Here is a 1153433-nt window from a genome sequence, read left to right as displayed (position 1 = left end):
TTCCGGCCTGAGGAGCCCCGGGTCCTTGGAGGCGCACTGGTTCCGCTGGCTTCCTCCCGCCCAACTGCTCCGCCCAGCACACCCGCGGGGCCGCCCGTACGTCCAGCGGGCCCTATCCATCCCACGGTGAGGCTCTGGCTCTGCTCACCCGACGGCAGTGGCATTGGCACTCCGGCTCTTCTCCTTGTTGCGGCCCCTTGGCCCGAGGGATCCTGCGACAGCTGCTTTTACCTCCCTCCCATGAAGCCAGACTTCTCACTGGAGATGTCGCCCCGTTGGGCCCCGGCAGCAGGACTGCTATATCTCCTCCCACTGGAACGGGGGCCTTCTCTCTAGCTACTGCGGTCGCCCTCCGGGTGAGGGGGACCCAGACATCACTGCCCACTTCATCTACGTGGCGCCGGGGCCTGGGATGGGGGCCACACTTCACTCAGGTGGCCCCTGCCACCGCCACTACAATGCCTTGAGGCCCTGCCTCCTTTCATCCTGGTGCGGGCCCCCCCCCCGCTTGCCACCTGGGGGCCTTGCTGCTGGAGTTGGACTGCGCTTCCGGGGGTCGCGGGGGCTTCCCCCCCCTGTTGTCTGAGCCACGCCACCAAATTCCTGGGGCGCCCCTGCCCACTCCTCATCTCTACCAGCTGAAGAGAACTGACCTGCGCCTCAGCAACCTGAATCACACGGTAGAGGGCGAATCATAGACCCGCAGCCTCCTAACCCGGCGGGTCCGCTCCGCCAAGGTATTTGTCACCCTTTAAAGGGATTAAAGCACCTCCTGGGGCGCCCCGGCCCACCCTTCTCCTTGGCCACCGCCGTCTCCGGATCCTGCGGGTCCTCCGTGCGCAGACACCAGTCCCCTGGAGTCATCCCCTACGTGAAAGCCATGGCCAAGGCATCGAAACCCTCTAAATCTGCCGACATTTCCACCATGCTGCTGGCCCCGGAGAAAGAGAAGAAATCCGATCCCCCTAAACTCACTCCTCAGAAAACTACCGAAGATAAAGGGACGCTCGCGACAAAAGAGGAACTCCAGGCCTTCATGTCTGATATCAAAGCGGAATTCAGATCCTGTATGACTGAGCTTACCGCCAAATTGGAGCAAACAGAGCAACGGGTCAGCGATATTGAGCACAGGATGGGGGAGGCCGAGGAACTGGCCGTAGACCACTCTAACTCACTAACGGAGATCCAACGCACCATCCAGACACTAATGGACAGGACGGAAATCCTCGAATTCAAGCAAGAGGACATGGAGAATCGCTCCCGGTGCAACAACCTCCGCATCCGTTGGGTGCCCTCTGCGATTTCTGAAAAGGAACTCCCCGGATACATAAGTCTCTTCTTCCAGTCCCTGCTGCCGGATCTAGATGAGTCGCTGCTCCTACTCGACCGTTCCCACCAACTGCACCCTCGCCGGGGATCCGAGACAGATCCCCCTCTCGATGTAATCACAAGAGTTCACTTTTATACCACCAAGGAGGCCATTTCAGCGATAGGCCGCTCAAAAGACGAACTGTCCTTCCAGGGCTCCCCACTGCAGGTCTTCCAGGATCTCTCCCCTCTAACCCTTCAGAAGCGCAGGATCTTCGGCCGCTTTCGCTTTTCCTACGAGACCAGCAGATCCGCTACCGATGGCTGTTTCCCACAGCGCTACAGTTCTCGTACAAGGGTACTCCCCGCACCACTAGCCACCTTGACGATGCGGCATCAATCCTCCGCCCGGACTCCCCTGGTGGCACAGAACTGCCCTCCTCAAGCCAATCAATCCTTCCGCAGGACGCTGCCTCTCCCAAACCGAAACGGGCCCCCTGGTCAAGGGTGCAGAGAGGCCGTAAACCCAAATGATAGGAGCAAGTTCGCCTGAAGTATAGTTAGCGCAGGAATCACCAAGGTTCTTTCAAGCTCGCCGCGGACCCCATGCGGTCCATACCCTCCTCCAGGGTAGATGTAATCATGTTACCCCTGGAGAGAATCTCAACCATGTCTGCCATGTTGCCCGAGGACAGCCTAGGTGGCCGGGGGAGCTGCCGAAAGTTCAAATTCGGTCCCCCCGGCCATAGTTTGGGCCTCCCGTTGGAGGCCGATGTTGAAAGTTTATATCTCCCGTTGGAGATTTTTCCTAAAAACCTTCAGCAGCAGGAGACCCCAACGCAGCAGATCCCTCGCAGCTATGGCTGACTTGACCTGTCCCCTATACCCCCCCGCGGAAAACGGACTCTGAGCTCCAGCCCCCGCACCTAAAATTAAAATTCACCACTCTGAACGTCAGAGGTTTGAACTCCCTTCCCCCCAAAGAGGATATCCACCCTGCAAAGGCTACACGACAAGGGGACCGCGATCGCTTTCCTGCAAGAAACGCACCTAATTCCAGCAGACATTTCTCGCTTACGAACCAGACTCTATCCTCTGCAATTCCTGGCCTCCAGCGGAACCAAGAAGGGAAGCACCGCCATTCTCTTTGCTAAGGACTTGAATCCTCAGATCCTGGACTCGCTGAGATGCCAGGAGGGTCGCTTTATGGTGGTCAAATGCATCATCCTCGGCCAGCTTTACACCCTCATCTCAGCCTACGCCCCGAATGAGCACCAGGAGGGATTCTATCAAGACCTAGAGGATTCCCTCCTTCCGTTCATCGGTGGAGACTTTAACGGGGTCCCGGACCCCGCCAGGGATAGATCTCACCCCCCAACACTCAGGGACTTAAAGTTGGCTACAGCCCTGCTCCACTTGTTTCGCACGCTGAATATTGTTGATGACTGGAGGGTGCTGTCCCCAGAAGAGAAAGACTTCACCTTCTATTGGTACGTCCACCGCACCTTTTCTAGAATCGACTTATTGCTGGCTTCCTCCCAGATCCTGACCTTTACGGACGATGTTACGATTGGCCCCCGGATTCTCTCAGACCATGCTCCGGTCTCGCTCACCCTGCGGTCGCATGACCCGGATCCTCCTCTGCGCCACCAGTGGAGCCTGTACGACCCTATCTTGGGGAAAATGGCAGTGAGAGACACTATCGCCAGGACAATTAAAAACTTCTTCACTGAAAATCGCAACAGGGACACCTCCCCGGCTAACACCTGGGACGCCATGAAGGCAGTGCTTAGAGGGGAGCTGATTGCCCAAGGCACCGCGTTCCACAAACAGAAGCAGGCGGCCCGCGCTATCCTGGAAGCCGAGGTCCGCGAGGCTGAGGCCATTCACAAACGTAAGGGCTGGTCCCCGAAATCCTACAGCGTCTTACGGATGGCGAGGAAGAGGCTCGAATCACACTACGCCGACGCTACGGCAAATCTGCTAACCAGAACCAAACAATGGTACTACGTCCATAGCAATAAGGCTAACAAACTGCTACTCAGTAAACTGGCTAAAGAAAAGAGCAGGAATTTCATCCAGGGCCTCCGCGACACACAGGGAAAGATCTACCATGCGGAGCATGAAAAACTGCGACTGGCGGTCGCCCACCAATCGGAAATCATGACGGCGGTCCCGCGGGACCTAGATGAGCAGCACTCATACATCCGAGAGGCGGCTCTCCCACCCCTCAACCTGGAGGTGAGAGAGTGACTGGAAACGCCTATTACGAACAAGGAAGTGGAAGAGGCCATTAAAAGCCTAAAGCCGAGGACTCCAGGCCCAGATAGGTTCTCCACGCGCTTCTACAAGCTCTTCCGCCCCCAATTGGTGGCTCCTCTGACCGCCTCTTCAACTCGTTTGCAGCCACTGGAACGGTCACCCCATCAATGCAGGAGTCCATCACGGTCCTGATTCTTAAGCCTGGGAAGGACCCCCATGAGAATAGTTCGTACAGACCCATCTCCTTGTTGAACTTAGACGCCAATATCTACTCCAAGATCCTGGCCAACCGCCTCGCACCCATTCTCCCGAGCATTGTGGACCCGGATCAGAGAGGGTTTATTTCCCACAGATCAACAAAGGACAACATCCGCAGGGCACTGGATCTGATAGAGGTCGCCAGTCAGGACTCCCAACAACTTGCCCTCTTGGCGCTAGACGCAACCAAAGCTTTTGACAAGGTGGATTGGCCCTATCTCTCCTCCGTTCTTGAGGCCTACGGCTTTGGCTCGACCTTCAGGAAGATGATCCTAGCGAACTACCAAGCTCCTAAGACCCGGCTGAGAGTTAATGGTCGCTTGTCGGACCCGATTGCTCTTACATGTGAAACGCGACAGGGATGTCCACTGTCCCCCCTGCTCTCCGCCTTGGCGATGGAACCGCTAGCCCAGCGAGTGCGCCGGAACCCCCTGATCACTGTCCTGAAGATCGGCCCAGTCCAACACAAAATTGCCCTTTACACGGACGATGTGCTGCTAACCATCACAAACATTAAAGATTCAGGGCAGCCTGAACGAAATCCGGGACTTCGGGAGGGTCTCGGGATTCGCCATCAATTTCCCAAAATCAACTGCCTTTTCGAGTGGGCCTGCACACAGGCGAGAGGGAGGCCTTGGAGAAACGCAGCCCGTTTCAATGGAGCACCCAAGCAATCTCATACTTTGGGGATCGGATCCCTGCCCACCCAGCGAGAGTCTACCAGGCCAACTTCCCCCCACTCTTCAAGGAAATGGAAAAGGACCTGGCCCGTTGGCAGACACAGGAGATCTCGCTGTTGGGGCGCATCACGACATGTAAAATTAACCTCCTCCCCCGCTTCTTCTATGCTTGCTCATCTCTCCCAACCTCGATCCCTCTCCCCCCTTTGCTGCGACTCCAAATGAAAATCATTGGCTTCATCTGGAAGGGTAAGAAACCGCGGATCCCTCGGAGAACGATGATGGCCAGCACAAGACTGGGGGAACTAGGGGTGCAGGACCTCCGGAAGTATCAAATTGCAGCCCAACTGGCCCATTTTCAAGCATGGGGACGTGCCACTGGGTGCCCGAAACGGGTAGAGATCGAACAATCCCGCCTCCCTCTTCCCCTCCGCTTTCTCCCGTTCATCCCCACCGCACTACGCCGATCTTGGCCGGGAGTGTTGACTGCCACGAAGCAGTCGATAAAGGCATGGGAGTGGGCCCGCAGGCGTGGAGGCATCCCAGGAGGCTTTTGCGCTCTCTCCCCAATCTTCCTCAACCCCGGGAGCTCACCCTAAGAACTTTAGGAACTGGGTGGCAGGAGGCCTTGAAACTTTGGGGCAGCTCTTCGAAGGGGACGCCCCCCTCACCTTCGAGCGATGTAAAACGAGTTTCCAGCTGACAGAGACAGATAAATTTACTTACGCCCAACTCAGGCACTGGTGCTCCCACCCCCAGACCCAGGAGGCCGCAACACGGCCCCTTGCTCCGCTGGAGCTCACAGTGAATGACCTGCCAGACTGGGGAAAGATTTCTGCCCTCTACAAACTATTGCAGGAAAACCCCCTCCAGACTACGCCCTCCTATATATCCCAATGGGAGGCGGACTTGGGTCATGAGATTGAGGACCACACATGGGTGGATGTTTGGACAAGAATGCGCACACCATCTCGGTGTATTACTAACCGGGAATGCGCCCACAAACTCCTTCTGCGCTGGTACTACCCCCCTTGCGCCTCCACCACTTCCAGCCGGCCCTGGAACCCCACTGCTGGCGCCTCTGTGGCCACCCAGGTTCCTATTTCCACATGTGGTGGACATGTCCTAAGGTGGGGGAGTTCTGGAGCCAATGCCTGGCCACCATAAAGGACATCACCCAAGTTGAAATTCTGCCAACGCCTGAGCAAGTCCTCCTGGGGATACCGCTCATCGACTTGTATCCAAGAACTGGGAGGAGAGCTACGCTGATGTCCCAACTCCTCCTGGCGGCCAAAATCACAGTGGCCAGCACCTGGGAGTCCGTGGACGGACCTCTCATGACCCTCTGGTGGCTTAAACTGTGGGACATCCTGATAGCGGAAAAGGTCACGGCAGCCAAAGTGGGACTGCTCCACCAATTCACCGATATTTAGGCACCAGTCCTGGACTATGACCAGAACTACCCGGCCGTGACCTTCAAGCCACGCTTGGTCGCGAGAGCCCTCGACTCTATGGGCGACAGCTCGCCACCGGATCAGGCCGAATGAGGCTCGGGACAAGGCCTACTCAGGCACTTGGGGGTGGGGAGAACGGGGCATTATGTTTCAAATGTTCTGTGAGGCTATAAGCATTGCAATTGTGTCTGTACTCCTGCTTGCTGTTTATAAATAAACAAAAAAAAAAAAAGCAAAGATTTGCTGAATGCTTACTAATGCCTTTTTTCTGTTCTTTTCCCTTTTCCTTAGGAAGCGGCGTGCCAGGATGGGAATGACACCGCCGAAGATGCCCGCAGAACAGAAGGAGCGATGAATGATGGGCAGAAGCGACGCAAGGTAAGGCTGTTCCTAACGGTGTTCTTGTTCTTGCAGGAGCTGAGCGCAGAAGAAAGATGCAGGCCTACTGGAGACCCATCCGAACACGGTGAGTGTCACGCTGCAGGTGCACAAAACACAAAGCATGTTTCTCAGCCTGGGTGTGGCTTAAATAGTCTCTGGGTATCCCAGGTGTCTCTGGGCTGACCACACCCAAAAGACTAGACTGCACAAGCAGTTCTGGGAACCGAAATATGTGGGGGCATCCATCTTGTCCCCATCAATGCATTACAAGTCCAATCCCCAATGTTATCCTATGGGAGTGAGTGAGTCTGGTGCCACAAGCGCTAAGTCTGACTCCAAGTGGGTCTTTCGAGGGATGTAGAGGTCCTTGAGGGCCATGTAGGTGATCGTGGCCTGGCTCCAGCCTGATATCTTGGAGGGCTGGGGACATGAGGGGCAGGAATCATGACAGCACTCCCCCCTCTAAGGCCCCTCTCAAGGTGTCTCTTCTGTCTGGTCCTGTTTTGTTTTGATGGTTTTGATGAACTCGTCTAAGCAAGCGAGGTGCATGGATGTACTTACAAAGGCTCCCATGTCCTGTCTTGTGGACCATGCTGTCATGACCACTGCTTTCAAGGAGTCAGGACCTACCCAACATCCTTGGAAGCAGGCTCATAACATGTCTTATCGGCACCAGCAAGTCCCACTAGGGACCTTTTGGACCTTGTCCTGGCACCGGTGGTGCCAGGCTCATAGTAAGGATCCGTCCCGGCACAGGAAGCGCCGGGCTCATATCAAGTGTAAAAGTGCTTGGGTGAACCTACCTGGAGCAGATCATGCTGCTTACTTACCAGCAAGATGATGCTTTACTCTCTTCTGGCGGGGACTACTTTTTCCTTCTGGGTGGGGCAGGCACCACTCCCTGGATCATTGCTGCTGGAACCCTTCTGGAAGCAGGAACTCTTTTACCTGGGCGAGGCTGCTGTGGAAGAAGACACCTAAGCACTCCTATGGGCTATTTAAACCACACCCGATTGGTACCACATGCTTCGCGTTATTCTGCATCTGCAGCAGGACGCTCACCGTGTCAGCTCCAGCGAATCTTCAGCTCCGGATCCTGTAATTACGAAAATTACCTGCTGGGAATCAATCTTCAATCTTCAGCGGCTCCTGCAAAACAAAAGGCACAGGTTAGACAAAGGCAAAGTTAGCGCTTCAACTCACCCGATCCATCGGCAGCATCCAAGACGTTTTTTCTGCATTTCTCGTCCGGCATCGGGCCTGCAAAGACAAAGAACATTGGTTAGTAACGCTTGGTTACAATACTGCTTACCTGTGTTGCGCTTGCTCCAACCTTGCTCGCACTGCATTCCGGCACCTGTAGAGACAAAAGGGGACATTAAGGTGCATTCTACGGCCCCAAAGCAGCCTTCCTACTTACGTGCCTTCGAATTCATCATCTTCTCGTTACGCTCTCTGCCACGAATCGGGGAGAGCATCTTCTTTGGCATCGACAGCATCTGAAAAGTAGAAGACATAGACATTAGGGAAAAAGACATTTGAAGAGAGCAATCTAAAGAGAACTTTAACACTTACAAGTCACGCTCGTGCAGCAAACGGCGGCTTCGCTCTCAACTACCCTCTGCAATCAAGAGGCGGAACTCACATCCAGTGAAGTAACTGGACCCAGCGCCCCTGCACAAGACGCAGGATGGAGAGCTCAGCATTCACTTACTTAAGGTGAGCACAACAATCACCCGAGTACCACGGGAGGAGAGGGAGAGAGGGGCTAAGAACTTCTCCCAACCTTCCAGCCACTAATACCCTGTGATTTTTCCACTTGCAGACACCTCACTCTGCAGGTCAAGCTTTCGGTGAGGAAGGGGTCAAATCCGGGAGCCAAACGAATCCTACGCCTAACGTTGAAGACGTTTTCACCGCCCAGTCAAGACCAGCGCCTCCGAGGGAACCAGGTGAGCGTTACACATACCTCTTCCAGTCTACTAAGTAGTATAATTTGGATCTGACGTACTTTGAATCCAGGATGCCCTTGAATTCGAATTCTGGCTCCCCGGCGACTACTACTGGCGGCGGTGGCTTTGCAACCCGGGTCCCAGGTTGAACAGGTTTAAGGAGAGACACGTGGAACACAGGATGAATCTGCATGTTTGACGGCAGAGCTAGTCTGACCGCCACAGGATTTATCACGGAGGTGATGGTGAATGGACCCAGGTATCTTGGACAGAAAGTTCGAGTTCCTTTAATGGACACGTGTTTAGACGCCAGCCAGACTTTGTCTCCCACTTGGTAGTTGGGGGCCTTTGCTCGGTGTTGATCAGCAAACTTCTTTTGGCGATTCTTAGCTTGAAGTAGGTGTTCAGCTGCCCTTTTAAAGGTTTGAAAAATGGTTGCGTGCAAGGTTTTGACTGCTGGCATTTCCAGGGTTGTAGGAACGTCCAACTCAGAAGTACGTGGGTGCCTGCCATACATGGTATAAAAGGGTGTCTGCCCAGTGCTGGTGTGTAGGGAATTATTATAAGCATATTCAGCTATCCATAATAGGTCGAACCAGCTTCCTTCAGCTTGGTGTAACATGCAACGCAGATACTGCTCGAGCGTCTGATTTGTCCTCTCAGTTTGACCATCCACTTGGGGATGGTGACTGGTGGATAGCCGGATGTCGATCTGGGCCATAGAGCAGCATTTTCTCCAGAAGTTAGATACGAATTGAGTACCTCGGTCTGTGACCAAAACTGAAGGAAACCCATGGAGCCGTACGATGCCTTCAAGAAATACCTTTGCCAGAGTGGAAGCATTTGGGAGCCCCTTAAGAGGAATGAAATGTGCCATTTTTGAAAATAGGTCCACGACCACAAGAATAGTGTTAAACCCTGGACTGGGTGGTAAGTCAGTAATAAAATCGAGGGACAACGTGTGCCAGGGTGCTGGTGGGATTTCCAATGGTTGTAATAGCCCAGCCGGTTTCTGCTTGGATGACTTGTTTTGAGCACACACTCCACAAGATAGGATGAATTGGATAATGTCTTTACGCCACGTGGACCACCAATAATTTCGTTATACCTTGGCTAGGGTTTTAGCGATTCTGGGGTGGCCCTCGATCAAGGCATCATGATAACCGGACATGACTTGTTCTCGTAGTTCTTGGTTTGGTAAGAATAAACGATTCCTGAAGTAGGGCAACTGATCTTTTATCATGTAATGTTCTCCTTGTGCACTCCACGCTTGTAATTGCTCCGGACTCATCAGGTTTTGGATTTCTTCATGCAATTCTTTCTGAGTTATGGTTGCTGTGATTCCTAGGAGCTTGTCACTCGGGATGATTGCTATTGGGTCAGGGGTCTGATACCCTTGCTTATCCACCCCCATACGGGAAAGGGCATCGGCCTTCCCGTTTTTCACTCCTGGTCGAAATGTAATCGTGTAGTCCTATTCAGCAAAAAAAGAGCCCAAAGTAGTTGTCGTGAGGATTGGGCCTTTGCCGTTTTTAGGTACTGGAGGTTCCGGTGGTCAGTTATTACGGTGATTGTGTGTCTGGCGCCCAACAGGTAGTGCCGCCATGCCTTAAAGGCTGACTTAATGGCCAGGAGTTCTTTGTCTGTGATAGCGTAATTGAGTTCAGGGGGTGTGAATTTACGCGACCAGAAGGCAACAGGGTGTAACTGGCCCGTTTCGGGGTCCATTTGTGAAAGGACGGCTCCCATAGGCATGCTTGAGGCGTCCGTTTCCACCAGGTATGGGAGATCAGGGCGAGGGTGGTGTAATATTGGGGCAGATGTGAATCTTGCTTTGAGTTCCTGGAAAGCTTCCTCGGCTTCTGTTGGCCACTGGAACTTTTTGTTGCTTTTCCTTAGCAATGACGTGATGGGATGCACGATTTGCGAAAATCCTGGGATGAACCGGCGGTAGAAGTTTGCAAAACCCAGCATACTTTGAACCCCCTTGAATGAATTTGGGGATGGCCAGTTCAGGATAGCATCTACCTTGTGTACATCCAATCGGATTCCATTCGGGCTGAGAATAAAGCCCAGGAATTCCACCTCGGAGATATGGACTGAGCACTTTTCGAGCTTGGCGTAGACCTGGGGTTGACAGAGTTTCTCCAATACGGATCGGACGTGTTTAACGTGGTCCTGCTTTGATGCGGAATATACTAGAATATCGTCGATGTATACTAGAGCACAGACATCAATCAATTCCCGTAGGAGATTGTTCATGAAGTATTGAAATGCTGCAGGCGCATTGCAAAGGCCAAAGGGCATTACTTGATATTCGTACAAGCCGTATTTGGTGCGAAAAGCAGTTTTCCATTCGTCGCCCTGTTTTACGCGAACAAGGTGATATGCCCCCCTCAGGTCTAGTTTTGTGTAGATTTGGGCATCTTTGACTTGATCAAGCAATTCAGGGATCAGTGGCAGGGGGTAGCGGTTTTTTACGGTAATCTGGTTCAGTGCGCGATAGTCGATGCACGCTCTCAAGTCCCCCTCCTTTTTCGGTACGAAGAATAGAGGACTGGCGGCTGGAGACTTCGAGGGACGGATGAACCCGTTAGCCAGGTATTGGTCAAGATAGGCCTTCAGGTGCTGGTTTTCTGGTTCCGTAAGTGCGTAAATTCGCCCACAAGGGATTTGTGCACCGGGTATCAGGTCGATTTGGCAATCGTATGGTCTATGCAGTGGCAGGGTATTAGCCTGTTCTTTCTGAAAGACATCTTGAAAGTCCTGGTATTCACTTGGTAGGGTGCCAACTACCACAGTCGCAAGCGTGGAGGTTCTGGTGTATATTGGTTGTTTCTCTTGGCGATAACATGTGTGGGTGCAAGTCTTGGGAAAGGCCAATTCTTTTGCTCGCCAATCGATTCCAGGATTGTGAGCTACCAACCATGGCATTCCCAAAATCAACCGAAACTGTGGTGCCTTAATGAGGTCGAAAACAATAGATTCTTGGTGTCCATCCTGGCACAGAAGGGTTAAAGCTGCAGTGCATTGGGATACTGGACCAGAAGCTATTTCCGTGCCATCGACAGTGGTAACAGTGTCGGTGGTTGATTTAGGGCGTAACGGAAGCCCCATCTTTGCCACAAGATCCTGGTGGATGTAATTCCCAACGGCTCCACTGTCAATGTACGCTCTTACTGCGCAAAATGGGAGGTCTGTAGTTCACTTTCTTCGCTCGACAAGTGGACCCCTACACTTGCCGGGCTGGGGAGTTTTCCGATTCCTTGATGGTATCTTCCTTGTCCGTGGCCCCTATCGTCCTCCTCGGTGGCTTCACAGGGCACTCTTTAAGGAAATGACCTGACCTTCCACAGTACAGATATAACTGCTGCTGTCTCCTTTTATCCCTTTCTGCTTTAGTCAAGGGGGATCTGACCCCCCTGATTTGCATTGGTTCTCCTGACCCTTCCGTTGTGCGGGCAATATTGTCCTTTGAACGCACATACATAGGGCGAGGGACCGGTCTGGTTCGATCTGCTCTCCGGTCCTGCAACCTATGATCCAGTTGAACAACAAGGGCAATTAATTCTGAGCAGTCTTTCGGGGGGTTCACTACTTGTGCGAGAACATCCTTGAGCTCCCCCCGCAACTCCCGATGAAATAACATGGTTCTCTTCTCCACTGGCCATTCTGTTTCAACTACGAGTCTATTGAACGTGGCTATGTATGTTAATAGGTCTTGATTCCCTTGGCTTAGGGACAGAAGTTTGTTGTCTAATGCCTGCCCATGAGTACGACGGGCGAACAGCTTTTCCATCTAATGGTATTTTTTTTCTGTATATTGTTGTACATTTGTGTAAATTTATTGTGTATTTACTGATTATTGTAATCTGTTTTCAAGAGTATGCGCCCGGTTGCCCTGGGCCTGGTTTGCGCTTTATAAATAAACAAAACTTCAAACTGCTGAAAGCCCCTGAAGTCATGCAGCAAAGGATCGTCTTGGGCCACAAAGGGTACAGACCAGTCCGCGGCACTACTACTCAGGTAGGATAGCACAAAAGCGACCCATGATTGGTCATTCGGAAAGGCCCTTGGTCTACAAAGGAAGTGCAGGCGGCACTGGTTCATGAACGTTGCAAACCTCTTGGGATCCCCTGTAAATTGTTCAGGCGGGGCCAAGGGAACTGCCCCAGGAAGGGTTATCTGAACGGGATTGGCTGATGGTGCTGGCAACGAGGCACGCTTCCCAGCAATGGTGCATGCCCTGCTTGTGACTGGAGAAGTTGCCGGCTTAAATCATCATTGCGTTCTTTGGCTACTATCAGCTCTCTCCTCAGGGTGTTGGTCTCCTGCCTGGCTGCATGTACTTCGGAACGTAGCTGCCCCAACATGTGGGCTAACTGGTCAGTTTCTGACGTTTCCATGACGCCCAGGTGGATTTTGATGTGAGACTTTGTGTTCTGTTACGCTCACCTGATATCCACGGGGACGTCACTCTTCCCTGGAGTCTACTCGACTGGAGACTGGGCCTGAAACACAGGATTGGTAGAGTTTAACTCCCTATTGTCTCTGTGTGCTTGAACCCCTTCTTTCCCGGGGTCCAACCCTTCCCTTTGATCCAAAGCTCACCTTGTTTTCTCGGAAAGTGTGCTCTCCGTCCTCCTTTCAGTGCAGGGGCGCATTGATTGATGCGGGCTCGTTGCTGCCTAGTTACTTCACTGGCAAGAGTCCGACAGATAAGCATAATGAGTCTTTTGAACAGTTCTCTAACTTCTTTCCTTTCCTTCCTTAGACAATGGTCAGCGTCCGGGGATGGCGACGTGCTGCTGAGATGAGTAGGGCTGAAGGTGAGTGAAAGCACGATGCGACCCTTTCGTATTTGTATTCAACTGAGTTCTTTTTCTGTGTCTTTTAGGTGCCACAACGTTTTCAGCATGGATGCCGGTTATGAAAAAGAAATGCGGTGAGTAAGCGCGGTATGCAGCGCCTCTAGATGTTTCCACGCTTACCTGGAGTGTCTTTTCCCTCTTGCAGATGGATGAGAAGTTCCGGAGACAGTGTTCCCCCAGAGCGGCTGCGATTCAGGTAAGCGTTTGAAGCTCGTACAGTCTTTAAAAATAAGCGAAGATTTGCTGAATGCTTACTAATGCCGATGTTGGGCTCGCAGGCCACTTTTGTGTGGTAAAAATGTGGTAAAATAATGCTTCTGTTTTAGCCCATGGTTCATGAGTCTCCTGCCACCATCTGTACTGAATATCTTGAATATAAACAACAGGATCTTCATCCTCTCCCATCTTTCTAGTCATAATTGCACCCATGTCTGATGTTTGTATCGGGGATATTGCACTCTGAGTGCTCGCCATTCGCCTGCTCTGCATTTATTAAATGGGGCTCCGTCATGAGTCGTGTTTTGCGCCGTCACACCTACGTATCCTGCTTGTTGACAAATGTCGTCAGCTCTCTCCCCTAGAATAGCTGCTAGCAGCCCTTTTATGTCACCTACAGCTAACGTCATTCCTGATGTTATCCTCTTTAACTCATGAATCATTTATCCCGCACCAGAAGTCAGATTTGGAAATGTACACCTTAAATTATCTTTATCCATCTGTGACCATGGTATGTATTGTGGTCGTCCTTCCCCAATAATGGGAATTGTGAAAATCCTGCTTCATAATCATATTTACCTATGCTCCTTTTCTTCAAGGCAGAGCTAGCCTCACCCATTTATTTCCTTACTGGTATTAGTCTTAACCTGCTTACATATGGCAGGGCTATATCCCCTGTACTGTGCGATCGTGCTGGTGGTCGTTCTAGATAAGGTATTGATTCTGGTGTCCTTCTCTTAGGGTCCCCTACATCTGACCATTTTACCCCTTTTTCTACACTCGATTCTTTAGAAAACCTGCATGCACCCTATCTTTGAGCCCTGTCATTCTCCTCCTTCTCTTCATCTGACATCATTATACGCCTGCTTGGGTGACTATTGTCTTCTTCTGCGTCGTCAAGGTCTAATCATTTTAAAGACAATGTTCCGTACTCATCTGTTATGTCACCTGATCTACCTTCAGTTCCCTTTAATAAAGATCCTTCTATATCCTCTTGAGTTACGTACCTCCTCTGCACTTCATTTGCCTATATAGCTTCTCAAGCCTCCGCTCTATGTCTTCTGTATCCTATCCACCAGCCCATGCTGATCGCAACATTTCCTGCAGCTCCCGATGGGGCTGTTGTGATCCGCTCTCCTCCTTTAATCGTTCTTGTGCTTCAATAAACACTATGCTCCTATGGCATAAATATTCTTCCATCCTCTTTTAATCCCCTATTCTTATTAATTTCTTCTTCTCTTCTCCTTATTTCCCTCTATTCATCTTCCTCTCGCCTTTGTTGCAACCTGCATACTTTCATTCTTTGGGCTTCTATCTCTTCCTGTTTCTTATCTCCTAGTCTTTCCTTTTCTTTTCTTGCCTCATATCTTCTTCATTCTTTCCTTCGCTTGCATTCTTTATCCCTCTCTTCCTTGTATGCTCTATCTTTGTCCTTCTTTCTTTTCCCGCTTTTCGTTCTCCTCTCTTTCTCAAACCCCATCAATTCCCTTATCTACCTTAAGCAATATCTTTCCGCCCATCCATCCATTTGGTACTATCGTTATTTCCTTAGCTTTATCCTTTATCTCTTTGCTGCCCTGCTTCTTCCTCTATCTCTATTCATCTATATTGTCTATTCTTTCTCTCATCACACTGTTTACTTTCATTGCATGCTGATATATCTTTGCATTCTCTGCTCTTGCTCTCTTCCGCATTATCCTCCCTGCTATAAGCGGGTGGGCATACGTTGGATTAACATATCCCGCTGCTGCTTTTAATTTCTTCAAAGGCTAATGCATGTGGAGTGTGATGTCATACAACTGGTTGTACACCACGTGGTTGTCACTCCCAATGATTTCCTTCCGCACTAAACCACCCATAGGGGGGCTATTGGGTAGTCGTCGCTCCTTGCTAGGCTCATGGGAAAGGGCGCCATCTTGGGGAGCATTGACGATACGTGGCACATCGTCACAATGGTAAATGGACGGTGCAGGATCTTGAGTCATGGAGAAAAAAAATAAGCATCTTGTTGAAAATGGAAGAATAGATATTTAGGCAGAAGGTGGCCCACTATATGATGCATTGCAAAATTTTACATTTCTTCCACTGGGAGGGAGGAAAAACAGATGCTTGTGAACCCTGCCGACCATCTTTTCGTTCACCACAGGTTGGTGGAGGACAGATTCTCTGAAAATGTACTTTATTTACAGAAACTCAAAGAAACTGTTTGGCAGAATTAACACTTGGCAACAAACTAGTAATCTGTGTAAGCAAGAAATAAAACAGTTGAATGAATCTCTAGATGACAATCAGATATTAACAGAAACAACACATTTTAGTAGAGGCAACACAAGATAAATTAAGAGTCTGCAGAGAAGCCAAACAATTCTCAGAATGAAACCTTTACTAATGACTACCTAGTCGTGTGTGTATACACTGCCTATGAATAAGTCTGCAATAAGTGTTCAAACCACCTATACCAATGGTTTGTTAGATGACACTGTGACTATAAAAAAGCAACTTAAAGAAACAGATGCAAAACTCACCAAAAAGTGTGTTGAATTTGATCAGCTATAGCAGGATGTAAAGACCATTAAACAGCATGGTGCTCTGTTACCTCAGGAAAAAGACACTGTTCTTCAGGAAATATATCAGCTTGCCGAACAATTAACCTAAGCACAAACAGTAGGTGATCAGGGTAAGGTGACTTCACGAGAGCTAGTGCCTAGTATAGAAGAGAATGTAGCTGAGAGAAAAATTAATGAAAGAACTCGATGAAGCAGTGACACAGATTGAGCAGTTAAAGAGTGAATTGGTTAGCTGGCAGTCCATATACCAAGAGTGAGTGGAAGAAATACATGTTCAACAGCAAGAAAGATTCCTTGCAGAAGGAGTTACAAAACAGAAAAATGGACACCTAAATCTAGAGCATTTGCCACTAGCCAGTCCAGTCTGAATGAATATGGTGAACAATTGATAGATTAAGCAGCAGATGATAATTGAAATGGACAAAAATGCTAGATGGTGACAAGAAATTAAAGAGTATGTCGAGTTCATGATCACAACCTAAAGATCACAGTGAAATATGTTTCATGCAAAAAGGCAGACATTCTCTAATTCCTGAGACAACCCAGGCCTAACCAGAGACATGCTAATGGCTCTGGCTCACCTAGCCATTGTCAGGATGCAAGGCGGTGTGGCCAGATACTCTATTTCCCGATCCCAAACTAACCAAGATATACAGGAAGACTCAGGTTCCCTGTCAGATAGAGGAATATCGGGACTTTCAGGTGCACTTACTATGACAGGAGTGGGCAGGAGAGGAAATGAGAGTAATCCTAAACAGAGAAACAAAGGTTTGAAAATGAGTTAAGGGAACGTGATTTATAACATATGCTCCGAAAGCGAAACCGTTTAGCTGGCACTGAGAGGCAGAAAATGCAACCCCCAAAAAAGGGCATTTTAAAGACCCCATCTATGCAAGGATTATGGGGCGATCCCCGAACCCCTGATCAGATTTCAAAAAACAGATTCTGAGCAACAATATGTAGAAATGCCGTACTATCCAGCCCCTCAAGGATTTGAGGTCCATAACCCAAAATATTCAGTTTGGGAATACCTAGAACTGTATGGCCAGATGATAGCATCATTTGGATTGAACAATGAGCAAAACAAGATTGAATTAATAATCACAAAACATCATTACAAATGAATCTCTTACAAGGCAGCTAGTTTGAAATGTTTTTCAACTCATGGAAACCCCTAAGCAGCACGCAAGGCAGCCTATATGGTATGGTATGGCATTTATAACCCACTTATACTATAATTTAATGAGTGCTGGGGATCAATCTCCTAGGGATTTCTCTCAAGAACTGAAGCATGCATTTACATAGATTTCTCGAAGTGTTGATAACGAGAGTTGAGACTTCAAAACTACATTTTCCATGCCCTTCCAAAATATGTAGTGACTTAGTTTGGAATTGTTATGATATCTAGGTCACCTGAGTGGACCATCAGCCAGGCTACGAGGATCTATAAAGTTCAGAATCCAACAACTCGCAAAGACAAGAACCCCAAACAAACATCTGACCCAGCTGCCATTAAAGGTAGCTGAGGGGAAGACTACTCCTTGGTTGGACCTTGAGACAGCTGGGCCAATGACCTTTTTCTCTGCTAACAGACAGAGAAGACCCTCTTTTCAAGCCAGCTGACCATTCCTCCACCAGGCATGCTAAATAACAATCCAGCAAATGTACATCACTACTCTGTATTTAGATTCTAGGCCTAACCCGGGCTATAAATATGTTCCTCCATCAGAGATAAATAATCCAACCCAGGAGTAGGTTTCCAAAGGAAATCCAAGTCAGAATTTTTTCTAGGGAGAGAAACCAATCACCACCTCCTAGAAACAATTACCAAGAAACATCTCCTCCTCCTATGTTCCAGAATAATAGATCTCAGTATTAAGGTGAGTGAAGACCAAGCAGCACATATAACAATATTTATCAGAGTTATCAAAACTACTCTCTTAGAATGGGCCTCATTACGGGTCCGGTGGTAACTGTGCCGGTGATAACGGCCAGTTGCCACCAGACCAATAAATGTTTACCGGTGCCTGACATACTGGTAACACTGGGGGCTTACAACCCCAGCATCCGGGAAGACAGGTGCCGGTAAAATGTTGTTCCCCATTCCCATAGAGTCCTATGGGACTATATGGGAGTGGGGACCATAGAAATACCGGCACCGGTAAGAACGGTGCCGGAGCTTCTGTGAAACTCTGTGGGTCAGACCTGCCGGGCAGGGGGGGGGCACACCCGGCAGAGTTGAAGTGTGCTGGTCCGTTGTTTCCAGACCGGCCTGCTTGTAATGAGGCCCATAGTTACAATTCTATGGAAGAACAGATAGATGACCAAAGACCACCCTGCAGTTCGGAAAGTGGAGACAAATGTTCACAACTTGAGCAACGCGACAAACAAATGACAGGGAGCTATTGCCAAATCTTAAGAGCCCAAGAGGGACATCCTACTTCTAAATCTCAGAGAAACCTCACCCAAAATTAGTTGACAGGTCAGGGTGGACAATGACCAGAGGAAATTGTTTTTATACAAAATACACAATAAGAAGAGGGAAAGGGTGGGGGTGTGGCAGTAAAGATATGGGGAAATAAGGGACTTGGGGGGACCGTCCCAAATTAAAAAATAGAAAGAAAATCCGGCATTTTTCATTATTTTTCTTTCACTGAAAAAGTTTTTGTTATTGAGTAATTCTTTATAAAGACATGGAACCTTCGATGCATTCAAAGCGCCCACCTGATTACTAACATGTGTGTGCTGGAGATCAAAATGGGAAACAATACATAACTCATAATTCTTGGTCATAAGAGATTTCTGATTTTTACATTGGTAACAACATATTACATTAATCTGCAGTTAATTTGTATTTTTATGAGGTCTGGTCCAGAATCGGGGGAACCTGATGGACTTCATTGAACTTTAAAATATATTTAGGTCAGCTCAATTCCTACCTTAAGCCGCTGAAGTTCAAATCAAAGACTTTACTTTTCTCGGAAATTCTTGACAGTACACTTTGCCAATAAAGTACCGAAAAGGACAGACATTGTTTAATAAATAAACTGAAATGGAGTAGATAGGGTGTGGGTACTGAGGAGCTGCACCTTCTTACAAAAATATAGTAAAACAACAATTTCAGTCACAGTTGATCTGCTATGCTGTTTTTGCCCCAGCACACAACCTAATGCTGGCAAAATGTAGCACAAAGTAGAAGTGGCTGGTATAGCAGCAAAAGCCACTTCTTTAAAAGCATTTCCTAATCAAACTATGGTACTCATTCCATATTTTTAATCATGTCAAATAGTCAAATGTATATGACATTTCTTAAACACAAATTTGACAATGCTTAAGCACATACTCATAAGGTTATTGGCGTGATTGGTAAAGTGTCATCATAAACCTACAAATTGACATCAAAGTGATCCAGCAAAAAAGTAGTACACAATCTAGTTGATCCTCTACCAATACAGGGGTTTTCAAGGCTGAACAACATACATCATTATATAGCATCCAGTATAATAATCACAGAGTGATATGCAATTTCAATTGTCAGGGACACACCTTATTGCCTGTGTTTGTAACAAATAAAATGGTGTATACTGTTCATTGAATGAATCAAAACTCTAATATAATCCTCAGGGACCAAGTTGCTTCCACATAAAAAATAAAGTAATTTGACCGTTTTCGGCATTCTATCAATAGATATATGTATTTAAGGGAAGTTTCAAGAATTGATTTCCCTTAAAAAGAAAGATCCAGCGCTGTGTTATGGAGTAATGTGATACTGCTGAACACGGCGCAGGAAATTAATTCTTGAAACTTCCCGTAAATACATAAGTCTTTTGATATGTGGATGGATGTTCCTAACATATTAAAGAAAATTACAAAAAGGAATTAGTAGCTGCTGTAAGACGTGCTTGGGTGAATGGCATTCCTGAACCCTCAACCAGTTATACGATTGTTCCCAGGAGTGTTCAGATGGTAGAACTGATGACCATATAAATATATGTAAACCCCTAACTCCAGGAACTAGTAATTATAACCGATTCAGAATTCACCTCAAATGGATTTGTTGAACACTTTTGAAATTGGAAAGCCAAATGTAGTGTGAGCGGTCAGAAATGAGAGGTGGACACAAAGTTGTAATATTCTCATTTTCAGACATTTTTGTTATACAGAAATGGGTTGGATAAATGCCTCTCTAACCTTATGCTAAGAAGAGTTTCCCTGTGTTGGAAACTAAAACTAAAGATCAGTCTGTGTCAAGTCGTTAGAAACGTATACTATCAACATACCACTAAGGAGTGCAAGGAAATGTCTCTGACTTATGTTTAGTAGAAAGTGTTTATAAAGATAAATCCAACAAAAAGTTGTTTTTTCCAAGGAGAAACCCTGGGATCCAGAGGGTGGTTCCCTTCCCCTGGATGTTTAGGTAGGGTGGCAAACGTTTCTCTTTTGAACACCAGGTTTCTTGGTATCACAAACATGTCTCTTTGTCCAATCGGCTACTTTGGTTCCTTATACTAGGTTCAGAAAGTTTTTGTGCAAACAATACATTCTTTAACGCCCACCACTTCCTTGGTTTCTGTGTACTGGATTCATAAAGTTATTATTGATACGATAAATTCCACAATATGCTTTCTGTAACTTCTCTTGTACATTGGTAGGTTGCCTGGTGTACTCCTTTACCAGGAACACTCTTGTGAGCTCTTCAGATCTCCTGGTATACTCCCCTGCCAGGTCTCTTGTTGAAGTGTTAAAAGCCTGTGTACAATTCTAAGTGCCTGGGTGTATCTACCTTCCAGGACTTATTTCACGTGCTTCTCAGATTCCCTGGTGTACTCCTATGCCAGGTATCTTCCCACAGTTTTAGACTTCTCTTTACAGTTTTGACATGTTTGGTATATTTAGTACTATGACTTCTTTTATGGGCGTCTTAGATCCCCTGGTACTCCCCTGCCAGGTGTCTTGCTACAATGTTAGAGACTTTATACAACTTTGGTGGATTGCCTGGTATACTCCCATGCCAGTAACCCTTCTCTGGGGTTCTGCAGATCCCCTGGTATACTTCCCTGTCAGGTATCTTTCCCCAGATGTCAGCTGCCTGGTGTATTCCTTTTACCAGGACTTCTTATTGGTTTCACTGTCCTTTTCACTGTGCCACAGCTGCATCAAATTTGTTGTGTTTCAATATCCAGCTTTCCCCCACATTGACATCTCATGCATAGGTATTGGTTCAGAATTTGTTGCTGCACTGTATCTTGTTGGTATTAAAACATTCTTCCTTTTGGGTGTTGCTTTACCATTAGTGTAGTGGGCTTGCTGTGAGTGCGTGTGGAGTGGAATGGCAGGTGTTGGCTGTTCTTGAAGGCAGTGAGAGATTGTGAGAGAGACGGCTGGTGGGGGCTGAGAGCAGATGGCTGCCAGAAGCTGACAGGCTTTGTATTTATGCACTTGAATAAATATTTGTGAAGTGTCTTCCTGTGTCTATGCTTCTTCACTTCACTTTTGGCGATGAGGAGCACATTAGCAGGAATCGACGAGTGTAAATCTTGGGTCTCTTTATCACTACCTGAGTTTCTAACTGGCAACATCCACTGTATGGTAGAGGCTGCAGTGTCTACACCACTTTGGAAAGTGCAAGACCCTTAAACGTTCCTGAACATGCCTAAGCGGCAGCGGCAACCGTTATTCTGAAGGCATTTTTCATTCTGCTGAGCGTTGTGTGCACAAGCTTGTTGGCATTAGAGAAGAGAACGCATCAACGATCCAACACTGTTTGCCCTGCCCTATGCGTCTGCACAGCGTTGCTCGGCAATGTATAAACAATGCTGCATACGCTCTCACTAGAGGCTTTCTGAAGCGGCTTTGTGACACACCAACTAAACAAAGAAGAAAACCATTTTTTTCCCTTTCGTTTCTCCCTCCACAATTCATGTGTATGGATGGAAGGAACCCATAAATACCATCCAATGCATTAACCATAACAAACAAGGAGAGAAAAATTGTTACTTCAAGCAAAAGAAAATAAAAACCCCTCCAGGATTGCACAGGGGGTGACCAAGGAAGAGTGACAGCCATGATGCAAAATATTGCTCCACCTCTCACATTTCTTCCAAACCCAGGAGATCCCCCAAACTCCTGGACAAGGTGTAAGAAATGTTTCGAGCACTATGCTGCAGCAGTTTGTGGAACACATTTTGGTACAGAAAGGAAGAAATCCTTATTAATGCTCTGCCTAGGAACTCCAGGACAAGATAAACTTGATTTACCAGACTTTCAAGAAGTAGAAGCCGATGGGCTCAATGAATATGAGGAATGCATACTAAAGTTAGATAAACACTATGAAACAAAACTAAGCATAGTTCTTGAACTGTATAAATTCATGGAAAGATCGCAAAGAGAAGATGAAACTGTAGAAACCTACATCACAGCACTTAAAGAGTTGGCAGCAACCTGCAACTTTGCCCAGCATCCGGATGAGTGACTAAGAGATTAGTTCATGCTAGAATGTTGGGATAGTAAAATAAGAGAGAAGCTGTGGGAAAAGAGCAATCCATCCCTGGACAAAGTACTCAAAGTTGCAAAGGAAGTGGAACACACTGCCAAGTATGCAAATGTTCTAGAAAAGAAAGCTCAATTAAATAAGGTGACGGACATACCTAATGAAAACATTACAGTCATCACCAACCACAGCTCGGTTGTAAAGCAAAAAACTACCACCAAAGTAACGAAACAATGGAAAAGGCCCTGTTAGAGGCATTGCTACAAGTGTGATGCAGTGGGATACTTTGCAGGTAGCACCTCATGTCCATCCAGGGAAGTAAAATGCACAAGATGCAAGCGTAAGGGCCATCGGGCGAAATGCTGTAGATCACAGTCCATCAACATGATCGAGGAATGGTGTGATCAAGCTGAAGAGGCTGTCATTTCTGTGGTAAAAGAAGAGGAAGAAGATCTGGAAGCCCCGAAAAATGTGGTCTGCATCAATGGGCAGCTTATTCTCATGATGATCGATTCGGGAGCAAAGTACACACTGCTACCAAAAAACAAATGGAAGAAGGAATTCCCGAACTGTGCACTGAAAGATGTTGACATAAAACCATCAGCATATGGAGGTGTTCACATAAAGGTGTTGGGATGGTTCATGGCACAGTTACAATTCAAGGGGAGGAGAGCTGTAGGGAATGTGTACGTGACTAAGAAAGGCACCTGAGCCGGCTACAACAAAAACATTTAAGTATCAAGTTGGAACCTAATGAAGATGACTGCGTCCAACTGTGCGATGCAGAAACTTTAAAACCTTGACTTTTCGGCTATACAATTGGATGCTGAATGGGAGCATAGATAAAATAAGACTGACCCAAGGATCATAAACTGTGGTACATGAAGTAAGACCCATACCAATAGCTCTACGTAAACAAGTAAAGAATGGATTAAGGAAGCTGGAACAAGAAGGAATAACAGAGAGAGTTGAATTATCAGAATGGGTATTGCCCTTGTCTTAGTTGCATGATTTCTGATAGTCATCCCCTTCCCAACATAGCAGAGACAATCTTGTTGATGGGTGATGTATGTATATTCTCGTCCTTAGATCTCACGTCTGCATACCATCAAATAAAATAACATGACTATTCAAAACAATTGACCGCTTTCATCACTTCAGAAGGACTCTTCCAATTTGTCAGAATGCCATTTGGATTGGTCTCGGCAGCGTCCGTTTTCTAGAAAGTCATGCATCAAATATTTCACAATGATGAAGGTGTTATATGCTTTCAAGACAATGTGCTTGTGTTTGGTCCGGACCAATTAACACCTGACAAGAGGCTGAAAATAGTAATAGCAAAACTAATTGAAAGAGGTCTCATGCTGAATGAAGAAAAATGCAAACTTAAACAGGATACAATTGAATACCTTGGTCACACGATATCAGCCAAAGGTGTGAATGTCAAAAGGAAATTGGTCGACAGCATGAAAATAATAGCAGAACCAATTTTCAAGGATCAATTAAGATCATTCCTTGGGATGGCCAAGTTTAGGTGAAATGCATCCAAAATTTAGCAGATAAAACGGTTCACATGAGATCCCTTCTGAAGAATAAGGAGTAATTTGAATGGTCTGCACAATGTGCACTGTAATTTAAAGGTAGAAAGGAAGCTCTTGAGAACAAACCTTTACTACAGAATTTCAAACTGGGGAGAAACAGAATCATTTCTACTGATGCGAGCAACACATGTCTCGGGCTCTTTTCACACAAGTAGATGAGAAGGAAGAATATGTGATTGCGTTTGCATTGCGTCTACTGAAGGGGGCAGAATAGAACTACTCAACTATAGAAAAAGAGCTATTGGCAATAAAGTGGGCAGTAGGAAAATTCAGAAAATGTTTGTGGGGCACGTTCTTAACAATCAGAAAGGATCACAAACGATAACAAGAAACATTGGAAAAGAAAAGCTTAGATGGTGTTTCTTGAAGGATAAGAAAATGGGTTGTGGCTCAGAGAAAAAGGAACATTCCAGCAGACTGTCTTTCTCGTCAGACGACCTTTGAAGATGAACAGAACAGGAAGGGGGGACGCACACTTTGTTTTATGAAAAAGAATAGCTACAATGAGATGTTAGGAGTATTTTAAATGTGTTTGAAGGTGCAGGGGAGAAAAACCAACTCTGACACTGGAAGCCATCCGACTAATTGCAAAGGCTAAAGGTTCCTCAATTGAGGGACACTCCCGTCCCCTGTACACCCATTGTACTGGTATCCACCAGTCAGGAATTTAAAAATGTGTAGTTTATATAATAATTTGCAATGATAAAGGCTGTACCAATGAACACAATACACTATCAATTTTACTAATACATGTTTCTTAAATTAATTATAGTCAATCATAAATTCCATACAATAGTTTTTTAATAATAAGTACAATAGTTCAACAAATAATAGTAAATAGAAGCTCAACGCATTTCGGGAATAGATCTCCCTTCATTAGGAGCAAATATCAAGGTAAACTGTTTTACATGTTCTTCAACGTTTCTGTAGCATGTGCATCTTCATCTCGAGCCCGAAATGTTGCTCATCTTTACTTTAGCTCCTAGAGATGGTTTATGTTCTTTCGCCTTGTCCATCTTTTCTAGGTGCGTCCGCTCTTACTTCGCATGAAGTCATCAGTCTCCTTCCGTGTTCAAATGCACATTTCTTCAGGCAGGCACCATTTCTTCGTGCATTTATATAGGTTTTCTCAGTGAGTACCTTGTCTCAAAGGTTCTTTGCGGTATTGGCATTCTTACTGGAACTGCACGTGTCACCATTTCCGGTTCCCAACATATAAGCAACATGGGGGCAACCAGCTTCCCTCTGTGGCTTGGACCGAAGAATGCTGCTTCCCGGCACAACCGTACCTCAAGGAGCTCTGCTGTGTCTCACACTGTTCAGACGGTCCATCAGGTGTTCCCGCTGTACCGCTCCTTCCTTCACGCCACACCGGTATGATGACTCAGGTTCGTGAACCACTGCATGTATGTACTTGTTCTCTCTTTCTCGACTTTCTCCTGCACAGTTCTCTCCTGTTCTACTATGGTGTTGAGTGCTGGCTCCATTTCTTTTCTCAAATATATTTTTATTGAAATCTCGATGAGCCCAGTACACACCAATGCCATTGTGCCACCAAGACTCGAGGAACAGCGAAACTTTGTTTCCACAATTTATATTTCAACCTTCCAACATAAGTGGATAACTTAACATATGAAGGAAAAAATAAACTAAAATAAAGAAACAAATACGTAACTTAAATGTTGTCACACGGTTGAGTTTCAATAGTTTTGTGAGCTCCAACCTGCCCTTCCTCTTCAATTCCCCTTCAGCTCTCAAAAAGGCGCTTCATGACGTGTGGCAGGAAGAACATGTGTTCTCTCTCCTGGACTGAAAGGGGGAACAGGTGCAGGAAAATCTCACCATGCAATCTGATAAGTGTGTTGTGAGCTTCTCCATGGCTATAATCTCCCACACATTCACCCACCAGTAAGCAATACAGAGGGCTACCACTACCTTCCAAAAGCGCACTCTATTTATCTATTTATCCTTGCCACCATCAATAAGTGTGATGTCAAATTGGCTCGTGCTCCTGTTAGTGGATAGGTACTATCCTCTGGGACCTCACCTAGTAACATTGCCAGTGTCCAAATATGGAGTAGATCGCCTGTAATATCCTTTATCCTTGACCGAATCTCCTACCAATATGTTTGCATGATGGGGCAGTGCTACCACATGTGTGCTAGGTTCCACACCTATGCCAATACTGGTCAGAATAGTTTGGGCAAATAGCATGTAACCATTCGGGGGTATCATGTACCATCGATAATAGAGCTTGATGGCCCCTTCCCTGATTAGAGTGCTGCAGGAGCTCTTATGTGTACGAGCCCAGATTCTCTGCCAGGTTTCCTTCGAGATTTCAATCCGTAGCGCCTTCTCCCATCGTATCATATATGGCAGGTGATACCCTGACCTCCTTTTTCCAGTAATCGGAAAAATGTGGACACCTTGAGTGTGTCTTGACCTTATAGCAACCAAAGTTCTAGCCCAATAGGGGGCCAGCATCATGCTTGTTTAACCCTGCTATTAGACACCCATTGTCTAAGTTGTATATATGTAAATCGCTCTGTCTCAGGTCATTTGAATTTCTCCTTACACTCTGTAAACGTAAGCGGAGCTCCCTCCTGATATAATAAATCTCTTAGCCTCAGTACTCCGGATGGTTCCTATTGCGCAAACCCTCTTTTTACCATACCCGGAATGAACTCCGGGTTTTGGAGTATTGAGGAGAGATGGCCTAGGCCAGGTCTCATTCCCAGTTGGGAGCGAGCTTTATCCCAGTGGTATAGAGATGAGCTAGTGGTTTCCAACAGTCCTTGTGATGTGGCCCTCACAGCCTTAGGAAGAAACGGGAGGTGAGCCAATGGGACGCGGACATCATTTTTAAAAGTCCCGTGCATTTTTAGTTCACCCAAACAACTATTCTGCACCTTAGGTTTTGGGTTTTAATCTGCATCAACTCCTTCCTCCTCTTCTTCATCATCTCAGTACTTGAGCTGAAGTCCATAGATGTTATTGGATTTCTAAAATGTTGTTGTTCAAAAAACGTTATATAGAGAAACATCAGAAAAAGGAGATGTGTATTGTGAATGTTTGAGGTATAAATGGGATTTTGTCTAGAGAGACCTAATGGAAGGGGTTTCTGTTTTTTACAATATGGAGGATTTGTGTGATGACAGCAAGCCATCAAGAACTTGGGTATTATATGGTCTTTAGGAGGAAGGGGAGAATACTGTATTTTATCTGATGGTGTCACCACCTCCATCCAACAGCTGCCTCCTCCCATGTGATCCTCCCTCATATATACAGCTCCAGAGTCAGGATCGGATAGCGACTGCTGTCCCCTGGACACATGGGAGGAGGTCAGTGCTGGGGAACCAGTGATGACTCCACCAGATTCATCACAGTATGCTCTATGCCAGAATTGTCCAGCTGCCGGACTTGGGGCAAGGGGGGCTGAATCCTGATGGGTTTTCAGGATATCCCTCATTAATATTCATGAGAAAAAGATTGCATCATTTTATGCACATTGATCTCATGAATATTAAAGAGGGGTATCTTGAAAATCCAACATGTTTCTGGCCCTCGAGGTCTGGAGTTAGACAACCCTGCCCTATGCAAACAACAAACCCCTGAAACAAAGGAAGCTAATACAAACGATAGATGATGTAGTGACAAGAAACAATACAACCTAATACTCAAAAAATCAAGGGGCACTTAAATGTTGAGTGCCCATATAAAAAAGGAAAGCATTTGGCCGACAAATTAGCCAAGCCTGGTACACTCCAAGGGGAATGCATTGATATGGAACATCTCTTTGGGGAAATACAAATAACAGTAATAACTCTATCACAAACCGAAGCTGAAGTGTGCTCCCCTCTTCAATGGAGTAGAGATACTCCAGATCAAGATGAATTACCGCTCAGAAGGTAGACTGATTACTGGAGCATTTTATCAATGTCGAGAAGGTCCAGAAAACATTTCCTTATCTGATCCGAACATTTCCTTATTCCTTCAGCGCCCAGATGCCTTCTGGTTGGGTGCACTATACAAATTGCAAAATACATAAACAAGACTGTCATGAAAAGGAAGATCTTTGTGTTTTAATGAGGTTTCAGAAAATGTTCAAAATTAATTTTGTTAGGAAACCCCGACCAAGTTATGATCAGTGAGTGGTACCTACAACATTTCAAAGCAGAATGTTAAATCATGCTTATGATGCAGGGAAAGCAAGGATTTCAGAAGCCAATGGTGATCCTATTTGAGGTCACTTACTGGCCACACATAGGTGAAGACTTAAATATCTATATAAAAGGGTGTCTCTTGTGTGCTCAGTTACAACTGAGATCCCCCTTCACTGAATCCTTTACAAAAGAGAGGAATGATATTACCATGGTCTGATCTTGAGATCAACTTTAACAGTCCAGTGCTTCAATCTGTTTGTAGCAACAAACTCAAATTTAAAAACCCTGGTTGCTCGTACGCAAATGATGGAGGAGACAAACAGCATCGATTACCTTCTTCTATTGAAAGAATTTAGGGTCTTTCAAAAACGAGGAGATAATAAACCTATTATCTTAAAGAAGCATGTATCCAACAAATTGATAGTGCAACAGAAAGAATCCCACCAAAAAGATATCAAGAGACTAAGCAAGTCCAGTGACCCACATAAGGGGAACGAAATACACAAACACAAACAAAAGTATTGAAACTGGCTCCACCTACACAAAAAACAATGTTGAATCAAGACTCACAACATATGTTACAAAAACTTAAAAATAGGAACATAACTGAAATATGGGTAACATTAAATGAGATGGATGCCCCACAAAACGCTGTGACGGAGATCCCTATACCTGCAAGAATATGGTGTGAGTTCTACTCACAATCAAAGACCCTGTTCGGACCGGCATCTGAGGAAGCCGACACGGTACAGGATGTAGAACTAAATATAGACATCTTCACCATAGAGGTGGTAATCAAAAAACTTAAAAATTCAAGAGCACCAGGTCCAGATGGGTTGACGATTGCCATTTTGAAGAACAAACCGCAGGACTGGGCTACATTCATACATCACTTGATCAAACACATAATATCTGTGGGCATGGTACCAACCTCATGAAGAGATGCGATAATCGTCCCAATTTTAAAGAAAGGGCTAAGGAAAAATCCTAACAACTATCGTCCAATAGCCTTTCTTGATGTGTTGGGCAAGATCTTTGCTTTGGTCCTTTTAAAATCTCTAACTTCCTGGAGTGTGGCAGCTGGAAGGAGAGACCCTTGGCAGTCCGGCTTTGTTAAGGGGAGCGGGACCTCACTCAATATCCTCTTGATCAACTTACTGAAGGCCAGAATTGCCAAAACTAAAGGCAAGAAAATATGTGTTGCTTTTATTGATCTATCAAAAGCGTTTGACACAGTCAGCAGAGAAAAACTATGGTACAATTTATCAAAATGGAGTTGTCCCCCGTCAATCTTAAAAAACATCAAAGATTTATATACTAACACGACCATGGAGTTAGACTGGACAAAACTGGACTAACAACAAAACAAATAAGCACTTCCACAGGTCTGAAACAGACCTTGTCCCTAGAATTATATAACTTATATGTCTCGGACATTGATGAAGCATTTACAACAACACATATATTTCCACCAGAAATAGCAGGAACATCAATTGGGAGGCTATTGTATGCTGACGATATAGTCCTAATGGACCAGACACCAATAGGACTGCAACGTCAGTTGGATGTGTTAGACATATGTGGATGCCAACGATTTATCAATCAACCCGGATAAATCACGCATCCTGAGCCTGTCAACAATCAACACCAATAAGAAGGCTAAGTTCGAATGGGTGTTGAAAGGAAAAAAAATATTGGAGGTAAACTCCATCATCTATCTGGGAGTTTGTGTAAACTACAGCAAAACAGAAGCACCAAGAACCAACCTGTTAAGAAGGAAAGCAAAACATCTAGCTGGCCAGGGGAAAATCTTATTACGAAGGTACTGTAGATTCATCATAATTCCCCTAATCACCTTCTATAGAATTAAGGTAATTCCAATATTAGTGTGCGGAGCAGACACAGCACTTGGCCTTTCAGACAAAATATGGCCCTTTCTAGAGGGTATATTTTGGCGAACTGTCCTTAACCTTCCAAAAACATTACCAATTCAAGCAATAAGGAGAGAGCTCACACTAACCTCCTCAAAAGCAGTGGTGGGCTGGAAGATGATTGTGTTTTATCGAAAATGCCATGAGAAACCTTTAACAGGAGTTTTTGAGGCTAGCAACAAGGCTATGAGTGAAAACAAAGATCAGCCTCTGCTAGACTGGAGAAAAAAGTGTGAAGCCATCTTGGCAGATTTAAACGAGACAACAGAGGATCTTTTAAAAAGCCCCTCTAAAACACAAACAAAAAACTCTACACAAAAGACTGGATACAGACACAAGAGCACTTATGGAAGTAGAAAAGCTACGAAGACTTTTGGTCAGTGGCAGGAAAACTCAACACACCGCCAGGGTACTTGAGACTTTTTCCAAATTGGTACTGATGGGTTCAAATCATGCGGTTTCGCCTTAACATCCTCCCCACAATGGAAGTAATCCACAGAAGACGGAACATCAGAGACAATGACAAATGTCGAATATGTGCAAACCCAAACTCTGTAGAAACATTGAAGTACCTGACACTCGAATGTAAGGGTTTATCACACGAACGTGAATATCATTTGGGGGAAATTGCCAAAACAACTTCAAATAGACAAATTGCAGCATGGTGGCATCTCATTATCGAAGGAGAAAAAATACATACCAGTTTGACTTTGGTGAAACTGCTAACAGTTATCTTAAAATAAATGAGGAACATGAATTTGTTTTAGATATATCCAGAAATTATGAAATGTTTTATTGGTGGTGTTTTGTAGAAATAGCTTTAAGGTTTTCAATTCTGTAAACCATTTTGAAGCTAATAAAATAATTAATCACATGCCTCTTTACCAAATGGATTGAATGTCTCCCTGCCCCGAATTGCAAGGCAGAGACTGCTGGCACTATATTAATCAATCACATGTTTTCTCATTTCGGCCTTCCTCAAAAGATTGAGTCAGACCGGGTTAGTAATTTGATAATTGAGGTAAAGACTAAGACATGGGAAATTCTGGGTGTAAGATTAAAGTTACTTATCACCTACAACCTGGCATCCGGCTGGGGGGAGGGCGGGGGTGGTGATGGTTCACACGATCTAGTAATTTTCCCCCAGAGGGGAGCCCCTACCTATGTGTCTAGAGAGGGGAGGCCGGCACCCAATAGTCCTCCTAGGGGTGATAAAAGCGTGAGGACCTCAAAGGGAGAGACTCCCCTCATGGGATAAGGACTCTCGTCCTGTGAAAGACCTCTCTAAACCCTTGTACCCAGAAACCATGGCCACAATGACTCCTTCACCCTCCCAACCTGAAACTTCTACTGTATGTTATTGTGAATTCTCTACTATCTCACCTGTAAGACCAGATAGGATTGAGACGTGGAAGAACAAAGAAACATACAGAAACGCAGTACAGGGGACTATAAAAGTACTGTGATGAGGCGGCCACCAGGAGTCATGAAGATAAACAGTGATGCTACGCTGCAGGGATACCAGCAATATAAAGTAAAGACCAAAGAAGGACTAAGTGTGTTCGGGAGCAGAAAGAGCAGCGAGCAAAACTGGCATTTGTCCTGCAGGGCCTGGGAAATTCAAACTCGCGTTACTGAAGTATCGACAAATAGTTGGTCTTGAAAGAGGAAGCCAAAAAGAACCACGCAAGCAAGAGAAAACCTGACTAGCTGCAGAAGCAAGAAGAATCCAGCAGTGGCGTGGTATCTCTGAGGTGGACCGAGTGGTCCATAAAACACACTGGGGCCGCTGCAGCAATGGCTTTGTGTAGCTGCACCTACCAGAGAAGAGGAAAGCAGGAATATGTGCGGAGCACGTGCAGAAGCCACAGCAACCTGATAACCCAGGAAGAACCGGTTGTGAAAAGGCTGGGTGGGGTCCAGGGAGGCCAGAGAGTCAAACATTCCTCAGGAGTGCTCCCCCACATCACAGTAGTGCTACCGAGATAACCAAGAGTCAAGTGTTCTTTGGGAGTGATCTGCCTCATCACAGTAGTGATACCAAAGGTCAAGTATTCTCCTGGAGTGATCTTCCTCATCACAATACTCATACCCAGAGAACCAAAGATCAAATCTTCCTCTGGAGAAGCCTTCCTCATCCTCATAAAGACATTTGTTGTAGATGATGCACCCAGTTGGTATTTTGGAATTGGGACTAGTCTTAACAGCTATGAGATCTTCCCCTATTTCTGCTGCTAATATTTCTCCTTTTGAACTCATGAGTGGTAGAAAAAGGGTCTTGCCTCAACATCTGTTGTACCCAACACAGGAACATATGTTGATCAATGCCTCTACTAATCCCAAATATGTAGAAAATCTTAGAATACATGTTCAAAGAGCATTTTCTTATGGCCAGAGCAATCTGGAAAAGCCTGCGGTAAGTAGGAAATCCTACTAGTACTTGAGGATGAACAAAAAGGAATAGGAGCGAGGTGATCAAGTTTACTTTTATAATTTTCAAAGGAACCACTCTGAAGAGCGAAAGGGTCTGCCGTTTTAGTGAGGGGCTTTTGAAATCATAGCTAAGATCTCTCATGTTGTCTACCGATTTAAAAATTCCAAGTGGAACAGACAGAGGAACTCTTGGTCCATGTTAACCAGCTGAATACCTGCCATCCTCTAAATGCCTTTAACTGGATTGAGGAATCAGTTCCTTCTCCTGATGATACAACCTCTCAATAAAAAGGAATCTGCGTCAGAAAGTTAAGTAAGCATGTTTAGATGAAAGCATGAATGGTTGGACGTTATAGTTGAAAAAGTAAATAATGTATTAGTTATGATTGTAAGGTAACAATAGAATTAGGTTTAAATAGAGTAGGATTGAGAACAAAAATATATGTATATAATCAATATCCTAATATGTTGTACTGAACCAGCCTTTCAATGCGTCTCTCTTAGTTAAATGACTGGAAGTTATTTCCAGCTTGGAAGGACCAGGTGAGAGAAGGGAAGGATACCATCCCTCATGCCAATGAAGGACGAAAAGAGGAGGCTGGGATACTAACATCACAAGACACAGAAGAAAAGAAATCCTGAGATGGAATGTTGTAAATGTTCCACGGTGCAAGTCGAAGCCCTGTCAAAAGAAGACATGCAGATTGAATCTCTTCCTGGAACACCTTTTTACTTCAACCATTAAATAAAAGCAACAACCACCCTAACAAAAAGTGACTATATCCCCTATACCAATATCCTTCCCCTGGGATATCAGTCCTGAGGGGTGATGTTTATAGAGGAAAGTTAAAGGAAGTCAGAGACTGGTGGAATCGGAGCACTAAATCATGACTTGCGGAGTTTATATATGTTGTACTTTTTCATGATGCAACTATAAATGAAGAGAAGCGTATTTTAAATATATGAAATGTCCATAATTACATATCAGAGTGTTAGAAGGAATGTATTACTCTTTAGTCTGCATGCCCAAATGGGTCTAATTTTGGTTTGGCCAATACCTGGTTTTGCTTGTTCTTCAGTGAGTCTAATACAAGCTAAACTGTTGTTCCTACATGAGAACCCATTATTAGTTGAGGGAGGTGATTGGCCTCAGGGGATTATAAAGTCACCATCTGGAAAGCCAGATGCCTTTATCCAGCAATCTATACATTGAGCCCAGTACAACAAAAGGACATATGCTTAGGGCATGGAAAATACCTTGTATTACTCCTACGTCCCGTCCCCTTTCCTCTATACTTATGGGACATCTCTCCGTCCTGAGGGACGGGACCGGAGCACTTTGTAAAAAGCATCAACATTTTTTTCTAAAATGTGTCCCTCCTCTCTTTCCTGCGTGGGGCCCGGCACGTGGCCGTAACCCCGCCCACCTTGGCTCCACCCCGCGCATCGCCCATCAGTCCTTTTCTCTGCACGATCGGGACCAGACGCACTTGCATCCTCAGAAGATTTTCTTCCGTTTTTCCCTCTCTGGCTCTCGCTAGCGTTCGTTTACTAGTCTGTCTATGTCTTTTAAACTAGATTTTCCAGACTGTTCATCGTGTCACCGTCGCTTCGCGAGGGCGGATCCCCATCCTCTTTGTTTAGAGTGTTTGGGTCCGGAATACCGTTGGGACTCCTGTTTGTACTGTGACTCCCTTTCGGTCTGGGCTCTTCAACGTCGGTTGGAGCAGTGCGAGGAGGTGTTCGGTCGGACTCCTCCTTCGCATTTTCAGGCGGGGGGATACCTTCCCGGGTTCCTCTCGAGCCGGGAAGGGCGTCGATCGCTCTGTTACCGGGGTTCGCCCTGAGGTGCCTGTCGGGCCTAATAATTCTACCGGAGTTTTCTCCGAGGGTCTCCGTAAGGGGCCTGTGTTCACTAGAGTACACTCCGAGGCCCCTCCTGTGGGGGCTGTGTGTAGACCCAGTTCTACTGAGTCGTGGGGTACCGGAGCTTGCTCTGAGGCCGCTCTTTCAGCTTCCCTCAAAAGCAAAACCGGTGTACGCCCCGAGGTCTTGGCTGGGCTTGAGGTTACCGAACGCATGTTCAAGGCCCGTGCCGATAAGGCTTCTACCGGGCCTAGGTCCGTGGTCCCTCGTACAGAGGCTAAGGCTACCAACAGTTCTGAGGGGCCGGGCAAGGCCCTGTCGGTGACAGCGCACCGTTCCCGCTCTTGTGGTGACATCAGGTCTGTTGAGGGGGTAAAGAAGAAAGTTTCTTCTTTTACCGGCAGTGCTGAGGCTCTTCCTTCGAAGGCTCAGTTGGCGGTTGGTATGTCGCAGAAACATTCCAGGCCTCATAGTACCGACTCTGCCGAGGTTCCTTACGTTAAGGCTAAAATTAAGACCCCTGATCCATCGACGGGGACCCCTGCCTCACGTCCTCATGTGCCGCAGTTCCCCTCAGATGGGGACAAAATGGCGCCTGTTCCCACCACGACCATGGCGGCCATTTTAGGTACTACCTCTACAACTACGCCATCGGCCCCTGGTGTAGGGTTCGGTCCTTCGGGTGAACCTAAGGTCCCTTGTGCGCATCCTTACCGGCCGGTTTATGATTGGAACGCCCAGATGCCTTTTCCGCACCATGTTTCATTGCCCGCGGGGGCGGCTGCCTTGATTTATGTGGATACGTAGGCGGAGGGGCCTGTGTGGCACTCTTCTCTGCTGCGTCCCTGGATTTGTCCACCTCATGAGAGGCCTCCTCAGGTTCCAAAACAATCTTCTGAGGACGCCTTTTTCGGGAAGTTTCAAGCGCTTATGCGCACCGACCCCATGAGGGAATATTTCAAGGGGCTTTTCAAGGAGATAGGTCCTCCCGCGCCTCTGGCTCCAACCATTCCGTTGGTGGTTCCGCCGGCGCCTCCCTTGCCCGTGGTGCCTCCCCCTGCGCTTCCGCCTGTGCCGCCATTGTCCCCAGTGGACAAGGCAGTGCCTGACTCGGCTCAGCAGGAGTCGGACCTGTCAGATGACCCTCAAGGCGATCAGGACAACAAGGACCTGCCCCGCTCTACCACAGCTTTCCATGACCGGGTGCTGGACATGATGAGCTTCTTGGATGTTCCGGTGCCCGAGGCACCTGCTCGGTAGGAGGGCATGCTTTCTGGGGTGTTCACCTTGTCTCCTTTGGAGCGTACCGGCCTGTTCTTGCAGAAGGACGTTCTGGCCGAGGTCCGAAGAGTTTGGGAAAAGCCACACTTGGGACTTTTTGTCAATAAAAAGATTGACGCGAGGTACAGGCTACATTCCTCGGAAGAAGTGGCCTTGTCGTCTTGTCCGCCTCCCTCCTCCACAGTGGTGGCTGCGGCCACGTTGCAATCCAGACCTGCTGCTTCCTCCTCCGCGACGGCGACTCAGGTCTTGTGGAAGAAGGACAAGCTCCTGGACTCCCTAGGGAGGAAAATCTTTGCCAATTCGGCCTTGCAGCTCAGGCAGGCCAATGCAGAATTGATTTTGGTGGGAGCTAACATGCAGATGTGGAGAGGTCTGTCGGAGTTTGAGGAGCATATCCCGGTCGAGAAGCTGGAGGATTTCAGAGGAGGCCTTTCCGATGCCAGGGTCTTGGCCCAGGATCTCCTGGAGGCTGCGGCTCATCACGTAGACACCTCGGCTCGGGGTCTGATGTTAGGGGTTGATACCTTGCGGCAAGCATGGCTGCATGCCACTAAGTTCTCGAAGGAGGTGCAAGACCAGGTCCTGGACCTTCCATTTGATGATAAGGAGCTTTTTCACTCTTCTACTGATGTAGAGCTCACCAAAACCAAAGACAGTACTCAGACGGCTAAATCTTTGTCTGTTCTGGTTAAACCTCCCTTCAAGACTCAAAGGCCGTTGTCGCAAGGTCGACCTTCCTCTGGTTTTAGGGGCATCCTCGACCGCAAAAATCGCAGAGTGGATACTCCTGCGGGGAATAACCACCGTAGACAACAGCGTACGCGGTATTTCTCCCGCTCCTCAGCCTCCTCATCAGGTTCAGGTGGCACCGCCACCGATAAACCTGCTAAATGAGGGTTTTCAGCGCTCGCACGGGGCCCCCGGTGGGAGGACGCATTGCGTCTCATTGGGAGGCGTGGCAGACCATCACAGAAGACAGATGGGTCTTGTCAGTCGCTCGAGCGGGCTTCCGCTTACCTTTACCCCCTACTCAACCCCTCAACCCTCCTTTTCAGCTGTCGGGCTCACCCTCCCTCAAGGCCGAGGTTCAGAAACTTCTGCTCCTCAGAGCTGTGGAACCCGTTCCCCTTGGGGAGTGAGGGGAGGGCTTCTACTCCCAGCTGTTTACGGTGCCCAAACCCAACCAGGCTGGCCTGCGCACCATCCTAGACCTTTCCCAGTTCAATCTTTCCCTACCCCAAGAGAAATTCAAGATGATCACGCCTGGCCAAATTCGCTCCTCTTTGCAGGCGGACGATTGGCTCAGTGTGGTAGATCTTCAGGATGCGTAGATGCATATCCTGATTTGGAACCCACACAGGAGATATCTCTGTTTCTCTCTGGGAGAGGAGCACTTCCAGTTCCGGGTGCTTCCTTTTGGCCTCAGTTCGGCGCCGCGTGTCTTCACGAAGATGATGTCGGTGATCGCGGCCCATCTTCGTCTCCAGGGTATCCATGTGTATCCCTATTTGGACGACTGGCTCCTACGCAGCCCTTGCTCGTTGGAAGCAGCGGGCAACCTCCAGTCTCTCCTTCAGCTCCTTAACCATCTTGGGCTGTCGGTGAACTGGCGGAAATCCTCCATGACGGTCTCACAGGACCTGACTTTCCTGGGTTTTCGTTGGAACATGATAGACTGCCGTGTGTATCTGACAGGGGACAGAATGGCGGATCTGTTGGCCACGTGTCAGATGTTTACGCAGTCGGAGAGCATGTCGGCCTGGTGGTTCCAGAGGCTTCTGGGCCTCATGGCCTTGTGTGTGCTGGCTCTTCCTCTTGCTCGTCTCAAAATGAGGCGGACCCAGATGGCTCTTCAGAGTTCCTGGCGTCAGGCTGTGGACCCGGATTCCAAACGGATAATGATTCCGGATTCCATGAGAGTGGACCTGGACTGGTGGTCTTCTCTCAGCAACCTGTCAGTGGGCGTCGGGTTCCAGGACCCAAGCCCCATGGTGACGATCACGACAGACTCCTCCCTTTTCGGGTGGGGTGCGACGTTAGATCTTCTTCAGGTCTCGGACCTCTGGTCACCTCAGGACAAGCTCCTGCACATAAATCAATTGGAGCTTCTGGCGATTTTTCTGGCGCTCAAGGCGTTCAGACCTCTCATTGTCAACAAGATGGTCCGCATAAGAACGGACAATGTGGTGTCAATGTACTACATAAACAAGCAGGGGGGAACGAAGTCTACCCCTCTCGTGGATCTGGCCATTCAGATTTGGGAGTGGGCCGTGCTTCATGGGGTCTGGCGGCTTGCAGTGCACACCCCGGGCCGGCTGAAAGTCACCGCGGATGCCCTCAGCTGGCGGACAGTGGTCAGCTACGAGTGGGAGTTGAAGACGGAGATCCTATCATGGATTTTCTCACATTGGGGCACACCGGAGGTGGACCTCTTCACCACAGCGATGAACAAGAAGCTTCCTCAGTACGCCTCCAGAGGGGGGCTGGGAGCCTCCTCTCTGGGGGACGCACTCGAGATCCCATGGCACAACATGAGAGCTTACGCCTTCCCGCCTCTTCCTCTGGTTCATCGAGCAATTTGGAAGTTGAAAAGTTCTGTCAACTGTTCTCTTCTACTGATAGCTCTGTGTTGGCCGGCCAGGTTTTGGTTCTCAGAACTTCAACACCTGTCGGCGTGTCCGCCGATCAGGTTACCAGTAACTCTCGATCTTCTTCACCAAGGGGAACAGCAGATGTGGCACCCTTCCCCACAATCGCTCAACTTGGCGGCATGGTGTCTGAGTTCACGGCGCTAGAGCTTTTGGGTTTGTCTGCGGATAACATGCGCATTATCCAGGCAGCCAGGAAACTCTCAACCAGATCCCAATACAAGAGTAAATGGCTCAGGTTCTGTCATTGGTGTTTGAAGAAAGAATTGGACCCGAGGGTGGCGACGATTGCCACGGTGCTGTCCTTTGTCTCCTCCCTAGCAGAGTCAGGGGTTCATGTCTTGTCCTGCAGGACTTATCTCTCGGCGATTTCTGCCTATCTCTCTACAGACCAGTGTTCTTATTCGTTAACTAACCCGGTGGTGAAGAGAGATTTTGCTGGTTTGACACGCATCTACCCTCCGGTTCGTACTCTGCACCCGCCCTCGGACTTAAACGTAGTCCTGACGGCTCTGTGCCATAAACCTTTTGAGCCAATGGCTACGGTTGACCTCCAGTACGTGTCCTGGAAAGTGTCCTTTCTGGTCGCCGTTACGTCAGCAAGGAGTGTGAGTGAGCTCCAGGCATTGTCGGTGGAGCATCCTTTCTTGGTTTTTCACAAGGACAAGGTAGTCCTTCGGACGAATCCAGCTTTCCTACCAAAGGTAGTGACCGAATTCTTTTTTCCAAACCCTGCCTCGGAGGCGGAAAGGGTTCTACACTGCCTGGATGTCCGAAGAGCTCTCAAGTTCTACCTGGACAGGACTGCCGAGCTTCGGAGCTCTTCCCAACTGTTTGTGTAACATTCGGTAAACCCCAGGGCAGGCCAGTGTCTAAGGCATCCATTTCCAGATGGATTGCTGCCTGTATCACGGAATCTTTCACAGTCCAAAAGCTGAAACCACCTAAGGGTATTCATGCGCATCAGGTGCGAGGCAAGGCAGCTGCGGTTGCTTTTCATAAGTATGTTCCCTGGGAGTCTATCGCTAGAGCGGCTACTTGGGCCTCCCCATCTGCTTTCTGTAAGCATTACTGCCTCGATATGAGCTCTAGGGCCGACGCTCTGTTCGGCCAGGCTGTGCTGAAGAACCTGTTTCAGTAAGGGGTATTTCCATCCACCCATAGTTCCTGTAAGGAGTGCTTGGGAATCTCCATTAAGTATGGAGGAAAGGGGGCGGGACGTAGGAGTATTACCAGGTTACTCACCGTAGTGACCACCTTACTCTTAGTCCATAGTCCCCTTTCCTCCATACGCCCGCCCGCCGTCCCCTCTAATGAGGTCCTCTGTTATTGCTAATGGGTCTTGGACCCTGCGATTGGAAATGACTGATGAGCGATGCGCGGGGCGGAGCCAGGTGGGCGGGGTTACGGCCGCATGCCGGGCCCCATGCAGGAAAGAGAGGAGGGACACATTTTTGAAAAAAATGTGGATGCTTTTCACAAAGTGCTCCGGTCCCATCCCACAGGACGGAGAGATGTCCCATAAGTATGGAGGAAAGGGGACTATGGGACTAGGAGTAAGATGGTCACTACGGTGAGTAACCTGGTAAATACACACATCCTGTGCATACCAGTAGAACTCAAAATGTGGTTTACCGATCTGATAAGACCTGAGTTGGTCATATGATGAACAATCTGTTTTCCAACCCAAGCCTGTCAATAAAAAACATCTCTCCTTAAGCTAATGGAAGCCCAAGGAGTGTCTGACAGCTGCTTATATAATTGGGGTTTTACGTCCACAGTTTGAGAGAAATTAAACTGTTCGTTTTAAAAATGCATTCAAAATACAAAACACAACTTTTGACATAACTTTTCAATAAAACAATATAGTACAAGTTGAATACGTGTTCTGATAATCATGTGAGTAAACCACAGGACAGGAGACTAAACATGATATTTAGTTATTTATCCAATGGTCATAATTTAATAACTTCCTAAACAAATGTCTGCATAACTTTTGCATATGTATGGATTTTCTTGATTATGTAAAGTGTACATTCCATATTCCATGGGTGGGAAACATTGCTATCAGGACCTATTGGACAAAATATGATGATGAGTCCAAAAATGTCCAGGGTCACCCTGTCACATGTTTAGAATATTTCTGACCTATTAAAAGAAGGGGTGTATACTCTGAGAGTGTTAAACTGTTAGGCCAGCCAATGGGAAGATTTTACAATAAGAAATTGCTTTGACAAATGACATAGTTGTAATTAGAAGCCCATATGAAATAGAGAGCTCTGCAATTCTGAAGGCTGCAGAAAGAGCCATCTCTGTACAACTGGATGAGGACCGACTGAAGGGGGTTGACATCCTGAGGGATGGGACAGACCATGGGTTTTGTCCAAGAGGAAGTTTGAAGCACTGGAGGCTGGCCGGATTTGGGAGAGTGGATAAAGTGGAGAGCAGAGGGACCTGACTTACTGTGGAGATTGCCTGGGGGCTATGTGTGTCCATCCTGGTTCTGTCCCTTAAAATAATTGTAAACCTAGAGTATAAATGTAACAATGCAATTAGGCATATGTCATCTAGAATCATTTCCCTGTTAAGCCCCTGAAATGAGTGGGAAGAAATTCTGAGAAACTGATCCCAAATAGATCAAATAGATTGCTTTAGCATTTTATTGTGAAATGCAACTTGCCTTCTTACTACATTGGAAGCCATGTGAATTTTAATGTAAGAGTATGCCAAATAGCATTTTATGTGCTGTGTGCACAGTCTATATGAGACAACATTTTCTTGCATAAATCCTAGGAAAGTATATTGCACCCCATGTGTTTTCACAGGAAAAACTGGGGCTGTGAACCATTGACCAAGCTCTACAGCCTCACAGAGAATAGATAAGCTAAAACCTGTGAAGGCCTGATCATTTAAAAGAGATATTGGGATGAAATGGAGCTTAGCTGGGTTTTTTCCATCCATGGGAAATTATGCAAGTTTGAAGGATCAGCCAAACCTTGCTCATGACTTATCTCATATTGGCAGGTACTAGATAATCCCAATCTACGAAGTAAAGTTGGAGGAGTATTTATTATGCTCTCGGGCAATCACAAAAGCATGTTCCTCGATTGTGTAGATAAATCAATATTCTGTGTGTTCCCTAAACCCAAGTCTGTAGATTTTGATGCAACCCGCATACCTTGCATTTCACCTATATGCATGTGCTAGGCACACTCTACAACACATCTACACGTTTGGGGAATTCACTGAAATGTAATTCATATTAATGCTGAGTTTTTTAAATAACTTTAAGGGTTTGAAACTGTTGGGAGCTATGTAGCTCCTACTTCTGCCCTGGGAGAGCCTAGTTAGCTTGAACCCAGCAGCTACCAGGAGCTACTTTTGGCTCCCCAGGTTCACTGGTACCTTCCAAATATGCATATGTGACATTAGCTTTGCGTTGTTGTGAATGTGAATAAAGAAGAATTAAGGTACATCTAGGACACTTTTAACCATAATGGCCAAAACGTTAAAGTGTGCTTCTCAGTTGGAAGTTATATTTTTAGTGCACAGTGTAGGTGTTCCTGGTTCTTCATCGGTAGCTCATGCTTAGTGGGTGATGCCAGATAACCAGGTATTGGGTTTAGCGCTACTGCTCATCAGAGCTCAATTTCTAACCCTTCCCTTTCTTTGATACCAATGCTTACCATTGATATTGGAAAAAATAAAGTGTTCTCAAGAATCATTAATTAAAAGAAAGTCAATGTTATCTATATGTTGTGCAAACTATGTAAACACAGTTGCCAACAAGCAGCAATGTAAATATTGTGGTACAGTGGGGTGCTCAGAAGTTGCATTGAATTGGAGGTTTAGGAATATATATATTTGATTAATGTGAATGATTATGTGTGTTATACAATTTGTGAGAAATTAGAAGGCAAGTTGATTTTATTTTCTGCAGGCAACCAAATCATACTGTGGTGATTTCCCTGAGCATAACGTTAGGGCACCACCTTTGATTTCCCTCTTTGATCGAAATAAACAGAATACATTCATAATTGCCTGTTTCTTGCCCCAGAATTTTGGGGTGGGATTGTGTAAGAGATGGTGTTAAATCAGAGAGTGTACCTTAGCAAAATTAATATATAAATCCACAATAATACTCCGCAAGTCCTAGCTTTTGCTCACCCACAGCAACCATATCTATTGCATGTAGCATGTGGAAGTCAGCTTAGATGGGCTTGGTGCTGTTATATCATGAAACCAACAGTGAGATATTACTTATGCCAGTTATTGATATTGATATTTTATTTCTATCGCGCTCGTACACAAGTGTTTCAGAGCGCGACAAGGCAAGGGAGGGGAACAGGGGAGAACAAAACAGCGATCTTACTAGGCCCAGTGACATTGAGAACGTGCAAGTGCATGGGAGAGGGGGAGGGGAAAAGTGCATGGAAGGGGGAGAAGTGGAAAGTGCGAAGCAGAGGAGAAACAGATAAATAATTATAAATAAATAAATAATAAAGGCAACAAACAGTGGTAGTGCAGCCAGCAATTTGCAAGTGCTAGGTTTAAGGCAGCAGAAAGGGTAGGTCTGATAAGTGCAGGAAGAGAATGGGGGGGTGTATGGGTACAGATACAGACCCCAGTGCAAGGGGTGGCCCGAAGGCAGTGCGGGAGGGTGGCAGGGTGAGCAGGTACCTGGGCCCGGAGGACAGAGGGTGGCAAGGTGCACGGTGCCAAGAGAGAACAGATCAGCAGGGGAGAAGGGGAGCGAAGGCAGAAGATAAGAGGAAGGTCTTGAGGTGCTTTCGAAACCGGAGATGGTTCTCCTCAAGTTTTAGAGTGGCAGGGAGGCTGTTCCAGAGGGTGGCCCCAGCCGAAGACAGAGATCTAGCCCGAGCTTGTTTCTTTGAAAAACGACTGACCCTGAGGGACTTAGAGGTAGAGGAGCGAAGAGCTCGAGAGGGGAGGTATTTGCAGAGGGATACCTGAAGGTATTTTGGACCCAGGCCCCAGAAAGCCTTGTGGACATTGCAGAGGGTTTTGAATTTAATCCTTGCATCTACTGGGAGCCAATCGAGAGATTTCAGAGCTGGAGAGATACGATCCCAGGGCTTGAGACCAAGGACAAGCCTTGCAGTCATGTTCTGGATTAGTTGCAGAGCGGGAGAGTAGAGGCAGGTAGATTTAGAAAGAGGCTGTTACAGTAGTCCAACCTAGAGAGAACCAGAGCTTGCAATATCATGAGCTTCTGGGAGAAGGAGAGGAAAGGCAGACTACCTCTGAGGAGGTGCAGTCGGAAGTTTGACTTTCTAGAGACCTCAGAGATGTGGGCAGAGAAGGAAAGGGTGGAGTCAAAGATGACCCTGAGGTTCTTATCCTCGCAGGTGGGGGTAGGAGGAGGGCCAAGGGAAGCCGGCCAGAGAGTGAGGGGAAAGGATGGTGAAGGTGTGCCGATGAGGAGGATCTCAGTCTTGCTGGCATTCAGACAAAGATCCTTGGCGGCACACCAATCTTGAATGGCAGTTAGGCAATCAAAGATGAGAGAGGTAGAGGAGGTGGCCGAGGGCAGCCTGAAAATTAGTTGAGTGTTGTCAGCGTGGTACTGGAAATTTGAGCAGAAAATGGCAATGCAGTGGGTGAGAGTTGCCAGGTATTGGTTGAAAAGCCAGGGCGAGAGGTTAGACCCCTGAGGAACACCACAGGTAGAGAGGAAGATAGATGATAGGAAGGACCCAAGTTGGACCTGGGAGGGTCGACCAGAGAGGAAAGAGGTCAGCCAGGCCAGAGCCTGATCAGTGATACCCAGGTTTTCACGGAGATGGTTGAGCAGGATGGTATGGTTGACCGTGTCGAAGGCAGAAGAGAGATCGAGGAGGATGAAGACAGAGGAAATGTTAGAGTCAAGGTTGGAGAGCAGATCTACATAGATGTTCAGGAAACCAGTTGCCGTGCTTCTGGCAGCTCTGAAGCCAGAATGGTGGTCATGGAGACAGCCAACAGAATTGGAATGAAGGTTAAACTGAGAGATGGCCAACTTTTCCAGGAGTTTGCCCAGAAAGGGAGTAATGGAAATTGTGCGATAGTTAGCTGGACAAGAAGGATCAGCTGTGGGTTTCTCGATAATAGGATGCACAAGTTTGTGCTTGAGAGGGGAGGGGAAGGTTCCTGAGGCAAAGGAGTAGTTGCAAAAATCAGCAAGGGCCGGAGCGAGGGTGTCAATGTGGTCCTTGATGGATTTAGAGGAACATGGATGAACCTGTTTTGATGAGGCTTTCCTAGATCAGACATGTCTAGCGACCTCGTCAGGGGAGAAAAGAGGAACGGACGAGAAGGATGGTGGGGGGGGGGGGGTGGAGGATTACATTCATCTAAGAGGAACTACTTGTGCATATACTAGAGTTCTTGATCTTGAAAGGGGCCACCACAGAGACATTCACAGAGGACTGTGTCCCCAACGGATTCCGGAACCTCAGCAGTGATCTCTGGAGGAATCGGAGTCAGAAGGGTAAGTTGACATGCCTGTTTCTTTCTCCACTGTTCTCCATAGGGTTACATGAGCATAACGTTCTACTACACTCTTCCCTGACTTTGGTCAGTGGAGGCCAGGCCAAAGATCCACTGTTTCTTTCTCCACTGTTCTCCATAGGGTTACATGAGCATAACGTTCTACTACACTCTTCCCTGACTTTGGTCAATGGAGGCCAGGCCAAGGATCCATCCGTACACCTAAACTAGTGGCTGGATTGAGTTAGTTTGTCTGAACTTTACGTATATATTTTACATTTTGAACATAACCACTGGCATCGTCCTAATCTCTTAATCAACCTACCTGTGAAATATAACTTTGGAAGTGATGAGTTTAGGGCACAGGGGTTGGGCTCATTAAGTGTTAGGGGAGCTATTCTGTGGTTATTCTGTCTTTTACTCTATTAATACATCTGAATATTTATCTGTTTTTCACTGGTTATTGAATCATATGCTTTTTTTTATCTCCTATGGGTGAATGTATACATCTGTTTTATAGTAAGTGTGTGACAATAGTTGACTAGAGGTTTTACTTACTTGTTGTGTATTTTAAAGCACTAATAAATAATTGTATATGTTTGTACTTACCTGTCTAACTTGAATTACTGGTGTTGTCGGTGTGAACACATTGTAGCCCTTGACCACTATCACAGCCCTCCTGAGACTAAGGGGCCGATTCATGGAAGCAATGTGCGCCGAAAATTGTGGCACAAGCAGGCGCAAGCGTGAAAAAGCAAGCACACGCACGCGATTCATGGTAGGCCCTGCGCTTGTTGTCCCCGGGATGTGCGCCAAATCCTTGCGTGGCGCACACGGGCGCACACGTCATTGCAACATCCAGAACGCCGTGTGTGACGCGCACAGCGAAAGCGCTCAAAGTCAGCGCACACACCAAAAAGGGGGCAGAACACAGGGCGGAACACGCGGAATGGGGAACAACGCGTGAAAAAGAAGGCTTAACTGGGAAGTACTGCACAGAAATAAACGGAACGCCCACACGCACGCGAACTACACGTATTCATGGAATCAAATAGGGCAAACATGTGCACGGCAAAAGACACACACAGGCCTAAACACGTCTGCCACACGAAGGTAGGCGGTAGCATCCCTGCGCATTACAAAAGTGCACACAAACAACAAGCACGAATATACAGCCATGATGAATGTCCCATTGTGTGGCCCCCTAGGAGAAATGACGTGTCACACATTGCTCAGGCATCCCAAAAAAGCACGAAAAATAGATATGCGACCCCTGTAGCCCACGTGCGTGTAAAAAAACACACGCAGTACGCTGTGGCATCCAGGAACACAAAAAATGTGTACGTGATCAATACGCGGGCTAGTATGCCCGGAAAAAAGGGGTACTCGACCAACCGGGACACCTGCAGTACGCAAAAATAGCATGTGTGCAACTCACCGTCTGCCTTGCGTGTAGAAGAAGAAAGCGTAGCCAACACCCACGCCAAAAGAAGAAGTACGCACTATATCCGCTGTGAAGTAATTTCATGTGAACCCCAATGTCTGGAAAACATACGCACCACTTCCCACGAAAATCACGTACAGAGCGATGGAAACCCACGTGGGACCTTCAACCCGTGCCAGGGAAAGGCCCGCGTGCACGTTACGTCACCTACGCACTTACGCGCCCAGGGCCTTTCCTCGAATTACACGCTGACGTGCTGTTTTTTCACGTGCCAAATCACTCCGTATCAAGCTGGCCACGCGACAACACACGGAAAACCACACTCCTGCCCAGAAGGCTATATTACTGCCCCCCAGAGCCCTGAGCAGCCTCCCACAAGTCATCTGCTGCTGCCTGCCTGCTGCCACCGTGCCCTGCCATTTGGTGCCTGCACATCTGCCATCTCCAGGGGTCCAGTTGCTGTGACCACCCCTGCTGGAACAGAGGACTCCCGACTGGTATTCCATTGCTCCACAGCCCAGCCCCAGGACCCAGTTTCCCACCCACACCTGCCTTGGGGGTTTCCATGTCCGACACAACACCATCTGGCACCAGTGACAACCCCCCAGCTGAGAGGAAGAGGGCTGCCAGCTTCACTTCAATAAAGTTGGCATCCTGGTGGAGCAAGTCCTGGGGCATTATGATGCCCTCTTCACACCATCGCGTGCCAACAAGGAAGGACGGAGGAGGATCTGGACGGACATAGTGGGTGCCATCAACGCGGAGGGGGTGGCACCCCGCGACATCAAACACGTCCAGAAGCGCTGCAAGGACTTCCAGTCCAGGACCCTCAGGAAGGGCCGGCGCCTCTTAGATGCAGCGGATGCAGTGGGTCACCGGGGCCAGCTTACCAACCAGCAGATGAGGGCTCTGGAGTGCATTCGCCCAGTGCTTCACCACCAGATCCTCAGGATGCAGGCCCGTCTGGAGTCGAGCGGTAAGTGGCCATGCATTGCTGTGTGAAACAGGGCATGTTGGAGTGTGCTGGTAGTTAGCTACTTGCCTGTATGTGTGACATGGGCCATGTATGGAGGTGTGTGTGCAGGGACATGATGGTGCTGCATTTGAGACCAGTCATGCGTGAACCACATGGATGGTGTATGTGTTACAATACAACATGCGGAACAGCATGCGAAATGCACACATGAATGCATGCCTGTCATGATGCCTACCCCCGGGGACCCAGACCAAGTCCAGCAACCCCGGAAGCAGGCATCAAGATACCCCAAGCAAGCCCAACAACCCCCGCTAGGGGCTATTTGGGTGCAGTCCTGGCACCTATGGCGCCAGGCTCATATGGAGAGTCAGTCCTGGCACCATAGGCGCCAGGCTCATAGATTAAAACTTACCTGATGCAGACCATGCTGCAAACTTACCTGATGCAGACCATGCTGCAAGAGATCCAAGCCAAACAAGGCTTGGAAGGGACTATTTTACCTAGGGACTATTTTTTACTTGGGTGGGGCTGGGGAGGAATACTTACCTGGGACTACTTTGGGGGCTATTTAAACCACGCCCGAAGAGCAGCACACGTTTTGCGTTATTCTGCATCCAGCAGCGTAACGCTCACCGTGCCTGCAAGTCTGCGTCCAGTAGTCTGCCACGCTCGCCTCGAGTTTGGAGCTCCTAGAAAAAGGGAGAAAGAAGGAGAAAAGGTTCGAACAAGAGCAATACCTTTGATCCTTACCTGAATTCCCGATCCATCGCACCTTCGAGCTGGAAGAAAGAAGTTATTTTATGCGCGTCGCCTCGCCTGCTGCAGAGCCGCGCTGAACTCACCGGCCTTCGCAGCATCTTCACATTTCACTGCATCCTCCTGCATGTTACCGCCGCACTCCGGCACCTAAGGAGAAGACAAGAACAGCAAGGTGAGCCAAGGGAATACACAGAGGAATACCCCCCATAGACTTACTTGATTTTACCACCGGGGGTACTATTCTTCTTCACGGGTCGGCGCAGCTTCCACTGCATCCTAGCCGAACCCCGGCCCCTAAGGGAAAACAAAAGGACAGCAAGGTGAAACAAGGGACTAACAAGGGGAACCCTCCTCACCACAAAAGACTTACCTGATTTTACTGCAGGAGGCATTATTCCCCGAGACTTCATACTTTCTCTAAGCGCCTGAATAAGGGAGAAAGCAACAGGTTACTTATGGACATTATTTTATCGAACTGTGTTGGATAATACAAATCCTTACCAGAACATTACCGGTTGCCACGAGGAACTCTTCAGTTGGGTCAAGCTGCAACCTGCAAGGAATCGGACAAGAGTGAAAGTCAGGCATTTGAACTCTTACGAACTACATACTTACGGCGTCTTGCTGGGAATATCGGAGTCAATATTGTCCTGGAACTCACCAATTCCTTCGAGCCAGTGAAGCAACTGGTTATCTACGCGCCTCTGTGCTCAATGCAGGATGGAGAGCTCATCTTTTCAAATTATCAGGTGAGGCTATAAGAGGGAACATCCAAGGTGATCAGTGGGGAGAACAGCGAGGTGGGGGGATTTATGCTCAACTCCACAGGTGGTTAATTCCCTTTCTCCACTTGCAGAAGAATATTCCTACGGGCCAAGCAAACGAAGCTAGGTGGGCCAGTCCAGTCCGTCATCTCGGCCCTACGCGTCACATTGGTGGAGACAGCAGCAGTCCAGTCCAGATCGACGCCTCTGTGGGAGCCCGGTGAGTGTAACAGAACGCGAAGCCTACCCACAAATTCCCACCCGGGCATTATGGATACCTCAGAGACTGACCAATTGGCCCAATTACTAGGGGAACTGAGGGCTGAAGTGCATTCTGCCCGTCAAGAAACCAATGCTCTTAAGAGAGAACTGATTTTGTCAAAGGAGCGAACTGATGATCTTGCTAGGCAACTATTGCAAAGCCAGGCTGGACAAGCACCCCTACCTGGTTCTGGGGGAAATCCAGCTCCTGTGTTATCGAGTAACCCTGTGCAAATAAACCTACCAGGACATATTCCATTAGCCCCACCCGAACGCTTTGCCGGAGATCCCAAAAGGTTCGCCGTGTTTATGAACCAATGCCGCTTGCACTTTTTATGCAGACCTGGAGCCTTCCCAAATGATCAAGCTAAGGTAGCCTTTGTATAGTCATATCTCAGCGGCAGTGCAGCTGATTGGTCAATTCCACTAGTTACTCAGGATGACCCAATTCTTCGGGATTTTCAGGTCTTTCAAACTAGCATGGAAAGACTATTTGCCCGGCACTCCCAAGGACAGGCCCTGGATAACGAACTTTTGTCCCTCCGACAGGGTAACCAGGACCTTCTATCCTACATCGCAACCTTTAATGGGTTAATAGTGGAAACTGGATGGCCTGAGGTAAAACGAATCACGTTATTTCATCGAGGGCTTCGAGGAGAACTCAAGGATGTCTTGGCTCAAGTCGTGAACCCACCTCAAGACTCTGCTGAATATATAGACTTAGTGGTCCAGTTAGATCACAGACTTCAGAACAGAAAGGCTGATCGAGCCAAGTTTGAGAATCGGGTGTTGGTCAAAACCCACGCTAACCCCAAAGGAGCAGGTGCTTCAGAACCCATGCAAATTGGAGGGGTTAAAGGACCCTTAGCCCAGAAAGAAAGAGAAAGGAGATGGCAAATGCAATTGTGTCTATATTGTGGAACTTCTAGACATTTTCTACGGGATTGCCCTGTAAAACCACCCAAGAAGGTAGTAGGAGCTGCTGATAAAAGCCATATGGAGTCAGACTCGGGAAACGACCACGCCCGACAAGCGTAGAGGTCCGCTTGCCGAGCTTGAAGAAGGATACTCAGACCTCGCATTTCATCATACCAATGGTCCTCGTAGATCCAGGGCAGCCATCGCGTATGCACGCAGTAAGGGCATACATTGATAGCGGAGCCATAGGAAACTATGTGGACTATGAATTGGCTTCCAGGATGAATCTACCTCTCTGCCGAAAAACCACCTCAGATGTCATCACCACAGTCGATGGAAGTAAAATTTCCTCTGGGCCTGTAACTCACTCCACCGCAGAGATGGCACTATTGGGTCAGGATGGGCATCGAGAGACTATTGTGTTTGATCTAATCAAAGCCCCACAGTTCCAAATAATACTGGGGATACCTTGGTTGGAAACACATAATCCTTGTATTGATTGGCGAGAGAAGAGAATAACCTTCCCGGATTGTGCACAAACCTGTTACCCAAAGAAAAATCAGAACGCAGGCCTGGCCACAGTAACCACAGCAGTCATGCAACTACCTCCAGAATACCAAGAATTCCAGGATGTCTTCCAAAAGGAACAGGCAAACACCTTACCTCCTCACAGATCGTACGATTGTCAAATCGATCTCATACCCGGTGCACAACCCCCTTGTAGCAGGATCTATGCCCTTACGGAACCTGAGAACCTTCACCTACGACAATACTTAGACCAGTACCTTGCCAATGGCTTTATTCGCCCATCCAAGTCCCCTGCATCTTCAGCTTTGTTCTTCGTAGCCAAAAAGGAAGGTGACCTCAGAACGTGCATAGACTACCGCGCATTGAACCAGATAACTGTTAAGAACCGATACCCGTTGCATCTGATCCCTGAACTACTAGACCAAGTGAAGGACGCTTGTATATACACTAAATTAGATCTCCGGGGGGCATACCATCTGGTACGTGTAAAAGAGGGCGACGAATGGAAGACTGCTTTCCGCACTAAGTATGGGTTATTCGAATAACAGGTGATGCCTTTCGGGTTATGCAATGCACCAGAAGCCTTCCAATACTTCATGAACGATGTCCTTCGTGAACTCATTGACGTTTGTGTTGTCGTGTATATCGATGATATTCTAGTATACTCCTCTTCAGTATCTGACCATGTGAAGCACGTCCGAGCAGTCCTTGAGAAATTGCGCCAGCACAAACTATATGCAAAACTAGAAAAATGCATTTTTCATGCCACAGAAGTTGAATTCCTTGGGTTTATCCTGACCCCAAAGGGAGTCCGAATGGACTCACGAAAGGTGGACGCAATCCTTAAGTGGCCATCACCAAGTTCAGTTAAAGGAGTACAAAGCATGCTCGGCTTTGCCAATTTCTACCGCAGATTCATCCCAGATTTTTCACATGTCGTACATCCCTTCACAGCACTCTTGCGAAAAAATAAACGCTTTATATGGACTGAAGAAGCTGAAAATGCCTTCCAAGAGCTGAAAGCGAAATTCACGTCTGCACCTGTGTTAAAGCATCCGCGCCCTGAACTTCCATACATAGTGGAAACTGATGCATCCAGTCTAGCCATGGGAGCTGTTCTGTCTCAAAAGGACCCTGAAACTGGCCAGCTTCACCCGGTAGCATTTTGGTCCAGAAAGTTCTCGGCACCCGAGTTAAACTATGCAGTTACCGACAAGGAGTTATTAGCCATTAAAACCGCCTTCAAGGCTTGGCGGCACTATCTTCTCGGTGCCAGGCATACCATTACTGTGATCACCAATCACCGGAACTTACAGTATTTAAAAACAGGCGTCACATCAACCCCGATGGGCATTGTTCTTTGTCGAGTTCGATTTCGTGATAACCTATCGACCAGGTTGTAAGAATGGTAAAGCAGACACCTTATCCCGAATAGGGATGGGAGAGGCAGAAGTGAACCCAGAACCAGTACCTATAATTTCCGAATAAAGGATTCTTGGCATGACTACTCTACAGACACTAGAGGACATTCAGGTAAAGATCCAGCAACTCTTTGATCCTACAGCCCTGCAGGACTGGGTAAAGAAAGACCCGGACTACTCTGTCACCAATGATCTGCCTTATTACCAAGGGCGGCTATTTCTGCCACGCAATAAACTACAAGAGCTAGTCATTTCCCGTTATCATGATACCCTAATGGAGGGGCACCCAGGTATTGCAAAAACTGAAGCTAAAATTAAAAGACAAATCTGGTGGCCCACCTGGCGAAAGGATATTAAATCATTTGTGATGTCTTGTGGCATTTGCGCCCAAAACAAAAGTCAAAAGAAAAAACCAGCTGGACTCTTACAAACTTTAGACATTCCTCCTACACCATGGCACATCTTATCGTTAGACTTTATTACCGATCTACCTCCTTGTAATGCGTTTAACACCATTCTAGTTATTGTGGATCTTTTTTCCAAGATGGCCCACTTTATTCCTTTAAAAGGACTACCTTCAGCCTCAATCCTGGCCAAAGAATTCCTCGAAAACATTGTTCGCATACATGGATTTCCGTCCGTGTTGGTCTCTGACCGGGGCAGTCAAGTCATTTTTCACATTTTTGGAAAAAATGCTGTCAATTGGCGCAAATCGATGTGAGGTTATAGACCAGTCACCACCCCCAGACCAATGGTCAAACGGAGAGGACCAACCAGACTCTCGAACAATACCTGCGTTGTATGTTACATTACACGGAGAGTAATTGGAAAGACATTCTTTGGATCGCCGAATATGCATACAATAATTCAGTACACTCTGGAACTGGACAAATCCCCTTTTATACCTCATATGGGCACCATCCTTGAACCTCAGACCTTGACTCACCCCAAGACTTAGAAATGCCCGCAGTGAACCATCTGCACGCTACGATTACATAAGCCTTTAAGGAAGCAACTACACATTTAAAACAGGCAAAACAAAAATACAAGAAAGATGCTGATTGGCATAGAAGTGATTCTCCACAATACCAAATAGGGGACCAAGTATGGTTAACCACAAAACATATACCTCTAAAGGGAACACGGACCTTTAACCCCAGATATTTGGGACCTTACTCTATTAAGGCCATTATCAACCCGGTGGCTGTCAAGTTGGACTTACCTGCTAATATGCGAATTCATCCCGTCTTTCATGTGTCACTTTTGAAGCCAGTACAACCAGGGACAAGACTAACCAAGCCACCAGACCCCATCCTTGTAGACGGAGAACCCGAATTTGAAGTTAAGGACATCCTGGACTCCAAGCTGATAAAGTCAAAACTTTTTTATTTAATCGACTGGAAAGGTTACGGACCACAGGAAAGGTCATGGGAACCTAGTGACCATGTTCATGCACCCCGATTGGTGAAAAAATTCCACCGATATTTCCAAGACAAACCGAAACCACAGGGAAGAATGACTTTAGGAGGGGCCTTGGGGGGGAGTGCTGTCATGATGCCTACCCCCGGGGACCCAGACCAAGTCCAGCAACCCCGGAAGCAGGCATCAAGTTACCCCAAGCAAGCCCAACAACCCCCGCAAGGGGCTATTTGGGTGCAGTCCTGGCGCCAGGCTCATATGGAGAGTCAGTCCTGGCACCATAGGCGCCAGGCTCATAGATTAAAACTTACCTGATGCAGACCATGCTGCAAGAGCTCCAAGCCAAACAAGGCTTGGAAGGGACTATTTTACCTAGGGACAAATTTTTACTCGGGTGGGGCTGGGGAGGAATACTTACCTGGGACTACTTTGGAGGCTATTTAAACCACGCCCGAAGAGCAGCACACGCTTCGCGTTATTCTGCATCCAGCAGCGTAACGCTCACCATGCCTGCAAGTCTGCATTCAGTCTTCTGCCACGCCTGCCTCGAGTTTGGAGCTCCTAGAAAAAGGGAGAAAGAAGGAGAAAAGGTTAGAACAAGAGCAATACCTTTGATCCTTACCTGAATTCCCGATCCATCGCGCCTTCGAGCTGGAAGAAAGAAGTTATTTTATGCGCGTTGCCAACTCACCGGCCTTCGCAGCATCTTCACATTTCACCGCATCCTCCTGCATGTTACCGCCGCACTCCGGCACCTAAGGAGAAGACAAGAACAGCAAGGTGAGCCAAGGGAATACATAGAGGAATACCCCCCATCGACTTACCTGATTTTACCACCGCGGGTACTATTCTTCTTCACGGGTCGGAGCAGCTTCCACTGCATCCTAGCCGAACCCCGGCCCCTAAGGTAAAACAAAAGGACAGCAAGGTGAAACAAGGGACTAACAAGGGGAACCCTCCTCACCACAAAAGACTTACCTGATTTTACCGCCGGAGGCATTATTCCCCGAGACTTCATACTTTCTCTCAGCGCCTGAATAAGGGAGAAAGCAACAGGTTACTTATGGACATTATTTTATCGAACTGTGTTGCATAATACAAATCCTTACCAGAACATTACCGGTTGCCACGAGGAACTCTTCAGTAGGTTCAAGCTGCAACCTGCAAGGAATCGGACAAGAGTGAAAGTCAGGCATTTGAACTCTTACGAACTACATACTTACGGCGTCTTGCCAGGAATATCGGAGTCAATATTGTCCTGGAACTCACCAATACCTTCGAGCCAGTGAAGCAACTGGTTATCTACGCGCCCCTGTGCTCAATGCAGGATGGAGAGCTCATCTTTTCAAATCATCAGGTGAGACTATAAGAGGGAACATCCAAGGTGATCAGTGGGGAGAACAGCGGGGTGGGGGGATTTACACTCAACTCCACGGGTGGTTAATTCCCTTTCTCCACTTGCAGAAGAATATTCCTACGGGCCAAGCAAACGAAGCTAGGTGGGCCAGTCCAGTCCGTCATCTCGGCCCTAAGCTTCACATTGGTGGAGACCACAGCAGTCCAGACCAGATCAACGCCTCTTTGGGAGCCAGGTGAGCCTAACAATGCCTGTGTCTGTTCTTGGACATGGTTGGGGTGTGGGAATTGGGTGCTGCTGTCATGGACATGTATGGTGTACATGTCTGTGTGTCTGAGTAGCGTGTGTGTGACTTGTAAACGGCATGGATGCCTAACACATGTCCGTGACGATGTGTTGATTCACTGATGCAGCTTAGTCATCCTTGTATCCACTGTGTCTGGGGTGTACGAGACCAGATGCATGAAACTACGGTGATGTGTGTGCATGTGATCAGTATGACCCATGATGCATGTGAGTTCCAAACCACCATTGTATGTTTCAACAGTTCCTTGGACATGGATGCAAACGTTCATTGCATGCGCCATGCCTGTTTCCGCATGTGTGTTGCCTGCACTGACCCATGTGTTGTGGAGGGACATGATGGAAGTGACGGTTGACAGTGCCACTCATGTGTTATTGCTTCCTGTCTAGGGGACTATTGCACAGTACCCTGATGCTTGTATTCTATGTCTCCCTCTACACAGCGGCGAGTGAAGAAGAGGTCGGAGACGGCGCTGTGGAGCAAAGCGGCGGGGATGCCTCCACCGGCCAGGGCCGCAAAACCCAGTCGCCCTCCCAGGAATTACAATCATCTGGGAGCGAGGGGACTGGTGCAGCGTCTGCCACTACGGCTGCAGCGGAAGGGGCGGGTGAGCCCCCACGGGGGCTTGCGATGGCGGAAGACGGTGTGGAGCCATCCAGGTTGGTGGTGTGCACAGAGGAGGAGGAGGCCGCTACTGAGCCGCACATGGGGCCTGGTGGGGGTGGTACCACTGGTGCAAGTGGTGCAGTCCAGGGCCAGGGGCAGGAGGCAGCACAGGTCGCCGTAGAGGGGCCTGTGCATGTCACTGTCCCTGACACTGTGACTGCACAACCATGCACCAGTAGGGATGCCCCATCCCAGGCCCGTCCAGAGGTAGGGGGGAGGTCCATGTCACCTGGCACTTCTCTACCTGCGGACGAGGGGACTGGTGACCATATGGAGACTGTCCTGATTGGTGTCGCGTTGCGCATGCGTGACATTCGTGATGACGTGCGTGCTTCCGGGGGGACCACACACGTCATCACGAAGAGCTGCGTGCCAACATGGCCCAGTTGGGAGGGGCCATGGTCGGGGGTTTCCTACATGTGTCGGGCACTCTGGCGGCCCTCTCCTCCTCTGTGCAGACTATGCGCCAGTCGTTCTCCATGCCGTCTTCCGGCCCAGATGCTACCAGGGCTCCCTGTGGACCTGCCCGACCAATGCAGCCAGCTCGGTGGAGATCCCATCCCTGCCACATTCGGGAGTCGGAGGTCCAGGAGGGGTGGACACCCCAGCAACTGGACCCCAGTAGATGGAGGATGTGCCGGCATCATCGGGCAGGGCACGTGCACAACGGCGCCGGTGGATTCCATCAGCCCGGATGCCATCGTGCTGGCAGAGGCAGTTGCGTCGGAGGCAGCGGCAGGCTCAACGTGGGAGGCATCATGGCTCGGGGCCATCAACATCAGGGGGGCAGGCATCGGCCGGAGGACAGGAGTAGCCTGGAATGGGAGTGTCTTCCGTGTGGCAGCGGTTGGGCCAGCGGATAGATGCGGAGCGGCGACGGGCGGAGGAGGCACGGCTCACTATGGTCAGGGCGGAGAACTCCATGCGCAGGGCATTGAGGCGGGCTGAGTGCCTCGAGGCAACTCGCACGGAGTTGGAACAGGCCATGACTGCATCCCTGCGAGACCTCGATGACAGGGAAGAGGCACACCTCTGGGACATCAACATGGAGTTTGATGATGCCCTGGCCCGAAACATCACAGAGTGAGCCGTAGGACTTGCCCGCCGCCATTGTATATAGTTTGTTAGTCTTAGGTTTGCTTTCTTTTTCTTTTATTTTGGAGTTAGTGGACATTGCTCCACTGCGTGTATATAGTTTTTTCTTCAGGACTTTTTGGTAGGTTTCCTTTTGTTTGTGGATCATGGACCATTTGGACTTACATTGTATATAGTTGCAGACTTGTACATGCTTTCTTTTTCTATATTCCCATGGATCAATGGTTATTTTTTAGTTGGATTATGTTCTTATTATGGACATTGGCAAAGGACAACTTTTTTATTGTACATGATTTTACTTTCTTTTACTTCATTGGATTTACAATATTTTTTTACTAAATCTGTCATTGTACATTGATTTTCATTGTACTATTCCTCCAAGTCAGTTCATTATGTTTTTAATATATTTTTTTATAACTTCTGAATTGGTGTTGTGTTCTGTCATTGGTTTTGTGCATGTCACATTTAACATTTCCTCAGTCACAACGCTGCCACTGTGTGGCTGCGTTGTGCATTCCTGCATGGGCATGGTGGCTCATTTAGACTATCATGGCATGGGTAATTTGGGTGTGGGTTCTGTGGATGGTTGCATGCTTGGATTAGGGGCAAGGGGGATTAGGGTTGGCTTTAGGGACATGGGTCTGTTTTGTTAGGATATGTTGTTTGTTGGGACATGACTTGGGGCCTGCTGGCAGGTGCCCGTCACTGCTGGGTGGATGAGAGGGCTGTCAGGTGGCCATCAATGGTGGGTGGGACATGTGTTGGGGCTCGCTAGTGCATGGTGCCATGTGGGCTGCCTGCGGGGCATGCCCAGGGTGGATGGGCTACCTGCAGGGCATGGACAGGGGTGTAGGGTAGCCCCCTGTGGTGTGGGTTGCCTGCAGGGCCTGGGGAGGGGGAAGAGGGCACATCTGGGAGGACCCACACTGCCAAATCACGTGTAAAAATCCCTGCGCACCCCTCAGAATACACGTAACCCTCTTGCGCTAGCAAAAACGTGTGTAAAACTGCCTGCGCACCCCTCAGAATACACGCACCTCTCTCGCGCTAGCGAAAACGCGTGCAAAACTGCCCGCGCACCCCTCAGAATACACGTACCCCTCTCACGCTAGCGAAAACGCATGTAAAACTGCCTGCGCACCCCTCAGAATACACGCACCTCTCTCGCGCTAGCGAAAATGCGTGTAAAACTGCCCACGCACCCCTCAGAATACATGCACCCCTCTCGCGCTAGCGAAAACGCATGTAAAACTGCCCGCGCACCTCTCAGAATACACGCACCTCTCTTGCGCTAGCATAAACGCGTGTAAAACTGCCCGCGCACCCCTCAGAATACAAGTACCCCTCTCGTGCTAGCGAAAACGCGTGTAAAACTGCCCGCGCACCCCTCAGAATACACGCACCCTTCTTGCGCTAGCGAAAACGCATGTAAAACTCCCCGCGCTCCCATCAGACTACACGTACCCCTCTCGCGCTAGCAAAATCACATGTAAAACTCCCCGCGCACCCCTCAGAATACACATAACCCTCTCGCGCTACCGAAATCGCGTGGGAAAAGTCCCCCTTGTGGTGTGGGCTGCCTGTGGGGCATGCACTGGGGTGATGGGCTGCCTCTGGGGCATGCACTGGGGGATGGGCTGCCAGTGGGGCATGGGGAGGGTGGATGGGCTGCATGCTAGCATTCTGAGGGGTGCGAAGGGAGTTTTACACGCGATTTTGCTAGCGCGAGATGGGTACGTGTATTCTGAGGGGTGCGCAGGGGTTTTTACACGCGATTTCGCTAGCGCGAGATGGGTACGTGTATTCTGAGGGGTGCGCGTTTTCGTGGTTGGGGGCTGTATGCTGGTCCACTGGCCTTTGCGCCATGTACTGGATTTGTGGGCTGTTCTTGGCACACGGGGCGGGGTTGGGGCGTAACTGGCACTGCTGCAGGGTCGCTGCGCCACTCTACACCACGGCTGGTTATGGATGTCAAAATCCATGAATACGCTGTGCGCTGAAATGGGTTTTGGCGCACGCGGCTGGCGCAGACTGCTGCACGCGCACACTGTGCACCAGCCGCGTGCGCCACATGTGTGCTGATTTCCATGAATTACCAACGTTGTCTTGCCACTCTGCTACGTTACCTTGATACAGTTTGGGGTCTTCCTGTTCTCTTTAATCGAGTGGCCTGAGACTATCCTCCGGATGGATGGTGACTGGGTTTTTCAGCACACAATCTACATCACTACCTTGTATCCACTAATGGATTGCAGACAAATGGATGAAACACAATTTAAAAAAATGCAGAAATTATAAACATAGTAAGGATGGAACTTGGGGACTCCGCATTCTGGCCTCCAATAATGGACACTTGTCCAACTCCAGTCCCCTGGGAGAAACATCTCGGATTCAGGAACAATCATTGTTTGTCCATCTGTCAACAGGTTATTGCAGTAGTGGATATTTGTTTAATCTTTGAACTTTGCATAGAATCCTGCACTTTCTTCTACAATGACATTTTATGGCACGCTACCTCGTTCAACAGCTGCAGGCTATTTAGAGTGCCAGAATCAGGTTACTCTGAGGTGCTGACTGCAGGTATCATATTTCTACCATCCTTTACCAGCTTTTCTGGTTAGAGATGCTGAACCACACCCACTTCAACCTCCTCTGCATTAATCGCTGAAAATGCCACGATTTGCTCCGCAACCACTGATCTGCATCGACTCTCCCAATGCACACCCCAACCCTTTTCACAAAAAAGAACTGGGGTGCCTGGCAGTCTCTGTATTATGTCCTCAATTCTGGAGATTTCTTTCTAGCCTTAGTTACTACCAAGTGACAAATAGTGACTTCATTTTGCACCGTAGGTCTGTTGATTCAATGTACTGTGGGAGCGTGCGCATTGTTGCGACACATTTTTAGAAGAGCGAATTTTTTAAGAGCAGTTACTGTAGTTGGTGCAGGTGAGCTGGGGAGTGGGGCACTGCTTACTGGTGCTTTGCCCCATAGGTGTTAAGTCTAACTTACTTCAAATCATTAATGGCCGTCTAATAGATTGCTGTGTATATTTATTTATTGATATTCAATTCCAGAGAATTTACCTGGTAGTACGTAGTACTCACAAATTGATGTACGCCGGTTAAAAAAGATAAACCACCCCGGAGACAGCCTGATTTGTTATAACACAACTGTGACAAATATTTTCTGTTACTGGTTTGGGGCTCTTATATGTCCGTCGTGATTTACACTCTAAATTCGGGTATGCCACCACTGTTTTATTAGAACATGAGGCTTTGGCTGTGACTAAAGTATCGCAGAGAAAAACCGCGGTAACTGGCAAAGCTAAGAGGCGCTCTCTGAAGCCCCTGTGAGGGTCTTGTGCTATGCGGCTGGACATTAGATCCTTTTGTCGATCGAACAAAGTTGTGACTGTGCCGTTGTTATAAAATAACGAGACACAGCCGCCTCTTCAATCGGCCGTGTGTGCTCAGGAATCGCTGATTGATTTTACGATTGATACTATCGGCGACTCCACGATGCAAATAGCTGATTCTGTTGTAGAAATTGCAACCATGTATAAAACTCAAGACCCACCAGAAAGAACTGGCGAGAACTATAAAGTGCCCTTACAATCTGAAGAAATGGCGAAACAAGCCCTAATGAAACCTTCGGACAAGGGCCCTGTCAAAACAACGGTCGTAGCAATTGTACATGATAATTACATCAAAGATGTTTCTCTTGATGCTTTAATCTTGGGGAACCTGAATGCAATTGATATGGTATATGTGCAATCTGATATGAATGAGGAAAAAAAAGATTCAATTATGATGGCAAAGATGGAAAGAGAATCTGATTGTGTAATAACGCCAATACATTTAAATATCCAACAAGACAAGGCAAGAACACAGGATGAGGATTTATCGGTATCAGGTAATATTATCCCCATATATATGGTCGCCGTACATAATATCGCCGGAAACATTTGTGGCGATATTATATGGGTGACCATATATATTGGGATAGGGGCAGCCAAAAAGAAAAGGGTTTGGGGGTTGCGGGGGTGATGTTCCATGCAATGATGTCCCCAAAAAAAACGGCCATTTTTCGGCGATATCTTTGCATGGCGATATTTTTGTGGGGATATTATTACATGGAACCGATTTATCACAGTCACCTGTTATGTTTGACCCCTCGACCAATCACTCTTCTGTACTAGCTCTATCATATGTAAATCCGACGCCTAGATGGGTTAAGATTTCCTCAGATGCATTATTACAATCTCCACCGATATATAAAACACAACATAATGATGTCGCAGTTAATAATAATCTTTCCGCAATGAACACTGCTCTATTAACAATCGCAAAACTCTATGAAACGCTAGATCAAAAAGTAATGTATCAATCGGATTTAATCATGCAGTTTATTGATAAATCTACCTCCTCAGATCTAGATGCTAATAATAAAATGATGAATGTTCTAGAGCAATTAAAAGGGAAATCGGCTGCAATGATCCATACTCAAACATCTATGATATGTAATGAAGAGCAAAACACGACATCATCCACAGTTTTGCAAGTCGATAATGACAGGCAATCAATGGAAATAATTGATCTATCAACACAAACGCAAAATCAGTTGAAGGTTGCTGATGAAAGCAATACAAATGGAGATATAAATCATGCTCCATTGAAGAATATTGATTAAAAAAAACAAGTAAATGAAGTTTCTGCATATACAATCTTTTCAGGTGCACAAAAAAGAAAGAAGATGATGGCTAAACCGTCATGGGTAAGAAAATGAAAAAACAAAGGGAGAATTGAATTTAGATTGTATTGAAATGTTTTATTAACAATTTAACCACGCCAATTAGGCAAATTGTTAAATCGAAAGTAGCAACCCAGAAAAACTCCTTAACAGCTTTGAGCAAAAAACGTACTCAATCAGGGGTTGGTGCAAATAGATTGGAGTATCAACCCTTGGATGATCTGGTTGCGGCCTAGATTACTTTGGAAAAAAAAGGAACGAGTCATCTCTTATCCCTAAATCCACGAATCAACACCTGGGAGTGGATGACACGACCTTGATAATTACAAAGGCCACCCCAAACGTATCTCTAACGCAAATTAATGGGTCTTGTCGGGAGGAATAAATTATATAGTAAAACAATATCATAACACGCAATGAATAGAGATAATCCTGCAGCTATGCAGATTCAATCCTTTACTCCTACAATGGAAGATATGAGAAATGACATACAAAAATCAATGGCGGTCTATATCATCCATAACAAAGGTCTTGTTGAAACAGAAAAAACTCCCTTAGTGCCCTTGTATCAACCTGAATTACGAGGGCCACAGATTTTAAAGATTGCTCAGAACAGCGAGATTAGTGTACAACCTAATAAGGTGCAATATAACACAGAGCAAGAATCTCAAATATACAACAAACAAGCTGTTGGGACAGCCAGAAAAAAAGAAAATATTGGCCTGGGCAAAAAATATCATCAGCTAATAATTCGTTGTAGGGCACTACCCTTTGAACAATATGATATGAATCGGACAAGTATACTCAATGTCTTCTCACAGATAGTTTCCCTGGAAGACATTACTAGAATTGATATTGAGATTGTAGAGTTCCTTAATCAATACGATTTAATGGTTGCTCGCCTTACCATAAAGTCAGGAGTTGTGTTAAACACCCTGTGGAAAGCAAGATTTAAGCTATACCAAATGGGCTTTCTTTTAATACAAGATCTGGCGAACAAAGACACAAACTTAGAATGTCTGATAAACAAACTAAGATATTATGGGCAAGATCAAAGAAAAGAAAAAATATGAGATCTGAATCAAACTGATAATAGATGTTATCCACAAGCATATCTAATTCAAGACCAGGAATCGATGCAATTATTATCATGGAATTCCAGAGGACTCTGACATTCAATAAACTCCCATACTAGTAAACTTCATGAATTTGACATATTGGCTATACAAGAGACTTGGATAACTTCATCCTTAGTCTGGGATGGATTTAATGTTATTTCTATTTCCTCTGAAATTCCATCTGTAGGTCGCCCCATGGCTGGAGTTTTGGTTGCACCACGGAGATCAAAAAGGCTTATTTTAGAAGAATGGTTCTCATTCGACGCATACATCCAATTGGTGAAAATGTAAAAAAGCAGGTACAGAATTGCTTTAATGAACATCTACTGGGGTGGAGCAAATCCATCCCCGGATGTCTTTTTCAACCTAATACAAAATATGTTAGACATGAAAGTGATGGAACCAGACATAACATTTATGATAATACTAGGTGATCTGAATATTCATTATGTTGTACAAAATACGGGGCAAGAACGACTTATTGTACAAAGATGGACTAATCTTATGGAAAACAGACATCTGGTATTAATAAATGGTACAATCACGGGAGATATTCCTCCTCAGTCTATTCGGGTGAGAGGCCAGCAGCAAGCGACTGTAGACTATATATATTGTAATCGTAGGCTTATGATATTAGTGGATTCTTTGACTATACAAAATAACTTCCATAGTGACCATAAACAATTGTGTATGAACTGGACCTGGAAAGCAGAAAACGAGCTTGATAAATTTGGCAAATATAAAGGCCAAATTAGAGTAAACAATGGGAAGTCTGTACTTAGATGGACTCCTAATTCTCTCTCTTCTTTATGACAAACTGAGACAGTCGGATATGAATAATTTTAACAAAAATGATGTATATATAACTGCATTACAATCCGTTGTCCATGGTTCAACTATAGGCAAACAAACAATTTATAGACATAAGCATGCTTTTGACCAAAAGCTAAAAGGCAAGAAGGCACTCTTACGACAAGATATCAGAGCATTAACGTATTTGCTGTCAGTTGTTCGAAACAAACAAGTTAGACATAATAAAACCGTCTATAAAAACTGGCTACGGGCAAGAAAATGTATGCAACTGCAAAAGGATGGGGAAAAGATGCTTAAGCAAATATCAAATAAATTGACTGCTCCTAAACCAGGCCACAAATCAGACATAAGAAACAACTCAAATTACTGCTATTTTGGAACAAAAATTGATTGAGTATTTTGAAAATCTATACAAAACACCTTTTCCAAATTGTGATTTGAACTTGGAGAATCTGTATAGTGGCGCACAAATGGAACTTGAAAAAGAGGATATCTTACTTCAGATAACCAAACTAAGCTCATCTAGAGCCCCTGGCCTTGATGGGTTGAATAATGCCACATTAAAACAGCATCCAGAAGAAAGGGCTAGTATATTATACCAAATCTTTGTACAAATTATAAAGTCAGGTTCTATTCCATCTTCCTGGGGCAAGTCTATTATAATCCCAATCTTTAAGAAGGGGGACAGATCTGATCCTGCATCGTATCGTCCAACTGCCCTTCTTGAATGCTCGGGTAAAATTTTTGTCGGCTTAATGCTAAAAGATTTTGATTTATGGCTCTCTAAGAATCTCTAAGAAAGGCTCCTTACCCGAGCCTGGCACCAAAGCCTGGCACATTCACCGTTGTCCTCCATCTGGAGCTGGAGCTCCTTCCTTTCCGTAGGAGCAGCCTACTCATCTCCTCAGCACACCTGTGTTCATGAGGTAAGCCATGAGGCAAAATGGCATGTGGACCCACCGCATTGATCCACAGTCACAGCTATTCTAAATTGCGCTTCGTGGCCCACTATTTGTGTCAGTATTCCAGTGCTTCACTGGGGTTGCGGGTGATCCGCACCGAGCATTTTACTATTGGCAATATAAGTTCCGTATGGGAGAGAATCACTGTTCCAAAATGGCCGCCCTTTTGTGGTTGCTGGGTCTGCTTCCCCTGAAGACCAGCACCGACACCTGATTGGCCAGCTTTGCCCATACAGCCTATCAGGAGGCACCGGCAGGCGTGAGCCGGCCTCCAAGGAAAGGCAGACAAGAAAGGTTCCTGACCCCAGCCTGACCAGACTACCAGAGCCCAGGGCCGGAAATTCTGCCCGGCACCTCCTGCCATCACTACTGAGCATATGAATCAATCCGGCAAGCCCAGCATTTGTCAAGAAGACTGCCCACCAAACCAGAAAAACCCTACTATATTGTACACTTACATCTACTGGTCTGACGAGGTAGCCTGCACCTATACTGTATTTACCTTCCAGCGAATGTTATCCCCCTCCCGGCCGCACCTAGGATGCGAGCACCTTTGGCGCATGCCGTCACCTTCCGCAGGTCCCTCACCAGCTGCATGTACCGCATGTATGAACGGTGAGTGAGAACCTAGCCCGCTACATCCTTAACCTGCTTCATAGTATACTGTCTTGGCCTGTATACATGCCCAACAGGCCACTGCATTTAGCCGATCCTGTTATTATTGATTTGTCCTATCCTGCGCATATTTGAATTAGGCCAATTCACGCAAACCTGATTTAGCCTATTGCACGCAATCGTGATTTTAGCTTACTTGCTCATATATGAATACCACCTGTCTACATGTGACTTAGCTTACCTTCTCTAAAGCTGCCTATCTTTGACTCAGCCACAGTTTGCATTCTCGATTTTAGCCTACTAAGATTACTGTGGATTCAGACTATTGTATGCAAATTCGAACTTAGCTTACCTTACCTATATGTGACATAGCTTACCATGTCTAAAGTTTCCCATATTTGACTCAGCCACTGTTTGTATTCTCGATTTTAGCCTGCTAAGATTACTGTGGATTCAGACTATTGTATGCAAATTCGAACTTAGCTTACCTTGCCTATATGTGACTCAGCTTACCTTGTCTAAAGTTTCCCATATTTGACAGCTATTGTTCGCATTCTCGATTTCAGTCTACTCTGATTATGGTGGACTCAGCCCACTATATGCAATTTTAAACTTAGCCTACCTTGATTAGATCTGCTTCAGCCTACTGTATGCGTGCTCCATTCAAGCCTATCAATGTAGATACCCGATCCTGACTATTTCATGTGATTCAAACCTAGCCTACTCTGCTTATACTTGACTTAGCCTATCCCGCCTAGATTCGAAATAGCCCACCTTATGCAATCCTGATTCAGTATTCAGTATGTAACTGGACTCAGCCACCCTGCATCTACCTGATTCAGCCTACTAAATGTAGATCTGAGGCAGCCTACTCTTGGTCAACTGCCCAGAGCTTAGACCGACTATTCCCTCCAAGCGCTATATTAATACTTAAAATGCTTACAATAAGGAACCTTCTGCCCCTTCTTAGTATATTAATAGACATAACTTGTATACATACCATTCTCCCAGTACAGCACTACCACATCATCTCTAACTGTAGCATAACCCAACATATCTCATATACAAATAGCCTAACCTGTACTGAACAGCTAGTTAAATTTAGTATGGACCTTCAACAACTACCCACGCTTCACTCCCAGCCTTGCAACATGATTGCAAGAAATAAAAGAGTCCATACAAGACTAGCCAAAATATTTGAACCTCTAACTAGAACCCTCACTATCCCCAACAAAAGAACCAACCCACACTCTGATACCTCCAATGCTATAAGAAAATGCCACGCTAGATCCCGCTCAGTATATGCGTCATTTGCTCACACCATACCCAAGACCCAAAGTTCCAAAGTTTCGCCTTCACCAGCATCAGCCAACCCTAGCCGCAAGGGCGCATTGATAAATGCTAGATCGTTGGTCGCACATGCATCCGAGATATCAGACATTATCCAACTAGAAAACCTCGATTTCCTAGCAATTATCGAGTCCTGGCTACATGCGGCTGCAGGCCCAGCCCTCTCATTGGCTATACCCAATGGCTACACTATCTTAAGAGCTGACAGAAATGATTCATGAGGAGGAGGCATTGCCATCACCGCTAAGGCTAACTTACAAATTAGATTAGCACCACCCCTCGATACCAAATCCTGTGAACTTCTCACAGCTAAGCTTATTATGAATAACTCCCAGACTCTCACAATCAATCTGATATACAGACCTCCATGCCATATCGGTACCTTCGAGGCAGATATCTCTAACATCTTCTCCAACAACCTAAAAAATTCCTCTGAAGTCCTTCTACTAGGGGACATGAACCTAGGACTTATCGATCCCAAAGACCCACATGCGTGTAGTGTGACCAATACCCTAACTGAACTATGCTTTATTCAGAGAGTGTTTCACCCTACTTCCTGGGGACTGTTTTCTGTATCTCTTACAGTTCCCCTACCACTACTTATGTCTGCACTTACCTTGCACGTACCACCTTTCTAGCCGTTTTACTATTTTATTTATTCTACTATCCCATGTACTGTACTTTCCCCTCTCCCTTCCCCCTCGCACCTTCCCTTTCCCCCTTCCCATGCACTTCCGCCATCAGAATGACACCTGGCCTAGTAAGATCGTTGTCTATCTTCCCTTGTTCCCCCTCCCTTGCCTCGTTGCGCCTTCAAACACTTGTGTATAGGCGCGTTATAAATGCCATATCATATCACACTCATAATAAAGGTAGAATACTGGACTGGGTGTCGGACTACAATTGTAATGCCTTAATCTCTTCCATATCCCCCCAGATTTGGACAGACCACCACCTTGTAACCTTCTCCCTAGCAACTGAAAGACCTATCTCCATGCCGACAGAACCAGCTCCTGCCATTCCTACCAGGAATATTACCAATGACAATCTACTCCCTCTCATTCTCCCTACACTCATTGCACTCCTTGATAACTTGGGACCTGAGGCATTGGTTAAAGAATATAATCAAGTTATGTCTGCTTCCCTAAACCTAATTGAGTCACTAAAAATGAGACAAAGTAAACCTAAAGCCCACCTTAATTCTTGGTACACACCACACCTGAAAACTCAGCGACAAAAAAAAAAAGACAATGCGAAGCATCCTGGAGAACACTACCATCTGAGGAAAACAAAACCAACCTCCGTGCTATAACTGATCTCTATAAAAGTGAAATACTTCTATCACAGTGTGAAACCTTTAACTCCAGAATATCACAGGCCAAATCAAGCACAAAGGAACTCTTTGCTATCCTGAAAGAGTTAGAAGCCCCCATCCCAATACCTGACAACTGTATAAAAGATAAACCATGGTGCTCTAATATACAGCACGCTCTAGCCAATAAAATTACGACCCTAAAAACTAAAATTGTTAAGAAAAAAGCCTCCTTAACTAGTACCATTCCGCCCATAACTGCCCTCACACCACCTAATAACCTTGATGACCCCCCCTTTTAGTTCACTAAAGTCACCATAATTGAAACTGAAAAAATCATCTTATCTCTCAAACCGTCCAACTGCCAGGGTGATCAATGCCCTGCACAACTCATAAAGGATGCTGCCAGAGACCTGGCCGCCTTCATCACTAAACTCATTAACGCCTCTTTCTCATCAGGTAACATCCCATCTAATCTCCAGGAATTGTGGGTGCTCCCATTACTAAAAAAACAGACTTTAGACCCATCGATACCCACTAACTACTGACCTATCACCACAGTTATTCACCAAAATCAGGTAAGTTCCCAACTTTTTTCTCTCGGGCGATTAGAACTCAAAGGGAACTATATTAAATCACAGAAAAACATAAAGTGAGTCTAATTACCCCTCTTTACTTTGCTCCAATATTTCCAAAAAGAAATGTTTCCATTGTCCACTGCGACACATCCATCGCGTTTCTTCACTCGTTAGAGACTATGTGAAGAATGGGGTGCTGAATGCCCCCAATGTCAGACGCATGTCGGCTCATTAATATCCGCCACTTCCACAATCACCCGCGCTTCTCCACGACGAAAGCCATTGGAAATTTTAAAAGCACGACATTGGCAGATGCCTATTAGGGCACTGCAGAGATGTATGCCTTACTTTTTCAGATGCATTAAACAAGTCGGTGAAGATACATTAGAAGTAAACCGTGTTCTAAGTTCTGGGACATAGATTGAATTCTGCCGGAATCTTGTGCACATCCAATACGAAATAAATTGGTCCTGGTGATCAACCCTTGGGGTATCAAGTCTGTGTAGACTTTCCAAAAAGAAATATTGTCCTGAAGATGGCCTTTTCAAAGAAAAGAAGCTAAGGCACTAGAGATAGTGTCTGAAATTATATACGGCCGAAACATGTCGACAGTCATCTAAAACACCCATTTTGTCTTGTTTATGGGATTTCATGTGTAAACAAAGTGTTTTCAAATACTACTCACACTTTGCGTTGCGTACACCCCTTGTCTATTCTTTCTTTCATTTTCCAATTTGTGTTGTTTTTTCTATTTAAAATTGCTTTTATGAATGGTGAATCATTGAATTGTTGAAATGTGTAATATGATGCATGTGGTATTTTGTGCCTTTTTATTGAGATGAAATATATGATGATTAAATTGAAGTTTTTCGTAATGATTTGTTTGGCGTTGGGTCCATGGTGTCTAAACAATATCAACAGTCATATGATATTTGTTTAAATAGTAAGTGTTGGTCTTTTTGGAAACATTGGAGCAAAGTAAAGAGGGATAATTAGACTCACTTTATGTTTTTTCTATCACCACAGTGCAATTTCTACTGAAAATTATAGATAAAATGGCCTACTTACAAATTAAAAAACACCTGGAATCCAACCTCTTACTGGGTTCACGTCAGTCTGGTTTTTGGCCTCAGCACAGGACCGAAACAGCTTTAATAGAACTGAAGGCTCAGATCGATGAACTCGGAGACAAAGAAATTCAGCCCTTCTTCTCCTGGACGTATCCGCTGCATTCGACCTGGTAGATCACGGGGTCCTATGCAGCTATCTGAACTCTGCTGCCCACTTCTCAGTAGAAGCCATAGCTTGGATACAATCCTTTCTGAGTAACCAGACTATGAGAGTCTTCTCTCCTACTGCAGCTGCAGACCACATCTCCATCACTTGTGGAGTGCCTCAGGGATCCTGCGTCTCACCTACCCTATACAATATTTTCCCTAAGCCCCTTTTCGATGATCTGGATCATCTTGGTATCACCTACACTAACTATGCAGATGATACTCAGATCCTCCTACTACTTACTGGTGATTAAGACAAGGATTTGGCCTGAATGATAAGACCGAGATCATTATCCTAGACACTACCTCAACCCTCAATAAATTGAACTCCAAATACTCTGCCTTTAATATTGACAATAACATCATCACTGTTGCCAGGGAGGTGAAGACCTTGGGGTTCTACTTGGACTCTACCCTATCTTTCGATAAGCAGGTCAATGCCATGGCCTCGTCCACGGCATATACGTGCAAATTGATCAGAGCCGTTAGACCCTTCTTGTCGAACAACATTTTGTCAAAGTTGGACTACTGTAATGCGCTTTACATAGGTGCGGATAAACAAACCATCAAGAAAATCCAAATCCTGCAAAACGATGCCCTTAGAGCAGCACTAGGAATTGCCAGGAGAGAACATATCTCCGATACCAGAAGATCCAACAATTGGCTTTCAACATATGACAAAATTAAACTGAAAGTCACTACACTCACATACAAATGTTTGAATAATGCAGCACCTTGCTATCTGACAGAAAGAATTAGCAGAAAGAATTAGCAAGAAATCTTCAATAAGGAATATGGCACGGTGCTTGCCACCAGACATCAGGAGCAGACCAGCCTGCCCAGGGTACTGGCACCCATGGGGACCTTTAAGGCCCCAAAGGATTGCCTAAGGGCTTCCTGGACTTGGTCCTGGCGCCGTTGGTGCCAGGCTCATACTACAAGGCAGGTTACAAGGCAAGAGAATCACGTGCAGACCAGTCTGAGGCAGGTTGAAGGGACTACTTTACCTGGGACTACTTTGATAGGGTGTGTTTGGAGGGACTACTTTACATGGGGACTACTTCTTGAAGCTATATAAACCACGCCCTCAGAACAAAACACGCTTCGCGCTATTCTTTACTCCTGCAGCGTAACACTCACCGTGTCTGCTAACTTCAGGCCAGTCTTCAGCCACGCCCATCCAGGTCTTCACGAACTGCCTGTAAGGAAAGGAAGAGAGAGGAGAAAACAGAACAAGGCTCTTACCTGACGCTCCATCTCGATCGCTCTAGAGTCTCCGCATCTGGCGAGCTGAAAAGGAAAACACCAGGTTAGCCATGCAGAGCAAAAGACCACGTTAAAGACATTGCAACACTGCGCTACGCTAATACTCACCAGAAGGCTGCTCACTCTTGCAATCTATCGAAGCACCATCACTCGATCGCCGCTCCGGAGCTGCCTCACCTGTCGAATAGAAAGAAGGCATCAGGTTAGCTGCGTAAAGGGGAAGGGCCTCATTAAAGACATTCAAATCTTACGCTGCACTAATACTCACCTGAAGGCTGCACTTCCTTGTGGTCCCTCAAGACACCATCACGCAATCTCTGCCCAGAGGCACCGCACCTGCATGATAGAAAAAGAACATCAGGTTAGTTGCTCAGAAGAACAATACCATATGTTAAGAAATTATCGCATCACGCTAGCGAGGAAACTCACCTTGGAATTCAGCTCAACATTTCTGGGGAGGAGTCACGCTTCATTAGAGGCATCAAAGGGGAACCTGCAAAGAAGAGGCACAGGAGTGAACTTTTGGTAACTTGAACTCTAAAGCAATCCATACGATTGGTATAAAGACTTACCCATTGAGTCATAGTTGTCTGGAACTCTTCAGGATCAGTGATGTAACTAGATCCTTTAACTGCTACGCACCCCTGCATATAGTCGCAGGATGGAGAGTCCGCCATTCATAGCACTAAGGTGAGACATAGAGGAGTGCATAATGAGATCACGGGAGGTGCGAGTCGGTCCTCCTCCTTACGGTTAGATAACATTTCATTTCAACATTTTAGGCAAGCTTCTTTCGTGATGGAAGGGCAAACAGAGGGGACACGTGAAGCCATTCAGCATTCCGCTACGTGTGACCGTCCAGCTCCTTCCGGCGCCCCTGTGGAGACCAGGTGAGCGTAACAGAATACTAGACTATCCAATACAATTATCTTGCTGTCCCCAGATTCAAGCTATCCAGAATCGGAGGCTGTAGTTACCCAGTCAAGGCAGCCCAACTGTGGAACTCCCTACCTGCCACACTAAGAGCAGATCAACCTTACCAAAACCTGCGCCAGAATATAATAAAATGGCTCAAAGAAACTGACAACTAGAATGAACTAACTCTGCTCCTATGTAAATATTTTAGCTATTAGAGCTACTTTGACTGTATTTGTATTTTCTTCTATGCCTACTGCCTCTATATAACTTCTCTCTCTGTATTGTGTTTCTCAGCTGTATTGATTACCCTGGATGTGTTTCCCAGATGTATTGATTACCCTTGATGTGCAACTAAGCTGTGAATTATCTTATGGTATGTCCCCTGATACCTACGGGTCCTGTGCGCAATACAAATAAATAAACAAACAAACAAACAAAACAAACATAAGGGATCCCTTTCAAACGGGATTTGTCCCAGGCTTGGGAACGAGCATTAACCTTTTCACTCTTGATGCTATAAAGGACCATGAACGGAGATCAAAACAACCACTATTTATGACCTTTATAGATTTCAGTACAGCCTTTGATTCGGTCCCATATCTGGTGAGATTCCTTTATCAATTTCCTTCTGACACGACCATACAGATCCGATTAACAACTGAAGGAGACCTTTCTACTCCCATTGGCACAAATATAGGGCTGAAGCAGGGTTGTATCTTTTCTTCAGCCCTCTTCAACTTTTACATTTCAGATATGGGAGCAGATTTTGGGGGTCTAATATCTGATTCCCCCAAGTTGCATGATTTGACTGTCAGATTTTTATTCTATGCAGATGACTTGGTCTTGATGGCTAAGAATCCTCGTGGACTACAGACCTTGTTATCCGCCTTGGATAAATATGCAACATCAACACGATGAAATCACAAGTGATATGTTTTAATCACTTTGGAAGAGGCGTAAAAATAAAAAATAAAGGTAATAAATGAATGGCTTCTGCAAGCTCAAAGACCACCAGTCATCTTGGAATATATATACTTGGGGATGAACATAAACAACCAGCCCTCAGATCCTCCCCATCATGGGAATTTGAAAAGAAAACTGTGCACATTGATCTCGCAGGCAAGAATGATAAATGGTCGATATGGCAAAATCACTATCAAACCAATGATAACCTACTATAAACAAAAGTTAACTCCAATCCTTTTGTATGGTGCTGAGTCAAAATCTGCACTTCTTATGCCTACTGGTAAGTGTTAGACGGTACATTTTGGAAATCTGCCCTTGCTATTCCAATGTCACAACCTATACCTATTGTTTGATATGACCTAGGATTGTTATCATTACATTGTATGTACTCATGGAAATTATGTGTATTATACAGGAAATGTGCATTTGACAGAACTACTCATGACTTGCTGTTTATGATGTCAATATATGCAAATACGCCCCAACACCAATTTGTAGTGCAATGGAGAACTCTAGGGTATTATGAATGAAGCTGAAATCTCGTTAGATTTATTAATCACCAACCCAGACAAGGCTAACAAGAAATTGGGTGAAATGGATTTGCATTAAAACGTGCCAACAATGTAAGACATACAAGAGCTTTCAGTGAGACACTCTACCTTTAAAAAAATGTGGCATATTACCAGCTTATTTGACTAGGGGGGTAATTCATAGAATTCGGCGCACAAGTGGCGCACGCGGCTGGCGCACAGTGTGCGCGTGCGGCAGTCTGCGCCAGCCTCGTGCGCCAAAACCCATTTCAGCGCACATGCTATTCATTTTAACATCCATAACCAGCCATGGCGCAGAGTGGCACAGCGACCCTGCAGCAGCACCAGTTACACCCCCAAACCCGTCCCGTGCGCCATGTACAGCGCACAAATCCAGTACATGGCACAAATCCAGTACGTGGACCAGCATACAGCCCCCCAACCACGAAAACGCATGTAAAACTCCCTGCGCACCCCTCCGAATACACGTACTCCTCTCGCGCTAGCGAAATCGCGTGTAAAACTCCCTGCGCATCCCTCAGAATACATATACCCCTCTCGCGCTAGCGAAATCGCGTGTAAACCTCCCTGCGCACCCCTCAGAATACAGGCATGCAGCCCATCCACCCTCCCCATGACCCACAGGCAGCCCATCCCCCCGTGCATGCCCCACCGGCAGCCCACACCCCAGGGGGGACTATTCCCACGCGATTTTGGTAGCGCGAGAGGGGTATGTGTATTCTGAGGGGTGCGCGGGGAGTTTTACACGCGATAGGCCCTGTGCGAGCGGGGTACGTGTATTCTGAGGGGTGCGCGGGGAGTTTTACATGCGATTTGGCATCGTTTGCCCTCCCGGGTGTGTGGTTTCCCCCCTCTCCATGCCCTGCCAGCAGCCCACACCACATGGGACTACCCTACAATCCTCTCCATGCCCTGCAGTCAGCCACCATGACACCATGCACTTGTGCGCACACTTGTGAGCCCTGACTCATGTCCCCCACCCATCCACCGACCCCCAGTGACGGGCACCTGGCAGCAGGCCCCGACTCATGTCCCCCTGCACCCCCACCCACCCAGCATTGACGGGCACCTGGCAGCAGGCCCCGACTCATGTCCCCCTGCACCCCCACCCACCCAGCATTGACGGGCACCTGCCAGGAGGCCCCGACTCATGTCCCCCTGCAACCCCATCCACCCAGCATTGACGGGCACCTGCCAGCAGTCCCCGACTCATGTCCCACTGCACTCCCACCCACATAGTATGGACGGGCACCTGCCAGCAGGCCCTGACTCATGTCCCCCTGCACCCCCACCCACCCAGCATTGACGTGCACCTACCAGCAGGCCCCGACTCATGTCCCCCTGCACCCCCACCCACCCAGCATTGACGGGCACCTGCCAGCAGGTCCCAGCTCATGTCCCCCCCAACACGTCATCACGATCCACACACATGGCCCTTATGGCCTCCCAAATCCCACCCCACGCCATCCCAGTCCAAACATCCAACCAAGTATTCCATCCACCCCACATTGAAATCCCCATTACATGATACATCCCAAATGGCAAGTATGCACATCAATACAAGTCTGTCACACACACACAATGGGTGCAAGTGAATGAGAAAACCTACATCGTGACATGCATGAAACCAGTAAGAGAATACCACACAAATGAAGTATGAAACCAAAATGTATTAAAAATAAAACCTAGGGAATGAAAGAAAATCACACAATAATAGAAATAATAAACAAAAGGCTGTATGTCCAAAATAAATGAAATAAAATATATGAATGCTGCATCAAAATAAATCCTAATGAAAATGTCTCCAAAGGGTTCGTCCATCAAACAAAATCCAAATGAAACAATAAATCCATTGCGCCATGGTCCAAGTCCAATCCAGTCTTCAACTATATACAATTTCCAAATCCAGCATCCATGAGCCCAACAATCCAAATGAAACCTACAAAAAACCCTACATAATAAACAACTATATACAAAAAGGTGGGGCATAGTCCATGCGCTCCAAATGAAATGAAAATATGAAGGAAACATAACACTAATTAACTATATACAATGGCAGCGGGCAAGTCCTACGGCTCACTTGTTGATTTCCTGGGCCAGGGCATCATCGAACTCCTGTTCTATGTCCTGGAGGTGGGCCTGTTCCATGGCCCAGAGGTTTCGCAGGGATAAAGCCATGTCCACCTCCAACTCCCTGCGAATTTCCTCGAGGCACTCAGCCCGCCTCAGCGCCCTGCGCATGGAGTTCTCCGCCCTGACCATAGTGACCCGTGCCTCTTCCGCCCGCTGCCGCTTTGCATCTATTTGCTGGCCCAACCGCTACCACACGAAAGACACTCCCAATCCAGGGTCCTCCTGCCCTCCAGCCGATGCCTCCCCCTCTGATGTTTATGGCCCCCAGCCATCATCGCTCCCACCTTGAGCCTGCTGCTGCTGTGCATGTGCCCTGCCTCTTGATGCCTGCACGTCCTCCTCCTGCTGGGGTCCAGTTGTTGGGTGGCCACCCCTGCTGGACCTCCGACTCCCGACTGTGGCAGGGATGTGTCCTCCACCAGCCTGGCCGCTGGGTCAGAGGCAGCTCCACAGGGTACCCAGGTGATACTTGGGCCGGAAGATGGCACGGAGGACGACTGGCGCATAGGTGGTTCAGTTGAGGAGGAGGTCGGTACAAGGTCCAGCAGACGGAGGAACCCAGCACTGGTGACCCGTCCTAGTAGGTCGACGCGGTCAATGAGGCATCCCAAATACATGCATGAGTCCTCATGAAAACCCTGCTCGTCATCCCGAATGCCCCGTTGACGCAACGCCACCCCAGCCAGGACAGGCTCAACACGGTCCCGGATTGCCACGTCCGCAGGGAGAGGGAGGCCAGTTGTTGTTCGCGCATCCCCTCCCTGTCAACGGGTTTGGACGAAGGCATCCCTGCTGGTGGGATGATGCAGTCACAGGATCGGGGGACAGGATTACACACAGGCACCTCAGCAGCAGCCTGTGCTGCCTCCTGTCCCTGCCCCTGGACTGCACCACTAGCACCAGTGGAATCCCCCCCTCCAGACCCCATGTGTGGCCCTTCCACAGCCTCCTCCTCAACCAAACCCACCACCAACCTGGATGACTCCGTGCCATCTTCCTCCATCGGACCCTGTGGGGTCTCAGCTGCCCCTTCTGCTGCCAAGGAGTCCACCTCTGACCTCCGCCTCTTGGACCTACCCTCGGCAGCTGCAGCCACGGACGCGGCACCAGACTCCTCACTCCCTGACGAGATGACAACCCGGGAGGGGAGCTGGGCCTTGCGTCTCCGGCTGGCGGTGCAATCCCCGCCGCTGTGCTCCACAGCACCGTCTCCACCCTCTTCATCAGTTGACGCTGCAGACAGGGAGAGATAGAACACAGGCATCAGGGCACTATACAATGGTGTGATACACACATGACAGTTGCACATGAGTGGCAGTGTCAAACTTCCCACATGGCATCACACTCCCCAACACACATATCATTTGAACTCACACACAGGCGCAAATCAACAGGAATGTTGCAGCAGGCAGCACCATCCATACACATACAACAGCATGAGCATCCGTTGGTTAGCCTGACGTCACATGCAACACAGGGAGTGCAGAACACATGCACAGAGGCCATCAGACATACATGCATCTGTACATCTCCACCACCTGTTGCAGTGATATCATCGCCATCCATGTCACATCTGCCAATCAGCCACCTACATGTCAGTGTCACATGCCTCCATGGTGTATCACAGTCGCACACTTGTCAAATACACACTCATGCACATGTACATAGTGCAGATACATGAAGGTAGAACCAGCATCCATGTGTGACACCACAACCATGCCACAGTACATACACAGAAATGAAAACAGGTGTGCACCCACACATGCATTTAGCCACCATGCATTTGAACACATACACCATTGATGTGCCTCACACATGACAGGACTCACATGCGGCAGGCTCATGTCCCTGTACATATACATCCATACATAGGCCTACCAAGACATATGTCCAACCTGCACACTCCTGGCACATCTCAACATGCACAGCGTCCAATCAGTATGCATGTACACTTACCGCTCCACTCCGGACGGGTCTGCCTCTCAAGGACCTGGAGGTGGAGCGCTGGGCGTATACGTTCCACGACCCCCATCTGGTTGTTGGTAAGGTGGACCCGGCACCCCTCAGCATCCGCTGCCTTCAAGAGGCACCGGGCCTTGTTGAGGATCCTGGACCTGAAGTCCTCCCAGCGCTTCCGGACGTGTTGAATGTCACAGGCTGCCACCCCCTCCACGTTGATGGGAGCCACAATGTCCATCCAGATCCTCTTCCATCCTTCATTGTCGGCGCGTGAACTTCCAAAGAGGGCATCATACTGCACCAGGACTTGCTCCACCAGGATGCCAACTTCATTGGCACTGAAGCTGGCAGCCCTCTGCCTCTCTGCTGGGGGGTTGCCACTGGTGCCAGATGGTGTTGTGTCGAACATGGCAACCCCCGAGGCAGGTGTGGGTGGGCAACTGGGTCCTGGGGCTGGGCTGTGGAGCGATGGAATCCCAGTCGGGAGTCTTCTGTTCCAGCAGGGGTGGTCACAGCAAATGGACCCCTGCAGATGGCTGACATGCAGGCACCAAACAGCAGGGCACATTGCCAGCAGGCAACAGCAGATGGCAGGTGGGAGTGTGCTCAGGGCTCTGGGGGGCAGGAAAATGGCCTTCTGGGCAGGAGTGTGGTCTTCCGTGTGTTGTCGCATGGCCAGCTTGATACGGAGTGATTTGGCACGTGAAAAAACTGTACGTCAGCGTGTAATTCGAGGAAAGGCCCTTCGCGCATAAGCGCGTCTATGATGTTACGCGTGCGGGCGTTTCCCTTGTGACGGGGGCATAGTGATTAAGCACGTGAAAAAACAGCACGTCTGCATGTTAATGCGTGTGATCCGCGGAAAGGGCCTAAGCGCGTAAGTGATGTGACGCGCGTGGGCGTTTCCCTCAGCACGGGTTAAAGGTAAGCGGGCCAGCAGTTCGCTGTACGTGCCTTTCACGGAGACCGACGTGTGTGTTGCTACTTCGTGTTGTTTTGCACGCCATCACAACTTCACAGCGGATCAAGGACGTATCTCTTCTTTTGGCAGCGGTATTGGCTACGCGTGTTTTTCATTATCATGCTAGTCTGACGGTGAGTCGTGCATGCGATTTTTCCCACTGCAGGAGCCGCTGTTAATCGCTACCCTTTTTTGAGGTCATAGTAGCCTGCGTGTCCCACGCGTACGTGTTTTTCGTGTCCCTGGGTGCCACTGCGTACTGCGGGAGGTTAATTCCACACACATGGGCTATCAGGGGTTGCTTGCATGGTTTTACTGCATTTTTGGGGTGCCTGAGCATTGCGTGACCCGTCACTTTATCACTGGGGTCACATACAGCCTTGCAGGTGCAGGTGTGCTGTTAACATCTTGTATCCCACCGCCTTCACCCCAATTGCCCAGGACAATTGTTGTATACACCTCCCATTGGCACTACGCCATCTGTGCCAGCACTACGCCATCTGTGCCATGGCTGGGAGGCCACAAAAGGTGAGGGGCTCGTCAGCTTGGCATACTCCATGTGGCGGGCGTGGTCAGGGACATGTCTGGGGTGAATAGCTAGTAGGAGGACTCCAGGGTGTCTGCAGAGGGGGAAGAGGCAGGGGTGTGCCAGCTCGGCACGATGTTGTGCCACGTGTTGGTGCAGTCATGCCACCACCCACTGCGGCTCCAGGAGATGCAGTTCTTGCATCTGGCACTGGTGCCCATGTGACCTGGCAGTCCGTTTCATCGACTGCCACAGGCCAAAGGGTAGTAGTAGCTACATGTGCAGCTGTGGACACCACTACCCAGGCTCAGGGTCTGCCAGCGCAGGCAGCATTGGCACTTGAGGAGTCTATGGAAGATTTCCAGGAGGTCAGGAGGCACACCGTAGGTGCACGCAGGGCTGCCCTGACCGAGGAACATGTCCCTGGGGCAGTAATGTCATCCGCTGCCCCGACCAGCCGGGTGTTGGCAAGTGCATGGGCAGATGCAGCCGAAACCACCCCGGTTGTGAGTCTACCAACCAGGACAGTCCCGGTCAATGACCCTGGCACAGCGGATGTTATTGCGCAGGGTCCATTCCAGGGCACCCAGCAGCCACTGACGCAAGTCAGGGCTTCCGTCCATGTTCCACTTGCCACTCCCTCGGGACATTCCACCAGCGCCACTGCCCACACTGATCAGGCTGGCATTTCCCAGCCAGGGTCCGGACCAGCGTCCAAGAGGAGGAAGGTTGCACCTGCAGTACAGGCTGGGACCCCAGACACAGCTACGGCCTCCGGCACGTCGAGGAAGAAGCCTTTCTGCGTGCAGGAACTGGACTTCCTTGTGGACTACATGTGGGAACACAACTGTGACATGCTAGTGGGGCCGAATTGTCAAACTAAGGCTACCCATTGTGATACCCACTGGAAGCAAGTTGCGGATCATGTGAGTGCATTCGGCCATGAAGTGCGCACAGCTCAAGAGTGCAAAAAGCGTTGGGATGACCTCAAACGCAGCACTAAGGCGAAGCGTGCCTCTAATTACAACATGACTCTGGTGACTGGCAGTGGGCCACCACCTGAGGAGGAAGACCTCCCTCTGCACGAGTCAGTTGTTGCGGAGTTCATACCAACAGGAATGGTTGAAGGAGTGGGAGAGATTCTGGAATTTGATGCCCCGTACAGTGAGTGTTGTCACGTGTTTGTCGAGGCCATGTGTGTTTTGCTTGTGTGATGTGTTGTGCTTGACTGCCACTACATGACATGTGTACATGGTTCTCATGTGCAAGTCATGCAATGCTTCACTGAGGTGTGCCTTCTGTGCAGGATAGTGGACATGTAGAGCAGACGGGGACTGTCCTCATCACCACACTTGTACCCTACTCACATGCTAGTCACCCGGCTGCCCCTCCGGTCCATGTTCCAGCTCACTGGCCCTTCTGCATGTAGCCTGGGGTGTCTTTCCTCTCAGCACTGGGACTATGTCATTGCATGACTGACATGCATGTGTATTTGGACTGCATGCGGATACTCCACGAAGGCATGCTCCCTTGCCCCTCCCCCCTGCACCACCATGGCACTGGTGTGCATCATGTTGGCGTACTGCAATGGCCTGTTCACAGCTACGGTGTACATGCAAACTTCCACCAGCCAACCTGCCCGACACATGCAGTGGGGTACATCCTCTGTCCTTGATGCTGGGTGTCTCACTTGGACTGTGCAGATGGCAGATGCTCCGCAGGGACATGAGTGCCCATTCATGCTCCATATGCATTCCATGCATGCCCCTATGTGTCCTTGACCGGATTATCATAGTAGTACGTGTCCAGGCTGACCTACATTTCATGGCATTTGATCAACAATTCCATGCCCACTCTGGCTCAGGCCTGCATCACACACAGGTTTATGGTGTCACAGTCTGTGCGGGGCACAGACCTCACCCTGTTTCTGGCCCACTGACTCTGTTCAACTGGTGTAGTGGCTTCTGCACACATGGGTATACTACTGAGGGTTCATCATGTGTCCTGCTTACTGTCCCATCATCATCTGCTGTGTTGCCAGTTGACTCTGATGATGCAATTGACGCTAGTCAACACTGTTTGGCAATACACAGGTCTCTGGTCACCCTTTCGCTGCCATGCAATGCCTCCCTGCATTTTCACTTAGGTGGGTGTGGGGTTTGCCTGTAACCATGCAACCAATTGCATGCACATTGCACGTGATACCTGAACTTGCCCTTGCACTGCCTACACGTGTATTGGAAGACTTCATAATGTACTTGTTCGTGTAGATAGTGGGGCACGTACACATGTTCTGCACTGCATCAACCCACTTCTGAGCCGGATTACACCCTTCTACATGACTACTCACTGATGCTATGTCAAAGTCACCTGGCATGTATGGACTGTTTTTCATCCCTTCTCTGTCATGTATGCGACGGGCACAGGTGCATCCTGTGACACATGTACTCAGTGTTAGGACTACCTAGCGGTTGTTTAGATTAGTTTATTGGTTAATGTGCGGCCTATACCAACTGGCATAGGGCACTGATTGGATGTAGCCTGCCAACTGGGTTGTGATGACTGTGGAGCATCCTTCACATGTGTATGTGTACACTTACACATATATCTAAGCAAGCAGTGTTATAGCTGCTTGCTTTGGTGTATTGGATGCTGGTCATGTTCCCAATACAGGTGTATGGGGAAATGTGTGTTTTCAAACGCTTCCACATGCACATATGCAAACAGCTTCAACGTTGTGTGGTGCAACATTGCGAGTACTCACTTATGTGTTTGTGAAAGTGTCCATTTACACATGTGTCTTCTGCAGCTTTATTGTTGACTAATATGTAGTTGATAGACGTTTATGCTGGTGAGATTTCGGCATTGAGCACGTTATTTGGAACTGAAATGATCCCGAAGGTTCACTGTTGTGCAGTATGTGTATGCCCAGGCCCACCTAGCTACTATGGTGGGTCCTGGGCGTGTACATTTCCACAGGGAATGATGTAATAGGGCACATTCATAGCCCAATGTGAACAATCAGGCCCTGAGGCCTCATGTCCTGCAGCTCGGAAGGTACAGGGCGTTATGGTCCCTCATGCCTGGTTGCAGGCCCTTGCTTTGCTTGTGACATTCACTATTTCTACATGGCCCATGCCACCCGGTGCGGGGCGAGCTGCAGATGGATGTAGCTATTTTGATGATGATGCTTCATTGATGCATGGCTACATGCATGTTACCTGTGTCATTGTGTGTTTGGATTCACTTGCAGCAGTGGTCAATTTGCAGTTCAGGCATGCTTATGGTGTGTTGCATCTCTTAGTTGGCATCTGTCTTTTCTGCCTGTGACATGTGCCTGACAGAGGTGGTGTCTGATGGAGTTTATATAGTACATTTTGTAATAGTGTAGGCTTTGCTATTTACACACATCCATTTCTGCTTTTGGGATGTGTTTGCATATCAAGGCCACTGAATGCATGCCAGGTTCTCATTTGAGTGTAACATGTCTGCTTCATGTGTTGGCTGTGTATGTGATGTCTATGTGTGTATGTTTCATGTGCTTCTGACATGTGTACTAATGTTCATCTTTTCTCCCCTTTCCAGATGATGACGCAATGGAGCCAGAGGATGGTGTTGTCATGCCAGACACAGGGTTGCTATCACACCAGCAATCCAGCACAAGTTGGGGTTGTGGGGTGGTAGGCCACGAGAACCCACTTGTGTTCAAGACCATCTTGACTAGGGCTGGCAATGAGTCTAGCTCGGATGATCACTCTGACGACAATGTCGAGTTGGATGTGCATCGGGTCCATTCGTCAGGGGTGAGTGATTCTGATGTGGCCGCTCCTCTGTCCGTGACACCTGCACTGAGGGGCCAGACGGTGGTGGGACCTCCGCCTGTGCTGTTTAACTGTGCTACCTTGGTAGTTCGATCATTCTGCTTGTACATGTGCCAGGACTTTTTTTTCCACTTCGTGTTATCTACTGGAGACTCTTCCAGGGTTTTGTTGTGCCGAGAGGCTTTTTACCTGGTTTGGGGGTTTGGCTCCTTGGAGTTCTCTGCGATTTGGTATTTTTACCAGTCAAGGAGGCCTCTGAGGGGGCTGGACCTTATTTACATGCAAGGTGGAACATGAAGAGCAAGCGGTAGGGGAATCCTGTAGCCAGGTAGACTAAAAGGGAGAAGGCTACATACCCCAGAAACAGTTGTTCAGAAGGTCACGTTGAAGTGTGAATGAGGGAGGGCCTTTTGTTGTGGGACAGTATGCTTGGGCTACAGTGTTTGGGCACTCTCTGACAATGTAATTGTGGGGTACTATGTGCATGATGTGTTCTGCTGGTCAATGGCTGTTCCTGTGTTGTATTTACTTTTCAGGTGTCAGGGGATTTTTGTGGTTTGATATGCCGGGGTGTACACATGGGCAATGTTCACATGTGATGTGTATAGGACACTGAGGGTCACTTGATTTGGCATGCATATATTGAGTGCATGTCCCTACTGACACAAACAGTTGCACAATGCTCCACCACACGTACAACCACCCTTCCATGCCCACAGGTGCACACATATTGCCTTCTCTGGCACGCTGTGTCCCTGCAGCACATGATCAATTACCATTTGGGGATCCTGGACATGCGTCAATGAGAACATTTGTTAATTTGTCCTTTTGATGTGATGCTCAAGGTGTATCCCCAACACAATGGCTGCTCACTGTGCTCTGTGCTGAGCAGTGTGTAGCAGGAGACACACACAGCACACAGGTTTGGGAGTGGCGATTTTGCCTTGCCCAATGTGCATGTGAACAGGCATTCAGTGCTGTGTTGAAGCTACCACTGGTGTACAGCATTTGTGTATGACTTGGTATGTATGTGGGAGGTTGTTGTCAGTTATTTCATCTGATTCCATGTCGGGCATCATTGTCTCGGACCACTTTCCATTCATCAAATGTCACTTCGTATATTATTGTTCATGTGTTGGCCTTTTGCTGTTGCATGCCATGTCATGGTGTGGCAGACAAGGGTGATGTGGTTTGGGAGGGTTTGGGTGACATACCAGGGATTGTCATGGCCTGTTTTGCGGAGGTGGGGAGGTGATACACACCTTGCATGTGTTACTTTTGGTCACATGGGATTGGGTATGTTTAAGTAGCTAGGGATGCACACAATGTAGCACTCCCAATGCAACATCCTCAGGGTGATAGGGTTGTGAAAGTTGACTGTCTCTTTGTCATCATTGATTGTCACCTGGTATGTGCCAGGCCTGTGTGCACTCCGCAGGGGTGGGAGTTTAGGTGAAAAATCTGGCCACAAGCAGGGTCCGGGCTGCCTCGCCACTTGCCCTTCCCCCTCCCATGGGCAGCGCATGTGCCTGTGGTTGGTGATGTGGGGGCACCACCATGTCCACCGGTACGCCCTGCCATGTTTCAACATTGTGCAGGACACATGCTGCCACAATGATCCTGCACACTACTGGGGGTGCATATAGTAGCTGGCCGCCAGAGCGGTCAAGGGAGCGGAAGCGTGACTTCAGCACTCTGAATGTGCGCTCCACTATGGCCCTGGTTGCAATATGGGCAGCCTTGTATCTTACCTGGGGTGGTGTGGTGGGGTTCCGGATTGGCGTCATCATGAGGTTGCTCAGAGGGTAGGCACTGTCCCCTGGGGAGGTCATAATGGTTGTGATTAGTTGGGTTTGTGTATTTGTCTGTGTGTGAAATGCATGCATGTGCACAGGAATTTGTACTCACCTAGGAGCCATGTGTTGCCATGCTTCCCAGCTTCCAGGGCCCGGCTCAGGGCAGACATTCTGTATATGAAACTGTCATGGGTTGACCCAGGGTAGTTTGCATAGACAGAGGTGTTGATTCCCCTTGCATCGCATACAGCCTGCACGTTGATGGAATGCCAGTGCTTGCGGTTTCGATAGATGTGCTCAGTGGTCCTAGCTGGACGTAGGGCCACATGGGTGCAATCTATGGCACCGAGCACTTTGGGGAAGTGTGCCACCCTGTAGAAGTCCTGGAACACGACCTGCCTTTCTGTGGGTGTTCTGGGCATGTATATGTGCCTGCAGACTGAGGGGTGCGCAGTCATGATTGCCAACACCTGGCGTAGGCAGCGTGACTGCGTGGCCTGTGAGACCCCCCCACTATGGCAGTTGTCTGCTAAAATGACCATTTGGCCAAAAAATGCAGGACATTGAGCACCTTCTCCAAGGGACTCACAGCTTGGGAGCACAGGGTGGAGGATGTAAGGTCAACTTCACACTCCCTGACCAGGTCTAGGATGATATGAGGTGGAAACCTATACCTGCCATAGACCTGGTCGTCATGCATCCCAAAAAGGCTGGTCCGGGGCAAAAAAATGAAGGGCATGGCTATTCTCCTCCTCCTGCGGTGTCCCACGATCAGTGCATCAGTGCTGCGACAAATGGGGCATTCATCATAGATGTATATACGTGTTTATTTTTGCGCGCACTTTTATACTGTGCGCGGGGACGCTTCTGCCTGCCTTCGTGTGGCGGATGTGTTGACGCCTGTGCGCGTCTTTTAGCGTGCGTGGGTTTCCCGTATTCGATTCCATAAATACGCGTTGTTTCGTGCGTGTGGACATTCTGTGTATTTCCCTGCAGTACTTCCCCAGTTACGCCTTCTTTTTCACGCGTTTTTTCCCATTCCACATGTTACGCGCCGTGTCCCGCCACCTTTTTGGTGTGTGCGCCGACGTTGTGCGCTATTGCTGTGTGCGTTGCGCACGGCGTTCGGGATGTTGGAATGACATGTGCGCCCGTGTTGGAATGACGTGTGCGCCCGTGTGCGCCACGCAAGGCTTTGGCGCACATCCCGCAGTAAACACACGCAGGCATTTCCATGAATCGCACCAGTGTGCGTGCGCTTGCTTTTTCTCGCTGAACATTTGTTCCATGAATTGGTCCCTACATCTCCAGATGCGGTCCAGAGGTCAATCTATATGAGATTTCGATTTCACTTATGGTCGACTAGAGAACTGCTGTTCAGGAGAAAGAATTCAATAGTAAATGATAATAAATGCCGATTTTGTCGAGAATATTGTGAGACAATTGAGCATCTTATAACAGAATGTTCAGAATTACTTGATATGCGGATTCGAATGTTTAAAAAACATTTTGAAGGTTATTCCCTTTTGACACAAGAGTCCTTGTGGACTAATCTCTATTTTACAGAATCGCAATCAGTAAGATTCTCATTGTTAGGTTCTTTCAACTTTTAAAACTGGATGTAGCTTGATTTGATTCTGGAAATGTGTTGGGTTTTATGAAGCTAAGTGGAATTGGAAATTATGGAGGATGAGAAAACTGTACACATGATGAAATTATGTATATGTAATTTAGAATTGTATTTATTATGTATTGTAGAATATTATCATTTTATAAAGGTGAAAAGTTTGGTTTTTCAAGCTGTAACACCTATAAATAAATAAAAAAAAGAAAATAAGGGTAAAGTCAGTAAAAAGAATCTTCGTACATGTTGGGGGCATTTGTACAGCAACAACCAAAGACCTGCTTTCTTAATGTGGCATGGCATGTTATACTAGCAGTAAGAGTGAAGACAACATGAGTGTTCTTACATATGGAAGGGGGCATCATTTGTGCAAAAAACAAAGATGTTTTCGACTGTGAAATGGCATTTTATTCTGGCGTTAAGGGCAACGCCAAGATGAGTTTACTTATATGAGGAGGGAGGGCATTTGAGCAGCAAGCAAAGAGATGTTTTCTGACGGTGGCATGGCATTGTTTTACTGGTATTAAGGGCAAAGCCAACAGGAGTATGCTCGTATTTATTGTTATACTGGCATATATTGGCCGAGCCAGCATGTCCATGTCTTCTTATAGTATTATTGCTGGCATCATGGGTAAAGTAAACATGAGCATGTTCTTATGTGGGCACAGTGGCATGTACAAGAGCAGCCAGCATGGACGTTTATGAGCACAGACCGCCTACCATTGGCAGAATATTCGAATATAGCGGGCAAAAGCATCATGAAAATGATCCTGTGCACTGCTAGTTTAGTTACTTGCCGTCTAACGGTTTTTTGTATGGCATACCCTACAGCATCAATTGTAAACTGTTTAGCTTTTTACAAACATTTTCACAGAATGTGTGCTGTTAAATGCACCATTTCAATCAATTTCATGAAAATGTTTGCAGGGCGAGTACACAACCTGAACCCTTGTTGTTTGGTTCAGGCTCCCGCTGTTGTATCCGCCCTGCGTCCCGCTACGCGGTGATGCAGGGCGTCTCAATAAAAGCCCCGCCCCCGCGGATGGGAGGCAGTTCCGGGGCAAAGCATCAGCAACGTGAAACTGTGTGTTTATTCAGCTCCTGCTGGAGCTACGCCACAGTGGCTTACTCACGCGGCCTCCAACGTTCTGTCCCCGGCAGCCACAACGCTGGGCCAGAACGTAACACTGGCGACGAGGACCATGAAACCCAGAGCACGTGCGCAAAGCATCGTCAGCTGTGTGCCATAGCAGCGACACACACATTTTTTTTTTCTCTCTTCTCATCACACGCCTGTTTTGCTGAACGGAAATCCTATTTCCACAAAATCGACCACTGACATCTAGGGGTCAGCTGCTACACACTACATGTTGTTGGAAAGCACCAGACAAGCGGCAAGTACGTGTGACCACAGCAACCAGCCCTCTTAAGCATCTGGGACAAGGCAACAGACCCTTTCAAGGCCAGCCCGTCAATTCACCCGCAGAAGGGTCTGCAGCTTTTCCTGCATCTACGCACCAAGGTGAGGAGAATATCCCTGTTAGGGGGAGAGGGAGGCCCTACCATGGCAACCGGCACGTCCACCCCCAGTCCCGGCACGCCATCTAGAATTGCTGCAAATTTGTCGGTGTCAACATCACAAGCCCGCCCACAAGATGGCTCATCATTTATAATGATACAGCCATTTGACCCATTCACGGATCCATCGTCAGTTGGCCCCCGATGGCAACTATGGATTCAAAAATTTGAAATGGCAATGGAATGTAACTACTGCCAGGAAAATGAGATTGCACCTGTTGTTAAATGTGGGGGATGAAGTGCTGAGTATTTTCAACTCGCTCACCATTGATGATGGCCAGGACATTTACCAGCAAGCAAAGGATGCCCTGACGGCCCATTTTCTCCCACAACTCAATCCTGATTATGAAACTTTTATATTTTGCACCACAATTCAAGCAGAAGAGGAGACCCTAGATGCATACCATACCCGACTCAGAAAATTGGCTATCTCCTGCGAGTTTACGGACACTGAGAAAGAAATTAGGAGACAGCTAATTAATGGCATCCAATCGGAGAAACTGAGAAGGATGGTGCTGAGTGAAAGAGGCATTTCGTTAACACGCATTCTTGAACTGGGTCGGCAGAGAGAGCTAGCACACGCCAGGGCAGCCCACATGGGCACGACACTTCAAAAACTACAGCCTGCCCTCACAACGGCTATGGTAGCCCAAGTCACCAATTGACAAGAGATGAGGCTGGTGGAAACTACGCGCATGCCAGATGGCAGCCACGAATCCCGGGGCCCATGGAGTGTGGATGGTGTGGTGGTCCGCGACATGGACGGCAAAACTGCCCGGCACAAGGAACTACATGCGGCGCATATGGCAGGAAGGACCACTATGCCAAAGTGTGCCGTTCTTCAGGAGCCCCACTGCCAACAACACGAAATACCCAGGAGAAAGGTGGGAGCAAGAAAAAGAAACAAGCTACTGCCCGGCGAGTGGAGACAACGAATTCCTCGACTGAGGAAGAAGGGAATGACACGACTGGGGCCCAACAGGAGCCTGTCAAGGAACAGTGGAAAAAAGGGAGAAAAATCTACCTGGTGTCAGCCCTTAATCATACACATGCCACGCCAAGGAAAGGCCTCAGGAGGCGCAAGTGCCAAGTCACTATCCAAAATCAGCAAATTTGGATGACTATCGACACAGGGGCATCCGTAAATGTCATGCCCAGGAGCACATTCCAGGCGTTGCAACCACAACCAAACCTCAAAGACACGGACACGTTGTTGTTCGCATATGGATGCAAGAAACCCCTAACTGTAGTTGACAGGTTCCGCACCACCATCAGCCACGGCAAAAACAGGCTACCATCCAAGACCTACGTGGTCAATGCGGGCATCGAATGCCTGCTGAGTGGTGATGCGGCGGAAGATTTGCGGCTGGTGAGCTTCATCTGCGAAGTAAATGACCCATAAGAAGTTGAGAAGCTCCTAGGAAAATACCCCAGCCTGCTGAGAGGAATAGGATGCCTAAAAGGAAAGTCGATCAGACTCCACATAGACGAGTTGGTCCAGCCAAAATCCGTAAGACACAGGAGGACCCCATTCCACATGCGCAAACAAGTGGAAAAAGAACTGAGAGCGTTGGAGAAGGCTGGCATAATAGAAGAAGTAACAGGACCAACACCATGGGTCTCCCCGATGGTTGTCACAAAAAAAAAAAACAGCCGGGGAAGGTCTGAATCTGTATAGACATGCGGCTACCTAACGCCGCCATCAAGCGGGAACGCCACATTACACCAACACTGGATGAAATTGTGGCCGACCTCACGGGGTCAAAAATATTCTCCAAAGTGGACCTAAAAGCAGGTTATCATCAGCTGAAACTACATAGGGATTCCCGATACATAACAACTTTCTCAACACACATTGGGCTGCGAAGATACAAGCGCCTGAGCTTTGGGATTTCCTCAGCTGCCGAAGTTTTTCAACAGACTATTCAAGAGGTCATACGGGACATACCAGACGTCCTAAATGTGAGCAACAACATTTTAATCCATGCCGCTGACAGAGAGGAGCACATGAAGAGGCTGCACATGCTCCTTGGTAGACTAGAAGGAGCAGGATTAACCATCCACAAAGAGAAATGTGACTTCCTCAAAACAGAGAAATCGTTTTTTGGCTACACGTTCATCAACACCGGCATCTCACCGGACCCCCAGAAGGTTGCAGATATCAAGGCTGCAAGCCCCCCACCACGCCGACGGAAGTGTGCAGCTTCTTGGGGATGGCCACATACTGTGGGAGGTTCATCCGGAATCTAGCCACACTGTCGGAACCCTTGAGAGAGCTCACCAAGGCCAATGCAAAGTGGGAATGGGGGCCGGTGTGTCAGGAAGCTTTTGAAAACATCAAGGAGTCACTGTCAACAGACACCAAAATGGCATACTACGACACAATGCTCCCCACGGAACTATATGTGGATGCCAGCCCAGTGGGCCTAGGGGCCATCCTCACACAGGTGACGAAAGAGGGGGTGCAAAGGCCGATCGCATACGCATCACGGGCCCTCACGATGACAGAGCAACGATATTCTCACATTGTGGGGTGTCGCCACTTCCATCTCTACCTGTATGGCAGAAGGTTCACAACATATACAGATCACAAACCGTTACTGCCCATATTCATGGACACCTCCTCCCACCCACCTGCCAGAATTGCCAAATGGCTGTTACACTTCCAACAGTGGTCAAGGTCGAGAGACTCATCAATGCCTGTCTACCATGCCAGATCACGGGAGCACCACCAGACCCAGAGCCGATTCAGTCAGCAGTGCGAGGACTTGGCAGGTGGGACGCAATAAGCGTTGATTTTTGCAAGCTGCAAGAAGGCCTCTACCTCCTAGTGGTCATTGACGACCACTCCCGATACCCCGAAATCGAGATTGTGGACTCCTTGGCAGCGGAAGTGGTCATTCCTGCATGGATTGCCCACAAGAATCAAGAGCGATAATGGCCCCCCATTCCAAGGACAGGAGTTCAAACAATACCTGCAAGAACTAAACATACGTTACCACCACATCATGCCAAGATGGCCACAGGCGATTGGGGATGTAGAAATAAAGTCCTGAGGGTATCAAGAGCAAATGCGAGTCCGTGGAAAATTGACCTATACCGTTTTCTGCAAAACTATAGGGTCACACCTCACAGCACGACTGGCGTACCACCAGCAGACCTAATGTTTGGCACTGTCATAAAGTCTTCCATACCACACCATCCCAGCAGAAACCCGGACAGGATTGATAATGAACGAACTGAAAGACGGAGAACGGGAGCCAATGCGTACATGAGCACCAAGAGAAGGTCAAAACCATCAAATCATCAGGTGGGTGACCAAGTGGACATGCTGCGAAACACTACGAAATCCAAGCTGGATTCTCGCTATGAGACCGCCCCATGGACCGTTAGTGAGAGACAAGGAACCATGATAACTGCCCGAAGAGGACACCGACAAGTGACGCGAAATGCGTCGTGGTTCAAAGCTGTGCCACGAAACCTATGGACTGACGGGGAATGCCCCCGAGAAGATGACAACCATCTCCCAGGCGATAGAGAACCCGAGCATCTGCAGGGAGAAGAAGTAGATGACAGAACGTGGGAGCTGTGGAGTGAACCTGAAATGGGTGAGCCGGACACTGAAGGTGAGACACCCAATAAGACAGTGGGGCCCAGCTCCAGGGGTGGGGGATATGGTCTGAGAAGCACCACCCAGCCGCCAGCTCGGCTCAAAGACTATGTGTGGTAGTCAGCCCATGAGGACTAGAGTAAAGGGAGGCACCCTGTGTGTAGTTTGAAGTATTTGCAAATACGCATGACATGTTTTGTCAATGTTTGTTTATTTAAAATAAAGGAGGAATGTTGTATCCGCCCTGCGTCCCGCAGATGGGAGGCAGTTCCGGGGCAAAGCATCAGCAACGTGTGGGTGTGTGTTTATTCAGCTCCTGCTGGAGCTACGCCACAGCGGCTTACTCACGCGGCCTCCAACGTTCTGTCCCCAGCAGCCACAACGTTGGGCCAGAACGTAACACCCGCTCTCCTGCTTATTCATGGCACATTTTTTAATCCCCCACCTCCACGAATTAAAGAATGTGCCAGCTGTCAATGAGAGCAGGAACGCAATTCCATTTTTATAAACCTGGGCATCAGCAGCACCTTTCAATGGGAAGCGTATGTGCATAACAGGAGAGAGGGTGAGCAGCAAATCTGCCCTTGTCAGGGATAGGCCAAGAGTGAACGTTTGCTTATAAGAACTGAATGAGCGCATTTGTAGCTGATAGCCACCACCTACCCTTCTCCGCGCCCAGGTGGCAGCTACCAGTCTGCTGGTTTGAGACAAACGGAAAAGGGCTGCTTATTTGGTGGGTAATCTTACTTTTTCTTCATATCAAGTATAACGTCAAGCTGCTTGTCTCAGTCAAACAAGAACTATAAACTGGCGATCCTGCAAGATGTATTTTTGTTGTGTCTCTTTAGGTCTTGTATGTACAGTGGGAAAACCAAGAGGAGATGAATTTGGCTGCCATTACTTTGCATCCTGGTACTTGTAGTGCTCCATTAAGGTTAGGGAAAATAAGGCTACAGGTGCACTCTCTTGTTTAACACAAGTGGCTATATATTTGCCAGTTTCATTAAAATATGGGATAAAGTACCCCCTGCCATCCATATCTTACAAGGATGTTGTAAGTCATATAGCAGTTCTGTGATCAATTAGAGGAACGAGGCTGGGGGCGCGAACGCTGAGGTGACCTGCAGTAACCTTTTTACATACTGTAGTGGGTATATTATTCCTGATAGCACATGGCCACACACTGTCATCTCTTTTAGTACGTGGCATTTTGCTTAATCTAATGTAAGCTCTTCTAGTTGCCAATACAAAGAATAATTTTAGAACCTATCTGCATTTAAAAAAATCATATGCAGCGCATGTGTTGCAGAAAAATGGTTTAAGCATTTTAATAAAAAATCTACTATAAAACGTTTTTTCCTTGAAGTAAGTAATGCAATCCAGAAAATTCTTGCTCTCACGTGTAAAATTCCAACAGTGCACACAATAAACGTACTCCCATGAACAGTTCTTTGTTGATTAATGGCTTTAGTGTCACAGAAAGCTATGTTGCAAGAATGAAATATGAAAAGCTAGCAATAACTTTAATTAGGTTCTGCAGTGACAGCTGTCATTCTGGTCTCTGCTGGCTCAAGCAGCAGGTACTGGAACAGAAATATAATAACTGATTACAGAGCGGTTGTGATGTCATTTCCTATTACGGGTCAGCAGGGTCAGCACGACTAGCCTGTAATAAGAACATTATTTACAAGCTTTTATGCAAATATTGCAGGCTGCCATCTATGATAATGTGATCTGTGTGCGCTTCAAGACTTCTCCATATGAGACAGTATTATTTCAGCGGAGGGGAAGGTGAGATAGGAGGGGGGAGAGAGGGGGAGATATTTATTCATTACAAGAACGAGCAAGGGTTCTAATGAGGCTAGTCGTGGCTGGAGGAGTGTGATACAGAAATGGAGGAAATTGTCCAATCAGAAGACAGAAGAAACGTGTTAAAGTTTTGGTGGAAAGTACTGCACTGCCCCCTCCCCTTTCCTCCAGCACTTTCCCTCTCCACCCTCACCTGCACTTGCGCAATCTCAATGTCACCTGGCCTAGTAGGATCGCTGTCTCTGTCTTCCCTCTGTTTCCCCTTCTTTGCCTCTTCGCGCCTTGAAACACTGGTAATAAGGCGCATTGTAAATGCCATAGCATATCAAGTTGAAAGAAGGAGAGGACCAAATATGCATAGGGGGTGGGGAAACCGGAAGGAAGCACGTGGGGTTTGGAAACTGCAAGCAAGTGTTGATTTTGTGCGTGGAGCGCGCAGGATGGAACAGAGATGGAGCTAAGCGAGGTAAGATAAAGGGGTGCAGAACCATGTATGCACTTGAATATGATAGAGAGGAAGTGAAAGAGAAGGGCAGATTCGAAAGATACCCAAGTCAAAGATCATAAGGAGGGTGAGATAGAAGTACAAGGAGAAAGACAGCAGTGGGTAAGAATAGAGTAGTCAATGATAGAGAGAGCGGAGGGGGCAGAATTGATAATCGGATAGGCCCATTAGCAAATCTAGAGCAATAGTCCAGGCGGGAAAGGACAAGAGTAGAGAAAAGCAGTCTAGTGGATTGGAAGAATAGAAAAGGACGTGCTTTACGAAATATGAAAGAAATAATAAGGGTATGAGAGGGGCAGTGCTAGACATGTGCGTATTTAAGGACAGGAAGAAGTCATAGTAGACGCCCAAATTATGAGCAGAGGTGAAAAGGGGACTAAGTGATGGGGAAAAGAAAAAGGAAGAAGGTGGTAGAGGAATAGGAATAGTAGAAGATGTGGGGAGAATCTCAGCTTTAGAGGGGTTGAGGTGGAGGAAGTTATTATGCATCCATTAATAGATTGGATTGCCAAAAGACAGGAAGAGATGGTAGAAATATAAAAAGGAAACCACAATGTGTGAATCAGCAACATAGAAGTGGGAGGAAAGAGCAAAGGATAAAACAATAGAGGATACAGGGTTTGTTGAGTGAAACAGTAGAGAACCAAGGACAGACCCCTGGGGGACACCATGAAGAAGTAGAAAGGCAGAAGACTGTTGGCCACCGCAAGAGACAGAGAAGGTACAGTGAGTTAGGTATGATTTAAACCACCGTAAGGCAAACTCAGAGACGCCAAGGGGAGATCGAGTTTGGATGAGTGTGGGGTACTCAATGGTGTCAAAAGCAGCAGGAGGATCTAGTAGGAGAGATTTCAGTGATGAGTGACCAACACTCCCATGCTCCCACAACGTACCACCCACACCCTTCCTACCTGCACTTCCCATAGGCATACCTAACCTAAGGCCTAATTCTGCCCCCTCAACTCCTTTGCCTAATCGCACCACCACCCTGTCCAAAGCACTCTACAGTACACAAGCAAACACTCTCCCCATGCCACTACACCTGAGAAATCAAAGGCTAGGCTCCCGCTCTGCACACTTCTCAGCCACTCCTAAAGGACACCCAGGAAAGCACCCCACCACCCACCATCACCGACTTCCACCCCATGCCAAAAACCATCACTGGTACTGCCATTTCTAATAACATCCCTACAAAAACCAAATCAGGAAATGACCAGAAAACACAATTCCAATGTGCACTTGTCAACGCACGCTCCCTGCCAGCTCATGCCACAGAGAGTCACAACCTCATTATGGATCTGGCTCTAGACATACTAGCCATCACCAAGACCTGGCTACATGAAGCTTCCGGTCCTGCGCCAAACCCTACCACCAGGCTACATTATCCTCTACCAAGACAGAACCTCTAGTAAAGGAGGAGGTGTCGTCCTAATTCTCAAGGAAACTCTTAATGCTAGGCAACTAAAAACTCCGGAGCCTGTCAAATTTGACACACTATCAGTAAAAATATCCCCCTCACCAAATGACACCATAACACTACACACTGTCTACCGCCCTCCAGGCCCAAATCTCGATTTCCAATCCAACATCACCCATATTCTAGGGGACAACCTCAAAACAAACTCAAGAGCCATTCTCCTAGGAGACCTCAATCTGGGCTTTAAAGATCCCAAAGAGAAGAAAGGCAAAGCCCTCGCTAGAGCTCTCCAAGACTTAGGCTTCACCCAACTATTCAACAGTCTGACCCACACCAAAGATTGCATATTAGACTGGATAGCAGATCACAACTGTGCTGCTGACATTAGCTCCAACACCCCACGTCCATGGACTGACCACCATCTACTGCACTTCTTTATACCTTCAAATACAGGAAGAAACCCTAACCCACCTGTGCCAGCCACTAGAGCAAGGTAAAAAAAACTACTCACTGTGGACAGAATCCTCCCGCTCCTTGAAAATTCGGTGCTGGCCCACACCACATCTAACGACCCTACAGAACTAGTAGAGCTCTATAATACCACTCTTAAAGAGGTATTAGACGCTGTAGCCCCATTGGAAAAGAAAAAGGCCAAGCATATACTTCATGCAAACTCATGGTTCACACAAGATCTCATGGATGCTCGAACTGCCAAACAAGCAGGGTTATCCTCATGGCAACTAATCCCACCATGACCACAAGAGATACCTACCTTGCTATTGCTAAACAATATAAAAAGGCTATTTCCACAGCCAAAGCTGCCACATACAACTCCAGAATTGAGAAAGCTAACTCACAATCCAAAGAGTTGTTCGCCATCTATAATGAGCTTACCATCCCACCTACCTCCACACAACCCACCGAGAAAAAACGAAACATGGTGTAACAACATTCAACATGCCATGTTAGACAATAATCCTCCAGAATAAAATTAAGACTCAATTCGACAAACTGCCTAAAGCCACCTCACCCACATCAAAGCCCCCCACAACCCTTGCAAGCCGCAGTCATTCTACATGGCGCAAACACACCCAAACCCTTTGCATTCAGGGAAGTAACGATTCCCGAAGTCCTACTGATCATGAAGCGTACTAAACCATCGCTTTGTAAAGGTGACACATGCCCAGCCAACTTAGTGAAAGATTATGCAGCAGCCCTGGCCCCATTTGTCACCACCTTCATCAATGCCTCCTTCGCCACAAGCACCGTCCCACTCACCCTTAAGGAAGCCTGGGTTTGGCCATTATTAAAGAAACCTACCCTTGACCCGTACTCCCCTAATGTTAGGCGATCCTCTGCACACCAGGCCACGACACATCAGAACACTGCTCACATTCCCCCAACATCTCCTCCCAAGCTTCGAGGCTCAAGTGATTCGGTGAACCCACAGAACCGAAAACTCCGTACCAGTGTACGGGCTCGATTGCAACCCTTTCTGCATTGGCAACTGCCTTGGAGAACGTATAGCAGAAAGGGCGGCCTTACGTCTTCACGCCGGTCACGTGATACACTATGGCGTTCCCCATGTGATCTTGGTGGACGTCACATGATCCAGAGAAGTCACATGACCCAGGGGCGATCAGTATAAAGGTCTGAGAGACAGAACGCTCATTGCTTCTCAGCTGGCTTCGGACACTGTTTGGCGTTACAACTTGCTCCTTGTTACCTTGATCACGGAACTCTATCTCGGACTCCCTCGGACACCCCTTGGTACTTTTGCTTGGAACTGTTTACCTGTTGCCGGATATTTGGACTGCACCTCGACTTGTCTTTGGATCATCCCTTGGTACCTTGCTGATCTTCTACGCCTTTTCCCTACTGGGGATTCAAATCAAGCCCTGACTCCCACAGGTGGCTACTCTTCATCCACGCTAACTGGCGGTTCTACCATTCCAGGGACCGCCGCATCTAATGAGCCTCGAACCTCCCTACTAGGTTACCTGGGTCTCCCTTACATCAGATAGGTAAGACACTTTAGTTACTTTCGTTTACCTCATTGTATTGTGCTTGCCTGGTACTTAACCTCATTCCCTCTTGACAGCAGCATCGGTGTTCCAAGAGGCTCCGTGGATCTGAGAAGACATCTCTCACCTGTGGCCTCAAGGGTCGTACAGCGGGTTTCTATTAGTTCCCCTGTGCGTCACTTGGGGACGGAGGTCTCATCGGTCTACACGACACTCAAGTCAGAACAGACTGAGAAGCCGTAAAGTCGTGTTAGACGATGCAGGGATCCACGGATGAACCCATAGCTGCTTTGGTTCAGGCAATTACAGTATTAAGGGCAGATATGGCCGCTGCAAACACAGTGATCCATCAAAGGTTGGATTCCATACAAAGTGTTCAACATTCCCTTCCTGCAGACCCTGAGTTTGGAGATACCAGCTCCTCCACTACACCCCCTCCCTTTACTGCTCCTATAGTCCCAACTCCGATGATACTCCCAACTCCTTCCCCCTTAGCTGCTCCTGAACGCTATCAAGGTGATCCCAAGAAGTTCAGAACCTTTATTAATCAGTGCAAGTTACATTTCTTATGCAGACCTTTGGCTTTTCCTACGTCCACTGCTAAAGCTGCCTTCGCCCTTTCCCATTTGGCCGGAACAGCAGCCGCTTGGGCTAATCCCCTGTTAGAGAACAATAGCCCAGTTCTTTATGACTTTGATTTGTTGGTCCTAGAAATGTCCCGAGTATTCGATACCCGACACAAGGCACAGTCTAGGGATTTGGAGTTGTTGGAATTGACTCAGGGTAAAAGGACTCTGATAGATTACATCACCCGGTTCAATCAGCTAGTTGCGGAAACATCATGGCCAGAAAACAAGAGGGCGGTGGTCTTCTATAGGGGGTTGAGTAACACCATGAAAGATGCATTAGCAGTGATCCCTTCTATGCCTACTCAGTATCAGGAATTGGTTGATCTGGTCTTGCAGGTAGATGCACGACGATCGGAGCGTAGAGCTGAATTGGGGGCCTCTTCCTCTCCCACTCTTGTTAGCACTCCTGCTTCCAGTACTGAAGAACCTATGCAAGTGGGAGGGTTACGTAGTCCTATTACAACATCTGAGAGAGAACGTAGAAGGGTGGATAATGCATGCTTTTATTGTGGCACCACTGGACATTTCGTGAAAGAGTGTCCTCGACGGCCCAGGAAGAGTCAGGTTTTTCGGACGGCTCGACCTTAGAACCGGAGAACAGGTCGAGTGTTCCGTCATCTTCTCCGGGTACCTCCCTTGCCTTTACTCGTGTTCAACCCATTTCTGTAAAGGCTACCCTATGTCCCTCTACAGGCCTTCTTCATGCAGTCAATATCATTATTGATTCAGGTGCCACTGGTAATTACATAGATATTGATTTGGCCCATTCCCTCAACCTACCTTTAGTGGTAAAAACACGACCGGAACATTTCCAAGCCGTAGACGGCTCTGCACTGGTTTCTGGTCCTGTTAGACACCAAACTGCACCCCTCTTGTTAAACATACAAGAAGTACACACAGAAACCCTGAGTTTTGATTTGATCACCACACCCCAATTTGGTATCATACTAGGGATTCCATGGTTACGTGAACATAATCCATTGATCAATTGGCAGTCAGGCACTGTAATCTTTGAGTCTGAAATCTGTCAGAATTATTGTCTCCCGGTCCATCAAGCCCCTGACACACCTTCTCGGGCCTTGGGGGCCTTAGCCCAACTCACACTGACTGTCGACGATCCAGAGCTTGTGCATACACATACTGTTGGGGGGTTGGTATCTGGGATTCCGCCAGAATACAGAGCATTCGAATCAGTGTTCGATCGGGGCTCGTCTGAGGTACTTCCTCCACACAGACCATATGACTGCCCAATCGAATTGCTTTCCGATTCCAATATTCCTTCGGGCAGGATCTATTCTTTGTCCCCTTCGGAGGAACTGGCGTTGAAAGACTATGTACAGAACGCCCTACGATTAGGACACATCCGCCCCTCCACTTCACCCGCGGCAAGTCCTATCTTCTTTGTACCCAAGAAGGAGGGGGATTTACGTCCTTGTGTGGATTATCGGCGTCTTAACGCTATCACTAAAAAGGATAGGTGTCCCATCCCGTTAATCACTCCACTTCTAGATCATTTAACACATGCTTCCATTTTCACTAAGCTTGACCTACGCGGCGCATACAACTTAGTACGCGTCCGCGAGGGAGACGAGTGGAAGACCGCTTTCTGTACTCGTTATGGTTTGTACGAATATCTAGTCATGCCCTTTGGCCTATGTAACGCCCCGGCCACATTCCAACGATTCATGAATGACATATTCAGGGATATTCTGGATGTTTACATGGTTGTGTACTTGGACGACATCTTAATCTTTTCTCGTGATCTTGATGAACACGTAAAGCATGTCCGAGAAGTATTAACCCGTTTGAGAGAACATTCCTTATTTGCCAAACCTGAGAAATGTCAGTTCCATAAAACTACTGTTGAGTTTTTGGGTTTTCACATCACCCCTGGGGCGTTATCCATGAACGAATCTAAGGTCAAAGCAGTATTAGATTGGCCAGTACCTCAAACACTCAAATCCTTGCAGGCTTTTTTAGGATTCGCCAACTTTTACAGACGTTTCATTTCTTCCTTTTCCACAATTGTAGCCCTGCTTACGGCCCTGACTAGTCCTCAGGTACCATATCAATGGCAGAGAGAACAGCAGGAGGCTTTTGAGGCTTTGAAAACCGCCTTTACTACCGCACCGGTACTCCAACATCCAAATCCTGATCTTCCGTTCATAGTAGAGGCGGATGCCTCTTCCTTTGCCCTCGGTGCGGTACTGTCACAAACATGTCCAAATACAGGCAAATTACATCCAGTTGCATATCATTCCCGTAAGTTCTCCAGTACTGAGTCTCATTATACCGTTACGGAGAAAGAACTCTTGGCTGTCATGGATGCTTTCCGTGTCTGGCGTCATCATCTTCTGGGGGCTAAACATCCCATCACGGTATACTCAGATCATCGGAATCTACAGGATCTGGCTTCTTTGAAATGCATCAATAGCAGACAGGTCCGATGGCATCTTTTCTTTTCCGCTTTTGATTTCCATATCATGCACCGTCCTGGCACTTCACATGGGAAGGCGGATGCCTTGTCACGTTCCCCGGGGGGGGGTCCAGTTGCCTACATTCCCCGACACTGTTCTCGATAAGAGTCATGTGATTTGTCTCTGTACACCCTCATTGTCACTATTAGATTCGGTTCGGTCCTGGACTAGCAATCATTCTGACCAGTTACGAGAATGGGATCCAGTATATTCTGATGGTTTACCTTTCGTACATGAACGCCTGTTCCTTCCTACACCTGATACACGTAATCTAGCCCTTGAGTGGTCTCATGACGCTCCCTTTAATGCCCATCCCGGACAAGAGCGCACTTTAGATCTTCTCAAGCGTTGGTGTTGGTGGCCTTCTATGAAGCGCGATGTGGAGTGTTATGTCAGATCTTGTGCGGTATGTGCTCAGGCTAAACATCAAAGGGGTCGACCGGTTGGGTTGTTGCTTCCGCTTCCGGTACCTCCCAGGCCCTGGCATACATTGACAATGGATTTCGTTACCGATCTCCCCAAGTCGAAAGGCTTCGATACCATCTGGGTAGTGGTGGACACGTTCACAAAAATGGCCCGTTTTGTTCCTTGTAAAGGTATCCCTTCGGCCCCTGTCTTGGCGGACTTGTTTTTTGAACATGTGTTTATGCTATTCGGCCTCCCTTCGGTCATTGTTTCCGATCGAGGTTCACAGTTCACCTCTCGGTTTTGGAGATCCTTGACGAAACTATTGGGCATTGATACGAGGTATTCTTCGGCCTATCATCCGGAGACCGATGGTCAGACCGAAAGGACGAATCAATCGATGGAACAGTACCTTCGTTGCCTCATATTGCAACATCAGTCCTCTTGGTTGGCCGTTTTGCGGCTTGCGGAGTTCGCGTATAACAATGCGGCTCATTCAGCTACTGGTTATTCTCCTTTTTACGCCCTCTATGGTCAACATCCCAAGGTTTTGCCGGTCCCTGATGCCTCTGGTTCTTCGAATCCTGCGGCCACGACATGTCTTAGGGATCTTTCTGCTATTCATGCGAGTACAGTGGTTCATCTCACTGAAGCAAAGGCCTCTATGAAGGCCCGTGTGGATGGCAAACGTCGTGCTGCTCCCCCTCTGGTGGTGGGTTCTAGGGTCTGGTTATCTTCCCGACATCTTCGCCTAGTGGGTTGCCGGAAGTTGCTGCCTCGCTTTGTCGGGCCGTATGTGATCTCACAGGTTGTTAATCCGGTGGCTTTCCGTCTAGTACTCCCCAGCTCTTGGCGTATCCATCCTGTGTTTCATGTCTCCCTCCTCAAACCCTGTCCTGACTCAGTCCGTCTTCGTACCCCTGTTGCGCCGGTGTCCTTGACCTCTCCTGATGTTTTTGAGGTGTCGGCCATTTTGGGTTCTAGATGGTTTAGGGGTAGGCTCCAGTATCTGGTGGATTGGACGGGTTACGGCCCGGAGGAGCGTTCGTGGGTTTCCGCATCTGATTTGAACGCCCCGTGGTTGGTAGCCCGCTTCCATAGGGATCATCCGTCCTGCCCACGGGGTCGTGGGCCGTTGGGGGGGGGCTATGTTAGGCGATCCTCTGCACACCAGGCCACGACACATCAGAACACTGCTCACATTCCCCCAACATCTCCTCCCAAGCTTCGAGGCTCAAGTGATTCGGTGAACCCACAGAACCGAAAACTCCGTACCAGTGTACGGGCTCGATTGCAACCCTTTCTGCATTGGCAACTGCCTTGGAGAACGTATAGCAGAAAGGGCGGCCTTACGTCTTCACGCCGGTCACGTGATACACTATGGCGTTCCCCATGTGATCTTGGTGGACGTCACATGATCCAGAGAAGTCACATGACCCAGGGGCGATCAGTATAAAGGTCTGAGAGACAGAACGCTCATTGCTTCTCAGCTGGCTTCGGACACTGTTTGGCGTTACAACTTGCTCCTTGTTACCTTGATCACGGAACTCTATCTCGGACTCCCTCGGACACCCCTTGGTACTTTTGCTTGGAACTGTTTACCTGTTGCCGGATATTTGGACTGCACCTCGACTTGTCTTTGGATCATCCCTTGGTACCTTGCTGATCTTCTACGCCTTTTCCCTACTGGGGATTCAAGTCAAGCCCTGACTCCCACAGGTGGCTACTCTTCATCCACGCTAACTGGCGGTTCTACCATTCCAGGGACCGCCGCATCTAATGAGCCTCGAACCTCCCTACTAGGTTACCTGGGTCTCCCTTACATCAGATAGGTAAGACACTTTAGTTACTTTCGTTTACCTCATTGTATTGTGCTTGCCTGGTACTTAACCTCATTCCCTCTTGACAGCAGCATCGGTGTTCCAAGAGGCTCCGTGGATCTGAGAAGACATCTCTCACCTGTGGCCTCAAGGGTCGTACAGCGGGTTTCTATTAGTTCCCCTGTGCGTCACTTGGGGACGGAGGTCTCATCGGTCTACACGACACTCAAGTCAGAACACCTAACAACTACCGTCCAATTACCACCGTGCCTTTCCTGCTGAAAATTCTGGACAAGGCGGCATATCTACAGATTCAGTCTTACCTGGAAGCTCACAATATCCTCGGTAAAAGACAGTATGGTTTCCGCCCTCGTCACGGCACAGAATCAGCACTACTGGACTTTAAGAACCAATTACTCTGAGCCATGGACAAAGGCTAATCTTCACTCCTCCTACTCCTGGATCTTTCAGTGGCCTTTGACTTGGTTGACTACAAGATCCTGTGTAAACACCTCACTGACACTGCTCACTTCTCCCAAGAAGCTACCGCCTGAATCACCTCCTTCCTGGAGGGCTGAGCCATGAGGGTCTTTTCTGCCCAGGCCTCCGCCATTCCATCGCCCATTGGGTGTGAAGTCCCACAAGGATCCTGTACCTCCCCCACCCTCTATAATCTATTCAATCTTCCCCTGTTCAGCAACCTAGAAGAATTCAGCATAGCCTTTACCAACTATGACGACGATACACAAATTCTTCTCCCTCTGTGATTATGAGCAAGACCTCAACACCCTCCAGAAGACATATGCACGCATCCAGGCCTGGATGGCAGCCAATGGCCTATTTATAAACGGGGAGGAAAAAAAATCCTACTGGTAAGCCCAAGGGAGTCCCTAAAACAACTAGATGACAAGTACAGCTCATTCAGCATTGGGAATACTGTTATTACAGCCTCTGCTGCAGTGAAAACCCTTGGTGTATACTTGGACTCCACCTTGTCAATGGAAAGGCAAGTCAGCGCCATCTCATCCTCGGATGCACTTACAACAAAAATCATAAATGCAGTGAAACACCACCTGTCGTCAAATAACTGCCTTAACAACGCTAGAGCAACCATTGAAGCAAACTCGGATTACTGTAACATCCTACACTTAGCCACTTCCGCCAATAACATAAACAGACTGCAAATTGCGCAAAACGATGCCCTTAGAGCCGCCTTAAGTATCTCAAGGAGACAGTACATCTCCCAGGCAAGAAAAGATGCCCACTGGCTCCCTATCAAAGAACGTATAACATTTAAGGCCCTCCCGATCACACACAGATGCCTCTCTCAGACCACACCAGCTGATTTAGCGGAAAGAATACACCAGGCTCCGGCCTACAGACCAAAATGTCACCAATACTCTCACCTACCCTCAGTCCCAACATTCAACAGAGCCAAAGCTGGCGGCACCAGTTTCGAAGTACTAGCCCCAAAAGCCCTGCCACTCAGCCTAAGAAACGGAGCATCCCTCACAGTATTCAGAAAGATGCTAAAAACTAAGTTATTCAACTAGACTGTTAACATTCTGTTTCCAACCCTGTTCCTCTGTAACACCCTTTCAACACTGTCATTTAACGTGTATAAATGCCTCTGAAGTATCTGTCCTAAGTTGTATTAAGTGAATATTCTGTAACAGCGCCACAATGCCTCTGGGCGCTTTATAAATCCTAAATAAATAAAGAAAGAAAGAAGTGAGTTAGAGGCAGTATCAGTAGAGTGAAGGAGACGGAAGCTAGATTTGTGCTCATGAAGTAGAGCGTGATGGTCAATATAGGAAGCAATTGGATAGTAGACTACTCGTTCAAGAATTTGGACAAGAAATGGAAGAAAAGTAATTGGACAAAAGTCTCCGGATGGGAGGGGTCAAAAGAAGGCTTCTTGAGACTGGGGAGAACAACAGCAAGTTTGAAGTTGGAAGGATATGTAGCTGATAAGAGTGATTAATGGGTGTGGCCGGAAAGAGAAGAAGATGTGGAAGGATCTTAGGAATAAGAGGGAAATGTTGGGTCAAGTGAGAATGAGGTGTGGTGTGCACGAGAGCGAGAAGAGGCAGTACCAAAGTCAGAGAGAGGAGTGAAATACCAGAGGATGAAACAGGAAGGAAGGGGAGAGCAGGAGGGGTGGGAGTAGGAGAAAGTGGGGATCTGAGAAGGCACCTTTTGCTGGTGAAGAAGTTAACACAGTCAGAAGGGGAGTGAAGAAGAGAGTCGGGCAAGAGAATGTGACTGAGGATTTGAAATACACAACGAGGATGGAGGGATGAGGAAGAAGCAGTTCAGACAAATTGTGTTTTTTTTCAAGTGGCAAAGAACAGAATCGTAGGCAGAGTGAGGGCCAGATAGGAGCAGATTGGTCGGAGGTTGAGACTTTTAGCACTGTCACTCAGCATATGCTAGCAGTGAAAGAAGATCTGGAGTAATCCATGGTTGAGGGGGTTTGTGGGAAGGGCGGAAGGGACAGGAAGTAGAGAATCAAGAGTCAATGTGATGCCAGCATTGAGAGCAGGATCTATGGGAGGAGTGAGAATTCAGAGAGGAGGCTAAGGCAGAAAGAAGGAATGGAGGGCTGAAGGTTCTAAGGTGTAAGAATTTGTAGGAGGAGTTAGAAGGTTCAGGGTCAGAAGGGGGGGAAGTCAACAAGAATTCGAGGAAGTAAAAGGAGTAAGGTAAAAGGAGTAGTTTTATCAGTGCAGGATGGGGTGAGAGAGAGGAAAAGATGAGATCGCGGGTGGGCCAGATAGATGGGAGAAGGGTATTGGACAATGTGGTAGGCGTAAAGACGAGAGATACATGGAGTAGGAAGCCTGTGTGCGGTCATCCTTCTGTGATACAACAGTGTGATCCTGGGCAAAACCTTGTAATTTACTATTCCGCTCTTACCACAAATGGATGCCAGTTATTAGGCAAGTAGGGAAGCATGGCCCCTTGTATGGGTCTTGGATTGTAGGGTTTGGGGAGGTAGGACGGAAGGTATGGTTTTGTAATTTCAGGTGGCAGTAAGACAGGTATTGGCTTCAAGTTGTGCGGGCAGTATGCCAGGTATGGGTTTTTGTTTTGTTTAGTGGAGTGTACGGCAAGACACCATCTTTTGTGAGGAGGCAGGTGGTCATGGATGGGTATTTTGTTGCTCTTCGATGCTTCTGCTCGGGCCATACTACCTGGCTTGGCACAGCCCACTAATGCTCTTGGTTCCATACCACTACACCCCTGTGTTACCTGCTGGCCCATGGACCTGTGCTGATCAGGCTCAGGCTGGCTGATAGGGCAACAGGCCCATGGCCGAACCAAAAGCACAAAATGCTGGGGTGGGAAAGTTGGTTTGGTCATAATGGGCCCCTTTTTTGGGCAATTTGGGCCAGTTTGATGATTTAATTAACTCTGCAGCTAGTAGTTTGCTGAACAAATATTCTTTAAAATGCACAAGTTGCATCACACTTCATCAAAAAACGTCCCCTTGGGTACTATTCAAACTGTGTCACAAAAGGAATGCATAGCCATTTGCAACTGTGGGCCACTTTTTCATTGGTTCCTGAGACAGTTTTATGGCCCAGTCAGACCCTAGTGCTGATGCCTTTCTTTGTTACTCTCAAGCAGCCCTCTCCCAGAATCCTGAATGCACTGCATAGTATGTGCTGCTTGTCCCAGTGGGAGCACTTTTTAACATGTAAGCCAACAATGAATCTAGCCTCGTCTTCAATCTTATGAGATGCCATTTTTAGTTCTGTAAGTCATACGCACACCACAATGAAGCTTGAGAGCTGTTTCGGTTGCATTGGGCATTACAGAATGCCATGTAACCGGAGCGATAGCTCTGCTGCCTAGATTTGCACAATTCTCAGAAACGAGTCTCGACATCTGTGCTCCCAGAGGGATAGCTCTGCCTGGTATACAGTGTTTAAATCGAATCCTTTATATTGAAGGCCCATCTATCGAATCTTTTATCTTGAAAACCTTTATAGTGAATGTATTTAGGGCGGGGTAAACGGTTAAATATTTTTTGGGAAACGGTCGGGATGGATTTTTAGGGGTGGGAAATGTGGTTTGGGGGTAGGCCTGGGCCCCCCACCCCAAAATGCATTCACTATACAAGCTTTCATGATAAAAGATTCGATATATGGGCATTTGTTATGAATTACTTTGCTATAAACTGCTATAAACACATGGAACCACATTGTGTGTGGAGTTTCCGCCACTTGAATGTGGTTAGTTGATTATAGCACGTGATCCAAGCCACGAAGCAGTGGAGAGCTGTCGGAGGACTGGGGGAGATGTGGAGATAGGATGTGGGGGAGATTGGTGGAGATGGTGGAGATGCAAGGCTGTCGGAGGACTGGGCAGAGGTGGAGATAGGATGTGGTGGAGATTGGTGGAGATGTAGAGCTGTCGGAGGACTGGGCAGATGTGGAGATAGGATGTGGTGGAGATGCAGGGCTGTCGGAGGCCTCGGCAGATGTGGGGATAGGATGTGGTGGAGATTGGTGGAGATGCAGAGCTGTCGGAGGACTGGGCAGATGTGGAGATAGGATGTGGGGGAGATTGGTGGAGATTTCTTGAGGCGAAAGCCAGGTTACCACTAGTTCTTTTCTTGGACTTCGACCAGTGGTTTCTGCATGGACGCCTAGAAGAGCGTCTGCTCTAACATTGCAAGGTTTATCGCTGCAGTGTTATGCAGAATTTATAAAGCCCAATTTTAACCATTTCCACTCCTGCTCAGAACTGACAGCGATGGCAGAGGAGAGTGGAGTTGTGTTTGTAGTGGGTTGCCCCATGAGAAGATTTCCTGGGAGAAGGCGGGGGCAGCTGTGCCATGTTCATCTTTGGCTCAGTGTTAGTCAGACATGGAGTCCTTCCATGACAACAGGAGAGTACATTCACTATAGCCAGTAAAGCTGGGTAAAACCATGCTCACGCTTACGTAGGGGTAGGCTTTGAAGCAAGCCTGCTTGCCCCCTAGGAGACTGCCCCTTCCAAACAACAGTTCAGCAGGACTGGGAGACCCAGCCCTTCCCATCAATCGCTCCATTTGTCCCTACTTTTAACCTGCTCTAGAGCCCATCTAACCTATAAGAGCACCTTCTGTTCACCTGTGACCCACTGGCAGCCCATATGTACTTCCCTGTTAGGTTCACGGTTTATAAATCCCATAAATACACATGGAATGCTTTATGGGGATGGGCTGCTGAAGTCCTTTTTTGGTTTTAGCAGGGCTTTACTGAGATGTATCTGCATGCAGTCTAGTCACCCTACCATAGCAAGGCTGTAGTTATAGGGCATAGACTAGAGTCAGCTGGGCTGCTAGATTTCCAGGAACAGGTGGCATAAGGGGTGCCACTTTCCAAAGGCATGTTTCCACGGAGTGTTGGGCGTTTGGTAGCATAGGGTGTGGGGAAATTCCAGCTATATGGGGTGGAAAGTGATGACATTTCCGGGAGAAAGGCATAATTGCCCCTTAATTCTGGGTTGTATGCAAACAATGTTTGTCCTCTCTTAAATGCTGACATGCCACATTCGACAGGGGGCGTTTCTCAACAGCTACTCGTTATATTTGAAAACAATTCTTTCCCTCTGAGGCGAGTGTTCTTCAGAGGGAACCTCTGGCCCCAGGCTGGTCTGTGCGTCACCAGTGGCCGGGCCGAGCTTGGGTTACGCGGCTGCATCGTTGCCTAACTGCCTCCTCTGTGAGGTTTATTTACAACCACATGAATTCCAGCAGCGAGCCGTACGTCACGGGGGCCCCAGTGACCCGACGCATTGTACAGATAACGGGCTAGGCGGGGTGGGGGCCGACTGTCTCCTCAGCCTGGAATCCGCTTCCATCAGAAGGAAGGGCGGGAGAGCGCACCAGTGAGAGGACAATGCCGGGGCTGAGCAGCTGAATGAACAGGTCAAGCCGAAGTCATGCCTCAAGTTAGCACACAGGCCAAGTCACGCGGTTTTACAAAGTGAGAGGACTAATTCGCATTTGCAACGTGCAATACATCAGGGAGTGACGTCGAACACAGGAAGTCGGAGCAAAACAACCCCTCCTTCTTCAATACCTCTACCACTGGTGTAAGGTGCGGTGACCCCACCAGCACAAGTCCTGGGAGGGGGCCCTACTTGGAGAATAAAAAAATGAAGAATATTCTGTACCAGAAATAATTTCTTTATGAAGACAGAGTGAATACAAAAAGAAACTTTCTTTTTGAAGTCGAGGGATACCCCCACCCCATGCAATGGAAGACCCTTGGCCAGAGGCCTCCATGTCATGGGGTGGAGAAGCCCTGTGACTTTAAAAAGAAACAGTATCTTTTTGAAGTCACTCTGCCTTCATAAAGAAATTATTTCCGTTATGGTTCGGACCTTAACAGAAATAATTTCTTTATGAAGTCAAAGTGACTTCAAAAAGAAAATGTATTTTTTAAGTAATAGGGCTCCCCTCAACCCCATGACGGGTGCGTGTGTGAGTGTATGGTGAAAGGGTGCGCATTTAAATGTATGGGTGACTGCCTGGTTGTGCCTGCCTGGTTGTGCCTGCATGCTGAAAGGATGCACACTTACACGTCTTGGTGGCTGCCTGCGTGAGTGTATTGTGAAAGGGTGCACACTTAAAGGCACGGGTGGCTGCCTGGGTGTGCTTGTATGGTGAAAGAGTGCACACTTAAATTTATGGATGGCTGGTTGTGCATGTGTGCATATGGTGAATGGTGTGTGTGCTTGCGTTCAGGGGTGCAACAACACCTACATTTCGGGGGGCTAACCCTTCAAATGTTGGGAGAGGCGATAACTTCACGGGCGGTAGAGGAGGGGAAAACTTATTTGTGTGGGGACATCTAATTTCTGTACGCATTTTAATGAGACTATTCTAGTGTAGATTCAATGTTACAAGCAGTTAACTCTCTCATTTAAGTTTGAAAGCTCCCACTTATGGACTGCTGCGAGAATTGAGTGGTCTCCTGTTCCCTCTCTCCCCGTCCAATCACTCCCCTGGCATGCAAGTACTAAACCCACATCACGATTTCAATTGCCTAAAAAATGTGGCATTTGAATGCAGGTACTAACAGTGAAATGCTTTATGTTAGTAATTGCTGGGCTCTTGTTAACAGTGAAACCCAGGTGCCGTTTAGCATCTTTGTCCTGTTCTGTCCGGCAACTGCTCTGAAGGTCAGCCAGGTTGAGTCAACATAGCCCAACATTTCAGGGGGTGGGGGCAAGGAGCGCTGAATCCCAGTCAACTCAATGGTGTTGCACCACTACTTGTGTTTAATGGCTTGATTACTTATTGGTAATCTTCATTACTCCTAGCCCTATTCTTCCTCGTCCCAGTACTTACCTATGAGTCAAGGAGCCTCATACGTAAGCTCTGGGACAAGGAAGAGGGACGTGGAGGTAATTCTGGGCAAAGGAGCTGATTTTGGAGGTTGAGATGGGGGGGGGGAAGAAGGGATGTTTGTGGGGGCACAAGAATGTGCAACAAATCATAATGGTTGTCCATGTCCAGGCTAAGCAGGCATGATATGTGGTATTAGTGGCTAGAGAGGCATTTTGGTGCAGCCAGTCTAGTCATTCCTCAGTTTGGTATGACTTTTTTTTTTATAACTGGGCATTTCTTATAAAGCAGTCCTGCTAAGTGTAATTACCTGGCTAGACTGGCATTTGGGTGCTGCCAGACTTGTAGTTTCTTACTGTGGCACTGTATATTTTTCTGGGCATCTATGATAAAATTATATAAGTCATTTATAACGCGCCTGTACACAAGCGTTTCTAGGCGTGACAAGACACGGGAAGGAAGATAGAGGGAGGACAAGACAAACGATCTTACTAGGCCTTCTGTCATTCAGATCGTCCAGGTGCGAGAACGAGAAGTGCAAGGGGAAAGGGAGAGGGGAAATGCAAGGGAGAGGGGAGGGAAAAACAGGGCAGCAATGCTCTGAGTAAGTGCAGCCAAGGCAATGTGGCTCTGGGTAGTGCAAGGAGAACAAGGGACTGTACGGTTACAGTTACAGCCCCTAAGTGTGTGGTAGGCCCAGAGGCAGTGCAAGGGTGACTGATCAAGAAAGAGTCTGGACATAGTGAGTGTAGCCCAGCAACCAGTCAGTACAGCAGGCATGTAGGTCAGGTAGGTCAGCAGGGGTGGGAGGGAGAGAAAGCAGAGGAGAAGAGGAACATTTTGAGCTGCTTCCAGATCTTCAGGTGGTCCGGCTCAAGTTTGAGAGGAGCAGGGAGGCCTTTCCAGAGGGAGGCACCTGCATAGGAGAGAGATCTACCCCCCACTCTGCCTGGGGAAGCGTCTAACCCTTAGAGAGTTGGAGGTAGCTGAGTGAAGGGCTTGAGAAGGAAGGTATTTTGGAAGAGAGCATTGGATTTAGTGTGGGACCAGGCCCAGAAAGCTTTGTGGACAATGCACAGGGTCTTGAACTTGATCCTTGCAACCACGGGGAGCGAGTGGAGAGAGTTCAGGGCTGGAGAGATATGATCCCTGGGCTTGAGGCTAAGGATAAGTCTTGCAGTCCTGTTCTGGATGAGTTGCAGAGAGCAGAGAGTAGAGGAAGGCAGGTTGAGAAAGAGGCTGTTTCAATAGTCCAGCTGAGAGAGAACCAGGGCTCTGGAGACAGTGAGCTTCTGGGGGAAAGTGAGAAAGGGAAGAGTCCCTTTGAGGAGGAACAGTTCTTAGTGGGATTTCTTGGTTATGTCCGAGATGTGAGGAGAGAAAGAGAGAGTGGAGTCAAAGATGACAACAGCATTTTTTGCCTCGGAGGAAGGTGAAGGCAGAGGGCCCAAGGTGGGCGGCCAGAGTGTGAGAGGGAAAGCAGGGGTCCCAATGAGAAGGATCTCTATCTTACTGGCATTAAGGGAGAGATCGGTGGATGTGCACCAATCCTGAATCGCGGATAGACAGTCAGTAATGAGAGAGAGAGAGGAGAGGAGTCTGAGGAAAGCTGAGTGCCATCTGCATAAGAGGAGAAGGTAGAGATCAGGTCTGCCAAAGGGGCAAAGAAGAGGTTGAAAAACCAGGATGAGAGGAAGGAGCCCAGGGGAACGCCACATATATAGAGAGATGTGGCAGAGAGAAAGGGACCAAGTTGCACCTGGGAGGGGCACTCCAATTGGAAGGAGGTCAGCCACTCAAGGGCCTGATCCGTGATGCCCAGGTTCTCATGGAGTCGATTGAGATCAGGATGGCGTGGTAGACCGTGTCGAAAGCAGAGGAAATATGAAGGAGGATGAGAACAGAAGGATTGCTGTAATCAAGGTTAGAGAGCAGATCTTCACGGGTGTTCAGGAGAACAGTTTCCATGCCTCTGGCAGCTCTGAAGCCAGACTGATGGTCATGGAGACAACCAACCGATTCAGTGTGGCGAGTGAGCTGGAAGATGGGCATTTATTTCCAACAGTCTGCCCAGAAAATGGGTGATGGGGATTGGGCGATAGTTTGCCAGGCAGGGAGGAAAGGCAGACGTCTTCTTGAGGAGTGGGTGCACAAGGGAGTGCTTAAGGGGAGAGGGTCAACATTCCAGTGGTGAAAGAGTGATTACAGAAATCGGCCAAGGCTGGAGCAAGGGTGTCAATTTGGTCCTTGATGGTTCTAGAGGAGCAGGGGAGCGCCTGTTTGGACAACAATTTCATAGATCAGACTTGTCTAGAAACCTCAGCAGGTATTGTCAGAGAGAAACAGGAGAAAGGAGGAATAGAAGTAGAGCGGGCCAAAGGGGGGCCAAGAGAGGAAGAGGGAGAGGAGATAGGGGACAGGATTTCCTGAGTTTTAGCACAGAGGTGAGAGAGCAGAGCTAAACAGAGGGCATGGGAGGGAACTGCAACAGGATTGACCAGTGACTTGCCCGTTTTAAAGAGTTTGGCCGTGTTGTTAGAGGCCACAGAGACGCGGGCTTGAATGTGTGTTCTCTTCTTGATGAGTGTTATTTCTTCGACTGGCCTTTTGCTGCAACCAGTCTTGGTATGTCTAAATGTGACCTGGCATGCATTACTGTAATGTTTTTACGTGTCTACACTGGTCTTCATTGTGCAGTCAGTTGGACATGTTTTCATTGTGGTATGGCATTTCTAATAGCAAAGCATTAATGTTCCTGTGCACTGTTGGTGACTTGCATCCATTGGATCAGTGTTAACCTACAAAACCATTGCAAACACTTTTTAGCGAATTGTTCTCAGAAAGTGTGCTGTATATTGCATTAAAACACATATTTATATCTTTCTCCTAGTGCAGTGTGTGGCATACCCCTTCAAGAGCACATTCGTTCGTATTGCGCAAGCGTGATAATCTAGGCCGGCCCAGAGTGTGGCGCGACCTGTGATTTGTTGCTGAGTTGGGGGGGGCTCCTCAGCATGGCTAGCATGGGGGCCCCTACATTTTGTGTTATGCCACTGACCTCTTCCCTTTCTTTGTACCCCCGGGGTAGCCTGTTCGTGCAAACAGCACCACCCCCCTCCTTTACCACGCTAGTACCCCTTTTTGCTTCCCCCAACCATCCTCCAAAGGGACATGTCCCCAGCACCAGAAAAACCCTCCCTGAGGTGTTCTTTTCGCCTCAACCCCCCACTCCCATCTACCTCCAACTCTTTCTAATATCCTCAACCGCCATCCTAACATCACACAAATAGTATTGGTTTCCCATAAGCGACAAGTGCACTCCATCCTCCAAAAATAAATCATTAGCCTCATATATGATCTCCTGGTGCGCCAGTGTTTGCACCCCACATGACCTGAAAAACCTCATCATCTCCCTGTTAATCATTTTCCTCGTCTGTTCCACAGACCTTTCCTTCACAGCTCCCCTCCAAACCCTCGTTGGCAACAACTTGCTCCAAACCAAAACCACCCTAGGCCATACCTCCCTCAACCAACTCAGGTCCCTCTTCATCTTTTTTAACAGTACCACATCCGTATCCTTAACCAAATCGTTCTCCCCTGCATGAAAGCCACAGCCACCGGGACACCATGACGCTCTCTCATCCCCACCAGCAATGGCAACAGTTTGTCTCACCTGAGGCCCCCAACCCTAGACCATCTCAACAATGCCATGTTATAACTACACCCCAACTGGGTCCTGAAAAAACTCTTTTTGCTGCATCTTTCCTTGCCCATTTCACTATGGAATGTCTGCATCAGATCTGAGGCAACTCAGCACTCTTCTGTGCCACATCTGAAAAAGAAAAGATACAGTGAGCCTTCTCTCAGACAACTCCTGCCCCCCATCCCAATGGCTTTGTTACCTAACAGCCTCCTTCTCCCAGATCTCTGATGCATACCCTGTACTTTGCTGATTTCCAGCGCCCCAGGCTCTTAACATTCTCCTCATACAGATCTAACCTGCTACCTTCAGACACCGGCCCCATCCTAAAAGAATGAGCCCCAAAATCTTCCCCTTTCTCACCCAACACCAACAGGGCCCTCCTCATGACTCCCACAACCTGAGAAGCCGTCACCTCTGGAAAACCAAACCTTCTTTTCCTTTACACCTTTCCGTCACAATGCACCCGCCCTCACTGGACACAAATCCTTACTACCTCCATCAAGATGCACCCAAAATCCCTTTCATTTCTGATCCATTTTTGATTTACTATTTCCTGCTCTCCTTCCCTTTCCTTTTTTCCCTTGCCCATCCTTCCAACATCCTACTCGCCATTACACCCCCACTGAGCTGAAAGCCCCAAAACCACTTACCATAAAAAGCAATGCCCACTAACTGCTATTGTTGCCCTAGACCAACCCTCATCCACACACCTCAATATACATTTGATCACATCCTCCCTTCTTTTATCCTCTGCATCCTCAATACCCTTCCAACTGTGAGCTTCCCCTTTTAAAAACTCCAACCATGCTATCCTGTATGCAGCCCGCAATGCTGGGACTAGTGAACATTCTACAAAATGCAGGGCTCTTAATCTCCTAGCCCCCACAGCTCATCTGGGATCCGGTGCCCCTTCACCTCTGCTTCCGGTGCCAGCCCATGGAATCTCTGCCACTGAAAACGAAATAATGCATCAGCGTTTCAGTTATCCTTCTCTAGGAAGTGAGCGGGCTTCCGACGGCATCAAGGCGCAGTTACAGTTCAAGATATATTATGTGCTTTCACATTACAGGGTACATGATAGAGGTTTTAGATTGTCAGAGAGGTGTCGGTGGTAGACAGACTCAGAAGTGTCCTAATTGAAGAGCCAAGTTTTCAGGAGCTTGAGAATCCCCCAGTAAGACTGCTCCAATCTGAGGTTAGGTGGAAGAATGTTCCGAAGTTTGGCTGCAATGACTGGAAGCTTGCGTCGCTTGCTATAGCTTGTTTAAATTTGGGCATGATGAGGCAGTGAGCATAGGCAGAGCTGGTCGATCTCTATGATTGGACTTTAGTGATTTTCTGTGTGAGGTAAGGAGGGACAGAGTTAGTAAGGCATCTGTGAGTGATGCACAGTGTTTTATAGGTGATCTGTTCTCGTATGGGTAGCCACTGTCCATTTCGTCTTGCAGCAAAGATGTGCTCTTGTCTAGGTATGTTGAGACCTGAGCAGATAGCATTATTCTGTATGACTTGCAACGTTTGAATTTTGCGCATTGACATGCCTGCAAAAAGTGTGTTGCAGTAATCTATTCTGGAGCCTATGGCGGCTTGGGAAATGGAGAGGCTGTTTGGTTTTGTGGTGTGGGCAGCTGAGGCAGGTAAGGTAAGGAGAGGAGAGTGACGCATCAAGGTAGACTTCCAGGGTCTTCACTGTCAGGGAGATTGGGGTGGCAGTACCATCAATGGGGAAGGATGCATAATGGTGGTTATGATTTTTGAGCCCCGCAGGGGGGTCCACAAGGAGGATTTCAGTCTTTTCATCATTAAGATGTTGAAAATGGTGGCCATACAGGCCTGAATGGTTTGGTAGACGAAGTTTAGGGTGTCAGAGTCTTCGGAGTAGTTGCCTGTGAGGAGGAGGAGGATTTGGGTACCATGCTGCACCCAGATAACTTTGGATTAGGAGCGCTATACAATACATCAGCATAGTTGGTATTGGAGATAGCGATTGAGTCTCGGTGGTTGAAGAGTGGCTTGGTAAAAATTTTGTAGCGGGTTGGGAAGACACATGAGTCTTGGGGAACACAGCAGAAGATAGGTACGGGGAGGGCATTGGCCGACTCAGCAAATACTCTGATGGATGCTTCGGGCGAGAAGTTGGCAGCAGAGATGAGGTATTGCCAGAGGATTATATGGTCGACCAAGTCAAATGCTGCAGAAAGGTGAAGGAGTAGAAGGAGGGCCGGCTTTCTAGTGTCCATGATCACATCAAGCAGGTTTTTCAGCGGTATGCTCTGTCCTGATGAATGCTGTTGTCCTTATGCTTTGGGGGACACTAAGGATGGGTTGACCCCATGCAGCTTAGGATGAAAGTGTAGACTTTCGTGTTTAGTCTTTTTGCAGTTTCATCCTGGGAGGGCATTGAGAAACCTCAGAGGTAAAACCTAGTGTCATGAACCATGGACATAGCCCCTTCTGGTCTTCCTGGTCCTGGTCCAGACGGAGAGTGTGCTCCTTGATACTTCCAACATGGCCATGCCCAGTGTCGTGTTCCGTACTAGCCTGTACGTCGGACACGGCACGTTCTATAAATGGGCCAAGCCCCCGCGCCTCCGCGCGTCTCAACGCTATCTCTAGGTAGTGTCTCGACGTGTGTGTGCTGCTCGGCATTACCCTTCCAAGTTCCTGGCCAACTCCCTTATTCTTTCTTCCCTTTTCCCCTGTTTCCAGTATCTCTTACCTTTCTTCGATCCTCTTCCTGGACGTCCTGGAACACGCGACTTCCTGGAACTTTGAACGCTCGCGCTGGAGTCAGACTCGACTCGCGCGCACTTATACAAGTCCTTGTCCGGCCGGGAGAAGGAGTCCTCCGCGGAACGCCACAAGAAGAGAACTCAGGTGAGCCGGGGGGAAACCTTTGACAGATTGAGACGCCAAACGATCAACACTGATACCGTTATGGAGAAAGCGGTCCAGGACCTCATGCGCGGCATGCAGGAGCTAACAACCGAGGTACAGAACTTAAAGGCAGAGAACGCAGCCTTGAAACAATTAGTGCTGTCACGTAACTCTGCCAATAAGGAAAGCGTGATACTGGGTGGAGTGGTAGACAAATACGATGGCTCGCCAAAATCCTTACGTGGATTTCTGGATTCCTGCTTGGTGCATTTTACATTCAAGCCCTATTATTTTTCAACTTCCAGGGCCAAGGTGGACTTCATAATCTCCCATCTTACAAGGAATGCGTTATCTTGGGCCACTCCCCTAGTGAACTCTGGAGACGTCCTCCTGGACGATTATGATGCATTTATCCAGGCGCTCAAGTCTATGTTTGACCACCCCAAACAAGTGTTCAGCGCCCAGGAACGCCTACTTGATTTTCGGCAAGGATCCCAGGATATGCTAACGTTCGTTACCAGATTCGAACAGCTGGTAAAGGAGGCTGATTAGGGCCCTGAAGCGAGTTTCACCTTATTTCACAGGGGTCTAAATGACGATATCAAGGATGAATTAGCCAGAGTGGCTCGCCCCAGTTCGGTTCAGGCTTTGGTACATCTAGCCTTACAAAAAGACTTTCGTATCCAGGAAAGAAGGGCTGAAAGGAAAAAGGCTAAAACTGCCTTTCAACGAACCCCTCCGGAGTCGACTGTGAAATCCGATCCTGTCTCAACCCCTGATAACGACTCCGAACCAATGCAAATAGGCGCCTTTCGTGGGCCAATTACTCCACAAGAAAGGATGAGAAGAATTCACACCAGCCTGTGTATGTATTGTGCCTCAGACAAGCATCTCGTTGGAGAATGTCCTTTAGCCCCTCCACGGCGTTCGGGAAATGCCAGCTCCCGGCCCTAGATGGAGCGAGGTTTCGGGAGAAAGATGTCTGCTCCACATCAATCACATCCTTGAACTCTCCTGGACAGAATAACCTGGTGGTGCTACAGGCCTTACTATCGCCCACCAAGCACAAGACCTATCCCATACTGGCCCTGGTGGACTGTGGAGCTATGGGAATTTTCATTGATCAAGACTGGGTTATCAGACATAAAATTCCATATGAGTCACAGAACATTAAACAGCCGGTAGAAGCAATTGATGGGAGACCTCTCTCTTCAGGACCCATAACCCTACAGACAAAAGAGGTCCGTCTCTCCATAGACCACCACCAAGAGCAGATTACATTTGACATCATCAAATCAGCCCATTACCCAATGGTTCTGGGTATGCCCTGGCTTCAAAGACATAATCCGTACATTAATTGGACAGCAGGGTCATTGTTTCTGGGCTCTGAGTTTTGTATGTCCCAGTGTTTATCCCTGGATCTCTCCTTAACACCAGCTATTGAACATTCAGGGGAGCAAAAAACCTCACTCACGGTTTCCAACATTGTACAAGTCCCAGAGGTCTACCAAGGATATACTGATGTCTTTTCGACTGCTATAGTCAAGGCTTTACCACCTCACAGACCCGAAGATTGTGCCATTGAGACAGATCCCTCGGCAGTAATTCCCTTTGGCAGAATGTTTATCCTTTCAGAACCTGAGAAAAAGGCCCTCCGAGAATACCTGGACATCAATTTGGAAAATGGCACCATAAGACCCTCAAAATCTCCAGCGGGTGCCTCATTGTTCTTCGTTCCTAAGAAGGATTCCAAGGAACTCAGACCCTGCCTCGACTACCGTGGTCTAAATCAATGCACCCTCAAAGATCGGTACCCTCTGCCTCTGATTTCAGATATCCTGGAAGCTGTCAGAGGTGCCGTAATATTCACGAAGTTGGACCTCTGGGGTGCCTATCACTTAATCCGTATCCGGGAAGGGGACGAATGGAAGACCGCCTTTAGAACGCCCTTTGGTCACTTTGAATATCTAGTCATGCCCTTTGGATTAGCTAATGCCCCTGCAGTTTTTCAACGTTTCATGGATAGGGTGTTTTCTGACATGCTTTTTCTCTTTGTCATTGTCTATCTAGACGACATTTTGATTTATTCAAAGGATCCTTTGAAACATGAAGAACATGTCATGGCGGTACTACAACGGCTCTGTGAAAACAAGCTCTTGGTCAAACCTGAGAAATGTCTTTTTCACGTGACTTCAGTTCATTATTTGGATTCATCCTCAGCCCAGAAGGAGTTGGAATGGACCCTTCAAAGGTAAAGGCCATACTAGCCTGGCCTGCTCCTACATCGGTGAAACATTTTCAGTCTTTCTTGGAACTTGCTAACTTTTATCGAAAGTTCATTCCTACCTTTTCTGAGCTCGTCCAACCGATTGTTGCTCTGCTGAAGAAGGATGTTCCCTTCATCTGGTCTTCCTCGCAACAGAAGGCTTTTCAACGCTTGAAGACAAGATTCACGCAAGCCCCCGTCCTGGCTCAGCCTGACTTAGATCGCCCTTTCATAGTGGAAACGGATGCCTCCAACCATGCCATAGGAGCAGTCTTGAAACAGGTGCTTGAGGACAAGATAGACCACCCAGTGGCTTACCTCTCTAGAACCCTAACAACCAGCGAAACCCATTACTCCGTCCTGGAAAAGGAGCTGTTGGCAATCCGCCAAGCCTTCACAGAATGGCGACATTTACTCCTGGGTGCTAGATATCCAGTCCAGGTCTGTACGGACCATCGAAATCTACAAATTCTCCAATGTATGGAGTGCAGGAACAGTCGTCAGGCGCATTGGGCCTACTTCTTCGCCCAGTACCAATTCCAAATCACTCATGTTCCTGGATCACAAAACGTGATTGCGGACGCCTTGTCCCGACGTCCTGACTATTTAACTACTGAAGATAGGACCTATCCTACAATGTTTCCCAAAACAATCTTTATAGCTCAAGCGATCAACCTCTTGGAAGAGATTCGAGCCAAAACCCAGTCCTCTGACCTCTGGAAGGACGTCTCTAGGAAGAAGCCCTGGAATTTAAGAATCAAGGAAGGATACTTATTCAAGGACAATGCCTTTGTCAGTCCCACACCGAAACTTCAACATAAAATAATAACTCTCTGCCATGATACTTTTCATTCTGGACATCGTGGTGTAACCAACACGCTCCGTCTTATACAAAGACAGTTTTGGTGGCCGGAAATGAAATGCAAGGTACAAGAGTACATCAAGACCTGTACTGTCTGCAGTCAGAATAAGCACGACAATAAGAGACCGGCGGGCCTTCTATTGCAACTTACACTGCCAACAAGATCATGGGAATCTATAGCTACAGACTTCATCGTGGAATTACCACCTTCCCGGGGTTACACGACCATCATGGTAACCATAGACTTGTTTACTCATATGGCACATTTCACGCCTCTCTATAAACTTCCTTCCTCTTCAGAGCTTGCAGGAATTTTCCTGGAACACATTTTCCGTCTTTATGGACTCCCTTCCAAGATCATATCGGACCGAGGACCGCAATATATTTCACAATTCTGGAAACATCTCTGTCGTGTTCTATGGATTCAACGCGCTCTTTCATCTGGATATCACCCACAGACCAACGGGGCCACAGAACGTGTTAATCAAACCCTGGAGCAATATCTTCGTTGTTTTGCAACCAAGGTACAGGATGATTGGTCCCTCCTTATACCCTTGGCCGAATTTGCCTATAACAATTCAGATCACTCAGCGATCAACGTTAGCCCCTTCTATTGCAGTCAAGGTTTTCATCCCTCCGTGTTACCTTCAGTTCTACCACATCCAACTCCAGTACCTTCACTTGATTCCTGGATTGAAACTCTCCTCAACATCCACAAGGAAGCAAAGGAACAATTGGGAAAGGCCCAGATTCGCACTAAGCGATATGCTGATTCCAAAAGAAGACCAGCACCCTCCTATTCTATTGGTGACCAGGTCTGGTTGTCCTCGAAACTATTACCACGACATCTACGCCCTAACAAGTTAGCCCCCCGATAATATGGTCCATTTTCCATAAAAGAAATCATCACTCCTGTTTCTTATCGGCTCAAGCTACCAGACTCCTGGAAGAGAATACATCCAGTTTTTCACACTTCTCTACTCAAACCCTACATCCACTCCACCCGGAAAACCGGCAGACCCAGTCCTGTGATTGTGGACAATCAGCTGGAATATAAAGTATCCAGAATATGTGACTCCAGGTACAAACAGTGTCGGCTTCAATACCTGGTAGAGTGGAAAGGCTATCCTCCTAGCGAGAGAACATGGGAACCACTATCCAACCTAAACACCCCTCGATTGCTGAGAAGATTCCATCTCATACTCCCTGGCAAGCCTGGTGGGACGGGGTTTCGGAGGAGGCATGCTGTCATGAACCATGGACATAGCCCCTTCTGGTCTTCCTGGTCCTGGTCCAGACGGAGAGTGTGCTCCTTGATACTTCCAACATGGCCGTGCCCAGTGCGGTGTTCCGTACTAGCCTCTACGTCGGACACGGCACGTTCTATAAATGGGCCATGCCCCCGCGCCTCCGCGCGCCTCAACGCTATCTCTAGGTAGTGTCTCGACGTGTGTGTGCTGCTCAGCGTTACCCTTCCAAGTTCCTGGCCAACTCCCTTATTCTTTCTTCCCTTTTCCCCTGTTTCCAGTATCTCTTACCTTTCTTCGATCCTCTTCCTGGACGTCCTGGAACACGTGACTTCCTGGAACTTTGAACGCTCGCGCTGGAGTCAGACTCGACTCGCGCGCACTTATACAAGTCCCGGTCCGGCCAGGAGAAGGAGTCCTCCGCGGAACGCCACAAGAAGAGAACTCGGGTGAGCCGGGGGGAAACCTTTGACACCTAGGTTATAAGACTGTAAAATAGGTCTTACGGCCTTTTGCAAAACAAACCACACAACCAGGGCATAGGTCTTATTACTTGGCTGTGAAATTGGAACAACATTTTGGGGCTAGTGGTTTTTATTGGTTTCCTTTTTTTACAAATGTTGTACATATGAAGAATTACGTTGCACCTTAAAGCACTTGCGCTTTCCGGGTTCTAACCTTGATGCACACCGATTCACTTTTGAGAAAACGTTTTGTGTACCCTGATAACCTAAAAACTGCACTGTTGAGTTATCCCTGATTTAATCTCATATAAAAAAGCTTATGGATCCCACATATGCAGTTGTGGCAGGGTGACCTACTCTCCTCCTTTCATGAGTATTGCATTAACCAAGTACAAAAAGGTCTTCCTCTATTTTCTCTCTGACTTTGAAATATGTTTCCCTGGAGGGTAATTTTTCTTGTGGTAAGATGCAGAGTTGGTGAACTAAGCTGCTTGGCATAAAACGCATTGTCCCATGGCTGGGCTTTGGACTTTGTGTGAAAAAGTATATCCACACCTAGAGCAAAGCCGCTCCTTTGATTTCACAGGTGGTGTTGTCAGATATTTGATGTTGGGGAGCAACTGAAGGAGTGCTTATCTTAAACCTGTCCATGGACTCGGGAGGATAGCTCAGGGGCAACGTGCTTGCCTTGGAAACAAAACGATACAGAGCGCCACAGGTTTGATCCCCGGGTCCATGCTTAGAAATCTCTGGGTATTGCTCGTAAGCGCGTTATAGATAACCAATAATATCATATATCATATGGTTTCCAATTGTTTTTCTATGACCATGGCGGTCCATGCCATCGTTAGTATTTCCTCTAGCGAGTGGGTCTTCTGCAGTTATTTTTTCTAAATGTAGAAGATTTGCAGCCCAATAACATTTGCAGTTGCATTGCTTCTTCGTTTGACTAGCAGTGGATATTGTTAGGAAAGATTTCATTTATGTGTAATTTTCCCTCCATTTGTCTACTCCCTCCCTAATCCTTTTGCTTTTGTGTGGCTATCCTGTCCTGACTTTTTACCAGTGGAGCCCAGCCTTCAGCTGTGCTTCCCTGGGCTTTTGCTCACTTGTTATGGGGAAACTACATGTCCTTCAGACTGTCAATACTGGGAAACTATGTTTACCTTAGTCTTTGACTAGGTTACCATTTCTTGGTAACATTATAACAGTGCACAATGTACCTTTCAGTACTGTGGCTGGGGTCCTTTTTGTTTTATGGCCCTAGACACCCTCAAAGGATTATTTGGTGATTGTACGAGTGTGCCTGGGTCGAACTGGTGGCAGCAGTTACTTTTTATGTGTTTTGCTTCTTTTTACAGAATCATATCGCGGTTACTGCGTTTGGTTCAAGACTGTGGCCAGGTCTGAAAATGTCCGACCCACAAAGTCTTTTGTTCTGTCCCATGGCCAGTTTGTCCCTTGCCTTCACCTAGGTCAAGCAACCCGGGTTGTCCTTATTTGGGCATGCAGCCTCCCACGAAAACCAATCTCTTTCACAGGTGTCTGCCTGTCACGTGTGTGTGCCCAGGAAGCGGGTTGGGACTGTCTGGTCCCAATCCACTCTACTGGTGCCAGTATGTCTGGAGTGACTGAATGACTGACTGGGACCACTGTGGACCGTGATTGGTCTATGAATGGGATGCCTGCATGAGAGCAGATCTTCGATTGGAAGTCCTCGATATTGGTGCGAAGCTAATCTTGGATAGAGAAGGGGCTCTGCATCCATTCCAGGTCGATCACCTGAATTCTCTCTGAACTACAGAAGGAGCCAGGTATCCTGCACCGAAGAAACAGACTGGGAACCACCAGAGACACTGTGGAAGGTTTGGCAGCTTTCACCCTCTTTTGTCCTGTCAGACCCGTTTTCTTCATCGATCAAGAAGGCCTGGCAAGGTGCTTTGATACCTTTGGAGTAGTGGGAAAAACTACTCTTGGTGCCCCCTGCTTACACGCCGAAGGAGTCCCTTCGGAAGTGTTCCTGGGCCATCCAATGAACTGTCCAGCTCTACCTCAGGGTACCACAGGCCTAGCTCCTCTGGGTCTCGTATTAGGAGAGTGTGTAATGCTGCTTAGATCTGTGATTCCCGCGTCGCTACCTGTTGGTGACGGTCGCTGTAGCTGTCTTGCTGACCTGCTCGCCTGTGCCCTGAAGCCTGATGCACTGGAATCTTATTTGTATCTCCTTCGGAAACAGAGAAAAGGCAACTGTCCTGTCACGGACAATCGTTCTATCCCGTAGCCGGTGACAGCTGGAGCCCAGCTAAAATGCAGGACTCAACCTAATAGGGACCTTGACTAAACTGGCAAAGTTTGGTCTGGACTGTGCCGCGGGCTGGTGAGTACTTGCATCACTTACTGGGGGCCATCTGGCACAAACAATCTATTTTACGCACGGATATCCCTAAAAAGGTATTCGCTTTTGGCTGGGTTAGCCTGCGCTCCCTAGTTATTCTCACCATTTGGAAACTGCTATGTCGCCAAGGTCAGATCCTACTCGAATAGTGGGAACCACTTCTTCATCGCCTCAAGACCCTTCCTGACTTGATACAGTTCTCCCAAGAAGACCCGCTTTTTGTTCTGCCTGTGTGATCGTGCGTTTTTACACACAACTGTATTGTTGAGCACAAGGCTCCCCACTTCTTATGACTGGACTCGAAAGTTAGGGAACGACTCTGAAGAATTGTTTAATGCTCCTAGTGTGTTAGCCCACCCTTCTCTTTACAGATTGTGGCTGTGTTTTACTCATTTGTCGCATTAGGAAACATATTGTATATATGTTATATAGTATAGTAATTTGTGTGGTAACTGTTTTTATATAACTGAAGTTTACGTCTGTTTATTGGTCTGGCCGACAATAAATGTATGGATATTTTTCATATATACTTGTCTAAGAGTAATTTGTTGCTGTGTGTGCTCATTGTGGGCTTCCGATCACTCTCACCCCTCCTGAGACTTAGTCGTGACCGCCAGCCAAGCATCCTAGATTGGTCTGGCTTGTCCAGAGGGTTCCCCTGTTTCACTAAACCGAGGATGGCCTCATAAACTTCGGCCAACCAGGTCAGAGTTTACAAAATCCATCTTAATAAATTGGTGTACAGCAGTGGGATAAGAAAGGAGGTACCCATTGTTGCGCACTGGTAAGTGACCCAGGTTATACTTAATCAAGAGACACAGGGCCTCATTACGCGGTTGGAGGAATGGGTTTACCAGCCCCGCTAATTGTGCCGGTGCCGGTAAACCCATTCCTCCCTATTATGAGGTTCCCTTGCGGGACTCGCACAGAACGTCTGGTTAGACCAGACGTCCTTAGCGGGTCCCGCAAGGGGACCAAGAAGCTAATAATGGGCCTGTTATTAACGGGCCCGTTATTAGCTCCATCCCCATTCCCATTGAGCCCTATGGGGGCTCAAATAGGAATGGGGATTGCTTGTGTGAATGAGGAAATACCGGGTCCTCCAAGTCTGGAATGACCCGGTAATTCCTCATTCACAGGGCATGGCTACCTTCATACTCGTAATGAGGCCCACAGTGTCCTTAGGTTTAAGTTAACTGTAAGCCACCTGCCCTTACTTATAATATGGAAGCAATTACAAACTTTGCTTTGAGTGCCTCCAAATCTGAGACACTGAGAAAGATTTGTACCGAAAGGGGCCTGTCGCCAACTGGTACCACGTCCAAAATAATCCAGAGGATCAAAGATTGGCAGGAAATTAGGATTCAGGCTTTGCCTTTTTATGATAGCACAGAAGGTAGTGGGGCATCCCAAGTACCAGTAATGTTGCAAGTAGTGCTGGTATAGAAAGGGACAATGTTGATGATGATGATCTTATGTGCTCAAAACGGGTACACCCTCACTGGACTGAGGGAGGGGGACCTCTACTCTAATACGCAAACCACTGAACATAAATGCTAAATTACTTAAGTATTGTATCCACTCAATTACATGTCCTTGCCTCAAGGATTGACAATTCAGTCTCAGGGTCCCCTCTTGAGCCTAACACACAGTATAAAGTCAAGAAATGTCTTGGTTTATCCACTGCGCGTAAACCAATGTTCAATTCCTTCCAAGTATACAATCACTGCTGATTAACAGATGTAATCTTTTCTGATTCGTGCATATGAGAAATCTCAGTAAACTGTACTGTTTTCAGGTCCTTATTTAATTTCTATTGGTGATTGGTATAATCCTGCCAACACGTGTGTCAAACTTTTAGAACACAGGTCTTCTTCAGGGCCAATATTTCACCTTTTTTACATTACATTAGTTCAAAACATTCAGCATGTGGTGCTATACAATTCAATCATGAATTTCCAAATACAATCAAGAAAAATTAGTAACATAAATACTGCATAGTAAGTGAATCAGGGATCGTTCCACATCAGGGGGATAAGGTTACATTTTCAAACGTGGACATAGAGGGGAAAAAAGAAATGATATATCACATCAATATGCCATCATAATTCCTTGATATCCCTTGTCCTCCATGTCCCATGCATTCACTCCACTACCTTGTGATATCAAAATGAAACACTGTGTTCCACGTGCATCAAACTATATGTGCGTTTTAACCACATCTTGAGAAATGTAAACACTTCCTTATAATCAAATAACCTATTTATGGCGACCCCCTATAGTGAATTCTTGTCTCCAGCATCCACATGTCTTCCATGCAGTTCTAAATTAACTCCCTTCGTGTTTTCACCATGTGGGGGAAACACTTAACATGTGAACAAAAAAAAACATGCATCTTACTGTTTTAGCATTGGAGAGTTATAACCTTACCTTTCTCCCATATAGGACTTAAATAAAATACTTGTTTAACTGATGTCCAAAATCAATCAAATGTTCAATAAGAAAAGGTATAGCTCAATCAATTACCAGCCATTTGGAAAATCTCAAATGCCACACATCTGAAGGTTTAGTCCCCTTACTTTCCTATCTGAATAGTTTCCACAATTTTGTTGGACTGTTTCCCACTGGCCGTTTCCCCAGGATGGCGTGCTCTTCCTGAACCTAAAAGTCATGATCCAGATTACCATGACTAAGTTGTCTGAAGCAAATTACCCATTTCCACTCTTAAATGTTGAGGGCATTGAGAAAAAAGAAGTATGAGAAGCATACATAAACCCATACTTACCTATATTGCGCTTCAAGTAGCGCTGTCCATATAACCCCAATGGTCTGCTCTGCGCAACCGAGCAGCTGGAGCAGACTTTGAGCTTAAATGGATGCCTCCTACAACGCGCATGGGTACTGCACATCAATTCCTTTTTACTGTGCACGCATTAAGGTGAGACACTAGTCTCAATAGTTACAATAAACCACACAGTCTCGCATGGGGGGCAGAGATACTAGTCCCCCGCGCAAGTATATTGCAAAATAAAGCAACCGGTTTCTAAATGCGTGTGTCTACTGATTCCCGCAACCTATTAACCACCACACCTTGCTAGATCCATGAAGTCCAACCACAGTCGGACTAATTTCAGCCGGGAGACACTGTTCTCTCTATAATTAGGTGACCAAGAATCCCACATTATTATTGGGCTATATAATTGGGCTTTAATTCTCCAATCATTGTTAGAATAATGGCAGGTTCAAATTGTTGCATTCAACTATTGCTGATAAATATTAATATTTGTTAGGGCAGTTATATAAACCCTCTATAAGTGTCAGATTATTCATTTCTTGACCCTGAGGCACTATTCTCTCAGAGCTTTTAATTACCAGTAGGTCCCAGACACTAATTTGGTTAAATATCCCAACACTACCCTCTACAGACGACAAGTTCACACTTGTCTTTGTACATGGTATAAACAGTACAGACATATATTAGATTTTAGTTCTCCAAAGATAATCTTTTTAAATTTGCTCATAGGGCACACGGATGATGGAGACATAAGTCAATCTAGTAAACTAAGCTAAAATGGCCATCGATGAGACATTCGCTGGAAACGTATAACGTAACATCTATCTGTGTTGCAATACATCTATCTCGCACAGTGTGTTGCCTCGCATGATTACAGACAAAAACCCATTTCGTGATCAGAATTCAGACCAGTTGAAACTGTTCTATGCTTACAAATCAATTTGGCTTCCAATTTACGCAGTTCTTGCTGCTTGGCACCTCCTCTTGGATTCTAAGGAACAGTTTTGAGACCCATACATCGGATCCCAGATTTATTCTCCATTTGATGCTCAGTTTTCCAATTTGTGGCTAAAGGCAGCCTAATATCCCCTCTCTCTGGAGGGTGTCAACATGATCTCGTATCCTAAATCTCAATTCCCTAATGGTACGGCCTATATATACCAGTCCACACACACAGATGATGAAATATACTCCAAATTTCGTTTTACAGTGAATGAATTTGTGGATTTTCACTTCTTCCTTTATATTGGTTCGCAATGTCTGACCTTCCTGTGCGTATTGACACGTAGAGCAGTGGCCACATTTATAGAACCCAATTACATTGTGATGCAACCAGGTAGGTTCTTTAGTCAGTGGTTGTAAGAAAGATGGACATAAATGATTTTTCAATGTCGGTGCTTTGGTGAAACAATCCTGGGTTTTGTTCCAATGTATTCCACCAAATCAGTATCAGTATCAAGCGTGAGCAATTTCAACAACTGATTCCTCAACTTTACCTCATCTTGATGAATTTTAAGTATCTCATTCATTTTCTTATAATTGTTTTCTTTGGTTGCTGGGATTGCGTTCATTGCCTCAATCTCTTGTTTAACAATCTCTATGGCTTCAATTGCACGTGTGTGTTCATCAAAAGTTTACTGGTTGAAGGTGGTCCTGATAGGGAAAAGTTCAATAAGGGCCAACGTGAGTGCCCATCTATAGAGGGCTTAAGGAGACAGGCCTTCTCCCAGCTTGAGGGTGAACCTCCAAGGATGCTTAGGATTTATTTGGAAGGTGGGCTCCTGTTGTAACGCCCACCTGGTTCCCACGGGGGCGCTGATCTAGTCTGGATTACTGCGGCCTCTTCTAGCGTGATGCGCAGGACCCGGAACACCGATTGGACAGGACCTCCAAATCGTGCTTCCTTGGCCCGTAGGAATATCCTTCTGCAGATGAGAAAGGGGATTAACAGTCTGCAGAATGGTGTGCTAGCTCCCCCCTTCCCCTCTCCATTCCTCTCTATTCCTCCAAACCCGGTTTAAGCTCACCTTATGGTTTGGAAGGTTGAACTCTCCATCCTGCTTCTGGTGCAGGGGCGCGCGTTCGCCCAGTTACTTCACTGATTTTCAGAATGGCGCTGGCAAAATCCACTTGACTTTCCTGAGCGATGCGCCATAAGTATGAAAGTTAAAAGTTCAAGTGAGGCCCCCTTTATGCTGTCTTTCTCACCTGTGATCTGTCCTTTATTTCAGGTGCAGAATGAAGGCGATGCATCGAGGGGTTAACCTGCCGAGGTGAGTAGTAATGAGGGCGATCCCTCTAGATGTCCTTATCATTCCTCTGAAATGTCTCTAGTCCTTTCCCCATAGGGGCCGGGGTACGGTACCTGCCAAGGGGGCGGCGCCGACCCGAAATGTGGAAGAAAAGCCGGGAAGTATTATGGCTGTTAATCCGGCTTTCCTTCTGTGTGTCCTTCTGCTCACCTTTTGTTTCTTCCTCTCTCCCCTAGGTGCAGAGATGTGGCGTCCGATGCTGACAGCCGCGATGGAGCCGGGAGATGTCTCGAGGACAGGACAGGTGAGTGAAGCGTGGCGCTGCAGCGAGCAACGCGATGCTTTTAAATTGAAGTCTTCCTTCAGGGACGCTGGCGAGAAGATTCCGGATGCAGGTAAGAAGCTTGAAATAATCTGTTAGGCGATCCTCTACACACCAGTCCGCTACACACCAGAACACTGCTCACATTTCCCCAACATCTCCTCCCACGGTTCGAGGCTCAAATGATTCGGTGAACCCAAAGGACCGGAAACTCCGTACCAGCTATGGTGTACGGGCTCGATTGCAACCCTTTCTGCATTGGCAATTGCCTTGGAAAACGTATAGCAGAAGGGGCGGTGTTACGTCTCCACGTCGATCACGTGATCCAGAGTGGCGTTCCTCACGTGACCTTGGTGGACGTCACATGACCCAGAGACGTCACATGACCCAGAGACGCACAGTATAAAGGTCTGAGAGACAGAACACTCATTGCTTCTCAGCTGTCTTCAGACTCTGTTTGGCGTTACTTATTGCTCCACTGTTGCCTTTGATCACGGAACTCTACCTCGGACTCCTTCGGATACCCCTTGTACCTTCGCTTGGAACTGTTTACCTGTTGCCGGACTTTGGACTACATCCTGACTTGTCTTTGGATCATCCCTGGGTACTTCACTGAACTCCTACGCCATTTCCCTTCTGGAGATTCAAGTCACGTCTTCACTCCTACAGGTGGCTGATCCTACATCCACGCTATCTTGCGGTCCTACTACTTCAGGGACCGCTGCATCATCTGAGTCTCGAACCTCTACTAGGTTTCCTGGGTTTTCCTAACACCTGATAGGTAAGACCTTTTAGATCCTTGGTTTACTGAACATATATTGTATTTGCCTGGTACTTAACCTCGTTCCTTTTTGACAGCAGCATCGGTGTTCCAGAGGTTCCGTGGATCTGGGAAGTCATCTCCCACCTGTGGCCTCAAAGGTCGTACAGCGGGTTTCTTTTAGTTCCCCTGTGCGTCACTTGGGGACGGAGGTCTCATCGGTCTACACGACACTCAAGTCAGAACATAATCCTTGGTTTTCACCTTTCTCTTCTCTTCCTTCCTTGCAGGTCTTCCAGGTTCAAGACGGGCGTGGCTGTAGTCCAGGAGCAGGAGCAGACACGGTGAGCGTTAAGCTGCAGGAAGCAGAACAACGCGAAGCATTAGCTGCTGTCTGGGCGTGGCTTAAATAGCCTCCAAAGAAGTCCCAGGTATGTATCCTTCCCCAACTAGGTATGTATCCTTCCCTGGCCACACCCGAGTGAAACAATAGTCCCTTTCAGGTCTCAGGGAGGCCCGAAGCGTGCAGCATGGTCTGCATCAGGTAAGTGCACAAAACACCTCCCTTTATGAGCCTGGCGCCTATGGCGCCAGGACTGATGTTCAACATGAGCCTGGTGCCAAAGGCGCCAGGACTGAGTCCAAAGAGTCCCTATAAGGGGCCGCTGGGCTTTTACCCGAGGGCATGATGCCTGCTTCCGGGGGTGCTGGGCCTGGCCTGATGCTCCGGGGGTAGGCATCATGACACCTGTACAGTGAGCCCACAGAGTCTACTGGAGATAACCACATGAGTTTGGTGGTCACCCTTCAAGTCTGGCCCTTCCTCCTGCAATTGGTGCACGAGGTCCCCCTTGCTCATCACATTGGGATCAAGGGAACCAAGCAAAGGTTATCCATGCATTTCTACTGGGCCAATATGGGGGTCCAGGTAGACAGCCATTGCAGGAGTGGTGCCACTTGTCAGATCTCTGGGAAAAGTGTCTCAACACTTTTCCATTGGTGCCGATCCCTGTTGTTGAAGTGCCCTTTGAGAGTGTAGGGATTGAAATTGTTAGTCCCCTTGACCCCCAGAGATCCTCTGGCAATAGGTTTATCTTGGTGCTGGTCGACCATGCCACCAGATATCCTGAAGCCATCCCATTGAAGATAGTGACTGACAAGTCCGTTGCTAAAGTTTTACTTGGCATATTTACTAGGGTTGGCTTCCCTAAAGAAGTTGTGTCTGACAGAGGCAGCAACATTACGCCTAAGTATATGCAAGCAATGTGGAAGGAGTGTGAGGTCACTTATAAGTTTTCATCAGCTTATCAACAACAAACAACTGGCTTAGTTGAGAGGTTTAATAGAACTCTAAAGAAAATGATTGGGGCTCTGGAAGAAGCCCAAAGGAGAAAATGGGACCTCCTGTTACCTTGCTTACTCTTTGCTTACAGAGAGGTACCTCAAGAGGGAGTTGGCTTCAGCCCCTTTGCGCTTCTTTTAGGGCACCCTGAAAGGCGACCACTGGCCACAGTCAGGGAAGAGTGGGAGTTCCCTACTCCTCCTGTAACTACCACTGCAGTAGTCTATGTGCTGGTGTTAAGGAAGAGGATGGTCCTCCTGATGGCTCAGGCGAGTGACAGTTGTAGGCTGGTCAGGCATTGGTCAAACATTGGTATGACAAGAAAGCTTACCTTGTTCACTTTACCCCAGGTCAAGAAGTCCTGATTATGAACCCAATAAGGTATCGAACCCTACTTAGTTGTGGAGCAGCTGGGTGATGTCAACTATTTGGTGGACCTTAAGCCCGGACAGTCCCAAAAGTGTTTCACATAAATAGGCTGAAGTCTTTCATTCCTAGAGTTGAAATAGCTGCACTGCTACTGACATCAGATATGGACGAGGAAGAATCAGAACCTCTCCCTGACTTATTCCAGAATGGTTCTTCAGATGGCTCCATTGAGGGGGTCCAAGTGTCCCCTCACCTGACTTCTGACCAACAAGGGGAAGTAAGGACTACATCGACTCCCTGGTTTCTGCCCTGGCTGATTTCTGCAATCACTCCTTCTCCACTGGAGTCTTCCCATCCCTCCTGAAGCACTTCCTTGTGCACCCTCTTCTTAAGAAACCCTCTGCCGAACCCTCCTGCCTGGCTATCACCCAATCTCCATCACTCCCTTCCTGGGCAAGCTCCTGGAGAAACTGGCTCTCCCAGCTTAATCTCCACACTGAATCTGTTGGTTGGCTTCATGACCATCAGTCTGGCTTCAGAGCTGCCAGAAGCACGGAAACTGCTCTCCTGAACATCCGTGAAAGACCTGCTCTCCAACCTTGACTCTATGTGTCCTCATCCTGCTTGATCTCTCTTCTACCTTTGACACTGTCAACCATGCCATCCTGCTAAACCGTCTCTGTGATAACCTGGGTATCACTGGTCAGGCTCTGGTGTGGCTGAACTCTTTCCTCTCTGACCGACCCTCCCAGGTCCAACTTGGGTCCTTCCTCTCCACTATATTTTTCTCTACCTGTGGTGTCCCCCAAGGGTCTAGCCAATACTTGGCACTCCTTGCCCACTGCATTGCCGCTCTATGCCCCCAACTTTCAGTGCTATGCGGATGACACTCAGCTCATTTTCAGGCTACCTTCGGCCTCCTCTTCTCCTTCCCTCATCTCTGACTGTCTGCTATCCAGGGGTGGTGTGCCACCAATGACCTCTGCCTTAATGCCAGTAAGACTGAGGTGCCCCTCATCGGCACACCTGCTCCCTCCTTTCCTGTAGCTCTCTGACCGGCCTCTCTTGGCCCTCCTCCTGCTCCCACCTGCAAGGCTAAAAACCTCGGGGTCACCTTCGACTCCACACTCTCCTTCTCTCCTCACATCTCTGACATCTCTAAGAAGTCACACTACCAGCTGCACCTCCTCAGAGGTATTCTTCCTTTCCTCTCCTTTCCCCAGAAGCTCACTGTCTCCAGAGCTCTGGTTCTCTCTAGGCTGGATTACTGCAACAGCCTCTTACTAAATCTTCCTGCCTCTACTCTCCGCCCTTTGCATCTTATCCAGAACAGGACTGCCAGACTTGTCCTTGGCCTCAAGCCCAGGGATCATTATCTCTCTAGGACTGAAATATCTGCACTGGCTCCCAGTGGCTGAGAGGATTAAGTTCAAAACCCTATGCATTGTCCGCAAGGCCTTCTGGGGCATTGGGCCTCAATACCTTCAACTCTCTCTTCCTAAATATCTGCCTTCTCGAGCTCTTTGCTCATCTGCCTCCAACTCTCTCAGGGTCAGTCGCTTCTCCAAGGAACAAGTTGGTGGTAGATCTCTCTCTGGGGCCTCCCTCTGGAACAGCCTCCCTGCCTCCCTTAAACTTGAGGAGAACCATCTGTGGTTCTCGAAGCACCTCAAAAACTTTCTCTTTGCTTCTGCTTTTTCTCCCCTGCTGACCGCGTGGCTGTAACTGGAACTGCACTAGTTACCTGGACACCCTCTGATCTCGGGCTGAGGTCCCTCCCCCGCCAGTGTCACACACCTGCACTGCCTGCCTGGCAACCCCGCACTTGGGGACCGTTTCTGTAAACTTACAGTCCCTCTACCGGCCCTGGACACCTGATGTCTGCACTTACCCAGATCAACGATCTTACTAGGCATTGTGCCATTCAGATCATGCAAGTGCGACAACACAAAGTGCAGGGGGAAGGGAGAGCGGGGGAAGAGCCAGGGAGAGGGAAGGGGGAACATGCAATCAGGCAGCATAATAGCCTTACTTTTACTTATTATTATCTCTTTCCCTTGTACTGCAATATCCCTTCCCCCTTCCCACGCACTTGCGCGATCTGATTGACACCTGGCCTATTAGGATCGTGGTCTGCCCTCCCTTTGTTACCCCTGCCTTGCCGTGTTGTTCCTTGAATCACTTGTGTATAGACGCGTTATAAATGCCATATCATATCAAGGACTTTGCTGAGGCAGTTCTCCTCTTTGTTCTCGCTACCTCCAGGTTTGACACCTTGGTGCAAACATGAGATAGACACTGGGGATAGTGTACCTACCAAAGGTAGGGGTTACAGAATGCAGGATAAGGTGAGATCCTACATCAAGGCTGAGGTCAACAAGATGTTGGATCTTGGGGTGCTTGAGCCTTCCAGTAGTCCATGTTCCAGTCCTGTCGTTCTAGTGTCAAAAGCTGGTACCTCTGAACTTAGGTTCTGTGTGGATTACAGGGCTCTCAATGATGTCACCAGGACAGATGCTAACCCCTTACCTAGAACTGATGAGCTGGTGGATACCTTGGGTGCCTCCAAGTACATCAGCACATTTAACCTCACTGCAGGGTATTGGCAAATAGCCCTAGCAGAGCATGCCAAGGAGAATACAGCATTCTCAACTCCAGAAGGCCTTTACCCGTTCAGGGTAATGCCGTTTGGGTCGAAATATGCACCTGCCACTTTTCAGAGGCTTGTGAACCATGTTCTAAATGGGATGGATGAATTCTGCTTAGCATATCTGGATGATACAGCAGTCTTCAATGCCACCTTGGAGGAACATGTGAAGCACCTTTGATTTGTGTTACAGGCTCTTCAGAAGGCCCACTTAAACATAAAGGCCAGCAAGTGCCAGATTGGTCAAGGATATGTGGTCTACCTTGGACGTGAAGTAGGTGGTGGGAGGATTCAGCCTCTATCCCAATAAAGTACAAGCAGTACAAGACTGGCCTACCCCCACTACACAAACCCAAGTGAGAGCCTTCTTAGGACTCACTGTGTACTATCGAAATTGTATGGCAGACTATGGCACCATAGGTGCCCCTCTGACTGGTCTCACCACTCCAAAGAAGTCTAAGAAGGTCTCTTGGACTGAGGAGTGTGAGATGGCCTTCAATGGCTTAAAAGACTCCTTGCGCCAGGCCCCTTTCCTCAGGGCCCCTGACTACAAACATGCTTTTATTGTGCAGACAGATGCCTCTGACACTGGGATAGGTTCTGTACTATCACAGGTATATGAGAAAGGCAAGGAACAACAGATTGCATTCATTAGCCGCCAGTTTAAGGACAGAGAACTCAGGTGGTCCACAGTAGAGAACAAATGTTTCTCTGTCGTGTGGGCCCCAAGGAAGCTGAGGCCCTACCTCTATGGGACCCACTTCACTGTGCAAACTGACCATAAGCCCTTAAAAGTGGTTGATGAACATGAAGGGAGAGAATCCAAAGTTTCTCAGGTAGTCCATAAGCCTGAAAGGGCTTGACTTCACCATTGAGCAGAGGCCAAGCATCCAGCATTATAATGCTGGTGGGTTTTCCAGAATGTTTAGCCGACCTGAACATGAGGCCTATCCAGGGGTGGATATGTTCCCCCTGTCCTTGGTCTGGGAGGGGTGAGTGTTAGGAAAGATTTATTTTATGCGTAATTTTCCCTCAATTTGTGGACCCCCAATCTTTTTGCTTTTGTGTGGCTATCCTATCCTGACTTTTTACCAGTGAAGCCCAGCCTTCAGTTGTGCTCTCCTGGGCTTTTGCTCACTTGTTACGGGGAAACTGACACGTTCTTCAGACTGTCAGTACTGGGAAACTATGTATCTCTTAGCCTTTAACCATGTTACCATTTATTGGTAACTTTTTAACAGTTCACAATGTACCTTTTGGTACCGTGTGCTGGGGTCCTTTTTGTTTTATGGCTCTAGACACCCTCAAAGGATTTTTTGGTGACTGTACGAGTGTGCCTGGGACAAACTGGTGGTAGCAGTTACTTTGTATACGTGTTTACTTCTTTTTATGCAATCATATCGCGTTTACCGTGTTTAGTTCCAGACTGTGGCCAGGTCCGATAATGGCCGAGCCACAAAGTCTTTTGTTCTATCGCATGGCCATTTTGTCCCTTGCCTTCACCCAGGTCGAGTAACCTGGGTTGCCCTTATTTGGGCATGCAGCCTCCTGCAAAAAATGATCTCTTTCATGGGCTTTTGCCTGTCACATGTGTGTTCCCAGGAAGCGTGTTGGGACTTCTGGTCCCAATCCACACTACTGGTGCCAGGATGTCTGGAGTGCCTGAACTACTGGAACCACCGTGGACCATGATTGGTCCACGACTGGGATGCCTGCAGGAGAGCAGATATTGGATTGGAAGTCCTCGATTTTGGCACAAAGCTAATCTTGGATAAGAGAAGGGGCTCTGCATCCATTCCAGGTCAATCACCCGAGTTCTCTCTGAACTACAGAAGGAGCCAAGTATCCTGCACCAATGAAACAGCCTTGTGGAACCGCCTTGAGATGCATTGGAAGGATTGGCACCTTTCATCCTCGTTTGTCCTGTCGGACCCCTGTTTTCTTCATCGATCAAGAAGGCCTGCCAAGGTGCTTTGCCCCTTTGGAGTAGTGGGATCAACTACTCTTTGCGCCTCCTGCCTACCAACCAAACTAGCCCCTTTGGGTCATTGAGTGAACTGTCCAGCTCTATCTACCTCAGGGTATCGCGTAAAATCACTGCCGTCTCGAGTTGAAACCCGAGGCTTGGGACATCACTTGGTTGTGGTCCCATGCCCTCTTCTGCCCAGGGGTCTAACCTCTCTGCCTGGCTATTCAGCCAATACCTGGCACTTCTTGCCCACTGTATTGCCGCTCTCTGCCCCAACTTTCAGTGCTGTGCGGACGACACCCAGCTCCTTTTCAGGCTGTCTTCCACCACCTCTTCTCCTTCTCTCATCTCTGACTGTCTGTCCGCCATCCAGGAGTGGTGCACCACCAATGATCTCTGCCTTAATGCCAGTAAGACTGAGATTCTCCTCATCACCACACCTGCTCCCTCCTTTCCTATCGCTCTCTGGCCGGTCTCTTTTGGACTTCTTCCCTCTCCCACCTGTGAGGCTAAAAACCTCGGGTACATCTTCGAGTCCACACTCTCCTTCTCTCCTCACATCTCTGACGTCTCTAAGAAGTGACACTACCAGAGGTATTCTTCCTTTCCTCTCCTTCCACCAGAAGCTCACTGTCTCCAGAGCTCTGGTTCTATCTAAGCTGGACTATTGCAACAGCCTCTTTCTAAATTTGCCTGCTTCTACTCTCCACCCTCTGCAACTCACCCAGGACAGGACTGCGAGACTTGTCCTTGGCCTCAAGCCCAGGGATCGTATCTCTCCAGGACTGAAATCTCTGCACTGGCTCCCAGTGGCTGCAAGGATTACGTTTAAAACCCTCTGCATTGTCCACAAGGCGTTCTGGGTACTGGGGCCTCAATACCTTCAACTGTCTCTTCCTAAATTTCTTCCTTCTCGAGCTCTTCGCTCATCCGCCTCCAACTCCCCCAGGGTCAGTCACTTCTCCAAGCAACGAGTTGGTGGTAGATCTCCTTATTCGTCTGGGCCTCCCTCTGGAACAGCCTCCCTGAAACTTGAGGAGAACCATCTCTGGTTCCGGAAGCACCTCAAGACCTTCCTCTTTGCTTCTGCTTTCTCTCCCCCTCTCCCCTGAACTCCTGACTGAAACTGCATTGGTCACCTGGCTACCCTCTGATCTCGGACCCAGGTCCCCACCCCCGCCAGCTGCACACCTACACTGCCTCCCAGGCAATCCCTGCACTTGGGGGCTGTTTCTGTATCCTTACAGTCCCCACCAGCTCTGACACCTGATGTCTGCACTTACCCCCTGCACTTGCCACAAGCTGGACGCACTTTTACCTATTGTTTTATTTATTCTATTTACCTATTACTGTTGATCCTATGTACTGCAATGCCCCCTACCCCTCCCCCCACACTTTCTCTTTGCCCCTTCCCTGCCCTTGCGCAATCTCAATGTCACCTGGCCTGGTAAGATCGTTGTCTCTGTCTTCTCTCTCTTCCCCTTCCCGTTCCCTTGCCTCGTTGCGCCTTGAAACACTTGTGTATAGGCAGGATGTAAATGCCATATCATGTTATGATACATGTCATTTATAACGCGCCTGTACACAAGTGTTTCTAGGTGTGACAGGAATAAGGAGGGTAGACAGAGGGAGGACAAGACAAACAATCTTACTAGGCATTGTGCCATTCAGGTCATGCAAGTGCGACAACACAAAGTGCAGGGGAAGGGAGGGCGGGGGGAAGAGCCAGGGAGAGGGAAGGGGGAACGTGCAATCAGGCAGCATTGCTCTGAGTAAGTGCAGTGCGGCTCTGGGTAAAGTGTAAGGAGGCAGGGGACTATAGGGTTACAGCCTCTAAGTGTATGGTAAGCACAGAGGCAGTGCAGGGGAGACTGATCATGGAGAAGGCTGGTACCCAGTGAGCCCCTGAGGGTAGCCAAGCAACCAGTAGGGGCAGCAGACATGTAGGTCAGCAGGGGGGAGAGAGAGAGAGAGAGAGAGAGAGAGAGAGAGAGAGAGAGAGAGAGAGAGAGAGAGAGAGAGAGAGCATAGGAGAAAAGGAAGGTCTTGATTTGCTTCTGGAACTTTAGGTGGTCCAGCTCATGTTTTGAGAGGGGCAGGGAGGCCATTCCAGAGGGAGGCTCTTGCAGAGGAGAGAGATCTAATCCCCCACTCTCTGCCTGGAGAAGTGTCTTTACCGCAGAGAGTTTGAGGTAGCTGAGCGAAGCTCTCGAGAAGGACGTTTTTTTGGCAGAGAGAGTTGGATGTAGTGCGGGCCCCGGCCCCGTCCCCAGAAAGCCTTGTGGACGATGCAGAGGGTCTTGAACCTGATCCTTGCAGCCACCAGAAGCTAGTGAAGATATTTCAGAGCTGGAGAGATACAGTCCCTAGGCTTCAGGCCAAGGAGAAGTCTCGCAGTCCTGTTCTGGATTAGTTGCTGAGGGCAGAGAGTCGAGGAAGGCATATTGAGAAAGAGGCTGTTGCAGTAGTCCAGCCTAGAGAGAACCAGGATTCTGGATACAGTGAGCATGTGGAGAGAAGTGGGGGAGAGAAAGGACCCAAGTTGGACATGGGAGAGTCGATCAAGGAGGTCACTCCAGGACCTGATCCGTGATGCCCAGGTTCTCACCGAGTTGATTGATCAGGATGGCATGATTGACCGTGTCAAAAGCAGAGTATAGGTCAAGGAGAATGAGGACAGAGAAAGGCTAGAATCAAGAATAGTGAACAGATCTTCACGGGTGTTCAGGAGAGAAGTTTTAATATGGCTGCCGCTTTTTGTCACCTTGATTGCTCCATATACGACCAGAGCCATTTGATTGATGCATGCAGCAGTGCATATTCAGACCCTCTGACATTAGACATTAACAGAGATGCAGGTCTGTCTCACTGCCTAGTAAGGATTACCCTGATGCCCTGGTACCTTGTGGATCTACACTTGCAGAAATAGGCAAGTGAGCAGCCCAGAAGGGCGTTTCTGTACTCCTTGTTAAAAACTACAGAAACTACCTTTTTCCACTAGTCCTCAGACTAAAACCTTAATACTTAACATTTACAGAGAAGTAACAATTCAGCAAGTTGATTTATCGACAAGTCGCCTCCTCACAAAAGTATTGAAAATGATTAAATCAAGGTGAGCATCTCCCTGTCTCATATTGAAGTAGAGCCTTCAGGTAATATTGATGGGCGGTAACCATAATAAAGACAAGAACACTATCCCATACACATAGCCATAATGATCAAGTTTTGGTATATGTGTTTGTCTCCCCTTTTGTAGGTGTCAAAATGCGAAATAAGGAGAATCAAAAGAACTTATTCACAAGATTTGATGCCTGAAAAATGTGTTTACTGGCTTTTGTGTAATAATAGAGAAGTGACCTTTGGTCCTGAAGAAAGTGGCAGAAGTAATCACAGACCACTGAAACCTGTCAACGTCTTCTATGAAACGCCCATGTACTAACTGAGTACACGTTCTAATTGCTTTGTTTTAAATGCACTGAGCATATGGGACGGGAGCATTACACATTGGAAAATAACTCCCTTCAGTGCTCTCCTATTCGGCCTCTCTCTACTTAATTGAGTTCTTTATGTGAGAAAGGGACAGTTTTCTCTCACCTATCCTTCACCCTAGATCGGCAGCACACCAACAAACCCTAGGACAAAACACACACCCATGGTCAGCTAGTACTGGTTGTAGGGATATAATGTTTTTTACAAAAATTCAAATGAAATGAACAGACACTTTCAGTATGTGTTATGATCAGTGCAATGTGGTCAGCATATCTGCCTTTGGTCCTATTGTGTGTTGATAATATATTCAAGGTTACCCTGTTCTAGAGGATCTTAAATTTGTCACATTGGGCATGAGGGACCATAGCTTGGAGGCAAAGACAACGCCCGACAGGCTCATTTTTAGCAGCCAAACAACTACACGGAACTTAATTGACCTTTGTCATGAGATGGGAGTAACAGAACACTCGTACAAGGAGTAAGTTCAGCCAATGTTTATAAGCAAAAGGTCAATAAGAGTCTCTCGTAGCCATATAGATTTACCCTGCTGAACCCAATGGTCAGGAGTGAATACCGTTTATATAAGTAGGACATTTCTCACCCTCTCTCTTTAGTATGCCTTTCCCTCCCTAGCTTGCTTTTCGTTGGTGTTAGATATTTGATGTAGGGGAGCAAACAAGGGAGTGCTCGCTTTAATTCTTTCCATGGTTTCCAGTGATTTTTCAATACAGGTAGTCTCTTACTTGTACTGAGTGTATGTCTATCGTGTGATTTACTACTACTCGACATGAACTGAACTGAAAACACGGACACTGACACTCCCTGTGAGGCGAGCCCCCTCGTGCGGCTAGGGAGTTGAGCCTTCTCTGTAAGACCCTCTCTAGGGGTCGAGGCAAGTGTAATCTCACTGGGATAGCGCCACCCCCAGTTTGGGAACAAGGACTCTTGTTTTCCATAAGGAACTCCCTGAATGCCCACCAATTGATGGCTTACATGGACTTGCCCAATACACCAGAACATTATCAGTTTCACGCAGATAAATTGAACCTATATTATAAACAACTAGGAACTGAGGGTAACCATTTAAATCAGAGTCTCCAATGCACTGTGCTGAGGATGCTGAAGAGGGATGACAAGCCAAAGAAACAGTGAGAGGTGGAAAGCCGAGAATACCAGAGGAAACCCCTGTACGTAACAAAGCTAAGGTGGTGGACAAGTCGCAGAACGTGGGGCTCACGTAAGCCAGAGCAGTGCCAGCATGGGATGAGAAACGCTGTTGTGTGTGAACCGAGTAAATCCAAACAAGTTTGAACCGAGAGTTTGGTGGTGGCGTGACCATGCTGCAATCATGATGGGCAGCCAGCTCACACAACAACTCTGACACCACAAGCAGGAGGCAGCAACTCCCAAAGCGAGTCATGGCAACAGGTCCATCCGCAAGGCGAGAGCGGAATGCATATGAAACAGACGTTGTAGAAAGTTGAACTGCAGAACTACCAGGAAGGTGAGAGAGAGTCCAAAGTCCTACAGGTACCAGCAACGTTACCCCTGAAGACAGAAGGTAATACGCGGAACGGAAGTACCGGACAGTTAAAAGAACTCAGTACAAGTTAAACGAGACTCATCCCAGTACTAATGGGAAAAGAAATGGAAATATGCAGATGAATCTGAACTATATTAATGAGATAAAGAGAAACACACAAACGCCATTGGGGAAGAGAAATAAAGTTGGAATCTTATTACCTTGGGAAAAGGGAAAGTTTAATGCATATCACAAAGATAGGAAAGGACAGAAACCAAAGAGACATTTGGGGAGTCAAGGCCTGTGGGGTCAAGAAGATAAATTTCATACATGAAAGAGCACCTCAGAAAAATGTGAACTATAATTGGGAGTTGAGCAACCAAAATTCCGCAGAGGAGACCCATACACAAGGGGGCCTGGAGTCCAACAAGAGAGAGACAGAAGGAATTTGAGCAGACCAAAGATAATCTCTAAGGAAGAGGACACAGAAGCTACATGTCCCCTAAAAGGTGGAGAATTTGGTCCAAAGGATAAGCAGAGACTATTGACATATGGTCTATTGAGTCAAACAATATAATCAAGAAAACTCCTGTGAAGAAACGGCACACAGGAGACGGGAGTCAATCTCCTGGCCGTAGTTATACTAGTGGTAGGGTCAGATAGGTTAGATCTGAACGGTGGACAGACTTGTTTTGGAAATTCACTCTGACTGACTAGCGCTAGTTAGTAAAATATGTAGGGAACACCCCATAGACATAGGAAAAGGTAGGCCTTATTTTACTTAAAATAAACTATATAGTAAAATGTCTTCGCAGGCACTCCACGTCCTTATGATCCTCCACAGCATCCCGTCCTTATGATCCTCCACAGCATCCATTTAAAAAGTATGTAGTTCCCAGAGCCCAAATGCTCAAATCTCTTGGCATCTAGCCCTGGTGTATGGTTCATCTAGTCACACAGCCTCTTGGAAGTGTATTGGGCCTCAATACGAGTAGTGTGGGAATAGTAAACCAATGGTAAACAATTACATGCTTTACCGCTCTGCACTACTATGGGCTTTAAAACCATATACAAAAAAACTGCCTGCTTTAATGTAAGGTTATTACATAAACACACACACACACACATTAATTGATGCAGCATAGCCCATGTGGTATTACTGCAGCTGTCATACTGCAATTAACCAGTAGAATACAATGGTACTCCAAAATGTGGAATACGGTTTAAGTTACTTACCTGTAACTATCGATCTCCAGAATGGGTGTGGCATAGATTCACATGTTCATGAATATTCCCAGTCGAAAGCATGAGAATTCCTGGTAAAAGAAAAAACTGTTTTACTTTCACTTAAAAACTGCATTGCTCCTCTAAACCAATCATTGTTCTCTGGGTCATACTGTCCCCATCCAATGACAGTCCTCTCCCTAAACCCCTCCTCTGGCAGCCATCTTCAGATTTGGTGATCGCATGTGAATGCATGCTAGACGCATGCTGGAGAACAAGAATTACAGGTAAGTAACTTAAAACTTCTCCAGCATGGGGTCTGGCATGGATTCACATGGTCATGAATAACGAATACATAGCAGTGCAACATTACACATCCACGGGAGGTGGCAAAACTCAACAGAATCGATCAATTCTTACCTCTGGAACAGTCTCACCTCAAGCAAACAGGTTGCGCAGCACTGCTTGGCTTACTCTGGACTCCTCCCTGCAATCCCTATCAACGCAGTAGAACTTTGTGAAGGTGTGTGTTGACCGCCACGTAGCTGCCCTGCAGATATCCAGTAGGGGCACACCAGACAGGAACGCAGTCATTGCAGCGATCGCTCTGGTGGAGTGGGATTTCGGCCGACCGAGCAGCGTTCAGTTCGTCAACCGATGACAGTGTGTGATGCAGCTGGAGAGCCACCTTGAAATGGAAGTCTTGGACAAGGCCATCGCATGGTTAACAGGACCAAAGTTCACAAACAGTTGGGAGGTCTTCCGAAAACTATTTGTGCGTGTCATGTAGAACTTCAGGGCACGAGCAACGTCCAGCAAGTGAAAGACCCATTTCCGCCATATACAAAGGATTCGGGAAAAAAACAGGTAACAACAAAGGCTTGTTGAGGTGGAATTCCGACTGAACCTTGAGCATGAATGAGACGTGCGTCCGCAGCACCACCATCGATTTGTGGGAAGTCAGGTATGGTTGCTTGCAGGAAAGGGCCGGGGTCTCACCTACTCTTCTGGCAGAGGTGATGGCCACAAGGAAAGCTGCTTTCCACGAGAGGAACTGGATAGGGGCCTTATTCATAGACTCGAAGGGGGCCCCATTAGCCTTCTCAGAACCACGTTGAGTTCTCACGCACAGGCAAGAGCCTTCACTGGTGGGAAAGATTGAAAATGTCCTTTGAGAAATTACTTGACGAGTCGGTGGGACCAAAGCGACGATCTTCCTGGAGACCTGGTGTAGATGGAGATAGCCGCCAGATGCACCTTGATAGAGGCATGCGCCAGTCCGGCTTTGCCAAGGATAGCAAGTATGGAAGAATATGCGGGCGGTGACCCTGAGAGGGATAATCTTCTGAGATTGGCAGCACGTAGCAAAACGCTTCCACCTGTGACCGTAGGACTTCTAAGTCAACAACGCCCAGACCTGGGAGAGGACCTCCTTGCGGTCCGCAGGCAACTCACATCCTGCAAACTCTAGGGCTGCAGGAGCCAAGATTGCATGTTCAGGGATCCTAGGCATGATGAAGGATTGCACCTCCTTCTCTGGTGAGAAGATCTGGAACCACTGATAGCTTGACCGGAAGCACGCTGACAGGCTGAGACGGTACAGATACCAAATTTGACTCAGCCACAACGGGGCAATGAATATCATATTGCATGGAGTGTGTTGATGACTCGTAGAAGGAGAGGGAACGGGGGGAAACACGTACAGAATCAGCCCTTTCCACAGGAAGGAGAACACATCCCCCAGGCTCCTCGGCTGGTGGAATCTGCTGGCACACTTCTGGCACTTGGAGGTCGCCGCCATCGCAAAGCAAACAGATCTATCTGGGGCCTACCCCATTTGATGAATAGGCAGTCCACCTGATCCTGATGAAGCTACCATTTGTGGCAGGAGTACAGTTCCCTGGTGAGGGAGTCTGCAATGGTGTTCTTGACTCCCGCTACGTGGAGAGGGACCAGGAACATCCCCTGTGCGACGGCCCAGCGCCACAAGTCCTGCGCTTCTTTGGAGAGTGCCAGGGATCGACTGTCCACCTGCTTCCTGATTTAGAACATGGTTGTGGTATTGTCTGTGAAGATCCTCTCCACCTTGCCTTTCAGAGACGGTAGAAACAACTTGAGGGCCCAGAACATTGCCCGTAGCTTCAGGATGTTAATATGAAGATCCTTCTCCTCTGGCAGCCACAGGCCTCTGGCGTGCAGCTGTCTGGTGTGCGCTCCCCATCTTTCCAGCAAGGTGTCAGTGGTGACCGTCTCCTGGTATGGGGGGGTTCTGAAATCCCGTGACTTGGGCGATGTTAGAGCGGACGCCCCTCCATCCTATCGCCCGACGGAACTCATCGCTGAGAGAGATCTTGTCTGTGAAACTTCCAGAAGCCTGTATCCAGAAGGCATCCAGGAATTCCTCAAGGGGTCGCATTTGAAAACTGCAGAACCAGATGAGGTAGATGCAGGATGACATCATGCCCAGTAACTACTTGATGGCCCGCACGTGATGGTTTTCGCCGATGACGGTCCTTCCACCTTTCCTTGAATGGCTGCTACCCTCTCCTCTGAGGGCGATGCCAGGCAAGACACTGTATTGATTCTAGCGCCTAGAAACAGCACGTTCTGTGATGACATCAAGCAGGACTTCGGATAGTTGATGGAGAATCCCAGATCCATCAGCAGCTGGACGGTGGTCTCTGTGAGTGCATCAGGCACCTGCCTTGAGCAGGTGCAAATCAGCCAGCGTCCAGGTACAGGTATATGTGTATGCCCTGTAGATGCAGATGGGCCGCCACTGGTGACAGGCCTTTCGTGAAAACTCTGGGGGCCGACTTCAAGTCAAAAGGTAGAGCCTTGAACTGGTAATGCTGTCCCTGCACCACAAAACAAAGAAACATCCAATGCTTTTTGTGAATGGGGACGTGGAAGTAGATGTTCAATGACGCCAAGAAGTCTCCTTTTTCCAGTTGGCTGAGCATGTGTTGCAATGTGACCATCCTGAACTTTTGGGACTTTGGGTATTTGTTCAGACGTCGTAGGTCTTCGAGGGGTCTCCAGCTCCCTGTCTTTTTTCTCACCTGAAAGTATCTGGAATAGACTCCGGAGCCACAGAGCCATTGGGGAACTAGCTCTATCGCCCCTTTTCACTGCATGGCCCGTGCCTCTTCTAGGAGCTGAGGGATGTGCTACTCCTGACGGGTCACTGGAGGGATCCGCGGACACCTGCGTTGAAGCTCCAGAGTGTGTCCTTGGGCAAGAGCGTTCAGCACCCATCTGTCGGTGGTGATCTTATTCCACTCGCTGATGAACTTCGTCAGCCGGCCTCCCACCGGGGTGCACGAGTGGGGGGCCGACGTTCATGTCGGTTCAGGCTTGCTTCGGCACCAGCGTGGAGCCCTGCGGGTGACGCTGTCCTTCGCTACCCTAGGCCAGGACACGGCCTCTGTAGCCTTCCTGAGCTGTGGATCCGGAAGGTTCAGGGTACGATGTGGAGAAACCTTTTGAGGACCTGCTCGACTTTCCCCTGGAGGAGCAAAAAGAAGAGCAGTGCTGCTGGAGAGTGCCCAGGGAATGGGCCATCTCTGTATCTGCTTTGATGGCCTGGAGGGAGTGGTCGACCACCTTCCCAAATAGGTTCTCTCCGTCAAAGGGCATGTCCAGCATCTTCGCTTGGACCTCCTGACAGAAATTTGTGGCCTTCATCCAGCCTTGGTGACGAAGGCAGACACTGTTGTCCATTTGCCTGGAACCCTGTGTTGGCGACGTCCAATGCCACTGTGATGGCATGATTAGAGCGATTGCCTCCATCATCTTATCATCGGGGAGGAACTCCTTAATAGACCCCAGCTTATACCACAACTCCCTGTCATACCGGACTAGGATCGCCAGTGTGTTGGCTGCCTTCATAGTGGACGCTGCGGTGTAAATCACCTTCTTTCCCATGGCTTCCATCCGCTTCCCCTCGCTGCCTGGAGGGACTGACGAGGACGGGTTTGTGACCGTTTCCTCGTGGCCGCCGATACCACTTAATCCGGCAATGGCTACGACCTCAGCACTTGGGTGCGGAGTCCGGCACCAGATATTTCTTTTCCAGCTTATCTCACTTGACTGGAACCATGCAAGGGTTCTTCATGAAGGCCAGGCCCTCTTTCTAAACATCGTCCAGAAGGGGCACCACCATGATCGTCTTCCTCTTGGCCTCACACCTATGGCACAAGAAGCCCCCCTTCTTGGTTTCCTCGGGCACTAACTGGAATAGCTTGGAGGCTCTGGAGCTCATGGATATGTGGAGCATCCAAATGTGGGTCTGCTGGGGGAAAAGGGGAAAAGTGACCCGATGTGGTGGCAGAGGTGGGAATGGGAGGTGTCAGATGACGCTTCCTCTTCTTCGCTGGAGGCTGATCTGGTTCCTGGGGGGACCACAAGTAAATGGACCGGAGGCATCCTCATTGAGATCTCTGACACCAAGGTGTGCAGGGTCGACAGAATATCCAAGGAAATGTCCCTCAGATGAGCAGACAGAATAGGAAAACTAGGCCCTGCGCCATCATTACCGTCCTCCTCTTCAACGTCCTTGTGGACAGTGCAAGGACTCCTGGTCTTCGTCGTCCGTGGACAAGACCTCCATGGATTTGGCAACTGCCTGGGAGGGCTGTTTTGGGGCCTCCTTGCCCCCCCCATTGGCCTCAAGGGTTTTGAACCAGGGCCTGAGCCGGTTTCACCTCTTCTGGCATGCCTGCACACTTTGCCAAAGTCACTGCGGTGGTGTCGTGCCGTGGGGTAGAGACACCTGAGCCGTGGGGGTTACCATCGCAGGATCAGCGCCCTTAGCTGTCGTGTCAATAGCAGTCATTGACACGGTTGCAGACAAGGTCTCAGCCTGTGCCAGTTGAGCCTGCTTGGGCTGCTCGCCCATCTTCTCTGATTTCTCACATAGTTTAGCCGGGGTAGATGACTTCCTCTTCGAATAGGAGCTCGATTGCTGGCTGGCAATGGAGGGGAAAGGCGATGTCGAGCACGCCCTATCCACCTTGGGACCTGCTTCCGCAGCAAAACCGGGGACTTGGACTTGCAGCTCCTGGTCTCATCTTGGGCCCCCATGGATGAGGTGCCGTCAAAGGACTTAGAAGACTGCTCCTAGGACCGGCTGCTCCTGGGTGAGGCATGACCCAGCTGGAAGCATGGGTCAGAAGCCTTGGCGTTAAGCCACGTGGCAGTTTACTATGTCTGTCCTTTGTCATCTTCTTGGAGAAACTGAGGCATATCACGCACTCCACCTCCTTGTGCTCCGGGTGCAGGTAGTAGAGGCAAAGCAGGTGCTTGTCCTCCACAAACACATTCTGTAGCCCGCATTTGGTGCAGGGCCTGAAGAGGGACCTTACTTCCTCCTCTACTGTCATGTTCAGAGGGCGCGTAGTAGGCCCAAGGGCCTTTTACAATCTTCGGCGATCTTCGCCCTTGAGGGGGACAGAACTTCACCGACAACAGGTCCCTGCTGTTGGCAGGTCAAGCAAAGAGCACAAAGGCTTCGTTAAGGATTTCAATCAGGCGATGCACACCTTGGTCTCGGCCTAATATGCAGCACACAACTAAAATGTTTATCTCTTTATATAGATTCAATATTGAGATGGTACACCACTCATATCACACCCCATTTTCAAATACCCCGGGTCACAATGGACCATGAACCAGGCTGGTTGGTAAAATACAATATTAATGTATTTATTTATTTTAAACTTCATACACTTTTTAATATGGGGTAGCAATCACCAATGGGGTGATAATTACAATGAGAATGTGAGCAATTCACTGGGTTTAACCTTCTAGTGGAACATATATACAGCACAGCAGAATAGGAGCACTATTTGATTTAGAAAAGATAGCACCCAAGGTAGAATTTCCCCCTACAATGTTCCCTCAACCCTCAAATAATTGAATTCTGAAGGGATAGAAAGACACAGCAATAATCAGGAATAATAGGCAAGAATCGGAATCTAAATCTGACCTTAACAGCGCAAATAAGAGAGAAAAACTGATTTCAAACCCCTTGCAATGTGATGAAATGACACTCGGAAATGGACATATAAATAATGAATGTGTGTTAAAAACCTTGAAGCAAATACAATTCATGCAACGACATTAACAATCACAAAGAATGGATTACCAAAAGCATACAGTTCGAAAATGAGTGGAAAGTTTGCTGCCTGAAATTACCCAAACGGTTTTTAGTAAAAACGGGTGAAATACACTGATTTGGAGTGCGGTTCTTTGATTGGGGAATAGAGGTATATCTCAGGTACAATATGGAAGTGAAAGTAAGTCTCTAGCTGGTAAATTGAGAGGGATATGGAAGGTAGAGTGAAGTTCATTTTTAGGAAAAAAGAGCAGTGAAAAGAGGAGTCGGTTTTAACATTGAAAGGCAAATCTTACTTAAACTAGATTTAATGGCTAAGAAAAGAGGAATGCCACCCGTGAATATAAACGTTACGCTGCAGTTATAACCCTTCATGCAGTGTACATCTTTTCTTAGGGGAAAATTAATTAATTTAAACACAATATCCCTAATGAATTAGGATCTATGCAAGACAGAAATGAAGAGAAATGTGGCACTAACACTAGAAATCAAGGGCAAGGTTGCATAGATAATTCTGACAGTTTTACAAGTTATCAGGATACGGATAGGATGACTTAGAGTGGGAATAAGGTACAAGGCAAGATAAGTTATACTATGGGTTTCTATGGGATGGTGATTTATACTTACAGTCCACTTTTAGTTTGGGATTTTTGGACAGTCAATGGTTCTGGTCACTACACGGCAGCGCACCTGGCCAACAGCGGGGCAGTTCTGGTCACCGGATGGCACCTCTGGAATGGCAATTCTGATCTCTGGATACTAAAGGTCAAGTGGATGGCAGGATGACAGGATTGCAGCGGTTAATGGGCAGCAAGCCAGGCTGGTTCAGGATTCTTCCCAAAAGAATACCACAGCTTTCCCCTTTGGTTATTTGGGAATTTTAGTGGGATTTCAGGCTTTGTTGGAGCAGGATCAGCAATGCTTGGTTTTTGCAGTGGGCCCTGGAGTATGGTCAGCAATGCTTTGGCCTTGTAGTTGGAATCTGGATGGATGGAACAGGAATGCAGCGCAGGAACGTCAGGAAGAGTGTGACTAGAGTCTTGTCAGGGACTGTCATTTATAATCCATAGTGACATCACAGACTAAATTGCTGGGCCGGCTTAACTAAGCACGCCTCTAAACAACTCAATTGGACATGGGTAGTAGTCCCCGCCTCGTTCTAAGCTGGTTGGGTTTCCAGAAAATGATGTCAGATTTATGATGTGAGTTTTACAATGTCCAAAAACCTCCCACAGTTATTTTACTAAAATCCGATTTTGCCACAAACGTACATTTATACAATTGCAATCTCTTAGCAAATTATATACACAGGTTACATATTTTGTGCAGCACATAGCAGTCCAATCCTCCAGTCCGGGAGACCTTGTTTCGCCCTTCTATCAGTTTTTCACGATTTTCAATAGGAAATACTACTCAAAATTCTATAACTTTATACATGGGTGTGGATTATCCTAACGGATGTATGTACAAAAATACACATTTGCAACATGGATGCTTTTCTTCTAATCCGCAATACTTTGCCATTTCTGTCCCCAAGGTGTCAGTGAATTCTACCATGTCTTAAAATACAGCCAAAAAAATCACTTTTAAACTGCGAAAATCTTACATTTTTACAAAGTCTTGCTGCAGAGTTAAACAGTCTTTAAAGTTTATTTATAAAATAATCTTTGGAAACAAATGGCAGTCCTTTGTCACTGGATCTTTTTTTTTCCCTTCAACTGCTACCAACTGTCATTTCCTTCAAAGCAAGGTGAGGTGTCTCAGCTGTATTGAAGGTTTATTGCCCCTTCACACTTCAAACTTCCTTGCCCTGGGAGTTCCACTCTCAGTGGGTTAGCCTAGAATAGATTCTTTCCAACCTATCAATTATCATTTAGGTGTTAGTATCTGCTGAGAGTTCATGGTGTGGCTCCCTTCCATAGGGGGGGAAGCTTTTAGTTCTGCCACCTGGAATATCCTGTTTTTGAGAGCTTGCAAATCCAGCCCATGTGGTTTAAAATCTCTATTTTCTTATTTTGGGTCCTGAATTAAAACAAACCTGTGGAATAAAATAGCCCATGTGTGTGTTATCACCAACAACACAACCCCTTTACATTGCTAAATAAGGCAAACTTTCATTCAACAATTTACTTTTAAACGGGCCATTTTCTTTTCTTTAGTTTGCAAAGGCCCATTTTTACATGTGTGGTGAAAAGCTAGCATTTCTTTCTTTCAGTTCAGTTTGGCAACTCCATTAGATTACCACACTTTCTTTGCAGCCATAGTCATTTTCTTGAAAGGAGGAGTTTTGTCTGGAGCACAGATACATTGAAACTGACATGGCTCAGATAGTTAGAGCCTCTTTGAACTGCTGAGCTTTGGATACTTTTGTAAAGAAATAAACGCGTGTTCCTGTGCGAGTAAAGTGAAGTTCCTTGGTGATTTCTTTCAGAGTTTGTTTGACAGGGCTTGTCATCCAGAAATCAAGCCTGTTTTTGCTGAGGCACAATGAAATATACCGGACATGGCAGGGCCTTATTGATCACTGTGGTTTCAGAATGAACAGATGGAATTAGCGTCAAAGAAGCATTTTATTTTAAAGGTGAAAAATAATTTTTAAGGGGGATTTTGGGGTTTTGCAGCAAAACAACGCTGCTTTTTCACTTTCTTACTTTTGTATGTGTCAGAACACACTGGCGCGCTCCTTCAGTGTGTCCCCTGGTTCCATCCTCCCCAATGTATGCTTGGCAAGAAGGTGTATCCATCTTTTTGTTGTTGAAAAATGCAGTTTTGAGGCCATGGCACTCACAGAAGCCAGCGCAGCCATTTTGTTGTTTCTGCGCAAATGCAGCTTGGTAATGTGGGGAAATCCTGTTGAGTGGGTCAATATATCCCCCCGACTTCTTTTGCGATTCCAAGTCGAGGGTGAATCGGGCAAGTGCGATTCCTCAATGTGGCAAAGCAGGATCGGTCAGGTATGAGTCCTTCTTCCATCAGAGAGCAGTGCGTCACGCCCCTCTCACTGTCTCTGGTTGGAACGTAGAATGACGCTACCCAGCTTTCTCTTGGACCTTCTTTTATGGTGTTGAGCGACAACCCCAGATTTCCTTGGGTTTCTACTTTCCAGGTCCCAGAGGAGATCCTCCATGGTAGTGATGGTGCAACCAGTACAAATCTATGAAAGAACACAAACCGGTTACTACCATTTCCCACTAACTGCCCTCCAATCGGGTTGACAGCAGTGGGATACGCAGGCATTCAATGGTGGCAATTGATAATGAAGAAAAATACTCCCTGTTACATAATTATATATATAAATCCTATCGGTTCTTCTTTTTCTTATTCTCATGTTTCAAATGTCTCCTCTATTTGATTCTCTTTGGGCTATTCAATTTGTTGCAAAGTGTGCCTAGGATGACAACTCTTTAGCTGATTAATATGGACCCATTTCTCTTCTGTCAACTCGCCTTTGGGGATGCAGATTATGTAGACGACAGGTGAGATTTTATCTACAATTTCAAAAGGTCCTTGCCAGCTAGGCAAAAATGTGCACTCTTTGGTCTGGTTCCTTTGGAAATTGTACAAGTGGACCCTGTCTCCTACTCGGTATTCCTTTTTGGTTGTTTTTAGATCATATTCAGTCTTCATGCCCTCTGCAGATCTTTCTAGATTCCGCTGAGCGTACGCAAAAGTGTGTTGAAGGTGTTTTCTTAGATTCTCAACATACTCATGAGTTGTGGAGGCGTTTATCAGTGTCTGCTCCTGTGTTGTATAGAGCAAATGCTGAGGTAACACCATCCTTCATCAAGTCATCAGCTCAAATGGATACATCTTAGTTGAGGAGAAGGTGTAGATCTGATGGCCATCAGGACAAGCGGTAATCAGATGTTCCAACTTGGCCCCGAATCTGCCACAAACCTTTTTAGAAGGTGCACAATGGTTTTATTGGTCCTCTCAACTCCACCACTAGAGGACTTACAGTATGCACTGTGAAGTTTCCTTTTTACCCCAAGTATCTCCCACATCTTTGTCATCACTTCACTGGTGAAGTGACTACCTCGGTCTGACTCAATACTTTGGGGTAGGCCAAAACGTGAGAAGATGTGATTGATCATCAGGGCAGCTGCTGTTTCTGCCTTGAAATTTGGCGCCGAGAGACATTCCACCCATTTGGTAAACAAGCATGTTAGGGTTAACATGTACTTGTTCCCCCTAGAGGAGTGGATCACGGGCCCGATGAAATCTACTTGTAAATCTGACCAAGGCAGTGTCATCCCCCTTTCTGGAGGGGAGCTTGGTGTGTGAGTGATGTTGGCTGAAATTGTGCACACACAAGACATGCCTTCAAGTATTGGTCGAGGTCCTGCCCCATGTCTGGCAAGTAGGCAACCTTGCGAAAGATTTCTAAAGTAGCGTGAAACTCCCGATGACCAGATGTGGCCGTGTCATGGGCGTGACTTAGCATCAGGCTTCGGAATGAGGTAGGGACCACCGACTGGTCACAGCCAGATATGGATCTCCTTACCAAAAAACCGTCTTGGATTCAGAACATTTTTGGGCATTTCATTAACACCCTGATGCCCTCTTTCCCAACGCAATCAATATCCGTCAGGGGAAAGTTCTCTGGGTCCTCAATGTGTTGACAAAATTTACCAATAATCAGATCCCCTTTTTGTGCCGTGATTAAATCAGCATCTGGGGTCTCCTTACTCCATTGGGCAGTTGAGAGTTCATTGTGAGCATTTGTCTGGGACCTATTGATAGCAGTGACCTGGATTTCCCCCAACAGGGACTCGATCTCAAGGAGATCCCCCTGGATGGCTCTGGTTTTGGCCGGCTGATCAGCTAGGTTATTTCCAGTTTTGTCTGGTCCCTCCATTCTGGAATGACCCTTGATCTTCTTCCAATAGATGGACTAGAGGTGACCAGATCATCAATATTTTGGATGACCTTGCCATGTTTAAGCGGTTTGTTGTTAGCACATAGCATGCCTCTCGTTTCCCAATTAACCAGGTGCTCCACAAACCCATTCCGGACATAATCTGAATCAGTGATTAAGACCAGTTTGTGGAGTTGGTTGATGAACCGCCATCAACTCTGCCACCTGACTAATGCGGGGACCGATTTTGTACCCAGCGGGGGGTTCCAGGGCATCATCCTCCCAGGCATTCCCAACGCCGGCCACCAGGACCTTTTCCCCGTTGTTATCAACATGGTAGGTGCACCTGTCCACATAAACTGTGGGCATTCCCTCGCACTTGTCTTCTTCATAGACTTTGTGCGGGGAATTAAGGTATGCCTCCATGTTGTCCTGGGTTTTAAGACTTTCGTCCTTGAGACAGTTTTCTCTGGCACAATCATGCAAGTCAGCCAGACCTTGCACACGGGGACTCTTCTTGATTTGGCCATATCTGACCTCCCCAAGAAAGCCTTGCATTGACAGAATCCAGGATTTATTCTGGAATTACTCGCATTTCCGGGCCGGATTCGGTCACTTTGGTGGGGAGTCTCCACTATGATTTGTTCCCCCTGGATGAACGGGCAGTAACTTTTCAAAGCCCACACCGTTGCCAGGAGTGCCTTCTCACAATCATTGAATTTTTCCTCCACAAAGGATAAAGTCTTGCTTGCATAGGAGAGTACCTTATTGACCTTGTCATACTTTTGATATAATACGGCTGTCAAGCATGTATTCGAGAACCCTGTCTCCAAGAAGAACTTCTTGTTTTTGACAGGGTAAGCTAGACAAGGCGCTTGTGAGAGGCTTCTTTTGAGTTGCTTTTCTGGCTCGGCTTGTTCTGGACCCCACTCCAACTTGACCCCCCCCTTCAACAGGTGGATCAGGGTCTTGTGACCGCTGAGTAATCCTCAATGAACTTCCTAGTGTAATTAGTAAGTCCAAGGAGGCTTCTTAGCTCAGGCAGAGTTGTGGGGTCTTTTAGTTTTAGGAGTGCTTGCACTTTCCTTTCCTGGGGACAGAGATCCTCAGGAGTTATCTCATGCCCCAAGAAGTTGACACGGGTTCTGCACCACTGCGCCTTTTGGAAGGATAGTTTTGCTCCGGCAACCCTCAACTGTGTCAGAACATAACAGATTTTCGCTATGTGTTCCTCCACAGTTGAGCTTTTTATCAGGACATCATCCACATAGGCCAGGTTACCCCTTTCACCCAAGTCGGGCATGGCCTTATGTAAGAAGATGTTGAATTTGTTGCCGGAGTTGATGTATCCGAAGGGAGTCTGGGTCCACGTGTATTGCTGCCCCCCGAATGTAAAGGCCAGCTTGTATTGGTCCTCCCTATTGACAGGCACGGTCCAGTACCCATTGGTCAGGTTAATGGCAGTGTATACCTTTGGCCCCTGGATCTGGGCCAGCCCCTGGTCAATGTAGGGGAGAGGCCATCGGAGACATATGGACCTTGTTTCTTCAGCTCCCTCAGGTCAGCACAGTCTCCACTGGCCATTGGGTTTTAAAATCCCCAGCACTGGATTATTAAAGGTGCTGCGGACTGGACGAATTATCCCACGGGACTCAAGGTTTTTGATTTTTTCCGTCAGGGACTCCATGGATGAGAGAGGCAAGAGGTATTGCTTCACAAACACTGGAGTCATTCCAGGGTCCGTGGGAAATGTTGTATGGATTTTGGTGCGACCACAGTCATACAAGTCCACTGCAAAGAGATCTTGAAAATCTAAGAACACCTATTTCAACTTTTGCTCCAGAGTCTCCCAGGCATCAGCTAGGTTGACTCGTTCTTCAACCATTTGCCTGAAGCCTGGAAAGACTTCTGGTTTTGCTATCTCAGCGGCCTCCACCAGCTGGGTGGAGAGGTCCCTGGTTAGAGTATTGACCTGGACAGAGGGTTTCAGGCAGTGGAGGCAGTCATTGTAGACCTGGAAGATCCCCTCATCCTGCCCGATGTCATAGGTCACCTCTTCCTCACCATAAGGGCAGGAAGAGTACACCAGGAAATCCCTCCCTTGCCAGGTGAAGATCCTATCAGGTAGTAAGTCATTGTCACTACCACTGTCAAAGCAGCCATTGCGGATTGGTCCTATCAGTTCATTGCCTAGATCCATGGAAAAATGACGGTCATCAACGCCATTCCAATAATGGTGCCTGCGCCCAGAGTGATACTCCTAAGGTCGCTGTTATCCATCAATATTGGAATGGTGTTGTGTTCTACATTGAATAATCGTGTTGGGTTTAACACCAACCCCTGCTGTTGGAGATGGGTATTGAGGTGTACATATGCGTCAGAATTTTGCAGTTTCTGTCCTCTTTTAATTTTTTATTCAAGTGGGAATAGTCGGGTCAGTCCTGGGATGGTGACCTCCTCTCCAATTTGAACTTCAACTGCATACGGCAGCAATTGGGCTGACCGAAATGCTTTTTCTCAATCATCAAAGTCCATGGGCTTACCCCCTAGTCGGGACCAGGCTTTGTAATTTATCAGATCCAAATTAATGGATAAATGATTGAGAATGTCACTGCCTAAATAGAATGCAGTAGGGACATCTTGCACGACCCAACAATTATGTACCATGCTTTTGTTTCATATAGAGATTTTGAGCATACACCTGCTAGGCAAGCGATGTTTGGAATTGGGAGTTTCCAGGCCCATTTCCCACTTATCGATCAATTTAAATGTGGGAATGGCTGGATCTTTTGGGAGCTGCCTGAACGTGGCTTTGCTGATGGAGCTCTTACCACTGTTCACGCACACTCGGGCGAGAACAGACTCCTTCCCCTCATTTAACTGAATAGGGAGGAACTGTTCTCTAAATTTCTGAATGTCAGCTAAACTTTGAGCTGGTTTCTCGTCACTTTTGGCTAAGGGATTGGGATTTTCAGATTGTGAATTGGTATAGAATTTCAAAGTATTTCATTCCAGTGTGGAATGCCACTTAAGACTGGAAGCAAGGTTGATTTTCAGGAATGGAGAGGAGTTCCCATCACCAATCTGTTGTCCTACAGCAATTACTGTCACGTCAGGTATTTGATTGTTCTGAAAATGAAACTCAACATGATCAGGTTTTTGTTCAACCATGTGGCATGTGCCATTTAAACTACCATAGTTGACACTCTGTTTCAATTTTATTGGTCTGTTAGTCTGAGTCCAGACAATCTTGTTCACAGAGTCTATTGGGGGGGACAACCTATGCAGGATGTCATTCCCCAGTAGACAGAGTGTGCCCTCAGGAGTCACGACTATGACAGGTTGTTTCCCTTTATGTCGCTCCATTTTTATTTCCAAATCTGCAGTCCCCTTGACAGGAATTTCATTCCCATCGAAATTCCGGAGTTATCCAGGAAGAGAGGTGAGAGGGATCTGGTATCTCTCCCCCCCTTCATGAATTCAACTGCTCAAAGGCCCTTTTTGACAGAAGAGTGGCTTGGGATCCAGTGTTCACCAGCGCCGAAAATGTACATTGCCCCTGCACTTGGACTGGGGCATAAAATCTACCCTCCTTCTCCTCAAGAGGGCATATATAATGTGCATTTTGTGCAAGCTGGGTGGTCAATTTCCTTATTTTTGACTCCGGCACACGGGTAGTTTGGGCATAATTCTGTGTGGGAGTTTGGGGATCTGAAAGAACATTTTTTCATTTGGATATTTGGGGAGTTTCGGGCTCCCATTTTTCTGATTCTGGGCTGTCCCCCCCTTGTTGGAGGCAGTCAACAGAACTGGTTTGTGAGGTTTGGGATCCCTCTGTTACTATTGGGTTTCCTGAATGCTCATTCTGAGGTTCAAGGATGGGCGATTCTGACTCAGTCCCCACATCCACCCAGTCTTCATTTAAATCTCTCGGGACCCATTTTTCTTTGGGAGGAGTCCCTCCGTCCCTGAAGGAGAATATCTTTTTCCCCCCAGAATCCTCTGAGGATTCTTCCCTTTCAAATCGGAGGACATTAACTTCCTCCACAAAATGGGTCTTTTTGAGTTCTTTATTTCTCCTACCCACCCTCTGTTCCTTGGGTTGCAGGTTTTCGGGGGCAGGAGATTTTTGTTCCGGTTCCTGGGTGTCCAGGGGCTTTTCGCGAGTGAGGAAGGAAGCTTCCTCTAGGGCTTTACACCTCCCTTCCCCCTGTCCCTCCTCCTCTGGAAGCAGTGAGTTGTCAGGGTTCTCACCCAGTCATTGTTCTGGGATACCAGACACTTGGTTTGTGGGGTTCTGGGCCACCATGTTTATCTGAGGGTTCTGTTGAGCTCTCAACATGCAACCCAGATCCTGGGTAAGGTCACCCGTTCCGGCTAGTACGGGGGGTCTCTGGTCAACTCTAGGTGGATCACAGGAAGAGTAACTATCCCTTCTCCCGTAGTACCCTGGATATGGTGAATTTTGGTAACCCTCCACCCTTGGCCTCCTCTTTCCCGGATTGGGTTGTCTGGGTTCCTGAAATCGGATAATGAAAGAAGGGTTGTCCTGCAGGTTGGGGTTTTGTGAGTATTGGGGGAAGAAACTTAACCCAGCATCTGGGTAATTACTGCCCTCCTGGGGGAAGTTAGGAGGGAAGTTTTCTGGGGCAGTACCTACCTGATTGGATACCCCCTTGGGCTGGGGGAGTTCATACATACCCCAGGATTGGTCGGTTGCCCTTGTATCTGGGACTGTTATAATCAGGGGAGTTAGGGGTCCCATTGGTGGGATTACCTCCCTGAATGCCACCTGTTTGTGATTGGCTTGAAGGCCCCCTGGGTCTTTGATTTTGCTGATTTTGTGCAGGTATATTTTTAGCCCCCCCATCTCTAGGTCTACAATGGGGGCAACCTTCACCTCCGCCACCTTAGAAGCAGCAGGGGTGTTGGCTGTTTTGGGGTTCTTGGCCAAATTTTTATTTTATCCAGGTTTTTGGACCTCATAAATGCAGCTCGCCTGCTCTATGACCAACTGCAGAGATCATTTGTCATGTAAATCCCGCACCAGCTGGAACATGATTTACTTGGGGAGTGCATGAAAGATGGTGATTATAAACTCACTGCTATCCGTGCGCTCTCTCCTAATGGTTTGTGAAAAGGCACGTTGAGCTCCTGCACAAATTCCCGTGGGGCCTGATCTTCCCCGCACTGCAGATTGTAGGCTGTTTTGCAATCCTCTTGGGGGTTTCTGTGGGCGGAAAAGTGTTTCAATATGGCCACCCTATAGGTGGACCATCTTTAATGGTTCTGGCCCTCCAGTCCAGCAAAGAAGCTGGAGTATTCTGGGGAGAAGGTCCATTTTACATACTCTATGCAGTTCGGGTTGTCTTTCAGATGAAAAGTGTCCATCATCTGCTCATAGAGTTCTAAGTGTTCCCAAACAGAATATTTTGCGTTTTTATAGTATGGGGTTATGAAACTCCTAATGGCCTTATTCTGCCTAATGTGATATTTTGTCATAACTCTCTTGAGCTTGTTTGCCTTTTTTGGCTTAGTCACCCGAGTCCACTCGCCTTCTGACTCAGAGGCACTAATACTTGAGGACCCCTCATGATCATCTAGGCACTTCCTGATTCTGCGAGCTTGAGAGGGGCTCGCAGAATGGTGGGGCCTAGTCTCTCTCCTCCCGAGGTGCTCAGGAGAGTAGTCTTCTGACTCTTCCCTGCTCTCAGGGTTGGCATAGTATCCCCCCACTGCCCTTATTGGGTAGAGGTCTTCAGGATGCTCTTTTCGGGCCTCTTTTCATTCGGTTTTCCATCCAATTGAACCAACTGGTCCCTTGGAAGGTAGTATTTCTGGGGGTCTAATTCCCTGAATCTCCCCTCATAAGTGTCTTCTTTGTCAGAGACATCAGCCTTAATGTTTGGATATCTATAAAGGGACGCCCGGTCATCAGTTTCTGGAGGGCGTTGATCTGTTAGTTCCATCATGCTAAACCTATTGAATTCTGCCGGCCTCATGGTTTCTGGCTCATGTGAACTGGTAGACATGAAGTTGGCAGTGTTCACAGTATTAAATGGGTTTGAGTCCCTTAGTACAGAGGCCCCTATACTATATTCAGGGGTTATCCTGCCCCCTCTACCTGTTCAGGGTCCCTCCAGTTAGGATATGGAGGGCCTCATTGTCTCTCTGTGATTCCTGTATGGTTTGGGAATAATGAGACAACTTCTGTTGCAGGAGATTCACCTCCAGTGTTTTTGCATCTTTGGTCTGGGTGTTCTCTTCTAGAGCACCTACTTCCCATCTGGCGTGCTCCAGTAGATTCCCATACTCTGTTTTGAGTTCATTTAGTTTCTGGAGGGCAAACTCACTTCCCTGATACTCTATTTTTAATTTGCTTACTTCCTAGCCTAGGGCGTCTCTCTCCTGACTTAAACTGCCTCTCTCTTCAGCCAGGTCATCCCTTTGTTTCCTGATGGTATTGATTTCCTTGCGCTCTTCATCGAATTCTGCTTGAGAGTGGAGGTCTCCCATAATTAATTATTTTCCTCTTTCAACCCTTTGAGCTGGTCTTGCAACATGGTGATCTGTCCTGAGCAGACCCTGTTATAGGTTAATTGTTGAGTCAGCTTCTGTTGACTCTATTGTAGAGAATCAACCTTTTCCTGACACTATTTTTGATGCTTCTAGTTGGGCCTCTATGTCTACATTATTCTGTTGTTGGAGGGCCAAGTCCTCTTTTAATTGCATGATGTAGTTTGCAGATTCTACCTCCAACTGTTGGCTCTTTTGTAATGTTTGTTCTGCTAAATTTAAATCAATCTGGATTTTATTTAATAGTTCATATTGATTCTGCGCCAGAGTCGTGTTTTCCTCATGCCTTTCTTGCATCACTCCCATGTGGAGATACATGTAGGCCGTGATTCTGGCAATTTTGATTTGCTCCTCTTTAATTTTTGGGGTCATATATAGCTCACTCAAAGCTTGGTGTACTAGGCCACCATCCTGCCACATGTCCAGGCTCCTGGCGGTGACCTGTTGTGTTATTTCTTGTAGCCAGACTTTTTCATCCTGTTCTGGCCACTCACCTTTGACAAATAGCTTGTGCAGAAGGTGCTCCCTAAGCATGTTGATTTCCACTACGGTCATTTTGGACATGTTCTTTCTTTATTAATGTATTTGTTTGTATAAGGGTAACCTGTATTCTGTTGCTTTTCTGTCTATTTTGATTTTAGTTTTACCTTTAGACACAGGCCTGGTACTTAGAGTATTTGTTTGTGGGGGCGCTTGTACAGTGTAACCCAGTATTCCCACCACACAAAGTATCACTACCTTGCAGGTTAGTCTGCTGTGTTAGACTCTGACGGGTTGTAACCAAACTCAATCCTGGACTGGAGGCCCCAAATTTGTTAAGGATTTCAATCAGGCGACACACACCTTGGTCTCGGCCAAGTATACAGCATGCGGCCTGCTGCCTGAAATGCTTATCTCTTTATATAGATTCAATATTGAGATGGTACACCACTTATATCACACCCCCTTTTCAAATACCCTGGGTCACAATGGACCATGAACCAGGCTGGTTGGAAAAATACAATGTTTATTTATTTATTTTATATTCAAAAGAAATCATACACTTCTTAATATGGGGCAGCAATCACCAATGGGCTGATAATTACAACGAGTATGTGAGCAATGCACTTGGTTTAACCTTCTAGTGGAACATATATTCAGCACAGCGAAATATGAGCACTTTTTGATTTAGAAAAGATAGCACCCAAGTTAGAATGTCCCCCTGCAATGTTCCCTTAACCCCCAAATAAATGAATTCAGAAGGGATAGAAAGACACAGCAGGTAATCAGGAATAATAGGCAAGAATCGGAATCCAAATCTGAACTTCCCTCCCCAAATAAGAGAGAAAAACTGATTTCAAACCCCTTGCAATGTGATGAAATGACACTCGGAAATGGACATAAATAATTAATGTGTGTTAAAAACCTTGAAGTAAATACAATTCCTCACTAGAGCAACAATGCAACAACATTAACAATCACAAAGAATGAATTACCAAAAGCATACAGTTTGAAAATGAGTGGAAAGTTTAAAACAGATTGCAGCAAAATGACACGTTGGAAACTTTGCAATTTTTCAATTCCCGCCTGAAATTACCCAAACGGTTTTTAATAAAAATTGGTGAAATACACTGATTTGGAGTGCAGGGGAATAGAGATATCTCAGGTACAATATGGAGTTGAAAGTAAGTCTCTAGCTGCTAAATTAATAGAGATATGGAAGGTAGAGTGAGGTTTGTTTTTAGGAAAATAGAGCAGTGAAAAGAGGTATTGGTTTTAAAATTGAAAGGCAAATCTTACTTAAACTAGATTTAATAGCTAAGAAAAGAGGAACGCCACCTGTGAATATAAGAGTTAAGCTGCAGTTGTAACCCTTCACGCAGTATACTCCTTTTCTCAAGGGAAAATTAATTTATTTAAACACAATATCGCTAATGACTTAGGATCTATGCAAGACAGAATTTAAGGGAAACGAGGCGCTAACACTAGAAATCAAGGGCAAGGTTGCACGGATAATTCTGACAGTTTTACAAGTTATTAGGATAAGGACAGGATGACCTGGAGTGGGTATAAGGACCAAGGCAGGAAAAGGTATACTATGGGTTTCTATGGGATGGTGATTTATACTTACAGTCCACTTTTAGTTTGGGATTTTTAGACCGTCAATGGTTCAGGTCACAACACGGCAGCACACCTGGCCAACAGCGGGGCAGTTCTGGTCACCGGATGGCACTTCTGGAATGGCAATTCTGGTCTCTGGATACTAACGGGCAAGTGGATGGCAGGATGGCAGCGGTTAATGGGCAGCAAGTCAGGCTGGTTCAGGATGCTTCCCAAAAGAATACCAGAGCTTTCCCCTTTGGTTATTTGGGAATTTTAGTGGGATTTCAGATTTGAGGCCTTGCTGGAGAGGGTCAGCAATGCTTGGGTTTTGCAGTTGGCCCTGCAGTATGGTCAGCAATGCTTTGGCCTTGTACTTGGAATCTGGATGGATGGAACAGGAACGCAGGAACGTCAGGAAGAGTGTGACTAGAGTCTTGTCAGAGACTCTTATTTATAATCCATAGTGACGACATAGACTATATTGCTGGGCCGGCTTAACTTAAGCACGCCTCTATACAACTTGATTGGACAGGGCTACTAGTCCCCGCCTCACTCTAAGCTGGTTGGATTTCCGGAAAATTATGTCAGATTTATGATGTGAGTTTTACAATGTCCAAAAAACCTTCCACAGTTATTTTACTAAAATCCAGTTTTGCCCCAAACGTACATTTATACTATTGCAATCTCTTAGCAAATTATATACACAGGTTAGACATTTTATGCAGCACATAGCAGTCCAATCCTCCAGTCTGGGAGACGTTGTTTCGCCCTTCTACCAGTTTTTCCCCGATTTTCAATGGGAATTATATTACTCAAAATTTTATAACTTTATACATGGGTGTGGATTATCCTAAGGGTTGTATGTACAAACATTCACATTTGCAACATGCTTTTCTTATAATCCGCAATACTTTGCCGTTTCTGTCCCCCAGGTGTCAGTGAATTCTACCATGTCTTAAAACAAAGCAAAAAAAAAAAATCACTTTTAAACTTGCGAAAATCTTACATTTTTACTAATTCTTGCTGCAGAGATAAACCGTCTTTAAAGTTTATTTATAAAATAGTCTTTGGAAACAAATGGCAGTCCTTTGTCACTGGATCATTTTCTTTTTTCCCTTTTTCCTTCAACTGCTACCAACTGTCATTTCCTTCAAAGCAAGGTGGGGTTTCTCAGCTGGATTGAAGGTTTATTCACACTTCAAACTTCCTTGCCCTGGGAGTTCCACTCTCAGTGGGTTTGCCTAGACTAGATTCTTTCCAACCTAGTAATTATCATTTAGGCGTTAGTATCTGCTGAGAGTTTATGGTGTGGCCCCCTTCCATAGGCGGGCAAGCTTTTAGCTCTGCTATCTGGAATATCCTGTTTTTGAGAGCTTGCAAATCCAGCCCATGTGGTTTCTTATTTTGGGTCCTGAATTAAAACAAACCTGTGGAATAAAATAGCCCATGTATGTGTTATCACCAACAACACAACCCCTGCAAAATAAGGCAAACTTTTATTCAACAATTTACTTGAAACAGGCCATTTTCTTCCCTTTAGTTGTTACGCTCACCTGGCTCCCACAGAGGCGTCGATCGGAAATGGGCAGCTGCGGTCTCCACCAATGTGACGCGTAGGGCTGAGTCGAGTTGAGCGTAAATCCCCCCACCCCCGCTGTTCTCCCCACAGATCGCCGTTCTCCCCACAGATCGCCTTTGATGTCCCCTCTTATAGTCTCACCTGATGGTTTGAAAAGATGAGCTCTCCATCCTGCGTTGAGTGCAGGGGCGCGTTGATAACCAGTTGCTTCACTGGCTCGAAGGAATTGGTGAGTTCCAGAACAATATTGACTCCGAGATTCCCGGCAATACGCCGCAATTATAAAGTTCGTAAGAGTTCAAATGCCTGACTTTGACTCTTGTCCGATTCCTTGCAGGTTGCAGCTTGACCCTAATGAAGAGTTCCTCGTGGCAACCGGTAGTATTCTGGTAAGGACTTGTATTTTCCAACACAGTTTGACAAAATAAAGTCAATATGTAACTTGTTGCTTTCTCCCTTATTCAGGCACTGAGAGAAAGTATGAAGTCTTGGGGAATAATACCTCTGGCGGTAAAATCAGGTAAGTCTATTGAGGTGAGGAGGGTTCCCCTTGTTAGTCCCTTTGTTTCACCTTGCTGTCCTTTTGTTTCCCCTTACGGGCCGGGGTTCGGCGAAGATGCAGTGGAATCTGGGCCGACCCGTGAAGAGGAATAGTACCCCAGGTGGTAAAATCAGGTAAGTCTATGGGGGGTAACTAATATTCCTCTGTGTATTCCCTTAGCTCACCTTGCTGTTCTTGTCTTCTCCTTAGGTGCCGGAATGCGGCAGGAGCATGGAGGAGGATGCGGTGGAATGTGAAGATGCTGCGAAGGACGGTGAGTTCAGCGCGGTGCTGCAGCAGGCGAGGCGACGCGCATAAAATAACTTCTTTCTTCCAGCTCGAAGGCGCGATGGATCGGGAATTCAGGTAAGGATTAAAAGGTATTGCTCTTGTTCTAACCTTCTCCTTCTTTCTCCCTTTTTCTAGGAGCTCCAAACTCGAGGCGGGCGTGGCAGAAGGCTGAATGCAGACTTGCAGGCACTTTGAGCGTTACGCTGCTGGATGCAGAATATCGCGAAGCGTGTGCTGGTCTTCGGGCATGGTTTAAATAGCCTCCAAAGTAGTCCCAGGTAAGTATTCCTCCCCAACCCCGCCCGAGTAAAAAATAGTCCCTAAGTAAAGTAGTCCCTTCCAAGCCTCTTTTGGCTTGGAGCTCTTGCAGCATGGTCTGCATCAGGTGAGTTTTAATCTATGAGCCTGGCGCCTATGGCGCCAGGACTGACTCTCCATATGAGCCTGGCGCCATAGGCATCAGGACTGGACCCAAACATCCCCTAGCAGGGGTTGTTGGGCTTGCTTAGGATAACTTGATGCAGGATAACTTGATGCCTGCTTGCGGGGTTGCTGGATGTGGTCTGGGTACCCAGGGGTAGGCATCATGACAGCACTCCCCCCCCAAGGCCCCTCCTAAAGTCGTTCTTCTCTGTGGTTTCGGTTTGTCTGGGAAATTCCGGTGGAATTTATTCACCAATCCGGGTGCATGAACATGGTCACTAGGTTCCCATGACCTTTCCTGTGGTCCGTAACCTTTCCAGTCGATTAAATAAAAGAGTTTTGACTTTATCAGCTTGGAGTCCAGGATGTTCTTAACTTCAAATTCGGCTTCTCCGTCTACAAGGATAGGGTCTAGTGGCTTGGTTAGTCTTGTCCCTGGTTGCACTGGCTTCAAAAGTGACACATGAAAGACGGGGTGAATTCGCATATTAGCAGGTAAGTCCAACTTGACAGCCTCTGGGTTGATAATGGCCTTTATAGAGTAAGGTCCCAAATACCAGTGGTTAAAGGTCTGTGTTCCCTTTAGAGGTATATGTTTTGTGGCTAACCATACTTGGTCCCCTATCTGGTATTGTGGAGTATCACTTCTATGCCGATCAGCATCTTTCTTGTATTTTTCTTTCGCCTGTTTTAAATGTGTAGTTGCTTCCTTAAAGGCTTGTGTAATCGTAGCGTGCAGATGGTCCACTGCAGGCATTTCTAAGTGTTGGGGTGTGTCAAGGTCTGAGGTTCGAGGATGGTGCCCATATAAGGTATAAAAGGGGATTTGTCCAGTTCCATAGTGTACTGAATTATTGTATGCATATTCGGCGAGCCAAAGAATGTCTTTCCAATTACTCTGTCTGATGTAACATACAACGCAGGTATTGTTCCGTTTGACCATCGGTCTGGGGGTGGTGACTGGTCGATAACCTTGCATCGATTTGCGCCAATTGACAGCATTTTTTCCAAAAATGTGAAATGAATTGTATGCTCCGGTCAGAGACCAATATGGACGGAAATCCGTGTATGCGAACAATGTTTTCGAGGAACTGGAAATCTGTGTATGCGAACAATGTTTTCGAGGAACTCCTTGGCCAAGATTGAAGCTGAAGGTAATCCCTTTAAAGGAATAAAGTGGGCCATCTTGGAAAAAAGATCCACAATAAATAGAATGGTGTTAAATCCATTGCATGGGGGTAGATCAGTAATAAAGTCTAACAATAAGGTGTGCCACGGTGTAGGCGGAATGTCTAAAGGTTGTAAGAGTCCAGCTGGTTTTTTCTTTTGACTTTTGTTTTGGGCGCAAATGCCACAAGACATCACAAATGATTTAATATCCAGGTGGGCCACCAGAATTGTCTTTTAATTTTAGCTTCAGTTTTTGCAATACCTGGGTGCCCCTCCATTAGGGTATCATGATAACGGGAAATGACTAGCTCTTGTAGTTCCTTGTGTGGCAGAAATAGCCGCCTTTTGGTAATAAGGCAGATCATTGGTGACAGAGTAGTCTGGGCCTTTTTTTACCCTGTCCTGCAGGGCTGTAGGATCAAAGAGTTGCTGGATCTTTACCTGAATGTCCTCTAGTGTCTGTAGAGTAGTCAAGCCAAGAATTCTTTGTTCGGAAATTATAGGTACTGGTTCTGGGATCACTTCTGCCTCTCCCATCCCTATTCGGGATAAGGCGTCTGCTTTACCATTCTTACAACTTGGTCGATAGGTTATTACGAAATCAAACTCGGCAAAGAACAATGCCCATTGGAGTTGACGTGACGATTGGGCCTTGGCGGTCTTTAAATACTGTACGTTTCGGTGATCACAGTAATGGTATGCCTGGCACCGAGAAGATAGTGCCGCCAAGCCTTGAAGGCGGATTTAATGGCTAATAACTCCTTGTCGGTAACCGCATAGTTTGACTCAGGTGCCGAGAACTTTCTGGACCAAAATGCTACTGGATGAAGCTGGCCAGTTTCAGGGTCCTTTTGAGACATGACAGCTCCCATGGCTAGACTGGATGCATCGGTTTCCACTATGTATGGACGTTCAGGGCGCGGGTGCTTTAATACAGGTGCAGAGTGAATTTCGCTTTCAGCTCTTGGAAGGCATTTTCAGCTTCTTCAGTCCACATAAAGCGTTTATTTTTTCGCAAGAGTGCTGTGATGGGATGTACAACATGTGAAAAATCCGGGATGAATCTGCGGTAGAAATTGGTAAAGCCGAGCATGCTTTGTACTCCTTTAACTGAACTTGGTGATGGCCACTTAAGGATTGCGTCCACCGTTCGTGAGTCCATTCGGACTCCCTTTGGGGTCAGGATAAACCCAAAGAATTCAACTTCAGTGGCATGAAAAATGCATTTTTCCAGTTTTGCATATAGTTTGTGCTGGCGCAATTTCTCAAGGACTGCTCGGACGTGCTTCACATGGTCAGATTCTGAAGAGGAGTATACTAGAATATCATCGATATACACGACAACACAAACGTCAATGAGTTCACGAAGGACATCGTTCATGAAGTATTGGAAGGCTGCTGGTGCATTTCACAACCCGAAAGGCATCACCTGGTATTCAAATAACCCATACTTAGTGCGGAAAGCAGTCTTCCATTTGTTGCTTTCTTTTACACGTACCAGATGGTATGCCCCCCGGAGATCTAATTTAGTGTATATACAAGCGTCCTTCACTTGGGCTAGTAGTTCAGGGATCGTTGGCAATGGGTATCGGTTCTTAACAGTTATCTGGTTCAATGCGCGGTAGTCTATGCACGTTCTGAGGTCACCTTCCTTTTTGGGCACGAAAAACAAAGCTGAAGATGCAGGGGACTTGGATGGGCGAATAAAGCCATTGGCAAGGTACTGGTCTAAGTATTGTCGTAGGTGAAGGTTCTCAGGTTCCGTAAGGGCATAGATCCTGCTACAAGGGGGTTGTGCACCGGGTATGAGATCGATTTGACAATCGTACGATCTGTGAGGAGGTAAGGTGTTTGCCTGTTCTTTTTGCAAGACATCCTGGAATTCTTGGTATTCTGGAGGTAGTTGCATGATTACTGTGGTTACTGTGGCCAGGCCTGCGTTCCTACTTTTCTTTGGGTAACAGGTTTGTGCACAATCCGGGAAGGTTATTCTCTTCTCTCGCCAATCAATACAAGGATTATGTGTTTCCAACCAAGGTATCCCCAGTATTATTTGGAACTGTGGGGCTTTGATTAGATCAAACACAATAGTCTCTCGATGCCCATCCTGACCCAATAGTGTCATCTCTGCGGTGGAATGAGTTACAGGCCCAGAGGCAATTTCAGTTCCATCGACTGTAGTGATGACATCTGAGGTGGTTTTTCGGCAGAGAGGTAGATTCCTCTTGGAAGCCAATTCATAGTCCACATAGTTTACTATGGCTCCGCTATCAATGTATGCCCTTACTGCGTGCATACGCTATGGCTGCCCTGGACCTACGAGGACCATTGGTATGATGAAATGCGAGGTCTGAGTATCCTTCTTCAAGCTCGGCAAGCGGACCTCTACGCTTGTCGGGCGTGGTAGTTTCCCAAGTCTGACTCCATATGGCTTTTATCAGCAGCTCCTACTACCTTCTTGGATGGTTTTACAGGGCAATCCCGTAGAAAATGGCCAGAAGTTCCACAATATAGACACAATTGCATTTGCAATCTCCTTTCTCTTTCCTTCTGGTTTAAGAATCCTTTAACCCCTCCGATTTGCATGGGTTCTGAAGCATCTGCTCCTTTGGGGTTAGCGTGAGTTTTGACTCGCCCCCGATTCTCAAACTTGGCTCGATCAGCCTTTCTGTTCTGAAGTCTGTGATCTAACTGGACCACTAAGTCTATATATTCAGCGCAGTCTTGAGGTGGGTTCACAACTTGAGCCAAGACATCCTTGAGTTCTCCTCAAAGCCCTCAATGAAATAACGTGATTCGTTTTACCTCAGGCCATCCAGTTTCCACTATCAACCTATTAAAGGTTGTGATGTAGGATAGAAGGTCCTGGTTACCCTGTCGTAGGGACAAAAGTTCGTTATCCAGGGCCTGTCCTTGGGAGTGCCGGGCAAATAGTTTTTCCATGCTCGTTTGAAAGCCCTGAAAATCCCGAAGAATCGGGTCATCCTGAGTAACTAGTGGAATTGACCAATCAGCTGCACTGCCGCTGAGATATGACAATACAAAGGCTACCTTGGCTTGATCATTTGGGAAGGCTCCAGGTCTGCATAAAAAGTGCCAGCGACATTGGTTCATAAACACAGCAAACCTTTTGGGATCTCCGGCAAAGCGTTCGGGTGGAGCTAATGGAATGTTTCCTGGTAGGTTTATTTGCACAGGGTTACTCGATAACACAGGAGCTGGATTTCCCCCAGAACCAGATAGGGGTGCTTGTCCAGCCTGGCTTTGCAATAGTTGCCTAGCAAGGTCATCAGTTCGCTCCTTTGACAAAATCAGTTCTCTCCTAAGAGCATTGGTTTCTTGACGGGCGGAATGCACTTCAGCCCTCAGTTCCCCTAGTAATTGGGCCAATTGGTCAGTCTCTGAGGTATCCATAACGCCCGGGTGGGAATTTGTGGGTAGGCTTCACGTTCTGTTACGCTCACCTGACTCCCACAGAGGCGTCGATCGGAACTGGACAGCTGCGGTCTCCACCAATGTGACGCGTAGGGCCGAGATGACGGACTGGACTGGCCCACCTAGCTTCGTTTGCTTGGCCCGTAGGAATATTCTTCTGCAAATGGAGAAAGGGAATTAACCACCCGTCGAGTTGAGCGTAAATCCCCCCATCCCCGCAGTTCTCCCGACAGTTCGCCTTTGATGTCCCCTCTTATAGTCTCATCTGATGGTTTGAAAAGATGAGCTCTCCATCCTGCGTTGAGCGCAGGGGCGCGTTGATAACCAGTTGCTTCACTGGCTCGAAGGAATTGGTGAGTTCCAGAACAATATTGACTCAGAGATTCCCGGCAAGACGCCGTAAGTATAAAGTTCGTAAGAGTTCAAATGCCTGACTTTCCCTCTTGTCCGATTCCTTGCAGGTTGCAGCTTGACCCTAATGAAGAGTTCCTCGTGGCAACCAGTAGTATTCTGGTAAGGACTTGTATTTTCCAACACAGTTTGATAAAATAAAGTCAATATGTAACCTGTTGCTTTCTCCCTTATTCAGGCGCTGAGAGAAAGTATGAAGTCTTGGGGAATAATACCTCCGGCGGTAAAATCAGGTAAGTCTATTGTGGTGAGGAGGGTTCCCCTTGTTAGTCCCTTTTTTTTCCACCTTGCTGTCCTTTTGTTTCCCCTTAGGGGCCGGGGTTCGGCGAAGATGCAGTGGAAGCTGCGCCGACCCGTGAAGAGGAATAGTACTCCCGGTGGTAAAATCAGGTAAGTCTATGGGGGGTAACTAATATTCCTCTGTGTATTCCCTTAGCTCACCTTGCTGTTCTTGTCTTCTCCTTAGGGGCCGGAGTGCGGCAGGAACATGCAGGAGGATGCAGTGGAATGTGAAGATGCTGCGAAGGCCGGTGAGTTCAGCGCGGCGCTGCAGCAGGCGAGGCGACGCGCATAAAATAACTTCTTTCTTCCAGCTCGAAGGCACGATGGATCGTGAATTCAGGTAAGGATTAAAGGTATTGCTCTTGGTCTAACCTTTTCCTTCTTTCTCCCTTTTTCTAGGAGCTCCAAACTCGAGGCGGGCGTGGCAGAAGGCTGGATGCAGACTTACAGGCACGGTGAGTGTTACGCTGCTGGATACAGAATAACGCGAAGCGTGTGCTGCTCTTCGGGCGTGGTTTAAATAGCCTCCAAAGTAGTCCCAGGTAAGTATTCCTCCCCAGCCCCTCCCGAGTAAAAAAATGGTCCCCAAGTAAAGTAGTCCCTTCGAAGCCTCTTTTGGCTTGGAGCTCTTGCAGCATGGTCTGCATCAGGTAAGTTTGCAGTATGGTCTGCATCAGGTAAGTTTTAATCTATGAGCCTGGCGCCTATGGCGCCAGGACTGACTCTCCATAAGAGCCTGGCGCCATAGGCGCCAGGACTGGACTCAGATAGCCCTAGCAGGGGTTGTTGGGCTTGCTTAGGATAACTTGATGCCTGCTTCCGGGGTTGCTGGATGTGGTCTGGGTCCCCGGGGGTAGGCATCATGACATTAGTTTGCAAAGGCCCATTTTTACATGTGTGGTGAAAAGCTAGCATTTCTTTATTTAAATTCGGTTTGGCAGCTCCATCAGATTCCCACACTATCTTTGCAGCCATCGTCATTTTCTTGAAGGCAGGAGTTTTGTCTGGAGCACAGATGCATTGAAACTGACGTGGCTCAGATAGTTAGAGCCTCTTTGAACTGCTGAGCTTTGGACACTTTTGTAAAGAAATAAACAAGTGTTCCTGTGCGAGTAAAGTGAAGTTCCTTGTTGATTTCTTTCAGAGTTGGTTTGACAGGGCCTGTCATCCAGAAATCTAATTGAATAGCTTTTAAAAAACATTTAACAACCTTCATAGAACTCTAATACTTAGATAAACCATTATCACTTTTTCTACCCCATTTCACCTCGACATCCCCTCCAACAACTAGGTAACACTTCTTTATACTCCCCTTTACTTGTTTTTATGGCATTTATTAAATTTCCTTTGCGTTGTCAACATTTGTTTAGCAACAACACCTCTGTCTACTTTTTTCATATCTATCTGATCATTTAACCATGCCAGAAAAAAAGTACTATTTGACTCTTTTTCTCTCATCAAATGAAGAGAAGACACTGCTGTTGCACTGTTTCGGCTCACCAGTATACTCCATTTCAAATCACTCAATTCCTTTCTCCACACCAAATCATTCACCAAAGTCTGTTGTATGCAACCCCCTACCACTCTCTCCATCATCCGTTAGTCTCAGGATGATATACAGAGGAACATTTCCATCTGAAACCTGACCAACCACAGAACTCTTGAATTACCTTTGCTTTGAACTGCGGCCCATTACAATTGCAGGATTTCCTTCTCTCTTGAAATCTTTTCCCCCAAATCCTATCATATTTCTGGAAGTCACCCTGTCCACAGAGGCCACCACCACCCAATGTGAATTTCTATCCACTAACACACTAGCAAAAACATAGGTCCCTTACCCAAACCTCACAAGGACCCAAAATATATATTGCCAATTCTACCCACTGTCCTTTGGGCACTGGAATGGGATTAAGTGGTAGTTTATTTGCCATCACATTTCTGTCACAGTTTGCACAAGGTGCTCAAAACCGTACTATCTTTTCCATTTGAGTGTCCATTGCTGGCCACCAAAATCATTTTTCTCTTGGTTATTATAAAACCAGGATGACTTTCATGTGCCAAATTATTAATTTGTGCTCTTAATTCAGGAGGTACAACTTCACATTCCCTCAAAAGCCATCCATCCTCCACAGAGAATTCTTTCTTAACCATATAATATACTTTATACATACCTTCCACAGCACTTTTCTTTGGTCATCCTTCCTTAACCCATTATCCCACCTTATTAAACACATCATCCTTAGAACTATTCTCGTCCATTCCTTCAGATCTAGAACCTCTATTATACTACATACTTGTCCCTCAACATCTTCCCGGCCTTCTCACATCTGATAATGATTAGGTAACAGACATTCATGATAGGAAATTGGTCACACAATTTCTGTTACCTGGTAAATATTCCACCTGCCAATTATATTCCATCAGTCCTAAACCTAATCTTGCAACTCTAGGCGACGCCCTCGACATACCTTCCATTGTCAAAACCTCCACTAGCGGTTTATGATCCGTCCTCAAATTCTTCTTCCCATACATATTGCCTAACATGTTCAGTTCCCAAACAGCCTAACAATTCTCTCTCCACAACCGAATAACGCATTTCAGTATCTGTGTCTGATCTGGTTGCAAACATTATTAGTTTCTCTCTGTCCCCAATTTCTGTGACAAAACTGCACCCAATCCCTTACAACTTGCATCTACAGTCACTATTATTTTTTTGCCAAGTACAAAACCTCTCAATAACGGTACCTCTACTATACTTTTTTTTAACCCCATTCATTGCCTGATCTTGTACATCTGTCCACTCAAACTTAGCATTTTCTTTCATGAGCTCTCTCAACGGCTGAGTTATTTCTGCAAAACTTTGAATGAACTTATAATAGTATTCCGTTAAGCCTAAAAATGAATGTAGCTCTTCTGTATTACAGGGAGGTTCTTCCATGGCCTTCAAACCCATCTCCTTCTGTCCATATCCTCCCCTGGATAACATATGCCCTAAAAAAACGTACTTCATTCTTACCAAATTACATTTGCTATATTCCACTGCAAGTCTTTTCTCATCAACACTTCATACACTCTCACGTTGCTCGTTTCCTTGAACATACACCAAAATATCATCTTGCGACACTTATACTCCACTCACCCCTGCATGCATATGAGCAATTAACCGTTGAAAAACAGAAGCAGCAGATGCTAAACTGAAAGGCATGATTACATATCTATGCATCCCAAATGGGGTAATGAATATTGTTTATTTCCTGGGTGCTAGGTGTAATTGAATTTGATGATAAGCGGCCGCCAAATCAATTGTAGAGAAAATATCGGCCTTGCCCACCAAATTTAACATCTCTGAAATCACTGGTAATGGCATACTTCTCAATGTAGGGCCACAAGCTGTTAGACTTGTGAGTAGTAGAAGATGCAAGCAACTCTACAGCAAGGGTAGAAAGGGATGAGTGCGTAGAGGGGATGAGTGCGTAGAGGGGCTGAGTGCGTAGAGGGGACGAGTGCATAGAGGGGACGAGTGCATAGAGGGGACGAGTGCATAGAGGGGACGAGTGCGTAGAGGGGACGAGTGCGTAGAGGGGACGAGTGCGTAGAGGGGACGAGTGCATAGAGGGGACGAGTGCATAGAGGGGACGAGTGCGTAGAGGGGACGAGTGCGTAGAGGGGACGAGTGCGTAGAGGGGATGAGTGAGCAAAACAGGTGAATACATAGTGCGTGTGAGGGCATAAAGAGGACGAGTGCCTGGAGCGAACGAGTGCCTAGAGCGAACGAGTGCCCAGAGTGGAACTGACCTGTTACTAGAGCAGACGAGTTGCACAGAGATACTGAATGCTTAGAGTGGATGGAACGAGTGAAATGGAGCACGTGGGGCAGACAAGAGTGAATGCGTGGAGCAGACTAGAGCGCGTGGGGCGGACTGGAGCGCGCAGGGCAGACTGGAGCACATGAGTGCATCGAGCGAACCAGAGTGTGTGGAGCAGATTGGGATGCATGGAGTGGATAGGAGTGCATGGAACAGACTGGAGCGCATAGAACTGCGTGACGTATATAGTATGGTTTGGAATGCAGAGAACGTTTTGAAAGAGCATATAACACATCATATCACACCACCACGCTTACTCTCCCCTCTACAACACCACTCAACTAGAACACAGAGATACTATGGCACCATTCAGTATAACTGCTCTCATACTAACATCCGCCGCATACTCCACAGCACTCTAAGGAAAACACTGCTGGTTACACACCCTCCAGCCAGGTGGTCTCCTCAGGCATAACGCAGCCACACTCGGTCTGGATAAATCCTGCCAGAACTAACACATACTCCTGATCTCTCAACCACAACACCTACCGCTAAGAAGCAGCTATTACACGAATACCGTACCAGCTGCACACATAGCCGGTGCTCACATACACCTTTTGACTCTCTCTACTGATCTGAACTTCAGTTCCCAAGGGCGTTCAACCTACCAGCGCCTTCAGACCATACCAATGGTATATAAGACGCTATGTAAATGCAAAATAACATAACTAATAAACTCTTATTTAAATCTCTGCGATCCATACTTTTCCTCACTTTCCTATTTGCCATCACTTGCTACCACTTATCAGGAAAATACCATTCAGATACTTCCATGTCTTTAATTATCCCTTCCTAAATCTTTTTTCACTTCTTCTCTTAAAGAGATAGGGATGTATCTGAGCTATAATTTATGGCAGCATCCTTTAACCTTCCCTATCCTTTCATTAAATACCACAGGGAATAATTCATATTCCATCCCTTCCGGAATATGTTTTGCCTCTCTTCTTCACAACTCCAGAAATAGGATCATCACTTCCTGAGTTGAGTTTCATCTTAAGCTTGGCTTGGTCCTCCCAACCTAAAACATGAATTCCCTTCTTTGCCCTATACACTTTTACTTCTGCCATCCTTCCTTTAAAATAGATTAATGCCATTCTGTACTCCGTGATCTAATCACTGAACCCTCAAATGCTTCAGGATCTCTAAAATCAGATTATCAATTCGGATTTGTAACCCTTTCTGTAAAATTGATTCCATTTCTCCTTCGTTATTATAATATACGGATATCCTGAATTCACCATTAATTCAGAGGAGATTCCATACATTTTATATATGATCTTATGAACTTTCTTCGTATTGTCTCTCACTACAGTCACCACGTCCAATTCTTCTTCCTCAACTTCCTCTTCTTCTTGTACCCACTTTATTCTCTTCTGGTTCACGTGATTTCCTTCTTCCTGCATACAATTCCAAAATGTCCCCTGATTCCGCAATTCAAACATTTCTGATTCAGAGCTGGACACTACTTTGAATTTACATAATGTCCCTTCTTTCAAAATCTGTAACATTTCCCTCTGAAAGTTTGTTCCAATTTCACTCTGGCCATTCCTTTAAGTGCCTCTCCACTCTTACTTCGATTTGCTTACATTCGCTTTTGTTTCCTTTTACCTCAAGATGTATTTCTGTCATTTCTTTGTTTAACCACAGCAACTTGGGTTGTTTTCATCAAAACCTTCTTTTGTTTGATGGCTTTAGAACATACAGTTGCATGCTCTACTTTCTTCGCTTTGTAAATCGTCCCTTCAAGGGAAGGATTCCCACACATGCAGAGCCTTTCCTGTGTAATATCACTGTTTGTGTGAATAATAATTTGGTCCCTTATAAGGTCATCCAAGGTACACTAATTTCTTGAGGGCGCTCACATATTCATCTAGAGCTTCCGCTATTTCTTGTTTCCTAGAGTAGAAATTATTTCTGTTCACTGCAAGGTTAGTTTTAGGGTAATAGTATAGGTCTAATTGTCTCACAGACGGCTCATTAATTTCTCCTCTCTCCTCCAGATCTCACAGGTGGTAATTCTTTATAAATACTTTATGTCCCTCAGGACCAAGAGAATTCAATAGCTTTCTTCTTTGCCAGTGTTAAATATTCATTTTCAATTGTACCAATATAGTTTCCCCAGTACTCCTTCCATTCCATCCATGGTATAGGAGGATCACCAGGCACTGCTAGGAAGGATTGTGGAGGGTGTTTTCTTATACCTTGCATTGTATTCCTCAAAGGGTTCTATAATAATGAAGACTTTGCAATGTGGTGTAGGTAAAATGTATACTGTACTGTCACTGTTCCCCTAAGGTTGTGCTCACTGAGATACTTATGTAATCCTTATGAAATTTTAATTGCAAACAAAAGAAAAATGGTGGAATATAAAGACATGCTCTAAGGTCCTTTACTTTTATGTACACATGCAATCCAACACTTATGAATGCTATCCTCTAACGTGCTTCAGTGCCATTCTCACCTGCTCTCTGTGTTAGCCACGTGCGCGTTCCGGTCGGCTATACACATAACTGACTTCACTCAGCACTGCTCACGGTCACGGCTCACCGTCCTATGATCTGCACACAGAACGCCTCCAGTCAAACAGTCCTCTGAAAATGTCCCGCAGGGCTGCCTTCGTACAATTCGGGTCTCGCTACCCACTTGTTGCCACATGAAATAAGTCTATGTTAGACACTTGGTTAAGAAGTTATGTTCTTCTTTTAAATTCATGTGTAAGATTTCCTAACAGCCCAGCAGACACCACACCATCATCTCTCCCATAGCACCATAACAAACTCTTTCTCCAACCGCCAATACCAGAACACTCCCCTCCATTATAGATCCACTCAAAACTCTTAACACAAACACTCCAATATCAACATACTACACAAAGGAAAGGACAAGTGGGTAAGAAGACCCCCCACCAAGAGCCTCTGCCTCACATCTCCTTCTTTCACTCTCCCAACCATCTCATGGAACATTCTGCATAATTCCATTCTCGAACTAAGAAATGAGATGTTGCTAGGTAAAAGGTATAAACTACTTAACCCACACATGATAAATAAGTGTACAACATAACAACCAGTCAGTCCAGGCCTGCCATGCTAGGGTCTGGAAGGAGGGTTATGACCCCACCTGCCAATTTCACGAGGAATTTGCTCTCATCTGTCACCACTTGGGGTCCCACACCCTGACCCTGGACCTCTCCCGTGGTATTTAGAAGGCACATTTATCCATCTTCTGACCTGAACGTCTGCTCTCCCCTTAAAGGTTCTGCACATGTCACCTTGTGGAGAACCTTGTGACAGCCTCCTGGTTATACAAGGATGATTTGCACATTTTGTGATTTTCTCTTAACAGATTAAATAACCCAGGCAACATACTCTAACTCTCCTGCCTTTATAAGCCCCTGGAAACAAGTCCGTGGGGGCTTTCCGTTTGACAAGTGCTAAACTGCTCAGGCTTCAGCCTCAATCTGTTTTACTGAAGAAAGACTAATTGTGTGAGATAACTTGGGGTAATGCGGTTGAATGGGGGTTTACTAGATTACAGTTATACAAAGGGATTGAGATTGGACCAGGGATAGGGCGGCTGTGGCCGATTAGGTTGCTTGGTGCGTTTTCTTCATGTTACTACTCAACGTTCGGTCGGTTCATCTTTAGATATCAGTAAACATGGAGTTGATTCATGCTGGATGGCCCCATGGTTTGTCAGCAATCCAGCTGTGTGCCGCACAATCTCAATGTGTCTATGTGTCTGGGCACATAGACTGCCTAGTGTTACCCATGGCTACCCCTATTTTCATCGACTCACATATGTTTTGCCCTCTACTAGTTAAGTGGTTACCAAATGGTGTGACTTCGGAGTCAATGCTGCACTGATGGAAATGTGTTATTCTAATTGCTTGTCCTGTTTTACCCATATGCAAACTACTATTGGGGATTTTCATGCACATGATTAAATACATCACATTGATTAGTGTTCTGCTAGACTAATCCCGAATTTTGTTTAGTTTTTTGTTGAATGTCGTTTGTATCTTGTAACTTGTATGTGCACAAGTTTAGCACAGTTTGTTGTTGCTGGACAGGGGTTATCATTTGGTTGTGCGATTGGTTAGTCTGCACTATGAAGAATGTTACACTATGAAAGAGAAGAACAAGTTACTTACCAACTGGTAACGTTCTTTCAATTGGATGGTCCTCCAACGTATTCCTCATCTTAGATGTATTCCATCCAGCTTTAGCTGCTTCGGACATTTTTTCTTGGCAGAGGGTGCCGTGCGTCGATGTCGTCGATTTGATGGTCCCTCAAAGGCCTCCGTCGAGGGTGACGTCATCAGGTATACAAGTAGAGCATGCGGCGTTCATTGGCCTCAGTTTCGTTCCCCCTCCCCCCCCTTGCTCTACTGTGTAGATTGTGCCGGTAGTCAGGTATCAGCCTTGCGAGAGTTGAAGAGCCAATAACCCGGAAAATCTAGAGGGGTAGGATTGGAGGGCGATGAGGAATACGTTGGAGGAACATCCAATCAAAAGAACGTTACCAGTTGGTAAGTAACTTGTTCTTCGAATGGATTGTGTCCTCCAAAGTATTCCTCATTATAGATAGACTCCCAAAGCAGTATAGAAGACTCTCTGGAGGAGAGAGTAGATTTTTTATACCATTATGTGGTGGAATATAGCACTGCTTTACCAAAAGCAAACGCCTTAGACTGGGAAGCATCCAGACTATAGAATTTTGAAGAAGTATGCAGCGATGACCAAGTTGCTGCTTCACAAATGGATTTTATGGGAACACCTCTTTGAAGGGCTGTCGAAGAGGCAATGTCTCTGGTGGAATGGGCCCTTAAGCCTTCTGCTGGGTCTTTTCCCGCCAATCTGTAGCATTCTGAAATGCAAAGCACAATCCAACATGATATGGTTTGTTTTGACACCGATTGACCCAATTTCCTTCCGGTGTAACCAATGAAAAGTTGATTATCCACTCTAAGCTTGGAAAGCCTAGAAATGTAAAAAAATGTTCTGATTTAAATGAAAATCAGACACAACTTTACGTAAAAATGAGGGTTTAACCCTTAATACCACTCTGTCCCTATGGAACACAGTATAGGGTGGCCTAGAAGACAGTGCCTGCAATTCGCTCACTCTTCTTGCAGATGTTAAAGCAACTAGGAAAACGGTTTTCAATGTTAGTAATCTTAAGGGACAAGTGTGCAGGGGTTCAAAAGGGACACACATTAAGAATTATAGAACCAGATTAAGAGCCCAAATTGGTACTTGGAAGGGATAAGGAGGAAACGCATTGGTGAGCCCCATTAAGAATTGTACAATTAAGGGAATTTTGAAATAGGAGCATTCTTCTGAAGAGCGCTTGAAAATGGAAAGCGCTGCAAGATAACCTTTAATGGTCCCAACATTTAGCCCTCCATGTGCTAAGGACAAGAGGAAGGACAACACTTCCGGAATGGAACATAGAAAAGGATCAACATTGTTTTCTCTGCACCAGTTGCAAAACCTTTTCCAACGGCAACGGTATAGAGATTTTGTAGCTGGCCTTCTTCCCGAAAGCAACACCTCCATGATGTCACCTGGAAGGTCCAAATCCTTGCATCTCAGCCTTTCAGATACCAAGCATGAAGGTAGAGAGTTTGACCTCTGGATGGAGAACCTGGCCCTCCATTTGTGAGAGGTCCTATCTCTGAGGAAGACGTAACAGAGGACAGATGGACATGTCTAGAAGGTCCGGGTACCACATTCTCCTGGCCCAATCCGGGGCAATTAGGATCATGTGGTTTCCGAACAGTCTCAATCTCCTGATGACCTGAGGAATGAAAGGAATTGGAGGGAACGCGTATAATAGTGGGAAGTTCCACTCCACCATGAACGCGTCCCCTAGGGCTCCTCTCACGGGAAATACCCTTGAGCAATACCTTTCGCACTTCCAGTTGATTCTGGTTGCAAACAGGCCTACTTGAGGGGTTCTCCAAAGGGCGAAGATCTCTTGAAGGACTTCCTGAGCCAGTTCCCACTCGTGGGACACCGTGCTCTGCCTGCTCAAAGCGTCCGCCGTCATATTCTCCTCCCCGGCTAGATGAACTGCCGTTATGGAGATTCCTTCTTGAATTGCCCAATACTGGAGCCACATTGCCTCTCTGCACAGAGGTAGTGACCTACACCTCCTCTTTTGTTTAGATAATGCATGGCCACTGTGTTGTCTGTCATTATCAGGACATTTTTTCCCCTGACAGATGGCAGAAAAGCCTTCAGCGCTAGTCTGATTGCTCTCAGCTCTAAAAGATTGATGTGTAGTTTGGACTCCGATGGAGACCAACGACCGCTGATTGTCAGATTGTTGGCATGAGCTCCACACCCCATGAATGAGGCGTCCGTCACTACTGTAATCTCCAGCCATGGTTGCCAAAAATGTTCTTTTAGGATATTCTCTGTGCAAGTCCACCACAGAAGATCCTGCCGAACCTTGTTCGGAATCTGAAGAAAATCTGTCATTTGACCTGAGAACTGGGACCATTGAGTCTTCAGAGCCCATTGTAGGGATCTCATCCTCAGGCGTGCCTCTGTCACTAGGAAGATGGAAGATGCAGGATGCCATGAGGCCGAGCAACCTTAAGAAGTCGTAGGCCTGGAGATTTTGGGCATTTTGGAATTTGGAAACCATCTGAAGAATGTCTTGAGCTCTTGACTTGGGAGGCAAGCTCTTTCCCAAGGATGTGTCTTATACAGCCCCTATGTACTGGAGAATTTGGGAAGGTGTCATTTGTGACTTCTTGAAATTGAGGGAGAAGCCCAGTCTGTGGAGGAAGTGGCAGGTGACTTTTAGATGATCCAGTGCTTGTTCGGTAGAGTTGAATCCCCCCTCTCCTGAGGTGCGCTGCCACCACTACCATTAACTTGGTGAAGACCCTCGGGGTGGAGGTCAATCCCAATGGCAGGAATCGAAACTGATAGTGTGAGTCGCCAACTACGAACATCAGGTATTTTCTGTGCTTGTGGTGAATCGGCACATGAAAATAAGCACCCTGGAGGTTCAAGGACACCAACCAATCCAGAAGATGAAGGGCCTGAAGGATCTGAGAAAGAGTGACCATCTTGAACTTGTCCTTCTTGAGGAATTTGTTCAAGCTTCTTAAATCCAAGATGGGTCTCAGTCCTCTGCCCTTTTTGGGATTAAATAAATATGGGGAGTACCATCCCTTGTTCTTCTCCGCTATAGGTACTGGCTCTATAGCACCTTTCTCCAGCAGGGTTAGAACTTCCTGCTGTAGGAGCGGGTCTGAAAACTTCAAAGGGTGTCTCCCTGCTGGGTTGTTTTGAGGTTGCATTAGAAAAGCAAGGCAGTAACCTTGGGCTATTATTTCTAGAGCCCAAACATCTGAAGTAATGGCTCACCATTCATGCAGATGCTGTGACAGCCTGCCTCCAACAGGTGTCTTGTGATGCAAGTCTTCAAAGTGGTTTTGTGGCGGTTGCTGCGGCCGCTGATGGCAAAGAGGCTGCAGCTGGAGCTGGCTTTGCATGTTTTCCTCATACACCACGAGTGGCCTTTCTCTGGCCATCCCTCTCGCCTTTCCATATGAGGAGTAGTAACGATAGGATCGTCCCCTCCAAGATTGTCCTGACGCACGAAAAGGCTGAGGTTGTCTAATAGCAGCTCTTAAACACTTGGCAGCTGCTTTTGAGGTCAGCAACTTCTCAAGGCTCTCATCAACCTTGTCTGGTGCGAAACCCGACTTCCGTAACCATGCAAATCTGCGCATTACTGTGCTAGTGCCCATGGACCTGCTCACACTATCTGCAGTGTCCAATCCAGACTGAAGGGATTCCCGCATGGCCTCCTTTCCATCTTTAACAATGGCTAGGAATCCTTCCCTTTCATCCCCTTCAGGTATGTGCTCCGCCGCCATTGCAATGTACTCCCACAGAGTGTACGAAAATGTTACCAAGGCACATGTGGAGTTGGCCGATTTTAACGCCATACTCCCAGTTGAAAATACCTTGTGTGCCCAACCATCCACACGCTTGTCGTCCCTATTCGGAGGGATAGAAGGGGACGCCACCTTATTTGAAACTGTGGCTGCCTGGACCACCAGCCTCTCGGGACTAGGGTGTTTAGACAGATAGCCGGGTTCGCTATTGGAAGGGTGGTATTTTGAAGTAAGGGATTTATTCACAGGAGGAATAGAATCCGGAGTCTCCTAATTTTTAGCCACCCTATTTTGCAAGGCTAGATGGAAGGGTAAAATCAGATCTTCAGTGGGACCATGATCCAATATATCGGTCAGATCATCCTGGATTAACTGAGTTGGTGGTCTAGCCCCTCCTAAATATTCGACCACCTTTGTCATTAGTTGGCGGTATGAGGGACTGGCATGTCTTCTGGTTCTGGCCTGCCAAAATCTGTTTCAGGCGAAGTATCAATACCACTTGCATTATGAAAGGTTTCCACCAGGTCCCTCAACCTGCTTTCCTCAGAAACCAGGCATTCTGGGACATTTAGGGTGCCATATTCCAGTCCAAAAGGAACATACTCATCAGACCTCTCCGGTTCTTCAAAAATGTAAGTTAAAGATTTGAAAAATTCTTTCCTTGGAAGAGGTTTAAAAACCTTTTCTGGGAGAGGTGTATCAGTGGAACCTGAAGGCATTACAGCCTTTGCAGCCTTCTCTTTTGCTGTTATTTTTACAGCTTCTGGCTGAGCTGGCAGAACTGGAGCCTTTGGAATATTTGGCACCGCAGGCTTCGGGGTCGACAAAGGCATCGATGGCGCCGACGAAATAGTGGTCATCGACGGAGCTGGCTTCGAGGGTGTCAAGGCACTCTTCGAAGACTTGCCCTTTGAGGTGCGTCGGGTTTCAGACGGCGTCGGTGACCTCAAACGGTCGACTCGACCTGTCTTTTTTTTTTTTTTTCCCTCGGCATCCTGGAAGGTTCCCGATCCTTCCTCCTTCGATCACCCAGGCTTGAGGGCGCGCGAGTGTCGGAACGATAACACTCTCGGCCGGCTTCCAAAGGCGGCGCAGACCGAGGCTTAGCTTTTTCAAACACCTCCATAATTTTTACCCTGAATGCTTCCCCACTCTTCGGAAGAAATGTTTTGTGGGGCATTTCATCCTTTTTGGGAATTCGTCCGAGGATGAGGTGGAAGGGGACCGGTGGTGTCTTTTTTGGACTTTTTCGTCAAAGATGAAGAGCGACGAGAATCGCTTCGGGACCTAGACCGATGCCTTTTGCGTCGAGGAGATTCCTCCTCACAGGACCTCGACTCGATGCTAGAGGCTTTTCGGTCGGGTTTACGACCTACCTGCAGTTTTCCCTTCCTCTCTCGCAAGGCCTTCCCTGTCATCGCCTGACACTTCGTATAGGCCTCATGTCGTGGCCTTCCCCGAGGCACCATAGACATTCCCGGTGCGGGTCTGTGATGGACATTTTCGAACCGCAGGATTTACAGTTTTTGAATCCTGATCGCAGGGTCGTAGTCAGGGTTGACGATGAGGACATACCTAATATCTTCAGTTATTTACTGCGTCACAGAATTACTTAAGGCGCGCAGAGTCTCCGAAGCAACACGTACTGCGGAAAAACAGAACTGAGGCCAACGGGCTCCACGCGCGCTTCTTGTATACCCGATGACATCACCCTCGACGGAGGCCTTCGAGGACCATCGACTCGACATTGACGTATGGCGCCCTCTGCAGAGGAAACATTTCCGAAGCAGCTAAAGCTGGATGGAATACATCTAAAATGAGGAATACGTTGGAGGACACAATCCATTCGACGTTTCATTTCTGGGAAGTCTTCTCTTTTGAGTCCACTTGGTCATTTAAATTATTGCAATATGTGAACTCCAATAAAATGTAATTGTTCAAACATTATGAAATAAGGGACATAAATTTGAGGTTTTGCTAGTCTGTTACACTTGGGAGCTTTGGCCAATGAGCATCTGGGCCAAAGAAATGGGTATTTATCCCAAGCCCACAACAAAAGTGAGAATTTTGGAGTACTAATAAGACACAGAAAATAACCAAGCTTGGTAGCGTAAAATAATTCTGCATTATGAACATTGTTTCAGGGTAGTCTTCCTTTCTTAACTTTACCTTGTAAAATTCAAGCCATTTTAACATTAGTACTATCGTGCTTTGAGTATGCCATAAGTTCATATTTGGGGCTCCCAAGTAAAACCTATCCTCATATCCTCCAGCTGGTAAGATAGCTGAGCAGGTTAAGCGCTCGCTGCTGTGATCTATGTATAATCTGCAGGTGGGAGGTACAAATTCCGGCATGGCTGTTAGGAAAGATTTCATAATTGTATCCAATTTTCCCTCCATGTATACACCCCCAAACATGTTGCTGCTGTTTAGACACCATTGACTGACTTTGCCAGAGAAGCACAACCTTCAGCTGCACTCCTCTGGGCTTTTGCTCACTTTTTATGGGGAAACTGACATGCCTTTAAGACAGTCAGTACTGGGAGACTTGGTTCCCCTTAGTCCTTTTCCTGTGTTGCAACTTTTGTGCAACATGTAACAAGTGTGCAATGTATCTTACCATACAGCACACTTGGGTCTATAGTCATTTTCCAAAGACCCTAGATACTCTTGCTGGACTTTTTATGAAATGTGCAGATGTGTAATGCCATGTTAACCGCGTTAGGCACAAATAGGTGGCCTGGCTCCAAAATGGCCATGCCACGAGGTTCTTTGTCCTGTCCTTTGGCCATCTTGCCCCTTCACCTCCCCCATGTCGAGTCGACCTGGGTCAGTCCTTATTTGGTCATGCACTTTCCCGCAAAACCCATTGCTTTCGCTTGCTTCTGCATGCCTTGTGTGTGCGCCTCCAGGATGTGGGCTGGAACGTCTGAGTCCAATACACATCCTGGGTGTCAGAGAGTCTGGAGTGCCATGAATGACTGGCACCACCGTGGTCCGTGATTGGTCCACGTATGGAATGTGTGTTTGTGAGCAGATCTCCCATTGGGTCCTCTTCATTTTGGCGCGAAGGGAACTTTGGATAAGAGGAGGCCAAAAACACCCATACCACGTCGATCTCCTGAGTTCTCACTGAACAAAGGATAGGATCCAAGCATCCTGCAATTACGGAGTTGAGTCGAGGAACCGCTGGTGATCTGCTGGAAGTTTTGGCACCCTGAGCCCGCTGTCGTCCCGTGGGACCCCTCTGCATTTGGTCATCCTAGAAGGTCTGCGAAGACACTTCGACCCATTGGAATAGTGGGACCAACTATTCTTGGCACCTTCATCAAAGCCTGCAAGTAAGCTGTCTCGGAAGTGTCCCTGGGTCAACCAATGGGCTGCCAAGCTTACCCAGTTTCTTTGCTCTGTCACCGTCGCCATTTAGAGGAGTCCCTTGAAACTTGGTATACTTCTATCTCTGTGTCCCAGGCACCCTCACATCGAATTTCGTGCACTTGGCATTCCCAGGTCTGAAGTGAGTGCGCCAGGGCCAGAGTAAACGCGGTTACCGTGTTGCCCTGCCACGGCAACGTCTTTTGCAAGGATGCCACATTTGTGACCCTCTTGCCCCTGAAGCCTGCTGCAGTGGAACTGGGTCAATTCATCCACCCAGAACGGAGAAATCGCCACTGTCCCGGTTGGGAAACATCACATATCTCAGGAACTAAAAGCCGCAGAGATGTCCTTTTTGTTGTGTTCGAACCTGCAACCCGGGTGGACTGAACAGGCGAAGTTTGGGTCAGATTGCGCCTGGGACCAGTGAGTACTTCCAACACTAACCGGTGGCCCCTGACGCAAAGGGCCCCATTTATGCACAAGTGACCCCTGGGGGTCCCTCTCCTTTCCACTGCTAGTTCAAACTAGCGACTCCATCCCGCTCTCTGGAACTGCCTCTGCTTTCAAGTGGAGGCCCTCCCTGAATAGGGGGAACTTGTTCTTCATCGCCTCATCCACCTTCCCGAACTGCTAGAGACCCCTTAAGAGACCCTATTTTTGCCCATTGGAACAACCGCGTGCGCTTGCATTGCATGTACTATTGAGCACAAGGCTCGTCTCTTCTTAGGGCTTGGACTGCCTCTTAGGTGTGTTGTCGATGTCGAAGGGGCCTAAAGACTATCTGCACTGCCCGTTTCCTTCCCATGTAGGTTGTCGACATATTTCGTGCATTTAACCCCTTTAGACCCCAATGGTCTTGTATATACATTGTGTTGATAGTGTTGTGTTGGTTTACTTGGTGTTACTGTGATTCTTTTGCTATGGTCTTTGTTACAAAGGCCTTGTAACAAATGTGTCTATATTTTTGATAGAACACCTGTCTGGAGTAATTTGTAAGTGTCCTTGCTTTGTGTGCTCATTGAGGTCCTTCTGTCACCCTCACCGCTCCTGAGACTTAGTCTTGACTGCCTGCCATAGCTACCCTGATTGGTCTGGTTTGTCCAGAGGTTACCCTGTTCCAAGAAACTAGGCTAGCCTTCTCAACCTCTGCCCCTCCAGGCCAGAGTTCAGAAATCCATCTTAACAATGGCCAACTCACTCTTTCACCCTTCCGAGTTCAAGGAGTACCACCTTCGGTTGGGACGTATTATGACAAATCTGAGGATGTTGTCCTGTCTTCCCTATGGGGAGACCTTTCCATTGGGGCCAGAGTGGTGCATCCACAGTACAATAGTCCCACTGGGGGTGCTGCACCGAGGGAGGATCACATGGGAGGGTAACCCCCTATGGGATTGGGGACGATCATCACTAGATTACAGGGATTATTTGCGTGAAACCGAGCGAGCCATCTAGTTTTCCGAGCCCAGGGGTTGGCTCTAACCAATACATCAGCCTGACGCCAGAGTGCCTTAAAAAAAAAAGTGTCAAGCTCAGGCTCGAGGGTATGAGCCAGAGAGACGCGAGAGGGGGACTTACCCGGATGCAAGACAAATGCGCGGAGTGGACAGAACGCGAAACCAGAGAGAAGAACAAGTTACTTTCTTACCTGGTAACGTTCTTTCGATGGGATGGTCCGACGACGTATTCCATATCTATGACAGGTAATGTCCACAGCTGTGCTGCTTCGGAAAATCTTTGGCGTCTGCGTCCTGCGTCGATGACGTCGATGCGCCGCCCCCGAGGACCTCCACCGACGGCCAACGTCACCCGATGTGATAAGTAGGACGCACGACGCCCATAGCCTCAGTTATAGTTTTTTCCCCAGAGCGTGTGCCACAACTTTTCTGCCAGTCAGACACACAAGGCCTTGCGGAACGCAAGCTGCAATCGCAAAAGAAATTCTGCAGTGGGGAAGGCAGGGAGGGAGCGATATGGAATACGTCGTCGGACCATCTCATCGAAAGAACGTTACCAGGTAAGAAAGTTACTTGTTCTTCGAGGGGATTGGGTCCTCCGACGTATTTCATATCTATGACAGACTCCCAAAGCAGTATCAAGCACGGAGATGGGAAAGAATTTAGAATACAAATTTAGCATGCCCAATCAAATTGGGGAATAGAGAACTGCCTTGCCAAAGGCCAGATCTTGCCCTCTGATGGAATCGAGGGAGTAGTGACGTACAAAAGTATGTACTGAAGCCCCGGTGCCTGCACCAGATGTGACGAATAGGAACTCCCCTCTGCAGGGCAGTAGACGCAGCCACTCCCCTGGTAGAATGGGCCCGCAAGCCAGCCGAAGGATCCTTACCCGCCAAGCGGTAACACTCGGAGATAGCTAAAATAATCCAACGAGACAAGGTCTGTTTCGTCACAGCTTGTCCCAAACACTTTCCAGCGTAACCAATGAAAAGTTGATCGTCCACTCTGACCCGGGACATGCGCGAAATATAAAAGCTCAACGCTCTCCTAGGATCAAGCCTATGGAGCCTCTCCTCTTCCTTACCAGGATGGGGAGGAGGATAGAACGCCGGAAGAACAACCTTCTGGCTCAAATGAAATTACGAAACCACCTTCGGAAGAAAAGAAGGACGAACTCTAAGGACAACCCTGTCCTTATGAAACACAGTTAAGGGTGGCTTAACTGAAAGTGCCTGTAACTCACTCACTCATTCTGCGAGCGGAAGTAACCGCAACCAAAAACACAGTTTTCAGAGTTAACAGCCTCAAAGGGCAAGAATGTAAAGGCTCAAACGGAGCACCCATAAGAAACTTAAGAACAAGGTTCAAATCCCAACCTGGCACCAAAAAAGGTGACGGAGGGAACAAATTAGTGAGCACTTTCAAAAACTGCGAAATTAAAGGAATCTTAAAATAGGAACACTCTTCAGACGAGAGCTTAAATATGGACAGCGCCACCAGGTAACCTTTAATGGTCCCCACTTGCAAGCCCCTGTGGACCTCTCCCGCGAGCCGTGCCGACCACCCGAGCCCGAAGGCGTACGAGTACCGACCGACCCCACTCGGAGGCGCGGACGGACCGGTGCCCTGCGATTCAAGAATCGCTAGCATCTGCTTCCCAAAGGAAGCCCATTCCTCCGGTATCGCTTGCATGGAGGGGATAAGCGACCCGTCGACGGGCGGAGTCCTCGGAAGAGGACGGGGAAGGCGACCTATGCCGGCGTTCCGGAAATGCCTCGAAGAGGCGAAGGAGTGGCGAGACCGACTCCTGGAAGGAGACCCACTGGACTTCCGACAATGACGCAGAGAGTCGTCCCTCAAGTCATCCGTCGAAAGCCCCGCAGACCTTGACTTCCGGGGCTTAGACACCCGGCCTACCGACAGCTTCTTCTTGCGTTCCCGCAAGGCCTTTGCCGTGAGCGACTGGCAGTCGACACAGTTGTCCGTATCGTGGGCCTCCCCGAGGCACCAGAGGCAGGCGTCGTGCGAGTCCGTGACCGACATCTTGGACCCACAGTCCCCGCATTTCTTGAAGCCCGGACGCGGGGTTGAAGACGAAGAAGACATCGTTACGAACAGGTCTTCACAACAAACCGAACAGGTTCAACGAACCGAGAATTGAAAACAGCAAACTCCAACAAGTCGAGCCGTACCAAGATTCATGAAGCGAACATGTTTGCGGAAAAAACGGAACTGAGACTATGGGCGTCGTGCGTCCTACTTATCACATCGGGTGACGTTGGAGGAGGTCCTCGGGGACGGCGCATCGACATCATCGACGCAGGACGCAGACGCCAAAGATTTTCCGAAGCAGCACAGCTGTGGACATTACCAGTCATAGATATGGAATACGTCAGAGGACCCAATCCCCCCTAAGTCTGTCTGCAGGGACGCTGCAGATGCTACTGGATGACCCGAATGCTACCAAAGCCTCCAGGATGAATACAGCTACCGGAGAACCGTTGGTACTGCAAAGAAAGAGGCCGACCGGTATGCAGGTTGCCCCAGACCTGTGAGCATTCCGGGGAAGCATCGGGGTGAGCTCAGGAGTTGGCGAGAGAGGGTCCAGAACCATGAAACAAAGAAGACAGTTGTATACTTGGCAGGAGAGTGACCCAAGCGTATTCCATGCAAAGTTGCGAGTCTGGGACCGCACCGAGATAGAGGGTCTGGGACCCAAAAGAGAGAAGGGGTCTGGGACCCTGAGGTAAATAGGAGACAGTTGTATACTGGGCAGGAGAGTGGACCCAGTGTATACAATGCATTTGTGCGAGTCTGGGACCTGCACCCAATAGCAGGAAGGGTCTGGGACCCTGAAGCAAATGAGAAAGGGTTGTATACTTGGCAGGAGAGTGAACCAAGTGGAGACAATGCAATCTTGTGAGTCTGAAGCCAAAGCCAAGAGGGTCTGGGACTCAAAGAAGAAAAGAGACATTACAAGAGGAAACGCTTGCTTGGTAGGGAAGCAACCAAACTGTGTAAAGTATTGTGAGACTGGGACCCGCACCCACATGAGAGGTTAAGGATAAGAAGGCCAAGAACCATAGGATTGATAAAAAAGGAATCTACACTTGGTAGCAGAGCATATCAAGCTAGCAGGATACAGGAACCGTGAAGTCAAGCAACAGTTTGTTGTGAGATATCCAGCAACTCAAAAGAATAAGTCTAGGGGAAAGGAGCCCAACCATAGCTTTTGGAGTCACACGTTTTGGAACATTATTTTGCATCACTTTATTACCAGTGAGACTGGGAACTTTTCTGTTGTCTAAAAGCACAAGGAACACTTTAAAAGAGACCATCCTTGCACAGTTATCTTATATTATTGGTGTTAGGGACAGTAGTAGGTTTTTGGACAGGACATTGACATTTTTGTTTCAGACTTCCTAACAATTTCATTAGTTTCCTTTGAGGCAGGGAACATCCTTTTAGCTGAAGCAATAGGGGCGTTTTTCCAACCCTCTTATTATAAATAAAAGTCTTTCTACAAAAAGAAACAGGCATTGGGTCTCATTACAACCCTGGCGTTAAGGGGTTAACGGCGCCGTAAAAGGCTGCGGCGCCGTTAAACCCTTAACGCCAGATTCACACTTTAACGCCTGCTTTTTGCAGGCGTTAAAGTCCAACCCGCTAAGGGACCTTGGTGCTAATTACGGCACCGTAATTTACGGTGCCGTAATTAGCGCCTTCCCCATTCCCATTGAGCCCTATGGGCCAAAAATGGGAATGGGGAAGGGGCCATGGTGAATGGGGATTTACCGCCCCGCCAACCTTGGAATGGGCCGGTAAATCCGCCATCCACCATGGCGGAATCCGGCATGGACCATGGTGCTAATAGCACCATGGTCCAACACCAGGGTTGTAATGAGGCCCATTGTGTCCAAGCCTTAATTCTGCACCCTTACAGTATGTAAATATGTACAGGCTTAGGCGTAAGAGCTATATAAACAAAAAATCACTACGCTCTATTCTTGTTGTCCCTGGTTTATGTTTCTATCTCCCTGTATCACCTGGTCTAATACCCACATTCTCTCACCCATTGTTAAGGCCATTGGTCCTCTGCTCTGAAAATCGATGTAAAAAACATTTTTCAAGCCCTTTTCCCTGTAATTGTTAGTTCATGTCTATTGCCATTTAAAATATCTATCTTTTTTTAATTTGTAATAGCTGATAAATCAAATCAATTTCCTATCATCTATCTTCATCTCCACCTGTGGGGTTCTCCAGGGGTCTAACCTCTCACCCTGGCTTTTCAACCAATACCTGGCAACTCTCGCTCACTGCATTGCCATTTTCTGCTCAAATTTCCAGTGCTACGCTGATGACACTCAACTCATTTTCCGGTTGCCCTCGGCCACCTCCTCTCCCTCTCTCATCTCTGACTGCCTGACATTCAAAATTGGTGTGCCGCCAATGATCTTTGGCTGAATGCCAGCAAGACGGAGATCCTCCTCATCGGCACACCATCTTCATCCTTTTCCCTCACTCTCTGGCTGGCCTCCCTTGGCCCTCCTCCTACCCCTACCTGCGAGGCTAAGAACCTTGGCGTCATCTTTGACGCCACACTTTCCTTCTCGGCCCATATCTCTGATGTCTCTAAAAAGTCAAACTTCCGACTGCACCTCCTCAGAGGCATTCTGCCTTTCCTCTCCTTCCCCCAGAAGCTCATGGTATCCCAAGCTCTGGTTCTCTCTAGCTTGGACTATTGTAACAGCCTCTTTCTAAATCTTAAATCTACCTGCCTCTACTCTCCGCCCTCTACAACTTATCCAGAACAGGACTGCGAGACTTATCCTTGGCCTCAAGCCCTGGGATCGTATCTCTCCAGCTTTGAAATCTCTCCATTGGCTCCCAGTGGTTGCAAGGATTAAATTCAAAACCCTCTGCATTGTCCACAAGGCTTTCTGGGGCCTGGGTCCAAAATACCTTCAGCTATCCCTCCGCAAATACCTCCCCTCTTGAGCTCTTCGCTCCTCTACCTCCAACTCCCACAGGGTCAGTCGTTTTTCAAAGAAACAAGCGGGGGGTAGATCTCTATCTTCGGCTAGGGCCTCCCTCTGGAACAGCCTCCCTGCCACTCTAAAACTTGAGGAGAACCATCTCCGGTTCCGGAAGCACCTCAAAACCTTCCTCTTTGCTTCTGCCTTCGCTCCCCTTCTCCCCTGCCGATCTGCTCTCTTGGAACTGTGCACCTGGCCACCCTCTGTCCCCTGGGCCCAGGTACCTGCTCACCCTGCTACCTTCCTGCACTGCCTCCTGGCCACCCCTTGTACTGGGGACTATATCTGTACCCATACAGACCCCCCCCATTTTTCTTATTTTTCTGCACTTATTCAGACTTACCCAGTCTGCTGCCTTAAAAACAGCACTTGCCACTTGCTGGCTGCACTACCACAGTTTGCCTCAATTCTCCGTTTATTTTATTTATCTGCACTCCTGGGCTTCTGCACTTTCCACCCTCACCCTTCCATGCACTTTTTTCCTTTTCCCTTTCCCATGCACTTGCGCGTTCTCAATGTCACTTAGCCTAGTAAGATCGTTTTATGTTGTGCTGTGTTCTCCCTTGTTGCCCTCCCTTGCCTAGTCGCGCTCTGAGACACTTGTGTACGAGCGCGATACAAATAAAATATATCATATTATAACTTTACAAATTCCTTTATCACCAATATTGATTAAAACAATACAAAATGTTGACAGATAATCATTAAACCGTATCATATTATATTTACCTTAAAATTCATCTAAAAGAAAAGAAGAGTCCAATTAATCTAATATTACATCTATTTACATTAATTCCAGTAGATACAAGTAATTCAAAACAGAAAGTTGAGCCTTTAATTTTTGGCCTATGAACACATTTTCCCATAGTTGTTCTTTGGTCAATATTTGTCAATTCTCGAACAATTTCTTAAAGTGAGAAATTGGAATGTCATTGAGCAACAAGTAATCAATTAGTAAAAGCTTCAATGTTTCTTTGACTTGTGCCAATTTGCAGAAACACCAAAACTGGCCCTCCTGTATGATCTTACGTCTGATTTGTATTTCTTAAGTGAGCAGTAGGTTAAACATAAACCTCATGAAATCATTCCGATGTTTGCTTGAGGGTGACTTTTGTAAGTACGCCTCCACGGTACCATATTTTTTTTATTTTAAATGGGTTACAATTATAATCCTTATACTTCAAGCATTTTTCTCTCGTCAAGATCCAATCTAGTTCAAATAATTTGGCCTTAACTTAACAAGGATTTTCCAACAGGACTTCAATGGTCACTTCAATTTCACACAACGATCGAATGACCAAATCTCTCCATTTACGTACAAAATCATGGCAAGAACTAAACATATGTTCAGCAGCAATTCCCAACAACATATGTGAATCTGGCACTATTAAACATTTTCTAAAAAGTGTTATAAGCTGCCATCTGTATCTAGCATACAACGATATCAGGCCACACTCATACCATATCCATGAAACTGGGACACAATTGGGCAACTCAAATGTACTTTTCCAATATCGACTTTCAGTTTTGATAAATTCTTGTTCACTGAGAATAGGCTTGGTTTCCGCACCATACAATATTATGGGAGTTACTTTTTGAAGAAAGAATATAATGATCGAATCTAGGGTAAATTTCCCATATCGTTTCATGATAATTATTGATTGTGATGTCGCAGTCTGCAATTTTCTCTTCACATTCAAATCATATTCTTTACTACGTTCATTACTATTGATGATCACTCCCAAATATGTTTATTGGGATGCTTTCTCTAAGTTAACATTATTCAGGGTCCATGTTCGGGTACATTTATTCCTAATGTTCTCATTGTGTATCATTATTTTCATTTTAGCCAGATTTATTGTTAGTAGATTTTTATTTATATATGTCGATAAGGCATCTAACAACCGCTGCAGTCCCTGCAGAGATTTTGACATCAGGACTAGATCATCAGCATAAAAACAGGAGCTGGGATCTCCACATCATTAATTTTCGGGGCATCACTATTAATGTTCTCAAAGTCTTTAAACATATCAGCAATAAAAAAAATAAAAATCGCTGACGCTAACATGCACTGTTTTACCCCACGAAACGTGGGTATCTCTTCTGTCAAGTCACCCCGCAGGGATGTGCATACTCTTGAGTTTCAGTGTGTAATGCCTAAATGAGCTCGCAGAGGTGCACCGGGCAGTCTGCCTTTTTCAGTTTATAAATTTGCTCTCGTGACACAGAATCAAATGCGAACTTAAAGTCCACAAAGACCATATATAACCATGATCTCGAGCAATAGTGTGATTGTTGTATGGCAGTAATTGCAAAAGGGTTGATTGAGGTGCCCAATCCTCGTACAAATCCTGTTTGCCAACAACTGCGTTTGATTGGTTAAATTTGTTTAAAACAATTCTAGAAAAGATCTTACCAGGTGCATCCAGAAGGGCGATCAGTCTCTAATTAGTAGGATCTGACCAATCGTCCTTCTTAAAAATTGGCACTATAATAGGCTGGCACTATGACTGAGGGATGATTCAGATATTAGGACCTCGCTGAATATATTGCACAATATTCTCGTCCAGGCTTCAGGATTATCTTTAAACATACAATTATTAAGTCCGTCAGGCCTTGGGGTGCGAGAATTGATTTCTTAATAAAGTGTACAATGTCATCTTCTTGAAGTTTCAATTGCCATTTGCCACTATGTGCAGGGTAGGGTGTGCAGACATTGTTAGGTCTTGCGTAAAGTTCAGTATAATTATGTACCCACCTATCATTACTTATTCCATTTATTTGAGAAGGTAACTGTATATTGAAAGTCGCCAAATTGAGATAACCCCATATTTGGGCTGAGTTTTTACCACATGTCGCTCTAAGCATTGCTTCCCCGTCTAACTGATAAGGATGTATTCTTCTCGATTGTCGTCAGTTATTATATTGGCATTTCAGTGACTTCAGGAAGCCAGCTCTTAAGTGTTGTGGGTATTGTAACACCAGTAATCGCTGCCGTTTTAGTTATCTTTTGCAATCTCTAGTAGCTACAAAAGTATGTGTTTTTTTGTTCTGATTGCCTATTTGTCTATTGGACTGGATCTTAAACATTTGAAAGACATTCACATAACTGCTCACTTGGTATTGCACTGTATGTAAAGCACTTTAATGTTTATTGATGTGTTCCAGATGTTTTAACTATTGTATGTCATGTTTGTTTTGATTACATTGTTAAAGTAATGTGTAGTATCATCAATTTGCACGCTTGTGTGTCTGTGTGGCCAAAATAAAGCTATTTTGATTGAATGGTACAAATTGCCACTCTGGCTCACTTTCCTTAAGGAATATTTTAGGTCTTGACCAATCACACCACCTTATCAATCAGCTAACTCCAACCTCTTGACCGTGCCTAAATTAGGTGAGCAAAAGAAGGACATTCTCTACAGCCTACACATGCAAGCTCATCCGCACTGCCAAGCCATTCCTTTCTGACACTAGTTGCACTATCCTAGCCAGAGCTTTCAGCCTGGATTATTGCAATGCTTTATACTTGGGCTCAACTAAAACTATTACTAAAAAAATCCAAACGCTCCAAAATAATGCTCTTAGAGCGGCACTAGGTATCTCCAGAAGAGACCACATTTCTGAGATTAGCCGACAGAACAACTGGCTCCCAACTAATGATAAAATTCTCCTTAAATCTCTGTCACTTACGCACAAATCCCTCAATAACGCTGCGCCTACCTACTTGGTCGACAGATTTCACCGACAGATATCACTGAGACCGTTGAGATCTGCCTACAAAGACTGCATCTCTATTCCCAAGTTTTACCGCTTGACAGTAGGCGGTAACAGTTTTCTGGTGAAAGCAGCTAAACTTTGGAATTCCCTACCTCCCATTCGGACAACGACCCTACCCTACCAAAACTTCAGGACCAACGCCATCCTGTGGCTGAAAGCGAACGCTCCTTAACTTGTGCTCACGCTCACTTTATCATCACCTTTTCTCGCACACACTGTCAATGTAAGTAAGCTGTATGTATCATTTGCTCTCCCTGTCTTTGCACCTGTCATTTGTAAATAGGCTGTACCTGTATATATTTTGTATGTAATATCTGTATGTAAATATGTAAGCCTTGCAACTAAGTTTCGCATATACATGTAACTGCTGCGCCCTGTTACCTTAGGGTATGTCGAGCATTATAAATAATAAAACAAACAAACAAGCCGTACTTTTCCCTATTCTGCAGCTAAACGGCTGAACTCTAGTCCAGTACATTTAAGAACAATGCCTGATCCTCTAGTCTTTAGGTAAACATTTAAAACCTTTCTATTTAATAACCACTAAACTATGTTACCACTAGTCTGGACCATTAACATCATCATTAATCTTATTATTCTCAAATCCTGAGTGCCAGGAAACCACATTAGTGACAACAGGGCATACAATAGGACTCACTTAAGATCAAAATAAAATATGCACTTAGCTATTTCTGCACTGCATATAAAAGGTGTTTAATGTAAGTTACTCAGAGCGATGTGTGTACTGCTAGTCCTTAAATTGCCTTCCTCCTGGACATCAAATAATCTGGTGTAAGTGGACAGTGGATACAGCAAGGCCTTTTGAGAAGGGCAAGTTATAAAGAACCAGAACATTGTACAAGACTTCCACCTAGTACTGATGCACAACCACCAGTGGAACCTGATCATTTAACCTTCTTCATTTTTATTATTTGAAATATTACGACCCAGGGTAAAGGGTAAAGGTGCCTGCCAATCTGGTAGCAATGAACGAAGGATTTACTTAATGGTAAAGCCAACGTTCCATGCTGGCCAGTGGCACCTCACTCCTTGGCCGAAATTTATTTTGCCCACTCCACCACTGCACTCCTACCATACACAAGCACCCCCTTCGGCCCCCAAACTTACCTTCTACTCTCGCACCTCACCAGCTGTCCCTTGCAGCGGTGTGTTGGCAGGTTGTAACAGCCAAGGGCCCACGCTAAGGGCATTGCAACTGTTACCAGCTGGTAAACCCCCCTCCCAGAGGGGTTAATTGCTTAAGTAAACTGCTGCACATCACACAATGAACAGAATGTGCATATGTTTAGGAGGACTAGCTGGCTATCCACCCGGATGGTGGTACTGGCTACACAGAAGTATACATCTCTTGCCTGAGCCTTACTTGATATGAGATTGTGAAAGACGTTTCCATCAACACATTAACATGCAGTTAAAGCCAGGTTTTAAAAGTACACCACCAGGTTAAGGGTGGTTTTGATTATTAGTGTCTTGTCTGCTGTATCAGGGAGTCTCGGGAGGATAGCTCAGCAGCAACGTGCTCTCCTTGGAACACAGAGCAACACAGGTTCGATCCCCGGGTCCGCGCTTAGAAACCTGTGTGCATTAAGCACATTATAAATAACATATATCATTTCAGACCGGTATCTACATTTGTTTAAACACATTGAGACGGTATCAATCAATTTGACAAGACCTATAGACCCAATATGACAAATAATTATAATGATTTTATTTAACAGATCAAGACATTCTCGAATATGTTAAAAAAAAGTATGATAAAAAAAGCCTTGTATATTTGCATTCTCCCATGCCCCACACCAATATTTCCATGTGAACATCGTTGCACACTCTTTTCTGAAAGAAATACAACTATAAAGAATATTGAAGAGCAAGAAAAAGTACCTCTCTAAAAGAAAAATGTTTACTCTGGTCAACATTTTAAAAAAAAGGGTGGCTATCACTCAGAAGATTTATACACTAAAAGAAACTAAAGAACTAAAACCTTTACCCAGTGTTCCACGATCTTGTACAGACAGAATGCTTTTGTCTATTTGTACACATAACCGAAAAAGCACTTCAACTCAACAGTTCCAAGGCAAATACAAGGAAAACAAATTAAAAAGTGTAGGGACTCTTTCTTTCATAAAAGCCCTCCCTTAAGGTTGTCTTTATTGTACAATATAAAAAATTCAAATACAAAGATTGCATAAAGAAAAAATACAAAAAGGTGGATCGCTGTTGTCATGCAACCAAGCACTTAATTGTTTCACAAGTCGAAAGGTCATACTTCCGGGATGGTGGCGTTTCTCCAATGTGGTCATGTTGGGCTGGTTAGAAGAGCTGGATTCCAGTCTTGATTCGATGAAGGTCACCTTGGGTCCAATACAAGCCTTCAGAAGCCCTAAACTCCGGAGCACTGCAAATCAGAGAAGAAAGTAACACAAACTATTAGAATCACAATCAGCTGTTTTTGTAAACATACCACTTGTTATATTTAACAACTTAAGATCAAGTAACAAAATTCAGTTTAGCACATGTAAAAACGTTTGCAGAGATGAACAAGTTACTTTCTTACCTGGTAATGTTCTTTCGATGGGATGGTCCAACGACGTATTCCATATCTATGACATGTAATCACCACAGCTGTGCTGCTTCGGAAACTTTTTTCGGCGTCCTGCGTCGATGCGCCGTCGTCGAGGACCTCCTCCGACGTCTGAAGTCATCCGATGTGATAAGTAGGACGCACGACGCCCGTAGCCTCAGTTGTAGTTTTTTCCCCCAGAACGTGTGACATTAGTCAACTGCCAGTCAGACACAAAGCCTTGCGGAACGTAAGCTGCAATCGCAAAAGAAATTCTGCAGCGGGGAAGGCAGGGCGGGAGCGATATGGAATACGTCGTCGGACCATCCCATCGAAAGAACGTTACCAGGTAAGAAAGTAACTTGTTCTTCGAGGGGATTGGGTCCTCCGACGTATTCCATATCTATGACAGACTCCCAAAGCAGTACCAGAGCAAGGAGGAGGGAAAGAATTTAGAATCAAAATTTAGAATAGCCAATCAAATAGCAGAGCAAAGGACCGCCTTGCCAAAGGCCAGATCTTGTGCTCGGATGGAATCAAGGGAATAGTGACGTACAAATGTATGTACTGAAGCCCAGGTGGCTGATCACAGATGTTGCGAATAGGAACACCCCTCTGCAGGGCAGTAGATGCAGCCATACCCCTGGTAGAATGGGCCCGCAAGCCAGCCGGTGGGTCCTTACCCGCCAAGCGGTAGCACTCCGAGATGGCCAAAATAATCCAGCGAGACAAAGTCTGTTTCGTCACAGCTTGCCCTAAACGCTTTCCAGCGTAACCAATAAAGAGTTGATCGTCCACTCTGACCCGGGACATGCGTGAAACATAAAAGCTTAAAGCTCTCCTAGGATCAAGCCTATGGAGCCTCTCCTCTTCCTTACCAGGATGCGGAGGAGGATAGAATGCCGGAAGAACAACCTTCTGGGCCAAATGAAATTCCGTCACTACCTTCGGATGAAAAGAAGGACGAATACAGTGAAGGGTGGCTTAACTGAAAGTGCCTGTAACTCACTCACTCTGCGAGTGGAAGTAACCGCAACTAAAAACACAGTTTTCAGAGTTAACAGCCTCAAAGGGCAAGAATGTAAAGGCTCAAACGGAGCACCCATAAGAAACTTAAGAACAAGGTTTAAATCCCAACCGGGCACCAGGAAAGGTGACGGAGGGAACACATTAGTGAGCCCTTTCAGAAACTGTGAAATTAAAGGGATTTTAAAGTAAGAACACTCTTCAGATGAGCGCTTAAAGATGGACAGCGCCGCCAGGTAACCTTTAATGGTACCCACTTGCAAGCCCCTGTGGGCCAAAGAAAGTAAAAAGGACAGAACCATGGGGATGTCACATGCAAAAGGATCCACATTCTGAACTCGGCACCAGTCGCAGAACTTCCGCCAACGGTACAGAGACTTTGTTGCTGGCCTTCGGGCCGAAAGCAACACCTCCATCACGTGTTCAGGGAGGTCCCAATCCATATACCTCAACCTTTCAGAAGCCAAGCGTGAAGGTTGAGGGATCTGACCTCTGGATGGAGAACCTGACACCCCTCCCGTGAGAGCAGATCGTCTCGGTAGGGAAGACGACGCGGAGGGCAGATGGACAAGTCGAGAAGGTCCGGGTACCACGTCCTCCGAGCCCACGCCGGAGCAATGAGGATCATCCGGGAACCGAACTTCCGTAACCTCCGCAGCACTTGCGGGATGACGGGGACTGGAGGAAACGCATACAGCAGCGGGAGCGACCACTCCACCACGAACGCGTCTCCCAAGGCTCCTTTTGGAGGAAATTCCCGCGAGCAAAACCTTTCGCACTTCCGGTTGACACTGGAGGCGAAGAGATCCACTTGAGGGGTCCCCCAAAGTGCGAAGATCTCCAGGAGAATCTCCTGAGCCAACTCCCACTCGTGAGAGATCGTGCTCTGCCTGCTCAGAGCGTCCGCCGTCACGTTTTCGTCTCCGGCCAGATGAACTGCCGAGATCGAAACTTCCTGCTGGATGGCCCAGAACTCGAGCTGCATCGCCTCCCTGCACAGAGGAAGTGACCCTGCCCCCCCCTTTTTGTTGAGGTAGTGCATGGCCACTGTGCTGTCCGTCAGGATCAGGACACTCTTTCCTCGCACAGTCGGCAGAAAAGCCTTCAGGGCTAGCCTGACGGCCCTCAGCTCCAACAGATTGATATGGAGTCTGGACTCCGACGGAGACCAACGACCGCTGACTGTCAGCCCGTTGGCATGAGCTCCCCAACCCGTGAGGGATGCATCCGTCACGATCGTCACCTCCGGCCAGGGAAGCCAAAAAGGAGCCCCCTTCATCAAGTTGCCTTCGACGGCCCACCACAGAAGGTCCCGGGCGACCGAGGGCGGCACCTGAACCGGGTCCGACATCCTGCCGGAGGACTGCGACCATTGCGTCTTGAGCGCCCACTGCAAAGATCTCATCCGCAGGCGAGCCTCTGGCACCAGAAGAATGCAGGATGCCATGAGGCCGAGCAGCCTCAAGAACTCGAACGCTGGGAGCGTCTGGGCATGCTGAAACTTGTGCACCATCTGCTGAATGTGAAGAGCCCTCACCTGGGGAGGAAAACACTGCCCCAGGGAAGTGTCGATCACTGCGCCGATGTACTGGAGCCGCTGTGTTGGCGTCAAATGGGACTTCTTTAAATTGTGGGAGAAGCCCAGCCTGTGAAGGGAGTGGCAGGTGACGGACAGAAGATCCAGGAATTGCTCGGGAGAGCTCCCCCTGATCAACCAATCGTCCAGGTAGGGGTAGACGTGAATCCCCCCTTGCCTGAGATGCGCTGCCACCACCACCATGAGCTTGGTGAAAACCCTCGGGGCGGAGGTCAATCCGAACGGCAGGACCCGAAACTGAAAGTGCGAGTCGCCAACCTCGAACCTCAGGTACTTCTTGTGCTTGGGATGGATCGGCACATGGAAGTAAGCATCCTTGAGGTCGAGTGACACCAACCAGTCCTGAAGCTGAAGGGCCTGGAGGACTTGAGAGAGAGTAACCATCTTGAACTTGTCCTTCCTGAGGAGTTTGTTCAAACCGCGCAAGTCCATGATGGGTCTCAATCCCCCGTCTTTCTTCGAAATCAAAAAATAAGGGGAATACCATCCCATGTTCCTCTCCGCTACAGGCACCAGTTCTATGGCGCCTTTCTCCAGCAGGGCTTGAATTTCCTGCGCAAGGAGCGGATCCAGGCTCTGCAAAGAGAGGTTCCCCGGTGGATTGTCGCGAGGCCTGTGCCGAAAGGGAAGACAGTAGCCGTGGGTTATGATCTCCAGAACCCACACATATGAAGTAATGGCTTGCCACTCTACAAGATGCTGCGCCAGCCTTCCCCCAACCGGCGAACCATGGGACATGGCCTCATGACTGAGTGGGAGCGGCCGCGGCGTTACCTGAGGGCAAAGAGGCAACTGCCCGAGCGGCCTTGGCACCACGGGTACCCTGTCGTCCACCTCTGGTACCCCTGCGTTGGCCTCTTTGACTGCCAGCTCCTCTCGCTTTACTGAAGGACGAGTAATAGCGAAAGGAACCACCCCTCCACTGCTGTCCCCTAGGACGAAAAGGCGGAGGTTGGCGAACTGCAGCGCCCAAAGACTTCGCTGCAGCTTTCGAGGTCTGCAACCTCTCAAGGCTCTTGTCAGCCTTGCTGCCAAAAAGGTGCTCACCGTCAAAGGGCATGTTGAGGAGCCGAGACTGCACATCAGGAGCAAACCCCGACTTCCGCAACCACGCAAACCTGCGTATCACGGTGCTCGCCGCCATGGACCTACTGACGCATTCAGCTAAGTCCAAACCCGACTGAACGGACTCACACATGGCATCCTTACCATCCTGGACCATAGCAAGGAAACCATCCCATTCGTCCCCTTCGGGAATATGTTCAGCCGCTAACGCAACACAGTTCCACAGAGTGTGTGTGAAACGAGACAAGGCACAAATGGAGTTGGCCGCCTGAAGCGCCATACCACCAGAAGAAAACACTTTCTTCGCCCAGCCATCAAAACGTTTGTCTTCCCTATCAGGAGGGATGGTAGGGTACGACGCCTGCTTTGCCGGGGCCGTGGCCGCCTGCACCACCAAACTCTCCGGAGTAGGGTGCCTGGTTAAGTAGCAGGGGTCGCTACTGGCTGGACGGTATTTTCGCGACAAGGATCTGCCCACCGCCGGGAGACTCTCCGGAGCAGTCCAAGCCGCCGCCACCCTTCTCTGTAAAGCCATATGGAACGGCAGTACCGGATCAGTTGGGGGACCAACATCAAGGATGTCCGTCAGATCATCCTGCACAAACTCCCCTGGGGGAGCAGACCATCCCAAGTACTCAGAAACCCTAGCCATAAGGCGCCGGTACGAGGAATCGGCATGAGAGCCAGGCTCAGGCCTACAAAACTCCACCTCCGGAGAGGTGTCCAGTCCACTGGCATCATGCAGTGACTGTCTCAAATCGTCAAACTGACTATGGCCCGAGACATATTCATCTGGAACCTGACTAGGAACCAGGCCATCAGAATCCTCATCCGCCTCTGAAATATAGTCCAGGTGGCGAAAAGAAGGCACCCGAGAGTGCTTGCTCTTAACCAGAGCCTTCCTAGGGGGTTCTCCCGTGCCACGGGGTACCTCCGACACGAAAGGCGTCGATGGCGTCGAGCGAATCGGCGCCGGCGTCGAGAGAACCGGCATCAGTGCCGAGAGGATCGGCGTCGAGCAAATCGGCATCGACGTCAGATGCAGCGCCTCCAGCAACGGCGGCGTCGACACAGCCCTCGAAGCCAGAGCCCCGAGCGTGTCCCTCGACGACCTGAGCGTCGACGGCTTCGACGACTTCCTCGGAGCCGGAGCCCCGAGAAAGCCTGTTGACGCCCTCGACGCCTCAGACGTCGATGTCTTCCTCGAAGACCTCACAGGTGCATGCGGTCTCGAACGCGTCGAGGACCGGGACCTGGAACGGGTACGTCGAGAACAAGTCTCCTTGTCTGAACGGGACCTCTCCCGTGACTCGTGCCGATCACTCTTGCGAGCGGTGTCTCTCGACCTCTCACGACCGACCCCACTCGGGGGCGCGGACGGCATAGTACCCTGCGACTCAAGAATCGCCAGCATTTTCTTCCCGAAGGAAGCCCATTCCTCCGGCGTCGCACGGCTGGTGGGGTAAGCGACGTGCCGGGCAGAGTCCTCCGAAGAGGACCTGGAAGACGACCGGTGTCGGCGCTTCCGAGAATGCCTCGAAGAGGCTGAGGAGTGGCGAGACCGACTCCTAGAAGGAGACCCATGAGACTTCCGATGATGACGCGGAGAGTCACCCCTCGAATCATCCGTCGAAAGCCCCGCAGACTTCGACTTCCTGGGCTTGGACACCCGACCTACCGACAACAACTTCTTACGTTCGCGTAAGGCTTTGGACGTGAGCGACTGGCAGTCGATACAGTCATCCGTGTCTTGGGCCTCCCCGAGGCACCAGAGGCAGGCGTCGTGCGAGTCCGTCACCGACATCTTGGACCCACACTCCCCGCACTTCTTGAAACCCGGACGCGGGATCGAAGACGAAGTAGAAGACATCTTCACACGAAGGATTTTCACAAAACGAACAGGTTCGAAGAACCGAGAAGAACAGAACTCTAAAGAGTTGAGGCGTGAACCGAGAATCACGAAGCAACACGTTCGCGGAAAAAACGGAACTGAGGCTACGGGCGTCGTGCGTCCTACTTATCACATCGGATGACGTCGGACGTTGGAGGAGGTCCTCGACGACGGCGCATCGACGCAGGACGCAGACGCCGAAAAAAGTTTCCGAAGCAGCACAGCTGTGGTGATTACATGTCATAGATATGGAATACGTCGGAGGACCCAATCCCCTCGAAGTGGCTTGACAAACACCTGACACAATGTGATTGTCCGTTGCATAAATAAAATCCTAAATCACAGAGAATGAAGAAAAAAACGTATGCATGCGATGTAATGGAAACCGCTTTTCAATGTATTTCAATTGAGCACCCAAAAATAAGGTCAGGATGCCGATGTGAAGAAATAAAATGCTTGACTGATGAATGCTCTCTCAAACTCGGTATGAGCTCAGGCATCAGGGTCAATGCAAGTAGTACCTTGAAAAATTCAACTGAAGGGACAAGGGCTGGCCTTCTCATGGAGTTTGATTCTCTTAATGAGCAACATATACAGAAATCCCTACTGACGTGCATCATGTATACATCCAATAGGGATATGCTGAACACTAGACTGTATTTTATAGTTTACTATTAATTTCAGTGGGCTTTGAGGGCAGCCCTAAATGAAACTTCCTTGAAGAAGGCAGCGATAGGGAAAAGGGTCATGTGTGTTAATAAATGTAGTTAAGAACCACTGGAAAAATCTGTCCCACACCTGCTCTGGTTACATGGACTGTGGACCTCCACCTACATCTGCATGTTGGCACTGGGAGAAGAACTTGAATCTTCTCAGTCTAGAAGGTACCAAGTTGTGAAGGCCCATGAGTGAAGAGGGGCAGCCCTGTCCAACATGTCCAGACCTACGGCCCATCCTCTAATCTTCCTGGTCACTTAAAACTGGTTTGTTACACCAAGCCCACTATGACATTCTGGATTTTATTTATTTCTACTTATTTTTATGTTCTCGCTGTGACTGGCTCTATAACGGTCCTTTCATTTGCCTCCCGGTATATCCTACCTCGGTCCTTGCCACAATAATGCTGATAAACCAGTCCACCCACAGTCCCAAGAGTCTCTTGCTCACTGAAATGCCCAATCAATGTGTAATATGGCAGCGTTTACTGTGTAGGTTCTCTGCACGAGGGGACAACAGTGCAAGGTATGTGAACATTTAACATATATAGCATATAACCAAAACTTGGCTTTCCCCTTTAAATACTAGTATTTGTGTGGCTTTAACTATCTCTCCAACAAATCTCTCTCTCTGATATTAGAGGCGGCACTGGCATCCTTTACCAATATTCTGGATCCTTCTCGATTCCTCACCTGCTAGCTCTCACCTTCATTCTCATCCTGGGGATACCATTTCAGTGCATTTACTCGCTCGATAGCCATTGGTCTTAGACCTGTTTGAGCAGAGAGGACTTCCTTGCACCCATCTAGTTCAACTTGTGCAAATATTTTAAGCTTTGACCTGAATCTTTAGATTTGTTTTTAAACTGAGGAATTAATGACGTTTCACTTCAGCGGACCAAGAGGAGAGGAATCGGACGTAAATGAAAAGCATAATTTGTCTCCAACACTTAATCACCCAAAAGCTCTTGAGTGATCTTACTTGCATTATGGAGAAAATAAGATGGCATGCCCTTCAAGTTTCACCATACCTCACAAGGTTGGATGCAGAGAAACATGGAAAATTGAGTTTTCACCACATATGCCCAGTCTATCAAGTACAGGCATCTGGCAGCATCAACACGTGTAGTGGAGGCATCACGGCCAATTCCCTCCCAACAAGAGCAGAGAATCATTAAGCTTCTCCTAAGTTTAGAACAGCCCTGATAGTTCCGGCTTTCTGTGTGGATTCTGTACCACATAAGAAAAGACTAACCTAGTTTCAGAAATTCATTTGTGACTATGTTCCACCTAACAAACTGTTTCTGCAGTAGTGTGTAGGGAAGAGGGTTGGGACAGAAATTTCTCTGGAGCAAGTGAAAGTAAAGAAGACCTTTGCCTTTATTTCCCTGTGCCGGCACGGTGTAGAGAGAAAATGGGTTCACTCCATGCATGCAGAGACAACGCGATCCACATCCACAAGGTGCAGATCATTGGATCCCCCGTAAAGTGCACACTCGCAGTGAGTAGCACTCTCTCTTGACAGAATGAGGACATGGGCTGGCATGTTAAAGTTGGTCTTGTGGAGGTCAACTCTGTAGCACTACTTTACTGCTGCTCTTGCCTCTGGAAGGTATAGGCAGTTGATCTACGGGACATCTGCTTGGGGGATATGTAAGCTATTGTACAGTTCAAGAGGGTTCAGATGACAGAACGACTGACAAAAACACCCTCCCGATTGTGGGTGTTATTACAGGAGCAGAAAGAATACACATAACCATGTAATACATGGATATTTGGGGCAAATACTGGCTGTATTTTGCTTACAATCCTCAAAATGACAAAGTTAAAGGGTACAATTTACTCAAAATATTTTCCATTTACATACTATAATACTGAAATGTTAGTTGTACAAATAATCATGCTGTAAATGACAGAAAAATAAGTTACTCACCATAGTGACTAACTTACTCCTACTCCACAGTCCCCTTTCCTCCATAATGTATGGGCATCCCTCGCTAGGAACGGGAGAGGGAAGCCTTTTTCACCAGAAAAATCACCTTCACCTTTCAATTTAGATGCGCACGGCCCTGGGAGCATGCGCTCCCCTGACTCCGCTCACCAGCGGCAATCCTCAGTCCACTTTGACGCGTCAACAATATTAACATTGTCTAATGACACCAGTTATATTAGGGGGAAGGATGGTGGGACGTATGGCGGAAAGGGGACTATGGATTACGAGTTACTTCTACGTCCCGACCCCTTTCCTCCATACTGTATGGGTGATTACAACTGAATGTAGCCCCTCCTAAGAAAACAAATTCCTTAACACTGCCTGACCAAATGCTGTGTACGACTTGGAGCTGGCATCCAAGTAGTAGTGCTTGCAGAAGGACGAGGGCGTAGCCCATGTAGCCGCTTTGCTGATAACCTGCCACGGCATGTTCCTTTGGAAGCAGCTGCTATGCTCTCTTTGGACGCCGAGAAGGCATTTGATCGTATTCAGTAAGCCTTTTTGTTTACCTGCCTGGAGAAGATGAAATTTGGTCAAGATTTCAAGCAATGGATACAACTATTGTACATGGAGCCATCCGCCTGTATACTCACGAACGGTTTGATTTTAGAACCATTTCTGCTTCATAGAGGTACTAGGCAAGGGTGCCCACTCTCGCCACTATTATTTATCTTGATGATGGAGCCCTTGGCTGTGCAACTGAGATCTGATGATAATCTTCGTGCAATTGTAGAGGAGGATCATGAGAGCAAGATCTGGCTTTACTCGGACGACTTGCTAGTGGCTCTGCACCAGCCTGAAGTTAGCATCCCACATCTAATGCAAGAAATTCAAGACATTTCTGTAGTATCAGGTTATAAGATAAATTGGGAAAAATCAGAGCTACTTCCACTTAATAAGATGTGTATGAAACACATCTGCAATCAATTTCAATTCATTTGCTGTATGGACAGGATGAAGTATTTGGGTATCTGGATAGGACCGGAAGTGGTGAAATTACCGAAAATTAACTTTGAAGAGATACTGCAGAGACTTCGATCAGATTTCGATAGATGGGGACTCTTGAGGCTATCCAAATGGGGGAAAATCAGTTGCATTGAAATGAATTTAGCACCACGAGTGAATTATCTCCTTTTGATGCTTCCTGTCAAGGTACCAAGGAATATTTTCAAGGAGAACGACAGAATCATGCAGAAATTCATTTGGGATGGCAAGCCGCCAAGACTTGCGTTATGCAGCTTCCTCAAAAACAAAGCGGAATAAATCTGCCTAACTTTCTCGAGTATCATCTGGCATTCATCATTAGTAGCCGATTGGTGTCTTATAAGCCTTTTCCTATACATCCAATTGTCAAAGCACATGCCCCACGTGATGTTGTATTAAAAACGAGGAGTGCAGCAACGCTTTCTGCAGTTTCTGCATGGATATCGAGCAGTTTTGAATTTGGGAGAACCGTAAGCCAGTTAAGACACAGGGCTAATTTAGTTGAGAGTGTGATGTACTGAAGGAAACGTAATCGGATTTTGCAGTATGCGTTTCTTGTTTCCATGTTGCAGGCTCATGCAGCCAGCTGGGGGTTGGTAATCAGAGACGCTTGAGATGCCAAAATAGACCGGCGCTCGAATACGTAAAGTGAAACAGGCTTTTGAACTTAGGAAGAGCTGTTTTACGAATAGCGTCAAGAAAAATGCAGGCAACTATTAAGAAAAACGTGGTGCATGTAATATGTACTTTGAGTCCCATTAGGAATCGTAGCATTTATAATTTCGGGGCGGAAGAGGCCGTTGCAGGCTGTAAGATTAGGTTGAGATCCATAGCTGTGGTTTGAATGCTGGCTTTCTTTCTGAAGCAACACTACCCATTTGAAGAAGTCGATTTACCGACCAGAATTCAAATTGTTTTTTTTTATTGCCTAGCATTATGAGGGTAAGCAGATGCATTTAGATGCATGCGCAGAAGCAGCAGAATTGGATTTGGTTGTAAAGAGTAGAGATTAACAAAATGCCAAGAAGGATAGACACATTGTGAAACAATAACACAGAAGAACAAGTGACTTCTTACCTTGTAACGTTCTTTCGATGGGATGTTCCGACGTAGTCCTTATCTTTGATAGATCATCTCCCAGCTTGCTGGCCTCGGAATTGTTTTTTCAGTAGAGGGCGCTGCGCGTCGACGTTCCTCGAGCCGATGTCCCTCGACGGCCTCTGTATCGGCGCCAACGTCACCACGCGTATAAATAGACTCGCGCAGCGTCCGTTGCTCAGTTTCATTTTGACGTTAACAGTTGTTTTACATGAATTGATTATTCATCTTGAAGGAGCGTAAGCTGCAACCACAAGGGAAGTATTACTGCAGGGATGGATGGGAGCAGCGATAAGGAATACATCGGGGGAACATCCCATCGAAAGAACGTTACAAGGTAAGAAGTAACTTGTTCTTCGAAAGGATTGTGTCCTCCGACGTATTCCTTATCTTTGATAGACTCCCATTGCAGTAGTGTGCAATTGGAGGTGGGAGTGAAACGCCATGTTTCCTTTTAGGAATGAACCGAATGTAATACGACTTTGTCAAACCTAGTCTCTTGACTTGAAGAGGAATCCAGGTTGTAAAAGCTTGTGAAGGTATGTGCGGACGACCATGTGGCAGCCGCACATCGGTCTCGAGCCGGAACCCCTCTTTGGAGGCCCGAGGAGGCTGCGATACCCCTGGTTGAATGAGCCCAAAGATTTTGAGGAGGCTCTTTCCATGCCAGTTTGTAACATTCCAGGATGGCCAAAATAATCTATCTGGAAATGGTATGTTTTGTTATCGGTAGTTCCAACTTGTGCCCTGCGTAACCCATGAACAGTTGGTCTGCTTGCCTAATCCTAGCTGCTGATGTAAAAGCTTAAAGACCGCTTTGGGTCCAGCCTATGTAGCCTTTCTTCCTCTTTCCCCGGATGGGGAGGCGGATAGAATGAAGGGTAAAGTAATTTTCTGAGTGATGTGGAATTCAGAAACCACCTTTGGGAGGAAATTAGGCTTCACCTGTAGGACAACCTTGTCTTTATGAAAAATTGTATGAGGGGGTTTACAAGATAGAGCTTGTAATTCGCTCACCCTTCTAGCAGATGTTAAAGCCACTAATAAGCCAGTTTTAAGGGTGAGAAATCTTACCGAACAAGAGTGGAGTGGTTCGAAAGGAGTACCCATCAGAAAATTTAAGACTAAATTTAAGTCCCATAAAGGAACCTGGAAAGGTTTTGGAGGGTATACATTAGTTAATCCCTTCAGAAATTGTATTACTAAGGGTAGTTTGAAATACAAAGGTTCCTCCGCAGTGCGCTTGAAGCCTGAATTTGCCAAGTAGAGTAGGAACAAGTTACTTACCTGTAACTGTTCTCCAGCATGGGTCTGGCATGGATTCACATGCTCATGAATATTCCCTGTCGTCAGGCTGGGAATCCTCGGTATAGAAAAAATCAGTATCAGTTTCGTTTCTGATCTGTCTTTCTTAGTAGTAACCAATCACTGGTCTCTGGGTCATACTGCCCCCAGCCAATGACTGCCCTCTCCCTAAGCCCCACCTCCGGCAGCCATCCTCAGATTTGGTAGCACGTAAAGTGGCAGTATGACCAAGTGAAGAGCCGCAGAGGGGTAGGCGGGAGGGTTCACATGTGAATCCATGCCAGACCCATGCTGGAGAACAACAGTTACAGGTAAGTAACTTGTTCCTTCTCCAGCATGGGGTCTGGCATGGATTCACATGCTCATGAATAAGAGAATACATAGCAGTACACACATGCACAACCACGGGAGGTGGCAACACGCTCAACATTAAGCAATACAACAACTCAACATTAAGCAACTCTTACCTCCTCACCAGGCTCACCTTAGGCGAACAGCTTGCGCAGCACTGGTTGGCCGACCCTGGCTCCTCCCTGGAGTCCCGATCGACGCAGTAGAATCTTGTGAAGGTGTGCGTCGACCTCCACGTCGCAGCCCTGTAGATGTCCAGCAGGGGCACACCAGACAGGAACGCCGTGGTAGCAGCGATCGCTCTGGTCGAATGGGCTCTCGGACGGCCAGGCAGCTGTCGGTTTGCCAACCGTTGACAGTCCATGATGCAGCCGAAGAGCCATCTGGAAATGGAAGTCTTTGAGAGAGCCTTCCCTTGATTCACAGTCCCAAAGTTCACAAACAGTTGTGACGTCTTTCGAAAGTGCAAAGTCCTCTCAGCCGGCAACGAAGGCGACGGGAAGAAAACTGGCAACACCAAGGGCTCGTTGAGGTGGAAGTCCGACGGCACCTTGGGCATAAAGGATGGGTGTGTCCTCAGCACCACCCTCGTGTCATGAAAAGTCAAGTATGGAGGCTTGCAAGATAGGGCCTGGATCTCTCCCACTCGTCGTGCGGAAGTGATGGCCACGAGGAAAGCGGTCTTCCACAACAGGAACTTCAAAGGCGCCGAATGGGGCCCCCCATGAGCTTGGTCAGCACCACATTAAGCTCCCACGCCGGGGCAGGAGCCTTCACCGGTGGGAATGATTGGAATAGTCCCTTCATGAATTCTTTCACCAGGCAATGAGACCACAAGGACGCCCGTCCCGTCGTCCTGGTATATCGGGAGATTGCAGCCAGATGTATTTTGATGGAGGCGTGATCCAGTCCAGCTTTGGCCAGCGACAGTAGGTACAGCAGTACTTGAGGGGCCGTAATCCGCAGAGGGCTAATCTTCTGTGCACGGCACCAGACAGAGAACCTCTTCCATTTATGTCCGTAGCACTTGAGAGTTGAGGGCGCTCTGGCCTTTCCAAGAACCTCTCTGCAGTCGGCCGGGATGTCGTACCCTCCAAACTCTAATGCTGCAGGAGCCAGGCCTCCAAGTTCAGCGACTCCGGGTTGTGGTGAAGAATGGCGCCTCTTTCTCTGGAGAGAAGGTCTGTGTCCGTCGGCAGCTTAACTGGTGGGGACGTTGACAAGTCCAGAAGGTCCGGGAACCAGATCTGCCTCGGCCACGCAGGTGCGACGAGGATCATCCTGCACCGGGACCTCTTGAGCTGGTTGATGAGCCGGAGCAGCAACGGCAGCGGAGGGAACGCATAAGGAAATAGGCCGTCCCAGGGGAACGAGAAAGCATCGCCCATGCTCCTCGGCTGGGGGAACCTGCTGGCGAACCTCCGGCACTTGGAATTCGCTGCTGTCGCAAAGAGATCGATTTGGGGTTTGCCCCATCGTCGGAAGAGTCGATCCACTTGATCCTGGCGTAGTTCCCACTCGTGGCACGAGCACAGCTCCCTGCTGAGTGAGTGGGCGATCGTGTTTTTTATTCCTGCCAGATGAAGAGGCACCAGAAACATCCCTTGGGCGACGGCCCAATGCCACAGATCCTGGGCTTCCTTGGATAGGGCCGGGGACCTGGTTCTGCCCTGCTTCCAGATGTAGAACATCATGGTGGTGTTGTCGGTGAAGATCCTCACCACCTTGCCCTGGATGGACGGAAGAAAGGACCTGAGGGCCCAGAACACCGCGCGGAGCTCCAATATGTTGATGTGGAGAGACTTCTCTTGCGGGAGCCAAAGGCCTCTCGCGTGAAGATCTCCGGAGTGTGCTCCCCAACCTTCCAGGGATGCGTCCGTCGTCACCGTCACCTGGTGAGCTGGGGTCTGAAAGTCTGTGCCCCCTGACAGATGGGCGCGGGTACTCCACCACCGGATCACCTGACGGAACGTCTCGTTGAGAGGGACCCTGTCCTCGAAGCTGCCCGTCTACTGGATCCAGCGGGCGTCGAGGAGCTCCTGTAAGGGTCTCATCCGAAGCCTGCAAAGGCGCACCAGATAAATGCAGGAGGACATTATCCCGGGAGGGACTTGATAGATCTTACCCTGGCCATGTCCGTGGCCAGCAGACGCTGCACTTTGCCCAGAATGGTCCTGGTCCTTTCCTCCGACGGCGAGGCCAGCCGCACCACTGTGTCGAGCTTGGCTCCCAGAAACAGGGCGACTTGTGACGGAACCAGGTGAGATTTTGGAAAGTTGATGGGAGAATCCTAGGTCTGTGAGCAGCTGGACGGTCTTCGCAGTGTGCTCCACGGCGAGCTCCCTTGTCCTTGCCCGGATGAGCCAGTCCTCCAGGTAGGGGTAGACATGGATCCCCTCTAAGCGCAGCTGCGCCGCCACCGGTGCGAGGTACTTGGTGAACACCCTGGGTCCCGACTTCAATCCGAACGGGAGGGCCTTGAACTGGTAGTGCCGCCCTTGGACCACGAACCTGAGAAACTTTCGGTGTCTTTTTAGAATGCGGATGTGGAAGTACTCATCCTCCAAGTCCAACGACGACAGGAAATCGCCCTCCTCCAGCTGTCCCAGCACATGCTGGAGGGTGACCATACGGAACTTCTGTGCCTTGATGTACTTGTTCAGTCGTCGTAGGTCCAGGATGGGGCGCCATCCTCCTGTCTTCTTTTTTACGAGGAAGTACCTTGAGTAAACTCCAGAGCCCCGAAGCCTCTTTGGGACGAGCTCGATGGCACCCTTCTTGGGCATCGCCTTTACTTCCAACAGCAGTTGAGGGACGTGATTTTCCTTCCTGGCCATGGGTGGAACGCGAGGGCACTTCTTCTGAAACTCAAGGGCGTGCCTTTGGGCCAGGGCGTCCAGCACCCAACGGTCGGTGGCGATTGACTCCCACACGCTGACGAACCTCGCCAGCCGGCCTCCCACCGGGGTGCTTCGGCGGGGGCCCGACCCCACGGTCGGTTCAATCTTGTTTGGAGGCTGCCTTGCCTCCTTGACCCCCTTGTCGACGAGGACGGGACCACCTGACTTGCCTCGTCCCCTGTAGGCTTCCTGGGACGAAGATCTTGCCGTTTGGCGGTAAGTGGAGGAGCCACTGCCGGATCCCTTGGAGGCACCTTGTCTGCCTCCGGAGCTCCGAAAGGACGGCTGTCGTTGTTGGAGCACTCCCAGTGGCCGGGCAGTCTCTGTCTGTCTTGATGGCCTGAAGGGACTCATCCACCGCCTTCCCAAACAGGTTGTTCCCGTCGAAGGGCATGTCCAAAACCTTGGTTTGTACGTCCTGCTGGAAATCCGTGGCCTTGAGCCATCCTTGTCGTCTCAAGCACAAGCCGTTGCCCAACTGACGGAAAACGGTGTTGGCGATGTCCGTTGCCACCGTGATGGCGTGGTCCAAAGCAATCTCCCCCTCCTGTAGGATTTCAAGGGCCTCAGCCCTTTTGGCATCCGGAAGGAAGTCTAACAGAGGGGCGATTTTGAACCACAACTCTGTCGTAGCGGGCTACGATAGCCAGGGCGTTGGCCGCCTTGATAGTCGTCGCTGCGGATGAGATGATCCGTCATCCCATCGTGTCCATCTTCCTGCCCTCGCCGTCCGGCGGGGAAGTTGATGTCGAGGCTGATGCCCCCCCAGCTTTCTTCTTTGCCGCCGCCGAGACGACCGAATCTGGGGTAGGCTGTGCCCGAAGGCACAAGGGGGCAGCAACGGGGACCCGGGACTTCTTCTCGTATTGGTCCCTCTTTGCCGGCGCCGTGGCAGGGTTCTTGAGGAGGGCGAGCCCCTCATCCCAGATGTCATCAAGAAGCGGTACGGCGAGGACCGTCTTCCTTTTAGCCTTGCGCCGTTGGTATAGGAACCCTTCTTTCTTATTTTCTTCTGGGCAGAGCTGGAAAAGCTCGGATGCCCTGGAAATCATGGCATGAAAGGATCCAATCTCGCTTCCGTCGTCATCTGTACCTGTCGTAGCCGTGTCTGTGCCTGTATCATCCCCGTGGATAGTAGACCGGGGTGAAGGCAGAGCAGGCAGCAGAGGTGGGAGAGGTGGCGTAGGATGCGTCGTCGTCCTCTTATGCGGTGGAGTCTCCGAAGGTCCTGGCTCCGGTTCCCCTGTCGGATCTGGCTCAGGTACCTCCGTCGGGGGAAGGGGCAACCTTGTCCTTATCTCTGAGCATAAGGACTGAATCGCTGACAAAATGGCCGCCGAGATGTCCTGCGGCGCCGGAAACGACGGGCGCAAGGGCTCTTGAGGAGTCTTGTCGGCGACATTGTCGCTCTCGTCGACGCCCTCGTCGGGATCCCTCCCGATGGGCTGGGCCTCTTCCACGACTTCGATGAGCTCTTCTTCAGAGGTCGTGTCCGTATCCACGATGGCCACCAGCCCCTCCCCCACCTTTTCCAACGAGGACTTTGTGGGGGTCTTCTCAATGGGCTTGAAAGACGACTCCCTCCGCGGTGGCAGGGAGACTGGGTCCTTAAGGCGCCTCCACTGGTGTAGCCTCCACAGGCTGAGCCAGGGCCGCGGCGACATCCTCAATCGAGGTCTTAGCAGGGTGAATTAAGGCCCATCGTCACCTTCTGGACACCTGGGGCCTTCACCTTGGGGTGAGGGTCCAAGCCTCGCTCCCCCTCTGCCGGAATCTTCGAGATCGACCGGGGCCTCTCCAGAAGCTTCGCCGGGTTCTCGGACTTCCTCTTACCCGAGCCAGAGCGTTGGTTAGTGGTTGATGGCGCCGGGGAGGAAGCGCCCTGCCTGGCAGCCAAGGAGCCTGACCGTTCAGCGCTCCCGGTGCCCGCGGACTCGCGGTGCTTAGCCTTTTGTTGGGCCTCATCACTGGAGCACCCTCACAGGACTTAGAAGACCGCTCAGACTTCTTTTTCTTCTTCTCGCCTGACGGGATCTTCCCTTCCAGCCTGTTGGCCAGACGGAGGTGGCGATCCTTCATGGTCCGCTCTGACATGTTCCCACAAAACGCACAGTCCTTCTCCTTGTGCGTCTTGTCCTCATGGAGACAGTAGAGGCATAACAAATGCTCGTCCTCCTTGAAAACATTCTGAAGCTGGCATATCCAGGGCAGGTCCTGAACAGCTTCCCGGGCGTCGAGCTTCCTTTGTCCTGGGCCATGTCCGGGGTAGGCCTCGGAACTTCTGGAATCCTCCAAAAGCGTAACTCGACGAAATCTTCACCCTTGAGGGGCGTAGAAAACTCTGAAACGGATCCCCGTTGATCGGATGTAGAAACGGTGGAGCGTGAGGCTCTATTTAACCGAAAAATGAGAAAAATCTCCTGAAAAAGCGCGAAAACGCAGCAAAAGCTCGAGAGCTACAGCACGAGGACTCCCAACACTTGAACGTGCGGTAAAAATCTGAGGATGGCTGCCGGAGGCGGGCTTAGGGCGAGGGCAGTCATTGGCTGGGGGCATTATGACCCAGAGACTGGTGATTGGTTACTACTAAGAAAGACAGATCAGAAACAAAACTGATACTGATTTTTTTCTATACCGAGGATTCCCGGCCTGACGACGGGGAATATTCATGAGCATGTGAATCTATGCCAGACCCCATGCTGGAGAAGAAAGGATAACACCGTTGGTGTACCACATGAAAAGGGGTCGATATTCTCTTCTCTACACCAGCTGCAAAACTTGTTCCAACGACAGCGGTATAAAGACTTTGTTGCTGGCCTTCTGGCCGAAAGCAACACTTCCATGACATCATCAGGGAGGTCCCAATCCTTGCATCTCAACCTTTCAGAAGCCAGGCGTGAAGGTTGAGGGTTCTGATGTCTGGATAGAGAACCTGACCTCCCTTCTGTGAGAGAAGATTCTCCTTGAGTGGAAGACGAATTGGAGGGCAGATGGACATGTCCAGAAGGTCCGGGTACCACGTTCTCCTGGCCCAGTCTGGGGCAATTAGGATCATGGTTCTCCGGAATCTTCTCAACCTCCTGATCATTTGAGGAATGACAGGGACTGGTGGAAACGCGTACAGGAGTGGAAACTCCCAGTCCACTATGAACGCGTCCCCTAGAGCTCCTCTCGGGGGAAATTCCCTTGAGCAAAACAGATCGCACTTTGTTGGTGCTGGTAGCAAACAGATCCACTTGAGGGGTTCCCCAAAGGGCGAAGATCTCCTGAAGGACTTCCTGAGCTAGTTCCCACTCGTGGGAGACACTGCCCTGCCTGCCCAGAGCGTCCGCCGTCAAGTTCTTCTCTCCAGCTAGGTGGACTGCCGATAGAGAGATTCCTTCTTGGATTGCCCAAAACCAGAGCTGCATCGCCTCTCTGCACAGTGGTAGTGATCCTACACCTCCTCTTTTGTTGAGGTAGTGCATGGCCACTGTGTTGTCCGTCATTATCTGGACATTTTTCCCCTATGGCAGAAAAGCTTTCAGCACTAGTCTGATTGCTTTCAGCTCTAACAGGTTGATATGTAGTCTGGACTCCGATGGAGACCAACGGCCGCTGATGGTCAAGTCGTTGGTATGGGCTTACCCACCCCGTGAGTGAGGCATCTGTGACTACTGTTATCTCCGGCCATGGTTGCCAAAACAGTTCCCCCTTCAAGATGTTTTTCTGGCAGGCCCACCACTGAAGGTCTCGAGCCACCTTGTCCGGAATCTGAAGGAGGTCTGTCATTCTCCCTGAGAATTGCGACCACGGAGTCCTCAGTGCCCACTGAAGAGATCCCATTCTCAGGCGAGCCTCTGGCACAAGGAAGATGCAGGATGCCATGAGGCCTAGCAACATCAAAAAAGTCGAAGGCTGGGAGACGTTGGGCATTTTGAAACTTGGTGACCATCTGCAGAATGTCTTGAGCCCTCCCCTCTGGTGGCAAGGCTTTTCCCAGGGAAGTGTCCAGGACCGCTCCAATGAACTGGAGTCTCTGTGATGGTATCATCTGTGACTACTTTAAATTGAGGGAGAAGCCCAGTTTGTGAAGGAAGTGCCAGACATAATATAGCTGGATCTGAGCTTGTTCTGAAGATACAGCTCTGATCAGCCAATCGTCCAGGTAGGGGTAGACGTGGATCACTTCCCTCCTTAGACTTGCTGCCACTACCGACATTAGCTTGGTGAAGACCCTCGGGGCAGAGGTCAGCCCAAATGGCAGAACTCGAAATTGATAATGAGAGCCGCCAATTGCGAACCTCAGGTATTTCCTGTGTTTGAGATGGATCGGCACATGGAAATAAGCATCCTGGAGGTCCAGAGATACCAGCCATTCCTGGAGCTGGAGGGCCTGAAGGATCTGAGAGAGAGTTACCATCTTGAACTTGTCCTTCCTGAGGAACTTGTTCAATTCTCGTAAGTCCAAGATAGGTCTCAGTCCTCCGTCTTTCTTCTGTATGAGAAAGTAGGGGGAGTACCAGCCCTTGTTCCTCTCCGCTACAGGTACCGGTTCTATGGCACCTTTCTCTAGCAGGTCTACAATTTCCTGCAAGAGGAGCGTATCTGGAACTCTCAGAGAGCTGTTCCCCGGTGGATGACTGAGGGATGCGTAGAAAAGGCAGGCAGTAACCCTGGGCAACTGTCTCCAATGCCCAAGCATCTGACATAATGGCCTGCCATTCCGTCAGATGTTGAGTTAACCTGCCCCCTACTGGTGTCTTGTGAGGAGAGTCCTCAGAGCGGTTTGGAGGCGGCTGATGCAGATGCAGAGGGTAAAGAGGCACCTGCTGCTGCTGCGGCTTTTGTGTTTTTACCCCGTCCACCTCGGGTGAATTTCTTCTGACCCCTTTGAACCGGCTGTCCTCTGCCCTTTCCGAATGCGGAATAGAAGCGAAAGGACTTACCCCTCCAAGAGGTTCCTGAGGGGCGATATGGTGTCTGACGGATTGCAGCTCCTAAGGATTTTGCTGCTGCCTTTGATGTTTGTAGTTTTTCAGAACTGTCGTCCGCCTTCTTACCAAACAAGGGCATATTCAAGAGTCTGCTTTGCACATCTGGAGCAAAACCAGACTTTCGCAACCAAGCAAATCTCCTGGTGGTTGTACTTGCCGACATGGCCCTGCTGATACTGTCAGCAGAATCGATGCCAGTCTGAAGGGATTCGCACATTGCGTCCTTACCATCCTTAATGATGTTGAGAAACGCTTCCCTTTCTTCTCCCTCCAGGAGGCAGTCAGCCGCTGATGAAGCACACTCCCAAAGTGTGTGGCTGAACCTTGTGAGCGTACATGTAGCATTGATGGATTTCAACGCCATGCTACATGCAGAAAAGACTTTTTTTGGCCATAGAGTCATATCTCTTATCATCCATGTCCTGTGGAACAGTAGGGTAAGCCGATTTACTACCTGCTGAAGTAGCTGCCTGAACAACCAGACTCTCCGGAGTTGGGTGTTTGGATAAATATTCAGGGTCAGCAGAAGACACCCTATATTTAGCTGATAGTTTGTTAACTGCCGGGATCACCTCAGGTGTTTCACAGTTTGCCAATATTCTCCTTTGTAATGCCGCATGAAATGGCACTACAGGATCCTCCTGCGGACCTTTGACCAAAATGTCTGAGGTCGTCTTGCTGAAAAGCAGGTGAGGGTGTGGACCATCCCATAAACTCTATTATCCTTGCCATCAAGGTTCTAGAAGGGGTTTCAGCATGTTCCCCTGGGTCTGGTGTGGCAAATTGCCAAAACCCACTTGCTTCCTGTAGGGTTTCATGGAGGTCTTTCAACCTACCTTCCTCAGAGGTAAATTCCTCTAGTGCAGGAGTTGCAGATCCCTGCAACTCAAAAGGCCTTTCCGATCTGAATCCTCCCCTTCTTCATAAATAGAAGATAAGACCCTGGAGTGGTCAGGCCTTGAAAATGGAATAAATCCCATTTCCAGAGCAGAAGGAGCCAGATCTGTCATGACTGGCTGAGAAAACGTCGTCGACGCAGACGTTACAGGATTCGAAGCCATCGAGAAAGGTGGTAGAGGCCTCAATGAACGAGAGTATCGGGATTCTAATTGAGGTCGTCGACGACATTCTCGTGCTCGAGGCTCTGGGTATGGCCACTGGCTGTGAGGTGGCCGTGGGTTTGTCCTTTCTCGGCGTCGAAGACGGCGTCGACTCGACTGACCTGTGCGTCGCAGAACCCTTCCATAACGGTGTCGACGCCTATGAGTCGAAGGGATCTTCGAAGACGGCATTGAAGACGCAACTCTGCCTTTACTCGAGGGTTTGTGACGCTCTCGAGTCGCTTCTTTCGCCGGGTACTGCAACTCGCGGCTTTTTGATTTTTCGGGTCTTTCACCCAGGGTATCACCCTCAGCAGTCTTCGAGGGGGTCGAGGCCGCTTTCTCAAAGACGCTTAGCATCTTTTTCCTGAATTCCTCCCACTCAGCCTGAGAGCTATGTTTAGTGGGACAGGAGACCCCTTTTGGGGAAACGGAAGACGAGGAAGGGGATCTTCGACATCTCTTTTTTGAATGCTTAGATCTCGAAGAGTGATGGGAACTGCTTCGAGATCTAGAACGAGAATGTCTTTTATGATGGCGAGGAGACGAATGTCTCGACTCCGCCGAGGAAACATTCGAAGAAGTTTTGACTGCCTTACCTCTCTCAAGCTTCCCCTTACGCTCCTACAAGGCTTTCGCCGTCCTGGACATGCAGTTCTCGCACTCCGAACAATGGTGCTAGATTCCCAGGCACCACAAACAGATCCTGTGAGGATCCATCAACGACATTTTCTTTCCACAGTCTCGACATTTTTTGAAGCCGGACCGTGGAGTTGTCGGTTCGGGTGAGGAAGCCATCGAGTACGAGTCGGTATTCACGAGGAATACATCGATATATTTGACTGAAGAACTGAGCAACGATATTCCGAGGCCCCACGAATCGCAGAAAAACGGAACTGAGCAACGGACGCTGCACGAGTCTATTTATACACGTGGTGACGTCGGCGTCGATACGGAGGCCGTTGAGGGACATCGGCTCGAGGGACGTCGAGGCGCAGCGCCCACTGAAAAAAAAAAATTCAGGGGCCAGCAAGCTGGGAGATGATCGTGTTTACGGATTTAGAACAGCAAGAGACTCGTGAAGCATTTAAAACTCCAAAACTCTTAAAGGACGTGTGAAGGCAAAATGGTACCCTTAATATCCCAGAATGGAGAACTACGTGGTTGAGATTGGTAAGCAAAGACTCCCCTGTAGAAGGGTTTTGTGAAGGGGGGCAATGGTGGAAGGCTACGTTAAGTGTTTAATTGTGACTTTTAAATGCTCTTTGTATCAACTTCAACTCGTTTTTGGAACACAGTGCCCAAATTCGTGTTTTTCATTGTGGTTCCGGGACACTGAAGGTCACCACGAATCAATGATGTAATTATAACACACTATCCTAGCTATTTTTAATTAATTATAGTAATATTTATATGGGATGAATATGGGATGTATGGTTAATTGTTGCCAATGTCCATTTTGTTACAGGGGGTAGTCCCTAACACTGGCCAAGATGGAATGAAAATCCTGTCAAATGTAGCAGCAACACAGCAAAAATTGGTTCTAAATTAGTGAACCTTGTGAAAACTGGAAATTAAATCTGTGTGATTTTGTTTTTTTTTAAATACACAACAGTGTAAATTTGATGAGTCAGGCAGCCCCTGATGAATTTCCAGTATTTATCAAGATATGAATAGTTTGGAAAGAAACATATTGGGTTTTGTTATAGTGAATGAAGTAGTATGCATGGAATGTGATCAGTATGAATGGAGTGCTTCATGTGTTTTATTGTATGAATCATTTTGCACAGCACGAGACACTGTATGGAAAGAAGAGTAAACCATCAATGTGTATACTTTCCTGTTTAAACTGTCAGCTCGTTTTGCACTGCACTAACCACGTACAATTAAATTGTGGTCTAATATTATTGATGAGATGTGGTATGTTTTTATTTGTGAGTTAATATTAATAAAAATTGCATGAAATCATTTGCTTGCTGTATTTGAGTGATAGCCAGATGCTCTGTGAATGGCTTCCTATTTTTCAGGCGGATTAATCCCCAATGTAACAGATTAATCAGCTACCAAGCATTTGTTGCTTAAATTTAAAGGTGGTTCACCTATTTGAGGGATCGCTTTGGGGGTGGAGGTTCCACTCATGCCTCTCATATTGGTTGTTAGATTCATGGTTAAACATCCGTGTAAGGTTGTCGGCACGGAGGAGGAACAGATAGCTGATACAGTGCGCAAAAGCAATGCCTTATCACAACTGGCTCCGAAGGCCTTATTGACGACAGTGACAAAACCGTCCAAGGGGCAAAATCCATTGACTGCATTTATGAGGGAATGCTGATGCTACATTTCCAATCGAGTCGGGTCCAGTCCATACTTGTTCCCGGAAGCTTCCATCTGGCTTAATCCAGCTTTGAAATCACAAGGGAAAGTTCTGTTCTGGCCGGCGTGGTTCCTGGAGAGAATAAAGTACATGAAGGATCTGGTAGAAGGTGATGAATGGATCCCATTTGCACAGTTACGCCGCACCTTTGACATGGGTGATTGCACTTACGCGGCATACAGAAAATTGAAGCAAATCATCACTGTGAACATGGAGCCATTGCAGACAGCTCAGGGTGCAGCTTGGGCAGCGCTAGAAATTTGCAAGAGTGTGAATCACCCGGACACCACTTTGTACAGAATCTTGAAAACGTGTCACAAGGGGAATCTGGAGATGGCGAACGTCTGGGTTGAAGAACTGGGGGAAGTGAAGTGGTTGATGACGGTTGATGGCTAAGGTGCTGTGGTAATGTGCAACTGATGAGCATGGATTGGGGTTTAAGAGATTTGCAAACCAAACTCCTCTTCAGATCGTATTGGACCCCAGTCTGCATGTTCAAAAGGCAACTTTTGGAAAATGAATTATGGTGGAAATTCAAGCACGATAGGGGTACTCTAAGCCATCTGATTTGGTTTTGTCCGACAACTAAAACGTTCTGGGTGGGGGGTATGTGAAAGACTGGGCTTAGTCTTATGTTGTACAACTCCAATGTCTGACACTTTTGGCGTTTGGTGATGCATCTCAACTGGAGGACATTCAGTTCAGCAAACAACATATGGCTCCTACGGGCTTGTATGATAGAAAAAAAGATGATTTTGAGGTCCTGGCAATCTTTGCCTCTTTTTGCATCGATGAGTGGGTGGAGGAGTTGCTTACCGTTTCTACCTACGAAAGGGCAATCTACAAGCGAAATGGAGACACTGACAAGTTTCAGGACATATAGGGAAGTTTCCTTGATGTCTATGGATAATGTGACCAAATGGGAAACATGTACTGTTTTATTTTTATCAGAACTCATTGTTACTTGCAAAATATAATGTTTGGTTCTTCATATCTATATAGGCCTATGAAATCCTGTCTAATGGAGCTTCTGTTATTTTGTGATCTAAGAAAATGCCCCGTGGCATTCTTGATGGCTGTAATCTTGTCCTCTTGTGGGGAAAATCCCCTCGGAGCTTGTATTCCAGATGAGGCCCAGGAATGTTAGACTCTGCATGGTCTCCAGCTGTGACTTCTTGAGATTGATAGAAAATCCCAGCTCGTGTAGTGTGTTTATGAGGGTGGAGGCGGTGTGGCGCACTGCCCCTGGAGACCTTGCCCTGACGAACCAATCGTCTAGGTATGGGTAGACGTGGTAACCCTGGCCCTGAGTAGAGATGCCACGTGTTCATCAGTCTTGCGAAGACCCTAGAGGCCGAATTGAGGCCGAAGGGTAGAACCTTGTATTGAAAATGAAAACCCATGATCCTGAACACATGTGGCTGCCAGATCAGCACGTGTAGGTAAGCATCCATCAGATCCAGGGAGCACATCCAGTCTGCCTCACACAATGCCTCCGCTATGTGAGCTGGGGTAACCATCTTGAACTTTTGAAGAGGGAGGGAAAGGTTCAAGGTGGAAAGGTCCAACACAACTCAGGCCAGCCTGGTTCTTGTGTATGGCGAGAATCCGTGAATAGAAAAGCCCAGACCCTGCTGGGAGGCTGGGACTTCCTCCACTGCCTGACTCTCTACGAGCGAGCGAATTTCCACTAACATAGTTGCTGTCCCAATCTGTGGGAGGGGAGGAGAGAGGAGAAGGAGTGATAGGGAGCCAGAAGCCCGTGGGTGTGTCATGCCTTTTTTCCCCTTCGAGGCAGGGGGGGGAAGAGGGGGACTGGAAAAAGCCTTTGTAAGCCGCCTTGTGCTGCTTGCACCTGTGCTGGCTCAGTGATCTGCCCAGTAGTCTGGATCGTCTCTCCTGGAAGCCGCCGTAGTCTGCAAACTATTCTTCTTATCGAATTACTCGTCTGTGGTAAAATGGAACAGATCACCACCCTCGAAAGGGAGGTCCAGTATACGCTCGTGGACATCAGGGTTGAACTTGGTTGCCCGTAGCCAGGCCATCCTTCTTATGTCGGTAGCAATACATACGGCATGGCCTGAGGTGTCGAGGTGAGCCACCGTGGACTCCATTATGTCCTGCGCTACTATTTTGGCTTCAGCCAGCCCAGCCTTGAAGCACGCCTGGCTCTGCACAGGGAGCTCATGAAGGGAATCGGTGATCTCTCACAAGAGCCTTTGATTGACATCAGCCAGCATGGCATCAGCACTGGACTGGCACAGATGGAGAGAAGCGTTGGAATAGATTTTCTTTACACATGCTTCCAAGATCTTCTCCTTAGTGCAGAGGCTGATGTAGCCAATGACGATTGTGGCGTGGAATAAAGCGAAGCCGCGGCAATCACTGAGGAGTGTGACTGGGGGTTCGCTGAAAGCAAGATGGGGGACGCCCTCCAGTTGCCTAAACTTGGCGTTGAGGCGCATATTGGTAGGCTGTGCAGAGTGTGGTTTGATCCATTCTTTTTTGGCAAGCGCCACCACGTCCTTTTGCATTGGAGTCCCTGTTCTAGCAGTGGGGCGTAGGGCGAGGACTTCAGCCAGTATCCCTGCCACCGGTTGTTCGACCTCAGGCTGAGGGAGCCCACAAATACTCTGCCAGGCCTGCAAGCCGGTCATGAAAGGCCTTGGCCAACGAGGGCGTGTCTGGGTCCTCCTCATCCGTGTCCACCAATGTGTCCTGTTGGTCCGGTGCAGCTGGAGGAGTGCTGGGCGCAGGTGGCTGTGGCGTACTGACAGGAGCCCGAGGCTGCTGTGGCAGCGTATACGGGGCTGCCATGACAGGCAGAGGCAGGGGAGCCGGTGTCATGGGCACTGATGCAAGCAGCTGGGCCTGCATTGGACCCGGAAGTGCTGGACCGAAGGGCAGGGTGGACGTGGGTGCTAGCGGCAGTACCGGAGGGAGCATGTCCCTGATAACATCCTTGCGGATGATGCCCATCTGCGGAGAACTCGTGAGTCAGGAATTTTTAACAAAAACCTGTCGTCACAGGCCGGCGAAGCGCTATGTGGAGCCGGCATGGGCGTGGGGCCAAGACATTGCTGAGACCTAGGCACACTCTGTCTTGCTGTATGCGGGGTGTATATGCCCTGCGACACTGAAGGATATGCAGTGGGCCATGCGGCAGGCGAGGACCATTCCCACCTGGAAACTCGTTCCCCTACCTAGTCCCCAAAGGGGAATGGTGTCGGACAAGTGCCCATTTTGTCGGGCTGTGTGCCACGTGCCTGTGTTGTGGTGCCTGCCATGCTCCAGGACTCTTGGTAGTAGAGGTCGAGGCCTACCCTGCACCTCAGGACGGGGCCTGGTATGCGGAGTGCCCCTTTGGCTGTGGTGTCGGTATTGCTGCGTACATGCGCCCCCTGGCTTCTGTCTGGTATTAGGGCATAGCCCCTCGAGTTAAATCCCAGTAGTAGAACCTTGCGGTTCCCCAGCAAAGTCACTGGTAGGATCTTGCGACCCCATCGGACTGGTGGCTGGTAGCTGAAGCAGCCTCGATGCGAGCACTGGTACTAGGACCTGATAGGTCCCTCCCTCTCGTGTGCTTCCTGGGGAAGGAGTCGCCCTTGTGGTGTGCGGTTGAAAACAGTGTCCCTACCTTGGGCCGGGTCTTGTGCTTGATGAATTCCTTCAGGTCCTCTGTAGACGACTTTCTGAAAAGCTCCCTCCACCTGGCTACTAGTCTGTTCTTCAGAGCGTGTGGTGTCACCACATTGTACGTGGTGAAGCCCTCCCAGCCGTGGTCGGGGCCAAGGCAGCGGTGGCAGAGAGCGTGGGGGTTGGAGGTAGAGAAGAGCCTCTCACAGGCTTGACACCTGCTGAAGCCTGCTGGTGGGGAGGAGCATGGCGTCGGAGGACAGAGGTACCTGATTAAAGACAAGAAAAAGAAGCAAAAGTATGCGTGGAATTACTAGGCCTCTGGCCTAACCCAGGAGTGCTGGTGAAAGCGGTCCGTTCCCGTCGATGCAGAAAAAAGGACTGGGGGGGCGCCGGTGGGCAGAGTCAGGGTAACGCCTGTTCCCAGGGCCGCGCCCCCCCCCGCACACTTCTAAACTTAAAGGGGACGATTACTTTTCTGGTGAAAAAGATTCTGTCTCCCATCCGTAGCGAGGGACGCCCATACAGTATGGAGGAAACTTGTTGAAATCATACCCCCATCCATTATTACACTTGATCGACAGACCCCCTCTATCAGGAATAAGGCAGGAAAGTGCTGGTACCATTTCATAGGCTTGAACAACCAAGAAAAGAATGAAATGATCACTCAGACCTGGATCATAAAATGAAAAAACTCCTACTCAACCTAAGGTCCTCAGTTGTAAAGATATAATCAATTCTTGAAGAGAGATTCCCTCTCTGCCATGTATATCCATTAGGTCTGTGCTAATCATTATCAACCAGTCTTGAAAATTCACAGCTAGTCAAAAGGTATCCCGCAACATACCTCTAACAAGACTGATCCTTAATGCCTTAGGAATGGACCCACTTAAATTCAATTCGGCCCCTGCCATACAGTCAGCATTAAAATCCCCACTTAACACAATCGAGTGATAGGGACCTTCAGCCATGAAGAGGAGTATTTGCCCCACTGACGGAGGCTTACCGCCAACACCCCATCAGCGGAATGAATCAGAGACAAAGTAGTATTCAAATTTGCATCAATGGTGATAATCAAACCTCCCCTGGGACGACCTCCATAATGACAGGTTGCAGGACATGAGAATGTACAAAGCCCCTCAATTAAAAAATGGGAGGTGCACATGGTTTCCTGAATCATTAGCACATCAAATCCTATGTTTGCCAGAGACTCACTCAGAAAACGGTTCAAATTGCATACCCACACACATTCCAGGACACAACTTAGGCTTGAAAGCCAAGGCTGTTGTAACCCTTGAGTAAGCCATGCAAAAGACTTTAGGGCTGACTCAATCCAACTCCAATCCTGACCATTTTGCATACGTTTAGAGAAAAACGGCATAGTAGATTGCCCCTCGTTGGGCATGTTATTGACCTTTGGTATCTCACCTACTCCTCTTTTGACCTCTTGCACTTCTGGAACCAAAAGCAATTTGGCCTCAGTGGTTTCAATAGCCACCAAGTCATAGCCAAGACACTGTATATTAATTCTCTGGTCCCAGACCATATTAGCCACCAAGGTTGAATGGAAATAGCACACCATGCTATAGTTGTTTATAAGTGGTAATGAGATCAAATCAATATCATCCGAGGTCACGGAATGAAGTAATGGAATTTCCCTAGATATAAGTAATAATTCAGATATGTTAATGCGTACCTTTTCTGAAGTCAGGCGTGCCGAGGACCATCCCATCATTTTTTTTAACTAAACCCATGGTCAGTAAGTACTTTAACCCTTGACCCCCCTCATCCAACGCGTGGCCCTCTAACCTATGAACCTCCAAGGATTTAATCAGTCCAGAAATAGGTTGATGTGATAGATCAGTTGGTACTAGGTTGGGGGACCCAGACAAATTGGTACCATCCACAGCATTTGGTTCCACAATACTTATCTGTAGATAGTGGTAACGCACGAGATATGGGTACGGATCCTTTCCCAGTGCTGGAAGGTGGGATATCGCCATAGACCCTGTATTCCTAGGTCAAGACAGTATTATTGTTCTTCACCCTTCCAGAATCGCTGTCAATCGGTCCCTGAACGCACCCGTTCTTACCATTCATTACCTCTACCTCATCATCAACAGCCTTTGGGTGAAGGTCAATAGATTCCTCCTCATTAGGTAAACCTCAAAGCCATTTAAGCGAAGAGCATTTACCATTTAACTTCAGAACAGGCATGCTTTTAGTTTTCCTTTTCTTATTCCGATTGCCCTTTTTTCCCCTTAATAATCAGATTCTGGCTATCGATTATCATTTCGCTCTGGCACACTTTGGGATATTTGTTGTGGAAATAATGTAGGCGATAGGCTTAGATTGTCAATGTATTCCGTTAAAAGAGTAGGACTATTCAGGGTTTGACTAATACTTATTGATAACTGTATAGAATTCTCCCCTTGGCCCGGCGTTAAACATAAATCCTGACTAATTAAAATACTATCAAGATTTGGCTGTTGCACAGGTTCTTGTTGACTAGGAGTTCTGAAATGTCAATTAATGGATCACATTTACAAGCCCTATGGATAACTTATTCCGTGTTAACTGTGCATAGTTTTTTCCTCATTATCTTCAAATTATCCTGGATCACATTAATTTTATTGGCATTACCCACAACAACCTATTTTATCTTATCGTACAATCGGAGCATGGATTCCATCACTAAATGTAGGGCAGAAATGGAGGCAGGAGCCAGTGATTCAACTTTGGGAAAAATGTCAGACTGCCTCCTTAGATGTATATTTTTTGGTGTACAAAAATTATTGTCCGGAAATGTGGCTCTACAGGGTCCTTACGCCCCACATTACTTGGCACTGTATTCGTTTTGCTGTGACATCCATTGCATTACATAATCCAATGAAGGACTTGTCCAATATAACAAACTGTCCAAAGTGCGCGGTCCAACTTTACATTCGCCCCCCCACCTCTCAACATTATTCTAATCTGAGTGGTCGTTATGTAATGTAAATTGATCCTCTTCTGGAGAGGATAGACCCTGAATATTAGATTCATAAGGGCACAGTACCTGCACGTATGTAATAATTCGATTAGGCACCAAAGGAACATCCTCTTCACAATTGCCACTATCTGTAACTTCGGATACAAGTCCTCCTACAAGAGGTACCTCACCCACTTTAGGACCCTGGCCAACCCGATATTTAAGACCAGATACCTAAACTGGGATAATATCAGTACCCATTTCTTCTACACTGGCAACTTGTAGAGTAACAGCAGGGTGAACTGCCTGTATTTTTCTCCGAAGCTCAGCCGGCAAACTCAAACCCAATTGAAGAATCACAGTATTAGAGTTAGCAACTCAGTAGAACTAGAACACTGGCAAAATCAGACATAACTGTCCATATACCCACACAAACACCCTACTCAATTTGGCCTAAGCCACAAAACCCACTTTTTAAATGCTTTAACCGGAGATGAAAGGCTAATAGCCCGCAGTCTCTCCAGTTGCGTTCAAACTTGACAATAATTTTCAGCAAGAGCGTTGGTAACAAACCATGTTCTGGGATCAAACTAAATATTTTTTGAATCCCCTAGACTCTCCAAACAGATGTTCAATCAAATACACAAGTCAATTCCTTAGCGAGGGAGATCAAAGGCCAAAGGCATGCAGGCTCTCTCTTCACATGCAGACAGTCCTGTTCAATTATAAGCAAAGGAGATCAAAGGTCCACAGCCCACAGTTTCTCCAATGTGTAGTTCAATCAGAATGAAAAACAATCCCACAATCATTTTCACGAGGAGTGTTGGTAACGAACGTTCACCGGGGATCAAAAAATAAAGATTTTGAATCCCAAAACTCTCCAAGCAGTTAATCAAAGGTATACACAAATCAGTTACTTAGCGAGGGAGACCCAAGACCAAAAGCCCACAGGCTCTCTCTTCACGTGCAGACAGTCTTGTTCACTTATAAACAAAGGAGATCAAAGGCCCGTAGCTCGCAGTTTCTCCAATGCGTAGTTCAATCAAAGATGAATGGGAACTATCCCTCAATCAATTTAGTATACCAATAGAATCTTATCGATCAACCAAGCTGTCTTTTAATCTTTAGCAAATAACATTGTCCGTTCGCTGTAGACAAAGCAGTGCGCTCACTGTTCTTGTAACAACGAAAAGCCAATGGCCACTGGCGTCTTACCTCCTCCCACTCTGTATATCTGGGAAGTAGTTGCTCACAAAACAGACAGTGATCAGATGCCGCTCCCCACCGCCCACACCAAACACTTCCATCCGGTTTGTGAAGTAGGTGCGTTTAAAAAGGCTGGTTTCCTTAAAGTGACAGCAGCTAGTAATAAGCACAGCAAAGCAAAGCCAACGACCTTCCTCCTTCACAGGTAAAAAGAGAGTGAAACTAACACACCAAACACTTCCGTCCACTTTGGTGCTGGCTTCTGTAATGCTTAAACACCCAAGTAGCGCTGCACTCATCATGACTGCGATGCTTTAAACCTGTGTGAAAGATTTAGACAAGAGATACACCGCAAACCTGCCCTCGTTTCTGGTCATTTTTTTAATAGCTATTCTTTGCCCCTCTACACTGCCCTATCCTTTTTCAGTGCTCAGCCAATGAAGAGACCTCACTTAAGAATTTCACAACACAATCAAACCCATTAGCCCAGACAGCTGCATTGTGCTGCCCACCAGAACCACTTACCTTGGGTTTGTGGAATAGGCCCAGAGAGGAAGGAGGGGTTGTGCCACTCAATTGGCCAATCATAAAAGTCTCTTTTCTTTCACAGTTCCACTAATTTGCTGACATTGCTATAACTTCCCTGGGTCTTCCTTCCAATTGCTGCACTCTGTGCTTTCAGTTGGAGGAATGTTCTAGTTGGCAATTCTCTCATTTCCGTAGGCTTCATCCTGTGGTTCTGAGGGGTACGGCCCTGCTGGAGGGTCTGGATCACCTTCGCAATGACCCCTTTGAGACTTCGGAGGAGTCTGCTCCTAACAATGCCAAGCAAAATCAGAATATGCAGGGTGGAGGTGGTGGGGGAACTGGGGTGGGGTGTAGCTAGGCAAAAAGTTGGCATGTATGTGGTGCTGCCTAGTTTTGTACATTTTGGAAAAATGCTTTGGTCCCATCCCCAGAGCGGGAAGTCCCAAATAGTATGGGGAAAAGGTGACAGGACAAAGGAACAAAAAGAAAATAGACATCAAACAGGCTGCTTGGTCTTTCATGATGGCCAGCATTAGCAATTTCACATTCCACATTACATTAAATAAGGTCTAAATGATAACTCAGCATTGAGGACGTTCCTCCAAGTTATGGGTCTTTCGGCCAGGTAAATGTAGGAGGTCTATTAATGCAGGGTACTGAAACCTGAATGGCAAAGTGGGCTCATGTTAAGTACAGAGAATACTCAACACTTAGACCACATTCTAACCAAAAGGAACATGAGCAGGAACTGTATGGCTGTAAACACTCCACATTCTCTATCAATCAATAAATATCAGCTTTATTCAACATAATTCATTCCTTTTTTATACTGTGCAATTTAGTTATCAATTAAACGTTTTTGCACAAAATTACCAAAGAATATAAGATGCCGGAGAACAATAGTAACTGGTAATTAACTTGCACCTTCTCCAGCATTGGGTCTGGCATGGATTCACATGGTCATGAATAACAAATACACGGCAGTACACATTAAACAACCTAAGGAGGTGGCAAGGCTCAACAGAAGTAATCAGCACTTACCCCTGGAACAGACTTGCCTCAAGCGGACAGGTTGCGTAGCACTGCCTGGCCGACTCAGAACTTCTACCTGGAATCCCTGTTGAAGCAGTAAAACCTTGTGAAGGTATGCGTGGACCTCTACGTCGCAGCCCTGCAGATGTCAAGCAGGTGCACACCAGAAAAGAACGCTGTCGTTGCAGCGATTGCTCTTGTGGAGTGGGCTCTCGGGCGGCCCGGCAGAGGCCGGTTAGCTAGCCGAGGACAGTGGATGATGCAGCCGGAGATCAATCTGAGATGAAAGCCTTGGACAAGACCTTCCCATTATTGACAGGTCCAAACTTCACAAACAATTGAGAAGTCTTCTGAAAACTCTTTGTGCATGCCACGTAGAACTTCAAGGCCTGAGAAATATACAGCGAATGCAAGGTCCTTTCTGCTGGCGACAAAGGGTTTTGGGAAGAAAAAGGGTAACACCAAAGGCTTGTTGAGATGGAATTCCGATGGAACCTTCGGCATGACAGAGGGGTGCGTACACAGCACCACCCTAGATTCGTGGAAAGTCAGAAATGGCTGTTTGCAGGACAGGGTCTGGATCTCACCCACTCGTCTGGCTGAGGTGATGGCCACGAGGAATGCCGTCTTCTATGAGAGAAACTGGACTTGATGCATAGGTTCGAAGGGTGCCCCCATAAGTCTTGTCAGGACTACATTGAGTTCCCATGCTGGGACAGGTGCCTTCACCGGCGGGAAAGATCAAAAAAGCCCCTTGAAAAACTTTATGAGTCTGTGGGACCACAACAAGGAATTCCCCAGGGATCTGGTGTACCGTGAGATGGCCAACTCACACAACAGAGGTAAGAGGGGAAAAAAATTGTTTTAAAAAAAAAATTGTTTAAACCTGCTCGACAAGCATCAACCCTCAAAATAGGTGATTAACCTTTAGCAAACACGAAAAAGCTTGTGAGCAGCACTAATTCAGAAAAGAGCACTATACCTTCACAATCTCAGAGGAACACAAGCTTAAACAATCAACATCTCTGATAGTCTATAGGAGAATTCAACCTACCATCAATCAAATAAATTGTCAAAAAATAATCAATTTTATTCATAAAAATATAAAATGAAATTCAGTTGAGAGACAAATACATTCAAAGATTCATCAAACAAGTACATAAAAGAATAAACGTGGAAGTAAGCAATTACTTCTACTTTACACCAAAGCTAGAAGATGAAACCACTACAACCTTGTCATCAAAAACCAAATTTCAATTTACAATGCACTTGTACAAATCGCTATGAATCCACTCACAGTCAAACCGATACATATCCACTCATCCCAACATGTTTAATTCCTCACACACTACTCATGCATTAACACCAAGGGCAATTCATCAGGGGAACCTTTTGTCTGAAAATCACGTACGATATAAAACCTAGATCAAGCCACAAGTGATGGCTTGTTTAAAACTTGAGTGACGAGGTCTGCACCTTGATTATTCAATGCAAAACCGTCCAAACTCTAATACAGCGCCAAAGTTTACTGCATCAAAAAAGAAGGTGATAGTTGTTCTTGCCTGAAAGAGACGTGGAACATCAGTATAAATAAACCTTATGTCCATGAAACAAATTCGTATTCACAATTGGTAAATCCATGGTGATCGTATGTGGTTTTGCAATTTCAACCACATCTAAAGTCTTCAATACTTTAACATAAGCTGGCTCAAGGCATAAAACAGCAACGGCTGTCACACATCCTGTATTTAGGTTAACATGTGAAAAAGAATAGACAGGATGGAATCAGTGTCTTTCTTTGACTATAGATTTAGCTTCAGAACGGGGCATTCTGGTGCCCACTAGGGGGTGAACTACATGTCCCACAGTGCAATGCTGTTGAAACAGAAGCCGTATATGAACAGCGACTCTGCTAAACAAACAGTAACTCAGAGGGCAATGCCAGTCAAGAGACACTCAACTGGAAGCGAGAGAGCACCGAGATAAACAGCGGTGTAGTTTTCGTTGGTTTCAATAGAGCAATGAGGAACAGCAGTGTGGTTTACGTAGCTGCCGGTAGATGATACTGGCTGCTGTGTTATGATTACTAAATCAATAAATGAAAACAGAGAGAAGGAAAACTTATGTTGAAAACGGCACAGAGGAAACCACTTCTAAAATTGCCCTTATTAAGCGTAGACTCATCACCTGAAACACGCGCCAATTAAGGTTCAAACAAAGATGGAAACACGTGTGGGAAACGTTACCGCTGCAAGTCCTCTGTCTTGCTCCCTACCATGTGGGAGACAGACCAACACTGTAAGGACGGGATTATATAGTGATATTAGCCTAAACAGGCATGCAAACGTTGAACGTAAATCACCAGGAAAGCATGTAGAGCTGGTAGTCTGTGTACACAAGTCGAACTAGAGCACTTCAGGTATACAGCGGATTGGTGTCTAATCCAAAAGGTGCTGCACCTGGTGTAAACAAGAGGCAAAACGCATTTCACTAACGGCAAACGCGTTCTCCAAGAGTTGCCTATCAATACAAATTTCAAAGATAAACATTGTGTTGATACCTAGACAGTCGTGTTAATACGACTGGCGGAAATGTGCGGGAGCCATTCAGCAGGCCTCTAAAGCGCAGCTTACCGTCTAGGAGTAGTAGCAGAGCCAGAACAAATCCGTCTCACGGTCTCAGCTGTGTAAATCAGCACTCGAGACAAGGAACAACCTCTTCCCTCCTGTCGTCAACAAAGTGGCTGAAGGAGGTAGTACTGGCGTTCCGATTTTGTATTGCCGTGTCGGGAGTACGTCAGCTCACGTGAATGGAAAAAGGCCATTGGAGGAGGAGTTATCCAATTCGGTTAGAGCTAGAACCACTAATTTATATTAAATCTATAGTTACGAAGTCGTAATATCAGAAAAATACTGAAACAGGTTTATAACGTCAATGTTGACGTGAAATAAACCATCAGTTATTCGGTACGTCCCATGAAATCAGGTTAACCTTCAATATCTCGCAAAAGGAATGTTTTTTTTTTTTAAGATCATCGTGTTTGTAAAAACACCCAAAAATGGCGGAAAGGGTCGGTGTTTTGTAGAATTAAATTCAAAACATGAATGAAACAATAAACTGGCGTCAGAGTGTCACAAAGAAATTAATGACTAACAAGGACCATGGTACTCGTCAGTGTCCAAATGTTAGAACGAGTCATCTGGCCATGTTGGAAATAGAATCATGAAGCTAAAACAATTCTCTAACTTTCTTCACCCGAATGGCATGGGAGGTTTGTAAAAGCTGCAGTCAAACTGTCCTTTCCAATTTGTCATTTAACCCATTGATCGTCGTTTGTCGTCAGGTAAATTAATCTTTGTTCTTTATTGAGTAACAATTTCTTGCCTCTATTTGCATCTGAACTGGGGTTAAGTTTGCAAATCACTGTCCATCCCAAATCATCCAGTTCATGCAGATGCTCAACCCAATGGTAAATCAAAGGGGCATTATAGGTCCTATGCTCACCAATACGGATTTTGATTTTCCTTTCCGTTTTCCCAATATACAATTTTTTACACGGGCACCAGATACCATAAATGACCATGGTAGAATTGCAATTGTTCATATTGTTTTGTTTCCAAGGTGTTGTAAGACCCAAATCGATTTCATTACTTTTACATGTCGAACCGCAGCTCACACAAATGCCACACGGGAATTGGTTTGTCAATTTGGCATGCCCCACTGTTCTGGGAGCGTAGTCTGTTTAATATAGGTTATACTGATATTATTTCTGGTAATACAATCTTTTAAATTAGCACTCCTTTTGAAGGCCACAACCAGTTTTACAAGTTGTTTAGCGCCTTGGGTCAGAATGTTCCAATTCTTCGCCACAATCTTCTTGATTGAATTAGAAAGGTGGTTGTACGTATTGACAAAAACCAGTTTGTAATTTTTTTCTTCTTTAGGTTGTGCTTTGTACTCCAGTAGAGCATCTCTGTTTTTGCACGCCCTCTTCAGGGCTGTCCGAGTTTCTGTGGATAACATCTCGATTGTAAACGTGCACAGCTGCTTCTGTCATTTTTGTGGGTGCTATTATGTTTCAAGCGTAAAAATTGTCAGAGGGGAAGGTTGTCTCTAACGTGTTGCGGATGGAAGCTTGTATAGTGTAGGAGCGAATTCGTATCTGTGATTTTATGATACGGCTTTACACAAAGTTTTCTTCTGTATTTCAGATGTAATGGTGATATCTAGAAAATCGAGCTGATTGGTACTGCTTGCGTTGGTAAATTTTAGATACAGATCTTGCATGTTGAGCCATTTGCAACATTTTACAAATCAATTGCATTGCCCTTCCAAATGACGAAAATATCGTCTATTTATCTTTACCTCCATATTCTGATGTTACTGGAAAACGGATTGCGATTGGTAAGAATTCTGTTGGTTTCAAATTGTTGCATATAGAGGTTGGCGACACTTGGTGCAAATGTAGCAATCATGGGCGTGCCCTGGATTTGCTTGAAAAGATTTCCATCAAAATGGAAATAGCGCTCCGTAAATCCCATCTCTGCACACCATAGTACAAAGGGGTAGTGGACGTGGGATATTCATGAAGAAGTCTTTCCTCGAGCATCGCCAAAGAAGCTCTTTGCGGGATATTCGTCTAGAGTGCCACCATGCCGAGTCCTACCAAGATCTCAGTATCAGGGTCATAATTAAGACCCTCTACTTCCTTGATAATTTGGATAGTATCCTGGACATACAAACTCATTTTCCGTACCAAGGGTTGTAAGAAAATAAAACAACAAAGCGTGATAGCAGCTCCAAGACTGAATTAACACCGGAGACAATTGGTCTGCCCGGGGGATTATGAAGGCATTTGTGTATCTTGGGTAATGTATAGAACTGTGGAATCTGAGGTTTCACAGTGCACAAACAAAATCAGCTTATTTAAGGGGGATCCAACCGCGCTGTTTAGCTTTGGCGACTTTTAGCATGATCATTTCTTGTAATCTTGCTGTGAGATCACTGGACCAAGGTTCATAGCACTTCAGGTTGAGCAATTGCCTTATTCTAAAACATATGCAACTTGGTCTTGTAAGACTATTGCCCCACCTTTATCTGCCTTCCGATTAACAATTGTCTTATTCACAAGTAGGTTGTTCATTGCCATTTATTCACGATTACTGATCTTACAAAAGAAAGATCCATCTCTTGCTGATTTTCCAGGGATGCTAAATCTCGCAATAACCTGGTTTCAAAGACTTGTGCTTCTGCAGTCCTTTAATTTATAGGTACCGTGAGATGGCCGCCAGGTGTACCTTGATAGATGCATGAGCCAGACCAGTTTTTACCAAGGAAAGCAAGTACGGAAGAATCTTTGGGGCTGTGACCCTCAGAGCTCTAATCTTCTGAGACCTGCACCACATAGACAAACTCTTCCACTTGTGGCCGTAGCACTTTAGTGTCGACGACAACCTAGCTTTGGCGAGGTCCTCCTTGCAGTCTGCTTGCAGCTCATAACCCCCAAACTAAGGCTGTAGGAGCCATGCCTTCAGGTTCAGGGATCCTGGGTCGTGAAACAGGATTGCGCCTCCCTCTCCGGTGAGCAGATCTGAAGTACTGGCAACTTGACTGGAGGCGACGCCGATAGGCTGAGTAGGTCCGGACACCAAATCTGCCTCAGCCATGCTGGGGCGATGATTATCATCCTGCATGGACACTGAGTGTGTTGATCGCACGTAGCAGGAGAAGAGACGGGGGGAAAGGCGTACAGACACCGACCCTCCCAAGGGAAGGAGAATGCGTCCCCTAAGCTCCTCGGTTAGTGGAATCTGCTGAAAAACTTCTAGCATTTGGAGTTTACCACTGTGGCAAAAAGATCGATTCAGGATCTGCCCCATTGGACAAACAGATCACCTGATCCTGACGAAGCTCCCGCTTGTGGCACGCGTGCAGTTCCCTGCTGAGGGAGTCTGCGATGGTGTTCTTGATGCCTGCCAAGTGGAGCGAGACAAGGATCATCCCTTGTCCGATGGCCCAGTGCCACAAATCCTGAGCTTCCTTGAAGAGCGCTGGGGATCGAGGGCCCCCTTGCTTCCTGTTGTAGAACATGGTGGTGCTGTCCGTGAAGATCCGCACAACCTTGCTCTTCAGAGACGGTAGGAAAAGGTTGAGGGTCCAGAACACTGCCCGTAGCGACAGGATGTTGATGTGCAGATCCTTCTCTTCTGCAAGCCACTGACCTCTGGCATGTAGAGGTCTGGTGTGAGCCCCCCAACCTTCCAGAGAGGCGTCTGTGGTGACAGTCTCCTGGTATGGCAGGGTTTGAAATCCTGTCCCTTGGGCGAGGTGGGAGCACACTCCCCACCACTATCACCCCCCCTGAACTCCACGTTGAGGGGGACGATGTCTGCAAAACTCCCAGTCACTTGTATCCAATGTGCATCCAAGAATTCCTGGAGGGGGCACATCTGCAACCTGCAGAGACGGACGAGGTAGATGCAGGACGACATTGTTCCCAGCAACGACTAGATTGCTCGAACTGTGACTGTATTCACCGACGACAGTTGCTGCACCTTGCCTTGAATGGCTGCTAACCTCTCCTCCGAGGGTGACGCCAGGGAGGCCACTGTGTTGAGTCGGGCGCTGAGGAACAGTGCGTTCTGCAATGGCATTCGGATAGTTTACGGAGAACCCCAGCTTCTTCAGTAGCCGGACGGTCTCCTTCGTGTGCTTATTGGCCAGTTCCCAGGAGCGGTGCGTAGCAGCCAATCATCCAGGTACGGGTATACGTGTATGCCTTGCAGAAGCAGGTGAGCTGCCACTGGAGCCAGACATTTTGTGAACACTCTTGGGGCCGACTTTAAGCCGAATGGTAGGGCCTTGAACTAGTAGTTTTGGCCTTGTACCACAAACCGTAGGAACCTTCGACGTTTACTGTGGATGGGGACATGGAAGTACGCATCCTCTAGGTCAACGATGTCAAGAAATCCCCCCTTCCTCCAGTTAGGCGACCACGTGCTTCAAAGTGACCACCTTGAATTTTTGGGACTTCAGGTACTTGTTCAGATGGCGTAGATCTAGGATGGGTCTTCAATCCCCTGACTCCCCCCCCCAATCTTCTTTCTGACCAGAAAGTATCTGCATCTAATAAACTCCAGAGCACCGGATCCACTGGATGTCTGTAACATGGCTCGCACTTCTTCCAGGACCTGAGGGATGTGCTGCTCCTGACGGGGAACGAGTGGAATATGAGGGCACCCGTGTTGGTACTCCAAGGTGTGTGCCTGGGCGAGTGTGTCCAGCACCCATCTGTCGCTAATCATCTTCCACTCACGGCACGACCCCTGTCAGCCGGCATCCCATCGGCGTGCATGAGTGGAGGCCGGACGTCTCGGCCTGTTCAGACTTGTTTGGGCCTCGACGCCCTGCCCTGTAGACGCCGGCGACACTGACCACCGGCCTGGGAACGACCCCTGTAGGCTTCGTGCATGGAGGATTGGGGAGTTTGTCTGTACGGCGTAGAGTATGCCTTGGATGATCTGCTCGATTTTCCCCTGAAGGAGCGAAAGATGACAAGCGATGCTGCTGCAGAGTGCCAAGGGAACACACCGTCTCTGGCTTGAAGGAATTTGTCGACTGCCTTCCCAAACAGATTTTTGCCCTTCGAATGGCATGTCGTGCACCTTTGCATGTAAGTCTTGGTGAAAGTTAGTGGCCTTCAACCATCCCTGCTGACTAAGGCAAACACTATTTCCCTTCTGCCGGAAGCCTAGGTCGGCGATGTCCAGTGCCACCATAATGGCATTGTCCGACGCCACCTCCCATTCCTGGAAGATGGCGATAGCCTCAGTTTTCTTGTCGTTGGGAAGGAATTCCAGAATGTGGCCCAGCTTGCACCAATGCTTTCGGTCGTATCTGGACAAGCTAGCCAGAGCATTAGCTGCTTTGGTCGTGGATGCAGCCATGTAGATGAAACTTCGCCATGGCGTCCATCCACTTCCCCCTCGTTGTGCGGAGGGACTGATGACCCAGATGCCGGCTTGGCTGAACATTTTGTGCGCTGGCCGAAACTACCAAGTCCGGCGATGGTTGTGGCCTCAAACACTTACCCTGTATTTCTTCTCCACCCTGTCCTGCTTGGTTGGAGCCGTCCATGGATTCTTTATGAGGACCAGTCCTTCCTCCCAAATGTCATCCTAAAAAGGGAACCACCGTAATAGTCTTACTCTTGCACTCCCATAGCCGATATTGGAAGCCCTCCTTTTTTGGTTTGTTCGGGCACCAGCTGGAACCGCTCGGAGGCCTTGGAGATCGAGTGGTATGATCCCACCTTGTCTGGTGAAGAGCCTCTATGAGGGGTGTCCAGGTGCGGCGATTGACTCTCTGCCAGGACAAAGTCCCACATCCTCATCGGTTTCTGGGGGGGGGGGGGGGTGTGTGTGTATATATATATATATATATATATATATATATATATATATATATATATATGGGATACATTACTCACCGTAATCGTATTTCTGATGCTTGTATCTGCTTAGATTCACATGCTGTGCATAGGCCGACATCTAGTGGAAGCTGCGGAGTATTACAGTTTGTTTTTCGAAACTTGAAAATGGGCGTCGACACAGGCGTGCCAGTAATACTATCCCTAGTGTGACGTCCACTGTACCCAAGATCCCTCACGCGTCTAGGATCCTCAGATTGTATTTTTTCTGACATGAGGAAGCATGAGGAGTAGCGTGAGTACAGATAATCCAAGCAGATAGACAGAAAGGTAAGACTACAAGCAATCATGCGCCTTCTCTCGGAGGGGAGGAAGGGTGGGTCGCATGTGAATCTAAGCAGATACAAGCATCAGAAATACGATTACGGTGAGTAATGTATCCCTTCTGAGGCTTGTGGAATCTGCTTAGATCACATGCTGTGCATAGATTAGCGAGCAGTACCAGAAGAAGGAGGTGGGATGTGAGAAGGGTCATGAGCAAACAGGTGTCTTAGAACCGCTTGTCCCACTTGTGTATCTGTCTTGGAATGAGCGTCAACGCAGTAATGCTGAGTAAAAGTGTGAATAGAGCTCCAAGTAGCTGCTTTGCAAATGGTGTCGAGGGGAACATTTGCAATGAAAGCCAGAGTGGCCCCAATGCCTCTAGTAGAATGGGCCCTTGGCGTAAAAGGCAGAGTTTTTTCAGAAAGAGAGTAACACAGCTGTATACAGTTGATAATCCATTTCGAGATCGCGCCTTTAGAGACGCAATCCCCTCTCTGCCTGTAGCTACGGAGACAAACAGTTGATCTGTTTTCCTTAGCGGTCTGGTTTTATTTACATAGTAGAGGACCGCCCTACGCACATCAAGGGTGTGTAGTTTCACCTCAGCTGAGCTTTGCGGGTTCTGGAAGAAAGCCGGAAGCTCGATGGACTGGTTTACATGGAACTTAGATATAAATTTAGGTGAGAACCTAGGGTGTGTGCGTAAAACCAGTTTGTCTTTGTGGATAGTAAAGAAAGGATCCTGCACTGACAGAGCCTGAATTTCACTGACCCTTCTTATAGAGGTAATGGTTACTAAGAAGGCCGTTTTATAAGTCAGGTGCTTGAGACTACTTTTATGCATGGGTTCGAAAGGGGGGCCCATGAGCTTAGCTAGCACCACATTGAGGTCCCATCCTGGCGGTGGGTTCGAAATAGGAGGGTGAAGTCTCTTTACTCCTTCCATGAAGGCTTTAACTACTGGTACTTTCCACCACGATACTTTGTTATGGGATGTGGTGTAAGCCGAGAGGGCTGCCAGGTGTACTTTCAGAGAGTTAAAAACCAAACCTGCATCCAGCAGGTGGAGCATGTATGTTACAACGTTGGAAGGAGTGCAATCAACTGGGTTGATTTGTTTATTCTGGCACCAAATAACGAATCTCTTCTACTTGTCAAAGTAACAGTGCCTTGTTTTTGGTTTCCTGGATTCTTTTAGGATGTCCATACACCTCTGTGGTAAATTGAGATGGCCAAACTCTATGACCTCAGGAGCCATGCTGCCAGGTTCATTGAGTTGGGTTCCTGGTGCACTGTTTGACCTTGTTGCTGGGACAGTAGGTTGTACCAGGCTGGGAGTTTGATGGGCTCGCACACCGCCATCTTGCGTAGGTGTGGAAACCATGGTTGTCTCGCCCACATGGGAGCAACTAGGATGAGCGTCATCGATTCCTTGTTCATCTTGTACACCACCTTCCTGATGAGAGGGGTTGGTGGAAAAGCGTACGCAAACATCCCTGACCAGTTCATCCACAGGGCGTTCCCTTGGGAGTCTGGCTGGGGGAACCTGGATGCAAATCCTGGGCATTGTTTGTTTTCGCTTGTGGCGAATAGGTCTATAGTGGGGAAACCCCACCGAGAGAAGAGATCTTCTACGATATCTCTGTGAAGGACCCATTCGTGTTCTTCTGGGAGGGAGTCTCTGCTTAGGGCATCCGCTAGGGAATTGAGCTCCCCTGGAACATGTTGTGATGACAGGAAGATGTTCCGTCTGAGTGCCCATATCCAGATTTTCTGGGCAAGCTTGGACAGATTTGGCGAACGAGTCCCTCCTTGTTTGTTCAGATAGAACATGGCTGTCGTGCTGTCCGTCCGGATCTGCACCGACAAGTTTAGCAGATGGGGCTCGAACGCCCGAAGCGCTCGGAATACTGCCAGAAGCTCTAGCAGATTGATGTGGTTCTTGGCTACTGAGTGAGACCAGAGACCCTGAGCTGTGTGGTGGAGATGGTGAGCTCCCCACCCAGTCAGGCATGCATCTGTAGTCACCACTGCCTGTACTTCTGGATCGTAAAAGGGTTTTCCCCTTGCGAGATTCTCTCTTGTCCACCAGTGTAAGCTCTGTACGAGTGTTGGCGAAACGACCACTAGATCGTCCCACTGACCACTTGCCTGAGACCACTGTTTCGCCAACCATTCCTGCATGGGACGCATGCGCAGACGCGCGTGGGGTACCAGGTAAATGCATGACGCCATCATGCCCAGTAACCGCATAGCTTTGCGTACCGTTATTTGTTGACCTTACTGATAATGTGGAATTTGCAGTAGTATATTCCGAATTCTCTCTTCCGAAGGGAAGGTCAACCCTTTCTGAGTATCTAGGATTGCTCCTAGGAACTGTTTTGAGGTGCTTGGCACCAGACTTGACGTCTTCTCGTTGATAGAGAAGCCTAATTCGTGGAGGAGGTCGATAGTCCTCTGAATGTTTGACCTGCAAATTCCTGGGGTTTCCCCCGTTATGAGCCAGTCGTCCAGATAAGGGTACACTGGGATTGCCTCCCTGCGTAGGTGTGCAGCTGCCACCGCCAGTACCTTGGTGAATACCCTTGGTGCCGAAGCTATCCCGAAGGGCAGTACCTTGAATTGGTAGTGGCGACTGTCCACCTTGAAGCGCAAGTATTTTCTGTGCGCTGGGAGCATGGAAATATGAAAATAAGCATCTTTCATACCCAAGGTTGCCATGTAATCCCCCTTTTTTAGGAGGGGGATTACCTCTTGTAGCGTGGTCATACGGAATTTTTGGGGCTTGACATACTTGTTGGCAGGCCGTAAGTCCAATACTGGGCGCATTGTCAAATCTTTCTTTGGCACAAGGAAGTAAGTTGAATAGATACCCTTGTTTACCTGGTGTCCTGGGACGAGTTCTATCGCGTCCTTTTCTAGCAGAATGGCGATCTCCTCGAGAAGGATCTTTTGATGTTCTAGGGAGTGTATTCTTTGTCGTGGAGGGGGGTTCCGGGGACGCTTCAGTAATTCTATACAATATCCTGTGGACACTGTTGACAGCACCCATCTGTCTGAGGAGATCCCTTCCCAAGCCTGGGTGAAGTTGGAAATGCGTCCCCCTACTGGGGTTGCGTGAGAAGGGACCCTGAACTGAGCGTCACTGCTTTGGTGGAGGCGTGCCACCTCCCTTGTTGGGGCTGCCTCTGCCTCTTCCACGACCTCTCTTGTTACCCCTGCCGTAACTTTGGGTAGACTGCTGGTTGTTGTTCCATTGTGTACCCTGTCCTTGGGCATAGTTGCCTCTTTGTGAATTTTGGCCGCGTGGGCGATGAAAATTACTGTTCCCCCTCTGGTTAGGGGGTTTGTTGGTAAGCTGGCCAAGGGATTTGAGAGTCTCGTATTCGTCCTTGGTATTCTTAAGTGCGTCTTCGACCGCTTTCCCAAACAATAGATCGGGTTTCACCGGCTTGTCTATTAATGAAGCCTGGGTTTCTGTTTTGAACCCCGACTGCCGTAACCACGCATGTCTCTTGATAACAGTACCTTCTGCTATCAATCTTCCTGCGTTGTCCGCGGCGTCGAAAGTTGCTTTTAATATGCAACCAGACACGGCTCTCCCTTCTGCCGAGATCCGAGCCAACTGGCCCTTTAACGGTTCAGGAGCAGAGGCTATGAGCGCCGCGACCTCTTCCCATTGATGGCAGTTGTAACTTGCCAACAGGGTGGTGGAGTTTGCAATCCTTGCTTGGTAGGCGGACGTTGAGGCTACCTTCCTGCCAAACCCGTACAGTTTTTTGCTCTCCCTGTCGGGAGGAGCTTCTGACGACGATAAGGGTGTCCCAGCCCTCTTCCGAGTGTTGGTAACCACTAGGGAGTCTGGTTTGAGATGTCCTCTTATATAAAGAGGGTCAGACTGGGCTGCCCGAAAAAGTTTTTCGACTCTGGGGTTGACGGCTCTGGTGAGGTTAGGATTCACCAGGGATGGATCTATTCTACGTTGGATGGATTTAAGGATAGGGATGGTCTGAGCGACCGGCCTCCTCTCTCCCACCAACTCTTCTGCGAAGTCCCTTTCCTCCTGTACACCGTGGGTGTCGATGTGAAAATGTTCTGCTGCGCGAGCGAGAACTTCATTAAGGAGGGGCTGGTTATCAACTGGCGAGTCGGTAACTGGGGCTTCGCTCTCTACCGGGGAATCTACTCTGTAAATTTCCTGCTCATCTTCTATCTCCTCCAGGTCCTCATCATCCGCATAGTATTCAGTCCCGGTTTGTTCCTCCATAATTTCAAACTCCTGGTGTGGAGTAGAGTATGGAGTAGAGTAAGGCTGCACCTCGAAGGGTTCAGGTCTTTCGAACCGGGCCTTTTTACTTAGGGGGATAGGATCAGAGGAGCCTGAGGGTGTGGCCCCTTGAGGGTCATACGAAAGGAAATGTTCTGGGTTTTTTTCATAAAAATCAGCTAAGGAAGACATCCTTGACATGACCCTGTCTATGTCTTCACTGGACCATTCTTTGGAACAGGGTATGACTTCAGTAGTGACTTTAGTAGGCAACTTAGGGGACTCAAGGGTACCCTTGCTGGATGTTGATGTCCCAGTAGATTTGTGTTTGTCTGTCTGCTTAGGGTGGAAGGATGGTCTTACAGGAGTGGAAGGCTGTGCTTTCCGCTGTTTCCCCCCCTCCCCATGCGTGGAAAAATGTTTTCCCTGCCCCTTGGAGGCCCCAGAGACTTTCGACGGCTGTCGTCGAGGGTCTGGGGAGGTATCTGTGTGTTTCGAGCGTGGGGCCTCGCTGGTGTTAACTGCGGCCTCGGTCTCCTGGAGCGCGGCCTGGGGGTGGAAGTCGTCTTCGTCTTCCGACGATCGAACTTCCGTTAATCTAGGGAGCGAGGCACTCTTGGCAAGAGTGGATGATTGCCTTGCGTCATGAGGCGATCTCGATCGAGAGCGCCCAGAGGACACCGAGTAGGACCGTTCTATCTGTGCCTCCCTCCGAGAAGTCGACGTCGTTGAGATTCGGTTGGACTTAGTGTGCTTAGTGTGTGTAGGGTGTGTAGCGCTTGCGTCGCCGGGGGTCTTCCCCATAGCCGCCCTGCCGGACAACCTTCCGAGGTCGGGGACCTGCGCTCGGCAGTCTTTCGACGCCGTAATGCCCTCGCCGTCCGAAAGTACGGCGTCGCTGCCATCGCTGAAGGCGCCCTCCGCTGCCATGGCCGCCTGCCTGGCGTGGTGGGCCCAACGCTTTGTCGAACGGTCCTTAAGTGTCTTAGGCTTAAACCTACTACACGCTCTGCAGTTCGCTTCGGGGTGGTCCCTCGGCAAGCAGAGATTGCACGTGGCGTGCCTATCAACCCAAGGGTATTTGCGTTTGCACTTGGGGCAGAATTGGAAAGGGGTACCCTCCATACGCACCTTGAGGCTGCGGGCTGGTAAGTGTAGGAAATATATAAGGTGTACCTATACGGTGTACCTATATACCAAGAGTGAAGAGTATGTACCAGCCCCCACTCTCCCTACTTGCAGGGCCGAGGCCAGCGGCCTACTAGGCCCGGGCCGAGGCCAGCGGCCTTCCGAGGCCCAGATCCGTCGTGCAGCAGCTGACGGTCGATGTCTTCTCCAGCAGTCGTCGAGTGTCGAGGGTCGACGTTGGGGTGGGGAAGGATAAATAATTGTAAACTTCAATAATAAGCAAAAGTATGGCTAAGGCCAGGGGACTCCGCAAGATGCTTCCGACCAGTATGGCGGAAAAAAACGATCTGAGGATCCTAGACGCGTGAGGGATCTTGGGTACAGTGGACGTCACACTAGGGATAGTATTACTGGCACGCCTGTGTCGACGCCCATTTTCAAGTTTCGAAAAACAAACTGTAATACTCCGCAGCTTCCACTAGATGTCGGCCTATGCACAGCATGTGATCTAAGCAGATTCCACAAGCCTCAGAAATATATATATATCCCCTCCACTGGTGCAGTTGGGTCCAAACATGGTGGAGGAGGCTGATGCAGCGACCTCGGGTGACGCTTCCTCTTCTTGCATGGAGGCTGGTCAGGGGCCTGTGGAACAACAGGTGCCAGTGCTGGAGGCAACCTCGGCTGGATCTCCATCACTAGGGTGTGGAGAGTTGACAGGATGTCCATGGATATGTCCCTTGGTTGAAGAGGGAATGAAAGAGTGCTAGGCCCTGTGCCATCGTCCTTGGAGGAGATGTCCATTGGCTGAACGTAAACCGTGGAAGACCGTTTTGGGCTTCCTCAACCCCCACTTATACCGGGACCAGAACCAGTGCCTTTCCCCCAGGGATACCTGCAGCCTTCATTGCTGCCTTGGTGGGCATGTTGCTGCGCTGTAGGGACCAGCCTTGCCAGGGTCGGTGCCCCTCGCCATAGCAGTCGCCGCAGAGGATGTCGATGAAGCATTCAATGGCGTTTTCAGATGAGCCTGTGAGGCCTTCTCTTCCTCCGGTCTTCGTTTCTCAGATTTCTCCCGGGCTGTAGGATTTCCTCTTTGTGTAGGAAACAGATTGCAGGCTAGCTAAGAAGGCGGACAGCGATGGCAGTCTATATGACCTGGGACCCGCATCAGCTGTGAACCTGGTGGAATTGATTTTGCTGTTGGCCTTGTCCTGGACCCCCACGGATGGGGTGCCTCAAAAGAACCTCAACCTCCTCCCGTAGGGAGACCGCGCCTTGGACCAACCGTTCCTGGGTGAGGCATGCCCATGCTTGCAGCACGGGTCAGAGGCCTTGCTCGACTTGAGCCAATGCGCCAGCCTGCTATAACTGTCTTCCTTTGTCTTCTTCAAGAAGCCCTGACATATCTCACACCCATCCGTGTTGTGGTCTGGTGCAGGCAGTATAGCCACTTTAGAGGTTTGTCCTCCACAAAGATGTCCCTTAGCCTGCATTGGGTGCAGGGCCTGAAAAGTGTCCTTCCCTCCTTTTTCTCTTCATTCATGTTCGTATGGCATGAAGTAGGCCCAAGATGGCCTTCCAGAAACTTTGGCCGATGTAGATAGGAGCACACAGACTCCGATGGAACAAAAATAGTACTTTTCTGCAGAAAAACTCTAAAGATGGCTGCCAGAGGCAGCGCTTAGGGAGAGGATGGTCATTGGATGGGGGCAGTATGACCCAGAGGACAGTCATTGGTTTAGAGGAGAAATACAGTTTAAGTGAAAGTGAAACCTTTTTCTTTTACCGAGGATTCCCAGCCTGATGACAGGGAATATTAATGAGCATGTGAATCCATGCCAGACCACATGATGGAGAAGTAAACAGCCTACAAGCTGCTTATCCCATAAGGAGTTGTACCAGTTATAATGTGTGTCTTCAGGGTCATTAAGTATTTTATAAAGGAACACACACCTCCTAATATTTAAGGTCATCTCCAGTGATACTAAGACTAGTTCCAAATGGATTACCTCTACAGGAGTACCTTGAGGAGCCCCAATGCACATCGCCAGAGAGTCCCTTCTAGGATCTTAATCCACTGAGTTTCAGTGTCCTTTGTTATCTCTATAGCATATATAATGCTGGGTACTATACTAGTACGGTAAACCATGATTAATCTTTCCACTGAGGATCCTGCTCTTGACGCAGTTAGTTTTATCATCCCGAACTTGCAAAGGGCTTGCTTTGTTATATTCCGTAGATGCATGTACTGAGTTAGATAAAACCAGGGCAAGGACATAGTCTTGCTTTAGGTCAGTCAACGTCTCTATATAATCCCTGGTAAGACCACCCCGCCTGAGTCTTACTGCTGCTGATGTTTCCATTTGGAAAAGCTTAATTAGGGGCAGAAGATCTTTTTGAATACCCCAGTCTTCAAGTTTTTTCTGTAGTAGTCCCCTGGCAATGCAGTCAAAGGCCTTTGGGAAGTAGACAACAGCAATATAAAGATTTCTATCCCTGTGTGTCAGAGTCTGCCAAAATCGATAGTTTAACGCCAGATATTTTGGTGTGTTCCCATTCCTTTAGAAGGCCTGTTTGCTGCGTTGACAAGAGATTACTCTGCACTTCCCAAGCTTTTAAATGGTCCAGAAGAATGGTGCAGAATAGTTTTTCAGGGGCATCCAACATAAGCAATAACCTATAGTTAGAGGCTTTACCCCAATCACTTTTCCTGTGGGCTGGGATCAACAGTGATTTCTTCCACGATGTGGGAATAAGGCCTTATTTACCGATCTTATCAAACAAATTTGCCAAGATTGGGGCCCATAAATCGATGTTTTCCTACAATACTATGTTGGCCAGGCCACTAGGCCCAGGGGCCCTTGATACTTTTAGCCTCTTGATGGCCATCCGTACCTCCTCTTCTGTGAAAACCATGCTATCCGCACAGTAGGTATTGGGAAGTGGGGCAGTCATATATCATTCCAGTAGCAAAGTAATACAATATAAATAACCACTAGTTGGATAAAAACAGACACATCATTAATAATTCATAAATAAAACCTCAAAACTGCAGAGATCCATAAAACAGCACTAATAACATTTGTTCATCAAGTTCATCTAGAATGATACGATTTGGTATTGATAACGCGCCTGTACACGAGTGTTTCTAGGCGCCACAAAAAAAGGGAGGGGAGACAGCGGGAAGACAAGCCAAACGATCTTACTAGGCCTTGTGTGATTCGGATTGTGCAATTGCGACAACGAGAAGTGCAGGGGGAAGCGAGAGGGGGGCAGTGCAGTCAGAGCAATGCCGCTCTGGGTATGTGCAAGGAGGCAGGTGGGCTGTAGGAGTTGAGCAGTGGGCCAGGAGGCAGTGCAAGGATGACATGGAGGAGCATGATACCCAGTGAGGCTCTGAGGGTACCAAGCAACCAGTAAGGGGGGGCAGAGAGAGAAAGAAAGAGAAAAAGAGAGGAGAGAGAGAAAGAGAAAGAGAGAGAGAAAGAGAGAGAGAGAGAGAAAGAGAAAGAGGGAGAGAAAGAGAGAGAGAAAGAGAGAGAAAGAGAAAGAGAAAGAGAGAGAGAGAGAGAGGGCAAAGGAGAAAAGGAAGGTCTTGAGTAGCTTCCAGAATTTCAGGTGGTCCGGCTCAAACCTGAGAAGGGGCAGGTGGCCAACCCAGAGGGAGGCATCTGCAAAGGAGAAAGATCTACCCCTGACACTCTGCTTGGAGACGCGTCTGGACCTCAGAGAGTTGGAGGTTGCCGAGTGAAGGGCTCTAGAAGGAAGGTATTTAGGAGCCGAGAGATGGTTATAGAAAGCCTTGTGGACGATGTAGATGGTCTTGAATTTGATCCTTGCAGCCTCTGGGAGCCAGTGGAGAGATTTCAGGGCTGGGGAGATGCAGTGCCTGGGCTTGAGGCCAAGAATAATAAGTCTTGCAGTCCTGTTCTGGCGATCAAGGCTATGCGTCCCCACTGTGTCTTCCAAGTCTGCAACCTGTGTCTCCACATCGGTAATGCAGCTGCTTTCTTTATCGAGCTTGGATCAGAGAGAGCTGATGTTGGCCACGATATCATCATGTTTGGTATTTAATGAGGCGAACCCTGCCTGCTTCATTGCCATGTAGGGGTTCATTGCTGCACCACTCCGAGCGCCTCCCTCCTGGGACTCAGTAGCTGTATCTGAAATTGGGGCTTTCTAATGCGGTGTGCTGGTAAAAGAACCCATCGGGCCCCTCCTGCTCGGGGAGAAGGAGACACCCATACCTGCACAGGATATGCAATTCCTAGAAGATATTGAAGCAGGGTATACCAGCCCAACTCAAAGGGAATGCCCCTCACCAAGAGCTCAAGGAGTACCAAAGGTCCCAGCTCAACCACTCTGCAGTTCACAGTAGCCACAGAGTCAGTCGTACCCCCAGGACTGCGCCACCATCAGTCTTGTACACTCCTTATGTGGCTCCTCACCTTCAGTTCTCTGAGCAGGCCTTAAGGATAGACTTGTGTATGGGTAAATGTTAAATAAAGCGCTATTGTTAGTATTTCCAGCACCTGCTGTGGACACAGCTCCTACCAGGCTCCCAACAACTGCCAACGTGGTGCAGGATGAATATTAATAAAAATAACAGTGCCGTTGCAGCAGCGACTCACTGAACAGTATTCCAAGCAGCTCTCAGGTGTGGTAGATCAAGCTCCCCACTGCCACAGCCACCAATCGCTGGATCCGAGAGTACTCTTCCCCCACGCTCCTTCTCACAGCGCCGCAGACCGGGCAAAAGATCCAGTGAGCCTGTCAGGGAAGATCACACTGCAAGTCCCAGGCAGTAGCCCGCAACCACAGCGCGACTACGTCCGCTGCCAGGAGCCATGACTTAATTGAGCAGGAGCTCAGTTCGGGGACCGGGCACCAGAACATCCGCACCAACACCCTGCATGGCGGGAAGGTCAAGGATCAGTACGGCTCCACTTCTTAGGAACCAGGGGCCATGTGCAAATCAGTCCGCTTTGCCGGTGGAATGGAATGGATATTAGCTGGGCTCAGAGCAATACGCTCAAGCAGCCATTACTGTTGCTGCTCAGCAGGCCCCCCACACCCCGCGCCGTCCTATCCGGATTAGTTGCAGTGGGGCAAAGAGTAGAGTTAGGCAGATTGAGAAAGAGGCTGTTGCAGGAGTCCAGTCTGGAGAAAACCAGAGCTCTGCAGACAGCGAGCTTCTGAGGGAAGGTGAGAAAAGGTAGAATACCTCGGAGGAGGTGCAGCTGGAAGTGGGCCTTCTTGGCAAGGTCTGCGATACGAGAGAATGGAGTCGAAGATGACACCAAGGTTTTTTGCCTCACCTCACTGGAAGGCGAGGGTAGAGGGCCCAAGAAAGGGGGGGAAAGAGAGATATATATATGTATATATATATATATATCTCAGGAGCAGGGGTCCAAATGAGAAGGATCTCAGTCTTACTTTGTTTGTTTGTTTTATTATTTACATTGCGCACCAGACCCAGGGGTATTCGGGCGCGAAGGCATAATGAGGGTTGTTCAACTTAAGTTACAGCTTACAGATTATGCATGGAAAGGTACCGCTCGGGTTACAATGCTGTATGCATGTTCTGTCAAAGCAGCACAAATGTATATACAGTAAATTTACAAGAATGCATGTGAGGCACATAAATGAGGCAGAACAAAGTTTACAAAATATACACAAGATCCGAAATGTCAGTAGAGAATGGTAAGGCTAGGCATCATGCTCCTTTAGCCATTGGATGAGGTTGGATCTGAATTGGAGGTATGGGAGATCTTCCCTTAGAGCAGGGGGAAGGTAGTTCCAGTGTAGTGCTGCTTTAACAGCGAAGCTGCTCCCACCAGATTCAGTGAGCTTAAATCTGGGTACTAACAGTAGGTTAGAGTTGGTTTTCCTTAGAGGGCGAGAAGCTGTTTGTCTGGTGAATCGGTCTATGAGGTATTTCGGGCTGCATGGTTAAGGCATTTGTGTGTAAGGGATGCAGTTATGAGGAGGATTTTGTCTTTTGTGGAGAGCCAGTTGGTAGATCTCCTGAGGTCTGATACATGGGCGTTTTTAGGGAAATTTAAGGCAGCTCTCAGGGCATTATTTTGAAGGGTCTGAATTTTGGCGGTGGTGTATTTGTATTTGTTACTGCCTATGTAAAGGGCGTTACAGTAGTCTAGTTTAGACAGGATTAGTGCCCTCGCTAGAGTGACGCAGTTGTTGGGAGGGGGCGGGGGGTTGGCTGTTCTAATTAACTTGCAGGTGTAGGATGTGGCTGAGGCCATGGCATTTACTTGTTCACCAAAGGTAAGCGTAGAATCTTTGTAGAAGCCGAGGGTTTTGACGACTTTGGCTACAGTAATGATGTTATTGTCAATTATGAAGGAGTCATAAATGGGACCTAGTTTTTTGATGTTGGAGGATGTTCCTAGAATGAGGAGTTCAGTTTTGTCATCATTCAGGCATAGACTATGGGAAACCATCCATGCCTGGATGATGAGGTAGACTCTGTTCACAAAGGCCAAATCCTTGTCATAATCTCCAGTCAACAGGATGAGGATCTGTATATCATCTGCATAGTTAGTGTAGGTGATACTTAGACTGTCTAGATCATCGAAAAGGGACTTTGTGAAAATATTGTATAAGGTAGGAGATACGCATGAGCCTTGGGATACGCTGCATAATATAGGTGCAGGGTCTGCGGCCGCTAGGGGAGAGAAAACTCGCATTGTCCTGTTATCCAGGAAGGACTGGATCCATGCAACTGCTTCGTGAGAGAAGCAGGCTGCCGTGACCACGTGATTACATAGTATTGCGTGCTCTACCAGATCGAATGCGGCAGAGAGGTCAAGGAGTAGTAGGAGTGATGTCGTACCTTTATCTCTTAGTGAGTCTATTTGTGCCTTAAGGTCTAGAAGTGCAGTCTCAGTACCATGCAGCGGTCTGAAGCCGAACTCCTAGGAGGTGGTTTAGTTCCAAATGGTGCTGAATTTGTAAGTAAGCTACTTTGTCTAGGATTTTAAGTAAGAATGGCACAGTGGTTATGGGACGGTAATTAGTTGGGATGGAGGGGTCCAAGGTTTGCTTTTTGAGGAGAGGGAGGACCCAGGAGTCTTTCAGGTTGCTGGGTATAGTACCTGATGTAAAAGAGTTGTTTATAAGTTTGGTGATGAAGGGTGAAAGTTCACGGGCAGCGTCTTTTATAATTTGGGCTGGACATGGGTCACCTTGACAGTTGGAGGGTTTGAGCGTGAGGATGACTTTTTCGACCTCTTTAGTGGAGACTTTGCGAAAGTAGATGGGAGGGTTGTCTGGTGTGGGTGGAGATGGAGTGGATTGCGGAGTAAGTAGTGTGTTCATAGTGGTCTTGAGAGTGGTGTCGATGTTAGTAGTATTTGGAATAGGTATGGAAGCTTTTTTGTTATTGATCTTCGCCTGGAGCATTGTTATCTTGCTGGCAAGGGCATTATGTATGCCTGTGCACCAGTTCTTGTCTTTAAGGAGCTTGGATAGGGGATTCTATTTCTTTTAGGATGGTGAACAATTCTTTGGTGTTAGATTTGGCTTGCGAGATACGGGAGTTGTAGGAGGTTTGTTTAGCTAGGATAATTTCTTTTTTGTAGATGTAAGCTAGTTTCTTCAAGTTGTTTTTATTAATGTCTGTGGGGTCTGATCTCCAGATTTTTTCACGTAGGCGTTTCTTTTGTCTAATATCTTTCAGAAGGGGTGTGAACCAGGTATTTAGATGTTGGCAGGGTTTACTCTTTCTAATCTTCAGTGGTGCAATGGCATCCAGAGAGGCGAGCATCACTTCATTGTAATTTTCTACCATGGTGGCTGGGTCATAATGAGCTGAAATGGAATTTAAGGTGGGGAGAATGAGGGGAATAAGATTTTCAGGGGTAATGTTTTTTTAATTTCTAGTAGGCGCGGTAGGAGTTAGGATACTATTGCTCATAGGTGTGGTGGCTTCTAGGGTGAAGGATACCAAATGGTGGTCGGACGATAGCTGAGGCATTATAGAGGCGATAGTGATTGGGCAGTTGTGTTCGGCAATCCAATCGAGGGTCCTTCCTTTGATATGTGTGGGTTCAGTAATCTTTTGAGTAAATCCTAGTTCCTCAAGGGAGTTGTTGATTTGTAGGGCATTGGGCTCACGTGAGTCATTGAGTCCAAGGTTGAAATCGCCTAGGATGAGGCATGGAGTAGAACTTTTTAAATTGTCAGATAGTAGGTTCATGAGGTCTTCCTCAAAGGAACCTAGCGGGCCTGGTGGTCGGTATATCAGATGAATGGTGATAGTTTGATTGTAAGCTACGGTAAGTTTGGCTGTAAGGGATTCAAAGGAATTGGTATTGTGGGGTGAGGACAGTCTTCGCGTTAGGTTGTTTTTAACAGTTATAGCAAGGCCACCACCTCTGGACGTGGTGCGATCCATGCGTATAAGAGTGTAATTATTTGGGATGGCTAGCATGATAGCTGGTCCTGCTGCAGGGTGGAGCCAGGATTCAGTAATGGCCAAGAGATCTATGTTTTCATTATGGATTATATCCACTATTTCAGTGGCATGGGCTACCATAGAGCGGGCGTTTATTAAGGCGCCTTTTATTCCAATGAGGTGAGTGGGGCAGAGGGCAACTGGACTTTATATTGGCACTTTGGGGGGAGGTGGAATCTCTAAAGATTTGACTATTGAGTTGCAGTGGGTGTTGGCCAATGTTATCTGTGTGTGGTGGGGTGTACATAGTGCGCCTAGGGTGATTAGTATCAGATTGGGCATTCTTTAGAGGGTCGTACATTCTTGGGAGTCTAGCACGAAGTTTGAGGTTTCGCTGTTGGAGGCTGCAAGGTATAGTGGCCATGTTAACTGACTCATAAGGTAAATTTCCTAGAGGAAGCTGGTTTTGTGGCTGGGATATGTTCCTGTTGTGAAGGGTGGTCAGGTTGAGGATGGTTCTAAGTTAAACCGTGTAGTATAGTGGAAGATACATAGTGTGCTAGTATAAGTGGCTTAGAATGATGCAGAGATTATTGATGGCGCACCATTCCTGAATCGCGGATAAACATTCAGGAATGAGCGAGAAAGGAGAGGCGGCTGAGGGAATCCTGAAGGAGAGCTTAGTGTCATCTGCATAACACTGAAAGTTAGAAGAGATGGTGGAGATCAGGTGGGTCAAAGGACCCAGATAGACACTGAAGAGGTGGTGGAGAGAAAGGAACAAGTTGGACCTGGCAGAGTTGGTCCAGGAGGAAGGAAGTCAGCCACGCCAGGGCCTGATCCGTGATGCCCAGGTTCGATCGATCAGAATGGCATGATTGATCATATCAAAAGCAGAGGAAAGGTCAAGGAGGATGAGGACAGATGGAATCAAGATTAGAGAGCAGCATCTTCACAGTTCAGGAGAGCTGTTTCTTTGCCTCTGGCTGCTCAGAAGCTAGACGTGGTGGAGACACCCAACAGATTCCGTGTGGAGTGTAAGCTGGGAGATGGGGAGCTTTTCCAGGAGTTTGCCCAGGAATGGAGTGATAGAAATCAGGCGATAGTTTTCCGGACAGGTAGGATCGTCAGAAGCCTTTTTTTTAGGATGGGGTGCACAAGGGAGTGCTTGATGAGAGAGGGCAAAGATCCAGTGGCGAAAGAATGAGTACAGAAATCAGACCAGATTGTAGCAAGGGTGGCAATGTGGTCCTTGATAGTTCTGGAAGAGCCGCAGAGCACCTGTTTGATCTATGAAAGTGTCGTCTAGACTTCTCTAGAAACATCAGGTGTTATCTGATAGAGGGAGGAACGAGGAAGAGGAGATGGGGAGGTGGCCAAAGGGGACCTGAGAGAGTTAGAGGGAGAGAGGGAGGAAGAGCAAAGCTCGGACAGGATGCCCTGGGATTTAGTGGTAAAATGACAAGCCAGAGCCATACAGAAGCCCTGGGAGGGAAGGATAGGTGGAGTCTGCAGTAGAATTGCCCAGCTCCTTGCAGATTTTAAAGAGTTTGGCCGTGTTTTTAGAGACTGCAGAGACACAGGCTTAAATATGGACCCTCTTTTTGGAGAAGACAGAGTCTGTATTGCCTTTGGAGCAGGAGGCAGGCCAGTTTGTCAGAGGATGCGCCCGGAGCCCTCCACTTTCTCCAAGCCACCCTGTACTTGCGTCTCTGGGCGGCAAGGTCGCAGTCATACCCAGAGTTGCACTTGGAGGTAGGCTTCAGACTGATCCTCATTACAGGGGCGGGGATGTCCAAGGTGTTGGTTAGAGAGGACTGCGTCAGAGTGGGAGTCAGCTGCAGGAGTAGGAGGAGTCTAGAAAGTTGAGGCAAAGGCGGTCATTGACACTCGCTTCATGGGCCAAATGAGCAAGAAGAAAAGTTGCAGTGCTGGGGTGGGCTTTGCCTGGGGGACAAGACATTTCAGGTGGGAGAAAAGCAGTAAGTGGTCTGTCCATGAGAGAGGAGTAGTGAGAGGGTTAGGGACAGGGATGTCGGAGGAGATGAGAGCATACAAGGTGTGTCCAGCAGATTGTGTCATACCAGCGGGTAGAATGGAAAGGTAGAGCGAGTCGCAGAAGTTGCAGAAGAGCCCAGAGGAGGGGTTAGAGCATCCAGGTGGATGTTGAGGTCTCTGAGGAGAAGTTGAGAGGTAGAGGCAAGGAGAGAAGAGGAGTGGTCAGCCCATTCTAAGAGGAAGCCCTGCATATTGTGCCCTCAGTCAGGGAGAGGCCAGGAGAGATAGAGAGCCTGCAGACCAGGCATTCAAAGGAGGAATAGGAATGACAGAAGCAGGGACCCACTTGGGAAAGATCAGTGCCACTCTACCTCTGGGCCGGTTGGTTCTGGGCTCGGAGAGGATCTTGTAGCCCTCATGGAGGAGAGTGTCAAAACGTGTGACAGCGCTGGCTGTGAACCATGTCTCTGTGAGAGCAAGGACATACAAGTCAAGGTCTTCGAGGAGATGGCAGATGTCAGAGGAGTGTTTGACAACAGAGCGAGAGTTGCTATGTGGAGCAGGTTACCACTTTTGAAAGACTTCCGGGATGGGGTACAGGAGTGAGGTACACCCAACGGAAGCGGCAGAAGGGCCAGAAGCAGTACACAGACGTGGCATAGGGGACACAAAAGAGGAGGAGGGGGTGCCAGAGAGGAGGATGGAGGTGGCAGAGGAGCCAGAGAGGTGGTAGAAGGGGTAGCAGGAGAAGGGAGGAAGCTGATAAGATGCAGGAGACACCTACGAAGAAGGAGGGGATTGGGCTGAGAGCCATGGAGCATGACAGTACCATTAAGATAGACACTGATGATGGCTTTGGAGGAATGGAAGGAGGCCAAGAGGACCTCCCATAGGGTGCCACCATTAATGGAAGAGGAGGAGAAAGGAGAGAGAACAGAGACCATAGGAGGGGTCCATAGGTCTGGCGAGGGAACGACAGAGGATGTCGGTGAGAGTGTCTGGAGGCAGTGCTGATGTAGGTATCAGCGATAGCAAGGCCTGGGTTGGAGACCAGGATATCACTAACCCTTTCCTGCCTGACTCAGTGAGAGGAATAGGATAGGAGATAGAGTAGCAGTTAAAGAAGATGGGAGAACTCGAGAGCACCACAGAGGGTGCAAGGAGGAAAGAGGAGGACGTGATTGAGAGAAGAGCAAAAGGAGCACAGCCCAGCGCTGCGCAACGCAGGATGCACAGAAGGGGGGCAGGGATTACCACTGTAGGGAACACAAAAGAGGAAGCACAAGTATCCAACACACCACAATGGGAACACTCCTGCAGCACCAGAGAGCAGGCAGCTCAAAAACAACTTCCATCCGCAAAACGAGGTACCTTGGGTGAGGGACATGGCCGCCACTATCTACGACAACACTAACTGTTCCTGGAAGGCTGCAGAGAGCCCATCAGCTGATTGGCTGGCTTCCTGATCAACAGGAAGTGCGTCCCCAAGCCTGGAGGCGCAGCCAGCCCGGATTCAAGGCTGCGATTTAAGGCCTGGCGGGGTCTATGCCGGTGCGCTCACACTTTGCAGCACCAGAGAGCTGGCAGCTCGGAAACAACTTCCCTGGCCCATCTGCACATTGAGGTGCCTGGGATGCGTAACATGGCCTCCACCATTTACGACAACACTAACTGTTCCTGGAATGCTCCATAGAGCCCATCGGCTGATTGGATGGCTTCCCGATCAGGAAGTGCGTCCAAGCCTGGAGGCGCAGCCAGCCCTGATGCAAGGCAGTGAGATTTAAGGCCTGGAGGCGTCTCTGCTGGGCTCCTTGCCACCCCCATGATCCAACTACCTTCCAAGGTAAGCCTACCGTTACAAATCTTATGTGTGAGAAGGCTAACTGTTCAATCTCCAATGTTTTCAGCTTGTCAAATTTACCCTGCAACTTGCCCAGTCCTACTCCTTTCCTTCCCCCGCTACGATTGTCCCCAACACTATCAGATCTACACCGCAGCGCTCCTCGACTGCCTCCCCACCACCCCGTTAACTTCTCCGCTCTCCATGAAACGTCCGGTGGCATCCCCATACTTACAGTTTGTATGCAAGGCCCTGCAAGCGCTACGCCAAGCAGACCTTTCCCAACCTACCTTGTCAATCCAATCAACCGTCTCGCTGCCTGCAAGATCTGTGGCACCCAGCCTGGAAAATCCACCGCCCACCAGAGCAATATGGGCCGATATCCCTAGAAACAACCCTCTGCCAGCAACGCACTTCCTACCCACACTGAAACCTAGTTAACCCCTGCTTCCGGACCACTCCTATCTATAGCTATTGCAGTAGGTTATGCCATGGTCCGTTGAGACAGGATGCCTAAAAAAGGCAGAGGAGTGACCCTCATCTTAAATAACTCGCTTCTGCTGCACGTCATCAAGTCCACCCCACCAATCTGAACTACTCACAGTGAAACTGAAATGCTCACATTATACCACCACCCACCTCATCTACTGACTGCCAGGCCCCACGCTCACCTTTGAGGACGACCTCATTCAACTAATTTCATCCAACCTTAAGCCCACCATGCAACTCCTTCTCCTAGGCGACCTCAACCTGGGTTTTAGCAACCCCATCCCACGCCACCACCTTATCAAACTCACTTGAAGCTCTAAGCTGCATCCAACTCATCACTCAACCTACACACTCCCATGGTCCTATCGTCGATTGGCTTGTGGACCACAAACATCTCCATCTTATTCAACCGCAAATGCCGATGGTCAGACCACCACTCAATCCCCTTCTCCATACCCATCCCACCACACGCCTACCAAGCTAGTGGTCAGCCCTGCCCTTATCATGGCCTGCAACCTGACCAGTGACTGGATGATTCCCTTCCTCAACTCACCCATCCCCCTCACGACAGATACTACCTCCTTAGTGGAGCACTAGGACACCTTGCTACACACAACTGTTAACCACTTAGCCCCCCTCAAAGCAAAGAAATCCAAAAGCATAACAAACCTCAACTCCTGGTTTACTTCTAGCCTTCGCTCCACCAGAGCCTCTAAAAGAGCTGCAGAAGCTGCATGGCGCAAAGAGCCTTCCACTGCCAACAAGGCCCTCCTCTCAAACAATCTATTCTGACCTCGAAAGCAGCCATCTACAACAAGAGAATCGCCAATGCTGCCTCCAGGTTCCAAGAACTCTTTTTGATTCTTAAGGAACTAGAGACCCCTACCGCCGCACCCCTCTCCATCATGAAAGATACTGCCTGGTGCAACAGCATCCAAGACACCCTCACAGGCAAAATCTTACAACTACAATGAAAAATAAAAGCCAAACAGAAATCCATGCCAGCCCCGCCAACCACACCCATGGCCATACAGCCACCCCCTTCCAGTTCCAACCTATCAGCACCACCACCCTCGCCCAACGTCATTAAAGGCTGCCTGATGCAAGGAAGATGCCTGCCCGGCCACTCTGGTTAAGGCACACGCAGAACTGTTCTCCCCCTTATCGCCACCATCATAAACAGTTCCTTCTCCTCCTGCATGGTGCCCGTCTCGCTAAAAGAACCCTGGATCTCCCATTGATTAAAAAACACCTACCATCAACCCAGCAGTCCTCACCAACTACCGACCCATCACAACGGTCCCCTTCCTCTTAAAAATCATGGACAGAGTCGCATACCTGCAGATCCAATCTTTCCTTGAACTCCACATGTGCTGTTGCACATCCTGGGGACCTGACAATCTGGCTTCTGCCCCTAACATGGGACGGAAACAGCCCTCCTAGACTTAAAAAACCAACTCGACACAGCCAAACACCAGGGCTACCTTTCACTCCTACTGCTTGATCTCAGCTGCCTTCGACCTTGTGGACCAAAAGATCCTATGCCAAGCCCTCTCCACCTTTGCCCACTTTAGATGCAGCCAAACGGATCTCCTCCTTTCTAGCTGACAGATCCTCCTGAGTCTTCACCAGGGAGGCTGCTGCAACCCCCATGTCCACATCCTGCGGTGTACCACAAGGATCCCGAGTATCACCCACACTGTACAATGTGTATACCAAACCTCTGTTCGTCCATCTAGATGCTCTCAGCATCTCGTACACCAACTACGCCGGCACGCAAATCCTCATCCCCCTCACTGGCGATCACCCCATAGACTCCCTCTGAATAAATGCTGGATGGCCGCACACAGCCTCTGCCTCAATGATGAGAAAACTGAGCTCATCATTGGCCCTCCGGCCGCATGGCCAAACTCCACAAAGCATGCAAAAGCTTCACCATCGACGGACATAAGATACATGTAGCCTCCTCTGTCAAAACCCTAGGCGTGTACCTGGATTCTTCACTCTTCATGACCCGCTACATCAACCACATTACCTCCACCTTCTCCTTCTCAGGAACCACCTTGAAATTGCCTGTGCCCTAATAGGATACAAACAGTCCACAAGTGTTGGGTGAGCAAACAGGCAGTGCGAGGTACCACTGGACATGCGTTGACCTGGGCACAATTTCAGAGGCTGGCCAGGTGACCAGTGCGTGGACCAGACGGGTCTTCAGCATGGGAGAGGAAGAGGAAAGCGGACGCGAAGAGGAAGGTTTTGAGTTGCTTCCGGAACCGAAGGTGGCTCGGCTTAAGTTTGAGACAGGCAGGGAGCCTGTTCCAGGGGGAGGCTCCAGCCGACGAAAGATCTGCCCCCCAACTCACTGCTACGAAAAGCTACCGACCCTCAGAGGTTGGAGGTGGATGAGCAGAGAGCTTGAGAAGGGAGATGTTTAGGAAGAGAGCGTTGAGGTAGTGCGGTCCCAGGCCCCAGAAAGCCTTGTGGACGATGCAGAGGGTCTTGGACTTGATCCTTGCCACCAGTGGGAGCCAGTGGAAAGATTTTAGTGCTGGAGAGAAATCCGATCCCTTGTAGAGGACCGAGAGTAGAGGCAGAAAGATTTTCAAAGAGGCTGTTGCCTTAGTCCAGCCTGCAGAGGACCAGAGCTCGACAGACCGTGAGCTTCTGGGGCAGATTGAGGAAAGACAGAACACCTCTGGAAGTCCAGCTGATAGTTTGAATTCTTAGAGACGTCAGATGTGAGGAGAAAAGGAGAGGGTGGAGTTGAAGATGACCCCAAAGTTGTTAGCCTCACAGGTAGTAGGAAGAGGGCCTAGAGTGGCCGGCCAGAAAGAGGAAAGGAGGGAGCTGGTGTTCCGATGTGAGGATCTCAGTCTTACTGGCATTAAGGCAGAGATCATTGGTGGCACACCACTCCTGGATTGCGAACAAACAGCCTGGAATGAGAGAAGGCGTAGAGGCGGCAGAGGGGAGCCTGAAAGAGAGCTGGGTGTCATCTGCATAACACTGAAGGTTGGAGCAGAGAGCTGCAATGCGGTGGGCAAGAGGTGCCAGGTATTGGTTGAAAAGTCAGGGAGAGAGGGTTAGACCCCTGGGGTACACTACATGTAGAGAGAGATAGAAGAGAGGAAGGACCCCAGCGGGACCTGGGAGGTTCGATCAGTGAGAAAGGAGGTCAGCCAGGCCAGTGCCTGATCGGTGATACCCAGGTTATCACGGAGGAGATTGAGCAGGACAACATGGTTGACCGTATCAAAAGCAGAAGAACGATCGAGGAGAATGGGGACAGAAGGAAGGTTAGAATCAAGGATAGAGAACAGGTCTTCACAGATGTTCAGGAGAGAAGTTTCTGTGCTTCTGGTTGCTCTGAAGCCAGAATGGTGGTCATGGAGACAACAGACAGATTCAGTGTGAAGGTTAATCTGGGAGATGGCCAGCTTTTCCAAGAGTTTGCCCAGGAAAGGTGCCTACCAACCGAAAAACACACCTATGCTCAGCGAACGGTGTAAACCGAACTGAAGTTGCACGTCACAGCTCTCTTGCTCTTTTCTCCCTCTCAGTCCTACTACCATATCCCCCCCACCTTGCTTTACAGTTCTGCCAGAGCACCAAGAAACAGCACATGTGTAAACAGTCCGCAGTATAAACGCTTTTAACATAACACCTAGAAATATTGTGATGTAAAATAAACAAATACAGAACTCAGCTGGAACTAGGTTAGCAGGGTAGAGAGAGAGATAGAAGGAAGAGGAGAAGAGGAAAGTCTTGAAGAGATTCCAGAATTTGAGGAGATCCGGCTCAAGACAGAGGGCAGTAGGGAGGCTAGTCCAGAGGAAGGCACCTGCTGAGGATAAGGATCTCCCACCAAATCTCTGCTTGGAGAACCGGCTGACGCAGAAGTATGGAGGTAGATGAGCGGAGGGCTCGTGTGGACAGTATTTAAGTAGACAGCGTTGCAAGTCGGTAGGTAGGTCCCAGGCCCCAGAAAGCCTTGCAAAGGTTCTTGAATCTGATCCTTGCAATCACAGGGAGCCAGTGAAGGGATTTCATCACCAGAGAGATGCGGTCCCTGGGTTTGAGGCCAAGGATAAGTCTTGCGGCTCTGTTCTGGATGAGTTGTAGAGGGCGCAGGTCAGAAGGGAGGTTCAGGAAGAGGCTGTTGCAATAGTCCAGCCTGGAGAGAACCAGGGCTCTGGGGGAAAGTGAGAAAAGGAAGATGGAGGTGTAGCTGATAGATTTTTTTTAGAGATGTCTGAAATGTGAGAGGAGAAAGGGAGAATGGAGTCGAAGATGACCCCAAGGTTTCATGCTAGGGGGCGTGGCTAAATGGCCGCGTAGGTGGACGTGTTCGTGTGGAGCTCCCGAGATCCGACATCCATCCTTAAAGAATATTGCAGTTTCTAGTGGACAACGCACGCTGGCAATACTGCCAGGCGTGCATGGATATCTGGGGCTTGTCCCTAGCGTTATTGCGGCCCGATCGAGTTCAGGAGCGGGAGGTTTTGGCCAAAATAGGAAGCGGAGCGCCCTCGGCCTGAACGCAGTCAAGATGGCGGACTGAGACAAAGGGTCATAAACTGACCCCAACGCTGAACCAAGAGCACTGGCCTGAGCGGAGCGTGCGGGCTCGTCGCCGCTGTGTGTGCCCAGTGACACCCAGCCTGGTGGAGTACTAGCAGATCCAGCCAGCTGCGGGTCGGCAGGACCGAAGAACGGACACCGCCGCCCACAGCAGATGCGGGTGCGACTTGAGTCCCTGTCGGGCCGTGCAGCGGGACGTTTGCACTGGGCTGGTGCCTCTGGGTGCGAGCGCTACATGCAGGCTGGCTGGTGCTGCGCGCCCGGGGCTTTGATGCAAAACTAAGACGCTGAGGACGAGCGGCGGCACCTGGAGGCCGGAGCGCCGTGAATTCGGCGATAGGAGGGATGCACTGGAGCGCCCCTCGTTCGGACCCGGCAGCAAGAGGAGCATACGGAGGCTGAGACGGGCCTCGCTGAGACCCGACTTCCTACAAACGGGTGGGCGCTGGGAGATCTGGGGTGAAGATCCCCGCGAGATCTGGAGATTAATGTGAGACGCCCTGTGCCCGCCTTGAGTGAAGCGTACACACGGATCCAGGCACTGGCGGAGTGCGGCTCTCGCGCTGATCGTGCTGCAGCCTGGTGGACACAGGCAGAGGAAAGGAACCCCGCACCCCCAGACGGACAGGGGGCACCCCAGATGCCAGCAGAGCAGTGAGCTTCACTGGGTGGTACAGGAGCGGTTGGCCTGGCCAGACTTGCCAGTGAGAGTCAACTGGGGCCTGGGGCCCCCATACACGGAGTCAGGCACCGTAACAGATCCGGAGGCCACCATGACACGGTACCAGTGAGGAGGATCCTGGGGTACTAGTCAGAGGCGTAGTAGGGTAGCACACGGACCGGTGTGCCGCATTGACGCCGGTGGACAGACCTGGGCTGGAGCCCGGGTCATGCCAAGGACAGTGTACGCAGGTAGACACAGCCCACTTGGACAGTGAGATAAGCTACCAGGATACCTAAAACACAGCCGAGCCGGGCCCCGACACCTGCGAGTACCCAGCACGCTTGAAGAGAGGACCGGGTGAGTGGGTTCGGCCCACTTGCCCCTGATATATCGATATGTCCAACAAACCCCCTAAACAAAGAAGCAGGCAGCCTACACTAGAGGATTTTGCCAGAACGCCACTAAGCACTGAGAGGCCAAGAAGAAAGAAAAGACCCCCAAGTGAGGACCCTTGCCCTATGGGTAACCAAGAGATATTAGAGGCGATCGCAGACCTGAAAGAGGCCCTGGAGACCAAACTAGGCCTTGCAATAGACAAACTGAAAGCCGCATTTGAGCTCCAGGTGGGAGCAGTGCAGGAGGATGTGAACCTTCTCAGGCAAGATGTAAGGGGTCTAGCTGAGCGCACGGGGGCCCGAGAAAAACAGGTGGCCCCGAACACAGCGGCTTGCACGGCCCACCAACCAGCACTTCACGCCCTAGTGCAACGAGTGGGCAACCTAGAGAACAGGGCGGAGGAGGCGGAGGGATGCGCCAGATGTAACAACATTTGCATTGTCGGATTGCCGGAAGGTGCTGAAGGAACGGACCCCACTGAATTCATTGAGTCCATGCTCTTGCAGGAAACACCTGGGGGAGCACTATCTCAGGGGTTCGCCGTGGAGAGGGTGCACAGGGCCCTGATGAGGAAGCCGCTGCCGGGCACCCTCCTAGGCCAGCGATTGCCAAGATCTTAAATTACTGAGACCGGGAAAAAATCATTGAGCATTGAGCATTTTCGGAACGGAGGCACGATACAGAGGGGGGCCGCGCATATAACGGCCTACCCCGACTACACCTTGCAGGTACAGCAGAGCCGTATGAACTTTGGGTCGGTGAAAAGGAGATTGCGGGACGCTGGCCATAAGTACATGGTGCTCTATCCAGCCAAACTGAAAGTATTTCTCAAGAGCAGAAGCTTGTTTTTTCACACTCCTGAAGATGCCATGGGATGGCTGAACGCGCAGAGCTGCCCTCAGGAACCGGATATCCAAGACAACGAAGGTGGAGATAAGTAAAATGGAGTCGGAGATTCCTGGGTGCTGTAGCAAGTGACAAAGGGACTCGATTATAGCACTGCACAGAATTGGTGGGGGAACACGCCGGGAATCACAGCCATGAATATGATATGGGGGCACTGGAAACCTTAGACATCAAAGTGGGAGCGCCACAGAGCCTGACCTCATAACCCCATAACAAGAAGGTTAGGTAGGTCACTGGTAGTCCGGTGACACCCTGCCGGGCTCTGGGCCTGGGTTGCTAGGTCAGAGCCAAACGCGGGGGGCCTGAGATCCAGGGATGGAGCTAGGCACTTGTTTGGGTGGGGGCCGAGGTTGGGGAGGGAGGGGGGAGGGCGGTGGGGGTGTGTTGTGGTTTGCAGTTGGGGAACCGGGAGTTGGGATGGGGGAAAGGGGGGTGTTAGATGGGAGGGAAAGGGTAATGAGCCAAAACGTAAACCTTAACAGGTGGGATAATAGGAGGAGGAGGGGTGTGAGACACTGTAGCCATGGAGCCAGGGTGCCTTAGATTGGTCAACTGGAATGTTAGGGGCCTAAACAGCTATCTGAAACGAAACAAAGTAATGATGTACCTGAGAAGGATGAAGATTGATATAGCGCTGTTACAAGAAACACATCTTACGAGGGAGAAACTAGAAATGGTCAAGAAGAAATGGAAGGGGTGTATAGGTAGAGCCACATATTCGGCTTACGCCAGACAGGTAATTACCTGGGTGGCACCGCACGTACCATTTCAACCGCTTCTGGTTACAGCTGACCCAGACGGCAGATTGCTTGTTATCAGAGGGATGTTAGAAAACCGAGAGCTGTGTATTGTGAATTTGTACGCCCCTAATCAGGACACGGCGGCCTACTACAGGACACTATATAGTAAGATTAGCCCCCTGGTGGACGGCGGGATCCTATGGGGCGGAGATTTCAATTGCGTGCTTAACCCTAGGTTAGACAGACCGGATAGTAAAATGGACAAACCCACCCCAGTGGCTAGGGCGCTGCAGACCCTTCTGAGAGACTTTGACCTGGCTGATGCCTGGAGGCTGCTGCACCCCGTGGATAGGCAATATTCGCATTACACAGTGTTAGGCAGAAACCTCTGCAGTTCCCTCTGGGACCACTGCAAAAGATTTAAGACTACAGGTGTTGGCAGTAAACCCACTTGGTAGCAGTCTGCACCACACAGATTCACTGTGGTAGCTGTGGCTGAGCAGTCAGACTTCCCTCAAGAAGAGTTAGGCAGTATACAGAGGATACGCAATAGGTACAGAGGCACAGTAGTACAAACACTGACCAGAGCTAGGTGTAAAAGTATAAACTTATTTATTAAAGACACACTCATAAATTACACTAGCACAGAGAAAAGGTAAGAAGGTCAAAACACAGTTACTATTACTCATATGTACATCCCTAATCATTTGTTGGACAGTTCTAAGTTAACACCACTTATTTCCAACCAGAGGTGAGCGCTTAACGTTAGATGGTACTCCAACAAGTTATTAAAAAAAGGGAGGGAAAAGGCAGAAATAAAGAGAGCAGTAAGATAAAACACTTTTCACATAAGGTTAGCAAAGGCAGACAATGGTGGAACAAGGAAATTTAATTTGGGCCGCTTTAGAGGGAGCCAGGCGAAAATATGCCCACGATCACACACTGTCAAGTCTTTACAGGTGAGTAGAAAAGGTTTTACTATGTTTCCGAAAAGTTTAGTTAGGGTGTCCCAGGCCTACCCAGGGTCGAGAGCCGAGGACTAAATCTACCCCGTACAATCGGTGGCAAGGGAGGCCAGGCGGAACACAGTACCTTTAAAAGTGGAAAGGATCCTCCAGCGGTGGTAGTCGTTCCTGGTAGTGGGTGCAAGTCGCGGCGTCGTCCAGAGGAAGAGGTGATCTCGACATGGAGGAAAGCTGAAGGTCGTTGCACTACCAGGGATGAGGCCAGCAGTGGAGTTTTCCGCACACAAAGGATTTTACCCCTCTTTCGCGGTTGAGGTAAAAAGTGGTATCCCGATTGCCGGAGTGCTTGGCACAGGCCAGGCGGCCACGAGATGCTTCGGGACGGCGAAAAGAAGGCAGCAACTGGTTGTCCCCACCAGTTAAGGGAAGAAGACTCTCCGGCGGGAGATCTCCTCTGTCGTCGGGAAAAGTGGTGAGACGGTTCCGCAGGGCTCCACCGGTGGTGTCGTCTTGGCAGGTCGGCTCAGCTTCTCCCCTCTTCGGCTTCTTAGGTCCTGTGGCGACTTCTGAAGAACCAGTCCCAAAAACCCTGCTTTTATGCAGCAAACCCCCATTCATGCAGCCTAGCTGTCACTCAAACATGCTAAGTGGTGAGCGAGGTGGCTCGCCACTTGGGCCAATCACACTAGAGTGCGACATGAGTTGGCAAGGCAACTCAGTCCAGGGTGCCTAAACCCCCTCCCACACCCCCTGTGGTACCCAGACAGAATGGCACCACTTTGGAGGGCTTCTGTGCAGAAGCCCGCCAAAAGTGGAACAAAGGCTCGACTCGGGTTCAGGGTTACTGAAGTGAACCTAGACGCCATTTTGGTGGCGAGTTCTGGCCAAAAATCCCAACCGGTGAATTTATTTTAATTAAATAACCCGGCGGTATCTTTAACATTGCACCAAAAAGTGGTGCATTAAAAACAATGGGAAATCCCATTGGGAAATATTCCGGTGGAATATTTCCGTGGTATCCACTGCCACCAGCCAGAACTCGGCGAGGGGGGACGGGACAGTACCCCCTCGACAACAGACCCAGGGGCAATCTAATTGCCCCTATCAGTACTTCCACAGTAAGATGGTTTGTACTGGTTAAGTTCCTAAGTTTAGACTAGTAAAGTTAATGGTAACTTTACTGACCCAGGGAGACAGTAGTGGAGTCTATGTTTGGGGATCTCTATGACACCCCTGTGTTACTGCACTGAGGGTGCTGTGTAACACACATTCCAAAAACCAATGATGGCCTATGGGGAAAATTACCCCCTAGCCCATAAGCACATAAGTCACAGAAAACACTCTCAAATCATGTCCAGGAGTGAGGGTAAAAGAGTCTCACTCCTGGCAGGAGAAAAAATAAACCCCAAAAATCCAGCAAAGCTGCTGGGGGACTCACTAGGTTAGGAAATTCAGCCTGAACAGAGAATTCTCCCTAACACACAGCACCGTACAGCCTTCACACGAGGCTAGATTACGTGTTCACCTCCACGGGGCTGGCTAAGGAGATTGAAGGAGCAGAATACAAACTCAGGGTGCTCTCGGACCACTCCCTTCTGATCCTGGTGTGGCGATACCAGCCCCCAAGGGCGCGAATCCCCACCTGGAGACTCAGGGCCAAGGCCCTGCAAGACCCGGGATTCCGGGAGGATTTAAGAAAAGCGATTATAGAATACTTCGAGATCAATACTGGCAGCGTTGACTCCATAGGAACTGTGTGGGAGGCGTTTAAGGTGGTTGTACGGGGGTTGCCATATCAAAATCCAGGGGGGCCTAGAGCAGGAGCTGAAAGGAATCGAAGAGCTGGAGGAGGTGACACGTCGAGCGGGCACCTCCAACGACGACAGAGAGAAGATGAGACAGTTACAACAAGCTAGCCGGGAATGCTGGGACAGGTTATGTAACATAAGCTACAAGGAATATGTGGAGAGACTGCATGCGGGAGGTGATAAACCGGGTAGGTTACTGGTGTGGCTATATAAGAGCGAGACGCCGCGAGTGGTGATCAGGGAACTCAAAGGAGACAGAGGGCTGATCCAGAATACCCAGGAGGGGGTAAATGAAGAGTTTGTGAAATATTACAAGCACCTCTATGAGGATCCGGGGGGCAGGAAGACCACACAATCCAAGAAACACTGGAAGACATGGGCCTTCCTACCCTAGACGAAGCTGAACGGGCAGATCTGGACGCCCCCATCACCATAGAGGAGCTCGAGCTGGTGGTCCAGCACTTGCCTACCTGTAGGGCCCCCGAGTCTGATGGGCTTCCAAGCGAATTTTATAAAGCTTATAAACAGGAACTGCTCCCTCCACTGTTGGCCATGCTGGACGAGGCATATGAGCAAGGCAGACTGCCGGAGTCCCTGCGGGAGGCAGTGATCATCCCGCTCCTCAAACCGGGCAAGCCTAGCACGCACTGTGAGTCGTATAGGCCCCTTCCAATGCTCAATCAGGACAGTAAAATCCTCACGGCAGTGCTAGCGAATAGGCTGAAGGCTGTCATAGGTAAACTGATACACACCGACCAAACGGGCTATGTCCCGGGTAGGAACATAACTGATAACCTCAGGAGGTTGCACCACGTCATAGATCAAACTAAAGAAGACCCAGGGGAATTAGCCATAGCCTCATTAGATGCAGTAAAGGCTTTTGACTCGGTTAGATGGCCCTGGCTGACCGCGACCTTGGAGGGATACGGAATAGGACCGGGGTACTTTAGGTTGGTGAAATTGTTATACAGCTCCCCGATTGCCAGAGTTAAAACGGGTGATACGATTTCGGACAAATGGCAGCTAAGCAGGGGGACCAGACAAGGTTGCCCGTGGTCACCAATGCTATACATATTGGCGTTGGAGCCACTGGCCATTTGCCTCAGACAACCGTACGAGGAGATAAGCATCCATACAGCGGGGGGCATGCATCTGGTCTCCTTATACGCAGACGACATACTGTTGTATCTGCGGCACCCGGAGGAGAACCTGCAGTACATTCTGGAGGTAATGGAACAATTCGCCACTCTCTCCGGCATAGCCGTGACCCCAGGAAGTCCAGTGTGTTCCCCCTGGGGAGGTACAAACATGTCCGGCCCGAGAGCTTGCCAGTATTGCCAATACCCTGGTGCATTAAATCGTTCCGATACCTCGGAATAGACGTATATCATACCGTAGGAGAGGAACATGCACATAACACAGTGAAGGCAGTGGCATGAATCAAAAACAGCATGGGATTCTGGTCTAGGCTACCCCTGGCTATGTTGGGGAGATCCGCTTTGTTTAAGATTGTAGTCCTGCCTAGATTGCTACACTTTTTTGCTAACATCCCGTATGTGATTCAGAGGTGCTTTTTCGTCAGCCTCCACGGCTTGTGTCAGGGCTTCATTTGGAATAACTCCAGGAACAGGGTGGCCCTCTGGAAATTTCAATTCTCGTGCGACAGGGGGGGGGGATAAACTTGCCGAACTTCGAACTATACTATCTGGCTGGGCAGCTGCAGTATGTAGGTAGGTGGCTGTCAGATGACGAAATGGCAGAATCTAGACTGCTGGGCAGGGAGCCGGCTCCCTTCTTCCTCAGAGAGGTGGTATGGCTGTCCAAATCCAGGGTCCGGGCATCTAGTACTGAGCTGGGAGTTACGGCATAGAGCGTGGCAGTTATCGGGATACGCGGTTCCGTTCTCCACGCAGGCGCCGCTGGCAGCACTATGCGGAGAAGACCCCCAGTTGATACAAGGAGTCCGCAGGTACTGGGAACCAGTGGGCCTGGCCACCCTGGGAGACATAAGGCAAGAGGGGGAGACATTGGAGTCCCCAAAACTGATGGAGGATACTGGGCTGCATGAGGGGCAGTACATAACTCATGTTAGAATGTTGAGAAGGGTGCAAACACGGTGGCCACCGGCTGTGCTCTCAGCACAGCCGGATGATACTATGGAGATGATATACTATGTCTCGGAGGGTGGGCATGAGATTTCTCGTATATACGAGCTGCTGGGGACCAAGGTGGGGAAGGAATTGCTCCTATTTAGGCAACTGTGGGAAGAAGAGATGGGGGAGCCCATGTCGGACGGGCTCTGGGAAAGGTCCCAGAGATACCACAAAAAGTGTCCCGGAATGCTAGGCTCCAACACATTCAATTGTATGTAACGCATAGAGCATACCTCACCCCCAGCAAGATTGCCAAGTTTGGAGGTCAGGCAGCTCAGAAATGCCCTAGGTGCGGGGAAGTGGAGGCCGGACTGCTACACATGTTCTGGTCCTGCCCGGAGGTGGGGAAGTTTTGGTTAGAAGTGAAGATATGCTTAGCGGGACACGGTATTGTCATGGAGGTGGAGTCTGCCTGGGCATGCATGCTGGGGGGTTTCCCTAGACCACGCAACCTAAGACACATAAGTAAAATGAAAGACCTAGCATATATCTTGGCCAAACGAAGGATAGCAATGGGCTGGAAAGCAGCCCAGAGACCGAGGATAGAGCTGTGGTGGGCTGACCTCCTGACATGGGCAGAAGCAGAAACGACTGTTTGGTTTGACGGGGTGTGCAGGGAAGGGGAGGAGGAGATAGGACCCCTAATTGAATGGAGACAGTTGGTGGCCAATATGAAAGGCCTGCCTCAGTCCGACCAGGGTGAGGCTGAGACAGATGACGAGGGGGCGAACCCGGCAGTGGATCATAGGCTAATGACAAGAACAAATTGGCTCAAGTTGGGGGGGTGGGACCTAAAGACACAGATATAACATCATGACACTGAACTGTAAATGTATGTCCCAAGTTTTGGTTTTGTAATGTTTTGTGCGATGGTTTAAATAAAAAAAAAAAGTTTCTTGCTACGCAGGTGGATGCGGGCGCAGGGCTAAGGGAGGCCGGCTAGAGCGAAAGTGGGAAAGCAGGAGCAGGGGTCCTAATGCGTACAATCTCCGTCTTAGTGGCGTTGAGGCAGAGGTTGTTTGCAACACACCAAGACTAAATAGCGGACTGTCAGATATGAGCGATTAGGGGGAGGCGGCTGAGGGTAGCACGAAAGATATTTGAGTGTCATCCGCGTAGCACTGGAAGTTAGAGGTGAAAGTGTAAATCACACGTGCCAGGGCAGCCATATAAACGAAGATCCAGGGGGATATATTAGATCCAGGTTGAGAGCTTGACCTGTAATTCCCAGGGAGTCATGAAGACGTGCGACCCGGATGTCGTGGTTAACCGTGTCAAATGAAGAGGAGAGGGGTCAAGGAGAACGAGGACAGAGGGGGTGTTTGTGTCAAGATTTGAGAGCACGTCTTCACAGGTGTTCAGAAGAGCAGTTTCCGTGCCTCTGGATGCTCTAAAGCCAGATTGATGGGCGTGGAAGGAACCAATAGATTCAGTGTGGAGAGTCAGCTGACAGATAGTCAGTTTATCCAGGAGTTTGCCCAAGAAAGGACTGATGGAGATAGGGCGGTAGTTTGTTGGAAAGGAGGGGTCGGCAGAGGGCTTTTTCGAGCAGAGGGTGCACACGGGACTGCTTCAGGGCGGTTGGGAAATCTCCAGTGGAAAAGGGGAGATTGTAGAGATCAGCCATGGGTGGGGCGAGGGAGTCGATATGGTCTTTAATGGTCTTGGAGGGGCAGGGGTCCACCTGTTTGGATGAAGCCTTCATAGAGCAGAATTGTCTGGTGACCTCATCTGGTGTGATGGGTGAAAAAGAAGAGGGGGTAAGAGGAGGGAGTGGAGTGGGGCCCAAGGGAGACTCTGTTGGTGTATGCTGTGGTGTGGAAAAGAGGGTGGAAAGGATGTCTAGGGTGTTTGTGGTTAAGTGTGCAGCCAGGGCTGTACAAAGGTCCTGGGTGGGTGTGACAGAAGAGGAGGCTGCTGCTGGATTGGCCAGTTCTTTGCAGACTTTGAAAAGTTCGGCCGTGTTATTGATGGATGCCGCAGAGATGCAAACTTGAATAAAGACTCTTTTCTTGATGCGGATGCAGATCGATAAAGCCTTTGAAGGAGGCTACAGGCCAATTTGTCAGATGGTTCGTACAACGCATTCAATTTCTGCTCAGCTAACCGACACTTGCGTTTAAGGGCAGCCAGGCCGGAGTTGTACCAAGAGTTGCACTTTTTGGAAGGCTTCAGTCAGCCCATCATGGCAGGTGCAAGAATGTCAAGAGTGTTGGAGATAGCGATATTGAGGTTAGTGAGGGCTGTGTCAGGGTGGGAGTCAGACGAAGGAATGGGTGGAGGAGCGTAGGAGGAGGCAAAAACAGTCACTGACACTTTTTTCATGGGTCTGATGACTTTGAAGCCAGTGGCTGTGCCGTATGTATTGCTGCAAGAGGAGAGGAGAGCTTCAGGTGTGTTGAGAGAAGTGAGTGGTCAGTACAAGAGAGGGAGGTAGTGAGAAGGATAGAGAGAGGGATGTCGGTAGAGATGAGAGTATCTAAGGTGTGGCCTGCGGTATGTCTGGGGCCAGAGGGAAGGATACAAAGGGCGAGAGTGTCTCAAAGGTTGTGGAAAGGAGTCAGGAGAGTCCCGATGGATGTTAAGTCACCTATCAGGAGGAGTTGAGAGGAGGAGGAAAGTAGAGAGGAGGCCAGGTCAGCCCATTCAGAGAGGAAGAGAGTGGACAGACCTGGTGGCCGACAAAGAGGGTGACCATAATGAGAGAAGATGTTGGGGATAGTACCAGGTACTCGAAGGAGTAGGCCCGAGTAGGTATCATGGACACAGGTATCCATTCTGGGAAGTTAAGTGCCACTCCCCCACCGGTCTTGTTAGGCCTGGGCGCAGAGAGGATTTTGTAGCCTTCAGGGAGGAGTGTGTCAAAGCTCATGACAGAGCTATCCTTGAACCAGGTCATTGATGGTGAGCACACCAAGCATCCATGAGTTCGAGGAGGTTGCAGATGTCAGACGAGTGTTTGACGGCAGAGCGGCTGCTGCGAGTTGCAATGTGGAGCAGCCTGCCATCTTTAAGGGTCTTCCTAGTGGGGGCAGAGGGGATAGTGGTCCCCCCAGAGGGTGGCAAGAGGACCAGGGGGGATAGTGGAGGATGGCAAAGGAGCTGAGGCTGACGCGGGAGCCAGATCAGTAAGACAGGGCAGGGGTGCCTGTACAGAGGAGGAAGAAGGCACAGAAGGCAAGGGAGCCTGTGCAGTGGAGAAGGGTACAGAAGGCAAGGGAGCCTGTGCAGTGGAGGAGGAAGGCACAGATGCAAGGGAGCCTGGAAGGAGGGAGAGGTGAGCTTAGAGACGCGAGGGAGGAGCCTGTCGAAGAGAAGAAGGTTGGGTTGAGGACCCTGAACCATGATGGTGCCATCGAGATAAACATTAATGATGACTCTGGAAATAGAGAAGAGGTCAAGTAGAACCTGCCATTGGGTGCCACCATTAATGGGAGAAGAGGCGATAGGAGAGAGAAAGCTGACCATGTAGCAAACCCATGGTTCAGATGCGCGAACAAAGAGGATGTCATTGATATTCTCTCTGGCGGAAGCCGTGACATAGGTGTCTGCAATAGGAAGGCCTGGGTTGGAGCCCAGTATGTCCTCCTTAAAATTCTTCTGGCCAGATTTAATGATAGGAGAAGGATAGGAGATAGTGAAGCAGTTGGAAAGGATAGGAGAAATAGTTAGCGACATGGTTGGCTGAAGTGGAGGGGGAGACACTTACCAGGCTGAAGCACTGATGTACTTGGGGGTGGGGGAGGGAGTGGTGGGAGACACATGGGAGGGGGTAGACAGAGGGACACTTGAGGAACACAAGCAGCCACAAGGTACACTAAATTCGATTTTCAACAGGGCAGGTGAAATACATGGGGGATATAGTTGGAGTAGCGGTCGGCTGCTGGAGGCGCAGTATACCCTACCCATATGGACGTAGCAGGAACCTGCCATGCGCAAATGACAGGCTGTAGGCCACGTACCTGGTTGACACCAGTCCCACCTTGACACTCATTCTTCGCCGAATTCTCCTTCCAAGTGTGGCGGACGGGTGAAGATGTCTAGCACGGCTGCCATCTTGTCGAGCAGCCTTCCACGTGCCTGCATCGTGTTGCTTAGCTCGCTGGGCCCAGCCTCCTCCAAGACTCTTGAGTGTGGATCGTGAGGCGTACCCTGTTCCTCAGGCCGAGGCCTGGTAGGCGTAACACCCTCGGCCCGGGGGCTGGTAGAGCTGCGTTTAGGCTCCTCCTCGACCATATTGCCGGTATTGAGGCGTGGCCGCTCGGACATATTGCCGGTACAAGGGCATAGCCCCTCGGGTGAAGACACGTTACAAGAACCTTCCAGTCCCTCAACATTGCCCCCGGAAGGATCAGAGGATCCCTCGATCCGTAGGCCGGTAGCCGGGGAGGCCTCTGTGCCCGTGCTGGTAGTAGAACCTGGTCGTTCCCTCCCACGCGGGTGAGTCCTTGGGAAGGAGTCTCCCTTGCGGGGTGTGATGGAGAACAGAGTCCGTACCTTGGGCCTGGAACAATGTTTGACGAAGTCCTTCAGGTCCTCTGGAGGCGATTGCTGGAAGAGCTCCCTCCACCTGGCTAGCCTGTTCTTCAGAGACCTCGATGACAGGGTGTTGCAGGCTGTACAAGCTTGCCAACTCTGATCTGGGCCAAGGCAACGTATGTAGACGGCGTGGGTGTCCGAAGTTGGGGAGAGTCCGTCGCAGGATAGACACCTGCTGAACCCTGTGGAAATCGACATGCGCTGGGGAGGAGCGTGACGCATGAGGACCGAGTACCTGTATGATAAAAAGACAAAAAAGACAGAAGAAGTATCCGCGGGTGGAATTACATGGCTGAAGCCAAACCCAGGAGCGCTGGTGAATCCGGCCCGTTCCTTTCGACGCGGAAAAGGGGACTGAGGTGTGGCGCCTGTGGGCGGAGTCAGGGCAGTGCATGCTCCCAGGGCTGCACACCTACGCGCCTCTAAATTTAAAGATGAAGGTTTTTTCTGGTGAAAAAGGTTCTGTCTCCCTTCCCTTGGAAGGGACGCCCATGCATTATGGAGGAAAGGGGACGGGATGTAAGAATATGGTTATGCAATGACGGGTTGCATAACGGGAGTAAGTTAATAGCCATGATATTGCGTTTGTTTATGGAAGGGGCAGCTGAGGCCAGTGTTGGGAGATTGGTCTTGCTCATCTTGGTATCAATCTTAAAAGTTATAAGATGATATGACCATGGACAGGGAGAGTTCAATAAGATGGGCGAGTTGCGTTTTATATCCGCGAGCCAGTCGAGTGTTCGTCCCTTCACGTCAGTGGGATTCTGCAAACTATGCGAGTAACCAAGTGCTGACATAGCGTTAGCCATGAATGGCACATTTTTGTCAAGTGGGTCATTAAGGCCTAGGTTAAACTCACCCAGAGGTTTGGCATTGGAGGAGAGTATTTGTGTAACCTCTTTCTCAAAGGTGAGTACAGGTGCTGGCGGTCTGTAGATGAGGTGGATATTTAGAGTGGCAGTTGTAGACAGTGACATTTTTACTGATGGAAGTTCACTTTATGTAAGGGGAGTGACAAGCGTCTCTCACATGTTAAGGGAGGTTTTTGCGATTATGGCTACTCCTTCTACTTTGGCAGTGGGTCTGTCCATCCTACAGATAGAGTAGCACTCTGGGACGGTGAGTCAGAGGGCTGGGCCAGCTGCAGCATGGAGCCAGGATTCTGTTATAGCTAGGAAGTCTATCTTATGTGATGTGATGATCTCTGCAATGTCTATTGCGTGGGCTGGTAAGGATGAGGCCTCCAAAGATCTTGTAGTTAGGTGTGCAGAGGTTGGTAGGGTGGAAGTTGGGTGGGTGTGTATTAGTACGCGTCGTTCTTAATGTTAGGAGTGAGTTCCTTCTTAGGGTGGTAGGGGCAATGGTGTGGGAATGGTCTCTGGTGGGTTTCGTTCTGGTTGCTAGGATGTCGTTTCTGAGTGTCAGTGGGCAGGGGCGACTGGAAGGATGATTGATGCATTGCAGGGTTGTCAAGGAGCCCATGCTGAGCTTTGTCACTGTGCATAAATAGATTGTGGTCCTTACGGGGTGTCATGAGGTGGTGGTCGAGAGATGCAGGTAGGAAGCGGGTCAGCTGGATGGATTGGGAATCAGGTAGATAAAGGTTAGGCAGTCTGCGGCTCGATAGGGTCATTGCATGACTTGAGTGAAAAACGTGTTGGAGTAGTATGGTGGTAATGTTGGTTGGGAGGTTGACAAAGTACACCAACCAATGTACTTCACTTAACAGGCTAAAGACCTAAGAGGCAGATTGCAAGCAGGCGGCTAACGAAGTACTGCTGAGCGGGCGGGCGGGCCTTCCTCAGTAACATGGCAGCATATATCAATAAAATTCATTTGGCAGGTTTTCGGCATAACAGCACACAGTAAACAAGGCAAGGCAGCAAATAATTCAAATTCTTTTACAATTTCTAGGCATAAAGGCACATGATGGGCAAACAGTAACAGTGCTGCAAGCAGGACAGGCCTTGTGTGGCGTTTGGGTGACTGCGGGCGATTTTGAGTAGCAAGGCAGCGAATAACAATTCAAATCATTTAGCAATTGTGTGCATAAAAGAGGCTATGTGAAGTGCAGGTTAGTGCACTGGGGCATGCAAAGCAGGCGATTGTCAGCTTTGTGCGTAGTGTTTTGGTACGCTGGTGTAGGTCAAGCGGGTGGGGTTGTAGCACACAGGATTACTGCAGTAGCGATCTTGCCGGTATTGAGGTGACGACCCGTGTCATTGGTAGTGCTTGCAGCGGGCGGTGGTCAGTATCTCAACAGGCCTATAGACGTGGATGGCGGAGGCGGGTCAGCAACGGTGGTGAGGCGATTGGAATGCTCGTCTCAGCAGCTCTGGCAGCACGGACAGGCACAGACAGGGACTGGCCTGGAGCTCAGGGCCTTAGGGTGTTGGGCCGGCTTCTGCCTGCCGCTCACCTTGATTGGTTCAAATCCAATGTTGTAGCCAATCAGCCTGCACGGGGCAGAGGCTAGGGAGGACTCCTAGCAACGAGGGCTGTACGCGGCGGCCATTTTCAAATGGTCGTGGCGTCTAGCAACAAAGATTCATGCAGATGTGTATGGCGGGCACTGTGGGCGATTTATGGCTGTATCGTGAAGTGAGGCTTCAGTGGCCAGTGTGGATCATGTGCACTTAGATTATTGTGGATGCTCCGTAGGTGAAAAGGCTGAAAAATGCAATAGCGCAATCGCAGCTCTATTTCTTACCCAAAGGGGGTAAGGTGTATGCTGCTTGCGCTTCTCCAGAAGCAGATGAGCGGGGTGCTGGGGGAAGAGGGCTCCTGCCCTCCCGCTGAAGATGCTGCAAGCGAGGTGAAGAGGCACAGACAGTGCCTGGCCTTGATTAAAGTATCATGCTATTATTTTTTTTTAAAAGCCTAATGACTATATAGAGTTGACCCATATATAATAATACTGCAATTGAGGTATTTTGCATCAAACTTATTTGCTTCTTTGCTTACATTATGGCAACTTATTCTACCAATGTTACCAAAGAAGTTGATTTAGGGGTGATGGTGGAGAGCGAATGATACTGTATGGAATGGCGCGCACTGCATTTGAGGGGAAAGTAGCAGGACTTTTTTCGTGGCTCGCCCATCACTTCCACTCTTGGAATGCTGCATACTCCCCTGCTTAGAGTGGATGCATTGCAGCCAGCCCCCCTAGGTGACAGTGGGCGCCCGCCGGTAGAGGTCATGTGTACTATTCCAGTGTTACGATGAAAATCCTCCAGTCAGCGAGTAATGGACAAACTCTTCTTTCAATATTTGATGACCTACCCGCCTCACGTTGCATGACTCTTCCTTTCTTGTGCGGTCACCTTTGGAAATGTGGTAATCCGCATTAATGCGCATCATTGTTCATAGCCCAACGTCATGCCCCGCAGCACTGCCAGTACGAGAGCCATACGGAAACGGGAAGGCGAAATCCACATTAACAGTAAAGTTGTGCTATCTTAAGTGTCTCATGTCCTGGCACAGGGCTTGGAATCTCAGGCAGGATGGTTTTCACTGAAAAAAGTCCCCTTTGTTTTAAAATAAGTATTTTGTTTATTCAGGTGTTGGTGTTATTGTTAATATTACCATATGTACCAGACTGGTCTGTGGTGGAAAGGATGTGAGGAAAAGGGTGAGAAGATGAGGGCCAGGATAGAAACAAGACAGAACAAATGGGAAGGTGGAGAGTGTGGTGTGCATGCGTCATCTTTGTTAGTGCATCATACAAAATGTTCAATAAGGGGGGAGGGTCAAACCCTGCCGTGATACCGAGCCACTGTACGCGATTATACTACTATTTGCAGTTTCACTCTATTATGCGTGTACGAAAGACACTCACCAGAAAAATATAACCCAATAGGGAAAAAGGCCCAATACACCTCTTGCAGAGATTAGAAAGATAACAACTTTTATTTCCATACAAAAGGAAAAAGCGGCAACAAAGAAATCTGCTACCGCAGAACTTTATGGCAACTTTGGCATGTGCATTACATTATACCAGTAAACAGCGTCACTGGTGACACCATTACATACAGTAGAACCCTGTGCTTTTGGTTGGAGAGACCTTACACATAGGTCACCTGGCCAAGTAACAATTATATTACTAACTAGAAAAATACATCTATCTCTATGTAAAAGGGCACCTGGAACGAAGCAGACAGGAGCCAGGGGGGGGAAGCTCTCACCCACGTTCTGGGCTTTAATTTCATCCTACCCTGGACCTCACAGCACAAATCAAGTGAACTATGAGTGAAGGCAGAAGGGTCCCGCTTTCTGATCTTTTGATCGATCGGGGGTCTAGCAGGTTTATCGACAGTGGTCTGGGGGTTATCTGTTACACTGGAATTCAGGGATCCCAAAGCCAAGGCATTTGGTTGGTATAATTTAGGATTAGGACTGGTGGGGGTTGGAGGCCAGTGCCTTCCTCATGGGATTGCTCTGTTCACAGGCCTACAGTCCTCCTCCCGTGGCCTTGCAGGGCACATTCTTCTCAGGGCATGAAGGTTGGCAACATTTCAGGACAATGACTCTATTGATCTGTGTAACTCTGAGCTTTCTCGTCAGTGTTTGTAATACAACCTATTCCTGTGCTCATGTTGGCAGCCACGGCCTGGGGTGCCAACTACTGTGCCACCTTTAAGCTGTGTGCCGCAATATGGCTGTTATTATCTAAGATGGCTGCCATTCCTGCATGCAGACTTCAGGTGATATACACTAATATGATTGTGTAAAGGCTGGTAAGGCACCTCCCCTCCCGCCTCCGGTCTCCGGTCTCTTACATCACTGATAACAGCCTTTGCCTGATGTTAAAACACTTGGGGGTGTGGGAAGAATGTTTCCCCTTCCCAACAAGTGTCATATCAAGGCTTTTAAGTTTTAATGACCAGGGGCCAGATTACCAAAGATTTGCAATTGAGCAAATTGGTATTATCTTAAATGTTTTCACCTGTAGAAAATTGGAGCAGGCCATTTAATTTACAATGTGTGCTGCGTGACATGAAAAGAAGTGTAGTAGACACCCTTTGTTGAATGTCATGCAACAAACATAGTACAAAACACCTCCCCCCAAAAAAACAGTTTATTTTTGCCCGCGTGAGATATGGATTATGACAAAATCTGTTTGCTCCATTTTGTATTATCAAAGCATTTGCTCACTTTTTAGCACCCGTGCACATCTTTGATAATCTGGCCCCAGTAAGAGAAATGGCAGAGATAAGTTGTGCCAAAGCAATATGTCAATTATAAAAGCTGTGCCAGTGCAGTCTGTGGATAAAAAAAAAACAGTGCGAATGCAGTCTGTACATGTGTGCTGTGCCAGTACAGACTGCAAATGCGTGTTGCACCAGTGCGGATTCATGCAGCGGCGCTAGTGCAGTGGGGGTTGCGCGATGCGCCAGCGCCATCGGTGGACGCAAGAAGAAGTTGCGTGTTCTCAGTCATTCACCTCTCCTAGGAAATGAACCTGCACACACTAAAATATGTTAATCTAAAACACTCTGCTTATCTCAAGGGTGGTTGGAGCACAGATCCCGATTGCCTATGTGTAGATGAGCTACTTATATGGCCACGTACTAGATCCACTGGTCAAATAAAATGAGGCACTAGAAAATTAGATTCCCATATACTTTATAAAGGTCATCAATCGGAGCACAATGGATTTGCCCTGGTGCAGTCATGCTGCGCCAGAGCTGAAAGCTGAAGAAGGTGCTGACGGTTATGCATGAGAGGAGGGTGGCTGTTGGATGGGTGCACCACGTGGTGGAGCACAAACATGCTGACGTTTTCCAATCGGCACTCTTCTTTCCCACTAACGTTTCTAAAATGAAAAAAAAGTACGGTGCCCAAGACGCTATGATACTATCATGGAGAGATTTGCGTAAAATTCCCTCAATAACCATGGGACATGCGGGACATCAAAACTATGTCAAAGGCAATATTCAAAAGCAATTGATCACATTCACAGGAAACAGGCTGCCAACTGCACGTTCCTATTTAAAGTTCCAATACTTCTCAAAAGTACATTAGTTCACACATACAGGCAGGAAATTCAGCTAGACAAAACGTCTGGAGCCAGCACTGCTGCCATGGCTTGTGCATAGACATTGCAACTGAAGCACCCCTGAAAACTCCTTTCACAGTCGGCTAGGCACCATCTAATTTATTTTGGGCCTTGACTCTGAGCCACCTGTGGGGAATGATGTATTGAGATGTTTTGGGTGTAATGGAGTTACACTTAGTAACACTGCTTTGCTAGATGTACAAGATCCAGAACCGATTCGGCAATCTATGTACATAAAACAAAGTCATGTTTGTTTGTGGGTTTTTATGTGGCGTTGATCTTGGGCATGTGACTCCTCATGAACGGTGAGGTCTGGCGTCATGAATTTTCCATGGAATATTCTCTTTTTTATTGCTGAATTAACACAACTATTTCTAGCTCTAAATCTGACAATGGACATCCCAGGTGAAGCTGGGTACTTAAGCTAGTATGGCATACAGAATTAACTGATTTTGCAAAGATGAAAGGCTACTGCATAAAGATACAACTAAAATATGTTTTGGGACTGTGCAATGGGTTGGGAAATGAAATGAGAAACCATTTAGAAATACTGGGGTACAGATAACATAGTAAAGATCATTTATGAAAAACGAATTGGACACCATTAAAACAAATTAAACAGACAAATTAGGTATTGCCTCATCCCTATTCATCTGGCAACACAGAGGGTCAATTCCACACATGTTGTATATCAATGAGCAGATTGATATGTTATTAGGATTTGTACCTTGCACCTCTGCCATTTCCAGGGTCTGCAGGAGCTCTGGCTGATATGGAGGAGAGGAAAAGGCAAAAGTGCAGTGTTTTGTGTTGAGGTTGCAGAACGGAAGTACCCTGAGCTACACGTGCTTCTAAGCAAGAATGGTAGGAGGCATCAGCGCAAGTTTGAGATGTAGTAAATATACACTCTTTGCCTTTTACCCAAATGTAAATAAAAGGTACTGGGCAGCAAAGTCAACACATTTATTATTTATGTACCCCTATCGTTGACTAACTCATCATTTAGTCATAGTGCATACACCCCCTTCAAGTATTATGCAGAAATGCTCCACCTGGTTTTAAATGATAATACAAGGAAAGTCTTGAGGATTTATATACACGTGCTCATAGACAGTAGCGAAGACTTGGGATTTAGTTAACTAAAACTTACTAACCATGGTTGGCTACATTCAATAGGCTTGATTTTTGTCAAGGCAAGTACTATGAGAGAAATTCAGAATATGAATGGTATATTTTTCTTGATAGATTTACAGCAATCAGTGTCCCTTCTTGGAATCAACTTATTCCATTACATAGGGATAAAAGACCTTGGAAACAACATGCGAGCTACCAAGCGATCAGGTGACGAGAGTATGTGTCATCTCATCTGGATTATGGCTTAGCTGTGTCTGGAACTTCACTTCCAGCTGTGATCTTGGATTGGTGACCACTTCCTGAGGCCCTCTTGGATAAGTCCCAGCTCCAGTTGAAGGCCACAAGAGGCAATAGGCTCCTCTGGGAACAGGGAACGCCTATCAGGAAGAAATCCCCCCCCCATCTCCCAGATACACCACAGACGAAAGCAGAGACCAACCAGTGACGGACTAGGCGATCAGGGGTTGAGAGCATGTGTCATCCTTTCAGAAGTCCCTATGGGTATTAAGCCTGGGGCGCCTCAGTGACCAGCAGAACTGTGAAGGTTGAAGACCAGCCGCTGACTAGCCTCTTTGCCTGTGAGCCTTTGCTTTCCTCCCTGTTGCATCTGTGAGTACCCCAAGCATCCTAATCACTGTGCTGTCTCTCCACACTGCGCTATTCGCGTATAATACATTCACTCATGCGCCCCCTGCTGCTCCTCCAACTCACCTCTCCCTATGCTTTCTCCGATCACACTAAAACTTCCTTCTTGCCTATCCCTATCATAAAACTAAAAACTTGAAACTCCCATTGCACCATCTCTCTTCCACCGCCTTCCAATAAACAAAACCGACGAGCAAACCATACCTCCTCCAACACCTATCCACCTCACCTCTCTTCCTCTGAGACTCAACTACTCTTCTCTTCCATACCGCACCAACTGAACATTGCACTCAGGAATATTCAGTCTGTATGCAGCAAAATGTCCTTGTACACCGACTACTTTCACGCCAGCTCTCTTCCCTAGACCTTGCTATCACAGAAAACTGGGATTTCTCCATCTGACAACCTCTCTGGCGGCCCTACACAACTCCAAGCTATCCTTCATTCACTCTCCTCGACTGACCGGCTGAGGTGGAGGTGTTGGACACCTACTCTCTTCCTGCATCAATGCCTCACAAATCTCAGTGTCACATCCTCTCCTAAGTCTTGAATTCACCATCTCTACTATTGCTCTGCCTCACTGGGTTCAGATCTCCATCTATTGCCCTGCTGGTCCCACTCGGCCATTCTTTGATGATCTTGGGCAACTCCTTGATTCGCTTTCCACTAAAAAGCACCTCATTCTCTTAGGTGACTTTAACCTTCCCTCTCCAACCACTTCTCAGAAATCTGACCTTCAGTCTTTTCTTAGTGACCACACCCTCCACTCTATTCATAACCTACCATTCCACACAGGGGGTAACTCCTTGGATCTTTTATTCATCTCCACCTCTCCCTCAGCCACTAATACTACTGTCACATCATCCATATTGGATCACCCAATTGTTTCCACCATCTCCTTTGCACTGTGTGATCTCTCCTCACCACTTGCCTCATTTATTACTAGAAGGAAATGTAAGCCTTCTGCCATTCCTCCCAGACTCTCTGACCTACAGTTCTCAATCCCCTCCTTCCAATAACACAGCCTTTTCCGACTCCAATACCTGCTATAGAACTCATTCTCCCATCACTTCCCACGGCTTACTTTCACCCTTAATTTTCAGCATCCTCAACCATGGGTCACCCCATTCATACTCTATCTCTCTCTGCAGAGACATGCGTCAGCTTCTGCAAGAATGGAGGCATACCCACTCACATGAGGACCTGCAACTCTACCTCTCTGCCTTGAACTCTTTCAAGTCCTCTTGATAGAGCAAAAACTGAATTCTACCCAACCCTCATTGACTCTCACGTCAACCATCCTTGCCGGCTACAAGACACCCTAAACTCACTCCTCCTAAGTCTATGATTATCAAAACCATTCTCACAGCTAATTACCTAGCTGCAAAAATATCCAAAATTAGAGACGCTCTCCTGACCTTCCTCGCATTCCTTCCTCCTACATTTTACTCTCCGGCTACTGTACCCTCATCCTCCGACTACCTCCCACTTTAGTCACACTAATACTAAAGAAGACCTAGCTCTACTGACAAAGCCTAACCCCTCTTGTGCCACATGAGACTTTAGTGGCCCTAATCTCGAACTCTTTAACCTGTCCTTTGACTCTGCTTGCTTTCCGCTGCTTTCCCACCATTTTCAAAACAGCCACAGTCATCCCTCTCCTAAAAAAAAAAAAGGGACTGACCCAAATCCACCAGTTAACCTTTGCACTGCGTCTCTCCTTCCGCACTACTCTAAAGTGCTCACAAGGGTTGTGTTCAACCATTTTACCAATTTCTTAGACATCCACAACCTTCAAAACCCCCTTACGAGCAGGATTCCGCTCCCGTCACTCCACAGAAACTGCTCTCATGAATGTCTCCAACTTCGTCGTCTCTGCTAAGCACTCCAATCTATCCTCTATCCTAATTCTGCTTGACCGGTCTGCAGCCTTTCACACTATCCATCAATTTGATCTCCTTAATTCGCTCTTCTTGGGATTCGTGATCGGGCCCTTGCCTGGATAGAATCCTACCTGGCACCCTGCCAATTCTCTGTCTCCTGGAGCAACAACACCTCTCAACTCATTCCTCTAACTGTTGGTGTTCCACAAGGCTCCATCTTGGGTCCTCTCCTCTTTACACTCTACACCTCTGCTCTTGGGGCACTAATCTCCTTTGAGTTCTTGTACCAACTCTTCACGGATGACAACCAAATCATCTTTTCTTTTCTTGAACTCTCCTCTGATCCCTTTATCAAAATGTCCAACCGTCTCTCTGCCATTAAATATTGGATGGCTTCATACTCTCTGATGTTAAACTCTACCGAAAGAGGTGTGCTTCCTCCTAACCAACTGCGCTCTCTCATCTCTTTCTCTGCCTATCCAGTTCCCACCTGACACTCTTCCCTACTCTTCTTCAGCTAGAAAACATGGCATCATCTTTGACCCTTCTCACATCTTTTCCACCTTCGCTCGTAAACTAACAGCAGCTCGGCCCAACCTTCTAAATATTATGAAAATCGGGCACCTCCTTCCTTTCAACACTGCCAAGCATCTCTTAACCACTCTTGACTTCTCTAAACTGGACTACTGTGACAGCATCCTCTTTGGTTTCCCAAACTATGTTTTCTGTCCTCTCGGCAAGATCATTCACTTTGCTGCCAGGACTCTTAACTCCCTCACTTCACACTTACTTCCGCATACCATCACCAGGCTGGAAGGCTGATGCAAAACTGGGTCAGATTTAAATTTCTTCTCCTGGTTCACAAATCTCTCCAGGTTAAGGCACCACATCTATTGCCCTCTAACCAACTCTACACGCATTCTGGTAGTCTGTGCTCTGCCTCAACTACCATTGTGGCTCCTTGCCCTCCATGTGCTTCCTCTTCGCTATTTTCCTCTTCTTGTTCCACTTGCATGGAATTCGCTTCTCCCGGACATCCAAGGAACTGTCCACACAGATATGTTCAAAACCAAACTAAAAGCCTACCTCCTTGCCTCAGAGTTACCCTCTTAACCTACTTCTCATGTGCCTTCTAGCTAACATTTTCTTTTCCTCGCCTTTAACCTGCCTTAGCCCCTCACTTTCTCTGCCTCCACTCTAGCCCTTGTAAGGAACTAGGAATAAGACACAAACACAGAAGCATATGGTTTAGACCATAAACAGTTGGGCTGGGAAATGCCTCTCCGTCCCTCCTCTAAGTGGTGCTTCCTTACCTCAAACCAAACCAAGGGTCTGTCAATGTCAGAATGTCCAAAGCAAAACTATTCTGACCCTCACATTCTAAAAATCAACTAAGGTGAAAAGGGGAAATATCTATGGCTTTTAGTAGTGTACAAATGTTCAGAAAATTACAAGTCACACCGTAGTGAATAACGTACTCAAAGTCCATAGTCCCCTTTCCTCCATACTGCATGGACATCCCTCGCTAGGGACAGGAGACAGAAACCTGTTCACCAGAAAAAAAACCTTCTTCCCCTTTAAATCTAGAGGGGCGCGGCCCTGGGAGCATGGGCTCCCCTGACTCCGCCCACCAGCGCCACTCCTCAGTCCCCCTTGATGCATCGACAATATTAAAATTGCCTAAGTGACAGCAGTTTTATTAGGGGAGAGGATGGTGGGACGTATGGAGGAAAGGGGACTATGGACTAAGAGTATGTTAGTCACTATGGTGAGTAACTTGTAATTACTCTTCCGTCCCGTCCCCTTTCCTCCACACTGCATGGGCAAATACAACTGAATGTACCCCCAGGGTAGAGAGGTGACCCTCCTTAAGAAAACATGTTCCTTAATACTGCCTGACAGAATGCTGCGCCTGACCTGGAGCCAGCATCCCAACAGTAGTGTTTGCAAAAAGCCAAGGGAGTGGCAAAAGTGGGAGTCCTGCTGATGACCTACCACGGTACGTGTCTATGACTGCCATGGTCTTGGCTCTGAATGCGTGGGCATGCATGTTTGCCGTAAGTGGTTTGTGTTGCCCCACCTTGGCCTCCTTAAGGGGGCCACCATCCACCTTGCTATGGAGGCCTTGGAAGCCTGATATCCTGGCCCTGACCCTCCGAGGGTGATAAATAGAGCCTCACACTTGTGGAAGCTCTTGGTCCTGTCCAGATAGACCTTTGGCACTTGTCTAGTATGAAGACAGTGCAGAACCCTCTGATCATGGTCCTTCCGGTCAGAGAAGAAAGTAGGGAGTACCATCTCCTCATTTAGATGGAACGCAGAGACTACCTCAGGTAAGTACACAGGATGCGTTCTGAGGACCAACCTGTCCCTGTGAAAGGTAGTGTATAGCTCGGGCACCATCAGAGCTTTGATTTAGCTGGCACAGCGTGCAGGCATAAGACACACCAAGAGGGCTGTCTTAATGGTGACTAGCCCGATGTCCGCGGACGCCATTGTCCCAAATCGTTTATGCGCCAAGACACCCAACACTATGTTGAGGTCCCACACGAGGTGTGGCTTCTTGATGGGGGGTAGAGCTTGGTGAGGCTTGTCAAATGTCTTAAGCACCGGATCGGCGGATGAGAAAAAACATCCTCTGCTGAGTTCCGGTAGGCTCCGAATGCCACCAGATAGGCTTTGAGAGCGAGCCAGATAGACATCAACTCGAGCCAGTTGATGCGGGCAGCCTGCGCCTGACAGAGCCTCCTCCATAGACACTGTGGCTGTCCAAGGTAGCTTCCCAGCCTGAGTGGGGATGGTGGGAATGGTAACCTGCGTAGCTGCTTGACGAAAGGGCCTGCCTATCCCTAAATTGCTGTCTGTGCTCCACCAGACTAGGTTGTGACGGAGATGTGGTGGAATGCTGCCTGGCTCCGCCTGGGAACCCCTCTCCTGACTCCAGCAGGATGCGCAGTGTAACTGCAATTTAGGCATTGGTACCACCATGCCGAGGTCACTGTTGTACTGAGACAATGCCCCATGGGCTTCTGATGGTGTGATCTTGTCCTCTGAGGGGAAAATTCTCTCGGAGCTCGTATCCCAGATGAGGCCCAGAAACGTTAGAGACTGCCAGGGCTCCAGCTGTGACTTGATGGAAAATCCCAACTCGTGTAGTGGAAGCATAAGGGCGGAGGCGGTGTGGAGGACTGCCTCCGGAGACCTTGCCCCGATGAGCCAGTCTAGGTATGGATAGGTATGGTGACCCTGGGCCCCAAGTAGGGTGGCCACGTGTTCATCCATCCTGTACAGATCATGGGGGCTGGAATGAGGCCCAAGGGTAGAAACTTGGATAGGAAATGGAAGCCCAAGTTCCTGACCCTATGAAAGGACCGATGGGGCTGCAGATGAGAACATGAAGGTAAACATCCTTCAGATCCAGGGAGCAAATCCAGTCTCCTGTGCACAATATCTCCGCAATACGCACTGGGGTAACCATTGTATGGCGTAAATCCGTGAATAGGAGCCCAGACCCTGCTGGGAGGTTAGGACTTCTTCCACTGCCTGCCTCTCTAGGTGCGAGCGGAGTTATTGTCCCAATCTGTGGGAGCTGAGGGTAGGGGAGGAGAGAGGCGAAGTCGGGATCGGTAGGCGGAAGCCCGAGGACACTGTGGGGAGGATCTAAGAGTCCGTGAACCTTGTACTTTAGAGGTGGCCTTCGCGAGGATGGATAAGCATTCAGCAGTCTGGGGACTGTTCCTCCGCTTATCAAGTTCCTAATCCGTCATAGAATGGAACAGGTCACCCCCCCCCACCCCTGCCCCAAAGGAAAGGTGCAGTATCCATTCCTGGGCGATCAGGTTGATTTGGTTGCCCGTAGCCAGGCAGTCCTCCTGCCAGTAGCGGTTCAAATGGCACCGCCTGAGGCGTCAATGTGCGCCATGGCGGACTCCATTATGTCTTGCGCAACCGTTTTTGGCCTCCACCAGCCCTACCTTAAAGCGCGCCAGGCGCTGCACCGGACGTGGCTGAGAGAGTGCCAACAGCAAGAGGGGGCCCCGTCCAACTGTCTAAACTTGGCGTTGAGGTGCCTGTTGGTAGGCTGCGCCAAATGTGGTTCAAGCTGTGACCTGCTGACCCGAGTGGCTGCTGAGAAGGAGGCTGTGGGCTGCCAAGACCGTTGGAGGAGTGAGAACCGGTGTTGTGGGCACTGGCATGGGAAGCTGGGGCTGCACAGGAGCCGGAGATGCTGGAACCAAGGGTGGAGTGGCCGTGGGTGCTAGTGACAGACCCGGAGGAAGTATGCCCCTGAGGGTCATGGCTTTTCAAGAAACCCTGTCTTCACAGGCCGGTGGAGCGCTTGGAGGCGCGGGGCCTTGAGGGTGCTGCGGCCTGAACCCACTCTGCATTACAATCTGCGGGGTGCATTGGCGCTGAGACAATGAAGGGTATGCCGTTGGCCACGTACTTAGTGAAGACCAGTCCCACCTGGAAACTCGTTCCCCTACCTGTTCACCAAAGGGGGATGGTGTAGGACGAGCTGCCATTTTATCTGGCCCGGCGGCTATTTTGTCGGGCTGCATGCTGCGTGCCTGTGTCGTGGTGCTTGCCGCGTTGGGCCCGCCTCTTCCAAGACTCCTGGCGGTGGAGGATGAGGCCTACCCTGCACCTCAGGATGGGGCCTGGTAGGCGAGGTTGTCCACAGCGAAGCCGCCGGTTGTGCTGCGTAGAGGCGCCCCACTCATCTGTCTGGTACTAGGGCGTAGCACTTCGGGCTTAACCCCGGTAATAGAACCTTGCGGCCCCTCCGCTCAGTCACCGGTAGGATCTCGTGACCCTGGCGGCCGGTAGCTGTAGTAGCAGCCTTGGTACCTTCACTGGTACAAGAACCTGGAAGGTCCCTCCCGTGTTTGTGCCTCATGGACGGAGACAACTTTGCGGGGTGTATGGTGTGTACAGGCGCCCCCTCCGACATCTGTCGGGTACTAGGGCGCAGCCTGAGCAATTGAACCTTGCGGCTCCTCAACGCATTCCCCGGGAGGATCGCACAACTCCTTGGCTTGACGGCTGGTAACTGTAGTAGACTCGGGAATTGCACTGGTACCAGGACCGGAAATGTCCCTCCCTCTCTTACGCTTCCTGGGGGAAGAGTCGCTTTGGCGGGCTGCGCGGTGCATACAGGCGCCCCCTCTGACATCAGTCCGGTACTAGGGCGTAGCCCCTCGGGTGTAGACCCGATAACAGAGCCTTGTGGCCCTTTAGCGCAGTCATCAGTAGGATCTAGCGACCCCTCGGTCTGGCGGCCTGTAGCTGTAGTAGCCTCGGTACCTGCACTGGTACACAAACCTGAAAGGTCCTTCCCGCTCTAGGTGCAGATGAAAACAGTGCCCCTACCTTGTGCCTGGACTTGTCCTGCCGAATATCCAAGTCCTCTGGAGGCAAACCTCCGAAGAGCTCCCTTCCACGGGCTAACCTGTTCTTCAGAACACGTAAGCGTGATGCACGCGGTACAAGTCTCCCAGCCATGATCAGGGCCAAGGCAGCAGAGGTGGAGAGCATGGCGGTCAGAAGTAGGGAAGAGCCCCTTGCAGGCTGAACACCTGCTGGAGCCTGCCGATGTTGCACTGTGCCGGGGAGGAGCGTGGCGCCAGAGGACAGAGGTATCTGATTAAAGACAAGACGACGAAAAGAAAACACTTCTCCAGGGAAGAGCGTGTGGAATTCCAGGCCTAACTCAGGAGCGCTGGTGAAAGTGGTCCGTTCCCGTCGATGTGGAAAAGTGGCGTGGCACCGGTGGGCACAGTCGGGGGAGCCCATGCTGCCAGGGCTGTGCCCCCGTGCGCCTCTAGATTTAAAGGGAAGAGGTTTTTTTCTGGTGAAAAAGGATCTGTCTTCCGTCCCCAACGAGGGACGCCCATGCAGTATGGGGGAAAGGGGACGTGACTAAGAGTAGGAAATGCATAACTCCAACACAAAAGTTTCCTTGTTCTAGAGGGTGGTACCCTTGCATTGGATTTTACGTCACTATTTTATATTCAGGAATATCAGTAACTTAAGTTGTTCTTGATAAACAACACACCAGGTATACAAAACAATTTAGGTGTTAGCCTGTATATTGTTAGGCTACCTGGTGTACTCGCCTGCCAGTTTTGCTCCCATCTTTAATATGTTTGCACAGCCTTTTGCTTGTTCTTATGTACACTTATCAGGACTTCCTTGGGTACTGTATATTACACACTGTCCAACTTCCATCTGCCCGGTATGCTTTCGTGGCAAGGCTTTCTCACATGAACATGCTTACAACTTGCATCTGCCCGGTATACTCCGTCAGGCTTTTTCTTCTATGAACAATCTTGCATCAGGGCTTTCCTCATATATATTCTTGCACCTTTAATCTGCCTGGTATACTTTCCAGATAGATATATATGGGATACATTACTCACCGTAATTCTATTTCTGATGCTTGCATCTGCTTAGATTCACATGCTGTGCATAGGCTGACATCTAGTGGAAGCTGCGTATTACAGTTTGTTTTTCGAAACTCAAAAAAGGGGCGTTGAACTAGGGCATGCCAGTAATACTATACCTAGTGTGGTTCCATGTCATTTCATCACGAGATGTTTTTTCTCTGGGTTTTTTACAGCAATTTTTTTTCTCAGAAAAACCCATCTATTGTTTTTTTTTGGGGGGGTGAGGGGGTTCCCCCCTCCCCCAAACCCTCCCATTTTCTAAAATATGCGATGGATTTTTTCAAAAAAATTTGCGGTAAAAACCCCACGAAAAAACAGCCCGGGACGAAAGGACGTTGTACCCCTAGTATGACGTCCACTGTACCCATGATCCCTCACGCGTGTAGAACCCTCAGATTGTATTTTTTCTGACCTGAGATAGCATGAGGAGTAGCGCGAGTACAGAGTATCCAAGCAGATTAGATAAGACTACAAGCATCCATGCGCCTTCTCTCAGAGGGGAGGAAGGGCGGGCGCATGTGAATCCAAGCAGATACAAGCATCAGAAATACAATTAAGGTGAGTAATGTATCCCTTCTGAGGCTTGTGGAATCTGCTTAGATCACATGCTGTGCATAGATTAGCGAGCAGTGTTAGAAGAAGGAGGTGGGATGTGAGAAGGGTCATGAGCGAACAAATGTCTTAGAACCGTTTGTCCCACTTGAGTATCTGTCTTGGAATGAGTCAATGCAGTAATGCTGAGTAAAAGTGTGACTAGAGCTCAATGTAGCTGCTTTGCAAATGGTATCAAGGGGTACATTTGCGATGAAAGCCAGAGTGGCCCCAGTACCTCTTGTGGAGTGGGCCCTTGGCGTAAAAGGCAGTGTTTTGTCTGAAAGGGAGTAGCACAATTGGATACATTTGACTATCCATTTAGAGATGGCACCTTTAGAGACGCGATCTCCTTCTCTGCCTGTAGCTACGGAGACAAACAGTTGATCTCTCTTTCTTAACGGTCTGGTCTTGTCTACGTAGTAGAGGAGCGCTCTCCTCACATCTAGTGTGTGGAGTTTCACCTCAGCAGAGCTTTTGGGTTATTGGAAAAAGGCTGGTGGCTCAGTGGACTGGTTAACATGGAATTTTGAAATGAACTGTGTAAAACTAGTTTATCCTTATGTACAGTAAAGAAAGGATCCTGCACTGACAGCTTGAATTTCACTGACACTTCTTATGGATGTAATGGCTACTAAGAAGGCAGTTTTATAAATCAGGTGTTTGAGACTAGTTTTATGCATGGGTTCAAAAGGGGGGGGAGGGGTCCCGCGAGTGTAGCAAGCACCACACTGAGGTCCCACCCTGGGTTAGAAATTGGAGGGTGGAGTCTCTTCACCCCTTGCATAAAGGCTTTGACAACTGGCACTTTCTACCATGACACCTTGTTATGGGAAGTGGTGTAGGCTGACAGCGCCGCCAGGTGTACCTTGAGTGAATTAAATACCAGCCCTGCGTCCAGTAAGTGGAGCATGTAGGTGACAATATTGGAAGGAATGCAATCAACTGGGTTGATTTGTTTATTCTGGCACCAAATAACAAATATGTTCCACTTATCAAAATAACAGTGCCTTGTGTTAGGTTGTCTTGATTGATTTAAGATATCCATACATCGCTGAGGTAAATTGAGATGGCCGAACTCTATGACTTCAGGAGCCATGCTGCCAAGTTCAATGAGTTGGTTTGAGGTCCTTCGTGCTGGGAGAGTAGGTTGTACCAGCACGGTAGTCTGATGGGGGTTGCACACCGCCAGCTTGCGTAGGTGTGGAAACCATGGTTTTCTCGCCCACATAGGAGCAACTAGGATGAGCGTCATCGATTCCCTGTGTATCTTGTTCACCACCTTCCTCATCAGAGGGGTTGGTGGAAAAGCGTAGGTTAACATCCCTGACCAATTCATCCAAAGAGAGTTCCCCTTGGAGCCTGGCCGGGGGAAGCTGGATGCGAAGTCTGGACACTGTTTTCTTCTGTGGCAAATAGGTCTATAGTGGGGAAACCCCACTGAGAGAAGATATCTTCTACGACTTCTTCGTGTAGTCACCATTTGTGTTCCTATGGGAGAGGATCTCTGCTCAGAGCCTCCGCTAGTGAATTGAGATCCCCTGGAACATATTGGGATGACAGGTAAATCTTCCGTCTGAGTGCCCATTTCCAAATTTTCTGGGCATGCCTGGACAGATCTGGCGAACGAGTGCCCCCCTGTTTAAATAAAACATCGCTGTCGTGCTGTCTGTTACGATATGGCTCTGACTGGTTGGATAGGAGGGGTTCGAATGATTGAAGTGCTCTGAAGATTACCAGAAGTTCTAGCAGATTGATGTGATTCTGAACCACTGTGCGAGACCAGAGACCCTGAGCTGTGTGGTGAAGGTAGTGAGCTCCCCACCCCGCCAGGGAGGCGTCTGTTGTGACAACGGCCTGTGTTTTTGGATCGTAAAAGGGTTTCCCCTTTAAAAGATTCTCTCTTGTCCACCAGCGAAGACTCTGTACTAGTGCTGGCGAAACGACCACTTGATCGTCCCACTGACCAGTTGCCTGAGACCGCTGTTTCAGCAACCATTCCTGCATGGGTCGCATGCGCAGGCGCGCGTGGGGAACCAGGTAAATGCTTGATGCCATCATGCCTAGCAAACGCATCGCTTTGCGCACCCTTATCTGGCGACCGGACTGATATTGAGGAATTTGCAGCAACAGATTCCGAATTCTTTCCTCCGATGGAAAGGCCAACCCCTCTTGGGTGTCTAGGATAGCTCCTAGGAACTGTTTGGAGGTGCTTGGCACCAGGATTGATTTTTTCTCATTGATTGAGAAGCCCAATTGGAAGAGGAGGTTGATTGTTCTTTGAATGTTGGGATCTGTAAATTACGGGGGTTTCCCCTGTGATGAGCCAGTCATCCAGGTAACGGTACACTGGGATTGCCTCCCTGCGTAGGTGCACCACCACTACCGCCAGTACCTTGGTGAATACCCTTGGAGCTGAGGCTATTCCGAGGGCAGTACCTTGAACTGGTAGTGCTGGTTGTCTACCTTGAAACGAAAGAATCTTCTGTGCGCTTGGAACATGGAAATATGAAAATAAGCATCTTTCATATCCAATGTTGCCATGTAATCTCCTCTTTTTAGTAAGAGGATTACTTCCGGGGGTGTAGTCATTCAGAATTTTTATGGCTTCACATACTTGTTTGCAGGGCGCAAGTCTAATACTGGGCGCATCATTAGATCATTTTTTTGGCACAAAGAAGTAAGTTGAATAAATACCCTTGTTTACCTAGTTGCCTGGGACGAGTTCTATTGGTGTCCGGACATTTCGTCGAAAGACATTTCGTCGACGTAATTTGGTCGAAAACCAAATGGTCGAATTTTTTTTTTATTTATATATATATTTTTTAGGTTGTAGTTTAGGGGAAAAAAGGGTTTTTTTTTTAGAAAAAAAAGGGGGTTGGGGGACCCCCCCCCCAAAAAATAAATAAATGGCGAAAATAAAAAAAAAACAAAATTCGACCATTTGGTTTTCAACCAAATGGTTTCGACCAAATGTCCTGTCGACTAATTTTTATCGACGAAATGTCTGGCAACCGTTCTATTGCGTCCTTTGAAAGAACATGGACAATCTCTTCGATGAGGATTCTTTGCTGCTCCAAGGAGTGTATCTTCTGTCTTGGAGGATTGTTGCGGGGGCGTTGCAGTAGTTCCATACAGTATCCCACGGACACTGTGGACAGCACCCATCTGTCCGAAGTGATCCCTTCCCATGCGTGCGTGAAGATGGAAATGCACCCCGCTACTGGGGATGCCTGGGAAGGGACCCGGAGCGGAACATCACTGCTGTTTATTGGGAGGCGTAGCGCCTCTACCTGGGCTGCTTCTCCCCCTACAGCGGCCCCTCTTTTGACCTCTGGAGAAACCTTGGGTAGCTCGTTGGTTGCCGCCCCACGAGGTTCCTTGGTTCTGATGGTAATTAGACCCTCTCTGGGAATTCTGGCCGCGAAAGCGACGAAAAATATTATTTCCCTGCTGGTTTGGGGGACTTACTTGTTAGTTGGCCAAGGGACCTTAAGGTGTCATTCGTCCTTAGCCGTCTTCAGCGCTTCCTCCACTGCTTTCCCAAACAGGACATTCGGTTCTACCGGCATGTCTATGAGGGTGGCTTGGGTCTCGGGTTTAAACCCCGACTGACTTAGCAGAAGGCACAGTGATTAAACGACATGCTTGGCTATCAGCCTTCCTGCATTGTCTGCTGCATCGAAGTTAGCTTTGAGAATGCATCCGGACACTGATCTTCCGTCTGACGCAATTTGGGTCAACTGGCTCGTTAGAGGTTCTGTTCCCATTGGTGGCAATTGTAGCTTGCTAGCAGAGTGGTGGTATTGGCAATGTGTGCTTGGTAAGCCGACGTGGATGCCACTTTCCTCGCTAGAGCATATATTGTCTTGCTCTCCTTGTCCAGGGGTGCTTCCGAAGATGCTAGTGGTGTTCCTGCCCTCTTTCTGGTGGTTATAACCACTAATGAGACGGGTTTTAGCTGACCCCTTATGTACAGTGGGTCGGAGGGAGAGGCTTTAAACAGTTTTTCTACTCGTGGGTTAACTGCCCAAGTAAGATTAGGGTTCACCAGAGAAGGATAGATTCTGGTTTGAATAGATCTTAGAATCGGGATAGTTTGGGCAATGGATCTTTTGTACCCTAGAATTTCCTCTGCAAAATCTTTATTCTTGGGCACCCTGAGTGTCAATTTGGAAATGGGCTGCAGCCTTGGCTAAAACTTCATTAAGTAAAGGCTGATTGTCAACCGGTGAGTCATTCACTGGGGGGTCCTTGGGAATAGGGGAGTCAAGACTATAGGCCCCCTTCCTCGTTTTCCTCCTCCTCTTCCTGGTCCTCATCGTCTCCATAGTAATCAACCCCAGTCTGGTCCTCCAGCATTTGTACTTCCGAATTCTCACCAACCCCTGAACTGGAGTCTCAGTACGGAGTCTCTTAGTAGGAGGTTGAGGGTCTTTGGATCCCGAAGGGGCACAGGGAGCAGGAGTACTCTGATAGCTATGGAAGAAATGTGGGTCTTTTTCGTAGAAATCTACAAAAAAGGACATCCTCCTCATCACTCTATCAATGTCCTCCGAATCCCAGTCTTGAACTGGGGATAAACCTCTCCTGATGAGGTTCCTTACATGTCTCTGTTCCCTGAGTAGGGGGAGGGACAGACTTTCCCTTGGGGACAGGGTCAGAACTCTTGGATTTGTCTCTGTTTCTCCTTCTGAACCTGGTGTTCAGAGGCTTTCTTATGTTGTTTTTCCCCTTTCCCATGTGTAGAATGCTTTCCTGACCCTTTGGAAGTTCCTGAATCTTTCGACGCTTGGCGTGGGGAAATCGGAGGAGGGATCACAAGTTTCGGGAGTCTTGGAAGTGGGGTGTTGAATCTCGGAAGCAGACGTCGAACGAACTACAGGAGTAGCCGTCGAATGTGCTGCCTGGGGGTAGAGGTCGGATTCGTCTTCTTACAATACCTCCGTGATTTTAGGTAATGTGGCACTCTTAGCAATCGTGGACGGTTGCTGTGTGTCATGAGGCGACCGTGACCTGGAACGCCCAGAGGACACCGAATCGGCGGACCGCTCTCTCTGTGCCTTCTTATGCCGATCACTCGACACACATGTCGAATCTCGGGCAGGGTTAGTGTGTTTGGTGGAAGAGGTGTGGGCAGCGCTCTTGCTGCCGGGTGTTGTCCCCATAACTGAACCGCCGGTCAGTCCTCCGAGGTCGGGGGCTTGGGCGTGGGTGCCTGATGACACCCATGCGCCCTCGCCGTCCGATACGGTGGCGTTGCTGCCATCGCTGAAGGAACCCACTGCGTCCGTGGCCTCGAGTTGCCTGGCGTAGTGGACCGAACGCTTGTTTGAGCGGTCCTTGAGTGTTTTGGGTTTGAGGAGCTTACAATTTGCCTCGGGGTGGTCCCTTGGAAGACACAGGTTACAGGTATTATGTTTGTCTACCCAGGGAAAGTTACGGTTGCACTTTGGGCAGAATTTAAAAGGGGTACTCTCCATAGGGTGTGTGTGGTGTGTGGTGTGTGTATATATATATCGAACCCCACTCTCCCTACTTGCACAGGGCAGAGGCCTTCCAAGGCCCCAAAGTCCGTCGTGTAGTCCCGTCGTTCTTTGGCGATCTTCGACGTGGGGTTGGAGAATGGGGATTTTTTTTCTTTTTTTCTGTTAATTATATGATAAATGGCTAAAAGCCAGGGAACTCTGCGATTAGGATTCCGACAAGTATGGCGGAAAAAAACAATCTGAGGGTCCTACACGCGTGAGGGATCATGGGTACAGTGGACGTCACACTAGGGATAGTATTACTGGCACGCCCTAGTTCGACGCCCCTTTTTCGAATTTCGAAAAACAAACTAATACTCTGCAGCTTCCACTAGATGTCGGCCTATGCATAGCATGTGATCTGAGTAGATTCCACAAGCCTCAGAAATTATATATATTACATGGCCACGGAAGTGGCCATGTAGTTATGGTTAAGTTGGAGTTTTCATAGGAAGAGCACCTTTTGGGCGGCTTATAACTTCACTCTCCCTGGACGAATCCTCACCAAACTTTGCAAAACAAGTATTTGGGCCACTCTGAATTTATTTGCAAAGTTTGGTGAGGATTCGTCCAGGGAGGGCAAAGTTATAGGGGGGGTCCCAAAACTTTTTTTTTTTCCCATAGACTGAATGGGAAAACATTTGTGCTCGCGTCTACAGCCCAAACCGCTGGATGGATTTCCACCAAATTTGGACCAGGAGCAGCGGTTTGTTCCCGAAAGCGTGCTTTTGCAAATTTGGTGAAAATCCGTCCAGTAGTTTTTTTTAAAATGACCAAAAAGTAGGTAAAAAAAAAATTAGTGATATCTGTGTTCGGTCTGCAGACACACTTCCCTATTCGCTCCGCGGACAGTGTCCTGATTGGCCAATCGGCTTGCGTGATGTCTGCAGACATGCAACGTGTTCGCTGATTGGACGGCGTGGAGCGTGAAGAGCGTCAGATTTTCGGAAGTGCTCGCCATCTTGGATTCACGGACGTCCACCGACAGCGCGGTGAAACTTTGTTCAAAATTTGTATTTAGTAGAGTGTGTTGGTGTGTATGAGTGTTTGGGGAGGGTGGGAGTGTATGAGATAGGATGAAAGTTGTGTTTTTTTATGTGTTAGACGTTCTTTTTGTGTTCGATTTGTCTGCGGACATCACGGGTGTTCTGAAATGTTCTAAATAAACTGAATGGGGGGTGTTCTGAGGACTCAATATGTGTACGTTTTGTTCGCAAGCAAGCTAAAACTGTTCCAAGAACACTCGCGGTGTCCTGAAATGTTCGCAAACAAAATGGGGGTGTCCTGAGGACGCTGTCCGTATTGTTCGTTGTCAAGTTGAATGTGTTCTAAGAACACTCGCGGTGTACACAAAATGGGGGTGTTCTAAAGACATTGTCGAACACTTGCTGTGTCCTGAAATGTTCGCAAATATGAATGGGGGGCTGTGGCTGGCAAGTTGAATGTGCTCTAAGAACACTAGCGGTGTCCTGAAATGTTTGCAAATAAACAAGATGGTGGTGTTCTGAAGATGCTTCTAAGAACACTTGCGGTGTCCGGGGAATGTTTGTAGGGGGTGTCCTGAAGACGCTGTCCGTATTGGTCATTGTCAAGTTGAATGTGTTCTAAGAACACTCGCAGTGTCCTGAAATGTTCGCAAATACACAAAATGGGGGTGTCCTGAGGACGCTGTCCGTATTGTTCTGTGTCAAGTTGAAAGTGTTCTAAGAACTATCGCGTTGTTCTGAAATGTTCGTAGGGGGTGTCCTGAAAACACTGTCCGTATTGTTCGCTGGCAAATTGAAAGTGTTCTAAGAACACTCATAATGTCCGCGGACATTAAAAGTTTCCATAGACCATAGTTGAAATGTTTGACTCTATGAATGTGATATGCTGCGGTGGTTGTTGCCAGGGCATAGAGCCACTTGGCCATGCACCCAAGACTCTATGCCCTGGCAACAACCACCGCAGCATATCACATTCATATTTGCTTATAACTTTGGGTGAAAAACAAATGTATAAGGAACAAAGGTATTAGATACTATGGATGTGATATGCTGCTATGGTTCTCCTTATTATTGTATACTTACTGTTTTGTATAGTAACCGGAGTACAAGTATTTCTTGTTAATTTCTGTGATAAAAGGAAATAGTATTAGTATTTTGTAATGACTTATTACATTGTATAATCAACATACTTTTTTTTTGGACCCTCATATTTAGTAGATTACAAATCAGAGTACTGTGCAATTTGCTAAGTTTCTGTATTTGTTGCTAAAATCATTGGGTCTGTGGGAGAAAAAAAATCCATGTTGGATTAAAAAAAAAACTTTTTCTGTTATGCTACAGTTTATTTGTTTGTTTGTTTTCAGTGTTCACCTGTTTCTGGCTAATGCTTTATACTTTGGCTTGTTGCATTTTTTTGGAGCAGTAGCATATTATTTATTTGTTTGGATATTATAAAATTTTGGAGCAGTAAGATACCAATTGGCGTATTCTAACTGTCTATTTTTTGGTCTAATTTAGTGGTATTCATTTATCTGATTAGTTGTAGAATCTTTGAGCAGTTAGATAGCTTTTGGAGTATTCTAACAGTTTATATTTTTTTAACACAAGTTTACTTATGGTTTAAATACAGTTTAATTATCAAATTTTGGTTTTAAGAACATCAAATAAGCATTTGTAAGATTTGCTGGTAATCTCTGCTTTAGAGTAATGGTATTATCATTACATTCAAACCATCCACATTCATTTCTTTTTTATATATGCTGTGTAGTGCCCTGAATTGGTTGTGGCTCCTGCGTGGTAGATTATACCTATTGTTGTGAAGGTTTTCTTACCAAGTGATATTTGACCATGTGTGAATCCAGTCAGCTTGCAGTTGTTTCTGGTACCATCTGCATTGTAACGTAGAAGCATTAGTATTATGTATTTACTATGTGTTTGTATTACTAACGTGGAGCGATTATCTGAATTGCAGGTAGAGCATAATCTACCATGGTTTGCATTTTGTACAAGTCTCTGAAATGGAATGGATTCGCAATTTGGTATGGATATATATATGAAGCGTTCATTGGGAATTTCTTCTTGTGTCACATTGTTGCAGAGAGTGCATGTATGTTTCCACATGTATGAAATCTGAAAGATTTCATTTATAGGTATGTTTTTGTTTTCCAGTACTTGTAGTAAGTACATTAGAATTTCTTGTGGATCTTCCTGTGAGTTTATAGTGAATTTCACCATTCCAGCACAGTAGTCCAATTGTTGTCTTATTCCATAAACACTATACGTGTTGTCAGGATTGTTTGCTGCATTTCTGTGAAGTACTAACATTTGCAAACACAATGGGTCTGTACTGTGTAAGTAAATGTTGACAACAATTGGTGGTAATTGAAATAGAATATTCATTGCTACATTTGCATAGCAACTTACACCAACTATATTTGAGAATTTAAATGGTCGAGGTAGTTCTGTATCTAACTGGTTCTTTTGGAGTTTGTCTTCCTTCTTTAAAGAAGTACCTGGTTTACTTTCCCTAATTGATTCTTTTTTGCTTGTGGTACTTGATGAAGTATTAGTTTCTATTACTCTCTTTGGAGGATTTGCAGTGACATCCTGTTGCATTTCTGTTTGATTTATTTTTCTTTTATAATGTTTTATTTTTTGTGGAACAGAATATGTGTTTAGGTGGGCGGTGTATAGTGAGTGAAGTCTATTGTATTCTAAAATGCAAGGAATATCAGCGTTTATTTTACGTTTATCAAAGTTGATTAGAAATAGACTGTCAAGTGTACGTAAGCGTGATAGTGCTACGTAGCTCATGCCTTCTTTACAGACTGTTACCAATATCTATCATTGCTTTGTCTAGGGTAAGACGTTGTGATTTATGAATAGTGACTGCATGAGTTAGAGAAAATTGTTCTCTGCGTGCATACATATCTTTGAAGAGAAGGAATCTAGCTGTTGAGCGTCCTATCCTTTTTACTAAAGAGTATATTGACAAACTGAATTTTGTCGTCGCGTGGGTATGTTTGAAAGCCAACAACTGTACCCAGTGCTCCGTTAACTAGTCCTTGGTCCACGTCAAGGTTAAGTTACGCATTACTCTGCAATTTAAGGATCATTTTAATATCTTTTCTAAGCCTGCTGTGTTTGAGATTGATTTTTCTAAACTATTTAGTCTTGTTGTGGCTTGGTCACACATGGGTAGTGTCATACTATGTACATCTAGTTTGTCTGTGGCGCTAATTTCCATGATTGGTTGCATTTCTTTACTTAGCATGATTTCATTGAATTTGAAACAGCTTGCAAGAGTTGGCATTAAGGCCATACAATTGACATTTTTGTGGGCTAATTGTTCCATGACATCTGTAGCACATGCATTATCGCCATAAAGTGCATTAATGTGCCCGGTTTTCAATATTGCTTCTGCTTCTTTAGAAAGTATATCGACTCTGATACTTTTTAAAATGTTGGCATAAGTGAGATCTGCAGATTGCCGCATGTTTTCTGTTAATTCTCTGTATTGGAAACGTTGCCAAAGGTTGACATTTCCAATGCTGCCAACAGTTTTACGGCAGAGTTTGTGTCCTAATGTTTTAAAAATAGGCTCACCTTTTACTGGTGTTAATTGAAGCAGATCTCCAAAAACAATAATGTGTTTTACTGCAAAGAGCTCTTCATAGTCTGTTTTGAGTACTTCTTGTAATCTGAGGTGAATCAAAGCTAACATCAGGTTGGAGACCATGCTCACTTCCTCTATTAGTAGCATTTTCATTTGTTTCAATACTCTGCGTAATTCCATTGCAGCTTCTGCAGAAAGTTTGTAAAAGTCTAATTTGTTCTGGTGTTCTACTGGTAATAGTAGTAATCGGTGTAATGTAACACCACCTATATGTTGTAGGCAGCTAAACCTGTGGGGCAGTGACAACAGCTGACAGTTTGTTGTTTGTCAATTGTTGAAGGAACTTACTAATGATTTTGATTAGGAATGTTTTGCCAGAACCAGCTTCACCACTGACATACAGTAGTATAGGTTTATAATTATGGCAGGAACATTCTTTATTTTCATGTTTTACACCATGTGCAATTTGTTTTGTTACTTCTTGAAAAATGCTACTTTGCTCATTGTTTAGTTTTGATTGTAGTATAGTTAAATCTTCTTTATCTTCATACTGACACATGGTGTTTTCTACTTGTATCATAGCTAATTCTGCCTCATTTATTATCAGTGGTTCTCCCAGTGGTTCTTGGATTCCTGTTACAGAAGGTTGACTACTGTCAGGAGTGTCCTTATCTAGTTGGGCTTGGAGTTCTTCTTTGTGTTGCTGTTCATTGTGCAACATTGTTTTGTACTGTGCAAAGTTTACATCAGTTATAGTGCTTTCATTTGCTTTGAAAGCATCCTCATATGAGTCATAGTTATCTAGTATTTGTTCTTCTTTTCTCCATGGTTTGAAGAGTTGTAGCAGGGACATGTATTATACTTCTTTATGTTGAGGAGTCTTTAATGACAATTTGATATGATTAATTAAATTTGGTTTAGTGAGTTTAACTAAGCTGCCTTTACAGTTTGTCACTCTATATTTACCTTTTTTTTCATCAGGTTTCATATTATTTTTGTACGTGTAGTTTTGGGCTATGTGGTATAGACATGTTTTCCAAAGTATTACTTCTGTTTGGGTGGTATGTGTCCAATAAATTGTTTTTTAAAATATCTTGGCTGTTGGGATCATGTTTGGCTATTGTTTCTATATCTTCATATGATTTTAGAACTCTTTTTCTAGATTTAGCTGGACCAAGACTTAGCCATACTATATTTTCAGATTTACCATACAATGCAGTACCAGTTAAACGATCAGCTGCTTCATATGATCCACATTCTCTATGGGTGAGCATTTTTATGCCCAAGCTGTATAATTTCTGAGACACTGTTTTATCTGATGACAGGTCATTCCAGAGTTCTTGGAGCTCTGTCTTTTCTGCTTTAGTTAAGTATGCTGTGACATATCGTGCAACTGCAGTAGAATTGTCTGCAATGTACTGCACATCTATGTTTGCATTCCATAAGTGGGCAATGATTGCATTATAATCATTGATATATTCTTCTTCTTTTCTTTTTATGTAATACCTGTTTTTAGGTAACTTACCTTTAACACTATGTCTAACTGAAGACATGAGGTTGTTCACTTGACCTGTATTTGTAACTAGTCTAGGGAAACCAAATCCGCATTTGGTGTAGTATTTCCCTTTGTTTTTGTGACGACAATATTTTCCACATGTGTGTCTTTGAAATTGTAAAATGTGTGCATGAAGATCACCATTTGTGGCATCTGATGGAATTTCACAAGTGACATATTTTTCAATAAACTGTAAAACAGTGGCATCACTGTCTTGACCAAATTTAGGAGCATCTTTAATCCATAAAAGCATGTGGATATGTGGTGCTCCTCTGGCTTGGTATTCTTTTCTCCAAAAGGAGTGTTGCACTTCTCCAAGGGGAGGAACAGTTTTATTACAAATAAAATGTAGCATAGCAATGAAGCGATGGTGAAAATATCTCGAAACATTAACAGGATCCAAAGAACAAAGTTCTCCAGGTGTTAGTAGATCTATGTTTGTTTTGTTTTTATTTGATATGCGTAGGAAATCATGTAAATCTTCCCATGCATATTCTGCACAACTTAATGTAACAAACCAAGTGGGTGGGCCAAGGTTTCTGATCATACAACGTACATCTCCATGACGTCGAAACCAGTACTCTTTAGTGCCACGCATATTTGCTAATAGATTTGTAATATTTGATTGTAAAACCTCATCCTTTTGTTGCACTTTTTCTAATAATTGTGTAGCTGTCATATTTTGAAAGAGTGATCCTGATTTTAATATGTGTGCAACTCCGTAACAAAGTTGCTAGTTCACTTTCAAAGAGTAGGTGGAATATGTATTCCACATTTTGTCTAAATCTGTGATCTTCAGAATACATCCGTAATGAGCGGTATTCTGAAGCAGGTATTTGAATAGGTCTATCATCATACCTTCCTCCTTTGCCAGTAGGAAAGAGTAGAGGAAAAGCACGTGCTTCTATACTTTTTTCCCATATGCTGATTGGCGATCCTTTTGTTTGACGCATTTGGTACGTTTCCAGTACATCTTCTATGGTGTCATTAGAGTGCAAAGGATGAATTGTATAATGGTCTAAAGTATTTGATATTGTAGCAGGATCTAGTAGCTCAAATTGACCAGCTTCTTGTGTTTCCTGAATTATTTCAGTGTTATCTTTCAAGTTTTCTTCAATATTACTTTCTTTGTAATATTCATTATTCTCTTTAAGATATTGGAAGGCTTGTCTAACTTTATATAAATCTACCAGCTGTTGCCATATTTTTTTGTCTTTTTTAGGTACTACATTTACTAAGATAATTAAAGATTGCTGCATTGGACGTTGCACTCCTAGAGTATACACATTTTCTTTTAGATCTAATGGTAAATAAACTACTTTTCCACGAATGCCTTTTACCAATTCAGAGGGAGGTAATTTTGCTGTTTTTGGTTGAAAGCGTATTATTGCTTGAAATGGGTGTACTGTTTGAATTATGATGGTTTCATATAAATTAAGTTGTTGTAGGGGTTTTGGTACTGGGTATAATTCCAAATTATTTGTGATAGCACGTGAAGGAGTTTGGTTGTTGTCAAGTTTTGTAGTGCAGTAACTGCAAAGTATTAAGGGCTCAGTTATTTCGTATTTGTTTTCTGCTACAAGGTAGAGAGCTAATTCAAACCATTTAGAATCTTCATTGTCTTCTATTTTGTATGATAGGTCTACAGTTTTTGTGTTACTTTTATAAAAAGTTCTACAGCAACATACACATACATGGTTTGGTACTTCAGCTGATGTACTTTTAAATTTTAGTATTTCTTTTTTGTATGTGTTTAGCAAAATGTTTCCATGTGTAGAATTCTGCTTAATTGGTTTAAAGCTATTTCATTCTGTAAATGGCTTTCACTTCCAAAATATTTTTTCTGGATATAGTGAATTTCTTCAAGTAGGTCTTTCGCTGTACCATGTAGAAGGATGTTATTTAACTTTGCTAGTGCTAACGCAGGACTTTTAGCATAGTACAGTTTATAGACTAGATTTCTTATAGTTGAATGATGTGTTGATATCCTTTTCATATCATGGAAAGTGGTTTTACAAGTACGTCCTGTAATGCAGGCCAATGAATGTCCTTGTAGTCCTGTGTACTTGCGCACTGGACAGGTATCCATATTTTGCAGTAATTTAATTTGGATTTTTTCTTTGCTTTTTACATATTTATTGAGGAATTGGCATAAAGATTTGAAACATTGTTTGGGAATGTTACACATTGACGTGCATGGCCATTTGTACACTAGACGTTCTGATTCAGTTGAATGGAGGGGTAATTCTAAGTTTTCAGGGCATATTTTTGTAAGAAGTACTTCTTGTTCCATTATGGTATTATTCACTTTTTCATAACCTCGACCACTGCTATGTATGGCAATTGTATTTGTTTGCTTTTGTTTGTACCCTTCTTCATTAAAATATGGTTCTGTGCTCGTAGTGTGATTCCATTCACCTCTGCAGATACTTAAGAAGTTCTTTCTGTTGACATTTTGCTTATTGAGAAGTCTTTTTTGTAATTTAGTTATTAGTTTTGTTAGTGGTTTCATTTTGTTTAACAGTAAAATAAATAACTTTCTTTTGAGAAGAATTGCACTGTCCATCAATGCTTCTAAGATTAATTTCCTACAATAGGTTTTAAGCATTGAACCTGATTTCTCTCCTGTTTTTATAAGATTTTGAAGGACTTTGTGACCGTACATTTTGGCTAAAATACTTTTCTTGGTATGCTTACTTTGCACTATATTAAAATTTAAAGAAGTAGTTTTATCTGTAGTGATAGCTGATTTTCTGTTAATTGTTTTTTGGTTTGTTTTACATTTTGATAGAGGAGGCAAAGTTTTTGTACTTGTAACGCTCACCTGATTCCCGTAGAGGCGCCGGTCTTGACTGGGTGAATGCCGTATCTTCAAAGGTGATGTGTAACACACGGTTGGCTCTTTGGGCTGGACCTCTGTGCACTGTATGTCTGACTCGAAGAGTAAGATGTCTGCAGATAGAAAATATGGGATTAATGAACTGGGGTTATTGGGTGCCTCTCTCCTCTTCCCTTTCTCTTCTCCTGTAGAACCCCAAAGGTTAACGCCCTCACCTTAGGTAAGTGAACGCCGAGCTCTCCATCTGCCTCGGGGCAGGGTGCCGTAACCAGTTTCTTCACTGGATAAGGGTGCAGGCCTCTCAGAGGACTGCTGTCTGTCGTTAACTGCACGAACGGTAAGTTCTGGGCACTTCAAATGTCTTAAAAGTCTTTTGTAATGATATCTCTTGTTTTGCAGGGTTCCGGCGATGGCGGATGGCGGGCTGATGAGAGTTGAGGATCGAACCCGCGTGAGGAATAGAAGCGCCTGGAAGCACGTAAGTAAGCGCTTGTAGCCTGCTTCACGATGCGCACTAACTGTCCCTTTTATCTTGCAGGTACAAGTTCGGAGCTTTAGAGAAGCTGAAGGGTGCTGGAATACCCACTGGATTCGGCGTGGGAAGGAGTAATGGCACGTGAGTAATAAAGTTGCCCAATGTCTTTAAATGCACCTTCTTTTGTCTTTCAGATGCGGGATGCAGCGCCGAAGGCCTCCGGAGCGTGCGAAGAGCTGGTAAGCTTTTGTCTTTCAGATGCCGGAATGCAGCACGAGGCGTTGGTGACAGCCGATGGACCAGGTAAGAGATGCGCTGCCACTGAAGACCGTAGTGCTAACCTGTTCTTTCTTTGTCTTTACAGGTGCTGCTGAAGACTGGATTCCAGGATGGTAAGCCTTTGTTCCCTTAGGCCCAGGATCAGAAGCAGAAGACACGATGAGCGTTCTGCTGCAGAGAATGCAGAATAACCCAAAGCAAGATTCATCCAGCCTAGGTAAGAAAAGAGTTCCTGCTTTCCAGAAGAGTTCCAGTGTTCTGAACCTAGGGAGTGGCTCCTGCCCCACCCAACAGGAAAAGTAGTCCCAAACAGAAGAGGATCAGGGGTTCAACTGGCAGGTAAGTAAGCAGCATGGTCTGCTGCAGGTAAGTCCACCCAAGCATTATGAGCCCGGCGCTTCCAGCGCTGGGACTGGGCATCTTTATGAGCCTGGTGCCACTGGCGCCAGGACAGGGTCCAAAAGGTCCCAATTGGGACTGGCTGGCACTCAGAACCGGGGTTATGGGTCTGCTTCCAAGGGAGTCGGGCAAGTCCTGATCTTTTGGAAGCAGAGATCATGACAGCACCCCCCCTCAAGGCCCCTCCCAAACCGGGCTTCTCCGGGGGTTTGGGCTTGTTAGGAAATGTTCGATGAAATCTTTTGATTAGACGAGGCGCGTGGACATATTCTGCAGGTTCCCAGGATCTTTCTTGGGGACCGTAGCCTTTCCAGTCAATCAGGTAAAATAGTTTAGATTTGGAGATCTTGGAATCCAGGATGCTTTTGACTTCAAACTCGAGTTCTCCATCAACTAGAATAGGTTTTGGAGATGTAGTTAGTCGGGTTTGAGGTTGCACGGGTTTTAATAGAGAGACGTGGAAGACCGGATGTATCTTCATGTGAGGGGGCAAGTCCAACTTGACCGCTACTGGATTTACTATGGTAGTGATGGAATAGGGACCAAGGTATCTTGGGTTGAATGTGCGTGGTCCTTTTAGAGGAAGATATTTGGTGGATAACCAGACTTGATCTCCTACTTGATATTGGGGGGCTTCTGTCATGATTTCTGCTTCCAAAAGGTCAGGGTTTTCCCAAATCCCTTGGAAGCAGATCCATAACCCAGGTTCCGAGTGCCAACCAGTCCCAATTGGGACCTTTTGGACCCAGTCCTGGCGCCAGTGGCACCAGGCTCATAAATATGCCCAGTCCCAGCGCTGGAAGCGCCGGGCTCACAATGCTTGGGTGGTCTTACCTGCAGCAGACCATGCTGCTTACTTGCCTGCCAGTTGAGCCTCTGATCCTCTTCTGTTTGGAACTACTTTTCCTGTTGGGTGGGGCAGGAGCCACTCCCTAGATTCAGAACACTGGAACTCTTCTGGAAAGCAGGAACTCTTTTCTTACCTAGGCGTGGCTGTGGAAGGAGACACCTAAGCACTACAGGAGGCTATTTAAACCACACCCGATGGATGAATCTTGCTTTGCGTTATTCTGCATCCTCTGCAGCAGAACGCTCATTGTGTCTTCTGCATCTGATCCTGGGCCTAAGGAAAAAGGCTTACCATCCTGAATCCAGTCTTCAGCAACACCTATAAAGACAAGAAAGAACAGGTTAGCATTACGGTCTTCAGTGACAGCTCTTCACTTACCTGGTCCATCGGCTGTCACCAAGGCCTCGCGCTGCATTCCGGCATCTGAAAGACAAAAGCTTACCAACTCTTCGCACGCTCCGGAGGCCTTCGGCGCTGCATCCCGCATCTGAAAGACAAAACAAGGTGCGTTTAAAGACATTGGGGAACTTTAATACTCACGTGCCATTACTCCTTTCCACATCTAACCCAGTGGGTATTCCGGCACCCTGCAGCCGCTCGGAACTTGTACCTGCAAAATAAAAAAGACAGAGCGCATCGTGAAGCCCTTCAGCCCGTCATCCGCCATCGCCGGAACCCTGCAAAACAAGAAACATCATTACTAAAGACTTTAAAGACATTAGAATTACTCGAAACTTACCGTTCGTGCAGTAAACGACGGACAGCAGTCCTCTGAAGTCAAGAGGCCTGCTCCCCTTATCCAGTGAAGAAACTGGTTACAGCACCCAGCCCCGAGGCAGATGGAGAGCACGACGTTCACTTACCTAAGGTGAGAGCGTTAACCTTTGGGGTTCTACAGGAGAAGAGAAAGGGAAGAAGAGAGAGACATTCAATAACCCAGTTCCTTAATCCCATATTTTCTATCTGCAGACATCTTACCCTTCGAGTCAGACATACAGTGCACAGAGGTCCAGCCCAAAGAGCCAGCCGTGTGTTACACATCACCTTTGAAGATACGGTATACGCCCAGTCAAGACCGGCGCCTCTACGGGAATCAGGTGAGCGTTACAGCTTCCTTCCGATGTTGGTCTGCTCCTTTCTTGTATTGTTCTTTAGCCCTTTGAAGGTGAGAAACGGCTTCCTTAAAGGCTTGGGTGATTGTAGAATGTAGGTGGTCTACTGCTGGTGTTCCAAGATCTTGGAGTGGATCCAACTCCGAGGTTCGAGGGTGACTACCATATAAAAGAAAAAACGGGGTCTTCCCAGTTCCCGAGTGGACAGAGTTATTGTAGGCATATTCGGCTATCCAAAGGATATCTTTCCAAGTTTTTTCAGTTTATTGTAGCATGCAGCGCAAATACTGTTCCAGAGTTTGATTGGTCCTCTCGGTTTGTCCGTCGGTTTGAGAGTGGTGGCTGGTCGAAAGTCTCACATCAATTTGAGCCGATCGACAGCAACTTCGCCAAAAATGAGAAATAAATTGACTACCTCGATCCGAAATTAGAACTGAAGGAAAACCGTGCAGTCGGACGATGTTTTCGAGAAATTCTCGGGCCAGAGTTGCTGCTGTTGGTAAGCCTTTGAGTGGAATGAAATGCGCCATCTTGGAGAATAGGTCCACGATTACTAGGATCGTATTGTATCCGGAGCATGGAGGTAGATCGGTGATGAAGTCCATAGAAAGCGTATGCCAAGGGCGAGGCGGGATGTCAATAGGGCGTAAGAGGCCGGCTGGTTTTTCCTTTTGACTCTTGTTTTGGGCGCATACTCCACAGGACATTATAAAGTCTCTGATATCTTTTTTCCAAGACGGCCACCAGAAGTAGCGCTTGATCTTTTCTGAGGTCTTGGTCATACCGGGATGTCCTTCCATTAAGGAATCGTGATAACAAGAGATTACCTTTTTCTGTAAATCTGTGCTGGGCAGGTATAACCGTTCTTGGAAATATAATAGGTTGTCCTTCACCGTAAAGTCCTTTCCCTGCAGATGCCAATTCTGTATGTCTGCTGGAGTTACCAGTAGCCTGGCTTTATCCTTAACTTCCTCTATGGATTGTGTGGCGATTACACCTAGAATTCTTTGTTCGGGAATGATAGGTACAGGTTTAGGATTGATCAAATGTTCTTCCACTCCCATCCGAGAAAGGGCATCAGCTTTACCGTTTTTTGTACCAGGTCGATAGGTAATTATGAAGTCAAACTCGGCAAAGAATAGTGCCCAACAGAGTTGCCTAGAGGATTGAGCTTTTGCGATTTTCAAATATTGCAGGTTTCGGTGATCTGTAATCACAGTAACGGTGTGTCGGGCCCCCAGAAGATAATGACGCCAAGCCTTAAAGGCGGACTTGATAGCTAGAAGTTCCTTATCAGTAATAGTGTAATTGATTTCAGGAGGCGAGAATTTGCGGGACCAAAATGCCACGGGATGCAACTGATTGGTTACTGGGTCCTTTTGTGATAGAACTGCCCCCATGGCAAGACTTGAAGCATCAGTTTCAACGATGTAGGGGAGTTCTGGGCAAGGATGTTTTAAAATCGGTGCAGAGATGCATCTAGTCTTCAAATTCTGGAAAGCTTGTTCCGCCTCGGTAGACCATTCAAAACGTTTGTTTTTCTTTAACAAGGCGGTGATGGGCTGGACTATTCGAGAGAATTCGGGGATAAACCTGCGGTAAAAGTTAGCGAAGCCTAACATGCTTTGAACACCTTTCACGGAGGATGGCGATGGCCATTTGAGAATTGCATCGACCTTCTTTGAATCCATACGCACTCCGCTAGGTGATAATATGAATCCCAAGAATTCAACTTCAGTCACGTTGAAAACACATTTTTCCAACTTAGCGAAAAGTTTGTGTTGACGCAATCTCTCGAGGACCATTTTCACGTGTTTCCGATGTTCAGTTTCCGATGAAGAAAAAACGAGGATGTCATCAATGTAAACAACAACACACACATCTATGAGCTCACTGAGGACATCGTTCATAAAATATTGAAAGGCGGCCGGGGCATTGCAAAGTCCGAAGGGCATGACCTGATATTCAAATAGCCCATACTTGGTGCGGAAGGCCTTCTTCCATTCATCGCCCTCTTTTACTCGTACCAAGTGGTAGGCTCCTCTAAGATCCAGCTTTGTATATATGCATGCTTTTCTGACTTGGTCCAGGAGTTCAGGGATCAAAGGTAAAGGATATCTATTCTTAACGGTGATCTGGTTCAGGGCGCAATAATCTATACAAGTTCTAAGGTCCCCTTCTTTTTTTGGAACGAAGAACAAAGCTGAGGAAGCAGGGGACTTGGAAGGACGAATAAACCCATTCGCTAGGTATTGATCCAGGTATTGTCGGAGGTGAAGATTCTCAGGCTCGGTGAGGGCATAAATTCTACTACAAGGAGGAGTAGATCCAGGTATCAGGTCTATCTGGCAGTCATAAGACCTATGAGGAGGTAGAGAGTTAGCCTGATCCTTCCGGAAAACATCTTGGAATTCTAGGTATTCAGGAGGTAACTGGGGAGCCTCCGAGGAAATTGCTGCCAGTGCAACACCAGGTCGAGGGTGACAAGTAGAGACACATTCTGGAAACTGAACCGTTCTTGCTCGCCAATCGATCTGAGGATTGTGCTTCTCTAACCAAGGAATTCCTAGAATAATCTGGAACTGAGGGGCCTTGATCACATCGAACACGATCTTCTCATGGTGTCCATCTTGACTTACTAGCGTCACTTCTTGGGTGGTATGCGTTACTGGTCCGGAGGCTATCGCCGTACCATCCACCGTAGTAATGACGTCCTTTACAGCCTTTGGACAAAGAGTCAGATTCATCCTCAAAACCATTTCATGATCCACATAATTGCCGATGGCACCGCTGTCGACGTAAGCTTCAATCGCATGTAATCGATCCGGATGTTCAGGGCTAATGAGGACCATAGGTATCACGAAATGCGAGGTCACTGAACTGGTTTTAACGCTCGGCAAGAGGACCTCTATTCTTGTCGGGCGAGGTTGTTTCCCTGCTCAGAGTTTGTGACCCTGGTAACTGCAGCTCCTACTGCCTTCTTGGCTGGTTTCACCGGACAGTCTCGAAGAAAGTGCCCCGAGTTTCCGCAATAGAGGCATAATTGCAGCTGTTTTCTCCTTTCCCGCTCCTTTTGTGTTAGTGGTCCTTTCAGGCCCCCTATTTGCATGGGTTCCCCGGAGTCTACTCCTTTGGTCGGAGTCGGTGGTTTGGAAAATACTCGAGCATTAAACTTGGAACGATCGGCCTTCCTGTTCTGCAGTCTGTGGTCAATTTGAACGACTAAGTCAATATAGTCCGAACAGTCTTGCGGGGGATTCACTACTTGGGCTAACACATCTTTGAGCTCTCCACGTAGACCTCTATAAAACAGCGTAATCCCTTTGTCCTCAGGCCATCGAGTTTCCACTATCAGTCTGTTGAAAGACGCAATATAAGCCAAAAGGTCTTGATTACCCTGTCGCAATGAAAGGAGCTCATTGTCCAAGGCCTGCCCCAGTGAATGTCTTGCAAACAGTTTTTCCATACTGAGCTGAAAAGCTTGAAAATCATGGAGAACCGGATCATCTTGATTAAAGGATAGTTCCGGGACTTTTTTTTTATTGTTCCTATGGTTCGGCCATGTGTTTTTAAGCATAAATCGGTACATCGTAGAAAACTTTCCTATGGACCTTACCCGACTTTTCGTCCATTAGCGCACTCGAAAACATCCGCCATTTTATGATAATCCTCTCACTTGCCGCATCGCCCTGGCTCACCTGCTTTTGCGGCACTAAATCAAATCCCCCGCCCCTGAGCCTGACATCAGCAGACGCGTACCGCCCATTTCCCGTTTCGTGTCAACAATCGCTGCGCCTCAGCTAATGAAGTGTCGCCATGGAAATGGCAGGACGCCTCTTTCCTCAATAAGTATAAACAGACCGTTTCACAACACACAGCAGCAGATTTTCGAATCCATTCCTCTCTCTGTGTTACTTTGAGTATTCTGTGACTCGTTTCTGTGCTCTGGTCAGCTACCTTCGTTGATTGTAGCCCGTGTGAACAGATACCAGTACCACCGCTATAAATTATTTTACTTTCTTTACCACATAATGGCTACAATAATGCCGTATATGTACGAGCCCGAGTACACCGAGGAAGAACTACTGGAAAGGCAAGCACGCGAAAACGATGGGGATTCGGACAGCAGTTGGGAGGACCAGTCAACGGATGAAGAGCCTGGACCATGTCGCATGGACGGCGTCTCCACCTGGTGCACGTGCAATCGGTGCGAGCTAATGCCAACTGAGGAGGAGAACTGCTGCTGCCGAGAAAACTCGGGATGCCTGGCCTACATTTCGGAAGGCGAGCAAAGTCTGCAGGAAGGCGAGCAAAGTCCGCAATGCATCACCGAGCTGCCAGAGTTCAGGGAAGCCTGCCTCTCACGGACCGTGTTGAGGATGATGATGGTGCTTATGCACGAACTTCGCGGCACTGTTCGTCCGCGTAATCCGAGTAACGAGTAAGTATACTCTGGTTGTGATGTCAGTGATGCCACTACTACGTCATGGTCGTCTCCCACATATAAAATTACATCTACATATCATTCGAATGCATGTAAATTGGTTCCATATTGTGCATTTTCTAGATAGAATTTTTTTCAAAGCAGAATGACATTTTTTACCTGAATCGACAGTGATAAGAAAGTTTTGTCATTTTAATACAGTTTGCATCCTTCATTTTCACAGGTGGTACAGGCTGGTGGCCTATCGTTGCTTCACTTGGTGGCTTCACGGGAGGCTCGGACACCGCGTTTGGAGAGTAATACCTGCCTGTGCGGTACTTGCCATTAGACAACATTTCCCCAGCGACAGTGGACAATACCGCGGATTTTCCCTGGATGTGCTGCAACCGCAAATTTACAATGTGTAATGTTTATTATTTATGTTCAATTGAAATTAAGATCCAAAATAAAACCCAATATATATTTTAACAATGGTTGTTTTGATTTGTTCAAGCGTTGGCAATAAAAGGAAGGCCGTTGTATTTTATTGATACAAAACATGGTTATAGGTAAATATGGTTGATCATAATAAATCATCCTTTTGGTCACCGGGTACAGAGATGACCACCTCTGGCCCGTGCCGCCTTGCCACCACAGGCCAGCCTGCTGCTGACTAACTGCCTAGGCATCCAGGGTCTCCAGGGTGAACTGCACCCATATATTCTCCTGGGAGGGTGAGGTATTTATAAACTCACCCCCCTGCCTTCCATGTACTAGATCCTGCAGCCAGCCTCTTCCATGCAGTTAGATGGCCTCTCCTTGGTGAGGCCCTGCGGCAAACGAGTCTTGTCTGCACGACCACCACCCCAATCCACCCCCCGCCCTATCAAAGGCAGTTCGCACCGGGGTACTTGTGCTGGCAACTGGAGCAGTCAGGGAGCGATAAAGGCCAAGAGGTGCCAAAGACCATGTACACCATGTACACTTCAAAGTGGTCTACAGAGCATGGGTTGTTGTTCCCATGTCTACCTCCAGACCCCGTGTCTCCTGCCAAGCATCCCCCCTCACGCTGGACGGCCCCCTGCAATCCACATAATGCCACGACATATACACGTCATTCATTCACAAACACACCCCTGTTTCGAATTCTTTATAACCCACTTCATATTTCTAATGAGCACTTCTTTGCGCTTTGCTAGTCAACCCGTGAAGGTGCTGGTTATCTGCTCTTCGTCTCTGTGAACTTCCGTGACCACTTCGAGGAAACTCGTCAGTTTGCAACCTGTGAACTGCTCCCTGTTCTACGACAAGAAACTACTCTGATCCCTGCATCTAACTGTTTGTTCGTCAAGGTAAGGCCATGTACCATAATCATTTTGCGTCCAATTTCTTTTCGTTCAAGACAGTACATGCAAGGAACTAGTCACATGTTCTGAGTTTACATTGGTATTCATAGAGAATTGTTGATCTTTTCTTTTCAGAACTTTCCACAATGCCTGCCTGTTCCATTGGCGGTTGTCCTTCGAAGACCCATAATAAATCAGAAGGTACTATAATGCATGTTTTCCCTAAGACAATAGATCAGATAAGAGAATGGGTCCGATATTGCGGATATCCACCGTCTGAGTAGAAAGTAGAGTCCTAGAGGTCTTTGCGGACAAGAGGGGTGATCGATACCGCATCTGCAGCAGGCACTTTACCTCTGACATGTACTCCACATCATTGCTAATAAAGAAGAACACACCGCGAGCGAGGCGAAAATTGCTCTCAACCGCTATTCCCACTCTATTCGTCCACATCCCTCCACTGGTGAGTCAAGTTTACGTATTTATCTCTTGGCCTTGCGGTAGTGTGTAGCATTAGCTAACAATAATTTCCCCATTTATGTATCCACTCAATATGAAGGCGGAAGATTCTCCATCCGTGTCATTATTGCAGTCATCAGCCACTTCAAGCGCCTATCGGGTAATCTTACTTGGCTATTCTGCCACTGACTTGTTTTAGGCATGTAAATCAATAGTTTTAATTTATCGTGTAATTATGTTACCTAATGGTACACCCTTGTACTCGTCCTCTAGTCTTTGTTTTCAGTTATAATTATTGTTATCCAAAATAACGCACGTACTGTCTTTCAGGGAGATGCTGAGGAGTCCAACGTATTGACGACTACCGTTGATGTCACTCAGATGCTCGAGGTATGTTTCAGGACAGTTCCGTCGCCCTCCTATGTGTCTTCTTTTTTCAATTTTGTGTTCATTACTAATGAAAGTCCTATGTTTCAGGGAGTCGATGGAGCATTAGTCCAAGAAGAAGGGGGAGCATGCAGTTACGGGTCGGCGCAACAGCTTGCAGAAGTGTGCACCGCAGTTACATCGTCCCTTGATGTTCTTATGCATTTCGAGGTATGGATACTGACAGTTCGATCAAGCGAAATCATATGACGTGATTACATCCGCTATACTTCCTTCTTTATTAACGCTAGTACTATGTTTCAGGGAGATGACGGAGCTTCTTCTACAAGAACATCACCCCTAGTAGTTGATGCAGATCTCTGGGTGGTGACACTTCCAACGATCAAGCAAATCGAATCATATTTACATATCCATTATTTATTTTAGACAACTGATCATTTGTGCAGGTCTATTTAGATGAGCCGTTCACGCCTGCACAAAGTTTCTGTTCTTTTTATCAAAATAGAAAACCATACTAATGCAATTACTGTGTTTCAGGGAGTCACTGAAGCATCATCTTCAATAATATCATCAATGGAAGTCTATGAGGAGCCCGAGGTATGGATCTTGACAGTTCCATCTAACTAGATCAACAACGCGTGAATAATTGTCGTTTGAATGTTCTACACAAAGCGTTCATTCGTGTTTTGCTATTGAGATGTACGTGGGTATTGGTCCCCAAGTACATTTTGTGTTTTCAATATTATTATACATACTAATGAAAGTTCTATGTTTCAGGGAGTCGATGGAGCGTCAGTGCGTGATGGATGTGCTTATCATGAAAATGTAGTCGTTGCAGCGCAAGAGGAAGTGGAGACATGCACACACGAGTCGGAGCAACAGCGTCCTGATGTTGAAGTTCGAGGCAAGAAAGTTTCAAAGAAAAGAAAGCAAAAGAAGGTTAGTGTCCTGGTCACTATATTATGTTGTTTTTCACTGTTAATAGTTCAATACTGTAAGTTGTGTTTAAACTGAACATCCCTTTTCCAATCTGTCCTCTAGTTGCGAGTGGGTGTACGAACTAGATCTACACAGACAGTGAAGCGAACGAGAGATGTTGCTTGTCAAACCTTTTGGCAGGGACTTGAGACTGGAGATGCATCGTGCCAATGGGAAGAATATGAAGTGATTGACAACGGAGCTATACCACCACCAGCCATTGATAGTGAATGTCCTCCTGGTAGTTCGGATGCAGTTGGAGATAAATTCACAGAATCCACACCCGCAAAAACTAAGACCGCGAGAAAGTTGAAGAAATTGTCCTATTCACCCATTGCCGTAGAAGGAACAGATGTTGCAATGGAAGAGAATGAAGTGGACTACAATGAAACACCTTCAATATCACTGAACATAGCGGAAGACGATATCAGAGATTCTACCTTTCATGTGAGTGACATGTCCTCAACGTTACAGGCCGAACCAGCTGGGATGCAGAGTGACACTATAAGGAAAGAGGCCAAATTCATTGTATTCGATAGTTGTTTGATTGATATTATTCGGTTGAAATGTGGGCATTCGGTAGGTGGGGAAGTATGTGGGGAGCCATTGATTAATGTGACTCGTGCAATTCGAGGCACTAACCTTAAAATACATGCCACCTGTACAAAATATCATCCTTTCTCATGGTCTGCACAACCCATGCTGGGACAACTGCCAGCAGGCAATCTACTTTGTGCAGCGGCTGCACTTTTTAGTGGTTCAAGTTTTAAAAAATTAGAGTCTTTCTTTCAGTTTGTGGGAATCCGTTTCATTGCGAAAACTCAGTTCTACAAATACCAAACCGATTATCTATTTCCAGCCATTAGCGAAGCTTGGAGAATGGAAAAAATGTCTATTGATAGTACATTCGCGGGCAAACGGTTCAGGCTAGCCGGTGATGGAGAGTGCGACAGCCCAGGATTTTCAGCCAAGTACTGCACCTACCACTTTCAGGACATGGAAAGTAAGAAAATTGTGAGTTCGGTGGTTGTGCAGGTGTCACAAAGTACATCCTCAGTGGCCATGGAGAAAGTTGGCTTTGTAGCATCATTGCAAGAACTACAATCGCGGGGAATGGTGATCGACCTGATAGCCACGGACAGACACGTTTCAATTGCCAAGACAATGAGAGAAGAGTACAAAAATATAAATCACCAATTTGACGTTTGGCATCTTGCAAAAACAATCAATAAAAAATTGTCGGCTGCAGGTAAAAAAAAAGATATGCAAGGTATTTCACAGTGGTCCAAGTCAATCAGCAACCATCTTTGGTGGAGCTCAAAAACATGTGGAGAGTCGTTGGAAATTCTACTGGAAAAATGGCGGTCAGTACTGCTACACTGTACAAACGTGCACAGCTGGAACACGAACCAACATTTCCACAATTGTGAACATGGCCATTTGTCCACAGAGGAGGCACGGAAGAAGAAGTGGTTGATTCCTTCATCACCCACTCACAAAGCCATTGAAAAGATTGTATTTGATAAAACTATAACAAGAGATTTGAGGGGACTCACGGAATTCTGCCACACAGGAGATTTGGAGGTGTTCCACAATATGTGCCTAAAGTACAGGCCAAAACGATTGCATTTTGGCATGGAGGGCATGATAAATCGGACTCTTAGCGGTCTTGGCACATAACCATAATGTCGGCCGTCAACAAAGTAGGACGACCGGAACTTTAGGGACGCTTCGCTACAATAAGGCCTACACTAAAAGAAGTAAACAATGGGTGATCAAACCAGTGTTTGAGGATATGCAATACGAATTTATTGAGAGACTTATTGTTGACGTCCTAGATAGGCACATAAATGGAGTTGTGAACGAACCTGTGCAGGTGACAACTGCATTGCCACCCAACATTGCCTCTGTTCCATGTCCACCTAAAGAAGAGCTCATTGAGAAATACACATCACGGTTTAAATGATTGTAATTTGATTGTCTGTTCTCTCGAGTCTCCTCATGTCGCAGGCCCATTGAATATGTTTATATATCCAACCTTGTTCATTTGCGCATTAAATTAAAACAGTAATATAAATGATTTTTCCAAAAATATAGAATGTCTCCGTATTTATGGTTCTGTGGGGCAGCAAAGCACGCAGACAAAATGCAAAGATGGAGTGTAAATTTCAAGTCCTGTAAAACGGCCTTACACTGAATGTAGCTAACTAGGAATGTGTGTTCGTTCAAAGTGAAGGTCAGCTGCTTTCATTTTTTCTCGGGTGCCAGAATGGCCCACGACTCAGTATAAGGTTCTATTGTTATTTGACCTTGACAGGCCGGGACCACGTAAGAAACGATAATGAATATAATTTCAGAAACGAAAGCCATTTCATGTTCGTTCATTAGAAGAAATAAAACGTCGGCATAGAAGGAGTGGTATTTCGGGGCTGCCCTACGCACAGACACAATGGAAAATGCAAATATAATGTAAGTAACTCTTTAGATGAGTTTATACCGCAATTTAATTACTATACAGTAGCTTTAAAGACGGGTTAAGTTGTACTTGTTTTGTACCGCGCACTATCTTGGGGAGAACCGTCTCCTTTTACGGAAGCACCTCCAAACCTTCCTCTTTGCTTCTGCTTTCTCTCTCCCTCTCCCCTGCTACAACTTGTCCACTGTCTGCGACCTCGGTCCTGGGCCCTTCCACTCTCCACCTGCACTCCCTGTCAACCCCTGCACTGGGGGACTGTCTCAGTATCCTACAGCCCCCCTTGACGTATAAAACCCAGTTGCACTGTCCTAGCTATGAAATAATTTCCAGACCTAATATATAAAATGAATAATTTTAATAAAGATCTGATGGTGAGACTAATTTCCTTTTTTTATGTTTTTCAAATAGATATATCGTCCATTATTGTCTGTGTCACGAGTACCAGACACCGGCGGATGGCTTCTATAATCGCCAATTGCTTCTCCGCGTGAACAACGTTAGCACCCTGACCATTTTGTGGGACGATCGCCAAGTACAAGTATGCCATTACGCGGTACTAACGGCTAGATGCAACATACAGACCGTTGTGGTGCCCTAGTGCCTCGTTGTTGGAATAGCCATGCGATTATCAGTGCGACCGAAGAGCTTATTTTATCATAAACCAACACCATGTCTACTGCACACGAACATCGCTTGCCTCAAGACGAAATATTTTGGATCGAGAGCAAATAAAAATTCATTTATCTAAGACCCTGTGTACAGCAAAGGAACATCGTGTGCCTCGAAACGAACTTTTCGGAACGTGAGCAAATAAAAATGCAAATCGCTGAATATTCTCAAAACATTTGATGTCAAATAAATGTACTTTGCCAAATGTACAATCTTGCCGTTTGCTTTTAAACCACTGTTTCATATTCCGAATTGTGGCGCTGTATTGTGAGATGATCTAAGACCCTGTGTACAGCAAAGGAACATCGTGTGCCTCGAAACGAACTTTTCGGAACGTGAGCAAATAAAAATGCAAATCGCTGAATATTCTCAAATTATTTTATGTCAAATAAATGTACTTTACCAAATTTACAATCTTGCGGTTTAATTTAAAAGTACAGTTTCATATTCCCAATTGTGGCGCGCTGTGTTGTTTGAGCTCATCTGTGTTGATTTCCTGGTTCTGTGTGGAGTCGCGTAGAAGACGCCTGGGCGCGTTTGCCTACGCAGCTCAGCCACGTCACGGATAGAGGCGGGGAATATGAATATTTTGATCAAGTCTGTTTCAGGGGTGGGGGATTTGATTTAGTGCCGCAAAAGCAGGTGAGCCAGGGTGATGCGGCAAGTGAGAGGATTATCATAAAATGGCGGATGTTTTCGAGTGCGTTAATGGACGAAAAGTCGGGTAAAGTCCATAGGAAAGTTTTCTACGATCTACCGATTTATGCTTAAAAACACATGGCCGAACCATAGGAACAATAAAAAAAAAGTCCCGGAACTATCCTTTAACTAGAGGGATCGACCAGTCTGCCGCATTGCCACTAAGGTACGAAAGCACGAAAGCTACCTTAGCTTGATCAGTTGGAAAGGCTGCTGGCCGGCATAAGAAGTGCAACCGGCACTGATTAATAAATACTGCAAACCTCTTTGGGTCACCAGAAAATCGTTCGGGCAGAGCCAGAGGTACATTCCCAGGTAGGTTGATCTGCACTGGGTTCGTAGAGGATGTTGAAGGAAGATTTGCCCCTGATGCGGGTAACGGAGTTTGTCCGGCTTGTGACTGTAGCAATTGTCTAGCGAGATCGTCTGTTCGCTCCTTGGAAATAATCAGTTCCCTTCTTAGAGCATTCGTTTCCTGACGGGCTGCATGCACTTCTGCTCTTAGTTCCCCAAGTAACTGGGCTAGCTGGTCGGTATCCGAGGTTTCCATAGCGCCTGGGTGGGAGTTTTGCGGTAGGCTTTGCGTTCTGTAACGCTCACCTGATTCCCGCAGACGCGCCGGTCTTGACTGGGTGAATGCCGTATCTTCAAAGGTGATGTGTAACACACGGTTGGCTCTTTGGGCTGGACCTCTGTGCACTGTATGTCTGACTCGAAGAGTAAGATGTCTGCAGATAGAAAATATGGGATTAATGAACTGGGGTTATTGGGTTCCTCTCTCCTCTTCCCTTTCTCTTCTCCTGTAGAACCCCAAAGGTTAACGCCCTCACCTTAGGTAAGTGAACGCCGAGCTCTCCATCTGCCTCGGGGCAGGGTGCCGTAACCAGTTTCTTCACTGGATAAGGGTGCAGGCCTCTTGACCTCAGAGGACTGCTGTCTGTCGTTAACTGCATGAACGGTAAGTTCTGGGCACTTCAAATGTCTTAAAAGTCTTTTGTAATGATATCTCTTGTTTTGCAGGGTTCCGGCGATGGCGGACTGATGAGAGTTGAGGATCGAACCCGCGTGAGGAATAGAAGCGCCTGGAAGCACGTAAGTAAGCGCTTGTAGCCTGCTTCACGATGCGCACTAACTGTCCCTTTTATCTTGCAGGTACAAGTTCGGAGCTTTAGAGAAGCTGAAGGGTGCTGGAATACCCACTGGATTCGGCGTGGGAAGGAGTAATGGCACGCGAGTAATAAAGTTGCCCAATGTCTTTAAACGCACCTTCTTTTGTCTTTCAGATGCGGGATGCAGCGCCGAAGGCCTCCGGAGCGTGCGAAGAGCTGGTAAGCTTTTGTCTTTCAGATGCCGGAATGCAGCGCGAGGCGTTGGTGACAGCCGATGGACCAGGTAAGAGATGCGCTGCCACTGAAGACCGTAGTGCTAACCTGTTCTTTCTTTGTCTTTACAGGTGCTGCTGAAGACTGGATTCCAGGATGGTAAGCCTTTGTTCCCTTAGGCCCAGGATCAGAAGCAGAAGACACGATGAGCGTTCTGCTGCAGAGAATGCAGAATAACCCAAAGCAAGATTCATCCATCGGGTGTGGTTTAAATAGCCTCCTGTAGTGCTTAGGTGTCTCCTTCCACAGCCACGCCTAGGTAAGAAAAGAGTTCCTGCTTTCCAGAAGAGTTCCAGTGTTCTGAACCTAGGGAGTGGCTCCTGCCCCACCCAACAGGAAAAGTAGTCCCAAACAGAAGAGGATCAGGGGTTCAACTGGCAGGTAAGTAAGCAGCATGGTCTGCTGCAGGTAAGTCCACCCAAGCATTATGAGCCCGGCGCTTCTAGCGCTGGGACTGGGCATCTTTATGAGCCTGGTGCCACTGGCGCCAGGACAGGGTCCAAAAGGTCCCAATTGGGACTGGCTGGCACTCGGAACCGGGGTTATGGGTCTGCTTCCAAGGGAGTCGGGCAAGTCCTGATCTTTTGGAAGCAGAGATCAGGACAGTACTTGAAACTTCTTGTGTTTCACTAAATGACTATTAGCTGTTTTGTTTCAACTTTTTTTTTACAAGTTCTGCTAGAGATGGATGCTTATGTTGGACACTTCTTTTCATTTGCTCTACTTTTGCGTTGCTTTCTATGGACTTGACTTTTGGTAGGCATTCTTTAGGGTCTGTTGAAAAAAAAGAAGGTAGGGGTTGGGGTGTTCTGCAATGTATGTGTGCTGTGTGCATGAGTGTTTGAGTAAGATGATAAAGAGGTGTGTAATGGTGTGCGATTGTGCACTGGGAACTACAACTAGTAGGGATAGGTGTTCTTGAATTTATGTGTTACTAAACTGGGGTTCAGATGACAAAAAAAAGTAAGCTAGTGGTGTGGAAAAGTACAAATAGTAAATCTAATGTATACAATTAAAACAGTTGTTTGTTCTAGAATATGAAAATTGTAGCGGTGCAGTTGAGTAATTTGTGTGTCCAAAAATAGGAATTTGTGGGCCATTCTGGCTGTAAATCGCTGTTTAAGACATGGCAATTTTTGGACAAAATGGTACACAATCTCTATTTTTAGGCACAGAACTAGCTTTTATTAACTTTATAATATGTTTGAGTAATAATACAAATATTATGGTGATATTCTACTTACTTTTTTTCTTAAATTAACAGGTAACTTCTTAGTTCTTTGTTCTTCGATTTCGGCTGCTTCTTTTCAGGAGACTAATCTTCACTGCAATTGTAAAAGCTTCAAATTAGTAACTTTGTTTGTATATAGCGCTGTTTTTAATTTAGATATTGATTTTTTTAATTGAAATCCTCGGTGCCTTCTTTAAAACCATTAAACTAATTTATTTACATAAGATACATTGCATCAGTTCAGTACATATGATATGTTCTTAATGAACAAATTGTATTTAATGACTAACTGTAGGAAAAAAAATATCTTTACTATGTCTTGTGAAATTTATAATATACCAGTGAATACCACTATTTCTGTAACTAAGCTGTTCTAGGTAATAGCGCCTCAATGTCATGTCTAAATTAAAGTAATTAAGTAAATAAATAAAAAAATATGAAATTGTATAAGTATTTTTTTTAAAGATTTAAACAGATTGTGCTTGCATTCAATTTTGTTTGAATATATGTAGTCTATATATTTCATTTAAAAAATGTTAGTTTAACATGATTTCAGTGTGTGTGTATAAAGAAAGTAAATAGTATAAAGGTTTATAAGTGATAGTTGATTTTAGGAAATTGAAAAAATACAGTAAATTCATTTTACAGATTACACAAGCTAAAAGTCTGTTTGAAAATATGTTCATCTACTGTACAGAAAATATGCATACCTGAAGTTTGTGTTCATGCATATGGATATGCATGGAGCTGCAAGTAGAAATCTTGGAGACTTGTACAGTATTTCTGGTAGATGGTGCTTGCCAATGATATGACACTTGTACTCAGAGAGATTCACAGTACATTTGCAGTGCTGATCTATGATGATGTAGTTAGATGTAGAGGTCTTGAATGTGATTGGTGCATGGTCATGTGACTTCTTAGCTACATCCAATGAGGGAATGGCAGAGAGAGTGAAGTGGAAATGGTAGAAGGGCTGTTTATGTCCGCGGACATGGCGGTAGTTCGCGGACATCGGGAGTTACATCCGGGGATTTTTGGGTTCAGAAGTCATGCAAATGAGAATGAGTACTAAAAGGGATTGGTCAGGAAAGTTTAGTGGGTGTGTTGTGCCAGAAGAGAGTTTCTCATATACTGTTTTTGCTGAGAGAACAACAGATGTCTGTGTATTTTAGGAAAAAGATTGTATGGATTTTGGGAGATTCATGGATATATTGGTTGAAGGTGCATGCAGAAAGCTGTGGAGTAGCTGTAGATCTTGGATTCCCACATGTGGAAGTACACTGGCATGGAGTATGTGGAATTAAGTGGTTGGACTTGCTACCTCTCTGTGCTACTTTGGAGAGAGTAACATCCAGACATAATTGTAATTCATTGTGGAGGGAACAGTTTAGGACATGTGACTGGAATTGTTTTGCAATTTGCTATGAAAGAAGGACTTGGAAAGGTTATGGACATGTTTCCTAATTCTCAAGTGATATTTTCACGGATCGCGCAGAGACAAGTGTGGCTTTGTTCTTCTTCATTTGGTCCACAAATGGAAAAAGCAAGGCGCAATGTTAATAAAGCTGTGTGTGCCTTTCTAAAAGATTTTGGCATGTCTTCTTTTCACAATGAAAATATTCTGTTTCGTAGTACAAACATTTTTCGCAAAGATGGAGTCCATCTTACTTATGGTGGCAATCAGATTTTTCTGAGAAATGTACAAAATGCATTGCAACCTTTTTTGGAATTACAACATCCACTTTGAAGTAGGTGTTAAGCATTTATAATTTTTGACTTACAAACACCTCCCAAAGGCTCTTTTTAGAGCCACCATTTCCTCCCAGAGAAAATTGCAATGTTTGTGATAGGGTAGCAACCCAATTTTTTAAATGTCTGCGGACTTCTAAAAAATACCAAGGGCCCTGCTTCATTTATTTTCACTTCTATTTTTTAACTGTGAAAGGCGGCTCTGAAAAGAGCCTCATTTTTTTTTTGCTTTTTGAAATTTTGTATTTCTTTTGGTTTTTTATACACGACACACTAGGAGAGGAGGGGAAAGGAAGGTAATGGGGGGGGGGGGACACCAACCACAGGGATAAGAAAGGGCGAGCTGAGAGAGGAAGATGTAGAGTGGGTTTTATTTGGGTAGTGAGCAGATCTTCTCGTGCTCTGAGACGATAGTCTCAAAAGCACTACGAAGTCGCTCCCCCCTGCAGAGTACTGTGTCACAGTACATACATACAAGTGTGACCCTCGAAAGGTAAGGGTCATCAGCATTCTGTATGGCCTGTGAGGCAGCTTGAGGAAGACGCTGTCCCACAGAGATGGTCCTTGTGGTGACAGGATCAGAAACAGAGGATGAAATAGAGAAAATCAACCTGCTACGTTCTTCGCAAGGTACAACCCTGCGAATAGCCCCAGAGTGAAATGACCTCAGGTGTCGCATCATAGTAGTGGTCCCAAAGCTGTACTTACCGTGCTTCCCGCGACCGAGTATCATCATTGCAGGTAACATGGTTCGCACAAGCCTTAGGAACATTCCCATGAATGGTAAATAACCGTCACACCCAAGACTCACCCTAGTGCGGGTAGTAGGGATTGCCTCTACCTCATTCTCATCATCCTCTTCTTCCTCCTCTGCATCCTCACTCCTGTTCCCCTCTTCAGGCCCTTGGGGAGGTGGTGGTGGTGGAGGTGGTGGAGGTGGTGGTGGTGCTGAAGCAGGTGCAGCACCAGGTGGCATTCAGCAGCCAGGGATGCCATCTCGATAATGGTGTAATCTTCAGGTGGCAGCAAAAATCGATGTGTTCTGAAGAATAGCCAGAAACACAATGAGAATAAGCTCTAGGGTGTGGTCTTTTATAGGGGTCATGCGCGCTGTCCGCGGACAGATCGAACACAAAAAAAGTTTGAAAAGTTTCAAAAGGTATGTAGAAACTCAGAATTACTATGTGGGACTTGTGCCATGGTGAGATTTTATTGAAAAATATTATGGATTCATTGAGAATGTACTTTTAATCTGTTCGGGGACACAAACAGTGTCCGCATTCAGAACACGCGATCAGCGTGGGCGCGGTCATATGATCCGTTCGCGAACAAGTCCGCGAAGGAAGCGCATGTCCACAGGACACCAAATACACGGAGATTGGCTAGCGCATGCGCGTTGATGTTCTACGGACACTGTTCGGGTCCTGAACTAATTAAAAATGCGTCACACGTGAAACGAACATTTCAGGACACCAATTGTGTTCTTAGAACAGTTTAAGAAAGTGTTCTTTATGACACACTATTTTTTTTTTTTTACAAACATTTCAGGACACCGCGTGTGTTCTTAGAATAGTTTCATCTTGCTAGCGAACAGTACGAACAGGTATAGTGTTCTTCAGGACACCTCCATTTTCGTTTATTTACGAACATTTCAGAACACCTGCACTGTCCGTGGACACCTACATTGTTTTTTTTAAAAAATGAAACTATTTACAACACAATATAAAAATTAAACTTTATTTAACATATATTAATAATTTATGACAGAGAAGGTGAGGCAGAAACAGAAACAAAAACAGGAGAATTAGGGGTTTCAACATGATTGTTATTAGGTGAAGAAGGGATGGAAGTCTCATCAAAACGTTTTGGGTTATGGAGAGGGTTTGGGGATAATTGACTGGGATATGGTGAGGAGGGACAAGTACATGTGGGGCAATGGTACGAGGTTTTTGGTTTAAAATGATCTTCCACAAAAGTTTTCAAATTATTAAAATTAGTCAACAATAAATCATTTTTTTCTTCTATACTGTGAAAAGTGTTATCCATAACAGGTTTTTTTGAAGTATTTTCTATTTTGGTATGCTCTGTACAAAAAAGAAATATATATATGTTAAATGTATACAAAATAATACTAATTAAATGGTTTATATTATGAAGTGTTTACCATTAGTTTCATGATCTGGTGACATTTCTTCATGTGGGAAATGCTCCTCTAGCCATTCCAGGGTACTAGACATTTCTGTGAGAGAAATAAAAAGATAATATATTTTTTTATCTAATACAGAAAGTTTATAAATATATGAATAAAATTAAGTACACTTACTATTTCAGGTAAGATATGTCCTATGTACTCAGTGGGTCTGCTCTTGTTCACAGTTCTGTCGTGTTTGTGAGGTAATTATGTTGGAAGCCAATTTATCTTCTTATGGTATATTCCATTTTAGAACATAGTGCATTTAAATGAATGGTTAGTGTGTTGTACATATGGGTTACATTTCTTATGTATTAGTACATGTAATGTGTTTGTGTGCTCCTTTTTGAATTTGTTAAATGTTCCTATGTTATGATATAACAATCAAACATACCCCCCAGAGTTTTTAGGTAGTGGTACTGTTCTTCAAACATGTCCGCGAACATTAAATGAGTACGCAGACATCAAGTACAGTAGAATAGATTCAGTCAGTTCCATATGACATGTATATAAAGTCAAAGTCATTATTGTTAAGTTGCACTACTAAAAACCTATGAAATTCAGTGAAAAAAACTTTGTTAAAGGGTACGTTATGGTTAAGTTGCGCTGCTAAAAACCTATGAAATTAAGTGAAAAAACTTTGTTAAAGGGTACGTTATGGTTAAGTTGCGCTGCTAAAAACCTATGAAATTAAGTGAAAAAACTTTGTTAAAGGGACGTTATGGTTAAGTTGCGCTGCTAAAAACCTATGAAATTAAGTGAAAAAAGTTTGTTAAAGGGACGTTATGGTTAAGTTGCGCTGCTAAAAACCTATGAAATTAAGTGAAAAAAGTTTGTTAAAGGGACGTTATGGTTCCAAGTAAAACCGAAAAACGCTTGAAATTCGCCAGTTATGGTAAGCTAAGCAACCATAACTCGAGCCACCACCATGCACTGCTAAGCCTAACACCCAGGACATCAAAGATGACATCACAAATGTCATTGATGACATCACGTCTGACTCCCCCTTTTTTCTTTTCCTGACATATCTAGGCCACATGAATTTCTTCAGTAACAGGAACTAAAAATTGTAAATGTACTATATTCGTAGACTTATCCTTCAAGTATGTTCTTACAATAATTCCCTTATGGTCCAGTCATATCATATGAAACATATACATAAGGGAAGACACAACCTCGAAAGACAGCAATCCTTTTGTGCATTAAAATTATCAGTAGATTTATCAGCACTCTGTTAGTTTTGATGTTTTTTTATTACTGTACTTTCCCTGTATAGACTCATATTTTTATATGTTGTACTCACACTATTTTCCTTAGGGTCCAGACACATCATGTGATATATATAGATAGGGTAAGTAACAGCTTTGAAACAGAGCAATCATTTCTCTGCATTAAGGTAATCAGTTAGCAACTTAACCATAACGTCCCTTTAACAAAGTTTTTTCACTGAATATATATATTTATACATATATATACACACACACACACATATACATATAGCGCATACAATTACAAACTTGATAGTTCTTTGTTTATTCTGTTCCGTATTGAATTTGCCTGGTACACTATCCTGCCCAGGCTTTCCTTATATATGCATTGCACACATTTACAAATTTGCTCGTTTATCTTATATTTGTTCTGTCTTGTCTTGAATCAGCCTGGTTTACTAACCTGCCAGGGCTTCTCTTATAGGTGAACTGCATAGACTCACAAACTTGACAGTCTTTTATACTAATTCTGTTCTGCCTTTTTCGCTCTCTCTCCTATGATTCATTCGTGTTCATTTGGTTTTGGCAGGGTTGCTAATATGCCCCGGTGTCCCCTCTTCCCCTGGATGGACTCACTGGCTCTTGCTGGCGTATGTCGATTCTTTCCGCTGCAAGCCTCTGGCGGTCTTGGGGCGTTGCGCTGCCTCTGCTTCTTTGTCTCTTGAGGCTCCCACTCAGCTATTCTGCATCTTTCTGGGCTTCGGTGTGGAGGCGGCCTTCCAGTACCCTCAAATTCCCAGAATCCTTCTGTTCGCCTCTGTCATTCTCGCATTGTACTCCCGCTTGTACTCTGCTCCCTTCTTGGCAAGCCGGTTGAATCCACAGACACTGCTTCAGCCCCACGGACCCTCGATCAGCACAGAGAGGCAGCATTCTCCAGCCAGCTTCTGCCGGTCAGCTGGTCCGACGGTTTAAAGCTCCTGGCATCAGACTTGCACCTGCTACAACTAGAGCGCAGCATGTGCTCCTGGTTTAGAGTGATCCTCATTACTTGACTCATCGAAGTCACAGTACTTCTGTTTTTAGTGGAATGGTAGTCTGCTTCTGATAACATGTATGCAAAGTCTGAAAAAGGGTTCTCAGTGATTTTAAGAGGCAAGTCACTTCTTGAAGACTTGAATGCAGAGTTTGGAAAAGTATTTTGAGGAGTCTTGAAAGGCAAGCCAGATTTTAAGGACTTGTATACAGATCCTAGTACCTTTCCTTCATGGGTGAGGGGAGGTATGACAATATGCCATTAAGGCATGGGGAATGGCGGGGGGTATCCTCAAAGGAAAAAGAGGGATACCATGTCTCGTCTGATGATGTCATGACATCCTCCCGAGGGCTTCCTCCCCCATCTGATCCTCCCTCAGATAGCCTCCCCCAGTGTCAGGATCAGGTGGCGGCTGCTGTCCCCTGGCCACATGGGGAGAGGTCACAGCCGGGAAAATGAAGACACCATTGGATTCACCACACACTTCACCCATCATGGTCACATCCCGAGCACAGCTGCTGTACCGTCTACCTGCACTTAAAACTGTTTATGTCCACTTATGCATTGTCTCTGGTGACTTGCATTTACTCCCCTCCACAACTGGGACAGAATGTCCCCCAAACTCACCCCATTGTAAGAAGCTCATTGCTGTCCGTCAAATCTGATTTCTTATCTATTGTACATTCTTTTGTGATCAAAAGTGCATTATTCCTTCCTGTATATAAACAAACAAGTAAATACATCAATAAATGTAAATGGAAGAGAATATGGCATGTAAACCTCTATTTCTAACAGAAAAGCTAAAGTGAAAAAAAACATACTAAGAAAATCAGAATCAAATACAATTAATAATGCAAATATAATTTAATTAAATTGAAAAGCCAATTAGACAACAGCCTCTGTGTATGTAGATTGGGATAAAACATGAAACAAAACACAAATTAATTCTCAAAGCCAATGCCTTGAAATACCAGTAGTGTATTCTAAATCAAATAGAGCACATTCCTCATTATCAGTCTAATTTTAGGAAAGTAATTCAAAGCAACTGCTCTAGATACAACCAAAGGGGCACACTAATTAATGTATTGGTGCTTTATCCATAAATGAAATTATTCCAAAATAAAATATTAATTGAAATTGCAAAGATTGTGGGCAGGAAAGAAGTGCCTATGTTGGCTAGAACAATATTTGGTGTTTTTCAACCACTTGTAGGCCATGAAACAAGTGAACAACTGTTCAAGGTAAAGAACTGGAAAAATCTGACTGCAAGGGTACACACTCAACAAGGGAGGGGTCAATATTTACAATACAAGGCTATCTTAAAATAGGGCACATTTGTGGACAGTAAAGATAGTAACCAGTTACTTTTGGTAATGTTTTCTATGATGGATGCTCCAGCTTCCCGTATTATTTCTCAAAAAGACACAATCAACCGACCACCTAGAATACAACAGATGGCATTGAGAGAAACACAACAATTAGAAGAAAACACTTCAAGGTGCTGCAAAAAAAAAAGAAATTTAAACCACAAGACTGGATATGTTCCCGCCTCAAACACAAAGCCAAACACCTCTAACCACAACGTAACCGACAGAAAGACCAATAATTTTAAACCAATACAGAAACCCGCAAGAACACCATCGGCCCTGTTGACTAACCCTCTAACGTTAGTCACCAAACAGAAACTTAAATAAGCCACTCGCAAACTCTGCACCTAGCCATTGCCCACCCATACTACAAGCATGAGGTCGACACAAAGCCCTGGATGTTTCCCAACATTTCACACATAGAAAGTTTGAATATAAGCAGAGCTCATGATACATCCAATCTGCAACCACAATACAAAGCACTTCAATTTTGCCTTCCCCTCTCCTCCTCATTAACCAAACCCCCCTTTAGATGTGGCAGAGTTCCTGCAGACCATGCAAATGCACCTTAAAACGCAATAACATAAATATCCCCCATCCATTTTTATTTTATTTATTGGGTATTTATAATGTGCCTATACACAATGTGTTTCAAGGCGCAACAAGACAAAGGAGTGCGGGGGGCAGGGATGACAAAACAGAAACGGTCCTACTAGGTCTTGTGACATTCGGATCGTGCAAGTGCAGTTATAGAAGTGCAGGGCAGAGCGGAGGAGGGGGTGGGGAGGGATCTAAAGGGTTAAGCGACTGCCCAGGGAGGTCAGGTGGACGGAGCACAAGGGGAAGAAAGTGAATGGCAAAAGGTCCACATGCTAAGTGCAAGAAATAGGCTGGAAGGGCTAAGGGGATGCAGGCCCAGCCAGGCTAGTGCAGGGGGGAGAGAGCCCAGAGGGGCAAGTGCAGGGGTAGACTGATAGGGGAGGGCCTGGTGCCCTGTAAGAATCTGAAGGAACCAGGCAGTCAAGAGGCAGAGGGGGGACTGCAGGGGAGGGTCTTGAGAAGCTTCTGGAATTAAGGAGATCCGGCTCAAGTCTGAGAGGGGCAGGGAGACACCTGCGGAGGAGAGAGAGATTTACCCCCCACTCTGCTTGGAGAAGTGCATGATCTGCAGAGTTGGAGCTAGAATACCAAAGGGCTCTAGCAGGGAGGCATTTAGGGAGAGAGAGTTGGATGCAGAGGGGTCCCAGGCTCTGGAAAGCCTTGTGGATGATGCAAATGGTTTTGTTATTGATCCTTGCAGCAACCAGGAGCCAGTGGAGAGATTTTAGGGATGGGGAGATGCGGTCCCTGGGCTTAAGGCCAGGGGTAAGTCTTGCAGTCCTATTCAGGATTAGTTAAAGGGGATGAAGGGAGGAGATTGGTCCTCTCCAGGCTGGACTAATGTAACCACCTCTTCCTCAACCTACCTGAGCTCTGGAGACATTGAGCTTCTGGGGGAAGTTGAGGAAAGGAAGAATGCCTCCAAGGTCCGTGATGGGAGGAGAGAGGAGTCGAAGATGACACCAAGGTTTTTTGGCTCACAGGAGGGTGAGGGGAGTGGGCCCATGGAGGGCGGCCAGAGTGTAGGGTGAAAGGAAGGAGCTGTTGTCCCAATGAGAAAGATCTCCGACTTACTGGCATTAATAGCAGACAGACAGTCAGGTATGAGAAAGAAAGAGGAGGAAGAGGAGGGAAGCTTGAAGGTGTGGTGCGTGTCAACTGCATAACACTGGAAGTTAGGAGAGAATGCAGAGATCAAATGGGCTATGTGGGAAAGGTAGATGTTGAAAACCCAAGGTGAGAGAGTAGAGCCCTGAGGGATACCATAGGTGGAGAGTGATCTAGAGGAGAGAAAGGGCCCAGTTGAACCTGGGAAAGTCGTTCAGAGAGGGAGGTGGTTAACCAGTGCCATGGGTATCGCAGAGCAGATTTACTGGATCTGGAAAAGCTGCAAGTGGCGACACCGATTATGGAGTGCCGTTGCAGAGACATCCTATTTCAAGGCAGACCAAGGCTGCATAGCAACTCCAGCTCCTCCCCTTTAGCGTTGTTTTGCCTTCGCTGCACACATTTAAAAGCAAAGAACAAGAGATCATTTTGAAGAAAATAAAAATAATCAAGACGGACCCAAGCCAATCTCATGAGCAGTGCTGAAGGGAATCAGTATTCAGGAGAGCAAGAGTATCTACCAGAAGTGAAGTAACCCCATTCCTTTACTGCATACATCATACTGTAGACTCTGCATATAGAAATACTACAGTATTCAACATTTGTAATATCAGCTAACCCGCAAAGTATGATTTGATACCTTTCGTCTTGGCCAAGTGCTTCACAAAAATTATTTTCCAATTCACCCACATGCCTAATAACAAACTAACTGCAACTCACAATTTTGCATAGTGTGGCACAATAGGCAAACATCACTGTCCATGTACAAGGTTTTAGCCATACTAACTTTGCATTAACTACAATTCTGTAGAGTAGACTCAATACCATCAGCAAGATGATGCTAGGCGCACAATGCATACTGTGCTGTGTTTAAACTTGCCAAACACTGCTCTTAAGCCCCAATACTTTTTGCAAACAAAAATACATTTGAAAATGACAATAGCAAAAGTGAGAAAAAAACAGCTTGGTTTTCTAGGTTAACTTCCAAACTGTGACTGATGCAAGAACTATCATCAGTTCTCTAGGTGTCAGATCAACTTGGTTCACAGGTCCAAACTATTGAGAAGTCTGACAAAAACTCTGCATGTCACGTAGAACTTCAAGGCACGAGCAACGTCCAGCGGATGCAACGCCCTCTCCGCCGGTGATGAAGGCTTTGGGGAAAAAACAGGAAACACCAAAGGCTCGATGAGGTGGAATTCTGACAGAACCTTCGGCATGAAAGAGGGGTGCATACGCAGAACCACCCTTGATTAGCGGAAAGGCAGATATGGCTGCTTGCAGGATAGGGCCTGGATCTCACCCACACGTGGCTGAGGCGATGGCCACAAGGAATGCAGTCTTCCACGAGATAAACTGGAGTAGGGCTTGATGCATAGGTTCGAAAGGTGCCCCCATGAGTCTTGTCAGGACCACGTCGAATTCCCATGCCAGGGCAGGTGCCATCACTGGCGGGAAAGAACGAAAAAGCCCCTTGAGGAATTCCTTGACGGGTCTGTGGGACCACATCAAAGATGTTCCCGGGGATCTGTGTAGTGTGAGATGGCCCCCAGGTACACCTTGATGGAAGCATGAGCCAGCCCAGCTTTTGCCCAGGACAGCAAGTATTGAAGAATATGTGAAGCAGTGATCCTCATAGGGGTAATCTTCTGCGACTGGCATCACATAGCAAAACACTTCACTGCAATCCGCTGGAAACTCATAACCTCCAAATTCTAAGGCTGCAGGAGCCATGCCTTAAGGTTCAGGGATCCTGGGTCATGATGAAGGACTGCGCCTGCCTCTCTAATGAGCAGATCCGGAAGTACCGGCAACTTCACTGAAGGGGACGCCGACAGGCTGAGTAGGTCCGGATACCAGATCTGCCTCGGCCACGCTGGGGCGATGAGCATCATCCAGCACTTACACGGAGTGTGTTCATCACATGTAGCAGGAGAGGAGATGGGGGGGGAGGGGGGGGAAGGCCTACAGAAACAGACCTTCCCACGGGAAGGAGAAAGTGACCCCCCCATGCTCCTCGGTTGGTGGAACCTGCTGCCAAATTTCTGACATTTTGAATTTGGCGCTGTGGCTAAAAGATCGATCAGAGGTCTGCCCCATTTGACGAACAGACGGTACACCTGATCCTCACGAAGTTCCTTCTCGTAGCAGGAGCGCAGCTCCCTGCTGAGGGAGTCGGCAATGGTGTTCTTGATGCCTAGCGGGTGGTACGGGACAAGGTACATCCCCTATGCGATGGCCCAGTGCCACAAGTCCTGAGCTTCCTTGGAGAGCGCAGGGGATAGAGTACCCCCTTGTTTCCTGATGTAGAACATGGTGGTGGTGTTGTCCGTCAAGATCCTCACCACCTTGCCTCTCAGGGACGGTAGGAAAGACACTGCCCATAGCTTGAGAATGTTGATGTGCAAATCAATCTCCTCTGAAAGCCAGAGACCTCTATGTTTAGACGTGGTGTGAGCTCCCCAACCTTCCAGAGAGGCGTCCATGGTGACCTTCTCCTGGTATGGCAGGTTTTGAAATCACGTCCCCTACGCGATGTGGGAGCGTACTCCCCACCACTATCACACTATCACCCACCGGAACTCCTCATTGAGTGGGAATCTTGTCCATAAAATTCCCAGACACTTGTATCCAACGTGCATCCAAGAATTCCTGTAGGGGTCGCATCTGCAAGCTGCAGAGACAGACGAGGTAGATGCAGAACATCATGCCCAGCAAAGACTCGATGGCCCGAACCGTGGCCGTCTTCGCCAACGACAGCCACTGTACTTTCCCCTGAGTGGCCGCTAGCCTTTCCTCGGAGGAGGACCCCACGCAAGTCACTGTGTTGAGTCTGGCACTGAGGAACAGCGCATTCTGCAATGGCGTTAATCAGGACTTCAGATAGTTCACGGAGAACCCAGCTCCGTCAGCAGTAGACTGTCTGCTTCGTGTGCTTGTCGGCCAGTTCCCAGGAGCGGCCCCGTATCAGCCAATCGTCCAGGTATGGGTATACGTGTACGCCCTGCAGACGCAGGTGGGCCGCCACTGGGGCCAGGCATTTTGTGAACACCCGCGGGACCGACTTTAGGCCAAAAGGTAAGGCCTTGAACTGGTAGTAATGGCATTGTACCACAAACCAAAAGGAACTTCCGATGTTTCCTGTGGATGGGCACATGAAAGTATGCATTCTCTAGGTCCAAAGATGTCAAGAAATCCCCTTCTTCCAGCTGGCCGAGCAAAGTGTTGCAGTGTGACCATCCTGAATTTTTGGGATTTCAAGTACTTGTTTAGACGGCGCAGGTCCAGGATGGGTCTCCAACCTCCTGTCTTCTATCCGACCAGAAAGTATCTGAATAGACTCTGAAGCCCCGGAGCAGTTGGGTAACTAGCTCTATCGCCCCTTTTCGTAACATGGCTCGCACTTCTTCCAGGAGCTGAGGGATGTGCTGCTCCTGACGGGGAACCAGCGGAATACAAGGGCACCTGTATTGGAACTCCACGGTGTGCCTCTGGGCGATAGTGTCCAGCAGCCATTTCTTTGTGGTGATCTTTTTTCACTCGCTGACAAACCCAGTCAGCCGGCCTCCCACCGGGGAGCACGAGTGGGGGGGCCCGTCATGTTGGCCGGTTCAGCTTGCTTGGGCGCGATGCTGACCTCTTCTATGGTAGGCCTGGGAGCGACCTCTGTAGGCTTCTTACGTGGAGAATCGGGAAAGTTGCCTGTAAGATGCAGAGTATCCTTTGGATGATCTGGTCCATTTTTGCCTCGAGGGCGAAAAGACGAGGGATGCTGCTGTAGAGTGCTAAGGGAATGCATCGTCTCTATATTTATGGCTTGAAGGGATTCGTAGACCGCCTTCCCGAACAGATTTTCGCCATCGAAGGGCAGCTGCAGTAGCGTCCTGCCAATTACGTGGCCTTCAACCACCCCTGCCGACGAAGGCCAACTCTGTTTCCATTTGCAGCAAACATGTGTTGCTGATGTCCACTGCTACCATAATGGCATGGTCCAATGCCATCTACCCTTCCTGAAAGAGGGCGTGAACCCCTGATTTCTTGTTGTTGGGGAGGAATTCCAGGATCGGGCCCAGCTTGTACCAAAGCTCCCGGTTGTATTGGGATAAGATGGCTAGCGCATTAGCTGCCTTGATCGTGGATGCCGCTGTGTAGATGACTCTTCCCCATGGCGTCCATCTTCTTCCCCTCATTGCAGGGGGTGTGGGGTGGGGGGTGGACTAATGATGCGGAAGCCGGGTGGCTGAACTTTTCCTTGTGGCAGCCGACACCACCAAGGCCAGCGACGGTTGTGACCTCAAGTACTTGGGTGTGTAGTCCGGCACCCTGTATTTCTTCTCCAACGTGTCTTGTTTGGTTGGAGCTGTGCATGGGTTCTTCATGAGGGCTAGGCCTTGCTCCCAAATGTCGTCTAAAAAGGGTACCATCATGATAGTCTTCCTTTTGGACTCATCGCCGATCTAGGAAACCCTCCTTCTTGGTTTCCTCGGGCACCGGCTTTAACAGCTCAGAGGTCCCGTGGATCGAGTCGAATGATTCCACCTCATCTGGTTGAGTGAGACTATAAGGGGCATCCAGAAGCAGCGTTTCGTTGTCCGCCGGGCAGAGTCCTCATCTTTGTCGGTTCCTGTGGCTGTCGTGTCTGTACCAGTGTCCGTACCAGTGTCCGTATCCCAGGCCGCTGGTGGAGTGGGGTGGGGTTCCGATGTGGAGGAGGAGGTTGATGTGGCGACGTTGAATGGCACTTCCTCTTCTTACGCAGAGGCTGGTCAGGGACCTGCGGTACAACCAGTGCCAGCGCTGGGGGCACCTTCTGATGGATCTCCGTCAGTAGGGTGTGGAGAGTTGACAGGATATCTATGGATTTGTCCCTCGGCTGTGGAGGGAACAATGGAGTGCTAGGCCCTGCACCGCCATCGGCCTCGTGGACTGTATGGACGGACGCTTTATCGTTGTCGTCATCCATGGATGAGATGTCCACTGGCTGAATGTAAACCTTGGAGTGCTGCTTTGGGTCTCCTCGCCCCCCCCAACCCTCTTTTCCCTCCTGAGGGCCGTGTACTGGGACCTGAGCCAGTGCTTGCCACGCCCCAAGGGGTTGCCGAGCCTTTGCCATTGCCTCGAAGGCCGTGTCACACCTGGGTGGCAGGGATACTCACTGCACTGTAGGAACCACCCTCGTCTGGTAAGTACCTTCCACCGCAGCGGTCGTCGCAGAAGATTTCCACAATGTGGTCAATGAGGCCTTTGGCTGCACTGGTTGAGCCTGCTTGGGCTGCATTACCGCCTTCTCCTCCTCTGGCCTTGGCTTTTCCGATTTGTCCCATAGCTTGGCCAGGGTGGAGGACTTCCTCTTTGAAGAGGAGCTTGATGGCAGGCTGGCTATGGCAGCGGGCAGCAAAGGCGAATGCGGCCTATCCAACCAGGGACCCACATCAGCGGCGAACCCGGTGGAATTGGACTTGCGGTTCTTGGCCTTATCTTGGAACCCCACTGATGGGGCGTCCTCAAAGGACTTGGACTTCCTCTCGGAGGGAGACTGCTCTTCGGACCAACCGGTCCTGGGTGAGGCATGACCCTTCTCGGAGCACGAGTCAGAGGCCTTGCTCGATTTGAGCCATGCAGCCAGCCTGCCATACTATACCTGCTATATTGTCTTTCTTTGTCTTCTATGAGAAACCCAGGCATATCTCGCACCCATCCTCGTTGTGGTGCGGGTGCCGGCAGTATAGACATTTTAGATGTTTGTCCTCCACAAAGACGTTCCATAGCCCGCATTGGGTGCCAGGCCTCAAGAGGGTCCTTCCCTCCTTTTTCTCCACTGTTATGGTCGGAGGGCGCGAAGTAGGCCCAAGGCGGCTTCCAGAAACTTCGACGAATAATCGCCCTTCAGGGACACGCAACTTCACCGACAACAGGTCCCCATTGCCAGTCGAAGATAGGCGCATGCAGGCTCCGATGAAACAAAAATTGAATTTTTGCATTACATTTTGGGGAAAAAGTACTGAATAGCCCAAAGAGCAACCCGAAGACTCCCAACACCGAAGCTGCAGTAAAAATTTGAAGATGGCTGCCATAGGCGGGGCTTAGGAAGAGGACTGTCATTGGATGGGGGATGTATGAACCAGAGGACGACGATTGGTTTAGAGGAGAAATACAGTTTTAAAGTTGAAAATGAAACTGTTTTTTCTTTGACAGAGGATCCCCAGCCTGACGACGGGGAATATTCATGAGCATGTGAATCCATGCCAGCCCCATGCTGGAGAATTATAACTATTCATGCCTCTGTTGCATACAGTAACATTTCACAGCACAGCATCCTTTTGGGTGGCACTGACCCAGATGGGCTAATCTCTTCTGCCTCACTAACACCCAGCACTGGATGGTCGATAAAGTTCTCAGACGCAAGGCTGCCAAAATGGAGATTTACATTGGCTCTCTGATACTTGCACTAACCCTCCCATTCCCTAGCCTGCCAGCATGGATGCCGGTCCTACGCCAGTTCCTCATGCAAAGAATCTGGCGGTTGCTTTGTCAACCTCCATTTTCGTCTCCCTCACGAATCTAAATAAGAAATCACAGTACCACCTTGATGTGATATGACGGGTCATTATAACGCGTCTTGACATCTTTAAGCGCATAATACCCCCTATTCAACACTTCTCACAAAGTGACGAGGCCCTTCATCTTGCCAAGGCTAGACTACAATATTAGGCACTACCAAGATCTCCCCAAACATTGCCTTCACCAGATTCAACTTATTACAAACAAAAGCAACTAGTCTAATTCTGGGACTAAGGCCTAGAGACCCCATAACTTCAGCCTTAACATTCTCTGATATGCTGCTTACCTGTGGAAGGTTGCATAACCTGAAGGTCACTATGCTTTATTGAATAGGCTTACTTGAACTTGCGCACGTCATATCTTGAGATAAAAATCACAAAGTAGCCCCATCCAAGAATGGTAAGATCCACCAACTCTAAAACAATCCTCATTTGTCAGTATGGATGGAAGTGCGTGGTGGCAGGATGCGGAGCACTGAAGTGCTGAACTATATATTGCGAAATTAATGACACCAAGGTACTTCAGGAAAAAATATAAGACCCATCAGTTCAAAATGTTCCTCGCCCCTTAATGGTTTTCTATCTCTTACTTTTATTTTGTATATTTATCCAATTATTACATATTCATTCCAAAAAATAAACCAATAGTAAAACAATTCCTAAAATTGTACACATCTTTTTTTCATATTCACACATTTCTTCATATCAGTCAATTTCAACATTCTTAAACATTTCACAATGGCTTTTGTCAGAACAATTGTTCTCCCACTAAACAATCTATCCCAATATTCAAGCATGTGTAACCAGATGTGTTCACAGACAAATCTTGTGTACATTACCAAACTGAGTTTGAAGAGTGGGACATTTTATCATAATGTTTTATAAATGTCTATTTCGTGCTTGGCTGCACAGAATCTGCAGATGTTGTCTTCATCGATATTCCTAATGCAATCTATTTCTGTGGTTGTAATAAGATTTAATATAAACATTAGAAAAGCATTTCTGGTACAGAATGTTTCTTATGCAATCTTGCACTCTGCACTTACGTTGAAACTTCTGTACTGCACTTCATTTCATCTAACCTGTAGTTCTCCTTTTGCCTTCCCCGATGTAATTCACTCAGATCTGGAATGTATCATGCTGCAAATTATCAGACCCTCTGTGCTCCTACTTCATTTTCCCCCTAGGGACGCTACCAATCAAATAAATGAAAACAAAATACAGTAAACCACATAAGAAGCTTGCTTTGATTTGGTCTAGTTTTTAGGAAATCAAGCACCTCTGCCTGAGTCCACTTATCAGTTATCAGACTAGGATTGTTAAAAGGCCTTTCTTTAAACTGCTTCTATTCTTTCGTATATGAATCCTGCTCACAGAAAAGAGGGTCTTGCGAGTTGGGTTTGAACATCTTCATCAGTGCTTTTGTATATTATCTATGAAGAGCTAAAATTACCTTTAATTAAAACACAACAATAGTGCGAATAGCTGCATATGATATCTTTTTATATCTTTACCATACAATAAAGGAAGGTACTGTGAAGACAAAGTGATTAGCCCTGGAAGCTGGGTTAAAGATTTCATCTTGAATTAAGAAAAGGTCTCTGGCGTAAAGGGGGAGCATGGGAGCTTATGGTGAACTGCGACTTATTTACTAAAGTTTCTGTTAAGGAGTGATTATGCAAGGTGCATATCCAGCACTGGCATGTTATGGGGGGGGGGGCTTACTTTGGCATGGATTAAAACCTTCCACAGGAACCATTCCTGCCAATTCAAAATGGGATGCGATTCATGCTCTTGATGGCTGCTGCTGGGAGTCACTTGAGAGCAGGTGGCAAGAGTAAGTACTGAAATAAAAGTTACATCCAAGGATTTTTTTTTTACCCTTTCATGCATTTTATATCAAAACCCAACCCTACTTAGGCAGGTTTCCCATTATGGGGTGCGCCCTTCAATTCCCTTTCCCGGGTTGTTTTTCTTCTTTAAAGATACCCATCTTTAACAAAAACCTATCCACGTGAGCCTTGAGAAGGTTCTCTATCCACAAACTCCCCGAGCTTCTCCATCACTGTTCTTCTTTTCCCGTTTTTCTTCCAACATTTGTTTATCCCTGTCAATCTGGGCAACTGCAGTCTGCCTTTAAATGTCAATCCAAATCCCCCACAAAATAGTCCTAGTACATGTCCAAGTACAGTACCTTCAGTGTCTTTCCGTTCTCCCTCTGTTCTTCCCTAACCTGGAGACCCCACTCTGACGCAGGTGACTGCCACAGTTTACTTGACTTGAGTATGGGCAGGCTATAAGCTATCCTTTCGGTCGTCTTTTTCCCTTTGTAGCGCCCCCTTTAAACCTTTCCTCTTTGGCTATGCACAGGAACATATGTAAATGTTCTTCCTCCTTGGTGGACTATTGCACTTGACGGGGCTTGCAGAGCCCTATTTCTTTCCTCCGTGACGGTGCTTAATGAAATGGGGGTCTGGGAGGCCCATTTGTTCCTCCTTAACATCGCAGTTCTTGGATGGGAAATGTCCTCTTTGGACTCCACCCATGCCCAGCCCCCACCTTGGCAGGGCTTTACATTGAACCGCGCACATCCTCACTGAGCCCCTGCCACGTAAGACACTGCAGCCGCAGCTCAAGGTAAATCCTGCGCCATGCATGCATGTCGCTCTCCCATTCTAGCCCGGGCGAAGATGAATGGCCAACAGGCCCCTGACTGAGCTGTGTGGGACCATGCATGCCATGCGGCCAACAAGAGCATCTTCACCAACCACCCTGCCTGGCCCTTAGGTGGGTGGGCTTGCCCTGATCAGCCACAAACGCTTAACCCTGCCGCAGGAAACGCAACCCAGAGCTTTTCCAATCTTCTCTCGGTCCTCCGGGCTGGCCCCCAGGAGGACAAAACACCTCTCAGGCCATGCCGGCAACTGAGGTAGCCCGCGATCATGCAGCGTTGGGTGGAGGTGGTTTTTCACCTGGGCTGTACCTCTCGCGTCGTATGCACACCAGGCCTTGTCGCAGTTCTGGGATCTTGCTCAGACCAGGCCAGCTCCGGAATTGGGCTCTGAATACCTGAGAGCGTCACCATGCCACTCAGGGATTCACGGACGTCGGGATGTAGCTGGTAGCCAGTCCAGTGCTTCCCCTAAGCCCTGGGGGGCCGCTCAAGACCATGCCCCCCCCCCCAAAGAAAGCCCACTCTTTTTCTGTATAACTTCCCATGTGTTTCTCATACCCTTCCAACTGTCCTTTAATGGTCCTTCCCAAAATCTTCTTCCAGGCAGATCTATTCTTGCTGGCAGAGGAAACCTGCCCATTGTCCTGAGTTCCAGTGTTCTATGTGTTTCCCATAGTGGGGAAACATGGTATAGTCAGGTAAATCTTACAGCCCAAGCACCTACACATTTACATTTAATAAAGCGATTTAAAACCCTCCTTGTGTCTGTGTTTTTTCTCTTATTACCTCCTTTATTTACTATTCCACCTACTCATAACCCATAATAAACAAATAAATACATAAATTATGTATTGGCTTGATCTTACAGAGCAATGCTTTTCTACACCAACTGATCAACATCCATATTTTTTTTACACAATTAAAACAAAACACTGAATAGGCCCAACCGAGGTCACTGATAGAGTTCAAAGCATACATGGACAGGCTGCAGAAGGGAATGAATGCTATTCAAAAAGAAACCCATCCTAAAGCATACACCCAATGAAATCATGGAAAGAGAAAAGGAAATAGCTGGCACTCTTGCAGGAAGACAGACTCCATTTCCAGCTAATGAAACTACAACACGTCAGAATTCTACGTATAAATGCCTCTAAAATAAAATCAGCAGCGCAGGTGTGTGGAAAAGGAGGAAATCATACCAAAGCAATGCTGTATCCACTAGGATGGCGCAGGAATAAGTATTCCAGTTAAATATACAATACGTGGTTAGAAGGCCACGTATGTAAGCAATGTTCTGCTTGGCACAGACATTCCACTCTGGCATCTGGTTCGGCTTCAGCGATGTGGAAAGTCACAACACTCAAACTGAAGGATTTTTAACTGCGTAGGAATTCTGGTTAAAAACAGAAATAGCATTAGTTTAACGGGAAAACAACAATCCTGGCCTTGTGCCTTAAAGATTCTCTGCAACATAAATCATGCAACAATTGTTAAATCATTCCGGTAATCTCACAATGCGAGAAATGACTCAAGCAGGAATACTCCATCTTTTTGTGTCACCTTGGGCAGGTTTTATGTACAGTCCAGAAATGTTACTTTGCAAACTCGATCAAAGGGGTCACTTCTTCAAATTCATTTTGGCCAAAATATCAGAGAAGCAGCTCTATAAATTTTAACGCCCAATATTCTTGTTTTTGCTTTACCGGGATGGAGAAACCAGATTGTGGCATCATTCGTCTGGCACAGAAAGGACAATTGTAAAATATAAGCTGCACCATGAGTTTACAGGAATGAGAGGAAACCCTACCTTTTTTTTTTTAAAGTACTGATTTTCTACTCATACATTTGCAATGAGAGATGGAATTGTCTCTCAAAGTCTATTCACATCTCAAAAGCGTCTACATAATTAGTGACATGTTCAGCACTGGGTGAATTCCCTTCATAGTAGTCATAACCACTTTGCCTAGAAGGATGTGTGCAAGTGAATAAGCCTTTTCGATGGAAACCAATGTTCTTTCCAATCCAAACAAGTGACAACTTGCCGGCCGAACTAGGCGCGCCCCTCGAAGCTGCATCATGAAAGGCAGCACCAGATGGAAAACTGGAGAGCAAATGACGTCACAGCACTCTGGCATTCCTGCTTCTCGCTGACATTTGCTATGTACTTGGGAGGCAGTAAACAGTTTTGCTTTAGTTACAAGTACTGTATACAGATTAATGCAACAAATCACCGCCTAATAAACAGTGAAGAGTACAAATTAGGATCGATCTAGTCCAAGGTTCAGCAACAGCGATCTGCTTTCCCAGTGCACAGTAAAAAAAGAACAAAATAAAAATGCTAATTTAAATGCATTCATGTTAAACCGAATGCATTTTCATTTTATTACGCACGGTAATATCTTTTAAATAACATAATATGCTAATATATTTTGAATAACATTATATGCTAAACTAAATTCATTAATGCAACTGCTACACAAAAATGCAAAGAACATACAGCCATAGGGAGGGAACTGAGGCTATATACTGTTTTTCTGATGCAATCCACTGGCTGGTTCTGGATAAACTGGTACCTCAGGTGTACGGGTCCCTAACTGAGCAAGTGGATGTTGGGGCCTTGCGGGGATGGCACCATTGGTCAACCCACCTTTGACACCTCCCCTCCCCCCTTTAAGTGGCAGGGGACAATCTTAGTGGCCCATTGACGACTCCATTTGGGGGGCTGGATGACCAATCCCCCCCCCCCACCAGCCTGGTAGACCAGACACATCGTGGGGAAGCAAACCAGGCCGAACCCCTCTAGGAGTGGCTGCAGGGCAATATCTGTGAAACCTTCCCGTATTGCGAGAGCCTTAAGCTCCCTGTGAAGAGCTAACTCTACAGCAATAGGACAGAGTGCCCGTATGCAGCCTCGCAGCTAACTCTGCAATCATGCCGAAATAATGTTGCCCGCGCAGGGCTTGCCAAACTATGACAATCCAGCACAGGAGACTAAGCTAACAAAACATTGTGTTCCAAAAAATCATTCTCATGCGGGGAGACAACTTTGCTCTCTCTGTGCACTCACAAGGGAATTTAATAACTATTCCTGCAGCTTACCCAGAGACTCCAACTCAATAGAGGCAGCACCCAGGAGCAGTAGAGGTGAAGGAGTATCGCCCAAAATGGCAGGCAAACCTTAAGTTTGGTCGGGCCTCTGCAGCCCAAACAGGTCCCAGATGTCCTTCGAGAACAGCCAACCCCACCCTTCACTCAATCACTAGGCTAAAGACCCACACCGGGAATCCCACTCACAGGGAGGAGGGCACATGGTATAACAAGATCCAGTGCTCAGTGTGGGTTACTGGTGAAGGTTGGCGTGAGATAGTGTAGTGAGCTACGAGAACCAGTTAGGAGGTGCAGGCGGTGATACAGAAAGTACAGAGGTGGAGTTGGTAGCAGCTCAGAAGGAGGTGGAAACTGAAGAGAAAGTGTTAACATCCCGGAAGAGATTGTGGCTCGTGGAGGGAATGACAGGAGTGGAGAGGTCAATCATAGTCAGTAAGAACAGGAAGGCACAAGGAGGCCGAGTTGAGCCTAGGCAGACTGAGAATGCTGGTGGACTGCCAACAAGTGGTGAAGTTATTGGAGGGTGGGGGAGGAGGGGGGACTGAGGTAGGGCAAAGTACCACCAATCAGAGGAGATGACTCAGATACTACCTATCCTGATCAAGATATTGAGAAGATACAAAACACTGAAGAGACTTGATCGGAGACTGTGCAGACTTTAAGGAACTGAGTCGCAGGACAGATTTCAAAAACTGTGGAAAACCCACAATGTCACTGGGGTGTTTGAAGCCATCACACCGCATGTGTTGATCAATAAAGACTTGAACACTCTCACCTGAGCCAGTCTTCTGTAAAACCTATATAGCCCAAATTACAGTTTCTAAGGTACTTTTAGCCAAAGCACTCTACAAAATATGAACTGTATAATAGAAGAAATGCCTCAGATCAAAATTGAGGAAACTGAAAAGGACGATACAAAGTAAAGCGCCACCAATATCTTACTTCAACTCAAGAAACCCAACATACAAGCCTTTTATTGAAAATCAGGGTGGGAAACGAATTAATGTCGATCAAAGTAGAGTTCCATACGTTTGCAGCTAGTAGCCGAAATGGAAACATGCACATCACACAGAAAACACACAGAAAAGCAAAAAGGTTATGTGAAGCAGAACCAAGATTCCTTGAAAGCAGAAACCAATTAGTGAATCCATTACATATACATACATAAAAACATGAGACTGCAATCAATATAGAACAGCGGTTGCCAAAGACATGCAACGAGGTTGCACAGTGCACAGTGCAGAATCCAAACTAGATTGAAAGGAAGAGCAGCAAACTTGGGTAGACCCAAATAAAAAGAATTACAGTTAGTTAAACGAGATAGGACTTGAATATGTATTAACAATTGGAAAGTTGCAAATATCATTAGGTGCCAATGTTCCTAATGCTGTACAACCATCTCTCAAAAACAGATTGGATTGTATCTTCAAAGGAAGGCGAAGAGCCAAAAAAGAAAAACTAGAATATGTGAAGGCGCAAAAGAAACGTATACTGGGGCAGCAAAAGGTGAAGAATGAAAGAAAAGAATGTCAGTTTTAGCAGTCTTTAAATGTCATTGTTTGATATTCAAGAATCAATAGATGAAAGATAATTGAGAAGGAATTTATGAAGGCCAGTGAAAGATGGAATTGAAGTGATCTGTGCATCGTCAGCATATATAAGCCAAGAGAATAAGTTCTAGTATAAGCCCCCAGATGTCGCCTTTCTGCCTATAATTGGAACCTTGTGGCACGCCACAAGACCAGGAACAATGAGGTGAGAAAGAACTTGGTGAGAAAAAGAAAAATGGGGACCTTTCATGTAAGGAAAGGACAATTCCAAACACAAGGCCCCAAATATTCGAAGTGAAAGATTGGTGCCATCATTAGTATTAGAAACAGCACAAAGATCCAAAAGTAACAAAATAGAAGAACGTTTCTGGTGACTCAAATTAAGTTTAACAGAGACACCCCATACTGCAAATTCAGTCAAATGAAGCGGGTAAAAGCCAGATTCCAGGCAGCATAACACACTATAACAACCAAGCAAGATAGACATTTGTGAGTGAACAATTCTCTCTAATAGTCACATCCAATAAGGTGTAGAGGAGAGATCACATTTTCCACATACTACTTTATCAGAAGGATGACAATAGCTGTTTTGAATGCAGCAGGATCATGACAGGACAACAGTATTAAACAAGTCAGACAAAAAAGACAAGAAGATAAGTAAAATGATATCCAAGAGGTGGGTGCGGCATGAAAGGGAGCAAAGGATTTGCAGAAGCGATTAAATGGACAACTCCCTAGACTGAAACTGTGTCAAAGGAAGAAGAGAGGTGTACAATGGGGACAAGCAGAGTTCAATCAAATGACTCAAAGGTAGAACTGTTAACAGACGAATGAAGGATGCATACATTTGATTATTTAAGTAAATTAAGAGTAAAGTCTGCACAAACAGCAGATGAAACAGAAGACTTGGAAAGCAGAAGCAAGTAAAGACTAGTGATAAAAAATAATATGGAGTTAAAATCTGAAGAAATAAGAGCTAGTGGTTATCCACAGTAGTCTTACTACATCATTAGGAAAATTAAGATGGGAGGTAACGTGAGATCTGAATGGCACAAGGCTATTGCCATTATATGCAGATTGTCACCATTTAAATAATACATGAGGAAAAAGGGCCTGGCAGAATTGAAATCGCTTGAGGTGGAATTAACTCATCTACAGCAGAGATATGCACAGTCTGTTAAAGCCACAGCACGCCTGAAGGTAAATAGAGTTCAGGAAAAATGAGCTAATAAGATAAATTCGATGGCAGAGAAAGGCCTATTCTACATGGGACAAAAGTGACACACTGTTAGCTAGAAGGTTAAAAAGGAATGACTGAAGAGTCACACATCCAAGGAATCGAGGCTGAAAATTGACACTTAGTGGTGAAGAGCGTAGATATATGTAGGTGCTTTTGGTCTTTTTATGCATCTTTATATTAAAGGACATATTTCCACAGAGGTCCGACTTAGAGGAATTTGCTGAATCTGTGGAAATTCTGTTACTGAGGCCTGAAGATGGTGCCGCAATGGATGCTCAAATAGGAAATGCTTAATGTTGGAAAATCTCCAGGACTAGATGGCTTGCCTGTAGAGTTCAACAACACATTTGGAACACTAGTGGCTCCCATTCTGGGCGAGTTGTTTAACATCTTAATACAGGAGGAAGACTTTGCGGGAGGCCTTGATCGCCTTGATTCCGAAACAGGACAGAGATCATAAGAAATGTGGGAATTACAGACCTATTTCACTACTTAATGTAGATGTTAAAAAAATTACCAAAATATTGGCAAATAGGTCGGATAAATGTATTGGGGTTCCAATTCATGCATTTCAGGTTGGGTTTATGAGGGGCAGGTTTGGATATGATAACATTAGGACTATCATTGATGTGATGAGCCTTGGTCATGATGAACTCTTGGATACTTTATTGGTATTTATGGATCCAGAGAAGGCATTCGACAGAGTCAATTGGAGTTTTTTGAAGTTTACTATGCAAAAGATAGGTTTTGGGGTTAATTTTCTTAAGGCAGTCCAATGCTTACATAATATGTCTGAGGTTAAGATATGCGGAAAAAAATATATCATCTGTCTCGCTCGTTCTTAGACGGGGCACGAGACAGGGCTGCCCTTATCACTGTTTCTAATAAATGTTGCACTACAGCCATTAGCAGCATTTATACAATGTTCGCAAGGAATTAAAGGTCTGAGATTTGAAGCAAAAGAGATCAAAATGATCTCTTATGCAGATGATATGGTGGTGATTCTCTCTAATCCGGAAGAGGTTAGTATGCTTCTGAAAAACGCATTTGAAAAGGTGGGGAGATTTTCGGGCCACAAAGTAAATTGGGATAAGACAGAGGTGTTTCGTCTCTCGGTCACTTGTAAAGAGGGAACTTTGCAGATTGGAATTGTAAATGGTCTGAGTCACATGTAAAATATGCAGGTATTTATTTGATCAAAGATTTGATGAAGACTGTAGAATTTAACTTGAATAAACTGATGGAGACGTTAAAAAGAGATGTGAGAAAATGGCAGTGTCTAACTTTGAGTATCTGGGCTAAGATCAACGCAATTAAGATGACTTACCAAAAGTTATTTATGTTATGCAGTCATTGTCTCTGAGATTTACAATTTTCTTTTTAAAGTTGATTGATCAGGTTTTTCAGGACTTCTGTGGGGCGAGAAGAAGAAACTGAAAATTCCTAGGTTTATTCTGCTATGTAGTGAAAAGAAAGGGGGCTTTAGTTACCCGGATCTGGACAATTATTACACAAAAGATTTGTGTTAAAAAAAAGCAGCTCATTATGTGCTACCTGAAGAACTGTATGAACCGATTTGGTGGTCAATAGAAGAACAAGTTACTTCTTACCTTGTAACGTTCTTTCGACGGGATGTTCCTCCAACTTATTCCTCATTTTAGCTATCTCCTTCCAGCTCTGCTGGCCTCGGAAAATTTTTTCTCTCTAGAGGGCGCTGCGCGTCGACGTCCTCCGAGTCGATGTCCCTCGACAGCCGCCGTATCGATGTCGACGTCATCCTGCCTATAAAGGCCGCGCGCAGCGTCCGTTGGTCAGTTCCGTTTTGTAGCCCACAATAATACTTTCTGGACTAAACTAATCACCCTGAAGGAGCGTAAGCTGCAACAACAAGGGAAGTAGAACTGCGGGGATGGATGGGAGGGTCGATGAGGAATACAAGGTAAGAAGTAACTTGTTCTTCGAAGGGATTGTGTCCTCCGACGTATTCCTCATCTTAGATAGGCTCCCATAGCAGTATTCTATTATCGGAGGAGGGAGTACTGACTTCACGCTGTCTTCTATTGATGAATAGAATGCAGTACAGCCCTTCCAAACCTAGTCTCTTGACTGGAGGAGGAATCCAAATTGTAAAAACATGTAAAGGTATGGACAGACGACCATGTAGCGGCCGTACATATGTCTTTAACCGGCACGCCTCTTTTGAGGGCCGATGAAGCTGCAATACCTCTGGTCGAATGAGCCCTAAGGTTTTGAGGGGGCTCTTTCCCTGCCAGTTTATAACATTCCAGAATAGCTGGAATGATCCATCTGGAAATGGTCTGCTTAGTTATTGGTAACCCCAGCTTGCGACCTGCGTAACCTATAAACAGCTGGTCTGCCTGTCTTATCCTGGCTAGTCTACTGATGTAAAAACTTAAAGCCCTCCTAGGATCTAGCCTGTGTAACCTCTCTTCCTCTTTCCCCGGGTGAGGAGGAGGATAGAAAGATGGTAGGGTAATCTTCTGAGTGATATGGAATTCAGAAACCACCTTTGGGAGGAAATTAGGCTTCACTTGCAGGACAACTTTGCCTTTGTGAAATATTGTGTGAGGGGGTTTACAAGAAAGAGCTTGTAATTCGCTCACCCTTCTAGCAGATGTAAGTGCTATTAATAAAACAGTTTTAAGGGTAAGGAATTTTAACGAACAAGAATGGAGAGGTTCGAAAGGTGTACCCATCAGGAAAGTTAGTACTAAGTTTAAATCCCATAGGGGAACTTGGAATGGTCTTGGGGGATAAACATTGGTTAACCCCTTTAGAAACTGTATTACCAAGGGTAATTTGAAATAGGATGGTTCTTCCGCAGTACGCTTAAAGCTGGATAGCGCTGCGAGATAGCCCTTAATGGTGCCAACTTGAAGGTCTGAATTTGCCAAATATAGTAGGAAGGACAAAACCATTGGTGTACCACATGAAAAAGGGTCGATATTCTGTTCTCTACACCAGCTGCAAAATCTGTTCCAACGGCAGCGGTATAAAGATTTTGTTGCTGGCCTCCTTGCCGAAAGCAACACCTCCATAACATCATCAGGGAGGTCCCAATCCTTGTACCTCAGCCTTTCAGAAGCCAAGTGTGAAGGTTGAGGGTTTTGATGTCTGGATGGAGAACCTGACCTCCCTTCTGTGAGAGTAGGTTCTCTCTGAGTGGAAGTCGAATTGGAGGGCATATGGACAAGTCTAGAAGGTCCGGGTACCACGTTCTCCTGGCCCAATCCAGGGCGATTAGGATCATGGTTTGCCGGAATCTTCTCAACCTCCTGATCATTTGAGGAATGACAGGGACCGGTGGGAACGCGTACAGAAGCGGAAACTCCCAGTCCACTATGAACGCGTCTCCCAGAGCTCCTCTCGGGGGAAATTCCCTTGAGCAGAACAGGTCGCATTTCCTGTTTAGGCTGGTGGCGAACAGATCTACCTGAGGGGTTCCCCAAAGGGCGAAGATCTCTTGAAGGACTTCCTGAGCTAGCTCCCACTCGTGGGAGACGGTGTTCTGCCTGCACAGAGCGTCCGCTGTCAAGTTCTTCTCTCCGGCTAGGTGAACTGCCGATAGAGAGATTCCTTCTTGGATTGCCCAAAACCAGAGCTGCATCGCCTCTCTGCACAGGGGTAGTGATCCTACGCCTCCTCTTTTGTTGAGGTAATGCATGGCCACCGTGTTGTCCGTCATTATCAGGACGTTCTTCCCTTGTACAGCTGGCAGGAACGCCTTCAGCGCCAGTCTGATGGCTCTCAGCTCTAACAGGTTGATATGTAGTCTGGACTCCGATGGAGACCAACGACCGCTGATGGTCAAGTCGTTGGCGTGGGATCCCCACCCCGTGAGTGAGGCATCCGTGACTACCGTTATCTCCGGCCAGGGTTGCCAAAACTGTTCTCCTTTCAGAATGTTCTCCTGACAGGCCTACCACTGAAGGTCTCGAGCCACCCTGCCGGGAACCTGAAGATCTGTCATTCTCCCTGAGAATTGTGACCACTGAGTCCTCAGTGCCACCTGGAGGGATCTCATTCTTAGGCGAGCCTCTGGCACTAAGAAAATGCAGGATGCCATGAGGCCTAGCAACCTCAAAAGGTCGAAGGCTGGGAGACGTTGGGCATGTTGGAACTTGGTAACCATCTGTAGAATATCTTGAGCCCTCACCTCTGGTGGCGAGGCTTTTCCCAGGGAAGTGTCCAGGATCGCTCCTATGAACTGGAGTCTCTGCGATGGTATCATTTGTGACTTCTTTAAATTGAGGGAGAAGCCCAGTCTTTGAAGGAAGTGGCACACGTGATTTAGCTGGATCTGAGCTTGTTCCGGAGAAACAGCCCTGATCAACCAATCGTCCAGGTAGGGGTAGACGTGAATCCCTTCCCTCCTTAGACTTGCAGCCTCTACCGACATTAACTTGGTGAAGACCCTCGGGCGGAGGTCAGCCCAAATGGCAGCACTCGAAATTGATAGTGAGAGTTGCCAATTGCGAACCTCAGGTATTTCCTGTGTTTGAGATGGATAGGCACATGGAAATAAGCGTCCTGAAGGTCCAGAGATACCAACCAGTCCTGGAACTGAAGGGCCTGGAGGATCTGAGAAAGAGTGACCATCTTGAATTGGTCTTTTCTGAGGAATTTGTTCAATTCTCGCAAGTCCAAGATGGGTCTCAGTCCTCCGTCTTTCTTTGGAATGAGAAAGTAAGGGGAGTACCAGCCCTTGTTCCTCTCCGCTACAGGTACCGGTTCTATGGCACCTTTCTCTAGCAGGTCCAAAATTTCCTGCAAGAGGAGCGGATCTGGAGCTTTCTGAGAGCTGATCCCCGGTGGATGACTCTGAGGTATACGTAGGAAAGGCAGGCTGTAACCTTGGGCAACTGTTTCCAATGCCCAAGCATCTGACGTGATAGCCTGCCATACCGCCAGATGTTGAGTCAACCTGCCTCCTACAGGTGTCCTGTGAGGGAAGTCCTCAGAGTGGTTTTGGGGCGGCTGATGCAGATGCCGATGGTAAAGAAGCACCTGCTGTTGCTGCGGCTTTTGAATATCTACCCCGTCCACCTCGGGTAGTTCTTCTTTGTCCCCGTTGAGCCGGTCGTCCTCTACCTCTTCCGAATGCGGAGTAGAAGCGAAAGGACTTGTCCCTCGCAGAGGTTCCTGTGGGACGAAAAGGAGTCTGACGGATTGCAGCTCCTAGGGATTTTGCTGCTGCTTTTGAAGTTTGCAGTTTCTCTAAACTATCATCCGCCTTTTTCCCGAACAAAGAAAAGCCATCGAATGGCATGTTCAAGAGCCTGGCTTGCACATCTGGGGCAAAACCAGACTTTCTCAACCAAGCGAATCTCCTGGTTGATGTACTTGCCGCCATTGCTCTGCTGATACGGTCAGCCGAATCAATGCCCGTCTGGAGGGATTCGCACATAGCGTCTTTACCGTCCTGTATAATACTCAGGAACGCATCCCTTTCTTCTCCCTCCGGGATGCAGTCAGCCGCTGTAGAAGCACACTCCCAAAGTGTATGGCTGAACCTAGCAAGAGTGCAAGTAGCATTAACAGATTTTAACGCCATGCTACATGCTGAAAGGACTTTCTTTGCCATAGCATCATATTGTTTATTGTCCCTGTCCTGTGGGACAGTAGAATAAGCCGTCATGACATCGGTAGAGGATGCTGCCTGTACCACCAGACTTTCTGGGGATGGGTGTTTAGAGAAAAACTGCGGTTCTGTAGAAGATACCCTGTACCTTGTAGACAGTTTTTTATTTACTGCTGGTACTACATCTGGGGTTTCCCAGTTTGTCATGATCTTCCTCTGAAGAGCTTTATGAAAAGGCACCACAGGATCCTCCTGTAGGCCTTTGTCAAGAATATCCGTGAGGTCATCTTGTTGGAAAGATTGTGAAGATGCAGACCACCCCATGAACTCTGTGATCCTGGCCATTAAGGCTCTATAGGGGGTTTCAGCATGCTCCCCCGGGTCTGGCCTAGCAAACTCCACCTCAGGGGAAGTGTCTAACCCACTTGCCTCATGTAAGGAATCATGAAGATCCTTTAACCTGCGTTCTTCAGAGGAATATTCCTCTCTAATTGGGGTTACAGGTCCCTGCAACTCAAATGTGTCTTCCTGTTCAGACAATTCACCCTCTTCCAAAATTGAAGACATAGTTCTCAATTGTTCTGAACTCATAAAGGGAGTAAATCCCATTTCCAAGGCAGAGGGTGCCGAACTTGTCATTATCGGCCTCGAAAACGTGGATGTCGTCGACGCCGACGTCGAAGGCTTCGAGCGTGGCGTCGAAAACAAAGGCGGAGGCCTCGAAGACCTCGACAGAATTGGAATTCTACTCGACAATCTCGAAGCCGTCGAGGACCTGGGGATAGTCACTGGGTGTGTCGTAACCGTGACTTTTCTTGGCGTCGACGCCGAAGCTGGCGTCGAATCGACAGACCCGTGTGTCGAAGGTCCCTTCGACAACAGCGTCGAAGACATCGACCTCGGCGGAACCCTCATCGACGGCGTCGACGGAACCTTCGAGGAAGGTTTGGAGGTCATAGTCCTACTCGAGGGTTCGAGAGGCGCTCGAGAGGTTTCCTTCGCCAGGTACTGCGACTCGCGGCGTTTTTGACCTTCAGGTCTTTCGACCAGAGCATCGCTCTCCGCAGTCTTCGAGGGGGTCGAGGCCGCTTTCTCGAAGACGCTCATCATATTTTTGCGGAATTCCTCCCATTCAGCCCGGGAACTATGTTTCGTGGGGCAAGGGATTCTTTTTGGCGAAACAGAGGAAGAGGAAGACGGAGAAGGGGATCTTCGACGTCTCCTCTTCGAGTGCTTTGATCTCGAGGAGTGATGAGACCCACTCCGAGACCTGGAGCGCGAATGGTGACGAGGAGACGAGTGTCTCGACTTCGTCGACGAAGAAGAAGCTTTAAAAATCTTACCTTTCTCCAGCTTCCCCCTACGCTCCTTCAGGGCCTTAGCTGTCATGGACATACAGTCCTTGCATTCCGCACAATGGCGTTCAGCTCCCAAACACCACAGACAAACTCTGTGAGGGTCAGTCAACGACATCTTTTTCCCACAATCTCAGCATTTTTTGAAGCCGGATTGAGGAATTGTCGGTTCCGACGAGGAAGCCATCGAGTATGGATCGAATGACTCGAGGTAAATAGGATTAATCTGACTAAGAACTGAGCAACGGTATTCCGAGGCACTGAGTAAGCGCGGAAAAACGGAACTGAGCAACGGACGCTGCGCGCGGCCTTTATAGGCAGGATGACGTCGACGTCGATACGGCGGCTGTCGAGGGACCTCGACTCGGAGGACGTCGACGCGCAGCGCCCTCTAGAGAGAAAATATTTTCCGAGGCCAGCAGAGCTGGAAGGAGATATCTAAGATGAGGAATACGTCGGAGGACACAATCCCTTCGAAAAATAGATTTTGTCCATTTAAATTAAACAACATTCTCGATGGGGAAAATGCCGAATGTAGTTGAGAAGTTACCCACCACTAATTTATCTAGAGAATTACTTGTCTCGTGGTTGTCTAACTTTAATGGGAACTTGTATTTACATTACAAAGCCTCTCTTTGGCTGTCATGATGCCTACCCCCGGGCATCAGGACCAAGGCCCTCAGCTCCGGGAGCAGGCATCCAGACATTTGTTTAAACCTCAGCAGCCCCGTCTAGGGGCTATCTGGGTTCAGTCCTGGCGCCTTAGGCGCCAGGCTCATCATAGAAATCAGTCCTGGAGCCATAGGCGCCAGGCTCAGACTTTTGTTACCTGATGCAGACTATGCTGCAAAAGAGTCCAAGCCTACATGAGGCCTGGATGGGACTATTTTGTTACAGGGGCTATTTTTTACTCGGGCGTGGCTCTAGGGAACTTCTTACCTGGAACTACTTTGGAGGCTATTTAAACCACACCCGAACAGCAGCACATGCTTCGCGTTATTCTGCATTCAGAGCGTGACGCTCGCCGTGCCTGCAGCCAGCATCCAGTCTTTTGCCACGCCCGCGTGCTTGCAGCCAGCATCCAGTCTTCTGCCATGCCCGCCTCGAATCCGGAGCTCCTAGAATAAAGAAGAGGAAAAGGACAAGGTTAGAAAACAAACTTATTTCAAATTCCTCACCTAATTCCGGAACCATTTCATCTCCGGACCTGGAAAGTACATCAGTCCTGCACGCATCGCTTCGCCAGCTCCAGCACGGCGCCATACTCACCAGTTCTCACTGCATCTTTCGATCCGGCACTGTCTCCATCATTTCTTCCCCGTAATCCGGCACCTAGGGGACACAAGAAAAAACAAGGTGAGCCAAGGGAATCAACAAATACAACCTCTTACCACCATATACTTACCTGATTTACCACTGGCAGTATTATTCCATAACTCTCCACATTTTCATATGCCGCATCTGTAAAGAGGGAGAAAAACAACACGTTAATGCATGCAATAGTTACCGGACAGCGTTGGGTAACAGACTCTTACCTGAACGCCAGCAGCAGCTACGAGACCTTCTTCTCACGAACTCAGTTGCAACTTAAGGAAGGAAGGGGACAAGAGTGAACATCGGGCACATTGAACTCTTTGAACTTGATACTTACCAATCCCGCCAGGGACTTCAGAGTCAATACTTACCGGAACTCTCCCAACGCCTTCAAACCAGTGAAGTAACTGATATCTACGCGCCCCTGCAAGACACGCAGGATGGAGAGCTCATCGAACATAAGGTGAGGTTACTAAGGGGATATCGGAGGTGATTAGTGGGGGAGAGCGAGAACAGTTGGGAGGCCATCACTAAAACCCGCAGGTGGTTAATCCCTGTCTCCACTTGCAGGAAAATACTTCTTCGGGTCCAGCAGACCAGACTAGGCGGGCCAGTCCAGACAGTCATCTCTGCACTACGCATCACGTTGAAGGAGACCGCAGCTGTCCGGGTCCGATCGACACCCCTGTGGGGTCCAGGTGAGTGTAACAGAATGCAAAGCCTCTTTACAAATACTCTCCCGGGTGTTAATGGAAACCTCGGAAACCCACCAACTAGCCCAATTATTGGGGAAACTTAGGGCGGAAGTACATGCCGCTCGCCAAGAGACTAATGCCCTCAGGAGAGAACGGATTGTCTCAAAGGAGCGCACAGATCTGGCTAGGCAACTACTGCAAAACCAAGCTGGGCAAACGCCCCTACCTGGATATGGGGGAAACCCAACCCCCGTTTCATCAAGCAATCCTGTGCAAGTGGATTTACCAGGAAATATTCCATTAGCTCCACCCGAACGCTTTGGTGGGGGACCCCAAAAGGTTCGCCGTGTTTATGAACCAATGCCGCTTGCACTTTTTATGCAGACCGGGAGCCTTTCCAAATGACCAAGCCAAAGTAGCCTTTGTATTGTCATATCTTAGTGGCAGCGCAGCGCATTGGTCCATTCCATTAGTTAACCAGGATGATCCTCTTCTCCGGGATTTTCAGGGTTTTCAAAGGAGCATGGAAAAACTATTCGCCAGACACCCACAGGGTCAAGCCCTGGACAACAAACTTTTATCCCTACGACAAGGTAACCAGGCTCTGCTAACCTATATTGCAAACTTCAATAGGTTGGTGGTGGAAACCGGGTGGCCGGAGGAAAAACGAATTACATTGGTTCATCGTGGACTTCGGGGAGAACTCAAAGATATCTTGGCTCAAGTTGTGAACCCACCTCAGGATTGCACAGAATTTATAGACTTAGTGGTCCAGCTAGACCACCGACTTCAGAACCGAAAGACTGATCGAGCTAAATTCGAGAACCGGGTATTGGTTAAACCCAACCTTGCCCCCAAAGGAACAGATGCATCTGAACCTATGCAGATCGGGAGGGTTAAAGGACCCTTAACTCAAAAGGAAAGAGAAAGACGACAGATGCAGTTGTGTCTGTACTGTGGAACCTCAGGACATTTTCTACGGGATTGCCCTACAAAACCACCCAAGAAGGTGGTAGGAGTTGCTGATAAAAGCCACATAGAGCCTGATTCGGGAAACGACCGCGCCCGACAAGCGTAGAGGTCCGCTTTCCGAGCGTAAAGAAGGACACTCGGACCTCACATCTGATCACCCCAATGATCCTACTTGACCCCAGGCAGCCATCACGTATGCACGCAGTAAGGGCATACATAGATAGCGGGGCCGTAGGAAACTATATAGACCATGAATTGGTGTCAATATGAATCTACCTCTTTGCAAAAAGACCACTTCGGATGTCATCACCACAGTTGATGGAACTGAGATTGCCTCGGGCCTGTAACTCATTCCACTAGAGCGATGACACTGTTGAGTCAAGATGGGCATCGAGAGACTATTGTGTTTGATCTAATCAAAGCCCCACAGTTCCAGATAATACTGGGGATGCCATGGTTGGAAACACATAATCCTTGTATAGATTGGCGAGGGAAGAGAATAACCTTCCCGGATTGTGCACACACCTGTTACCCGGAGAAAACTTTGAACAAAGGCCTGGCTATAGTCGTTAACTCAATTGTGCAGTTACCTCAGGAATACCAAGAATTTCAGGATGTTTTTCAAAAGGAACAGGCCAATACATTACCTCCTCACAGATCATACGATTGTCAAATCGGCCTCCTACCCGGTGCACAACCCCCATGCAGTAGAATCTATGCCCTCACGGAACCTGAAAATCGTCACCTATGGCAATACTTGGACCAATACCTTGCTAATGGCTTTATTTGTCCTTCCAAGTCTCCTGCATCCTCAGCTTTATTCTTCGTGCCAAAAAAGGAAGGTGACCTTATAACGTGCATAGATTACTGCGCATTAACTCAGATTACGGTAAAAAAACGATACCCATTGTCTCGGATCCCCGAATTACTAGACCAAGTAAAGATGCTTGTATCTACACTAAGTTAGATCTCTGAGTGGCATATCATATGGTACGTGTCAAGAAAGGCGACGAATGGAAGACTGCCTTTCGCACCAAGTACGGATTATTCGAATATCAGGTGATGCCCTTCGGGTTGTGCAATGCACCAGCAGCCTTCCAGTATTTTATGAACGATGTCCTTCGTGAACTCATTGACGTCTGTGTTGTCGTATACATGGACTATATTCTAGTGTCCTCCTCCTCAGAATCAGACCATGTTAAGCACGTGCGTGCAGTCCTTGAGAAACTACGCCAGCACAAGTTATATGCAAAATTGGAAAAATTAGTTTTTCATGCTACGGAAGTTAAATTTCTTGGATTTATCCTGACTCCAAAAGGAGTCCGAATGGACTCTCGAAAGGTGGACGCAATATTCAAGTGGCCATCACCCAGTTCAGTCAAAAGGGTACAAAGCATGCTCGGATTTGCTAATTTCTACCGCAGATTCATTCCGGACTTCTCCCATGTACACCCCATCATAGCACTTTTGCGATAAAACAAACGATTCTTGTGGACCGAAGAGGCTAAAAAGGCCTTCCAAGAACTGAAAGCAAAATTCACATCAGCACCTGCCTTAAAGCATCCACGCCCTGAGCTTCCATACATAGTAGAAACTGATGCATACCGTTTAGCCATGGGAGCTGTCCTGTCCCAGAAGGATCCTGAAACCGGTCAACTTTACCCAGTAGCGTTTTGGTCCAGAAAGTTCTCAGCACCCGAGTTAAACTATGCGGTTACCGATAAAGAGCTATTAGCCATCAAATCCTCCTTTAAGGCTTGGCGGCACTATCTTCTTGGTGCCAGGCATACTATTACCGTAATCACCGATCACCGGAACCTGCAGTATTTAAAAACAGCCAAAGCCCAATCATTGCGACAACTTCGATGGGCATTGTTCTTTGCCGAATTCGATTTCGTGATCACTTATCGACCAGGCTGCAAAAATGGCAAAGCAGATGCCTTATCCCGAATAGGGATGGGAGAAGCATATGCAAACCCGGAACCGGTGCCAATAATTCCCGAGCAAAGAATTCTTGGCATAACTACTCTACAGACACTGGAAGATATTCATTCAAAAATCCAACAACTCTTCGATCCAGCAACCCTGCAGGACTGGGTAAAGAAAGGCCCGGACTACTCAGTCGTCAATGACCTACCTTACTATCAAGGACGACTATTTGTACCACACAAGGAAATACAAGAACTAGTCATCTCCAATTACCATGACACCCTGATGGAAGGGCACCCAGGTATCGTAAAAACTGAAGCGAAAATTAAGAGACAGTTCTGGGGGCCCACTTGGCGAAAAGATGTAAGGTCATTTGTGATGTCTTGTGGCATTTGCGCCCAAAACAAAAGCCAGAAGAAAAAACCCGCTGGCCTTTTACAACCTTTGGATCTTCCACCTACACCATGGCACACCTTCTCTTTAGACTTTATTACAGATCTACTTCCATGTAATGGATTTAACACCATTCTAGTTATTGTGGATCTTTTTTTCAAGATGGCCCACTTTATTCCTTTAAAGGGTTTACCTTCTGCTTCGATTCTGGCCAAGGAGTTCCTCGAAAATATTGTTCGATTACACTGATTCCCTTCCGTATTGGTTTCTGACCGAGGTAGTCAATTTATCTCGCATTTTTGGAAGAAATGTTGTCAACTGGCACAAATTGACGTGAGGCTATCAACAAGTCACCATCCCCAGGCCGACGGTCAGACGGAAAGGACCAACCAGACCCTTGAACAGTACCTACGCTGCATGCTACATCAGACCGAAAGCAATTGGAAAGATATTTTATGGATTTCCGAGTACGCATACAATAACTGTGTACATTCAGGAACCGGACAAAGCCCTTTTTATACCATATATGGACATCACCCTCGAACCTCAGAACTCGATTCGCCTCAGGACTTAGAAATGCCCGCAGTTAGTCATTTGCACTCTACTATTACACAAGCCTCTAAGGAAGCCACAGAACATTTGAAACAAGCAAAAGAGAAATACAAGAAAAATGCTGATAGAAGTGAAACTCCACAATACCAGATGGGGGATCAAGTTTGTCTGGCTACAAAACATATACCTCTGAAGGGAACTCAGACTTTTAATCCTAGATATTTGGGACCTTACACCATTAAGGCCATTATCTACCCGGTGGCCGTCAAATTGGAATTACCCTCTAATATGCGAATTCATCCTGTCTTTCATGGTTCACTTCTAAAACCAGTTCAACCAGGGACAAGATTAACCAAACCACCTGTCCCCATCTTGATAGATGGAGAACCTGAATTTGAGGTAAAAAATATCCTGGACTCCAAGATGATTAAATCAAAACTTTATTTGATCGTATGGAAGGGCTACGGACCACAAGAAAGATCATGGGAGCCTAGCGACCACGTTCATGCACATCGGTTGGTGAAAAGATTCGATCGAAACTTCCCAGACAACCCGGGGACAGCGGGAAGAACAACTTTAGGAGGGGCCTTGGGGGGGGGGTGGGGGGGGGAAAGAGTGCTGTCATGATGCCTACCCCCGGGCATCAGGACCAAGGCCCTCAGCTCCGGGAGCAGGCATCCAGACATTTGTTTAAACCTCAGCAGCCCCGGCTAGGGGCTGTCTGGGTTCAGTCCAGGCAACTTAGGCGCCAGGTTCATCATAGAAATCAGTCCTGGCGCCATAGGCGCCAGGCTCATAGACTTTACTTACCTGATGCAGACCATGCTGCAAAAGAGTCCAAGCCAACATGAGGCCTGGATGGGACTATTTTGTTACAGGGACTATTTTTTCCTCGGGCGTGGCTCTAGGGAACTTCTTACCTGGAACTACTTTGGAGGCTATTTAAACCACACCCGAACAGCAGCACATGCTTCACGTTATTCTGCATCCAGCAGCGTGACGCTCACCGTGCCTGCAGCCAGCATCCAGTCTTCTGCCACGCCTGCGTGCCGGCAGCCAGCATCCAGTCTTCTGCCACGCCCGCCTCGAATCCGGAGCTCCTAGAATAAAGAAGAGGAAAAGGACAAGGTTAGAAAAAAAACTTATTTCAAATTCCTCACCTAATTCCGGAACCAGTTCATCTCCGGACCCGGAAAGTACATCAGTCCTGCACGCGTCGCTTCGTCAGCTCCAGGACGGCGCCATACTCACCAGTTCTCACTGCATATTTCGATCCGGCACTGTCTCCATCATTTCTTCGCCGTAATCTGGCACCTAGGGGACACAAGAAAAAACAAGGTGAGCCAAGGGAATCAACAAATACAACCTCTTACCACCATAGACTTACCTGATTTACCACCGGCGGTATTATTCCATAACTCTCCACATTTTCATATGCCGCATCTGTAAAGAGGGAGAAAAACAACACGTTAACGCATGCAATAGTTACCGGACAGCGTTGGGTAACACAGACTCTTACCTGAACTCCAGAAGCAGCTACGAGACCTTCTTCCATGAACCCAGTTGCAACTTAAGGAAGGAAGGGGACAAGAGTGAACATCGGGCACATTGAACACTCTGAACTTGATACTTACCAATCCCGCCAGGGACTTCAGAGTCAATACTTACCTGAAATCTGCCAACGCCTTCAAACCAGTGAAGTAACTGGTATCTACGCGCCCCTGCAAGACACGCAGGATGGAGAGCTCATCTTTTACGAACATAAGGTGAGGTTACGAAGGGGATATCGGAGGTGATTAGTGGGAGAGAGCGAGAACAGTTGGGAGGCCATCACTAAAACCCACAGGTGGTTAATCCCCAGTCTCCACTTGCAGGAAAATATTTCTTCGGGTCCAGCAGACAAGACTAGGCGGGCCAGTCCAGACAGTCATCTCTGCACTACGCATCACATTGAAGGAGACCGCAGCTGTCCGGGTCCGATCGACACCCCTGTGGGGTCCAGGTGAGCGTAACAGAGGCACAATCCAAATTGCGAATAGGACATTAAACTGGCGTAGCTGGATTTCTAATAAAATCCTGGAAGTAGGGGATGTAATGTGGGATGGTCAAATAGCTTTCGAGGGTTGAACGTCCTTTCATCGACAGTTGTAATTTCAATATTTTTTTAACAAGTATTTTTTAATGAAAACACTAATCGGAATATATGGGGGGTTGGGAAAGTGTATATAAGGGGTGTGGGGGACGGGAATAGTTTTAAAAAAAAATACTACAGGGGATGTGTGGCTTGGGGGGCGGGGGAAATAGCCCCAGAAAATAAAAAATTAATTAATTTTGACACGGTTTTTAATAAAAAGAAAAAGTCGTTAAAAACCCATTGACATTACAACCAACGATGAAATGACATAGAACCCTTTTGAGGCATTGCAACGTATATACGGCTGGATAAGCAGAGGGAGACACAGATTTAGGGAACTTGAAAACCTATTATAGAGATTGGGCATGTTATGTACACCAATAAGGAATGAACTGGCAGGGTGTGCAATATTTGCTTCAATGCCACATATGATATCCACATATATAAACGTAATGCCTGTAGAGTCCACCATTATTGAAGCATGGGGGAAATTATAGGCGGGATGGGAGACTGATTTAGGGTGTGGATTTTGGACGGGGAATGGGAGCAGATAAAGCGCGCTGGTTTTAGGAGTAAATTGGATCTTAACTTGTGGCTCACACATCAGGAAAATGATGGGATGCTTACACTGGACTCCAGTGCGTATGCATGGGTTGGGTTGATTGACAGTAACGTTTGTTGGGGTATGCGGAAAAGAGAGGGGCACCCTGCTACATATGCTTTGGGATTATGCTAGGTCCAAGCAATTTTGGGGAAATGTACTGGATAGAGTGGACACCATACTGTCAGTGACCAATCCTAGGATGCCTTCAAATCCTTTTATTGTCTAGTAGAGGAAGGTGTAGAATTGCGAGAAAATATAGTCAATGGATTGACAAAGTGTAAATAGTGGCAGTGAAACGAATTATGAAGTTGTGGAAAATGAGGAAAAAACCACAGGTGGAGAACTGGGTGAGTGATGTACAGGTTCTATCTGACCTTGAGAAAGTTTTGTATTGGAAAATAAATCAAGAAAATGATTATTTGGATCTCTGGTCGCCCTTTAATAGTTTGTATGGTGAATGAGAGTTTGATTGCAATCCGTGTGGCTTAAGATGCAGGGAGGATTTCTGAATAAAGGAAAGGACTTATTTGGTCAATAGTTGCAAAACGTTAGCGTGGATGATGTTAGGGTTTATTTATTTTTTTTTTATTGTTTTGTCTGTCTTGTCCTGTTTTTGTGTTTCTGTGTTGTTATCGTTTTGTGTATTATGAAGAGTCTGTAGGTGAATATATTTTTGATGAAGATTGCATTATGTTATATTTATTGTTTTACAAAATTGATCATTTGGAACTGATAAGATGTATTGGTGTGTTGGTTAGTCAGTTCAGGGGTGTATATTAAACTCTGTATTGCATTATTGTATGAATTCAATGTCTGAATTGATTGAATTTCAACACATATAAATAAAGTGTTTAAAAAATAAAATTAAAAAATACATTTGGCACACAAACGGGTGTTTAATACCATTGAGCAAACGTACAAGAAAAGGACCCCAAATGATCAAATCAATAACAAGAACCCCAAAGTTTGTGACATGTGGCCACAATTTGTTCAAGTCTACTGCCTCGTCACCGTCTCAATGAGCCTGCTCCCACCGCAAGGCTTCATCTGCAACACAAGGAAAAATGCATCAACGAACCCCTGAGCACTACCTAGTTTTCGATACTAATCTGGAAGAAAGTAAAATAATAAAATAAAGGACAAGCCATACAAGTACCCCGGACATGCCACCCCGTTGCCTTATCACCAACTCTCATCACTTGTGCCAATGAGGATCGACATGGTTACACCCATTTAGCCCTTCAATTGTGCTAGTCTAAATCACTCCCACATGTACTCTGTTTTAAGCCATTCTTTGAACATTGCTATGGCTTGCTGCAGATCTGAACAAGATGGACTTTGTGGATTATTTTTAATTTTGCAGGGGACAGGATACAATCCTTAGCTCCCACACTCAAACTCCTTATTCGATTGCATGACCTCACTTCCATGCTTGACCAGAATGGGAGACCTTTTCCCATGATGTCACCTAATTCGAACAAATGCAAAACAGCTGAAGATCTCGGGTTCTAAACCCCTATCCACTGCTCCTCAAGCCACAATCCTAAACACCATCAGATCACATGCTTCTGCTACGCTAGCATTATTTTGTGGTCTCCCAGTGTGTTGATCCAGCAGTTCTTTTTTATAAAGGGGCAGCTGTCCTCTTCACCCTCTTTCACCACTGCAGCTTATTCTGCATCACGATTTGCTACTGATTACTGATGTGATCCACCATTGGCATCTGTGATTCTAGTTTCTGAACCAGCTTCATTTATCAAGCATGACATGTGTTCTTGAAGTGGTCATTTTGATACCTGGATCTCCATGTGGGCCCGCTTGATTGGAGAGGAAGAGCTGCAAATTCTCATTGCAGGGGAGTGCATCATCGCTCTGATGATCTCTTTAAGGAGTGGAAAACCGGACATTCCCTTTGCCCTCTGTAGATTTGCTGGAGCCTGTGACATCCCTCAGTGAAGGACTTGTCTCTAGAGAAGACCCCTACCTGTTAGGCACTCTTAATATTGGAAGGCTAAGCCCCCAGATGTCTCCTTTCCGGGCACAATCAGCAGACTAGGTTGTACAATGTTTACAATGTTCACAGATCCAGGATTAACTTTGATGAAATGGTTGTCCACCTCATTCTCTAACCTATTGGACAAGAGCCCAGTATCCTCTATACAGGATTATAAATCTCAAGGGGATGCTATTATGTCCTTTTCATCCTGGGCTGATACACCAGGCCTTCAGAAGTCAATTCATTACAGGAAATTCCAAGGCCTCCCAATTCAATGACCCCTCTGCCCCAAACAAGGAAAATCAAGTTAAAGTGCTGCAAAATCCTGATGCCTTGATTCACAACCTAAATAAAGCAATATAAGCAGACATATGATGGAGGCGAGTAGTTTCAAGGTATTGCTAACAAAAAGCTATTTGCATAATGGTATGATTACATGCTTTTACCTAAATACTTTAAAGTATTTTTACACTTGCAATTTGATCAAACTCATAGTTTAACTATGTTCCAGGAAAGATGGTGACAAAGGGACCACTGACAAATGGTGAAACCTCCCGATACTTGAGCACTTAACTTAAGCAATGCATGTCGTTTTGATGTTGATGCTCTTTATTCATAGCCAAAACAGAATATGCCCAAATACTGAGAATGACTACCTGTTCCATTTTATACTAAGAAAGTAGTTTGATTTAGATCAGTTAGACCAGACAACTGTGAGACCATTGTTGACTTTTCCGGGCCATGACCTCCTCCCATGTGGTCAGGGGACGGCACCCGCTACCTGATCCTGAGTCTGGGGGCAGCTATATGAGGGAGGATCACATGGGAGGCGACAACTACTTGGGCGGGCTGTATCCCTCATGGGAAGAATGTGGACCCCCTCTAAGGCAGTGCCCTTTAAACCAGGAGGAACAAATACCATCCACCCGAGGAGCACCACTCAGTGGTTTTACAGGGACTACGTTTTGACACCAGGGGAAAAGGGAGTGAAATATTCTACCCCATCTCATCCCTTAGATCAGAAAGTCTTCCCATCTACCGGGGCCAAAACCACCTATAGAATCCCTGCTGTCCTAGATGGAAAGACTATTTGGGCCTAATTGGACACTGGGAGTAAGAGGTGTGCAGTAGGAGCAGGCTTGCTTCCCCAGGGATGGAATCAGATTGGAAGAGAGGGTTGGTTGTGTTCATGGCCACAGCGAGAGACACCTACAAACACGCATCCCCATCACCATCTTGGGAAAAGAACAACATATTGTGGTAGCTGTAGTCTCTGATAATCCGGTCAAACTAGTTATAGGGAGTAACGTTGACCAGTGGGTATCAGAGGTGGCTCAAATGGGAATAAGCACACACAAGGCTAGGCTCCCCCACCTAAAGGAACAATCTAATCCACTATTGACAAAACCCCTACCATCTTTCCCGAAGGACAGGAACACTTTAAGGAATGTTATTAACTCTCTAGATTGTTAGTTCCTTATTGACATCCGAGGAAAAGAAAGACTGGTACCAGAACACCCCATTTTGGAAGAGATTTGAAGGAAAGGCCTTTCTCCCAGGGGAAGCCCCAATCCATAATCTAAAAAGTAGCCCTTGTGCGGGAAAGCCTGGTCGTAAGGGGAAGGGGAAATGATAAATCTGATGGAGTCATCACCGTTTCCCTGGCGGTGACCTCCTCCCATGTGGCCAGGGGATGGCACCCCCTACCTGATCCTAAACCTGAGGGTGGCTATATGAGGAAGGATCACATCGGAGCAGACACCACCGGGGAGATGTTCTAGCTTCATTGGACGAGAAATGGTATTCCCCCATTTGCCCATGGAAAAGACCCCCTTAGATCCAATACCCAATGCCTATTGCCATGCATCTTCCCCCTCTCCCCCTTTAGGGACGATAGAGAAACATTTTCTCAGTACCAGTTAGGCCAAACTCCATCCATGGTCTAAAAAGTAAAAGCTCCAAGAAAACCTTTAGTCCTAATTCCCCTTCATTAGAACTGATCTTTCGTATGGAACCATTGAGGGAGAATCTCCAATTACTATGCATCAGTTGACATCAATAGATTCCAATTCCCACAACCACCTAAGTACTGAGACGAGGAGGATGAAGGAACAAGTTACTCACCTGTAACTGTTGTTCTCCAGCATGGGTCTGGCATGGATTCACATGCTCATGAATATTCCCTGTCGTCAGGCTGGGAATCCTCGGTAAAGAAAAATCAGTATCAGTTTCGTTTCTGATCTGTCTTTCGTAGTAGTAACCAATCACTGATCTCTGCGTCATACTGACCACAGCCAATGACTGCCATCTCCTTAAGCCCCGCCTCTGGCAGCCATCTTCAGATTTGGAAGCACGAGAAGTGGCAGTATGACCAAGTGAAGAGCCGCACAGGGGTAGGCAGGAGGGTTCGCATTTGAATCCATGCCAGACCCATGCTGGAGAACAACAGTTACAGGTAAGTAACTTGTTCCTTTTCCAGCATGGGGTCTGGCATGGAGTCACATGCTCATGAATGACAATGCATTACTTACCGTAAAAGCATTTCTGATGGTTGTATCTGCTTAGATTCACATGCTGTGCATAGGTCCGACATCCAGTGGTCACTGCGGAGTATTGCATTTTGTTTTCGTAGTCGAAAAGGGACGTCGACAAGGCGTGTCTGAAACACTATCCCTATAGTGACGTGCGTTGTACCCACAATCCCTCACGTGTCGAGGTCCCTCTGTTTGTATTTTTCTGCCCTGAGGGAGCCTTCTAGACGTGAGTGAGTACAGAAAAGAGAGATATAAAAGGAAGTCTATGTTCCTTCCATCCGAGCGGGGAGGAAGGGTGGGCGCATGTGAATCTAAGCAGATACAACCATCAGAAATGCTTTTACGGTAAGTAATGCATTGTCTTCTGATGTTTGTTAATCTGCTTAGAATCACATGCTGTGCATAGACTAGCGAGCAGTACCCGGAGTTGGCGGTGGGTTATGGGAAGGAACAGTAGAGAAAAGATGTCTTAATACTGCCTGTCCCACCTGGGAGTCAGATCTAGACAGTAGTGTTTTGTAAAGGTGTGCACAGAACTCCAGGTAGCCGCTTTGCAGATGGACTCAAGGGGAACATTTGCAATGAATGCTATGGACGCCCCCGTGCCTCAAGTAGAATGTGCTCTTGGCCTAAAGGGCAGTTCTCTCTTAGCAAGAGTATAGCAGAGAGTGATGCATTGAACAATCCATCTAGAAATAGTGGACTTAGAAACTGCATCCCCTTCTCTTCATGCTGCCACCGAGACGAAGAACTGATTAGTCTTCCTCAGTGGTCTGGTTCTTTCCATGTAGAACATGACCGCTCTGCGGACATCTAGTGTGTGCAGAGTCCTTTCTCCCAAGTTGGAAGGATTTTGAAAGAACGCTGGTAGTTCTATAGACTGGTTTACGTGGAATTTTGAGATGAATTTCGGAGCAAACCTTGGGTGAGTGCGTAGAACCACCTTATCTCTGTGAACTGTAACAAAGGGGTCTAGAACAGAAAGAGCCTGAAGTTCACTTACTCTCCTGATGGAGGCGATAGCTATTAAAAAAGCAGTCTTAATAGTGAGGTGTTTAAGAGATGCTTTGTGCATGGGTTCGAATGCAGGGCCCATGAGTCTGGTAAGTACCACATTAAGGTCCGATGCAGGAGCTAGGTCAGCTATCGGGGGTGTATTCTCTTTACTCCCTCCATGAAGGCCTTTATAACAGGGATCTTCCACCACGACACCTTGAGTTGGGAAGTGGTGTATGCAGAAAGTGCCGCTAGGTGGACTTTAATGGAATTGAACACTAGACCTGAATCCAATAGGTGGGTCAGGTATAGAATAATATGTGCGGGAGAGCAGTCAATTGGGTTGATGCTTTTACCCCTGCACCAGATGACAAACCTCTTCCATTTGCTAGAATAGCAGTGGCGAGTGTTAGGTTTTTTGGCTTCCCTGAGGATGTCCATGCATCTTTGCGGGAGCTGTAGATGTCCGAATTCTATGATCTCAGGAGCCAAGCTGCTAAGTTCATGTTCTGGGGGCATGGATGTAGGGTCCTGCCCTCGTCTTGTGACAGCATGTTGTACGGGCAGGGGAGTTTCACTGGGGGAGATAGAGACATCTCCATCAAGTGAGCGAACCATGGCTGTCGGGCCCACATTGGGGCCACCAGTATCATGGTTACTTGTTCCTGGTGCATCTTGTGCACCACCTTGTTGAGAAGGGGAGTTGGGGGAAAAGCGTAAACAAATTTCCCTGACCATTGTATCGACAGACCGTTCCCCTTGGATTGGTTCTGGGGGTACACCTGGAGGCGTAACTTAGGCATTGTGAGTTCTCCAGGGTTGCGAACAGGTCTATTTCTGGGAATCCCCATTGTGTGAAGACCTCGAAGACGCTGTTTTCGTGCAGTCGCCATTCGTACTCTTCGGGCAGGGGGAAAGCTCTGCTGAGTTTGTCTGCCAGCAGATTGAGTTCCCCTGGTACATGTTGTGACAGTAGGAACATGTTTTGTTTGAGAGCCCACTTCCATATATTTTGGGCCAGTTTGGACAGTCCTGGAGAGTGGGTTCCCCCCTGCTTGTTGATGTAATACATGGCTGTGGTGCTGTCTGTAAGGACCATCACTGTCCTGCCTTGTAGGTGTTCCTGGAAGGCTTTTAGCGCCTTGAACACTGCTAGTAACTCTAGAAGATTGATGTGTTTGGATGCTACGTTCGGAGTCCACACTCCGTGAGCAGTCTGATGGGATAGGTGAGCCCCCCATCCTGTGAGGGATGCATCTGTGGTTAGAGTGGCTTCCGCCGTGGGTGTGGCAAAGGGTTTTCCTTTTTCCAGGTTTTCCTTTGTCCACCATTGTAGCGAGAGAACTAAGGCCTGCGAGACCACCACTAGATCGTCCCACAGTCCGCTGGCCTGACACCACTGGCTGTTGAGCCACTCTTGCATTGGGCGCATGCGCAGGCGCGCGTGAGGTACCAAATAACTACACAACGCCATCATGCCTAGCAAGCGCATTGCTTTGCGTACCGTCACCTCTCGACCGGTCACATATTGAGGGATTTGAAACAGCATGTTTTGGATCCTCTCTTTGGAGGGGAAGACGAGGCCGTCCTTTGTTTGAATTAGAGCCCCTAGGAATTGTTTGATTTGGCTGGGGTCTAGGCTGGACTTCTTTTCGTTGATGGAGAAGCCCAACTGGAACAAAAGGTCTACAGTGATTTGGGTATTGGAGAAGCATGTTTCGTAAGAATCCCCTGTTATGAGCCAGTCGTCGAGGTAAGGGTAAACTGGGATGGACAACCTGCGCAGGTGGGCCGCTGCCACTGCCAGCACCTTCGTGAATACCCTCGGTGCTTATGCTATGCCGAAGGGTAGCACTCTGAACTGGTAGTGCTTGCCCTCTATCATGAACCGGAGGTATTTTCTGTGCGCTGGCAACATTAAAATATGAAAGTATGCATCTTTCATAATCTCCCTGTGATAGCAATGGGATCACTTCCTGTAATGTCACCATACAAAACTTTTGGGGTTTGATAAACTTGTTCGCTGGGCGCAGATCTAATACAGGGCGCATGGTTAGATCCTTTTTGGGTACAAGGAAGTACACTGAATAAATACCTTCCGTTACCTGAGATAGAGGCACGACCTCTATGGCTCCTTTTTCCAGCAGTAGTTGTACTTCTTGGAGAAGGATGGCAAGATGTTCTGGTGACATGCGTCGTCCCCTCAGGGGTTTGTATGTTGGGGAACTGTTGAATTCGATGCAGTATCCGTGGGCTACGGTGGAAAGTACCCAGCGGTCTGACGTTATACCCTCCCATGCTGGAAGAAAGGATGTTATCCGGCCCCCGACCGGTGTTGCATGGGAGGGGACGCGAATCTTCGCGTCACTTGGTGTTGTTGGGGGCTTGGGAGCCTCTGGGGGTGGACCCCCGGCCTCTTCCTTTGCCCCGGCGCTGGCCTCTTTGGCTGTACTGCCCACTATTGGTCTGGAAATTGGTGGCAGGGTACTGTTGCTGCTGGTTTTGTTGTTGGCGTTGGCCACGAAAAAAGCGTTTGTTGCCATAGCCGCGCCTGGTAGAGGGCTTAGAGATTTGGTCAAGAGTTTTGATAGTATCAAACTCTTTTTTAGCCATTTCCAGAGCCTCATCCACCACTTTCCCAAAGAGGTTAGAGTCTTCAACAGGTTTATTTATTAAAGACGCCTGTGTCTCCGGTTTGAACCCTGAGTTGCGCAGCCATACGTGGCGTTTTAGGAGTATTCCCTGAACCAGGGAACGTCCCGCTGTTTCTGCCGCATCCAGAGAGTTCTTTACAATACTCTGGTTGACCTGGGTTCCTTCGCCAATAGTTGTAAGCAGGCGTGTACGTAGTGGTTCCGGCGCTTCTTCGGCGTCTTTGCGCAGTTTGGCCCACTGCGCGTCCACATAGCTAGCGAGCAAAGAATTGTTGTTCGCAATTCTTGCCGAAAAGGCAGCCGAGGTTGTAACTCTTTTTGCAAGGGCATATAACTGCTTGCCCTCCTTGTCAGGTGGTGCCTCACTGGTGGAAAGTGGTACCCCTGCCCTCTTTCTTGTATTGGTTACTACCAGGGAATCCAGAATGGAATGTCCCCTGATGTACAGTGGGTCTGAGGGTGAAGGAGTGAAAAGTTTTTCAATTCTAGGATTGACCCCTCTGATTAGTGCGGGTGTGGACAGCGAAGGGATGATTCTTCTCTTCACCGAAGCGAGGAGGGGAATGGTCTGACTGACCGTGGGTTTCTCCTTAATTGCTCTTTCCACAAAGTCTAATTCAGGAGAGAGCTCCCCAGTGTCCAGTTCGAAATGTGCTGCTGCTCTGCGCAACAGGGCATTGAATGTGGGCTGATCATCAATGGGAGACGTGTTTCTAATAGGTGAATTGTCAGGAGGATTTAGGTTCAGGACATCAGTGTCGGAATATATTGATGGGGTTTGCCAGGGGTGAGAAGGTCCTTCTTCTGGATTTTCTCTGAAGCCTTCTCCTACCAAGTCTGGGCTGTCTTCCAGACCTTCCTCCTGGTTCCGTCCCTCTTCCTCGTCCATAAAATCATCCTCTTCCTCAAAGTAATGTTCCTCCCCAGTGAGGTCATACACACTATGGAAGTCTGAGGCTGTGTCCTAGTGGGGATTGACTAATCTCCGAATCTTGGCCCTGGGGTCCTCCTGAGGCCCTTCTCTTATTCTTTTGGGAGTGGGAGGGTTCTGTGTATTCATAAACCTCTCCATTCTTTCCATGCAGAGATGGAGCCTCTCCATGGTTTCATGGGGTACCCCTGAGTGGTCTAGCGGGGGAAAAATAGTGTCTTGTAGCTGAAAACGGCTCGACCTCTCCGACAAAGTCGAGGAAAGTGTCCCGTCGCCCTCCAAAAAGCCTTCAGGTGTGTTGGGGGTCACCTCGACTGAAGGGGGTAGTCCCTGCCTTTCTTTGGGCTTTTTCGGCGTGTCTTTCGACCTCTGCGTAGCGCTCGACATGTCTTTCGGCGTACGCTTGTGGGCGTCGGCTACCACGATCCTCGCCAAGCTCTCAGCGACTCGTTTGTCAGCGGAGGGCTGTGGTTTCGACGTTATGGGTGTCGATCGCTCTACGGCGGCATGCGCTTTCTGCTGATGCGCGCCGGCCGATGATTTGGGGGTGGCGCCCTTATTTGCCGAAAGCCCAGTCGCTGGTCGCGGCTGCAAGAGGGGCTTCAAACCCGAACGGTCCGAGGAGGCCGCCGGTGGAACCTGCGTCTCCTTGGGCGCTGATGCTCTCTTCGCCTTCGACGAAGAAGAGCCATGGGTTGTGTGCTTATGTGTGGTCTTGTGTGCGTCAATGTCGCCGGGGTGTTCATCCCCATAAGCAGGGCGTGAGCCGAGCCCGTCGGGGCCGGGGACAGACGACAAAGCGCGTGTGCGCTCTTTAGGGGGGTTTTTGACTTCCGTAGCGGAGGTCGTGGTATCACGTTCCTAGTCACTGTCGGTGGTAGCAATGGTGGGTGAAGCGTCGGCCTTCGACATAGCGTAGGCCGCCCACCTCTTGACCCTACGGTCTTTTAGAGTCTTAGGCTTAAGAAGCCGACAAGCCGTGCAACCTTCCTCTTTGTGATCGAGGGGCAAGCAGCGGTTACACCGTGAATGCTTGTCCTTCCAAGTAAACTTGCCCTTGCAAAGCGGGCAAAACCTAAAGGGTGTCCTCTCCATAGCCGAGGCAATAAATCGTGATAACCACCCCAAGGGAAAGGAAGGGGAAAAGGAAAGGCATTCTCAGAAAAGAACCAGAGATGTCCCACGACCCCCACTCTCCCTACTGTATATGGCCTGCGAGGCCAGGCCACGTGTTCGGCAACGCCGAAGGATCTCCTCCGCTCGTCCCCTCCGTCGAAGATCTTGCTCGGCGGAGATAGCTTCACAACAGCGTCGAGGGGGGGGGGAAATCGATATGTTCTATATTAATATAGGAAAACGACCAAAGGTCGAGGAGATGAAATCTGCAATGTCTCTCGGGGAGCTCCGCGTAAAGGCGACCAGTAGCTGGGCGGAAAAAAACAATCTGAGGGACCTCGACGCGTGAGGGATTGTGGGTACAACGCACGTCACTATAGGGATAGTGTTTCAGACACGCCTTGTCGACGTCCCTTTTCGACTACGAAAACAAAATGCAATACTCCGCAGTGACCACTGGATGTCAGACCTATGCACAGCATGTGATTCTAAGCAGATTAACAAACATCAGAAAAAAGAATACATAGCAGTACACACATGCACAACCACGGGATGTGGCAAAGGCTCAACATTAAGCATTACATCCAAAACTCAACATTAAGCAATTCTTACCTCCTCACCAGGCTCACCTTAGGCGAACAGGTTGCGCAGCACTGCTTGGCCGACCCTGGAATCCCGATCGACGCAGTAGAATTTCGTGAAGGTGTGCGTCAACCTCCACGTAGCAGCCCTGCAGATGTCCAGCAAGGGCACACCAGATAGGAACGCTGTGGTAGCTTCGATCGCACTGGTGGAATGGGCTCTCGGACGGCCAGGCAGCGGTGGGTTTGCCAACCGATGACAGTACATGATACAGCCGGAGAGCCATCTGGAAATGGAAGCCTTCGAGAGAGCCTTCTCCTGATTGACAGGTCCAAAGTTCACAAAAAGTTGTGACGTCTTCCGAAAACTCTTTGTGCGGTCCACGTAGAACTTCAGCGCTCTAGCCACATCCAGCGAGTGCAAAGTCCTTTCAGCTGGCGACGAAGGCGACGGGAAGAAAACAGGCAACACCAAGGGTTTGTTGAGGTGGAAGTCCGACGGCACCTTGGGCATGAAGGAGGGGTGCGTCCCGAGCACTACCCTTGTGTCGTGAAGAGTCAAGTACGGGGGTTTGCAGGAAAAGGCCTGGATCTCTCCCACCCGTCGTGTGGAGGTGATGGCCACAAGAAACGCTGTTTTCCACGACAAGAACTTCAACGGAGCGGAGTGCAGAGGCTCGAACGGAGGTCCCATGAGCTTGGTCAGCACCACGTTGAGCTCCCACGCTGGGGCCGCGGCCTTCACCGGCGGGAACGATCTGAACAGTCCCTTCATGAATTCTTTCACCAGACGATGAGACCACAAAGACGTCCGTCCCGTGGTTCGGGTGTATCGGGAGATCGCAGCAAGATGAATCTTGATGGAAGCGTGCGCCAGTCCAGCCTTGGCCAGCGTCAGCAGGTACGGCAGTACTTGAGGATCCGTAATCCGTAGAGGGTTAATCTTCTGTGCGTGGCACCAGAGAGAGAACCTCTTCCATTTGTGTCCGTAGCATTTAAGAGTTGAGGACGCCCTGGCCTTTGCAAGAACCTCTCTGCAGTCAACCGGTATGTCGTAACCTCCAAACTCTAACGCTGCAGGAGCCAGGCCTGCAAGTTCAGCGACTTCGGGTCGTGATGGAGGATGGCGCCTCCTTCCCTGGAGAGAAGATCCGCGTCCACTGGCAGCTTGATTGACGGGGACGCTGACAAGTCCAGAAGGTCCAGGAACCATATCTGCCTCGGCCACACAGGTGCGACGAGGATCATCCTACACCGTGACCTCTTGAGCTGGTTGATGAGCCGGATCAGCAGCGGCAATGGAGGGAACGCATATAGGAACAGGCCCTCCCAGGGGAACGAGAAAGCATCGCCCATGCTCCTCGGCTGGGGAAACCTGCTGGCGAACCTCCGGCACTTGGAGTTCGTCGCGAACAGATCGATTTGGGGTGTGCCCCACCGTCGGAAGAGGCGGTCCACTAGATCCTGTCGTAGTTCCCACTCGTGGCACGAGCGCAGCTCTCTGCTGAGAGAGTCGGCGATGGTGTTTTTTATTCCTGCCAGATGAAACGGCACCAGAAACATCCCTTGGGCGACGGCCCAATGCCACAGATCCTGACCCCTTGGACAGAGCTGTGGATCTGGTACCGCCCTGCTTCCTGATGTAGAACATGCTGGTGGTGTTGTCGGTGAAGATCCTCACCACCTTGCCCTTGAGGGACGGAAGAAAGGACCTGAGGGCCCAAAACACTGCACGGAGTTCCAGGACGTTGATATGGAGGGACTTCTCCGTCGGCAGCCAAAGGCCCCTCGCGTGCAGATTTTCGGTGTGCGCTCCCCACCCTTCCAGGGATGCATCCGTGGTCACTGTCTTCTGGTGGCCCGGGGTCTGGAAGTCCATGCCCGCCGTCAGATGCGCGCGGGTGCCCCACCACCGGATCGCTCGTCGGAAGCTCTCGTCAAGTGTGATCCTGTCCTCGAAGCTGCCCGTCGTCTGGATCCAGCGAGCGTCCAGGTACTCCTGCAACGGGCGCATCCGAAGCCTGCACAGGCGGATGAGATAAATGCAAGAAAACATCATTCCGAGGAGGGACTTGATGGACCTCACCCTGGCTGCGGCCGCAACCAGCATCCGCTGCACCTTGCCCAAGATGGCCCTCGTCCTTTCCTCCGACGGAGAGGCCAGAAGCGCCACTGTGTCGAGCTTTGCTCCCAGAAACAGTGCGTCTTGAGCGGGCACCAGGTGGGACTTATGGAGATTCTCCAGTTTATGGAGAATCCCAGGTCCGTGAGTAGTTGGACGGTCCTCGCTGTGTGCTCCGCGGCGAGCTCCTTTGTCTTTGCTTGGATGAGCCAGTCGTCCAGGTAGGGGTAGACGTGGATCCCCTCCAGGCGCTGCCGCGCCGCCACCGGTGCGAGGCACTTGGTGAACACCCTGGGTGCCGACCTCAATCCGAAGGGAAGGGCTCTGAACTGGTAGCGACGCCCTTGGACCACGAATCTGAGAAACTTTCGGTGTCCCTTTAGGATGGGGATATGGAAGTAGGCCTCCTCCAAATCCAACGACGACAGGAAATCGCCCTCCTCCAGTTGACCCAGGACGTGCTGGAGGGTGACCATCCGGAACTTCTGTGCCTTGATGAATTTGTTCAGTCGTCGTAGGTCCAGGATGGGACGCCATCCTCCCGTCTTCTTCTTCACGAGGAAGAATCTTGAGTAAACTCCGGAGCCCCGAAGCCTCTTTTGGACAAGCTAGATGGCGCCTTTCTTGAGCATCGCCTTTACCTCCAAGAGAAGTTGAGGGACGCGATGTTCCTTCCTGGCCACGGGGGGGACGCGCTGGCACCTCTTTAGAAACTCGAGCGCGTGACCCTGGGCCAGGGCGTCCAGCACCCAACGGTCAGTGGAGATGGACTCCCACACTATGACGAAGTTCGCCAGCAGGCCTCCCACCGGGGTGATTCGGTGGGGGCCCGACCCCACGGCCGGTTCAGTCCTGCTTCGACGAGGCTTTGCCGCCTTGTCCTCCTTGGCGACGATGGCGGGGTCCGCCCGACTTGCCTCGTCCCCTGTAGGCTTCCTGTGACGACGAACGAGCCGCTTAACGATAGGTGGAAAATCCGCCGCCGGAACCTTTGGAGGCACCCTGCTTGCCTCCGCCGCTTCGAAAGGGCGGCCGTCGTTGCTGGAGAACACCAAGAGCCTGGGCCGTCTCTGTGTCCGTCTTGATGGCTTGTAGGGAATCGTCCACTGTTTTCCCAAACAGGTTGCTCCCGTCGAACGGCAAGACCAAGACTCTGGTCTGCACGTCCTGACAGAAGTCAGTTGCCTTGAGCCATCCACGCCGTCTAAGGCACAGGCTGTTGCCCAACTGGCGAAATCCAGTGTCAGCGATGTCCGTCGCTATTGTAATGGCGTGGTCCGACGCCACTTCTCCTTCCTGCAAGATCTCTAGGGCCTCTGCCCTCTTGTCGTCTGGTAAGAAGTCCAGCAGGGGGGCGATTTTGTACCACAACTCCCTGTCGTAGCGGGCTACGATAGCCAAGGCGTTGACAGCCTTAATTGTCGTTGCTGCCGATGAGATGACTCTGCGTCCCATCGTGTCAAATTTCTTTCCCTCGCCGTCCGGCGGGGAGGTTGACGTAGAGGCCGAGGCCCCCCCCGCTTTCTTCCTGGCCGCCGCGGAGACGACCGAGTCCGGGGTCGGCTGTGCCCGAAGGCACAAAGGGGCCGCGTCCGGGACCCGGTACTTCTTCTCATACCGATCCCTTCTCGCAGGCGTTGTGGATGGGTTCTTGAGGAGGGCGAGACCCTCATCCCAGATATCGTCCAGTAGAGGTACAGCGAGGACCGTCTTCCTCTTGGTCTCGCGCCGTTGATAAAGGAAACCTTCCTTCTTCTCTTCCGGGCAGAGCTGGAAAAGCTCGGATGCCCTGGCGATCATGGCATGAAACGATCCAATCTCGTCGGGCGGGGAAGCCCGGGGAGGAGGTGACGACAGGAGATCCTCGTTGTAAACTTCGTCTGTGCCCGTCGCGGCCGTGTCAGTCCCTGTATCATCCCCACGGGTCGTGGACGTGGAGGAGGGCTGAGCAGGGCGCAATGGTTGAAAAGGAGGTGGAGGATGAATCCTTCTTCTCGTAGGAGGAGGGCTCCCAGAAGGGCCTGGCTCCGGGTCCCCCGTCGGGAGAGGTTCCTTCGTTGGTGGTAACGGCAATCTCAGCCTTATCTCCGAGAATAAGGACTGTATAGCCAACAAAATGGCCGCCGAGTTGTCTTGCGGCACTGGTTGAGGGGAGTCCGACGGGCGGTCAGGAGCCCCGTCGGCACCCTCGACGTTCTCGTCGTCTCCTACGTCAGGGTCCCTCCCGACGGGCTGGTCTTCTTCCACGCCAACGCCGTGGCTTAAGACTTCGATCAGCTCCTCCTCAGAGGTTGAGGCTGAATCCACGACGACCTCCTGCCCCCCCCCCCCTTTTTCTTCTCTGTCGGAGGTTTCACGGGGGTTCTTTCGATGGGCATGAAAGTGGACTCCCTCCGCGGTGGCAGGAAGACTCTGGGCCCCGAGGTAGCCACCACTGGTGTAGCCTCCACAGGCTGAGCCAGGGCCACCGCGACTGTCTCGATAGAGGCCTTGGCCAGGTGGATTAAGGCTTTCATCACCTTAGGTGCGCTCACCGCCTTCTCCTTGGGGGGAGGGTCACCGCCTTGCTCCCCCTCCGATGGGGCCTTCGAGCTCGACCGGGGTCTCTCCAGGAGCTTCGCCGGGTGCTCAGCCTTCCTCTTACCCGAGCCAGAGCGTTGGCTCGTGGTTGATGGCGCCGGGGAGGATGCGCCCTGCCTGGCGCCCATAGAGCCCGACTGTTCGGCGCTCCCGGTGCCAGCGGACTCGCGGTGCTTGGCCTTCTGTTGGACCCCCGTCGCCGTGGCGCCCTCAAAGGTCTTAGAAGACCGCTCGGACTTCTTCTTCTTCTTCTCGCCCGACGGGCTCTTCCCTTCCAGCCAGTTGGCGAGACGCAGATGGCGGTCCTTCATGGTCCGCTCCGACATATTGCCGCAAAACGCACAGTCCTTCTCCACGTGCATCTTGTCCTCATGCAGGCAGTAGAGGCAAAGGGATGTTCGTCCTCCTTAAAGACATTCTGAAGCTGGCATCCAGGGCAGACCCTGAACAGCTTTCCGGGCGTCGAGCTTCCCTTCTCCTGGGCCATGATCGAGATGGGCCTGAGAAACTTCTGGAGTCCTCCAAAAGCGTGGCTTGACGAAATCTTCACCCTTGAGGGGCGTAGACGAATCCGACACGGGTCCCCGTTGATCGGATAAAGAAACGGTGGAGCTTGAGGCTCTTTTGACCGAAAAAGAGAACATTTTCCTAAGAAAAAGCGCGAAAAAAGCACTAAAGCTCGAGAGCAATAGCACGAGGCTCCCAACACTTTAACGTGCGGTAAAAATCTGAAGATGGCTGCCAGAGGCGGGGCTTAGGGAGATGGCAGTCATTGGCTGTGGTCAGTATGACGCAAAGATCAGTGATTGGTTACTACTACGAAAGACAGATCAGAAAAGAAACTGATACTGATTTTTCTTTACCAAGGATTCCCAGCCTGACGACGGGGAATATTCATGAGCATGTGAATCCATGCCAGACCCCATGCTAGAGAAGGAGCAGAAGGAGCCTCCAGCTCAATGAGCGTGGTAGTTTTGTGAAAGCACCTGTGCGTGGGATATTTAAAAATGGAAACCAATCTATGAGAAGCGACTCAGCAGAAGACGTACAACCCTTGGAAGCATGTGGTAGCAGAGAGGAATGGAATCATTGCATGAGCAAGCTGGGCTGCAGAAAAGCCAGGAACCTCTAGATGATTTCTGGGCATTCAGCTGCGTTACCCTCACCGGGACATGGAAGCGAGCACGCTGCAGAGAGCTGGCAAGTAAGCCAAACAAAGTGCGAAGTGGGGAATCCAGGGCATTTCGGCGACCACGCCAAACACAATCTGAACCTTGTAAAGCCACAGAGACAAAAACAATAAGATTGTAAATCAAAAAGGCAGAATACAAAGACAATCCCCAACAATCTATGAATGCATGGAATGCCGATGTGGGGTGAACTTTGAAACTACCAGATAGATATGCTGCATGGAGGGAAAGAAATACAATCGAGACTGTAAAGAGAAACAATTATACATGTATGGAAATAAGAAGTCCTGGCAGGCGAGTAAACCAGGAAGCTACAAGAATATAAGAAGTCCTGGTAGGAGAGTATACCAGACAGATGAAAGTGTATAGCAAGTCCTGGCAAGGCATATACCAGGCAATTGCAATCTACAAAAAGTCCCAAGCAAACACCATCTGTTGAATAAAGATTGTGGAAGTAAACAAAGAACTGTTATTGTATATAAGAAATCGTGGTAAAGAAGTAGACCAGGCAATAACAAGGGCCATTCGACCTGGAGAAGAACCCAGGGGAATGGAGTAAACCCCTGGAACCAAGGCTTGTCACTCTTAGTGAAGGTTGTGTCAAGAAGGAACTTATTCAAGAAGAAAATTCAAGGCTAAACAGCTTTATACCTAACAGGATGGTCATGACTCAAGAGAAGACACTAAGAAATGTTAGATCAAGAGACATTGCCATCCCATTAAAGAATACAGGGAAAGAGAGCCACGCTCTAGGACTAAGGTTGTTACCTTGGGGAACGTTTGTGTTGGAGCCGTTATATTTTCATTTATGAGCACTTTTTGCAAATACCAGGTTAAAGACATTTCCCTTCTCACCTTAGATCTACCAGTGCCAGTTTGTGGTGTGAGCGGCAGGATAGAACGTTTGGACACGAGGACGGTTTTAATTTCTAACATCCTGACAAAGACAGATCATTAGTTTTTGGCAGGGAAATTCCTCTTAGAGCAGGGTCAGAGAAGCAGTGTCCTAACCCATTTATGTTAATTAAAGTCTTTAACAAAAACATGACACCTTTGTGTTCGGCTTTCATTTCGGACCCCTTACACCACACATTTGGGAAGCTTTTTGGTTGTTTGTCAAAGCCTTTTTTCTGGACACAATTCCAGGGTTATAAATGATTCATCTGGACGTCATTGCAGATTGCTCTGGTAATTAATTCACAGGATACCTTTGACTAAGTTAACATATTTTGGTTTTGCTTGGTTGCAAGTGGAGAAACCATAATTTGACTCCATTAGTTGGAGTACAGATAGATACTGATCACAAAGAGTAGAACCATTATTTTAATGTGTCACTGTTGTAATTCTATTGTCATCTGGACGTTACAAAGTGTTTAAGTACCCCACTGCAACAACCTTTGTCATGACACACACACAATCCATGAGGTGAGCAAATTACCTCTCAGTAATGTTCTTTTTGATGGATTAATCCTTCCTCCCACAGATTCCTCATCCAAGATATAGATCTACCAGTGCCAACTGCCTTTTGGAAACTTTTTCAGCCAGCCGGGGTTACTGTGTGGCTCTCCATCAGCTCTACCCTACTCAAATCGTGCCAATGCATCTAGCTGTGAGGTCAGGGGGAGTACGTAAGGAGACATTGGCAGTCATGATACCAGTTTTGATTTTTTGTTAGAGCTCAGCAGCTAAGCGAAAGAGGTGAATAAGCAAGCCATCTAAGGGGTAGGATGGGAGGGTGAAGAATATGTGCGAGGAAGGATTAATCCATCAGAAAGAACATTATCAAGTGGTAAATAATGTGTTTTTCTAATGAATTCCATCCTCCTAGAGATGGATCATCTTAGATGAACACACAAAGCAGCAAGTTAGAGGAGGGACCAGATGAGGAACCTAGATAGTAGTGCTTGGCCAACGAGTGCAGGGAAGCTATAACACCACCTTGCAAATGCCCAGAACTGGAGCGCTTCTCTGCATGGCAGATGTCCTCGCCAGACCTCTGGTTTATTGAGCCAGGAGACCTCCTGCACTTCCTTTTCAGCTGGATCATAGCACCTGGAGATGAAGAATATGATCCAGCTAGACTTAGTCTGCTTGGTAACAACTCTACCCATACAAGCACCAGAATAAGTAAAGAAGAGCTGGCCATCCTTTCCAACATCCCAAGTCCAAGTGACATAGTAGCTGAGAGCCCGCTTGGGATTCAACCGATGAAACCTTTCCTCCACCTTTGATGGATGAGGTAAAGGATAGAAAACTAGAAGATTAATTTTCTGTGAAAGGTGGACATTACTACATGACCTTAACAAGGCAAGTCAGATGAACTCTGGGTCCCCTTCCCCTTGGAGAATACCAGGTACAGAGTTTTCACCGAAACAGTCTGGAGCGCACAGACCCGCATAGCAGATGTATAGGCAACCAGGAAGATCACGAAGGGTGAGAAAATTTAAAGACAAATAATGAAGGAGCTCAAAAAGAGGCACCATCAAGAATGCCAACAGAATATTGACGTCCCATGCTGGAACAACAAACGGGTCAGGTGTTAAATGGTTACCCAATCCCACCAAAACTGCTTAACAATGGAGATGGTGAAAAATGAGCCCTGCTCATGAGACCTCATAAAAACTAAATAGCGGGCAGGCTCAACTTCACAGTGCTATTTTACAGGCAGAGCTGGCCAAATGAGAGCAGGAAAGCCAGAACAGAGGTAGGACAAGTCTAGGGGTCCAGGCCTGTGTCACTGCACCAAGACAAAAATCTAAGCCACCTGCAAGTATTAACAGACTTAGTGACAGAGCTCCTCATGGAAAACAGTACATCCATGATGTCGTCTGACAAATCGCAGTCCTTAGACCTCAACCTCAGCAGCCACGCTTGAAGGAAGGAGGTTCATGTGGAGGACCCGGTCCCTCGACTGGGAGTCCATATCCACCCACTTGCTGCAAGGCGCCAATGGACATGTCCAGAAGTACTAAATGCCACATTCTCTGTGGCTAGTTTTGAGTGAATAGAAAAATAATCTGCACCACCCGAGTGATTACAGAAGGGCAATTGCAGGGTTTGAAATTGCTGGGAGCTATTTAGCTCCTGCTTCTACCATAAGGGAGCCTGGTTAGCTTGCAACCAACAGCTACCAGGAGCTACTTTTGGCTTCCCAGGCAAAATGGTGCCTTACGAATATGCATTGAGCGATTGAGAATGTTAATACAGAATATTTAGGACACATTTAAACTTAATGGATCATTCATAATCGCTGAAAAGTTAAACTGTGCATCTCATGTGGAAGTTACATTTGTGTGCGCTGTGTACTCGCCCCTGATTCTCCAGCAGTAGCTCCTGCTTACTGGGTGATGCCTGACACCCAGGAGCTGGTTTTTACCTCTCGCTCATCGAACTTTATTTTAGAGCCCTAAATTGTTTGAAGTGAACATAATATGGTGCAAACTAATTTTATTTATCGATCTAAAGGAAAGAGACCATTGAGATTTAAAGTCTATTCATTCATCTCAAAAGTAGCAGATCATGTTGCTTAACCATGGTCCGAAAATCTTGAGATGCGAAGAGAAACAGGACGTTATTCATGCCATACTCTGCTTTAAATATCCCAGATACATTTCGTTAGATCTCTTACTGTGTTTTGCTCCATTTATACTATTTCTGCATTTGGGAGTAGCATAGACTTAACACATTACATTGCTCATAGTGCCAATCGTGCACTTACACTTCTTATTCTGTGTTGATGGTATATAGAAAAACATGGTAAATGCAAACATCACTTTGCTTAAAACTGTGCTCTGCTTTTGTAGCATCCTACACTAACCTTGTTCGACTTCTTATACTGTGCTCTTCTTTAAAATAGCTTTGACTGATCATATTACATTGCTTGTACCATGCACCTAAATATTCCAGACTGTGATCCTCACATCCCTATACTGTGCTGCAGATTTTACACTACTTTGCAGGTTAAACTGTTATGACTGAAGACACTATCTCTGCTTATACTGACCTTCATTTAATATATCAGACCCAGCTCAGTTTTCATTTTGCTAAACTGGCTTGTGGCATTTATACTAATAAAGCTGTGTTAAAGACCTAACACATTGCATTGTTATTCTGTACTTGGGACTCCTACACAAGGCATTCTTTCCGCCTTCTTTGAGTTGCCATTTTTCTCCTTTAACTTACCCACACATAGAACTACCGGATCGCTCAATGTGAGGTAAACCTATGTTGCTCTCGAATTATGCCTCTGCATTATTTTGCACATTATCACACTGCAGCGTAGCCTCAAGATATAGACCAATCTAAATTGCTTGAGATGTTATAAGCCCATCACATAGCCAGCGTGTTCCTTTATACTAGCAGAAGGGGGAAACATTTCAAATTGCACGTTATTGATTGACTGATTGATTCATATATTTATTGAGCGCACGTACACCCGTAGGTACCTTGGAGACAGGCCATCCACTGGCCTACCTAAAAGAGAAGAGTTTTAACAGACCGACGTAATGCCAAATGATTCTCGTAACCCGCAACTCAGGAGGCAGTGAATTCCAGAGCTTGGTGGCCGTTACTGAAAAAGCATGGACGCCAACACGGGAAAGACGAATCCTAGGAACGGTGATAACAGCATTATCCTGGTAGCAGAGCACACAGCAGGGAAAATGGCCGGAATTTCTGTTGCAGCCCCCAGGCCATGCAAAGCCTTGTGTACTATGCACTGAGATTTAAACTGGACACCTTTCTCAATAGGATGCCAGTGAAGCTGGCCGATAACAGGTGAGATGCGAGAGAAACCGGGAGCGGGACAACACTTGCGCGGCTGAGTTTTGTAGACACTGGAGTCGCCACAACAAATACTTTGGCTGAGCCAAGTACAACGAGTTGCAATAGTCTACTCCACTCAAAAAAAGCGAGGCGACCACAGGAGCATGAAGATGTGAGGGGATAAACTGAAGAACTTTCTGCAAAATCTTAAGTTTAAAACGTTACCCACCACTAATAAAGTCTGTTAGCCCCTAATTTCTACACATACTCGAAGCACACAATTTCGTACTTGCCAAGAGTACATTATCACTAGCCAATGGCTAGTGGCAAGTGCAAATTTCGAGGCCTGCTTACAGGAAGTGCACCCCTGAGGTAGCACCTCCTATTTACTGCCAGGGTTCCTGATCCACTGGCTGCAGCCCAGAGACTCATTGCATAGGTTAACTAGTTTATCTTGCTAACAGATAACATTGGACAAGTCATGTAACTGCTGTGTATGCCCCTGTCCTAGAAGTTGATCTGCATAGCTAAACATATTTATCTTACTGCCTGATAACCTCAAGTCATACCTAGAGTGGTCTAGATTTTCTCATTACCCAATTAAAAGAAAATGCTCTAAGATTCTGCCTACAGTTTACTCTTGTAAATCATATACAAAAGGTAAGTACCAACCACTCTGTGCACTCACCCATCCTCTCACTCCCATTGGTTTTGGTCACCTAAACCCTGCAGCTGCACCCCAAGACATGCCACACCTGCAAGGAAAAAGGCCAAGAAAGGTGCAAATGCAGTGGGGCACACCTTGATAACTCTGACAGATAAGCCAACTTGAAACCTTGGAGGCAACCCAGAGCTATACGTTTAAAGACCACCAACAACCTATTTATCAAGAAATCACCTGAAGACTCCCTCAAGCCAAGCTACTTTGAAAAGGCCACTACACTCCAAATAGATGAAGTATGTGGCTCAAAAGGGAACAATCATGCACCAACAAGCCTGGTCACAAACACCCCACCAATCAATGAATGGAGAGAAGGCCACACCCAGAGGACCCTAAGTTTATTAACCCATTCATCAAAAAACAACTGGCAACTACAACACCCAACCGAGGAGCCCGACCAAAAGAAAAAACTACTCAGCCTTTTAGAAAAGGAACATTTTCACCAAGAAGCCTGGGAAGGCACCAAAAACAACATGCAGCCCACCTACTCCCTTGGATGCCACCAGGCCTCACAAGGAAATGCTTGACTCTAGATGCCTTTTGATGAAAGCTCGCTCAATCGACAAACAAGCCTCTGACATTTTCAGCCACCTCTCATAAATACCTCATGGAACAGAGAGCTTCAAATACAGCAAGCAGACTACTCCTTAAAATGAACAGGTTTGAACTCATTGTGCTCATGCTGCACGCTTTCATGGACTCCTGGTCAAGAAAAGAATGCATTTCATCGCCTACTAGGCTTACAGATAAAATGGCCCAAACCTTTTCCTAAAGAAGTAACACCCCTACACACCACTGAGGGCTCCAGTAGCACTGATTTAGTACTGGAAGCATTCATACACTGACAACCCTTATACTTCATGAAAAGAAATAACGTGCATGGCTTAAGACCTAGGAGGGGCATAAAATCAACAGTGTGCTGCATATAGGCTATGCTGAAGAACAACGCAGACAAAATTCAGAGTGCTCTCATCCTATTGGACATCTCAGCTGCTTTTGATACCATTAACCATAAGCGCCTTCTAACTTCTAAAAAGAGTGGAAGTTATTAGAATAAAAGCCCCCTACAGCTTCAGGTTACGTGTTATGGTCCTGATGGTTACACACAGCCACCTCTCTTAGCTAGTTCAAGATTTTAGGACTGAGCTTAATCTCAACATTAAATAATGGCATGAACCCAAGAAAAAAAACTGCTATATGTCAAACGAACTGTTAAACTGAAGGCAGCATCAACACAATTCATGGTTGACAGTTTGTGCCCAATGCTTTTCTAAGTGGGCAATCTTATTCTATAGGATAAAGTCTCCTCCAACAGCGAGAAGGAGCTCTCAAGTCACTGTCCAGCTGATGAGGTGTAGAGTATCCACTGACCGAGGACTCTATGATCCAGATGCTTTAACCCAAAGCAGGGCTTCCAAGGTCGAGATTGTAGCTTTGGGGGTAGGAGCAGGGAAGACAATGTCCTGGCGATTCAGGAGCCAACAATAAGATGCTGAAGCCATACTATGTTTTAGCCGCCATCTACTGCTGGTGTATTACAAGACCACAGAGTTCCCAGACATGAGTTAGGCTGGTTCAGTCGCTTTAAGAGCAATTCTAGAGAAGACCCAGAGCCCTCTAGAGAGTAAACAGGATGGGCCCACTAGCGCAGTTCTAGAATGAGGTCTGGAGTGCTCAATTCCTAGAAGAGTGTTTCCTCAAGTGGCGATGTCAGGAGCAGAGCCTTTGTATACCTTGGAAGAGAACTTCCAGCTGCCCTGAGACGAATCCCAGTGTTTTACAAAAAGGTATAGGGGAAGATACCCCTCATATAGATAATGGTAGCTGGGTGCACATGCAGCTACCAATTGGACGCACTGCATCATTCAGATAATTGGCGGCCACCGAATGGAGAATGGATACCACAAAGAAACGTTCCAGTCTTCTTCCTGGACAAACGCACAGGATGTGGACTCAGTAAATTCCACACATCAATTCATAGATCTGGTCATGGGTGTCCTTAGCTTCCAAACTGGAGTGTCTGGAATTCTAGATAGCCCCCACTTGTCTTCATGCTTACCAGGTAAGCACAGCCTTGCTGCAGAGTCTTACTGAACTTTTAAATTCAGATCACAATTTTAATGTAGTTGTGCAGGGAATATAATTGTGTTCCTTGAAAATAAAATGGCCTGCAACAGTGGCATGCAGCCTTCTAAAACATTACAAACAGCTGGCACAAGCTAGTGGTTACACCCAAGGAGACCAGCAGGGGGCGATCTGAATGTGCTAACTGGCTACAGGGTGCCGTTGGAGAACTCTGAGCTGAGAGTCTTGGCGAACGCTGGGGTTCACACATGGAGTTTCATTCCCAGTGAGTATCAGAATGGGGACTGAATTGGGGGGGGGGGGGTTGGTGAACTGAAAGGGCAAAATCAAAAATGACAGGGAACTGGAGTCACAGTTTGGAACAAGGTCGGAAACCTTTGGCTCTCCAGATGTTTTGGACATCTCCCATCAGCACTAGCCAGCATACCAGCATAGTCAATGGTGAGGGATCATGGGAGTTGTGTTTCAAAACATCTGGAGAGCCACAGGTTGCAGAACGCTGGTTTAGGACTTTACTTCTAACAATGGAGTTCAAATGGAAGCTATGCAACATGAATTGGAAGTGTTTGCTCTGCATCGCAAAAAACAGTCAAAACGATTGGCAGAAAGAACAGATATATTTAAGTAGGCATCTTAAAGACCGGAGAGTGAAAGAAACCCTCGACCCTGTTTGGGCAAGGGACTAGTGAAATACTATTCTTTTGTAAAACGGCAAGAATATTTTTCTGACTGCTCACGAGATGGCCCCCTTGATATGGAGTGAGACAAAGCGCTCTTGAGCATGAGGTGGGGGGAGGTGGGAGTCTTTCAAACCAGAATGTGTAATACATTTGGCTCAGTGTCGTTAACCCAAGTGTTGAAGATTGAAAGTATTAACACAACTTTAAAATTCAATAGGCCACCTCCAAGAAGCAAAAGGGAGAACTGCTGAAGCCAGCCTAGATGGTAGTGGTGCTGTTTGTGGGGGAAACAAATAAGGCTCAGCTATGGCTTCAGATTCAGTGTTCCACCAAAATGACTAACTCTGAAGGAACTGACAAGGCATGGGGACCCCCAAAATGGAAAGACTCCAGCTTGTTTAAAGCCTATCAAAGGATGTCTAAATATCAGATGGTGTTAAAGGAACACGAACACTGAAGACATGGCATCTTGCTCAGACTTAATTTAGAATTCCTGTTGTGCCGGCTGACCTACAGGTTGCACCATAGAAGTAGCCAAAACAACTGTACACCAAAAATAAAGATTGCATACTGGGTAAGCATGAGAAGGCACATTCTCCCGGAAACATTACATTTTGCCAGGACTCTAAATAGCTCTTCTGTTAGATGTCACAATCCCCCTCTTCCTCTTTCAAGTTTCGATCTAAGACTATAAAAGTGGCCACACAGCTGCTGTGCACTTTATTACTCAAACATGAGGCTCTGAGTCACCCAGAAAAGAGTATCTACCTAAAAGCACCATCCCACGGGGTAAAAAGCCCCTTAGTCGCATGACAGATAAGATATGTTTCTAACTTTAAACAGAGGTCAGCCTTTCTAGTACCCGGTCTGGCTCTATAAAAATAAACTCTCTGGCAAATACTTCCTTTGGTGTCCATTTGTACGCATTTCTCAGTGATATGACCAGCGCGTCTCTGCGTCCGTCTCTCCGTCTCTCTCTCTCTCTTCTTCCCCTCCCCCCCAAGAGTATACCAACTCTTAATTTTCTTCATACTTCTTTGGTTTGCAGGGTGTGCTTTTGCAATTGCTCCCATGGTACTGATGTAAAACAGAGGACAGACTGGTAATAGCGCTGGGATGTCCATCTTCCTACAGAATGGCATACATCAGTCTTGACAGAAGAGCCAAGATTTCAACTCTTTCCTAAATTGAAAGCCGTCTGGATTGGGACACATGGTATGCCAGAGGGGGGTAGATTGGACAGGCAACACACAACCTCTGATGTGAGCATGGCACAAAAGTGGGAGCAGAGAGATTAGCTGAAGTGGAACAAATCGAACGGGAAGGTTTGTAACAACACAATGTAGAACCTAAGTAAGTGGTTAATTAGAGTTCAGAGATTTTAAACCTAGGCATAAAGCCTTAAACCTAATTCTTTTCACCACTGAAAGGCAGCAACGGCCATGCATTGCTCGGCGCACACGGTTTGATGGACTTGAACCCATTAATAGTCACATTGCAGTGTTTTGAACATGTTTAAGATTGGTAATTGCGGGTTTTGGAAGACTAATAAATAGTGCTACACAATAGTCAAGTGTACTAGAAATAAAGCCCTAGAGTATTGCAAAACAGGAGGAAAAAGCAAAAAAGTGAAGATTTTCGCACAGTAAGCAGAGATCATATAAACAAGATTGAACCATACATGGAAAAGTGTAGCAAAAGAAAAAATAAAAAGACTACATTTTGACCGCAAGAGTCTTTACAACAGATATAATACATGGGAACATTTCCAGGCAAGGAGACCAGAGCAAGAGCTACCAAGAGTCAGGATTCGATGAAGGGGGAGGATCCCCGTTCTAGCGCCGTTAATATTACAGTTTAAAATAGCAACATTTAGGAGTCATTGGCCAAGACACATGGTCATTTGGAATAAACGGTCTATGAGAACCCGGGGCGTCTTATAAACTAGTAAGGGTTAATCTTTTATCAGCACTATAATAATGTGTAAGGAACGAGAGAAAGTGATTGTGCAAGGGAGGAAACCCTCAGTATCATGGGTATAGTTACATAACCCCCCCTGACTCATTGAACATGAAGGGTTCTCTCAAGTTTGACATTAGCTTGGGGGCAAAACGTCTTAAATAAGTTAGTCAGCGAGAGGCCTGCAAAGGGAAGGTGGCAGTGGGTGTGAGCACAACAGCGTTAGAGCTACATAGACATGGTAGAGAAAAATAACAGGCACAGAGAAAGAAATGAGAGAATGAGGGTTACAAAGATGGGGAGCAATACAGTTGGAATAAAAATAGAGGCAAAAAATAGGTTAAGAAAGTGAGACAACTGAAAAAATAGAGGATAATAAAGAAAGACATTTATTTTAATGTTGTCATTTGTAATAAGCATTTGGACAGCACGAACTGTATCTAAGCGCAGATGTAGATATTTCAGACTATATGAGTCAAAGTGCAAAACTGGTTAGACGTTGGACAGGAGACAGGATTTAACTGAAATAAATAAATCTAAATAAATCTAAATAAATAAATTTAAATAAATAAATATCAATCAATCAATGAACAGATACGTCTTCGAGGTTTTCCAAAACCGCATTATAAATAATTGAAAGACAGGGAAAGTGCAACACATTGGGGGAAAGGATAAGAACATGTGAGATGAAAAAAATGAAGGCAAACTACAGTACAGAAATGGAAAGAAGGGTATTTCCCTTTCCCTTCTATTTCTGTGCTTTCCTGCTCCCCTCCCCTTTATTTGCACATGCCTCAACATGTAGCACTTCTCTTACTTAGTAACCTGACTGCCCGACAGGGAATTAAACAGTTGATGGGCGAGGTGGAGGAGAGGGGAAACAAAGGGGAAAACCATGTAGAGTGTCAGAAATATTTCACGCAGTTCAATAGTTACTCCATTGCGACCTCATCCCGCAGAAAAAAAGAACTTACCCTGCCTCTCAGGAATATCCCCTAGTAAGTAGTGGTGGGCCACCCATTTACTTCTGTCCCTAACACTTGTAACTAATACTAAAGACGTACTGGATCTTTGTGGTCTTGAATATTGGCTAGATCAGGATAATGGACTATAGTTCAATTACAGGTGGGAACTACACCTGAGAGAATGACTCCCATTTCCCAGGTATCAGTTTCTTTCCAAGAAACAAAACTAAGTTCCAGCTTGTGATGCTGTAAAGTTCTAATTCAAAAGGTAAAGTTTCAACTCAAACATCATTCCTTATTGTCCATAGTTTTCTTCACTATCGAGTTCCAGCAGAATGTCTTCCTTCTCCAGGCATCTTATTCTTAATACTTCCACAGTGCCAGGGGAATGACTCCCTTTTTCTGCTTGGCTTCACGTTACACACAAGGTGGGTATGGCTTCCCTCCCCTGGTCTATCCTGGCTTGCAATTGACTGTAGTAGGGGGGGGAATTACTCCCTTCCCAGGTCCCTTCTTAGGCTCTTTACCACAGTTCATGAAGATTGGGGGAATGTCTTCCTTCATGTACACAAACATTCCTCATTATTGTGCGTGTCATACGAGAAAGCCAAAACAAAAGCATATTAAGCATGAATCTCACTGAAATAAAGCAGGTCTGCATGCACTTCAGGTGATACATAGGTACATTTCTTTATTGCTCTTAACAAGTTACATCAAATTCTCTTAGTGGCCCACTTGCACCCATCACCCAGCCAAGACCTCTCCAACTACCTGGGTATAGAATCCTATAGAACCTTATACCATAAACTTGCTCACTCGAACAACATACTTACAGCATTCTCTGTTCCATTCAATCATGCAAGCACTATACAACACTCACAAATCTGTATATAATCAAAAATATCACTTTAGTATTTTTATAGAACCCTTATTTCTATCTCTTTGCTTTTTAACCTATTGCTTCTGAATACACTGTCATATTAAAACCTAAGACTGCCATATTTACATCAAAATATACAATTAATAAACCATTCCAAAATACTTAACATACAGCTGAAAAAATACAAAAAATGATATACCAAAAACCTCACCCAGTAACACTGTCTAAATCAAGCCTAATGAATACCTCAATCAAAATACAACACTTGTATGTTACACAGTACTATTGAACATATCCTGCTTTTCTATATAACCCCGACATGTTTCTGTTCTTAAGAATGAGAACATTCTTCAGGGGGACTTCTTTCACTACAAGACATCCTTCAAATGGTGAAAGGAAAACTGATCTTGATGTACAAAACTATGGCGTATTTGCGATATGATCTGAACATGCTCAGAGACAAGAGCATATGTCGCATTACTTGAAAGGAGCACATCTGTGTACAATGCTACCTCTTGGTGATAAAATAGATTACACTGGTTGACGTACCCTTTTCAGTTTGTTCCTTCCAATCGCAGGTAATTTTTTGATGTGTGAATGAATTAGCCCATATGTTAACTCATCCTAGTCCTCCGCGTTGAATGTTTATTAGGACAGACTGTCTTGTCACTTTATCTGGAACCATGTTGTGCCGGGACGGGCCATGAGCTGCCTTAACGATGGTCTGCAGAACTACACATGCGGTTTCTAACTCCCCAGCCCTTCTCAGGCTCTTATTTTGGTTGTGGGTGCAGAGCCATGTTGGCAGTCCTGGTTTAAGTCCTTGACTGGTACTGCGACAAGGAAGATTGGTTGCGATAACCTCTTTGAACCATTGCGGGCTACAGACCCTTCTCTCCTCTTTATATCTTGTTGGTGATGGACCTGGTTCGCTCCCCAGCCAGGCACTATTGTGTCCCACATTACTTAAGGCAGTCTCTAAAGATACATATGGGGCCCGATCCTAGTTTCCGGGCTTCTCTTGCCCTCCTTTGTTCCCTCAGCCTTTGTACCATTTGGGTCTCTGTCGGGTCTGGTTCACCGGTTGTAAGCACTTCTGTTGCTCCAATCGGCTTCTCACGCTCGCTCTTTGCTTGCGTGGCTACTGCGGCCGCTCCACAGCATTTGGTGTTGGGTGGGTGGCGAGTCTCTCCACGTCCACGCAGCCCGACAGCTCGGTTCCATCGTACGTCTGCTCTTCCAGCTCTCCAGTCGGCCAGGGTACTGCAGACCAGGTAGGGACGCCTCGTTTCCAGGTCTCGCATCCTGGTCAGCGGCTTCCTCTATGCTCCACACTGGACGCCCTCCAGGTTCGCGGATCCCACTGTGTAACGCTCACCTGGTATCCACAGGGACATCACTCAGCCTGTTCTGACCCCTTACGACATTGAACCCTTCCCTGGAGTCTACTCGACTGGAGACTGGACCTGAACCACAGGATTGGTAGAGTTTAACTCCCTATTGTCTCTGTGTGCTTCAACTCCTTCTTCCCCGGGGTCCAACCCTTCCCTTTGATCCACAGCTCACCTTGTTTTCTTGGAAAGTTTGCTCTCCGTCCTGCTTTCAGCGCAGGGGCGCGTTGACTGATGCGGGCTCGTTGCTGCCTAGTTACTTCACTGGCAAGAGTCCGACAGGTAAGTATAAGGAGTCTTTTGAACAGTTCTCCAACTTCGTTCCTTTCCTTCCTTAGATGATGGCTGGTGTCCAGGGATGGCGACGGGCTGCTGAGATGAGTAGCGCTGAAGGTGAGTGAGAGCGCGATGCAACCCTTTCGTGTTTGTATTGAACTCAGTTCTTTTTCTATGTCTTTTAGGTGCTGCGATGTTTTCAGCGTATATGCCGGTTATGAAGAAGAAATGCAGTGAGTAAGCGCAGTATGCAGCGCCTCTAGATATTTCCACGCTAACCTGGAGTGTCTTTTCCCTCTTGCAGATGAATGAGAAGTTCCGGAGACAGAGTTCCCCCAGAGCGGCTGGGATTCAGGTAAGCGTTTGAAGCTCGTACAGTCTTTAAAAATAAGCGAAGATTTGCTGAATGCTTACTAATGCCTTTTTTCTGTTCTTTTCCCTTTTCCTTAGGAAGCGGCGTGCCGGGATGGGAATGACACTGCCGAAGATGCCCGCAGAACAGAAGGAGCGATGAATGATAGGCAGAAGTGCTGCAAGGTAAGGCTGTTCCTAACGGTATTCTTGCAGGAGCTGAGCGTAGAGGAAAGATGCAGGCCTACTGGAGACCGAACGGAACCCAGCGAGTGTCACGCTACATGTGCAGAAAACACAAAGCATGTTTCTCAGCCCGAGCGTGGCTTAAATAGTCTCTGGGTATCCCAGGTGTGTCTGGGCTGAACCACACCCAAAAGACTAGACTGCACATGCAGTTCTGGGAACCGAAATATGTGGGGGCATCCATCTTGTCCCCATCAATGCACTACAAGTCCAATCCCCAATGTTATCCTATGGGAGTGAGTGAGTCTGGCGCCACAAGCGCCAAGTCTGACTCCAAGTGGGTCTTTAGAGGGATGGAGGGGCCCTTGAGGGCCATGTAGGTGATTGTGGCCTGGCTCCAGCCTGACATCTTGAAGGGCTGGGGACATGAGGGGCAGGAATCATGACACACTGGGGGGATCTGACTCTCTGCTTGGTTTTCGCTTTTCTATTTTGTATTGGGTTTGGCCAATCAAAACTCTTGAAACACGAGACTGCTCCATAGTGTTTCAGGATCACTTAATTCCTCTGCACCTCCTCCTTGTCCCAGTATTTCCTGAGAGCTCTCTATAAGGTAGACTTGAATCTTCTTAGTCCCAGTACCTTTGACAGATCTTTCTTGGGCCAAATATGTACTTCCACGTCCCAGTACTATTATGTACATGACACATGTACATGGGAAGGCAAGATAAAGGAGTGTTAGGTGATGGGGATCGAGGGTAAGTATACTCCATTTTCCCTGGATAGTTATCCCATAAGGGTGGTCCCTTTCCCCTTAGATCCTCCCACTGAGTACAACCCCCCGTGGGACTATCTGGTAGCGGCCTCACCTTCAAAACATCAACGGAAGGGTCTCCCCCTCGGGGAGAAGTGACAATATCCAAGGATTCATCACACCTTCCTATCCAGGGTGGCATTCCCAAAGGAGATCCTTACCGACCATGGTACCACCTTTATGTCCAGAGTAATGAAAGAAGTAAAAGAATTACTGAACATAAAAACACTCAGATCATCAGTTTACCATTCCCAGACCGACAGCATAGTAGAGCTGTTTAAGCAGACCCAAAAGAACATTTTGAGAAAGTTGTTAGAAGCCAATGGGGAACATTGGGATGTAATTATACCTTGGGCCCTGTTCGCAGTCAGGAAACCCTCTCAGATATTCCCCTTTTGAACTCCGGGATGTTTTGGACATGGTGAAGGAAACCTGGGAGGAGAGAGGAGGCTATTTTATCCATCTCCCGAACGGCCCTGAAAGTGAAGGCCCATATGGCCGCCTTAAGGGAGATTGTCAAAAAACACTCGGGTTCAGCTCAGGAACAGCAAAAGAGCGCATATACTAAACATGCTATAACACAATCCTTTCCTATCGGGCAATCCTTGTTAATCCTCGTACCAACTTTGAACAATAAAATGATTTCCAAGTGGCACGGACCCAACGAAGTTCTAGAAACAATAATATTGTTTTCTAGATAATTTGTAAGGGACGATTGTTCCCAGTATTTATTGATTTCTTTTCTTGACAAGCATTCTAGTTTAATACATTTTGTTTGAGAGTTTCTGGAACTGAGTAATTCCTCTTGAAGGCGTTAGCCGTACTACCCCTAGGGGCAAATAATGCTGGCACAGATATTGTCGAAATGGAAATGCAGGGATTGAGAGGTGGATTCGAGCATAGGTATCCGTGCGCTGGTGATCACTGATTAAATTATAGTTGCACAAACTTAAATATAGTAAGAATAAGATGGGTGCAAGCAGCAATCACTCTGATCCCGCCAACCAATCCACCCGGGTTGGTAAAATAGAATATACTAGTGGAGGATGGGATAGTAATGGGCTTTGCACCATTAGAGTAATGATAGTGAATGCAAGATAAAGTATTTGTAAATTTAATTGAATCGTGAACAGCCAACACGTGATTCGACACGCAGGTCATCTTCCAGAGTCAGGATTAGAGCTGGCGGGTGTGGTATTTGTTGAGGTCAGTTGGGATTTAGCATGGTTTTCATATTTAGGTTGAAATGTATAGACTCTATCCTGTATAATTTGCACATTTTAATTTCATCTTGGTATTCAACTAAGATATCATGCATCTTTTCGAAGAAACCAAGCAAAACATTTTTGAAAAGATGCATGATATCTTAGTTGAATACCAAGATGAAATTAAAATGCGCAAATTCAGGAAGTTTTTCCGAGCTGACAAAGATTATAGACAGGATAGAGTCTATACATTTCAACCTAAATATGATAACATTAATGCTAAATCCCAACCAACCTCAACTAATACCACACACGCCAGCTCTGATCCTGACTCTGGAAGACGACCTGCTGTTCACGATTCAATTAAATCTACAAATACTTTATCTTGCATTCACCATCATTACTCTAATGATGCAAAGCGCATTATCATCCCATCCTCCACTAGTATATTAATAATTTCTTACATTACATCTGTAGCCCGGCTGGATAAGCGATTAACCGGAAACCATATACGATCCCGGACGTCAGGGGGAAGATTATTGAACAGGAGATAAAGGACATGCTGAAGGCTGATATCGAGTCCTCTGAGTTTCCTTGGTCTTACCCTTTTGTCCTAGAAGCCAAAGCTGATAACTCATGGCAATTCTGTACAGATTTTAGAAAGATGAATTCCATATCCATCTTTGACAACTATGCAATGCCCTACATTAACAACTTAATCGAGAAGCTACGAACAGCCAAGTATATTTCCACTCGTGATTTAACCAAAGAATATTGGCAGGTTCCCCTAATCCATTGGCTAGGGAAAAGAGAGCCTTTTCAACCCCCAGGCCCTTTTCAATTTAAGATTTTACCCTTCAGACCACATGGAGTACCTGCCACTTTTCAGCGACTTATGGATAAAGATTTGAAACTGTACTTGGCTTTCTATGGGGCCTACCTCGAAGAAATCGTCGTACATAGCAACAGTGGGCCAGAAAATTTGTACCACCTATACTCCATTACCCGTGCTCTGAGGAAAGCAGTTTGCTGAGTCAATCCTCAAAAGTGTTACTTAGCCCAGTCTGCGGTGAAATATTTCAGATACTTTGTGGGGAATGGCTTAAACCAACCTCAGACGGAGAAGGTGAAAGCGGTACGACAAACCCCCATCCCGAAATCCAAACGAGATCTCTGAGCATTTCGGGGGTCTAACAGGCTATCACCGACAGTTTATCCCCAACTATTTCATCTTGGCAAAAAACTTAATGGATAATCTCAAGAACTCCCAACCCCAGAAGTTGTTTTGCATGAAACAAGATCAAGCGAGTTTCAAGGTCTTGAAGACCATTCTATGCCAAGAGCCTGTCCTTAAAATACCAGTCTTTAATAAAGAATGTATTCTACATAGGGCAGTACTCTCTCAAAAGTATGATGGGGTGCAACACACAGTCTTGTATACCAGCCGAAAGCTCTTTCCCCAAGAACAGTCTGATGCTACGGTGGAATTAGAAGCATTAGCAATCAAATGGTCCGTTGTTCACCTGCCACCTGAGGTATTACCTTACAGGAAGGACATTTAGATTGCTTACGGACCATTCTCCCTTGACCTGGAGGAGTATAAGAAAAGACACTAATCCCAGAATTCTGTTTCACCGTACAACGCCGGAAAGGGAACATGGATTTTCTCAGTTGATATCCTCCCTTATGTGGAGTCACCACCATAGGACTTGAGGGCCTGGGGGGAAGCGAGAGACAGAGATAGAGAGACAGAGTGAGAGAGACAGAGCGAGCGAGAGAGCGAGAATGCACGAGTACATGATGCCAGAGAACTGGTATATCTAGACATGAGAAGAGTCTCGGGTCTACTGAAAGAGGAACAAGCAACCCGGTGGTGGCATGACCACCAGCTGCACGTGGTGGGCAGAACGGCCCAGGAACAACGCTGATACCCGTACCACCTGCACGGGAAGCGTGGGTCGCTTCCAATCAGCAGCACCAGTATGAAGCGGGAGTCCGACGTGGACCAGAGAACGTGAAGACAAGAAGCAGAGAGAGAGAAAACCATTCCAAGCGAGAGTCGAGCCCAACCACTGGCCAGTACCAAAAGAGAGGTACCTGGGGGACTGGGAGAAGCGGGAAGCCCGGGGGATATTGTTATCAATCAGAGAAAACTCGTTCCTGTAACAAGAACGAGATAGCAGGGCTAAAATGATGTAATGGGAGTTGGAGGAAGATAACAAGCAATCCAGAGAGGGACGAGTTATTGCAAGAACCTGAAACCTTGCCCCAGTACGCAGGAAGCGTTATCAAATAAGCAACAAAGTCAACCACTGAGTGAAAAGCCTAGAAGAGAGGGGCTGAACCCACACAGCTGTTGTAAAAGAAGAGCCACTTTAAGACTGATAACTTATGATAGTGAGAGTTTAGAAAACGGTGAAGAAAAACCCTGTTCAAGTATTCCTGGAGGGGAGGCCTGGGGGGAAGAAACTACGAGTAACAATCTGAGTATCAAGAAATATTACTATGGAAGACATTCTAAAACTGGGGACCACAGAAAGTACGAGTGAGAAAAGTGTTTGTGAGGAGCTACAAGGATTGATTGCAGAGACTATTTGTCCCACTGAGAGGTGTTCTAATTCTAGAGACTATTGACTGAACTGGAGAGGCCAGGCGAAGACGAAATTATTCCCTTGGTCTTTTTAAGTTACTCAGAATTAGAGGCTGGGCCCGATAAGGAAGTTTGGACGAAGGACATATTTTCTTTTGGACTTCATGACAACAGACAAGCACCTTTAATTCCTTTAGATAGGTAGGTTACTCCCTCTAGTGATAGGGAAAGTTAGGCCTTCTATTTATAATTGACATTAAAAGAACCTGAATCATGTCTTCCGAGTAGCCAACTCCTACCGACCTGCCACACACCATAGAATCAGACATACATAACTAACATCGCTAACTGACCCTTCTAAAATGTTTCCAATATCCTGCATACTCACCGTCAAAATCAAACAAAACAAACATACACCTCTACCGCAGCAGAAACCTACAACCACCAGAAAATTCACACTTAACACCCAATTAAACACAACACACCACAGAAAACTAAACCAATGACACATATTTGTACAACAAACACCACCTAACTCTTACCTACTAAAAACAAACCAAGCACAGTGACCTTTTTTCCCCAACTGAAGCTACCAACAGCACACCCAAGTTCTCTAGCACTTTTCCTCTCCATCACAGTAACTAAGCCCTTCCAGAACTCCTTCCTTTTCAGATCCACCAGAATGCCTGAAGACCGTGAAAATGGCAGCGGTGCACTGTATAAATCACAATAACAAAGTGTTACGTGCCCAAAGTGATGAAAAAATACACTGCTATTTGCAGAAATGCTTTGGAGGCAAAACCCACGAACCACTAGATAAATAGCCATTTGAATTGTGCTTTGTCATATTAACGTTGCTGGCTTACTGTGCTTTAAAGTACACGGTTTTTAATTATTTTTCAAGAAATTCCTTTTGCAAAAAGCTTCCAAGGCCGCTTATATGGTCTTCTTGAGGTAATTTCGGGTTTAACTATATTAGAGGCCTATATTAGAGGTTTCGGGTTGTGTATTTTAGACGCCCACCAATAACAATTAAGAACAGGAAATTATTTAAGTATTTTTTGAGAATCTCATTCATTAGAAATTAGTCATTCAATGTGTCTGGGACATGGCCAGATCTTCGAATAGATTCAACAGTTAGGAATGAAATATCGGCTGACTGCTTCGAGAAGAAGATACAAGTTGCCTGATCAAATGCAAAGCAAACAATGACATTTGGCACTTAAATACTTGCAAAATCTATTTTCTGGAAAGGAGGGCTTTGCGGTTTTTAAGCAAGAGAAATATGATGTATAGAGGAGAAGGTATGGCATTTTTGCACCCTAAAATCAAGAGCTTTCAGATTTGCCTCAAGAATGTGTTAAAGTTGGGCAGCAACATATTCAACCTTGAAAGGGACACTTGTCTTTAAAGGCCAGATGCATGCTAACGAGAACCACGAATTAATGAAAACATGACATCAAGCCCTTTAGGTTACTGATTGCCTTCAAAGGACGTTTGCAGGATTTTTCAGGATGCTTTCCTAAAGCGCAATGCGGATGAGGAAGAGGTCTTCCATAGGTTTGTTCTATGCCTTAAACTCATAAATGAGGGGAATAGATTCTTACGCAATATCCTGCTGGCAGGGTCCTTCAGTATTTTGGGGTACGCAAGGTACCTTTTAGGTTCTTTCATAACGCCTACATCAGCACACATTCCTCTCCCCGCCCGAGACTGTTACCTGTTCCCCCCCCCAAACCGTTTCCTCCCCTCGTCGCTTTTAGATCCTTTGCGGCCCCAGTTGTTCGTTCTCCGCTCCCACTTTTCTCTGCTTCCCTGATGGAGTCTTTCCCCCTAGGACTTGAAAAGCTCTTTGTTGCTAAATGGACTGATAATAATCTTTACTTTGGCAAGCTCTTGCTTTGTTAAACTATTCTCTCTAGTCTTTCCATAAGAAGGGTCAACTTTTCAGGGTCAGGGTCCTAATGTCCGGAGCTGGACAATGGGTCTTGGAAATCTCGGTTAAGTAATTCTCTGATTGTTGCATCTGAAAAGTGGATGAAGTTGCGGTGTGCAATACAGGATGCCCTGCTATCGAAGTACGTCAGAAGAAGCGACTGTACCCATGGCAACAACAATAAAGCTATTTTTACACAACAATTTTAAAATACATTTGGAGCTTCCTCATGTGAACCTGAAAAGCCATCATAATCGCCGAGTCTCTCCGTCTGTGAAAGTTGTCCAGGCCCGTGTCTAAGGAAAGCAATGCATTCTCTCTACATATTTGTGCTTCTATAATTATAAAGGATGCCTTCGTCTGACATGGCGCAAGCAAAGCGTACCAAGGGTGCAGCACGTCGTGACAAACAGGTATGCGTTTGCCGTTCCTAAAATAGCTTGTACGCAAAGCACTCCCATGCATAGCTCTACGCGCACCTTCTTATATTTAAACAGAAAGGGTACAGAGGTGGACCGGCAGGGATATCGGGTAGGCAGCGAGCAAGCTTTACTGGGAGAGAGTTGTTCGGAAAGAGATTGTGCAATGGAATACAAGGAATTATTCCACACATAACAAGGGGCATGGGTCACAACAAAAGTACTGCAAATTGTGCACTTTTAAAGATTCTGAACAGAAGCATTTTTAATACGAAGTGCAATTATGTGATGGCGAACATGTCAATCGACTCCAATTTTGGGCACTGTGTAAAGGAAGTACTGGGGCAAGTTGGAAGGGAAGTTGCCATGGCTTTCCTTTAATCGGCAGCCTTGTTTACAGTCGATTGCGCAGACTGGAGGAGTTTGGTTTCTTTGAATTCTTGTGGCAGTTTTAGGTGCATTACTACATGCATCATAGGTGGGATATGATATGATATTTTATTTGTATCGCGCTCGTACACAAGTGTTTCAGAGCGCGACTAGGCAAGGGAGGGGAGCAGGGGAGAACACAAAACAACAACGATCTTACTAGGCCCAGTGACATTGAGAACGCGCAAGTGCATAGGAAAGGGAAAAGGGAAAAAGTGCATTGAAGGGGGCGAGTGGAAAGTGCAGAGCAGATAAATAAATAATGAATAAAAATAAATAGAAAATGGAGGCAATAAACAGCGGTAGTGCAGCCAGCAAGTGGCAAGTGCTGTGTTTATGGCAGCAGACTGGGTGATCGGACAAGTGAAGAAAAAGAGCAAAAGGGGAGGGGGGGCTGTGTGGGTACAGATACAGTCCCCAGTGCAAGGGGTGGCCAGGAAGCAGTGCAGGAGGGAGGCAGGGTGAGCAGGTTCCTGGGCCCAGGGGAAAGAGGGTGCCCTACCATGCTTTTCCTCTCCAATGCCAAATGTAATTCGCGTGACTGGTTCCTGCACCTGGACTTCGCAGCATGCACAGGTGTTCATAGGGACCCCCACCACGGTGCCTCCCCCTGGAACAGCCTCCCTGCCTCCCTTAAACTTGAGGAGAACCATCTCCGGTTCCAGAAGCACCTCAAAACCTTTCTTTTTGGTTCTGTTTTTTCTCCTCCTCTCCTCTCCTCTGCTGACCTCCTGGTTGTAACCGGAACTGCCACACACCTGCATTTCTGGGGTCTAACAGGCTATCACAGACAGTTTATCCCCAACTATTTCAATTTGGCAACAAACTTAATGGATAATCTCAAGAACTCCCAACCCCAGAAGTTGGTTTGCACGAAACTAGATCAAGCGAGTTTCAAGGTCTTGAAGACCATTCTATGCCAAGAGCCTGTCCTTAAAATACCAGTCTTTAATAAAGAAGAACAAGTTACTCTCTTACCTGATAACGTTCTTTCGATGGGATGGTCCGACGACTTATTCCATATCTATGACAGTAATCACCACAGCTGTGCTGCTTCGGAAAATCTTTTGGCGTCTGCGTCGATGGCGTCGATACGCCGTCCTCGAGGGCCTCCGTCGAGCCGACGTCACCGGATGTTATAAGTAGGACGCACAATGCCCGTAGCCTCAGTTGTAGTTTTTTCCCAGAACGTGTGGCACCAATCTACTGCCAATATGACCACAGAAAGCCTTGCAGAAACGTAAGCTGCAATTGCATAAGAAATTCTGTAGCGGGGAAGGCAGGGAGGGAGCGATATGGAATACGTCGTCGGACCATCCCATCGAAAGAACGTTACCAGGTGAGAGAGTAATTTGTTCTTCGAGGGGAATGGGTCCTCCGACGTATTCCAAATCTATGACACACTCCCAAAGCAGTACCAACGTAAGGAGGTGGGAAAAGAATTTAGAATATACAAATTTAGAATGCCCAATCAAATTGCAGAGTAAAGGTCCGCCTTGCCAAAGGCCAGATCCTGCCCATGGATAGAATCAAGGGAGTAGTGACCTACAAAAGTATGGACCGAAGCTCAAGTGGCTACATCACACATGTTACGAATAGGAACACCCCTCTGCAGGGCAGTAGAGGCAGCCATACCCCTAGTCGAATGGGCCCGTAAGCCTACAGGAGGATCTTTACCCACCAGGCGGTAACATTCAGAAATTGCCAAGATAATCCATCTAGACAAAGTCTGCTTAGTCACAGCTTGTCCCAAACGCCTTCCAGTGTAACCAATAAAGAGCTGATCGTCCACTCTGACCCGGGACATGCGTGAAATGTATAAACTTAAAGCTCTCCTAGGATCTAACCAATGGAGCCTCTCCTTGTCCTTACCAGGATGCGGAGGAGGATAACATGCCGGAAGAACAACCCTCTGGCTCAAATGAAATTCCAACACCACTTTCGGAAGTAAGGAAGAACTCGAAAGACAACCCTATCCTTATGAAACACAGTGAAGGGTGGCTTAACTGATAGTGCCTGCAACTCACTCACTCTGCGAGCGGAAGTGACCGGAACTAAAAATACAGTTTTAAGGGTTAACAGTCTCAAAGGACAAGAATGCAAAGGCTCAAACAGAGCACCCATTAGAAACTTGAGAACAAGGTTCAAATCTCAACCGAGCACCTGCAAAGGTGACGGAGGGAACACATTAGTGAGCCCTTTCAGAAACTGAGAAATTAAAGGAATTTTAAAATAAGAACACTCCTCAGACGAGCGCTTAAATATAGACAGCGCCGCCAGGTAACCTTTAATGGTACCCACTTGCAAGCCCCTGTGGGCTAAAGAAAGCAAAAAATACAGAACTACAGGAATGTCACAAGAAAAAGGGTCCACATTCTTAACCCTGCACCAGTCGCAGAACTTTCTCCAACGGCAACGGTACAGGGACTTTGTTGACGGCCGTCTGGACGAAAGCAACACCTCCATCACGTCTTCAGGGAGGTCCCAATCCATATACCTCAACCTTTCAGAAGCCAAGCGTGAAGGTTGAGGTATCTGACCTCTGGATAGAGAACCTGACCCACCCCTCCCGTGAGAGCAGATCGTCTCGGTAGGGAAGACGGCAATGAGGGCAGATGGCCAAGTCGAGAAGGTCCGGGTACCACGTCCTCCTGGCCCATGCCGTAGCAATGAGGATCATCCGGGAACCGAACCTCCGTAACCTCCGCAGCACTTGCAGGATGACGGGGACTGGAGGAAACGTGTACAGCAGTGGGAATGACCACTCCACCACAAACGTGTCTCCTAAGGCTCCTCTTGGAGAAAATTCCCGCGAGCAGAACCTTTCGCACTTACGGTTGACACTGGAGGCGAAGAGATCCACTTGAGGGGTCCCCCAAAGGTCAAATATCTCCAGGAGAATCTCCTGAGCCAACTCCCACTCATGAGAGATTGCGCTCTGCCTGCTCAGAGCGTCCGCCGTCTCGCTTTTGTCTCCGGCCAGATGAACTGCCGAGATCGAAATTCCCTGCTGGATGGCCCAGAACCAGAGCTGCATCGCCTCCCTGCACAGAGGAAGTGACCCTACACCCCCCCTTTTTGTTGAGGTAGTGCATGGCCACAGTGTTGTCCGTCAGAATTAGGACATCTTTCCTCGTACAGTCGGCAGAAAAGCCTTCAGGGCAAGCCTGACGGCCCTCAGCTCCAACAGATTGATATGGAGTCTGGACTCCGACGGAGACCAACGACCGCTGACTGTCAGCTCGTTGGCATGAGCTCCCCATCCCGTGAGGGACGCGTCCGTCACAATCGTCACCTTCGGCCAGGGCAGCCAAAACGGAGCCCTTCTCATCAGATTGCCTTTGACGGCCCACCACAGAAGGTCCTGGGCGACCGTGGGCGGCACCTGAACGAGGTCCGACATCCTGCCTGAGGACTGTGACCACTGGAGCTTGAGAGCCCATTGCAAAGATCTCATCCGCAACCTGGCCTCTGGCACCAGAAGAATGCAGGATGCCATGAGGCCGAGCAACCTCAAGAACTCGAATGCTGGGAGACTCTGGGCATGTTGAAACTTGTACACCATCTGCTGAATGTGGTGAGCCCTCACCAGGGAAGGAAGACACTGCCCCAGGGATGTGTCGAGAATTGCTCCGATGTACTGGAGCCGCTGCGTTGGCATCAAGTGGGACTTCAAGTTGAGGGAGAAGCACAGCTTGTGAAGGGAGTGGCAGGTGACTGACAGATGATCCAGGACTTGCTCAGGAGAGCGCGCCCTGATCAACCAATCGTCCAGGTAGGGGTAGACATGAACCCCCCCCTTTCCCGAGATGCGCTGCCACAACCACCATGAGCTTGGTGAAGACCCTTGGGGCGTAGGTCAATCCGAACGGCAGGACCCGAAACTGAAAGTGCGAGTCGCCAACCGCGAACCTCAGGTACTTCTTGTGCTTTGGATGGATCGGCACATGAAAATAAGCATCCTTGAGGTCGAGAGACACCAACCAGTCCTGAAGTTGAAGGGCCTGGAGGACTTGAGAAAGAGTAACCATCTTGAACTTGTCCTTCCTGAGGAGCTTGTTCAAACCGCGCAAGTCCATGATGGGTCTCAATCCTCCGTCTTTCTTCGAAATCAAAAAATAAGGAGAAATACCATCCCTTGTTCCTCTCCACTATAGGCACCAGTTCTATAGCGCCTTTCTCCAGCAGGGATTGAATTTCCTGCGCAAGGAGCGGATCCGGACTCTTCAAAGAGAGGTTCCCTGGTGGATTGTCGTGAGGCCTCTGCCAGAAAGGAAGACAGTACCCGTGGGCTATGCTCTCCAGAACCCACACATCTGAAGTAATGGTACGCCATTCTACAAGATGCTGTGCCAGCCTTCCCCCACCAACCGGAGAAGCATGGGCCTCATGACTGAGCGGCTGCGGCAGTTCCTGAGGGCAAAGAGGCAACTGCTCGTGCTGCCTTGGCACCTCGAGTACCTTGTTTTCCACCTCTGGTACTCCTGCGGTTGCCCCTTTGACTAGCAGCTCCTCTCGATTTACTAAAGGACGAGTAATATCGAAAGGAACCTCCCCTCCATTGCTGTCCCCTAGGACGAAAAGGCGGAGGTTGGCGGACTGCAGCGCCCTACGACTTCGCTGCAGCTCTTGAGGTCTGCAACCTCTCCAGACTCTTGTCAGACTTGCTGCCAAAAAGATGTTCACCATCAAAGGGCATGTTGAGGAGGCGGGCCTGCACATCAGGAGCAAAACCCGACTTCCGCAACCACGCAAACATGCGTATTACGTGCTCGCCGCCATGGACCGGCTGACGCAATCAACCATGTCAGACCAAACTGAGCGGATTCACACATGGCATCCTTGCCATCCTGCACGATAGCAAGGAAACCATCCCGTTCCTCCCCTTTGGGAATATGATCAGCCACTAGGAAAATACAGTTCCACAGATTGTGCGTGAAACGAGACAAGGCACAAACGGAGTTGGCAGCCTGAAGCGCCATGCCCCCAGAAGAAAATACCTTCTTCGCACAGCTGTCAAAACGTTTGTCGTCCCTATCAGGAGGGATGGTAGGGTATAATGCCTGCTTTGCGGGGGCCGTAGACACCTGCACCACCAAACTCTCCGGAGTAGGGTGCCTTGTCAAGTAGCAGGGGTCGCCACTGGCTGGGCGATATTTCTTCAGCAAGGACTTGCTCACTGCTGGGAGACTCTCCGGAGAAGTCCAAGCCGCAGCCACCATTCTTTGCAAGGCCATATGGAATGGCAGCACTGGGTCAGTTGGAGGACCTTGGTCCAAGATATCAGTCAGGTCATCCTGCTGAAAATCCCCAGGGGGGGGCAGACCAACCCAGGTATTCAGTGACCCTGCGTGCCAGGCTCCGGCCTACCAAACTCCACCTCCGGAGAGGTGTCTAGACCACTGGCGTCGTGCAGCGACTGATGCAGGTCCTCAAGTTGACTGTGACCAGAAACAATGTCATCAGGAACCAATGCAGGAACCTCACCTTCCTCAGACCCCTCATCCACCTCAGAAATATAATCTAGAGGCTGGAAAGAGGGTGCAGAAAAAGTAACAAAGACATGTTTAGCCTTAGCCATCGCCTTTCTTGGGGGTGCCACCATGCCACGGGGTACCTCCGACAAGGCTGGCTCGAAAGGTGTCGACGGAATGGGCGTCGACGTTGAGCGCGGCACCGACAGCTTCGACGGCGTCGACATGCCTCGAGGGCGGAGCCCCGAGCGTGTCTCTCGACAGCCTGGGCGCCGATGGCGTCGACAACTTCCTCAGAGGCAGGGCCTCGAGAGATGCAGTCGACGACCTCGGCGCCGCCGGCGTCGATGTCTTCGTCGAAGACTTCACAGAGTCTCGTGGTCTTGATGGTGTCGAGGACCGGGACCTGGAACGGGCATGCCTAGAGCAACCATCCTTGTCCGACCGGGACCTCGAAGGCACCCGGTGGTCGCGACGACTGCTCGAGCCCGAAGGCGGACGAGCGGTATCTCTAGCGCGCCCTCGACCGGCGTCCTCAGACGGCGCGGCCGGACCGGAGCCCTGCGATTGAAAAATCGCCAACATCTCCTTTCGGGACTAATCCCATTCCTCCGGAGTGGAATGCTTGCTGGGACAAGCTATCCGCCGACGGGCGGAGTCCTCGGAAGAGGATGGGGAAGGTGACCTGTGACGGCGCTTCCTGGAGTGCCTCGGAGAGGCAGAGGAATGGCGGGACCGACTCCCAGACCGAGAACCCCCGGACTCACGACGATGTGGAGAGTCGCCCCTCGAAAGACCAGTGGAACGCGACTTTCGGGGCTTGGCCACCTTACCGACCGACGGCTTCTTCTTACACTCCCGCAAGGCCTTCGAAGTGAGCAATTGGCAGTTTACACAGTCGTCCGTATAATGGTCCTCCCCGAGGCACCAGAGGCAAGCGTTGTGCGTATCCGTCAGGGACATCTTGGACCTGCACACCCGACACTTCTTAAACCCAGACCGCGGGGTGGAAGAAGCCAAAGATATATTCGATAGCAATGAAGAAACAGGTTCTAAGAACCGAAAGAACAGGATTCAGTAGAATCGAGGCGCGCCGAGATCTCCGTAGCGAACGCGTTCGCGGAAAAAACGGAACTGAGGCTAAGGGCGCCGTGCATCCTACTTATAACATCTGGTGATGTCGGCTCGACGGAGGCCCTCGAATCGACGTCATCAACGCAGGACGCAGAAAGATTTTCCGAAGCAGCACATCTGTGGTGATTACTGTCATAGAAATGGAATACGTCGGAGGACCCAATCCCCTCGAATGTATTCTACATAGGGAAGAACTCTCTCAAGAGTATGATGGGGAGCAACACACAGTCTTGTATACCAGCCGAAAGCTCTTTCCCCCAAGAACAGTCCTATGCTACGGTGGAATTAGAATCACTAGCAATCAAATGGTCCGTTGTTCACCTGCCACCTGAGGTATTACCTTACAGGAAGGACATTCAGACTGCTTACAGACCATTCTCCCTTGAACTGGACGAGTATAAGAAAAGACACGAATTCCAGAATTCTGTTTCACCATATAACGCCGGAAGGGGAACATGGATTTTCTCAGTTGATTTCCTCCCTTATGGGGAAGTCACCACCATAGGACTTGAGGGCCTGGGGGGCAGAGAGAGACAGAGATAGAGAGACAGAGTGAGAGAGACAGAGTGAGAGAGAGAACGTGCGAGTACATGATGCCGGAGAACTGGTACATCTAGACACGAGAAGAGTCTCGGGTCTACTGAGAGAGGAACAAGCAACCTGGTGGTGGCATGACCACCAGCTGCACGAGGTGGGCAGAACGCCCCAGGAACAATGCTGATACCACCTGTACGGGAAGCGTAGGTCGCTTCCAATCAGCAGCACCAGTATGAAGCGGGAGTCCGACGCGGACCAGAGAACATGAAGACGAGAAGCAGAGAGAGAGAAAACCATTCCAAACGAGAGTCGAGCCCAACCACTGGCCGGTACCAAAAGAGTGGTACCTGGGGGGCTGGGAGAAGCGGAAAGCCCGGGGGATATTCTTATCAATCAGAGAAAACTCGTTCATGTAACAAGAACGAGATAGCAGGGCTAAAATTATGTAATGGGAGTTGGAGGCAGATAAGAAGCAATCCAGAGAGGGACGAGTTATTGCAAGAACCTGAAACCTTGCCCCAGTACGCAGGAAGTGTTATCAAATAAGCAACAAAGTCAACCACTGAGTGAAAAGCCTAGAAGAGAAGGACTGAACCCACACAGCTGTTGTAAAAGAAGAGCCACTTTAAGACTGATAACTTATGATCGTGAGAGTTTGGAAAACGGTGACGGAAAACCCTGTTCAAGTATTCCTGGAGGGGAGGACTGGGGGGAAGAAACTACAGTAACAATCTGAGTATCAAGAAATATTACTATGGAAGACATTCTAAAACTGGGGGCCACAGAAAGTACGACTGAGAAAAGTGTTGGTGAGGAGCTACAAGGATTGATTGCAGAGACTATCTGTCTCACTGAGAGGCCATGCGAAGACGAAATCATTCCCTTGGTCTTTTTAAGTTACTTAGAATTAGTGGCTGGGCCTGATGAGGAAGTCTGGACGAAGGACATATTTTCTTTTGGACTTCATGACAACAGACAAGCACCTTTAATTCCTTTAGATAGGTAGGTTACACCCTCTAGTGATAGGGAAAGCTAGGCCTTCTATTTATAATTGACATTAAAAGAACCTGAATCATGTCTTCAGAGTATCCAACTCCTACCGACCTGCCACACACCATAGAATCAGACATACATAACTAACATCGCTAACTGACCCTTCTAAAATGTTTCCAATATCCTGAATACTCACCGTCAAAATCAAACAAAACACACATACACCTCTACCGCAGCAGAAACCTAAAACCACCAGAAGATTCACACTTAGCAACACCCAATTAAACACAACACACCACAGAAAACTAAACCAATTACACATACTCGTACAACAAACACCACCTAACTCTTACCTACTAAAAACAAACCCAGCAGTGACCTTTTTTCCCCAACTGAAGCTACCAACAGCACACCCAAGTTCTCTAGCACTTTTCCTCTCCATCACAGTAACTAAGCCCTTCCAGACCTCCTTCCTTTTCAGATCCACCAGAATGCCTGAAGACCGTGAAAATGGCAGTGGTGCACTGTATAAATCACAATAACAAAGTGTTACGTGCCCAAAGTGCTGAAAAAATACACTGCTATTTGCAGAAATGCTTTGGAGGCAAAACCCACAAACCACTAGATAAATGGCCAATTGAATTGTGCTTTGTCCTATTAACGTTGCTGGCTTACTGTGCTTTAAAGGACACTGTTTTTAATTATTTTTCAAGAAATTCCTTTTGTAAAAAGCATCCAAGACCGCTTATATGGTCTTCTTGAGGTAATTTCGGGTTTAACAATATTAGAGGCCCAACGGTTTCGGGTTGTGTATTTTAGACGCCCACCAATAACAATTAAGAACAGGAAATTATTTAAGTATTTTTTGAGAATCTCATTCATTAGAAATTAGTCATTCAATGTGTCTGGGATATGGCCAGATCTCCGAATAGATTCAAAAGTTAGGAATGAAATGTCAGCTGACTGCTTTGAGAAGAAGATACAAGTTGCCTGATCAAATGCAAAGCAAATAATGACATTTGGCACTTAAATACCTGCAGAATCTATTTTCTGGAAAGGAGGGCTTTGCGGTTTTTAAGCAAGAGAAATATGATGTATAGAGGAGAAGGTATGGCATTTTTGCACCCTAAAATCAAGAGCCTTCAGATTTGCCTCAAGAATGTGTTAAAGTTGGGCAGCAACATATTCAACCTTGAAAGGGACACTTGTCTTTAAAGGCCAGATGCATGCTAACGAGAACCACGAATTAATGAAAACATGACATCAAGCCCTTTAGGTTACTGATTTCCTTCAAAGGACGTTTGCAGGATTTTTCACGATGCTTTCCTAAAGCGCAATGCGGATGAGGAAGAGGTCTTCCATAGGTTTGTTCTATGCCTTAAACTCATAAATGAGGGGAATAGATTCTTATGCAATATCCTGCTGGCAGGGTCCTTCAGTATTTTGGGGTACGCAAGGTACCTTTTAGGTTCTTTCATAACGCCTACATCAGCACACATTCCTCTCCCCGCCCGAGACTGTTACCTGTTCCCCCCCCAAACCGTTTCCTCCCCTCGTCGCTTTTAGATGCTTTGCGGCCCCAGTTGTTCGTTCTCCGCTCCCACTTTTCTCTGCTTCCCTGATGGAGTCTTTCCCCCTAGGACTTGAAAAAGCTCTTTGTTGCTAAATGGACTGATAATAATCTTTACTTTGGCAAGCTCGTGCTTTGTTAAACTATTCTCTCTAGTCTTTCCATAAGAAGGGTCAACTTTTCAGGGTCAGGGTCCTAATGTCAGGAGCTGGACAATGGGTCTTGGAAATCTCGGTTAAGTAATTCTCTGATTGTTGCATCTGAAAAGTGGATGAAGTTGCGGTGTGCAATACAGGATGCCCTGCTATCGAAGTACGTCAGAAGAAGCGACTGTACCCATGGCAACAACAATAAAGCTATTTTTACATAACATATTTACAATACATTTGGAGCTTCCTCATGTGAACCTGAAAAGCCATCATAATCGCTGAGTCTCTCCGTCTGTGAAAGTTGTCCAGGCCCGTGTCTAAGGAAAGCAATGCATTCTCTCCACATATTTGTGCTTCTATAATTATCATAAAGGATGCCTTGGTCTGACATGGCGCAAGCAAAGCGTACCAAGGGTGGAGCACGTCGTGACAAACAGGTATGCGTTTGCCGTTCCTAAAATAGCTTGTACGCAAAGCACTCCCATGCATACGCTCTACGCGCACCTTCTTATATTTAAACAGAAAGGGTACAGAGGTGGACCGGCAGGGATATCGGGTAGGCAGCGAGCAAGCTTTACTGGGAGAGAGTTGTTCGGAAAGGGATTGTGCAATGGAATACAAGGAATTATTCCAAACATAACAAGGGGCATGGGTCACAACAAAAGTACTGCAAATTGTGCACTTTGAAAGATTCTGACCAGAAGCATTTTTAATACGAAGTGCAATTATGTGATGGCGAACATGTCAATCGACTCCAATTTTGGGCACTGTGTAAAGGAAGTACTGGGGCAAGTTGGAAGGGAAGTTGCCAGGGCTTTCCTTTAACCGGCAGCCTTGTTTACAGTCTATTGCGCAGACTGGAGGAGTTTGGTTTCTTTGAATTCTTGTGGCAGTTTTAGGTGCATTACTACATGCATCATAGGTGGGATATGATATGATATTTTATTTGTATCGCGCTCGTACACAAGTGTTTCAGAGCGCGACTAGGCAAGGGAGGGGAACAGGGGAGAACACAAAACAACAAAGATCTTACTAGGCCCAGTGACATTGAGAACGCACAAGTGCATAGGAAAGGGAAAAGGGAAAAAGTGCATTGAAGGGGGCGAGTGGAAAGTGCAGAGCAGATAAATAAATAATGAATAAAAATAAATAGAAAATGGAGGCAATAAACAGCGGTAGTGCAGCCAGCAAGTGGCAAGTGCTGTGTTTATGGCAGCAGACTGGGTGATCGGACAAGTGAAGAAAAAGAGAAAAGGGGAGGGGGGGGGGCTGTGTGGGTACAGATACAGTCCCCAGTGCAAGGGGTGGCCAGGAGGGAGGCAGGGTGAGCAGGTTCCTGGGCCCAGGGGAAAAAGGGTGGCCAGTTACACCGTGCCAGGGGAGAGACGGTCAGCAGGGGGGAGAAGGCAGAAGCAAAGTGGAAGGTCTTGGGATGACTGGCCTATCACATGCATTTCTTGGTTCTCCTCATCTTTGGTTTGTGCCCATTTTTCTGTATGCGTGTCTTTATGTGGCTATCTTGAAACTGAGGCAGTCTTCTTCCTCCACGTTTCAAAACCTTTGATCTCCATTCTACTTACTACCTTATACTGTACTGCTCCCAGTTGCCCCACTGTGTTACACAATTATTATGCTCCAGTGGTTCTCACTGAAATAGTCCCACTCTGAAGCTTTTATGCATGTTGTCCCACCTGGTGCCCAATGAACCCAGTGGCCTACCATGCTTTTCCTCTCCAATGCCAAATGTGATTCCCGTGACCGATTCCTGCACCTGGACTTCGCAGCATGCACAGCGGTTCATAGGGACCCCCACCACGGCGCTGCCCTCTCTGTTATACCCATTCTGAACTTCACGCAGGAACTAATCTCTCCCACTGTTGCACGCTACCTGGGACTTTCACTCTTCCACATGTTACACTACTCTCATCGGGGACCAGCCGCTGCCCACTGTCCACTGGTAGGGACAGCCGCCCACTGAGACATGGTCCAAGATGCCAGCATAGCCACACAGGATGGATGCTCTCCCACCTGGCCCTCAACTCTCTTCCCTGCACGAACATTCTCAAACTACGTTCAAACGCGCCATTTACTTACCCACTTAGCCACTCACACGACAAATAACATTTACTTATAGAAGATTTATAAAGGCACCCTTTTGAATCACCGTCACTTCGAGATGATCAGATAATGCTCCCACAGAATGCTACACCTCTACAATCAACGCACACAAAACATTGCTGGTAAGTGCATCCTAGTACCACTGGCATGCACGCCCCTCCCACCCCCAGGCACATGTCTCAATGCTCGAATCATGTGACACTTAGAAAAAGACTCGCGCACAGCACTCGGGGTACTTTTGGTGGCACACAACAAAATAGCAAAGGCTTCTTCTCGCCACTAACCTAGCCCACTCCTTTCTCTTTCCGTCTGCCAGAGAGCCTAGAGGAGACCATGCAATGGGGGCCCTGGGCGGCACAAATGCCAACAACAAAACAATACGTGTGTTGCGGCCTGGGAAAAGAGTTCTCATTGGCGATTTCCAAGTCCTCGAAGGAGCGCAGGCTGCTCAAAGAGAACATTCCAGCTATATATTTAGCCCGACCGCGTTGTACAAATGCCCAGACACCCTGGGCTTGGTTACAGCCTTCCTTCAAGGTATTCAATGTGCTAGATTATGTACCAAAGCATTCTTCATTCAGTTCAAAAAGACACTGCTTCTTTCTCATTTAGGCCCTTCATATGGGGGTTACCAAGTTCTGCCAGCACTCATCGACCTGCACACATATTCTTGTAGCTCAGGCACAGCAACTTCCTGATTAATGCACAGATTGTGCAAATGTCGATAATATTTCCATTTGTGACCTCTGTCACGGCCTGTACCCTGCGTGACAAATAAGGAGACCCACGGAAAACCTGAGAATATTTAAGATTGATATAATTCAATTTCAAAGTCAGCATATAAAAACAGGAACGTTCTCAAATAGCACACAGATGGCTGAATGGGGCTTCAAAAGCACACAGGAATCAGGATCCTTGCACACTTCTTCACAGTCTGTAGGGGCTCGACATCCTCCCAGCTCTGTGGTCCAGCCACAACAAAAGCCTTCCAACTTTCACTTTTCATATCACCTTCACAAATCAAACCATGCTAAGTCACTTACAAACAAGGGATAATAAAATACACGAATGCATTTCTATGTACAATGTTCCCCTTGCCACATCCAACCCACTCATGAACACAAGCCAATCCCTACGTACAAAATTTATATTTTTCACTTCCTCTCCCCTTTTTTTCCAGACAAGCCACTCTTACAAAACCCGGCACTAAGTTCCCAGACCGTGGACGCAGCCACCACTGGCAAACCTCTATCAAGCCATGCCATATTGTTGAGCACCACAAACCCACAGCCCCCAAAATGGTTAAGGGAATCCACACTCGCTTTCCTCCTCAACCTCAAGGTCAGTTCTCTCAGGGACCTATCCTCAATCCATTTCTTTTTTAAAACCTACAGCAAAGCCTGCTAGCTCTTCAAATCCTGGCTCATTCTGTATTGGTTTTCCACTAATTTTCCTGACTCAAAACACCAAACAAAACAAATTAAGCTACAATTAAAAGAAACTCCCTTTCCATATCAGAGAACACAAGAAGACCTCTGCAATCTGATGTATGAGTTCCTTCTCCACTCCAGTGCATGCTGGGAGGTGAAGTCTCCTTTATCTACTACTGTGCGTGTGTGAATTCAGGTCGTGTAATCTACATTGTGTTTTCCCGTTCCTCTTCCTCTTGTTTTTGAAAGTCTACTTTTTGTAGGAACTGTGCCACTGCTATCACATCACAGGTTTTTTCTCCTTCTATTAGACGGTTCCACCAAACGTCTTCCTCATAAATTAGGTGATTTTGAAACAGATGACCCATGTGAGAGTTTCTTTCTGTTGTCAGTCAAGATTTACACCAAGATGCTGTGCATCAAGGAAAAGGATTGAAAGGAGAAGAAATAGATCACATTTAAGGGGCACCCCTAGAACTTTCTAGGGGGAAAGGAAAAGGCCATGTCCAGACATGAGAGTTTGTTTACTCTGTACATTTCCCAAACATGCCAACCCTCCCGATTTAGGTGGGAGACACCCGATTTTTAAATGAAGAATTGGGCTATTTTTTACTGTCTCCTGCCTAAAATAATTATAACCCCAATGCAATCCTATGCGAAAAATACATTCACCCGATTGATGTGGGGAAATCTCCCTCTCAGGGCCTGCTGGATGTTGGCATGTCTGTTCCTTAACCTATTTGCAGCCTGCATTTTGGTCACATGATAATGATTTATCTTTATTTTCATTTTGTTCCATCTATAATACAACTCTGTATGACTGAAGAGCATACAATAGGAAGAACACACAAGCACCTGTGTAAAGCAGAAGGCCGAAATACGGATTTCTCAGCGATAGGCCCAACGTACCACAACCAGGCTCCGAGGTGTTTCAATTAAAGGTTGCTGGGCTCCTCAATGTGCCTTTCTCTATGAGGCTCTGCAGGATTAAAGCTTGGCCGACAGGTACGAGCATACATGTACACTCCCTCCCCCTAATTAAATGGACAACCCAAAATCATTCTCCCTTACAGGGGCCCCCGAAATGTTGTAAAAGAGTACATGAGGGAGAAACTGACAATCACAATTAGGGCAAAGAGGAGAAGACAACAGAACAGTGTATGAGTTATAGAGGATTGCTGACAAAAAAAGAGGAAACACAAACAACCCATAATATGCTTCCGGACAACATTAGAACCGCAGACACATGTGCTAGGTTTCCACCCAAAACCGTACATAGAAAACCACGACAGACTAAACAGGCTATTCTTCAAATTTCCATGTGGTCCACATTATACAAGAGCACACGGTGGATAAAGACACCTACCAAAAAAAACATCTAAGTAATGCTACCCATTATTTATGCATCGAGACAATAATTAATGTTTTCTATGCATTATAATACTGGTAACTATTACGAACAGAACCTTTACCGACTCAAACTAAACAATTGTCAATTGAGGTTTGGCAATCAAATGGCCAAAAACCGACCTTCAGAAGTCAACAAAATGAATCACTGGTGTGTGTTCCAAAAACAAGGTCTGCAAAAAGAGGCTGTATTCATAGTTTTTGCAGAATAAGGGTCATTTTAAAACGTAAACATCTAATTAGCCGCCGGGTGCTGCCGGCGTAGTTGTAGGCGGCTCCGTATATGCAAACAGAAGGAAGGTCCTGCAGATGGTCACCAGACATGGGAAGGGCAGTGAATCAAGATGCTCTATGCTTTGGCTGGACTCACTTGCCCAACAGAGAAACCATGCATGCAGCCTGTGAAGCAAGGTGGTTTATGCGAGGTTTCTGAATATTGAGGCTGCAGGCAAAAAGGACAGATTTATTTTAGCCAATTTGGTGTGGCCTTCAATATTGAGAATTATCACTATGTCTGTGGGCTTTCACCCCACTCTCCCCCAATCCCTACCCACCCATCCATCGATCTCCCACCTGCCCTTACTTTTTCATTGGGGGGGGTTAACCCCTGAATACCCTTTGCCCTCCCCCATTAAAAATTATTTTCCACCCCGCACTACCTTCAGCCACAGACACAAACAAAACACACACACTTGCTCCCTCCCTTCCAAGCAACGCCCACACTTCAATAACCAAACAAACTCAATGAAACTTCACTCCCCCTCCCCCTCTGCCTCCCTCTCCTTTCCACCTACAAACATGCCACACATACATCACCCGCGCTCCAGTCTTCTGGGCCGGTGGCGTCAGGGGTGTGACAGATTTTCAAAGACCGCTCTGAATGGTCTCCGAACAGTCTTTCTAAATCAGTCTTTCATTTGACTCCACGCCATTAAGCACTGCTGCAATAACTATGTAAAAGTAAGCTTTACGGGTAATTGGTCGAAGCAAAACCCAATTATGAAATTTGGTGTCTTGATAACATGAACCCCACTTCATGAATTGTAGTAGCTAAACAAAAGCCCTTATAGCAGGCCTCAAAATATGCACTTGCTAATGGCTAGTGAAAATTCACTCTTGGCAAGTAAGAAATTATGGGATGTGTGCATTTAGAGAACTAAAGAGGCGAGTGACCTAGCTAGCAGCAAACAACCTGAAATGTATACTCATTATTTCACATGCACCGCTCACACCTCCCCTACACCAAGCAACTGGGTATGAATAGATTGGTGCTTGCCAATCATTCATTATACTACAGCAACATTTCACAGGCCAAGCGCCTGCAGACCCATACACTGAGGAGTGTAAGGAACTCATGGTGGCAACAGTAAAGACAGACACAAGTGATCACAGTTCCAGGGTGTTTATTCAACTGTATAAGTGGGTGAGACAAACGCCTAACCTAAATCTAAGATGGGAGCAAGCTACGACCATCAAATAATATTGTCAAATAAAAGGGCCTATACTTTTTAAAAAAAATAAAGCGATTACCAATCCTTACCGCTAAATTACAAAAGAGTGTGGGATTGTGGTCTAAAGAAAAGAGTCAGGATGTTATAGCTGGGGTCTACCTTGTTAGGCAAAGTTTGTACGCAGTACCCTTAGGGTGCACTACAACAACTCTGATTACAGGTATGGGAAACCCAACCTTTGGTATAAGCTTGTAGTACACAGTTTTGGTAGCGTGTTGTGCAGCCAGGCTTATCTCAAGAGGGGTCAATGTGAGCTGTAGGGGAGTTACACAGAGATTCACAGTGACAAGTATTCAAATAAACACTTACACACAAGGCACAAGGTTTCTTGAATAAACATTTATTAATTTATTTATCAGTCAGTTGAACAAGTTACTTACCAACTGGTAATGTTCTTTCGACTGGATGTTCCTCCAACGCATTCCACATCTATGACATGTAATGTCCACAGCTGTGCACTTCGGAAACTTTTTCTGCAGAGGGCGTCCTGCGTCGATGGCGTCGGGTCCATGTCCCTCGAAGGCCTTCGTCGAGGGAGACGTCACAGGATGTTATAAATAGGACGCACGCGCCCGTAGCCTCAGTTTAAGTTTTTTTACCCCAGAACGTGTGGCACCAGTCTGATGCCTGCTGGACTGCACTTAGCCTTCCGGAAACTGAAGCTGCAATCGCATAGGAAATTCTCCTGAGGGGCAGGCTGGAAGGGCGATGTGGAATGCGCTGGAGCAACATCCAGTCGAAAGAACGTTACCAGTTGGTAAGTAACTTGTTCTTCGAATGGATTGTGTCCTCCAACGCATTCCACATCTTTGACAGACTCCCAAAGCAGTAGTAAATGGAGGAGGGAAAAGAATTTAGCGTACCCAGTTAGATTGCGGAATAAACAACAAGCCTTCCCCAAGGCCATATCCTGACCATGGATTGTATCCAGGGAATAATGTTTTACAAATGTATGGATTGAAGCCCAAGTAGCGGCATCACAAATATTCCTAATAGGGCGGTGGAAGTAGCCACATCCCTAGTGGAATGAGCTCTCAACCCATCAGGAGGGTCTTTACCCGCCAACCGGTAACACTACGTAATGGTAAGGATAATCCACCTGGACAAGGTCTGTTTGGTAACAGCCTGGCCCAATCGGTGTCCAGCATATCCTACAAAGAGTTGATCATCCACTCTGACCCTGGACATCCTAGAAATGTAAAAGCTAAGAGCTCTCCTAGGATCCAACCGATGGAGACGCTCCTCTTCCTTACCAGGATGAGGAGGAGGGTAGGGAAGAACCACCTTTTGACTCAAATGATATTCAGATACTGCATTAGGTAGAAAAGAGGGACGTACTCGCAGTACAACACTATCCTTGTGAAACACAGTAAAGGGTGGCTTAGACGAAAGTGTCTGCAATTCACTCACTCTGCAAGCGGAAGTAACCGCAACTAAGAACACAGTCTTGAAGGACAGTAATCTCAAAGGACAAGAGTGCAAAGGTTCAAACAGAGCACCCATGAGAAATTTCAAAACCAAATTCAAATCCCAACCCGGCACCTGGAAGGGCGACGGCGGAAATACATTAGTCAGTCCTTTAAGAAACTGGGAAATCAAAGGAATCTTAAAATAAGAACATTCTTCAGACGAGCGCTTCAAGATACACAGCACCAACAGGTAACCTTTAATGGTACCCCCTTGAAGGCCCTTGTGGGCCAAAGAAAGCAAGAAAGACAAAACCATAGGAATGGAGCACTGAAAAGGATCAACATTGTGATCCATGCACCAGTCGCAGAACGTACGCCAACGGCACAGGGATTTTGTTGCAGGCCACCTGGCCGAAAGCAACACCTCCATCACGTCATCCGGGAGGTCCCAATCCTTATACCTCAACCTTTCAGATACCAAGCGTGAAGGTTGAGTCTCTTAACCTCTGGATGGAGAACCAGACCCCCCCCGACCCCTGGCCACAAGAGCAGATCCTCTCGGTGGGGAAGACGGCGTGGAGGGCAGATGGACATTTCCAGAAGGTCCAGGTACCACGGTCTTCTGGCCCAATCCGGAGCAATGAGGATCATGTGGGAACCGAACCTCTGTAACCTCCGCAACACTTGAGGAATGACGGGGACTGGAGGAAACACGTACAGCAGTGGGAATGACCAATCCACCTCTTCGAGGAAATTCCCTTGAGCAGAATCTCTCGCACTTCCGGTTGACATTGGTGGCGAAGAGATCCACTGGCGGGGTGCCCGAAAGGGAGAAGATCTCCTGAAGAACATCCTGAGCCAACTCCCACTCGTGGAAGACAGTACTCTGCCTGCTCAGAGCGTCCGCCGTCACATTGTCGTTTCCGGCCAGATGAACTGCAGAGATCGAAAATTTCCTGCTGTATGGCCCAGAACCAGAGCTGCATTGCCTTTCTGCACCACGAAGTGACCCTACTACCGCCCCCTTTTTGTTGAGGTAATACATGGCCACTGTGTTGTCCGTCAAGATCATGACACTCTTTGACCCCGTACAGAGGGCAGAAACGCCTTCAGGGCTAGCCTGATGGCCCTCAGCTTTAACAAATTGATGTGGAGTCTTGACTCCGACGGAGACCAACGACTGCTGGAGGTCAAGTCGTTGCCATGAGCACCCCATCCTGTGAGGGAAGCATCCGTCACTACCGTCACCTCTGGCCACGGTTACCAAAACTGTTCCCCCCCCACTGCCCCCCCCTCATCAGGTTCCCTTCGTTGGTCCACCAGAGAAGATCCTGGGAGACAGAGTGGAATCTGAACGGGATCCGACATCTTGCCTGAGAACTGTGACCACTGCATCTTGAGCACCCACTCCACTGCAGGGATCTCATCCGCAGCCTGGCCTCTGGCACCAGAAAAATGCAGGATGCCATGAGGCCGGGCAACCTTAAGAATTCGAAAGCGGGGAGACTCTGGGCATGTTGAAACTTGTTCACCATCTGTACAATGTGATGAGCCGTTACCATGGGAGGCAAACACTTCCAAGAACGTGTCCAACACAGCCCCGATGTACTGGAGCTGTTGGGATGGTGTCAGGTGCGACTTCTTGAAATTCAGGGAGAAACCCAACCTGTGGAGGGTGTGGCAGGGGACACTGAGATGATCCAACGCCAGCTCGGAAGAGCGTGCCCGGATCAGCCACTCGTCCAGGTAGGGGTAGACGTGAAACCCCCCTCGCCTGAGGTACGCTGCCACCACCACCATGAGCTTGGTGAAGACCCTTGGGGGCAGAGGCCAATACGAACGGCAGGACCCGACACTGAAAGTGTGAGTCGCCAGCCGCAAACCTCAGGTACTTCCTGTGCGCATGATGTATTGGCACATGGAAGTAAGCATCCTTGAGGTCCGGAGACACCAACCAATCCTGAAGTTGAAGGGCCTGGAGGATTTGAGAAAGAGTGACCATCTTGAACTTGTCCTTCCGGAAAAGTTTGTTCAACCAACGCAAGTCCATGATGGGTCTCACACCCCTGTCTTTCTTTGGGATCAAAAAATAAGGGGAATACCATCCCTTGTTCCTCTCCGCTACAGGCACCAGTTCTATAGCACCTTTCTCCAGCAGGGACAAGATTTCCTGCGCAAGAAGCGGATCCGGAAGCTTCAAAGAGAGTTTCCCCGGTGGATTGTCGTGAGGCCGCTGAAGGAAGGGAAGGCAGTAGCCGTGGGCTATGGTATCCAGAACTCACGCATCTGAAGTAATGGCACACCATTCTTCGAGATGCTGATAGTCTGCCCCCAACCGGTGAACCATGGGACATGGCCTCAGGACTATTTAGAAGCGGCTGCGACAGTGCCTGAAGGCAAAGAGGCAACTGCCTGAGCGGCTTTGGCACCACGATTTCCCCGACCACCAAAGGTACTTTTTCACGGGCCCCTTTGACTGGCGGCCCCTCTCGTTCTACCAAAAGAGGAGTAGAAAGGAACCTCCCCTCTAATGCTGTGCCCTAGGACGAAAAGGCAGAGGTTGACGCACTGCAGCGTTTAAAGATTTCGCCGCAGCTTTTGAGGTCTGCAACCTCTCAAGGCTCTCGTCAGCCTTGCTGCCAAATAAATGTGCGCCATCAAAGGGCATGTTCAGAAGACGGCTTTGCACATCCGGAGCAAACCCAGATGTGCTCGCAGCCAATTGTACCGGCTCACACCGTCAGCCGTATCCAACCCGACTGAAGGGCCTCACACATGGCATTCCTTGCCATCCTGCACGATAGCAAGGAAACCATCCCTTTCTTCCCCCTCGGGAATACACTCAGCCGCAGAAGATACACAATTCCACAGAGTGTGTGTAAACTTTGCCAAGGCACATGTGGAGCTGGCCGATTTCAAGGCCATGCTCCCGGCAGAAAACACCTTCCGTGCCCAACCGTCGAATTGCTTGTCGTCGCCATTTGGAGGGAAGGAAGGGTACGCCACCTGCCTCGAAGTGGCCGTAGCCGCCTGAACCACCAAACTCTCAGGAGTGGGGTGAGAAGATAAATACCTGGGGTTGCTAACGGAAGGGCAGTATTTCTTGGTCAAGGACTTATTAACAGCCGGAAGAGAATCCAGAGACTGCCAAGCAGCTGCCACCCTCTTCTGCAAGGAAGGATGAAAAGGCAAAATCGGGTCAGAGGACGGACCCTGATCTAAAATGTCCGTCAGATCGTCCTGCACAAAGTCTTCAGGAGGACTGGACCAGTCCACATACTCCGAGACCCGTGACATGAGCCTTCTGTACGAAGACTCTGCATGAGCCCCAGGCTCAGATCTACCAAAGTCCACTTCCGGGGAAGTGTCCAACCCACTGGCATCATGAAGGGACTGTCTCAACTCCTCCAACTGACTGTCACCAGACAATTGTGGAGCCTCCTCCAGTTCTCCAGGGTCCTCAAACTCAGACCTTTCCTCCTCTTCGTAAAGGTCAGCCAGAGGGAGGTGAAACCCAGGTCTGGTGACAGAAGAGGGCCTGGAGGCCACAACTGGCTGCACAGACTTCGACATAGCCTTCCTCGGAGGATCCACGATGTCTGGGAATTCCAAAGGCACACTCTGAGAAAAATTCCCCGAAAGCGTCGACGGCTTCGACGCCGACAACCTCGACGCTGGGAGTGACAAAGGCTTCAGCGTCGATACAGGTGCCGACGGCGCCGTGGGCTGGTGTGATGGCAAAGCGTCAACGTCAAGCCCTCCATAGGTAGCTGCGGTCTCGCTGGGGACGAGGACCGAGACCTATTGACAGGTCTCTTGCGACCGTTCGATTCCTTGTCCGTACGGGACCTCGACGGCTCCCGATGTGTGTTGCGTTCGAACCAGAGCCCGAAGGCGTGCGAGCCACGGAACAAGAACGATCCTGACCGGCTTCGTCAGAAGGCACGACCGGACCCATGTCCTGCAATTGAAAAATCACCATCATCGATTTCTTAAACGCTGCCCATTCCTCCGGAGTCGAGGACTTTGTAGGGCACATAACCTTCCTCGAGGCACCATCCTCCGAGGAGGACAGGGGAAGGTGACCGGTGACGGCACTTCCTTGAGTGGCGGGAACCACTCCGGGACCGAGATCTCCGGGATTCCTTCTGATGCGGAGAGTCGCCCCTCGAGTCGTTGGTGGTAACCCACTTGGAAGCACAGGACTTGCTACCCCTTCTGCTACCGCAAGGCCTAGGCAGTCAGCGACTGGCATTTCGAGCAGTCGTCTGTGTCGTGCGACTCGCCCAGGCACCACCAACAAATGCGGTGGGGGTCGGCGAGCGACATCTTAGACTTGCAGTCCCGGCAGGTCTTAAATCCAGAAATGCGCCGAGTCTCACGAAGTTAACACGTTCGTGGAAAAAACGGAACTGCGGCTACGGGCGCCGTGCGTCCTATTTATAACATACAGTGACATCACCCTCGACACAGGCCTTGGAGGGACAGGGACCCGACGCCATCGACGCAGGACTCCCTCTGCCGAAAAGCTGTGGCCATTACATGTCAGATGTGGAATGCGTTGGAGGACACAATCCATTCGAAACAATAAGCCTTCTTCAGAAGGGAGCAATATAAAAGTAACACACAAATGCACCTCAATACTGTACACTCAGTTTCTAAATCAGTAAAGACCCTTTTGGGATGACCCACAGACACAACCTACACTCTCAGGTGACTTCAATAGCTAGGGTGCTGGGGACATTCATATCTTACTGTTGCCATTTAGAATACTCTTAGAAGTTGGTAAAGGAAAAGGTTGTTTGAATAACACGAGACCACAAATATTCTTAAGCAGGAAAATACTTTTGGATCCTCTAAGCAGTGTCATTCAGTATAACAAGCTAAGCCAAAGTCGATGGATGAAGCACTTCTGGTAGGTAAGTAGAAAAGTCTTTGCACAATGTTTTAGAAGTCTTTGAAGAAAAGAAGAATCAAATGTAGGGCCACAAGCGGATTAGACTTGTGAGTAGTAGAAGATGCAAGCAACTCTACAATCAGAGGTTTTCCCAGACTTTACAGTACCTTTGTATTGAAGAAGTGCAGCAGATGACTTCTCCTCTGCAGCACTGCAGATCTCACTGTTCCTGGGCCTCAGTCATGGGGACAAGAGTGAGGACTTCTGGGGACTCCTGCAATGCAATGGGATGATCACCGCTCGCAACCGGCAATCTTTCCAAGTGGCACTTCAGTGTTTCAGCTCCTCGTGACTACCGCAAATAGCAACACTGCAGTTTCTGGCTGTCGAGATGGACTTTATGGGAACCGCACTCTGTTGAGGGGGCTCAGGCTCGGTCAGTCCGGCTTCCTGGGAGTCCGAGGATCTTCCTGGCGTTCTTGGCCAACTTAAAAGCAACGCACACAATCTGGTGTTCCTCTCCCTGGCTATTCGGTTTCCAGAAGCAACTCTGGAAATTCAACCAGCTCCGAGAAGGATGGTCAGGTGACTGACTTTGGAGTTGATTGGTCCCACCAACTCAAGGACAGACGTCGTCCTTGCAGGGGCTTCTCTGTCGATACAAATTTGTAGTTTCAGCACAGCAGCAGGGCTTCACTGGGAAAACCAATGGTCCAGGAGTTGCAACAGGCGTCCCCTTCAAGTTATTCTTCGGTTCCTTCGTCCAGTGGTCGACTCTGCCTTCCAAGCCAAAAGACTCGCCTTTTATTCAGTTCTCTCCCCTTCATTCCAGCCTAGCTGTCAGTCACCCAGCAGGATGGCTGTCCTTGCCGGACAGTCAGCCGGCCAACCACTACCGAGTGCATTTGGGTCTCCTAGGAGACTAAGCACAGGGAGTTTCGGGCACCTCCTTCACTTCCTGCCTACCCCAGACCCCTGGAGCCAGAGGCGGATTTCACAAGTGAATCCCGCCAAAGGCAAAGCGAACAATGGGACCGAACCTGGTTTGGCGCGTAGAGTAAATCTCATGAAGGACCTTTCCACAAAGAAATGGGGGAAAAAAGAAGACTGGGGCCATTTTGACAAAAAAATGGCACCCTTGGGTGCTTTACTGCAGCTGCGAACGCAGCCCGCGGTAAATGCACACCACGGTAGTTAAAACGAAACCACTGCCACCAGCCACTCAGTGAGAAAAGGGTAACATCAAAATGTTACATGAGAAGCTAGACAAAGGGGATACTAGGTAACCCTAAGATAGTGTGTGCTGGGACTAGAAAGTTACAAATGAAAGTAACGTCAATTTCACTTTACTGCTGATGGAAACAGTAGTTTATCCCAGAGAAGGTATTTAAACCTTTGGAAATCTGAAAGACTTCCCTGTGTCACTGCACTGAAGGGGCTGTGTGACACAATGTAAAAGATGATGCCTATGGAGTTTGTCAGACTCCACAACCAAAAGAAACAGTGTTCAAAATCACATTAAAATACATGAGAGAGTGGGAAAAAAGGGTCTCACTCTCTCCAGGTAAAAAAAAATCAAGTCCTCAAAATTCAGCAAAGTTGCTGGGGTTCTCTAGGGTGGCGGGAATTAGCACACTTCTGAGAATTCTCCCTATCATCCCTTCCCCACGTTTTTAGCATGTGACAAGGTGGGGCTCTTGAGCACAGCACACTCCTTGGGCTTCTCCAGCACAGGGCTACAGTTCCTTTCAGCGATATCAGGGCCTTCAGTGGTTAGGTCTCTTTCTGAAAAAGTCTCTTACCTCGGAGGGCATAATGTATCCGAAATAACAAAAAGTTCCTTTTCGTATGTACGTTGGGTGATGACTTCACCCTGGGATCCCCCACTTCTGGGCTCAGATCCTCCTCCAATATTAGCCTCGCTCCGTCAGGTTCACTACAGCCTTTTCTCAGACTATTTCACTTGTATTCACAAGTCTCAATGTCTTTTTAAACAATCTATCACTGCGGGCATCCCTTAGCCGGGCCCACTCTTGTCAACACAATGTTCACAGGGTTATCGTATTTCACCACGTTTAGCAGGCATCCCTCAGCCAGGTTCACACTTGCCAATTGTACGGTCCACTTTGCTTTACACAAGGCGGGATTTACTTCCTTTAGCTTTCCTCTTGGTTACAGGTCAAAGACTTTCGAGTGTACAACAGGTTTTACTCAACCCTTGTATGACCACTTTGACCTCTTGCGTCGGCACTCCTAGGGCCCTTCTGGTAGTTTCAACAAGAAAAGAGGCTTTCGAATGAGCGCCCCTGTGGCGCCGGACCAATCTGCACCTGGCCTCTCCCTGGTTTTTCTATAACACAGAAAGTCTTTGTTCTTTAATTCACATTACGTTGCCACTTGCAACCTTCGCTCAATCACAGTTCCATTTACTATGGGTTCTCCCTCCGACTCACCGGCTGTGATGAACTGCTTGGTGTTTGTCTCTGGAGTCAAGGGCGGTACCACGGTAGCAAGCGAGTCTCCCTGTTTCGGTTATCAGTGTAGGAGGGTTTCATGCACTGCTGACACCTGCTACACCACATGCTGGTTGTCCCCAGCCTTGTAATTCCTTTCTCGGAGGCTTCGCAGGTCTGGGTCGGCAGGGCTCTTCCCTCCTTGCCGTCCTTTTGATTCCTGCCCACTTTCTCCTCCTCTTGAACTACTGCCTCGGAACAGCTGCCTCGTTGCATGGTCCGCCTTGCTCAAAGTGTGCTCTAGTGCTCCACCTTTTATCCCTATGGGGAAGGGAAAGGGCTGTCAGGTGTGTGTGGTTAATGTTAATTGCTTGACTTTGCCTGACCCTTGTGTTGGGACAGGTCAGGTAAACAGCCCTGGTGTTAGTCCGTTTTTTCGTGATGCAAGAAAATGTTTGTGTCGGAAAGGGGGGTTAGAGCATCTGAGTATCCTACTGGGTAGGATGGGGAAAAGGTGTTTTAAGGAAGGGGGTACCGCGTCTTACCCGTCGGTGTCCCACTTCCACTCCCAGTGGAACCCCATCCGGGTGATCCTCCCATACTAGTCTACCTCCAGGAACTGGATCCAATAACTATGCCCGTGTCCTGGTCACCAGGATGAAAGATCCCCGAGGACAAGCGGGTGAGACACCTTCAGGATTCTCACAGGAGCCAATACTAAAAGCAGCACAGACGTGGCAGGAACCCAGATGTTTGCCCCAACAGTAGAAGTAGAGTGTTGCCTGTGATCCTTAAACCCGTGATTTGGGATGGAAGATGGGGCTTCTATACTTGCCCAAACAAGTCATCTCCTCCAAGGAGCTGATTTAGGAAGTGAGGAGACCTTGCATTTATCAGGTTATCAATTTAACACCAGTAATACTTTTAAACCACGATTTCAAAAAGAAAAGAGGCCCATTCATTAGATGGAACAATTTGCGATATGGCTAGAGCATGCAAAAAAAGCAAATTACTTGCAGTGTGCATTCATAGGTTTTCATTCCTTTCACTGTAGTCCTGGAGGAGAACTATAGGAGGATGTAAAAAGTATAGCTTGTGCTGGACTCTGAATAAATCAGCAGCCACCAAGGGCAGTCAGGGCAGTTTCAATCAGTCCCTATGTCCTGGAAGCAGAGTACACAGTGCCAGCAGGAGGGCCACTCTATTCTTATAAATATAATGCTGGCAAAGGGCTCTGCTCCCATACCGGATGTGGACGTTTGACCGGAGGATATAATCTAGTCAGACCAGCCAGATGTCTTTTAACCACCGGACTGGAGGAGAAGAAAACGTAATCTCTGGAGTTCTTGTATCCCCATATGGCCGCACGGTACATATGGTAGGTGTCTACCTGCACCCCGGAGCGTGCCAGATGTGCAGAGAAGGACAGCATATCATCCATTGAGCACGTCAGAGGGTCCATCTTGTTGGTCTTGGCCCAGTGACAGAACCTTGTCCACTTGCTCCTGTATTGACTCCTGGTAGAGTCACTTCTTGCCCTTTGTATGACAGCCGGGTTGTCCGGTGACAAGTGTAAATGCTTCAGAGTGATCTGCTCGGAACAAGGCTACCAGGGCTAACTTCTGCAGAGCGGGATGCACCCTGCTGGGATAGTAAGTGGGCTGGTACCAGCGGGAGGCTTACTGGGGGCTAATCCATCCGTGGGAGAAGTTCCTAGAATCAAGGTCGTGCCGGCCGCCAGGGGACTATCAGGATGAGACAAAGGCCCTGTGACTCCCTGACCTTGCAGAAGACCCTGTGAATCAGCAGAGTGTAGGGGGGGGGGAGCCTATGCATTCATATTGTTCCACGGAATCTGCAATGCACCCCCCAGTGAGCCTCTGCCTTGCCCCAGCCATGCCGCAAACTGATGGCATCTCCTGTTGCTCACGGTCACGAATAGATCACTCACATACACTCTTGTCATCTTCAAAGCACCCATCCACGTGGCAGCTCAATATGGGTAGCTAGTAGGGACCTGGCCACCACTACCAAGCTTCTCTTTGGCCAAAATGCACACACATTATAAACATTCCCAAACCTTGGACTGCGGTCCCCAGAGGGCGTTCACATACAGCGCTTTGAGGCCATAACAATGGGATACAGGTGCTACATTAATGACAAATTGCTTACTTACATGTGGATGCATTGTTTCAGATTTGCTCTAACCTTGTGATCACTGAATATTGAGATAATTGAAAACGATTGGATTGCTAATAATTCTCAATCTTTTGCACTTTGAATAATTGTTAAATATCCTGCAACTTGTCACACTTTAAATGGTGAATTATTTAGTCATTTCTTTTATTGAATTAGGGGTTTACACTTTTAGTTTCATCACTTTTTCTATATCAAAATCTTTCCCCCCCCATTATATTTTTAATACTGATAAAAGACATACAACACCAGCTTTCCACCAGGTCTCTATGTTAAGGGGATGACATAGCTTTCTTTTTTTGATTGACTTGACATGCGCAAGCCATTCAATGTGGCCAATGGTCATGAATTTTAACTAAGTCCTTTGGCCTCTCTACCTGGGTATTCCATTGTCCATGCTGAGTAAGCGGTCTAGGACTATCCCCGCGGACCTGGTCTCATGAAAAAACAGCTGGTTTATTCAGTTTTGTGGGAGACCTCACACTCTTCTATATATCCCCACTGTTCTTGATTCCAGGTGGGATGGCATATGTCCCCTTTTTAAAAGATATTGATGTATGAGAGACCACAGGACCCCACAAAAGAAATCTGCAGGCCACAAAGGAGTTATTTGTAAATTTAGAACCTAGACACATTTTAGCTCTCTAACATATGGCCAGTCAAGGCCTCAAAAAGAGCCATGCGAGTGAACAGTGTCTGCAAGGCAACCTCTAGAATAGGATTTTAGACAACTTAAGGGTGAAAAAGAAAAGCAGTTCAGTTTCACCAGACTAACAAAAGACTGCAGGTCAGACAAAATGCAAACTTTTTTTTACAGTTTTGGTGCAATCTGTCCAGTGTTTTTGCTGAGTGTGATAGCAAAAATTGGCCTATGAAAAACTGCAAGGTAAACGCAAGTTATGTGACACCCTCTATCACTTAGCCCCCGCCCCCATTTATTTTAATGTTATAGGGTGTCATACTTACAATGCCCAGTGGGCATTGTGTATGACGTTGCCCAGGGGTGCATTGTCTGGGGCAAGGCTTTAATCCATGTTCTGGGCGCCGAAAGCGACTGAATCCACTGGCACCTTATGTTGTAGGTTTGTCCCATGGGAATTGTAAATAGCAAGGCCAAATTGCCTCGGGCATACGCTTCAGTCAGGCTCCAGGCATTTCAAACTTTCACTGGCTCTCCCCAAAAATTCCCAATGTGACCATGGACTTGCCCGGTGGTCTGTTTTCCTGTGCCATGGCCCAAGGTCAATCGTCGGGCAACTTCTAGAACCCAATGTGCCCATTGGCTCATTGTCCATTCCTGGTGCATTTCCACGACACCTGGGCACCTCAAAACCACACAGTGTGTTTATTTCCTGTCAAGCCACCCACTGTGGCCATGGTCTGCTTTGATCTGTATATGTAAAGGGCCTTGCACTGCTAAAACTGCATCCCCTGGGGCCATCCTAACCCTTATCACAGTCACAGAGCCATACAAAACTACTGAAAAAAATGGAGGAAAAAGTTCCTGGTTTTTTTCCGCATGGGTCTTGATGGCACAGTGCACCCTTCAGTGAGCCCCCTGGCCTTGCCTTTGGGTCGTGGAGTGAGGGGGCACCGAAGGGACTCCAACATGCCATTACTGGATGCTTCTGGAGGGCTGCGAGATATCTGTGGGAGGAACATCCATCAGAAGAACAAGTAACTTAACTTATCTGGTAACATTCTTTCAATGGGATGTTCCTCCGACGTATTCCACATCTACGACAGGTAATGACCACAGCTGTGCTGCTTCGCAAAATTTTCGGCAGAGGGTGTCCTGTGTCGATTACGTCAATCCGTGGTACCTCGAGGGCCTCCGTTGAGGGTCGACGTCACCGGATGTTATATATAGGACGCACAGCGCCCATAGCCTTAGGTGTAGTTTTTTCCCAGAACATGTGGCACCATTCTCCTGCCAGTATGACTGCAAAAAGCCTTGCGGAAACGCAAGCTGCAATCGCATAAGAAATTCTGTAGAGGGGCAGGCTGGGAGGGTTCGATGTGGAATACGTCGGAGGAATATCCCATCGAAAGAACGTTACCAGATAAGGTAAGTAACTTGTTCTTCGAGGGGATTGTGTCCTCCGACGTATTCCACATCTATGACAGACACCCAAAACAGTACCAATGTATGGAGGTGGGAAAAAGAATTTACAATTTTAGAATTTTAGAATGCCCAATGAAATGGCTGAATAGAGGACGGCCTTAATAAAGGCACAAAATCCTGCCCATGGATGGAGTCCAAGGAATAGTGTTTCACAAAAGTATGGACAGAGGCCCATGTGGCTGCTTCGCAAATATTGCGAATAGGAACGCCCCTCTGTAGAGCAGTGGAGGCAGCCACACCCCTAGTAGAGTGAACCCGTAAGCCTACTGGAGGGTCCTTTCCCGCCAAACGGTAACACTCAGATCATCAAAATGAATCATCTGGACAAGGTCTGCTTGGAAACAGCCTGACCCAAGCGCCTTCCAGCATAACCAACAAAGAGCTGATTGTCCACTCTGACCCGGGACATCCGTGAGAGATAGAAACTCGAAGCTCTCCTAGGATCCAACCTATGGAGCCTCTCCTCTTCCTTACCAGGATGTGGAGGAGGATAAAACGCCGGAAGAATCGCCTTCTGGCTCAAATGGAATTCCGACACAACCTTCGGAAGAAAAGAAGGCCGTACCCGCAGGGCAACCCTGTCCTTATTAAAAACAGTAAAGGGTGGCTTGGCGGAAAGTGCTTGCAACTCACTCACTCTGCGTGTGGAAGTAACTGCAACTAAAAATACAGTTTTAAAGGACAACAGTCGCAACGGACAAGAGTTTAAGGGCTCAAACGGAGCTCCCATTAGGAACTTTAAAACTAAATTCAAATCCCATCCCGGCACCTGGAAAGGCGACGGTGGAAACACATTAGTTAGCCCTTTTAGAAACTTAGAAATCAAAGGAATCTTAAAATAAGACCATTTCTCAGACGAGTGCTTAAATATGGACAACGCCGCCAGGTAACCCTTAATGGTACCCACTTGCAGGCCCTTGTGGGCTAAGGAAAGCAAAAAAGACAAAACCAAAGGAATGGAACATTGGAAAGGATCCATATTCTGTACCCTGCACCAGTCACAGAACTTTCTCCAACGGCAACGGTACAGGGATTTCGTTGCGGGCCTTCTGGCCGAAAGCAACACCTCCATCACGTCTTCGGGGAGGTCCCAATCCTTATACCTCAACCTTTCAGATACCAAGCATGAAGACTGAGAGACTTGACCTCTGGATGGAGAAGCCGACCCCCCTCCCGTGTGAGCAGATCGTTCGATAGGGAAGACGGCATGGAGGGCAGATGGACAGGTCTAGAAGGTCCGGGTACCATGCTCTCCTGGCCCATGCTGGAGCAATGAGGATCATTCGGGAACCGAACCTCCGTAACCTCCGCAACACTTGCGGAATGACGGGGACTGGAGGAAACGCATACAGCGGTGGGAAGGACCACTCCACTACGAACACGTCCCGAAAGGCTCCTCTTGGAGGAAATTCCCGCAAACAGAATCTCTCGCACTTCCAGTTGACACTGGTGGCGAAGAGATCCACTTGTGGGGTTCCCCAAAGGGCGAAGATCTCCAAAAGAACTTCCTGAGCCAGCTCCCACTCGTGAGAGACCGTGCTCTGCCTGTTCAGAGCGTCCGCCGCCGCGTTATCGTCTCCAGCCAGATGAACTGCAGAGATAGAAATTTCCTGCTGGATGGCCCAGAACCAGAGCTGCATCGCCTTCCTGCACAACGGGAGAGTACATATCAGAAACTAGAAAGCACTACAGGTGGCTCTCTATGCATGACAAAATTGACCTAAAAACCATCTGCCTCACTCACAAAGCGCTTAACCACCAAGCCCCCCGCCCCCCATCTCACAGATAAGTTCACATGGAAGGTATCCAACAGAATCACTAGATCATCCAACATACCATGTCTGGCGGTGCCCAGATGCAATCTAAAAAGAGCCAGAGGCTCTAGCTTACCGGTATTAGCCGCCCAGCTTTGGAACACTCTCCCTCAGAATATTCAGACCATTCAAACCTTCAACAAATTCAGAAGCCATGTTATCACATGGATACTCAACAAAACAGAAAATAACAGCTCTTGATACCATTGACCGCTAGGTGGTCTGCACAACTAGTATGTGTCATCCATCCTATACTACTGCTATGACCTATGTATAATATGTATAATGTTAATATGTATATATGTACCATTGTCATTTTTCCTTGAATGCTCAAACTATATTCATGTACACAACTGTCTATACTATGCCATGTAACCATTACTATCCTCTAGCGCCCAATTACCTCCGGGTCAGGTGCGCGATATAAATAAAATAAACAAACAAACCCTGCCCCCCCCTCCCCTTTTTGTTGAGGTAGTGCATGGCCACTGTATTGTCGGTCATAATCGGGACATTCTTCCCACGCACAGACGGCAGAAAAGCCTTCATGGCTAGCCTGACGGCCCTCAGCTCTAACCAATTGATGTGGAATCTGGACTCCGACGGAGACCAACGACTGCTGGCTGTCAACTCGTTGGCATGAGCTCCCCAACCCGTAAGGGATGCGTCTGTCACGATCGTCACCTCCGGCCATGGTTGCCAAAATGGTGCACCCTTCATCAGATTGCATTCGATGGCCCACCACAGAAGATCCTGGGCGATTGAGGTCGGAATCTGAACGGGATCTAACATCCTGCCGGAGAATTGCAACTACTGCATCTTGAGAGCCCACTGCAGAGATCTCATCCTCAGCCTGGCCTCTGGCACCAGGAAAATGCAGGATGCCATGAGGCCGAGCAACCTTAAGAACGCGAACGCCGGGAGACTCTGGGCATGTTGAAACTTGTCCAACATCTGCAGAATGTGAAGAGGCCTCACCTGGGGAGGCAAACACTTCCCCAGGGATGTGTCGAGCACTGCTCTGATGTATTGGAGCCGCTGGGTAGGTGTCAAATGTGACTTTTCAATTAAGGGAGAAGCCCAGCCTGTGAAGGGAGTGGCAGGTGACGGACAGATGATCCAGGGCTTGCTCGGGAGAGCACGCCCCCTGATCAACCAATCGTCCAGGTAGGGGTAGACGTGAATCCCCCCTGTCCTGAGATACGTTGCCACCACCACCATCAGCTTGGTGAAAACCCTCGGGCGGAGGTCAATCCGAACGGCAGGGCCCGAAACTGAATATGCGAGTCGCCAAATGCGAACCTCAGGTACTTCCTGTGCTTGGTATGAATTGGCGCATGAAAGTAAGCATCCTTGAGGTCGAGAGACACCAACCAATCCTGAAGTTGAAGGGCCTGGGGGACTTGAGAAAGAGTTACCATCTTGAACTTGTCCTTCCTGAGGAGCTTGTTCAACCAACGCAAGTCCATGATGGGTCTCAATCCCCAGTCCTTTTTCGGGAATCAAAAATTTAAGGGGAATACCATCCCTTGTTCCTCTCTGCTACAGGCACCAGTTCTATGGCGCCTTTCTCCAGCAGGGATAGGATTTCCTGCGCAAGGAGCGGATCCGGACGCTTCAAAGAGAGCTTCCCCAGTGGATTGTCATGAGGCCTGAGGGCAAAGGGGCAACTGCCGAGTGGCTTTGGCATCTTGAGTACCTTGCTTTCCACCTCTGTTACTCCTACAGTAGCCCCTTTGACTGGCAACTCCTCTCGATCTACCAAAGGTAGAGTAGTACCGAAAGGAACCTCCCCTCCATTGCTGTCCCCTAGGACAAAAAGGCGGAGGTTGGCGTACTGCAGCGTTCAAAGTCTTCGCTGCAGCTTTGGAGGTCTGCAACCTCTCAAGGCTCTCGTCAGCCTTGCTGCCAAACAGATGAACTCCATCAAAGGGCATGTTCAGAAGCAAACCCCGACTTCCGCAACCACGTAAACCTGTGTATCACGGTGCTCGCAGCCATGGACCGGCTGACACAGTCTGCCGTGTCCAAACCCAACTGAACTGATCCTTGCCGTCTTGCACGATTGCTAGAAAACGATCCCGTTCTTCCCCTTCGGGAATATGCTCAGCCACCAAAGATGAACAGTTCCACAGTGTGAGAGTAAATCTCACCAAGGCACAAGTGGAGTTGGCTGCCTTCAACGCCATACCCCCAGATGAAAATACCTTCTTTGCCGAAACATCAAAGCACTTATCGTCCCTATCAGGAGGGATGGTAGGGTACGCAGCCTGCTTCGAGGGGGCCGTAGCTGCCTGCACCACCAAACTCTCCGGAGTAGGGTGCATCAATAAGTGGCAGGGGTCACTACTGGCTGGGCGGTATTTTTTCAGAAGCGACCTATTAACTGCCGGGAGACTCTCCGGAGTAGTCGAAGCCGCCGCCACCCTCCTTTGCAAAGCCATGTGAAACGGCAACACCAGGTTAGTGGGTGGACCTTGGTCCAGGATGCCCGTCAGATCATCCTGATGAAAATCAACAGGTGGAGCAGACCAGTATTCAGTCACCCTTGACATAAGACGCCTATAGGAGGATTCAGCATGCGTCCCAGGCCTGCCAAACTCCACCTCCGGAGAGGTATCAAGACCACTGGCGTCATGCAAGGACTGACGGAGTTCCTCCATCTGGCTGTGCCCTGACAAAAGGTCATCAGGGACATCAGGAGGCACAGCCATCTCCTCATCAGACCCTTCCTCCACCTCTGAAATATACTCCAATGGTTGGAACAAATCCAATCTGGGAGGAGGAACAGAGTGAGGCCTGTTTTTGAGCCCTACTGACTTACTGAGAGCCTTCCTCTGAGGTTCCACAGCCCTCCGGGGCACCTCTGGCAAATCCTCCACAAACGGTGTCTACGTCGACCAAGGCGTCGACAGTGTCAACAACTTCTTCGAATGGCAGAGCCCCGAGAGTGTCCCTCGAAGGACACAGCACCGATGGCGTTGACGCCTTCCTCGAAGGCTTCACAGGTTCCGACGGGCTCGATGGCGTCAAGGATCAGGACCTGGATCTGGCACGGCTATGGCGATCTCCCTTGTCCAAGCGGGACCTCGACGGCTCCCGATGATCGCGCAGACCGCCCGAAGGCGTGCGAGTGGTGGACCGAGCCCGTTCCCTGCCGGCTTCTTTCGAAGGCGCGGCCGGAACTGTGCATCTGCTGGTGGAATGCATCCCATTTGGCCGGCGACGAAGACTTGGTGGGACAAGTCAACCGGCTGGCAGAGTCCTCCGACGAGGAAGGCGACCAGTGACAGCGCTTCCTAGAATGCCTCAGAGGCAGAAGAATAGCGGGAACCACTCCGAGACCCCCTGGATTTTCGCCAACGGCGAGAGTCGCCCCTCGAGCCATCGGTCGAAAGCCCAGCGGACTTCGATTTATGGGGTTTAGACACCCTACCTACTTTGTTTCTTCTTCCGTTCCTGCAAGGCCTTAGACGTCAGGGACTGGCAATCATCACAGTCGTCGGTGGCGTGGCTTTCGCCGAGGCACCAGAGGCAGATATCGTGTGGGTCCGTGATGGACATCTTTGAACTGCAGTCCCGAAATTTTTTAAAACCCGACTTCGGGGTAGTAGAAGACGACGAAGACATCGCTTTTGAAGAGAATAATCGAGCGTGCAGAGGTTCCGAAGCAAACACGTTTGCGGAAAAAAAGGAACTGAGGCTACGGGCGCTGTGCGTCCTATATATAATATCCGGTGACGTCGACCGTCGACGGAAGCCCTTGAGGGACAACAAATCGACGTCATCGACGCAGGACGCCCTCTGCCAAAAAATTTCCAAAGCAGCACAGCAGTCAACATTACCTGTCATAGATGTGTAATACGTCAGAGGACACAATCCCCTCGAAGAACATGTTACTTCTTACCTTGTAACGTTCTTTCGACGGGATGTTCCTCTGACGTATTCCTTATCTTTGATAATACGTTTACAGCTTGCTGGCCTTGGAATTTTTTTCTGTAGAGGGCGCTGCGCGTCGACGTCCGCCGAGTCGATGTCCCTCGACGGCCACCGTATCGGTGCCGACGTCATCATGCCCATAAATAGCTACGCGCTGCGTCCGTTGCTCAGTTCCGTTTTGTAGCATAAGAAAAGTCATGCCTGAATTGGTTATTGACCTTGAAGGAGCGCAAGCTGCAACCACAAGGGAAGTAACACTGCGGGGATGGATGGGAGGGGCGATAAGGAATACGTCGGAGGAACATCCCGTCGAAAGAACGTTACGAGGTAAGAAGTAACTTGTTCTTCGAAGGGATTGTGTCCTCCGACGTATTCCTTATCTTTGATAGACTCCCATAGCAGTGGCATGTAATTGGAGGTGGGAGTGAGAATATTATGTATCCCTTTAGGGATGGACCGAATGTAATACGGCCTTGCCAAATCTGGTCTCTTGAGTAGTGGAGGAATCCAGGTTGTAAAATTTTGTGAATGTATGTGCGGACGACCATGTGGCAGCCGCACATATGTCTCGGACCGGTACCCCTCTTTGGAGAGCCGAAGAGGCTGCGATACCCCTGGTTGAATGAACCCTGAGATTTTGGGGTGGTTCTTTCCCTGCCAGTTTGTAACATTCCAGAATGGCCAAAATAATCCACCTGGAGATGGTTTGTTTTGTTATGAGTAGTCCCAACTTGTGACCTGAGTATCCTACAAACAGTTGGTCTGCTTGCCTGATCCTAGCCATTCTGTTGATGTAAAGGCTGAGAGCTCGCCTTGGGTCCAGCCTATGTAGCCTTTCCTCCTCTTTCCCCGGATGGGGAGGAGGGTAGAACGAAGGTAAGGTCATTTTCTGAGTAGTATGAAATTCAGAAACCACCTTTGGGAGGAAATTAGGCTTCACCTGTAGGACAACTTTGTCCTTGTGGAAGATTGTATGTGGGGGTTTACAGGAGAGAGCTCGTAGATCGCTCACTCTCCTAGCAGATGTTAGTGCTACCAATAGGACAGTTTTAAGCATGAGAAATCTCTGCGCACAAGAGTGAAGTGGTTCGAATGGAGTGCCCGTTAGGAAGTTTAAGACTAAATTTAAGTCCCATAAGGGAACCTCGAATGGTTTTGGAGGATAAACATTAGTTAATCCCTTGAGAAATTGTACCACTAGAGGAAGTTTGAAATACGATGGTTCCTCCGCAGTGCGCTTGAAGATAGAAAGCGCTGCGAGATAGTCTTTAACAGTGCCAACTTGAAGGCCTGAGTTTGCCAAGTAGAGTAGAAACGATAACACCGTTGGTGTACCACATGAAAAAGGGCCGATATTCTCTTCCCTACACCATCTGCAAAATTTGTTCCAACGGCAGCGGTATAAAGACTTTGTTGCTGGCCTTCTGGCCGAAAGAAACACCTCCATGACGTCATCAGGGAGATCCCAATCCTTGCACCTCACCCTTTCAGAAGCCAAGCATGAAGGTTGAGGGTTCTGGTGTCTGGATGGAGAACCTGACCTCCCTTCTCCGAGAGAAGATTCTCCTTGAGTGGAAGACGGATTGGAGGACAGATGGACATATCTAGAAGGTCCGGGTACCATGTTCTCCTGGCCCAGGCCGGGGCAATTAGGATCATGGTTTTCCGGAATCTTCTCAACCTCCTGATCATTTGAGGAATAACAGGGACTAGTGGGAACGCGTAAACGAGTGGAAACTCCCAGTCCACTACGAACGCGTCTCCTAGAGCTCCTCTCGGGGGAAATTCCCTTGAACAGAACAGATCGCACTTCCTGTTGGTGCTTGTGGCGAACAGATCCACCTGAGGGGTTCCCCAAAGGGCGAAGATCTCTTGAAGGACTTCCTGAGCTTTGGAGACTGTGCTCTGCCTGCTCAAAGCGTCCGCTGTCAAGTTCTTCTCTCCGGCTAGGTGGACTGCCGATAGAGAGATTCCTTCTTGGATTGCCCAAAACCAGAGCTGCATCGCCTCTCTGCACAGTGGCAGTGATCCTACACCACCTCTTTTGTTGAGGCAGTGCATGGCCACCGTGCTGTCCGTCATTATCAGGACATTTCTCCCATGTACTGATGGCAGGAAAGCTTTCAGCGCTAGTCTAATCGCTCTCAGCTCCAAAAGGTTGATGTGTAGTCTGGGGAGCCCATGCCAACGACCGCTGATGGTCAAATCGTTGGCATGGGCTCCCCACCCCGTGAGTGAGGCGCCTGTGACTACTGGCCTTTCAAGATGTTCTCTGGATAGGCCCACCATTGAAGGTCACGGGCTACCTTGTCCGGAATCCGAAGGAGATCTGTCATTCTCCCTGAGAATTGCGACCACTGACTTCTCAGTGCCCACTGAAGAGATCTCATTCTCAGGCGAGCCTCCGGCACAAGGAAGATGCAGGATGCCATGAGGCCTAGCAACCTCAAAAAGTCGAAGGCTGGGAGACGTTGGGCATTTTGAAATTTGGTGACCATCTGTAGAATATCTTGAGCCCTCACCTCTGGTGGCGAGGCTTTTCCCAGGGAAGTGTCCAGGACCACTCCAATGAATTGGAGTCTCTGTGATGGTATCATCTGTGACTTCTTTAAATTGAGGGAGAAGCCCAGTTTGTGAAGGAAGTGGCAGACATAATCTAGCTGTGCCTGGGCCTGTTTCGAAGATGCAGCCCTGATCAGCCAATCGTCCATGTAGGGGTAGACGTGGATCCCTTCCCTCCTTAGACTCGCTGCCACTACCGACATCAGCTTGGTGAAGACCCTCGGGGCGGAAGTCAGCCCAAATGGCAGAACTCGAAATTGATAACGAGAGTCGCCAATTGCGAACCTCAGGTATTTCCTGTGTTCGAGATGGATTGGCACATGGAAATAAGCATCCTGAAGGTCCAGAGATACCAGCCAGTCCTGGAGCTGGAGGGCCTGAAGGATCTGAGAGAGAGTTACCATCTTGAACCTGTCCTTCCTGAGGAACTTGTTAAATTCTCGTAAGTCCAGGATGTGTCTCAGTCCTCCGTCCTTCTTTGGCATGAGAAAGTAGGGGGAGTACCAGCCCTTGTTCCTGTCCGCTACAGGTACCGGTTCTATGGCACCTTTCTCTAGCAGGACTATAATTTCCTGCAAGAGGAGCAGATCTGGAACTTTTAGAGAGCTGTTCCCCGGTGGATGACTGAGGAATGTGTAGAAAGGGTAGGCAGTAACCCTGGGCAACTGTCTCCAATGCCCAAGCATCTGACGTTATAGCCTGCCATTCCGTCAGATGGTGAGTTAACCTGCCCCCTACAGGTGTATTGTGTGGCAAGGCCTCAGAGTGGTTTGGGGGCGGCTGATGCAGATGCCGAGGGTAAAGAGGCACCTGCTGCGGCCTTAGTACTTTTGACCCGTCCACCTCAGGTGGATCTCCTTTGGCCTCTTTGAGCCGGCTGTCCTCTGCCTTTCCCGAATGCGGAATAATAGCGAAAGGACTTTCCTCTCCCAGAGGTTCCTGAGGGGTGAAAAGGAGTTTGGCGGATAGCAGCTCCTAAAGATTTTGCTGCTGCTTTAGAAGTCTGCAACTTTTCCAGACTGTCATCAGCCTTTTTCCCAAATAGTGAGGAGCCGTCAAAGGGCATATTCAAAAGTCTGGCCTGTACATCTGGAGCAAAGCCAGACTTTCGCAACCACGCGTGCCTGCGGATTGTTGTACTTGCCGCCATGGCCCTGCTGATACTGTCAGCGGAGTCTATGCCAGTTTGAAGTTATTCGCACATGGCATATTTGCCATCTTTAATAATGTTAAGGAAGGCTTCCTTTTCCTCTCCTTCGGGTATGCAGTCAGCCGCTGTTGAAGCACACTCCCATAGTGTGTGACTGAACCTGGCGAGCGTACAGGTGGTGTTGATGGACTTCAACGCCATACTACAAGCAGAGAAGACTTTCTTCGCCATAGAATCGTACCTCTTGTCATCTCTATCCTGTGGGACAGTAGGGTAAGCGGTCCTACTGCTAGATGAAGTTGCCGCTTGAACCACCAGGCTCTCTGGAGTCGGGTGTTTTGATAAGTATTCAGGGTCAGCAGCCGCTACCCTATACTTGGCTGACAATCTTTTATTGACCGCAGGGATAACTTCAGGAGTTTCCCAATTAGATGTAATTTTCCTTTGTAAGGCTGCATGGAAGGGGACCAAAGGGTCCTCCTGTGGACCTTTGTCTAATATGTCTGTTAGGTCATCCTGTTGAAAAACAGGTGAAGGCGCAGACCAACCCATAAATTCAATAATTCTTGCCATAAGGGTTCTGTAGGGTGTTTCGGCATGTTCTCCTGGGTCTGGTTTAACAAATTCCACTTCTGGGGAAGTGTCCAGCCCACTTGCCTCATGTAGTGACTCCTGTAGGTCCTTCAGCCTTCTTTCCTCAGAGGTGAAATCCTCTGAAATAGGCAGTGTGGTCCTCTGCAAACCAAATGTTTCCTGGTGAGAATCTTCCCCCTCTTCATAAATTGAAGATAGTGCAGGGTACTCTGACCGCTGAAATGGTGTAAAACCCATCTGTAAGGCAGAAGGAGCCAAACTCGTCATTATTGGGCGAGAAAACGTCGATGTCGTTGATGCCGATGTGACAGGCTTCGAAGGCGCCGAGAACAGCGTCGAAAAAACTGGAAGGGGTCTCGAAGAACTCGAGAGGATCGGGATCCTACTCGAGGACATCGACGACGGTCTCGGCGTCGTGCCAGAGGCCCTTCGAATCACCGTTGGCTGTGGAGTGGCTTTAGTCTTCTCTTTCATCATTGGCGTCGAGTCGATCGATGCGTCGAGGAACCCTTCGACAACGGCGTCGATCCATGCGTCGAAGGAATCCTCGACGACGGCGTCGAAGACGGTGCCTTCTTACCCAATGGCTCGTGGCGCTCTCGGGTGGAATGTTTCGCCGGTGCTGCGACTCGCAGCGTTTTGATTTTTTGGGTTTTTCACCCGGGGTATCACCCTCAGCTGTCTTCGAGGGGGTCGAGGCCGCGTTCTCGAAGACGCTTAACATTTTCTTTCTGAATTCCTCCCACTCAGCTTGAGAGCTGTGTTTAGTGGGACAGGAGACCCTTTCTGGGGACACAGAAGACGACGAGGAAGGGGTTCTTCGACGTCTCTTTTTTGAGTGTCTTGATCTCGACGAATGGTGGGAGCTACTTCGAGATCTAGAATGGGAATGTTTGACGGCAAGGAGACGAATGCCTCGACTCAGCCGAAGAAACCTTCGAGGAGGTTTTGACTGACTTACCTCTCTCGAGCTTCCCCTTGCGCTTCTTCAAGGCTTTCGCCGTCATGGACATGCAGTCCTCACACTCCGAACAATGGTGCTCGGTTTCCGAGCACCACAAGCAGATTCTGTGTGGATCCGTTATCGACATTTTTTTTACCACAGTCTCGACATTTCTTGAAGCCGGATCGCGGCGTCGTTGGTTCCGATGAAGATGGCATCGAGAACGAGAAGGTATATTCGAGTAGATATAGTAGTTATCCTGACTGAACAACGACATTCCGAGGCCCCACGAAGCGCGGAAAAACGGAACTGAGCAACGGACGCAGCGCGTGGCTATTTATGGGCATGATGACGTCGGCGCCGATACGGTGGCCGTCGAGGGACATCGACTCGGCGGACGTTGACACGCAGCGCCCTCTACAGAAAAAATTTCCGAGGCCAGCAAGCTGGAAACGTATTATCAAAGATAAGGAATACGTTGGAGGACACAATCCCTTCAAAAAATCATTACTGAGAGGTAAGTAAGTTGTTCTTGTAATGGATTCCTTCCCCCCGTAGATTTCTCATCTATGATAGACTCCTATACCAGTAGGTAGACCTGAAGGTAGGAGGAGAGCAAGAAGACTATACCGGAATCTCTGGAGGACTGCTCCAGCGAAGCGAGTCTCCTGCATAGAAATTCAAGCAGTAATGTTTTGCAAACATGTGTTAGGCAGAATTATATGCAGTACCCTTTGGGAACACCACGCACAATTAAGACTACAAGTGACAGTACAAATTCACCTTTGGTATACGCCTGTACTACACAGTTAAAGTGGTAGCAGTGGCTGAGCAGCCAGACTTAACTCAAGAGTAAGTGAGCAGTATCAAATAGTTACACAAAGGAGAGCAATTACTACGATTAAAAAAAACACTGACTCAAGGTTTTCAAGTAATAGAATATACATTTATTTTACTCTTCCGTTGTATAACATTTCACTATTCTTAGCAGTTTAAAAATCAAACTCTTAAAACACCACACAACTCCCAATAAGTTCCAGACAAGTTAAGCTCACAAAATGAAGTGGGAGCAAAATGGCACTCCAACTATTTAAAAGGGAGGGAAAGACAAAGTTAATAAAAATTGAACCACACCAACAGGTAAGTACTCGGGGCAATTGAGCAAGATGAACTACAATGTTAGAAACAGGTAGAAAAGGCTTAGGGCCAAAGTTACTAGGTCAAAAGACTTTTGCTCAAGGTCACACAGTTCAGGGTAGTTTGCGGTAAAGTTCTTGCCACGGGTTCCGGACGAGGTTGGTTGGCAGAAAAGTTAGTTCAACGAGAAGAGAAGGACAAGCCCTCGGATTGGAGAAAGATTTCAAACACTTTCACTGCGGCTGAACGAAACGAACAACCAGATTTGCACAGTACCTTAAAACGGAGGGGGAGCTGTAGTTGAGGCAGACGTTCCTGGTAGTTCCTGCAGGCTCACGGTTCCTGAAGCAACTGTCGGACTGACAAGAAGTAGGAAGACTAGAGGGTTCTGCACTACCCAGGGAAGAAACCAGCATCAGAGCAAAGCAACAAATAAAAGCCAAGCAGGGTCCGACCTTCCTGGCTATCCTGCCCACTGTAGCTCTGTACAGCAAATTCGACCAGAGGAGGGGTCCTGGCTTGCAGTTTGGGCGAACTGGTTGGTCCCACTAGCTCAAGGGAAGAAGTTTCCTGGAGGATCTTCTCTGTCGTCGGATTCTGAAGATTCGGACCTGCAGCAGGGCTTCACCGGGCGGTTCAGTCGTTGTAGGAGTCCTCTTCCATCAGCTCCTCGTTAGTTCTTTCGTTCCAGTGGCGACTCTGCTCTTCCAGTCCCAGAGACCTGCTTTTTATGCAGTTTTCACCCATTCATACAGCCTGGCTGTCAATCATACAGCAGGGTGGCTGTCCTGGTAAGGACAGTCACCAAGGCAATCAAACAGGAGTGCGACTTGGGTTACCAAGGGAACCCATCACAGGGGTCCCAAGACCCCTCACTCACACCCTGCATACCCAGACTTCAGGCTCCTTAAGGAGGTCTCCTGTGCAGAAGCACGCAAAAAGACATCGAACAAAGGGACCAAACATGGTTTGGCGCGCAGAGTAAAACATTTACAAAAAGAAATAGCGAATAAACCCAGCCGGAACCGTAATAAAATATATATTGTCAAGCAGGTTAACGTTTGAGGCTAATATAATAGCCTAAAACAATACCATGGTTATTTAAGATAACCGCGGTATAAAAAAATAGGGTAGTTACTACTGCCACCAGCCAAGTCTTGATGGAACGGGAGCGAAACAATGCTCCAAGAGACACAGACAAAAAGGGATGAGAATTAACCCTTTCCAATACTCCATGTAAAATGGGGTGTACTGGGTCTGTGGTTTAAAGTGACTAAATAAAGTAATGGCGACTTTATCTTTTCTGGGGGACAGTAGTCAGCCCCAAAAAATTGAGTCAGTGGGAAGTCTCAAAGACAACCCTGTGTCACTGCACTGAAGGTGCGTGTAACACACATAACAAATGTGAGGCCATGGAGTAGGTGAGTCGCCAGTGCCCAAGATCACACAAAAAATAGAAACACACACAGCAAAACGCATGTAAGAGTGGGTAAAAGGCTCACACTCTTACCAGGTGAAAAAAAGAAATCCTGCAAAGCTGCTGAGGGACTAAGTAGGTAAGGGAAATTAGCCATTCTGGAGAATTCTCCCTAACAAACATGTACAGCATAGCCTGCTTTGCCCTTTAGCAAAAGTCCAAGACCTGCAGGGTAGAGCTGGCTACCAGCCCTCTGGCCCAATCAGCCCTGTGGTCCTCAGGCACATCCTTTCCAGCCAGATCATAGCTTTCGGAGATGAAGAGAATGATCCAACTTGCCAAGATATGTTTGGTCACAGATGTGCCAGCATGGGACCCAGCATAACCCACAGAAAGCTTAACATCTTTCCCGATGCTCCCCCGGACGAGTGACGTAGTAGCTGATACCATACCGGATACAGCCAACGGAGCCTCCCCGCTGCCTTGGAAGGGTGAGGTGGAGGAGAAAACACAAAGATGGATCTATTGTGATAGATGAAAATCTGAGAATTTCAGAAGGACAGCATCCCTCTCAATGTTACCTTCTGGAAAAAAGCAAATTAGGTTCGCCTATCTAATGGAAGTGATTGCCACCTGGAAAATCCCCTTAAGGTTGAGCAAAACTAGAAAAGAAGAGCCAATAAGGAATGTCAACCCTAAATTCAAATCCCACGCCAGAGCAACCAACTGATGCAGGAGTTACTGATAGCAAAATGCCACCCAAAACTGTAACAGTGGGGATTGTGAATAACGAGCCTTACTCAGGGGTCCTTTTGAAAACTGAGATAGTGCTAAGTACTCCTTCACAGTGCCAATCTGCAGGCCCATGCGGGCCAAGGAAAGCAAAGAATCTAACACAAATGATGTGTGACAGGCCAAAGGATCCAGATCCGTAACAAGCCGAGAATGTACGCCGCTATCAGGAATAAATGGACTTGGTGGCCGGTCTCCATGAGCAGCATGTCCCGGACGATATCCGACAAATTCCATCCTTGTATCAGCCTCTCAGCAGCCAAGGATGAAGGTTTAGGCTGCTGAGGTTCGGATAAACAACCCGCCTTTCTAACTGGGAGAGCAGATACACCCTCATCAGAAGGCACCAGGAAGAACAGATTAACATATCTAGTCACTCCAGATACGATCTCAGAGCCCAGTCCAGAGCAATCAAAATCAGCGTAGACCCTAACGGCAGAGCCCCCTGAGAACCTGTGTAATGACCAGGATCGGCGGGAATGCATAAAAGTCGTATGTCCACTCTACTGTAAGCTGTGAGAAACCAGAGGATGTCTATCCCGCTGGTCGACGGGGATCTTTCATCCCGGCGGCCAGAAGACGGCCATTGCTATTCGATCCAGTTCCTGGGGGTGGACTAGTGCGGGAGCATCACCTGGATCACCTTCTCTACCTCCCCTCTCCCACCTTCTCTACCTCAACTGATCACATTCTCTACCTCCCCTGTCCCTTCCCACGCCCTCTGCACGGCATGGCATCTCACTTCATCTCTAAAACCCAGGACATCCTGTCCACCCTCTCGGTTTCCTCTTCTCTTCTCTTCCTTTAGCCCCGTTGCGGCCACTCCCCCCCTCCCTTCTCTGCTTTTCCTCTCTTCTCCCCCAACGAGGTTTCTAGACAAGTCCGATCTATGAAAACCTCATCTAAACAGGTGACTGAGAGCGCTGCAAGCCGAACATGAGTCGCAGGGGTGGTTGGGCCCCAAACACTAGAGTGCATGGGAGTCTGCGGCCGGGACCAAGCGGTAGCATGAGGCACATCTCGTGAATCCTCCTGCAGCCAACATGCGCCGGGGGAGGCGAGGTACCAAAGAGAAGTTAAGTAACATTAAAAATACAAAACGGGGAGCAACCGGAAAGCTTAAAAAGCCTCTGTGCTGGCTGCGAGGTCAGACACCATCTGTGCGGAAAAAGGGACTGAGGAGAGGCACCAGAGGGCGGGGCGTTACCACACCCAAGGCCGCGCTCCGCACACTGTACTAAATATAAAGGAGAAGCTCAATTTTTCGCTGCCAAAGGTTCCAGTATGGTCCCCATGGGGGCGACGCCCCACAGGGATGGAGAAAAGGGGACGGGACGTATGAGTATGAATGTTTGAAACACACCTGTCATGTTGAACTACTATCATTGAAGTAGTAGGTGTTTGGACTGAAGAAAATGTAGAATAGAAATGTAACGTGCCCAGTATCTATGAAGACTGTTTGAATGAATGCTTGTATGGACTGCTAATAGTGAGATTCATATAGGCAGTTCCTTTGGTTTCGTTTTTTGGTGATTATTTGATTTGCTATACATAATATTGCAGTGATCTGGACAGTGAAAGGCTAGAGACCTCCATAGTTGAAGTTACATTTAATACATTTCCACTTCTGAATACCTCACTGTCTGTTCCTTGCCCAGAATTGTGGGGTGGGATTGTATAAATGGGGATGTTAGATTGGCATGTTATGCCAGTGTGAGCCTAGGAATTCAAAGATTAAAAAATACACAAATATTCTACATCATGCAGGGACAAACAACTGGCATGCGCGAAACTGGTTGCACACGCCCCACAGAATGAATAACGGTATGGATTGTGAAAAAAGAACCTTGCTCTGGGAGTCTTTAAAAACGGATGGCAGCTAGGTATCCCTAGACATTGTCAATCTGTAGGTCCATTTGGAAAAAGAAAGTAGAACATTCGGAACCAAGGAGGTAGGACAGAGTAAAGGGCACAGACACCTCTCCAGATATCAAGCAGAACATTTACTACACCTGCAGGCATAAATGGACTTGGTAGTAGGTCTCTAAGCTGAAAGGAGTACATCCAGAATGTCGTCTGACAAATCAAACTTGCGTGCATCTCATCAGCCAAGCACAAAGGTTCAAACTGTTGAGGTTTGGCTAGAGGACCTACCCCTCCGAATGAGAGGATAAGTCCACTCTTGCTGAGAGGCACCAGGGAGGGCAGAAGGAGGTTTTCAGAAACTCCGGGTACCAGGCCCTTGGGCTCAGTCTGGAGCAATCAAAATCAAGATGGACCCAAACAGACAGTGTCTCATGAGAGCTGATGGAATGTCAGGAACACAGGATATCAAATTTTATTCCGCTGTCAATACCTTCCCAGGACTCTTTGGAGAGGAAATTCTATTGAGCATAACAACTCACACTGCTGGTTTACACTGAAAGCAAAAGTACATGAGGAGTCCTCCAAAAGGAGATCTCCCCAGCACATCCTGGCAGAGCTTCTACTCGTGGGAGGCAGAAGTTAAGTCTCGTTAAAGTATCAGCTATAATGTTCTCTGTCCTAGCGAGTAGGCCCGCCGTCAGACACTTAGTTCCATAGAGTGCAGAAGCAAAGTCGAACATGGTAATACTATACAGGGCCTCTTTGAGGTGGATGGCTTTGTTTCTGACCTATATTTGTTGCAGCCTTCTTGTGAAGCTGAGGACCAATGGAATGACCAAGGACAACTGCCTCTCCATTGCCAGAGCCACTATAGGAGCCAAGTTGGATTACTGCAATGCACTCCTAGCTGGCACCTCCAAAAAAGCCTAGCTAGACTCCAAACTACCCCCCAAAATAACTCACTCAGAGCAGCACTTAGTATACCTAAAAGAAACCACATCACACAAGCTAGAAAGACTGTTCACTGGCTCCCAGTCAAAGACTGCATTACATTCAAAATTCTCACAACCACACACACAAATGCATCAACCTTTCAGCACCCTCATACCTATCAGACACACTATCCAGATCACTATCAACAAGGCCTACTAGACTATGCTACACTAATCAACTCACGGTACCATCAACAGGGCTAAGGCAGGAGGGATAGGCTTCCCTTATCTTGCCCCCAAGTTATGGAACGCGCTCCCTACTGTTCTCAGAGCCAAAAAGTCTCTCCATGCCTTCCGCAAAAATCTTAATAAAACTGCTCTCTTCAGATTCCAAGATGGCGGCTGATCTGTGAGGTTGCGCTGCCCGGAGCTCCCGCACAGTTTCTGTCAATCCGCACGTAGAACGGGTGTTTCGGCAGTTGGTGCCCTCCCCACGAAGCAGCTGGTGCGGGGGAGGCTCCGACGAGTACACAAGTGGCTGCAGTGGTGGAGGTGAAGTTCGGCGGCTGCCGCGAGGTCTCAGCTGTGGCCGCCCCGCCTGGACAGAGCGCGGCTGGGTCCTGGGCTCGGCCGCCTGCGTGGGAAGAGGCGAGTGTGGCGCCGAAGCGAGCGTTCAGAGCAGAGGCAGAAGGGGGGGATCCCGCCCCTTCCCGTGGGACCCCTGGTCAGCGGATACCTCGTGTGCTGCATCGCTGGGAGATCAGGTCCCGAGTTGCGGATCCGGAGAGGACCTCGCCCCGTGTCGGCGGAGGACGGGGCTTGGATCCCGAGACGCCGGACCCACGGAGGAGAACCGGCTGAGTGGATCTGGGGCGGGAGACCCTCAGGCCCGGAGCAGACGTGCTCGTAGGAGAGAGACTGGTGCCCGAGGAGCGGGGGGTCCTTCTCGGGCGAATCGGTCCTGAGACTCAGCCTAGGAGGGGCATACACACCTCACGGAGGTCGGGCCCCGGAGTGGCCTTGTTAAAGCTTGTCGACCAGGTGAGTGCGGGGGTGGGGGGTGGGGTAGCGGGGGGGCTGAAGAGGACGAGTCAGACTGAAGGGAGGGCCCCCCTGCGTGCACTCCCCCCCTCCCCCCTGCCGCATAGGAGGCATTTGGGTCTGAGGAGCCTGGTGGTGTGACGACGGATTGGGGGGTACCCTCTTGCGGGAGTGAAGAGTAATCGGGCCCTTGGGGCCAACCCCCCGCTGCCCCCCTAACACCACTCATCTGAACCGAATCCCAGAGAGTGGACTGTGGAAGGCGCGCACCGCCAAGACAGTTAGGCAGGCCTGGTCTCTAGGCACCCCATTGAAGGAATCACAGCGCGGAGGTGTTGGCACCCTCCGTTAAGGGGGCAGCGGAGTGTCCCGTCCACTGGAAGGTCCCTCAGCGTAGGCGGCATGTCGAGAAGCAAATCTAAGGACACCCCGCCTCTGCCAAGATGGCGAAGAAACACCAGGAGGGTCCATTGGCCCAGATATGGGCCAGGGGGCTCGGAGGGCAGGGACTTCAGGAGCTCGGGGAGGGGTCCTCCCCAGCCATCTCGGCCGCCACTCTGGATCCACAGGACCTGCCGGTTACTTCTTCCCTGCTTCGGTCCCTACTTGGAGAAATAGTGGAAAAGATCACAGATGCTGGGCAAAAACAAATGGAGGCGTTAAGGGAAGATCAGGTAGAGGGCCTACAAGAAATAAAAAGGGATCTCAATAAAATCGAAGAGAGGGTGGACACAAATGAGAGGGCCATACAGGAATTGGCTGAGGACTCCCGTAAAGTGGACTCCCTTTTGGAGACCCTAGCGGTGGCAGCACACAATCTTGAATTGCGTGCAGAAGACCTAGAGAACAGATCCAGAAGGTCCAACATACGGGTGAAATCCCTGCTAGAAACCGTCCAAGATCAAGATTTGGCCGATACAATGAAATCAATATTTCTACTCCTAATGAAAGCAGACCCAAACGAAGATCTTAAAATAGACAGGATCCACCGGGGGGGAGCTGGGGGAGGATTCAAGGCGTCAGGAGTGCGGCCAAGGGATGTACTTGTGGCGTTCCACAGTTTCACCCAAAAATAGTCTATCCTTCAGGCGGCCAGGAGGGCGGGTCGGGTAACCCACAATGGTTTGGATATCCAGCTCTACCAGGACCTGTCTCAGGCTACCCTAAATAGGAGACGGCGCATGGCTCCGGTCTTGACCCATTTTAAAGAGAAGCAAGTGCGCTACAGGTGGCTCCACCCATTTGCTCTTAGCTTCCAGTGGCAGGGGAAGCAACAAAGGATCACGACCTGTGACCAAGGCATGACTCTACTGGGCCTCGAAGAAGAACCTCCTATCACAAGACCTTCCCCTTCAGAGAGGGGGGAGACGCGCAAACCTTGGGAGTGGACAGCCGTGGGCCTAAAGAAATCAGGGAGGCGGCGGAAGCAACACCAGACTGGTTCTTTGACCCATCCCCAGTCGCCTGATCCGGGGGACCCTTCTGGTAGGGGGGGGAGGTAGGAGGGGGGGGGGGGGGGGGGGGGAGAGTCCTCTAAAGCGCAGGTATATAACCTTTGTTCAGACCCTGGGGAGGGCACATAAAGTTGTATTGCTAACGTGTGTTTCAATTCACTAAAGGTGTTTGTTTACACAGGTGCAGGGTGCAACGGGGGTGTGGGGGGCCTTGACATCTTGGAATGGGAAGGGGAGTTCCTGCTAATTCTGGGAGGGGAGTTCTAGGTTTGTTATTGGGTCCGGCTCTCGTCATATTGCAGCGAGGGGGGCTGAGTGCCAGCCGGATTCGCCTGGGGGGGCTAGGGCGGGGGTGATCGACGGTCCTAGATAGGAGAGGTACTTTGTGCTCTGCGCTGTCTGCACACTTCGGGGATGCTTCAGCGAAGGGATCAGTGGGCATAATGAGGTCACTCAGGCTCCAAGATTTCTTTCCCTATGGCTAACCCTGGTATTCTTAAAGTCCTTTCCTTAAATGTGAATGGCCTCAATTCCCCGGTTAAGAGGAAGAGAGTTGAGAGGTTCCTCGGCCGGGAGCGTCCTCAGGTGGTGGCTATGCAGGAGACGCATGTGCACTCATAGGATACGATTCCGGGGGTACTCGCGAGTAATACAAGCCACACAAGCCAGCAAGAAAGGGGGTGTCCCCATAGCCTTGAGCGATGGGTTGGACATGACTATCGGGAACACGCAGAGGGATAACCAGGGCAGATATCTTGCTGTGATTCTTCAGGGCAAGGGGGAAGTCATCACGGTAGCAACTCTCTATGCTCCAAACCAGGCTCCGGACCCTTTTATACAAAACAGAGTGACCCGCCTAGGGAATTTTGCGAAAGCAAATATCCTCCTGTTAGGAGACTTTAATTTAGCTTGGGACTCCGCCAAGGACAGGTCGTCTGCCACATGGGGTTTACAGAGCGGTCCTTTAGGGGATCTGGTTAGGAAAATGGGGGATCTGGCCTTGGTTGACGCCTGGCGAGAGCTGTATGGCGATGCTCTGGGATACACATTTTACTCACACGCCCAAAGGTCACACTCGTGAATAGATTACGTCTGGATTTCAAAGCCACTTTTGGGTAGAGCCCTATCGCTAGAAGTAGGGGCAATTGCCCTGGGTGACCACGCCCCACTCACCATCTCTAGCTGTTTAAGGACCCCCTCCTGGTGTGGGAGATAGAGGAGGGTATTACAGACTTTACTAACCATAACAACTGGGAAGACGCTAACCCCTAAAATTGGTGGGATGCCCTCAAAGCCATGGTGAGGGGGAGGATTATGCAACCAAGGCCAGAAGGGAACGGGAGCTTAGAATGGAGGAGCTCACTTTGGAGTCCAAACTTAAGGAGATCATCTCCCGTATGGGGGGGCAGGATGTCAGCAGCCACTAAAAGGGAATATAGAACTGTTGGAGGCCAGTTGAACCTGATACAGACTAGGGCGGCTGAGCGTAACCTCTTAGCTATAAGACAAAGGTTCTATACAAGTGGCAACAAGGCAGATCGGCTGCTGGCCAGGAAGCTAAGGAAAGAGGCTGGAGACAGGACGATTTTGAAAATAAAGGGGCAGACAGGGATTTTCCATACTAACATTTTAGACATTGAAGGGGAATTTTGTAAATTCTATGCTGATCTCTACAGATCAGGGAACCCTTCATCTGTAGAACAGGTCTCCTACCTTTCCCGGGTGAGATGCAGTATGATTTCGCAGGAAGAGGGGGATGAGCTCGACCGAGAGATTACAACTGACCAGGTGAGGTGGGCAATCAATCACCTGCCGCTAGGCAAAGCTCCGGGCCCTGACGGGTTCGGCTATGAATTTTATAAAACGCATAAAGAAGTTTTGATTCCCATCCTCACCAAACTCTTCAACCGGGTCGGCTCAACAGGTGTTCTCCCCAATTCAATGAATGAAGCCAAAGTCATTTTAATACATAAGAAGGGTAAGGACCTGACGGACTGCGCTTCATATCGCCCAATAGCGTTGATTAATGTAGATTCTAAAATTCACACCAAGATCTTGGCCAATAGTCTGGAAACACTCCTCCCCAAGCTTATACAGAGACCAGTCCGGATTTATCAAAGGGAGGCAAACCTCGGACAATGTTAGAAGATTGGCCCATCTGATTGAAAAGGTTCGGAAAAAGAGCGTCCCGGCACTTCTCTTGGCGGTGGATGACGAGAAGGTATTTGACCGGGTGGAGTGGGGGTTCCTGTTCGCGGCTATGGCCAAAATGGGGTTTGGTCCGGGCATCATTGCTAGGGTGGGGGCAAGCTACCATAACCCAGTTATCTGTCTAGCTATAAATGGCCACATATCTGCCCCGATTAGGGTGGTTAGGGGCACCAAGCAGGGTTGTCTGCTGTCCCCACTTCTCTATGCCCTACACTTGGAACCCTTCCTGCAGACAGTCAGGTCCACAGACGACAGAGGGGATCCCATTTGGAAGGGAGGTTCACAAGATAGCGGCTTTTGCAGATGACATGATCTTTGCCCTGACCAAGCCGATCACCTCTCTATCAGCGGTGGCTAGAGAATAACACAGGTTTGGGCAAGTGGCAGGCTTAAAAATTAACGCCCGCAAGTCTGAAGTGCTACTCCTCACTCTATCACCAGGTGAAGTCCAGGATCTCAGGAAAGCTTATAAGTACACGTGGGTTGACTCTGCAATAAACTATCTGGGAGTTTCCCTTACAAGGTCCCTGGATGACCTCTATGCCGCAAATTTCCCTCCACTTCTACAGAAGGTGAATTCAAAATTGGTGGACTGGTGTCCCCTGGAAATTTCATGGTTGGGGAGAATCAATGCCTTGAAAATGACAATCCTGCCCCTGCTCCTATATCACTTCACGGCACTCCCTGTGCGAATCCCGTCGTCCTTTTTTAAGGCCCTACAGAGGATAACCACTAGTTTTGTTTGGAGTCGAAAGCGCCCGAGACTAGCATCTGCCCGTATGAAAATTTTGCCCGGCGGGGGGGGGGGGGGGATGGGTGAGCCGGACTTCAAGATCTACTATCTTGCAGCTCAGATTAGAGTCATTAGGGATTGGCAGAAAAACGATAGGGGTAAGGTGTGGAGGCACATGGATGGAGCGGTGGTGGGGAGGGATTTGGAGGGGGTGTTGTGGGTTCCGAGGCATGACAGACCTTTGAGAATGGATTGTAGTGACATAACTTCAACCACAGGTGGCCAATGGCCATTAGTAGAGCTCACATAACTACCTTTCCGTCTCCGTTCACGCCCATACAAGGTAATCCACAATTCGCTCAACCCGCAAGCATTTCTTCCTTGGTTTCACGGAGGCTGTCGGATGGTCAGAGATATGATGGAGGGGGGGGGGGAGATAAAACGATTTGAGCAATGTAAGAAGGACTTTGGTGTAGGGAAGAAGCAAAGATATTCCTATCTCCAGATCAGGCATTGGGTCTCTCAGCGGGAGCTGAAACAGGCGAGTTCTCGTTTCCTCACGGAGTTAAACAAATACTTAGATACTGACCCTGGAGATAAGGGGGTGGTGTTACGCTCACCTGGTTCCCACAGGGGCGTCGATCGAACCCGGACAGCTGCGGTCTCCACCAACGTGATGCGTAGTGCCGAGATGACTTTCTGGACTGGCCCGCCTAATATAGTCTGCTTGATCCGTAGAAGTATTCTCCTGCAAGTTGAGAAAGGGATTTAGCCACCCACGGATATGAGTGATAGCCCCCTCCCACTGTTCTCATTCTCCCTTCTTGTCACCTGCGATATCCCCTTTTAGGAACCTCACCTTATGTTTTTAAATGATGAGCTCTCCATCCTGCGTGGATTGCAGGGGCGTGTTGATGCCAGTTACTTCACTGGTTTGTAGGCGTGGGAGAGTTCCGGAGAGTATTGATTCTGAGGTTCCTGGCAAGGTTCGGTAAGTATCAAGTTCATAGAGTTCAATATATCCGATGATTCACTCTTGTTCCCCCCTTCCTTCCTTGTCTTGCAACTAAGATCGTGAGAAGATACCCCTCGTGGCAGTTGGTGGCGATCAGGTAAGAGTCTGTATTACCCGACGCCGCCCAGTAAATGTTGCCGGTGTTTAACGTGTTGTTTTCTCTCCCTTTGCAGGTGCGGCACATGAAGATGTGGAGAGTTATAGAATAATGCTTCCGGTGGTAATCAGGTAAGTCTATGATGATAAGTGCTTTATTTGTTGGATTTCTCGGCTCACCTTGTTGTTTTCTTTTGTCCCTCAGGTGCCGGAGTTCGGCGAAGAAATGATGGAGGTAGCGCCGAATCGAAAGATGCTGCGAGGTCTGGTGAGTATGGCGCGGCGCTGCAGCTGGAGATGCGACGCATACAGAAATTATGTTCTTTCCAGGTCCAGAGGCGAGATGGATCCGAAATCAGGTGAGGAATTCGAAATAGTTTGTTTCTAATCTTGTCCTTTTCTTTCCTCTTGGTTTTAGGAGCTCCAGATTCGAGGAAGGCGTGGCAGAAGACTGGATGCAGACTGCAGGCACGGTGAGCATTACGCTGCTGGATGCAGAATAACGCGAAGCGTGTGCTGTTGTTCGGGCGTGGTTTAAATAGCCGCCAAAGTAGTTCCAGGTAAGAAGTTCCCTAGAACCACGCCCGAGTAAAAAATAGTCCCTGTAGAAAGATAGTCCCATCCAGGCCTCACGTTGGCTTGGACTCACTAGCAGCATGGTCTGCATCAGGTAAGTAAAGTCTATGATACTGGGCTGTTGGGGTTTTAATAAGTATCTGGATGCCTGCTCCCGGAGCTGATGGGCTTGGTCCTGATGCCCGGGGGTAGGCATCATGACAGCACTCCCCCACCCCAAGGCCCCTCCTAAAGTTGTTCTTCCCCTTGGCCCTGGTTTGTCTGGGAAGTCCCGATGGAATTGCTTCACTAACCGAGGTGCATGAACGTGGTCACTAGGCTCCCATGAACTTTCTTGCGGTCCGTAGCCCTTCCAATCGATTAAATAAAGTTTTGATTTAACCATCTTGGAGTCCAGGATATTCATTACCTCGAATTCAGGTTCTCCATCTATCAAGATGGGGTCGGTGGTTTGGTTAATCTTGTTCCTGGTTGAACTGGTTTTAAAAGTGAAACATGAAAGACAGGATGAATTTGCATATTAGAGGGTAATTCCAATTTGACGGCCACCGGGTTGATAATGGCCTTAATAGTGTAAGGTCCCAAATATCTAGGGTTAAAAGTCTGAGTTCCCTTCAGAGGTATGTGTTTTGTAGCCAGCCAAACTTGATCCCCAATCTGGTATTGTGGAGTTTCACTTCTATGTTGATAAGCATTTTTCTTATATTTCTCTTTTGCTTGTTTCAAATGTGCTGTTGCCTCTTTAAAGGCTTGCGTAATAGTTGAGTGCAAATGACTAACTGCGGGCATTTCTAAATGCTGAGGCGAATCTAGTTCTGGGGTTCGAGGGTGATGTCCATGTATGGTATAAAAGGGGCTTTGTCCGGTTCCTGAATGTACAGAGTTATTGTATTCATACTCGGACTCACTAGCAGCATGGTCTGCATCAGATCGAGGTGGTCTCATCGATCTATAGATTGATTAAAGCCCAGGAACCGCTGCAAGTGAGGAAATATATGGTCCTTTGGAAGCAGGACGTGGGGGAGGCTATTGAGGAGCAGGAATGGGTTAAATTGTGGTCACAAATCCCAAAACTTGCTAGATCGATTACAATCCAGGAGATATGGCTGAAGCTGATGAGGTGGCACTTAACCCCAGTCAGGTTAAACAAAGTATACCCAAATGTCTCGAAATTGTGCTTGAGGGAATGTGGAGCGGAGGGCTCCTGGGCTCATTTATGGTGGGATTGTCCCAAGATTGACTCCTTCTGGTCACAGATCCATCAAGCCATCAAACAGATGTTGGATATTCCGCCGATCCGGAACAGGGGCCTGGCCTTAATAGGCCTGAACGGCATCTTAACATCCCCTTCCTCGAGAACGGACCGCAAACTCTACGTAATAATTGTTATGGCGGCAGCGCTGGTACTGGCCCGGAGGTGAAAGCTGAGGGAGCCTCCACAGGAACACGAGTGGGTGGCTAGGGTGTGGTCTCTGGTGGCTGTGGAATGGCTCACATACTCTATTCAAGGCCAACATATGCGATTTCAGCTGGATTGGGCAAATTTGCTAACTTAATCTAAAAGCGGGAACCCGTCGGGCCTGGTGTCCCAACGCCATGGAATTACTGGGCATTATTAACCCTCAGGACGAATTGGCTTTGTGTTGAGTTGGGACACCAACTCACAGAGTGGCCGAGGTGATGCCGGCACGGGATCCCGCAGTCTAGTTTGGCCTGTGCCCCTTGGTGGAAAGAATGTATATGAGAATGGATTCTATGTGCAGCTCAATTATTCAGACTTCAATCTGAGGACCTGTTGGATCGAGGGGGAGGGAGAGAGGGTGGGGGGGGGTGGTTTGGGAAGGGGGGTGTGGGGGGGTTTCTTTTGTGTGAAATTATCATCCATGTTGTTGTTATTGGAAATCTCAATAAAAATGTATGAATAAAAAAATAAAAATAAAAAAAATAAAAAATAAATAAAATAAAAACTGCTCTCTTCGACGAACTGTCCACATTCACATACCCACTATCTGTATACTCCTAATACGCATACTATCTATTCCCAGTATGCTTGTCTGTATCTTTGTATGTAACTAAGTTATGATCACCCACTGTAACAAGCGCCACGATGCCCCTGGGCTGCTGTGCGCTCAACAAATGTGAATAAAAATAACAACAAAATCTCTCCTTCCATTCCAGAGAGGACATCAAATACATTGAATCATCCAGAGAGCAAGAAACGCTGGCTTGCACCAAGGCACAGAGGAGGAAGACGCTCCCTCGTAGGAGTTGTGAGCCGTGCAGTTGGCGTGGAAGGCGGAGACTCCGATGTACCCAGGGATGCTGAGGAAGGAAGCAAGCCAAAAGGGAACAAAAAGTAGCAGTGTCTTGTCGGATCAATGGGGAAGACCCAATCAGCGCAGACCAGAATACCCCAGGAGGGGGTGACAGAAGTAAGAACCGTAACCGGGCAGAGCAGACCAGAGCCCACACGGGGAATACATTCCGAATACTACAGTAGGGGGTAAACAAAGCAAGCTACACAGCAGGGGCGAGCAAGCCCTAGAACACAACGTGCTGAGAAACCGGGTACCCCAGGAGGGAGTGAGAACAGCAACATGAAGAATAGGGCCAAAGAGGCCCGTAGCCCAAGTCAGGCTGAGAATAGGAATACCCCAGGAGGGAGTCGGAGAAGCAAACACCTCAAAAGGGCCCTTAGTCCACCCTGAGCTGTGTAACCAGTTACCCCGAAAAGGGGGTGAGAGAAAGGATAAACCCAGCAAGGCTGTCCAAGTCCGTAGCCTACACAAGGCTAAGAAGGTGAACAATCCAAAAGTGACGGAGAGTGCACATTATTTCTGGTACGCGCACCGACCTATCCTGGTCAGGAGGAGATATCCCAGGATATGGGATAAACTAAAGACTTTTCAGACTACCGCATGAGGACTTGGAACCAAAAAGTTAAAGTTGAAAGACATTTTTGTTTTGGAACTTTGATACCGGGGTCTGAAAACCAGCAACCACTAATTTACTCAAAAAGTGGGAGTAACCCTATGCTTTCTTTCTTTCTTTCTTTGTTTCTTTCTTTGTTTCTTTCTTGCTTGCTTTCTTTGATAGGTTAGAATACATTTTGATGGACATCAGTGCTTATTTATGAGACGTCCTGACGAGCACCAGTTGGTTTCTTTGAGTAGGGGAATCCTTCAGAGAAATAAAGCTAGAAGAGGTTTTCTTTACTTACTTTAATAAAGTCAATTGTTGAACCATGTCCTCTTGTCCGTCTCCTATGTCTGACTTACCATAAGTTGTATCAGAAGTGGGATTCGAACAACCCGATACAAAGTTAGCACCGAAGTTAGTGAGACAACTGATGCCCCTAGCTAAAGTACCAGAAAACTCTATTCTCCAGTTGATTGGTTTTGACTTCTTCAGTACCAAGGAAGTAGAGATCCCTAAGTAGGGAACGGTGGTTGAATCCCACCAGGTTTAGCGTCTCCCCTTCCCAAGGTAGCTATCTTAGATTGGCTGCTAATTCTGGCCTTGCTTGGTGATCCTTCACTGATGGCCCATCAGGCGTTGGAGACTCCACTATAAAAAGAAGATTGAGGTGGTGCCTGACACAATGAAAGTAGTGGAACCCGTTGCTCAGGCGATCCTGGAAAAAGCAATGGGTTCAGCCCTACAAGAAGTGGAGATTCTTTCCCAGACCTCTTGGGGAAGCCGACCAAATCCACCTACCCCGATAGAAGGGGGCGATACCAATACTTTACCAGACTTGGCATTCACACAAAGGAATGACCAGAACCTGGCAGTGACCTTCACAAGAGCTACATCTGAAGGCCAGACATGGGAACAGAGTGGGCCTTTTATCTTCAAAAAGAAGGGTCTATTATATTGGGGTTGTAACAACCAGGCTGGCTCCTGGAAAACTCAGCTGGTGATCCCCAGCAGCCATACGAGGGTGGTTATGGAACGGACTCATTCACACCTTACGATCGGTCACCAGGGGTTGACCACGACTCAAGACCAGGTCCTTAAGTTTTATTGGGCAGGCGTTTACACAGATGTAAATGCCTATGTAAGCCAGTTGTCACATCTGTCAGACGACGTTTGCTATCCTCGTCCTCAGAGCTCCCTTGCAACCATTACCGGTCAGTGAGACAACTTTTTCAGAATGGCAATGGACATAGTGGGGCCCCTCGACCCGAACAAATATATATTGGTCATCATAGAATATGCAACTCGTTATCCGGAGGCTTTTACCCTCAGGAACATCAGTCAGTAGATCCTTAAACAATTATCCCATTCTTTTCCCGTGTAGGGTTCACAAAGGAAATCCTCACTGACCAGTGTACAACATGTATGTCACGCCTAATGCAAGAGGTGAAGGAGGTGCTGAATATAAAAACACAGGACATCGTGTACCACTCGCAGAACAATGGTTTCGTGGAACATTTCGCTCAGACCCTGAAATGTATATTGCGTAAACTTGTAGAAACAGACGACAAAATTTGAGATTGGCCATCTTCAGTTCAAAAACTCCCCAAACCTTATTGGGATACTGCCATTTCGAACTCCTGTATGGGCAAGAACCCAGAGATGTACTAGGCATGCTAAGAGAGACTTAGTAAGAATGGGAGTAGGCAGCTTTACCCATATCCCGAGCCATCCATAAACTGAAATCTCACCTGAAGGCAGTGAGGGACATTGTAAGCCAACACCATTTGACATCACAGGAACATGCCAGAAAACAACAGGCGGTGACTAGATCTCTTTCAGTGGGGGATAAAGTGTTGGCCCTTCTGCACCACCTCCGACAACAAGAGGGTCTCTAGGTGGTGTGGCTCTTACAACATACTCGAAAGGAAGGGACCCCTCAATTATCTTATTTACCAGCCCGAAAGGAGGCAGAAAACACAAATCTACCATGTGAATTCTCCTGAAGACCAGGAGGGCTGACCCAGTTGAGCAAAGCACAGTCACAATGGCGACCCTCTTGGTTGAGCAGGAAACTGGTCTCAAACTGGTCCCCAAGAATCTAACCAATCAACAAAAGAGGAATCTCCAAGAACTGCTGAACCAATTCCCTGAGGTATTCTCTGAAGAACCAGGGAGGGCCAGAGCATTTTTACTGTTACCAATCTGCGATACTACTTAGCATGGAGAACATTTTTCATTATAGACCACTCCCCCCTTACATGGATGTGTCTAAGAAAGAACACCAGGGTGCTGAAGGTCTAGTGGTTTCTAGACCTACAGCCATTGTGCTTCACTGTGAAGCACCAGAAAGGAACAAGAAAACATGAATTTTCTGAGTCGATTCCCCATAGGTCGACTAGAAGAAAGCTCGAGTCCAAGGGAAGGCATAACAAATCCAGGGTATTTGTCGCTTCACCCCAAGGGGGAGCCACCCCCTTTGGGACTATGGAGATGAGTCTACTACGCCCCCTAGGTGACAGGGCTAACAGCACCCATCACGGGTGATCCCTGCCCTCCTCCACCCCACTCTTGGGACAAGGAATGCCAAAGTAAGGACTCCTTCCCACCTCCCTTTAATTCTAAATCCTTGTTTGTTGGTTACGTGGGAGTTGAACATAATAATTGTATACAGAGTCCCTTTAAGGTGGATGGCTTGGTTTCTGACCTGCATTTGTTGCTGCCTTCTTGTGAAGATCAGGAACAGTGGAATCTCGCCTTCCATTCCAGGGAGGAACCAAATACACCTGGACGCCTGCAGCATGAGCGGGAACCGGCCAGAGAGCGAGAAACGCAAGCCAGCATGCTGAGGAGGTCTTTGCTGCGTCACAGGCGGAGCGGAGAGCCACGCATTTGTTGTGGTTGGGTCGAGACCCAAGGAGCTCGCAGAAATTTATAGTTACTCACTGTAGTGACCAACGTACTCTTTTCCATAGTCCCCTTTCCTCCATACTGTATGGGCGTCCCTCGTGAGGGACGGGGGACAACCTTTCTCACCAGAAAAATCTTCTTCCCCTTTAAATTTAGAGGCGCCTCCCGGCCAAGGGAGCATGCGCTCGCCTGACTCCTCCCACCAGCGCCACTCCTCAGTCCCCAATGACGCGTCGACAATCTTCAACATTGCCGAATGACACCAGTATTATTAGGCGGGAGGATGGTGGGATGTATGGAGGAAAGGGGACTATGGATAAGAGTACATTAGTCACAACAGTGAGTAACTATTAATTACTCTTACGTCCTGTCCCCTTTCCTCCAAACTGTATAGGCGATTACAACTGAATGTAGCCCGCCTGCCCGAAAGCCGCCTCTGACCTAGAGGCAGCGTCCAAACAGTACTGCTTACAGACAGCCGAAGGGGTGGGCCAGGTAGCCGCCCTGCTTATGACATGCCACGGCACATGCCGTTGGAACGCAATGGCAGTGGCTTTGGCTCTGACCGCATGGGCATGCAAGTTAGCTGGCACTGGTCTGTGCTGTCCCTCACAGGCCTCCTTCATGGCCGCAAGCATCCACCTTGCTATGGGGGCCTTGGAAGCCTGATAACCGGGCCTTGACCTACCGAAAAGTGACAATAAGGGCATCCGACTTGCGCAAGTCCTTGGTCCTGTTCAGGTAGTATTTCAGAGTGCGTCTGACATCCAGACAGTGCAAAACCCTCTGAGGCTCATAGTTGGGAGTTGGCGAAGAAAGTCAGCAAGATTATCTCCTCGTTGAGATGGAAGGAGGAGGTCACCTTGGGCAAGGGTGTATTCGCTGGACCACCTTGTCCTTGTGAAAGGTAGTTAAAGAGCCTGGATCTCGCTGACTCTGCGCGCGGAGGTGAGACCGACGAGCAGAGCTGTCTTTAGGGTGACCAGCCTGATGTCCGCAGACGCAACGGTTTGTGCGCCATAGTACCCAACACTACATTGAGGTCCCACACCGGGTGCGGTTTCTTTATAGGCGGGTAGAGCCTGTGGAGGCCCGCCAGATTTAGCTTGACCACCGGGTTGGAGGAGGAGATGAGACCCTCCTCTGAATTCATGTTGGCTCCTATGACTGCCAGATAGGTGCAGCCTGTACTACGGAATGGGCGAGGTGTACCGAGAAGGAGAGCCCGTCGTCCAAGGTGCATTTAAGGGGGGGGGGGTCGATCTCCTTAGAGTCGGCCCAATGACAGAATCGAGACCATTTGCTCTTATATTGGCTCTTAGTAGCCTTGCTTCTGACGCCCTGGATGATCTACAGGTTAGCCTCGGCAGGCTCAAGTGCTTCAGCGTGACCTGCTCATGAACCACGCTGCAAGCTAGTTTGTGAGGAGTGGGGTGGAGTACCCTGCCCCCCTGCTGGGTCAGGAGAGGAGCTGGGCCCAGCGGTAGCTGAATGGGAGGCCTGTCCGATAGGCTGAGCAGCTCGGAGAACCACGGTCTTGCCGGCCACCAGCGAGCTATCTGAATGATGCTGAGGTGGCACGATTCCTTTATCCTGCATATCACCCTGTGGACCAGGGGTGTGGCTGGGCCCAGAGGAGGGCTGCCACTGTGTTCATTAACCTGGTAAATACCCTGGGGGCTGAGTTGAGGCTCAAGGGAAGAACCTTGTATTGGAAATGGCAGCCCATGATCCTGAACCGAAGCAAGGAACAACGTGGCTGCCAAATCGGGACATGTAGATTTGCATCCTTTAGATCCAGGGAGCCGATCCAGTCTCCCCTGTCCAGCGTCTCTGCAATGAGTGCTGGCGTAACTATCTTGAATTTTTGCAGAGGGAGGTAGAGGTTGGACAGGTCCAACACAACTCTCAGGCCAGCCTGGTTCTTCTTCTGTATGGCAAAAATCCTGTAATAGAAGCCCAAACCTCAATGTGAGGCTGGGACTTCTGCTGCTGGGCTCTTGACGAGCGACCGGATCTCTGACAATAGAGTTGCTGTCCCAATCCGTGGGAGAGGAGGGGAGGAGGGAGGAGAGAAAGGGCCCGGTAGACGGTACCCTGTGGAGACTACGGAAAGGATCCAGGGGTCCAAAAAAAGTTCTGGTGCCAAAATTGCACGTATAAGGCAAGCCTGCCCTCCACCGCAGACACTTGGACCCGAAGGGGCGTGTCATGCCTTCTTTCCCTGTGAGGCTGATACGGAGGAGGGTGTAGAGGAGGAGCCAAGTACCCCCACCTCAACCACTTCACCTATATTGCTTGTATGTTGGAAATCAGAGTATCTGACATACACGTAGCAGCTGAAACGTCAAAGGCCAAAAGGAATCCTAGAGGCAAGGTTCCCATTGAGAAAATCATACCTGCATACAAGAAAATATGATGGCCATTTGAATGAAATCCCGGAAGAAGCAGAGCAAATGAACAGACAAGACAAATGGTAACGTCATGCAGGGTCGAGCTGAGGTACATAGAAGAGATGGAGAGACCAGAGAATGCAGATATTCTATAAGGCATCAAGAAAGTACCAAGGATAAGCGACACCTTAGGGTCAAGGTGAAGAAGTTTATGCCACAGAAACGTTTATACGTGTACAGATGCAAGAGAAGCGCAAGCAGACGAAGTAATCTTGAGGCTAGCTTTATAGTGAATAGATTGGCGCAAGCATATATATGACAATGCATTACTTACCGTAAAATCATTTCTGATGGTTGTATCTGCTTAGATTCACATGCTGTGCATAGGTCCAACATCCAGTGGTCACTGCGGAGTATTGCATTTTGTTTTTCGTAGTCGAAAAGGGGACGTCGACAAGGCGTGTCTGTAACACTATCCCTATAGTGACGGGCGTTGTACCCACAATCCCTCACGCGTCGAGGTCCCTCTGTTTGTATTTTTTCTGCCCTGAGGGAGCCTTCTATACGTGAGTGAGTACAGGAGAGAGAGAGATGTAGAAAGAAGTCTATGTTCCTTCCATCCGAGCGCGGAGGAAGGGTGGGCGCATGTGAATCTAAGCAGATACAACCATCAGAAATGCTTTTACGGTAAGTAATGCATTGCCTTCTGATGTTTGTTAATCTGCTTAGAATCGCATGCTGTGCATAGACTAGCTAGCAGTACCTGGAGTTGGCGGTGGGTTAGAAGAAGGAACAGTAGAGAAAAGATGTCTTAATACTGCCTGTCCCACCTGGGAGTCAGATCTAGAGTGTGTGTCTAAACAGTAGTGTTTTGTAAAGGTGTGCACCGAACTCCATGGTAGCCGCCTTGCAGATGGACTCAAGGAGTACATTTGCAGTGAAAGCCATGGATGCCCCCGTGCCTCAAGTAGAATGTGCTCTTGGCTTCAAGGGTAGTTCTCTCTTAGCAAGAGAGAAACAGAGAGTGATGCATTGAACAATCCATCTAGATATAGTGGACTTTGAAACTGCATCTCCTCTTCCTGCTGCCACGAGACGAAGAACTGATTAGTCTTTCTCAGTGGTCTGGTTCTTTCCATGTAAAACATGACAGCTCTGCGCACATCGAGTGTATGCAGACTTTTTTCTCCCAGATTTGAAGGGTTTTGAAAGAACGTTGGTAGTTCTATTGACTGGTTCACATGGAATTTCGAGATGAATTTCGGTGCAAACCTTGTGTGTGCGTAGAACCACCTTGTCTTTGTGAACTGTTACGAAGGGGTCTAGAACTGAAAGAGCCTGTAATTCACTTACTCTCCTAATGGAGGTGATAGCTATTAGGAAAGCAGTCTTAAGAGTGAGGTGCTTAAGAGTTGCCTTGTGCATGGGTTCAAAGGGCGAGCCCACGAGTCTGGTAAGTACCACATTTAGGTCCCATCTGGGAGCTGGGTTAGCTATCGGAGGGTGTATTCTCTTTACCCCCTCCATGAAGGCTTTGATAACTGGGATTTTCCACCACGACACTTTAAGTTGGGAAGTGGTGTATGCAAAAAGTGCCGCTAGGTGGACTTTAATAGAATTGAACACCAGACCTGAGTCCAATAGGTGGGTCAGGTACAGAACAATTTGTGTGGGTGAGCAGTCAACCGGGTTGATGCTTTTCCCTCTACACCAGATGACAAATCTTTTCCACTTACTTGAATAGCAGTGACGAGTGTTAGGCTCTCTAGCTTCCCTGAGGACGCCCATGCATCTCTGCGGGAGTTCTAGATGTCCAAACTCTATGATCTCAGGAGCCAGTTCATGTTCTGAGGGCATGGATGCAGTGTCCTGCCCTTGTCCTGTGACAGCATGTTGTACGGGCAGGGAAGTTTCAAGTGAGCGAACCATGGCTGCCGGGCCCACATAGGGGCCACTAGTATCATGGTGACTTGTTCCTGGTGCATCTTGTGCACGATCTTGTTGAGAAGGGGAGTCGGGGGGAAACGTGTAAACAAATCTCCCTGACCATGGAATCGACAGACCGTTCCACTTGGACTGGTTCTGGGGGTATCTGGAAGCGAAACTTTGGCATTGTGAGTTCTCCAGAGTTGCAAACAGGTCTATTTCTGGGAATCCCCATTGTGTGAAGACGATGAAAACGAGGGGAGTCTCTGCTGAGCTCGTCTGCTAGCAGATTGAGTTCCCCTGGTACATGTCGTGACAGTAGGAACATGTTGTGTCTGAGAGCCCACTTCCATATATTCTGGGACAGCTTGGACAGTCCTGGAGAGTGGGTGCCCCCCTGCTTGTTGATGTAGTACATGGCTGTGGTGCTGTCCGTAAGGACCATCACTGTCTTCCCTTGTAGGTGTTCTTGGAAGGCTTTTAGTGCTTTGAACACCGCCAGTAGCTCCAGTAGGGTTATGTTCTTGGATGCTACGCTCGGAGTCCACACTCCGTGAGCAGTCTGATGGGATAGGTGATCCCCCCCATCCTGTGAGGGATGCGTCTGTGGTTAGAGTGGCTTCCACTGCGGGTGTGGCAAAAGGTTTCCCCATTACCAGGTTTTCCTTTGTCCACCACCGTAGCGAGACAACCAAGGCCTGCGAGACCACCACTAGATCGTCCCATTGTCCGCTGGCCTGACACCACTGGCTGTTGAGCCACTCTTGCATTGGGCGCATGCGCAGGCGCGCGTGAGGTATCAAATAAATACATGACGCCATCATTCCTAGCAAGCGCATCGCTTTGCGCACCGTCACCTCTCGACCTGCCACATATTGGGGGATCTGAAACAGCATGTTTTGGACCCTCTCGTTGGAGGCGCAGACGAGGCCGTCCCTTGTTTGAATTAGAGCCCCTAGGAATTGTTTGACTTGGCTGGGATCTAAGCTGGACTTCTTCTCGTTGATGGAGAAGCCCAGTTGGAACAAAAGGTCTACAGTCTTTTGGGTGTTTGAGAAGCATGTCTCGTAAGAATCCCCTGTTATGAGCCAGTCGTCGAGGTAAGGGTATACTGGGATGGATAACCTGCGCAGGTGGGCCGCTCCCACTGCCAGTACTTTCGTGAATACCCTTGGTGCAGATGCTATGCCGAAGGGTAGCACTCTGAACTGGTAGTGTTTGCCCTCTATCATGAACCTGAGGTATTTTCTGTGCGCTGGCAACATTAAAATATGAAAGTATGCATCTTTCATGTCCAGTGTTGTCATATAATCTCCCTGTGATCGCAGTGGGATCACTTCCTGTAAGGTCACCATACGAAACTTTTGGGGTTTGACAAACTTGTTCGCTGGGCGCAGATCTAATACAGGGTGCATGGTTAGATCCTTTTTGGGTACAAGGAAGTACACTGAATAAATACCTTCCGTTACCCGAGATAGAGGCACGACCTCTATAGCTCCTTTTTCCAGTAGCTGATCCACTTCTTGGAGAAGGATGGCGAGGTGTTCTGGTGTCATGTGTCGTCCCCTCGGGGGTCTGTATGTTGGGGAACTGTTGAACTCTATACAGTAGCCGCGGGCTACAGTGGATAGTACCCAGCAGTCTGAAGTTATTCCCTCCCATGCTGGAAGAAAGGATGTTAACCGGCCCCCGACCAGCGATGCATGGGAGGGGACCCGAATCTTCGCGTCACTTGGTGTTGTTGGTGGCTTGGGAGCCTCTAGGGGTGGAACCCCGGCCTCTGCCCTTGCCACGGCGTTGGCCTCTCTGATTGTACTGGCCACTATTACCTTAGTAGTTGTTGGCAGAATACTGTTGTTGCTGGTTTTGTTGCTGGCGTTGGCCACGAAAAAAAGCGCTCGTTACCAAATCCCCGCCTGTTAGGGGGCTTTGAGATTTGGTCCAAGGTCTTTATGGTGTCAAATTCTTTTTTTGCATTCTCCAGAGCGTCGTCAACTGCCTTACCAAAGAGGTTAGACTCTTCAATGGGCTTATTAATGAGGGACGCTTGCGTTTCTGCCTTAAACCCGGAATTGCGAAGCCAGACGTGACGCTTCAGCACAATTCCCTGTACCAAAGTACGGCCAGCCGTCTCTGCTGCATCGAGTGTATTCTTAACGATGCTTTGGTTGACCAGAGAGCCTTCATTAATTGTAGCCAATAATCGAGTTTTAAGGGGTTCAGGGGCCTCTTCGATGTCCTGCTTAAGCTTTCCCCATTGAGCATCTGCGCAGCTTGCCAATAATGTATTATTATTGGCAATTCTGGTTGAGAATGCTGCAGAGGTGGTGATTCTCTTGGCCAGGGCATAAAGCTTCTTCCCCTCTTTATCTGGGGGTGTCTCGCTGGTGGACCCCAGCCCTCTTCCTAGTGTTGGTCACCACTAAGGAGTCCGGGACTGAATGACCCCTAATTTATAGTGGGTCCGACTGAGCGGGTGAGAATTTCTCAATTCTCGGATTGACCCCTCTCATCAGTGCCGGAGTGGACAGTGAGGGGGTAATACGTCTTAACTGAGGCGAGGATGGGAATTGTTTGGCTAGTGGGAGGTTTTTCCTTGATAATCCTTTCCACAAAGTCAGTATCTGGGGTGACCTCCCCAGTTTCGAGTTCGAAATGTGCTGCTGCCTTCTTCAGTAGCGCATTGAAGGTGGGCTGATCATCAACAGGCGAAGGGTTCCTGACTGGTGTAGTTTCAGTAGACCGGATGACTATACTGTCTGTGTCTGTAGACCTAGCTGGTGACTGCCAGGGATGTGGGTCACCCTCGCCTGTGTCCTCCTCGTACCCCTCCTCACCTATGTTCGTGTCCTCATGAAACCCTTCTTCTTCTTGTTGGACTTCATCATTAATAAACTCATCTTCCTGCTGGAAGTGAGTGTCCTCCTCAGTAAGGTCGTAAGAGTCCATGTCTTTGTGTATGATGTTATAGAATCTTGGGTATTTAAGCATTGGACTCTCCAGGGGTGCCTCCCTTGGTCTCTTGGGTGCCCTATTTTCTGGGATGGCCATGAACCTGTCTATTTTATCCATACAGGACTGGAACTTCTCCAAGGTCCACTGAGGTAGGCCAGAGCGGTCTGGGAATGAAAAAGGATTTTCTTCTCCCTATAGTTGCCTGGTTCTGTCCCATAACGTCGAAGAAAGCGAACCTTCGCCTTCTGAGAAGCCTTCTGGCAGGCTTGGGCTTTCCGTCGACGGCGGGAGCTGTCCTGACCTGTTTTCCTGCGCCTTCGACGTTTCTTTGGCCTTGTGCGCGGTTTTCGGCGTATCGCTCGCCGTCTGTCTCTGGGCGTCTTTAGTGGATATACGCGCGAGGCTTTCGGCGATCATTCTCTCTGCCGAGGGATCGGTCGCTGTCGCTCTAGGTAACGTCGGGGTCCTTACTGGTAACGTGAGCACTCTTACGAGGCGCGTCGCCGGAGGATTTGGTGTTAGCGCCCTTATCTTTAGAATGCCCGGACGCCTGTCGCGGTGGCGGGGAGGGCTGACGACCCTTACGGTCGGCGGAAGACGCCGGGGGACCCGACGCCCCCGTTGGCGCCATGGCTGCCTTCGTCGAATGCGTGCCGGGGGGGTATGTGTTTTTGTGCTTTTTTGTGTGCGTCCTTGTCGCCGGGGTGATCATCCCCATAAACTGGGCGTGAGTCGGGCTTGTCGGGGCCGGGGACGGACGACGAGGAGCGTGAACGCTCCTTTGAGAGGCCTACAACCTCCGTTACGGGGCCCGTGTAATCACTGTCCTCATCACATGCGGCGGCAGCGGGCGAGGAGTCAGGCCTAGACATGGCGTAGGCCGCCCACCTTTTGAACTTGCGGTCCTTTAACGTTTTGGGCTTCAGTAACTTACAGGCCGCACAGCCGTCCTCCTTGTGATCGAGGGGCAAGCAACGGTTGCACCGTTTGTGCTTGTCTTTCCAGGTATATTTACCCTTGCAAAGCGGGCAAAACCTAAAGGGCGTCCTCTCCATAGCTGAGGGCCAGAAGTGTGATTACGACATCGGAAGAGAGGGAGGGGAAAGAGAAAGGCATTCTCAAAGAGAAAAGAAAGACCACCCAACCGCACTCTCCCGACTGTGTAAGGCCTGCGAGGCCAGGCCACGTGTTCGGCAGCGCCGAAGGATCTCCTCCGCTCGTCCTTCCATCGAAGATCTTGCTCGGCGGAGAAACAGCTCTGCGTCGAGGGAGGGATCTATATTATTAATATTAATAATAAACAACCAGAGGTCGAAGGAATGATTTGGCAATGTCTCTCGAGGAGCTCCGCATAAAGGCGACCAGTAACTGGGCGGAAAAAACAATCTGAGGGACCTCGACGCGTGTGGGATTGTGGGTACAACGCACGTCACTATAGGGATAGTGTTACAGACACGCCTTGTCGACGTCCCCTTTTCGACTACGAAAAACAAAATGCAATACTCCGCAGTGACCACTGGATGTCGGACCTATGCACAGCATGAAATTCTAAGCAGATTAACAAACATCAGAAATATATATATTAGTGCTGGACTTTAGCAAGAAGGCCAAGATGAGCCAAGGAAGCCAAGGTCTTATCAAACTGGAGTGAACGGACATTGGATACAAATCGTGTGAAAGAACAGAAATCCTGTTCAGAAGGCATGAACAAAACAAGAAAGACATCAGAGGTTCATTAGAAAATAGTATTTTAATGCACTAGAAGCTCGATTTCATGGTCTCCAGTCACGTGGAAAAAGGAAGTTGGATGAAGGAGATGGTTACACCTACGCACGAGTGCATGGCGTCCCCTCGCTCCCTGAATTTCTCAGAGCTAAGCTAAGAACACTCTCAAGGCCGAGCTTCAAAGCCTAATTGACAGAAGACCACCGAGGTGATGATGGATTGATATGCTAATTGGTGGAAAGCAATAGTTAAGGCGAGCTCACCAGCACCTGGATGGCCAGCCTGCGTGCTGCTAGACGTAGGTGGAAAAGTAATGACGGAGGTTAGCGTGCCAACCAATTGTAAAGGACCGTGTAATAAGGGGTCATATAGTTTGTGTAACCAATGGGAAGTTGTATATTTAGTGACGTTAATAGTGACATGTTTGAGGGGAGGGCTTAGTTGCTCCACCTGATGTTAAGTCGCCTATTACTGCCACTCACTTTTTTAGAATAGTATGGATCGTATACTTCTATGTTCACCCAGAGCCAATCACCCACGCCCATAGGTTTTTGTAGTTTGCCACATAGGATGACGTTAGGAACACGTAGGCTAGAAGTAACTGATGACGCGTTTTGCGTATAAAATCTCAGTTTTTCCTAAGAATATTTGAGTAAGAGGATCGAGCGAGTTCGTTGATGTTCGTTGTACTCCCCGTTTTAGATCATTGATATTAAAACAGTCTTCCTTTTGCCAATTACCTGGATCGTTTCGATTATTGATGTATGAATAAATATCTGCATCCCCATCCATCTCCAGGGAAATTTATACTCATCTTAAAGGGCTGGGTTATCCAGTTCAAGGGAGATTGGAAAAAGCCCTTGCGCCCGCCCCCCCTTTTTGTCGTTTCCTCCGGTGCTGACTCGGAGAACAGTCAAGTTGTCTGGACCTCCCTTCTTGAAAGCCCCGGAACCCGCCAAACGCCCGCCCCTTGTGGGAGCGTTGATGTGACTGGATGTATGCATTGTGCGTGGCCTTCAAAAGAATAAGGACTACACGGTTTGTGCGCTGTACTTTTTATCTAATTCTTCATCCATGGTGGAGTGGAAGAGGTCACTACCCTCGAATGGAAGGTCCAATATGTGTTCCTGGACGTCGGAGTTAAACTTAGTAGCCCGGAGAAAGGCCGTCCTACTCATGTCCGTGGCAATGCAGATGGCCGGCCAGAGGTATCGATGTGGGTCACTGAGGACTCCATGATGTCCTGCGCTACCAGCCTGGCTTCTCCTAGTCCCGACTTGAAGCAAGCCTGGCTCTGTGCCGGAAGCTCCGGGAGGAAGTCCGCAATCTCTCCCCAGAGCTTTTGGTTAACGGCTGCCAGCATGGCATCAGCGTTGGCTTGACTCAGGTGCAAGGAGGCACCAAGTACAGCTTTTTCCCGTATGCCTCCAAGATGATCTTCTCCTCCTTGCCTAGCAGCGTCGAGGACAAGGTAGCTGAGGACGACTGAGTAGAGTGATGCTGCAGCGATCACTGAAGAGTGCTGTTGAGGATGCGCCGAAAGAAAGAGTGTATCCCCCTCCATCTGCCTGTACTTGGCGTTGAGGTGCTGATTGACAGGTTGGGCCGAGTGCGGCTTGAGCCACCCCTTTTTGGCCAGGGCAACGACATCCTTGTGCATCAGGATCCCCATCTTGGTAGGGGGTCTTAGGGTAAGGACTTCAGACAAGACCCCCCCCCCCCTCCTCGGGCTGCTCAACCTTGGGCTGAGGAAGGCCCAAATATTCTGCCAGAGGCTGCAAGGCGTTTGTGGAAGGCCTTGGCTGAAGATGGCGTGTCAGGGTCCTCCTCCTCGTCTGTGTCCACCCGAGTGCCCGGAGGATATGGAACTGGTGGGGGGGGGGGGTACTGGGTGCCGTGGGCTGCGGTGTGGAGACCGGAGCCAGTGGCTGCTGCAGAGGCTGGTGTGGAACTGCCTGTACTGTGAGATGCAGGGGAGCCGGAATCGAAGCAGCCGGCAGGGGCAGCACAGGCTGTGCTGGGGCCTTTGGCACTGGAGCCATAGGAGAAATGACTATGGGTGCCTGTGGGGTGACCTTGGGGAGCATGTCCCAGATAGCATCCCGGAGGATCGCCCCCATCTCGGGAGTTTGCATCAGCCCAAGCAACCTTTCGAAGAAGCAGTCTTCAGAGGCTGAAGAGGTGGCAGGTGATATTGAGGGAGTGGCCAATGGCTGCTGGGGCGCACTCTGCCTGCAGTGCAGGGGAAACCTGCCCTGCAGATGGATAAACTGTAGGCCACGCACCTGGTTGACACCAGTCCCACCTTGTGACTCGTTCCTCCACCCCCTCTGGCAGAGGGGGTATCGGACGAGCGGCCATCTTGTCTGGCGCGGTGGCCATTTTGTTGAGCTGCGTGCCGAAGTCGTGGTGCCTGGCTCGCAGGACCAGCCCTGTCCAAGACGCTTGGTGTTGGAACATAAGGCCTATCCCACACCTCAGGCCGGGACCTGGACCTGGAAGGCATATTGCCCTTGGCAGAGCTGCCGGTAGTGCTACGTGAAGGTGCCCCCTCGGACATGATGCCGGTATTGGGGCGTAGCCCCTAAGGAGTAACCCCGGTAAAAGAACCTTGCGGTCCCTCAGCACTGACACCGGAAGGATCCCCAGAGCACTCGGCCGTGGGGCCGGTAGCTGGACTAGCCTCGGGACGTGTGCTGGTGCTCGAACCCAAAAGGTTCCTCCCGTTCGCCTTTATGGGGTAAGATGGTAAATAGAGGCCTTACCTTCGGCCTCGAGCGATGTTTGACGAAGTCCTTCAGGTCCTCCGCAGGTGACGTCTGGAAGAGCTCCCTCCACCTAACTAGCCTGTTCTTCAGTGCACGTGGAGTCATTGCGTCGCACGCAGAACCACCTTCCCAGCCGTGGTTGGGGCCAAGGTAGTGGAGGCAAAGGGCATGGGGGTCAGACGTAGGGAAGAGCCCCCCATGAGCTGGGCACCCGTCTGAAGCCAGCTGAAGTCGACATGCGCCGGGGAGGAGTGTGCTGTCGGAGGACAAAGTACCTAATTGAAAGGAAAAAGACAAAGCTAGAAGAATATCCGGGGAAGAGCGCGTGTATTACATGGCCGAAGCCAAACCCAGGAGCGCTGGTGAATTCGGCCCCTTCCCGTCGATGTGGAAAAGGGGACTGGGGAGTGGCGCCGGAGGGCAGAGTCAGGCGAGGGCTTGCTCGCAGGGCTGTGCTCCCGCGCGCCTCTAAATTTAAAGGGGAAGAAGATTTTTCTGGTGAAAAAGGTTCTGTCTCCCGTCCCTCGCGAGGGACGCCCATACAATATGGAGGAAAGGGGACGGGACGTAAGAGTACACTGCCTCTTGGCCCAAGGCAAAAACCTTGACAGACCCGGGGCCGTTGAGTAAGGAAGCAAGTCAAAATGGAATGTGATTTACTGGCGCATCCAAGACCTGAGGAGTGAGAAGCAGCGTGGAGCTTCCGACCACGCAGACCAGGAGGCAGGTCGGGAGCGTGACTCCACATGGGCCAGAGAGACCGCCTCCGTTAGCGAGTACCGCCGCTACATTCACCTTTGCAAAAAGCAAGTAAAGGCTTTGCCCAACAGAGCTTGAAGCCCACTGACCCTCCTAGCTAAAGTGACTGCCACTAGGGAAACCGCTGTTAAAGTCAACAGCCTGAGTTGAGCAAGAACGGTGGGTCTCAAAAGAATATTCCAACAGGATAGTGAGGACAAGATTTAAATTCCAAGACGAGACCACAAATTGGCACAAGAGGAACATGTTCACTAAACCTCTAAGAAATTGGCCAACTGTGGGAATAGGGAATCGGAATCGTGATATGGCAGCCGTTTCAAAACTGAAATGGTTGTAAAATAGCTTTCACCATGACAATAAGTAGGACCTGCTGAGCCAAAAACAAGATGCATTGCAAAACTGAGGCAGTGGAACAAAAAAAAGGGGTCCATACCAATCTCGTCACACTAGGAGTGACATTTTCCCAACCATTAGATATAAATTGGTGGTGGGCCGCAGTGTAAATAGAACTACCAAGACTATTTCAGACAAATACCAATTCCTGTATCTCAGCCTCTCAGCAACCAAGCATTCACACAGAGTGCAGAGGTGCAGATGAGGAATTTGCTCTGAAGACTGAAAGAGCAGGTAGGCTCTCCTCAAGAGGCACCTGGAAAGACAAAGTCATGTCTAGAAGGTCCGGGTACCACATCCTCCAAGGCCAGTCCTGGGAAATCTGAATCATTGTGGGCTCGAATCTCCTTTACCGCTAGAGAATCTGTGGAATGACAGGAATCTGCAGGAAGGCGTACAGGAAGCCAAAGTCCACTAGGAACACAACCCACAATGTCCTCCTCAGTTGAAATTCCCTGGAACAGTTCACACTTGCTGGGGACACTGGAGGCAACAAATCCATCTGATGGGTTGCCCAAAGGCTGGAAATCTCTAGTACGTCCTGGCAAAGCTCTCCTTTGTTAGATACCGCATCCTGCCTGCTTAGGGTGTCCACCACCACATTCTCTGTCCCGGCAAGATGGGCCATCGACAGATGTTCTCCAAGGCCCAGAATCTCAGGGGAAGTGATCCTCCCCCCCCTTCACTACCTCTCTTGGCAAGGTAATGTGCATGGCCACTGTGCTGTCTGTCAAGATAAAGACAGTCTTCCCCTGGACCTATTGGAGGAAGGATATCAGTGTAAGTCTGATCACCTGCAACAGAGTGATGTGTAATCTCGATTCTGCCAAGGACCAACGCCCGCTCACCTGGAGATTGCACAGGTGGTTGACAGTTGCGTCACAGAACAGATGACACTTTCTGGAGAACAGGCTCTGATGAACCAGTTGTATAGGTAGGGAAAGCCCAAAGACGATGAGGCAACCCACTTACGTTGTTATAAAAAGACCCGACATAGTGGGATGAAATATGTACAAACAGAAAGGAGTACAGGTCTTAAAGCTAAACAATGATTGTTGGTGACCTACAAGAGCAAACATAAGGAACAATGAGAAAATATGAAGAAGTATAACTGGAATTGAATGCAATCAAAAAAATATCAAACCAATGCTAATGTGTAATAACAATACATAATATACAATCAAAGAAGGTTGGACCTATAGTTGGAAGGATAAGGGGTTCATGTAGATATTGGATTGTAATACATCAACATAGTGCCCAACCTTTAACAAAAAATAGTGCACCAAAGAGGGCTACCTGACCCCAGCGGATGAAGGGAAAATCAGAATAAACAAGTGAATGGAGAAAAACAAAAAGCCAGATGTAGAAAGGCCCCTAGGGGAGTTTACACCAAGAGCCTCACTTGTGTGTTGGCACTGCACACAAATATTTTACATGTGCCTGTGTTTTCCAAGTAATGTGGTAGATAAGGCCAGTATGGCCTCTAACCCATCCATATGAAAATGAAAAAAACATCACTGTAGTCCAGGATGTGCCAACTCGAGTTGTGGCTTCAGAGAGGCAAATTATTCAAGGGCCCAGCCTTCTTCAGCGCAAACAGGAGTAAAAACAAGGTGGGCAAATGTCTGTAGCTTTGGTCTATCAAATACAAACATGGGGGATGTTAGTTCAAAGATAATTGTAAAACGGGAAATATTGCTAAACTCATGCAGAAAGCAATGGCCAATAACATACACAATTGAAAACTCACTTTGAGCTCATGAAAGATGTCAGACAACAGTCGCAAAGAATTTTGACTGGAGATCCATCTCAAAGCCAGTGGCCCAAAGCACACCAGGCTGAATCTGAAAACCAAAAGGACCAAAAAATTTGGTCATGTTGGTCATACCACAAAAGCAACTTATAAAGTGGCAAGCACAATAAATGCCACAAACCAGAGTATATAATACACATATGTAGACTCGTGGTTCAGAGATTGTCACAAGGGCAAGCGGGACAATGCCAAGCTAGTAATAAAAAAACATTTAAAAAAAGAGCTTTGTCTAAATAAAACCTTGGTTTACTGATAACTAGTTGCCGCTTATAGGTAGGGAAAGACAGAGCCCCTTTGCTTCTCTGAGATTACCAATATCAGCCTTTGGTAACAAGTACTGCCCATCATGAACATCACATAATTAGTAGATTCTGAATGGTCAATGTGACAAATCAAAGGAATATGTCGCTTTTCTCCAAGGGGGAGCACGTCCCTGTGAGGCTAGGGAGGGGAGCCCGCTCTGCAACACCCTCCTAGGTGTTGAGGCAATTGGGACCTCACCCAGAGAGACTTCTCCTTAGAGGGCAAGGACTCCTGTCCCTGTGAGGAACTGCCAAAACCGTTAGACATAATGGCATCCATGGGACGCTCTAAAATATCAAGAACTTACAAGTCTCAAGCTTTGGGTGAAGAGAAAGTCAATCTATACCATTACCAAGAAGAACGAGAATGTATACCTTTAAATACAAGTCTCCAATCAACTGAACATTGAATAGCGAGTAAATGCCAAACAACGTAGAGAGAGAGGCACACATATGCAGGCAAGGGATGCAACACCTGAAGGAGGCAGAGTAGAAACAAGCCGCGGGCCCATGAAATTCAAGCTTACGCTGAAAGGAAAGGGGAGACGCCAGAGATACAGCGTTGCCCAGATGCAGGAAGGAGACAGGGCTGGAGCCTAAAACAAGGTGGTGGCGTGACCACGAACGATGCGTGGTGGGCAGGCAGCCCTCAAAACAACTCTGATACCATCCCAAAAATGAAGTGGCCATCAATCTGGTTACCCGAAGAAACAATGGGACGCCACAGGAATGAGAGAGAATAGCTGGATGCCTGATACATTAACGAAGCAGTAACATGCAAAAACAGATACTGGTTATCAACTACTTCACTATTCTGTGGAACCCTTACGTTTTTGCCCGGACGCTATTAGCCCCAAACCTCTCCAGTATCAGCCACACCTAATATCAGTGTAGTGATAAGGATTTGGCCTTACATTGCCAGGTCTCGCTCACATTAGAATATTTCTTTTCATCTAAAAAGACTGTAAAGGTTGCTACTTTTGTTATCATCTGAATTTAATTCATGTTGACTTCAGTTTTGGCAACTGTATTTAGCCAAGGCTCACTTAAGGATCACTGTTGCAACAGCAAAAGTTCAGAACTCATCAGCTCGCCTATTTCTAGCTTTATGAAAGCTGGTTGATGCTCTTACATTGCACTGGTTCAGCGGTCAGGGCCATTTGGAGTGCTAAACCTATAGTTGAACCAATAGGATTTGTGCATACAACCCTATCAGGTAGCATTACTGGTGATGCCGAGCGATATGAAACAAGCCTTGGTGCCAAACTGTTTTCTGAGTGCCTCCAAGAGCTGGGGTTTACTACCTACACTCTTGAGGAACAGATGTAACCATCTGTTATTTAGGAAGATCTTCCTCATCTAAAACTCTACGGTAGATTAACACATTTTTTAAGTTCACTGTTAGATAGAATTTCCATCTTGTGTGATATTCTACTCACCTGGTAAGACCCCCAGCACTTGTTGCTGAACTATTGGATTTTTCTGATCTTATGAGTGAGTGGGAATCTTCTTCCTCACTCACTCGTTCTTTTTTTGTACTCTGGGCACCCCTTTTGGGGTTTTATTTTGATGTAGTCACATGCCTCCATCTTTTTCTATGGCATCTGTAACGTCCTGCTGTAGTACACAGCACCTTATGTGCAGAGCTACTGGAAGCTCCGTGAGCTTTACTCTTTGGTTTTATTTTAATTCCTTCGAGAACTACTGTTCCCAAGGATGGGAGGGTACTTTCTATCCTACCTACACTTTTCTTGTGAGACCAGCACCTCACACCTTATGCGGAGTGCTGAGTGGACACTTCGTATCTCTTTTCCCTTCTCCTGTAACTTTTAGCTACAGTAACAAATCCACCCGAGTGGCTGGTGGTAGAGGATACGTTTTCTACTAATTTTGTAAAACTTACAACGCAGGGCACATTCGCAGCTGCGGTAAGGCTCACATGAGACACTTGATCCAAAATGGTTCCCGCCTTCTTTTTTCACCAACGCACAATGGTTTGTTCTCTCTTTGTCCTTCTGTCGTGCTGGGTGCGGGAGATCCTTCTTTATCTTTTGTCTTCGCTGGGAACGCTTTGTGAAGCCCGCCCGAAGGTGCCAGTGTGACTGCGAGAACAGGAAATTGGGAGGACTATGAAAGTCTACAGGTCTTTGTTCTCCGGTGTGCCTGCTTAGATCCAATTCTCACTTGGAGGCTGGCTGTCCCAGAAGCACAGCCCCACTCCAAGTTCGAATAACAGCATGCATGTTGAAGGGCTTGGTTCCTGCATAAAGGGCGAGGGTCTTGATGCTGAAGCCAGATTCAACTACTAGAAGATCCATTCCGAAGAGAAGAAGAAAGATGTCTGCATTCACCTCCAGAGACTGCCAGAGCCATCCGAGGACCTGCATTTCAAGACATTCCACGACGAGCTGCGAACTTCACAGGCTGCAAACCACCAATACCCTGGGACCTGTGGCCAGTGCGCAGTGCATCACCTTCCGAAGATCAAATCCTCCCGAACCTTTGGTGGGCTCCTTCCGAACCTCCAGAGGCAAGATCCCACTCCTTGAAGTCCCCTCATTTGAAGGCTGGGACGAGAGAGCAAGCTAACCAGGCTTTAGCCGTTCTTCACTGGTGCTTTGAAATGGGTGCCAAAACCACAGAACTGTGAATAATCCTGTGTCTTAAGCCTCTTCACTCAACCAACTGCAGCTGTGAAGATCCATCCAGTGTCCCTTCTTCAGTTTGCCTGACCAAGAATCTGGTGACCGGGTCTATGGTTGCTACATGGTGGAAACTTTGTGCTGCAATTTCTTTTTCATGCTTAAGGTACTGTGAGACTGTTGGTAGAACTTACCAAGAGATGCTTTGTTGCTCCTATTTTGCTGGGGTATCGATTCATGCATTTGGAAGTTTGCCCATACACGTTCACCCAGGCCTAAGGGAGCCTTCTATGAAGTCCCTGAACTCCTTTTCCCAATAAAGAACTGTACTTACTTGCTACAAGTCTTCTGGAACTCTTGACATTGTACAGCTATTTTGCCCTCCAACCTGACTCAGACTCTCACAACTAGATAGGGAAAGACTTCTAAAGCATAAGGCCTCTGAATTTAATGCAAGTCTTACCTGTTTTGTGTTGGTTCCGATTTATTCTTTCCTGAAATAGTGATTCTAAGAATTAATGGCCAATTAATCGCCTTGAATTGCTTCCAACTATTCTACAAGTGTGTCCAAAGTTATTTTACTTACCAGTATTATCATTCTGTGATTGCTGGTTGATGAATACATTTGCTAACCTGAAGAAACTCGTTCCCTTAGGGTTTACCCTTCCGAATTAAGGTTTACCATTGAATTGAGTTACTACTGGAAAAGTCCTACTGTATGCATCAATATCATTTTCCCTTACCTGATTGAAAAGTGAATTTAACATTGCCTAGTAAGTTTCTGCAACTACAAGGGTTCAAGTGTCATTTTGACTGCTGTGTGCGCTCAAAGTTCTTTGTACTCTACTACAGCCCTTCTCTCTCCTATGATAAGCCTGGCTGTTTAGCCATAGCTACAAAACCTCTTGGGTAGTTCAGGCCTATACTAAGAGCGGTTGTCTTGTACACTAAGAGGAGAGTCTTCTATAGCCCTAAGCTTGGTGGACTTTAGTAAAACTCCCTAAGACTTACACCTTCTTTTCCAGCAAAATACCGGAACGGATCATCTCAAAACATAAGCAATTGGAGGTGATGAACACACAGAAGAGATGCGGCTTAGTAGAGGGTGAGGGGACAGTCAGGAGGTCAGGTACACAGAAAGATACCACTGATAAAGCTTAGAGTTACATACCAAGTAATTTCGGGGAAGGGTTGCAGATTTTGGGGACAGCACAATCAGTTTGCATGAACAGTCTCAACTCACTGCGGTGTGTGAAATGTAACATTTCTAAAAATGATATTCACGTGCTACAGTACCTCTACACACTTACATTCTGGATCTCTGTTGCCAAGAATATTTTAGGGGCAGCGTGTACTGTACTACACACGCCTAGGAACATGGCACCTAATCTGCATGCTCACCAAGATCGGGCCTTTTCCTTAGTCAACCTTCACATCAAGTAGCAGAAATGAAATCACCCAAATATTTAGAGCGACCAGTGGTTAGCGGCTTTCAAATTGACATCAAAATAAAGAACACTACTTCAATTATTAACTAAGGGAAGGTAAAGATGCTTTGCAGTGTATTACCAGCAGAGAACATGGATTGCAGATCATCAAAATAAGAACAAATTGGCATTTCCCATTCATACATAACATTAAACAAGTCGAAACGCTACCAGAAAAGCGGTTTAGTCTTCTACAAATGGACTCTTTAAAGGAATCCAAGCAGCTCAAGGTTAGGGGTGCTATAATACATATTTGTGTCATGTATTACACCCTGTCATAGTCCACTTACACAGCCACATCCTCAAGTCTATTAGCCCAAAAACATTTCATCTACAAAGCTAGGCTTTCTGGCTGACGATTGCATATGTGCTAACGTGCCCTTCCCAAGGGTCGGCCTCGGCTATAAAATTGTATTGAGCACCAATTAAAAAGTGGGCCACTGTTGCAAATGGTAATCGATTCCTTTTGTGACAGACTGTTTGAATAGTACCCAAGGGGGAGTGTTTTAATAAAATGCGATGCAAATTGTGCAATTTAAATAATATGTATTTATCAACAATGGCCAAAACTACTAGCCGCAGGGTGAAGTAAGGAACAAGTTACTCACCTGTAACTGTTGTTCTCCAGCATGGGTCTGGCATGGATTCACATGCTCATGGATATTCCCCGTCAGGCCGGGAATCCTCGGTATAGAAAAAAATCAGAATCAGTTTCGTTTCTGATCTGTCTTTCTTAGTAGTAACCAATCACTGGTCTCTGGGTCATACTGCCCCCAGCCAATGACTGCCCTCTCCCTAAGCCCCGCCTCTGGCAGCCATCCTCAGATTTGGTAGCACGTAAAGTGGCAGTATGACCAAGCGAAGAGCCGCAGAGGGGTAGGCAGGAGGGTTCGCATGTGAATCCATGCCAGACCCATGCTGGAGAACAACAGTTACAGGTAAGTAACTTGTTCCTTCTCCAGCATGGGGTCTGGCATGGATTCACATGCTCATGAATAAAAGAATACATAGCAGTACACACATGCACAACCACGGGAGGTGGCAAGAGGCTCAACATTAAGCAATACAAAAAACTCAACATTAAGCATCTCTTACCTCCTCACCAGGCTCACCTTAAGCGAACAGGTTGCGCAGCACTGCTTGGCCGACCCTGGACTCCTCCCTGGAGTCCCGATCGACGCAGTAGAATCTCGTGAAGGTGTGCGTCGACCTCCACGTCGCAGCCCTGCAGATATCGAGCAGGGGCACACCAGATAGGAACGCCGTGGTAGCAGCGATCGCTCTGGTCGAGTGGGCTCTCGAACGGCCGGGCAGCGGTCGGTTTGCCAACCGGTGACAGTGCATGATGCAGCCGGAGAGCCATCTGGAAATGGAAGCCTTCGAGAGAGCCTTCCCTTGATTCACAGGCCCAAAGTTTACAAACAGCTGTGATGTCTTCCGAAAACTTTGTGCGGTCCACGTAGAACTTCAGCGCTCTAGCTACGTCCAGCGAGTGCAGAGTCCTCTCAGCCGGCGACAAAGGCGGCGGGAAAAAAACTGGCATCACCAAGGGTTCGTTGAGGTGGAAGTCTGAAGGCACCTTGGGCATGAAGGAGGGTGCGTCCTCAGCAAAACCCTCGTGTCGTGAAAAGTCAAGTTCGGTGGCTTGCAAGATAGGGCCTGGATCTCTCCCACTCGTCGTGCGGAGGTGATGGCCACAAGAAATGCTGTCTTCCACGACAGAAACTTCAACAGTGCCAAATGCATAGGCTCAAATGGGGCCCCCATGAGCCTGGTCAGCACCACGTTGAGCTCCCACGCCGGGGCAGGGGCCTTCACCGGCGGGAATGATCGGAACAATCCTTTCATAAATTCCTTCACCAGCCGATGAGACCACAAGGACGCCCGTCCTGTAGCTGGTGTATCGTGAGATGGCCGCCAGATGTATCTTGATGGAAGCGTGAGCTAGTCCAGCCTTGGCCAATGACAGTAGGTACGGCAATACTTGAGGGGCCGTAATCCGCAGAGGGTTAATCTGCTGTGCACGGCACCAGACAGAGAACCTCTTCCATTTATGTCCGTAGCACTTGAGAGTTGAGGATGCCCTGGCCTTTGCAAGAACCTCTCTACAGTCGGCTGGGATGGCGTACCCTCCAAACTCTAGTGCTGCAGGAGCCAGGCCTGCAAGTTCAGCGACTCTGGGTTGTGATGAAGAATGGCTCTGGAGAGAAGATCCGCGTCCGACGGCAGCTTGACTGGTGTGGACGCTGACAAGTCTAGAAGGTCCGGGAACCAGATCTGTCTCGGCCACGCCAGTGCGACGAGGATCATCCTGCACCGGGACCTCTTGAGCTGGTTGATGAGCCGGAGCAGCAACGGCAATGGAGAGAACGCATAAAGGAATAGGCCGTCCCAGGGGAACGAGAAAGCATCGCCCATGCTCCTTGGCTGGGGGAACCTGCTGGCGAACCTCGCGAAGAGATCGATCTGGGGTTCACCCCATCGTCGAAAGAGCCGATCCACTTGATCCTGGCGTAGTTCCCACTTGTGGCACGAGCGCAGCTCTCTGCTGAGTGAGTCGGCGATGGTGTTTTTTATTCCTGCCAGATGAAAAAGCACCAGAAACATCCCTTGGGCGACGGCCCAATGCCACAGATCCTGGGCTTCATTGGATAGGGCCGGGGATCTGGTTCCGCCCTGCTTCCGGATGTAGAACAACGTGGTGGTGTCGTCGGTGAAGATCCTCACCACCTTGCCCTTGAGGGACGGAAGAAAAGACCTGAGGGCCCAGAACACTGCGCGGAGCTCCAAGATGTTGATGTGGAGTGACTTCCTCTCCGGGAGCCAAAGGCCTCTCGCGTGAAGATCTCCGGAGTGCGCTCCCCAACCTTCCAGGTAGGCATCCGTCGTCACCGTCACCTGGTGAGCTGGGGTCTGAAAGTCCATGCCCGCCGACAGATGAGAGCGGGTACCCCACCACCGGATCGCCTGACCGAATGTCTCGTTGAGTGGGATCCTGTCCTCGAAGCTGCCCGTCGACTGGACCCAGCGGGCGTCGAGGAACTCTTGTAAGGGGCGCATCCGAAGTCTGCAAAGGCGCACCAGATAAATGCAGGAGGACATCATCCCGAGGAGGGACTTGATGGATCTTACCCTGGCCATGTCCGTGGCCAGCAGACGCTGCACCTTGCTCAGGATGGTCCTGGTCCTTTCCTCCGACGGTGAGGCCAGCCGCGCCACTGTGTCGAGCTTGGCTCCCAGAAACTAGGCGACTTGCGACGGGACCAGGTGGGATTTTGGAAAGTTGATGGAGAACCCCAGGTCCGTGAGCAGCTGGACGGTCTTCGCAGTGTGCTCCACGGCGAGCTCCCTTGTATTTGCCCGGATGAGCCAGTCGTCAAGGTAGGGGTAGACGTGGATCCCCTGCAGGCGCAGCCGCGCCGCCACAGGTGCGAGGCACTTGGTGAACACCCTGGGTGCCGACTTCAATCCGAACGGGAGGGCCTTGCACTGGTAGTGCCACCCTTGGACCACGAACCTGAGGAACTTTCGGTGTCTTTTTAGAATGGGGATTTGGAAGTAAGCATCCTCCAAGTCCAACGACGACAGGAAATCGCCCTCCTCCAGCTGTCCCAGCACGTGCTGGAGGGTGACCATCCAGAACTTCTGTGCCTTGATGTATTTGTTCAGTCGTCGCAGGTCCAGGATGGGACGCCATCCTCCTGTCTTCTTCTTTACGAGGAAGTACCTTGAGTAAACTCCGAGTAAACTCCGGAGCCCTGAAGCCTCTTTGGGACGAGCTCGATGGCACCTTTCTTGAGCATCGCCCTTACTTCCAACAGTAGTGGAGGGACGTGATTTTCCTTCCTGGCCACGGGTGGAACGCGAGGGCACTTCTTCTGGAACTCGAGGGCGTGCCCTTGGGCTAGGGCGTCCAGCACCAAACGGTCGGTGGAGATGGACTCCCACACGCTGACGAACCTCGTCAGCCGGCCTCCCACCGGGTTGCTTCGGCAAGGGCCTGACCCCACGGTCGGGTCAATGTTGTTTGGAGGCCGCCTTGCCTCCTTGACTCACCTGTCGACGATGACGGGCACCACCTGACTTGCCGCGTCCCCTGTAGGCCTCCTGAGACGAAGATCTTGCCGCTTGGTGGTACGTAGAGGAGCCACTGCCGGATCCCTTGGAGGCACCTTGTCTACCTCTGGCGCTCCGAAAGGACGGCCGTCGTTGTTGGAGCACTCCCAGTGCCCGGGCAGTCTCCGTGTCTGTCTTGATAACCTGAAGGGACTCATCAACCGCCTTTCCAAACAGGTTGTTAACGTCGAAGGGCATGTCCAAAACTTTGGTTTGTACGTCCTGGCGGAAATCCGTCGCCCTGAGCCATCCTCGTCGTCTCAGGCAAACGCTGTTGCCCAACTGACGGAAACCGGTGTCGGCGATGTCCGTTGCCACCGTGATGGCGTGGTCCGAAGCAAGCTCACCTTCCTGTAAGATTTCAATGGCCTCAGCCCTTTTGGCGTCCGGAAGGAAGTCCAATAGAGGGGCGATTTTGAACCACAACTCCCTGTCGTAGTGGGCTACGATAACCAGGGCGTTGGCCGCCTTGATAGTCGTCGCTGCGGATGAGATGACCCGTCATCCCATCGTGTCCAGCTTCCTGCCCTCGCCATCCGGCGGGGAAGTTGAAGTGGAGGCCGATGCCCCCCCCCCCCCCCCATCTTTCATCTTTGCCACCGCCGAGATGACCAAATCCGGGGTAGGTTGTGCCCGAAGGCACAAGGGGGCAGCGTCGGGACCCGGTACTTCTTCTCGTACCGGTCCCTCTTTGCAGGCGCCGTGGCAGGGTTCTTGAGGAGGGAGAGCCCCTCATCCCAGATGTCATCCAGAAGAGTTACGGCGAGGACCGTCTTCCTTTTAGCCTCGCGCGGTTGGTAAAGGAACTCTTCCTTTTCTTCTCTTCGGGGCAGAGCTGGAAGAGCTCGGATGCCCTGGAAATCATGGCATGGAAGGATCCAATCTCGTCGGGCGGGGACGCCCGAGCAGGGGGTGACGGGGGACATGTTCCGTCGTCGCCTCCGTCGTCATCTGTATCCGTCGTAGCCGTGTCCGTGCCTGTATCATCCCTGTGGGTAGTTGACCGGGGGGAAGGCAGAGCGGGCCGCAGAGTTGGGAGAGGTGGCAGAGGATGCGTCCTCTTATGCGGCGGACTTGCCGAAGGTCCCGGCTTCGGTTCCCCCGTCGGGTCTGGCTCAGGTACCTCCATCGGGGCGAGGGGCAACCTTGTCCTTATCTCCAAGCATAAGGACTGAATCGCTACAAAATGGCCGCTGAAGTGTCCTGCGGCACCGGAAACGACCGGCGCGAGGGCTCTTGAGGAACCTCGTCGGCGACACCGTCGCTCTCGTTATCACCCTCGTTGGGATCCCTCCCGATGGGCTGGGCCTCCTCCACGACTTCGATGAGCTCTTCTTCAGAGGTCGTGTCCGTATCCACGATGGCCACCTGCCCCTCCCCCTCCTTTTCCAACGGGGACTTTGTGGGGGTCTTCTCAATGGGCCTGAAAGACGACTCCCTCCGCGGTGGCAGGGATACTCTGGGTCCTGAGGTCGCCTCCACTGGCATAGCCTCCACAGGCTGAGCCAGGGCCGCTGCGACATCCTCAATCGAGGTCTTAGCAGGGTGAATTAAGGCCATCGTCACTTTCTGCACGCCTGGGGCCTTCACCTTGGGGGGAGGGTCCGAGCCTCGCTCCCCATCTGCCGGAATCTTCGAGATCGACCGGGGCCTCTCCAGAAGCTTCACCAGGTTCTCGGACTTCCTCTTACCCGAGCCAGAGCGTTGGCTCGTGGTTGATGGCGCCGGGGAGGATGTGCCCTGCCTGGCAACCAAGGAGCCGACCATTCGGCGCTCCCGGTGCCCGTTGACTTGCGGCGCTTGGCCTTTTGTTGGGCCCCCGTCACCGGGGTGCCCTCACAAGACTTAGAAGACCGCTCTGACTTTTTCTTGCCCGACGGGCTCTTACCTTCCAGCCAGTTGGCGAGACGGAGGTGGCGAACCTTCATGGTCCGCTCCGACATGTTCCCACAAAACGCAGTCCTCCTCCACGTGCGTCTTGTCCTCATGGAGACAGTAGAGGCATAACGAATGCTTGTCCTCCTTGAACACATTCTGAAGCTGGCATCCAGGGCAGGTCCTGAACAGCTTCCCGGGCGTCGAGCTTACTTTCTCCTGGGCCATGTCCGGGGTAGGCCTCGGAACTTCTGGAATCCTCCAAAAGCGTAACTCGATGAAATCTTCACCCTTGAGGGGCGTACAAAACTCTGAAACTGGTCCCCGTTGATCGGATGTAAAAACGGTGGAGCTTGAGGCTCTGTTTAACCGAAAAAGCATGAAAACGCAGCAAAAGCTCGAGAGCTACAGCACGAGGACTCCCAACACTTGAACGTACGGTAAAAATATGAGGATGGCTGCCAGAGGCGGGGCTTAGGGAGAGGGCAGTCATTGGCTGGGGGCACTATGACCAGTGATTGGTTACTACTAAGAAAGACAGATCAGAAACGAAACTGATTCTGATTTTTTCTATACCGCGGATTCCCGGCCTGACGACGGGGAATATTCATGAGCATGTGAATCCATGCCAGACCCCATGCTGGAGAACTCTTCAAACTGGCCCACTTTGACCAAAAAAACGAGCCCATACTAGCATTTTCTGGTTCTGGCATTGCCCTATGCCCTATAGGCCAGTCCGAGCCTGTCCGAGCCCCTCCTACGTTTCAATGTACTATCTTCACATTCACAAATTCAAGGAACCCAACACCACCATTACAAAAACCTGTCTTCGCTGTGACATGTTGCATGAATCTACATGGCGAGTAAGGGATCACAGACTTTTCTCCACAGTTGTGAAAAGAATACATCAACTAACTTCTGCAGAAGTGTATTACCACTGGCTTGTGGTGCTTATAAAATTGAAGTGGGTTATAAAATTGAAGTTGCTTACCTCGTTGTCATGCCAGGTGGGTTGTTGCGTTCCCCAGTCATCGTCTGATCTAAAATTGACATCACAGAGTAATTTTCCAACATGAGACAGTCCGGATCGTCACTCTGACCTGGGACTCTTCCAAGCGGGAACTCATTCCACTTCACGTCACCTATGATAAACATGGAATAGCTTTTAAACAAAACTAATCAGGGCTCATGATGTGACAAAACAGAAGGGAGAAATGATAACACAACAACATCTCCTCTATGAGCTTCAATAATCTCCATGTTTCTACCTAAACACACTGCACCTTTAAAAAAATGTCAAATAAGACCTGGTAAAAACGCATTTCACCACATAATGACAACTTCCTCATCCCCTGTTTAAACTTGGGCAGAATCAGACACATTCATCGGGTAGTTTCCCAATTGCTCAAATATAGGAACGAAGACATTCTTTTATTTGAAAAATAAGCAAAGGTTAAGGTGCCACGTTGACCTTAATGCGCTAGAAGAACCTTTAAATCATGTGTAATGTTTTGAGCGCTCATTCCATCCAGTTTATAAGTACCACCGCCACAATTAATTTTACATCAAAACAGAACCCCTATGAGGAGAGAAGGGCTAGAGAACGAAGACAAATACCAAATGTAAAGGTTCAGGTGGCATTAGCCATAATGCCAGGGAGCACATATCAGCTCTATGTTAGGATACTGACTGAAGCAAGTCTTGTAGATTTGCAATGAAAACAGCAGCTGCCATTGTGGATCTAATGTTGTAAACTGAGAGGACTTCAGGGACGTTCCCCTTTGCAACTTCCTAAATGAAAACAATACAATGAACAAAGCAACTAAAAATGGTCTTTGTTCCCTCCCACCCCCAAAAATGTAAATACTGGGATAACATGTGCAGTCAGTTTCTCTTAAGAGTGTTCTTTCCATGTTCGGGGAAATAGGAACTAGAGAAGAGCGAAGGTGGAGATTGGTTAAGTGAAAACAACCAGTGGGAAAAGAAAGTTTGGCCTGCACATCACGGTCAAGAGGGGCGGGGGGTGGCAAACTGCACTCAAGCTGCTCGTCTCCAGCAGATCATAGTCGCTGAGACAGCACTGGGTGATGTAATCAAGGTCGGTGAGCCCGTCCCAGGGATTCTTGTGGGAGCTGGGGAAGTCTACCCGATTCAGAGAAAACACTCACATAACACCAAGGCAGTCTTAATTGCTCTTTGGCCAGCGGGTATGGGAACGGGAAGGTGGAAGAGAGCCGCGCTCCTCGAAGAATGGTAATTTCTGGTGTCCCCGAGAAGTGACCAGCCATACGAGTGTCCACTGCAATGTTTGCTAAGGTTGCCATCTTGCAGATGATAAATGTCTCCCTTCCCACAAGTTCAGGGTGTCTTGTGTTCCTTCTGCTATAGTGCTGACCAACGGTAGGTTAATAAAGAAACGGAGGTCAGCACAAATGTTTTTACTTATTGCAAACTGTTTGTGGGAGCATTGGGAATCAATGTGGCGCCAAATGGGGAGGAGATGATGAGCTAAGAGAGAGCAGATCGGTTTGCTCCAATCGGTTTTGCTAACGTATGTCTAGCTATAGTGGTAGGACGTATTTTAGCCAGTAAAGCTTTGTGGGAACCGAAAGACGTGGAGTTTGAAGCGCAACTGTTTGACTACCATGGACATTGCATTAGCAGTATAAAAATGATGTTCTCTGCAGGCCAGTTTGTCAGCTCTCATCAACCAGTTGGCCTATAGTTAATAAGTCGAATGCAATCATTTCGAATGCCTTAATGTCGGATGCAAAATGTCGAAAAAAAATGTCGAATTTCTCTTTTTTTTTTAATGGGGGGGTTCCCCGCCAGCCCCCCGTTTTTTTTTTATTAACTCTTTTTTAACTAACTAGACCCAAAAAAACTATAAAATAAAAAACAAATTCGAAAAAAATGGACATTTTTATTTTCGACATTAATGCATTCGAAATTATGCATTCGAAATTATGACTGCACACCAACCAGTTCTGTTCCACTGCTCTGTTTGATTTATGCTCGCCCAGCTGTAATAAACAGTGTTAATTCTTGCACGGTTTGCACTCCTTTTTGGACTCGAAAGAAAGGACAGACAATACAGCTTTATTTGGCATAAAAGCCTTAAAAGCATGAAATACATTACATTATAAACAAACAAATACAAGCATTTGATAAATTACAGTATATGCATAAAATCAATACGAGTGTGTGGCAGAATTCACATTATCAAATTAGATTGCAGTCATTTAAAGCCCATAAAAACATCGGACAACTAAAACAGGGAGAGCTATGCTCGCAACCTTCAAAGATAAAGCAGCAAGGCTAGCTCAGGGCTTTTTTTCTTAACAGCCATGCCCTGCGGCTATATCGAGCAGTGGCAAATACTGCACGAGGCAATGAACATTGAATTAGGAAAAGCATTGCAGAGCTGGTTTAACGGATACCAGCATATCTCAGGATTGGTCTCAAATACAAACGTCTTAATCTCAGGGTCCTGTCACAAATCAATATCAATAAAAAACGCATTACTTTTTCTTTGGTCGCCCCACACAACGGACAAATATCAAGGGCTGATTCCCGCCAGGAATGAGTAAAAGAAACAACCAGGAAAATACCCAGTCTGAGGCACATGTACAAAGATCTTTCAAAAAAGGTAAAGAAATTAAATCAAGATAATGTTTAAAACCAATCACTGTGTTGCGAGATAAATAGTCCAAGCGCGGTTTACAGTTGGTGGCATCAGCCAAAAGTTAATCCCCGGTTCGAATCTTAGCCACTGCTTTTAGTTTACTCAAAATGGTGGGGCTGCTCTCTGCAGGATTTTCCCACAGTTCAGAAGCATCCAAAACACTAAGCATTTTCTTTATATGTATAAACCAATGGAAGCTTTTCCCTTCATTTAAAGACAAAAAGTGAGCCAATGAATCTCTACATTTGCCTAGTCCTGGTTGGCGCCACACTCTTATCCAGAGAAAGACAGGACTAAACATAGCCATGGGATCAATCGAGCCTCTGCCAAGTCCCAAATGGGTAGGAGCTGAGGGAGCACACAAATGAAGTAATAGCAATTGTTTTAGAAATATATATTTTTTAATCATTAATACACCCCCCCCCCTTCAAGCTCTGATCCATATAAAACAGCAGGTAAAACTTGCTTGTCATAATCCAGTGCAGGGATATAGCATCTCTCCTGTGCCGAACAAAATATATCTTAATGGCCCCACTGAGCTTGTCTAAATTAACTGCTGCTTTTCTATCTTGTGCTCCCCTCCGACCAAGGTTCTCCTGAAATCTCACACCAAGACAATCAAAGTGGTCAACCTGCTCAATTAGAGTACTGTCAACTTTTAACCTGATGGATTTGCATTTTTGCTGGTGGGGATTGAATACCATTGATTTGGTCTTGGCAATATTAAAATTTAATTGGAGGTCCTCACATTTAAACATAAAAATAGATGACTCCCTGCCAGATTGGAGGCGGGGGCTAGAGGGTGGGGGGGTCATTGCGAGATGACAAAATCTGCCAGTGTCGCCCTCGAGATTGAATCGAAGAAGTTTTCAAATCCAAAAATACCACGTATACATTTTCAATAAAACTATTTTAAAATTAACAAGTACAAAATTTGACATTGATCCAATGTGCCTCTATTCTTATTTCACTCCACCCATTCCTGAAGATGGTATAATATAATCTTTCCGAAATGTTTACCAGCCCCATCCAAGAGGAAGATCAGATGGTAATTTGAAGGACTGTTCCGGCCCCCTCTCTTGTACATAGGCACAATCATTGCCTTGCGCCAAGAGCTCAGAATAATGCCCTGGGTTAAAACGGCATTAAAGATATTGCAAAAGACAGGGGCCCAAACAGCGACCTTGTCCTTGAAAAGATCAAACGGTACTAAATCAGGGCCTGCTGCCTTACCCCTCTTAGAAGAGCCCCTGGCAATTTCTACTTCTTTCACCGAGATGCACAAGTGATCAGGAGCCGATACAATTGGTAACAGGCAGTGGGGATAATTAAATGAAGGATCACAATATAAAGCTGCAAAACGTGACTTCCAAACTTTGCTACTAATACAACAATGGACAGACTGTCGCTTAAATCTCTGTCATGAACCAATTTCCAAAAGAGGGAATTATTCCTGGATCTGATAGCAGTTTGCAGGGTTCTCCATTTATCTGCATTTAATTCCCTCTTTTTTAGTGAAGTCAAGCTTTTATAATTGGCTCAAAACGCGAAGTTTAGCCCTGTCCACACCAATTTTTGAGTTCATACAGTTTTCAATTTGCCTTTTTGCCATACGGCACACTCCATCATAGCAATCTGGATGGGTTAATGTTTTCTTCCTTATTGATTTTATAGAAGCAGATACAAGTAGGAGCATTTTAGCCTTCATATATTCGTATTCTGTTAATAATGACTTATCAGTGGTATGCAGCACAAGATGTGTGTCTAGATTTGGAATAACTATCATATATACAGGATTTGGTTTTGGCCTCATTAACTGCCACCCATTTTAGTGATCGCCGGGCATGACCTTTGATTACCAATGCTTAGGGTTGGGTAAGATTTTAACTTTAGTGCTAAATCCACCCCACTTGTGAGAACCCCAGAACTTTTTGCTGGATTGGTATACATTTCCCTATACCTCAGTGAGTGGGAACCTTTTTCCACACTCACAGATCCTTTTTACTCTTTTATTGTCATTTTTAAGACTCTCCATAGTGTCCTTTTAATTTTATCCTCTTTGACAACGTTTGGTATATTATTTTTTATTGTTAAAAGGTTGCCTTGTAGGGATCCTCTTTTCGTTTCTCTGGATAACCTTGTGTGAACTACAGTTCCCAAGGGTAGACGGAACAAGTTACGTACCTGTAACTGTTGTTCTCCAGCATGGGTTGGTATGGATTCACATGCTCATGAATATTACCCGGCGTGAGGCTGGGAATCCTCGGTAAGAAAAGAAAAGCAGCATTGCCTTGAAAGCTTGAATACTGCCTTTCGTCTTGTTATATAATCACTGTAGACTGGGTTATACTGCACCCACCCAATGATGATCGTCTACCTCAGTCCCGCTGGCGACTATCTACAGATTAGGAGCATGTGAGGTGCCAGTATGAACCCAGAAGAGCCACAGCGGGACGGAGGGAGGGTTTGCATGTGAATCCATGCCAGACCCATGCTGGAGAACAGTTACAGGTAAGTACATTGTTCCTTCTCCAGCATGGGGTCTGGCATGGATTCACATGCTCATGAAAACGATTATACAGCAGTAACACACACAACGCCGGGAGGTGGCCAGGCCCAACAGAAGTACAACACTTACCCCTGGAACAAACTCACCTCAAGCAAACTGGTTGCGCAGCACCGCTAACCTGACTCTGGACTCCTCCCTAGAATCACTGTCGACATAGTAGAATCTCGTGAAGGCGTGCATCGACCTCCACGTAGCAGCCCTGCCAATATCCAGCAGGGGAACCCCAGAGAGAAATGCCGTCATAGCACCGATGGCTCTGGTGGAGTGCATTCTCGGCCGGCCTGGAAGGGATCTGTTGGACAGACTATGACCGTGCATGATGCAGCCGTAGAGCCACCTGGATAGGGGAGGCCTTGGACAGGGCCTTCCCCTGATTTACAGGACCAAAGTTCACAAAGAGCTGAGAAGTCTTCCGGAAATCTTTCGAGCGGGCCACATAGAACTTCAAGGCACAAGCAATGTCCAGCGTATGCAGTGACCATTCAGCGGCCGAAACAGGATTCGGGAAGAAGACTGGAAGTACTAAAGGTTCGTTGGGGTGGAACTGAAACTGAACTTTGGCATGAAGGAGGGGTGAGTGCGGAGCATCACCCTAGTAGGCTGCAACGATAAGTAGGGGTCTTTGCAAGAAAGAGCTTGAATCTCCCTGATCTGCTTGGCCGAAGTGATCGCCACTAGGAACACAGCCTTCCATGAAAGAAACTTGAGAGAAGCACACTGTAAAGGCTCAAATGGTGGTCCCATGAGCTTTGTGAGGACAACATTGAGCTCACATGCCGGGGCCAGGGTTTTCAATAGAGGGAAAGCCCTAAAGAGACCTTTCATGAATTCTTTGACCAGCCTGTGAGACCACAACAAAGGCTTTGTCGGGGAACAGGTGTACCGTGAAATTGCCGCCAGATGCACCTTGATGGAGGCGTGGCCCAAACCAGACTTGGCCAGTGAGAGCAGTTATGGCAAAAGCTGATGAGCAGAGACACGCAGCAGCGCGATGCCTTCCATCCTGCACCACACTGTGAAGCGTTTCCATTTGTGACTGTAGCACGATAGAGTAGAGGGTGCTCTGGCCTTGGCAAGAACGGCTTCACATTACCTCAGAAGGTTGCAGTGGCCAAACTCTAAGGCTGCAGGAGCCAGGCCATGAGGTCTCATTGACACCGGATCATGATGTAGGATGGTTCCACTTTCTCTGGAGAGAAAGTCGGCAATAGGAGGTAGCCTGATGGGTGGCGCCGCCGATAGGCGGAGCAGGTCTTGGTACCATATCTGGCGGGGCCACGCTGGGGCGATGAGAACCATCTTGCAGCATCACTTCACAATGTTTTGACGACTCGCACAGGAGGGGGTTCGGAGGAAAAGCGCACAGGAATTGAGCCTCCCATCTGAGTGAGAATCCGTCCCCCAAGGTCCTTGGAAACTGCTGGCGAACCACTTGCTTTTGGAGTTCGCTGGTGTGGCAAATAGATTGATCTCTGGACAACCCCATTGGCGGAACAAACTGTTTACTTGGTCCTCCTGCAACTCCCACTCGTGATCGGACCAAAGCTCCCATCTGAGGGCATCCGCTATAGTGTTCTTTATACCCGCTAGGAGAAAGGGTACGAGGAACATGTACTGAAGGATACTGGGCTATAGGGTTTGCGCCTCCAAAAACAGCAGGGCGTCCTGCTTCCTGGTGTAGAACATTGTGGTGGTGTTGACTGAAAAACCTCACCACTCGGCCCTTCTAGATCCTTTTCCTCCAGCAGCCAAAGGGCTCTGGCGTCAGTCTGCCCGGTGTGGGCCCCGCCATCCGTCTAGCAAGGCATCCGTGGTGACTGTTGCCTGAAAAGGAGGAGTCCGGAATGGGGAACCCTGCTTAAGGTGAGAGCGCATCCCCCACCACTGGATGGCTTGCCTGAATTCCAGGTTGAGCTTCAACTTGTCTGACCAATTTCCCGTGGCCTGGTGCGACCTGCAGTCCAGAAACCCCTGGAGTGGCCTCATTTGAAGCCTGCAGAATGGGATCAAATGTATGCAGTAGGACATCATGCCCAGCAGAGACTTTATTACTAGGATTGTTGCTGATTTGATGTTGGATAGGCGATGCACCTTCCCAAGGATGGACAGCACCCGCTCTTCCGAGGGGAAAGCTAGAGATGCTACTGTGTTGAGACGTGCCCTCAGAAACAGAACGACCTCTGATGGTGTTATGCAGGATTTTGGATTATTGATAGAGAATCCGAGCTCCGTAAGCAGGTGTATGTGCACTGCCAGGCTGTGATGAACGTGACTGGATGAGCCAGTCATCTTGGTACGTGTAGACATGTATGCCCTTCAGACGTAAATACGCAATCACAGGGCCAAACACTTTGTGAACACCCTTGTTGCTGCCTTATTTTCCAGAACTATGAAGCAAAGGAACTTCCGATGTTTTGGATGAATGGGGACGTGAAAGTAGGCATCTTCCAGATCGAGAGTTGTCATGAAGTGCCCATTCTCCAGTTGGCTGAGCACTTGCTGCAACGTGACCATCCTGAACTTTGGGACCTTCGGTATTGGTTGAGGCGTCGCAAGTCCAGAATTGGGTGCCACCCACTCCCCCAAACTTCGTTCGGACTAGAAAGTATCTGGAGTATGCTCCAGGGTCCCGGAGTCGCAGTGGGACTGGTTCTAATGCACCCTTTGCTAGCATGCAAGCACTTCCCGGAGCAACTGGGCAGTTTGTTGTCCCTTCCTTGTTAAAAGGTGGAATACGAGGACACTTGCGTTCGAATTCCAGCGTGTGCCCTTTCTGCAGAATGCCAGGCACCAATTCATCTGTGGTGATGTTTTTCCAGGCATTGACGAAATCTGACAGACTGCCTCTCACTGGGGTGCGGAAGAGGGGGCCCAGGCACTGGGCCAAGTCATGTCTGCTTGATCATTTGTGGCTTTACTTGTGGGCACCGCCGGCACTGCGAACCTCTTCCAAAAGTTCTCCAAGAGGACCAAAAGGAAGAAGAGCAGCGCTGCTGCAGGGTTCCTAGGGACCTTGCTGTCTCTGTGCCCGTCTTTATGTCCTGCAGTGTTTAATCCACCGCCTTTCCAAAGAGATTAATGCCGTTGAAAGGCATGTCCACCACCTTATCCTGAACATCATGCCTAAAATTGGTAGCCTTCAGCCAACCTTGACGCCTGAGCACTACACCATTCAGCATTTGGCAGAAGCCAGAATCTGCGACGCCCATAGCCACAGTGATGGCATGATCGGAGACCACCTCCCACTCTTGAAATGGCGCTAGAGCCTACATCCAGTTGTCCATCAAGAATTCCAGGAGTGGGCCTAATTTAAACCACAACTCCCTATCATACTGGGCCCGGATGGCTAGAGCGTTGGCGGCCATGATGGCCGACGCTGCCGTATTTATGATTCGCTTCCCCGACGCATCTAGCTACTTCCCTTCTTGGTCCAGCGGGACCATAGACTTGATGGATTTGCTGATCGTTTGCTCAATGCGGCTGAAAGCACTGAATCCGTGGAGGGCTACATTTGGGGGCTGAGTCTGGCACCCTGTATTTTTTCTCCAGCCGGTCTCCCTTCGCTGGTGCGGAGGTTGGGGACTTAAGTCTAGGAGCTCTTCCAATACCTTGTTCAGCAATGGGATAGATTTTCCTGGCCGAAGCCAGTCTCTGTTAGCGGAAACCTTCCTTCCTCTTCTCCTCTGGTACCAGATTAAACAGGGCAGATGCCCTCGCCATCATGGAATGGAATGACCCAACTTCATCTGGGGGTGAAACTGTGGGGGTATCATCCGCACCTACTGGCTCCCCATTGGCTGCAACAAAATCCAAGTAATCCGTGTCCGTCGTGCCAGTGACCATGTTTGTTGCCATATCAGTGTGTGGTGCATTGCCTGGAGGTGATGGGACAGGCAGTGGTGATGGTGGTCGCCTCAGGGTAGCCTAGCGATGCGCGTGGAGGCCTTTGAGGGCTGTACCGAGAGTTGCTCCTCGACCGGCCCGCTTGTCAGGATTCCTGCATCTCATGTCCCCAGCCCTCCAAGATGTCAGGCTGGAGCCTGGCCACGATCACCTACATGGTCCTCAAGGGCCTCTCCATCCCTCCAAAGACCCACTTGGAGTCAGACTTGGCGCTTGTGGCACCAGACTCACTCACTCCCATAGGATAACATTGGGGAATTGGACTTGTAGTGCATTGATGGGGACAAGATGGATGCCCCCACATGTTTCGTTTCCCAGAACTGCATGTGCGGTCTAGTCTTTTGGGTGTGGGTCAGCCCAGAGAGACCTGGGATACCCAGAGACTATTTAAGTCACACCCAGGCTAAGAAACATGCTTTGCGTTTTCTGCACCTGCAGCGTGACACTGGATCGGTCTCCATTAGGCCTGCATCTTTCTTCTGCGCTCAGCTCCTGCAAGAACAAGAACACTGTTAGGAACAGCCTTACCTTGCAGTGCTTCTGCCTATCAGTCATCGCTCCTTCTGTTCTGCGGGCATCTTCTGTGGTGTCATTCCCATCCCGGCACGCCGCTTCCTAAGGAAAAGAACAGAAAAAAGGCATTAGTAAGCATTCAGCAAATCTTCGCTTATTTTTTAAAGACTGTACGAGCTTCAAACGCTTACCTGAATCCCAGCTGCTCTGGGGGAACTCTGTCTCCGGAACTTCTCATCCATCTGCAAGAGGGAAAAGACACTCCAGGTTAGCGTGGAAACATCTAGAGAAGCCGCATACCGCGCTTACCCACCGCATTTGTTCTTCATAACCGGCATCCACGCTGAAAACGTCGCAGCACCTAAAAGACACAGAAAAAGAACTCAGTTCAATGCAAATACGAGAGGGGTGCATCGCGCTCTCACTCACCTTCAGCGCTACTCATCTCAGCAGCACGCCGCCATTCCCGGACGCCGGCCATCATCTAAGGAAGGAAAGGAATGAAGTTAGAGAACTGTTCAAAAGACTCATTATACTTACCTGTCGGACTCTTGCCAGTGAAGTAACTAGGCAGCAACGAGCCTGCATCAATCAACGCGCCCCTGCGCTGAAGGCAGGACGGAGAGCACACTATCCAAGAAAACAAGGTGAGCTGTGGATCAAAGGGAAGGGTTGGACCCAGGGGAAGAAGGGTTTCAAGCACACAGAGACAATAGGGAGTTAAACTCTACCAATCCTGTGTTTCAGGCCCAGTCTCCAGTCGAATAGCCTCCAGGGCAGGGTTTGAGGTCGTAAGACATCAGAACAGGCTGATTGACGTCCCTGTGGATACCAGGTGAGCGTTACACCGCTATGGGTGGTAGCTGCTGCTGTAGCTCAGACCAGAGAAGTGAGCACTGCGAAGATGACCTGGGATATCCCTCTCGGAACTTGCAGTGGGTCACCAAGGCCAGCCGGAGGAATGCTGGTGCACCTCAACGGGCTTGCGTGCCTTGGCGAATCCACAAACCACACTTATGCCCCTTGCTTGGATCTGTTTTTGTTCTCCTATTTTTACTCACCACGCTAAACTGTGTCATTTTCTTTTGCATCTTTTAACACTTGTGCAATTAATCTTCAGCCTCTGATGATGAGCTCCTTAGCTCGAAACACGTGTCAGGCTGTTCGATAATTAAAATCTACCCGCAATTGTGACTGTAATTGTGTTTTGTGCGCAGACAACAGGCAAACCACCCCCTTACATAACTTACTTACTGTAGGCAACTTTGGCAGGTTGCCCACACCTTGCCTCAATCTGCAGCCCAGCAATTGAACTGAATACTTGGCAGGGCGCCACCTTCGCAATTGTCCCCCTCTGCCAAATCAGGATCCCTTTAAAACTAAAAGATGAAATAGTGCCCAAAACGTCTCTGACCCTCACATTAATATGAACAAAAAATGTATGCAAGGAATATTTGGCTGTCTTCAGTTCAACAAAACAGTGTAACAGTTAAAACTCAGAAAGTATTCTGCATCCTCCCGCACCCTGAAGCGCCACACGTCGGGTTGGGAGCATATCCCCCCTCCGGCTGGGCTTCTCTTCTCAACACCGATTCCTGCTGCACGCACTCTGCAATGCCGCACACCTTCACTTCTCGCGTCAGCATCAGCTGGAGCTCTTTCTTCTGCTTCTGCTGCAAACCCAGCACTCTGGACTGCCTCTGCCTCAGCTACTCCTTCCACGTCTCTTCCGAGCTAAAACTCATTACTAAGTTTAAATGTCCCGCTCAGGTGTCATGCTCTTTAACAACTAGACCGCACATTCTAGTCAATAGCACCCTTGATCCTTACCACCTCTGGGCCCTTCTTCCTCCTCTCAGTACCACAGGCATTATGGATCCTGAAGTCCATAGTCGTTTTGGGTCTTTGATATTTAGTTAGTTTCTATCGTTTTGTGAACTGAGAATTGTCAGAGTTAGGGAATGTGTAAAAGGTTTGTGATTTAACAGAGCTCCAGGCTGCTGCAATCCCGGCCTTGGGCGCCTGTCGACCGACCCCCGGACCTGCCGGCGGGCCCTGGAGAGCCCCGGTGGGTTCCCCAGAGGGAGAAGCTCTAATGCGTAGGGTTGGTGCGCGGGGGAAGTTCTAAGGCGGCCCGGGCCAGAGCTCCAGGCAGGCGCCCAAGGCCGGGCTGCTGCCACCTGGACCTGGGTGCCCATCGAACGTCCCCTGGCCTGGCGGCGGTGGTCCCTGTGCCTCCCCGGAGGGAGAAGCTCTAATGTGGAGGGGGGGGAGCTCTATGGCGGCCCGGGCCAGAGCTCCAGGGAGGTGGCCGGAGCTGCTGCAACCCGGCCTTGGACGCCAGGTGACCAAGGTTTGTGATTTAACATTGGGGGTTGAACCTCTATCTAAGACAGAATCATGCCAATCAGAGGATGTTAATATTTAATTCCTAACTCCCAAGGTACAACCCTTATTCCGTTTAGATGACTTTTCATAGTATGTTCCTTGGGTAGTTTCATGGGAGGGACTTGTGCAGTGACAGCATGCCATAAGGCATTTGGGAAATCTAGGACTCTCATCCTCACAATAAGATGAATACTGCATTCCTCCCAAAAGGAGCCATCTCCTCCCATGTGATCCTCCCTCATGTGATATACCCCCAGTGTTAGGATCAATTAGCAGATGCCTTCCCCATGTCACATGGGAGATCATCCTAGGCTGGTGTTTAGTAACGACTCAGCAGGATTCAACACAGTGCATATATCATTAATGTGCACTTGAACTCGATCTGCTGTAATTTTCAAATCTGTATTAAAATGCGAGATTGGGCAATGGCGCAGCCCATCTAGAGACCTTTACCCTTCAATATGAAAGATATCAAGCCCTGATGCATAGAATGTGGCAGCAAATCCTTTACTAAAAATGTATTATATAAAGATGACAAACATGGAACAATCATGTCTTTGGTACATTTATAAAATTCTGCTGAGAAACATCAAGGTCCGGATTCTTACTGCTTTGCAGCAAAAAAACAGCAGGCGAGTCGTCCTCTTCTGTTATCGGATAGACCATGTATTCTGCCACAGCTACTGGATCCTTAGGGGTCATTCCCCTACAAAAATGTCCTCTAATGGTTGATCATCTTTTCTCTCAGATCAACATCGTGATGCATAGAAAATTTTGAATGCTTCACGTACACCTTTAGAGTCAGTTACTGTGCAGCAGTCATCCTGTTGTATAGTTGGAAAATGTTTGGGGAGTGGTCTCTTTTTAATATGATATCCTAGTAGTTGCTTTGCTCATAAAAAATAAATACAAGCTTTTCATTCATGAATTGAGCTTTCTTCGTATCGATCTTTATGTCATACTTCATTTTGTTTAGGAATAACATAACTGTGGGTGAGAGGGAATCTCTGTATTGTGGTTCCAAACATATAATAGAGGTCCCAAAAGCTGGTAAACGTTCCTTCTCTCAATTGTTCATTCTGGAGCCATTTTCAATAATCGTAACAAAGTGTTGCTTTCGCAGCATCCCAGGCCAACTGTCGAGCAATTTCTCTAGTGTCGTTCACCTTCACAGAGTCTTCAACTGCTTGGTTAAGGGCATCTTTATAGGAGCCAGACTCATTCAAGATAGGATTAAACTTCCTATTTGTATGCAGTGTATTCATCTCAGAGTCTGCTAGCCTACCATTAATTGGTGAATGGTCTGAAAGAGCACTAGCAACAATTTCAGCATAAAACCTTTTCTATATTCACCCAATATAAACATTTTGTTGATCCTAGAGAATGTGTAGTCTCTATCCCTAGGATGTAGCATTCTCGAAGCATACATTAAGGAAGCATCTGTCAACATCCTACGAAAGGTTGATTGCTGGTGAGGTGAGGTTCCTAGTATCCTCCCCACTATCACTCAGTGGTCTAGGTGAGGATGGAGTTGGGTTTGTTATAGTTGGAAAAAAGTTGTGCTCGGTTGGTCGAGAGGTGAACTTAAATAGGTATTTCTGATTTGCCAATCATCCCAATACCAGCACCCAACAACATTCCTGATTCAGTAATTTTATATCAGCTTTAAAGGGGGAGATCAACCAATAAAAATAATCACTTCATTCCTACAGCTGGGCTATAGAAACCCCTCTAATTTGTCGGCCATTTTCAGGATATCAGCTGCAATTAAATGAGTATCCTGTAGTAGAATAATTTTGACTCGGTTCTTGAGCAGGGAAGTTAAGATCTTGGTCCTTTTAATGAGTTTGCTAACCCTGTTGACATTCTATGACTGTTATGTTATTGTGCATTTGTACAGTGCCTTTTACCATTGACACAATTCCAAAGTGCTGTGGGTTGAACGCTCTCGGGAACCGCAGTCCAGGACAGTAGAGAGTAGTGTGGAACAACTTGCTTGGGTGCACTTGGTATGCGTGCAGCCAGAGTGCAATCAGTGGTGTGTAGCTGCATACTAGAGCTAGGCGTGATGCAGTGGTTTTGCAAGGTCAATAGAATGTGTGCAACAGGAATGGACTATGCTATTTGCATTCCGGCAGCACTGGATTATGAGAGTGACGCTATGTGTGCAGCTAGGCCGAAATTTCGAAGGGTGTAGCTGCGTTCTAAAGATTGTTGAGGAATAGGCGGAGGTGTGTCAGTATGTATGCAGCTAGGCCAAATTAATCGAGGGGGTGTAGCTGTGTTCGATTGTTTGTTGGTGCAGAGGCAAGAGTAGGCATAGTGGTGCGAGTGTCTGTGCATTTTCCAGGGGAACATTGTTCCTGTTCAGGTTCCAGTGCCTGTCGAGGGTGTGGTAGGTCCTTGTTTCTTGACGGGTCAGATTGTTCTGGCGAAGGCTGATGGGTGGTGACAGTCAGATCTGTCCCAGAAACTCAACTTGTTATTGCATAGGTGCTGGCAGCGTCCACAGTCGGCAAATTGCTAGATAGAATCCTTGGTGGGTAGTTCTACTAGGACATTCTTTGAAAGTTGTGGTTAGATAAGAATAAGTGCTAGCACGTTCCTTGCTTTATAATTCTCCACAGGGATTTCTAGGTAGGTAGGATTAGCAAGCGAGGCCATTTCCTGCTTTATATATTTGCAGGGCAGTGATCAACTTTGTAAGTGGTATTAGTGCTTAGGTTGTTAGTTCTGCTAAATAGATTGCCGGTGGGTGGTTCTGCTATATTCATACGATGGTAGGTGTGATTAGCAGATTAACTGCAAGACAGCCTCCGGTATCTAGTTCCGCTCTTTCATTACCTGGTGCGTAGAGTTAGCAGGCAGGTGCCTTCTTTGACTGATTGCATAGTGCATAATTGCATAGCCTTGATCAGGCTCATGAATGCATTTTGGTTCTTGGGTTACGAGTCTAGCACAATTGCACCCGATTAATTGTGATAGATTGCATTAGGCCTCAGAGTACGCAATTCTTGCGGATGAGGTGAAGAATACATTCTGTCAGGTACAGAACTTCTCTCGTGATCCGGCTACGATTCGGGTTCCAAGACTGGGTAAAAGCTCTAGGTGTTGTAATTGGTTAGCGTCAGGCCTGACAGTCTATAGTGTGGTCTGTAATCAGCGGGTTACCACACCAGGTGTCGGTCACAGTGGTAGGTCGGGTAGTTCCCTACATTCCTATGTGTGTTTTAGGCGAAGAGCCAGGTTTTGAGTGCCTTCCGGAAAGCCATGTATTCTTTGCTGTGTATAATGGGGAGAAGCAGCGAGTTCCACAAAGTTGGTGCCAGGGTTGAGTAGGCTGACCCTCCGATCCTGGCCGAATTGGAGGCCGGGACCACTAGGAGGAGGGCAGTGCTTCACCTAAGGTGTGATCTTATCTTGCAGGAATTTGGGGCCTTCTTTGCGCACCGCTCGGTGGATAATACATAGGAATTTGAAGGTGGCCCTGTGTCCAATTGGGAGCCAGTGTAGGGTGCAGAGAGCCGGTGAGATGTGGTCCCTTCTTCCCAGTGCAAGAAGCAGCCGGTCAGCCGGGTTTTGCACTCTTTGGAGTTTGTTTAACTGGTAGTCTGGTGCACCCATATATAGGGAGTTTGCATATTCAAGTCTGGACATGACAATGAACATAATTGCACCCATTCTGTTGGGGTAGGTAAGAAAGGGGAAGATACGCTTCAGGAGCCTAAGGTGGCAGTGACAGGCTTTGGAAGTATTGTTAATGTGGTGAGACAGAGTTATGTCCGAGTCCATTATGCAGCAATGTTTTTTTTTTTTTTTATTATAGTGGTGGTAGTCGCCAGAGGGTGAGGCAGAGTGAGGGTGCCAGGAGGGGGAAAAGAGCAGTTTTTCTACATACCATGATTTAAGGATTTGCAGGATGATTTGTGGGTCATCCGCATTGTTGTAGCAAGTGAGGTTGTGTGAGTGGATGTTCCTGGGGAGAGGGGTCAGGTAAAGGTTGAAGAGGAGCGGAGAGACGCAAGCACCTTGGTGTACTCCAATGTTTACTGGGTGTGCGGCAGAGAGGAAAGTGGGAGAAGGGTGATTTGCTGTCTGTTAGAGAGAAATTATGCGATCCAGGAGAGAGCTGCATCACGTATTCCTAAGGGGAGCAGTCTGTCAAGGAGGATCATGTGGTTGATGGTGTCAAACGCTGCAGAGAGTTCAAGAAGAATAAGAGCTGCACATCCCTCTGAGTCTGCTGTCACTTTGAGGTCATCCCACAGAGATCAGCGTGGTTTCTGTTTTATTGCGCTGGGGGAACCCGGTTTGTAAAGGGTCTAGGAGATTGTTAGATTCCACAAAGCCGTCTAGCAATGAGTAGACAGTACAGTCGATGAGTTTTGCCAGAAATCATGTGTGGGAGATTGGCCTGTAGTTGATTATTCATAGAGGGTCGAGGGATGCTTTTTTAAGCAGAGGTTTGACATGAGCAGTTTTGAAGGAGTCGATTGAGAATGGACCTCGCCAGTTCTCCTGCGCAGGTGGAGGTGACTATTTCTTTGAGGAGAGAGGCGGGACAAAGGTCCAGGGGTGAGCCGGAGAGAGGGTTGAAAGAGCAGAAGGGAGGGTCTGCTAGAGCGGCAGTACAGCGGGAGGAGTTGATGGAGATATGAGGTTTGTGCAGGATGGCTAATCCGCCTCCTCTGTAAGGTCTGTTGTGGGCGAGTACTCCGGTGGGAAAGCTTTGTGAGCGATAGGCTTGTCATCTGAGAACCAGGTTTCGGTGATTAAGATATGGTTAGGAGATCCAGGATGCTGTGTTTGTTCTTGGCTACAGAGCAGGCATGGATTAGGAGGCAGGTGACCTTGTCAGAGGTAGAGGTAGCAGTGTTTACCGGGTGTCCAGGGATGGCCGGGCTGGGATGGAATGGGATGGTCGCGCGTCGTCTGATGGAGGGTTAGTGGTGGGGAGAGAGATGATTGGGAGGGGCAGTGTAATAGGACTGACTGAGGTGGTCAGGGCGGGGGGATACTCTAGAAGGTGTGTAGCAGCCCGCGGGTGAGTAGGGACTGGGAAGAGATGGCAGGCGGTCCTAGATCTTCGACTTAGTAGTGGCGTGGGTAAAGGAGTTCGGGTGGCGGCATAGGGTTTGGAGGGATGAGGCATGGTGGTGAGAGGTGATGGATAGTACAGAGGTGTCTGGATAGGTGTTGACAGGGGATGGTGCCCATGGGCTGAGAAAAGGAGGGAGGGGGTTGAGGTAGAGAGAAAGGGGGGGAGCTAACTGCGAGGATGAGGGAGGGGGCAGGCAGGGCAGGTACGGGGACATGATGGTAGGGTTAGGAGAGGGGAGGTGGGTCTAAGGGTGCAGGAGAGGCATGCAGAGTAGAGGGCGAGGGTCATCTACCTCAGTTTTGTTCATCTGGGTGCTGAGGGGGAGTGCGAGAGGGTGGGGGGCGGGGTTAGAGGCGATGGTTCAGGAAAGGGCAAGACGCGCCACACTTAGGCTTGCCGGGTGAGGCGATTTGGGGGTGGTCGGTGTGGTGGAGAAGGTGGGTGGGCAATGCTTGCTGAGGTGGGTGTGGTTGGGGCGAGGGAGGAGGAGGAGGAGGTAGTGCCAGACAGAGGATGGGTTGGGCGTAAGCTGTCACAGTGCCCCTGTGATTCTTCTGGGGTGGTAGTGGCGAGAATGTGGGACAGGGTTGAGAGTGTGTGTGTGTGTGAGATGAAGGGTGTGTGTTTGGAGGGTCCTGGGGGCAAGGGGGTGCTTGGGTTGAGTGGAGCCTTCCCTTGTGTGAGTTGAGCGGAGGCCGGTGTCTTGTGAACTCTGTTTGTAGCAGAGGCGGCCGGGGGCAGGCGAGATATGAGCAGAGTGTGATTCCGAGAGAAGGCGCAAGGGTTGAGCTGGCAGAGGGGCTGTATTTTTGGGAGCGCCAGAGATCTCCTCTGGCCTGAGAGTTGGATGCTGGCAACATTTTGAGGGGGATGGCATCCTGCCTGGAGAAGGGGGTGGGGGGTGAGGGGGACAGTGAGGGAATGTGTCTGGGATGAAGCAAACAGTGCAGGGGACAGTTGTTTCTGGGCACGCTAGAGTGCCCCTCTTCTCTGAGAGTTGGAGGGTCGGTGCTGGGTGTGGGTTGTTATAGAGGACGGGTGGTAAAGAGGGTTTTGGAGGGTGGAGGAGAGCCAGCGCCGGCGAGTGGTAGGGGGGTATTCAGTGGGCGATTGAAGGTGGTCTAGGGAGTTCCTCTGGTCAGCGAGTTTGGGTGTGTGTGGTGGGCGGTGGTTGCAATGTTTCGGAGGGTGTGTGGGATATGAGTGGGAGCTTCCACTGTGGCGAGGGTTTGTGAGTTGCGAAGTGGCTGCAGGACTGAGGGTGCAAGTGTGGAGCATGAAGGTTGGAAGGGGGTGTCAGAGCACCGCGAGTATGAGAGAGGGGTAGTGTGTCTTGAGAGGGGATGTGTGAGGGATTCTGTGTGCATGTGGTACAGGGTTAGGGAAAGAGGGGGCCTGGTTGAAGAATGAGGTTTGGAGTGGGTGTGTTCCGGGGGTCCAAGAGCTCCTTGTGTGAGTGAGAAGGTGGGGGTGTGGTGGGTGGTGGAGCGTGTGTGAATGATTCCGGATGAGCGCTGTAGCAGGTGTGGTGTGCTTGGGGGAGGGTGATACAGGGAGTGTGTGGTAGTGATGTATGGGAAGGTGAGGGGGTGCAGATCTAGGTAGTGCGTGTGTCTGTCTTGGGAGTGTGCTGAGTGCCATGGTTGTGTAGGGGTGTGGCTGGAGGTGGGCAGGTTGGAGGAACTGGGAGGAGTAACACTTGGGTGATGAGAATGAGGTACTACTGCAGATGCAATGGCTAGATTTGACAGAGTTATATCTGAGCATGGGATGCCCGGAGTAGAGGCGACAGTGGGTAGTGTGTCTGGGTGTGGAGAAGGGTTTAAGATGGGAGTACACCATCTAATGCAGTACCACATAGAATTCGGACACCTGGGTAGAGGGAGAGGGGACTAAATATGGGTGCACAACAGTAAACCAGTAACTTCAAGATTTGGGGTACCTGGACCTAGAATGATGGCACCAAAACAAACAGCAACACTGAGGCTTGTGACATCTGGGTAGGGGGAGAAGAGCCTAAGAAGGATGCACAACAGTAAAACCAGTAACCCCTGGGCTTGGGATAGCTGGATCTGTCCCACACTCTTTCTGTAATTAGTTGTAAGGATTTGACATGTTTTTTTTAAGTATAGGCCTTTTACTTTGAGAAGACGCCAAAAGGACTGCCTTAGTTTTCATTTCATGGTCGAAGCATGCTCCCATCTTAGATTTAGGTTAGGTGTTTTTACACCCTGCATTTACAGTTTAATAAACACTCTTGAACTGTGATCACTTGTGTCCGTCTTTACTGTTGCCACCATGAGCTCCTTACACTGGATAGAGGGAGAAAGGCCTAAAATGGGGCCAAAGTAGTAAATGCACAACAGTAAATGCAGTAACACTTTGGTTTAGGACACCTGGATATAGGGCAAAGATGGGGTACACCAGTAGGTGCAATAATATTTAAATCTTATGGTTTACCAAAGCTGTTAGGCTAAATACGAGAGATGGCTAACTTACACAATCAGGCTAACTGACACAATCAGGCGAAATGGAAGATATGGCTAACTTACACGATCAAGGTTACTATGCAAACTCTGGGCTGTACACATCGGATTAAATGCCATTAGAGAAAGGATAAGATAAGACTGGGGTGGGCAGTTTAGTAAGCAGTAATGGCTGCACCCACTGCCTGAACCACACTTACTTTGTCAGTAGCTGCTGGTTAACAGCTGCAGGCCCCTCATGCTAACACGACAAACACGGTCTGGAGCTACTTCTTTACGAGCTGTCCTTTGCCTCGGGGTTCTTAGCCGCAGGGGCTGCCAGGGCAGGAGGCTTCCCTGGTGGTGGGTCATAGTGGATCGCACTGCCCTATCAGGGTGGGGGCGGGCCAGAGTCACACACAGGCAATGCGAAAGAGGGTTGGGGAGGCAAAAGGGCCCACTGAACGAAACTGGATACAAATAAATGCAAAATTACCTCCAAATATGCACAAGGACACCAGTCAAGGGGGCCAACACCTTACCCCATACCAGGACCTAAAGTGCCATTCAATGTGTTAGGCATTTTCTCAACGGTTTTTGCTTTGTAAAGTTGTGGATCCCCAGTTTTTTCCAAGGGAGTCAGCCTTCTATTTTGAGGTCTTAGCAGAGCAACTTTTCATCAGCAGATGCTTGGATAAATTGTCTGACATGTGTTTCACAGTTTTAGGTCCCTCAGATCCGGGACTCTTTGGCCGCCCTCCAACTCCTTTCATCCCTTCATTTAAGAATTTATGCCTCTTTCTGGGTTACTGCCATCACATTATTATTTTCGATTCAGAATGTGAGACTGGAGTAAAAACCTCAGTTGTATTGTACTTTGTGTTTAGCCAATTTTTGTTTGAGCTCTCCAAATCTGCTTTTCTCGAGCATACCCAGGGCGTCATTTTGGGAGAGATCCATCACGTGTCCTTCCCCCTGAGATTTCTCATGTCTTGTATTAGCTGCAATATGTTCTCTTTAACTGGAATGGGTCTAGGAGTCATTCCGGGGTGCGAGCATGGTCTTAGGGCTCTATGCACTCTATCAAACGGAGTTTGGTCCATGCCATTCATCTCTAGTATTCTGGACATATATTTAGGTAAAAGGTTTGAGAGTCTGGCCTTTGACCCCTTCTGGCCACGTCCACAAGCATTATGTTGTAGCATCTATCCTTGGACTCTTGGTCATCATTGTGGTCAGTTAAGAGAGCTATCTTTTTGGCAACTTGGTGGTCACCATCCCTGGTGGCATACAAATCGTCTGCTACACAGTGCTCTGAAGTTAGTTCTTATCTCTGATAACTTTGCCTTGGAGTATATGTTTTCAGTAATCCAAACCTTTCTTTAGAGGTATGCTCACTGTCTCGCATCATCAAATCGGTTGATCTATATCACAAGTTTGGTTAATAAACATGTGACAAAGTAATATGTTTTCTCAGATGTTTATTGAAAAGAAGATGGCCAATTTGTGCGTCAGGTGGGGTGGTCAGTCTAAGGTGGACTGCAGGTCTTGCATCAACCTCCCAGCCCAGGTTGCTCCTATCCCCAAAATGAAATTACAAAACAATACTGTGTAGAAGTGTCCTGGTTCTAACGAGAGGCCCAAAGGCTGTATCCTTCTTTACCAGACGTCCTCATCGATTTGCTAACGGCCTCACACTTCCTGGTAAATCCATTCTTTCTCTTCTTGATGGCCAACTTAAAAAACACTCTCCTCCCTCCCCCTCTGCTGCAGTCTCCCTCTCCTCCAAATCTTACTGGTCTCTTCTACTGCTCTTCCCTCCACCGTTCAACTCATCTCTCCACTGCACTCTCTTTCTCTAATCTCTGCTCTTTATTCTCACCTCTCTCTCGCTCTCCATCCCCTCCGAGTCTTGATCTCTCTCACCCTACCCCCCTCTCTATCTATCTATCCTTCTGTCTCCATCTGCAACCTCCTCCTCTCATTGCTCCTACCACTACCTACACTCTCTCACACTCTTCTCTATCGCATTCTCTCTCTCTCTCACACACACGGTTACTTTACCCAAAGTACTCTCCCGTTTACTCTCTCCTCCCTGTAAACACACACACTACAGACTCATTCCCTACTCAACGGACCACACAATTGGTACCCCCCCCTCTTCAAACCCAACACACCCACACTCTCTTGACCTAAAGACCAGCTTCCAATTTATCCTCTCTGGTCTCTTGGTCCAACCATGCCACTCCTGCCCTCACCCAAACCCCTTTCAATACGCTCTATGCTAGACGGCCTTTCTTAGCCTATCGTACCCACTGCCACCACTCCTCCTGGCTCCCATTGCTCGCCCCTAGTCACCAGTATCCTTGGACCAATCACAAGCCAAACTGCTCCTTCGTGGGTTGGTATTTCTTCTGGGAGAGTTCAAAAAGGACTCAAGCCCCAACCCGTTGTCAGTTTTCGGTAACATGAACACTGCTGGGTTAAACAGTTTGTGTCTCCCGGCATCTTGAACTTGTAAGTAGTCCTGCGCTTGTCCGTCTGCGTTATGTTAGTTTCATTTGGTTTGGACGTGGCGTGTCTTCAATGAATCAAGTAGGCAAGAACATGCAGCGTTTTCCCACTGGGGCAAGCGTCTGTGTCGTTGGCTTGGTTCAGGGTTTTGCTTTCACAGCAGTGTCTTCCTGGCAGACGTAGTGGCAATTCTGCAATGGAAAAACAAGAGACCTGGTCAGGAAAGAGGGTGGTAAGCATTGCGGTCTGGACAGTGGTACCAGGTGTGAGGGGTCAGAAATGTGATGCGGACAACTTATGGTTGGATAAACGCCTCACTATCCCTATCCCGATGAGGATTTCCCTGCCTAAAATAAACTAAACGCTAAAAAGGTTTCTGTCGCTCACGCTTGAATATACAACAAATCAATAAAGGAAATATATGGCAATTCGACAGCAAATATAAAAGTTGATTTCACATTGCAGTAGTTGCTTCTCCTAATAACATGGGCGAATGCCCCATTCCCAGGCATTTGTTTGATTGTTCAAAAGAATAAGGAAATACTGTCTCATTAAAGTGTCACACTTCAGATCTCATCTGATCAATCTAGTTGATAACACAAGAGTACCAATTTGTATTCCACAGGTGAGTCACAATTGTTAACAAACTTCCTTCCTTACTACTTGGACTCAAAGTCTTGAGACAGATTCTTGTCATTAACCATGTCCATTGCAATTAAAGACCTTGAAACAGTCTGTTGTGCATAAAGAACACTTCCACAACAAAGAATACTTCAAAGCTTCATTGATTTCAAAACAAGTGTCTTTGTCAGGATGATTTGGATTTCAAAACAAGTGTCGTCAGGATAATTTGGAACCACTTTTAGGTGTTTTTTTAAAATTCGAATTTGGGTGTTTTGCATTACCTGTGCACCATCTGCATTGGTTGCTGCCTAGTCTCTCCAACTCAAGTGGGTTTAGCCGGAACTGTGCAGTGCTGCCATTCCTCCCTCATTCTTTGGCTAAATCCTCTGCCCTCCTATCACTCTCTCCATCTCTCCCATATTCTCCAACTGCTACACTATTACCTACTTCCCCCTCCATCTCTCTCAAAGTCCGGCAGGAAAATGCACAAAAATGATTTCCTGAGTGCAAACGCTGGACTTGCCATTGCAGACACCTATGTCAGTGCTTCCTCTAGAGAGGTTTTCACCAATATCCTTTTCCCTGTCCCCTCTCCTGATCTCTGGACTCCCCACAACCCAACTTCCTTGGAATGGTCTTTCCATAACTATTTATTTTTGGCCAAAGAATGTGACATATAGATCCCTTAAAAGGTACCCCGTCCAATGGAAGCCCTGGGGTCTCCACTCTAATTCGTCCTTTGCAGTTTACTGAGCGATAGGCCTATATTTTCAGCATACGTGATCTGCAGACTAGGCAGATTTTACAATCAAGTATTTCAGCTTTTCTTTAGAAAGAAATGCTTTTCCATAATAGCAGTGCATATTTAATATATAAATGCACAGAGCAAAAATTCAGTTCAGTAGCACAAGTGACAATTCACAAGAAAATATCCAGTTCCTGAGCCATAATTCATTGGATTCATTCATGACATTTTCAGCCCTGTTGCTTGTTATTAAAAACAATGAATGCAGCTTTTCAATATGATAAAAACCATAAAATCTCTCAATCACAGTAGACTACAGATGATTTTACCATTTGATATTATATGTAAACAGTACAACATCAGATAATTGACTAATATTCCCAATGAAAAAAGGCGATTCCTAATTTGTACTGCTTGTCTCAGGTACAACAGCACCACCATTCAATCAAAGCAGAGTCAGTTATTAAAAGATAACGTAGTGAGGGGCGATCATGCCTAAGATCCACTCTTCTTAGTACCAGTGTTAATATGCTCCTGGGCCAATCAGCCGAAGCTCTGGTTCTCCTGAGCGGATTTACTTCAGACAGACACAGGTTAGGAGTCAAAAATGTGAGACAGACCCAGTTTCTCACAAGTTGGCATTTTATTAAATAAAAAGGGGTGAGTGAAATGCGTACCAGGCCTAACAAGGATGGCCCTGCCTAACAAACTAAGATTAAAGAAAAACGACCTAGTGTCCAAAAAGTATCAGACCCTCACACTAATATATACAACAAAATGATACAAGGTTTGTTTGGCTGTTTTAAGATGCACAAAATAACTTATCAATTCAAACTCAAAGCCTTGTGACCTGGGTTGGACTCCTTTCCCCTGGATCAATTCAAGAATACCTTGAGCAAAGTTCAGATTCAAGAATTTCTGTGTAATGACAAAGTTCTGTTCAACGTAGCACAAAAGATCTTTTCCATTCAATAAATATTTCCACTTGACAAAGTGAATATCTCCCTTCCAAAGGCTTGCTCATAAATCAAAGCAACTGTTATTTTTAAACAGCCTCTTGATTGTGGAAAATTCCTCAAAACACAAGTTCCTAACCCAGGACAAATGTTAATTTCTCAAGGGCCAAGCAATTGTTAGCACATCATCCTTCTTCAAAAGAAACACTTTGGTCAGGTTAGCTCAATAATCATACTATTACTTCAAAAGAAAAACATTTATGAAATGCAGCAGTTCATCAAGCCAATGTGAGAGTTAACACTTCTTTTCCAACACACCCTTTACCACCTTTTTACTACAACTACAGTATTTTAAATCATCTTTCCTGGTAAACTCACTTTCCAGGACTAACTACTATTGGTCCCTTACCCGGTTTACTCGCCTGCCACTACTAATACTGCAATTTTGCTCTCTGTTAATGCTTGTTCCAAAACACTCCACACCAGGATTCCAAGTGAGGAGGTTTGAATAATAACTGCTTCTCTTTATAGTTTCAGACTCTTGACAAAGTGAGTTACAGCTCTTCCCAAATAGATATTCCGTTAAAAATAAAAATGCAAGTTGCTGTCTATGTATTAATCTTTTATTGCCTTTTGTTTGTAGGGCATGCATGTTACAGTTCTCTCCCCCTTGATTTCTAATACGTTCCAGAGGGCGTTGCTTCTGCAGGTTTTGTTTTATGCTTATGCAACCTCTTGGCTGCTGGATATTTGGGTTACAATTGTCCCCTAATTGGCATCCCTTGTTAGGAGAGTTGCGAACAATCTGCCTTGCTATCACTCTTCTGTGGCTTTGGCAATGCGGGTTACAATTATCTCTCAACGGGTATTCCTTGTTAGAAGAGTTGCACCCAGTTTGCCTCATTTCATTTGTTCAGTATTGAAAATCGTCAAATTCATCTAGCTGTCTTTTTCAGAGCACCCAGGGTCACCTGCTTCAGGCCAACTCACTGGTATGCTTTGGCGTCTCCTGACTCCCGGGTGCTATTGAAGAACTCAACTCCACTCAGACTGCCGCAGTATGCATAGTCCTTTAGGGGAGCTCCGACAACTCTGTATGATCTATGGTACAACTTATGTACCAGATCAGTTTACCGGCATGTCGGGAGCTCGTCTCCCACATGGCATCACTTTATTCAGAGCCGCTTCCAGCTTTGTATTCTCTTAACAGCCACAATTCCTCTGCTTCCACAGTGTCTACTGTCACTACTACACCATCAGCTTCTCCTTCCTCTCTCTTCTCCTGCACCTGAAACTCATTTATACATTCAAAGGTCTCACTCAGGTGCTTTCTACTACAACTACTAGACCTCTCTTTTTACTTCACTTCAAGTCCATAATGTTTTTGTTATTTTTATTAGTTAACTTAAATTGATTTGTTTACTGAGAGTTGTCAAGTTTAGTGGAGGTTATTAAAAGAGTTGTTGTTTTACCCTTGTGTTTTGGTCCTCTATATAAGGCAGAATCATAACAATTAGAAGTTGTGATATTAACTTCCTGAACTCCAATTTACCACTTTTATGCCTGTTAACAGAGTTTTCACAGTCTGTGGTTTGGGTATTTCTAGGAGAGGGCATCGTACATTGACAGCATGCCATTAGATATTTAGGTATTAGGGGAATCTCATCCTCAGCAGAGGATGAATACGTCTCTCCTAGAGGAGTAACCACTTCTCCACGACAGCCATCTCCTTCCATGTGATCCTCCCTCATGTTACCACCCCCACAGTTAGGATCAGGCAACGGGTGCCTTCCCCATGCCACATCAGAGGAGACTTTAGGCTGGGTTTTAGAGATGACTCCACAGGATTCATCACACACTCTCCAGCTAGTCAGTGCTTCTGGAGGACCGCCGCATATTCAACAGACCGACATGACAGAGGAAAGGGGGAGAAATCCCCACTAATCATCAGAGCGGACAGAGAATGTTCCATGTTCCTGATGCTCAACAGTGCCCCCTAATAACCAGTCTTTGAAAATCAGGATCCAATCCCCTTTTCTGTTCATCTAGGGAGTTCTCCAAGTGTTAAATGCCTTCTTAGAAGTATTGCTGTGAATTCAAACCAGAATTTTCACTTCTAAAGAACACGCATCACTATTACGTTCCGATTCAAAAGCATCCCAATATAAATATTTTCACTTCATCCAAAGTAATTCCCTATACAAAATGCTCCACTTAATTTGTAGGGGTTTCTTGCATGCATATCATTACTGGTGGCCATTGGTTTCTTTCAAGTGTCTGATGAAGTTACTGTGTGTACGTATGCGGTTTTCAAATGCGATCCATAAGGTATCGTCATTTGTGTTCAAGATGCTGAAATACAAGCCATCTATGGTTACCCACTACAAATAACGTAATGCATCAGAGCCACTACCATCCTCTAACTACATGAATGGGTAAATGTGGCAATTACCACAGTTTTGTTCCACTGCATTATTAATGCATTCACAATACCTCAGTAAGCTTTGGAATCTAGACGTCCATAGTGAATCAGGATCACAGTGCTGATCATTGTGTAGGTGGTTGGGACACCGTGGAGCTTTCCTACAAGCCAAACTGCCTTTATTTCTGCTCCAAATTCCAGTATCCATTATTATAAGTTGTATCATGCACACGCTATAGGACAAGGAGAGATCAACTTAAAAGTCGCATCGTCAGTAAATAAAAAATGACTTACTTCTTGGTAATATTCTTTCTGATGGATGTTCCTCCCACGGATTCCTCATCTATGATATTATATGAACAGCAAAGCTGTTTTCTGAAACTTTTCTGCCATCAGGGGATGCAGCACGGCTCAGCGTTAGCCCTGCCAGAAGCCTCTACATGGCCCGCACGGGACAGAACGTCAGGCCAGTATATATTGAGGTGCTGCATCCCGTGACCTCAGTTCCACTCGTTTTTCCTAGCCCTCGGACGATGGGGGACCGTGGAACCGATGGTGTACTGGCTATCTGCCAAGAGGGGCAGGTAGGGTGGGCGATGAGGAATCCATGAGATTCATCCATCCGAAATAACATTACTGAGAGGTAGGTCATTTGTTATTCTAATGGTTACATTCCCCCACGGATTCCCAATCTATGACAGACTCCCATAACAGTACGTAGATCTTGAGGGAGGAAGGAAAACAAGGACACCACCTAGAACAGAAAACTCTAGCAGACCACCCTACCAAAAACAGGCATCCAGACCTGAAATGGGAATTCAAGTAGTAACGCTTAGCAAACACGTGCAAAAACACGTTACTGCATGGCAGATGTCCAAGACAGGGACTGCCCTCTGCTCTGCAAGGCAGAGCTGGCAGCCACACTTCCGGTACGATGAGCCCCGAGACCTGCAGGGACATCCATACCAGCCAAATCCTAGCATTCCGAGATGCAAAGAATGATCCACAATGACATTTTCCATTTAGTCACACCCCTGCCAGCATGGGCAACAAAGTAAACAACGAAAAGCTGGTCATCCTTCTTGGCCATTATCGTCCGATAGATGTAGTTAGTGGTGGGCTTGATCCGGGTTTTGCCAATGGAATTGTTCCTCTACCTTGAAAGGGTGAGGCGAAGTAAAAAACACAGGAATACACATCTTTTGAGAGAGATGAAAACCTGAAAATCTTAGGAAGAAAGGAGGGACCGCCTCTCCATGTCACCTTCTCTTTGGGAAAAAGAACAAATGGGGGTGGGGAGGGGTTTAAAGGGTAACGCCTGGAGCTCACTCATCCGTCTCCTGGAAGTGATGGCAACCAGGAAAACACCCTTAATGGTGAGCAACCAAACAGAACAGAAATGTAAATCCCACGCTGGAACCACAAACTGGTGAGGAGACAACTGGTTACACAAACCCTGCAAGAAAAGAGGGGAATTGGAAAGAACGAGCCCTTTTTCAAGGAAATCTTAAAAACCAAAATAGCGGCGAGGTATCCCTTCACAGTGCCAATCTGCAGACCCGACGGGGCCAAGGACAGAAAAAATTCCAAAACCCGAGACAACAGACAGGATAAATGTCCAAATAATTCTCCCCGCCCAAGCCGAAAATGTAAGTCACCTACATGCATTAATGGACTTTGCTGTGGGTCCCAGAACTGATAGGAGCACATCAAGGAAGTCGTCCGACAAGTCACACTTATTTCAGCCTCCCATTAGCCAAGCATGAACGTTCAAGGCTGCAGAGGTTCGGGTGGAGGAGCCAATCATCCGATAAGGTAAGAGGACTATCCTTGGGAGGCACCAGTGAGAGAATATAGACATGTGCAGCAATTCCAGGTACCACATCCTCCAAGGTCAGTCTGGAGTGATCAGACTCAATGTGGTCCTGAACAGGCACAATCTCCTGAGAAGCAGTGGAATGTCAGGGATCAGTGGGAAAGCAGGAACAAGGTCCATTCGACTGTCAGTGCGTCCGCCAGAGCTCGAAGACCAGAAAATCCCCTGGAGCAGAACAATTCGCACTTCTTGTTCACACTGGAAATTAGGAGATCTACTCAAGGAGTCACCCAGAAGTAGAAAAGAACTTCCTGGCATGGCTCTTACTCATGGGAGACCTAAGTCTGTCTGCTCAAGGCATCCGCTGTGACATTCTCTCTTCAGACTAGAGGAGCAGCTGTCAGTTTGTTTTCCAGAGCTCAGAATCACAGTTGCATTGCTTCTCTGAATAGCGTCAAGGACCCCACTCCACCCTCTTGTTGAGGTAGTGCATGGCGGCCACTGTGTTACCAGTCAGGATAAGCAGAGTCTTGCTTTTCACCTAAGGGAGGAAGGCAACCAGGGCCTGATTGATCGCTCTCAACTACAGTAAATGTATATGTTGCAGAGACTACAATGGAGTCCACTCACTGTCCGTTCCCACAAGTGAGCGTAGTAACCTGTCAGAGATGCATCAGTGACTACCGTCACTAGGAGCAGGGTTGACAAAACAGCGTGCCTCTCAGATAGTTGTGGCTCACAGCCCACCACGCAAGGTCTGAGCCACTCGGGTTGAAACCTGTAGGAGGTCTCAAATGTGGCACTGAAATGGCGACCAACCGAGGAGCCCCTGAAGCATTCTCATGCACAGTCAAACTTCATGAACCACTAAGATGCAGGTGGCAATGAGGCCAAGTAGCCGCAGAAAGGCAGAGGCAGACACTGTGATTGGAGGACATTGACATCCGAGAGATGTTCGCCCTTCGGTCAACATATGGGATTACCCTGCCCAGGCAAGTGTCCAAGACCTCCACGATAAATCGGAGGGACTGGATGCAAGATCAGAGACTTTTTGAAGTTCAGTGAAAAGCCCACACTGTGCAATAGACTGATGTATGGATCAGGAGCTCTGACTCTAGGCCGGGGGAGCTCAGAACTAGCAGGACTTAGAACTAGCAGTGATGCTGGCCTACCATGAACCTCCGGTACTTCCCGAGATTTCGATTTAGGGGGCACATCGAATTACGTATCCTACATACCCAGTGATACCAACGAGTCCAGCAGGTCAAGCATTTGCAGTATTTGGGCTAGAGTAACCATCTTCAATTTGTTATTGGGCAGGAACAAATTCAGCAGCATAACATCCAGTATTTGATGCAAACCCTATCCTCCTTCAGGGCCAGAAAATAGGTGGAATACCACCCTGTGCCTTGTTCCGAGCACATACCACTTCTATCGCACTCTGAGAAAAGCAAAAGTACCTCCTCCAAGATGATGGGATTCAGAGGCAAGGCTCTGATTTGAAGGCTATGGTCTGTGGCGTATGGGGAATGCTGCACGGAAGCAAGACAGCAGCCCTGTTGGGTGAAATTTAAGATCTAAGCATCAGACGTGGTCTTGGACTTTTACGAGCTGACAAAGGACAGTCTCCCCTCCCACAGGGGATTTAGGGAAGACCTCAGAGGTTTTGCACCTTGTGTTGCTGAGGGGACGGTGGCTGTAGCTGCTCCACCTCTGCCCTGAAGTATTTCTGGGGATGCCTGATCTCAAGTGTGTGGGATATAGGAGGCTGCCGAACAAAAACCCCAACGCCTCGCAAAAGGAGTGTATGGATATTGGATTGCCAGACCAAAGGACTTCACCGTAACCTTTAAGGGCTGGAATGTCTGAAGGGTGTCATCGGTTTTAGCCCAAACCGGTTCTGTCCATCAAATAGCATGTCCAAACGCCTAGCTTGAACATCATGCGCAAAGCCAGCAATCCTCATCTGGGAGGGACACCAGACCACTGTAGCTCCCGGCCATGGATCGGCCAACACAATCAGCTGTGTCCAGTCCTGACTGCAGAATCTGACGAGAAGCTTCTCTGTCGTCTTGAACCATAGTTCAGGGATGTGATCTGCTACATTTGCCAATGTGGACGACAGCATGAAAGAGAATTTTGCCAGGGCACAGGAGGCATTGATTAGAGAGCAAGGCTACCCAATGCGAAAATCTTCTGCCAGGCCTTCAGTCTCGCACTCTCCCTGTCAGGGGGAAGGGAAGGTGGAGTATTTTGTAGTTGCGGCCTGTACAATTAAGCTCTCGTGGAAGGTGTGAGTGGACAAGAAGGCCGGATCCGAGCAAGTCCCCTATAAAGTGCAGTAGCCATTGCGGGCCTTCCCCCCCACCCACCCCACACCTCCAGTACGGGGCCCTCTACTGATATAGCAGGGTTTCACATTTGCATCATTCATCCAGGATGTTCGTCAATTCAAAATGAATCTTAGGCCTGGATGGAGCAGATAGCCCCAGGGCATCAGCCACCTTAGCCATCAGTCTCTGGAAGAATGTCTGAGGTATACCGGGTTGGGGGCTGGAAGGATGTCCAGCTAAGGAGAAGTGTCTAGACTACTGGCCTGCTGGAGATATGAGGCCTTTCCCTGGATATCTTCATCTTCCGCATAAAACTCCCCCGGTAAGTCCCTCTCTTCCCTGAAGACCAAAGGTTCCAAACTAAAAGGCACCAGTTTTCCCTCTTCATCATAGATGGCATACATCTTTGACATGAAGGGCTTTATGGGGAGAGGGGCATACTCCAGCTGGGTTAGCAACGTCGATGGAAGTTGAGACTTTGAGGCCCGAAGGCGAAACCGGACGACGCTGGCGTACTTTGTCCTTCTTTGGGTCTCGGCCCATAGGCGTGCTGGAGTGAATCACTGCAGGAGCGCCCTGCCGCTTGCGGTGGGTCCCCTCAGAGATGAGGCTTTCAACATGATCGAAGGAGTTGCCGGCGTCTTGGCAAACATTTCAAGCATATTTAGGCGAACGTTCTTCCATTGCTCCAGAGTGGAGGAATGGGTCGTAAAAGGAATGATTAGCATTCTCTGGGGATTCCCTAGAACGGAGGTTCTTCTTAGATGACGGACGTAGAAGCGAGGATCCACTTGACCAGCAACAGCTTTTGCAATGCTTTTTCTTCTTTTTTTCCCCCATGTGGGGCGACCTTTCCGTGGAACGACTTTCCGCAACGCGTGACCACGATTAGGACTGCGTGAATTCTCCTTTATTCTTGTGGATTTAGGTGAAAATCTTAGATGCCCTTTCCCCGTCGGGCCTTCGGATGCATTAACTGACACGACCTGCAGCCGTGGTTGTCGGGGTCCTCGCCCAAGCAGGGTTAGGCAGAATTGCATGCAGTACTCTCTTGGACCACCACATACAATTAGGACTACAGGTGTAAGCAAGACCAACCTTTGGTAGAAGTCTGTAACACACAGTTTGTTGGTAGCGAGCTGAGCAGCCAGGCTCATCTCATGAGTGAATGTGAGCAGTACAAGTAGTTACACAGAGGACATTCAGTCACAGTGGTTCAAGTAGAGTCTTATACTCAAGGTTTCTGGGTAAAACACTTATTCATTTATTTAAACAATCATTTATAAAACATTTCACTAGAAGAAGACAACTTAATATTATAGACCAATACATTTCAATACAAAACTCTACGTTTTTGAGACAGTTTGAGCTCCCCTGAAAAAGGAGCAACATGGAAGTTCAGTAACTTAGCCGTGAGCAAAAAGGACAAAAAGTAAGTAGAATAGATTATATATACTTTCTAGGCAGTGCAAATAGTTTCAGTTCACCAGAATAGTTCAATTCAAGTCAGTAGGCCAGGCAAAGTCAATGTTCTGGATAGGAAAGAGCAGTTCTGGTATAAAACGGTAAAGTCTTTGCAAAAGTTCTCAGAAGTAGTTTAGGTGAAAAAGAATCATTTGTGGGGTCACAGCTGATTAGGCATGCAAGTTGGGAAGGTTTCAGAAACTTTCTCCGCGAGAGTGGCATTCTCTCAATCGGGTTGGCACAGTTCCTTTGTATGAAGAAAAGAAATGTTGCTGAAGTCGTGGTTCCTGGCAGTTTCTGCAGATCTCGCTGTTCCTGAGCCTCAGTCGTGGGGACAAGAGGGAGGATGTCGGGGGACTCCTGCACTACACGGGATCGTCGAAGAAAGCAAACAATATGGAGTCAGTTCAGTTCCAGTAGCTGTAGATTCAAGAGCACGAACTGGTGACCCTCTCCCTGGTTAAACCTAACCAGCCTTGGGATTGGTATCCAGGTGTCTTATGAGTTGATTGGTCCCACCAACTCAAAGGAAGAAGCCGTCCTTGAAGGAGCTTCTCTGTTGAATGGAGTTTGGCAATTCGGACCTGCAGCAGGGCTTCACCGGGCAAACCAACAGTCCAGTGGTTGCAGGAGCCGTCCTCTTCCAGTTCGTCTTAGATTCTTTCGTTCCAGTGATTGACTCTGCCTTCCAGTGCACGAGACTCACCTTTTAAACAGTTTTCTCCCTTTCATTCCAGCCTAGCTGTCACTCACCCAGCAGGGTGGCTGTCCTTGCTGGACAGTCAGTCAGCTAATCAAGCCAGAGTGCATATGGATCTCCTAGGAGACCAAGCACATGGAGTTTCGGGCACCCCCCTCACTTCCTGCCCACCCCAGACACCAAGGGCAGACTTCAGTCCTGAAGCCCGCCAAAGGCACAAGAACAAAGGGACCAAACCTGGTTTGGCACGCAGAGACAAACACTAGAAGGACCTTTCCAAAAAGAAATGGCGAAAAAAGAAGACTGGGATCCGTTTAAACAAAGGGGCATCTTGAAAAACATGGCTCCCGTGATTTTTAGCTACCAGTGTTCGCGGACGGGAAAAGTCATGGTAGTTCATTGTAAAACTACTGCCACCAACCTTTTCAATAGGAAAGGGTAGCATTTGACTGCTACATGAGTGTTTAGACACAGGGGATACTATGTAACCCCTCCAGCACTCCATTGTAAGATGGTGTGTGCCGAGTCTATGAATTTGGAAAAGACTAGTAAAGTCAATTTCACTTTACATTCTCTGGGAAACAGTAGTTTATCCCAGAGAAGGTATTTAAACCTTTGGGAAGTCTAAAAGACATCCCTGTGTCACTGCACTGAGGGTGCTGTGTAACACACATGAAAAGATGATGCCTATGGAGTTATCTAAAACTCCATAATCAAAGAACAGAAATGAAAAACACACATCAAAATACGAGAGTGGGGAAAAAAAAAGGCTCCCACTCTTTCCAGGTAAAAAAAAATCAAGTCCTCTAAATCCAGCATAGTTGCTGGGGATCATAAGGTGAAGGGAATTAGCACATTTCTGAGAATTCTCCCCAACAAGCAGTAGACACAAATCCTGAACTGATCCGATACAGACATCTGTCGGCCGCAATCTGCACAAGGCATGAAAACCGAAGCCTTCATTGGATAGAGCAGGATGACGACAACATTTTTACCGAAAACGTGTTTCCGAAGCAGACAGCGTGCACAGAAAAAAGGAACTAAGGTCACAGGATGCAGGTCCTCATTATATACTGGCCAGACGTCATCTGGTGGGGGCGAGTGCAGGCGTTGGACAGAGCTGCACTGCGTCCCCTGGTGGAGGAAATGTTTCATAGGCTATACTGTGGATATGATCTCAGATGAGGAATCTATCAGAGGAAATAATTAGAAAGTTACTTGAAGTAGGTCGATAATAGGATTGAACACACACACGCTGCAGTTATCTGCATAGCAAGACATATTTAAAGAAATCTGATGGGTTGCAGGTCAAAGTAAATCAAGAGTAGGGGTCACAACATTTAAACTGATTACTTTGTTATTCCTACCTGTGTCAATGTTCCATGCGGACCCTTGCAAAGCTGCCCTCTTCTCAGCAATATCTTCGGCAGTAACTATTTGGACATATTCCTCTGAATTTGTCTGTTCATCCATTGCTTCGTCTTCTTGACTGTCTTGTAGATCAACATTTTCAGACTTTGCTCTTTGATTTTTGGTAGAGGGATTGTGTCTGGTTTTCCATTGCAAGCTCTCTACTGTGTAGATTGGTTGCTCTCTGTACTCAGTCAATGCTTCAGAGCTAGAGAAGCACTCGCCACCTTGGGCGTAGATGGAACAAAGATACATAAGTTTCTCTTGAGTATCCCAAGGCAGCCTGGGCTTCATGTCAGCCAGGATCCTAGAAAAAAAGAATAATTCAGTCAGCGCATTCTTCTTAACGATTTCACTACCAAAGTTCCATTTTTTAAAGGAGGTCTGCATATTAAGCACCACATCTGTTTGGATTTGTAGTAGCCTGGGCGGCATTAATATTAAATGATCCCAAAACAAAACACAAGTTTAAATATAAATAGCAATAATTCCAATGCATACAAGGTCCTTCAAAACTAGATGTAGTTGAACGACACGTTATCATTACGTTTTTCTTTGTTCTATCCAACTTACAAAGGGAGAACTCTTCCATGCTTAGTTTCTCTTAATGAAGTATTGGTTTTAATTTCTCATCAAGAATGTCACCCTTCTCTAGCTGCAATGGCTTTACCCTCGCCATGATAGAAGCCAAAAAGACTCACATGGATGTTTAATACCACCGTGCAAGTTGAGCACATGTACTTACCTGTAGACATTTTCTGGACTCTCTTCTGTTGCCAACTCCCCAGTATGCCCATGTGTGGAAAAAAAAAACACTTTTGCTGATTGTTAGGGCAGAATTTCATTTTTGGGTTTCGTCTCGCTTCATCTTTTTTGATGACTCCTCTGTTTTTATTTACTTTTCTATTGTGCCAGAAGGGCTTCTACTGATGTCTCCCTGCCAATGTAACCTTTGCTTCTGATGTGGTCCCCTTAGTAGCCCATATGGCTAGCAGAGCAGAGTGCTTTTAAGCTTGGATGATTCTTTCACCATGAAAGTGTGCTGTGAATTAGAATGGTTGCCACTGTGATTTAGTTTGTGCTACACCAGGTGTGTAGTAATGTATCAAATTAGTAGGCCAATGCACCTATATGCTAGCCATAGGGTACTGTAAGGAATCATTAGCAAGACACAGACACAGGGGTGTCATGGTGACTGGAAAATACTTTTATTAACCAAAGTAAAAAGGGGGTTTGGAGAAAATCCTATTTTGCCTCAACTCAAAGAGGGGTTTCATTGCCTCAATAAAAGTAAATGGTTGTCATGACTGCCACTGGAGCACCAAATGTCACCCATCGTGGACTATTTGGCACTCATTTATCTCCATAATCCTCCCTGGAAAACACCTATTCATATTTTTGTCTTTACTTTGTTTGTTGGACTTTGGAACTTCCTTATTTAATTTCACAAACTACATATAACATAATGCACCTTGTGGCAGTTCCCATTCCCTGGCTGTTCCCATGCAGCAGTCTTAGAACTACAATCCCCAGAAGCCTTTCAGATCAGTGCTGCTTTCACTTTCCCAGGACCAGAGAGGGAGGAGGCAGATGCATCCCAGCTCCCCTGTTTGGGCTCACCAAGTTCATACAATCTAGTTTTAACGCTACACCATACATCCACTAAGCACCCCGGAGCCCAACCTCCGTCTATGGGCTTACCGGCTTCACTCAGGAGCTTCAGTGTCGTTCACGTTCCTCGGTTCTCCGAGCGGATTGCTTCTTTGTCTGAAAGGCATCTCATTGGCTCTCTGGTTCCAACGATGCCTCGTACCTCCCGCTACAAAGCTCTTCTGATGGCGCCACTAGGAGCTTTCCTTGTTCCATGCTAAAGCTGGTTTCCATTGGATTTCCCACATCAGGAGTAGTGTGACTCCATCACTCCCGACACTTGGTGCTTTGGAATGTCCCGGCACCCATGAAATTCTCCCAACAACTAGAGCGTGTCTCTTGCTTCTCAGCCTCAGCAATCATCATCACTCTAGTCTTCCACCTTGCCTCAGTAGTGTCAGACATTTTCAAATAAGGATATAAAAGAACTTTGCTATTAGTCAAGACCGGATGTTCTTGTCTAACATTACAATGTGCCATGGAGGATTGGGGAGTTACGGGGGTGTTGTCAGGCTCTAAGGCTAAAGGGGAATACCTTGTTCCAACTAGCAAGCCCACTTCACTCACATGAGGGTTGTCATGTGGTCCTCCTTCAGATAGCCACCCCCAGTGTCCGGATCAGGCAGGTGCGGCCTTTCCCTGGCCACACAAGGAGACTTGCCCCGGGCAGGCAGTGATGACATGGCTAGATTCATCACAGTAAGAATACATTTTTTACATCTTGCTCCTGGCCTCTTTGTTTTGGCCATACCTTTGTTTATGACTGTTTTGCTGACACAGGGTCATACTGAGCCTACAAAGACACAATCTGTTTTAGTTTAAACGGGTCTAGTTTTTATTTAATTTCTGTAGACCTCCAAATCTACATTTACTGTCAGTGAGTTATTGTGCTGGCCACCAAAACCGGTGTGTCCCTGGAGGGCTGGCTAGACCACCCCCTGGGTCAATGTATTATCAGTGGGAGATCCTGTGCATGCTTCAGATCTGCATTTTATTTCTTGGAATGCTGGAGGTGAAGGTGGGGTGCTTCTGTGGACCATGGTAGTGCCATAATAGTTGCACCCTGGCTCCCTTGTCCCTTTCTGCTGGTGGAATCTCATCCTGGGCTCTTCCTAAGCTTCTTGCCATTCTCCAAGCTGGCTGAACTTGCTGTTCCTTCGTAGGACAATTTCCTTACTTTTGCTGTGCTGCGCCCTGGCAAACCCTTCTGGCTCAAGCACCTCAAGGTGGCCAGTCTTGGCCTCGAAACCAAGTGGCTTGCTGCTGCCTGGCTCATTTCCATGCTTGCAATGCCTCCCCATCACTGGCAGTTTCATGCTGGCTGGCTGCCCACACCTGTCCATCTGGGCTGTCATGGAATGTTAGTTGTGTTCTTCCGTGCACCCATCGCAGTCCTTGTTGATGTTGACGCTTCTGCCTCAGATCACCCTCCAAGGTGTCCTGGACAATTTCATCTGATCCAGAGATACGAGTACTTGCCCCTGGTGTCCTGTTCTTTCGAGTTAATTTTTCCTGCGGATTAACATGGGTCGGGAAACAGTGGAGTTTTTGAGGTGCCCCCCATTCACCATTATTTCCTGTTGCTTGGAGTGCTCTGTGCTCCAACTACGTCTTCCTGGCCTGCTGGTTCTCGAACCCTAGGCTGAAATTCTTCTTGGGCAGCATCTCTGGTGTCCCCACTGGCTGGCTGCACTTTCTGCTACACCAGTGTGCCGATTTTCTTTTTTATCATAATGGAATGCTAAATAAATGTATATATCTTTTTACTGTATATTAAGGGGTGTATTCTGTTGTGTATGTGTCTGGGATTAATTTACTTTGGTACCTAATCACCTTGTAAGGAGTGAAGCCCAACCGCTGTGCCATGTCACCAATTGAGTGCGTTTTCATCTAACTTATTGGACTACCTGTTTTCCTCGTTAGGATAAAACTTCACACCCTTCACCGGAGTGCTCTGGAAAAAGAAAAATCCCCCTAACACTTATAAATAGAAGTCAACCGGACCTGTGAAAGAATATGCCCTTTAAAAAAAAAAAAATTACAAAGAAGGAAAAAGAAAATAGCCCAGTAGCAAAATTCTAGGAATTTGCTTCAGTTTTGGTGGAATCTTCATTACTGAACACTTATATGATAAGAGATATATGATATTATATGATAATTTGCAGGTGTCTGCAAAACAACCTGCAGGCATCAGCAGAGGGAACACATTTGTAATCAGATCCGCACTGCAAAAATAACTTCAAGGGTTTGCCACCACTCTGAATATTTTGTAAGTTCACTTTTGTTCTGATGGATGCACCACAAATAGAAATACGCAAAAGCAGCGCCAGATAGTTCATATTTTTCATAATGAATGCAGTCCGGCAGGTTTGCACAGATTTTAAAAAAGCACATGCAACGGAAAAATTGACATACAGTTCCAAATTCAGTTTATGGCAGATATATTTCTATTCACCCATTTAAAATCTGTATAAAGCATTTACTGAACTTGCTACAGCAGTTCACTACATCATGCAGCAACAATGGATAGACAAAAACTAAATGACAAACAAGAATAAATCATTACACATTAGTAACAAAGCCCATCATTTAAAATACCTGTGGCTGAAAACCTTATAATAATAAATGAAGTCCTAACTCCTTGTTAGTCATGTGGCTAGACTGGTGGTAGCTCATTTGCCCGTGTAAAATAATTCCATTTGCTGGCATCTATTTTACCTAGCTGGTTTCTTTTTGACCCCCACTTCCATTCATTAAGATTGAGGATCGCTTTAATTAATACTGCAGACCAGTCTATTAGCGCGGGACGGGATTCGAACCTGTGTCGCTCCACGTGGTCTTGCTTCCAAGACACACGTTGCCCCAGACCTATCCTCCCGGCCCTTTGTTTGCTTCAATGACAATAGATATGCCTAGCCCTTGTCCCTCTTTGTGTATTGTGATAGGTCAGACATAGGAGACGGGCAAGAAGACATGCTTCAATTACTTCATGCACTACATGCACCTACTTTTGAATATGTATCCCTAGCTGTCTTGCAATGCGCCCAGTTACCTCCTGGTCCGGAGCGCTTTATAAATAATAAACAAAGAAACAAACAAACTTCAAGTTTATTAAAGGAAAGGAATGCCTATCCTTTCCCTACTTTTAGTGATGGTGGGTCCCTATTCTAAAAGAGAACAAACATGGTGCTTGTCGGGATGGCTTTTAAAAATAACATTCGTCTTCCCTCCTAAACCTAATCGGTCATATTGCCTGCCCTACCACTAACAAAGGAACACACAGTGGCATATGGAAGAATTCTACGCATCTCTTGGTATGGGAGGGCTGGCGCTTGACCCCCACCCACTTGTAGTTTCAGTGCTCTCCTCTTCTTGGCTCAAGCCTCAGCCTATAGATTAAGTTAAAAAAACAGTTCTATGTTTCGCACGACACTGGCGTCTGCTAAGCGTGTAAGGTTCGGTCTCCAATTACAAAATGTGTTCCTGTAATTCAGTCACTTGAGAGTTGAACCTCTGGGATCTATCACTCTTTCTTGTCTCTGTTAGCCCTGCATGAGATATCCGGCCTATCTGGTCGTAGGTGTAGTACAGTGTCCTCACCCACTTCAGGTGTCCTGGCTCCCAGTATCTCGTCGACTATTTAGTCTCGTTGGCCGTGTGTGGTTTATAATGTTCTCACCCCTCCATAGGTACTGGTTTCATCAGCCCCTCGTTGGCTAGTCAGCCTTATTTGATGCGTGATTGCTGCAATGTTCTCACCCCCTCTAGGGGTCCTGAGACTCTCAGCTTCTTGTGGGCTATTCCACCACATTGGTTTTGTGTTCGCACCCTCTTGCGAAGTGGTTCAGAGTACCACTGCCCTCCACCCCCTTGTCTGTCCTGGCCGCGTAACCCAAGTGTTGGCGATGCTGCTCATTGGAGGATGCGGTGACTCTGGTGACTGCGGAGCCCCGTCTTTGAGGTAGTCTGCTCTCTTGCAGCAAATCCTCATCCCTGCGCCTTGGCTCGGGATCGCAGGTGTGTCATGTCTCTGGCAGTTGGACTCCCGCTTCTGGGGACGGCCCTCAACCCCATCAACTCCCCCGAGCTCCACCGTGTTGACCCCCAACTGTCCGCTGGCTGGCTTGGGCTCACTCCTCCATTGTAGGTACGATTGTGCGTCTTTTTCAGTTCTCCTGAGAAACAAGAGAGGAACCTGGATTGGGTCTCGGTCTCCTGTACAGAGGTTAGCAGAGTGGGTTCAGCAGCAAAGCCTTTCCCAGATAAAGGGCCCTCTATAATATAACATGGTTCATCTTGCATATAATCCATAAACAAAGGGGATTCTGTCTCACGGGAAGATTTAGTAGTCATACCATTACTGGGGGCTTCATTGTCCCGTAGGACAATTGAGTGCAGGGGGTATCACCCCTCACTGAGATGCCGCTTGCCCTGTCCCCTAAGGAGGATCTTGCATAACGGGCTCACTTAGTTCCAAAGGGGATGGCTCCTCTTTGAGGAGAAGGGACGAATTCTGTGGATTCCTCATAGTATGCTAGAGGGTGTGTATACCAGGACTGGATGCTTTGAACAGCCTTACAGCAGTTCTAATGCCCATTTAGGATTAAGTTGATTCTCTCTTTTTGTGAGAGCCCGTGCTGTGTGCAGGAGTGTGCTTGGAGGATTACGGCCACTCCTCTGTTTGAATGATACTTTGTGTGCGATAGGGTGCTGTGTTCACTCACTACTTCTGAAGGGGGTTAAAATTAGAGCGCTTGCACACTTACCTTGTGATCAGCAGGACCTCTGAACCTGCACTCTGGAAGACCTGCTGCTGGAGGATAGAGGAAGGCCCAAAGCTCGGCCTCAGCGTTCTCTAAAGAATCATACGGTGAAGCTCTGCCTCTCCAGGACCACAGAAGTAACCAACAGCAGTGCTCCTTTCCTCTGGTCCGGTGCAGGCAACTGGTTCGCAGCTTTTGCTCTAAATAGTCTCCCAGAAGCTTTGGACTGTCTTCATCGCTGGCCCGAGAAGCTCTTCGCTACCAGGTATCCCAAGACTATGTGCCACACCAAACAGATAATCTGCATCCGACGATTTAGGGAAGCGCTCTGGTACAGGCTCTCTCACCCGGGATGCTCCAGAGGCCAGTGCTGCCTTGATCTTGCAACATTGTACTCTCCTTCGAGTCACTGTACCATGGCTAGCTCCTCTTCGGTGCACCTTTAACCTTTCTTCGGCATTTGTTCTTTGGGGATCGCTCAAAACCAACTCCATCTTCAGAAGCCGAGTCTTGTGCCAGAGGAGAATGTAGCAGACTGCAGCAGTCACTTTTCCACTCTTCTCGCTCAGACTCCGGACGTGGAAAACTTTGAATGGACAATAATCACTCTTTCGGTCTTGGTGTCTCTCCTGAACTGGTGTGTCTTGTGGAACAAAATACACAGCAATTCCCGTTGGAAACCAGCACCTGCATCCTGCAGAACTGATTTTTCGTTCCCAGGGAATTGCGCTCCCGACTCTGATGCTGCTGGAAAATCTTTTCTTATGTATGTGGTTTCATCTCTGGGCCTCTTCGTCTTCAAGGGTCCCTCAAGGGCGTCCCTCCAATAGAACCTTAGCAACAGCTGCTAGGGCACTTTCATACACCAGTAACACTTTCCTGCCAAAGACTGAATCTGCATTACCGGCCCCTCTTGGTCTTTACATACCTGTTACTGCCTTATTCTTTCTAGTAGGGACTCTAAAGAACTCTTACTTACAACTGTTACTTCCACGATACATTGTGGCATCTTCTGTAGTACAAAGTTTGTTACCTGTGAGTGTATTGCTTTTTCCCTTTGTCTTTTCTTAAATAAAGAGTATATTTTTATATAAATAAGGTGCGAGTACATTCTCTTATATGGTAATAACAGAACGTGTACATGAGAACCACCCTACACCACCTCTTAATTATGGTTCACCCAGTAAGTGGGGGCGGGGGGGGATATTTTGCTGCAACATAGGTTAACACAGGCCTTGCCCTAAACCTATATCATCGTTTGTTAACAAAATTAATTACGCTCACCCATTCAATTGAATGGAAACATGTATTTATTTCAAATGAGACTTAACAGTAACAAAAATGTTTCAGTTAAATTTAATGGGCGAGCGCAAATAATTTGGTTAACGATTATGTACAGTCTAATCCCTAGTTAGGGCTTGACTGCTCCGTCACAACTATAACTTAAGAGAAACTGGTGAGCTTGAGGGAATGTACCCAAGTCAGGAAGATACACCCAAGGACACCAACCACAGGGCGTAAGGAAAACATCCCTAACAATTTTGGCACAGTTACTGTCAAGAAGCTGGGTTGGGAAATGGAGGGGGTACTAACTTGCAGCTCTAAAAATGTTGCAAAAATGGATGATAAAGTAATATCCAATAATGAATAATGTTCTTTGTGTTTGTGAAATCTGGTAGATAGTGGCTGTTGAGAGGCAAAAGGGATGGTGTTGGAGATTTAGGGTGCAATTGCATCAGTCAGAACCTACTAGTTTATCATCTGGGCCATGCTGGCATCCTTATGGATGGCGTTACCAGTGTTAACTGTTCCCACCCCCGGACTCCTCCTTTGGGATGATTTGCTTAATAATTCAGAGCTGTTTGCAACCCCAAGTATAAACCCTTTTTATTTGACAAAACGCCACAAGGACTGCCTTATAATTTGATGGTTGTAGCTTGCACCCATCTTAGATTTAGGTTTTGAGTAGGCGTTTTTCTCACCCATTTATACAGTTTAATAAACACCCTTGAACTGTGATCACTTGTGTGTGTCTTTACTGTTGCCACCATGAGTTCCTTACAGCTGGCGTGACAACGGTAGCGCAGTTGATCTAAGTCACAAGAACCTTGCCCCACTCACCTTCCTAACCCATCCCTTTCCATTCTTAACTGTTAGATCATAGGGAGTCTCTCATCCGAGCATCTGAAGCAAAAGGCAGACGAAGGAAAGGGTAGATCCTGTTACGGACAGGAAAGGGCCAAAGACCATTTGCTGTGCCCACCTTATAGCAGATACACATTGCAATGTGTCTTAATTTGCTGCAACCAATACCATTCTCTCCTGGGATGCCACAGCGAACACCCAAAGTAGGCCCGGCAAGCTACCCCAGTGAACCTAGTCAATATCCCTGCAACACGCACCTATTTGCATCTGCCTTGTTATGAGGGGTAACACACGCCAAACTCTACAAACTCATATCCAACAATGATCACCATGTCCTTTTAATTACCGAAACATGGTTTACACCTCACTCCGCCTTAGATGTCGTCCTACCTCTCTGCTGCAGTATCCTATTCCCATGCAGCAATTCCAACATTATGGATGCAGGGGAAAAACTGGAGGTGGGTTGACGGTCATCCATAAGATCAACTGGCCCTGCATGGTAATTCCGGCCCCCACAAACCTCTCCTTCGAATCCCTCTCATGCCGGTACCCATCTTAAACAACGACTACATTACTTTCTAAACCCTTTGCATTGTCCACAAAGCTTACTGGGGCCTGGCTCCAAAATACCTTCAGCTGTCCCACCGTAAATGCCATCCCTCTCGTGCTCTTCGTGCATCCACCTCTAACTCCCTCAGTGTTAGTAGTTTTTCAAAGAAACGAGCTGAGGGAAGATCTCGGTCTTCGGCTGGGGCCTCCTTCTGGAACAGCCTCGCTGCCACTCAAACTTGAGGAGAACCATCTCCGGTTCCTTGAAGAACCTCAAGACCTTCCTCTTTGCTTCTGCCTTCGCTCCTCCTCTCCCCTACCAATATGCTTGGTCTCGTGCACCTGGTTTTCCCTATTACTTTCGTGCCAGGTACCTGCTCACTCTGCCACCCACCCGCACTGCCTCCGGCAATCCCTTGCACTAGGGTCTGTATCTGTAACCATACAGTCCCCCTCCCCATTATGGATCGGTCCTTAATGGAAATAATTTCTTTTTGGAGTCAGAGTGACTTAAAAAATAAACGATTTCTTTTTGAAGTAATCGGGTTCCCCTCAACCCCATAACGTGTGCGTGTCTGAGTGAATTATGAAAGGTTGTACACTTAAACGTGTAGGTGGCTGCCTGTGTGAGTGTATGGTGAAAGGGTGCACACTTAAATGTACGGGTAGCTGGGTGTGGGTGTGTGTATATGGTGAATGGTGTGTGCTTGTGTTCAGGGGTGCAACAAAACCTACATTTCGGGTCGGGGGCTAATCCTTCAAATGTTGGGAGAGGCGCTAACTTCGGTGGGGAAGGGGCAAACGTATTGGTGTGGGGACATCAAACTTCTTTACGCATTTTAATGAGACTATTCTAGTGCAGCTTCAATGTTACACGCAGTTAACTCTCTCCTTTAAGTCTGAACGCACCAATTTATGGACTGCTGTAAGAATGAGGGGTCTCCTGTCCCCTCTCTACCCATCCAATTCCAAGTACTAAACCCACATCACGATTTAAATTGCCTAAAAAATGTGGCATTTGAATGCAGGTACTAACAGTGAAATGCTTTCCGTTAGTAATTGCTGGCCCCTTGTTAACAGTGAAACAGAGGTGCCGATTAACATCTGTGTCCTGTTCTGTCCGGCAACTGCTCTGAAGGTCAGTTACGTTGAGTGAACATAGCCCAACCTTTCAGGGTGGAGGGGTGCTGAAGCCTAGTCAACTCAATGGTGTTACGCCATTACTTGTGTTTAATGCCTTGATTACTTATTGGTAATCGTCATTACTCCTAGCCCTATTCTTCCTCGCCCCTGTACTTGTGTATGAGGCAATACTTGTGTATGAGGCAACGTGCCTCATACACACGCAAGGTAATTCTGGGCCAATGAGCTGATTTTGGAGGATGGGGTAGGAGGTGGGAGAGAGAGGAGATGTGTGTGGGTCGGGATTGTGCGATAAATCATAATGGTTGTCCATATCCAGGCTAAGCAGGCATGATATGTGCTATTAGTGCCTATAGAGGCATTTTGGTGCAGCCAGTCTAGTCATTCCTAATTTTGGTATGACTTTTTTTAACTGAGCATTTCTGATAAAGCAGACCTGTAAAGTATAATTAGCTGGCTAGACTGGCATTTGGGTGCTTCCAGTCTAGCCGTTTTTTACTGTGGCATTGTATATTTTTCTGGACATCTGTGATAAAATGATATGATACAAGTCATTTATAACAGGCCTGTACATAAGTGTTTCTAGGTACAACAAGACAAGGGGGTGGGGGAGATAGAGGGAGAACAAGACAGACAATCTTACTAGGCCTTGTGTCATTCGGATTGTGCAAGAATGATAAATTGGAGGGGGAGTGCAAGGAAGAGGGGAGGGGAAAACAGGGCAGTAATGCTCTGAGTGGGTGCAGCGTGGCTCTGTGTAGTGCAAGGAGAACAAGGGACTGTAGGGTTACAGTTACAGCCCCTTTGTGCGTGGTAGGCCTGGAGGCAGTGCAAGGGTGACTGATCAAGAAAGAGCCTGGACTAGGTGAGACTCTGAGGGTAGCCAAACAACCATTCGGTACAGCAGACTGGTAGGTCACGTATGTCAGCAGGGGAAGGACAGAGAGAGAGAGAAAGCAGAGGAGAAGAGGAAAGTTTTGAGCTGCTTCTGAACTTCAGGTGGTCCGCTCAAGTTTGAAAGGGGAAGGAAGGCCACTCCAGAGAGAGGCACCTGCAAAGGAGAGAGATCTACCCCCCCACTCTCTGTCTGGAGAAGCATCTAACCCTTCGAGAGTTGGAGGTATCGGGGGGGGGGGGGGGCTCGAGAAGGAAGGTATTTTGGAAGAGAGCGTTGGATGTAGTGTGGACCCCGGCCACAGAAAGCCTTGTGGACAATGCAAAGGGCCTTGAACTTGATCCGTGCAGCCACAGGGAGTAAGTAGATAGATTTCAGGGCTGGGAAGATACAATCCCTCAGTTTGAGGCCAAGGATAAGTCTCTCAGTCCTGTTCTGGATTAGTTGCAGAGGGCGGAGAGTAGAGGAAAGCAGATTGAGAAAGAGGTTGTTGCAGTAGGCCAGCCTAGTGTGAAACAGGGCTCTGGAGACAGTGAGCCTCTGGGGAAAGTGAGAAAGGGAAGAGTCCCTTTGAGGAGGAGCAGCTGGTAGTGGGACTTCTTGGCGAAATCCGAGATGTGAGGAGAGAAAGAGGTTTTTTTCCCCTCGAAGGAAGGTGAAGGAAGAGGGCCCAAGGTGGGCGACCAGACAGAGAGGGAAAGCCGGGGCAGGTGTCCCAATGAGAATGATCTCCGTCTTACTGGCATTAAGGCAGAGATCGCTGGAGGCACACCAATCCTGAATCGCGGATAGACAGTCAGGAATGAGTGAGAGAGGAGAGAATCCTGAAGGAAAGCTGAGTGTCAACCGCATAACACTGAAGGTTAGAGGAGACTGTCAAGATCAGGTGGGCCAATGGGGCCAAGGAGAGGTTGAAAATCCCGTGTGAGAGGATAGGGCCCTGGGGAACGCCACAGGTAGTGAGAGAGGTGGCAGATATAAAGGGACCAAGTTGGACCTGGAGGGGCAGTCCATGAGGAAGGAGGTCAGCCACTCCACGGCCTGATCCGTGATGCACAGGTTTTCACATAGTTGATTGATCAGGATGGCTTGGTTGACTGTGTAGAAAGTAGAGGAAAGATCAAGGAGGATTAGGACATAAGGAATGCTGGAATCAAGGGTGGAGAGCAGGTCTTCACGGATGTTCAGGGGAGCAGTTTCCGTGCCTCTGCAGCTCTAGAACCAGACTGATGGTCATGGAGACAACCAAAAGATTCAGTGTGGAGAGCCAGCTTGTACAGGAGTTTGCCCAGGAAAGGGGTGATGGAGATTGGGCAATAGTTTGCCGGGCAGGTAGGATCAGCAGACAGCTTCTTGAGGAGTTGGTGCATAAGGACATCACAGGAAATTACAAACCATACATTGCTGTCACCACTATAGCATTCTAGAATGTACAACCCATCAAACAGCACAACATGGAGAGATGTTGAAATGCTTAAAATGTATAATTTTGAATGGTAAGTTAACACTACATTTAATTACCCACCTTCACAGAAGGTAATCGCACAGAGCTGGTAGGCAAGGTCTGCCACTCCTCTGTAGCATCAGCCCGGGTAGTACATATTTATTACTGCAGTGGAGGTCGAACACTGAACAACATGGAGACTGATACCCTCCTCAGTCTGATAGGCAGATGCTGTGTGATGGTGGTACGCTCTGCCACTTGCCTTCACTAGTGGTTCACCCAAGGTCTGTCCCTGTAACGCTTACCTCTGGGCCTTGCAGGAGTGCCTGGTCCGGTCTGTTGGCGAGTGCAGGCCCGGTCTGTGAACGCCTCCTGATGTTACCCAAAACACTCCCTCCCCTCTGCTCACTGCAGGGTAAATAACCCAGTGGTCAGAGAGGCAGGAGAAGACTGGATTCTGGAACGTGTCTATGTTGCGCCTCCTGGCTTCTTGCACCAAATGTCTCTCCAGTTGTAGTGTCACTAGGTTGTGGTGCTACCCAGTTTCCTCACCGGGCTTGTACCGGTACTGGTCAGTTCTATTGGTTAACTTCGAGCCTTCACTTTTGCTCCCCAGTTCCTTCACTGAGGTAGGTGGATGGTGAGTTGCTTCACTGAGTCACTGGAATGTCCAGACCTGCTGCGACACTCCTTAAACAACCCTTGCGTTACTCTTATGTTAATATAAGCACTCTTCGTAATAATAGTTAAATGTTCAAGTTCCTAACACTCTTTCTGATTTCTTCCCCAGATGCGGTAAACCAAGAAGGTCGGCGTGGATGCTCGCAGCAAGTTCTCCGAGTACAGTTATCCAGGTAAGTGATGCGGGTGGGGGTGCGGGTTGAGAATGCGGACTAATCTCTGCTTACCCTCGTGTCTTGTGTTTTCTTTTCAGGTACGCGGAGGCGCTGATAACTCCACCGCTGACGATGAAACTGAGCCAGAAGGAGTCTGCGGTCCACACGCAATCCGGTAAGTAGTTGCAATGGAACGTCTCACGTCGTGAAGATTCCTGAGTTTACCGCGCTGTGCAAGCTGGTCTCATGTAGCGATGAGCTGGTCTTGACCCGTAGTGCAGAGCAGGATTTTCCGGTATCTTGACCCATAGTGCAGAACGAAGGAACTCTGAAGCAGGCAAGCGTCACGCTGGCAGCCGGAGAAAACGCTAAGCACTGGGTGTGGCCCAGGGCGGGGTTTATATAGCCCTGGGCCCACCCAGCGCACTAGACCACCATGGAAACTTGTACAATGGCCCTCTAGAGGCCATGTTGAATAATGTTGACTGGTCTAGTCCCGGGGTCCATCTTGGATGGGGCTACACAGGAAAACAGCCTGTGTCTGTGCCAGGCAGCCAGTTTCTCGGCCCAGGTCCTTCCTTGAGCTTTGGGGTTAGCTTGGATCGTGACAGTCCCTGCAAGGGGGCAGGGCAGAGTCATGTAGCTGTCGGGTCAGTGGATTGATCTGAGCCCATCGCTCAAATGTATCACTAATCCACCCACCGCACAGACAGATTAAATGTCTTAGAGTCATATAAATTAACTGCCACTAGAAAAAGCAGTAGGATCCGTCACCCAAATCTGTAGGCAGTAGGACTGTTTAAAAAGCAGTTGCCCCCCTACTGCCTAAATCAGTAGGGTTGGCAAGTATGAGGCGGTACACACGCCCAAAACCGATGTCAGTCTGGGGCTATGTTGTTTGCGTAAAAGTTGAGAGGCAGACATTCCAGACCTCTTATACCCTGCCGGCCTCCAAAGAACAAACTTATGCTATCTTTGTCTTGCCCTTTGGGCACTGTTCAGAAAAAGAAACATGTTTTTGCACAGGACCTGCCCCTACATGAACCACAAGCATTGCACTGCAATCAGCTGCATCTTGCTAGTTGCATGTCCCTGACTGTCTCTGGTTGTAGCATTAACGCACTTCTTGCTAGTAACGTTGAGTTTTGAATTGTAATCCAAACTTATATCTCTTTACAAGGGGGCAGTGACTTTGCCCCCAGATGCACAGCCACCACTGTTACATCTATCCATGGATAATCCAACAATGTCAACCTAATAATGTGCACCAAACAAATATTAACCCCCACACATTCAAAAATAAATACTAGCAAATATGGTAATTTTAAGCAGAGGTCCCAAAAATAGGCTGCACACACGTTAAACCAGAACATTGTACTCAAACTGTGTGTCATAAAGGGCATCACCCCATCACTGCGCACCCCAAAATGTTCAATTTCCACAGCCCCATTTCAATATATATATATACATATATATAGGGGTGGGTAAAGTTAATAATAAATGTGAGTGGTTATGGGGGGGAAGGTTACACAGGGTCTCCGCCGCATATATATGCAGTGAAATGGGATAAAACAAAAACCTATGCATTTTTGGTGATGTACAGTAAAAAATGCGTAGGGATCACATAAAGTTAAGGACGTAAATAGAACTTTCTGGTTGAATGCACCACTCTGTTGATAACTTAAGTTACTTACCTTCATGCAATGTGTCTAATACATCAAATATATTTCAAAAAATATTCTTGAACCACGCATTTGTGTCCCAACAAATGTCATGGTCTTATAGTTAGTCTTTTTGGGACACATTTTAAGTAACTCAAAAGTTATCAATAAAGCAGTGCATTCAGCCTGGAATTTCCACGTACATACATGGATAACGCGCCCAATGTGATACAATAAAGGAAATGCTGTGCAGTTTGAGTGTTACACTTATGTCCAGCAACAATCAGTAGTACTAGAGTGCTAATACTAACAAGGGAGACTGTGACCGTGACCTGGCCAGTATGAGCAGCAACCACCCGTGCTTCTCTCTCACGATTGGGGTATTATTTCACCCTCTGTGGTCAGATAAGAGTCAGCATTGATGGGCAACAGTAGTTTGTTACCCATCTACACCAACTTCTGCTTGGTGAATCGCTTGGTGACTCAGGTGAACTTTAATCTAATTTCTGTTGTTCATACATTTCCATTAAGTCAATTACTTTTGCAACAGTTCAGCCCTTCTCAGCTTCTAGCCCACTATGCAGGTGCATTGAATCACGAAAGGCCTAATCAAGGGTACTGCTTGCAGAGCCCATTTGGATGACTCTTATTCTGCCGACACTTCATATTGGTGCGTTCCTGTCCTGTGTCGCGTTCCTATGCCTCAATTCTTTCAGCAATGGCAATCCAGTGAACCCTAACACTCTTTCCTGGGCAGGTTGTGGACGGTTCCCTGTTTATAATTAAAGTGCAGGTGCCAAGACCTTACGGGGAGGTAAGAGTTTGTGCTACCTCTGCACAAGACCCACAGGAGATCCTGACAGCAAGACTCATCACGCCCATAGAATAAGGCAACACATTCCTCTTGGGTCCTCTATACCTCCTTTAAAAGGACTTCATGTGGCAGCTTGCATAATCACACGCTCTTCTCAATACAATCACACTCACAGTGCTGCCACACTGGTTCGTTTTTCACAGGCTTTCACTCCCAACTCACCTTCTCTACACAATGTTCTACATCATAATTAAGGCCCTCCCCATCAAGAAGACCTCGCCAGTAGCCAACAATCTTAACTGCACCATGAGGCTACAATTCCACTGAAAGCTATGCCCAAATCAGGCTGGAAACCTCTAGGTGTAAGAAAGAGAAGGCATGCAAAGCCCGTCTTAACTGTATGACCAAGGATTTAGCGTGCTCTCCCCAGTTCCGTCATACAGTGGGACTGCAAAGTGAAAAAAGGGTAGAAAGGGTGCAGAGGACAGAAAAAGAGAGGAGCAAGGAAGGGGAGAGATGGGAACAAGAACGGAGTGTAGATGAAAGATAGGGATGGTTTGCAGCACGGGGTGACCAGTGTGGGCAGGGGAAAGCGGGGTGCAGGAAAGACCAGAACACAGGACAAGCCATGAATGGTGGGTGGACACCCAATCTTTTTGGGACGAGCTATGCTCAGGCCATGAAAGCCTTTTGCCCTGGGAAGTGGTCACATTTTTACGTGAACTGAGCCTTCTGAAGTGAGACGCCAAATTGAAGGATTTTGTACTCTGAACTGCTTTTCTTTTTCTTAATTTTCTTCTGTTTTCTTTTCTTCCTTTCTCTTGTTTTATACAGTGATGATATATGTGATTTAATATGTACTGCTATTTTAAGTTTGGGAAAAGTCGAGTTCTTTGACTAAAACACAATAAATAAATAAAAAAAGCAAAGTCCCAAGGTGTCCCCTGTCCCCCCAGATTTTATGTGTCTCCTACGCCCCTGGATACCACATTACAACTGTTACTCTACCTCCACCTGGCTGTCTGCATCTTCACTTTCATCATGCAAATATAGTCTGAATCCTCCCCATATATCTTTCGGGTGGTACGACAAAGAGAGCAAAGTAGCGTACACTTCCTCATTATCATTTGCCCAAGTCATATCACTCATCCACTCTTTTACTGAAGGGGGATCCTGTTTTTCCAGCACATCAGTATAGCCCGCTTAGATAAGAACAGGCCTGGGGTCAGGAGTCTGCGGGGTATAGTTTTCATCTTGCCTACATATCCCAGCAGGCAGAAACCAGCTTCCCACTCTATGGGAAGATCAATCATTGCTTCCAACGCCCTACAGACATCTGTCCAGTACTCTGAGTGCCTCGTATGACCACAGCATGTGCAGAGTATTCGCGTCATCATTCCCACATCTAGGGCACTTCCCATCTTTTGCAGGGTACATTTTCTTGAGGCGAGCTGGAGTGAGATGCAATCTATTGACTATCTTAAAATGAATTAAACAATACCTAGAGTTACATGATACAGGTTTAGTGTGCAATGTTGCACCGATTGTTTATCTGCAAGTGTAGCTCCAAGATCTCTCTCCCACTCCCCTTTAACATCTGCTGTCTGTGACTTCCTAGTTGACAGAGTTATCTTATACAGCGCAGAGGCAGTCTTCTTCATAGTGCCGGAGGATAGTACATACCTCTAGCCTGGGTGAGAAGGCGGTTCACTGGGAAACGCGGCCCAGGTGGATGCCAATGGTGAGCGTAGTCTAAGGTACTGTCATTTCTGCGATGTAGTATCTCCAATGATAGTCTTGATAGTATCCCAGGTAACTAATTGGCCATTACAGAACAAGTCCTTGAAATATTGTATTCTCCGCTCCCGCCAGTGTATGGCCAAGTCGTGGTCTAGCGTTGGGGGCAGGTATGGAGCGCTCCAAATTGGCATGTCTGAATTATACATTATATTAGTCCCATGGTGACCGACCATCCTGGTTCATGCCAGATTAGTGACTTGGGCAGGGTCCTTCAGGTTATCCCCCCTGATGACCCTACGGCTATCATATGGAGAATAGCTGGGTTTCTGCCCTATATCTCTAGAGTCACATGGGGTGCACCTGGGCTCCCCTCGCCCAATACACTGCATAATAAGCTTGTGCGGCCATGAAATAGAGTCCGAAGTCTGGGGCCATTAGCCCGCTCAGGTCATATGGCTTTGTAAGGCGTTTCCAGTTTACGCGCGCTTGACCCTTCCATATGAACAATGAGCATGGCCCTTGTATCGTAGACAGGAATCGTCTTCCCAGCCAGTGTGGTACATTGCTAAATAAATAGAATAGTTTAAGCAGGATGATCATCTTGACCAATGCTGGTCGTCCCATGAGTGAGATAGGTAGATGATTCCACCATTCTCCAGCATTGGATCTTTCATAGATTCACATGCTTGAATATTCCCCGTCGTCAGACTGGGAATCCTCAGTGATAAATTAAATAATAATACATTTTTTTTATATATATATATATATATATATATATATATATATATATATATATACACACACACTGCCACCTAGCAGTGCATGTACATAGCCCATTATAGCCTATGAGCCACTTCATTGTGTAGTCCCTCCACCTCACTTTGGTCCTTTATGGCCCCAGCCAATGAGGTGGCAGGGCTTAAGCTCCGCCCCCGGCAGCCATCTTCAGATTTTTCACCGCAGTCTATCAGACACAGGGAATCCTCAAGCTCTCTGAGCTTTCTCAAATTCTTTCTACTTTTGTGTGGAATATATTTGTAAAATATATTCCATCTTGTTCCCCTTCTTAGGGGCTTTCTTTCCAAATAACCTTGGTGGCAAAACTTGTTGTTTTCCTCTCAAAATCGTCGACTGAACTTCTCTTCAGAAATGGAGGCACCTCCGGCTGTCAGGAAGCCTTCCCTGTTCAGGGACTGCACGAGGTGCAAGAAGAAATTGGTTTACTACAAGGACCCTCACGAGCATTGCATTTATTGTCTGTACCCGCATGACATTAAAAAATGCGAGATTTGTAAAACCTTTTCCACCAAGACCCTTCATGACAGGCATAGAAGACTCCTTTCATTCCTGGAATCCAGGGATCAATCTTCGGACGAAGAGTCTGTCAGAACAGCTCCTGTCCAATCCAGCATTCCATCTGAGAGGCAAACTTCAAAGAGAAGGGCCTCTTCAGTGGAAAGGAGTTCCTCTCCCAAATCCAAAAAGAGGAAGCTGGAATTGATACCCTTTCTGCCTCCAGTTGACCTATCAAGCCAGAAAAAGTCAGCAAAATCTGCCTCCAGAGGTAAGGAGGAGTTTGCAAAAAACGGGGGGGGTAGTCGTCGGCGGGTAAACCGCCCACGAATGAAGGTAAAGGTAAAGGTCATCGGGCATACCGTCGACGAAACCAGCATCGACGACGACGACGCTTAAGACATCGTCGACAGTTAGATCATTGTCATCGGACATGTCGACCACGAAGCAATCGTCGACGAGCAAGAAACTTCACTCGTCCACGAAGCATTCATCCATGACGCAGTCGTCCATGGAGCACACTCCACATTCGTCGACGAATCCCTCGTCGACTGGAAAATCTCCGTCGTCGGCGAAGCCCTCGTCGACGGGAAAATCTCAGTCGTCGACGAGAATAACACCATCCATAATGCCTTCAGAGGCACCGCAAATTTCGGCAGTTACAGAGGAATTACTGCCTCTTACTCTTGAAGCTCCTGTCATTACAAGCAATATCATTGAGAAGAATACTGTAACTGAACCTCTGGTGCAGCAATTTTCACCTTTGGGGCACATGGCAGAACTTCCGGATATAATTCTTCAGGAAGAATTCTCCGATGCGGAAGTGGTGGAAGAGTCCATCGGTCCCTTACCGAAACAATACAGTCCTCCTTGGCACCCGTCCACGGGAGAATCCGAATATCCTCATGACCCGGTGCTCATGTTATCCGTACAGAGGATTGTAGAAGAATTTTACAAACGGCAAAGGGAGAAGCAAGTTCTGATTAATCCCATTCCTAGAGAGTCATCCCCGATTCCAGGCACGTCGGGTTGCACTCCTTACAGGAGTAGACCGCAAAAACGGATGAGATCCCCTGCTCGAAGATCGAGGAGCAGCACCCACAGTGCTTCACCTTCAAGAGTCCCGTCACCACAGTCATCGCACAGACCGCGATCTCCGGACGTAGATCCCACCATGGTACCGTCCACCATCTCGGTATCAGACTGGCAGGAGGATCCTTTTGGTGAATTTTCGGAACCAGAAGAAGGAGAAATAACTCAGGAGCCAGACGCACACAGTGATTGGGATGACTACGTCGTCGAGAAGCCCAGGAGGAGAGACTCGCCGGGCAAGGCCTCACCTCCGGATGATCTCGTTTCTTTCCACACCATAATAGGTAAAGCCGCAGAACTGTTTAAAATTCAGGTTTCTTCGGAGGAAAGGCAATCAGTGCTCTATGAGCACAGGGACAAACGAAGGAGGACAGTGACCACAATTCCCCTCCTCGATACCATCTGGGATTCCGGATCCAAGATCCTATCTACGCCCTTATCGACTCCGGCGTTGGTGTCCAGGCCAGAAAAGAAATATAAAGCTCTGGATTCGGCACCGCTTTGTTTAAGGGGTCATACGAAACCGGACTCAGTTATTACAGTGGCGGCCAGAAAGAAACTCGCCAACCCCTCCTCACCTTTGTCGGCACCACCGGATAAGGACGGACGCAAATTGGAAGCCATGGGCAGGAAAGTTTCATCTTCTGCATCACTTACAATCAGAGCGGGTAATGCACTGGCCATGACCGCACGATTCGATCGCGAGCTTTGGCTCCGCATGTCTAACTTGGCGAAACAATTACCACCGGAGCTCCAGGAGGAGGCAAAATCCATTATCGCGGATGGTGAAGCAACATCGGATCACATGATCGACGCGGCAGTTGATGTGGCCGAATCAGGCTTCAGGCAGATGGCGCACGGTACAGTGCTCAGAAGGCAGGCCTGGATGAAGGCTACTAACTTTAGACCTGAAGTTCAGGCGCAGATTCTGGACATGCCATTTGACGGTCAAGATCTTTTTGGGAAAAAGATAGACGACCATTTGAAAGCAATCAAGACAGACACTGACACAGCCAGAGCCATCAGTTCTTTAAAGGACAAAAGTAAGGACCATCGGTCTTTTCGTCCCTTTAGAGGTTCATCTTCCAAATTCAGGGGATACAGTCGTTCCTCCTCCTATGGTCAAAAAGCACAAGGCGGCACGTACCAAGGCAATAAATATCAGTCATCCAACAGATACGCCCCTAGAGGCAGACGTGGCTCCGCCCAAGGGAAGTCGCAAGGCAAGCAGAACTGACGACCAAACTCCCCCCCCCCTTCGCCACGCCCCGGTGGGGGGAAGGGTGAGCCAGTTTTTCCAGCGCTGGCGGTCAATTACATCGGACAAATGGGTGTTACAGGTGATCCGAAAGGGTCACACCTTAGAATTTCTGGACCAACCTCCTTCCCTGCCTCCAACATCTCGCAGAGTGCATATGCTAAAACAGGTCATGTCCGAAGTGCAAAAACTGCTCCAGAAGGCAGCAGTAGAACCAGTTCCTTATTCTCAGAGAGGAAAAGGTTTTTACTCCCGATTCTTCCTCGTCAGAAAGAAAAACGGTCAATGGAGACCCATCTTGGACCTGAGGGCGCTCAACAAGTTCATCAAGCGCATAACTTTCAAGATGGTGGCTCTACAAGGGGTGCTACCTTGGTTAAACAAGCACGACTTCTTGGCCACTTTAGACTTGGAGGATGCTTATTTCCACATCCCGATCCATCCAGCACACAGGCAGTTCCTCAGGTTCGCAGTGGGAGGGCTCCACTTTCAGTTTCAAGTACTTCCGTTCGGCCTAAAATCGGCGGCAAGAGTTTTCACGAAATGCCTGGCACCGGTAGCGGCAAGTCTCAGGAGAGCAGGAACGGACGTTTTTCCATACCTGGACGATTGGCTGATAAAGGCAAGTTCAGCTGCAAAGGCTCGTTCGGCAGTGTCAAGGACGGTCAACCTCCTAAAAGAGTTAGGTTTCTCCATCAACCAGACGAAGTCCTGCCTCGTCCCCAGCAAGGTAGCTCTCTTCCTGGGAGCCGAGCTAGACTCCAGCATTCCCAGAGTGAGACCATCCACAGAGAGAATAGCAGCGATTCTACGCTTAACTTCGAACTTCCTACAGAAAGAGACAACATCTGTGCGCTCTTACAAATCCCTATTGGGCATGATGTCATCATGCATATTCCTCATACCGAACTGCAGGCTTCGCATGAGGCCGGTTCAGGAAACTCTGGACCACTAATGGAAACAAGCTTTCGGATGCTGGGAAGACATTGTCCAGATTCCATCGACGTTGCACAAGGCCCTTCGATGGTGGAACGCTCCGAGGAATCTTCTACAGGGAATGCCGTTTCAAGCACCGACATCGACCCTCCTGCTGCGGACGGACGCTTCCTTATCAGGCTGGGGCGCTCATCTTGCGAACCTCCAAACCAAGGGATCTTGGTCGGCACAAGAGTCCCAACTCCACATCAACGTGTTGGAGCTCAGGGCCGTAAGGTTGGCGCTGAAAGCCTTCCTACCGGTTATAGCTGGTCAAGTTCTTACAGTCCAGACAGACAACACGACCTCCATGCACTATACAAACAAGCAGGGAGGCACGAGGTCTCAGATTCTGTCGCAAGAAGCCCAACAGCAATGGGCATGGGCCTTGCGCTACGGGATACAGATCAGGGCAGAGCACCTTCCAGGAGTGGACAATGTCCTAGCGGACAGATTAAGCAGAGAATGCACAGCGTCACACGAGTGGGAGCTGGACGAAAAAGAAACCCAACGGATCTTTGCCTTATGGGGCCATCCGCAGATCGACCTTTTTGCCACCAGGAACAACAAAAAATGCAAGAGATTTGCGTCAAGATACCCCGAGCACCAATCGCTGGGAGACACGTTCTCAGTGGATTGGTCGGGGAAGCTCCTCTACGCCTTCCCACCCATTCCCCTCATGTCGAGGGTACTTCGCAGGGTGAAAGAACAGGATTGTTCCTTGATTCTTATTGCACCCGATTGGGCACGGCAAGTCTGGTACCCGACGCTGAGACAGCTATCCTGCAAATCCCCGATTCGTCTCAGATCACATCAATATCTACTGACACAACAGAACTGCAAGGTCCTCCACCACGACCCGAGGAGCCTGTCCCTCAAGGCATGGTTCCTGAGCAGCGTAAACTATTGCACCTAAAGTTACCATCAGAATGCTGGGATATCATCAGGGCCGCTAGAGCCCCGTCCACGCAACTCACCTACACCAGAAAATGGACCAAGTTTTCCAAATGGTGCGAGACCTCTGCGATCAATCCCCTCACGGCCTCGGTTGATCAAATTCTGCCTTACTTGTTGCACCTGGCTAAATCAGGGCTCTCACTGTCCTCTATCAAGGTCCATCTGTCAGCCATAGCGGCCTACACAGTAACCGCGGAGACGCAAGCCTTACTCTCCTTACCAGCGATCAAGATCTTCTGATGCGTACTTATCCGCCTACACCTACACCAGTTCCGGACTGGAGCCTCAACACCGTCTTAACGGCCCTCATGCAACCTCCCTTCGAGCCCATACATAGATGCGATATGAAATTCTTGTCCTGGAAGACATCCTTCCTGGTAGCCATCACATCGGCCAGAAGGATCAGTGAGTTGCAAGCTTTGTCTTCAGAACCTCCATTTACCTTGTTCCAGAAGGACCGCGTCATCTTAAGGCCTCACCCGAAGTTCCTCCCCAAGGTACTTTCGGAGATGTCCTTCACTGAGCGCATTGCGTTACCAACCTTCTTCCAGAATCACGCTTCGGAAGCGGAAAGGACATTACACACTCTAGACGTTTCTAGGGTGTTGAAGTTTTACTTGCAAAGAACCAAGGAGTTCCGCTCCTCAAACCGGCTATTCATTTCCTTCTCTGGCCGTACCAAGGGCCAACATATATCCAAACAAGGTCTGGCACGCTGGGTATCGTCCTGCATCACCCACTGCCATCAGTTGAAAGGCGACCCTTTAACTAGACCGCCGTCTGCTCACTCCACCAGAGGAAGGGCGGCGTCAACAGCATTCCACGCAGGGGTGGCCTTGAAAGACATATGCAGAGCTGCCACGTGGAGCACTCTACATACTTTCGCGAAACACTACTGCCTGACTGAAGATACCAAGAAAGAAACTGCAGTTGGACAGGCAGTGCTCCGCCATCTCTTTGTGTAAGGTAGGACCAGCCTCCTTTCCCACCTTTCCCGAAGTATGTAACCGTTGTGTTGCTGCATGGTAAAGGTTTGATCAGAAATATGTTTTTTTGTAATTATGCATATCTGTTTATTATGGTGGCATGTTTTAACTGCTTGGTATTCTATTCAAGCATCTGAATCTATGAAAGATCCAATGCTGGAGAAGTCTTAGTTACTTACCTGTAACTGTATTTCTCCAGCATTGGTATCTTTCATAGATTCACATGCGCCCGCCCGCCTCCCCTGAGAGGCTGCTCCTATGCTCAGCATCCATCATACTGTAATCTCTACGGTTCAAAATCTGAAGATGGCTGCCGGGGACGGAGCTTAAGCCCTGCCACCTCATTGGCTGGGGCCATAAAGGACCAAAGTGAGGTGGAGGGACTACACAATGAAGTGGCTCATAGGCTATAATGGGCTATGTACATGCACTGCTAGGTGGCAGTGTGTATATATATATATATATATATATATATATATATATATACACACACATTTAAAAAATTTTTTTTTTATTATTATTATTATTTAATTTATCACCGAGGATTCCCAGTCTGACGACGGGGAATATTCAAGCATGTGAATCTATGAAAGATACCAATGCTGGAGAAATACAGTTACAGGTAAGTAACTAAGACATTTATCTTAGCATAGAGCGCACCCGCTAGTTCGTCAAAGTTTAAGGACCGTACCAGCTGCAGAGTCCGAGCAATTTCTACTCCCATGTATTTTACCCGTTGAGGGGCCCATTTTAGTCCTTGTAGGTCTGAGGGTTCCTTAGTTACCTCGGTCAAGGGGAATATCTCAGACTTATTAGAATTCAGTCGGAGGCCGGAGTATTCCCTAAATTCCTGCACTGCTGCTAATATTCTCTGAAGGTACCTCTCTGGTTCCCTCACATATATATTGTCATCAGCGTAGAGTGTGATCAATTCCATCCTCCCAGAAATCGTTATCCCAGTCCGTGCATGCCACGCCCTGAGGAGATCTCCCAGCCGTTCAATTACTAATGTAAACAGCAATGGTGATAACGGGCAGCCCTGCGTCGTGCCCCCCCCCGCCAGTGCCAACATTTGCGTCAATACCCCATTTACATTCACCCTCGCAAACGGCTTCGTATAGAGAATGCGCACCCACTGGATAAAGTTTGTCCCGAACCCATAATTATTCAGTACCCTGAATAGAAGTGGCCAATATACCGTATAAAAAAGCCTTCTGCATATCCAGAGCGACTGCCGCCGCTCTGGTGTCTTTTGGGATTTTTGCCAGTATATTATAGTATCTCCTTGTATTAGTTGCCGTGGATCTGCCTTGCACAAATCCTGCTTGGTCCTCATGCACCATATGTTTCATCAGTGGGTTTAGTCGGAAGGCTAGTATTTTAGCGAATGTCTTCGCGTCGGTATTAATGAGTGATAGCGGATAAGTTCTGCACTCTTCTGGATGCTTGCCCGGTTTTAGCAGCAAAGTAATGATTGTCTCACGTGTCGTGTCTGAAAGTTGGCCAATTTCTAATGCTTCAGTCCACATCTCAAGAAGATGGGGAGGCAATACTTCAACAAATAAAATATTGTACTAAGTCCCATCAGAGCCCGGCGCCTTCCCAGCAGGAAGACCCTTTATCTCCTGCAGTGTCACAGGTTCGTCTAGGGACTCTCTTGCTTCAGGCGACAACAGCGTAGTGGGTATTTTTCCAAATAGCTATCTATGTCCCCGTCCGTCGCAGTGCTCTCGGGGGGGGAATATAATTTGGCATAGAAATCATTGAACACTTAGCTGATCTCCTCTTGTTTAGTAACCACCACCCCGTCTGGTCTTGCTATACACAGTATGTTTATACTCCCTATCTCGTCACGCACCATATGTGCCAGAAGTTTGCCTGGCCTTTCCAGCTCCCCATACCGGCGCGCGGCAGCAGGCCTATCAAAATATTGCAGCTCCTTTTTAGCTGCTTCACGGAATCTGTCTAATTGTCTCTTAATATAAGCATTGATCCGAGCTGATAGTTCGGCTGTATACTGCGCTTGTAGGTCAGCTAGTACTCCCGCTCTCCTTCTGAGATCCCTGCGAATATCGCTAAGAGCGCCCATCTCGGTTGACAGAGATATAGGACCCCTTGTCGAGATACTGACCCCACATTGTTTTCAAAGTATTCGCCAATGAGTCTTGCGAGGTTAGTTCTATGTACTGGATCAGTCAGTGCTGCTGCCTTACACTGCCAGGGGGCTTTCTGCAGAGTTTCCTTTGGAATATCCAGCAGCAGTGTGACCAGCGAATGGTCTGCAGTGTTCTGGGCAGTATCCCAGTCTCCCTTACCCAGCCCAGTACTCTGTGGAATACCAGCCAAAGATCTATCCGTGAGTGCATGTCATGGACTGACGAATAAAAAGTGTAAACCATACGTGCCCCGTGCATCGTCTGCCAGGTATCCTTCAATCCCAGGTCGTTAATGTGTATCTGTATCATAGGCGCTGCATTTGAGAGGGTTCTGGGCGCCACAGAAGTTCTGTCCAGGACCACATCGAGAATGGTGTTGCAATCACCACCACAAATAATATGTACGGTGGGGTACTTAGCACACTTCTGGAACATCTCTGCATAGCACTCAGGGTCGTCTGTATTCGGACCATAGACATTGACCAGTAAAATGTCTACGCCCGCCAGTCTCCTATGCACCACCATGTATCTGCCCCGTGGATCAACCTCTGTGGTGCCATGTACAAATGGGAGCGATCTGTGTATCAGAGTCATGATTCCCCATGCCCTAGTGGAGTATGAGTTGTAGTACCGGTGATCCCCCCCCCACCCGGGGGCAATTTTGCCAGCCTGGTGACCAAGCAAGTGCGTCTCCTGTAGGAACAATATCCATGCCCCCTGTCTGTTCACATACGCCATCACTTTCCTAACCTTTACCGGCATGCCAAGGCCTCTCACATTCCAGCTAAGCAACTTCTATTCCCATTCGTTCTGCAGTGCCTCCAGCAAATCCTCTGCAGTGCTGAATCTCGTGTCTGTCTCTGTTATGCGCTGCATGGCTTTTTCCAGCTGGTTGCGAATTGTTGTGATAATCACATTGATACCATCAAGCCTGTCGTTAATAGCTGAGAAGCCTTGCTGCATTAAGGCGAAAACACTTTGCGGGTCCATGGCGGCAGGTGTCTGGTTCGATGGCTGTGGTTCTGGGGCGTTGGCGCTGCTGTCTCCAGTTTACCCAGCCTTGCTAGTGAGTGTGGTCAACTTATCCATTGCACCCTTCTTTTTGGAGTGTGTCCCTTTGGACATTTTCTAGTTCACTGGAGGGTGTCTTCCAGGCACTGAGGGAGTCCGGGTCACTCCTCTTAAGGCTTCTCCTAAGGCACGTATGATCCTGTGATACGCCGAGAATGGGTTCTGCTTGTGCAAGTCTGTGATCACTTGTATCCCACAGCGGCGTTGGGGTGGCATTTCAAGATTCTCCTTTACACTTCGCTCTCAGATAGCGCTGTCTTTTGTCTAGGCCTTCCCCCTTTTCTCAAGGTATCCATACTTGGTGCAGATTCAGCTCATTGTGGAACAGTGCCGTCAGTGACTTGCCTCACAGTGGAACTAAATTGCTGCAGCATGCGGTCCCTGCGCTACCAATATAAGAATGAGCGTTACAGGGTGTGTTCGGTCCCAGCCCCCACCAGCAGCAGAGGTATTCTAGTGGCCTGGGCTCGCTGTAGCAGGTCGCTACTGTATGGCCTTTGTGATGCTTAGATCATGGGGCAGGGACCCTCCAGCCTGGAGGGCTCTCCGTCAATTCTGTTCATGCACTTGTCAGGGGCCCAACCGTCACCGAAGGGTGCACACGACTCACTTTGCTATCCAGCCGTGCTCTCTGCACCATGCCTTACTGCACTGCCATTCGCACCGAGAGAACTGGAACTTCCACACAATGGCATCCAAGCGTTCTCCTATGCTCGGTTCTGAGTGCCGTTGGGATTTCAGGGGTATGGCACCATCAGCACAGTGTCCCGCTCGGTGCCTCGCATACGTAGCATCACATAAAAAGTATCAGTGCGCCCGTTACATTCACTAGCCGCTTCTGTGTCGGGACGCACTTAGGACGCACCTTTAGCCGACCCGGCGCAGCAGCGGGGTCCCGTCAATGTTGCCACCCAGCTGGTATTCGGTCAGCCTGTGTCCTGCGCGTGGATCCGGAGGAGCCTTATCTGCACCGTCCGGGGTTGCATTGGTGCCTTATAATTGCGGTCTCATCCGGGGTAACGTGTCTCCTCCACTGGTGCCTCTGTTTCTCGTGCAGCGTAGTCGGTCACTCCACCTCACCGACCGTCCCTGCCGGGAGTGCAGAGGGCACCTTATCTTGGGCTGCCGTGTAGCCTTATTCGCAGTGTTGGTGGGGTCCGCTTCCCGCCGCGGGCGCCGGCATCATTGAGGCCGAGTGAGGCTGGGCGAAGGGGGGGGGGGGAGGGAAATCCACTGGGAGCCGCGTATCGCCCTTATAGTAAAAAGTCCTCTGACCCTTAGTTAGGGCCATCTTAACCACTTTTGGGGCCCCGGGCACGGACATCTTTGGGGCCCCCTCCACCAAACCAAAGGAATTAAGGGATCAAGAATACTGGTTGCGCCCCCACCCCGTCATGCTCACTACCTATAGGTTATGCTGTCTCGCAGCATAATAAGCAGGTTTACTCCCTTTAAGTTCCCTTACCCTCTTCATTCTTGCTTAATAGACAAACACATTACCAAACATGACCATTTTTAATGGGAATGATTCTAGTTTCATTCTCTCCATCATCAAGGGAAATATATAAGTATCAGCATACCAATCGATGTGATTTAACACATTTAATCTGGGGTTGTCTTTTGTATTTTAAAGCTTTAAATACTTCCAAAACAATGGCTTGTGACATTTTCACTTATAAAAGTGTATAAAAACCTTTGACTTTTACCAAAAAGCAAACTATTTCTTGTGTCAAACAAGCCGACCTTACAATATGCTTGCCTGAGGCCTGCAATTTCTGGTCCGCTCTCCTGTCTACCAGCCCTTCCACCCAATTGGCCTACATAAGAAAAAAGATCAAGTAATGGGCTAAACGATGCCAGCAGCATGCAAGAAGGCAAACATCACAGAAGACAGCAGAGAATTGTAAGATATATTAGATGATTTGACCAGGATCACTGTGTCGTCTGTTGGCAAATCCAGGATTCAAGCATCAACGATTTCATTCCATAGTCTTGAATTTGGATACTTATTCACCTCTTGGACTAACAGTTTATGCCATCGTTGGAGGCGAGTGCCTAGGTTTTACAACACCCCATCTGAACAAACTAATTTCTAGACCTTCACCATACGGATGATATGTTAGTTTTTATAGCAACCCATATCTGGTGCAGGTACATCGCTGATAATAGCAGATGTTGTTCTGCCAAACCAAGTACATATGCAGGCAGGTTTATAAACTTCAGACATAGGAAAGGCTCAGCCAGCCTTGCTGGAATGTGATACTCAAATTTTGCATATGAACACATATCTCTGCAATTGGTGCTTCTTAACCGTTGTGGCACTCAATTTATCAATATGCATTTCACTGTTGCCTTTTGCACATGATCAACATAATTCCCATAGAAAGGAAAGAATGCTACAGAGTTGTGCTGCAAGGAACATACAAACTATGTATACCACAGTGAATGCAGAAAGCAATACATGATTAATTGATGAAGGCAGAATGTACTTGTCAAAACAGAAAGGCAATGGGTTTAGAGCCTTAGCAGCACCCCATAAAATATCCCGACATATGCTATTTAAGACTGGTGAATAATGGAATCTTACTTCTTCAGATCAGGCAGCCCTGTGGGGCCCCCTCCAAGATGGGGGACCTGGGCAAGTGCCCCTTTTGCCCTTCCATGAAAAGGTCTGTCCTTGGCGAGTTCACTAGTGCCTTTCCCGGACCGACTGGCTATCGGATCTCAGGCTCCGCCGGTCCGTCACAGTTCATGTAGTTGCTCAGCTCACCACGGAGCATAGTCAGTGATGGCGCCAGGCTCCATGAACAAAGAAAGAGCCCCCACAGGGCCAGGTCGGAAGACGGTGTAACGTCTGTCCCAACGATTCTTTGTACAGGATCTCTCGTCGGGAGGTGCCTGGGACCTTCATGCACACCTATATCGAATACTGGCTGAATCCACGTGATATTTCTGCAGTTGTCCAGGACCCAAGCTCACCGCTGGAGCTCCCACACGAGGCAGCATTTGGCTTTGTGCACAACAACCCCCCCCCCAGAACTTCCTTTGTGCCCGCCTTAAGGCCTGCCAGGTACACAGTATAAGTTATAAAGTAGCTGTATGTTAGGAGTAGAATTAATTTGTTCTTTGACCTTCGACGTGAGAAGATGATAACTGCAGCACCCATGTGAGGGAAGGATGGACTGGGCTGGAACCAATGGCCTGGCATCTCTTATGGGACAGGTGGATCATGTATAGGCGCACACCACCCAGCCATGCAGGATTTTACTATATGCGTAATGAATGACAATGTTTTCCTTTATAAGATTCTGCTTGTATTACTTTTTGGCAGAACATCCTTAGCAGCAAAGTTCTTTGCTGTTGCTCTCATCTGCGGGTGAGATTAAAACTTGTTATCCTTACAAGATCGACTTTGACCTTTCTTCCCTAGTGGGTTGTATTCCCTCTGGTGTGAGCGTTTAGGGGCTTGCCCTCGTTTTGAGCATGGGATAAGGTGGCAGTCCTGTGCACGGAACATGCTCTAGCTTTCCCAGCATGAGCCGACAGTTCCTTGGCAAGTATCAGGTTCTTCCTTGGGTAAGTCTCTTTTCTATAAAAAGTCTCTGGTCTCCAGGGACCTGATGGGTTCCACAAATAAAACAAAAAGTTCCTTTCCAATGTTTGGTGGGTGATGCCTTTACTCCTGGGTCCCCCTCTTCCGGGCGCAAACCCACAACGAGTTTCTAACAGTATCAGGACCTTCGAGGTTTACGTACCTTGAGGTTCTGAGGGTCTGAATAAACAAAACAAAAAGTCCTTTCTCGATTACACTCGGGGTGGTACTTTGTCACTCCTGGTTTCCCCTCTTCTGGGCTTAGACCCGTCTTGGATGTCAGCCTCCCTCCGTCAGGCAAACTTTGGTTACAGGGCTATCTTGTAATATAAGCCAATCTTCTCCGTTACATTCATGATTTTTAATGTCCTTTTATCCAGTTCATGGTTAGCCTCCCTTTCTTGGGTTATCCCTTGTCAGCACTACTGTTCATTGAGGCATCAGACTCCGCCCCATTTATACAGAATTTCGGGGGTGTGGTTCTTCACCCCTGGATACCCCTCTTCCGGAGGCAGACCCCTCTCAATGGCATCCCTCTGCCAGGCTCACTCTTGCCAATCTTCTCTCACCATGCGGGATTCGTTTCCTTTAGCTTTCAATTACTGGCCGGTCAAAGACTTTCGACTGTACAGCGGATGTAGTTTAACCTCTGTAGGACCACTTTGACATTCTTCTTTCATCTCGTGCACGGCCTTCTGGTTATTGTAGTTTCAATGCAAAACAAAGGGGGGGGATCAGCCAGAGTCTTTCACACGAGCACCCACGTGGCGCCGGAACACTCTGCAGCTGGTCTTGAAGGTATTATTTGCGTCTTGTAGTTTCACCACTGTGTCTCCCTCTGTTGGGCTCGGAATCTTCTTGAAGTTCAAGATTCTGCCTCTGCCGGATTTGGACCCTGCTTCCCAAAAATCACAATTTTAACAAAAAAGGTTTTGGGACTACTAGTCCCAGAATGCATTGAGCCAATGTTGCTCCCACTTGGTTGCTCCCCGAAATGACACACTGTTTTTGGGAGCTGCAGGAGCCAAAAGGGGATGGCTGTAGGAGGCCAGAGTCTCTCCCTCTGCACTCAGAGACCTGGGTTTGCCTGCCTGGCCCAGGGGAGGAGTTTAACTGTCGGTACCGCCAGCCAACCCAGCTGCCCCTGGTCTTGCCTTCTGGAGGGACATTTCCCTCCTCCACATTGCAATCGCCTGTCTGCTAGCAGGGCCAGTGTTTGGGGTTTTTTCTTCTCCTCCAGGCTTCAGTCTCTCCAGCTCACTAGGGCCCTCTACGGTACCTTTCAGCATCGCTGACTCGCTCACAATGCCATTCCTGGCTGCTGCTTTTATATTCCCAGCTAGAGTTAATTGGAGTCAGGTGTGAATAGTTGTCCCTACCTGCCTGACTCTGCCTGACCTAGTTATCGGGACAACATGGAGACTGCCCATAGGAATCCATTGCCCATTGATTTCTATGGGTAATCCTCATGACTCCCATCTGCCTCTTCCTTCTCCCAGTCCTTGTGGATTTCAATAGGCGAATGGGATTATGGGAGTTGTAGTGTTGTGGAGAGGTAACATTCGTATTGGGTTTTAGAGGTAATTTGGAGGTCCCCTGTTTTCGCTGTCTTTTCCGTAAGGGAAAGTGCTGGGGAGAGATAGGATTTTGGTTGCATCCCATTTGACTGCTGGGATGTCGGGTAGGGTGTATTGGAAAAAACGGAATACTGCGTCTAGCCCAAGGGCGCTCCTCTCGCAGTCTCCAAGGACCCCCTGCCCAGGTGATCCTCACCTGCTCATCTACCCCCAAGGTTGGGATCCAAGAGTGATAGCCCTCCCCTGGCCACCTGAACAAAAGATCCCCGGGAATAATCTGGGAGAAACGCCTCAGGTTTCTCACAATAGCCACCCTCAGGGCCAAATGGGAAGAGGCTACTTCCGGAAGAAAAGTGATGACTCCATCAAATTTATCACAGGAAGCACACCAAGTGAGAGGCCCGGTACTCCAGAGCATGAACACAGAGCATTGAGCCCCAGGTGCAATCTCTGTCAAGAGGTAGATCTTCGGGCAGCACACAGGACTGAGCGGCAGAGAGGTGGTAGACAGAGTGTGGGGTAAACAGCCAACAGCCTGGGGAAGGGGACTAAGCGTGCACCCAGACGGGGTACACCTTTCAAGAATAGAGGAAGGGTCATGTCTAAACAACCGTCCAAACTGAAAGGACCCATCTCGTTCGACATTAAGACCATGATGCAGCAACAGGATGGATTAGGACGCAGCCAACACCATGCAGCTCAGATACATTTTCCCCTGTTCCCGCACGAGTGAGGATCTGACCACGAGGAGATTGGACCTGCAGGAGATGCTGGCAGAAATAAAGGTTAGTGAGGCCTCTTTGAATAAAGTGATCTTCGACCTCAATAAACAGGTGCTGGCGGTAGGTGAACGGCTGGACGAAGCAGAGACGACCATATGTGAACAGGGATACGTGCAGGATGAACAGGCCAAACAAATAGACCCCCCTGAAGCAAGAAAGAGAGGATGACGTTGCAACAAGAAGATGCAGAAAATAGATGCAGGAGAAACAATATTCGATTACTGGGGTCACCAAGGCAGTCCCTGAATCGGAACTTGAGGGGCTACGTGTTGGGGATATTCCAGCACCTGCTCAATACGCCCCAAGGAGGTAGAGATCCTGTTGGATCGGACGCATCGTGTCTATACCTACTTTCAGCAGAGCAAGAACCAAAATGGTTTATTAACTTAGATGTCAGGATGGATGAAGGACTAACTTGCTCTATGCGAAGGTGGGATTTCCTTACCCAGGGAAAGTCTGAGTCAGTAAGTAAGTGCAACTTAAAGTCTGTCTGTGTCTAAAACCTACACTTGCCCTCACAACTAAAGCTAAGCAATGTGTTGAGATATCAGCAACAAATGAAACAGTGTTCCGGGCTTGCTTTCCAGCTCCCTTCCCCAAATTCAAAATTGTTCCACAAAGTCTTGGGGTTCCCTTCCACAAGAAGATAAAACAGTTCCAAAAAGTGGCCTTGAGGTTCCCTTCCTCATGACAGCCACAAAGTTTATAAGGTCTCATGTTTCCTTCCCCAAGACTTCAGCTTGTTCATCTTGACAACTTGTACTTAAATTCTGTCTATCGATATTCAAAACCAGTTCCAGGTCAACTTTTCATTTCTCCTAGTCCTTGACAGTTCATACAGATTGCGTTCTTCTGCTTCACTTGACCAGTCTCTTTCATGCACGGTTATTTGCTCTCTGTACCTCTGTATGTTTCTTTGGCTTTCACAGATCGGGTATACCTGGTCTAGACGCAGTGGTCGGACCACTGGGTCCACCCATTTCAGGTCATTACAGGTCATGCAACCGGTCATCCTAGGCTTACTTGCCCACACAGGTTCTTCTGTAACTGCCCAGTGTTCTGGTTCACACTCACTTGACTTCCCCTCCTGGCCAACCTTTTGGCTTTACCACAACGTAATTTTCTCTTTGCCAGTCTCTTGACTTTGCCACAATGAGTTTTTTCATGGTTTATTTTGTGGTGTTTTTTTCCCCTTCACCACAGTTTGCCCCAATGCTCCCACACTCCTCCGCAATGTTCCATATTTGCTTTACATTGCATTTCATGAAATAGGTTCTTTGCTTTCAATATATTGTATTCATTCTTGTCTTTCAATATATTGCACGTGTACTTCACACCAACTTTTCATCAGAAACTTTAATGTGCTTGTCAAAAGACCTCTTTTAATTCGGCATTCAAGAGTTCAAAAGGTCTTATTCCCTTTGTTTATAGTTCCTCTGATTCATAGTATTCATCACAACCACTTGATTTGGGTTCACCGTATCTTACACAGCATCTTTCGTTCATTCATTCAGCATTCCCTTTTACCACGCAAGGAGCGCCCCGGTCCGAGTGTTTCCTTTCCTCACTCACCGGTCCTGGGGAGAATTTCCTTGCAGAAAAAGCAGAGAATTGACAAGTACATAAATGTACCATATCAAAAAATGGCAACAACCCTGTTTTTCAAGTATTGAAAGAAAGTTGTGAACCGCTGAAAGGTTGAGGTTTTAATAATAACATTCACTGTGCAGAAGACTATTTTTTTTGAGTCAGCCGCCAAAAATTTTGCTGAAAATTGGGTAGACAATTTTTATGGAGTAAAATGTATATAAATGGTTGAAGTTCGTGGTTTGTCTTGGGATTTCTCTGATCAACTTTGGGCTTCCCCACCGAACTTCATCCACGATTTGGCAAAGGTATTTGAGATTTCTCTTATTTCTTTGGTAATAAGATATGATCATTCAACATTTACTAAACACATCATCACAATTGGCACTGCATCTACTTTCAAAAACTAAAATTGGTTATATTGGATGATCTGGAAAAATAAAGTAACTAGAAAACTGATATAGCTGGTTTTCCTGGCTGCCTCGACTGATTACAGACCACCACATATCCTAGTGAGCAAAGGACAGGCCACTTTGTGATGAAGATGGGCATGTGCATTACAAACATGTGCTGGCCATTATTAACAGATAACGCATGTTACCTTTACCTTATTAGCCCATTAAGGCTAGTAAGCACATTAACTCCACCCATATCTATGCCATTTCTTTTTTAAACCATCTGACCATGGAATGCTTTGCACAACTAGTCTTCCCTAACTTTCCAATATACAATATGCTCCTTGATACCTGCTCCTTGATAACATATAGAACACATTTTATTCTAAGCAATACAAAAATCATCCATTCAGCAGTTCTTGTGTACCTTTGTAGCAGGTGTGGTGTGGCTTGACAAGGAGCTTCAAGGCATTTATCCAAGAGTGTCTTCCATTGCAAGGGAACCTTGTGCAGAAAAATCTTCCACTTGTTGCTCAGGTCATGTTGAATGGGGGACAGACATTTCCCCTTCCTTCCTGAAAGAAGAGGAGAGCCGCTTAAAACAAAAAAAAGGAATGGCCAAAACAATAAGATGCCCGGACTATAGAAAATTAACCTTCATAGGGTTATCCCTACTATAAATTGCTCTCTGCCCCAATCTCTTCCCTTCACCGAAATCTCCATCTCCTTCATTCATCACCTTTGCATTCTGCTTAAAACCATGACATCACCTTGGTGACTTCCAGTCTCATACATTACCTTGATTTCTGTTGATTCAAATTTTAAAACCTCTAACACTCAACAGTTTATAATCTGTTTCCCCTACTAAGCCCTTTTATTCAATACCTGCTGACCCCTTGATTGGCATACTGCTGTTTTCTTTCCAGTGGTCTAATACTTAAGTTTTCATTCCCTTCCAATAATGTAAAAACACTGCAGCTTACCTTTTTCTGTGCCCTCTACCTCTGAAACAAACCTCCCTGGCTACTGTTTTCTTTGGGTGGCTCCCCTTGTCAGTTTCCACATTTTGAATTCTATGCCTGGTCTTAAAAATCTGTTTGTATGGCGCCTTGGTGGTCACATTACCCTTCTGAGCTTCCAGTTTCCCAGAATGTTATAAAATGAGTAATCTCCTGGCGCAGGAGAGAGGTTGAGTGACTGGGACCTCAGTAGATGGCAATGAGGAACTCAGACTGCTGAGCTCAATGAACTCATCAGTGGCACAGACTGCCGTAATTGAGGTCAGAAATCTGACAGAGCAGTGGAAGTGCATATCTCCCCGTCAACAATCTTTCAAGAGTACCTTTAGTCGTGGCTCTTGTGTCTTTACAACAACCCATCCAAACGCATTACCTCTAGGAGAGAAACTGGAAGTGCTGGAGTGGCTGCCCTGGCCGAAGATCTTCCATGAATTGCATAGTCCTGGGGTGCAGTAGAAGGGAGTGAGATCTTGTGTGCAAGATCATGGCACATAGGCAAGAACATCTCGAAGGTTGGTGCTCAAGGTGCATCACAACCTCTTGGCCACATTGAAGGCAAGTTGTTCATATCGAACAAGCATGTAGGCTGCCTATGTTAGGGTCAGGCAATGGGAATTTTGTAATTTTAGATCACCTGGACGGTTAGAGGGCATGCCTTGAGCGGCCTTGCTTTTACTCACTTGATGCAAAAGCGCCACCTGCTAGAACAGGACAAAACTGAATTGCAACACAATGACAAAGGGAAACTGGTCGACACTTTACCACTTCAGCTGGATCCCTAATGGAGGCACATCCAATGCAGCACTACCTCCAATGACTGCAGTCTTGATGTGACAAAATTGTGTTCTGGCCAGATATAGTACATTGGGGAGCAAATATTTGTGCACGCTAAGCCCAAACATGTAGCAGAATATGGCACGAGGGTGTTTCAGCCATGAAGGGTAAACATGATGTTCACTATGTCTGCGTTTGGTAACATGGGCCGGGGGCATGTAATACACTCCAAACACATGGATCAGCAGCAGAAGCTACCAAACAGTAGTGGAGTAAGTGTCAAATTAAAAGTAATGTCTTTACTATACAAGGATTCAAAACAATGATTAAACACACCCGCCCCAGAAAAGTATATACACAGTAAACACATGCCGATCGGCTACTCTAGGCAAATGACCACCAGGCATTACTGCTGACAGGAAAAAGAAAACAGAAGGATTTGAAACAGGCAAACACAACTTATGAAAAACATCTATGTATAAGGTAGGAAACTGGACCTATTCCAGTCCTAAGAGCCCAATGTAAAGCCTGGCTGCCACGTTAGCTAGAATGTCTGCGAAAGCTCACCTAGCCCACAGGTTCTCTTCCTTTATATTTTTGCAGAAAGCTTGACAGTGTTGACAAGATTTTCCAGGAGCTTTCAGATTTAGCTGGCTCTACGATACTCTAGCTCCATGGAATGTATTAAACAAACCGATTTCTCAATAGTGTTCCTGTATTGCAACAGTGTCCTGGAAACTGCATGGATTGATGGGAGGTTAAATCATCAGGGAAGTGGAGAATTCGGTGCAGGCATCTCTAAGTTCACATATAACTTGACATGCTTGCTCATAGCACAGTCAGATTAGAACCAGGACAACTCGATTCAGTATTTTCTGGGGTGGGAGGGATTGATAGGCAAAGCAACAGCTCAACTCTCCAAAGGGGATCCGGTGCATGAAGAACTTTATCAGCTCCCTTGTACGTATGGCATCTCGAAAAGAATTAAAGTCCTTTGTGTGCTGAACAGCAGTTGATACAGTGGAGTACCACAGCAGTTGGTTATGCCTCAGTACTTTAATGGTGATGAGGATCTTCCCCACAATGCCACAGAGTGGGAGGTCCATTTTGCACTTTGCTGCCAGCTGAGGTAAAATGAGGTACTTCCAGGCACACACTTTCCTCAGTGACTCCTGGCCTCTTGGTCATCAGTTGCAGGCAAGGTCCAATATTCTTGCAGCAGATGTCTCTTATGAGTCCCAGGGACGCGAGAGGTAGGGTCGTTCTCCATCCAAGTAAGGGGTTTTCAAACAGGCAACAGCTGCAACAAATAGCCAACACAACAGGGTAGGGCGAAATCCCACTCCCTTAATAGCCAGGTTCCAGCAGGGGATTGGTAATTTCCAAACATCCTGCTAAAATGCAATGCGGACCGCTACCTAGGAGATTCTCTTTTGCAGAAAATCTCAGAATGCCTTGTTCTCATTGGAGTCACTGTCAGGCAGAGCTAGGCCTGTACGGAGAATTTTTTTTATTGGGAAAGTGTTTTCCCTATGCTAGAGACCCCATGCTGCTTTAGCTCTACCCATGTCCTGCTTCTTGAAAATTAAGGAATCATTTAGAAAGTGAATATATCTTAACAGTTTCTGATCATACCACACAATTCTATGTTTGTAGAATGTTGCTTTATATTTAGGTGTACCTAGTCTCCAATTTACAGCGTAGTTGAATACTGCCACCAGGTATGAAATAACTTTAGTTTTAAAACAGGGCCTTATGAATTTAAATAAAAGTTCATTGTTGCCAGACGGTTTAAGGCCTTAGGACACTTATGATCAATATCCTACTTTTCCTGAACTTTATCTTTTAGTAGTGATGGGGGCAGATTTGCCAATAGACATAGGTGTACTGTTAGTCAACCTCTTTTATGCCAAATGGGCTCTTAAAGATAACATAAGGTCTTGCTACACAGATTCTTACATGCACATTTGAAGCTGCAGGTGACAAACTGAATTCTGCGATGCAGGAATGTTGTGTATTTTTATTTTACTATGAATAAGGTATGAAATCTGAGCATACTTCCCAGCCATGCAGTCATTAACATGAGCAACTAGTGCAATGCATATGAAATGAGGCAAGAAGTAGGATTTACATCTTTCTTAGTGCAAAGAATAATGTTTTGGTTTGGATTCTCGCCAGGTCTCATCCTGTTATGGTACTCGAGAGAATTGCGTAAATAATATTTCTGAGATGTGTTTCCATGCTTCAGAAATAGTAAATAAAACTGAAATTTAAAGATCTGCAGGAGCTACAGGGACTACATAAGCTTGTGTAACTAGGTTGAAGGTGTTGGCGGACTGCATCAGACTTGTTTTTGAAAGAAAAAAGCTTTTTGCTTCCCAGAAAAGATGTTGAACACTAATATTGGGCCAATGATCTCAACAGCTTTTTGCTTCCGATGATCTCAACAGCTTTTTGCTTCTGTGAACAAGGGGAGTTGACAGTTTAAGCCCAGATAGTATAATGGGAGTCTTCGGCACACAGAGCAAGAGATTAGCTGTTGGTGGATAAAGACCAGAGGTGGCAGGACGACGGCTGAAACGACCAACCAAGAGGGTTAACCACTGGAGGAGGGGTTTGAAATCACTCCTTTTTTCCTTGCTGGTTTTTACAGCCACTAAATTGGATATTTGTCTAGTTTGAGGCTTTTGAGTCCCCAAAGGACTCTGGCTATTTGCTTTTGAGATGAACTATTGATTTTGACTGAGCTGTATAATTAACATGCTTAATACTAATAAGTGGCTTCTAAGCACAGGATCGGGATTCAAACCTGTGTTGCGCCGCGTTGTCTTGCTTCCAAGACAAACGTGTTGTCCCCGAGCTATCCTTCCCTCCCCATGGGGAAGATCATTACATTTCCACACAGGGCAAGTCAGCTCAGCACCTATGAGCAGATTCTATTTGTAATTGGCTGAGGCCAACTCCATGGTTCCTCCCAATTGACATGAACTCTTTTTGAAGCACTTTTTCCTGTGGTCTTGCTTTTCTTGCTACAAAGACCAAGGTGCTCCGATAGTTAATTTTCAATATTTTCTGGCATTTTCCTTGGATTATAGACTGCTTCAGGCATCCAGTCTTCTCCAGCCCTCTCATCTCCCTATCTTCTACAGATAGTGAGTATGGGAGGTTTTTTACCAATCACTGAGTTCACATTGAGAAAGGCATTGAAAGGGGTGGTGCTGTTAAGGGCTTTTATGAAGATTGCCTAGCAAGATTTGTGACGCTGCCTAGCAACACCTGGTGAGGCAGGTAGTTCTTTTTAAGGTGGCTATGATGTAAACGTAAAGGCAATAACAATGACTGCTGCATATTCATTAATTACTTTTTGCATTTTAAGTGTTATGCGTAGTGACCATAATGGTAGCAATGTTTATTACTCAATTCTAAGATTAACACTATACATGCTGAATACAGGCTAAGGGGATCGACAAGTTGAACCTATGCGCTATTATCCACCCAAGTAGTAAATTTAACAAGGAGGCTTGCAGCATGCACAGTCCCACAGAGCCTTCCCTAACAAGGCTCAGATTAGGTATGAAGAGGTATATTGGATTTGGGAGTGTGGTCAAATGTGCAATGCCAAAAAACAATATGAGAATGCATTACTTACCGTAAAAGCATTTCTGATGATTGTATCTGCTTAGATTCACATGCTGTGCATAGGTCCGACATCCAGTGGTCACTGCGGAGTATTGCATTTTGTTTTTCGTAGTCGAAAAGGGGACGTCGACAAGGCGTGTCTGAAACACTATCTCTATAGTGACGTGCGTTGTACCCACAATCCCTCACGCGTCGAGGTCCCTCTGTTTGTATTTTTCTGCCCTGAGGGAGCCTTCTAGACGTGAGTGAGTACAGAAAAGAGAGAGATATATAAAGGAAGTCTATGTTCCTTCCATCCGAGCGGGGAGGAAGGGCGGGCGCATGTGAATCTAAGCAGATACAATCATCAGAAATGCTTTTACGGTAAGTAATGCATTCTCTTCTGATGTTTGTTAATCTGCTTAGAATCACATGCTGTGTATAGACTAGCGAGCAGTACCCGGAGTTGGCGGTGGGTTATGAGAAGGAACAGTAGAGAAAAGGTGTCGTAATACTGCCTGTCCCACCTGGGAGTCAGATCTAGAGTGTGTATCTAGACAGTAGTGTTTTGTAAAGGTGTGCACAGAACTCCAGGTAGCTGCTTTGCAGATGGACTCAAGGGGAACATTTGCAATGAATGCTATGGATGCCCCCGTGCCTCGAGTAGAGTGTGCTCTTGGCCTAAAGGGCAGTTCTCTCTTAGCAAGAGTATAGCAGAGAGTGATGCATTGAACAATCCATCTAGAAATAGTGGATTTTGAAACTGCATCTCCTTCTCTTCCTGCTGCCACCGAGACGAAGAACTGATTAGTCTTCCTCAGTGGTCTGGTTCTTTCCATGTAGAACATGACCGCTCTGCGTACATCTAGTGTGTGCAGAGTCCTTTCTCCCAAATTGGAAGGATTTTGAAAGAACGTTGGTAGTTCTATAGATTGGTTTACGTGGAATTTAGAAATAAATTTCGGAGCAAACCTAGGGTGAGTGCGTAGAACCACTTTATCTTTGTGAACTGTAACGAAGGGGTCTAGAATAGAAAGAGCCTGAAGTTCACTTACTCTCCTGATGGAGGTGATAGCTATTAAAAAAGCAGTCTTAAGCGTGAGGTGTTTAAGAGATGCTTTGTGCATGGGTTCGAATGGAGAGCCCATGAGACTGGTAAGTACCACATTAAGGTCCCATCCGGGAGCTGGGTCAGCTATCGGGGGGTGTATTCTCTTTACTCCCTCCATGAAGGCCTTTATAACAGGGATCCTCCACCACGACACTTTGAGTTGGGAAGTGGTGTATGCAGAAAGTGCAGCTAGGTGGACTTTAATGGAGTTAAACACTAGACCTGAATCCAATAGGTGGGTCAGGTATAGGACCACATGTGTGGGAGAGCAGTCAATAGGGTTGATGCTTTTACTCCTGCACCAGATGACAAATCTTTTCCACTTGCTAGAATAGCAGTGGCGAGTGTTCGGTTTCCGGGCTTCCCTGAGGATGTCCATGCATCTTTGCGGGAGTTGTAGATGTCCGAACTCTATGATCTCAGGAGCCAAGCTGCTAAGTTCATGTTCTGGGGGCATGGATGCAGAGTCCTGCCTTTGTCCTGAGACAGCATGTTGTACGGGCAGGTGAGTTTTACTGGGGGGGATAGAGACATCTCCATCAAGTGAGCGAACCATGGTTGTCGTGCCCACATTGGGGCCACTAGTATCATGGTCACTTGTTCCTGGTGCATCTTGTGCACCACTTTGTTGAGAAGGGGAGTCGGGGGAAAAGCGTAAACAAATTTCCCTGACCATTGCATCGACAGACCGTTCCCCTTGGATTGGTTCTGGGGGTACCTGGAGGCGTAACTTAGGCATTGTGAGTTTTCCAGGGTTGCGAACAGGTCTATTTCTGGGAATCCCCATTGTGTGAAGACGTCGAAGACGATGTCTTCGTGCAGGCGCCATTCGTACTCTTTGGGCAGGGGGAAATCTCTGCTGAGACTGTCTGCTAGCAGATTGAGTTCCCCGGGTACATGTAGTGATAGTAGGAACATGTCCTGTTTGAGAGCCCACTTCCATATATTCTGGGCCAGCTTGGACAGGCCTGGAGAGTGGGTGCCCCCTTGCTTGTTGATGTAGTACATGGCTGTGGTGCTGTCTGTAAGGACCATTACTGTTTTGCCTTGTAGGTGTTCCTGGAAGGCTCTTAGCGCCTTGAACACAGCTAGTAGCTCCAGTAGATTTATGTGTTTGGATGCTACGTTCGGAGTCCACACTCCGTGAGCAGTCTGATGGGATAGGTGCGCCCCCCATCCTGTGAGGGATGCGTCTGTGGTTAGAGTGGCTTCCGCCGCGGGTGTGGCAAAGGGTTTCCCTTTTTCCATGTTTTCCTTTGTCCACCACCATAGCGAGAGAACTAAGGCCTGCGAGACCACAACTAGATCCTCCCATAGTCCGCTGGCCTGACACCACTGGCTGTTGAGCCACTCTTGCATTGGGCGCATGCGCAGGCGCGCGTGAGGTACCAAATAAATACACGACGCCATCATTCCTAGCAAGCGCATTGCTTTGCGTACCGTCACCTCTCGACCGGTTACATATTGAGGGATCTGAAACAGCATGTTTTGGACCCTCTCTCTGGAGGGGAAGACGAGGCCGTCCTTTGTTTGAATTAGAGCCCCTAGGAATTGCTTGATTTGACTGGGGTCTAAACTGGACTTCTTTTCGTTGATGGAGAAGCCCAACTGAAACAAAAGGTCTACTGTCTTTTGGGTATTGGAGAAGCATGTTTCGTAAGAATCCCCTGTTATGAGCCAGTCGTCGAGGTAAGGGTAAACTGGGATGGACAACCTGCGCAGGTGGGCCGCTGCCACTGCCAGCACCTTCGTGAATACCCTTGGTGCTGATGCTATGCCGAAGGGTAGCACTTTGAACTGGTAGTGTTTGCCCTCTATCATGAACCTGAGGTATTTTCTGTGCGCTGGCAACATTGAAATATGAAAGTATGCATCTTTCATGTCCAATGTTGTCATGTAATCTCCCTGAGAAAGCAGTGGGATTACTTCCTGTAAGGTTACCATACGAAACTTTTGGGGTTTGATAAACTTGTTCGCTGGGCGCAGATCTAATACAGGGCGCATGGTTAGATCCTTTTTGGGTACAAGGAAGTACACTGAATAAATACCTTCCGTTACCTGAGATAGAGGCACGACCTCTATGGCTCCTTTTTCCAGCAGTTGTAGTACTTCTTGGAGAAGGATGGCAAGATGTTCCGGTGTCATGCGACGTCCCCTCGGGGGTCTGTAGGATGGGGAACTGTTGAATTCGATACAGTATCCGTGGGCTACGGTGGAAAGTACCCAACGGTCTGAAGTTATCTCCTCCCATGCAGGAAGAAAGGATGTTATCCGGCCCCCGACCGGTGTTGCATGGGAGGGGACGTGAATCTTCGCGTCACTTGGAGTTGTTGGGGGCTTGGGAGCCTCTGGGGGTGGATCCCCGACCCCTCCCTTTGCCCCGGCGTTGGCCTCTTTGGCTGTACTGCCCACTATTGGTTTGGTAATTGGTGGCAGGGTATTGCTGATGTTGATTTTGTTGTTGGTGTTGGCCACGAAAAAAGCGTTTGTTGCCATAGCCGCGCCTGGTAGTGGGCTTAGAGATTTGGTCAAGAGTCTTGATAGTGTCGAACTCTTTTTTAGCCATCTCTAGGGCTTCATCTACCGCTTTTCCGAAGAGGTTAGCGTCCTCGACAGGTTTATTTATCAAAGACGCCTGTGTCTCTGGTTTAAAGCCTGAGTTGCGTAGCCATACATGGCGCTTTAGGAGTATTCCTTGTACCAAGGAACGTCCTGCTGTTTCTGCCGCGTCCAGAGAGTTTTTAACAATGCTCTGGTTCACTTGGGTTCCTTCGCCAATAGTTGACAGTAGGCGCGTACGTAAAGGCTCCGGTGCTTCCTCTGCGTCTTTTCGCAGTTTGGCCCACTGCGCGTCTGCGTAGCTTGCAAGCAAGGAATTGTTGTTGGCAATTCTTGCTGAGAAGGCAGCCGAGGAAGTAACTCTTTTTGCAAGGGCATATAGCCTCTTGCCCTCCTTGTCAGGGGGTGCCTCACTGGTGGAAAGTGGTACCCCTGCCCTCTTTCTAGTATTAGATACCACTAGGGAATCCGGAATGGAATGTCCCCTAATGTAGAGGGGGTCTGAGGGTGAAGGAGTGAAAAGTTTTTCAATCCGTGGATTGACCCCTCTGATCATTGCGGGAGTGGACAGCGAAGGTATGATCCTTCTCTTCACTGAAGCGAGGAGTGGAATGGTCTGGCTGACCGGGGGTTTTTCTTTAATCACTCTTTCTACAAAGTCCAATTCTGGAGAGAGTTCCCCGGTGTCGAGTTCGAAATGCGCTGCTGCTCTGCGCAACAGTGCATTGAACGTGGGCTGATCGTCAATTGGAGACGTGTTCCTAACTGGAGAATTGTCCGGAGGAGTTAGGTTTAGGACATCAGTGTCGGAATACACTGATGGTGATTGCCAGGGGTGTGAAGGTCCCTCTTCTGGGTTAACCCCGAAGCCTTCTTCTTCTATTATAATGTCTGTTCTGTCTTCCAGACATTCCTCCTGGTTCTGTTCTTCATTGTCCATGAAATCATCTTCTTCCTCGAAGTATTGTTCCTCCCCAGTGAGGTCATATACATCTTGGAAGTCTGAGGCTGTGTCCTGCTGGGGATCGACTAGCCTCGGATTTTTGGCCCTGGGGTCCTCCTGAGGCCCTTCTCTGGTCCTCTTGTGAGTTTGAGAGGCCTGGGTGCTCATGAACTTTTCCATCCTCTCCATACAGAGGTGGAGTCTTTCCATTGTTTCATGGGGTACCCCAGAGCGGTCTGGCGGGGGAAACATAGGGTTATCTAACTCGAAATGGCTCGACCTCTCCCAAAGCGTTGAGGAAAGTGTCCCGTCGCCCTCCGAAAAACCTTCAGGTGTGTCGGGAGACTCCCTGACTGAAGGGGGTAGTCCCTGCTTCCCTTCGGGCTTTTTCGGCGTATCCTTTAACTTATGCGTAACGCTCGACGTAATCTTCGGCGTACGCTTTTCCTTGCTAAGCTATCGGCGACTCGCTTGTCGGCGACTCGTTTGTCGGCGGAAGCTTGAGTTTTCGACGCTATGGGTATCGAACGCTCTACGGCGGTCTGCGCTTTCTGTTGATGCGCACCGGCCGATGGTTTGGTGGCAGCGCCCTTGTTTGCCGAAAGCCCAGTCTCAGGTCGCGGCTGCGGTTGCGAGAGGGGCTTCGAACCCGAACGGTCCGAGGAGGTCGCCGGTGGAACCTGCGTCTCCTTGGGCGCCGAAGGTCTTTTCGACTTCGTCGAAGAAGAGCCGTGGGTTGTGTGTTTATGTGGATCTTTGTGTGCGTCTGTGTCGCCGGGGTGTTCATCCCCATAAGCAGGGCGTGAGCCGAGCCCGTCGGGGCCGGGGACAGACGACGAAGCGCGTAAGCGCTCCTTAGAGGGGGTTTCGACTTCCGTAGCGGAGGTCGTGTTATCGCGTTCCTCGTCACTGTCGGTGGTAGCAGCGGCGGGTGAACCTTCGGCCTTCGACATCGCGTAGGCCGCCCACCTTTTAACCCTTCGGTCTTTTAGAGTTTTAGGCTTAAGAAGCCGACAAGCCGCGCACCCTTCCTCCCTGTGATCGAGGGGCAAGCAGCGGTTACACCGTGAGTGCTTGTCCTTCCAAGTGAATTTGCCTTTACAAAGTGGGCAAAACCTAAACGGTGTCCTCTCCATAGCCGAGGCAATAAATCGCGATAAACACCCCAAGGGAAAGGAAGGGGAAAGGGAAAGGCATTCTCAGAAAAGACCCAGAGATGTCCCACGACCCCACTCTCCCTACTGTATATGGCCTGCGAGGCCAGGCCACGTGTTCGGCAGCGCCGAAGGATTTCTTCCGCTCGACCCTCCGTCGAAGATTCTTTTCGGCGGAGAACAGCTTACAACTGCGTCGAGGGAGGGATTATTAATATTAGAGAAAAAACGACCAAAGGTCGAGGAGTTGCAATGTCTCTCGAGGAGCTCCGCGTGAAGGCGACCAGAAGCTGGGCGGAAAAAAACAATCTGAGGGACCTCGACGCGTGAGGGATTGTGGGTACAACGCACGTCACTATAGGGATAGTGTTTCAGACACGCCTTGTCGACGTCCCCTTTTCGACTACGAAAAACAAAATGCAATACTCCGCAGTGACCACTGGATGTCGGACCTATGCACAGCATGTGATTCTAAGCAGATTAACAAACATCAGAAATATAGTTTCAATCTTAGGTTGCTGCTTGCTGGGATCTATCCCTTTAAATACTTTCTCAAGATCCACAACCATATAGGCATCCTTGACCTAACTAACTGTGATCTAGCAGTTATACACTTTGTAAGGACTTCTACCCGGTCTGATGTTAGAGTATTTCCATATCTAATACCATCTGGACCTGACCATCTTAATGACGTACTAACCGCTAGATGGATTCCATTGCCAAATTGAATTTGATACTCAATTCTTCATCCCTATTGATGTCATGCTTTCAGACTCACCCAATCACGACCGGGTGATATGCAGGCGGCGGAGAGAAACATGGACCCCTCCCGCGATCACTTCTGCTCGATCGTTAGTGGGATGCTACACTCTGAGGCATCCCTGGCATCGATTTCCACGCCTGCAGTGGGGATTGCCTTGGAGATTGCAAGCGCGGAGGAGATCACCACTCCATACTGCGGTCCCCCGCTCGACGCGATTCGTCACGAAGAAGGGGTCATGTGACATGGCTTCCAGGAAACGGGCATCAAATGAACCACTGGATCATGTGACCAAGTGAAAGATCACGTGACCAGGAAAATGGATCATGAGACCAAGTGAAAGATCATGTGACCAGGAAACCGTCCCCGATTGGCCAACGAATCAGGAAGACTGCAATAAAAGGGGCTTGGCCTTTGCACACATTGCTTCTCAGCTGATCTCTCGGCGTTTAGCGATTTCCTGTGTTTTGAACTTCATGCCTATCGACTTTCTAGGATTTTGGACTTCGTTTTTCTTCTGGATTACCCTCAAAATTTGGCGCTTGGATTTCTTCTGACCTGTATTACTGGATTATCTGAATTTTGAACTGTTTTCCTGGATTGTTTGTGGATGGACCTTTGGATTTGGCGCTTGATAAACCTTCAGTTACCTCTTGGAACTTTGGATTATCTGAACTTTGAACTGTTTTCCTGGATTGTTTGTGGATTGACCTTTGGATTTGGCGCTTGATAAACCTTCAGTTACCTCTTGGAACTTTGTCAAGAACTGTGCACCTACAATCAAGCCCTCCTCCTCTCCCTTTAGATCCCGTGGTCCCGTTATCCCCTCTGCACTACTCATCTGACCCTTGGGGAAAACTCACTTAGATTCAAGTCACTCATCATTTACCTCCAGGGTAGGTCTTTCTTATTATTTGTTTATGCTTGTTGTGAATACGGTGTAGCCATTAGCTAACCTGGTATTTTCTTTGCAGCCACCCGGGACCTGGAGTTTCCCGTTTTCCCCACCTGTGGCTCCAATAACCGGTCAGCGAGTACTTTGCCCCTCTCTGACTGGTGCTTGGGGACGGAGGTATACTAATCCACGTGGCCCTCAGGATTTGACAATTGACTAAATCGCCAGCTACGCCTTGAGAACGACCTGATCGGCCAAAACATGTGTCGGCTTTTATAATCACCGATTAAAAATACATCTGTTGTATATGTGTAACTGTCTATTTGACGAGAACAATTTAGGATTGAAACTATATATATTGTTTTTTGGCACGGCGCGTTTGACCACACTCCCAAATCCAATATACCTCTTAACACTATACATGAGAGTGTAAGAAGCATTCATTGAGAGTTCATTACTGAGACATGTGTCAGGAGCATTTTAAATATGAACTTTATTTGTGTGGCATCTATTTCAATGTACTGTGTATTGATATGCTATATTTGGTGAATGTCTTTAATACGCACACAAAGGGTTACTGGAAGGTATGAGCAGTGGACTATGTGAGGGGTCAGAAATGAGAGGCGGACACAAAGTTGCAATATTTTCACCATCAGACATCTTTATTAAAGAATAGGTGTTGGATAAAGGCCTTTCTGTCCCTATCCTGAAGAGTTTTCCTTCTTACGAAACTAAAACTAAAGATCACCCTGTCTAGTCATCAAAATTATGCAACTGTCCTCGAGTTCAAAAGATATCTGACCCTCACACTAAAAATGAACAATCAAAAGGTGTAACTAAGTGTCTCTGATTTAGCAAAAAGTATGTAAAAAACAAATATGGAAATTCAACAAATAATCCATGAATCCAGGCGGTGGTTCCCTTCCCGAATGGATTGCTTCAGGTAAGATAGCAAGTGTCCTTTGTAAACAATGATTAGCAGAAATGGGTCTTTCACAAAATACTTTAAGGATGGCCAAAAGTGCCTCTTCTACACAACAACTTCTTAGAGTGATCTCCTGGTATACTCCCCTGCCAGGAATCATTCAGTAGATTTAGATCCCCTGGAGTTCTCTCCTGTCAGATATCTTTTCACAATGTCTTTCATATGTTTTATAGGGATTACCTGGTATACTCCCCTACCAGGAATCCCCTTCTGGTTTCTTACAATGTTATTTTTCTTTTTAAGTAGAACAGTTGTACTCCCTCACTGTTTATACCTCATTGACTTTAGGTACTACTTGTTCCAACTTCCCCCCCATAGTGACATCTCATATATGGAGATGTTCAAGTTCTGTCTGTTAACTCCTTCACTAGTATTCATTTGTTTGTGGCAATACTTGTTCCAATCTTTCCCAAATTGACACCTAATGGAGACTTGTACATATTTTGCCTTTCATCCTCTTCATTAATGTTAATTTGCTGGTGATAATATTTACTCCAACATTTTGGATATTGACTTCTCTTATATGAGGATTTGTGTAAATTCTGCCTTTCTAATTTACTAGGTCCTCAACACCTAGGTGCAGACTTCCCAGTGTTGGATGGGGTTTCTGAATCGTGGCACGTTGATGCAGCAAAATTTTCACTCTGGGAAGGCTTCTCCTGCTTTGCAGACCCTCATTCAGTTCTCCTGCCTGCTCTGCATTTATTTGCCGATAGAACTGATGCTGCTCAACAATACCGCATCTCCAACAACCTTGCTGCTGCCGGTCTTTCAGCAGTCCTTCCAGGGTATCCTCTGCACTTCTCCCAGACTCGCTGCGGTAAGTTCTGCTCACAAGCAGTTGTTTGGAAGCGCCTGCCTCTATCAACATTTTTAGCTTCTGTGCATCTGCTTCTGCCTTTGGTTATGCTTCCTGCTTCATCGCTCTGCATGTCTCTTCTCCACTTCTCAATTGCAGGTGTTCACCATGTTTAAATGTCCCGCACAGCTGAATTCCATTGTAACATCTTGTCTGCACGCTTAGCTTGGTTTTTCCTTCAATTCACATTAACTCCTCCCCCATGATCCTCCCTCATAAAGCCACCCACAGAGTCAGAATCAGGAAGTGGCTGCCGTTCCCTGGTCATGTGGGGGGAGACAGTCACTGGGGAATCATTGATGACTCTGCAGGAGTATCGACAAAAAAACAAATGTGACCTTAGTAAACCTCTCCGTTTTGATGAAGAGTTGTCGCTCACAGGAGGGAGTTGTCGTTTACCCTCTTTGCTGACGCACAGTGACCGGTATATGCTCCTCCCTTTCTCTATTTTCACCACAACCTCCGCTGAGGGGTTCTTGGAGACTCCACTAGGAGTAGAGTGAGGGCTCTGCAGAGAGGGGTGATAGAATCAAATCAGGACTACAATGATGAGTAGAGGCTAAAGTGTCCACTCAGCCCTTACATTCTACCAACCAAGAGCCAACACAATTTTTTTTTTTTTTTTTTTATTTCACATTTATAAAGCGCTCACACAGCCCGCAGGCATCGAGGCGCTGTTACAGGAATTGTCTTTTTTTGTTTTTCTTAGTTGCGTAATTATAACGCGCTTAAACACCCAAAGGTTTCTAAGCTCGGACCCGGGGATCGAACCTGTTGTTGCTACGTGTCGTCTTGCTTCCAAGACGCGCACGCTGCCGCTGAGCTATCCTCCCGGGACAATCATAAAGGTAAAACAGGCACAGCTAAGCAATCTACCTCCTTTGCCTTTTGTGGTAACGTGGGCCAAGGGAAGGCTATACTGTCAAGAGAGGTGTGAATGTTGTTCAGTAGGAACCAAAACAGCAAAGTATAACAGTCCAAATTAAGGGAATGGCTATAAAAAAGAAAAAGAAAACAAATTATAATAATGATAAATATGATACATTAGTCGTAATCGTATTTCTGATGCTTGCATCTGCTTAGATTCACATGCCACGCATAGGCCAACATCTAGTGGTAGCTGCAGAGTATTACAGTTTTTGTTTTCGAAACTCAAAAAGGGACGTCAACAGGGTGTGCCAGTAATACTATCCCTAGTGTGATGTCTACTGTTCCCATGGTCCTTCACATGTCGAGGTCCCTCGGATTGTTTTGTTTATGACAAGAGGTAGCATGAATTGTAGCACAAGTACAGTTGTAATAAAGCAGATGATTGCAGATGAAGCCAGAGAAACATCTATGCACCTTCTACTCCATAGGCAAGGAAGGGTGGGCGCATGTGAATCTAAGCAGATAAAAGCATCAGAAATATGATTATGGTGAGTAATGTATCCCTTCTGCGGCTTGTGGAATTTGCTTAGATCACAAGCTATCCATAGATTAGCAAGCCGTGTCTGGAGAAGGCGGTGGGTTGTGAGAAGGTACAGAGGCAAATAGATGTTTTAGCAATGCTTGTCCCAACTGTGAATCTGCTTTAGAATGTGTGTCAATGCAGTAGTGCCGAGTAAAGGTATGAATAAAGCTCCATGTAGCTGTCTTGCAAATGGCGCCTAGAGGGACGTTTGCAATAAAGGCCAAGGCAGCTCCTATACCCCTGGAAGAGTGAGCTCTTGGTGTGAAAGGCAGAGTTTCATTTGCTAGAGTGTAACAGAGCTGTATGCATTTCACAATCCATTTGGAGATGGCATTTGAGATGTGATCACCTTCCCTGCCGGGTGCCATGGAGACGAACAGTTGGTCTGTTTTCCTTAGTGGTCTTGTCTTGTTTACATAGTAAAGGACTGCCCTCCTTACATCTAGTGTATGGAGTTTTTTCTCAGCTGAGCTTGAAGGGCTTAGAATGAAAGCTGGTAGTTCGATGGACTGGTTGACATGGAACTTAGATATGAACATGGGTGAAAACCTAGGTTGTGTTCGTAGTGCCAAGATGTCTTATGTGTAAGGTGTTTAAGGCTGGATTTATGCATAGGCTCAAAGGGGTGTCCCAGGAGTTTTGCAAGTACCACGTTTAGGTGCCACCCTGGAAGCAGGTTTGAAAAAGGAGGGTAGAGTCTCTTTACTGCTTCCATGAATGCCTTAATGACTAGGAGCTTCCACCAGGACAACTCACTTTGAGAAGCTGTGTACGAGGCTAGAGCCGCCAGGTGAACCTTAATGGAGTTAAATACTAGCTCAGAGTCTAGTAAGTAGAGCATGTAGTGGAGAATGTGTGATGAAGTACATTCTATAGGGTTTACACTCTTTGACTGGCACCATATTACAAATCTTTTTCCATTTCTTGAAATAACAGTGTCTGGTGTTTGGTTTGTGGTAGTTTTCAATGGCCAAATTCTATGACTTCAGGAGCCAAGCTGCCAAGTTCATATAATGAGGTTGTGGGTGGAACGCTGTCCCACCCCGTGCTGGGTGAGCATGCTGTTGGGGCATGGGAGTTTGATTGGATCGCACATCACCAGTTTGAAAAGATGTGAAAACCAAGGTTTTCTCGCCCACATAGGAGCAAATAGGATTATTGTTGCTTGTTCCGTGTGCATTTTGTTCACCAACCTGTTCAGTAGTGGTCGGGGGAAAAGTGTAGGCACATTTCCCTGACCAGTTCATCCACAGGGCGGTCCCCTTGAATTCATGTTGGGAAAACCTGGATGCAAAGTCTGGGAATTCGGTGTTTTGGCTTGTGGCAAACAAGTTTAAAGGGGGGGAAATCCCATAGGGGGAAGATATTGTTTAGGATATCTTTGTCGAGTTGCCACTCGTGCTCTTCGGGTAGAGGATCTCTGCTTAATGAGTCTGTCAGAGAATGGAGTTGCGCTGGAACGTGTTGCGATGTTAGGAACATGTCCAGCTTGAGTGCCCACCTCCAAGTTCTTTGTGCTAGCCTGGACAGACTTGGAGAGTATGTGCCCCCTGCTTGTTTATGTAAAACATGGCAGTGGTGCTGTCCGTGAGGAATTGTACTGTCTGACCTGACAGGTGCACCTGGAAAGCTTACAGTGCTTTGAGTATTGCTAGTAGTTCCAAAAGGTTTATGCAATTTTGGGCTGTGATTTGTGTCTACAGACCATACGCTGTGTGGTGAAGGTAATGGGATCCCCACCCTGTGAGAGACGCGTCTGTTGTGGCAACTGCTTGTACTGTCGGGTTGTGAAAAGGTTTTCCCTTTAACAGGTTTTCCTTTGTCCACCAGCGTAGCGGTTGTTCTCTGGGTGCTTTGCTTGCAAATTTGGGGGGATTCCCCTGTTATCAGCCAATCGTCCAGATAAGGGTACGCTGGGATTGATTCCCAGCGTAGATGCGCTGCCACTGCCGCTAGTAACTTGGTGTATACCCTTGGAGCGGAGGCAATGCTGAAGGGTAGCACCTTGAATTGGTAGTGCTGGTTCGCTATTTTGAAACACAAGAACATTCTGTGCGCTGGGAACATTGAAATATGAAAGTATGCATCTTTCATATCCAAGGTTGTCATGTAGTCCTTCTGCTTTAGCAGTGGGATTACCTCCTGTAGCGTTGTCATGCAGAAATGTTGTGGCTTGACAAAGGTGTTTGTAGGGTGCAGGTCTAGGACATGGGGCATTGTTAAGCCTTTTTCAGCACAAGGAAGTACATTGAATAATACCCTTGTTTACCTGGTTTGCCGGAACGATTTCTATGGCGTCCTTTAGAAGCACACCCTTCACCTATTCCAACAGGACACGTTCTTCCTGCGAAGATTGCCTTTGTCTTGGCAGGTGGTTGGTTGGCATTTGGCTCAGTTCTATGCAATATCCCCATGCCACAGTGGAAAGTACTCACTTGTCAGAAGGGATCCCCCTTCCATGCGTGGGTAAAGTGGAGTGGCATGGGAGGGAACCTGTAGCGGGTGGTCATTACTTTGGGGAGTGGGGGGGGGGGGTCAGCCCCCTCCTGAGGTGGAGGATCAGCTCCTACTTGAAGACCTTCTTTGGCCTCTTTGGAAACCCTGTTGGGAGGACTGCACTTGTGACAAACCCCAGGATGAACCTTGGCCACTTTGATTATAATTTGAGACCCGTTGGGAGTTTTGTCCTCTGAAACAGCGATAGAGATTGCTCTTTGCACAAAGGGTTTATTGGTGAGCTGCCCTAGGGATTTGAGTGTGTTATATTCCTCTTTCGCGCTCTTGAGAGAATCCTTCACCGCTTTGCCAAACAAAACGTTGGGTTCAATGGTTAGTTTGAAGGCTGATTGGCGTAGCCATGCGTGGCATTTAATCAGCGTGCCTTCTGCCACGATTCTCCCTGCATTATCTGCTGCGTCCAAGTTATTTTTAAGGATGCAATTGGCTGCTTGTTTCCCCCTCTGCGATCGTGAGTGAGAGCTGTGTTTTGAGGGGCTCTGGGACTGAGTCTATATGTTGAGCGATTTCAACCCACTTGTGACAATTATAACTGGCTAATAACGTAGTGTTATTAGCTATCCTTGTTTGGTAGGCGGCCGAGGAAGCTACTACCTCCCTGCCCAGGGTGTATATTTGTTTACCCTCCTTGTCAGGAGGGGCTTCAGCAGAGGGGTTCCCGCCCTTTACCAAAGAGCCAGGCTTTAACTGTCCCCTAATGTATAAGAGGTGTGAGGGGGATGGTCTGGACATTGTCTCGATGCGCGGGTTGACTACCTGTGTTAAAATGGGTGTAAGCAGAGAGGGTTGGATGCATCTATATACCGATTGTAAGAGGGGGATACATTGGGTTGCTGATTTTTTATCCCCAAGGATGTCCTCCACAAAGTCTTTGTCAAATTGGGCTTCTTGTGTGTCTATTTTGAAATGCTGTGCCGCCTTTAAGAGCAGGTCATTAAATGTAAGTGGTTGTCTACATGGAAGACAGCCACTGGTGGGTCGGTGTGATCTTGGGACTGGATGACGTATACGTTGTCATAATATTGGTCTAGGCCCACCGTGTTCCCTTCATCCTCTGGGTCTGTGTATGTGCTAGGGTCTTGTGAGCCTTGCGTGGTACGGTAATACTCATCTTGCCCTAGGACCTGATGCGAGGTGGTAGCCTGCATGGTGTCTAGGCAGGCTCTCTTGGCCTCGCTCCGAGTGGTTGCTGCCCCGCTTTGTGGTGTTCCCTGAAGCTTTTGGAGGTGTTCCCTGAAGCTTTTGGAGGACTTTGGGGTGGTCAAAGAAATTAATAAAAAAAAGAGGACTTAGTTCTCATAACTTTATCAAATTGCTCTGCGGTCCACTGTGAGAAGCTTGGTACTACAGAGGGAGCAAGAGTAGGAGTAGGAGTAGCAGGTGTAGGTTGTGGATCTGGGACAGGGGTGTTAGGCAGAAACCTGTGCAGTTCCCTTGGGGAACACTGCAAAAGATTTAAGACTACAGGTAGAGCAGTAAACCCCTTTGGTAGCAGTCTGTACCACCCAGATTTACCTGGTAGCTGTGGCTGAGCAGTCAGACTTCTCTCAAGAAGAGTTAGGCAGTATGCAAAGTATACACAATATGTACCAACATACAATAGCACAAGCAAACACTGACCAGAGCTTGGTTTCAAAAGTATATAGTTATTTATTTAAAATACACATAAGTTAAAAACACTCTAGCAAAATATAGTAAACACTTCAAACACAGTTATAACGAAAGTAGATTCAATCCTTTCTCCTATCTAGACAACTCTAGGTTAACACCACTTAATTAAAACAGAGGTGAGTGCTTAACTTTAGATGACACTCTAGTAGTTTCCAAGAAAGGGAGAGAAAAAGCAGAAATGGGTTAAACACACCACTCTAAGGTCCAGAACACTTGCAATAGGCTCAAAGAAGCACAAAGTCACAGGTGAGCAAAAGTCACTAGGCAGGGCCCACTCTTAGAGTAGCCGGAGCAAAAATGTGCCCAAGATCACACTGTTATTAGGGATTCAAAGTCTTGCAAAGAGTTAGAAAGAGGTTAGAGTGGCTTAGAAAGTTTAGCCAGGGTGTCCCAGGCACTCCCAGGTTCGAAAGCCGGGGGCTAAATCTACCCCGTACAGTCGGTAGCAAGGGAAGCCAGGCGGAACACAGTACCTTAAGCGGAAAGGATCCTCCAGCGGTGGCAGTTGTTCCAGGCAGTGGCAGCAGGGCTCGACGTCGGTCAGGGGAGAAGAAGTTCTCGCTGAAGAGCAGAAGAAGAGGGTCGTTGCACTGCCCGGGAAGAAACCAGCCGCGGAGTCCTCCGGTTAAAGGGTTGTACCGACTTTCGTGGTTGGGGTAAAAGTGGTGGGGTTCCGGTTGCCGGGGTGCTTGGCACTGGCAAGGCGGCCACGAGATACCTCGAGAAGCGAAAAGAAGGCGAAAACTGGTTGTCCCCACCAGTCAAGGGAAGGAGCCACTCCGTTAAGAGTTCTCCTCGGTCGTCGGGAAAAGTGGTGAGACGGTTCAGCAGGGCTCCACCGGGTGGTGTCGTCGAAGCAGGTCGGCTCAGCTCTTCCCTCGTCGGATTCTTGGTCCTGTGGCGACTTCTGAAGTCCCAGTCCCCAAAGCCCTGCTTTTATGCAGCAAACCCCCATTCACCCAGCCTAGCTGTCACTCAAACATGCTAAGTGGTGAGCCGGGCGGCTCACCACTTGGGCCAATCAGGACGGAGTGCGACTTGAGTTACCAAGGTAACTCAGTCCAGGGTGCCTAAATCCCCCTCCACCCCTCCTAAGTACCCCAGACAGAGTGGCACCACTTTGGAGGGCTTCTGTGGAGAAGCCCGCCAAAAGTGGAACAAAGGGCTCCACTTTGGGTCAGAGTTACAGAGGCGAACACCAACGCCATTTTAGAATCAAGTTTTGGCAAAAAGTCCCAACCGGAGTTATAAAAATAAATATATAAACCGGCGGTATGTTTAAGGCTACCGTAAATAAATAATTAAATGTGTTAGCCTAAAACAATGGGAAATCCCATAGGGAAATATTCGCGGTCGAATATAAAAAGTAGTTTCCACTGCCACCAGCCAAAACTCGATCAGGGGGGACGGAGACGTGCCCCCTCGACTAACAGACCCTGGGGCAATCGAATTGCCCCAGCCAGTACGTCCACAATATGATGGTTTGTACTGGTTCTGTTCAGGATTCAAGACTAGCAAAGTCTTTGGTGACTTTACATGCCCTGGGAGACAGTAGTCAGTCCCAGGGTATGGAGTCTATGTTGGGGAGTCCCTAGGACACCCCTGGGTCACGGCACAGAGGGTGCTGTGTGACCCACATCACAAAAATACATGAGGCCCTATGGAGTAAAAGACCCCATAGCCCATTCAACACAAGGTTTAACCAAGAAAACACACTTCAACATGTCCAAGAGTGAGGGTAAAAGAGTCTCACTCTTGGCAGGAGAAAAAAATTAAACCCCAGAAATCCAGCAAAGCTGCTGGGGGACTCACTAGGTAGGGAAATTCAGCCTAAACAGAGAATTCTCCCTAACACTCGCCCCCCCCAGACTAAGGGACAGGAGGATTTAATCCACTCCTGGATGAACCTCATACCTCTAGTCGATGATATACATCCTAGAGAGTCCATCAGCATTTTGATGGTGACACCCTGACCTGTGCTCAATGGTGAAATCAAACCCTTGCAGGCAGATTGACCATCTCAATAGTTTTGGATTTTCCCCTTTCATTTGCATTAACCATCTCAAGGGTTGGTGGTCAGTCTGAATAACAAAAGTAGAACCATACAAGTATGGCCTAAACTTCTTCAGTGCCCACACAATAGCAAAGCATTCTCTTTCGATAGTTGCCCACCTTGTCTCAGGATCCTTCAGTTTCCTACTGATGAAGCAAATGGGGTGCTCCCTACCCTTCTCATCCAGTTGGCTTAGAGCTGCACCTATACCTACATTGGAAGCATCAGTTTGTACAATGAAAGGTTGGTGGTAGTCAGGAGCTCTCAATACTGGAGCTTGGCAAAGAGCTCTCTTCAGTTTTTCAAAGGCCTGATTGCACTCCTCATTCCATTTTACCTTTTTAGGGAATTTGGGAGAGGAGATTACATTCAGTGGAGAAGCTATGGTCCCATAGTTCTCAATGAAATTCCTGTAATATCCAGTGAGGCCTAAAAAAGCTCTCACTTGGGTTTGAGTAGTTGGTGTTGTCCAATTTTGCACAGCTTCAATCTTGCTGGGCAAAGGCCTTATTTCTCCACCTCCTACCTCATGTCCAAGGTAGACCACTTTACTTTGACCAATCTGGCACTTACTGGCTTTGATTGTCAAATGGGCCTGTTCCAGAGCCTGCAACACATGTCCTAGGTGGTTCACATGTTCTTCCCAGGAGTGGCTGAAGACTGCAATGTCATCCAAGTATGCCATGCAGAAATCTTCCATCCCAGCCAGAACTTGGTTCACCATCCTTTGGAATGTGGCAGGTGCATTTTTTAGTCCAAAAGGCATGACCTTAAACTGGTACAAGCCAACTGGGGTCGAAAATGCAGTTTTCTCCTTGGCATGGTCTGTCAGGGCTATTTGCCAATAGCCTGACGTCAGGTCAAATGTGCTGAGGTACTTGGCTGCACCAAGTTTATCCACCAACTCATCTGTCCTGGGCAAAGGGTGGGCATCAGTCTTGGTGACTGCATTTAGAGCTCTATAGTCCACACAGAATCTCAAGTCTTTGGATCCTGCCTTTGGTACTAACACAACTGGGCTAGACCATGGACTGGTAGAGGGCTCTATTACCCCGAGATCAAGCATCTTCTTGACCTCTCCTTTGATGTGGGCTCTGATATGTTCTGACATTCTGTATCCTCTGCTTTTGACTGGCAGACAGTCACCAGTGAGTATCTCATGCTGGCCCCAAGGGGTCAAGCCTGGTGACAGTGAGAACAGGGAGGCAAACTGATTTAATATAGATTTGCACTCCTCTTGTTGCTCAGGTGTCAGGTCTGAAGAGAGATTGACTCCTTCAACTTTTTCATCTAAAGGTACACCTCTGAGGAGATCAGGGAGAGATTCACTCTCTTCCTCCTCTGCAGCTGAAGCTAGAAGCAAGGCTCCTACATCAGGTCTGGAGATGTAGGCTTTTAGTCGGTTGGTGTGGAAGACTCTAGGAGCTTCCCTGGGTCTGCCCAGATCCACCAGATAGTTGACCTCTCCAAGTTTTCCCACAACCTTGAAGGGTCCCATCCATTTGTCTTGCAAGGCCCTCTGCCTTGTGGGGAGCATAACTAGAACTAGCTGGTCTTGAGTAAACTCAACCATGTTAGCCTTCTGGTCGTGCCAATGTTTGACCAGGGCTTGACCAGCTTTCAAGTTGTCACTTGCTTCTGCCATCATGTGTGACATTCTCCTCCGGAGACCTATCACATAGTCAGTCACTCTGACTGGCTTGAGGGGAGGAGCACCTTCCAACCCCTCCTTAATCAGGGCCAATGGACCTCTGACTGGATGGCCATAGAGAAGCTCAAAGGGAGAATAACCTACTCCCTCCTGAGGGACTTCTCTATAAGCAAAGAGAAGGCATGGCAGTAGAAGGTCCCACTTTTTCTTAAGGGGTTCTTCCAAAGCACCTATCATGCTCTTCATGGTTCTGTTAAACCTTTCAACCAACCCGTTTGTCTGAGGGTGGTAGGCGGTTGAGAACTTGTAGGTAACTCCACAGGTTTTCCACATGGCCTTCATGTAGTGGGACATAAAGTTTGACCCCCTGTCAGAGATTACCTCCTTAGGAAACCCAACCCTGGTAAAAATACCAAGGAGGGCCTTAGCCACAGCCGGAGCTGTAACAGTCCTCATAGGAATGGCCTCAGGGTACCTAGTAGCATGGTCTACTACAACAAGGATAAACCTGTTGCCTGAGGAGGTTGGAGGATCAAGGGGACCAACAATGTCAATCCCTACCCTCTCAAATGGGACTCCCACAACTGGGAGAGGCACTAAAGGTGCCACATTCTTGGAACCAACCTTACCAGAAGTCTGGCAGGTATGGCAGCTCTTACAATATCTATCTACTTCGGCCCCCATCTTTGGCCAATAAAAGTAGAGTGAGAGCCTTTCCTTGGTCTTCTTGAAACTCAAGTGGCCAGCCAAAGGTATCTCATGGGCTAGTTGTAAGAACTGTTGTCTGTTTTCTTGTGGGACTACAAGGCGTTTGTAGTCTCCAGGTTCAGACTCAGTGGGTTCACTGTAGAAGAGGCCATCTTCCCAGTGCAACCTATACTTCCCAGGCTCTTGCCCATCAGCTTGAGAAGCTGCCTGGTGGCGGAGACCTTCCAGAGTTGGACATTCTCTTTGCCCCTTACGAAAAGCTGCCCTGCTAGGCCCACCTTCTGCCAGTAAAGACTGCAGCTCAGGATGGTCCTCAGGGTCCAAATCTCCAATAAGGTTGGGGCCTCCTTCTAGCTCTTCCTCAGAGTCTAGCTCAACCACACAGGGTTGTACCTCCCTCTCAGCCTCAGCTGGAGGGGGAGTTACAGGTGTAACTTTGGACAACCTAGGGGAAGTCCTTGTTGGAAGCACTGGAGTGCTTGCTGCTGGCTTTTTCCTAGGAGTCTTGGGTTGCCCCTTTGCTCCTGATCTGGTAGTTACTGCAGTAAGTTGCTCCAGTGGTAGAGGAGTGATTTCTGTCATCATCTCCTGAGATAACCCTCTCAGGGTTTTCTCCCTTGCAGGTTTTGTGAGTTCCTGGAACCTTTTGCTAGGAGGTCTGGGGGTATGAGATACAACTCCAAGAGCTTTGAGGTCATTACCCAACAGAACCCTACCTGGCACTTCACATTGTACACTGACAGGTATTTTTACAGCCATATCATTACATTGGATGAGAACTGGTAACTGGGGACACATCTGCACAGGCCCACCAGCTAACTTGGTGAGGCATTTGGGTGCCTTAGCAACATCCTCTGCCTTGAAAAATGATTCATCCACCACAGTTATGCTGGCTCCAGTGTCCCTAATGGCAGGAGTCTCCTGACCATTCACCTGGACACTGTCCTTATAATACTCTTTAGTATTATCTGGGATAGAGTTATAGACATCTAGATTCTGTTGCTCCCACAACCCCAGAGAGACTAAAGAAACACTAGCTGAGACTCCAGTGGGTTCATCAGCTAGTAATAGAAAGTTTCCACTTGCCATATGTACTTCCTCTTCTGGAGCGAAGGCTAAGGAGGCAAGCTGGACCCCTGAAGGTTTACCCTTACATCTGGGATCTCCTTTCACATGGTCAGTAGCCTTACAAACAAAGCATGAGCCAAAGGCTCGCTGGAATGGAGGCTTGTTCTGACCTCCTTCTGGTCTGGGACCAGAAGGTACACTAGCCTGATTTGGTTTCCCTTGTGGCTTACCCTTATAGTTTTGTTTGGGGCCCTCTTTGGAATTTGTAGTATTAGAATTCTCTTTGGAGTCCTTCTTAGACTGTTTTTCCCCATCCTTCTTCTGAGTTACCCCAGAATCCTTGTGAGTGGCCCTGTTGGCAACCCACAAGTCAGCAGCCTTAGCTAGTTTCCGGGAATCCAATTCCTTGGAATCAGCCAAGTGTTGCCTGAGCTCAGGAGAGCAGGCATCATAAATAGTCTCCAACATAAACAAATTCTTCATACCTTCATAAGTGTTCACCTTGTAACCCTTAATCCATCCCTCTAAGTTTTTCAAACATTCACTCACCCAGGTAGCCCAAGGGGTACCATCATGCTTTTTGAGGTTCCTAAACCTCTTAAGATACTGGGAAGGGGTTTTCCCAAACCTAGCTATCAAAGCTAGTTTCACACATTCATAGTCCTTCCTATCCTCCTCCCCCATCTCCATTACCACATCAGTTGCAACAGGGGGAAGCCTAGAGAACAACCAGGTGAGTAAGTCATTTCCTGTGATGTTCTGGAGCCCATGATTATATTCAAACAGAGACAACCAATCCAACACATCCAACTTAGGCTCATACATACCAACCAATTCTTTAGGCATCCGGGGTCTTTTAGGACTGGAACTTCTAGAGGAGCCAGAGAGAGAAACATTCTCTACAGATAATTTCTTCATTTCTAAGTCATACTTGAGCTCCATTTCCCTTAGCCTTAGTTCTTTGTCAGTTTGAGCATTAAGTTTCTTATACTCCAATTCTAGCTTCATTTTCTCCAGTTCAAAGTACTGAGGACCAAATGTGGGACCTGGTAAAGGTCCAGTAGGCACAGCAGGTAGAGCAGGCAGAGGCCTAGGGGGGACAGTTACAACAGCCTCACCCTCCTCTTCTGACTCTTCCTCAGAATCATCAACATTTTGCTCCATGTTAATTTCAACACTGTCATCTACAGTTGCTGGAGTGGTAGGTTCCTCTGAACCATCACCCAGACTTTGGTTAGCTAACAATCTTTCAATCAGCTCCATTTTCTTGCCCTTAGTCAGGAGATCCTTATGTTTACAGAGCACTCTTAAACAATCAGCAGTTTTGGCTGCAAGGGACTCTTGACTATAGCTTTCTATAACTGACATGTTAGAGGTTTTACTTTTTCAGTGCTAAGCTTTGTGGTTAGTTGCACTAAGGTATCTAAAGCACAATAAAATGTATACTCAATACAAATCCCACCGCTGTACACCAGTGTTAGGCAGAAACCTGTGCAGTTCCCTTGGGGAACACTGCAAAAGATTTAAGACTACAGGTAGAGCAGTAAACCCCTTTGGTAGCAGTCTGTACCACCCAGATTTACCTGGTAGCTGTGGCTGAGCAGTCAGACTTCTCTCAAGAAGAGTTAGGCAGTATGCAAAGTATACACAATATGTACCAACATACAATAGCACAAGCAAACACTGACCAGAGCTTGGTTTCAAAAGTATATAGTTATTTATTTAAAATACACATAAGTTAAAAACACTCTAGCAAAATATAGTAAACACTTCAAACACAGTTATAACGAAAGTAGATTCAATCCTTTCTCCTATCTAGACAACTCTAGGTTAACACCACTTAATTAAAACAGAGGTGAGTGCTTAACTTTAGATGACACTCTAGTAGTTTCCAAGAAAGGGAGAGAAAAAGCAGAAATGGGTTAAACACACCACTCTAAGGTCCAGAACACTTGCAATAGGCTCAAAGAAGCACAAAGTCACAGGTGAGCAAAAGTCACTAGGCAGGGCCCACTCTTAGAGTAGCCGGAGCAAAAATGTGCCCAAGATCACACTGTTATTAGGGATTCAAAGTCTTGCAAAGAGTTAGAAAGAGGTTAGAGTGGCTTAGAAAGTTTAGCCAGGGTGTCCCAGGCACTCCCAGGTTCGAAAGCCGGGGGCTAAATCTACCCCGTACAGTCGGTAGCAAGGGAAGCCAGGCGGAACACAGTACCTTAAGCGGAAAGGATCCTCCAGCGGTGGCAGTTGTTCCAGGCAGTGGCAGCAGGGCTCGACGTCGGTCAGGGGAGAAGAAGTTCTCGCTGAAGAGCAGAAGAAGAGGGTCGTTGCACTGCCCGGGAAGAAACCAGCCGCGGAGTCCTCCGGTTAAAGGGTTGTACCGACTTTCGTGGTTGGGGTAAAAGTGGTGGGGTTCCGGTTGCCGGGGTGCTTGGCACTGGCAAGGCGGCCACGAGATACCTCGAGAAGCGAAAAGAAGGCGAAAACTGGTTGTCCCCACCAGTCAAGGGAAGGAGCCACTCCGTTAAGAGTTCTCCTCGGTCGTCGGGAAAAGTGGTGAGACGGTTCAGCAGGGCTCCACCGGGTGGTGTCGTCGAAGCAGGTCGGCTCAGCTCTTCCCTCGTCGGATTCTTGGTCCTGTGGCGACTTCTGAAGTCCCAGTCCCCAAAGCCCTGCTTTTATGCAGCAAACCCCCATTCACCCAGCCTAGCTGTCACTCAAACATGCTAAGTGGTGAGCCGGGCGGCTCACCACTTGGGCCAATCAGGACGGAGTGCGACTTGAGTTACCAAGGTAACTCAGTCCAGGGTGCCTAAATCCCCCTCCACCCCTCCTAAGTACCCCAGACAGAGTGGCACCACTTTGGAGGGCTTCTGTGGAGAAGCCCGCCAAAAGTGGAACAAAGGGCTCCACTTTGGGTCAGAGTTACAGAGGCGAACACCAACGCCATTTTAGAATCAAGTTTTGGCAAAAAGTCCCAACCGGAGTTATAAAAATAAATATATAAACCGGCGGTATGTTTAAGGCTACCGTAAATAAATAATTAAATGTGTTAGCCTAAAACAATGGGAAATCCCATAGGGAAATATTCGCGGTCGAATATAAAAAGTAGTTTCCACTGCCACCAGCCAAAACTCGATCAGGGGGGACGGAGACGTGCCCCCTCGACTAACAGACCCTGGGGCAATCGAATTGCCCCAGCCAGTACGTCCACAATATGATGGTTTGTACTGGTTCTGTTCAGGATTCAAGACTAGCAAAGTCTTTGGTGACTTTACATGCCCTGGGAGACAGTAGTCAGTCCCAGGGTATGGAGTCTATGTTGGGGAGTCCCTAGGACACCCCTGGGTCACGGCACAGAGGGTGCTGTGTGACCCACATCACAAAAATACATGAGGCCCTATGGAGTAAAAGACCCCATAGCCCATTCAACACAAGGTTTAACCAAGAAAACACACTTCAACATGTCCAAGAGTGAGGGTAAAAGAGTCTCACTCTTGGCAGGAGAAAAAAATTAAACCCCAGAAATCCAGCAAAGCTGCTGGGGGACTCACTAGGTAGGGAAATTCAGCCTAAACAGAGAATTCTCCCTAACAAGGGGTTTTCTTATGGTGCATAGACTCAGAGTTCCCTCAGGGGTAGTGTAATCCCTGGCTTTAATACCTTGACCCTTTTTATCCTGGGACGTCGAGGACCTATGGTTTTTCCAGGTTTGGACCTTGAATAGGTTGTCGGGAACGTGCTTTTTAATTATCTCGCTCATTTTTTTAAGGCAGTCAACGCGTCTTCCGGCGCCCGGTCGTCAGCGCCCGAGGACTTTGCAAGATAAGATACAGTGTTCGGAAAATGACATTAACGTCTGTTTTGGGGGACTGTTGTGTGGTGATCGTGACCACGATGGCCCAGAGGACAGCAAAAGTTCGGACCTCCCCCTCAACGCCATGTGCAGCCTATCGGTCGGCGGCGTGGTCGTCTTTTGGCCGTGGGGGGGCCTGCTTGGTGTAATGAAGCTTTGTAGTGCTTGAGCAGCCGGGTGTCGTCCCCGTAGCAGAACCGCCAGCTTGCTTGTTGCGGTAGGGAGCTCGCATGCGAGTATCTGATCGATGCCGATCGCCCGCGGCGCCACTGAAGACGTTGATGCTGCCATAGCTGGAGGCTCCCATGACGTCCATGGCGGCCTAAGCCTGTATGGCGTGGTGGGCCCAGCGTTTGGTCTTGCGGTCCTTCGGGTTTTAGGCCGGAACAGTTTGCAAAACTTGCACTGTTCACCGACGTGATCCCTGGGGAGACAAAGATTGCTCACCCGGTGCAAGTCTTTCCAGGGGAACTTCCTATTACAGGAAGGGCAACATTTAAAGGGTGTGTCTACCATGATGTATGGGGTTGTCAACCTGGCAAAAAAGATGGGAGTAAAGGAGATTAAACCTTCACTAACAAGACTAGAACATGAACCTCCCCCCGCTCTCCCTACTATGTAGGGCCGAGGCCCGGTGGGGCCTTCAGAGGCCGTAGACAAAGGATAGTCGAGACGAATATTGCTGTTAACGAATGAAACTTGTCCTTGAAGCCGTCGCCGAAGATCTTGAGGTAAACTGATATCAAAAGGACAGAAAGAAATACTAGAATTAAACTTTTTCTAAATAATGGTGTCAGCCAAGAAGGAACTCTGCGATATGCGTCCAACTATGATGGCGGGAAAAAACAATCTGAGGGACCTCGATGCGTACTAGACGGCACACTAGGGATAGTATTACTGGCACGCCCCGTCGACATCCCCTTTCGAGTTTCTACAACAAAAACTGTAATACTCTGCAGTTACCACTAGACGTCGGCCTATGCATAGCATGTGACCTAAGGAGATTCCACAAGCCTTAGAAATATGACAATGCATTACTTACCGTAAAAGCATTTCTGATGGTTGTATCTGCTTAGATTCACATGCTGTGCATAGTCCGACATCCAGTGGTCACTGCGGAGTATTGCATTTTGTTTTTCGTAGTCGAAAAGGGGACGTCGACAAGGCGTGTCTGTAACACTATCCCTATAATGACGTGCGTTGTACCCACAATCCCTCACGCGTCGAGGTCCCTGTGTTTGTATTTTTTCTGCCCTGAGGGAGCCTTCTATACGTGAGTGAGTACAGAAAGAGAGAGATGTAGAAAGGTGTCTATGTTCCTTCCAGCCGAGCGGGGAGGAAGGGTGGGCGCATGTGAATCTAAGCAGATACAACCATCAGAAATACTTTTACGGTAAGTAATGCATTGTCTTCTGATGTTTGTTATTCTGCTTAGAATCATATGCTGTGCATAGACTAGCGAGCAGTACCCGGAGTTGGCGGTGGGTTATGAGAAGGAACAGTAGAGAAAAGATGTCTTAATACTGCCTGTCCCACCTGGGAGTCAGATCTAGAGTGTGCATCTAGACAGTGGTGTTTTGTAAAGGTGTGCACAGAACTCCAGGTTGCCACTTTGCAGATGGACTCAAGGGGAACATTTGCAATGAATGCTATGGATGCCCCAGTGCCCCAAGTAGAATGTGCTCTTGGCTTGAAGGGTAGTTCTCTCTTAGCAAGAGTGTAACAGAGAGTGACGCATTGAACAATCCATCTAGATATAGTGGATTTTGAAACTGCATCTCCTTCTCTTCCTGCTGCCACCGAGACAAAGAACTGATTAGTCTTTCTCAGTGGTCTGGTTCTTTCCATGTAGAACATGACAGCTCTGCGCACATCAAGTGTATGCAGACTTTTTTCTCCCGAATTGGAATGGTTTTGAAAGAACATTGGTAGTTCTATTGACTGGTTTACATGGAATTTTGAGATGAATTTCGGTGCAAACCTTGGGTGCTTGCGTAGAACCACTTTATCTTTGTGAACTGCTACAAAGGGGTCTAAAACAGAAAGAGCCTTTAGTGCACTTACTCTCCTAATGGAGGTGATAGCTATTAGGAAAGCGGTCTTAAGAGTGAGGTCTTTGAACCCATGCACAAAGCAACTCTTAAAGGGTGAGCCCATGAGTCTGGTAAGTACCACATTCAGGTCCCAGCCGGGAGCTGGGTATGCTATCGGAGGGTTTATTCTCTTTACTCCCTCCATGAAGGTTTTGATAACTGGGACTTTCCACCACAACACTTTAAACTGGGAAGTGGTGTATGCAGAAAGTGCCGCTAGGTGGACTTTAATGGAATTGAACACTAGACCCGAGTCCAGTAAATGGGTCAGGTACAGGACAATGTGCGTGGGGGAGCAGTCAACTGGGTCGATGCTTCTTCCTCTACACCAGATGACAAATCTCTTCCATTTGCTAGAATAACAGTGACAAGTGTTAGGCTTTCTAGCCTCCCTGAGGATGTCCATGCATCTCTGCGGGAGTTGTAAGTGTCCAAATTCTATGATCTCAGGAGCCAGGCTGCTAAGTTCATGGTCTGAGGGCATGGATGCAGTGTCCTGCCCTTGTCCTGTGACAGCATGTTGCGCGGGCAGGGAAGTTTCACTGGGGTTGATCGAGACATCTCCATCAAGTGAGCGAACCATGGCTGCCGGGCCCACATAGGGGCCACTAGTATCATGGTAACTTGTTCCTGGTGCATCTTGTGAACAATCTTGTTGATAAGGGGAGTTGGGGGAAAGGCGTAAGCAAATCTCCCTGACCATGGAATCGATAGACCGTTCCCCTTGGATTGGTTCTGGGGGTACCTGGAGGCGTAATCTTGGCATTGTGAGTTCTCCAGAGTTGCGAACAGGTCTATTTCTGGGAATCCCCATTGTGTGAAGACGTCGAAGACGATGTCTTCGTGCAACTGCCATTCGTACTCTGAGGGCAGAGGGAAGTCTCTGCTGAGTTCGTCTGTTAGCAGATTGAGTTCCCCTGGTACATGTTGCGACAGTAGGAACATGTGTTTGAGAGCCCACTTCCAGATATTCTGGGACAGCTTGGACAGTCCTGGAGAGTGGGTGTCCCCTTGCTTGTTGAGGTAGTACATGGCTGTGGTGTTGTCCATAAGGACCATCACTGTCTTCCCTTGTAGGTGTTCCTGGAAGGCTTTTAGTGCCTTGAACACGGCCAGTAGCTCCAGTAGGTTTATGTGCTTGGATGCTACGCTCGGAGTCCATACTCCGTGAGCAGTCTGATGGGATAGGTGAGCCCCCCATCCTGTGAGGGATGCGTCTGTGGTTAGAGTGGCTTCCACTGCGGGTGTGGCAAAGGGTTTCCCTCTTACCAGGTTTTCCTTTGTCCACCACTGTAGCGAAGAGAACCAAGGCCTGCAAGACCACCACTAGATCGTCCCATTCTCCGCTGGCCTGACACCACTGGCTGTTGAGCCACTCTTGCATTGGGCGCATGCACAGGCGCGCGAGAGGTACCAAATAAATACATGATGCCATCATTCCTAGCAAGCGCATCGCTTTGCGCACCATCACCTCCCGACCTGCCACATATAGGGGGATCTGAAACAGCATGTTTTGGACCCTCTCGTTGGAGGGGAAGACGAGGCCGTCCTTTGTTTGAATTAGAGCCCCTAGGAATTGTTTGACTTGGCTGGGGTCTAAGCTGGACTTCTTCTCGTTGATGGAGAAGCCCAGTTGGAACAAAAGGTCTACAGTCTTTTGGGTGTTTGAGAAGCATGTCTCGTAAGAATCCCCTGTTATGAGCCAGTCGTCGAGGTAAGGGTATACTGGGATGGATAATCTGCGCAGGTGGGCTGCTGCCACTGCCAGTACTTTCGTGAATACCCTTGGTGCAGATGCTATGCCGAAGGGTAGCACTCTGAACTGGTAGTGTTTGCCCTCTATCATGAACCTGAGGTATTTTCTGTGCGCTGGCAACATTAAAATATGAGAGTATGCATCTTTCATGTCCTGTGTTGTCATGTAATGTCCCTGTGATAGCAGTGGGATCACTTCCTGTAAGGTCACCATACAAAACTTTTGGGGTTTGACAAACTTGTTCGCTGGGCGCAGATCTAATACAGGGCGCATGGTTAGATCCTTTTTGGGTACAAGGAAGTACACTGAATAAATACCTTCCGTTACCTGAGATAGAGGCACAACCTCTATAGCTCCTTTTTCCAGTAGCTGGTCCACTTCTTGGAGAAGGATGGCGAGGTGTTCTGGTGTCATGCGTCGTCCCCCCGGGGGTCTGTTTGTTGGGGAACTGTTGAACTCTATACAGTAGCCGCGGGCTACGGTGGATAGTACCCAGCGGTCTGATGTTATTCCCTCCCATGCTGGAAGAAAGGATGTTAACCGGCCCCCGACCGGCGATGCATGGGAGGGGACCTGAATCTTCGCGTCACTTGGTGTTGTTGGTGGCTTGGGAGCCTCTAGGGTTGGAACCCCGGCCTCTCCCCTTGCCACGGCGTTGACCTCTCTGATTGTACTGGCCACTATTACTCTGGTAGTTGTTGATTCTGTTGCTGGCGTTGGCCACGAAAAGAACGCCTGTTGCCAAATCCCCGCCTGTTAGGGGGCTTTGAGATTTGGTCCAAGGTCTTTATGGTATCAAATTCTTTTTTCGCATTTTCCAGTGCGTCGTTCACTGCCTTTCCAAAGAGGTTAGACTCTTCAATAGGCTTGTTAATGAGCGCCGCTTGCGTTTCCGTCTTAAACCCGGAATTGCGAAGCCAGACGTGGCGCTTCAGCAGAATTCCCTGTACCAAAGAGCTGCCAGCTGTTTCCGCTGCATCGAGGGTATTCTTAACGATGCATTGGTTGACCAGAGACCCTTCATTAACTGTAGCCAGCAATCTAGTTTTTAGGGGTTCAGGGACTTCCTCGATGTCCTGCTTAAGCTTTCCCCATTGCGCATCAGCATAGCTTGCCAGCAATGTGTTATTATTGGCAATTCTAGTTGAGAACGCTGCCGAGGTGGTAATTCTTTTGGCTAGGGCATAAAGCTTTTTCCCCTCTTTATCCGGGGGTGCCTCGCTGGTAGACAGTGGAACCCCAGCCCTTTTCCTAGTGTTAGTCACCACTAAGGAGTCCGGGATTGAGTGACCCTTAATATACAATGGGTCTGATTGAGAGGGCGAGAACAATTTTTCGATTCTTGGATTAACCCCTCTTACTAGTGCAGGGGTGGCCAGTGAAGGGTTGATTTGTCTCTTAACAGAGGCGAGTATTGGAATTGTTTGGCTGGTGGGTGGTTTTTCTTTGATAATCCTTTCCACGAAGTCAGTGTCTGGGGTGACCTCCCCAGTTTCAACCTAAAAATGTGCTGTTGCCTTCCTCAGCAGCGCATTAACGGTGGGCTGGTCGTCAACAGGCGAAGGGTTCCTGACTGGTGTGGTCTGAGGAGACCTGATGTCTATAATGTCTGGCTCTGTAGACCCTGATGGTGACTGCCAGGGATTTGGGTCACCCTCACCTGGGTCTTCTTCGTACCCTTCCTCACTTATGTTAGTGTCCTCATGGAAGCCTTCTCCCTCTTGTTGGTTTTCATCATTAATGAACTCCTCCTGGAAGTGAGTGTCCTCTTCGGTGAGGTCGTAAGAGTTCATATCCTCCTAATAGGGGTTATAGAACAACTTCGGGTATTTAGCCTTGGACTTTCTATGAGTACCTCCCTAGGTCTTTTAGGTGTCCTATTTTCTGGAATGGCAATGAATCTGTCTAACTTGTCCATACAGGACTGGAACTTCTCTAAGGTCCACTGAGGTAGGCCAGAGCGGTCTGGGAGTGAAAAAGGAGTCTCTTCTCCTTGTATTCGCCTAGATCTGTCCCATAGCGTCGTAGATAAGGTGCCTTTGCCTTCTGAGAAGTGTTCTGGCAGGCTAGGGCTTTCCATCGACAGTGGGAGCTGTCCCAGCCTACTTTCCGGTGCCTTCGGCGTTTCTTTGGCCTTGTGCGCGGTTTTCAGCGTGTCACTTGATGTCCGTCTCTGGCCGTCCTTAGAAGATATACGCGCGAGGCTTTCGGCGATCATTCTGTCTGCCGAGGGATCGCTCGCCGTCGCGCTAGGTACCGTGGAGCCTTTACTGGCAACGTGCGCACTCTTACGAGGCGCGTCGCCGCCTGAGGGTTTGGGGTTAGCGCCCTTATTTCCAGAGTGCCCGGTCGCCTGTCGCGGGAGCGGTGGCGGGGAGGGCTGGCGACCCTTACGGTCGGCGGAAGACGCCGGTGGGCCCGGCTCCTCCGTTGGCGCTATTGGCTGCCTTCGTCTTCGACGAATGCGTGCCGTGGGGTATGTGTTTTTGAGATTTCTTGTGTGCGTCCTTGTCGCCAGGGTGTTCATCCCCATAAGTTGGGCGTGAGCAGGGCTTGTCGGGGCCGGACAAAGAGGAGCGCGAACGCTCCCTTGAGAGGTCTACAACCTCCGTTACGGAGGCCGTGAATCGTTGTCCTCATCACATTAGGCGGCAGCGGGCGAGGAATCTGACCTAGACATGGCGTAGGCCGCCCACCTTTTGACCCTACGGTCCTTTATCGTTTTGGGCTTAAGTAACTTACAGGCCGCACAGCCGTCCTCCTTGTGATCTAGGGGCAAGCAACGGTTGCACCGTTAGTGCTTGTCCTTCCAGGTAGATTTGCCTTTGCAAAGTGGGCAAAACCTAAAGGGCGTCCTCTCCATAGCTGAGGGCAAGAAGTGCGATTACGACCTTGAAAGAGAGGGATGGGAAAGAGAAAGGCATTCTCGGAGAGAAAAGAAAATACCACACAACCCCGCTCTCCCTACTGTGTAAGGCCGGCGAGGCCAGGCCACGTGTTCGGCGACGCCGAAGGATCTCCTCCGCTCGTCCTTCCGTCGAAGATCTTGCTCGGCGGAGAAACAGCTTGCAGCTTCGTCGAGGGAGGTATCTATATGTTAGATATTAATAATAATAAACGACCAAGGGTCAAATAAATGATTTCGCAATGTCTCTCGAGGAGCTCCGCATAGAGGCGACCAATAACTGGGCGGAAAAAAACAATCTGAGGGACCTCGACTCGTGAGGGATTGTGGGTACAACGCACGTCACTATAGGGATAGTGTTACAGACACGCCTTGTCGACGTCCCCTTTTTGACTACGATAAAACAAAATGCAATACTCCGCAGTGACCACTGGATGTCGGACTATGCACAGCATGTGATTCTAAGCAGATTAACAAACATCAGAAATATAGTTATGGTTAAGTTGCTAAACTCATAGGAAGAGCTCTTTTTCGGCAGCTTATAACTTCGCTCCCCCTGGATGAATCCTCACCAAACTTTGCAAAAAAAGTATATGGGCGGCTCCGAATTTTTTTGCCAAGTTGGCCGAGGTTTCGTTTGAGGGGGGGACCCAACATTTTTTTTTCCACATAGACTGAATGGGGAAAAACTTTGCACAAAGCTACAGGTCGAACAGCTGGACGGATTTTCACCAAATCTGCACCAGGAGCTGGGGCTTGGGCCAGAAAGTGTGCATGTGTGTGTTTGGTGGAAATCGGACCAGTAAATTTGTTACAAAACACTGAAATGTACGTCCCAAAAATTTTGTGATATCTGGGTCCGCTGCGCTGACCCATTTCCCTGTCCGCTCCATGGACAGAAGTGTCATTGGATCGCGGTTCGGTGTGCTGTCGGAGAAGTTTGGAAGTGGCTGGTGGTTGGCTGGAGGGAAGCGTGCTGTGCGTCAACATTTTTAGGGAAAGCCGCCATGGTGTATTGGAGGACAATGCGGCGGCGGCAGGGTCTGCAAAATGTAATGTACGCATTGTGTCAGTGGCCATAAAGGAAGGAATGGCTGGGGGAGTGAGAAGTGATTCATGTGACATTCGTAGGCTAGTATTTTCTGTGGTGATTGGAGGCAGCTGTAGTAACAGTCCCTTAGTTTCTGCCGCAACCTGTTTGCAGCAAACTATTTTCGTGGTGAGTGGTGGCAGGTCATTTGCAGATGGGGAGTGAATTGCACATGAGATAGGTTGGATGGGAGCGTGGGTGGCGGTGCGCTGCAGATGAAATGCAGTAGTTGGGCACATGGAGGCATGCATGGATGAATGAAGGTGCAGTGGGTCTGTGGAAGGATTACACTATTGGGTGCATGGGCAAAGCCCCTAGCCCGTGGGCTGTAGGGCATGCACTGAGGAGCATAGGGCTGCATCATACACACCGCTGGAAGGCATGTTTCAGTCTGCATTCGGTACAGGGTGGTGCTTGCAAAGTGTGGTGTGTGCCGATTGCTTGCAGTAGCGTTAGTGCTGCAAACTGATTGTGGGTAGGTTGGCAGTGACAGTACTTTGTGAATGGCTGTGGGAAGAGGTGGTGGAGGATGTGGTATGTTTGTGCATTCTGGTAAGTGCGACCTGTGTTCGTGATTAGGTGTTATGGTGTGGGTGAGTTGAGGTGAAGTGCATCTACCTACGTGTCGAACGTTTGTGCAAAATGGTAGATGCCTACATGGCCATCATGTTAACTGTTGGCATTTGTTGCTGTGTAGCGCCATGGCGGTGTACAAGTATGGGTAGGAGTGTTGGTGGCAGTTGTGTCTATGTGGATTGTCGCAGAAGCTGACATGGAGACATGCATGGTGTCATTATGTTGCTGTGAGTGCGTTCAAGGCCTAGACTATTGGATGCATGGCCGAAGGCCGTAGGCCATGCATTCAAGAGCATAGGCCTTCGGGACACGCATGCCAGTAATGCATTTTTGCAATGCAGGTTTGGCAGTGCATGCGACACATGGTGTTGATCTTTGGGAAATGTGTGTGGAGTGCATTGTCGACGTGCTACAGCAGAACAAGTGAGTTGTAAAGCGTGAATTGTGCATTCTATGGTTATGGTGATATTTGGAACATGAGCACAGTATTTGGTGTGCGGCAGGAGATGGTGCAGTTGGGTAGTGTGGCCACAGGGTGCAGTGCGTACGTAATGTGACTATGGAAGTGGGTATGGTTGAAGGGCAGCTTGTATGTGGTTGGTTACTCTGCTGTGTGCAAACTTATTGCAGTAGGCCCAATGTTGTGAAGGTGGTGTGCATAGGTTGACAGTGACACAAGAGCGTGTGATTGTTAGTGCGCAGGGGTGGTGCAGGCTGCACTATGGTTGTGGCTTCTGTTACGTGCGGCACCTTTTCGTGATGGGGCGTTTTATGGTTTGAGGGAGATGGGTAGAACTGGTGCTACGTATGTAACGTTTGTGCATAAAGTTAGGTGCCCACATGGTCGCTTGCTTGGATGTGCAGTGTTGCAGTGGGTGTGGAAAGGGTTGCAATGTTGTCTGCATACCTAAAGGTGTGTTGGGGGCGTGTTAGGATGTTTGTGGATGCTGCAATACTGCCTTCTTTAGCAGAAATTTCTGATGGAGTGGCATTGCAAACAAACGGAACATGTACTGAAGAGTGTTTTATGGTAAAAAAAGGAGTGGTGTACAGAAATGCAATGCAGAGGTTTTGTATGCGATTGGTGCATGCGTGTTTTGAAATGTGACAGCGCCCAATTTGGGGTGTGCTGCAAAAAGTGACCATGCAAAGGGGATAAGTATTGTCACCGCTTTATTGGGCGGTGGCCCTCACTGTAAATGGGAAAGCACACGTGCACATCCTCCCATTATGAGCAGGGTGGAAATAGAATTGTGGTAAATAGACAATTAGGAGTTTAGGGTATGGTTCATAGGAAGGGGCGTTAACATTTTGTCACAATACTGTGTCGTGAGGGTGGTCGACATGGAGAGACACACTGTGCTTATCGTCAGTGATATTTTTGTGCACCATCTGCACAGGTGTTGCGTGCAAAGAGGCGTTGCTGGTAATTCCGGGTTGGAAGGAGTGGACGCTTTCTGGGTCTGTCAGGGTAACTGCAGTTTCGGCTGGATGGTTCATCTTTGCAAATATGTGGCATCTGTCACGAACGTGGACTGTGTCATGGTGCACTATGGAAGTGCACATTTGGCTTACATGTCGTGTGGACGATTAATCCATCTACTGATGAGGTTGCTGACCGCAGTGATGCACATTTTCCCTACAGCCAAGGTGGTTTACTCATGCATCACACCAAGAGCAGTGTGGGTCCATGACGGTCTAATTTGTCCCCAGCCAGCGGTCGGAAGCTGCGTTATAAACAGATTTATGGGTTGGTTTATGCAGACTGCCGGCATGTACTCCACCCACTATGAGATCATGAGGTCGCAAAATATGCAGTGGTTTCATAGAAATGGCATTTGAGCGCCATTGGAAATGGCGTTTTCTTTCACACTGTGCAAGAAGCATTGACCAGAATGTTGTAAAAATGTGAGGACACGCAAACAGAAATGCATATAAAGAGAAAATACAGAACAAAATGTGCTTGCACTGATGTAAAAATAAAATAAAAAAACCTCATACATATACGCTGGAAGACTGAATCCCCTGCCTACTTTCATATTGTTTACCACCCACCACAACCTCCCCCCCACCTTCACTATCACAAAAAGGTAGTGGATTACGCTGTACTTTCAGGATGGCATGTGCCACATCCTGGGTGGCCATATGGATGTATGCGGATTGAGAAATCGTGCATACTTTCATTGAACTTTGCAGTGGACGTCCTTTCGAATGGCACGACATTTGTACTGTGAACGTGTAACGGTAAATTTCAAGTGTTGCACAGCAGGGACAATGTTCGATGATGGCAGCTTTAATGCGATTGTTGGATGCGTGTGTGCCTATTTACCAATAACCTAATGAGGTAGAGCTGCAGAGAAGATACTGCAAAGGGAAGGACTGTTCCAGTTTTACAGGGGTGCGGCCCACGCGCTACTTTGTGAGGCGCACGTGGCAAAATCTGCCCTTTACTCCACCTTGCCCAATTGCTATGGCAGTGTGGGGATTAGCTAATCAGGTAGTGTTTGTGTGGTTAACAGGACGGGGAGGTGAAACGGTTGCACATTATACTCTGCGTACTGAGGGTGACTGACATGGCGAAACGTATTGTGTTGCATGTAGGGGCTCCCTTTTTAATTGATGTGCACATCTGCGCTCTGCGAAACTTTGAGGGCAATTTTGGTTTGGAAGGAGTGAAGGCATTGTGGAACACTGTGTATGAGTGCCATTTTGCCGATATGCATGCACTTCACAAAGAGCTCGCCACGTTTCCAGTAGTAGATGTTATCATAATTTCTTACGGCGGTATGCATATGGGTAACCTGCCTTGCTTACATTTGTCCCATAGACAGGGGAGGTTTCTGGGTGTCGTGAGGATGCTTTTTCCAAGGTGCTTCTCTCATCTACAATACTGCAAAGAGTATCGCTTACTGCTCATGGATGTTGTGCCGAGCCAGACGAAGGAAGGTGTCAATAGAAGCATGTACACTTTTTTGTCCGCTCGTGGAATTTTCTTTTGCAACAATGACCTTATTACTTGTGGACATGCAGAGCGTCTCCAAGAACATGGCATTTTGTTGTCCTCCATTGGCAAAGCAGTTTCGTTTGCTCATCTACAGGATGCGGTGAACAGTTTACTGAACAAATGTTTAGAAGAAAACACAAAAGCTACTGAAAACAGACAAAAAAGGTGTTTTTGTAGAAGGATCTAAAAAAAAAATAATAATAATAAAACAGACTCTTAAGAGTTGCCCCTTACTACGAACCCCTGCCCTGGATGCAAGTTATTCCCCCATGGCCAAACGCAGCACGAAAGTCACATGTGGGAATTTTGCGGGGTGGCAGCCACGAAAATGGAACTGTGGGGTTGTCCAATGAGTTGCTTAGGATGTGCGGCAATGGGAAGAGGGACTCCTGCTGCACTGGGGACTGGTCCTTGATGTACTTGGGGACTCGCACGTGTCACATTCGACGCTCCTCACCATGCTGGACTATGGAAATGGGACTGTAGCCCTATCATGTGCTGCTCAGGGTGTGCGTCAGAGGAACGCACGCCAATAGGAAGAAGGACTCCTCTGGCTTTACTGGGGCGCAGCCCCGGTGGTACTTGGAGAAAGGCACGTGTAACATTCTGCGTTTGTGAGCATACTGGCCAATAGAAATGGGACTATGCCACTTGGCCAATGAGGTGGTCAGGGTGTACGTTACAGAAAAGAGCACCAATAGGGAGAAGCAGGAGTCCTGCTTCAACAGGGTGCCTCCCACTCTGTGATTGGGGAAAGGCACGTGCCACATTTTGCCCTTCTCACCATGTTGGCCAATAGAAATGGGACTATGGCCTTTGGCCAATCAGGTGCTCTGGGTGTGCGTCATAAGAAAGGGAGGCATTCATCTTTCCAGAACTTTGTGTACTGCGGCTGGCAAACATGGCAAGGAGCACAGTTTTCGTCGTGGGTGATTAATTTGTGGAAGATCTGTGCGTGTATGCCTTTCAAGAAGACTTGTCTAGCAATTTAGGTTTGGAAGGAGTGGACGTTTTGTGGAGTAGTATGGCATCGTGCTGTCGGCGAACTGCTTCTAGAATGTCAATGCGTGGCCTCTTCGGCTACTGTACAAGTTGTGATTGTGCACTTTGTAGGCTTCTTTTTGGGTTCCATGCCTTGTTCCCGTGTGTTCAGTCAAATGAAGATTTTGATGAAAGCAGTGCAGCGCATTTTCCTAACGCCAAGGTGCTTTTCTCATGTATACTGCCGAGAATCGCGTGGCAATATTCCAATGCTTCCTGTCCGCAGCCAGAGGTCGGAAGGGGTCTCATCAACAGAAGCATGTGTGACTTCTTGAGTGCTGCTGGGATGTTCTCCTATGAGAATGAGAACATTGGTTCCCGATACATACACCTTTTCAAGGGAAATGGCATGTCTTTGTCGGCCAGTGGCAATTAAATGTTTGTCCACAATCTACAGACTGCAGTGAAGACCCTACTGTAAGATTGTGAGCTGCAGTTCAAAACACAGATTCACGTATGAAAACCGCAAAGAAAGGGAAGCACCATTAAAAAAAAAAAAAAAAAAAAAAAACACTAAAGGTTCTTTTAAGAGCCACCGCACCCAATGATGTGCACTTCCCTGGTACAAAGTTATTCCCCCACTCCCGCGCAGCACAAAAAGTCCCCGAATACTGCGATAGTTGCAGGGTGGCATGTGGTACATACACCCCTTTTGCAGATGACATCCATAGAAATGGGCCTGCAGAGGCTACGGGATTGGACAATAAAGTTCGTGGTGTGTACGGACCGACAGAGCTACACTGTGTATTTGTTCACAGAAATGCAGAGGGTGCTGTTATGGGTGTGCGTTTTACGAGGCACAGCATGTGGATTTCAGGGTATGCCGACATACATTCAGTGAAAGTGAATGGAAAACACTGCACTCGCTACTCATTTACCAATCTATGATGTGCATGTGTACTGCTATGGACTAGGTACAATGAAGTGCCTGATTTTGGTTTGTGTGTGTGATACGCAAATATGTCTACATTATTGTTGTTCATTGTACAGGGAACATTGCACAGCATGTTACAGGAGTTTCAGAGCAGTTTGTGATGAAGGAGGCCCTTGCACAGTTAATGCGTTTCTTTCTGATCTCTTGCATAACTTTCTATCGCAGCATGCAGCTACCGATGTGGCAGCATCATTTTCTATTTGGTCCATCAATGGAAACAGCGCGGTACATTGCAAAGAAGTGTATTTGTGCATTTCTTTGTCATGTGCCAATGGCACACTTCGCCCATGCCATTATGACGTTTCACAGCACAAATACTCTTCCCTACCTACAACGTTCAACTTATTGTGCCGGCTATCTCGATTTCTGCACACCCCATCTAAATTGGCTTGGTGCCTTTCTTGCAAGTAGTGCTATTTTCTTGTAGTAAGTGTTGCGCTGTGACGGTCTTCAAAACGCTCTGCAACACATAAAGAAACCTCTTTGTACAGCACACTCCTTTCTAACCAACTGCACTACAGTGTTCTCCACAATGCCACGTTTCCCACCCTGCATGCGTGCATTGGCAATTTCGTTGTTCATCTGTGAAAGGTGCTTTCTTAGTTTACCTTTTTTCGTTCCCCAGTGCAACTTTACTTATCGTGTTCTCATACACACCACAGAAGGAAAGGCAGGAAAAGTCTGGTACAGAAGGGGCAGCACCTGCCTAGATACAATAGGGGGCGTGCCAGGAGACGGAATTATTGGGTGGCAATCATCAATATAGGTGGTACTCATTGTAATGCTCCTGTAAGGATCGTTGCAATGCACTTCCAAGTTCCTTGCCTGTGCACAGTAGCACATTGCACTACATGTACAATTGAATGCCCTTTGCCAGGTAAGGGTGCATAGCGCAGCTAATGCTTTGGAAAGGTTGTTTTACAGCTCTGCTGCCCTACAGAAGTGCCCCTCTTGTTGACCGCAGCAGATGTGGCAAATGCTGTACATGAAAGTACCCAACGTCATTCTTTGAAAGGCGGAAGCCAGCCCACTGCTTCTTTGTACTACATGTGATGACAACTCAAATTGAAGGACAAACACTTTATGTTACGTCATTACTGTTTGCGGTACCATTCACGGATATACATACATTGTGGAATACAAGAATGTTTACAACAACGCCAACCACAGCTTCTTTACGTATGCCACAAAGCCATTTATTCTGTGCAACCCATGCACATACAATGCTTTTCTAACCCCAATAAGCTTGTTTGTGCTCTGCATATTCTGCCGTTTCCTTACTTGCCTTTACATGCACTAGAAACCAACAACAAGTAAGTGTGGCAAGGGCGGGGCCAGAAGCAACTACTTCAGGCCATACTACCCTACCACTCATCTAACAAAGCATCACCACCGTAAATTCATTATAATTGCATTCAGAAACTCTGTCCTTTGCATGTGAAAGTTGTACCCAATCGCATTTAGAAGTTGTGCCCAAAAGCCTCTCTGAGAAAAGTTGCATCTAGAAGTTGTGCCTAATTGCATTTAGAAGTGTACCCAATCGCATTTAGAAGTTGTGCCCAATAGTCTCTCTGAGAAAAGTTGAATTTAGAAGCTCTGCCCAATAGCCTCTCTGAGAAAAGTTGCATCTAGAAGTTGTGCCCAATCGCATTTAGAAGTGTGCCCAATTACATTTAGAAGTGTACCCAACTGCATTTAGAAGTTATGCCCAATAGCCTCTCTGAGAAAGTTGTATTTAGAAGTGCACCCAATTGCATTTGGAAGTTGCGCCCAATAGTCCCTCTGAGAAAAGTTGCATTTAAAAGTGTACCCAATTGCATTTAGAAATTGTGACCAATAGCCTCTCTGTGAACTTAGCCTTTCTGTGGAAAGTTACAATTTGAAGTGACCACAATAGCCTCTCTGTGAAAATTGCAATAGTGTAATACCATGCCGGACCGAACCGATCAATCTCCCTAATAACCTCTCGGTACAAAGTCCCTAATACCCTCCCTGTATAAAGTCGAATTGAAAGAAGTGCACCTACTAGCGTGCCCTAAATAATCATATTAATATAACTAACAGTATAGCTGTGTAATGCAGAATCTGAAACGGTGACTAATAATCTAATACAAAGTTGATTTAGATTCATGCCTAATACCCTCCCTGTATAAAGGTGAATTGAAAGAAGTCCACCCACTAGCGTGCCCTATTCAATCCTATTAGTATAACTAACAGTATAGCTGTGTAATGTAGAATCTATAAGCAAATTGAATCTTGAGGCTGACTGAATATCTTCTCTGTGTACAGGTGAACTTTGAAGTCTACCTAATAAACTAATATCATCTCCGTCTACACTTGGATCTAGAAAAGCACCAAATAGTCTAGTATCGTCTTTGAGCAGTTGAACCTGGAAGTCTGCCTAAAAGCGTGCCACCACCGATATTAGAACTACAATCAGAAAGCCCTCCTAAATCAACCTAAAAGCTTGCACCAATCATGAGTGCACCCACTCAACCAGAGTCTGTCAGAAACGACCCCCGTGGACCACCCCCACTCTCCGATCTGCCTTCCCTCCTGTCCCCCTCTCCCAAATCACCCCACCCTCCTTCGCACTCCCTGCCATTCCCCTCTCCGAACACCAAGCCAGGGGGGCAAGATGGCGAGCCACTCACCCTAAGACCACTCATCCCCTGAACCACTGAACCCCATCCCCGACCCGCCAGCGTTAACCATACCCGCTCCCCTCACATTCATACCTGGCACACCCCACCCTGCAATCACCCACCCCCCGCCTGGCCCTCATACCCCTGCCACCTTCCCCCACCGACCGCACTCTTTCCCCTCCCTAAAAACGGCACGCCTAGCCCTAGCAAGAACCGAAGCTGCTTCCCTCTCCCCCTCCAACCCCCCTACGCTCTCTCTCACACCAATCGCAGCAAAGAAACTAAAGAGGAAACGTTCCTGGTCCCCCTCAATCCCTCAGCACTCCTCGCCTCCCCTGTCTCGACCCACCACCTCTCTCCCGCAATCTCCTCCTTCCCCCGTAGCTTCTCCCTTCCTGAAACCCTTCTCCCTCGATTTCTCATCAACTGCAACTGAAACTCCTAACCGCCCACACCCCACCTTCAAATCCCCCAACCCAAACACGATCATCCTATCACACGCAGCCACCCAACCCCGCCCGAAGCCTGCCAAATTTTCTGCTCGCCCACTATTCCCATCTAGCATCACCCACCCCACCCCTCTCCCTCCACTCTCTCCGCCACCGCCCCATCCCGCTCCAGCACGGAGACCAACCTTGCCTGCCGATGTGAACTGTATCCTATTTAACGCCCGATTTGTAGCAAAAAACAGACATTGCATCTTTGACCTCCTCGCCTCTGTCAAACCAGACCTAGTTTTCATCGCTGAAACCTGGTTCTCAGACGACTTCGGCCCAATCGCTTATGAAGCCTTTCCCCCTGACTACTCCCTCATCCCACTGAACCGTCCGTTCAGAGGAGGGGGGGGTAGCATTCGTCTTCAAATCTCTCCTCCGCGCCTCAATCATCGACAACCAACCCTCCATTCCATCCTGCGAATCTCTCCTCGTTAAACTATCCCTCTCCCCGTCGCTCTCACATAGCTTCCTAATAATCTACAGGCCCCCTGGCTACGATAGACAATTTGCAAACAACCTTTGCGATTCTATCGCCACCCTCCAACTAAACCATCCCAACCTCACCCTTCTTGGAGACTTCAACATATGGCTCGACATCCCCACCAACCCTATGAGACACGCCCTGGTTGACGGTTTAGATGCAATTAATCTCCAACCCCACATAAACGGCCTGACTCACTATAAAGGACACACTCTTGATGCCATCTTTAGCTCCAACACCCTGATTCATTTAAAGCCCCCCCCCACCCCTATCATCTGGTCCGATCACTTCATTCCCTCGTTCGCCATCCACTCACCCGACCCCCTTCCCGTACTCGTATCTGAACCTCCGAATCTACGCAAATGCTGGAAAAAACTAATAATCACCCCGGACCTAGCCGAGGCACTCCTCCAGTCTCCACCACCTACCTGCCGTCTCAACCAACTAACCACTGAGGCCTTTGATTCATGGCTCAACGCACCTCTGATGCGACTCATCCCCCCCTTGCAAACCATCAACCCGCCGTGGCCTTTTCCCCAGATGGTTCACTCCTGAGTTGAAGACCACTAAACGACAATACAAATACCTAGAACGCAAATGGCAGAAAGAGAAAACCCATGAGAGTAGGACCACCTTGGCCTGACAACTGTACCGGTACAAGGCCGAAATCCGGAAAGCAAAAAAAGCCCACTACAACACCCGAATCCTAAACTGCAAAAGCCCAAGCAAAGAACTCCACAAAATCATCTCCGAATTCACCAATCCGGCTTGTAACACAACCGTCCCTACCCCGTCACAATCACTATGCGACTCACTCTCCCTCCACTTTTACATCACGGCTATCGAAAGGACAAAAACTCTAACCACCAAACTGGCTCCCTTACAGCCACCAGGCAATCCTCCGCCCGTACCGGCCAGCCCATCAGCTACGACCTCTACGCAACCAACGTTCGAATCCTTTAGTCCAATATCACCAGAACAATTTCTCAAACTTCTATCTGCCCACAAACCTTCTGGATCACCACTGGACCCTTGGCCAGCCACAACCCTTAAAGAAATGTTTGCTTCCACCTGCGCAGGAGAACACGCAAGATCTGTCATAAATGCCTCCCTGTCTTCCGGTATCTTTCCCGACGCATTCAAAATGGTGCACGTCAAACCTCTAATTAAAAAACCTTCACTCGACCCTCTCGAGCCCAACAACTACCGCCCCATCTCAAACACCAGGTTCCTTGCCAAACTCATTGACCGAACTGCCTACTCTCAACTAAATGCCTTTGTCAAAGCCAACAATCTCCTAGATCCCGCCCAATATGGTTTCAGAACACGTCACGGAACTGAAACCACCCTAACCGCGATCTGGGATGACCTTAAAATGACAGCAGACTCCGTGGGATGCGCCGCACTAATCCTTCTCGACCTATCGGCCGCCTTTGACACGATCAATCACTCAATCCTCCTAGACCGCCTCCACTCCCTAGGAATTTGTGGAACCGCTCTTAAATGGATAGCTTCATTCCTCAAAGACAGGCACCAAATAACGACACTCTAATTTTACCTCCCAAGCCCGACCAGTCGACACGGGAGTCCCACAAGGAGCATGTCTATCCGCCCTCCTGTTCAATCTCTACCTGATCACCCTCCCACCAATAATTCGTTCACACAACATCCTGTGTTACAACTACGCCGACGACACTCAACTAATTCTAAAATTCCTGAACTCGAAACCCAACTCCCGACTTGACCTGGCATCCTGCCTCCTTAACATAGAACTCTGGATGACCCAAAGCCACCTCTTGTTAAACCCCTCCAAAACAGAAATCATGGTTTGCAGCAACTCCGATCTTCTTCCGCACCCACTTCCCTGGCCACCCGCCATGGGCAACTCACCGACACCCTCCAACACAGTGAAAAATCTTGGATGCACCCGGAACTCGGACCTAACACTCTCGCGCCAAGTCAATAATGTCTCAAAGTCCTGCCACTACCACCTTAAACGCTTAGGCGCATCTTTCCATATCCCTCATTTCCCAACAGACTCTGCGCGGTCCAATCAATCGTTATATCAAGACTGGACTACGCAAACCCCCTATACCTCGGAATCCATGCCTACCAACTGAATAAACTCCAAAGGGCACAAAACGCGGTGGCCAAATTGCTACTTGCGCTCGGTCCAAGAGACCACGTATCCCCAGCCCTTAAGACACTGCACTGGCTTCCAGTAGCCCGTAGGGTGGCTTTCAAAACCTTATGCCTCTCCCATCGAGCACTGCATAAAACTGGACCTCAATATCTTCAAGATAAGCTAATACCTTATCATCCCACTCGCACCTTAAGATCAAGCTCAGCCGGCCTCCTAGTAATTCCTAAGACAAACTCAGTCAGGTTAGGCGGATCATCATTCTCAGCCCTGGCCCAAACCCTGTGGAACTCGCTCCCACCCCAAATCCGCCTAACTGAGGATTTAACGTCCTTCCGCAAACTACTGAAAACCTGGCTCTTTCCCTAAAACCAACCGGTTTTCCAAACTAACATCATCACAATAACACCGACCCAACAAACTACCTGAAGCAAGAAATTGACAGCTAATAAACTTGAATGTAAACTAGAAAGACAAACAGAACTAAACGAGTAATGTAGATCAAAACAGTGAAGTGGATAATAGGAATAAATCATTGGGAAAGTAAGGAGATCTAAACTGATGAAATGGACATAATGAATGAGGAGGGAACGTAGTGAATGACATAGATTAAATAGTTAGAATGGATGAAGCGTATAGAACAGATGAATGCACTAAGTGGAAGAGTGCAGGAGTGGAAGAAGAGACGACTAGAAAGATCAAATGAGTATGGAGATCGGATGGAATAGATGAACATACTAAAGCCAATGAGTGTGTAGAGTGGTTGGGTGTGTAGAGCGGATGAGCGTGTAGAGTTGATGAGTACGTGTAGAGTTGATGAGTACGCAAAAACAGAGTAGCGAACAGAACGCAGGAGGGCGTAGAACTGAGGACTATACTGAACGGACGAACGTATAGACTGGATGATCGCTTAGACCAGATGATCGCTTAGACCAGATGAACGTGTAAGGGCAGATGAACGTGTAAGGGCAGATGAACGTGTAAGGGCAGATGAACGTGTAAGGGCAGATGAACGTGTAAGGGCAGATGAACGTGTAAGGGCAGATGAACGTGTAAGGGCAGATGAACGTGTAAGGGCAGATGAACGTGTAAGGGCAGATGAACGTGTAAGGGCAGATGAACGTGTAAGGGCAGATGAACGTGTAAGGGCAGATGAACGTGTAAGGGCAGATGAACGTGTAAGGGCAGATGAGCGCGGGGGGCAGATGAGCGCGGGGGGCAGATGAGCGCGGGGGGCAGATGAGCGCGGGGGGCAGATGAGCGCGGGGGGCAGATGAGCGCGGGGGGCAGATGAGCGCGGGGGCAGATGAGCGCGGGGGGCAGATGGGCGCGTGGAGCAGATGGGCGCGTGGAGCAGATGGGCGCGTGGAGCAGATGTGTGTGGAGTGGATAAATACGTAGAGCGGATGAGTGTGTGGAACAGATGAGTACGTAGAGCGGACAAGTATGTAAAACAGACGAATGTGTGGAGCGGATGAATGTATGGACAGGATGAGTGTGTGGAGTGGATGAGTGTGTGGAGCGGATGAGTGTGTGGCCGATAAGTGTGTGGAGCGGGTGAGTACGCGGAACGGATACATTCGTAGAACGGATGAGTGTGTGGAGCGGATGAGTGTGTGGAGCGGATGAGTGTGTGGAGCGGATGAGTGTGTGGCCGATAAGTGTGTGGAGCGGGTGAGTACGCGGAACGGATACATTCGTAGAACGGATACATTCGTAGAACGGATACATTCGTAGAACGGATACATTCGTAGAACGGATACATTCGTAGAACGGATACATTCGTAGAACGGATACATTCGTAGAACGGATACATTCGTAGAACGGATACATTCGTAGAGCCGATGAGTGTGTGGAGCCGATGAGTGTGTGGAGCCGATGAGTGTGTGGAGCCGATGAGTGTGTGGAGCCGATGAGTGTGTGGAGCCGATGAGTGTGTGGAGCCGATGAGTGTGTGGAGCCGATGAGTGTGTGGAGCCGATGAGTGTGTGGAGCCGATGAGTGTGTGGAGCCGATGAGTGTGTGGAGCCGATGAGTGTGTGGAGCCGATGAGTGTGTGGAGCCGATGAGTGTGTGGAGCCGATGAGTGTGTGGAGCCGATGAGTGTGTGGAGCCGATGAGTGTGTGGAGCCGATGAGTGTGTGGAGCCGATGAGTGTGTGGAGCCGATGAGTGTGTGGAGCCGATGAGTGTGTGGAGCCGATGAGTGTGTGGAGCCGATGAGTGTGTGGAGCCGATGAGTGTGTGGAGCCGATGAGTGTGTGGAGCCGATGAGTGTGTGGAGCCGATGAGTGTGTGGAGCCGATGAGTGTGTGGAGCCGATGAGTGTGTGGAGCCGATGAGTGTGTGGAGCCGATGAGTGTGTGGAGCAGATAAGTACGTAGAGCGGATGAGTAGTATGTCAAGCGGATGAGCAGTATGTTAAGCCAATGAGTGGGTGGACCGGATGAGTGTGTGGACCGGATGAGCGTGTAGATTGGACGAGTGTGTAGATTGGACGAGTACGTAGATTGGACGAATGTGTTGAGCGGACGAGTGCATGTGGAGCGGACGAGTGCATGTGGAGCCGACAAATGGGTGGACTGGACGTGTGTGTGGAGCGGATGAACGCATGGAACGAATGTGTGTATGAGCAGATGGGTATGTAGAGCGGATGAGTGTGTTGAACGGATGAGTAGTACGTAGAGCAGATGAGTAGTACGTAGAGCAGACAAGCAGTATGTTGAGCAGATGAGTATGTGGACCGGATGAGTGTGTAGATCGGAAGAGCGTACAGAACGTATGACCATACAGAGCAGATGAGCGTACAGAACGGATGAGCATACAGAGCGGACGAGTATACAGAGCGGACAAGTGTTTAGGCAGACAGGAGTACATGCGCGGGGTAGACTGGAGTGCACGCGTATGGAATACATGAGAGCATGCGTGGGCCACACTGGAGAATGAGGGATAGACTAGAGCACACAAGGCGGACTAGAGTGCCTCAGTGTGTCGAGCAGACAGGAGTGTATAGGGCAATCTTGAACGCCTGAAATGAATAAACATTGCATAGAACGGACCTGATCGCATAGAATTGCGTGACGTACATAATATGCTTTGGAATGCAGGGAACATTTGAAAGGGCATATATCATACCACACCCCACGCTTACTCTCTTCTTTACACCACCACTCAACTAGAACACAGAGATACTATGACACCATTCGGTAGAACTGTTCTCATATCAACATCTCCCGCTCACTCCCCATCACTCTAAGTAAACACTGCTGGCTTCACACCCCCCAGCCAGGTGTTCTCCTCAGGCCTAACGCAGCCACACTCGGTCTGGATAAATCCTGCCAGAGCGAACACATACTCCTGATCTCTCAACCACCACATCTACCGCTAAGAAGCAGCTACCATACGAATTCCGCACCAGCTGCACACATACCTGGTGCGCACACGCACCTTTGAACTCTCTCTACTGACCCGAACTTCGGTTCTCAAGGGCGTTCAACCTACCAGCGCCTTCAGACCATACCAATGGTATGTAAGGCGCTATATAATTGCAAAATAACATAACATAGTATGCGCGTGTGGAAGGTGCACCAGCTTTGCATTTTTACAGCCTTATTACAAACTGTCCCACTTGCAGTTACATGTTTTCTTTAACTGTCTAACAGGCACGTGAACTGTTCATACTTTACGTCACACTGCTCAGTGCAAACACAATGTATCAGTTTCACGGGTCATGGAAAGGGAAGCAGCAGAAAAATCTAAATAATGCCACATTTAACACACCCATGTCACAGTGCAGGTTGCTGTTTTTTGTTTACCAGTGGCCGTAATACAGTTAGGGGTACTTTAGCCACACATTACTATGTTTTCAGAGCCTCCCACGACGTGCACAGCAATACTTTAAATGCAGTAGCCTACTGCATGAATACGTAGGGCTGGCGACAGGGGCGGTGTTATCAGCATACACTGCATGACCTATGCATGGGTCTAGGTGTGGAACGTAAACATGGGTGCTTCCACAACTACTTAAAAGTGCATGTCAAGATGCGGACACTAATGGAGTCCTACGGATACTTGCTGTGTAATTGCACATACGCCAACAAGTTGAAGTCTATATGTTACTAAAAACATTTTCTCTTTACTGAAAAAAAGACCCTAATGCAGCGTTATGCTTACAGTGCCCTACTAAAAACCTATGAAATTCACCAACAAAAAAACGTTGTTAAAGGGACGTTCTGGTTAAGTTGCACTACTAAGAAAATCAGAAATTCAATGGAAAAACATTGTTACAGGAACATTATGGTGTCATGACCCTGTCCCCCTCAAAGGGGCACGGGCCCTGGCGAACCTCCTCGGATGCCCTGGAGCCAGTCCTGACGCTGCTGGCATAGGAGACTCTCACTGGGACGGGCTTCCTATGGCCGATGGGTAAACATAGCCACCCCCATGTGGAATACTAGAGAAGTGTATGCTGCGGTCTAGCTTTCAGGGTGGGGCCGCCCCAAGGGCACCTGGGACACCACCTAGCTATTTAAACCACGCCCGATCAAGAGCACGCGCTTCGCATTATTCTGCCTTGCAGCGTGACACTCATCCTGCTCAGAATCCTTACCTGCTGAGCTTATCCATCGTCTTCGGAGCCTACCCAGGCCTGGCCAACGCCATACTCACCAGCTCTGCAGCATCCTCCAACCTCGGAGCACCAAGGCAAGCTCATCGCCAAACTCACCAGTTCTGCAGCATCCTCCGACCTCGGAGCAGCCAAGGCAAGTCCATCGCCATACTCACCAGTTCTGCAGCATCCTCCGACCTCGGAGCAGCCAAGGCAAGTCCATCGCCATACTCACCAGTTCTGCAGCATCCACCGATCTCGGAGCAACCAAGGCAAGTCCATCACCTCTAGTCGCCGAGGTCTGCAAGACAAGTTGGCAGTTTAGTCATTTGCTAGGACGCTTCCAGCGCCGCAAGGCGACTCTGCTTACCTGCCCGAGCTGTCTTCAGCTTTCTTCGCGACCTCCACCATCTGCGACTAAGACCAGAGTTAACTCATGCCAAAGACTTATTCTCATCAATAAAGACTTTACATTAAGACTTACCTGGAGAAGGAGTTGCACGGGAACGCAGGAGGCGGGCGACCTAGTAGGAAATTATCTAAGCTGCCCCTCCTGTCTTCTAGAGCCGAATCCGCTTAGCCAGAGGTTCCGGACGAGAGAGGAATACGGAAGAGTCCTCAGGAGTGTGTCTGGAGACGCCCCCGTGGGAAAGAACAGGTGAGCGTTACAGAACGTGAAGCCCTAGCACAAACCCACCTGGGCGTCTATTATGGAAATGTCGGAAACTGACCAGCTGGCCCAATTGTTGAGGCAATTGCGTGCGGAAGTCCATTCCGCATGGCAGGAGACTAATGCATTGCGAAGAGAAGGGATTGTCGCCAAGGAAAGGACAGATGACCTTGGAAGACAACTCCTCCAGTCACAGGCTGGACAAGCCCAGTTACCCGGAGTAAGTCCCTCCACTTCGACTACCGCGAACAGTCCTGTTCAGATTAACCTTCAAGGGACTGTTCCACTGGCTCCTCCGGAATGGTTTGCGGGGGACCCCTGCAGATATGCCACTTTCATGAATCAATGCCGCCTCCACTTTTTGTGTAGGCCGGGGGCGTTTCCCACGGACCAAGCACGTGTGGCTTTCGTACTATCGTACCTAAGTGGGAGTGTGACCGATTGGTTGGTTCCAATCATCGGTCGAGATGACCCTCTGTTGCGAGACTTTGAGGGGTTCCAACGGGAACTAGAGAAACTTTTCGCTCGACGCCACCATGGGCAAGCCCTGGATAACGAACTTTTGTCGCTCCGCCAAGGGAGTCAAGACCTGCTAACTTACATAGGAACCTCAAATCGACTGGTGGTCGAAGCGGACTGGCCTGAGGATAAACGGACCACGTTGTTTTATCGGGGTCTCCGTGGGGAGCTAAAAGACGTTTTGGCCCAAGTGGGGGATCCACCCCAGGATTGCGCCGAATTTATCGGTTTGGGGGTTCAATTGGACCGTCGCCTGCAGGATAGAAAGAATGGTCGAGGAAGGTCAGATTCACGTCCCTTGTTTGTCAGTCCCAAGGAGCACATCCCATGGGGCTCTGATGGAACCAGTGAACCAATGCAGATAGGCGGTGTTAGTCCCCCTTTAACCACGGCCGAAAGGGAAAAAAGGAGGGAGTTGCAACTGTGCCTGTATTGCGGAAAAGGAGGGCATTTCCTAAAGGACTGTCCAGTCAAGCCCCCCAGGCGAGCAGTTGGTGCCACGGATAAGGAAATACCGGATGAAGAGTCAGGAAACGACCAAGCCCGGCAATTGTAGGGGTCAAATTGTCGAGCGAGGAAATCCAGTTTCAGACCTTCCATTTTGCACTACCAGTGATCATTATTCCTCACCAACAGCCGTCTGAGATGCACTCTTTAGAAGCATACCTAGACAGCGGGGCAGTGGGGGAACTATATTGATCGAGATCTCGCAGCAAAGATGGGCCTAGTCCTGTGCTCCAAGACAACCGCAGAGACCGTAACCACAGTTGATGGCACCGAAATCGCTTCCGGTCCAGTGTCAGAGTGCACTTCGGAACTCACCCTCCTGTGTGAAGATGGACATCGCGAAATCATAGCCTTTGACCTGATTAAAGCTCCTCAGTTTGGGTTGATCCTGGGGATGCCATGGCTGGTGGCCCATAACCCCCAAATCAACTGGCGAGCTCGCGAGCTAGTTTTCGCCCACAGCTGTATGCACACCTGTTATTCAAAGGGGCGGAAGACCAAGCTCGCAACTTCTCCGGCAAGGCTTGACTCATACCCTTGGAGGGGTTTCGACTTTGCCGACTCACTACCAGGATTTCCAGGACGTTTTTCAGGAGGAGCAGGCGAATACACTGCCGCTTCACCGGCCTTATGACTGCCAAATCGATCGCCTGCCGGGAGCCCAAATTCCATGCGGGCGCATTTACGCGCTTACAGAACCCGAGAATCAGCATTTGAAGACCTACCTGAAGCAATACCTAGCCAATGGTTTTATTCACCCGTCCTCGTCATCGGCCGCGGCGCCGCTGTTCTTCGTACCGAAAAAAGAGGAGAATCTGAGAACGTGCATAGACTACCGTGCATTGAACCAGATAACTGTGAAAAACCGTTACCCACTACCCCTAATCCCGGAATTATTGGACCAAGTTAAGGAAGCACAGATCTATACCAAATTGGACCTGCGAGGGGCCCATCACCTGGTACGTATAAAAGAAGGGGACGAATGGAAGACGGCTTCCGTACCAAGTACGGCCTGTTTGAGTACCAAGTCATGCTGTTTGGCCCATGCAACGCCCCTGCTGCGTTCCAGTATTTAATGAATGACATCTTCCGAGAACTCATTGATGTCTGTGCTCTTGTGTATATCGACGACATTTTGGTGTACTCCTCCTCTGAACAAGAACACATTGGACACGTGCGGGCTGTCTTGGGGAAGCTTTGTGAACATCACCTATACGCGAAACTGGAAAAGTGCCCATTCTATGTCACAGAAGTGGAGTTCCTAGGGTTCATCCTTTCTCCCCGAGGTATTCGAATGGACGCCCATAAAGTGGATGCAGTTCTTAATTGGCCAGCTCCCACTTCCATTAAGGGAGTTCAAAGCATGCTGAGGTTTGCAAATTTATACCGGCGCTTCATCCCCGGATTTTCCCACATCGTGCACCCGATTACTTCATTGCTCAGAAAAACTAACAAGACGTTCCAGTGGACCGAAGAAGCGGAAAGGGCCTTTCAAGAAATAAAGGCGCGGTTCACCTCCGCCACAATTTTGCGAAACCCGCGCCCAGAAATCCCCTACATTGTGGAAACTGATGCGTCCAGTCTTGCCATGGGGGCAGTCCTGTCTCAGAAAGATCCTCAGACTGGCCAATTGCATCCGGTGGCCTTCTGGTCACGAAAATTTACACCAGCGGAACTAAATTACGCCATTACTGATAAAGAGTTGCTAGCCATTAAGGCCGCTTTTAAAGCCTGGCGACACTACCTGCTCGGAGCTCGACCCATCCTCACTGTAATAACAGATCATCGTGATCTCCAGTACTTGAAAGGAGCAAAAGCCCAATCGTCTCGACAACTGCGGTGGGCCCTATTCTTTGCCGAATTGGACTTTGTGATCACCTATCGACCGGGAGTCAAGAACGGCATAGCGGACGCTCTCTCTCATATGGGCACGGACGAAATGGCACATTCACCACCGGACCCAGTGGCCATCATACCAGAAAATCGGGTCTTAGGAATTACCACCACCATGACCCAAAGTGAACTTCTTTACGAGATTCAACAGGTCCTTACCCAGGAGAAGCTACAGGAGCGGGCCTCTCGAGGAAAGCACTACAGCGTGAAAGGGCAGCTGCCATACTACCGGGACCGGTTGTTTGTTCCTGTAAAAGAATTGCAGGGACAGGTTATCTCCGAGCACCATGATTCCCTCATGGAGGGCCATCCAGGGATTGCCAAGACTCTAGCCAAAATCAAAAAGAAATTACTGGTGGCCAACGTGGCGCAAGGATGTTACCGAATTTGTGTCTTCATGTGGAGTTTGCGCCCAAAATAAATCCAGCAAGCAGAAACCAGCAGAGTTCCTTCAATAGTTTGACATTCCCCCGGCCCCTTGGCACACATTGTCGTTGGACTTTATTACGGATCTTCCTCCGTGTCAAGGCTTCAACACCATCTTGGCGACTGTGGACCTATTCTCGAAAATGGCTCACTTCTTCCCATTCAAAGGACTGCCCACGGCCTCGCCAAAACTTTCCTGGCACAAGTTGTTCGCCTACATGGATTTCCTTCAGTCCTGATATCAGACCGAGGGTCTAAATTTGAATCCAGTTTCTGGAAGAAGTGCTGTTCCATGGCCCAGATAGATCTCCGTTTGTCCACGAGCCACCACCCTCAAACCGCCGGCCAAACCGAGAGGACCAACCAGACTTTAGAACAATACCTGCGCTGCATGCTTCACCAGAGCGAAGGAGACTGGAGAGAACTCCTATGGATCGCAGAATACGCTTACAATAATTCACTACATAGCAGCACTGGACAGACTTCATTCTTTTCAATTTACGTGCGGCATTCACGGACCTCTGAGTTAGACGTCCCCACAACCCTGGAAATGACTGCAGTCGAGACCCTACATAATGCCATCACCCAAGCCTTCGCCAAGGCGCAAGAACACTTACGCCAGGCTAAGACTCGCCAGAAAAAGTTTGCTGACCAGCACCGCTCTGAGGCTCCGGTTTATTAGGTGGGAGATATGGTATGGCTCGCTTCCAAACACGTACCACTTAAAGGGAAACAAACATTCCGTCCACGGTTCCTGGGACCATATCCAGTGGAAGCCATCATTAATCCGGCAGCGGTGAAACTGACACTACCTACGAACATGCGGATACATCCAGTGTTTCATGTATCACTTCTGAAACCATTCAAGCCAGGGACCCGTGTAACAACCCCACCAGAACAGGTCATCATTCAAGGCGAACCGGAGTATGAAGTAAACGACATCCTCGATTCTAAGGTGGTGAAATCGAAACTCTATTATTTGGTGGACTGGAAAGGGTATGGACCTCAGGATAGGTCCTGGGAACCCAGCAAATATGGTCACACCCCGCGCTTGATCCAGCGTTTTCACCGGACCTTCCCTTCAAAACCAGGGCCAGGCCAAGGAATTCCCTTGAGAGGGGCCTTAGGGGGGAGTGCTGTCATGACCTTGTCCCCCTCAAAGGGGCCCGGGCCCTTGCGAACCTTATTGGGACCTCCTCGGATGCCCTGGAGCCAGTCCTGGCGCTGCTGGCATAGGAGACGCTCACTGGGACGGGCTTCCTATGGCCGATGGGCAAGCATGGCCGCCCCCATGTGGAATACTAGAGAACTGTATGCTGCGGTCTAGCTTTCAGGGTGTGGCCGCCCCAAGGGCACCTGGGACACTACCTAGCTATTTAAACCACGCCCGATCAAGAGCACGCGCTTCGAGTTGTTCTGCCTTGCAGCGTGACGCTCATCCTGCTCAGCATCCTTACCTGCTCAGCTTATTCATAGTCTTCAGAGCCTACCCAGGCCTGGCCAACGCCATACTCACCAGCTCTGCAGCATCCTCCGACCTCGGAGCACCAAGGCAAGCTCATCGCCAAACTCACCAGTTCTGCAGCATCCTCCGACCTCGGAGCACCAAGGCAAGTCCATCGCCATACTCACCAGTTCTGTAGCATCCACCGATCTCGGAGCAACAAAGGCAAGTCCATCACCTCTAGTTGCCGAGGTCTGCAAGACAAGTTGGCAGTTTAGTCATTTCTGCTTACCTGCCCGAACCGTCTCTTTCTTCGCGACCTCCACCATCTGCGACTAAGACCAGAGTTAACTCATGCCAAAGACTTATTCTCATCAATAAAGACTTTACATTAAGACTTACCTGGAGAAGGAGTTGCAGCCGGTCTGAACTCCGGCCCTCGCCAGTGAAGTAACTCGGCCGTACGGGCCCAAATCAACGCACCCCTGCCCCGAGTGGCAGGACGGAGAGCGCACCGTTAATATCAAAAAGGTGAGAACCGTCCTTAGGGGACCTGCACGGGAACACGGGCGACCTAGTAGGAAATTATCTAAGCTGCCCCTCCTGTCTTCTAGAGCCGAATCCGCTTATCCAGAGGTTCCGGACGAGAGAGGAATACGGAAGAGTCCTCAGGAGTGTGTCTGGAGACGCCCCCGTGGGAAAGAACAGGTGAGCGTTACATATGGTTACAGGTCCCAAAATTCGACAGTTATGGTAAGCTAAGCAACCATAACTCGTGCCACCAGTGTGCACTGCAAGGACTAACACCCATGACATCAAAGATGTCATTACAAATCTCATTCAAGACATCAGTGATGACATCACATGTGTGGCTGCCTCCGTTTTATTCACTGCCATAAGTAGGGCAAGTGCTTTTCTTCACAGTCAGGAATAAACAATGCTAAAGGTTCTATATTTCTGTACGGCACCCTTCTCATATGTTCTTAAACTACGTTCCTTACAGTTCACGCACATCATATGATACATATACATATAGGGGAATAGGAAAGCGTAAAACACAGCACTGGTTTCTGTGCATGAAGATAATCAGTTATGTTAGTACCATTTTCTGGTAATGCTGCTCCTTTTCAGCTTACTTTAATTTACTTGTATACGGTCATGTTTGTATGCATTGTAGTGTCTTTATGGTTCCTGTGCAGTTGTGCAATTATGTAGTTATAAAGGCAATGGTAGCTACTTCTTACATGGTTCACAGTACCAAACACTCTAAAACTAATGTATTCATGATTTCACTATGTAACATGGAAAGTTTTTGAAGGTTACACTTCCATGAGGCCTGGTGCAGAAAATGGCTATGTTTGCATATGAGTTCCTTCATGTGCAGTGAAGAAGTGTGTAATGCAATGGTGTGTATAGCAATGCATTCCTCCATGCCCTACTTCTCTCATGATAGTTCTTCCAATATTCTTTGATCTATTTCTTCCACCATTACAATAACAATCCCTTGTGGAGGCTTCCTATTCAAACTAAATGCACATGTCATGTCATCAGTGATGTCATGAATGAGATTTGTGATGGCATCGTTGATGTCATGGTTGTTAGTCCTTGCAGTGCACACTGGTGGCATACCATAACTGTCGAATTTCAAGGGGTTTTCAGTTTTACCTCTAAGCATACCGTTCCTGTAACAACATTTTTCCATTGAATTTCACAAGTTTTTTAGTAGTGCAACTTAACCATAACGTCCCTTTAACGGTTTTTGTTAGTCAATATATGGGATACATTACTCACCGTAATAGTATTTCTGATGCTTGTATCTGCTTAGATTCACATGCTGTGCATAGGCCGACAACTAGTGGAAGCTGCAGAGTACTCAAAAAGGGACGTCGAACAGGGCATGCCAGTAAGACAATCCCTAGTGTGACGTTCCCTGTACCCATGATCCCTCACGGGTGTAGGACCCTCAGATTGCATTTTTTCCTGACATGAGGTAGCATGAGAAGTAGCGCGAGTGCAGAGTATCCAAGCAGATAAGATAAGACTACAAGCATCCATGCGCCTTCTCTCAGAGGGGAAGAACGGCGGGCGCATGTGAATCTAAGCAGATACAAGTATCAGAAATACGATTACGGTGAGTAATGTATCCCTTCTGATGTTTGTGAATCTGCTTAGATCACATGCTGTGCATTGATTAGCGAGCAGTGGCAGAATGAAAGAGGTGGCATGTGAGAAGGGTCATGAGTGAACAAATGTATTAGAACCGCTTGTCCCACTTGTGTATCTGTCTTGGAATGAGTGTCAATGTAGTAGTGCTGAGTAAAGGTGTGAACAGAGCTCGATGTAGCTGCTTTGCAAATACTGAGGGGACATTTGCAATGAAAGCCAGCGTGGCTCCAGTACCTCTTGTGAAGTGGGCCCTTCGCGTAAAAGGCAGTGTTTTATCTGAAAGGGAATAGCACAGTTGGATACATCTGACTATCCACCTAGAGATGGCATTTTTAGAGATGCGATCGCCTTCTCTGCCTGGCGCTATGGAGATGAACAGTTGATCTCTCTCTTTCTTAGCGGTCTAGTCTTGTCTACGTAGTAGAGGACTGCCCTCCTCACATCTAGTGTGTGGAGTTTTACCTCAGCAGAGCCTTGGGGTTCCTGGGAAAAAGCCGGTAGCTCAATAGACTGGTTAACATGGAATTTGGAAATGAACTTAGGTGAGAACCTAGGGTGAGTGCGTAAAACCAGTTTGTCAGTGCAGGATCCAAATGTTTACTATACATAAGGACAGAGCTTGGATTTCACTGACCCTTCTTATGGAAGTGATGGCTACTAAGAAGGCCGTTTTATAAGTCAGGTGTTTGAGACTAGACTTGTGCATGGGCTCAAAGGGTGGTCCGATGAGCTTAGCGAGTACCACATTAAGGTCCCAACCTGGCGGTGGGTTAGAAATTGGAGGGTGGAGTCTCTTTACCCCTTCAATAAATGCTTTGACGACTGGTACCTTCCACCATGACACCTTGTTATGGGAAGTGGTATAGGCTGACAAAGCTGCCAGGGGTACCTTTAGCGAGTTAAACACTAACCCTGCATCCAGTAAGTGGAGCACATAGATTAGAACATTAGAAGGAGTACAATCAACAGGGCGGATTTTCTTATTCTGGCACCAAATTACGAATCGTTTCCATTTATCATAGTAACAGTGCCTCGTGTTCGGTTTTCTTGACTCTTTCAAAATATCCGTACACCTCTGCAGTAAATTGAGATGTCCGAAATCTGACTTCAGGAGCCATGCTGCCAAGTTCATCGAGTTGGGCGGAGGATGCACCGTTAGCCCCTCGTGCTGGGAGAGTAGGTTGTACCGGCACGGGAGTTTGATGGGGGGGTCGAACACCACCAGTTTGCGCAGGTGTGGATACCATGGTTATCTCCCCCACATAGGAGCAACCAGGATGAGCGTCATCGGTTCCCTGTGGATCTTGTTCACCACTTTCCTCATTGGAGGGGTTGGTGGAAAAGCGTAGACAAATATCCCTCACCAATTCATCCATAGGGTGTTCCCCTTGGAGCCTGGCTGGGGGAATCTGGATGCGAAGTTTGGGCATTGCCTGTTTTCGCTTGTGGTGAATAGGTCTATAGTGGGGAAACCCCATTGAGAGAGGAGGTCTCCAATGACCTCTTTGTGTAGTAGCCACTCGTGTTCTTCTGGGAGGGGATCTCTGCTCAGAGCGTCTGCTAGCGAGTTGAGTTCCCCGGAACACATTGGGATGACAGGTAAATCTTCCGTTTGAGTGCCCATTTCCAAAATTTCTGGGCAAGCTTGGACAGATTTTGAGAACGAGTGCTCCCCTGTTTGTTTAAGTAAAACATAGCAGTTGTGCGGTCTGTTAGGATCTGCACTGACTCGTTGGTTAGGAGAGGTTTGAATGCCCGAAGCGCTCTGAAGACTGCCAGAAGTTCTAGCAGATTGATGTGGTTTTGAGGCACCGTGTGAGACCAGAGACCCTGAGCTGTGTCGTGAAGGTAGTGAGCTCCCCACCCTGCCAGGGAGGAGTCTGTTGCGATCCAGAGATACAGGCCGTTGTTGGTTAGGAGAGGTTTGAATGCCCGAAGCGCTCTGAAGACTGCCAGAAGTTCTAGCAGATTGATGTGGTTTTGAGGCACCGTGTGAGACCAGAGACCCTGAGCTGTGTCGTGAAGGTAGTGAGCTCCCCACCCTGCCAGGGAGGAGTCTGTTGCGACAACGGCCTGTATCTCTGGATCGTAGAAGAGTTTCCCCTTCTTAAGATTCTCTCTTGTCCACCAGCGAAGACTCTGTACTAGTGTTGGAGAAACGACCACTAGATCGTCCCACTGACCACTTGCCTGAGACCACTGTTTCGCCAACCATTCCTGCATGGGTCACATGCGCAAGCATGTGGGGAACCAGGTAAATGCAAGATGCCATCATGCCTAGCAAACGCATGGCTTTGCGCACCCTTATTTGGTGACCAGCCTGATATTGAGGAATTTGCAGCAACAAATTTCAAATTCTTTCCTCTGGTGGAAAGGCCAACCCCTCTGGGGTATTTAGGAAAGCTAATAGGAACTGTTTTGGAGGTGCTTGGCACCAGGCTTGTCTTTTTCTCGTTGATTGAGAAGCCAAATTGGAAGAACGAGGTGGATTGTTCTTTGGATGTTTAGTCTGCAATTAGGGGTGTAATGAGCCAGTCGTCCAGGTAAGGGTACACTGGGATTGCCTCCTTGCCTAGGTGCGCCGCCACCACCAACAGTACCGTGGTGAATACCCTTGGAGCTGACTGTTAGTGAGAATTCTCTGTTAAGGCTAATTTCCCAAACCTAGTGAGTCCCCCAGCAGCTTTGCTGGATTTTTGGGGTTTATTTATTTCTCCTGCTAAGAGTGAGACTCTTTCTCCCACTCTTAGACATGATTTGAGATATCCTTTGACTTTGTAACGTGTTTTATGGGATATGGGGTCTTTTACGCCATAGGGTTTCACGTGGTTTTTGGCAAGTGTGTTACACAGCACCCTCAGTGCAGTAACACAGGGGTGTCATAGTGACCCCCAAACATAGACTCCATACCCTGGGACTGACTACTGTCTCCCAGGGCATGTAAAGTCACCATTGAGTTTACTAGTCTTAAATTGGGAACAGAACCAGTACAAACCATCATATTGTGGAAGTACTGGTAGGGGTAATTAGATTGCCCCTGGGTCTGTTTTTTCGAGGGGGCACTGTGCAGTCCCCCCTCGTCGAGTTTCTGGCTGGTGGCAGTGGTTACCACGCAAAATATTGCTTAAGAATATTTACTATGGGATTTTCCCATTCATTTTAAACGCACCACTTTTTGGTGCAATGTTAAAGATACCGCCGGGTTATTTATTTAATATTTATTCCCCGGCTGAGTCTTTTCGTCAGGACTCGGTTTTAAAATGGCATTTGTGTTCGCCTCTGTAACTCCAACCCAAGTCGAGTCCTTTGTTCCACTTTTTAGCGAGCTTCTACACAGAAGCCTCCAAAAGTGGTGCCACTCTGTCTGGGTCTACCGGATGTGTGGGAGGGGATTTTAGGCACCCTGGACTGAGTTGCCTCGGCAACTCAAGTCGCACTCTTGTGTTATTGGCCCAGTGGTGAGCCGCCCGGCTCCCCACTTAGCATGTTTGAGTGACAGCTAGGACTGATGAATGGGGGTTTTCTGCATAAAAGTAGGGCTTTGTGGACTGGGACTTCAGACGTCGCCACAGGACCAAAGAATCTGAAGAGGGAGAAGCCGAGCCGACCTGCAACGACGACACCACCGGTGGAGCCCTGCTGAACCGACTCACCACTTCTTCCAACGACAGAGGAGATCTTCATCCGAAGAGTCTTCTTCCTTTGACTGGTGGGGATAACCAGTTTGCCCGCCTTTTCGCCTTCCCGGATCATCTCGTGTCCACCTTGCCTGTGCCAAGCACCCCGACAACCGGGATAACACGTTTTACCACTACCGCGAATAAAAGGGTAGTACCTTTTAACCGGAGAACTCCGCGGCTGGTTTCTTCCCTGGCAGTGCAACGACCTTCAGCTTTCCTCCACGTCGAGATCTTCTCTTCCTCTGGACGACGCCGCAACTTGCACCCACTGCCAGGAACAACTGCCTCCGCTGGAGGATTCTCTCCACTTTCAAGGTACTGTGTCCGCCTGGCCTCCCTCGCAACGGTCTGTGTGGGGTGTCTCGTAAATCCTCAACTTACCTCTTGGGTTGGCCCTAGGCTGGCTAACAGGACTTTTCTGAGCTGAACGGATTCCTTTTTAAACTCTCTGCAAGACTTTTCAAGCCTTTTAAACTGTGTGATCTTGGGCGCATTGGTGTTCTACTCTCTCTAAGAGGGAGCCGGGCCTCTGAACTTTTTGCTCACAAGTAGACTTTGACTTTCCTGCCTTGCTGAGTGCTTCTAAAGTATTGTGCTGTGTGCTTTTCTAATTTCTGCCTTTTCCCTCCCTTTTCTGATAACTTATTGGAGTGCCATTTTGAGTTAAGCGCTCACCTCTGTCAAAATAAGTGGTGTTTACTAAGACTTGTCTAATAAGGAATAAGGGTTGTATATATATTAATAGTGACTGTGTTTTTGAACTTGCTTATAATAATAGTGCTGGAGTGTTTCTAAGTGTGTCTTTAAATAAATAATTATATACGTTGATACCAAAGCTCTGGTCAGTGTTTGCTTGTGCTACTGTATTTTGGTACCTATCTTGTATACTCTATATACTGTCTAACTCTTCTTGAGAGAAGTCTGGCTGCTCAGCCACAGCTACCAGGTAAATCTGGGTGGTACAGACTGCTACCAATTGGGTTTACTGCCAACACCTGTAGTCTTAAAGGCATGGTCTAGTAAAACATTTTATTGTCCCTATGGGTCGGCCATGTTTTTTTAAGCCTAAGTGGCTCGATTTTAGAAAACTTTCCCATGGACCTTACCCGAGTTTTCGTCCATTAAACGCACGCGAAAACAAGCACCAGGGAGCCGCCATTTTCTGATAATCCTATCTTTTCCCCCATTGCCCTGGCTGTCCTGCTTTTGCTGCACTAAATCAATTCCCCCGCCCCTGAGCCTGTCATCAGCAGACTCGTACCGCCCATTTCCCCAACGCCAAAGCACGTCTCGTGTCAACATTCGCTGCGCTTCAGCTAATGACGTGTCGCCATGGAAATGGCAGGACGCCGCTTTCCTCAATAAGTATAAACAGACCGTTTCACAACACACAGCAGCAGATTTTCGATTCCATTCCTTTATCTGTGTTACTTTGAGTATTCTGTGACTCGTTTCAGTGCTCTGGTCAGCTACCTTCGCCGCTTGTAGCCCGTGTGAACAGATACCAGTACCACCGCTATAAATTATTTTAGTTTGTTTAACACACAATGGCTACAATAATGCCCTACATGTACGAGCCCCAGTATACCGAGGAGGAACTACTGGAAAGGGAAGCACGCGAAAACAATGGGGATTCGGACGGCAGTTGACAGGACGAATCAACAGATGAAGAGCCTGGGGCTAGTCGAATGGACGGCGTCTCCACCCGGTGCACATGCAATCGGTGCGAGCTAATGCCGACCGAGGAGGAGAACTGCTGCTGCCGAGAAAACTCGGGATGCCTGGCCTACATTTCGGAAGGTGAGCCACGACCGCAATGCATCACCGAGCTGCCATACTTCAGGGCAGCCTGCCTCACACGGGCCGTGTTGAGAATAATGATGGTGCTTATGCACGAACTTCGCGCAACTGTTCGTCCTCGTAATCCGAGTAACGAGTAAGTATACTCTGCTTGTCATGCCACTCCTATTTCATGTTCTTCTACTATATCCAAAATTACATCTACATATCATTGTAACGCATGTAAATCGTTCAATAGTGTGCATTGTCTAGATAGCATTTGTCCGTGAAGAATGCCATTAGTTACAAGAATTGTCATTGACAACAAACGTTTATTAAACTTATCTTGGTCATTTAAAAACAGTTTGTTTCATTCCTTTTCACAGGTGGTACAGGCTGGTGGCCGATCGCTGCTTTACATGGTGGCTCCACGGGAGGCTTGGGCACCGCGTTCGAAGAGTGATACCCGCCTGAGCCGTTTGTGCCATTAGAGAAACGTTCCCGAGTGACAGCGGTCAGTACAGGGGATTTTCTCTCGCTGTGCTGCAACCTGAACTGTACAATGTTTAAAGTCTTGTATTTTTGTGTCATCAAAATAAGATAAAAAAAAAACACCACATATATTTGAACAACGGTTGTTTCGATTTTTTAAATGAATCAAGTGTGTCTCCATTAAAGGATGGACGTCAGACATCTGTGCTCCGAATGGGTGAAGGTCTGGTCGCTGTGAAGCAGGGTGGTCACTATCTATCTAAGCTAACATATTCTCAATAATGCATGCACTAAATAACACTTGTTCAGTCTTTCAGTGGGTTATGTCTCTAAAAGTCACACATATGTCTATACTAACAATTACCATTGGATTATACAGGCCTTGGGTCTTGACCACTATAATACACCGGTTGAAGTGTGGGTATGTGCTCACAAGAATCTCCGGTATGTGGCATTTATTATTGATAAGCAACGATATACTATCATTGATTTAAAGACGATATACTATATATTGATATAAAGGCCGTTTGCGCCGGTGGATGCGCGCTGGCATGGGGGGCTGTCGGGGACGCGAAAGGCCAAGGTGCCAAACTACATGTACACTTCAAAAGGTATCCCACGCCAAGGGGCCATTGCTCACATGGCCTCCTCAGACCCTGTGTCTCCAGCCAGGCCTCCCCTTGAAGCATGCTGCCCCCCTGCAATCCACATAAGTGTGTCTCCATTCAGCAGTCTTCCTGTGCCTTATCTGCATGCCCTAGGCCCATCCATCCCACCCCCTCTATCAAAGGTGGTTCGTGCCGGTGGATGCGCGCTGGCATGGGGGGCTGTCAGGGGCGCGAAAGGCCAAGGTGCCAAACTACATGTACACTTCAAAAGGTGTCCCACGCCAAGGGGCCATCGGTCACATGGCCTCCTCAGACCCCGTGTCTCCAGCCACGCCTCCCCTTGAAGCAGGCCGCCCCCCTAAGACCACGACATACATACGTCATTCATTCACAAACACACCCGTTTCTAATACTTTATAAACCACTGAGGTCTGAGGAGGCCATGTGACCGATGGCCCCTTGGCGTGGGACACCTTTTGAAGTGTACATGTAGTTTGGCACCTTGGCCTTTCGCGCCCCTGACAGCCCCCCATGCCAGCGCGCATGTCTCATGAGAACAACTTTGTGCTTTGCAAGTCAACTCCTGAACGTGTTACCTGGCAACCACTGAGATCTACGCTAATCTGCTCGTCGTCGTGCTACCTGTGGCCACCCACCTATTCTCCTGCAACATACTGCTCTGCTTGCTGAATCCAACTGTTTGTTGGTCAAGGTAAGGCCATGTATCCTAGTCATATTTCGCAGATTTATAAATTTCTATCTATTTGCGAGTTGAGTACACAATAGTGCTAGGTTCATTGGTCTCATTGCTATTGACTTGAGTTTCCATTGCTATGCTATCAATAGATCTATTTATTTTCATCTGTGTCTATTGTCATCGAATTGCACCCTTCGGAAGTCCAGTCTATTATGTAAGCATGTTTCCTTCTCGTGCAATACAGAACATCCAAGGGATGAGACACATGTTCAGTTTTTAGTCACATCATTTATACATTTCTGCAATTTATGCAAATACTAAGCCGCACATAGTGAACTGGTAAAGTTCCTGCGACCAAAACAAACCTTGCATTTATCATTGTATGATTCATTTACTTTTGTATCAAATCTTTATTCTTGAAGATTGTATAATAATGTCGATATTTACTTTTCAGATTTATCAACAATGCCTGCCTGTTCGATTAGCGGTTGCCCTTCCAAGACCCATGCTAAATCTGAAGGCACTACAATGCATGTATTCCCGAAAACTGTTGATCGAATAAGAGAATGGGTCAGACATTGCGGATATCCACTGGATGAGCTGGAAAGTAGAGTCCAACAAGACTTACAGGACAAGAGGGGTGATCGATACCGCATCTGCAGCCGGCACTTTTCCTTGGACATGTACACAACTTCTTAGGTAACAAAGAATAATAAACGGCGAAGGACACGGAAATTGCTCGAAAACGCTATTCCCACTCTATTCGTCCACATTCCGCCACCGGTGAGTCAAGTGTCCGGATTTAGCTTTAGGCCTTGCAGTAGTGTGTAGGTAGCCGAATGGATTAATTGATATTGTAGGTGTTCTATCCCTTGTAATAATTTCGATATTGATATGAGTGTATAGTTTTTTGAATAATGACATTTACCAATATGACAATGCATTACTTACCGTAAAAGCATTTCTGATGGTTGTATCTGCTTAGATTCACATGCTGTGCATAGGTCCGACATCCAGTGGTCACTCTGGAGTATTGCATTTTGTTTTTCGTAGTCGAAAAGGGACGTCGACAAGGCGTGTCTGAAACACTATCCCTATAGTGACGTGCGTTGTACCCACAATCCCTCACGCGTCGAGGTCCCTCTGTTTGTATTTTTCTGCCCTGAGGGAGCCTTCTAGACCTGAGTGAGTACAGAAAAGAGAGATATAAAAGGAAGTCTATGTTCCTTCCATCCGAGCGGGGAGGAAGGGTCGGCGCATGTGAATCTAAGCAGATACAACCATCAGAAATGCTTTTACGGTAAGTAATGCATTGTCTTCTGATGTTTGTTAAATTGCTTAGAATCACATGCTGTGCATAGACTAGCGAGCAGTACCCGGAGTTGGCGGTGGGTTATGAGAAGGAACAGTAGAGAAAAGATGTCTTAATACTGCCTGTCCCACCTAGGAGTCAGATCTCGAGTGTGCATCTAGACAGTAGTGTTTTGTAAAGGTGTGCACAGAACTCCAGGTAGCCGCTTTGCAGATGGACTCAAGGGGAACATTTGCAATGAATGCTATGGACGCCCCCGTGCCTCGAGTAGAGTGTGCTCTTGGCTTAAAGGGCAGTTCTCTCTTAGCAAGAGTATAGCAGAGAGTGATGCATTGAACAATCCATCTAGAAATAGTGGACTTTGAAACTGCATCCCCTTCTCTTCCTGCTGCCACCGAGACGAAGAACTGATTAGTCTTCCTCAGTGGTCTGGTTCTTTCCATGTAGAACATGACCGCTCTGCGCACATCTAGTGTGTGCAGACTTTTTTCTCCCAAGTTGGAAGGATTTTGAAAGAACGTTGGCAGTTCTATAGACTGGTTTACGTGGAATTTCGAGATGAATTTCGGAGCAAACCTTGGGTGCGTGCGTAGAACCACCTTATCTCTGTGAACTGTAACGAAGGGGTCTAGAACAGAAAGAGCCTGTAGTTCACTTACTCTCCTGATGGAGGTGATAGCTATTAGAAAAGCAGTCTTAAGAGTGAGGTGTTTAAGAGATGCTTTGTGCATGGGTTCGAATGGTGAGCCCATGAGTCTGGTAAGTACCACGTTAAGGTCCCATCCGGGAGCTGGGTCAGCTATCGGGGGGTGTATTCTCTTTACTCCCTCCATGAAGGCCTTTATAACAGGGATCTTCCACCACGACACTTTGAGTTGGGAAGTGGTGTATGCAGAAAGTGCCGCTAGGTGGACTTTTATGGAATTGAACACTAGACCTGAATCCAATAAGTGGGTCAGGTATAGAACAATATGTGTGGGAGAGCAGTCAATCGGGTTGATGCTTTTTCCTCTGCACCAGATGACAAATCTCTTCCACTTGCTAGAATAGCAGTGGCGAGTGTTAGGTTTTCTGGCTTCCCTGAGGATGTCCATGCATCTCTGCGGGAGCTGTAGATGTCCAAATTCTATGATCTCAGGAGCCAAGCTGCTAAGTTCATGTTCTGGGGGCATGGATGCAGAGTCCTGCCCTTGTCTTGTGACAGCATGTTGTACGGGCAGGGGAGTTTCACTGGGGGAGATAGAGACATCTCCATCAAGTGAGCGAACCATGGTTGTCGGGCCCACATTGGGGCCACCAGTATCATGGTCACTTGTTCCTGGTGCATCTTGTGCACCACCTTGTTGAGAAGGGGAGTCGGGGGGGAAAAGCGTAAACAAATTTCCCTGACCATTGCATCGACAGACCGTTCCCCTTGGATTGGTTCTGGGGGTACCTGGAGGCGTAACTTTGGCATTGTGAGTTCTCCAGGGTTGCGAACAGGTCTATTTCTGGGAATCCCCATTGTGTGAAGACGTCGAAGACAATGTCTTCGTGCAGTCGCCATTCGTACTCTTCGGGCAGGGGGAAATCTCTGCTGAGTTTGTCTGCCAGCAGATTGAGTTCCCCTGGTACATGTTGTGACAGTAGGAACATGTTTTGTTTGAGAGCCCACTTCCATATATTTTGGGCCAGTTTGGACAGTCCTGGAGAGTGGGTGCCCCCCTGCTTGTTGATGTAGTACATGGCTGTGGTGCTGTCTGTAAGGACCATCACAGTCTTGCCTTGTAGGTGTTCCTGGAAGGCTTTTAGCGCCTTGAACACAGCTAGTAGCTCCAGTAGATTTATAAGTTTGGATGCTACGTTTGGAGTCCACACTCCGTGAGCAGTCTGATGGGATAGGTGAGCCCCCCATCCTGTGAGGGATGCGTCTGTGGTTAGAGTGGCTTCCGCCGCGGGTGTGGCAAAGGGTTTCCCTCTTTCCAGGTTTTCCTTTGTCCACCACCGTAGCGAGAGAACCAAGGCCTGCGAGACCACCACTAGATCGTCCCATAGTCCGCTGGCCTGACACCACTGGCTGTTGAGCCACTCTTGTATAGGGCGCATGCGCAGGCGCGCGTGAGGTACCAAATAAATACACGACGCCATCATGCCTAGCAAGCGCATTGCTTTGCGTACCGTCACCTCTCGACCGGTCACATATTGAGGGATCTGAAACAGCATGTTTTGGACCCTCTCGTTGGAGGGGAAGACGAGGCCGTCCTTTGTTTGAATTAGAGCCCCTAGGAATTGTTTGATTTGGCTGGGGTCTAGGCTGGACTTCTTTTCGTTGATGGAGAAGCCCAACTGGAACAAAAGGTCTACAGTCTTTTGGGTATTGGAGAAGCATGTTTCGTAAGAATCCCCTGTTATGAGCCAGTTGTCGAGGTAAGGGTAAACTGGGATGGACAACCAGCGCAGGTGGGCCGCTGCCACTGCCAGTACCTTCGTGAATACCCTTGGTGCAGATGCTATGCCGAAGGGTAGCACTCAGAACTGGTAGTGATTGCCCTCTATCATGAACCTGAGGTATCTTCTGTGCGCTGGCAACATTAAAATATGAAAGTATGCATCTTTCATGTCCAGTGTTGTCATGTAATCTCCCTGTGATAGCAGTGGGATCACTTCCTGTAAGGTCACCATACGAAACTTCTGGGGTTTGACAAACTTGTTCGCTGGGCGCAGATCTAATACAGGGAGCATGGTTAGATCCTTTTTGGGTACAAGGAAGTACACTGAATAAATACCTTCCGTTACCTGAGATAGAGGCACAACCTCTATGGCTCCTTTTTCCAGCAGTTCTACTTCTTGGAGAAGGATGGCAAGGTGTTCTGGTGTCATGCGTCGTCCCCTCGGGGGTCTGTATGTTGGGGAACCGTTGAATTCGATGCAGTATCCGTGGGCTACGGTGGAAAGTACCCAGCGGTCTGACGTTATTCCCTCCCATGCTGGAAGAAAGGATGTTATCCGGCCCCCGACCGGTGTTGCATGGGAGGGGACGCGAATCTTCGCGTCACTTGGTGTTGTTGGGGGCTTGGGAGCCTCTGGGGGTAAACCCCCGACCTCTCCCTTTGCCACGACGCTGGCCGCTTTGGCTGTACTGCCCACTATTGGTCTGGTAATTGGTGGCAGGGTACTGTTGCTGCTGACTCTGCTGTTGGCATTGGCCACGAAAAAAGCGTTTGTTGCCATAGCCGCGTCTGGTAGTGGGCTTAGAGATCTGGTCAAGAGTTTTGATAGTATCGAACTCCTTTTTTAGCCATCTCCAGAGCCTCATCCACCGCTTTCCCGAAGAGGTTTGAGTCTTCAATAGGTTTATTTATTAAAGACGCCTGTGTCTCCGGTTTGAACCCTGAGTTGCGCAGCCATACATGGCGTTTTAGGAGCATTCCCTGAACCAGGGAACATCCCGCTGTCTCTGCAGCATCCAGAGAGTTCTTTACAATGCTCTGGTTGACCTGGGTTCCTTCGCCAATAGTTGATAGCAGGCGTGTCCGTAGTGGTTCCGGCGCTTCTTCGGCGTCTTTGAGCAGTTTGGCCCACTGCGCGTCCGCGTAGCTAGCTAGTAAAGAATTGTTGTTCGCAATTCTTGCCGAAAAGGCAGGCGAGGATGTGACTCTCTTTGCAAGGGCATATAATCTCTTGCCCTCCTTGTCAGGTGGTGCCTCGCTGGTGGACAGCGGCACCCCTGCCCTCTTCCTTGTATTAGTTACTACAAGGGAGTCCGGAATAGAATGTCCCCTGATGTACAGCGGATCTGAGGGTGAAGGAGTGAAAAGTTTTTCAATTCTTGGATTAACTCCTCTGATTAGTGCGGGTGTGGATAGCGAAGGGATGATTCTTCTCTTCACTGAAGCGAGGGGAATGGTCTGGCTGACCGGGGTTTTCTCCTTAATTACTCTTTCCACAAAGTCTCTTTCAGGAGAGATCTCCCCAGTGTCCAGTTCGAAATGTGCTGCTGCTCTGCGCAACAGGGCATTGAATGTGGGCTGATCGTCAATGGGAGACGTGTTTCTAACAGGTGAATTGTCAGGAGGATTTAGGTTCAGGACATCAGTGTCCGAATATACTGATGGGGATTGCCAGGGATGAGAAGGTCCTTCTGGATTTTCTCTGAAGCCTTCTCCTACCATGTCTGGGCTGTCTTCCAGACCTTCCTCCTGGTTCTGTCCCTCTTCATCGTCCACAAATTCATCCTCCTCCTCCAAGTATTGTTCCTCACCAGTGAGGTCATACACAATATGGAAATCTGAGGCTGTGTCCTGCTGGGGATTGAATAGTCTCGGATATTTGGCCCTGGGGTCCTCCTGAGGTCCTTCTTTTGTTCTTTTGGGAGTGGGAAGGTTCTGGGTCTTCATAAACCTCTCCATTCTCTCCATGCAGAGGTGGAGCCTTTCCATGGTCTCATGGGGTACCCCTGAGCAGTCTAGCGGGGGAAAATTAGTGTCTTCTAGCTGAAAACGGCTCGACCTCTCCCATAACGTCGAGGAAAGTGTCCCGTCGCCTTCCGGTGTGCTGGAGGTCCCCCCGACTGAAGGGGGTAGTCCCTGTCTTTCTTCGGGCTTTTTCGGCGTGTCTTTCGACCTTTGCGTAGCGCTCGACGTGTCTTTCGGCGTACGCTTCTGGGCGTCGGCTACAACGATCCTCGCCAAGCTCTCTGCGACTCGTTTGTCAGCGGAGGGCTGTGGTTTCGACGTTACGGGTGTCGATCGTTCTACGGCGGCGTGCGCTCGCTGCTGGTGCGCGCCGGCCGATGGTTTGGGGGCGGCGCCCTTATTTGCCGAAAGCCCAGTCGCTGGTCGCGGCTGTGTGAGGGGCTTCGAACCTGAACCTGAACGGTCCGAGGAGGCCGCCGGTGGAACCTGCGTCTCCTTGGGCACTGATGCTTTCTTCGTCGTGTTCATCCCCATAAGCAGGACGTGAGCCGAGCCCGTCGGGGCCGGGGACAGACGACGAAGAGCGTGAGCGCTCTTTAGAGGGGTCTACGACTTCCGTAGCGGAGGTCGTGTTATCACGTTCCTCGTCACTGTCGGTGGTAGCAGCGGCAGGTGACGAATCGGCCTTCGACATAGCGTAGGCCGCCCACCTCTTGACCCTACGGTCTTTTAGAGTCTTTGGCTTAAGAAGCCGACAAGCCGTGCAACCCTCCTCTTTGTGATCGAGGGGCAAGCAGCAGTTACACCGTGAATGCTTGTCCTTCCAAGTAAACTTGCCCTTGCAAAGCGGGCAAAACCTAAAGGGTGTCCTCTCCATAGCCGAGGCAATAAATCATGATAACGACCCCAAGGGAAAGGAAGGGGAAAAGGAAAGGCATTCTCAGAAAAGAACCAGAGATGTCCCACGACCCCACTCTCCCTACTGTATTTGGCCTGCGAGGCCAGGCCACGTGTTCGGCAACGCCGAAGGATCTCCTCCGCTCGTCCCCTCCGTCGAAGATCTTGCTCAGCGGAGACAGCTACACAACTGCGTCGAGGGAGGGATCGATGTGTTATATATTAAATAGGAAAACGACCAAAGGTCGAGGAGATGAAATCTGCAATGTCTCTCGAGGAGCTCCGCGTAAAGGCGACCAGTAGCTGGGCGGAAAAAAACAATCTGAGGGACCTAGACACGTGAGGGATTGGGGGTACAACGCACGTCACTATAGGGATAGTGTTTCAGACACGCCTTGTCGACGTCCCTTTTCGACTACGAAAAACAAAATGCAATACTCCGCAGTGACCACTGGATGTCGGACCTATGCACAGCATGTGATTCTAAGCAGATTAACAAACATCAGAAATTCTTTTTCGATTTCATAACCCACAAACGCAATGTATATATATGGGAACAGGGAACTGTGCTGTATTGAGCATTTTACAAGTATTCTGTCGCCTTACATGGCTATTTTTAATATTGGCATTTCATTATCAATCATTAATTGACCTTTACAACTTCTTGACTATCCCTTGAATCTGAAGCAAGAACATTCTACATCCTTGACGTGGTCGCAGTTATCATCAACCACTTCTAGCGCGTATCAGGTAATCTTACTAGGCTAATCCGCTACAGACCTGTTTTATGCATGTCAAGTAATACTTTTATTTTATCGTGTAATCATTTTACCGAATGTTTGGTTAGTGCTTTCCAATTGATATACACCTTAGTTATCGTCCACTGGTGTTTGTTTTCAGTTATAATTAGTGTTATCCATACTAATGCAAGTACTGTCTTTCAGGGAGATGCTGAAGCGTCCGCCACATCTACAACATTCCTAGATGTTCTTCAACAGCAGGAGGTACGGATACTGACAGCTCCATCGAGCGTCATCATCAGAGCTGGAATTCTTGTCGTTTGATTGTTCTACACAATGTTTCATTCGTGGTTAGCCGTTGATATGTACCTGTGCTGTCGACCCCAGGTGTGTGTTATGTTTTCACTATTGTAATCCTCACTAATGCAAGTACTATGTTTCAGGCAGTTGATGGAGCGTCAACCCCTGCACTTGATGCAGAGCCTGACATTCAAGTAATTCCAGGGGAAGTGGAAGCGGGACCATGCGTATACGAATCGGCGCAACAGCTTTCGGAAGTGCGCACTACATTTGCAACATCCATAGATATTCTTCAGCAGCACCAGGTATGGATAATGACAGCTCCATCATGTGTGATCATATAACGTGATTCCATTTGCTATACTTTCTTCCCTATTAACGCAAGTGCTGTGTTTCAGGGAGACGACAAAGCTTCCACTACAATCACAACATCCAATTTAGATGATGCAGATGTAAATAAATCGGAGAAATAAGTCGATGAAATGTGATCATATTTAGATTTTCATTGATTCTTTTGGACAATGCATCATTTGCGGTTATCTCTACCTGTGCGTTCGACCCCAAGTGTGTGTTATGTTTCCAATATTGAAAACCATACTAATGCAAGTACTGTGTTTCAGGGAGATGCGGATGCCTCCTCTCCAATACAACCATTCATGGCAGTCCATGCAGAGCCAGAGGTATGGATACTGACAGTTTCATCTAAATAGATCATCACTGGTCGAATACTTGTCGTTTGATTGTTGCACACAATGTTTAAATCGTGTTTGGCTATTGAGATGTACCTGTGTGTTCGTCCTCACGTGTGTTATGCTAACAATATTTTGATACATAGTAATGAAAGTACTATATTTCAGGGAGACGATGGAGCCTCATTCCGTGCTGTCTATGCGGATACAGAAAATATAGTCGTTGCAGCGCAAGAGGAAGGGAGGACATGCGGAAACGAATCGGAGCTACAGCGTGCAGATGTTGAAGGTCGAGTCAAAAAAGTTGCAAAGAAAAAAAAAACAAAAAAGGTTAGTTACAAACAGTTCATAACTTTAAAAAAATGTTTGTGCTGGGGACTATTTTATGTTTTTTTCCAGTCAATTCTACTACACTCCATCTTGTGTTTAAACTGAACATCCCTTTTCCAATCTCTCCTCCAGTTACCCGTGGGTGTCAGAACTATACACACACAGACAGTGAAGCGAATGAGAGATGTGGCTTGCCAGACCGTGTACACTATGGAGGAACTATTAATTGAGGCGAGGCGTGTTGAGGCTCGAGATGCTCATGTCCAATGGCCAGAACATGAATCAACTGTGTTTGGAGACTACAGCAAAGTTGCATTGGACCATAGCTACAGTGCGACCGCACCACCACAAGAAGATGTTATTGAATGTATTGAAGATAGCTCTGAAGTAGTTGCAGATCAATTTACACAATCTAAAAATTTGCTACCAAAAACCCGTCGACATTGTTGTGTTCTCCCATCAATGTTGAAGTAATAGATGTCGAAATGACAGAAAATGAACCAGCCGCAGCATCCATAGACGCATCAGAACTTGATATCAGCGATATTACTTTCCAATGTGTTGAAATCTCCACAACGTCACAGGCCGAAACAACGTTGACGCAGGATGACAGTCTAATGAAAGAGAGCAAATACATTGTATTCGACAGTTGTTTGATGGAAATTATAAGTATGCTGAAATGTGTGCATTCCATTAGAGGGAAAGTATGTGGGAAGTCATTGATTAATGTGACTCGTCAAATAAAAGGAAGTAACGTCAAAATAAATGCCGCCTGTAGATTAAATCATAGGTTCTCATGGTCTGCACAACCGATGCTGGGGAAACTGCCAGCAGGCAATCTACTGTGTGCAGCTGAATCACTTTTTAGTGGCTCCAGTTTTAGAAAGTTAGAGGCTTTCTTTCAGTTTGTGGGACTCCATTTCATTTCTAAAGCGCTGTACTACATATACCAACGTGATTATCTGTTTCCGGCCAATAGTGATGCTTGGAAAATTGAACAATTGTCTCTAGCAAGTACATTCGAAGGAAAACGATTCAGGCTAGCCGGCGATGGACAGTGCGACAGCCCTGGATTTTCTGCCAAGTACTGCACCTACCACTTTCAGGACATGGATAGTAAGAAAATTGTGAGTTCGGTGGTCGTGCAGGTAACACAATGTACATCGTCAGTGGCCATGGAGAAACTAGGATTTATAAAATCAGTGGAATATCTACAATCAATGGGAATGCACATCGACCTCATAGCCACGGATAGACACGTTTCAATTGCCAAGACAATGAGAGAGCAGTTTCCACATATTAAACATCAATTTGACGTATGGCATCTTGCTAAATCAATAAGAAAATCTCGGCTGCAGGGAAAAAAAAAAAGGTTTTGAAAGTATTTTGCAGTGGTCACATTCTATCACCAACCATCTTTGGTGGAGCTCAAAAACTTGTGAGGGGTCAGTGGAAATACTACTTGAAAAATGGTGGTCACTGATGCACCACTGTACCAACTTTCTCCGCTGGACAGCAAATGAACATTTCCACCAATGTGAACATGGCCCTTTGTCCCCAGAGGAGGCACGGAAGAAGAAGTGGTTGATTCCATCTTCACTGACACACAAAGCCATTGAGAAGACTGTTTGACAAAACTCTATCAAGAGATTTGAGAGGACTGACAGAATTCTGTCACACAGGAGATTTGGAGGTGTTCCACAATATGTGCCTAAAGTACAGGCCAAAGCGCTTGCATTTTAGCTTTCGGGGCATGAAACATCGCACTCTACTAGCGGTCTTGGCCCATAACAGCAATGTCGGATGTGAACAATCTAGGACTAGGGGTAAAGTAAGGATGCCTCGCTACACTAAGGTGTTTTCAAAACGAAGTAAGCAATGGGTGATCAAACCAGTCTATGATGAAATGCAGTTCGACTTTGTGAAAGGCCTTATTGTTGCTGTGTTAGAGAAGCACAGATATGGAATTTTGGACGTTTCTGTGCAGAGCAGTGATCCATTGCCACCGAACATTGCGACTGTGCCATGCCCACCCGAAGCACAGCTGATTGTGAAGTACAAATCCTGGTTTAAATAATTGCAATACGATTGTCTTTTTGTAAATAAATGTTATTGTGCAGTGCACCTGTAAACCTAACCCCTACCTTCACCATCATGGGTGGCGAACAAGCTGGGTGTCATCTTTGAATTCTCTCTATTAACCTCACATATGTGTATGTATATATTTTTCTCATGTCTCATCTCATGTAAATGTAAATGCTGCGCACTGTTAACAGAGGGGAGGCTTGCGTATTGCAAATAATAAAACAAACAAACAAACAATAAATCTCACTTTTAACTCAACTGCTGTGGTACTTTATACTTTCCCTGACCTTCCGCAAAAAATTAAATGTCTCAATTTGGGCTGCAAAGCTCGCAGACAACGGGGACAAAATTGGGGCACTTAGAACGCGCCAGCCAAGCGGGCCGTGGCATTTGGGAGAGAAGCCAGTTCGCATTTGCACATTGAGGCGCACTACATAGACGGATTCTAAACTTCAGGTTCTCACAGATAGCTATACTGCGTGATGTTGCAAATAAAGAATGCGAAGGACAGTGCCCAGATGAGGCCCACAAGTCGCACTGGAAGTATAAGGGTCTATTGTTTTTTGACGTTGAGACAGGCACCATGCCGAAAGAACTACATTTGAAGGGAGTGCACAATAACGTAAGAGACGATAAGGCAGAAAATTCAGAAACTAGACCGAGTTTCATTTTAGTTCAGTATACGAAAAATCATTGTCAAGAGCACGGTCCGTTTTACAGACTGCATTACGAAGAGACACAATGGAAATTTCAAATATAATGTAAGTAAATCTTTACACGCTTTTATACCGGAATGAAGATTTAATGAATGGATGCATGAATAAATGAATGAATGAAGAGCTAGGAAAAGCAAGTAAAACATGTTCGTAGTGGGCACATGGGCATGCAGGTCCACTGGTCTCACCGATCTCGGTCCTTGGCCCAGCCACTTTTCCCTGCACTACCTACCTGCACTACGGGACTGTCTGTATCCTTCAGCCCCTTCTCCCGGCATTTACCTTGCACTTGCCACCAGCTGGCCCTATTATTTAATTTGTATTCAACTAACCATGTACAGCCCTTCCCCATGCGCGATCAGAAAGACACCTGGCCTAGTAGGATCGTTGTCTGTCTGCCCTTGTTCCCCACCTGCCTCGTCACGCCTAGAAACACTCGAGTATAGGCGCGTTACAAATGCCATATCATATATCATATAATTCCTCACGCATGTAGACTAACTGTCGTTTATCATTGTGTGTTGGCCTCGATTTATCTCGTTACTTTTCGCATTGATTTTAGAGACGAACATACTCCATTGAACTATCCTTGCAAGCAAATAGTTTCTGATCGGCCGTAATAAATGAAATGAGTAATATTAATGAAGTTCGGCTAGCGAGACTAATTATAATTTTTTTGTTTTCATAACAGGTATTTGATCCCATTCTGCCAGTGCCATCTGTTTGCGACACCGGCGGATGGATTCTTCAGCAGACACCTGCAGCTTTGTGTCAACAACTGGAGCACGATCACCATATTATGGGACGATCGCCAAGGGCCCACATGCCCTTATGCTGTACTAGTGGCTAAAAGCAACTTATCAACCTTTACGCTGGCCTAGTACCTACTTGATGGAACAGCCTTGTGGTTCACCGTGCTTCCAAAGTGATTCTTTTTACGAAAATGAACACCCTGTGTACCATAAAGGAACAGCGCGTGACTCAAGATGAAACGGAACAGTTATTGCGGATACAGATAAAAGAAAATAAATGGCTTTTGGAGTTTATATGGCAATTGCTGAATATTCTCTAAACATTTAATGTCAAATAAATGTACTTTACCAAATGTACCGTGTTGCTGTTTCATTTTAAAGTACAGTTTCATATTCCGAATTGTGGCGCGCTGTGTTGTGAGTTGATCTGTGTTGGTTTCCGGGTTCTGTATGGAGTCGCAAAGACATCTGGGCGCGTTTGCCTACGCAGCACAGTAACGTCACGGAGAGAGGCGGGGAATATGAATGTTTTGCTAATGTCAGGCTCAGGGGCGGGGGAATTGATTTAGTGCCGCAAAAGCAGGTCAGCTAGGGCGATCGGGGAAAAGATAGGATTATCAGAAAATGGCGGCTCCCTGGTGCTTGTTTTCGTGTGCGTTTAATGGACAAAAACTCGGGTAAGGTCCATAGGAAAGTTTTCTAAAATCGAGCCACTTAGGCTTAAAAAAACATGGCCGACTCGTAGGGACAATAACAAATGTTACTAGACCATGTCTTTAAGCCTTTTGCAGTGGTCCCTAAGGGAACTGCACAGGTTTCTGCCTAACACCAACGCTATTCCGAAGGGCAGCAACTTGAATTGGTATGCTGGTCGTCAATCTTGAAACGCAAGATTCTTCTGTGCACTGGGAACATTGAAATATGAAAATGGGATCTTCCGTATCCAATGTTGCCATGTAATACCCCATTTTTAGTAGCGGGATTACCTCTTGTAGTGTAATCATGTAGAATTTTTGGGGCTTGACATACTTGTTTGCAGGGTGCAAATCTAATGCTATGCGCATTGTCAGATCTTTTTTTGGCACAAGGAAGTAGGTTGAATAAATATCCCTGTTCACCTGGTTGACCAGGACAACTTCTATGGCGTCCTTTGCTAGCAGAACGGCTATCTCCTCGAGGAGGATCTTCTGATGTTCCATCGAGTGTACTCTTTGTCGAGGAGGATGGTCGTGGGGGCGCCCTAGCAACTCTATGCAGTATCCTCTGCACACTGTGGACAGCACCCATCTGTCCGAAGTGATCCCCTCCCATGCGTGGGTTAAGGCGGAAATGCGCCTCCCTACTGGGGATGCATGGGAGGGTACCCGAAGCGGAACGTCACTGCTTGTTGGGTGACGTACCATCTCTGGTGGGTCTGCCTCTACCCCGAGTGCGACCCCTACGCTGCCCTCTGGGGTAGCCCTGTGAGGATTGAGATTGGTTGTTACGCCATGAAGTTCCCTGGTTTTGGTAATAATTGGAACCCCTTTGGGAATTTTGGCCCCAAAAGCGGCGAGAATTCTTGTTACCCCTCTGTCCAGGGGGTTTGTTGGTGAGTTGGCCAAGAGATTTCAGGGTCTCGTACTCATCCTTTACCGTTTTTTAAAGCGTCCTCAACTGCCTTGCTAAATAGTACATTCGGCTCCACAGGCATATCTATTAGGGTTGCCTGGGTTTCAGGTTTGAAACCTGACTGTCTAAGCCAAGCGTGACGCTTGATAACCTTTCCCTCAGCAATTAACCGCTCAGCATTATCCGCTGCATCAAAGTTAGTTTTTAACATGCAGCCTGACACAGATCTGTCATCTGCTGCCACCCGAGCCAGCTGGCTCTTTAAGGGGTCAGGTGCGGAAAAAATCAAAGCGGACACTTCCTCCCACTGATGGCAATTGTAGCTTGGCAAAAGCGTGGCACTGTTGGCAATTCTTGCCCGATAGGCCACAGTGGAGGCAACTTTCCTCCACAGGCCACATAGAAGTTTGCTCTCCTTATAAGGAGGTGCTTCCGAGGAAACAAGCGGGGTGCCTACCCACTTCCTGGTGGTTGTTACAACCAGGGAATCATGTTTTAATTGACCCCTAATGTACAGGGGATCGGAGGAAGAAATCCTTCTCTTCCTGAACACCCTGTGTGTCAATACTAAAGTGGGCAGCCGCCTTAGCCAGCACCTCATTAAGGAGGGGTTGGTTGTCTACAGGCGAGTCATGCACCGGGGGGTCTTTAGCAACCGGGGAGTCAATGTTGTAACCTCCAGCTTCATCATCCTCCTCCTGGTCTTAGACAGCCTCATAATAAGGGTCACCCGCCTGGTAATCAACATATTGAGACTGTTTCGTCGCAATATGAATCAGGGTAGTAAGGCTCCACCACGAAGGGGTCTGTGACCAAGCGCTGGAAAGGGGCATCTCAGCTGAGTCTTTTAGTAGGGGGTTGAGCGGACCCAGGTGTTACCTTGGACCCAGAAGGGGCAGAGGTAGGAGGGTGCTAGAGTAATTACGAAAGTAGTTAGTGTCCCTTTCATAAAAGTTAGCCATGAATGTTAACCTTTTTATGACCCTGTCAATGTCTGCTGAGCTCCACTCTTTAGAGCTGGGAATAATAACTGGTTTTGGTTCCACATCAGTGCCCATATCCTCAGCAGTGGGAGGAATGAGTTTTGTTTTTGGGGTAGGTTCCGAAACTTTGGACTTCCCCGCTACCTTTGGGGCCTTAGGCTTCTCCCTATGAACATGGGGACCTGAAGATGTCCTTCTGTTGTTTATCCCATCCCCCATGGCTAGAGGAGTGTTTCCCAGAGCTTTTAGGGGCCTCCGAGTGGTCCGACGCCTTGCGTCGAGTTTCGGAGGCGGGATTCGAAGAAGGACGTCGAATCTCGGGTGTACGGTCAGACGCATCACACTAGCCTCTTGAGGGTGCTGGGCAATATCGTCATCCGACGATCGGGCCTCGGGGACTGTTGATCAGGCGACACCTTTCTGAACCGAAGGTGGTTGGGCCTTGCCATTGGGCGAACGGAAACGCCTACAGGACAAAGATTCATTGGACCGCTCTTGTGGTGTCATCCAGTGCCGATCGCTCGATGCGCGTGTCGAGTCATGGCCGGGGCTGATGTGCTTAGTGGTGGTAGAATATGTAGCGCTTTTGCCGCTGGGTGTTGTCCCTACAACATGGCCGCCAGCCAGTCTTTCGGGGCCTGCGCGTGGGTGTCCGAAGTCACCCCTTTGCTCTCGCCGTCCGATTTGTCGACGTTGCTGCCATCGCTGAATGTCCCCTCCACGTCCATGGCCTCTAGTTGCCTGGCATAGTGAGTCTTCGGCTTGAAGAGCTTGCAAGCTCGACAGGTAGCCTCAGGTATCCCTGATACTTTTTTACCAACATTACATTCACAACCCTTTGTATGAAAAGTAACTGCACATGTGATGTCATCAATGATATTTGTGATGTCATCTTTGATGTTCTGGGTGTTAGTCTTAGCAGTGCACGGTGGTGGCGCGAGTTATGGTTGCTTAGCTTAACATAACTGGCGAATTTCAGGATTTTTTCGATTTTACTTGTAACCATAACATCCTTTTAACTGAATTTCATAGGTTTTTAGTAGCGCAACCTAACCATAACATCCCAAAGTTTTGCGGAATGAAGAATAAATGCCTAAACACTTATTTTAATGCTTCAAACATGCAGATTTTAATATATGACTGTATTATTTAATATTTTGTATCTTAATCTGTAGCCCTCCGTTGTTTTTAACCATCTAATTTGTAAAACTGTGGGCTATCCATTTTAACATGTTTGCTGGTTTACTATGAAATGTGATTTTCTTATATATAGCATTATGCACTTTAATATACTTGAGTCAACACTCCAACAATAGGAGTGGGTAACATATGGTCACAGTACCCATTATGGTTGCCCCTTCCTATAAATCACAAGCGTGATCTCATTTCAGTGTTTGATCATAGCTGGACACCCGCAAGGGCAACAAACTGTCCAAGCTCTGATTATGGCATAATATCTTAAATCCCTTCTCGTTCTTGTTTTGCTTAGAAAGCCCTATTAGGTGGGTTAAGTTACACTGCAGAGGCACCCGCGAGGGCAATATACAGCCTCCATTGTCCCAACAGAACTACTTGGGCCTTATAAATAATGTTCTGGTTATGGCATGAAATCACATATCTCCCTGTCCTTGTTTAAAAGCAATCACTTAGGCAGGTCAATTTATTTTGTAGAGGCACCCGTGAGGGCAACATACAGCCTCCATTAGTGCTATTAGAATCATCTGGGCCCCAGGATCTTTTAGTATCTCTTAGTATTTTGAATATTTTTAAGTTCACACAGCAGCATACACTTAGACTACAGAGGCACCCGCAAGGGTAACACACAGCCTCCTATGCCAATATATGAATCATATATATTTTTCTAACATGCACTTTGATAGCATATAGCACTTTATCATTGAATATTTCATCTATGTTTATACAGCACACAGCACTTTACTATTGAACAGTTCATCTATGTTTACATAGCATGCAGCACTTTAATATGTATTGAGATATATCAATATATATGAATTACTCAGTCTCACAATATGCATTTTTGAAAAGCACACATTACTTTGTTGTATTATGCAGTACCTAGTTATAAATTTACCCATTTGGGAAGACGAACATTATCTAGGTCCGCATAAAAGAAAATGCAGAATAACCACCCTGCCGTGCTATTTTCAAAATGTCAAACATTTGAACGGATGATATACGCATTACTAATTAAAAAATTATAAAATTAATTAATAAAAAAACTAACAAATTATGAAATAGTTTTTTTACATATCATCCTGTTCAAACCCACTTGGGATAATCTAATTTTGGGTCGATTTCATGCACAGCTATAATAATGAACTGCAGGTACTCTATCCAAACACAGACACTAACAGAGAACAGAAGTAATGCTCACTATGTTCCAACATGGCTGCCTGTTTTGTTTGTTTGTTGTGTACTTCCCAGTTAACCTGCTTTAGTGCAAAACACTGAAGATGTACTTATACATGGATTAATCTATAATACTGCAGTCCTCTCTCCATGTTATGTACCAGACGAAGCCCGAGTAGGGTGAAACGCGTCGTTCTTTTTTGTTTTAAACGGCTGCTGCCTTCCTTTGTCCATGTACTTTTTAACTAATAAAGGACGTTTTTGGCTGCACTAAGAAAAGACTGACTGCGTGTGGATTTGTGAAGAAGATTGATGTTTTTTCTCACGGACACAGCCTGAGTGCCGTTGCGCCCAGGATTGGATATATATATATATATATATATATATATATATATATATATATATATATATATATATATATATATATATATATATATATATATATATATATATATATTGGATACAATGTCTTCGTGCAGCCGCCATTCGTACTCTTCTGGCAGAGGAAAATCTCTGCTGAGTACGTCTGCCAGAAGATTGAGTTCCCCTGGAACATGTTGGGATATCAGGAACATCTTGTGTTTGAGAGCCCCTATCCAGATGTTTTGGGACAGCTTGGATAGCCCTGGAGAGTGAGTGCCCCCCCTGTTTGTTCAGGTAATACATTGCTGTTGTGCTGTCGTTTAGGACCAGCGCCGTCTTCCCTTGCAGTTGCTCCTGAAAGGCTTTCAATGCTTTGAACACTGCTAGTAGCTCCAGTAGGTTTATATGGTTGGACGCTACCTGAGGGGACCACACTCCATGCGCTGTCTGTTGAAGCAGGTGAGCCCCCCACCCTGTGAGAGATGCGTCTGTCGTGAGAGTGGCTTCCACTGCAGGGGTGGTGAAGGTTTTCCCCTTCAAGAGGTTCTCCCTCAACCACCAATGCAGAGAGAGAACGAGGGCTGGCGAGACAACTAACAGATCTTCCCATTGTCCGCTGGCCTGACACCGCTGGCTGTTGAGCCACTCTTGCATGGGGCGCATGCGCAGCCGCGCGTGGGGAACCAACTATGTGCATGACGCCATCATCCCTAGCAAATGTACCGTCACCTCTCGACTGGCTACATACTGAGGAACCTGAGAAAGCATGTTCTGAACCCTCTCGCTGGAAGGGAAGACTAGACCGTCTTCCGTACGAATTAGAGCCCCCAGGAACTGTTTTACTTTGCTGGGGACTAAGCTGGATTTCTTTTCGTTGATAGAAAATCCCAGGCTGAACAGTAGGTCTACTGTTTTTTGGGTGTTCGAAAAACAAACGTCGAACGAGTCCCCCGTGATGAGCCAATCGTCGAGGTAAGGGTAAACTGGAACAAAGTCTGCGCAGGTGTGCCGCTGCCACTGCCAGGACCTTGGTAAACACCATTGGCGGCGGGGCTATCCCGAAGGGGAGTACCTTGAACTGGTAGTGTTTGTCCTGAATCACGAACCTTAGGAATTTTCTGTGCGCTGGCAGCATTGAAATATGAAAGTATGCATCTTTCATATCCAATGTTGTCATGAAGTCCCCCTGTTTTAGCAATGGGATCACTTCTTGCAGTGTTACCATGCAAAACTTCTGGGGCTTTATGAACTTGTTCGCTGGGCGCAGGTCTAGAACAGGACGCATGGTGAGATCCTTTTTGGGTACAAGGAAGTACACTGAATAGATACCCTTGTTTACCTGAAGAATCGGGACGGCTTCTATGGCGTCCTTTCCCAGCAGCGCTTCCACCTCTTGGATCAGGATCTGCAGATGTTTCCGGTGAAAGGCGTCAAGGTTTCGGCAGTCTGAACTGTGGAGGTCGGGTGAATTCCACGCAATAACCGTGGGCGACCCTCTTTAAGACCCACTGGTCTGAAGTTATCCCATCCCATGCCTTGAGGAAATATGTTAATCGCCCCCCGACCGGGGAGACATGGGAGGGACCTGGGCTTGGTTGTCATTTCCGACCCGAAGTTGACGCTCCTCTGGAATTGGAGCCTCTGACTCTACTCTTTCCGCGCTTCTGACCCCTCTGGGGGTAGTAAGTGGGGCTTGCAGCAGGTTGACTTGAGTTGAAGTTGCCCGTGCCGAAATTGATTTGAGCGGCGCAGGCTTGTCCTCGAAAGGACCGCCGAGAATTACTGCCCCTCTGTGAAGAGGGTTTCTGGGAAATTTGGTGCAGCGACTTAATAGTCTCGTGCTCCTTCTTGGCTGTCTCCAACGCATCGTCTACCGCCTTCCCGAAGAGGTTGGCCTCTTCGATGGGTTTGCTGATAATGGATGCCTGGGTCTCAGGCCTGAAGCCCGACGTGCGCAGCCACGCGTGCCTCTTTAGGAGAGTACCCTGTGCGAGAGACCTGCCTGCTGTCTCTGCGGTGTCCAGAGTATTCTTTACCACATTCTGATTGGCAAGTTTGCCCTCCGAGACAATGGCGATAAGCTTGGCTCTGGTTGGTTCCGGAACCTCTTGAAGGCCTTCCTGGAGTAGGTTCCATTGGGCGTCGACGTAGCTTGCCAGTAACGTTGTGCTATTGGCAATCCGGACGGTATAGGCCGCCGTAACCCGTTTGCCTAAGGCATACAACCTTTTGGACTCCTTGTCCGGGGTGACTCTCCCGTGGCAAGAACCCCTGCTCTCTTGCGAGTGTTGGTCACCAGCAGCGAGTCTGGGATTGCGTGTCCTTTGATATAAAGCGTGTCGGTGGGGGAAGGTCGGAAAAGTTTTTCGACCCTTGGGTTCACAGCCCTAGTTGGAGCGGGTGAGAGTAAGGAAGGGGCCAGCCGTCTCTTTACAGAGCTCAAGAGAGGGATAGACTGGCTTGCCGGAGGCTTTTCATCAATAATGTCCTCCGCAAAATCTTGTTCGGGCAAGGCTTCAAGCGTGGCAATTTTAAAGAATTCCGCTGCTTTTTTCAACATTTTGTTGAAAGCCATATGATCATTCACCGGGGAAGCTTGTCGAATCGGGGTGGATGGGGGAGAGTCGAGCCAGACGATATCAGAGTTGTGATCGTCCTGCTGGGTGTCCTCCCAGTTGTCCATTGCTCCTCAATCTTCCTCATAGTTGTCCAGAAAAGAAGACTCCTCTTCTTCTGTATAGATGTCTCTATATGTGTCCATCTGGACCTCTTCTTGATAGTCAACTTGGTGTTGGACATCTAGGTGTTGGACATCTTGTATTTGAGGGTTAGGGTCTACCCGAGCTTTTTCCGGCAGAGGTTGATCAGAAGCCCTGAAAAACTGCTCCAGCCGATCCATAGACCCCTCGAATTGCTCCGTGGTCCACTTGGATGACCCAAATGGACCTAGCTGAGTAGGAACCGTGTTCTCCGCCCTAAGGCGTTGAGAGGATCTCCTCAGGGTGCTTGAGAGAGATATCTGGCTTTCTTCGCAAGAGTCTTCGGGATCGTCTTCCAAATCCGTGGAACCTTTTCGGCAGATTGGCCCATAACTGTGGGAGGAACCGGTACTAGGCCCACCGCCGTAGCAATCCTATTGATGCTCTTACAGATAGTCACCGAATCTTCGGGAGACAACGCCTCCGATGAGTCAATAGTGAAAATGGCTTCCACGGCTCCAGAAGGGCCAGCGGATGGCTTCTCGGGTAGAGGCCTACTCGTAGTTTTCGGGCCTGTACGGGCCTTGGAAACCATGGAACCCGTCTAAGTTTCTTGTTCTGAAACTTCGGCGCGTGTAGTTTGGGGAGTAGCGCCCTTGTTATGTTTGTTATGCCCAGTCGTCATGAGCTGCTGCGGATGCGGGGAAGGCTTCGAATCAGACCGATCCGTGGGCGCCGCCAAAGTTTCCGGCGGACCCGTTGGCACTTTCGCCTTCTTCGACGAAGTCGTCCAGGAGGGCGCTTGTGTTGTGTGCTTTGTGCGGTGCGATTGTACACCCCCGTCCCCGGGTGTGGTCCCTGTAACAAGACCGGAGTCGAGCTTGCAAGGGTCGGCGACGGGCGTGGCGGCCCTAGAATAGTCCGCCTCAAGGTCTTTAACGTCCGCGTTGGACGTTTGGTCATCTGATTTACCCCCCTCACTTTCGGCTGGTGTCGCGGCAGGGGCGGGAGGCTCCACGCGTGACATTCCGTACGCGGCCCACCGCTTCAACCGGCGCTCCTTAAGGGTTTTAGGTCCAAGGAGTTTACACGCAGAACACCGCTTCTCATCGTGCTCTAGGGGGAGACAAGCATTACACGACGAGTGCTCGTCTTTCCACGGATATCTGACCCTACACACAGGGCAGAATCTAAACGGAGTCCTTTCCATAGCAGAAGGGAAGGGTGACCAGACCAAAAAGGAAAGCAGTGGAAAAGAGGAAAGACATAATTTTAACAGCATGGCACACCCCGAGCCCACTCTGCCTACTGTGTAGGCCAGCCAGAAGGCCCGACCACGTGGAAGTCTGAACGCCGGATCTTAGGCGCCGGAAGCCACAGCCGTAGACGATTCCCCCGTAGTCTTCGTCGAAGATGTTCTTGATGGGCGAAGTGACTTAACTGGGATTAAACCGACAATTCGGTAATATAAACAATGTCTCATGAAGAGCTCTGCTATAGGGCGACCAGTTATCTGGGCGGAAAAAAACAATCTGAGGGACCTCGGCGCGTGAGGTATTTTGGGTACTACACACATCACGATAGGGATAGTGTTTCAGACACGCCTATGCCGACATCCCTTTTCGGTCCCCGAAAGACAAGATGCAATACTCCGCAGTTACCACTGGATGTCGGACCATATGCACAGCATATGAATCTAAGCAGATTAACAAGCATCAGAAATATAGGATACATTACTCACCGTAATCGTATTACTGATGCTTGTATCTTCTTAGATTCACAGGCTGAGCATAGGCCGACAGCTAGTGGAAGCTGCAGAGTATTACAGTTTGTTTTTCAAAACTCGAAAAGGGACGTCAAACAGGGCGTGCCATTAATACTATCCCTAGTGTGACATCATGTTCCCTCACGCGTGTAGGACCCTCAGATTGTATTTTTTCTGACATGAGGTAGCATGAGGAGTAGCGCGAGTACAGAGTATCCAAGCAGATAAGATAGATAAGACTACAAGCATCCATGCGCCTTCTCAGAGGGGAGGAAGGGCGGGCGCATTAAATCTAAGCCGATACAAGCATCAGAAATATGATTACGGTGAGTAATGTGTCCCTTCTGAGGCTTGTGGCATCTGCTTAGATCACATGCTGTGCATAGATTAGCGAGCAGTGTTAGAAGAAGGAGGTGGGATGTGAGAAGGGCCATGAGCGAACAAATGTCTTAGAACCGCTTGTCCCATTTGTGTATCTGTCTTGGAATGACTGTCAATGCAGTAGTGCTGAGTAAAGGTGTGAATAGAGCTCCATGTAGCTGCTTTGCAAATACTGTCTAATGGAACATTTGCAATGAAATCCAGAGTAGCTCCAGTACCTCTTGTAGAGTGGGCCCTTGGCGTAAAAGGCAGGGTTTTATCTGAAAGGGAATAGCACAGTTGGATACATCTGACTGTCCACTTAGAGATGGCATTTTTAGAGACGCCCTCTCCTTCTCTCCCTGGCGCTATGGAGACGAACAGTTGATCGGTTTTCCTTAGCGGTCTGGTCTTGTCTACGTAGTAGAGGACAGCTCTCCTCACATCTAGTGTGTCAAGTTTCACCTCAGCAGAGCTTTTGGGTTCCTGGAAGAAAGCTGGTAGCTCAATAGACTGGTAAACATGGAATTTGGAAATTAACTTAGGTGAGAACCTAGGGTGAGTGCGTAAAACCAGTTTGTCCTTATGTATAGTAAAGAAATGATCTTGCATTGACAGAGCTTGGATTTCACTGACCCTTCTTATAGAAGTAATGGCTACTAAGAAGGCTGTTTTGTAAGTCAGGTGTTTGAGACTAGACTTGTGCATGGGCTCAAAGGGTGGTCCCATGAGCTTAGCAAGTACCACATTAAGGCCCCAATCTGGTGGTAGGTTAGAAATTGGAGGGTGGAGTCTCTTTATCCCTTCCATAAATGCTTTAACAACTGTCACCTTCCACCATGACACCTTGTTATGGAAAGTGGTGTAGGCTGATAAAGCAGGTGTACTTTTAGTGAGTTAAACACTCACCCTGCATCCAGTAGGTGGGAGCATATAGGTGACCACATTAGAAGGAGTACAATCAACGGGGTTGATTTGCTTATTCTGGCACCAAATAACAAATAGTTTCCATTCATCATAGTGATAGTGCCTCGTGTTCGGTTTTCTTGACTCCTTCAAGATATCCATACATCTCTGAGGTAAATTGAGATGTCCGAACCCTATGACTTCAGGAGCCATGCTTCCAAGTTCATCGAGTTGGGTTGAGGATGCACTATTAGCCCCTCGTGCTGGGAGAGTAGGTTGTACCGGCATGGGAGTTTGATGGGGGTCGAACACCGCCAGTTTGCATAGGTGTGGATACCATGGTTGTCTCGCCCACATCAGAGGGGTTGGTGGAAAAGTGTAGGCAAATATCCCTGACCAATTCATCCATAGGGCGTTCCCCTTGGAGACTGGCTGGGGGAACCTGGATGTGAAGTCTGGGCATTACCCGTTTTCGTTTGTGGCGAATAGGTCTATAGTGTGGAAACCTCACTGAGATATGGGGTCTCCTACGACCTCTTCGTGTAGACGCGACTCGTGTTCCTTTGTGAGGGGATCTCTGCTCAGAGAGTCTCCTAGCGAGTTGAGTTCCCCCGGAACATGTTGGGATGACAGGTAAATCTTCTGTTTGAAAGCCCATTTCCAAATTTTCTGGGCAAGCTTGGACAGATTGGGATAACGAGTGCCCCCTTGTTTGTTTAAGTAAAACATTGCAGTCTTGCTGTCTGTTAGGATCTGCACTGACTGGTTGGATAGGAGGGGTTTGAATGCCCAAAGTGCTCTGAAGACTGCCAGAAGTTCCAGCAGATGGATGTGGTTTTGAGTCACTGTGTGAGACCAGAGACCCTGCGCTGTATGGTGACGGTAGTGAGCTCCCCACCCTGCCAGGGAGGCGTCTGTTGTGACAACGGCCTGTATCTCTGGATCCTAGAAGGGTTTCCTTTCATAAGATTCTCTCTTGTCCACCAGCGAAGACTCCGTACTAGTGTTGGCAAAACGACCACTAGATCCCACTGACCACTTGCCTGAGACAACTGTTTCGCCAAACATTCCTGCATGGGTCGCATGCGCAAGCGCGTGTGGGGAACCAGGTAAATGCAAGATGCCATCATGCCTAGCAAACGCATAGCTTTGCGCACCCTTATCTGGCGACCGGCCTGATATTGAGGAATTTGCAGCAAATTTCGAATTCTTTCCTCTGATGGAAAGGCCAACCCCTCTTGGGTATTTAGGACAGCTACTAGGAACTGTTTTGAGGTGCTTGGCACCAGGCTTGACTTTTTTTCGTTGATTGAGAAGCCCAATTGGAAGAGGAGGTCGATTGTTCTTTGGCTGTTTAGTCTGCAAATTAGGGGGGACTCCCCTGTAATGATCCAGTAGTCAAGGTAAGGGTACACTGGGGTTGCCTCCCTGCATAGGTGCGCCACCACCACCGCTAGTCCCTTGGTGAATTCCCCTGGAGCCGACGCTATTCCGAAGGGCAGCACCTTGAAATGGTACTGCTGGTTGTGTATTTTGAAACGCAAAAATCTTCTGTGCTCTGGGAACATTGAAATATGAAAATAGGCATCTTTCATATCCAATGTTGCCATGTAATACCCTTTTTTAGTACAGGGATTACCTTGTAGAATAGTCATGCAGAATTTTTGTTGCTTTCCATACTTGTTTGCAGGGCGTAAATCTAACACCGGGCGCATTGTCAGATCTTTTTTTGGCACAAGGAAGTAGGTTGAATAAATACCCGTTTACCAGATTGACCGGGACGACTTCTATGGCGTTGTTTGCTAGCAGAACGGCAATCTCCTCGAGGACTATCTTCTGATGTTCCAGCGAGTCTACTTTTTGTCGCGGAGGATGGACGTGGGGGCGCCCTAGCAACTCTATGCAGTATCCTCCAGACACTGTGGACCGCACCCATCTGTCTGAAGTGATCCCCTCCCATTCGTGGGTGAAGGTGGAAATACCCCCCCCCCCTACTGGGGATGCATGGGAGGGGACCTGAAGCGGAATGTCACTGCTTGTTGGGTGGCTTACCACCTCTGGCGGGCTGCCTCTACCCCTAGTGCGACCCCCGAGTTGCCCTCTGGAGTAGCCCTGTGAGGATTGGGATCGATTGTTACCCCATGAGGTCCCTGATTCTGGTAATATTTTGAACCCCTTTGGGAACTTTGGCCCCAAAAACGGCGAAAATTGTTGTTACCCCGCTGTCCAGACCAAATCTTGGTACAGGTAATGGATGCCCTGTTGCGCCATGTGTCTGAACAGATCGCCCTACCCCGTACCCTTCCCGAGGTCATTGCCACCAAGTTGGCCTTCCATGCCATTGCAGGCATGCCAAATTGCATAGGTACAGTCGACAGCACCCACATCGAGCTGACAGTACCACGTGCTATCAAGATGGTTTTCCGCAATAGGAAACTGTACCACTCACTAAATGCATGGATGGTATGTGATGCCGCACAAGTGAAAACACATTGCTGTGAACGTTTCCCGGACTCTACACAGGACTCAATGGTTCTGCAGAATTCAACATTGCCACGGTACATGGAACGCTATGCTGGACAAAGCACATGGTTATTGGCTGATTACAGCTGCCAATGCCCAGGCCCTGTGGAAGGGGGGTGTGTGTCCAGGGCAAAAACCAATGTGAGTGGGCTGCTGCGACTGCACATGCATCACGCCCCCGCCCATTCAGTGAATAGACAGCACAACCCAAACATCACGAAGATACACATGACAGGTTGCCACAGTGTGCCCGTACACACCCTGCCACATGACACACACAGCCGATACTACCACTGGCCCATACACCTGGAGCCACTGCATACATCCACCCACAATATACACCACTGCCCCACCAATGCACATGATGCCTGCACATGAGACATCCTGCATCGACAACATCATCACAGTCGACGGATTGACTCTGCCATGTGTGTACATCATTGCACAATGCCATACTTGCCAACCAATTTCACCCGCAGGGCAAAGTACACATGCACACCAATGCATTGGTCAATGTCCAGATGCCAACGTCCACTACAATGACCCAGGGATGGTAATCACCCACCGGTCCAACAACTGCATGCCACATATGCATGAATGAACAATGACACAAGATTGCACTGCATCTGATGAAGACATGATTCAACAAACACTGACATGCCCCCCACATCTACATCCCATGTAGGTGATGCTGGATATGCACTCACGCCATGGCTAATGACGCCTCTACGGAGGCCATGGAACAGGCATGAGGAGGCGTACTACAGGGCACACGTCCGCACACGTGGCATGACTGAGAGGACATTTGGACTACTGAAAGCCCGGTTCCGCTGTTTGAGCAGATCTGGCGGATCACTGCTGTACAGCCCAATGAAGACGGTAAAGTTACGCTTGTTTGTGCCATGCTGCACAATCTGTGCCTGCGCAGGAACATTCTGATGCCCCCAGACGCAGAGGATGAAGATGGGGATGGAGATGGGATGGCTCCACATCCTCCTGGGGGTGCACTAGATGGACAACGAGCACGGGATGCACTGATTCGCATTTACTTTTGAGAGACTGCACATTGACAGCATTGCATGGATAGGGCGATGGCAGTAAATAAATTGATGTACTGCAAATGAAATGATGGATGTCCACTAATGAATGATTTTTTCAATGATGATATATTCATAACATTACAACAGGGAAGGAGGTGCAATGGTTAGAGAAGCTGTACACCCGTGCCCACCCACCACCCAAACGTACCCACCCCCAACCAGGCCCCAATTCACTAACCCCCTAATGGACCTCCCCCACCACCCAAACATACCCACCCCCAACCAGGCCCCAATTCACTAACCCCCCCTAATGGACCTCCCCCACCACCCAAAAGTACCCGCCCCCAACCAGACCCAATTCACTAACCCCCCTAATGGACCTCTCCCACCACCCAAAAGTACCCGCCCCCAACCAGGCCCCAATTCACTAACCCCCCTACTGGACCTCTCCCACCACCCAAAAGTACCCACCCCCAACCAGGCCCCAATTCACTAACCCCTCTAATGGACCTCCCCCACCACCCAAAAGTACCCGCCCCCAACCAGGCCCCAATTCACTAACCCCCTAATGGACCTCCCCCACCACCCAAACATACCCACCCCCAACCAGGCCCCAATTCACTAACCCCCCTAATGGACCTCCCCCACCACCCAAACGTATCCACCCCCTTACTCCCGTCTTGTCCCCATGCGTCCTGCAGTTCCAAACACACATGCCATCATTTGCGTATGCGCTTGTGCATCATTGCCCGAGGGCCCAGTTAGGCGACTTGAGCGCCTCCGTGGACTGGCAGAGGTGGAGCTGGATGGGGTGGGGTGGTGCTAGTGGATGGCACTGTTGCCGGCATTGGTGCCAAACGTCCAAGATATGCCTGGTGGGTAAGCAACATAGATTCGGCAATACTGGAAGTGTTATTGCCCTCCCGCACATGGCGTGCCAGGGTCACTATTGTGGTGGCGAAGCGTCCAATTGACCTCCAGAGCCGACGCACAGATGTGCTGTAGCTCTCCCTCTGCAGCCTGGATTCCTCAAGCAGCCTCTCCACCAGCTGGGTGAGGGTAGCCTGCTGCTCCTCCATCCACTGCATGCGGGCATTGAGCTCAGCCTTTGAGGGGGTAGGCGACCTCATTCGACTGCGGCGTGATGTTGGGCTGAACTCCAGGTCATGGAATGATGCCAAGTCATCCCGGTTGGGCACCTCCCCCTATGGCCCTAAATCAGACTGCAGTGCTGGGGCACTGTTGTCGCTACCTGCTGCCTCCTCTGCAGTGCAGATACTTTCTGGGGTGGATTGTGTAGGCATGATGGGTGCCCCTGGCACCTGTGTTGCAGCAGGCAGCGTGGAGATGGTGGTGCCGGTGGGCGGTACATGTGTACCAGATTCTACTGGGGGCAGAGTTACAGAACTGGTAGCGGCATCCTCCTGGGCAGGGGCGCTGGCTTGCACACGTGCAGGAGCCGATTGCCTGGGCTATTGTGCGATGTCACTGTCACTTGATATGGCTGTGGGGACACAGAGAGCATGCAATTAGTTGTGTGGTGGTGCCTGATGGGTGCATCACATGGATCAGACAGGTTGATCAGTGAACAATTGCATTTACACGCATATGCTTGTTGACAGTCATGTATTGTAGTGATGTGGATCGTCATCTGGATCATGATTGTGTCCTTTGGGGGGCACTCATGCACTGCCGGGGGGGGGTTGTTAATGGGTCCTTTGGGGCACTCATGCACTGCCTGGGGGGGGGGGGGTTGTTAATGGGTCCTTTGGGGGCACTCATGCATTTGCTGGGGAGCAGGGTAGTTGTTAATGGGTCCTTTGGGGCACTCCTGCCCTCAACATGTATTCATATTTGGGCACTTATCAGCATCTGCAGGTGGGTTCGCTCCTGCCTCAGCATCCCCAATCCCATGGATGGCCTCAAGGTGGAGGACACTGCTGCAGCGCTCCTCCCATGTCTGCAGCCTCAGTGAGGAGGGGGACCCTCCACCTGTCCCACTGCTGTGTTGCCGGTGTGTTGAGATCAGGTTTTGCACCCTCAGTCTGAGATCATACCACCTCTTGTGGCAGTCCTTGATGCTCTTCGTAGTCACGCCCACAGCGGTGCACTTGCGTGCAGCTTTCGCCCACACTTCCTTCCTGCGCTGCTGTGTTGCATGCTGTTGGTCTGCACTAAACAGCATCTCGGCATGCTGCACTATATGGTCAACCAATACAGTGAGCTCCACCTCACTAAAGCGCTGTTTGCGTTGCCTCTGGGCAGGGATCCTGGCAGGCATGCTGGTGGTCCTTTTCGACTTCTCACTGTGTAGATTTAGCTTGTGCTGACTCTAGATGGCAGTGTATTGTGCTTTATATGATGGCCACCTCTCTGTTTCCTGTTTTCGCGTACATGGTATTTCCGCTTCCGTGACGACTGATGCGGACACGGTTTTTACACTGCTTGTGGGGCCGCTAGGTCCATTTCCGTGGGTATTTACGTGGCGACGGTGACACCGTTTCCGCATCCGTGTGGCGCACGCGACCGACAGCCCGTAATCGGCCGATCTTTCCGCAACCTTGCGGACGCAGAAACTTTATTACCGTCGCCACGGAATCACCGCATTCCGGACCGGGAAACTTGTAATGAGGCCCCAAGTGTAAAAAGAGACGATAATAGACGTGCAAAAAAAGGGCAGAGGAAACCCCCTCTTAAGTGCTCCCAAGGAGAAGGCCTAGAAAGAAGTTGTAAATAACTTTGTAGCAAAAAAGGTTATTGTAAAAGACATTAGAAAAAGGGGACCACAGAAAGCGGGAGAAAGAAAAGTTCTACGGAGGAGCTACAAGAGTGCATCGCAGAGAACATTGTTCCACCGATAGGTGGCATATTTCAAGACTACTGAATGACTTGGAGGAGAGACCAAGCGAAGACAAATCAGTCCCTTGCTTCATATAAGTTAGTTAATATTAGTGGCAAGGCCAGATAGGGTAGTTTGGATGGAGGACATATTTACTTTTGACTTTATGACCACAGACGAGCACCTTTACTTTTTTTTAGATAGGTAGGGTATTCCCTTTTGCGAAAGGGAAAGTTAGGACTTAATTTCATTAAAAACCTGAATCGTGTCTTCGAGTGTCCGACCCACCAGAGTACACAGACAGAAGGCGTTCAGTTAAGGCAATGAGGGCATTGATGAAGGCTCCTAGTTAGTTAGAGGAGTCATGCTTGGCAAATCATTCACCCCAATTGACGTTGCAGACCAAACAATAGTACTATATACAGGGAAAAATGGCAAACAGGTTTTTGGTAGCTAAGTTACGTAAATAGAAATTAAATTGCAGAATTGAAGGGTGAGCTGGGTAACCTAAAGCAAGGGGAGGCGGACAAACAGTAAATCATCGAAACCTACTATAGAAAGGTGGTGGGGGAATATTTGGACTCTGATAAACAAAAAGAATTCTTAGGGAAAGCAGACCTGCATAGAATTAAAGCTTAGGATAGAGAAATATTGGCGAGACCCATATCCAGGAGAAAATCGCGAAAGCAAGCTACCTTTCCCCCCGAAATAAAACCCTGGTTCCGTACGAGTTCGGTAACGCATACTATAAAACATTTGAAATGCTTGTTGCAATCACTCACAAAACTATTTCATATGGTTTTCGAAAAGGGGACCGTTTCACAGGACATGACACAGTCGACAGCCATTTTGGTGTTTAAACCTAGCAAAGATGTGAGCAAATGCTCGGGGTACCGCCCTATTTTGCTCCTTAATTGGGATTTAACTATTTACACAAAGGTGCTGGACACCCGTTTGATGAGGAACCTCTGTGAAATAATACACCCGGACCAAACCGGGTTAATCTCTGAGAGAACTACACACAACATACGCCAGGCGGTCAATCTCATAGAATGGGGGAGGAGGCAGGAACAGAAAATGACAGTGGTAGCACTTGATGCCCATCAGGCATTTGACAGCATGGACTGGAGAGGGTATGGGAAACAGGTGGGTTGGGCCCCAAATTCAGGAGTACGATTCTGGCCACCTATAAGATCCCCTAAATGAGGATATTAATAGGGTACCTGCAGAACACGTAAAAATCCCGAGAGGCACGCGATAGGGCTAGCCCCTTGTTTTTGCGATGGCTATAGAACTCCTTGCATGTGTAATACGACAGGACAAGGATATATTGGATAAGAGTATGAGACGACAATATAAAATGGCGTTATATGCAGATGATATCCTACTTTTTCTTTAAAGATACGGGGGGGGGGAGAACGTTACATATAGTGAGAACAGCCCTACTACAATTCGGAAAGGGGTCAGGGTACACAATAAATTATACAAAATCTAAAAGGATTGAATATTTATGAGAACACTGCTGTATTGAGGGGATGGGGAAGGGTGTTTTCTATAGTGTGGGAAAAGGAACAGGTGGAATATCTGGGAGTCAATACAACTGTGTCCTACGAGGGACTTTATAGAGCTAACACATCAGACCTGTGGAGAGACCGGGAAGACCTAAATAGATGAGATCTCCACGAACTGTCTTGGTTTGCCAAAATAGCAGCGATAAAGATGACCCTACTGTCCACAGTGTTCTGAGCCCTCCCCATACAGATACCAGCAACAATCATTACAAAATTTCAAGGAGAATTATTTACATTTATAGTGAATAGGAAGTGACCCAGAATAGCGAAAACGATTCTTACAAGGTCCCCGTTGTTAGAGGGATTGGGTTGCCCAGACTTGAGGAGATATTTATTAGCTGCGCAAATCGCACTCACGTTAGAACGCACATTGGACTTGTGAGCCAAAGGATGGAGGGGCGTGGAACACAGTGTCATATAGATTCCAATGGAAAATCTCCCCATCCTGGAGGGGTCAAAGAGACAGGACGGCAGTAGTCAATTGGCCTCTACTGACTGTTCATTAAGATACTGGAACATGGGGTTGGCGATAGGAGGAACAAGTCCAGGTTTGGGGCCCACGTCACTGATAAGTCATCATCCTGAGTTCACACCAGGGATGCGTACAGGCTACTTCAATAAATGGGAAGGGAATGGGAAATTAAGACCAATGGATTCCTAGAAGGAGAGGATCTAACTAACGTTTGAGGAGTGAAAGTCCAAATTCGGAATAAAGGAGCAAGAATGGTTTAGGTACGCCCAGATCGGGCACTGGATCACAAATGTGGGGGTTAAAAGGGTCCCCAATAGGACACCCAAAGGTCCGTGTTCAAGGCTATTGAGCAGGATAGGAATTCAAAGATATATAAACTTCAGGATAGGAATACGCCTGAAGACAGACTGCACTAGGAAGATTGGGAGTGTATTTGGAAAGAGCGCATAGGGGGTCGAAAAGTAGTAGTGTCAAAGAAACAGTGTATAAAAGATGCTTGATGGTATCTCAGCCTGCAAAGAATTAGCAAAATCACATCCAGTGCTTCACCACTGTGTTGGAGAGAACGTGGAGGAGAGGGTAGCCTGGATCACATGTGGTGGAAGTGTCGAAGTCTTTTGGAAGGAGGCATTGGGTTACATTAAAGAAATAACGGGAACACAATTGCCAATGGATCCACTGGTGCTGGTCATGGGAAATGTGGCGGAAGAATCTCATGCAATCAGGTGAAAAGGGAGCAGAGTTGATTGTGCATATGCTAAGTGAGGCCAGATTAACAATGGCACAGGTTTGGAAAATAAGGTACGATCACGATGTACTGGTGGGAGGATATTTACGGAATCTTGGCAATGGAAAAGATAACTGTGCTTGCTAATGACAGCTTCCAAAAATTCGTACAAGTGTGGTTCCCATTTCAGGAACATGTGCGGGAAAGAGAACAAAATTGTAAAGGCCTGGAATAATGCAGAATCTTGCAATATGGTGACCATAGGAATGGAGAATATGGCACTTCAGGGTCAGGGTAAATGTCGGTGATGTAGGAGAAGAGAGGGTTGGGAGATAAGGGAAGTGGAAGCAGAGTTAATTCAAGGCTTCCTTAAAACACAAACGTCGACTACTTTTGTTAAATTTCAGTTAGGTTATGTGGAAGGAGGTGTTCATTCATGTCATATGCGATTTGGGAGACAAAATATAATTTAAACGGTTAAACATTGCAAAGATGAGTGTACGACTATATGAAACAAAATAAAACTTATATTAAAAAATAAAAGTCACGGGCATTGGCAGTCAATTTGTCAGAAAGTATACAAGCAACAAACCCAATATTAGAACAATGCACAGACTTTAAAAACTCATAATGACAAACCAGCTCTCTGGTTGGCTTCAAGCATCTCGGAGATCCAGCAGACAAGAAACTGAGGTCGTATTCCCAACGTGGACTCGTTGCAGCAAAGTCGGAGCTCAGAAAACAGCTTCTCCAGTAACATCTGAGTGAAAGCTTGGGAATGGAGACCCTTTAACAGCAGCTGCCAGAATCTGCAAATTGTGTGAGGGATCTTCATGTTTAAAAGTTCATGGTTGTCTGGAGATGAAATTAAACATCATTTAGGACAGAACATCTGGTGTGGGGTTAGTTTAAAAGAGATTGTCGAAACATATGTGGATACCAACAACCTTTCCTGGCATCCCATTTTGTCATTAAGAGCTATAAACTGAGATGGTGTGAGATGAACACAATGAACAAATGTATTAATTTACAAAAACATTCCAAAAAACAAAGTATATGAAACAAAAACTAATTTATGAACATTTGGAAGATAAAAGCAGATTTTCCAGTCTTGTAATGCCTTTCCACCTGCAAATCTAAAATCGTACAATGATTATTATAATTGTTCATTTATAAAGTGCTTAATATCAACGAGTGGTTTCTAAGCTCGAGATCAGGTTTCGAACCCGTGTGCCGCTGCATGGTCTTGCTTCCAAGACAAACACGCTGCCCCTGAGCTATCCTTCATCCCTGATGAGGGCTCTGCCTGAATGCATGCAACAGGAAACTGCATGCGTAGGGCTATGCCCGTAGGAGCTGTGGAATATGCATCAATGAGTAAGGGCAGGCCAAAAGTTAATTTATTTTGTTTAATGAACATCTTTTGAAGGTTTTTTGAAATGCTGAAAAGGTAGGTGATGTTACCAGTCAACCCCTGCATTTCAGCCTCACAAGACACTATCCCCTCTACAACAAAAAAACATTAAGAAGTTCTTTTTTTTTAAATTGTTTATTCAGTTTTAAGGGCAATACAAACGTGTACAAAACAATCGAACCGTAAACCCCCAGCTCCCTTCCCCCAAAAACCTCCAACCTCCTTTCCCCTCCCCCAGGTCCCCTCATCCCCACCCCCTGCCCCTGACGAAAAACAAATACACCACAAGTATTGGGATCAGAGCCTCTGTGAGAGGCAGCGTTTCAGATCAGTTCTGGGCACCATTGCACTGTAAAGTCGTCTTTAGGAAACGTTATCACCTCACACCAGTCCTTTTCAAATCGAAGCACATCATTGTTTATTGCATACGCTGCCCATTCTAGGGCCTTTATGGCCCATACCTTCCGAATCCAGTCCTGGAAGGTCGGTACTTCTTCCCCTTCCATCTTTGCGCTATTAATAACATAGCAGCCAACGTGAGGACAATGTGGGATTTTTGCTGCGCTCTGGTTGTGCCTCCCAGAGGCCCCCCATCCAGGGCCAACAAAAATGCCTCTGGGAAGGGGAGATTTCAACGAGTACCACCTGAACAAGTGGGCTAGTGCCTCTTGGACCGCTCTCCAAAAGGGCTCTATTCTGGGGCATCTCCACCACATGTGGGACCAGGTTCCCGTCCCCCTGCATCCACTCCAAAACACCTGTGAGGATTCTGGGAAAATCTTTTTAAGCCTGACCGGAGTGTAGTGCCACCTATGTATTATTTTATAAAAGGCTTCCTGGAGCTGCAAGGACTTTGCCACTCTGGGAACGAGTCTCTAAAGTTACTCCTAAATTTCCCGGCGGATATCCGTCATCAGGGTTTTCTCCCACTACTCGGCAGGATAGCTCAGGGGCAACGTGCTCGCCTTGGAAGCAAGAAGACACGGAGCAACACAGGTGCGATCCCCGAGTCCGCACTTAGAAACCTCTGGGTATTAAGCGCGTTATAAATAACCTATCATATCATGTACGGCCACTTTAGCTGGGGACTTGTGCAGCACCTTATACAAGTCCGATATAAGACCCTTGGAACTATCCTAAGTGGTGATAAACCTCTCCAAGGTCAGCAAATGGAAAGATGCCACTTTAACCTCCCGGTTTGTTAGCCAGTGCCTCATATGAAAGTACCTCAGTCCCTCTCCTTCATCCAGTCCCAAAGGTCTGCTTGCTATCTATGAGAGTCCAGATTGGGTGCCCCACGTACATGTCTCTCAGTCTCTGCCCCCTGCCACTTATGAAACACCCCCAGTTCCATGCCCAGAGGGAACGGCAGATTTAAGAAAATCGGCATGAAGGGTGATGGCAAAGATGTGATGCCCCGTTTTTTTTTTAACTAGTTTGTCCAATATGTCCGCTACAAGTTTTGTGATACAACTCTGGTAAATGTGGTGTGGTCTGACTTTGAAAGCCAGAGAACATTCCTTAATTCATGTTTAACAACTGCCGTTCCATTCCCACTCATAACTTCCCATGGGTTCCTGAGAGCCATTCCCTATAATCCAGACATGGGACACTTCATAGTACAATCGAAAGTCTGGGAAAGCCATCGCTCCTTCCCTCTTGGGTGTAGTTAAGAAGTGTCGACGAATCATGGGCATCTTGCCCGTCCAAATAAAGTTGCTAGTGAGCCTCTATAGGTCTGCAAAAAAACTTTTCGTTATAACTACAGGTACGGCCTGGAACAGGGAGAAGCCAGGGGAGAAAAACAATTTTAATGGTGGCCAGTCTAACCTGCCAGGATATTTTAAGGCCGTTCCACTTGTGAAGCTCAATCTGAATGTTAGACCGCACTGGAGGAAAATGTACACTATACGAGCCTGCTAGTGTTGGAGAGATGGTAACTCCCAGATATTTAATCCCCTTGTGGCTAGAGGTAAAGGGTGAGGTTACTTTCAGTGCAGCTGCCTCCTAGCCATCAACGTTAGGTTAAGCAACTCAGATTTTGCGACGTTAATCTTTAGTCCGAAGACAGTCCCGAAGTCGTGAAGGCAAGCGTCCCCAAACAGCACGATCCTCCCCGCAATGAGAGACAGTGAAGGACTCTCCCAAAATGGGAATAAGGCCAAGACAGAGTGCGGGTGAGCGTAAATGGGAGTTTTATCAATCAAGATAGGGCATGCAAAGAACTCTGCAAACTCCGAGAGCGCTCTGTCTGACAATAGCAAAGACAGGCGTATATATTTACAGAAAACGTCATCAGAACCTACATACTATACGGGGCACCAGTTCATTGGGATTGGGTGGCGACGACTAACTATAGGTGCTGCTGCGGCGTGGTTGGTCTTGGCTGGAAGACGTCACGGGTCAGCCTCGTGGGTTGGGCTGGGCCTGGCAGGTCGGCTTGAGTTCATCCGGGCGGTGTTGGTGCGCCAATGTGGGCTGTGGCAGAGATGAATGCCTTTTCCTGACTTATTTGCCCTAGGCCATGCACACCGCAGTCATTCAGTCATTGCAATGTTATTCTCTTTAGTAAATCTTTGAATAGGTTATTTTACAGGTTAATGCAACACAGGAGGAATGCACCTTGTGAGGGGTCTGGTGGCCGTTTGTCAGGGCATGATTACCTGTGTCCTGTTGACCGGTATCATAGGTCGAGGGGCTGGGTCCTGGGGCATGGGACGGGTGGTACATGTCTTTCTGTCTTGTTAGAAGTTATTATGAATGGGCCGCTGTATATTACCCCAGTGTTGGGTGTCTCGATTACACGGAGTCATAAGTCTTAAGATGATCTGGTGGATTGTGAGGTTTACGAGGGGGCGCTGGTGGATCTGTGTATTCAAACAGAGGTTTACTGCCGTGTTGTAAATAACGCAGGTGGCAGGCCGTGGCCTTGGATGCTGTAGCGGGACCTACAAATCTTTGAAGCGGCTCCAGCCTAGTTGGGGGAGGTGGGGCAGCGCGGCGCAGGCCTCAGCTCTCTTATCTGGCAGACTTCGCAGGGTGGGAGGGAGAATGGCCTTGCACATATTTACAAAGGTATTTTTCCCGTGTGTTGCCGACTTTTAGGTAAAGAACATTAATAACATCTGAACACTCTTATAATGTTCACTTTAGATCACTCGAACACATACATTTCAACTTCATTAAACGTTTCTTGGATACAGTCAATCTGAGCACCTTGTGACTGTATTGCATTCTATCAACTACAGCATTTAATTATTTATATGTATACTTGCATTATGTGAGGTAGTGACCTGGTTGGTGGGACACAGAGAAGGACGCCCGCCACCGTGCGTGACGGGAATGACACATAAGGGTTGAGATATCTACACAAGACTAGAGTGTTTGCACGTCTTTCTCATAAGCCTCATGTATAATTGCATGCATCCTCCTCTGTAGTCTAGCAGCATTAGTTCAGTTATGGCGAGGGGCCGCGGGGTGTGGGTCCTTCATTGCTGGTGTCATATAAGCATGCGCTTCTACAACCATTACACAATTTTGCAGGTTCCTTTAGGAGAAGTAGTTTTTAACATTCATACTTGGGTTTTTTCTGCTTTCATCGGAAGGCCATGCTACAGTTCTCCCCATCGCCCCGGCCTCGCTGACCGGGTCGTGCTGGGAGCAGTAATACATTGTGGAAGGTGAAATGTTAGTGTTAGTTTTTTATGCTAGCTCATGTCCGTCTTGTTCGTGGGAACGCGCTCACAGCGGATCTGCCAGGGTGCTGCGGCGACAGGGATAATTGAAACTCTCCAAGGGTGGGGGCCGCGCTACAGTGCGCTGAGCTCACACCATCTTTACCAGACAAAATGGTTTCTGGGCCTAGCTAAATTTTAATACATGTGGGCAATCAATACGTGTGGGCAATGTCTCCAGCGGGTGAACCCTCCATCACCTGGGCCCGGGTGGCATGAGGGGACGCCCAATGAGCCATAGCCCTCACCTGGGGAGAAAACGCAGGCGAGGGGGGTCTCCTGGACCAATCCTCCCCTACAGTCGCTTAAAACCTCCCTGGTCCTCACCAGAGACTGCCCAGGGTCTGTAAGTGTGAGTAGTATGTTGCCGGTGAAGGCCGCCACCTTGTGTTGAATACCCCCGAAGGGAATCCCTTGAACCTCACCAGATCATGGTCTGCAATAGAGGTTCCAGGTAGAGCGCATAGGGCAGAGGTGATAGGGCACACACCCGATTGGTGCCTCTGGTTCATCGGAATGTCCCTAACAGGGAACCGTTGATGAGGAGCCTAGCTGAAGGGGACCTATAGTTCGGCCGATACCAAGCTGTATTCAATGCGAGTGGCAGCCATGGACATTGGAAAAAAAGGTGAATCCACAAACTCCTCACCCCGGGCCCCTCTCCAGACATCCAGCAGGCGGAGGGCATCAAATGTATCCTGAAATGATTGAGGCAACTCCACCCTTGGAGGAAGCCCTGCCAGCGCTCCTATCCAACTCCTGTGACATATTAAAGTCACCCTTCATTACGATGTTGCCTTTAGAAAATCATTCCAGTCTTTGAGAAAGGCCTCTTGGCTAATATTGGGGGCATAGATGGAGGCCCAAGTATAGGTTTTCCCGTCTGCCTTCCCCATCAGCATGATGTTCCGGTCCTCTTCATCTGTCTGTGAACCAGTTATGTGCAGATTCCCCCCTTTTCGGAAGCCCACATCTTGTTGGGGCCCACAGCGTGGAAAACCTGGGAGAAGCCTTTCAAACAAAGTCTCCCCTGGTCTCCCCGAATAAGAGGAGTTTCTTAAAGGGCCACCACATCGGGTTTAGTAGTCCTGGTGAATTGCTCAAATATTTCCTCTTCAGAGGGGAGTTTAGGCCCTTCACATTATGCATAACCCATTTTAGCTACGGTGGCTGTTGTGCTCTCGCCTCAAGACTCCCTGGCTCCTATGGAGTCCGCAGCCTCCCTCTGTGCTCCCTATCCTTTTGTATAGAGCTCTCGTCAGTTCCCCACACCCTATTCCCAACACCCCTTCCTCACCCTCCATTCTGGAGCCACAGGACTCCCAGCGCTCCCCTTCTCCCCCAACTCCACCACAGGCCCAACAGCCCCAATGGAATACAAGATGGTTAACTCATAACCTTCTCATAATTACCTGACAAAGGGATAAGACATTGAGAATCATCAGTATAGTTAGTAACACATATCCATTTTTTGCTCAAGTAACTGAAAAAGAGGACCCGTACATATGTTATACAAAACAGGGGATAATGATGCCCTCTGTGGGACGCCAAAGCAAAGCAGGGCAGAAAAGGCCTCTGCTTGTTTGCTGCATACCCGCATCCACTCCATCGCTTGATCACTAAAGTTAGCCACCTCCTGTAATCTGGTCAGTAGCAATGGGTGGTCCACTAAATGAAACGTGGCCGATAAGTCCAAAGACATCAGCAACATAGTTTTACCTTCATTAATGTTCGGCCTCATATTGGACTTAAGTTCCAATAAAGCCGATTCCGTGCTGAAGCCTGGTCTGAAGCCCGATTGAAACCCATTCAGAATTGGATGATCTGTGGCTGAATATTTGTTCGTCGGCTACTCTGTCCAATATTTCTAACAGAAATGGCGAGTTGGATATGGGTCAATGGTTAGTGGCAACTTTGGGATCCGCCCGTTTCTTTTTTATTTCTTTTTTTAGCAATGGTGTAATCCAAGCACCCTTCAGTCTAGTGGGAACCAATCCTTTAAAGGATGCATTGACTAGTTTGGTTATGGAGCTGATCGATCACTGTGAACCGCCTGATAGCTGAGGCTGGAAAGATGTCCCCTTTACATGAGGGTGTTTTACATTTGGCCAGCATAATACGAAGTTCTTCATCCGTTATGCTCTTAAAATTAAAACTAGGTACAGACTGCAATGCAGGAGCATCTTCTTTCAAAGTACTCTTGTTGGGCTTAAGGGGCTGACAAGATTTTGCCCTTTTAATATTGCCTTTAATCTTTACAATTGTGTCCAGCATGGCCTTTTGAATATGCACACACCACTCCTAGATAGTTTCTTGGAATTTGATGGCTTGAAATAAAAAATGAAGAAAAAGTATTTCCTGGCTTTAATAATAGCCAATTTAAATTTCCTAGCGGACTGCTGATAAGATAACTTATGCTCCTCCGTTTTAGACTTTATCCACTGGTAGAAGTCTTTTCTCTTACCCACTTCTTAATACTTTTGAGTCATCGGAGAACCAAGTGTTATTGGGATGGGTAATCACCTTTCTGCTTTTAAGGGGCGCTAAAGTGTTGGTTGCCTTGTGAGCGTATCTAGCAGGGAGTTGGTCATGTTTTGAAATCGAAGGGTCCTTCTGCAGCAGGGGTGTGATCCAATCCTTCACTGACTCAGGATTAAGCCTCTTCAAATTCCTTGACACACTCCAATTTTGTATTTTGCCCTTTTTTCTAGCAGAATCGAGGCAAATAGTAAATTCAATAAAAGAATGATCCGACCAAGGGCATAGGGAGATATGAGGCCTGCTTATGTTCAAGTTAAGTGAGAAGACCCAATCTAGCATATTACCTTTGCTATGCGTAGGTTTATCGATATTTTACTTAAAGCCAATTGCAGCCGTGAACCTAACCAGTTCACCAGCTGCTTGGTCCTTGAGGTTATCCTTCCAAAGATTTAAGTCACCCATTATCATCCATTTGGCAGCACCCTTAAGTTGCACCAGGACCAAGCTATTCAAATGTGAGACAAAATCTGGCATAGAAGGAGGGCGATAAACTAGGAACATATTCAGCGTGGTAGATGCATCTGTTCTAACTTTGTTTTAATGTGTCTCCCAGCCACTGGGCCCTTGCACATCTGATTTCCATATATCCAAGTTGTTTTTAAAGATAATTACCTTCTCCGAGCCGCTTGGCTCTCCCTGTTAACACATAAAATAGAGTAGTCCTTAGGGGTAGCTAATATAAATGAAGGGCCAGCCGCCTCATGAAGCCACGTCTCGGCTACGGCACAAATGTCTGTATCATGATCAAAAATGTACTCTGCTATTTCTACGGAGTGTTTAACCAGAGATCTGGTATTAAGTAGCAGTGTTCTTAAAGCCTTATTAGCACTATGGGAGCAACCAGTGGACGGATTCGTTCTATCTCCATGCTAATCCAGAGACTGTTACCCTAGTAAAATTGGCAGTCATCATTAGAGAAACCAACGAGCGGCTTGAAACGTGCTAAAAGCAAGGTGAAATAAAACAAAAGTAACATGTCCATACTGTCTTTTCGCCAGCGGTGCCGCGTCTGCCAAGGACCGGCAAAGACTGGCTGGTCTTTCTCATGCCGGTGCCCTCACGCCTGGTACACGCTTAAATAATCAGGTGAACTACAACCGTATCGGGAAATGTAGTTCCTGAAACTAATAACAGTTGCCAGAGAAACTTCATTCGCTACAGTTGAAATACAAGAAACGCTTGCATACACGTTACAATGGACGCAACGTTAACGCTAACAGGCTAAGAACAATTAAAATCAATAAAGGATCAACTAGCTGCAGCGTTTTATAAACTAAAATGAGTTTATGAACTAAAATATAATCAGTTTCAAATACGTCTGTTCCAAACACTTCTTCCAACACGCAAGTAATTATAAATGAAGTGAGGCCCCGAAGGAGCTTCTTTTATACTGTAGCAAAGACCGGCTGGGCGCTCTCGCGCGTGGTATACGATTAAATAATTAGGTGAACTACAACCGTAGCAGGAAATGTAGTTCCTGAAACTAATAACAGAGTTGTCAGGGCAACTTCACTCGCTACAGTGGAAATACAAGAAGCGCTTGCACACACGGCTCAGCCTCCACAGATCTTTGTTGCGCCTTACAGACCCCCGATCCGGTGAAAGCAGGCCGATATGGACACTCTCGCCACGCCCCCAACTGGAAGCCAACCTCAGTGCTGCAGGCCCCGTTTGAGTCCTAAGACTGGCCGCCGCACTTTGCCCACCAACTGCGATGGAGCTGCAAGACGGTACACCCAATGTACGCCGCTGGCCCCAAATATACCAGGGCCTTCCCAATCACATTTAGTGGTGTGGGTAACCTCATGAAATGGAGGGTGCACCAGAGCTTCGACCAGCACGTCTACCTGGTTTAAATGAAAAATTTCAAGTGATAACGGCAAACTTCTCCCTAGTAGAGTGTTCATTTAACGAATGGGATGATCTAATAAAATATTTAAGAAATACTTTGGAGCTAGCTCTCGGATGTCCACAGACTCTCCAAATGCACCATGAAACATTTCTTAATATTAAAATGGACCACAAATATAAACAACACAACATAATCAGCACATTGCTATGTAAGCCTCTCTAACGTGGCGGAGAGCACAGACTAGCTGCAGTTTCAAAAGAAGTGGCAATACAAACGCTATTATCCAACTCTTTGGTACAAAAGACTGCACGATCAGCGTTCAGATGGAGTGGAGGACCCTTCTCTTGCTTGGCACTGTGGTATGACTATAGCTCACACACTTCATCTTTCTCTAGATCCTGGATGTTCTTTTCAGAAAGGGGTATGGTTCTTTCCTTTTGGTCCACAGTTAAAAAAAGGGGGTGTTTCTTCCCCCGTTTTCTCTGCACTTTTTGGGGGTCTCTGTTCAGTTTCTCCAATCCCTGGATTACTCGCCTGCCAGGGTTTTATTTCGCTATTTGGGTGCGGGTTCCAGACTCGCTGTATTCCTGGTTTACTCTCCTGCCAGGGCTTTTTGTATTTTCACTTGCAGCTGATTACCAGATTCACTGAGTGCCTGGTTTGTTGTCCTGCCAGGGCTTTTTGAGTGCTCTCATTATTAGAGTGCAATTCCAGGTTCACATTCTTGATTAGATTTCACTCGTTTCTATATCCAGGTATTATGTTTGTCATATGTCGGGCCACCAACCCTTCTCCAACTGTGTTAAATGCCCAGCTACCTTGTGTGTTTTTTTTTTTCCTTTACAAACAGCATGAGGCAAACGCCCTGAAGTGCCCCGGTATCCCAATGTACTTCTCTGGGTTTACCGGTCTTCTCTGGCAGCTTTGGTGTCCCTCGCATCTCACTGTTTCCTCCGCTGTTCGTTTGCTACCTAGGTGTGCATCTCGTAGACTTTTTCGGTTCCTACCTGGCCCTCTATTTCGCTTGGCAGCTCCTGCTGCTCTGGATGGCAGCGTGGCAAACATTCTTCCGCCTGACTTCCTTGGACGCCGTCCTCGCCAGCTTCTTTGCTCCGGTCTGCAGCTCGCTTTCCGTCCGTGTCCCAAGCAGCGTCGGGAGGGCTGACTCTGCAGTCTTGTTCAGGTGTACCATTTTTTAATGTCCCGGCAACCGATAACATCTTCCAACTACTATAACGCAGCGTTGGCTTGCCACTTCTAGTGATCTTCATCACTCCACCCCTCCTTCCTCGTCTCAATGTTATAAAAAGGGGGGAAATGTACATAAGTCCTAGTACTTATTGCCTTAGTGTTATTAAAGGGAGGCGATGTACGCAATGTATGTAATGAATGTAAGTCCCAGCACTTGTTACCACCCTTCAATGACTACCACGCAGTGTAGGCTTTCCACCTCTAGTGATAACTCCTCCATCGCTCCTTCTCGCCTCAGCATTACATGCGGGAGGTATGCATATATATGGTTGGTGACCAGTAAACAACAGATACTTTATCCACCCTACAATAAGCCATAAAAGAATGGGGAAAAGACAAATGGTTGTTATCAAGGTAACCAGGTAAAGAATTATTCTGATCTAATGGACTTATCCTGCCTCCCTAAAGTTTGTCTTCCCCCACGTTTTTCTCCCGCAGAGAGCCACCGCCAGGGTCAGAGTCAGGTAGCTTCTGCCTTTTTCTGGCCACTTAAGAGACGCTTCCCTCACACCACCCACAATCAAACATATACCTCACACAAACATGTTCACACATACCCTCCCACTACAGCTACACAATTCCACTCACCTTCTGATAAAAATGTTTCATTTTGTAAGTTTACTTCCATTGACATCAATGGAACCCCCAGCTATTGATGGGTTCTGAATCTTAACCTGACTTTGGAGGGAAGTAAAGACCTTTTGCTTCACTTACCTTGCTCAACTCTTATTTTGGGGGCACTGGTCAACCCATAAGCGTACCATTGCAGGAGGATGGGGTCTACTTTCATCATTTCCTGTGTTGCTATTTTGTATCTCCCATTGCATCACACATTGGATTGCTGCATGGGTAACCTTGTATCCCTTTTTCCTTTGTTTTCTGTAGCATCATTATTGGTGTGCCTAGAACAGGGAGGTGGCATTAAATGGCATTCTACTTATTGTGGTACACCACTGCAGACCATCTTTATTAAACTGAATAATGTCATTTTTAGCATCCCATATTACATATTTATACTGCAAACATCAATACTATGGTGTTGATGTGTGCAGTATAAAAGTCAATTAACAGAATATATGGCTGTGCCATGTGGTTTAAGACCTGCCCTTTGGCCAACTTGATTTTTGGCAGTCTTTCTATTCCCACAGGTCAGGAAATACTATGTAAATATACTTCCTGATGACCCACTTGGATTTTTTGGGCACGTGCCTTTTGTATATATGGACTAGCAGAAATGGAGGTTAAGCCTGTTTTCAATAACGTAATCAGCAGGGGAGATCTGTTGCAAGGCTGCCTATAACTGGACAGCTCTTTCTTGTTTGAATGGTGCAGATCATTGCCATTGGGGGGGCAGGGCAAGCCCCTGGTCCACATTGTAAATAGAAAGAGGAGTCCTCAAGCCATTCAAGGTCATCCGGTACCTGGAGCCAAGAACACAAAGCGGAGGAGCCGGAATTGAAGACCCAAAATGACAAGCAGCATTGCCAAATCCACCTCATAGTGAAGACCTGCTGCTCTTTCCGAGACCATAAAAGACCCTTGCAGTGCTTCAAACCCTGGAGTAGTCGGAACAACTAGTCCTGCACCAGAAGCCGGTCATCTGTAGATGTCTCGACTGCAGCCGGACCATTCTGTTGACAGCCCATCTTCGGTCAACGCCTCTTTGCTGTACCAGTCGCTGGCCGGAGCTGGAACTTGGGAATCTAAAGGTCAACAACTTGTGGCCGGAGATAGGTTGGGAGGATAGCTCAGGTGGAATGCATTTGTCTTGGAAACAAGACAAAGCAGAGTAACACCGGTTCCAATCCCAGTCCCGCCCTTAGAGACTGGTATGAAGCGCGTTATAAAAAGATTATTAGCCAACCCTGATGTTGCTGCTCTCCTGTATGAAGAAGGGCCATCCTGGAGCCTAATATTTACAACTGCCAAGAATTTTCCTTTTTACCCCAGATCACGGGTTTCTTGCTGATGTCTTCTGCTATGTTAGAGATTTCCTCTTGTCGGGGCACCTGCTGTGGCTCCTGTCTGGAGGTCTGACCTGTACAGCTGCAAGTCTTTCGAACTGTCCCAGAACCAGAGCTCGGATTCGCTGCATAACCGGATGCAAAGTCAACAACATCTTTAGACACTGCATCTGTGACCTCCACTGATGGGGCCAACGGCTCAAATAAGTGTACCCCTCGATTCGGAGTACCTCAGGGGTGGTAACCTCGAAAAAACAGAGTAAGGAGTGTTTCCGTTCCCCTTCCAGCTATAGGGCTTGTATGGGCATAAAGTCCACTCTCATGACTATCTGTGATCGGTGTAGTTTAGCCAAGCATACCCCACCACCCCACCAGTGGGAATGAGAATGAAGCCCTAAATTCTAGCTTAACCATTATCGTCAAAGGATCGTTTAAACTACATCTTTTAACAATCTGCTGGCATTGCCAAACTTGCTTAGGGGAACTTTTAAGACTTCCAACTCCTTCTGAGGTATTTACCAGGAACACGGACTCTGATTAGCTACAAAGCCTACTTACCTAAAAGGGAAGCACTGCTGAATTTGGGTGTCTGCCTTAAATTTACAAGGCAATGTAATAGCGTGAAAATACTTCACTTATGCCATTGATGAGGAATTATGTGAAACTATATGCATCCAAACTAGGAACGTGTCCTTAAATTACAAACAGCACAATTTTCAGTTTACATTTTTACATCAAGCACACTATTCACCAGTCAAAAAGGCCCGGGTTGCATTATTTTACGCCCCCAGGGTCATGCTTGCTGCAAAGCAGTTACCAGTAAGCTTAATGGGTTACCAAATCAAAGAGAACGCTTGATCCATTGACCTACCATTTGGCAGATCCATTGGAAATTTGTAAAACCTTGGGATGACTCGTAAATTTGGCTCCCCTTCTGGCACGTAGGAAAACTTACATGCATGGCTTTCTGATTTTATATGGGCAAATAGTTGTGAAGCAAAAATAGCCCACCTAGGTCACACCCTAACAATATCTGCATCCCCTTTATACATTACATGAAGAAGACCTCATTGCCTTTGTTTTAAATTGGTGTGCTGTGGGATGTTTTCACCCACGCATCCAACGCATCCAAGCCCTACAACAGTACTGTGCATTAAACACATCAGAATGGCCACTGGAAAGCATGCTGCTCACCAGAAATCATCCAAAAATGTGCAGTAAAAATCTGAAAGATAGGCTGTCATCTACTTTTGCCATGTCAGTGAGCACAGGAGATAACTGCCTAAAACCACCATTGGAATACCCACACAGTAGCCTGAAACCACTTGGAAAAAGAAATGCTGACTGCAAAGGAATACAGATCTGTTCAAAAATCCGTTTTATTTGGTGTCAAAAATTGCTAAAATCATGGCTCACAAAACCACCAAAAAGATCCAACCTTCTTGGGGGGTGTTCCACATTACTCTACTGCAAGAATCCACATCAGTACAATATTAGCAAGAATCCTATGCCATCAAAGTAAAATCCCCTTTTAAAAAATAGACAGCTGTCAAAATGGGTGCAGTACCGTTGCTCGCCTCCGACAGGCGCTGACGATCCAAATTCTGACAGGAGAGCTGTATTTCAGAAGCCAAATATGCCAAGCAAGAGAATTCCATCAAAAACGCCATATAGAGTGCCACCCAGTGATTTCATGTTGAAAAAGACTTAGTTTAAGGAGATATTGCTTATTTTAAAGTTATAATGTTATATTTTTTTTTTTAAAAGGAACTAAGTTGCAATTGACTAGAAGGCAGCCTGATGCAGTTCAGACATCAAAAGGTTTGCTTTCCCATGAGAACCCTTCACACCTCAGGCCTATACACCAGAAGGCAGGATATCGCATGGTCATGTTAATCAGATGGAGAGTTGCACCCTGGTCTGCTGCCCTCAGTCAAGACAATGGATTCTTTCAGCTGAATAGGATATGCTGATTTGGGTGTGCCTGAACAACACTGCTCTGGGAGAAACAAGACATGTGACCTCTGAGTCACAGCCAAGCTTCTGGGGGCGGGGATAAACCAATGGATGAATTCAATTGAGAGCAAATATATGTTTTATAAAATTGCAATTTACAAAGTGTTCCAAGCTGACAGAAATGTACAACTTTGAGAGTCTTAAAATGAAAAATGCACTCACAGTTCAAGACTAAGTTGGACGCCGTGGGATGTTCCGAGGCCAAGCCCCGTAATTATTAATATTGTAGCCGCAGTGTTTATGCTAGAAACATAACTTACAGTAATATGCTCAGAGAGGATGTGCATGTCTGTGTAAAATTTGGGGCCGGACCAATATTGCAAAACCCACCGAAATTGTGAATAAGTTGTCATTTCTGAACTAAAGCTCTTAGGAAAATCAGGGTTGGAACAGAATGTACCTTAATTAATCTATGATGTGTACATGTATTCTCAACAACTTGTGTATCTGGGAAACCTGGTTGTTATGAAAAATTGATTTCTAAGTAAAAGCAAAGGGGAGTTTCTTCACTAGATTGTAAAATGGCCGCATCACTCTGGCTCATTCCGACTCACTACTCCTTTCTCCAGTCAGGTCACAGGGAATCCTCTAACCTATCAAATCCTTAATGGGTTGGGCATGAAGAGTTGCCTCCACACCCACTTTGAAAACACATAAAAACAGACTGCTTTGGACAGGCAGGAACACTCACTTTCCACTTCAACTGATTTCTGCACAGCACTCTGCCCGACCAGATCCAGACAATATCCAGAAGGACTACAGGCTCCAGAACTTTGACTCCAGATAGATCCAGAACCCAAACTCTAGAACCTTGGAGAAGCAGAGGCCTAATCCACACGCTGAACTCTTCCCAGCAGGCTTCAGAATCTAGCAACCTACTTCTAAACCCTAAACTTCAAGGGGCTCTCATCTTCAACAGCCGGCTCGTGCTGTTTGATTCTATCCAGGAACCCCGTGCCAGAACGAGATCCAGAGAAAGCAGAGCTGTATCCAGAACCCATCAGATACAGTTCAAGACACCAGACCAGACACCCATGCAATGCCGATAGCAGACCAGAGGCCGTGCTGTGAGCAGAACCCAGAGGGCCTGAGACCTGTCCGGTGGCGAGTGATGTCCAAACCTGACCAGATCGGTGATGAGGCCCATTTACATTACATTCCAAAACTAGGAGTGAGTATTTAGTCTAGAACTGTGCATAGTCATCTCTTAGTCAAGTAATCGTATCCCATCCATTTCAACCTGTCCAGAACTGCATTCAGAATTTTGTGTCCATCCTGGTGATTTCAAATCTGTAACGCGCATTTGTCATTCTGAAATCTTGACTTTATTTTTGAAAATCTACCTCCACAAAAATGTCCGTATCTTTTGAACCGCACATCCTAGAACTGAAATTTAACTGTCATTTTAAAGCTAAGATCCAAAGCTTTCCAACAAACCCAAAAGGACATTCCTTATAGACGCATGCGGAAAAAGTGCAGCAAATTGCAATTTAGCTCCATTTCATTTTCTGTCTTTTACTTGCAACTGCTGACTTTCGTTTTCAATCTGATAATCATTCATGAATCATTGCTAGTGTTGACCCGTACCAATCCAAAGTAACTATCACCTACCCTGAATCCCCTTTAGTGAATTAAAATCATTTTTAGCATATTTTTCACTTCATTGCAATCACATCTAAAAGGACTTTGCCTGCTTTAAATGATACCTGTTCTCTCTAAGCATGCTGGGGGGAACTGGGATTGAACTGCATTATTAATTGTATTCTTGAAACCTGTGTGTCCTCATTTCCATCTCTTCCTATTGCATAAGGGGGGAGTGAGTTGTCACAAGGGAAAAAGTAAACATATCTCTTGCTGAAACCATATCAAGTTTATTTCTGTGTTGCCTTCTTTCCCACTATTGCCTTTCCTTGAACCATAAAAGTATTCTCTGCTACCTTATCCTTTTTATACCAACTCCTCATTGATTAAAGAGAGTGTGCTATTGTAATATTACCCATTGTTAACCATTATATTCATAAGTGTGCTATCAGATATTATTTTGTTCATAAAAGTGTGATATATATATATATATATATATTAATTGTTCAAATAAACCTTTTAATTTGCAAAACAAACCTACTTCTTGGCTCAGTGAGGTCAGGGGGATTCAAAGAGAGGGGCGTTATATAAAGGTTAATCATCCAGATTCAAAGAATTTGACATACAAATATATGAATAAGGGCTTCCATTGGGCATCCCAGACGAGGCATTGACTTAGTTGGAGTGCTGGATTGAAGTCACGTACAGTGCGTCAACTGTAGAGACAGTATGGCATCACAAGGATCGGACTACTTTGTGTATTTTCTGTTTTTCTTCTATGCAGCAGTATGTTGGTAGAGAGTGATTCAACCTAACTGGGTACATAGTAAAGAATATTGTGCTACTGTATATCACACTTACTGTATATAGTCTATTGGTTGACCTTTAGATCATATTCTGTGCTGCAGTAGTCAGTCCCCGTGATATTTTTATTTTCGCTTTAGTTCATATTGCGTTTGTTTAAATGTCTGAATAAACAGAAGTTTGAGAAAAAGAATTACAATGGAGGGCATTCTTTCTAAGATTTTGATATGTGAAAAAAAAATCTGTTTTCCCATGTCTGAAAAAGGCCATAGTGCAGTGTTGGTAGAACCTCTTTCCTTCTTTGAATGGAATAAAGTGGTTCATATTATTCTGATTTGGCTTCTATAGCGCAAAAATGAAATTGCCACTAGGCACAGGCAGATATGGCAGCACAGGCAGATATGGGCAGACACACCAGGAGAAAAATCCTACTCCCAAAAGGGGTCACTGAAAGAACAAACTCCTTAGTGCCTTTCTAAAAACAGGAAGACTCTAGAAGTAGAACAACATTCGGCGGACGAGCATCCCAGGTCTTAGAGACCTGACTGAAACAATTCTGTATCCTCCAGTTTTGATTTTGAAAAGCGGAATCTATTAGGTCCTATCTCGCAGATAACCAAGGTTTATTGAAGTTCAGCGACAAGAAAGATTTCTGAAGTCAGTTAGGGCAGGAGAAGATATATTTGGGGAACCTGTGGAAGGAAGGTAGGAAGGAATCCATTAGAAGCAGTTCTTCAGCAGTGCTGTGTTTCTAAGTTTTCTGATCTGTACAATCTGTGAAGTATGGGTATCTCTAATCTGAACACAAAGTAGGGACACATTTAGTTCAAGTTACTAACCCTTAAATAATAGCTAAAGATAACCCAAAAAGACTGACCTTCACATTCAATCTTGAAATACTTCAGCTGGTCCAACGTTGGTATAAGAAAGCCTTCATCAAGGAGAAGCTCTGCTACAACCTCACTGTAAGAAGGTGATTGTAAAGTCAATATTGCTAGAAATAAAGACAGGGATGAACAATACATTGAAAACATCTATAAAAGTGAACAGGTAGAAAAGGCGGGACTAAAATGATAAAATGAAAGGCTTGCCAGATAGCATTAATATGTTTACATGGAATGCATTGCATGCAACTATTAATTTTTATTTTTTTTATTTTATTTGTATATAGTTCTAATAGAACTTTTACAAAAATGAAATGACAGTTCTTAATCAATTATTCAACTATATACAATTCAAACTTATTCAAACAATTCATACACAATAGATCATAAGAGATAACTAAACATTTTACAATCATATCACAAATACAAATACTTATGCTATTTTTATCAACACAAATGTTCTGCTTTTGTGAGAAACGGCATTGCGAGCCGTCTAGGGGCTCTTGCCGGCATCCGCTCGCTTCCTGGAGGAGGCAGAGCTGCCACTGGACACGTGACCTATCACGTGACTTACCATGACCTTAAAGCACTGAGGCTTCCACCCTCGCAGCGTTAAGCCCGACAGGGGTAAAGGGCGCTGGCTGTTGTGCGGCTGTGAGGCACCATCAGAAAAAAGGAAACCGTAAAGTGTCCCGAGTGGAAGCGGTGCCACCTCAAGACACTGGTAGGGGTGTAACGGTACACCGGTATAATTACCATGATCCTCCTCGTTTAATCACAATAACGTTGACCTTGTCCATACCGGTTTACCGTGTGTTCAGCATCAAAGCACAGTTTTGTTTGTTAAAACGGCAATGCAGATCTGTACACACAGACAGTAGAAGTTCTTTGTCATTTTGTTTAGGTTGCCTGCAGCTGCCTCGCACCTTCCAGTAAGCTAGCACCCCCACTTAGCAAGACAGATCACCCAGTGTCAAAGTCACGAAGCTGCAGTCACGAGGCTCTAGTGAAAAATGCATTGAAAGCTCCGGTGAAATATGCATTGCATGGGTCCTCTAGCAATGTGCTTTTATCTTCCATACAAAAATAAACACGTTCTGCGTAAAAAGCCTCCCATGTGCAATGCGGAAAGGGTTGTTGTCCAAGGAGTGGGGCTCAGGATCCCAAATCGTCATGTTCAGAGCCGGTATGTGTCAAAGGTTTTTTTTCCCCATTTTGTTTTTCTTTAGTAGCTTAGTGAAAGAGACAGACAGCCAGGCCCTTTGCATAGCAACCACCCTGCTAGCAGGATCATAAAAGTTTCAATTTGGTCCAGGCCCTTTGAAGACGCCACAAAAGACATTAGCTCCTATCCTGCAGCAAACTTTGCAAAAGCACTTCAGTGCAAAAGCTCTCTAGTCAGACCCCCCCATTTTAGAGCGATTTTGCGATTTACAATAAAATCACAAAATCAGCTGCTTGCCGCTACTCCTGCTAAATATGTGAATGGCCGCGAAAATGTACACATCAAACATTCCCCTCCAGGCTTTCTGGAGAGCGAGGGCTTAACAACTGCTTGCTGTGTTTAGCATCTGCCTGCCTAGCTTCATTTGAAATGCAGTGCTACTTCATGTACTCCGAAAGGCAGCTCTGTGGACACATTCTTTTATTTGAAAGGTTAAGCAGCCACACAAAGGCCTTTGGTATTTTTACAATATTTTGGACGTAAGCCAGTCTAAAATTCCCATGGTTTGGAACTTGTATCTGGTCACCTTGAAAAATACGTTGGTAAATTATTTACACCAATGAAGCAAGTCAAATTGTGTGAGTTTATGGGGAAAACCCCTGTCATATTGCTTAAATTACACACTCTGACATTTCAGCAAACATTTTGTCAGTGCATTCTAAATACGAATGAACGGCTGTCTAGGGAAATAAAATAACCATCCATGTCAACAACTTGCAGAGAATAACTTAGAGTATTCAATCTGAATCTGCTATGACTCTGTTTTCAGCAGACCTCTGTTGACACAGGTCAAAGGTGAGCAGCCCCTCCCAGGCCTGTAAATCATATTGCTGGAAAATTCTATTTGTTTATTCCTCTCCCTGCTACACCTTCGCCCTCTTTTCGCCCCTTTGTTTACCTGCCATTGTTTCACTTTTCATCCGCCACCCTTTCCTTTTTTCTTCCTCTTTTTAAAACCCTGTATCGTTTTTCACCCGCAGTTCCCCGTGTTCCTACCCGTTGCCAATCTGAGCCCCCATCTACCTCCTTTCCTCAGTGGATCTATTCCGACGCCCTATGTGCCTCTTCCATCATCATGTGCACTTCTCTCACACCAACATTGCATGCACACATTCGCACCCTTACATGCACACTCACTATCTCTTACATTCTCTCGTGGCCGCTGCCTAGCCTACAACCACACACCCTCACCTCATCCTTATGCATAGTCCTACCCTCTCTCTCTAACAGTCTCCTGCTTGCTCCTTTCCATCACATGAACACAGGGTCCCAGATTGTCAGTGTTGTCCATTCCCTTTGTTGCCCCTTCCTTTCTCTCAGCTACCCTTTCCCATTTATTTCGCACATTCTTCCCTTCACCTCTCCCTCCTTGCCAATATGACCCCCCCATGTGCCAATTACGACACCTTACTGAGCCGCCCCCCTGTCCCCTTTTGCCTCCATCCTATGTGAGCATCCCCTCCCCAGGCCTGCTCATCCTATCATCAGCAATTTATTGGCTCTTTCCTCTGTGCAATTGCCGTAGCCCTCCCTGTTTACCTGCTCAAAGTCTCTATTCCCATATCACCAGCATCTATTTCCCAACTGTTCCATATTCCTCTTGCTTCCCCCTTCGACTTTCTCAACCTTTCACTGTATTCCATGTTGCAAATCTGAACGCCCATCTGCTTTCTAGCCCGTGTTTATTTGGACTCCCTTGTTTCTCTTCCATCCTGTCCACTTGTAAACACAGCGAGCACTCTCGCACTGGCTCAGCATGCACACTGGCTCAGCATGCACACACACTCCCCTTGCACTCACAATCTCTCACACCGTTGCACGCACACTCATCCTCTCAAACACTTGTACACACTCTTGTTCCCGGTGTGTAGCATGCATGTTCACCCACTCATATCTTTGCACGTACGTACCTGTTGTCTGCCACCATCACACACACCCTCACTCTAGCACTTTACACTGGCCCTCACCGTCAGAACTGAACCCATCAACACCACCACTCAGGACTGCAGTGACAGCACCGGCACCACAACCACCCAGGACCGCAGTGGCCGCACCAGCACCACTGGCAACAAAACCCCCACCACCCAGGGCCCAGTGCAACCAACACCATCACCCAGGGTCTTACACGCTGCACCGCCCCCAATCATGCCCTCCATGGCAGTGCCACTGCCACAAACCATGCCCTCAGCAGTAGCACTGGCCTAACCAACATCACCTTAAGAGGAAGCACCACACTCACCAATCATTCTCTCAGCAGACATCATTCCCACCAACACTTCCACCCATGCGCTCTGTGCTAGCTCCAACGCTACCATCTTGTTCTACAGAGGCAGCACCAGCCCCACAACCAACACCACCACTGGATGCATTGCTGGAAGTCACACCACTACCCTGGACGTTGGTGGCAGCGTCAGCCACAGGATCAACACCACCACTGCTCCCACCCAAGACCTTGCTGTGAGTACAACCAACACCAACAACCCTGAGAAGTAGAGGCAGTGCAACCCCCTCAATAATCACCGCCAGGTAATTGAAAATGCTTCAATAAATGCAATTGTCTGCTGCAGAATTTGCATTTTTGTGCCACGATATCCTGGAGGGTCTGTCGAGTGGTGGTCCGGTGGCAGGCTGCTTTGTATGGGCAAATGCCGTACAGTGAGTCTCGGCACTTTTGCCAAGGTTTGGAACATGAACATTGCAGAGTAAAGTGCTGAATATATATATAGGTTAGAAGAATGGTCCTATAGGTGACAAACCTAACGATAGTTCTTTGCGTCTGTCGCCCAGCTAGCATTCTTGTCTACATTGGAGTGGGCATGATGTGCATGACGGTATGGGGGGAGGGGGAGGAGTGGGGATGTCTCAGACCTGCATGCCATCAGTTTACACCTATCAGAAAAGTCCAATGGAGCACCATTTGCTGTATTGGCGCATTATAAATACCAAATGAATAAAATCGTACTGAAAAAGGCTTCTTTATGAGCGATCATGAGCTATGTTGTGTTCCTTTTAAAGGGCAACCGTCTGCATTTCTCTGAAATTACTGAAGTGCTGTTAAGCCTACAGCCTACTTCTGTGGCATGTAGATCATCACAAAAGAGAAGTATGCGATTGCACAAGGTCGCTCCAGAACCATTTTAGTAGAGTATGTCGCAGTTTTCACAGGGGCTGAAGGGGTGATGGAGCATGCACCAAAGATTTAAAATGTTTGTGCGCATTCACACTTTCTCTGGTCCCACTTTTAAGATGACCGAGTGATTACCAGGAACTATCCATTTACCAGCTGTTCTGCTTTGGGATCTGGTTGAAGATTCATGATTGCCCATTTCAAAGTTTTATTTGGGGAGCTCCATTCCCTACATCTGGAAAAAGTAGCCTGCATATGTTTTTTGGGTACACACAGTTTCAGATGGTGCAGTTTGTACCTTTTCAAGCACATGCCTGACCACAAAATCAATACATTGTAAGGAATGAGAAGGAACTAGCTCATGCGGTATGAGTGGAATGTAAATTATTATAGATTATATAAATTACATTTTAGATTGTAGCAGATTATAATGTAGAATGTGCTTTCTAATGCATACTACAATGGGTGAAGTCCCTGGTTTTATCAATGAATTTGAATAATAATCCCAAAATGTATCACTGCCCCACCACACCCACTAGCTGAAAGCAGGGTAAAAATGGTCTGTGATTATTGATCACCTTTTGGAGCGATTTATATTTTGCCACCAAATATACATTTGAAGTGACACAGCCTCACCCTGTGCCTTATTTTGTGGTGTGTAGATTTGCAAGGGAAGTTACCTGTCCTCTGCATTTCCAAAAAAAGAAAAGCATCGTAGTTGTGGAGCTGACACCCTAAATGACCACATAAACAATGCTATAAGCTTTCTTTTAAATATTAACGGTGCCCCCAAAGACTTGGGTCGGGGGAGGGTCTACTTCAATAGAAAGGGATGAAGTTTCGGCCTACCTATACTCTCGCCCAGACATTTGTCCAGCATGGGCACAGGGCTTCTTTTCCCTGGTGATATGTAGTCAGTGTTCGCTATGCACTCAGTGCGGCCAAAGTGTTCGAGGTAAACGGAGAAGGGAGTTTGGTGTTCCCAATTAACAGTCCTAAAAGACAACGTGCCCACTTTTGCCACTTCTAGTAAAACACATTCATATACAAAAACGAATTCTTGTTTGTGGTGTAAGTCTGTTAAGAAAAGTAAAACATTGTGTCAAAGTATTATTTAAAGTTACTTAATATGTGCTATACCGCGATAACCGTGGTATACCGTTAATTGGCAAGAAGGTTATCATATCGTCCAAAAATCCATACCGTGACACCCCTAGACACTGGTACAGCAAATTACGGTAAGATTTATAAACTCTGCAAGAGATACATCGTGAAAGAAAGAGTATTTGTATAAACCTGACAAAACACAACCTAGTGCCCCTTAATCCACCTCCCACCACTACCACCACCCCCCTACCTGACGTTGTATGGAGGAAGTCGGCCGCTGCTTACGCAGCTCTAAAAAAGGGGGTGGGGACCCCGTTCATGGTGTGACGGCTGCAACAAAAGGTTATGGTCTACAAATTCCCTGAATGTTTTACTCACGTCCGAAGCGAGCAGACTTTAGTCAAAGTCTCGCAGGTTGCCGCGACCTAGGCAACGTACTGGAAAATGACAACATGACGGCATCCCAGGAAAGTCTTGACTATTTTTGGCAGCAACGCAACACAGAGGCACAGCCGATGAATGTCTCCCCGATAAGCACCGTCGCCTGTCACGCTGCAGCCTCCCAGAGGGGAGACGGGGCGAGGGAGAGCCGGTGCTGTTGAGGAAGTCACAGCGTCACGTGCCAGCAAAGAAAGATGCCTGGGAGCAAAACAGAAAGAGACACCAACCGATTTTTGCCGACCAGGAACAGTGTTTAGAATGAGTGTGGAGGAAGTGGCCCGGGAGTGTTGTTACGAGCAGGAGCCCACAATATCAACAGAAAGTCCCGGGGCATGCGGACACAGGGAAGATCAGGTTGAAGTAAGGTCAACGAGTTTGACTTTGTTGACTGGCGACCAGATCGTCAAAGCACAGGTGCACATCAACAGCAACAAAGAGGACATACAGAGCAAAACAAGTCCTCCAGCACCACTCAACATACAAATTGGGGAGGAGCAAACGGACAGTTCCCTGTCAACTGCACAAAACTCCAAGAAGAGAGCCAGGGAGACTAATGAAAAAACCAAGTGGAAGCCGAGCATGCAAAGCAAAAAGTCTGAACATAAGAAAAAAAACAGCCAACAAACCAAAATCAATGCCCCCCAGTAAGAATGTGCAACAGTTAATTAAAGGCGGATCGAAGAACAGCACAGGCACAGTAGCTGCCAGAAAAAGTCAACACCATGCAAATGCTGACAGACATCTTTGAAATTCAGCTCTTAACAAAATCTAAAAGATTCAGCGAACTTTCAGATGCCAAAATGCTCGCTGAGGTAAACTACACCATGCCACATGCAAAACAATGGAAACTTGACCACACAATAGAGATATGGCTGGATCCAGAAACAGAGACTGAACCACAGAGCCAAGAAATAGTGTCAGAACCAGTGCCAAATGAGCCAAACTCACCCAAGGTAAATGCCGCCATAATAACAGGGCAGACTCAAATGACAATCTGACAAAGGAAGTTCAAAGTGGTGAAACACAGGAACAGACAGAATATGAGCCACTCCCACATCAAAGGGAAGCATCTGCCAGTCCCACATTACAAAGACAGGACTCAATGTCTCAGTCCCCAAAGATAGGAGGAAGCAAGACGGCAGGACCTGAAAGTCCAGAGGAAACAGAAATAAAGCCCTAACTTGGCAAATACAGCAACACCAAATAACCAGCAGGGCATGATAGAACAGGAAGAACAATGCAAACAGCATAAAAAGAAGTCAAATAGAATATTCTCAGAGGATTATGCATCGCCACCGAAAACACAGAAAGCTACCAGCTTTCCGCAAACTCCTAGAAGGAGGTATAGTGACTTTCCACATATACATGGTAGTAGTACGGCTTCGCAAACACCCAGCACATCACAAGATCCCGCGTCGAAGAAAACTGACTTGTTAAGTATAGTGTCAGCCATAATCATCGCTCTCAATCCCTTCTGCAAATTGTACGAGGCAATAAATGACACAGCGAAAGACCAACAAGTAATTTTAGCCATGATTTTTGACAAAGGTTCTGCACTTAGAAGGTTATATAACAGCAAATGAGAACAATCAAAACAATAAGGAAGCGATGGACCAGCTTACCAACAATTTGATGGCCAAAATCGCAACTACACGTAATGGGTCAGTACAGTCTGAGGCGAAAGACAAGAGAAATAATATCAATAAAGTCGGAACACAGACAAAAACAATCATCGATTTAACAGCGGAACAGAAGTCGACAAAAAGTGTCGAAGTACAGACTCAATTAAGAGATACAATGGACACATAGTACCACCGATAAGGCAACCACGGGCAAAGTAAAACAGGCTGCAAAGGTAGTCCTGGTATTAAACAAAGCAACCGCAAACAGTAAGTGTGACGACGAAGTCGCAGAATCAATTTACGGAATTTTCGACCCAATCAAGCCTAAAGACAAAGTCGACACCGGCACCGCAAGAACCTTAATAACTAACAACTCAGACACATCAAAAAACATGAACAATAAACACAATGCAGAAACAGTGGCGAGGACGAACACACTGAAAGGAGCCACTTTACCGCCAACAGACAAGATACGGCAGAGACCTCCCCAAAATACAGTGTCAGACAGAGAAAATCAGAAAATAGAAAAAACAAAGAAAAGCCAGTGCCAGTAAGCCAATCAGAGGTGGTAGATCCTGAAGACATCCTAATGAATCTGAGTGTGTACCCAGATGATGTACATCTAGCGTTGACGCCAGAACAATCTAAGCAAATGACAGATAAGAGCCACAGATCAGTTTTTGAACCATCCCCAATTGTGAAAAAAAACAACAAAGCTTGCAAAGACTGCTAATTTGAAACTCTTGAGGAGAAACAAAATCGTTTGATCTATCGTCTGCAAACGTCTGAGGCGAACAAGCTGTATGAGCAAAAACATAGCTCAGAAAGAAATACAAATACAAAACCGGAAGATCAGAATGAATTTAAAAGCAGCAGTGTTGAAGTGAATAAACACGTAAATCAGACGCAAGGAAGAAGAGAAAGCACAGAAGGGAAATCGAGGGCTAACCGTCGAGTACAAGAAAACTCACAAGTACCCCATCACGAAACCAAAAGAAAACAGCAAGGGGAAACCTTTGAGAGGCAAGCACCAGCGAAAACAAAACATCAGCATGGCACAGATCGCAACAACCAAAGATTGCCCCGCTACACAAGCCATGCAAGGGTTAAAGCAGAGCGCTACGAGTCCGGTAAATCAAACAAATAGAAAGATTTTAGGTGGACTCTCAAAATGACACAAAGGAACAGCAACAAAGAAGACCTCATTTTAAACAGGAGAACTGTCTTGGCCATACTGCATCAAATTCCCAGCTTGAAAGGGCTACAATCGGAAGATATAAAAATAGTTGAACCATGGCATAATCGACAGGGGTCTGTGGCATTGCTACATCTTGATTCCACCACGGTTTACAAAATGATAAAAAAGTATCAAGATGACATCTACAAACATGGATACCATATAGAAGAAGCAATGTCACTAAAACATCAAGAAAACACAGAAGGAATTACCAGACACCAGGAAATTCCAACTAGAGACAGAAAAGTAAAATCAGATAAGGCGTCCTTCGAGCAACAGAAAGAGGAAAGTCCACACAAAGAACACAAAAGAACAAAAGGTGTGCAAACTAACACAGAGTCAATACAGAGCGGAGGATGTAACATGTAACATCGAGCACCCGACAACCAGAAATGGCTCATCCGAAGGCAGAACACGCGAGGAAAAGCAAACGACAAAAGAGCAACGGACATACAATAACGAGAGTGCGACGACAAGAACAATCATACAAAAAGTAGACAACAGCCCGACAGGACAAAACCAAAATGCTCTTCAAAGCAGCAAAACAGGGTTATGGGCCTGGCTCCCGAAAGCACTCGCACTGCACTGTAAGAAATAGCCATGCTTGCGGTCAGAGACAGCGACAAGCGACCAGACTGAGGAGCGACCAAAAGAAGTAACTCTATGCTCTTGGAATATACGAGGACATTCACATTTGATGGTTCCAGGGGGACCAAATCTTGGAGAATTTTATATCATATGTCTCTAGGAGACATGGCTGCAACAAACGCCAACGATGGAAGGTTATCAGATTATTCTAGCACCAGCCTTCAGAGGCTGTAAGGGGCGACCAACCTCAGGGCTGATGACGGCATGTCGAAATGGATGTGGAGTATCAATTGAAAAAACAATAACTGCAAATCAATTTTGGCAGTAATACTCTCCTGGCAAGATGCAAGGAAGCAAAAAGCAGAGATCACAAAAGCCATTTTAGTCAATACCTATTGGAATCCCGCAACAACAAGTGCAAAAAATCGTATTGCACTGTGCGAGGATGCAATTGACGTAGCCACGTCTGAACATCTAGTGACAACAATTCTCGTATGTGGAGATTTAAACGCAATCTTTAAAGCAACAAAAAATGCAAGATCAACCGCTGCCCCTCATGCTATAGAAGAACGAGGCAAAGACTGGCTCAAGTTTAACAGCTCGCGTGGGCTGCATAATCTGGACGATGCATTTCCGCACGCAAACAGATTACCAACGTGGGAGCATGCACACTCTGCATCTACGATCGATTACATCTTCGTCTCACAGCCGAAATTACATATTACGAAAGACTTCAATGTCTGGCGCACAACAGCAAGTGATCACAATCTGCTAGAAACATCGTGACACTTAGTAAACAATAATAACACTCAAACAAGCTTTCAAGTCGAGCCTGATGCCCAAGGTATTCGAATAAAAATAAGCGCCAAGGACATCATCAAAGTGTCAACAAAATATAAAGCAGCTTTACATTCAGAATCAGTTAATGCAGCTGACTACCAACCCTTGCTGATCCCGCACAAGTGCCGTAAAAAAAGAAGTGGGAATGCAACAAAATGGGACACAAAACATGTATATAATAAAGAGTTAATCGAAAAAAGGCGTGAATATAGAAGAGCGTTACGAGGTGCACACAAGAACATGCCAGTAGAAGTGCCCGAAATCATCAAAGGCATTAAGACAGGCTATAAAGCATGGGTGAGGGCGCATAGACACAAACTGTACCAGGTTGATGCAGAACAAATCACAAAAGCACTCATTACGAATAATAGCAGAGACTTTTGGACCCTACTAAGAGACACAGGAAAAACATTAGACAACCAAATTTTGAATAACATCAGTCAACACACGTGGGAAAAGCACTTTTGAAACAGTCTTCAAAGCAGCGACAATGGACAATAGTAGTGAGCAACAATTGGAAGCAGCAAATAGGGTCAACCTAGAAAGCAAAGAGGACATTCTGGACGCAATTAAGAAGTTAAAAAATTCAAGAGCTCCAGGCCCAGACGGCATTTCCAACGCCGAATTGAAAACCTATCCAACGGAATGGGCCAGCCTCATGAGCGCCATCTTTTGCCGCTGCACCGAATCTAGATCAATACCAGTCATGGACGAAAGCGATAATCATACCGATTTACAAAAAAGGCAATTTAACGGATCCAATGAACTTTCGTCCTATAGCCCTATTAGACGTCATAGGCAAGGTATACGCCTCACTATTAATGAAAAGATTTCAAGTGTGGGCTGCTTCAGCAGAATGTAATGACGACTTCCAAGCCGGCTTAAAAAAAACGCAGGCACCACATGCAACATCCTGGCCTGCAATATATTAAAAAGTAAAGCTCTGCAAAATAGGTGCTGTTTATTCGTGGTCTTCATTGACTTCACTCAAGCTTTCGATCGAGTAGAGAGACCACTCTTATGGAAGAAGCTACAAGAAATTGCGAAAACAGTAAGAGCTTTTACGCCGAAATTTGGAACAACGGAAATTGGTCACCTTCTGTATGCTGATGACCTCACCATATTTGATCAGACGTAAATAGGGCTACAACGCAAACTCAACGCCTTACAACAGTATGCTATGGACAACCATTTAGAAATCAACATAAGCAAAACACAAATCATGATCTTTCAAAATCATAATAAAAAATCTAGCAACTTCAACTGGCAGCTGGGTCAAACAAAAATTGAGACTGAACACGTTTAAATATCTTGGAGTACTCCTGGACAGCTCATGTCAAGAAGCCACAATGCAATCCGAACTGAACGCGAAGATGAACAAACTAGCGGCACAAGCAAAGGCCATCGATAGCAAATTCGGAAAGTACTCACTCGTGCCAACACTAAATTTCTATAAAATGAAGCTTGTGCCGGCTGTTACATATGGGACTGAAGCAATGCCCGCTATCCCTAAGCGAATATGGGCAAAACTGGAGGCCTTGTTCTGGCGCAAAATACTGAAACTACCCAACTCTACATCAGGGGCAGCCATTCGTCGGGAACTAAGTCTCCAGTCATTAGAATGCACAGTGACCTGCAATACCATCATGCTTTTCAGAAAGATCAGAGTGGACAGCAGCAACAAGATACTCAATATGATAAAACGCGAAATGGACACCAAAAGTTGTGTCATGCTGATGGCATGGCAAGAAGAAAATCTTGCGGTGCTACACGAAATTGCATCAGACGAATAAGAACTTAGGTAACCCATGTAAAGTTCTACGAAAAATCAAAGATGCAGATTGGGCAAGGACAATAGATACGTCTGCCAAATTACATCTCACCTCTCATTTGCCACCCAACACGCTGAAAAGAAACGAGTTGCAAAGTTTTATAAAGCAATTTCCGAACAAACAGGCTCGAAACTTAATCTTGTGAGCACGACTCAATCTATTAAAAACAAATGAGATATTACACATCAGAGGGCAAGCCCAAACAAACAGCTGTAGATTCTGCGACACCACCATATATCCCATAAAAGAGACTATTAGACATTTACTGATGGTATGTCCTGCTACTGCATCCAGCAGACAGCAGTACTTGCGGCAATTGGATAGTTTTGACATCCTACAGGAAGAAAACACATGGTGGTGCAGGCTCAATAAAACTACCTGGCAAATTGCTACGGCTAAAATGTTAGAACACATTGAGCAAAACCTACTTAACGGCAAAGTCGGTCAACAAGCAACAAGTCACGCGCAAAAACCTGCAAATGAAACTGCAACGCTTAGATAAGCATTGATCTACTGTTTGGAATCGCCAAGAAAGTATTGTAAAAATCTGTTTAAACAATTAAAAAAAAAAAAATACTTATGCTCCAGTACAGACAATAGATCACAATTTAATAATCTCCACAGAGCTATACCCATCAGCCTCTACCTTTTTTAGAACCAGTTATGGGGACAAGAAGAAAGGAAAGAAAAGGTAATGGGTGAGAAAAAAGTCACTAGACAAAGTGCTTCACTAGATAAAGTGCTAATACAAGTGCTTATACACATTCCATAAAACAAAGTTTTCCATTAATCTTCTTATAAAAGCAACCAGACATATATCGGGAACTGAAGGGGGGATAGCCTCCACCATGCTATTATTCATTATTATTTGTCAGATGGCAGATGCCGTCGAATTGTACACCATAGGCGATAAAAAGTGCAAGGTAGGAGCTTTCTGTTCCTGTATTTAAACAATAGGACCAGACGGCATCTTCCTTGATAGAATCATAATTTGACACCACATGTCTTATAATGTTCATATACTCAGTACACAGGGCTGAGCATTTTGTGAAAAAGTGCTTCGAAGTCTCCAACATCCCTGGGACTTTACATAACCGACAAGTTCTGTCTTTAAGTAAAATACCCAAGGAGCCTCCCAAAGTGACTAGCGTGATTAACTATTAATTATGAGATAGTTACATTAGACGAACATTCAAGAGAATTTAGTGGCCAAATAAATGTAAAAAATCCACGTTTCTGAATAGTAAAATCAAAGACTATGTCAGCTGCACATGCCTTACCATAGATTGGGTCCACTCATGGCATGAAAAACGGATATATTCCTTCTTGATGATTTTGAGGACAGAACTGCAGCAAGATGGGTTAAGATATTTTAATTGAAAAATGTGGCTCAAGCTCTACCTGCTTTTGAAGAGGGGGCAAAGGTGGTAGCCATCTTGCTACATGGAAACCAGGTCTGGAGACCTTTTCAAGTTGGTATTTCAATATGTGTACATAGTAAACCCTTACAAGCATGTTAAGAAGCAAGACACATCTGCCTTCAATAAACACCAGTTCAGCCTTGGCCCCGGTTTGGTTTTTCTGTATCAAAAAAAGGGCCTGAAAATACTTCAAACATACATAGCCCTGAAAAAGCCATATCATGATAGGTTTTCATGGGGTGTCGGAAAAATAGGGTATAACTAACTTACTCAAGCCAAGGTGTAAACAAAATAAAAACACCTTAAAAGATATAGCTAAGGAAAGAGATGAGGTGGCGGATTAAATGTCTATCAAAAAGACTATCCTGATTCACCAGAGGTCCCCTGGTACAAGTAATCACAGGAACAAACAAAAATACAATCTGAAAAAGGAGCTTACACCAAGGAAGGGACAGCTGAGAGGCACTGTTCAGACAGCATCGTGGAACAAAAGCACCCATCCCTCATTGCGTTCCATCATGGGACTTCTCATGCTGCACCTGCTTCCGTGTCACCTTATGCAAGCAGTGATGTGTTCAATGACGTCCCTACCTCTGCTGTCACCACCCATGTCACTCTTGACGTCACCACGAGACTTGCACTTGCAAAACAGGTACGTGCGCCCCCCCCCCCCCGACAGCGTTGAATCGGGACCGTTATAACTTTCCACCCTTCAATCGATCGACATATTTTGGGCCAGCAGCTCTTTGCTTTTTTCCTTTGGCACCCATACCCTTATAACTACGCAAACTGTCCCCTTAAGCCTCATACTCCTTTGGCAAGCAACCCATTAGCATACACGCTTCCCCATCCACTGAACAGTTACCCAAAAAACCTAATTTTATAGTATTGTATTGTAGTCATATATATAGCAACATCTTCCCATTTATATGGCCTCAATGCACTCTATGGTTGGCACGACCTTGGGGACCGAAGTCCAGGTATGGTTCTGTTCCAAGAGTCAACTTTAAGATGCGTGCGTGCATTCGGCCAGGATTAGGACTTAGAAGGGCTGCTAGACTCCAGTAAGCAACCCAAGAGGTCAGATACGTGGGCAGGTGCTGTGGGTGGTCATGACAACACGCTAGTGCAGGAGAATCAATGTGTACCCAGCTATACCAAATTTGTCATAGGTTGTCTCTGTATGCTAATGGCAGAGCTGTTGAGGCAAGTCAGGTTTTAGTGTGATAATTTATGTGACCAGCTAGACCGAATTTGTCATAGCCGTAGCTGTGATCTAGAACACGTGGTTGGAGAGCCATGCCTGTGGCAGATGTCCACAAAAGTGGTACGTTTACATACCTTAGACTCAGAAGAAGTTTATCTTTGATGTCGCCGAGACAGATTATTCTGGAACTATGGGCAGGCTACCCCCAAGTCTCCCAAGACGATAGGCTGGTTGTCCAAGAGCATCTTCCAGTAGGGGGTAGAATGCTACTATGGAAAGGGCCAGGCTAATGGGATTCTTTGAGTGCAATAGAAAATAAATTAAATAGAACCTAGCTAATACATGTCGTCCACGTTCTAAAGAAGCTAACCAAGTCATTGAATGAGCGCAATGTCAAGGGATACTGGCAGGTAACCACTGTGCGTTTTAATGGCGAACCTAAACAGTTACAAGTGCAAAGCGGTTTGCTAGCAAGTGAGTGTCATGGGTTGGCTGAGACCTTTTAGGCGTAATGCTCTAAATGGAACCACATGTATTAATTAGATGCAGAGCCAGGCCACTCACATGTCTAGGTCCAACCATATGGCATGTCATTGGCGCTACTGTAAGGGTCTCACCTATGACTAATGACTTATTTCCTGTCACCTAAAAGACATCTTTCGAAGTGCGTTATGTTTTCGCCTCATTGACCATCTTAGTGGGTCTCCATTCCTACCCACAGAGTCCATCTAAGTGCATATAATGACCTATATCCAATTTCAACTAGACGCACTTAATTTCTACCTCCAGTGAACCTATGAATAGAGTGTTCTGAGTGTTTTGGACAAGCCCCCTTTGATATTAGATAGGACAGGATCTGCCGGTGCAGGGTCTCTAGGTGTTCGACCAAAGCAGGAGTTTGGATGAGACCCCATTGCATATATCACCACATCCTGATCCGCTGTGCAGACACTTTTCAGTTTTAACTTACAAGCTACTATCAGATTGTTTCAGGTTCTGTCCGGTAACCAGAGTGCACCAGTTAGTGTGCAGGAAGTCTGAGGGGCTGGTGTGTGATCATGCGGGAGTGGAATGTGCCGAGTTTAGCAGGGAGTGCCACCGTGAAAGTAGACGGCATCTACAGGAAACTGAACTGTAGATGTTTGCGAGTCTGGGCCGATGCATGTGTATGGAGACCGTCATGCTAATGCGTCGGGAGGGGATTCAGGAAGAGGCAGGGAATAACCAAGTTTTGAGGGCCTTACTGAATGCAAGGTGGTTGTCAATGCAGTGGATGTAGAGAGGGAGAGAGTTCCAGCTGGTGGGAGCTTGGTTGGAGAAGGAGGATCCTCCCAATCTGGTGGATTTCCAATGGGGGATAACAAGGAGAAGTTGTGAGCATTCCCGTGCACCATTTCAGGCTTTCTGTGCGTCATACTCGGGGTGTCATTTTCCCAGCCCGTCCACATTAAGGGGCATCATATATTTCCCCCTCGCCCTGTTTCCCTTCCAAATTCGTGAGCCCAATTAACAGGCACAAAATGTGAGGAGTACCAGAACGAGTATTGGGACAGTTATCTTAAAAATGTTCGGCAACCACATGGTAACCCAGGCAAATAAACTATCGAGCCAGTTATCCGAAGTTACTGTGCTCGTTTCCCTCGTCATATTCTCGTGTAACGTGTGTAGCTCCTCAATAGCATCCGTCAAAGTTCTGTTTGCTGCATCGTTGTGGGCCCCAAAGCACAGCAACTACTTCTGATCTTCTTACATACACCACCGTCCATGGCTGTTAACAAGCCCAAAATGTACCTATTTTGGAGGGCAACCAATCTAACCGCCCTCATTTCTACTAGTCTACTGATATTATCTGTCCTAGATACACTACTACTTTTTGGCAGTACTGTAACTTCTCCTGGTCTACCTTGAACCCATAGCAATGTCAGAAGTGTAACTGAATCTTTCCTGCACTGGTCCTCCGTTGTGCTGCACACCAGGAGGACATCCACGTATTGGATGACTGTGCTGTGCATTTGCAAGTTGCCTAGGTCCATCTGGATCACCCTATTGAACACACTAGGTGACTTGCAATACCCTTGTGATAAACAAATTATCCATCTGGCCAGAGTTTGCATAGTAACCGAAGTCCCAGTTTATGTCGTGTACCCAATGAAAAGCTGGTCATGTTGAAGTATCTCGGTCATCCGAGAAATGTAAAATCTCAAGGCCCTTCTGGGATCAAGCCTATGTAGCCTTTCCTCTTCCTTGCCAGATAGGCCAGGAGCTGATAGAAATTCGGAAGAACAATGTTCTGGGCTAAATGGAAATACGACAATTTTTGGCAAAAAATAAGGTTTAACCCAAAGGACAAGCTTACCTTAGTTTAGTAAAAAAAAAAAAAAATTAAGTAAATGGAGACTTACTAGATGGGGACTGAAACTCACTCACCCTGCTGGCTGATGTTAACAGAATGGTTTTTAAATGTTAGCAGTATTCATGGACATGGGTGGAGTAGATGAAAGGGAGCACACATCAGAAATGTAATACCAGATTAAGATCCCTCATTGGGATTTGAAAAGGTGTAGGAGGGAACGCATTAGTGAGCCCTTTAAGAAATTGTATAAATCAATGGGATTTCCGAGGTGCACTTGAAGATTGAAAGCGCTGCCATGTATCCTTTAATGTTCCCAATCTGGAGCTGATAATGAGAACCATGAACCGCCAACTGCCAACCTCAGGTACTTTCTGTGCTTGTGATGGATCGGCACGTAAGCGTCCTGAAGTTCCAATGACACCATCCAATCCTGGAGCTGGAGGGCCTGAAGGACCCTGAAAGTGTGACCATTTTGAACTTTAAGTCCTAATCCTCTGTCTTTATTGGCGATTAGGAAATAGTACCACCCTTTGTTCCTCTCAGTCACAGGTACTGGTTCTATAGCACCTTTCTCTAGCAAGCTCAACATGTCCTGCACAAGGAACGGATCTGGAACTCTAAGAGTGGCTCTGCAGTGAATGGCCCAGAGTCCTTTAAGGAAAGGGGAGGCAGTAACCCTGGGCTACTGTTTCCAACACCCATGTTGAAGTAATGCCTCAGCATTCTTGCATATGCAGTGCGAGTCTGCCTCGCACAAGAGCCTCAGAGGTTTTGAGGCGGCTGAAGAAGCGGCTGACGGTAAAGTAGCCGTTGCTTGGGCGGGCTTTGCACCTCCCCTGCATCCACTACGAGGAAATCTTCTCTGACCCCTTTAACAGCCAGTCCTCTCGCCCTTCCAACTGAGGAGTGGAAGCAAAAGGACTTACCTCACCAAGATGATCCACTGGGATGAGAGGGTTGTGGCTGTCTGATGGCACCTCCAAGGGATTTAGCTGTCTGCAGCTTCTCTAAACTTTTATCAGTGTTGCTGCCAAACAGCTCAGTGCCGTCAGCGGGCATGTTGAGGAGTCTGGACTGCATGTCTGGTGCAAAACCAGACTTTTCCAACTATGCAAATCTGCGTATTACTGTGCTTGCCGCCATGGCTCTGTTGATGCCATCAGCTGAGTCCACTCCTGATTGAAGAGATCGCACATAGCATCCTTGGCGTTTCTTACAATGCTCAGGAAGCTGTCTGTCTCTTCCCCTTTGGGAATATGGTCAACCGCAATAGTTACACAGTGTCATGATGCCTACGCATCCGGATCGAGTGCATCAGCCCTGGGAGCAGGCATCCAGATATTCATTAAAACCCCAACAGCCCCGGCTGGGGGCTGTTTGGATTCAGTCCTGGCGCCTTAGGCGCCAGGCTCATCATAGAGCGCCCATTTGCTGCCTCTCTCTGCCTGCCCCTCCCCTCCTGCTTTAAACGGAGGGGGAGAGGGCCGAGAGGTGAAGCCGAGCAGGGAAGGCCGTGAGGAAAGGCCTCCCATGCTCTTATCAGCTCTTTGCTGCTCGTCTGCCAGAAATCTATGCCGCACTCCGGAGGTAAGAGCCAGAACCACAATTCACCTCGCTCATACCCATGCCTGCATAGTAGATTCATCAGATTACGCACCCGCACGCCACTCTCCTCCCATCCCCTACCCACGAACACCCGCAATGCCCAGCTAAGCTCGCGCACCTCACCGCCCTCGCCATATTTGATCACTGCAAGGCTCATCCGCCCAAAGCCTACAGCGTCGATGAATACAGACAATAAAGCAGATAATAAAGTACTGTACCACATCCACAGGTGTGCCACAACCGTACAAAACTTGTCACCACTTGTGCCCACTTCTACTGAAAGTGAGCCCCCCCCAGTGTAAAATCTGTGGTTAGCAATTCTTCTACCACCATTTTGAATGCTACTGTGCCAAATGTGTTACCACCTGTGTCCACCACCTCTGAAAATAGGCCCCCAGTGTAAAATCTGTGGTTAGCAATTCTTCTACCACCATTTTGAATGCTACTGTGCCAAATGTTTTACAACCTGTGTCCACCACTTCTGAAACTAGGCCCCCCCAGTGTAAAATCTGTGGTTTGCAATTCTTCTACCACCATTTTGAATGCTACTGTGCCAAATGTTTTACAACCTGTGTCCACCACTTCTGAAACTAGGCCCCCAGTGTAAAATCTGTGGTTTGCAATTCTTCTACCACCATTTTGAATGCTACTGTGCCAAATGTTTTACCACCTATGTCCACCCACTCCCCAGCCACTACCGAACCCCATCTTAAATGCGCCATGATTAACGCTAGATCCATCAATGCCCACACTTTAGACATCCACGACCTCCTAACCACCCATGACCTCGATCTACTCATGATTTCTGAAACATGGCTACACGATGCATCTGGCCCGGCACTCACCCTCGCACTACCACCTGGATATTCCATCACCAGACAAGATCGGCTATCCAAAGGGGGAGGTGTAGCAAATATTGCCAAAGACTGCTGATAGAAAAGCAGGAAGGTAGAGAAATCCCTGCACAACAGTGACTACCTCCAAGTCAAAATTAACCTATCTCCCCAATGTACCATTGCTGTCCACATTGTCTACCGCCCCCCAGGCCCAACAGGTGACTTCCAAGCCTCTCTCATCCACCTCCTCTCTGACAACCTCAAGAAACAATCTCAAGCCATTCTCCTGGGGGATGTTAACCTAGGTCTCCTGGACAGGAAGGACCCAGCAGCCAAATCTCTTGACTCAGCCCTCAAGGCTCTGGGCTACAACAACACCATCTTTAGCCCAACCCACGCCCAGGGCAGAACCCTTGACTGGATTGCGCAACATAACTGCCCACTCATCATCACTGGAAACCTTCCCACCCCATGGTCAGACCAACACATCATCACTTTCAGCATCCTCACCACCTGCTCCACCACCCCCCCACCCCAACCACTGCCACCCTGCCTCGCCAGAAGCTCCCGCCAACTCACTAAGGAAAGGCTACTGCCTTTCCTCCAAGGCCCAGCCTTCAGACCCCCTTTCTCCACAGACCCAGAAACACTCGCAACAGCCTACGAAGCTGCCATCAAAGCAGCCATTAACTCCATTGCCCCCCTTAAACCCTGTAAAGCCAAACCCACCACCCATTCCAACTCCTGGTTCACCCCAGACCTCCTCGCACTCCGCACTGAAAAAAAGGATGCCCTCACTCAGTGGCAAATGTCTCATTCTGACAAAGACAAGATGACTTTTAAATCATGCTCCACTAGATATAAAAAAGCAATCACCCTAGCTAAGGCCAAATCCTTTGAATCCAGAATCTCTGAAGCCCAATCCAGCACTAAAGAAATCTTTGCCATTTTCAGGGAGCTAGAGACACCCGCGCCTGCCCCCCAGAACTTCACCAAAGACAAGGCCTGGTGTGATGATATACAAGCAGCCATGAAAAATAAACTGAGTCTGCTCCAAAACAAAATACTAGCCACCAAGCAACCCAACACACACACCCCTGTCCCACCACCAGCCCCGGACCCCCCCCCCAACCCTTTTCATTCAAACCCATTCTAGAAAAAGACATCACCAACATAATGAGGAACATCAAACCCTCCAATTGCAAAGGTGATGTATGCCCAGCCACCATTATCAAAGACTGCGCCGAAGCATAAGCTCCCTTCCTTACAGCCTTTGTAAATGCCTCCTTTGCTACAGGGAAAGTCCCTGCCTCCCTCAAGGAAGCCTGGGTCCGCCCTCTCCTGAAAAAACCTACCCTCGACCCCACCTCCCCCAACAACTATAGACCCATCACCACTGTCCCCTTCCTCCTCAAAATACTGGACAAAGCAGCATACCTGCAGGTTCAACATTTCATTGAAGAGAACAAACTCCTAGGACTCCGACAATCAGGCTTCCGCCCCAGACACGGGACCGAAACCGCCCTACTTGACCTTAAAAACCAAATGGACGATGCCAGAGACATGGGCAAACCAGCACTTCTCCTACTTCTTGACCTATCCGCGGCTTTCGACCTCGTGGATCATGACGTCCTATGCCACCACCTCTCCTCTACGGCCAAATTTTCCCCTGAAGCCACAGCATGGATCACTTCCTTCTTACAAGACAGAACCATGCAAGTATTCTCGGACCTAGCATCCGCCTCACCTACTATCATACTCTGTGGTGTGTCCCAAGGCTCCTGTCTCTCACCCACCCTCTACAACATCTTCACACGACCCCTTTTTCTCATCCTTGACGCCATGGGCATTTCATACACCAACTACGCTGATGACGCACAGATCCTCCTCACCCTCACTGGCAACTACGACACTGACTCCATGACCCTCAACAACCTCTACAACACCATCCAAGCCTGGATGGCAGACAATGGACTATGCCTCAACTCGGACAAGACTGAACTCCTCCTGGTAGGCTCACCCGACACGCTGAAAAATCTAGACTCCCAGTTCAGTCAGACTCCATGAAAATACCTGTCTCAGAATCAGTCAAAACACTTGGCGTCTACTTAGATTCCAACCTATCCATGGATAAACAAGTCAACGCTATAGCCTCTGCAGCTGCATATCATGCCAAACTAATCAACGCAGTCAGGCCCTTTCTCTCCAAAGAGAACTGCGCTAACATAGCCAGAGCCAGAGCCATCACTGGATCTAGGCTTGACTATTGTAATGTACTCTTCCTAGGTACATCCAACAAAAATCTAGAGAGGTTACAAATCATGCAGAATAGCGCTCTCCGGGCAGCCCAAGGCATTGCCAAAAGAGAACACATCTCAGGAAGCCAGAAAACGAGCACACTGGCTCCCAATAAAAGAAAGGATCATCTTCAAAACGCTGACACTGACTCACAAGTAATTTCACCTTACTGCCCCCGACTACCTCTCCCAAAGGATCCACCCCGTCTCTTCTACGAGGCCAACCAGATCACCATATACTAACATGCTTTCTGTGCCATTAGTAAAAAAAGCCAGAGCTGGCGGTTCCAGCTTCCCATATCTCGCACCCACTCACTGGAACGCCCTACCTCCTATAATCCGAGGTGAGGCCTCCCTTTGCACCTTCCGCAAATCCATAAAAACCATCTTATTCACATAAGATTCCTCGCACCAGTTGAATACATCTCCTATGTTCCAGTGCATAAACTGTTTTTAATGACCAACTGTACCAACCAAAACAGCAGCTCTATGCCTGTTGAATACATAATGTACTGATGAATGCCTCTTTGCCTGTAACTAAGCTCTTGCAAGTAACAGCGCCTCAATGCCCATGGGTTACTTGCGCGCTATATAAATTTAAATAAATAAATAAATAGAAATCAGTCCTGGCGCCATAGGCGCCAGGCTCATAGACTTTACTTACCTTATGCAGACCATGCTGCAAATGAGTCCAAGCCAACGTGAGGCCTGGATGGGACCATTTTATTACAGGGAATATTTTTTACTCGGGTGTGGTTCTGGGGAACTTCTTACCTGGGACTACTTTGCAGGCTATTTAAACCAGGCCCGAACAGCAGCTCATGCTTCGTGCTATTCTGCATCCAGCAGCGTAACGCTCACCATGTCTGCAAGTCAGCATCCAGTCTTCTGCCACGCCGCCTCGAATCCGGAGCTCCTAGACAAAAGGAAAAGAAAGGAGAAGAGGTTAGATCACAGATATTATTTGATCCCTTACCCGATTCCAGACCCAGCACATCTCTGAGCCTGGAAAGGACATTATTTCAGCGCGCGTCACTTCGCCAGCAGCAGCGCCGCGTTATACTCACCAGTCCACCGCATCTTTCAACTCGGCGCTGCCTCCATCATTTTCTTCATCGAAACCCAGCACCTGGGGGGAAAACAAAAGGATTAACAAGGTGAGCCGAGAAAACCAACAAAGATAATCTCTTTGCCACCATAGGTTTACCTGCTTTACCATCGGAGGTATTATCCTTTAATTTGCCGCATCTTTCTATGCCGCAGCTATAAAGGGAGAGAAAACAGCAAGTTAAACAAGAGTGAACATCGGACATATTGAACTCTTTGAACTTTATAGACACTGGAGTCAATATTCCTCCGGAACTCCTCCAGTACCTTCAAACCAGTGAAGTAACTGATATCTACGCGCCCCTGCATGCCATGCAGGATGGAGAGCGCATCATTTAAAAACATAAGGTGAGGTTACCAAGAGGGGATATCAGAGGTGATTAGTGGGGAGAACGAGAACAGTTGGGGGGGGCATTACTAAAGTCCACAGGTGGCTAAATCCCTTTCTCCACTTGCAGGAGAATACTGCTACGAGTCCAGCAGACAAGATTAGGCGGGCCAGTCCCGACTGTCATCTCTTCACTACGCATCACGTTGGTGGAGACCGCAGCTGTCTGGGTCCGGTCGACGCCCGTGTGGGAACCAGGTGAGCATAACACACAGTCCCACAGGGTGAACGTGTATTTTCCTAAAGCGCAAGTGGCATTTGCAAACTTGAGCGCCATGCTTCCGGCAGAAAATACCTTTTTGCCGAAGCGTTGAAACGCTTCATCCATATCTGGTGGGATGGTAGGGTATGTAGCCTGTTTCGAGGTAGATATCGCTGCCTGAACAACTAGGCTTTCAAGTGTTGGGTGTTTTGACAAATGGCTAGGGTCGATACTAGATGGCCTGTATTTCTTGGTGAGGTTTTTGTTCACCGCTTGGCACGACTCAAGAACCTCCTAATTTGCCATGACCCTTTTCTGGAGAGCTACATGAAAAGGAAGTATGGGATCCTTTCGTGGACCTTTATCCAGAATATCTGTTAGGTCGTCTTGCTCACACAGTGGAGCAAGCCTGCCCCATCCCAGAAAGTCAAATGACTAGTCATCAGGAGCCTATGGAGGCATCAGCATGGTCTGCTGGGTCTGGCTTGCCAAATTCCATCTCAGGTGAAGTGTCGACCCCACTAGCTGATTGCACATTTTCATATAAATTCTTTATCCTGGATTCTTCTGAAACAAGGCTTTCTGGGATGTTAGGTGTGCCAGATTCTACTCCAAATGCTGGAGTATTGTGGTCTGACAGTTCGTAAGCCTCATGAATTGAAGATAAAATCTTAAAGAAATCTTTCTTTGGTAGAGGTGTTGTACAGGGGTATAGTCCTCATGTTAGGGGTTTGGGTAAATTCGGATGAGTGAGATTGATGGGGGTTGTGGAATGAACGAAAATGACCAGAGTTTTTATCGTGACCTGAACACGGGGGATGGTGGGAATGGTAGTGTGTTGTCAATGTAGTATACTGGGGTTTCGGGAGAGAACAACCAGCGGGACGTGAAAAAGAATGACCAAGAGTATTCGGGGAGGCACCAGAAACACAAGAATTGTGGAAGTTGTGGTTTTTGAGTGTAACAGGGTGGTTGGTTTTTATTAAAGGCGCTTCTTTGGTTGGAAGGGAGGCGGAAGTGGAATAACCAAAAATAACTTGGGGACTTCATCCCTGGTAGAATACCACATCTCTCCTGGGGTATTCCTCCATAATCTCTGGCTCCTGTATACAGGTGATCCTCCCAGGCACATCCGCCCCCTGCCTCTCCTCCATCATGGGGTGCATATCTGAAATTCCCTTTCCCCCTCCTCTTAGTCCTCTAACAGCTGTTCGTCAGCCAAGTCTTATTCTTAATGGCAGATCAATGCAGAGGACAATGCGCCACTCTGCATCATCTTCATCTGTCCCACATAAAATGACCATGTCCTTCCTGGTAAGTGCTGCTTATTAATGTATGGTGAGTGTTGTTCCTTGTACTATTTCTTTGTGTAATGCAAATCTGAACAAAAATTCTGTGGCCAATCGGAATACCTGATCTTTCCTTTTCGATACCTACCATAGCAATACTTTTAACCCATAAAGCAATACCTCTGGTTGGCACGGTGACCCGCGTATAATACTGTGTGAACAAAATGCATGTATGATGGCTGCAACCGGCTCATAAAAGATGCTCGGTTTCCAGCATACTATGCCCTTCTCATTACTATGCCCTATTAGTCAAATTTAGCTTGCTCATTATGTCTCTTCCTAATACATTGATGGGAATGTCTTCTGAATACAATAGTGGGCACTACTATTTGAAGTGTGCCTTCTACGAGTGGTAAATCTTCTGTGATGGGAATCCTCACAATGGCCCCAGAAAATCCCTGGGAATCCATTACTATTTCCGACAGGGGACAGACACACTCCTTAATGCAGGATTTGGTGGCTCCAGTGTCGACAAAAAAATGAGAAATCATTTTGTCCAATCTTCACTGCTACCTCAGGTCTCTCATGAAAGTATTGGGCACAAACATGTCTTCTGTGGTCTGGCATTTGGGATTTGTCCTGAAAACGAAAACTGGTTACCTCCAGGAATCGTCACTGTATAATGTGGTACTGAATTCTGGGTTAGTAATGTGCGGTCTTCACAGCGCATAGATTTATGCTTGAGCTTGTAAGGGGTTCTGTGGTACAGTCTCTTGCTGTATTTCTACCTGTGGTGTCAGGGCAACTGTGGGCCCTCCAGGTTGCGCTGTCTGTGTGAAGCGCATTTGCACCTGCTGTGGTGGCATTTGTGCTTGGAGTGACCACATCTGTGGTTGTGTGGGCTGTATCTGCGACTGGATTGGTTGCATTTGTGGCTGCATGGGTTGAACATATACCTGTGCGGCCCCTGACCCTCTTGGCTATACTGCTGCTGTTGTCCGTGTGGACACATTCATGCAAAGTGTCCCCTCTGCCTCCAAATAAAACACGGTCTTCCAAATCGGGGTCCTGCACAACCATAGCCAAACTTCCTCCCTCCCTCTCTGAAAGTATCCTATACCCGGTTGGTAATATCCACTCTCCTTGCCGAGAATATCCCTGTTGCTACCGTGCCTGTTGGGGATACCTTCCCTGCTGTTGGAACCCCTGATGCGGTGGATAAACTCCCCGCCCATGTGGCACACCGCCTGTGGGGAACCCCTCTCCCCCCCCCCTTGCTGAAAGGGGGAAACCTCAAGCTATCCTGGGACATTGTTCCTAAGTACGGCCCTTTCCATGGATATTTTTGCTACTTTCTTTTGCACCAACTTTGCCTCTGCCTTAATTGCCTTGGCTGCCATGTCCTTTTCTCTTTCCTGTTTCCGCTTACAAAGTGTACTATGGTGGTCTGTATTTCTGCACATCCCTTTGCCTCAATCCCAACCACCTTTTCTAGGGATGTCTGCACATGTCTGATGGATCTGGGTATATAGTCCTTAACAGTTGTTTAACTACTCAGTTTTACTCCGTTATATCCTGCGTGCTCCCATATTTTGTCCCCCCATTTCTCCCTATTTGGCTGCGAACAGGCTCTTCATGACGCCAATCGCCAGGGTAACCCCTGCTGTCTCTTTCATGAGAGCGTATATCCATTTGTCTGCTCCCGCTGCAAGGGATGGCAAGTGTCATGATGCCTACCCGCGGGCATCAGGACCAAGCTCATCAGCTCCGGGAGCAGGCATCCAGACACTTATTAAAACCCCAACAGCCCTGGCTGGGGGCTGTTTGGGTTCAGTCCTGGCGCCTTAGGCGCCAGGCTCATCATAGGAATCAGTCCTGGCGCCTTAGGTGCCAGGCTCATAGACTTTACTTACCTGATGCAGACCATGCTGCAAGTGAGTGCAAGCCAACGTGAGGCCTGGATGGGACTATTTTATTACAGGGACTATTTTTTACTCGGGCGTGGTTCTGGGGAACTTCTTACCTGGAACTACTTTGGAGGCTATTTAAACCACGCCCGAACAGCAGCACACGCTTCGCGTTATTCTGCATCCAGCAGCATAATGCTCACCGTGCCTGCAGCCAGCATCCAGTCTTCTGCCACGCCCGCCTCAAATCTGGAGCTCCTAAAAACAAGAGGAAAGAAAAGGACAAGGTTAGAAAACAAACTATTTTAGAATTCCTCATCGGATTCCGGATCCATCTCGCCTCCGGACCTGGAAAGAACATAATTTCAGTACGTGCCGCATCTCCAGCTGCAGTGCGGCGCCATACTCGCCAATCCTCGCAGCATCTTCCGATTCGGCGCTGCCTCCATCATTTCTTCGCTGAACTCCGGCACCTGGGGGACAAAAGAAAAGAACAAGGTGAGCCAAGAAAAACAACAAATATAATTCTTATCACCATAGACTTACCTGAATTACCACCGGAGGCATCATTCAATAACTCTCCACATCTTTATGTGCCGCACCTGCAAATAGAGAGAAAACAACACGTTAAACACGTGCAACATTTACCGGACAGCGTCGGGTAATACAGACTCTTACCTGAGCGCCACCAGCTACCACGAGAGCATCTTCTCACGAACTCAGCTGCAAGACAAGGAAGGAAGGGGGGAACAAAGAGTGAACATCGGACATATTGAACTCTATGAACTTGATACTTACTGGTCCTAGCCAGGAACCAGAGTCAATACTCTCCGGAACTCTCCCACACCTTCAAACCAGTGAAGTAACTGGCATCACCGCGCCCCTGCAATCCATGCAGGATGGAGAGCTCATCTTTCAAGAGTATAAGGCGAGATTGCTGAAAGGGAACTTCTGAGTGATAAGTGGGGAGGACCGTGGGGGGTGCCATCACTTGAATCCACGGGTGGCTAAATCGATCTCTCCACTTGCAGGAGAATACTTCTACGGGTCAAGCAGACAAGATTCGGAGGGCCAGTCCAGTCAGTCATCTCTGCTCTACGCATCACATTGGTGGAGACCGCAGTCGTCTGGCGCCGACCGACGCCCCTGTGGGAGCCAGGCGAGCGTAACAGCAAGCTATACATTAAATTATCTCTGTCCATGCTCTGCCATGGCACATACTCTGCTCCTCCCCTGCCTTTCTGCAAAGAGTGACAACTATGTTCATGGCACGAGGGCAGGCCTGCCTTTTGCGGTGCGAACTACCAACATCCTGCCTATCCTCATTGAGTGTCTCGGACCAATCCCTACTGCTCCCCCAATCTATCTCCCCTTCTTTCTTTCGTCTTCTCCTCTCTTCCCTTTCCTTCTCTTCATCTTTGTCCCATTACACTTTGTTGTCCCATATTTCCACTCTGCCAGGCCCCTGGCCCTCCATCCTCATCAGTGTCCACTTGAGACCCCACGTAGCTCTCCTCCTCCACTTCCGGAGTGTCTCTAACTTGAACATTATTTTCCTGGACGTCCAACCACCTGATGTTCCATCTGCCCCTTGTTCCTCCTCCTTTTTCTGGACCTCCTTCTTGATCAGACTTTCAGCTGCTTTGAACACAGTTTCTAACTGCTGCTGTGCACTTTTATCTATGTCTGCCAAGAACTCCTTGTTACTTGCAGCTGCTCTCTTGGTAGTAGTCACTCTATCCTGGGGCTTTCCTGGCCCCATTTCTGCTTTGTCCCTACTTGGGCACACCCGTTGTGGTTTTGTGTACCCCGCTGCAGGATTCAGCATTGGGTACAGCCCATAGGGAGGGGCCGTGTAGTGGGTGGTACCGCTGTGTCACAGCCTTTCTCGATCTCTTTGGCGGGTTCCTCCATTTTCTCTTCATAGAGCTTCCATAAGTCTAGAATATTTTGCCTCCTCTTTGATTTGGCGCCTTTAGATGTCGCCAACAAATATGAGAGCATGTTTTGTATAGTGTCACCATCGAGCATTCCGTCTCCTGGCCATTCTCGAAAACACTGCCAAGCAGTGTCCTGCACCCACTGAAGTGGCATTTTTAAAATGATCTCTCGATACCGGGGCAATTTATTACATAAATGATCCAGGGGCGTGTCTAATCTAGTTAAACATCATCCTCCACCCTCTAGTTCGCTCTGACTCACTTACCACAGTTGGAAGTTCCCTCTCCTTACCTCGCAATTACTCAACACTCTTCTCACCTCTCCTCCATCACACATTCACCCCTCTCATGCACATCAATCACACCTAAACAACATTCAATGGCCTTCTCCATAGGCCCACACAATTCTTACTACCTGCTACTCTGTTGCTAATATACAATTACCTGCCCCCTCCTCCATCTCCAGCCACTGAACTACTTCTGCAACACTCCTGTGCTATCCCTTCCACCTCGGTCAACACAATATCCCACAATATTTATAATCTACCGTGCAAGCTCCACATCAATACAATCAGCACTTACCTTCTCTCAATCCCCATAAAGAATGATGCAACTAAAAAATCCCCTGCACTACGCACCACTCCCATCTAATGGAAGCCTGGCACTGTCTTCACACTCCTCTGTTCTACTACAGATGTGCCCGCCACACACCATCTCCCTATCGAAGGGGTGGAACTAATATCTACGACTATCATGTCCAATCCTCCTCCCCCATGTGGGATGCGTCCTATACACAATAAAACCCTCTGCAATTTCATGCAAGGGTACACTCACATGCTCTAGAGTTGCTTGAGTCCTCTCAGCACTGAGCCCCACCCATGGTCTGCACTCCACCTGAGCATGACTATCACGCGGGACCAGGTAGACTTTTGCAAACTATGTGTCTGCTGGGCCTCCTCGTTAGTGGACTTCCAACCCGTCTCAGTCTGCAATCCCAGGAGTGCGGAAAGAATATCCTCAGCTCACCAAGGGAACTGAGGATCTCGAAAGGGCCTTCACAATGTACCTGAGGACCTCCGTTAAAAGTAATCGCAGGAACAAAAAAAGATCTGAAAAGGAGCACAACCCCAGCAAGTAGTAACACAAATGTATTGGACCCAAATTAGCTGGGAATCACGGTGCAGACAGCCGTGTGGAACTGTACTGAATGAAATGAGCTGTCAATGCCACCCACTGAACGTTTTATACATAATTTGTCAAAATATATTTTAGATACTTTTTTTTAATAACACATTTTATTGAGTTTTAATACTACAATACAATGACATACATCACAAACATACATTCTTCGCATGCAGATGATGTGGCAGTATGATCAGACACAATACACATTGGGCGCTCTGACACTTGTTCTAAACGAGTCATGACAGTCCATGATTTGGATCCTTAAAAATTAAACGTTATGCAACAGGGTCTGTCGGTTTGGTTATTGTGGTCTTTACATAGTCTGTTCACATTTTTGCCATATTTTGTCTGCCTTGCCCGGGCAGCCTTTTGCCTGATAGACTCGGCGCTCCATTAGTATGCTGGCATCTACATCCGTTACCCATTGGTTATAATGGGGGTAACCTCTGATCCCGACACTTGCGCAATGTTCCTTTTGGAAATCCCTGTGGACGTTGAGAGTAAGAGTTTTTCAAAACGTGTCATTTCCCTTCCTCTTCGATTCCTAGGAGGAGTTTGGGTTCGTTTGGTATTGGTCGGCCCATGACCCTCGACAGCCTGTCACAGCATTTTTGCCAAAAATGTTGTATTTGTGTACATTGCCATAGGATATGGTAAAAGGTCCCTTCCTCTTGCTTACAGCGTAGGCATTTGGGGTCGGTTGTTTTGCCCCAGTTGTATAGTGCTACTCGGGGATAATATATTCTATGGAGTATTTTCAATTGTATAAGTCGGATTGTAGCAGATATCACTGTCTCTCTGGGATACATTAAAGTGGAGATCCATTCTTCAGGTAGTATCGGGCCCACATCTCTTTCCTATTTCGCCTTCAGGCTAGACATTTATTTTGAAGCGAAAGAGGAAATTACGTTGTACATGGTGGATGTGATCTTTTTTTCCATGCGGTCTATGACTTTGTTCCTTTCTATTGGCGTGCATTCCGGCATTTTTCACCAGTTTGCCCATTTGCTTAGTGAGTGCATGGTGTAGCGGATTGGAGCGGTAACTTTCGCTGGGTGGGAGACCATATGTGGCTGAGAGCTCAGCAAAAGATATTATCTGGTCATCTTTGATCATTTGCTGGATGGTCAGTATACCGCCTGCTACCCAGTTCAGCCATTTGGGAAGTTTATTGTGTTCCGTAAGGTAGGCATTATTCCAGAGGGCTTGCACGGGGGTGATTTTATTTTCCCATCCAATGTGCCTGTGTGTTTCTCTCCAGATTTGGGCTGTATGAGTTATTGTGCGATCTGGGGCGGGGGGGTCCCTTCGTAGTATAGAGGCTTTCAACTGTAGGCGTGCCGTGTCTTGCTGCTATTTCGGCCTGTACGTGTGGTAGTTCGTGGTTGCTGTGTAGTATATCGTTTACCGTCGCCATCTGGGTCGCCCAGTAGTAGGTTTGAATATTTGGGAGCCCGATTCCTCCCTCCATACTGAACGTTGGACGTTACTTAGGGCGATCCTTGGGCGTTTCCCTCCCCATAGTAATTTTCGTATTATTTTATCTATTTTGCAAAATTCCACTGTGGGGATGTGTAGAGGGGCATTTTGTAAAATGTACAAGAAACGGGGGAGGGCAAGCATATTGAAAAGAGTCGCTCTGCCTAATAGTGTCAATGGCAGTGACTCCCAATGGTCCACATCTTGTGCAAATCGTTTCACTATTGGATGCAGGTTTTGGGTCACGTAATTGTCGATTCTATTTGCAATCAAGATGCCTAGATATCGAAATTGGTTGAATTCGATTTCATATGGGGAGTCTTGGGGTGGTATGCAGTCTATTCCTTTGACTGGAAAGAGTACTGATTTGGACCAGTTCACTCTCAGGCCACTGAAGGCCCCGTAGTTTATCAGTATTTGGGTGACTATGGGGCAGGAGATTGCTGGGTCGCCTAGATCCACCAGAAGGTCATCTGCATAAAGAGATACTTTGTCTTCCCATGTTGGGCTCCACCGGAAACCAGACCACGTCGCTGTGTTACGCAGGATCACCGCCAGTGGTTCGATGATCAGTGCGAACAACATCGCTGATAGTGGGCACCCTTGTCTGGTTCCTTTCCCCAGTTGAATGTTACGAGAGGACCATCCGTTCACCATCACCTCTGCTATTGGTGAATTATAAAGGAGCTGGACCCATTTAATGAATTGTTCTCCGAAGTTCATTTTTCTCATTATTATGCATAAAGCCTCCCAGTGGACCGAGTCAAAGGATTTTTCGAAGTCAATGGCCAATAACGCCAATGATTGTTGTATAGTGGGTGCTCTTTCAAGTGCTAAATGTAGCCTGCGGATGTTCATCATTGTGGATCTCTGTGGCGTAAAGCCGCATTGGTCTGGATGAATCAGTGATGTGATAACTGTTTGGAGTCTATTAGCTAGTACTTTGGCTAGTATTTTGGCTTCGCTATCGATTAGGGATATGGGCCTATAGGCGCTACATTCATCTCGGGTTTGCCCTTTTTTGGGACAACTGTTATTGTAGCCTTGCGTAGGTCCAGTGGGAGTTTACCTACTTTTTGGGAGTGCTCAAACATGTTAAGTAGATGTGTTGCTATGTCTAGGTGATTTATTTTTTTCCAGATGTCAAGTGGGAAGCCATTTGGGCCTGGGGTCTTGCCCGTTTGGAGTTGGGAGATCGGTTATCTTATTGTCCAATATAGTGGCTTGTTCTGTGGTGAGTGTTGGGAGGTCACTTTCGTCTATAATAGTCCTGTCCACTACGATGTTAGGGGGTTTGTATAGTTCTTCATAAAATTTTGTAAAACATCAGTGGAGACTTTTTCCGCAATTATATTTTTAATGTTTTTGACTTGTTGGTGCCCCTCTCGTTTTTCCAACCATGCAAGCAATTTGCTGGCTTTTTCCCCTGTTTCACATAGGCGTGCCTTCATGGCGCTATGTGCTTTTTTGGCACAGTCTAAGGACAGATTATGTAGCTTCTTCTGGACTAGTATTAAAGCTCTGTTTGACTCAGGAGTGTCATTAGTAATGTGTTCTGTGACTTTGATCATAACTTCTTTCGGTTTCTATAACCTCTGCACGCTGAGCCTTCTTTTTAGCTGTTGTCCACGGGAGGATTTCGCCCCTCAGAACTGGCTTGTAGGCCTCCCATAATGTTCCAGGGTTATCCACCGAACCTGTATTGAGTTCAAAATAGTTGGAGGTAGTTGTTTCTATCTTTTCTTGTAGGTCCGGAAACCCCAGGTAATAGGAGTTAAGCCGCCAGGTGGGAGGAGGACGTGGTCTTTCTGTTTCAAGCTCTAGTAGCAATGGGGAGTGATCAGATATACCACGCGGAAGGAGGGACACGCTGTGTGCTTTATGGATATTCTGGCTTGGTAGGAAGAAGTAGTCTATACTAGACATCGAGGCATGCGCGCCTGAATAGGAGTATTCGCGTTCATTGCTGTGTAGATCTCGCCATGCGTCTCGCAAGCCCAGAGCAGAAGCAAAAGTGACCAATTTGGTGTTAGTAGTGGGATTTCACCCACTTATGTGCGTGCGATCTAGGGTATTGTCCATTAACGCATTGAAGTCTTCACCTATAACCCAGGTGTCTGCCATATTTGAGGCGAGGATGGGGGTAATGTCTGCTAGAAGTGTGGTTAGGAGAGACGGTGGAGAGTATATTGCCATAATCGCCAGGGTTTGGTCCCATAGTGTCGCGTGTATTTGTACATATCGTCCACCCTTATCCTGAGTTATATGGGAAATGGCCAGTGGAAGTCTCTTGTGGATTAGTATTAGCACCCCTCTTGCCCCTGCGTGGATCGCAGTGTGGTAGTTGGATCTTTTGAAGAGGTTAGATATCGTTCCAGCGAGGTGTGTTTCGGTTAGGAGTACTATATCCAGTGTGTGTCGGTTTATATACTGCAGCACCAGTCGTCTTTTAATGCTGGACCCTAGCCCATTCACGTTCCATGTCATAAGCGTTAGGCGTCTATTGGTTGGACCAGTTATGGGTGACATCGGGTGTCTGGATGTTTGATTTGTGGGAACATCTCATAGGACGCGAGTGTCTTACGGTCGTTTAGGTGTGATTTACTTTGGATTCCCTTGCGCTTGTCGTGCTCATCGTGCTTCTGTATGCTAACCGGTGAATAAAAAAACTTTCCCCAACTCCCCCCTCCCCATACTCCAACCCCAACTGAAGCATCCGTCATCCCCTCATAAACTTGTGAGCAATTAAACTTCAATTTGCGTATATCAACTCCGTACTAGTTACGCTTCACAGTTTGTGTATAGACACTGAAGCTAGGCAGTCTAGTACCCTTGCGTGATGCTGTGTGTTCGTTTCCTCGTCGGGGGGGCGGGAGGCTCTGCTTTGGCGCAGGGGCTCCGTTGTAATTATGCTTACAGCGGTTATATTAGTTTCGATTGTTGCCGTTCGTTATTATACATTTCCCTGTTGCAGCATTTCTTCTTCTTGTTGTTGGGGTCTGTTGTCTGGTGGTCTCTCTGGGTGTGGTCTTCGCCTCCCGATTTCTTTTTTGTGCTCCAATCACCATCTATATGTCTTTCAGCCCAGTTCTGCGCTTCTTTAGGGTCTGAAATGCACCGCTGTGCCATTGTGGAATATTTTGAGTTGGGCAGGGAAGATTAGACCATATTTAGCTCCCATTGATTGCAGATGTTTGAGTGGATCAAAGGATTGGCATGCTTTTTGCACTTCTCTGGTGAAGTCGGGGGAGAAAGCGATTTTAGATCCATGGTAGGTGATGAGCCCTTTCGACCTTGCCAACTGCAGTACGGCGTCCCTATCCCTGTAATTTAGGAATCTTGCGATGACTGTGCGGGGTGGTGCACCAGGTACGAATTTACCAGTTGGAATACGATGTGCCTGCTCAAAGGTATATGTCTGTGAGGCACTCCTCGAGGAATAGCTCCATGCTTACCCCTTCTGCCTTCTCAGGGAGGCCAAGTATGCAGATGTTTTTGCGTCTGGCTCTTCCCTCACTTTCATCCACTCTTGCTTCCAGGATTTTGATGCGGTCCAGCATGCCAGACATGCGTCAATTGACTCCACGTATGTTGTCTTCAGCCTCCCCGGTGCGTGAGGTTAGCTTTTGGAGATCGTGTCCCAGTAGGGATACATCGGCGCCAATACTGTCCATTTTCTTCTCCATTGATGTTCTGGAGCTGGCAATGGCACCCATCACGTCTCAGAGAGATGTCGTCTTCCATGTTCTCTGATTCAGTTGATGTTGACCGCTCCGGCGAGCGAGACAGTGGTGTGGTCGCGTATTGCTCTATCCTGGTTTGTGTGGAGGTTTTCTTGGGTTTGTCCTTCCCCATGTTGTCTACATGTCGTTATGCCGTGCAAATTTATTTCATTTCGTGGGGGGGCGACAATGGTGGCTCACAGGTGTGTTTCAGAGTCTTCGATTTGTTGTCCACCGGGTCGTGGAGCCCATTGGGAGGCAGTGCTGCGGGACTGCACAGAGTGGGCCTCTGCTTTATTGTTGCCACCTTTTGACAGGAGTAATTACAGTGTGCAGGTCTTTATATGCAGCTGTATTTGTTGTATTTGTGCGCATATGTGTGCTTCCTCTACTTTCCGTGCCTTGCCTTTCCTATTAACAAGTTCAGAGTGTTTTCCTCCTCTGCTGCGGTGTGAATTTGTTAGTTGCGTGCAGCAACAGGTTGTACTGGAACAGGTTGTGGGGTCCTACCACGTGTGCCCCTCCGGGGGGCTGACAGTTTCGTTTGTTATTGCTTGCTTCACACGCTGTGGGTTATGTTAGTTCCTTTAGGACACTTTTAGGCGCTTGCATGTTCTGTCCCACTGTCCAGAACACTTAGATTTCTTTGGGCTGTTTATGCGACTTGTCTGATGCTTTTGTGGGCTTCACTGTCTGGCCCCTCTGGCCCGCCTGCACACAGTTCCCTGTTCTGTTTATTGTGGTGGGTTACTGGTCGTACTATGGGTGTCCCCACCTTTATGTTGGTGCCCAGTGCCACAGTTTCAAAGTTGGGGGGGGTGGGTTTGCTGCTTCCTTCTGTTAGTATTATGTCCTCCTTTCTTGTATCATACAGCTTGGTCTGGGCGGGGGGGAGTGGGGGGGTGCCAGTGCATTTGCGCTTATGCACTGTCTCAATGCCCTCACTGTACCATGCTGGCGTTGTTGGTGCTGTGCTGTGAGCAGGGTCTTTGGGGCTCACGGGGTCTTTGGAGCTGCACAGACGTGACAGGCGACCAGGCAGGGGCCTGCGCTTGTAGCCGCCGCCTCCCGTCTTCCTCCTTCCCCTCTCCTTACCGCTGTTCACCGTCTGCACCTCTCTGCTAGTCCAGGGCAGCTGCGAGTCTTACCACTGCGCTGGGGAGGTCTAGCAGGCGCTCTATGCAGAGCAGAGCGCCCGCGACCGTATCGTGGGTCTTGGCAGTTGGGTTCAGGCTCGTCTCAGCGCCACGTTGGTTTCCCACGGGGGGACGATGTGTTGTTTCTTCCCCCTCTTTAGGTGTAGCAGCGGCAGCAGTATAGGGGGATGGTTCCTCGTGGGTATCCTCAAGTGGCCGGATATAGTGTTCACTTGGGGCTCTAGGGTCCGAGTACCACCCGCTCGCCCCCGGTATTCCGGGTTTTGCCTGCTCTTCGTTATTGCGTGGGGGCGGAGGGAGAGTCTCCTCACTCCGCTGCGTGCAGGGGTGCGTTTGCCGCCTGAGCGCATCTCGGTCGAGTTGATACACCACAAGGGATAGCAGGCGTGGACTGGCCCCGCTCAAGCGCACACTTTCCCCACTTTTACAAGGCGGGAGGCAGTGTACGGGCTGTCCTCAACTCCTTCGCCACCTGATCAGCCAGAGACAGTCGCTTCTCTCCTCGGGCTGGCTCCCTCGCCGAGTCGCCACGCTCTCTGCCTACTTCTCGTCTCTGGTGGCCATCTTAGACTCCTTTCGCAGTCCGTTACCTCTTGTCTCCGGCAGCCGTATCTTTGGAACCCCGCACCGGTTTCGGTCCGCTGTATCACACTCAGATGCGGCAAGGTTTCACACTTCGCTGAAGTGTTTTTTTTTTTAGTTTCCTCAAATTTGTTTCAAGCAGGATGAGTGCAGGATTAGGCTGGCGGCTCAGGAGCGACAAAGGATCACGTCTTCATTGCGCGCCCGCTGGCCACGCCCCCAGGTACATTTTTAAGGCATGTGACAGGAGCTGACTGATAGGACTAGGTCAGTCCCCTATATCCCAATATATGATAAGTGACCCTCATTGGGGAGAAGGTTTCTTTGGCAAGAAAAATCACATTAACACCCCTCAGGACGTCACACCTTCCCACAGCGCCCTTCAATTACATGATTGTGCTGGAGAGTCAAAAACACTTTTTTGCCACCGGTTGGCAATGTCCAACATACAAGATGGCTTGAGAAGGCAAGGGGTGAGACATTCACATAGAGTCTGACCAATAATGTGCCTGTGGCCATCAGCAAGGACAATGTACAATGTTGCACCCTAGGGACACTGAAACCTCTCCCTGATGATTGGCTCCCCAAGGTCTCTGTAAGGTATCCAAATAAGAGGTGGCAAAAGCGAAAGAGTGGCAGAGGATTGTAAATCGAAGTAGTCCTGCAACAGGTCAAGCAAAATCGTGCGCACAATCGAAAGTCTTCGATGTTGATACAGTAAAGAAAGTTGATGCAAAGTAGATAAAGTTGTTCCGACCCCGAACGAGGGAGATCAATTGAAAACTTTGGGTTAAAGCAAGTTTGTGTTAAAGTATATTAAAATTAGTCTGAGCCCGGCAGAGGGAACTGATTAAACATGGTGTTGAAACGGGTCTGAGCCATGGCTGAGGGGGAATAGTGAATCACCTAAAAAATTGAGTATGTGTGAAATTAAGAGGAAAGAAACTTATCAGGCCATCTGAAAGAAGAGACTTTGAAAGGCGAAGAGACTTGGCCACAGAAGGCCCTGATGCTAATCTTTGAACTGCATCCTCGTGCCAGAGAAGCCAGAGACTGTGCTAAGTTCGAGTGTGCCACCTTGTCCCGCGCCGAAAACGTGTGGAAGGGAGGCCAATGGCCTGAATAACCAGACATATCACATTACTTCTTTCTTTTACATAATATTGTTTCCCACAATATTTGTATTTAGAAGGATGGGCAATCGGTTTATTAGAATAGGCTCTTTTATTTTGAGCCACTAGGACTTATTTGATGGTCGTAGCTTGCTCCCATCTTTAGATTTAAGATTAGATAGGCATTTTTTAAACCCTTTTTGAAGTTCAATAAACACCCTTGAACTGTGGTCACTTGTGTCTCCTTACTGTTGAACTATGCCTTCCTTACACTGCCCTATATCTTGTACAAAAAGTGTATAAAGGAGAAATGTATGTAAAGGAAAAAATCAGTGTTCAGAGGAATAGATGTAGCTGAATCAGCTCTCCTCCCGGTCCCTGTAGGCAGGATGACAGACTGGCTTTCAACACAAACAGTCCCAAACGTGGATCAAAGACGGACTTCCAAATAATGTTTCAAGAAAATGTTCACATATGAACCCCCACGGTCGGGCTCAGACCTCTTCAGAACAAAGTTCAACAAAACATGCAAGGGGGCTCCCTTCCCCAAGCTCATTACACTTCAGGTCTCCCTCATTGGGCCTCTGACCGCTTTAGTTAATTTTGCTTACTTCGCTTTTGCAGTTCATTCGCTTTATTGTTACAAACGATGCACCTTTCACAGAGACTTTTGAGTGGGCTACTTCCTTTCGCCGGACAACCTCCATTACTCAGTTTTGCTGATTTCACATTTGTCCTTACTTCAAAGTTAATTCAAAGGTCTGCCATTCTTCGCGTCTCTTCCACACGCGTGCAGCCTTCACTTGCAATAAAATGTTGCCACTTAAAAGTTTCTTTAACACACCAGTCTCTCAGGTCACTTGCCAACTCACCAGCTGTGTAGGTTTATTTCTTGGTTTTACGATTTCCAATTCACGAGTCAAGGTTAGTACTACAGGCTTGACTTCGCCTCCCAAACTCTGCCGTTCACCCAGGAGGGTTGCTCGCGTCCTTGAAACACAATGCAGCCTTCTGATGTGGGATCTGGCCACCTCCAGGTGTCTTTCGCGGGCTGTCAGAGGCAACAACCTCCAGTAGGGAACTCTTGGGGTTTTCGTCCTGCTGCCCTGGTCTCTTGGTCTGTCGCTATTCTCCAGTAGGGTTGCCTTTGCCCCGGAGGTTCTGCTCAAACTTGTGTTCCGCCTTGCTCAGTGTGTCTCTACGTTCTGCCTTTTATCCGTGTGAGGAGAGATAATTGGTATCAAGTGTACGTACTTAAAATAAAAAAGTGCCCGACTCTATTAACGGGACATGTCCAGTACGATGTATGAGAGTTAGTCTTGTTACTCTCAGTCACCCTCTCAGTCACCCTCTTCCTCGCCCCATTGTTTGTGTAAAAAGGGGGTGGGGAGGGTGGAATCTCAAAAATCCCAAAATAGGATGGGTTCAATGAACAAAAAAAGTGGGGAATACTGCGTTTCAACCCCACTCCCGAAGACCCCTCACCCAGGTGATCTTCCCACGCTGGTCCACCCAAAGGGTCTGGACCCAAAGGCTATGGCCGTGCCCTGAACATTAAGAGATCCCTGGGGACTAGCGGGTTAGACACCCTCTGGATTCTCACATGGCTCACACCTCTGCCAAGTACTGTGCCGAAGAAGAGGATTTGTGATGCTCTGCTCAATTGGGTGTGTCCCTCAGACCCGTGCTTCTCCCTTTTGCAGGACCACCAACCGTCCCAGTAAACCAGGTACCTTTAGGGTGTTTGCCGGTCCTCTCCGGTCGGACTTGGACTTTCCAGCATACTTCTCTGTGTTCTCTGCGGCTTCCTGTGGCTCTCTGGTGGCTGCGGCTCTCTAGTCGTTACTTTCTCACTGGACCGATTTGGAACCCCTGCGATAGTAGTTCTTGTTTACTGCTAGCAATCGTGTTGTTTTCTTGCTCCAGACGGCATCTGCACTTGCGGTTTCTCCAGGGTCAGCCTCTCTTGCTCTGCTTGGTTTTCCCTCTTATATTTTGCACTGACCTTGGCCAATAAGAATTCGTGAAACACTAGACTACTCGAAAGTGTTGTTGAGGAGTGCTCTTCATTCCTCTGCACCGCCTCCTCATCCCAGTATTTCCCTGAGAACTCCCTCCAAGGTAGACCCAACTCTTCTTAGTTCCAGTGCTTTTACCAAAGATCTCGCTTGGGTTTACTATGTCCTTCACCGTCCCAGTACTACTGTTATTACTATATACATGCAATGTAAAGGAAGGATAGGTGAGGGGGATAGAGGGGAAGCATACCGCATTCTCCCTCTATAGTCATCCTTAGTCCCATTGGGGCGGTACCGCCCCATGCAATCCTCCTGCTGGGCGCCACCCCCAGGGGGACTATCGGGTAGCGCCCTTGCCTCCCTGGCCTCATGGGAAGGGGCTCCCACTCGGGGAGAAGCAACGACATCCAAGGATTCGTCACACGTCCCACTTTCTCCATCTTAGTCCTTCGAAGGGTGGTGTTCTTTTCTTTCCTGCTACCACAACCCCTCCCTCGCTCTCCTTTCACCCTTCTTCACTGCCTTTCCTCTTCCGCTTGTAATTTGGAATTAATTTTTGACCCTTCTCTTTCTCATTATAGATTTCTTCTACTACTCAATTCTGCTGCTATGCTCCATTGAATATTCGTCGTCGTGCTCGATTCCATCTTTCTTTCCATGCTACTAAGCTTCTTTTTTCCTGCTTGGTTTTCTCCAGTATCTACTACTGTTGAGCCCTCCTTCTTGGTCTTCCTGCCTCATCTTTGCAAATATCTCCTGAAGCACATCAGCAAAGTTTCTGTTCACACTTGATTCTTTAACTTAGCTTGCTCACTTGCCAAACACACCAAGATCTGTATCTACACATTCCAAATAGATTAGGAAACTTGCATGGAAGACCAATATTAGGGAAACGTCTATGTGCCCATCAGACCACGGACTAAAGCTATTTGGGCTGGGTTTTGAAGTTACTCGCTTCAATTACGGATCTCAAGATCATGGGTAATTTAGTAGTGTGTGGATTTGTCTCCACTGATTCCAGGTCATCAGTATTCTTTACTTATTTTAATGTTTATGATAAAAGGTATGGTCGTCTTACAATGGAGCTTTTACATGGTTTGGTCATTCAATTTTATCTAGGATAATGTATTAGGAACGTTATATATGCAATTTACCTGAAAACAAGGAAAAGAACAAGTTACTTTCTTACCTGGTAACGTTCTTTCGATGGGATGGTCCGACGACGTATTCCATATCTATGACAGACTCCCAAAGCAGTACCAGAGCAAGGAGGAGTGAAAGAATTTAGAATCAAAATTTAGAATAGCCAATCAAATAGCAGAGCAAAGGACCGCCTTGCCAAAGGCCAGATCCTGCCCTCGGATGGAATCGAGGGAATAGTGACGTACAAATGTATGTACTGAAGCCCAGGTGGCTGCATCACAGATGTTGCGAATAGTACCACCCCTCTGCAGGGCAGCAGATGCAGCCACACCCCTGGTAGAATGGGCCCGCAAGCCAGCCGGTGGGTCCTTACCCGCCAAACGGTAACACTCCGAGATGGCTAAAATAATCCAGCGAGACAAAGTCTGTTTCGTCACAGCTTGCCCCAAACGCTTCCCAGCGTAACCAATAAAGAGTTGATCGTCCACTCTGACCCGGGACATGCGTGAAACATAAAAGCTTAAAGCTCTTCTAGGATCAAGCCTATGGAGCCTCTCCTCTTCCTTACCAGGATGCGGAGGAGGATAGAATGCCGGAAGAACAACCTTCTGGGCCAAATGAAATTCCGTCACTACCTTCGGAAGAAAAGAAGGACGAACACGAAGGACAACCCTGTCCTTGTGAAATACAGTGAAGGGAGGCTTAACTGAAAGTGCCTATAACTCACTCACTCTGCGAGCGGAAGTAACCGCAACTAAAAACACAGTTTTCAGAGTTAACAGCCTCAAAGGGCAAGAATGTAAAGGCTCAAACGGAGCACCCATAAGAAACCTAAGAACAAGGTTTAAATCCCAACCGGGCACCAGGAAAGGTGACGGAGGGAACACATTAGTGAGCCCTTTCAGAAACTGTGAAATTAAAGGGATTTTAAAGTAAGAACACTCTTCAGACGAGCGCTTAAAGATGGACAGCGCCGCCAGGTAACCTTTAATGGTACCCACTTGCAAGCCCCTGTGGGCCAAAGAAAGTAAAAAGGACAGAACCATGGGGATGTCGCATGCAAAAGGATCCACATTCTGAACTCTGCACCAGTCGCAGAACCTACGCCAACGGTACAGAGACTTTGTTGCCGGCCTTCGGGCCGAAAGCAACACCTCCATCACGTCTTCAGGGAGGTCCCAATCCTTATACCTCAACCTCTCAGAAGCCAAGCGTGAAGGTTGAGGGATCTGACCTCTGGATGGAGAACCTGACCCCCCTCCTGTGAGAGCAGATCGTCTCGGTAGGGAAGACGACGTGGAGGGCAGATGGACAAGTCAAGAAGGTCCGGGTACCACGTCCTCCGAGCCCACGCCGGAGCAATGAGGATCATCCGGGAACCGAACTTCCATATCCTCCGCAGCACTTGCGGGATGACGGGGACTGGAGGAAACGTGTACAGCAGCGGGAATGACCACTCCACCACGAACGCGTCTCCTAAGGCTCCTTTTTGAGGAAATTCCCGCGAGCAAAACCTTTCGCACTTCCGGTTGACACTGGAGGCAAAGAGATCCACTTGAGGGGTCCCCCAAAGGGCGAAGATCTCCAGGAGAATCTCCTGAGCCAACTCCCACTCGTGAGAGATCGCGCTCTGCCTGCTCAGAGCGTCCGCCGTCACGTTTTCGTCTCCGGCCAGATGAACTGCCGAGACCGAAACTTCCTGCTGGATGGCCCAGAACTCGAGCTGCATCGCCTCCCTGCACAGAGGAAGTGACCCTGCCCCCCCTTTTTGTTGAGGTAGTGCATGGCCACTGTGTTGTCCGTCAGGATCAGGACATTCTTCCCTCGCACAGTCGGCAGAAAAGCCTTCAGGGCTAGCCTGACGGCCCTCAGCTCCAACAGATTGATATGGAGTCTGGACTCCGACGGAGACCAACGACCGCTGACTTTCAGCCCGTTGGCATGAGCTCCCCATCCCGTGAGGGATGCATCCGTCACGATCGTCACCTCCGGCCAGGGAAGCCAAAATGGAGCCCCCTTCATCAAGTTGCCTTCGACGGCCCACCACAGAAGGTCCCGGACGACCGAGGACGGCACCTGAATCGAGTCTGACATTGAGTGCCCACTGCAAAGATCTCATCCGCAGGCGAGCCTCTGGCACCAGAAGAATGCAGGATGCCATGAGGCCAAGCAACCTCAAGAACTCGAACGCTGGGAGCGTCTGGGCATGCTGAAACTTGTGCACCATCTGCTGAATGCGAAGAGCCCTCACCTGGGGAGGAAAACACTGCCCCAGGGAAGTGTCGAGCACTGCTCCGATGTACTGGAGCCGCGGTGTTGGCGTCAAATGGGACTTCTTTAAATTGAGGGAGAAGCCCAGCCTGTGAAGGGAGTGACAGGTGACCGAAAGATGATCCAGGACTTGCTCGGGAGAGCTCCCCCTGATCAACCAATCGTCCAGGTAGGGGTAGACGTGAATCCCCCCTTGCCTGAGATGCGCTGCCACCACCACGAGCTTGGTGAAAACCCTCGGGGCGGAGGTCAATCCGGACGGCAGGACCCGAAACTGAAAGTGCGAGTCGCCAACCGCAAACCTCAGGTACTTCTTGTGCTTGGGATGGATCGGCACATGGAAGTAAGCATCCTTGAGGTCGAGAGACACCAACCAGTCCTGAAGATGAAGGGCCTGGAGGACTTGAGAGAGAGTAACCATCTTGAACTTGTCCTTCCTGAGGAGTTTGTTCAAACCGCGCAAGTCCATGATGGGTCTCAATCCCCCGTCTTTCTTGGAAATCAAAAAATAAGGAGAATATCATCCCTTGTTCCTCTCCGCTACAGGCACCAGTTCTATGGCGCCTTTCTCCAGCAGGGCTTGAATTTCCTGCGCAAGGAGCGGATCCAGACACCGCAAAGAGGTTCCCCGGTGGATTGTCGTGAGGCCTGTGCCGAAAGGGAAGACAGTAGCCGTGTGTTATGATCTCCAGAACCCACACATCTGAAGTAATGGCTTGCCACTCTACAAGATGCTGCGCCAGCCTTCCCCCAATCGGCGAACCATGGGACATGGCCTCATGACTGAGTGGGAGCGGCTGCGGCGTTACCTGAGGGCAAAGAGGCAACTGCCCGAGCGGCCTTGGCACCACGGGTACCCTGTCGTCCACCTCTGGTACCCCTGCGTTGGCCTCTTCGACTGCCAGCTCCTCTCGCTTTACTCAAGGACGAGTAACAGCGAAAGGAACCACCCCTCCACTGCTGTCCCCTAGGACGAAAAGGCGGAGGTTGGCGAACTGCAGCGCCCAACGACTTCGCTGCAGCTTTTGAGGTCTGCAACCTCTCAAGGCTCTCGTCAGCCTTGCTGCCAAAAAGGTGTTCACCGTCAAAGGGCATGTTGAGGAGCCGGGAGTGCACATCCGGAGCAAACCCCGATTTCCGCAACCACGCAAACCTGCGTATCACGGTGCTCGCCGCCATGGACCTACTGACGCATTCAGCTAAGTCCAAACCCGACTGAACGGACTCACACATGGCATCCTTACCATCCTGGACCATAGCAAGGAAACCATCCCGTTCGTCCCCTTCAGGAATATGTTCAGCCGCTAACGCAACACAGTTCCACAGAGTGTGCGTGAAACGAGACAAGGCACAAATGGAGTTGGCCGCCTGAAGCGCCATACCACCAGAAGAAAACACTTTCTTCGCCCAGCCATCAAAACGTTCGTCGTCCCTATCAGGAGGGATGGTAGGGTACGACGCCTGCTTTGCCGGGGCCGTGGCCGCCTGCACCGCCAAACTCTCCGGAGTGGGGTGCCTGGTCAAGTAGCAGGGGTCACTACTGGCTGGACGGTATTTTCGTGACAAGGATCTGCCCACCGCCGGGAGACTCTCCGGAGCAGTCCAAGCCGCCGCCACCCTTCTCTGTAAAGCCATATGGAACGGCAGTACCGGGTCAGTTGGGGAACCAACATCAAGGATGTCCGTCAGATCATCCTGCACAAACTCCCTTGGGGGAGCAGACCATCCCAAGTACTCAGAAACCCTAGCCATAAGGCGCCGATACGAGGAATCGGCATGAGAGCCAGGCTTAGGCCTACAAAACTCCACCTCCGGAGAGGTGTCCAGTCCACTGGCATCATGCAGTGACTGTCTCAACTCGTCAAACTGACTATGGCCCGAGACAATTTCATCTGGAACCTGACTAGGAACCAGGCCATCAGAATCCTCATCCGCCTCTGAAATATAGTCCAGGTGGCGAAAAGAAGACACCCTAGAGTGCTTGCTCTTAACCAGAGCCTTCCTAGGGGGTTCACCCGTGCCACGGGGTACCTCCGACACGAAAGGCGTCGATGGCGTCGAGCGAATCGGTGCCAGCGTCGAGAGAACCGGCACTGGCGCCGAGAGGATCGGCGTCGACGTCGAGGAAATCGGCGTCGACGTCAGATGCAGCGCCTCCAGAATCGGCGGCGTCGACACAGCCCTCGACGCCGGAGCCCCGAGCGTGTCCCTCGACGACCTGAGCGTCAACGGCATCGACGACTTCCTCGGAGCCGGAGCCTCGAAAAAGCCAGTCGACGCCCTCGACACCTCAGACGTCGATGCCGTCTTCGAAGACCTCACAGGTGCACACGGTCTCGAACGCGTCGAGGACCGGGACCTGGAACGGGTACGTCGAGAACGAGTCCCCTTGTCCGAACGGGACCTCTCCCATGACTCGTGCCGACCACTCTTGCGAGTGGTGTCTCTCGACCTCACACGACCGACCCCACTCGGGGGCGCGGACGGCTGAGTACCCTGCGACTCAAGAATCGCCAGCATCTTCTTCCCGAAGGAAGCCCATTCCTCCGGCGTCTCACGGCTGGTGGGGTAAGCGACGTGCCGGGCAGAGTCCTCCGAAGAGGACCTGGAAGACGACCGGTGTCGGCGCTTCCGAGAATGCCTCGAAGAGGCTGAGGAGTGGCGAGACCGACTCCAAGAAGGAGACCCACGAGACTTCCGACGATGACGCGGAGAGTCACCCCTCGAATCATCCGTCGAAAGCCCCGCAGACTTCGACTTCCGGGGCTTGGACACCCGACCTACCGACAACTTCTTCTTACGTTCGCGTAAGGCTTTGGACGTGAGCGACTGGCAGTCGATACAGTCATCCGTGTCGTGGGCCTCCCCGAGGCACCAGAGGCAGGCGTCGTGCGAGTCCGTCACCGACATCTTGGACCCACACTCCCCGCACTTCTTGAAACCCGGACGCGGGGTCGAAGACGAAGTAGAAGACATCTTCACACAAAGGATTTTCACAAAACGAACAGGTTCGAAGAACCGAGAAGAACAGAACTCCAAAGAGTCGAGGCGTTTAACCGAGAAACACGAAGCAACACGTTCGCGGAAAAAACGGAACTGAGGCTACGGGCGTCGTGCGTCCTACTTATCACATCGGATGACGTCGGACGAGGTCCTCGACGACGGCGCATCGACGTCATCGACGCAGGACGCAGACGCCGAAAAAAGTTTCCGAAGCAGCGCAGCTGTGGTGATTACATGTCATAGATATGGAATACGTCGGAGGACCCAATCCCCTCGAAAAGGACACGATTGTCAGGTGAGAACTCATAACAATCACTGTGGCTATAAACACTATGGTGAGTCATCACAATTCTTATGTTGGGAACTGCATGCTCCGACACGGATATATGGATGGATATAACTGATAAGGGAGACACCGCACAGGTTCGCTTTCACACTAGATACACTCTATGGAGGATCTAACTTATCAAGCTATTATTGTACTGACTATTTAAGGTCTATAATTAAACAAACAAGTTGAATAGTGACAACGAGGGAACGCAATAGTATTTATAGGAATTTTCTGGACTGTCACTTGGTATATACCAGATAATGGTTAAGATAAGAAGATTAATAATGCTTTAACAAAATGATTTAACAGTTTCTGGGAAGTTGCCTTTTTATTTTTCCTCGCTTTTTTTCTTTTTTCTTTTATCCCACCACATGATAATCCCTTCGATGGCACCCCCTTTATTCCTCTGTCCAATTTTTATAATTTATTGTTTTATTTGGTATGTTTAATCATGTAATTACTAATTATGTTTCTGTTAATACACACGTGTGATGAACTATTAACTAAAGAATGACACCAATTGCATGATATCGAGCACAGCCTAGAGAAAGACCAAGTATTGTTGAAAGCATGTGTCGGCATAATGGGCAAGTGCAAATTGGCACTTTGAGTGAGAAATAAAACTAATAAACAAGCCAACTGCGATGTAACTATTTGTAAAGTATAATTCTTTTTTAGGTTTAATGACCCATGGATATGCGCCAACTGGAAGTGCCAACACTATTGCATTCCGCAACAAAAATTGTACAGACTGGACTAAGCGCAGCTAAACCGAGAATACACAGACACACTTGATATACGTTACAAACCTGTTGAACCATCAGCGGTGGGTTTCTGCTGGTCAAGTATTTCATCTCACACTATTCCAGTCTTGCCTGGTAGTGGTTCCATATTGAATGTCTAGATCAATGAGGCAGCACTGATTCTGAAAGGTGTTCGCCCCGACAAATGCTGCAAAAAGACTGCATTGTGCACTTTCAGCACTTCTCACTGTGTACTTTATTGGAATACTTTGGGAATTTTGTATTTACATTTTTAAAGCGACAGCCCGCAGGAATTGTTTGTTTTGTATTTGTGTAATTGTTTTTCTCTTAGTTGCGTATTTATAACGTGCTAAACACCAAGAGGTTTCTAAGCGCGGACCCGGGGATCGAACCTGTGTTGCTTCGTGTCGTCTTGTTTCCAAGACACGCACGTTGCCGCTGAGCTATCCTCCGAACAATCAATCTAGACTGATTCATTTGCCTGTATGGTGTTGTTTTGAAACCAAACCAGCACCGAGTGACATTAAAAATAAACAACTTAAAAATAAATATATACATTTCACACAAAAAAGCTTCAATTGACAGGTTTTTATGATTACTATCCAACATCTAAAGAGCACTAAAAAGTAAAAGATATATTTACCTGAAAAAAAACCATAACTCCATCCGCCCGCGCACTCTTCCATGCAGCACGCATGGCCTCACAGATAAGCTCAGCAATGTCATCATAGAGAACATCAATCCAACCAATGCTCAATGACTCCTCACACTGCATGGCCCTCTGTACACTGCGTTCATGAATTAGCTGCAGCCTACACATTGCATACAGTCATGGCTTTAGTCTATGTGCACTGTGCAAATTGCATAGAGCACTGTAAAAGTGGAGTGTAGTGTACTCTTATGGAATGTGTGACAAATCCATGGATGTCGTCCTTTCTTCCCTAGGGGGTGGGGGCCTTCCCATGAGGCCAGGGAGGTGAGGCCGCTACCCGATAGATCCCATGGGAGTGGTGCTCAGCGTGTGAAGCCCCCCTATGGGATTAGTGATGACATGGGGAGAACATGGTATCCCTATAGCCCACCTTACGATAGTGCACCTTGCTCACCAACCCCCTCTAATACTACTCCTAATTTTCTTCTCTGTTTTTCCCATAGTAACAATATAGGATGTACTGGTACGAGTAAGAGTAGGGTCTACCCAAATAGAGTCCCCTTACAAAATACTAGAATGAAGAAGAGATCTGTTGATTCCTGGGATACTAGTCAATTTAGTACTGTGATGAGGAAGAAGTGCAGCGTTCTGAGGAGCACCCAGCAGAACCAAAGTGAGCAGACCAGAAAATATGGGACAGCTAACTCCAACTATGAAATAAAAAGGGAAGAAGGACTTTGTACCAGGGTCAGTCCTCCCTGGAGGAACCGCGAAAATCTGTTCCGTGTCCATGAGAGAAGAACAGGATGCCGGTGAAAAGCGAGAAGGTCCTGAGCCGGACCCCAGCGAGAAGAAGGAACAGTGGGCTGGTGGACGAAGGCTCTGAGCGGTCTTGAAGCCTGGATAGCGAGACCGCTACCAGGAGGAAGATTGGTGTTGCGGAGCCACCACAGACCAAACGAAACTCACAGGAGCACCACGGGTCCTGCGGCTGGCAGCAGGTGCTGGAATGGAGCCACAGCCCTTGCACACAACTTAACAAAGTATGCAAGTGGGCAAAAAGGCGACGGGGACCAGCGAAGTTGCTGGCTATCAGAAAAGGGTGAGAGCAGCTCAAAGTCCCTCCGATAGTATTTTTTCTGCCATAAGGGAGCCCAAGGCTATAGTGAGTGAGTACATGAAGAGAGAAAGTAGTAAGAAGTCCATGTTCCTTCCACCCTGAGCGGGGAGGCAGGGAGGGCGCATTTGAATCTAAGTAGATACAATCATCAGAAATGCTTTTACGGTAAGTAATGCATGTCTTCTGATGCTTGTTAATCTGCTTAGAATCACATGCTGTGCATAGACTAGTGAGCAGTACCCGGAGTTGGAGGTGGGTTGTGAGAAGGAACAGTAGAAAAAAAGATGTCTTAGTACTGCTTGTCCCACCTGAGAATCAGAATCAGACCTAGAATGAGTGTCTAGGCAATAGTGTTTTGTAAAGGTGTGTACAGAACTGCAAGTTGCCGCTTTGCAAATGGACTCTAGGGGAACATTTGCAACGTATGCTATGGATGCCCCAGTGCCTCGAGTAGAATGTGCTCTAGGCTTGAAGGGCAGTTCTCTCTTTGCAAGAGTGTAACATAGGGTGATGCATTTGACAATCCACCTTGATATTGCTGATTTAGAGACAGGGTCCCCTTCTCTACCAGCTGCCACTGAAACAAAGAATTGTTTAGCTTTCCTCAGTGGTTTAGCTCTAACCATGTAGAACATGACTGCCCTGCGCACATCTAGTGTGTGAAGGCTTCTTTCGGCCATGTTAGTAGGTCTCTGGAAGAACGTGGGTAGTTCGATTGACTGGTTCACATGGAACTTCGAAATAAATTTTGGCGCAAATCTGGGATGTGTGCGCAGAACTACCTTATCTTTGTGGACTGTAACAAAGGGGTCCAAAACCGAGAGAGCCTGTAGTTCGCCAACTCTTCTGATAGAAGTGATAGCTACTAGAAAGGCTGTCTTGTAAATCAGGTCTTTCAGACTAGCTTTATGTATAGGCTCAAAAGGGGGTCCCATGAGCCTAGTTAAAAACACATTAAGATCCCACCCAGGGGCTGGGTGAGTGATGAGGGAATACATTCTTTTAACCCCTTCCATAAAGGCTTTAATCACAGGTATTTTCCACCACAACACCTTCTGCTGTGACGTGGTGTAGGCTGACAATGCCGCTAGGTGAACCTTTAAGGAATTGAAGACTAACCCAGAGTCCAACAGATGGGTTAGATATAACACAATGTGTGAAGGCGAGCAATCGGTGGGATTGACGCCTTTGGAACTGCACCAGATGACAAAACGTTTCCATTTGCTGGCATAGCAATAACGTGTGTTAGGCTTTCTTGCCTCCCTTAGTATGTCCATGCATCTTTGAGGGAGTTGCAGATGTCCAAACTCTATGACCTCAGGAGCCAGGCTGCTAAATTCAGAGTTTGTGGGCATGGGTGCAGAGTCTCCCCCCTGTCCTGAGACAACATGTTGTACGGGCAGGGCAGCTTGACTGGTGGGGAGAGGGACATTTACATCAGGTGCGCGAACCAAGGTTGGCGGGCTCACATGGGAGCCACCAGAATCATGGTCACTGGTTCCTGGTGCATCTTGTGTACTATCTTGTTCAGAATGGGGGGAAAAAGCATAGACAAATTTCCCTGACCAAGTTATCCAGAGACCGTTCCCCTTGGATCGGTTCTGGGGGTACCTGGAGGCGTAATCTTGGCATTGGGCGTTCTCCTGAGTAGCGAACAGGTCAAACTCTGGAAACCCCCATTCTGCGAAGACGTTGGATACAATGTCTTTGTGCAGTCGCCATTCGTACTCTCCTGGCAGAGGAAAATCTCTGCTGAGTACGTCTGCCAGAAAATTGAGTTCCCCTGGAACATGTTGGGATATCAGGAACATCTTGTGTTTGAGAGCCAATATCCAGATTTTTTGGGACAGCTTGGATAGCCCTGGAGAGTGAGTGCCCCCCTGTTTGTTCAGGTAATACATTGCTGTTGTGCTGTCGGTTAGGACCAGCACTGTCTTCCCTTGCAGTTGCTCCATAAAGGCTTTCAATGCTTTGAACACTGCTAGTAACTCCAGTAGGTTTATATGGTTGGCCGCTACCTGAGGGGACCACACTCCGTGCGCTGTCTGTTGAAGCAGGTGAGCCCCCCACCCCGTGAGAGATGCGTCTGTCGTGAGAGTGGCTTCACTGCAGGGGTGGTGAAGGTTTTCCCCTTCAAGAGGTTCTCCCTCGACCACCACTGCAAAGAGAACGAGGGCTGGCGAGACAACTAACAGATCTTCCCATTGTCCGCTGGCCTGACACCACTGGCGGTTGAGCCACTCTTGCATGGGAAGCATGCGCAGCTGCGCGTGGGGAACCAAGTATATGCATGACGCCATCATCCCTAGAAAACGCATAGCTTTGCGCACCGTCACCTCTCGACTGGCTACATACTGAGGAACCTGAGAGAGCATGTTCTGAACCCTCTCGCTGGAAGGGAAGACTAGACCGTCTTCCGTACGAATTAGAGCCCCCAGGAACTGTTCTACTTGGCTGGGGACGAAGCTGGATTTCTTTTCATTGATAAAAAATCCCAGGCTGAATAGTAGGTCTACTGTTTTTTGGGTGTTTGAAAAACAAACGTCGAACAAGTCCCCCGTGATGAGCCAATCGTCGAGGTAAGGGTAATCTGCGCAGGTGTGCCGCTGCCACTGCCAGGACCTTGGTAAACACCCTTGGCGCCGAGGCTATGCCGAAGGGGAGTACCTTGAACTGGTAGTGTTTGTCCTGAATCACGAACCTTAGGAATTTTCTGTGCGCTGGCAGCATTGAAATATGAAAGTATGCATCTTTCATCTCCAATGTTGTCATAAAGTCCCCCTGTTTTAGCAATGGGATCACTTCTTGCAGTGTTACCATGCAAAACTCCTGGGGCTTTATGAACTTGTTCGCTGGGCGCAGGTCTAGAACATGACGCATGGTGAGGTCCTTTTTGGGTACAAGGAAGTACACTGAATAGATACCCTTGTTTACCTGAAGAATCGGGACGGCTTCTATGGCGTCCTTTCCCAGCAGCGCTTCCACCTCTTGGATCAGGATCTGCAGATGTTTCCGGTGAAAGGCGTCGATGTTTCGGCAGTCTGAACTGTGGAGGTCGGGCGAATTCCACGCAATAACCGTGGGCGACCGTCTTTAAGACCCACTTGTCTGAAGTTATCCCCTCCCATGCCTTGAGGAAATATGTTAATCGCCCCCGACTGGGAAGACATGGGAGGGGACCTGGACTTGGTGGTCATTTCTGACCCGAAGTTGATGCTCCTCTGGAATTGGAGCTTCTGCCTCTATTCTTTCCGCGCTTCTGACCCCTCTGGGGGTAGTAAGTGGGGCTTGCAGCAGGTTGACTCGAGTTGAAGTTGCCCGTGCCGAAATTGTTTTGAGTGGCGCGGGCTTGTCCTCGAAAGGACCGCCGAGAATTACTGCCCCTCTGTGAAGAGGGTTTCTGGGAAATTTGGTGCAGCGACTTAATAGTCTCGTGCTCCTTCTTGGCTGTCTCCAACGCATCGTCTACCGCCTTCCCTAAGAGGTTGGCCTCTTCGATGGGTTTGTTGATAATGGATGCTTGGGTCTCAGACCTGAAGCCCGACGTGCGCAGCCACGTGTGCCTCTTTAGGAGAGTAACCTGTGTGAGAGACCTGCCTGCTGTCTCTGCGGTGTCCAGGGTATTATTTACCACATTCCGATTGGCAAGTTTGCCCTCCAGGACAATGGCGAGAAGCTTGGCTCCGGTTGGTTCCAGAACCTCTTGAAGGCCTTCCTGGAGTAGGTTCCATTGGGCGTCGACGTAGCTTGCTAGTAACGTCGTGTTTTTGGCAATCCGGACGGTAAAGGCCGCTGCTGACGTAACCCGTTTGCCTAAGGCATACAGCCTTTTAGACTCCTTGTCCGGGGGTGACTCTCCCATGGCAAGGGGAACCCCTGCTCTTTTGCGAGTGTTGGTCACCACCAGCGAGTCTGGGATTGCATGTCCTTTGCTATGTAGCGGGTCGGTGGGAGAGGGTCGGAAAAGTTTTTCGACCCTCAGGTTCACAGCCCTAGTCTGAGCGGGTGTGAGTAAGGAAGGAGCCAGCCATCTTTTAACAGAGCTCAAAAGAGGGATAGACTGGCTTGCCGGAGGTTTTTCATTAATAATGTCCTCAGCTATATTTTGTTCGGGCAAGGCTTCCAGCGTGGCAATTTTAAAAAATTCCGCTGCTTTCTTCCACATGTTTTTGAAAGCCATTTGATCATCCACCGGGGAAGCTTGTCGAATCAGGGTGGATGGGGGAGAGTCAAGGCAAACGATATCGGAGTTATGACCGTCCTGCTGGGTGTCCTCCCAGTTGTCATTTGCTCCTTGATCTTCCATATAGTTGTCCAGAAAAGAGGCCTCCTCTTCTTCTATATAGATGTCCCTATACGTGTCCATCTGGACATCTTCTTGATAGTCATCTTGGTGTTGGATCTCTTCATGTATTAGAGGGTTATGGTCTACCTGAGCCTTGGCGGAGGTTGATCAGAAGCTCTGAAAGATTGCTCCAGCTGATCCATGCACCCCTCGAATTGTTCCGTGGTCCACTTGGATGATCCAAATGGGCCTAACTGAGTAGGGACTGTGGTCTCCGCCCTAAGGCGTTGAGAGGATCTCCTCAGGGTGCTTGAGAGGGGTACCTGGCTTTCTTCGTAAGATTCTTCAGGATCGTCTTCCAAATCCATGGAAAACTTTTCGGCGGATTGGCCCATAACTTTGGGCGGAACCGGTACTAGGCCCACCGCCGTAGCAATCCTATTGATACTCTTACGGATAGACACTGAATCGTCGGGAGACAAAGCTTCTGAAGATGTGTCGGCAGTGGAAACTTCTTCCGCGGCTACAGAAGGACCTACTCGTACTCTTCGGTCCTGTACGGGCCTTGGAAACCGTCAAAGTTTCATGTACGGAAACTTTGGCGCGTGTAATTTGGGGAGCAGCGCCCTTGTTATGTTTGCTATGCCCAGTCATCATGAGCTGCTGTGGATGCGGGGAAGGCTTCGGATCAGACCGATCCGTGGGCACCGCCGAAGCTTCCGGCGGACCCGTTGGCGCTTTCGCCTTCTTCGACGAAGTCGTCGAGGAGGGCGCTTGGGTTGTGTGCTTTGTGCGGTGCGATTTTACACCCCTGTCACTGGGTGTGGTCCCTGTAGCAAGACTGGAGTCGAGCCTGGAAGGGTCAGTGACCGGCGTGGCGTCCCTAGAATAGTCTGCCTCAAGGTCTAGAACGTCCGCGTTGGACTTTTGGTCATCCGATGTACCCCCGTCACTTTCGGCTGGTGTCGCGGCAGGGGAGGGAGGCTCCACGCGTGACATTCTGTATGCGGCCCACCGCTTCATCCGGTGCTCCTTAAGGGTTTAAGGAGTTTACACGCCGAACACTGCTTTTGGTCGTGCTCTAGGGGAAGACAAGCGTTACACGACGTGTGCTAGTCTTTCCACGGATATCTGACCCTACAAACAGGGCAGAATCTAAATGGAGTCCTTTCCATAGCAGAAGGGAAGGGTGACCAGACCAAAAAGGAAAGTAGTGGAAAAGAGGAAAGACATAATAACAGTATGGAAAACCCCAAGCCCACTCTCCCTACTGTGTAGGCCGGCCGGAAGGCCCGACCACGTGGAAGTCCAACGCCGGATCTTAGGCGCCGGAACCCACAGCCGTAGACGATTCCCCCATAGTCTTCGTCTAAGATGTTCTTGATGGGCGAAGTGACTTAACGGGGAATAAAACCAACAGTTCGGTAAGATAAACAATGTCTCATGAAGAGCTCCACTATAGGGTGACCAGTTATCTGGGCGGAAAAAAGCAATCTGAGGGACCTCGGCGCGTGAGGGGTTTTGGGTACTACACACGTCACGATAGGGATAGTGTTTCAGACACGCCTATGCCGACGTCCCCTTTCGGTCCCCGAAAGACAAGATGCAATACTCCACGGTTACCACTGGATGTTGGACCATATGCACAGCATGTGATTCTAAGCAGATTAACAAGCATCAAAAGATATGATAAGACATTTGTAACGCGCCTATACACAAGTGTTTCATTGAAATATATGGAAGTGCTTGGCAGGAGAGTGAACCTAGTCTTCCAGGAAGGAGAGTGTATGAGAAAGGAGAGTCTGGAACTCGCAACCCTAAGAAGAAAACATTGTTGGTTAATCTTCATAGTCACAGTACATGGCAGAAAGGTGAACCAGGTTGGCTATGAATCCAAGAGAGCAAGGGGAAGGAAATCATTACCAGGGAAACAGTGTTGTGAAGATTGATCTTCATAGTCACAGTACCTGGCCAAGTGGAAAGCTAGTTTGAAGAACCAGGGGAGGGGATTCATCCTCCCTCCCCTGGTGCTTGTGGACACTGAAAGGTCAAGAGAAGGTTGTCATTCTGTTGGCAATTTGAGCATCTGGAAGAGAACTGGGGAAGAGTTGTGAACCTCGTGAGAGAAAGCTAAGAGAAGGGAGACATTCTCTTGGCCATGTGAAGAGAGACATTCCGCCTAGTATTGGTGAACATTGTGAAAGGAGGCCAAAAGAAGGGACACATTCTCTTGGCAGTATAAATTGCGCTGAGAGGCCAGGGAAGGGAAGCCACTTCCCCTGGTGATGGGAAAACCATTGAGAAATCTGAGGAAAGTTGGGGGGTGGGGGGGTGAGAGGGAGTCCTCCCCCTAAAACAGTGAAGAGACAAAACTTTCTTTTTGTGTGTCTTGGTGGATCCCCAATCCAAGGAACATTTTTAACGGTTTGATTTGTACCTTTCAGAGAAAAACATTTCATTTACCCAATCCAGAAGTGAACTTTGGGCTTTTGTCCAGAAGGGAGCCATTCTTACACACCAAAAAAAAAAATCACTCCTTTTGCTTAGTTAATTTGTAATGTAAGGGAAGGAAATAGGTTTTGACACAACAGTGGACTATTTAGTTTTGACGGACCTTCTGACGGAATACTTAGTTTGCTTGAGGCAGGTAACCCATTCTTAGAAATAGGGACAGGTAGGACTTTTCCTTTTAATTTTGATCTAATAAAAGTCTATAACAAAAAGCATGCCACCTGTATGCCAGTCTCCTACTTCTACACCCTTACAAATGCTACTATGCTAAAACAAAGCAATGCTTGATAATTGGCAAGTTGGGTGAATGATGTGTGTGCGCTGGGCAGTAGAAATGTGTGAATGGCAGCTGCCACAAGGCTGACCGATGTGCAATGTGCCTCCAGATCCATCACTAAATCTGATCTGCTGTAACATATAACAAGAATCTATTTTAAGCTGTTTCTTCATGCAAGAGGCTTGGGACTGGTCAATATGATTTTTTCATTCCCCCCTACTAAATACCAATTATGGAATGCACCACTAGCTGTCTAACAGCCATCCAGCACATGAGGGCCACATGCGGCCTAAAGCTAAATTCCTCAAAGGCAGAAGTCATCTTCCTCATTGCCTCAAATGCAGAGCCCACTCTCCCATTCCCTTCCCTTAGGATATCCTCAACCCTTTACCTAAGGACAAACCGTAAGGTCCTCTTCAACAGCCCCAAGAACCCAACACTTCATCATGGAAATTGCCACTGCTGCCAGGACTAACCATCTAAATGTAAGGAAAACCCATCCCACCTCAGCCTCCACTCGCCCAAAACTCTTATTTCTGGCTTGTATTTTTTCCAAACTGGAGTATTGTCCAAGCCTATTCATTGGTCACTCCCTCTACTTCGCTCCCCTTAAATTTCACAACTTCACTACTTGCACCGATCATGACCCATCAAGATCCTCACCAACCTTCGCACCCCATGATGAATGGGTCTCAATGAAAATCTGCTCCCACTTCAAATTCCTCCCCCTGCTCTAGATGCATCAATCGTCTCACCCCGCACCACCTCCCAACTCTAACCTGCTGACTGCCTCTCTTTCTTCTTACTCACTTCTCGGCTCCCCTTCACCCTATCCCAGGCATGCCTACAAGCCAACATGAAGCAATACAAACACAGCAACTGAAAGGTAGCCCCCCGCACTCACTGGTACTAATCTTGACTTCCAGTGAGGGCCTAAAGGCCATAGACTTATCTACCTTACTCTGTCTGTGACTCCCTAAGGATTCCCTACTCTGAGGCCATCCCAGGTGGGGCTTTAATGGTGTTTGAATGGTGTTTCAGTTTTGCAGCTCTCACTTTCTCGCCTCTTTCGTCTTACTTAACCTTCTGATTCGGTTTCTTCTTCCTACTCCCATCTCTCCTCTTTCTCTCATCCGAACGATTTTGCAAGGTCCCATAGCCCCAGCTGGTTGTTAGGGAGAATTCTCTGTTTAGGCTGAATTTACTAACCTAGTGAGTCAGTCCCCCAGCAGCTTTGCTGGATTTTTGGGGTTTATTTATTTCTCCTGCCTAGAGTGAGACTCTTTTACCCTCACTCTTGGACATGATTTGAGTGTGTTCCTTTGACTCTAGATGCGTTTAATGGGCTATGGGGTCTTTTACTCCATAGGGCTGCATGTTTTTTTGTGATGTGTGTTACACAGCACCTTCAGTGCAGTAACACAGGGGTGTCATAGTGACCCCCCAGTATAGACTCCATACCCTGGGGCTGACTACTGTCTCCCAGGGCATGTAAAGTCACCATTGACTTTACTAGTCAAATTCTGAACAGAAGCAGTACAAACCATCATATTGTGGACGTACCGGCTGGGGCAATTCGATTGCCCCGGGGTCTGTTAGTCGAGGGGGCACGTCTCCGTCCCCCCTGATCGTAGTTTTGGCTGGTGGCAGTGGATACTACTTTTTATATTCAACCGCAAATATTTCTCTATGGGATTTTTCCCATTGTTCGAGGCTACTATCTTTATTTATTTAATTACGATAGCCTCGAACATACCGCCGGTTTATTTAATTATTATTAATTCTCCGGTTGGTATTTTTTGCCAAAACTCGGTTCTAAAATGGCATTTGTGTTCTCTTCTGTGACTCCAACCCAAGTCGAGCCCTTTGTTCCATTTTTTGGCGGGCTTCTCCACAGAAGCCCTCCAAAGTGGTGCTACTCTGTCTGGGGTACTTAGGAGGGGTGGAGGGGGATTTAGGCACCCTGGACTGAGTTGCCTAGGCTTCCCTTGCCACCGACTGTACGGGGTAGATTTAGCCCCCGGCTTTCGAACCTGGGTTAGCCTGGGACACCCTGACTAAACTTTTCTGAGCCTCTCTAAACTCTTTTCGAACTCTCTGCAAGACTTTCAATGTCTAGTGTAACTGTGTGATCTTGGGTGCATTTGTGCTCTGCTCTCTCTAAGAGTGGGCCCAGCCTATGGACTTTGGCTCACAAGTGACTTTTGCTCTTCTGCCTTGCTAAAAGTGTTCCTAAATCTTAGAGTGGTGTATCTTCCCATATTCTGTCTTTTTCCCTCCCTTCTTCATGAACTTACTGGAGTGCCATCTATAGATAAGCGCTCACCTGTGTCTGGAAATAAGTGGTGTTAACTACTGATAAGGAATAAGGGTTGTATATATTATAATAGTAACTGTGTTTAGAGTGTTTAACAATAAGAGTGCTGGAGTATTTCAAACAGTGTGTTTTTAAATAAATAATTATATACTTTGATACCAAAGCTCTGGTCAGTGTTTGCTTGTATTATTGTACCCGAGTGCCTATTGTGTATACTTTGCATACTGCCTAACTCTTCTTGAGGGAAGTCTGACTGCTCAGCCACAGCTACCAGGTAAATCTGGGTGGTACAGACTGCTACCAAGTGGGTTTACTGCTAACACCTGTAGTCCTAAATCTTTTGCAGTGTTCCCAAAGGGAACTGCACAGGTTTCTGCCTAACACTGGTATATCTCACCTCTCTTCCGATAAGTATTTTCCTCCTTCTTTCTCCCACTCACTGCTCCACTCCTTTCTTGCTCTCCCTCAGATCTTGTCACTCTTTCCTCACTTCCCTTATCATTCCTCTCTCCATCCTGCTACAACTTCTTCCTTCCTATTCTCCAACCACCCCTGCTACTCCTCTCCCTTTCTTTCTTTCCCTCTCTCTCTCTCTCTCTCTCTCTCTCTCTCTCTCTCTCCCCCTCTAACCCTCTAACCCACTCTCACCGTCCATTATCTATATGCACCTCTCCTCCTAATCTCGCGCCATGCTACTTCCCCACTTCTTTCTCTCCTCACACGCTTTCAGACACACACCAAAATCACTACAGTCCGTGAAGGGTCAGAAAGGCGAGACAGACATACAGAAATAGCTTTCTCAAGGTTTGCCATTTATTAAAGTAAAAGGAGTGAGATAAACACCTTTCTTTCCCTATCCTAAGGAGGATGTCACAACCTAAAAAACTAAAACTAAAGAAAGAAGACCTAGTGTCCAAAAAGGTCTGACCCTCACACCAATACATACAACTAAATTATACAAGGAATATTTGGCAGATTTCAGTTACGCAAACAGGATGAAAGTTCAAACTTATATAATTAGCAAGTACTCCTTGCAACCAGGGTTAGACTCCCTTCCCCTGTGTCAATTCAGGAGTATTCATGAATAAAGTACTGATTCAACATAGTTCTATTCAGTTCAACACAAAATGTCTTTTCCCTCCTCTGCGTCCTTCCACTTGGAAAAGTAAATGTCTCTTCTACAAACACTTGTGCGAAAATCAAAACAGTTGTTATCCTCCACAATATCCTTCTTGATAAGGCAAATGCTTTTCTTTCAAAACACAAGTTCATAAACCATAGCAGTTGTTTTCTTCAGTATTCAAACGTATCAGCACATCAGTTATTCTTCAATTGGAATACTTTTGTCAGGATAGCACAGCAATGATACCACAGTTTGTCAAAATGATAATTGGCGTTAAGTTCTTTCCACCACACCCTTCTGCCACAACAACACTTGTTCAAAATAGCTTCTGCTATCCTGGTATACTCCATTGAGGAAGATAAACTCCAACAATTTCAGTGGCAATATTTGTTCGAGTTCTCCCCACCAGTATCCCTTGTGAGGAGGGCTGACCAATGGCTGCCTCTTTTTATAGTCTCTGGGTTTGTGGCAATGTGGGTTACAGATTCCCCCAAGTTGGTGTCCCAAAGAAGGAGGATTGCGCCCAGGTTGCCTCCTTGCTGCCTTTTGATAGCCCCTTGACTGTTGGCAAAGTGGGAGTCAAGTGTCCCCCAATTGGTGTCCGATAAGAGAAGTTGCACCCTTGCTGCCTCTGCACTGTGTGTTCAGTATTCCAATTTATTGGGTACGGCCCAATGTCCTACTCGGAGCGCCCCATGGTCACCTTTCGTATTAGGCCAACTCGCCAGTCTTCTGTGGAATCTCAGCTGCTTCTGCGGGGACCTTCTGTGTTCCACCTCCTCTGCTGCCAGTTCCCATGGAACTTCTACCGTCTGCATGGCTGTTCGTTGGAGCTCTGACAGCTCCGTAGGGTCTCTGCTTCCACTTCTTGACCGGAGCAGTTCACATAATGTTGGGAGCCCATCTCCCATATGGCTGGGCTTCCTTTCGTGTAGCCATCCACAAAACTGCTTACTGCTGTGCTCCCTCTACAATGCTGCATGCCTACTCGACCCGTGTCGGCTTCAGCTGGAGTTACTTCTGCTTACACAGCAAACCCTGGATTCCGAACTGCTGCTGTCTCTGCTACTCCTTCGGTGTCTTCTCTCAGCTGTAGTTTTTCTTGGATTTAAATGTTATGCTCAGGTGCCTCACACTACCACAACTAGACCACTCATTATGTTCAATGGCATCTTTGATCCTCATTGAATCCGAGTCACTCTTCCTCGTCCCAGTACAACATGCATTATTTGTATGGACCTTTGAGTTCAAAGGGGTTTCAGTCCTCTGACATTGGGTTAGTCTTGGTTGCTTTGTAAACAGTTATAAGGGTTCGGGGATATATAAAAGGGTGGCTGTATTTTACACTTGGGGTTAGTATCTCTATTTAAAACAAAAACATAATTAGAGGAGGTCACATTTACTTCTTGAGCTTCCAAGGCACATCATTCGGTTTTGCAGATCTTTCATAGCATGTGCTTTAGGTAGTTGTATGGGAGGGGCTTCACACTGACAGCATACCATTAAATATTTGGTAATTATAGGGCTTTCATACTCGTGAAGATGAACACAGCATCCCTCCCAAGGGGGTCATCGCTTGCCCTGGACACCCATCTCCCCCCCATGTGATCCTCCCTCATGATACCACCCCAGGCCAGGTTTGGGATCAGATAGCGATTGCCTTCACCTGATCACATGGGAGGAGACTTTAGGCTGGGGTTCTGTGATGACTCCACAGGATTCATCTCAAGTCTCTCAAACTTGGTACCTCCCTCTCGCACATTCATCCACAACTTCCTTAGAACTCCACTCTGCCTTCCACTCTTTATCGCCTGGTCTCGATTGACTGCCACTCTCTTCCCATAGGCCCTGAAGTCACCTGCTCCATTTGGTCAATGATATGATCTATGTCATTTACTACGCGCCTGTACACATGTTTCTAGGCACGACGAGGGCATGGTGGGAGGACAAGAAACAAACTTACTAGGCCTTGTGTCATTCAGATTGTTCAAGTGCACTAACGCAAACTGCAGGGAAGGGAACGGGGGAAGTGCAAGGGGAGGGAAGGGGAAAGTGCAATCAGGGCAGCATTGCTCTTAGTAAGTGCAGCCAGGGCAGTGCAGCTCTGGGTAAGTGCAAGGAGGCCGGGGACTGTAGAGGTTACAGTTACAGCCCCTAGTGCACGAAAGGCCCGGAGGCAGTGCATGGGGAGACTGGTCAAAGATGAGCCAGTACCCAGTGAGACTCTGAGGGTAACCAAGCAACCAGTCGGTGCAGCAGCAGGTTGCTTAGCAGGGGAGGGAGGGAGAAAAAACAGGAGAAAAGGAAGGGAGGCCGTTCCGGAGGGAAGCACCTGCAGAGGAAAGTGATCTACCCCCTACTCTCTGCCTGGAGAAGAACCGGACTCAGAGTTTGAGGCAGCAGAGCAAAGGGCTCGAGAAAGAAGGTATTAAGGAAGAGAGTGTTGAATGTATTGCAGGCCCCGGCCGCTGAAAGCTATGTGGACGATGCAGAGGGTCTTGAACTTGATACTTACGGCCAACTGGAGCCAATGGGGAGATTTCAGGGCTGGAGAGATACGGTCCCTGGGCTTGAGGCCAAGGAGAAGTCTTGCAGTCCTGTTCTGGATTAGTTTCAGAGGACGGAGAGTAGAGGAAGCCACATTGAGAGAGAGGCTATTACAGTAGTCAGACCTAGAGAGAACCAGAGCTCTGGAGACAATGAGCCTCTGCGGGAAAATGAGAAAAGCAAGAGTACCTCTGAGGAGGTGCAACTGGTCATGGGCCTTCTGGGAAAGGTCAGGTCAGTGATGTGAGGAGAGAAGGAGAGGTTTTTTGCCTCACAAGATCTGTCTTACTGGCATTAAGGCACCAACCCTGAATTGCAGATAAACAGTCTGGGATGTTCGAGACAGGAGAGGAGACTGTAGGGAGCCTGAAAGAGCTGTGTGTCATCCGCAGAACACTGAAAGTTAGAGCAGAAGGTAGAGATTTGGTGGGCCAGAGAGGCCATGTAGAGAATGAAGAGCCAGGATGAGAGGTTGGAGCCCTGGGGAACACCACATGTATTTGTATTTTGTTATTTATATAGCGCTTTTTCCCCACTTGTGTGGCCTCAATGCGCTTTTTCCTTGGTTGAACACCCTTGGTGACCGAAGTCGATGTGGTTCAGCGTTTCTAGGGGGTTAGCTCAGAAGCGTGTGTGCATGTTTGCCATTCTAAGACTTGGGTGGCTGGCAAGGCTCGACTAAGGAGCCCAATAGAGGTCGGACACGTGGGTGGGTGATCTTGAGGTTAGAGAGAGATTACTGTTGTTCAGAGAGTCTACGTTAGACCAGCTATACCGGGTGGTGGTCGCAGTATGCTAGTGGCAGAGATGTTGTGGTATGTCAGGTGTTTCAGTCTGGACGGCTATGTGTGAAACTAGGCCGGATGTGCTTAGCCGAAGACGTATCATCGTGCATGGATGATTGGCCGTGCCTGCGGCCTAAGTCCACGCTAGTGGTGTGAGCTATATGTACCGTTGGCTGCAAGAATTGCTTGTTTGTCAGGGTCTAGAATTGAATGTCCTGTAGCAATGGGCCTAGGTTACCTGCTATAGCTGGTATCAGCGTATGATAAGCAGACTAAACACGGCTAAGAATGCAATTTGTGTACAAGACCGAACACAGCCAGACCTGAGAATCCTGCATAGTGGGAGAGAGGCCCACACCTGACAATGCAAATTGTGCACAAGACTAAGCACTGCGACCGAAGAGTGCAATTTGTGTACAAAACTAAACACAGCGAACCAATAAGGCAACTTGTGTACAAGACAAACACAGCTAGATTCGAGAGTCCTGTATAGTGGGAAAAAGGCCTACGCCTAACAGAACAGTGGAGTACAATGCTAAGCACAGTCAGATTTAGGAGTCCTGTATAGTTCGGAGAGAGGCCTACGCCTAACAGAACGGTTGAGAACTAGTATACACGGCTAGATTTGAGAGTGTGGGAGGGAGGGAGGCAGTGGCAAATAATCACAGTGATTTAGATAAGTTTGCTAAGCGGCTAGGATTCCAGGGTAGAGTAATTGCTCTACTCCCAACCCAGGCCACTCCTACCGTACTGGTCCTAGAAGTTGCTGGTTGACGGCTGGCCACTGGCTTCCCCTGCGGACACCTGCAGACACGATCTGGAGCCGCCTCTCTAGTAGACGCCCTTTGCCTTAGGGGCCCTTAGCCGCAGAGGGCTGCCCAGAGGGCTGGCCAGTGAAGGGTGAAGGGAGGGCCGAGAGGCGGGAGGAGGGAGAGGAACGAAAGGCTCGGGGAAGCAGAAGCTGCACGTGGGGCACCAACAATAATTCAAGGCAGCTGAAAAGGCCCAACAGGGTACCAGAGTCAGAGCGGCTCACCTGGAAGGACTGCAGATGGGAAGACGCACACTAGACGGTGATGCCGAGTAAGCCAGGCAGGGAGACATAAATACAGCCAATCACGGGTGAGGGAGGTACTGGGAAGGAGTTTTCCCACATCTTGAGACTTGCACACGCCAAACTAGGCCTGGTCCCCCTTGCTCGCTCCATCCCTGGCAGGCCCACGAGTGAAGCCCGCCTCCGGCTCCAGTATGTCCGGCAGGGGCTGGAAGCGAGGGAGGCACCTGAAACTCTGTGCCCAATCCCCCTGGTTACAGGAATGCACCCAAAGGCGACCGGCTGGCTGGCTGCCCGGCAAAGACAGCCACCCCGCTGTGCGACCGACAGGGAGAAACCTGCACAAAAGGCGAGGCCCCCTCGGCCCAGAAGGCAGAGTCGACCACCGGACGAAGGAGCCCAAAGTAGAACCTGGAAGAGACGCCCGCGGCAACTCACGGACGGCTGGCCTACCCGGTGAAGCCCTGCCACCGTGCCGAAGCTCTGAACTCGCCTAGACTAGATGGTCAGTGACATAAAAGGACAAACTTCTATTCAGCGGCACTGCGCAGTTTCAGCTCCTTGCGTCTCAGCAAATAGCACCACTGCAGACTCTCGGATACCGCTTTGGACTTTCCTCGCATCTGGGGTCCAGCACTCTGTTGAGGTGGCTCAGGCATGGTCAGTCCTGCTTACTAGGAGTCGAGGATCTTCCAGCAGCTTGGGTCCGAAATTAAAATTGATGCACTCTAAATCTGGTGTTTCTCTCCCTGGCACTTCGGTTCCTGTGGAGATAGAGGTGGCGGAGAGAAAGGACCAAAGTTGGAAATGGGAGGGTCGGTCCAGGAGGAAAGAGGGCAACCAAGCCAGGGCCTAATCTGTGATGGCCAGGTTATCACAGACACAGTTGAGCAGGATGGCATGGTTGACTGTGTAAAAGGCAGAAGATCAGGTAAGATGAGGACAAAGTGGGTATTGGAATCAAGGTTGGAGAGCAGGTCTTCACGGATGTTCAGGAGAACAGTTTCTGTGCTTCTGGCAGCTCTGAAGCCCAGATATGGTCATGGAGACCACCATCCATTTCAGTGTGAAGATTAAGCTGGGAGATGCCCAGCTTTTCCAGGAGTTTACCCAGACAAAGGAGTGATGGAGATTGGGCGCTAGTTAGTCGGGCAGGAGGGGTCGACTGTGGGTTTCTTAAGAAGAGGGTGCACAAGTGAGTGCTTGAGTGGGGGAAGGGAAGACTCCAGTGGCGAAGGAGTGGTTGCAGAAGTCAGCCAAAGCAGGAGCCAGGGTGTCAATGTGGTCCTTGATGGGTTTATAGGAACAGGGGAGAACTTGTTGATGAGGCTTTCATAGATCGGACTGGTCTAGAAACCTTGTCTGGGGAGAACAGGGGAAAGGCAGAAAAGGAGGGAGGAGAGGTGGCCACAGAAGGGCCAGAAGAAGAGCGAGGAGTAGAGGGAGGAGGAGGGGAGGAAGAGAGAGAGGACAGGTTGTCCCGAGTTTTACAGATTAAATGAGAAGCCAGGGCCAAGCCGAGGGCATGGGAAGGGACAGGAGATGTAGAGACTGTAGCAGGATTGGCCAGCTCCTTGCAGATTTTAAAGAGTTTGGCAGAGTTGTTGGATGCCGCAGAGACGTGGGCTTGGATGAGGGCTCTCCTCTTGCAGACAGAGAGCCAGTATTACCTTTGGAGCAGGCGGCAGGCCAGTTTGTCAGAGGATGTACAGTAAGCTCGCCATGTCCTCTCAGCCACCCTGCACTTGTGTTTAAAGGAATAGCGCACTCAAAAATATTATTGTCCCAAAAGATGCTTTAAACATAATTTTAAAGAAGTTCTTATGTAAACTTCTGAGCAAATGAGGCTCAAGCATTTACATGGGAGCATCCATTTTGCCTTTTCAGGCAGCCTCCTCAGCTCATGTTAAGCTCTGCCCCGACGGCACTAAACAAGCAGCAAAAGCCCCCTGCTGGGAGCTTTAGCTTACTGCAGCCAGAGCAGAGCTGTACATGAGCTGAGGAGGCTGCCTTCACTTTCATTTTATGTTTTTGGTTCTCCCCAAACCCAGGGAAGCGCAGAAATCGTCAAATGAAAGACAAAAAGCAAAGGCGATGCAATTATAAATAAAACATTGTTTTATTTGTGATTGACGTGGTTGAAAACCACGGCAATCACAAATACAACAACGTTGTATTTCTGACTGCGGCGGCTTTAGCAGAGAGTCCAGGAGACTCGAAGCAAAACTCGCCTTAGTCAGAAATACAATGTTGTTGTATTTGTAAATGCTGCAGTTTTCTTTCTACCTTTCTCGGGCTCGGGAAACGTAGAAAGAAAACCACAGCATATTTAAATACAACAAGGTTGTATTTATGTTTGCTGTGGCTTCAGCTTGGAGTGTCCTGGGCTCCCCCGACACGAGTCTCAGACTCAAAGCTGAAGCCACAGCAAACAAATGGGATACATTACTCACCATAATCGTATTTCTGATGCTTGTATCTGCTTAGATTCACATGCTGTGCATAGGCCGACATCTAGTGGAAGCTGCGGAGTATTACAGTTTGTTTTTCGAAACTCGAAAATGAGCGTCGACATAGGGCATGCCAGTAATACTATCCCTAGTGTGACGTCCACTGTACCCAAGATCCCTCACACGTCTAGGATCCTCAGATTGTATTTTTTCTGACATGAGGTAGCATGAGGAGTAGCGCGAGTACAGATAATCCAAGCAGATAGAAAGGTAAGACTACAAGCAACCATGCGCCTTCTCTCAGAGGGGAGGAAGGGTGGGTCGCATGTGAATCTAAGCAGATACAAGCATCAGAAATACGATTACGGTGAGTAATGTATCCCTTCTGAGGCTTGTGGAATCTGCTTAGATCACATGCTGTGCATAGATTAGCGAGCAGTACCTGAAGGAGGTGGGATGTGAGAAGGGTCATGAGCAAATAAGTGTCTTAGAACCGCTTGTCCCACTTGTGTATCTGCCTTGGAATGGGTGTCAATGCAGTAATGCTGAGTAAAAGTGTGAATAGAGCTCCAAGTAGCTGCTTTGCAAATGGTGTCAAGGGGTACATTTGCAATGAAAGCCAGAGTGGCCCCAATGCCTCTAGTAGAGTGGGCTCTTGGCGTGAAAGGCAGAGTTCTTTCAGAGAGGGAGTAACACAGCTGGATACAGTTAATAATCCACTTCGAGATGGCACCTTTAGAGACGCGATCCCCCTCTCTGCCTGTAGCTACGAAGACAAACAGTTGATCTGTTTTCCTTAGCGGTCTGGTTTTATTTACATAGTAGAGGACCGCCTTACGCACATCTAGAGTGTGTAGTTTCACCTCAGCCGAGCTTTGAGGGTCCTGGAAGAAAGCTGGAAGCTCGATGGACTGGTTTACGTGGAATTTAGATATAAACTTAGGTGATAACCTAGGGTGTGTGCATAAAACCAGTTTGTCTTTATGGACAGTAAAGAAGGGATCCTGCACTGACAGAGCCTGAATTTCACTGACCCTTCTTATAGAAGTAATAGCTACTAAAAAGGCCGTTTTATAAGTCAGGTGTTTGAGACTGCTTTTATGCATGGGCTCGAAAGGGGGCCCCATGAGCTTAGATAGCACCACATTAAGGTCCCACCCTGGTGGTGGGTTCGAAATAGGAGGGTGAAGTCTCTTTACTTCTTCCATGAAGGCTTTAACTACTGGTACTTTCCACCACGAGACCTTGTTATGGGAAGTGGTGTATGCCGACAGGGCTGCCAGGTGTACTTTCAGTGAGTTAAAAACCAGTCCTGTATCTAGAGCATGTATGTAACAATAGTGGAAGGAGTGCAATCAACTGGGTTGATTTGTCTACTCTGGCACCAGATAACGAATCTCTTCCACTTGTCAAAGTAACAGTGCCTTGTGTTTGGTTTCCTAGATTCCTTTAGGATGTCCATACACCTCTGTGGTAAATTGAGATGTCCAAACTCTAGGACCTCAGGAGCCATGCTGCCAGGTTCATTGAGTTGGGTTGCTGATGCACTGTTTGACCTTGGTGCTGGGACAGTAGGTTGTACCAGGCTGGAAGTTTGATGGGCTCGCACACCGCCATCCTGCGTAGGTGTGGGAACCACAGTTGTCTTGCCCACATGGGAGCAACTAGGACGAGCGTCATCGACTCTCTGTTCATCTTGTTCACCACCTTCCTGGAGAGGAGTTGGTGGAAAAGCGTACGCAAACATCCCTGACCAGTTCATCCACAGGGCGTTCCCCTGGGGGAACCTGGATGCAAATCCTGGGCATTGTCTGTTTTCGCTTGTGGCGAATAAGTCTATAGTGGGGAAACCCCACTGAGAGAAGATATTTTCTACGACCTCTCTATGTAGAACCCATTCGTGTTCCTCTGGGTGGGAGTCTCTGCTCAGAGCATCCGCTAGGGAATTGAGCTCCCCTGGAACATGTTGTGATGACAGCAAGATGTTCCGTCTGAGTGCCCATATCCAGATTTTTTGGGCAAGCTTGGACAGATTTGGCGAACGAGTCCCTCCTTGCTTATTCAGGTAGAACATGGCTGTTGTGCTGTCCGTCCGGATTTGCACTGACAGGTTTAGTAGGTGGGGCTCGAACGCTTGAAGCGCTCTGAATACTGCCAGAAGATCTAGCAGGTTGATGTGGTTCTTGGCCACTGAGGGAGACCAGAGACCCTGAGCTGTGTGGTGGAGATGGTGAGCTCCCCACCCCGTCAGACATGCATCGGTAGTGACTACTGCTTGTACTTCGAGATCGTAAAAGGGTTTTCCCTGTGCAAGATTCTCTCTTGCCCACCAGTGAAGGCTTTGTACTAGTGTTGGCGAAACGACCACTAGATCGTCCCACTGACCACTTGCCTGAGACCACTGTTTCGCCAACCATTCCTGCATGGGACGCATGCGCAGGCGCGCGTGGGGGACCAGGTAAATACATGACGCCATCATGCCCAGTAAACGCATTGCTTTGCGTACCGTTATTTGGTGACCGGACTGATATTGCAGAATTTGCAGTAGTATATTCTGAATTCTTTCCTCTGAAGGCAAGGTCAACCCCTCTTGAGTATCTAGGATTGCTCCTAGGAACTGTTTGGAGGTGCTTGGCACCAGGCTTGACTTTTTCTCGTTGATTGAGAAGCCTAATTCGTGGAGGAGGTCGATAGTCCTTTGAATGTTTGTCCTGCAAATTACTGGTGTTTCCCCCGTTATGAGCCAGTCGTCCAGATAAGGGTAAACTGGGATTGCCTCCCTGCGTAGGTGTGCAGCCGCCACCGCCAGTACCTTGGTGAATACCCTTGGTGCCGAAGCTATCCCGAAGGGCAGTACCTTGAATTGGTAGTGCCGACTGTCCACCTTGAAGCGCAAGTACCTTCTGTGCGCTGGGAACATGGACATATAAAAATAGGCATCTTTCATATCCAAGGTTGCCATGTAATCCCCCTTTTTTAGGAGGGGGATTACCGCTTGTAGCGTAGTCATACGAAACTTTTGGGGCTTGACATACTTGTAGGCAGGCCGTAAATCCAATACTGGGCGCATTGTCAAATCTTTTTTTGGCACAAGGAAGTAAGTTGAATAAATACCCTTGTTTACCTGGTGTCCCGGGACGAGTTCTTTCGCGTCCTTTGCTAGCAGAATGGCGATCTCCTCGAGGAGAATCTTCTGATGTTCTAAAGAGTGTACTCTTTGTCGTGGAGGATGGTTCCGGGGACGCTGCAGTAGTTCTATACAGTACCCTGTGGATACTGTTGACAGCACCCATCTGTCTGATGTGATCCCTTCCCAAGCCTGGATGAAGTTGGAAATGCGTCCCCCTACTGGGGTTGCGTGAGAAGGGACCCTGAACTGAGCGTCACTGCTTTGGTGGAGGCGTGCCGCCTCCTTTGCAGGGGCTGCCTCTGCCTTTACCACGCCCTCTCCTATTACCCCTGCCGTAACCCTGGGTAGACTGTTGGCTGTTGTTCCACTGTGTACCCTGCCCCTGGGAATAGTTAGATCCTCTCTGGGAATTTTGGCCGCGTGGGCGACGAAAATTACTATTCCCTCTCTGGTTAGGGGGTTTATTGGTTAACTGGCCAAGGGACTTGAGTGTCTCGTATTCTTCCTTGGCATTCTTCAGTGCGTCCTCGGCCGCCTGACCAAACAACAGATCGGCTTCCACCGGTTTGTCCAACAATGATACCTGGGTTTCTGCCTTAAAACCAGACTGCCGTAACCACGCATGTCTCTTGATAACAGTACCTTCTGCTATCAATCTGTCTGCGTTGTCCGCGGCGTCAAAGGTTGCTTTTAAAATGCAACCAGACACGGCTCTACCCTCTGCGGAAATCCGAGCTAACTGGCCCTTTAAGGGTTCCGGTGCAGAGGCTATGAGTGCCGCGACTTCTTCCCACTGATGGCAGTTGTAGCTGGCCAACAGGGTGGTGGAGTTTGCAATCCTTGCCTGATAGGCGGACGTTGAGGTTACTTTCCTGCCGAAACCATATAGTTTTTTGCTCTCCTTGTCTGGAGGAGCTTCGGACGATGACAAGGGTGTTCCAGCCCTCTTACGAGTGTTAGTGACAACTAGGGAGTCTGGCTTCAGATGTCCTCTTATATAGAGAGGGTCAGACTGGCCTGAAAAGTTTTTCAACTCTGGGATTGACTGCTCTGGTGAGGTTCGGGTTCACCAGGGACGGGCCTATTCTTCGCTGAATAGACTTGAGGATAGGGATTGGTCTGGCCAACAGGCCTCCTTTCTCCTACTAACTCCTCGGCGAAGTCCCTCTCCTCCTGGACACCGTGGGTGTCAATATGGAAATGTTCTGCTGCACGTGCGAGAACCTCGTTCAGGAGGGGTTGGTTATCAACAGGGGAGTCGGTAACCGAGGCTTCCTTTTCTACCAGGGAATCTACTCTGTAGGTTTCAGGGTCTTCCTCTTCTTGGTCCTCATCGTCCCCATAGTAGCCCGTCCCGGTTTGCTCTTCTACCATGCCAAAATCTTGGTCCTCACCAAAGGAAGTCTCTCCTTGATATCGTGAGTATGGTTGTACCTCGAAGGGGTCTGTAGACCTCATCGGTGTCTCAAACCGGGGCTTCTTACTCGGGGGGATAGGATCATTAGAGCCTGAGGGTGTAGCCCCTTGTGGATCACATGAAAGGAAATGGTCTGGATTTTTATTGTAAAAGTCTGCCAAGGAAGACATCCTTGACATGACCCTATCTATGTCATCACTGGACCATTTTTTGGAACTGGGAATGACTCTCTCTGAAAGTTTTGGAGATTTATCTTGAGTAGATTTGCTCTTTGAAATATCAGCAGACCTGGTCTTGTCTGCCTGTTTAGGAGGAGTGGAGTGTTTTACAGGTGTGGAAGAGTGCAGAGGCTGCTTCTTCTGCTGTTTTCCCCCCTCCCCGTGAGTGGAAAAGTGTTTTCCCTGTCCCTTTGTGGCTCCGGATGTTTTCGACGCCTGGCGATGAGGATCGGGGGTAGAGTACCTGTCCTTCGAATGTGGGGCCGTGCTGATCTTGTCTGCGGGCTCCGACTCCTGGAGTGCGGCCTGGGGGTGGAAGTCGTCTTCGTCTTCCGACGATCGAACTTCCGTTAGCCTAGGGAGCGAGGCACTCTTGGCAAGAGTGGATGATTGCCTGGAGTCATGCGGCGATCTCGAACGCCCAGAGGACACCGATTCGAACCGTTCTGTTTGTGCCTCTTTCCGAGCACTCGACGTCGTCGAGTCTCGGTTGGACTTCGTGTGTTTAGTGTGGGTGGTGTGTGAAGCGCTTGTGTCACCGGGGGTCTTCCCCATAGCCGCCCTGCCGGACGACCTTCCGAGGTCGGGGACCTGCGCTCGGCTGTCTTTCGACGCCGTAATGCCCTCGCCATCGTTGAAGGCGCCCTCCGCTGCCATGGCCGCCTGCCTGGCGTGGTGGGCCAAACGCTTCGTCGAACGGTCCTTGAGTGTCTTAGGTTTAAACCTACTACACGCTCTGCAGTTCGCTTCGGGGTGGTCCCTCGGCAAGCAGAGATTGCATGTGGCATGCCTGTCGACCCAAGGGTATTTGCGATTGCACTTGGGGCAGAATTGAAAAGGGGTATCCTCCATACGCACCTTGAGGCAGCGGGCTGTTAAGTGTAGGAAATGTATAAGGTGTACGTATATACCAAGAGTGTAGAGTATGTCCAACCCCCCCACTCTCCCTACTTGCAGGGCCGAGGTCAGAGGCCTTCCAAGGCCCGGGCCGAGGCCAGAGGCCTTCCGAGGCCCAAATCCATCATGCAGCAGCCGACGGTCGATTTCTTCACCAGCCGGCGTCGAGTGTCGAAGTTCGACGTTGGGATGGGGAAGGATGTCAATTAATCAATATTTTAGCAAAAGTATGGCTAAGGCCAGGGGACTCCGCAAAATGCTTCCGACCAGTATGGCGGAAAAAAACAATGAGGATCCTAGACACGTGAGGGATCTTGGGTACAGTGGACGTCACACTAGGGATAGTATTACTGGCACGCCCTATGTCGACGCCCATTTTCGAGTTTCGAAAAACAAACTGTAATACTCCGCAGCTTCCACTAGATGTCGGCCTATGCACAGCATGTGATCTAAGCAGATCACACAAGCCTCAGAAACAATGTTATAAATTCTGCGGTTTTCTTACTAAGTTAGAAAGAAAACCGCAGCATTTATTTTGCAGTGCTTTTTAAAAAGAATTAAATTTAAAGCACTTACCAGCAGCAGCTTATGTTAATCTCTGCTCCGTGGGAATAATGAAGCAAAAGCCACCTGCTGGTAGCTTTTGTTTATTACAGCTGGCTGACTTTTGCTTCATTAGTGCCCCAAGGGCAGAAATTAACAAGCACAGGAAGCTTATACATTTCACAAAATGGATGCCTCCTAGTGCTTTAAATGTGGGACTTTGTGCCTCATTTGCTCAAAAGTTTACATATGAACTTTCTTAATGAATATTTTTTATATGTATTTTTGATGATGGCCCATCTTTTGAGCCAACAACATTTTTGATGGCACAATTCCTTTAAGGGTGACAAGGTCGGAGTCGTACCAGGAGGTGCACTTGGCTTTGGGCTTCAAGCGGATCCTCATGACAGGGGCAAGAATATCAAGAATATCAGATATAGCAAAGTGGAGCATAGAGAGGGCTGTGTCAGGGTGTGAGTCAGCCAAAGGGGGAAAGGGGAGGAGAGGGGGAGAAAGTGGCGTCAAAAGCCTCAACTGACACACACATCATGGGTCGAATAACCGAGAAGGTAGGTGGCAGTGCTGGAGCTGGCTTGGCCTGAGGGGTGGAGAGAGTGAGCTAAAGGAAAGGAGAAAGTGATCACTCCAGGAGAGAGGAGTGGTGAAAGGGATAGAAAGGGGAAGGTCTGTAGAGATCAGAACATCCAGAGTGTGCCCTGCATAGTGAGTCAGGCCAGAGGGAGGATAGAGAGTGAGAGAGATGCAGAGGTTGAAAAAGAGTCCCAAGGAAGGACAGGAAGCATTCAGGTGGATGTTAAAGTTTCCAAGAAGGAGGAGTTGAGTGGCCGAGACCAGGAGGCAAGAGGAGAGGTCTGCCCACTAAGAGAGAAAGGAGGAGATCTGACCAGGTGGCCGATAGATGGTAGCCACAGTAAGGGAATGGCTAGGACAGAGAGAGAGAGCATGCTGATGAGGCATTCGAAAGAGGAGTAGGCCTGCGTAGAAATGTCAGAGGCAGGAATCCACTGGATGGCCAGATTTTCCAGAAGTTTGCCTAGGAAAGGAGTGATAGAGATCTAGTGATAGTTAGCTGCACAGGTAGTAACGGCAGAAGGTTTTTTAAGGAGGGGGTGCACAAGGGAGTGCTTGAGGAGAGAAAGGAAGCACCAGTGGCGAAAGAGTGATTGCAGAAATCGGCCAAGGCTAGAGCAAGGGTGTCAATGTTGCCCTTGATGGTTCATAGATCGGACTTGTCTAGAAGCATCGTCAGGTGTTATCAGAGAAAAAGAGGAGAAAGGAGGAAGAGAGGGAGAGACGGCCAGAGGGGGGCAGAGAGCAGTAGAGGGAAAGGAAGAGGAGAGCGAGGATAGGATGTCCTGAGTTTTAGTAGTGATGTGAGAAGCCAGGAGGAAGAGAGGGAGAGACGGCCAGAGGGGGGCAGAGAGCAGTAGAGGGAAAGGAAGAGGAGAGCGTGGATAGGATGTCCTGAGTTTTAGTAGTGATGTGAGAAGCCAGGGCCGTACAGAGGGCCTGGGAGGGAACAGGAGAGGGAGACTGTAGAACGATTGGCCAGCTCCTTGCAGATTTTAAGAGTTTGGCCCTGTTGCGAGAGGCCGCAGAGACACAGGCTTGGATGTGGACTCTGCTTGGTCAGGACAGAGTCTGTATTGCCTTTGGAGCAGGCAGGTCAGCTTGTCAGAGGATGCACCCGAATCCCTTCACTTACTCTGCCACCCTGCACTTGAGTTTCAGGATGGCAAGGTCAGAGTCATACCAACAGTTGTACTTGAAGGTAGGCTTCCGAGGGATTCTCATGGCAGTGGCAAGGATGTCCAGAGTGTTGGAAATGACAAGATGCAGATTAGAGAGGGCTGTGTCAGGGTGTGAGTCAGGAGTAGAAAGAGCAGAGAAGGTTGAGGCAAAGGTACCCACACGCTTCATGGGCCGAATGACCGAGAAGGTAGGTGGCAGTGCTGGGGTGGGCTTTGTCTGGGGGACATAGTGTCAGGTGGGAGGAAAGAAGAAAGTAGTGAGTCCAAGAGAGGAGTAGTGAGAGGGTTAGAGATAGGGATCTCTGAGGAGATGAGAACATCCCACTTGTGTCCGGCAGTGTGTGTCGGACCAGAGGGCACAATTGAGAGAGAGAGAGAGAGAGAGAGAGGGGGAGAGGGTTGCAGAAGAGTCCAGAGGAGGGATTTGAAGCATCCAGGTGGATGTTGAGTTCTTCAAGGAGAAGTTGAGAGGTAGAGGCAAGGAGAGATGTGGGGAGGTCATCCCACTCTGAGAGGAAGAGGACAGCCTGGCCTGGTGGCCTATATATGGTGGCCACAGTCAGAGAAAGGCCAGGAGAGATAAAGAGCCTGCAGACCAGGCATTCTAAGGAGGAGTAGGCCTGCGTGGGAATGAGAGGCATGGGCCCATTCCGAAAAGATGAGCGCTACCCCCCTGCGGGTCGGTTGGTTTTGGGCACAGAGAGGATATTATAGGCATCACAGAGGAGAGTATCACAACCTGTGACAGAGATAGCCGTGAACCAGGTCTCAAAGAGAGCAAGGACATCCAGGTAAAGCTCTCTGAGGAGGTGGCATATCTTCCACTGCGGCAGCGCTTTAATGGCATTAAACGTTTGATTGACCTTGCACATTTCCCAGCCACCAGCATTCTCCAAGTTCAGGACTTCCACAGCTTGCTGCGATGACCTATGTGTCTCTCTGTGTCCTGTAACGGATAGTTCTTTGCAGGTGCATTGGTGTTTGTCAGTTGACCGAGACGTGCAGCTGTACTTCTTCCGTTCAGCTGTTGAAGCAGTGGGTTCTAGATGCTGGAGACCTGAACTGGAAACTCTGGCCAGAAAAAAGGTTACTAGACACAGTAAAAAGACTTTGGTACCAATATCCACACAACACAAGGCACACTCAGGGGAGGAGCGAGAGGGGGCGGTTGGCAGGGAAGGTTCCTCAACCTTCAACTCCCTCACTTTACTTCTGGGGTAGTATCGGCTATGGCATATGGCTTCGTAGGTCATCAACCTCAAGTTGGGAGAGGTCCCTGCTCCCCTTTGACAGGATCAAGATCCTGACCCTGTCACACCTATGACTTCCTTAGCCGTTTGTTTCACTTCCTTTGTACATCGCCTATGTTCAAAATGATCTTCCCTATGTTCATTAAAATACATGTGTGGACCTCAAATATATCAATTTTCTCTGATCGAGGGGGCATTTGGGTAATTGTCCTTTACTGGTTCGATCACTTTGAACTTTTCTAGGTTGAGTTACTGGGCCAATAATGGGGTACCAAAAGATACTATTTTAGCACCCATGCTTTTTAACCTATACAAGGAACCTCTGAGTTTTTTAACTGACAAATAGCTCATCTACATACATCAGTACCCTGATGATCCTCAAGTGTTGAAAGTGATGTTTGATGGTTACAGAATGTCTACAAGACTTGGAAGCTTGGATGTTCTCCCATTTTCTTAAAGCTGAATGCTAGTAAAATCAAATTTATATCATTTTCTCACTCTCATGCAAAGATTTTGGGAGTTCCTGCAGAGCTTTCTCCCACTTCTAAGTGTCCAGCCATTATGCGTGATTCTCGGCTGTTTTATTGCTCATGTGAATCAGATTTTGAAATCTGGAAATGTTCACCTTTTAGCATTTTTTATCTAATGTACATTTTAGATTTAATGCAATCACTTATTTTATCAATTGGTCTTCCACAATCTACCTTGGCACTTCAAAAAGCTATATTTCATGTTGCCAGTCGATTAGTGTCTGGTGCCAGGAGCTTTGATAATTTACCCCAAATTTTAACTTCTTTGCACCGACTTCCTTTACATGCTCACATTTTATTAAAATTGCTTATCACATACAAAGGGATTTTTTTTAACACAAATAAACTAACATTCCTCCCATCCCCCCCAAGCCCCCCCATCATCATCATTGCTCCCACCAACCCCCTCCCCATCTCATTTTTAATTATAATGAGTTCTACTTCACAGAATGAATATTTGCAGATTATGCAGGCACCATTGTTTCATGTAGTCCCCCTGCAGGTACCTCATAACCATCCCCCAGTCCTGCCGAAACGCCCACAATACTCCCTGTATACTAGACGTGATCCATTCCATTGCAAATCATTCCCCACAGCTTCAGCAGCCATTCAACCTCTGTTGGGGGCTGCTCCTGCTTCCATCGTTTCGCTATGTCCAACCATGCAACCATCAACATCATCATTAATGCCCTTCTCTGGGCCTTAGTGGGAAGGCTGACTTCCAGATCAAATAGCCCACTCATCCACTCCCTAGGTCCGTGAGGCATGTCCAATGCAACCGTAGCTTGTATCTGGGAGGAGATGTCTGCCCAAAAGGGGGCTAATACCAGGTATTCGCACCTGATGTGTTTCCAGAGTCCACTCCCCCCACACCAACTCTAACCATCCACTGGGGATGCTGTATACATCTTGTGCAATCTCTGCGGGGTGTAATGCCACAGCATCATCACTTTATACCATGACTAAGTTGGGTGAACTGTGTCAATTTATGGATATTCCCCCCATTAGGGTCTCCCAATGCTCCGGAGAAATGCTCGTACCCAGTGTGCTCTCCCATTGTTTCATGTATCCCCACTGTGGGAAGGTCTTGGCTTCTTTTAGGATCTTATATAGCATTGAGATCATAGGTTTAAATCCTGGTGTGTAGCAATACATTTTTCAAATGTGGGCAACTCCTTAGTTGCATCCCGCTTAACTGTGGCATCGGATAGCCAGTGGCACATTCAACAGTACCCCATTCCGCCTCCTTCCGTAAGCCCCATGGATAGCTAGCGCTCTACACATGTAGGTATGCCTGCCCCCTGGACCATGTCCCTCAGCTTTCTACACCCCACTTTGTGCCACTGCCGGAAAGAGCCCTGCGTCATCCCCGGGGAGAACTGGGGGTTTTAGAATAGCAGCGTGAATGGAGATAGGTATGAGGATAGGGCTCCGCATCCCAGTAGTTTATCCCAAATGTCGCAAACCACCGCCAGCACCTGACTCACATGGGAGTTCTGGGGCCTGTCCTGCCTTTGAATCCACAGAATATCCTCCAAGATGCTGCCCGCCACAGCCTATCAATTCTAGCACACAGCTTGGATCGATCCCCCGAGAACCACTCCCTAACCACCCTCAGCTGGGCCGCCTTGTAGTACTTAACGAAATTCGGAAAGCCCCAAACCCCCTTTTTCTCTAGGTGTCATCAAAATTGGTAGGGCAACCCATGGGGGTTTATTCTGCCATACAAACGCTGAAACCAATTTGTTCAGCACCATGAAGAAAGTCCTCGGGACCGGTAGGGCCTGAAAATAGTATAAGATTCTCGGTAGCGTGACCATCTTCACTGTTGCACTACGGTGGACGATATGGAGAGTAGGTTCCACTTCCCCAGATCCTCTTTAACCTGTCTGCACAGCACGGCAACGTCTCTGCACAATTCCTGACTTACAGCTGCGGAATGGTGCTTGCTAGGTTGACCCCACAAGCACTTTTATAGACTCATCAGCCTGGGCAAAGGGGGAGCACCCTACCATGGAACCCTTCTGTGCCGGGGTGAGCGTCAGTCCCAGCACCTCCGATTTCTGCATGTTGGATTTAAGCTCTGCTACCTGTTCAGCCTGATAACTCTGCAACCAGAGCTGGGGTCGACGTCTCTGGAGCCGTCACAGTCATTAACATATCATCAGCGAATGATGTCATGAACTTCAGATCACTCCCCTTTTGGACCTCCTGGTCCTTGTCTCAACGGGGCTTACATTCCGTACTACTTCCAACATGGCCGTCCAGAGCTGAAGCCCTTGCTCGCTCCATGCGCTGAACGCAGCGTGATCTATTTATAGACCACGCCTCCTGCGGCTCCGCGCGTCTCAATGCTATTGCAGAGTAGCCTCAGACGTGTGTTCGTAGCTCGCGGCATTGTTTCCTTTGTCCCAGTGCTATTACCCGCTCCTGACCCTTTCCCCCTTCCTGATTCTGAGCATTACTAGCCTTTCCCAGACTCCCTGATTCCTGGACTCTGCGCTCCCGGAACTAAACGCAACCTGGAACCAGACGAGACTCGAGCAGCGCTGTTCAAGACCAGGAGCGTTCGCAAGAAGGCAGCGATCGAAGACACCGGCAAACACCGGACCCAGGTGAGAAGGGGGAGGAGGGGACTCCTTGACAAATGAAGCCGCTTTATGCTCCTCCCACCCCAAAAGGTATACCTTTTAGTTCCGGGTTTAGCCTTAATCTTATAAGCAATGGCTCTAAATAGAGGGTATATAACAATGGGGACAGCGTTCACCACTGCCTAACCCCTGCTAGATTTGATTGCCTTGGACAGCTGGGCATTTACCAACAGTCGCATTGACGGGCTCCTATAATTCGCCCCACCATCCGCAGGATGTTGGTGTCAACTCCCAGGCGCTCCATTGCACGAAACGGGTACTGCCACTGGTCCAATGCTTTTTCTGCATCCAATGAGATGAAGACTGCCGGGATCCGTCTCTTCAATTTTTTTTCCCCCAGATGGCATATCCGCCTGGTGTTGTCATAGGTCTGCCGCCCCACAAAATACCCCGATTGGTCGTGATTGATCCGTTTTGGAGCAGCAGATATAATCTGGCCCTTAGAATGCCTGTATAAAGTTTGGCGTCAATATTCATCAGCGCAATAGGCTTATATAACACGCACTTAGTCGAATCTTTGTTCGTCCTCTTGAACACTACCACATTGGCGTCTGTCAGAGGACGCAACACACCCCGAGACTGCAATCGAGTTAAACAGTTTGGTGAGCCTCGGGACTAATTTGCCTCTGAATTTTTTATCGAATGTTGCTCGGAACCCATCGGGTCCAGGCGCCTTATTCAATGAAAGGGCCCCGATTGCTGCCTCCACTTCCTCCCATCGTCTCTCCTCCTCTAACCCTTCACTCTCTATGGGGGTCAGTTTTGGTATAGGTAGGGCCTCTAGATACTCCTCTATTCGCCATTCATCTGGGTTTACAGAGGTATACAGGGACTAAAAAAATCTGCAAACGTCCCAACTATAGTCTCTGTATCCATCGCCATCCGGTCGTCCTATCTGGAGGATGGTCTGTGCCGCCTTTGATGACCTTAACTGCTCCACCAGCAGCCGTTATGTTTTATTTGCACTGGGATAAAATCTCTGGTTGGCCCGTAGTAGAGTCATTTCGTCCCGTGCATATTACATACCCCTGGACCCAGGATATGTTTTAGCGTCCTGTATATTAAGTTACTCACCACAGTGACCAACGTACCCTTAGTCCATAGTCCCCTTTCCTCCATACTGTATGGGCATCCCTCGCGAGGGACGGGAAACGGAACCTTTTTCACCAGAAAAATCTTCTTCCCCTTCAAATATAGAGGCGCGGCCCTGGGAGCATGCGCTCGCCTAACTCCACCCACCGGCGCCACTCCTCAGTCCCCATTGATGCGTCGACAATATGCAACATTGCCCAATGACACCAGTTTTATAAGGGGGGAGGATGGTGGGCCGTATGGAGGAAAGAGGACTATGGCCTAAGAGTATTGTTAGTCACTACGGTGAGTAACTATTCATTACCGTTACGTCCCGTCCCCTTTCCTCCATACTGTATGGGCGATTACAACTGAGTGTAGCCCTAGGGTGGAGAGGAGACCCTCCTTAAGCAAACAGGTTTCTCAAAATTGCCTGACCGAAAGCGGAGTCTGACCTAGAGGCGACATCCAGACAGCAGTGCTTGCAAAAAGCTGTGGGGGTAGCCGCCCTACTGATGACCTGCCCTAGCACATGGCGTTGGAAGGCAATAGCCATGCTCTTGGCCCTGATAGCATGGGCATGCAAATTGACCGGAACTGGCTTGTGCTGCCCCTCATAGGCCTCTTTGATGCCCGCGACCATCCACCTAGCGATGGAAGCCTTGGAACCCTGATAACCTGGCTTTGCACCTCCAAAGGTGACAAATAGGGCATCCAACTTGCAGTAATCCTTGGTCTTGTCCAAGTAATACCTCAGAGCGCGTCTGACATAAAGGCGATGCAAGCCTCCGCTTCGTCCTTGGGCTCGGAGAAGAAAGTAGGTAGAACAATCTCCTCGTTAAGTGGAAGACGGATGAGACCTTGGGTAAGAAAGCCGGGTGTATCCGGAGGACCACCTTATCCTTGTGAAAAGTGGTGTAGGGCCCGGAGGCTATGAGGGCCTGGATCTCGCTGACCCTGCGAGCTGAAGTGAGGACCATGAGCAGAGCTGTCTTAAGGGTTACCAACCTGTCGTCAGCGGACACCATCGGCTCAAAAGGTTTGTGCGCCCAACACCACACTGAGGTCCCAGATGGGGTGCGGCCTCTTCATGGGTGGGTAGAGTCAGCGGAGGCCAGCCAGGTGCTGCTTGACCACAGGATTAGATGAGAAAAAGAGACCCTCCTCTGAATTTCTGTAGGCACCAATGGCTGCAAGTGCGGCATGTGTCGACTTGCACTCCGGAGTGTGCTTGGACAGCATCCAAAGAGCACTTGAGAGGGTCGATCTCCCTAGAGCTGGCCCAATGACAGAATCTAGACCATTTGCTCTTGTAATGGCTCCTGGTAGCTCTGATTCTGGCGCCCTGTATGATCTCCAGGTTAGCCTGCGATAGGTTCAAGTGCTTCACAGTGACTTGCTCAGGAACCATGCTGCGAGGGCTAATTTGTGAGGAGAAGAGTGGAGAAACCTGTCCCCTTCTGCTGTGTCAGGAGGGGGGCTGGGCCCAGCGTTAGGCGAATGGGAGTCCTGTCTGATAGGCTGAGCAGCTCAGAGAACCATGGTCTCGCCGGCCACCAGGGAGCTATCAAAATGATACGGAGGTGAGACGATTGCTTTATCCTGCAGATCACCCTGTGGACCAGGGGGGTGGGTGGGAAGGCGCAAGCCCTCATGTAATTCCACTGTAGCTGAAATGCATCGCCAAGGGAGCCGGGGCCCTGCCGCTGCCAGGAGGCAAACTGCTGGGATTTCTTGTTGTGGGAGGCAAACAGATCCACTTGGGGATGCCCTCATCGGAGGAACATTTCCTCCAGTACCAGGTCGTTCAATTGCCACTCGTAATTGTCCGCCCCCAGTCTGCTGAGTCTGTCTGCCTCCAGGTTGGCCTCCCCGGGGAGATGGACAACCATCCCAAATGCTGATCGCGAGGTTGCACAGTGGAGGGGATCTGGTACCCCCATGCTTGTTCACATAGTACATGCTGGTGGAGTTGTCCGTCTGGATAAGTACTGCCTTGCCCTCTTTTAGAGGGAGGAAGGCTTTGAGGGCCAGCCCTATGGCTTTCAACTCCAGCCAGCTGATGTGGGACTCGTGTTCCTGCCGGGTCCAGACTCCATGGATACTGCGCTTGTCCAGAGTAGCTCCCCAGCCCTCTAGGGAGGAGTCTGTCGTGACAATGACCTGAGGGAGAGGCTGCCGGAAGGGCTTGCCCACCGTAGGTTGAAGTCCGTAGACCACCAGAGGCGGTCTGGGTGGAGAGACGTGGGAATGTCCACAGGTTCCGATTGTGAGCCCCTCTCCAGATTCCAGGAAGATGCGAAGTGCAGCTGCAGTCTCCTCATCCTGAGTCTTGTGTGGGGGACGGCCAGAAGGACCTTCGCCATGATGCCCAGTAGGTGTTGATACCACCAGGCCGAGGTCAAAGTCCTGGCGAGGAAGTGAGTAGTAGCTCTCTTGATGGCCGCGATCTTGTCCTTCGAAAGGGAACACCCTCTCAGAGCCGGTGTCTCAGATAAGGGCCAGGAAGGTCAGCTTTTGCGTGGGTTGCAGCTGAGACTTCTTGAGATTGATAGTAAACCCCAGGTCATGGAGTGTGCTCATAAGCGCGGAAGGGTTGTGAAGAACCGCCGCCGGAAATGACGCCCTGATGAGCCAATCGTCCAGGTATGGGTAGTTGTGGTGACCCCGGGCCCGGAGGAGGGATGCCACTGCGTTCATCAGTCTAGTGAACACCCTGGGGGCTGAGTTGAGGCCGAAGGGTAGAACCTTGTACTGGAAATGGCAGCCCATGATCCTGAAGCGCGGCTGCCAAATCGGGAGGTGTAGATACACGTCCTTCAGATCCAGGAAGCAAATCCAGTCTCCCCTGTTCAGTGTCTCCGCAATGAGAGCAGGCGTAACCATCTTGAATTTTTGTAGCGGTAGGGAGAGGTTAAGGGTGGAAATGTCCAACACAACTCTCAGGCCAGCCTGGTTCTTCTTCTGTATGGCGAAAATCCTGGAATAGAAGCTCAATCCTCTCTGGGAGGCTGGGACTTCTTCCACTGCCTGGCTCGTGACGAGCAACCGGACTTCCGGCAACAGAGCTGCAGTCCCAATCTGTGGGAGAGGAGGGGAGGAGGGAGGAACCGGCAGGCAGTACCCCGTGGAGATTACAGATAGGATCCACGGGTCGGAAATATTTTGGCGCCAAAAATTGCACGTGAGAGGCAAGCCTGCCCCCCACCGCAAACATGTGGACCCAGAGGGGCGTGTCATGCCTTTTTTCTCCTCTGAGGCTGCTGAGGAGGAGGGGGGATTGGAAAAAAAAACCTTGCCGTCAGGTTTTCTGGACCTCCGTTTTCATAAGCCTCGATACCCTCCAGACACCTGCCCCTTGTCGGAGCGTGGATTGGACTCTGTACGCCATGGGTGTGGCCTTCGTAAGAATAAAGACTTGGCGATCTGTGAGCTGTTCTTCTTAATCTAATTCTTCATCCATGGAGGAGTGGAATAGGTCACTACCCTCGAATGGAAGGTCCAATATGTATTTCTGGACGTCCAGGTTGAACTTAGTAGCACAGAGTGGGCCATCCTTCTCATGTCTGTGGCGATGCAGATGGCCCAGCCAGAGGTATCGATATGGGCCATTGAGGACTCCATGATGTCAGACGCTACCAGCCTGGATTCTCCTAATCCCGCTTTGAAGCGACACTGACTTTGGGGCGGGAGTTCCGGGAGGAAGTCTGTGATTTCCCGCCAGAGCCTGGCATCAGCGTTGGCTTGACGCAGGGAGGCGTTGGATTACAGCCTTTTCCCCATATGCCTCCAGGATCTTCTCCTCCTTGCCTAGCAGTGCTGAGGACTAGGTGGCCGAGGACGACGGAGTCTTAGAATAGAGCGATGCTGCAGCGATCACCGAGGAGTGCGGCTGTGGATGTGCTGAAAGCAAGAGTGTATCCCCCTCTAGCTGCCTGTACTTGGCTTTGTAGTGCCGACTGACAGGTTGGGCCGAGTGCGGCTTGATCCAAACCTTCTTGGCCAGGGCAACAACGTCCTTCTGCATCGGGATCCCCGTCTTGGAGGGGGGCCTTGGGGTGAGGACTTCTGCCAGGACCCCCTGCTCAGACTGCTCTACCTCGGGATGAGGGAGGTACAAGTACTCTGCCAGGGCCGCAAGGCGTTCGTGGAAGGCCTTTGCAGATGATGGCGTGTCGGGGTTATCCTCCTCGTCTGTGTCCGCCTGTGTGATGGGAAGATCCAGAGCAGGCGGAGAGGTACTGGGCGCTGGTGGCTGCGGTGTGAAATCCGGAGCCGGGTGTTGCTGTGGAGGCCGTTGTGGAATAGCCTGTGGTGGCAGAGGCAGGAGGGCCAGCAGCAAAGGCAGCACAGGCAGCGCTGGGGCCAGAGGCACCGGAGCCATTGAAGGAATGACTATGGGTACCGCTGGGGTGACCTGGGTGAGCACGTCCCTGATAGCATCCCCAAGATTAGAACCCATCTGGGGGCGTTCACATCAGCGCCAGAAACCTCTCGAAGAACCGGTCTTCGGAAGCTGAGGAGGTGGCAGGAGATATTGATGGAGTGGCTACGGGCTGCTGGGGCCGAGGGCACGCTCTGTCTGGGATACAGGGGGAACCTGCCCTGCGCTGCTGATGGATAAGCAGTGGCCACGTACCTGGTTGACACCAGTCCCACCTTCTGACTCGTTCCTCGACCCGCTCTGCTCTGCTTGAGGTGGTATCGGACGAGCAGCCATTTTGTCTGGCGCAGCGCCATTTTGTCGAGCTGCATGCCACGTGTCGAAGTCGTGGTGCCTGGCTCACTGGAACCAGCCCCGTACAAGACGCTTGGTGTTGGAACGTAAGACCTACCTCGCACCTCAGGCTGGGGTCTGGAAGGCGCATTGCCCTCGGCTGAACTGCCGGTAGTGCTGTGTGAAGACGCCCCCTCGGACAGGTTTCCACTATTAGGACATTTCCCCGGTAGAAGAACCTTGTGGTCCCTCAGCACTGATACCGGAAGGATCCGGAGACCCTTTGGCCGCAAGGCCGGTAGCTTGACTTGCCCTGGTACGTGTGCTGGTGCTAGAGCCCGACAGCCCCCTCCCAGTCTGGCGTTTCCTAGGGAAGGAATCGCCCTTGCAAGGTGCTATGTTGAATAAAGGTCTTGCCTTTGGCCTCAAACAAAGCTTAACAAAGTCCTTTAGGTCCTCTTGAAGTGACATCTGAAGAGCTCCCTCCACCTAGCTGGCCTGTTCTTCAGTGCCCGAGGTGTCAAGGAGTTGCACGCGGAGCAACCTTCCCAGCCGTGGTCAGGGCCAAGACAGCGGAGGCAAAGGCGTGGGGGGTCTGATGTTGGGAAGAGCCCCACACAGGCTAGACACCTGCTGAAGTCTGTTGAAGACGACATGCGCCAGGGAGGAGCGTGGCGCCAGAGGACCAAATATCTATAAGAAAAAAGAAAAGACAAGATACCTTTTATTCGTGGTAGTGGTGAAGCCTGGCTATCCGGCCGCCAGGGGTGCTTGGCACGGGCAATTCGACCACGAGACGATCCAGGAAGGCGGAAAAGAGGGCGAACTGGTTATCCTCACCAGTTCAGAAGAAGACTCCTCTCCGGGATGAAGATCTTCTCTGTTGTTGGGAAGTGGTGAGACGGTTCAGCAGGGCTCCACCGCTGGTGTCGTCGTTGCAGGTCGGCTCAGCTTCTCCCTCTTCGGATTCTTTTGGTCCTGCGGCGACTTCTGAAGTTCCAGTCCCCAAAGCCCTGCTTTTATGCAGAAAACCCCCATTCATCAGTCCTAGCTGTCACTCAAACATGCTAAGTGGTGAGCCGGGCGGCTCACCACTGGGCCAATCACACAAGAGTGCGACTTGAGTTGCCGAGGCAACTCAGTCCAGGGTGCCTAAACCCCCCCTCCCACACATCCTGTAGACCCAGACAGAGTGGCACCACTTTTGGAGGCTTCTGTGCAGAAGCCCGCCAAAAAGTGGAACAAAGGACTCGACTTGGGTTGGAGTTACAGAGGCGAACACAAACGCCATTTTAAAACAGAGTCCTGGCAAAAAGACCCAACCGGGGACTAAATATTAAATAAATAACCCAGTGGTATCTTTAACATTGCACCAAAAAAGTGGTGCGTTTAAAATGAATGGGAAAATCCCATAGAAAATATTCCGGTGGAATATTTCGCGTGGTAACCCCTGCCACCAGCCAGAAACTCGACGAGGGGGGACTGCACAGTGCCCCCTCGAAAAACAGACCCAGGGGCAATCTAATTACCTCTACCAGTACTTCCACAATATGATGGTTTGTACTGGTTCTGTTTGCAATTTAAGACTAGTAAAGTCAATGTTGACTTTACATGCCCTGGGAGACAGTAGTCAGTCCCAGGGTATGGAGTCTATGTTTGGGGGTCACTATGACACCCCTGTGTTACTGCACTGAGGGTGCTGTGTAACACTTACCAAAAACACATGAAACCCTATGGAGTAAAAGACCCCATAGCCCATAAAACACATTACAAAGTCAAAGGACATTCTCAAATCATGCCTAAGAGTGGGAGAAAAGAGTCTCACTCTTAGCAGGAGAAAAAAATAAACCCCAAAAATCCAGCAAAGCTGTTGGGGGACTCACTAGGTTTGGGGAATTAGCCTCAACAGAGAATTCTCCCTAACAGCCAGTGGGTGGAGTCAGGCAAGCGCATACACCCAGGGCCGCACCCCCACCCGCCTCTAGGTTTAAAGGGAAAGAAAATGTTTCTGGTGAAAAGGGTTCCGTCTCCCGTCCCTCGCGAGGGACACCCATATAGTGTGGAGGAAAGGGGAAGGGACGTAAGAGTGAAGGCCCTGGTGCATTTCTCTACCAGGGCCCGCATGACCACTCCTAGCTGCGCCTCCAGCTTTTCTTCCATCCTCGCCCATTATTTCTCCCCCTGAGCCTTGAGCCCCATCAGTGCCCCTCTCATCACAGCTTTAAAGGCAGACAACAGACCCTCCTCTTGGGTGATCTCCGGGGTGTCATTCTCCAAGAAATAGAAGTCGATTTCCCCCCCCTATTGTGGCAGTGATCACGCGGTCCTTCACCAATTCCACCAGGTACCTCCACCCACACAGGCCCCTCCGTGCCCCCCGCATCTTAACCGTGATAGCAACAGGGGTGTGATCTGACAGGGAGATCGATCCCATCTCCATTTACCCCACATCCCTTGTCAGCTCAGCGGTTACCCACACAGTCTATCCTCGACATCGCTTGGTGGACATGGGAGAAGCAAGTGCATCCACTTTCTTGATCCACCATACATCTCGGAGGGTTATGTTTTCGAAACGCTCGATTAACGAGCGGGAAGGCCCCTACGCTCCCCTCTGCTCCCGTCTAGTCTAGTCTAGTCCCCGGTAAGTATAATCTCAACCACTGCACATTGCTCCAATTTGGCCATCACCTCCTTCAGGTCCCCATCCCGGCCCACATTAGGTGCATATGCTGTTGCCAGTGCGAACTGTCGCTACTCTAAATGCACCTGTAAGAATAAGTATCTGCCCTCTGAGTCAGTTTGAGAGCTGAGTCACCAGAACAGTAACCGAATCCCTGAATCACCCAGCATCTTCCCCTGGCACATCCTGGAGAATTGTCGCAACCAAATTTTAGCCTTGTCCACCTTTCTTATATGGGTTTCCTAAAGCCAGCATTTACACCTTCCTGCGTTTAATAAGGGATTTATGTCCCCTTACGTTATGAGATAGGACCTTGAACATGTCTTGGGATATCTCCCTTTTGTGATCCTTCCGCTCCCTCTGGGTTGCTGCGGCACTATATCTTCCTGACATTAGCCCCAACATCAACCCCCACCCCCCACCACAGCCCCCCACCCAGGCTCGAACCAGAGATCCTACGATACCCTCAGGGAACCACCCTGTGGCACTGGTTCGAGAAACTACCCGAGCCAATCCCATGCAGAGGCTGCCTAAACCTCTCTGATTCCAAGGTCTCAACCCCCTCCCCGTCCCACCCGCCTCCATCCCAGGCTGCTTACACGCCAACTATGGGTCTTGCGCTGTACAATCCACGCCCCACCCCTTCCCCGTGCATGCTGGTCCCCTCCACCCCGCCTCTCAGAATCCTGCCTCACCTCACTATCCCCCCCAACATTCAATACAAACTCCTGCATCTAGACAAATTCATTCCAGTCAAGGAGTACCTTCCTTGGCCCATGCAGCCGATCCTTTCAATTGCGCACTCCTCTCCCCCTAGTGCCGCGGGTCCCCCTTCACCACACCCATTGTCAGCTCACCCTTGCCGGGGAGCGCCTGGGCTGCCCTGCTGGCTCGTGAACTTAATCATCCAGATGTAGCAGGGCCAGCCCCTCAGCGCAGGTAGTGATGCGGTGCTGAGTCCCAGTCAACGTAAAAGGCAATCCAAATGGGAAGGTCCATTTATACCTGATCCGCTTTGCATTCAGTGGTCTGTTTCTGCAAGGTCATCAACGCCATGTCCTGAGCAATTGAATTGTGGACACATTCACTGTAATGTTCGCCTCGCCTTCGAGCTGTTCTCAAGATGTCCTCCTTCTGCACAAATGAGGACACTGGACCAGGATATCCCACGCCTTTGCTCCTGGTTAGAACTGCCTGGGGCCTACCCTGTGGATTCGGTCCACTCCTATTACCGCGGACAGAGTCCCCTGTTAGTAGGTCCCTAAAGCATTACTGAATGGTCGCCTTCAGACCTGCATCTTGAACCGTTTCGCTAACCCCCTTCCCTCAGATGTTGGACCGGCGTGACCGGCTCTCCAGGTCCTCCACTTGAAGTTTACAGTTCTAGGTCGCTCGCGCCACCTGCTCCAACAGCTCACTGTTTAGCCTTACTTCTTCCGAGGCATCCGTCAGCCCATGTTCCACAGTGTCCACCCTGTCCCCTAGGCTGCCGACCTCCACCCGGATTTCTTTCAAGGAACTTAGGTCCTCTTTCAGGGAGGTGAGCTGCTCCTGGAAGGTGGCCATCATTCATCCCTCCATGACTCTTGAGCATTCCTGCAAATCCTCTTTTCTGAGGCCATGGCGTCCTTCTCAGTGTACGGCGTGTATCTCTCTTAATGTCGCACTTCACGAGAGTTTACCGCCCCATATGTTGCCTCCGACACCGCTCCAGTTGTCCTTCCTGAGGAGAGGGGGGGTGCTTCCTTGGTCTTGCCGGTGTACCCTTCCCCTTTGCTGGGACATCTGGGGATCGGTGCTTATACTTCCTGCCTCCGCCCGCAACGTGGGATGGTCACTGCCAGCCTCCACTGTCCTCCGGCGCAGGGCAGTCACTGCCAGCTTCCACCTCTATGGGGTGTCCCACACCCTGTCTGGTAGCCCTTATTTCTCCAATCCGGGTCACTGCTCCTTCCAATCCTACCAGGGCTCCCACCAGGGCCTGCTGTATTCTACTGCGTGCTCTTCTGAGAGGGCCTCTCCCATCTGGCCCACCTGTGTACTAGGAACCCTGAAGCGTTCTGGTGCACGAGCTGTGGCTGCAATTCGTGGCTCCTGTTCCCTGGGGTTACATGCCCCACCAGGGGTCTGAAAGCGTTTTTCAGGTTTCCTAGAGGTAATGAGGCCCTTCTCCCCTCTCCCTCTCCAGTCCAAGTTGCCCCGGGGGAGAGGGGATTCCCCCTCCTGGTTAACTCTTCTGTCTCACCTGTTGTGGGATTTCCTCCCTTACTTCAGTGGACTCCCAGCAGGATTCACCGGGTGGCTACTCTTTCCAGACTATTTTTACAGTGCCTGTGCACAGCGGGCCTCGGGATGGCTCCTCACCTGATCTCTTTGGTGAGGGTTGTAAGCCTGTTGCATGGCTCTCGCCTCTGTAGCCTTCTCCCCCCACTGCCTCTGTTGCTCCCCGTTCGGCTGGGGGTGAGGCATCCACACCGCCGTAGACTCTTCCACTCCCGGAGCAGTGGTTGGGGAGGTGCCACCCTGCTCTCCACATTGCATCTACCCGCTGCTGTATTAGTAGGGGGGGGGGAAGGGGCAAGGTCTCGGATTACCCTCTCCTCATCCAAGGGGGTTCCGCAGAGACGGTAGTGGAACAGCCCGCTAGTGCAACTCCAGGACAGAGCGCAGTACAGTGTGTCCTTCCTAGCAGCCCAACATCTTGCAATCAACACAATTTATTTTGCAACTCCTCCTTATCTGGCTGACAAGCTGAAAATGTCTGGCAGCACGACTTAAAAGTTTAGATGTGTTTTTTCATCCAAACGTTCCTTTCCAGGTGCTGCTGTTTTTTATTGGAACGGTTTACTCCAAAACTACGGAAGACCTCAAACTATCTTAATTTCAAAAAATCTTTGAAGGCGTGGTTATGGAACACTTCATTTAGAACCTGTTTTGACGAGACTTTCATAGATCGGACTTGTCTAGAAACCTTGTCTGGGGAGAACAGGGTAAAGGCAGAGAAGGTGGGATGGCCACAGAAGGGCCAGAGGAAGAGCGGGGAGTAGTGGGAGGAGGGCGGGAGGATGAGAGAGAGAGGACAGGATGTCCTGAGTTTTAGAGATGAAATATGAAGCCACGGCTGTGCAGACAGCCTGGGAGGGGACAGGAGAGGTAGAGACTGCAGCAGGATTGGCCAGCTCCTTGCAGATTTTAAAGAGTTTTGCCGAGTTGTGGGATGCTGCAGAGACACGGGCTTGGATGAGGGCTCTTCTTGGTGCGGACAGAGCCGGTATTGCCTTTGGAGCAGGTGGCAGAGGATGTACAGGAAGCATGCCATTTCCTCTTAGCCACCCTGCACTTGCGTTTAAGGGTGACGAGGTCCGAGTCGTACCAGGAGTTGCACTTGACTTTGCGCTTCAAGCGGATCCTCATGACAGGGGCAACATCAAGAGTGTGCCCTGCAGCGTGAGTCAGGCCAGAGGGGATGATAGAGAGTGAGAGAGAGTTGCAGAAGTCGCAAAAGAGTCCAGAAGGACTGGAAGCATCCAGGTGGATATTGAAGTCTCCAGGAAGAAGGAGTTGAGTGGTCGAGACCAGGAGGAGAGAGGGGAGGTCCACCCACTCGGAGGAAGGAGTAGATCTGACCAGGTGGCCGATAGATGGTAGCCACAGTAAGGGAATGGGGAGAGAGAAAAAGAAAGAGAGAGAAAGAGAAAGAGCAGACGAGGCATTCAAAAAGAAGTAGTCCTGCGTAGGAATGACAGAGGCAGGAATCCACTCAGGGAAGATCAGGGCTACACCCCCTACAGAACGATTGGACCTGGGAGCAGAGGGGATCTTGTAGCCATCAGGGAGGAGAGTGTCAAAGCTTGTGACAGAGCTGGACGTGAACCATGTCCCAAAACTTTGGGACTAAACTCACTTTGCATCCCTTTCATTCTGCATCACATGCGCCTCGTTCTTTCTTTCAATATTTTGTTTCAGTTATCTCTCTACCCAATCGCTATCCTGTGGTGGTGAATGAAAATAATAGAGTAAGAGAAAGAGAAAAGGTAGTAGCTGAGAAAAATGGGACAGAGAAGGCAGAATGATCGAGAGAAAAAACAGAGTGATTCAAAGGGAGTGTATTTGGAAAGGGTGGGCTGATTGTGTTGGCCTACTGCCCTCACTTTTGTTTAGGGAACAAACCTACGATTCTATTCTCCGAGGCACTGGGAAATAAAGCCGCCAGGCAGGAGAAGCAAATGGGATGAGAGAACCTATGGCTGTCAAAAGAATTAGCCAAGTACTGAAAGCTATAAAAGCCTGTTAAGATACATATATGCCAAGTTCTAAAATGTAAAATGTATGAGGACTTTAAGAGAAAAAAAAAAAAGATGGCCAAGTTGGGGAATAGAACCTGAAAATATGCTGGAGGAATGGGGCGGAGAGGCAAGATTGTACAACTTTTTCTAGAGAACCTCAACAGACTTGGAATTATGCAGCTATTCCGGCTTGCTTGTGGACTCACTGGTAGCATCAAAGTCTTAAAGTAAGTTCTTTAGAGGGCACCTTTGCAACGGTAATTTCTAAAACACCATAGCACGGTCTTTTAGAAAACTAATCTGTGTCTTGAAAATTACAAAACCCAAGGAAAATGGTGAAACATGGCTGACACAGAGGGTCTTGAAAAAACGTAATGTCATTATTAAAAGGAAAAAAAAATGTTGCTCAATATATTATGTTGATGCAGCATCAAAACCAAAGCTCCCACTCCCACTATGGTTGTTGTTGAAAAATCTTAACCAAATTACTATTGGTGACTGCTATCTAAATTGATGGGATGTATAACATCAGTGTATTCTGCTAAAATGTGCATAAACAGAAGTTTATGCACTTATTAGCATAAGATAGTGTGGTACATTATTGAGAAAAGTATTAAAAAAGACTTTGGCTTGGAGTGCTATAGAAACAGATCGGACGGAAAACTCATGATACTAACAGCAAGTAACAACATGTTAGTACTGAAATGACAGCTTTCCACAGCAGGAAACAATCCTAAATGTTCCTACCTTGTTGAAATCGAGCATTTAATGGTCACCCCTCATGGTGAGACAAATATAGGGTCACCAGACAAGTTCAAAGTGCACTTCCTTATCTTGGAGAAAGCATACCTTTTCCCTACACTCAGCACATGAATTTTAAAATCGGTCTAAATCAAAATGTAATAATATACAAAATAATTTAATCAACGACAAATGCATGCTAAACAGAACAATGTACAATATCAGACATCATAAGAACACTGATAGCTCATTTAAAAACAAATGCACGGCCCACCTTGTGCCTTCCTGATTGCCACTCTTTTTCACCACTTAAGGAGCCCTGCAGCCTCTTTTCCTTTGCAGATGGGGAACAGGTGCAAGTGGATATAGGTCACCTGGCCTAAGCACCGCCCACTTTCTTAGCCCTACCTCTTCCTTCCTGCTCTTAACTCTTTGATCAAGGGCGTCTCTCTCCTGGGCATCCGAAGTGAAGGGCAGAAAAAAAAGGGCAATTCCTGTTTGGACCGGTTCGAGCCCAGGGCCCAACTCCCTGGTCAGACAGCAGGTAAGTATGCACCAACATGTGTTTGCTCCCTCTGTCCCCACAGGCCCTCCCCCCCGCACCCCTTCTGGTGATGTTCCCTTGTGCCCCCCTCACCCTTCTCGCACACAGTTGTTGTCTGTTTTGCTCGATTCTTCTACCGTGCTCCCCCCCCACCTCACCTCCAGCCTATTTCTGCAGGAGTCTGTCCTGATACATTCTGGTTTCACCATCACGGTCTTGTGGCCAATGCTGGATTTGACTTTCATGGACTTCATTGATTCACGGTGCGTCACCCTTTCTCAACTCTCATGCTGGACTTCCTTTGCATTGTGTACTCATGGTGGCCCTGAATCATGCTGTTCACATCTTCATCTTGTATCCTGGCTTGCAACATTATGTGTTCCTACTGACTTCTGCAATTTTATTCGCTCTCCCGTCTTGCTTCTCCACTCTTTTTGACTGCTTACTCTGCTCTCTCCTCCTCACCCTTTCCTATATCCTTACCTTACTTTCTTCTATGCACTTTCTCCATCGGAATTGTCCCTGGACCTAGTATGATAGTAACCTTGTCTGTCTCCTACCCCTCCCCTTACTGTCGAACCCCCTCTCCCTCCTCCAGCACTATTTGAAATGTTGTCAGGCCTAGTACGATAGTCGCTTGTTATGCTCCTCCCCTCCCTTTCTGCACCCCTCTCCCTCGCCTTTTGTTTTTCTCCGGCTCTACCAGAAATGTTGTCAGGCCTATCACAGTAGTCGCCTGTCTGTTTCCATTTCCTTCCCACTCTCCCCCCTCCCTTCCTCATCTATGTCTTAGCTCTTGCACTATCTGAAATGGTGTCAGGCCGAGTACGATTGTTAATTTCATATCCTTACTGTTCATGGCCTCTAAGAATGTGTTTGCATTTTCCCTTGTTCCCTCCCTTGCCTTGAAGCGCTTTGAAACACATTGTGTATAGGCGCTATGTAAATAAACTATCATATCATATAATCAAATACAAGTTGCATTCAAGTGATCACCAATTGTTGCACGTCTGCGCGGTGTCCTGCATGCAGTTTCTAACATTTGCAAGGTTGGGTGCAAAACTAACGGGTAAATAAAAAGACAATCCCTTTTATTCTTCAGTTTTATGTTCTTTTTTGCAAAAACATAACTGCAGCCTGTATATTGGGCTTTGCAGGTGGAGTTCAGCATGTGCTCATTTGAGGCAGAGTGCATGAACATTTCAAGTGCTCAGACGAGAATGAGGGGGCACAGCAGCAGTAATAGCTCTGCTTCATCTCCCTCGTCAACCTTGCGTCAGCAGGAAATTGGGATGGAGTGAAAAATAGAGGCATAAAAGCAATACATCTTGCTTTTACGACCGCCTTTCCTACAACGCACAACCTGAAATGATCTAAGTAACCAGATTAGTTACGGTGGAGACTGAAATTGCTTGCAATTCATTGATACAGATGGCAAAAAAGTTGAATCGGGTCTGCGCCCAAAGAAGAATCATAGCATGGAGGAAAATGGAAAAATCCTACTGGTGGGAGTGATAACACAAAATTCCTGTAAATATCTGAGGGAGGGATAAGGAGAACACAAAACTTCTGCTACCCATTGGCAACTGGTTCACTCAATTACTGAAATTGTAAACCCATAACAAGGTTTATGCAACATGCACTTTCTAAATATACACAGAAATGTATAGTTGGTACGAGCAAGCATACCAGTTTTCCTTGATTAGATCCTTCACCTGAGCTATGATCCACTCGACTTCAGAGGAAGGACAATTCCAGAGTTTCTTTGCTTTGGAGACTAGCTGAACTTCTTCAAGGACCTGCACAAGAGGAAATGTAAATTATAATTAGAGTGTGCCATGACCCGAAAGCTCTGGTTGACATCAATCTAATCCATCTACTGCAAGTGAAGGTTTCTTTTTATTACGAAACAGACTACCACCTCCAACATATCCTGGCAAAAGTTGAAATATAGGCCTAACATTGTGCAATTGGCACAGGAGAAGCTTAAGCAGATGAGGAACAGTATTACTTAATATGTTCTGGACAAAGTTATCATAGTGTAGAGTAGTCTAAAGCATGTGAAGTGTTCCATTTCAAGATTAACTGTTGAATTTCCAAATGATCAACATTCAGAAGCCAATGCTGCCTTCCCTTCACCCCCTTCTGCCTCACTCAGAACATTCATATTGTTACTGTATTGGTCTCCAGCATATAAAGAGACCAATTTGCAGCATATTTGAAATAGCAGTCAAAAGATTTATATCCCTTTAGGTTTGGTGGCATTTCAGAGAATGGGTGTATGTGGATTAGGAAGTCATAGAAAGATGCAACACAAGACAGTTCATCGATTTTTTGTTTTATAATGCATTAACCCACAGAGTGTCGCTTCAAAACGCCTGGGATAAACCAAACAGGAATTCAATTACAATACAGAAGTGTAACATATATACAAAGAATAGAAAGCATGGGAGAAGGTTACACACCCAAATAGTCTGCTTGGTTACAGACAGTTACATATCTGAGCCAACAGTTGGGTTACATAACGTGGGTGAAGCTTTTGCTAAGTGTCAAGTCTAGTAATACAGGTCACGCAACCGACACACCTTACTTGCTTCTTCACAGTTACACTGCCACGGTTTCAGCTTCACAGTGGTATTTGGATTTATCTCTTTTTCAATACTTGTTTGGCCACCATTAATTTGTTATACTTTCAAATATTCGGGTTGTGTGCCATCTCAAATTGAATTCATAGAAAATAAAGAGAAAGCATTCCAATTGCTTGCTACATCCAAGGTTTAGGGGCAGGGGTCCTTGTGTCCGGTGTGTGTTGCCCGATTGAAATCCTTATGGTCTTCCGGACCTGGATATATATTATACGGCAGCACAGTTGAGGCTATTGGTGCCGCACCCGAGGTTGGACTCTCAGAAGCAATGAGCATTCTTAGAAAAGGAGTATGTTACGTACCTGTAACTCCTGTTCTCCAGCATTGGATCTTTAATGGATTCACATGCTTTGAATATTCCCCGCCGACAGGCTGAGAATCCTTGGTAACCTTACTATTATAGTTTATAATAAAGCGTTTTAAACTTGTTTTAGTAGTCTATCCAAGTTTTTTTGTGTGCATTCTGTCCTAACCAATGCAACGTCTAGTATCTAGGCACACCCAGGAGGCCATCTTCAGATTCTAACCCCATAGAGATGAGAGTCAGTGCAGAGTAGCCTTGCTTCCCACAGGGTGTTTGGTGGGCGCATGTGAATCCATGAAAGATGCCAATGCTGGAGAACATAAGTTACCGGTAAGCAACATACTCCTTCTCCAGCATTGGATCTTTCATGGACGCACATGCTTTGAATAGAGTACACAGCAGTTCACATTTCTTCATAGGAAGTGGTAAGGGAGAAAGGCATACCTTTCAATCTCATAGACCCAGGTTTCCTCACATAATACATGTTGGTCATGTTGTCTGTGACATTCTGACAACCATGTTCCAGAGTACTTGTTGGAAGGAGTGAAGTGCACGTGATACCGCCTTCAGCTCCAGGACGTTGATATGGAGTTTTGTTTCTTCATGGTGCCAAGGAGTTGCATGCATGTTCTGACTGATACTTTGGCGCCTGGGTAGAATTTTGCTACCAGACGCGGTACTGTTTGTGTCCTCTCTGCAGAGGTACGCACTCACCCCTCGGTGGTGTTGAACTGGGCTCCTAGGAACACCAATGTGTTTGATGGCTCGAAGCAGGGTTGGTCTGTATATTGCGAAGCCGAGGCGCGAGAGGGTGTTGGACACCTGTTGGATTGAGGTGTTCGCTGCTGTTTGTGATGGTGCTCGTATTAACCAATTGGCGGTCGAGGTAAGGGTACATGTGGTAATCCCCCCCAACCCCTGCCTTAGCAAGGCAGCCACCGTCGCTAGGCATTTGGTGAATGTCCTGGGTGCTGAGCGCAATCCGAATGGGAGGATCTTTCATTGATAACAGGTTGTTCAAACCTTAGGAACTTCCTGTGTATTTCCCAAATTGGAATGTGGAAATACACATCTTTGAGGTATAGTGATGCAAGAAAAACATTTTCCCTTACCACCTTTAGGACATCGGTCAAGGTGACCATTTTGAACTTCTGTTTGACGTATTGGTTTAGACCTCTTAGGTCTAGGATTGGCCGCCAGGATTTATCTGGTTTTCAGACCACAAAGAACCTAGAATATGTGCCCTTGCCCCTTTCATGTCTTTGGAACTTTTCAATTGCACGTTTTATGAGTAGCTTCTCCTCCTTGCTTCTTAGGATGTTTAAGTGTGGTTGGTGTTGTAAAAGCAGTGGAGTCGGGGGCGGCCTTCCTTGGAACTTATGTGTCCTTTTTTTGGGATATCTATAACCCATCCGTCTGTCTTTAGTTGTTGCCAATGTTGCAGATGGTACTGCAAGTTGCCTCCCACCTGATGGTATTTGAACGTGGGGGGCCCGGGAACGATGGGAGTCAAGACTTGCTTCTGTCGCCTACCCCTCGAGGTAGACGTCTTTCTTCTTGGAGCCAGTTTGTAGTCTTTGTAAGGGCAAGTTCGTCTAGAATCCTGGTAGTAGGTCTGAATAGGAGGACCCTCGTTGGTATGACTTTCCTCCTCGGTTTGTAGCTGTTGAGCAACTCAAGACTCCACGGAATGAGCGAAAAGTGTACCGCACTGTCAGAGTGGTTAATGACCTCACCGGTTATGTGTCTGACTTAATCACTTTTAGCTACTCGTCAATTTTGGGTCCAAAAAGTTGGTCCCCTCAAAAGGCATATCTAGCACCTTGGATTGCACATCTGGTCTGAAATATGTGCATTTTATCCATGCTTGTCTCCGTAAAACGACTCTGGTGCCGATTCGTTTGAACCCTGTTTCTGCTATGTCAACAGCCATGTTGATAGCATGATTCGAAGCGTCTTCCCCTTCTCGTAGAATATCCAAGGCTTTCTTGCATTTTTTCCTCTGGCAAGTGTTCGAACAGTGAAGCCATCCGGTTCCACATCCTGCGGTCATACCTGGAGATTGCCAGAGAATTTGCTGCTTTAACCATAGTGGCTCCTGTGGCCAAAATGTTCTTGCCGAAGGCCTCTTGTTTCCCGCTTTGTTATTTGGGGGCAGTGCGCAATTCTGCCCCTGTGTGTTGGATTTCCTGCTTGCCGCCGCCAACACTACTGAGTCGGGGGTTGGTTGAGACATTAGGCATTTTGGGGACACGTCTGGTTCTCTGAAATTATTTCCCAAGCAGCCTTTCAACGCTGGCTCCGAGAAGGGTCTTTTCATGAGCAACACGCCCTCCTCCCATACATGATCTAGAATGGGAGTGGATATCAACAATCCTTTTTCTGTTCGGAGGGAACCACACATGCCTTTTGCACTGTATTGTGAAAAGCGCTTTTTCCGTCCGGTGGCGACTGTCAAGACGGATCTTCAGACCCCTGGTCTAGGCCCATGTCCGTGTCTTCCCAGTGGTTTAATTGTGGAGATTGGGAGTTAGTACTATTTGTTTCCCTATTATCACCGTCATGGTCTGTGATGGAAGAGTGGTCCCTATATGGCGAGTGTATTTGCCTTGGGGAAGAGCATGGTCTTCTCACAGGGATAAACGAAGAACATGAGCGGGCACCGCTGATTTACTTTACTTTCGTATGATAGCTTGTAGCTTTCCTTGTGTGATTAATGGCGAACCCAAGTGACCCAGTGTACACTACACTGGAAAAATACAGAACAGAAAAATGTGTCTGATGAAAAGCTTTCATCAGACCTTGGGTCGCCAATGCTGTAGTAAAAACTACTGAAACGTATTTCACTCTTTCATATGATGCTTAATGGAACAAATGATACTCACTCTGCTTAGCTGTCGATGCCCCATAGGCAATTCCTTAAGTGAGCTTGTACGCCCATTTGTACTCTTAGCATAACCAACCTCTTGTTCTTGTGGGTTCTCCCTGCCAGGCTTTCGGAACATCCAAGGGGGACCCGGTATCTCCTCTGGCACTTGTCCGTGTACATGACCAGCTGTTGGTCTATTATCTAGCTGCTGGAGTAGCGACTGCAGCGTGGCCATAATCTTCAGCGATAAAGACTGCAGGTTAAGTAGAGGTTCTGCAGGCTGGGGTAGGTCAATGGGCATCAGTAACTCTGGCTCTGTAGGTCCTGGTGACTACCGTTATCCCTGGGGATCTCGGGGGGGGGGTGGGAGGGGCTCACGTGGAGAGTACTGTTCCTCGACTGAATAATGTGGTCAGTACCCCTGTTCAAATTCTTATGGTGTTCCAATATTTGATGCGGTAGTATTGAGGAGAATGGAGACAGGGATGGGTCCCTGTACCCAGGTATTATGGGCTGGTCATCCATTGTCTTGGGTGGCTGTAAGGGTTTGAGTGGCTGTTCAACTATTGTCCCTTCTGTCATTACAGAGTCTTCAACAGCCTCCTGTGCCCTTTTATCTGGATTTAATGGTCGTTTACCACTGGATTTGTGCTTGTGTTCTTTTGGCTGCGATTTTTCAAATTTTTCTGCAGTTGCAATACCTTTTTGTGTGTGTCGATGAGGCAGTTTTTGTATCCTTTTTCATTGTCTCGGCCATCGACGATGGTATTGCCATTCCAGATTGTAATGTGTTGGAGACTTACCATGCACCGGTAACGTCACAGTGGTCGTTGTCATGTTCTTCGTGGACAGGATCATCTTCACGGACAGGATCATTGTCTTGGTAGTACCTTGTTTTCCTGTCGACAATAGTTTTTGGACCACAGTGGAGATGGCAGTGCTTGTCGACGAAGGTCTCGATTTCATAGACGATGAGGGTTCGGGACCCTTTGCGTTGCCCGTCGACATGGTTTTTGTCCGTGGAGTTGCGGTCATCAGTTGGATGGATTGATTTGATCAATTTACCCTCCTTTTTTAAAGACGAAGACGACATATTTCTTCTGACCTAGACCTCTTGAAAGATTTGGCCCTGTCTGCCCTGTCATTCACCACACCTTCGAGTATTCTGCCTCTGAAGGGCGGTACACCTTCCTTCATTTAGCCATAGGGCCAGTCTCCTCTTCCTGTCCAAGAGTTTTTGTGCTAAAAGTTGCACAAATCTTGCAGCCTTCTTGAATGTGATTGGGTAGAGACAATAATGCATTCAGCATGCCTATCCCCCTCAAACAAATTTTTAATGCCACATGACTGGCAAGCCTTGAAGAGGGCTTTCCGTTCTGTTCTTCCTTTATAAAAAAGACAAGTAACTTATTTGTGTACAGATGTTGAAGTTTTTGGAAATGTGTAGGTTTTCTTGAAGTATTTCAAATAGCTGGCCATGACAAAAAAAGCCTCGAGAACTCTTCAGCACGATGTATGGTTAGAATTCAGAGGCGGGTTAGTGAGCATAGTACCTTCGCAGTGTTATGGGGCATTTGGAGACCCATGTGTGATGCTAGAAATGCATTGGAGGGACAGGGCCTCCATGTCCTTGGCCTGTACAACTCTTCCTCTTTTTGGTTGTGGTGAACAGACCCTTGGGATACCCTTATGGCACCCATGGGTAGGGGTACAACCCTGTACCCTTAGGGTATGTTTTGGGGCAACTGTGCCCGCAGAGCAGGGTATGGGTTGGTGGCAGCTCCATGCTGAATATGACAGATGCTCCTAGTATCCTTGATTTTGGGATACCCAGGCCCTGCCATTGGAATCCGTTGATTCCTGATAGGAGGCAAGATGGTCCCTGTAGCCTCTTGCTTTCTATTGCCTGTTACCTTGTTTTCCCAAGTCCTGGGAAGCCCTGACTTTGTCCCTTCCCCTGACTGGCTGTTGGGTGGAAGTTCCATATATGGTATTGTGGGGAAGTCCAGGCCAGACTGGCTGAAGCCTTCCCAGTGACTGCATGTTGTGGGTACGCCCTTGGGGTGGGACCTGGGTGAATGGAGTGTGTGACCAATATACATTTCACGTTATGGGTGTCTAGTTTCTGGTGTGTGACACAATGACTGAGACAGCCCTGCCCGTAACTAGTATGAATGCAATGTAGAGTGCTGAATGGATGGGTACTTGTCCCAATATACATTCCTTGTTGCGAGTGTCTGGAAGGGAGAGAATGGCCCGAATGCACTGTGAGCCCGATGGGCTGCCTGCCTGGCTGAATGCCCTTCTGAATGATCGGTTACCCGAGTGAATGAAAGACCAAACAGTATATCTGGGGACTGCTCACTGATGGAAATTGTTCAGAGGCTGAAGTCGAAACTTGATGCTTAGTCTCAAAGCCGAGCCGGAAGAAGGTTAACTGCGGTTTTCCTTCGACGCAATCTGAAAGCTGCCGTGCCTTCAAGGAACTCATCCAAGAGAGGACCTGGCTAGAAGACCTCTTGCCGAGCTACGAGGGACCATCATGCACCAGCTCATCTTCACCAAAGCTCCCTGGAAGTCAGTCCTCGAAAGGCTGCCGACCAGGGACGTGGACCGCCAAGACTTCTGAAGAGAAGCACCCAGACATCAAGGCCCCGTCGAAGTCCATTGCCGTCGACCAGGGTTCGGAGGACCGCCTTAACTGCTGAAAGCCCATCGAAGCCGTGTTGCCCAGAAGCAGGGACAGCTTGACGCCGGGCTGCTTACGACTGGAGCCACAACGCTCCAGTGTCTAAGAACACCTTGAATCAAGGTTGTCACCGCCGACCGTTTTGTCCTGCCGGAGAAAGACCAGGTCGCTGACGAACCGAGGAGAATCCGCCGGTGGGTTTTACGCCACCCAAAGTCCTCAAAGACGCTGATGAAGATCCGAAAGCCAGCCGTGGTTGAGTCCTGATCGGTGACGCCAAACGCTGACGACCCAACACCCTTGATGGGCCTACGTTCTTCTTTGACTCTTTGCAGCAACAAACTATCGCCGTCAAAGTGAACCGCATGCCTCATCTTCGCAGGGCGTCCACGACCTATCATGGACGAGCACCAGCAGGACCGAAGCCGCTGTCTCGATGTCATCCTTCACCTTTTCTTGAGGGATCTCGACGATCCGTGGCTCCTGCCTCAAAAGGGAGTTCACTCAAGGAGGATCCGTCAATGACCCGACTTCAAACTCTGCAAAACCAGGTACATTGGGGTAGTAGAACCTTTTTAGAGGGAACCAAGACTATATTGAACAATGTATGGACTGGGCTTGGTAAATTGCATTATTTACAGGTTGCCCAGGTAGGTGGGGGGCTCATCACACAGAACTGTGCCTGGCGGTAGGAGCCCGATGTTCTGCCAATGGTTTAACCATTTATTTTCTTTCCAAACTCTATGGTTGATACCTATTGCTATTGATTTGTATGCCATTTGAAACTGTCTGCAGTTGATGCATTTTAATGGAATCAAAGAGTAAGGGAATAGTTTCTTACCTGTAACTCCATTTCTCCAGCATTGGTATCTTTCATGGATTCACATGCTTAGAATATTCCCCGTCGTCAGACTGGGACCCCTCGGTACACATATATAGCCTTTTCCTATAGGAAAACTTCAACACTTTTGTGTCCTATCTACGTCCTTTTAGGGCCCGCCTACGCATGCTCCGTAGGCCGCCACGGTATAAGAGGCCCGCCCCTGCGGCTCCCCTTCAGATTTCAGCCCCTCCAAAGTAGGAAGGGTCAAATCTATCAAGTATATACATTGCATTCCGGGGAGGCTGGCGGGCGCATGTGAATCCATGAAAGATACCAATGCTGGAGAAATGGAGTTACAGGTAAGAAACTATTCCCTTACTCTTTGATTCCATTAAAATGCATCAACTGCAGACAGTTTCAAATGGTAAGAAACTATTCCCTTCTCCAGCATTGGACCTTTCATGGATTCACATGCTTAGAATAGATTGTATAGCAGTAAACCTGAAGACGGCGGTGAGAATGTAATGCAATATACCCTCACCACAATACACAATGCATAGGTACAACAGAAATAAGTTTACCCATATAACTGTACCTCCATAAAGCATACGGTCACCAACAGGTAGAAAAAACTCTCTACAGTGTAGAGCTTACCTTATTGAAACAGATGGCGCAGGACTGCTCTTCGCATCTGCACCTCGTCCGCATGCTGCCTGGCAAGGCAGTAGTGGCGGGTAAACGTGTGGGGCACTGACGATGCCACAGCCTGGCATATGTCCGTTAGCGGAATTCCTGCCCATAGTGCTGCTGAGGAGGCCGTTGATCTTGTAGAATGGGCTCTAGGATGCCCTTGCAGCGGCCTTCCGGCCTTGGAGTGGCAGAACGCAATCGTCAACGAGACCCATCGAGCCAATCCTTGCTTAGAAATTGCTTTTCCTCTCGTCGACGGACCATACGCGATGAACAGTTGTCGAGTAGACCCGAGTTCTTGTGTACGATGTAGGTAACATTTTAGGGCCCTCTTAACGTCCAAGGTATGAAGAGCTTTTTCTGCTGCCGATGATGGGGTTGCAAAGAAAGTAGGGAGAACAATGGACGAGTGTTTGTGATACACTGTAGGAACTTTCGGGATGAAAGTAGGATTAGTTGCCAGAACCACCCTGTCTTTAAAGAATCTTAGGTATGGAGGGTCTACGACCAACGCTTGCAGTTCCGAGATTCTCCTAGCTGACGTGATAGCAACTAAGAATGCCAGCTTCCACGATATGAATTTCATGTCCGACGTGGCCATAGGCTCAAAGGGTGGTTTCATCAAGCCTGCCAACACTATGTTGAGACTCCATGTTGGTGGGAAACGTTTTACTGGGGGAAAAGTTCGAAATAAGCCCCTCATGAAGTGTTTCACATGCCTGTCGCTGAATAGGGGAGACGACCGTCTCTTCCTCGTGAACCTAGAGATGGCCACCAGGTGCACCTTTATCGATGTGAAAGATAAACCCCCCTCTGCCAAGTGAAGCAGGTAAGGTAGAACTTGCTCCGGAGTCACCTTCAACGGATGTAGACCTTGTTGTCCTCGACACCATTCACAGAACCTTCACCACTTATAGGTGTACGATTTGTTGGTAGAAGGGGCCCGAGCCGCTTGCAGAATTTTCTGACAATCCTCCGAAACGTCTAAGGTACCAAATTCCGAAAAGTCAGGAGCCAGGCTGTGAGGTTGAGGCTGTCCGGGTCGTGATGTCACACCGTACCTTTGTCTCGGGACAGTAGGTTCGGGACTCTTGGAAACGCTATTGGATGTTCCAGCGACAGGTGAAGCAGGTCGGAAAACCATGGTTGCCGCAGCCAATATGGTGCCACTAGAATTACCCAGCAACTGTACCTGCATATCCACTGCGTATGAGTGGAAACGGAGGAAAAGCATAAAGGAACTTGTCCGTCCATGGGAAGGAGAATGCCTCCCCCATGGAACCCTCCTGAGGCCATCTGCTTGCGAATTGTTCGCATTTCTCGTTTTCCTTCGTTGCGAAAAGGTCCAGTGGGGGGTGACCCCATTTCTCGAACACTTTCGTCAGCTGAACTGTGTCCAATTCCCATTCGTGTATCTGGGTCATCCTTCTGCTGAGGGAATCTGCTTGCGAATTCCTCACTCCCGGGAGATGGTGAGCCACGATGGAAATCTCGCGCTTTAATGCCCAATGCCATACTTTCTGGGCCACCATGGAAAGAGTCCTGGATCGCGTCCCTCCTTGTTTTCTCAAATAAAACATGGCCGTCGTATTGTCCGTCAGCACTCGTACTCTCGATCCCTTGATGTGTGGTAGGAACGCCTTCAAGGCCCATCGCACTGCTCTGAGCTCTAACACGTTGATGTGTAGGAGTGACTCCATTTGAGACCAACGACCTTCCATTTGAAGAGTGCCCATGTGAGCTCCCCATCCAGTTAGAGATGCATCCGTGACTATGGTTCGCTGGAACTCCGGTTCCTGTAGGGGTACACCGTTGTTCAGATTGTGGAAACTCTGCCACCACTGAAGGGTCTGAAGCAGTTTGTCGTCGTCGATTATCTTGTCTGACCACGATCCTTGGGCCTGTGTCCACCGGTCCGCGAGGAACTCCTGAACTGGACTCATGAATAGGCGACAGTTTGCCACCAGATGGATGCAGAATGCCATGGCCCCTGGGACCGAAACGTATTTTCTCACTGAGAGCATGGTGTTTCGTCGTAGTCGGCTTGCCAGATGATTTAGTTTTGAGGTTCTGTCGAGGGAAGGCTTCACCAGCCCCGACTGGGTCTCGAACTGTGCCCCCAGGAACACCAACGTTCTCGATGGCTGCAGAGAGGATTTTTCGAAGTTTATGGCAAATCCCAGCTGTTGTAGAAGCTGCATGGTGGCTTGCAAACTTGTGTTGGTCGACGCTGGGGAGGATCCCCTTACCAGCCAGTCGTCGAGGTATGGGTATACATGGGGGCCTTGCCTCCTTAGCCAGGCCGCTACTGGGGCCAGGCATTTCGTGAATGTTCTGGGGGAGGTTTTCAGCCCAAAGGGAAGAACCGTGAACTGGTAGTGAGTCCACCTCATCACAAACCTCAGGAACTTCCTGGGTTTCCGACACATTGGAATATGGAAGTACGCGTCCTGCAAATCCAGGGACGCTAGAAAATCCCCTTCTTGAACGGCTCAGATCACTTCTTGCAGCGTGAGCATTTTGAATTTTAGGCTCTTTAACGACTTGTTGAGATCGCGTAAGTCTAGAATGGGACGCCATTTTCCGTTCGGCTTTTTTACGACGAAGTATCTTGAGTAGACTCCTTGACCTTTCTCGATGTTGGAACTAATTCTATCACGCCCTTTGCTAACATGAGTGTTACCTCTTGTTGCAGTACCCTCAGATGGGAATGAGCGGTGTACGCAGGTGGAATGTGCGGAGGGCTGTGCTTGAATTGTAGAGAATGCCCGTTCCTTATTGTGTCCAGCACCCATTGATCTGTCGTTATTCGTTCCCATTCGTCGACATAGGCTGATACTCTTCCCCCCAGAACGGTGTGTTGCTCGTCATTGCTGATCTTTATTTTGCTTTTCTCTCGACGACGACGGGTAGAATGGTCTCTTCCTGGAAGTCTGGAAGTTCCGGCGTCGGTTTGCAGTTTGGGAAGCACGCCTGTATCCTTGGGAGGGGTAAGCCAACCTACCAAAGGATCTGTCTCCTGACACAGAGAATCTGGAATTCCCTGAAGCCCCTCTAAAGGGACGAAAAGACTTGTAGCTTCGGCCACTCTGGAGGGCACCCAATGATCGTGCCGTGTCCGAGTCCTCTTTCATTCCCTTTAGGGCCTCATCTACTTTCTCTCCGAATAGGAGGTCTCCCTCAAAGGGCATATCTAATACTTTGTATTGTACCTCTGGTCTGAAGTAGGTACACTTAAGCCATGACTGTCGTCGTCACACGACCCCATTATTGACTTGCTTGAAGCCCGATTCAGCGAGGTCAACCGCGATGTTTATTGCGTGATTGGAGGCTTCCTCACCCTCTCGGACAAGTAACATCGCTGCCTTCCTATGCTCCTCCGGAAGATGATCCAGCAACGGAGCCAGCCTGTGCCACATTTCTCTGTCGTATCTGGCTACAATAGCCAGAGAGTTTGCGGCCTTTATTGTAGTTGCTCCCACGGATAGCACTTTTTTGCTGAAGGCATCCTGACGTCTTGCCTCGTTTTCAGGCGGAGTCTTGCACTTGTGCTGGGCCTTCGCTTTCCTTGCCGCTGCCGCCGACACCACCGATTCAGGCGTTGGTTGGGAGGATAAGCACTTGGGGGTAGACTCTGGAGCCTTACATTTTTTCCTCAAGGCGTCCTTTTACCGCCGGCTCCGAAAAGGGGGGACGCATTGTCTGCAAACCCTCCTTCCACACGTGATCTAGTATGGGTATTGAGAACACTGACCTCCTTCTCTTACCCATGTGGTCGAACAAAAAACAGTCCTTTTTTTGTTCTTCCTGGGACAAACCAAATTCCTTACACGCCTTCTCCATCGTAGAATGGAATGATGCAATATCGTCCGGGGAGGACGGGTGAGCCGGGCTTCTTGGGGTTTCTAACTCCACCTGACTCCCAGGTTGGATCCCTGGAGGGGGATGATAAGATATCCGACATGGCTCCTCTGTCAGACTCTCCGAATCTGGCAGCTCACCTTCCTCTTGGGGTGCTTGTGGTGCTGAGACTGGCGTGCGTAAGTGAGTCGGTGGACGGGACGGGCCCGGCTCATCGACGGGTGACTGTGGCAGGTTTACCTGCGGTAGTCTCTGGTCCAAAGACTGTACTAAAGACTGAAGCGTGGACAGAATCTCTAACGACAAAACAGATGATTGAGAAGAGGGGCAGCCACCGGAATTCCGGATCCCCTCGTCGACGACTTGTCAACAACTCCTAGCCCGAGGTCTGCCAGGCCAGCTATTCTCCTGCTCTCGTCCTCCCCCGAGGACAGCAACACTGCCTGTTCCTCTAGTAAAGTATCCGGAGGGATCGGATCAAAAACCTCAGGCCTCCAGGCTTCCTGAAGAACCTCCGTTGACAAGGCCACCGTCGCAGTCATTGTCGGTGGGACGGTGGATACCACATGCGTCAGTGGTAGGGTGGAGGCCGACGACTGGACCGCCGTCGACGACGGTGGCTTAGCAGGTGGTTTAGGCGGTCCCGCCTTTTCCACACTTGGCCTGCTTTTACTCAACTCGTGGTCGATCTATGGTGATCGCCCGAGGAGGATTTCAGCCTTTCCTTGTCATGCTTTTTTGACGAAGATGACGATTTTTTCGACGAAGATTCTCTAGCTGAATGACTCCGAGATGACTTTTTCCGTCGGTCGAGATTTCTTCGCTGGTGGTTCCGACGACACAGCGCGGTGTGATGTTTTCGCCAATTGTGTGGAGCCTACCTCCGAAGGGGGGTATGCCCCCGCTCCATCATTCAACCATGCCACCAGCCGTCGATTTCGGTCTTTGAGGGTCTTTTGAGAAAACCCTTTGCATATGTCACAGTTATCAGCCGAATGATGAGGGTGGAGACAGTATATACAATCCATATGTCCGTCCCCCTCGTAAACTTTTTTCAAGCCGCACGTCGCGCACGGACGGAACAGCGCCTTTCCTGACATGAAGGAAAAATTCACCTAACTCCAACTCCAAGTCCAAGTACACAACCTTGTACAAAATAGTAAGACGACGCAAGGAGATCCCACTACTTTGGAGACGGTTGAAATCTGAAAGGGAGCCGAGGGGGCGGGCCGCTTATACCGTGACGGCCTACGGAGCATGCGTAGGCGGGCCCTAAAAGGACGTAGATAGGACACAAAAGTGTCGAAGTTTTCCTATAGGAAAAGGCTACATATGTGTACCGAGGGGTCCCAGTCTGACGACGGGGAATATTCTAAGCATGTGAATCCAATGCTGGAGAATTTTGGTACCACATAGACACTGTATATATTTATCATTTTAGAATTGCCCGAGCACATAGTGTGTTATTGTGATTGTGTATATAACTGAAACCTTATTTATATAAAGAACTGTGTTATCACTAACCGTGTGTGGACATTCCTTTGTGGGGGCTTGGGGACTACACTGTACTTAGGAACCAGCCCGCATCACCTCCCGAGAGCTTAAGCCTTGATTGTTCGTCCATAGCTACCGTAATAGAGAATCTTGCTGGGGTGCTCTGTGCTTCGACTCTGTCATATAGAGGGCAGGAGTACAGATAACGCCCCCCCTCCAGTCTTTACACCATGTACGGGGATGAAGGATGTTACATCGTGGCCATCTTCGTTGATCCACTTGTGAGCACCAATGGTTAGAGAGGAGTTGCCAGATCTGTTGAGATTCGAGGATTGGTATGAGGTGGGTTTGGAAAGAGTGGGCTAGTTTTTTTTTAAAAAAAAAAGATTTTTGAATTTTACAAACAACCAAACAATACAAACCAAACAAACAGTGCATGTTCCAACAGTTTCATTACACTTTAACTTCTAACCACTACTTGCCCTAAACCCACCCCCCTTTACGAGTCTATTGCATTAAAACTTCAGTTTCCGCAACCTGTGGTTCGGTCTCCTCCTCTACAGGCTCCGCTGGGTCAGCTAAGGACCCAAACAGTTCGGCTATCTGTGATTTCCAGGCCATCAGGGACTCATTCTCCTCGTCCCCCCCTGTGCTACTCGCTTGTTGCCATGCCATGGTTTCGGCTTCCGACAATTTTTGAAAATCTTTCCACCACACCTCTATCTTTGGCACATGGCATGACTTCAGTCCCATGGCAATCCTTTTTGCAAGCACATAAGCCAGAACCCTCAGCTTACTTACATGCCTGAGCTTCTGTGGTCTGGGGAATCCCCCCCAGCAGACAGGCCCACGCTGTATCCACTACTATCTTGACCCCTTTTTCTTCCAGTTTCTCTTTCACTCCCCTCCAGAATCGCTCTATGATAGGGCATGACCAGAACATATGCACCATGCCCACGTTCTCCTCATCACACTTGGGGCATGCTTGCCACCCTGCATTTTCAAACCTTGATATCCTCCAAGGCGTCATTTAGGCCCTGTGTTTTATGTACAGCTGAATCTGTTTCAGCCTCACGTTTCTAGACACCTTCATATGATACCCCTGTGCCCGTTCCCACATCCCGTCTCCCATTGGGGCCCGGACCTCCATTTCCCAGTCGAGTCTCAACTGCGTGACCTCCTTCCCCACTTTAGACATCAACATTTCATACAGTCTGGAAATCTCGTGACCCCCCCTCAGCTATGTCATATATCACGTCTATGGTGGCGTCTAATTCTTCCTCCAACACAGTTTCAGGCCATGTTCTCTTAATCCTCTGTACCACTCTATGATACATAATGTACTGGCCCTCGTGCAACCCAGTTTCTTCCCGCAGCCCCTCAAAAGTTATACTACAGCCCTCCTGCCAAATATCACCCATTGTTGCCACCCCAGCCGGTTCCCAGTGGTTCCTGAGTATCATTCGTAGCTGAGCGTCTGCCCCCGTCAATACAACCAGTGGTATCTGCGGTGAGCATGGGGACGGGTCCTCCATCATTTGACATGCCCTGCGCCACACCTTCCACCCCAGTAGCATCATTTTAGGGCGCCGCACCATTTCCGCCCTGGGTACCCACATCATCTCTTTTAAATAAAAAGGTGCACAATCACTCCCAAACAACCTAAGTTCAGAAGTCTCTTCGTCAGAGAGCCATTTAGTAACATACTGCAACTGGCTTGCCACATAGTACGCCTCATAGTTGGGCAGCTTTATCCCTCCTTTGTCATGGAAGTTCTGCAGCTTCCATAACGCCACTCCATTTCGGGTGCCATGCCACAAAGTCCCTACACATGCTATTCAATTTGGTGAAGTACTTCTTAGGAATCAGGTACGGTATGTTCCCGAAGTAGTGTAGGAGCCTTGGCAGGACCACCATCTTTAGCATTGCTCCCCGCCCCATCATCGCCAAGGGCAGTTTTGCCCAAAACTGCATGCACTTCTCGATTTTTTTGATGGCTACTTCTGTATTGCACCTATGCTCTTCCTCCACGGTGTGGTATACATCTATCCCCAGGTACCGAAATGTGCTAACCGCCCACGGCACCTGCAATACAGGTAACCGCTCCGCTGGAATCCCCATGTACCCCCCTAATGTCAACAAGCTAGACTTCTGGGGGTTCACTGCTATGCCGGACAGCACAGCGTATATCCCAAGCACTTCTAGAATGTACTGGAGATTCTCTTCTGGGAATCGCAAGTACAGCAGCATGTCATCTGCATATAGGGAGATCAGATGCCGCTCCCCTTTCACCTCGATGCCTATGGTGTCGTATTGCTGCCTCAGATATATTGCTAGAGGTTCCAGGGCCAGTATGTAGAGCATTGGAGACCACGGGCATCCCCGTCTAGTACCCCTGCTGAGCTGCCACCTTTCCGATATCACAGATCCTGTCTTAACTCTAGCCAGCGGTTCGCTATATAAAATTTTCGCCCACCTTACATATCCAGGCCCAAACCCGTAGTGCTTCAGGGCCGCCAGTAGCCATGGCCATTTAACGGAGTCGAAGGCCTTGATCGCATCTAAAGACACAATTGCCATTTCCTCATCACTTTCCCTGCCAAACTCAAAAATTCTCTGGAGTCGCCCATGATTATTGGTAATGTTTCTATGGGGGACGTAGCCCGTTTGATCCGGATGTATCAATTTGCTAATAACCTTCTTCAGTCTATTTGCTAAAACAGCAGTTAATATCTTGCCGTCTTGATTCAGCATTGACAAGGGTTTATAGGAACCACAGTTGTGGCCAGGTTTATTAGGTTTGGGGAGAGGTATTACGAGAGCCTCTCGCAGTGACTCCGGTAAGCGTCCCGTCTCGAACGCTTCGTTTATCATCTCTAGCAGTGGGGGTGGGGGGGAACCTCTTCTATGTATACTTTGTAAAATTCACTTGGAGCCCATCTGTCCCTGGGGTTTTACTAGTAGGCAGCTGCCTCACCACCTCCCCCAATTCTTCCAAGGTGATCGGGGTGTCTAGTTCCTCTCTCTCCTCCTCGCTTACCTTGGGCAACCCCATATCCTCAAGCGTTTCTTCCATCATAGCGCGGCTACTTTCCCCATCATCTCCGTATAATACTTTATAATAATCCACAAACGCTTCATTAACTCCCTCCTATGCTACTGTCTTCTCTCTCTATAGTTCTGATTGTGACTCTATAGTTCTCTATAGTTCTGATTTGTGACTCTGGGGGTCTTATATAACCATGCCAAAAGTCTCCCCGGTTTATCACCTCCCGCATGCTGTCTCTCTATGTATTTTTTATAATTAAGGTTACACAATCTCTCCCAATATTCCGCATATTTTTGCTGTAGCCTCTCCGCTGTATCGTCTCTGCCCTTTAAGGCCTCTTCTAATTTTTCTTCCGTCTCCTGCAGTTCAGCCAAAACCCCACCTTGTAGGCCCTTGGATTTCGCTATGGCCACTCCCCTCATGACAACTTTGAAGGCCTCCCATAGTGTTCCCGCAGAGTCCACGCTCCCAGTATTTGTTTCAAAATAATTTACGATCTCCTCACTCAGGTCCTCTCTAAAAAAGGGGTCCCGCAACGCCTCCGCTCGTAGGCACCATGTCGGCATCCTCGCTCTCGTAAGGCAGTATTGCCATGCGAGAATCAGGGGTGAGTGGTCCGAGAGGACCCTGGCCTTATACTCGATATGTGCAATCTCCGCTATCATTTCAGGTGATGTGAAGACATAATCCAACCTCGTTGATAACTGCTGTGGGGCAGAATTTTGTGAATATTGCCTTTCCTGGGGGTGCCACACTCTCCATGCATCTTCCAGCCCAAAGTCATCCAGCAATGTCTGTAACGCCCTGGCTGCAGGTGCCGGTTTATCCATCTTCCCATCCGATCTGTCCACCCTGGGGTTCAATACGCAGTCCCCTCCCCAGATCACTGCGCTTCCTACGCATACGCTCAAGTTCGCACTCAATGTCCTAATGTACGCCGCTGTGTTCTGGTTCGGGGCATACGTGTTAACAATGCTCATCTCCCTGTTCCCCACCAGTCCCCTCAGTATAACCATCCTCCCGTCTGTCTCAACCACCACTTGCAATCGCTGAAAAGGGACATGTGGTGCCACCCAAATAAGCACTCCTCTTGCATAGGCAGAGTACGATGAGCCCACCAGCACCCCTTTCCACTTCCCTGCGATTGTGTCCATCCTCTCTCGTGTAAGGTGGGTTTCCTGCAGCAATGCAATATCTATTTTCTGCCTGCGCAGGTACAACATAACTTTGTTCTTTTTTAAGTAGCTATTGAGCCCCCGCACGTTCCATGTAAGTATCTTAAGGTCCCCCATGGCCTGTTACAGTTCCGTTCCCTCTCCCACAGGTGCAGTTTGACTCTGAATTCCAATCCAATCTGTATAGGCTTGCATCCCATTCTAAATTCCCTTTAACCAAAAACACACCAAACTTCCCGTTCTTCCTCCCTCCCGCCTCCCGTCCCTTCCCAAACATCACACCCCCCCCCCCCCCCCCCCCAACTGTTGCCCAGCTCCATCCCTGGATCTCAGGCTCCCCCGCATCTAGCTCTTTCTGGCTCTCGCCTGTACTCGAAGCTCCACAGGGTGAGGCTGCCCTAGTGGCCAACCTACTACTACTACTACAACTGTAATTCGGGGGGGTAGGGTGCTTTCGCCCTGCCGCTCCTATGGCGCATCAGATTGACTACACATTGCTATACAATTTGAATATATGTACACGCCACTATATTCCAGTCCTTCAAGTCCATTACAATCAGCGGTATTTTATCAAAATATCAGCCTCCGACAGCCGCGCCCATTGTTCTTAGTCTTTGTCTAGGCACCCCTGGGGTGCTCACTCGACGCCTTAACAGTATGCAAACCGTATCCCAGTTACTTATCACGTCCCTCTTGGGTCTCTTCTGTGTCTTGTTCTGGGCAGCCCTGCAGATCCAGCCACGTCGTTGCTTCTTCCGGAGTGTCAAAAAAATACATTTTGCTCTTGTGTACCACCTTCAATTTCGCAGGGTACAGAAGCATATATTTTATCCCAGCCGCACGCAGCATCCTTTCGATGGTCACATAGCTGTACCGTTGCCTCTGGACCAACATAGTGTAGTCCGGATACGCTGTGATGGTGCTCGAGGCCCTTTCGATTGTTCCACCTTTTCGGAAGTACTCAAGTATTTTCTCGTGGTCTTTGTAGTTCAATATTTTGGCGATTATCGCCCGTGGAGGGGCCCCTGGTCTCGGCTTCCTCATAAGGGCTCTATGTGCATGCTCCACTGCGAATCCCTGCGAAAGTTTGCCAGCCACAATTCCTTGTAGGAGTAGGTTCTCGACGTAGTCTGTCGGGTCCTGGCCCTCCTCACCCTCCGGCAAGCCCACCACACAAATATTGTTTCTCCTCGCTCTCCCTTCTGCTTCTTCTGCTCAAGACTCCAAGTTAGCCACCTGTTTGAGGACATGGATCTCCTTTGCATTGTTAGTGCTGGTGTCCGCGTTGGTTTTCACCGCACCTTCCAGGCTGCTTGTTCGTTCAGCCAGCCCCCGGACATCTTGCCTCAGCAGGGAGATTTCAATGCCCATTGCTTCTATTTTAGACTCCAGGGAAGTGCGCAGGTCCGACATCGCAACCCGCCAAGAGTCTTTCAGCTCTGTGATGGCCTTTAAAATCTGATGATTATCAGCCACTGTGGTGCCCTCCGTTGGTACCATCGGGCCTTTGGGTGCGAAGGCTGCAGGAGAATGTTGCATTTTGGCAAAGATATCCATTGTGGGTTGTTTATTCTTATTCTTGCCCACATCCCCTCGCACCGACATTCTGGGCTCCTGCCTTCCGGGTCAGCACACAAGCCATCGCGACACAATGCTCACCGCCACAGGGGTTTTGTTCCGTATCCACTTCGCCATCATAATTCTTTCCGCGGCTGCCGTCTCTATTCTGCCGCTCCGGGTGCTCCAGTTTTGTTTCCTTTGTTGTCGGCCATCTTGTGTGACAATGGACCGAGCAGCCGCCGTCGTTCGCCGAGCAATTCCTCCAGAATACCACATACGATTCTCTCGGTCTTTATACAGTGAGCAGAACACACATTCCCATGCATGTATGGTCAATCCTGGAACCATTGGCGCGTTTTTAAAGGTAGTTTTCACGGATCATATGTCGGATCCTCCGGAGCTGCTCAGGAAGCACGTCCTACTCCATGGCTGCCCAAGTCACGCCCCCGTGGGCTAGTTGTGGGTTAAAAAGGAAATATATTTCTGTACAGGAGTTGGTACATTCTCGGTTTTTCAGTATTTGCAACTGAAGGGAATTGTGACAGCACAGAAATGGAAGGACAATGTGCAGTGGAATTTGACTCTGGTGGAATCAGGTTTGGATGCATGCAGACGTAATGGGAGGTCTGATCTCAGCCCTCTATGGGGCACTGTTGATTGCAAGAGGACATAACACGGAAAGTCTCTGAACTAAGTGGGAACGAGACATGGGTAAAGAAGTAGATGAGGCCTTGTCGGGGGCTATGTGTAGGGGAACTCGGGAGATGTTGATTGCATGTCAATATAAGATGCATGGGATTAAGCTTTTATACAAACGGCAGAATGACCTTGTGAGGTTTTCTATAATGCTCCTGGCAGTAGATCCAAGGTGATGGCAGGGCTGTGGTCAGAGAGCCTCTTTCTGGCATTATGTATGCATGTGATAAGGTGCAGGCTTTCTGGAAGGAAGTGTTGGATGAAGGGAGTGGAAGGGGTTGCAAGACAAATGGATCCATTATTGATTAGTTTTGGGTTGGAGTAAGAAGAAAGTGTATGGAAACCTCTTACACACATGGTTCACTTTCTGTTATTGGCAGCTAGAGCTTGCCTGGCTATTGGATGGAAAAGTGTGCATGCCATCGAAAAGGGAATGGGCGAATATGGCAAATGAAATATATCTGATGGAGAATATTACTGAGTCTCTGCATGAGGTAAAAGCCTATAGAGAAGGGGAATGTTTAGCATTCTTGTAGAGGTATGAGAAGGGGGATGTATACTTTGTAAATCTGGAACTGCGTTAGTCAGGAGGGAAGGTGAGAGTTTGCAATGAAGGGGAAGGTTGTGCCTATCTTATGTGACATAACTAATCGTGGTCTCGAAACTCAATTGGAGAGAGAAATGTCTCTTGTGTGGAGAAACATACGGGGGCTGCTAACCTGAAGACCACTCAATGAAGGTTATTTTTTTTTGTACCTGCACTCAGGGGGTCGGCGTGGAGGAGGGTGAAAAGGAGTAAAATTGTGTTTTGAAAAATATATTGGTTTTGAACAAGAGATGTACAATTGTTGAAAAGCTGAAAATGAAGAATTAAAAAATTTGATTTGGTTCTTATATCACGCTTCATGCCAGAGTTCAGCCTCAAAGTGCGGGTCCGGGTTTCGAAACCATGTTGCTCTGCATTGTATTGCTTAAAGACAAGGAGTGTTGCCCTTGAGCTATCCTCGCGGCCCTACTATTAAACATTACTTATGTCTGGGGCATACTTTTACGGAATCCACACCTGTTCAACAACTGAAAAAGATGAATCGACAATGGTTATTAAACTACCAGCTTACATTCTTTCAGGAGTCCACCTCCATATCGCAGGGCTGCGTAACTGATCACTGGCTTTAAAAAAAGCGCATAAGAAAGTTAGCTGAAATGAAAAACTAAAACCGTAAACTTCCATCACAAAATTAAATTGAAGCTGAAGGCTAAGATACAACTCTTCCAAACCCCTAGGTATTTTAAACTGCTGTCACCTGTCCTAGTATACAATCTGTCAACATTGTATGCCAATCTGGTAGCAGAAACAATAACAGCTACTCCTTCGGTGATGGTGTGGCAGAAATGCATGTGTGCAGTGGACCAATTAATCACTATACATTTTTCGATGGGGTTTATCCATAGCTCCATGCTGTGAAAAGCTCTGGCATACCTTTGATGATCTGGCATTCGAATATTTATTGTTATCCTCTAAATGACAGTTTGCAAATCCTACAGCTTCCTATCCAATTTCTCCAGAACTGCAGATGATCTTGCAGGAGTTAATGAGATTAAAGCTTAAAGAGGAAAATGGGAGATAGTTCCTTTAGATCCTGGACAGACCACCTACAGGGCACATGAGACTGTTGTGTTAAGAGCAGGATGCCCAAGGCATAGCAGAGACTGTGGCTGCACAAGCCTCCTCATGAAGCCAACTCTCAATGAGGCATAGCAGGTCGAGATATTCAGAAAACCGATTAAAAGTTTGTGTGGTGCTTGGATAAGGAGCCAAATTAAGGCGCAGACCGTTGGGGACTGTCCAGGAAGGAGACGGCAAGTCGAGAGAGTATAATGTTTCCCTGCAGCTAATGTGACTGCTGGGAAGACTAGAGGATCAGGTTAGGTTGTAGGTGATGAGAGTTTGAACAGTCAAGGCTCCACTGGAACAGGGGGAGGGGTACAAAGTGATCGTGCATGAAAGGTTTTGGTAGAGTAACAAATCCTAGTCTTGGAAGAAGGCATGGAAGCCCTCTTTTAGCCCAGATCTACACAGGGACGTACACATACATGCTGTGCCTGAACAGAGCGCTTCCAGCGGTAGCACATTTTATGAGGAAAACACAGTTACAAGCAGACCACAAAGGATGGTGTAGGGCAACCATCTTAAGATGGTCTGTAAAACCTGTTTAAAACATAAAGGACATTTAAAAGACAACGTGAGCCCAGGCAAGCTTAAACATACAAGGTAGTAAATTAAACTAAACAAAAGCTTGAGGTTGCCTGGCCTCACTATGGGTGCTACAAGCAAATCAAGATAAACAAAACAGAATTAAAACAGGACATTGAGAAAGTAAAAGATTTGAAAGAAACAAGCTGGATGCACTCGCAGTGATTATTTCAAGAGGGCACAATGCCCCAGTCAGGATGACATAGTTATGCGACCGTTTGGAATGGTGTGGTGATTTTCTCAGGGCAATATGGAAGTGACGGGGCAATATTCATGTGAGAAATGTAAAAAGTTGAATGGCTGTATACTTAACTGGGAGACTGATTAACTGAGGCATTTTAATTGCCATGCGATGTGGATGATGGCATGACAATTTTTGGAGCATAAGATTGTGCATTTGGGCAGCTTCTGACACGAAGGAAAACAGATTGTCCCATTATTAGCAGCACACCTGTGTAGATGATCAACACTTACATTAAAGAAAACACTGGATTATTAGAGGAATATGCCTTGCAGTTGGCATGCGGCAACAGCACCCTTCCCAATGCTAGCAACTCTTTTTTAATATTTCTGTTTATTGGTTTCTTTACGGTACAGGATATGCATAAAGGACTTTATGTAATCCAATAGAAAAAACAGGCCAAACATACAATCAAACAAGACAGGCCGCGATACAGATTTTGTTTTGCTTCATCTGAAAAGTGGCAGAGAGAGAGGTATGTGGTACCACTGGGAGAACTGAGAGCTGAGAAATGAACAACGTATGTTGGCCCCCGTCTCCATCTGCTCCCCTCCAGCCCAAAACTTAGGGTGTAGTCGATTACATAGGTCCGGCCCAGTTCCCCCAGACCTTCATGAATTTCTTCGGACAACCCCTGGTGTAATAGATGCGCCTTTCGAGGGCCGCTCAGCGGTCCATTTCATTATTCCTGAGGCATGTCTCTTAACCAGCCCTAGTGCCACAGAGAGGAACATTTTCTCATATTTATTATAGTCCACCTCACCCCATATCCCCCCCATCAATGCCATTTTGGGGTCTTGCGGAACCAGAGGGCCCAGAGCCCCTTTGATCTCTTCCATGCATTTGTTCCAGAAGTCTTGTATTACCTCACATTCCCAGATCATGTGGATAAAGGTTGCCTCCATCCTGTGACAGTGCAGGCAGTCCCCCATCTTCTATTACTGTAAGTGATTTCAACCCGCCACTTAACCTAAGTCAATGCCTAGAGTGTGACGCACAGCTGAAACCCTTAATTAATTATTTGTGTCTATAAGTTCTTTTATTTCTGAACGTTCTACCACTTATATCACGCCACTGTCTTTGAATCCCCTCCCCCCCCCCCCGGTCACACTGAACCAGGAACCAGGCTGGTTTGCAAAGTTAAAATATTTATTTATGATTTGCACAAGATATATCACACTATTCTTAATGGGTATACAGTAATCACCAATGGGGTGATGTCACACTAAACAATATCTTTAATCACAAGGAGCAATGATAGGAAAAATAAAGTAGCACAGAAATAATACTTTTGTGTGTGTTCAATCTAAAGCAATGTGATTACCAGTTCCCCCTGCACACCCCTCAATCCCCCAAATATGTAATATGAAGAGATAGAAGGAGAGAGAACAGGTTTCAGGAATGCAGAATTCAACAAATGTATAAATCCCAATTTCCTCCCAGCAAACACCAGAGAAAAACAGAATTGATTGGCAAACTGGTCAAAAATGGTTTTAAAGTTGGCTTGAATGAAATGGTGAAAACACAGAAAATGGCCCAAATCACTAAAATTGTTGAAATTCTAATGGGAACCGCTTTGTATGGGTTCAGACAAACACTAGCAATGATATGAGTGTAAGAAGCAAGTTGAAAACTTAATTTTGAGGTCGGGTGCAATGAAAAGCTATTTCACTCATTATAGATTTGAGCCAAACGAAAAATTAGCGGCAAACTTTTCCGCGCGGTAAGCGCGATTGTGGAAACACTAAGGAGTTGAGATGCAGTTTTGGGGTCTTTAGAATGCTTTGGATGTTAGCTACAAGTAGACACTTAAATTCGTTTCTAGCATAAAGTATGAAGAAGTTATGAACGTTTTGTGGAGGTCGTTTTTTTTTCTCCAGATAGAGGCAAAATGTAAAACAAGGATGCGCTTTTAAAAGTACAAACAATGTTTCTTTACACTAGGGATAAACTTATGAAGATGCAAACTACACGACAGCACAACCACCAGATCAGGACGTCACTGATTAGTTTGTTTTTTTCAACATGGTATTTTATTGGTATTTATGAATAACAATAGCTTACTTCATCTTTATAATCTATTGTTCAACACATAACCAGACAAAACATCTGTAAGGTTGCCTCAACGGAGGCTAACAAACATAAACGTAAATGGGGGTGTGTTCCGGGGTGGACCAGAGGGGATTGCGGCCCTCTCGTTTCAGCGATTCAGGGCTTTAGTTCCTTGCTCGCGGTTGGGGGAATTGCTGTGCGTCTCAGCTGGGGCGCCCTATGTCCGCTAGTCCATTTTCGTCAGCCATCTGAGTGGTGGCGGCTGTCTAGCTATGCCCGGGAATTTCTGTACAAAGTCAAAAAATGGGGCCCAGATAAAGGTGTTGGGGGGCAGGGTGGGTGTCAAGCTGCTACAGATTACTTATTCGGCCATCTGTGGTGGTGAAGAAACTCCTGGTTAAAGAAAGATGCACTGCAAGATGGCTTCTTAGGGGGCAAGTATTACAGACATATCTAAATGTGTTCTTTGAGTGTTTGAGCTGCTAGCCATGGATACAAATACGAGCCGACTTATTCCACAGCATCCTTCTGTGCTGCAAAGAATGTCTGGAAACAACACTTACTGACTAATACCTTTCAGGGTAAGCCCCTAAAAAGTAGGCTGATTCTGCCCTTAGGACATTTGTACGTCTTAATCTCAGACAGTGGGTGGGTGGCAAGAGGTTCTGTAGTGAGTCACTCCTCTCTCCCACCAAAGGAGCAAGCCATCACTAAGAGAATGTTTTTTGCTCCTGGCCATTGTTGTTTGCTAAGAAGGCAGACTACAACATAGTCCACCATATAAACTACCCTTATTGCTTCAGCGGCACACACAAAAAAAGAAAAAAGTGTCAGGTTTCACAAACTCTTAATGGCTTTAACTTGCATGGGTGCTTATTTTAACTGTGTTTTTACAGATGATGCAAATTGAACTGTTCCCATGCTTTTGAAAACAAATTGATTTGTTCAGTATGCTATTCAAGAACGTACTTTCTTGTGAAAAGATGCAAGCCAGAAATAACCATGTGTGACATCACTGCTGATGTCCAGAGGGTGTGAAACACTAGCCGACAAAGATACAAACAAGAGGACTACAGAAAATCCTGAGCGGCCCCACGCACATAAGACCATTTTGTCACCTCTTCGGGTGGCACTTCAGGGCTCTTCACTGCAGACACCAAGGGTCCTTCTAAAATTACATTCTGCATTAGGCATTCTTTTAAAAGCAACAATTTTGTTCTATTAAAAAACCTCTCTGTTAAGAATTGCAATTTGCCTTTGCTCAGGAAACTCACAGACAGCGCCAAGCTACTAACAGGAAATGGTAATTTGCAGGACAAGGTTCTTACTTTATTTCTTATCATTTTGAAACATGTATAGAAGTACATTGGGCTATGGTAGGAAGTAAAACTATCCCAAAGATCACATTCGAATATTGTGTCCTTATAGATAATAGAGTTCAAATATTGCTTCTCTTAGCAAATAAATACGATTACTGACATAAATCCACCAAGGATATACTAGTTAAGTTTGATGAGCTGTATTGAAAACACTCAATATCGAGAAGCTCATTATACTTTGATGAAATTGAATGGGCAGCATTGCCTCCAAATGTCTAAATGAAAGGCACGATTGCTGGCACTAAGAGCAGACTAGGGTTTGCATTCAAAAGAAAGTAGAGGCACATGTTTCATTTGAGTTTTGCAAGGCGCCAACAACAAGCACAGCTCTTTGTAATGGCACTGGCTTTGGGAGCATTCAGATCAGTAACGCGCAGGGAGATGAGATATAAGAAGGGAATACAACGAATATATGTGCACGAGGAAACAGGCAACAACAAACGCAAGGGAAGAGTAGTGGGAGGGTGAGAAACGGAAAGAGCAAAGAGGGAGGATGCAGGGGCAAAAACTGAAACAGAAGTGCAAAATTAAGACAAGTGCTTTTTAAAATAGGCAAAGCAATCTGAGGCAAGACAGGTGAGGGACAAGAAGTAAAGATGGAGGATCCCAATGAATCCCTGTGGTAATACTGGGTGATCTTGACTTTAGAGTAGCCAATCTTGAGAGTATGAGCCAAACTACACCTTGTATAAATTCCGACTTGGCTGCAAATAAAACCTTCCTACTATGTCTTAAGCATGAGCAGAGAGTAATTCCCAGAATTAATGAAGTCTCAATTCTTGTCTTAGAACAAGGACCACAAACTGGCATCCATTTTATACTATACTAAGCAAGTAGTAGGTGCCTCTAATATACAGAAAAAAGCAACCATTAAACAAGATATTTTCCAACATTAGCATCTTGCACCAAAACATTACAGGCTACATGATTAACTCTGATCCTTTTTTTCTATTTGGGCTACTAAGACAAAACTATTGCATTAGAGTACAGATGGGGAGAAACGGAATATGAATAGGGACAAGTCTTGTAGGTGGTGTTTGGTTATTTGCCCACCCACTGACTGGCCATGCCATGTGAATCCCTATGCCCACTGTAACTCAGTTCCTGTCCCTGCCCACTTCCTCATGGAAACTCTTTGAGCTTGCTTTAATCGAGGATCACCATCGGCCCTAGATATAAAGAGGTGTACCGGCTACTTTTACTCCCTAAAAATAGGCAATACTCCCCAAAAATTAAAATAGGGAGTAACAGTACTGCCAACAAAGAATAGGAAACGAGACACATAGGAACTTGTGCCTCCGCTTTCTCTCACACAGCTATAGGGATATGTTTCGACCAATACTGCATATACTACCGCAGCAAGAAACTACTGTTACAGCCCGAGTTTCTGTTACATTCCTTCTGCCCGATGATCCGTGACTTCGACGATTGGGGATTTCAGGTTGGAGTGCAGTACACAAATAATTTGTCTAAGTAGTTTGAACCTTTGCTCTAGAAGGATTTGGAATACTACAAATAATTTGAGCTTTATTCAGCCTGTCACCTGGAGCAAGTGGAGGGCTTTTTACGCTGGCCTGATGTGATCCAATTATCAGGTTGAGGGCCCACCCATTTGGAGTATGTCTGTCAATTTTTGTGGTAGACCAATTACACACATCGTAGTAGTCTAAAATATAGGAATTGACAAGGGCTTGGTAAGTTCGAAACAAGGTCTTGTTTACAAGAGGCCCTTTTTAGGTAGCATTGGAAGTTCAGATTAGGCATCCTTGACCCCTGTTGTTGACTTGAAGCTCTACCTCAAAAAAGACGTGCACATTTTTTTTACTTTACGGCAATGGGTAGGAGCGCAACTGCCACTTGAAATAATCCATTCAACCGGGAAAGAGTTGGTGGCTACATCGCCAAGAATTAAAATCTCCAACTTCGATCTACATAGGTATAGGAAGCTCTCCCTCATCCAATGGAAGATATGATGCAGGCATTTTGTGATGCTGCTTTGATTTTACCCTTCTTTTTCCAGACATGGATGCATTTTTCAAAATGGGTCAGGTTTCAGTTTGCCTTGATCTTGACTGACAGTTTTATATACATATTTTTAAGGGACTGTTTAGGCATCCAATCTCTGTGCCCCACATATCATGACTTCCCCTGGATGCTGAGATTGACAGCAAATGGTTCTTTCCATGAAATGGTGTAGAACAATTCAAGTCAGGGTGGTACCAATTGTTGTGATATGATATATTTTATTTATACTGCACGCGTACACAAGTGTTTCAGAGCGTAACCAAGCAAAGGGAGGGAAAAAAGGGAGAACAAAAAATAAAAATAACGATCTTACTAGTCCGTGACATTAAGAACGCACAAGTGCATGGAGAAGGGAAAAGGGGGGAAGTGCATGGAAGGGGGAGAAGTGGAAAGTGCAGAACAGAGGAGAGAAAAGAATAAGTTAAATAAATGAATAAATACAGGCAATGAAAAAGTGGTAGTGCAGCCAGCAAGTGCAAGATTAGTCAGATAGGGCATATCTGATAAGTGCAGAGGAAGAGTGGGGGACTGTATGGGTACAGATACAGAACCCAGTGCAATGGGAGGCCCGGAGGCAGTGCAGGAGGGAGGCAGGGTGAGCAGGAACCTGGGCCCGAAGGACAGAGGGTGTCCCAGTGCACAGTGCCAAAAGAGAAAAACAGGTCAGCAGGGGAGAAGAGGGGCAAAGGCAAAAGCGAAGAGGAAGGTCTTGAGGTGCTTCCGGAACCGGAGTTGGTTCTCCTCAAGTTTCAAGGTGGTCGGTAGGCTGTTCCAAAGGGAGGCCCCAGCCGAAGACAAATCTGCCCCAGCTTGTTTCTTTGAAAAACAACTGACCCTGAGGGAGTTGGAGGTAGAGGAGTGAAGGGCTCGAGAGTGGAGGTATTTGTGGAGGGATAGTTGAAGGTATTTTAGACCCACTCCCCAGAAAGCCTTGTGGACAATGCAGAGGGTTTTACGTGGTACGAGTGTAAGCACCGTTTCAGATTTGGCATTTAAGGTTGCTATTTTAATCTCCCATACTCAACCGGATTCGGGACAAACTCTTGAAGATGTTGAAGGATATGATTTACAAACCCCTGCTCTCGATATCTGTGGCATGTAAAGAACAATGGGAGCTGCCCCCGACTGGCATAGCGACATGTAAGAGGATTCAATTCAGCACTACAGCTAAGTTAACGCCTAGTCTAGAATACTGAATGAAAACCCTTATTGATATATCTTTAGGTCCAGTTCATGCGTTCTGGATGACTACCCCTATATAACACCCCTCTCTTGGAATCCCCCTGACCCCACTGAGCCAAGAAGTAGTTCTGTTTTGCAAGTTTAAAAGGTTTATTTGATAATTTAAAATATATATATATCACACTTTATAATAAATTAATAATTGAATAGCACACTTAATCTGATATGATAAAGATCAACAACGGAGAATCTGGCACTAGCACACTTCTTATAATCACTAATGAGTTGACATGAAATGGATAAGGTAGCACACTGGTAAATAGGAACAAAAGTATAATGTGGTACAAAATGCTTTATAGAGTTCAAATGGATGCAAGGTTGAATGAATGAAATGCAGTATAGAAATACTCAATATGATTTCAACAAAACAATGTAATCACTTTTCTCTGGCAATCCCCTCCCCCCCTTGATGCAAGGCAAGGAAATGGAAGGAAAACACACAGTTCTCAGAAATGCAATCAAATGATAAATGGAAGTTTGACCAATTAGAAGTTGAGAGAGAGGTAGGGTCAGTGATGCTAGAACACACCCACATTCTAAACACATAAAAGCAGACATACAGGACAGATAGGGACCTTCAATTCCATTTGCTGCAACGCACTCTGCCGGACCATACAACATCCAGAGATCCAGACTTCAAATTCATCAAACCTCCAGAGAGCCAAACTAGAGACTTCAATCTATCCAGAACTAAAGACCAGACCAGAGGGAGAAAGCAGTGCTGTACCCAGAGAGAAAGCAGTGCTGTGCCCAGAGAGAGACCCGAGCCCAGTCCAAAACCCTGACCAGATCCATGGCGAGGCCCATTTCACTCAAGAATATAGTGTGAGTACATAGTAAAACTGTGTAGAACCCATCTCTTAGTTAAAATAATATAATTCAATCCATTTTTAACCTAAGTAGAACTGCAGCTTAGCAATTGTGTTATCCTGCCATCATTTTTAAAGCTGAAAAAGTGTGCGTTTAAAATTTCAAATCTGAAAAACGACCTTTATTCAATCGTTCATATCTCCGCAACCGTTTGTGCTAGAGACTTGCAGTAACTTTCATTTTGAAGCTGAGATCCTAGGCTTTCCTAGGACCCCAAAACGATAGAGATAGTCCTTGTGGTTCCTCTGTAATAGCGCTCGGCGCATCCGCGAATTTTACCGCGATTTGCAAATTTCTTCACATGTAAAAACTGCTGCTGCTTGCCTTCCATTTGCCAGAAATTCGTTTAACCTGCTAACTATCCCTGCCCCATTGCTAGTGTGAGCCTGGACTAATATTAACTAGATACCACTCACCCTGAACCTCTGAAAGGGAATTAAAAGCAATTTAGCATATTTTTTAATTCATTGCTAGCACATATCAAAGCATTTGGGCCTGTGTTTTCAAAACTCCTATCTGTTTTCTGTAAGCTTGCTGGGATTGAACTGAATCACATTTGATTGCATTTCTGAGAACTGTGTGCTTCCTTCCATTTCCTTGCATTGCATCAAGGGGGGGAGTGGATTGCCAGAGAAAAGTGATTACATTGTTTTGTTGAAATCATATCAAGTTGTTTTCTATACTGCATTTCATTCATTCAACCTTGCATTTCCTTGAACCTTATAAAGCATTCTCTACCACATTATACTTCTGTACCTATTTACCAGTGTGCTACCTTATCCATTTCATGTCAACTCCTTATTGATTATAGAGAAGCGTGTTAGTGCCAGATTCTCTGTTGTTCATCTTTATAATATCAGATTAAGTGTGCTAGTCAATTATTAATTTATTATAAAGTGTGATATATATATATATATTTTAATTTATCAAATAAACCTTTTAAACTTGCAAAACAGAACTACTTCTTGGCTCAGTGGGGTCAGGGGGATTCCAAGAGAGGGGTGTTATATAGGGGTAGTCATCCAGAACGCATGAACTGGACCTAAAGATATATCAATAAGGGTTTTCATTCAGTATTATAGACTAGGCGTTGACTTAGCTGTAGTGTTGAATTGAATCCCCTTACAGACAACATTATTGTTCTACCCAAGGCAAACAAACCACTGACTCCGCCACTTATAGGCCGCATTTCCTTATAAACAGTGTAGCTAAAATATGCATTAGACGAAGCAGACGTAATCCGCAGCCCTTGATCTATGGTGGCAATTGAAATTGAAAAAGCTTTTGATACGATTTACTGGGAATTCACATGCAAGCGATGAGGCATGGGATTTTGACCAACCCTTTGGCAATGAGTAGGGTTCCTATATGCGCGTCTTGACGACCGCCGTTTGGGTTAATGGCATGACTTCTCGATGTTTCCTTCTGGAATGCGGTACGGTCAGGGTTGTCCCCTCTCCCCATTGCTCTTTAGTTTGGCCATCAAACCACTGTCAATAGCGGGGGGTTCCGCTGATGACAGAATTTGTGTGGCCTTCTGGACAGGAAGACAAGAGGTTAACTATATGCCGTGCACCAATACTGTATATTGGGGATCCATTTAGATTCACTCCACGGGTCATGGAAATCACATGGAAATTTGGCAAAATCATTACTATTTCCGGTCTACTGCGGTCCGGAGGCAATTCACTCCACCCTCCCAGACTGCCCCTTTCCAGTTGTGGGAGAAAACTTTAAATAACTAGGCATTCATGTTTGCCAAAACCCAGCAGCATTCCTCCCTCACCATTTGATGCTGGTCACAGTGAGGATTCAGGTAGCCATAGGTTTCTTGGGCAGACCACCCCCTCTCGCTGCTCCAATAGGTCGCGTTTTATAAGATTATGACACTTCCCAGGTACTTATACATTCTCCAAATCACACCCTTTGTGATACCGATGGAGTATTTGAAAAAAATAGAACAGTCCCTGAGGACATTGTTATGGACGGTTCCCAACCTAGAATAGCACTGCGAACGCTATGCAGTGGTTTGGTCTGGGAAGGGGGTGGGCAGTCTCCCCGATATTAGGAAAATACTACTGGATGGCACAATTGGTCATTGCAATGGAATGGTTGCATGGCGCGCTCTCTTATCCACACATCAGCCTTGAACGGCAACGGTTGGGGGTACGAAAAAAAAACGCTTCCCCCCATTATTGTGACATGGATTTGCAGGGACTGCTCCTACATTGCAACAAGTAATCCAAGCGAACAGGATGAAGGCGATGGGGTGGTAACCTATAGAATACCGGACTTTGCCAGAATCCGTATCGGGGAGTGTTGGTGGGCTAAAGATATCTGATTGGTGGGAGATTTATGTACTGAAGGCCGACTTAAGAGGTTTCAGGAAATGCAAATTTGATACCGTACTAACATCAGAAAGATATACTCGTTTTAGACGCACCATTGTGCACGTGATCACTAGGTGTTTACGACTACCCATATTGGTCTGCACTGCAAGCAAACTTCAATGCTGAATTTATTTCCAGGAGGGCCAGATCGACTCTGTATCAAGTGGTCATTAACATCAAACACGCTTGTGATTGGAAGGGGATGTGGATCGCAGAGGGAGAGGACTGGCAAGAGGCCCTAATGTTCCCTTAAAAAGTGACTATTTCGGCCAGATTCTGGCTAGTACAGCTGAAAGTCCTCCACAGGATTTATTTATACCAGAACATTTATTCAAGTCTGGCCGCACTACAGACTTAGACTGTTTATGATGTCGATACTTTGTCTGGGGAAGGACGTTTTTCATTGCGACGGATCACAATCCTTTTTTGGGAATTTGCAACAGGAAAGGTTACGATGGGGTGTCAAGGAGGATAATTAGGTGGATAACAGCCATGCAAATATTGGATTTTGAGCTGTGTCGCATCAAGGGTGATCTGAATACGATACAGATGCATAATCACGGAATGCAATTGAGGATGTTGAAGGAGATGCAGGCGTATTGGAAGGAGAAGTGTTTATGAATTGCCTGGTTGGTGATGGAGAATTAGTAGGCACGATGTGCCAAAGACTAAGTTTACCAGACTGTGGTAAGGTTTGTGCAAGAATGATGGCTAGTGGAGGAGTTGGAAGATGTGTCGAAAGTGTACAAAGAGGATTAAAAAAATGGATTGAGCATGGATAGGTGAGTGTCAGTAAGAGTAGATTGGATGGTGGTGTCAGAAGGTTTACGAAAAATGTAATGAAGGGCATTTGGGAATTTGCAAGACGAAGGTTGCCAGAGCGCCCCCAATGAGCCTGGTTGAGCCACCAAGTTCGGTGTGGGATGTTGTTGCTTTGGACATTTTAGGACCTATTGCTGTGAGAGGATGTCTGGGTAATTATGTGATCGTAGCTGTGGATAGGTGTCGAAATGGCCTAAAGTATGTGTGGTTAAGGACATCAGCGCATGCAGGGTTGTGCAATTTCTGAAATCAGTATTTTTGGAAGTTTTCCAAAGACAGTTGTGCCCGATAATGGGCTGCAATTTGTGGCCAAGGAATTAGAGGAGTTTCTGGAGGAAAACGGTGCACAGCATGAGAAGACAGCCCTATCCAATCCAAAAGGTGAATGCTCTGGTGAAAAGATTTAATAGATCATTAATGGCCGTGATAAGGATTGCCACTGCGACAGGTGGAGATTGGGTACGCGCTGTGATGGACAGGGTTGTACAGTACAGGTTGGTACTGTATAATGTTACTGGGGTGTTGCTTTTTGGAGGTGTTGAGGAGGTGGTCTCCAAAACACAAAGTTACATCCAGGGTGTATGATCAAGTGTGAAAGGCGGATTGTTCCAGAAGATGTAGTAAAAACGAGAGTTATGGAGGAGCAATCAAAGACAAGGAGAAGTATGACCGGAAAATGTGTGTCGGAGAGAGGGCAACGCCGAAAGGAACATCAGTAAAGGTATGACTTGGAAGGAGAGTGGAGAAGGGTCTTATGAAATACTGAGACCCTTGAGGGTAGAGGAGGATTTGGAAAACACTGTACAGCTGGTCAATGGTGAGAAATGGTGCAAAGACAGAGTTTCCGTTTTGAGTAGAGGTGGGAGTTGTGAGTAAGGAGGGGAATTATGGATGTGGGTGAGTAAGGGAAGGAGGTGTGTTATATATGATGTGATCAATTTCATCGCATCATCCTTAACTTGCTTTCTTGTCTTAAGTACATAGATCCAGATTGTAACCTGCTTACATTTGATATGTACATGGTTCCAGATTTTATATAGGTCCAGATTTCTAAAGGTTCTCCAAGCCCAGTGGTTTACAACTTTTATGGTTGAATGTAGGAGGCAGAGTCTGGAAAGGCTGGGATGGCTTGGGGCTGCTGTAACGTACCTTATTGGAGAAAGAAGAATAAAGACGGTAACCAGAACTTTTTTTGTGTGAGTCTCTTACCCAATAACAGTTTTTAAATCATAATGCACACTAAATAAATGTATATTTGTGCAGTAAGTTATGTTTGGTGTGTTTTATTATGCATATGTCAGGACTGAGAGTGATGACTGAATGATCTGCTATATAGGCCATTGAGAGAGATTTATTCTAATGTGGTGGATATCCGGTTTCCCCCTTATGATAGGGTTCTTTCCACACGGTTCACCAGACAGCTGTGGACAAATCTCCCTAACAGTGAATAGCAACTGTCAAATTCCAACTGTGTAGTGGTAGGTAAATGGGAAGGTATCAGAGTCTGGGGTGGAGGAATGAGAGCACTGAGGAAGTGATTTGGTGCCAAATCGTGATCCAGGGATGATGCGTAAAAGCAAGGGGGGAGGAGCCAGGGAACCTGAAGGCAGCATTATTTTACCAGACGAGTTAAACCACACAGCTTGTCATCAGCTAGATTTATAGCAATCAAGTAGGGAGGAGAACAATTGAAGCTAAAAAACATACAGCACCATTTTGATGGATTTTGTGGCTTGCAAGACAGTGGAGAGGGAATTGGTGAGGCTACGGTAATTTAACTCTAGCAGACTGCCATCAGTGGAATCCTGCAAGTAGTGCAGTCTACAGTTGTATGTTTAATATAGCTAGAAACGGTGATACAAGATGGAGAAGTAAGGAACATGTGGGAGCAACCCAATTGCAAAGGCCTGCAGTGGTTCCAGAGCAATGATAGGATACTTCTAGACCTTTGTTGGTAGGTGTCTCGTTGGTGGATGGAGTTGCATCTTGTCCTGCAGGAAAAAAAAACTTCCTTAACCCTTTGGAAGTAGACGCATTGAGCAGTAGTAAACTGGATGATAATAACAGCAATTACTACAATGCTTAAAAGGTGGGAGGAATCTCTCAAGAAGTGCTAGTTAAGAAACAGAATATTTATTTAGGTTGTATTAGTGTTAGTATGCATTACTCAGTCAAACCTCATGGTGATAGTATCTTGCTTCATTTTGAGATCTATCTGGAAAGCTTTCATCCAAAACCTGCTCACCCTGCCAAAATGGGTAAATTTGGCAGAATTCTTTAAACCAAACACAAACACTTGCACAGTAGGCATTTCATTATAGTTATTCGATTTTAACATTGTAAAATAATCCTTTTCCACTTACGATTTCCATTTCAAGAACTGGATGTCCTCCCGCTTTCTCTCTCTTAACACCGATAAAACCAAAGTCCTTTTCTTCCCCTCTAATATTCTTCCCCCTCCCTCTCCATCTCCTTTCATTCACTTTCCTCCCTCCAATCTCCCCATCTCTCCCCAAGCTCGTAATTTAGGCGTCCTCTTTGACTCCTCGCTCACTTTCTCCCAACACATTTCTCTCACTTCTCGCGCCTGCCGATACCACCTCTACAATATTCGCAAAATCCGTCCCTCCCTCACATTCCACACTACCAAACTCCCAATTTCCTCTCATCTTTTCCTGCCTCTTCTACTGCTCTTTGGTCTTCCCACATCTCATCCTGCCCCTCTTAAATCCATCTACCACTCTGCTGTTCGTACCCTTTGTCTCCTTACCTCCCGTAACTCCATCTCTTCCTCGCTCTCTTACCTTGGCTGGCTACCATTTCACTTAGTTAAAATTTTACTTTCTCTGCCTGACCATTTCCTTCTCACTGTACCTCCATCCCCCTGCGCTTCCTCCCGTTTCCGCTCCTTCCAACTCCTTGCACCTCTGCACTGGAACTCACTCCCTCTCACAATCCGCTCTACCACGACCTTCACCTCATTTCGCACTTCCCTTAAATCAGCAGGGAGTAGGAGAAGGGAGGGGATAGGAGGAGAGTGAGGACAGGATGTCCTGAGTTTGAGAGACCAAATGAGAGGCCAGTGCCGTGCAGAGGGCCTGGGAAGGGAAGGGAGAGGTAGAGACTGCGACTGCGGCAGGATTGGCCAGTTCCTTGCAGATTTTAAAGAGTTCAGCCGAGTTGTTAGATGCCGCAGAGACGCAGGGTTGGATATGAGCTCTCTTCTTGGTTAGGACAGAGAGCCAGTATTGCCTTTGCAGCAGGCGGCAGACCAGTTTGTCAGAGGATGTACATGAAGCATGCCATTTCCTCTCGGCCACCCTGCACTTGCGTTTTAGGGTGACGAGGTCTGAATCGTACCAGGAGTTGCACTTGGCTTCGGGTTTCAGGCGGATTGGCAAGGATATCAAGAGTATCAGAGATAGCAGAGTGGAGCGTGGAGAGGGCTGTGTCAGAGTGAGAGTCAGCCAAAGGGGGAAAGGGGGGTGAGAAGGTGGCGGCGAAAGCCTCAGCTGACACGCGCTTCATGGGCGGATGACCGAGAAGGTGGGTGGCAGTGATGGAAGTGGCTTGGCCTGAGGGATAGGGAGGGTGAAGTGGGAGGAGAGGAGACAGTGATCACTCCAGGAGAGAGGAGTGGAGAGAGGAACAGAGAGGGGAAGGTCTGAGGAGATCAGAGCATCCAGAGTGTGCCCTGCAGAGTGAGTCGGGCCAGAGGGGAGAAGAGAGAGAGAGACAGAGAGACAGAGAGTCGCAGAGGTCGTGAAAGAGTACAGAGGAAGGACAGGAGGCATTCAGGTGGATGTTGAAGTCCCCAAGAAGGAGGAGTTGAGTGGTTGAGGCCAGGAGTGAGGAGGAGAGGTCCACCCACTCAGAGAGGAAGGAGGAGATCTGACCAGGTGGCCAATAGATAGTAGCCACAGTAAGGGAATGGCTCGGGAGAGAGAGAGCCAGCAGACGAGGCATTCAAAAGAGGAGTACGCCTGCGTAGGAGTGACAGAGGCAGGAATCCACTCGGGGAAGATCAGAGCTACACCCCCACCCGCGCGGTTCGACCTGGGTGCAGAGAGGATCTTGTAACCGTCAAGCAGGAGCGTGTCAAAGCGAATAATAGAGCTGGCCGTGAACCATGTCTCAGTGAGACCGAGGACATCAAGGTCAAGCTCTTCGAGAAGGCGGCAGATATCTGAGGGGTGATTGGCAGCAGAGCTAAAGTTAACAGTGGCAATATGGGGAAGGTTGCCATCCTTGAAGGTCTTCCGGGGAGGGGTAGAGATCAGGAGGTACACCCTTCGGAGGTGTAGAAGGGGGCCGAGAGGGAAGGAGAAGGCAAGGTAACCGAGGAGGAGGAAGAAAGGGGAGGCGAGGTGGTCGTGGACAGGGGAGAGCAGGAGAAGAAAGGAAGTTGATGCTTGGGAAGCGCCTATTAAAAAGGTGAAGGTTGGTCCCATTAGAGTAAACATTAACAATAACCTTAGAGGAATGGAAGGAGGCCAGGAGGGCGTCCCAACGGGTGCCACCATTAATGGGAGTGGAAGAGAAAGGGGAGAGCATAGAGACCATATGAAGGGTCCATAGGTCTGGCGAAGGAACGACAGAGGATGTCGGTGAGTTTTTCCTTGGAGGAGGCACTGGTGTAGGTGTCAGCGATACGGAGGCCTTGGTTGGAGACCAGGATGTCCTTTTTAAACTTCTTCCAACCAGATTTAGTGAGAGGATAGTCAATAGAGAAGCAGTTGGAAAAGATAGGAGACACAGAGAACACCATAGAGTAGGTGGGAGAGGTGGAAGGGAGAGGGTTAGACCCTAGAGCAGGCAGACAGGCAGCATGAGACAAGCAAGTTGAGCAACGGGACAAGTCAACGACAATCAGGATTAAAAAGAACACAGAATGCACATAATAAGACAGGAGGGAGAACCCACCTAAGTTTGAGAATCCTGAATAGAGGGAGAAAGGCCTAGGTTACACAATGCAATTTAAGGTACTCAAACAGTCACAGTTAAGAATTGGACTTTAAAAGCATCAGTTTGCTCTGCTACTGTTTGACTAAACAACTGTTTTCCTTTCCAAAAGATTAACTCATGTGATTTGGCTAACTAAATACAATTACCGTGCATCTCGGTCTGTGCGCGATAGTAGAACTGTCATTAGTGTCAAACGCTGTAATTGCAAGCAACTACAAACTATGCAGTGGCCTTTGAAAAGTATCTATACGTAATCCTATGTGTATTGGTTTAATGATCCAAATATTTTCAAACATCTTGTGTAAATAGAATAAATATATATTGTATATACATTTATTGGTATGTTTCTTTGATCTGCTTTACTAACTGGGTTCAGTGTACTTGCCTACAGCTCACTTCTTACTCTTATGATAAGCCCTACTGCTCGACCACTCTACCAAGGTTCCATGAGTAGTACAGACTGATACTAAGAGTTGGGGACCTGTATACTATTGGGATAGTTTTATGAAGTCTTACCTCAAGTGGACTTTAGGAAAACTCGCCTAACAAGACCCACAAGAATGCTAGTGGTATTTGTTCGCCAATGGTCTCTGTTGCTTGTCAGGACCTGGGATAAAGCCCCCAGAAAGCTTGCAAAACCGCTTGGGGGTTTCCCAGGGTGTTGCCATTATCTGGGCTATGGAGCAGGCAATCTCCAACGGGCTCTCTGGCAGGATAACTTCCGTCAAGGACTGAGTCACACTGCTCAGAGAACTGCTCTCCTCCATTCACCAATTCTCTGGAATTCAGTCATAGTTCTCCCATTTGTTGCCATATTTCTCCTTAAATACTGTTTTAGCAAACCTTGTTGCCCAAAAGTGACTAAAATATGTTGAGTTTGTACTTGCTGTCCAGCGATTGGCCATGGCTCCTCAGTTCGATGTTGGGATTGGTTTCTTATGACCATGTAAAGGTCATATTAACTTTAGGCAAACAAAGTTCAATCTATTAACATTATGATGTAACCTGATTCCATCTGTGTTTATGTGGGTGTATGTTCTAATTAGAATGTTGTTTATGTTTGCTTTTGACTGAAGGGCAGTTGGAGCCAGCCTCTTCAGGAGGGCGCCTGCTGTGTCCTACGGTCTTACTTCTTGCTAATAAATATACAACCTAACGTGCGTCCAGCTCATAACTTAACATTGGCGACGAGGCTACAGCACCCTGAGGACCCGCGTGTGTGTTTGGTTCGTTTCTCGTTGTTCCTGCAGTGCCGGTCCTGGCTTTCCGACGCTTCCCTCCTCCGACACAGCGGGCAAGAGGCTGGCGGAGGGAGCGGCTTTTCTGAAGAGTTCCGTGTGAGTACTGTGCCGCGTCTACTTTGGCTACTTTTGGGGCATATTGGAGGGACACTGCAACGCCGCAAGGCTCGAGGCTTCCTTGTTCACGGAAGCTCGCGCCGGTGACGCGCACCGCTCTAGTGGCACAAAGAGGGTTCGCTACAACACGCCCACCACTCTGCGTATCAACTCGCCAGCCCCTATTGTTGCGTCACGCCTGACAGAGTGCTGTCATTGGCTGGGCCTCGGCTCATTGTAGACTCCGGATCTCCCTGGTGACATTCAGTATGCATGAAATTTATCAAAGCCCTTTCAAAGGGATCACGTTCACCGAGCTGTTTCCTTTGTTGTTTTCCCAAGCACCGCACAATTGTGATGATTTCCAAATCCACATATTACTGCTACAACCAAAGGAATACAAGCAGTTTTGAAAGACATTAAAAAGTATTCAAAAAAAAAAAAAAAAAAAATACTTGTGTGTTCAAAGGAATACATGCAGTTTTGAAGGACATTAAAGAGGATTTGGAAAAGAGAAAGGAAAATACTTTTGTGTTCGCACTGGTTAATCCACCTTTTCTGAGTTCAATTGTTGTGGCATTAATCACACACATCCCAGCCGCTGGATTTTATTGGGAAATAGAGTGTTTCTGTCTCCTGAACTAAACATGACCGCTATCCCACCTCCTCTTCCTTTTGTTAGCGAACCAGGCCGTCCTGTCATTCCATGGGATCGGTGGAAAGACATTTTTGAGAATTACTTGGTGGCCATGGGTGGGGACAGATTTCCCGCTGCGCGGAAGAAGGCTCTCCTACTTCATAATCTCGGCACCGAAGGGTGCAGGATTTATGATGGTCTTCCTAGAAATCGTGATCTTGGAGCTGGTGATATGGATGAATACTCTTTTGCCCTTAAACAACTTTGAGACCACTTTGAGCCAAAGAAGAATGTCAGTTTCGAGCGGCACAAGTTCTTTCAGAGAGTTCAAGAGAAATCTGAATCTGTTGAATCATATGTTGCTTGTCTCAGATCATTAAGTTATACGTGTGAGTTTGAGCAATTAACAGATTCGCTCATCAGAGACCAGTTGGTCAGATGCACAAACAATCCTAGAATTCAGGAGAAGCTACTTGCAAAGGATATGGTCCTTCAAGAGGCAATTGAAATGGCGAGATGTATTGAACAAACCTCTGAGTACGTGAAGGAACTCAAGAATGACAAATCAAATGCTGATCAGGCCTCGGTGCGTGTGGTGGATCAAAAGAAGAGGGGTAATTACTCTACAATAAAGAGAGGAGTTTGGAATGTAAAAGGGATGTGTTCTCGTTGTGGCAGCTCCAGACACGGAATGAATTTTCCCTCATGCCCGGCCAGGAATGCAGACTGTTTCAAATGTAAAGGCAAGGGCCATTTTGCAAATGTTTGCAAAAATAAGTCAATCAACTGTGTGGAACCCAAATTTGGGAATAATGAGGAGCTTGACATCAAGACAGGATACTATGTTCATCAAACTTCTGCCATTCAAGAGATGACCCCTAAGCACGTGTTTCAGATTTCGGAAGTATCCACCAATACCAAAGGCCCGGTCGACATGTTCCGGATTGATGGTGTTGAACTCTCAATGAAGGTAGACTCTTGTTCACCCTGGTCCATCATATCCAGAGACACTTTGAGAAATTTCCTTAAAAAGGATGATGCTGTTATCCTTCCCACCAGCATTAGAGTATGTGGATATGCCAACTCTGACATAGATATTGTCGGCCAATTCTCTGCAGAAGTGTGCTACAAGCGAAGAAACTGTCAAGCCACGTTCCTGGTGGCAGAGAAGGGAGCCTCCCTACTGGGTTGGGAGGAACAGAAGAAATTGGGAATAATAGTACAAGTTAGTGCACCTGTTCCAGTTTCCATTGCCGAATATTTCGGAAATTCTGTCCACTCTAGGAGAGCCCAAACTATTCTCCATTATTGATCTTTCTTTTGCGTACCATCAGGTGCCGTTGTCTGAGGAATGTCGACAATTAACAGCATTTATTACTCCAGAAGGTGTTTTTATGTATAAGCGTATGCCCTTTGGTTTGGCCTCAGCGGCATCTGTTTTTCAAAGAGTGATGGAAACAGTGCTGAAAGGTCTTAGCAACGTAACTGTATTTCAAGATGACATTCTTATATTTGCCAAGAACTATGTTGAACATGATAATGCTTTAAGATCTGTTTTAATTAGGCTTAAGGATGCTGGTTTAACGGTACAAAGAGAAAAATGCAGAATTGCCATGACAGAGGTTGATTATTTGGGCCACAAGATTTCTTGCAATGGTATATCTCCTAGAAAGTCCTTGGTGGACAGCATTGTGAGTGCTCCACAACCCCTTGATAAGGAACAATTACGATCTTTCATGGGGTTGGCGGAATATTATCACAAATTTGTTGATGGGTTCTCTAATATTTCGTCTCCATTGAGAGATTTACTGAAGAAGGGCTCCAGATATGTGTGGACGGATGAATGCCAGAAAGCCTTTGTTAAAATTAAAGAGGGCATAGTTGAAGCTCCTTCTTTGGGTGGGTTTGTGTCTGGAAGGAAAACGGTGCTTGCTGTGGATGCGAGCATGTTGGGGCCGCCCTTTTTCAGTATGAAGGGAGCATTGAACATGTCATAGCTTTTGCCTCCCGGCCACTAAGGGGGGGGCGGAGAACAACTACTCTGTGGTGGAGAGAGAAGCGTTAGCTATCTCGTGGGCGGTAAACCATTTTAAATTCTTTCTATGGGGCCAATCGTTCATTGTAAAAACTGATCACAAACCTTTGGTTCAGTTGTTGGGCAGTGCTGACTGGACTAAGGGTTCGCCCAGAATATCCCGGTGGATGATTGATTTATTGGCATACGATTTCAGAATGGTGTATGTTCCTGGTGATGAGAATGTCATTGCTGATTGCCTTTCAAGACTACCCATTCAGACCAGAGATTCAGAGAATGTGAATGTGGAGTCTTCTGTCAGTATTTGTGAAATGGTGCAAAATGCAATAAGTGAAGAAGAATGGGTGTCTGCTGACAATCTTGATGAAGTTTTGGGCCAGGTGAAAGTTTGGGTCAAATCAGGTTGGCCCAGAAAGGATCTGGTGGAGAAGAAATTTGATGCGTTCCATAATGTCAAGGAGGAATTGAATTTGACAGAGATCGGGTCCCAACTCAGAAAAGGGATGAGAATAATACCTCCCTATGGAGTTAGATCCAAACTTGTGGATATAGCTCACCAGGGTCATCTGGGGATGGGGGGCACCAAAAGACACATAAGGCAATCATTTTGGTGGCCAAGAATAGATAGTGAAGTGGAGAGATCTGTCAGGAACTGCAAGGAATGTGAAAGGAGTGATAAAACCAAAGTTGTTAGAAATACTCCCTTAAGGCCGGTTAGTGTCCCAGCAGAGCCTTGGAGGAAGTTAGCAGTAGATTTGATGGGACCCATTCAGGAGTTAAGTGAAGACTTCAAATATCTCATTGTTCTAGTAGATTATCACTCTAAATGGGTTGAGTGGAAACCCATAAGGGAGGCAACCACGTCTCAAATGATCTCTTTCTTTGAGGAAGTGTTTTACAGAGAGGGGTTTCCCTCTGAGCTTATCTCAGACAATGGGGTCCAATTTTGTTCGGACAGAATGGTGGAATTTTTTAATAGATACGGCATCAAACATTACAGAACAGTGTTGTACCAACCCAGAGTGAATGGCTTAGTGGAAAGAATGAATAGGTTTCTTAAGGGTGGTTTGCAGTTGGCAATGGCATCGGGGTTGAAGTGGCAGATGGTTCTTAGAGAAATGGTCTGGAACTACTGTGTAACTCCACACTCCATTACTGGTATTTCACCTTTCTCATCTCTCAAGGGTAGGCACCCGGGGACAAAACTATGTCCGGGTTGGCTGAATCTAGCGAGGAGTGTGCATATTGACAGAAAAAAAGTCATGGACCTAGTTAGGGAGACTCAGAATGATTACAAAGCTTGCTTTGATAAAAAAAAGTCTGTTGGAGGAGTGATTTGGTCTGTTGGGGACTGGGCTTACATCAAAAATCCTAGAGTGTCTCCTAAATGCATCACTAGTAAATTTATTGGTCCCAAAAGAATTGCAGTCATAAGGGGAAATGTTGTTATAATGGAGGGTGGTGAATGTTGGGCAATGTCTAGACTTGCCAAAAGCAACAAGGTTGCTACTGAAGGAAGTGAAGTGTGGGACCAGGATTTGTCTCATGAGACGGAAGAAGCTTCAGTGTCTGGACCACATGCGGATAGAGTAGAGAATGCTGAGAAGGACCGCAATAGTAACATTGATAGTGGTCTGAAAGCGAGCAGAATCAGAAACAGACCAACCAAGTTTAACGATTATTACCTGGGTTAAATGCTTCTTACTAAAGGAAGGAGATGTGTTGGGATTGGTTTCTTATGACCGTGTAAAGGTCATATTAACTTTAGGCAAACAAAGTTCAATGTATTAACATTATGATGTAACCTGATTCCATCTGTGTTTATGTGGGTGTATGTTCTAATTAGAATGTTGTTTATGTTTGCTTTTGACTGAAGGGCAGTTGGAGCCAGCCTCTTCAGGAGGGCGCCTGCTGTGTCCTACGGTCTTACTTCTTGCTAATAAATATACAACCTAACGTGCGTCCAGCTCATAACTTAACATTCGACCTCCCCATCAGGTGTTGTAGGTTTTCCTTTATCCTTGCGTTTAGTAATTGCTTGTCTCTCCTTTGGGGCTTCAATGCTGAGCAATGGTTAGATGGGCTGAAGGTAAGCCTGCCACATAATTGAGCGAGGCTTTACAAGTGTATGGTACTAGAGCTGTGTCCAATTCAATGGCTACCCTGCACTGTTCCTCACAGGTCCCTGGCATGTTTCCAAAGATTCATCCACTACAGTTCGCCCAACTTCTATTGATTGTTTGTACTAGTTTGTCTCCCTTAGCAGTATGTAGTCCTTGGTGCTGTGCCCAGGGTCACTGTATTTGGACTCTAGTGCTGCCTGAGGTGTCATAATGGTTCGGTCTTCTTTGCTCTCCTAAATTCCCAGAGTGAAGTGCCTGGTTTTTCCCCCAGTTCCTTATACTCCGCCCAACCCCGACTTTAGGAGTGCCCATACGAGTTATCCTGAGGTCGCCTTTGGTTTCTCACTCCTGACCCCAAGGAAGTGCAGTAGGACATTAAGATTACTATTTTTTGGTCCCTATTGTCGGACAGACTATATGAACATTTGGGACCCAGGGTTTCAGTTCCTGCGCAGGACAAGTATGCCTAATTTGCATTGCTGCATGTTTTTGGTGTGACTGGGCTCTTGAGGTAGTATCCCCAAACTTGTTCCAAATTCAGCAACTATGGGGTCAAGATCCTCAGGTCGAGGTCGCCATGCACTTTAATGAGACCAGATGTACCAACGTCCCATTTAACATGCTGCGGTTTTACCTGGGTTCCAGGAGCTTGTGATGCCGATCCTCTGGTCTGCATCCTCCACAGGGGCCCAATATCTGCAGTTTTGTGGTGGGGGAGGACGAGGCTCTGGGGATCCTCCTTAAACCACCTGCAGTGTTCATATTGTAGAGCAGGCAGCTTTCCGTGGGACCCAGAGCTTCTTGCCCTCCTTCTGCCCCAAATGACTGCCACAATGTGTCTGCTGTACTAAGCTGTGTTTAATATTAAAAAATTATATCAATATTAAATAAAATTAATAAAAATGCGGGCTGATGCAAATACAAAGCACGAGATGCTGCTGTGGCACGTGGGAGGGATGTAAATGCCATTTTCTCATCATGTAATGTTTTATTTCCCAATGTTTTTCATAAAGTGGAATGATCCTCACATTGGGAAATGAAGTTTGCAGGATTTCAGTGTAAGTTTAGTGTGCTGTAACAATTCTCTAACAAGAGAAGAAATATTTCTATTTGAAACATACCCAACAATGTATTTACAAATCTGGCATTACAAATGTCATTCATAATTTACACTTACCTTGAACTGATGCTTCACATAGGACAATAACACATGTTTGACCTTTCCTAAATGAAAAACAAAGTTCACTTTAATAAGTTTGATGAAACACAAAGAAAACGTGAAGGAGAACTAGATTACACATATGTAATTTTTTGGACTGCAATATCGCTAGCTGTGACCTTTAAAATGCTCCATACTGCTGGTTGTTTTCAGAACATAACACTTATGGAGACATAGAAATATAATGGTACAGTTAAATCCCCAACAATTTTCAGATGAAGAGTGAAATCAAACATCCAGAAAGTAACATCATGGCAAGTCAGCTGAAAGCAATGCAGAGCTTTACCCAAAAGGTAACCATAATCAAACAGTGCAAAAGGAAACCAGGCATCGACAACCCCAATAGTTATGGATTCTATGTAGCTAGAAAATGATCTGTGATCAAGGCACAGAGTAAAGGGGTGCAAAGGAAAAAGAACAAGTTACTCTCTGTAGTAATTATGTTATTGCCAGTCTAAAAGCACACTTTCTCCCCATACTAGCAGGACATCATCATCAAGAATGGGATAGGACAGGAGACCTCGCAAAATCTAGTATTGGCAAAGCAAACACTTGGCCTTTGTGTAGGCATATGATAGGCGTTTGTCAGGTACTGTTAAACCATCCCACCTAACCACAATATGGAAACAGCTGGAAAATGGTGCGATTACCTGAGCATAGGATAGCTGTGCCTGATGAATGCCTATTACGTTTACTCAAACTTCCTCAATGCTGGTTTTAGAAAGTGCAAGGAACAGATCTAAACCAAGTGGATGAACGCATACTTGGTTAAGGCATTTATATTTTATTTTATTTATTGAACATTTGTATGGCGCCTATACAGAAAAAAAGTGTTTCCAGGTGCCACAAGACAAATGAGGGGTTTGGTGGGGGAAGGTTGCGGCTGGGGGGGGCAGAGGAGAAAGCAATAGTCCTACTAGGCCTTGTTACATTTGTATTGTGCAAGTGCAGTGAACAAGAAGTGCAGAGGGAGGGGTGGAAGGGAAAAGGGTTGGGGGTGCAGGAGGGAGGGGGCCTCAGGGCCAGGCGCCAAGTGCCAAGGGGAGCCCAGGCGGCAAGTGCAAGGGGAACCAGGGGTAAGGGTCAACTAGTGCGAGGACAGGGAAGGGCCAGGCTCAGTGGCTAGTCAGGGAAGGGTGTTGAAGTCAAGTGCTGGATATAGGTGTGCTGGGATAGACTGATTGATGAGGGCCTGGCCCCTGTAAGACTCATAAGGGACCAGGCACAGCAGCCAGTCGCAGCGGCAGGGGGACATTAGCAAGGGAAGAGGGAAGGAGGAGGAAAAAAGGAAAGTCTTGAGAAGCTTCCGTAACTTAAGGAGATCCGGCTCAAGTATGAGAGGAGCAGGGAAGCCATTCCAGAGGAAGGCTCCTGCCGAAGAAAGATCTACCCCCCCGCTACTCTCTGCTTGGAGGAACGTCTGATCTGCAGAGAGTTGGAGCTAGAGGACCGAAGGACTCTAGCAGGGAGGTATTTAGGGAGAGAGAGTTGGCTGTAACAAGGTCACAGGCCCCAGGCCCCAGAAAGCCTTGTGGATGATGCAAAGGGTCTTGAATGTGATGCTTGCAGCCACCAGGAGCAAGTGGAGATATTTTAGGGCTGGAGAGATGTGGTCCCTGGGATTGAGGCCAATGATATGTCTTGCAGTCCTATTCTGGATCCGTTGAAAAGGGCGGCAAGAAGCAGATTGGTGAAGAGGCTATTGCAATAGTGCAGCCTGGAGAGGACCAGGGCTCTGGAGACCTTGAGTTTCTGGGGAAAGGTGAAGAAAGGGAGAATGCTTCTGAGGAGGTGAAACTATTACACCAGCAGCACATTACATCCCCAGATATGCCATTAACTCTCAGCGGATTATTTAGAAAGAACACTGGCAGGGGAAAGTTTGATGTTACTTTTTGATAGGGCCAACACAAAGATACCAGGGGAATGCATTTTGGGAGGAGCAAATAGTGGTTGGGAATGGCTCCAATGAAATAGTCCAGGCTTATACATGGTACTTGAAGGCATGGTCTAGTAAAATTGTTTATTGTCCCTATGGGTCGGCCATGTTTTTTTAAGCCTAAGTGGCTCGACTTTAGAAAACTTTCCTATGGACCTTACCCGAGTTTTCGTCCATTAAACGCACGCGAAAAGCACCAGGGAGCCGCCATTTTCTGATAATCCTATCTTTTAACCGATCGCCCTGGCTGACCTGCTTTTGCGGCACTAAATCAATTCCCCCGCCCCTGAGCCTGTCATCAGCAGCCTTGTACCGCCCATTTCCCAACGCCAAAGCACGTCTTGTGTCAACATTCGCTGCGCTTCAGCTAATGACGTGTCGCCATGGAAATGGCAGGACGCCTCTTTCCTCAATAAGTATAACCAGACCGTTTCACAACACACAGCAGCAGATTTTCGATTCCATTCCTCTCTCTGTGTTACTTTGAGTATTCTGTGACTCGTTTCAGTGCTCTGGTCAGCTACCTTCGCCGCTTGTAGCCCGTGTGAACAGATACCAGTACCACCGCTATACATTTTAGTTTGTTTAACACACAATGGCTACAATAATGCCCTACATGTACGAGCCCGAGTATACCGAGGAGGAGCTACTGGAAACTGAAGCACGCGAAAACGATGGGGATTCGGACGGCAGTTGGCAGGACGAATCAACAGATGAAGAGCCTGGGCCTAGTCGAATGGACGGCGTCTCCACCTGGTGCACATGCAATCGGTGCGAGCAAATGCCAACTGAGGACGAGAACTGCTGCTGCCGAGAAAACTCGGGATGCCTGGCCTACATTTCGGAAGGCGAGCCACGACCGCAATGCATCACCGAGCTGCCAGACTTCAGGGCAGCCTGCCTCACACGGGCCGTGTTGAGAATAATGATGGTGCTTATGCACGAACTTCGCGCAACTGTTCGTCCTCGTAATCCGATAACGAGTAAGTATACTCTGCTTGTCATGCCACTCCCATTTCATGTTCTTCTACTATATCCAAAATTACATCTACATATCATTGTAACGCATGTAAGTCGTTCAATAGTGTGCATTGTCTAGATAGCATTTGTCCGTGCAGAATGCCATTAGTTACAAGAATTGTCATTGACAACAAACGTTTATTAAACTTATCTTGGTCATTTAAAAACAGTTTGTTTCATTCCTTTTCACAGGTGGTACAGGCTGGTGGCCTATCGTTCCTTTACATGATGGCTCCACGGGAGGCTTGGACACCGCGTTCGAAGAGTGATACCCGCCTGTGCCATTCGTGCCATTAGAGAAACGTTCCCGAGTGACAGCGGTCAATACAGGGGATTTTCTCTCGCTGTGCTGCAACCTGACCTGTATAATCTTTAAAGTCTTGTATTTTTGTGTCATGAAAATAAGATACAAAATAAAACACCACATATATTTTAACAACGGTTGTTTCGATTTTTTAAATGAATCAAGTGTGTCTCCATTCAAGGATGGACGTCAGACATCTGTGCTCCGAATGGGTGAAGGTCTGGTCGCTGTGAAGCAGGGTGGTCACCATCTATCTAAGCTAACATAACATATTCTCGATAATGCATGCACTAAATAACACTTGTTCAAAGTCTTTCAGTAGATTATGTCTCTATAAAAGTCACACATATATCTATACTAACAATTACCATTGGATTATACAGGCCTTAGGGTCTTGACCACTATAATACACCAGTTGAAGTGTGGGTCTGTGCTCACAAGAATCTCCGGTATGTGGCATTTGTTATTGATAAGCAACGATATACTATCAAAGGCGGTTCGCTCCAGTGGATGAGCGCTGGCAGGGGACTGTCAGGGGCGTGAAAGGCCAAGGTGCCAAACTGCATGTACACTTCAAAAGGTATCCCATGCCAAGGGGTCATTGCTCACATGGCCTCCTCAGACCCCGTGTCTCCAGCCAGGCCTCCCCTTGAAGCAGGCCGCCCCCCTGCAATCCACATAAGTGTGTCTCCATTCAGCAGTCTTCCTGTGCCTTATCTGCACGCCCCAGGCCCATCCATCCCACCCCCTCTATCAAAGGCGGTTCGCACCCGGGGATGCGCGCCGTCAGGGGCGCGAAAGGCCATGGTGCCAAACTGCATGTACAATTAAAAAGGTATCCCATGCCAAGGGGCCATTGCTCACATGGCCTCCTCAGACCCTGTGTCTCCAGCCAGGCCTCCCCTTGAAGCAGGCCGCCCCCCTGCAATCCACATAAGTGTGTCTCCATTCAGCAGTCTTCCTGTGCCTTATCTGCACGCCCCAGGCCCATCCATCCCACCCCCCTCTATCAAAGGCGGTTCGCACCTGGGGATGAGCGCTAGGATGGGGGGCTGTGACGGGCGCAAACAGCCAAGGTGCCAAACAGCATCTACACTTCAAAAGGTATCCCACGCCCAGGGGCCATCGCTCACATGGCCTCCTCAGACCCCGTGTCTCCAGCCAGGCCTCCCCTTCAAGCAGGCCGCCCCCCCTAAAACCACGACATACATACGTCATTCATTCACAAACACACCCCTGTTTCTAATACTTTATAAACCACTTGATATGTCACATGAGAACATCTTTGTGCTTTGCAAGTCAACTCCTGAACGTGTTACCTGGCAACCACTGAGATCTACGCTAATCTGCTCGTCGTTGTGCTATCCGTGAACTTCTGAGACCGCTTAGAGCAAACCCATCAGTGTGCTACCTGTGGCCACCCACCTATTCTCCTGCAACATACTGTTCTGCTTGCTGAATCCAACTGTTTGTTGGTCAAGGTAAGGCCATGTATCCTAGTCATATTTCGCAGATTTTTAAATTTCTATCTATTTGCGAGTAGAGTACACAATAGTGCTAGTTTCCATTGCTATGCTATCAATAGATCTATTTATTTTCATCTGTGTTTATTTTCATCGAATTGCATCCTTCGGGGGTCCAGTCTATAATGTAAGCATGTTTCCTTCTCGTGCAAGACAGAACATCCAAGGGACGAGTCACATGTTCAGATTTTAGTCAAATCATTTATACATTTCTGCAACTTATGCAAATACTAAGCCGCACATAATGAACTGGTATAGTTCCTGCGACCAAAACAAACCTTGCATTGATCATTGTATGATTCATTTACTTTTGTATCAAATCTTTATTCTTGAAGATTGTATAATAATGTCGATATTTACTTTTCAGATTTATCAACAATGCCTGCCTGTTCGATTAGCGGTTGCCCTTCGAAGACCCATGCGAAATCTGAAGGCACTACAATGCATGTATTCCCGAAAACTGTTGATCGAATAAGAGAATGGGTCAGACATTGCGGATATCCACTAGATGAGCTGGAAAGTAGAGTCCAACAAGTCTTACAGGACAAGAGGGGTGATCGATACCGCATCTGCAGCCGGCACTTTTCCTTGGACATGTACACAACATCTTGGGTAACAAAGAAGAATAAACTGCGAACGACACGGAAATTGCTCGAAAACGCTATTCCCACTCTATTCGTCCACATTCCGCCACCGGTGAGTCAAGTGTCCGGATTTAGTTTTAGGCCTTGCGGTAGTGTGCAGGTAGCCAAATGGATTAATTGATATTGTAGGTGTTCTATCCCTTGTAATAATTTCGATATTGATATGAGTGTATAGTTTTTTGAATAATGACATTTATCAATATATTCTTTTTCGATTTCATAACCCACAAACGCAATGTATATATATGGGAACAGGGAACTGTGATGTATTGAGCATTTTCAAGTATTCTGTCGCCTTACATGGCTATTTTTAATATTGGCATTTCATTATCAATCATTAATTTACCTTTACAACTTCTTGACTATCCCTTGAATCTGAAGCAAGAACATTCTACATCCTTGACATGGTCGCAGTTATCAACCACTTCTAGCGCGTATCAGGTAATCTTACTAGGCTAATCCGCTACAGACTTGTTTTATGCATGTCAAGTAATAGTTTTATTCTATTGTGTAATTATTTTACCGAATGTTTGGTTAGTGCTTTCCAATTGATATACACCTTAGTTATCGTCCACTGGTGTTTGTTTTCAGTTATAATTAGTGTTATCCATACTAATGCAAGTTCTGTCTTTCAGGGAGATATGGATACTGACAGCTCCATCGAGCGTCATCATCAGAGCTGGAATTCTTGTTGTTTGATTGTTCTACACAATGTTTCATTCGTGGTTAGCCGTTGATATGTACCTGTGCTGTCGACCCCAGGTGTGGGTTATCTTTTCACTATTGTAATCCTCACTAATGCAAGTACTATGTTTCAGGCAGTTGATGGAGCGTCAACCCCTGCACTGAATGTAGAGCCTGACATTCAAGTAATTCCAGGGGAAGTGGAAGCGGGACCATGCGTATACGAATCGGCGCAACAGCTTTCGGAAGTGCGCACTACATTTGCAACATCCATAGATATTCTTCAGCAGCACGAGGTATGGATACTGACAGCTCCATCATGCGTGATCATATAACGCAATTCCATTTGCTATACTTTCTTCCCTATTAACGCAAGTGCTGTGTTTCAGGGAGACGACGAAGCTTCCACTACAATCACAACATCCAATTTAGATGATGCAGATGAAAATAAATCGGAGAAATAAGTCGATGAAATGTGATCATATTTAGATTTTCCTTGATTCTTTTAGACAATGCATCATTTGTGGTTATCTCTTTATATGTACCTGTGCGTTCGACCCCAAGTGTGTGTTATGTTTCCAATATTGAAAACCATACTAATGCAAGTACTGTGTATCAGGGAGATGCGGATGTCTCCTCTCCAATACAACCATTCATGGCAGTCCATGCAGAGCCAGAGGTATGGATACTGACAGTTCCATCGAAATAGATCATCACTGGTCGAATACTTGTCGTTTGATTGTTGCACACAAGGTTTAAATCGTGTTTGGCTATTGAGATGTACCTGTGTGTTCGTCCTCACGTGTGTTTTATGCTAACAATATTTTGATGCATAGTAATGAAAGTACTATGTTTCAGGGAGACGATGGAGCCTCATTCCGTGCTGTCTATGCAGATACAGAAAATATAGTCGTTGCAGCGCAAGAGGAAGGGAGGACAAGCGGAAACAAATCGGAGCTACAGCGTGCAGATGTTGAAGGTCGAGTCAAAAAAGTTGCAAAGAAAAAAAAACAAAAAAAAGGTGTTACAAACAGTTCAGAACTTTAAAAAAATGTTTGTGCTGGGGACTATTTTATGTTTTTTTCCAGTCAATTCTACTACACTCCATCTTGTGTTTAAACTGAACATCCCTTTTCCAATCTCTCCTCCAGTTACGCGTGGGTGTCAGAACTATACACACACAGACAGTGAAGCGAATGAGAGATGTGGCTTGCCAGACCGTGTACACTATGGAGGAACTATTAATTGAGGCGAGGCGTGTTCAGGCTCGAGATGCTCATGTCCAATGGCCAGAACATGAATTAACTGTGTTTGGAGACTTCAGCAAAGTTGCATTGGACCATAGCTACAGACCGACCGCACCACCACAAGAAGATGTTATTGAATGTATTGAAGATAGCTCTGACATAGTTGCAGATCAATTTACACAATCTACACCCGCCAAAAATTTGCCACCAAAAACCCTGTCGACATTGTTGTGTTCTCCCATCTATGTTGAAGTGATAGATGTTGAAATGACAAAGAATGAACCAGCCGCAGCATCCATAGACGCATCAGAACTTGATATCAGCGATATTACTTTCCAATGTGTTGAAATCTCCACAACGTCACAGGCCGAAACAACGTTGACGCAGGATGACAGTCTAATGAAAGAGAGCATATAAATTGTATTCGACAGTTGTTTGATGGAAATTATAAGTATGCTGAAATGTGTGCATTCCATTAGAGGGAAAGTACGTGGGAAGCCATTGATTAATGTGACACGTCAAATAAAAGGCAGTAACGTCAAAATAAATGCCGCCTGTAGATTAAATCATAGGTTCTCATGGTCTGCACAACCGATGCTGGGGAAACTGCCAGCAGGCAATCTACTGTGTGCAGCTGCATCACTTTTTAGTGGCTCCAGTTTTAGAAAGTTAGAGGCTTCCTTTCAGTTTGTGGGACTCCATTTCATTTCTAAAGCGCTGTACTACATATACCAACGTGATTATCTGTTTCCGGCCATTAGTGATGCTTGGAAAATTGAACAATTGTCTCTAGCAAGTACATTCGAAGGCAAACGATTCAGGCTAGCCGGCAATGGACGGTGCGACAGCCCTGGATTTTCTGCCAAGTACTGCACCTACCACTTTCAGGACATGGACGGTAAGAAAATTGTGAGTTCGGTGGTCGTGCAGGTAACAATGTACATCGTCAGTGGCCATGGAGAAACTAGGATTTATAAAATCAGTGGAATATCTACAATCAAGGAGAATGCACATCGACCTCATAGCCACGGATAGACACGTTTCAATTGCCAAGACAATGAGAGAGCAGTTCCCACATATTAAACATCAATTTGACGTATGGCATCTTGCTAAAATCAATCAATAAGAAAATCTCGGCTGCAGGGAAAAAAAAAGGTTTTGAAAGTATTTTGCAGTAGTCACATTCTATCACCAACCATCTTTGGTGGAGCTCAAAAATGTCACGCTCACCTGATTCCCACGGGGGCGCTGGCCTGGTTTCGAGTGCGGATGTCTCTTCAATGGTGAAGCGCAGGGCTCTGAAGATGGATAGGACGGGCCCCTCTACTCTGGCTAAACTGGCTCGCAGGAATATCCTCCTGTACGTGAAAAGGGAGTATTACAATCTTGCGGAATAATGCTCGAGCCTCCCACTTCCTTCCAACCCTCCTCGATACCCTTCCACGATCCCCCGTGAAGTCTCACCTTAGGGTCTGAAAGGACGAGCTCTCCATCCTGCTTCTGACGCAGGGGCGCGTTGAACCCAGTTACTTCACTGGATTGAGGTTGGATGGGAGTTCAGGTAAGCTTGATTATACTGGTAAGGCGCTGTAAAAGTTCTGTTGCAAGTTCAAAAGTTCAAGCTTTAAATAATAATGTTCATTGTCTTTTTCAGGTTATGAATGAAGATTCCTTTGGAGACTTCTTGCAACAAAGCGCTAATGTTGATGTCTTTTCCCCATAGGGGCCGGGGTTCGGAATGCCGGAGATATGGCGCCGACCCGAAGTGAAAAGTGCAGGTCCAGTAAAGATCAGGTAAGTCCTAGATAAGCGCTCAGGTAATGTTTTTGCATTCGCTCATCTAATGTCTTTGTCTTTTTTCCCAATAGGGGCCGGGGGCCGGAAAATGCCTGGAAGCAGCAAGACCCGAAATGAAATGGGAATGACCCAACAGGTAAGTCTTAGAAGGAAACTGAGCTTTTCCTATTCCCTTCCTTCTCTCACCTTGTGTTCTTGTCTTTTTCTCTCTAGGCTCTGGGAAGTGGCTGCGGATCCGGTTGATCGCTGCTGAAGATGGAGGTGCCCAAGAAAGGTGAGTGAAATGCAGCGCTGCAGCGATCGGAGCGAAATGCTTTTAACAATGATGTCTTCCTTTTCAGGATCGTCGGTGAAATGTCTCTGTGATGCAGGTTTAGCAGGTAAGGCCTTCTTCCTCTCAAATTCTCTTCTTATCACCCTTTGCAGGTGTCCCAGGATGCTGACAGGCGTGGCTGAAGTCCAGAAGCAGGAGCAGACACGGTGAGCATCCAGCTGCTAGGTGCAGAACAACGCGAAGCATGTGTGGCTGTTCGGGTGGGCTTTAAATAGCTTTGGAAGAAGTTCCAGGTATGTATCCTTCCACCGATCAGTTATGTATCCTTCCCCGACCACACCCAGGTGGAAAGTAGTCCCACAGGTAAAGTAGTCCCATTCAGGCATCAAGAGGTCCTGGATGTAGCAGCATGGTCTGCATCCGGTAAGTGCACATAAAAACACTTGAACACATGTCCAGCTTTATGAGCCTGGCGCCTAAGGCGCCAGGACTGGGGTCCAACATGAGCCTGGCGCCTAAGGCGCCAGGACTGCGTCCAAAGGGCCCCAGCTTGGGCCCGCTGGAACTTCCCTGGGGGGAATGATGCCTGCCTCTGGGGTTGCTGGGTCGGACCTGGCTCCTTGGAGGTAGGCATCATGACAAAAAACTTGAAGGGTCAGTGGAAATACTACTTGAAAAATGGCGGTCACTGATGCACCACTGTACCAACGTTCAGCGCTGGACAGCAAATCAACATTTCCACCAATGTGAACATGGCCCTTTGTCCCCAGAGGAGGCACGGAAGAAGAAGTGGTTCATTCCATCTTCACCGACACACAAAGCCATTGAGAAGATTGTTTTCGACAAAACTCTATCAAGAGATTTGAGAGGACTGACAGAATTCTGTCACACAGGAGATTTGGAGGTGTTCCACAATATGTGCCTAAAGTACAGGCCAAAGCGCTTGCATTTTAGCTTTCGGGGCATGAAACATCGCACTCTACTAGTGGTCTTGGCCCATAACAGCAATGTCGGACGTGAACAATCTAGGACTAGGGGTAAAGTAAGGATGCCTCGCTACACTAAGGTGTTTTCAAAACGAAGTAAGCAATGGGTGATCAAACCAGTCTATGATGAAATGCAGTTGGACTTTGTGAAAGGCCTTATTGTTGCTGTGTTAGAGAAGCACAGATATGGAATTTTGGACGTTTCTGTGCAGAGCAGTGATCCATTGCCACCGAATATTGCGACTGTGCCATGCCCACCCGAAGCACAGCTGATTGTGAAGTACAAATCCCGGTTTAAATAATTGCAATACGATTGTCTTTTTGTAAATAAATGTTATTGTACAGTGTACCTGTAAACCTAACCCCTACCTTCACCATCATGGGTGGCGAACAAGCTGGGTGTCATCTTTGAATTCTCTCTATTCACCTCACATATGTGTATGTATATATTTTTCTCATGTCTCATCTCATGTAAATGTAAATGCTGTGCACTGTTAACGGAGGGGAGGCTTGCGTATTGCAAATAATAAAACAAACAATAAATCTCACTTTTAACTCAGTGGTACTTTATACTTTCCCTGACCTTCCGCCAAAAATTAAATGTCTCAATTTGGGCTGCAAAGCTCGCAGACAACGGGGACAAAATTGGGGCACTTGGAACGCGCCAGCCAAGCGGGCCGTGGCATTTGGGAGAGAAGCCAGTTCGCATTTGCACATTGAGGCGCACTACATATACGGATTCTAAACTTCAAGTTCTCACAGATGCCTATACTACGTGATGTTGCAAATAAAGAATGCGAAGGACAGCGCCCAGATGAGGCCCACAAGTCGCACTGGAAGTATAAGGGTCTAATGTTTTTTTACCTTGAGACAGGGACCATGCCGAAAGAACTACATTCGAAGGGAGTGCGCAATAACGTAAGAGACGATAAGGCAGAAAATTCAGAAACTAGACCGAGTTTCATTTTAGTTCAGTATACGAAAAATCGTTGTCAAGAGCACGGTCCGTTTTACAGACTGCATTACGAAGAGACACAATGGAAATTTCAAATATAATGTAAGTAAATCTTTGCACGCTTTTATACCGGAATGAAGATTTAATGAATGGATGCATGAATAAATGAATGAATGAAGAGCTAGGAAAAGCAAGTAAAACTTGTTCGTAGTGGGCACATGGGCATGCAGGTCCACTGGTCTCACCGATCTCGGTCCTAGGCCCAGCCACTTTTCCCTGCACTGCCTACCTGCACTATGGGACTGTCTCTGTATCCTTCAGCCCCTTCTGCCGGCAATTACCTTGCACTTGTGGCCAGCTGACCCTATTATTTAATTTGGATTCAACTAACCATGTACAGCCGTTCCCCATGCGCGATCAGAAAGACACCTGGTCTAGTAGGATCGTTGTCTGTCTGCCCTTGTTCCCCACCTGCCTCGTCACGCCTAGAAACACTCGAGTATAGGCGCGTTACAAATGCCATATCATATATCATATCATTCCTCACGCATGTAGACTAACTGTTGTTTATCATTGTGTGTTGGCCTCGATTTATCTCGTTACTTTTCGCATTGATTTTAGAGACGAACATACTCCATTGAACTATCCTTGCAAGCAAATAGTTTCTGATCGGCCGTAATAAATAAAATGAGTAATATTAATGAAGTTCGCCTAGCGAGACTAATTATAATTTTTTTGTTTTCATAACAGGTATTTGATCCCATTCTGCCACTGCCATCTGTTTGAGACACCGGCGGATGGATTCTTCAGCAGACACCTGCAGCTTTGTGTCAACAACTGGAGCACGATCACCATATTATGGGACGATCGCCAAGGGCCCACATGCCCTTACGCTGTACTAGTGGCTAGAAGCAACATATCAACCTTTAGGCTGGACTAGTGCCTAGTTGATGGAACAGCCTTGCGGTTCACCGTGCTTCCAAAGTGATTCTTTTTACGAAAATGAACACCCTGTGTACCATAAAGGAACAGCGCGTGACTCAAGGTGAAACGGAACAGTTATTGCGGATACAGATAAAAGAAAATAAATGGCTTTCGGAGTTCATATGGCAATTGCTGAATATTCTCTAAACATTTAATGTCAAATAAATGTACTTTACCAAATGTACCGTGTTGCTGTTTCATTTTAAAGTACAGTTTCATATTCCGAATTGTGGCGCGCTGTGTTGTGAGTTGATCTGTGTTGGTTTCCGGGTTCTGTGTGGAGTCGCGCAGAAGACAACTGGGCGCGTTTGCCTACGCAGCACAGTAACGTCACGGAGAGAGGCGGGGAATATGAATGTTTTGATAATGTCAGGCTCAGGGGCGGGGGAATTTATTTAGTGCCGCAAAAGCAGGACAGCCAGGGCGATCGGGGAAAAGATAGGATTATCAGAAAATGGCGGCTCCCTGGTGCTTTTTTTCGCGTGCGTTTAATGGACGAAAACTCGGGTAAGGTCCATAGGAAAGTTTTCTAAAATCGAGCCACTTAGGCTTAAAAAAACATGGCTGACCCGTAGGGACAATACAAATTTTTACTAGACCATGCCTTTAAGCGCCACTTAAGAGTATCTGACGATTCACAGGATCTTGTCGCTACTCCCCAGATGGCAGCCCTTCCATGTGAGGCTAGGGAAGTGAACCCGCTACGAAACAATCCCCCTAAGGGTGGAAGAAAGCAGGACCTCACAGGGAGAGACTCCCCTCATGGGGACAAGGACTCCCATCCGAGAGAGAGAGAGAGAGAGAACAGACACACACGGATTGGCCAAACGGCGTGCGTCATGTCTGCGGACATGTGACGTGCTCTCCGATTGGCTGGGATGAAGCGCCTCAGATTTTGGGAGACGCCCACCATCTTGGGTTCTCATCCGGTGTCCACGGACATCGCGGTAAAACATATTAAAAAACACAACATTGCACTCGTCAAACTTAGCAAATAATGTTTGGGGAGGTGAGCGGTGATGAGGATGGGATGGAATATGGGTGCAAGAAGCAAAGAAATCTGTTAACATAAAAACATCCGAACATGAAGAAAGCACGTAGCGGTGTAGACCACGCTCACGCAGTAAAGCGCACGCGCACAACTACTTCACCCGCTTTTGAGATATACTGCACTAGTCAAAATGAGCAGACACTTTCTTTTTCAAACTTGCACATGCGCCTCATTCGAACACGGACACGCGTTGAAGAAAACACGCAGAAATGATGACCGAGTTAACGGAAAACACATAGCAGTGAAGACCGCGCACACGCGCTGTAGAAAAAACATAGCTGCAAAGACTACACACACGCAATGTAGATAACACATAGCTGAGAAGACCACGCACACGCGTTGAATGAAGCACGTAGCAGTGTATCTTTTTCAAACTCACACGCGCGCTCTTAACAGATGAATCCGACCTCACACGCACCTTATTCGAACATGCACACGTGTTGAAGAAAACACGTAGCTGCGAAGAACGCTCACACGCGCTGTAGATAACACATAGCTGCGAAGACCACGCACACGCGTTGTAGAAAAAAAATTGCTGGTAAGACTGCACACACGCGATGTAGATAACACGTAGCTGAGAAGACCACGCACACGTGTTGAATGAAGCATGCACACGCATTGAAGGAAGCACGTAGCAGTGTATCTTTTTCAAACTCACACGCGTGTTCTTAACAGATGAATCCGACCTCACATGCGCCTTATTCGAACATGTGCACGCGTTGAAGAAAAACACGCAGAAATGATGACTGCACACAGGCATCAACAGAAAACACGTAGCAGTGAAAACTGCGCACACGCGCTGTGGAAAACACGCAGCTGTGAAGACCACGCACACGTGTTGTGGAAAACACGTAGCAGCGAAGACCGCGCACACGTGTTGTGAAGTGAAGAGGGGCCCTGTATGGAACCCCGCCATCCCTTTCCATGGTGGCCAACTTGGTAAAGGATTTTCCGTCCTACACCGGTACACCGCAGGCGTTCGGGTGTGGGTAGAAAAATCTTTTTTTTTTAGCACCCCGGGTTTCCGCTTTGGGAACCTACGATGCCAATGGCCTTCATCCATTTAAAAGGACGTTATATTTAAGTTGCACTAATAAAAACCTATGAAATTCAGTAAAAAAAATCATTGTTAAAAGGGACGTTATGGTTCCAAGTAAAATCGAAAAACCCCTGAAATTCGCCAGTTATGGTAAGCTAAGCAACCATAACTCGCGCCACCAATGTGCACTGCTAAGACTAACACCCCGGACATCAAAGATGACATCACACATGTCATTGATGACATCACTGATAACATCACATGTGCATTTACTTTTCATGAAAACTCTGTACAAGGGATTCTTATTATAATGTTGACAGAAAAAGTGTGAAGGATAATTGGAATAGATGTTTTGAGCTAGGTAGTGGATTAGGCAATGCATTGATATAAATAACATTCCAATATGAAGTTCTTTACACTATACTAAGCGACTCAAGTATAAATATTAGCATTGTGTGCAGTATACATGATGGAGGTGCAATATTCATAATCTTACCATGTTTAATAGTGAAATGATAAATGCTTCTTTATTAGAGTTTTGTGTACTGTGCAACATGTAATAAGTAGCTAATAAAACTACTTACTACATAATTTCATTAATATATACAACACACAAAGCCACAAGAACACATACAAATATGAGTATATATAGAGAAAGTGAAGTATGCAAAAAAGCAGCAGTAGAAGCAGAATGTGTCCACAACCTAACTGATTATCTTTATGCACAGAAAGGGTTGCTCTAACCTACTACTTTCCCATGTACAAATATCACATGACGTGACTGCACCCTAAAGAAACTAATGCAAATACAAATATGAGCACATCCAGAGAAATATAGTAATAAAAAAAACAGCAAAAGCAAAAGAAAGTGTTGATAACCTTACCGATTGTGTATTTTTCCTATGTATATGTTTTATATGGTATGAGGGGACCCAAAGAGAATTATTGTAAGAACATATTTAAAGGATTAGTCTACAAATATAGTACTTTTTGATTTTTTTGTGCCTAACTATTACTGTCTAAGATATATCACTAAAGGAAAAAACAGCGAGTCAGACATGTGATGTTATCAGTGATGTCATCAACGACATTTGTGATGTCATCTTTGATGTCCTGGGGGTTCGTCTTAGCAGTGCACGGTGGTGGCGCGAGTTATGGTTGCTTAGCTTACCATAACTGGCGTATTTTAGGGGGTTTTCGGTTTTACTTGGAACCATACCCTCCCTTTAACAAAGATTTTTTATTGAACATATATGGGATACGTTACTCACCGTAATCGTATTTCTGATGCTTGTATATGCTTAGATTCACATGCTGTGCATAGGCCGACATCTAGTGGAAACTGCAGAGTATTACAGTTTGTTTTTCGAAACTCGAAAATGGGCGTCGACACAGGGCGTGCCAGTAATACTATCCCTAGTGTGACGTCCACTGTACCCATGATCTCTCACGCGTGTAGGACCCTCAGATTGTATTTTTTCTGACATGAGGTAGCATGAGGAGTAGCGCGAGTACAGATTATCCAAGCAGATAGATAGATAGACTACAAGCATCCATGCGCCTTCTCTCAGAGGGGAGGAAGGGCGGGCGCATGTGAATATAAGCAGATACAAGCATCAGAAATACTATTACGGTGAGTAATGCATCACTTCTGAGGCTTGTGGAATCTGCTTAGATCACATGCTGTGCATAGATTAGCGTGCAGTGTTAGAAGAAGGAGGTGGGATGTGAGAAGGGTCAGGAGCGAACAGGTATCTTAGAACTGCTTGTCCCACTTGAGTATCTGTCTTGGAACGAGTGTCAATGCAGTAGTGCTGAGTAAAAGTGTGAATCGAGCTCCATGTAGCTGCTTTGCAAATGGTGTCAAGGGGTACATTTGCAATGAAAGCCAGATTGACCCCAGTGCCTCTTGTAGAGTGGGCTCTTGGCGTAAAAGGCAGAGTTTTTTCAGAAAGGGAGTAACACAGTTGGATACATTTGACTATCCATTTCGAGATGGCACCTTTAGAGATGCAATCTCCCTCTTTGCCTGTAGCTACGGAGACGAAGAGGTAGTCTGTTCTTCTTAGCGGTCCGGTCTTGTCTACATATTAGAGGACCGCTCTTCGCACATCTAGAGTGCGTAGTTTTACCTCAGCAGAGCTTTTGGGTTCTTGGAAGAAGGCCGGTAGCTCAATGGACTGGTTAACGTGGAATTTAGAAATGAACTTAGGCGAGAACCTAGGATGAGTTCGTAAAACCAGTTTATCCTTATGAACAGTAAAGAAAGGATCCTGCACTGACAGAGCCTGAATTGCACTGCCCATTCTTGTGGACGTAATGGCTACTAAGAAAGCAGTTTTAAAGGTCAGGTGTTTGAGACTGGCTTTATGCATGGGTTCGAAGGGGGGGGGGCATGAGTTTAACAAGCACCACATTAAGGTCCCATCCTGGTGGGGGGTTCGAAATTGGAGGGTGAAGCCTCTTTACCCCTTCCATAAATGCTTTAACCACTTGTACTTTCCACCACAACACCTTAAATACTAATCCTGCGTCGAGCAGGTGGAGCATGTAGGTGACAATACTGGAAGGAGTGCAATCAACCGGGTTGATATGTTTATTCTGGCACCAGATAACAAATCCTTTCCATTTATCAAAGTAACAGTGCCTTGTGTATGGTTTCCTTGATTCTTTTAGGATATCCATGAATCTCTGTGGTAGATTGAGATGTCCAAACTCTATGACTTCAGGAGCCATGCTGCCAAGTTCATTGAGCTGGGTTGAGGATACACTGTTTGACCTTGGTGCTGGGATAGTAGGTTGTGCCAGCACGGGAGTCTGATGGGTTTGCACACTGCTAGTTTGCGCAGGTGTGGAAACCGCAGTTGTCTCGCCCACATGGGAGCAACTAGGATGAGCGTCATCGATTCCCTGTGCATCTTGTTGACCACCTTCCTCATGAGAGGCGTTGGTGGAAAAGCGTAGGCAAACATCCCTGACCAGTTCATCCACAGGGCGTTCCCCTTGAAGTCTGGCTGGGGAAACCTGGATGCGAATTTGGGGCATTGTCCGTTTTCGCTTGTGGCAAATAGGTCTATAGTGGGGAAACCCCACTGTGAGAAGAGGTCTTCTACGACTTCTCTGTGCAGACACCATTCGTGTTCTTCTAGGAGGGGATTTCTGCTCAAAGCGTCTGCTAGTGAATTGAGATCCCTGGAACATGTTGAGATGACAGGTAAATGTTCCGTCTGAGTGCCCATGTCCAAATTTTCTGGCCAAGCTTGGACAGATTTGGTGAACGAGTCCCTCCCTGCTTGTTTATGTAAAACATGGCTGTCATGCTGTCTGTTAAGATCTGCACTGACAGGTTTATCAGGTGGGGTTCGAACGCTCCAAGCGCTCTGAAGACTGCCAAAAGCTCTAGCAGACTGATATGATTCTTGGCCACTGAGTGAGACCAGAGACCCTGAGCTGTGTGGTGAAGGAGGTGTGCGCTCCACCCCGATAGGGACGAGTCTGTAGTGACTACAGCCTCTATCTCCGGATCAAAAAAGGGTTTCCCCTTTGACAGGTTCTCTCTCGTCCACCAGTGAAGACTTTGTACAGGTGTTGGCGAAACGACCACTAGATCGTCCCACTGACCACTTGCCTGAGACCATAGTTTCGCCAACCATTCCTGCATGGGACACATGCACAGGCGTGCATGTAGAACCAGGTAAATACAGGACGCCATCATGCCTAGCAAACGCATCGCTTTGCGCACCCTTATCTGACGACTGGGCTGATATTGAGGAATTTGCAGTAGTATATTCCGAATTCTTTCCTCGGATGGAAAGGCCAACCCCTCTTGGTTGTCTAGGACAGTTCCTAGGAACTGTTTGGAGGTGCTTGGCACCAGGTTTGATTTTTTCTCGTTGATAGAGGAAACCCAATTCGAAGAGGAGGTCGATAGTTCTTTGGATGTTGGATTTGCAAATTAGTGTGGTTTCCCCCGTGATGAGCCAGTCGTCCAGGTAAGGGTACACTGGGATTGCCTCCCTGTATAGGTGCGACGCCACCACCGCCAGTACCTTGGTGAATACCCTTGGAGCCGAAGCTATACCGAAGGGCAGCACCTTGAACAGGTAGTGCCGACTGTCCACCTTGAAGCCCAAGAATCTTCTGTGCACTGGGAACATGGAAATATGAAAATAGGCATCTTTCATGTCCAATGTTGCCATGTAATCCCCTCTTTTTAGGAGGGGGATTACCTCTTGGAGAGTAGTCATGCGAAATTTTTGGGGCTTGACATACTTTTGCAGGGTGGAAGTCTAATACTGGGCGCATAGTCAAATCTTTTTTTGGCACAAGGAAGTAAGTTGAATAAATACCCTTGTTTACCTGGTTGCCCGGGACAAGTTCTATCACGTCCTTTGCGAGAAGATTGACGATTTCCTCGAGGATGATCTTCTGGTGGTCCAGGGAGTCTTGGAGGGTGGTTGCGGGGGCACTCCAGCAGTTTGATGCAGTATACTGCGGACAATGTGGACAGCACCCATCTGTCCGATGTGATCCCTTCTCATGATTGGGTGAAGTTGGAAATGTGCCCCCCTACTGGGGATGCGTGGGAAGGGACCCGGAGCAGAAAGTCACTGTTTGCCGGGAGGCGTACCGCCTATGGCTGGGCTGCCTCTTCCTCTACCACGGCCCCTCTTATTACCTCTGCCGTAACTTTGGGTAGTCTGTTGGTTGCTGCCCCACGATGTACCATGCCCCGGTGTGTAATTGGAGCCCTTCTGAGAAATTTGGCCGAAAATTACTATTCCCTCTCTGGTTCGTGGGCTTATTAGTCAATTGTCCCAGGGACTAAAGGGTATCATACTCGTCTTTGGCAGTTTTGAGGGCCTCCTCTACTGCTTTGCTAAACAAGACATTCGGTTCCACCGGCATGTCAGTAAGGGTAGCTTGGGTCTCGGGTTTAAACCCCCAACTGCCTAAGCCAAGCGTGCCTCTAAATGACGGTGCTCTCTGCTATGAGCCAGCCTGCATTATCAGCGGCGTGAAAGGTCGTCTTTAGAAAGCAACCGGACACGGCTCTGTCCTCCGACGCGATCTGAGCTAACTGGGCCTTTAGTGGTTCTGGTGCTGAGTCAATGAGAGCAGCTACTTGCTCCCACTGGTGGCAATTGTAACGTGCCGGCAGAGTCGTGGTATTGGTGATTCTTGCCTGGTAAGCGGAGTGGAGGCCACTTTCCTTCCTAACCCGTAAATCCTCTTGCTCTCCTTGTCTGGGGTAGCTTAAGACGCTTATAGTGGTGTTCCCGCTCTCTTCCTGGTGTTAGTGAATACCAACGAGTCGGGCTTATGTTGACCCCTTATGTAAAGTGGGTCTGACTTGGTGGCCCTGAACATCTTTTCAATTCTGGGGTTTACAGCCCTGGTGAGATTAAGGGTGAAGAGGGAAGGATCAATTCTGCGTTGGACGGACTTCAGAATTGTAATGGCTTGGGCAATGGGTTTCTTGTCCCCCATGATTTCCTCTGCAAAGTCCCTCTCTTCTTGCGCCCCTTGAGTGTCTATGTGGAAGTGGTCTGCCGCTCTAGCTAAGACCTCATTTAGAAGGGGCTGGTTATCTACTGGAAAGTCAGTAACCTGTGGTTCCTTGCAAACAGGACAGTCTATATTGTAGACTTCTGCCTCGTCTTCCTCCTCCCCATCTTGGCCCTCGTCATTGCCATTATAATTGACTCCTGTTTGGTCGTCCAATATTTCTATGTCAGGATCCTCACTATATTGCTGGTAAGGTTGGATGTAGTAAGGGTCTGTAATCAGGCCCCGAGTTGGAGTCCCAAACCGAGCTCTCTTATTAGGAGGCTGAGGGTTCCTGGATCCTGAAGGAGTAGCGTTGTCAGGGGTAGTCTGATAACTGAGGAAATGATCTGGGTTTTTTTTCGTAGAAAATCAGCCAGGGAAGACATCCTCCTCATTACCCTATCTATGTCCTCAGCGCTCCATTCTCTGGAGCTGGGGATGACAACCTCCTGTTGAGGATCCTCTTCTATACCCATATCCTGAGGAGTGGGAGGAATAAGTCTTGGTTTAGAGACAGGGACAGGGGTCTTGGATGTATCCTTATCTTATCTTATCCTTAATCAAAGAGTGCGCAGAATACCTCACCCCCATCATCACGGCTTTTATCAATGCCTCTTTCGCATCTGGAAGTGTACCACAATGCCTAAAAGAAGCTTGGGTCCGCCCGCTCCTAAAAAAACCCTCTCTCGATCCTTCCTCCCCTAACAACTATCGCCCCATCACCACCGTCCCCTTTCTCCTTAAAATCCTAGACAAAGCCGCACACAATCAAATCCAACACTACCTGGAAACCAACACCATCCTAGGCAAAAGACAGTCAGGTTTCCGCAAAGGCCATGGGACTGAATCTGCTCTTCTAGATTTAAAAAATCAAATTACTAAAATAATGGACACAGGCAAACCTGCCCTCCTCCTCCTACTCGACCTTTCTGCAGCATTTGATCTGGTCGACCACAGCATTTCACATCGCACCTCTCCAATGCTGCACACTTCTCTCACAAGACTACCACGTGGATCACATCCTTCCTTGAAGGCAAGGCCATGAAAGTGTACTCTGACCAGGATAGCGCCCCCCCCCCACCACTATCAATTGTGGAGTCCCACAAGGGTCCTGCACCGCACCGACCCTCTACAACCTATTCACCAAACCCCTCTTTGACTTACTGGACTCCCTCAACATAGCGTACACCAACTACGCTGATGACACGCAGGTCCTCCTCCCCCTCTCTGGAGACTACGACCTTGACTCAGAAGCCCTCCTCAAAATTTACTCGACTATCCAAACATGGATGGCTATCAATGGTCTTTGCCTAAACGGAGACAAAACCGAAATCATCATCCTAGCCCCTAACGAAACTCTAACCAAACTCAGCCCCGATTATTCGCACATGATCATCGACAGTATTAACATACCTGTCTCCTCTGCCGTCAAGACCTTAGGAGTCTACATTGACGCGACACTCTCAATGACAAGACAAACCAGCGCCATTGCCTCAGCTTCTGCTCTGACTACCAAACTCATCTACGCCATAAAACCCTACCTCACCACGCCTCTCCATAGCCAGAGCTACTATAGGAGCCAGATTGGACTACTGTAACGCCCTCCTGGCAGGCACTTCGTCAAAAAACCTAAACAGGCTCCAAATAGTGCAAAACAATGCCCTCCGTGCTGCACTACACATTCCCAAAACTGACCATATCTCACAGGCCAGAAGACGCGTCCACTGGCTCCCAGTCAAGGAAAGGATCAACTTTAAAATCCTCACCCTCACACACAAATGCATCAACCACACAGCACCCCCCTACCTATCTGAAACTATAACCAAGAACTCCTCCATCCGCCCCAGAAGAAGTCATCACGCCAACCAACTCCAAGTACCCACTGTAAAAAGAGCCAAAGCCGGCGGCATTGGCTTCCCTCACATAGCACCTAAGCTCTGGAATGCCCTCCCCAACTCGCTCAGAGCAGAACCATCTCTGTATCTCTTTCGCAAATCCCTCAAAACCACGCTTTTCAACTAACTCCACCTTCCCTTCACCCACTTCAGCTCGCACACATCTGATACGAAAAGTGTTTGATACTAAATGTTTCCTGTAATGAAAATTGCTTTGTAACCATCTTCCTTCCATTGTAACCAGACTATGTATGTATTCATGTAACAGCGCCACGATGCCCCCGGGCTGACGTGCGCTTTAAATAAATCCGAATAAATAAATAATCTGAAGGCTTGTGTCTGTCCTTGTGTACCTGGGGTGCATAAGTTAGGTGTGATGACTTTCTGCTGTTTACCCCCTTCCCCTTGAGTAGAAGAGTGTTTTCCTGAGGTTTTGACCCTATCTGGACCTTTCGACGCCTGGCGTCGAGATTCGGGGGTGTGTAGGGTACTCTTTGAATCTTTGAAGTGTGCACGTCGACTTTCGGAGGCAGGCGCCGACTGTAATCGTGCAACTTGGGGGTGGAGGTCGGATTCGTCATCTGACAAATACACCTCTGTGACTTTGGGGAGCGAGGCACTTTTGGCAACTGTGGACGGTTGCCGTGTGTCATGCGGCGATCTCGACCTGGAACGCCCAGATGACATTGATTCTGTGGACCGCTCTCTATGTGCCTCTTTCTTCCGATAACTCGACACACGTGTCAAATCTCGGCTGGCCTTAGTATGTTTAGGTGTAGTAGTTTGGGTAGCGCTCACGTCGCCGGGTGTGGTCCCCATAACTGCCCCGCTGCACAATCCTCTGAGGTCGGGGACTAGCGCTTGGGTGTCTTTCGACACCCCTATGCCCTCACCGTCCGAAAGTGCGGCGTCGCTGCCATCACTGAAGGCGCCCGCCGCTTCCATGTCCTCGAGATGCCTGGCGTGGTGGGCCCAACGTTTAGTGGAGCGGTCCTTTAGTGTTTTCGCCTTAAACAGGCTACACGCTCTGCAGTTAGCTTCGGGGTGGTCCCTAGGCAGACAGAGATTACAGGTGGCGTGTTTGTCAACCCAAGGGTACTTGCAGTTGCACTTGTGGCAAAATATAAATGGAGTACTCTCCATATGTCACCTTATGGCAGCGGGCTAGTGTATGTAGGAGATAATAGCGAGTGTGAGTATGTTTCCACCCCCCACTCTCCCTACTTGCAGGGCCGAGGCCAGAGGCCTTCCGAGGCTCAAAGTCCGTTGTTGCAGTCTCGACGGTCGTTTTGTTCTTCGGACCGGCGTCAATCTTCGGATCTCGACATGGGAGTGAAAGAACGGGGAATTAAATATGATTTTTAGCAAAATGGCTGAAAGCCAGGGGACTCCGCAACAATGCTTCCGACAAATATGGCGGAAAAAAACAATCTGAGGGTCCTATACGCTTGAGGGATCATGGGTACAGTGGACGTCACACTAGGGATAGTATTACTGGCACGCCCTGTATCGACACCCATTTTCGAGTTTCGAAAAACAAACTGTGCTACTTCGCAGCTTCCACTAGATGTCGGCCTATGCACAGCATGTGATCTAAGCAGATTCCACAAGCCTCAGAAATATATATATATAGTGTATGGGAGGATAGGTCTATAGGACTCCCTCCCCGAATTGCCCCACCTGCGTGAGGTTTGTGGCTCGTCAGCGGCCCCCATGCACCAGTGCTCAGGTGACAGGGTGGCTGCTGATCGACACACAAGGCCAATCGGCTTGTACTGTAACATACCATGGACACCATTTTGAAAGCCTCAAGACTCCATTTTAGATAGAAGCGACCAAAACCCCAATGAAACAGCTTGCCTGCGAAAGCTGCAGCATGGCCCCCGCTCACTGAGCACAGAGAGCCATGCACTCCCCCTGCGCCTCCACCCCATGGCAGATCCGCTGAAGGCCCGTTCTCCTGAGCAACCAGACACGAACGAGTATCGGAACAAACACTGTATCATTTGCCTTCCACAGTACATCACTGACCTCGAAGTGACCTGACTCGCGGTTCTCAAGTCTGGAAAATAACAGGAACCATCCCAATTGGACAGGCCTCAACCTGGCATTTAACCCCTAACATTTAATCTATATGTTGCCAATAACCTTCCTGTATTAACCCCTGCCCACGTCCCCCAAATGAAGTGTTGACTACATAACCAAAACCCACCGATTCACAGGGTTGTTCATAATACGGGTGTCGGGAAGGGTTGAAGCTTATAACGTTGAAAAAGCAAGAGTGACCCCAGTCCATTGCAAAGTACCATGTGCCTAGAAGACTTAATGAAAGGGCTCGATAGAGCCCCACCTAATACTAACTAATGATTGCTGCTAGTGTACAAAGGAAGGCGGAAAAGCATTACTAAGAATACTTGTGTGTAAAATAGTGAAACGTGTTTAAGGTGGCACAACCGAAAATGCAAATGCACGATTGTATATGAACGTATTGCTTCTATGCTCCCGAGTATGCGATCCAACCTGATGCTACCTCACGTGTTATCTATTTATTGTCTTATGAATTACCAATATGCATTCAACTAATGTTATTTAATGTGTCACTGCCAAACTTTTACAGCTACATATGAAGAAACGAACGAATGTATAAACAAGAGAAATTTGTAATCATCTTAATGCTACTAACGTTATTACCAGTTGTACAGCGCAGACACAGAGAATCGCGTAAAGCCACAAGGCCATCTCCCCCTTCTCCCACAAAGGCCCGCCAGGGCTCGCTGGTGCATGAGCAGCACAACTCCACCTCCCCTTCTCCTGCTGGACCCGCTTCAAGAATTCACCTCCCCCATGTCCGAGGCCGACATAGTCGGCCAAATGAATTATTTACAACCTGGTCCTAAACCCCACCGCCTCAAGGGGCTAGAGGTGTACCCTCGCTGATCCAGTAGTACTCCGGTTCACCCCAAATTAATAAACCTTGGAGATAGGTATTCAATCCTGTACTAACATATCAAAGTAATTCCTCACCACATCTAACAGAACAGAACGACAAGGCAGCTCACCTTGTGCCCTCAGACCAGACACCCAGGCTTATGACACCCGGTCAGCAGGTCAGAAGTAACAGTGCACTGATCTATTAGTGAAGCTTCACATTGCATGTTGTTTCTCCGTCTCCTATTATTTCCTAGAGTAACATATTGTAGGATTTACAGGACAACTGGAATCGTCTAAAGGATGAGTGTTTGTGTGTGTGGCCACAAGGGCAAAGTGTTAGTGCAGCCATCAATCATCGACACTGACCGCGCCTGGCCTGGCATCTCGACGAGCCCAGCTGACCCATCCACCCTACGTTGGCACCACGCGGATGTCCACCAATCCTGGAGCGGCTCATCACTGCATCACCAATAGCTTAGTCGACGCCACCCAATCCCTGAGACTATGTGCCCCCTATAGCATGTAGGATCTGTGACGTGGTTTGGTAATAAATATGACTGTCTTTGCTATTGTCAGACAGAGCGCTCTCAGAGCTTGCAGAGTCCTTTGCATGCCCTATATTGATTAGATAAAACCCTTTACATCACCCGCACTTGGTCTTGGTCTCATTCGCTCCCGGGGTGTGTCCTTTATTGCCTCTCATTGTGGGGAGGGTACTGCCTTTTGGGGGACGCTTGCTTTCAGTGGTGACCCCGAAGGCGTGATAGATTCTTTCATCGTCCCCTCTGGCACAAGAAATTCCGGGTGGCAGTGGAGACGCACAGTGTGCCCGCTCAAGAGAGCTGCCCGCCTACGGCAACTGGTACGCTTAGACGTGCGCACGCAGTAGGTCAAAGGGTACGGTCCCGCTCCAAAAAAAACCTTTAGTACCGCTCGCCGGAGCCGGGGGGCGGCCACTGAGTGTGAGGCAGCGCCACCTGGACGGATCCAGTCTGGAGAATATCGAATCAAGACGGGCACGTAAGTATTAAGTGCGAGTGATTATAAAAGGTGGAGGGGAGGGAGCCAGATTATACGAGGTCAGTTAACGGGTACTTCCAACTATTAATGCTATTTGCTTTCTCTACATATGGCCATTAGGACAAAAGGTGAAACAAGGGAAGATAAAGACGGGAACCTAGCTCTGCAAGGGGATAGAAGGCGGCTCCACATAGTTCTATCTCAACTAGTACTGAGAATAAGTTGAAGAGTGGAGAATACAATAAAGGTGTCTGAGAATAGGGAGACACGGTGTACACATTAGAAACTGCCTTCTTTTTTTCTCTTCTTCTTCATTCTGGGTACCTCGATGCTGAAAAAAGTGTAATAACTCTTAAGAGTTCAGGGACAAAAATTGGGCTAAGGTAAGAAGGCCTTGCTAGGGGGAAAGTATAGAGCAAGAAAGAGGGGGGGAAGAATTGTTGTGTGTTGTATGTTAAAAGTCTGTTAAATGTTGGTTTCATGTTGCATATGCTAAGCGTGTGGCGTTTAAGAAAATTGTATTGCACAAGAAGTGATGTTAGGTTAGTGATGTTAAACAGTTCTGTGATGTGGTCATTGTAAGTGTGACCCGGTAAGCTGTTAAGGTAGTGAGATTGTGAACCGGTTTATAAAAAAAAACGAGAGAAATTCAAAAACCAATCACGGTTAGAGATTAAAATATACGTGTGCCCGAGACCCAATGAGAGCTACAATTAACACAGGAAGGTGAGCAACGAACATACAGTATGGGGGCAGAAACGCCCCTGACCCACATTTGCAAAAATGTACCTGGTTATGCAGAACACATAAACAAGTATCATGACCAGTGGGTCACAGAATTAAAAGGAGAGGGACTACCCCAGGTATGGCCACAAGGGGGATCGGTGTCTTGGATATAGTAGCCACGTGTATATTCATAAAATACAAAGGAAAACAGTTTCATAATAGAAGAGAGATATTAGATTTGTGGAGGCTATTTGAAGAAGGGCCTCCACTCAAAAAGAAAGACACAGTACCTATCAGCCCACCACCACTAACACTCACCTAAGCGCACATGAAAATGGAAGCGAAAGTACAGGGAAAGAAGGATTGATAGAGGTAACACAATTGTACTCCCTCCTAAACAAACCAGTACCAGCAGAAGGGTATATTGATCCCACATATGTGCCAACCGCGGTCCCTACAGCCACCCCACGACCAAATGCACCTCCACCATATGAGTGCCCCAGACAGCGTGGACAGGTAAGCACCCCAGCAGTAGATATTGAAAAGTTAACAGAAGACCTAGACTCCAGACTCTCAATGGCCAGAGATGAGTGGTCTAGAATAAGAGAAATATGTGAACATAGTGGAACAGGTGTTGCAAGAACGGAACAAACACCTAGGGCACAGGCACTCGACAAGTCATCTTAAGAAGGGTGGAAGAAGGGGGAAATACTATTTAGAATTCAGGAAGAACCAACTCGAATAATAGAACTGGGGCCACAGGAACTGGAAGAAAACACAGGTGAGGAGGAAATGGCTACTCGGGGGATGGAAGAGCTGTGGCGCGATATCGAGGATGAGGAACAGGAAAGTGGAAGGTTAGCTGTGGCGGTGGGAAGAAGATCAGGTAGAGTAGATGAGACACCCCTGGGAAGAATCATGCAAGAGGAGTGGACGGGAAGATTAAGGAATAGAATGGGAAGAATGGCCACGTTAGGGAGGAAGGGAGTGAAGGTGAGTACATCAAAATGACAAAGAGCAAACTACAACTCCCTTTGATACATAGGAGAGGTGGGAGGCCAAATGCATACCCTGGGCCGAGATGGACAAAGCCAATTTGTTAAAGTCCTTGCACCCGCTATCGGGAGGGGCAAGTTTGTGGATATATGCATTCGAGAAACATACCGCAGGAGTGCCATTGGCGGTAGGTGATGTTAAAAGCTTACTGGTGTCGGCAGTAGGTGACCAGGCAGAGTGTGGGCAAAAGCTGGTTTCCCGGGAGCAACATTGGATTGTGATCACCATGATGGAACATCTTTTAACAGTGCGTGCGAGAGTATGGGATGCATTGAGGGAAACATTTCCAGACACACCCGATTTACAGTCAGTGATGCAGTGCACCATGAATGATGGGGAGGATGCTATGGATTTCATTTTTCGGGTGCAGGAGATGTGGAGAGCCGAGACAGGTACGCCCTTGGACCAGTCAACAACCCTATTTTACTTTATAACAAAGAGAGGGCTCCCAAAAGAAGTACAGAAAGCACTTGACAAAATAGCAGGGATCGAAGCAAAGGGGTGGCCATAAATTCAAAGCATAATAGTTCACCATTGCAAAAGAATAAAGGAAAGGGAGAAAAATTTCACAAAAAAGGTTGGCAGATGAGGCGAAGTTAGTACAAACGAAACTGGTGAAGGTCGCCGCAGCTGTAGCAGCACTCCTCCTCCCTGTCTTGGGGACTGGTAGCGATACAGGGGAGGATGGCAGCAAATTGGGCAGGCAACGGGCAGCCACAGTGGAACGACAGGAGCAGTACAGAGGACCGCAGTGGCAAGTGTGGGTCGCCCACCCCCCAGGGGACGAGGTGGGTAGAGAGGACGTAGAGGTGGTGGTCAAGGGTATGGGGGAAATGGCGGGTATGAAGGGCAAGGTCCTAGAGGGGACAAGGGAACTGCGGGAATTGCGGTAGGTGGGGACATTTCTCGCGGGAATGCAGAAGCAGACCAAATAATGTGTACCAAGATGACCAACCCTATGGACACCCACACCCATGGGAGGGGCACAAGGGCAACCAGAGCAAGGGTATGCAGAGCAACGAAGAGAACCACCTCATAATGTGTTTCCGATATTTGCCATCTAAACTTTCCTCTTTTAGATTTTACTCTGAATGTCATGATGGCAGTTTTAGCAGGATTGGGATTCAAATTATGTGCTTTTGCAAATGTCTCAAAAAGTGAGAGTTTAGTTTGAAGCCCTGCCGGGGTCGGGTCAAACAAGATAATATCATCTGCAAAAGCAATCCATTTCAAATGAATGTTCCCAACTTTAACAGAAAACAAATTCCTGTTTTCCCTGTTCTCACCCAAATCAGATAAATATAAATTAAACTGGGTAGCCGCTAGGTTGCAACCCCGTTTCAAGCCAATTTCTGTACAGATGGGAGCAGTAGCGCCACCTTCTGGGGAAATTCTTATTCTGTACGACGTATTCTTGTGCAACTTTATAATCCAATACATCAACACAGTTGGAATCCCTATCTTAATCATTTTGTTCCACAGCAAGTTACGGACAACAGTATCGAAGGCTGAACTCATGTCGATCATTGCTATATAGACCGGATTGGAATTCTTTTCTTTTACTCCGGCAATAACGTGTGAAATGATAAAAGCATTAAGGGTGGTGCTCATATTCTTCCTAAATCCAGTTTGGTATCTCGAATATAAGCCATTGGCCCCAATTACTCTCTCAAGCTCATGCAGAAGAAGAATCGAAAAAATCTTAGCCTCAGTATCGATTAATGATATTGGTCGATAATTCTCTGGTCGAGATGGATCACCCTTTTTAAATATGGGTACTATATTTGCCGTTAGCCATGAAGATGGGACATCCCCTGACTTGATGATAGTATTGAATTTATTTTTTATAATGACAGCCCACAACACTGGATCCGCCTTATAAAGACATGGCGGAACGCCATCTGGTCCTGCAGCTTTTGAGTATGACAACCTGGAGCTTGCCCAGGTAATATGACTGCAGTTCCACTTAAGCCTTGGGATATTGCAATATTCCAGAGAGACATCAGGGACAGACCGAAATTCGCAAGGCAATTGATATTTAACCTTTATAAATATTTGCCATATCTGATCAGGAATACAATTCGGAGAAAACAATGCAATATATTTATTGTCAGCTTTCAAGGTGCGCCAAATTACGCGTGTGTCGTGAGACGTAATAGCGCGAATTAATGCACAATTCACCTTGTTGTATCTTGAAATACGGGCACATCTTATTTTTTGTTTGTATACAGATATAATTTTATTTCACCTTGCCTTACTATCCTCGGTACCCAAGTTGCTTCTCTTCAAATATCTCAACTCCCTATTTTTGTCCCTTTTTAATAATTTGCATATATGATCATATGGATGTATATGTTTCACATTATTTTGTGTTTTGCAGAACCGCTCAAGTGCCGTGGTAACTATTTCAGAATAATACATACAAGATGTATTTCAAAATTTCCCCCTCATCGTCTAATCCTCTCAATTTCTGAGGATATTTGTTTTGCAACAAAGTTGCACATCCCTTGATTCCATCTAATGGAATGCTGAGGTCGGTTGGTTTCCACCACTGCCAATGCTATATTTGGCATGAGCGTTTGACATTTCAATTGAATTAGTGTAGAGAGTTGTGCATGATCTCCAATCTCAATCTGGCCTATTACTAGCGGTGCCATATGCATAATAATATTGTGAGAGACATAAATATAATCTATCATTGATTTCATCGTGCCTCGTGCCCATGTTTTCTCAAATTTCATGTCATTTCTAACCATTAAATCCATGTCCCACTCTGTAAGGAGTTCTCTAAATTTAGCTCCTCTACTGCGAGAAAGAGTGGAGGGTTTGAATACATGGCTTTCAGTTAAATCTCTACAATCACAATTAAAGTCACCACCTATTATGATTTCACAAGTCTGATACCTGCCAGATATGTATAATAAGCATGCATCAAGTTCACCCAACATCTCATCAACTGTTGAGGTGGCGGGGTTCCAATATAAGGAAATTATCATTAGTGAGGAGTATATAAGTGAGGGTATAGTAAGATGAATCCCCAATATACTAGCAGATTCCCAAACCAATTCAGATGGAGCCTGCAGAGATATGTTAACTGCAACCACCAAGCCTCCAGACGGACGCCCTTGCATAGATCTCTTTGTGGGCGAAGAATAGGTCAAATATCCAGGAATCAAAACTGGTTGTTTCTTGTACAATTATTATTGTTGGTTGGTCTTCAAAGGTTAATACAGAGTGCCATTTCATTAAGTTTACATATGCACAAGAGTTCCAAGATATAATTTTCATACCCGTCTTGTTGGATGGCTATGTAGCAGAATGAGGAATTCACCGAAAGCATGGGTTCTAACCATGGTATCCCTTTTGTTTTGGCTACTAATTTCAATATTTTCAACATTTCACCTTCTAAACCTTCTTCAGATGGAGTGCTAGACCTACCTACTTCTGTGATCTTTTCAACACCCGTACCCGGGATTTGTAAAAATTCCATAGCCTCCAACTCACAATCAAAAGTGAACAGCACCAAACCCTCATTTCTTATTTCCTCACGACTAAACCAGATAAATTTCATAATCGCCTCAGAGCTAAGATAACAAATAGCCCTGTGATTATTTGCTCTCGCCAAAGAAACCCTTGTGATATCTTCAGATTTTATCATTCTCAATTGAGGTATTTTTGAGAATACAGAGCATACGAAGGATCGATTAATGCGATTTTCCGCCAATTCCCTTGCATCCCCCTCAAATCCAATAATGTACTGTCTTTCAAATTCAATTTGTTGAGGCCTAGTAGAATTTCTGATTACTGCTGTATCTCTTAAAATAACTGCTTTCGGAGAGGCACTAGTCGTCACATGGGAATACTGTAGAGGCAAAGTTCTACTAGTTCTATTTATGTTTTGATTGGGCTCGAGTGAAAGTTTGCTCTTACTCTCGTGTGATTGATCTTCCCTATATAAATAATCCATGTTTGCTTTGTTCTCAGATAGTGACCTGCTTAATGCAGGACCATGGATTGATATATGACTAGGGACGTAAGAAATTCCCATACAATTTGCATTATTCACATGATTAGTTGCAAGGTTTGCAGTCTGGGTAGAAGAAAGTGCCACAGCCACTTCAATTTTCTTCCCCTTGCCATTTGCCACTACTAAATTCTTATTTTTGTCCAGTAAACCCTCGCCAAGCCTTGAAGATTCATCACATGTTGCATTAATTTTAATACCCTTACTTTTTCCTGCTTCAAGTTGTTTTTCTTTACTCAACAATCATTTGCATTTATTCCGTTGTTCGGGGCATTAGAACATATCTCACTATAAGATTTCCTTATGGGTATTTTTGGAGAGACACCGTCACATGTGTCAAGATATTTCGTTTGACTTTTTGACGTGCAACATCTACCTACAATAGGAAAATATTTACTTAAAAGTGGATTTGGCCGAGATTTTTGTATTCACATCTATGACAGAGATTTCGTTTTCTTTTTCATGGATTACATGCTCCTTTGGGAGAATTTTACCCGTTTTTCGATGTGGTACAGTTTTACAGGTTATAGTTTTCTGGGAATTTGCTTTTATCAATGATGTATTACTAGCTTTTATCATACCCATCTTAACATGCACATCTTCCTTCGTTAACAAAGCATGACCAACATCTCCACTTCTTGTAACTACTATTGCATCAATTGCAGGTGAAAGGGCATCTTGACTCTCTTTAGACAGTTGTTCGAAGTCAATATGCTCGTCATCTGCAATTACTAGATTAGAAGTTAATTCTATATCCTTTGCTTTTGATTCTTTCTTATGTAATACAGCCTCCCTCCTTCTTTTAGCAAGTCTTTTAACAGCTCGCAAGTGCATCCTTTTAGCCCGACAGGACATAAAGGTGGGAGTTACTTCACTAGGTGAGATTTCATTCTCTACCTTTTTTTGTTTTTCAATTTCTTCCAATAAGGCAGATGGACTATCAGGCATGACTAGAAGTGGGACCGCAGCAGATGGACTAGTCGGCATGACTAAAGGCGGTGCCTTATTCAATACTTGTGAGACAATTGTATCATTTAGTACTGTTATCAATGCTTTGATCTCTCTCAGATCATTCTCGCAATTACACATACGAGGCTCAAATAATACACCAGTTAATTGTGTAGTTGAGTCCCTCTCATGGCAACCAGGTTGCAAACATTGCATACTTTTCTCGTGTGTCATTTTAGGGGCCTCGTTAGTTCCTTGGCCACATTTTTCATGTTGCATATATCTCAGGGTGTCAGCGGCAATTATGAAACCCTCGATTTTTATCAATCTTGGAACATAAATAGTGCTTAATCGCCTTTGTTTCCTTGAGTTCCAGATGAGTAAGTTCGTGGCCCTTATCAAGTAAATCCAATATTTTTGTAATCACTGGAAGGGGACTAGGAGATTGATGTTCCGTGCCACCCCTATCAATCATGCCCCCCTCAGGATCATTATATGACAACCTACTTTTATCTTTAATTTGCTCAGGGGAATACAATAAACCATGCGAAATCCCTTTGGAAACTCCTTCGCTTGTTGTTTCATTATAAGGTATCGTCTCTACCAATTGTTTTCCAAGTATCCATGCTAGGTGGTCTATGAGCAAATGGGGTCATCATATTAATAGACTGATTGACCTGTTTGTCTAATTCAGCCATTTTCCTCATAGTGATTGTGAATGAATCTTCATTGGAAATACAAGAAATCGATGGAGTCGTACAGCGAGTCCTACTCACCCTAGTACACTCCTTTTCCTCCTCTGTTATAAGTGTGTGCGTTCTAGCAGGAGATGCGTCATGAACCTGAGCCAGATGAGTGGTATATATGGGAGTATTAGTGCAAATCAAATTATCATCTTTAGATGCCTCTACTAAAGTGTTATTAGGTAGCTCATTATTAGAAATACTCCCTTTGTCCCGAAGGGAATCAATATTAAATACGGTAAGTGCTTTCATTGTTGCCTCAATACACCGCCCGCTCCTCAGTCCATTAGCCATTATTGAAATGCAGGTAGGAGCACTTATAAGATATATGGGAAAAAGGACAATATTCTCAACCTATTAAACGGTGTTGAGAATAAGAAATGAACGATATAAAACCCAGGTTAATTCACAATAGTAATCCAGTAAGAACAAAGTAGTGCATCAAAAAGACTAGTGCAGTGCTTCACCAACACACATTAAAAATACACCACAGAATTTGATCATAAAAACAGCTAGGATAATTATCAATAACTCACACTATAACAATGTGCAGCTAAAATCATTTCTTTGTGCACGCCTAAACAGCAAATAACAGTTTCAACTAGTTCGGCACTGTTCCAAATTCATATGTTCCTGGATATCCAAGAGGACCAAGCAATACAGTTTTTATTAGCAGGACACGATGCCGGGTTCTTTGTCCATTAACACTAACAAAAAGATATTCCTGAGGGATCAAAGTGAAAGCTCACTGCAGTCTCCCATCTGAATGCGCCACCAAACAGCCACACAACAGCCAAAGCCCTTCACCCCGATTGGCTTAACACCGCAAGGGTGACTCGGGCGCAGTGATAAGGGCTTGTCCAGTCACGTGACCGCACACGTGAGGAGCGTTAGCTCTGCCTCCTCCAGGAAGCGGATCGCGGCTGTACAGGACCCGGCAAGAGCTTTCTCCTTACGCTCGCAGTGCCGGGTACAAGGTACAGGAAAAGGGTTCTTGAAACTGCGTGCCGAGTTTTACTGCTGCTAGAGAACACCACACCATGCCCAATTCTCCAGCATTTATATTTTATAGATGGACATGCTCATACACATAGCGAGCAGTAAATAGCTGGAGGTGGGACCAGAGGTCAGCATCAGTTGAAGTGATTCTTCAGCACTGCTTGGCTCAAAAAGGTATCTGATCTGGCACCTTTGCCCAGACAGTCTCTGCAGAAAACCGAATGATTTCCCTATAGCTGCTTTGCAGGTCCCTTTTAGCCAAAAATGCCATAGTTTTTGTTTTCCCTATTGGAATTTTATCCTGCCCAGCAACTGCATTTTAGGGAGGGTTGTAGCATTAACAAATGCAGTCAACGATCCATCTAATAATGCCTGATTTTGCTGCTGCCTGGCCTTCGATAGCAAACAAACCAGGAACAACAAGCTTTTCCGAAAGATTTAGTCCCCTCTACATAACTGCTAAGGAAATACTTAACCTCCAGTAAATGTAATGAATTCTCAGATTACTGGGTTTTGGAAAATACAAGTAAACCCATTTCTTGGTTTAGATAACATTCAATGTAAGTCAACACAATTGGGTTCATTCTGAGTGATACCTTATCTAGAGAAAATGTAAGTGTGTTACGACAGAAAAAGCGTAACATTTCACTAACCATGTACACTGATGTTATGGCACCAAGATATTTTACAAGTGATGATTTTCAACTGGGTGAGGTGCATTGGTTAAAAAGGGGATGACAACTTTGATAAGACTACATTCAGTTCCAAAGCTGGAGTTGGCAGCTTCATCGGATGGCATGAAATGAAAAAATTCAAGCTTTCTCCTTTGTTTTCTTTTTCCTCAGGATTTCCATTGAGATGAACCTGTACTTACAAGTGTTGTAAACCAGATTCTAGTAGATGTGACTGACCTGGCAAGACTTCTTTAGAGAGGCAAGTCCCTGGTTTGACCAGAGTAGCACACCAAAAGCAAAACCGATTAATTTAAATAAAGAGTAAAATAAAGAAGTCTACAGTATTAGTAGTGGATGCTCTTGAATGTGCTAAAGGTTCTATACAACGTAGAAAGAGCCAGGCTGAGACAGGCCATGTAGTGATGGAGAATCTGCCCCTGCCACGTGGAAAGGAGAATTGGATGAGCCATTAGGGGAATTTATGTTTACTACTCACTGAGCTACATAACTGAAGAGCCCAAATTTGGGCAATCAAAAAGATTCTATTATCTTCCTGCTTGAGTTTTTGTATTCCCACACCACTGTCGACAGTGTGGGGGTGGGCGGAGCATAGACAAACCTAATCCAGTTGAATGGCAATGCCTTGCTCAAGTCCTTGTGAGGGTATCATGAGGTGAATTTCCGACCCTTCACACTGGATGATTTTGCAAACAGTCTATCTCGGACTGGCAATAAATCCAACTTCTCAAACAGGAAGAGACACAGGCCCACTGCTTGCTCCAGATGTTCCCTCTTACAGTCTCGGAATCGAATATTCAAGGTAGGGGGATACATGAAATCTCACTCTCCGGAAATAAGACTCTGCAGGGACTAAGACCTTCATGACCACCGTGGAAGTGGAACAAAGGCAGGTCCTTTGGGGAATCTGTGTTCGTCCTCACTTCTTTCCCCAGAATATCCTGACCAGCCAAGGAAAGGCTGCCATTTTCAGATCCTGACCCTGGCGGTAGATATACGAGGGAGGATCTCCTGGGAGGAAGTGACTTGGGGAAGGTGGATGAGGCACCCTTGGGTAAGGCATGGTATAACCCATTTCCCTTCCATAAGGAATCAAATGTCCACCATGATGTTATGGGCCATTACCAACCCGTGCCTTATTGAGTTAGAAAACCATCTCCCACTATGGTACTGAGAGGGGGAAGAGACACCCACACATCAATCCTTTATTAACTCAGACATACACAAACACCACTCTAGTACTAGGATGAGGAAGAGGGATGCAGAGTACCAAGACCGTTGTGAAATCAATGTGAATGTCCTGCACCTGAAGCCAAAGGGGAGGTATAAATGGCCACTCAGGTGAAGCTAATGATATTGCCTGGGAGTTCGCCTGTAGAATGCTTGCAGACGGAATAGCCCGAGGTGTCATGAGACCCTGGAGGAGGGGCTTGCCGAGCCGGGAACAGAGGCAGCCAAGAAGGACCGATCAAAGCGGAGAAGGGCACACAAGGACAGTGTACCCGGTGAGTCAAATGAGGCTGAATGACTCTGGGACACTGATGCGAGCCACGCTGTGAAGGAAGGCCAGAACACTCGCGAGTGAGCAAGGGACAGCAGAGGCAATGGGATTGCTGGTCCAAATGAGGTTTGAGGACTACGATAATGGGAAAGTTGTTGAACAGAGCAGTTTGTGAATAACATTTACTTACATTGAGAAAGCAGCGGAAGGGCCAGAAAGGTAGCAAACTTTGTATTGAATAAAAAACATGTGAGCAGGGTGCAAATTCCTAGCAGGAGAGAACTGGGAATTATCAGTTACGTTGTTTTGATAGGAATGAACTGAAGTTTTGAGTACCAAACCAAAAGGAAAGAAATAATGAGTGAATACCACATAAATGGAAAGTAGAGAAAAGTGTTCCCCGATACAAAGGAACTGTGAATTATGGAAACTAAAGAAAACAAGCATTGGTAATGAACTAAATAACTGAATTAAAGAAGCTGAGAAAAAGCAAGCATTGGCAAGAGGCCTAAGGAAAAGAGGAACTGTACAAATTGAAAGTTGAAACTGTGGCAAAAGTATGAGAAGGTTTGATAATCCAGCAAGTGAATAGTAGCAAACAGGAATGCCAGAATATAAATCAAATACCACAGTTGAGCTGAAGCAGTGGCGGTGTAACTGTGGAAAAGAAGCCAAACAGGTGTGTCGGTTGCGTGACCTGTAATGGGTGGACTGTGTGGTCAGTCAACTGCGCTTAGACCGAGTACACCCCACTAAAGAGAAGCCAAAGCTTGTTTAACATTACTGTATTAACTGTTGTCGACATCTGTAAGAAAAGTGCCTAGATGCCTCTGGGTTCGGAGCGCTATACAAATTGCAAAATAAATAAATTACAGAACAAGAGCTCAGGGAGGAACGCTTGCAAAGTAGACCAAAAATGTCTTTCTGTGAAATATTGCTTGGGAAGGCCACGGAAGAAGTCTGAGCTCTGACCAGATGGGCATACATAGGATTAGGAAGGCTCTGAAGAGAGCAGAAACCTAACAGGAGGCCTTAGGAGATGGGATACCACAGTTAACACCACCACCATATTTGAGAAACGGTTGAAGACCGGTTTTGGAACGATTAGGATACAGCTTAAAAGTCCTACTCGCACCCATATTGTGAAGGGTTCTTTCATACTCACAAGAAGGATGAAACACAGGGAGACAGAGCTACTGGTTTATATGAAAACCCTTAACAATGAAGGGTGGAAACAAGTACGTTTATGCAACACTAAACGGTCCATATGAAAAACAAAGATGGACATCAGAAAACAGAACCTCATTCTTGCCAACTCTGTACATGGAGATGTAAAATAAACCGGAGCACGGGGTGCTAGAGGACCAACCAAGATGGCAGCTCCTCTGAGCTCCCAGGAGGCCCCTGATTAATCCTGAGTAATCGCAGCAATCCTGACACCGTGTCGCGTCTATCTTGTGGACACAGACCCTTTGGCGAACGCTTCACAGTTTGTGCCTGAAATTTGGGAAGAAATCGATCCTGGAGAACCTGAACGCCAGGTGGCAGTGCCGCGGGCGGCGATCCCATACCAAGCCGTGCCCACGAGGCTTGGGCTGATAACCCCCCCTGAGGATCGGAATAACGCTGCGCCGGACCCCTGGCCCGCAGGCAACGGCAGCACCGGAATGCAGGCGGTGACCAGCTGCACCAGCAGAACCAGTAGAAAAGGCGGGCGGGGCTCGCGACTCCGCGACGGCGTCTGGTGATGCAGGCGGGATCGCCTGGGTGCTGCCACTGCACGGCCGCGGTAGAGGGAGCGCCGGCCAGTGACGAGGCAGCCAGTCCCGGCAGGAACCGTGCACGGAAGGTGAGGAGCGCAGCGACAGAACAAGGGGCAGCACAGTGCACGCACAGGGAGGCGTGCAAGAGAAGCCCATCAGAGCACGGCGGACCTGCGGGGGGAAGGCGGGAGTGGGCAGCCTCCCCGCAGTGTCCCGCTCCGCCAGACCAGGCTCCCAGCCCAATCGGACAGAATTTCATAGTGGAGGGGAGAGGAGTGCCGGGAACAAAGGGCCTCCCCTCTCTTGCCCAGGCACAAGGTGGGGATGAACTACCCACCCGAATACAGCCTACCTGGGGGCCGGCAGTGGGGGCGGGAGCCACCAACTCCATTACAGCGGGCTGATAGCAGAGTACCCACTGATCACATTTGGAACAAACGCTGTAAAAATCCCAGACCCTCCCACCGCGCACTGCGCTTAAGGAACCTGAAACAACAGCTAACAGAAGCCGTCCATCCTAGTCCCAGGGGCGCAAACCTAGCTCCCCTTGTTCGGTCTCCTTCTGCGGTCACGTGAAGACAAGATCCTCGCCATACAAGGCCCAGAACCTCACGGAGGATTACTGATGCACACCCCAGCATCGGGGCCGACGTCACACAGCACCACAACGCCGGTCCCTCCCCTCCTGCGACGACGGAGCCTGGTCCCAAAACCACCCGCCAGAACTGTCTCGCTAACAGGCGCTAGCAAAATAAATAGAAATTTCAGACAGCCCGTCTTCACTGGACCCCTCCTCTTGCTGGGACAAGGCACGCCAGAATACCCAGGCCCGACCCAATTCGCAGTGGCCGCATATAGCTGCAGCCCCGGGTGATCCCGTGGCAAGCATCAAAATGGGCAAACACGATAAATCGCAGCGGAAACTTAACTTCGACGCAGGGCTCACATTAAAAACCCCAAGACAAGAAAACTGCCCGGACTCCCCACATAACTACGACAGCCTGGAAGAAGAACACCAGCAGCAGATGGACATCCGCGAGATCCTCCTTGATCTTAAAACAGGGATCAGGAACCTAGATAGCAAGATTGATATGCTATCGTCCAAGGTAGACTTACTTCAACATCGCTTAGACAAGCACAAAGACAGATTGGACAACGGCAAACAAAGAATCTCAGACCTAGACGACGGCGCAGCATCACTAACCGTGAGAGCATCAACATTAGAAAGCCAAATAAAAGCGGTCATGGCCAAGAACGAGGATTTAGAGGGGCGCTCCCATCGAAACAATGAGTAGTCGGAGTTAGGGAACAAGCAACAATCAACAAAAAGGAAGACCACATAGAAAAAATGTGCAGGGACCTCTTCGGCGACACTGCTCTCTCACAATTGTTTGTGATAGAAAGGGCTCACAGGATCCCAACCACCAAACCAGTCCCAGGGGCACCCCCTCGCCCAATTATAGCCAAGCTGCTGAATTATAAGGACCGAGATACCATCCTGCGGTTAGCAAGGGAGAAAGGGAACCTTCAATATGACGGGGACGCAATACAACTATTCCCTGACTTTTCTCCAACAGTCCAGACTCAAAGATCCTTCACAGCAGTCAAACACCGGCTACGGGATAACCAAATCACATATTCAATGCTTTTCCCCGCAAAACTTTGCATCCAATTTGAGGGGAAAGTCCAATTCTTTAATTCGCCAGAAGAAGCCACCCTATTCCTCGATAGACAAGGATGCAAGGCTGAGAGAAATCCGTCATGAGCCGCAAATAACTAACGCTTTGAAAACACGGCAAACGACACTGGACGTCAGGATATAATACACAGATTGAAGAAGGAGCACCTACCCCCTGGGGGGTCACTAGCGCCCCATGCTCAGCAGCATTACGTTTACTTTGGGGGGGAGACCAAACGGACAAGTTGGGGGTTGTCCGTGTAAGGTATTTTTCATTAGAGTTGTTGTGGATACGCACCGGCCGGCCCCGCACTGCCACGTCCCGCCGCTCACGGAGGGTAAATCAACAAGCACAACCATGCCTACAGATAGACCATTGCTCCACTACGGATCACCAGAGGTCTGCACTCAGCCCGAACGTCGTGAACAAGGAACCTACCCGCTCAATTCAAGGTGGCAACATGGTATATTTGTCATGATGCCTACCTCCAAGGAGCCAGGTCCGACCCAGCAACCTCAGAGGCAGGCATCATTCCCCCCCCAGGGAAGTGCCAGCGGGCCCAAGCTGGGGCCCTTTGGACACAGTCCTGGCGCCTTAGGCGCCAGGCTCATGTTGGACCCCTGTCCTGGCGCCTTAGGCGCCAGGCTCATAAAGCTAGACATGTGTTCAAGTGTTTTAATGTGCACTTACCTGATGCAGACCATGCTGCTACATCCAGGCCCTCTTGAGGCCTGAATGGAACTACTTTACCTGTGGGACTACTTTCCACCTGGGTGTGGTCGGGGAAGGATACATACCAGATCGGTGGAAGGATACATACCTGGAACTTCTTCCAAAGCTATTTAAACCACGCCCGATCAGCAACTCACGCTTCGCGTTGTTCTGCTCCTCGCAGCTGGACGCTCACCGTGTCAGCTCCTGCATCTGGACTTCAGCCACGCCTGTCAGCATCCTGGGTCGCCTGCAAAGGGAGATAAGAGAATTGGGTAGAAAGAAGACCTTACCTGCTAAAGCTGCATCACGGAGACATCACACCGACGATCCTGAAAGGGAAGACATCATTTTAAAAGCATTTCGCTTCGATCGCTGCAGCGCTGCATTTCACTCACCTTTCCTGGGCGCCTCCATCTTCAGCAGCGATCATCCGGATCCGCACCCACTTCCAAGAGCCTAGAGAGAAAGACAGGAAAACAAGGTGAGAGAAGGAAGGGAAATAGGAAAAGCTCAGTTTCCTTCTAAGACTTACCTGTTGGGTCATTCCCATTTCATTTCGGGTCCTGCCGCTTCCTGGCATTCCGGACCCCGGCCCCTATGGGGAAAAAAGACAAAGACATTGAATGAGCGAAAGCAAAGACATTACCTGAACGCTCATCCAGAACTTACCTGTCATTTACTGGAACTGCACGTTTCATTTCGGGTCGGCGCCATATCTCCGGCATTCCGAACCCCGGCCCCTAAGGGGAAAAAGACATAAGCATTAGCGCTTACTGCAATAAGACAATGAACATTATTATTAAGCTTGAACTTTTGAACTTGCAACAGAACTCTTACAGCGCCTCACCTGAATAGTCAAGCTTATTTTGAACTCCCATCAAACCTCAATCCAGTGAAGTAACTGGGTTTCAACGCGCCCCTGCATCAGAAGCAGGATGGAGAACTCATCCTTCCAGACCCTAAGGTGAGACTTCACGGGGAATCGTGGAAGGGTATCGTAGAGGGTTGGAAGGGAGTGGGAGGCTTGAGCATTATTCCGTCAGTAGGTAATACTCCCTTTTCACGCACAGGGGAATATTCCTGCGAGCCAGAAAAGCCAGAGTAGAGGGGCCCTTCCTGTCCATCTTCAGAGTCCTGCGTTTCACCATTGAAGAAGCATCAGCACTCGAAGCCAGACCTGCGCCTCCGTGGGAATCAGGTGAGCCTGACAATATTAGGGGAGGTAACATTCCAGCAAGAACAAAGATCTTGCAGTTCCTCAAATGTCACAATGTTGATGTGGCAATGATACAGGAAACTCACCTGATCCCACAAAAAGAACATCTCTGGGCTCGAAACTGGGGCTGCCACCGCTACTTCTCCTCCTACTCATCATACGCCAGAGTGGTGGCCACTCTCATCAACCCTAAAGCCGGCTTCCGCCTGATCAAAGTGGAAAAAGAGGCTGAGGGCAGAGCCCTCCTAGTGCAGGGAGTTATAGCCGGAAAGGAGGTTACATTCGTAAACTCGTACGGTCCCAACGTGGACAGAGCAAACCACAGCCCAATCATCCAGAGCTACCCTTCAAGTGCAAGAGATCTGCAGAGCGTACAATCTGGTTGATATATGGAGACATGGAAACTGGGAGAAGTGTGCGTATACCTTTCACTCCGAAGTTGACCACTCCAGATCACGCATGGACTATTTGTTTGTCTCAGCACAAAGCATATTTTCAATGGGGTAACTGCCAGATCCTTCCTAAAACTTTCTCAGATAACGCTTCAGTGACACTCAAATGTAATCTCCCCAACGCAAAACCATTGGCACCGCACTGGCGCTTTAAACCCGGAGCGCTAACGGACCAGGCATTCGCAGCTGAACTAGCGAGGAGATCATATCCTTTTTAGACATTAATCGAGACTCAGTCTCCTCAGCGGGAACGTTAAGGGAAACGTAAGAGAGGTATGCATCGCCAAAGAAAATGGAATTCTAAAAACAATACGTCGAGTTAGCAGCCAACTTAGAACGCCTGAAGGCTTTGGAGCTACAGTACACCGTTACAAATCAAAAACACGCCCAAGCGGAGCTCAAGGAAGAAATACTCAAATTCAAAAACATAGCAGAACGAGAGTTGAAATTCTTACGCCGTGGCTACCAGATACGCTAATATGGTGAGGGGCAACGACCTGGAGCGCTCCTGGCCTGCCCGATCGCCGCCGACAGAAATCCCACCCTGGTGGAAAGAATCCGAACCCCACATGGTACACTAGTCCACACAGAACTAGAAATAATTGAAACTTTCTGCACCTTCTACCAAGACCTTTACAGTGCAGAACACTCAAACTATCCTGAGCATTTACACAACTATCTAGCAGATACAGAACTGTACTGAGCAGAGAGAGAACTACGCAAACCCCTAAATGACCCCATTACGTTGGAAGAGATCCTGCAAGCAATAAAGAGTTTGCTCAATACCAAAGCCCCCGGCCCCGATGGCCTAACTGGTGAATTTTATAAAGCATTCACCTCATTGGTAGCTGCCCTCCTTCTGAAAGTTTACGAAGAGGCATTAGAGGCAGACATCCTCCCGCAGACCTTAAGGGAAGCTAACGTAATCCTCCATCATAAAAAAGACAAGCCCCCGAGGAATGCGGCTCCTAATAAACCTAGACAATAAAATACTGGCCAAAATTCTATCCAACAGGTTAATCCCTCTGATGCTGGCACTGGTACTCGCTGACCAGGCTGGTTTTGTGCCTGGACGCAACACGACATTCGGCATCAGAAGAATGTTCGGAGCCATGGGAGCGATAGAGCCTACACATCAGGCAATCGCAGTCCTCATGGATGCTGAAAAGGGCTTTGATTGTATCGAGTGGCCCTTCATGTTTGCGGTTCTCAGACAACATGGTTTAGGGAACCAGTTTATCAAACTAGTTGTACTATTATATAATCAACCCCAATCAACCATCGTCCTCGGCTCATCGAAATCTACACATGTCAATCTCCAACGCTGGACCAGACGAGGCTGCCCACTGTCAGCGTTAATATTGGCGATGGTGATGGAATCACTAGCCTCCGGCTTGCGTGCATGGCATCTCCAAAGAGGTCTTACCATAGGACCCCATAAATTGGTCATTTCCCTCTACGTGCTTTTCATCCAAAACCCAAACTGAAAATTTAAACCCCATAATGCACGAAATAATTAAATTCAGCACGGTCTCAGGCCTGACAATCAACCACTCCAAGTCGATAATTTTTCCCCTAATCCCTTGTACTAGAAAATTTGCAGAGGATTATAATTTCATGTGGGAGTGCTCCCATGTGCGATATCTCGGGATTCTCCTGTCTCTGAGCCACCGAGAAATTTTCCAGGACAACTATGAAACTGCACTGAGATCACTTCAAGAGAAGGTAAATAGGTGGAAGTCATTACCACTGCCGCTCTGGGGAAGGGGTCATTGGTCAAGATGGTAATCCTACCAAAACTCCTTTACCTGTTTACAAACATACCACTCTTACTCCCACGGCATTATCTAGGGAAATTAAAAAGCCTCACACTAGACCTGATCTGGGCCGGCAAACCGGCGAGGGTGGCCCATTCGATGCTCATACTGCCGGTGACAAGGGGTGGGCTCGCGCTCCCTGACCTTGAACGATATTATTGGGCCGCACAGGCGCATTTTCTGAGGTAATGGTACTCTACTCATTTTGTCAGGCCACACGTGCAAATAGAACGAGCCCTGGCATCGCCCAGTCTATTAAGAGGAGTCATTATTAGCCAACAACCGGTACCACACACCACTTTAAATGTGGTGCTCGCTACTTATGCAATCTGGAAGAAAATTGCCCAAAAATATGGGGTAATAACCAGATACTCTCCGCTATTACCCATTAGATTTATACCAGGGATACCCTTCACAAATGAAAAGGTTTTCCTCCAATGGGCAGATAAAGTACAAATTCACTCACTTGGCGACCTATTCGATGAAGAAACATTCAAGTCACCACGACAAGCCAAGGAGAGAGGTAGCACCTCATCTCTGGACATATTCATATACTTTAGACTACGCTACGCTATCCAAGCTCTCTTCCCCTCATTCCCAAGGCAACCACCAACGTGGCAGCTTCTCCATGGCGTGATACAAGGCACAAGGGGAGGGCAAATTGGTGTCCTCAATATACAGATCCCTCCTAACAGATACGGCATCGGAGAACATGCACACAAAAGAGAGGTGGGAAAAAGCGTTGCAGACTACCATCCCCGATGAAGAATGGGCATACATACTCAAACTCAGAGGGTTGCACTGAATTCACGGTTTAAACGTATCCACTTTCATTATTTACACCAAACATATTACACCCAGCTAAAAGGTGCATACACAGACCAGAGTCAGCTGCGAAATGTGAGAGATGTGGCATGCCAGCTGCCGACTGCCTTCACCTCGCCTGGAGCTGCCCGGCATTGACCAAATTTTGGACACAAGTCATCCAAGAGACGGACGCGATTATAGGAGAGGAGCTAAATTCCATCCCCACGGTAGCGTTGCTTGGGATGACTAAACACCTGACACCTACAATGAGGAAATTAGCAAATGTATTGTTGATTCTAGCATGCAGAAGAGTGGCCATGACCTGGGTCATGGCCCAGCCCCCACAGTTGCAAAATGGCAGAAAATGTACTCTGTCAAGATGTGGAGACTAAGTTCATTAAAACGTTACCCTTGCATGCACGTCCTCTGGACATTTGGGGACCCTACGTAGCATATCTGATCAACATCAAAGGAGACGCCTCATCCCCCAAGTTGATCAACAAGCTGGAAATTGACGAACTGATGTAAAGGGAGAAGCAAAGGTTTACTCATCAGGGCTGTCAAAGGAGCAACACCGTAGAGTGTTTCTTGAACAAAAGGGATAATACATGAAAATTAGTTCTCAGCATCAGGTTTTGGACCGTAAAAGAAATAGTATCAGGTTTTAGGTAATCCCCCAATGGCCAACGAATAAAAGGTGCTCTCCTTAAAACCCAAGCAGGGTCCGACCTTCCTGGCTATCCGGCCTACTGTAGCTCTGTACAGCAAATTCGACCAGAGGAGGGGTCCTGGCTTGCAGTTTGGGCGAACTGGTTGGTCCCACCAGCTCAAAGGAAGAAGTTTCCTGGAGGATCTTCTCGGTCGTCGGATTCTGAAGATTCGGACCTGCAGCAGGGCTTCACCGGGCAGTTCAGTCGTTCTAAGGGTCCTCTTCTGTCAGCTCCTCGTTGGTTCTTGCGTTCCAGTGGCGACTCTGCCTTTCCAGTCCCAGAGACTGGCTTTTTATGCAGTTTTCCCCCATTCATACAGCCTGGCTGTCAATCACCCAGCAGGGTGGTTGTCCTGGCAAGGACAGTCCCCTCAGCCAATCAAACAGGAGTGTGACTTGGATTACCAAGGGAACACATGGCAGGGGTCAGAAGACCCCTCCCTCACATCCTGCCTACCTAGACTTTCAGGCGCCTTAAGGAGGGTTGCTGTGCGGAAGACCGCGAAAAGACAGCGAACAAAGGATCATCCCCGGTTTGGCACGCAGAGAAAGAAGATGGGGTGTACTGGGTCTGTGGTTTAAAGTGACTAAAGTAAAGTTAATGGCAACTTTACCTTTTCTGGGGGACAGTAGTCAGCCCCAGAAAATGGAGTCGGTGGGAAGTCTCAAAGACAACCCTGTGTCACTGCACTGAAGGTGCTGTGCAACACACATGAAAATATGAGGCCATGGAGTAGGTGAGGCTCCAGTGCTCAAGATCACACAAAAAGTGAAAACACACAGCAAAACACATTTAAGTGTGGGGAAAAAGGTGCACACTCTTACCAGGTAAAAAAAATAAATTCCTAGAAATCCAGCAAAGCTGCTGGGGGGACTCATTAGGTAAGGGAAATCAGACATTTATGAGAATTCTCCCTAACAATATCACAGACATATCTGCTAAATTCATAATCAGACCAAATATGTGAAAAGTTAACCTGGTTGTTTTCATTGTTTGTCAAAGACATGAGTACATGAATCGTACATCATGTGAGGGAAATGTGAGATTCCACAAAACAAATGCTTTTTGTTCCATCAGAAAAGGATACATGAAAATAAGGGCATGTTCACAGTTCTTTTAATGCAATGTTTTTTAATTATCTTGAAAGAAGCCATTAATTTTGGTAGTTACTAGTTAACTGGTGCTTTGTGTGTACTTTCAGAATAGAAAAGGTCACTAGATCAGTACTGTGATGAAGCCGGTGGAGCCATCACCAATTCCCCAGCAGTGGCTACCATCCACAGGGCGGCATCCGCTACCTGACCCTGGGGGTGGATATAGGAGGGAGGATTACGAGGGAGGAGACACCCGTCGTGGGTGACCCAATTTGATGAGATGCAGTATACCTCGCTTTTTCCTGATGAAGACCCTATAATACACAAGTTCTTGATAGCTTGTGGTCACTACACAATCCCCTTTTATTGCAAAAATCAAAAAACCCTTCCTCTGTGTCAATCTAGACTAAATTCACCTTTTACCTCAAACATTCACAACACACATAAAATCTCCTGTTTCTAATGTTGCTCTATATAAAACTTTTGAACAACATAATTTTCGCAATCCAACAACATCTATGGACTTCAGCTCCCATGAAGCCTCAGGTACTGAGACAAAGAAGAGGAGAGAGGAGATGATGCAGACTAAGAGAATACCCAAAACCCAACGTGCAGACTAGTTGTTTTGTTGAACCTACAGTATGAGAGACATTTAAAAATGGCATGCGCACTACACAGTCAAGCAGTACGGTAGAGAACCGTGCAGGAGAAAGTCGAGAGAGAAAGGACTCAGATCCAAGCAGCGGCTCGTGAATGCGAGTCACACATACCAGCGTGGCGTGAAGGAAGGAAGGAAGGAAGGAAGGAAGGAGAGGCGCAGCAGGCACACCTGAAGGACAGTGGAGGCACCGGGAGCTGCAACAGAGCTCCTGGAGACACAGTTGTGCCAGGAAATAGCATTCTCTGGTCCATGCCGCAGAAGGAAGCCGCGAGTGAACGCAGAGCTGCAGGAAACGCTGAGGAAACATCTGCATCGTACAGAAGCCAACACATGGAGGAAGCTTCACCGCAGAGACAGGCCTTAAGTCAAAGCACTGTTACCAAGGAGTCTACCTAAAGTTGATGGGTACCCCATGGCGTACGGACAGGCATACAATCAAGTGAATAAACTGTGTGAGATATGTAATATGGACAATGCTCAAAAGCAGTTTGAATACAAACAAAATGCAATGCCCAATAAGAAGAATATTTGAATATCGACAAGATAAAGTGCAGCAACAAATTCCAAACAAATACATATGCATGAGATGTCCATGTGGGGAAAAGCTGAAGCAAATATTACCCTAAATAAATATATTGAGCACAACAAAGTGGATGATTCTGTAACTTATTGAAAAAGACAGTAAAACCAATAAGCAGTCTTGGCAAAAGAAATGCACCAGGCAGCTGACATTTGAAGAAGATACCTGGCAGGGAAGGATACCAGGTGATCTGCAAAACACCAGAGAAGGACTCCATCCTGACTGACTGAGAAGTATACTAGGAAGTCCATCAAAGTTGTAAATGAAAGTCCAACATTGTTGCACGATACCTGGCAGGGAAATATACCAGGGGATCTGAGAAACACATGAAAGAAGTCTTGGTAAGCAGACTAACATTTTGGGAAGATACCTGGCAGGGTAGTATACCAGGAGATCTGAAAAACGCATAAGAGGATGTATGGTAAAGTAGTAGGCCAAATAATCTTCAAGGTTACAAGAACTTTCTGAATCCAGTATAAAGGTCCAAAACAACCGTGTGATTGCCACTTTTACCTCTAACTTCTAGTGCTACGTGGATGACGCACAATTATTTTTCAGGCTACCCTCTGCCAACTCCTCCTCCTCGCTCATATCTGACTGTGTCCGCTATTCAGTCATGGTGTGCTGCAAACGACAACGCCACTAAGACTGAGATCATTTGCATTAGGACCCCTACTCCCACTTTGCCACTTTCCCTCTGGCCGGACCCCCTTGGCCCTGCGCCTGCACCCACCTGCGAGGCAAGAAATCTTGGGGTCATCTTTGACTCCACTCTCTCCTTTCACATCTTAGACATCGCTATAAAGTCTTAATATCAGCTACACCTCCTCAGAGGTAGTCTACTTTTTCTCACTTTCACCCAAAGGCTCACTGTCTCCAGAGTCCTGGTTCTCTCCAGGATGGACTATTACAACAGCCTCTTCCTAAACCTCCCTTCTTCTGCCCTGCGCCCTCTGCAAATCATCCAGAACAGAACCGTGAGACTTATCCTTGGCCTCAAGCCCAGGGACCTGTGCAAACTATTATTGTCTCCGAATTTTATGGGCTCAGAGCGACTGTTCCTCCTTTATCCCCCCCACCCTCATGTTCCCACCATCCTTGAGCGTTTGAAACACTTGCCTGTGGATAGACCCTATACAAATAAACAATACCATACCCCTGAACCTTTCCAAGTTGGTTCCACCACCCTCCAAATGCCCGGTCACTCACTATAATTCAAGGGAAATATTAAGGCAGCTCCACAAGGAAAAAAAATCAAAAGCCACCATTGACCTTGAATTATTCAGAATGGAGTAGCGCCCTCAAATGCTTCACGCCCCCTGGCACCCAAAGCTGCCTCTGAAACTGGACAGAGGAGATGGAGGTTGGGAGTGTTGGGTGGGACTTCTCAAATTTGTTTTGCATACTGGGGCAATGATCAACTTGTTGGAAACATTCTTCTTGAGGTTTAAACAGTAATAAAGACCAGCGAGAGAAGATCTCCAAGAGAGGCCCCATGTTGTGAGCTTGCCGTTACTTCTTGGAGCAGATTCAATTTCCAAATAGGTTCACAGGTTTTGCAATAGGGCACTAGTGTGCAGGTAAAACAGCGACTCGATCAGATTATGCAATACTACGTTGGTAACCAGCCATACAGATAAGGGGTTGATCGGCCACTTTTACTCCCTAAAATAGGCAAATACTCCCAAAAACAAAAATACTCCTACAAATAATAGGAAACAGCTACATGTATTTGTTTGGACCAGTAGTGCACATAGCGCCACAGGAAGAAACTACTATAGTAACTGCCCGATTGGAAGAAGCAACTTGCATCTTTTAATGTGTCTGAACACCTAGGTGAAAAGTTGTTATGAAAATATTTCCGTTTTCCAGTGAAAACATTTTTACTTGCTTATAAAATGCTCCCATTGGGAATTGGACTTACATTTGTACTCCCTAAAACCTAAAAAAAAATTATTCAACTTTAAAAAATAGGGAGTAAAATACGCCCACTTCAAAATCTTATCTGGAGCACTGTTGGTAACATAATTGATCTAGCTATACAGCTGGTGTGCAGCTAGCACAATAAGCCAGGCTGGTTTTGTATGTGCTATTCAGGTAATAGAGTTAAGCAATCAGATTGACTCAATACACTTGCTACATACCTAGTGCACAATCTAGTTAAGCAAGGAGTATGCGGTTAGACTAGTGAGTCAATCTAGCTGTGCAGTTTGTGTATGGGGTAATAGCTGGAATTAATAAGGCTTTACTATATTCTAGGATTCCTGGAAATACAGAAGTAGCTTCAATTATGCAATTTATAACATGGTGGCAAAAAGAGGTTATATACAGTGATGTACCGGGTGCGCAGGAATGCACCAAGTCTATGAGCTGGAATTTGATTTGAGGAATTTGTAACCCGCACGAAAAAGACCAAACATTATAAAGGCGCAGATGACGCCTGCTGAGAGATTATCAGAATTGTATTAGTACCTGCATTCCATTCAAGAGGTCAAGCGAATCGATCAGGCCCAAGATAGCTAGACATTTATTTGAACAGAAACGTTTTCTATGCCTTGCAGAACAGCCAGAGAGGCCAAGATCCTGATTTCCCTGGGTAAACTGTTCCAAAGTCTGTAACCGAACATAGAAAATCTTCTGTCCCCTCTAGACACAAACGTAGGGGAGGGGACAGCTAGCAAAGCTTGGTCGCTTGAACGTAAGCATCTGGGCGGCTGGTAATGCTTAAGCTTATCCTTCAGGTAACCAGTGCTAGATTGCTCAGACACTTGAATATCAGACATGCTACCTTACATTTTATACAGTCCTCAACTGATAACCAATGAAGTAAACTGTGTGAGGGTGAAACGTGGGAGGTTTTCTTTAATCCATCAGCCTAACCGCTGCGTTCTGAATTGTAGGTAGCACAATAAGTCAGTGTAGCTCTAAATGGTGAAGACAATGAGTTACTCTAGTTATGTAGGTGAACACAACAAGTCGATCAAGCTATTGTGGTGGCCAAAAGCAGTCAATCTTGTTATGCAGGTAGCAGAATAAGCCAGTGTAACCAGCCACTCTCCTGAACCTCCGTGAAGACCTGCTCTCCAACCTCGATTCCAACACCCAGTGTCCTATTCTTACTTGATCTCTCTTCTGCCTTTGACATGGTCAACCATGCCATCCTGCTCAACAGTCTCCAGGATAACCTGGGTATCACTGATCAGGCCCTGGCTTGGCTTACCTCCTTTCTCGCCGATCGACCATCCCAGGTCCAACTTGGGTCCTTCATCTCCTCCATCTCTATCTGTGGTGTTCCCCAGGTGTCTAACCTCTCTCCCTGGCTGTTCTGGCACTCCTTGCCTACCGCATTGCCGCTCTCTGCCCCAACTTTCAGTGCTATGCGGATGACAACTCATTTTCAGGCTCCTCTCCGCCACCTTTTCTCCTTCTCTCATCTCCGACTGTCTTTCCGCCATCCAGGAGTGGTGTGCCGTCAATGGTATCTGCCTGAATGCCAGTAAGACAGATTCTCCTTATCGGCACACCTGCTGCCTCCTTGCCTGTCACTCTTTGGCCGGACTCTTTTGGCCCTCTTCCTGCTCCCACCTGTGAGACTAAAAACCTCAGGGTCATCTTTGACTCCTCACATTCCTGCTCTCCTCACATCTCTGACGTCTCTAAGAAGTCACACTACCAGCTGCACCTTCTCAGAGGTATTCTTCCTTTCCTCTCCTTCCCCCAGATGCTCACTGTCTCCAGAGTTCTGGTTCTCTCCAGGCTAGACTACTGCAACAGCCTCTTTCTAAATCTGCCTGCCTCTACTCTCCGTCCACTGCAACTCATCCAAAACAGGACTGCAAGACTTATCCTTGGCCTCAAGTCCAGGGATCGTATCTCTCCAAGACTGAAATCTATGCACTGGCTCCCAGTGGCGGCAAGGATTAAGTTCAAAACCCTCTGCATTGACCATAAGGCCTTCTGGGGCCTGGGACCTCAATACCACCAACTCTCTCTTCCTAAATATCTCCCTCCTCCAGCTCTTCGCTTATCCCTCCGGGTTAGTCGCTTCTCCAAGCAGCGAGTTGGCAGTAGATCTTTCTTCTGCTGTGGCGTCCCCCTGGAACAGCTTATCTGCAACTTGGGGAGAACCATCTCAAGTTCCGGAAGCACCTCAAGACCTTCCCCTTTGCTTCCGCTTTCTCTCCTCCTCTCCCCTGCTGATCTCCTGGCTGAATCTGCAACTGAACCGGTTACCTGGTTACCCACTGATCCCACTGATCTCGGGCCCAGGTCCCCTCCCCGCCAGCTGCACATCTGCACTGCCGCCCTGGCAACTTTTGAACTTGGTGACTGTTTCTGCATCCCTACAGCCCCTACTACTAGCACTTGCCACCAGCCGGCAGCACTTCAATGTATTGCCTTTATTCTACTGTTATATGTACTGCATTGCCCCCTCCCCTTTCCCCCTGCACCTTTCCCCGTCCCCACCCTGCACTTGCGCGATCTCAATATCACTTGGCCTAGTAGGATCGCTGTCTCCATCTTCCCTCAGTTTCCCCTCCCTTGCCTTGTCGCGCCTTGAAACACTATAGGCGCATTATAAATGCCATATCTTATCTCTCTATACTGGTACCTACCAACTAGCTTCAGGTGCTTCTCTTCCTCCAGCGACAACTTCTGAAAATCCTCGTCGCTTTCATCCTCATCCGTTTCATTATCCTCATCAGATTCCCATTGGGATAAAAGGTTGTTACCCAGCTGGCAGGACCAATATTCCCTTCGGAGCCATTCCATGACGAAGTCACAACCTGAGAACAATGAAAGGCATCATTAGCTAAAGACTTTCCTATTATATGATAATTTGCAAACACATTTGCCAATGGCACGCACTGGAGACAAAACGGAACAGATGAAACACAGTAACCAATATAGTCCAGAAATCCGGTTTGCTGTGTTTGTAAAAACACACCGAGTCGATTTATCAATAATGGTCTTATTTTGGCAAACTGAGCATTATTCTCAGTTCTTAAGCCACGGAAAATGTGTACAGGTTTATTGAATGATGTAGGTGTATTACGGCTAAACTTGCCACCATTGTCCCCCTTAGAGTGGGCCTACAAAAACCTCCGAACAGCTAGAGTCGTAATTTTCGACAAATAGCAACTGAAAATGACACTCATCAACATTGTTTTGTTTACTATTCTAATGTAAAAGCAACAGTAAATAGTAATAGTTATTTAAAATGATGTGTAAAAAAATAAAGTTTAGGTGAACAAATACTGCTAGACCGAGCACATACAGTTGAGTGATGTGGTTAGTTCAGAAGCAAATGTGTGTTATGGTTGTAGCTTAGAGGGATAAGCGAAGTTAGTGGGGCTACAAGCATGTACATGTTGGCCAATAACAGTCAGGTTGCGAATAGACAGTGTAAAAGGGTTTGGGTTTTGGATTATTAATCAGAGATGCTTAAGTGAATGTGAACTTAAATGAGGGCATTTTGCTAAGCACTGGATGCACATCACTTATTAGTTCTTTGCAAAATGAATTGAGAACTATTCAATGACCGCCATCCTCAAATTATCCTATTTATGGCACCAAAGGACACCTTAAAAAACAATCTCATCAGGATTATATTTGCATAAAACACCAACAATCATTATCAGCAGTGTTGAATTTCTTTTGTAATAGTAATCCCAGTTCATGTTTACTTTGTTACAAACATACTGCTTTATGTGATGCTACATTTCTATCCCAGCCTTTGTATTTTACATTAAGGAGAAACCTTACAATATGCAATCACACTTTAGGACATCCGGTCACTCATCACATTAAATGCGATTTACCAATCAAGAGGCAGCGCCGTACATTAATTAACTTAGTAAACATTTTTCATCTTGACACAACATGGGTAAGGGAACAAAGACACAGATGGATCTTTTTGGCCATTGGAAACAAGACCTTGCACCATCATACAAGTGGCTCTGAAAAGAAGGGACTAAATGAAGGGGGAACTCAAAATCAGATTCTTTAGATGTAGCTCCATAGAAAGTAGAAGGAATTTAGGATTCCAATGAACATGGAACATAAATTCGAATAATTTTTATCTAGGTTTGCTAACACGGAAAAGAGTTTAGTGAAATTGGAGGGATTGGTATTACAATCTAACTTGCGATACCTCTCAGACTCTGGATGCTTTATCAAACTCTTACTAATGTGCAAACACAACTATGGCACAGTTGGTGGAAAGAGTGAAACTGCTTGAAAGTAGTGCACAGGCAAGAAACTACAGAAATCTGCGGTTGCCTCCCGAGTTCTCAGAGGTGTACTGTGGTGAACTGGGGTGGTGTTAGGCAAGATTTGGAGCAGTACCCTTTGGGTGCACTACAACAACCTTAACCTCCTGGCAATAAGAACCCAACCATTGGTATAAGTCTGTACTACACAGGTTGGCAGCGTGATTGAGCAGCCAGGCTTATCTCAAGAGGGGTCTATGTGAGCTGTAGGGGAGCTACACAGGTTCACAGTGACAAATATTCAAATAAATTCTAACACACAAGGTTTCTTGATTAAACAATTATTAATTTAACAGTCAGTTTGAGTAAGCCTACTTCAGAAGGGAGCAATATAACAGCAACACACAAATACCTCAAAAATACACACTCTTAGTTTCTCTAAATCAGCAAATACCCATTTGGGATGGCACACAGACACCTCCTACACCCTCAGGTGAATTAAATAGCTGGCACACTGGACATTAATATATCACTGTTGCATTTAGCGCAATACTTACAAGGGTGTCAAAGAAAAGGGTTATTAGAATAAAACAAGAGATCACACAAATATTCTGAAACAGGTAAGTACTTTTGTAACCCCCCCTCCCCAATGCACAGTTAGTAAACCCCTTCCTTGAAGGAAGACCAAACACACTGTTAGAGGGAAGAAGAGTCATTCAGGGAGCCAGGCTAGGACAAAGTCAAATGGGCAAAAGTCTAGGTGAGCTGAACCACTTCTTGCAGGTAGGTAAAAGTCTTGCACAATGTTTTAGAAGTCTTTGTAGAAAAAGAAGAAATCAAAGTAGGGCCACAAGCAGTTTAGGCATGAGAGGGAAAGAAGCTGTTAGCAGCTCTACAGAGCAACCAAGACAGGTCAAGTGAGGTTACACAATAAGAGGTAAGTTCTCTTAGACTGTACACTACCTTTAGTTAAAAGAAAAGGGCGTTGGCTGGTTTCTGTTCCTGTGCAGCTCTGCACAACCTGTGTTCTTGGGCTTCAGTCGTGGGGACAAGGGGGAGGACGTCTGGAGGATTCCTGCACTGCAACTGGACGATCGGAGACAGAAAAGGACCAACTTCTATTCAGTGTCCCTTTGCGGTTTCAGCTCCTCGCGTCTCAGCAAATAGCACCACTGCGGTTCTTGGCTATCGAGTTGGGCTTTCCTTGCATTAAGGGTACAGCACTCTGTTGAGGTGGCTCAGGCTCGGTCAGTTCTGCTTCCTGGGAGTCCGGAGGATCTTCTTTGAGATCTTGGCCAACTTAAAAGCCACGCACACAATCTGGTGTTGCTCTCCCTTGCTCTTCGGTTCCAGTAACAACTGCAGTGGAATTTCAACCAGCTACGAGTGGATGTCCAGACGGGCTTACTTTGGAGTTCATTTGTCCCACCAACTCAATGGGAGAAGTCGTCCTTGCAGGGCTTCTCTAGTCTAAGCGAATCAGAGCTTCAGCTTCAGCACAGCAGCAGGGCTTCACCAGGCAAACCAACAGTCCAGGAGTTGCAGCAGGCGTCTCTTCAAAGTACTACTTCAGATTCCTTCGTGCAGTGGTCAACTGTCTTCCAAGCCAAAAAGCCTCACCTTTTATGCAGGTTTCTACCATTCATTCCAGCCCAGCTATCAGTCACCCAGCAGGGTGGCTGTCCTTGCCGGACAGCCAGCCGGCCAAACACCTAAGAGTGCATTCCTGTCTCTGAGGAGACTATGCACAGAGTTTCGGGCACCTCCCTCGCTTCCTGCTCCTGCCAGACACCCTGGAGGCAGAGGCAGGCTTCACTCGTGAATACCACCAAAGGCAAAACGAACAAAGGGACCAAACCTGCTTTGGTGCGCAAAGTAAATCTCAAGGAGGACCTTTCCACAAAGAAATGGCGAAAACAGACCAGGGTCATTTTGACAAAAATGGCACCCAGGGGTGCTTTACTGCAGCTGCAAATGTAGCCCGCGGTAAAATCACACCACGGTAGTTAAAAGTAAACCACTGCCACAAGCCATTCATCAAGGAAAGTGTAACAAAAATGTTAGATGAGAAACTAGACAAAGGGGATACTAAGTAACCCCTCCAGCACCCTATTTAAACAATATGCCCGAGCGGTGGGGGCATTACCGACTCAGTAATAGGCCCCAGGGCATTACCAGAGTCGATAACGCCCCTGCCGCGAGTGGCATATAGCCATTAGTACCCCGGCCCACAAGATCTGCGTGACCGGGGCACTAAAAAGCATTTTATTTGTCCTGAAACGCTAGTGGCGTTTCGGGACAGAAAAGAAAAAAAAAAGAAAAGACCAGGAAAGGAAAAACAGTCAGTTTTCTCTTTCCATGGCGGCCATTGGGAGCGGACACACTGGGAACAGAAGCGTTCCCAGCGCGTCCGCTCCCGAAAATAAATAAATAAAATGTAAATGGGGTTGGAAGGGTAGAAGGAAAAAACATAATAAAACATACCCGAGTCCCCACCGTGGAAAAGGCAGCTGGAATCCCGGCCGAGAATCGAGGGATTATCGGCTGGGTAAAGCCCAGCGAGGGCCAATCAGAATGCTGGTTTCATTCAGAATGCAGCCTCGCCGGGTACTAATATAAATAGTGTGCCTTAGGTCTAGAAAGTTACAGTATAAGTAAAGTCAATTTCACTTCACAGCTCTCGGAAACAGTAGTTAATCCAAGAGAAGGTATTTAAACCTTTGGGAAATCTGAAAGACTTCCCTGTGCCACTGCACAAAAAGGTGCTGTGTGTCACAAAGTAAAAGGTGATGACTATGGAGTTTTTCAGACTCAACAATCAAAAGAAACACAGAGTTCAAATAACATTAAAAATACATGAGAGAGTGGGAAAAAGAGTCTCACTCTCTCTCCAGGTAAAAGGTGCTGGGGGTCTCCAAGGTAGAGAGGAATTAGCACATTTCTGAGAATTCTCCCTTACAGGTGGTTTTCCAGAATGTTTTCTGTAGGTACCTTGCTCTGCAACACTTGGGGAATGGTAATCAAGTGGATTTGCTGAAGGTGTACTGCTTGTTGGCAAAAGGACCAGAGTAAGATCTTGAAGACTGAGGGACGGTTGTGCCTGTATTTCAAGATCCCGAGCAGAGGAAAAAGGCTGCTTGACTCAGCCGCCAAAATTAAAACCAGTCTAACACGGTAGGAAGAGAATTTTGTTTTTTAGCCAAATGGTGTCGCCAATCTAAAGAGAAGAGGCAAGAATTACTCAGAAATCCTATAAGCACTGATCTAAATAGGGCTGTGTGTTGGAATGGTGCTAGCCTGCTTGCGGGGGTGGGGGGGGGGTTGGAATGTGTTTCCCTGTCTGCTCCTACCAGGTGCAGTGCTACAAAGACAGATGTGTTTTATTAGTTTGTAAAAGAATTCCTATTTGTTCGTCTTCTGACCGGTGACGACTGCATCATCACCCATGTGGGCTAAAATGGACAGATGGGGCCGAGACCAATGGATGGCATCCCCTATGAGCAGGTGTCCTATGTGTAGGGCATCACCAACCAGCAGTGCAGGTTTCTACTGCATGTAATGACGTCACCAGTGAAGAGGAGTACTGTTATAATACACTGCACATGCTGATGTTGCCAGAACGTTCCGAGGCAGCAGAGTTCTTGGTTGGCGCTTTTTCCTTTTGTATGGAAATTAAATGTTTTATCCTTGCAAGAGGTGTATTGGGCCTTTTTCCTCAGCGGGTTGCATTTTTTTTGGTGCGAGCGTCAAGGGGGCTTTCCTACAACATCCATTTTGGTATTTAAGAGCGAGGCTCAGTAATGGGGGGATGGTATTTTTACTGGGTGTCCCTTTCATCTTTGCTGTTCTCAGTTTACACCTCCTAACCTAGTTGGCCTCTTGTTCGTCCGCATCTCTGTTGGTTTGGGGTTGGAAAGTGATTACCCCATGGGTATTCCTTGGGGACTTCTAAATCAGAGTGGCACAAATGCTTATTACAGGGGGACAGAACAAGGGCCTTCCAGCGATTCGTGGTTGCTTACTGTCTGTTGTTGCCGTGCTAATAAAGTGTGCTTGATCAAACCTTTTTTAATCTTCCTAAAACTTTGCATTTCAAAAACAAAAATGAATCCAAGGCCCACTGCGATAAACGTACTTTGGCCCCCAACAATGTAAGTTTATTCCCGTATTTGGGTTGAAACATTGCAGGGTGACCAAGTTTCATGTTTGAGCTGATTTGTGATGGAGGGGTGGGAGAAAGATGGAAGGGTGACTGGAAGGAGACCGGGGCCTAGGGACTATGCCTGCTCCACAATGGAGTGGTGGTGGTATTATAGGATCCACTAGAGATGGCCTTCCCTCTTCAACCTCTTCTGCAGAGGTCCCCACACCCACTGGAAACACAACAACATTCCAGAAGCGTAGGGTTGTTGAGGAGTCTGGTCAGCACAGTTCATATCCCCCACTCTAGGAATACTGATTGCAGAGCACATGCAGTATCGACAGTGAGCAGCTTTTGAACCAGCCTGCGGATTAGAAGACATGTCACAATGTATATGAGGCATGCAGGTAACCGGTGGACTCGCAAACAAGACCACAAAAAAGTGGTAAGCACGAGTAGTTTGCTGGGCACACAAAGAGAGCTCCAGAGCCATACTCAAAGATGGAGGAGAGACCGTTTTAGCTCTCTGCCCATGCAGATCTTCCCAAGCAATGCCTTGATTGGTAATAAAGCTGTGAGGAAGCCTCAACACATGTGGATAAAGAGAAGTGGACGGGAGACACACGAGAGGAACGCAGAACATGGTAATGATCACCAGTTCCACGGCAAAGCCATTAATGAAATGGATTGGCCAATCCGGGACATTATTTATACGCTTAGATCAGGCTAAGCAGTGTAAAAAGATGCAGCAGGGGCCAGAAGTTAAGGAGTCCGGAGAGTGTTCCAATGAGGCGCTGGAAGAACAAAGAAGAAAGTGAGGTGCCACAGCTCAATGAGATCCATTGAGACACGTCAATCAATGAGGAAAACACACAAGAGAAAAGCCTGCATCTCTATGAGCGGACCCTGGCAAAATCCAAGGTGTCTGACTGCAAAAAGAAGAAAGTGTGCCTGGTGTGGCTTCAAGGCCAGAAAGGCAACCTTTGGCTGGTGGGCGAGCAGATCTTCAGTCGGTCAACCACTCTGGAAGGGTGGAAGAAATTGATGCTAGTAATATTCTTGTGTATCCTCTAAATCAAGGGATAATAATACATTTTTGCTGGTAGGTATATAAATGTTAGGCAAGATTGTGTGCAGTACCCTTTGGGAGACTACAGCAACCTAGTCCTCCTGGCAATAGGTAACCCAACCTTTGGTACAAGTCTGTACTACACAGGTTGGTAGTGTGGTTGAGCAGCCAGGATCATCTCAAGAGGGGTCAATGTGAGCAGTAATGTTGCAACACAGTTTCACAATGACAATTATTCAAATAGACACTTAGGCTCAAAGTTTCTTGATAAAACAATTATTTTATAGCTTTAATACAAATCTGATGTAAATGTACAATATTACGCCATGTTGAAACATCAGTATGATGTAATTTTAAATTTATTCTCCATTTTGGACATTTTGCTATAAGGTGATTATGACATTTATGATTACTGTAATGTTAACATACTTTCATTGGTCAACTATGATACTTAATGTTCTTTTCTGTTTTTGTTCCTATGAATGTGCTGTATGAAACCATAATAGTATTTTACTTTTGTAATTTGATTTATGTTATGTGAAAAGCTTATGTTAAGCTATAACACATTAATAAATAATATATAAAATCATTATTCATTTATTTCACAGTTATACAAGCCTTCTTCAGAAGGGAGCAAAACATCTAACACTTCAAAATATACTTCAAAACACTTTCTCTAAATCAGATGATACCCATTAGGGATGGCACACAGATAATTCCTACACCATAAAGTGACAAATAGCTAGGACACTGTGGACAACGCTTTATCACTGGTACATTTAGAGCAATCCTGAGTTTGGTGCAAAGGTTAGGATATGGGAATAAAACAAAGGTTAACAAGTAATTCATAAACTTGCAAGCACGTTTTAACCCTCCAATTCAAAGTAACTTAACCCTTTCCTGGGGAAAGGTAAAAGCACAAAGTCAGAGGTGAGAAGAGTCTTTCAGGGATCCAAGACAGCCAATGTTAGTTGAGCAAAGTCTAGGGGAGATGAAGGTCTTCTTGCAGGTAGGTCTAGCACAATGTTTTTAGAAAGATTTGTAGAAATCATATTCACCTGAAGGGCCACAAGCTGGGAGGCTTGTGAGGGGCAAAGCTGCAATGGCAACCAAAACAGGTGTCAACTGAGAACAAGTTAGGCTACACAACAAGAGGCAAGTCCTCTTAACTTTACAGTACCTTTGGTTAGAAGAAATGGTTCCAGTGGGTTTGTCTTCCTGTGTAGCTCTACAGATCCTGTTGTTCCTGGGACTTAGTCGTGGGGACAAGAGGGAGAACGTCTGGGGACTCCTGCACTACAATTTGAAGGTCGGCGGCAGCAATAGGCAAACTTCAATTCAGCTGCACTTCGTGGTTTCAGCACCTCGCGTATATAGCAAATAGCACCACTGCGGTCTCGCGAAAACCACTCTGGACTTTTCTTGCATCTGGAGTCCAGCACTCTGTTGAGGTGGCTGAAGCTTGGTCAGTCCTGCTTCAAGAAAGTCCGCAGGATCTTCCTGGAGCTCTGGTCCGACTTAAAAGCGATGCACTCGTTTTGGTGTTCCTTTGCTCCTGCAGGAACCAAACTGCCAGGGAGAGGAAGTACAGCCAGCTCTGAGAGAATGTCCAAACAAGTTCACTTTGGGGTTGATTTGTCCCACCAACCCATCTGTTGCAGGGCTTCTCTAGTCGAAACGAATTCGGAGCTTCAGCACAGCAGCAGGGCTTCACCGGGCAAACCAATGGTCCAGGAGTTGCAGCAGGTGTTTCTTCCAAGTTCTTTGGATTCCTCCGTACAGTGGTCGACTCTGCCATCCAAGCCAAACGCCTCGCCTTTTATGCAGGTTTCTCCCATTCATTCCCAGCCTAGCTGTCACTCACAGCAGGGTGGCTCTCCTCCAAGGACAGGCAGCTGGCCAATCACCTTTATGTGCATTAATGTAACAAAGGGGATTAAGCACAGGGAGTTTCGGGCACCTCCCTCACTTCCTGCCCCTGCCAGACACACTGGAGCCAGAAGCGGGCTTCACCATGTGAATCCCACCAAAGACAAAACGAACAAAGGGTCAACCTGGTTTGGTGCGCAGTGTAAATCTCAAGAAGAACCTTTTCAACACGAAATGGCGAAAAAAAAAAAGACTGGGCCATTTTGACAAAATGGGCACCCATTGGTGCTTTGCTGCAGCCCGCAGTAGAAACATACAGTGGAAGAAAAAAGTTACCCACTGCCACCATCTATTAATTGTAGAAAGGGTAACATAAAAATGATACATGAGAAACTAGACAAAGTGGATACTAAGTAACCCCTCCAGCACCCTATTTTCTGCCAACTTCTCACCTACCCCTCCCCCTTCGGCTGACTCCCACCCTGACACAGCCCTCTCCACTGTTCACTCTGCTATATCTGATACTCTTGATATCCTTGCCCCTGTCATGAGAATCCGCCTGAAGCCCAAAGCCAAATGTAACTCCTGGTATGACTCGGATCTCGTCACACTTAAACGCAAGTGCAGGGTGGCATAGAGGAAATGCCGTGCTTCATGTGCATCCTCTGACGAACTGGCCTGCCGCCTGCTCCAAAGGCAATACCGGTTCTCCGTTCTCACTAAGAAGAGAGCCCTTATCCAAGCCCGCATCTCTGCGGCATCTAACAATTCGGCCGAACTCTTAAAATCTGCAAGGAGCTGGCCAACCCTGCTGCAGTCGCTACCGCTCCTGTCCCCTCCCAGGCCCTCTGCACGGCACTGGCCTCTCACTTCATTTAACAAACTCAGGACATCCTGTCCTCACTCTCCTCCTATCACCTCCCCCCCTCTATTCCCTGCTCTTCCTCTGGCCCTTCTGCAGCCACCTCTCCTCCCCCCTTCTCTGCCTTTCCCCTTTTTTCTGCTGACAAGGTTTCAAGACAAGTCCGATCTATGAAAGTCTCGTCAAAACAGGTCCACCCATGCTCCTCCAAAACTATCAAGGACCACATCGACTCCTTGGCTCCTGCCCTGGCTGACTTCTGAAATCACTCCTTTGCCTCTGGAGTCTTCCCTTCCCCCCTCAAGCACTCCCTTGTGCACCCCCTTCTTAAGAAACCCTCTTCCGACCCCTCATGCCCGGCTAACTATCGCCCAATCTCTATCACTCCCTTCCTGGGCAAGCTCCTGGAGAAGCTGGCCATCTCCCAGCTTAATCTCCATGCTGAATCTGTTGGTAGTCTTCACGACCATCAGTCTGGCTTCAGAGCTGCCGGAAGCACGGAAACTGCTCTCCTGAACATCCGCGAGGACCTGCTCTCAAACCTTGACTCTAACACTCCATGTGTTCTCATTTTGCTTGATCTCTCTTCTGCTTTTGATAGTGTCAACCATGCCATCCTGCTCAACCGTCTCTGTGATAACCTGGGTATCACTGGTCAGGCTCTGGCGTGGCTGACCTCTTTCCTCTCCAATCGACCCTGCCAGGTCCAACTGGGGTCCTTCCTCTCTGACATCTTTTTCTCTACCTGTGGTGTCCCCCAGGGATCTAACCTCTCTCCCTGGCTTTTCAACCAGTACCTGGCACTTCTTGCCTACTGCATCGCCGCCCTCTGCCCCAACTTTCAGTGCTATGCGGATGATACCCAGCTAATTTTCAGGCTACCTCCGGCCTCCTCTTCTCCTTCCCTCATCTCTGAATGTCTTTCTGCTATCCAGGAATGGTGTGCCGCCAATGACCTCTGCCTTAATGCCAGTAAGACTGAGATTCTACTCATCGGCACACCCACTCCCTCCTTCCCTGCAGCTCTCTGGCCGGCCTCTCTTGGCCGGCCAGCCCTCTTCCCGCTCCTACCTGCAAGGCAAAAAACCTCAGCGTCATCTTCGACTCCACACTCTCCTTCTCTCCTCACATATCTGACGTCTCTAAGAAGTCACACTGCCAGCTACTACACCTCAGAGGTATCCTTCGTTTCCTCTCCTTCCCCCAGAAGCTCGCTGTCTCTAGAGCCCTAGTTCTCTCAAAGCTGGATTACTGTAACAGCCTCTACCTAAATCTGCCTGCCTCTACTCTCCGCCCTTTGCAACTCATCCAGAACAGGACTGCGAGACGTGTCCTTGGCCTCAAGCCCTGGGACCGTATCTCTCCAGGACTGAAATCGCTACACTGGCTCCCAGTTGCTGCGAGGAATACGTTCAAAACCCTCAGCATTGTCCACAAGGCCTTCTGGGGCCCTGGGCCAAAATACCTTCAACTCTCCCTTCCTAAATACCTTCCTTCTCGAGCTCTTCGCTCATCCGCCTCCAACTCCCTCAGGGTCAGCCGCTTCTCCAAGTAACGGGTTGGGAGTAGATCTCTCTCCGCAGCAGGGGCCTCCCTCTGGAATAGCCTTCCTCCCTCCCTGAAACTTGAGGAGAACCATCTCCTGTTCCTGAAGCACCTCAAAACCTTCCTCTTTGCCTCCGCTTTCTCTCCCCCTCTCCCCTGCTAAAATTGCTGAAACTGCACTGAATCTGCAACTGGGCCACTCACCGAACTCGGTCCTTGGCCCAGCCACTCTCCCCTGCTCTGCCTCCCTGGCAACCCCTGCACTGTGGGACTGTCTCTGTAACCCTACAGCCCCCCTTTCCAGCACTTGTCTGCACTTACCTTGCACTTGCCACCAGTTGGCCCTTATTACTTATTTTGTTATTCTACTAACCCTGTCCTGCACTTCCCCTCTCCCTTTCCCCCTTGCACTTTTCCCTCCCCCTGCCCTTGCACTTGCGCGATCTGAACACCTGGCCTAGTAGGATCGTTGTCTGTCTCCCCTTGTTACCCCCCCCCCCCCGCCTCGTCGCACCTTGAAACACTTTTGTATAGGCGCATTATAAATTCCATATCATATCATAGTGTGTGCTGGGTCTAGAAAGTTACAAAATGTAAGTACAGTCAATTTCACTTTACTGCTCTTGGAAACAGTTTCACCAAGAGAAGGTATTTAAACCTTTGTGAAACCTAAGAGACTTCCCTGTGTCACTGCACTGAAGGTGCACACTGTAAAGGTGATGCCTATGAAGTTTGTCAGACTCCAAAGTCAAAAGAAACAGTCTAAATCACAGAAAAATACACGAGTGGGGAAAAAGGTCTCACTCCTTCCAGGACTGGTGTCTCCACCTAGGCTCTAGAGTGTCTGCGCAGGATGTGGGGGAGGAGTTTGCCACTCCCCTGTCCTTTGTCTGCCAGAGTGCCTGTATAGAACAGCTCCCACAGGGGGGTCTGGCTGTCCTGATTGGACAGCCAAGCACCCCTTTCTGTAAATTGCTGAGCGAGATTGCAGAGGAGTGCTGGAACTGTATAAAAAGGTGAGGTAGTGAAAAGCAAGTCGACCACTGGTAGCTGAAGTAACCGAAGAAAACAACCAGAGATGCCTGCAGACCCTTTGCAACACTGAAGCTTATGATCTTTGGATCACCCTACTCTAGAAAAAAACTAAGCCCATTATACACCGCATTCAATATCAAAGAGACACAAATTAAAATATCAGAAAAAGTCAAAACACTAGGCATATATTTACAGGCGTCCTTGGGAGCAGAAGCCCACACAGCCTACCTTAAAAGGAACTGCCAAAACCATCAGAAATTACTGAAAAAAAAAAAATAATAAAACAGACCCCCTGCTTAGTCAACAAAATAGCACAACCATAGCTAGAGCCACAATCCTCTCTCGGTTAGACTATGGTAACTCCCAACTACTGGGCGCCAGCAGCAAATGCCTCAGACAATGTCAAGTGATGCAGAACAACGCCATAAGAACAATCACCAGCAAACCTAAAAGAGAGCATGTCACAAATGACAGAAAGGAGCTACACTGGCTAACTATCGAGGAATGCATCACATTTAAAACTATCACTATGGTACATCGATGCTTGGTAAAGCGCTGATATACCTAAAAAACATTTCAATTGACATGTATCATGTCGTAACCTAAGATCAAACAACACAGGCCTACTCCAAGTAATACCAGCTAAAAAAGCTAAGGGACTAGGCAGGGCTTTCACTGCAAAAGCAGTCCTTAAATGGAATGAACTTCTCCCCGCACTGAGACTGGAAACAAATCACTCATGCTTCAGACAAAAACTTAAGACACTCCTGTTCAAATAAGATACCATCATTAGATATACCAGTAACCTTAATTAATCACTAGTAAAATGATATATTGTATGTGGCACATGCCATTGTCTTCTTACCTGAACAACCATGTCTGTCAATATGTAATGCGCTCTGATGTCCACGGGCTGCAGCACAATATGAATACATAAATAAACGAAGCTACCACTGCTGTCCTGACCCCGTTTTTCTGTGCAACAGTGGAGCTCCGGTTGGCTCCTTATTACCTTTGACTGGTGGCAACAATCAGTCCCAAGATGAACTTTGATTTGAGCCATCGCCTGAGGTCCTGAGAGTTTCCAGATCTGTGGTACCCAATGCCAGAACACCTGCTGCCTATCTAGAGTAATTCATTGAGGAAAGGCGGACTCAGTCCAAATCTTTGCTGAGCCCTTAAAAGACACTCCAGAGGTCTGATCCAACTCACCCAGACCCCATCATCAGAGTACAGGACTGCAGGAAGCGAAGAAGATTGACTGGGCAAATTGGGTCCTTTGTTGGTGCTGCAGAAAAGGGGCCAAAACTCCAGAGTGCACAATGAAGTTGATGAAAGCCATGGCAGATGTCTTCGCTTAAGACTGCTGCTAAAAGATCCCGTCCATTGTCCTGCCTTCAGTCATCAGACCAAGAAATCCAGAGGTCGGGTCCAGAGCTGCAACATCGCAGAGCATCCACCACTAATGTTTTCTTCTCACCTAAGGTAATGTGGGGAAAAAGGTATTGCTAACCTTATTCCAGAAAGTCGCTCCAAAGCGTTGCACGTAGAGGTGTCCAGGGTAACCCCACTCTTACCTCCTCCTCAAGTCGCTGCTTGTGTCCCTTTAGTGAGTCCTTTCTCAAGGTCTCCAACGTAGTTTAAGTCTTCTTGCATCTTCTTTCATAGAGACTAGAAAGTATCCACAGGAACCTTTGGCTTCTGCTGCTTTTGAAAACGTTAAGCCTCTCCGCACTGCCTTTTAGCTAGGGTTGCGTTTTGGACTTTAAAAGACTTGCTGTGCAGTGAAACTGCCTCTAGAACCTGAAGCTCAGCTAAGATAACACTAACCGACTGTTTCTGTCCCAGAAATCACTATCTTATATGCGTATGCAGACTAATACAATTACCGTATTATTGTGTGTGTGTGCGTTATTACCGATGGAACTGTCAAACTCCTGTAACAATTGTATGCGTTCAGCAACTACCAACTAAGAAGTGACCCTTTGAAAGTATTGAAAAGTATACCAATGTGTGTTGGTTTATTATGCCAAGTATTTAACAGTGACTCTTGTGTAAACATGATAAATCTCTATTTAAATATACATTTATGCGCGTTTCTTTGATGTGCATTACTGACTGGGTTCAGTGTACTTACCTACAGCTCACATCTTCCACTTAAGATACGCCTGACTACTCCGTCACTCTACCAAGGTCTCTGCGTAGTACAGACCAATACTAAAAGTTGGGTGGGGGGGAATCTACAAACCACTGGGATAACTTACTAAAGTCTTAACTCCTTTAGAAAAACTCCTCTAACAATAACTAAACCCATTGCCTGGCTGAAGACACATTAGGGTTAGGATAGACGTGTAGATGCCACTAAACTCTCAGTGCAAGACCTGCGTTTTCCCCCTCTTCACTGCGATACCTTGCCATCCTAACACATGTCTACACAGTACAGTTGGACAGGCCATCCGGTTTACTCCCCTCCCCCCTTCACCCAGCCACTCTTTGTGACATGATAAAGGTGTGGAAAGGGAACTTTCAAATGTACGGTTGATCCCCAACCATAGCTTCAAGCAGAGAATCAACAGCCCCACAGAACTGGAAAGGTTGTGTCCTTTTTCTGCCAGGTCAGATGAGCAAAAACTACTAAGAGTCTTGAAAAACATCCAATTCAGCAAGCAAGACACATAGCACATTGTAAGGAAGGCATGGTATCAAACAGTGAAGACAGACACAAGTGATCACAGTTCAAAGGTGTTTATTGAACTTCAATGGGTTGGTTGAATGCCTATCCAACCATAAATCCAAGGATGGAAGGAAGCTACGACCATCAAATAACAATAATGCAGTCCTAGTGGATCCTTTGTAACAATAAAAAGGTCCTATATTAATAAACCTATTGTCAATCCTTACTTCTAAATACAAATGGTGTGGGACAACAATGTATGCAAAAAGAAAAGTGTTCAAGGAATGATATGTCCGGATAGTTGAGCAGTTGGCTTCCCTTCCCCATGTTTTCAGCAGGGGACAAGGCGGCCCGCTCGAGCTTTGCACACTCTGGCTACTCTGCCACGAGGATACAGTTCAAAGCATAGGTATCAGGGCCTACTGCCAAAGTCTCTTTCACAATAACAGTCTCTTATTGCAGAGGGCCGGACGTAACAAACAAGCACCAAAGTTCCTTTCTTATCAGGATTTTCACATTCACAATTGTTATCCCTCGATCGGGCTCGGACCATGTAATATCACTTTCTAGACTTTTTTTTTATTATCAAAAATCAAAGACTTTCGATTGTGTGATCGCAGGACTACTTTGATTCACTTATTTTCTCTCATTCTTATCTTTTACTTTTACTTCTGCCACTTATTGGCTGGATAACTCACAAAGACCTTCGATTGAGCACCCTTGCGTCGCCGGAACACTGTCGCTGGTATTGTATCTTTCTTTGTTAAAGTTCAAACATCCATCAGCAATTAAGCTTTCCTCGTGTCTTTCATCACATGCATTACCAATCTATGTTCTTTCACTCTTTATACAATGTTGGAGCTTGCAACCTTGACTTCAACACAGACCAGACTTGAATCGGTCTCACAGGCTGTGTTCGCTGGAGCCAAGGACGGAACCACGCCGGCTGCTGCTCCTCCTCCCCGACTCAGTCAGCCATGCAGGAGGGGCACGGGTATCTCTGACACACAATGCAGGATTCTTCAGTCTGGTTTCCTGGCCTTACACTTTTTATTCTGAAGGATTCTGGAAAGTAACGGTTTCTTGCTGGAAAGGTCAAGGGTATCTCACTCCTTGTGCAGCCTTCTTGGTTTGCTGTCTTTCTTCCCTCGTTCAGCTGACATTGGGAAAATACTGTTCCTTCGTGTGCTTTGCCTCGCTCAGTGTGCTCTTGTGCTCCGACTTTTATCCGTGTGGGGACACTTAAAGGAAGTCAGGTGTGAATGGGTACCATTAATTGCCTGACCATAGTAGTGGGACATGTCAGGTACACTGCCCGGGTGTGAGTCTGTTTTCTCCCAGAGCGGGCTGTTGGTGTGAAAGTGTTCGTGAAGGAAAGGGGCTGGGGTGAGCAAAGTTCCCACATACCCTACCGGGTATGATGGGGAAAAGGTGTTATTGGGAGGGTGATACTGCGTCTCGCCATCAGGTGTCCCTCTCCCCGAAGACCCCTTACCCAGGTGATCCTCCCGCACTAGTCAACCCCAAGGGTCTGATCCAAAGTCGATGGCCATATCCTGGCCACCTGAGAGAGAGACCCCCGGGGACTAGCAGGTGAGACACCTTGTGGTTTCTCACAACATACATTCAGGGTCTTTGACAGATTGGGATGATCTTACCAAGTGACAAATAAGACGAGCAGTAACCCACAGGTGGATACAACCCTAGGTGATGCATGTCTGCCTCTTGGAACCACATCTAATACCACACTGGGATGAAGAATAAAATCAGCCTTCAATTTAGCATTCTTCGATCTAAGCAGGCAGTTTCTCTCCAGCCGCAGCAAGAGAGACTAGTGACTAAATCCAAATGATATTTTCTTTGATTTAAATCACTCGAGCAAGCAAGGCAGGAGGTTTTTCAGATTTGGATGCTTTTCTTGAGGAACGTCCAGACTAATAAGCAAATTGGTATCCTATTGCCTGGAAAAAATAGCAAAATAAAACAAAACAGGTGCTGTGCAGGATTTGAAATAGCTGGGAGCAGTTTAGCTCCTGGTTAGAGCCTGCAAAGTCTGGTTGGCTTGACACCAATAGCTACCAGGAGCTACATTTAGCTCCACAGGCCAACTGTTTGCATACACATAGATCCATATAACAACCCTGTGCACTTAGGAATGTGTACAAGTGAGCTTTAGGACATCCTCCAGTAAACATTTAAAGCATAATGGAATATAGACTTGACAAAAAGTTATAGTTTGCATCTCATGTGGGAGGTACATTTGCAACATGCTTAGGAACAGCTCCTGGTTTCCAGAAGTAGCTCCTGCTTACTGAGTGAAGCTTGATACCCAGGAGTTGCTTTTAGCTACTGCTAATCAAATCCTTATTTGGATCCCTAGCTGTTTTGAGGCATTTTAACAAGCCCCAATAAATCGATCTTGGTTGTTCTTATGCATCCTTGTTCCACAAACAGTGATTGTGCAGAGTGTGCTCATCCCAAGTTTTGCATCCCACCTGGAAACGCATAGTCCTGAAACTTAATGAATGAGATCCTATTTCATCCTGGATCCCCGACAGGTGCAGCTGGGTATTCCCTCAAGAGACAGAGAAGAATATCCATTACCTAGAATGTGGGGAGCCATGTTGAGAGCAGGGAGGATAGCCATTTCCCAGAAATGAAAAAATAAAAGTAAAAAAATAAAATGACAAGACATAATGATAATGGAGAAACTGACAGCCATAGCATGAAAGCACTTTGTACTGTTTGGGACCAATACAAATGTCCACTAAATACATTATTACCTGTGGTCTTTTCATGAGGAATATCGATTGCTAAATGGGAGGTGCGGCGACGTATCAGAGGGCATGGCAAGAGGAGAGGCCCATCATGCCTAGAAACACTTGTGTACAGGCGCATTATAAATGCCATATGATATCCCTGTGCATTCTCTGCTAGAATTGCAGAATGTTGGGCTGAGTAGGGTGGTAATGGGGTGCCACGAGGGCTGGGATTTTCAACCTTGAGACGATATGAGGAGTTGACGCCAGTAAGGAGTGTCAGGGGGAAGGCGATATACCCTCCTAGGGAAGACGACTTGGGGAGCCTGTTGAGATTTGGAATGGGATTCTACCTGAAGACTCATGTCTACTCTTCAGTGGTCTGGACGAGACGGCGGGTGCTACTTTCTGTTACTGAAACTTGCTCTGAAGAGGAGGGCGGGGCAAGGGGGTGATAGTTGATATAGATGGAATGAGTATTTGTGGAGTATGTGTAATGTGAGAAAAATTCTGATATCATTTCATTTTACCGAGGAAGTCCAAATGAGACTGAAATACATAGTAGAATTGGCTTACAAATCCTTAGGAAGGCAAGATACCCAGCATTTTAGATTCACCTACCGTTAGGGAGAATTCCGATTTCTGTGCTATTTCCCTTCAACTTTAGAGACCCCACTCCTGTGTCCTTCGTCTCTAGGAATCCCTGAATGCAACCAGTCCTGAGTGGCTAGCTGGCTGTCTTTTCAGGGCAGCCACCCTGCTGTGTGATTGGCAGCCTAGGCTGTGCATGAATGGGAGAAACCTGCTTAAAAAGGCAAGGGTTTTGGGGCTAGAGGCAGAGTGAACCACTGGGAGAAACACCAGATGGAGAAACCATAAACAAAGCTTGCTGCATACTCCTGGACCTTTGAATTGCCCAGTGAAGCCCTGCTGCTGTGCTGAAACACCTTTTTCTGATCGACAAGAGAAGCTCCGGAAGGGACCACTTCTTCCATTGGGTTAGCGGGACCATCTAACCGAGACGATCTCCACAGGACCATCTTCCCTGATTGAACTTCTTCGATGCTGCAAGAACAGAGTACCAGGGGTCGAGAAATCTGTAGTCTATGGCAACGTCTGCAAACCGGCCAGAAGCTCCAAGAGTCTCCTAAGCAGGACGACCAGAGATAAAGTCACCTCACCAGAGTGCAGGACCCAAGGGGTAAAGGAAGCCCAACCAGTATCCAAGATCCGCAGTGGTACGGTTTACCGAGCGAAAAGAGCCGTAGCTGCCGACGAACTCCAAATTGCTGCTGCAGGAGCCCTCAAAACGTCCTGCCTCTTATCCCCACGACTAAGGCTCAGGAACCCAGGTTCTGCACCGCTGCAACAGGGCAGAACGCAGCTGGACCACTCTCCTGCAAACCAGAGGTACTGTTTCGACTTGGGGTACTTACCTTGGTGTCTTTTTGAGCTGTGCTTTTCTCATTTGAGACTTGCAGTGGCTCACCTTGGAGTTGATTCCAACTCTGCTTTTCACAGGTTTAACAATGTGTGACCCTACAGGTGATTTCTACAAAACTCTCTAAATTTGTGCAAGACTTTTTATTATCTAAGAAGTGCCTCAGCTCCATAGACTGTGCTCCAATTGACTTTGGCCGTCCTGGCTCCCTGCAGACCGTTCTAGTTCATTGACTTTGATATTTGTGTCCCTCATAGGTGGTAACTTGTTTTAGACTTGTTGCTGGGAAAGGCTTGTCTAGATTTCACTGGCAGATTTAGTTATCCTCACATATATTGATAACCTGTTTAACCTTTGTTTCCTTCCTTTAACATTTCCTTCCCTTTCTGCAACCTCGGAATCTGCAAAGTATAACTAGTAGTATATAAATGCCATTACTGTCCTTGTGAATGAAGTCACCTCCGGGTGTAGGAAGTGTGTAAAAAGCATTTCCAAAGAGTATCCACTAACTTATGCAGATTCTGGAAAAGTATATTAGATTGTTAAATATCTTGCTCTTTTTAAAGTAAACTTATTTAAAAATTGATGTTAAATAACTATTTATAACTGAAACCTTGAGTGTAAGTGTTACTTGGATTTGCTAATTGTATTACTACAGCTCTACAGCTCACATTTACCCCTCTTGAGATAGGCGTAGCTGCTCAGTCCCACTACCAACTTGTGTAGTACAGACCTATACCAAAAGGTGGCATATCCAATACCAAGTAGATAAGTGTTGTGTAGTCTCACACAGTGTTACTATACCAATTCTTACCCAACACCTGCTCCATAGGATGCACAAGTTCAATGCGTCTGCACATTTATCCCAAACACCAACTTCATCAAAAGAAGCTTCCAAGACTCAGAGCCATGTAGGTGAAAATTAATGGGACTTTTTAAACGGTGTCAATGGAGTAATTGACACCGTTTAAAAAGTCCCCCCCCCCCACTCACCCCCCCATCCCCAAAGGGGCCCTGCAATTACATATGCCATAATGTGGAAACTCAAAGCTTACCTTTTCGACACCAGCTTAGATTGGGTAGCTTCCCGTGAGTGAAGTCATGGCGAAGATTCACAATCCACTCAGGAATGTTCATCTGTAACACAAAACAGGGACTGACTTAAAAATCTAACCAGTCAAAAAGCATGCATTGAAACTAGGCAAACAAAACTGACCGATAGTTTAATTGCATGCCACTAAAAGATGATGCTGCATATTATGGATAAATAACTTTGAGCAAACGGGTTTGACAACTTACACAGAAAACATGTGCAAGCCTTACTGGCTCAGCAGTATCCAAGTTACAAAAATCACATGAAACCAAGCATTTACAATTTATAAAGATATGCAAAATGTGACTTCCTATAATAGTTTGTGTTTAGTACAAACCATTGTATCCTTCATGTTTTGGCCAAATTTCAACAAGTGCGAGATTAGCGGGAGAAAGTTGTACCGGCTAAAGTCAGTGTGTTTCTTTGAAGTAAGGAAGCGGTGTAGTCTTGCTGTGAGGCCTCAAGCACTCTTCACAAAAGGGTGAACAAGACCCTACATAAAATGTCTGACAATTTGCAGACAATAAGGACTGGTGGGGTGCTGCTTATGGCTTAAAGCAGTCACTCTTTAATTACGGCAGTAGTAAAAGCAGTGTGGCATAGAGCATCTTTACTTCATCCTTATCCTGCTTTTATGTAGAGAGGGTACAAGATCAGTGACGACAAAAGACATGGAGCTCAATGTATACTTGATTTATATACAGTCACGGAAACTGGAACAAACTACTATAGAAATCTCTACAATAATAAGGAAGTGTGTCAGGGATGGATCAACACAGCACAGGATAGTTCTACGAAGTCCCACATCATATGACGTTTTTCAAAAGCATGACGTTCAGACCTGATCCTACAAAGATTTGTCATTCCAGGATCATCGGATCTACAAAGCAATGTGTGGCCAACATAACGTTCCAACCCTTTGCTTAACAAGTCCTCAGCTTCAACACAAATATTCCAATTCATGGCCAACAGAAGAAATCCCAAAACCTGCTCTACAATGTCCATCCCTTTTCTAGAACACAAAATAAGAAGCAGTTCTTCCTGGGAAGGCTTGTTAGGGAGTTTTATCCTTGTGCTTCATCATCCCCTCTCCTAGTGAGACCCCCATCACTTTCTGATGGACATCTGGACCTTTTTCTTTTAATCCTTTTATGAGTGGAGCCGTTTTCCACTCATTCAATCTTATGGGCTCCGTATTTTGGAACGCTACACTCTGTATTCTACCTGTACTATGACGTCTGTCTGCTCCATAGCTCTTAAAGGCATCTGTATTTTGCAAGTGCAGCACACGGCTCCTTATGGGCAGTGTTGCTTGGGACCCTTCGGGTCCTCCTTTAAGACTCTTTCCTATATCCTCAAGTTCACTACAGTTCTCATGGATAGAGAGATAATGAATACCTCTCCCAAAACTCTATAGTCAGAGATTAGCACACACCATCTTCAGTGGAGTGCATATACTTAGTATCCTTTCTCTCTGCTCCTGTGACTTTTTAGTCACATAGATAGACAAATCACCTGCTTATGGCTGGTGGCAGTGGACGTGTTCTACCAACTATTGTGTATTTGTTATACCGCAGGCTATGTCCATAGCCTCGGTAGTGCACAATAGGGGCACCCAAGTACCAACTTGGGACCGCCCTTCTTTTTTTCGCCATTACTAGCGTGGTTGTTCTTTGTTAGCCCTTCTTCTACCATTCTGGGAGGGGGAGGTCTGTGTGTGTGTTTTGCCTTTGGCGGGAACCAGTAGGTATCCCCACCTAGGCCCCAGAGTGTCTGGGCAGGTAGGAAGTGGGGGGTGTGGGGGGGAGGAGGAGTCTACCCTGTCCTTTGTCTGCCAGAGTGCCTGAATCGGACCAGCTCCCACAGGGGGGTCTGGCTGTCCTGATTGGACAGCCAAACACCCCTTTCTGTAAAATGCTGAGAGAGATTGCAGAGGAGTGTGCTCTGGAACTGTATAAAAGGGGAGGCTTCTGGAATGTAAAGCAAGTCGACCACTGGAAACAGAAGTAACCGAAGAAGGCGACCAGAGACGCCGGCAGACCCTTTGCAACACCGTGAAGCGACCACTGCTGTCCTGATCCGGTTTTCTATGCGAGAGAAGCTCAGAAGGAGAAGACTCCTTCCCTTTGGCTGGTGGGAACAACCAGTCCCAAGACAAAACTTTGAAACAAGCCATCTCCCGAGGTCCTAGGAGTTTCCAGAGCTACTGAACCCCAATACCAGGAGACCTGCTGCCCATTTCGAGTGCATCGTCATAGAAAGGCTGAATCTGTCAAAATCTGTGCTGAGCCCGTAAGGACACTCCAGAGATCCGATCCAACTTGCCCAGACCCCATCACCAGAGTGTGGGACTGCAGGAAGCGAAGAAGACTGACCGGACGATCCATGTCCTTGGTTGGAACTGCTGAAAAGGCGCCAAAACCGCAGAGTGAACCAAGAAGTTGCTGAAAGCCGTGCCACAGGTCCCCCCCATTGACACTTCTGCTGGAAGACACCATCCATTGTCCTGCCTTTCATCACCAGACCAAGGAATCCGAGGTCCAGTGTCTAATAACTCTAGACACAGGAAGAAATCTTCAGGAAATCTTCATTCTTTGCTGTATGCCAAGACTTCAAGCCCTCTCCAAACTGCCTTTAGCTACGGTGGAGTTTTATGACTTAAAAAACTTTCAGGTGAAGAAACGGTCTCTAGACCTTCAACAAAGCTCATGTTGCACCAACCACTCATTTTCCTCCCTTTAAGTGACTTTTACTATATGTGTTTGCAGAGTAAATGCATTACCGTATAACCTGTGAAAAACCGCATGAGTGCGCAGGTACCGATGCTCCGATAACCTTGTCTCTTCCGTTTCTGACGTTACTACAAATGTAACCGTGAACAAACACAAAAGTGAAAGCGCCCTTTGAAGTGTATTATCTAGTATTACTAAATATTCTACCATTACAAACAAATTCTCGTGTAAACATAATAAATATGACATGCATTACTTTCCGTAAAAGCATTTCTGATGATTGTATCTGCTTAGATTCACATGCTGTGCATAGTCCGACATCCAGTGGTCACTGCGGATTATTGCATCTTGTTTTTGGAAAGTCGAAAAGGGAACATCGAAATAGGCCTGCCTGTAATACTATCCCTATAGTGGCATGTAGTGTACCCAAAATCCCTCCCGCGACGAGGTCCCTCTGTTTGTATTTTTTGTGCCATGAGGGAGCCTTATGACTACGTGAGTGAGTACAGAAAAGAGAGAAGTAATAAGACGTCTATGTTCCTTCCATCCGAGGGGGGAGGAAGGGTGGGCGCATGTGAATCTAAGCAGATACAATCATCAGAAATGCTTTTTTACGGTAAGTAATGCATGTCTTCTGATGTTTGTTCATCTGCTTAGAATCACATGCTGTGCATAGACTAGCGAGCATTACTCTGAGGTGGTGGTGGGTTGTGAGAAGGAACAGTAGAGGAAAGATGTCCTAGTACTGCTTGTCCCACCTGGGAATCAGATCTAGAATGGGCATCTAGACAATAGTGTTTTGTAAAGGTGTGTACAGAACTCCAGGTAGCCGCCTTGCATATGGACTCAAGGGGAACATTTGCAATGAATGCTATGGATGCCCCAGTGCCTCGAGTAGAATGTGCTCTAGGCTTGAAGGGCATTTCTCTCTTAGCAAGAGTGTAACAGAGTGATGCATTGGACAATCCATCTAGATATAGTGGATTTGGAAACTGCATCTCCTTCTCTTCCTGCCGCCACCGAGACAAAGAACTGATTAGTCTTTCTGAGTAGTCTAATTCTTTCCATATAAAACATGACCGCCCTGCGCACATCAAGTGTATGCAGGGTCTTTTCTCCCAAGTTTGATGGGCTTTGAAAGAACGTTGGTAGTTTTAAAGACTGGTTGACCTGGAATTTTGAAATTAACTTCGGTGCAAACCTAGGGTGTGTGAGTAGAACCTCCTTATCTTTGAACTGTTACAAAGGGATCTAGTATAGAGAGCGCTTGTAGTTCACTCACTCTCCTAATGGAGGTGATAGCTATCAAGAAAACAGTCTTAAGAGTGAGATATTTAAGGGTTGCTTTATGCATGGGTTCGAAGGGGGAGCCCATTAGCCTGGTCAGTACAACATTCAGGTCCCATCCGGGAGCTGGGTTAGATATAGGAGGGTGAATTCTTTTCACTCCCTCCATGAAGGCTTTAATAACCGTAACTTTCCACCATGACACCCTATGTTGAGACCTAGTGTAGGCGGAGAGTGCAGCTAGGTGAACTTTAATAGAATTAAAGACCAAACGTGAGTCCAACAAGTGAGTCAGGTATAGAACAAGCTGTGTGGGAGAGCAGTCAATGGGGGTTGATGCTCTTGGACTTACACCAGATGATGAACCGTTTCCACTTGCTAGAGTAGCAGTAACAAGTGTTCGGTTTCCCTCTGAGGGCATGGGTGCAGCGTTTGGCCCCTGTCCTGTGACAGCATGTTGTACGTTCCTAACTGGTTCCTGGAGCATCTTGTGCACTATCTTGTTGAGGAGGGGAGTCGGGAGGGGGGTGGAGCATAGACAAATTTCCCTGACCATGTTATCCAGAGACCATTCAGTTCAGTTGCGAACAGGTCGATCTCTGGGAAGCCCCATTCTGCGAAAACGGAGACGTCTTCCTGTAGTCGCCATTCGTACTCTGCGGGCAGAGGGAAGTCTCTGCTGAGTTAGTCTGCCAGAAGATTGAGGTCCCCTGGTACATGTTGAGATAACAGGAACATGTGTTTGAGAGCCCTTTTCCATATGTTCTGGGACAGCTTGGACAGTCCTGGAGAGGGGGTTCCCCCTTTCTTGTTCAGGTGGTACATGGCCGTGGTGCTGTCCGAGGATCAGCACCGTTTTCCCCTGTAACTGTTGTCTGGAAAGCCTTCAATGCTTTGAAGACCGCCAGCAGTTCCAGCAAGTTAATGTGCTTGGATGCCACACTCTGAGTCCAAACTCCGTGAGCAGTCTGATGGGATAGGTGAGCCCCCCCCATCCTGTGAGGGATGCGTCTGTGGTTAGAGTGGCTTCCACTGCGGGGGTTGCGAAAGGTTTCTCCAACACAAGGTTTTCCTTCGACCACCATCGCAGCGAGAGAACCAAGGCCTGCGAGGCCACCACTAGATCGTCCCATTGTCCGCTGGCCTGACACCACTGGCTGTTGAGCCACTCTTGCATTGGGCGCATGCGCAGGCGCGCGTGAGGTACCAAATAAATACATGACTCCATCATTCCTAGCAATGGCATGGCCTTGCGTACCGTCACCTCCCGACTGGCTACATATTGAGGGATCTGAAACAGCATGTTTTGGACCCTCTCGTTGGAGGGGAAGATGAGGCCGTCCTTTGTTCGAATTAGAGCCCCTAGGAATTGCTTGACCTGGCTGGGGTCTAGACTGGACTTCTTCTCGTTGATGGAGAAGCCCAGGTGGAACAAAAAGGTCTACAGTCTTTTGGGTATTTGAGAAGCATGTTTCTTAAGCCTCCCCTGTTATGAGCCAGTCGTCGAGGTTAGGGTAGATGGGAATGGACAATCTGTGCAGGTGTTCTGCTGCCAGTACCTTCGTGAATACCCTTGGCGCTGAAGCTATGCCGAAGGGTAGCACTTTGAACTGATAGTGTTTGCATCTATCATGAACCTGAGGTATTTCCTGTGCGCTGGCAACATTGAAATATGAAAGTATGCATCTTTCATGTCCAGTGTTGCCATGTAATCCCCTTGTGTGAGCAAGGGGATTACCTCCTGCAAAGTCACCATACGAAATCTTTGAGGTTTTACGAATTTGTTCGCTGGGTGCCGATCTAATACAGGTCGCATGGTTAAATCCTTTTTGGGTACAAGGAAGTACACTGAATAAATGCCCTCCTTTACCTGTGATAGAGGCACGTCCTCTATTCCTCCTTTTTCCAGCAGCAGTTCAACTTCCTGAAAAGGGATGGAGAGGTGTTCCGGTGATAGGCGTCTTCCCCTTGGGGGTCTGAATGTAGGGGACCGACTGAATTTGATGCAGTAACCGTGGGCTATTGTTGACAGTACCCAACAGTCTGTGGTATTTCCCTCCCATGCTTGTAGGAATGATGTTAACCGGGTCCCCGCCAGAGATGCATGGGAGGGGACCCAAACTTTTGGGTCATTTGGTGTTGGTAGCCAGGGAGCCTCTGGGAGTGGGACCCCGACCTCTTCCCTTGCCACAACGTTGTCTTCTCTGAGCATATTGTCCACTGGTTCCCTGAGGGGAGGAACAGTTGCCTGCTGAGGAGTATTGTTGTTGATGATGATGATGATGATTTGGCCTGTTGCCATAACACCGCTAATTAGGAGGTCTTGTGATTTGGTCCAGAGTCTTTAGAGTTTCAAATTCCTTCTTAGCGGTCTCCAGTGCGTCGCCTACCGCCTTACCAAACAAGAGTGTTCTAGGGGTTTGTTGATGAGGGACGCTTGGGTTTCAGGCTTGAAACCTGAGGTTCTGAGCCAAACATGACGCTTAAGAAGTACACCCTGGACTAGTGACCGGCCAGCCGTTTCCGCAGCATCTAGAGTGTTCTTGATGATGCTTTGGTTTACCCGAGTAACTTCTGTCACAATGGCTAACAAGCGTGTTCGCATGGGCTCAGGGGCTTCTTGTAGGCCTTCGCGCAACAATCCCCATTGGGCATCAGCGTAGCTTGCCAACAAGTATTGTTGTTGGCAATCCGCGTGGAGAAAGTTGCCTGGGATGTGATCCTTTTCCACAAGGCATAAAGCTTCTTCCCCTCCTTGTCTGAGGGTGCTTCGCTAGTAGATAGCAGAACCCCCGCCCTTTTCCTCGTGGTGGTTACTACCAGGGAATCAGGTATGGAGTGACCCCTAATATATAAGGGATCCGACGGTGAGGGGCTGAACAGCTTCTCAATTCTTGGGTTGACACCTCTAACCAATGCAGGTGTGGATAAAGATGGAACGAGGCGTCTCTTGACTGAGGCAAGAAGGGGTATGGCCTGGCTAGTAGGTGGTTTTTCCTTAATTATTTTCTCCACAAAGTCTACTTCTGGAGTAATTTCCCCTGTGTCAATTTCAAAATGTGCTGCCGCCTTGCGTAGCAGTGCATTGAAAGTGGGTTGGTCATCCACAGGTGACGGGTTTCTGACCGGTGTGGTCTGAGGAGAGGACAGATCCAAAATGTCAGGGTCTGTTGACGCCCCTGGAGACTGCCAGGGCTGTGATCCACCTATGTCTGGGTCTTCTTCAAAGCCCCCTAGAGGGTCTACTAGATCCTCAGTATTTAGGAACTCTTCATCTTCCTGAAAATGTGAGTCCTAGGGTCTTCATGGTGTAGCTCTCTTGGCCTTTTGGGTGTAACATGTTTAGGGGTGGACATAAACCTATCTAGTTTGTCTATATACGATTGAAATCTTTCCATAGTCCACTGGGATAGCCCTGAACGGTCTAGTGGTGGAAAGTTATGCTCCTCCGCCTCTAGGCTTCGAGATCGCTCCCATAGCGTGGAGGATATACCCCCGTCGCCCTCTGAGAAACCTTCTCGTGGGCCCGACACTGGGGATGTTTCTTTAGCTCTTCCCTTCGACAGGGGGGGGGGGGGGCTAGAGGTTCTGGCGTACCCTCCGTAGATTTCAGCGTCTCTCTGGCCTAGTGAGCGGGTGTTGGCAACTCTTTCGCCGCCCGTCTTTGAGCGTCAGAAGAGACTATTCTAGCCAAGTTTTCGGCGACTACTTTGTCCGTCGTGGGCTGGTCATGAATGGTTCTCGGCGTTGCCGGAACCTTTTCGCCGACGGTCGCTCTCTTACGAGGCGTTTCGTCTGATGTTTTGGTGGTAGCGCTCTTGGTTGCTGACGGACCAGTCGCTAGTCGCGCATGCGGGATAGCTGGCGACCCTTACGGGCGGCGCAGGCTGCCGGTAGATTCGGCATCTCCGTTGGTGCTGGGGCCTTCAGCCGTGGGTTGTGTGTTTAGTTTTCACTTTTTCATGTGCGTCGGCATCACCGGAGTGTACATCCCCCTCCCATAAGTAGGGCGTGAGCCGAACCTTTCGGGGCCGGGGACAGACGCGGAGGAGCGGGAGCGCTCCATAGAGAGGTCAAAAACCGCTGATACGGATGTAGCGTTATCACTATCCCCCTCATCACATTCGGCGGCGGAGTGAGGAATCAGCCTTCGACATAATGTAGGCTGCCCACCTCTTGGCCCTGCGGTCCTTCAAAGTTTTTGGACGAAGGAGTTTACAGGCCACACAGCCGGCCTCGTTGTGGTCGAGGGGTAAGCATTGGTTACACCGCTTATGCTTATCCTTCCACGTGAATTTTCCGTTACAACGAGGGCAAAATCTAAAATGAGTCCTCTCCATAGCTGAGGATGTAATAATAAGTGATAACGACCCCAACGGAAAGGGGGGAAAAGAGAAAGGCATTCTTGAAGAAAACAGAAATGTCCACAACAACCCCCACTCTCCCTACTGTGTAGGCTGGTGAGCCCGGGCCACGTGTTCGGCAGCGCAGATAGGATCGCCTCCGTCGAAAACACTGCCGAAGATCTGGACTCGGCAGGGAAGTTGCTTAGCCGTCGAAAGCGGGCTGGAGGCGTTTGGATTAACGATAACTGACAAAAAACAACCAAGGGTCGAATAATGGTAATGGCAATGTCTCTTACGAGCCCCGCATAAGGCGACCAGTATTCTGGGAGTAAAAAAAACAATCTGAGGGACCTCGATACGTGAGGGATTTTGGGTACACTACACGTCACTATAGGGATAGTATTACAGACATGCCTATGTTGACGTCCCATTTACGACTTTCGAAAAACAAAATGCAATACTCCGCAGTGACCACTGGATGTCGGACTATGCACAGCATGTGATTTTAAGCAGATTAACAAACATCAGAAGAACAAGTTACTTTCTTACCTGGTAACGTTCTTTCGATGGGATAGTCCGACGACATATTCCATATCTATGACATGTAATCACCACAGCTGTGCTGCTTCGGAAACTTTTTTCGGCATCTGCGTCCTGCGTCGATGCGCCGTCGTCGAGGACCTCCTCCGACGTCCGACGTCATCCGATGTGATAAGTAGGACGCACGACGCCCGTAGCCTCAGTTGTAGTTTTTTTCCCCCAGAACGTGTGACATAAGTCAACTGCCAGTCAAACACAAAGCCTTGCGGAACGTAAGCTGCAATCGCAAAAGAAATTCTGCAGCGGGGAAGGCAGGGCGGGAGCGATATGGAATACGTCGTCGGACCATTCCATCGAAAGAACGTTACCAGGTAAGAAAGTAACTTGTTCTTCGAGGGGATTGGTTCCTCCGACGTATTCCATATCTATGACAGACTCCCAAAGCAGTACCAGAGCAAGGAGGAGGGAAAGAATTTAGAATCAAAATTTAGAATAGCCAATCAAATAGCAGAGCAAAGGACCGCCTTGCCAAAGGCCAGATCCTGCCCTTGGATGGAATCGAAGGAATAATGACGTACAAATGGGTTTATAGTGATAATTTCGACAACAAAAATGTCGAAAGTAAAAATTTCGAACAAAAAAATGTCGAAAAAAAAAATGTCGACTTTTTTTTTTCAATGCATTTTTTTTCGAAATGTGGGGGTTCCCCCCCAACCCCCCTTTTTTTAATTTGTTTTTTTAATTTTTCCCTTTTTTTTTACTCCCGAATCCCTAAAATAAATATATAAAATTTAAAAAAACGAAAGTCGACATTTTTTTTCCAACATTTTTTTGTCGACATTTTTTTTTCGACATTATGACTGCCCACCGTACAAATGTATGTACTGAAGCCCAGGTGGCTGCATCACAGATGTTGCGAATAGGAACACCCCTCTGCAGGGCAGTAGATGCAGCCACACCCCTGGTAGAAAGGGCCCGCAAGCCAGCCGGTGGGTCCTTACCCGCCAAGCGGTAACACTCCGAGATGGCTAAAATAATCCAGCGGGACAAAGTCTGTTTCGTCACAGCTTGCCCCAAACGCTTTCCAGCGTAACCAATAAAGAGTTGATCGTCCACTCTGACCCGGGACATGCGTGAAACATAAAAGCTTAAAGCTCTCCTAGGATCAAGCCTATGGAGCCTCTCCTCTTCTTTACCAGGATGCGGAGGAGGATAGAATGCCGGAAGAACAACCTTCTGGGCCAAATGAAATTCCGTCACGACCTTCGGAAGAAAAGAAGGACGAACTCGAAGGACAACCTTGTCCTTGTGAAATACAGTGAAGGGTGGCTTAACTGAAAGTGCCTGTAACTCACTCACTCTGCGAGCGGAAGTAACCGCAACTAAAAACACAGTTTTCAGAGTTAACAGCCTTAAAGGGCAAGAATGCAAAGGCTCAAACGGAGCACACATAAGAAACTTAAGAACAAGGTTTAAATCCCAACCGGGCACCAGGAAAGGGGACGGAGGGAACACATTAGTGAGCCCTTTCAGAAACTGTGAAATTAAAGGGATTCTAAAGTAAGAACACTCTTCAGACGAGCGCTTAAAGATGGACAGCGCCGCCAGGTAACCTTTAATGGTACCCACTTGCAAGCCCCTGTGGGCCAAAGAAAGTAAAAAGGACAGAACCCTGGGGATGTCACATGCAAAAGGATCCACATTCTGAACTCTGCACCAGTCGCAGAACTTACGCCAACGGCAACGGTACAGAGACTTAGTTGCCGGCCTTCGGGCCGAAAGCAACACCTCCATCACGTCTTCAGGGAGGTCCCAATCCTTATACCTCAACCTTTCAGAAGCCAAGCGTGAAGGTTGAGGGATCTGACCTCTGGATGGAGAACCTGACCCCCCTCCCGTGAGAGCAGATCGTCTCGGTAGGGAAGACGACGCGGAGGGCAGATGGACAAGTCGAGAAGGTCCGGGTACCACGTCCTCCGAGCCCACGCCGGAGCAATGAGGATCATCCGGGAACCGAACTTCTGTAACCTCCGCAGCACTTGCGGGATGACCGGGTCTGGAGGAAACGCGTACAGCAGCGGGAATGACCACTCCACCACGAACGCGTCTCCTAAGGCTCCTTTTGGAGGAAATTCCCGTGAGCAAAACCTTTCGCACTTCCGGTTGACACTGGAGGCGAAGAGATCCACTTGAGGGGTCCCCCAAAGGGCGAAGATCTCCAGGAGAATCTCCTGAGCCAACTCCCACTCGTGAGAGATCGTGCTCTGCCTGCTCAGAGCGTCTGCCGTCACGTTTTCGTCTCCGGCGGCCAGATGAACTGCCGAGATCGAAACATCCTGCTGGATGGCCCAGAACTCGAGCTGCATCGCCTCCCTGCACAGAGGAAGTGACCCTGCCCCCCCCTTTTTGTTGAGGTAGTGCATGGCCACTGTGTTGTCCGTCAGGATCAGGACATTCTTCCCTCGCACAGTCGGCAGAAAAGCCTTCAGGGCTAGCCTGACGGCCCTCAGCTCCAACAGATTGATATGGAGTCTAGACTCCGACGGAGACCAACGACCGCTGACTGTCAGCCCCTTGGCATGAGCTCCCCATCCCGTGAGGGATGCATCCGTCACGATCGTTACCTCTGGCCAGGGAAGCCAAAATGGAGCCCCCTTCATCAAGTTGCCTTCGACGGCCCACCACAGAAGGTCCCGGGTGACCGAGGACGGCACCTGAACCGAGTCCAACATCCTGCCGGAGGACTGCGACCATTGCGTCTTGAGTGCCCACTGCAAAGATCTCATCCGCAGGCGAGCCTCTGGCACCAGAAGAATGCAGGATGCCATGAGGCCGAGCAACCTCAAGAACTCGAACGCTGGGAGCGTCTGGGCATGCTGAAACTTGTGCACCATCTGCTGAATGTGAAGAGCCCTCACCTGGGGAGGAAAACACTGCCCCAGGGAAGTGTCGAGCACTGCTCCGATGTACTGGAGCCGCTGCGTTGGCGTCAAATGGGACTTCTTTAAATTCAGGGAGAAGGCCAGCCTGTGAAGGGAGTGGCAGGTGACGGATAGATGATCCAGGACTTGCTCGGGAGAGCTCCCCCTGATCAACCAATCGTCCAGGTAGGGGTAGACGTGAATCCTCCCTTGCCTGAGATGCGCTGCCACCACCACCATGAGCTTGGTGAAAACCCTCAGGGCGGAGGTCAATCCGAACGGCAGGACCCGAAACTGAAAGTGCGAGTCGCCAACCGCGAACCTCAGGTACTTCTTGTGCTTGGGATGGATCGGCACATGGAAGTAAGCATCCTTGAGGTCGAGTGACACCAACCAGTCCTGAAGCTGCAGGGCCTGGAGGACTTGAGAGAGAGTAACCATCTTGAACTTGTCCGTCCTGAGGAGTTTGTTCAAACCGCGCAAGTCCATGATGGGTCTCAATCCCCCGTCTTTCTTGGAAATCAAAAAATAAGGGGAATACCATCCCTTGTTCCTCTCCGCTACAGGCACCAGTTCTATGGCGCCTTTCTCCAGCAGGGCTTGAATTTCCTGCGCAAGGAGCGGATCCGGACTCTGCAAAGAGAGGTTCCCCGGTGGATTGTCGCGAGGCCTGTGCCGAAAGGGAAGACAGTAGCCGTGTGTTATGATCTCCAGAACCCACACATCTGAAGTAATGGCTTGCCACTCTACAAGATGCTGCGCCAGCCTTCCCCCAACCGGCGAACCATGGGACATGGCCTCATGACTGAGTGGGAGCGGCTGCGGCGTTACCTGAGGGCAAAGAGGCAACTGCCCGATCGGCCTTGGCACCACGGGTACCCTGTCGTCCACCTCTGGTACCCCTGCGTTGGCCTCTTTGACTGCCAGCTCCTCTCGCTTTACTGAAGGACGAGTAATAGCGAAAGGAACCACCCCTCCACTGCTGTCCCCTAGGACGAAAAGGCAGAGGTTGGCGAACTGCAGCGCCCAACGACTTCGCTGCAGCTTTTGAGGTCTGCAACCTCTCAAGGCTCTCGTCAGCCTTGCTGCCAACCGTCAAAGGGCATGTTGAGGAGCCGGGACTGCACATCAGGAGCAAACCCCGACTTCCGCAACCACGCAAACCTGCGTATCACGGTGCTCGCCGCCATGGACCTACTGACGCATTCAGCTAAGTCCAAACCCGACTGAACGGACTCACACATGGCATCCTTACCATCCTGGACCATAGCAAGGAAACCATCCCGTTCGTCCCCTTCGGGAATATGTTCAGCCGCTAACGCAACACAGTTCCACAGAGTGTGCGTGAAACGAGACAAGGCACAAATGGAGTTGGCTGCCTGAAGCGCCATACCACCAGAAGAAAACACTTTCTTCGCCCAGCCATCAAAACGTTTGTCGTCCCTATCAGGAGGGATGGTAGGGTACGACGCCTGCTTTGCTGGGGCCGTGGCCGCCTGCACCACCAAACTCTCCGGAGTGGGATGCCTGGTCAAGTAGCAGGGGTCGCTACTGGCTGGACGGTATTTTCGCGACAAGGATCTGCCCACCGCCGGGAGACTCTCCGGAGCAGTCCAAGCAGCCGCCACCCTTCTCTGTAAAGCCATATGGTACGGCAGTACCGGGTCAGTAGGGGGACCAACATCAAGGATGTCCGTCAGATCATCCTGCACAAACTCCCCTGGGGGAGCAGACCATCCCAAGTACTCAGAAACCCTAGCCATAAGGCGCCGGTACGAGGAATCTGCATGAGAGCCAGGCTCAGGCCTACAAAACTCCACCTCCGGAGAGGTGTCCAGTCCACTGGCATCATGCAGTGACTGCCTCAAATCGTCAAACTGACTATGGCCCGAGACAATTTCATCTGGAACCTGACTAGGAACCAGGCCATCAGAATCCTCATCCGCCTCTGAAATATAGTCCAGGTGGCGAAAAGAAGGCACCCGAGAGTGGTTGCTCTTAACCAGAGCCTTCCTACGGGGTTCTCCTGTGCCACGGGGTACCTCCGACCCGAAAGGCGTCTAGCGAATCGGCGCCAGCGTCGAGAGAACCGGCATCGGCGCCGAGAGGATCGGCGTCGACGTCAGATGCAGCGCCTCCAGTATCGGCGGTGTCGACACAGCCTTCGAGGCCGGAGCCCCGAGCGTGTCCCTCGACGACCTGAGCGTCGACGGCTTCGACGACTCCCTCGGAGCCGGAGCCTCGAGAAAGCCTGTCGACGCCCTCGACGCCTCAGACGTCGATGTCTTCTTCGAAGACCTCACAGGTGCACACGGTCTCGAACGCGCCGAGGACCGGGACCTGAAACGGGTACGTCGAGAACGAGTCCCCTTGTCCAAACGGGACCTCTCCTGTGACTCGTGCCGACCACTCTTGCGAGCGGTGTCTCTCGACCTCTCACGACCGACCCCACTCGGGGGCGCGGACGGCTTAGTACCCTGCGACTCAAGAATCGCCAGCATTTTCTTCCCGAAGGAAGCCCATTCCACCGGCGTCGCACGGCTGGTGGGGTAAGTGACGTGCCGGGCAGAGTCCTCCGAAGAGGACCTGGAAGACGACCTGTGTCGGCGCTTCCGAGAATGCCTCGAAGAGGCTGAGGAGTGGCGAGACCGACTCCTAGAAGGAGACCCACAAGACTTCCGACGATGACGCGGAGAGTCACCCCTCGAATCATCCGTCGAAAGCCCCGCAGACTTCGACTTCCGGGGCTTGGACACCCGACCTACCGACAACTTCTTCTTACGTTCGCTTAAGGCTTTGGACGTGAGCGACTTGCAGTCGATACAGTCATCCGTGTCGTGGGCCTCCCCGAGGCACCAGAGGCAGGCGTCGTGCGAGTCCGTCACCGACATCTTGGACCCACACTCCCCGCACTTCTTGAAACCCGGACGCGGGGTCGAAGACGAAGTAGAAGACATCTCCACACGAAGGATTTTTCACAAAACGAACAGGTTCGAAGAACCGAGAAGAACAGAACTCCAAAGAGTCAAGGCGTTGAACCGAGAAACACGAAGCAACACGTTCATGGAAAAAACGGAACTGAGGCTACGGGCGTCGTGCGTCCTACTTATCACATCGGATGACGTCGGAGGAGGTCCTCGACGACGGCGCATCGACGCAGACACCGAAAAAAGTTTCCGAAGCAGCACAGCTGTGGTGATTACATGTCATAGATATGGAATACGTCGAAGGACCCAATCCCCTCGAAATATCCTTTATAGAATTATACGTGGAAGTGCTTCTTTGCTGTGCCTTTCTAACTAAGATTCAGAGTACTTACCTACAGCTCACATCTTCCTCTTAAGATAAGCCTGACTGCTCTGCCACACTACCAAGGTCCTGAACTAGTACAGACTGATGCTAAGAGATGCTAAACTCCTAATCAAAGGGGCATTAATTAGTGCAAGATCCCTTACGGCTCATGCACTAGATGTGGCTGATCTTATCCTAACTCATGACCTCGACTTCATCGCCAGCACTGAAACAAGGCTCCACACTGCCTCAGGGCCTCTACTTTCTCTAGCTATCCCCACAGGTTATAACCATCAGAAACGCCCGTAATACAAACCAATCCAAAGGAGATGGCATTGTCATCATCCATAAAAACTCCATAAACCTCTGTATCTCCTCTGTGCATCAAATCTCATCGGCAGAAGTGCTGACAGCTAAACTTGCTCTTACCCCACACCATTACACTACACCTAATATGCAGGCCGCCAGGGCCTCTATCCACCTTCTCAGAAGATTTATCCAACATTCTGGCAGACAACACTAAAATCAATTCTCAAATTATTGCACTAGGTGACTTCAACTTGTGTCTCTCTGACACTAATGATACCGCTGCCCATGTTATTAACAATAGGCTCACTAACCTAGGCTTTACTCTGCATATTAATAAACCTACACATTCCAAGGGCAGAATCCTTGAATGGTTAGCCGACTTTAACTGCGAAATGAATGTGGAATCCAACCAACCTTGTGCTTGGACTGACCACCCTCTAATCACCTTTAACATCCCAGCTAAAACTATTAGTACAACCTCAGACGTCGCACTTGCAATTTCCACATGAAATAAGCGTGACATAAGCTGTGAAAAACTCCTCCCTCTTATCTTATCAGTTCTCAACGAACCGGCGCTCTCATGCACCGACCCAACTGTCCTGGTCGACACCTTCAATCAGACTATACTAAAAGCCCTTGACCACATTGCCCCCTCTAAACTGAGAAAACCTAAACCTCGAGCTCACCTTAACTCCTGGTTTACACCCCAGCTTAGAATTCTACGCAAAGAAAAACGAAACTCTGAAGCGCGCTGGAAAAGTAACCCCACAGAAACCAATAAAGCTAGCATTATTCTTGCAACTCTAAATTATAAGGAAGCCATACTCCAGGCAACAAAAAAACAAACAAACGCATTGTTCAATGACAGCTTAACTTCCTTGGTCTTAGGTCTGTCTTCTGCCCTACTGTTATTACTGTAAACACCGTATTTTAATATTTAACTGTATCTTCCTCTATGCTCTGTATGTAACTGTATTACTCATGTATCTGCAACACGTATGTATCGTCCTTTATCTAATGTATGTAACCGTAACACTCTGCAACCTGTACTGAAAATGATGCGCCCGGATGCCTATTGGCCTGCCTGCGCTTTATAAATAAAACAAATACAAGCCAAATCTAATACCAAAGAGCTGTTCAGAATACTAGAAGAACTGGAATCCCCTGTCACCGTACCGGACACTTGCGCCAAAGATAGCACCTGGTGCACTAATATTCAAAACGCACCCCTTGGGAAGATAGCCTCCCTCCCAGCCAGAATCAATGACAAAATAACTGTTTACAATTCAACAAGCAACCTACCATTCACTCGACTAAAAACAACCCTAGCCATGACTCGTTGAAACCATTCAGCTTTTCACCCCTATCCGTTACTTTAGTTGAAAATATTGATCAACAGCCTTAAACCCTCTAACTGCCAGGGGGACCTATGCCCTGCGCCCATCATTAAGGAGGCCTCCCATGATCTAGCTCTGTTCATTACCACTCTCATTAACTCATCCTTCAGCACTGGGATTGTACCCGAAAATTTGAATGACGCTTGGGTTATCCCACTCCTAAAAAAAAAAAAACAACAACACTGGATGCCAACTAACTAGAGGCCCGTCACAACGGTGCCTTTTCTACTAAAAATCCTTGATCGAGCTGCTTACTTACAGATTCAAGAATACCTTGAATCTAACAAACTCCTGGGACTGAGGCAATCCGGGTTTCGACCGCGGCACTGAAACTGCCCTCATTGATCTCAAAACTCAGATCGAAGACCGAAAAGATGAGGGTAAATTTGCCCTACTACTTTTACTTGACCTCTCTGCGGCATTCGATCCTGTAAATCACCAAATATTATGTCGACAACTTAAACTAGCTGCCCACTCTCGGATAAAGCAACGGCCCGGATCAGTTCATTTCTGGATAACAGATCCATGCAGGTTTTTTCCCCCTTGGCAGCAGCCATACCCTCACCAGTCACCTGAGGGGTACTACAAGGATCGTGTGTCTCCCCTACTTTGTACAATGTGTTTACAAAGCCATTATTTGATATTCTGGTCTATCTGGGTGTCACACACCAATTATGCTGACAACACCCAGATACTCATCCCTATCACAGGAGATTACACAACTGACTCTCTTGCTGTTAATTCCATCTACCAAGTCATCCAAGCCTGGGTGGCGCAGCATGAAATGACAGACCTCCTCATCCTCGGCTCTCACCAAAGACTCAACAAACTAGATCCTTTGTTTAATTCCTTCACCATTGATGGCAACACCATCAAGGTCTCCAAGGACACTAAAACATTAGGTATTTACATTGATTCCACCCTATCCCTGGCCATTCAGAACTAATGCAGTCGCCTCCGCAGCTGCCTACACTTGGAAGCTGATCACAGCCAGTCGTCCTTTCTTATCACCAGCTAACTGCATTACACTAGCCAGGACACTAGTGCTGTCAGAAATCGATTACTGTAATGCCCTCTATCTTGGCACCAACCTTTGTAACTTAAACAAGTTACAAATTATCCAAAACAATGCCATCAGAGCTGCACTAAATATCCCCAGGAACCAACATATCTCAGACACCAGACGTAGTATACGCTGGCTCGCAGTATCACCACGAATCTCCTTGAAAACACTTGCTCTCACTCACAAATGCCTCTCTAACCAATCACCCAGCTACCTGGCCAATAGATTCTCCATCCACAACTCTAACATACCCTGTAGAACTGCTCAGACTAATTGCCTAACCATACCACGCTTCAACCTCCAGAGATCTGGCGGGAGCAGTTTCCCAGTAATGGCTGCCAAACTCTGGAACTCGCTTCCTAACCCACTAAGAGCGGAACCCTCCTTCCAGAGATTCAAAAACATGGCCAAAACGTGGCTTTCCGCCAAAGACTCACCCCCGACTACTCGCCAGCCTCCATTCATGCGATAGCCACCAGCCTCACCTTTGTGTAAATAGGCAACTGTTTATCCTGTACTTTCTGTTTATGTATATAGCTGTAACGTACTGTAATGATCTGTCTGCTTTTACCATGTTGTAACCTAAGTGATGCGCCCGGATGCCCATGGGCCTGGTGCACTTTATAAATAAAATAAATACAAATACTAGCAAGCAGTATCAGGAGAAGGAAGTGGGTTGTGAGACGGTACGGCAGCGAATAGATGTTTTAGCACAGTTTGTCCCACCTGTGAATCTGCTTTAGAATGTGCATCAATGTAGTAATGCTGAGTAAAAGTATGCATGAAACTCCATGTAGCTGCTTTGCAAATTGCGTCTAGAGGGACATTTGCAATAAATGCTGAAGTAGCTCCTGTACCTCTGGTAGAGCGAGCTCTTGGAGTGAAAGGCAGAGTTTTGTTTGATAGAGTGTAGCAGAGCTGTATGCATTTCACTAGCCATCTGGAGATGGCGTTCTTTGAAACATGATCACCTTCCCTGCCAAGTGCTATGGAGACAAAAAACAGTTGATCTGTTTTCTTTGTTTTTTTTTTTTTAACATAGTACAAAACTGCCCTCCTTACATCCAGTGTATGGAAGTTTTTCTCAGCTGAGTTTGATGGATTTTGAAAGAAAGCGGGTAGTGAAGGCAAGCATCCCCAACCAGCACGATCCTCCCCGCAATGAGAGAAAACGACGGACTCTCCCAAGTTGGGAATAAGGCCAAGACAGAGTGCGGGTGAGCTTAAGTGGGAGTTTATCAATCAAATAGGGCATGCAAAGAACTCTGCAAACTCCGAGAGCGCTCTGTCTGACAATAGCAAAGACAGGCGTATATATTTACAAAAATCAAAACCCACAAACTATAGGGGGCACAAGTTCAATGGGATTGGGTGGCGACGACTAACTATAGGTGCTGCTGCGGTGTGGTTGGTCTTGGCTGGAAGACGTCACTGGTCAGCCTCGTGGGTAGGGCTGGGCCTGGCAGGTCGGCTTGAGTTCATCCGGGCGGTGTTGTTGTGCCAATGTGGCCTGTGGCAGAGATGAATGCCTTTCTTGACTTATTTGCCCTAGGCCATGCACACCGCAGTCATTCAGTCATTGCAATATTATTCTCTTTAGTAAATCTTTCAATAGGTTATTCTACAGGTTAATGCAACACAGGAGGAATGCACCTTGTGAGGGGTCTGGTGGCCGTTTGTCAGGGCATGATTACCTGTGTCCTGTTGACCGGTATCATAGGTCGAGGGGCTGGGTCTTGGGGCATTGGACGGGCGGTACATGTCTTTCTGTCTTGTTAGAAGTTATTATGAATGGGCCGCTGTATATTACCACAGTGTTGGGTGTCTTGATTATACCGAGTCATAAGTCTTAAGATGATCCGGTGAACTGTGGGGTTTACGAGGGGGCGCTGGTGGATCTGTGTATTCAAGCAGAGGTTTACTGCCGTGTTGTAAATAACGCAGGTGGCGGGCAGTGGCCTTGGGAGCTACAGAGGGGGCTACAAATCTTTGAAGCGGCTCCGGTCTGGTCGGGGGAGGTGGAGGAGTGCGGCGCGGGCCTCTGCTTTCTTGCTGGGCAGTCTTCGTAGGGTGGGAGGGGGGATGACCTTGCACGTAGTCTCAGAGGTATCTTCCTCGTGTGTTGCCGACTTTACAGGCGAAAATACTACAAACGTTTGAACATTCTATAACACTTATTTGAGTCACTTGATAACATACATTCCAATTTTACTACATGTGTTTTGAATACAACCAGTCTGAGCAACTTGTTTACACGCTACGTTTTAATAACTACAGCATTTAGTTATATGCATATACAATTACAGTCGGTGAGGTAGCCGTGAGGTGGGTGGAGTACATAGAAAATGACCCGCCACTGTATGTGACAGTAGTGGCACACAAGGGGCTCAAACGTACACACATGATACGTGCATTCTCACACGAGCCCTCTTGTATTGTTACATTCATCCTCTCTTGCACTCTAGCAGCATTAGTCTGGTTATGGCACAGGACCATGGAGTGTCGGTTTTTTAGTGATATACATAGCAAATAACCCTTGAACGCTCTTTCATTGTTTGCACCCTACTGCAGTGGTGTGGGCTCTTATATTGCTAAGATCATGGAGGTATGTATTCTATCATGGTTATGCAGTTTGCAGGTTTTCGTAATAGCAGAGGGTTTGTGGAGAAGCGCACATTTTTGCAAGTGGTCTTGACATTAATATTTTGGGGACTTTCAGCCACCTGATGATCATTTTACAGTTTTTTCTCATCACCCAGGCCTGCAGGCCGGGTCAAGCTGGGAGCAGTGATACACTGTGGAGGGTGAAATGTTACAGTGTTAGTATATTGTGCTAGCTCATGTCCGCCTTGTTCGTGGCAACAGGCTCACAGCGGATCTGCCAGGGTGTTGCGGTAACAGGGATAGTTGAAACTCTTCAAGGGTGGGGGCCGCGCTGCAGTGCGCAGAGCTCACACCATCTTTGTTAGACAAAAATCGTTTCTGAGGCCTTTCTAAATTCAACGTGAGGGCAATGTCTTCAGTAGGTGAGCCCCCCACCGCCTGGGCCCTGGCGGTATGGGAGAACGCCCAGTGAGCCATGGCCCTCACCTGGGGAGAGATGTAGGCAAGGGGGGTCCGTTAGACCTTCCCTCCCCTACAGTAGTTCAATGGATTGGTCAACATAGAACTTGGATATGAACTTTGGTGAAAGCCTAGGGTGTGTTCTCAATACCACTTTGTCTTTGTGGATAACAAAGAAAGGGTCTTGCACTGAAAGCTTGTAGCTCATTAACCCTTGTTATTGAGGTGATGGCTACTATGAAAGCTGTTTTGTACGTTAGGGTTGGAAATTGGGGGTCAGGGTGGGGTCGGGGGGAGGAATAAGTCTCCTTCCATGAAAGCCTTAGCAACAGGCACTTTCCACCAGGACACCTTGTTTTGTAATGTGGTGTACGTGGTCAGAGCCGCTGGGTGGTCCTTGGAGTTAAATTCTAGGCCAGAGTCTAGTAAGTGGAGCATGTAGTGGAGAATGTGTGAAGGAGTACATTCAATGGGGTTCACATCCTTTGATCGGCACCACATTAGAAATATTTTCTATTTTTTTGAAGTAGCAGTCCCTAGTGTTAGGTTTGCGGGCCTCCTTGAGGATTTCCATACACCTTTGAGGTAATTTTAAATGTCCAAACTATATGACTCAGGAGCCAAGCTGCCAAGTTCATAGACTGAGGATGTGGGTGGAATGTTGTCCCCGTTCTGGGACAGCATGTTGTGGGGGCATGGGAGCTTGATTGGTTCGTACATCGGCAATTTGAGTAGATGTGGAAACCAAGGTTGCCTTGCACTCATAGGAGCAACCAGGATTAGAGTTGCTTGTTCCTGGTGGATCTTGTGCACTATCCTGCTTAGGAGCGGTGTTGGTCGAAAAGCCTAAGCCAATCTCCCTGACCAGCTCATCCACAGGGCATTCCCCTTGGACCTGGGTTGGGGAAACCTGGATGCAAAGTCTGGGCATTGTTCATTTAGACTTCGGGCGAACAAGTCTAAAGAGGGAATAACCCAAGAGGGAGAAGACATGGGGCCTCATCACGAGTTTGGCGGTAACCCTTAAATGCGGTGGTATTGTATTACTGCCGCATTTAAGGGTCCGCCAAATCATGGCCTTGGCCGATTTCCCCCGGCTCTGAGCTGGGGGGAAATCACCGCAAATAATGCAGATTTTCGGCGCTATTACCGCAGCCGGGAAATCCGCCGGCTGTAATAGCGTGAAAATTCCCCATTGGGCCCAATGGGGAGTGGGGAATTCCCGAATGGGCCCAACAGGGAATGGGGAACCAACCGCTCCGCCAAACCCATGATCCGGCGCCATTAGCGCCGGCGGGGTTTGGTGGTAGTGCTAACAGCCCCAGCGCTAATAGCGCCGGCCCTACGGCCCAACTCGTGATGAGGCCCATGGTCTAGAATTCCACCGAGTTGCCACTCATGTTCCTCGGGTAGTGGATCTCTGCTTAGAGAGTCTGCTAGAGAATTGAGTTCCCCTGGATCGTGTTGAGACACGCTTGAGTGCCCACTTCCACATTTTCTGGGATAGCCTGAACAGACTTGGAGAGTGTGTGCCTCCCTGCTTGTTTACGCAGAACATGGCAGTGGTGCCGTCTGTGAGGACTTGCACCGTTTGGCCTGTCAGATGCAGTTGGAAAGCTTGCAGGGCTTTAACTACTAGATCTAGAAGGTTAGTGTGGTTTTGGGCTGTGATATGTGTCCACAGGCCATGCGCTGTGTGGTGAAGGTAATGGCTTCCCCATCCAGAGAGAGAGGCGTCTGTTGTAATTATCGGTTGTATTCAAGGATTGTCAAAGGGTTTCCATTTTAATAGATTTTCCTTTTACCACCAGCGAAGTGCTTGTACTAGGGTTAGCGAAACAACCACTAGATTGTCCCACAAACCGCTTGCCAGAGAACACTGTTTTGCCAACCACTCCTGCATTGGGCGCATGCGCAATCGTGCGTATGGAACTAGATAGATGTATGAAGCCATCATCCCGAGCAGGCGCATTGCCTAGAGTATGGTTATTTGGCGACTGGCCAGATAATTAGGTATTTGACAGCAATATGTCTTGAACTCTTTCGTTTGAGGGGAAGAGTAGCTCCTCTTTTGTGTTTATGATAGCTCATAGGAAATGTTTCGTTTGGCTTGGAGCGAGGCTTGATTTCTTTCTCGTTGATTGAAAACCCCAATTGGAACAGAATGTTGATTGTTCTTTGGGCATTTTGCATACAAATTGGGGATTTCCCAGTTATCAGCCTTTCGTCCAGATAAGGGTACACTGTGATGGATTGTCTGCGTAAGTGCGCTGCCACTACCGCTAATACCTTGGTGAATACTCTTGGAGCTGAGGCTGTGCCGAAGGGTAGCACCTTGAATTGGTAGTTTCGATTTGCAAGTGCAGGAATTTTCTGTGCGCTTTTCATGTCCAATGTTGCCATGTAGTCCCCTTGTTTTAGCACACGGCCACCAGTTTGGATGCGGCCATTCAGGAAATTATTGATGGCCCTCCAAGAGACATGGGTTTTGAGATGGAAGTGTTTTGCTGGCCATAACTCAGTCGCTATGCATCTCTCCCAAGAGGGTCTCTCAGAGAGTGAGAGCGTCCGAATCTCTCATTCTCCCCGGGTCCGGGTCTTTCACTATCTTGTAAAGGCATTCATACACATCATTCTTATTTCAGCAATATCTAAATTTGGTATTTCCACAGCGCTCTCCAATCTGTAAACCAACTGAGGCCGACACTGATTAGCTTCAAGGGCAACAGGCAAATGATTAGTGGCCTTCAGGGTGCTGAGATAAAACACTATTGCATTTGGCTTCATAGCCTGGATGGGATCCACCATGCCGCTCATGAAGTTAAGAAGGATCTGCCCCGGTGGGTTTGTGGATGGGAGACATTGACATGCACTGGCCTTGTGACAAGAGGCGTAAGATTTTAATCATGTCAGCTTGAGGGGCGGCCGTGGGGGAACTTTAACTTGGAGCAATGGGTCAACGGATAAGATTAGCACAAGATGGTAGTTTCCAAAGCGTGATGTGCACATGTGATAAACTCCAAGGTAAGATGCATTGGATTTGGTTTTTCAGGATCGATCGAGATATTCCAAGTCATGCCCTATGCATTGCGAAAATACAAAAATACAATTCCTGAGTGAACTTTTCCTTTAACATGTTTCTACGAGGATTTATGTATAGTCAGGTTGGGTTTGTATGGACATTGTGCACTTTGCAAATAATCTCTATAAAACAGTATAGTTATTGAAAGCGATTATTTAAAAAAGGTGCACCAACTGCCTAATGTGTAAGTGGGTTCAGCCCCCTGCATCAAAACATAACAAAAGTGTGTGTAATCCTGTGAAAAATACTTAACCCCACTGTGCCTTATCTGAATAGAATGGGAGTCCCAAGAAATGTCAATGTGCTAAGAGGGACAAGTCAGAATCAAACAAGAATTGCAGAACGTGTGGGTGATTAATAAGAAAGGCCCTCCGATTCGGATGTCTGAACAGCAGGTACAATAAGGGGCAACATGTGTCCTTGAGCACAATCCAAATGTAAATTGGGTGCTAAGATTAAACAATGGAAATGTGAAACATACATTCAACAATTACATACTCTGCAGTCAACAGGCCCAAATAAGAATGCAGTGAGGGGCTTGTCTTCGGAATGAAAGATTAATTTTGAATGAATATGATAGGTTGTGGATATATATTGTAGCTTTTCACGTAGACAGCATATTAATCAATTATGCCAGATTTTCTTCCGAGACTTCGGTTACTACTCTGGCAATCGAGCAGATGTCATAATGTAGAAGGCCAGTAGAGGTCGCTCAAGATTCATAATTAAACGATACCTCGGAAACTAGCCGAGGCAGGCGTTTTAATGGGCTCCGTGGGCGCTGTGCATTTCGGCATGGCTACTTTTATTTTATGGTTAAAACGACGTGCTTAGTACCAATGAGTGGTTTCTAAACACGGGATCGGGATTCGAACCTGTGTTGCGCTGCGTTGTCTTGCTTCCAAGACGAACGCGTTGCCCCCGAGCTTTCCTTCCCAAAGTGTTTTCACTAGGGCGGAATATTCCAACAATCGCTCTAAAAACAAATGCCAAAATAGTAATTGTCTGTAGTCACATTAAGCAGTTTTACAACTGCACCACTTAACACAACAAGAGACAGCCAAACGTGGGCAACGGAAAACATGTCTAAGGAAGCCATATCCTGTGTAAGAAGAGGACGTATGTCCCATTGCTATGAGAATTGCCTTTAGGAAGTTGTAAGATTTAGGGAACGGAGGACAGGAAGGAAGTTTCACAATATTGATTTTCATTTAGCTTAAGTTATGGAATTGGCATAAGGAGCCCGCTAGTTACCACGTCCTTCTGCTGCCTTCCCCTACCGTGCCATTCATTCTTTCATTCTCTCATTCCCCCCTCTCTCCAACAGTCTCCTTAGGAACTCTCCGAGTGATGAGAGTTCTCGCGTGCCTCTCCATGCAACTCGACCATACTAGGTCTGGAACACGGGCCCCCGAGGCGCAGCGCCGGGCATAATGTATGGCAGACAGAGTTCTGTTATTTCATGGGCCCCGCTTTGGTCTGCCTGAAAAGGCGCGAAGCCGGCCTCTTTATTTTATTCGCATGATGTCACATGTCACACTCCCCCTTTCCCAGCTCACGAGCTCCAGCCCTGCAGCACACACACTCACCGATGTGTGTGCTGCGATTGGACAAGCGCAGGCCACACACCCGTGTGGGCCGCGCTACGTTTGGCCAAGTGTCAACAGCGTTTGGACTGAGCAGGCTGCAGCGTTTGTGTCCGCCCTGAGTTTTTCCAGGTATGTGTTCCTCTCCCTCCATTCAGCGCCGCCGTCTGAGCACAGGCGCACCCAGCCTCTCACCGCTCTGCCACCTCTGCTTCCATCCACAGGCACGATTCTGCAGAGAGTACATTTCCGCTCCCAGCGGACCTCCTGTACAGTGCAGCAACCCTACCCAGGTAGGCTCTTGCATTGGTTTCTCCTGAGCACTCCCTAGGCCCCATGCCCCGCTCCTTCCCACCTCCCTCCCCCTCCACCACCACCACATGCACAGCCCCTTGTCATGCATCCCACCCTGCCTATCTTAGGCCCTGCCACCCTTGGGTTTCCGCTGGATCTCCTGTCTCTTTCCCTCTCTCCTCACTCTTGCCCTCCCCCACACTGGGGGTTATTTGTCTACGCCTTAGCCACCATTGCAGTGGTTTTTGCTCTAACCCAATAAGTGAGCAACCCCCCTTTTTTTGACAGCATTTATTTGCTTTGTAACAGGTTCTCGAGCCGTGTTCTGGATGCACCATTGTTGCAACATTGCATTTAGAGGTCCACTCATGCCCTCTCCGCAATGTGTTTTTGTGTCTCCTACTCCAGGATCCCCATGCAGCCTGCCACCACTGCCCTACTAAGAGGACAGATACTATTCAATAGCACACGAAGATTGAGCTTGTCCTGAAGAAGATGGTCGGTAACCACTAACAAACAAACCATCGAAACCGGTAGACCTTACCTGTTGTGGCTCCACCACAACATTTTATGATACCCCCAAGACCAACAGGGGTTACTGCACGAAATTGCACTCGAAACCCAGAAAGCATGGGTTTTTCAGCACATCCTTTAGTCAGTGGGACAGTGCGTTTTTAGAAAAAACTTGTTATCACTCGATCTACACTTTGGGCAACCATCCATCTGCAAAAAACTTTTGAGTCACCAGGGTGACTAAATCATAAGGAAATCCCGATGCCTCCATTTTGCACTTGTCATCCCTAGCCCTTTAGGCTTAAAACCACGAGATTTAATCCCCCTCTTGTACTTTTTTACAACAGTGCTGGTTGCCCGCCCCCCCCTTTTTCTCCCATCACCTGTTAGGCTGTTGGTGACCTAACCACACACACTAGCTAGATTGCCCTCCAGACAGGCATTATGTCCATCACCGCCTGTGGTTAGATAATCCACACGACACCTCCTCCTACCCCCCGGCTCTCCACCGGTGGGGTCCGGGTGTCTCAACGGAGCGCCAGATCAGCTTCCTATCCTGTGTCCAAATGAGTAGAACTATCTCTTAAGCACCACTATCAGTTGCTCTGTCTTGCCTTGACTGGTAAGCTGACAAACTTTTTCCCCAGTGAACCGTTCCTTGTGTACCAGTATGCCCCTACGGTTTGGAAAGGCAGTTGCCACCCCTGCTCTTTGAGCCTCAATTTACCCTGTTGTTATTTTCTGACATGTCACACGCAGTTCACGCGATGCCACACTCATCCCCATTTTTACAACAGCAAAACAGAACAGGTCATAAACAGTAAGGCACATGTTCAAATAACAGAAAAACATAACATGTTGAGGAGTTCACAGTTACCCTTGATTGGGCTAATTCCCCAGGCTTTATGTCCCCCGAGTGTCCACCACTCAGGTGCTCAGGACAGGCTTTCAGTCGCACTGGGGGCCCTCTCAGTTACCGGGCGGGGTGTCGTCTTCCAGCCTCACTGACTGGGGTCGGTTCTGTGCGATGCCCATCTCCCTGGGTTGTTGGCTCAGTCATTCTTCCTGGATAAGGATCTCCCAGGTTGCCGTCTTCTGTATCACTTACTTTGGAGGGTTGGGAGAAACTGAGTTACTAGTCCAGGATCATCTGCCGGTGTTACTTGCGATTGCACTACTTTAAAAAGTTGAGGGCTAATGGGGAAGACACAATTTTACTTCTGGGTGGCGAGCTCTCACCAGTACTGTGTCACCTACAGTATTTCATGTTCTTGCAGTCCTCATCCGAGGTTCTCCTTTTGAATCGCGATTTCCCTCCGGGCACGCATGTTTTCATTGTCTGTTCCTGCAGTTCTCCCCTCCAGTTCGGTGAGAAACGCGTGAGGGCACCTCTGAAATAAGGCTTTTGCTGGGTCCACTCCAGTGGAGCAGTGTGGGGTGGTCCTATACTCAAGTACAAATTGAACAGTGCTCCTCTCTCACATGTCCCTTGTCCAAATGCTATGCGAAAGCATTTGTTGAGTGTGCGCATGAAGCGCTCTTCCTCACGATTCACGCGTGGCCATATGGGTGTGATTTCTTCAGTGTTCAATTCTTCCCTTTGCAAGGAATTCTTCTAGGCCCGCACATTGGAATGGGGAGCAGTTGTCCCAGCATATTGTTTTGGGGAACCCGTGGATAGCAAACATTTTCTCCATCATTGGCATGACTTCTTGTAGAGTCAGGGAAGGGACAAACTCAACTTCTGGGTACCGGGACCATTGGTCTATCATGACAAGGAAGTGTGAGTCTCTTTGTGTGGAGCCAAAGTCCATGTGAATGGTTTCCCACTGCTCTTTGCTTCGAGGCATGCACTGAATGGGTGGTTCTGCGTTTTTTGGAGCAGCTGCTGGCACCACTTCCATGCGCAGACAAATTCCTGTACTTTTGATTCAAGTGCCGGCAACCAGAGGTGGCTTTTCATTTTGGCAGCGCATTGGTGACCATGATGGGTGACGGCAAACATCTTGTCCGTTAGTTCAGTAGGGATTACTATGTGGGGCCCTTTCAGGAGGAGGCCATCATCCATAAACATTAGCTCGCTTCGCACTTTCCATATGTGCTCTAGGGTATTTTTTGCTTTCTGTGTTCTTGAGCCTAAGTCTTCGAGAGCAAATTTTCACTGTCCCGACATTGCGTCGCGTAGGATTTGGAATCGGGCCTCAATGCTGCCTTGAGTTCGGCGACGTCCATTGAGTTTGGGATTGTGCTCCGTCGAGTCAGGGATGGAGCGGTGGGGGCTGTGGTTGTCACATTGGGGTTGCGGGATTGGTAATCTGCGGCATTGTTCGGTATTTGAGGTTGACGTGCTCTTGTAGTGCGAGCAACCATTTTTCCAATACGTGGCAGAGGTTTGGCTGACCCACCCATCATAATGGGTAGAAGGGGTTTGTGAACTGTGACCACTTTCACAGGTTTCCCATAGATATAGACCTGGAAATGGCAGCATCCCACAGCACAACCAGAGCTTTGCGGCCAATCTGGGAATACCTCTGCTCGGTTGGAGAGTGCTCGACTGGCATATGCCACAGTGCATGGTGAGCCATCTCTATTAGTCTGGGTGAGAATGGCACCAAGTCAAAAGAGGCTCGTGTGAACGAGGGTCTGTGTCCTTTTGGGGGGTGGGGTCAAAGTACGCTAGGATGCATTCCTCAGGCATTGCCTTCTTGAACAAGGTTTGCGCCAGGGCTGTCCACCTCCATGCTGTGGATTGCTTTGTGAGGTTTCTTAGGGGTTCAGATAGGGTAGCCAGGTTCACGATAAAGTGGCCACAGTAGGTGACCATCCCCAGAAAACTCCTCACCTCTGAACGGTTTCTGGGGGTTTGGCTTCCTGGATGTCCTACGCCGGGTCGGCGGATAGTCCCCCTTCCTGGAAGATTAACCCGAAAAATGTGATTTAGTTCTTGAGAAATTCAAATTTTTCGCAATGTAGAGTTATGCCTAGGGACTGGATCCTCGACAGGACTTTCTCTAGCTGCTCGAGGTGTTCACTTTCTGACTAGGCGTGCACCAGAAGGTCGTCGTTCACATTCAAGGTTCCCAGGAGCCCCACCAGTGCTGCGTGTATGGTGTTCTGAAAAACCTTTGTGGCTGACGAGATACCAAAGTTCAGCCTTTAATACCTGTAGAGGCTGACATGGGATGTGAAAGTCGTGATGTATCGACTGTCCTGGTGGAGGAGAAGCTGGTGGTAACCTGAGCGGAGGTCAAGTTTGGAAAAAAATAAATGCTGCGCCTTCTAGTTCTGCAATGTCGTCCAGTGTGGGGGTCAAATGTCTTGCTCTTCTAATTGCCTTGTTTGGCAGTCGCATGGCCACACAAATACGGAATTTGTCTGGTTGTTTAGCTTTTTGGGCAACAACGATTGGGAACACCCACGTTGTGGGCCCCCCAACTTGCTCAATGATATTGGAGGTCCAGGAGGTTTTGTATCTCCTTCTCTACTTTACAGCGAAGGTGGAAGGGTACTCTTCGGTGTTTCAACGCCACCGGCTGAACTGTGTCGTCAATGTGAAACCGGATTGGCCTATTTCTGTGAATATATGTTTTGTAATTTTCATAGCAGCATCTGTACATCTTCAACGAACACTTCATGAGCAAAATGAATGACTCCCAGGGATTCTGCACGGCAGAGTAGTGTTTGGGTTGCTTCCTTGGTCACGTAGAATCTCGCTTGTATGGAGACACTATGGTGTTGAACAGCAGCAATGAAGGTGCCTTCTAGTGGTAGAGGGGTATTGCCCCCAAAAGTGAATATACACACTTTCGTTTCTTGAAGTGATGGAGGCTCAGCTAGTGTCCGGTACCATTCGTCGACCATGACGTTGGCCAAGTCACTAGTGTCGAGAAACACATGGACGGGGGGGTATTCAGAATGGTCACTGAGCATCAGGGTTGGCGTTTTCCTCTGCCGCCTACTGTGTACGGCTGTTATGAAAAAATAATCTTCCTCTTCATCCCCTATGTCTGCACCTGGAGGGTCCATCTGTGACGCAGTCGAAGTAGTGTTGGCAGACTGGGTCGTCTTGTCTTGTGGCAATCCTCTGGGGCGTTCCTTTCCTCTTGGTACACTGGCCGGGGCTGAGGCTCTGCATACCCTGGTGAAGTGGTTTGGAATTCCACACCATGTGCAGGTGTACCCTTTTGTTGGGCAGTTCGGCTCGTGGGGAAGGTCATACCCACTCTGTGGGCAGGGAGCTGGGGTCCTGTTGCTTCATCCGTCACCAGGTGCTCCTTGGGATTTGTCTCCCCACGGAGCACACTTCAAGTTTGTCCAACTTCAGGGTCATCTCCATCTTAAGAGGCCAGTTTGTGAGAGCGGCCCAACTCAAGGATCCTAGTCAGTGCGATTCCTGGTTCCCGCAATATTTGCTTTCGTAGTTTTACTGAGTGGCACCCAATAATAATTTGAAGTCTCGCCTCCTCCTTTTTATTCTCCCAAACACAGGTTGTGGTTAATTGTCTGAAACGACTGTGGTACTTGTCCAGGTTTTCCTCACTTTGTTACTTGGCGGTGCGCATGACACATTTTCAGAAGTCTGTGTTCACCATTGGAGCAAAGTAATCGATCAAAGCCTTGATAGGTGCGTTGTATGAATCATCAGCAGGGCGCAGGATCTTAAACAGCGTGTGAACCGCAGGGCCTGCTGAATAGCTTAATGTACATTTTTTTTGTCATGTCGCTTTTCTCTCCTGTGGCATTAATAGTAATATATTTAATGTGATTTAGTTTAAATAATAAACTTTACACATATACATCATAATAATATACAACCTAAAATAAAAAATACAATATAAGAAAAGAAAACGTTTTCCAAAACAATTTAAAAAAAAAAAATAAATAAAATCTTCATTTGAAACAATACAATATAATTACACTCAAAAATATAAATCATTCATTGTCTCTTATATTAAGGTACACATACTATTCTTCCTTATCCCATGATCATAGCAAATTATATTGCAGGGTCTAGCCTCCTTGACAATGACTCCATTTCCATATAATACCAGGGCCTAGCCAAAAACTAGCTTTCCTCATATAGATATGTCCAGCTTGTCTTCCACTCTTAACCAAATAGTGTAAAGTGCGGTTAACAAGCGCATACTATTGGTATTAACACAATAGTTCCAAAACAACATGTTCCCTATAGTCTCCCAATTATGCACATATATTCCCAAATGTAGTTTTATATCGTCAATCTGTCAACCTGGCATTCTGTAAGAACATGCTTAGCTGTCTCGGGAAATTCCTGGTTCTTACAAAGACGACAATAGCATTGTTCTCTGGGTATTTTATCTATCACACCCGTAGTCATCTTTATGGGAAGGTATTCTATTCTCAGTAATAATATGAACCTCCTGAGTCTATGGGACGGGCATATCAGCAAATATTTCTGTGGTTTCTTGAATGTGTATAACCTGTTTTGCACAAAGTTATACCTTTTTAGTTTACGAAGATGTTCGTAGTTCTCAAGCCAGTCCCATAGCTCTACCCGTCTCCCCATACAAGACTGCATAGCCTCCATATAAGTCCCTTCTCGATGTTTCCAACAAATATCACTAAGCAACTGTTCCATTTGTTTTTTGAATTCACTAATGGTGCTTTCTTTATTATTATTCAGGGCAAATGTCATTAGTAAGACATTGCCTGTACCATTCACCATTTTTAAATAAAACCCTGCTCTCTTCTTCAATATCTGTGCTTTTAACAATATTAATCCCAGCTCTAGTCTTAGCAGAGACATACAGATACATGCCGGAAGTCCCAATATATTCCTCCAGAATTTTCCCTCTACGATTTGTAACCAGTTTAAAACCATCTTAATCAGGGATTCCAGGCCATATACCATCATGGGCGCTAGTACTTGTATATAGAGGTGACGGGATCCCCATAAGGTAAAGCCTCCCTGTTTAGTTGTAAAGCTTTTAAATAGGGCAGTAATTTGTGCTGCTCTTATTTTTCGATTACGTTTACATATATAGTAATCACCTCTGGGTTCAAATTCTATCCAGAGATATTTATATTCCGGGACATAGGAGATTTCAACACTATCCATGCGAAGCAAGACACGTGCAGATCTCTTACTTGTATACCTCATCACGTGTGTTTTCTCAACATTGATAGTGAGCCCATTTTGTTCAGAATATTGCCAGAGGGCTATAGCTGATCGACGTAAGCCACTAATTGTGTGATCAAAAATCACCAAATCGTCAGCATATGCAAGTACCAAACAGGGGGTTTTACCAATACTGGGAGGGCAGTTCTTTGCCAGGACTATAGTCGCAGGGATGTCATGTACATATAAGTTATATACTAGGGGGGCAGTCATGCATCCCTGTTTAACCCCTCTATTCTGTGTAACTTCTTCCGACATATGGCCTCCCTGATCTAATTTTAGTTTCACCTTGGTGTTCTGATGTAATAGCCTAAGATAGTATAGCAAATCATCTGGGCAGCCGAGTTTTTGTAACTTCAACCAAAGTTTTTCTTGGGGAATAGAGTCAAATGCTGCTTTAAAATCTATATATAGTGCATAAACGGGAGGTTGTCCACTTTGTAGAGCTCTAGTGCGCATATAATCCATAACCAAAAGGTTATGGGTAGTAGAGTAGTCTTGCCTAAAGCCACATTGGAATTTACATAAGGTGTTAGCCCGATCAACCCATTGCTGAAGTTTTTCCAATAAGAGTGAAGCAAATATTTTACTTGTACGCACAAGGGTGTGAGTGATCCACGTTGTTGGGAGGACCCCCCCCTTGTTGACGTGGTGGAACAGGTGCAGCAGCTTCTTCTGCAGACATTTCTCCCTAGGTTTGTGGGTCGACCGAGATACTAGTAGGGGTGCACAGGCACACTGCGAGGAGCCGCTGCCCCTTTTGGACACTAGGATTGCCCACACCAGCAGAGCAGGCACACAGGCACTCCTGTATGTGAAGTTGCACCCTGTGTGGTGTGTCGCGGGAGGGGCGGCACGAGAACCTTCGAGAGAGAGCCGCGCCAACTCCTGGATGTTTGAGTTCTCCAGCCCCTTTTTATGTGGGGTGGACGGCTGTATGATGCCGGGGGCGTCCAAAACTTCTGGCAACTGCCAGTTATAACTGTATGAGGTTTGGTATAGCACACGACTCCTTACCGGCATGCACAGAGCACGTCGTAATCCTGGTGCGGGCTGAGGGACAGCATGCTGTGTGAATCGGTAGCCCAGACGCATCTGATCTGCCCGACCAGCAGGTGCGAGTCCTAGGCTTTCCTCAACGCCAATGTTACGAGCCCTCGAGCATGGGCCTCCATGGCGAAGTGCCATGCATAAAGTAGGACAGATGCAGTTCTGTTACTTCATGGGCCCTGCTTCGGTCTGCCAGAAAAGGCGTGAAGCTGGCCTCTTTATTTCCTCATCCGCGTGGTCCCACACTACAGACGTCAAACTGGAACAAATGGATGCTTCCATGTTCCTCTTGTGCATCAATTCATGCGAAAAAATAGCATTGGCAAATACAATACATTTGGCTTTTCTAGAGGCAGACCGGTTCCCTCTTAAGTCATATTTTTAATATAACTTTCACACATATGCATTTTGTACAAATCCTCCCTATAAAAAGAAATTGTACGAATTAACTTAGTTTCGAGGGAGAATGGGAATGGCGGAATAATGACAAAATGTCATTTTTTTCTTTGTTGTAAAAATTGTTTAACAATTAAATCAAATAAATTAAAAAAAAGAACTTGTTACTGCTAGTCTTAACCTTTTCTTTAAAACAGTAAAACTCATACAAACACCTACCATTTACATTGGATAACCCACACCACAGGCAAAACTTGGATTGATCAAGGCTCATTTATAGTTTAATGAGTGAGTGAGCAATGCAAAGCAATGTATTCGGAGAAAGACACTTAAAATATATTTTGTGAACATTTCACTTAAGCACAGCTAGGCTCAACAACTCAGCTTATTGGAGGCAGATTTATCAACATGGAACAGCTCTGATATGACCCAGCAGAGTAGCTTCTTAAACACCAAGCAAAGTACTCACTCTATCAGGGCTGTTTGCTGGCATGCTGCATTGCTTATGAATAAAATGTAGACTCGCTTATGAGGTTTTTGCTAACTCAATAGCTGCAATTACCCATTCTCTTTCTGACAGCTGCGTTTGCAGGCAGAAATGCCTACTCTCTCCAAGTCACATTAATGTGACAAATTTAGAAACGTGTCCCCTGTGAGGATACTAGCGTACGCATCCACATACTATGTGCACCCAAACAAAAACATAACCAAAAATACCAAAAAGTACAAAGCCCACTAACTATATAATGACTGTCCATACAGGTTGCTAACAGGATCTCTAGGAGCCAAAACGAAATCTAGCAACACAGGAAAGTTTAGATCTAGCAACATATCGGACCTCTCCTAGATGGCGGGTGTAGGGAATCGCAATTCAGGGGAGCTGGGAGCTATTTAGCTCCTGCAGCCTAGTAGTGCCTGGTTAGCTTGACTCCAGCAGTTACTTTTGGCTTCCCAGACCAACTGGTGGAATACAAAAATACATATGTGACATTAACACTGTGCATTTGGGACAATCTATAAATTAGCATTAGGACATATCTAGATCACATTTAAAGCTTAAGGAGTCATAGATCATGGACAGAAGAACAAGTTATTTATCTGTGGTAACGTTCTTTCGACTGGATGTTCCTCCCACGTACTCCTCACCTTGCGATACCTCCATATCCAGCTTCAGCTGCTTCGGAAAAAAATGTTAGTAACGGGCGCTGCATGTCGATGTCAGTCGACTCCATGTCCCTCAAGGGCCTCCGTCTCAACGACATCGGTGGTAAATAGCTCGCGCAGCGACCGTTGGCTTCAGTTCCGATTTTAACGTTTATTGGTTTATCCTACGCCCGACAGTTACTCACCCTGAAAGAGCATAAACTGCAATAACAAGGACATTCTACTGCGGGGTAGGCTGGGAGGGGCGATGAGGAATACGTGCGAGGAACATCCAGTAGAAAGAACATCACCACAGGTAAGTAACTTGTTCGCCGAATGGGTTGTGTCCTCCCACATATTCCTAATTTTATGACAGACTAGCACAGAGCAGTGTTTGTATTTCTGGAGGAGGAAGTCAGAATTTTCAATCTAATAATAATAATTTAAGAGTTCCTTATTGTTCTGTGTTTACAGAATGTAACAGTGTCGTGATAAGCTTCTAGGCGCTTGCAGTAACCTGCACTTGCACTAACCAACTGAGCTATCTTGTGTATATTAGAGCTTATTCGAAGCGTGGAGGAAAATGCTGAAATCAGCCAGGCCTCTCAAACTGGGTGAGCGCACATGCTTGTAAGGGGTTAACTGTGAAGGCCCTTCATGAAGACAAACATCTAGCCTTTGCAAGAGGCTCTATGCAGCCGTTGGGAGCCAGGCACAGCTTTGCACAGCTCTGCTCGTCTTCGCGCTGTGAGTCAGGTGCACTGATGACACAAGAATGCCAGGCCTTACCCAAAACAACGTGCACGAAGCCTGGGAGCCGAGACTGGCTGTTTCCAGTCTTGTAACTTTCCAGGTGAAAACATGTTTACTGCCCGGTCGGATGAGCCCAGAAGCTTCTCGAAGAGCTGGTACGTCATAGTGATTGACGTGCAGCCCCTAATAAGAGAACTATACCTGGGCCAGTGAGGGAGGGAATCATCCTGGGCTGTTGGTGAGACGCGTGAAGAAGAGGAACAGTGCCTGGATGACCAGCTGTGCACTATCTGGGCCAAGACTCCTAGCATCACATCCCCGCTCTGGTGTAGGACTGAGGGGGGCTTGGCCAGTCCCTCCCCTCCTCTTTCTCTCGGAGTGCCGGGCACCTGTAACGGCGAGGGTCCCGGGTGTGATCTGATCGTACCGTCATCTACATTTTATAGGAGCGTAAGATAATAATTGCATATTCATCTATGACTGACAATTGATCTTATTCAGCTTGCACTTTTATTCCCATATCACCGTAAATTGCTGCTTAGTTCTCATTAGACACTATAGAAATAAATGCAAGCATCATGTATTCTGTGTGATTGGCTTTCTTCCAGACTGAGTTCATCGTGCTTCGTATAACCTTACTTGTGTGGGAAGATGATTAGGAGCTATTTATTTGCACTAAGGGCTGGTCCCATGGGGGTGTGGGTTCTCCTTTTTCACTACATTTGGCGCAGTCGATTGCAGGATTTACGAGCACGATGCCTTTCTGGAAAAAACAAGCGAAAGATGAATGCAATGTGGGAGATAGTGCACTCTGTCACATTCCAGGAAGGCCGGCATCAAATGCTTGGTCGGGTGTGGCAGACATTTTGCATCGGTACTCGGCACCGAGGGCATGGGACATGCTTGAAAATTATGTTTCCCCGGTGGTAATTAGTGAGTGCTTGGAGAGTTTGCCGCTTCGGAAATGCAGACGCGAGCTAAAAGCAGCAGGAAATATAGGCTGGTTATTCCTGCAGGCGCTCAGGAAGTTGCATGAGAATGAATTGCTTAAAGATGCGCAAATTCGCAAATTAACTGATGAGATTTCCCTGCTCCAGGAGCAACAAATAATTATGAGAGAGACCCTTGAATCGTCCATTAAACGGGCTGATCAGATGGAGGACAGATTACCTCCTCCTGCTGAGCCAGTGTGCGTGAAACAGTACAGGTTGCCAGGAGAACATAAAGAGATCGGTGAAACTATTGAATCATTGGTAAAAGCTGGCATAATGAGGCCGGCAGTCAGTCCATTCAACTCGCCTATCTGGCCTTTCCGCCGCCCAGATGGGGCGTGGCGTCTGACAATTGATTACTGCATTTTGAATAAGAAGGTGCCGCCCTTAGCTGCGGCGGTGCCAGACATCATTACTCTGATTGAAAACCTTACAAAAGAAGTGGGTGAATGGCATGTGGTCCTTGACCTGGCCAATGCATTTTTCTCCATTGATATTGACACTGAATCACAAGACCAATTTGCTATCACTTGGGGAGACAGACAATTTACCTTTACTAAATTGCCCCAGGGGTATTTGCATAGTCCCACTCTGTGTCATGGATTGATTGCCAGAGACTTAAAGATGGTGCAGTTGGATGATGTGTATGTTGCTCATTACATTGATGACATCATGCTGACCAGTGCTGAGAAAGAACATGTAGAAAAAGCTGCTGAAAAGTTGATCACACACATGCAAGACCGGGGGTGGGCCGTAAATCCCAAAAAGGTACAGGGGCCTGCTCAAGAGGTGACATTTTTAGGTGCAATCTGGTCGGGGTCAGTAAAGAAAATTCCCGACCCTGTAATTGACATGGTTCAGCAGATGGCTCCACCAGCAGATAAAAAAGAGGCACAAAGATTTATTGGGTTAATGGGTTTTTGGAGAAATCACATACCTCACTTAAGCCTGATACTGAAACCCATCTACAAAGTCACCAGAAAGAAACATGATTTTACATGGGGCCTAGAGCAACAGTCTGCTTTTCAGCAGGCTAAGGACGCTATGCAGAATTACATCACGCTGGGCCCCATGACAAAAACAGATCCTTTCGAACTGGAAATTCTTGTCTACAATGATGTTGCTGTGTGGAGCTTGTGGCAAAAGCAAGGACAGAAAAGAGTGCTGCAAGGGTTCTGGTCAAGAAAGCGCACAGATCCTATGACAAGATACACTCCACTTGAGAAACAAGTTGCTGCAGGGTACTGGGCTCTAGTCGAGACTGAAAGAATCACAGGCGAGCAACCAGTGACAATTTGCACAGAAATTCCGATCATGGGCTGGGTGCGCGACACTGCTGCAAGCAGGAAAAGTGGCAGAGCGCAAGACGCACTCATTTCAAATGGAAATGGTATTTACAGCAACGTGCGAAAGCTGGCCGCACAGGGGTTTCCAGACTGCAGGAACAAGTGCTGGAGGCAGTGAACTTGGAAGTGATGCCTGAACCAAGCACCCCTGTGGCGCAGCCAGAATCTCCCTTCAAAGTCGCACCCGCTTATGATACATTGACGGAGGAAGAACAAATCTCTGCATGGTTCACGGACGGCACCGCAAAGTATGATAAAGGGCAAAGACACTGGCAAGGAATCACTGCTAATGAGAGAAGGTGTGGGAGGATCCAGTCAATATGCTGAACTGCAGGCGGTGGCCTCCGTGATTGAATAGGCAAAAGAGACAGAGACTGCATACATATACACGGACAGTTGGGCCACGTATCAAGGCCTGACGCATTGGGCACCGGCATGGAGAAGAGACGGCTGGCAGATCAAGAACACTCCGATCTGGGGAGGGCCGGCCCTTTGGGAAGAGATGTGGTGCAAAGGTGAGAGGTGCAAAATCTGCATTGGGCATGTCGATGCACACATGCCCCCTGACACCTCACTGGCTGCCCTGTTCAACAACGAAGTGGATCAAATGGCAAAGATTCATCCAGTGACAACACCTGAAGAAGCTGAGGTATTGTAAGGAATGGCGGACTGGGCACACCAAAACTCAGGGCATCTAGGGCAAACAGGAACATATCAATGGGCTAAAAGGAGACAATTGCCCATTACCATGGATCAAGCCAGACAAGCTGCCTCTCAATGTTCTGTGTGCTGCGAAGTGAAGCACTACCCTCTGGAGAGGAAGCCTCAAGGCCCTTTGAGAAGAGGTGAAAGAGCTACTAGCGTATGGCAAGTTGACTACATTGGCCCTTTACCGGCCGAGAATGGAAAGCACTATATGTTGACCATGGTAGACACATACTCTGGACTGCTGTTAGCCTATCCAGTTGGCCATGCAGATCAGCGGGCTACCTTGCAAGGAAAGGAATACCTCATCAGGCAATATGGCATCCCGGATGAAATCCAATCAGACCAAGGCAGCCATTTTGCTGGACACAATGTGCAAGACTGGGCGTTAGAACAAAGCATCAAGTGGACACTGCACATCAGCCGGTACCCAGAATCATCTGCTCTGGTGGAACGCAGCAATGGGCTGCTCAAGCAACAAATAAAGAAACACTCTCAAAGGGTGGTCCAAAAACCTAGCACAAGCGCTGTTTGAACTAAACAATCGTCTGCTGGGAAACCGCCAGACACGCTTTGTGAGACTGACAAGTGAGAAGGTGGAATCCACAAAGACTCATATTGTGTGGAAAACCGACAAAGAAGCAAAGCTGCCTGTGCAAGCCACTGCAGGCAGCATTGGGCTTGATCCATCTATCTGTGAGGATGAGGTTATACCAGCGGGGCAAACCAAATCCATCTTGCTGGGTATTGGCATCAAATTGCCGGCTGGCACTTATGGACGCATTGCTGCACGATCCAGCCTGGCGACAAAACGCATTGACATTTTGGGAGGTGTGATTGATCCTGACTCTAGAGGGACTGTTCCGGTACTCTTACATAACGCTAGTGCATCTGCAGTACCATTAACCAAATATGACCGAATTGCACAATTTATTTGCGAGCAAGCAGTTGTTCCCCTAGTGGTTGAAAGTAAGCAAGCCACAGACACTACACTGAGGGGGGAAGGAGGCTTCGGTAGCACGGGAAAAAAGGTGTGGGTTCACCAGCCAAACAAAAAACCTGAGGTTGGTGAAGTGTTAAGTCAAGGTGTTGGAAGTACTTATGTTGTACTTTTGCAAAATTCTGACATGGCTGTTTATATTCCCGCTACTAGGCTCACACCACGAACGTAGAGCAGTATGAAGGGGATGGGATTTACCTTGCTGTGGGTGCTCCTGGCCTGCCAAGCAAACGCTTTCCCTGTAAAGAATGGGTTGATGCAAGACGCTACATGGACTCTGAGAATCGCATGCACTACACCTGATGCTCCAGTCCTGCGTGATACCTACAACCGCACCGTAACCTGTGAGAAAAGCGCTACAAATGAGTATCCACATGGAATTGCAAAAGTGCTAACTTGGCACATTGTCGGACACCTTTTGTCACTGACTCATATGACTGGTGCTTATGAAATCTTTGGCCCAAAAGTTTCAGTGAATGGATCCAATAATTAGTTTGATGTTTCATGTTTCTGCTGTCCTAAAAATTGCAGCAAGTGTACTCCCCAGGATTTTTTGGACTATAACTTGACTAAATGCATTTCATACAATTGTACGTTGAAACAGCCACTGCCGGATGGTAGTATGGTGTTTGTATCTAAAACTGATATTGTACATGGCAGGCATACCACTTCGAGAATGGTTTTCTTCAAGTCACACAAAGTAGAAACTGTAAACATGCTAGATTTTCCAGTAGTTAGACAACACTTAAACTGCAGACACGTGATGCACGCGTCTATCATTAAAGAGGTGCACTTAGACATAGATTTATCACAAGGCAATGTTTCCTTAGTACTACCAAGCTGCTACAAATGGAGTCAATTTCTATGGCCCATCGCCAAATTGCACGTAGCCAAGGGTTTAGATTCATTGATTGCGGGGGCAGCAGCGGTGGGGACGGGAGCTTTAAATGCTTTTGACATAGAAACTGTGCGCAATAAGTTAGCCACTATGGGTTCCGATGCCAGCGCCGCTATAAAACTCCTGGCCCAGTGGGGCCCATTGATAAGCCCTACCCTGCGCAACACTGCTACAAGTATTGGCAACCAATGGAAATGGCAGAGTTTTACCTATGAAGATATTTTTCTGCCATAGGGCAGGTCAACAAGACTGCTAAAGACACACAATGCATTTTATGGCAAACTTTGTTAAATCAGCAGGTGCTGGCTTTCCGCTCCGAATGGGGGCGACTATCCTCAATCCATTGGCACACAAGAGCTACAGTTACCAGCAAACATATGGATTAAACCGCTTGCTTTTTCACACATGCCATGCTTTAATGTAAGTTAGTAGAACCGCTTATGCTTTAGAAATATGGTGTCCTTTTATAGTATTGCCTATAAAAATCAATGGTTCTTGGTGGGTGCCGCAAATACGAGGGGAATGGTTATACAGCCAAAACTACACCATCCATAGTCAAACCTGCATGCCCTGGGATCAAGGATGGGTGTGTCCCCAAACGGGGAGGATTCCTGACCTATGCATGCAATACCACATTAATGGGACTGACATTTTCCAAATAGATCAGCATAAAGCTTGCGTAGTTACTAATCATTCCTTGCTTATTAACAATTACAGGTTATTAGGGAATCCTCAAGTATTTTGCGTAGATCAGGTTGTGACTATCTTGGACATTGTTACTCACACCTTATATTCATTAACCCAGTGGTCTCACACTACTTTGCATGCCGAGCTCACACATTTGCTTAACTGGACTCTACCCTATGGGGTGATTACTGCCCGGCTTCAAGCTATTAGACAATTTGCCCATACTGTTTGGAAAGATTTCCAGACGCTAGCTACCTCAGTTATTTCTGCAGAGTGCAAGCTGATGATAGACAGGAACCAATTAAACAAAACTGCTGACCATCTGTAATCAGTTACTACTCACCACTGGTGGGATGTATTCACTGGATGGTCTCCCTCCTCCACTAAGCTGCTTAATATAATGCTGCATCCATTGGTGTGGCTGCTGATTGCCCTAATATTCATTCTTATCATTTTCATTGGGCTCTTGCGCAGAATGTCTTTCCTTTATACTAGAATGACTGCGCTAGAAAAACGCTTAATCGGCCTACAGCACACCGTACATGCTTCTAAATCATGGAACCGAGTCAGCATTTTCAGGCCTCACTTCGGAAGGGGTGGAATGTCGTGATAAGCTTCTAGGCGCTTGCAGTAACCTGCACTTGCACTGACCTACCCTACTGAGCTATCTTGTGTATATTAGAGCTTATTCGAAGCGTGGAGGAAAATGCTGAAATCAGCCAGGCCTCTCGAACTGGGTGAGCCCACATGCTTGTAAGGGGTTAACTGCGAAGGCCCTTCATGAAGACAAACATCTAGCCTTTGCAAGAGGCTCTACGCAGCCCTTGGGAGCCAGGCACAGCTTTGCACAGCTCTGCTCGTCTTCGCGCTGTGAGTCAGGTGCACTGATGACACAAGAATGCCAGGCCTTCCCCAAAACAACGTGCACGAAGCCTGGGAGCCAAGACTGGCTGTTTCCAGTCTTGTAACTTTCCAGGCGAACATGTTTACTGCCCGGAAGGATGAAACCAGAAGCTTCTCGAAGAGCTGGAACGTCATAGTGATTGACATGCAGCCCCGAATAAGAGAACTATACCTGGGCCAGTGAGGGAGGTACTCATCCTGGGCTGTTGGCGAGACGCACGGAAGAAGAGGAACAGTGCCTGGATGACCAGCTGTGCACTATCTGGGCCAAGACTCCTAGCATCACATCCCCGCTCTGGTGTAGGACTGTGGGGGCTTGTCGAGTCCTCCCCTCCTCTCTCTCGAGGAGTGCCGGGCACCTGTAGTGGCGAGGGTCCCGGGTATGATCTGATCGTACCGTCATCTACATTTTATAGAAGCATAAGATAATAATTGCATATTCATCTATGACTGACAATTGATATTATTCAGCTTGCACTTTTATTCCCATATTACTGTAAATTGCTGCTTAGTTCTCATTAGACCCTATAAAAATAAATGCAAGCATCATGTATTCTGTGTGATTGGTTTTCTTCCAGACTGAGTTCATTGTGCTTCGTATAACCTTACTTGTGTGGGAAGGTGATTAGGAGTGATTTATTTGCACTAAGGGATGGTCCCAGGGGGGTGCGGGTTCTCCTTTTTCACTACACACTGCCTTCCCAAAAACACTGTCTCCCACTCTGAGGAAGAGTCCAGGATGAGGTGGAGGATTTAAAAAAAAAAAAAAAAAAAAAAAAGTTGAATGTTTTTTTTTTTTAGTTCAATGAAACTCACACAATCTTTGGCAGAAAGATATGTTTAACCTTAAGGACTTTAAAGAAGACTGTGCAAGGAGGCTTGCAGGACAAGGCTTGAAGTTCACTCACCCTATGGGCTGATGCAAGAGCCACTAAAAGGATGATCTTTAAAGTTAACATTCTTAAAGGACAGGAGTGAATAGGCTCGAATGGAGCCCACATAGGAATTTCAGAACTAGATTGAGGTCCCAAACAGGGACTTGAAAAAGGGGCTGGAGGGAAAATATTTGTCAATCCTTTCAAGTATTGTATAATTAGTGGGATCTTGAAAAAAGATACCTCTTCAGAGGAGCGCTTAAAAAATAGAGAGCGCTGCCAGATACCCTTTAATTGTGCCAACCTGGAGCCCCAAATTAGCCAAGTCTAACAATGATGACACCATAGGTGTACTGCTACATGTAAAAGGGTCACATTCTTATCCCTGCACAAGCTGCAGAATTTGTTCCAATGGCATCGGTATAAGGATTTCACTGCCGGCTTTCTGGTCGAAAACAAAATGTCCATTACATCATCCGGGAGGTCCCAATCCTTACATCTCAACCTCACAGAAACCATGCTTGAAGGTTGAGTGTTTTGACATCTGGGTGGAGAACCCGACCCTCCTCTCGCGAGAGAAAGTCCTCTCTGTGGCAGACATACTGGAGGGCAGATGGACATGTCCAGAAGGTCCGTAGTACCACGTCCTCCTGGCCCATTTGGATTTGCCAAACTTTCTCAACCTCCCGATGACTTGAGGAATGACGGGGACTGGCGGTAACGCGTACAGGAATGAAAACTCCTAGTCCACCATGAACGCGTCTCCTAGAGCTCCTCCTAGGGAAAATTCCCTGGAGCAGTACAGTTCGCACTTCGGGTTGACACTGGTCGCGAATAGATCCCAAGGGCGAAGATCTCATGAATGACTTCCTGAGCTAGTCCCCACACGTAGGGGACTGCTCTGCCTGCTCAGGGCATCCACTGCAGTGTTCGCCTCTCCGGCTAGGTGAATTGCGATAAGGAGACCCAGAGCTGCACTGCCTCTCTGCACAGTGGTAGTGCCCCTATACCACCCCCCTCTTGTTGCGGTAGTACATGGCCACTGTATTGTCCGTCATTATCAGGATGTTCTTTTCCCCATGAAGAGGGCAGAAAGGCCTGAAGTGCTAGTCCGATTGCCCTCAGTTCCAAAAGGTTGATGCGTAGTTTGGACTCCGATGGAGGCCAATGACCACCGATTGTCCGATCGTTGGTGTGGGCTCCCCATCCCGGTAATTAAGCATCTGTCATAATTATCTCCGGCCATGGTTGCCAAAAAAGTTCTCCCTTCAGAATGTTTTCCTGGTGGGTCCACCACAGAAGAAGATCTTGTGCTACTCTGCTTGAAACCTGAAGAAGGTAGGACATCCTGCCTGAGAATTGGAACCACCGAGTCCTTAGAGCCCATTGCAAAGATCTCATTCTCAGGCGAGCCTCTGGCACCAGGAAAATGCAGGATGCCATGAGGACAAGCAACCTCGAAAATCAAAGGCCGGAAGACGCTGGGCACTCAGGAATTTGGTGACCATCTGCAGAATGTCTTGAGCCCTCAACTCAGGCGGCAAGGCTTTTCCCAAGGATGCGTCTAGGACAGCCCCGGTGAATTGGAGCCTTTGAGATGGTTTCATATGGGACTTCTTGAAGTTGAGGGAGAAGCCCAGTCTATGGAGGGAGTGACAGGGGGAGCAGAGATGTTCCAGGGTCTTTTCAGGAGAATGGGCCCTTATCAGCCAATCGTCCAGGTAGGGGATCGACGTGAATCCCCCATCTCTCGAGATTGGCTGCCACCACAGCCATCAACTTGCTGAAAACCCATGGGGCGGAGTTCAGCCCAAATGGTAGAACTTGAAACTGGTAATGAGAACCTCCGGTACCTTCTGTGCTTGTAATGGATTGGCGTAAGCATCCTGAAAGTCTAATGATACCATTCAGTCCTGTAGGTGGAGGGACTGAAGGATCAGTGAAAGGGTAACCATCTTGAACTTGTCCTTTCTGAGGAACTTGTTCAAGTCTCTTAAATCCAAGATGGGTCTCAAGCCTCCATCCTTCTTGGGGATTAGAAAGTAAGGGGAGTACCAATCCCTATTCCTCTCCGCTGCAAGTACCGGTTCTATAGCAGCTTTCTCAAGCAGGGTCAAGATTTCCTGCATACGGCGAAGATCTGGAACTTTGAAAGAGCTGTTCCTCGGCGGATGATCCGGAGGCCTTTTTAGAGGTAAGGCAGTAATCCTGGGCTACCATTTCCAATTGCCATGCATTTGAATAATACCACACCATTCTTTCAGATGCTGTGAGAGTCTGCCTCCCACTGGGGCTAAGGCCTCAGAGATTTGAGGCGGCTGATGGTAAAGGAGCCCCTGCCTGGGCGGTCTTAGCACCTTTTCTCCTTCCGCCACGGGGGAAATCTTCTCTGACCTCAGTCCTCTCCCTCTTCCAACTGAGGAGTAATAGCGAAAGGACCTGCCCCTACAAGCTGTACCGGTGCGGCGAGTTTGTGGCTGTTCGATTGCTGCGCCAAGGGATTTGGCTGCTGCTTTGGAGATCTGCAGCTTCTCCAGCCTCTCCTCAGCATTGCTGCCAAATAAATGTGTCAACCAGGCAACTGTGCATTACAGTGCTAGCCGCAATAGCCGGAGAGATTTGCACATTGCATCTTTCCCATCCTTGACAATGTTTAGGAAACCGTCTCGTTCCTCCACTTTGGGGATATGTTCAGCTGCCATCACTATGCAATCCCATAGGGTGAAAGTGAATTTGGCCAGCGCACATGTGGCATTTGCCGATTTAAGGGTTATACTCCCAGCAGAGAAAACCTTTCTAGCCAAAGCATCATAACGCTTGTCATCTCTGTCCGGAGGGATAGTTGGGTAAGCATTTTGTTTGGATGTAGAAGTGGCAGCATGAACTACTAAACTTTCGTGAGTTGGATGCTGTGTCAGATAATAGGTGTCACTGCTCGACGCTCTGTGCTTGCTTGTCAGTTTTTTGTTCACTGCTGGAATTAATTCCGACTTCTCCCAGTTGACATTAACTTGCCTTTGTAGGGCTACATGGAAAAGAATAGGGTCCTTCTGGGTTCCCATATCTAATATATCAGTCAGGTCATCCTGTTCAAAAAGTGGTGCAGACCTACTCCATGCCAGATATTCTATGATCCATTGGCATGGCCTGAGGGATCATCTGGTCTGTCAAACTATATTTCAGGGGAAGTGTCTAACCCACTTTCAGTTTGTAGGGTTTCATGTAGGTTTTTTATTCTTGAGTCCTCTGAAATGAAGGCCTCTAACACCTTGTGTCCCATATTGTAACCCAAATGGACGTCGTTCACCCGAAGATGGTTCATCATCCTTATAAATTGAGAAATTGAGGAAAGAGACTTTAAAAAAATCTTTGCTAGGCAGTGGGGTGAAAGTTCTCAATATCCTTGGAGGGTTTTGTCATTTGCGTCGACAATGGCGTTGAAGTCTTTGATGTCAAGGGTCTCGACGGCTGCGGCGTCAAGGACTTTTTAGAGACAGACGTGGAGTATTTCGGCTTTGAAGGAGTCTTTTCTCTACTCAAGGGAACCTCTGACTGTTCCCAAATAGTTTTCTCCTGGACACCCGGGCCGAGGGTGCACGTGTTTTGTCCTTGGCCTTCTTTGTCAACATGGGAATGGCTTTTATCTTTCTTTGGCAAGGGGTAGAGGGGCTGGAGGCAGGGAGAAACAAGGCTGCATTCTCAAATACTTTGAGCATTTAAGTCTGAACCTCTCCCACTCAGCCGGTGAGGCCAATATGGTCAGGCAAGAGAGGAACTCGATGACGAAGATGGCGATCTGTGGCGCCTTTTCTTCGACCGCTGTGAGGATGACGAGTGGTGTGAGCCACTGCATGATAGGGACTTTTTCTTCAGAGGAGTCTCGTCTAGCGACTCGTCGGAGGATCGCTGACAGGGTTGTCGAAAGGGATTTATGAGACCTACCTGCAGCTAACTTCACTCTATGCTCTTTCAGGGCTTTCGCTGTCATCGATAGGCAGGACCCACACTCCGATGTTAAAGGAGTGGATTCTAAGCACCACAGACACACCCGATGGGGATCCGTAAGTGATATTTTCGCCCCAGAGTCGGGACATTTTCTGAACCCTGATCTCGGAGTCCATGATGCCGACAATGCCATTCTTATTAAATAAGAAAAGTTTGTCAAGGAACCGAAGCGTGACGATCTTCCGAAGCGATCGCTCATGCGGAAAAATGGAACTGAAGTCAACAGTCGCTGCGCGCACTATATACCATCAATGACATCGACACCAAGACGGAGGCCCTCGAAGGACATCAAGTCGACAAGCATTGATGGGCAGCGTCTCCTACTGAAAAATGAGATAAGATTAGGAATACGTGGGAGGACACAATCCATGATTTGCAGAATGTTGTGTACTAACTTCTAGTTTCCGACTGGTAGCTCCTGCTCACTCGTTAATGCAGCTACAGAGGAGCAGATTTAAGCTCCTGATTATCCAGACTTAATTTCTGCTAATTCATGACATTAAATACTGATAAGTGAAGCATTCTCCCTTTACTGTAGAATTGATGCTAGAGTGGACCAATGCTTTTTTTGATTATGCTAGTTGTTTACTGTATTCAGGTTTGAGAAAGACCATAGCATCATTTAAAGCAAGATCCTACTCAAGTTACATCTTGCCAGCCTACAATTTCAGGACACTCCTGAAGACAGCCTTCCAACCCATCCCCAATGTACTGTACCCACATCCCTGAAAACAAGACAAACCCTACCCAAAATACAAATGATGGACCGTGAGGATCTCAGCAACTATCCCTACATCACACATTTTCCTTTCCAAAGAAAGATCCTTGAAAAAGCCCCAGCAATCTAACTTCAAGCATGATGTCAATACCTTACCAAAATCAGGGCTCTGACCCAGATCATCACAGAAGCCGGCCCGATCCAAGTGATTGGCTATGCGAACTGCAAACCACATCAATAACAACGAGCAACCTCACCTCTTTGTACTTGTCAATCTCTGCACAGCCTTCAAGACAGTACTTGTTGAAGCCTTCCTCAAAATAGTCCGAAATGACATGGGAATCGGATGCCTGTGGCAGGTCAGAAGAAGGAGCTTTCTTTTATTAAATCAGAATTAAAAAGGCCTCACTAGCCCTAATCTATGGATTTCCCTGCCTAACTAAATCATTTAGTTCTTCCAAGGGACTCTTGCCCCCCCTTGCCCCCTACCCAGATCTTTGACTACCCTAGCCGTTCCTTTATGAAGGGTTCTCCTCCTTTATGTGACAGGCTTCGGATATTCTTCTACAAAATCTTTCAGAAGGGTCTCTGACATTACTAAGGATGCAGAGTTCCTCTTATCTTCTCCGTTTCTATAGTTCTTTAAATGAATAAGGCATTTAACCTCTTGTTCCTCCTCCTCTGTTCCTTTGTCTTTTTCCTTGAGAGGTTTATTGGAAACCCAATAGTTATTCGTATTCTCCTGCTCAATTCTTCCATTACTTGACGAGCACGAGAAGTTTCACACTTTTTCTCACTGTTCTTGGGTTTGTGCATTCACTGGTACGGGTAGACTGAGTCCCATAGGGTTTCTCACTCTTAATTTCAGACCACTTATAGGGACAAGTAAGATGAGCTCCAGAGTGTTTCTCACTCTTCTAAATTTCGGGCCACTCACTGGGACGAGTAGGCTGCATGTACTCTTTACTCCAGTCTTCCCTCCTGGGTCTCCCATCGTCCCATTAACTTTTTTTCTATGGGTTGGCGTCACCAGACCCGTTTTCAAGATAGGGGCTTCCTTTGTGGTCAGGATAGCTTTGGTTCTCGCTCCATCTCCTTCTGGTACTTTTCCACAGCTCTGCGGCACCTGTACTCCAGCAGTCTCTGCGTTGTTACCAGACTGAACAATCCACTTCTCCAGGGGCACGCCACCATTCTCGACGCGCTCCTTCTCTGGGGGTTTTCATTCTCCTCTCTCTGGATTGCAGCTTCCTCAGTACTGCATGCCGACAGCACCTTTTAGGATGATGATTATTATGGTATTTATTGAGTTCTGACATAGCTTCGAGAAGCAACAGAGCACTTTACAGGAGGTATATAACAGTGCAGATGCAGAACGGAGCACAGCGGGGGTTAGGGGGGTAGGTGACAGAAGCACGGAGGAGGTGTACAGCTGTACAGGGTGGTGGGGAGTAGAGGGGCGGGTGGAGTCTAGAAAGTCAGGGGCACAGGCAGCAAATTGATGGCCTAGGTGTTGAGGAGAGACTCCTTGAAGTCTCTTAAGTTCTTTTCTGAATTGCAGGAGCGCGAGGGGCGATTTGGATACTGACCGGCAGGAGGTTCCATAGTCTTGGGTCATAGGCAAAAGACAGCTCATTTTCTGGTCATTTACTTTTTGCAGAGGCGGATGTCAAGTCTGCACGTGTTCCGGCTTCTTGTGGTGTGCTGTCTGCCAGAGATGCAGAGTTTCTCCACGAGGTAGCTGGGTTACCTGAGGGCGACTGACTTAATGATGCAGCAAGACTTGAAGGTGATTCATGCATGTACTGAGAGCCACTGAAGGTCGATGAGGGCCGGGCTGATATGTATCTGCGTAAACCCTCAATGAGGCATGCAGCCGCGTGTAGGACACTTCTCAGGGTCACAAGGTAGAATGATGGGAGGCCTTCGAGGAGGGCTTTGCCCCATCGAGGTGGGATATGACGAGTGCGTGAATGGTGAATCGAAAGCTGTCCAGGGGAAAGAAGGCCATGACTTTCCAAAGGTGAGAGCCGATACCAAGCTGCAAGTTTTCTTAGCTATGTTCGTCTTGTCTTGTAGGAGAGGTGGTTGTCGATGTGGAACCAGAGGGGATTTGGCACAGGAAGTGAGCTCGGGTGTGAAGCCCTCCGGGTTCATGGTCGAAAGCCAGGTCTGTATGTCTGGGTGTTCGGTGTTGGTGAGGAGCAGGAATTCGCTCTTGGAGGGGTTGAGCTTCAAGTATGCAATGGACAGCGAGGCAGGTTTTGAGCCGGTGTATATCCTTGATGGAGTAGATCTTGGAGGTATAACTGTGCGTAGTCGGTGGATTGGGGGATGTGGATATTGTGATGGCCAGGTGGGCTCCCACCGGCTCAATGTTTAGATTGGAGATCGTTGGGGAGAGTATGGAAACCTGCAGGACTTGCAGATGACTGGGAGCATTGGCGATCTAGACCACCTTGTGGTTTCGTCCCGGTGGAGGATATACCGGTCTCGCTCAGCACCCCTCACTCGGCTGGTTTGAAACTCCTGGGTTCCACTTCTCATGGAAAGTAGTCCATTGTCTCCATTTAGGATGGTCTTCTGGGTCTTCCCCAGCAAAGGATTATAGTCTTTTATTCTCTTTTAGTTGACAACGCTTCATTGTTGGCTCATTCTTCTTCTTTACAGTAACGTTGGTTTTCAACCATGGAGTAATCAATATTACTTGCGGTTCATTCTTCACAATAGTTTTACTACATTGTTCCTCAGTTTGGATCTTAGGTTACAATAACAAATAGTGGTTTGGTTGGATGGATGTCGCTGGAGTTCTGATGTTACTGTTGTTCTAGAAGATAGGGTTTTAGGTAATTCCTCCAGAAGGGAGCGTCTCCCTGTGAGGCCCCTCATGCCGCCATCCCTATGGGGATTATTGCGTTTCAGGCTCACCTCTCCAGAATCACAAGGAAAGGCTCCCCTGTTGGGAGAAATGACAATCCCACGATTTGTCACATACCTCGTCCCACGCTGGTTCACCATTTACCCAGCAGAATGCAAAAAAGATAGCAGGCTCCCCTCTCTGGAAAGAGCATGGCATGTTTTTTTCCCCCCACATTTGTCCGCAGCCATCGATTTTTGCTCACTGTTCTTTTCACAAAAGAGGAATATCCATTTGCATAACAGTCTTTGTCCCGCCAACAAGTGCAGTCTAGCACCGAAATGCCAGGCGCACCCAGCAGACTGGCATCAGTTTGTTCAGATAGATACCTTCAGATCACCACCTCCGTCCGTCACCTGTGGAGAAGTGCCACAGGAACCATTCTCTCAACCTCTGTATGGATCACCTCGAAATGCTCCTGGCCAGCAACAACATCTGCACCCACCAATAAGATATACAACTACCTGAAAACATGATCCAATGACATTACCATCTCAAAGCCCACCTTCACCTGAACAGACCTGGATGTCCAGTGCTTACCTTAAATTGAACTCCACCAATTGGAACTCCTGCTCATCACCAACACCACAGAACCCCTGCACACACTGTGCAATCTCTTAACCAAAACAAACACAGCTAAGTAAAATCTGCACTGCACTGCCCCAACTAGCCCTGCTGCAGAACATAAGATGTTCCTAACAGACATCAGCTTCAGCCCTTGTTCTCATCTTACCAGGATGGAGGAAATACTTTGTTCATCCAATAAGCTGCCAGCACCCACGAAAACCACCCACTATGCTGCTGACCGCTTCAAAAAGGTCTTACAAATAATACCATTGAACGCCCACATACACATTTCACAGTCTAATCCTAAAAGCACAGATCTCCTTGCTCCTTGGCTGGTGGGCTCACCATCTCTAGCAAGCAGTGCTTTACCAGATATCAGTACCTGGCCAGATTAGAGCATCAGAAATGCAGGAGAAAAGAAAAAAAAAACTTGCAAACAAGAAATCACAGAACACCCTGCATGCCAGTTATCAGACTTAAAAACGCCCTCATGCAGTTCAGAAAAGAAAGCAAGATTCTCCTCCAACACAACACCCCCTCTCAAACGCCTAGAGCCCACCCATCCCAGTACTGATGCCGACAACCACCCTCTACACTCCCCCCACTGTTCGCCTTCAGCCCAATGGTCTGTGATGCTACATGTTGCCCACTGTCAATGTTAACGGTTTCCCGCTACCTTGATAGTATGTGTAATAAACGCCATGTTGCAAGGACTGTTTCCCCATGTAACCACTGTGATGAATCTGGCGAGGTCATCACTCCTTTCCTGGGGAAAGTCTCTCCCCATGTGGCCAGGAAAAAGCAGAAGCTACCTGACTCAAACCCTGGGGGTGGCTATCTGAGGGAGAACGACATGAGGGAAGACGGCCCTCATGAGCCAAATGAGACCTGGTACCCCCCCCGACCCCCGACTGTTCCTTTAAAGCCTGATGACCCCTCCTCAAAGTCACATAACATTATGGCTTACACTGTGATAGGGCATTAAAATGTCCCATGAGAACCAATACCTTTACAATTCCTTCCTTTAAAAGCTTCTATGGCATATGGTAGTATTATGATGGACCCCTCCAAGGATGACTAGTGGCATAATTCTTGCACATTCTCAGCCACCATTACTAAGTAATGGTGTGAGAAATAAGATCCCCATTACATCTTGGGTTAATAAAAATACTAGGATGAGGAAAAAGACCTGAAGAAGTCTTTTTTGAAGAACGTTCATGAAAATCAAAGTGAACCGTCCAGTTCAAAAAGTACTGAGACGAAGAGGAGGGCCCAAGCATGGAAGAGCATTTGTAAGAACCAAGGTGCTTGGTCTAGTTTTTCTCCTCAGCTGACTGGTTATGGCCGGTTCAAAATACGCAAGGGTAACCAAGAGGAGAGGGCTCCTTCAGGTGTCGACTGGGCAATCGGAACATGGTGTGCAAAGCCAGGTAGAAGCAGCAAGCAGAGAGAAGACGTGTCCAGGTCAGGGACATATCTTGGAGGGCTCCGGTGTCATGGCGGCGAGACAGGAATCTGACCTTAGGACTCTGTGCAAGCATGGAGCATCTGAACACCAGGAGGGACACTGGGCTGTTGCCTGGAGAGTGCTGCCGGTGAGATACAAAGCCACAGAAGTGGAAGTAAAAAGGACGCAGATCAGATGAGAAGCCGATCCACAGGCTTCGCACCAGCAGGGATGGAGAGTACCGCTGGTAAAACGCTAAGCCGCAGAAACAGGAAAAAGTGACGCAAACAAGGCAAGAAAACGACAAACGGACATCGTGCTAGCATGGAGAGCCGGGGTGCTAGAAAAGCACTGTACCGACGGAAAGCTGCCGAATGCCACAAAGGCTGAAAGGAGACCTGAGCCAGATCGAACAAAGTAGAACCTAAAATACTTTACCGGTGAGGACACAGTGGAGGGTTTGGATGCCAGGGAACTGTTAAGATACCAGAGAAGGGCTTTGATTGAGGAGAGCGGGGAGCGAAGTACCCCTTTGGGCATCTTCAAGTAATCATCATAGTCGCAGTACTGGATAAACTGGGAAGCCAAGAAAGTAAAGAAAAGTGAAAGACTGAAAACAGAGAGAACCAAAGGAATATGCATACAGCTTGGTTTTTGATGTGTGATGAGGAAGTCCAGGCAGGAGAGTATGCCAGGCATATTGCGAGCGCACCCAATTGTGTTTGGCCTATTTGAAAAGCATATGAAACTTGAGGAAGGGAGCCAAGATCCCCCGAAACTGAACTATGAAATGCTAAGAAACACTTGTGTACGAGCACGATATAAATGAAATATCATTTAATTTAAGAAAACCCAAGGGAAGATGCATATCCCTCGGAGGGTGTGAACTTTAGGAGAAAAGGAGAAGCCCAGGGTGAAGGGAAATCCCCTTTTTGACACTTTTGGAACTTTGCTGGTTTTTCTTCATTATTTTAATGGAAGTGCATTTTTGAACCTTTGAAGAGAGCTGCGAGTGGCCAGCTGAAAGCATTTCACATTTTATTAAGTTTAGCATGCAAGGGACAGGATGAGAATTTGGGCATAGGACTTTTTTCTTGGACATTCTGACGCCAACAGTTTCCTTATTTGGTTTTGTTGAGGCAGGGAAAACCCCCCATAGTGCTAGGATAAGTTAGGATTTCATGCAACCATCGCGTCTCATTCCAGATTCCTCACACCATCCAGTGAATGCTGGTAACCCTTACTCATGTACAGAACCCTACCGTTTTCTGAAGAAAAGTTTGCACTCAATAAATAGCCAACATTATCAGTGTGAGATTTTAGAGGAATTAGCACTACTGAAGCTAGAAGTGTTGACTTCTCTGTTGAAAGGACACAATTGGCAGATCCTTGTGATTTCAGGGATGCGTTTCCAAAAGGACACATCAATGAAAGGCAAAGCACCTCACGTGCAGACCAGTATATAGAAAGGCCCAGGTTTACTGGTGGGAGAGAATCCATGAGGAGGGTTGGTCCTTTCATTTGCATGGGTTACAAAACAAACATACATATTTTGTATTCACTGAAAGACATTATCTGTATCTTCATTCCAACACAAAAACATAGCACTCACCTCATTCGCCAAGCGCCGCAGTGGAATAGACACAGTTTTCTGTTTCCGCTCTGTGATAAGGTTCACAAACCTTAAGGAGTGCATTCAGAGAAAGAATAGAACATTATTCTTAATTTGCAAACTAAATACAAACCAAGCCCACAACGTTATTTGAACTGTGGGTTACACGCAACATGCAGTCAAACAGTGTGATCAATGGTTTCCTAGTTCCATACGCTAAACGGACAGTGAAAACTAACAGCATCCCCAAACCAGAACTGACTCAGCTGCAGGATCAGAATGTTCACAGAAAAACAAGATGCTTCAACTAACCCTTGCAGCTTATGGTTTCAGACTGAACACAAGGATTGTCCCAAAAGAAATGTGGGTGCATCAATGATAGTTTTTCTTTTATGTTGAATTGCGTTGGCTAACGTGATGTTGTGTACAGAAACATGATGTTAGGTACAGAAACAAGAATGCATTCAGCAGCAGCATCAATCGATTACAAGAATAAACAAGATCAAGTCAGTGGCAAACAAATGACGAAGAGCCACTCAAAAACAAACATTTAGAGTTATTGATTTCAGACTAATGATCAGTTCGGCAAGGGATTTGTATTTAGAAATTTGTATTCATGCTTCGAACAAGACCGGTTACATTACCATTTCCACTCCAGTAATTTGTCTCTCCATTGCAATGAATAATCTTGCATTTATGTTCACTTCGAGGTAAAAAAAGCAACATTACATTCTCAAATAATGGCCGTTTTATTCAGAGCTCAGAATCAAGGTGTTTTAGGACTCCTACCGTGTCCCAAGGCAGTTAGGGAGATTCATCCATTTTATGCTTAATGCCCGCTCCTAGCGAAACCCCAGCACCTTTTGGACTTCTGGACCCTTTGTTCTCCTGAATGAGGGGAGCCATTTTCCCCCCTCATTCATTCTTACATGCTCCAACCATGGGAACTCTTATGTTTTACCTATTTTCATGGAGTCTTGCTTTCCTCCAGATCTCTTAAACACATCTGTGTTACATTTTTGCAGCACACAGCACCCTCCGTGCACTGTTGCTGGGGACCATTTGGGTTCTTCTTTTTATATTCTTTCATTTTCCATAATAATTACTGTTCTTAAGAAAAGAGGGGTACTTTGTATCCTTCCTAAAACTTTACCTTCCTTAAACTTTAACATATGTCAGATTAGCACACCCCACCTTATGTGGAGTGATATGATAAATAATTTATAACGTGCCTGTACACAAGTGTTTCTAGGCACAGACAAAGGAGGGGTGAAAACAGAAGGAGGACAAACAAGCATTTTACTAGGCCTTGTGTCAATCAGATTGCGCAAGTGCGGTGAAGGGAGAAGTGCCATGGTGGGGTGAGGAGAAGTGCAGGTGACTCAATAAGTGCTGCCAGAGGGTGGCTCTTAAGTAAAAAGAGAAGGGACGGTAGGGTTACAGATACAGACCCTTGTGAAGTGCTGAGGGAGCCTGGGGTATACCTACTAGTCCTAGGAGTGAATGGGAAATCCAAATAAAAGGTGAGGTCCTGAGGCAGAAGGCAACTCGACCACTGGAACAGAAGATCCGAAGCCGAAGACAACCAGAGACACCGGCAGACTCTTACAGTAACCGTGAAGGGACCACTGCTGTCCTGACCCGGTTTACTTATCGACAGAGGAGCTCCTTCCGTTTTGCTGGTGGGGCCAACCAGCCCTAAAACGAATGCAGATCGAGCCACTCCACCCTACCCCCCCGGGACGTGCTGCGACCTTCCAGGGTTGCAAATCGCGAATACGAGCCACCCCACCCCCCGGGACGTGCCGCGACCTTCCAGGGTTGCAAACCGCGAATACCAGGGGACCTCAAACGTGCAACTTCTTTGCGTGAACTAATCCTCCCAGAAGTTTGGTGACCTCCAGTTGGACCTCCATGGACACGATCCCACTCCTCACAGTTCCCTCACCAAAGCGCTTGACTGCAGAATCAAGGCGGATCGACCAAGCTGCAACCGTTCACTGTTGGAGCCGATAAACTAAAGGTGCTAAAACCACAGACCAACGTGGGAGACTGAAGAAATCCTTGCTGAGGGTCCTTTCTCGCGACTGCTGCTGCGACAGCCCATTCATAGTACTTCCTTTCGTCAGACAGAGGAATCTGGAGACTGGGACGATCGCTGCTGCACATGAAAAAAAAAAAATCCAGCTGCATTTTCTTTAACCACCCAAAAGGAACTGTGGGGATCAAGGTAGAACTTCACTCAAGCAGAATAGTTGCTGCAGTGTGACTGGAGTGCGACACCTGGCGTCCACCCCATACCTCTTGCCCAGGCTTTACAGCTTGTGCGCTTTGAGGGAGTCCTTTAGAAGGTCCTCATTAATTTTGTTATTCTACTAAAGCATTTTATTTTAAGTAACTAGTTACTTTGACTTTTCAGCTGCTGCATAAGACTTTGCTCCCATCCTACAAAGACTTTGAGGAACTCGACTAGTTCGCGATTGGACTGCTTAAGCATTAGGAGCCTTGAAAAGTGTTGCTAAGAAGTAAATTACTGCTGCTAAGTGCTGAATAACCTCTTTTTCCTTCCTACAGACTTTGTCTGAGTGACTTTATTAATGAATGAAACCGTCATTCCACTGTGCCAATTGTTGGCACAAGCCACTTGTAAGAAGATTCAATTCAACACTACAGCTAAGTCAATGCCTAGTCTGGGATACTGAATGGAAACCCTTATTGATATATCTTTATGTCCAGTTCATGAGTTCTGGATGACTACCCCTATATAACACCCCTCTCTTAGAATCCCCCTGACCCCACTGAGCCAAGGAGTAGTTCTCTTTTGCAAGTTTAAAAGGTTTATTTGAGAAATAAAACAAAATATAGATACCACGCTTTTATAATAAATTAATAATCAATATCGCCCTTATAAATATAATGTTAATCAACAATGGGTAATCTGACACTAGCACACTTCTTTATAATCAATGAGGAGTTAGTATAGGATGGATCAAGTAGCAAAAATACTTTTATGATTTCAAGGGAAAAGCAATGAGGAATAACATGCAGTACAGAAATACTTGAGATGATTTTAGCAAAAGATAATATAATCACTTTTTCTCTGGCAATTCACCCCCCTCCCCTATGCAATGTAAGAAATGGAAGGAGATGGAAAGAGGACCACACAGTTCTCAGTAATGCAATCAAATACAATACGAAATTCAGTTCCCCCCCCAGCAAGCTTAGAGAAAACCGGTATGAGTTTTAAAACACAGGCCCAAGTGCTTTGAATGTGGTGGAAATGAAGTGAGAAATATGCTGCAAATGCTTTTAATTCCCTTTAGGAGGTTCAGGGTGAGTGAGAGATACTTGGGATGAGTTCAGGCTCACTTTAGCAATGATTCAGAGATGGTGATTAAGAGGCAAACAAATTTTTAGCAAGGAAAGAAATGACTGCTGATGGTTACACGTGGCTGGATTTTTAACCAAATCGCGGTAAAATTCGCGAGTGCGTGAATCGTGATTACGGCAAAAGTATTTCGTTCCTATCCCAAACGTTTACAGAGATACGGACGATTAAATAAAGGTAGTTTTTCGGATTTAAAGTAAACTCAAAAGGACAGGTGACAGCTTGCAGCTTCAGAATTGACAGGTGACAGTTGTGCAGCGTTACAAATGACAGATGACACGATTTCTAGGAGACTGTTCTACTTAGGTTAAAATAGTTTGGATTAGATTATTTTAACTAAGAGATTGGTTCTGCATAGTTCTGCTAGGTACTCACAATATAAATTTGAAATAGGCCTCGCCACGGATCTGGTCAGGTTTTGGACTGGACTCCGGTTCTGGTCTCTGCACTTCACAGTGATCTGGGTCAGCTCTCTGGTTCTGGGTCACTCTGGATCTCTGGTCTGGTCTGTCCGGATACAGAGGTCTCTGCACGGCTCCTGGATCTCTGCACTGGTCCTGGCAAAAGTTCTTGGCAAGGGATTCAAGCAGCTCGCCCGGCTGTGAGTAGCTTGCAATGATTTGAGGCCTGCTGCAGAGAACTCAGCTTGTGGTTTTAGGCCTCTGATTTAGGTTCTAAAGTATACATTCTAGGTTCTGGAGTATGTAGCTGGAGTCAGTCTGGAACTGGTATCTTCTGGATATTGTGTGGTCCGGCAAAACGCTCCGCAGCAACTGGATTTTAATGTCTCTACCTGTCCCAGCAGTCTCTTTTTATGCGTTTTGAAAATGGGTGTGTGCCTGGGCCTAGCTAAGCCTGCCCCTCTCTGCTTGTCATTGGCCCAATTCTCCCCTCTCCCATGATTGGGGGAAGGAAATGTGAGTCAGAGTGATGCTGTAGGTTTTATGGGTCAGAGGATCCTCCCCTGGTCAGTTTGCCCACAAATCTATTTCTGACCCAAATACATATTTATCAGATACACAGTTGTTTGTCATTGCATACACACATCATGCATTACTGATGGGAGGCACTGTTCCGACCCTGGCGTTTCTAGGAGCTTGGGTAAAGAAATGGCCACTTTTTGCGCTTTTTAGTAGCTTTCGCCATATCGGATTTTTCTCCAAATTTATACAATTGTGCGCAAGGCATGTGGGCATTTAGAAAAGGAAGCGTCAGATTTTGAACATGCATACATTTAGAGTAACAGCTTCTTTTCCGCTCGTAAACCCCCAGATCATACAACCAGGTCTTAAAACCTCTTAAAATGTGGGCAGAACAATCACAAGAATTATGGTATCATTTAGATAATTTTGACAAGTCCGCACCATGAGTTATACATCTTTCTTAAAATCATATTCTGGCCAACAGGGGTGCATCTTCCCAGGTAACATGGTGGAGAAACCAGTCTATCCACTTTCTTTAAGCTCAGCCTGTCCTCAGAGGGGGCTGCCCCTCCCCGTTTCTGCCAAGAGGAAGTCACTTTACGACCTCCCCTATAAACCATCTGCCCGAGTCAAGGAAGGGCTTTGTTCAAAAGGAAGCCATTTACGACCCCCCCCCCCCAATAAACCATCTGCCTGGGCCCTTTGTTTAGTTTCCTGCAGTCCCCAGGTAATTCAATCAGAGAGTGTGTGACCTCCTTTTGGCAGGGGCAACAGAATGCAGCCAGGCCTGGGAACCTGTCAGGCAGAATTGGAATCTCTTTAAGCCAGTTTTTAGCTACATGTCATTTTGGGTTCTCAGTTTAAATCAAACTTACAATTTTTACACATGCAGCTAGAATGCTGATTCTAAGTTCAAAACTATGACATTTCAACAGTGACAAACTATGTGACACTGAAACGTAGGTCACTCATTTATTCTAAACATTTCGATTTTAGTGTCTTTCAGTTCAGTTTAGCACTCAGCCAGTCTTGTTATCAACATTATTTTGGGCTCTTCATCTTCCCAGATTTTGTAGGCACACAAAACTTCATTCTGCCAGATGTCTGCTGGTGTTCAGTGAGATTTTTGGATGTGTTGCAATGTTTGAAAATAGGCATTTTGAGCTGGCATTCAGAGAAACCAAAAAGGTAATTTTAAAGCGTTTTTTTTTGTTTTTTTTTTTTAAACAGGCGCTGCTGTTTTACCTTTGGCACCCATTCCACTCATGGCACCCTGGCCCATCATGCTCGCACTGGTGGGTGACAAGTTAGGCAACCATTTTGGTGTGCGCACAAACTGCGTGGTTCTCCTGGATTCTGGCGCACATGTGGGCTTTTTGGCCATCTTGGATTTTCTAAGCCCACAGCACCAAATGTTGCAGCATGATAGCTCAAACGTGGGTCAGGACACCCAACACACTACTATTGAAGAAGTCACCTATGAAAAGGTATTGCCTACGTTTTCTAATTGTATTGGTTAGTCTAAAATAGTATTTACCTACCTTACCTTGTATATACAATAAATGCATATTTTATTATAACTTCCAGTGTAGAAGTGTTTCTTTGGGCTGATGTACTGACTGGATTCATTGTACTTACTTATAGATCACATCCTCCTTAAAAGATAAGCCTGGCTGCTCTGCCATTCTACCTATCATTTGATTATTGGAGACTTCTACTCAGAGTTGGGGACCTGTACACCAAGGGATAGTTTAATAGAGTCTCACCTCCAGGTATACTTTAGGAAAACTCCCCCAACACAGGCCACTTAGGCACCTCGGGCAGGTTTGTTTATTAATTTCTAATGCGCACCAAACCCGAGGGTAACAGGGCGCAGCAATAGGGAGATACACAGCTTGCAGGTTACAAATAGGTCATAGTATTACAATCAAGACATAACATAAATCTAATTACAGGTATGAATACAGAGCGAAGTATAGACAGGTGTACATATTATAACAAGTAGGGTTCAAGAAAGCAGTATATTTACAGGGTAGGCTAATGCAGTATGGCTAGAGTACAAACTAACGATCAGTAGAGTTGAGTAGGTTGATACAGTTTTTTCTAAAGTGTAAATATGGTTGGTCAGCTCTGAGCTCATATGGCAAGGAATTCCAAAGTTTAGCCGCCTTCACAGGGAAGCTATTACCGCCAATCTTGGTAAGTCTAAATCTAGGAACCATGAGACAATTGGTATTGCCAACTCTAGTTAATCTGAGAGTCATTCTTCCTGGACATTTGTAGCTCACACAATCTTTTTCACTCACTTTGCAAAGGATATTTATTTTTAATTAATTAATGTATTTAACAAACACTTGTATGGCGCCTATACAGCAGAAAGTGTTTCCAGGTGACTAGACTAAGCGGGAGGGGTAAACCGAAGTATACAAACAATATTTGGTCCTACTAGGCCTTGTGACATTCGGATTGTGCAAGAGCAGCAAACATGAAGTGCAAGAGAGGGTGGGTGGGGGAGGGGCCGGTCATGGTGACGGAAAGGGGAGGGGAGGATGCAGGAGGGTCGGTGGCCGAGGGGCTGTGTAAGTGCGCTGTGGGAATGGGATAAGGGTCAACTAGTGTGGGGGGTATAAGGGGGGGGTGGGGAGGGGGGAGTGCACCAAAATCCATAGTTGTTGGGGAGAACTCCCGGTATGCCAGAGGCATACTGGAAGTTCGCGGACTTTGAGGGCCCCACACCCTCCCCCAGAATACACGGAGGAGTCAGTCAATGGCAAGTTCAAATTGCGGTTCATTACAGTAAAAACCAACAGGGAGCGATACAAGAACTCAGAAAAAATTCCAGCATGTAACAGTAAATGCTGCGCAGGCCCATTTTGTCTAAAAAACACGTCACTACTGCGTCATTACTTGAGCCTCTCTCCAAAAACCTATTGCGGCGTGGGATTGGGCGCGAGGAGCATCATAACCTATATCGGTACATATATATGTTCTTCTACTGGCTCTTCCATGACAGGTGGCTGGCCTGGTCCATCCACAATTCACCAACTATAACATTGCTGCAGTGTTGTGGACTTACCATTGGTTCTTGCCCATTGCTACCCAAACCTAGGGTACTAAACTGTGATTGGCTGGAGCCGACGTCCCCAGGCCTGGGACCAGAAACGGTTCTCAGCTCACTACCTTTTCAAGGTGATGAGAACGATTAATTGTTTGTATTGTAACTTGTGTGCGCCACCTTTGCCTTGCCTTATGAGAAAATTCTCCTGCCCGGCGCAACACTTGTTGCATGCTTGTTGCAGTCTGTGTCTGGCTGCCTGGAATCGGCTCACCTTTCTCACCACCGATCACTTCTATTGTCTGCTTCAGCTGTATCACGTGTTTGAAGACCACCATATGGAGCTCTGCAGCTCCGAAGTTATGAGGATTTATTCCCCTTTCCTGCAGCTTGTCCCTTTGTCGTCTGGGAATTGGAATGCCATACGCATCTCTTGACCTTGGCTGCAGATCCTGTCTCTCACATCTTGCTCCCTGTTCAGTCTGAATCAGCTCAGCTCATTCCTTGCTCAGAAGCCGGAGGCCTGCTGTAATTTTCCTATACCTTATAATGCTGTTTCTACATTGTCCACGCTGTACTATATTCTCCATAGGTTTATCACACTTGGCTCCGTCAGGTCCCATAGGTGCTGCTTCAGTTCCATAGGGTTATTCGCATTTAAGCATCTGCAAGCTTTGCTCATGATCTCGTGCCTTGCGTTTTCTGCATTTGGCGAATGGCAAAAAATAAAAGCACTGACAGCATGTATATGTCCTAACTATAGAGCTGTACGCTCATGGTTTCATGTATTCGGGTGTGCGTTTGTGTCACGAAGTGAGGATGGCACGTGTGCTTCATGTCCACCGCTGCTATGTCGTGGGGTCTCCAAGGACGTCAGCAACATGGCTTCCTTGGTGCTTAGTCCAGGCTGTCCATATAGGTGTCTCTGATCATGGCTTGTGGCTCTTCATTCACACACGGATAGATTTCACTGTGCCAGGTCGGTATGGGTGAGAGGATACCGCTCAACGTATTTATCGATCATTGGACCGTTACGAATTTGTCCGAAATAGAATGGATGATTGCAGTGTTTCCTGGCTTTTCGTCTTGTCATGAATTTAGTGGGGGGGGCGGGTGAGTGGTGGACAGGATCCGGACTCCCTCTTCATAGTGTAGTCAGGAGAGGATGCACGAAGGCAAGTGCTAGTAAGTAGGTGCTGAGGCAGACTGGTCGAGGCAGGGCTGGCCCCTGTATGACTCAGAAGGGACCAGGTATCCAGTCGCAGCAGCAAGGGAGCATTAACAAGGGAAGGGGAGAAGGAAGGAGAAGAGGAAGGTCTTGAGAAGCTTCTGGAGCTTAGGAAATCTGTCTCAAGTCAGAGGGGTCGGAAGGCCATTCCAGAGGGAGGCTCCTGCTGAAGAAAGATCTGCTCCACCCCCCCGCCCCTCTCCACTCTCTGCTTGGATAAACGTCTTACCTGCAGAGAGATAGAGCTAGAGGACCGAAGAGCTCTAGCAAGGGGAGGGGGGTTTTTAGGGAGAGAGTTAGATGTAGCGCGCTCCCAAGCTCCAGAAAGCCTTGTGGACGATGCAGAGGGTCTTGAATTTGATCCTTGAATCCACCGGGCACCAATGGAGAGATTATAGGGCTAGAGAGATGCTGTCCCTGTGCTTGAAGCCAAGGATAAGCCTTGCAGTCCTATTCTGGATTAGAAGAGGGCGGAAAGAGGCAGATTGGGGAAGTGGCATTTGCAGTAGTCCAGCCTGGAGAGAACCAGAGCTCTGGAGACATTGAGTTTCTGGGGGAAGGTGAGGAAAGGGAGAATACCTCCCTCCTAGGAGGTGAAGCTGGAAGTGAGCCTTCTTGGCAAGGTCAGCAATATGAGAAGAGAGGAGTCGAAGACGACACCCAGGTCTTTTGCCTCACAAGAGCGTGATGCCAGTGGCCGGTCTGTAATGCCCAGAGTAGATTTAAGAGGGTGGCATGATTGACTGTGGTGAAGGCAGAGGACAGATCAAGAATGATTAGAATAGAAGGAGAGTTGGAGTCAAGGTTTGAGAGCAAGTCTTCACGGGTGTTCAGGAGAGCAGTTTCCGTGTCTCTGACTGCTCTGAATCCAGACAGGTGGTCGTGGAGACCGCAAACAGATTCAGTGGGATGGATTAATTGGGAGATGGCCAATTTCTCCAAAGTTTTGCCCAAGAAGGGGGTAGTGGAGATAGGGAGGTAGGTAGCCAAGCGGGAAGGGTCCGCAGACAGTTTTGTGAGGATGGGGGTGCACAAGAGAGTGCTTGAGAGGTATTGGAAAGGAGCCAGCGGCGAAAGAGTGATAGCAGAACTCAGCCAAAAAGGGAGCGAGGGCAGCAATATTGCCCTCGATAGTTCTAGAAGAGCAGGGAAGCACCTGTTTGGAGGAGAAGTTCATAGTGCAAACAGTCTTGGTGACCTCATCCGGTGGTATGGGTGAGAAGGAGGAGAGTAGGAGGGACAGAGAGAGAGGGAGAGATCTGATATTTTATTTATATTGCGCTTGTTCCCATATGAGAGACAGAAAGAGAGAAAGAAAGAAAAGCAAAGGGAGGCCTAAGTGCAGGTGGAGGAGGGAGGGGAGGAGAGTGAGGACAGGATGGCCTGAGTTTTGGTTGTGTAGTTGAAGGCCAAAGCTGTGCAGAGGGCCTAGGAAGGAAGAGGAGAAGTAGAGACTGCAGTAGGATTGGCATGTTCCTTATAGATTTTGAAAAGTGCAGCCGTGTTGTTGGTGGCCCCAAAGATGCAGGCTTCAATACGGGCTGCTTCTTGGACTGGATGGAGAGTCTGTAAATGGCTTTGAAGCAGGCGAGAGGCCAGTTTGTCAGAAGATGTGCAAGAAGCCAGTACTTCAGTTCCGCACCTCTGCACTTGCTTTTCAGCTAGGCTAAGTCAGAATCATACCAACTGTTGCACTTGAGGCAGGCTTCATGCAGGTCCTCATGGCAGGGGCAAAGGTGTGGGAAATGGAGACGAGAAGGTTAGCATGGACTGAGTCAGAGTGAGAGTCGATAGCACGGGTAGAGGGGGGATAAAAGAAGCGGCAAACGTGGCTACTGACACTCGATTCATCGGTCGGATGACGGAGAAGGAGGCTGGCAGTGCGGGCAGAGGCTTAGCCGGGAAGTCAAGGAGCTCCAGATGAGAGGAGAGTATGATCAGACCAAGAGAGTGGTGTAGGGAGAGGGAGATCAGCCGAGATGAGTGCATCCAGAGTGTGCCCAGTTGAGTGAGTCGGACCAGAGGGAAGAATGGTGAGGGAGAAAGTTAGAGGTTGAGGAAGTGTAAGGCTGCAATAGGAGAGTCAAGATGAATATTGAAGTATCCGAGGAGGAGGAGCTTAAAAAGGTAGAAGTCGGCAGAGAAGAGGTGAGGTCGGTCCACTCCGATAGTTAGAGGCAGATTGGCCAAGTGATTCCTGCAGATGGTAGCGAGAGTGATCAACAGGGTAGAAGAGATGCAAAGGTTGCAGACAAGACATTCAAAAGGAGGAGTAGGATTGAATGGGTATGTTGGAGGCAGGGATGATCCTTTGGGGGAAGACAAGGGCCACTCCGCATCCAGGCCAGTTAGCCCGGACTTGGGGAGGATCTTGTAGCCCTCAGGAAGAAGAGTGTCAAAAGCAGTGACAGAGCTGGCATTGAACCACGTCTCGGTGAGTGCAAAGACATCAAGATCAATGTCTTCAATGAGGTGGCAGATGTCACAGGAGTGTTTTGACAGCAGGGCGGGAATTGAGGGTAGCCAAGTGAAGCTGGTGTCCACCAAGTAGGGGTACAGGGTCGCGTTGCCATTGCCGGGAAAGGGGGGGGGCAAAGAGGAAGGGGGTGGGGAGGGAGTGGAAAGACAGGAGTGGCAGGAGAAGGTAGGAAGTTAATGAGAGACGGAAAACACCCATGGAGGAGGAGGAGGAGGAGGAAGAGGTTGGGCTATGAGCCCTGGGCCATGATAGTGCCAGTTAAGTATACATTAATGATGCACCTGGATGTTGGGAAGAGTGCAAAGAGAACATCCCATCCGGTTCCACCATCAATGGATGAAGAAGAGAAAGGAGAGAGGAGAGAAACCATATGGGGAGTCCATAGGTCAGGGAGGGAACGATCCAGAGAACGTCAGTAATAGTCTGCCTGGAGAGAGCATTGACATGGGTGTCGGCAATGGGCAGACCTGAGTTTGAGGCCAGGAGACGTTTCTTAAACTTCTTCCTTCCAGGCTTCGAAAGAGAGGGAGGTTAGGCAATGGAGTAGCAGTTAGAATATATTGGGGAGATGGAGAGCACCATAGGGAGGGGGTGAGGGGGATAGAGGAGGGCCCAGGGGTTGGAAACCGATGGAGAGCCACACAGTATACAAAAGAACTCACCATGCGGCCTAGCAGACAAAGAGGAAGCAGGTACTTAACCAATATTCAAACAAGGGCAGCAGATTTCAAAATACCCACATTTGAAGTACAAACATACAGTATTTAAACAGGGCAATGGGTTTGGAGTTCCATGAAAGCATGGAAAAGCAACAATACAACACAGGCAACAGATAATTCAATACACCTAGATTTGAAATACACACATACATGAAAAATGGCAGCAAATGAGCAGGGCAACAGGTTATAAACCAGTATAGCATTTAGCATTGGCAGAGGATTTTGAGCAGCAGAATACAAGCAAGCAATACGGCAACAGTAGAAGGCAAGGATATTAAAAGGGAGAGCGGGAAAGAGAGAGAAATAAGAGAAAGAAAAAAAAGAAAAAAAAAAGGTGAAAGGAGAAAGAAAAAGAGAAAGAAAGAAAGAGAGAGAGAGAGAAAGAGGAAGAGAGGAAGAAAGGGGCTGGGGGCTAAACAGCCACAGCAACTGTACAAGTGCGCAGGATTGGCTATCCTATAAATATGTATCATTGCATTACGGCTTGACATTGAACAAAGTACAAAGCAAGCCTTTCAAAAAAAATCACATAAAACAAATCATGAAATCTGATACATTTACATGCATTCACAAAAAACTAAAACTTTTCCACAAAACAGTGTATAATCATTTACAGAAAATATTCATACATATACTGGTCTTCAAGTTTCCTAGTATTTCCTTAAGAAAATTGTTGAGTACTAACACAAGCGAGTTATTGTCCCCCCCCCCCCCTAACACATAAGTCGGTCCCAAAACAGCTCTCCCGAGGACTTCCCCTTCGTCCCCAGAGACCCCCAAAGTAAAATGTTCCACAGCTATCCTATAGGAGAGGAAGGAGTACGCTTTCCATACAAACCGCAGTATGCAAGAAAGCAGGTTAGAAATTCCTAGCAGATAAGTTAAAGGACACTGTTCAATGCAGCAGCACTAAGCAGGGTAGAAGGTTTGGGTTTACTAACAAGTGAGTAAAACACACACAATTTCTAAATGCAAACACGTTCTAAATGGATACATTCTGCAATGGCATTCTCAATTTGCTGATCAAAACTAGGCCACCAGTATTCACTTCTGAAATGCTGTTATTCTTCTGGTTTCCTTGGTGGCCTTCATGAGCCAGGATTATGTGATCTCTCAGCCTTGTTGGTGGTATTATTCCATCCCCTCCCTTTAATACTTTGCCTTCTTGACATAGCTCTTCATTTTATTTTGCCAACTTGTTTCCAACCCCGCTTCCATCAATTTTGTTTATCACACGTATTCTTTTGGATTGCCTCTTATCTTTATTAATTTATCATTGTTCGCCATTGCGAACACACCACCCCATTCTAACTCTGGTATTGCTTGTTCTCCAATCATCACTGCTTGGTCATCTTCCTCTTCCTTTCCTTGTTCCTTCTTACCAGTTAGTCACAATAACCAATCCGCTGTGCGATTGCTTACGCCCAGTATATATGTCACTATTGCATGTTCTCGCAACGCCATCACCCATATCCTGATCCTATTTGACACTTTACCCAATTCTTTAGATGTCATGACATACTTCAATGGTTTGTGGTCCGTACCTCGTACAGTATGCTCCATATGAATAACCCAAACTTCTGAGTAACCAACTTAAACCACCAACAATTCAGTTTTCAAATGGTGGTGTAGGTTTTTTCCTCCCCCTTCAGCAACCTCGAAGCAAATGCCAGGTGTGTGGAATTGCTGTAGCCCCACTCCGAGGACAGGATCATTGTTGTCAGGGACTAGAGGATTTAACAATCCCATTGTCCCCATGGCAAGAAGACAGTAAATAAAGTCTGTAAAGGTTTGTTGGACTTTCAAAATACTCACTTTGAACTACTGTATACTTGTGAGCATCTTGGCTACAAAGTGTGTGATGGTGACTTGGCTGCATGGCTCCGGCACTTGTGTTGGTTGCATTGTGGGTGGAAATGTCAGAGGGCTCCAACTTTCAAAACGTCATTGAGTCGCCTTTAAAGTTGAAATGCTGGTTGACAATTAAAATGCATTGAACTGAAATCCGATTTCATGGAAGGATGCCACAAAAGTTTCAGCGAAATACGGAATACCGTGCACCGCGTAATGGCTCGAGGTACCAGGGTATTGCAGCCTGGCAAGGTCGCAGCACCTCGTGGGAGGGCTCAGAATGCAGGTCTACTCAAGTCTAGTGGGTCTCACCAAGCTCTGGGTCGTCCTTTTTTCGGGGCCCCCAGGTCAATTGGAAGGAAGGGTTACAGCAGGCTCTCTGGTCGCTAGAAATTGCTACAGCCGTCTTCCGTGCATCTTCCTCTTCGGTTTCAGCTCCAGTGGTCAATTTGTTAGCAGCTTCCAGGTTCAGAGCATTTAACAGGAACTACAGCACAACTTCTGCATTTCCTCTCTGCATTTTACAGCAGGGGGCAGTCTGGCTGTCCAATCAGGACAGAGAGCCAGCCAGCCAATCAACCAGAATTGGTTCCTTTCAGGCAAGGTGAAAGACAAAGGGCTGCAGAGTTTTGGACTCCTCCCTCGCGTCCTGCCTTTTCAGACACTCTGGAGTCTGGGCGGGGAATCTAAAGGATTCCCGCCGAAGACGAAAATTCCACCGAGGCGTTTCCCACCTAGAATGACAGGGGAAAAAACAACAAGCACACAAGAAACAGTGAACAAAGATGGAGCCCACCATTTTAGAAAAATTGTGGCCCGCTTGTGCATTACAGAGACTAAGTAAAAATGACAAAGTCATAAATAAAGGTAGAACCACTGCCACCAATGTAAACTTGAAATTGTAACACAATTATACCAGGTAAAATAGATATAGGAAACATTGCATCGCACTAGCACTCCACATAAGGTGGCGTGTGCCGGCTCACTTATACAAAATGTAAAGCGGATGAAAATCCCCCTTTACTACATGGGAACTGTAGCTACCCAAGTAATGAAAGAGAAATTAACAGGGGAGCCCAAAGGGGCAACCTAGCCTAAGCACAAAAGTTGTAGGGAACTATAACTTCAAGAAAGGTCACCCATAAAAATTCCTAGAAAAATGTTCTGGGGTTGACACAGGTGAGGAAGATTTATCTTGCATAAATATGAAAACCTTACCCAACAATAGCAGAGCGCAGGGCAGGAGGGGAGGACTCCTATATGGGATTTGAAGGGCGAACATGTTACTGTTTGAGAGATTGGGGGGCGGGGGCAGTGGAAAACAGTTGGTTTGTTTCTAGATAGAGCCACAGTACGGGTTATGCAAAAGGTGTGTGAAATGTTACATTTACCAGGGCCGCAGAGGTTAGATACCAGCTTGATGACATTGAAGGTAATTAAGTGTAATGTTAGAGGGATTAAGAATGTGATCTAGAGGGGTCAGATTCACGAGTACCTGGTCAAGTACAAGGTGGAGTTTGCAATTTAGCAGGAAACGCATTTGCTGAAGTCAGAATTGATTTAACTGGGCGGCAGGTGGAAGGAACTTCCTATTCTTCTTATGCTAGAGGAGCACGATCTGGATGAGAGAAACATTGGAATGGACAGCTAGTCAGACAATGATGGACCTAGAGGGGAGGTTTGTGGGTATACTGGAAAGGTGGATAGTGCAAGCCATCCCGTTAGCAACGTATAAACCTAATTCGGATCAAGCAGATTTCTTTAAAGCCATGAGGAACTTGATAGTTGAGCACTGAGATAAGTGGGCATTGTGGGTAGGTTATTTTTATTGCGTCCCAAGTAGGGCTGTACCGAATAGCATATTTAGTATTCGGCCGAAAACCGAACAGTTTGTCAACTATTCGGCCGAAGCCGAATAGTTGCTTTATTTAATAAATCATGCTACAAACTTGAAAAAACACACTTATTAAAAAAAAAACAAATAACGCACCATTTTAAATGCATTCTTTACTTTTATTTCTCTTCATTGTAATTAATCTAGCATCTTTATTTAAATTATAAAAGCCAGAAATAAAACAGACTGAACCAAAAGGAAGGGACCAAATGTACAGAAGATTGTTGCATATTCAGTGGCAATTAAAGTAGGAGGCTTCACAAATGCAAAAGGACTGCCTTTGTGAATCAGATGCATTGCATTCTCTATCCAGTTGCTAACTCGATGTAGTAGAGTTTCGAAACTTCTTTGCAGCTCACATAGAAATGTATGGTTCATGTCGGCTCATTCAGGACACAAGTCAAGAGGAAATCTGAAATGTGTGAACTCCATCTCACATCTACTCACCCTACCCAAACAAATACTTCTCACTTTTCACTTATCCTGGCCACTCTTTGTCATCAAATCACAAACATATGCAACTTATAATTTCCTGATAAAATATCAGATAATGTTAAACTCAGGACTCAAGTCCTTAAAAAAAGAAAAAGGGGGGACTATGACCTACGCAATGGGAAGTGACATGCCAGGAACTGAAAGTATCTATGCACATTTGTTCAGTTCGTTTTTTCCATCTGAAAAAAGTGCACATTGCATATAAACATTTGACAAAAGAAAAGATGTTCCTGTATTGTTGCAGGCCAAGTATAAAAGATGAGCACCTTTTTTTGTCTAAGAATCTGTAACAAAACATGCCCTAAAGAGCAGATTACAAATAGGATATTTTTCAGCTGTGTGATAGCAATTTGTCTGGTCTAATTCTATTCAGTTTTGCAAACTGAAGTCTATATTTGCTTTTCTGAGTTCATGTTGCATTGTATTCAAATGAGAATGTCAAAGTATTCGGCAAGAGCCGAATAGCTTTTTTTCAGCCGGAATTTGCCCGAATACTTACTGGAAGCCGAAGTTCGGTACACCCCTAGTACCAAGTAAGGATATGGACACACAGTAAGAGCGAGCAGCCACTGAGGCTAGCGTCCAGAACCTATGTTAGGGTGACAAAGGAGTTGTGCATTTATAATGCAGTGGTGTATTAAGCATGGGTTAGCAAGCTCGGTCTCACTTTATTTTGGGCTCCATGGCTCCAGCCCATAGACTAAGCGTTGGTTGGCGAGAAAGATATTGTTGCTGTTACTACAGCAAGTTTCTGGATAGAACCTTGTCTGGCCATGCACCTCTGTATCTGGAGAGGATTATGAGAGAATCCTAGATTCTGTTATGGTGATTGAGTAATGGTATGCTGGTGGATGTGGCATTCAGTTCCATTTTGAAGGAGGTGATCCAACAATTTATGGAACGAAATTGGCTCATAGCCAGTTGTAGGAGATCAGCATGGAAGGTATTTCAGGTCTTTGTTCGAGATTCTATGTGCGAGTAGCGGTACGTACAGATTTGGCCGATATGGTGGTGGAACTACGAAAGGTAGCCAAGTTAGAGCATAGGGATGGGAGATATAGCCACAGAGGTGGTCAATGAAACTAGAGCAGAATTGCGCAAGACCCAAGATAGACTGGCAAGGTGCGACTATGCTCAGCATGTGGCACAACAGCACGCACAGGGAGACAAAGAATGTACGTTGCTGGCGTGGTTAGTAAAGAGGGGAAAAAAAGGAAAATGGCATGGCATTGTGAGTGAGATCAGGGATAGAAATGGCCTGTGATCGTGGACCAGGATGGTGCATGTGAGGAATCTCACAGTTACTATGAGGAAGTTACTGCCTGCGTTTCTGTGAAACCTAGGCCCTTCTCCCGTTGTCTAGGTGTGACGATACGCAAATTATCCTGAGAATTCCCAAAACTCGTCTCAACCCACGACGCAACCTTGAATCCTGCCTCAGACATTGACCAATGGATGACAAGAATCCACCTCCTTCTGAACCCCGATAAAACTGAGATCATGGTGAGCGGCAACTCTGCCCTTCTCCCGCAACCACTTCCTTGGCCCTCCTCCCCCGTACCTCCGAAATAGTAAAACCTTGGGTGCAATATGGACTCAGGCTTAACCCTCTCCCATCAGATCAACATACCTCACCCACCTACCCCAACAGACTTGCCGCTATTATGTCCACTGTAATGTCAGACTGGACTATGCAAACTCTTTATATCTGGGCATACCAACTTAAACTCCAAAGAGCCCAAAACGCTGCCACCAGACTCCTTCTTGCACTAGGACACAGGGATCACTTCTCCCCCGCTCTCTGCACCCTTTACTGGTTGCCTGTTGGACGAAGGGCGTCTTTCAAAATTCTATGCATTACCCACCGAGCAATGCACAAAACTGGCCCAGATTACCTACAAGAGAAGATTATACCCTACCACTCATCAAGCACTGCAAGGTCAAGTACTGCCCTCTTACTAGCGATTCCAGCTTCCAATTCAAGCAGGATTTGTGGTGGGAGAGGGGGGAAAAAAAATAATAATAAATCAGCCTACTCATCCCTGGCTCCAACTCTGTGGAACGCACTCCCTCACATTCGACACACCCAAGACTACCGGGCCTCCCTAAAGCTCTTAAAAACCTGGCTTTTTCAATAACGACTGATGCTCGCCGAAACTCACCGCGATTATAGAATGCAGAGTTCAATGAAAATAGGCTCTCGGACACATGCTAACCCTCAGAATAATGACCCTCTGATCGTACAAATTATAACCTACTACAGTCCACCATGTAAGACTACCCCTGAGCACCTATACTACGAATCATGAGAACGATCACTGCCAGCTCATCCCGATCCAGCGAGCAACCAGGACCAGTAAGCTCCAAGAAGTACACCACCCACTCCAGACACTCACCTCTCCTACCATCATGCTCACTTTCCACCAACAAACGATAGAATGCAGCTATACCCTGCGATCAATTTTGGATTAGCTGCACACATACGAACAATCCTACATGAACACCTCAACAACCTGCTAGAACGCAGCTATACCCCACGAAGAAATTAAAAATAAATATCGGCCTAGCTGCGCACAGAAACTTCCTACACAGGCATAATGCCGCCAGAATGCAGTCTCAGACCAACCACCTGACTGCACACATTCAACTGATTCAACCACCACACCTAATGTTACGATGCTGCCTCCATCATGCTAATCTCACTGGTAGCACACATAATGAGTGCACCCAAGCACTGTATTATACCCTACTCACTCAACTGACCTGTACTGCGGTCCCCGAGGGCGTACAACCTACAAGCGCTTTGAGATCACACCAATGATATATAAAGCGCTATCTAAATGCCAAATAACAATAACAACTGTACGAGAAAAGAACCAGCATTGATAGGGTAAAAGTGGAGGAGTGGCTATTGGAAGCTGGGTCGCTCAGGCTTTGGGATGCACAAAGGCATGCCGCTAGATGTGCCGATCAAGGTACAAGATGGGGAATGGGCAATAGATAATACAGTATGGGGGTAAGTCACCCGGGACGGATGGGTTGACGGTTGATTTGTACAGGATGTATAAGGAGCTGCTCACCTCCAAACTACTGGAGGTGTATCTAGAGGCACGAGAGCTAGGTACATTTAGTACAAACAAGCATCAATAGTGGTGCTGATCAAAGCAGGAAGAGATAAATGGGGGTGGGGGCTCTATAGACCACTTTCTATGATCAATGTTGACCTGAAAAGTCTGTAAAATTCTAGTGGCCATGCGAGTCAAGTGATGCACGTGTTGGTCCACATAGACCAAAATGTGTTGACTCCCTCTAGGTTTATGGGTTGTCAACCCTGTGCCATCTTCCCTCCTTCAGGTTTACAAAATGTTATGCCCAGAACAGCGACGAGCATCATCTACTCACTCTCCCAGAAACCATTCTGGGAAAAGAAAAAAAGGAAAGCAATCCCAAGGGATTTACACTTCCTATTGTAAATCCCAATTCTCATCTACTCCCACAAAATTCTAAGAAGATGAGAGCATCTAAAAAGGCAAGACATGGTATCCCCCCCTTCCCTAATACCGACTTACCCTCCCTTCCCTCAGCATTCATGTGTTACTTCCACTCATACCCTTTTTTCCCTGTAAATGCCCACCCAGCACTGAGAAGAGGAAGAAGTGATTAGGAGTAGTGCACACTTCCTATTACAAACGCCACTCTAGCACTGGGATGAAGAGGGGTCTGAAAGCATCCAGTACTGAAGGTCAGGCATGTCCCATTGATTGGGTTAATTATGGCCAGGTAAGACAAGCCAACAACTCACACCTCATACCCCTTAATAGGGCTCAGATGTATAAAGGGAGACAACCCAAGCAAGGGAAAGAGGGAGCCCCTCAGTGGTCCGGGTGCAGCTGGAGCTGCAGAAAGAGCCGGGAGCAGAGGTGAGGTGGTCCGCGTCCAACGCAATGCCACTACGATGCGGGCGTATGCACAGACGTGTCTGGCCAGTAAGCAGAGCAAAGCCTGGGCGGTCTGCTTCCCAGGTATGGAGAAAGTGACTGGGAGTTGCAGGAACTGCCGTTAGGGAGACGTGAATGGCCGGTGAGTGTCAGAGAACACGGGAGGGCTGGAGCGCCCCCAAGGTACTGCACGCAAGTACCAGTCCATGAACATAAGTAAATACAAACTATATTGAATACCGAACTGAATGGAAATTGCTATTTGAATAAGACCACGTTATGTTGAATACTGAATTGAATATTTGAAGTTAAACAGACATATTGAAAAGCAGACTGTATACAAACAGCACTAAGAGCAGAACCAACGCATATGGAAACTTGAACAATCACTTGAGTATTCTAACAACCAATGTGAGAAAGAATCATAAATCTGTGGCAAGGCAAAGACTGATGCAGAAGAGTGCTACACTAGCAAAAAGGAACACAAGTGTGAAATCAGAAGCCTGACCCAGAAGAGCCAATGAGGGGCCAAACTAAGGGGAACTTATTGTTGCGTGACCTGTAATGGGTGGCCTGTGTGGTCTGACAACTACGCCTAGAGCAAGGAGTTCCCTACTGTGAAGATCAGACATTGTGGATCAAGCCAAGGAGAAGCATAGGGTTCCTGGTGGCGTGCCCTGTGATGGGTGGACCATGTGGTCTGACAACTGCACCTAGACCAGGGAGTCATAGTGATGACAAGTAAAAGACACAGAGTAAACCATGGAAAACTGAAATGAATGGTAAAGCAAGCCAGAAGGCGGGTCAAGTGGGCCTATTGTTTTATTGTATTGAAAAGTGCTACTGTGACATCTTGGGGAAGGGAACCCTGAGATTCGAAGGAACTGAGAAGTGCTGTCTTGGGGAAGGAATCCTCAAGACCTCCCTTTTATGTGAACTGTGCTAGATTGAACTTGGGGAAGGGAACCCCCAGACCTAGTAGAACATTGGTGAGACAAGCAGCTATTGGAACTGTATTTGTTTATTGATTTGTAGGGCGCACCAAACCCTTAGGTAACTGGGCACAACAAGGTACAAAGGATACTTAGAGGCTTAGTTACACAGTACGACAAAAAAAATTCGAGCAGGTACAGAGAGGTAGAACAGTAGGTTACGTAGGCTGATAAATAGGTAGATATAGCCGGGTTTAGTCCGAAGAGGATTATACATCATTGGAACGCAGCCAGTTAAGAGTGTTACGACTAAAGCTGAAGTAGGACGGGTCCGTTCTGAAGTTAAGTGGTAGTGCGTTCCAGGACCGAGCGGCTTTTACCGGGAAACTGCTTCCACCAGATTTTTTAAGCTTAAATCTAGTTATCTCTAGGCAGTGGGAATTGTCTGCTCTGGAAGGGCGGGTCAAGGTTCTCCTAACCATTCTCTCTGTTAGGTGGGGGGGAGCTGTGTTGTTGAGGAGGCACTTTAAGGTCAGTGAGACAGTTTTGAGTAGAATCCTGTCAATTATCTTTAGCCAGTGGTGTTCTCTTCTCATTATGGATACGTGTTCTCTGTTGGGTATGTTCAGGGCGGTTCTGAGGGTGTTGTTCTGAAGCGTTTGAATTTTGTCAGTGATCTATTTATTGGCTCCTAGGTAAAGGGCGTTGCAGTAATCCAGTTTTTACAATATTATGACATTGGCGAGGATGAGGAGTTTACAGGTGTAAGCAGTGGATGATGCCATGGAATGTACCCGTTTCCTTAAGGTTAAAGTGGAATCAAGGTAGAAATCTAGCGTTTTGACCTCTTTGACCACTTTAATTATGTTGCCATCTATGTTGAATGCAGAGTATTTGAAGTTGTTTTTTTAGGTTGGCGTCAGATCCCATGATCAGGATCTCTGTTTTGTCGTCATCAGGCAGAGGCCATGGGATGCCATCAATGCCTGAATGAGGAGGTATATCTCGTTTACCATGGCCATATCAGTGTCAAAATTGCCCGAAAGGGGAATGAGGATCTGGGTGTCATCCACATAATTAGTGTAGGTGAAGCCAAGTCTGTCCAATTTGTCCAATAGGGGCTTGGTAAATACGTCATATATAGTTGGCGAGACGCATGAGCCTTGCGGCACGCCGCAGGTATTCTGGATCGGGTCTGCCGAAGCCGATGAGGAGAAAACTCTCATTGTTCTATTGTCTAAAAAGGACTGGACCCAGGCTATTGCCTCTCTCGAGAAGTGGGCTGCCGACGCTAGATGTTTGCATAGAACTGCATTGTCCACCAGGTCGAAGGCCTGCCGACAGGTCAAGGGTTAATGCAGTTTCCGTGCCATGTTGTGGCCTGAATCCGGATTGGCGAGAGCCTAGGAGGTGGTTTGCTTCAAGGTAGTTCTGAACTTGTAGATGGGCTACTCTGTCAATTATTTTAAAGGAGAAAAGGGTACTGTGGTAATGGGCCTGTAATTTGTGGGGATGGAAAGGTCTAGAGTCTGTTTCTTGAGCAGAGGTAGAACCCATGACTCTTAAATTGCTTGGGACAGTGTTAGTTGCGAAAGAGGCCTTAATTAGCTTTGAGATGAACAGCGCTAGGTCTCTCGCAGCATCTTTGATTAGTTGGGCGGGGCAGTTGTCGCCCTGTCAGTTAGATGGCTTCAGGGATGCGATAATTTTCTCTGTTTCCTGAATGGAAACTTTGGTGAATCTGAAAGGGGCTGAAATGCTGGTGGCTTTAGGGGGACTGGTAGGTTGCATCTCGGTGGGGGTCAGGGAGGCTTTTTTTGGCAATTTTGTTTTGAAGTGAGATTATTTTGTAAGATGAGGCATTTTGAATGCTAGTGCACCATTGTTTGTCTTTAGGGCTAGTGTACCATTGTTTGTCTTTAGGTACATTGTCAATAGGGAGTATGGGGGATTCTAATTCCCGAAGGATCACAAAAAGTTCCTTAGTTTTGAAACTGGCATTGGGGATTTTCATTGAAGAGCTCTTTTTTGATACAAATTATTTCCTTTTTTGTAGCGGTTAGCAAACCTGGTTAGTTGTAGCTTGTTTTCGTCCGAGGGGGTGTGTTGCCACAGGGATTCTAACTTTCGTTTTTGAAGTCCAAGTTCTTTGAGGTGGGGGGTGAACCAGGCATTGAGGTGTGCCTGCTGTATACATTTGCGTAGTTTTAGTGGTGCAATGATGTCAAGGGCCTTAGTCATAGTGTTATTGTATGCCTCAACGATAAGGTTGGGGCCAGAGTTACTTGGGAGAGAGTTAAGGGACAGCAGGAGATGGGGTAGTAGTTTTGGTAGTAGTTTGGCAGGCGTAATGTTTTTTTTGGATCTGGTGGGGAGAGGTGGTGCCATGAGTTTGACTTTGGATACTGGTTTATCTATTGCTACAGAGAAGTCAATTAGGTGGTGGTCAGTCCACAGTTGTGGGGTTATTTTAGTGATGGAAGTTGTGCAGTTGAGGTCAGCTACCCAGTCTACGTGTGTTGGGGAGAGGACTTCTTGGGTTAGTCCATGTTCTAGGAGCGTCGCTGCTATAGCATGGGCCCATTTATCCTCTGGGTTGTTGAAACCCAGGTTGAAGTTGCCCAGGATTAGTATTTGTGAGGAGTCTTTTGGCCATGAGGCTGGATAAGTCCTATATAGCAGGTAGATAGTTAAGGTGCGGCAACTGGAGATAAGCAATTTGGCGATGAGAAGTTCACAGGATTTAAGTGGGGGTGTAGTCAGAAGGCTTAAGGCGTGGTTGGCTTTAGCTATAATGGCTAAGCTGCCCCCTCTAGCATTTGGTCTGTCTGCTCTAATTATTTGATAGTTGTGTATTGCTAGCGTAAGGGCTGGGCCAGATGCATCATGCAGCCAAGATTCCGTGACAGCTAGGATGTCGAAGTCAGAGGATAGGGGGTCTGCTATTTCCGTGGCATGTGCCACTAGCAATCTGCCATTAATAAGAGCTCCAGATATTTAGTGGTCATATTTATTGGCTTCTGAGGTCCAATGCTGGCCGGTTTGGGTTGGTTAGTTTTAGCGTTAGAGGTCAGTGGGAGGTAGAGTTCTGGGTGTAAGGCCGCGGTTCATGGTGTGATCTAGGTGCCGACTCATGGCATAGGGCCATGTTATTGTGACAAAGACTAGGACGGGGATTTAGATTCCTGTTAAAGTTAGTTCTAGACTTGTAGACACAGGGTAATTTGGCTTGCGGTCTATAATTTCTGTCAGGGAGGGGGCAAGGTGAGTACCTGAACTGAAGCATAGTTATGTAGATTAAAGGTAAGATGAGCAGTAGAGGGGTCAGCAGAGTCTTCCAGGAGTGTTTAGTTCTGTGCAAGTGCAGTAACAATAGGGTAGTCTAGCATAGGCATGGGCAGATGCAGTAGGAATAGGATAGTCTACCATAGGCATGGGCAGATGCAGTAGGAATAGGCTGGTCCGACGTAGGCATGGGCAGATGCAGTAGGAATAGGCTAGTCCGACCTAGGCATGGAAATTACAATTAGAATAGGCTAGTCCGACCTAGGAATGGGCAATTACAATTTGAATAGGCTAGTCCAACCTAGGAATGGGCAATTACAATTTGAATAGGCTAGTCCAACCTAGGAATGGGCAATTACAATAGGCTGGTCCGACCTGGGCATGGGCAGTTACAATTAGAGTAAGCTAGTAGATCGTGGGTGAAGGTAAATGCAGCAGGCTAGGTTCACAATGCAATCGTTAAGCAAATAAGGTCAGGTTGGAGGCAATGTCTCGGCTGGTGCAGGAGCACGGTATTGCCACGTTGGCAGAGTGCTCGGTGCAAGTAATTAACCAACAGTGTTAAGTGACACGGGTTCACCATAACTCAATGTGTACTCCTAAGTTTGTAAGTCGCCTTAATATAGGTTACACTTCAGGCTTCCCCGCGGGCCTCCTTGCAGAATACAACTTCTTTACAAGCTCCTCTATGGACCAGATACAGGCTGCCATGGTGCCTGTACAAACTACGACGGACTCCGGGTCAGCTGACACGTCTTGTACATGGAAGACGTAAGGCAAGACACGCCCCCCCTTACGACCATAAAACCACCGTCTTCCAAGGGGCTCGTTGCTGCTAATTAGCGTTACAAGCTACACGTCCGTTACTTCTTCGTGTCTTCCCACACGATTCCTCATCTGAACTCCTGGTTTTTACCCTTGCCTGACTATTGGATTGGCTTGTCTCCTCCTTTATTCCTGTCGTGCTCGTCTGGTTTTTCGACTCAGAACGTTACTGGATCCGGCTCCCTTCGGTCTCTTGCGGTACTTCATTCCAGGTTGCCGCTTCTGCACACGGAACCAAAGCAGAGAACTTGCTGTCAACTATCTGGAACTTTTCTACACCTACTCTGGATACACGTGTGCTCAGGTACATACGTAATTGGCAAACCCCATCTCTGCTACTATTTCTCTTCACGACTTGTTTGGATATTTTGTCTCCTGTTGGATTCTGGGACATTGAGTGACTATCTTGTGAACTTGTCTTCAAGTGCATATAAATGCTCTGCTGAAACTGCACCAACCAGGCACTAGTGCGACGCTCGTGCCGTCCGGGGCTACTTCCCTATACTAACATTCCTGTTTGTTATTTTCTCCTTTCGTTGTCTTCCGTTTCCTGGATTCCTTTCCTCAAAATATCCTTATTCAGGTTAGTTGTTACCAATTCGATATATATTTGGGACTGATACTAAAAGGCTCTTTTTAGACCATTCCCACTTATTTTGTGTTACATTCCTTGTAGATCCACCCCGAGGAAGCTCCACTCCAATACCTGTCTGGGTTGTTTCCCCATTTAATTCAACTGTTCCGATTATTTGCCTTAACTACAACACTGTCTAATATCTTTGTTTTCCTTTGCAGCATTGGTATTGGCGGTGTGTGTTCTCCCCGCTCTTTTATTCAATTGACACCTCCGTCTGTCCCAACTGAAACAGCAGAGAGGTACATTGTAGAAAAGAGCCCCTCTTTGAGGAAGCCCGAGTCTTGTATTCAGGGGAGCTGGGATGGAAGGCTGAATATCGATTCTTGTACCACCATCATCTCCAAGGTCACTCCTCTGCATCTTCGGCCTATTTCGGAGTGGTGAGTAACAATATAGCAGAGTGACAACGGGGATAGCAGTGGGGTGTAATGTACGTTGATAGAGAGTGTGCGATGCGCAGAATATGCAGGTGGTGCCAGGCAGAAGCAGAGACTGGCTCTAGTGACTCTTGATCCTCGTCGAGGGCCGCTTGGGCTAGTCAATGCGCGGTGTTAGGCATTCAAACCAGGTGTTTAAAGAGAACGGAGTGATAGACTTTAGCGGATACTATGACTGAGTATTGCTTACCAGGTACGGTTGGGGGCGATTTCCGGAGTTAGGCTGCAGGAAAGGACAATGCAATGCTGCACGCCGCAACACACCAAGACAGGCACGCGCCTTGTAATATGTGCCTTCGATTATGTGCCAGCTCACGCCTTCCGGCTCTGTGCACGGCAGGAAGTGTTGGTCCCTGCCAATGGGAAACGATGTGCATCCAGTCAGGTTGTTAGGCAACCATTAAACAAAATAGCCCAGCAGCCACTTTAGGCAGCTCCTTGTGGAGGGGCTGGTAGCAGGATCACCAAATAGGGATAAATCAATGCAAAAGTGGCAGATTTGATGGCAGATTTCTTAGGACTTCAGGTCCTGAAGCAGTAAGGGTCTGCTTACCCGGATGCCGTGGATCAGGGGATTTGAAGTGCCTTTATTGAACTTGGTATAGGGAGCCCAAGAGGAACATAGGCTGAGAGCAGCTAAGACTTTAGTTTTGAACACTATTTTGTTGGCTAAGAACCCCACACCATATTTTATTTTCTAGATGTAAGGGCAAGTATAGGTTTTGACACAGAGACTTGATTTGGACTTACAGACTTCCCTTAGTATTCTTTAGGCAGGAGAAATCCCTACCTTAGTTATAGAGTAAGCTAGGCCTTACACCATCCTGATACTTGAATGAAGTATTCTTTGAAACTCAAGTTCTGTTACCTGCGTCATCTCTCACGATACCATGCCCGTCTCACACTGGACATGGGCTAATGTTTTTACTGGAGATGTGGTTAAGCTCTGGTAGATTGGGGGATTCAGTTAGTGTGTCAGCAAGGGTTTATAGATGTACGTGAGGGACAGAGTTATTACGCACCAGGACTTTCAACACATCCACAGATTAAATTGAACTTTAAATTTGCTCGACTAATGGCAGAACTGAGAAGACAATGGTTGGATTTCCCCCCCAAAACCCAGAATACATGTGATCAATGGGGCGGTACGACAGCTAGGGGAAGAGATAAGCAGATCACTGGCATATGCAGCAGGCACTGCGACCAGATGTTATGGTAGGGTTAAGCTAAGAGAAAGGTAGGTTTGAGACCTGGAAGAGAAGCTGTCGGATGGTGAAGGTGATACTGCATGCAAATCAGATTTCTGGGAGATTGGGGGTGGTGGTTGGGCATTGGGGGGGGGGGGTTGGGAGTCTCAGTGTTGTTTTGCATGTATTAACCATATGGGTAAGATTCAGTGCCTCAGGTGTGTGGTGGTGTCTTGTGTTAGTGTGTTGTGTAGGTTAAGGTGGGTTTGGTTGTGCGCACTATTTAGATAGTGTTCATAAAGGTATCCAGAGTCACTGGTGGCCGTAGCTGTAAGGTAATATGGTATCTTGGTGTGTAGTAGCATTGTTGATGGTTTTATGGACTATGTGGGTTCTTCATACTAGGTGTACTTCAGCATCTAGAGATGCTAAGTGTGAACATAGTATTGATTCTGTTTATGTGTAGTGTGGCTAGTTCAAGGTTTGGAGTAGTGGTGTCAGTTATGTTGGACGAGCAGAAAGGGGAACATTAAGTCGGTCAGCCAGTTTGTTGAAGCCACTGGTTGCAGCTTGATGGTATCTAGCCAGGCTCTTCTCGTTTGTGGTTCTTTGGCCCAGCTAGTCTCCCCTCCCCTGTCGTCTGTCTGGTGGTGTTGTTGCTGGTGTCCATTTAAAGTTGTCATGGTCTGCTGAATAGCCAGGGGGTGAGCAGTTACCTGAAGGCCAATGTGCTCTTCTGTGGTTCTTATTTCTTTGGGCATGTTGTTCCAGGTATTAGCAACTGCAAGCAGTAAGTTGAAGGGAACTGTGAGATACTGGTGTGCTTTGAAGCGAAGTTTGCGAGCAGCAAGATTGTTGCAACGTGAACAGCTTTTTGAAAGGCCTATATTAAGATGCGAGTGAAGGCTAAGCGGCAAGAGGGAGTTGCCGAGAGAGGAAAGACTCGAGGATAAGCTACTGTGGAATGGTCCGGCACCTGGGATGCCCAATCGAAGGTCTCCGACGGGGCGTCTTGGAGTGAAAGTACAGAACTGAACAAACTAAATTTAAAGTGGTCATGCAAAGGTCACAGCAAAACCCCTTTGCACAATCGAAAGGCTTCAAACGTGCTGATCATTAAGGTGAAGAGACTTGCGCCCGATCGAGGGAGTCTTTACTGAGACATTTGTGAGAAAATATATGGACGGAGGGCCAGGTCCCAGCCTGACGGAGGGGGACCTGAAGTATTTGTTGTTTGTAACATTTAGCATGTGAACTGTACAGCAGGATATTTCCCAGTGAAGAGACTCTTAATCGACATTGAAAGAGACTTTGCTTAGGAAGACCCTGCCAAGCATAAAGGACTGCTTCCATGTGTCACGAGCTTCGAGTGTACTCCAAGCTCGACTCCTGTTCCGCCTTGTCCCGTGCTGAAACATGGGGAAGGGGAAGCTACAGTTCAGCAGTCCCGAAATACTGAAGCCCTTGGACCTTAATTTTGTTATAAACGCCATCATCCCACACCCTTTTGTTTTACAGAGTAAAGTTGGGCAATAGTTTCTTTTTAGTTTAGGCCATCTTTGTTTATAACAGGTGTTTTTTCCAACCCATGCAAAGTGGACTACATTCCTTGCGTCCGTCATGCTTCCAATACCATGCTTTCCTTACAGAGTTAAGTGTTAGGTACGATTTGTTAAAGTCCAACTGGTGTGGGACTTCACAAGCCTGATCTCTTGATATGAGGGACCCAACACTTAATATATAGGCGTGTACTACACAAGTCAGTAGAGTGGCTGAGCAGCCAGGCTTATCTTAAGAGGAGTAATCTGAGCTGTAGAGTAGCACAATGAAATCACTAAAACACAAGGCACCAAGTGAACACTTAAAAGCTAAATAAATAGCACACCGAGTGACATCAATCAAGGTTAGTATTTGCACTTATTTTTGTTCACCATTACAAAATTGAGTTTAGGAGGGCAAACGGTTAGAGTCAAAGTAGAACACACTTTCAACTGGTCCAATAGATAGTTTTTCCCCAGAGGGATGTAGGCAGTCTTTTATCCCAGCAATAACAGTGTCAACAATTAAAACCTGTAAGGGAACAAGCACTGCCAAGGCCAAGAGGGTTCAGAAGAGGAACCTTTAAAAAACCAGGACAGCCAAAGTCAATGGGACAGTTCCAGTTCTGATACAGCTTTTCTTAAAAAATGTTAATGAAACAGTCATGAATACTTCACAGGAGCCCATGTGTTGGAGTACAGCTGGAAGGCCTGCATAGGCGATTTGAGGTCAATTGTAGATGTGTGAAAACAGTACTTCCCAAGCCAGGAAGCACTACAAATGGCAAAAGGTAGTTATACCCCAAACCCCACAGTACCTTAGAATTTGTCAAGTTCTAAGTCTACCTCCCCCTTCTCCTCACCTGACTCTCCTGAGGTGGATTCTTGACGGCCAGGTTCCGTCTTCTGGAGTCTCCTTTCTTTTATCCTTGCACCTTTGGGTACTCGAATCTTCTTTTCGTGCAGGTAAGGTCTAGCCCCTCCGGAGGCCACCTTGACAGAGGCAAAGACCTGTCCTAGGGGAACCCCAGGGGGCCAGCCTCCAATCTAGGGAAAAAGCACGAGGCAGAAAAAACCCTAGTTCATAGATGATCTGGATGATGATTCGAAGAGATGGCACAGCTGCTCTTGTTGTGGATCCAGATAGGAGAAATTACAATCCAATGGTAAAATGGATAAACCTCGCGGAGGCGAGCAAACACAGCATAGGACTGGGGTACAGAATCAAGTAAGAAAGGAGCTGCCGAGCTGGTAGTGGACGAAAGGCAGCCGAAAAGGAATAGAGAACACGGTGCGAAGGAGAGGCACTGTGTCCAAAAGGTTGGAAGTAGAACCAACACTGCTGGCGGAATGGATAGGTAAGAGAGGAAAGGAAACGAGCGTAGTTCAGGCTCGCTACGGGAGGGCTGTAGAAGGAGTAGAAATACGGAAGGACGATACAAATAAACAGCACTCGGAGCGTTGAAAGAAACAGCAACAGATACAACGCGCCGAGCAGGGGGGCGGAGCCTGCTTTTAAAGGCATTGCGCCATGTTGGATGAGGACTAGAAAGATCCTCGGTTTCGGAACTCCCAAGGCATAGCGCCATGTTGGACGAGGACTAGAAAGATCCTCGGTTTCGGAACTCCCAAGGCATAGCGCCATGTTGGATGAGGACTAGAAAGATCCTCGGTTTCGGAACTCCCAAGGCATAGCGCCATGTTGGATGAGGACTAGAAAGATCCTCGGTTTTGGAGCTTCCATCGACTCCAGCATTTCCACTCCTGGTTCCTGACAGTATACCTCCTTCCTCTCGGGGAGCCCCCCGGCTTGCCCGGGTGGAGATAATGGAACTTCCTGAGAAGTCTGGGTGCGTGGATGTGGCTAACTGGTTCCCAGGTCCTTTCTTCCACTGGATAGCCCTTCCAGTGTACCAGGTATTGGAGTCTGCCCTTGCGGTATCTGGAATCCACCAGGTAAGCCACTTCGTATTCTTCCGGGATACTTCGTACCTGGGCGCGACCCTTGTGGATGGGTCTAAGGAACGGATCTTCCTTATACTCCTTAAGTAAGGATATGTGAAAAACCGGATGAACTCTCTTGAGGTAGTCCGGAAGTCTGAGCCTGTAGGCTACCGGATTGATTTGTTGAAGGATAGAAAATGGCCCAAGATATCGAGGGGAAAACTTCCCAGCATGAATCCATCTAGGTAGGAATTTGGTTGACAACCAAACCAGTTGACCCACACCCCAGTTGGGATTAGATCCCCGGTTCTTATCTGCCCATCTCTTTTGAGTCTGTAGACTGGCCTGGTGTGCCTTCTTGGCAAGACCATGAATTTCCTGTATTTCCTGCAAGATACCATCCAAGGCAGGGATCCTTGTGGCTGGAGAACTAAGACCCGGTAGATGTTGAGGATGATACCCATACGTGCACAAAAAAGGGCTCATTTGGATAGAGGTATGCAGAGTGTTATTGTATGCAAACTCTGCTTGCGAGAGGAAATGGTACCACCTCTCCTGCTGTGGACTGCAGAAACACCGCAAGTATTGTTCTAGGCTGGCATTCAGCCTTTCTGTCTGCCCGTTACTCTGAGGGTGGTACCCCGAGGAAAGAGCGCGGTGGATTCCTAAAGTCTGACAAAGAGAAGTCCAAAATTTGGACGTAAACTGAGATCCCCTGTCCGATACAATAGTCCGGGGTAATCCATGCAGTCGGACAATGTCTCGAAGAAAGACCTCAGCGGTCTCAGAAGCGGATGGTATCTGCCTGAATGCAGAAAAGTGGGCCCGCTTGCTGAAGGAGTCTATTGTGACCATTATTACTGTCATGTTGTTAGAAGGAGGGAGTTCGACAATGAAGTCTGTAGACACGTGTTCCCATGGTCGTGATGGTAAGGAATGCTGCTGCAAGAGACCGAGTGGTTTGCCAGTGCGGTATTTATTAGAAGCACATATAGAGCATGAAGTGACATACTGGTGCACATCCTTTCTTACCCTTGGCCACCAGAAACCTCGTTGCAGCAATTCATAGGTCTTTCGGATTCCGGGATGTCCTGTCAAAGGAGAATCATGACACCAGGAAAGAATGAGTTTCTGCAGTTCCTTAGTGGGAATGAAAAGTGCGTCTTCATGGTAGTACAACCCATCACTACGTAAGCGGACCGAAGAAGGGAGTTCTGTGCAAGCCTGATATTGAGGTATCAGGTCTTGGAGGAAGGAGACAGTAGTTGCTAAAACCTTAAGATCGGGGAGAATACGGTCATGCCCTTCGTAATTCCCTGAGCTGTCCCCTATGCTTCGTGACAATGCATCCGCCTTCTTGTTTTCAGAGCCAGGTATGTAGGTTATCACAAAATCAAATTGCAAAAAAAAATAAGCCCACCGGGCATGTCGGGCATTGGTACACTCCATTTGTTGGAGTACCCGAAGGTTACGATGGTCCGTTCTGATGACAAAACAATGGGCAGCGCCCTGTAGGAGATGACGCCATTCTTGACAGGCTAATTTGATGGCCAATAGCTCTCTTTCCAGAACAGAGTAATTGCGTTCGCTGCTGGTGAGGGTCTTAGAATAGTATGCCACTGGATGTTCACACTCATCCGCGGCTTTCTGCAATAGGATAGCACCTATCGCTCCTATCGACGCATCAGTCTCTAAGATGAAAGGTTTGGTTTGGTCTGGTTGTACCAGAACAGGAGCAGAAGAAAAACACTCCTTAAGGGTTAGCATAGCCTTCTGTTGTTCCTCTCCGAAGACAAACTTAACACCCTTCTTTAGCAGGGAGGTCAGAGGAAGCACTAGGTTGGAGAAGTTGGGAATGAACCTTCTGTAAAAATTTGCTAACCCTAAGAAGCTTTGTAGCTCCTTGACGGTATTGGGTTCTCTCCATTCCCTGATGGCTTTAACCTTACCTGGATCCATCTCTATGCCTCTTTCTGACAAAAGGAATCCTAGGTAGGATACAGAGGTGGTTTCGAATTGGCACTTCTCCGGTTTAGCTAATAGCTTGTTTTCTTGAAGACGTTGCAGTACTCTCTTAACCAGTACCCTATGCTCGGTTAATGTCTGGGAGAATACCAGGATGTCGTCCAAGTACACTACAACAGATACGAACAACATATCCGTGAATACCTTGTCCATGTATCTTTGAAAAATGGCTGGGGCATTGACAAGTCCGAATGGCATCACCCGATACTCGAAGAGTCCAAATGGGGTGCGGAACGCCGTCTTCCATTCGTCCCCTCTTCTTATCCTTAGGAGGTGGTAAGCGCCCCTTAGATCCAGTTTGGTGAAGTAAATAGCCCCCTGTACTGCCTCCAGAATATCTCTGATCAAAGGCATGGGATACCTGTCCCGAATTGTCACCTTATTCAAACCTCTATAGTCAATACAGGGACGTAATTCTGTACTATCCTTTTTTGGAATAAAGAATAAGGAGGCACCACAAGCGGATTTAGACTCCTGAATAAGCCCGTTCTGAAGATTGGAGTCTAGGTAATACCGTAGAGCCTTTCTTTCAGGGAGAGACAAGGGATACATCCGTCCAAACGGAACTGTAGCATCCGGAAGTAGGTCGATACCACAGTCTTCTGCCCTGTGAGGAGGTAACTCACGTGGTTGGATGTCTAGAAACACCTCCGAATACTCTTGGTAATGTGTTGGAACCAAAGCGATGATAGCCGGACTTAGAGCAGGACCTGACCTTCCGCCCTGGTGAGTTAAGCTGATTGACTGGTTCATACAAGTGGACCTACAAAAGTGCGAATTAAAGCTCACTCTATTGGTCTTCCAGTTGATCTGAGGATTGTGTCGTCTTAACCAAGGGATACCAATGACCACTGGAAAGTGCGCAGCTCGGATCTGATCGAACACCAGATATTCAGAATGGTGGCTCAATTCCATCCTCAAAGGTATAGTCTCTTTAGTAATAGGTCCGGAAGACAAAGGCCTCCCATCCACACCTTCTACAGGTATGGGAGTTGTCTTTGGTCTTGAGGATACCTGATGTTCCTTAGCCCAATTGGAGTCCATAAAGTTTCCGGCTGCTCCACAATCTAACATGGCAAGAACTTCAGTGGGACTCGAGTCAGATAGCCACAACTTGACACGGAACACCATCAGACTGTTCTCCTCGGGGTTATTCATGGGTCTTGAGCAGTTGCAAGGGTACTTAGCAATTCCCCCGAGACTTCCCTTGCGACAGCTCGAGGGTTGTAGTTTTCCTTCCGCCTAGGAGGAACTTCCGGACAGTTTCTTAGTAAATGTTTAGAGGAACCGCAGTACATACACAATCCGGCTTCTCTTCTTCGTTTGCGTTCCTCAGGGGTGAGAGGTCCTCGGGTGGCTCCTATTTGCATAGGTTCTTCAGGAGTGAGGTTTGACCTGGATGTGGGAGAAGGAGCTGGTAGACCGATAGTCTGAGGGGTGCCTCTGATTCGTCTTCTTTCTTGTCTCCGTTCTGATAGACGGAATTCGATCTGTAGAGATAGAGTCATCAGTCCTTGGCAGGACAAGGGTCGAGCTACACGAGCTAACTCATCCTTGATTTCATCGTGTAGCCCTCTTCGGAATATTGTTTGTTGAGCAGAGTCCGGCCAATCTGCCTTAGCCGCCAATCTCTGGAAGCGGGATATGTAGGTCTGGACGTCTGTGTTCCCTTGTGAGACATCTAATATAGCTTCCAGAGAAGAGTAGACTACTTCTGGTCTGTCGAACCTTTCCCTAAAGGTTTCCACAAAACGGTCATAGTCATTCAGGGAAGGATCATTTCTGGCTACCAGGGGAGTGGCCCAAGCCAGTGCGTTGCCAATGAGGTTGGCAATAATAAATCCGACTCTGGACTTGGCGGATTCATAGGTATGGGTGCGAAAGGCAAAATAAACATTGCAGGCGTCGAGGAAGTCCTTTAATCCCCCTGGGTGACCATCATATTTGCCAAAAGAAAGGGGCATAGCGGGTAGATCCCCGCGGTCGTCACGGTGTAAGACCACCTGTTGTCGGAGGGCGATATTCTCAGTTCTCAGTGCTTGGACTTCTGCAGTTAGGTTCTGCATAGCTGCCACTAGTTCTTGGTATTGTTCCAAAGAGGCCATGGCTTTACACGGGCGTTGTATTCTGTCAAGTTCTAAGTCTACCTCCCCCTTCTCCTCACCTGACTCTCCTGAGGTGGATTCTTGACGGCCAGGTTCCGTCTTCTGGAGTCTCCTTTCTTTTATCCTTGCACCTTTGGGTACTCGAATCTTCTTTTCGTGCAGGTAAGGTCTAGCCCCTCCGGAGGCCACCTTGACAGAGGCAAAGACCTGTCCTAGGGGAACCCCAGGGGGCCAGCCTCCAATCTAGGGAAAAAGCACGAGGCAGAAAAAACCCTAGTTCATAGATGATCTGGATGATGATTCGAAGAGATGGCACAGCTGCTCTTGTTGTGGATCCAGATAGGAGAAATTACAATCCAATGGTAAAATGGATAAACCTCGCGGAGGCGAGCAAACACAGCATAGGACTGGGGTACAGAATCAAGTAAGAAAGGAGCTGCCGAGCTGGTAGTGGACGAAAGGCAGCCGAAAAGGAATAGAGAACACGGTGCGAAGGAGAGGCACTGTGTCCAAAAGGTTGGAAGTAGAACCAACACTGCTGGCGGAATGGATAGGTAAGAGAGGAAAGGAAACGAGCATAGTTCAGGCTCGCTACGGGAGGGCTGTAGAAGGAGTAGAAATACGGAAGGACGATACAAATAAACAGCACTCGGAGCGTTGAAAGAAACAGCAACAGATACAACGCGCCGAGCAGGGGGGCGGAGCCTGCTTTTAAAGGCATTGCGCCATGTTGGATGAGGACTAGAAAGATCCTCGGTTTCGGAACTCCCAAGGCATAGCGCCATGTTGGATGAGGACTAGAAAGATCCTCGGTTTCGGAACTCCCAAGGCATAGCGCCATGTTGGATGAGGACTAGAAAGATCCTCGGTTTCGGAGCTTCCATCGACTCCAGCATTTCCACTCCTGGTTCCTGACAGAATTGAAGAAAAGGTTCCAGCTGTATTCCTTCCTGAAGCAGACTCTCGTTCCTGCTCCTTGGTCGTGGTGATGAAAGGTGGGGGGTAGGACGTCTGGCAGGCTTCTGCGGCAGCACTTGGGAAAGGGATTCGGCAGCAATGGATTCCACATGATTCACCTGCTCTGCGTTTTTGGCACCTTTTTCTCAGCGCCAAGAAAGAACGAAAAGCTCTGGTTAGATTTTCGGTTCTGGACTCTGGGGGGTGGGGGCTCTGAACGAAGATTTCCTGCTTCTGTAGATCCACAGGGTTGCCCACAAAGTTTTGACTGGATTAATTCTCTGGGAAACGATGCACTCTTTGGTCAGGGGTACCCGGGAATTGGCATTCTGCAGCCTACAAAAGTCGCAGCAAGTCGGGGGATGAGCCCAAATGAAGCAGCTCTCAAGGCTTGTTGGTTTCACCAGCCCAGGGGAGGAAGTCATCTGCACAGATCTTCCCTGTCGAAACGAAAACGGGGTCAGCACATGTGCAAGGCTTCACCAGCACTTCTGCGGTCCTGGAAGGTGCAGCTGGCGTCTCTGCTCATCCTCTTCATCGGATATGATGTTCCAGTGGTCAACTCTTCCTGTAGTCCCAAAAGCCTCGCCTTTTATGCAAAATCCCATTCATTCATTCATAGCCCTACAGCTGTTACTCACTCAGGGGTGGGGGTGGGGAGGTCATCCTCTCGGACATCCACCTGACCAGTTGCAACTTTCGGCCAGGCATGTCTACAAAGGTCAGTGAAGTTTCGGGCTGGTCTCATGTCCTGCCTTGCCAGACACACTGGAGCCTGGGTGGACTTCAGGGATGAAGCCCACCAAAGGCAAAACACACAAAAGGACCTACACCTAGCTTAAACAGAGCAAAAGCCCAAAAGGAACTAACAAACGAGAAATAGCGAAAAAAGAAGATCAGGGCCATTTTGGAAAAATGGTCACCCCTGGGTTCTGTATTGCAGCGGAGAAATCAGTCTGCTAGTACCCTGCACAAAAGGTAGTAAAATGTTACCACTGCCACCAGCCATTCAAGTTAATTAGTGTAACAAAAATGTACATGAGAAGTGGGAGAAGGTTTTACTATGTAACCCCCCCAGCATTCGACATAGGGCAGTGTGTGCTGGACTCACAAAGGAAAAGGTAAGTAAGATAAAAGATATCTAACTATTCTTGGGAATGGTAGTCCATCCAAGAAAATGTATTTAAAAATTAAGAAAAGTCCAAGGGACTTCAGTGGCACTGCACAGAGGGTGTTGTGCGTCACTATCCAAAAAGCAGATGCCTATGGAGTTTACCAGGCTCCATAAAACAGTTACAAATCCAAGTCAGAGAAAGCCCCCCCGAGTGAGTGGCAAAAAGCACCACTCACTCAGGAGGTTAAAAATCAAAAAGATCCCAGATTCCAGCAAAGGAGCGGAAGGTCTCTAAAGGTTAAAGGGAAGTAGCACAGAAACTGAAAATTCTCCCCAACAGTGAGCCACTTTAGTGTGGATTACTGTATGCCACATTCCATCAATCTTTTTATTAGTGTTGCGTGGCTGATTGTGTCAAAAGCCGCCGATATGTCCAATAATTACAGCCGATGGGTGGCGTTGTCTGCTTTCATTTTCAGGTTATGCCATATCGATAGAAGTGCTGATTCTGTTCCTCTCATTGGTCTGAACCAGACATGTGACCGGTCGAGTATTCTGTTTGTTTCAACATATTTAAGAAGGATTTTGTACATGTGGTTCTCCAGGATCTTTGCTGGGTAGGGCAAGTTGGATATCAGTCTGTAGTTGCTTAGGTATTCTGCACTTTTGGATCCTTTTTTTTTTTAAATCAGTGGTTTAATGTATGCTGATTTGAAGGAGGAGGGTACTACTCCTCTTTCGAGCGATAGATTCATTAGGTTACAGAAGTGTGTCGCCGGGGTTCTGTAGTTGGGGGATTCCTTTGAAGATGTCAGGTGGGCAGGGTCCCTTGGGGATTCTGCAAGGTTGCTGTCCTTAATCAGTGTGGCAAAGGTTTCTTCTGCGTTTTGTTATAGGCAGGTGAGTTTTTCTATAATCTGTGTACGCCCGGTGTCTGTGGCCCAGCAGTCGTGGTTATGTTTGCCTGGGATACGTTAATGGTCACCTGGATTGTGTCTATTTTTGCTCTCCGGTGGTAAGTGCTTGTCGCAGGGTGATGGAGTTCTTGCAGGACGAAGGGTTTTTTATCTGATGGTTTTGAAGAGTTCGTTCTGTGGATAGTTTGCCAATTCTATTCTTGTGGCGTAATAGAATTTGCTTTGAGGACTGTTGATTTGTATAGTTTGAGTTGGTGATCCAATTGTTGAGTGCCTCTTCTGCTGGTTCTATGGTGGTTTCGGTTTCACTTGGGAGGGTTGAGTCTAGGTTTGTTAGGGCCTCTAGGTCCTTCCAGTTTTGTCTTGAAGGTGTGGAGTATTTCCTTTCCGGCCAGTAAGCCGGTTTGGGATGTGATGTAGAATGGTATTAAGTCTTGGTCGCTCCATACCATTGGTGTAGGTGGCGCGGATGCGCATAGTCCTTCCCTGGAGAAAATTGCATGCAGGGTGTGTCCTGCTTCATGGGTGGACCCGTTTACTATTTGCTTGAAATGCAATGTTTGCAGGAGTGTGCAGAGTGAGTTTGCTGTGGATTTGTTTTCTTTTTCCAACCATATGTTGAAGTTTCCCAGTAGGACTAGGTTGTCGTGGTGGGTTGATAGCATGGCGCCCGCTAGTTTCATTGCACATTTGGGGTTGTAAGAAGGTGGTCTGTAGATCAGGAGGAATACCAAGTTGGTTTGATTGTTGAGTTCCATTTTGATGAGCAGAGATTCATAGTCTTCTGCATTGGTTGCGACGAGTGGAGATGCTCTGATGGGTTCATTGTGTACGATTGCGATTCCGCCTCCTCCTCCGCTTAGAAATTCATGGATTTCTATTGAGTGTTCTGCCATGGATCGAACGTTGAGAAGGCTGCAGTTTAAGCAAGACATGGTATCAACAGTAAGACTGGCACAAATGTCCACAGTTCAAGGTATGATAAACGCCCATCTAATCCTAAATCTACAGATGGGAGCAAGCTACAACCATCAAATAATAACGCAGTCTTAGTGGTGTCTTGTCAAAATAAAAGGGCCCATGCTTTTTTAAAAAAAAAAAAAAAAAAAAGATATTGCCAATCCTTTACTCTAAATACAAATAGTGTGGGGGTAGCGTTTATGAAAATGAAAGAAATGTTCACAAAAATGATATATGTCAGGATGTTCAGGCTGTTGACATCCCTTCCCCAGGTTTTCAGCACAGGATACAGCGGTACACTAGAGCATAGCACACTCTGGCTTCTTCAGCACGAGAATACAGTTCAATCATTAGCATCAGGGCCTTCTGTGCACAGGTCTCTTTGCCTATCAAAGTCTCTTTATACAGAGGGCCAGAGACGACAAAACAAACGATAAGTTCTTTTGCTCTTACAAGTACTCAATTCAGGCGATTTACTATTCACCCCGGATACCCCTCAGCCAGGCTCAGATCTCCTTCGTAATAGAATGTCCCCCTCAGCATGGTTCGGACCAATTTCAGTTAGCATCAACTATTGATTACTTTCAAATGGGCCAAGCCAAACCTTGTGCACGTTGCAGGACCACTTCGATTTCACAATTCCTTTTACATTTGCCACCTTTCAGTTGGATACCTAACAGAGACCTTCAAATGAGCACCCACGTGGTACCAGACCACTCTTATTACAGTATCTGTCTTGGCTTCCAAAGTTTAGTTAATCTGTTTAATTAGATTTGCGTCGCTTGTCACATACGTGTCACACACTGTTCTCTTCAGTTTTCTCTATACAATGTTGCTGCTTGCAACCTTGGCTTTAAAACAGACCGGTCTGGTATCAGTCTCCCCAAATCACCGGCTGTGCTGACTTTACTGGCTCCGCTTTGGTGTAGGAGCCAAGGACAGTACCACAGCGGCAAACGATCCTCCCCGCCTTGGCTATCGACGCAGGAGAGTCCCGGGTACCTCCGACACACAATGCAGGTTTCTTCAGCTTTGATTCCAGGTCTTATGTTTCTGATTCTCGAAGGCTCATGAAAGTTTAGTTTATTATTTGTAGAGCGCGCCTAACCCGGAGGTATCTGGGAGCTTGAGCATAGTTAAAAAGTTACAGGTACATACAAATAGAGACAGTTGAACAAATCATCTGTTGACACGGGTTACAAATATGATCAACAAACCAACATCAGGAATAAATACAAAAAGGGCAGTCCTAGTTGGCCACAGAGGTAGATGGTAATGGTCACCAGAAGGCCCTACAAAACATAGTTACTTATGTTGGCAAAGGTTACATAGAAGGTCCAAAGGCTTACATAGTTGACCAGAAGGCGGGTTCGGCCCGATGGCTGTAGGGGAGGGAGTTTCAGCACTTTGCAGCTAACACTAGATCCACCTGCAGTTTTCAGTTTGTACTTGGGGATGTTGAGACAGTGGGAGTAGATGGAACTTGTGGGTCGAGAAGGTTGGTGCCTGGAGAATTTGTCAGCCAAATACTTAGGGCTGTATTTGGGAGGCATTTATGTGCGATGACTTGCGAACGCAATGAAATTCTGTCACGCACTGGGAGCCAGTGTATATCACGTCGAGTGGCAGAGATAGGATTAGAGCGTAGGATAGTTAAAGCAGATCTAAGAGCATTCTTCTGCATAACGTGGAGTTTATTCAGGTTGCATTAGGTGGTGCCTTGAGAAAAGGTGTTGCAGTAGTCCAACTTGAATAACATCAAAGCCATGGTGAGAGTGAGGCAAGTGTTAGCAGATAAGTAGGGTTTGCAGGCCTTGATAAGTTTGTTGGTGTAAGCTGTAGATGAGGCTGTGGTACTGACTTGTCTTTTGAGGGAGAGGGTGGAGTCCAAATAGACGCCTACGGTTTTGACCTCATTGGCAACTTTGATAATGTTCCCATCAATGGTCTTATACCTTGTATCAAGTCTATTTAGGCAGGCTTGAGAACCGATGATCATGAGCTCTGTCTTGTTTAGACAGAGGCTGTGGGCAGCCATCGATGCCCGAATTTCAAGGTAGATTTAATTCAACATTTTGGAGTCCTTGTCATAGCAGCCAGTGAGGGTAATGAGGACTTGGGTGCCATCTGCGTAATTCGTGTAAGTGACACCAAAGCCATCAAGACGATCAAAGAGGAGCTTGGTGAAAATGTGAGTGTGGGTGAAACACACAAGCCCTGAGGGACTCCACAGTAGATAGGTACTGGATTATTATGTTATGTTTATTCGGTTTATATAGCGCTTTAATCCAAAGCGCTTTACAATATAACAACAAGGTACAATAATGAAAGAAGCATATTTACAATCATGAAACACACCAGTGAGACAACATTTAGAGCAATTTACATAGATGGAGGAGGAGAGGGAAGGGAGAGAAGGTAGTAAGGGGAGGGAGGAACAATATTTCAAATACCTGATACAAATTCCGGGGGAGTGAGAAGGAAAGGGAAGGGAGGGTAGAACAGAGATAGGAGGGGGGACAGGGCAGCTGCAGAGGAGAGATTGTATAGAAGGAAGTCAGGGAGGAGTGGAGAAGAAGGGCTTTCAATGAGGTGCGGAAGGAGGAGTAGGTGGAGATGGAGCGGATTGAGAGAGGTAAGGAATTCCAATGAAGGGGGGGGCAAAGGAACGGAAGCCTGAGGAGGCACATGGGGAAGGGAGTACAGTGAGTAAGAAGAGGTCAGCCGAGCGGAGAGAACGGGAGGGAGTGTAAAATGAAAGGAGAGAAGAGAGATATGGGGGAGCGAGGTCATGGAGAGGTCATGGATCAACCGACTCTATAGGTGCAAAGACCCTTGTAGTTCTATTTGAGAGAAAGATTGGATCCAAGCAGCGGCATTCGGAGAGAACGCTGCAGCTGTGGCAAGGTGTTGGTCAACGAGATCAAACGCTGCTAAGAGGTCCAATAGTAGAAGAATGGTCAGCTTGCCTTTGACTTCATCCGTTTGGATTTTTAGATCCAGTAGGGCCGTTTCAGTGCTGTGCCTGGTTCTAAAGCCAAATTTACGCAAGTCCAGAAGGTTGTAGTCCTCCAAGTGTTTCTGTATTTGTAGACAGGCAGCTCTATTTTTTTTTTTTTTTGCTCTGTTAGGGGTCTATAATTGGTGGGTATGTTAGGGTCGAAGTTTTTTTTTTGCAGAGGGGCATAACCCATGCCTCTTTGAGGTTGTTGGGTACTGAGCAGCTTTCGAAGGAGGAGTTAATCAGGGCAGTGATAAACGGAGCTCGCTCTTTTGCTTCTTCCTTAATAACAGATGCTGGGCAGGTATCTCCCTGGCACTTTGAAGGCTTTAGGCCAGTGAGGTTTTCAACTTCTTGAGTGGAGACTGGAGCGAAGAAGAAAGGGTGACACGCATGAGCTGAGGTGTCAGGCAGTTTGTGTGAGCTGTAGTCCGAGGCTAGGTTATTCTTTTTGGACTTTTGGCTTGTACTAGGGCTATTTTGTCTGATAGGGCTTTTTAAATATTGGCCCACAAGGCCGTGTCTTTGATGCAGGCTTCTACAGGTGGTGCGGGGACTCCAGTTCCCTTCGTATAGTAAAGAACCCTTTCATGCCCGATTTAGCATTTTGAATTCAGACGTTGTAGATCTCTTTTTTGTATTAAGGATAGCTGCTTTGTAAGTAGAGCGGCAGTCGTGAACTTTTCCTTATTGGTGATTGAAGGCATTTTTCTCCAAATAGCTTCAGATCTTTTGGCAGGACGAAGGGTTTTTAGGTCAGCCAAGAACCATTTATTTAAGTATGCTGAAGGTTTAGCCTTTCTTAATTTAAGTGGGGAAATGATACTTAAGGCTTGTTCTATGGTGCAGTTGTACAGGTCTACCAAGGAGAAAGGGTCCTTATCTTGGTTTTTTTTTAGAGCTCAGTAATAGTTGTAGTAAGTTGTCTAGAGATATATTGCAAGTGTTTGTAGAGTTTGTGGGGCGATAGCAGAATAAGTAACAGCCTTTCTCTGGAAAGGTCAAGGGCACTTCCCTCCTTCCAACCCTCTTCGGTCTTGCCGTCCTTCTCCTCGTGTTAAACTGCAATTTTGGAACTGCTACTTCCTCGTGAATTTTGCCTTGCTCACAGTGTGCTTTCATGCTCCACCTTTTATACGTGTGGGGAAGGGTGATGGAAGTCAGGTGTGTGTAATGATCAGTAATTGCATGACCCTGCCCGACCATTGTATTGGGACATGTCAGGTATACGGCTCGGGTGTTAGTTTTCTCTCATTGGGAGCTGTCTGTGAGAAAGTGTTCATGTCGGAAAAGGGGCTGGTGCGAGTTCCTAAGTATCCTACCTGGTATGATGGGGAAAAGGAGTTAAAGGGAAGGGGATACCGCGTCTCGCCGTCCCACTTCCACTCCCCGAAGACCTCTCATCCAGGTGATCCTCCCTCACTGGTCCACTCCCAGGAGCTGGATCCAAAAGGTGATGGCCGTGTCCTGGCCACCTGGATGACAGATCTCCGGGGACTAGCGGATGAGGTACCTTCGGGTTTCTCACAGTAGTTTGATTTTTCCTTTCGGGTTGTTGTTTGTTCGGCCCCATGTGTTGTCGGTTGGGTTTCTTCTGGTTGAGCCTGTTGGGCTGTGTGGTTCTTTGGCGATCAGGCTCTTCGTCAAGTAGACTGATAAGGTTTAGGATATGATGGCATTTATAATGCGCCTATACTGTTTCAAGGCGTGATGAAGCAAGGGAGGGGGAACAGAGGGAAGACAGAGACAACGATGTTACTAGGCCAGGTGACATGGAGATCGCGCAAGTGCAGGGGAAGGGGCAGGGTGGGGGGGGAAGGTATATGGGAGAAAAGGGGGGCAGGGAGTAGTGCAGTACATGGGATCAACAGTAAAAATAAATAAAAACCAATAAATAAAAAGTGCGGCTAGCTGGTGGCAAGGGTAAGTGCAGACATCAAGTGTCAAGTGCTGGTAGGGCACTGTAGGGATCCAGAAACAGCCCCAGAGTCAAGGGTTGCCGGGGGGGGGGGGGGGGGGGGGTTCAGTGCAGGTGTGCAACTGGCAGGGACCTGGGTCGGAGATCAGAGGGTAGCCAGGTGACCAGTGCAGTGTCAGCCAGGAATTCAGCAGGGGAGAGGAAGAGAGAAACCAGAAGCAAAAGGAGGAAGGTCTTGAGGTGCTTCTGGAACCAGAGATGATCCCCCTCAATTTTCAGAGCGGCAGGGAGGCTGTTGTAGAGGGAGGCCCCAGCCGAAGAAAGAGATCTACCACCAACTCATTGCTTGGAGAAGCGACTGACCCCGAGGGAGTTGGAGGTGGATGAGCGAAGAGCACAAGAAGGAAGATATTTACGAAGAGAGAGTTGAAGGTATTGAGGCCCCAGAAGGCCTTGTGGACAATGCAGAGGGTTTTGAACTTAATCCTCGCAGCCACTGGGAGCCAGTGCAGAGATATTCCGTCCTGGAGAGATACGATCCCTGGGCTTGAGGCCAAGGACAAGTCTCGCAGTCCTGTTTTGGATGAGTTACAGAGGGCAGAGTGTAGAAGACAGCAGATTTACAAAGAGGCTGTTGCAGTAGTCCAGCCTAGAGAGAACCAGAGCTCTGGAGACAGTGAGCTTCTAGGAGAAGGAGAGGAAAGGAAGAATACCTCTGAGGAGGTGCAGCTGGTAGTGCGACTTCTTAGAAACATCAGAGATGTCAGGAGAGAAGGAGAGTGTGGAGTCGAAGAGGATCCAAGGTTTTTAGCCTCACAGGCAGGAGCAGGAAGAGGGCCAACAGAGGCTGGCCAGAGTGACAGGAAAGGAGGGATCAGGTGTGCTGATGAGGAGAATATCAGTCTTACTGGCATTTAGGCAGAGATCATTGGCAGCACACCACTCCTGGATAGCAGAAAGACAGTCAAATGAAAGAAGGAAAAGAGGTGGCAGAAGGGAGCCTCAAAAGAGTGTCATCCGCATAGCACTGAAAGTTGGGGCAGAGAGCGGCAATGCAGTGGGCAAGAAGTGCCAGGTATTGGTTGAACAACCAGGGAGAGAGGTTAAACCCCTGGGAAACACTACAGGTAGTGATAGAGATAGAGGAGAGAAGGACCCAAGTTGGACCTGGAAGGGTCGATCGGAGAGGAAAGAGAACAGCCAAGCCAGGGCCTGATCAGTGATACCCACGTTATCACAGAGACGGATGAGCAGGCAGAGGAGGGACCAAGTAAGATGAGGACACAAGGGGTATTGGAATCGAGGTTGGAGAGCAGGTCTTCACGGATGTTCAGGAGAGCAGTTTCCGTGCTTCTGCAGCTCTGAAGCCAAATTGATGGTCATGGAGACAACCAACAGATTCAGTGCGAAGATTAAGCTGGGAGATGGCCAGCTTCTCAAGGAGTTTGCCCAGGAAAGGAGTGATGGAGACTGGGTGATAGTTAGCCGTCCAGGAGGGGTCGGTTGAGGTTTTTTTTAAGGAGAGGGGGCACAAGGGAGTGCTTCGAGGAGGTGGGGGCGGGGGCTTCAGTGGGAAGGAGTGGTTGCAGAAGTCAGCCAGGGCAGGAGCCATGGTGTCAATGTGGTCCTTGATGGTTTTGGAGGAACAAGGGAGAACCCGTTTTGACGAGACTTTCATAGATCAGACTTGTCTAGAAACCTCGTCAGGGGAGAAAAAGGGAAAGGCAGAGAAGGAGGGAGGAGAGGTGGCCAAAGGAAGAAAAGGGAGAAGGAGGAGAGAGGGGGGAGGGGGAAGAAGGGGAGAGGAAGAGAGAGGACAGGATGTCCTGAGTTTTAGAGATGAAATGAGATGGTGGGATTGATTGGATCTGGTTCATTCCGGGTGTTAGATTGTGTAGGTACCCATCCGTTGTTCCAGTCTTTGGTGATGTAGGGTGTCTAGAGGGTGATGGAGGAGTCCAACTTGTCCCAGATTCTGGTTGGGGTATTGTCCATGGTAGAGACCGAGTTGGGTTGTTTATTAGTAGTCGTGTTGCTATTGATGTCCTCGTGGGGTCCGTATTTTTAACGCTGGTTGGCCGTCGGTTCGTTATTGCTGGCCCGTTTTTGCTTGCCCCATAGTCATATGTGGAGAGGTAGCGAGCAATGTAGTCTGTCTTTGTAGGTCTCCTCAGGCCGTATGGGTTGCTTACTGTCCTGTTTTTCAGAGTGTGGGATTATGCTTGTTGGTACCTTCCCGAGCAGTTTGGGTTTCTTATTGTTTCTGTCGTTTGTTCTGGCTTTTGTCTTTCTTGTGGCTAGGTATGAGGTTTGGGTTGTATTCCTTTGATTGGGCGTCCTCTTTGGATTGGTGCGTTTCCTGGTCCAAGGTTTTAGTCTTTGCTGACTGGTTATTAGTTGTTGCTTGTAGTTGGTGAGGTTGTGGATCGTTGAGACCTCGGTTGAAAGACTTTGTGGTTCGGTAGGTTTATTGCTCTTTCCTGTGTGGTTTTGTTATTTATTTTTGTCCTTTGGTTATGGTTGTTGAACCAGGGGTAGTAAACCCTCCCACCGCACCCTTTCATTTTAGTTGCCTTTTCTTTCGGGCTCCGATGTACGAATCCGCGGTGGGTGGGAATGTCTGGATGGGAGACCTAGCGATTGCTCGCATGACACTTGTATCTTAGCTGCCGGGGATTATGTGGGGTCCAACAATCAGTGCAGTAACATCTGGACCAGGGACAACTGGATAGAGTGAGGGGAGCTTAAAGGGTCAACAATGTTGGGGGCCCAACATTGCCAAAGCCAGTAGGATCAGAAGATGGACCTTTTGGGAACCAGTACAGCCAAAGTCAAAGGGACAATTCCAGTCCTGATAAAGATCTTCAGAGGAAAAGTTACTTAAGCAGTCAATAGTTCTTGAAGAACACTCCGTGACTCCAGGGGAGACTTGCTGTTTATACACAGGCTGAAAAGCCTGCACAGAGAGTTGAGGGCAACTCAGACTTGAAGAAAACAGCATTTCCCAAACTAAGAAGCACCGAAAAATGGCACAAAGTAATTACATCCCATGCCCCACAGTACTTAAAGATGAATAAATTTTAGCTGGCTTCCTTCTAGGTACAACATTGCAGACCCCGATTCCTGCTTCTTGGTTACGGTGGGGGCCCTTTGGTGGGCTACTGTGACAGCACTCGGCAGAAGGGGCAGCAGCAATGGATTCAACTCACTTCAGTGTCTCTTTGTGGTTTTGCCGCCTTTTTCTCAGCGCCAAGAAGAAATTAATATCGCTGGTTGGATTCTCTTCAATTACTCAGTCCTTAACTCTGGGGAGGGGACTTTTGGTAATTAATTCCTGCCTCTGGAGGTCCACACAGATGCCTGCAAAATTTCAGTCGGTTTTGATCTTCGGAAGACGATGCACTCGATAATGGTCCAGGTACCCAGGTATTGGTGTTACGCGGCCCGGGAAAGTCGCATGACGTCAGGGGACAGAGATAGCATGGAGAGTATGCGAGAGCAGGACAATCACGTGTGCAGCTAGACCACATTGTTATCATGGGGGAAAGCTGCATTGTAAAGGCAACGGTGTTGTGCAATGTGTACTGCATGATAGCAGGTAGGTGGCCGTGCCTTTGGCTATTATCCATAGGCATGGAGAGCGACACGTACCCGTGTGTCCTGGCTGGTTCTTGGTTGCATATATGTAGCTGGATTTAGAATGGGGTGAATTCAAAGTGCGGCTAAATTCTGGCCATTCGCTATATAAATGCACCTAGTAAAATACAGGATTGCTTACCCTCAAAAGATACATCTAGATGCAAATACAATGGCTACACTCAACAAGCCATCTAAATGCAATACATTGGCTAGCTTTGGAGTGCAGCGATATTTCAAAACTGTGGTAAGCACCGCATGGTAGCGATAAGGTAGTGGCAGGAAAGCGCAGCACCGACGACGGGTCAAAATTCAGATTCAAGAAGCAGGAACTGAAAGTAGCTCCTGCGTCTCAAGGATTTGCCCCTGACGCAGGAGCTGTTAAAAGTCTTATATTTTTTTTTAGGATACCGTACACATAAATTAGTTGAAAACACAAAGAAAGAAATCTGCAGCAGATCTAAATATTCTCAGAAAAGAAAATAGATAGACGATACCCCTTTTTATTCACTCTGGAATGCGTAAACAATGGTGGAACTTGCGTTTATTTACAATCTGCAATAAGCACCCTAAAACGCATGACCACACTCACCCGCTTTGTGTTCCTTTGTCTTGCACTCTATTACGACTATCTTTTTATTATGATCCTGTGCAATGCAGCTTCATATTTATTGCCCTTTTATTTAGTCTCATGCCCAATTTATTATATGGTCTCTCTTAGGAGCCATATACAGCATACTTGAATGGGAGATGTTCTTTATTATACCCGACAACCTGGTGCACGTGTGCTGCCCCAACTTCTGTTGACCAATATTAGATTGAAGGCACATTTTGGAGAGTCACAGAAGGAAACCAGCCAGTTTTAGCCAAGTGGCTTTTACAGCAGCTGGAATGATTTCCAGAATAAAACACTCTCCTTAACAAAATGACAAATCTTATACAACATTAATAATCTCTGTTTAATGTTAGAGTGATAGGCCTCATGAAAGCAACCGTCCAGCTGTAATTGCAGGCATAGTTCGTAACTGGCATTATCTGCACCTTACTGCACATTAAAATGATGTAAATGTCAACGTGTAAGTGGAGAGATTTGCAAGCAAAACCTACATTGGCACTTTCTTAAATCTGCATTCTCCATTTAGAGCTAAAGTCCGCTCAAACTTTAAAAAAGAAACAATGTGGTTTCCAGCAGTTAGTACTTGGATGGCCTTGTGTAGCAGTTGTTCATAATATAAATTGTACAGCTGTTATGCGTTGCAAGAAAAGAGGTTATTTGGCGAGTAGACGAGCTTTGCAAGAAACATTGGTACTGTCCCTGCATCCATGTAAGAAAAGGAGTGAAAAAAAGCAGGGCTCAGGAAACACGTTTTAAATTATACACACTTTTTAAATTCTAGAAAGACAAGTATCAGTCACTTGACTTGTACACAAGCTGTTTCTACAATTGATACTTCTTGGTTTGTGATACTTTTAAGGAATTGGTTCTGGAGGCACACTTGGTCCGTTTTGTTTAGAAGTGACCATTGTCTTGGCTCAGGGGCGAGGTTGACAGGTGATTTATGCTTGTTCCCAGGAGGCTAATTCCACATGAGCTGAAACTAGCTCCTGCCTTGGACTTTCAAAGCGATTACCAGAAACACATCTCTGCCAGGAGCCAAATAGCACTCCTCAATTTCGGTCCCTGGTCTATGCTTCCAAGTCCAGCCACCTTACCAGTTTGTAGCAGTAGATGGATTTGTACGGTGCCCATGGCGAACAGGTGATGGAGGGCATGGTTGTCCTGGGACTCACTCTTAAGAGTGCTTCCTGGAGATGGATGGTCCCATCAGGGATCAGGTGGGCCGTAGTGGGACTGGAGATGGCCAAGGGAAAGGAAAATGAGGGTGGAGGAGGCCAAGGAAGCCTCAGCCAATTACTATGAAGATTGGTAGAAAAATAAATTAGACACAAAGGACTACGCCACAAAGGCAGTGCCTTCTAGAAGCAATCCAGCACAAAAAACGAATTGAAAAAAAGAAGACAAAAAAAAATAAAAACTCTAAACAAGACAGGCAAATCCCTCCAAAAGAACCACAAATAGGCTGTAAACCCATTAGTGTACAGGATGGCTATGGATTACCCTGCAAGAAAGAACAAAAGTTCAGAGGCCTGAACACCACCAGCTACTGGCAGACAGACACCAGCACCAAGAAAGGCTGGTCAAGCACCCAGAGGGACAAGAGGAAGATGCAAACAGAGGATACTGAACTTGTTTTTGCCATCAGTATCTGCTGCAGTCGTTCAACAATATCTCTGAATTGGAAGTATTCAGAGTGAAATAAACAGAATAGGAGGTCAAGAGAGCAGAGCTGACAAAGATGACACTACAAGAGACCGGGAAAATGAAAGGCTAGTCCTAGATGAGCACTAGTTGGCAAGACACACACACAGCAAAGAAGAACAAAGGATAGCTGATGAGCTAGCTGAGGAAGACCAATCCTCGCCTGAGTTAGATGGGACTAAATAAAGACAAAGTTGTCAAGACGAACAGCATCCCCCACACCAAGAAGGCTGGTTATGGACTCTCCATCCCATCTCTCAAAACATTTAGTTGGGGCGTATGTGGTGGGTTCCGATATTTTTCACATATTTCAAATTGGCGTCAATCGATGAAGATGAACGAGGATGACAGAGCTGCAGATGTGTTAAGACAGTGCCCAAGAATGGAAGTGAAGCAATACTCAGCTGAGTGCCTGTGCAAAAGCCAGCGTATGTGTATCAGAGAGGCTCCTGTGCAGAGGTTCAGCAAGACTCGCATCAGTGATTTTATTTTAATTTTTTTTTTTTTAAGGAGATGCAAGAAAAAGGGTGTTGTGTGCTTGGAAACTGGCGATTTGAGGGTGTCATGGCCACAGGCCCCAGAACACAAAAACCACACCATCTAGTGATGGGGCAATGGGTCACTTGACTCACTTATGTCCCTTTGGGACCCCATAAACACAGGGGCCCTGGCTGGACTCAGTCCTGGCGCCTTTGGCACCAGGCTCATATAGAGATGTGAGCAGGAACACTATTTCAGTGCAGGAGTGCTTTTACTTTGCAATAAATTTCCAGGAGTTGAAAGCCTTTATTCCAGAGAACATCCTCATGTGCTGACTCATCGGGTGTGACAGGGTGTGGCAGGCAGGCTGAACCTGGTGGCCGTGGCTTCAGAAGCTCAGCTATACAAGCTTCTCCATCCTTAAGGTCGGTACTTCGTGTTACTGTGCACTCGCGTGCAACGTGACACTCACCGCCACTTGGACCAGTTTACTCACCTTTGAAACCAGGCGTTCTCCTGCATACTCACCTCCAGGAAACTGGTGCTTCATCTGCAGACTCATCTCCTGACATCCAGTGATCTTGATCCCGACGCCGCAGAACCGCGCTCCGCATCCACGAACTCAGACCCTGTGAAGAAGAAGAAGAAGAAAAACAAGGTTAGAACATCCGTCCTAGGTCAGCGCCGCATTTGAACCCTGCGCGCCCAACAATTTACCAGCTACGGTACCGCCGGCTCGAGCTCCGCAGCTTCTGTCGGGCCGGCAACAACACCTGCAAGGGAAGAAAGCAAAAGAGCACAACATCAAAAGCAGAACGGACAGCAATACAAGACAAACCTTACAATACAACAAAAACAGATGAGGAAAGACAAAGGCAAATAGGAACACTTACCTGAAGTATAGTGGCTTAGTCGCAGCAGGACTGGACTACAACGTGCAAGGGACCAGTGAAGAAACTCGGTCCAGATCATACAAGCACCCCTGCCAGAAGCATTAGGACGAAGTGCTCGCCAAAACGAATCAGCAGGAGCAGTTCCAAGCAGCATCACCTATTACTACCAGCCACCACAGAAGCACAGAGGGCGAAGTTGGACACAAGCGACCTCACCCCCGGGAAAGCTGCAACCGTGCCCCAACGCCTCCGCAGACAGCAGGTGAGCGTAACAGAGGGATGAGTTTGAATAGGTGATTTGTCGTGATCGTGTTAGGAGTACATCTTGGATGTTTGTCATACAAAGAGGCGCCAACACCAAAAGGGACAAGGGCTTTCCCGAAACATGAGGATAATTGAAAACAGCATTACCCCAATTACAAATATATGAAATCCAATGTGGAGCAGCAGAAATATCAGGACCTAGGTGGGGTGGCAAGCCCATAAGCTTCTGAAATACAAATGGGTGTTGGGACTGCGATGGCCTTAGCCACAAAGGCAATGGCAAGTTCTTGGGGGTACAGAGAACGAGTCTAATCATTCAATTTAAAGGAGGAGCGAACAGGGAATCCCTCTGAAATAACCATGTTCTCCCTAAAAGCATTAGCACATCACCAGGTGGTCATTCATGAGATTTCTGAGAATTCTCCTGTGTGTTCTCATTAATGGTCAAAGGATATCAGCTATCCAAAGAAGTATAACCTGGTCCCTGGAACAGGAGTACCCAAAAGAGTGGGGATCGTTTTGAAAGGAAAAAGATTGATATTCACTTCCATGAAGCTACCATTCACTTCCATGGAGCTACTAACATATTCCCCAGGATCAGGGATGCCTGGGCTTGGTGGAGGTTAGAAACTAGACGAGAGAGGGAGGGAAGGCCCCACAAATTCTTCAATAAAACCCTTGAACCGCTTCCGAGCCGGTTCATGATTCTTGAGCCATCGGCGACAATTCCGAGGGATAAATCTCTACATCAGTAAGAAACACAGGGGTCGCAGTGAAGCTTACATGATCTAATGATGCATAGCTAAAGCAAAACATTGGAAATGCTGCAATGCAACATAGAAAAGGTTCGGGGGGCAGGGGGACACAAAACAAGCAAGATACAAAATCCCTCATCCAATATCAGACCAGAGTCATGAGTGCAAGTACTCTAATCTTAAGAACCATCTGTGATCAGGGGGATCACTTTAAATGAGTGAAAGGTTTAAATGGTTCCAGTACACATTTTTCTTCATAGTTTTGGTGAAGGTTGGTCCTTTTCGGCTTAAACTATGGCAAACAGTGCTAAGCACCGCAGCCTAGATGCCTTATGGTTCAGCCATTGACATGCTATTTCTTCACCATCTGCCCAGGGAAGATTGCAAAATGCAAGTTCATGGGGGTTACAGTTCTCCGTCCCTGGGTAGGACTATCTAACCCAGAGCAATGCTTGCATCTCAGGCTCTTATCTCTTGCCTCCATCCTAGGACTAGATCTAGGATCAAAACCCCAGCAAATCTTGGGGAAGGCTCCACTCCCGTTGGGGCAAGGCTCCACTCCTATTGAAGCACACACTATACAACTTCCTGCATTCAGCATTTGTCCTCTTCTCTTTATTTGATTTCTTCAAAATGCTTTCAAGTCCAATGGATCCAACATAGAGCACCAAAAACATGGACTTCAAATATAAAATGTAGTAGAATGTCACAAGTTACTGCAGACACTGTCTTGTAATAATTAACAGCATTTTAATTATGGAGAATGATTCTTTAGTATACAGGGGCAGGAAGGTCCCCGTTTATTTGTATACATGAGAAGAGGCAATAAACATCCCTCAGCTAGATTATCAAGGGGATTTTGGGGGGGGCTGTAGTTCAATTAACAGGGAAGGAGGTTGTTATCACAACTTGTTGCTCTACATGCCATCGCCCCTCGGTAAGCCAACAATAAACCAATAACCTGGCTGAGCAGGTGGGCTCCCTATCAAAACCTTTGCGAATCCCGCTGGGGTTCAGATCTATAGTATTGTGAAACTATGAATTATAGGTACAATTGTCAAACAAACTCCCTGTGATTTTCTGGATTTGCGCGTTTGTCGTATGACCACCATCCGATGGAGAGGGACTTCAAAAGCTACGGGAACCATCATCCAAGTGTCATTTTTTTCAAATGAAATCCAAGTTTTGATACCTTTTATTGGTTGTATAAGAATTGTTTGTATTACAATTGTCCGAATGACAATTGACCTTCTGCACAATTGACCGAATATAAACAGTCAATTAGGGTATATATGTGGGGGAAACCCCCCGCTGCAGGCCCCCCAACCAATCCCCTTATATTATTATTATCCCATATATATATATATATATATATATATATATATATATATATATCCATATGGTCATTTGTGTAGAAGAAGGTCAATTTGGACCACTGCAAAACGGTCAATTGCGTCATTCAAGCAATTGTACTCGAACAATTCGGGTAATACCCTTTTATTGGATTATCACAGTGCCAAACTCAGGTATAATTGTACTATTCTTAGTCTTACCTCACCAAAGCCAAGCCGTACAACAGCACCAGTTCATCGGATCCTGCACCATTGGTCACATCCATAATTTTACATCGAACCAGATCTGCAGTGCATGCCACAGCAAAAGGCATGCTACTCCCATACCTAAAAAACAGTCAATAACATTAGCACAAAAGACAGCTGGGAAATAAGCAAAACAGTAAGGTAAATGGTTCTAAAGCACTAATTCCACAAATAGTTGCAACTCGTATAGTAGGAAACCTATTGAGCTAGCCTAAAATAAGCAACGACAACTTTGGTATTTTCTTGTCTGTGCAGAAAGAAAGGGAGCGTGAGAGAGAGGAAAAAAAAAAGTTAAAAAAAAAAAAATAGGAGACCAAGAGATATACAGTACTGTCACTTCATGGAAGTCTCAGAAGACAGCCCAAGTAGTTTTGTAAATGGAGTCTTACCGTCCTGAACTGAAACGCGTTAAGTAGACTGAGTAGTGAAGAACGTTAGGGTGTGCTCAGGCTGAACTCCACTCAATCTGGTAGTCAAGAAGGACTATGCCATATTGGTCTTTCAATCCCATGCATGAAAGGTGAATGCCATTGCCTGTCCCTGACCTTAACTGACTGCCATTGGATTCAACCATCTGAATTAAAAGCTACACAATCTCAGATATAATAGCTCATTCAGGTGACAATATGGTTTGTGGCACGGACGGCCTCACAAACTCCCAGGACTCTAAAGTATGCACCGAGGGTTTTTATTTAACAAGTTACGACAGTCAGACATTCAACTGGTTGATCCATAGTGGGCCCGCCTCTCTAGTCTACCTGGGGACACCCAAGCACAGGCTAAACCATATATGGACAACTAGTGATTGGTGAATCCTACTGTCCGAAAGCTAGCTAATGTAAGGGCATAAAGGCTGTGATCTTATCCTACCCCAACACTCCACAGGTCCGTTTATATAATTATGGTTTTGCTATTGTGCTTTAGCGGGTACACAGCTCCTCTCTCCCACTCCTTTCCCTGATGTTCCTTCTACCTACTCTTTAGTCTGTTCCTTTCTTGCCCCCCCTCTACTCCATCTCTGCCACGCTCCCTCTCTAAACCTACAGTCTAAACCTAAAGTCTACCACGAAAGCAACTTGAGCCCCTTCTTCCCAGCAGACACAAAAGGGCTGGAATTTACCATTGGGGGTCCTGCAAATGAGGGGAAAAGTCAGGGTTGAAGTAGCTGTAGTACCCAAACAACCCAAGGAAATCATGGTGTTGGAAAGCCGGGACGATCGTCCCAGGCACCCCAAGAGATTACAGATGAGGCAGTGACCTGTGAGCGGGCTATAAGTATCTGGGAAGATTATAGGGAGGAGAGGGTTTTTATAGAAGCTGCCTCGTGGGTAGATGGTATTTGCTTAGGTGTAGGTTGTGCTGAGAGTTAAACGCCATTTTAGAAATTAGCTGCCATTTTGGAATCGAGTCCTAGTGCAACGTTGCAGCCAGGACTGTAGGCACAGGCTCAGAACAGAGATAATGTACATGCTGGTCGGGTTGCAGCATAGATAGCAGTTAGAAAAGCCTAACCCGCGGACGGTCATAAACCCCTCATTGTCTCATACTACAAGCATTCGTATCCCAGAAGGAATGCGCCCTGCAAGGCCATGAGGGGGCCGAAAGCTCCCTGTGAGCAGTTATCCCACCAGAAGGAAGGCACGAGCCTCGGACCTTCCCCCTAGCCCAGCCCAAAATCTATGCAACAGTGGCCAGATGCCCCAATCCCAATATCCCCCTATTCCTGAGTACCAGCCAGCCCCAATCCACGGACCATAAAACTGTTAGATCGCCAATCCATCAGAAAGATCACTGAAGAATATCCTAGACCCGTGTGATTTGTGCCGTGAGGTGCCAGGGAAAGTAACACATTTTAAACCCGGGATGGGAAGAACTTGAACGGCGCCGACACACCTGGGATCGAGCTGAGGTTTTAAGTTATGATGACCTGGACAGTATCCTCTGCGCCCATGTCTGCAGTACCAGGTGCACATGATGTTATTATTTGTGCCAATTAAGGACTTTGCGACCGATGACGTGCAAGGAAGAACCCCACATGGACGAAGACGGACAGGAAGAGCTCAGACCAATGACCTGGCATCCCATATGGGGCAGGCCAGCTGTGTATAGGGTCGTACCAACCAGCTACATGGATCTGTAACCTACGTGATGTAAGGCATAAAATAAGCATTGTCGCATAGCAATTTGATGTGCAATTCTGTAGGCTTGCTACTTAAATTGCCACTTGTGTAGCACAGCCTATTTAAATTACCCTGTTCTAGGAAAGCACAACCCTCCATGCATTCCTCTCTTACCCGCAGAGCTCTCTCTGCACTCTTTGTTGGCTAGAATTTCAAAGGAGTTAATGGAGAGTGCAGCAGTAATAATCTCCTCCAATATAAAAAAAAGTGCCAAAGTCCTGTGTGAGAGTGCTTGGCAAGACAAGTTCTTTCTTTTTTAATTACATATCAGAATTAATCAGGATGATACTTGTATTAAGCTAACTATATCCTGTTTGGCAACATTTATTTTAAGAAACAGTCCTGCAATTCCATTATTAAAAATATAAGTTGTTACATAATTACACTATTGCTACTGTAGAACACTGCATTGCCTCCACTCAATGTTTTTCAGTAAAGTTTCCGTTAGTATATCCAAATCTCATATTGTCAACTAGATTTCATCTTGCTGAGAAAAATGCATCATATATTGATGAGCGGACACATTTGAAAATGTACATGATCACACTACTAAATGCTTTTTGATGGCAACCCTAGTTCTGTGGCCTGCTGGTTGCATTCATCTGTGCAGCTGGTGCTCAACCCATGCGCTGATCCCAGATTCCTTAACATTCTCCCTCAACCCCTTGTTGCTTTACACCAGCTACCCTAAAAGGGAGATAGCAGCAAACTACAATACTCTGCCCAGTCCTCTGCCTGCTTCACCATCCACTCTGCTTAGTCTCTTCCTTTTTCCTCTTGCATAATGACTACACAAAGTTGACTAGATGTGTACACAAAGTAGCGATCAATGCTTCCATCCAGTCTATACATCTACAGATCTACTGCAATACCATATACTTTACTTAGCCTCCAGAGATCGCTTTGCTCTACTATTGATTGCATTATTTATTAGCACCTACAGGAGAGGGTTGGCCAATCAGCAGCCCGCATCTCATGCCGGCCCGCTGCATCTCTGCCTAACCTTCACCCTGTCCCTGGTGCCCCAAGTCGAATCTCCATTGGAGTGCCACACCTCGACCCTCTTGTTCCCCCCACGCGCCTGTACACCTTCTGGCTCACCTTCAGTTCCTTGAAACAGTAATTTCCATTTATACGTCTAATTTCTTTAGAAGGGCAGCATGAATTGCACAAAGCATGGTTCCTTAAAGACAAACAAAAATATCTGCACCACAGATGGCGACTCCGCGCACTAATAGTGATAAATACTTCTTTTACGGCCCTGCACTGCTGAAAAGCTGCGCTTGGGCCTACCTGACTCTAGGACGGTTGCGGCCCTGCCGTCCACTGAAAGTGTCATTTAATGCTATAATGAAAACAGTAGGACTGGCAAAGCCAGCTGCAACACCATACTACGTACTTACGGTCAGGCTATTACTTTACCATTTTCTTTTCAATTCATTAAACTTCTGAAGTTCTCGTCACACCGCAAAGGATGGGTCAAGCAATACTGACTGCACAAAGCTAACTGTTTTCGTAGAGTTATTACTTTTTTTTTTTCTTCTTTTTAAAAATTATTATTTGGTTTATTACAAACCTCAATAATTTATCCGACAGTTCTCGTCATTAAAAGAAACAAAAAGGAGAAACATCAAAATCGCAACGTATCCACTTAATGTTCATGATCGAAGATTGTTAAATTCATTGAGGTGCTCGAGTCTCCCGTCCTGGTTTCCATCGATAAATTCACCCAGCATCATGATTGACCACCAATCCGACACAGAATACGTTTTTATAAGTGCTATGAATGGACCTAGATGTCGTGTCCTTGGAACCTTTAAATTTGGACAAAGAAGCGTTACGTGTTTTATTGATTCCACCGATACTTCTCGCTCACAAAATCTGCAATTTGTTTTGCTCTCCACTTGCTTGTAGACCTTCAGGATCTTTTTTGTTGGATATAGATTGAACCGGAGTCTCAGGAAGCCATGCCTAAGTTTAGGACAAAAGGAACTTGGTCAGATATTTTGGGAGATGGTTGGATCTCTACCGCTTCCTGATGCAAGCCTTCAAGAAACTGACCCGTATTTTTTTTTAAATGTATTCTTTTTTTTTTTTTTTAGTGCAGCGTAACATCCTGTCCTCTTCCCAGTGATTTTCTTTACCTTCCCCAGACTGAATGTCAATGTCTCTAGGTCCGTTCCTATCTAGTCCAGAATTGAAAGACATTACAAGTTCCAGAAATTAATTAGATTCCCGTTATTCTTTGTTAGTTCTTCTTTTAGGATTTCATATGGCATGGGAGCTATTATTGGCAGTGTACATTTCCTGAAAAGACTAAGCGTTCCCCAAGTGACTCTAGCCGACAGCGATACAAGACCCTGCTCAGCTCAAATCACAGACATTGGTATGCCCCGTGGGATTCGCAAAATTGTTCTCCACAGAATTCCCCTCATAGGATGACCACACCTTTGCTGATGTGCAGAAACAAGCTCAGCTCCATGGGTTAAGACGGGGACAACATTTAAGTTGTAAAAAAGCTACCGCTGGCTTGACTGAAAATTTCCCATATTTTCGTTGTATCACTCGGGTCTGTGTTGTGAGATTTTTTTTACCCTCATTTCAGGTCAAATTCTCATGGTTCATCACAGATGCTAGAGTTTAAGTATGCACCGTTTAAATATGCACCCAGGTAGGTGGTAATTACGTCCAGAATCTCTGAATTTAGGTGCCAGCTAAAAGGCTTTTTGGATGCCTGTCCACATCCAGTACCAAGATGTGTGATTTTGCAGAGTTGATGTCTAGCCCATTAGCCGACATGGGCATTCAATCTGCGCTGTAGCCCTATCGGGGTTTGGTCGATCAGGACGAAGGCGTCCACATAGAGCATCCATCCTAAGTCCTGACCTCCAATCTTCACAGGAAATTATCTTTATGTTTTCAATGAGCTCGGCCAAAATCGCTCAAAAATAAGTTGAAGAGGGTTGGGGTCAGCAGACAGCCCTGCTTCAATCCTTTATAAGTGTGAATTGCCTCAGTGGGTTCCCCCTGTGTGGTAAGTCTAAAGCAGACTTTGGTTGACGCATATGTCTCCATTGGTGCCAGGAGATCCGTGGGACAGCTTCAGAGTTTCAGCTTGGCCCATAGCAGCCCTCGGTTTACACTGTCAAATGCCTTCTTAGATCGATGAAGGTGATGTTTAGTTTGTTGTGTGCCCTCCATTTCAACAGGTTCAAGATAGAGGTTAAAGTCCGTCCCTAACCCTCTAACAAACACAGTTTGGCAGGGGTCGAATCTGTTTGCTGAGGCTATCCACTTCTGTAGGTGGATTAAGATTAAGGAGGCATACAGTTTGTCCAAAATGTCTAAAAGAGCAATTGGGAGGTAGTTCGAGGGGTCAGCCCTGTCTCCCCTCTTCAATAATGGGATAATTACTGCCATCCTCAACGTGTCTGGCATCACACCTGCCTTGTTTACTCGCCTGAATAAAGTCTCAATAAAAAGGTAGCCAAACTTCTGGGGCTCTTTTGATTATATCGTAAGTAAAGCCGTCCAGACCCGAAGCCCCCCTTGAGTTCGCTTTTATTTATTTTATTTTCTTTAAATCAGATATCCCTTGGTCAAATGGACCAATCAAAGGGCCTCCCTCGTTTATGCAGTTTCATCATACTCTTCATCCTTGCCAAATACATTTCCATAAAATTCCACCCACTCCTGTTCTTGCACTCCAATAGTAAAGAGTGCTGCCTGGGAAGATGTACAAAGACCAATCAGGCTGCTGTTTGGGTTCTTTAAGATTTGAGACTTCACCTGGCTTATCAGCTTGTTCGAGACAAATATGTAGTCGAGCACGCCTTCTACCCTGCCATTCGACTAGGTCAGTGCACCGGGGAGGTCCCCCTTCATTTGTACATTCAGCACTTGCAAGTCCCTCATCCACATAGCTTCCAGCCAATTGTTGGCTCTGCGCTCGGCCTTAGACATGGCCCCCATCCGAGCCTGATGACATTTTGTTGGGGGTTGTCACAGGAGAGGTTCAAATCCCCACATAACTGTTACGCTCACCTGACATCCCCGGGGGCGTCTGGAAGGCTCTGAGATCTGGAACCCTGGATGCGTAGTTGCCCAGTGCTGAATAATGAATCTGCAATTACAGAAGGGAGGATTTGTGATAACCGTCTCTAATGGGTGAATCTCCCACCTCCCTCTGACCGATTCCCTTCCCACTGGGTTCTTTTTTCACCTTAGTTATTTGTAGGGTGAGCTATCCGTCCTGCGTTTCTTGTGCAGGGCGCTTGAAGTTTGTTGGCGAGCTGCCCAAGTTGCTTCACTGGTGCAGTACGCCTTCCTTGGGTCACCTGCTGTGACTCCGAATCTGCTGGTAGGTTTGTTAATTGTAAGTCTTTGTTCTGTTTATGGCAGGAATGTGTTAATGTCTTTATCTCCTTTTCAGGTGCGAAGGTCTTGATGCTGGAGTGCCGGATGGAGAGGCACTATTCTAGTTAAGAGAAAGCGCAAAGCGCAGCACCTTTATTGTCTTTTAAAGCTAACCTGTGTTTTCTTCTTCTTCTCCTCCTCACAGGCCGCAGTGGTGCTGCAAGCGCGATGAAAAAAAACAGGCCCCCGGAATCCGTTAAGGTAAGTACAGCGCTGTGCGGTTGTTTAATATTGAAAACGAACCTGAATAGGTCTCTTTTCCTTTGCAGATGTTGCTGTGGTGCTCCGGATGGAAGCGTGGCGTAGCGCGCTGGAATTCAGGTAAGACTGATGGAACTCGATGTTTTGGAAGCGCGCGTTCTAATTTTTTTTCCCCCCTTTCTCGTTATTGCAGGTCACAATGTTCGAACAGCAGCTGTGGTAGCGGTCCTTAAGCTAGTACTCACAGGTGAGTGATGTTTATTCTTCTCTCGGTTTCCACAGATGCAGCACAGTTGAGATGCTGAGTGCTGTGCTGGATGGTGTTTTCTTAGGTAAAACAGAATAATCTGGTTCTTGTTCTTGCAGGATTACAGGAAGATGCTGAAGACCAGGAGCTGGACACGGTGAGCGTCACGCTGCTGGTTGCAGAACAACTCGAAGCGTGTTCTGCAGTCAGGGTGTGGTTTATATAGCCCAGGGAAAGTAGTTCCAGGCCTGCCACACCCAAAACACTAGACCGCATGGCTTGGTTCTTAGAACTAGACTGTGTGGGTGCTTGCATGTTGGATTTAAAGGCCCATGAATATAAATGGGACAGCCCCTCCTTCCTACATATGAGCCTGGTGCCAGGACTGGCTCCAGGAGCCCTTTTGCAGTGGTTTTAAGGCCCTCAGGGAGCAGTGGAAGACTGATTGTGGCACAACTTGTGCCCCCTCATAGTGGTCATGACAAGAACACAATGGCGAGGTCAGGCGAGGTCATCGTAGTTGGCCGAAACTCCCTAAATTGTTGTCAACACTGAATCGATTAATGAATCTGTGGAGATCGCCTCTGGGTTGCAGTAGGTTTGGGGTTGAATGACTGAGGTAAAAATGTTCGAGGGAGAAAAGGCAGAAGATCATTATATGGAAATAACCTGTCTTTTCTCCCCTGAACATTGGCCATACCGCCACCCTCTAACCCCCTTACTTACCTTGCCTCCGACGTGCCGGTCCCTGCGAGGCTGGTTCCCTTTCACTTCCGTGATCAGGAAACAGCGCCGTAGGGTGCTTTCCTTCCGCCCTGTGCCTCCCCTTCAGGTCAGCTGCAGGGGTGCCCCCCGCAACCCGCACTCACTGTACACCCCTGCATCCCTTTTTTTTTGGGGTACTGCAGGACAGCTGCGGGAGACACCCCCGCAACCCAGCCTACAGTATAGTAAGCGGGGGGCTGGTGGAGGAAACACCGCAGCAGCCCTATACCAAAAAGACCTACCCAACCAAAAGTCAAACTTTTAGAAGGTGAAACATTTAGTAGTAGCTTATTTACGACTTTTGGTTGGGTAGATCTTTTCAACTCTTTTTTGGATGAAACCATTTAGGATGCGGAGCATCAACTTGGAATTATTTTGCATGTCCTCCCTGTAAAGTATGAGTGACTGAACAAATGGATTTGGTGCTTTGTTTTTCATCACAGTCCACCTCCTCCTTTGACTTAAGAGGTTCATCAGCCTTGACGCCGGTCTTCCTCTGAAATCTCTGTAGGGTGGATTCAGGAATGAAGCACTCTATCGGGCAGATTGTAACCAACAAATCTTTAACAGATGTTTGTATCCTCTCGTGTTCCAGGAACCCATCATCCATTGCCCTTTTTCCCCCCTTTGGATTTGTTGTTAAGTGGAGGCGGCTCCCGTCCCAGGGCCCGACACGGATAGGAGGTCCCGGTAGACGTTGTGGCCGAGGACAAGTGCATCATTATTTTATACAGTTTTCTTTCTTTCGGGAATTCGATTATTTTAATATCTTACGTGTTAATGAGTCTTAGCAATGGAATATGATGAAGTAGTCTCAATACATTTGCTCGAATCAAGGTGAAGACATCTTCGGCCGGTAAGATCCGCTCTAGCATCAGTTGTGGCCGGAGGGTGGCTTGTTTGTTTAATCCCTCGATGGTGGCATCCGTAGATTGTTCATTCCGGACTTCATGGCTTTTCCCTCGGGAGGGCTGATGTTCGTTTTTAGTAGGGAGGCCACAACTGCCGTCTTGCGTTCTGAGTCGGGGCAAAAATTTTAAATCAGCCTTCTTGCGCTCTTCGGCAAGGGTATGAAACGGTGGGGCTGCCACCTCCTCTGGTAGTCTTCAGCGGGGCCCTCCTTTGCCAGTGGGGTGTGCCATTGTCCCTGCCCAGTTTCTTCCCCTTGCAGACGTCGCTCCCCGCCATCGCCTGCCTCTTTCAGTGGTCGCAAAATTGGCTTTGAGATCTACATGGTTTTTGTCATTAGCTGGGGGCTGTGTCAGTGAAGGCGCCGACTTCTGCTCATATGGGAGCTCTGCTCTTGATCGAATGAGTATACGAAAAATTCCATAAATCCGACGTTCTCGCTGAGGGGGCCCCGAGCTGATTTTTTTTGTCGAGATGTTTCCTTTTGGGTACCCGTGTAGTAAGCAACGCAGAGTGGAGGGGCACCTTCTCATTTTCTTTAGATGAAATTGTTGGGCTGGATAAGTTGTGGAAGAAGCCCTCAGCAGCATAGGATGTTTATTGTTTCGCTTTAGTGACCTTGTTTCGCTTTAGTGACCTTCTTGGTTGATCTCGGGTGAAAGCTCTTATTCTGGGCTGAAGATCCCATTTTCTTTCTTTTGATTGGTGGAATATGGAAAACGGAGAGTCTGATCCAATCTACTTTTTTTCAAAGTGTCTAGGTCATAGATTTTCTATGGATGGAAGAGGTGGCAAGTTTCCCCTACCGGTAGATGAGTGTCATCCGGTTGGTTGTTCACGGTTGGTGCCCTGATGGGATGTGCTCCATGAAGCTGCTTTTGGTACCCGTCGTGGAGACCTCTATTTCACGAGCAGCCTTTTCTGCCTCCCCGAACACTCCGCTAGGAGGTTTGGCTTTCAGAAGCAATCCCCTGTGTCACGACTCTGGCCTGTCGCTGTTTCTAGTTTCTCTTTCAGGATCTCAAACAGAGAACCCAGGATGTTTCTCTTGTCTGGTCGCTCAATGACCAAGGCATTATGAAGATTTTTCTGAATGTACGATGCCGTCACTGCTTTATTAGCTACTCTGGATTGTAGTGACTGTATGATTCCACATAGATCAGTTTGTAATGTATCATGGGCAGCAATGTGGCCTGATCCTTAAAGGACTCATTCATTTTTTCCATAGAGATTTAAGTATGGAATAAGTGCAGTGGTTACCGCGGCCATGATGTTGGCTTGTGTATTCGGGATCTTAAAACTTTGCGCCATGCCGTGAAGCATTCTGGGTGAAAATAAGTCATTCTCCAATGATTAGTCTGAGTCAAGGGATCTCGCCTGCTTATTTTCTGGGAAGAGGGGTGGCTCTGCAGTAAAGGTGATCAATCAGTCTTGATTTTGGAATAGGTCCTTACCAATTAGAAGGCTTGCTTCCTTGTCCGATGCCTTTGCAGATTTTATAATAGAGAGCTCGACCTCTCCGGTAGCCCCCTCCTCAGCAGAGGTGTTGGGCTCTTGGGGAACTTCTTTCAGCTGATCTTTGTTACGGGTCCTTGCCCATCCAGGTCTTTCTTAACGGAGGCAATATCCCTTGCAAATCTAACCCCTCTCACCCATTGACTTGCTTGGCTTTAGAGCTGGCTGGAGTCAGGAAGAGTGGTTCCTCCCTTGAGGGAGCATGGGCTCCCATTTGGGGAGGAAGTTGGGAATTTTGTGATAGCACCCTGTTGGGGGATCCTTCTGGTTTTGTTGGCCATTATGTGGACGGAGCCTCGAGAGTTTTACATTTGTGGTCGACAGGTTCTTTTCCTCGCATTTTGGTGGGTGGCCCTTTCTTTTGGGCAGAAGGCATGTCTATCTCCAAAATGTCAGCAGCTGTAATGTCATTAGCGTTGGGCTCTGTTGGGGAAGCCAGTATTGAGGACGACTTTGTGGTAGCAAAGTTCTTTCGAAAAAAGCTAATTTCAGTAGTTTTAATCAATGAAGATGTAGTATCCTTCACTTGTGAGGCCCTCGTTGCCTTTATGGCCCTAGTCAAACCTGAGCACTCCAAGCCTGCTGATCGGTCGCCAGTCCATTATTTTATGTCATTCAATCTCAGCCTCTTCACATTCTGTGTCTGATTCCACTGGAGATCTGGAGAGTTCTGACTTGAGTTGCTGGGTCTTCATTCTCAGGGGTGCAGGGTTGGCATTGGGTTCTCTGTGTTTGGAGTTTAGTTTTTTGCAGCACTGGTCTCACCCCTCTAGGGCCTGGCCGCAAGCATGGGAAAGCAGATGAGTAAAGGAGTGGTGGACTCTGGGGCCGGCAGCTATAAGTTGGAATTGGAGTTAAATGCTAGCAGCGCAGGCAGCGTAATTCACAGCAGTTCACTTACCAATCGCTGCAGCTGTTCAATTATTCATGCATGGTAAAACATTCTCCTGGCCCTCACTCCTCGCAATCCGTGACGCTATGCGTCCGAAGAGCGGTTTGGCTGCTCCTTCAGCAGCAAGGACAGACTCAGCACAAATCAAAGAAAGCCTGCACACTGGAAAGACTCCTCACACTCTTAATCTTTTTTATTTGTGTCCATTCATACAGCTAACCATTACATTTCACAGACACTCATCTCATTAATGTCTTAATTCAGTGGTACACAAAAATGCTGTATTGGTGGTCATTTTATGAGTTGGAAACAAATAAATTCTGGTGACATTAAAAATATTAGTCCAACATTGCTAATCAAAAAGGTTTGTTTGCTATTCAAGAAAACTTTAATTAGAAAACTCTGCTAATCAATTTTTGAAAACGAATGTATGCCTTGTGATGTACATCAGTCATGTTAGGTAAGGTTGTCATATCAATGATAAATCTTCCTGACCTGTGCCAACCCCAGAACTTTTTACTTTGACTAGGTAACTATTTTAACTTGTCCCTAGGTTAAGGGGAATCTTTTTCCCCTCTCACCTAGTCTTTTACTCCTTTTATGGGTGACCTTTTTATGTCTCTTCATAGTGTATGGTTGAAGTTCCACGAATTCAAGAAGTAAATCTCGTGTTGCAGATTTTTATTAAAAATTGACACAATGGTACAGAATAAAATATTAAGAAGGGACCAGTTGTGAATCAATACTGTTTTTAGAAGTAGATTAGACAGGGATAACTTCTTCCCGTCTTTCACCTAGATAAGGGGCTCACCACTGCCGACTAGGGACAGTACACCCACACATGGAAGGAAAGTTAAAGTCTTTGCAGGGACAGATAGCTATTTGTTAGCTCCACCCATTAAAGTATTTCCTTAGGTTTACACCTACATTTAAGTTGCTGGTAGCTCCTTTGTAAAGTTTATAGGTTTTACGTACCTTGCGTTAGCGGTGTGACATCCTAAAATAGGTTAAAGAGCTATTGCTCATGTCAATCTGTGTTACACTGATCTGAAAAGCAATTGTAATCGTATATTACAACATTAGGTTTTACCTGCCTAGAATAGCTGTGTGCCATTCTTGAAAAGCGGTCTCTAGGTGTAGCCGACCTTGGTCTTCCTGGCGCATCCTAAATTAGTGTAAAGAGTTCTTGCTTATCTTAGACTGTTTTCCACAGAGCTGAAAAACAACTGTAATTGCACATTACACCAAAACGGTCTTACTCACCTAGTAGAACTGTGTTATCATAAAAGTAGTTATAGGTTTCTACTGTGCCTTGAACAAGTGTTCCACTGGTTACAAAAGTATACTTGCAGGTTGGTTTACTAAGTGATTTCTGTGACGAGCAGCACGGTACAATTTCTAGGGTATACTACCCTTATATTACAGAAAGTAATCTAAAATTAACTCATGGTTTTTACTCCCCATGAATAGGTGTGCCCAATACTAAACGTGTTTGATAAGGTCTGAAATATCTAGAAATATTGTTAGTTTGCTTAATAAGATCTATGCATTTTAAAGCATAGGGTTATATTTTTATAATTGTGGTTAGATCTAATGTGATAGTATTTACACAAGATTTACCTTGATGTAGTTGTATTTAAAAAAAAACCTTCATCTTATACACCACACAGGGTTTCTTTTGACCATATGTGTACTACAAATTCTTTGCACTAATCCTACAGCCCCCCCTCCATCCTAAGATAGGCCTGGCTGCTTTGTCTACGCTACCATATACTCAGGAGGTACAGCCTTATACGAAGATTGGAGTCTTGTACTGTCTCAGTTGAATGGTTTTAGTAAGCCCTTAGTTGGACTACAGAAAACAAAACAAAATCGGTCCTCAAAAGTTGGGATGCTTTTTACCTTTATAAACTATTGCCCATGTTGATTACATCAGAGCACTCTGTGGCAGCAGAGTTCTTTGCTGGTGTGTATTTGTCTTTTTATAAGAATACAACTTGTTCTCCTTGCGAGAGGTGTGCAGGGCCTTTCCACCACCACCCCTCCCTCCAGTGGGTTGTATTTTTTCTGGTGCGAGCGTTGGGAGGCTTCACTACAATGGATATCCTTCTTCCTTGGACATGGGGCACTTTTTACTGCCTCGACTTTTCTGCGTTGTGGCAACACTAGGACGGTGCCCGCTTGGAAGTATTTCACAAAAGTCTGGGCCAGGTGATGATGTGCCACAAGCTTTGTTTTGATCATGCAGTCACAGACAAAGAGGTGCTTGAGGTGGTCCATCCATGTCTTGCTATAGACAACAATACTATCGAACCCTGGAGAAACTTTGCTGGGGCCCAACATCCGGTCCATTAATATTTGAACAGTGACTAGTGCCCCATGAAGGTCGGAAGTAGTACTGAAAATGTCCTTCAGGAGAGAAGTGTCAAAAAGACGCACAAGAAAGCTCAATTACCCCTCTTTTTGTCCACCTTGGAATTGGATCAGGGACAAAGAAAAAAGAATATCGATAAATTATCTATTTCATCTATCTAAGATTCACATCGAACAAAACATTTCTTCCAAGGAGTAAACAAAGTTAAAACACATTTTTAATCAATAAATTTCACACATGGGTATAAGGTGGGTGCTTTCCACAAGGCACCTCACGCATTTAAAAAGAATTCAGAATTAGAAAAACAAGTACTAAAAAGTCCAGCAAAAAACACATTTTCTACTAATGGTGTCTAAGGTTAGTATAGTGACAGTTGTAACAGATCACCTTAACAAACTGTATTCAAAATATTGATTGTTTTGCCATTAGGGGGGACATAATATGAATGTCCAGCATAGGAAGTGCTAGTGCTGTAAAAAAAGGACTCATTGATTTGAATGTCTGCAGAATACAGTTTGTTAAGGTGATCTGTTACAACTGTCACTATACTAACCTTAGACACCATTAGTAGAAAATGTGTTTTTGCTGGACTTTTTAGTACTTATTCTAATTATGAATTCTTTTTAAAATGCGTAAAGTGCCTTGTGGAAAGCACCCACCTTATACCCATGTGTGAAAAATGTATTGATTAAAAATGTGTTTTCACTTTGTTTACTCTTTGGAAGAAATGTTTTGTTCGATGTGAATCTTAGATAGATGAAATAGATGATTTATCGATATTCTTTTTTCCTTATCCCTGATCCAATTCCAAGGTGGACACAAAGAGGGGTAATTGAGCTTTCTTGTGCGTCTTTTTGACACTTTATAATTAGTCCCTACTCTAGCCCAATCCCTTTCAACAAAATAATTGGAACTCACCCTCCTTTACGCCTGCTTCAGGAAAGAAGGCAGACTGCTTCAGGAGAGAAGGCAGACTGCTTCTTTGCTCTGGCGTCTAGTGGAACTTTCCGGTAACCCTTTGTTAGGTCTACAGTGGATATAGAGCTGGCATCCGCTAGGGTTTCTACCGTTCATCAATGTGCGGCATTGGATAGGCAGACACTTGTTAATCTTCTAAAATCAATGTAAACATTTCAGGTGTGACTGGGTTTCGGCAGAAGAGCAATTGCGGAGGAGCAGTCACTATAAGCTCTCACAATAACCCTAACATCCAACTTATTTTCAATTCCTCAGAATCAATCTTCTTTCTGACCTCTGGTAGTCTGTAGGGCTTCAGTCGAATCACCAGAGTGGAGCCTGAATTTTATGAAAGATTCTTTGTCACTTCTTGGCTTGGGGAGAACACATATAGATATTCTTACATAGGTTTCAACAGGTCTTTGTGGCTGGACCACCGGCTGGCAGGATGTTCATCTCATGTAATGCCATGGGTAAACGAGTATCCAGAGTGTTGTAATCATAGAGAACCACTTTAAACAAGAGTAAACCAGACCTTTGCGCTAATCCTTATACTTCCAATGATCGGCGCCTGGATGCCCACTGGCTTTGGTGCAGTACAAATATAATAACATAACAATGATGAATTGCTGATTCAATTTACGTTTATAAATATATTGTATTGTTAAACATTAAATAACATACAAATGAAACAAGCAAAACTCTCCTCGTTCAGCCAACTCCTGTTTCGATCCATGATCTTTCTCAAGGCTTATATGTAACTTCAAACATTACAATACAACGAGAACAATAATCCGTGTAATTCTCAAACTGACTGTATAACATGTGTATTCATATCTTAACATGTTATCAAAAAGGGAGAAATGACTGAGACAGACATAGAAAAATAAATAAAACCAGTTAGATAAAACCAATCATAACTGCGACCACAAACACCTCTTGTGATTACTTGCAACATAAATCAACCATATTCGCAGGCTTGGTAAAGCAACCACAGTCCACAACCGAAAGTCACAAAACAAGAATTTTTATAGCGACTAGATCATCTCAATATTAACATCCATGCATGCTCGAAAGTGAGCAAAGTGATTCCTACATTAATATTCGTTACCGTGCAGGAGGCATCTATATGGAAACTGAGAGATCAAATAATGTTCCTATTTGTTTAAATATATATAAATATGATATTCACCCCCATTAGAGAGCCTCCCTCCTTCCCTCAGAGTGACATTCGCTGTCGCGGGAGGATGTTGGCGTCCTTCTACTACAGGTGGCTGTTGTGTTCCTGCCAGCTGAACATTTGTGACTTTATACATGTGATGCTTTGGGTAGTGCAGTTAAAACACCACATGATTCTATCCGGACTTCAGCTCCCAGAAGGCTCCGCGGTAAACTCACCGACTCTTCCAGGCAGAAATCCTATGCAGCGCCACCCGCTGCCGCTCGCAGTCCTTGCAGTAGAGGTCCTCGAGCACTTGATCCCATTCGGCCTTGCTTAACCAGGCCACCACGTGCTGCCGGTCCCCGCGGCGCCCGGACCTGCGACCCATCTCTGGACGTGCGCACCAGCACCGCTACCTACCACTATTGACTCGAGACTATAATAGTAGTGCCTGGCTCCAATCCGAGAAAAGGACCTTAGCAACGCTCCGACCCCTGCTCATCACGTGTGGTGCACGCTCCGACGTGTCTGCGAAGTCACGTGGCTCCGTTTGCGCGCTTCATCAACTCGTTGTCTTTGCATGGCGTGGCAGCAGGAGTGGTGGTAGAGCATTGGGGTCAAGAACTCCTTCATTGCTGCGTTATCAAGCGAATTTGATTTACAGGAAGTCTTAAACCTATCGCATACTTGGTTGTTATTTTATTGGATGCTGTGGGGATTCGTTATGTGCAAGGGGGTATTTTTTTTTGTGCATTGGGGCTGAGCAAGAACATTCCTCCCGTCCCAGGCGAATTTACACCATGCCGGTTTATAGTAATGCTGATTGTTATTTTCTCGTGGAGAGACTTTTTTGTCCTGCCTGCTAGAGAGGTGTGTGTTCTGGTGTATACTTTACTTCATACTTTTCTTATTGTTATTAAAATGGTCATTTATGCCTCAGTTGTGGTTTTGACAGAACAGAGCAACCGTGATGTCATGTAATTCTGATGAGAATGTTTTGTTCCACTGTATGTTCTATGGCAGTCAGTTGGAGCCTGCCTCTAAAGGGGGTGCCTGCTGTCTGCACGTATTGACTGATTAAAGAACTTATAAACTGCTTCCAGTCTGGACATTAATCTTAACATTGGCGACGAGGATTGCTGATGACTCACCGTGGAATCCTGCATCTTCCGTGTGGGTGGCGCCGAACGGACCCGGCTCTCCCTCCCTAGAAGACAGCAGGCAGGAGGCAGACGTGGGGAGGTGAGCACCAATCACTGTGTGTGTGGGTCTGGTGCTGCCGCTAGCTGTTTGTTGGAGTTGGGCACCAAAACCTCCAGAAAGGGGCCCAAAGTCGCCGAGGACCCTGTGTGAGCCGTTACCTGCGCGAGCCCCCAGAGCGGACGCTGGCGCGAGGCCCTTCCCGGCGCTGTGCTGCATGCGAGCTCCTGTGGGGAGTGGGGGCATTGAGGAGGCCAGAGCGAGCCACGGCGTGAGCTCGCGAGCGAACTTTCTCGCCCAGCGCGCGTCCCGAGACACGCGCAGTAGAGGGCGTGTAGGCCTTCAGGAACCCCGGTCCTCCCATTGTGACGTCGGTTGCTAAGCAACAAACCTTCCACGCCTCAGAGTGAAAGTAGAAGCACAGAACTATCGGGCAGACTGAGCAAACCCCGGATCTCCCATTGTGACACAAACACTGCCTAGCAATGGCGCATTCCCACGCTTGGAAGCAATTGATCCATTCATGCAGCAGGAACAGGAGCAATTATGACAAGACAATGTGACACAATATGTTAATGGGAGCCTACAACATATAAAAAAAAAATGTAAAAAAAATACCAAAAATAATAATTTTCTCTCTGCTGCCCATTATCACACTAGGAGGATAATCAACAGTCCTATTTTGGTGTGCCATTATACAGTTGCAAATTATGGCTACTTCCATTCCACCGCCTGTTCCCTTCCTGAGTGAACCGGGACGACCCCAAAATGCTTGGGATAGGTGGAGAGACATTTTTGAAAACTACCTGGTGGCCATGGGTGGGGAGAGATTTCCCTCTGCACGAAAGAGAGCATTACTTCTTCACAACCTTGGTATAGAAGGACGCAGAATGTATGATGGACTCTCTAGGCATCGTGCTCCAGATGCTGATGACATGGATGAATACATGTTTGCTCTTAACCAACTTCGTGATCACTTTGAACCAAAGAAAAACGTTAGTTTTGAGAGACACAAATTCTTCCAGAGGGCTCAAGAGAAGTCGGAATCTGTGGAATCATACATTGCTTGTCTCAGATCCCTGAGTTATACTTGCGAGTTTGAACACTTAACTGATTCTCTAATAAGAGATCAGCTTGTTAGATGTACTAACAATGTGAGAGCCCAGGAGAAACTTCTTGCAAAAGATATGAAATTGGATGAGGCTGTGGAATTAGCAAGAAGCATCGAGCAAACATCTGAGTATGTTAAAGAATTTAGGATTGACAAACCAAATCTCCCATCGGCCTCTGTATGTGTGGTTAATCAAAAGAAAAAAATTGGTTATTCCACAGTGAAGAGAGGAAGTGGAAACACAAAGAATATATGTCCTCGTTGCGGCAGTTCCAGACATGGTGTGAATTATCCTTCATGCCCCGCCAAATTTGCAGAATGTTTCAAATGCAAGAATAAAGGACATTTTGCTAACGTATACAAGGGTAATGCTATCAATAGTATAGAGTTCAAGCCAATGGACAATGGTGAAGATGGCATTGGAAAGGGGTATAACATTCATGAAGTATCCTGTACACAAGAATTCACACCAAGGCACATTTGTGAAATTTCAGAGATGTCTGGGATGACCAAAGGTCCTGTGGATGAGTTTCAAGTTGATGGTATTGAGCTTGTAATGAAAGTGGATACTTGCTCCCCTTGGACCATCATATCTCAAGACACGTTGATAAACATTTTGGGGAAGAGCAATGCTGTTGTTCGTCCCACCAATGTCAGGGTGTGTGGATATGCAGATTCTGATATAAACATCCTGGGTGAATTTCTTGCCAAAATTACTTATAAGGAAAGGGAATGCCAGGCCACCCTCCTTGTGGCAGAAAAAGGGACCTCTCTGTTGGGCTGGGAGGAGCAGAAGAAGTTGGGCTTAAGGGTACAGGCTAGTGCACGGGAGCCAGTCACCATTGCTGAGGTGGGAGATTCCTGGCCAGGGAATTTCCACAAGTGTTTTCTGAGAGTCTAGGAAGGTTGAAAGAGTTTGAGCATCACATTAAGCTTAGGGTCAATGCCCAGCCTGTGGTACACAAGGTACGTCAAGTACCACTGAAAATGAGGGCACAACTGAAGGAGGAGCTTAATAGTTTAGTTGACAAAGGGGTAATTGAACCAGTCGTAGCTACTGAATGGTTGTCCCCAATTGTTCTGGTTACCAAGCCTAATGGTAAAATAAGATTGTGTGTCGACCTACGGAGTCTCAATAAGAACATAGTGGTGGAGAGGCACCCGTTGCCAAATATTTCAGAGGTTTTGTCTACACTAGGAGAACCTAAGTTATTTTCCATCATTGATCTCTCTGCTGCCTATCATCAGGTTCCGTTGTCTAAAGAGTGTCAACATCTGACTGCATTCATCACTCCTGAAGGTGTTTTCAAGTATAACCGAATGCCCTTTGGTTTGGCCTCTGCAGCATCGGTATTTCAGAGAGTAATGGAGACAGTACTCAAAGACCTTGAAAAAGTGACGGTGTTCCAAGATGACATTCTCATTTTTGCCAAGGATGGACCTGAACATGATAGGATACTTAGATCAGTGCTGGTCAGGCTCAGAGATGCGGGTCTGACGGTACAAAGGGAGAAATGCAAGATTGCTGTCAGGGAAGTGGATTACTTGGGGCATAAGATCTCCAGCAATGGTATTTCTCCCAGGAAGTCGCTAGTTGATAGCATTGTGGGTGCTCCCCAGCCCCTGGATAAGGAACAGTTACGCTCGTTCATGGGGTTGGCGGAGTACTACCACAAGTTTGTTGATGGGTTTTCTACCATGTCGTCTCCCCTGAGAGATCTATTAAAAAAGGGCACCAAATATGTGTGGTCGGAAGAATGTCGATCTGCATTCAGTAAGATTAAAGATAGTATTGTGAAAGCACCTTCACTAGGAGGGTTTGTTTCTGGTAGGCGAACTGTGCTGGCTGTAGACGCAACCACATTAGGGCTTGGTGCTGCTCTGTTTCAGTATGATGGTAACATTGAACACATTATAGCTTTTGCCTCCCGACCACTGAGGGGAGCAGAAAGCAATTATTCCGTGGTGGAGAGAGAGGCCTTAGCTGTGTCATGGGCCGTGTCTCATTTCAAATTCTTTCTATGGGGCCAGTCGTTTGTTGTAAAAACAGATCATAAACCGCTGGTCCAGTTATTGGGCAGTGCAGAGTGGGCTAAAGGTTCTCCCAGAATATCTCGGTGGATGATTGATTTGCTGGCATATGATTTTAGAATGGTGTACATACCTGGGGGAGAAAATGTGGTAGCAGATTGTCTCTCTAGAATGCCTGTGCAGAATGAGAGCCTTAAGGATGTGAGTGCGGAGTGTACTGTGGGCATTTGAGAACTTGTACACAATGCTATAAGCAAATAGGAATGGGAATCCGCGGATGCTAATAATGAGCTCCTGGGGCAAGTCAAGTTGTGGACCAAAACAGGTTGGCCCAGGAAGGACCTCATTGAGAAGAAATATGATTCTTTTCATTGTGTTAAAGAGGAGTTGAGCATATCAGAGGATGGATCTCAACTCAGAAAAGGTATGAAGATTGTACCTCCCTGTGATATCAGGCCCAGATTAGTGGACATAGCTCACCAAGGCCATCTGGGTATGGGGGGTACCAAAAGGCACATCAGACAGTGCTTTTGGTGGCCAGGGATTGATGGTCAAGTAGAAAGGTGTGTGAGGAGTTGTAAAGAATGTGAGAGAAGCGACAAAAGCAAGATGGTTAAGGAAGCTCCCTTAAGACCTGTCAGAGTTCCGGGAGAGCCATGGAGAAAATTAGCGGTGGATTTGATAGGGCCCATACAGGAGCTGGGAGAAGACTATAAGTATTTTATTGTTCTAGTAGATTATCACTCTAAGTGGGTTGAGTGGAAAGCCATTAGAGAACCAACCACCTCACAATTGATTAATTTTTTTGAGGAAGTGTTCTACAGGGAGGGATTTCCCTCAGAGCTTGTTTCGGATAATGGAATACAATTCTGTTCGGACAGAATGGTGGAATTTCTTAATAGGTTTGGTATTAAACACTACAGAACAGCACTTTACCAGCCTAGAGCGAATGGTCTTGTTGAGAGAGCCAATAGATTTCTAAAGGGAGGATTACAATTAGCCATGGCTTCGGGTCTAAAGTGGCAGGCAGTTCACAGGGAGATGGTATGGAACTACTGTGTAACTCCACACTCTGTCACCGGCATTTCACCTTTCATATCTCTCAAGGGAAGACAACCCGGTACAATGTTATGTCCGGGCTGGTTGGATTTAGCAAAGAGTGTACATGTAAACAGGGAAAAGGTCATGGATCTCATCAAAGAGGCCCAAGATGAGTACAAAGGGAGGTTTGATACAAAAAGGGGTGTCAAGGTGATACCATGGTCAGTGGGGGACTGGGTTTATGTTAAAAATCCCAGGGTTTCTCCCAGGTGTATCGAGAGTAAATTCATTGGACCCAAGAAGATTGCTGTGATCAGGGGGAATGTTGTTATCATGGAGGGTGGAGAATGTTGGTCAATGGCCAAACTGGTTAAGTGCAATAGGCTTGATGATGATGTTGGTGAGAGAGAGAGGGAAGAGCAGGTGTTGGGTGAGAATGGAGAGGATGAGCATAGATTTGAACCATTCGAACCGAATGTGAGAACAGTGTTCAGTCACAACAACAATTTGAATGCAAACAGAGTCAAAAGAAAACCCGTCAGGTTGAATGATTATTACCTAGGTTAAATTGCCGCAAATTAAAGGGAAGAGATGTGTTCTGGTGTATACTTTACTTCATACTTTTCTTATTGTTATTAAAATGGTCATTTATGCCTCAGTTGTGGTTTTGACAGAACAGAGCAACTGTGATGTCATGTAATTCTGATGAGAATGTTTTGTTTCACTGTATGTTCTATGGCAGTCAGTTGGAGCCTGCCTCTAAAGGGGGTGCCTGCTGTCTGCACGTATTGACTGATTAAAGAACTTATAAACTGCTTCCAGCCTGGACATTAATCTTAACAGTGTATTTTGGGGATTTGCTATGAGTAACAGGCGCAACGAAACCTACATTTTAGGGGAATGGGGGGGGTTAGTGGTGACGGGAGGTGCCATTTCAGAAACTAGGCAGAGCAAACTTGGAGTCTCAGCCTCCACTGTTCGTTCTAACCCCTTGTTAAGAATTAGGGTCAGGTCCCAGCACTAGGTGCATTTTGGTGATATTGAGTATTTTGGTGGGATTTGTGGTCCCCGCACTAGGTGCATTTCGGTGATGTTGAGCATTTTGGTGGGATTTGTGGTCCCCGTACTAGCAGAATTTCGGTGATATTGAGTATTTTGGTGGGATTTGTGGTCCCCGCACTAGGTGCATTTCGGTGATATGGAGTATTTTGGTGGGATTTGTGGTCCCCGCACTAGGTGCATTTCGGTGATATTGAGTATTTTGGTGGGATTTGTGGTCCCAGCACTAGGTGCATTTCAGTGATATTGAGTATTTTGGTGGGATTTGTGGTCCCAGAACTAGGTGCAGTTCGGTGATGTTGAGCATTTTGGTGGGATTTGTGGTCCCCGCACTAGATGCATTTTGGTGATATTGAGTATTTTGATGGGATTTGTGGTCCCCGCACTAAGTGCATTTTGGTGATGTTGAGTATTTTGGTGGGATTTGTGGTTCCCGCACTAGGTGCAAGTTCGGTGGGATTGGTTGTCCCCCTTCCCCCTCCATGGTCTGGTGTGGGGACGAACTATCAAATAGTACATTTTAAAGTGCAATGTGCATATAGGCGACAGAAGTCTTTCTGGAAAGTAGCAGATTTAAAGTTTTACTGCGTTTGTTCAAGTACATTTTTCTGCACACACACAGTAAAACTTTTAACAACACCAGTTTCGGGAAAGGTTTCCCTCACCTCTCTGCCTAACAAAATGCAAGTGCGCACCTCCAGGAGTGCACCTAGGCTAAAATTTAGGCAGGGGCTAACCCTTCAAATGTTGGCAGAGGCGCTAACTTCTGGGATGTTGGATGAGTGGCAAACTTGTGTAGGAGCATCTAACTTCTTTATGCATTGTAATGAGACTATTTTAGTGCAGCTTCAATTTGACAAGCAGTTAACTGTCCTTTAAGTTTGAAAACACCAACTTAAAGACTGCTGTGAAAATGAGCTGTCTCCTGTCCCCCCTACCCTCCCAATCACTCTCCTGGCATGCAAGTACTAACCCACATCATGATTTCAGTTGCCTAAAAATGTATGCATATGAATACAAGTGCTAACAATGACATGCTTAACGTAACTAATGTTTCCACAAAGCACAAGAGATCAGACCTCAGGTTATCTGCTGACATTTCATACCATATCCCAAACCCATTGAAGAAGATCATCACTCAAGACTTGATTGCTTCTGTCCTGCACCCGCATATCAACACCATCACTCCTGATGCACATGCTTTGAGGCTAGAGTAGACATTGCATGGAATAATAAACAAGCACTGGGAAAGCCGACATTTTGGTCTGTTTTTTTGCAAGTATGGGAAAGGCACTGATATAATGGTATTGCCTTGCGATAAGATGACAACAGATGAAAAATGGAGTGATTACCTACGGATATGATGGCATTAACTGGAAAATGCCCTTCTAATACCTCAACCCAAAACTGTTGAATTTGTGATTGCTTCTTTTTAAAAGGAGTTGAGTACATGGAACAGATCTAAATCAACTGGCTGAAGGCCCACTTGGTTGAAGCTTTTCTATTACACCAGAAGCCATTTACAACTGTGACTAAACCATTAATTCTCAGCAGACTGCTTAGAAATAACCTTGGAAGGCTAATGGTTGATGTTAATGCTTGAGAAAGCCAGCTCAAAGACATCCCATGCATATGTGTTTTGGGAGGGGCAGATAGTGGGTGGGATTGGCCATAGGAATTAGCATGGCCATGGCCAGTCAGTGGGCTGGTAAATAACAAAATGCCCTCAAGCTGTGCGTCCCTCCTTACAAGTCATCTCCCTCCTAATTGTACTCCTGTTCAATAGTTTTGGCTTACAGCCAAAATTAAAAATAGAATGAAGCAAAACTAAGGTAAAAGTGAGCCCCTCTGGTCAGTTGCCCCTCTGGTCCTTGGCCGCCCTGGTGAACTGTCCTCTGGTCCTTGGATCCCTTGCAGGTTGGGGTGGACCTTTGGTCTATTCCTCCTTTGGTCTTTGACTCTCTGGGGAGTCAGTGGCAAAAACAAGAAGCTAAACGCTTCAATTTGCGATAAATCACACAAATACCTTAGCTACCTGAAATGCACATAACCACTGCTCCACACAGCTGACAAAATATCTAAAACATTCACCGTACAGAGTCATATCTTTTAAGATCTACACACATCAATGTTGTAACAAAGCAATCTTGGCCTGATCGCTCTGCTACTGCATTAGCACCCTACCCTATTTCTTGCAAATCCTTAAGCTCCTAGAAAGGATCAAAATGGCAGATGATGTGAAAGACTCAATATCATAGAATAACAGGACATAGAGTGTGGGGCAGTACTCTGGACGGCCCAAGCAACTTCAGTGGCTGGGAGCAACGGGGGAGAAAATGTGATGTTGGTTGAACCACTGTTAGTCCGCTATACTAGAATTTCTGGTGCACTGACTGGCTGGTGAGCCTATGTGTGCCTGTCCAATCAAGTGAAACGTGACTGGGGGATGGCCCGTGCAGAAATAATGCAATTCTATGTGACAGTGTTGGAGCCACTAGCAGAGGAGCACCAGGGTACACCAATTTGTCCCTACACTTATTAAAACTGTCCTATCGTAAGGGTGCAAACATAATCACCTATAAGCACTCCAATTTTTGCAGTTGAAATCAGGGTGTGATTGCATTATTTGTCCAGGAGCACAAACTTACGCTAAACAGCAAAGCAGGGATTTTAACCCTCTCTGCAATTTAGGCACGTACACCTTCTTCCACGCTTTAATTGGTACAAATATTAAGTACAAATTGCATAGTAAAGCATCAAACCATAGTAAAGCATCACAACAACATATACATCCAAGCATTAAAGCATAGTAAAGCAAATTGCATAGTAAAGCATCACAACAACATATAAATCCTTATATCAGCATGTTGAGCCAAAATAATATCAGTGTACCTTTATTTTCACATCCTGAATGGAAAACTATAAGATGCAAAAGGCAAAATATCTATTAGCCCACTTTATTTTCAGCGCTTTAACACATTAAAGGAGGTAATGTAATAAACTCACTTAGGTTTGGAGATTCGTCCCAAACATCCAGTGTGTTGTTATGTATGGTTTTAAGAACATTCAACTAAGGACTAAAGTGACCAATATTTGAGTTCTTTAGTCAAAAACTAGGCCTTGAATTTTAGTGATCGCATCTCTTGAGTCCAATAGAAAAGTAGAAGTTGTCATAGCTAAAGGTTTTATAAAACAAAGTCAATATACTGTAACAATAGCTCAAGGATAGACCCACAGCCAGATACAATGGGGCGACCAGGTGGACGATGGACATTCTTATGAATCTTGGGAATGATGTAAAATAGGGGAGGGCGTTCAGACAAATTGATGAAATCACATTCTTTTTGTGATAAATAGCCCTCCTCCAAAGCTTCCTCACTTAAAAGTTCGAATTTTTCTTTTTATATCTACAGAAGGGTCATTAGCTATCTTCTGATAATGTCCTGGTGTATCCAATAATCTATAAATCTCTTGATCATATGAATTGGCAGCCATCACCACAATACCTCCTCCTTTGTCTGCGGTCTTAATTATATAGACTGATCTTGTACCAAAGTGTTTATAGCCTCAAAATACGCCAGTGCAAGATTAGGATGAAACAAATGGTGGTGATCATTCATGAAGTGCTGAAAGTATCATCTTTTCAAAGGTCAAGAATTCAATGGGGACTTCTGAATTATTTGGAGTGAACGAAGTTAACGAGCAGTTAACTTTTTGCAAATCCCAAATTTAAACTTGTATTTTCTCCATTCTTTGAAACGAGTGGCCAACTTTTTTCAAAAGTAAAAAACCAAACATTTTCCTTTTCTTTTTCCATTTCATGCATTCAAAATCGGGATACGTGTCGGTCACTGACCAATAAGTGGTTTTTCATTCTACCAACCACTTTTCACCACTTGAGGCAACAGTTGTTTGTGTTCTCCATGTTTGCTCCATGCATTTGGGACAAGCCTCAGCAGTTGGAGCTCCAGGATGACTAATCATTACCATATTTCTTGGCCCCTTAACGGGAAATAAACTCCTGTGTTTCAGTTGCGCCATATTAACCCTTGAGGCAGATGATGGCAGCAGAGCCTGGTTCATCCTAAGACTGTTAAACGTGATATCCGTTTTCCATTGGCAGACTGTAGTCCATAATGCCTACATCCTTATATCCATACGTACAGAGGAGTAGGGTATTTTATTCCTTTAGATTCAGATTGCACATGTCTACCGCCGTTGGTGGGGGATATCACCGCCCACCATTTTAAAACCAAATGTTGCCGAAACTGAAACAACAAACGAAAATGGAGGACAACACAGTATATGTGACAAAGACACACACACAGACGGAACCACACAGCAATATGGTAGCACTTTGTCATAAAGCGCATATTCAGGTTGCACTGGGAAAAAGAGATGTTTTTAATCCACACAAACTCTCTATCTATTTTCATTTTTTTTCTTCAGGTAACTTTCACATCTATATAAATAAAAATGATAGCAGAGATCATATTTTAATTTTGTGGTTCCATATGATTGAGTGATTATCACGGTTTGTGAAGACCATGAAGACATGCAGAGTTACACTCACCCCTTGTCATTTAAAATGCTTGTCCATAAGGGTTTACGCTACCTTGGGGGCAACAGATATATAACCTCACCCCATGCCAGGGTTGTGCAGCTGGAACTGGTGGGCAGTGATCAGGCGGGAATTCCTGAGAAACCTGTGCTGAGGTACCTCTTCAGACGATTTCACATTGCTTCCCTGGAGCATCATAACTCAGCATCCTGACTGGTTTGGGTTCTCTGTGAGATCTCCTGAGTTCATCCTATGTTTCTGCTTGAAGTTCATGCACCAAGTCCGAGCTTTCTTCGGCTACTGAAGGTCTGTTTAGACTTTCAGGGTCGGATATCTGCATTGAATCCCAATTTTGAGGAAAGACAGGCTTAGTATTACCAGTAGGAAGTTCATCTCCCTTCCTCTAGGGAGGGACAATATGACCTGAGGTCACCAAAGATGGGTTTTCACTCTCTTTCCAACTTGACATATCTGTGTTCTCTGATTCATCCTGGATCTGCTCTTTCCCGCCTTGACTCAGTTGACTCCCAGAGGGACTTATCACAGTGTCTTGGCTCTGTGACTCCTCATCCTGCCATTTTCTCTCCTTTGTGAACTGTAGGCTGCAGACGGTACAGTACTGGGCCTAGTGTGTGTAGCGTTGTCGATCTTGTTAGGTTCCGCTGCACGACTCATAGTGATCATCTTGGCAGGAAGAAAAAACACTTTGGCCCCAGTTGGGTCCATCTCTACATCATCCCCTATCGGTAGGAGGTGATTATGGTGAAGAGGTTTGGCATACCGGGGATTCCCCTCTTCCCTCAGTCTGAACACAGGTAGTTCTGGCAATTTCCGTTCAATTATGGAAGGCTGGGACTCCCAACGATCTCCTAACTTGTTTCGTCCTCTTCTTTCCAAACTCTGAATGAGCACTCTGTCCCCAGGCTGCAGGTTTTGGAACCTAACTTTGACATCATTTCTTCTCTTGTTTGCCTCAAACTGGTGTTCCGCTGCAGCTTGAGCCAGTTGAAAAGCCTGGCCCAACTGATCTTGAAGGTCTCGGAAATACTTGCATACTTCTCCTCACCGGTACCATCCAAGGATACCCCAACATTCAAATCTAGGGGCAACCTAGCATTTCTTCCTAACATGAGCTGATAGGGGGTGAATCCAGTGCTGTCATTTTATGTGCAATTGTAGGCATGTACCAAAGTTGACACATGTTGACTCCATATAGTTTTTTCTTCTTTGGCAGTCAAAGTCTGCAGCATGCTCAGCATTATCCGATTGAAACGTTCATCTGGAGCATCTCCTTGTGGGTGATAGGGGGAAGTCCTTGTTTTCCGCACCCCAATCAAGTGCATATGTTCTTTAATCAGCTTGGATTCAACCATAATGAACAAGAGAGGGTGCTAGAGGGCTGAACAAGATGGCAGCTCCTCTGTGAGCACCATGAAGACTCCCGAATTAATCCTGAAAAATACTCTTTCCAGTGTGTGATCTGAATAGCACAAAACTACACAAGAACTAGTGGCGACTGAGCATCGAGGTTGAGAGTGGTGTGAACAGCGCCGAGAACCCGACGCTAAATAACACACGGCAGACAGCGTGTGTCATCCGGCGGCGCCAGGCCGCGAGCAAAGTGGGCTGTTCACCATCATCACTGGAGCTGGAGCACGGCAGGGCCCTCGAAGGCAGCTGCAAAACCCCACTGACAGCACACGCTGCCCAACACCCTCCGGCCCAAGACAACGTGCATCCGGCAACACCCGTGACAACCGCCGCAGCGGTGCAAACCTAGAGCGAGGGAGAGCCCAGCGGCCTACGGGAGAGATCCGCTCCCAGTCCATAGAAAGCTGACCGCCACAACACGACCGATCCCTTGCTGCAGTGCCCACCGGCCAGCAGCGCTGGCATCGGATACCCCCGGACCGCCCCACACCCCACAGAGCGGGCTCCGGTGCGAGCGAGGGACACGGATGCACGAAAGAAGTCCCGGTCCTGCGGCGGATCACACAGCGGGCATCCCGACGAGGGGACCACTGGGGAGCAACCCACAGCAGCAAACATCGCCCCGGTGAGCAGACTTCTGCGGCGTAGAGAAGTGAGAAGAGATCCACTTCCCCCAAGACCCCCCAAGGACCGCCAGCCCGCTCCTCTTCCCTTGCAACTGAGCCCGAGAGGGTGGAGACAGTCAGCCAGCTGCATAAATAACACACAACCCTACCTGGGAGGTGCCGTACCGGGCCCCTCTGCGGCTTCCCTTAAACCGGACACAGAACGTGCACAAACCAGCAGCCTTGCACGCTCTAGATCCGGGCTTCTGGGACATGCCCTGAAGGGGACCCTTCCCCTGCCACCGGCAACTTCACCAGCATTGAAGCAACCATCACAGTAGAGGCAGCGGTGGGAACCCTAAGCAATCCATGACACCTGGTGGGGGAATGACAGCCGCGCCATAGTACAACCGGCGCCCACAGCCAACAGCATGACCCAACAGGGCAAAAACTGGCCACGAGGTACATACCAGAGGAGACTGAGTGGTACACACCACAACTTATAAACTGTAAAAGATCACTGAATGACACTTGGGTGGCAGCGAGACACATATAAGAAAATGCAGCACCAACCAGCGCAGAACTGGACTGCACTGCAAACAAGGGTGATCTTGCCCTACACATCTACCCAACCACACAAACACTAGCAACAATCCCCTCCTCAACCCCGATCGCTCCCACTCTGACAAACTGCGAAATTGGCACCCCACTGGCGCCGTTACCCTACCGCAAAACTCTGCACTTCCATCCTCAAGTTAGTACGGCGGCTTCACCCTACTGCAGTGCAAATATCGACCTGCACGCCTCAGCCCACTCCCCACTACCAGCCAAATAGCACAAAGTGCACCTCTGCGAGATCCCGCCCGATAAACCAACTGCCGAGTGGATACACCCAAAACCTCCAGTTATTCAGTAAAAAACCTTGGATCGTCCAACATGGGAAAAACTGACAAATCCCAACGAAAGCTTAACTTTGAGACAGGGTCAACGGCCAAGACCTCCAAGTCCGGTGACAGATCGGAATCACCCACTGAGGCCATAGAAGAAGACGAGGCACCAACTATGAACACAGACATAAGAGAAATCCTACTCAAGCTGAAAGCCGGCATTGGCAGCCTAGACAATAAAATGGATGTCTTGTCCTCAAAGGTAGACCAACTACAGCATCGATTAGACAAGCATGGTGACAGGCTAGACGCGGTAGAGCAACGTGTCTCAGCCCTTGACAACAATTCAAGTTCACTCACAGCTAGGCTCGTTACACTTGAGGGCAATTGAAAGCTGTCATCATCAAAAATGAGGATTTGTAGAGACGCTCTCGGCGTAATAACATAAGGCTGGTCGGTGTCCGTGAGCAACAAAGCCCTAAGAAGATGGAGGATCTGGTTGAAGCATATGCAGAGATCTGTTCGGAGCATCAGCTCTTTCACAACTTTTTGTGGTCGAGAGATCCCACATAGTCCCCACTGCCCGTCCGATCCCTGGAGCCACCCCAGACCGATTATAGCTCGGCTTCTAAACTATAAAGACCACAACACCATCCTACGCCTGGCCAAGGAGAAAGGAGAAAGGAGACGACGCCGACAACATGCAGCTATTCCCGGACTTCTCACCAGCGGTGCAAGCCCAAAGAAGATCCTTTGCAGGAGTGAAACGTAGATTACAAGACAACCAACTGCTCTATTCCATGCTATTTACAGCTAAACTACGAATCCAATACGAGGGAAGAGCACAGTTATTTAATACACCAGAAGACGGAAACTCCTTCCTTGATCGGGTCGACTGCAAACCAGCAGACAATAACCCATGACCGCCCAGAAGAGACCGTACGAGGAAAAATCCACCATGAAGTCGCTCTACACCCGACTTCGCTCCACTGTTCAGAACTCGAGAACACACGTTACTAGGGTGGGTTAAGAGTATGGGCATGTTGGGGATTGCCCGTGTAAATGGGAGGGAGGACATGGGCGAGTTGGGAGTTGCCCAGACAAAGAAGCCTCACAGTTCCAAACATGCACAGTTCACCCAATGCCCGACCCCACCAGAATTCTCTGTTTCACGTCACATCAGACCGCCAAAGGGCCATTAACCGACAGACAATAAGAGGACACTGCATCACAGTCACAAGCACAGAAGGTACCAGGAACTCCGTCAAAGAGATAGAGATCAACCAACAAGTTCAACCTAGCCACATGGAACATTAGGGGAGGCAACCAGCCAACCAAAATACGTAAAATAACTCAATACCTGCGAAGGCACAAAATTGACATGGCCCTGATCCAGGAGACGCACCTTCTCCCTAGCTCTGAAAATAGCAGGGCCCGGGACTGGGGCTGCCATAGATATTTTGCCTCCTACTCCTCCTTTGCCAGAGGGGTCGCATTCTTAATTGACAGAAAAACAAAGTTCAGACTAATATCAACAGAAAAAGACCCAGAAGGCAGGACACTTCTGGTGCGATGGATTATAGATGGCAAAGAAATCATCCCTGTGAACTCCTACAGCCCAAATACTGACGGACCGAATAACTATGATTGGGTGATAACACATCCGGAAACAACTGGAACGGCCACAATTATCTGGGGTGGCCACTTAAACACACCATTAGATCCCAAAAAAGATAAATCCCATAACTCATTGGCCCCTCACTCCAAGGCTAGCCTGCAAATCGCAGAAATATGTAATGCCTTCAACCTCAGTGACATTTGGAGACATAAACACTGGGAAACCCACGAATATACATATCATTCATCGGTCCACAAAACCAGCTCGTGACTCGACTACCTCCTCGTGTCCTCACACAGTCAATTTAACTGGGGGCAGAGCCAAATCCTGCCCAGAAACCTATAAGACCACTCAGCAGTAATCCTGGAATGTAACACACCAAGTGGCAGTAAAAACAAACCGCATTGGAGGTTCAAACCAGGAGCACTCCAAGACCAAGGGCCTCATTACAACTTTTCCGGTCCGGACTGCGGTGATTCTGCGGCGGCGGTAACAAAGTTTGCGTGGCCGCAAGGTTGCGGAAAGACCAGACGATTATGTGCTGTCAGTCGTGCGCACCACACAGACGCGGAAACGTTGTAACCGCCGCCACAGAAACACCCACGGAAATGGACATAGCGGCGCCACAAGTAGCGTAAAAATCATGTTGCCACTGTCGCCACGGACACAGAACTGGAAATACCATGATCGCCAAAACAGGAAACAGAGAGGCGGCCATCAAATAAAGCACAATCCATTGCCATCCAGAGTCAGCACAAGCAGAATCCACACTGCGAGAAGCCAAAAGGGACCACCAGCATGTCTGCCAGGATTCCAGCCCAGAGGCAGCGCAAACATCGCTTTAGTGAGGCAGAGCTAACTGTTCTGGTCGAGCACATAGTGGAGCATGCTGAGATGCTGTTTAGTGCCGATCAACGGCGTGCTACACAGCAACGGAGGAAGGAAGTGTGGGCGGAAGCAGCACGCAAGTGCACCGCTGTGGGTGTGACTGTGAGGAGCATAAAGGAATACCACAAGCGGTGGGACGACCTCAGGCTGAGGGTGCTGAACCTGATCTCCGCACACCGCCAACGCAGCAGTGGGACAGGTGGAGGACCCCCTTCCCTACTGAGGCTGCAAACATAGGAGGAGCACTGCAGCAGTGTCCTCCACCTTGAGGGCATCCATGGGATCGGGGATGCTGAGGCAGGAGTGAGTCCACTTGCAGATGCTGGTAAGTGCGCAAATATGAATGCCATATGTGTTTATGTTGAGGTCAGGAGTGGCCCAAAGGACCCACTAACAACCTGCCGCCCCCCAGGCAGTGCATGACTGGCCCAAAGGACCCATTAACAACCCCCAACCCCCCAGGCAGTGCATGACTGGCCCAAAGGACACCATCATGATCCAGATGGTGACCCATATCACTACAATGCATTTCCGGCAACAAGCGGATGCATGTAAATGCTACTATTAAATGATCAACCTGTATGATGCATGTGATGCACCCATCAGGCACCACCACATAACTAATTGCATGCCCTCTGTGTCCCCACAGCCGTATCAAGTGACAGTGATACCGCACAACAGCCCAGGAAATCTGCTCCAGCACGTGTGCAAGCCAGCGCCCCTGCCAAGGAGGATGCTGCCAGCAGTTCTGCATCTCGGCCCCCAGTAGCATCTGCCACACATGTGCCGGCCACCATCACCAACATCTCCACCATCTCCACGCTGCCTGATGCAACACAGGTGCCACGGGCACCCATCATGACCATCCATCCCTCCACAGAAAGCATCTGCACTGCAGAGGAGGCAGCATGTAGCGACAACAGTGCCCCGGCATTGCAGTCTGATACTGGGCCACAGGGGGAGGTGCCCACCCTGGGTGACTTGGCATCGTTCCATGAGCTGCAGTACAGCCACACATCAATCCAGTCCTATGAGGTCACCTACCCCTTCAATGGCAGAGCTCAATTCCCACATGCAGCGGATAGAGGAGCAGCAGGCTACCCTCACCCAGCTGGTGGAAAGGCAGCTTGAGGAATCCAGGCTGCAGCGGGAGTGTTACAGCACATCTGTACGTCGCCTCTCAAGGTCCATTGGACACTTTGCCAGCACAATAGTGACCCTGGCACGCCATGTGCGGGAAGGCAATGACAACACCTCAAGGATTCTTGAGTCCATGTTGATCGGCCAACAGGCATATCTTGCACATTTGCCACCAATCCCAGCTTCAGTGCCATCCACTGCATCCACCCCATCCAGCTCCACCTCAGCCAGTCCACGGAGGCGCTCGAGTTGGCTAACAGGGCCCTCGGGCAAGGATGCACAAGCGCCAAAGCGCACACGGAAATTATGGCATGTGTGTCATGCACTGCAGGACACATGGGGACTCTAAGGGTGTGAGGGGGTGGGTACGTTTGGGTGGTGGGGATGGTCCATTAGGGGTTTTGTGTCTTGGGGCCTGGTAGGGGGTGGGTACGTTTGGGTGGTGGGGGTGGTCCATTAGGGGTTTTGTGTCTTGGGGCCTGGTAGGGGGTGGGTACGTTACACGGGTGTACAGCTTACCTAACCATTGAACCTCCACCCCTGTTGTGATTTCATTAATATATCTCCATTTGAAAAAAACACTAACATGAGTGGACATTCATCATTTCATTTGCAGTTCAACAATTTATTTACTGTCATCACCTTATCCATGCAATGCTGTGAATGTGCAGTATCTCAAAAGTAAATGCGAATCAGTGCATCCTGCGTTCGTTGTCCATCTAGTGGCTCCCCAGGAGGAGGTTGAGCAATCCCATCCCCATCTCCATCCCCATCTCCATCCCCATCTCCATCCCCATCCCCATCTTCATCATCTGCGTCTGGAGGCATCGGAACGTTCCTGCGCAGGCACAGATTGTGCAGCATGGCACACGCACGTGTTATTTTACCCGTCTTCATTGGGCTGTACAGCAGTGATCCGCAAGATCTGCTCAGACAGCGGAACAGGGCCTTCAGAAGTCCAAATGTCCTCTCAATCATGCCACGTGTGCGGACGTGTGCCCTGATGTACGCCTCTTCATGCCTGTCCCTTGGCCTCTGTACAGGCGTCATCATCCATGGCGTGAGTGCATATCCAGCATCACTTTCATGGGATGTAGATGTGGGGGATATGTCAGTGTTTGTTCTATCATGACTTCATCAGATGCAGTGCATTCTTGTGTCATTGTTCATTCATGAAAAAGTGGCATGCAGGGGTTGGACCGGTGGGTGTTACTGTTCTTTGGTCATTGAAGTGGACGTTGGCAACTGGACATTGACCAACGCATTTGTGTGCTTGCGGGTGACATTGGCTTGTAAGTATGGCATTGTGTAGTGATGTGCACACAGGGCAGAGTCAGTCCACTGTGATGATGTAGGCAATGCAGGATGTCTCATGTACAGGCATCATGTGCATTGGGAGGGCAGTGCTGCATTTTGTGGGTGGGGGTATGCAGTGGCTCCAGGTTTATGTGCCAGCAGCAGTTCAGGCTGTGTGTGTCATGTGGCAGGGTGTGTACGGGGACACTGTGGCAACCTGTCATGTGTTGTTTTGTGATGGTTGTGTTGTGCTGTCTATTCAGTTAATGGGTGGGGGGATGCATGTGCAGTCGCATCAGCACACTCACATTGCTCATTGCCCTGCACACACACACATACCTTCCAGAGGGCCGGTGCATTGGCAGCTGTACTCACCCAATAGCCATGTGCTTTGTCCAGCATAGCGTTCCATGTACCGTGGCAATGTGGAATTCCGCAGGACCATTGAGTCATGTGTTGAGCCCGGGAAACGTGCGCAGCAATGTGTTATCACTTGTGTGCCATCACATACCATCTGTACATTCAGTGAGTGGTACTGTTTCCTATTGCGGAACACCATCTCGATTGCACGTGGTACTGTCAGCTCGATGTGGGTGCAGTCAACTGCACCTATGCAGTTTGGCATGCCTGCAATGGCATGGAAGGCCAACTTGGTGGCAATGACCTGGGGGAGGGTACGGCGTAGGGCAATCTGTTCAGACACATGGCGCAACAGGGCATCCAGTACCTGTACCAGTATTTTGGAGAAACAGGGTTGTGATAGGCCATGTAGCTCACCAACTGTGTGTTGATAGGTACCGGTGCCAAGAAAATGCAGTACTGATACTACCTTCAGGGGGGGGGTGGCGGTGGGGGTGTCTATGTGGCTGCTGATGTCGTCCTCTATCATGGCGGTGATGTACAGGATTGTTGGACGGTCCAGCCGGTATAATGTGTGGATCTGTCCTGGGGTTAGGTTCCAGGGTGAGGCCCTGATGCGTGGTATTGTAGGCTACCTGCGGGGTGGTGCCAGCTGGAAAATGGGGTTTGCCATGGGTACAGGGTTGGCTGGTTGGTGCCTGCGCCTCCTACGCCTCCGCCTCCTCCTCTGCACCATTACTGCCATCATGTGCAGTGCTGCCTGTTGGTTGAGTAGGCCGAGTCCCAATGCTACTAGAGCTGCTGCCTGCATGCTCGTATCGGGCGTTTTTGTTGTAATCCAGGAGATGTCCTTGGAGGGTGTCAACAAATGAACACCACGTGGACTGGTCAGCTAAGCCGTGCCACATTTAGAGGCATACTCTGCTTTAAACCTGACGGGAAGGAAAACTGAAGGCTCCTTCCCAGACTGTTCCAGTCCTATGACACCAACGGCAAGGTGGTAACGTACTACTCCATCTACCGTTTTTTATTTCTCACAAACTGGTCTCCGACTTACGAAATATACCAGCTTTTGGGGAAGCTTAGGCTGTCCTGATGAATGTGGCTTTATCAAAGTTAGGCTACTGAAACCGGTCGACGGTGTTTGTTACATCTAAAAAGGCACCAATTTGCCTAATTTTTAGCTTGAACAAACCGTTTTATATTGTCCTACTTCCCGTTAGTAAAAATAAGCCCTGCATGGGAAGTGGTGACTGTATTGTCTTTGTGTTGTTGGAATAGGAATTTATCCTCTTCCTGTATGTTTGTGTCATTTTAACCCTAGCAACCCAGGGTCAGTGTGACAATCAATGGGTTATTAAAGGACTGTCCATCCCATTAGATGCCACACGAGTTTTCTAAAAAGGAAGAAATGTATCCTTTTTACCTTCCCTGGTGTGCTTCTTCTTTTACTCGTAGTCTCTTCCGATTTCAATTAATCTGGAGGAGAGTGGTACTGGACATACAAGGCTGAATGTATTACACATCATAGAAGTTGGTAATTTTACTCTTATTCTGTCACTATTAGACAGGCGTTGTAACACCGTAACCTAGTTGAGAGTGCACAGTAGGCAGGGATAGTACCTCTTTTTTCGCTCTATCCTTCTGTCTTCCCCCACAGCCTTGTTTCTCACTTTATTAATAATCAGAGTCCACACCACAGTTACTCTTGGGTTTGGTTTTACCAACTGGACCTCTCTTGGGTCTTTTTCGGCTGCTTATAGCTTATAACACAGATGTGTGTTGCCTACTCTTTTTGTGTGAACATTATCTACTAAGGACAATACCCTGTCAACTTTGTAGATTTTGCTCTATTGTTTGGTTATAAATCTGTTTTAAGTTGGCCTGGGTCTGGTCCTTATGTACGCTCCCAGTACGCCTGCTGGGTCCAGCTGAGCTGATTTGGGGCACCTGTGCCCTGATTCAGGTCACTAGGCACTGTTTAACGTCTTGTTCGCGGTGGCGGCGGTTTTAACGGAGAGGTTTCCGTGCAGGCGGAGTTTACGGGTGCTTAAACTCTGCTGTGGCGGTTTATGGTGGTGCTGTTTCCGGGTCCGCAGGTCATGATTGGACGGACCCGGAAACGGTACCGGTATGGTTATACCGGCAACGTTAAGTCCGGACCGGAGTAGTTGTAATGAGGCCCCACGTCTTCGCTACTATCCTTTATTGAAATAATCCAAGGTTCCGTAGCGAGCCTCGGCAGGCACATTCTGGGATGCACTAAAATGCTATGTCAGCGGGATATGCCTGGCAAAAGTGAATGGGATTTTGAAGCTGATAAGGAGAGAACTGGCTTTGAGTAAAGCCCGACTCAAAAAACTTGAACATGAATACTCAACGTCAACCGATCCTCAATCCTTGTCAGCACTCAAAATAGAACTAGAAACATTCAGAGCCACAGCAGAAAGGGAGGTGAAATTCCTGACCAGAAACCACAAAATACGCCAATATGGCAAAGGACAGAAACCCAGAGCCCTCCTGGCAAGACTTGTGGCAGACGAAAGAAAACCTACCCTAGTCGAAAGGATTTACGACCAAAACAGTGATCTTGTGTACACCGAAGAAGAAATAGTCTAAACCTTTCGCAAGTTTTATCAAAAGCTGTACAATACCTACTACACCGCTGATTCGACCGACCTGGCCCGATACCTAGATAACATCAAACTTTATTGGACGAGCGCCAAACTCCGAGAACCACTCAACAAGCCTATTACCTTAGATGAAATTCTCAAAGCAATTAAAGAACTACCTAACACAAAGGCTCCTGGCCCAGATGGCCTAATAGGCAAATTCTCCAAAACCTTTGGACAACTACTGGCCCCTGTCCTACTGCAGGTGTACGACGAGGCCCTGATGACCGGGAAGCTACCACCAACTATCCTCATGGCCAATATAATCCTCCTCCACAAGCCCGGTAAACTAAAAGAAGAATGCGCCTCATGCAGACCTATCTCCTTAATAAACCTAGACAAAAGATACTTGCGAAGATCCTGAAAGCAAGGCTGCTCCCCCTAATACATGCCATGGTACTAGCTGACCAAGCAGGCTTTATACCAGGCAGGAATACATCATTCAGCATAAGAAGGATGTTTGGGGTTATGGAGGCTCTTGACCCGGAACGCCAGGCGATAGTGGTTCTGCTCGATGCCGAAAACGCCTTTGAATCAATCGAATGGCCTTTCCTCGTCACCATCCTGGAATGCATGTCCTAGGCAAACACGTTATCAAACTAATTGCCCTCCTATATGAACACCCAACATCCAATATCATCTTGGGAAACTCGCTATCAGCTGCCATTTGCCTACAAAGGGGGACAAGACAAGGCTGCCCACTGTCAGCAGTACTATTTGCACTAGTAATGCAACCCCTAGCCTCTGATCTCTGCCTCCACCATTTGAACAGGGGCCTCTCAATGGGCCCACACAAGCTGATCATATCCTTATATGCAGAGGATGTTGCCCTCTTCCTTCACGATCCCGCAGAGAACCCGAACCCAGTGATGCGTGCCTTGATCAAATTCAGCAACTTCTCGGGATTGAAAATGTACCCATTTTCAATGTACCCATCGAAATCCATAATATTTCCCCTGACCACCAGCACTGAAGAATTCACAGATGACTTTGGCTTCCAGTGGCAACAGTCGAAAGTCAGATATCTGGGCATTTTACTGTCCAGGTCCAGCCGAGACATCATGCAAGACAACTACGAGAAAACGGTGGAAACAATCCAAAGCAAGGTAAACAGGTGGAAGCTTCTCCCGCTTACTCTCTGGGGAAGAGTCTCCCTGGTCAAAATGGTCATCCTACCTAAATCCCTATACCTATTCTTGAATATCCCACTGGTGTTAACACAGCGGTTCCTTCAGGGTATCTGAAGCTTGATCCTCAACCTACTATTGCCAGGCACGGTAGCAAAAGTGGCCTACACTATGCTGATTCTACCTGTGACGCAAGGTGGACTCGCTCTCCCAGACCTAGAGCGCTACTATTGGGCCGCACAAGCCCAATTCCTCAGCCATTGGTACGCCACACACTTTATCAGACCCTATGTCCAGATCGAAAGAGCCCTGGTGAACCCCTACCTCCTCAGAGCCGTCATCTTCGGCCAACTACAAGCACCTCGCACACCGATGAACATTGTCTTTACCACGTGTACCATTCGGAAGAAGATTGCCCTAAAAAGTAACATGCAAGTCAGATTCTCCCCTCTCATCCCAGCAAGGTTCATACTGGGAATACCCATAATCACGGAAAGAATCTATCTACAATGGACGAAAAACTGCAAATAAAAACACTAAATGACCTTTTCACTGAAGGCACATATTTATATCGCTGCAACAGGCTCGGAACAAGGGAAGCGACAACGCCCTAGACATGTTCATCTATTTTAGACTACGTCATGCCCTCCAAACTAGCCTTGTCACATTCCCATGACAACCACCCACACGGCAGCTTCTCCATGGGGTGATACAATCCCAAGGTGAAGGACGACTGGTCTCCAAAATCTATAGGTCACTCCTGACCAAAACGACACTAACACCCGCAAACCCCAGAAGGAGATGGGAGAAAACCCTATACACCATGATAGTAGACGACGACTGGGAATACATATTGCGACTTACCCAGAAAGTAGCAATCAATACAAGATACAAACAAATCCACTTCAATTACCTCCACCAAGTGTACCATATAGCAGCGAAACTCCACACACAACGCCCGACAATATCGGCAATATGCAGCCGCTGCAGGGCCTCAGATGCAGATTTCATACACCTAGCGTGGTCATGCCCAAGCATCGCATCGTTTTGGAGCCTGGTACTTGAGAAAATCTCAGCAATTATCTGGACGCAACTGGAACCCAAACCCATTTTGGCACTCCTAGGCCTAACCAAGCACCTGTCAGAAGCTGAACAGAGACTGGCAAACCTTCTGTTAGTCCTAGAATGCAGAAGGATCGCAATCAACTGGGGGCGCGGACCTCATCTAAACCTACAATGCTGGCTAAACGATGTGACTTATTGCCAGGACGTAGAAACGTGCTTCATAAAGACATCACCTCTGCATGCCCGTCCCCCAGACATCTGGGGCTTCTGCATATCATATCTGATATCCACTGCAGATACATAGGGCCTCATTACACGGACGGCGGTAAGGGTTAACGGTCACCGTTAATGGCAACGGTGACCGTTAACCCTTACCGCCGTACTACGAGGTCCCTTAGCGGGTTGGTGTTTTAACGCCTGCTTCTTGCAGGCGTTAAAAACCAACCCGCTAAGGGACCTCGGAGCTAATAACGGCACCGCAAAATTGCGGTGCCGTAATTAGCGCCTTCCCCATTCCCATAGAGCCCTATGGGGCAGAAATGGGAATGGGGAAGGGCAATGGCGGAAAGGGGATTTACCGCCCCTCCAACCTTGGAATGGGGTGGTAAATCCCCTTTCCGCCAAGGCGGTGCCGGTATTTTACCGGCATGAGCCATGGCGCTAATAGCGCCATGGCTCACCGCCTACCGTGTAATGAGGCCCATTATCTTCACAGACTCGGTCCCCGGTTTCAAACTGGCACTCTCCTCCATATCGAGAAGAGACCAGCGGGAATGTATGATCCTGATTGTCGCCAAAACCTCCTGGGTTAATCTCAGCTACAGGGAAAAGGAGAGCTGGGGAGGGAGGTGGGGGGTATTGGGAACTTCACTGCGGCCGGTTCATGGCCTGTTTGTTATTTCATGTAAAAACCAATAAAGAAAGTTTAAAAAAAGAAAAAAACATAATGAACAATGAATTTGTCCCACAGTACTTTAGCTATCATGGTGGCCTTTTGGTCCTTCGTTGGGTATGCTTGGGCATACCAGGTAAAATTATTAGTCACCACTACGAGGCTTTGGGTCACGCTGCTGTCTAGTTCAAGGCTCAGGAAGTCAACACAGACTAAATCCATCGGGCCAGAGCTGTGTAGGTGTTGAATTGCTGCAGACGGACGGATTGGCGTCTTCCTGGTGATGCACCATGCACATGTTCGTCAGTATTCTTATACCTCAGGGCCCAATCGTGGCCAGTAAAAACCACATTGGATCAACTCCAGTGTGCGTTCGCTTCCCAGAGCCCATGCTGATCATGAAGGGCTTGCAGGGCCACTGAACAGAGTGAGCAAGGAAGCACGAACCTGTGGATAAGTCGCCCTTGGGTTTGGCTCTCTTTATACAACACCCCACCTTTCACCAACACGGTCCTTCATTCTTTTCTGTAATTCAACCGCCTTGTCATGGTGCCATGGTTTGGTGGTCCCTTGGTGCCCTTTTCTTTTGCTTTGAGTACTTCACATAACTCGGAATCCTTCAGCTGTGCTTGTCTTAACTCAGTCCTGTTCATGTGTGGCAGTTCTGGGGCCGTCAGACTGGTGGCAGCACAATGACTCAACGGAACCCCATTAGCTGTCCCTCCAAGGCAGTCGATGAGCCTGGTGGGTTACACCAATCTGAGAGTCTCATTAAGGTAGATAGCCTTCACATTGGACACAGATGCTATCTTGCAGAGGATAGGTTCCGCTCCTCTCTGGAAGATTTCTTCTGGATAGCGCATCCGCCTCCACATTGTTAGTTCCAGGGCGATACTCTAATTGGAAATGGTAAGATGCCAAGGCCGACAGCCAACGATGATCCGTGGCATCCAACTTGGCAGATTTAAGAATGTAAATCAGTCATTGTTTTCAGTTTGTACGGTAAAAAGGGCTCCATGAAGGTAATCATGCAGCTTTTCAGTCACTGCCCACTTGAGGGCCAGAAATTCCAGCTTGTGAGCTGGGTACTGTATCCCAGATGGGCTTAATCGCCGGCTAGCGCTACAGATCTGACAGCGCCCTGCTGCTCCTGATATAGTACTGCACCCAGTCCATTGTAGCTGGCATCGACATGAAGAATATAAGGCAGTTGCGGATCTGCATAAGCCAGTACCAGAGCTTCTGAGAGGGTCTTTTTCAGCTGGACAAACGCACTCGTCACTCCATCTTAACCCGTAGTATTCTTTAAGGTAGTATAAGGCTTTGCAGTCGGTACCACCAGTAGTCGCTGTCTACTGAGGAGCCGGATAGCTCTTGGTCAGTTCTGTGAGCCCCCGCGCTATTTTAGCAAAACCTGACACGAACCTGCGATAATAGGTGCAAAATCCAAGGAAACTCCATATCTCCCACAATATCTATGGTCTGGGCCAGGTTCTAAGAGATAGAGTCCACACTTACTCCTTCTGCTGATACCATGTGGCCGATGTACTTCACGCTGGTTCGGCAAAAAAGGCACTTGTCTAAGGACACCATCAGACATTGCTGCACGAGTCGATCTAAAAACTTTACTTGTCTTTGGTGATGCTCTTCTAGGATCCTTCAAACACTATCACATCATCAAGGTAGACCAGAACCTCCAATAGATTCATGTCACCCACAGTTCTTTCCATTAGTCGCTGAAAAGTAGCTGGAGCTCCAAGATATCCGTTGCGGCATACAAGTGAACTGGTAAAATCCTAATGGGGAGATGAAAGCAGACTTCTCCTTGTCTTCGGGCAGTATCAGAATTTGGTAGTACCCACTCCGTAAATCCAGAACAGTGAACCACTTGCTTCCAACCAGACAATCCAGTGCTTTATCCACTCATGGCGTGGTATATTGTGTAAATGGTGCTACCTACTCCACTTACTCTAGGCATATCTGCAAACTATATGTAATGTATGATGCATTAAATGTCTATCTGTAACCTCTCTGCAACCAGCGCCCATATACCCCCGGTTTTGGTGCGCTCTACAAATGAAAAATAAATAAATAAAATAAATATTGGTCGGGAACTGCTCTGTTGTTCAGGTGTCGGTAATCTGTGCACAGCCTCACATCATTGTTCTTCTTCCTAGCTACCACTATGGGCAAGGCAAAAGGGCTAGTGGACTCCTAAATGATGCCTGCACTTAACAGTCCCTCAAGATGTCGCCAAACATCCCCCACATTGGCAGGCACTAGTCTCTGAAACCTCTCTCTGAACCGGGTGTTGTCATTTAGCCGAATGTGGTGCTCCACTCCACGAGCTTCACCCAGATCCCAATCAGTGGTGGAAAAAACATCTGCCCGCATGGACAACTGGGTTTGTAGATGATCCTTTTCCCATTCTGACCAGAGTGAGTCCCCAAAGTTTATCATCTGAACATCCAAGGGAGGATAGATGCTTTGTGCCATATTAGTCTGGGCCACCCAATCCGTATACCCTCCAGGTATATGTACAATCTTGTCGCTAATGTTGGTGATAATGACTCTGATGTTTTTTATCCCTTTGCCATGGTCACCTTTAAGAGTGCGTTGCACCAATAGACCTCCAGGCATCTCTTAACCCTCGGGAGCCTCCATCACCAACCTTCTGAAGCTGTTAAGTTCTCGAAGGCTAACATAGCCAGGCTTATGGCCCTTTAGGAATGTGCATGCAATGGATTGGTTCACAGAATAGTCCAAATAAACGAACCAACTCAGTAAGATGGCAAAGTACTGTTTTATTAACTATTATCTAAAACTGGGAGTTACAATGAACATCAAAGGACATAGGTTCGATTTCTCTGAGCGATATACTTTTTAGTATAAAGTCTATGTTCTCACAACATAGACATTATACTAAAAATACATCAGAGGTGACGTCAAACTATGTGGCAAATAATGAAAACCTACTGGGAATTAGGATAGGCTTAAGGGGAACATCTAAGTACAGGGATTATAATTGGCTGCCCACTGTCAGGTGGACAATATATGCCTACCTCAAAAATATTTCCTCTTCAAAAACATTAAGTACACAGTTTCTAATTGGTCTTCAAACTATAAGGTCCTTTATTATACGGACCTCTGCAATTGGTTGGCACACTTATGCCATGTCTGGAACATTCGGTTCATCTACCAGCACATAAGCCCAGACCCAGGTGCAAGGAGGTGGGCCTGACTCTAACTACCCTCCCAATTAGCCCAACATCTCTCATCGCCCATGCCTTCTGCCATGAAGATTGTCTTTGAACTTGGCCTTGCAAAGTATCCTTGTCTCTGAGAATACATGGGAATGCAGGCACTCTCTATTGTTGTTCTAGGACTCCAAGTTTGACTCTATTTTCATCCTTGGCTCACGTGACAGGAGACCACAATTTGGTCCATTTTGCAGGTTTTTAAATGTTTTAAATTAATTAAACTTGGCACTCTTGATGTTCTTTCTTTGCACCTTAACAAGAGATGATTCATCCTTCGCACGTTCACTCCTTTCCAGAATAGATAGCCGACCTTAGCTGCTATAGTCTTGATTCCAACACAGACAACCTCGCCATGCAGCTCTACGATTTCAACTTATTCTTGCTGCAACACAATTCTCCCTTCCTTCTTCATGGGTCCTGGCTTACTAAAATGTATGATACTGATGTCCAGCTCCTCTACAATGGTGTCTGCATTCTATTAACTACATATAGCCAGCTTCTATGATGACTTAGTCCTGAGTGAGCTGGTAGCCCTGTCTCTTCAGATTGAGTTCCGTTTGACGGAGCGAAAACTTGAAAAAGCAAGGACCAGACCAGTTCTTCCCACACCTACTAACATACTGTTTCAGACCAATAAACCTGCAACGGATGAGCCAATGCAGATTGGTGCTGCCAGAGGTCTGCTTACTGCTGCAGAACGGGAGAAGCGGAAGGACCACGGACTGTGTATGTACTGCGAGTCCAATAAACACCTCCTGAGGAATTGCCCGGAAGTACCCCTACGGCGTCAGGGAAACAAATGCCCCGACCTTAATAATGGATGAGGTAGGGGAGGACAACACTAGTCCCTGCAATTCCACACAAATGCAAGACAGATCCTTCGACAACAGACTAATGGTCTTTCGTGTACAGTTACAACTGGAAGATCGTCAACCCATCGATGTCCTTGCCATGTTAGACTGCGGTGCTTCGGTAAACTTCATGGATGACAATCGGGCTAAGGAACACAAAATTCCATACCAATACAAGACCGATCCCATACCTGTGGAAGGCGTAGATGTCATGACGTCCGGGCCCATCATTCAAGAAACCGGTGCCCTGTGAGTCTCCATGTTTTCCCATAAGGAATCCATTGACATTATCTGAGAAGCCCACTTCCCAATGATACTGGAAATACCTTATCAACTGGACCTTGAATACTATCCAGTTCCGATCGCAGTATTGCCATCAACATTGCCTGGAACAGGAAGAAGGGAAGCCTCAAGTAGGCGTTACTGTACCTCTGTTGGCTCCTGTAATACACTCCATTCCCCCACATTACCACAACATCTAGGAAGTATTTGAAGATGTGCCGCTGAGGAAACAGCCACGTCACCGAAGGGAGGATTGCGCCATAGATCTACAACCTGAGGCTACAGTTCCCTTCGGAAGGATGTTTCCATGATCACTACCGTAAAGAAGAGCGCTTAAGGAATATCTAGAGTATAATGTCTAAAACAGACTTATTTGAGAGTCTAGGTCTGTAGCGGGAGCCTCTTTCTTCTTTATCTCGAAGAAAGGAACATCAGAGCTACGACCCTGTATAGACTACCAAGGGCTCAACAGCCTCACCATTCAGGATAGGTATCCCATGCCACTCATAAAGGACATCCTCGAAGCAGTAAAAGGAGCTAGTATCTTCACTAAAGTAGACCTACGAGGGGCTTACCACCTCCTGAGAATCAGAGCCAGGGATGAGTGGAACACAGCCTTTCAGACCCCTTTGGGTCATTTTGAGTATCAAGTTATGCCGTTTGGGCTTGTAAATGCCCTAGACATATTCCAGCAATTTATGGATAAGGTATTTGCCGATCTCCTGTTCTCCTCGGTGGTGGCCTACCTTGACGATATCTAGGTCTACTTGTCCTATCTGTCTGAACATCGCAGACAGGTCTCTGAGGTTTTACATCGTCTACGACAACACCAGCTTTTGGCCAAGCTGGAAAAATGCACGTTTGAGGCTACCACAGTCCCCTATCTAGAATTCATCTTTTCCAAGGACGGAGCCCAGAAGGATCCCAGCAAGACTAAGGATATCCTCCAGTGGCCTGCACCAAGATCCATCAAGGACATCCAAAGATTCCCAGGGCTGGCAAACTTTTACCAGAAATGTGTTCCCAAATTTTCCGAAGTAGTCCTACCTATTACAGTCCTCCTCTAGAAAGGGGTAAGATTTGATTGGGATTCCAAGGCGGAAGCCACCTTCCAGAGACTGAAAAGGACCTTTGTTTCTGCACCCATTCTCCGCCAGCCTGACCATACCATTCCATTTCTGGTTGAGAACAATGCTTCGGGAGGGGCCTTAGGTGCAGCCTTGTTACAGAAGGGAGAATACAGTTCAGAACATCCCATGACTTACTACTCTAGGACCCTCACTCTGAGCGAAAGAAACTATTTGGTCCTTGAAAAGGAACTACTCTCGATACAAGCCTGCAAAGAATGGCGCCATCTCCTACAAGGAGCATCCTTTCCATTCCAAGTGCACACAGATCATTACAACCTCTGCATATGTCAACAAATGGAGTGTCGTAACTCACGACACGGCAGGTGGGCCTATTACTTTTCATAGTTTGACTTTACCATCAAATACTTACCAGGTAAAGAAAACATACTAGCGGACGCGTTATCCCGTAGTCTCAGAGAGGATTCCGGACTTTACCACGGACAAGAGAGGATTCTTGCAGGGAAGAGATTTGTTGGCGATGTGAACGCGTTCCTTCAAGACGTCAAGCAGGCTACCATCAAACAGATTCCCGATTTGACCCTGCCCTTAACCCAAAGGAAGGGGCTCCTCTTCAGGAAGCAGACATTGTATTTGCCCTCCAAGGAGTTATAAACATTGGCTACTTCATGGTGTCACAACCTTCCCACGCCAGGCCATAAGGGTGAAGCCGCCACCTTGGAACTGGCTTCACATCATTTTTGGTGGCTGCCTATTAACAAGGATGTGAAGGAATAAGTTTCCTCATGTCCCACATGTGCTTAGAACAAATACCCCACCGCCAAAACCACTTGGTCTCTTGCACCAAGAACCTCCTCCTTCAGGTCTCTGGCAACATCTTTTGACAAGTTTGATCGTCGACCACAGTGGTTTACCACCATCATGGTGACCATAGATTCCTTTAGAAAATTGGCTCATTTTTCTCCTCTAGTGGGCCTTCCCTCAGCTTCCAGGACTGCTACTGTGTTCCTGAGGGATGTTGCAAGGCTACACGGACTCCCTCACACCATCATGTCTGACAGAGGAACACCATTTACCTCCACATTTTGGTCTATCCTCTGCAAACAGCTAGGTATCCATCAGGCCCTGTCCTTGGGATACCATCCTCAAAGTAATGGACAAACGGAAAGACTCAATGCCACCCTAGGTCAGTATCTGAGATGCTTTTGCAATCAAGAACAAGACAACTGGTCATAACTTCTCCCACTAGTGGAGTTTACGTACAACAACACCAAGCACACAACTATCGGAATGAGCCCATTCTTCTGCACGTACGGCTATCATCCCAAACATATACCCACAACTGGTTTTCCCACTTCTAAAGTACCTACAGTTGACCAGCTCTTGGAACCTTAAAGAGCACTCATAAGCAAGCACTGTAGAATCTGCAATCAAGCAAGAAGACCTATAAGGCGTGGGCCGACAAGGGAAGGAGACAAAACCCATCATGGGACATAGGCTCAAAGGTATGGCTGTCCACCAGGTATCTCCCTCGGTGGGTAATTCTGGGGAAGTTCTCTCCTCGCTTCATTGGTCAATATTCCATTGAAGCAAGAGTCTATCCTGTAGCCTTTCATTTAAAACTACCTCACCGTTTGAGAAAGGTCCACCCAATGTTTTGTAGAGGAGGAGCCAAGTACCTCTACCGGAAGCTCCGCCCCTATTCTGCCTATATGTTGGCAAATTGCGACATGTGCAATACCAGTACAAGTGCCAATACGGCGAAAAAGCCTTGAAACAAGGTATCCATTGAGAAAACCCTATATGAATCCACGAAGAAATGATGATCTTCTGAAGGAAGTTCCGGAAGAAGTATGAAAATGAATTAAAGAAAGAACTGGTGACGTAACATGAAGTAGAGGTGACGCACACAGAAGAGATATATATGAAGTAAGGATCCCGCCTCTATAGAACCTGATGGCGAAGTAAGGAAGAACGTAACATTTTGCTGCTGAGAGGAATATTACATGTGCGGAGAGGCACCGAAGAAAATGCAAAACTATTTTGCAATTGTACAGATGCAATAACGCAAATAGACGAAGTAATCATAAGGCTGGCTATGTAGTGACTAGACTGCGGCAATGTCTATGTATAAACATAGGAATATATAGAATCTGGATGTTCCACAACGCACTTTAGCAAACTTGGACCCCATGAATAGAAGAATTGGAAGTGTGGCGCAGCAGAACAATAGCTGACGGTGAAGGAAGATTCAGGAAAGGTTTGTCTGGCCCAGAGTCAAGAGTCGGGACGCCGAGATCCTTGCCATGTACTCGAGAAGATATAAAAACGTGAGAAGCAAGCCAAGCTTCTGTTTGAGGTGTAATGAAAATTGTCAAGGGTGCCAAGATTTCTTCATTTAATGATATTAAAATGCAACAAAGAGCTTGAAAATGTGGTCTCTAGTGACATGATCGGATGAGAAAGACTTTGGGTCAAGCTACACTGAGACCAGAAGATAAGACCATGCTTCACTCCCTTTTATTCTCAGGCGCAGAGAGCCGCTGCAAGGCCAAGTTCAAAGGTATTTATTGAATGGCAGACCGCAGGAGTGATGATGGTTGTTGGGCCAATTGGGTGGGGAGGCATGACCAGGCCAAAGCCCCCATCACCTGGAGTCCCAGTTGCATGCTGCTACCATGTGGAAGCCTCCAAAAGGGTACAGGCGTGCCAATCAATTGTAGAGGGCCATGTATTAAGGAGCCCTATAGTTTGATAAGCCAATCTTATTTTATGTCGTATATTTTCATGACACAGATGATAACTTGCACGTGGAATGGGCTTAGTTGCCCACATGACCTTAGAGATCCAATCACATCCAGGTATCCCATAGAAAGTATATGTAGATGTTCCCCGTTCACCAACTACACACCCCCATAGGTTTTTCCTATTTGCCACGTCGTATGACGTCACTTATGATGAAATTTTACTATAAAAGTGTTATTTATTAAATGCTTCGAGATAAGTCTGTGCGGCGTCCGTTGATGTCCATTGTACTCCCTATTTTAAAGACCTGTTATTAAAACAGCTTTACCTTTTGCCAACTTCTTGAGTCGGTCTGATTATTGATGTTTAAGTAAGATCTGCATTCCCAACCATCTCAGATACTGTTACCTCATCTTAAAGGACCCGTTGTCCGGGTTCACCTGGTAGCAGAGAGAGGATGGTTCAGGTCCATCGACCTTAGTAAGCCCTTAGAGATTGCAGAACATCAGGCCTCCTCCGCCATCTACCTGGAAGAACGCGAGGTTTCCTGTGGAGAGCGGCCGAATATAGACAAACTTGCAAGTAAAGAAGATACAGATCAGATGGGTCCCTCTTTCACAAAATCCCTCCTGGTTTCCACAGGCGCTGAGCGGACCAAAGGCAAAAGTGGCAGATTGGAGGAAGAGATGTTCCTGAGTGTGAAGAGCCGAAAGCTGAATGCTGAGTGGATTAAAGGATGTGGCAAAACGAATGTGAGAACGGGGGATTGTAATGATAGTGAAGAGTAATAGGGGTTGATTGAGTAAATAAATATATGTATGTGATGAGGAACATCTATAGAAGGGGACGACCCACACTCCTATCGGAGTAATTAGGGGCAAGTAATAGCAGTGAAGATTGCTGAGGAAGTATATGTTTTTCTGTTTTTGTTTTTTATGTATAAGAGAGGTGAAATGTCGAGGAGCGACAAGGAAAGGCTGTGTTGAGTAGAGATCGAAATGTTATATATATGTTTGTTTTAGTTATCATTGGCACTAGTTGAAATAAGTAGATTGGAGTAAAATTGTGTGTGAACTAGAGGCTTTGAGCTGTGACTGTTGGTGCGTGCTCATGTTTGATTATTTTTCTGAAACGTATTTTGTGTAAAGTAACGGTAAGTATTGGCAGTCAATTAAGATTTGTCACAATGGGGGAGGATACTCCACTAATGCATCTGTTCAAGCAGCTGCCAAAGCACGCACCTAAGCTTAAACAGTACAGTGCAAAATGGGTTAAGGGTACCGCAGCCAAAATGTTCATGCCATGGCAACAAGGGGGATCGCTGTCAAAAGCAGTTTTGCAACACATGACGACATACTTGCACGCTGAATACACAGGGAAGACATTGGATAAAAGGTTAGCTAGTTTAGTGCTTTGGAAAATGTACCAGGAGGAACGAGAAGATCCACCTCCCGAGGATTGGATGCTTAACCAGTATAGGGAGGAGAATGCCAAGCCTTCTGCTCCCCCAACCACTTCTAAAGTACAAAGCGATAGTACGAAAGATGATGGGTAGTACACATTGAGGGAACTAAAAGCGGCTATAGGATATAGTAACTCGATATCTAAACCGCCTGCTTATTGCAGTGATGAGAGTCCAGAAAGAGAAAGAGCCAAAGGAAAGGAGGAGACCTTTAAGGTCCCGCAAGATAAAGAAGAGACGAGTGAACGGCCAAGCGTATCTCTAGAAATAGAACGAGAGATGAAGAGATGGAAAGGAGAAAGAGATAGAACTAATGAGGTTACGCTCATACATAACGAATGGATGGGAGGACAGATATTGCTTAAACTCGATGGGAAGAGCATTGAGGAAGTAAGGCAAGGGGAAGATCAAGATGAACAAGATAGAAAAGACCGGGAATGATAGAAATGATTGAAAGCGGATGAGCATAAAAGGAAGAGTAGACAAAGGCGAGAGCAAATGTATCAGGATGAGCAACTCAGAAAGGAAGAAAGGGCGGAAGAACAGAGAAAGTATGACAACAGGCAGAGAGCAATCGAAGAACGAAATAGGCTAGAAAAGAAGAGAGAAGAAGAGGAAGAACAGAAATTACGAGATAAAAGAATGCAAAGACGAAGAGACAAAGAAGTGCATAGAACAAACAAAAGAAGGGAAGAGAAAAGACAGGAACAAGATAGAGTTAGATGGGAAGCAAGAAAACAAAGGGAATTAGATGAAGAAATGGAACAAAAAAGGAGACAGAGAGCATGCAATATTGATCGCATTGAGAAAGAGCTGATGGAACCGAGTCCAGTAATATCATGGGGTGACATAGAGGAGTTTCTCCCATAGCAAGGAATAATGCCAGGACCATCTAGGGCAGTGGTCTTCAAACATTTTGACCCCGAGCCCCCCTAAGAAAAATGTCTCCGGCCCAGGCCCCCCCTATAAACATGAACTCCAAAATTTTATTCGGTTGCGAATTGTTATCGCGCGCTGGAGTAGAATGGTGCCCCTAATGAAGAAGTGAATGCCAAACACCACGTTGTTTCAAAAATATTGCTTGCAATGATTCAAATCAGATTAGAGGACAAATATTTGTGAACAAAGCATTCCGATGTTGCTATAATACAGAGGACTCAACTAAAAATAGTGTTGGATATTTATTTCACACAAACGAACTCCACTGCTTGCCTCCTCTCCTCCTCTCCTCCATGCCTCCTAATGTGAGGGTCGCAGCGGGAGAGGGGCGCAGGGAGGACAGTTGCTGAAAATGTTGGGGGGGACATGACATCTGCTGAATGCTGTATTAATAACGCAGCTCCCCCATGGCAGATTGCTGGAGCCCAGCAATCTGCCATGGGGGAGCCGCGTTGTAAACACAACACCGGCAGAGCAGTTCCAGACCCCCGCTTGCCTCCATGGGTGTAATTTCATATCTATATAATATATCTATCTATCTATAGATCTATATATATCTATATTAAGGTTCATTCTGTACTTGCCTTCTGAACAACTGCACAACAGGTGCAAATTAAAATGAAAACGGCAGCAGAGCCGGGCACAGAGAATCTGCTGACCTGGTTTGAATACCAATTGACGGGCGAACAAAACCTTTTCAAGACGTGTGACCACAAGGGTTTAGGCAAGTTCAGGCTGGGTAATGCCCACACAAATACAGAAATGCCCTCACAGTCCCCATGTCTATCACCCCACCCCTGTCATCCCTCCCCATCTCCAATTTACCTGAAGGGACTCCCCTCATGTCTGCTTGGCCACTATGAAAATATGGAAATGGAAGAGGGGCTCCGTCTGGATACCCGCCTTCCATTTCCATTGAGGCCATCTTAGGTAAGTATTTTGTTTGAATGAACGTGCTGCCACAAACGCGCAACCCATTCATTCAAATAAAAAGGGTAGCTATCAGCACCCCAGATTAAAAACCCAGTGTGCTAATAGCTATAATACTGTAGCCCACGAGCTGGATGGGTGGTAAAGGTACCAGCACCCATCATTAAGGGCCGAGCAGTCCCCGGACTGTTGCTGCCTGATCCAACCCTCCAGCTCGGGTATTATAGCGTAAAAGTATTAAATGCCAGAGAGCAAACTATTAATTACCAACAGTTATAAAAATGGAAATCTTAATGTTTCACAGCCAAATACATTTAGCAACAGAAAAGCAAAAAAGGATCAAATCTTGAGAACCTCTGTGTAATACGAACAACTTGAAATGGACATTAACTGCAGTGAAGTCCAAATAAATCGACCAGGATTTATACTACAAAACAGTCAGCAAAATAGTGTGCCTAAACATTTGTTGCATATGAGAAACAATGCAAAATATGAAAAATCACTGAATGTCCCTGAGGACCCTGTAAGCGTGCAGAAGGAGGAGACTGACACACAGGTGGGAGAGGGGGCGCAGGGAGGACCGGTGCTGCATTAATAACGCAGCTCCCCCATGGCAGATTGCTGGGTTCCAGCAATCTGCCATGGGGGAGCTGTGTTATTAATACAGCACCGGCAGAGCAGTTTTGGTCCCCCGCTCGCCTCCTCTCCTCCAGGCCCCCTAATGTGGGGGTTGCAGAGGAAGAGGGGCGCAGGGGGGACAGGTGCTGCATTAATAACCCGGCTCCCCCATGGCAGATTGCTGGGCTCCAGCAATCTACCATGGGTGAGCTGCGTTATTAATACAGCACCGGCAGATCAGTTTTGGTCCCCTGCTCGCCTCCTCTCCTCCATGCCCCCTAATGTGGGGGTTGCAGAGGGAGAGGGGCGCAGGGGGAACGGTGCTGCATTAATAACGCAGCTCCCCCATGGCAGATTGCTGGGCTACAGCAATCTGCCATGGGGGAGCTGCGTCATTAATACAACACCGGCAGGGCAGTTTCGGTCCCCTGCTTGCCTCCTCTCCTCCATGCCCCCTAATGTGGGGGTTGCAGAGGGAGAAGGGCGAAGTGCTGTATTAATGTGCTGTATTAAGTGCGGGGACCGGTGCTGTATTAATAACACGGCTCCCCTGTGGCAGATTGCCACGGGAGAGCCGCGTTGTAAATAAAGGGGTCACTTACCTCTCACGGGCGGCGGCAGCAGAAGCAAGGAACACAGGACACCACAACGCAGCCTGGACGTGCGATCCAAATGCAGGAAAGCGCGCGTCCAGGCTGCGTTTATTTCCTGTTTCATGGCCACGCCCCTATCACATTGCACTGGCTGAGCATGTGCATGTGAGCCAGTGGCTCCCCATTGCACATGCTCAGTTCAGTGCAGCAGGAAAAAAAAAATGAAAAAGAAATGCGTTACTCTTTCTTCTCCTCTTCTGCCAGGCACCACGCGCCCCACAGATTGAAGACCTCTGATCTCGGGTAACTCTAGATGAGAATTTTGAGATAGGAAGTATCGGAGATAGAATCAATAAAACATATCAAGAGATGAGGACAAAAAATGTATTGAGATGTAAAGGAAACGAAGTTTGACTCACGAGTGGCCAATCACGAGGCAAGGAAGGAAGCCTGTTTAGTCTCGACCATAAAGCCCTGTCTTTGGACAGGCTAACATTAAACAGAGATGAGAAAGATGAAAGTCATACTAGTTGGGGACTAGACATGTCAGAAGAAGAGAGAAACCTCCCGTCGATAAAAGGGAGAAAGCGCATTCGGTCCTGAGGGATGTCTGCAGACAGATAAGGAAGTAAGATGGTCGGATTTAGACCAACCTAAAGCTAGGACGCCAGACCCTATGGCGTACCCAGAGAGACCTAAAGGGCGGTCGCACAGCGAGAGAGGAGAATCGCCAGCATATGTGAGCAGGTTGAGGTCATTGCCAGGTAGAAGGCAATCAGGAACTATGGTTCCCACTATGAGTAGACAGAAAATGGGAGCGGATTGTGGATTTGGGTTTACGCAATTCCCCCTACTAGAGAAAGGAGTGGACAGACCACAGTGTATTCCTTGGCCCCAAATGGACAAGGATAATTTAAGATATAAACTCCCCAGCTTAATGGACGGTGCGGGGAAATGGATTTTTCAGTTCAAAAAGATGATAGGAGGAAACACATCAGCTATACGGGACATTAAAGGTCTCCTAATAGCTATTCTTAGGGAAAGAGCTGATGATATATGGACGAGAGCAGGTTATTCGAGTGTTACAGCATAGAACACAGCTCATGATGGAGCACCATTTAATAATTGTAGGGCGGCTGTCTGGAAAGCGCTCAGAGCATAGTATCCTGATCCGTCAGATATGGGTACAATTACGGCATGTAAGATGCAAGAAATTGAAGATCTGCTTGCTTATATTCAAAATGTTCAGGAATGGTGGACCTTGGAAACTTGAGGGCCTCTGAGGAAATCTGTGCCAGTATTTTACCATATATTGTGTCTGGGGTTGCCAGAACAGGTACAGAGACTGCTCAAGAAGCGAGTGGGAATGGAAGTGAAGCCATGGGCGGAAAGACAATTGACTATCGCTCATCACTGCTGATTGCTACAAGAGAAAAATAAGAAGAAGGAGGATGACAGAAAACTTGAGGAAGCTAAGTTAGTCCAGAAGAAATTCTCAACGTATGCTATAGAAGGAGCAGTACTGAAGTGGAGAGGGACTTGGAACACAGCAAACAGCGGGTGTGTAACAGGTGAATAATCAACACCAGTTGGATCAAGGAGGAAATGGGTTCATGACTGAGAGGCAGAGGTCCAGGCTTTAGAGGAAGAAGTGGCTCTCAGAATAATCACGGGGGGTTTCAAAATAATCAAGGCAGGTTTCAGAATCTACAGAATGATAATCAAAATGTACAGGGAGGGCAATTGAGGAGCTTTCCCCTGTATGTTGGACATGTGGTATGACAGGGCATATTGCGCGGACATGAGGAGCCAAGGGTATGTACAGAATGGGCAATTCTCAAGAGGGGGGACAGCTTATCCTCCAGCACATAGGCCACAAGGTAGGTATGGGGTTGCCCAAAATCAGACAGTGTGCCAAGCACAAGTGCCACGAACACAACAGGCTTTACAACCACAGCAAGCACCATGGAATCCACTGCAATGGCAATTGCAGCATGCACCCATGCAGATACACCAGAGTGCAAACACGGGACAGTTATTGACTCCTAGAGTAGGGGGTGTCACTGTTGCGGGAGGAAGTCCTTTCACGGTCACGGGAATAAGCATATACCCACAATAGGACAGCTCACAGGGTGACTTGTTGTGTTCAGTACTATCGGTAACACCAAATCCTCAAGAGGAACCAAGGGTCGATGTTACCATAGGAGGCAAATCTTTTTCTTTTTTAGTAGACACTGGAGCAACTCGCTCATGCATACGAGAGGGAAGGTTTTTGTCATCAGGAAATGCCATGAATGCTCAAGGCTTCTCTAGAGCTACAAGTAGAGTTCCCTTTACTGACGAATGACCAGTCTCTATAGGGCAGTGTGATATGTCTGTACCTTTATTGTATTCAAGGCAGACACCAGTTCACATTCTGGGCAGAGATTAAATGACAAAATTAAATATGACAATTTCCTTCACTGATGAGGGAACACTGTGTTCCACTCCACAGATACATTATTTAAACGTGGGTGAATTTATTATGGCATTTACGGCACAGATAGCTCTGCGAGGAGCGCCATTAGAGACAGAGGTTTTTCTGTATGGGGTACGCATTTTTCTAACATGTTTACCTGGCTTAATGGGAAAGATTATGAGAATACCTGATGAATTTTTGTTCAGACCACAGATACCTATGGACGAAGAGGTGGGACAGATGTTTCCCCTACAGTTGCAGGCAGCTATAGTACATGCTTGAATTAGCCATGCTTGAAGGATTTGATGATGAAGGCAGGCCATGAAGAACACTGATTGCCATTGGGAAAGGGTATAGGTTGACTGATGTCACAGATGAAGACATATTTAGGTATGATCCATCAGATGATGAAGTAGTATTCGAAATGAGTATAACTTATTGGGTCCGAACAGAGAGAAGGGAGAGCCCACAGCGAATGGTGATTGTGCAGCAACATCACACATTTTTTCAATGAAGACATGCAGAAGGTGCCAACCTCTTTATAGACTTCAGGCCCTTATGACGTAGGCCTATTGATGGGGGTGGGAGAAGTTAAGATTGAGGTGAAACCAGGAGCAATTTTACATCGAGCAAGGCAGTATCCAATGTCTCGAGAGGCAGATGAGGGTATTTTTAAGGCTATATATGCTATGATGGAACAAGGCATCTTGGTGGTGTCAGAATGGCCTTGTAATACCGCATCGTATCCTGTGAATAAATTGAAGGGGGGTCGTGGTGTTTAATTCAGGGCATGAGGCTGATTAACCAGATTGTAGAGGCAGAGGTTCCTTTAGTTCTGAATCCTGCGACAATTTTATGTAGTATTCTAACAGAGGCACGATATTTCAGGGTGATTGACTTGAAAAATTTGTTTTTCTCAATCCCGTTGCATAAGGACTCTCAAAACCTCATGTAATTTACATTCTGTCAGACTAAGCTGATGAGCACTTGTTTGCTACAGCGGTACTGCGAGTCCCCATCGATCTTTAACAGGGTCTTGCAGATGGACCTAAGCAATATTGATTTGCCAAGTGTTGTGCTGCAATAGGTAGATGATATTTTAGTTTGTAGCATGGCAGAAGATTGGTTTAGGCAAGATTCAATTCGGGTGATGACTATTTTGGCAGACAAATGATATAAGGTAGATAAGGAGAAGCTACAATATTGCCAGGAAGAGGTATTGTACATAGGTCAGTTGATTTCACATGAAGGAAAGAAGGGTACACCTGAAAGAGCTGTGGCAGTGACTGGACATCATAAACCAGTTATAGACCATGTGGAAAAATGATTCAAACTTCTCTGGCCGAGGCTTGCAAAATTATTGACGTGGGTCGAAGACAGAGGAGGCCCGTTGCAGATAGTGCCTTTGGCCAGTGCAGAACTGTGCTTCAGAAATAATTGAACAAGGAAAGTCGCAGAAATCCAACAATGTGGGCGAATCTTCGATGTGCCAGGAATGAAGGATGGGACAGTAGTGATAATGCACCACTACTGGGCCTGCGGATCCCGAGCATATATGAAGCTGCCCAGAGATTGGGGAGGACTATATTCCATGGTGATTATCCATGTTCCAGCATTAGTGATTCCAAAGAGTGACAGGAACATTGGGGAGTTTCCAAAAGCAGATGCTCACCTGAGATAGAAGAGGCCTGTTGAACTCCTGATCAAATGAAGAGGGAACATTACTTCTCAGCTAAGTCCATAGAAGCTTTTGATGGTATCCCATATGGACACAGACTAATCAGCAAGACTGCTTTAGTTTTTACAATTATCTTCATGCCAGGGATCCAGACGATGGCGAATGCCAAATGGTTGCAAATAACCAGATGGGAGCTTTTGCGGACAATCAATACTACGATAAAGGGATTCAATGCTATCAAGAAAGAGCTGAGAGCCATACGACTTATGACTCTTGAGAACAGTTCTGCTCTGGACATGATTACAGATATGGATGGAGATGTTTGTGTCAAAATCAGAGAATCGTGTCGCACATTCAATCCCTTCTCATGATGACGAGAATGGCACATTGAAAATGGCCATAACGATGCTGACAAACTTGCACGTCAAGATGGAAGATGAAGTGGAAGACATTGCTGATGACAGCTGGTTTGCATCAATCTTCTCATAGGTTCCACAGTGGATGGCGAACATTTTCAAGTTCCTTGGAGTCCTGTTTGTTTTGATCATGTTTAGCTTCTGTGTGGTTAGGATTATAATCACACAGTTTGGTTTGGTTTATTTTTTGTATAGCCCGTACAGCCCTTAGGGATCTTGACGCTTAACTTAAGACAAGGTTACAATAATGCAATAAGTGCAATAAATGGTTACAAAGAGAGGCATAAAGGAGGGAAACAGTTGAGGATAGTTACGTAAGAGGGCTACATACATGAACATTAGTATGCATGGAGCTTCGCCTGTTAGGTAAGACATATAAAAGGGGGCAGGGTTGAGCAAATAGGACATAATAATAGGTAAAAAAGGGGGCAAATCTGGTAGCAGGCAGATAGAAAAATGGGAACTTTCGCCTCTAGTAGGTAGTAACATTAAATACATATTGGGTCAAGCCAGGTATCAGGTATATACACAGATGAAGCGATTCGCCTCTTATAGGGAACTTCATCAAATACATATGGGTCACTTCAGGTAGCAAATAAATACGTAAATGGAATGTTCGCCTCTTGTAGGGAACTTCGACAAATACATATGGGTCAAATGAGGTAGCAAATAAATACATAAATGGAATGTTTGCCTCTTGTAGGGAGAACTTCGACAAATACATATGGGTCAAATCAGGTAGCAAATAAGTACATAAATGGAATGTTCGCCTCTTGTAGGGAATTTCAACAAGCACATATGGGTCAGATCAGGTAGCAAATAAATGCATAAATGAAAAGATCGCCTCTTATAGGGAACGTCGACAAATACATATCGGTCAAATCAGGTAGCAAATAAATACATAAGGGGAAAGTTCACCTCTTGAAGGACATGAAGGGACTACATCAATAATATATGGGGTTAAATCGGGTAGCAGAATAAATACGAAATAGAGAGTTTGAGTTACAACAGATACATAGGAGGTCGAGAGAAGTATAAGGGAGTGGGTTGGCTCTATCATGCAAGCATTTGGTAGCGCTGACCTATAGGTTGCAGGAATGAAGGGCACAGAGAAGGCTGCATATTACATTCAACCAAGGCGTTAAAGGAATAGGAGGCTGGTACTGCTGACTTAACATAGGATAAATTAAGCATAGACACAATGAGTGTTAACTGATGGTGCAGCATTTAAAACATTTAGGTGCCAGCCATAGCGAGAAGGATGGCAATAGTGATCGAGTGGCATATAAATATTTCAAAAATCCTACATATCTAGATGATATAAATGGCGATCATTTAACAATTGTGAAGGTAGAGGCTAATGAGTATAAATGCCAGGTGGGCTGTTATGAACTGTGCATGATAATAGTAAGTAAATAACATGGAGATGATATCTGCGGCAGAACTGGAAGCAACTGGTGTTGCGAAAAGGAAGGTACGGACAATTAAATCGACTTGTGTGATAGATATAAGGTGATGGTGTTAATTACGTAAATTCCTGAGGGGTACGTACAGTCCGGATAATAGGGATAGTTAGTCCATCAACAAATGTTTATGTTGAGAGAGTCAAGTCCAAGTTGGAGCAAGGATGTTAGATAACGTTGATAGATGACTAGAGGCAGAGTCGACCACTGGGAGAAATACCCAATGAAGAAACCATGAACGAAGCTTGCTGCATTCTCCTGGACCTTTGAATTGCCCGGTGAAGCCCTGCTGCTGTGCTGAAACTCCTTTTTCAATTCGACAGAGAAGCTCCGGAAGGGATGACTTCTTCCCTTGGGTTAGTGGGACCAACTAACCCCGAGACGAATTCCACTGGACCATCTTCCCTGACTGGCTGTACTTCTTTGCTGCTGCAAGAACCAAGTGCTAGGGGTCGAGAAATCCGTAGTCGAGTGCAACGTCTGAAATCTGGCCAGAAGCTCCAGGGGTCTCCTAAAGAACCTCCAGAAGCAGGACAACCAGAGCATGAGTGCCCTCACCAGAGTACAGGACCCAGGAGTGAAGGAAGCCCAACCGGCATCCGAGATCCGCAATGGTGCTGTTTACTAAGTGCAGAAACCGCAAAGTGCCGCTGAACCAAAAAGAGCCCGTAGCTGCAGACAACCTCCAAACTACCGCTGCATGAGCCTTCCAGACGTCCTCCCTCTTGTCCCCACGACTGAGGCTCAGGAACACAGGGTCTGCATCGCTGTAACAGGACAGAATCCAGCTAGACCACTCTTCTTCACATCAGAGGTACTGTTTGGATTTGGGGTACTTACCTCATTGTCTTTTAGCTGTGCTCTTCTCAGTTGAGATTCGCAGTGGCTTCTTTTTAGAGTTAATTCCAACTCTGTTTCTCACATGCTTAACAGCTTGTGACCCTACAAGTGATTTTCTGCAAACTCTCTAACTTAGTGCAAGACTTTGATTATAAGAAGTGCCTCAGCTCAATAGACTGTTTCAAATTGACTTTGGCTGTCCTGGCTCCCTGCAGACTCCTCTAGTGTAACGCTCACCTGACTCCCACGGAGGCGCTGGTCTAGTCTGGGTTGCTGTGGCCTCTTCGAGCGTGATGCGCAGAACTCGGAACATAGACTGAACAGGACCCTCAAATCTTGCTTGTCTGGCCCGTAGGAATATCCTTCTGCAGATGAGAAAGGGGATTAACAGTCTGCAGAATAGTGTGCTTGCTCCCCCCTTGCCCCCTTCGTTCTTCTCTAACTTCCTCCGAAATCCCCGGTTGAAACTCACCTTATGGTTTGAAAGGATGAACTCTCCATCCTGCTTCTGGTGCAGGGGCGCGTGTTTGTCCAGTTACTTCACTGGTTTTCAGAATGGCGCTGGCAAAATCCACTTGACTTTTCCGAGCGGAACGTCGTAAGTATGAAGATTACAAAAGTTCAAGTGTAGAGCCTCCTTTTCTGTTGCCTTCCTAACCTGTGATCTGTCCTTTATTTCAGGTGCAGAATGAAGGCGATGCGTTGAGGGATTGAATTGCCGATGGTGAACTCAGGTGAGTTAGCGATGGGGACGATCCCTCTTAATGTCTTTATATTCCTCCAGTAATGTCTTTTGTCCTTTCCCCATAGGGGCTGGGGTGCGGTACCTGCCAACGAAGCGGCGCCGACCTGAAATGAGGAATGGTCCACCAACAGAAGACCGGTAAGTGTTATGGCGGAAAATTAGGCTTTCCTCGTATGTTCCTTCTGCTCACCTTTTGTCTCTTCTTATCTCCCCTAGGCGCAGAGATGTGGCGACCGGTGCAGACAGTCGCGGTGGATCCAGAAGAACTCCCGAAGACAGGTGAGTGAAGCGCGGCACTGCAGCGAGCAACGCGGTGCTTTTAAATGAAAGTCTTTTCTCAGGAACGCTGGCGTGAAGGTTCCGGATGCAGGTAAGAAGTTTGATAAAATTCTTGGTTTTCACCTTTCTCTTCTCTTCTTTCCTTACAGGTGTTCCTGGATCGAGGCCGGCGTGGCTGGAGACCAGATGCAGGAGAAGACACGGTGAGCGTTCTGCTGCTTGGATGCAGAACAACGCGAAGCATGAGCTACTGTCTGGGCATGGCTCAAAAAGCCCCCAAAGTAGTTCCAGGTAAGTATCCTTCCCTGGCCACGCCCGAGTGGCAAAATAGTCCCAATGAAAAAATAGTCCCTTTCAGGTCTCAGGGAGGCCTGAATCTTGCAGCATGGTCTGCATCAGGTAAGCGCACAAAACACCTTCCTTTATGAGCATGGCGCCTATGGCGCCAGGACTGATGTCCAACATGAGCCTGGCGCCAACGGCGCCAGGACAGAGTCCAAAGAGCCCCTATAAGGGGCCGCTGGGCTTTTACCCGGGGGCATGATGCCTGCTCCCGGGGGTGCTGGGCCTGGCCTGGTGCTCCGGGGGTAGGCATCTTGACAGCACCCCCCCCCCCAAATCACCTCCCAAGGTCGTTCCCTCTGGAGGTTTCGGTTTGTTTGGGAAATTCCGATGGTACCTTTTTACCAGTCTAGGTGCATGTACGTGGTCGCTGGGTTCCCAAGACCTTTCCTGAGGCCCGTACCCTTTCCAATCAATTAGATAGAAAAGTTTTGATTTTGAGATCTTAGAATCCAAAATGTTCTTCACCTCGAATTCAGGCTCCCCATCTATCTGGATTGGTTCTGGTGGCTTTATTAATCTGGTTCCTGGTTGCACTGGTTTCAAAAGTGACACATGAAAAACGGGATGAATCCGCATGTTAGCTGGTAGATCGAGCTTGACTGCCACTAGGTTAATTATAGCTTTGATCGAGTAAGGGCCCAAATACCTTGGATTAAAAGTTCGAGGTCCCTTGAGCAATAAGTGTTTGGTAGCCAACCATACTTGATCCCCTATTTGGTATGGAGGCACCTCACTCCGATGCAGATCCGCATTCTTTTTGTATTTCCCTTTCGCTTGTTGCAAATGTGCAGTTGCATCCTTGAAGGCTTGAGTTATCGTGGAATGCAAATGGTCCACTGCGGGCATTTCAAGGCTCAGAGGTGAGTCCACGTCTGAAGTACGAGGGTGATGTCCATATAGGGTATAAAAGGGGCTTTGTCCAGTTCCAGAGTGTACCGAGTTATTGTATGCATATTCGGCCACCCATAAAATATCCTTCCAATTACCCTCCGATTGGTGCAACATACATCGCAGGTATTGTTCAAGGGTCTGGTTCTTTCTCGCCGTCTGACCATCGGTCTGTGGGTGGTGGCTGGTTGAGAGTTTTACGTTGATTTGTGCCAGTTGACAACACTTTCTCCAAAAATGAGAAATAAACTGGCTTCCCCGGTCGGAGACTAGTATGGACGGGAATCCATGCAAACGGATAATATTTTCGAGGAATTCCTTGGCTAGGACAGAAGCTGAAGGTAATCCTTTCAACGGACTAAAATGGGCCATCTTGGAAAATAAATCCACCACAACCAGAATAGTATTGTATCCATTACAAGGGGGTAGGTCCGTGATAAAATCTAGTGACCAGGTGTGCCAAGGTGCTGGTGGAATGTCTAAAGGCTGAAGAAGACCGGCGGGTTTTGTCTTTTGGCCTTTGTTTTGGGCGCAAACTCCACAGGACATCACGAATGATTTAATATCCTTTCGCCAGGAAGGCCACCAGAATTGTCGTTTAATTTTTTCCTCAGTTTTGGCAATGCCAGGATGTCCTTCCATCAGGGTATCATGATGACGGGAAATAACCAGTTCTTGCAATTCCTTTTCAGGCAGAAATAAGCGTCCTTGGAAGTAAGGTAGGCCATCGTTGACCAAAAAGGAAGACCCCCTTTGGATCCAATCCTGCAAGGCTGTAGAGTCCAGGAGTTGTTTTACCCGTGCTTGAATGTCTTCAAGGGTTTGTAAAGAGGTTATCCCCAAAATTCTTTGTTCGGGAATTATCGGCACAGGTTCTGAGTTTGTGTCTATTTCTCCCATTCCTATTCGAGATAGCGCGTCCGCTTTGCCATTCTTACAGCCGGGGCGGTAAGTGATTACAAAATCGAACTCAGCAAAGAACAAAGCCCATCGGAGCTGACGTGACGATTGAGCCTTGGCAGTTTTTAAATATTCTAAGTTTCGGTGATCAGTGATCACGGTGATGGTATGCCTGGCGCCAAGAAGATAATGCCGCCAAGCCTTAAAAGCGGACTTAATCGCTAATAATTTCTTGTCGGTGATTGTATAATTTACCTCAGGCGGCGAGAACTTTCTGGACCAAAATGCTACGGGGTGCAGTTGGTTGGTTTCAGGGTCTCTCTGAGACAGGACAGCTCCCATGGCTAAGCTGGACGCGTCGGTTTCGACTATATGTGGGAGATCGGGATGCGGGTGCTTCAAAATAGGTGCAGACGTGAATTTAGCTTTCAATTCCTGAAAGGCCTGTTCGGCTTCCTCGGTCCATTCGAAGTGTTTATTTTTTCGCAAGAGTGCAGTGATGGGTTGTACCACACATGAAAATTCCGGGATAAATCTGCGATAAAATTAGCAAAACCAAGCATGCTTTGGACACCCTTCACCGAACTAGGTGATGGCCATTTGAGGATTGCATCCACTTTTCATGAGTCCATTCGGACCCCTTTAGGTGTCAGGATGAATCCAAGAAACTCAACCTCGGTGGTATGGAAAACGCACTTTTCCAGCTTTGCAAACAGTTTGTGCTGGCGCAATTTCTCAAGGACGGCCCTGACATGCTTTCTGTGATCAGATTCCGAAGAGGAGTACACAAGAATGTCATTGATATATACGACAACACAAACATCGATGAGTTCCCGAAGGACATCGTTCATGAAGAATTGGAAGGCAGCAGGCGCGTTGCACAAAGGCATCACTTGGTATTCGAATAATCCATATTTTGTACGGAAGGCCGTTTTCCATTCGTCGCCTTCTTTTACTCGCACCAGATGATAAGCCCCCCGGAGATCTAACTTGGTGTATACGCAAGCGTCCTTCACCTGGTCAAGGAGTTCAGGGATCAGAGGCAGAGGGTAACGGTTTTTAACAGTTATCTGGTTCAATGCGCGGTAGTTGATACAAGTTCTAAGGTCGCCTTCTTTTTTGGGCACGAAGAACAAAGCCAAGGATGCCGGAGACTTTGACGCGCAAATAAAACCATTGGCTAGGTATTGATCTAAATATTGTCTCGAATACAGATTCTCAGGTTCAGTAAGGGCATAAATCCTGCTACAAGGGGGTTGTGCACCGGGCACCAGATTGATTTGGCAATCGTACGATCTTGGGGAGGTAACGTGTTGGCCTGTTCCTTTTGGAAGACGTCCTGAAAGTCTTGGTATTCCGGAGGTAGTTGCATGGAGACAGAGGTTACAGACGCTAGACTAATCTTCAGATTTTCTGGGTAGCAGGTTTGTGCACAATCCGGGAAGGTTATTCTCTTCGCTCGCCAATCAATTCGAGGATTATGTGTCTCTAACCAAGGGATTCCGAGAATAGCCTGAAACATCAAACACAACTTCCTCCCGATGGCCGTCCGGACCTATAAGTGTCACCTCAGCAGTGGAATATGTTACCGGTCCAGAGGCAATTTCGGTTCCATCGACTGTGGTGATGACATCTTTGCTGGTTTTAGGACGCAGAGGGAGGTTAATCCTAGAGAGCAATTCACGATCCACATAATTTCCTATAGCCCCACTATCGATTTATGCCTTTATTGCATGCAACCTCTTAGGCTGTTCCGGATCTACGAGGACCATTGGCCCAATGAAATGCGAGGTCTGAGAGTTAGTTTTGAAGCTCGGCAAGCGGACCCCTACGCTTGTCGGGCGCGGTCATTTCCCGAAACAGAGTCTTCATGGTTTTTATCAGCGGCTCCTACCACCTTCTTGGGCGGTTTTGCCGGGCAATCTCGTAGAAAGTGTCCAGAGGACCCACAATAAAGACATAATTGCATCTGCCATCTTCTTTCACGTTCTTTTTGAGTTAAAGGTCCTTTAACCCCTCCGATTTGCATAGGCTCAGAGACATCAGCACCCTTGGGGTTAGCGTGGGTCTTGACCAACACCCGGGTCTCAAACTTGGACCGATCTGCTTTTCTGTTTTGAAGTCTGTGATCCAATTGGACCACTAAGTCTATATATTCTGTGCATTCTTGGGGCGGATTTACAACTTGGGCCAGGACATCTTTAAGTTCTCCGCGTAGACCTCGATAAAATAATGTGATTCTTTTATCCTCTGGCCACCTAGTTTCCACAATTAGTCTATTAAAGGTTGCAATGTGGGATAGGAGGTCCTGATTGCCCTGTCGCAGGGATAGGAGTTTGTCATCCAGAGCCTGCCCCTGAGAGTGTCGAGCAAATAACCTTTCCATGCTTGCTTGAAATCCTTGAAAATCACGAAGAATCGGGTCATCTTGAGTAACCAGTGGAACTGACCAATCGGCAGCACAGCCGCTGAGATATGACAATAGAAAGGCTACCTTGGTCTGGTCATTAGGGAAGGCCCCGGGTCTGCATAGGAAGTGCAAACGACACTGATTCATGAATACGGCGAATCGTTTGGGGTCCCCAGCAAAGCGTTCTGGTGGGGCCAGCGGCATGTTTCCAGGTAGATTAATCTGCACAGGGTTACTGGGAACCACAGGAGCGGGGAACCGGGTAGAGGAGTGTGTCCAGCTTGTCCTTGCAAAAACTGTCTAGCCAGGTCATCAGTTCTTTCCTTTGATACAATCACTTCCCTCCTGAGAGCATTAGTCTCTTGACGAGCGGCGTGTACTTCGGCCCGTAATTCCTCCAGTAGTTGGGCCAACTGATCAGTCTCAGAAGTTTCCATAGCCCCTGGGTGGGAATTTGTAGGAAGGCTTCACATTCTGTAACGCTCCCCTGACTCCAACGGAGGCGCTGGTCTAGTCTGGGTTGCTGTGGCCTCTTCGAGCGTGATGCGCAGAACTCGGAACACAGACTGAACAGGACCCTCAAATCTTGCTTGTCTGGCCCGTAGGAATATCCTTCTGCAGATGAGAAAGGGGATTAACAGTCTGCAGAATAGTGTGCTTGCTCCCCCCTGCCCCCCTTCGTTCTTCTCTAACTTCCTCCGAAATTCCAGGTTGAAGCTCACCTTATGGTTTGAAAGAATAAACTCTCCATCCTGCTTCTGGTGCAGGGGCGCGTGTTTGTCCAGTTACTTCACTGGTTTTCAGAATGGGCTGGCTAAATCCACTTGACTTTTCCGAGCGGAAAGCCGTAAGTATGAAGATTACAAAAGTTCAAGTGTAGAGCCTCCTTTTCTGTTGCCTTCCTAACCTGTGATCTGTCCTTTATTTCAGGTGCAGAATGAAGGCGAAGCGTTGAGGGATTGAATTGCCGATGGTGGGCGATCCCTCTTAATGTCTTTATATTCCTCCAGTAATGTCTTTTGTCCTTTCCCCATAGGGGCCGGGGTGCGGTACCTGCCAACGAAGCGGCGCCGACCCGAAATGAGGAATGGTCCACCAACAGAAGACCGGTAAGTGTTGTGGCGGAAAATTAGGCTTTCCTCATATGTTCCTTCTGCTCACCTTTTGTCTCTTCTTCTCTCCCATAGGCGCAGAGATGTGGCGACCGGTGCAGACAGTCGCGGTGGAGCCAGAAGAACTCCCGAGGACAGGTGAGTGAAGCGCGGCGCTGCAGCGAGCAATGCGGTGCTTTTAAATGAAAGTCTTTTCTCAGGAAAGCTGGCGTGAAGGTTCCGGATGCAGGTAAGAAGTTTGATCAAATTCTTGGTTTTCACCTTTCTCTTCTCTTCTTTCCTTACAGGTGTTCCAGGATCGAGGCGGGCGTGGCTGGAGACCAGATGCAGGAGCAGACACGGTGAGCATTCAGCTGCTTGGATGCAGAACAACGCAAAGCATGAGCTACTGTCTGGACGTGGCTTAAATAGCCCCCAAAGTAGTTCCAGGTAAGTATCCTTCCCTTGCCACGCCCGAGTGGCAAAATAGTCCCAATGAAAAAATAGTCCCTTTCAGGTCTCAGGGAGGCCTGAATCTTGCAGCATGGTCTGCATCAGGTAAGTGCACAAAACACCTTCCTTGATGAGCCTGGTGCCTATGGCGCCAGGACTGATGTCCAACATGAGCATGGCGCCAACGGCGCCAGGACAGAGTCCAAATAGCCCCTATAAGGGGCCGCTGGGCTTTTACCCGGGGGCATGATGCCTGCTCCGGGGGGTGCTGGGCCTGGCCTGGTGGTCCGGGGTTAGGCATCATGACATCTAGCTCATTGACATTGATATTGTTTGACACTCATAGGTGGTAACTTGTTTTAGACTGTTAATGCTGGGAACGGCTTGTCTGGATTTCATTGGAAGATTTAAATGTCCTCACAAATACTGAGAACCCGTTAACCCTTTTCCTTCCTTTAACCTTTCCTTTCTGCAACCTCAGAATCTGCAAAGTAACTAGTGTGATATATAAATGCCATTACTGTCCTTGTAATTGAAGTCCCCTTAGAGTGTAGGAATTGTGTAAGAAGCATATTCAAAGATTATCCACTAACTTGTTTTGATTCTGTAAAGTATTTTTAAAGTATATTTACCTTGTTACACGAATTGTCTTTTTAAATAATGCTTATTTAAAACTTGATGTTAAATAAATAAACACATATTTATAACTGAAAGCTTGAGTGTAAGTGTTATTTGGATACTTGTATTTACGAATTTCATTACTTCAGCTCTACAGTGCACATTTACCCCACTTGAGATAGGCCTGGCTGCTCAGTCACACTACCAACTTGTGTATTACAGACCTATACCTAAAGGTGGGTTACCTAATAGCAAGCAGGTAAGTGTTGTCTTACCTAACAGTCCACCCTCAGGAACTGGATCCAAAAGCGATGGCTGTATCTGTCCACCTGGAAGACAGATCCCCGGGGACTAGCATTTGAGACACCTTGAGGTTTCTCGCATGCCCTTCCCCTTTGCTAAGTAGCTGCATATGTTTCACAAGGGAAACGAGAAAAGAAATCCATGTTCCATTGAACTTTGCCTTTTTCGGTGCTCCACAGTGATACAGTAGGGTTGCAGGTCTAAGAACCATCGCATGATTCAAGGGTTAGACTGTTTCCGTTGGCTAATCCAAACTTGTGGAGAATGATCTGTAACAAGTGTGAACTTTCTTCCTAGGAGGTAATATCTAAGATGGGTAATGCCCACTTTATTGAAAAGGCCTCTAATTCCAGCATAGAGTAATTGTGTTTATGTGAGAAGAGTTTGCAACTAGTAAATAGGATGGGATGTTCCAATCCATCATACATTTATGACAAGACTGCTTCTAGCCCTGTAAGGGAGGCATCTGTTTGTAATACAAACTCTGTCAAGAAATCTACTACCTTTAGGACCAGGTTCTGGCACAGGGTTTGGTTTAGGTTTTTGTAACACACACCGTCCTCGTCAGTCCAATTAATTCTCTGGGGTGCAGCATTATTAAATTTGTTGGTCAGTTTAGCTGTTCTTTCTGAGAAATTAGAGATAAAAAGGTCTCTCTTAGTTTTAGGCTTAGGGGTATCTATGACGGCCTTCACTTTCACGTTGAGGTTGGACACTACCATTCCCTACAATGAAGCCAAGGTATTTCACAGCTGATTGGGCCAGCCTGCATTTGGATGGATTGGCAGTTAGGCCAGCTCCCTTGAAGGCTCTCATAATAATAAAGAGATGGAAAATATGGTCTTTCCAGGTTTGACTATAAATGTCTATATCTTCAATATAAGCTCCACAGAAATCAGAGTAGGGCTGTAATATTCTATCCATGAGTTGTTGGAAAGTGCCTGGGGCCCCGTGTAAGCCAAAAGGCAGGAATTTGAACTGAAACAGTCCCAGGAGCATCGCAAAGTCTGTCTTCTCTTTATCAGGTCCATGTACTGGGACCTGCCAGTGCCCATTGGTTAGGTCTAGGGTGGATAGAAAGGTGGCATTTCCGAGTTTATCCATCAAGTCGTCGTTGTGTGGCATCGGATAGGAATCGGAATCGGAGATGGCATTAACTCGGCGGAAGTCCATGCAAAACCTCTAGGAATGGTCTGGTTTTGTGACCAATACTATAGGGGAGGACCAAGGGCTTGAAGAGGGTTCGATGATATTCACTCTTAACATTGTGTTTACGACCTCAACCACTATCTGTTCACAAGCTTCCGGGAGTCTCTATGGTTTCAGATGGACCACTTTTCATTTGGGTGTTCTAATACAGTGATAGGTGCCTTTCACTCTTCCTGGTTTCTCTGAGAAGACATCAGGAAATACTATAACTAAATTATTTAAATCTTCTTGTTGTTGATTAGATAGCTCTTGTGTAATCAATTCAAAGTTGTCTATTTCTTCTGGTACTAAACAAGATAGTATTGTGGCATTGTCGGCTAAAGGATTTTCCATCCACTCTTTTAAGAGATTTACGTGGTGTAGATGGGTCTTTTGTTTTATGTCAGGTTGGGCTACCTTATAAGTACAGTTTCCTGTGCGTTCCAATATTTCATATGGCCCGTGCCACTTAGAGACAAGTTTGTTTTCCGAAGTAGGCAAGAGGACCAATACTTTTTTTCGCACCGAAAACGACCTTAGACTTACTTTTTTGTCTCCTATGCTCTCGCAATTGGGTAATCGGGTAGCAGTTTGCAAAAGGGGAATGGGTGCCTCTTTTCTTTCTTCCCAGGTTTCCCTGGGCATATCCAGGACATCCTGAGGTTCTCTACCATACAGTAGTTCAAAAGGAGAGAATTCTGTGAATACCTGAGGGGTTTTTCTTACTACAAATAGTGCCGAGGGGGATCAAATGGTCCCAGACTTTCTCATCCTTATCTACCAACTTTCTCAGGATCATTTTAAGAGTTTTGTTGAATCTTTCTACCAATCTGTCTGTTTTGGGATGGTAAACGGCTGTTCTTAAGGGGGTGATATGGAGCAGCTCCTTGACTTCACCTGTCGGGGGGGAAATTCTGCCGGGGTCGGCCGGGCCGTCCGCAGACCTCCGGGCAGGGAGGCCCCAACTCCTCCCGTATATCCCAGATGAGATAGAGTATGAGACACACGCAAGAAGCAAGGTGACTCTGCTGTTTATTAGACAAAAACGGCAGGGATGGGTCAAGGATCGTACGCGTCCGTCCTGACACACACACAATCGTGGGGCTCGCAGGCCCTTTTTACCTTATGATATGATATGATATGATAAGGTATTTGTAACGCGCCTATACACAAGTGTTTCAAGGCGCGACGAGGCAGGGAGGGAGGGAAACAAGGGGAAGACAGACAAACGATCCTACTAGGCCAGGTGACATTCAGATCGCGCAAGTGCAGAGGAAGGGGAAAAGGAGAAAGTGCAGGGGGAGGAGGTGGGGGGGAAAGTGCAGTACAAGGTAAGTAGCGTAAATAAATAATAAATAATAAATAAAAAGGGCCAGCTGGTGGCAAGTGCGAGGTAAGTGCAGAGCTGGGAAGGGGGCTGTAGGGATACAGTGACAGTCCCGCAGTGCAGGGGGAGCCAGGGAGGCAGTGCAAGTGGAGAGTGGCTGGGCCCTGGACCGAGGTCGCTGAGAGTGGCCCAGATGCAGGTATAGTGCAGAATTCAGTGGGGAGTTAAGCAGGTTTAGCAGGGGAGAGGGAGAGAGAAGGCAGAAGCGAAGAGGAAGGTTTTGAGGTGCTTCCGGAACCGGAGATGGTTCTCCTCAAGTTTCAGGGAGGCAGGAAGGTTGTTCCAGAGGGAGGCCCCTGCTGCGGAGAGAGATTATTATGACGCGCTACTTGCGTCACCTTGGAAAGTTAGCAAAAAACCTATCGCCACTCTTAATTGGTTGCTCGAGTGGTAGGGTTAGTATAGCATACGTATAGAGAACAATATTAGTGGACAAGGGTTAGTCAGGTGATATATCTGGGTTGTCCCTACAATTAGATACATGAGAATTGTTACATGAAGACCCCTGATGATTGGTTAATGTTAATGGCGTCAGTGATAAGAGCCCCATGTTCTAATTGATGCGCCCGCGAGCTTCCCAGCCTGGGACCATCGCTGTTCCCAGCTCTCGGTGTACCTGTCATTTTCAACAATGTTTCACTATGAGTACGTGCAGACAATGTGAGGACTTATTCATGAGCTGGAAGGCCGACTACTCCCACTGTCGCAGATGTCCATTGAGCCTTTTAAGTGTATCTGCCTGTGTCTTGTAACGAGGGATCCAGACGCCTTCTTCCTCCTGGGCTTGGCATCCTGTCAGGTTCGGCTTGGTCACGTGTGGTAGGACCGTGTTTGAGGCAGAATTCTGCACAATTAATATTGTTTTTCCACTGTGTGCCTGGTTTAATTTGCAGGTGTGATTTTAACGTTGGTGCGCGGCGTGCGAGGTTGCAACATCGTGCCCTTGATGGTCTGCTTTCGGAATGTGGGTTTGCAACATTGCGACCTTGGCTGTTTGCTTTCGCCAGGCTCATGCTGCAGGATCAGCAGCCTGACTCTTGTTCTTTTAACGTCCATGGGAGCTCTTGCTTGCGGCCTACTTAGGCCTGGTGTATAGGTGGAACCGTTTGGTGCACAGGCGCTTTAGGTTATAGTATCATATTGTCTTATGACCAGTAACGTGTCTTCGTTATATTTCTCATTATGGCACCTGGGTTTAGGAGAAGCGTAAGCAAGCTCTTTAGATGAGTTCATGATACGTCTTGCGTTTCTGCATTTTGAGAGCCTATGTGGAAAATAATAAAGATGCACGTCCGTGAGTATGTCTGTCGCCTACGTCATAGCACTGAGTATATTCTTCGTGTAGATTGGTGCGGGAGTGTCCAGTGTGTATATTTGCACAGGTGTGCTGACCTTTGGCTAGGTCGTCATGGCATCTCTAACGACGTGTAGGTTTTAGTCTAGTTGATCCGTGCCGCAGGTGTCGGCATGGGCAGGGCGGGCTGCTGGGCAGGCAGATGGACACATCCGTATGTTCCTGTACCAGGGTATTTGGTCGTCTGGTAGATGGGCAAACTCTTCTCGTGGCAGGTGCCTGGGCCGTGATCCTTTAGGCCAGGCGCGACAGGGGAAGGACGGGAGCCTGTTTTTCCATTCTCCCACTTCAGTCCCCCCTCTGGTCGACTTGTCGACCACAAACATATCCTTTTCGTTATCTCCTCTTACTCTCCATATCTTAGTTATTCCTCCTAAATGTCCATAGTGGTTAACATGATCTTCAAATGACCAATACATATATTCACAGGTTCCTCCAGGAGTACAGTATACCCATTTCCCTATGTAACTCCTGGGGTTTCTTGGGTTCTCGATCTTCACCGATGGTGGGTCCAGGTGATTGGTGATGATCTGGTTGCGCAATTTCTCTCTCTCTTGTATTATTATGCCTGTGTGTTGGCCGTCATCTGCTGACATCAAGGGGTGCATACCGACCATTTCAAGCAACTCGTCAGTGGTGCGTGCCTTCCGGGCCTTCCAAAATCTTATTATGATCAGTGTAGCACCAGCCAAAATAGTACAACCAACTATAATTTTCAGTCCATCTGACAGCCAAGATGGCATCCATGACCATAATAGCGAAAACCAGCTCTCATCCTTTTTCACACCTTTACTTTCATCCATCATTTTGGAGTGCATCTGGGCCAATTGTGAAACTGCTTCTGTCAGTGTACCGTTGTCAGCATCGTTGGCAGGAATGAACGTGCAGCATGATTGTCCTATCTTTGCGCAGACTCCTCCTTCCATGGCTGTGAGGAGGTCCAATACATATCTGTTCTGAAGTGCTACCATCCTTATAGCTCGCAGCTCCTCTTTTATTGCGTTGAATCCATTTACTGTAGAATTGATGGTCATCATTAGTTCCCATCTAGTTATCTGGAGCCATTTAGCGTTTGCGTAAGCCTGCAGTCCCGGATGTATTATTGAGGAGAAGAACATTGCTGCTCTGCTGAATAGTCTGTGTTCTGGCGGAATTGAGGTGAGTGCCGTTTCCGACCTTCCCCATAGGTAATTTCCTGTCAGAGGTTCTCCTGGTCTTTTCCTTCTATTTAGGACAGTATTATTGCCGTTGGTCCTGTTCCCTGGCTCCTCCTGAGGTGGTGCAGATCTCTTCTTTCTCTTGTCCCCTTCATCCATTTTGGGAAAGTTCGCCACATTCACATGCTTCTGGGGTACCACTAGTGATGGTACATTGACGTGCACCGTCGTGCATACACCATTCCACAGAGGGGGCAGTGTGTGGTATGCCTTTTCTCCACAGGCCCAGTAATGGTCCATTATCACTGCTGTTCCTGCTCCCCCCTCAGGTAACTCCATCACGCTTGCACAGTTGGTGTTGTATCCTACGTCCACCTCTCCTTTATGTTGGTAGCATACCTTAGGCGCAGTCAGCGGCAGTATTGTTATTGGGTCTTCATCCGTCTCTATCCACGTGAGCATGGGCACGTACTTGATCCAAGTCGTCCAACATCTGTGGTTGTGTGCATCGATAGTTTCTTTTGTTACCATGTTGCTGCCAACCACTCCTATCTCCCATTTGTTGTCCAAGTACACCTTCCCTGTTATCGTCACCAATGGCCTCTCCCAACATCCTGGTTTACCAGGAACTTCAGTGGCGTACCAATCACATGGTAAATACTGCAGTGTTACTTTCTTTGTTTCCCCTTTTGCAGGACCACTTGTTATGTATCTGAATGCTTCAGCATGTAAACTGCTCTTGTGGTAACTCAAATAAGTCTTGAGGAAGTTGTTTGGGTATGAGTCTCGTGTTTTCTGCACCATATGCACCACTGTCCCTTGAAATCTTCCTTTCGTTTGGAACAGTGCCAAGTATATTATGCATCGTGCTGTCTTTTCATCTATTTCTGTGGCAACAAATGTTCGAGAAGCGCTCATGGCGTATGGTATTAATGAGCAAACGTAGCAGCTGTCTTCTGTTGTCTGCTTACCAATGCGGGTCATGTGTTGGTACCATATGTTGTTTGAGACGTGTGCTGAATCTTGTATATAATTTTCAATACCTTTATTATCTGAGTATGTGCTGCGTTGAACTCTATTTTGCTTGTGCGCAATTTTACTAGTATCACCTGACATAACACCTGTTGCAGCTGGGGATGGGGGTGGATTAGGTTTGGGTACAGCAATAATATTGATAGCATAGCTGTACTGCCATACAGAGGCAGCCAAGAACCCAGTGATCATCAAAATCCCTATTATTTTTATTACACATGCTAATTTCACCGGCATTTTGCTCTTACCTTGCTGCAGTCCGGCAGCGTATTCTTGCGACGTTAGAGTTGCCCGCCTGAAAATTCTCAATATGCTGGTTATTAAATGTTGTTTTTTTAAGCTCTCCCTATCAAATAGTCATTCAGTGCCCAGGTGAAGAGCTGTTCCCACGCTAATCTAAGCGATCTATCTCTTAGGACAGGCAAGTACGGGTGGAGGTGGGGCATTGAATATTCTATGGCCAAGAGGAATGCTGTGTAGTAGACATGTACCCTACTTCTTTTCAGGTACGTTGGCCTTTTTATTTCATATACAAATTGGTGTGACAATTCTTCTGGGTAGTTATCGTCTGAGGGTACCATCTACTCCTGGGCAGTGAATTTGTTAGTTATCTATTTTCTTAGCAGTACAATAATACGCAGTTCCTGCATGTGCGAGAGAAAAGAAAAGAGAGCATTCACGTGTTTACATGTGTACGCGTGCAAGATAATGTCCTTCAGTTCAGTTATTACTGCAATGGGGGTAGGGGTCAATGGGCAGGGGGTTTGGGGCTCAACTGGCGGAAGTATCTTTACTCTTTGAGCGTGTGACCATGGGGTGGGCAGTATGGGGATCACCCCTTTCTTCTTCAGTTATTGTCTCTGGGGAGTCTGGGGAGTGACAGGGTATGGGAACACTTGGGCCGTTGGCTGTGGTAGAACTTTCTTCCTCCGTTGGTGATGTTGTTGCTGTTCTCCCAATGGACCTTTCTTCCTCCGTTGGTGATGTTGTTGCTGTTCTCCCAATGGACCTGTCGGTGGCGCTGGGGCGGGTCTGGAGTTTGTAGATCTTTACATCGTGTAGGTGGTTCCAGGCACGCTTGTCCTGTAGCTTTACTGCTCTCGTTGATACCTCCTCTACCAGATGGGGGCCAGTGAATCGTGGACTATTTCATTTCCTGTTGAAATTGCGAAGTAGTACGTGGTCACCTTTAGCAATTTTACACAGTTTTTCCTTTTCCAATTCTTTATCCGCGTCTTCTTCTTGATTGCTGTTAGACCCGCCCTGTGTGCGCTCGAGCTGTTGAGACACAAACACTACACTAGTAATCAAAGAAGACACATATTGGTACATTTCATCACCAAGAACATTCGCTGTACTTTCGTGGTCGGTAAATGCTCTCGATGTTGGCGTTAGGGGAAGGCGCATTTGACGTCCGGTAACCACCTCGTGAGGGGTGAGGTGGTGGTCGGACCCTGTTCTATTCCTTAGTTCAAATAGGGCTAATGGAAGGCAATATAACCAACTCTTCTTTGTTGTTTGCTGTATCTTTGCAATTGCCTCCTTTAATAGGCCATTCAGGCGTCACATACACCGTTGGCCTGTGGGTTGTATGCACATGCAAATTTATGCTTGATGTTCAGCAAGGATGTGATGTGCTGGAACATTTCGTTTGCGAAATGTGGGCCATTGTCTGACCTTAACACCTCGCACACTCCCCACCTGGGGAAGACCTCCCTCACTAGGAATTTAGCTGCTCTAAATGCATCTGGGTGTGAACAGGGCCCTGCCTCAATCCACCTAGAGAATGGGCATACTACTACAATCATATACCTATTTCCTTGACATATGTTGATCATATCAACATAGTCAATATGGAGATGCCGGAACGGTCCCTCTGGCCGGGCTATAGTACCTCTTATCACCTTTAGAGTATGGCCGGCCGTAAACTGTTGACATGTGAGACAATTACTGATAAAGTTTGACACATGAGAATTTAACTCGGGGCAGAACCAGTCTTCCCTAATTCGTGCTGCAATTACTTCCTTGCCTGTGTGGGCTGGATGATGTAGTTGGCTCAGGGCGGTGTTCAAAAGTGCCAATGGTATTACAACCTTTCCAGTGCCACCCTGGCGCCATATTGCGTCGGTTGGTGACATTGTGCATCCTCTTTTTACCCATATTTCTTTTTCGGCCATTGGTGCAGCCGCTTGTAGCTCCATAATCTGTGTGGCTGGGAGATGGGTGTACCCTTCTCTTATCAACATCTCCTTACCCATTCCCCTCCCTCTCCCTCTCTGTGACTCTGGGGGGTTCCATATCTCACCAAAGTATGCAGCATACTTCGAATGTGCGTCTGCTGCTGCATTCCCCACGAGACGTGGTCTTCACCATTGGTGTGTGCGATGCATTTTACTAAAGCTAATTCTTGGGGGTCATTTATTACTTCAATTAGTTCAGCCAATAAGAGAGCATGTTGCACTGGAGTGCCATCAGCTCTCCTAAACCCTCTTCTTCTCCATTTCGACAGCCCTGAGTGGACGGTGGATGTAACAAATGCGCTGTCGGAGTATATGGTCACCCGTTTGTCAAAGCTTTCCTTCAACGCCAAGATCAGTGCAACTAATTCCGCTGCTTGGGCGGAGAAATGCTGTGGTAATTGTACACATTTCATTGCCACACACACCGGTACCTCCATCATTTTTACCACTGCTGCCCCAGTCCTCCTTATCCCATCCCTTTGATCGATAGTTGATGACCCATCAATAAACAAGAGCTCACCTCCCTCTAGTGCGTTTTCTTCAACCTTTCTAGTACATGAGTACATTTCAGTTATTTGCGTACAGTCATGGGCATAATCTCCCTCCTCAATTACTTCTGCTAGGAACCTTGCAGGGTTGACCGTGCTACATCTAACAATTGATAGTTCAGCTCTGGATAAAATGATCTCATAACCTGATGCTCTTTGCGTGGTTAGGGTGGATTTAGGTTTATTCAATATCGCAAATAGTGCGTGTTCCACAAACAGTGTAGTTGGGCACCCCATGGTGATTGCTGATGCTTTTTCCACCGCAAAAGCAGCTGCGGCGAGACCTTGTTCGCAAGGGAAGTGACCTAACATCACAGGATCTAAGTGGCCGCTGTAAAATGCTACTGGTTTGTAGCCCATGCTTGTTTTTTGAGCCAACACTGCTTTCATTACTGCTGAGTCGCAATGTGATATCGCATCTTTCAATTCATCAAAAGCCTCTTTCATTTCCATCGTCCACCCCAGCTTTTTCTCCCCTTTATTAGCTTCCCTTAACGCCTCAAGCAGGGGTCCTATGTACGAACTGTAATCAAATACCCATGCTCTACAGTAGTTGCACAGCCCCAGGAACTGCTGCAGTTCCCTCACAGTTTGTGGCATTGGAGTGTTCGAAATGGCCTGTGCTCTTTGTGGTGCAATCTTTCTTCCATGTTGGGATATAAGCTGACCAATGTAAAGTACCTGTTCTTGACAGTACTGTATCTTTTCCATGTCTACCTTGTAACCTTGTTCAGCCAATATTGTCAACATCTGTAAGGAGTCCTCTCTGCATGTTCTTTCGTTTGTACTGCAAATTATTATGTCATCCACATACTGCAACACTGTGCTTTCCACTTCAATGTTACCCAAATCCATCTGTATTACTCTATTGAAAATTGAGGGTGATTCGCAATACCCTTGTGGCAATCTAGTGTGCTTCCACTTTGTGTTTCTGTAAGTGAAGCTCGTCAGATCTTGTGAGTCTGGGTATAATGGTATTGAGAAAAAAGCATTTTTAAGGTCGATCACTGTAAATCGTGATGCTTCTGCTGGAATGCCACACAATATTGTGGCCGGGTTTGCTGCTACGGGATATTCTGCTTCTACTATGTTGTTCAATGGCCTGAGATCCTGTATGAAGCGCCAGGACCCCCTTTAGCCTTGCGCACTGGGTACACAGCCGTGTTACATGGTGATTCTAAGGGGACCAATATGCCATTATTTATAAGGGCCGTTATGGTTTCATATATGCCCTCATCTGCCTCTTTTGATAGTGGGTACTGTTTTACTCTGGGGAGTATTGCCCCTTTTTTCAATTTTATCCTTACTCCCCCTATACTGTTTATGCACCCCACATCATAGGGGCCAGTAGTCCACAATGATTTGGGTACCTTTGACATATCCTCCTTAAAGAAGGGGACTTGGGTGCATGCGGGTGCCTCAAGTGCCATTGCAATTTTCTGTGCTACTTGTTTGTAAGCCACTCTTAGCCATATTTCCACACTCATCATAAACACCATTTCACCTTCCTCCTTTTCATCTGAGAACAGCTCCTCATCTGACACCTGGGTGAGCCTACATCCTTCTGCTAATGCTATCACGGCCCTCCATGCTCTTCCTTCTCTGTCTTGGGCATGTACAGCAATGTAATCAGCTGTTGCAATAATGCTCTCAATGTCCATTAGAACCACCTTTCCTTCTGGTTCATTAACAGGTGTTTCTGGTCTGAACAGATAGGCTGCTGGCCTCCTCCATATTTTCCCTTCTATCCCTGGCATCCATGCAATTGCCATATCTGTTCCATACTGGAATAGTTCGCCATCTACTGGCTCCGCCCTAATCACTGTCTGTCCGCAGTATGCTTGCATAATCTGTCATGCTGTGAGCATGTTAATCCCTGGAGTAGAGCAAATTATGCCGTCCTCAGTAAAGGAGATCGTCATATTCAACCTGTTCATTATGTCTCTCCCCAGTATATTTACTGGTGAGGCACTATAATATAGAAGTGGAACTGACAGATCATAATCTCCAATAGATAAGGGAATGTTATCAGTAAAGGGAACCAACCCTCTAGCCCCAGAGAATCCTTGGGTGTTCATGGCTTCGCCTGACATCTTAAATTTACCTTCCCTTATGCAAGACCGGGTCGCCCCGGTGTCAACAAGGAATGATAATTTTTTGTCACCTATCGTTACCTCTATGCGTGGTTCCTCCGCACTATTAGGTGTTACTGACAGGATGGGACACACCAAGGCCGTCTGTGGGCTGTCCTATTGAGGGTACAACGACTGGCCATTTCCTGTGTAGGGTTGTGTCCCAAAACCGTCACCCTACCCAGTTGTGTTTGTTGTGCTTGGGGTTGTTGTGTCATCGCTACCTGTTGTTGTGGCAGTGAATATGTTTGTGGCTGTTGTTGTGTTATTTGTTGTTGTTGTTCATTTCCCTGTTGCAACGTCTGCTGTTGTTGTAGGCCCTGCTGTTCCTGTGAGGGCCTTGGTTGTCCCTGTTCACTCCATGATGGTGTTCCTGGTCTAACTCTACACGTGCGTGACATGTGCCCTAATAGTCCACAACTCCAACACACCGGTGGTTCCCTACTCTGCCATGGAAAGCTCCCTGTGTTGTCCTGGTATACTGATTGCCCTGTGGGGTAGGAATTTCTAAGTCCTCCCACCTGCTGTTGGGTGTTATATCCGTATCCTCTCCCTCTCATAATTCCTCCTCTGCCCCTGTTATAATACCCAGCTCCTGCCATTGGATGTCCTCCTCCCATGTTATTCGTGTATGGTTGGATTGGCGGCGCCTGTTGTGTTATAGTCTGTGAAGGTGGTATTTGGGAGGAATCTTGTGCAGCCACTACTTGTGTGGGGCTTTGGGTCATTGTTGTAGGTGTAGTTATTAGTGCCCCTTCCATTGTGTATTTAGTATGCTTTTTCTGTACTAGTTTAGCCTCTTCCGTTTTCCTGTCCTCTTCCTTTTGTTTCATTTTCCCTTGCCATGTCCTGCAATGATGTACTATAGTCAGTTGTATTTCTGGCCATGGTTTTGCTTCCATTCCCACTACTTTCTTTAGTTGTTTCTGAACTCCTTCTGGGAGCCCTTGTACTAGTATATGGTAAAATATTGCTGGTGTTTTATCCCATTGTTCTCTAGTTTCCATGCGCCACTTCTCTTGGATTTCTTGGATATAATCAACAGGATCTTTATTCTCACGCATCTTGTGGGAGGTAATTGCTCCTATGTCTGATGTGTCTGGGTACTGTACCCTCAGTGCCTGCCATAGTGCATGTCTGCAGTTTGCGAATGGTGCCCCATCATGCGATGTGTTTGTTATTGTTACCCCATGGAATCCCGCTCTCTTCCAAATGTCATCCGCTCTATCCCCTAATATTGATATTAAAAGGCCCTTTACATCTCCTACTGCCAGTTTCTGTCCTGCGGTGTGTTTTTCCATTTCATATATCCACTTACCCGCACCTCCACTTAATGATGGGAGCCTGCATTTTATATTTTCTTTATCGGTATGCTTCCAAGGTACATACTGTGGTCTAACCCCTCCTCTCTCCAAAAGTGGCATTAAGTTATGTCTCGTTTCACCCTTTGTGTTCCATAATATCGAGTCCTCACACCCTTCCTCCTCTTCCCTTTCTTCTACATCTTCAATTTCGTCCGTATTTCCCCTGCTCGTAACTCTTTCTTCTCCATCTTTTCCCCTTCTTCCATCATTTCCTGTATTTAATGTGGGCATGTGTATTCGTCTTTCCTGCCTGCGACTAGGGAGGTCTCTAAGCCGACATGCATAGGGTGTCAGTTCGTCTGTGAAGGGCGCGAGTTTTATTTTGCGTAACGAGCGTGAGGTGGTTGAGCATGTAGGGTGCGATGGGGGAGGGCGTGATGGGGATGGGGATGGTGCGGCCTCATGTGTCTGTCTTTCCGCTATTCCTTGCTCTCCCTCCTCACTTCTCTCCAGCTCATCCTTTCTCCTACTGATCCATGGTGAGTCTGTGTTGGTCCGGGTGATGCATAGTTTATCTAAGCTTTCCCTTTCACTGTTTCTTCCTTCCTTCTCCACTCCTTCTTCTTCCTCACTACAAAAGTCAGTCATAAACGGCACCCCCCACTCGGTCTTTTCCCCCTTGATCGTTACTGTTTGTAAGTCTATTAGGTCCAGTTCTCCTTTTTCTCCTTTATCAACCGCTCCCCTTTGTGCTGATGTTGTTGCTACTTCTGTGTTTCTATATACATCCCCCCATGCTCCACTCTCCCTTCTCCTATCTTCTCTTTGTCCTTCATTTCTCTCCTCCATCTCCCTACTATTTTCCTCCCTTTTCCTTTTTAATTCCTCCATCACTTCACTTCTCATCTGTTCCAATATTCTTTCATCCTCTTTCTTCCTTTCCCATTTCACCCTTTCTCTTTCTACTATACTCTCTATCACCCTCCCTTCTTCGTATTTCTTAGTTGTTTCTGATAGTAACCTCCTCTTCCACATTGCCATTTCTTTTTCTTCTTCTTCCCTTTTCTTTTCTCGCAGCACTACTCTTGATACCCTTTCTGCTGCTGCTTTTACCCTTTCAGCTTCTCTCCTTTGCTCCTCAGTTCGTTCCCTTATTTTTTCCAATTCATTCTTACCTTCTTTCCTTTTCCTCGCTCTCTCTCTCTCCTCCCTCTCGAGCTGCTTGATCAATTCATTCTGCTCATCTCTTAATTTTGCTAGTCGTTCCTCCAAAATCTCTTCCTTTTGTCGTAACAGCTCTTCCCCCCTCATTTCACTTTCCCTGGCATTATCCTTGTCTGTTTTCTTTACTACCTCCTTCTCTTCTCCTGTTAATGAACCTCGTAATTTTAATAATATCTGTGCAGCTACCCACTCATCATTTCCTATTTCCACAGTCTGGTCTTCTCCAGTCCTCCCCTCCCCTGCTGGCATCTTCCTATGAGCCACATATGGTGGCGGGCTGTATGCCGGGTTTGAGTATCCCTCAGCCGCCCTTAACTGTCCTCTTTCAATTTCTCCTAGTTCTCTTAAAGGGTACAACCCCCCTCCCTCTGTTTTCACTCCCTTTGCTAGGGGTATACCGTTGCTCGGTTCCTTTTTTATTTCATCTGATGTATTATTCTTTTCTCCTCCCTCTCATCTGTTCCCCGTGTTCTTTGGGTCCTCACTCCCCTTTTTCCCATCCTCTCCTTCCTCCTTAATCTCTTTTTCTTCCGGTATCTCCCCCATAGTGAACATTCCATTTGGTCCTGGTCGGGACCCTTGGAACATCCTCCATAAGTTAAACACCTCCACGTGGTTTGCCAACTTCTTCCCTTTATATGTATTGTGCAGATGGTTTAATAGTGAATGTTGGGCATATGGATCGAAGCTACCATTAGGCGGCCACGGTGTTAGCATTTTGTTATCCGTCCCCTGGGTCCATTCTATGCTGTACTTAATCAGTTTCTCCCTATGGGGTGGCAGTGTTGTGCATATGTGTTGTAGTGGGGTAGTGAGGGTGTTCCCCCACCCTCCCGATCCTGTCCCGTATGACATAGTAGCGCTCCACTTGTTACCCTTCCCCTATCTGGTAGCAGTTTATCTCACTAGCAGTTTACAATATACAGCCTTATATCGTTACCTGGCCCCGTAAGTTTGGGGACTTGCGATAGTCCGCTAAGAAAAATTATAAAAAATATAGTATTTTTACATTTGTATATTTTCTTCTGTCTTTCTTCCTTTATACAACAACCTTACGGCCCCCTGCGGCCGAGGCGCACGTAGCCCCCTGCGGCTGCGTACCTCTTATGACGTTCTTATACATTCGTCCTATTTTCACGTGCTCCTCCCCCTTCTACACTTGCCGTGGCCGGCGTTCTCCGTGCGCAGCCACGTTCCCCGTTTCGCCTTTCCCCGATCAACTCATTTACCGTTTATCTCCGTTTCCACTCCCTTACCACACTTCTCTTCCCCACCACTCTCAAAACGAAGATGCCTTGTGCTTGCGATATCCTATGAAAGCCCTACTGGTGACGTCACCGATCTCTTCGAGCTACTGGTAAGTTGTTCATATATTCTTTAAGTTCAAAATACACTTGCAATCTACCCCCGTTAACCTTACAGCTGTCTTCCTGTCACTCCAGGAACAAGGTAATCAAATCAATAATATAATCGGACTGCGCACGCTGCGTCGCCTCGCGTGTGATACGCCCCTCGACAGGAGGGCTTAACCAGCCAATTATCTTCCGTATTGGGCAACTAACTAGCTACCGCCTACAGGGAAACGTCATCTACCTATCGAGTGTCTTGCTCGAACAATAGGGATCCTCATCTACTCATTGATCAATAAATGCCAAATCGCAGGAAACCACACACACCCACCCTTGCACGTAGTCGCGACCTAGGCCAATCAGTTTCTACGAGCGGCCGCACGTGATATTTTCGTGCTCTGCCCCCCTCTCTCGCGTAACGTAGCCGACTGCTCTCGCACTTGTTCGGCTACCATTCATTCTAATTCCAACACTAAATTGTCAAACCTTCGCCGCGCACCTGTGCAACACCTCCCACCTCCCGTATTTAATTCCTCCCCCCTCCCTCACAATTTCACATTGCTTGTTGTGCGTGGCATGCTCACCAAGTTCTCTTGATGCGGGGCCGCTCGACTGCGTGCACCCCTCCAAGCGGCTCGTCACCTCCCCTCGTCTGGACCACGTCTGGACACTCGCCAACCGCGGGCGGGATATTTCTCAACCGGCTCCCGAGGGCCAATATCCGGATTGCGCTGTCCGGTCTTCTCGCAGCTCCGTGATGGTCCTGTAGTCCTCAGAAGGGGGCAACGGCAGAGGGGGCCGCGCCGCCGGGCCTCCTCGCAACGGGAGTGCCTGGAAAAAAGTAAAAATAAAAAGGTGGATCTTAAACAGATCTCAGCAGTGCCTCCAACTTGTCGGGGGGGAAATTCTGCCGGGGTCGGCCGGGCCGTCCGCAGATCTCCGGGCAGGGAGGCCCCAACTCCTCCCGTATATCCCAGATGAGATAGAGTATGAGACACATGCAAGAAGCAAGGTGACTCTGCTGTTTATTAGACAAAAACGGCAGGGATGGGTCAAGGATCGTACGCGTCCGTCCTGACACACACACAAGAAGAAGAACAAGGGGGTGCCAGTGCTACAAGTAAACCCTTTAGTTCATGATCTTTGTTAATAAAGGCAGTGTCTGCAGGCAACTTCTTGGTTTGCACAGAGCAAACTTAATTTGCTGTTTTAGGTGTTTTAGGGGAGCAGCACCCACCACGGAGCCTCAGTCCTTATCGCTTTCATCCAAAAGCGCTTGATTTGCCAGGAGCTGAGATTTATTTTCCTCATCACCATGGCCCAGCTCCAAGTTTGTGATTTCCCATAAAATGCTGATGTTCTCATTCATCAGAGCTAAAAATGAATCTTCAGTTTCCCTTGTTTGGGGTCAGAGGGCACCTCAACCATCTCATCTGTAGTACTTTTCTCCCAAACCTGGCCCACCCTGGGTATCCGTGAGAGGTCTTGGCTTTGCTCACAAAACTCCATAAAAGCGGCACTCTGGCCCACACCACTGCCACTGTGGAAATAGAAGGAGGATTCCCGAGTCCTACCAAAATGAAAGACTTGAGGGGCTGACGTATCTGTGGATAAGCTGGGGGCTGCTGACTGAGGGAGGCAGCTTTGTTGTATTGATGAGGTCCAAACGGTAGTTTTGGGGTGGAGGAGGTAGCACAGGCATGGAGGCAGACTGTTTTGGAGACTATATTTGAATGCGTTTTATTGGATTTGCTTGTGGAGCCCCAATTTGGCTAGAGTCTGTCTCCGTAGAGCTGGTCATCGTGAATGAGACATTTGGCATTTTTAAAGTCTGGTCTGGTACTCGTGCTGGTGAATCCGGCAGGGGAAGGGGTAGGCAGAGGACTGAGGTTGGCACTGCTCAGCCGGTTTCAGCACATTACAGCTCATAGGGTTTGCCCCGAAAAGGGGAGCGGCTAGGCAGGAAACAGAGCAGGTTCGCAAAGCGTAACTGCTCACAGCAAAGCAGAATTAAGTGTTCATAACGTAGGTATCCGCCGCCCACTCAAAGTGTGCTAAATAATAAAGAAATGAAAACGAAAAACATAAGTTTACATAAGTTTGTGCAGCATCCTCTGCCTGGCCCCCGGAGACTCCAGGAACACGGAACAGACAGCTGCACACCCCTGCGCTCCGTGCCCTACTAAGGGTTTTGTAGGCTTGTGCTGCCACTGCCTCCTCCTCCAGTAGAAACAAAAAAGAGACTCTGGGTCTCGGCCAAAATTTGCAAAGTAATTCACAGGGTAGAATCAACACGGCAGCCACAGAACACGCAGCTGCTCACTGCTGCGCTCTTCGCTGTAGTGAGGGTTTTGAAGGCTTGTGCTGCCGCTGCCTCCTCTTCCAGTAGAAACGGAAAAGAGACTCTGGGTCCCTGCCAAAATATGCAAAGTAATTAACAGGGTAGAATCAACACGGCAGCCACGGAACACACAGCTGCACACTGTTCACCCGATCCGCCTCAGTTGGGCTCAGATCTCTTTTTTACAATGTATGCAGTATATTCTTTTCGGGTGACTCACGTTCCACCCCTTATCCCCCTTAGCCGTCTCAGATCCCTTTTTAACACAATTAGTCTCCCTGAGCCGGGCTCGGGCCGATTTCAATCAAGTATCGAAGATTTTCGAATGTGCACAGGGTTTGGCTTGACCTGTTGCAGGACCACTTTGATTTTGCAATTCCTTAGCTTTAACATTTGCTACCTTTTAGTTGGTTACCTAACATAGGGGGTCATTACGAGGTTGGAGGTAGCCATGGTGCTATTAGCATCATGGCTACCCCCTTACCGCATTCCGGGTCCGGGTTCCCGAAATAGGGACTTACCGGGTCATTCCAACCTTGGAGGACCCGGTAAGTCCCCATTCCGGGAACCATTCCCCATTCCCATTAGAGCACCCATAGGGCTCAATGGGAATGGGGATGGAGCTAATAACGGTACCACAATTTGCGGTACCGTTATTAGCTCTGAAGGCCCTTAACAGGTCCCTTCCATAACGCCTGGTAAAACCAGGCGTTAAGGAAGGGACCCGCTAAGGAACCTCGGAATAGGGTGGTACGGGATTACCGGCACCGGTGTCCTTACTGGTGCCGGTAATCCCTTACCTCCAACCTCATAATGACCCCCACAGACTTTCGAATGAGCACCCACGTGGTGCCAGACCATGGGCCTCATTACACGGTGGGCGGTGAGCCATGGCGCTATTAGCGCCATGGCTCATGCCGGTATAATACCGGCACCGCCTTGGCGGAAAGGGGATTTACCGCCCCATCCCAAGGTTGGAGTGGCGGTAAATCCCCATTCCGCCATTGCCCTTCCCCATTCCCATTTCTGCCCCATAGGGCTCTATGGGAATGGGGAAGGCGCTAATTACGGCACCGCAATTTTGCGGTGCCGTAATTAGCTCCGAGGTCCCTTAGCGGGTTGGTATTTAACGCCTGCAAAAAGCAGGCGTTAAAACTCCAACCCGCTAAGGGACCTCGTAGTAAGGCGGCAGGGATTTACCGGTACCGGTATTTTACCGGTGCCGGTAAATCCCTACCACCTACCGTGTAATGAGGCCCCATCTGTTTATGGTATCTGTCGTACCTTCAAAGTTCAGTCACTCATTTGCTGCTTAAATTATCTTTGCATCACTTCCCACATACGCTTCATGCACTGTTCCCTTCAATCTCCTTTATACAATATTGCTGCTTGCAACCTTGGTTTCCACACTGACCAGGTTCGTATCACTCACCTCAACTCACTGGCTGTGCTGTCTTCACTAGTGTTGGTTTTCTGTAGCAGCCAAGGACATTACCACAGCGGCAAATGATTCTCCCCGCCTTGACTATCGATGCAGGAGAGCCTGGGGTTCCTCCGACTCACAATGCAGGACTCTTCAGCTTTGATTCCAGGTCACACGTTTCCTATTCTCGAAGGCTCATGAAAGTTACGGTCTTTCGGTGTAAAGGTCAATAGCCCTTCCCTCCTTGCAATCCTCTTCGGTATCTCCGTCTTTTGCCTCGTATTAATCTGCCATCTTGGAACTGCTGCTTCCATGTGTGCTTTGCCTCGCTCAGAGTGTGCTTTCATGCTCCACCATTTATCTGTGTGGGGAAGTGTGATGGAAGTCTGGTGTGTGTGATGATCAGTAATTGCCTGACCCTGTCTGACCATTGTATTGGGACATGTCATGTATACGGCTTGGGTGTTTGTCCATTTAGAATTGCTACCAGCCATCTGAGGCTGCGTTGGATCCAAAATTCCTTGCACTTTGGAGGCTCCCTGATCTCAAAGAGGGTCAAGGGCCTCTTCGGGGAACAGCTTGCCCTGTACACCGAGGCATTCTCCACAAGTTCCTGGGACATCGGTAAGGCCCGCAAACTAGAATACCGGACCCGGGTGTCACCTGACACTCCCTTCAGGGAGCGGTCGGGACACTTGACCCTAAGAAACGTGGATGATGTACGCTGCCATGTGGATGATCTTCTGTAGGCAGGGATAGTCCAGGAGTCCCTAAGCTTCTCCCAGCGCCCTCGCCCGGAAGAAGAATAGGGATTTCCGAATGTGCATTGACTTAAGGCCAGTACTATTCCAGACCAGTACACCATCTCCGGGTGAATGAGGCATTGGACTGTCCTGACTGTGAGTACGTGGTTTCCGGACCTGGACTTGTGAAGTGGCAATTACCAGATCCCGAGGCATCCTGCGGATCGTGAAAAGATGGCTTTCATCTGTCAGTTAGTATTGTACGAGTTTGTCGGGATGCCAGCGACTTTCCAGCACCTCATGGAAGAGACTGTCAGCGACATGAACCTTCTGGAGATACTTGTATAACTGGATGACATCATTGTGTAAGGGAGGACCCTTGAAGAACACAACAGGAGGTTCATGAGGTTCTGGATTGTCTGCGGGAGCAAGGGCTAAAGGTACGTCTGGACAAGTGCCTGTTTTGCCGGATGAGCATCAAATATATCAGCCACACCGTCTCCGTGGACTGCATCATGGATGCCCTCCTCACCTGTCCAAGGCTTCAGGCCCTTTAGGGCTTACACAGTTTCCTTTCCTGGGATTCTGTAATTACTACAGGAGGTTAGCCGCAGGATATGCCAAAATCGCCCAACCACTTGTGGACCTCACCAAAGGATACCTACCTACCCAGAGAGGCCGAAAGAACATGGTCAACTTTGCGGACCATTTATTCCATCCATAGGAGAACTTTGGTGAGCGGTGGACTGACTGATGCCAGAAGGCCTTCAAAAATGCTCAAGCAGACCCTCACCACAACACCAGTCCTGGTCTACGCAGATCCGCAGTTGCCTTACATCCTGCATGTGGAAGCAATTCTGGAGGTGTTTGGAGCTGTCCTCTAGCAGGAGACCAACAGTGAGATGAGACTTGCCACTTTTGCCAGCCGAGGCATGCATTCGGCAGAGAAGAACTACCCAGTTGACAAGCTGGAAGTTTTGGCATTGAAATGGGCCATTACAGAGAAGTTCCAGGATTACCTCTCTGATGCCACCATCACAGTGAGGACAGACAACAATGCCCTTGCGTATGTGTTGAAGTTCGTGAAGCTGGATGCTACTGGACACTGATGGCTAACCGCACTGTCCTTATATAATTTCAGTTAACAATGCAGACCTGGATGCACTAATATCAATGGTGATGCTCTCTATTGGAGGCCTCATGCTCAGCCAGATGATACAGCTGGATCCACCTTGTGGAAGGAGTTGTCCTCAGCAGGCATTAGAGCTATCTGCTAGGCTGCAAGTCAGCAGAAGCCAGACAGAGCCAGGGGCGTGGATTGCTTGGCATCCTTAACTGAGGTTGCACGTGCTGTCTACTGCAACATCACCAGTCTGGCGGTATCTGAGCTACCACATCTAAGCTGAGATGAGATCTGTATGTCAAAATGTCATGTCTGATGGGTTTAGTAATTGGTGATTAGGTATGTGTAACGCTCACCTGGTATCCATGGGGACGTCTGTCAGGAACTGCCGGTGGAAACTATGGGATGGTTGGAGGCACTTACTTACACATGGTACGCTCTAGTCCTCAACAAACATGCCGTCCTGCCCTATAAGTTCTGACTCCGCCCCCCCAGCCGGTGCGTTGTATCTGTTTTCTTCCGGTTACTACGCTCTAATACTCTAGTTGCAATAATCTTGTATTTTGCTAAGGTAGCGGGCGCCCCTCTCTCGACAGAACAAGGCCTGATAACCTGTTCAGTGGTTATTAATCACTTGAGAGTTCGCAGCCACTGCTTTTACTCACTGTGCCTTTCACAGATGGGAAATATCCATTTGCATATAAGTCTTTGTCCTGCCCAGGGGCAGTCTAGCACCGAAATGCAATGGCAATTCCAACCTGAATGAGAGTACCACCAGCAACCCCATACACGTGTTTCACCCTTGTTGGGGATCATCAGTGAGGTGAAGCTGATGCCTCTCTAAGCACAGTGAGAGGGAGACCACGTCTGGTTGCCCCCAGGAAACCTAGGGTTACCAATCCCAGGTTCCTTGAAATTTAATTTGCAAAGGTAGCGGGCGCCCCTCTCTCGACAGAACAAGGCCTGATAACTTGTTCAGTGGTTATTAACCACTTGAGAGTTCGCAGCCACTGCTTTTACTCACTGTGCCTTTCACAGATGGGAAATATCCATTTGCATATCAGTCTTTGTCCTGCCCAGGGGCAGTCTAGCACCGAAATGCAATGGCAATTCCAACCTGAATGAGAGTACCACCAGCAACCCCATACACGTGTTTCACCCTTGTTGGGGTTCATCAGTGAGGTGAAGCTGATGCCTTTCTAAAGCACAGTGAGAGGGAGACCACGTCTGGTTGCCCCCAGGAAACCTAGGGTTACCAATCCCAGGTTCCTTGAAATTTAATTTGCAAAGGTAGCGGGCGCCCCTCTCTCGACAGAACAAGGCCTGATAACTTGTTCAGTGGTTATTAACCACTTGAGAGTTCGCAGCCACTGCTTTTACTCACTGTGCCTTTCACAGATGGGAAATATCCATTTGCATATCAGTCTTTGTCCTGCCCAGGGGCAGTCTAGCACCGAAATGCAATGGCAATTCCAACCTGAATGAGAGTACCACCAGCAACCCCATACACGTGTTTCACCCTTGTTGGGGTTCATCAGTGAGGTGAAGCTGATGCCTTTCTAAAGCACAGTGAGAGGGAGACCACGTCTGGTTGCCCCCAGGAAACCTAGGGTTACCAATCCCAGGTTCCTTGAAATTTAGTTTGCAAAGGTAGCGGGCGCCCCTCTCTCGACAGAACAAGGCCTGATAACCTGTTCAGTGGTTATTAATCACTTGAGAGTTCGCAGCCACTGCTTTTACTCACTGTGCCTTTCACAGATGGGAAATATCCATTTGCATATAAGTCTTTGTCCTGCCCAGGGGCAGTCTAGCACCGAAATGCAATGGCAATTCCAACCTGAATGAGAGTACCACCAGCAACCCCATACACGTGTTTCATCCTTGTTGGGGATCATCAGTGAGGTGAAGCTGATGCCTCTCTAAGCACAGTGAGAGGGAGACCACGTCTGGTTGCCCCCAGGAAACCTAGGGTTACCAATCCCAGGTTCCTTGAAATTTAATTTGCAAAGGTAGCGGGCGCCCCTCTCTCGACAGAACAAGGCCTGATAACCTGTTCAGTGGTTATTAACCACTTGAGAGTTCGCAGCCACTGCTTTTACTCACTGTGCCTTTCACAGATGGGAAATATCCATTTGCATATCAGTCTTTGTCCTGCCCAGGGGCAGTCTAGCACCGAAATGCAATGGCAATTCCAACCTGAATGAGAGTACCACCAGCAACCCCATACACGTGTTTCACCCTTGTTGGGGTTCATCAGTGAGGTGAAGCTGATGCCTTTCTAAAGCACAGTGAGAGGGAGACCACGTCTGGTTGCCCCCAGGAAACCTAGGGTTACCAATCCCAGGTTCCTAGAAATTTAGTTTGCAAAGGTAGCGGGCGCCCCTCTCTCAACAGAACAAGGCCTGATAACCTGTTCAGTGGTTATTAACCACTTGAGAGTTCGCAACCACTGCTTTTACTCACTGTGCCTTTCACAGATGGGAAATATCCATTTGCATATCAGTCTTTGTCCTGCCCAGGAGCAGTCCAGCACCGAAATGCAATGGCAATTCCAACCTGAATGAGAGTACCACCAGCAACCCCATACACGTGTTTCAAACTTGTTGGGGATGATCAGTGAGGTGAAGCTGATGCCTCTCTAAGCACAGTGAGAGGGAGACCACGTCTGGTTGCCCCCAGGAAACCTAGGGTTACCAATCCCAGGTTCCTTGAAATTTAGTTTGCAAAGCTAGTGGGCGCCCCTCTCTCGACAGAACAAGGCCTGATAACCTGTTCAGTGGTTATTAACCACTTGAGAGTTCGCAGCCACTGCTTTTACTCACTGTGCCTTTCACAGATGGGAAATATCCATTTGCATATCAGTCTTTGTCCTGCCCAGGGGCAGTCCAGCACCGAAATGCAATGGCAATTCCAACCTGAATGAGGGTACCACCAGCAACCCCATACACGTGTTTCACCCTTGTTGGGGATCATCAGTGAGGTGAAGCTGATGCCTCTCTAAGCACAGTGAGAGGGAGACCACGTCTGGTTGCCCCCAGGAAACCTAGGGTTACCAATCCCAGGTTCCTTGAAATTTAGTTTGCAAAGGTAGCGGGCGCCCTTCTCTCGACAGAAAAAGGCCTGATAACCTGTTCAGTGGTTATTAACCACTTGAGAGTTCGCAGCCACTGCTTTTACTCACTGTGCCTTTCACAGATGGGAAATATCCATTTGCATATCAGTCTTTGTCCTGCCCAGGGGCAGTCCAGCACCGAAATGCAATGGCAATTCCAACCTGAATGAGAGTACCACCAGCAACCACATACATGTGTTTCACCCTTGTTGGGGATCATCAGTGAGGTGAAGCTGATGCCTCTCTAAGCACAGTGAGAGGGAGACCATGTCTGGTTGCCCCCAGGAAACCTAGGGTTACCAATCCCAGGTTCCTTGAAATTTAATTTGCAAAGGTAGCGGGCGCCCCTCTCTCGACAGAACAAGGCCTGATAACCAGTTCAGTGGTTATTAACCACTTGAGAGTTCGCAGCCACTGCTTTTACTCACTGTGCCTTTCACAGATGGGAAATATCCATTTGCATATCAGTCTTTGTCCTGCCCAGGGGCAGTCCAGCACCGAAATGCAATGGCAATTCCAACCTGAATGAGAGTACCACCAGCAACCACATACATGTGTTTCACCCTTGTTGGGGATCATCAGTGAGGTGAAGCTGATGCCTCTCTAAGCACAGTGAGAGGGAGACCATGTCTGGTTGCCCCCAGGAAACCTAGGGTTACCAATCCCAGGTTCCTTGAAATTTAATTTGCAAAGGTAGCGGGCGCCCCTCTCTCGACAGAACAAGGCCTGATAACCTGTTCAGTGGTTATTAACCACTTGAGAGTTCGCAGCCACTGCTTTTACTCACTGTGCCTTTCACAGATGGGAAATATCCATTTGCATATCAGTTTTTGTCCTGCCCAGGAGCAGTCCAGCACCGAAATGCAATGGCAATTCCAACCTGAATGAGAGTACCACCAGCAACCCCATACACGTGTTTCACCCTTGTTGGGGATGATCAGTGAGGTGAAGCTGATGCCTCTCTAAGCACAGTGAGAGGGAGACCACGTCTGGTTGCCCCCAGGAAACCTAGGGTTACCAATCCCAGGTTCCTTGAAATTTAGTTTGCAAAGCTAGTGGGCGCCCCTCTCTCGACAGAACAAGGCCTGATAACCTGTGCAGTGGTTATTAACCACTTGTGAGTTCGCAGCCACTGCTTTTACTCACTGTGCCTTTCACAGATGGGAAATATCCATTTGCATATCAGTCTTTGTCCTGCCCAGGGGCAGTCCAGCACCGAAATGCAATGGCAATTCCAACCTGAATGAGAGTACCACCAGCAACCACATACATGTGTTTCACCCTTGTTGGGGATCATCAGTGAGGTGAAGCTGATGCCTCTCTAAGCACAGTGAGAGGGAGACCATGTCTGGTTGCCCCCAGGAAACCTAGGGTTACCAATCCCAGGTTCCTTGAAATTTAATTTGCAAAGGTAGCGGGCGCCCCTCTCTCGACAGAACAAGGCCTGATAACCTGTTCAGTGGTTATTAACCACTTGAGAGTTCGCAGCCACTGCTTTTACTCACTGTGCCTTTCACAGATGGGAAATATCCATTTGCATATCAGTCTTTGTCCTGCCCAGGGGCAGTCCAGCACCGAAATGCAATGGCAATTCCAACCTGAATGAGAGTACCACCAGCAACCCCATACACATGTTTCACCCTTGTTGGGGATCATCAGTGAGTTGATGCTAATGCCTCTCTAAGCACAGTGAGAGGGAGACCACGTCTGGTTGCCCCCAGGAAACCTAGGGTTACCAATCCCAGGTTCCTTGAAATTTAGTTTGCAAAGGTAGCGGGTGCCCCTCTCTCGACAGAACAAGGCCTGATAACCTGTTCAGTTGTTATTAACCACTGGAGAGTACGCAGCCACTGCTTTTACTCACTGTGCCTTTCACAGATGGGAAATATCATTTGCATATCAGTCTTTGTCCTGCCCAGGGGCAGTCCAGCACCGAAATGCAATGGCAATTCCAACCTGAATGTGGGCGGGACAAAGACTGATATGCAAATGGTTATTTCCCATCTGTGAAGGTACAGTGAGCAAAGAGCAATGGCTGCGAACTCTCAATGTGGTTAATAACCACTGAACAGGTTATCATGCCTTGTTCTTTCGAGAGAGGGGCGCCTGCTACCTTTTTTGTATTTTTGAAAGGAACTTGGGGTTGGTCACCCTATGTTACCTGGGGGCAACCAGACGTGGACTCCCTGCTCACTGTGCTTAGAGAGGCTCAGCTTCACCTCACTGATGAGGTCCAACAAGGCTGAAACACGTGTATGGGGTTGCTGATGGTACTCTTGTTCAGAGAGGAATTGCCATAGCATTTCGGTGCTGGACTGCCCTTGTGGGCGGGACAAAGACTGATATGCAAATGGATATTTCCCATCTGTGAAGGTACAGTGAGCAAAAAGCAATGGCTGCGAACTCTCAATGTGGTTAATAACCACTGAACAGGTTATCATGCCTTGTTCTTTCGAGAGAGGGGCGCCTGCTACCTTTTTTTGTATTTTTGAAAGGAACTTGGGGTTGGTCACTCTATGTTACCTGGGGGCAACCAGACGTGGACTCCCTGCTCACTGTGCTTAGAGAGGCTCAGCTTCACCTCACTGATGATGTCCAACAAGGCTGAAACACGTGTATGGGGTTGCTGATGGTACTCTTGTTCAGAGAGGAATTGCCATAGCATTTCGGTGCTGGACTGCCCTTGTGGGCGGGACAAAGACTGATATGCAAATGGATATTTCCCATCTGTGAAGGTACAGTGAGCAAAAAGCAATGGCTGCGAACTCTCAATGTGGTTAATAACTACTGAACAGGTTATCATGCCTTGTTCTTTTGAGAGAGGGGCGCCTGCTACCTTTTTTGATAATCTTGTATTAGCACTCTTCCTTCTCTGGTTTTTTTCATCCCTCCTTAGCTTTTTCCGTTCTTCCTGCCTTCCGTGTCTACTCTCTCTGAATTCTGCTTTCTGCTTTTCTTGCTCCTCCTTCAGTATCTATTCTTTCACGGCGCCTGTCCATTCGTGCTCCGCTGACCTCGCCCACCTTGGATGTAAACAGCGTTTGCTTTCCTATTCTTTTCTTCGCCTTCCCTTCCATGGCACCTGTCTGTTCTTGCACCGCTGCCCCTGCACACCTTAGACGTGAACGGCAATTCGTTCCACCTGCAAACTCTGGCTACCTTTGCATAGAGCCTGCTCACGTCTAGGGTGCACCCGCTATCATTTCTATTAATATTTCTTCCTACTTGACTGTGCCTGTGTATTCTTTAACAAATTGTCTGTTCCTTGAGGCTTTCTCTTACCTGTTCTCGGTTTCCCTTCCTCCTGATATTGTTCCTTCTGTCCTTCCTCTGTGTTTCTTCTTACCTGGGTTCCTCTATACCTGATTTGAAATCTAGTCATCCAGGTGGACAGTATTTCTTTTGATGGACTTTGGTCTTTGGATACATGCACCATCACTGAGAACCACCATCATCTCCAGGGTTTTTTCTGCCTTCTGGCTTTTCCCTGGGAGCGAGGATGGCTCCCGGGATCCCCCGAGGGCAGATTCTCATTTCTGCCAAGGTGGCCTCCTGAGGGGCCAGGCCTTATTTACACGAGCGGAAGGGACAGAAACTCAAGGTTCAGAATCCCAAAAAGAAGAAGAAGGATCAGAAAAAGACTGAAGCGGTTCTTAAGGATCTCACTTCTGAGGAATCAGGTGAGGAGAAGGCGGAGGTAGACTCTGAGCCTGACAACGTCACTCAGTCTGTTCTGACCTTTTATAACCTCTAACCCTTCCCTGGAGTCTACTCGACTGGAGACTGGGCCTGAAACACAGGATTGGTAGAGTTTAACTCCCTATTGTCTCTGTGTGCTTGAACCCCTTCTTCCCTGGGGTCCCTTTGATCCACAGCTCACCTTGTTTTCTTGGAAAGTGTGCTCTTGATCCTGCTTTCAGCGCAGGGGCGCGTTGATTGATGCGGGCTCTTTGCTGCCTAGTTACTTCACTGGCAAGAGTCTGACAGGTAAGTATAATGAGTCTTTTGAACAGTTCTCTAACTTTGTTCCTTTCCTTCCTTAGATGATCGCCGGCGTCCGGGGATGGTGACGTGCTGCTGAGATGAGTAGCGCTGAAGGTGAGTGAGAGCGCGATGCGCGATGCGACCCTTTCGTATTTGTATTGAACTGAGTTCTTTTTCTGTGTCTTTTAGGTGCCGTGATGTTTTCAGCGTGGATGCCGGTTATGAAAAAGAAATGCGGTGAGTAAGCGCGGTATGCGGCGCCTCTAGATGTTTCCATGCTAACCTGGAGTGTCTTTTCCCTCTTGCAGATGGATGAGAAGTTCCGGAGACAGAGTTACCCCAGAGCGGCTGGGATTCAGGTAAGCGTTTGAAGCTCATACAGTCTTTAAAAATAAGCAAAGATTTGCTGAATGCTTACTAATGCCTTTTTTTCTGTTCTTTTCCCTTTTCCTCAGGATGCGGCGTGCTGGGATGGGAATAACATCGCCGAAGATGCCGCAGAACAGAAGAAGCGATGAATGATGGGCAGAAGCGCCGCAAGGTAAGGCTGTTTCTAATGCTGTTCTTGTTCTTGCAGGAGCTGAGCACAGAAGAAATATGCAGGCCTACTGGAGACCGATCCGAACACGGTGAGTGTCAAGCTGCAGGTGCAGAAAACACAAAGCATGCCTCTCAGCCTGGGCGTGGCTTAAATAGTCTCTGGGTATTCCAGGTGTCTCTGGGCTGAACCACACCCAAAAGACTAGACTTCACATGCAGTCCTGGGAACCGAAATATGTGGGGCCATCCATCTTGTCCCCATCAATGCACTACAAGTCCAATCTCCAATGTTATCCTATGGGAGTGAGTGAGTCTGGTGCCACAAGCGCCAAGTCTGACTCCAAGTGGGTCTTTGGAGGGATGGAGAGGCCCTGGAGGGCCATGTAGGTGATCGTGGCCTGGCTCCAGCCTGACATCTTGGAGGGCTGGGGACATGAGGGGCAGGAATCATGACAGCACTCCCCCCCAAGGCCCCTCTCAAGGTGGCTCTTCTGTCTGGTCCCAGTTTGTTTGGATGGTTTTGATGAAATCGTCTAAGCAAGCGAGGTGCATGGATGTACTCACAAGGCTCCCATGTCCTGTCTTGTGGACCATACCCCTTCCAGTCTACTAAGTAGTATTATTTGGATCTGACGTACTTTGAATCCAGGATGTCCTTGACTTCGAATTCTGGCTCCCCGGCGACTACTACTGGCTGCGGTGGCGTTGCTACCCGGGTCCCAGGATGAACAGGTTTAAGGAGAGACGCGTGGAACACAGGATGAATCTGCATGTTTGACGGCAAAGCTAGTCTGACCGCCACAGGATTTATCACAGAGTTGACGGTGAATGGACCCGGGTATCTTGGACGGAAAGTTTGGGTTCCTTTCATGGACACATGTTTAGACGCCAGCCAGACTTTGTCTCCCACTTGGTAGTTAGGGGCCTTTGCTCGGTGTTGATCAGCAAACTTCTTTTGGCGATTCTTAGCTTGAAGTAGGTGTTCAGTTGCCCTATTAAAGGTTTGAGAAATGGTTGTGTGCAAGGTTTTGACTGCTGGCATTTCCAGGGTTGTAGGAACGTCCAACTCAGAAGTACATGGGTGCCTGCCATATATGGTATAAAAGGGTGTCTGCCCAGTGCTGGTGTGTAGGGAATTATTATAAGCATATTCAGCTATCCACAATAGGTCGAACCAGCTTCCTTCAGCTTGGTGTAACATGCAACGCAGAAACTGCTCGAGCGTCTGATTTGTCCTCTCCGTTTGACCATCCGTTTGGGGATGGTGACTAGTGGATAGCCGGATGTCGATCTGGGCCATAGAGCAGCATTTTCTCCAGAAGTTAACTACGAATTGAGTACCTCGGTCTGAGACTAAAACTGAAGGAAACCCATGGAGCCGTACGATGCCTTCAAGAAATACCTTTGCCAGAGTGGAAGCATTTGGGAGCCCCTTAAGAGGAATGAAATGTGCCATTTTTGAAAATAGGTCCACGACCACAAGAATAGTGTTAAACCCTTGACTGGGTGGTAAGTCAGTAATAAAATCGAGGGACAACATGTGCCAGTGTGCAGGTGGGATTTCCAATGGTTGTAATAGCCCAGCCGGTTTCTGCTTGGATGACTTGTTTTGAGCACACACTCCACATGATAGGATGAATTGGATAATGTCTTTACGTCACGTGGGCCACCAATAATTTTGTTTTACCTTGGCTAGGGTTTTAGCGATTCCGGGGTGGCCCTCGATCAAGGAATCATGATAACCGGACTTGACTTGTTCTCATAGTTCTTAGTTTGGTAAGAATAAACGATTCCTGAAGTAGGGCAACTGATCTTTTATCATGTAATGTTCTCCTTGTGCACTCCACGCTGTCATAAATCTCCCGCGTCTCACCTGGGATCGCTTCTTGCTCTGTTCCGCAGGAGGATTCCTCTTGTGGATGGATCGGGTCTTGTATAGACTCGCTCGAGTCTCGTCCGGCTGCAGAGCGCGTTCAGAATTCCGGGAAGGCCACTGTTCCAGGAGGTCCAGGAAAGTAGGTAGCGATCGCTATGAATGGGGATTCCAGGAGTCGAATAGAGGGAAAGGGAGAAGGAAGGAGGAAGAAAACCAGGATCTTGGATAGAAGATTCACCGAACAGCACACACACGTCAAGTCACTACCTAATGATAGCGTTGAGACACGCGGGGCCGCGGGGGCGTGGCCAATTTGTAGGACGTGCCGTGTGCGCCGTGAAAGCTGGTGTGAGGCAAGTTGCTTGTTGCAGCCATGTTGGGTGTAACAAGGAATACAAGCCCCGGCGAGATAAGGACCAGGAGGTCCAGAAAGGGCAAGTTCTATGGGTCATGACAGCATGCCTCCTCCAAAGACCTGTTCCACCAGGTTTGCCCGGGTGTATGAGATGGAATCTTCTAAGCAGTCGAGGGGTATTTAATTTAGAAACTGGTTCCCAGGTTCTCTCGCTGGGAGGGCATCCTTTCCATTCAACCAGGTATTGAAGTCGACCCCGTTTATACCTGGAATCGCATATTCGGGACACTTCATATTCTAGCTGATCATTCACAACAACAGGAATGGGTCTGCAGGATTTACGGAAGGATTGGATGTAAGGTTTCAATAGGGAGGTGTGAAAGACTGGGTGTATTTTCTTCCAGGAATCGGGTAGCTTGATTCGGAATGAGACAGGATTGACGGTTTCCTTTATGGAAAATGGTCAATAGTACCGAGGAGCCAATTTGTTTGGCCGTAGATGTCGGGGTAATAGTTTCAAGGACAATCAGACTTGATCACCAACAGAATAAGAGGGCGCTGGTCTTCTCTTGGAATCCGCATAGAGCTTAGTGCGTGTTTGAACCTCTTTCAATTGTTTCTTGGCTTCCTTGTGAATGTTGATGAGAGTCTGTATCCAAGAGTCGAGAGTAGGTACTGGAGTGGGATGTGGAAGAACAGAAGGTAAAACGGACGGGTGAAAACCTTGACTGCAATAGAAAGGGCTGATCTTGAGTGCTGAGTGATCAGAATTGTTGTAGGCAAACTTGGCCAGGGGTATGAGGAGAGACCAGTCATCCTGAACCTTGGTGGCAAAACAACAAAGATATTGCTACAGACTTTGATTCACACATTCCGTGGCTCCGTTGGTTTGTGGGTGATAACCTGATGAGAGAGCACGTTGGATCCCCAGAATACGACAGAGATGTTTCCAGAATTGTGAGACATATTGGGGTCCTCGGTCCGATATGATCTTGGAAGGAAGTCCATGGAGACGGAAAATATGTTCCAGGAAGATTCCAGCAAGCTCTGAGGAGGATGGTAGTTTATACAAAGGTGTGAAATGAGCCATATGGGTGAACAAGTCTATGGTTACCATGATGGTCGTGTACCCTCGGGAAGGTGGTAACTCCACAATGAAGTCTGTAGCAATAAACTCCCATGGTCTTGTTGGCAGCGATGGTTGCAGTAGAAGACCCGTCGGTCTCTTGTTATCAGGTTTGTTTTGACTGCAGACAGTACAAGCCTTGACGTACTGTTGTACGTCAGTCTTCATTTGAGGTCACCAAAACTGTCTTTGTATAAGACGGAGGGTGTTAGTTATACCACGATGACCGGAGTGAGGGGTATCATGGTAGCGGTTTATTACCTTGTGTTGTAATTTCTGCGTAGGAATGACAAGTGCATTGACCTTGAATAGATATTCTTCCTTGACTCTTAGATTCAATGGATTCTTCCTTGAAATTTCCTTCCAGAGGTCAGAGGACTGGGTTTGCACTCGGATTTCTTCCAGGAGGTTGATTGCTTGAGCGACAAAGATAGTTTGGGGAAACATCTTAGGATAGGCCTTGTCCTCAGTGGCTGCGTAGTCTGGACGTCGAGATAAGGCGTCAGCAATCATGTTTTGTGATCCGGGAACGCGAGTGATTTGAAACTGGTACTGGGCAAAGAAGTAGGCCCAACGGGCCTGACGACTGTTCCTGCACTCCAATGAATGTAGGATTTGGAGATTCCGATGATCGCTGCGGACCTGAACTGGATATCTAGCACCCAGAAGTAGGTGTCGCCTTTCAGTGAAAGCTTGGCGGATGGCCAAGAGTTCCTTTTCCAGGACGGAATAGTGAGTGTCACTGGAGGTCAGGGTTCGTGAAAGGTAAGCAATGGGGTGTTTCAGTCCATCCTCAAGTTCCTGTTTCAAGACCGCCCCTATGGCGTAGTTAGAGGCATCCATTTCCACTAGAAATGGGCGATTTGTGTCTGGCTGGGTCAGGATGGTGGCTTGCGTGAACTCTGTCTTCAATCGTTGGAATGCTTTATCTTGCGATGTAGACCAGATAACGGGGGTGTCCTTCTTCAATAGAGCTGCGATCGGCTGAACAATCTCGGAAAAGGTAGAAATAAACTTCCGGCAGAAGTTGGCGAGCCCCAGGAAGGATTGCACCTGTTTCACAGAAGTGGGCCAAGCCAGTATGGCCTTTACCTTCGAAGGGTCCATGCCGATTCCTTCTGGGCTAAGGATGAATCCTAGGTAGTGAACAGAAGTAACGTGGAACAAGCATTTTTCGGATTTGGCTAACAGTTTGTTTTCACAAAGTCGTTGTAGTACTGCCTTTACGTGTTCTTCATGTTTTAGAGGATCTTTGGAAAAAATCAATATGTCATCCAGATAGACAAGGACGAAGAGGAACAACATGTCAGAGAACAATCTGTCCATGAAACGCTGTAAGACTGCGGGAGCATTGGCTAGTCCAAAAGGCATGAATAGGTATTGAAAGTGACCAAAGGGTGTTCTAAAGGCTGTCTTCCATTCGTCCCCTTCCCGGACTCGAATTAAATGGTAGGCACCCCGGAGATCCAGCTTCGTGAAAATTACGGCTCCTCTCACAGCTTCCAGGATATCCGAAATCAGGGGCAGTGGGTATCGGTCTTTGAGGGTGCATTGGTTTAAGCCTCGATAGTCGAGGCAAGGTCTGAGTTCCTTGGTGTCCTTCTTGGGAACGAAGAACAACGGAGCACCCGCTGGAGATTTCGAGGGTCTTATGGTGCCGTTTTCAAGATTGGTGTCGAGGTATTCCCGAAGGGCCGTTTTCTCAGGTTCGGAAAGGATGAACATTCGGCCGAAGGGAATTACAGCTGAGAGATCTGTATCCATGGCACAGTCTTCAGGCCTGTGAGGGGGTAAGGCTTGGACTATGGCGGTAGAAAATACATCAGTATACTCCTGGAACTTGTATGATATTGGAAACTCTGAATGGTGTTTCTTGGTCTCTAGGAGGTTCTTTAGGAGTTATTGAGGAAGGGTCCAGGGATAGACAGTGGGACATACAGAACTCTGAGCCCAGGAATAATGATCCTGCTGTCCAATTGATATATGGATTGTGCTTTTGTAACCAGGGCATACCCAAGCCCATGGGGCAATGGGCTGACTTAATGATGTCAAATGTAATCCGCTCTTGATGATGATTTATGGAAAGTTGGATCTCTTTAGTCTGCAGGCTTATGGGTCCTGAAGAGAGGGGTCTTCCGTCAATTGCTTCCACCGGCTGCATGGTGTTTCGTGTCTCGTACGGAATATGATGACTAACAACCCAGTCTTGATCAATGAAAATTCCCATAGCTCTGCAGTCCACCAAGGCCAGAATTGGATAGGTCTTGTCTTTGGAGGGCGAGAGGAAGGCCTGTAGTATCACCAAACTATTTTGTCCAGGAGAGTTCAAGGATGGAATTGATGTGGAGCAAACACCTCTCTCCCGACACCTCGCTCCATCTAGGATCAGGAGCTGGCGTTTCCCGAACGTCGTGGAGGGCTAGAGGGCATTCTCTAACAAGAAGTTTATCCGAGGCACAATACATGCACAGGCCTGTGTGGATCCTTCTCATCCTTTCTTGAGGTGAAATAGGCCCACGGAAGGCTCCGATTTGCATGGGTTCCGGATCTGTGTCAGGGGTTGGGTCAGAATCGGTTTTTAACAGAGGTCGCAAGGGAATTCTTTTGAAACATTGTCTTGGTCTTTCTTCTTTCAGCCTTTCTTTCCTGGATTCGAAAGTCTATCTGCAGGGCTAGATCCATAAGAGCCTGGAAGGAACTAGGACAAGCCACCCGGGCTAATTCATCCTTATTGTCGTCGTTTAGACCCCTGCGAAATAGAGTGAAACTTGCTTCCGAGGACCAATCCGCTTCCTTGACCAGTTGTTTGAATCTAGTAACGTATGTTAGCATATCCTGGGTACCCTGTCGGAAATCAAGTAAGCGTTCTTGAGCACTAAAAACCTGTTCTGGGTGGTCGAACATAGTCTTGAGTTCCTGAATGAATCCATCATAATCATCCAGGAGGGTATCCCCTGAGTTGACTAAGGGCGTAGCCCAGGTTAACGCGTTCCCTTTGAGGTGCGAGATAATGAAGCCCACCTTCGCCCTAGAAGTTGAAAAATAATAGGGCTTAAAGGTAAAATGCACCAAGCAGGAATCCAGGAATCCACGTAAGGATTTTGGCGATCCATCATATTTGTCCACCACTCCACCAAGTAACACACTTTCCTTGTTAGCGGGGTCGCGAGACAAAACTAGCTGCTTTACCGCAGCATTCTCAGCCTTTAAGTTCTGTACTTCAGTTGTGAGCTCTTGCTTGCCACGCATAAGGTCCTGGACTGCTTTCTCCATAGCAGTATCAGTGTTGGTCGTTTGGCGTCTCAAACTGTCGTAAATCTCCCCCATCTCACCTGGGATCGCTTCTTGCTCTGTTCCGCGGGAGGATTCCTCTTGTGGACGGATCGGGTCTCGCTCGAGTCTCGTCCGGCTGCAGAGCGCGTTCAGAGTTCCGGGAAGGCCGCTGTTCCAGGATGTCCAGGAAAGTAGGTAGCGGTCGCTATGAATGGGGATTCCAGGAGTCGAATAGAGGAAAAGGGAGAAGGAAGGAGGAAGGAAACCAGGATCTTGGATAGAAGATTCGCCGAACAGCACACACACGTCAAGTCACTACCTAATGATAGCGTTGAGACGCGCTGGGCCGCGGGGGTGTGGCCAATTTATAGGACGTGCCGTGTGCGACGTGAAAGCTGGTGTGAGGCAAGTCGCTTGTTGCGGCCATGTTGGGAGTAACAAGGAATACAAGCCCCGGCGCGATAAGGACCAGGAGGTCCAGAAAGGGCAAGTTCTATGGGTCATGACACACGCTTGTAATTTCTCCGGACTCATCAGGTTTTGGATTTCTTCATGTAATTCTTTCTGAGTTATGGTTGCTGTGATTCCTAGGAGCTTGTCACTCGGGATGATTGCTATTGGGTCAGGGGTCTGATACCCTTGCTCTTCCACCACCATACGGAAAAGGGCATCAGCCTTCCCGTCTTTCAACCCTGGTCAAAATGTAATCACGTAGTCATATTCAGCAAAAAAAAGAGCACAACGTAGTTGTCGTGAGGATTGCGCCTTTGCCGTTTTTAGGTACTGGAGGTTCCGGTGGTCAGTTATTTCGGTGATTGTGTGTCTGGCGCCCAAGAGGTAGTACCGCCATGCCTTAAAGGCTGACTTAATGGCCAGGAGTTCTTTGACTGTGATAGCTTAATTGAGTTCAGGGGGTGTGAATTTACGCGACCAGAAGACAACAGGATGGAACTGGCCCGTTTCGGGGTCCTTTTGTGAGAGGACGGCTCCCATAGCCATGCTTGAGGCGTCCATTTCCACCAGGTATGGGAGATCAGGGCGAGGGTGGCGTAAGATTGGGGCAGATGTGAATTTGCTTTCAGTTCCTGGAAAGCTTCCTCGGCTTCTGTTGTCCACTGGAACTTTTTGTTGCTTTTCCTTAGCAATGACGTGATGGGATGCACGACTTGTGAAAATCTTGAGACGAACCGGCGGTAGAAGTTTGCAAAGCCCAGCATACTTTGAACCCCCTTGAATGAATTTGGGGATGGCCAGTTCAGGATAGCATCTACCTTGTGCACATCCATTCGGATTCCATTCGGGCTGAGAATAAAGCCCATGAATTCCACCTCGGGGACGTGGAATGAGCACTTTTCGAGCTAGGCGTAGAGCTGGTGTTGACGGAGTTTCTCCAATATGGATGGGCCGTGTTTAACGTGGTCCTGCTTTGATGCAGTATATACTAGAATCTCGTCAATGTACACTAGAGCACAGACATCAATCAATTACCGTAGGACATTGTTCAAGAAGTATTGAAATGCTGCAGGCACGTTGCAAAGGCCAAAGGGCATTACTTGATATTCGTACAAGCCGTATTTGGTGCAAAAAGCGGTTTTCCATTCGTCCCCCTGTTTTACGCGAACAAGGTGATATGCCCCCTCAGGTCTAGTTTTGTGTAGATTTGGGCATCTTTGACTTGATCAAGCAATTCAGGGATCAGTGGCAGGGGGTACCGGTTTTTTACGGTAATCTGGTTCAGTGCGCGATAGTCGATGCTTGTTCTCAAGTCCCCCTCCTTTTTCGGTACGAAGAATACAGGACTGGCTGCTTGAGACTTCGAGGGACGGATGAACCCGTTGGCCAGGTATTGGTCAAGATAGGCCTTCAGGTGCTGGTTTTCTGGTTCTGTGAAATTCACCCACAAGGGATTTGTGCGCCGGGTATCAGGTCAATTTGGCAATCGGATGGTCTATGCGGTGGCAGTGTATTAGCCTGTTCTTTCTGAAAGACATCTTGAAAGTCCTAGTATTCACTTGGTAGGGTGCCGATTGCCACAGTCGCAAGCGTGGAGGTTCTGGTGTCTATTGGTTGTTTCTCTTGGCGATAACATGTATGGGTGCAAGTCTCGGGAAAGGCCAATTCTTTTGCTCACCAATCGATTCGAGGATTGTGAGCTACCAACCATGGCATTACCAAAATCAACCGGAACTGTGGTGCCTTAATGAGGTCAAAACGATAGATTCTTGGTGTCCATCCTGGCATAGAAGCTATTTCCGTGCCGTTGACAATGGTAACAGTGTCGGTGGTTGATTTAGGGCGTAACGGAAGCCCCATCTTTGCCGCAAGATCCTGGTCGATGTAATTCCCAATGGCTCCACTGTCAATGTACGCTCTTACTGCGTGCATCCGAGATGGTTGTTGGGAATTGATCAAGACCAACGATAGTGCAAAATGGGAGGTCTGTAGTTCACTTTCTTCGCTCGACAAGTGGACCCCTAGACTTGCCGGGCTGGGGAGTTTTCCGATTCCTTGATGGTATCTTCCTTGTCCGTGGCCCCTACCGTCCTCCTCGGTGGCTTCACAGGGCACTCTTTAAGGAAATGACCTGACCTTCCACAGTACAGACATAACTGCTGCTGTCTCCTTTTATCCCTTTCCGCTTTAGTCAAGGAGGATCTGACCCCCCCCGATTTGCATTGGTTCTCCTGAACCTTCCGTTGTGCGGGCAATATTGTCCTTTGAACGCACATACATAGGGCGAGGGTCCGGTCTGTTTCGATCTGCTCTTCGGTCCTGCAACCTATGATCCAGTTGAACAACAAGGTCAATGAATTCTGAGCAGTCTTTCGGGGGTTCACTACTTGTGCAAGAACATCCTTGAGCTCCCCCCGCAACCCCTTGTGAAATAACGTGGTTCTCTTCTCCACTGGCCATTCTGCTTCAACTACGAGTCTATTGAACGTGGCTATGTATGTTAATAGGTCTTGATTCCCTTGGCGTAGGGACAGAAGTTTGTTGTCTAATGCGTGCCATGAGTGCGGGCGAACAGCTTTTCCTTCTCCTGCTGACAGCCCCTGAAGTCATGCAGCAAAGGATCGTCTTGGGCCACAAAGGGTACAGACCGGTCTGCGGCGCTACCACTCAGGTAGGATAGCACAAAAGCGACCCGTGATTGGTCATTCAGAAAGGCCCCAGGTCTACAAAGGAAGTGCAGGCGGCACTGGTTCATGAACGTTGCAAACCTCTTGGGATCCCCCGTAAATCGTTTGGGCGGGGCCAAGGGAACTGCCCCAGGAAGGGTTATCTGAATGGGATTGGCTGATGGTGCTGGCATCGAGGGCACGCTTCCCGGCAATGGTGCATGCCCTGCATGTGACTGGAGAAGTTACCGGCTTAAATCATCAGTGCGTTCTTTGGCTACTATCAGCTCTCTCCTCAGGGTGTTGGTCTCCTGCCTGACTGCATGTACTTCGGAACGTAGCTGCCACAACATGTGGGCTATCTGGTTGGTTTCTGACGTTTCCATGACGCCCAGGTGGATTTTGATGTGAGGCTTTGTGTTCTGTAACGCTCACCTGGTATCCACGGGGATGTCACTCAGCCTGTTCTGACCTCTTACGACCTCGAACCCTTCCCTTGAGTCTACTCGACTGGAGACCGGGCCTGAAACACAGGAATGGTAGAGTTTAACTCCCTATTGTCTCTGTGTGCTTGAACCCCTTCTTCCCTGGGGTCCAACCCTTCCCTTTGATCCCCAGCTCACCTTGTTTTCTTGGAAAGTGTGCTCTCCGTCCTGCTTTCAGTGCTTGGGCGCGTTGATTGATGCGGGCTTGTTGCTGCCTCGTTACTTCACTGGCAAGAGTCCGACAGGTAAGTATAATGAGTCTTTTGAACAGTTCTCTAACTTCGTTCCTTTCCTTCCTTAGATGATGGCCGGCGTCCGGGGATGGTGACGTGCTGCTGAGATGAGTAGCGCTGAAGGTGAGTGAGAGCGCGATGCACGATGCGACCCTTTCGTATTTGTATTGAATTGAGTTCTTTTTCTGTGTCTTGTAGGTGCCGTGATGTTTTCAGCGTGGATGCTGGCTATGAAGAAGAAATGCGGTGAGTAAGCGCGGTATGCGGCGTCTCTAGCTGTTTCCACGCTAACCTGGAGTGTCTTTTCCCTCTTGCAGATGGATGAGAAGTTCCAGAGACAGAATTCCCCCAGAGCGGCTGGGATTCAGGTAAGCATTTGAAGCTCGTACAGTCTTTAAAAATAAGTGAAGATTTGCTGAATGCTTACTAATGCCTTTTTTCTGTTCTTTTCCCTTTTCCTTAGGAATCGGCGTGCCGGGATGGGAATGACACCGCCGAAGATGCCAGAAGAAGCAATGAATGATGGGCAGAAGCGCCGCAAGGTAAGTCTGTTCCTAACAGTGTTCTAGTTCTTGCAGGAGCTGAGCGCAGAAGAAAGATGCAGGCCTACTGGAGACCGATCCGAACACGGTGAGTGTCACGCTGCAGGTGCCGAAAACACAAAGCATGTTTCTCAGCCTGGGCGTGACTTAATAGTTTCTGGGTATCCCAGGTGTCTCTGGGCTGAACCACACCCAAAAGTCTAGACTGCACATGCAGTTCTGGGAACCGAAATATGTGGGGGCATCCATCTTGTCCCCATCAATGCACTACAAGTCCAATCCCCAATGTTATCCTATGGGAGTGAGTGAGTCTGGTGCCACATGCGCCAAGTCTGACTCCAAGTGGGTCTTTGGAGGAATGGAGAGGCCCTTGAGGGCCATGCAGGTGATCGTGGCCTGGCTCCAGCCTGACATCTTGGAGGGCTGTAGACATGAGGGGCAGGAATCATGACAGTATGAATGGGAAGGTTGTAAATTTGTTTTCAAAAGAAACTGTTGTTTGAATATGGTTTGGAGAGTATCAGATTTGGGTGATAAGGCTTTAAACACATTTTAATTTATTAATCTTAACAACCATTCTTCAGAATGAGAGATCCCCAAGCCAAATGGTGGAGGTGGTGCTGATTCCTGATTGGAGGGTTCGGGAGCTTCAGACCACTACCAAGGTTCTAAACTGCCTTTCATTGTTCACCTTCATGTGGGAAGGTCCTGTTTTGATAAGCTCCAGTTTCAAGGACATCTGAGAGAGTTTTGGTGATGACAACTTTGAACAATCACTTTTCAGGAGTGCAAATATGCGAGGGACAAACTCAGCTGGTTATTTGGTGGGAGCGCTGTGTATTTTAAGCTGAAGAAAAGTTATTTCAATCAATGAATTCATTTATATTAGGTATTTAGTTAGTTAGGTATTTAGGAATTACATTTGAGACTTAAGGATTAATCTTTCTCAAGCTTATTATTCAACAAGTTAATTAATATGTTTTTCTTGAGATTCTCTACACAAGAGAAGATTCCCAGTGTTTAAAATGACTTATTATTAATCTTGCTGTCAATGTTTCTGAAACTAAATTGTAATATTGTTTGCTGAATCTGTGACACTCCGGAACCAATGTTTTAGGAGATAGTGTTTAAAGGAGGAGTCATTGCGCAGTTGTAAAACTAGAGACGCCGTCTCCCAACCGACGATCCTTGCGCATGTGTTAATGTGAAGTGTTCTATGTGAACTGTTTAACTTAAAGAACGCTGTTTCCTCATACGGTGTTCGTACTGAATATTTGAGAGAGGCGCAGCCATTTATTTGTTTGAGCGCTGTCTCTCAAATTGGTTTCATTGCTCAAGTGTCAGGGTTCTGTTAATGTACCCTTTGGGTTTGAATTGGGCAATGGCTCTTTCACTACGCAGGCGCCCAAGATTAGTGAACGTTGATTATTTTTCATAACGTTCACCGCGCATGTGTTAAGTTGAGACTCGCTATCTGGTTGGGAGCATGTGCATTGGAGAAAGAGTTGAAACAGAGATTCCTCCTTTCTGCTGCGGCGTATTTCCGACTGAATTTCTGTTATTCCTGATCGGATCGGGCGTGCATGGAAGGAATGATGAATAATCAAGTCTTGCTGGCTTGTTTTAACATTTGAACTGTTTCTCCATATTTGAAATAAAAGTGTTTCATATTACGGCTCGAACTTGTGCATGAGTATATGAACTATCTGAAAGTGAAATGAACATTGCAAGTAGGAGCACAGTGAGTTAAAGAAAGAACTGCAGTAAGGTCATTCAGTCTGAATTGCTGATGTTGAGGAACAAAGATTCTTTCCCAATTACCAAGTCCTCAGTTTTCTAGCTACACAAAAACCTTTCCCCTGTAAGGGAAGCTTTAAAGAATTGAAGTCAATGGGCCTCATTACGACCCTGGCGGTAAGGGGTTTACGCCAGCGTTAGCTGCGCCGACCCCTTACCGCCAATTACGAGGTCCCCTAGCGCCATGGTGCTTTTAACACCTGCTTTTAGCAGGTGTTAAAATCCATGGCGCTAAGGGACCATGGAGTTAATTACGCCACCGTAATTTACGGTGGCGTAATTAACGCCTTCCCCACTCCCATTATGCCCTATGGGGCAAAAATGGGAATGGGGAAGGGTAAATGGGGATTGGGGACTTACCGCCCCGCCAAGGTCGGAATGGGGCGGTAAGTCCGCCAACCACCATGGCGTAAACGTAGTTTACGCCATGGTGGTAAAGTCACGGCCCAGGCGGTAACTTACCGCCTGCGTCGTAATGAGGCCTAATGTATCTGAGAATTCACCTGGAATCCTGGAAGTTTGAATAATTTCTTTCATTGGTGTAACAAGGAGTCACATTACAAGGTTTATAAACCTTTCCACCTCCAAGTAATTTAAGGAGGTTGACAGGTATGGATTAAGTAAATATCAGATGTTAGAAAGTTGTGCAGTGAAGTGTAAGCTCTTGACTAACCCAGTTGTTTTCCTGTACAGATTGCAGCCACCCAGAAGCAGGCGTCTGTCGTTTGTTGTTTTCTCCACTTCCCCTTTTCCCTTGGGAGAGTTGTTTCTTCAGCTGGGTAGTATCTGTTGATTCAACGTTCTTGAGGGATCTGTGGGGCTCAGCATCCTCCGCAGACTGGGAAGACAGGACCGGACACACAACTAGTGGATCCTGGCAAGGCTCCAATCCTAAAAGCCAAGACCACAGCAGCGGATATGTCCAAAGACTTATCTCATGACCCCAAGCAAGTTGCAGTGCTGAAGGAGTTGAAGACTCGTGCACAAGGGTGGAATCCTGTACAAGGAAAGCAAAGTTGAAGACCAGCTTCTACATCGCCTGGTGTTGCCATAGAGATTCTGCAGAGCTGTATTGTGTACACTCCATGACCAGCATGGATATCTTGGAAGCAACAGAACCTTTGAGTTGGTCCGCTCAAAGATTTTCTAGCAAAGGCTAGCAGCAGATGTTGAGTATTATTTCCAGCACTGCGCTAGGTGTGTCACCAGGAAGACTGCAGCTCGTTCTGCAGTCTGTCTTCATCACCAGTAGAGTTCCAGGCCTAGGGATCTCGTCTGCTTCTAGTTCCTCAAGCTGAAGATGGACAGGCGAGGTGTACAGAACACCATGGTGATGACACTCGGAACGAGTAGGCGTTTCCCACCAAAGATCAACGTGCCACCACTGTTGATTGCGTGTTGTGGGAAAAATACTTTGTTCACTAAGGCTGGCCGGCCATGATTACTTCTGACCAGGAACTGCTAAACCGGACTTAGAATAGATGCTCATAAAGCAGATGCTGGAGATGGTTGGCAACAATAAGTCATGTACAACTCCATATCACCCTCATGGGGATGTCCCAGAGGAGAGGTTTGATCAAACACTCTTGGCAATGCTGGGTACCCTTGAGCCAGATAAAGAGAACAGATGGAGTCAGCATGTGACTACCCTGACCCATGCTTACCAATGTACGAATATTGATGCCACCGGATTTACACTGGATTTCTAGATGTCTGTAAGGGATGCCTGGCTGCCTGTAAACCAGTGTTTTGGATGTCCGTAGATGGAACAGGCAGCGCGAACTACCCCAGCTATGTAAAACAACTCAGGCATAAATTGGAGCAAGCACATCAGCTCATCCAAGCTGCCGCTGAGAAAAGAGTGGAAGGAAACAAAAGCTGCTACTACACCAAGGTCAGGTTTCATGCACTTCAGCCTGGTGATCGTGTACTGATCCGCAGCTCGGGAAAGAGAGGGCACAACAAGCCAGGTGACAAGTGGGAGTCTCAGCCATTTATCATCAGCTAGGAGTACCTGTGTACCGACTGTGAGAGGAAGGGCGGCCAAGGAACATCAAGACCTTACACTGGAACCACCTGTTCCCCGTCGGGGATGAGGTGGAGCTGGCACCGGAAGTGACTGATGAAGACGCTGCCAAGGGGCCGATAACAAAACAGAAGCGACTATGTGCTGAAAGGCCCAAAGAAGAACCTTTGAAGGGTCAATCCCCAGAAGCTTCTCTAGCTACCAAGACTGTGAAAACAGTAGAAGGCCAGCCAGAGGCCAGTGCAGACGCTGACGCTTGAGAGCAAGCAGTTTGGTGTCTACCCAGAACAATGGTTAAATCATACACTAGTGTTTGTCCCTACACCTACAGATCCAGATCCTACTCCTAGGAAACCTGAACCTCAATCTGGATGTAGAAGAGGAACCATTACCCATTTCTCCTCTAGAAGATGGGGACCTTGACTCGGTACAGGGTGGATTGCTGAGTCTGGGGCAAATCCTGAAAGAGGGCCCTAGCTGCTCTCCGGCATCCCACCATGGAGAACAGACCTGCTATGAAATTAAATTATGATCCACCAGGGGTCCAGTGTGAGGTTCCCATTGCCCGTTCCTCTCAGTTTTTCATTCCCCCTTCTCTAGAGCAGGTTCCAAGGGAGTTCAGGGTGATTGAGAAAGGTGCCTGGCATTAAGGTTACTGGATGGCATTGGGTGGCCTGCCCTTCTAAATGATTTCTTTCCGAGTTTATCGAACAGGCCAAGGTTAAGCTCAGGGCAGAGGATAGTTCAAAGGAGGGGGTTATGTCACCCGCGTGCAGGGATTAAAAGAAAAAAGAAAAGTGTCGCATGTCGGGGATCCTTGAACAAAAAGGAAAAATGGTTAGAGTAAAGGACCCTCATGCATAATCGTGCGAGCGTTCCTTTACTCTGAAAAGAGACAAAACTGCTACAGGCGCGATCAGAGTGGCGTGAAGATAACGGATTCAACCCTTCTTCAAGAGGGTTTACAAGTGCTCCGCTCTGCTCTGCTCCCATTCACTGCCGCTTCTTGGGCCTGCAATGAAGGGATCCTCTGACAAGCCGGGGAGCGCCCAACGGGCCCGAGTACTCTAATTACTGGTACTCCCCACAGCAGGGAGCGCCCAACGTTTTCAGTCCTCCTGGGCTGCATAAAATTTAAGAGGCCGCCCCCCTGTCAGGTGGCCCACCAGGACTCCCTGGGCCACACCTGGCAGACGTAAATCAGGTTTAAGCGAGTTGGGGGTGGTAGGTTAGTGGCAGGAAAGAAGCGAACCTCAGTTTTAGAGGTGTTGGGTTGGAGAAAGTGAGAAGCCCACTATAGCTGTATAGCAAAAAACATTTTGACACAGTAGAATGTAGCGAGTCAGTGAATGAGAAGGAAAAAAAGATTTGCATGTCGTCGGCGTAGAAATTACAGGATAGGCTGTAAGAGGATATGAGCGCAAAGAGGGATAGTGTAGAGAGAACAAAAGGATAAGGCCAAGTACAGAGCCTTGAAGCACACCGTAGAGAAGTGGACAGGAATAAGAGGTGCGGCCGGACCAACTAACAGAATAGGAGCAGTAACAAAGATAAGAATGAAACCATTTAACATAGCTGGAGAGCCCAACTGAGGTAAGAGAGGGCAGAGCGATCCACAGTGTTGAAAGCTGCGGATTATAGATTAATCTCATTTTCCAACATGCTGTTACGAGTGACTGCCCCTTTAAGGCAGTCTTCGTTAGTTGGGGAGACGTCACTGTCAGATAGCCCACATCGTTGTGTGGGCGGGCCACCGTTGTGGCCCCAGGACATGACGTTCCGGATGTGACGTCAGGGGAAGGGGAGGGTCGGGGATAGTTACGGCAGTTGCCGCCTGAACGTGAATAAAGCATGTTGTGCATACGCCTAGCTCCAGCGTATCATTCAGCACGCGCGCTCTCTGGTGCCCATGAGCCCCTAGAGGGGAACATAACAATTGCGACGAGCGGGTACGTGTCCCACTAACACCTTGCCGAGGTCTGCAGCCGAGCAGGGTAGCGCGTCGGCGCACCTCGGACACGGCATCAGCGAAAACAACGTGGTGCCACCCCTCGAGAGACGGCAGACCCAGAAAAGAGCCCAGGCGACCCGCGCCCGACGCTCCATACAGTTTGATGAGGCGCCCGCACGCCTGGTGAAGGCAGCGTGAAAGCACGGGGCCCAAAGCGAGGAGCGTTGGAGAAACCCGCCCACAACACGAGGTGAGGTGCGCTCATCCCCGACGCGATGTGGAGTTGTGCAAGCCGCGAGGCGAGATGGGCCACACAGCAAGGCAGCGCTAGCATATGCACCACCCCTGCTTGGTGCTCAGTCGGGGCACCAGAATCTCGAGCGTGTACCGCTCCTATGCAGCAGGCATTCCGCCCCACGTGCGGATCGAAGCAACAGATAAACCTCAATACGCATCCCACTCCATACGTGGGCTGAGATAAATACGAATCTCAAGCAACGGGGGCCTCAATCCACGCCCCTAAGGAGCACGACTCCAGCATCGACACCAATTATCTACGCATAGAACCTTTACATAGCTTCCGACATGTCGGACTCGGCGAGTACCACAGCCTCATCCTCAGGAGGGGCGGGAACGGCGGCAACAACGTCACCAGGAGCAACAAATGCAGCACAGGACAACACCCAACACACGCAAAATGAAGGGGGTGCATCCCAAGTCATGCACATGCCAAACTCTTTTGAAATACGGGATACCTTGAATCTAGGTCCCCGCTGGACCATTTGGCTGCGGGATTTCAAGTTCTACACCGGTGCCATAGGTCTAACAGATGACACGAGACTGAAAAATACACTATTCATGGCAATAGGACCGGAAGTAAGAGATATCGCGGGGGAATTACTCAGCGTGGACACTGTCACATATGGAGAACTGCATGCCAAACTATCAGACTATTATGCACCACATACCAACGTGGATTATGAACGCCACATGTTTCATACGACCAGACAGGAGAAGGGCGAGTCAATAGACAATTTTGTGGTGCGCCTCCGCATCAAACTGAAACATTGTGAATTCCACAAATACTCCAACGAAGAGGCGCTCAGGTCGCAAGTCATCGCAGGATGCCTCTCACAACCATTTCGTAAGCAACTTCTACAGAAATAGAGGTCCCTGGAAGAAATCCTAGCACTGGCCCGTATGGAAGCGGCAGTGGACTTACAACTGGACAATCTAGGAAAAGTGTCACTACAACAGCACAGTGATAACGTTGAATCAGTCAACAAATTATACTCCAACCCCACTCAAGGAAACAAACGTCCAGAAGCCACGTGTTACAAATGTGGATACGAATACCCCCACACGGGGGAATGCCCCGCCATAGGTGTCATGGTCTCTGCTTCCAAAAGGTCAGGGTTTTCCCAACTCCCTTGGAAGCAGATCCATAACCCAGGTTCCGAGTGCCAACCAGTCCCAATTGGGACCTTTTGGACCCAGTCCTGGCGCCAGTGGCACCAGGCTCATAAATATGCCCAGTCCCAGCGCTGGAAGCGCCGGGCTCATAATGCTTGGGTGGACTTACCTGCAGCAGACCATGCTGCTTACTTGCCTGCCAGTTGAGTCTCTGATCCTCTTCTGTTTGGAACTACTTTTCCTGTTGGGTGGGGCTGGAGCCACTCCCTAGATTCAGAACACTGGAACTCTTCTGGAAGGCAGGAACTCTTTTCTTACCAGGAACTCTTTTCTTACTTAGGCGTGGCTGTGGAAGGAGACACCTAAGCACTACAGGAGGCTATTTAAACCACACCCGGTGGATGAATCTTGCTTTGCGTTATTCTGCACCCTCTGCAGCAGAACGCTCATCGTTTCTTCTGCATCCGGTCCTGGGCCTAAGGAAAAAGGCTTACCATCCTGAATCGAGTCTTCAGCAACTCCTATAAAGACAAGAAAGAACAGGTTAGCATTCCGGCATCTGAAAGGCAAAGGCTTACCTACTCTTCGTGCGCTCCGGAGGTCTTCACACTGCATTCCGGCATCTGAAAGACAAAAGCTTACCAACTCTTCGCACGCTCCGGAGGCCGTCGGCGCTGCATCCCGCATCTGAAAGACAAAACAAGGTGCGTTTAAAGACATTGGGGAACTTTAATACTCACGTGCCATTACTCCTTTCCACATCTAACCCAGTGGATATCCCGGCACCCTGCAGCCGCTCCGAACTTGTACCTGCAAAATAAAAGACAGTTAGAGCGCATCGTGAAGCTGGCAACAAGCGTTTACTTACGTGCTTCCAGGCGCTTCTATTCATCACACGGGCTCCATCTTCAACTCACTTCAGCCCGTCATCCGCCATCGCCGGAACCCTGCAAAACAAGAGACATCATTATTAAAGACTTTAAAGACATTTGAGTTACTCGAAACTTACCGTTCGTGCAGTAAACGACGGACAGCAGTCCTCTGAAGTCAAGAGGCCTGCGCTACCTATCCAGTGAAGAAACTGGTTACAGCACCCTGCCCCGAGGCTGATGGAGAGCTCGGCATTCACTTACCTAAGGTGAGAGCGTTAACCTGTGGGGCTCTACAGGAGAGGAGAAGAGGAAAGAGATAGGGACACCCCAATAACCCCAGTTCATTAACCCCGTATTTTCTATCTGCAGACATCTTCTCTGCACGTCAGGCATACAGGGCACAGAGGTCCAGCCCAAAGAGCCAACCGGGTGCTGCACATCACCTTTGAAGATACGGTAGTCGCCCAGTCAAGACCGGCGCCTCTGCGAGAATCAGGTGAGCAAAGCCTACCGCAAAACTCTCGCCCAGGCGCTATGGAAACCTCGGATAGTGACCACCTAGCCCGGTTACTTGGGGAACTAAGGGCAGAAGTGCATGCAGCTCGTCAGGAAACTAACGCTCTAAGAAGGGAACTAATTATTTCCAAGGAGAGAACAGATGATCTTGCTAGACAATTGCTACAGTCACAAGCCGGACAGACTCCGCTACCCGCATCAGGGGCAAATCTTCCTTCAACATCCTCTATGAATCCAGTGCAGATCAACCTACCTGGGAATGTACCTCTGGCTCCGCCCGAACGATTTTCTGGTGACCCAAAGAGGTTTGCGGTATTTATCAATCAGTGCCGGTTGCACTTCTTATGCCGGCCAGCAGCCTTTCCAACTGATCAAGCTAAAGTAGCTTTTGTACTTTCGTACCTTAGTGGCAATGCGGCAGACTGGTCGATCCCTCTAGTTAATCAAGATGATCCGGTTCTCCATGATTTTCAAGCCTTTCAGCTTAGTATGGAAAAACTGTTCGCAAGACATGCACAGGGGCAGGCCTTGGACAATGAGCTTCTTTCGTTGCGACAGGGTAATCAAGACCTTTTGGCTTATATTGCATCTTTCAATAGACTAATAGTGGAAACTCAATGGCCTGAGGACAAAAGGATTACGCTGTTTTATAGAGGTCTACGTGGAGAGCTCAAAGACGTTTTAGCCCAAGTAGTGAATCCCCCACAAGACTGTTCGGATTATATAGACTTGGTCGTTCAAATAGATCACAGACTGCAGAACAGGAAGGCCGATCGTTCCAAGTTTGATGCTCGAGTATTTTCCAAACCGCCAACTCCATCCAAAGGAGTAGACTCCGGGGAACCCATGCAAATAGGGGGTCTGAAAGGTCCTCTAACACAAAGAGAGCGGGAAAGGAGAAAACAGTTGCAATTATGCCTATATTGCGGAAACTCAGGGCACTTTCCTCGAGACTGTCCGGTGAAACCTGCCAAGAAGGCAGTAGGAGCTGCAGTTACCACAGTTACAAACTCTGAGCAGGGAAACGACCTCGCCCGACAAGAATAGAGGTCCTCTTGCCGAGCGTGAAAACCAGTTCCGTGACCTCGCATTTCGTGATACCTATGGTCCTCATTAGCCCTGATAATCCGGATCGATTACATGCAATTGAAGCTTACGTCGACAGCGGTGCCATCGGCAATTATGTGGATCATGAAATGGTTTTGAGGATGAATCTAACTCTTTGTCCCAAGGCTGTAAAGGACGTCATTACTACGGTGGATGGTACGGAGATAGCCTCCGGGCCAGTAACGCATACCACTCAAGAGGTGACGCTAGTAAGTCAAGATGGACACCATGAGAAGATCGTGTTCGATGTGATCAAGGCCCCTCAGTTCCAGATTATTCTAGGAATACCTTGAGAGAAACACAATCCTCTGATCGATTGGCGAGCAAGAACGGTCCAGTTTCCAGAATGTGTCTCTACTTGTCACCCTCCACCTGGTGTTGCACTGGCAGCAATTTCTTCAGAGACTCCCCAGTTACCTCCCGAATACCTAGAATACCAAGATGTTTTCCGGAAGGAGCAGGCTAACTCTCTACCTCCTCATAGGTCTTATGACTGCCAGATAGACCTGATACCTGGATCTACTCCTCCTTGTAGTAGAATTTATGCCCTCACCGAGCCTGAGAACCTTCACCTTCGACAATACCTGGATCAATACCTGGCAAATGGGTTTATTCGTCCTTCCAAGTCCCCTGCCTCTTCAGCTTTGTTCTTCGTTCCAAAAAAGGAAGGAGACCTTAGAACTTGTATCGATTATCGCTCCCTGAACCAGATCACCGTTAAGAATAGATATCCGTTACCTTTGATCCCTGAACTCCTGGACCAAGTCAGAAAAGCATGCATATATACAAAGCTGGATCTTAGAGGAGCTTACCACTTGGTACGAGTAAAAGAGGGCGATGAATGGAAGACGGCCTTCCGCACCAAGTATGGGCTATTTGAATATCAGGTCATGCCCTTCGGACTTTGCAATGCCCCAGCCGCCTTTCAATATTTTATGAACGATGTCCTCAGAGAGCTCATAGATGTGTGTGGTTGTTTACATCGACGACATTCTCGTTTATTCTTCATCGGAATCTGAACATCGGAAACACGTGAAAATGGTCCTCGAAAGATTGCGTCAACACAAACTTTTCGCTAAGTTGGGAAAATGTGTTTTCAACGTGACTGAAGTTGAATTCTTGGGATTCATATTATCACCTGGCGGAGTGCGTATGGATTCAAAGAAGGTCGATGCAGTTCTCAAATGGCCATCACCATCCTCCGTAAAAGGTGTGCAAAGCATGTTAGGCTTCGCTAACTTTTACCGCAGGTTTATCCCCGAGTTCTCTCGAATAGTCCAGCCCATCACTGCCTTGATAAAGAAAAACAAACGTTTTGAATGGTCTACCGAGGCGGAACAAGCTTTCCAGGATTTGAAGACTAAATTTATCTCTGCACCAATCTTAAAACACCCTCGCCCCGAACTCCCCTACATCGTGGAAACTGATGCTTCAAGCCTTGCCATGGGGGCAGTTCTATCACAAAAGGACCCGGTAACCAATCAGTTGCATCCCGTGGCATTTTGGTCCCGCAAATTCTCGCCTCCTGAAGTCAATTACACGATTAATGACAAGGAACTTCTGGCTATCAAGTCTGCCTTTAAGGCTTGGCGGCATTATCTGCTGGAGGCCCGACACACCGTTACTGTGATTACGGATCACCGAAACCTGCAATATTTGAAAACCGCAAAAGCCCAATCCTCTAGACAACTTCGTTGGGCATTATTCTTTGCCGAGTTTGACTTCATAATTACCTATCGACCTGGTACAAAGAACGGTAAAGCCGATGCCCTTTCTCGGATGGGAGTGGAAGAACACTTGATCAACCCTAAACCTGTACCAATCATTCCCGAACAAAGAATTCTGGGTGTAATCGCCACAGAATCCATAGAGGAAGTTAAGGATAAAGCCAGGCAACTTGTAACTCCAGCAGACATACAGAATTGGCATCTGCAGGGAAAGGACTTTGCAGTAAAGGACAACTTATTGTATTTCCAAGAACGATTATACCTACCCAGCACAGATTTACAGAAAAAAGTAATCTCTTGTTATCACGACTCTTTAATGGAAGGTCATCCCGGTATAGCCAAGACCTCAGAAAAGATCAAGCGCTACTTCTGGTGGCCGTCTTGGAAAAAAGATATCAGAGACTTTATAATGTCCTGTGGAGTATGCGCCCAAAACAAGGGTCAAAAGGAAAGACCAGCAGGCCTCTTACGCCCTATTGACATCCCACCTCGCCCTTGGCATACGCTTTCTATGGACTTCATCACCGATCTACCTCCATGCTCCGGATACAATACGATTCTAGTAATCGTGGACTTATTCTCCAAGATGGCGCATTTCATTCCGCTCAAAGGCTTGCCAACAGCAGCAACTCTGGCCCGAGAATTTCTCAAAAACATCGTCCGACTGCACGGTTTTCCTTCGGTTCTAATTTCGGATCGAGGTAGTCAATTTATTTCTCATTTTTGGCGAAGTTGCTGTCGGTCGGCTCAAATTGATGTGAGACTATCGACCAGTCACCACCCTCAGACCGACGGACAAACCGAGAGGACCAATCAAACTCTGGAACAGTATTTACGCTGCATGCTGCAACAAACTGAAAAAACTTGGAAAGATATCCTTTGGATAGCCGAGTATGCCTACAATAACTCTGTCCATTCGGGAACTGGGAAAACCCCGTTTTTTCTTTTGTACGGCAGTCACCCTCGAACCTCGGAGTTGGATCCCCTCCAAGATCTTGAAACACCAGCAGTAGACTACTTGCATTCTACAATCACCCAAGCCTTTAAGGAAGCTGTTTCTCACCTTCAAAGGGCTAAAGAACAATACAAGAAAGGAGCAGATCAACATCGGAAGGAAGCCCCTCACTACCAAGTAGGGGATCAAGTCTGGTTATCCACCAAATATCTATCTCTAAAAGGGCCACGCACATTCAACCCAAGATACCTTGGTCCCTATTCCATCACTACCATAGTAAACCCAGTAGCGGTCAAGATGGACTTGCCCCCGCACATGAAGATACATCCGGTCTTCCACGTCTCTCTATTAAAACCCGTGCAACCTCAAACCCGACTAACCAAATCTCCAAAACCTATCCTAGTTGATGGAGAACTCGAGTTTGAAGTCAAAAGCATTCTGGACTCCAAGATCTCCAAATCTAAACTATTCTACCTAATTGACTGGAAAGGCTACGGCCCCCAAGAGAGATCCTGGGAACCTGCTGAATATGTCCACGCTCCTCGCCTAATCAAAAGATTTCACCGAACATTTCCTGACAAGCCAAAACCCCCGGAGAAGCCCGGTTTGGGAGGGGCCTTGAGGGGGGGTACTGTCATGGTCTCTGCTTCCAAAAGGTCAGGGTTTTCCCAACTCCCTTGGAAGCAGATCCATAACCCAGGTTCCGAGTGCCAACCAGTCCCAATTGGGACCTTTTGGACCCAGTCCTGGCGCCAGTGGCACCAGGCTCATAAATATGCCCAGTCCCAGCGCTGGAAGCGCCGGGCTCATAATGCTTGGGTGGACTTACCTGCAGCAGACCATGCTGCTTACTTGCCTGCCAGTTGAGTCTCTGATCCTCTTCTGTTTGGAACTACTTTTCCTGTTGGGTGGGGCTGGAGCCACTCCCTAGATTCAGAACACTGGAACTCTTCTGGAAGGCAGGAACTCTTTTCTTACCAGGAACTCTTTTCTTACTTAGGCATGGCTGTGGAAGGAGACACCTAAGCACTACAGGAGGCTATTTAAACCACACCCGGTGGATGAATCTTGCTTTGCGTTATTCTGCACCCTCTGCAGCAGAACGCTCATCGTGTCTTCTGCATCCGGTCCTGGGCCTAAGGAAAAAGGCTTACCATCCTGAATCCAGTCTTCAGCAACTCCTATAAAGACAAGAAAGAACAGGTTAGCATTCCGGCATCTGAAAGGCAAAGGCTTACCTACTCTTCGTGCGCTCCGGAGGTCTTCACACTGCATTCCGGCATCTGAAAGACAAAAGCTTACCAACTCTTCGCACGCTCCGGAGGCCGTCGGCGCTGCATCCCGCATCTGAAAGACAAAACAAGGTGCGTTTAAAGACATTGGGGAACTTTAATACTCACGTGCCATTACTCCTTTCCACATCTAACCCAGTGGGTATCCCGGCACCCTGCAGCCGCTCCGAACTTGTACCTGCAAAATAAAAGACAGTTAGAGCGCATTGTGAAGCTGGCAACAAGCGCTTACTTACGTGCTTCCAGGCGCTTCTACTCATCACACGGGCTCCATCTTCAACTCACTTCAGCCCGTCATCCGCCATCGCCGGAACCCTGCAAAACAAGAGACATCATTATTAAAGACTTTAAAGACATTTGAGTTACTCGAAACTTACCGTTCGTGCAGTAAACGACGGACAGCAGTCCTCTGAAGTCAAGAGACCTGCGCTACCTATCCAGTGAAGAAACTGGTTACAGCACCCTGCCCCGAGGCAGATGGTGAGCTCGGCATTCACTTACCTAAGGTGAGAGCGTTAACCTGTGGGGGTCTACAGGAGAGGAGAAGAGGAAAGAGATAGGGACACCCCAATAACCCCAGTTCATTAACCCCGTATTTTCTATCTGCAGACATCTTCTCTGCACGTCAGGCATACAGGGCACAGAGGTCCAGCCCAAAGAGCCAACCGGGTGCTGCACATCACCTTTGAAGATACGGTAGTCGCCCAGTCAAGACCGGCGCCTCTGCGAGAATCAGGTGAGCGTTACAGTAGGACAACAATTTGCCGCATGCAGAGGAATGGATCATTACCGGGCCATGTGCAAAAATGCACCGACACACACGCCGAACAAACACAGGAATCAAGACAGGCGACGATACATCTGCCAGAGTCCGACCAGGGCCAGGGGGGATAGTGACAGAAAACCCATGATAAGAGAGGACGGTGACCGCAAAAGCCGATACACCCGCGAGGGCAGACGTTTGTCGGAAGACACGAGACGCTCACACAGAAGACGATTTGTACGATATGTTGAGACCCGATCACCTACAAGCAGTGACAACCCGTCCTCAGAGGAAGATGAAAGGAGGAAAGGCTACGTGTGGGCCATAAAAGACAACACAGCAGCCACCCAACACAGTCCCATACTAACACTCCACGTGAATGACACCCCGCTACAATTTTTGATAGACACCGGAGCGACAGTTAATATCATCAGCGAACAAGCACGCGAGGCATTAGCACCGCAGCCCAAGATCAGGAAAGCCGCAGTAGACATATATCCCTACGGCTCCACGAACCCCTTGCCGTGCCAAGGCATGATCACAGCCTGGTGCACCCATAAGGAACACACGGCGAAAGTCCCACTACATATTCTGAAAACTGAAGTCAACAGCGGATGCATCCTAAGCTTCCGGACCGTCGTAGACATGGGACTAGTACACGTTTTATACCAGCTGATGGCGCATAAATACTTTGCAAGACCCGATGCAATTGAACAATCATTCCCGAAGCTATTCACCGACCTAGGCAAGTTGAAAAACAGGAAACTACACCTTCACATAAATCCAAACATCAAGCTGGTTGCCCAACATTATCAAGGGATTCCGTTCAACATTCAAAGGCAGGTGGAAGAGGAACTTGAAAAACTCATCAAAATGAACGTCATTGAACCTGTGTCGGGTCCCACACCATGGGTATCACCCATCGTCCCGGTCCCCAAGAAATCACCGGATGGGTCCATACGCCTTTGCGTGGACATGCGCAGAGCCAACACAGCGATCGAAAGAGAAAGGCACCAGGCACCCAGGATCACTGACATGATCCATCTCCTTCACGGAGCGAGGATCTTCTCAAAGCTAGACCTTACAAAAGGCTATCATCAGATCGAAATTGCGCCTGAATCCCGATATATCACTACATTCGTTACCCACCTTGGTCTTTTTCAGTACAAAAGACTCAGTTTCGGCATCTCCTCCACCGCCAAAATCTTTCAGGAGGAGATTCACAAGGTGATAAGACACGTCCCAAACTGTTTGAATTATTCAGACAATGTCTTAGTCTACGGCAAATCACAAGAAGAACACAACTTGGCACTCCACAGAGTGTGTCAGGCACTTGATGAGGCAGGTCTAACGTTAAACAAGTCGAAGTGTGAATTCTCAAAAGGATCTCTGAGATTTTTTGGACATATTTTCTCAGACAAAGGAATGAGACCAGATCCGGAAAAAGTCAAGGCACTCAATTCAGCCGCCCCCCCCCGTCAACACCACGGACCTCAGGTCATTTCTGGGCCTAGCCGGTTACTGCTCCAGATACTTGAAAGATTATGCCACCGTCAGCAACCCGCTACGCCTGCTCACACGCAAGGACACACCATTCGTCTGGTCAAAAGAGTGCCAAGATGCATTTGAGACGATACAAGAAGCCATATCTCAAGCCGAAGACATGGCATACTTTGATGCCAGCTGTTAGGAAAGATTTCGTTATTGTAGGGAACTTTCCTTCCATGTGGCAACCCCTAAACTTTTTGCTATTGTTTTCAACCTGTTTTCTTGACTTTGCCAGAGAAGTGCAGCCTTCTGCCGTACTCCTCTGGGCTTTCGCTCCTTTCTTACGGGGAAACTGACATGCCCTTAAGACAGTCAGTACCGGGGAACGCTGTTTCCCGTAGTTTCTTTTATCGTGTCGCCATTTTAGTGCAACACGACACAAGAGGGCACTGTAAGCTAAGTTACAGCTCTCTTGGGTCTCTAGCCTTCTACAGACCCTAGACACTCTTGTAGGATGGTTTTTGGATCGGTGCAAGTCATTCAGGGACTGGGCTGGTGGCAGCGATCATTTGGTTTATTTTGAGCTCCTTTTGCCGTTCTGAGCACCTTTTTGCCGCGAACACAAAAGGGTGGCCCGGCTACCCAAAATGGCCGGACCACGAGGCTCCTTTGTCTCGTCCACTGTCCGTCTTGCTCCCTTTACCTTCCCCCGGGTCAGGCGACCCGGGGCCTTCCTTATTTGGGCATGTAGTTTCCCGCGAAACACGGTTGCTTTCGCGGGCTTCTACATGTCGTTTGAGTGCCCCCAGGATGTGGGCTGGGCTGTCTGGTCCCAATACACATCCTGGGTGCCAGAGAGTCTAGGGTGGTGTGAATGCCTGGGACCACTGTGGTCCGTGATTGGTCCACGTATGGTATGTGTGTTGATGAGCGGATCTCCCATTGGCTCCCCTCCGTTTTGGCGCGAAGGGACCCGTGGATAAGAGGGAGCTGGAAACACCACTACCATGTCGATCTCCTGAGTTCTTACAAACCCAGGGATACAGGAGCCAAGTATCCTGCGAACACGAGGCTGGACCGAGGAATCGCTGGTGACCCCCTGAAGAACTTCTGCTCCTCATTGCTGTCGTCCGGTGAAGCCCTTTCCACCTAAGATCGAACAAGAAGGCCTGTACTGGCGCTTCGACCTATTGGAATAGCAGGACCAGCTATTCCCGGCACCTTCATCAACTCCTGCCGTAAGCCTTCGGAAGTGTCTCTGGGCCATCCAGTTGACTGACCAGCTTACTAAGGAGTCCTGCTCTGTAATCGCCGACAGGTTGGGTGGTATTCTGAGTCCGGGGCACGCTCACACGCTTCGTTTGCTTAGCAACCCTAAGCTAGAGGTGAACGGTGCTCGTTTGGCTTGAATACACCCGGCCGTTCCGTTGCCCTGCCGTGGCGACAAAACTGTGCAGGATTCTTCGATCGGGACGTCTTTTTACTCTGCACGACGACGAGACGTTCCCTGCTCTTCAGAACCTGCCAGAAGCTGCATCTATCGAGGAGAAGCTCGGGCCTGCTTGCTTCGGGGACCGGTGAGTAGATTAGCTAGGATCTGGTCGCCCTCCTGCAGTGCCCCTTGCTTTTCCCCGCTGTAAATACAGCTCCCCTTGTCCGTACTCGCGCCCTACTTCTGCCTCACAGTGGAGGCTGCGCTAGAGTCGCGGACCGTGTTCTCCTTCATTAGGGCACCCTACAGAGCTGTCCAACGTCCTCCGAAGAGCTTCACCTTCTGCCCATTGGCACCGGCGTGTGCAGGTACTTTTGAGCGCTAGGCTCCACTCTTCGTAGGGATTGGACTACCATCTAGTTAGGGGCCTCAGAAGGCGGACATATCACACGCATTGGTTCGCACTGCCTGTTTTCCTTCCCCTGCAGGTGGATAACATATTTCGTGCTGCTAATGCTGTGAAACTGTGTATTCTGTATATATATTGGGTGGATAGTGTATGTGTTGGTTTAATATCGTTGTATATTGCTGCTTTTACTGTGGTTATTAGTTTCAAGGCCTTATAATAAATGTGTATCTATTTTTGATATAAACAACTGTTTGGAGTAGTTTGTAAGCGCTCTTGCTTTGTGTGCTCACTGCGGGCTTTCAGTCACCCTCACCCCTCTTGAGACCTAGTCTTGACCGCCGCGATCGCTACCTTGATTGGTCTGGCTTGTCCAGAGGTTACCCTGTTCCAAGTAATTAGGTTGGCCTTCTGAACTTCTGCGCCACCAGGACAGAGTTCAGAAATCCGTCTTAACACCAGCCGCACCACCGAACTGATCGTGGATGCCAGCCCGGTGGGTCTCGGCGCCATACTGACTCAAAAAGACCCCAAAGACTCATACAACACCCACATAGTAGCGTATGCCAGCCGAAGCCTGACAACAACGGAACAGGCATACTCACAGGCGGAAAAAGAAAGCCTGACGGTAGTATGGGCCTGTGAGTATTTCCATCTCTTCCTGTTCGGCAAGGAATTCACCATCATTACCGATCACCAGGCCCTGCTCACCATTTATGGAAGTCCGAAAGCCAGAATGCTGCCGAGAATAGCAAGATGGGGTCTACGCCTACAAGACTACAGATTCACGATACTACACAGACCAGGGAAAGAGGAGAACCCCACAGATTACCTCTCCCGCCACCCGGTAACCACGACCGCGTCCCAACCATCCATAGCAGACGCATACATAAACTACATCATACATCATCTACAACCGCTGCCAATTAGATGGACAGAGCTGTCGGCACAGTCGGAGTCAGACCCGGCACTCCGCATCGCAAGGCACTGCCTGCAAACTGATAAGACGACTCTCATGAGACAACAGGCCAGAGGAGAATCAGAAACCACACGTGAGGATGTCAAATGGTTCGACCAAGTCCGGGAAGAATTAACAGTGGTAGAGAACAACATACTATTAAAGGGCTGCAAAGTCGTCATCCCGAGAACCCTCCGGGATAGAATAGTACACCTGGCCCACGAAGGACACCGAGACGTGGTCGCCACGAAGCACCTCCGTCAAAAAGTGTGGTTCCCGCAGCTCGACCGCCTGGTTGAAACTGTTGTAGGAAGCTGCCACATCTGTGCCCAAGTGGCGCCACCGCCTCATCCAAACCCCTTATAGACGTCACGTCTGCCGAACAAAGTGTGGGAGGAGTTAGCAGTAGATCTGTTTGGACCGCTGAGTAATGGAACACATGTGGTCGTGCTCATGGATGAACATTCCAGATACCCCGACGCCCAGATCATGGAGAGCAGTGCAACATCAAGCGTCATCCCAGCACTCGACAGAATGCTATCAGCTTATGGCATTCCCAAGGTCATAAAGTCGGATAACAGTCCTACATTCACAAGCCACGACTTCCAGAAGTTTGCAAACTACATGGGGTTCCAACATCAATGAATAACCCCCCGATGGCCACAGGCCAACGGCATGGTCGAAAGGTTCATGGCCAGCATCAACAGAACATTACAAATCGCCCGTGTCCAAAACAAGCCATTCGAGCAGGCTCTCAACCAGCTACTCGGAGAGTACAGGCACACGCCTCACAGCACGACGGGTGTATGCCCGGCAGACTTGCTATTTAGGAGGACAATCACCACGAGGCTACCAGAAGATCTGAGGCCACAAGAACTGACGCCTCTGGAACAAGAGGCAAAGGAAAACGACACCGCGAGGAAGGCAAAGACAAAGGAAGTCACTGACAAGAAAAGAAGCAACCCGGTGACGAAGTATGGCTCAGACAACCCAAGAGTCGCAAAGAGGAAGCCACTTTCGCATCTACCCCACTCATCATAACTCATAAGAAAGGTACCATGGTCACAGCCCAGAGGAGTGACTGCTCCACAGTGACTAGAAACAGCTTGCATTTCAAACGTGTCATACCGACCCAAGGAGGCGGGTGGGCATTGGACAGAGATAGCTGGATGACAGACTACATGAAGAAGCCTATCAAGGAGACGGAGAAGAGTCCGGAGGTGAAGCAGGCACTCCACCACCCGCCGCGGAGAGAGCAACCCAAGCAAAGCGAGGCGCCCCCAGAGGAGCCGCATGAAACCACTTCGCCTCATAGAGGAAATGGGGTGAGAGAAAAAGCATGGGACTCGCATTCTAAAAAGGGGGGAGATGTCAGATAGCCCACATCGTTGTGTGGGCGGGCCGCCGTTGTGGCCCCAGGACATGACGTTCCGGAAGTGACGTCAGGGGAAGGGGAGGGTCGGGGATAGTTGCGGCAGTTGCCGCCTGAACGTGAATAAAGCATGCTGTGCATATGCCTGGCTCCAGCGTATCATTCAGCGCGCATGCTCCCTGGTGCCCGTGAGCCCCTAGAGGGGAACATAACAGTCACTACAGGAAGTGATGTAGAGAGTGGAGGCGGGGTGCCGGGGATAAGGCACTTATTGTTTGAGTTTGAATAAAGAAGGTCCTATGCACATCCGCTGGTGCCCGTGTTTATTTGGGGCTATCCAAACCCCAACATTTGGCGACGAGAACGTCTCCCACCAGCGGTCCTCCTCCTGTCCACGACGGAGATCCCTCCGTGCGTGCTCCTTCTCCTACACCAGTGATCCCACTGGCCAGCGGATCCCCGCTCCTGCAAAGCGCGCAGCGCCCGGGTGAGCGCTACTCCTGGAACTCACCTCCCTCACACACGCGATCCCGCCACGTGTGCACCCAAAGGAAGGCACAACACGTGCGATCCCGCCGTGTTTAGTTGAACTATCAAAGCTGCTACAAGAGTCGTGTGTGCCCCACAGTGCCCATCCAGCAATTCACTGTGTCCCCACCTGCAATCAAGTGCCTGGCAGTCATATCCAGGAAAAAAAAAAAAAACCTTCTTTTTTTTCTGCTACTCCTCATTCCGACGCGACCCTCTTCCTCGTCACAGTACGTGACATGAGTGCAAGCTAGAAACAATCACAGGTGACCCATCTGCCACACAATCACAGCTGCACGCCACAGGAGCGCCCCTACCTGAACCAGGCGCCAGTGACCAGCACTGCATGGCCACTCCAGCCTGCAGCGACATTGCTCGAGGGGAACGCTGCCTGTGATGAGCACCAATCGCCTCACCATGAGTACCGCAGCAGATCAAGCAACGTCCAACCACCGCCAGCAGCCACGAGATCCACCGCCACGGCGTGGCGCATGCCGCCCCTGTTCTCCATGACGCCTCAAGCCGACAAAGGAGCAAGGTGGGTGGAATGGTTGGAGGACTTCAATAACTTTATTGACGCTGCAGGGGAAGAAACCTCTCCACGCCTACGCAGCATGTTCATTAACACTGCGGGTACAGAGATAAAAACGCTGATTAAAACCATTCCACCAACTGAAATCAATGACTTTGATAGCCTTATAGCAGCCTTGAACAAACGCCTCATCATCGTCCCCAATAGGGATAATGGAAGATATGTCTTCAACCAATGCTCACAGCGCAGTGATGAAACGGTGGATGAATTCCTCATGAGACTTTGCATGAAAGGCGCGCATTGCCAGTTTGATGCGTTTTCCCTGGATGAAGCACTTCGACTCAGAGTAATAGAGGGCTGCGTATCGTCGACACTACAGAAGCAGCTGCTAAAAAAACCTGTTACTATTGAAGAAGTGAGTGAAATGGCACGCATACTTGAGAGAGTGGAAAAATACATGGCCAGCAACACCACCACAAAACACAACAAGAGTGACATCATAGCAGCAATCAATGCTGGCAACCTTAAAAGCTACGACAGAAGCAGCACATCGACCCCACGTATGCAAAGACAATGTTACAGATGTGGGATGGCATTTCCGCATGCAGGATCCTGCCCCGCACTCAAAAATGTGGCAACTGTGGCAGGGAAGGCCATTTTCAGTCTGTATGTAGGGAAGGAAAACCGTTTCCCACACCACGCATGGGTATGAGCTCGCAGGTCAGACCGACCCAGAGGATGGACGCAACCCAGTCCCACCAGTCACGATTCTATCAGCAAGGAGCAAGGAGATACGTACGAGTGGTGGAGGAAGTATATCCTGATGAAGACGGCCAAGAATATGCGGCGCAAGGACAAACTGTGCAAGTGATGGATGAGTATGATTGACCACCATCGGTACGACGCGAGCCATTAATCGAATATCAGAGGGATCATGACTATTATAGCGCATATGACCCATATGCCCATGAGGAGTTTGTCAATCTTATAATGGATGAACAGGAAGCCCAGGAGGCACCCAGAATACCAATAGACATTTGCAATGAACGATTCTGCTTTCTGATTGACTCAGGAGCGACGGTGAACGTCATGGGAGAAAAAGAATGTCAATCACTTCACAACAAACCGGCACTAAACCCATCAACCTCGAAAATATACCAATGGGGAGCGGATGCACCGCTGCAATGCATAGGGTCATTTAAAAGGAAACTCACTTTTGCCGACAAGTCCACTAACACCCTCATTCATGTCATAAGAAGCCCCACCAAAGGGCATTGTTTGCTGAGCTACAAGACGGCATCATGTCTGGGTCTAATCAATATACCAGTCCGAGAGGGAGATGTCGTCGGATCTTCAGAGACAAACGTCAGCAAGCAAGGGCAAATACGTACTATGGTATCCCAGGACAACTCAGCCATCACAAAAGATGACATCATCAAAGAATTCCCGCAACTGTGTCATGGCCTAGGCAAAATGATTGGCCCACCGATCAAACTACACATAGACCCAGCCATTCAACCAGTCCTACAACACCCGCGCAGGGCAGGGTTTCACCTACAGGAAGCAGTGTTGAAAGAGCTAGATCAACTGCTACGCGATGACATCATTGAGTGGGCCACAGGACCGACACCATGGGTTTCACCTCTTGTAATCGTCCCGAAAGAGGGTGGTCGCCTGAGACTATGTGTAGACATGAGAGTAGCCAACACTGCCATTCAGCGAGAGCGGCACCCCGGACCCAAAATCGAGGACATGATAGTCCAGCTAAACAAATCCGTTCTCTTCTCGAAATTAGACCTAAATCAGGGGTACCACCAGTTAGTACTTCACCCTGATTCACGACCCATCACCACATTTGCATCCCATGATGGACTGTTCCGCTACAAGTGGCTAAACTTTGGGATCTCTTCTGTGGCCGAAATTTTTCATGAAACAATTCGACAGATCATACGTCCTGTAAAAGGGACTCTCAATTACAGTGACAACATTCTAGTCTTCGGAAAGTCACGCAGCGAACATGATGACGCTCTCCGAGAAGCGTGCCGAGCAGTGCAGGATGCTGGACTAACCCTCAACATTGACAAATGTCGGTTCAGCAAGGCCAAACTCAAGTTCTTTGGCCACATCTTCTCGGCGGATGGAATGACCCCTGACCCCGACAAAGTATCGACCATCTTTCAGCTGGACAAACCTACCCAGGTAGCCGACATCAGATTGTTCCTATGGATGGCCGGATACTGCGCTCGATACATTCCACATTTTGCTTCCATCACTGAATCTCTCAGGCGCCTACTGCAAAAAGATGTCACATTTGCGTGGTCGGAGGAATGCCAAGTAGCGTTCGACACTATCAAACATTCCCTGACAGAGGCAAGGAAGTTAGCATATTTTGACCCTGAGTGGCACACCGAGATAGTGGTAGACGCCAGTCCGGTGAGCCTAGATGCCATTTTAGCGCAAACCAGTGGTCAAGATGAGCACCCGAGGCACATAGTGGCGTATGCCAGCAGAGCCCTAGCTCCACCAGAATCTGCCTATTCCCAGGCAGAGAAGGAAAGCCTGGCAGCTGTCTGGGCATCCGAACACTTCCATAATTTCATCATTGGTAAGGGGTTCACCTTAATCACAGACCATCAAGCCTTACTATGTCTTTTTGGCAACCCACGTACGAAAATGCCCCCTAGGATTGAGAGGTGGTGTATCCGTCTGCAAGAGTATGACTTTGACATCATACACCGACCAGGGGGCGAGAACAACCCCACAGGCTACCTCTCCAGACATCCGGTTGGCAACCACGCACCACGGCAGGGTGACTCGGAATACATTAGCTACGTCACTGCCAATGCATTACCGCCCGCCATATCCAGTGAAACTATTGCTGTTGCGTCGGCTGCAGACCCATCAATGGTGCTGGCTATCAGCTTGACAGAAAACAGCAAATGGAAAGACTTTCGCAGGGCGGTCCAAAAACACCCAGGCGCATGCTGTGACGAGATTGAGAGACTGGCGAGAGTACACACGGAATTAGTAGTTCAGGATAAATCCATTCTGCTTTGAGGCTGTAAAATAGTTATCCCCACTACTTTGCGCTCGGAGGTCATCAAGACTGCACATAAGGGACATTGCGGAGCGGAGAACACGAAAAGACAGTTAAGATGCAATGTCTGGTTCCCCTGGGTCAAGAACTGCGCAGCATGTCAGGGCACAGCAAAACCTGAGCCCCCAGTACCGCTCAGACTAACCACAATCCCGGAACATCCATGGGAAAGAGTTGCGGTTGATTTCTATGGAGCACGGGAGGAAGGAGACTACTTACTACTATTCATCGATGAACACTCCAGATTTCCCATTGGAAAACGTGTCAAGTAAACAGCGTTCGCCCACGTCGCTGCGACGTTCGAGGAAGTCTTCAGCGAATGGGGAATACTGGACACACTGAAATCAGACAATGGAGCTCCCTTCAGTGGTCATGAATTTGGGGTGTTTGCAAAACACATGGGTTTCCGTCACCAGAGAGTAACACCAAGGTGGCCGCAAGCGAACGGAATGGCAGAAAGGTTCATGGCGTCCATCAAAAAGACCATACAAAGAGCACGCCTAGAGGGGACTGATCCCCACCAAGCGCTATGTAGAATGTTGAGAGATTATCGCAACACGCTCCTTGAAGCCACCAACAGAACCCCAGCAGAGCTCATGATGAAATATCAGTTCAGGACCAGAATCGTCAACAATCCAACAAGGTGGCCTGAAGTAGACCAAGAAGTTATCAAAAGGGATGAAGAAACAAAAGAGAAAACTTGGGAGCAGACTGACAGAAGGAGGAGAGCACAGTCCAAGGAATTCCAAATAGGAGATGAAGTGTGGGTACGAAAGGTTGCAACAAAGAAGACAGATTCGCAGTTCGCACCTGAGCCGCTTCAAGTGATCGCGGTAAAAGGAACAATGATCACAGCTGCGAATGGAGAGCAAGAAGTGACTCGCAATAGCTCGAGGTTTAAGCACGTTGTGAGAGGAGCAGAAGACAGGCCATTTCCCGAAGCTCCTGACCCAGAATATATCGACACTCATGATGAAGCCTGGGTCCTCCTCGGACCATAGGTTCAACATCAGGTCAACCCTGAGGAAGACGCTGGCGGCGGCCCACATCCAGAGCCGCGAGGAAGACCCCAGAGAAGCATCAGGAGGCCTCCCAGGTTATTGGAGGAGTGTTAACAGCGTGGTCAGTTGGACAGTTTCAAGTTACTTGTAAGGACATTTGTCTGGGGGTGTTGTTACAAGTGACTGCGCCTTTAAGGCAGTCCTCGTTAGTTGGGGAGACGTCACTACAGGAAGTGATGTAGAGAGTGGAGGCGGGGTGCCGGGGACAAGGCACTTATTGTTTTAGTTTGAATAAAGAAGGTCCTATGCACATCCGCTGGTGTCCGTGTTTATTTGGGGCTATCCAAACCCCAACACATGCCAGGCCCCTTTACCAAGAAACTGCCAAATAATAAACCCACCCAGCTGAGATGGAATCCTCTAAAAAACAAGCCTTTTCTTTTTTCTCACTATTGAGTAACCCCCCTAATACTAATGGCAGATTTTTCATGACCTTTAATTTTTGAAACTAGCTCTTGCAAAATTAGCTTGGAGAAGTCCTGTCTACGGAAAAAGTGAAGGAATAGCTGATTCTGTAAATCAGCAAAAATCGTTTTTCCCACAGAAGGAAATAATCCCAACATTGCACTGAGAGTTTAGCAAACAAATCCCTTACTAGTACCTCACAGAAGGGAAGTTCTGCCTTGTCACAGACCATGCCCTCTTGGTTTGGCTGGGTAGTTTACAAGTTTACTAATGCTTCTGTGATGAGATGGTGTTCATGGTTAAATAGGGTTCAACATGGAAAAGGGGGGTCTGGGGGGAACACAAAGCATTTCCCCCCGGGGTGATTTTGGGCGCTGCACAGGCCAACAAGCTGGCCTGGGCATAGAGCACCTCAGGGGGAGTATAAAAGGGAGGAGGGAAGATTCGGGAGCAAGCAACAGTTGGGACGAGTGTTTGTTTCAGGTCGCTGCTCCCGATCCTTCCCTGCATGTGGGACTTGCCTGTTAGCGGCATCCGAGGTAGGGCGTGAGGGCTAGTCATACTGATTTAAGGAGATTAGTGGGCGGGTAGATAGTCAGTTAACATTTACTAAACTGTGATATAGTAATAGCCTGGGGTCAGTGGTCGAAGTGAACGAGAGCGGTCAGGAGTGGTGCTCCTCTACTTTTTAAAATTACATTTTACAGCTCCTATACTTTTATTTTAAAAAGAAACCATTCTGAAATGATTTAGTTTTAAAATAAAAGTGTAGGAAGAGGTTGAAACGTGCACTTTCAGTGCAGTGCACTGGGTGTTCCCTTAAACAGCAGGTGCAAGTGTTTGGGGGTTTCTATTGTGTGTGGGAGGGGGCGTGGAGATGGGGTTTGTGGGGAGTGGGTGCAGGCCAGTAGGGAACATAGTTCCACTACTTCTTTTCATACACCTCGACCACTGCCTGGGGTGCTGTAAATAAAGTACCCTTCTTACCGTGTTTGGAGCCGCATCTCGTGGCCGGCACACGCTGCACACTCACTAGGTGGGTGTAGCAGCATCCGGGTTGTTGTTTAGGCATTTTGGCGGCGGTGGGCCCAGATGGGTCTGTCCGGTCGGCGTGTGAGGGTTGGTTTCGGGGGAGGGAGTCGTTCCCCGCGTGCCTTCTTCCAGTGGGGGAAGTGGAAGAAGTGCAACAGGGCACAGTTAAGGTGGGTTCTTCCGTAGCCCGCTAGACATTAGGCTGCTCCACGCCAACGGGTGCACAGCAGTGCAGTTCCATTCCTACGCCACCAGGGGGCAGGGCAGAGCCCTTAAAGGGCAATGCACGCTTTTCCTGTGTATTTTATAATTTGAGCAGTTCAGGAGTAGTTCCAGCAGGGGATAATTGGTGGGGGGTGCAGGAGGTAAGGTTTTTAAAAAATATATATATATATAAAATATTTAAAAGAAATCAATTTCTTTTACAAGTTTCAGTTCAGGAAGACTGGTATCCTTCCTACACACATATTAGGGCAGGCCATGCAAGAGGAACATTTTTTAGGCTCGGGGGCCAGCTGAGTTCTGGGAAGGCAGCAATGCGCAGCCGCAATCAATTTAATTATTTCAGGTGCAACGGGATGGCAGGACAAGGAGCTGGAAAGAGGGGGTTTGTGGATGCCCATGCATTGATGGAGGCTCTAAATATTATTAGCAGGGCAACCAAAGCCCGCTAATAAGGGGCAGTGGGTGAAATTATGGGGGTAAAGGGAGCCAGAGAGGGTAGAGCACAGTGCAGAGCAGCGGCGGATAGGGCTCTCGCTGCAGTTGTGGCTTGTAGCCTGTCAGCAGGTAGGGGGGGGCAGAGTATGGAACAAAGGGGCCAGAAGGTGCAGGAGGAAGGTACCTAGGAGAGCATCCAGGATTGGGGGAGAGGTAGGTGAAGGGTCAGGCAGCAGGTCGGGAGCCAAAGGTCCGGGGGGGCCTCTAGTGGAGTGGGGTCAGAGGTGGGCACAAAGCAGGCTAGGGGCGAGGTTAGGGGCCTCTCGGACCCAAGAGGGGCCGCTGCGTGGAGGGCCAGAGGGGGGGAACACCTGCAAAAGAATGCAGGTGGGAGGAGGAGGGAGTGGTCCCCGTCAGTTAGTGAGAAAAGGGGAACGTGCGGAACGACCTCCTCGCCTAGGAGGACTTTAGTCAGAGCCCCCGTGGTTCCTGAGGAGGCAGAAGGAGAGGGCTTGAGAACGGCCTCTCCGGATGAATGCAGAGGACATGCTAGAGGGCGCAGCACGGCCCCTAGCATGGAGGAGCAAAGGGTGGAGGAGAGAACCCCTCGCCCAAGAAGAGAGGAGCAGGCAGGGGTTGGCATGGCCCCGCCAAGAAGACGTCAATGGAGCGGCAGGGCTAAGAGGAGCTGCCAGTCCTGAGCATGCGCTCGCAACAACAATGGTATTTCACTGGGGATGATAAATGGGAGGAGGAGAATGTTGGACAGTGGGAGGACGAAGAGCAAAATGGTTTACAGGGGAGAGAAAGGGTTAGAAGGGGTTTAAGGTTTGAAGGGTAAGGTCAGGTTAGGGGGGCAGAAATGCAAAAGGACGGCTGAGAAATTGGTAAGGGGAGTCTGCTGATGTTTTTTGTCACTGCAGCAGGAGCGCGGTGAGAAAAGAAATGAGGAGTGTTGGAGTGGAGGCCAGGATGCCGCGGCTAGGTGACGGCAGGGCAGAAAAAGTTGAGCAGGAATGGGAATAGTCAACGGCTTGGCACAGGTCGGGCACGAGATGGGGGACATGCAGGGAGGGAGCTGGGGCACGGAGGATAGGCAGGGAAACAGGTCTTCAGACCACGTGGCCTCAGAAAGGGAGAACAGTGTATCCTCAGTGGAAGTACAGACTGACATGGTGGAGGAGCCAGTGGCTCTAGAGGTAATGCAGGTTCCTAAGGAGAAGGCTGCGGAAGGTAAAGGGAAGGAAAAAAGGATGCCATATATGGGCATCACAAAGCCTCTGGGCGCATTTGATGGGGATGACAAAAGAAAAGATATGGGCTGGGAAGTTTGTGGATGTTTTTAAACTCCTGCACAGGGAGGTGAGAGCGAAGGAAGGGTCTAAAGAGGAGAGGGAGTTGGCCACAAGACCAAAGGCGCCGGTCACGATTGACAATTGGACTTTTATTATATATGCGAGTGTTTACTGTGAGAAGTTCCCTGAGAGGTGTGTAGCGTTATTGAAATACATTGATGTAATAAGGAAGGCGTTTAAAAGCTTTGGGGGTTTTGCATGGGTGAGATACGACAAAGATTTTAGCACGAGGATGGCGGGGGATAGTCAAGCAGTTTGGGAAGAGATTGACATGGGTCTCTGGCTGCAATGGATTTCAACTACGCGGCCAGCACCAACGCTGCATACGGCGAGCGGTTTACCTGTGCCTTACCGGCCCTTTCATGGTTGCCCCGCCTCATAGGGGTGGTGAGGAGGCAGGGGTCAGCCCTCAGCAGCATGTTGGGCTTTCAATAAAGAAGGCTGCACGAGGACGGTGTGCAAATTTAAGCACGAGTGCAACAGATACACAGGACAGAATCCGGTTGTGGGGAAAGGCCTATACTCCAGTTAGAATTGCAGTTTTGGAGAAGTGGCTCAGTTTTTACCCGGACAGAGAAGGGGCCAAGATTTTGGGGAAGGTTTTTGCGTGGGTTTTAGGTTGGGTTAACAAGGCCCAAGGTTGAGACGGTTGGCAGAAAATTTGAAGTTGGCCCGGGAAAATATTGTAGTGGTGAGGGCCAAACTGCACAAGGAGGTGGCAGCAGTGAGAGTGGTAGGGCCATTTACAGACTTGATGGGAGATTTGGTGGTGTCCCCATTGGAGGTCGTGCCTAAGAAGGTTGCTGGGGAATTTAGACTAATACACCACTTATCATGGCCGGAGGGCATATCAGTCACTGGGCCTCATTGCAAGTTTGGCGGTAGCCTTGCCGGTAAAACCGGCAAGCTGCCGCCAAACTTGCGAAATATTCCAGCACCCGCGAATGGGCAATTACCGGGTCATTACAGCCCCGCCGGACCCGGTAATTGCCCATTCGCGGGTGCCATAATAAATTGCTCCCCATTCCCATTTGAGCCTGAGGTTGGATGCACCAGCACCATTCATGAATGGTGCCGGTGCATCAGACATGCTCTGTTCGCGGCTGCCGGTACACCCGCCAGGTCAGACCTGTCGGGCAGGAAGGCACCCGCGAGTGGAACTCGTAGTTTGCCGATCCGGTAACTACAGTACCGGCAAGCTTACTGGTACCGTAGTTACCGGACCGGCAAACTTGTAATGAGGCCCAATGATTTTATTTCACTGGAAGATTGCGGGGTGTTCTATGCAAGTTTGGACCAGGCGTGGGTTTGGTGAGGAAGGAAGGTTGTGGGGCGTTCATGGCCAAGTGCGACATCAAGGCAGCGGTCCGATTGGTACTAGTGCATCCAGAGGATTTCTGGCTGCTAGGAATGCAGTTTGAAGGACACATTTATATAGACAAAGCTTTGCGCAATTTCATGTGCCTTGTTTGAGTGTTTTAGTTCTTTTCTACAGTGGGTTTTAACATGCACTTCAGGAGGTGAATGAGTGTTACATTATTTGGACGATTTTTCGTTTATTAGTGGGACGGGCAAAGAACAAGAATGTCGGTGGATGCTAGGGACCTTTCAGACACTGATGCAGGAGTAGGGAGTCCCATTGGCGGAGGACAAAACTGAAGGGCCGGCAGTGGTGTTGACCTTTTTTGGGATTGAATTTGGTGGCAATGACCTCACACTTGCCGCACGACATGGTGAGCAGGCTAGTAGGTTTGCCAGAGAGGGCAATACTAGCGCTCAAAATGACATTGGTGGACATGCAGAGGCTAGTGGCGCATCTCAATTTTGCGTGTAGGGTAGCAGCCCCGGGGCGCACTTTTTGTAGAAACATGGCGTGGTCTATGGCGGGAGCTAAGTGCCCACATCACCAGGTGAGGTTCTGTGGAGCGGTTAGGGAGGACTGCAGGATTTTGCGATTTCTGGAAGGGTTCAATGGGGTGTCCATGTGGCTTCAGAGTGATCCAGTTTCATGGGAAGTGCAAATCTTTTCAGACCCAGCAGGCTCAGGAGGTTTTGGAGTTTTCTGGGGGGGGAGGTGGTGTGCAGACAGGTGGCCAGAACAGTGGCAGAGAGGAGGGAGAAGTATAGCCTTTTGGGAATTTTTTCCCTTTGTTGGTGGCAATGGAGTTGTGGGGAGGTGATTTGAGGAACAAGAAAGTAAATGTCAATATCGATAATGAGACAGTGGTTAACATGGTTAACAGGCAGTTGGCAAAGGACCAGAGGTTGGCTAGATTAATGAGAGAATTTGTACTGCGTTGTATGAAGTGGAATGTGGTGTTTAGAGCAATGCACGTGCAAGGGAAGGATAATGGCATCGCTGATGCATTTTCTCGTTTTCAGTGGCAGAGATTCCGTGGAATGGTACCAGGAGCCGACTGGAGCGGGCATCGGATCCCGGAGGAGCTGTGGAGGATAGGAAAATGAGAGCACTGTCCTTAGTGGAGGGTTCTCAAGCCCCGCCGTCTAGGACAGCATAAAAAAGTGCATGGTCGGAATTTATAATGGGGGGAGTGCACAGCTGGAAGGGCAGGGAGGATGCAGAGGAGCGAAGAAGGGATGATGTGATTAACTTTCTACTGGAGTGTGTGGACAAGGGCTGGTCGAAGGCAACGATATCGGGGAAACTGGTGGGCATTGATTTTTACGGGAAATAGTTCTGGGGCTTTCAGCCAAGTGGCGAAGAGCTGGCAAGCAGAATGTTGGAAGGTTGGGCAAGACAGAATAGGACAACAGGAGACCGATCTCAGCGGCCTTGTTGGTTAGGTTATGTAAGGCTTTATAAGGGGTGTTCTGGTCAGCATGGGATGGGCACATGTTTTCATAATGTTTCACTTGGTTATTCTTTGGGGCATTTAGGGTGTTCGAGCTGGTGGGGGGAGAAGAGGGGAATGAGGTTTAAGGTGGGGGGATATTCATTTCTCTGAGTTAGGTGTGGATATTAAAATCAGGAGATCAAAGATGGACCAGAAAGGAAAGGGATGTTGGGTGCTTCTGGATAGGGGTAGTAAGGAGTTGTGCCCAGTGAGGATAGGTGTATCATGGAAGGTGACATGTGGGGGAAGAGAAGGGTTGGTCTTTCAGCACGAGGACGGGTCGGCAGTGTCGGCAGCAAAAGTCTTGGGAGTTATGAGGAGGGCTTTGGTGGCCCTGGGGTAAAGAGCAGAGGTTTGTGGAACTCATTCTTTCAGGATGGGGGTGACATTGGAGGGTAGCAGGATTGTTCTATCAGAGAATAAGGTTAACAGTCTGGGGCGCTGGAGGTCTGGAAAGTACAAGGGGTACATCAGAGAGCTTGTGCAAGGGGCAGTTTAGAAACGTTGACAAGTGCAGGGGCTGGGGTGATGGGGGGGTTTGGAAGTGACAGAGAGAAACTCACAACAATTTTTCTTTTGCAGATGTGGCACAGAGGAGTAGTGAGTTGCCGCAGATATGAATTTGTGAACATTCAGTCGTAAAATGGGCAGGGAAAGAGGCAGAAAAAAGGATTTTTGGGACACAGCTGGGTTGCAGCTACAACATTGCGTTAGTGAGATGGTCGGGATAGGGGAGTTTAGGTGGGACCAATTGCTGCCCATGTTAGTGGGATTGAGGGAGCACCATGGGATCCCGGAGGGAATAATAGTACATACAGGGGAGAATGACTTAGTCAGAGACACAGGAGTATCATTGTTAAGGAAAATGAAAAGGGACCTTAGCTGGTTAAGGGAGATATGGACCAGGATAAGGTTGGTTTGGACAAATGTATTGCTGAAGATAGTTTGGAGGGGGGTAGTGAATGAAGGGGCAGTGGAAAGGACAAGAAAGAAGATTAACAGGGAGATGGGGAAGTTTTGTAGTGCTGTGGGGGCGCAAGTGCTGGAGTTTATGGAAATAATTTATGAGGATTTTTCTGTTTTTCGGGAGGACGGAGTGCATCTCTCGGTATACGGAACCAGCTTTTACTTAGTGGATGCTACGTTGGCAGTGCAAGACAAAATAAAAAGTTGGAAATAGAGAAACCCTATGTTAAGGGAGTGGGGCAGAAAGAACACCTCAGGGGAGGGTTTTTCTGGGGCTGGGGACATGGCCCTTTGAAGGAGGGGTGGCGAAGCACAATGGGGTACTAGCGTGTTAAAGGAAGGGGTTGGTGCTGTTTGCACGAACGGGCTACCCCAGGGGTACAAAGAAGGGGAACAGGTATTGAAGAAGTAGGGGCGTGGCATCGGGGAGAAGATGGGAGGAAGCCGCAATGAAGGTTGAGAGGATTTTAAGGAGACGGAAGGGAGCAAGGGATAGGAAGGGAGACATTTGAAATGCTTTAATTATTTAATAGTGGGGAATGGAAATTGTTCATTTATTTAATTGTTTGGCAATTTGTTAAAATGGATGTGTTAGTCTGTAAGGCCAGGGAGCCAGGCTAGCGTTTCTTTGTGAGCTGTGACCTGTCACATTAAAGCGACATTTTCCACTTAAAAGCGTGTCTGCGTATTTTTGTGCAGTAAGCCCAAAAGGTAAAACAGTTGAATGTTGACTACTTAAGGCGTAGTCCGCCCAGACAGGAGGAAGCGCGGTGAGGGAGCTGAAGGAAAGAGTTGATGTGATGAAGTCACCCTCTGCATGTTCTGGTGATCCTTTTTCACAGGGCCCGCTTTCTTTATTCTTCATCTATCAATACTTTCCTCCTTTGCTTGGATCCACCCTTCCGCCACCCCCCCCATCTCATTTCTGTCCTGATGGCCACTCCTCCCACAGGTAGATGGCACGCGGGTGGGGTGCGGACTTCCACATCGATGTCACTTGTTCAATTCTTTGAGTACTCATCACCACGACTGTAAAGAAAGGCTTCCTTTGTAAGAAGCACTCGCTTGCCAGTGGTACAAAAGGAAAAAAAGAAGTTAGGGCCTGATTACGAGTTTGGTGGTCATTCAGTTGTAAATCCTCTGAATTCCCACCAAACTCAATTACCCTTACCACCTCTTGGTGCCACGGATTTACCGTGGGATTACAAGTAGTGGTAGAGCTGTGTAATTCCCCATTCATGGAGTCCATAGGAATCATGGGGATTTCGTTATAATTACCGGCAGCGATTCATTCTGCCGATTTTTTTGCAGTAAGGTGGCAGATCCTCCACTTACCCGCCAAACTTGTAGTGCCAGAATTACCTCCTCATTACCACCATTTTTACCTGCACCGCTGTTTTTCTAATGAGGCACTTAATCCATAGTTACAGCACAGTACTAATGTGCGGTTGAGATCTTCGAGACACCCATCAGCCAAGCGCTACATCACGGTCCGTATCTTCCAGCTTCCAGCTATCCGAAGACTCTAACATTTCACACTGGATCATTACACAATCGACTCACCAGCATCTCAGGGACATCATGACACACACACCACTCTAACAGCCACATAGTATTCCAGACAGATCAGAACAGGGGATTAAACTTCTATACTATTCATGTCATGATAGGGGTCATTCAGATGTTGGCAGTGTGGCAATTCTGTTACTGGCATTTATTACTGAAAATGGAAAAACTGCAATTTTTACCACACTATGGGCCTCATTACACGGAAGGCGGTGAGCCATGGCGCTACTAGCGCCATGGCTCATGCTGGTAAAATACCGGCACCGCCTTGGCGGAAAGGGGATTTACCGCCCCATTCCAAGGTTGGTGGGGCGGGAAATCCCCCTTCCGCCATTGCCCTTCCCCATTCCCATTTCTGCCCCATAGGGCTCTATGGGAATGGGGAAGGCGCTAATTACGGCACCGCAATTTTGCGGTGCCGTAATTAGCTCCGAGGTCCCTTAGCGGGTTGGTTTTTAACGCCTGCAAAAAGCAGGCGTTAAAGCACCAACCCGCTAAGGGACCTCGTAGTAAGGCGGTAATGGTTAACGGTCACCGTTACCATTAACGGTGGCTGTTAACCATTACCGCCTTCCGTGTAATGAGGCCCTATAAAATTCCAGGTTTGACCTCCACTTTAACGACAAAAAACGGTGGAATTCCACCAGCGGTCATTCTGCCAATATCCCCATGGAGTCCTGTGGACACCAAAAATGGATGTTAACACTGCCATACCACCACTCAGAATCAGATGGTGAATCGATCAGACACAGGCCCTCACTAGAAGTCTGGCGGTAGCCGTGCCAGTAAAACCGGCATGCGGCTGCCGGACTTGCGAATATTTCCGGCACCTGACTTCACGGAACACTGGGGGATTACAGCCCCGGTGGCAGTGGTCGAAGTGTACGAAAATAAGTAGTGGAACTATGTTCCCTAATGGCCTGCACCGCTCCCCACAAACCCCATTGACTCACCCCCTCCCATGCACAATACTAACCCCAAAACACATGCGCCTGATGTTTAAGGGTACATCCAGTGCAGTGCACTGAATGTGCAAGTTTCAACTTCTTCCTACACCTTTACTTTAAAACGAAACCGTTCCGGAACAGTTTCTTTTTAAAATAAAAGTATAGGAATGGTAAAACGTACTTAAAAGAAGTAGAGGAGCACCGCTCCCGACTGCTCCCAACCAGTGACTGCTCGGCGGTCTGTGAAGTCAGGCGCTGGAAAATGTAAATCCCCATTCCCATTTCAGTCTGATAGGACTCAATGGGAAGGTTGGGCTTTATAAAATTAACCCACATACATACATACATACATATACACACACACACACACACACACACACACACACACACTGAGCAAATGTTCTTCATTGTCTGTCATTCTTTTGTGTTAACTTAGCGTTTCTTTTGGTTATAAGAATGAAAAAACAACAGGTTTTTCTACTGGATCCAGTTATGGCATATATGTTTTTTTCAAAACCTACATATGACCACCCGAAAAACAAGGGAAATTGTACAACTAGAAGCTGAATCCATTAGACTCAATTAGACACAAATAATCAGTTCCCAGATGCAACTGGATTAAACAGGCATTTTCTCCATAGCAGTTTAGTAGAGGGTGAAAAACCCATATGCTTGTAACTGTATCCAGTAGAGCCCATATGTGTGTTTGAAGAGTGAGCCAGTAGAAGGAACCCATATGCGTGCAACGTGATAGATAAGAATCCACTTGGATCTGATCGACTGGAATTTCAACTAAAGTCATTTTATCAATGCAGAAAAAACCCTGCCTACTGCCCTCCCATGTAGAAGTGTGTCTTATTTGCAATCAGCGAATGTCTTCCTCTCTGCCAGCGTTGCTAGGGATCTGCCATGGTGTAATCCAGAACCTAGTTGATTATGATGCAGTGATGACATCAGAGGTTCTTGAGTGAAGGATGGAACTTCCACCGTTCCCTCCTGGTCACTCCACAAAGCTAGGGCAATCACTGGCCATACACATCTCAATAAGGTTTTAAATCCCACTGACAATCATTTGGCAGGAACTGGCAGCCCAATCGTACTCTGTATTCAAGGACAGCCTGTGGACAATCTACTCTAACCTCAGGACCAACGCTGTGATATATTGATTCAGAGGCCCACCCGCCCGATTCACAGTAGATGGAACAGCTTCCAAGACAACACTGCATGGCATGTCTGAAGGTAGGTGTGAGCTGCCAACTCCTCCTCGGTTCCCAGGGCGAGTCATGATCACTAATTTGATCCTATTAGTAGTGCAAATGTCTTCCAACTCATGTATCTTTCTGTTTTGCTCTTAATCAGCATATTACAAGTTTGCATTATTCCTCCATAGGACTGGGCGGGTTGGAGGAATTGTTATTTATCGCATTTATAAAGGGCTTTCGGGGAAGCGCTGCACAGAAAGGAGACCTTACAATAATGGGCGATACAAAATAGCAGGTCACATGATCATTAAGGGGATAGGTGATTTTTTGGAGAGGAACTAAAAGAGGCTAAGGTTGTGCAAGAGCTGATAGAGAGAGGTAAAGTGTTCCAATGTATAGTTACCAAGAGGAAGAAAGACCGATGAAGAGTACAGCACCGGCAGATGTAGGGACTGCGCTACAAAGACCTCAATTTTTCAGGAGAAGTACCTCCATCAGTATGTTGGAGTTATTTCCTCTGAAAGTAGTCACACCTGAAATTTGGCAGACTGGAAATAAACAGAGGATAAATCTATTAACCGCCAGTTTTTCAATTAACTGCCAAACTTGAAAAGAGGTTCTTTACCCTGATGCTGTTTCTCTTTCTCTTTCCTTGTCTTTCAACAGAATTACAGCAAAAAAGAGAGGATGGGGGCCTGTTCCGTGGTCAGAAATGCTCTTGAGGGTAATGTGTTTTGTTTGTTTTTATTTGCATATTTTATTGAGTTTTGCATAAATCAGGTCAAGAATGTATAAAGTACATCAACCAATATCCAGAGTTCATACAGGAAGAACAATGCTCACCAACAGGAAGATCCAAGTAACAAGTTAATGGTCATCCAAAACAACCTGTTCCTTTTATAAAAAGAATACACATAGAAGAGCTTATGTCCAAAGTGAACATACTTTAATAAACGTCCCTAAGTTTGGCAACAGTTAAGATGGTTTCTAAGTTCCTGTGGATATAAGTGGGTAGGGTGGGAGAGCCGGGGTTTGTGGATTGGGGGGTTGAATTCAACAACGTCTTAAGTAAAGTCGACCTCATCTCCCAAGGAGAGCCCTTTGAGGCACCACTAATTCATCCCCATAACATGTGGCACTGTTTGTTAGTTCTTTACATTTCACAATAACACAGCTCATCAGATTCATAGGTACACATCTGCAATAGCAGGAACGAATAATAGAAAGCAAGTGTAATGATTACAAGAGTCATTGCTGGAGGTTATAACAGGGAGCTTTATTCATCACAAACTCCAGCGCCCTGCAGCTCTACCCGCTCCCAATCACTGACAAGAACGTGGAATCTTGGACGTACGAATACAGTCCAAGGTTCCATTACAACACTTCTTCCTCCCATATAAAACAGAACAAGAAATGCAAGAATATGAAAACAACATCAACAGAAACACTCAGAATACTGTAATGGAGTCCTTGTATATACACGCAACTGCTGGCTCCAGCATTAGCTTAAACTTCACTCAACTGCCGCACTCCTCCCAGCACCCCATTGCACATAGTCCTTGAACTTGATTGGTGGCAACCTAATTCTTGTGGAACGAGAACGGCCCACACCCTCCTTGGCCAAAACACTTTCTTGACCTGGCCCAATACTTCCGTCGGACTGAACTCCTCCTTGATCCTCATGACCAGGCGGAATGCACCCCGGCTGCACTGGCCTCCTTCCTAGCTCTGCCTCCCTGTTGCGATTTTCCACATCACTACCTCTTGCCCTTCCCTCATTAGTACTCGGCACATCAAAAAAAAACATCTCCAGTATCATCAGACCAAACTGGGCTGGAAACAGCACCTCCACATCCTCTTACCACCACAACTCTCCTATTGCTCCACCTGGAACCATCATCCAGTACCACATACCCTGCACCAACCTTCACCACCACACAGGGATCCATAATTACACTGGCCCCCTTAGGCACAAATTGGGGATTTCACACCTGCACAAGATCACCCACAGCCACACTGAGAGGTCTCCTTCCTGGTTGCACCCTTTCCCTTTCCTGACGTAACCGCACCCTTTCCAAAACTTCTACCATGTCCACCTCCGAACGAATACCACCGCCGAAAGCTGCAATCCTCAACTTAGAACCAGGTTTCCTGCCCCTCATGAGTTCAAAAGGAGAACGACCCGTAACCACAGACGGTGTGTGTCTGTATGCTGCCAACGCTTCAGACAACACTTTGGTCCAGCACAAACCATTAGCCACTGCTAACTGTATGGCCCTCTTGACGAAACGTTTCATTCTTTCCACGAAACCATTTGCAGATGGATTATATAGAGCAGTTTTGTGGTGCTGTATGCCCAAACTCCTCATGAACTCCTTCATGCAACCGGAAAAAAACTGCACCCCTTTATCGGTAACAATACTGGCCGGCACACCTTCCCTGTCAAAAACCTTGCTAAGAAACCTTGCGATCTTCCCAGCCGTGACCGTTTCCAATGCTGTGGCTTCCACCCAACGTGAAGTATAATCTACTAACACAACAATGAACCTCAACTCGCCACCTAACACATCCATGGGACCCATAATGTCAACTGCCAACTTTGACCACACCTTCTCAGGGATCTCTACAGGATACAGAGGCTGCGCTCTGGGTACCTTAGTCTTATCACTTACGGCACATGCTGTGCAATCTTTTATGGCCAACTCCACCTCATCATCCATTCCCAGCCACCAGTACGAATCCCTCAACCTTCTCTTCGTCAATGACCTCCCCAAATGTCCTTCATGCGCCAAATTTACAAACCTGGCCCTCAAACTGCATGGAGGAATTAACCTCTCACCCGTCGCAACACCCCACGGACCTTCCGACAATTCATGCCACGCATGCTCATAACCCTTTCCTGCCACCTTATCATTACACACAGATGCATGGATGTCTGGAGACAGCATAGTGTAGGGTGATCCTGAATCTATTAGCATTTGTTGCTGGACTCCATTAACAGTCAGAACGGCACAAGGCCCTTTCTTCTGTGCACTGCCCACACTCAATAATGCTCCTTTGCGTAAACTATCATGCGACATTCCATCATGCACATCCTCGCTGACATTACCAACCACACCGTCAAAGTTCCCTTCGGGATCCAACATTTTTACAGTTTGTCTGCTCTCAACGAGTGTCCGGCACATGCGTGCGAAATGTCCCCTTCCCTTGCATCTCCTGCACTCCACATTCCACGCCGGGCAATCCTTGGTTCCTGTTGCGTGTCCCTTCCAACCACATCTTCTGCAGGCCTCTCTCATTCTGAATGTCCCCTTATTGTCTCTGTTAGGTCTCCCTTTCCCTTCACCGGTATCCTTCTTGGCCATTACTGTGTGCGCGACAGTACTTTGGCTCTCCTTCTCATTCCTTTCAGTCACTTCCTGCACGCTTATTTGCGATTCTTCGATGGCCCTTGCTATCTCAATCACCTTTTCAAGTGGCGGATCGTTCTCAGTCCACAGTCTCTCCCTCACCTTGGCATTGCTAGTTTTCATCATAACTTGGTCCCTTATGTACTCCTCTGAAACGCCTGAGAACTTACAGGTGGATATGAGTGCACGTAAAGCCGCTACGTATGTGTCTATGCCTTCACCCACGCCTTGGGCCCTCGAAAAGAAATGGTGTCTTTCCAGTACCACATTTGGCCTTTTCCCAAAATACTCTTCCAGTTTCTTGAGAGCAGTCTCATAGGCACTCCCCACAGCTTCTCCGTCCCCGGCTCCAGGAAAGCGCACATCTACTCCAGGAAGGTGTCTAAACACGCGTAGCCCCTCTATCCCCAGGCAATTCAACAGTGCTGCCTCCTTAACATCCTCGTCATATCTGTCTCCTCCCGCCGCCCTCAGGTACACTCGAAAAGTGTCTATCCACAAATCCCACGCAATGGGAGGTTCCCCTGGACTGGATAGAAATGCAGGTGGAGGACGAGCGCTCTGCTGCATGCTCTCCTTAATTTTGTTTTTTTAGTGACTTTGAGTACTGCTGTTGCTCTTCTTACACTAGGCCTGGCTCCTGAACTTGAACGCAGCCACTACTCCATTAAGGCGTACTGAGGATTTGGGTTTGTACAGGTGGGGGCTCTTTCAGCTCTCTTTATTTATTTAGGTGTTCATCTTTACATTCACACTGAGATCCTCGCCACTGTTGCTTTACACTGGACAGGGCATGCACTGATTCTTGGGAAGGCTGGTGATGTGTCGCCCTGGAAACCTCTCTGTGTGTGCGTGCGCGCGCACGCGGGGCCTTTGCTACGCCCCTAGTAGACTGCTTTCTCTCCCTGTCCTTACTGGTGCCCCCCACGCCTCAACTGTGCACTTCGCAATGGACAAGGCTACGGCGCCTGGTAGCAGAGCCTTGTTAGACCGTTCCCTCCGTTCGTGACCGCGCTGGGAGGAGGTGGTGGGGGCGGTGGGGGGGGGGGGTGGGGGGTGCTCTGGTCCGTAACGCTTCACCCACCTTCCGTGCTGTGCTGCGGTTCCTGCGCCTGCCTTCTTGGCTTCGGTCCGGGAGGGCGAGGCGGTCCTCAGGCAGTCCCTCTCCCTGGAAACGGCCGCCGAATAGGTCATTGGATGCTGCAGGGCCCTGACAAAGTGCCCTCTGTCTCTCCGCGCGCGTGGGTTCTTTACTGGAGTTTGGCACCAGTGCTCGTCTGCAGTGTAATGATTTAGAAGAGTCGTGGCTGCAGGTTATTCATCTCAAACTCCAGCGCCCTGCAGCTCTACCCCGGCCCAACAACTGACAAGAACGTGGAACCTTGGGCGTAAGAAAACAGTCCAAGGTTCCACAGTCCAAGCCCAAGGTTCCATTGCAAAACAAGCCATGTTTAAATTCACACAGCAGATCATCCAGTCTGGATGAGAGTGAACATGGCTGGCCCCAGTGAATGCAAGGAAGAGACACCAGTTAGTGACACCCAGGAGTAGCAGCGGCTACCCCGGATTTATCCGCTGGTTCCTTGTTATTGCTCGTGCACAAGAACTGGACATGCGGCGGCTGTGCCTTACACATGATGACTATACACAGAAATTAACCAGCAATAAAGAACATTTTGGGGTACCACATGAGGCTGCACCCTGCGTGTGGTGACTATACCATGCATGGGGTCTTAAACTGCCCACATTGTGTGAGAGTGCGCTGGGTATATCATTTCAGCATCTGAGCAAATGAGGCTGCACCTTACATACCACGTATAAGAAACATTAAAGGGCTCTTTAAAAAAAGTGAACATTTGCACGAAGGCCACTCCCTATGTTTCCAATTCCATACACCTTGAGGCCCTCCATGCATTTTTTAAAATCATTTTCACTATGAAGTGCAAAATAACTGGAAACCTTGACAAAACCAGGTTATCGTGTTTTTGTGCTTTTTAGGCAACACACATACACGCCTCCTCCAATTTAGGATTGCAAGAGGCATTTGAAACAGATTGCTATGATATTTGCGTTCTTTGAGCAGGTGCTAAAAACAGACAAATTCCATAAGCATGTTTACGCCAGTGTTAAGCACCACATTTGTGCACTCTGGGGATTTATAAAAGAGCACCTAAGTGGGCTTAGATACCCTTTTGACATACTGGACTTGGCATATGATGGCCACACCTGCACATGTCAGCCTGGTCCTTACACATGACATTTCTTGATATAAGCATCCATGCTGAAGAAGGAATTTTGAAAATGGCTCCATATATAAAACTCATGGCTAGATATTCCCTGCTGCGCTACCAGAGCTTCCTTCCTCGTCCATTGAAGCACACTTTACCATAGAGTCTGTAACAGCTCTGGAAGAGGTGTTTTCCAAAAGTTTTGGGAACAACCTAGAAGAGAAATTGGCACAACGCCAGTATCCAAAGAAAATGATCCGTAAAAGCAAAAAGAGAACAATTAATAATAACAGAGGAGCCATCTTGGAACTAAGCCACAGAGCAGATAAGACGAACGATGATTGGTATGTGTAAACACATATAATAATCTTGCTTTTGAGATCAAAAATATCATTGTGAGGCACTGGGGCATTTTGGAAAAGGGGCCCGCACAACTCGAGCGGCTATTGTTTACATTCAAGCCCAGCAACAATTCAGGGGACTGCGTAGTACAGTCAGTTCTACCCCAACTCAATCAATGTTCAATTTTCTTTCTATAAGGTGAATGTGAAATAAGAAGGCCTGGAAGCGAGCCCTTTATACGCGCCACATGTAGTCTAAGCAAGCAGATAGGGAGGAAGGATAGCTATGGGGCAACCCGGAGCAACACGGGTTCGAATCCCGATCCTGCGCTTAAAAATCACTCGCTGGTATTAAAGGGATACTCTAGTAAAACATTTTATTTCAAAAATAGGCCACATTAAAAAAAATACTAGCATCCTCCGTTTTAAAACTTCCTATGTAAAATTTTGAGCTATTCAAGCTCAAAATTCGAAAAAGCTTTGGCCCTTGTGCTTGCTTTTGAGCTTAAATATCTCAAAATTGTACATAGGAAGTTTTAAAACGGAGGATGCTAGTATTTTTTTTTTAATGTGGCCTATCTATTTTTGAAATAAAATTTTTTACTAGAGTATCCCTTTAAGCGTTATAAATGAACAATAAAATAAATAAATAAAAATGTATCAGCAGTGGGGTCGAGAGAGTAGAAAAGGGCGCTATTTGGTTGATCCCACCCCAGATCTCTTCGCTTAAGTGGAGTGACTAATCAAATAACGGTCTATTAGGTTTAGATTTAGGGTTGTTTTGGTCAAACATCGACCACACCGGGCAGGCCGAATGATGCTAGCTTTTGTCTTGGCTAAGATGTAATATGTTCTAAAATAAGTGTGCCACGGATTTACGTATACAATGATTTCAACGAATTTACAATAATTTATCACCTTTATAACGAACCCTAAATTAACGAAAAAATTACGAATTTTTTGTTTTAAGTATGTATGGAGGGTGGGGTAAGGCATTAAAAGGGGTGGGGTAATAAAGTTGGGGAAAGGGGGGGCTTCCGTATTTTTTTGTTATTTTAAATTCGTTATAAAGGTTTCATTATTTGTGGATTCGTTAAAATCACATGTAACCAGATTTACGAAGAAGGTGTAATCTAAATCCTGGGGGGATAGTTTGTGGTTCCATAATTTAGAAAACTTGCTCTCCAGTTGAGATGTGGATCTAAAGGTAGATTATTTTACCCTGCTGTTATGAGTGGAACCTCCATAAACTCCAACCATTATTTTCCCCTACCCTCCCAGAATCTCAGCTCATCTGCAGTGGGACAGTAAATATTAACTAGAGAGCGTTTTCGAGAATTACTGTGTATTTTGGCCACAGCCCACTGCTTCTTAATCAGCAGCTGAGTAAATACATTTTGCAATTAAACTCTTGTGAATCAAAATGGCCATCTCTATTTCCTACCTATTGAAGGGGAAAATATAGACAGGGCAACCCCATGCCTACACAGTATTTGAGACTCAAATCTGGTTGAGATTTGTTATCTAATTAGAGATATAGTACACCTTTCGCTTTTCAAATGGGTAAAGGACATTGGTGCATTTAACACGGGTAGTGTGTGAAACCAGAGGGTATTCTCACTCCTGAACTCCTTGGATCTTCTGCGCAGGTGGCCAGGGAATGGCCATCGCTCTTGGATCCTGACCCTGGGGGTGGGGAAGCGAAGGAGAATCACCTGGGTGGAGTGTCCTTTGGGACTGGAAGCCCCTGGGCAAGACATGGTATCCCTTTTTCCTTAGTAATGACAAACCCAACCCTTCCCCCATCTTTTTGGGCTGTTGTAAATCAGTTCCCCTCTTTTCCCTATATTTGACACTTGACAGTACTGGGACGAAGAAGAGGCAACCCAGAGCAATGAAGACCACACCTTTTACCACTCTGGTATGGGGACGGAGAAGATGCCCGCCAGGAGCTGTAAAGTTCAGGCATTTCCCATTGATTGTGGTCAGGCAGAGCTGATTGGACATTCCCACCTGCAGCCTCTTAAGGGGCTGCAGGTGTATAAAATGAGACCAGCCCAGCAGTATGGGAGGCAGCAGGGAAACTTGTATGTGGAGAAACAACAGAAACAGCAGCATGAAGGCCGGTGCAAGCGTGGCGTGGGAGCTGGAGCTCCGTGGAACAAGCCGAGCATGTGGAGAGGCTGTCCCCTTTATGTGCGTTCAAGATTCTTGTTTCCTTGTGTTGGGTGGACGACACAGGGAGGCTTGAGGGGCAGGAATGGGACCCCTGAAGTGAGAAGCAGAAAGCTGCATGATCCATGCTGCTGTGATGCCTTTGAACACGACCGGGGTATCGGAACGGTCGCATGTGTAAGGAAACACGTTTCCGAAGGTCTCTGATCCAATCCATTGTCCAATATTGAACCACTGAAATTCTTTGTATCGGAGTGGTTGCATGTGGAAGAAAGCACGTTTTCGAAAGTCGCCGAAGGTTGTACATTGCGTTTAAAGTGAATGAAGGAAACATGACACCACGGGTTGAATAAAAGGTGTTCCTGGTACAAAGCTTATTCCTTGAACATCAAACTGAATGAAAACCTTAACAAGTGTAACCCAATATTGATATTTTATTTGTATCACACTCCTACACTAGTATTTCAGAGCGCGACGAGGCAAGGGAGGGGAACAAGGGAGAACAAAACAATGATCTTACTAGGCCCAGTGGCATTGAGAACGTGCAAGTCCATGTGAGAGGGAAAAGGGGAAAGTGTATGGGATGAGGCGGGAGGGGGAAGAAGTGGAAAGTTCAGAGCAAAGGAATACAGATAAATAATAAATAAATAATAAAAAGCAACAAACAGTGTTAGTGCAGCCAGCATGTGGCAGGTGCTAGGTTTAAGGCAACAGACAGGGTATGTCAGATAAGTGCAGAAAAAGAGCGGGTGGGGGCTGTATGGTTACAGATACAGACCCCAGTGCAAGGGATTGCCCGGAGGCAGTGCGGGTGGGTGGCAAGGTGAGCAGGTACCTGGGCCCGAAAGCTAGAGGGTTATCCAGGTGCACAGTGCCGCAACAGAGCAGATCTGCACGGGAGAGGAGGAGCGAAGGCAGAAGCGAGAGAGGAAGGCATTGAGGTGCTTCAGGAACCGAAGATGGTTCTCTTCAAGTGTCAGAGTGGCAGGGAGGCTGTTCCAGAGGCAGGCTGCAGCCGAAGACAGAGATCTACCCCAGCTCGTTTCTTTGAAAAACGACTGGCCCTGAGGGAGTTAGAGGTGGAGGAGTGAAGAGCTCGGGAGGGAAGGTATTTACGGAGGGACCGCTGAAGGTATTTTGGACCCAGGCCCCAGAAAGCCTAGTGGACAATGCAAAGGGTTTTAAATTTAATCCTTGCAACCACAGAGAGCCAGTGGAGAGATTTCAGGGAGGAGAGATATGATCCCAGGGCTTGAGGCCAAGGACAAGTCTTGCAGTTCTGTTCTGGATAAATTGCAAAGGGCGAGAGTAGAAGCGGGTAGATTTAGAAAGAGGTTGTTACAATAATCCAACCTAGAGAGAACCAGGGCTCGGGAGACAGCGAGCTTCTGGGGGAAGGAGAGGAAAGACAGAAAACCTCTGAGGATGTGCAGTAGGAAGTTTGACTTTTTAGAGACATCAGAGATGTGGGCAGAAAAGGAAAGTGTGGAATCAACGATGACCCTGAGGTTCTTAGCCTCGCAGGTGGGGGTAGGAGGAAGGCCAAGGGAGGCTGGCCAGAGAGTGACAGGAAAGGAGGGTGAAGGTGTGCCGATGAGGAGAATCTCTGTCTTGCTGGCATTCAGGCAGAGATTGTTTGCGGCACACCAATCCTGAATTAAACATCGGATTGAGTGCAATCCACATTTTCTTGAATATTAAACTGAATTAAAACCTTAACAAGTGCAACTTATGCCTATTAAACACCAAATTGAGTGCAACCCATGTTTTCTTGAATACTGAACTAGGTAAAAACTTCACAAAAGAGCAGAATTGCTACATACTAAGTTCAGAAACAACATGGAACTTTAAATTCAAGTCAAAACATTTTATGTGCTTAATAAAACCGAATTATACTTTATATTTAAGAGAAATCAATATGTGTTGTCTTCCAAAGTGAATGGAACTTCACTTGTAACATTATTTCAACACAATTTGCATATGGAAACTGCAGTAGTGGCAAACGAACTATAAATAAGAGTGGCAAAGAACTCCAAAGAAATAAGGGATATTTTGTGCTGCTCCCATTAAAGTCTTGGGGAAGGAATCCTGAAACTTGAGACATTTGTTGACTCAAGGCCGAAGTCTTAAGGGTCCTTGTACTTGGAACTGTGTTACTTGGAACTTGGAGAAAGGAACCCCACGTACCTGTAAAAACTGTATCATCCTGAACTCAAGAGAGGTAAACTTGAGACGTTTTGTCTGGAACCTTTTTATACTTGGGGAAGGAAGCTGTAAGCTGGAGGAGGCTCAGAACCTTATGTTGGACACTGTTCCTTTTTGATTGCTGAAATCCCTACACATTGTATAGATTAGATGTGAGGGCAAGTATAGGTTTTGGACACAGACAGATTCTTCAGTTGAACTCTTTGACTCAGACTTCCCTTAGTTTTATTTAGGTAGGAAAATCCCACCTTAGCATAGGGCAAGTTAGGCCTTCAACCATCTTGACATTTAAGTTAATAAAGGTGTTTGTTTTGAATTCTGAATCTGTTGTCTCTGTCTTGCTTCATGATGCCTTCTCAGTGGCCAGAGCATGTATGTTCCATGAAATCGTTTTTTTATACCCCATATAAGAATCATCAACTACTTTGTATGACCTAAGGCTGCATGAGTGGATCTGTCTGGGCAGCAAAACATGCAGGGAAAGTGTGGTGTAGAGAAGCAGAGAAGGCAGCCACAGTGCTGTGGAGGTGGGACCTATGTGTGTGCAATTCAATAAAGGAGAAGTGGGCCAGTGGGCATGAAAGTATAAAGCAGAGGATGGAACTATTGCTCTTTACAAAACATTGAGCGAAATGTGGGTCAGTCACCAGGGAGTTTGACTGTTGTGTTTGTGAATAGCTACCAGTAGCAATCTCCAACCAGAACCCTGCACCCGACAACAGAGACGAGATGAAATAAGCCTTCATAACAAAACCTGTAAAACCATGACAAGCCACAAAGTTTAGATAATCACCCTTGGGGCAGTAAGAACCAGGCTAATGCTAGTAAGCTCCCGGACCGACACCAAAGTAACCCATGAGACCAACTAGTGGTCACCAAAATGGATGCACATTGCAGCACAAATCTTCAATGTCAGCAATTGCCAGCCAACTATTGTTCAGTGCCTTCTTTCTTGGACCATGTTGGCCTGCATTCTTTGGCCATGTCCATTTGATCTTGTTTCAAGGTAATATTGTACACCTAGAGGGCCTCTGGATCATTGTAAGACAATGGTCTTTTCTGGTATATGGAACACGAGAGCAGGTGTCAGGGAGAGGAGAAGCAGTAGGTAAGGAGATGGCCTGTTAGCCTTTCTTCACAAATGTCTCTCTTCTGGAATGCCAGAAGAATTCTTACATTCTCCGTTGTTTTCTGCATGGATATGATCTTTGCTTTGAACCATGCGATCGTTCCAGCACCATCCTTGCAAGCACATACTGGACTTTCTAGGGCTTCGATAAGAGTTTTGAATTTTTCTGGAACGGTCATATTCACATTGATATCGGTTTGGACTTTGCACATGTTGTCAGACGTTTGAGTCATGAATGGTTTCAGCTCGGCCACTTCCTCCAGCATCTCTATGAGCGATGGCTCAAGGGAGCTCTGGGAGCACGAAGGAGGACCAGGCTTCCTTTTTCAGGTGGCCACCAAGTAGGAAAGTGATGTCATTATTTTCAGCCTTGTGGTTTGTCATATTCTCTGCTTGGTGAGGAAGGATAGCTCAGGGGAAACACATTTGTCTCGGAAGCAAGACAACCACAGGTTCGAATACCGATCCTGTGCTTAGAAATCACTTGCTGGTATTAAGTGTGTTATAAAAGAACAATTATAATTATAATTACTCAGCTAGGGATGAAACCCCCATTTATGAAAACTGTGTCAATTGAGCACCCCTCTGGACCTAAACTGATTGTGCAGAGTTGTGGGAGATGACAAGGCTGTAAGTGGCCTGGCAGGGAGGCTATATGTAGTGAATTTCTGCGCAAGCCATGTGTAGAAGATTCAGAACAGTAAAGACTACTCTGACTAGACCCATGTGCAAGGACTGGAGGTGCCTGGATGTACTCCACTGTGGTTTTATGAGCAGTGTTCAAGGCGAGGCACATGAAAACTACTCTTGTTGTGACATGAAGACAGCTCCAATTAATCACGTTGCCACACTAACACCACAGGGGCACCAAGCCACACTGATTGGTGGCGGCCTACTCTGTGGCCCCTGGTTGAAAACAGCACAAATTGAAAATCGTATGATGATGGGTACGAGGGACCTACATACAATCTAGTATAGATGTGGTATTTAAATAAACACTAAGGTGCAGGCATGTGGCAGGTGCAATTGGCAGTCTAGCTATATAGCTGCATCTTTTTGTAAAGTGACATGATGTAGCTCGTAACCATTAATCAACGTGGTCGGGCGTATTGTAGCCTTTTATTATTGTGTTGATATTTTTTCGTTTGCGTTGTCTTTTAACAGGCGATCTTACAGCACCAGCAGAGATTCGGTGCTGCTTATCTGCAGCTGCACTTTGTCTTTGGTTGCTCCAGTCCACTGAACAGCTCCTACAAGATGACTGTGACACCAAAAGGACCGCCATGCATTCCAACACTGAAAACCGCTATTATTACACCGC

General features: G+C 47.5%; 1 protein-coding gene across 3 annotated transcripts; it reads right to left on the bottom strand.

The window, feature by feature from the left end:
- Positions 1–197104: 197104 nt before the first annotated feature.
- Positions 197105–1145243, bottom strand: LAS1L (LAS1 like ribosome biogenesis factor). Of its 3 annotated transcripts, none has more exons than XM_069612531.1 (13): positions 1145119–1145243; positions 996852–996977; positions 943199–943268; positions 888566–888647; positions 868520–868690; positions 815837–815883; positions 770122–770231; positions 675520–675605; positions 658125–658340; positions 557167–557314; positions 521336–521685; positions 486762–486912; positions 197105–197813 (listed from the first exon to the last, which is right to left on the bottom strand). In XM_069612531.1, exons 1-13 carry the CDS (start codon positions 1145226–1145228, stop codon positions 197729–197731), a joined length of 1752 nt encoding a protein of 583 aa, XP_069468632.1. In that variant the 5' UTR covers positions 1145229–1145243; the 3' UTR covers positions 197105–197728. The 3 variants fall into 3 exon arrangements, with proteins under 3 accessions (XP_069468632.1, XP_069468631.1, XP_069468633.1); XM_069612530.1 differs by lacking the exon at positions 1145119–1145243 and adding an exon at positions 1012751–1012988; XM_069612532.1 differs by lacking the exon at positions 1145119–1145243 and adding an exon at positions 1012545–1012678.
- Positions 1145244–1153433: the final 8190 nt, after the last annotated feature.

The sequence above is a fragment of the Ambystoma mexicanum genome, chromosome 5p (assembly GCF_040938575.1).
Source record: "Ambystoma mexicanum isolate Mex_15411 chromosome 5p, UKY_AmexF1_1, whole genome shotgun sequence".
Classification (NCBI taxonomy): Eukaryota; Metazoa; Chordata; class Amphibia; order Caudata; family Ambystomatidae; genus Ambystoma; species Ambystoma mexicanum.
Note: the sequence above shows the minus strand (reverse complement) of the source record. Positions and strands in the feature narration are given on the sequence as shown.

What these genes read in the sequence shown, in the direction of transcription:
- LAS1L (XM_069612530.1), bottom strand. Translation starts at nt 1,012,902, where the DNA reads ATGGGTCGCAGGTCCGGGCGCCGCGGGGACCGGCAGCACGTGGTGGCC. An exon ending in GATCTAATCAAGGAAAACTG is followed by an intron (nt 675,606 to 770,121) that starts GTATGCTTGCTC and finishes ACCTTCTTACAG; the next exon opens with TGAGGTTGTAGCAGAGCTTC. An exon ending in TTTCAAGATTGAATGTGAAG is followed by an intron (nt 658,341 to 675,519) that starts GTCAGTCTTTTT and finishes TTTCATCTCCAG; the next exon opens with ACAACCATGAACTTTTAAAC.